The sequence below is a fragment of the Anabrus simplex genome, chromosome 1 (assembly GCF_040414725.1).
Source record: "Anabrus simplex isolate iqAnaSimp1 chromosome 1, ASM4041472v1, whole genome shotgun sequence".
NCBI classification, from domain to species: domain Eukaryota; kingdom Metazoa; phylum Arthropoda; class Insecta; order Orthoptera; family Tettigoniidae; genus Anabrus; species Anabrus simplex.
This window is the reverse complement of record NC_090265.1, coordinates 1,363,450,310-1,364,603,742: the sequence shown is the minus strand read 5'-3', so window position 1 is coordinate 1,364,603,742 and position 1,153,433 is coordinate 1,363,450,310. Positions and strand designations below refer to the sequence as shown.

The window sequence follows — 1,153,433 nt, the reverse complement described above, 5'->3', positions numbered from 1 at the left end:
AAGAGGAGCTCCTCAAAAAGCTAGCGCATGATCAGAGAAACTACTACTTCTCTAGGCCGAGAGTAGATGCGCACGAAGCAATCCGGCTGCATATGACTAGCTTTGAGAGCTATGAAATCGCTATCGAGGTGCTGAAACGGCTGAATATTAACTTTGTAAGAATATTGCCCAACAGCACTATGAAGCGATTCGTAGTGAGGACTCCCATTAACGGAAGTAATGCGGATGAAATCCAACTTGCCCTGAAGGCGCAGGACATCCCCGCATTCTCCGTGGTGCGAATGAGACCAGGAAATAGGCCTGCCAAGGGCAACCTTTTCCTAGTTGCCGTGGCGGATACCCCAGGAGCGGACAACATGCGGAAAATGAGGATGCTCGCGAACATGCTGGTGTCAGTCGAGCCGTACCGCCCCCCAGCCACTGGCCCCCAATGTGGAGTGTGTCAGAGGCATGGCCATCCAGGGGCGGGGTGCCGACTGGAGCCCAGGTGCCGCAGATGCGCCGCCTCCCACTTGTCTCGCGACTGCCCCCATGGCAACGACCCTGCGTATTCCAAGTGCGCAAACTGCGGGGAAAAACACGCGGCTAATTTCAGAAACTGTCCCAGCCGCAGGACACTCGAAGCCGTCAATCAAGGCAAAGGGCCAAAGGGTAATAAACGTGGCAACCCTAAAGCCCAAGCAGGCCCTTCAGGCAAAGGCGCATCACGCAAAAATAAACCAGGCCAGTCAGGCAAAAAGGACCCTTCAGGTCCTGCAGGTCCCTCAGACACAAAGGGCCAAGAACAAGGCCCTTCAGGCACACAGCGCCCATCAGGCATGAGAATATTAAATTTTAAACCCCTAAGGACGGTGGGTGAACACAACCCCGGGCCCTCAGCCCAACCAGCCCCCACCACCGTTCAAATCAAGAACTCCAAACTAGACAAAAAGAAGGCCCAGACCCAAGCAAGAAACCAAAGGCAGGCTAAGCCCACGCAAGCTCATACCGAGCAGCCACAGGGCCCCACCCAGGCCAGCTCCACCCCCCGCAGTGAACCTGCCAATAGTAAACCGGCATTCGCACCACCGCCCCCAACGCCCGCCCCCTGCACAACACCAATCACAACACCTACACAAGAACAGGCACAGAAGCCAGAAGGGAAAATGGTAGTAAAGGCGTTCAGGGAAAGGATCGAAGAAATCCTGAAAACCTTCTTCCCGAACCTGAACCTTACGGCAGCCATAACCACTGGGGTTATGATGGCCAACATGCTACCATTCCCCTGGCTGAAGGACCTGATTAATGCCATTGCTGACCTCCTGACCCTAGATGGCTGAACAACCAAACGAGGACGATAATAATAATAATAATAACAATAATAACACGCAGGAGCTTCGAGTTCTAATATGGAACTGCCAGGGCGTCAGGTCTAGGAAATACGAACTCGAAGCCTTCCTAGCCGCGAACACTATACACGTAGCTCTCCTAACTGAAACCTTCCTCCCACCGGGGAAGAAGTTCACTATAAGAGGCTACAAAATACACAGAAGCGATAAGGCTAATAGAGTCGGAGGAGTGGCAGTTCTGGTAAGGAAGGACATCAAACATATGGAAATAGACTTACCAGAACTGGTCGAGCTGGAAGCGTGCGGAATTGCCATGCCAGTGCGAGGAACACTCGTTAATGTAATATCGGCATACTCCAGACCTAAACACCTTAACACACAAGATTTAGAATCGGTATTAAGGCAAAATCGAAACACGATCCTAGGAGGCGACCTAAATTCGAAACACGCCAGCTGGGGGTGCCTGAAACCTAACGCAGACGGCGAAAGGCTGTACAACCACATGCTATCACAGGACTATGTGGTAACAGCCCCCAGCGAACCCACGTTCCTAGCACCAAACGAACAGGTCGACGACATACTGGACATCGCCCTACTGCGAAATATTCCTCAAAGACACACCATAAAGGTCATTAACGACCTAGGGTCGAGGCATCAACCAGTAATATTTACACTGGAAGCGAACCCGGAGGAATATGAGAATAACCCCAAGCGCCGACTCAACTATAAAGCAGCCAATTGGGGTAAATTCGAAAGAAAATTAGATTCACTCCTGCAGGGGACTGAGGACATACAAATAGTAAACCCAGCCCAAACGGATGAATCACTAAGAACACTCGTAAATGCGATCCAGGCAGCCACAACTGCGAGCATTCCGGTACACAAACCTAGACAAAACACTAACATTGAAATACCGGCCCACATTAAAGATCTAATACGCCAGCGCAACAGACACAAGCGCAACTGGGCCCGACACCACCGCGATGAAGACCGGATACGTAAAAACGAACTCAGGGTCGAAATCGAAACCGAAATAATGGAGTATAGGTCACGGATCTGGAATAACAAACTGAGTACATTCGACACAAATACCAGACCAGTGTGGAACTTAGCGAGACATTTCACGTGAGAACCACACGTGATCCCAACAATTAAGGGACCCAACGGACCAGTATACGAAAATCAAGACAAAGCAGAGGTGATAGCCGACTCACTCGAGGAGGCCTTTAAGCCCAATGACGAACCGTCGGACCCCGCCTTCATTAGGCAAACTGAGGTCAAGGTAGCGGAATTCCTAGCAAACGCACCTAAGCCCGAGGTTAAGAAGACTAATATCCACGAAATTAAGTGGATAATAGATCACCTTAACCCGAAGAAGGCACCCGGCCCAGATGAGATTCAAAATATAATAATCAAAAAGCTAACACCGAAAGCCCTCGCACTACTCACTAAAATATACAATGCAATGTTCCAATTGCAGTATTATCCGGAACAGTGGAAAAAGGCGAGAATTCTTGTATTCGGCAAACCAGGCAAGGACAAATCTAACCCCAATAATTATAGGCCCATCAGTCTCCTGGACGCCCTCAGCAAAGTATTTGAGAAAATACTGCTGAAAAGGCTCATAGCACATATCAAGGAAAGAGGAATCATTCGAAACGAACAATTCGGTTTTAGAAACGGCCACTCCGCCCCGCAACTGCTTACCCGGGTCCTAGAACAAGCGACCATCGGACTAAACAAGCGGAGGGACACAGGCACGGTATTCCTTGATATCCAGAAGGCATTCGATAAAGTCTGGCACGAAGGCCTATTAGCGAAATTAATTGACCTCGAATTCCACCCAGGGTACATAAGATTAATTAAATCATACCTGGAAGGCCGAGAGTTCCAAGTAGATGTTCATAACACGCTGTCAAGCACGCGACCAATCAGGGCGGGCGTAGCCCAGGGGTCACTTATAGGGCCAATCCTGTTCATTCTATTTACGAATGACATGCCGACAGCGGAACTCACTACCACGCACCTCTACGCGGATGACACTGCTATCACAGTACAACACTTTCAGCTAGCATGCGCCCGAAAGAGACTACAAGTAGCACTGCGAACTCTCGAGCCCTGGCTAACCAAATGGCGTATCAAGGTCAACGTTGACAAATGCCAAGCTGTGTTGTTCACTAGGAAGAACAGACGCACACGTATGCCAGCTAACATAAAACCGCTCAAACTATTTAATCGGGATATAGCATGGCACGACAAGGTCAAATATCTAGGAGTAGTCCTAGATAGAAAACTAACCATGCTATATCACATTAAAGACATCCAGCGGAAAACAAACGCACGACTGGCACAGCTCTATCCGATACTGAATAAAAGATCCAGTATTAACAAGCGAGTAGCAATAAACATGTACAAGGCCCTAATTAGGCCGATAATAACGTACGCAGCTCCCGCCTGGGGCTACACTGCTATGACAAACCTGGATAAGCTGGAACTAATACAAAACAAATGCATTCGAGCAGCGGCTAGACTCCCGTATGACACACCAATACGCCACCTACGCGCAATTGCGAAAGTCAGCTCGATAAGGCAACACATACGAAATCAAACACTCCGAATGTACAAGAAGTCATGGGGTAGTAAGGTCAACCCACTAGTCAGTGGAATAGGACGCTATGACGTCGATCTATACACCAAATACCCCACACCGAAACACATTCTGTTCAGGCACAGGGCCAGGAGGCCGGGGGCCCAAAACCGCCCTCGCTCTTAAACTGACACCAACCCACAATACCGCACCACTTAACACTATGCACACACACCGCAACACCTGTATATATGTGCATGCTTGTTTACAACATACATCCTTTCCCTAGATTGTGTTATGTTATTGCTATGTTACAGATTTGGCCAAGCGAGCGAGGATTGAGAGAAGTAATACATCACGACGAAGGCAGCACAGCCAAGAAAGAGACGATCCAATCCAACCCGCTCCCACCAACGACAAAGGAGTGGACAAAAAAAAAAAAAAACCCACGCCTGCTAATATCATTAACTATTAACTACTAATTGTACTTGTACTTGTTCTACAGGACACGAGAGCGGAAATGCGGCCCGCACTCTAAAGAAGAAAAGTAATAATGTATATATAATAGGATGTGTGTATATTTGTGTATATATTTACAGAGACAAGTGTGTGACACCAACACCGCAAAGAAGGGACGTCATCAGGCGGGAAAGAAGATGCCCCTTACAACAAGTAAGGCTTGGCACTACTCCCCTTCTCCTTAAAAGGAGACTTGGCACCAGGGACTGCTGGCTGCTGGACCAAGGGACTAACCTGTGGCCCAAAGCCCAGACGCCAGCGGACCCGAGCCGCACCAGGCAGTGACAAGTAGGACTGATCCCCCATAATAATTGACAAAAGCTAGGTAAATGGTTATGATTGCATGACACATATTCCTAACTAACACAACCTCTGGTCTTTTTCCAGCCCACATCCTTGCATGTGCTATCACAAGATGTCAGGTTTTACATGTAGGCTCTTTCTTCTTTCTGCCTATGTGGTTTTTCCCTGACCCTTCAATACCATACTTCAACACCATATACCTAACACAATCTCGCCTGGTAACGTGTCTGACATGGAAACAGGCAGATACTCCTTGTATCACTTCCCACTCTACCCAGCTATCTCTTTTCTACTTAGAAATTAATAGCATGTCGGAGGCCATGTAGATTGAGTCGATGGTCACGGCGGGGGAGCGGGCTACGGGGGCCCCCCGTATAAAAAAAAAAAAAAAAAAGGCTATGTAAAAAGGACGAGTTCGACAGCCGTAGTGGAAGGACGTGTTCCTCCCGCTCGCTCTCTCTCTCCTTGCCAGGCGCTCTGTACTTTCCCAGTACTAGTCAGGCAGCTGTACTTGTTAGTACATCTTCGAAAGAGCATTGTCTGAGCTGAGCACTTCTCAGTGCTCGCTCTTTCTCTTTCAGAGTTTGTTACAGGAGGACCAGGATGGACAACCAGGCGGATACGATGACGACCCAGGAACGGGCGGTGGCGATCGGGCACTTGCTCCGAGATCTCTTCACCGGCATGACACCGTCACCGGAGAGCAACACGGAGCCGCAGACGCTGGAACCTGTGCCGGAGACCCCGGCACCCGAGCCGGAGCTGCCACAGGAGGACCCGGAGATCGAGGTGGAGACGGAGCCTTACAGGGACGGGTGTGACCCCCCTAACGGCTTCTTCTTCTCCGAAGGCTACACCGACCCGGCGCACGAAGCGCTGCTCGTGTACTACAGGCCGGGGCGCCCTGTAACTTCTGAACGGGGCCTCGTCCTGGACAGAATGCGGCGCCCTCGCCGAGGAGGCAGGATCATCTCGACAACCATGGCCGTCGAGAGCTTCCTACCAGGAGGCCTCATCATCAGGCATCACGACCAGGAGCGGATGCGCGACGCAGAGAGGGAGCTTTCTTCTCTGTTCCAGGTCATCCGTCTACCAGGGAGGGACGGAGTGCCAGGGATGAACACCGGCGCAGTCAGGGCCGCGACGGAGACCAGGGAGACGCCGAGGAGGTTAAGGAATAGGGCGGTTAATACCGACCTAGTCCTGGCCACCCAGCCGGCGACCAGCGACGCCACCACGGAGGTGGGGCATGACGCCCCCTGGCGTCGCGACTGTGCGACTTCTGTGGAGGAGGACGCCCCCTGGCGTTCTGAGGTTGCTGTCCAGGCCCAGCCTGACAGCACGTCTGTCGAGCTGCAGACCTCGATGTGCGCCCCACAGGACAGGGAACGCAGTCAAGCGTTAGCAGTGACCGACGCCGCCGCCGCCAGCCAGGAGAAGGAAGAAGACGGCGACGCAGCGGAACCATCAGCTACCCTGGGGTCACCAGGCCGGGAGGAGGGCCACCAGGACGAGGCCTCTTACCCCGCCGAGAAGCAACCCCAGGGAAGAAGAAGAAGAAGACGACGCCGCACCAGGAAGCAGAAGGCGTCGCTGGCTCACCAGGAGAGGACCGCCAAGCCGCAACCCAGGACAGCTCCCAGGACAGCAGTCAACCGAGGAGCCAATCAGGAGAGGACCTCAGCGGGTAGCGGCAGTCAGGTGAGAGTCAAACGTCCCCCTCAGCAGCTCTTGCAGTGTTTCCGCTGTCTGAGGTGGGGCCACCGTCAAGTTAGCTGTGGACTCCAAGTGAAGTGCAACCGCTGTGGTGGTGATCACCACTACACGGCCTGCGCAACACTTAAGGAGGCGCCGGTGTGCGCCAATTGCGCGGGGGGCCACCCGGCCTCCCACCGCAGTTGCCCAGTCTACAGGGCCATGGCGCGGGCAGAGAGGAGGGAGGCCCGGCGCCATGACCCACCCCATTCCAGGAGGCCCCCGCCTCGGCGGGCTTGGCCTCATTCTCCGGGATCGGAGACTGGGTACGAGGTACCCCAAGGAGGTGGAGTCGTGCGACAGGCCCTAGTGGTACTTGACGCATGGCTCCGCAGCCGGCAAGGACCGCGCTAGTCCCAGCAGTGCCCAGACGGACTGATCCCCAGGCGATGGAATGGCGAGGAATTGGTTTATGTTTCTGTGCATGTTACCTGTTCCTAACTAACACAACCTCTGGTCTTTTTCCAGCCCACATCCTTGCATGTGCTATCACAAGATGTCAGGTTTTACATGTAGGCTCTTTCTTCTTTCTGCCTATGTGGTTTTTCCCTGACCCTTCAATACCATACCTTAACACTATCCAACCAACACAAACTTTGCCGTGGTAGCGAGTCTGACTCGGAAACCGGCAGATACTCCTTGTATCACTTCCCACTCTTCCCTGCTATCTCTTTCTTCTTCTTAGAAATAATAGCATGTCGGAGGCCATGTAGATTGAGTCGTTGGTCACGCGGGGGGAGCGGGCTTCGGGGCCCCCCCCGAAGAAAAAAAAAAAAAAGGCTATGTAAACTCGACATGTGGGACCAAGATCGACTCCAATCCTCAGACCACAATGCTACACTCAATCGTTCAAAGATGGCGAATCGAGTAGCGGAATATGTTGGAAACAGTGGCGTTTGCTGAGTCCAAGATGTGGGTTACCACTAGACTTAAGTTAACCCTTTGCGATGGTTGGTTTAGAACAGTTGCCTTATGGATAATACAGGATAAACAGGGGCATAATTACCCATACTACATGACCTTGAGAGTAAAAGAGAAAAGGTTCCACATAACCGGCCATAAACAAAAGGCAAGGAGGCGAAACTGCAACACTCTTTATCGAAATTACTAAAAACATAAGTTGGCTTACGGCCCAAAGATACAGAGGTTAATCCCATACTACAAGAGGGTGACTAAAGGAGAAACTTTTAAAGCCAAGACGATATTTACAAAATTTAGAGTTTGAAAACTCTAGTCACCCAATTGCAAGGTTGAGTGGGAGACGGCAGAGGGTCACTACTCTTCTTTCCCTTACACTACATATTTCCCGGTAGGGAATAGAAACAGAGTCCTCAGACTTCGCCGAAAATTGTACATTTTTAAACCACCAGTTTACAAAATTACATTAAAAGAAAACGGCTAAAACCTTCCTCTCAAACTACCTGCAGACGCTATCACACGTATAGGAAAATTCTGCCATTACCTTCTATCGCCGCGCCCCTGCCTCCTAGGCCTCCGTCAAGTCACAATCCCAGGCACTGGAGCAATTCAGACAAGACGGCCCTAAAGTGCCCTGCTGATGTAGTTCTGTAAGGGGAAGCTTCCCGATTAAATTAAACCACACTTTGGTGACAGGCTGGATTCCTAAAGTGTTGACAACTCCGGTACATTAAAATATCAGTCTTCAGAAAAAGGTTTACTAATAACAAAAATGAAATTTCCTAAGTTCCAGGTTCGTTTTTAGTGCGCGAGAGTGAGCTAGCAAATCGATGTTAGAGCCATCTAACTGTAGAAGACGAAATTCTTTGGCATTTTACAAGTTCAAGTCCATTGGCACAGATGGCCGTAGAGAAGGCTCGCAGTTTAAATAGCCGGGGACCCCTGGTACTATTATTATTATTATTATTATTATTATTATTATTATTATTATTATTATTATTATTATCTTCATACACTTCATATACACAAAACATATCACAATACCATCCACCACAGAAACACGTAATACTGATGACGTCCCACCACACAGCGTTGGCGTCAGGAAGAATATTCAGTCGTAAATCTAGATCTAACGACGGTACGGGCTGACTATTGAATTTAGTAATAGAACAGAAATAATAATAGCAATACTGATGTTACTTTCCCACTGCAATTGGACTATACAAAAGAGTGACTGAAGATCGATAGTTACTGCTTTGAAACTGTACGACGTATCTACAAACGGACTTCACCAACAGACGCCCCTTTCAGTGCTCTACATGGTTGGTCCTATGACATCTTCTCGTATCTCCTATATTAATGGGTTAGATTGAGTTAGAATCATTGAATGGGGTGAAATTTTGTACAGTTTTCACATTCTACTTTATATTTTCGATACTCATGTGACAGCTAGAATGGTAAAATTTGGCTATAACATGGCCAATTATCACGTCAATGTGCGTGCCGAATGTCATGATTCTACCTTTCCTATAAGTGTGCCAAATGATAACATATACGTGTAAAAGTACAAAATCAACTTCAAATCGAGAAATACAGCTGTATTTAACGTATTAAGGATAGAAATACGACAAAAGTTCTAGATCTCTCCAAAATGAAACGCCATTTGCTTTCTGACTTGTGATACGACTTACTGATTAGCCACCAATTACCCCGAAACGAAGGTCTGCACCGTCGTTAAAATTGCATCCATATTTCGGATTTTTCCTAGGCCAAAAGTATACATTTGCATAGCTTAGAATATTTACTCAAAGAAAAGAGTGTCCAGCATTAGAGATTAGCACTCGCATACATACGTGGTAATTAAGGAAGAAAATAATACAGTTTAGTAAGTTGAAATTAATAGAAAATGGATTATAACTGAGGAAATCCGGATGACGACAAATATGTAAATACCAAGTGAATATATTGGAAAATCAAATGCTCCTCAATAAATTATGCCGGTGTGAGTTATGGATATAAGAAAGCGGTAATCGGAGAGAAATTTAGGCGCAGGGATTCTTAGGTAATCAGATAAGAAGATGAATATTTGTGTTATGACTTAAGCTATTCGAGGACGGTTATAACCTCCAATGATATTCCGCTAATATCCCGCAGAATGGCCGATTGACGACTCTCTTGCTTTCTACCCAAGGAACAACCACGAATTTAAAGGAATGATGAGGAAAATGGCAATACGTTACTTCCCTGCTGGCAAGCAGCCAGAGACGTTACCATGGTAACCCATATATTCGTTGTCGGTCTGTCGGTCACTCAATGCAGAGCATGGTATGGGCAGAAAATAGTAAATTTCTCCGTCATATGAAGAGTAAGGTAAATTATGAGCATAATGAAAGTTGTTTATAATGAAGAGACCTTTCACATACGGTCCACAGAGTTTACAGAAAATCAATAGTATAAGAGAAAATGGAGGAAAACCGTTGTGATTTTCCTATAAAACACCAGTCTTTTCAAAGATTTCAAAATGATATGCATACCGAAACATTCCCCGGGATGAGTATACTCTAAATATGAAGTTTGGTTGAGATCTATCTAGCCGTTTCGACGTGATGGTGGAACAGACAAACAGACGGACAAACAGAGAAACAAACAGACACGAAAAGTAAAAACCACCGATTCGGTCTTGAGTTGACCTAAAACGGATAAATATCTGACAAATTTGCAAAACAAAAGAAATTACAGACAGCGGACCCCCTACAATTTTATTTATATAGATGACGGATAAGCATGAGCACGTTGAAAAGTGCAGACTTCCACTTCCAGATTCATAACTCCTAAACGGTGCATGATATTAACAAACGGTTTGCGCTATCTGACGCCCCATTTATCGTTCTACATATTGTTTTCTAAACTATTTCCTCGTATCTCCCATATTTAGGGGGTAAATTGAGTTCAAAATTTGAATAGGGTGAAATTTGTGTACACTGTTAACGTTTCACATTACTTTTTGCCTACTTATGTATAAGTTACAATCATGAAATTTGGTCCACATATGGGCCTTGATTGTGCCAATGCGAGCACCAAACTGATGATCCTATCATTCCTATAAATGTGTCAAACAATGAAATATACTTGTAACAATCACCTAATTTACGAACAATCCAGAAATGCGGCCAAATCTAACTTATAAGGAAGAGAGATACGACAAAATGTCATAGGACCAAAGTTGTAGATCACTCTGAATTGAAGTGAGATTGTGCCATCCGTTTTGTAATACGACTTACCATTTAGCCAACAAATAGCTCAAAAGGAATGTCTGCACAGTCATTAAAATTGCCTCCATATTTCGATATCTTTGGGGGTAAAAAGTGAAAAATTTGAACATCTTGTAATTTTTCCGTCGGTCAGGGAGCAAAAGCTACAATTTCACCAAATTTCAATTTTGCACCTCGTCTTGCAGGTTGTGCCGCCATCTTGATTTGGGGGGACGGAGGATAAAAATCAGGAAATTCCTGAAAATGTTTAAGCCCAAGAAACATATAGGTTGTCGCTTTGGATAAATTATACGACTGCGTTCTTATGCTGAGCCCAAAATTTGAGGCCCCCCAGCGTGCCCCCTTGAGGGAATTTTGAGAATTTTGGATTTTTCTAGGGATCCTGGGGTCATCAGCTTCTCCCGTACCAAGTTTCAAATTTCTGAGATTTCTGGAAGTGCCTCATTAATTCACGTCTTTTTTCATTTTTAAATATTTATATATACATCGCTCCAGCCGGACTTGCTTTCATATATATAGATAGATGAGGGATAAGCATGAGCACGTTGAAAAGTGCAGACTTCCACTTCGAGATTCATAACTCCTAAACGGTGCATGATATTAACAAACGGTTTGCGCCATCATGCGCCTAATTTATCGCTCTACGTGATGGTTTCTATACCATTTCCTCGTATCGCCCCTATTTAGTGGGTAAATTGAGTTCAAAATTTGAATAGGGTGAAATTTGGGTACTTTTGTAACGTTTTACATTACTTTTGCCTACTTATGTATAAGCTAGAATCATGAAATTTGGTCCCCATATGGCCCTTGATTGTGCCAATGTGCGAACCCAACTTGATGATCCTATGGTTCATATAAGTGTGTCAAACAATGAAATATACTTGTAAAAATCACCAAATTTACGAAGAATCCAGAAATACGGCCAAATCTAACGTATAAGGCAGAGAGATACGACAAAATGTCATAGGACCAAAGCTGTAGATCACTCCGAATTGAAGGGAGATTGTGCCATCCGTTTTGTGATACCACTTACCGTTTAGCCAACAAATAGATCAAAAGAATGTCTGCACCGTCATTAAAATTGCCTCCATATTTCGATATCCTTGGGGGGTAAAAAGTGAAGAATTTGCACATCTTGAAATTTTTCCGTCGGGTAGGGACCAAAAGCTATAATTTTACTAAATTTCAATTTTCTACCTCGTCTGGCAGGTTGTGCCGCCATCTTGATTTGGGGGACGGGGGATAAAAATTAGGAAATTCCCGAAAATTTTTAAGCCCACGAAACCTATAGGCTGTCGTTTTGGATAAATTATATGACTGCGTTCTTATGCTGAGCCCGAAATTTGAGGCCCCCAGCGTGCCCCCTTGAGGGAATTTTGAGAATTTTGGATTTTTCTAGGGATCCTGGGGTCATCAGCTTCTCCCGTACCAAGTTTCAAATTTCTGAGATTTCTGAAAGTGCCTCATTAATTCACGTCTTTTTTCATTTTTTAATATTTATATATACATCGCTCCAGACCGACTTGCTTCTATATATATAGATGATATGAGTAAAGGGCCAACGGCCGTAACCGTGATGAAACACCGGATCCCGTGAGATCTCCGAAGTTAAGCAACATTGGGCGTGGTCAGGAGTTGGATGGGTTGCCAAGCGCTGTTGGTGGGGGGTAAGGGAATGGAGGAGCGGAAAGGAACTGGCCACCCTACCGCACGTAAACTCCGGCTCAGGAACACCTCTGCGAAGGTTCGGACCTGCCTTCGGGCAGAATAACCCTTACCTACCATGAGTAAAGGAGTGGAATCGGAGGTAAGGCTTTTTGCGGATGATGTTATTCTCTATAGAGTGATAAATAAGTTACAAGATTGTGAACAACTGCAACGTGACCTCGAAAATGTTGTGAGATGGACAGCAGGCAATGGTATGTTGATAAACCGGGGTTAAAAGTCAGGTTGTGAGTTTCACAAATAGGAAAAGTCCTCTCAGTTTTAATTACTGCGTTGATGGGGTGAAAGTTCCTTTTGGGGATCGTTGTAAGTATCTAGGTGTTAATATAAGGAAAGATCTTCATTGGGGTAATCACATAAATGGGATTGTAAATAAAGGGAACAGATCTCTGCACATGGTTATGAGGGTGTTTAGGGGTTGTAGTAAGGATGTAAAGGAGAATGCATATAAGTCTCTGGTAAGACCCCAACTAGAGTATGGTTCCAGTGTATGGGACCCTCACCAGGATTACCTGATTCAAGAACTGGAAAAAATCCAAAGAAAAGCAGCTCGATTTGTTCTGGGTGATTTCCGACAAAAGAGTAGCGTTACAAAAATGTTGCAATGTTTGGGTTGGGAAGAATTGAGAGAAAGAAGAGCTGCTCGACTAAGTGGTACGTTCCGTGCTGTCAGCGGAGAGATGGCGTGGAATGACATTAGTAGACGAATAACTTTGAATGGCGTTTATAAAAGTAGGAAAGATCACAATATGAAGATAAAGTTGGAATTCAAGAGGACAAATTGGGGCAAATATTCATTCATAGGAAGGGGAGTTAGGGATTGGAATAACTTACCAAGGGAGACGTTCAATAAATTTCCTTCTTTGAAATCATTTCGGAAAAGGCTAGGAAAGCAACAGATAGGGAATCTGCCACCTGGGCGACTGCCCTAAATGCAGATCAGTATTGATTGATTGATTGATTGATTGATTGATTGGCCGGTAGAATACTCACGGTATCTCTAGTCTGTCGGAAAAGGAGACTAAAAGGGGTCCCAGAGGCTTTCATTTTTGTAGCATTTTTGAGCATTGCTTCCAGTTATTTGTGTCGGGCTACTCGCTTTCATATTTCTTATCCGACCTCCCTTGGTCAATTGTTGTTCTTTTCCTGTCCCGACGGTGTTAGGTTTCCGTGGCCTGGGGAGTCTCAGTTTCAAGCTCTTTATGGCGCTTGTATTTCTTTGGCCAATACATTAATTCTAATCATTTTTGGAACTTTTAAAATTTTGCTTAGGGTGGTTGCCCAGTTATACTTCCCCTTGAGTCAATAGAAACTTGATAAACTACATTCCTTCAGACCATTTACAAATAAAACTGACCAATTAAAGGACGATGTATATGAAATACAGGCATTAGTGTAAGTAACCACCAAACATATAACATTAAGGACGGACCGCATAGCGAATGTGGTGCCGCACCATTGTTGTCACAGCGGCTAGTGGCGGTGCTGAATATTTTTTAAAGAGGACGTACAACTGGACAATCATCCTCCGATAACCCTAATAAGAGGAGGGGGGGGGGATAGAGGGGATCCGACAATTAGAAACATGAAGGTATCGGCCAAAGAAAGACAAAGTCCACTATGGGCATGAAAATGAAAGACTCCCCAGGTCTCGTGACCTAATACCGCCAGGGTCTGAAATGAACACGACTTGATCAACTGAGATCGAATAGGACAGATGAAAGTGAGGAGCCTGGCACAAGCAATGCCAGGGTTCAGCTAAATATCCCGTGGACATCAACCCACGCTCCAAAGTTAAGAGTCCCTCGAACACCTTTTAGTCGCCTCTTACGACAGGCAGGAGATATCGTGGGTGTTATTCTACTGCCCCCACCCACAAGGCAAATTAAAGTATATTAATGCTCTCCCACAAACATTACGTCTGGTAGAGGAGAAATAACTGACATGGCGAGCATCACATCTCGACTAGCATTCATCTCTGGTCTTCTGGAGGTAATTCTCGTAATATTAACGTTGTTACTGTTGATTGTTTGACTATATACTAAGGATTAGTACAGGGCAAGGTACATTGCGGAAATCGTATTGAGGAGGTTGTCAAGAATGGTTACAGATCTCACCACACGGTTATGAGGGTATTTGGGGGTGTAGTAAGGATGCAAAGGAGAGGGCGTGTTAGTCTCTGGTAAGACCCCAGTGTATGTGATCCTCACCAGGAATACTTGATACGAGAACTGGAAATAATTTAAAGGAAAGCAGCACGATTTGTTCTAGGTGTTTTCCGACAAAGGTGTAGTGTTACGAAAATGTACAAACTTTTGCCTGGGAAGACTTGGGAGTAAGGAGACGAGATGCTCGACTGTGTTGTATGTTTCGAGCTGTCAGTGGAGAGTTCGAGTAGAATGATATAAATGGACGAATAAGCTTGAGTGGTGTTTTAAAAGTATGAAGATAAAGTTGGAATTCAAGGAGAAATTGGGGCAAATATTCGTTTATAGGAAGAGAAGTTAGGGATTGGAATAATTTACCAAAGGAGAAGTTCAATATATTTGCAAATTCTTTGCAATTATTGAAGAAAAGACTAGGGAATCTGCCACCTGAACGACTACCCTAAATGCTGATCAGTGGTGATTGATTGATTGATTGATTGATTGTTTGATTGATTGATTGATTGATTGATTGATTGATTGATTGATTGATTGATTGATTGATTGATTGATTGACAGGCAGGAGATATCATGGGTGTTATTCTACTGCACCCACCCAGGAGATCAATCAATTGATTGACTGATTGATTGAGTGATCAGTGGCTTATGCTGGGATCAAGACGTGGACTACCAGTAGACTTAGGTTACCCCTTTTCGTTGGTAGGTTTACTGAACGTCAAGCCTTCAGCGGAGAATAGCCAACGGAGAAGCCTGTTGTGTTGTGAAATCTGCTTCACAAGCTACTGCCCTGGCCTCTGCTGCTGCCAATACTCAACCCTTGATCAGTGGAGATGGTAGCCGAAGGTTTAGCAAATTAAAGTCCAGCTTTGTGGCTAAATGGATGGAATGCTTGCCATTGGTCTGATGGTCCCGGATCAATTTTCAGAATCAACCGCCTCATACTGTTAAATCCCCTGGCTTGGGGACTGGGTGTTTATGACGTCTTCGCCATTTATTTTATCCTCATTAGGACATCACGAACCCTACACAGATGCCCTGCACCATTGTTATTATTATTATTATTATTATTATTATTATTATTATTATTATTATTATTATTAATGTAAAATCCAAATGTTGAATTTTACAGCGGTCATACCCATCGTTCACTGGTTTATTAGCTTTCTCGGGAGATCAGTTGTGGTGTCTGACCCATGATCACGGGTTCGATTCCAACCAACAAAAGAGAGCCTAAAAGATAATATTTCATTTTAGCAGTTGCAGCTATAAAAATAAAACTATATTGCTTCTATAACAGCAGCCCTGCAGTGTCTTCCTACAACGATGTAGAAGGAAATGGGAATGAAATACCGGTACTCTGTCATCTGTATGATTAGGTCAGAAATATGAGATGAAGTATATACGATGGGTAACGCATGGTTGATAGTAGTTTCGATCTGACGGACCGAAGCCTAGCACACCTATCCCTCCCGGTCCCCGCTCCTATCCGATATACAGCAGCAAGCCGCAATATTTGAGTAGAGGGGAGAGGGACGAGAGTCTGGGCTACGATATCAGTCTCCGATGCTTAGCTCTCAGAAATACATGCGACGTTTTTTCTCACAGCTTTCAAGTTTTGAAAATGGAACAATATGTCAGATGCTTAGGCCTACATGAAAAAAAAAAAAAAAATGAAATGCGTATGGCTTTTAGAGCCGGGAGATCCCAGGGCGGGTTCGGCTCTGTAGGTGCAGGTCTTTTGATTTGGCACCCGTAGGCGACCTGCGCGTCGTTATAAGGATGAAATGGTGATGAAGACAACACACACACCAGCCCCGTGCCAGCGAAATTAACCTACTATTATTGTTGAAATTCCCGACCCTGCCGGGAATCGAACCCGGGACCCATGTGACCAAAGGCCAGCACGCTAACCATTCAGCCATGGAGCCGGACAGATACTTACATTATAATGTGCTTTAGAATTCCGTCGTTCTCAACTGAGGTTTGGGCTTCACCGATAGCCTTGGTAGCCCTCAGTATACGCCACTGGTTGGAAATGCGGGTTTGTTTTTGGTTTGTTGTGATCGTATCATGAAAGTTGACGATAAATGTTAGTTTCTTTGTAGAATACAAGTGTGCGAATGTATTTATATGAGTCAGTGGACTCTTAGGACCTCTAATTATTTGCAGTAATGTGAGAATGTGTTTTGTTTTGATCGTGTTGTGAACCAGGTTTAAGCCTAACCATGGCAGTGCCTCTCATACAACTATTCTTAAGTACTCTACGGAATAAAACATTGACAGAGAAATGGATTAGGAATATAGGTACATCGTGATTATTTTGAAGTCGATGACAAAACTGTAATGTGCATACATCATTTTGAGAATAAGTCTGAGGTTAGGGAAGACTTTTCTCTAATTCCAAATGGTGAACCTATTTGTGTTCCTCAAAAATATTAATTTAGAATAAAACATACATTGTGATATTCCGTCAGTGTCTACTGTATCTGCTTCAAAGTATCGAGTGATTTAGATGCAAGTGTATTTTACAATAATCTGTGCTTGCCTGCGGAAATGTTTCGCTGGATCTTGGAGTATAACAAAACGTATAAGTGTGACGGATGAAGCAATCCGTATACTGTCACACAGAAGACATTGTGACTTGGAGGGATTAGCTGGGTTTGTAACGCAGGGTTTTACACTGTCAACACCTTTGATTCATGCTATAGTTATCTGTTATCTGGCAGACAACATCGAACTGTAGCTCGTCCATGTGGTTAAAGATAAGTGTTTAGAGTCAATAGAGTTTTTGCGCTCATGTTCTTTAAAGGGTAAAAACCGGTTGTATTTTTAGTATCTGAACGTTTCATTACTAAGGTTACCACTATTGTGTGAAGTGCTGCTATTCTATATGTCAACATTATGTTAGCATTACCAAGGCCGTTTATTGGGTTAACATAATCATTTCGGGTGTACTTGGGCTGAGTGGTTCAGTCGATTAAGGCGCTGACCTTCTGACCTCAAGTTGGCAGGTTCGATCCTGACTCAGTCCGGTAGTATTTGAAGGTGCTCAAATACATCCAGCCTCGTGTCGGTAGATTTACTGACACGTAAAAGAACTACTGCAGTACTAAATTTCGGCACTTTGGCCTCTCCGAAAACCGTAAAAAAATTAGTTATTGGGTCGTAAAGCCAATAACACTATTATTTCGGGTGTATTTCCCTTTCAATATAAGAAATTGTCCACCACTCCGAAACTAACACAGGATATTGTGTTGTATAGTTCTCACGAGAGTGAATAAATTGCGGAATTTCGCACCTTAATTTATCTTGAACATTCTAAATGATGTTATAAATATTTTTAACAGTTTTATCATGTGTTTTCATCTATTCAGCGAAGATAAATCTAAGAGAAAATGTTATTTGACTAACTGCAACTTCTAAATAATCTAAAAATCAACTTGTTATTCCCTTTTCTAGTAGATTTTAGTTGATTATATGTGATGTGTATGAAAATGTGATTTTCCCTCTGATGTTATAATGTTAAATTACCGCCGTTTGTAATAATATGTACGTGATATTTTCGTGTTAGCTACAGTAATACCAGCAGTCCGGCTACTTCGGCCGCCATGTTTTTTAAATATTGTGGTATGAGGATTGGAGTCAGTCTTGGTGGAACCCTGGTGGTTAAATTTCGTCATAGAACAAACTCTACCCGAGTACAAATTTAACTATAAAAGTGAAAGTAAGTACTTTATCTTCGAGTTCGTATTGGACTTGAATCTCGCAAGTGAGATCGGGACTTATACATTTCGCGAGTGGATCTCGACTAAGGACTTATAAAATTCAGTGGTAAGTCGAACTTGTATTTACACCATCGTGTGTTTGAACTGCTACATTTTTCTTAAACTTTAATGTATTGTAAGCTCTAATATACAGTATTTTGTCTTCGGTCATTACATGAATGATAAACTTGAATATTTCACATGAAATAACTTTGAATTCTTTCATAAAGTGAATACCTTTAGAAATCAAACTTTACATCTCCAAATATACACTTGTAAGGAGTGCAGTGGGCCGATGACCTTCGATGTTAGGCCCCTTTAAACAACAAGCAAGCAACGAGTGCAGTAGTAGGATAATATTACTTCGGACATTTAACTTAAATGCTGACGCGAGTCGTAGAACAAAGACTTGAACTAACATTTCAGTGTTAAATTATTATTCCATCGGATGCTCAATTCCAGTGCCGACGTGTGTATTTGAACGTTTTCACATGAGTGAATAGATTATTATTTCAGTGCAAACAGACAGGGTTAAGTTTCCATCTCTCAACGTTATTTAACTTTAGTTTATGTAATTCACCAGCTGTTCGTCAGCTTCGGTAGCGTAACGGTTAGTGTTATTTTATTAGCTGCCGTCCTCGGGGGCCCGGGTTCGAATCCCGGTAGTGCCAGAAATTTAAGAATGGCAGGAGGGCTGGTATCTGGTTGAAACGGTACATGGAGCTCACCTCTATTGGGGGTGTGCCTGGAAAGAGCTGCACCATCTCGGGATGAGGACACGAGTTTACTTTACCAGCTGTTCGAGAAGATTCGAATATATTACAATTTCGTTTAAGTGGAAAGCAACCACCATTTCATTTCCCTTTTGAGTTCAAATATTTAATTCTCATAAGCACAGGGTAAGTGTTCAGGTTCCGAGTGACAACTGAACCAACCCAGTGATAATAAACTACTTCATTTCACACAAGTGCAAGCCGTGTTTCCATAATTATACGTGTGATAATTCTGGTGTATTTGGGGACCTTATAAAAATGGACACTCGCGCAAAGCAAATAGTGAGTGTTAACCTCGCAGCGAGACATTCCAGTACTTCAAAGGCTGCCGCCGTAGGAACGTGGTACCCTGGTGTGGAACTGGCGACGCGCAGGCCCCGATTTCAAGTAGTTAGCGCCCTGGGCAAACAATATTTAGCCACCCCTCCCCCACTACGCTCGTTTTCTTGTTCCTCATAAAAATAATTGTTTACAAATTAAAGATTACAGTTTTCAAGATTTTGAGTTTTAAAACAGCACATCATGTAAATAAATTTAATTCTCATAATTACATTTATCAAGCCAAATAAAAGAGCCTCCGTGGCTCAGACGGCAGCGCACTGGCCTCTCACCGCTGGATACCGTGGTTCAAATCCCGGTCACTCAATGTGAGATTTGTGCTGGACAAAGCGAAGGCAGGACAGGTTTTTCTCCGGGTACTCTGGTTTTGCCTGTTATCTTTCATTCCAGCAACACTCTCCACCATCATTTCATTTCGTCTATCAGTCATTAATCGTTGCCCCAGAGGAGTGCGACAGGCCTCGGCACCTGGCACACTTCCTATCCTCGCCACAAGTTGGGGCTTCATTCAACCCATCCCTGACCCGGTCATTAACTGGAAAACAGGTTGTAGGTTTTCATTTTCAAGCCAAATAAAGGTAACCGCCAAATAAGAATCAGGCTGTTTTCATTTTTATTTAAAAAGCCTTTGGTTCAGTTTCATAGTTTATGCGTAAGTAAATCATTTTAGAAATAAGAAACATAAATTTTCATTCATTTATTGTAATTTATTTCAATCACATTTAAAGATACAAGTTTTGTTTACAGGCTACTTGTATATAATACTACTTTGCATAAAATATATTTTCCTTGATTTTTCCTAGCAAACTCTTGAACAATTTCATCAAATTTGGTTTTCAAAGTTAAATCTTCTTCAGTGCACATACGGACTAATGGGCTTAATTTTTCATTAAGAAGAGTTGCCCTCTTTGCATTTTTTACTCTACTTAAAACTGAAAAATCCTTTCCTGCAGTACAGTTGGCTATTGGTAAGGTCAAAAACATCCTACTTGCAATTTCAAGGTTTGGAAAAGTAATTGACAAATTGTTTTGCTTAATGCAAGAATACACTCTATATGATTTTTCACGAGAGTTTAATCCTGATGTAAAAAAATAGGCGGAGCACCTTGGCTTTGCACGTGGACATTGGAGAAGCAACCGTCGCACTCACTCGACTCTATGCGAGCTCGAAGAAAATTAGTACGTCGCATTAATTTTATCTTAGTTTATTACATTTAGATAGTCTGAAAGAGTACGTAATCAAATTAAAATATGCTTGTCATATATACCGCTGTGTATCTATATCTTTTTTAAAATAAAACAGTGATTAAATAACGAGATATGAAGGCAGAAGGCGTGGTGTAATGCAGGAAGTCTTCTCATAGTGAGGGAAAGTCCTAAGCTGTACAGTGTGGAGATAAGGTGTTGCATCTTGCAGCAGCTGTCAGTGTCAGTATTCATAGTGAGAGAAATGGAGCAAGAGGTAGGACCATCGCGTGTAGTGAAGCACAAAAGAGAAAAACCGCTCAGAAGTGACCATAGGCAGTGCGTTGTGAATGTTTTTAATAAAATAAGTGAACAGAATCCAGGTTTAGCCGTAAAAGAGGTAGAGAAACTAAGTACAGAGTTGTGTGGTGTGTCGGCTAGTTCGGTTCATAACATGCGGACAGAGTTTAGAAAGACAGGGAAATTAACAACGCCGGGAAAGGAACGTAAACGACCTCAAAGAGTCGAGAAGTACGACGATATCGTCAAAAGTGGTATTAGAAGGAAAATTCATGAATTCTTTTTTTCGGAATGAACCACCTACTTTACGCAAAGTATTAGACAGTGTGAATAAAGACAAAACTTTACCCACCTTCAGTTTAACTACATTGTACAGACTTTTAAAGGACACAGGGTTCCAGTTTGTTAAAAGAGAATGTAAACCCGTGTTAATGGATAGGGAGGATATTGTATTGTGGAGACGGAAGTATTTGCGTGAAATTAGGAAATATCGTGCAGAAGTTCGCAAAATTTATTACTTGGATGAAACGTGGCTTAACGAAGGACACGTAACTTCGAAAGTATGGGTTGATTCCACTGTTAAATCCAAGAAACAGGCCTTTGTTTCTGGACTTTCAACTGGCCTGAAGCAGTCGACTGGGAAAGGCAAAAGGCTTATCATTATTCATGTAGGTAGTGACTCTGGTTTTGTGGAAGGTGGAACTCTCGTGTTTGAATCTAAAACGACACGAGAGTATCATGAAGAAATGACAGGTGACGTTTTTTATCGTGGTTTTCGTCTATCCTACTGAAGCTCGAACCCGGCAGCGTGATTGTAATGGACAATGCATCTTACCATTCTGTTAAAGTGGAACGAATCCATACAATGGCAATGGGGAAAGACCAGATCATTGCTTGGCTCGACAGTCACCAAGTAGAATACAAGGCTGATATGGTCAAAGCAGAACTCATTGAACGGGTGAGGTCAGTGCGAGACCAGTATGACAAATATATTTGCGACGAAAGAGCACAGAAAGCGGGCCACTGCGTGCTACGACTTCCATCCTACCATTGCACTCTGAATCCCATTGAACAGATATGGAGTCAAGTGAAGGGTTATGTTGCTAGAAACAACACGACCTTCAAGCTACAAGACGTACGATCTCTACTTTGCACAGCCCGTGAAAATGTGACAGCAGATAACTGGAAGGACTGCATTAGAAATGCAACGAAAGAAGAAGACCAGATGTGGGAGCTAGATGGCCTAACAGATGAAATTGCCGAGAGATTTATCATCACTGATAGTGGCCAGGGTAGTAGCGACTCATCAGACAGTGACAGTAATGAGAATGGAGGAGACACATCGTGTGATATGGAAGGAATTGAGCCCCTGCAGGACGACTAAGCAAGGTAAGCATATACAGTATGCATGGACTTCTTACTTTGTTAAGACCGTAACTGCCTGTGTATCTTGTCTTTTTGAGTTGTTTCTTTTCGATAGATGTTGTTACAGAATTATCAACAGTTCCGTCTGACATGTCCAATCATGCTATATGCTCTATCAGGATAGGAACTCTACAACATAAGAAATATATATTTCAACACGAAAGTTAGTATTCTATTAGGTTACAGTCTACCGGGCGGACATTTCAAATAGCTGTCCTAAGATAAATCTTCGTACGTGTGTAATTTTGTGCTCTAGCCTACGATAGCTTTCTTTAATATTCAGAAATGAATAAATAAATAAATAACGTAGGCCCTAATCTTCAGCAGTAGATCTCCCTTCAGATCCCTCTGTTTAGTTTCGCACAGCTCAAAAACTGTTCCTCGTCTATTTTAGGTAATATGCGCAGCGCTGTATGTCCGAACACGAGACGTTGACGATACTACACACTCAGCGAATCACAACTCTTTCTTTGGCTGAGGCATGGACATGCCTTGTTTACATAAGGATTAAACTCTCGTGAAAAATCATATAGGCAAGTTTTGGAATCCCTCGAGTTCAACATACATTTGGAAGTGTACACACTCATTTACAAAATCTTGACTGATATCTTCAAGGTGCAGCGAACTAAGTTTCAAAGCAGCGTTCTTCACTTCTGACGATTCGGATGAGCATGTCACTAGTAGAGGTAACACTTGAAATCTGGAAGCTACGACTCCATATGCTTCTTTCCTTGTTGCTAAGTTTCCTGTAACTGTGTCCATTATTTTAAGGAACACATTTTTTTTCCTTGCATCTAGGTCTCCTTCAATCCCACGTGTTTCATCTGCAAATATTTTCCGTTTTCTTACTCTTGAGTAGCTTGGAACATCTCACACACCTATTTTCACAGCAGATTGCTCATATATGTCGAACTCATCCCTTTTCGCTGTTATGAATCCTTCCAGGGTTTTCAATTGTTTTACTCCTCCCTCAAGATTAAGATTTTCATACTGAAAGACTTTAGAACATTTGTCAACTCTTTCCAAAATGTCATTCAATACAACTAACAGACAAGTGGTCTCGAAATTCTGAAATTTAGTTTCAAGGTTTTATGCCTCAAGTCTACAAGCAGGTTTTACACTGGAGTCTTCAGATGGCTGCCTCAGGGATTGTCGTATTTCTTCATAACCTTTTACCAAAGCTTTGACAGCGTCTGTTCTTGCAGACCATCTGGTTTTTGCCAAGAATTTCTTCAAAATATTACACCTGTACGTTGACACAAAAAAGTAATTATACAACTCCTGGACGAAGCCAAAGAAAACGACTATGGCAGTGCAGCATTCTGCGGCAGTCGAACCAACAAGATTGAATGAATGTGCTGCACACGGTACGTATTCAGCAAAGGAACTTTGCTGATTTATTCGGACCTGAAGACCTGAGTAAGCTCTTGACATATTGGAAGCTTTATCATAACTTTGGCCCCTACAATTCTTGATGTTGATTTAGAAACTTTCAAGACAGTCAACTACAGCTTGTTCTAGTTCAGCAGATGTATGTGATATTCCAGGTAGAAGCTTAATGAGTCATTCTACAGGCTTTGGCTTTGTTTGGGGTACATATCGTAAAACAATAGCGAACTGGTCAGTGTGAGAGCAGTCGGGCGTCGAATCTGCAATGGGACAGTAGTATCTATCTTCTTTTACTTCATCAACTACAGTTTTTAGCACTCAATTCCTAACTTAAATAAATTCATTACATATGTGAGAAGACAGGTATGAGATTGTAACTATTACTATTAATCTCCTTCACACAATATACTACAAATTAGTTGTGCGCCAGTTGCTGTAATAAGCAACAACATTCGGAGGGCATGCCTCTTATCTCAATTCTCTCAATGCGTGAGGTGATAAACGCAAACACCTGGAAATATACAGGAATACGGATCAGGACAATTGTAGATTACGGTTGCAATTCCACAATTGAAGATTGTACCTGGAAATATAATCACTTAGTATTATTATTATTATTAAAAGAAAACTGAATTTATGACTATACTTTACGTCACAATTAACTAGCAATGCCGTACTTTAATTTAATACTAGAAAAATACCCTGTGAGATTTGTTGTTACATATACAGAAAATTTGATCTAAATAAAGAAAGCTATTGGCATGAACTTGACTTGAAACACGAGATCGCCGCTGATTACATTCTTTTTCATGTTATTAATGCGTAACATGGCTGATGCTGTAATTACCTTATGTTGTCACACACCACTATTGAACTTGAAATTCCTGGAAAAACCATTGGGTTGAAGTCGTAAGCCGGCTGCTGTTATCGTCTTATGTAACATGGAGTTGACCTACATTCCCTGTCCGAGTGTAGTAATCTCCAATGCGGTTACGTCCACTCAATATTTATTGTTAGAAATAGGAAAAACTTTACTGAAAGAACCTGTAATATCCAGGCATACTACCTAGTTTCACACGTCCTGATAGCTAATATAGAGACTGTTGAAATAAATACAACAGTTCTATGCGATGTTAGATATATCTACGTTAGATTCAATTCTCGAACAAAGTTCTTGAATTGCATAGTAGAATTCAACAAAGAATTCGAAGTACCATGATGACTGGTAACTGAATATATCGGTTAAATTCGATATATACATTTTCTATACCTCTGCAGACCACGGCACTGAATCTCTGATGAATCTACTGAAATAAACTTACATTGCGAAGTTCTACCTGCGTTCACTATCAGAGCAGTACAAGTCCCTACTCAGATCAGACCACAACTCTTACACCTCCTCGACGATTCTTAGACCTCTTCAAACACCTCTTAGCACTGCATTACTCTGATCACCACTCTTAAACTTCTTCGACGTGAACACCACTCTCAAGACGACCGCTTAGCTCTGACCACCACTATCACATCGACTTATATCAACTCGTGATGATCACTCACTCCCTACTATTTGGTCATCCCTTCCACATCGACACACGGTAGCTGGCGAATACGGACACACTATCAAAACCACGTTGCCACGCACTATACAAAAGTAGTCATGTGTCTTAATAGCTCGCCCACACGTACAAACGATGACACCTAGCATGTGTCAGCGGAAAATTTACTTGCCTAATACAGCCTCGATTAAACATAGCCTCGGTTGCAAAATACCACTCCACCTCACCTACCCACAGTTACAAGTCACAGCATGACCATTTCAAATCAACAAATCTCACTTATTTATGTACAGAATAATTACAAACGAAATTCCCTTATCCTATGATTAAATTACATAATATGCGTGATACCTAATTATATTACAGTCTAAATGATGAAAATCAGAATACAAAATCTAACGAATCGGGTCAATTAATAATAATAATAATAATAATAATAATAATAATAATAATAATAATAATAATAATAATAAATGCTGAATAAAATCTGTAACCCTGTTGTACGGTTACAGAACGCCTCCCTCATGAAATAATTGATTAAGTGAATCGAATGATTCATGAAATATTTACATTATCACCTGAAATCGGGTACACACTATTGATAAATGTATAAAACACCCTTTACAAATTGGATACATAGTATCTTCGATCTGGATGTTGATTATTACACATATAAAACATAGATCTAATAAAATGTTCACCTTGATTATACAATATTATTTACACATAGAGATTACATTCCTTTTTCACTTTGGTCGTTCCAAACGTTCATTTAGTATCCGAAACTAATTTTCGTAGACATATCATTATATACACTTTCTCCAAACACTGGAGTTTATAACACTGTAGTGCTTCACTCAATCTCACAACACACGCTAATTTCACTGGAGTCCTGTTTACATTGCCAGCTTCGTAAAATATGTTGAATTAACATAATAACGTGAACTAATCAACAAACTCACGTGATATATTTCTTAAGATTTCTTATATTGTATGTGCCTACGATCTTTCCTTTGTCTTTTAATGCAAAGCAAAGTCACCTCCGTACAGGCCATGAAGGCCCTTGGAGGAGTGGAAGGTAAAGGCTTCCACTATTGTTAACCTCGGCACGTGATGGGGTAGAGTGGTTAGCTCTACGCCCGGCCGCCTTTGCCCCCAGGAATTAACCTGGTACTCATTTCTGGTGTAGGCTGAGTGAACCTCAAGGCCATATGCACCTCCGGAAATCTCGTTTCTTAAATTTTACGACTTCCTGACGGGGATTAGAACCCACGTCTTTTCGGGTGAGCCGAGCACGCCTTTACCGCCTCGGCCAGGCAGCCCCTTGTCTTTTAATGAATAAGCACATTTCCCAATCCGTTTCACTACGGTGAAATATCCCTGATATAACAAGAATTATGAAATTGACCAGCTTCTGCTGATGACAGCAGTGGTTCCCTGAGTATAAAACTTTATCACCAAGCTCAAATTCATCCAATATGATATCAGTAATTCACACAATTCGTCTTTCTGACTTTCCGCTAAATTACATGTCTCCACTATCTCATACAGTTCATCTCTAGAATATCTCTGTATATACACATAATAGGAACTTCATTAGACCCTTCGGTACTAGAACACACTTTATTCGCAATAATTTCTGACACAACCTCATACGGTAACCTGACTTCCCTGCTAGTCTTTCCCCAATTAAGACTGACATTGCCTAGATCAAAATTTAATTTAGCCTTATGACACGTTAACCAGTCGGTACCTAAAACAACGGCATAAACTAAATTGGGTACAAATAAACATGGTTGCAAAATACATTCTCCGCTGATGTTAATGGGGACAGCAATTTGTTTATTTACCCTCTGAGACTTGTTTCCAACAGCTGTTATGATGAACGTATTCCTCACTGGAATTTCCGGTACCTCATGCTTTTCTCTCAATACTTCCTCATACAGCTTGGAATTTACGCATGATTTCTCACTTCCAGAGTCCAACCAAGACCAACTACAATATCTCAGACCTTAACCGACCTATCGAAACTGTCCATAATGGCGGCAGCTGGAGTGCTAGCATGTGTTTGTTTTGATTTGTGTAAGCCGTGTTGTTACCAAATATTTACGGAAATTTGAATATTATTAATCATACATTATATTTATTTATAGTCTTAAGAAGGTTACAGATCATCTTTCAGTGCCGTAAGAAGCTATTTGTTCACAAAGAGCTTATTTATTCCAACAATATCGGTGGTGATAAGGTTAATGTTTATTCTCGTGTTCTTCTCTGAAAGCTTTTTCTTCATTTTTGGTTACCTATGCAATATGTTTATAGTTTAACGTGCTGTGTGCATGGATGTAAGTAAGATCTTCAGTGTTTCTGTTTCCAAAAGACCTAGTATTAAGACAAAATTGGGTTAAGAGCATTCGTAAGGAAAACTTCGAATCGAATCATACGACTAATAATGTTGTGTGGATTAATCATTTTATAATTTTTGAAATCAAATGTATTGTCAGGAAGACATTATATACCCATAGAAGGTGGTGATCTAATTCGAGTGCCGCGCAAACTTCCGAATTTTAAACTAATTATGCCTATCCTAGCATTTGCCTTATCAGCCAACGTACCTTACTACAAATAACTTTAAATCAGTCCCACAAACCATGACTAAAATTTATGATTTAGAGAATAAATTATTCTTAAACGATGGTGCAAGAATGATGTAATTAATTTTCAACGTTTTACAGTGAACATGCGTAAACTAAACCTAACCCCATTTCCCGTGGAGTGAACATGAGGATTATGTTTTTTTATATATAAAATACAATTATGCCATCAATTCTGGTGAGTTTTAAGCTGACGAGTGCTTTAGATGGTCAAGTGTATCATACAAATATCGCTTGTACCTACTCAACGATACAGGTGGATTTTGTTGGAGAAATTTGTTTGCGTGTTTTACATAATGGGCTGTGGTTAATGGTGGTATTGCATAGTATTTCATGTAAGGTTAATAATGTTCTTTGTTGACATCTATATATCGTATTTGCTGACCGAAGATTCATATGTGAAATAAATTTATACTCTGTGTCTGTTTCAACCTGACGTTGATACAATAATTCTCCCTTCGTTATTTTCCCCTCTGAAATTTCATTTAGACTTACAATATGCTACAACGCTACTTTTGGTGTTTATTTATTAATATTTTGAGTTAGTGAGTTGCATTTCATGACGTTCGACTTGTGATATTTTCTTTAGGTGAATCGAAATAAACATGCATAACCTTTCCCTCAACCTCTCATATCGCACACCCATGACCGCCATGTTTATTCTGGATTACGGTCTGATGTAATTGTAGTTGGTCTTGGTCCAACAAAATCTTAATCTTCCTGCCCCATATCATCAGTTCAGTCATGGGTGTTACAGTAACACTATTTAAATTATCCTCATTACCTACAGGGACAGGTAGAAGAAATGGAGGTCGAGGAGGATAGAAACCCTTCTAATAGCATAATTATCTGAAGCCTACAAGAACTGAATCCTTGAACTCATGCTTAGAAAGCACATACTATATTTGGTATTTTTCTTACAACACTGTAAGTCTGATGTATTTACGTACTATATTTACAACATTCTTAAGTCTTGGAATCGAATCTAATCTTCAAACATAACATACTCTAACATCAAAATTATTCTTCAGCTTTTTTACTAACGTTTAATAGAAGAAAAATATAATCTTTCAACTTATTATTAACGTTTGATAGCGTTGCTTTTGATGTAAGTTGACTTCTTAGAGCTGCGAAGTTAACATAGGAAGGTAACGTTAGTTAATTAATAGAGGTCAGACATAAAAATTCGAGAAGCAGGCTCAGCACAAGAGAAGATAGTCATCGACCTACACTCTCAAGTTGAGAGTGCTGTGTTTTGCTTCTTATCTTTCTTGTCCGTTCTCTACTGCTCCACTTCTGTTGTTATCAAGCTTGCAGCAACCATTACTTTTAGAAAAATATAAAAATGTATTTTAAAAACAAAGACGACATTCGTACGGTAGTAAAGCTAACATTGTACGAAATTTTCGACCTGGTGGAATTTGTATCCTACAAGAGTTCCTTTATATACTACTTACTTTATAAACACTCATAATTATTGGAAATTGCATTTTTCATAGTGTTGGAATTTTGTCCCACAGGAGTTTTTTGCGTGCTGCGAAAATGCAGGTTAGCTAGGGGTATGACTAATATCTTTGAAGTTAGCTGGGCGAGTGTTGAACTTGGACTTGAAGTACTGAAATTGGTACGCAGGCTACCTAGATGCCACCTTTTCAGAAACACTGCAACTCTAGTAGCTGAGGCTACACATGTATTGCAGTATGCCAGACTCAGCTACACTTAGCTAGGTTACATTAGTCAACATATAACACGCATTAAGTTACATCATATATTTAAAAAATCCGTGAATTAAGAACTGAACTCAGAATCTATGCAGGTATGGCATGCGTATGTGAAATTACCCGAGCGAGTGTCGAACATGAGCTTGAAATGTTGAAATTGATACGCAGGATATCTAGATGTCACTTCTTTCGAAACGCTGCCACTCTACAGCTGAGGTTACACATGCACCGATGTATGATCGGTGAGGAAAGCAACTGGAAACTACCTCTCTCCTTATTTCCTTATGCCTTATAACAACTAACGGTAGAGCTGCTGAGGATCTAATCAGTCTTCGAGCTGAGGACTGAAAATACATACATACACACAGGAAAACTACGAGAATTAAAACTGAGATCTCTACGTAAGAAGTAATTGATTCTTTTTTTAGAAAACACTTACCTTCCGAGTTAAGAATGAAATCCTGAACCGAACACTAGACATTATGTAGATATTAGCGACACATTTAGCATTTCAGTGAGCTTTGCAGACTGATATGTAACAGCAACTTCTGGTTCAGTGACGAAAGCAACAGGAAACTACCTCACTTCTCATTTCCCTATTGGCTTCTTCAGTGATGCTTAGGCTATCAGTGACAGATAATGGTGGAGTTGTGAGGATTCAGTGCATAACAAAAGTAACTCTTCTAAACTTTTCTGTTTATTACTAAATAAATACAATTAGATTTTAAATGTCTACCTCACGTTTTATTGACCTACAAACATCCCAAGAAGAAACGAAGCAGGATGAGGTAGAAGATGATTTTTACATGTCTTTACCATCAAAGCAGGCTGACTTTTTACTTACAGACGCCGCTGCAGAAACACCTACCACATAAAAACAAGTTCTGTCATTTCTTACAATTTAATTGCCTGCACGTGGTCACAATTTCATCTACAAGCCTCCGTTACCATACGTAGACTTAAGATACTCAGCCGATCCCACCCTTACCTGTAGAATGTCTGCTACTGCCAGAAACCGTGCAGTTTAAAGGTCACATAAAGTACGAGTAAAGTAGAGATTCTAGGAGTAGGAAAAAGAATTACGTCATACGGATATTAACAGCTCTTCAAAATAAGACCTATCCCTCCTTCCTCCTCCTCCTCCTCCTCCTCTTTAGCCTCCTCCTCCGCCTCCTCACAGACTCCGTAAGTACAACCCTGTATTAGGACGTTATTCTCCTCCGCCTTCTCCTCATAGACTTAGTAGCGTATGACCTCCTTCTTCTCCACCTCCTCCTCATAGACCTAGTAACATATAACCTCCTCCTCCGCTCCACCTCATCCACCTCCTTCTCCTCTTCCTCCTCCGCCTACTCCTCATAGACCTAGTAGCATATGACCTCCGCCTCCTTCACCTCTTTATAGACCTACTACCATATGGCCTCCTCGTCCACCTCTTCCTCCTCACAGACCTGGTAGCATTGACCTACTCCGCCTCCTTCTCCTCCTCTTCCTCCGCCGCCTCATAGACCTAGTAACACCTCATAACAGCTTTAGAAGAGTACGAGAGTTAACTAAAAACTGTCAGTAGTAGGGCAAGGCCGGTTCTAAAACAATGGGTGTTGAGTCACCATTTTTCCACGAGGTCATTGACCCCTAATAGTAGGCGGAAGTACGTTTACAGCCGAGGTCATTGACCCCTAGTTGAGTAGTAGGAGGAATGTACGTTCGTGAATTTTGCGTACGAGAGCAAGCCTAACCTCACAGTTGCCATCTTGGAGGGGCCTAACCTCACAGGGCGCATTTTTACGGTCAGATGCCCTTCCCGACGCTAAGGGCCCAGTTTATGGCTAGATGCCATTCTCGACGCCATCTTGGAGAGACCTAACCTCACAGGGCCTAATTTTACGGCCAGATGCCCTTCCCGACGCCATCTTGGATGAGCCCAACCTTACAGGGCCTAGTTTTACGGCCAGATGCCCTTCCCTCCTCACATTCGCCATTTTGGAGGGGTCTAACCTTACAGAGCCCACGTTTTCGGTCAGGTGCCCTTCCGAAGCCATCTTGGAGGGGCCTAACTACACAGTCGCCATCTTGGGCTCAGTTTGACGGTCAGATGCCTCTGAGGGCCCCTTGTTTCGAAAAAGTAAAAATTTATTATTAATCAAACGCAATCATAATTACAATTCAAGAGCTGTCTGGTAGTGTGATGTCAACACAGGTCTAGAAAGCAAAGAATAACGGTTGAGAGACGCGACTGTGTGACGCTGCAAAGCGGAAAACGATGTTCGAGTCAGGATACACTTGCATGCACTGCACTTCGCTGTTACAATCTTACCTACAGTACTGCTTGACAATTTTTTCTGCAACACTGAAGAACTGGAGAGTTAACAATTATTGCACTTTTCAACGTAAATTTGAATGCGATTTTAACTATATCGTGAGAAGAATAATTGAATAAGGTACAGTCCAAGCATTTGCCTTTCCTCTTCCCCTGAAACGCATCTCTGTCGTTAATTGTGCAACCACAATGCTGTAATAATTATCGGGACTGTGTGCTACAGCCTAGCATTTGTATAATATTCATAATTGTCGGGTACGTCTTTTTCTTTGATGATTTTACCACCCCAAGGCTTTACGTCACCGCCCGACACACAAATAGCTATGAACACTCTTCCTTCTCCTAAAACGCATCTCTACTTAGTTGTGCAGCCACATCGCTGTAATAATTGTCGGGACTGTGTGTTACAGCCTAGCATTTGCATTATATTAATAATTGTCGGGTACGTCTTTTTCTTTGATGATTTTACCACCCTAAGGCTTTACGTCACCATCCGACACACAAATAACTATGAAACACTCCTCTTCCTTCTCCTAAAATGCATCTCTACTTAGTTGTGCAGCCACACCGCTGTAATAATTGTCGGGACTGTGTGTTACAACCTAGCATTTGCATAACATTAATAATTGTCGGGTTGAGTGCGGGTTCGACCCTCCCCTACTGTCGTTAGCCCTGATGTTGGTTTTCCGTGGTTTCACATATTCACACCAGGCAAATGCTGGAGACCACTGCTCAGCTCGAAGGCATGCAGACTAACGAGATGACGTGTAATCAGCACGACGGATCTTTCTCGATCGTTATTCATGGTCTTAAGATAGATACTATCCCGACATTTACAATGAGGAAAACCGGGCGAGTTGGCCGTGCGCGTAGAGGCGCGCGGCTGTGAGCTTGCATCCGGGAGATCGTGGGTTCGAATCCCACTGTCGGCAGCCCTGAAGATGGTTTTCCGTGGTTTCCCATTTTCACACCAGGCAAATGCTGGGGCTGTACGTTAATTAAGGCCACGGCCGGTTCTTTCCAACTCCTAGGCCCTTCCTATCCCATCGTCGCCATAAGACCTATCTGTGTCGGTGCGACGTAAAGCCCGTAGCAAAATAAAAAAATGAGGAAACTACCACATGGATATATGGAGGGAATCGAACCCCCCTCTGCTCTATTGTCACTCATAACCTCATAGGTCAAAAGGCCAGAAACCCTCTTAAAACGAAGGGCTTTATCTCTGAATATTGTGTAAACATGATGGAATATAATAATATTTCATTAGTTTTCTTACACATGTGGATAGGCAACAGAATAAGATAGCGTTTTATATGCCACTGTGCGAAAATGCAGGTGTTGATTATTTAATCATATTAATAATTTTCAGATTTTTTGATGCACTTGTATGAATAGACGACAGACGCATGTAAGGCAGACCCTCCGATGTCAGTAGGCAGCATCTCTATAGCCCCTTCTGGGCTTTTGCATTTGCACGGTGCAGTAGAATATAACTTACAATATCCCCTGCCTGTCGTAGGAAGAGACTAAAAGGGGCACCCCAACGGTTGTGTTCTTGCCTCTCGACCTTGAGCAGAACGACACACCTCCGGTTAATATAATTTTCTGTCTCCTCTGCTAAATGGTCACCGTTAAGGCTTTAGAGGATATATTACAGCCATATTGCATTGTATTTGCGCAGAATCGAACACACGGAACCCCTCTTTATTGATGTTATTCAACCTTCATCTAAACCTATATATACAAAATAAGAGTTTTGTCTGTACATTGCTCAGAATTTGAAAAGAATGGTATTTCTGTATCGGTCATAGTAACAAAGAAATTAAATTTTTACTTTTCCCTAATTTATGTCTGTCTGTCTGTCTGTCTGTCTGTCTGTCTGTCTGTCTGTCTGTCTGTCTGTCTGTCTGTCTGTCTGTCTGTCTGTCTGTCTGTGTTCATATGTGCGATGTCCAACCAAATCCACCGCAAACAAAGATCTAAAATGTTTGTCATAGGTGGGCACAGGTTTTCACCTAAGACGCATGGCTGTGTCTAAAAGCAATTCTTGCACCACAGTTCACTAAATAACTCAAAATTCAACCTTGGAAAGAGCCGTTTCTCAAGAAAAGCTTCTTCCTCTTCACTTTTATTAAATTCTACATTCATTTAATTCCAAATTAGCAGTGAAGAGGGGGTTTCTCCTCTTGCTTGGAGGAAAAATTTGCCTCCAAATGAGATAGATTTTTCCGCCGCCTGTGTAGTGAACTGAGATTTTCCGACTCATCGGGCACTCCTAGGAAATAGATTAGTAACAGGGCATAGTTTTGCTCTGGGAGTCTCCACTATTCGACACCCCCACCCGGCCGAAATAAGACGAATTGTGTTCACGGATCACGGCTGTCTGCGGCTTGGTCATTCCAGCTCTGGAACTTTGGGCTGTTAGATCGGCAGCGTGGTACTGTTCGTTGAAAATGAGAAAATGTGTGGTTTTTCATTTGTTCGAGTATTTCATATGAAAGCATTGCTTTTAATCGCGCCATTCCCACTGACGTCATGCTCATTTCAGTTGGGAAAACTACTAAGACAGTCTTTCCTAGGATTAAAAAGGCATATGGAAAGTGAGTGTCTGCCATTATAATGAAAACTCCCCAACCTGATTGTGACTAATGGTAGACGTTTGGTGACTTTCCCGTTGCGTTTTTAGGGTAACGTTAAGTGCTGTGCAGTTTAATACAACCTTTCTCACAATGTGCACACTACCTAACCTAGAATTCTGTATACAATGTAAAATTCCGTAGCGAAGCACGGATGCATCAGCTAGTATTAAATATTATGGACACGGATCGTCGCGTGAGACAGAGCAGAGTGTGTGTGTATGTGTGAGTAGACTCAGCCATAAGAAAATGTAATCGTCTGCAAAAACAAGAATATCACGTACCGGATGTCAGGGGGGATGAAAGCTGTCTCCTGACTATGTAGACTCCTTTGGGAGTTACGAAGGACGTAACATAAAGACTCCCTAGTTGTCGAATGTCCTAATAGCGTTAGGGGTTAGGAAAGAACACGAGTTGACTAACGGTGCCCAGCACATGTAAGTAGAACCATTAGCAGGACTCAGCTAAAGGCCGCGTAGTCGCCAACACACGCTCTCAAGATATGTCCCCTCGGGGCCCCGTTTTAGACGCCACTTACGACAGGCAGATATTATCAGTGTCCGCCTCTGTAGTATAGTGGTTAGCGTGATTAGCTGCTACACACCTCGGAGGCCTGCCCTAACCACGTGGCCAATTCGCTCGTCAGTGCCCGCCCCTATGGTGTAGTGGTTAGCGTGATTAGCTGCTACACACCTCGGAGCCCCGTGTTCTATTCCCAACTCTGTCACAAAATTTGAAAAGTGGTATGGGGTCCACTCAGCCTCAGGTGGTCAACTGAGTAGAGGTTGGTTCGATTCCCCCTACCTCAGCTATCCTCGACGTGGTTTTCTGTGGTTTCATTCTTCTGTAGGACTAACAGAGGTGTAAGGAGCCTTGCACAAGTAAGTAGAAGCATTGCCAGGACACAGCCAAATGCCCCGTAGTCGTCAAGCTATGCTCTCAAATTGAGATCCCCTAAGGGCCCCTTTCAGTCGCCTCTTACGATAGGCAGGCAGTGTTCTTGTACCGCACCCCACCCACAAACCTTAGACCAAAGGCTAGCCATAGTGCCAGAAATAATAATGATCATTTAACATCGCACTATCGCATCGAAGGTAACACAAGGATAGGAACGGGCTAGAATTAGGAAGGTAGCGGCTGTGTCATTAATTAAGATACAGCCCCAATATTTGTCACGTGGAAAATAGGAAAACACAGAAAAGCCGCATTCAACGCTGCCGACGATGGGAACAGAACCCACATCTCCCGAATGCAAACTTACAGCTACGCGCCCCTAACAGCATGGTAAATTCACTCGTCAGTGTCCGCCTCTGTGGTTTAGTGGTTAGCGTGATTAGCTGCTACCCACCTCGGAGGGCCAGGTTCGATTCTCGGCTCCGCCACGAAATTTGAAAAGTGGTACGGAGTCTACTCAGCTACGGGTGGTCACCTGTGTAGAGGTTGATTCGATTCCTCCTACCTCAGCTAACCTCGAAGTGGTTTTCTGCGGTTTCCTACTTCTCCTCCAGGCAAATGCCGGGATAGTAACCTCAGCTAACCTCGAAGTGGTTGTCCGGGGTTTCCCACTTCACCTCCAGACAAATGCCAGGATGGTACCTAACTTAAGGCTGCGGCTGCTTCCCCTGTCGTGATTATTATTCTAATAACTTCAACATTATTCAACATTAGTTAGGCCCCTCCAAATGGCGACTGGAGGGGAATATGACCGTAAAACTTGGGCTTGTGTAATTAGGCCCCTCCAAAATGGCGACGGAAGGGGCATCTGACCGTAAAACTTGACCCTGTGTAGTTAGGCCCTCCAAAATGGCGACGGGAGGTATATATGACCGTAGAACTGGGCCATGTGTAGTTAAGCCCTCCAAAAATTGCGACGGGAAGGGCATCTGGCCATAAAACCACGCCCTGTGAGGTTATTCCTCTCCAAAATGGCAACTGTGAGGTAAAAAAATAAAATGGTGTATGGCTTTTTAGTGCTGGGAGTGTCTGAGGACATGTTCGGCTCGCCAGGTGCAAGTCTTTCGATTTGACTCCCGTAGGCGACCGGCGCGTCCTGATGAGGATGAAATGATGATGAAGACGACACATACACCCAGCCTCCGTGCCAGCGAAATTAACCAGTGATGGTTAAAATTCCCGACCCTGCCGGGAATCGAACCCGGGACCCCTGTGACCAAACGCGAGCACGCTAACCAAATAGCCATAGAGCCGGACACTGTAAGGTTAGGCTTGCTCTCTTACGTAAACTCCGCGAATTCCCATTGCCCTACTACTCAGCTAGGAGTCAATGACCTCTGGTCAGAACCCTCTGGTACACTATCAGGGGTCAATTACCTCGTAGGAAAATGCTGATTCAACACCGATTGTTTTAGAACCAGCCTTGCCCTACTGCTACGGTCAGACGAGAAAAATTAGCCAAACTCATCTAGAAGTTCTGTATTACAAGTTGTAGGAATTTCAACAATTGCTAGTAGCATGCAGTTGACGACTATCTCTTCTCGCTAGCCGTCTCAGTAGTTTCAGGTTTGAACTGTGTTATGAAAATAAAGATTTGTTTTCTGAGTGATGTAAAACCTAGTAAAAGGTTCTAGAGTTCAAATCTATACACTCAAATGTTAAGAGCAAACAGCAAACCAGTATCTTCAAACATCAACGAACTGACCGCTAACTACAGCTGAAGAGGCCAGCACATTACCGCCTGCGCTTCTCAGCCTACCAGTAGAATATAGTTCTCGGATCAGAAATCCACAGCCCAGTTATAGGGCAAACAGTTTTATGTTCTGAACACAAGCGATAGACCCACGAGTCATTTGAAAACTACCGTAAGCTACTAGAGGTCTCTGAAATTCAGATTTATAAGCTTGAAAATTTAAGATCAGAAATTGTGTGTTCTAGACACATATGCACAAAAAATCTTGCGTGTCACACATCAGCTCAAACGTTGGCTCAACTGACTCTGAGGTCTGAAGTACAGTGCACTGGCAGCTGTCTTATTCCCTCCTAATTTTGAGTCCGTGAGGTAGCCCTCCAGATTTAGCCTCATTAGAACAATATATCACCATTAGCCTCTGCGCCAGATGTCCAGAAATATCCCCATCGAGGGTCGAACAAGAGCCTGTTCCCAGTAAAAGTATTAGCTGAAGCATACAAAAATCAAACTCTTGAAGGCCTTTCCTTATATTAGCTCCGACGTACCTACAGTGATCCCCGTGAAGTACATTCAGGTCATCAAAACAGTAATTAAAAAGTGAGTGGACTTTTCCTCTTGGTGATATTTACAACCTGACTTTTCATTATGTTTACAACCTTACCATAGTCTGCTGTTCATTTCACAACATTGTCGAGATCTTTTTTGCTGTCGCAGTAATCGAATTTACTACTCTATATATCTCTGTTGCGATAGCACGTACGGGTACGAGTGAGACATAAGTAATCTGAAATTGTAGTTCCTATAATTTTTGTTATGTACAGTTTTTAGATAGAAGTAATATTTCTGGAGATATTTGGAAGTTTTTGAACAATGTTATAATCTTATCCCTGCTGTTATTCCTCGTGCTTTAAGAAGACGAGAAACGCGAAAGACTGGAATTTATCTTTTGCTTAACTTTTATCATATAGGCTTACCAATTTTTCGAAGTAGTTAATTATTAAAGAAGTATGAAATTTACTCTTTTGGTTCCCTTAATATTGCTGCTCCACTGTAGCCTATGTTAATCAAATGAAATAATTGTATCCTAGTGCAGACGGTGGCTATTCCTGTACTTAAATATCGAGTTTCGAGAAATTCTATTATGCCATTTCTCCGTGATGTCACTACAAGCAAACAGACAGAGAAACCTTGAGCTGAACCTGCTTTCGACTTTTGTATGTTTAATACGAGGTGGAAACGAAGTACGGGGCAAAAATATAGGTTAACAATCAAATCAATCAAACGCCATTCAAGCTAATGCCCATTCTTATTTACGGACGTGTTTTCTAAAGAGTCTAAACACGTGGGTCAGTGAGAATGAATCTCTCATGCAAAGTCATGTCATGAGTGTGCAAACTCAGTGGGAGGGCCAGGGTTGCTAGGAACTTGAAATTAAAATACGGGACTCATATCGCAAGGTTATACGTTTCAGAGTGATACATGTATTATATTACTGATTTCATAGTTCAAAGTGGAAATACGTGCATTAACTTGTATATGAACTAAAACGCACGTTTTGTTTTACTGTACATACCAGCTTATTCAATAAAGTATAATCAGCTGTTAACAGTTTGTTACGTACAATATGTGAATAGGTTTGGAGCCGTACTGGACCGGCGAGCGTTGCTATAACAGAGAAAAGTTACAATCGAAATAATTTCTAGACGACATGTATGATGACAGTGTTTAAGAGGAAGGATTACTGTATTTCTAACCTCGGTACGATGTCATCGGGTGATGCAATAGCGCTGCCATCTTCCTGTACTAAAACCGCCAAGCCAGACGTTATATTAGTGTGCTGTGACTCTGGATTCAAACGTGGTAGCACGTCATGTGAGGTGCCGTTTATTCGTCTTGGCGAGTTCTACAAGAATATGGTGGAAAATATAAAATTGTGAACTTCTGAAAAATTGTGTTGTAACGAAGTGCGAAAAAGTCTTCCATTCGTAATACGTTGCAACATGTGTGCAATAAATGGCTTCAAAATGACAAAGATCGCATTCGAGAAGATACAGTGGCTTGCCAGAATTCCAAAACGTCAAACATTGCCAATGCCGAGAATCAAAATTCTTACTGAATGCGTCTCGAAATTAACGCGGCCCACTATCGTGAGGCAAGTTCCGCGGTGCTGAGCCCGAAGTCAGATAGTGTGAATGTAGGGGGGCACTGGTGTTGAACACGCGTACATTTGTTCAGAATTAAGAAATCAAATGTCAGCCAAAACGTTCACACCGACTATGGACTTTGTTTCGCTAAAATCTACGTCCAACCTTGTGGCGGTGACCACGAAACAGACCCGTTCGATTGAGTGGGGGAGATTAAAAAGGCAAAATTTCCACTCGCAGTAGTTTCCGGTAAACTAAAGAAACTGCCTTTCTACAAAACTATTATCGGTACTCAGATTGTAAAAAGTACAATTACATACTTGTTTGTATATTAGTCATCACATTGTAGGGGGTCTATGTTGCTTCACGTCCGTAGGTTTAACCACTACACTGCCCTACACGTGTCCCCCGGGTGGTGCTAAGAAAGCAACAGTGATAAGATGAGACCGAACTGTCGGAAACGACCTCTCGGTCAAAGAGCGAACAAGAAGGAGATGTGTGGTCCTTTTCAGGACCTTCAAGTTCGTAGAATTGGACCATCGCTGCGCATTTGTCAATTGAATATCGAAGGGGTTAGTCGAGCGAAATGCGAGTATCTTTCCAGGATTGCACTGAAATATGCAGTTGATGTCATCGTGCTTCAAGAAACACACACAGCAGACGAACTACAGTTACAGAGTAGGGGGAAAATTCCAGGCTTTAAATTGGTAGCGTCTAACTATCATCAAAATTATGGCCTTGCAACTTATGTCAGGAATGATATAACAAATTACCAATTACTATCAGTAAATTCTGAAAATGACATTTTTACTACTACAGTTAACATTGAAAACTTGACAATAGTTAATGTGTACAAGCCACCAGATATTACTTGGACTAATCCTCCTATACCTTCTCTGCAGTATCCTACTATATATCTCGGTGATTTCAATAGTCATCATCATCTTTGGGGATATAACAAGGATGACTCTAATGGTGAAGTTCTTGTGGACTGGATGGAAACTGAAAATTTGAATCTGATTTTTGATGCTAAGGACCTGCCTACCTTTCAATCAGCTTGCTGGTCTCGAGGCTACACCCCAGATCTTTGTTTCACAAATCAGCTTCATAATTCACACAGTTAAGTTCGACGTACAGTGCTCAACGATTTCCCACACAGTCAACACAGACTTGTTCTCTTGGAGGTTGGGATGTCTTTACCTGTTCTTCGTTCACATCCTAAACCCAGGTGGAACTTCAAGAAAGCCAATTGGACTGAATTTGCAAAGCAAACAGACTCCAATATAAGATGGATCAAACCAACATACAACAACTACAGCAGATTTGTAGGGGTTATAAAAGGTGCAGCGAGACGATGCATCCCTAGAGGATATCGTAAGAAGTATATCCCTGGCTGGAGTTCAGAGAGTGAGGAATTACTACGAGAATATGAAGAACATCCTAATTCCGACAATGCAGCTGGTCTCCTCCAATCCTTGGATGAGATTCGAAGAAGGATCTGGCATGAAACAGTGGAATCCCTAGATTACACCCATTCTAGCAGAAAGGCCTGGTCTATAATTAGGAAACTGGATTCTTCAAACCCTGCAACTAAGAGATTAAAAGCAGCCATCAATCTGAATGATTTTTCTAATCATCTAATATCAGTTTCCAAAAACACAAAAGACAAGCGAACCAAAAAGGATATCAAATTAAAGTTGAACATCAAGAAAAGGGCAGCGCCGCAGTTTTCTGAATTCTCTACTCCATTCAAACAAGGGGAAACTGAAGCCGCAATAAAAAGTATGAAACTTGGAAAAGCTGCAGGATTTGATGAAATTTATCCTGAATTTTTGGCTCATTGCGGACCAGCCACAATAAAATGGTTAACCAACTTCTTCACTAATATATTCTGCAAACTGGAAACATACCACCTCTGATGAAGAAAACGAAGATAATAGCCATACTGAAACCAAATAAAGATCCATCTAAAGTTGAAAGCTACCGTCCAATAGCACTTTTAAGTGTTACATATAAACTCCTTGAGCGACTGATCTACAATAGAATTTATGAAACAATCAACAGCTTCATTCCTACAGAGCAAGCAGGATTTAGACCTGGAAGAAGTTGTAATGATCAAGTACTGTCTCTCACCACGTATATCGAAAATGGATATGAGAGGAAATCAGTAAGAGTGGCTGCCTTTTTGGATCTATCAGTTGTCTATGATACTGTCTGGCGAGAAGGACTCCTTCTAAAATTTTTGAGTGTGATCCCATGTCGTAAACTTACGCCCTTACTTAGCAATATGCTCAGTAATAGGTACTTCCGGATCTACGCTGATAACGACAGAAGGAGAGTGTTTAAATTAAACAATGGTTTACCTCAAGGATCAGTCCTTTCCCCCCTTCTTTTCAGTCTGTACATATATGACCTCCCAGACACATCATCAAGAAAATTCATTTATGCTGATGACATTTGTTTGGTGACTCAGTGCTCCAACTTTTATGATGCTGAAACTACCTTAGCCACTGATCTGGAAGCCTTGGATGTATACTTCAAGAAATGGCGCCTTCACCTAAATCCCTCAAAAAACAGTTATATCTACATTCCACTTACGCAACAGACAGTCTAATTACAAACCAACAGTCAGATTCCGAGGTGAAGTGTTGTCGTTCTGCAGTACACCAAAATACTTGGGAATAACACTAGATAGAACTTTGACTTTCAAGCAACATCTTTCAAATGTAGCTGCTAAATTAAAAAGTAGAAATAATATTCGTCAGAAACTTGCTGGTACATCATGGGGAGCCAATACTCATGTTCTAAGATCAACAGCATTAGCCTTATCATATTCTGTTGCTGAATACTGCTGCCCCTCTTGGATCAATAGTGTTCACACAAAGAAGATCGATGTACAACTCAATCAGGCAATGCGCATAATCTCGGGTTGCATTCGGAGCACGAACACACTATGGCTTCCTGTTCTCAGCAATATTGCACCTCCAGCCCTAAGACGATCAGAAGCTCTCCTAAAGGTTTGGAAGAACATTCAGCAGAACCCCCAACTACCCATCCATCAAGATATTACACACACTGAACATCAACGACTGAAATCAAGGAAACCACCCTGGCGTACAGCAATGGATCTTGAAAGAACCTCTTTTCATGTTAACAGTTCATGGAAAGCCCAGTGGGATCAGTCTTCAGTAGTGAACAAACATCTGGTTGAGAATCCTTCTAAACGAGTACAAGGATTTGATCTTCCAAGACGACAGTGGAGAATCATCAATCGGATAAGAACTGGACAAGGCAGATGTGGTTATCTGTTGTGCAAATGGGGTTGAACTAGGTCTGCAGATTGTGATTGTGGTGCCTCTTCTCAGTCAATCCACCACATTGTTGCTGACGAGCTTTCAAAGGAACGCTAATGGACATTCACCGCACATCGGATGAAGCAGTTGATTGGGTCAAAATGCTAGACCTAGAGTTATAGTATTGTACGGACTTGTGACTACGTACATTTACCCTGAACTATATACACTGACTGACAGAGCAAATGCAACACCAAGAAGGAGTGGTCAGAACTTTATGCCAATTGCAGGGTAGACTGACGTCACTGAGGTATGCTCATGATGTGAAATGCGCCGCTGTGCTGCGCACGTAGCGAACGATAAATGGGACACGGCGTTGGCGAATGGCCCACTTCGTACCGTGATTTCTCAGCCGACAGTCATTGTAGAACGTGTTGTCGTGTGCCACAGGACACGTGTATAGATAAGAATGCCAGGCCGCCGTCAACGGAGGCATTTCCAGCAGACAGACGACTTTACGAGGGGTATGGTGATCGGGCTGAGAAGGGCAGGTTGGTCGCTTCGTCAAATCGCAGCCGATACCCATAGGGATGTGTCCACGGTGCAGCGCCTGTGGCGAAGATGGTTGGCGCAGTGACATGTGGCACGTGCGAGGGGTCCAGGCGCAGCCCGAGTGACGTCAGCACGCGAGGATCGGCGCATCCGCCGCCAAGCGGTGGCAGCCCCGCACGCCACGTCAACCGCCATTCTTCAGCATGTGCAAGACACCCTGGCTGTTCCAATATCGACCAGAACAATTTCCCGTCGATTGGTCGAAGGAGGCCTGCACTCCCGGCGTCCGCTCAGAAGACTACCATTGACTCCACAGCATAGACGTGCACGCCTGGCATGGTGCCGGGCTAGAGCGACTTGGATGAGGGAATGGCGGAACGTCGTGTTCTCCGATGAGTCACGCTTCTGTTCTGTCAGTGATAGTCACCGCAGACGAGTGTGGCGTCGGCGTGGAGAAAGGTCAAATCCGGCAGTAACTGTGGAGCGCCCTACCGCTAGACAAAGCGGCATCATGGTTTGGGGCGCTATTGCGTATGATTCCACGTCACCTCTAGTGCGTATTCAAGGCACGTTAAATGCCCACCGCTACGTGCAGCATGTGCTGCGGCCGGTGGCACTCCCGTACCTTCAGGGGCTGCCCAGTGCTCTGTTTCAGCAGGATAATGCCCGCCCACACACTGCTCGCATCTCCCAACAGGCTCTACGAGGTGTACAGATGCTTCCGTGGCCAGCGTACTCTCCGGATCTCTCACCAATCGAACACGTGTGGGATCTCATTGGACGCCGTTTGCAGACTCTGCCCCAGCCTCGTACGGACGACCAACTGTGGCAAATGGTTGACAGAGAATGGAGAACCATCCCTCAGGACACCATCCGCACTCTTATTGACTTTGTACCTCGACGTGTTTCTGCGTGCATCGCCGCTCGCGGTGGTCCTACATCCTACTGAGTCGATGCCGTGCGCATTGTGTAACCTGCATATCGGTTTGAAATAAACATCAATTATTCGTCCGTGCCGTCTCTGTTTTTTCCCCAACTTTCATTCCTTTCGAACCACTCCTTCTTGGTGTTGCATTTGCTCTGTCAGTCAGTGTACATGTGTGTACATAGATTCATTATACGATAAATAAATAAATAAATAAATAAATAAATAAATAAATAAATAAATAAATAAATAAATAAATAAATAAATAAATAAATAAATAAATAAATAAATAAATAAATAAATAAATAAATAAATAAATAAATAATCACACTGTAATATGCTGTGTATTACCAAACAGTATTAATATGCTGGGTACTGGCTCAATTTAAAGTCAATTGAATCTTTTCCTTCTTTATCTCACTGGGTTTGGAAATTCGAAGAGTCTGCACAAGATTAATCTCATTTAGGAATTTACTTTGTTAATAATTACTTTTTACGCCCATCAACATTTTTAAATTATTCATAATGTAAAACAATATTTTTTAGTTGGATAGACTGTTTATTTCAAACAGAGAATGTCTTGTGTAACGTTAGTCACTGTCATCATTGCTTGGAGCACTTGATGGACGAGTTAAAATATTGTCATAAAACTAGGCCTATTTGTGCTAATCACATATATAGTGCATAGCTTTCGCGATATAATATAGTTTTTTACCTCAATGGGAAATTTTCCACCATATATATTTTGCGAAGGAAGGTTCATATTTCCTCCTCTAAAGAGTCTAAAGCTTTCAGTAAGCAGGAAGTCAATGTACTCCTTAGCTGCAAACATACACTGGTTACTCTATTTTGAAAGTAAGATGTTTGTACTTACTTATTTCGAATGATTCTTTCGAGCGTTGAGTAAACTCTTAGACGTCTTCGTAAAGGGAGTAAGTCACCTTTTTTTGTAGTCCTTAATTTCTTCTTCATTTAGTACTTTGTGAAGACAAAATAAAGTGGCTATCTTTTTATGCCTATATGCTAATTTTATCATATTCTCCTAGCTTTTCAAAAGCAAATTGCTTACAACTGGGTTTAAGAACAATATTCGTGGAATGTTTTCCTTTTAAAACTCACACTGAACTTCAAGCTCCAATAGCAACATAGGCATTCTTTTCTTTCTTTCCACTTTTGATGCGACTGCGTATAAGCTACAGCACCCGCTCACCCTCTGAGTCCCAAGCTGGCAATGATCTCAGGGGTGGCCGGTTCTTTAATAAACATCTAATAAAATCAGTATACAAATATAGGGCTCTGAAATCACACAGGGGTGAACGGGGCATGAAAATTAAGGTAGGGGAAGGGCTCATTCGTAGGCACAGAAATAAAGGACTCCACAATAGGACTAGGAAGTAATAGAATTGATTTCCATGGGCATAACTGACTATCTACAATAAAACGATGTGCAACAAGGAGAAATTTATTTATGTCATTTGGCAACATGAATTACTGAATCCTTTCATACATCACACTTACAAGCCTGAAAAGAAATACACCGTTTCGTTCTACCTCACCACACGGATGGTGTGGATGAAATTATCTGAGGTAGAACAACGAATCCATGGGGATCGTACCAATATGCGTATGCTTGGATATGAAGACCTGAAATACCATTTGAGGAGACGTGAGCATGATTTGAACCTGAATTACAGTCGTCTCCACGTTCCATTTGATGAGTCACCTCCAGGTATTTACAACTCAAATAGCCCGGATTCCTATCTTGGGAATGTTATCTTAACTAAAACGGGAATAAATTAGACGGACAGACCCTAGTCTACACATCCAGATTCACAAGCCTGCCAGGAATAGCTTGTCAAATCAAAGCTTAACTTATTCTTTACCGCTGTCAAGGCGACAATGCATGTATCGGAAGGTTTACCACTAATCTCATATAATTATGACATTTACCATCCGTGGTCCTATTTGCACTTTTATTAACGTAAGCCTGAAAGGGAAATCTAAGCTGTGGGTCAGAAATAAGCTAACTCACGGCGACCGCATTCGTTATTATCATCACTGTCATTATTATTCGCGTTATGATTTGTTTATGTTCGCAGACGTTTCAATATACTGGTCATGTTTATTGGTAATCAATGTGCAAAGTTTATTATTATTATTATTATTATTATTATTATTATTATTATTATTATTATTATTATTATTATTATTTTGATTACTATCATTTTTCAACACAATAACATTATGATTATTATTACCGGTGTTAAATATTTAGTTTTGTTTCTTATTAACAAGTTCATTAATAGGTCAAAATTACGGGTCTATAATATTTATTATTATTATTATTATTATTATTATTATTATTATTATTATTATTATTATTATTATTATTATTATTGGTTTTATCTACATTCGTTTCATCTGTCATGATTTACCATTCCAGCATACGTTTATTCGTGTGGATATCAACCTTTATGATCTCTGAGGTCGTAATGTTTCAACAACTTAGCATGCAGCTTTTATCTTTCTCATACGTATTTCAACGGGGTGCGATCGCGGACTCTCCGCAATTCAGTCTTTCTCTGCCTGCATCCCATGGGCTGATAATATCATTTTCCATTACCAGGACACTAATAATTCTCTGTATTCCATCGTAGTTTCACTTAATATTCCATCGTAGATTCACTTTAATATTTCATCGTAGCCTCTTTGTGACTACGCCTGATATGTATATCTGTTTATCCTCATATATAAGGATAATTGCACATTTATCATTGCCAGAGTTCACGACTGATTTTAGACGATGTAGTACGATCCAATTTAATTCATTAGCTGCCTGTTATTTCTCATTTCCCCAATTTTACTTGATTATCTGTTAGAGGTTATCCTCCACGAATCAACGTCGGGTTGACTATTTATTTTCCCATACATTTTAACAAACATGGACTCGGAATATTTACGTGGTCTCAAACTACTATTTTAGCACAATATAATTATACTATTAATTAATTTATTAGCATCACGAACACTGAATTTAGACCTTTATTTATCATTCATTGATTAATTAAAATTTTCTTTAACATTATTTGGAACCCAATTAGAAATTAGCATTTCATTAATAACTCATAATCATCTTATTAATTCATTCATTTAAGGCTCGAATTTTAATACCGTTTACATTTAAATATCGTGTTTTAAGCCCGATAATTTGTTGTTGTTTGTTGGGTATTCAGCCCGAAGGCTGGTTGGATCCTCAACAGGCTCACCATTAGCTGTCATAGATAGCCTAGGTATCACTGAAGAGGCGTACTAGGGAAATGAGGAGTGAGGTAGTTTCCCGTTGCTTTCCTCACCGAGCCAGAAGTTGCTATTGCATATCAGTCTGCCAAGCCCACTGAAATGCCAGCACCAACCGACCCTATGACTGACATTTTCACACCATTCATAGCAGGGACTGGCTGCATAAGGAATGGCATTACTAGCATCACTCATACCTCAGCCACTTTCATATTGTCAAAGCCAAGGAAGAGACTGAGACAGGTCAATGAAAGTAACAATTTTATTCTAGCCCATGTCAGAAGACATAGCGCACTGTAAACACTACATCTTGCCAGCAAAGGCATCCCGATAATTTAATCCATTAAAAATACAACCCGTCAAAATCTCGGCATTTTATTATTATTATTAAATTACTTAACCTTCCGTACGTAAACTACACATTTAAATACACTGGCACTTTCATGTCTCTGGATTTCTTGTAACAACATGCTTAATTCCTAATAATAGAGTACAATAATCACCGAGGCGATCGAAAAAATTCACTCAAATCAATCTGGGTTAACATCAACAAACACTGAACAAATTAAATGAATTCAAATGAAATTGTTTGTGCAACAAGCAACCAATCAATTGAATGATTTAACCCATATTTACGTTATGTACAACAAGCAATTAATCATTAATGGATTTAACGGTGCCTAAGACCTCTTACACTTTCACTATTGCTTCTTCGTTCATGCTCGAACCATGGAACCTTGAAACTCATGACGAAGTGTCGTCTCATGCGAAGCGGCGCGATCCACGATTGCCAAATTCGGCACTCCCGAAATGTTATTTAGGCCGACTAGTTTTCGCAGTGCTTACTTGCTTTCCGGCACGCGCCAAAGTCTCCCCTCTCACCTTCCAATTTACAATAGCAGGCTAGGCACAGGCACAATACCTTATAAAATTGGTATCGGCAACTACCGATAATTTAAATTATTTACTCTGAATTATCATGATATAAGAATCATTGTCACGTTAACTTGTATTTAAACGCTGTTATATTCACGAATATAATTGTTCTTCTTTGAATGTACAATCACTACTTTAATTGCGTCGCTGACAATATTACACGGAGCAACAGAGGTTCGACTTGCAGCTCGGTCAACCTGTCGTCTGATCAAATATTATTTTATTGGTTGTCTTGTCGTTCCAGTCCGTCGTATTTATAGATTCTGGGCTCTCCGTTCGGTTCATCAGAGGTCAACCCCGAGGGAGTGGGGGTAGTTTCCCGAAATCGGTATTTGTAAGCCGACTTGAATGTCCTAAATTATACCACTGAACGGTCTGATAATAAACACTCACACGTCGTAATATCATCCAAATTCGATAGTAGATGAAGAAGATATTAATAGATCTCTGTCCTCCACATTTCGCTCTCTTTTCGGCGTCCCTTCTGACATGGTGTAGTCCTGACCAATATCAATCCAATTCCTAGAAATTGATACCAACCTTGCGAAAATGACTTGTAATAGTATTTGTAATAGTACGTGGTACTTATCTTCTAAAATTCCCACATTTGAAATTTTGTGGTTTGAATATTTTATTATTTATTAATTTAAAAGATAGCTGGAGTTCAAGTTTTGATTCGTCACGCTGGCGTACCAGTGGCTGACCAAGATTTTAGTCATTGGCCAAAAATGAAGCGGTTTTTTTTGACATCGCCAACTTGACGACAAATATGCCCATAGGCTTTGGAAATTTTGTTGCGACATTTCTGAGAAACTGTGTTGTACTGCGGATGGCCTTGTTCAGAAATAGCAGTCTCTACTTCGTGGTATTAAGCTCTTTTGTGGCGATTTTCCACCTTTCCATTTACGTAACTCGTGGAACGGATATTTCGTATACATTGTCCCGATAAGCCTCTCAACTCGCCAGACCTTGTGACATAGAAATAACCCAGCCATTGTTCCTACATAATCTCGCTGGCTCCAAGTTGTTCCAAGTATACTGACAGGTGTCGCAATATTTTCGCCAGCCCTAGGTTCTATTATGTATTCCAATATTTCATTATTCTATTAATTTACATATTTTGTATCAAATTATGAGATGACTCATCCCACACGGGTACACTACATCGTGGCTATCTCAGTTTAATTTGACAAAAATGTGGAATCTTTTCCTTTTCAATCACACCGATTCAATTGTTTTTAGAAATTTCATAAAAAATATTTGCATGACACAGAAGATAGATATACAGAAGTGAACAGCTCGGACAAAAGCAAGTCAACACTAGGTTTTATATGTTCTTGTTTAACAAGTGACCATAAGCATTATTACAGCAGTCTATAGGCTCATTGTACTATCCTGATTGGACTTAGCACCAGTACATAATTTCTTTGTTCATAGTTAGCAGTGTATATTCCCAGTAATGAGTCTGTATTTAATTCTTAACCGAACATACATTTTCATATCTGACCATTTCACACGAGCACTAGGTGAACTGCGAATGTCTCTGGTAGTTTCTATTATTACAAGTCATTTCCGCAAGGTTGGTCAACCCAAAGACCGCCAAAATGTATTGGGCATGAACTCTCACACCAAAGGAAGAAACCAAGAAACGAAGAAATCTAATCTCTTTAAGGAAATAAAGTCGTTGGTATATATCGGACGTTAAAACACTGAAGTATTTCTTTTGTGGTTCAACATACTGTGAAATACGGGACAATTGCCATGTAGGATAGGAATTGCTTGGGACGTAGTACATTTAGCACGAATATGGTGCTGTCCCGTAAAATAAGGGATGCCTGGAAACCCTGGAGAATGCACTCCGTGTTCTACGCAAGGTACTCTCGTTATGTTTTCCTACTGAAATAAGAATTCTGCTCACCTAAACGAGTGTCATGTGAGTGGAAAAAATATCAGGACACAAGTTTGTTTGAAATAATCTCGAAAAGAAATACTGTCACTGATATGCACATTCCGAAAACTAAAAGAAAGAAACAACTCTCAAAGTGATAAATCGACAGAATCTTATTCCCCTCATGCTGACTTGTGTCTGGACTGTTTCCACGATTTTGAAGTTTAATTTTAGACGCAGACAAAACATCGAGGTAAAATTTCTCCATATGGCCAGATTCTACTATGGCCCACATCAAACCATCCATCCGCGCTACCAGAGGACTACCTTTCGGAAACCACAAGGAAGTATCGAAATACAATACGTCTGTCTTGAAAGATATGAGTTTGGCGTCATCTCGCAGTGAATAACTTGTAGCTACCCTGTAATCTACAAAATCTCTTGTAAGGGGCATCGCTAAATCTCCTTGGATGGCGATCCGATCTACGCAAGCATTCATGTTGTGGCAGACAAGACTCTTACTGAGAATAATCTTATACCGTGGGTCATCTATCTTCTCTAGAATGTTCATCATAGGAGGTGTTACTCCAATATCAATCTTGGATTCAATCAAATCGTCTAAATTTGATGGAGGAGGAATTACTCCAGGGTTTGTGAGAACGCCTGTTAGAGAAGATTGGAATGCTGTGTTAATCTGAAGACAGTAGAGCACATGTAAGAGAAATAATCCTCTTATAATTCTAGTTGAGAGTTGTGATGGAATGGATATTCCAATCAGAACAGCGAACGATTCAAATAAAGTGGAAACAAGGCCTCTATATATCTTGGAGTTATTATATATTATACTCTGAACTTTTGCAAGAACCCAGATCGTAAAAGATGACGCTAAATAGCTAATAAACACTAATATCCAGAATGTGAAGCTGAAAACTCTAACCAAACTTGTCCAGTGGGGATAGGTCTTTTCAGCGGGTACAAACCACGTCATTGATGTTGCTAAATATGGATATGTGTGGTCTAAATCCAATATTCTTTCTGATGTTGTGATGAGACCACCTACGGCGACATCAGATCTGCTGTAGTTAACATCTCGTATCGCCTCAACAAATGCTAACTTAGGAGGAGGCTGATATTTAATGACGAAATTGGCTCTTTTCGAGAGTGCATTAAGTAATCTTATCTCTGTACCGTCGGTATATTTTGTCTCATTTTCTATAATTTGAGGAGGGAGCACAACTGGAGGAAATGAGAACGTGGAGACGGTCACAGGACACCCGAGAAGATTATTTGGAACTTTTTCTGGGAACAGGTTCTGGCCACGTAAAAAATACCCTTCATCTCCGTAAGTCCATACATCTAGAAGAACTTCCTCGATTTTCTTTCCACACATTGAATGCATAGCATAAGGGAAGAAACTGTACAGTTTAAGTGCTTTGAACGAAGGATAAATGACGACAGAATGAACAATTCTCTTGGCCCATAGTATAGACAGAATATCTCTAACTACATCACTTCGTTGCGTAAATTCTTGCCCACAGATTACCACAACATATCGAGCTGCTGTATTCCTTAATATTGTCTTTTCACCTAAGTATTCTATTGTTTTGTTTAAGTGACTTACAGCGTTCCTCTCCAAGAATATTATCACACTCTGAAGATTTATATAAACGAGTTCCTTTTTTGCGAACTCCTCTGACTGTATTTTGAGAACCGATACAGGCCACAAATTCATTGTATTGAGCTCCGTCAGCAGTTTACCAGGCTTGAAATTTTGTCCGAAAGGAATAGTTTCAGCGTACATCCTGAGTTCCTCTCCTGGTGTCATAATGGCCAGTGACTGGTAGGCAGTGAAGTAGTCTCTGGCGATGCTCTTCAGACATTTAGTAACATACTTTTCTGAGAAGGAGAATGCTCTCTGTAGACATACAATCACTAACAGCGTCCACAACGTCAAGCTATACATCTGGAAATTCAGAAAAGAATATTATAACTTTTTCATAAATATCCATTCAAGAAATTAGATGCAGTGGATGGTGAAAGAAGCAAGAAAAGTAATTTAGAAAGCAATCCTACTTGAAACATTTTCTCAGGTAAGAAAGTACAAATACTACAATCTAGTGAGGGACCAATTGTATATATTGCACAACTGTTATCTATTACTTTGCCGGTCCCACCTTGTAGGGGTAGTGTGCCTGCCTCTTACCCAAAGGCCGCGGGTTCGATTCCCGACCAGGTCAGGGATTTTTACCTGGATCTGAGGGCTGGTTCGAGGTCCACTCAGACTACGTGTTTAAAATTGAGGAGCTACTGACGGTGAGACGGCGGCCCCGGTCTGAAAAGGAAAGAACGGCTGAGAGGATTCGTCATGCTGACCACACGACACCTTGTAATCTGCAGGCTTTTTAGCTGAGCAGCGGTCGCTTGGTAGGCCATGGCCCTTCTGGGCTTTTGCGCCATGGGGTTTGGAGGTTTGCGTTATCCATTTCTTTGAGATATTCTTTCCTTCTCGAAAACCTTTTTTTTTTGCTAGGGGCTTTACGTCGCACCGACACAGATAGGTCTTATGGCGACGATGGGATAGGGAAGGCCTAGGATTTGGAAGGAAGCGGCCGTGGCCTTAATTAAGGTACAGCCCCAGCATTTGCCTGGTGTGAAAATGGGAAACCAAGGAAAACCATTTTCAGGGCTGCCGATAGTGGGATTCGAACCTACTATCTCCCGGATGCAAGCTCACAGCCGCGCGCCTCTACGCGCACGGCCAACTCGCCCGGTTTCTCGAAAACTGATATATGACCTTTGTAGTAACGGTAATCAAATACATACAGTAATAGAAACAAAGAACAGCACCATTCATAGATTTGAAGGACGAATGTCTTTGTATCGTAACTTGGTTATTGGAGGGGGAGCGCTGTAGGCCGCCCCTAGTGGACTTTGACTGAACAAAAAATGAAGATAACCGATCTTTGCCGAGGGCGAAAGGCGGTAAAAAAAAAAAAAAATAAAAAATAAACCACACAAACAAAGATGGAGTGAGCTGTTTTTGTATATTTGTGTATAACGATAACTGTGGTGCAAAACTTAAGTGTAGCTAAGGTGGATTCAGTGTGCTGTGTACTCCACTACATAATCCCAGCGCTGATAACAGTAATATTGAGTGTGTGATTTCCTAAGTTTTCTCCACATTGATAGATAAATGCTGGGTTAGTATCTTATTTCCAATCCAATCCGCTGGCACCTGTCCCAATTCTAGACACAATTCGGGCACAACGTTACAAAAATATATTTTAGAATTATGTTCTTCCTTCCCATGGGAAATTCTGTCCACGAACTGAACGGAACGATGTGACGATTGAGCTGACTTCGATCCACGTGACAATTAACATGAAATACAAACGCTCATCCCATGAAGAATTATAAAACACAGATTCGTTTACTAAATTAATACAATGGGCCCAGGACTATGCTTACTGTAAATAAATTTCAAGTCTATGTTGACAGGAAGTTTTGTTGTGAAGTAGATTTGACTTACAGTACAGAACAATATCGTCCAGCTATATTTTGTTTCTCGCACTTTCGTGGTTGGTTCGATCGTTCTTCGATAAGCTATGTGCAAGTAGACGTCACAGTATGCTCTCATGAGGACACAGTAGCAAACTGGAATCGAAGTACTTAGAATATGAGTATGATTTCTTTTCCTTGCACTCTACATAAGCTAATCGATCAAACCGTTGGAGAAATTACTCTGATATTGGAAAATGGAATCGAAGTACTTAGAATGTGAGTATGATTTCCTTTCCTTGCACTCTACATAAACTAATCGACCAAAACGTTGGTAAAATTACTCTGATATACAGCTCAGCTCTTATAAGCCACGCTTCGACAGATAGGCTGACGCAAGGAGTGCCATAAATAAACTGAGCAATAATTGAATTTCGCCCTCTCTTATGCTGACTTCGAATATCAATCAATCTTCTAGTAACTGGTGCGTGATAAAACATTAGATATGAAGCAGCTCTATTAGTACAGTAATATACTCGCCGTGGACATTGGATAACCTTAGTCGTGGTGGTGGTGAATATTGTTTCAGAAGATTGGAATTACATTGCTTAGTGTACGAGGAAAGAAGTTTTACTTAATTCCATAATTATTACTGTAGAACAAGTTGACAGCTTACAAATGTAATTAGGGTCGGTACTCTATATCGTACAATGTCGGTATGTAAAACTTCTTCTTCTTCTTTATCTGTTTATTGCATCCGGGAGATAGTGGGTTCGAATCCCACTGTCGGCAGCCCTGAAGATGGTTTTCCGTGGTTTCCCATTTTCACACCAGGCAAATGCTGGGGCTGTACCTTAATTAAGGCCACGGCCGCTTCCTTCCAACTCCTAGGTTTTTCTATCCCATCGTCGCCATAAGGCGGAGCGCACACTTATTGGACAAGGGACACGACACATGGGATGCGACAAAAGGGACATGTTCCAAGTGGATGTGGCACGTGTAATCAAGAGGAAGCCCGCACACTTATCGGTCAAGGGCATGGACTGTCCCATGTGTCAGCGGACATGTCCCGTCGAGGTATCGCCTGTTGCATTTCGTAGGACGTGTCCAATCACTTCGCTCGTGAGTTTGGTGTAGTAATTTCAATATATGCAGCTCAATAGAGGAAACTACTACAAATTTTATAGCGGAAGTGGAGAAGCATGAAGTGCTTTATAATTACAGATTAAAGGATTATTCAAATAGGTCCATATGTCAAAATATCTGGCGAGAAATAGGCGAAGCATTCAGCATGAGTGTTATCAATAATCTTTCAGCTGGTAGAATAGGATCCCTGAATTTTTTTTTCTCAATTAGTGGCTTTACCATATGCAGTAACTTTTGAAATGTCTTCCAGTTCATTCTGTAATAAAATGTATGAAATTATGAAGGATCTTAAGTTTCTTAGCCAACACGAAAGCACCATTCTCTTGGCAGTCTACGTTATGCGAGTATGAGTTGACCCAAAATCTCTTTTTTCGTCTAGTCACCCGACTTCTTCGTAATTCTCGAAGTACTGTAACAACAAGCCTTCCAAATCACTAGAGGACATCTTAACTAATGGCCCACAGATGTGCATGTACGTGGTCTATGGGACACGGGACAGGACAAGTTATTTCAGTCGTGCTTCTTGTCCCATGTCGCGTGTCCAAGAAGTGTGCGCTCTGACTAAGACGTATCTGTGTCGGTGCGACGTAAAGCAACTAGCAGAAAAAAATCTGTTTACCCTCCAGGGTCGGTTTTTTCCTCAGACTCAGCGAGGGATCCCTCCTATACCGCCTCAAGGGCAGTGTTCTGGAGTTTCAGACTCTGGGTCGCGGGATAAAACTGGGGAGGATGACCAGTACCTCACCCAGGCGGCCTCACCTGCTGTGCTGAACAAGGGTCTTGCGGGGGGATGAGAAGATTGGAAGGGATAGACAAGGAAGAGGGAAGGAAGCGGCCGTGGCTTTAGGTTAGGTACCATCCCGGCATTTGCCTGGAGGAGAAGTTGGAAACCACGGAAAACCACTTCCAAGATGGCTGAGGTGGGAATCAAACCCACCTCTACTCAGTTGACCTCACGAGGCTAAGTGGACCCCGTTCCAGCCCTCGTGCCACTTTTCAAATTTCGTGGAAGAGATGGGAATCGAACCCGGGACTCCGAGGGTGGAAGCTAATCATGGCTAACCACTACACCACAGAGGCGGACATGTAAAATCGAAACTCTAATTACACATTTATTCGTTACCCGACGAAATTAATTTAAATTTGGAGTGTTCTACAACTTTGGGAATGTTACTTTTTAGTCATATCTCGAGCCCTTATACGTTAGATAGAGCTGCATTTCTCTACTGTAGGTAAATTTTGTCATTTTTACATGTATATTTTAGAGTTTTACACACTTATAGAAAATGTAGATTCAACAAATTCGATATGCCCATTGGCATAGACAATTTTTATGATCCTAGCTGGCACATAAGTATGCGAAATAAAGTCTGTGTGAAAACTGTACTCTAATTTCAGCCTATTCAAAGTTTCTAACACAGTCTAACGCATCAATACAGGGAATGCGAGAAAACGTCATACGACCAGCCATATAGACCACTAAAAAGGACGACTGATGGCTCAATCCGTTCGTCAATATGACTTACCATTTAGCAGCAGTTAATCTCGGAATGAAGGTCTGATATTAAAAACGTGCATATACATTCGTATAGCTATCTATCGGTTTATCCATCTACCTGTCTATTTATTTATATATACTTTGAAGTCGATCTGTAGCGATCTAGAAAGGGGGGCGTGCCGTTAAAATTAAAACTCCGCAAATAGATACCGACTGTCAGTACAAGAGGGGTCTGCAAATTTTAATCAAAATTCCCCTCATCGACTGTGACTGGCAATAGGAAAGGGGGTCCCGCCATTATAATGTAAACTCTTCAACTGGAATGTGTCTGGAAGTAGGTAAATTCAAACAGCTTAATTGTTTTAGTAAGTTAAATAAATTCGCGTTTTGAGTAATAAAGTAAACCCAAGTAATTTACTTGAAGTTCATTCTGAAAGTTTTAGATTTGTGTTGTAGGGAAGTAACATAGTAAAGTAACGTTAAGGGTAACTGTTCTATTTAAAGGAACATTGTTGCCAAATTTGATATTGTGCATTTCTTGTTTTATGTTGATGTTTTGAATTTGTTGAGCACCAGAAGTGCTGGGGACTTATTAAAAATGGATACTTTGGCCATCAGCCACATTAACTTAACTTTGCTTGGCCATCAGCCACATTAACTTAGATTTCTTTTGGGCTTTCAGCCTCAGTGATTTTATATTTGGGTCATCAGCCACATAGACTTGATTTATTAATGTAATATTGACAGATATCGGTCCATGACATTGTCGCAAGTCACGCCGACTCAATTAATGGTCCATGCCGTGTAACCAATTATACCAAGAGTCCCGAGCTTGTGTCACGAGAAACCACCATGAGTGATAATGGTGTTACATGTGGTTTCAAATGGAGTCCGATTTATGGAACTTCCAGAGATTTCCTTTCTTAATCACCCTAAATTATAAGAATGGTTGAAGTTAGCCATCAGGCATGGCCGACTTTACACAAGGCCGCGGCGTTCGACCTTGTAACCCCGCACTTCTCTAGCCTGGGATGGCTACTGCCAGCTATTGACATGCGTTTGCTTTGCTACGAAAGGAATTGAAATAAGGAAATAAATTATTTGTTATTATCAGCATTAAAGTGAAAGGATAGTGAGGAGTGAGCACATGGAGTAACAAAAACAATTTCCTCTCAATATTTATTGGACATTTTTACAGAAACATAATACCACAACAACAAACAACAACTCTAACAAAGAATAGCGAGTTTTCTGTGATTAGTATGATAAGTTACCCGTCCAGTTCTCAACTTCCTGTAATTATTTAACAAAGTATTACTCATTGTTAAGACAATACTTGTAACTATTTTCATAACATTACATCCATAGGCACACGTTTTCTCGGCAATTTCTGACAATTCAATATCTGAAAAAATGCCAAGTTTACTAATATGCTGAATTACTTGGCGTTGATCGTTACATTTTCAAAATTGTTCCTCAAACTTATCAGAAATTAGTGCCTGCGTAACTCTAACAACATGTTTACATACTGATATAATAAAATCTGCAGAAACTGAAAGTCCACCCCTATTTATTTGATGGAATTATCTGTCATTTATTTGCTCTTTATTTCTCAGCAAAGCCAAACATTCTTCACATTTTATTTTTGAGCATTGCTTGAACGAAATGTAACCACAGGCATGAATAAAACCTGACTCATCAAAATGTATTATACTTGTTTTCTAAAATACTGTAAAAGGTATCGTCAACAGTAATTGACGAAAGGCTGCTTGTACCTTTTCTTGAATTTGTATCGGAAGAGGACATTATCATTTCTTTCGAAAAAGTAACTGCCCCGTACCTAGCTGAATGAAGGCCAAGTACGCTTTTTAACCTTATTTTCAATTCGGCCTCCATTACCTGAGTAACTGATGTATTATAGTTTCCCCCTGTTAATTGGCGGTATTGGCCAAACCTGGATTCTAATTGGTCACTCTGAAATTTGCCAGTTAGCACATAAGAGGGGTTCACAATATGTAGAGCTTCAATGATAATCTCACGTAATACGTAGGTTGTTACGTATAATGCATTGTAAGTTTCATTGGTTAAACAATTCTTTTTTGAGGAGTCATTTTCGTCATTTTTTTCCATGTGGACAACCCCTGGAGGAATACCTTTAGAAAAGCCAACCTTTTATCTTCGGGATTTTTGAAAGTCTATTACGCTTTACAACATGGGCAAGAGGCAGCTTAATATTAACAATGGAGTACCTTCATAATAATACTTGTTTAGTGCAGAAACTGTAGATTCGTGAAACACGTTTGTAACCAAAGGAAAATCCTTTCACGTTCAAGTGAATTTGGATAAACACTTTTAAAAGTTAACTTTGGTGCAGACTTAATCAGTAAATCGGACTCCTTTTTATAGATCTCTCTTATGTCACTGAATGATGCTTGAGTTACCTCACTGAAATCAGGGTTACAATCAACTGAATATGAAACATTTGAAAATGAGTCTAAACCTTCCCATACAGGTTAATAAATGACTTGTTAATGCCACTTACATTCAGCCAGTTATTTCGTATATTTTTCAGTACATGGACACTGTCATATAAAAGAAAGGTTTTTAGAGGGTTTCCATCAATATGGAACCAGTAATTACTATCAGAATGTTTGGTTAGTTCCTTGAACATAGCACGATTTACAGCATTATTATAGGCTATGATGGAAAAAATATTTAGTCCACATTGCTGTATTTGCCTGATAAAAAGTTTTGCAATATCAGCTAGTTGGAAACCTGTTAACTGTTTCACTGGAACTAATTTAGCAACCTCTTTCAAATTCCCAAAAGCAGAACTAGCGAGAAAGGACAGAACTGTCTTAGCTAAATCGACAGATCTATTTGCAACGCCAAATAATTGCCCATTTTTGAAATTTAAAATTTGTTTGATATATATTTCATCAATTTCTAAATTTATAACCCTTTGTAAACTTGATAAATCTTGGACAATGTAACTTAATTTATTAATCTGTTGTATTATTCTAGGTCCTTTTGGTCTCGTCTTTAATGCCAAACCAAACCAAACCCCATGGCACTACAGCCCTGGAAGGGCCTTGGCCTACCAAGCGACCGCTGCTCAGCCCGAAGGCCTGCAGATTACGAGGTGTCGTGTGGTCAGCACGACGAATCCTCTCGGCCGTTATTCTTGGCTGTCTAGACCAGGGCCGCTACCTCACCGTTAGATAGCTCCTCAATTCTAATCACGTAGGCTGAGTGGACCTCGAACCAGCCCTCAGGTCCAGGTAAAAATCCCTGTCCTGGCCGGGAATCGAACCTGGGGCCTCCGGGTAAGAGGCAGGCACGCTACCCCTACACCACGGGGCCGGCCGTCTTTAATGCCAGGTACATTAATAAAATAGTGAAAGTACAGTATATTCTAGAATTGGTAAAGGTCAGGTCAAGGGACTACCACGCATGCTTCAGGAGTGAAGTTCATGTCTAATGATTGATAAGAATACTATGATTGATGATACACAATAGATTGTTACTCTGTCAGATAATTCATTGCTTACACGTAACGGTAATTACGCCATTTCTCATGTTAATATGTATTAGAATTAATTTATATGAACTAAGGTAATCCTAAAACATTTGAATTAGTGGGTAATTCATAACATTTCGTTAAAAGTTATGTATATGAAAGTATTTTTGATATAATTCCATGTGTTTAATACTACTCTCTTTAACCACACAGGGCAGAAATCAAGGATTATAGGGAACTGAAATTCAATATGGTCTACACTGATTGTTTTAGCATTTTTCCAAAATTTTTGTAAGAGTCATGTTTCTGTACTGTACAATACGGTACGGCCCTCTAAATATAGTCAAAGCTACTAAGAAAAGGAGACTCAGTGCCTATCGTATAGCTGTGAACTTGCATTCAGGAGATGATGAGTTCGGACCTCACTACCAGCATTTATGAAGTTTCTTATTTTCATAGCCGGCAAATGCTGAAGTTATATTGTGACAATAAAGGCCAACAGTGCGTGGGCCAGTGGAAAGCATAACTAACTGTACGATCAGAACAATAGCTCCCACTAATTGTTTAGTCACGTGTTGAATAAATTGGCCCAGCCCCTTCGAATATTCTGGAAGCAGTTAACAATAGAGAAGTGTTTGGAATGTTCTGGAAACGGAAACTGCGATATGATCCAAATTCCCGCAATGGTGGGAGAAGGGGGTGAACACTTCTTAACTGATAATGCGAAAGCAAATCTATTTAGTAGGTAATTCATAGATTCAGTAGCAGATTGTCAGGAGTGAGAAACTGAAACAGAAGATAGAGAGGGAGAGACACATAAGGGAATAAGAAACTTCTTCTGCACAGATGAGGATATTTACAGAGAAATCCATCTGCTTCTGCAAGGAAAAGCAGCAAAGGGTGATCAAATTAGTGGGGAGGTGTTAAAGACAGTGGGGTGGTACATAGTGCCTTATTGAATATTTATCTTCGACTATGTCATAAATAATAGTGTAATACCAAAGGAATGGAAGGAATCCATAATAACACCAATTTATAAAGGAAAGGGTGATGAAAGGGAAATCTGAGAACTACAGACCAGTCAACCTGACCAATGTAGTTTAGAAAATATTGGACAATTCAATAGCGAAACATATTAGATGGGTATGTGAAGGTAAAAAGTTGGTTCATGAGAAGCCAGTATGGATTTAGAAAGGAATTTTATTGTGAGGCACAAATGGTGGGATTTTAGCAGGACATATCAGATCAAAAGTGGGAGGCCAGTTGGATTGCATATCCATAGACCTTTCCAAAGCATTTGACAGACTGGAACATGGAATATTATTATTTTTTTTTTTTCTAGGGGCTTTACGTCGCACCGACACAGATAGGTCTTATGGCGACGATGGGATAGGAAAGGCCTAGGAGTTGGAAGGAAGCGGCCGTGGCCTTAATTAAGGTACAGCCCCAGCATTTGCCTGGTGTGAAAATGGGAAACCACGGAAAACTATCTTCAGGGCTGCCGATAGTGGGATTCGAACCTACTATCTCCCGGATGCAAGCTCACAGCCGCGCGCCTCTACGCGCACGGCCAACTCGCCCGGTAGAATATTATTAAGGAAACTGAAAGGAATAGGAGTGGAAATAAGGATTATACATTGGATAAGAACATTTCTAAATTCAACGGTTCAGAAAGTCAAATCATGTATCACAGAACAGAAAGTTTGGAAGGGTATTCCACAGGGTAGTATAATCGGTCCATTACTTTTCTTGATATGCGAAAACGATTTAGGGAGCAATATAACATCAAAAATAAGATTGTATGCAGATGGCATAATTGTCCATATGGAAATAAATAACATTGATGATTGTTCCGAATTACGAAGGGACATTGAAAGTTTTCAATAAAGGGTTGAAGAGAAAAATATTAAAGTTAATAGATGCAAATCAACTGTCACAACATCTACAAACAGGCGATTAAAAGTGAATTTAAATATACTTTGGATGAGGTAATTGTCCCAAAAATGGCAGGTGAAAATACTTAGGTGTGAGATTTGGAAGTAATTTGCACTGGAATGGTCATGTTGATGAAATTGTTGGGAAAGCATACAGATTGTTACACTTCATAATGGGGCTACTTAAAGGATGCAACAAAGAATTAAAAGAGAAAAGTTACTTAAGTATTCTTCGTCCATTATTGGAATATGCAGTGTTTGGCATCCTCACCAGGAATACCTAATATAAGAAATAAATGGTATGCAGAGCAAAGCAGAAGGATTTGTAACAGACGATTTCACGAGAAACAGTAGTGTATCAGATATGTTAGAGAAACTTGTGTGGGAACTTTTAAAAAAGAGAAGGGAGAAAACTAGGCTTATAGGGTTACATAGAGCCTATACAGGAGAGGAATCATGAGGAAATGCATGAGAAGCTTCAGTTGGAATATAATTACGTCGGCAGGGCTGGCCACAAGCAGATTTTAGCGGATTTTAGCACATGCAGTGATTGGTGTAAATTTTAATTCATTGCTAAGGGTGTGAAGTGTTTGATCCTTTTCCAAAATCTTTACAGATATTCAAGAAAAGAATAAACAGCAGCATAGAAAAGAAATGTTAGAGGGCATTCGACCTGTACAGGTTATTGTAAATAAAGAATTTTGTGAATAAATTAATTCCATCCCCTGGTCTATGGAGATTGGAAAGTAGAAGTAGGCGAAAGCCTGTAGGGGTGAAGTACAGTGGGGACTTTGAGGGCTCTGGGACCTCTACGGTAGCTGTGAAGTCCCTTTAAGAACTCTACAAAGCGGTGGAAAAAGGGTCTCTGGTTAAAACGCAGCAGGTTGTTATGCATGTTAGGTACCAAAATGGGTAAAATATAAAATTAAAGGAAAGCAATGTAAATTTAAATCTTTTGTATAGTATTATTTGAAGTGATTCCACATACTGTATATGAGTTGATTATGTGGGTAAGTACAGAAGATATTATGAGTAGAATTTTGTAAATAATATAAATTATTTAAGGATGAACTGTGTGTTTCATAGAAAAAATGTTATTATAAATTGTATAGTGCTGTATTTTAGGAAAATGTAATGTTTTATTTTAATTTAAAATTTAATGCTTGATAATATCGTATTTTTGTGTACCATTTTCCACCGAGGTAGACAGACACCTCATCTGCAAATAAAGTGATTTTGGCTCAGATGGGTAGCGACAGTGAAACACGTGAGAGGACAACATGAATGCCACATCAATTTTTGCTGCTGCTACTTATTCATCACTGTAAGCAAACGCATGGAGTGCACCACCTTTGTATTCCATACTCTGCCTTACATACATTTCATCCATTAACAAAGCCACGCTTTTTCATTTCTATTTACCTTAATAATGGCAGACTTTAGACCAGCTTTTTTTTTTGCTTGGATTGTCAACGGTTGCCGGGTATTTGCGGTCACTGAGATATACCCACTTGTACCCACTCACAGAAATTGCCAAGCAGTCACAGGAGATTTGCGGTCACTCCAGCAGGGGGTGGGTATCATTAGCTTAATCTCGGGGTATCCTCACTAACCTGCCTGGGCTCCTCTCGTGCTTATTATTTAGAGACTGACACTTTCAACCACAAACACCATCCTATATCGAAACTTCCTGGTGTAAGTACGAAGTGTAAGTATTAGGGCACTGCAATGTAAAGCTTTTCACTCGTTCATATTCGTTCGAAGGTCCTGGACTCGAGTGGGTTTCCCCCAAGCGGGGAGCGTCTGAAACTATGATGACGAGCGAACTATACTCGCGAGAAGGACAATCGCAGGAAAAAGCAGGCAGTTAGTTGAACGTTTATTAACAAGCGATATTTACGTTTGTCCTGATTTGTCTTTTTATTACTTATAATTTATACTCGGTGCCATCTTCGTATTACAAACACTAAACCAATGAAAATTAAATAATAATTTTATCTTGTAAACAACATTAAGTATAAAAACAATATATTCAGATAAAATATATATGAATTAGAACTCTGAACAACGAAATAAAATAGTAAATTGTGTTCCTTCTGTTTAACTCAATTTCAGGCGCGGTTCTGCCTTTAGGTCACATGGTCACGTGCCCCTCCACCGATTAAAACTATTATAAAAATCAGAACAACATTATGCACGATTACTGTCACGACCACCTTCAGCGAGTTCAACAGGCTATGATTCACCATGGTTGTTCTTGTTCTAGCAGCCCTGGACTAAACTAGGCAACATAGTAAAGGTCTAATCCCGTATGGGACCGACTCTTTCTTATACCTGAACATCATCCCAACCATCTGCGAGCTGTGAGCTGTGAGGTGTGAAGGGGGTTATGGCAAATTCCATTGACCCGGTCACAGTATTTCTACGACGTGACACTTCAGTGCTAGATCGTATTTTGAACTTACTTCTCCTACAACCTACTAGATAGCACCCAGCTACACTTTTTTGTCGGCATATGTATTATTAACGCTCGCAAAGGTAGTGTTTGAAGCAATCCTGTGCTTGCCTTGTACGTCTGTTAGATTAATCGTGTCCATCGGTGTCGATGTTCATTGTAAGTCTGAAAAGTGTGTGAAGATTAGTGTGATGTATCCGAGTGTATTCCTGTGCGAGCATAAGTGTTTTTAAAATGAATCAAGTGAGCTACTTACAAACAAAATCTCTTAATTACGAAAACAGATTATTAGCTAAAGAAATGGGCCGACCAAGACCAGAGCTTAGCATAAATCGTTCAAAGATAAAAATAGAACCTACAATCGCAGTTTCATATAAAAGAAATAAGAAGGTAGATGATAGATATTTATTTCAATAATTAATTCCAACGAGCCAAAGGCTCATACAGAGGAATTGTACAATGAATAATATATTCAATGGCGGATTAATTTAACATTAATTTAATTGATTCCTAGTGTTCCTAATATGTTGAATGTGCCCCACCCATTTCTATCATCACGAGCCGCCACTGCTCAATTTCTTATATTTTACTTGCCGTTACAATTGTTTAAATATGTACAGATATGTATTTTTATTCGTGTATACTTAAAGTACACCAGACTGAACGTAAATTAAATTATGTCTAGGGGTAAAAAGTATTAATGATATACATATGCACTTTTAAAAATAATTTGACAGAACAAGTTGGCCATGCGGTTAGGGTCACGCAGCTGTGAGCTCGTATTTGCGAGATAGTGGGCTCGGACCCCACTGTCAGCAGCCCTGAAGATGGCTTTCCGTGGTTTCCCTTTCTGACACCAAGCAAATGCTAGGGCTGTACCTTAATTAAGGACACGGCCGCTTCCTTCCCACTCCAAGTCCTTTTCTCTCCCATCGTTGCCGTTCGACCTAACTGTGTCGGTGCGACGTAAACAAATTGCAAAAACATTAATAATAATTTGCTTACACAAGGTACGGATCAAGGGCTTTCAAGATATTTGATCCTCGACTGAAAGTAAAAGAGATGTCGTGTAAGTTCAGGTTCTATTCCCATTTCCATGACCTTGTCTTTGATATTTTCCTCTGTGATATTTTCTCTACTTTCTTCTCTTGTCTGGAAAAACGGATGTCGCTTAGACAAGGCTTTTCATTGCCCAGTTAGAATCAACCTAATGTGCATCTTCGGACTTTGTTTGTGTTATGCAGGATGGTTTTAAAAGGGCGTAGGATATCATCCCCATTTACTCTTCCATGCCATGCACTAATATTTACTAGTTCTTGGAACATCTCACGAAAGCCATCACTTGACATGACACTAAATTACACATTTATGCGTAATCAATTTTCAACAGCTTGTGGTGTATTCTGTATTCTCTCGACACGTACTTTACATACGCATGACCTTAATGGTAATGTCCTTAATTTACGTCCCTCTAACGTGTGACCTCAGATGTGTTGTTGTCTTATATGTTCACAATGAAGAACACTGTTCACAGGATACATAGCCTACCTGCTTACCATAATGATTAATTGCAATAGAAAGCTTTTCCCACACATCACTTTCGAAGCCTACTGGCTTTCTTAAACTGTAATCGTGACTTACAAGTTCATCTTTCACCACTTCTTTAGTTTCCCATTCCATGTGGACTAGGTCAGGCATCGTCAATCGAGAGCGAAGTGCCTTCGGATCCAGTTTCCTCCCCGCTCTTTAGGAACGAGAGCAGCTTAGAGAGCAAGCAGGGGAAGAAGTAGGGGAAGTGAATGACATAGTACGCACTGAAGGTCAGTGAGAGTTCAGCACAGCCTAGGTCATCGATGCCAACAAGTTTCAAACCTTCTTGGGAAGAAGAGTATTTGATACTTCAAGAAAATAACACACAAAATGTTTAATATGTAATAAACTATTGAATCACACCAAAACTTTAATCTGCAGCGCCGTTGTTCCTTATGCTATTCCAAAAAGGATGATAAACATGAAGGCCGGCAAAGCATAGCGTTCCTAGAAAAACTTAAAAATAACACATTTGAGGATTTACGTACACTTCATATTACCCTACTCAACACTATTTATTTTATAATGTTTGATAATTCCTCAGAGATGATTTATTAATGTACCAGTATGTATTTCATTGCTGTTGTTCATATGGTAACATTTCCAAGCGGCAAGTACAGTACCGCCACGGTATGCAACCCGCCTGTCCGCTGCTCTCTTGTTACGTGACTGACAGCCGTCCCGAACGGAGCAACTAACACCGGCTCCATAGAGCAAGTACGTGATGACGTCTGGACTAGGCAACTATCATCACGAGTGTTGCTTGCTCGTCACGAGCATCTCTCGCTCCTAGCTTGCTGGAGGGCGAAAAAGCCTCGCACACTTCCTCCATCTAGCGGTGTACTAGCCAACGATCTGATCCCTCGCTCACGCTCGAGTGAAACGCGACAATGCAGAGCTCTAGTAAGTATTTACTGTTGTGTGCTGTAATGGAGCTGAGAGTTACTAATAAAGCAAATCGTTGTGCATATATTACAATGATTACATGTGGGTGTGTCTAGAGGAGAAAAAAACAAGTGTAAATGACGGATGACGATAATAGGAGAAGAAATATTTTACACCGTTTAGTGTGGACCACCTGAAGAAGTGGCCTTCACGCTGAAGAAGCAGGTTCAATAGGTAAAGAAGAGGGCAAAAGAATAGTCGATTTCTCTATCACAGATTTACAGTACGTACAGGGGCTACGACTTTGTAAATGATATGCCAGCTCAAGAAACTTAAAAAAAAGCAATGCGTCGGCAACGAAATCGTGCACGAGGACTTCAAGTAGTATCAAAGACAAGTGCTCAGATGAGAAAAGGCGTTGAGGATGAATAATGGAAGCCCGTTTATTTTAGCTGACGATGTCAGAGGAGAAAGAATTATAATTTTTAATGATGGAAAAGGTAAAGAGAACTTTAGGCATCATGCGCATTTTAATGGATGGCACATTCAGCAGTTGCAGCAAACAATTCGCCGAGCACCATTCACGCAGACCTTGGAGGCCGGAGTGATGAAAGCAACGTTTATCAAGTCGTCTTTGCGTTGCTGCCTGACAAAAAAAAAAAAAAACTTATATTCGTTTCTTTCCTCTTGTTTAGGAAGCGGTTCCTCAGTGGAATCCTAACAAAATCACTATTGACTTCCAAGCAGCTACGATACTTGGCCTAACGAGGGACTACAAGGAGAACGAAGATATACGTCTTCACATTAGGCATGTGCACTGCGCTGGCATTTTTGAAGCCAGGTGACGTCAGTGAGGGATGGCTGGTGACCCATTCCCAGGCTCCCTCTACAGGAAACTTCCTTAATTCTTCGACTATTTCATGGACGTCAGATACAGCTGATTTTAAACATGACTAAATAATTTTAATGCAGTCATTAAGCTAGTCCAAAGCCTGGATAAAGTGTGATGGGAATCCGCATTTTAAAACATATACTTTACTGTCGATCAAAATAATATTATGTATACTCGAGTTTGGAGGTTGCTTATTAAATAACCAATAGACCTATAGAAAACACTTAACGTCATCATTTTATTCCTTTCATTTTATAGTAGATCAAGCTAAGCGTCCGACTAGAGCAGTCGTGTTGAGTGGAGGGTCCCGGTAGAAGGAGAGGGGAGCGCAGGAGTGGAGTGCAGGGAAGTAGTGAAGTGTGTTTAAAAGATGATTGGAGCGGAGCAATACAGGGCCATCATAGGAAGATGGCAGGGAAGAAGGAAGCAAGAATTAGTGAAATCAGGAGGATGTAAAATCGAAATGAGAAAGAAGGGAGAGATTATGCTGGCAGCGGCGGTGGTTATTGTAATGCTATGGATCGGGAGAGTTGAACTGAACCCCGGTCCGACTGGCAGTGGAAACATGAGTTGGGAAGACATTAAAGTGATCAAGAGGGTAGTTAGAGAGGTGGTTGAAGAAGTCTGCCCATTCGAGCAACTGAAGTATATGATACAGGAGCAAACGAGGGAGTTCGACAGAATGAAGAAATGGTTTCGGAAAAAGGCTGAAGACACAACATCCCAAGTGAGGAACAATGCTGAAGAAGTTGCACAACTGAAGAAAAAGATAGGACGATTAGAAGAGGGAACGCTGAAACTTAAAGCAGAATTGCAAGCCAGTACACAATATAGGAGAAGGAAATGCCTGTTTATATATGGTGTGCCTGAGGAGAAGAGAGAGGACAAAGTGCTTGTAATTTACAAAGTGGTGGACTTAATCGAAGGGAAAATGAAAGTTAATTTTAGCGAAGTTGACATAGACGATGTAGAGAGAATAGGGAAAGTTAAAGGCAACAGGCCTATTAAGCTTCAACTTTTTTCCACGCTGATGGCCGATATTGTGGTTGGAAATGTGGGTAACATTCAGAGGGAGAAAATATGGATCAAGAGAGATATGGGAAGTGAAGGGATAAGGAAAGAAAAAATTCTCAAAAAACATATGATACGAGCTAGACTCCAAGGATTGAAAGCATTCATAAGACGACGGGAGCTAGTAGTGATAAATGGCTTCTGGAGTAGAATTTGGACTGCCAATAAATTATTGGATCTAGAAGAGAAGTTGAAACAAGAGGAAGTAACGGAGAGGAGTATGGTCAATAGCTTGGAAGTAAGACAAGTTGAAGACAGCATTGTTAGAGAAGACGGAGGAGGTGATTAGGAAAAGTCAAAAGGAAGCAGTAAGATGAATGAGGAAAGGCAGGCAGAGGTGCAAAGTGAAAGTGGGATTATAAACAGTGATAAGGAAGGAGTAGTTGATAAGGAGGAGAGATTAAGAAGGACCAGAGGTGCAGCTATTGAGACAGCTAGAGAAGAATAAAGGCAGAGAAGTGAATACAGGGAAGAAATGGAGACACAGAGTAAAAGAGAATTGGAAGAGGCAGACCGTAAGAAGCTAGAGCAGAATATGTCCAAAGGGAGGAGCAAGAGGTTAAGAGATATGTGGGGAATGATAAGCAAGGACGAGAGTACCGTAACACGAAGTAAAAACGTTAAAAAGTAGTGAAAAATAAGGGAATAGTGGTAAAAACAGGGTAGAAGCTTAAAGTGAGAGAGGTGTTTTTTAAGTTAGTTTTGTAAAAGTATGTGATTTATGAAACGCAATGTCTCTAGCTATCACAGTTGTTATATTAAAATGTATAGTGAGTGGTGTAATGATATTAATAGTAAATGTGTCATGGAGGAGGTGGAATTGGTGTAATCATGGTCAAGATATATTGTAAAATCTGTAGATGATGAGTTAGAAGTGTTATTAGTTGTGTAAAATGTGTGGTTTAAGTGTGTTATGACGGTAAGTGTTCTATTAGGCAGATGTAAACCAATGATGTAATTTTTTTTATTGATAGTGTGTTGGTATGATGAAATTATTGGTTGAAGGTGTTGATCAGGGGCCATATGCCAATGTATGGGGAGAAAGAATGCCGTTTATTCAGTGTTGTTCATTTTAGTGTAATTTATTCTGGCTTTTATGTTGTACATATTATTTTTCTCGCTTAACAGATCAATTGGGTAATTTACTGTAGATCTGGTGAAAAATAATAAATAATAAAGGATTATACCAGATCATAAAGGTTTGGAATTTTGAATTTGTATTTTAATACTTTTTATCACAGATGGATCGCAAGAAGTGTCCATTTTTAAATGTGTTTCAACATGCATCAATTTTGAGACATAGTTTCTCAAAAACCCGTCATATGATCAAATATAACATTTAACACAATATAAATTGAAATATTTAATACTTCTTTTATAAATAGCAGAATTTTATGTATCCAGAAACATGACGAGCTCTTGAGAAAAAATGTCTTAAAGTTGACGCATGGTTGAAACACATTTAAAAACGGGCACATTTTTGTGTTCCATCTGCGTTAAAAAATATTAAAATATAAATTGCACATTCCAAGCCTACGTGGCCTGACGTGAAATGAAACGATGAAAATGATGGTGTCCCTGGTTTTTCTATAAGCCTATGGTTATCTCATCAACAACCTCCAAATTCTAGTGCACATAATATTTTAGTCGACTATAGTGATTACCTCACTTCTCAGAGGGCAGATACCTCTCGCACCTCGGTCAATATAACACAGGCACAAACACATCTCAGTAACAACAAATGTCCGGATACCTTATCAACAGCCACGCTAATGTGTTTTGAGATGTGCTAATATCAGCATTAAACTTGCTCTTAAACTCCAATAACAAGTAGCTTACTGCCTAAGTATCAAAAATTCACACAGCATCGTGTGAACGGAATAGTTTCGACCATGTTCTGACAGAAACAAAAGATTACATTGGTCAAGGATTCCGTCTTATTTTCTAATCATAGCACGTTCCTCTCCACTCTCACTACTGCTAATAAAATTCTTTAGTCTTTGCAAAGGAACAATGACACTATGAATGGAGGTAAGGAGACCATCAGCGTCTAAGTTTTCATATTTCATTAAAAGGATTTTAAATTATTAGCAATTGCCTAATCTATTGCAACCATAATAATGAGACAGATCACCATCAAGCTTAATAGAGCCATTACTCTTACTTCCACAGTTATACCATTACTCACTTCAGCATAGACTTTAGTAGTAGAAAACTTATCAAAGTCCGATGGATAAAATACAACGATGATTACCAATTCTTCATATTTCGTACTGAGTCTCATTTCAGACTTCTGTGTAAATATTTTGAAGTGCACTTTTATCTTCTTGCTGTAGTTCTTTTTCCTTGTTGCTGAAATAAATCCTATCTTAAGGTTGTGTTCTAGTGGGTAGAAAGAGTATTGATAAATACTGAACAAGGTTTGGAAATTCAGTAAAATCTCCATAAGACGCTGCCGTTTATTACACTACTCCGAGTAATACGGGCATTTTTCCCGATCCCTATACAATTCCTGTAGGAAGCCATTATAAATTATCCTGTTATATCAAGCTTTGCGCCCGTTTAAGACGTACTTTTTCGACGGAATATTCTTAGCAAGTTCAGAAGATATGGAAATTTTACTCCCTCGTCACAAGTGTACCTACAGACCTAGGTAAACTGAACTTTACTCGGAGCAAAAGGCTAGGCAGAGTATATTGACAATGAGACCTCGCCATCAGCTTGTATTAATCTTGCCATGGGGTTCAGTAAAAACATGAAATGACGTATGGCTTTTAGTGCCGGGAGTGTCCGAGGACAAGTTTGGCTCGCCATGTGCAGGTCTTTAGATTTGACAAACGTAGGCGATCTGCGCGTCGTGATAATGATGAAATGATGATGAAGACGACACATACACCCAGCCCCCGTGCCAGCAAAATTAACCAATTATGGTTGAAATTCCCGACCCTGCCGGGAATCGAACTCGGGACCCCTGTGACCAAAGGCCAGCACACGAACCATTTAGCCATGGAGACGGACGGGGGGTTCATTGAATACAGACTACATGGACAAATTAACACTGTAGAGGCGCAGTAAGACTAATTTAGTACTTCCTGGAAAGGAGTTGTTACATACCAAAGTAGAAGTCATGGACAAGGAAGTGAGAGAAGAAATATTTTCATCACATCCCTTACTGGTTTATGTGGACAGTTTAAAAATTGTCTTTCTATTGTGATTAGTGCAATCAATCAATCAATCAATCAATCAATCAATCAATCAATCAATCAATCAATCAATCAATCAATCAATCAATCAATCAATCAATCAATCAATCAATCAATCAATCAATCAATCAATCAATCAATCAATCAATCAATCCTGATCTGCATTTAGAGCAGTCGCCCCGGTGGCAGATTCTCTATCTGTTGTTTTCCTAGCCTTTTCTTAAATGATTTCAATGACATTTGAAATTTATTGAACATCTCCCTTGGTAAGGTATTCCAATCCCTAACTCCCCTTCCTATAAATGAATATTTGCCCCAATTCGTCCTCTTGAATTCCAACATTACCTTCATATTGTGATATTTCCTACATTTAAAGGCACCACTCAAACTTATTCGTCTACTAATGTCATTCCACGACAATTATCCACTGACAGCTCGGAAAATACCACTTAGTCGAGCAGCTCGTCTCTTTTCTCCCAAGTCTTCCAAACCCAAACTTTGCAACATTTTTGTAACGCTACTTTTTTGTCGGAAATCACCCAAAACAAATCGAGCTGCTTTTTTGTTGGATTTTTTCCAATTCCTGAATCAAGTAATCCTGTTGGGGGTCCCATACACTGGAACCATACTCTAGTTGCGGTGTTACCAGAGACTTATATGCCCTCTCCTTTACATCCTTACTACAACCCCTAAACACCCTCATAACCATGTGCGCAGATCTGTACCCTTTATTTACAATCATATTTATGTGATTAACCCAGTGAAGATCTTTCATTATATTAACACCTAGATACTTACAATGATCCCCAAAAGGAACTTTCACTCCATCAACGCAGTAATTAAAACTGAGAGGACTTTTCCTATTTGTGAAACTTACAAGCTGAATTTTAACCCCGTTTATCATCATACAATTGCCTACTGTCCATCTCACAACATTTTCGAAGTCATTTTGCATTTGCTCACAATTTTGTAACTTATATATTACTCTATAGAGAATAACATCATCCGCAAAAAGCCTTACCTCTGATTCCACTCCTTTACTCATATCATTTAACATATAAGAAAAAATAAAGGTCCAATAGTACTGTCTTGAGGAATTCCCCTCTAAATTATAACAGGGTCAGATAAAGCTTCGCCTACTCTATTCTCTGATAACTATTTTCTAGAAATATAGCAACCCATTCAGTCACTCTTTTGTGTAGTAGAATTGCTCTCATTTTTGCCAGTAGTCTCCCATGATCCATCTTATCGAATGTTTTAGACAGGTAAATCGCGATACAGTCCATTTGACCTCCTGAATCCAAGATATCTGCTATATCTTGCTGGAATCCTCCAACTTGAGCTTCAGTGGAATAACCTTTCCTAAAACCGAACTGCCTTCTATCGAACCAGTTATTAATTTCTCAAACATGTATAATATAATAAGAAAGAATGCTTTCCCAAAGCTTACATGCAACGCATGTCAAACTTACTGGCCTGCAATTTTCGGCTTTATGTCTATCACCTTTTCCTTTATATACAGGGGCTACTATAGCAACTTTCCATTTATTTGGTATAGCTCCTTCAACCAAACAATAATTAAATAAGTACTTCAGATATGGTACTATATCCAAACCCATTGTCTTTAGTATATTCCCAGAAATCTTATCAATTCCAGCCGCTTTTCTAGTTTTCAACTTTTGTATTTTATTGTAAATATCATTGTTATCATATGTAAATTTTAATGCTTCCTTAGCATTAGTCACCTCCTCTATCTGGACATTATCCTGGTAACCAACAATCTTTACATACAGCTGACTGAATACTTCTGCATTTTGAAGATCCTCACATACACACTCTCTTGTTAATTAATTATTCCTGGAATGTCCTTGGAATCTGTTTCTGCCTTAAAGTATCTATATACACTTCCATTTCTCACTAAAATGTATATGACTGGCGATTATGCTTGCCATCATGTTATCCTTAGCTGCCTTCTTTGCTAGATTCAATTTCCTTGTAAGTTCTCCAATTTCTCCGTATTTCCACAGCCATTTCTAATTCTATTTCTTTCCAATCGGCACCTCGTTCTTAGTCTCTTTATTTCTCTATTGTCTATTATAATAAGGTGGGTCTTTCCCATTCCTTACCACCTTTAAAGGTGCAAACCTGTTTTCACATTTCCCAAAAATTTCTTTAAACCCATCCCAGAGTCTGTTTACGTTCTTATTTACCGTTTTCCACTGATCCTAATTACTTTTTAAAAACTGCCTCATGTCTGCTTTATCAGCCATATGGTACTGCCTAATAGTCCTACTTTTAAGACCTTCCTTTCTATCACATTTATTTTTAACCACGAGAAAAACACCTTCGTGATCACTAATACCATCTATTACTTCGGTTTCTCTATAGAGCTCATCTATTTTATCAGCACCACGCCCAGGATATTTTTCCCTCTAGTTGGCTCCGTCACTTTCTGAATCAGCTGTCCTTCCAATATTAGCTTATTTGCCATTTGTTGGTCATGCTTCCTGTCGTTCCCATTTCCTTCCCAATTGACATTTGGTAAATTCAGATCTCCCGCTACAATCACATTCCTTTCCATGTCGTTTCTCACACAGCTGATTATTATTTATCAAATGATTCTGAATCCGTGTCAGCGCTACCCTTTCACGGTCTGCACACTCCAAAGACATTAAGTTACCTATTTTCTTTAGATCTGAGCCTTGCACCTAGAATTTTATGTTTCTCATATTTAACTTTTCGTAGTTTACAAATTCTTTTTTTCACCAGAATGTATACTCCCCCTCCCACCATTCCTATCCTATCTCTACGATACACACTCCAGTTCCGTAAGAAAATTTCTGCATCCATTATATCATTTCTCAGCTATAATTCAACTCATATTACAATATCTGGGAAATATATATCTATTAAATTATTTAATTCTATTCCTTTCTTTACAGTACTTCTACAGTTCAACACTAACATTGTCCGCGATTGTGACTCTGAAAAAGAAGGCCTTCTCCTTCTTAAATGAATTTTGCGAAATCTTGTTGAAAACAGTAATTTCAACCAGAAATACTCACTAATTCGTAGGAATTCCACCATATGTTAAAAAGATATAGACTCTAATATTATTATTAATAATAATAATAATACTAATAAGTTTTACGCACTTTTCCATGGTTCGCAAAGCGAAGGAAACGTGAGGGGAGATTGGCTGGACGAAGCAATATGCAGAGTTCAAGAAACCTATTAAAGATCCTTTAAAAATTTCCTCCTCTTCAACAGTATAAATCTTTAATATTACAGTAGCAGTACAATAAACTGTGTAGAGACAGCGGAAAGCTCAGGCAACAACAATCTTAAGCACTAGTACTCGGTACATTTCACAAACAAATAATGAAAGAGAAACTCACCAGCTATGAATACAAATTTAGCAAAAGAATATCGCAAGCTAGAGATAATTTACATTTATAGAGCACAAAGCTCATGGTACCTCATTATAAATGAGCACGAAGAATAAATTATAGTACGCGAACCTTTTCTTGAACCCTAGTTCCCATTCAGCACTATGGAGCTCAGGGCTCAAGAAAAGGTACATGTGTATGAACACAAGGCTAAGGCACTTTCTAAATGGACAGTCAGATAAATCTGTCCTTTACCAGATTGTTAGATAGTAGAGATTAATTCGGCCTCTACAGTTGAGTAATGATATACCACGGAAAAAAAGAAGCCGTAGCTTCTAATACCATCACAAAACGGATCTCGAACCCAGGTGTCCATTTAACAAATTCTACACTGAGGCACTCAAATGGGCTAGAAGGCTACATTATAAATAGAAAGGAAACCACCCGTTCCTTAAAACTACAAGTACACTCGTTATTTATATGATAGGGACATACACATCTAAAGATCCGTGTAAAACAGGAACAGAAGGCCCACACTACACGACCGGACAAAAAATGGTGAAGAAAGAACAATAAAGGTTAAATATTACGAAAAGTTGAAAACAAAATGAATGGAGACAAAATGAAAGCACTCCAGAGACAATTCACATAGTATCTAACTAGGCATAAGGCTCGACGGAGTAGAGGCTAATCCATACTACCAGGTTTCTAGGATATGGGAAAGCTTAAAAGCCGAAAGGAAGAAATTACATTTTAACAGTTAGAAAAAACTTAGTCACCAAATTCTAAGTTGGGAGAAAGTTTAACGAGGGTATATCACTCGTACTTCCTTATACACTGGCGGAGAAAATATCCAAACACCAAGAAGGGGTTGAGCTAGATTAACGAACGTTGGTAGGCGTATTTATACATCTGAATAATGACGCTGATTTTGACTTCCCGCAAATCGCATTAGAATGGCGCTAGTAGCGGCTCCACGACTTTGCACATCAGGTTGGCTTTAAATACGAGCTGTAGCCTACTGTGCGAGAGCGTTAATTATCTGTGAGATTGGATGGAGTGACTGTGAGTGGGTCACGAATGCCTTTACGACGACGAAGAGGCCAGTATCAACAGCTCACTGCTGTTGAACGAGGCCGTATAATAGGGCTGCGTGAAGGTGGATTTTCCTTCCGCCCAATTACAAACCACGGCCGTTTGCGACTTCAGTGGTATCAAGCGAGAGCTCATCGGAGGATTGAGTGGAGGTCCGTTGTGTTTTCCGATGAAATCCGATTCTGCCTTGGTGCCAATTATGGCCGTGTGTTGGTTAGTAGGAGGTCAGGTGAGTGCCTACATTCCACCTGTACGCGACGTCGATACGCTGGACCTACACAGGGAGTTCTGGTTTGGAGAGCAATTTCCTATGACAGCAGAAGCACTCTGGTAGTTATCACACGCACCCTGACTGCAAATGTGTACGTCTGTCTGGTGATTCGACCTGTTATGTTGAAATTCATGAACAGCATTCCCGGGGGTGTTTTACAACAGAATAATGTACGCCCCCATGCAGCTGTTGTAACCCAACATGCTGTACAGAGTGTCGACATGTTGCCTTGGCCTGCTGGATCCCCCGATCTGTCCCAAATCGAGCACGTATGGGATATTATTGAATGACAACTCCAGCGTAATCCACAACCGGCATTAACCGTCCCTGTATTGACCGACCAAGTGCAACAGGCATGGAACTCCATCGCACAAGCTGACATCCGACACCTGTACGACACCATGCATGCACGTTTGCATGCCTGTTACAGAGCTGAATAGTTGTGGCAACAAGGTAAAATATAATTTCACTAAATTTCTTTCAATAACAGCAAGAGGAAACTTCTGCAGTCGTCTGCCGGCATAACGTGGTGCCCTTTCCAGCGCCATTTCTTGTAAATCAAGAGGGCCGTGCCTGTATACTGTACACCAAAGGCCCATTTATAAGGCCAATTACACTGTCTCCGACGTACCCAGCACCCGCATTACTTCGAGTCTACAATAGTCAATAATTTTCTCTCAGCAAAACATGCATTTGTTTTACATGACTAGAAATATTAGGGATCTATTCACTACTGAACAGAGTTCATTGAAACGAACAATTTAGTTTGGACATGAGACTAATAATAATAATTTCGTGTGGCTACTACTAGCCGGGTGCAGCCCTTGTATGGCAGACCCTCCGATGAGGGTGGTTGGCATCTGCTATGTGTAGGTAAGTGCGTGTTATTGTGGTGGATGATAGTGTTATGTGTGGTGTGTGAGTTGCAGGGATGTTGGGGATAGCACAAAACCCCAGTCCCCGAGCCAAGGGAATTAACCATTTAAGGTTTAAATCTCCAACTCGGCCGGGAATCGAACCCGGGACCCTCTAGACCACAGGCCAGCACGCTAACCATTTAGCCATGGAGCCGGACGGACAATATACTGTACTCGTATCTATCTCTCACGGAATTAGCCGAGGAGAGTTCAGCTCGATTTTTAATGGTTTGACAGCAGGCGTTAGAACTAGGTGAGGCTATAGTGCTAGCAAGAGCTTAACTAATTCATAGAGTCCTGCAGACTGAAAATTCATAAGCATAACAGTGCACAAACTTTCCTCACCTTATTCCAGTTAATTCTGGGGGAGCTGAAGCCACGCAGGTTAATTTTGGTCTAGGCCGACGGTTTAAGACCAAAGTCCTTCCTGAAACCTCGTGATTCTTGAGATAAAAATCTCGACCTAGAATCGGGTCGGGAGCCAGCAGTCCAGCCTCTCAGGCAGTAGTGGCAATTGGGAATTAGAAGTGGGAGGGGGGTGCACACAAATTTATAGACAACAAGGGAGTACCGCTATTTGAGGGATATAGCGGGTGGGTGAGCCAGGGGTGGTACATAAAAAATTAAAAAATAGGTAAAAATAGGAAATTTTGTGGATTTTTCAGTTTCACAGTCTACCAACTTAAGCGCGATCATAACAGTTTTTTAAGATTTTGTTTCAGTACTATACAATAAAACTTTCACCCAAGGAACAATAATTACACATGCATTACAATTAAATAGAATTATGGTGTGATTTTACAATTAAAAATTGTTTAGTATTTGACTACACAATGACGAAGTAACAAACACTAGGTAGACCTACACAGACACATTGACTGAGTGAGATGCCAGACTGACGAATGCGCATGGCAAGAGTGTTCAAAAACCTTGGTAAAATATACCTCTGTTATCATTCCTCACAGCACATGCTATACGCTGCTGCGCGAGTCTCCACTATTTGCTATGGTTCTGTACGAATTGGTTAGTCGCGATGAACATTTCCGCTAAGTATTGAACTCCTGGACCTGGATATGTCACGGAAAAAATATACATTACCTTATGTTTGTTGAGAGCATGAACACGAGTTTCTTTTCTACAGAGTCGCTGAAGGGCTCTTCAGTACTTGCTGACATATCCTACAGGTGTTCAGGATTTCCTAACTTCTTGGAATTAAAGGCTGAGATGGGCTAGTTGAATTATTTATTAATGCAAGAAAGGAAGTGCACTAATGTAATAAACACAAGACGGCAATTGAAATAAATCTGGTTGGCTTTGTGAATTAATACGAAGTTAATAATTGAATACATATGGAGGTATTCGCCTTTAATAAGTTAGGATGATTGACAAACGAAAACCCTGGAAGTGGCTTAATTGTCTCCATGTGAGACCGCATGGAACACCATCATGACTAATGGTTGTCCAGTTCTCATGACACGAGCTCGGAATCTTGTTATAATTAAGACCGTCCAATCGGCGTATGCCACGCAGGATATTGGTTATACGGCATGGACACTTAATTGAATCGGAGTGACCTGCGACTGTGTCATGGATCGAAAACTGTCAAATATTACTTTACAGTTTTAAGTCAGTGTAAGTGATGGCCAAAACGAAATTAACTGAATGTGGGTGATGGCCAAGATATTGAAGTCACCGAGGCTGGTGACCAAAGCAAGGTCTAAATTAATGTAGCTGATGTCCAGAAAAGTTTAAATTACTGTGCCTGATATCCAAGGGATTCAGTTAATAAGTCCCCAGCACTTTTAGTGCTCAACAAACACAAAATATCAAAGATGAAACAAACGTACATCACATTTGGCAAACAATGTTCCTTCAAATCGAACTTTACGTAACTTTATTAAATTTAATTCTCCAGAAAGAAAAACTGAAACTTCCAGGTTAACTTTCTTGATAGTTACCTGGATTTACTTTATTACTCAAAGTGCGCTTTTATCTAATTTATTGAAATATTTAAGCTGTTTGAATCCATCAGAACTTTACTAAAGAAAACTATCAAATGTCAGAGAAATGGTTTCTCTAGAATTCTGTTAATTTTCTTATGAATTAAACTGAAATTATCTTTTAACCTTTCCGTAACCTTTTTTTGTTAAATTGGTCGTAATTATACGAAAAAGACGTACAGTTCTTGAAGTGCCTGTAAGAAAATACTGCCGTGCATGACTACCAATAATACTATCATTGCTTTGTCACTGCTTTGCAACAAATAAATATATTACGAAACAAAGTATTGTAATGGGTAACCTGCCCACACGCTCCCCTGCCTGACCTTGAATATGCGCTGAAGGGAGAAAACGGGAGCTTAAAATAGGATAAAATGACGTATAAAAATAAAAGACTCAGGCAATGCTTGCAATTAAAGGACTTGTAAATGAAGAATATTCTTCACAAAACATAATGATAGGTAAGATGTAATAAATAAAAATATGATTTTATCATAATATCATAGCAAAATATCTTAAAGAAACAAAGGAGTGCACAGAAATAATTGTATTTGTATAAAACGAAATATAGAGTATAATCTTAAACAATGCACTAGTTTTCCACAAAAATAATTATTTTATAGCCATTCAAGTAATTGGTGGAACCTAATTAGGGGAGAATGGAAACTGAGTGGTTAACAGGAATGGATTTTCATTTCTGGCTTCTAAAATAGCTGTCTTTCCCCCTAGTGTTTTCTTAGGTTACTCCGATTTTGTGCGAGTTTTAAGGCCCTCCGTGCCCTCCCACCGGCATCTTCTTATCTAAACCCAAACTGCGTATTCTGAGTGACCAACCGCTTCAGCAATATTTGATATCGGACGACCACATTCCCACCTACCTGTAATGCGTCCCATGCTCACCTCTGCTCTGATGTATAAGGATGACGAATGGAGTGCAGGAAGTGGTAGGTGTAGCGCATGTGAACTCCATTCACTTGAAGGAGGAGGGAGTGTTATTTAAAACTCCCATTCGTTGCGGAGTTATGATTTGTTTATGCATTTTCCATACGGTCGGTTGTGTCCGCGTCTTTCCACACTCCTCTACTCCCGCACACAGACTGTGAAGAGAGCTGGCAATAAGACGGTAGAGTAAATTCACTGAAAAATTGACAACAGTCGCCGACTAGTGAAGCATTTTACCATCTGTATGCAACACTGTTGTTTTAGCTGTTTGGAAACACTGAATTGTGCTATTATATATATATATATATATATATATATATTGACCTAACAACAAAAGTAACCTGGCATTAAATAATTATGATCATCAGAGACGTAAGGGTGCTTGAAATACCGTTCCTATTGAGTTATTGTCAGCGTTGATCAAACACTTAAATGCCATACATATTGGGGTGGGATTACATCGTGCACATTTTCTCACAATTAATCGCTTTCCTTGATTAGGAAATGCCAGTATAGACAGAATGTTTGGCCATGGAAACATCTTAATTACTTCAAGAGAAGATGGAGTTGGGAGTGATCTCTGTGTACGCAACGTCACAAGCCTCACCTCCTGGAATACGAATACATGTGACGTTGCCCAAGGCCGCACTAGATAGACAGGCCACAAGGCTCGGACCGTGACGTCACGCTAGTGGCTGGCGTTCAGCATGGCAGTGTAGGGCTCGCTCTCACTTTCACCATGATATTGTTCATTTATTCAACCTTAACGATAAAATTGAACACTACTTCAAATGTGGCTTCACTTAGGCTTGTATACTACACGAGTTTTATGCGGGGAGAAAACTGGAAGGGCAGTACATGTACATTTCTTTACGTAAAATTATGATGACATCTGTCACTTGTAACTCAACACGGTATCATTAAAAGATTAGAACGCATAATACGTATACAAAAAGTTTTAATGTTACTAGGAAAATGCATGATGGCAATTCACAACAAAAGTCTGAAACCTTTCTTAGAAATTAGGCTGCAACTTAAAACTTACCTAAGAATTCCTAAGGTTTCAGTTTGTACATTTTTATTTTCCTGAGGATTTCTTCTTCTCAGCGATGAGTTTATCTACGGTAACTTTTCTATTGTTATTCAATAATATATTACAAAAGATGTATGTATATACATCTGTCAACGAAATGTTTAAAACTATTTATTTAATCACAGCATGTTTAAACATTTTCGTTTTCCAGAACATTGTTGACAAGGGAAGTCAGAATTTTTCTCTGAGAATCCTCATGTAAAAACATTAGTATACAGGTTTACGTTTTGTAGCTCTAAAAGAGTCTGGTACAACACCTTTTGGTAACAGGGCAGGAGCAAGCCAAGGCCGCACTAGATAGACTCAGACATTTTTTTGTCTGACTCAGAGTTGTCAAAGTCAGGATAAGTTTTCAGCTTGATTAAGCCAGTTATTTATTAAGATTTTAAATAAATGACCAGTATCAAACAATTTTTTGTGTGTGTGTGTTTCGTCAAATGGATTTTGAAAAGTGGTTTGTAAATTGCTTTTGCACAGCTTTTCAAACATTTTCCTGTTATTATTAGAAATTATGCATGCTACCTTATAAGCTATAAGGACTATCTGTTAATACTTTAAAGACTTGCAAAGTTAGTTCTTCTAAGAAGTGTCATATTAGGTTCTTACATGGAAACAAATCAACAACGTCTTTATTTTTTTAAAGACTGGATGACAACATAAAAGTTTGTGCAGTTGTAGCTAATGTAGTGTTATTTTCTCCGCTTTTACTACTAAAAGCAACTCCCTCTACCTTTCCTCCTAGCGGGCGATCTGGCCGTGCGGTTAGGAGCGTGCGGCTGTGAACGTGCATCGGGAGATAGTGGGTTCGAATCCCACTGTCGGCAGCCCTGAAGAAGGTTTTCCGTAGTTTCCCCATTTTCACACCAGGCAAATGCTGGGGCTGTACCTTAATTAAGGCCACGGCCGCTTCCCTCCAGCTGTTATGCCTCTCCTATCCCATCGTCGCCATAAGACCTATCTGTGTCGGTGCGACGTAAAGCCACTGGCAAAAACAAAAATAAAACCTTTCCTCCTTTATAGTTCAGCTCACGTTTTATGTAGACTCCATTCAACAAGTTACAAAATATTTCATGCTCCGTTAACAATTTTAGTTTCTTTTTTCAAGTAATTCCAATGTGAATCATCAATACCCGAATTTCCCGTGCCTAGTTTTGCAGTAAAAGACTGTGAATAACCAAGTGGGGCATTGTAAGAAACGTTGACTGTCTTATCTTCGTTTACGCCCCAGGAAATGCGAAAAATATTGAAGTGAACCATGTTATTAGAATACAGGAGTAAGATACTTTCTTTGCAAAGGCTATATTTAACTGTTCCTTAAAAAAAAAAAAAAAAAAATTATCAGTAATGATACACTCATTAACTTCACTTTCAATTTCATCGATTATTTTGTGTACAGATTCTATTTTGTCGTGGACAGTCACTTTTGAGTTACGAGCAGGTCTAAACAGGAAGTTATAAATACTTTTCTAATTTGACCATTTTAATATCTTGCCCCCATCACCTAATGCACGTATATCAGGGTTATAACTCATGAAAATATCATGTTTAATGGATTTAAAATCAAGAGCCTCGTTTAATGTTAAGGAAGTACCAATTTTCGGAATATTTTCCTCAGTCACATACATTTTGAAAATACAGACTTTGGCTGTTAAAGTTGACGGAAACTTTGTCCAAATCTAATTTGCGTTTAATACTGAAATTACCCTGAACGTCGTCGAAGTCCTTGATCCTGTCATATTCTTCCTCAGCTTTCTTTCTTTCCTTCCTCTTCCCGTTTTTCAATTTCTTCTTGTCTTTGAATAGGATTTTTGCTCGTTGTTGGAAGATTTTTTATACAGATAGGCAGGCACATTTTAAAACTTAGGAATAGCATCGTTTGAGAGTTTTAAATGGTTAGGTTTTACAGTTAAAAGAGACTCATCAGGTCTTTTAACGGAATCGTCCCTGATTACGAAACTTCGTCGAAGTGTTTTATGCACACAACTGAGCTTGCTGAAGGGATGAATTCGGTTCGATGGATAGCTATGATCCACTTTTGTTTCCGAAACACGCCAGTAGGAAATTTAAACACTGAAATATTAGGCTGTTTTGAACTGTAGTTTATTCTACAACCAGGTATACAACACGACGTGTCCATAATTCACAATGTTCACACACGTTTAAATCATTCAACACCATCGATAGCCTCACTGCTGCGAAGTTCAGATCAGCTTATAAGTCACTGGCGAGAAGTGAAGCGGCTGGCGACTAGTGTGACGTAGCGCCCGAAGTGGAGGGGGAGCCTTATGGCCTGTATATCTAGTTGGCCTTGCGTTGCCTCGCTTGCTTCCCCTCCGTCCTCATAGCCGGCCGAAATCTACGCCCAAACATTACCTGCTATCCTTTCTACCCGAAATTCTTCTGATCACGAGTATACGTGACGCTCACTGGTTCTTTATAAGCATAGCGTATCGAAGAGGAAGTGCGACATCTCCGTTCGCCCAAAAGAGAGCTCAGGAGGTTGGTGGGACACCCGCTTGGTGGCAGCACAGGCGATTGCGATGTCAACAGAGACCCTTGGCCATTAGCTCGCGTTATATTTGCCTTCAGATGTAGTAATTTTTATTGCTCATTATTGTCGCTGTCAGAGATGTTTCGGCAGTTTGCATTATTAGTGTATTCACGATTGAGTTGTGTGAGAAGTGTTCTGTTTTAAATACCTAGGTCTTTGTCGCTATTGTGCTATAAGGCAACGTATATCAGTGCGGGAGGAAACTATCACATCATGCCCTCGTGTTTTGTACTCGGCTGCAGATCTGGATATGACCGATCGTCTTCAGGTAGGCATTTCCTTAGGTCCCCTAAAGAGAGTGGTGTTTTACTGAAATGGGAGAAGGCTATCCATAGAAAGGGTTTAGAAGACAGTAAACAAACGGAAATTTTCACAAGCGATTTAAACTGTCTGAATGACACATTAAATTCGTCTATTCCCACTCAAGCACTGTATAAAGGATCACAGGCACATGAAACAATTAAATGGCAGAATGTTCTCAGAGATACTCAAAATTCATTCGCTTCACAAAAGACACTGGAGTCCTTAAGAGTTACCGTGAAAAGTACCTTAGAAGTGTCTGAATATTTGTGGGAACACAATTATAGCTATGTTTTGACAGGAAAATTTAATCAAGATCCCCTAGAACGTCATTTCGGTATCCTGCGATCATTAAGTTGTGATGATCATCCGTCCACTATTGACTTTCTACATTTACACACGTTGTAGTCTATTTACGTACCGTCTAAACTTGCCTTATCGTCTGGCGGAAACTGTGAGTACAGAGCTGAATCCCCATTGACGTCTGTTGTTAATCAAATGCATATTCTTGCAAGAGAAATTGAAAGTAAAATTCGTGCAGTGAAGACACAAGCTGTAGGTGAAATCAGGGAAAAAATTGTGAACATCGAAAATGACATTCAAATACCAGACTGGGAAAACAGTTTACCTGAGTTAAGTGGGCGGAATTGTAACGAAGAGTACTTAGTGTATCATTTAGCCGGATACATAGTGAGAAATATTTCAAAAGTGATACAGTGTGATTTATGTCGTCCTTTCCTTTTCGGCAAACCGACTGATAGTGTGCCTGCTCCCCTAACACTAATTAAAGATTACGGCTCAATGCAAAGCGCCACATATCTCACGTATGCGCCGGAAAGTGTTTAAAATGTGTTGTTGCGGAAAAGCTATCGTGTATGGATACTTTATGGGGTGATACTTTCTTCGAGTGCTTGGATAAATTAGATGTTATTAAAGTGAAGTAATCGCAGTTGGGGTGCTGTGAAGATCATGTGCTGTGTTTGCTACCAAAACTCGTATCTCACTACTTGAAATGTCGATTCTTCCTCCGCACGAAGGAGATAAGAAGGGAGCTGGTTACTTCGAAGGCAGCGAAATCATCCAGGAAATATTCCAAAGTGTCCAGCAGATGAAATCATTTTCAAACGTAAGTTGCATGCTTGAGTTTCTTAGTAGATTTTGAAGTAGTAGTCCCGATAATGCCTATGTTATCCTCTCGCTCAGACATCACTGTGGATGGCAGTGCCATCTGTGCGGCGGTCCACGGTAACTCGTGAAGACGTTGCACTTCCTCTTCGATACGCTATGCTATAATGTTGCTTTTGGGAGATAGTGAGTTCGAACTCCACTGTCGGCAGCCCTGAAGATGGTTTTCGGTGGTTTTCCATTTTCACACCAGGCAAATGTACGTTAATTAAGGCCACGGTCGCATCCTTCCCATTCTAAGCACTTTCTTATCCCGTCTTTCCTATATGTGTCAGCGCGGCGTAAAGCAAATTCTTAAAAAATGGAAAAAAGAAAGAAACACTGGTTCATCATAGTATTCTAGCTATTCGATCCCTGCTATGAGTCGCTGATAGGTATGGGGAGTGTATACACTTAACAGGAAAAGCCTGAGCAGTGTTCATCGCTGTCTGTGGCCACGTTATTCAACCACTGGAACTCAACATTGTTAGAACGCCAGCTTGAAAAGTGCCTTTTTCCATTTCATCGAGCATTTCATTTTTATATCGTACTAGCTGATGTACCCGTGCTTCGCTACGGGATTCTCAGAAAGACTGACTTTGTGGTTTTCCTAACTGAAGTCAACATAGGTCATTACAAAAAGGTCAGTAGGAATGTAGCGATTAAAAGAAATCTTATCACACAAAATACTCGATCAAATGAAAAACTGCACATTTTTCTCACTTTTAACGAACAGTACTACGGTGCTGATCAAACAGTCCAAAGTTCCAAGCTGGAATTACCAGGCCACAGACAGCCGTGAGCACTTCTCTGCCATTATTCCGTTAAATATGCACACTGCTCATTCCAATCAGTGCCTCAGAGTAGCTCGAATGCTATGATAAACCAGTGTGTAACGTACCAGTAGTATCGGAAAATTTATGAAACAGAGGAATGACATGCTAAAGAAGAAAATTACCTAACTCCCCAGCTACTTCCCGCCAATATTTAGGCAGACTGTTACACTCGTACGACTGGGTGAGTGGGCCGTGTGGTTAGGGGCGCGCAGCTGTGTGCTTGCATCCGGGAGATAGTGGATTCGAACCCCACTATCGGCAGCCCTGAAGATGTTATTCCGTCGATTTCCATGTTCACATCAGGCAAATGCTGAGGCTGTACCTTAAGGTCAAAGCCGCTTCCTTCACACTCATAGCCCTTTCCTATCCCAAGGTCACCATAAGACCTAACTGTGTCGGTGCGACGTAAGGCAAATTTTAAAAAAAATACTCGGTACACAGCAGTAATCCTATCTATCGGAGATGAGTGGCAACAGAAGACAAAGTACGTCACAACAAACAATGGTCAATGCAATGTAATTGTTGATCAATTTTATGAGCCTTCTATATTGAGTTTTCTTTCGACTTAGTGATATTAGGGCGTCTTATAAAATTATTTATAGAGTAGACTGTAGTTCCTTATTCTTCGACTTTACATACCCATTTTCATTAAATCCTGTTCACCCATTTTCGCGTGACTCGGCGCAGATAAGAACCTAGTAACAAAAATCCAAATTCATGAATATCTCTGATCATAGCCGATATGGTAACAATGTATAAGACATAAATGATAGGAAATATAGTCCACATAACTTTAGTTATGTAGTATTTATCGATACGACCATTAAGAACATTTGCTAGTTGTTTTACGTCGCACCGACACATATAGGTCTTATGGCGACGAAAATTAAATTTTAGGCCTACCTATAAACTACCATATCATTCAGCGTGAATACAGGTATTTATGGCGTGGATTATAGCGACTTATTTTCCGACTTTGCATACCGATTTTCACTAAGGACCACTAATAACATAAATATTTGAGTATTACATTGTAGGCCTTCCCCTAAACTATAATTTTTTTAGTGTGAATACAATTATTTATGGCCTAGATTGTAGCGACTTATTCCTCGACTTCCCCTACCGATTTTCGCTAAGATACGACCATTAATAACAAATATTTGAGAATTAAATTTTAGGCCTTCCCCTAAACTACCATTTCAATGAGCTCGAGTAAAATTATTTATGACCTAGTTCTATAGACTGTAAAGAGAGTTGCCATACAAATCGTTCCGACATTTTTGTTTCTATTTGCTTTATGTCGCACCGACACAGATAGGTCTTATGGCGACGATGGGACAGGAAAGGCCTGGGAATGAGAAGGAAGCGGCCGTGGCCTTAATTAAGGTACAGCTCCAGCATTTGCCTGGTGTGAAAATGGGAAACCACTGAAAACCATCTTCAGGACTGCCGGCAGTGGGATTAAAACCCACTATCTCCCGGATACGAGCTCACAGCTGCGCACCCCTAATCGCACGGCCAACTCGTCCGGTGGACCTTTTATAGGCCTTGTACATCTGTCAATATATTTTGAATATAAATATTTGGCTTTCTTTTATACCGGAAGGAAGAGATCAAATTAAGGTCAGCAATAGTGCAGAACAATATTAAACTGCAAAGGGCTATAGAGAGCAAAGACGCGAGTATTTCACTACAAGCTGTGGACAGGGAGAGGCATGCCTGTTTATGTGCCTGAGAATCGGGAAACAGTATGGAGGTGGAGAAAGAAGTGATCATGCACATGTTTTGTTCCGTCCGACGGATACTACAGTTAGTGTTGAGTAAATGAGCCTCAGCAACCCATAGACAGTGTAAATAACCTGTGCCTGCACAGTGAAAGTAACAATATAATTCTTGAGTACCTCGAATAAGAGCTATGAGTTAGCAATGGGTGGAGATCTCTGAACAATATAATTCTGGAGTACCTCGAATAAGAGCTATGAGTTAGCAGTGGGTGGATATCTCTGAACAATATAATTCTGGAGTACCTCGAATAAGAGCTATGAGTTAGCAGTGGGTGGAGATCTCTGAACAATATAATTCTGGAGTACCTCGAATAAGAGCTATGAGTTAGCAATGGGTGGAGATCTCTGAACAATATAATTCTGGAGTACCTCGAATAAGAGCTATGAGTTAGCAGTGGGTGGAGATCTCTGAACAATATAATTCTGGAGTACCTCGAATAAGAGCTATGAGTTAGCAGTGGGTGGAGATCTCTGAACAATATAATTCTGGAGTACCTCGAATAAGAGCTATGAGTTAGCAATGGGTGGAGATCTCTGAACAATATAATTCTGGAGTACCTCGAATAAGAGCTATGAGTTAGCAGTGGGTGGAGATCTCTGAACAATATAATTCTGGAGTACCTCGAATAAGAGCTATGAGTTAGCAATGGGTGGAGATCTCTGAACAATATAATTCTGGAGTACCTCGAATAAGAGCTATGAGTTAGCAGTGGGTGGATATCTCTGAACAATATAATTCTGGAGTACCTCGAATAAGAGCTATGAGTTAGCAGTGGGTGGAGATCTCTGAACAATATAATTCTGGAGTACCTCGAATAAGAGCTATGAGTTAGCAGTGGGTGGAGATCTCTGAACAATATTATTCTGGAGTACCTCGAATAAGAGCTATGAGTTGGCAATGGGTGGAGATCTCTGAACAATATAATTCTGGAGTACCTCGAATAAGAGCTATGAGTTGGCAATGGGTGGAGATCTCTGAACAATATAATTCTGGAGTACCTCGAATAAGAGCTATGAGTTAGCAATGGGTGGAGATCTCTGAACAATTCCAGATGCTCGAGCGAGTGGTGGGGCATGCGCTTGAACGCAGCATGTGTGCAAGTGCTATATCAGTAAACAGGATGCCCCAATGCATGCGGTTATACAGTGACATGACAAAATTCTTGGGATATGGGTCCAGTATCATGTAGTTCCTCCTCTAGCTAGGCCAAGTGCAACAACTCGTCGTGGCATCGATTCCACGAGTGGAAGAAACACCTGTGGAGAGATTATGACTCATGCCGCTTGGATAGCAACCCGTAGCTTTCAGCTATTTGTAGGTGCAGTATCTTTGGTGTGAATGGACCTCACCACAACGTCCCAAAATGGTCGACAAGGTTCATATCAGGCGAATGAGGAGGCTACAGCAGTCGTTTAAACTCCTCTTCGAATGCTCCTCGAAACAATTCTGGACAACTTGGGCCGATGACACTGTGCATTATCCTGCTGGAATATCTGATTATTGTATGGGTACGTACAGTTCATGAAGCGCTGCAAGTGGCCACCGGCCAACGACTTCTTCAAGTGGAGCAGCGGATCCAGCCCATGCCACATCATTATGGATCTATCACCAGCCTGTATGGTGCCTTGTTGACAACTGGGCTCCATGCCGCCAGTCCTCCATGGTCCAATCATCAATGTCACGCGCCCAGGTGCGACGCTGTGCCCGGTGTCTTGGTGTTAACAAGGGCACTTAGTAGGACTTCTGCTCCCATATCCCACTGACGTTGAAGAATGCTGCACTGACCTACTGGATTCTGGTAACTCCTGCATTGAACGTGGATGTGATCTGAGCCAGTGTGACTTGTCTGTACCACGGACAATTGTAGCTAGACGCGCTAATCGCGATCATTAAGCATCCGTTTTCGGCCGCTGCGCTGTTCACTGCGGGTGGTAATGTCTTCCACTAGGTAAATGAAATGGCGTATGACTTTTTTTTTTGCTAGGGGCTTTATGTCGCACCGACACAGATAGGTCTTATGGCGACGATGGGATATGAAAGGACTAGGAGTTGGAAGGAAGCGGCCGTGGCTTTAATTAAGGTACAGCCCCAGCATTTGCCTGGTGTGAAAATGGGAAACCACGGAAAACCATTTTCAGGGCTGCCGATAGTGGGATTCGAACCTACTATCTCCCGGATGCAAGGTCACACCCGCGCGCCTCTACGCTCACGGCCAACTCGCCCGGTCGTATGACTTTTAGTGCCAGGAGCGTCCGAGGACAAGTTCGGCTCGCCAGCTGCAGTCTTTTGATTTGATTCACGTAGGCGACCTGCGGGTCGTGATGGGGATGACATGATGATGCATACGACACGTACACCCAGCCCCCCTGCCAGCGGAATTAACCAATTATCGTTCTAATTCCATACCCCGCCTGGAATCGAACCCGGAACCTCTGTGACCAAAGGTCAACGCGTTAACTATTTAGCCATGGAGCCGGACTTCCGTGAGGTATTTCCAATACAGACGCGAAACCATCAATGGGGGAATGTTAAATGTCTACACAACTTTGATAATGTGATGTTCTATCCATCTGACCCCAACTGTCATACCCCGTTCGAAAGACGATAATTGACATCGCTTTGTCACGACCAATACAGGCGGTGTTTACATTCACTCTCGAGATGACAAGAGTTCACCTGATACAGGTCTGGACACTTCCAAGACGTCACGGTACGTGACGCCTTACCTTTAAAAACGGCTATCCCATGCCATTTGGCATGTCAACGTAATATTATTTCTCAGGATTCTATTTCGACTTCGGGAACTTCCTGTTAAAATGCGCAGATAATAAGTTTTGGAAAGTGAGCTTCGTATAGGACGTAAATTGTTTGAGCAGATTTCAAAGTAGGTTTCTATATGATCTTATTGTTAGTGCCCGGTAAGACTATCCCTTAAAACTTCCACGTGGTTCAAGATCACAACTGATGATATTCATGGAAGATAACTATATTGCTTAAAATTATAGCATATCAACAATGATTTTTAATCATACTGTAACATGCCTTGACATGGTCTATGGTTTCTACTTATTCTTCTGACAATGTCCATTAAAGTGCAAAAGAATTGCTTTGTTGAAATGATTATTTTTAATACTATTGTTATTGCACTTGTTGTTTAATGCCAAATCAATGATGCAAGGATTCAGTGAGAACTAATATTTCCTGTACTGAAGCTGCTACCCTTCAGAACTAAATAAGAATATTTTATACCGTAAGCTATTAAATAGATTTTTGCTTGATTTATGGAGATATTGTAAATCATTAAGGATCCTTCTAACGTTAAACGATGGCTAGACTAATATATTTAAATACGTCTGGAAATGACGAAAATCATTTCAATTTAATTATGCGGATTTATATGTCCTATGTATCATCTTAGTTATTAGTTGACTTCTGAATAATTTATTTTCTTTGTAATCATATTCGGTTTTATTTCTACTTCAAATTTATTAACATACGTTATCGTACACAAATTATTCCAAGGAAATCGATAATCAGCGGAACATAATCTGAAGGCTGATTTTGTTGACACACCTTCTCACGGAGTCACATTCCTCCACTACACCTTTGTAGACACGATGCGTTTGTTAGGGAGTACCACAAGATCTTTAGCCCCCAACTCACGGTGACCTTGCTGACTTTCAGTCTACCAGACACAGTTCATCACACTAGCAGACTGCAACCCAGTTACTAGTTGATGAGGGCTTTTGGGTGAGCAGAGTGTTATCATCTGTTCGGGGATTGATCGTTTTTTCAGAATTCCTTGACATGCCATCTGTTATCAACGAGGGTATATACTGAGAGGTATTTTGTCCAGGCTGAACGGGATTCAGACTAACCATGGTATATTTGCTGAAGTACAGTACCTGTGGGATAAGTAGCCCTCTTCTCTTTGTGATTGTGGTCCAAAGGAACATCCGAAAATAATGCACATACGGTCTGAGTGCCCTATGAGGACTTACCATTGAAAATGTGACGATATTGTCCATGCAACACCTGATGTAGTAGTCTACATACATGATCTGGACATTAAGCTGTGAGTCTGTGTACATGTACATTTCTTTGCATCATGACGAATATAAGACGTTGTATATTGATGCGAAGTTTATTCCATACGGTTAATAATTTTTGCAATCGCATTCGGTTTTATTTGTACTTCGAATATATTTATAATCGTTATCATACACAAATTATTCCAAGGAAATAGACAATCAGCGGAATATAATTTGAAGGCTGATTTTATGGACAATAAAAATCCACACCCTCTCAATGGCTCCCTGTTCGGAGTCACATCTCCCCCCTGCATCTTTGTAGACTCGAGTCGATGCGTTTGTTAGAGAGAATCACAAGATCTTCAGAAATCACTATCCACCAACTCACGGTGATTTTGCTGACTTACAGTCTACCAGGTACAGTTTATCAGACTATCTACGAATATTCGTGTGAATAATGCATGATATGTATTTAATTAACTTTTTGACAATATGGAGGATACTACAGTTCATTTGCATTTCTTTTTTTTTTTTTTCATTTGATTATTTCAATGTTTTAACTTCTAAGAAAGACTTCTTCTGTCTTAATCTGCTTACCCTCCAGGGTCGGATTTCCCTCGGACTCAGCGAGGGATCCCACCTCTACTGCCTCAAGGGCAGTGTCCTGGAGCTTCAGACTTTAGGTCAAGGGATACAACTGTGGAGAATGACCAGTACCTTGCCCAGGCGGCCTCACCTGCTATGCTGAACAGGGGTCTTGCGGAGGGATGGGAAGATTGGATGGGTCAGGCAAGGAAGAGGGAAGGAAGCGGCCGTGGCCTTAAGTGAGGTACCATCCCGGCATTTGCCTGGACGAGAAGTGGGAAACCACGGAAAACTACTTCCAGGATGGCTGAGGTGGGAATCGAACCCACCTCTACTCAGTTGACCTCCCGAGGCTGAGTGGACCCCGTTCCAGCCCTCGTACCACTTTTCAAATTTCGTGGCAGAGCCGGGAATCGAACCCGGACCTCCGGGGGTGGCAGCTAATCACGCTAACCACTACACCACAGAGGCGGACCTCTAAGAAAGACAAAGACATATACAGTAGTTCCTGTATTATTAAGTACTAGCATTTGTACCCGTTCTTCGCAGGGCAATTTGCAGTGGATTATATGTTTCCTTCAGGAATTTATGAGAAGTAACATGGCTCTTTCACACGTTTAATGCGATATGTTAAAATAATGTTTTCCTACAAAAGCGCGTGGCAGTAATGTGAACTATGATGCAGCTGAACGAAGTCGAGAAAGAGAATGAGGTACGAATTTATTGTACGGTACAGTTCCTGGTCCGAAGTTGTGCGAAATTCTCCATGGTTCTCTCTGACCACTGGCGTGGCGCTCTGCCTCCCTTAATATCTGCCCCATCAAAAGGAATAAAATGGCTCTTTAGCTTTTCCCATTACCCACCTTGAACTGACATGCACGTCATGTCGCACGGGAGTTGGAATAAACATCGAATTTTTTTAAAAAAATCATCTGCGTTATCCGTCGTACGATAAATAAGTATATACATGCCATTAAGGAACGGAAATAACATCTATATATTAAAAGAGTGTACTAAAAACAGCTTTGGTAAATCCGTCCGTCCCTTCTACTGGACCGATTTGCTTTATTTTTGTTTTATTTCCTCCGGAATTACCTGCCGGTGAATCATGAGACATTGATAGGTGTTGTTACTCTGTGGGTAGATTATAATGACACATTAGCTTTTACGGCGAGATGCGACAGGGATTTTGTTGGAGTTCTTTCTAAGAGAGCTCCTATTCCATCAAGCTTGTTTATGTTCAAACAGTTCGTCTGCGGCGTGTTGTTCACTAAATTACGTATCGTCTTCCTACGAGGAGGGAGGATAGCAGGAAATTTGCGAATGAATCGAAAGCGGCACTCTAACAGAATAATGCTTCGCATAGCACAAAGCAGTGAATACACACTGTTCTACTGTATAAGTCACTCATTAAACGCTCAGTAACTCTTGTTTTCATACAGAAACGATGCTATTTCAAAGCTAAAACAAAGAGCACACTATCAATACAAAATATGTTAAACCAAACTAATGCGATGAAGACGCTGGAGTTCTCGCTTAATCGCTACTGCATTAGATCACATCATCTTGACATGAAACAATATGTCTCTCGGCAAGTTCGTCTCCCACGTGGGTTTTTGTTAGGAATGGACCCGGTGGTGCAGAACTTTTTCATATCGTATTTTTATGGGGAGGGAGGATGCCAGGGAATATGCGAAGAATCGAAAGCGACACTCTCTAAGAGGATAATGCTTTGCGTAGCACAACATAATGAATACACGCTGTTGTACTGTATAGGCCTACATCACTCATTAAACATACGATTACTCTTGTATTCGTACGGAAACTATTCTATTTCAAAGCTAACACATTGAACACACTATCAATACCACAGATGATAAACTAAACTTTTGCGTCGAGGACACAGAATTTATCGCTTAATCGTCACTGCATTAGATCGCATTAGACCAACATGAAGCAATATACCTCTCGGCAAATGAGTTACCCGACCGTGCCATCGCCTTTGCGTGTAGATCACGGACACTCACCCAGAGTTTTTAAAAAAGAGACCCTGTAAAAATTCTAATTCTATCGTTGAAAGATAAATTCTAATGAAGGAAAGAGCAAATACAATTGCAATAAAAATGTATGCCAGTATACTTGAAAAGTTCGTGCACCTCATAACCTATTAAACAGGACATATTTATTAATGATGTTTACAATAACAGATCCACCTGTGGGTGGGGGCGGTAGACAGACACCCACGGTTCCTCCTGCCTGTCGAAAGAGGCGACTAAAAGGGGCCCGGGGCCTCTGTACTTTGGAGCGTGGATTGGCGACCACGGGGTCCTTATCTGAGTCCTGGCATTTGCTTCCACTTACTGATGCTACGCTCCTCACTTTCATCTAACTTATCCGACCTCCCTTGGTCAACTCTTGTTATTTTCCGGCACCGACGGTATTACGTATGGAGGCGTAGGGAGTCTTTTATTTTCACGTCCTTCGTGGCCCTTGTCTTCCTTTGGCCGATACCTTCATTTTTAGAAGTGTCGGTTCCCTTCCATTTTTCTCTCTGATTAATGTTCTATAGAGGATGGTTGCCTAGTTGTACTTCCTCTTAAAACAATAATCACCACTACCACCACCTTTACAATAACAGGCTATGTGTTACATAGTTACATGAAAGTACATCTCGATCACGGCATGTTGGACTGGTATTTCCAAATAACAGACAATGAGTTTCCTACTGTAGTTGCATGGCCTCCTATCAAGAAAGGCATTTCATTAAACATGACAGCGTGTTCCCATTCTTCTATATACAGCCACGGTCATGAAAGTCTTAGCAAGAAAGGTACTTTGTAAAATATGGCGGCGTGTTCCCATCCTCGTATGTACAGCATTTCTTGCTGGACTATCATGATCGTTGCTTACGCTATTATACAAGGCTGGGAAATAACAAGGCCTCGCTGGGCGTGAAACTGGTTCCCGCTCGGGCTTGCGAAACGCATCGTTTTGCCGCTAGGTGCGCGCTTCGTAGACATAAAATTGCGCGGGCGAGGTACTCCTTCAAACATTCACGAGCGTGTCAAGACGTATTTTTGTATTTTATGAGATTTCTTGTGCTAGTGCAGGTGATTACAATTGAGTGATTGAAATTAATGATCGTATTTATGTAATGTGAACATCGGGTAAACTTAAAAAAAAAAAAAAAAAAACATGATGTACTGTAGTGTTCCTTATTGCAAACCAAAAATCTCAAAAGGGTGTGGTATTTCATTTAATAAAATTCCGAAAGACGAGGAACTTAAAACTAAATGGTGTTTGGCAATTTCTCGTCAGGGAAATAGACTGGGATCTCTGTGGAAACCTAGTGTACATTCCACTGTTTGCAGTAGGCATTTTAAGGACTCAGATTACAGTGTGAGCACAGCACTAAAAATCCTACCGCCGAACGTCATTCCATCCGTATTTCAAGACTTTCCCGGACACAAACAAACACAATCACATACAGGAAGACCACTTAAGAGGAAGGCTTTAGAAGTGGGAAATGAAGCTAAATCCTATAAGAAAATTGAACTTCATGTGGAACCAAGCACATCTACAGCCAGTGAAGAGAATGACCCTCTACCTATACTTATCAGTGAACCATTATATAAAACCACAGCCACACAGTGTTCTATTAAACATAAACTATACTGCACTAAATTAGGTTTGAAACTGAAAAGAATAGCCATGAAATGTAGGAAACAAAGAGCACTTATAGCAAAACAGAAACATATTATTACAACCTTAAAAGAAAGGGAGCATCAACTCAAAAATGAAAAAAATGAACATGGACTTGACAGTCAACTAAATAAAATTACAGAACTAGCTGAACAGGGTGATTTGAAAGCAAATTTCTTGATTGAGCAGATTCAGGCTTTTTGTAAACAAAAATGTAAATTCAGAGAGAACACTATAAAGGTCTGCATATTATTGTCCAACAGGTCATCTACAGGCTACAGGTTCCAAAGATCTCTTAATATTTTGCACCTACCTCACAAAAAACTTTAAAAACTTACATGGGCCATTCCAGAGGAGAGACAGGAATTACTTCTTTGGTACGAGCTCGTCTGGTTGCAGAAAAGAAATAATTACAGCATGATAATGAAAAGGTAGGTTCTCTCATCATAGATGAGATGGCAATAAAATCAAAGCTGGTCTACGACAGGAATTTGGATATTTTTCTTGGAATGACTGATGTAGAGAGAGATGCTGTCGGTATTGAAGATAAGCTTGCTAATAAATTGCTCTGCATTCTGTTCAAAGGTCTTTCCACACATTACAGGATTCCTGTATCATATTGTTTTACACACAGCCTGACAGGAGATCAACTAGCCAAATTAACACGCGAGGCCTTACAGGTTGTTGAAGACTGTGGATTCCAAGCCGTCCGAATTGTGACAGACAATTGTCAAGTGAATGTTGCCATGTTTCATTCCTTGTGTGGAAAGGAGGCAGATCTTGTCCATCAAATTCAGCACCCATTAAATCCCAGCAGGCCTATATTTTTGAGTTTTGACTCTAGCCATATATTAAAAAATGTTACATCACAACACCTGAGCAGGAATTTTAAAGTAAATTGTAATATGATAACTGCAGACCATGTGAAAAAGCTGTATCGCTTTCAAAAACGATTGGTAGTGAAACCTGTGCGGAAATTAACTAGGAAAGTAGTATACCCTACAAATCTGGAAAAGATGAATGTTGCAAGGGCTGAAGTAATATTCTCGACAGACACAATTGCTGGCCTAAGGAGTTTGTAGAAAGTAAGCCCAGAAGAAATTGGTGACAGGAACAGCTTCAATGAAACCATAAATTTTCTTGAAATGTTTCAAAGATGGCATGATATTCATGATATCTGCAACACTGCACATGCCATTACTTCCAGAAATTCTAATAAATTTATTTTCAGCAGTCCTGATGATGACAGACTCTCCTGGTTGACCAATGACTTTATTTCATACGTTGAAGCAATTCAAGCAAATTCAGACAAATCCAACAGACTCACAAGAGAAACATTTCAAGCTTTAGTGCTCACAACTCTATCAACAGCTGCATGCATCAAGTATCTGTTATCCATAAACTTCCATTATGTCTTAACTAGAAACTTCACAAGTGATGACATTGAACTTTTTTTTAGCAATTTAAGGCAAAAGGGAGGATTCAATGATATGTTGGACACAAGATCATGTCTTTATGCTATGGAAGCAACACTACAGACTGGCATCATTGCAGCTTCTAATCATGGCAATGTGGAAATTAGGAATGGTAGCAAGTCTGATTTGCCTCCATTAATAAACAAGGAAAAAGAGTCAGAAGTGCAAGTGAATGGAGGCACTGAAATTCAAAACCTTCCCCCTCATGTTCTACAAATTCTGGAAAAACCAGTTCAAGGTACGCCTACTGAACTTCTGTTTACATGTCTTATGTCTTAACCAGAAACTTCACAAGTGATGACATTGAACTTTTTTTTAGTCATTTAAGGCAAAAGGGAGGATTCAATGATATGTTGGACACAAGATCACGTCTTTATGCTATGGAAGCAACACTACAGACTGGCATCAGTAGAGTAGGAAAACATAGGGTCATAAAATTGCATGCCATTAATTTAATAAAACATTTTCAAAAGTGCTTACAAATGATTTGATCCTTAACTCAGCAGTGATAATTACTTTTTTCTGTTTTCAGAATCTGTAGTTACTCTGTCATCAATTTCACTGGCAATGATAGCTGGATATTTAATACATGTAGCAGAAGAAGAAACTAACTGTGACAGTTGTCTACAAATAATATCCTTACCTGCAACTGATAGTCCTGCAGTATGCTTAATCCGTTTTCAAGACAGTGGAGGGTTAAGGTACCCTAACGCTTTCTTCAGGGCTTTGATACAAATGTGTTACGATTTTGTTATTGAAGCAGTACACTATCTCCCACGAAAACACTATCTACCGATCAGTACCCACTACCTGAGGTTTTTAAGGGAACTCATGTGCAGGACCTGCAATAACGAAACATTGCCACTATTGTTGCTGCAGAAATTGCTCAAGCCTTTGTTGGACAATATCGCAAGGAATATTTCATCGAAGTGCCAAAATATTCCGAATCTGGACCGAAAACCTTTGAACAGAAAAGTATTAAAGTTAAGTTAGGCTAGGCAGTGATGTAAGATTAGAATGGTGACTGTGAACAGGAGACCCATTACTAATACTACATTTTAATTAATAGCTTTTACGTGATTATAAACTGACTCTATATTTCCCAAACACTTTAAAACACCTTTGTAAATATGTATAAATTCGTGTTGACTGTGGGTCCATACTACGACGACTCATAACCTCAAGATACTGATGTAAATAAGTTTCCAACAGGACACGTTAATATCATATTGACGGGATTATTTGCACTACACCAAAAATTGATCACGAGCAACATTCAAAACACGTGGTTTCTCCGTAAGTATCATAATTGGCTATATATTAGCGAATTTCCACAAGCACTTGTCACAAAATCCATGCTGAACATAGGAAGACATTCAAAACTTGTGTCTAAGAAAGGCGATCCTAGCGGGAGAACTGAAAACTAAATTCGGTGACCCCACTTCTCATGGCTCATTTCCCAGCCTTGTATAATAGCGTAAGCAACGATCATGATACAGCGTACGTTGCCGTCACCTAGCGATAATCTGCCCATCAAGTCGATCAAATCTTCGTGCGGCTTTGCAATTAAATTAATAACGTAAAATTACTCATCATAAAAAAGATACCCATTGGATTTCGTTCCAACTACTTCCTAAACCATCTCAGTAATAATGAGAATGTGAAATTTTCAGCCAGTAGTTTTGAAGTCCATGCGACACACACACACGCGCGCACACACACACACACACAGAGAGAGAGAGAGAGAGAGAGAGAGTTTCATATATATAGACAGATAAAAGAGTTGTGAATAATTTAAGTTTATAAAGCTAATTTTAATGTCAATGTACATCATAGTTTTGAATCTTTTACGTTTAGAATGCCAAGTTTAATGACACTATACATCATGTTCAACACTTTGAAACCAACGAAGATTTAACATATCATTTTTTTATATGAAAGCATGTAAACAAGTTCACAATGTTTCTTATATATACTTATATCGATGGATTTGAAATAAAAAGACAGACGATTTTTTCATATCACAAATAAATAAAAATCAGTCGTGACATGATATCAAATAAAGTTCTAGATAAACATTATTGGATTATGTGATAGTTATCTTAGAGAGATGACGCATATTGCCATGATAGATAGAAGCGAACTGCTGATCATACTGAACGATGCTGCACTGTCATCGTCTGAAGATGGAGGATCTGTTTTTGGATCTTCGCCGGTGTAGCCTTCAATTTCTTCTTCAACGACATCAAAATCTTGATTTACAACCAAAGGCTGAATTTCATTTTCACCATCCTGAGATAGAATGACACTCATCTGATATACTGTTTGGGAATCTGAATTCTCGAAGCAAGGGAAAACATTTCCATTTCCTTTCTGCTCGAACAATCTGAAATTAGTAACAAAATTCATGAGGTGTTGAAGATAAGAATAAGAGTGACGTACGTACAATAAAGATGCTGTAGTGTTTCTGGGTGAATTTAATGAAAATAAAATATCATGGTGGAAGTTAATTGTGGAGTACAATGAAGCCATCAATAATGATTCTGATTTCTGGACTTCATTAACGATAGTAAGATGTGTTGTATCAAAAATTAATTCATAAAGATATTCAGAAGATATCATTCAGGTTTAGAGAAGTTCCCTAAAATGATATGATAAGATAGGGCTGTACCACATCGTTTCTTTAACACTTTATGTATTGTTGATGTTACGTGACCGCCGTGCACATCTAATGTCTATAACTTGCTTACAGTGATGTGAAATGCCCCTTCTCCCTATGTACGTATCTAGCCCTTCAACCGTACTTCTTTATCGGTTATAACATTTACAGATTACATGGACAAGTCCTAGAGATTTTGGTAGATATCATAAATAGAATTCATGATTGTTAGACAGATATTAAAAGACGAGTTTGAATAGCAAACCACCTGAATGTGATGAAACTGAAGGAAAGCAAAGAAATCGGATGTAGACAATTTCAAGGAATAAATGCGCGGGAATAACTAAACGAACGTGTTGTACCAGGATTAAGTTAATAGGGTGAAATCACACAATAGATGAAGATATGACTGTGCTAAGGAATATTATCAGCAAAGCTGATGGTTAAAATTTAGGAAGGGATGTAGGTTCAACTAGAAATTAATCAATAGCTCATTAGAGTCATTGTGTGATCGAACTAGATGAGTGAAAATATGTAGAGGTCAAAAAGAAAAACAGGTCCATAAGGAACGAAGTAGATAGAAATTGAAAAGCATCTAAGCTTAAAGAGGAATTGGCTTAATACTTGCGTGTAGCCTCCGGGAAGGCCTGGTGCAGAGCTTTCGAGTTGACGCTGTATAGACGACCTGCGCGTCTATGAGGATGGTGCCCTACCTATGATGAATTATATTGATGAAGACGGAACACACACAGCCAGCTCCCGATCCATCCGAATTAACCAATGAACGTTAAAATCCTCGAACCGGCCGGGAATCGAATCCGGGAACACCCGGGCCAAATGCCATTTAGCCATGGAGCCCAACAGGAATTGGTTGAACGATAGTGAATAACACGTCGAAAATTATTTGGCTGCGGAAAATATGGATGCTACATACGGAAAAATCGAAGAAACTCTTAGAGAAAATAAATGCAGGTGTATGGAACTTAAGCACTCAGATGAAAGACTACTTCTAGAGAAATAGGACAAGTATCTACACACAGTCTCGTCAACCTGAGCATAAATCATACTGCTCTGAACCTGTTTAGCAGCCTACGGGTTCAGGAAGCGACGAGAAATTACCGTAAAATTAAATTGTCTTAAGAAGACGTGTAGTATTTCATGATGTAAATGTGAATCTAGGATCCGATTTTCAACCTGTATAAAAAGTATGTAGGATGTAAAAACTGTGTAACTATCATTTCTCTGTTAAAAACACAATTCTTAATATCTATCGACACTACTTAGAGAAATCCAATATTGTAAACAAGAAAGATCATAGAATTAAGGTTCTTAGAAGGAAACCATGGTATAATTTAATCGATTTCAAAATTTTTAACAAATATTGAAATAATTCATAGCCTAAAACAAGGGATTCCTAACTTATACACCGTTCATAACCTGGGTTAATTTCGTGGATCATAATCCAAATATTGTAAATAAAATTATATTATTGTCTGTACCCTCAAAATTTTTGCTTCAGACTTCGTTTTATCAACAGTTAGGTAAACCAAACGCGAAAGTAGGCTCAATAAATTTTTGTATGTCTACTTGTTTGTTTGTTTGTTTGTTTGTTTGTTTGTTTGTTTGTTTGTTTATTTGTTTGTTTGTTTGTATCAACATCTCGGGGAAACGGCTAAACAGAATTTCTCGAAACCTGGTGTTTAGGGATCTGGTAAATGCAGCACGGGTGAAGTTTAAGAAAGCGGAAATTGTTATTAGTGGAATACTGTGTAGAAGGGATACTGACTGGAGGGTGATTGGGGATTTAAATGAGACTATGGAGTGGGTATGTGGGAAACAGGGAGTGACATTTCTAGATCCTAATGGGTGGGTAGAGAATAGGGATCTGCGCTCAGATGGCCTTCATTTAAACCGCAGTGGTACGTATAAGTTAGGAAATTTGTTTGGAAGGGTAATAGGGAGGTACATTCAGGGAAACGGGATGGCCTAGGGAGCGGTGATAAGGGAACAGGGAACTGGAAATCAAGTAGGGATGACATAAAATTGTTAGTGTTGAACTGTAGAAGTATTGTAAGGAAAGGAATAGAATTAAGTAATTTAATAGATATATATTTACCAGATATTGTAATAGGAGTTGAATCATGGCTGAGAAATGATATAATGGATGCAGAAATTTTCTCACGGCACTGGAGTGTGTATCATAGAGACAGGATAGGAAGGGTGGGAGGGGGAGTGTTCATTCTGGTGAAATAAGAATTTATAAGCTACGAAAAAGTTAAAGATGAGACACATGAAATTGTAGGTGTAAGGCTCATTTCTAAAGATAATAGGAAACTGGATGTCTTTGGAGTGTACAGATCGGGAAAGGGTAGCAATGACGCGGATTCGGAATTATTTGATAGGATAGTCAGCTATGTGGGAAACGACATGGAAAGAAATGTGATTGTAGCGGGAGATCTGAATTTGCCAGATGTCAATTGGGAAGGAAATGCGAACGACAGGAAGCATGACCAACAAATGGCAAATAAGTTAATATGGGAAGGACAGCTGATTCAGAAAGTGATAGAACCAACCAGAGGGAAAAATATCCTGGATGTCGTGCTGATAAAACCAGATGAGCTCTATAGGGAAACTGAAGTAATAGATGGTATTAGTGATCATGAAGCTGTTTTTGTGGTAGTTAAAAATAAATATGATAGAAAGGAAGGTCTTAAAAGTAGGACTGTTAAGCAGTACCATATGGCTGATAAAGCAGGCATGAGGCAGTTTCTAAAAAGTAACTATGATCGGTGGAAAACGGTAAATAAAAATGTAAACAGACTCTGGGATGGGTTTAAAGAAATTGTTGAGAAATGCGAAAACAGGTTTGTACCATTAAGGGTGGTAAGGAATGGTAAAGACCCACCTTATTATAATAGAGAAATAAAGAGACTAAGGAGGTGCAGACTGGAAAGAAATAGAGTTAGAAATGGCTGTGTAAGTAAGGAGAAATTGAAGGAACTTACTAGAAAATTGAATCTAGCAAAGAAGGCAGCTAAGGATAACATGATGGCAAGCATAATTGGCAGTCATACGAATTGTAGTGAAAAATGGAAGGGTATGTATAGGTATTTTAAGGCAGAAGCAGGTTCCAAGAAGGACATTCCAGGAATAATTAATGAACAAGGGGAGTGTGTATGTAAGGATCTTCAAAAGGCAGAAGTATTCAGTCAGCAGTATGTAAAGATTATTGGTTACAAGGATAATGTCGAGATAGAGGAGGAGACTAAGGCCAAAGAAGTAATAAAATTTACATATGATAACAATGACATTTACAATAAGATAAAAAAGTTGAAAACTAGAAAAGCGGCTGGAATTGATCAGATTTCTGGGGATATAATAAAGACAATGGGTTGGGATATAGTACCATATCTGAAGTACTTATTTGATTATTGTTTGGTCGGAGGAGCTATACCAGATGAATGGAGAGTTGATATAGTAGCCCCTGTGTATAAAGGAAAGGGTGATAGACATAAAGCTGAAAATTACAGGCCAGTAAGTTTGACATGCATTGTATGTAAGCTTTGGGAAGGCATTCTTTCTGATTATATTAGACATGTTTGTTAAATTAATAACTGGTTCGATAGAAGGCAATTCGGTTTTAGGAAAGGTTATTCCATTGAAGCTCAACTTGTAGAATTCCAGCAAGATATAGGAGATATCTTGGATTCTGGAGGTCAAATGGACTGTATTACGATTGACCTGTCTAAAGCATTTGATAGGGTGGATCATGGGAGACTACTGGCAAAAATGAGTGCAATTGGACTAGACAAAAGAGTGACTGAATGGGTTGCTATATTTCTAGAAAATAGATCTCAGAGAATTAGAGTAGGTAAAGCTTTATCTGACCCTGTAATAATTAAGAGGGGAATTCCTCAAGGCAGTATTATCGGACCTTTTTGTTTTCTTATATATATAAATGATATGAGTAAAGGATTGGAATCGGAGGTAAGGCTTTTTGCGGATGATGTTATTCTCTATAGAGTGATAAATAAGTGATAAGATTGTGAGCAACTGCAACGTGACCTCGAAAATGTGAGATGGACAGCAGGCAATGGTATGTTGATAAACGGGGTTAAAAGTCAGGTTGTGAGTTTCACAAATAGGAAAAGTCCTCTCAGTTTTAATTACTGCGTTGATGGGGTGAAAGTTCCTTTTGGGGATCATTGTAAGTATCTAGGTGTTAATATAAGGAAAGATCTTCATTGGGGTAATCGCATAAATGGGATTGTAAATAAAGGGTACAGATCTCTGCCCATGGTTATTAGGGTGTTTAGGGGTTGTAGTAAGGATGTGAAGGAGAGTGCATATAAGTCTCTGGTAAGACCCCAACTAGAGTATGGTTCCAGTGTATGGGACCCTCACCAGGATTACGTGATTCAAGTACTGGAAAAAATCCAAAGAAAAGCAGCTTGATTTGTTCTGGGTGATTTACGACAAAGTTACAAAAATGTTGCAATGTTTGGTTTGGGAAGAATTGAGAGAAAGAAGAAGAGCTGCTCGACTCAGTGGTATGTTCCGAGCTGTCAGCGGAGAGATGGCGTGGAATGGCATTAGTAGACGAATAAGTTTGAATGGCGTTTATAAAAGTAGGAAAGATCACAATATGAAGATAAAGTTGGAATTCAAGAGGACAAACTGGGGCAAATATTCATTTATAGGAAGGGGTGTTAGGGACTGGAATAACTTACCAAGGGAGATGTTAAATAAATTTCCAATTTCTTTGAAATCATTTAGGAAAAGGCTAGGAAAGCAACAGATAGGGAATCTGCCACCTGGGCGACTGCCCTAAATGCAGATCAGTATTGATTGTATTGTATATTGTATGGTATAAGTTTAGGAACAAGCGGGTGGGCTATATGTTATTTGATTAGAATACAGCGACGTAGCAACATTAAGGGGATCGAAACAAGTTATGACCAATTTCTCCGTTAATATTAGGTGGACATAACAACTAAACATAGTGTTACATGTCAGCCGTGTCGTATCTCTTTTTGGTACTTCTTGGAAAAGACTACAGTAGTGAGTCAGCCGACCGTAGAGTTTCCAGCCGGCCTGGAGGGTATGACTGGCCTTTCCGTGTATTGTTCTTGTCAGCTGGTTTTCCTGTGACTTTCTTGGAGACACAAGTGGAATGTTCCTTCTCTAGCTACCTCGCGAATGTTCTGATTCACATCACCCGAGCTATAAAAAGGGAGGCTAGCCGCGGACAGTCAGTCAGTGTTGGGCTCCTTGGTGGAGTCACAGTCAGAGTTGGTGCTTGACTCTGAGTCAGTGTTGGACTCGGGGTCAGCACTGGAGTGAGTGTGAGACTCAGTGTGTTGGGGTTCGGTGCCTGGGCTGAGGGTGACAGAGATGTTAGCTGTCGCTAGTGTTCCACCGAGGTCTGAACGAGGAGTTGTTGTTGCGCCGGAGTGTCCAGCGAGTAGCCGGAAATAAATTAGAGTAATAAAACAGACGTCCCCCTCTGTGGTGTAGTGTTTAGTGTGATTGGCTGCCACCCCCGGAGGTCCTGCCACGAAATTTGCAAAGTGGTACGAGGGCTGGAACGGGGTCCACTCAGCCTCAGGAGGTTGACTGATTAGAAGCGGGTTGATTCCCACCTCAGCCATCATGGAAGTGGTTTTCCGTGGTTTCCCACTTCTCCCCCAGGCAAATGCCGGGATGGTTCCTAACTTAAGGCCACGGCCGCTTCCTTCCCTCTTCCTTGTCTATCCCTTACCAATCTTCCCATCCCCCCGCAAGGCCCCTGTTCAGCATAGCAGGCGAGGCCAAACGGGCGAGGTACTGGTAATCCTCTCTAGTTGTATCCCCGACTCAGAGTCTGAAACTCCAGGACACTGCCCTTGAGGGGGGGATCCCTCGCTGAGTCTGAGGGAAAACCCAACCCTGGACGATAAGCAGATTAAGAAGAAGAAGAATAAAACAGACGCAGTTTTATTAGTAACCATAGCAAAAGTTGTGCAAAATATGCATACTTTCCGAAATACCGCGTTTCATGTCTCTTTAGCGTACGAGGAATAATAACGGAGATAATGGTGATTATGAGCCTCCGCGGCTCAAGCGGCAGAGTGCCGGCCCCTTACCTCTGGGTTCCGCAGTTCAAATAACGGTCATTCCATCTGAGATTTGTGCTGGAAAAAAGCGGAGGCGGGACAGGTACTCCGGTTTTCCCTGTCATCTGTCATTACAGAAACACTCTATAATATCATTTCATTCATCTGTCAGTCAGAAGTCATTGCATCTGCAGCCGGCACAATTCCTATCCTGGCCGCTGGATGGGGACTTCATTCATTTCATCCTGACCCGACTGAATGACTGGAAACAGGCGTGAATTTTCATATAACGTTTTTCACAAACTTCCAAGTGTCTCTAGAAATATTAGTTCTACCTAAAAAATGTGCAAAACAAAAGTTATAGAAACTACAGTTCGGGGTGTTTTCGTCTCACACAGTTTTAGCGTATGGGCTATGGAAACAGAGACTGACTGACATGGACATTGTCATGATAAACAGCTAACTGGCGATACAAAACGATGCTGAAAGCCCACACCGCGAATGCATTAATACCGCCGCGACTCAAGGGAGCAAGATGTGGAGGCCTACAATGCCTTAAGCTCAAAAACTTATAAAAATATCATTACACTGGCTATTGTTGTTAGGTGAGGTGTTCTCTGTTTCTTCTTATGCCACTATCTCCGCTGTATGGTAATACTGCAGCAATTACAAAAAATAACCGTTCAATGACGGGTATACAACAGCTCGTCGATATTAAATATGACCCTGTTGTTTCATCATGTACAGTTAGCAGGATTTCCCTTGCCTGGTGGACGCTAGGCTGATATTGAACAGAAGAGAAAAATTCAGTCTGATCTTTGAAGGGTTAAAGTTAAAGTTCTTTACATTAATGATATTGTGACGACATATCCCCCATTTTATTTGCTGGATCTTGTTAAAGGTCTAGGGAGGGGTGAACTAGCTTGTACCCGCCTAAGCAGTCGACGTCACTACGAAGGTTTCGGCCCCAGGCCCGCTTGCCTGCGCGGCCAACCAGTTAGGACGAAGCGACAGGAAGAGCAGGATTTTTGGCCAGGCGACTATTAACGCTATCAACACTATCACCACAAAATCAAACAGGGGAAATGCAAGAGTTGGTTTAATATAATGAATAAGAGGATGGGGCAGCAGGAAAGCTACTATGACCAGCATAGTGAAAGAAGGATTATTGTTGTCAAGGTAGACACCAAGCCAATTCCCACCACAATGGTGCGGGTCTAGTGTACATGCCTACTGATTCAACAGATGATGATGAAGTCGAAAGAATATATGAAGAGGTAGAATATTTAATACAATATGTAAAAGGAGACGAGAATCTAGTTGTTATGGTAGACTAGAATACAGATGTAGGCTAAGAAAGAGAAGCTAATTTGGACTGGGACAGTGATGAAAGAGGAAGTCGGCTGCACCGATCATAATTTAGTCCTTAATAATACTTGCTTTAAACTCCGCAAAACGGCAGCTGTATACATGGAGACACAGGAAGGTATCAAATAGATTTCATAATGATTATGCAGAGATTGAGAAACCAGGTACAAGTACAAGACTTTCCCAGGAGCAGACGTGGACTCTGATCACAACTTGTTGGTGTCCGATTCGTTGGATGAATGGTCAGCGTACTGGCCTTCGGTTCAGGGGGTCCCGGGTTCGATTCCCGGCCGGGTCGGGGATTTTAACCTTCATTGGTTAATTCCAATGGCCCGGGGGCGGGGTGTTTGTGCTGTCTCCAACATCCCTGCAACTCACACACCACACATAACACTATCCTCCACCACGATAATACGCAGTTACCTACACATGGCAGATGCCTCCCACCCTCATCGGAGGGTCTGCCTTACAAGGGCTGCACTCAGCTAGAAATAGCCACACGAAATTATAAATTATTACAACTTGTTGGTCATGACATGCCATCTGAAGTTGAAGAAATTGAAGAAAGGAAGAGATGCAAGGAGATGGGATCTAGACAAGTTGAAGGAAAAGAATTTGAGGGACTTTTTTCAAGGAGCGTGTTGGCCAACGACTAAATGAATTGGCAGAAGAAAACACAGTAGAGGAAGAGTGGACATTTGTGAAGAATGAGGTTGGTAGGGCTGCTGAATAATGTTTAGGAAGAAAGGAAAGATCAACTAAGAATCAATGGATAATTCAAGAGATACTAGACCTGATTGACGAACGAGATAGTATAAGAATGAAAAGAATGAGGAGAGCGGAAAAGAATACAGGCGATTAAAGAATGAAGCGGATAGAAAGGGCAGGGCGACTATGGAAGAATGGCTGAAAGGGAAGTGCAAGGATGGTGATTATTATATAGTCCTAGGAAAGGTAGTTCCTGCATGGAGAAAAAATCAAGCAACCTAGGAAAACGAGGTGTATGAATATTAAGAGCTCAGATGGAAAATAACTTTTAGGAAAAGAAGACAAGGCAGAAAGATGACAGGAACACATCCAACAGTTGTATCAAAGTTAAGAAATAGAAGATATGGTTCTGGAACTAAAGGAGGCTGTTAATGCAGATGAAATGGGAGACACAATTTTGAGGTCTGAATTCGACAGAGCTTTGAGAGACCTAAATAGGAGCAAGGCACCTGGAATTGATGACATAAACTAAGAATTACTGACTGCCTTAGGAGAAAGTAGCATGGCGAGATTATTCAATTTAGTGTGTAAGATATATGATACAGGAGAAATGCCATGTGATTTTAGGCAGAATGTTGTGATAACTATTCCCAAGAAAGCAGGTTCTGACAAGTATGAAAACCACCGCACTATTAACTGAGTATCTCGCGCTTGCAAAATTTTAACTCTTATTATTTACAGAGAATGGAAAGACAGGCTGAAACTGTGTTGGGTAAATATAATTTTATCTTCAGAAGAAATATAGGAACACTTGTAGCAAGACTGACTTTACGTCTGATCTTAGTGGGACGAATTAAGGACGAGCCCACGTTCGTGGCGTTCGTAGATCTTGAAAAGGCATTCGATAATGTTGATTGGACCAAGCTGTTTGAGGTTCTGAAGGTGATCGGGATCAGATACCGAGAAAGGAGAATGATCTACAATCTGTGTAAAAATCAGTCTGCAGTGATAAGAATCGAGGGCATTGAAAAAGGAGCAGCAATCCAGAATGGAGAGAGGCAAGGCTGCGGTTTGTCTCCCCTCCTTTTCAATGTTTGTATGGAACAGACGGTAAAAGAAATCAAAGAGGAATTTGGAAAGGGAATCACAATCCAATGAGAGGAAATCAAAACTCTGAGTTTGCGGATGATATTGTTAATTTATCTGATTCTTCAGACGACCGGGATAAATTGCTGAATGTTATGGACAGAGTGTTAGTGAAGGAGTAAAAGATGAAAATAAATACGTCCAAAACAAAATTAATGGGGTGAAGTCGAACGAAGTCAGGCGACGCATGAAATATTAGATTAGGAAATGAAGTCTTAAAGGTTTTTGATGAATATTGTTATTTGAGTAATAAAATTACTAAAAGCAAAGCAAAGCAAAGTCACCTCCGTACAGGCTATGAAGGCCCTTGGAGGAGTGGAAGGTAAAGGCTTCCACCATTGTTAACCTCGGCACGTGATGGGGTAGAGTGGTTAGCTCTACGCTCGGCCGCCTTTGCCCCCAGGAATTAACCTGGTACTCATTTTTGGTGTAGGCTGAGCGAACCTCAGGGCCATATGCACATTCGGAAGTGGAAATATCGTTTCTTAAATTTTACGACTTCCTGACGGGGATTCGAACCCACGTCCTTCCGGGCGAACCGAGCACGCCTTTACCGCCTCGGCCAGGCAGCCCCCAGTAAAATTACTAACGGTGGCAAAAATAAGGAGGATATAAAATGCAGACTAGTATATGAAAGGAAGAACTTTCTTTTTTTTTTTTTTGCTAGTTGTTTTACGTCGCACCGACACAGATAGGTCTTACGGCGACGATGGGACAGGAAAGGGCTAGGAGTGGGAAGGAAGCGGCCGTGGCCTTAATTAAGGTACAGCCCCAGTATTTGCGTGGTGTGAAAATGGGAAAGCACGGAAAACCATTTTCAGGGCTGCCGACAGTGGGGTTCGAACCTACTATCTCCCCAATACTGGATACTGGCCGCACTTAAGCGACTGCAGCTATCGAACTCAGTAAGATCTTTCTTAAGAAAAGGAATTTGCTCACTTCGAACATTGATATAGGAATTAGAAAGATGTTTAAGACTTTCGTCTAGAGCGTGGCATTGTAAAGAAGTGAAGTATGGAAGATAAAAAAAAGCTCAGAAAGAAAATATAAACTTTTGAAATGTGATTGTGCAGAAGAATGCTGAAGGTGAGATGGGTAGGTCGAGACACGATTGAAGAGATACTGAATCGATTTGGTGAGAGGAAATCGATGTGGCTAAATTTGACGACAAGAAGAGATAGAATGATAGGACACATCTTAAAGACACCCAGAATTTGTTCAGTCGGTGTTTTGAGGGATGTGTAGCTGGTAAGAACGGAATGGTAGGGGTAGATAAAGGTTTGAATATGACAAGCAGATTAGAGCAGATATAATGTAGTAGTTACGTAGAAATGAAAAAAGTTAGCACATTATAGGGTGGCATGGAGAGCTGCATCAAACCAGTCTGTGGACTTATGACACAATTATTATTATTATTATTATTATTATTATTATTATTATTATTATTATTATTATTATTATTATTATTATTTCCACTTCTGTAGTGTAACGGTTAGCCCTATTAGCTCACGACCTTGGAGTCCCGGTGCAGTCAGAAGTGTAAGATTGGCAGGAGGGCAGGTGTGTGGTTAAAAGGGTACAATGTAGCTCATCTCCCTCGAAGGTGAGCCTGAAAACATGTTCACTACAGCGCGACGAGAACACAAATTTACATTATTATTATTATTATTATTATTATTATTATTATTATTATTAGCTTCCTTAAAAATCATTAAGAACCGCTATGAAAGTTCGGGGGTGTTATTAGTGATTAGATCTAAAATAACATTTTCTCCTTACCTCTCAAAGGTCATATCAGTCTCGAACGTTCCTGAAAATTCAATTCTAACGATGTAAACAGTGTCCTTTTGAAGTGGAGAGATGAGATTAACATGAAATGAGTTATCGTCTTTCCTCTCGTAACTTGTCACTAGCTCATCTTTTGTTTTCCGAGGATCATAGACGGTGACTGTAGAAATCTCCACATTAGAATACTTCAGTCGAAGGACGCTGGTTTCTTTGATGGCCTTGACAGAAACGACTTCATTTCCCGTGAAGGACGTCTTATCTTCTAACAAACTGAATTTAACATCGTAACGTAGGGCTTTCACATCATTCTCCAGGGTAACAGGCGATCCCAGAACAAGATGCAGAATAAGGGCGGAGAAGAAGAATGGCTTGATACTGGTCATGGTTCTGTAACAAATAAATGCAAATTTCATTGATATTATTATTATTATTATTATTATTATTATTATTATTATTATTATTATTATTATTATTATTATTGAATAATATTTCATTCTACGTACGCTATAGTTGAAGGTAGCGAAAATAGACAAAAATTAAAAATAACTAAATACCTGTAATGAATTGATAAGAAAGCACAAAAATAATGAAGTACTATAACTAAAATTGATGCACAATTCTTATAATATGATAAATTTATATTTATGTACATCAAATAGGAATTGTGCTAAAACTGCATAAAATATTGTTAAATTTGACTTTTAGACCATGAGGCTTAAGAATTTTTCATTATCTTAGCCTATACGTAGTTGTAACGGATATTTGGAAGAAACCTTTTGCAGCATGTAGACACATTTCATTAATTAAAGTGTAACTTATGTCAGACCACCAAACATTTTTCATAAAGGGTAGGCCTATTAACCACGGAGAACCATCTTCAGGGCTGCCGACAGTGGGGTTCGAACCCACTATCCCCGAATGCAAGCTGACAGCTACGTGATTCGAACTACGCAACCACTCGCTCGGTCAGATGCTAGTTTATATTATTATTATTATTATTATTATTATTATTATTATTATTATTATTATTAATAATAATAATATTATTATGATTGATTGATTGATTGATTGATTGATTGATTGATTGATTGATTGATTGATTGATTGATTGATGAATGGCAGGTCGGTCATACAGAATTTAAACGACGGATCATTTCAAGTACTTAGGATGTGTATTCTACCGCGTGATAGTATACTAAGTGAAACTGAACCAAGGTCCAGCAGAGCCAACGCAGTGAGCTCGCAAAATCATCAAAGGTTTTATGTAAGAAATACGTCAGCCCCCGGACGAAACTATCTTTACATCGGTCTGTTTCGGTTGTTAATCAGGAGTGAGTGGTGGGTGGAACCTGGATATCTTAATCATAAACTGGAAGTGGTAGACATGAAAGTAACGAGATTAATTACTAGTACCAATAGGTGGGAACAATGGCAGGAAAACATTAGCAACGAAAGGATACATGCTAGGTTAGAAATACACTCAGTGGATGCAGCTTTGTACATAAATCGGTGACGAATGGAGGAGGATATGTTACGAAGGAGAATAATCGACTCGACCATAGCGCAGAAGGAGACCAAAGGGACAATGCTTGGACAGATTTTAATGATAGGTGTATAAGTAAACGCGGCCTCAGGGCAAGTAGCGAGAAGACAGTTTTGCAGGCTGACCGCTGGGAGACATACGAGTATATAATGAATATATACTTATAAAGGATGTGTTCAACTCCTTGGTTGCATGGTCAGCGTTGAGGCTTTCGGCTCAGACCGTCCCGGATTCGATTTTAATCGTGTGTGATAATTCTTCTGGGTGTTTGTGTTCGTCCCAATGCTCTCACCTTCATATTCAGACAACACATCACGCTACCAACCACCACATTAACACTCAATAGTGATTGCATCCCTCTACATTGGGTTGGCGTCAGGAAGGGCATCCTGTTCCAAAACTAGTCTAAGACCATACAAAGTCCTGACCCCAAGTAACTGGGAAAAGGCCAGGAAGAAGAGGAGAGAGTAGTTGTGAAGTATTCCTCCCGGAGGCTGGGTGGATACTCAAACGAATTTTGCTTTTCATTTTTAAGATATAGCGAAAGGCACAGCTAGTATAATGCTTATTTGGACTTAACATGGACATTTGAAGCAGTGAAGTAATAAGTTATTTTCATCGGATTAAATAGGAAAGTATGGCATACAAAGAAGCAAGTCGTTGAAAATTATTATTTTACTCATAAAAGTGTACCTCCCCTTCATTATTTCCACGAAAATTAGTCCAGTGTTATTGGTGTTCCAATGAACATAACGCTAGGTATGTTTATATTTGGTATTTTGCGATGGCTGGTTTGTGAATGCTTGAACGTCGGGCTCAGTAGTTCAGACGGTAGAGCGTAGGCCTTCTGAGCCCAAACGTTGCCTACGTCATACTAGCGGTCGTCACGAGAGCAAGTCCAAACGCGTTTTTTTTTCTTTGCTATTTGCTTTACGTCGCACCGACACAGATACGTCTTATGGCGACGATGGGATAGGAAATGCCTAGGAAGTGGAAGGAAGTGGCCGTGGTCTTAATTAAGGTACAGCCCCGGCATTTGCCTGGTGTGAAAATGGGAAACCACGGAAAACCATCTTCAGGACTGCCGACAGTGGGGCTCGAACTGACTATCTCCCGATTACTGGATACTGGGCGCACTTAAGCGACTGCAGCTATCGAGCTCGGTCGTCCAAACGTGGGCCGTACTAGTTCTACTATTATGCGCTAGGCCTGTCTCGCACGTTTTATGAATAGGTAGACCTACATAATTTACTTTTTCTGATACCACTAGAAAATATTTTCAGAAGTTTTGCGATTATCGCTTACCTCTTAAAATATGACTAAAGATAGTTGCGTTTTCAAATGCTTGCGGCTTATAGGTTTTCTCACGAAATTCCGGGGAATATCAAGTTCGTTGCTTATTTCATAGTGAAGACGCTGCTTGATGAGAAAGGTTACTCCCGTTTCACCATTTATGTATCAAATATACCTTTTCAGTGTTCTTCTATGGGGAAGTTTCAAAACATCCGTCGATCTAAAGTAATTATATCCGGATGGAGATTTTCTGTGCCGAAGTACACGTACTTCAGAGAATTTTTTATACGTCATATGTTTCTAATCAATTTGTTCTAAAAAAAAAAGGCTTTAATTTCTCCATTGCCAGCATTTTATTGAATATTATTTACTTTCTTGTCTAATTGTGATGTTTACTGCGTCTTCTGATGTTTCTTTAAGTGTTTAACTTCCCCTTTAATTTACTTATCGTTGCTGTTAATCTTCGATTTGCCGGGCAGAGTGGCTCAGACGGTTGAGGCGCTGGCCTTCTGACCCCAACTTGGCAGGTTCGATCCTGGCTCAGTCCGGTGGTATTTGAAGGTGCTCAAATACGTCAGCCTCGTGTCGGTAGATTTACTGGCACGTAAAAAGAACTCCTGAGGGACTAAATTTCGGCACCTCGGCGTCTCCGAAAACCGTAAAAGAGTAGTTAGTGGGACTTAAAGCAAATAGCATTATTATTATTATTATTATTATTATTATTATTATTATTATTATTATTATTATATAATCTTCGATTTATTTAATTCTTCGTTTGCCTAAGGAAGAAGATGAAGCCTGGGTATCTATCTCGCGATCATTTGCTATGGAGGTAGTTGGCCGTACATTATTGAACAGTATCTCAACATCATCGCTTCGTTCTTGCAACTAGCCTTCTTCTTTATGGCGGCAAAGAAACTGATCTTGGTGCTGGTTTCTTTCTATCAGAAATACACTTCTACTAATACTAAAGTCACATTGTTTACAGTGGGCACTGCAAATTTTATAAGGTTCTTTAGCGTTCCACAGAGTGCTCAGCTTTGTTCCCTGCCTAGAAATAGCTGTAGTCGATTTGTCTCTCACTTCGGCGTCCCTGGTAAATTTATGAAATCTTCCTTTCTAGAATCATCCGATGTACAATACGGAACACAACAATACACCATTTTAAAACTATGTAAACGAGTTGAAAATGAAATGTCGTATGGCTTTTAGTGCCGGGATATCCCAGGACGGGTTCGGCTCGCCAAGTGCAGGTCTTTCTATTTGACACCCGTAGGTGACCTGCGCGTCGTGATGAGGATGAAATGATGATGAAGACAACACATCCACCCAGCCCCCATGCCATTGGAATTAACCAATTAAGGTTAAAATCCCCGGCCCGGCCGGGAATCGAACCCGGGACCCTCTGAACCGAAGGCCAGTACGCTGACCGTTCAGCCAACGAGTCTGACTGTAAACGAGTTAATAAGTATGAACAAATACCTAAAATATTTACCAGTATTGCTCTAGTCCACACGAGATTTTACGCACTATATTTACACGTTTTATTCGCACAATTTCACTATACAATCTCGGTAATAGTTTTTAATCTCTGCTGGAAATGTTAGCAGACCACAAACGGTTAAAATACTTTTTCTTTTCTGTTTAACTCTTATTACACTGTGCACTGTTTGAGCACAAACCAATGTAAACTAGTCGCGAAACAGGTCATAAGCCCGACATCTAGCGAATGCATCTGAAAACGCTTGTCCCACATTGTGAAGTACCAAGCAAGCGTTGAGCTTGTCACGACCGCTAATATAACGTAGGCAATGGCCCAACTTAGCAGGTTCGCTCCTGGACCAGTCCGGCGGTATTTGAAGATGTTCAAATACGACAGCCTCATGTCAGTAGATTTACTGGCACGTAAAAGAACTCCTGTGGGACAACATTTCGGCACCTCAGCGTCTCCGAAATCCGTCAAATTTGTTTGTGGGACGTAAAAACAATAACATTATTATTAATTCCTGAACGTATGAGTTTCTACGATGTTGGACGAACGTTGTTTATTTCATGAGACATATGAGTCACACCAATGCTTTAAGCAATCAGTTATTGACGAACGCCTGAACATGAAATTCGGTACAATGCAGGAGGAGCCTACGACCTACCATGAGTCATAATTGATGAGTACGGTAGATCCAATGAAAAGAATTCGTATAGTGAAAAACAAGTGGCGGCTGCTGGTTTAAAAGTTCAGTGGTGCATAAATTTTACCATTGATGTAATTTTCAAATCCAGATACATCAACAGTACTTTTTATTAAAAATAAAACAAACATTTTACATTTCTATTTTCAGGAATATTACTACAACCCAGTAACATTTTTCATTTAAAAACTCTTTTACCATATTGAAATGAAACACTTTGACGTAGCCTAATTCCGGTATTGCATCTGGTTTCGAAATTAAACGTCGCGTGGACCTACCCATTCGTTTCACCTCGGATTTTTCTTCGGCAGTCCGTTGCGGAAACGGCAAAATACCACTAACTGATAAAAAAAACGCACAATAATAAAAACACACATGCTGACACGAATGTTTACACAGTGAAATCAATAAGCTACTTAGTTTGTACGCACATAACAAAGCTCATAACTATACTAAAAAAAATGGCGGTTTTTATTTTCAAATTTAAAGCCAATGGTTATATATCCAACAGATAAACTTCCATCCAATGTCGCAAGGTGACATCCCTATTCCATAACAGACTCTCAAATTGAGCGCCAACGGTCTCTAGCGACTTTGCTAGTAGTTGGTTTCGTAGGAGCACGGCTGACTGGATCCCTCGCGCTGCAAGGAGCTAGCTATTTTAAAAAAACCTGGGAGGAACCAGGTTGATACTCCATTTAAGCAATGTATAAGAAGCCACGCCTATCTTTTCCTATCCCCGCGCACCGCTCTACCAGCCAGAAAGCACCCCTCGATCAGCCCCACACACCCCTCTGGCAGCACAGGTTAGAGGTCGGCTAAACTGCTATTTGCATGAAACAGTTTCAACCGTTACTGTTTCGAACTCGAAACAGTTTCAAAATAAGTGTTTCGAATAGCAGTTTTGCTTCTCCTTCCAAATAGCGACATGACACGATTGCTGCAGTGTTGTTTAACACTGCTGTTAATAGATGATGCTGTGAGTTTGTGTACAGTATGTTGTGTATGTTCCCATTCAGCTTGTGATTGTATGATACTTGTTAAACATATTTAAAATAGTGACTTAAAGACTACTGTACTGGTCGAGTTAACGCAAAAATATATTGAGCAGTAGCCATAACACGGTGTTTTGTGAAACAGTTACATCCCAAAACTGTTTTCATACCAGGCCACGCAGAGCGACCAATGGTTATAACGATTAGCGAGGTAGCAACAGAACAGTTTCAGAAGTAGTGGCCGTGACAGGGTGTTTTTTTTGTGAAACAGCTACATTCCGAAACGGTTTCGATGCCGAAACAGTTTCTGTTGTGTTTTTTCTGTCCCTTCTCTACACAGGTTTCATCCTACCTCAGGCTGACTCTCTGCTGCAAACGTTTCGGCTCCTGCAGTGAACATCTAAGAGTACCTACGTGTAGTCTCCTGTAGTCAGGCCCCGATTTCAAGTAGTTAGCGCCCTGGGCAAACAATATTTAGCCGCCCCCCACCTCCTGCTCGTTTCCTGTTCCTCTAAAAAATAATTGTTTACAAATTACATATTACAGTTTTCAAGATTATGAGTTTTAAAACAGCACATTATGCAAATACAGTTAATTATCATAATTAAACTTATCAAGCCAAATAAAGGTAACAGCCAAATAAGAATCAGGCTGTTTTTATTTTCATTTAAAAAACCGTTGGTTTGTATGTAAGTAAATAATTTTAGAAAGAAGACACATTTCCTCTATAAAATGTAAATATGTAGATTAAATTCAGGTTTTAAAGTCAGAATAGTTCAAAGTGTTTTATATAGGCTATTCAAATAATTGGAATAATTTGTGGAATGTAAAATTAATTTGAGTGTAATGAATTTAAGACCTAATTCACGCAAGCCACAATTACTCGATCCGCCAGCCGCCGCCCCTCAAAAGCTGGCGCCCTGGGCAAATGCCCAATCCGCCCATTTGTAAATCGGGGCCTGCCTGTAGTCAATATTTGCTCTTTCAAGCTCTTGAAAGGTTTGTCTTCTTGAATGAAAATACAGTAGTTGAGTATGCCAAGTGATGAAACTTCACTTAAAATAAACATAAAAATATTAATGGGGGTAGCGCAAACCTGCAACCATATGGAGAAGCCGCCCCTGGTGAAAAAGAGCATCCATAAAAACAAAATAATGTTGAACCTTGTATTCGTCAATCAGAAGTCAACACCATCTGACTCATCAGTTCTACATCTTGAACTTCGTGGTACGATTACTGATAAGATTATGTGTTATCAAACACATGGTCATCTAACTGGTTTAAGTGTAACATTATCTTTAGCTTTGATTAGGACAGTGCTCTTGATTGAAACTGATGATCTACGATCACTATTGTTTGTTAAGAGCCTGGTGACTAAGTAAATATAAGATTGAGAGTCCCATGATAGGGCAATTATAAGATAAATTAAATCAAGAACGTCAATAAAAGATTAAAATAAGGCCAGGGATAACATATTACCTGACTGATTACTAAGGAGACTCTAACTTTGATGTGATGACAGATTTCGAGAAGTTGGAATGTGAATTTCCTTGCATGGATGCAGAATGTTGTCAAATAGGCTTGTCAACGTCTCAGCTCGGTAATCCAGGAAAAGATAATAATAATAATAATAATAATAATAATAATAATAATAATAATAATAATAATAATAATGATGATGATGCAGTATGCCATTGTAACTACAAGGACAGGATGCCTAACCTACCGAGTAACTTGGCCACGGGGTTTGTGCTCGTAGCTGTGAGCGTTAATTCGGGAGATTATGGAGTCGCACTCCACTGTCGGTAGCCCTGAAGATGGTTTGCATCGTTTCCCAGTTTCACACCAGTAAAATGGTGGGGTTATACCTTAATTAAGACCACGGTGGCTTCCTTCTCAGTCCTAGCCCTTTCCTATCCCATCGTCACCATAAGACCTGTCTATGTCGGCGCGAAGTACAAAAATAGACGCCTTGCGAAGTACAAAAATAGACGCCTTGAGCCTTTGTAAGTTACTGTGAGTTGTACTGCCACCTTCAATTTCTTTAGCACAAGACTTCTAAACAATGTACGTGACCACAGCACGTTTATTCCTTTGTTTCTTATACCATTCGTGTTTAGATAAATTTGCGTGAGAAATTATGGCACATATAGCTTCAAAATTAATTTAAAATATTTGACGGAAATCACTACATTCTGCTTCAGGAGTAGCCGGGCGTGCTAATGAGCTGCTTTGGAGCCAAGCTCTGCATTCGGGAGACGAGTGGGTTTGAACCCCGCCGTCAGCTGTCCTGGGAATGGTTTTCTGTTGTTTCCCATGTTCACTTCCAGGCAAATGCTTGGACAGTTCTTATTCATAGGCTACAGCAGATTCTATCAACCTCTTTACCAAACTGAATTCACTTTCATTCATTTCTGAATGTGACTGAATGGGTGGCTATACTTCTACAAAATAGAACTCAGAGAATTAGAGTAGGCGAAGCTTTATCTGACCCTGTAATAATTACGAGGGGAATTCCTCAAGGCAGTATTATTGGACCTTTATGTTTTCTTATATATATCAATTATATGTGTAAAGAAGTGGAATCAGAGATAAGGCTGTTTGTAGATGACGTTATTCTGTACAGAGTAATAAATAAGTTACAAGATTGTAAGCGGCTGCAGGGTGACCTCGATAGTGTTGTGAGATGGATGGTGGGCAATGGTATGATGATAAATGGGGTTAAAAGTCAGGTTGTGAGTTTCATAAATAGGAAAATTCCTCTCAGTTTTAATTACTGCGTTGATGGGGTGAAAGTTCCTTTTGGGGATCATTGTAAGTACCTAGGTGTTAATATAAGAAAAGACCTTCATTGGGGTAATCACATAAATATGATTGTTAATAAAGGGTACAGATATCTGCACATGGTTATGAGGGTATTTAGGGGTTGTAGTAAGGATGTAAAGGAGAGGGCATATAAGTCTCTGGTAAGACCCCAACTAGAGTATGGTTCCAGTGTATGGGACCCTCACCAGGATTACTTGATTCAAGAACTGGAAAATATCCAAAGAAAAGCAGCTCGATTTGTTCTGGGTGATTTCCGACAAAAGAGTAGCGTTACAAAAATGTTGCAAAGTTTGGGCTGGGACGATTTGGGAGAAAGGAGACGAGCTGCTCGATTAAATGGTATGTTCTGAGCTGTCAGAGGAGAGATGGCGTGGGAGGACATTAGTAGACGAATAAGTTTGAGTGGTGTCTTTAAAGGTAGGAAAGATCACAATATGAAGATAAAGTTTGAATTCAAGAGGACAAATTGGGGCAAATATTCGTTTATAGGAAGGGGAGTTAGGGATTGGAATAACTTACCAAGGGTAATGTTCAATAATTTTCCAGTTTCTTTGCGATCATTTAAGAAAATGCTAGGAAAACAACAGATAGGGAATCTGCCACCTGGGCGACTGCCCTAAATGCAGATCAGTAGTGATTGATTGATTTCATCTTTGTTAGCTCCTCAAATGAGGTTGGCACCAGGAGGGCATTCGGCAATGAAAACATATCATTTCATGTCACCTCATCCCCGACCCCCTATCAGCAAACAGGACTAAGGTGTAGACATGTCCGGCTCCGTGGTGCAGGCGGCAACGCGTCTGCCTGTCACCCGACGGCCCCGGGTTCGATTTCCGGCCGAGTCAGGAGTTTTTAATTGTAAATGATTAATATCCCTGGCATGGAGACTGGGTTCCTTTCCTCACATTCAACACTCTACACTTCCACAATTCCAATTATACGCAGCTTCATATCATATGGTGCAAGTAGGGGCAAAACATATCTATAGGTCGACGCCCCGAACAAATAGTATTTTAATATATTTTTTTTTTAAAGTGGGTAGACAAACTACATTCTGCTTCAAACTCACTTTTCTTCTCTTTTCTAAACAATTGTATGAATATTCTAACATGCAACTAGCCACAACCAATTTTAGTTTAAGAAGATATCTATACTTAATATTGTAAAGAGGAAAAATTTGTATATTTGTTTGTAACGGGTAGACTCAAAAACTACTGAACCGATTTTAAAAATTACTTCACCTATAGAAAGCTACTTTTCCAGTGAGTAACATGGGCTGTATTTTATTTTCAAAATAAGAACTCCAGCGGGACTAAATTCCGGCACCTCGGCGTCTCCGAAGACCGTAAAAGTAGTTTGTAGGACGTAAAGCAAATAACATTATTATTATTATTATTATTATTATCATCCTGGAGCTGACGTTGCCATGGTTACGGCGACGGGGGGACGTGTAAAAATATAAAAATAATAGGCTAATATAGGCAAAATCGAATTTGTCGTACAAAGACGAGACAAAGCTCATTTTAAGCCCCTTGACGCAAAAAATAAAACTCGGTAAGTCCTACGTGTCCGAACCCATGTTTTAAGGCCCTAAAACCAAGCGTTTTGGAGATATTGGCACCACACTATCTCTGCTCTAGGAATCGGATAAAAGAAATGAACTACCGTAACCATGGCAACGTCAGCTCCAGGATTGTAATAATAATAATAATAATAATAACAATAATAATAATAATAATAATAATAATAATAATAATAATAATGTTATTTGCTTTACGTCCCACTAACTACTTTTACGGTCTTCGGAGACGCCGAGGTGCCAGACTTTAGTCCCGCAGGAGTTCTTTTACGTGCCAGTAAATCTACCGACACGAGGCTGTCGTATTTGAGCACCTTCAAATACCACCGGACTGAGCCAGGATAGAACCTGCCAAGTTGGGGTTAGAAGGCCAGCGCCTTAACCGTCTGAGCCACTCAGCCCGGCCCAGGATTATAGAGTAGCGAGATTATGCATGTACATTTGGGCATAGCTGCCAACCAAAATTGGTACACATATGACTTACTATCTGGAAAATATATACTGTTGTATAAGACACTCATAGGACTCCTCTGAGTAGGGATGGAAAGGGGATGAAGTATAAAAATATATACTGTACATGTCGTTGTTTGAAGCGATTTCAACCATATATGGTACACTTATGACTTAGTATCAGGATACAAACCGCATGGGGGCAAGACACCTCTAGCACCCTTACGGGCAGGGAGTAAGGGGGGTGGGTATAAAAATAATCTAGAATAGTATTGAATCCATAGTTTTCATGGTCGCTGAAATGAATGGTGACACTCCAAATTTTTTAAAGTTCATGTTCAGCCCCCTTTGGGGTGGGTGTGAGGGGGAAGTGAGATATAAAAATTATCAAAAATAGTGTCGAATCTACAGTTTTGGGGTCACTGAGATAAATGGTGACAATCCAAATTTTTTAAAGTTCATGTTCAGTCCCCTTTGGGGTGGGTGTGAGAGGGAAGTGAGATATATCTACAGTTTTGGGGTCACTGAGTTGAATAGTGACACTTCAGATTTTTTAAAGTTCATATTCATCCCCCTTTGGGGTGGGTGTGAGGGGGAAGTGAGATACAAAAATAATAAAAAATAGTGTCGAATCTACAGTTTTTGGGTCACTGAGATGAATGGTGACAATCTAGATTTTTTTATCTCTTAGGGGTGGGGGCCAAGAGGGCGACAGTCTCATTGACAGTTGAAATCCTGTACATCTAAATACATATTGTTATCACTTATTAATTTTTGACAGGATGAAATACTTCCCATTCGATGCGAGCTTCCATAAGGACGAAGTTTTACTCGAAAATTAAATAATCTAAATCTTGAAATCAAACCCATCTAAATAATTCTAGAACTACATAATAGATCGTAACATATCAATCTGCGAGTGAAAAACGAATTCTATAAAAATTCACGTCACACATAACTAACTGGTAATACAAATCTTAAAGGTAAACATTCGGAAACTATCCGGGCAACGCCGGGTACTACAGCTAGTTTGAAATAAAGTGGAGAATCATGAATTATAAATAAGTTTATTAAAGCTAATACTATGCTTATGTAGTGAATACTATTTGAAATCAGACTGCTAGTTGGTTTATAAATGTGAGTGTTTTCGTTAAAGTGAAATAGTTGTACCAGATATTCATTCATTTCTGGACGGGGAAGTTGTCGAGCGTTGGATTTACCGAAGTTAGTCTCTGTCACTGCTCCTTGCTATGTGAAACCGGGAAATATTTGGATATTTAGTACAAGTGCATACAAAAGCGAGTGAACAGATAACCTACTGCAAGTTGAAGGTAAGTTGTTCTAATGATGAAAATGTTGGCTGTCAGGGCAGGAGAAACGATGGTATATAATTTCTATCACTAGATTTTGTGCCATAAGCCTGGATACAATTCCAAACCTCTCCACAATGTTCATATATTTTGAGGCCATATGACTCTGTTGATGGTCCGTCAGATGGGGACATAAAGCTCTGAGCAGACCCCTTGGCGTTATTCGACAGGAGTAGTTTGTGTGCGGACATCGGGTGTCACCCTCTTCCTACCTCACCGTCATCGTCATCATTGTAATCATCACCACACCACGCATCCAGACGCGTAGGTTGCCCATGAGTGTCAACTAGGAAGACCTGCACCAGATACCCCAGAAACAGAGCACGGGTCGGCAACGCGGTGATCGTGGGCGCCCTTTGGCAAGGTATTTGTTTTTTTTCCTATTTGTTTTACGTCGCACCGACACAGATAGGTCTTACGGCGGCGATAGGATAGGAAAGGCCTAGGAAGTGGAAGGAAGCGGCCGTGGCCTTAATTAAGGTACAGTTCCGGCATTTGCCTGGTGTGAAAATGGGGAACCACGGAAAACCATCTTCAGGGCTACCGACAGTGGGGATCGAACCCACTATCTCCCGATTACTGGATACTGGCCGCACTTAAGCAACTGCGGCTATCGAGCTCGGTGAAGGTATTTGTCATCCGCCTTATAATTTTTGTAATAGTTTCCTTCGATAAATATTAATTATTTAAATTTATTTGTTAAGTAGTCCTCGTCCGCCTCTGTGGTGTGGTGTTTAGTATGATTAGCTGCCACCCCCGGAGGCCCGGGTTCGATTTCCGGCTCCTCCACGAAATTTGAAAAGTGGTGCGAGGGCTGGAACGGGGTCCACTCAGCCTCGGGAGGTCAACTGAGTAGAGGGGGGTTCGATTCCTTCCTTAGCCATCCCCGAAGTGGTTTTCCGTGGTTTCCCCACTTCTCGTCCAGGCAAATGCCGGGATGGTACCTAACTTAAGGCCACGGCCGCTTCCTTCCCTCTTCCTTGTCTATCCCTTCCAATCTTCCCACCTCCCGCCAAGGCCCCTGTTCAGCATAGCAGTTTTTTTTTTTTTTTTTTTTTGTTGAGAGCGAGTACATGGGAGTCCCGAGGCACACTTCGGCCTCTCTACTCATCTGTTTCCGAGACGTAGCCGATGAGTCGGAAAATCACCATCTCATAATGCACTGGCGGGGGAAAAACGATCTGTCGTGGAGAAGAGAAAAATAATTTCTCCACGTCAGAGAAGAAACCCCCTCTTCGCTGCTCTGATAAAATTCAAATGAGTGTCGGAGTGAAATTCTAGTGAAGAAGAAAATTTTAAGAGGGAGGGAGCTTCCTTCTTAACAAACGGGCATTTTCAGGGGGGTAAAATTTTGAATTTCGCAGGTGGGAGTGAGTCAAAAGTAAGCCGAAATAGGGGGGACGGTACCAGTTAAAACAGGTCGTAAGTTAGCCAAGGACCGCGATATTTAAATCGTGTGTTCGGTTTCTTGGTCCTTACGACCCGTTTTAAGAGTAGGATGCCAGGGTCGGTAGACTGATTAAGAAGGATTCTAGTTTTAGCCGCCCTGACTATTTTATTTATTTGCGTTCTAATAAGAGGAACACGAAGCTCAGTCCGTATTTTCCTATTAGATCGCAGTAATGGAGCATTTGTCATACGGCGGAGGGTTTTATTTTGAAAACGCTGAAGGGTTAGCATATGTGTTTTCGGAATATAGCACCAGGCCTCACAGCCGTATAGGAGTATAGGCCTGACACATGCAAGGTACAGGTTTCTCTTAATGGACTTAGAGATGTGCCTGTTCCATAACAGAGGTCTCAGGGCTGCCACCCTTGCCGCAGCACGCTGCAAGGCCTGTTCTATATTCAGTTTCCACGTTAACCCGCGGTCTAGTGTGAGACCAAGGTACTTTACAGATTTAGACCAAGACAGGGGGACGTTATCAATAGTAAGGCGGCCAAATCTAGGAAGGCGCTTGGTGAAAACAATTGCCTGCGTCTTGGCAGGATTTATTTTCGCCTTGTTCCTTACACACCATTTCCCAAACAGTGATATCCATTGTTGCAGTGCCCTGAGGGCATAGTCATTCCTCCGTTGTGTGGTAAAAATGGCTATGTCATCAGCATACTGCTGGACCTCTACACCCTGGAGGGTGGGAAGGTCGTTCACGTATAGGCCGTATAATGTTGGGGAGAGGACTCCCCCTTGGGGGACTCCGGCACGGAGGGTCCTTGGGGTCGATTTCTCCCCCTCGCAGGAGACATAAAATCTCCTGTTCGTTAGATAAGATTGAATAATTTTGACTAAATAGGCTGGAATATGGTAAATTTCCAGCATTTTAACAATTAGATTTTCGTGCCAGACAGTGTCAAAGGCTTTTTCTACGTCAAAAAATACTGCTGGCACGCTACGGCGTATATTGAACGACCTTGTGATGTATTGAGCCAGGCGCAGCGCCGCAAGGGGGGCGCTGCGCTTGGACCGGAATCCAAACTGCTCCGGTCTCATTATTCTGCGCGGGTCCAGGTAGGCATTTAGCCGTGTGAGTAGAAGTCTCTCGAATATCTTAGAGATATGAGATAACAAGGTGATCGGACGGTAATTTTGAGGGAAGAGTCTATCTTTCCCTGGTTTTGGAATGACGACCATCTTCCCCGTCTTCCAGGTCCCAGGGAAATATCCCGTTTTCAGGCAGGCCGAAAAAATAGATGCCAAAAAGAGAATGGCCTTGTAAGGCAGTGATTTAATTTCTTTATTCGATACCTTGTCATCTCCGGGAGACTTCTTCTCATTCAAGCTCTTAATGACCCTGCGGATCTCATGAGGCTTAACGTCTTCTATGTTATTGTCAGGTCTCCATTGTCGTTTGAAAGTTGAAGCCTTTCTGTGTATCTCACGGGTCAGTCGTTCGTTTTCGTCGTCGTCATCGTCAGAGATATCGTGAGTTACACATTGACTCTCAATTGAGTCCGCAAAGGCCTCAGCTTTATCATAAGGGTCGAACACTAGACCTTGGCGGCCATGAATTGCACGCCGGGGGGGGGGTGGGCCTAGTCAGATTGCGAGTAATCCGCCAAAATTCGCGATCTGACTCGTTTTCTGAGAGATTACGGCATAATTCCTCCCATTTTTCAATCTTTCTTTCGAGCAGTCGATTTCGAACCTCCTGAGCTAGTTCCAAGTATTCAGCTCTGTCGGAGGGGTCTCTGAATTTTTGCCATCTAATCCTATAGGCATTTTTAATGTAGATCAAATCCTTGAGGAGATCTGGCGTTGAGTCGTCTTGGGCGTCACGGCGGGACTGAACCCGTGGTCTTGCTGTGTTCGCGGTATTAGCAAGGCCGGGACCCGTTTCTGGCGCAGTGTGCGCATTTTGACGACGGTCCAGAACGTTATTATTATTATTATTATTAGGGTGAAGTGTATTAAGTAAATATTGGTTGTGAGTGGTATTAATATTATTATTATTATTATTAGTGCCGTTCTGGACCCCGCCGCGGGATGCAGGACCGCTACTAGGCGGGAGATTGCATCCGTTGACATTGTCAGAGATGACAATGTGGTCAGCGCCATTATTGCGCGTGGTCAATCGCGCGGGATTTCTCGCGATACGAAGGACATATTTCCGCGCATTGTTGATCTTATTATAAAGATGAACAATAGCACGGTCAATGTCATTCCTATCTTTGGGTTCAAAAGTATTTAAGTTTTTATTTATATGCCAGGAGAATTTATTATAGTCTAAATTTAGAATCTCCCTAGGAATAGATGGCGCCTCGAATCGAACCCAAGAAAGATTGAAAATGATAGGTTTGTGATCAGAATCAAGGGCATTATGGACGACAAAGTCAATAGGTCTATTGTAAAATTTAGAAACCGTAATGTCAATGACGTCGGGTCGACCATTGGCTGGGTAGATGGTGGGCTCAGTCGGAGCATAGATACCGACGTCATTATCTCTCATATATTCCTGAAGTATTCTACCCTTAGGATTAATAGTCCTAGAGTTCCAGTCAGTGTGCTTCGAATTGAGATCTCCTGCCACGATGGTAGGGACGGACGACGGATTATTTAATAAAATATCTAGTTCCGCTGTATTTAGCGGGGCATTGGGGGGTAAATAGGCCGCAAAAAGACGATAATGATATTGTTGATGTCTAATCTCGATACCGAGAGACTCAATAACTCCGAGAGGGGGGAGGTCAATGGTACTGTGTGTAAGTTTTGACTTAATCAGAACAGCCACACCTCCACCCTCTCTGTCAGGTCTATCTTTACGATACATCGTAAAGTTCTTAATTTTGAAGGACTTATGTTGTTTAAGCCACGTCTCTCCTAGTAGCAGGATATCGATTTTATAGTCAGAAATAAACGACTCAAGTTCGTATTTCTGACTAGAAATTCCCTGACAATTCCAAGCACAAACGGAAAGGTCCATTGTCAGGCAGAAGGAAACAGATTAGGGTTCTGTAAAGTACTGCATTGCAGCATTTATCAGGACTCCAATCTTATCGATCGTATTCTGACATTGTCGCAGCTGAGTAGCGGTCTCTTTTAGAATAGGCAGTAGCCTGGAAAAGTTAATTTGCCTCATGAGATCAATGATATCTCCCATACCCGAGAGAGCGGATGTGGGAGATGCCGTGCCAACGGGCTCAGGGTTCGATGCAGGGAGGGGTGCGGGTGCGCCTCCTATCGCTTGGGCGAAGGAGAAGTTGGGGTCTACTTCTCGGGAGGGGGGCAAAGTCCTGGTCATTTTCTGAGTTTTCAGGTACTCATTTACCACCTTGGTCTCCATAATATTACGAAAGGTTTCACAACCTCTCCAGGAGGCCGGGTGGTTGCCCTTGCAGTTTACACACGTGGCCGGTGCTGTCGGCACTAATGGACAGGCAGCGGCCGCATGGTTTTCTCCGCACTTTACGCATCTAAGCGGCATGGCACAATAGTTGGCCGTGTGGCCCCATCTCTGGCATCGGTAGCACTGAGTCGGGCCCTCACGACCCCTATAGGCCTCTATTTTGACTCTGGATCCGCACAGATATTTCAGGTTGTAAATAGTTTTAGAGAACTCACTGTTTGGGAGGGTGACGCTCATGACGTTCAGGGGTACTCGCTTTTTAGACATACTGTCAATTCGAGTGAACTGGAATATGTCCTGAGGCTCATACCCCAGAGCCATGAGCTCCTCCTTAATCCAGTCTACGTCTACAGATGAAACAATATTTCTAATGACTACCTTTAAGAGCCTCTGACTAGGCATCTGGTGCGTGTAGAAACTCTTTCCGGAATCACAGAAATACTGTTTTATTATCTGATAGTCATTTTCGTTGGAAGCATGAAATTTTAGGGCATCCCTGGTGTTTATTACCCTAATATCGCCAGTGCATTTAGTTCTCAGATACTTATAGTGTCGCTGGTACTCCGACTTATCAGCGACGACAATCGGCGGTATGGAGACTTTCCTAGGGGGACTCTGACCTTGGGAGGGGCTCGAACCCGGGTCCGAAGTGGGATTCGAACCCAGGTTCTGAGCGGTTTCAGTCTCCATGGCCTCGCTCTCCCCTCCTGGGGGGGCACCACTCGCAGACAGATCAGTACTTTCAGGTAATGGCCGTGAGGCGGCTTCATTAAGTAATTGAGATTGAGTGGCACTCCCGGAGGGCCGAACCTCGGTCTCTTTACGGAGTTCCGACCGGGTCGGAACATAAGCAGTAGGGTCCGTGGACCCTGTAGTAGGTAGTGAAGCCAATACTTCGTACTTGTTCTGAGTATTAACGGGGGATGCTTTCGGGGTTTTTTCCGCCCGTTTTTTCAGAATCATCTTAGAGACAACCCTGCGATTACCCTTATTCACGGGATGCCATGGAGGGTATTTGGCCGCAAGCTTAGCGGGAACGATGCCTTGTGAAAGCAGGCTGGCAAGCATTTTGTGGTCAAAGCCAGCTGAACCGTACTCAGGTAGTACATTAATACTAGATTTAGACGCATTTAGTGCCTCCGAGGAGGTGGTCGTAGCGCAAGAGGAGGAAGAAGAAGATTCCCCGCCTCCCGGCGGGGGATTGCCATCCATTGTTACTATCTACAATGCACTCAAGCAAAAATTACACACCCGAAAAAATGACACCAACCAGCAACACAAAAAGCACTCACTGACAGTATTTGCACACTATTACCTTCTTATCTTACCAAACTTATACTGAAAGTACACGGTGACGTACACAATTCAGCATCATGGCATAGATAAAAATACAGGGAGTACAACAATCAAGCAATCTCGCACCAATCACCACGGGAGGCCGCTTGGGCTAGGTACTGGTTATCCTTGCCAGTTGTATCACCCGACCCAATGGCACACGCTCCAGGACACTGCCCTTGAGGCGGTAGAGATGGGATCCCTCGCTGAGTCCGAGGGAAAAGCCAACCCTGGAGGGTAAACAGATTAGGTAAGTAAGTAGACCTCATTGGCCAATCAATTTGACACTGACTCTACTGTTCCATCAAAACGATCAGGGAGGCCGTGATTTTGCTCTAGAGACGGGGTTGGCAAGATATTCTTACGCTAGCGTATTGACCGGCACGCAATTGTCAGTATTTTATGTCGTGGCGGACAACGCAGTTCTGTTTTAAGAATGAGTTATAACAAGGGGCAAACAATTCAGAAAACTTATTATTTTAATAACGAATGGGAGCAACAGCTCTGTTTTGTAGACGTAAAAGGTAAATCCGTGTATTTAATTTGTAACGCCAAGAAAAGCAATGTCGAGAGGCACTTTAATACAGTTCACCGACCTTTTAACGATAGTTTTCCTGTGGATTCAGAAATAGAAAAGTAAAAGTTAGTGATTTGTAAACCAAGCTGAAATCTCAACAGTCAGTTTTTACCACATAAAATAAGCTATCATCAAATGCAACAATTGCCTCCTTTAAAGTTTCTCTCATATTACTGAAAAGGATGAAACCATTTGAAGAAATATTCTAAAGAAGCGATGATAGCTGCTTCGGAGTCACTGTTCAATGGCTTTCAAAATAAAATTGTAATTATTTCTGTTATCAACAAAATGCAATAACCGGCTAGAACGGTTACAAGGAGGATGAAAAATATATCGGTAGACGTGGAGTTCCAATTAACTCGCGAGTGGTCGCTAGCCGAAATGTAACGTGAGTGGTCACGCGTGAGACTTTCACTCACATTAAAATAAATATGACATTTTTTTTATTTTTGTGGGGCGTCAGGTTGAAATTTACTACTGAAATGAAACGTAAATTCCACCTTATATATTTTAGATAAAAATGAAATGATTAGCTGTGTGTGTGTGTGTGTGTGTGTGTGTGTGTGTGTGAGAGAGAGATGGCGTATGACTTTTAGCACCGGGAGTGTCCGAGGAAAAGTTCGGCTCGCCAGATGTAGGTCTTTTTATTTGATACACGTAGGCGACCTGCGCATCATGATGAGGATGAAATTATGATGACGACACATACACCCAGCCCCCGTGTCAGCGAATTTAACCAATTAAGGTTAAAATTCCCTACCCCGCCAGGAATCGAACCCGGGACTTCTGTGACCAAAGGCCAGCACGCTAACCATTTAGCCATGGAGCTGGGCATCATTAGCTGTTTATTAAAGACACAAATTACTACTTAAAATAACATATGCAATGTACATAAAAATAACTTCCGTCCTGAAGTTGTAAAAAATAAAATCTCACACATGCATTATATCTAGTAATATTTACATACAAAGCAAGGTTTCTGAACATAATAACATTTTCAAAAACAAGAAGTGCTCATAATACAAATACTAACACGTACAACAGAAGTAAGTTTAACGCTCTACTTCAAAATAACACCAACGTCATTAGTCGCGCGATGAGAGAAACTCTCACGCAGTGCGCACGGACATATAGGAACGTTTCTTCTGACTAGGGGAGGGGTTGCCTACCCTTCAAATGTGAATCGCTCTACTCACGACAGTTATAAACTCAGCTAGAAGAGGGAACAGCTACCTCCCTTTCATCACTGTGAAGTAATATTACAATAAAAAATAATGTGAGAGAAAATCTCATATAGCGACCACTCGCGGGTTAAAATATGATTTACAAATGTGTGAATTTTATTGCTTGCAATTAGATGAATCGACGGGCATTTCAAATATAGCACAGTCACTGATAATAGTGAAGAATTTTTTTAACGACTTTTCTGTGAAAGAAGAGTTACTTGAAGTACTTTCACTGACACAACGAACTAGAGGCTAGAACATTTATAATATATTCAAGAATTATGTGCAGGAATGTAATATTCCCCTACAAAAGTTGGTAGCAATTACAACAGATGGAGCTCCTGCATTTGTTGGCTGCAAGAATAGATTTATAGCTTTATGTATGAACGGTGAAAGCTTCCCTCATTTTCACCCTTATCACTGCGTACTACACAAACAAGTATTATCTTCAATTTCTTTGATTTTAATCATGTCATGAATACAGTTGTGAAGATCGTTAATTCGTTTAAGGCTGCTTCTATGCAGCACCGATTATTTAAAGCACTGTCTTCCGATGACGCTGGTTATAGTGAGCTGGTCCTACATACAGAGGATAGGTGGCTTAGTAGAGGGAAAGTGTTAGCAAGATTTATTAGTGTTCTCAAAGAGATAAAACTCTTACTTCACACAGCTTGATGATGATGTGTGGCTTATGGACCTGGTTTTCCAGATGGACATTATGTTGAAAATGAATGAACTTAACCTGCAACTCCAACGTTAGGATTACCGAGCTCGATAGCTGCAGTCGCTTAAGTGCGGCCAGTATCCAGTATTCGGGAGATCGTGGGTTCGAACCCCACTGTCGGCAGCCCTGAAGATGGTTTTCCGTGGTTTCCCATTTTCACACCAGGCAAATGCTGGGGCTGTACCTTAATTAAGGCCACGGCCGCTTCCTTCCCACTCCTAGCCCTTTCCTGTCCCATCGTCGCCATAAGACCTATCTGTGTCGGTGCGACGTAAAGCAAATAACAAACAACGTTAGGATTATCATATTGCAAAAATGGTAAGTGCTGTGAATGCGTTCAAAATGGATTTGTGGAAAGTTAATCTTTCGAGAACATGTATTTATTACTTTCCAAACTTGAAAATTATGTTAAGTAACCTTAAACACTATGCCGTTCATTGCTCACCTTAAAACTCTAAAAAAAGTAATTCAGTGAACGATTCAAATACTTTTCAATGATGGAACCACTAGTGGTATTTCTATCAAACCCTTTTGCCACGGTTCATGTTAGTGAGATAACTACTGATATTTTGAGAGACTTAGTCTAAATTGAAGATAAGTAAACCCTTGGAATTGAAATAATAAACTTGCAAAATAACAACAATTTAAAATCTCATTGGAACGATGATACATTTCGGAACTAGGTAGATACAAACTCTTATCCATCGTTGAAAAAGTGCGCCTTGAAAATCCACTCCTACTGTGCATCAACTTACACATGTGAATCTGTATTCTCAACCATGCAACATCTGAAGTCAAAATACAGGCCCAGCACAACTAATGTTCATCTTGATAAGTTTACGTACAGCGATCTCCAGTTATGTTCCCGACTACAACAATTTGGCTGGCGCTATGCGGTGCCAACTTTCGCGTTAATATGTGAAAGACCGAGCTCGATAGCTGCAGTCGCTTAAGTGCGGCCAGTATGCAGTATTCGGGGGATAGTGGGTTCAAATCCCACTGTCGGCAGCCCTGAAGATGGTTTTCCGTGGTTTCCCATTTTCACACCAGGTAAATGCTGGGACTGTACCTTACTTTAGGCCACGGCTGCTTCCTTTCCACTCCAGCCCTTACCGGTCCTATCGTCGCCATAAGACCTAACTGTGTCAGCGCAACGTAAAGTAACTTGTAAAAAAATAATAGAAAGTTCGCAGTTTGGTGAGTTTTGATATTTATGCTAATTTCAATTGTTAATCATTAATTGAGACTCTCATAATACATAATTTTTTAGGCTTTTAAGAATGGCATTTTCCTTGGCGGCCCCAGAGTGAACTTCATTTCTTAAATAGCTCTTCATGCTTAAAATGTTGCCGGCACCTCTAAGAGGCTGGTTCGTATGAGATTCTTAACTCCGTTATAAATTTGATAGGCTGTATTCAACGACGAAGACCAGCGAGGAGAGATGTGATTTTAGAATCAATTTCACCATGCTATTTAACATACATTCAACCCTAATTAAGTGCACTTACTTACCCCTGCGAAAGGTGGTATTAAAGCACATCCGTGATACTTTCTTCCTGACGCAAGATGCGACTATACGAGCGGCTTTCGATTTAATATCGTGGGTTGGTAACTACTGTGTCACTAATTGATTCTGGAACTGCTTGAACTTACTTATGCTAGGGTCCTCGCTATCATCTTTACGACCTCACTTGGACAACCCTCGTTCTCTTCATACCCCGAGGCTTAGGGATTCCTCCATTTTCACGCCCCTCGCGGCTCTTCCCTTTCCTTCGCCGAATAGCCTAATCCTCTAATTACGAAAAATAATCATGGGAACTATGAGAAATTTATTTGAAACACTTTAGACATTCGATATATGATGCTATCCCCATATGCTCCGGTTCAGCTGGGTAGATCGGATTCGAACCAAAGGCACTTTGACACAGATGGGAAAAGGAGGGAATATAATAAACTCCATCAAGACCTGGAAATTCGCCTGCTTCAGTCATGTGATGTGACTTCCGGACAAATCATATGCTGCTCCATCTCATCCTGCAAAGAAAGATATGTGGAAGCCGCGGTCCGGGCAAAGAAGATATTACATAGCTGAAAAACCTACGACAGTGGTTTAGGCTTTCCTCAAGAACACTCTTTAGATCAGCCATCAATGGGATGATGTAACAAACACGACTGCCAACGATAGCTTGTGGACATATCGCTTCAAGAGGAAGGAGAATGGTTGCCCACTTGTACTTCATTTTAAAACAGTAATCACCATCACTATCACTACCAAGTACATCCACTGGTACAAACTTCACAAGACCCAGAGCACCACTTTGTGACGATCCAGTTAAGGGTGATTGATGGCTGCTCTACCATACCGGTATGTAAACGGGTAGACTTAAATTGTGCAGTGATTCCGTAATAATAAAAGAAAACACTATTGGGGCGAAGGAAGGTTAGTATTTTCACACGGTGCTGATAGGCCTACCAATGATAGGCGTGCTAGTCAGAGAAAATATTAATAAACCCATCAGGGATGAATTCGAGCACGAGCGTCAACGGATTCAAAGGCGGAAAGTTAACGCACCACAAATTGAAGTACGATGCTTTCAAATTACCGGCTATGATCAAGAAATATGGTAAATTTAAGAGCACATGAAAAACTAAGACAATAACCAACGATATAATAAAGAAGTGACTTAAGAGTGGCCTAGAAACATTTAAGATCGCTGTTAGGAATCTGAAGTTAAGCCAGCATAATAAGCGCTGGGTATAACAGAGCGTCAGGCCCAATTCAGGCTCTTGATACACGGAGCTTTGGTGTCCCAAGCTCTTTACATGAGATTTAAAGTAAACTTTGAAAACAACTATCTTTGATCTCTCTCCGGCTCTATGGCCGAGTGGTCTGAGTCTTGGCCGTCGGTCATCGGGACCCCAGGTTCGATTTCGGGCGTGGTTGAAGGACTATTCCTGCAATTCATACACTGTACAACAACACTATTCTCCACCACAATGACACAGTTTTCTATACACAGCGGACACCGCCCACTCCACCGGGCATCATCTGCCTTACAAGGATTGCACCCGGCTTTTAATAGCCATACAAAACTGTTATTATTATTATTATTATTATTATTATTATTATTAGATTCCTCTTCCTAAAATGAGAAAGGAGAATTTCAAAACGTTTGTATCTTGATCAGACTCGTTTACTTGCGATATGAACCATGTACTTGTTTAGGAGATGGTTGGCTCGAGATCACCGTCGGCACACCTAAATATGATTTCCGTAGTTCCCCATTTTCACATCAAGCAAACACAGGAGCTGTACCTTAGTTAAGACTATGTCCACTACCTTCCCTGTTCTAGGCCATCGTCGCTTGTATGAGTTAGCGCGACGAAACCAAATAGAAAGTCTTACTCACTAAATGATGGATTATTTAGATTGTTTTTCTTACGTGCTTTATATCTGATACTCAGAGTTGGCTGGTGAAGATAGCACACCGATACACAGATTTGAACGAAATCGATACTTTACCTCTCATTTATACCAGAGTTATCTCTTTGACGTTAGGTCGCTTATCTAATCTATCAGCAGAGTACCTGAAATCCTTGAATATTAACTATAGTGGGGACGCAACAGTCTTGTCGGAGCAAACGTGGTGAACAGCATTGATAAAATTAAATACAGTACATGAATACATCTTTCTTTGAGAATGAAATTTCTAATCTGTCTACCTTCTGAAACGAGATCAATATTCTAAACGGCTGGGCGGAGTTTCATTATATTTTGCACAAGCATTCTCAGAAGGAACAGTCACGTGACTAACTGTGCATTTAAAAAAGACATTGACTTCAATTTAAAATAAAAAAAAGAATCACATAAAACCAAACCAAACCAAACCCCATGACACTACAGACCTTGAAGGGCCTTGGCCTACCAAGCGACCGCTGCTCAGCCCGAAGGCCTGCAGATTACGAGGTGTCGTGTGGTCAGCACGACGAACCCTCTCGGCCGTTATTCTTGGCTTTCTAGACCGGGGCCGCTATCTCACCGTCAGATAGCTCCTCAATTCTAATCACGTAGGCTGAGTGGACCTCGAACCATCCCTCAGGTCGAGGTAAAAATCCCTGATCTGGCCGGGAATCGAACCCGGGACCTCCGGGTAAGAGGCAGGCACGTTACCCCTACACCACGAGGCCGGCAAAACAATCACATAATAGTTTAAAATTAGATGTTGTCTGTTTCTTTCCCACCCAATCACGCCTAAACTTGAGGACCAATACAGCTGAAATTTGGTGTGGATATATCCCAGATACGTTTCCAGTTCAAAGAAAAGCTTATTTTCATATTTCAGTAATCAACATTTTCTATATGACAACCATTAAAACATAGGTATTTACTGAATATGAGTAGATTATATCCGGTCTAAACAACAAAACAGAAAACAACTGAAAAAAAGAAAAGGTTAGCGCGACGCTGTTCAGACGGCACGGGGGATGTTAGAACTGGTACGACAGAACTTTGTGCGACGATGCTATGCCTGCATTGACGAAGGGGGACGTCATTTCGAACATTTGTTGTAAATGGAGCAGCTTGTGTAAGTTGTGAGGTAAACAGACTTAAATGAGTAGAATTTCGCTTAATTTTTGTCTCGAGCGTTTCCGGAATATGGGTCCTTATCTCAAACTGATCCATTTGCCATCCTCCATCATCCCTGAAAGTTTGTAACATCATTACTCTATAGTGGCGGTGCGTTCTATATGTTCAGTGAGCCCCCTAGACATAGATAAGTCTAAAATGGTTTATTACAGCCTATTTCTTTAATCATCATCCTCATCACCTGTTTACCCTCCAGGTTCGGCTTTTCCCTCGGACTCCGCGAGGGATCCCACCTCTACCGCCTCAATGGCAGTGTTCTGGAGCTTCAGACTCTTGGTCGGTGGATACAACTGGGGAGAATGACCAGTACCTCGCCCAGGCAGCCTCACCTGCTATGCTGAACAGGGGCCTTGTGTAGGGAAGGGAAGATTGGAAGGGATAGGCAAGGAAGAGGGAAGGAAGCGGCCGTGGCCTTAAGTTAGGTACCATCCCGGCATTTGCCTGGAGGAGAAGTGGGAAACCACGGAAAACCACTTCGAGGATGGCTGAGGTGGGAATCGAACCCACCTCTACTCAGTTGACCTCCCGAGGCTGAGTGGACCCCGTTCCAGCCCTCGTACCACATTTCAAATTTCGTGGCAGAGCCGGGAATCGAACCCGGACCTCCGGGGGTGGCAGCTAATCACGCTAACCACTACACCACAGAGGCGGACCTATTTCTTTAATAAGCTCTGTATATCCACGCGCGTAGCGGTATTTTTGACATCAACACTCTGTTGCTCTTCGGAACCAGCTAAGAGGTTCAATTTCAGGACTGTGGGAGCCGGGCCATGAGATGTAAGGAGGGTGCACAAGGCGAGGGGCTGTGAGGAGCAGGGGACACATAGCCCAGGAATCGCTGGCTACTGGACAAGCGATAGACACGAGTTACATCGAGCAGTTCCGGAATTAGTCCAAGCACTGTCAGAGCGCGCAGTTAGTTTGTTGTAGGTTTTGGAGGGCTTTCATTTGATGATTTCTCAGTTCTGATGTAATTAACCGCAATGAACCAGAATATTTTGTATAGCATCAATAGGCGTACGTAGCATAAGTTTATGTAATTAATGAAACATTTCATTAGTAAGTGGTGATGGTGATTATTGTTTTGAGAGGAAGTACAACTAAGCAACCATCCTCTATATAACACTAATCAGAGAGAAAAAATGGAAGGGATCCTACAGTTCCAAAATGAAGGTGTCGCCCAAAGAAAGACCAAGGCCACGAAGGGCGTGAAAATGAAACCCTCGCTGGGCCTGGAGTGCTCTAATACCGTCGGGGTCGGAAAAGAACAAGACTTGATCAAGGGAGGTCGGATAGGATAGATGAAAGTGCAAGTAAGTGGAAGCAATACCAGGACTCAGCTAAGGAACCCGTGGTCGCCAATCCACGCTCCAAAGTAGAGAGCCCCTGGAGCTTTTCATTAGTAATACGTGTTTTATGAAAAGGAAACTGCAAAATACGTCAGTACATAAACAACAGTAGTCTACCTATCACTTTCATGAAGAAGTTCTTTGTACGCAAGCAACTTTTCCAAACTCAGAGGAAACTGGATCAGCTTTAAGTAATTGCACCTCATATTCTCTTTCATCTTGACTGTTTGGTAACTTCTTCGAGTTGTAGCCGTGTCCCTTCAAAGGAAAGTCGTGTTTCTAATCAAGCAATGTCACTATTTTACATCTATATAAACATCAAGTAACAGTAAATCTCAACACGTTATTTTCGACAGCAGACGCTTTAACCCCGCGCCGCCACTGACTCTGTACATACACCGTATATATTTATTAGGACGAGTTTTTCATATCAATTGGGCGAGGATTTTGTTGCTATCTGATCCGGTTTATGTGAATTCCGGTATTAATCACTAAATGCAATTTTTCATCCCATTTTTAACGACGTGAGGCCGTCTGCATATATTACGGGTGCAGGTAACATATCTGTAACGATTGTGAAAAACCGGGTAACTGACAATGCACTTCCTAACCATTATTTCCCTTCAGACTGGTCACGCCTTTCAGCCACGTACGGATATGCAATCCATCAGAACGATTGTCGTTGTGTTCATTTTCATACGCTTAAGTGTACAGGAAAATTAACCTTACATACCTTATAGCATAGGCCTGCTGCAGAAATGTATGCATGATTCCCTTCTACACTATAATGCATGTAAGGTTCATTTTCCTGTACACGTAGGCATATGAATATGAACACCACGAAAATCGTTCTGATGGAATGCGTATCCGTACGTGGCTGAGAGGCGTGACCAGTCTTAAGAAAAATATGGTTAGGAAGTGCATTGTCAGTTACCCGGTTTTTCACAATCGTTAGTGATATGTATATAGTGCTGTAAAAGCAGGTATGGTCAACAATGTATTCAGTAACTGAAAGACTGAGTCCATAAAATAGCCTTCATTAATCGATTAATATAGTCTTTGGAAATGTTTATTTTGTCTGATAGTTATACCCCCGAAGACAGTGCACGGTAATAGAGGAAAGAATGCAAAAAAAAAAAAAAAAAAAAAAACATACGTAGAAACAGTTATGAACTGATCAAAAAGCAATTCAAAACAGTCACTGGCTGCAGTAGTAGCAGCCTATTAAACGAAAATGGGAAAAATGTTTGATAGCAAAGAAGTGGGAGAAGACGGAAGCGATACTTAGAAGACTTATATGATGATCCGGCTGCCATAAACGATTTTGAAAATGAAGATATCATAACAAGTGATCAAGTGGAACCCTCTTTAACAAAGGAAGGGTCAATCAATCAATCAATCAATCAATCAATCAATCAATCAATCAATCAATCAATCAATCAATCAATCAATCAATCAATCAATCAATCAATCAATCAATCAATCAATCAATCAATCTTGATCTGCATTTAGGGCAGTCGCCCAGGTGGCAGATTCCCTATCTGTTTCTTTCCTAGCCTATTCCTAAATGATTGCAAAGAAATTGTAAAGTTATTGAACGTCTCCCTTGGTAAGTTATTCCAATCCCTAAATCCCCTTCCTATAAATGAATATTTGCCCCAGTTTGTCCTCCTGAATTCCAACTTTATCTTCATAATGATCTTTCCTACTTTTAAAGACGCCACTCATACTTATTCGCCTATTGATGTCCTCCCACGCCATCTCTCCACTGACAGCTCGGAACATACCACTTAGTCGAGCAGCTCGTCTTCTTTCTCCCAGGTCTTCCCAGCCCAAACTTTGCAACATTTTTATAACGCTACTCTTTTATCGGAAATCACTCAGAACAAATCGAGCTGCTTTTCTTTGGATTATTCCCAGGTCTTGAATCAAGTAATCCTGGGGAGGGTCCCATACACTGGAACCATACTCTATTTGGGGTCTTACCAGAGACGTATATGTCCTCTCTTTTACATCCTTACTACAACCCCTAAATACCCTCATAACCATGTGGAGAGATCTGTACCCTTTATTTACAATAATGTTTATTTGATTACCCAGGTAACCGGGTGAGTTGGCCGTGCGGTTAGAGGCGCGCGGATGTGAGCTTGCATCCGGGAGATAGTAGGTTCGAATCCCACTGTCGGCAGGCCTGAAGATGGTTTTCTGTGGTTTCCCATTTTCACACCAGGTAAATGCTGGGGCTGTACCTTAATTAAGGCCACGGCCGCTACCATCCAACTCCTAGGCCTTTCCTATACCATCGTCGTCATAAGACCTATCTGTGTTGGTGCGACGTAAAGCCACTAACAACACCTGGTCCCTAAAGTGAACTTTCACCCCATCAACGCAGTAATTAAAACTGAGAGGACTTTTCCTATTTGTGAAACTCACAACCTGACTTTACCGGGCGAGTTGGCCGTGCGTGTAGAGGCGCGCGGCTGTGAGCTTGCATCCGGGAGATAGTAGGTTCGAATCCCACTATCGGCAGCCCTGAAAATGGTTTTCCGTGGTTTCCCATTTTCACACCAGGCAAATGCCGGGGCTGTACCTTAATTAAGGCCACGGCCGCTTCCTTCCAACTCCTAGGCCTTTCCTATCCCATCGTCGCCATAAGACCTATCTATGTCGGTGCGACGTAAAGCCCCTATCAAAAAAAAACTGACTTTTAACCCCGTTTATCATCATACCATTGCCTACTGTCCATCTCACAACATTATCGAGGTCATTTTGCAGTTGCTCACAATCTTGTAACTTATTTATTTATCTGTACTGAATAACATCATCTGCAAAATGCCTTATCTCTGATTCCACTTCTTTACACATATCATTGATATATATATATCAGAAAACACAAATGTCCAATAATACTGCCTTGTGGAATTCCACTCTTAATTATTACAGGGACAGATACATCTTCGCCTACTCTAATTCTCTGAGCTCTATTTTCTAGAAACTGAGCCATCCATTCTGTCACTCTTTTGCCAAGTCCAAATGCAGTCAATTTTCCCAGTAGTCTCCCATGATCTATCCTATCAATTGCCATAGATAGGTCAATCGCAATACAGTCCATTTGACCTGCTGAATCCAAGATATCTGCTATATCCTGCTGAAATCCTACATGTTGAGCTTCAGTGGAATAACCTTTCCTAAACCTAAACTGCCTTCTATCAAACCAGTTATTTTCGCAAACATGTCTAATATAATCAGAAAGAATGCTTTTCAAAGCTTACATGCAATGCATGTCAAACTGACTGGCCTGTAAATTTCAGCTTTATGTTTATCACCCTTTCTTTTATCACAGGGGCTACTATAGCAATTCTACATTCATTTGGTATAGCTCCTTCTTGCAAACAATAACCAAATAAGTACCGTACTTCAGATATGGTACTATATCCCAACCCCTTTGTCTTTAGTATATCTCCCGAAGCCTTATCAGTTCCAGTTGCTTTTTTAGTTTTCAACTTTGTAGCTTACTGTTAATATCATTGTTGTCATAGGTAAATTTTAATACTTCCTTAGCATTAGTCACCTCCTCCATAATTCAAGGCCCCTATTCCTTGGAGTTGTAGAAGAGAGAAGTTTCATTTTCTGCAAACGAAATAATAGAAAGCTTGAAGAATATTAATCCATTTTCACGGGAAAGTAGAAGTTACGCGAATTTGAGGAATTACTATCATCTCAACTGCAGTAAATAGAATAGCAGCAGTTTGAAAATTCTTTTTGTGTGTGTTTATGTGAGTGCATCATGAACGATCCTCCTGACACGGGTCATCTGTCTTACAAGCATGCTACAGCAACTATCCATCGATGATTCCAGACTTTACTTTAAATACTAAAATTCCTCCGAATCCACATCAACTTCTGTCGACTCAACAACCTGTCAACACCTACTCAACAGAGATGCAAGGAGCATTTGCCGCATTACTTCAAAGAGGTCAGGTACCAGTATCCATTGCTTCAGCACAACCAGCCATCAAATCAGGTAATTCTGACTCTGAATTTTTAAGTGAATTCAATCCCCAGTGCAAAAAAATGCGTCCTAGTGGAAGTGAACCCCGTCCTACAGATGAGTCTGACATGCTCCTTGATGTCATAAATAGTTCCGGTTCAACAGATACCACGAATAGTTCTAATGGTGCAGATGGAGGAGAAATAAATTCTTTATCCCCATCTGTAAATCAGCCCAACACTAATCAAAGAGTTGTATATCGCAATAGCAGCGAAAATAGATACAATCCCAATGATCATGGCCCTTTCGTTGTTATCGTCGAAAGTGTAAACAAAGACGTGGGTAGTCTCCATCCAATGGCGCTTGGTAGGATTTTATTTAACGAGCAGGTCGTTTGCCGTCAATACATCCTGGACATAAAACCCATAGGGCGAAACAGACTTCGAGTTGAAACCACTGCAAGAGCAGTTGCGAATCAACTAGTGGAAACATAATTTTTTCGTAAACAAAATCTAGAAGCTTAAATTCCGTCTAGTGTTATTCAAAGACAAGGTTTAATTAAAAATGTCGACCCCTCACTTAGTGAAGATGAAATATTACGGGAGATACAAACCCCGTTATTACCAGTTGTTGGTGTAAAGCGCTTCACTAAGGTTATTCGCGGGGAGAGAAGGCCTATCCCAGTTTGTCTGTTAACTTTTCGTGCACAACAACTGCCAGCATATATCCACTTACTCGGAACTAGATGCCCAGTGCAACCATTTGTGATGTCTGTGCGATTATGTGAACGATGCCTGAGATTCAATCATTCTAGCCTGCAATGCCGAAGTGCTCAACGCTGTAGCCGTTGCTCAGGGCCTCACGATATTAGTCAGTGTTCAGATTTAATTACTCCCTGTTGTGTTCACTGCAAAGGAGCTCATCTCTCCACTGATAAAAACTGCACAGAATATAAAAAGTGGATTTCTGTTCGGGAACTTATGGCATTTAACAATATCTCTCAAGTGGTTGCGTTTGATATTTATAACAACAGAGCGTACGCGGACTCAGCGTCACGCCCACCAGTTAATTATCAAAATTAGGTGGAATTTCCCCCGCTACGTAATATTTCTGCAACCTCTAACATGTCAACAGTAAGAAACTTTCCAAGACAACATGAGCCCTTGACACCAATGGTTACAGCAGAGCCACCAATGAAGGAAGATGCCCCATGGAATATCACACAACAGAAGTCTCCCCATTCAACATTTAGCCAACAACTCGACCATCCACTCGCCTCTCAGCGTAATATTTCAGTTCCTGTAAACTCGTCAAGACGTTCGGTGCAACCTTTTAAACCCCATTTCCCCCAAATTTCTCAACTGGCGTATATTCCTCCACATTTACCTGTTACTCCGATTAATTACAATCCCTACCCTCCCCAACCCCACCGCGTAACATCAAATCCTGCTCAAAACAACGATGAACTAATTGAGCAAATATTCAATATTATTATTCTCATCGTAGGTCAGCTCCAATCTTCAGCGTCCAGCAATATTCATCCAACAGCAACCCGCGACATGATTACCAATATTTTCGCCTCTGAAAATGGCCTTGAAAATCTTACAGTGGAACGGCCGGTCGGTGATCTCGAACAGAGGTGTTCTACAGCGTGAGATTCAAAGCCAACATGAATCCATAATCGCACTATCTGGGACATGGCTCTTTACTTTACTGATCCAACAATTTTCGTCTCAACCATCTGAGTCTCTACAACCCATGGCGATCAAGTATATGCTGCGACAGATTTTCCAAGCTCATAATGGCATTTAAAATTCTTCAATGGAATGCACGATCGGCTATTTAAAACAAAGAGAGTCTAGATAATACACTTCACAATATAAACCCTCACGTTGTTGTCCTGTCAGAAACATGGTTCAAACCTCAAAGATAAATACATTCTCGAAACTATACCATTTTAAGGGAAGACCGTGATGATGGATATGGTGGCGTTGCTATTCTGGTACACACGACATTATCTTACAGACAGCTAACTATCCAACGTAGTGTACCATCGCCATTTCAACTGATTGCAGCTAGTATACAACTACCTTCTAGAACTCTTACGATAGCATCTGGATATTGCCCACCGAGAACAGCAGTCACCTTGGATATTTGGCAAGAAATCATGACGCAACTTCCTCCCCCACAGATCATCTGTGGAGATTTCAACGCTCACTCCACAGCATGGGGTTGACCAACCACCGATCGCTACGGCAATGATATAGTCAATATGGTCGAACATTATAATTTAGTCATCCTGAATGATCATTTCCCTACATTGGTTCCTTCACCGAATCGGCAGAAATCGGCACTTGACCTCACTATTGCCACCCTCTCTTAATCCTTGTCCACCAGCTGGTCCGTCCTTACTGATTCTGGGGGTTCAAACCACTTTCCCATTTTGATCACAATAGAGACTTCTCCTCTACCTCAGCACCAGAAAGTGTCAACAGGAAAATGGAACTGCTCTAAAGCAAATTGGCCAGTATTTACAGCCAATATGGATGAAGAGATATTACGCCTTCCACTGCAAAATTCTAGTGGTGTCAGATACAATCTCTATATCTCCGCTATGGAGAAAGCTGCATCCGATTCAATTCCCCTGAAGAAAGTTGGATCTACACACACGGGAAAACCAGCTGTCTGGTCGACCCCAGATTGCTCTCGAGCTGTTGCACGACGACGGACAGCGCTTCGGCAATATCGGGAACAACCCACTTTTGAGATGTACCAGCAATGCCTGCACACTACAGCTCAAGTAAGGAGATTTTTGAAAGAAGGGAAAAGACACAGCTGGAAGGAATTCTGTGCAACATACCAACATCTCCGACGTCTGGAACAAAATCAAAGCCTTCCGCCACAAAGATCATAGTCCACGATCCCATACGATCTCCCCAGCCTGTATAGAGGGATTCTTTGACAAAATAGCTCCATCGTTTGTTGATTCTCAACCCCTTCAGTTCAACACGAACCCGAGTTCTCATTTCTTATGCTCTCCCTTCATATTGGCTGAGCTGCAAAATGCAATAAAACAGTCCTCAACTACTGCACCAGGTTTTGATAATATTTGTTACCCGATGCTGGCCCATTTATCAATCCATGCTCTACAGTGGCTGCTTCGGATCATAAACGAAATATTTCCAATATCCTGGCTAACACAGATTGTGATACCCATCCTCAAATTCGGAAAGGAACCAGAGGATCCGAACGCTTACCGTCCTATCGCCTTGTCTTCATGCATACTGAAAACCCTCGAGCGAATGATAAAACTTCGACTCGAATGGTGGTTAGAATTTCACAATCTTCCACGAACTCAGAATGGTTTTCGAAAAGGAAGAAGTACCTATGATAGTCATGCACTGCTCACTACGGACATATATAAGACATTTGCTACGAACAGTTATATGCTTGCCCTTTTTCTGGATATTTCTGCTGCATACGACAATGTTGATATCTCGAGATTAGTATCTAAATTGATGGACCTCGGCCTTCCTCATCCGCTCATCAAGGGCATTTACAATCTTCTACACACCAGATGGATATATGTGCGTTATCATGACAAACTACTTGGCCCACGGAAAGTCTCACAAGGTCTGCCTCAAGGTGCTGTGCTTAGTCCCCTGCTCTAGACCATTTACACCAGTGATCTAGAGAACATACTTTCACCCAGGATTAAAATATTACAATATGCTGACGATGTGTGTGTATATATGGTGCAAGCTCTATCCAAACTGTAGAAGCCCACATGGCTTTAGCTGTATATCAATTAGACCATTGGCTCCTTGAAAATAATTTATCCCTATCGCCTTCCAAGTCTCAAGTAGTGATATTTACGCGAAAATACCTTAAAGTCCCACCCTTAACCTTGAACTTGGGACCATACAACTTCAGAGTCAAACCTCAGGCAAGGTTTTTAGGTCTCACATATGACACTCGACTGACATGGTCGCCATATATATCTGAGCTTACACCAAAACTGGAACGATCTATGAAGATTCTTCGTGCTCTCACCCGAACATGGTGGGGGCTGATCCCTGTGTTCTCCTTCTCCTATATCGCAGTTTGATCTGATCCAAAATGGATTATGGGAGTATGTTTTCTTCATAAAGGAAGCAAAATCGCTTTGCGCAAGCTGGACAGAATACAATATAGCTGTGTCAGAACCTGCATTGGAGCAATGGCTTCGACCCCAACAAATGCGTTGTTACTAGAGTACGTCGAACCTCCTCTTGCTGTACCTCGACAATATTTAGCAGACAAATTTGTATTAGCCAGGATGTACAACAATGAACCACCAATCTGCAGCAATCTGGCTGATTTAGAAACAGTTATGAGAGAGCACGAACACCGAAAATGGATGAAAAATATATGCCTTCTGAATAGTCTTCAGTTTCTACGCCCCATACTTCCATCATCAACACCCCACAAGTCTTGCCCTGCTTTTGAGATTCCGTACTCCTACTTATTGTTTTCTGTTCCAATACATCTTTTTTACAACAGACTTACTTCCTCTAACCAGAGTTCAGTCTTACTTTGTGGAATATACTCAAAGACAGTGCCCCAATGCTCTTCAAATCTTCACTGATGGCTCAAAAATACCCTCACCGCCTGCAGTGGGATGCGCTTTTTACTGTCCCGCAACTGAAGCATCTCGTTTATACACTTTACCAAATGACTGGACTATTTTTACAGCAGAAGCTGTCGCTATTTCCGAAGCTCTAGCATACAGTTTAAGAGTTAAACCTTCTGCAGTTCTTATAATTACTGACTCTCTCAGTGTCTTGAAGACTTTACAGTAACCTGCTACATACAAACTAACGGTTCATCAAATTCAGATCATTCAGAGAATTCTACAACTTACTCGTCTCAATATTGCTGTGCACTTTCTTTGGATACCTAGTCATAAAGGTATCATACACAACGAGTATGTTGACCGGCTCGCTAGAGCAGCAACGCATTTGGGTGAACGGCTAGATTCACCAGTGTCTATTCAAGACTACGTGCCACGTATCAAGCAACGCTCCTGGACGCAAATTGAAGAAGAATGGTCTATTACAAAAGGGCAACGGGGAAAACAATACGCTGCAGTCCAACCATACCCTCCTCACTCACCTTGGTTCTCCAAATGGAATGCTTGTCGCCGATACATCACTTCTCTTATACGCATGAGGTTCAATCACGGCAGTTTCGCAAATCATCTCTATCGGATAGGAGTCCTAAACTCGCCCTACTGTTCCTGTGACCGCCAAGCAATCGCTGACCTCAACCACATCTTCTTCTCGTGTCATCTTTATAATGTACAGCGGGAAAAATTCATATCAACTTTACTTTCATTGAATTTCCAACTACCACTCAACATACAGTGCATTTTATCATCCCAACAACTAGAGGTGTATAATGCAATCGCTTTATTGTTAAAAGACACCGATTTAAGATTATGAGGTTTGACGTGATACTACTTCAGAAATCTACGTAAATATACTACATTTGCAGTGTCTCAATTTATTCTTTTTCTCTTTGTATGTGTGTGCGCGCATTCTGTACGGGCTCAGAACGTCATACCAGTATAATATTCATATGAGTATATGTATTCTCAGTGTATATTTAATGTATATGCTTTGTATTCTTATGTATTTCTAGCTGGCTGTTTGGTCTGACACCTGAAGCCAATAAATTAAAAAAAAAGGTCACCTCCTCTATCTGGACATTATCCTTGTAACCAACAATCTTTACATACTGCTGACTGAATACTCGGCCTTTTGAAGATCTCCGCATACACACTCCCCTTGTTCATTAATGATTCCTGGAATATCCTTCTTTGAACATGTTTCTGCCTTAAAGTACCTATACATACTCTTCCTTTTTTAAATAAAATTTGTACGACCGCCAATTATGCTTGCCATCATGTTATCCTTAGCTGACTTCTTTGCTAGATTCAACTTCCTTGTAAGTTCCTTCAATTTCTCCTTACTTCCACATCCATTTCTAACTCTATTTCTTTCCAACCTGCACCTCCTTCTTAGTCTCTTTATTTCCCTGTTATAATATAGTGGATCTTTACCGTTCCTTACCACCTTTGTAGGTACAAACCTATTTTCACATTCCTCAACAATTGCTTTAAACCCATCCCAGGGTCTGTTTACATTTTTATTTACTTTTTCCACCGATCATAGTTATTAAAAACTCCATCATGCCCGTTTTATCCGCCATATGGTACTGCCTAACAGTCCTAATTTTAATCTCTTCCTTTCTTTCACATTTATTTTTAATTACCACAAAAACAGCTTCGTAATCACTAATACCATCTATTACTTTGGTTTCTCTATAGATCTCATCTGGTTTTACCGGCACCACATCCAGGATATTCTTCTTTTTAGTTGGTTCCATCACTTTCTGAATCAGGTGCCCTTCCCATATTAACTTATTTGCCATTTGTTGGTCATGCTTCCTGTCGTTCGCATTACCTTTCCAATTGAAATTTGGTAAATTGAGATCACCCGCTACGATCACGTTCCTTATCGTTTCCCACATAGCTGATTATCTTATCAAATAATTCTGAATCAGCATCTGCGCTACCCTTTCCCGGTCTGTACACTTCAAAGACATCAAGTTGTCTATTATCTTTAGAGATGAGACTTTCACCTAGAATTTCTTGTTTTTCACCTTTAATTTTTTCGTAGCTTGTAAATTCGTCTTTCACCAGAATGTATACTCCCACACCTATCTCTACGATGCACACTACAGTTCCGTGAGAAAATTTTTGCATTCATTATATAGTTTCTCAGCCATGATTCAACTCCTATTGCAATATGGGTTGAACATATATTGCACCGCTCACCCTCTGAGTCCCAGGCTAGCATTAATCTCAGGGGTGACCAGTTCTTAATAGATGTCGAAAATAAATCGATATAAAATTATACTAGCACAAATAAACACAGGGATGAACGGGGCATGCAAACTAAGGTAGGGGAAGTCTCATTCATAAACACAAATCAAAGGACTTCACAATAGAACTGGGAAGTGACAACTTAAATTCCATGGGCATACTAGACTAACTACAATGAAACGATATGAAAACTGTTTCCTATTGAATTTGCAATAAGGAGCAATTTATTAACTTAATTCGCAAACTGCAAGTGATGACAATTTTTACACTTTAGTAATTGCATCCTGAAAAATAATACATAAATTTGGTTTCATCTCATTACTCTGGTGGTGTGAGTAACATTTGGTGAATTCGTCCCGCTGGTCACTGGGGATCGAATTCACGTCCGCATTCCATGGGCATACTAGACTAACTACAATGAAAAGATATGAAAACTGTTTCCTATGGAATTTGCAATAAGGAGCAATTTATTAACTTAATTCGCAAACTGCAAGTGATGACAATTTTTACACTTTAGTAATTGCATCCTGAAAAATAATACATAAATTTGGTTTCATCCCACTACTCTGGTGGTGTGAGTAACATTTGGTGAATTCGTCCCGCTGGTCACTGGGGATCGAATTCACGTCCGTTTGAGTGGACATTTCACCGCTGGATTTCTTCTTTCTGAGACGTGGGCATGAGAGTAAACTTTATTTACCATCATCTCCACGTTCCGTGGGATATGAGTCACCTCCGGGTAGTTACGTTCAGGTAGGTCGGATTCCCACCGTGGAAATGTTATCTTATCTAAAACGGGAACTAATTGGATGGACGAACCCTAGCCTACAAAACCAGATTTACGAACACACCAGACATAGCTCGTCAAATCAAAGCTTAACTTAATATTTACATTTGTCAATACGACAATAACGTACGGGAAGGTTATTTGTTATGCTCGCATAATTATGACATGTGACGACCGTGGGTTATTTCGCACATTTTGCCAAACCATGTGGAGTACCAATGATGGTTCCGACTAATCCGGCACATGACGACTGTCTCTATTATATTTTCCTATGGTTATTATATAATTATCATTACTTATCTGATTATTATCATTTATTTTGATTACAAAGACAAAGCCATGAAGGCCCTTGGAGGAGTGGAAGGTAAAGGCTTCCACCATTGTCAACCTCGGGCCGTTATGGGATAGAGTGGTTAGCTCTACGCCCAGCCGCCTTTGCCCCCAGGAATTAACCTGGTACTCATTTTTGGTGTAGGCTGAGCGAACCTCAGGGCCATATGCATGTCTTATTTTGATTACCATAATTTATTTTATTATTATAATTTATTTCGATTATCATCCTTTATTTGATTACTACCATTTATCATCCGGGATGATTATATGCTAACCTTCGCCGACGTTTCAAACGAAGGGTCGTGTTTCCTCGTAATTAATCTGCACAAATTAATGGTCAGTTTCATAATAAATTATTATTATTATTATTATTATTATTATTATTATTATTATTATTATTATTATTATTATTGTTCCGGGGTTTGTGTGGAACGCAGAGATGGTAAAAGAAGGTGCGGGCTTGAATGGGTCTAACTACAACAACAAAAATTGAATTAAAACTTAGAAAGGTTATATTTCTTTTCCCAAAACAAACTTAACAACATATCAGGTACAAAAGCGATCTTGAAACAAGACTAGGAAAAGCCAAGGTACAGAACTTTAACCATTTTGGGCTTCTAGCCCCTAGTTTACAGTGTCAGAGATACCGGATTCAATTTACAAAATCTTTAATCCAAACTAAGGAATCATTTATCCAAGGGCAGAAATCTCCTTAATTCAAGAGCATTTGCTCCCTAAATACAATTTCTAGCCTTCCCGAGGCACTCGTTAATCTTACAAAAACCTCGAAAAAGAGCTAACAGGCTCTTAGTTTTCCAAGCCTACTCAAGGCAACATCGACTTAAAATATCTGGCCTCTCAAGGCACACTTACAAATTGAAAATTATTTTATACAGGGGTATTTAGTATCCAACCTACTGGGCCTTCATGGAAAAGAACAGGTTATATAACTGGCCCAAACACAAACTGAAAGGAGGTGTACACTGCGCTCCAAGGTAGTGAAAACTTAAAAACCTAAAGGGCTCTAGGCCGATGAAACAGGGGCTATTCCCAAACTACTGAGGTGACTCGTATAGAAATTACTTTAACACGTTACAGAAGGAAAAACAGTTACAAAACGTAGTCACCTCAAGCCAAGATGAAGGGGAGCTTGAGAGGGTAATTCACTCTGTAACCCCGAATTACAATTAAAGGTTTTATGAAGCCAAAAGAGAAGTTACATTTTAGAAAAGGAGGTTACATAGTAAAGATCGGACCTTTCCCTCGGGTTAAATTGCGGAGATAGCAAGAAGGAATGAAGTTATGTGGCCATTACCTTGTAGATGTTCTGCTGACCGCAGAAAGAGGCCGCCCGCTTCCTGCTTTGACACACACACTAAGTAAGACGACGATCAATTGGCCAAGAAATGTGAAAAGCCGCAGTTTATAAACCCTCAGGGAAGGTTCGAGATCATTCACCGCTAATCAAGACACACTCTCTTAATTTTATTGGTTAAGTTCAAAAGTAACACTCAAAATCGAACAAGAAGCCTGTGGTAGGTTAAAAATTAATTACAGAAATTTTTCATTGGCCAGATTCAAAACTGGCGGAAAGAAAAAGGAAATATTGCCAACCCAAAAACAAATGAACATAGATCAGTTATGGAAAACCTATGTATACAAAACTTCTTTCACTCTGCACCAGAGTGCATGATCATTATTTTTAGTGGTGTCATCTGTAGAAAAATATCCAAACTTCTTGATGTATATAAAAAAACAGGAGAAATTCCGTCAGTTTAGGAAACTTCACAACAAAGCAATTAATTAATTAATTTTCAGCGGTGACATCTTCTGATTAAAGTTCCAACTTGTTGTGTTATCAGTTTCACGGTTTGACCATTAGAGGAGTTCATTTAGGCGCTAATTTGAATGCGCGGCGTTGAGGTGTACCTCCCGGTATAATAATAATAATAATAATAATAATAATAATAATAATAATTAGTGGAGATCATCATTTTCGTAACACTCAATCATCATCTATTTAATATTTTAATTTCATTTCACCATTATTATTATTATTATTATTATTATTATTATTATTATTATTATTCTCAGAAATAATATTGTAACTTCTTCTTCTTCTTCTTCAAATTATTATTATTATTATTATTATTATTATTATTATTATTATTATTATTATTATTATTATTATTATTATTATTATTATTATTATTATTATTATTATTATTATTATTATTTTCATCAGGGGAGATCATCATTATCGTAACACTTAATCATCATTGATTTAATATTTTAATTTCATTTTTACCATTATTATTATTCTCCGAAATAATATAATACATTCTTTTTATTTGTCTTCAAATTAATATTATGATAAATTAATTTCACTTGTTACACTGCAGTTAACTGTTATTATGTTTAATGCATAACCTTTTACAATTTCGGTCTAGTTTGGCCCTAAGCAATCAATTAAGACATGATACAGCGATTATTATTATTATTATTAATTTGAAATTTTTATATTTTAATTTCCAGTCTGAAGAATTTAGTCACAATGTGTCAAATCCCAATATGAATCACCAAGATCCGATTTCACATCGGTCGGGACACAATAACGGTATTCAAAACCGCAAGCTTCATTTCGTACTGTCGTCAGTTTATGGGAACACCATGTCCTCCCAAGACAAATCTCAAATCCCATGGCACCTCGCGGCTGAGAATCTCCACCCAGTCGTTGCGAGTGCTAAATTATTCCATCCTTTTCATTTGAAGTCCATTTATTCCACTGGAACTCTTCAAAACATTTAATTCACTAATTAATCCTCGGTGCGTGTACTCTTCTGCCACTCATAACACCGGAATCGGCATATTATCTCGATGTAGGCCTCGGGATTCATATATTTATTCATCAACATCAGTACGGCTCAATTTAATCTCATGCCGTATTTTTGTCCCGCACGAATTCAAATTTCCAAAATGGGCTTAAACCACACTGAGCCTTCAACATAGCGTGACCATCATATACAAGTGGCTCTATCGCTTCTGAACAAATTTTGGATGTCATGGAGTCCAAAAATGTTATCTCAACAATTTTTTTTTTTTGCTAGGGGCTTTACGTCGCACCGACAGAGATAGGTCTTACGGCGACGATGGGATAGGAATGGCCTAGGAGTTGGAAGGAAGCGGCCGTGGCCTTAATTAAAGTACAGCCCCAGCATTTGCCTGGTGTGAAAATGGGAAACCACGGAAAACCATCTTCAGGGCTGCCGACAGTGGGATTCGAACCCCCTATCTCCCGGATGCAAGCTCACAGCCGCGCACGGCCAACTCGCCCGGTATCTCAACAATTAATGTTAAAATCAAATTTACTGCCTGAATTAAAGTCTTTTACGCCACATGTTATCTCCACATCTATATTACTTTAACTAGCTAACTCACAAAGCATAATTATTCTTATTTCACTTTAACTTGCAAACTCACAACAATTATTATTATTATTATTATTATTATTATTATTATTATTATTATTATTATTATTATTATTATTATTATTATTATTACTCATGACCTTCCGTACGCAAACACATAATTACACACCCTGGCACTTTCATATGTTTGGATGTATGGTAACAAATATGCTTAACTACGGTACAAATAATCACCGCAGTGATTGAGAAATCAAAATAAACTGGGTTAGCATTTAAAAAAGAACCTGACACTTTAAATGAACTTATATCAATGAGTTTACAAACAGCATGAATTACTTGAAAAATATAACCCATATTTACATTATATACAGCAAACAAATAATTAATTAATTAGTCTAACCCATAATTACGTTAATGAAAATTAGTTCATCCGTCTATCTTAAATAAAATCATGGATTTGTAAAGCGATCCATGCGTTACGTTAAGTAACCATGATTAATTTACACATTTCCCCGTCTTATCGCGATAACATCCCCAAATATATCAAATTTGTGTACTCATTACTCTGTAGAATTCCATTGTCTCGTGGCGATTGAGAGGCCCCATGGCCCCATATCCGTCTACTCGTTCATCTTGCCGAACTTTATAGCATTAATAAAAAAACCACTCCTGGGTTATTACCCACTATTAACACCTTAATTATGAAGTTAGAATAATTTATACAACAAACACTCATAGGGGCCTAAGACCCATTACACTTTCACAATTCTTTTCTTCGCTTACGCCTGCACCGTAAGCCTTGACACTTACGACGGTGCGTCGCTTTTATTCGACTCGGCGCGATCCGCGATTGACAATCGGCACTTCCCGAAATATTCCCAGGCCGCCTAGTGTTCGCCACGCTCCTACAGTTTCCTGCTCCGGATAATTGTTTTACTGTCTATCTTGAAACTTATTAATTCATGCTCCACACACTGCCTTCATAAAGTACTATCGGCGTTCTGTTGATAATTTATTTTCAATCACTGAAACTTTTATAAGTGTATAAAATTCATCATACAGTTATACTGATATTAACACTCGGTCTTCTTCTTCTTCTTCTTTTCCTACCGCTTTTCCCACACCTGTGGGGTCGCGGGTGCGATCTGTGTCGCACATGTGGATTTGGTCCTGGTTTACGGCCGGATGCCCTTCCTGACGCCAACCCTATATGGAGGGATGTTATCACTATTGCGTGTTTCTGTGGAGGTTGGTAGTGAAGTGTGTTGTGTGAATATGAAGGGGAAAGTGTTGGGACGGACACAAACACCCAGTCCTCGAGCCAGAAGAATTAATCAGAAGCGATTAAAATCCCCAACCCGGCCGGGAATCGAACCCGGGACCCTCTGAACCGAAGGTCAGGACGCTGACCATTCAGCCAACGAGTCGGACTGATATTAACACTCGGTACTATGAATAATCTCACTGTCCGTCTCCACTTTCATAATGACTCATGTACTTTAAGCGTGGAACCGTCTCCATGTACTCGCAGCTCTAACTGACTGACTTAGAATGCGTCTCGAGGTACTGAGGTATCCAAGTATCAAACTGTTTTTGTGAGGTTCCAGTCCATCGTATTTATGGATGATGTGCCTTCCCGCGTGGGTCATTCGCGGTCATTCCAGAGAGAGGGGGGTTGATTTTCATAAATCGACACTTGCAAGTTTATTTGGATCTCTTAACTTATCCCTATTAATAAACTGGCGATAAACATTCCCGTGTCGTATTCTTATCCCATATCGCTCGTAGATCACGAAGATATTACTGGATTTCTGTCCTCTTTTCGCGCGCTAAGTCGGCGTCCATGTACACGTGGTGTTTCTGACCAGTAGCGATCCAGCGGGGGTCTATTCCTGGAATTCTATATCTTAATTCATTAAACTTACTATCAATTAACCTGGGGATGATATCTGAAATTTCCCATCTATTCAATTCGGTGGTTGGAATACTGTAATTATCATTCACTGGGAAGATAACTGGAGTTCAAATGGTATTCTGTCATGTTGGTACATCTGGGAGCCTTTTAGAAATTTTGTCATTGACTAAAACTGCAGTGGGTAGTTTAAATATCTCTCCTCGACAACTCGACAATAATATGCCTGGAGGCACGGGAAAATTTATTGCGACATTTCTCAGCACTGGTGAATTATGGCTAGCAGCCTTGTTCAGGAATGAACGCTCCGTCACTTCCCTGTAGTAATCAGCCCCTTTGTTTAGAGTTTCTTCCTTTCTAATTTCGTAACTGATGGATCGGCTATCTGTGCACTTGTTGCTCGAGTAATCCTCTTAACTTTCGACATGGGAATACATCACCCATTATACAGGCCTAAATCTCCTGGCACCAGCTTGTCGCAGGCAAGTCTGAAATGTTGAAATCATTCCGTTCACCACAACTGACTTTACAGTGTGTATTTTAATGTTCTCATACCCCTGAATTTATTTTATAACACCAAATCATGATGCCTATGGTCCATCTCACCCGGGTATAATATCTATTCCTCTCTTTACAATACTTCTACAGTTGAGCACTAACAGTTTTATGTCATCCCTACTTGATTTACAGTTCCCTGTTCCCTTAACACCGCTCCCTAGCGCACCCTGCTTCCCTGAATGTACCTCCCTATAACTCTTCTAAACATATTTCCTAACTTATATGTACCACTGCGGTTTAAGTGAAGGCCATCTGAGTGCAGATCCCTATCTCCTACCTACCCATTGGGATCTAGAAATTTCACTCCCATTTTCCCACATACCTACTCCATAGTCTCATTTAAATCCCCAATCACCTTGCAGTCAGTATCCCTCCTAGACAGTATTCCACTGATAACTATCTCCGCTTACTTAAACTTCACCCGTGCTGCATTTACCAGGTCCCACACATCCCCAACTATGTTGGTACTTATACCTGCTTGTCTTACGTATCTTAAGGCAGTCAAGAACTGAAGCGTAATAAAGCACCAGGATGCGATGAATTGACTGCATAAATGATGCAGGGATTGGATGATGAAACACACGGCTAAATGTTTAAACTGGAAATATAAGATAACGGGGAAATTCCGGAAGATTTTAAAAAGTGCCTCATAATACCTATGCCAGAGAAACCTGGAACTTTATGCGAAGAGCATCGCACCCTCACTCTATTGTCGCACATGACAATAATTTTGACGAGAATAGTATATTGCCGAATAAGCAACAAAATTGAACCAAATTTAGCTGAAGACCAGTTTGAATTTAAGAGAGATATCAGAGAAGCCATTTTAACGTCACGACAGGTTATAGACAAAATGCTAAACATAGAAAAATTGTTTATTGCATTTGTGGATTTAGAACAAAGCCTTTGATAATGTGAACTGGAAATGCTAATGCAGATTATGACTAGTGTTGGTCTAGATTTTAGATGCAGACGAATAGTATATGAACTCTGTAAACATCCAAACTGCATCATAAACATAAATGTTGAAGTGCAGGAGATTTACATACAGAAAGGAATACGACAGGGGTGTAATTTGTCACCAGTGCTGTTCAACCTATATACCGAGAAAGGCAAATAGGATATGGAAGGCATAAAGATCAGTGGAGTGGAAGTCGAAGTGATAAGAATTGCTGATGACATAGCTGTTATTGAGGAAAACAAAGAGGAACTACAAAAAGCATTAGCAAGAATAAACAGGATATTGAGAGAGAAGTATAACATGAAAATTAATACAGAGAAAACTGAAATTTTGGTATCCAACCGGGAACATATTGCAGTCGACATCAGAATTAATGATTTACCACTCCGTGGCTTCCCATTTTCGTACCAGGAAAGTTGCTGGGACTGTACGTTAATTAAGGCCACGGTCGCTTCCTTCCCAGTCCTAGGCCTTTCCCATCCCATCGTCACCATTAGACCTATCTGTGTCGGTGTGACGTAAAACAAGTATTTAAAAAAAGGATTTACCATTCAGCGAAGTGAAATCACTTTAGATGGAATAAGTTCAGCCGACATAAAGAGCAAAATTGTACAGGCTAAGGTCGCCTGTTACAAGAAAAGGATGCTGCTTACATCATGGAATCTGAATGTGGAGATGATAAAGATATATAATTAAGTGCTATGCCTAGAGTGTGGCTTTGTATGGCTCAGAAACGTGCATGCGATAATAAACTTCTGATGGCGTTTGAGATGTGTGCTGGAGGAGTTTGAAAAATCTCATGAACAGAAAACTCACAAATGAAGAAATTCTCAGAAGCGTAATTGATAAAGATTTTTATAATCAACAATAAGAAAGAGGAGAGACCAGTTAACTGGCAACCTCTACAGGCACACTAGTTTTATAGTTAATGTCATAGAAGGAATGTTTCAAGGCAAGAGAAAGCTGAAGACCTAGGCTGAAATACTCTACACCAGGGGTTTCCAATCTATAAGGGCTCGATGGCCACATTGGAAATCTGAAGTATGATCGCGAGCTGCACTTTAATAATAGGCCGATTTTCATAAAATTCCGCAAATAGAACAGAGGTACCAGTACAAAAATAATATTCATAGTTCAATTGAAATGAAGGTTTAATAATTTTAATTGCTTAAAACACTATTTTACAATTTATTAAAAGAGTAAAATTAAACACTATTATATCTAGAGCAGTTGAGTTAGGAAGAAGAGCATCCAGCAATGTCAGTTTATTTGAATTAATATTTGACAAGTGACAAAAAGAATACCTAAATACAAACTGAATTTAATAATGTAGTAAAAATAAAACTTAAATTAGGACAGTTTATTGGGAGTAGTGTGAAGGGAACAATTATATACAGTAGTAAGAGCCTAAAATCCCAGAAACGTACTTCCAGGAGTAGGCTTCTCTGAAAATTCCTTCGAGTGCGCAGCGCTTTGTAGCAGCTTGTACCACCAAGGAGAGAAGAACGAAGAATTGTAACCGCTTCTTACACCAATGGCAATTTAAGTATTTCATTGCATGCTACGTTGCATAAAATATCCACAGTGGAGCCGACATGGAGTTCAAGATTTGGTATGGTTCACATAGCCATTTTTAGAATGGTTAAGACCTAGCACTGGCATTTGTGAGAGCTCATTTCCCGCCGAAGTCTATTTAGACAAGTGAATACTTAAAAATAGCAAATAATATTAAAAAATGAATTAGTTCTGAGTTGGGTCTATAAATAATATACAAATTAATTATTTTTGAACGAGCTATAGAATATTTTTGTAATGTAAATTCTCTTCACATTTCTTATATTACAAAAAAAAAAAAAAAAGAAAAAAAAGAAAAGAAAAAAAAAATCCATCGTGGGCGGCAAAATGTGGCTTCGCGGGCCGCTATTTGGAAACCCCTGCTCTAGACATCAGACGTGTAGTAGCAGGCTCATATGAGAAAATGAAGAGATTAACAGATTACATAGAGGAGTGGAGGGGAAGAATTGAAGCCGTGCGTTCCGTAAGAGCACTAGTCCATCTAAATAGGTTTTTGAGAAAATCAATTAAAACTCTTACAAAATTCAAATTAAAATTAAGATTTTTTTTGCATGGTTATACCTTGCTTAAGTATAAATGTCATCAATTATCAAAATATTATTACAGTTACATTGTTTGTAATAAAATAATGAAAATGCTGGACTTGTGTTGTTATGGAACTCATTAGCCTGCAACATTGATTGGAGGTAGTATAACTGTGATTTGGGAGAGGAATATACTAATTTTGGACACGAAAGAACACTGCAAGAAGTTTGCATATATCCAGTCTTTAATTTAACATTAATTTCATACATATATTTACCATATCTTTCCTTTTTTTTAAAATCAGAGTCCCATACTTCACTCTCTGATGCCTCAGTATCTTTTACCATACTTGTCCAGAAGTCTCTGAAAATAAGGTTGCTTTGTTGGTAAAATTGAAGATATGTATTTTTTAATTTCCCTGACTTTAGCAGCTTTCGTGGGGATTTCAGCTCTGTATGCTCTTTCCATCTTATTCTCATCAAATTTTGTTTTTCCGCTCATCTGTAACTAAACCACTTGATGTCTTGCTTTCAGTTATGATTTTTGACCTGTATTCAATTACTTTATAAAATTTTACTTTCCATTGTTCTTGGTTTTTAGTTTTTTAGTGCTTTAACTTTAGAAAATCCATCCTTAAAATCTTTAATCACACTTTGTTACACGTTTATCATGTTAAGGTTCTTGGATGTATTTCGTATGATCTGAATCCAATCGTCATCCGTGTATACAACATCCTGCTTACGTTTTCTTAGCTCTGTTTGAGCGAAGTCCCAATCACATGCCATGTATGAGTGCCCTTTTGTTGGGTACACATGGCGAATGTAGTCAAATCTTCCCTGATCAGTTAAATCACTTAAATGTTCAACAATCGTGTTATTTAGGTTTTGTGCAGCGCACGCATCACTAAATATGTAAAGTTTCCTTAAATCAGGGCCAATACTGTTAATGAAATGGTGCAGCAAGAAATCACTTCATAGCGACCCTTCTTTCCAACCAACTCTGTGTAAGGATACATAAAACATTCACCATCCGAAAAGCGATGTATTCCAAAATTGAAAAGCCAGAGTTGCCTGGCATAAAATATTTCTGTTACCGGAATGTGAGGATATGGGATATTTTGCATGTAATCCAGTGCTATGGCTTCTGAAATGCCATGTTCATTCCCTTCTTCCTTTACCATTAATTCACTTTCCTTCATCAAGTCATAGAATTTATGAGCTTCCTTTTTATACAATATTAATTCAGTTTTTAACTTTTCTCGTACTGTTGATACATTCTTACACTGAATATATGCTTAAAAGTTTTCACATGTAGCACAAACATCCACTCGAGTTCGTCCGAAAGGGTAATTGAAATATTTCTTGTAATATTAAAAAAAACTCATATTGAACTTTTGGTTTCAAAACAATGTTTTGTTTTACATCTAAATAGTAGTCTGGTTCCTATTTTTACAAATAAGATATCCACATTTTATGAACACTAACTTCCGCGCTCAGGTACTGCACCCATGAAATTAAGCCTCACTTCATTATATGATAATTTTAATGTATATCATAGGTGGAATATTTCCACACAGTAGAAATTTTGTTTTTCTCACAGTACTGCAGTAACAAAGACCTCCCAAAAGAAGCTTTAAGCTACACAAGTCTTCGTAAGGCACGCTCTGTTGTGGATAATAAAACTATTATCTCAAACACAATACTTCACCAGGACGCCAAGCCGAGGAAGAATTGAGGTCAATGCCGAGTACTTTTCCACTATTTGCAAGAGTGAGAAACGCATGAGGAACGCAGATAGAAGACAGAAATATCCACCAAACACCCCTCTAAAATGCAATGGAATCATCCCAACTTTCATGTCTGAAAACTTCTCAGCCAAGCACAAGCTTTTATTCTGAATATTTCAAAAGTAGCCCCCTAAAATATTCAGTCTTTCTACGATATTCAACAGTAGTTAATGATGTTTCAAGTGCAGTCATACTTCAATTTATATATTGTCAATAGTGAATGATGAAAATTTAGTAGGCGTATGGACAATAATTAATTAAGAGAGGACGCGTCAGTAGACAAGGGGGAGGTAATATTCCCACCATTTCTAAAGTTCGCCCAAAAATACGACAGGCAAAAGATTCTTACCGAAGCCATCGTAATTACTCCAAAGTCTGTGATTAATTCTGCAATCGCAATATGTTACCTAAATTGCTGAAATTTTATGTGTGATTAGAGATATACATGAAGTAACTGGTGGGAATGCATGAATTAGAAGACGCTCCCAGAGTCATAAAAATCTACGAATCAGTCAGAAAATATTACTCCGCACAGATATCCAGAGCTGCAAGCAGACGCCAGGTCGTCAGGACACTTGTTCTTTGAAAGTCGTGAGGAGTAGAAGTGCTGTGCGAACGCTCGTATTCAAGTATCATATTAAGGGAACATTGTAAGATACTTGCTCTGTATGCAAAGCTTTCAATGAGTTTATGTATTTATTTAGTGACATTGTCATATACATGAGACACATGTACACGTTGAGGAACTTTTATGCATTTTTTTGATATGACAAGAGTGACATTAATAGTATTTTCATTGTACACCACTTAGTTATATTTAACTACAGCATTCGTGACAGAGGGAATTTTGTCAATGGAGACCAGGCAGCAAGCCAGTTGTTAAGGAAATACTTTTACTTTCAATAATTGAGAGCAGGCAATTAGAGAACCAGATAGTAAATAAACAGTTGTACTACAAGCAGGCCACCACTACTAGAGGGCCGAGTAATATTCTGTAATAGGATTAACGATACTCCGGCGGGAGCAGGTAGCCAGGGAAATACTTTCCCCACAGAAGCTGCAGTTCAACGTATACGTATTCGACACGCAGGATATTTCGAACCCGTGTGCTACACATACAATGTGTGAGAGGAGAAAGAATGTGTACATATAATTTTGATTTAAAGTGTTTAGTTAAGTTGTAAAGTGTGTTATCAATAAGGCATCAAGAATTTGTGAGCGTGTGAGAAGTGCAATTATCATCATGGATGGATACGCCGATATTATGCTAATGTGTAATTCCATTGTTAACATGTTCTAATTCACCAACGGCGGACGCCCGCGGCCAGGGCGATACTTCTTTGTATTGTTGTGAGTAGACAAATTAATACAATAAATCTAAGACGTAGTTTACTGTTTAATTAAGATTAGTTGCGCGAGTTATAAATTAGATGTTTAGTTATTGCAATTTAATTTAGGGTATAGCACAGAGGATATTTTAAATAAGATGATTTATTCACGCATGATGGTATCAGTGTCGTACATTATATTATTATTATTATTATTATTATTATTATTATTATTATTATTATTATTATTATTATTATTATTAATATTATTAATATTAATATTCTTCTTCTTATTATTATTATTATCAATAGTACTAATTTGTTTAAATGCTTAGGCCTACATTTAAACGAAATTAGAGGCCGTTAGAATGCATTTTTCAAGATTGCACGTTAGGAAAATATGATTTGCAGTTTTAGTAATGATTTTAATTAATATCTAAATTTCTTTTTATGACATGGTTATTTTCGATATTGTCTCGTCAATTAGTATATATTTCACCTGAATACTAATATATGGACAGGCGAAGATTAATTACATTGTCAATAGGCGATATTTGATTTGAGCAATCGTCTGATATTTATTTATGGATAAATCAGTGGAATTATTCAAATATTCTTGGATAACGATGTGAAGCGTTCAATTGGGAAATGTTAATTGAAATATTTAAGTAGCTTGGAAATTGAGTCCAAGAAAAAGATGTTGTGTTATAATGCTTTAGATGGAGAGAGAGAATGATGTATGTGGTAATTGGATAAGCACTGTTGATAACTTTCTCAATGATAATGAGTGGTAAATTATATATGCCAGCCGTGGAGCTGAAGGGATAATATTCAAGCCGTTAGAGCTGATATAATGTAATAATGTTCAAGCCGTTAGAGCTGTGATGATAAATGCCGGCAATATTGAGCCGAGGATATAATGCAGCAAGTGAGTGGGAGGACAAGTCTCCTAATGTAGTTGAGGTGCATAAATATACGAGATTATCACAATGGAAAAATTTAAGGCCACATAACACACCATTTTTAAGTTAGGTAATTATATGCAAGCCATAGTAAATGATCATGACAATAATTTATTGATGTAGTCCGAAATCTCAATTGACGTGCGAAGATCGTGTTGCAGTAATTTTCTTGTGACTTTTATTTAATGTGAGTTAGTATTACCACACGTTTCTTTTATTTTATTGCAGGTTGATTTTTGGTTAATTTATTCTTGATTATTCTATGATATAAGACAGCAAAATATCAATGATGCCATGAAGAACTGTTATGGTCATGGTAGAAAAACGTCTGCACTCAGATATTTGCAATTATTGGACTCTGATCCGGATAACTTTTTTTTTTTGTATGCGCAACGATGCAATCTGAGGCCTATTATATCTTATTTATAAACTATATAATGCGTGTGTGAATAAAAATCTGTGTAAATAATGTGAATATAGCTAGAACTTAGGACGTTATTTGTAGTTCAGCCATGATGGTTATTTTATTTGTGTTTATGAGTAGAATTAGGTGATATTTCTCTGTGACTATAATGTAACATAGTTGTTTTCATTGATTTTCCTTTAATTTTGTGAGATAATATCCATACTCATTTATATTAGATAGTAAAATGATAACTCACGTAACAATAGGTAAACAACGTGTTAGATTTAATAATTCTTCTCACATAACAAGCTACAACAGAATTATATGAATTACTGAACTAATAATTTGGTCAATAAATTATATTTTGTTAAAAATTATATGTTGATATTGATGATTAAAATAGTAAATTAAAATTTGTGAAGTAAATTTTTTGTGTGAATATTAAAATGGAAGTTTAGAGATTCCACAGTGTTGTGAAAACACTAATGTGTTATATTTAAAATAAAAGTTCAGTAATGTCCAGGTTTTTCAATATTAATAATTTTCAGAAACCTTTACTCAAATGATGTCATATTACACAGTGATTTAATTTAAATTGTATATTTATCTTCATTATTTATAATGAAAGTTCAACATGTTTAACAATTTGACATAACTTAACTGTTGTTTATTGATCCAGGGTATTGAACTGTAGATCAATAGTGATCTGAATATTTGTTATAGCTTACTTCAACATTGGATGCATTATTAGGGTGACAACTAATGTATTAATTTAATAGTAAAATTCATCCTAATTAATTTAATTAGTTAATTCTTTTTTATCAGTAATAATGATTATTAAAGATTGTAAGTTTACATTATATTAATTTTGATACAATTACAATTCAATAATTTATAATTTCAATTTATTTTTCTTATCAGTCAATGATAATGATTTTATTTACTTGGATTAATAAAGATTTATTATTTTCAAAATCAGTCTGAGTCATGAGATTTATTTAGTTAGCAGTTATTAGGTAACCTTTAGTTAGGCAATCCCTCAACACCACCCTGTGGGCGACAAAGGACTGATCACCAGCGGGACAGAATCTCAAAATGCGGTAAGTATATATTTTTTACAGCAGCCGTGGCAAGAATAAAGAGAATTTACCGCAGCTCTACCAACAAAAGGGGGCAGTACCTTGTTTTCCTTTTAGCTTTGCCATAATGTGCAACACGGTATGGATAAGACGAAATATGATTAGACATCTGCATTTTAAGCTCATCAGAAACGCATCTCTCTTCACGGCGACCACCTCGTCTATAATGTGGGGACGTAACTCCTTCGTAAACCAACCGAGTACAGTAATCCGTCGCACCCTTGCTTTAGTAATACCGTCCAGTGACAAGAAAGCTCCTTTACAAATAACTTGTTCATGAGTACCATATTTAAAATAAAATAACACACAAAAATATCTTAAGTGAAATGCATGTTTAAAAAGTTGTAGAATATCTATAACTAACTTATATGTTAAATTTTTTAATGAAAACTAAAGTCAGTCAGTTCGGCCATTCTATTCAGTCAATGTTCTTCATTTTTTAACTTAAAGGTATTCATGCACAGATTTGTCATCAGGTACTATAAATCACTTAACTCCCGCCTTCCTCAATTTACTTGATTTTTTCAATTTTTTTGTCTCTTTGAAACAATCATATCTTTGGTTCTAATTGAGGTAAGGAGTTTGTTTTGGCCTAAGAACACTCAATGGATCAAGTCCTTTTATTTCAGCTCTTAACTATTCAAATTGGTTGATTCTGAGGAATGTTATGAGTGCACATTCAATTTCACGTCTCATTTCTTCAACATTTTTTTTCCATTGAAGCAATCATATCTTCCGTTCTAATTGAGGTACGCAGTTGGTTTTGGTCTAATAACACTCAGTGAATCAAACGCGTTCCTTTGAGGTAATAACTATTTAAATTGGTAGATTCTGAGAAAAGTTATGAGTACATTTGTCTCCATGACGAACTTTGAAGGACTTTTTAACAGTTCGGCGCGTAGTGTTGTTCCAAGGAACGTTTAATTCAATTTATTTGTGATGTATTTTCAAGTGTTTTTTGACATAATATTACATTCTATTACCACAGCAGGTCATGTGCTTTATTTAATTAACTCGAAACTTTGCAAATACATCTGTGAGGATAGCAACGAAAAACACCATACTTTGTACATTGCGGGTGGAGCCAGCGTGAAACTGCTTGTAATGTATAAATAATAAATCAGTACCTACTCGGTAAGAAAGTACAGTGGGATGTGGCTTTGATGCAGTTTCCAATCTTTATCTCTGCCTTTGAGGAAGGGCTACGGATATCAATACATCTAGATAACTGTCCTATACATCTTTTGTGGATATCTCATTGAAATTCTTCAGGATTTCGCTTTTGAATGAATCCAGAAATGAAGCCATACATTTCCTTCTGCATCTGCAATATAGTAAATTTTATTTTCGTAGATGTAGGATATGTTGGATACAAACACTGATTATAAAACTTCATATGCCGAAAATTAATTTGTACACTGTCCTGAGCCAATAACACTCAGTAGTCTCACTTACATGCAGTCTGATCCTGTCTTCCTTGCAAGTAACTCCTTCCCAACGGTATTTAATGTAGGCTCTCCACACGTAATTTTTCGTTTCCGTGCATTCTTCGTCCATTCGTTTGGTCTACATTTCTTTATAGACACTGGCCTATCAACATCCAAAACATCACCCATATCTCCGATATTCATAAAAGACTGGGAACTTTCAAACCACAATAATATATCAGAACTAGCTGATGCACCCGTGCTTCGCTATGGAATTCTACACTGTAAACAGAATTCTAGGTTAGGTAGTGTATACGTTGTGAGCAGGATTGTATTAAATTGCACAGCTCTTAACGTTACCCTAGAAATGCGACGGGGAAGTCACCATATGTCTTTTCTCATATGAAGACTGGTTTAGGGAATTTTCATTGTATTGGTACCAACAGTCACAATCAGGTTGGGGAGTTTTCATTATAATGGCAGACACTCACTCTCCACATGCCGTTTTACATCCTCAGAAAGACTGTCTTAGTAATTTTCCCAACTGAAATGAACATAGGTTATTACAACGACGCCAGTAGGAATGATGCGATTAAAAGCAACGCTTTCATATGAATACTCAATCAAATGAAAAACCACACATTTTCTCATTCTTAACGAACAGTACTACGCAGCCAAAACTAACAGTCCGAAGTTCCAGAGCTAGAATGACCAAGCCAGCCGTGATCCGTGAACGCTCTCTATCTTTTTTCGGCGGCGGGAGAGGGGGGTTCGAATAGTGGATAGTCCTAGGGCAAAGACTATTCCGTTGCACTAAACTGTTTCCTAGGAGTACCCAATAAGTCAGACAATCTCAGTTTACTACTCTGGCGGCGGAAAAATCTATCCGACTTGGAGGCAAATTCTTCCTCCAAGCGAGAGGAATGTAGAATTTAATAAAAGTGAAGAGGAAGAAACTTTTCTTAAGAAACAGCTCTTTTCAGGGTTGAATTTTGAGTTATTTAGTGATTTGTAATGCTGTAATTTGGAATAGGCTTAAATGAAAATTCTAGACCAGGTCATACTACTACTACTACTAAGTGAGTCTCTGCCTTAAGTGTGCACACTGCTCATTCACAACAGCGCATCAGATTAGGGATCGAATAGCTGGAACACTATGATGAACCATTGTGTTACGTACCAGCAGTATCAGAAAATGTATGAACCAGAGGAATGGCATGCTAGAGAAGAAAGTTTTCGAACTCCCCAGCTATTTTCCTCCAGTGAAACATGTGTTGTTATTATTCACAGCCACGCCTTCTTGGTCTTCGCTGTCAGCTTTCCAGAACAACACACACAGGTCCATGGACTTGTGTGCTTATGAAACTCAATAAGTCAGTAACATTTATGGAATATGCTGGAACTTTTGTTGTTTTGATGTCAGACGGTAGAGCTCCGTTAAACGATTACGATATACTGTATATAGGTCACTAGCAAATGTACCCGTGCTTCGCTACGGTATTCCAAATTGTATACGGATATCGAAGTAAATTACTGTACATGAAGTGAAAGATAATTTTTAAATTGTATGTCTCTTGGCGTTATCCGAGAAAAAGCATAGGGAGGTCCGCAGACGTTGTTTCCAATGTAAAGTGCGAGTTGCGGACTACAGGTCCACTTGTCTACCACAATTCAGTATGTTTTAGAAACGTTGAATAGGGTGAAATTTGTGTAAGGTTTTCACACAGTGAATTACTTTTCAGATACTTATGTGACAGCTTCAGACATAGAATTTGGCTAATATATGGCTACTGGGTGGGCCAATATTCGCGTAGAATTTCATGATCCCATCCTTCCTATAAGTGAATAAAACCATCAATTATACATGTACAAAGTGCAAAATTTAGGTAAATCCAGAAATAGAGCCAAATTTAACGTATAAGGGATAGAGATACGACAAGAAGTCATAGGACCAAAGTTGTAGATCACTCCAAATTGAATCGAGATTGTGCCGTCCGTTTTGTGATACGACTTACCGTTTAGCCAACAAATACCTCGAAAAAAAAGTCTGCACCGTCATTAAAATTGCCTCCATATTTCGATATTTTTCGGGGGTAAAAATAAAATTTTAAACATCTCGTAAATTTTCCGTCAGTTACAGGCAATAAGCTATAATTTTGCAAAAATTTATATTTTATAACTCGTCTGGGAGATAGTGCTGCCATCTTGATATGGGGGAGGCGGTTAAAATGAGGACTTTCAGGAAACTTTTAAGGCCGTGAAACCTATAGGTTATCGTTTTGGGTAAATATCACCGACTGTGTTCTTATGCAGATTTGAAACTCCCAGCGTGTCCCCCTCAGTGAATTTTGAGAATTTTAGATTTTTCTAGGGATCCTGAAATCATCAGTTTGACTGGTATCAAGTTTTAAGATTCTAAGATCCCTAGAATGGTCTCATTAACTCTCTGTTTTCATTTTTATGCCTTAATTTATATATATATATAGTACAGAATATATAGATCACGCCAAACTGACTACAATGTATTAATATGGATTATAATTCACCCGCTTCCCTAGTGGTTCTAGGGGCGTCTTACTCCAACAGTATGCTTTCCAGGTAGTAAGTCATTCTTGAAAGTCATACTGGAACATACACACGTCCATTATCTCGGTCATTTTTGACAATTTATTTTTTCACCCTTTATCACCCCCTATGCCAAAGGGGGGCTGAAGTTGGACTTGAAAAATCCGGAATGTTACTATTCATCTCAGCGACCCGGAAAACTATGGATTCGGCAGTTGATTCGATTATTATAATATCTCACTCCCCCCTCACCCTCCCTAAAGGGGGCTAAACTTTGAGTTTTAAAAATTGTGAGTGTTACTATTTATCTCAGCGACCCCGAAAACTATGGATTCGACACAATTTTCGATTATTTTTATATCTCAATCCCCCCTCGCCCCCACCACAAAGGGAGATGAACTTGGACTTATAAAATACCCGGAGTCTCACTATTCATCTCAGCGACGCCGACTACTACGGATTCAACACTATTTTCGATTATTTTTAAATATCACTCTCCCATCGCCCCCCACCACGAAGGGGGCTGAACTTTAAAAAAAATCCGGTGTGTCACTATTCATCTCAGCGACCCCGAAAAGAATGTATTCGACACTACTTTCGATGATTTTTATATCCCAGCCTCCTCTCCTCCACCCCGCCCCTAACGGTTCCTGTGGTGTCCTACCCCCACGTGGTTTGTCTCCTGATACTAAAAATTCGAAGTGTACAATTCACCTCGGCGGCCCCGAAAGCTATGTATTCGACACTATTTTCAATTTTTATATATCACTCCTCCATTGCCCCCCACCCCCATCACGAAGAGGGCTGAACTTGGGCACTAATAAATTCTGGAGTTTGCTATTCATTTCAGCGAGCCCGAAAAGTATGGATTCGACACTACTTTCGATGATATTTTATCTCACCACCTCGCCCCACCCCGCCCCTAAACATTCTTGGGGTGTCCTACCCCCACGTGGTTTGTCTCCTGATACTAAAAATCTGAAGTGTACAATTCACATCGGGGACCCCGAAAGCTATGTATTTGGCACTATTTTCGATTAATTTTATATATCACTCCCCCCTCGCCCCCCATCCCAAAGTAGGGTGAACTTGGACTTATAAAATATCCGGAGTCTCACCATTCATCTCAGCGACACTGACAACTGGATTCGACACTATTTTCGATTATTTTTATGTATCACTCTCCCATCGCCCCCCACCATGAAGGGGGCTGAACTTGGACTTTAAAATATTCCGGAGTGTCACTATTCATCTCAGCACCACGAAAAGTACGGATTCAACACTACTTTCAATGATTTTATATCTCAGCCCCCTCGCCCCCCTGTCCCTAAGGGTTCTGGTGTGTATTACCACCACGTGGTTTGTCTCCTGATACTAAAAATTCGGAGTGTCACTATTCATCTCGGCGACCCCGAAAACTATGGATTCGACACTATTTTCTGTTATATTTTTATTACTCCCCCATCGACCCCCACCACAATGGGGGCTGAACTTGGACATAAAAGAATTCTGGAGTGTCACTATTCATTTCAGCGAGCCCGAAAAGTATAGATTTGACACAGCTTTCGATGATTTTAATATCTCACCCCCTCGCCTTTCCCGCCCTAAGGGTTCCTGGGCTGTCTTACCCCCGCGTGGTTTGTCTCCTGATACTAAAAATCCAGAGTGTACAACTCACCTCGGCGACCCCGAAAACTATGTATTCGACACTATTTTCGTTTAATTTTATATATCACTCCCCCCTCGCCCCCACCCAAAGGTGGCTGAACTTGGACTTTTAAAAAATCCGAAGTGTTACTATTCATCTCAGCGACTCGGAAAAATATGGATTCGACACTATTTTCTTTAATTTGTATATCTGACCCCCCTCGTCCCCGCCCCTAGGAGTTCTTAGGCTGTCTTACCCCCACGGAGTGTATAATTCATGTCGGCGACCCCGAAAACTATGTATTCGACACTATTTTTGTTTAATTTTATATATAAATCCCCCCTCGCCCCCCATCCAAAAGGGAGCTGTAATTTGACTTTTAAAATATTATTTGTGTCATTATTCATCTCAGTGACCCCGAAAACTGTGGATTCGACACATTTTTCGATTATTTTTATACATTGAACCTCCTGACCCCCCACCCCTAAGGGAGCTACGGATGGCTTACTCCCACAGTGCTCGTCTCCAGATAGTAAGTCATAAGTGTACCAAGTTTGACTGAAATTGCTCCAGTGGTTTAGGAGGAGATGTGTCATTTACAAAAGACATACATCCATTTTTATCTTATCTTACTGTATATAAAAATGGATGTATGTGTATGTGTGTAAATGACACATCTCCTCCTAAACCACTGGAGTAATTTCAATCAAATTTTGAACACTTATTATTTGCTATCTGGAGACGAGCACTGCGTGGGTAAGCCATCTCTAGCCCCGCTAGGGGAGGGGTCAGGTGGGTTAGTCATAATAATAATCGAAAATATTATGGAATCCATAGTTTTCGGGGTCGCTGAGGTGAATAGTGACACTCCGAATTTTTTATAAGTCCAGTGCAACCCTCTTCGTCGTGGGGGGCGAGGGGGGAGTGAGTTATAAAAATAATAAAAAACAGTGCCGAATACAAACTTTTCGGGGTCGGTGAGATGAATAGTAACACTTCGAATTTTTAAAGTCAAAGTTCAGCCCCCTCTTCGGTGGGGGGGGGGGGGGCGAGCGGTTAGTGAGATATAAAAATCTTACTACATATAAAAATGTATGTATGTATGTATGTATGTATGTATGTATGTATGTATGTATGTATGTATGTATGTATGTATGTATGTAAATGACACATCTCCTCCTAAACCACTGGAGTAATTTCAATCAAATCTTGGGCATCGCTGAGGTGAATAGTGACACTCCGAATTTTCTATAAGCCCAAGTTCAGCCTCCTTCGTCGTGGGGGGTGGGGGGTGGGGAGTGAGTTATAAAAATGATAAAAAAACAGTGTCGAATCCACACTTTTCGAGGTCGCTGAGATGATTAGTAACACTCCGAATTATTTAAAGTCAAAGTTCAGCCCATTTGCGGTGGGGGGCGAGGGGGCAATGAGATATAAAAATCTTACTGCATATAAAATGGATGGACGTGTGTATGTGTGTAAATGACACATCTCCTCCTAAACCACTGGAGTAACTTCAATCAAATTTTGAGCGCTTATTATTTTCTGTCTGGAGACGAGCACTGTGGGCGTAAGCCATCTCTCGCCCTCTTAGCGGTGGGGCTTCAGGGGGGTTAAGTATAAACATAATCGAAAATAGAGCCGAATCCATAGTTTTCAGTGTCGCTGAGGTGAATAGTGACACTCCGAATTTTTATAAGTCCAAGTTAAGCCACCTTTGTCGTGGGGGGCCAGGGGGGAGTGAGTTATGAAAATAATCGAAAGTAGTGTCGAATCCACACTTTTCGGGCCCGCTCAGATGAATAGTAACACTCCGAAGTTTTTAAAGTCTAAGTTCAGCCCCTTTTGCGGTGGGGCGCGAGGGGGCAGTGAGATATAAAAATTATCAAAAATAGTGTCGAATCTATAGTTTCCGGGGTCGCTGAGGTGATTAGTAACACTCCGATTTTTTTAGTCAAAGTTCAGTCCTCTTTGGGGTGGGGGCTAGGGGGGAGTGAGATATAAAAATCTATCTATCTCCTATCCATATTAAATAATGGATGTATTTGTGTAAATGGCACTTCTCCCCCTAAAACCACCGGAGTAATTTCAATCAAATTTTGAACACTTATTATTTGCTATCTGGAGACGAGCCATCTCTAGCCCCCTTAGGGGTGGGGATCAGGGGGTTAGGTACAAACACAATCGAAGTCGTGCCGAATCTATAGTTTTCGAGGTCACTGATGTGAATAATGGCACTCTGAACTTTTTATAAGTCCATGTTCAGCCTCCTTGGTGGCGGGGAGCGAGGGGGAGTGAGTTATAAAAGTAATCGGAAATCGTGTTGAATCAATAGTTTTCGGGGTCGCTGAGATGAATAGCGACACTCCGGATTTTTTTAAAGTCCAAGTTCATCACCCCCCCCCCCCCCCCTCTGGATGGTGGGCGAGGGAGAGTGAGATGCAAAAATAATCTAAAATAGTTTCGAATCCATAGTTTCTGGGTCGCTCAGGTGAATAGTAACACTCCGAATATTTTATAAGTGAAAGTTCAGCCCCTTTTGCGGTGGAGGCGAGGGGGGAGTGAGATATAAAAATAATCGAAAATACTCCCGAATCCATAGTTTTCGGGGTAATTGGGGTGAATAGTGACACTCCGAATATTTTATAAGTCCAAGTTCAGCCCCCATTGTGGTGGGGGGCGAGTGGGCAGTGAGTTATAAAAATAATCGAAAATAGTGTCAAATCCATAGTTTCCAGGGTCGCTGAGATGAATAGTAACACTCCGGATTTTTAAAGTCAATATTTACCACTCTTTGTGGTGGGAGCGTAAATAATAATAATAATCGAAAATAGTGTCGAATCCATATTTTTCGGTGTCGCTGAGATGAATAGTGACACTCCAGAATTTTTTAAGTCCAAGTTCATCCCCGCATTGCGTTGGGGGCGAGGATAATGATATGCAAAAATAATCGAATACAGTGTCGAATCCATAGTTTTCTTGGTCGCTGAGATGAATAGTAACTTTCCGAAATTTTTAAAGTTGAAGTTCAGCCTCCTTTGCGGTGGGAGGCGAGGGGGGAGTGAGATATAAAATCAATCGAAAATAGTCAATTCCATAGTTTTCGGGGTCACTGAGATGAATAGTGACACTCCGGATTTTTTAAAGTCAGTGTTAAGCCCTCTTTGCGGGGGGAGCGAGTGGGGAGTGGGATACAAACAAATCGAAAATAGTTTCGAATCCATAGTTTTCCGGGTCTTGGAGATGAACAGTAAAACTGCTGATTTTTTAAAGTCCAAGTTCTGCCCATTTTTGCGTGGGAGGCGAGGGGCGAATGAGATCAAAAAATAATCGAGAATAGTGTCGAATCCATAGTTTTCTGGGTCTCTCAGATGAATAGTAACGCTCCGGATATTTTCAAGTCCAATTTCAGCTCTCTTTTTGGAGGGGGCGAGAGGGGGGAGTGAGATATAAAAATATACAAATAGTCGAAAATAGTGTGGAATCCATACTTTTAGGGGTCTGTGAGATGAACAGTAACACTCCAGATACTTTTAAGTCCAAATTCAGCCTGCTTTTGGTCGGGGGTGGAGAGGGGGGAGTGAGATATATACGTTCAGGCCCCTTTGGCACAGGGCGATAGAAAGGTTAAAAAAAATATCCAAATGATGGAGATTATGGATGTATGTATGGATTTTCCAGAATAGCTGTCAACTAAATTTGGTAAAAATATTACTTACTATCTGTGAAAAATGTTGTTGGGGAAAGACACCCCTGGGAACCCCAAGGGAGGAGGTGAAATATAAATAGAGTTATAAACGACCAATATTAGTGTCGAATCCAAAGTTTTGAAGACTACTGGACCGATTTATACCAAACTTGGTACACATATGTCTTACTATCAGAAGACTAACTGCGTGGAGGTAAGACACCGCTGGCACCCTTATTGATTGGTAGTGAGGGATGAGAAAAAGGAGTAAGAAAATGGTGTCGAATCCACAGTTTTCGGGCTTGCTGAGATGATGGTAATACTCCGGATTTTTTAAGTCAAAGTTCAGCCCTCTTTGGCATCGTGGTTCGAGTAAAGGTGAAAAGGAATATTTCCAAAATGGCCGAGATAATGAACGTATGTGCGTACGTTCCAGAATAGCTCTCTATCAATATTGATACAAGTATGGCTTACTACCTGGAAGAAATATTGTGGACTTAAGAGACCCCTAGCCCGCTAGGGTAGGGGTAAAAAGTAAAAATTATCGAAAACGACCGATATTTGAGTCGAATGTATAGTTTTTGGGGTCGCTTAGATGAACTGTGACACTCTGGATGCCGTTTAGGACAAAGTTCAGTCCCAGTCGGCAGAGAGGGTGAGAACGAGTGAAGAAAATAAAATATCCAAAGTGACCGAGTTTACGGACGTACGTGTATATGTTCCAGCATACCTCTCAACCAAACTTGGTACCTGGTAGAAATTACTAGAGGAGTACGATTCAGCTAGCACCGCTAGCGGCGGTGTTCAATTATTAAAAAATACGGAAAGAGGTGTGAAATATCAAAATAATAAACAACGACAAATATTAATGTACAGTCCATAGTTGTCGGGGTCCCTGAGGTGAATAATGACACTCCGGATGTCTGTGAAGTCCATGTTCAGCCAGCATTGGCATGTTGATGAGAAGGGGAGAGAAGGAAAATATCCAAACTTGTGGAAATTATGCATGTATGTATGATTCTTCCAACATAGCCCTCATACAGTGTTGGTTGCTTGCTTGATGATGATGATGATGATGCTTGTTGTTTAAAGGGGCCTAACATCGAAGGTCATCGGCCCTACAGTGTTGGTACACATATGACTTACTATCTGAAATAAATACTGTTGGAGGAAAACACCCCTAGCACTCCTAGGGGAGGAGGTGAAATATAAATATAAAAGAAAACATCTGATATCAAAGTTGAATCCATTGTTTACGAGGTCGCTGAGTTGAACTGTGACACTCTGGATGCTGGTTAAGTCATACTTCAGCCGCAATCAGAATAGAGATTGAGAAGGGGTGAAAATGAATGTAAGAATAACCGAGATTATGGATGTATGTGGGTATCTTCCAGTATAGCTATCAAAGAAAGTGCGTACACACATGACTTACTATCTAAAAAATGTACTGTTGGGGGGAAAATACTCCTAGCACTTCTAGGGAATGGGGGGTAAACTGTAAAAATAAACGAAGATGGCTGATGTTAATGTCATAGGAGGTCGCTGAGTTGAACGGTGACACTCTGGATGCTGGTTAAGTCCTACTTCAGCCACAGTCAGATTGGAGGTTGAGAACGGGTGAAAATGAATGAAAAAATGACCGAGATTATGGATGTATATGAGTATGTTCCGGAATAGCTCCCAACGAAACTTGTACACATATGACCATCAGAAGAAAAAAACCTGAGGGGATGGAATATCCCAAGCCTCGCGAAGGTTGGGGAATGGGAGGGGCTGACATGTAAAAATAATGGAAAATAACCTATATTAATGTCGTCCGACTACTTGGCTGAATAGTCAGCCTAGCGGCCTTCGGTTCAGTGGGTCCTGGGTTTGATCCCCGGTCGGGTAGGGGATTTTAATCACTTCTGATTAATTTTTAGGGCTCGGGGACCGGGTGTTTATGTTTGTCTCAACACTTCTTCATATTCAGACAACATAATATACTACCAAACACGACAGTAACATGCAATAGTGATAAATGATTATGTTCCTCAATATAGGATTGGTGTCAGGAAAGGCATCCGGTCGTAGAACAGGGCCAAAGCCATACGTACGACGCAGTTCGTTCCCTCAAACCCACATGGTGGGAAAAGTGGTAGAGGAACCTATATTAATGTCGAATCCATGGTTATATATAGCTGCGATGAATAGTTACGCTCTGGATACCGTTAAAGTCCACGTTCAGCCTCCATTCAGACTGGATGCTGAGATGGGCTTAAAAGTAAGTCTAAAATAACCGAGATTAGTGTTGAATCCACTGCTTTTGGGGTCACAAGGATGATTGGTGGCAGTCCCAATGACAGTTGAAATCGTGTACATCCTATCTACAGTGCGACGGGTAAATACATATAGTTATCACTTATTACATTTTTGACAGGGTCAAATACTTTCCAGACAATTCGAGCTTCCATAACGATGAAGTTTTACTCGAAAATTAAATAATCTAAGACTTGAAATCAAACACATTTCAATAACTCGAAAACTATATAATAGATCATAAAATATCAATGAACATTTCAAAAAGGAATGCGATAAAAATGCACTTCACACGTAACTAACTGGTAATAAAAATCTTAATGGTAAACATTCTAAAAAAGAAAATCCGGGCTAGTATATATATATAATAGATGGATATAGTGTATCGTATCTTTTTTTTGTTGCTATTTGCTTTACGTCGCACCGACACAGATAGGTCTTATGGCGACGATGGGACAGGGAAGGGCTAGGAGTGGGAAGGAAGCGGCAGTGGCCTTAATTAAGGTACAGCCCCAGCATTTTCCTGGTGTGAAAATGGTAAACCGCGGAAAACCATCTTCAGGGCTGCCGACAGTGGGATTCGAACCTACTATCTCCCGAATACTGGATACTGGCCGCACTTAAGCGACTGCAGCTATCGAGCTCGGTAGATATAGTGTCAAATATTGGACTTGTGTTCGTATGGAACGCACGGCTTCAATTTATGCCAACCAATCTTCGGACTGAGAATTAACAAGAAGTTATAGGTATCCCATACATTTCATATAATCTCTATGGGGCAATTCACCGGCTTCACATGTACTTCATATTTGGACGAACTTTCTATTCGTTTTTAAGAATTTGGAGTTTCACTTTGTTATCCGTTTATGTTATTGATTTTTACAACTTCTTTCTAACTGACCTTCGTTAAAATCGTGTGGAATATAGTGTCAGTTTGTTCTTCTTTCTTGATGGGTGCAGGCAGTACTTTTATATATATCCTTGGCACAGGCCAGAACAAAACACAGATTCCACCCAAGTATCAGTCTCATTTATGGTTGTGATATAATAGAAGCTGCTGAGGTTCGGGTGCTGCTGAGCGCGACTACTGCGCCCGAATGTTACGAAAGGTGTTATACAGAGGCCCTTTCGTGCTTCAATAGCACTTTCTGGCTTAATGAGGAAAGCAAGGACAAGCTACCTCACTCCTCGTAATGCTTTCTACACCTCATCATTGTTCTGCCGTCGACTTTAGCTGTTTCCCCATAATCGCATAACCTTTGGTGGTGATTTTTGAGGATACAACCAGCATCCGGGCAGTAAACATATCATACCGAGTATGTGGTACGCTATGGTGTGCAAATTAAAACTGAAGCCCTGAGTTTCATAACAGCACAATAAAAACTTCATAACTTTCCGAAACTGTGTCCCACTACGAATTAAATGCAATTGACTAAACTTAGTGATTGTTTATATATTTTGTGCAATAAATTAATGGATATGGTAGACTTGTGTTGATATGAGACTCATGTACGTAATTTTTAGGTTCCAGTGACGAATGTAGTGGATTAAGTGGATTGTTGGTGCATACAATAAGCAAACCACACAATGAAAACAAAATAGTTCAATATGGCAATACGTTTTATTGAATAAAGTTCAACAGATTCTGCTTCAGTCATATCTTACAGTAAAACATATCGGTCCAGAACAATCATGCTATGCACATTTCAATCTGAGTCCCAGACTTCACTTCCTGGCTCTTCAACATTAACACTTTGAATCTGCCCATATTTTGATCCATAGGATTTTGAATGTAAAGACGATGTTCAGGGTGAACAGAAGAGAGGTATTTACTAATAACTTTTGCTCTATGAACTATGATTGGGAGTTCAGTCTCATATGCCTTCTTCAACTGAACTAACTCAACGCTGCCCTTCAACAGAAACGTTTCACTTATAAAATTACTTGATGTTGTAGGGATTGTAAATAAAGGGTACAGGTCTATGCGCATGATTATGGGGGTATTTAGGGGTTGTAGTAAGGATGTATAGGAGAGAGCATATCTGGTAAGACCCCAACTAGAGTATGCTTTCAATGTATGGGAACCTCACCATGATTACTTGATTCAAGAACTGGAAAAATCTAAAGAAAAGCAGCCCTATTTGCCATAATATCCAAGTCTTTGGTTCCCGCCATCTGGCAATTTCCTAGCAGCGCTACTACACTCTCGTGCTGTTATGATGCTCAGATACGCAGTAGTCTTGTATGGGTGAGCGATTTCCGTAACAACACAAGTCCACATCATAACTAGATGCCGGTGTTTTAGGCGCTAATTTTTTTATTTTTTGTGCCTAAAACAGGCTCCTGAATTTGAAAAAATAGGTTCTAAAATATATATGTATATTAGATTCAGTTTTACGTTTTAATAATCATTTATCGATTTAAATACTATTTTTATTTTTATAAACTGATAACTGTATAGAGGAAATACAAAGCAAATATCATTTCACCTCTTTGCTACAAACGTGGCGGAATATTGTGTAATAGTAATGTAATTGGCTTTACGACCCACTAGCTACTTTTACGGTTTTCAGAGACGCCGAGGTGCCGCAGTTTAGTCCCGCAGGAGTTCTTTCATTTTGTTAATATATCTGCCGACACGAGGCTGACGTATTTGAGCACCTTCTCATACCACCGGACTGAGCCAGGATCGAACCTCCCAAGTTGGGGTCAGAAGGCGAGCTCCTCAACCGTCTGAGCCACTGAGCCTGGCAGAAGAATGTTATTTTACAATCCGATGTGAAATGGGGAAACTTCTGTAACCACTGTTGACTTTCAGACGACTTGGAAGCTGACACTTTTGATATAGGCCTACTGCACACCCTGAAGAAACGGACATTCTGAAATTTTCCAGCAGGTCAACAGACACTGACTACCGCTTTGTGACACACAGACTACGGGCGTGTTTACTGCGACTTTTCGATTTTAGGGTTTTGTTTGAAAAGTATTTTAAGAATATACTTTTCAAAACACTGCAAACGAGTCGGCAAATATTTCATTTTCTCGGAATAAATTAACAGCATTTTAATCGATTAAGCGATGAAATGAAATGAAATGAAATGTCGTATGGCTTTTAGTGCCGGGAAATCCCAGGACGGGTTCGGCTCGCCAGGTGCAAGTCTTTTGATTTGACTCCCGTAGGCGACCTGCGCGTCATGATGAAATGATGATGAAGACAACACATACACCCAGCCCCCGTGTCTGGGAAATGAACCAATGGTGGTTAAAACTCCCGACCCTGCCGGGAATCGAACCTGGGACCCCTGTGAACAAAGGTCAACATGCTAACAATTTAGTTATGGAGCCGGACGATTAAGCGATACAGTACAAGGATTATAAGAATATATGCAAATACAGGTTGTAACGTCAATTTTGGTATTTTTAGGCGTTGTAGGACTATCGCTTTTTAACCTTACAAATATATGAAACATGTAAATACACCTTCATGATAAGTTTTCTCTTCAGGAACAAAATAGGTTTTTGCCTAAAATCCGAGTTCCAATCATAACATAGGCTGAATGTTCGAAACTTGTGTTGTTTTGTACATCATTGATTAGAGCTCAGTGAGACGAATTCTGTAATATATGTAACTCATATAGCGTCAAAAATTGGACTTGTTCAGTTATATTATTCGGAGCTTCAGTTATTAAAATAGATATGGAATTTTTCCATCCCATTTGTCGTATGAGGATCCTCTCGAGTAGGTGGTGTAGACCAAAGATAGTGGGGAATCTATACTTTTGTGGTACGTAAGTATCCAAAATATAATCTGAAAATTCATGTACCTCTTCTGGTACAATTGTCATTAGATCGATGAATAATTCCCGAAATTCTGCCGCTAACAAAGGAAGAAAGGCGACACAAGCAAATATTTCAACCACTTGCCTATTTTGGACGTAAAACTCAGAAAACCTGTATCCTTTGTGTCTTATTACTTGCCCTAGTGATGTGCTGAAGAGTCACCCAAATGTTGTATTTTACTTTTACCGGACGTTACAGGATTCGTCCAAAAGATTTGACCCGAAGAGAAGAGATCTCGTGGAAAGTCTTAACGTGAGTAGTTTTTCTGAGGGACATTCTTGTAAGAGAGTAACTTGTAACTTTACGTATTTCCGTTACACAATTATTGTTCTAAATATAAAGATAATATTCAATTCAACTCAGCGATGACGTGAATTTCACTTCTTTTGTCTGTACTCTAAAATTAATTATTGGAGATGAAGTGTGACAATACTGAATGAATATCGTGTTCGTCAGGAAATTCTGATTGATTGCGTTATTGGACTTTGACGTTGGCAGCTGTTTGACCAATCACATGACTTAACAGCAATTCGTATCTTGAATTACACTCAACATGTTGTGATAAAGATTTTACAGCCAGCGAAGTGACGTGCACAGTGTCAGTGCTATCAGTACAGTCTTTGGTTGTATCGATAACATCATTTGTATCACCTTGAAAAGTCCCCTCGGTGGCAGAACCTCCACGTTCGCTTTCCAAGATCATTGAATCAAACTGAGCAGAGATACTTACATTTTTATTACAATGGAAGAAATCTAATCTAATCGTACGATACTGGTAGTAAAATATATGTGGTAATAGATTTGTTCTTTACAGGACAAAATTAATTAATTAATTAATTAATTATCGCCGTGCTGATTAGCACAGGTGAAAGAACGCTTGTCTTCAGACCCCAAGTCGGCGGTTCGAACCCGGCTCAATTCTGTATTATTGAATGAGCTCATATATGCCAGCATCGTATCGATTGATTTACGGCAGTTTAAATAATACCTGCAGGGAAACTCCAGCAATTCACCGTGTGTTACAAGCGTAAAAGTAGTTACTGGGATACAAGAGAAATAGCAGATGATAAAATTTTTTTATTTTTACAAGTGGCTTTACGTCGCACTGTCACAGATAGGTCTTATGGGGACGATGGGATGGGAAAGGCCTAGGAGTGGGAAGGAAGCGGCCGTGGCCTTAATTAAGGTACAGCCCCAGCATTTGCCTGGTGTAAAAATTGGAAGCCACGGGAAACCATATTCAGGACTACCGGCAATGGGGTTCGAACCCACTATATTCCGGATGCAAGCTCACAGCCGCGCACCCCTAACCGCAAGGCCAACTCGCCCGATAATAATACTAATAATAATAATAATAATAATAATAATAATAATAATAATAATAATCTTCTACCGCTTATTCTACGTGTTTTATGACCGAGTACCGTTTCTCACGCCAACCCTATGTAAAGAGATGTAATCACTCTTGCATGTTTCTGTGGTGCTTGGTAGGTGGTGTGCTGTTTGAATATGAAGATAAGAATATTGGGACAAACACCCAGTCCTCAAGCCAGAAGAATTAATCAGAGGCAATTAAAATCCCCGACTCGGCCGGGAATCGAAGCTTGGACGCTCTGGAACGAAGTCCTCCACTATTATATTATAATAATAAATTTAATTTATTATTATTATTATTATTATTATTATTATTATTATTATTATTATTATTATTATTATTATTATTATTATTATTATTCACATATATTCCAGACGCTTAAACTGAAAATAATGTTCCTCTCTGGTACATTGTTTGTTGCTGCGTCATGTAGGGAGCTTAGATTATGGCAGCGCCGGTCTAAAGCAGAGTCTGCCGTAGCCTACATAACTCATTCTGTGTAACGAGTGAAACTGATCGTGTAGATCAGGCCTGTCAAAGACGCTGGCCACTGTGAGGGGATGGCGACAAGCATGACAGGATGGGAACACGGCTGCTAGTGATGTAATATCCGCGAGAGTTTTAGAGATACTTCGTTGGATGTGGGTGAGGAGTAAGGAGAGAACTACCCCGGTTCCGGCAATATTGCCAACTGAATGGAACTATCTTTACATCGGTCTGTTTTCAGACCAACTTTGCTTTACGCTAGCGAAAGCTGGTTGGACTCAGGATATCTTATTCATAAGTTAGACGTAACAGACATGAAAGTAGCAAGAATGATTGCTGGTACAAACAGTTGGGAACAATGGCAGGAGGGTACTCGGAATGAGGAGATAAAGGCCAATTTAGGAATGAACTCGATGGATGAAGCTGTACGCATAATCCGGCTTCGGTGGCGGGGTCATGTGAAGCGAGGGGAGGAGGATAGGTTACCTAGGAGAATAATGGACTCTTATGGAGGGTAAGAGAAGTAGAGGTAGACCAAGACGACGATGGTTAAACTCGGTTTTTAACAATTTAAAGATAAGAGGTATAGAACTAAATGAGGCCACACCACTAGTTGCAAATCGAGGATTGTGGAGACGTTTAGTTAATTTACAGAGGCTTGCAGACTATACTCTGAAAGGCATAACAGTCTATAATGATAATGTATGTATGTATGTATGGAAACTAAATCTGAATTGAATCGATAGTATGATCAATCGATATGAATTTTCTAAACCGTCGTTTCCGTGTAGGAGTTCTAGGTTGTTCCTATGATGTACTTTGATTTTCCTCACTCATGCTCAAGTTTAAGCTATATTTTGACATTGCTGTGTAAATGACAACAGTATTTAGAGTGTTGCATTTCACAGCAATGCATAAACGATTCATATTTTTTGTGTCAAAGGTTGCCAATACGTATCTCGAAGTAACCGAGGTCTACCGATTCAGCCCTAGGGAGCCGAAGTATCACACTAAAAGTTTGGGGATAATACTTAGCTCTAGATCAGTGTGTTATTACGCATAACCGTCTCTGCCGTTTAAAGTGTACCTGCCCCCTACCCTAAGAAGCTCCGGCGAGAACTCTACAGGGCGTTACTGGGTAAAAACAAATAGGCGCACATCTTAAACTAACTTAGCAACATACAGGGTAGGAGGAACGGGGCATACCTAACTATAATGAGAACACATTCCTATAAAATTTAAATTAATACAGTCGGTTTATTAAATCCTGATGATTATGGGAATGACGCATATATACACAAATGAAGTACGTAATTGATTTTACATCTGTTGTGGACTATTTATTGACTTGCAGTCTTGTGTGATAGATCCGAGTACACTCTATCGCGAAGCAATATGCCATGACGCAACGTGATTGGAAACATTTATCATAAACACTGAATCTATATCACGTTATTGACAAATTAAATTAACACTCATGCAACAAACATGAGAGATCCCTATTCTAAAAGCACGCAATTATTTTCCCAACGAATCCTGCCCGCCGAGTTTATCGTATATACAACGATCGTGATCCTACGTTTATGGTGCGTCTCCACATTCCCTGCGATGCGGATGTCCATCACTTGGTCTCCTCCGGCGTTCGCCTCCGTCGTCGCCACCACCGTGTGGAACATTCTCACTCTCCGCCCCGTTCGGCCCGCACCTCTTCTACTGAGTCTCCGTCTCGTCCACAAATTGCTCCGCCACCCACCCCCTTTCCGCAAGCTGCCTATCCATCCGTTCCCACACAGTCGTTTCCTCTTTCGCCGCTCCCGATATTAGATCTTTTACGTCTTCTCGCCGCCTCTATCACTAACATCTCCACCACCCTATATTACCTGTTGTCCCACCACTATCATTATTCTCCTTTCACTGCCGTTCCTCCAAACCCGTACCCTCCCCCTGCTCAATATAATGTAAATTTTCTTCTCATCTAGTATAATCTGTTCTCTTTTGATATTGCGCGCCCGAGATATACCAACTCCTCCCTCAATAAACATGAACCCAGCTGGGGTCCGCCCCGGCATGTGCGGTGTGGGTCCGCCCTGTGGGCCCCCTTCCGATTCACGGCCCCCTGCGCCACAGCTACAATTTGCTCCTCAACGTATGTACTACACATACTCTCTCCACTGTGTCTCTTTTGCTACCTACCCTCCACTCTAATGGCCAAAGAGCTGCTTAGTTCAGCTGGTGGCCCGCCTCCCCTTCGGGGAGGAATGAAATGACCTCCTGATGATGATGATGATGATTTCCCAACGAAACACCATAAGACGAATTATGCGGATTTGGATCAAACACCCGGATTTGAACCGAACCCTCACTGGAATACAATTCTCCATGCCGATGGGATAAGCCATCGCCGACGCTAATTACTTTCACAGCATGTTACACAAACGTTACAAATAGCCACTCATTATATACAAGAAACACGTGAGGCACACATCCTTTATTCCAGCATTGTGGAATACCAATGGCCACGTAGAGGACTGAACTGATGACCCCGCAGATGAACATGTGGCACTGAAAACCCTAGCTAATTTATACTCAAATAAATAATAATAATAATAATAATAATAATAATAATAATAATAATAATAATAATAATAATAATAATAATAATAATAACAATAATAATCTAACAAATGTTAGTACTAATTACCGTGTCATTTATTGGCGAATACATTATCCTGGCGTTGAATATTTCCAACTATTAGCCTGTTCAGTCAGGCCTTCCTACACAGCAAAAAGCTCTCTCCCTTAGAGGCGAGACACACACAAAACACATCTGGCGCGAGGTCAAGCACTTCTACCCCCACATCGGCTGGTCATTAGCCTCGGCCTTCACAGGCATGACAAACCAATTATTTAAAAACACCTCGTCCCGAGGTACACTCTCGATAATACTGTGGTCTATTCCTCACCCATCAATCCGTATCGACTGCTAATAAATAACCTCAATTCAACACATATGTTTCTCATGGTCAACACATTATTTCAAATATCACACCTATCTCACATCACGACACCGGTTTTATAATACAAATATTTGCATAATTACCATTATTATTTTTATTATTATTGTTGTTATTATTGGTTTCAGTTTTTCACTGACTTCCTACGTGATTTACTTGGCAATTAAATCATATCAAACCATCTCACGGAAACTTCCTCATAATTACAACGTAATTAAATAATCAAACGATAATTAACTCATAATTAAACCCTAATTAATTAATAGTTAACACATAATTAATTTATTAAATTTTCACACGGTAATCAACTCATAATTAAATATTCACACGGTAATTAACTCATAATTAAATATTCACACGGTAATTAACTCATAATTAAATATTCACAAAGCAATTAACTCATAATTAAATATTCACATGGTAATTAACTCATAATTAAATATTCACGCGTAACTCATAATAAAATTGTAATTAAATTATAATTAAACTGATCAAAACAACTCAACTTTAACTGAAACACTCCCTAGCTAAATATTTCAATGGAGGAATGGGTGTCAGTCCTGTAGACATCTCTTATATTTCTGGAACTCCTCATGTAGCTTAAATTACAATACTTACCACTCATGCAATTATCAATACTGGATTAACTACAACCTAACTTCAATTATCAATCCCTGAATCTACTGAACTACTGGTCTCCTGACGCATTAACTGACTACAAGTTTCCCAAAATTAAGTAAATAAGTGAATCTTCTCCTGCATGCAAATCCCTCAGAATGAAAGATCTTCCCTATTTACAATTAAAATCACTCAGACCTGTTACCATTTGAAATAAAATAAGAACTACGTGCTCACCTTTGGCACTTCTACATTCAAATAAAGTTACATCCCTAACATTATAGCGTCAGCTTATGATAAATAATTCCCGTCCCTTCTAGCCATGCGATTGAATCAGAAAAATACCCATCTCTATGATTTGACGACACCTTGGTCAGCTAGGGTGATCCATATCGGGGTTTACTGCCGACCCATTGGCACCAAAGCGATCACTGGTAGCTCCATTTCACCATTAAGCCGGAAATCCATGGTTATTGATCGATGAAGTCATTTGCAGTATCCTAAGCACTGAACACGTCACTATTTTATTTCCACAATATGTTCAATTGCGTTCAGCGCGGGCGTCTGGCCACGAGTTCGGATCAGTACTTTGTAATCCGCGGTTCAGTATCGAATTCCTCGTACCTCTCAGCCACTATTCATTTATTACTACCCGACACGGTCGTGCTGTAGTAATAATAATATTACAATTCGAACTGAGTGTTCGCGACACGTCACAGTTTTAAAAGTTTAATTACTAGCGTCACGTATGTCAACTGTATGCAGTATTCACAAGAATTACTCTTTTGCGTTTGAATTTTAAGTTTGAAGTCGCTAAACAAAGAATTAATACGAGCTCAGCTAAACATAGCTTCGCCCCTCGTAAGCTGAGAGTCCCGAATGACAGGCTGCCCCTACGGCAGTGCTTTCTACAAGAAGGCAGTTTCCCCCACTCAAAATCTGCATATGGCCTATCCACAGCCCACTAGAGGTCAAGTAGTACGACCATCAGGTGACCAGTATTCACCTGGCGTGATTGAGACATATCCGTACGATCATTCTTCGTAGGATCTCCTGTAATTAATTAAAGTTTTTTCTGCTTCCCCCCCACGCTGGGTAAACTCGCGCATGAAGACAGTGTTTTTACACTAACCAGATGGCTCCAGGTAATTTTCCACGCAGAAATAACGAAGTATTCTTTCTCCATCTGTAAGTTATCAACCAAGAGGACATTAGACACGCTAAATCAATGCCCCAAATATAGTTATCTCTTCTAAATCGTAAAACGACTCCAGAATTCAGATTTTATTAATTTTACATCGTAGACAATCAAGCTGGATAGGCTGAATTAAAGATGGCTTCCGTATTTTGCTTCCAAAAACTTTGTCTCTGCTCGCTTTCTCGGTCGTGAGGTAGGGATGACTTCTCTCAAGTTACGTCACGGTAAACCACCGATTGCAGCCCCACCCAAGACTTCACGGGCTTGGCTCTTCTGCGGGCTCCCTATTGGACAGAGAAAGATGTTGCGCAATAGATCGCAAATAATAAAATTCTGTAGAATAAATTTTGTAGACTTACTTTATCGGTCTCAATGATATTTATATTAATTTCGAAATTTCTTTCCTCAAATAGTATTGCGTCTGTTATTTAAATGACCAGTCTTAACCAAAGGTTCTTGGATCATGCCCCTGTCGGGTGCAAAAGAGTGTCCTCAAAGTTTCCATACGTATGGGAAACTTGTTTCTTTTCAATAATAGTATCTCCCTTGTCATTTATAATACGGTATTCATTGTATTGATTAAAGGCAATATGAATGAGGACATGTGCCTGAGAATGTTGCAGGGCCAAGTAATGCTGCTGGTACTCAACTAAGATGGAGAATTCCCAGAGTACTTTCAACATGATGCGTTGCTACGTGCGCCAATTGCGCAGTTTTCAAATCATTGGATTGGAACACGAGGACCAGTTGAGCGGCCACCACTATCTCCGGACCGCACGGCATTGAATTTTACCTGTGGGGACATCTGAAATCGTTGTCTATCAGGAGAAGGTCAATAATATTCCTCATCTGAAGCCCGCAACCACGTGGCTCCTGACATCTTATTAGATGTTTAGCAAAACTAGCGCAAACGTGTTAATCTTTGTCTGCAATACAATTATCAACACATTGAGAACGTTACCATTGAATATGAAAACTGAATTATATTGAAATTGTCAAAAAGTCCCTGTATATAGGAACTTTCGGGACATCGAGTAAAAGTTTGAAAACAAAAAGTGTCGTTCCACTAAAACCGTCTGACTTACAAAGCTAAATTTCCTCAAACATGGCAGACACAACGAATTTAAATGGAGAGTAACTAAAAAAACAAACAACAAAAAGGTATTAATTCCTCCGAAACCATAAAACGTTCGGAGTTGAAATTTCATATGTCGTTTGCTCTTTTATCTCTTCGATATTAAATAAGAAATGGATTATGGATTGATTCGGAGTTAGGCTTGATAAAAGAAATATTCATTTCACCAGAATTATTTGACGCATGAAGTTAAAATATCACGCGATGGTCGCTTCTATGTTCTAGATGTTAAATTGGAGTGGAATGGGATTAGTTCAGAAAACATAAATATTAATTCCGCCAAAACTATTTGACGTAGAAAGTTGAAATGTCGTGTGATGGTGGTTCTTCTCTATCAAAGGCATTAATATTAAGACCTGAAGTATGCTGGATATTAATTTATCTGAAACCTTTTGACGTCATCATCATCATCATCATCATCATCTGTTTACCCTCCAGGGTCGGTTTTTCCCTCGGACTTAGCGAGGGATCCCACCTCTACCGCCTCAAGGGCAGTGTCCTGGAGCTTCAGACTCTTGGTCGGGGGATACAACTGGGGAGTATGACCAGTACCTCGCCCAGGCGGCCTCACCTGCTATGCTGAACAGGGGCCTTGTGGAGGGATGGGAAGATTGGAAGGGATAGGCAAGGAAGAGGGAAGGAAGCGGCCGTGGCCTTAAGTTAGGTACCATCCCGGCATTCGCCTGGAGGAGAAGTGGGAAACCACGGAAAACCACTTCCAGGATGGCTGAGGTGGGAATCGAACCCACCTCTACTCAGTTGACCTCCCGAGGCTGAGTGGACCCCGTTCCAGCCCTCGTACCACTTTTCAAATTTCGTGGCAGAGCCGGGAATCGAACCCGGGCCTCCGGGGGTGGCAGCTAATCACGCTAACCACTACACCACAGAGGCGGACACCTTTTGACGTACGAAGATGAAATTCTCAGAATTGTTACTCTTCCTTTTTTGGGGAGCAGAATGAATGGGACTTAGATATTTAATCCCTAAGGCGATTTGAAAGGAGTTACATCCTACAAATCAAATTTATTCACTCCTCTGAAAAAATTGACACATTCATCGAACATTTCACATCATAGTTTCCACCAGTTCTCAGGAATTTCATGAAAAATTTCCTCAAAAAATCAAATCGTAAGGAGGGGTAGAGACTATAAAGGAGTTATACACCGAAAATGCGCATATTTTGTAAATTCGCTGGAAGAGGTACTTCACAAGCATAATTACCTTCTAACAGCCCGGCTCCATGGCTAAATTGTTAGCGTGCTGGCCTTTGATCACAGAGGTCTCGGGTTCGATTACTGGCAGGGTCGTGAATTTTAACCATAATTGGTTGATTCCGCTGGCACGGGGGCTGTGTGTATGTGTCGTCTTCATCACCATTTTATCTTTATTACGACGTGCAGGTCGCCTACGGATGTCAAATCAAAAGACCTGAATCTGGCGAGCCGAACTTTTCCTCGGACACTCCTGGCACTAAGAGCCATACGCCATTTAATTTTTCACCTTCTAACACATGCTAAGGCAAATGAATCTCAGGATTAGGGTACCGTGCAGATCAATAATATACAGTGAAGAACACGTATAAGGCCAAACATCCCACAAATACTGGTCATTTCTCTTACGTCCACCGGGCTTAGTGGCTCAAACGGTTGAGGCACTTGCCTTCTGACCCCAACTTGTCAGGTTCGATCCTGGCTCAGTCCGGTGATATTTGAAGGTGTTCAAATACGTCAGCCTCGTGTCGGTAGTTTTACTGGCACGTAAACGAACTCTTTCGGGACTAAATTTTAGCATCTCGGCGTCTCCGAAAACCGTAAATGTAGTTAGTGGGACGCAAAAACAAATAACAATATTATTATTATATCCTACGTCGTGCAGCCAGTGCACGATTTTACTTCCCACCATTGTCTGAAAGTATGGAAAGTAGGCATGTGCATACAGGGTGGTAGGAAACAACGTTGCCCGGGTATATGTGCGTTAGAGGCTTGCTCATACTAATAAATACTTTGAAAGAAATAATTCAGTATTTCGCGGCGTTGTCTTTATCCGCTGCTGAAGTTAGCCAATCTAATAGTTTTGCGGGCGTTTTAAAATGGGTTTTTCGAGGCGGCACTGCTACATCTGAACGAGGTTTCAGACTGGCTTGAGAACACACGTGGAAGAAAACATCTTCGCTAGGGGAGGGATTTGAACCACCGAGGAAGGAAGCCATAGCAAGTACGCTGACATTGGCTGAAACTGACGGTGTGTGTGTGTGTTTGATGCTGACTGCTCGACATGATCCAGGTGCAGATACTGCAACACCACCTCACAAAGTCCATTTGAACTCACCGCGAAGCCATCTGATTGGCTAACTTCCACAGCTGATAAAATGACAACGGTGCGGGATATCGATTCTTTTTTTTGAGATTATTTATCAGGGTGACCAACCATCTAACTCTCATAGAGCCGGTTCACATTGTTTCAGACCAACCTATATATGTTTAGTAGATGGTACAATCCTGGCGCTAGATTTTTGTGTCTCCTACTCGCAAGCCTACCAACTTCCACAATAGAAGGATCCTGCGGATACTTCGTCTTGTTCTAAGACGTATCACTGTTAGAAATTCGAATTTTCTCGGTTTACAAACTACAGTTTCGTTATCTGGACTGTATTTTCGTCTTCTGCTTTGAGGATTGTTATAATGCCCATCTCTCTCCATGAACTGTCTGCGTGATGTTGAGGTACTCTCGTGGCCAGCAAGATCGCCAGATCTGTTCCCGACAGAACATGTGTAGGACCAGCTCCGACTTCAACTCCATCTCCTTGTGCCAGTATTCAGGATATCAAGGACCAGTTACAATAGTTGTGGGCCAGCTTGCCTCAGGAGAGGTTACAACAGCTTTATAACACCCTTCCCAACCGAATCAGTGCGTGGATTCAGCCTAGAGTGGGTGCAACGTCATACTGATAAGTAGCCTCATACTGCCAAGTTCTTTGTAAATTTGACTCGATTGTGTAATCACTGGTATGACATGACATAATTATAAGCACCGATACCGCTAACACATCACAAAAATCAACACCTGAAGAAGATAATTGTAAGTATCAGAACCACTAACACATCATAAAAATTATCTACATAAATGAAATTACCGTAAACTTCTAAATAATTTCGTCCACAATATTGGAAACGCACGATGATATTTGGCTTATGATGGGTGGATCCGCTAGAGGCTAGAGAGTTTCATTTCGTTTCCTCCTCCTCTACTCGAAGCTTCAGGATTTTTTGTCAGGCAGTGTATAAGTAAGCATGCATGTCGTTAATGTAACAACCAGATTCGTGTCCAGAATCTTTTATTTCGTCATGCTGTGGATAGGTTATATAATCACGGGAGGCGTGAGGCAATATTCTGATCTGCTTCATTGCAATCGATACCTTCAGCACAGCATGTTCCATTTAAATCTATAATAAAATTGATATTTTTAAGGAAGTAAATATTAGGTTAGGGTATTACGACTGTCGCTATTAAGTTTATGATGTCTTAAATGATCACTATACGAAGTTCCATTAAAATCAATTTGATCCGACTCAGACAGTTCCCTTGTGAATGAGTCTTCAAATGTGGTTTGGGCCATTGATGTTTTAAAACTAGTAACATAAGGATAACCCTCACCCCCATCCATCATAAGCCAAATATCATCGTGCGTCTCCAATAAAGTGGACGAAATTATTTAGAAGTTTTCGGTAATTTCATTTATGTAGATAATTTTTATGATGTGTTAGTGGTTCTGATACTTACAATTATCTTCTTCAGGTGTTGATTTTTGTGATGTGTTAGCGGTATCGGTGCTTATAATTATCTTATTCAAGTGTTGCCTGTCCTGGATATATTAACAGAGAGCCTCTAGCGGATCCAGGCGCCAGTGGTTGTAGTAAGCTTCTGTTTATTAGTGGTGTTTTTCGTTTATTGGTGGTAGTGAGTATACACTAGGATTGATGTAATAAATACCAGAAGGGTATCTTCCTAAATGTCTTGATGTTAATGAGGATATTACTACCGATCTCTAGTAGTAGTACGGAGAGATCCTTCTCTACATTGCATCGGAACAAGACTTAATTCAGGATTAAAATGAGCCAAAGCAGATTAAGTGGACTTGCAAAATCTTAAGATCAGTAGTGTTGTTCATGTAAATGCTGAAGAAATAACTTCAGTTCTTCAACAAAATGGTCCAAGAATGGCTTGATTTCATGCTTTAAATATATTACGTGAGAATGACTTTCTATGTGGCTCAGTATTTGAATTTTATGTTACTCACAAATTACGATTGGTTAATTTAGGTTGATTCGTATTTTGTATGTATGTTGATCGTTATTATTTCATAACAGATCCTTTGTCTGATAATATTTTTAATTCATGAAATAATTCATACTAAAAGTTACAATACAAATATAGTAGGCTACATATACTGTACCCACTGAAAGCCTGAGTCCCAACCAGCATTTATCTCAGGGGGTGTTACCGTCCGAATCTATCGCAAGAAAAACATAATTTTTTTATGAAGATATAAAATCTCCAATTAAATACACTGACTGACAGAGCAAATGCAACACCAAGAAGGAGTGGTTCGAAAGGGATGAAAGTTGGGGAAAAAACAGAGACGGCACGGACGAATAATTGATGTTTATTTCAAACCGATATGCAGGTTACACAATGCGCACGGCATCGACTCAGTAGGATGTAGGACCACCACGAGCGGCGATGCACGCAGAAACACGTCGAGGTACAGAGTCAATAAGAGTGCGGATGGTGTCCTGAGGGATGGTTCTCCATTCTCTGTCAACCATTTGCCACAGTTGGTCGTCCGTACGAGGCTGGGGCAGAGTTTGCAAACGGCGTCCAATGAGATCCCACATGTGTTCGATTGGTGAGAGATCCGGAGAGTACGCTGGCCACGGAAGCATCTGTACACCTCGTGGAGCCTGTTGGGAGATGCGAGCAGTGTGTGGGCGGGCATTATCCTGCTGAAACAGAGCATTGGGCAGCCCCTGAAGGTACGGGAGTGCCACCGGCCGCAGCACATGCTGCACGTAGCGGTGGGCATTTAACGTGCCTTGAATACGCACTAGAGGTGACGTAGAATCATACGCAATAGCGCCCCAAACCACGATGCCGCGTTGTCTAGCGGTAGGGCGCTCCACAGTTACTGCCGGATTTGACCTTTCTCCACGCCGACGCCACACTCGTCTGCGGTGACTATCACTGACAGAACAGAAGCGTGACTCATCGGAGAACACGACGTTCCGCCATTCCCTCATCCAAGTCGCTCTAGCCCGGCACCATGCCAGGCGTGCACGTCTATGCTGTGGAGTCAATGGTAGTCTTCTGAGCGGACGCCGGGAGTGCAGGCCTCCTTCAACCAATCGACGGGAAATTGTTCTGGTCGATATTGGAACAGCCAGGGTGTCTTGCACATGCTGAAGGATGGCGGTTGACGTGGCGTGCGGGGCTGCCACCGCTTGGCGGCGGATGCGCCGATCCTCACGTGCTGACGTCACTCGGGCTGCGCCTGGACCCCTCGCACGTGCCACATGTCCCTGCGCCAACCATCTTCGCCACAGGCGCTGCACCGTGGACACATCCCTATGGGTATCGGCTGCGATTTGACGAAGCGACCAACCTGCCCTTCTCAGCCCGATCACCATACCCCTCGTAAAGTCGTCTGTCTGCTGGAAATGCCTCCGTTGACGGCGGCCTGGCATTCTTAGCTATACACGTGTCCTGTGGCACACGACAACACGTTCTACAATGACTGTCGGCTGAGAAATCACGGTACGAATTGGGCCATTCGCCAACGCCGTGTCCCATTTATCGTTCGCTACGTGCGCAGCACAGCGGCGCATTTCACATCATGAGCATACCTCAGTGACGTCAGTCTACCCTGCAATTGGCATAAAGTTCTGACCACTCCTTCTTGGTGTTGCATTTGCTTTGTCAGTCAGTGTATATGGGCGCCATCTAATCAGTACTACAGGGTTGAACGGGACAATGTAATTATTAACTTTAAGGCTCATCATAAAACCACACAAAAATATAATATATAATCAGGTCAAAGGGAAAAATGGAAGGCTCCGTCCTAGGAATGGGGACGGGTATTTTAAACGATCACCAAGGGTTTACTATCCTACAAGAACAAGAACCTGGAACTGTTTCCTTGCAAATGCTAAAGGAGCATTTTATTGAAATTAAAATTTGAACAGACACAATATTCGTTGACCCTTATCTTGCCGATAATTTGGAAAATCATTCCTGAAAATTTCACATATTAATATTTTACACTGTAGACCACCCATCCACTTGGGTGGTTGAATCGTCGATTGCTGAGGGTTGCAATTCGACCTCGAGACAACACAATGACCATTTGTGGTCATGGACCAATTTTCTGTTGGCCAGGTGGGCCCGATCACATGAATCCTGTCACCGCTTCCACCTTTATGGAGATGAGACCAACCCGGGATAATACAAAACCGTCCCCGGGTTCCTAACCAAGATATGCTATCGTTAACTGAAGGAAACGACAAAGGGACTCTAAACTAATGGTCCAGATATGCCATCACATTAAACATCACAAACTTAACTTATTGTTTACAACAACTGGTTATTATTACGTTATTTCGCCAGCTGACTTCCCAAGTATCCGTCAACATCATCATCCGAAATAATTTAAAAAATATTTAATTTTATTATTATTATTAACAGTGGAGATTATCATTATCGTAACACTTAATCATCATTGATTTAATACTTCAATTTCACTTTTCACCATTATTATTATTATCAGACATAATATCATGAATTCTTTTCTTATTCCTCTTCAATTATTGTCCCGCACGAATTCAAAAATAAAAAATGGGCTTAAACCACTCTGGGCCTTCAACATAGCATGACAAGTGCCTCTATCGCTTCTGAACAAATATTTATGATTATTATGGAGTCCAAAAACGTTAAATCAACAATTATTGTTAAAATCATATTTACTGCCTGAATTAAAGTCTTCTACGCCATATTTTATCTCCATATCTTAAATTACATTAACTTGCAATCATTCCATAAAACTAGGCCCGTGCCTTCTTCACACAGTATTATTATTAAACACTCATTTAGACATTACCAGTGTTCATTTATCACTCCGATAATTCTATTGATTATTATATTTCTGTCCACTGGCAAAACTTCGCGGCGCACATAATCATTGATATTATCAGAAACACAGCGGACCTCATTCCGGTCGCACAACATTTAGATTCACTGGAACACTCTACAACATGCCTTAACATCTATAAAATTTACGATAACTGACCTAAAGTCAGACAAACCCTTTGGAGCACTTCTAAAATGAATATCAATCTGTACGTGAAACGTGCTCCCATATAATCATGGACACTTCAAGCACTTGAGCAAACAAAATCAACCCTAATATACTCTAGTAAATAATCAAAATATAATAAATGCTTGATGTAATGATTTACATATTAATCTGTCCTTTTGACTACCTATATCTGAATTTAACGAGCCGGGAGGCGGCTCGTTTCACAATCAAGTTACCATTATGAAAGAATATGATTACCTGCCGTTAACGTTAACAATCTACAAATTAATATTGATCGGTTACTCATCTCTGCCTTGTCGTTTACAAAACCGGACGAGGAGCACGGCCCCGTCCAGTTTCGCACTGCATCCTACTGGTTTTCATGCCAGCTTGAAGAGGGAATCCAATGCACTTTTCAGATTTACACATATAAAATTTTAGTTTTAAAAAATTAACATTTAAAAAATTTTACACACGCTAATATTTAAATGAAAATTTACACTTCTGGCCTTTTATCTGCCCCGCCTAATTCACACATATATTCTTCATTCCTTCCCGGCACTAATCATTTGTGACACCTCACTATCACATTCACCGGCCCGGCGCGCACTCGTTCTTCAAACCCGGCACTCCCGTAATTGTTTGCGTCCTTGTATGCTAACGTCCACGAGACTGACCAGGTATCATCCCGAATCTGAATGTCTACAGGCGTCTGATTATGTCGAACAACCGCGAGCGTTCTCGCGTAACAAGTACCGTTCCCGAGATAGAATATCTTGCTCCTACCCGTAGGTTTAAGTTTAGTTATTTTCGTAAATGTTCGAACTCCTGATAATTGAATGTTCAATTCCGTTGCTTGTATTAATGCACATACTGGATCACTGGGCTAACTGGCGTAGTAACAGCCCGAATACAAGTTTACAAGTGAGTAAGTGTCTATACGCACTTGCGTAGTAACAGCTCCGACAAAAGTTAACAAGTGTTTCTACGCACTCGTGTCGTAACAGCTCCAGCAAAAGTTTACAAGTGAGTAAGTGTCTATACGCTCCGATAAAATTCTAATAGTAAGTGTACTAGCGTAGTGACAGCTCTGACAAAAGTTTTCAAGTGATTGTCTTCCGTCACCCGGACTTTCTATTTATCTGAATCCAAGTTCACGAGAGGTCACCTTAGAGCAGCCCTGTCCAACGCGGAGCCCGACGTGCCCTTTTATGGCGCTCTTCGCAATTAATTTCCAATTAAATTTTAGTTAATATTTGAAAACAATACTTTTGCATTTCAATAAATATTCTTACTTTTCTCTTAAAAATACCGTCTTCAAAGTCAGAAAATTTGTTATATCCGTACCTCCAAATACACAAAGAGCTTTGAGTAAGCCATAAATGTGATCTAAGCCTAACTGACTCGTGTCCGCAATTAGTGAAGAGGTAGAAGAAAGGTTCAGAAAGAGAGCTATTCGACATGTATGTAGTTGCGACAAAGGGAAATCCTCCACAAACCTCTCACTGTGGGAGGGGGGCTAGCGCCAGGTGTAAGGCCCTCTCTACTCAGGGAGCCAAATATAGCCACATATTTATTCTGCCAAACAGAACCGCTTCCTTATGATTTCCTTGATTGCAATGCCATAAACTACCTACCATGACAGAGTTTCACCAGGACGACAATGGGACACCCAATTTGCCCACAAAGTAACTTTAATCCCAACAAAGCTATGCCGTAAACAATGAACAAACGATTTATGAAAGTTTTGCAATTGGAATGTTCCCAGTTCCTAGCTTTCAGGCGAACATTCAGTATTACTTGTGAGCTTATGCAGGGCTTATGGAATACATTTTGAGTGCCTTGTGTTGTCATAAGTTGTACATTCAACATGTTTTGTGTGCTTTTTTTTTTCATTACTATCTAAACTTTAAATTATTCAGTTTATAATCAGTTATATTTCATTAAACATAACTCTTCTTAACATGGCTAAAAGGCAAAGAAATTATAATTTTAACAGTGAATGGGAGGACCAGTATTGCTTTACTGAAAACAAAGGAAATGCTAGCGTGTCTGTTCCTAAAAGAAGTAATGTGCAGCGACATTTTTTGACTAATCACAAAAATTTGACAGTGAATTTTCTGTTAATTCTGAACTAAGAAAACACAAAGTGAAAGACCTAAAATCTAAATTAGCATTACAACAATGTGCGTTTAAGAAGCCAGTTCAGCAAACGCGTAACGTGACAATAGCTTCTTACAAAGTTTGTTACCTCCTAGCTAAAAGGAAAAAAGCTTTCAGTGATGGGGAAGTAGTGAAAGAAGCTATGCTACATGCCGCTGAATCTCTGTTCGAATCTCGCAAACATAAATCTGAATCTTCAATCAAAGGACTTCAGTTGTCTCCCCAAACTGTTGCTAGGCGGGTTGAACAGATTTCTAATAATATGGGATCTCAGTTACATCAGGATTTGAAATCGTGTGAACATTTTTCACTCCAGTTTGATGAAAGTGCTGGTATGTCTGACACTGTTGAGTTGTGTGTATTTTCTAGAATGGTTTTTAATGATTTCACAGTAAAGGAAGAATTTGTCAAGCTATTGCCACTTCATGGACGTACTAGGGGAGAAGACATATTTAATGCTTTCGTTAAATTCACCAAAGAGAGTAACTTACCTCTGCCAAAGCTTGTCGCTATAACAACAGATGGGGCACCGTCTATGACTGGTAGAAATAATGGATTTCTTTCTCTTTGCGCTAAGGATTAATCATTTCCAAAATTTCTTTCTTATCATTGTATTATTCACCAAGAAGCTTTATGCGCAAAGGCTTTAAAGTTCGATCATGTCATGAAAATTGTAACTGATGTCGTGAATTATATAAGATCGTCATCTACTCGTCATCGATTGTTCAGAAATATTTTAAGTATGTCAGATTCGGAGTATGGTGACGTCATCCTTCATGCAGACGTAAGGAAATTTTATGAAATAATCTCCTGGGAAATATTATCACGAAATTGATGATATATCTTGGCTAATCGAATTAGCATTCTTGGCAGACATCACCTCAAATTTAAAAGTTAAATCTCGAATTGCAAGGAAGAGATCATAATATTCCTGGTATGATAAGTATTGTCAATGCATTTGAAAAGAAACTTAAGATATGGATTGTCCATTTAAATAGAAATTCCCTTTCACATTTTGCAAATCTGAAATCTATGGCGAATACAGTAAATGGCGGCAAGCGTATTTTTCATCTCTTGCTAAACATCTTGAAGCACTTAGGTCCGAATTTGATAGCAGATTTAGCCAGTTTTCAATGTTTGAACCAGTTATCATGTTTGTCAATAATCCCTTCGCTTCTGTTGACGTTTGTGAGCTTGGAGAGAGGGTGTGTGAAATATTCGAAAATTATAATCCTGAAGAATTAGAAATGAAAATTTTAAGCCTTCAGTCAGAACTTTCTTTGAAATCCTCCTACGCAACATGTGGCAATTTCTGGACTCTGGTGGACGGTAAAAAATATCCCATTATCCGCAGCGTTGCTCTGAAGATGCAATCTTGTTTTGGTTCAACCTATCTTTGTGTGGTCGCGTTTTCGACTATGAACATAATAAAAAACGAATACCGATCTGCCTGACAGACTCACACCTGGATGACGCGTTAAGAGCAGCCTGTTCCAGTTACACACCAGACTTTCCTCAACTTGCAGCGAGCATGCAGTGCCAGATTTCACATTAATTACGTGAGTAAATATATTTTCATATAATTTTTAATTCTAGATTTATTATTATTATTATTATTATTATTATTATTATTATTATTATTATTATTATTATTATTATTATTATTATTATTATTATTGTCACAGGGGTTACCCGTGGAATGCAGAGATGAAAGAAGGTGCGGGCTGGAATGGGTCTCTCCACAATATGAAACTAAACTTAAAATTTTACTGAAGGTTATATTTTCAATAGATAACACGATTTAACAAACTTTCACTAGGTGAAATAACAATGAAAGAACAGGTACAAGGTACACTTTTACAAACAAGAGCACGAAAGCACAGTTTAGGGGTCTTTACAAGTTCTGGGCTTCGAGCCCCAAATTTTTACAATTTCTGAGCTCTCAGCTCACAAAACACATATTTACCACAGGGCAGAAATCCCCAAATAATATGGAGCAACTGCTCCCATCAAGCAATGTCAAGCCTCCGAGAGGCACATTTCCAATACTTAAAAGAGCTGACCCGCTCTCAGTTTTCCAAGCCTATGAAAGGCAATACCAGGCTCAACCCTAAATTGCCATCAATGCACAACTTACACAAACAGAAACGGGGGTATCTTGTACCCAGCTTACTTGGCCTTAGTAGAAAAATAATAGGTTAAGTTAATGGCCCAAAATACAAAATGAATGGAGGCGTGTACTTGCACTCCTAAAAGAAACTTCTTAAAACCTAAGAGGCACAAGGCCGATGGAACAGGGGCTATTCCCGAAGTATGGAGGTGACTCGTATAGCCCTACTGAATAAATTTAACACATTAAGGACTAGAAGAAAATCGGTTACAAAAACGTAGTCACCTCAAATCAAAATGAAGGGGAGCTCGAAAGTGTAAAGCACTCTCTATCCCCGATTTACAGTTAAAGATATATGAATTTTTTACATAAACAAGAAGAAATTTACATTTTTAAGAGATAGGTTACATGGTAAATGTTTCGGACCTTCTCCGCGGGTTAAACTGCTGAGCTAGCAAGAAATAAAGATGTTAAGCGGCCATTACCTTACTGAAGAACTGCTGCCTGAAGAAAGAGGCGCTTCCCGCCTTCTGCTACACGTCCCTACACTAAGCTAAATATTGATGATGTGGCCCAGAGACAAGAAAATCAGCAGGGGAAAATCAGCGGGGAAGATTCGAGAACTTTCATGAATAATTAAGACACACCAACAGGCGTTTATTGGGTAGCTTACAGTTAAACATAAAAATCGAAGAGGAAAGACACGATTGGTCAAAAATTAATTAAAGAAAATTGATTGGCTAACTTCAAACCTGGCGGAAAGAAAAGATTAATATTGCCAACCCACAAATGAAAGAACGAAATTTAGTAATAAGAAAACTTATGAGTACAAAATATCTTCAAGGAAGTTCCCTCACTTCGCACCAGTGTGCATGCTCATAGTTTTTTAGTAGAGACATCTATGAGAGAATGTCCAAACTTCTTGATAAATAGTAAACAAAAACACGACGAAATTAACACAGTGACATCTTCAGAGCAAAAGTTTAAGTAGATCCAGTTTTAAGTTCACAGTTTCTCCTGTAGAGGAGTACTTTAAGGCGGAAAATTCAAATGTGCGGCGTAGAGGTGTACCAGCCGGTAAAATAATAATAATAATAATAATAATAATAATAATAATAATAATAATAATAATAATAATAATAATTGTTATCATTATTATTATATAGTCTTTGTAGTACCGATAACAGTAGTCGAATTAGTGGAATAGTACCTGGCGCCCGCATACCCTTAGTTATCATGTGAGTGTGCTCGCGTAGAAACGAATGTTGGACAGCCCAGCCTTAGAGTGAGCAGTCCCCATACGCTCATACAACTATTTGTGGGCCAGCCAGTGGCTTCAACGTGGGATTCACTGATGTAATTATGTTATTATAGCCTCTATGACAAATCTCAACTAATTTCGTTCGCTGGTAATTAATATAATTGTGAATTTATCTCCCGTATCCTCGGCGAGAAAATTCGCACCGTTTGTAGCGTCTCTTGCCTGCAGCCAATCAGCTAATAGCGTCCATGAATTCTCAGAATTAGGACAGTCAATCTTCCTCACTTAATAACTTTTAATAATTTTTAAAATATGGCTAGGCTTCTAAATTTCACCTTATCTCGAATTTATAATCCATTTCCTTTTATAAATTTAATCCGTGGATTTCCCTTTGATAGTCAATCAAGCAATACTGATCTGCATTTAGGGCAGTCGCCCAGGTGGCAGATTCCCTATCTGTCGCTTTCCTAGCCTTTTCCGCAATGATTTCAAAGAAATTGGAAATTTATTGAACATCTCCCTTGGTAAGTTACTCCAATCCCTAACAATCGGGTAGGAGAGATTTGTCCAAAATTGCAGGCTCTCTTGCCTCCTGCCAGTCAATTAGAGAAAGGTATTTTTCATTACAATGGCAGGCCCCAGTTACTAATACCAGTTAGAGTTGAGTTGGGGCGTATCCGTTATAATGGCAGGCCCCCTTTCCTACTGCCTGACAAAGTCGATGAGGGGAGTTTGATTACAATTGTAGACTATCTCCTACTGACAGTCACTATCGATTTGGGCATTTGAAGGTGGTCAAATTCGTCGTCTTCGTGTCGGTAGATTTACTGGCACGCAAAAGAACTGCTAAGGGAATAAATTCTGGCACCTCGGCGTCTCCGAAAACAGTAAAAGTAGTTACTGGGACGTAAAGCCAATAACATTATTATTTATTGTTAGCAAAGGTACCCGTGCTTCGCTACGGTACTCCACGTTGTATGCGGATTTCTCCCTAAAGTACTGTACAGACAGTGAGTAAGATTATATTAAATTGCAAGTCTCTTAGCGCTATACGGCAAACAAAACAGGGAGGAGGCCATACGTTTTATCGGATGCAAGATGATATTAGGAATGTTTTGATGTTAATGGCAGTCCACATTTCCTACTGCCAATCACAATCGAGTGGGGGAGTTTCTACTAAAACGGCTGGCTCACTTGGCAACTGCCATTTACAGTATGGATGGAGATTTTTCATTATAAAGACAGGCCCCTTTTCCTAATGCCAGTCACAATCGAGTTGGAGAGATTTGATTATAATCGAGACATGCAGCGTTATCCAACGTATCAAGAATCGAGACACGGCAATACGTCATAGGACCAAAATTGTATATCTCTCCGAATTGGACGGCCATTTTTTTTGATACGACTTACCGTTTAGCCACTAATTAAACCGAAACGAAGGTCTGCATCGTCATTAGAATTGAACCCATACTTCGATATTTTCCGGGAATTGGAATTTTTCTCAAAGAAAAGAGTGCCCAGGTTTCGGAATTAGAACTCGCATACATACGGTGTAATTAAGGAAGAAAGTAATACAGTTAGAAAGTTGAAATTAATAGGAAATATGATTATAACTGAGAAGAGCCGGATAGGATAAATATGTAAGTACCAAGCGGATGTGTTGGAAAATGAAATGATCCTCACTAAATTGTGATGATATGAGTTACGGATATAAGAAGGCGATAACAGAGGAGAATTTTAGGCGCAGGGATTCTTAGGTAAACAGATAAGTAGATGACTTACGGTGTTATTACTTAAGCCTGAAGAGACAAGGCAGAGGCAATAAATTAAAGTGGTAAACAGAAGTAGAACAGAAATACAGTAAAAATTATAGCAAATGCCAGAAAATACCTTACGGTGTGAAATAATGGGCTACACAACGCGGTACTGTTCAAATATAACAGTGCCCCTTAATGCTATTCGAGGACGATTGTTACCTCCAACGGTATTCCGCCAATATCCTGCAGAATGACCGCTTGACGTTTCTCGCTTTCTACCCAAGGAACAACCACGAGTATACAAGAATGATGACGAAAATGGCAATACGTTACTTCCCTGCAGGCTAGCAGGCTAGCAGCAGAGTTACCGTTTTGAAACGGTAGGACACATCGACAAACGGATTTCACCCTCAGACACCCCTTTTAGTGTTCTACATGATTGGTCCTATGAAATTTTCGCTTGTCTCCTATGCAGGGTGTGACAAAAATGTACGGCACAAATAGCAGGACATATTTCTCACACGTAAACGAAGAAATTATGTTATATGAACATGGGTCCGGGAACGCTTTCTTTTCATGTTACACCTCCTTGTCTCCAACTCATTAATCAAGGGAAACACACAAGAACAGAACTTTAGAATCATGGGGAACACACGCTCTTTGTTGCGTCTGGTTACGGTGTCATTATCGTAGATGCACCGCCAGTGTTTTGTTTTGTTTTACATGTCCCTGTTGCCATTCGACTTACGGCATTGCTTGTTTACAGGTAACATCAACTGTTCCATTGATCAATTCGACCTTGGTAAGCACACGGGTTACTACGTACGTAGAGTTCATCACAGACTTGGCTCGTGCAATGTTAGTGTACACAAATGCGGAGATGGCAGATGCCCATTTGATATGTGGATTGGCAGAGGGCAACGGTGCTTGCGCTCAACGTTTGTACGGAGAGAGGTTCCCAGGACGACAGTGCCCTGACAGGAAAACGTTTGAAGCCATTGATCGTCGTCTTAGGGAACATGGGACATTTCAGCCAGATACTTGCGACCGGGGGAGACTTGGAAGGACGAGGCCACCGCAACGGGAGGTGGCGATTCTTCATGCAGTTGACGACGACCCTAGTGCCAGTACAAGACTAGTAGCTGCAACAAGAAATGTTGACCAAATGACTGTCTGGCGAGTGTTAAACGAGGACCAGCTCTATCCATACCATTTACAGTGTGTGCAGGCAGTAGCAGCAGCTGATTTTCCTGCACGGGTACTCATCTGCAAATGGTTTATTCAACAAAGTGTCAACACTAATATTAGAGCAACGGCACTGTTCACAGGTTACGCGTCATTTTAACGAGATCAGATGGTAAATGTTCACAATCGGCATGTATGGGCTGACGTCAATCCTGACGCAACTGCTGAAGCAAACCATCAACAAAGAGATTCTGTTAATTTTTGGATCGGCATTGTTGGTGACTGACGCTCTTCCACCCAGGCTCAACGGACAATGTTACCATAATTTTGTAGAGAATGTTCTACCTGATCTGTTAACAGATATGCCTTTAGCTGTGCGACAAACCATGTACTTCATGCAAAATGGTGCACCTCCTCATTTTAGTGTTAATGTCCATCGGCATCTAAATAACAGATTCGGTGACAGATGGATAGGTAGAGGTGGACCAATTGCCTAACCTCCACGCTCTCCGAAAAGAAAAAAAAGCTAACTGGACTTTTATTTGCTGGGGCATTTGAAACCCCGGTACAAGATGTTCAGAGTCTCCGTGCACGTAGTATGGAAGGCTGCGAAACCATACGCAATAATCCAGGGATACATCAGCGCATCCGAGATTCACTGCAACGGCGGGTTAAAGCACGTATCAATGCTCACGAAGGGCGTATTGAACACATCCTGTGAGAAAGAGTTGCACGCTGTATGCTGGTACGTTCTGTTCTTGTGTGCTCCCCATTATTAATGAGTTGGAGACAATGAGGTGTAACATGGAAACAAAGTGCTTCCGGACCCATGTTCATTTATAATAATAAAAGGAAGTGCTTGTCTGTGTGTCTGTCTGTCCGTCTGTGCGTGACGCCCAGCAAAATCTACAGCGCGCAGAGATCTCAAATTTTGAACATAGGTAGATGGAAAGGGGTGCGAATGCACCTCGAAGTCGGAATTTTTATTTTCGCTTTCGTTGGTGAGTTATGAACGAAAAACCATCGGAAAACGTGTATTGGGATATGACAGTCCAAAGTGCTGTCACCAAGATTATATGCATATAGTCACTGTCGCTAGGCAACGTACATAAGATAGGTAGAGAACACAATTGAAAGAGCCATTTTACGTCCATGGCCTAGGAAGCCGTTTTTGGTCTTATATGGTGTGAGAGCATATGATGCTGTTGATGGTGATTCGTCCGTCGGATCGGGACGTAAGGTCTTGAGCTATTCGAGAGGAGTGGGCTATGTGCCGGCGCCGGGTTTCATCCTCTTCATTCTTACTATCATATATCATGTCATTAATTTCATCTCATTAACAGATCTGATTAGGTTGACGTCATGAAAGTCATCCGGTCGTAAGAACTCGCTACGAAGATTCATCGCACTTCATACCCAAACCCCGCAGAGAAAGGGGACAAGGGTTGGAGATATATGCATTTAGAGGAAACATACAGGACACAAGATAGACGTTAATAATAAACAAGGAATAATACATATATCAGTCAAGATGCCATTTTAAGTCCGTGGAATAGGAAGTCATTTTCTTTCAATCCATAATGTCTGTCTGTCTGTCTGTCTGTCTGTCTGTCTGTCTGTCTGTCTGTCTGTCTGTCTGTCTGTCTGTCTGTCTGTCTGTCTGTCTGTCTGTCTGTCTGTCTGTCTGTGTTTATGTGTGCGATGTCCAACCAAATCCACCGCAAACAAAGATCTAAAATGTTTATCATAGGTGGGCACAGGTTTTCACCTAAGACGAATGGTTGTGTCTGAGAGCAATTCTTGCACCAAGACATGAAGCTGTCAACGTCATCAACAAGCAACACTCACAAGAATTATCCGTTTTTCTATAAATTGAAAAGTCTATCGACACGACATGTCATACAGATGAGGCTGTCAACTACACGACAGAGGTTTTGAACTATTTGGAGTCACCTGGAGTAGCCTCGAACATTTTGGGGTGGACGATTGTGGCACCGATTATCCTTCTCAGGAATATGAATCCTTCCCTCTGCAATGAACACGGCTCTGAAACTGATGACGAATATTATTGAAGCCACCATCATGACTGAGCATGCTGCGGGCGGAATAGTATTCCTCGGACTGTAAGTCCATTGAGTAGGAAGCCATTTTCGTTCCGCGACACGAGGAGCCATCAGCCCGTAATATTCGGAGGTGCTTGTGTGTATGTGTGCGAAGCCCAGTCAAATCTACGACACACACAAATCTGAAATTTTGACATAGGACAATCGCTTAAAGTTGTAGGACTCCATCTTCGAAAACGGTGCTTTTGCCATTGTCAACTGTACGTGGAATTTTCAAGAGTTCGAAAGACAAACACAATACAGTACACATCTTACCTCCAAATGGAAGGACATTAATATAGTTTATTCCGAAGCTCTATAAGGAAACAATATATTTTGTATTATATAACATGGTCTTTTACATGGTTTTAATATTATTTGTACCATCCATCAGCCCGGTATCTTAAGCATTGAAAGTAACAATACAACAAAAATAAAATATTTCATGCAATTTACGTCAAAACTATATGAGTTCATATAATGTTTTAATTTGATTTTAAATACATAGTTTAGAAACATCTAACGGTTGAATTAATAAACGCGCGCAAAGCTGCGAGCACATGCTAGTATAACATAATTTCTTCGTGCATATGTAAGGAATGCGTCCTGTAATTTGTGCCTTACATTTTACTTACACCCTATATTTATGGCTTAGATTGAGTTAGAATCATTGAATAGGGTGAAATTTGGGTATAGTTTTCACACATTATTTTTCGGATACTCATGTCAGCTGCAATCATAAAATTTGACTAACATATGGCCACTGGTCGTGTCAATGCGCGTGCAGAATTTGATGATTATATTTTTCATATAAGTATGTAAAGCGATAGTATATACCTGTATAAAGTACAAAATTAACTTGAAATCGAGAAATGAAGCTCTATTTAACGTATAAGGGATAGAGATTGGACAAACAATTTATAGGACCAAAGTTTTAGATCTCTCCAAATTGAATGGCGGTTTTGTGATACGATTTACCGTTTAACCGCCAATTACACCGAAATGAAGGTCTGCACCGCCATTAAAATTGTATCCATATTTCGATATTTTCCGGGGGCAAAAGTTATACATTTGAACAGCTTGGAATTTTCTCTCAAAGGAATGAGTGTCCAGGTTTCGGGATTAGCACTCACGTACATACGGTATAATTAAGGAAGAAAGTAGTACAGTTAAGAAAGTTGAAATTAATAGAAAACATGATTGTAACTGAGGACAGCCGTATAGGACAAATATGTAAATACCAAAGAAAGAAACTGGAAAGAAATTGGATGTGTTGGAAAATGAAATATCCCTCGCTGAATTGGGAACATGCATCATTTTCAAAAATATTTTTTTTGAAAAGTACACCAATGAAATAGTACGTAAACGTATTACATTGTGGTATGTTGCCTTGTTTTATACCATTAAAAAAATATTTAATAGCGCCTTTCCGCAAGGCGAGTGAAACGGCCTCTGACGTAAGCGGCACGCTGTGACGTCACGATCCAGTACCGCATGGAGCTCTACCAGCCGTTGTGCATCAGCCGTTGCTAAAAGCCGATTGTTTATTATTCATGATCGCGAATAACTTCGAAATGACAGAAGAAAGGTTCAAAACAGCACAGTCAGACAATCTACCATGTGTAGATGTCATCATTCTTGAAAAATGTGACTTTTGTGGCCGCAGAAATTAGCGGATAACAAGCAAGTTTATAAGTGGCGTCTTTTATATACGTGCAATATACTGTAACCCATAGTATTAGGATAACAACGAACCTGGATAGATATCACATCACTTTCAACATTTCCTTCTAGACTGATTCCCCTATTAAAGAATAACATTACATTTTCGGGCTTTCAGCATTAGTAAAGTAAGAAATCGGATTTCAGCACTAACATAAACATATAGGTAGCATTATAGTACTAGTCCGCTTCTGTGATGTAGTGGTTAATGTGTGCCACTCCCGGAGGCCAGGTTTCGATTCCCGGCTCTGCCATGAAAGTTGAAAGCAAATAGTACGAGGGTTGGAACGGGGTCTACTCAGCCTCGGGAGGTCAACTTAGTAGAAGGGTTTCGAATCGCACCTCAGCCATCCTCGAAGTGGTTTTTCGTATTTTCCTCCAGGCACCTAAGGCCACGGCCGTTTCCTTCCCTCTTCCTTGTCTATCCCTTCCGATCCTCCCATCCTCCAACAAGGCCCCTGTTGAGCATAACAGGTGAGGCCGCCTGGGCGAGGTAATGGCCCTCCTCACCAGTTTCATCACCATACTCAAAGTCTCACGTTCCAGGACACTGCCCTTGAAGTGGTAGAGGTGAAATCCCTCGCTGAGTCCGAGAGAAAACCAACCCTGAAGGATAAACTGATTAAGAAAGAAAGAAAGAAGGAAAGAAAGAAAGAAAGAAAGATCATAGTACTGTAGGTCTATAACCTATCATTTCTGAAAAAATATATATTTATGGTTGGGGCAACTGGCCTACCCACTTCCGGGGCCCATGAAAGAGAATTAAATATCTTTGTGGAGGGAAAAAGTTAAACATGATAAAGATAAATATGACTTCATCTAGTTTTCACAAGTTGGGCTGAGTGGTTCAGACGGTTGAGGTGCTGGCCTTCTGACCCCAACTTGGCAGGTTCGATCCTGGTTCAGTCCGGTGGTAGTTGAAGGTGCTCAATACGTCAGCCTCGTGTCGGTATATTTACTGGCACGTAAAAGAACTCCTTCAGGACTAAATTCCTGCACATCGGCGTCTCCGAAAATCGTAGAAGTAGTTAGCGGGGCGTGAAGCCAATAACATTAATTACATTTGGCTTTTAACAAGCTGAGCATATCAGGAAAGAAAAGTGTCCTGGTGACATTTTAGTCGCTCAATACAGGAATGTCTTTGGGTGCTGTGACTTTTACTTTTTTTTTTTTTTTTTGCTGTTTGCTTTACGTCACACCGTCACATATAGGTCTTATGGCGACGATGGGACAGGAAAGGCCTAGGAATGGGAACAAAGCGGCCGTGGCCTTAGGTACAGCCTCAGCATTTGCCTGGTGTGAAAATGGGAAACCACGGAAAACCATCTTCAGGGCTGCCAGCAGTGGGGTTCAAAACCTTCTATCTCCCTGATGCGAGCTCACAGCTGCGCGCTCCTAACCGCACGGCCAACTCGCGCGGTATTTTTACCCTTCGGTTTATTGACTTGGCTTGTATAACCTAAAACTTAGGCTAAGTTGGATAATATTTTAAACACCTACATCACTATTTTCACCTGTGTGCAATTATGGTATTTATTTCATTAATATTATGATAATTATTATTATAATTGAGCATTGTTAACTTATAAGACCCCAACAAACAAGCATTGGTTTTGTGTAGAGTTATACATTTGTTAAATTCACGTTGTTTCCTTTCATGATGTACACGCCTATTCTTTGTTACATTATAGAGTATTTAGATATAGCCTAAATTTCTTTACCAATTAAGCTCATTCATAAAGACATACATAACTGTCCCATGCCAAGATATATTGGTAGAATTAGAGCTGTCAAAATGGTTCATAACCCCTTTGATTTATTATCTTGACATGGATCACCCAAAACGTAGGGTAGGTTTGGAGAATACTTTAATAATCAGCATTATTTAATGCACTGTTTATTACTTTCATATTCCAAGATGTAATTGAAGCATTTAAATAAAGCATCATACATTAAAATGTAAAGTTTTACCACTAGAACAGCGGACATGGAAAAGTGATTTGAAAATTCAAACAAATTCATCTTACGTTAAAATCTTCAAAAAAATAAACTGTAGACTTTCCCGATATATCACCAGCATTTCTCCGGCTCGCCAAAATCCATTTCTCCCTAGTTTTAGCGTCTTTGGAACATTTATAAACAATTTGTTTGGTATGGTATGCGATGTGCTATTGCACATCGGAACTCTACACCATTTATAAGTTTTCTGCCTCACTGTCTGCGCAGGATTCATTTTAAGTCTAAAATATACCACTCAGATTATTATCCGATGTATAGACCTCGAATTTAATCATACTAGACACTAACGTAAAGTAGAAATACGCGAAGTGTATCCTGCTTCTCACAGCGCACTATGTGTTATTTCGTCTGCTAATTCAGTCAACCTGTACGATGACGTCAGACCAATGAGATCGCGTACTTGCGTGACGTGACATTTTCGTAGATTTTTATCATGTTTGGAGTTATTATTTGTACATTCTGATCACATTTTTGAATTCTGCATGAAATTTTGAATCAGATTAGCATCCTTTTAATTAAAACCCCGGATCATGCATGTTCCCTATTGTGATGATATGAGTTATGGATATAAGAAGGCGGTAAAAGAAGAGAAATTTAGGCGCAGGGATTCTAAAGAGGCAAGACATTAAAGCGGTAAACAGAAGTAGAACAGAAATACAGTAAAAATTATAGCAAATGCCAGAAAACACCTTACGGTGTGAAACAATAGTCCACACTCCGTGGTACTGTTCAAATATTAATAGCGCCCCTTAGTGCTATTCGAGGACGACTGCAACCTCCAATGGTATTTCGCCAATATCCCGCAGAATGGCCGTTTGACGTCTCTCCCGCTTCCTACCCGAGGAGAAACCACGAGTTTACAGGGTTGAAGACGAAAATGGCAATACGTTACTTCCCTGCTGGCAACCAGCGAGAGACGTTGCCATGGTAACCGGTAGGTTCGTTGTCGGTCTGTCGGTTACTGAAAGCAGAGCATGAAACCCGCAGAAATTATTCATTTTCTGCGTCATTTGAAGAGTAAGCGAAATTACATGCATAACAAAAGTTATTTATAATGAAGGAAAGTTTCACATATAGGTCCATGGATTTTACAGAAAATCGATAGTATAAGAGAAAATGGAAGAGAAATGTTGTTGTCTTCCTATATACCAACATTATATCCAGTGATTTTGAAATCATATTATGCATATCAAAACCTTCCCTTGGATGAGTATACTCTGAAAATGAAGTTTGCTCGAGATCTATCAAGCCGTTTTACCGTCGTGGTGGAACAAATAGACAAACAGACCACTGACGTGGTCTTCAGTTGACCTAAAACGGATAAGTACCTGAAAAATTGGCAAAACAGACAAAATTACAGACAGCGGACTCCCTACAACTTTATTTATGTTGACTATTTTCAATTCTCTTATTTTTCTGACATGTCTTTAGCTAAGCGAATTATAATTGTTATGTCGTACCCACTGAATTTCTTGTGTTCTGCCTGCTTGGATGAGAAGTTCTAGAATTTCTTGAAGTTCTGGAATGTCTCGACGTTCTGGAGTGTCTCGAAGTTCTAGAGTGTCTCGAAGTTCTGGATGCATACGTTCAGAGTTCGATTTGAGATGTGATGCATATGTAAGTTTTCTGCACTGCACTCCACACATTCATGGCACTGCTTAAACAGATACAACCTTTTAATGATTGTTACTACACTCTTAACATTGAATCGGAAACGTCCTGGAATAATCACTCGGAGAACAGGATGATTTTGAAAAGCTTACAGTAAATCAGAATGTTCTGTAGGATTACAGTCACCACAGTTCTTAACGCATAGTTTCTGAAAATTTAGGACACATTGGCACATTGGCAATGAACTGAATAAATGAAATAACACTCTGAAACTGTTCCGTCAATAGGCAAAGCGAATAACGATATTTGAAAAAAAAGTCTGATTTCATGAATTATGGATTCACTCAAAATGCTGGAAAGTTCTATGCTTTCTGGGAACGTGACATGCGTATTCTGAGTTATCACAGTCTTGAATGAGGATAAGAATCTAAACACAAGTCCCGATGCAGCACTTGGAAAGTATTGCATATTTTTACAATTAAACGTAATGTTTGAACGTCCCTAAGTTTCAAAATTCTTCACAGAACGTAAATTCGAGGGGCACTTGGAAAAAAAAAATGTCATATCGTTCACACGAAAGTTTATGTTGGTAGGACACAAGTTCAACCTACACGTTCGGAAAATTTCTATGTTTACGAAAATACAAGTTCGAATAATTTCGAAACATAAGTTCCAACGTGGTACACAACACTCATGAAAATTCTAAGTTCTTTCAATCATCGTCGGATAACCAAGTCCCTACGTGGCACTTTAAGAAAATAACAAAGTCCAATGTGACACTCGAAGAGTGTGACAAAGTTCCTATGTCACTGTAAGAAAATAACAAAGTCCAATGGGACACTCGAAGAATATGACAAAGTTCCTATGTCACTTTAAGAAAATAACAAAGTCCAAGGTGACACTCGAAGAATATGACAAAGTCCCAACACGACACCCTGAGAAAATAACGAAGTTCCAACACTGGGATTTCGAAGACTTTTCAACTATAAGTTCGGCACACACAATGCTCCTCCCGTCACCCGTGTCGCAGAGACGGTGGAGTGACAGATACTGAATTCGTAGGTCGGGTGGTCCTCCTTTTATACCCGTTCGCATGGAAGTGTCTAGAACCCGGGTATTATCTACCCTTATATCTCCTAAAGTATTCGGTGGATTTCCCTGAAATCTTGACAGATTGCGTCCATAGTAATGGTTTTTATGATGGCAGTGTCGAAATAGCGATAGTTTAGCGCAAAATAGACTTTTGCGGGTAAGCTAGGACATTACCATAAGTATAGCGTGCTCAAGGAGGTTACGTCAGTCGCTGCGTACGTCATTGAGTTCGGCGGGTTGCATACCTTCCATCTCGCGCGAAGCTCAATAAACATACTTCGGACTTCTCTCGTAGCGGCGTTCCCGGTACAATGTGTTAATGAGATCATCATGGACTAATTTGGATAGATCCATTTCCTTCTTTGAATTGAATTTTATGGTTATACTGTTTTTCGAAAAGACGGAAGCAAATTTCATAGTACTGGTACTAGGAAATGCGGTGGTTGAGTTGTACGCGTAGTTGCTGTCAAGAATTGTCTACAAGCCTCTGTAAACTCTAGTGAACTGGCGAATGGAGCTTTGTTTATCCAATTTGAATGCCAGAAAACATGTCCATCTGTTGTGTTTATGTTCCTCCCCAGCAACTTACTTGGTCCTCTCTGTTCTCGTATAAGGTTTTGGAAGCAGTCGCTTGTGGCATTGACTATGCACATTTAAGGATAGCAAGTATTTTCATCTACCTCTATGCGATTGGACTGATCCAAACCGCATTGTTCTCAATTCTTCTGCTAAGACATTGTAGAATTTGGCATCCTTATTGAATGTAGTTAATAATTACCGAGATTTGCAATTTGAATTAGTACCGTATTTAATTCCTGCCCTCATCTTATAGTGGTATGTATCTGGATCCTCTTTTGCCTGAAGAAAACCATCATCCTGTTTTACAAATTTCAGTGTCCAGATCTATGGCTAAATGGTGAGCGTGCTGACCTTTGGTCATAGGGGACCCGGGTTTGATTCCCGACAGGGTCTGGAATTTTTAACCATCATTGGTTAATTTCGCTGGTACGGGGGCTGGGTGTATGTGTCGTCTTCATCATCATTTCATCCTCATCACGACGCGCAGGTCGCCTATGGGAGTCAAATAAAAGACCTGCAGCTGGCGAGCCGAACTTGTCCTCGGACACTCCCGGCACTAAAAGCCATACGCCATTTCATTTTTCACAAATTTCAGTCACAAATGCTGACTTTATCCCACCTCGTAACAAACTAGGTTTTGTCCTTAATTTTCTGGCTGCAATTATGAAAATATATATATATAAAAAAAAGAGATTCACTGTCAGTGGATGTTTATAACGGAGATATTGACTCGGTCTTTATGGAATTTTGCTCACAATGAATAAACAACTTTCTTCACTCTACTCCCATGAAAAGGCTCACTTCCTCTTCATTCCACAAATAGTTCCACTCAAACTTGAAAATAGTGTTTTGAAGAATATAATGCTTAAAAGATATGAACAGACATTACTGGACATAAATTTAGCCGTACTGTAAATATGACTCAGTTTTTTGTTAGATCAGTGCTTTGGTAGTTCAGTAATGCCTTCAGCCGAGTGTGTGAGGAATATAAAAGAGTGGCGTAGCAATGCCATGCAAAATACATGGAACACATTAAAACAAGTATAGATACTGATATGGAGGTTTTCTGGATCTTTGGTGCTTTGGTGCTTCAGGCATGCCTTCAGACAAGTGCGTGAGGAATGCAAAAGAGTGGCTTCAGAGTCCCCTGCAAACAAGTAATTTAAAGGTTCTTTGGACCTTAAAAATACTTTAAACATCAATATTCCCACCTTGAAGTGAAATTGGGTAATAAAATTGTACCCTGCCTGATGAGATGAGTGAGCATTTTAGCAACGTAATTTTCATCCGATTTCTCACCATTATGTTCTCCGGTACCCGATTTTGAATGTACTAATTCAACTGTTGTTTAGACTGTCACAAATCTTCACAAATCTTCTCTCCTTTCATAAACTTGTGCTCAGTACGTTTGAAAGGGGTGGTCAGGTTGATAACATTTATATAGATTTTAGCAAAGCGTTTTACATGGTCAGTCATAAGCATATTTTAATGGGATATGATATTTTGGGACAGACCAATCAATCAGTCATCAATGATCTGCATTTAGGGCTGTCGCCCAGGTGGCAGATTCCCTATCAGTTCTTTACCTAGCATTTCCTTAAATGTTTACAAAGAACTTGGAACACTTCCCTTGATACATTATTCCAATCCCTTACTCCTCATCCCGTAAATGAATATCTGCTACAATTTATCCTCTTGAATTCCACCTTTATCTTCGCATTATGACCTTTCCTACTTTTAAAAGCTCCGCTCAAGCTTTTTCATCTACTAATGTCATTCTACACCATCCCTCCACTGACAGCTTGGAACACACCACATAGTCTAGCATCTCGTCTTCTCATCCCAAAATTTGCAACATTTTCGAAACACTTCTCCTTTGTAGAGAAATTACCCAGGAAAAATCGTGCTGCTTTCCTTTGGATCATTTACTGTTCTCGTATCTAGCAGTCCTGGTGTTGTCCCTCTCCTTTCTATCCTTACTACAACCCCTAAAGACCCTCGTAATCATGTGAAGAGATCTGTAACATTTCTTTACAACCTCAATAATGTGATTACCCCAACGAAGATCATAGCCTATGTGCTTACAGTGATCCCCATGGCGTACTCTCACCCCATCAACACTGTAATTAAAAATAAGAGGACTTATCTTCTTGGTGAAACTTACAACTTGAATTTTCATTCCGTTTACCATCATGCCATTGTCCATTGTCCATCTCAAAATATTGCCTAGGTATTTTTGTAGTCACAATTCCGTTACTTATTAGATAATCTATACAGTATACGATCATCCGCAAAGAGTCTTATCTGTGTTTCCAGTTTTTTACTCATGCCATTATTTATCAATAGGGAAACATAAAGGTCCAATATTACTCCCCCGTGCGACCTCCCTCTTAATCATTACAGGGCCATATAACGGTTCAACTACACTAATTCCCTGATTTCTATTTTCTAGAAATGTAGCTACCCATTCAAACACTGTTTTGTCTAGTCCACTAGCTCTCACTTTCGTCAGTAATCTCTAATGATCTACCCTATCAAAATCGTTGGATAGGTCAATGGTGATACAGTCCTTTTGACTTCCAGAATCTAAAATTTCTGCTGTATCTTGCTGGAATCCTACGATTGGAATAGGCACGTAAATTGGAATAACTTTTCCTAAACTCGAACTGTCTTCTGTCAAACCAGTTAGTAATTTCGCAAACGTGTCTAATATAATCACAAAGAATGCTTTCCCAGAGCTTAAGAACAACGCATGTCAAGCTGACTGGCCTTTAATTATCCGCATTATGTTTATCAACCTTTCTCTTGTACACTGGGGATATTATTGCAGCTCTCCATTCACTTGGTACCACTCCTCCATGCAAACAGAAATCAAATATGTATTTCAGATATGACGCTATATCCCAACCCATTGCCTTCAATAAATCCCCAGAAATATTATAAATCTCAGCCGTTTTTCTGGCCTTCAACTTCCGTACCTTTTTGTAAATTTATCTGTTATGATAGATATATTTAAGTAATTCGCCAGTGTTAGTCACCTCCTCTATCTGAACATTATCGTTATAGCCAACAACATTTACACACTGCTAACTGAATACTTCTGCCTTCTGTAAGTCCTCATATATATACGGTATTGTAAAATGCTCCTGAATCCTTTACTAAATTTACATACATATAAAACTGCATTTAAAATGGAAAATTTGGAATTCTGCATTTAACTTGAAAATTATGAAAATTAACATTCATTAAATTAAATATACAATCGTCAAACCCTGGATTCACACTTACTTGTTACCTGCTTACTTACACATACGTTATTTGAAGGGCGCCAGCTGTCATTCAGTGCAGCAATAATAGAATGAGACTCTTGACTATCTCTAGGGTGTGGGGTAATAAGCTTACTTTTGACAACATACCATATAAGTTCTGGGAAAAGGAGATTGGCGTTCGGTTTCCCCATTAATTTTGAGGTTAAGATATTTTACTGTCATTGAAATAAAACTATTAATTCGTTTGATCAAACAAAATATATTCTTTAAATAATATATAAAAAATAGTGAGTCTTGTTGCGATAAAACAGATGAGAATATGAAATTATGACATTGCAACTGAAAGAAAGCTAGGCATGAATTTGAATTCTTCTTGACCGGACATTTAACAATTTATACGAAATATTTCCCTCACTGATTCACTTGACTGTACCTTCAACACTTTGAGTGTAATTACGACGTATTCCTTTGATCTGGTGTTTACTGTAGATGTGTCACGCCTAACTTCGTGATACATCCTTGTGACTGCTTCTTCTCCATATCATCTGACTTCTTTGTAAGTCAATATGGTATTACCTCATGGCAGGTGGTATGCCTCTCTGACTCCATGGTAAGCCCTTGGGTCCGCGTCTTCAACTAAGTGACCAACCAACTTCGGCCTCACTCTCTCAATGACCAATGATTAATGGCTCACTGAGTCTTCTCCTTCTCTCGTTCACACTCGTTGACTAACCGACTGAGGCCTCTTCATCTCGTAGACTTCTTCACTGTTCAGCTTCCGTTTAACTAATGACTGACGTTACAATATGCATCCACCTTTTATAGACGTTGGTTGACACGGCTACGCAATCTCCAGAAGTAATAATGACATACTCCCACAACGCCTCAAACTGTTGCATGTAATGGTGAAATCCCCTGGGGCGGCCGACTCTCTGAGCGAAATGCTAAAAGCTCACGATGACGTAGCCATGACGTGGCGATGACTTGGCAGAATAATAATAATAATAATAATAATAATAATAATAATAATAATAATAATAATAATAATAATAATAATAATAATAATAATAATAATACAGATAAAATATTAAAAATACAGATATAATCTTGTAACGGGATTTGAACCGTTACAATTCGCCTCCCTCATAAATAAATTGAAGAACAAAGAATCGATTGATTTATGAACAAAATTATACGTATAACACTGACACAGATATACACTTTAAATGAGTATATAACAATAATTTTCTTTTTCAACATCCATACATTTTATAAAATATCACAAATATGAGAATTTTCTCGCACATTGCCATCGTAGATAACTATTCAGTGTCCCATTCTCTGTCTCTCTCATACAAATCACAAGAGTATAGCACTTAATTTAACACATACAAATTATTTTAAATGATTACACTACATTCATCTTTTTTTAACATATCAAAATTTTGTGAAATATCACTTATATGAGAACTTTTCTCGCATATTGTTATCGCAAATAACTGTTCAATGTCTTGTTCTCCGCTTTTGCCACACAACACATGCCAATGTAGCACTTATTCTTCCAATACACCAATACGACACTTGGTTCACACACAGATTCATATATGTTAGTTTTATTTTGCCAGTTTATCACAAAATTAATCATGTTATTACCTCAACAAATCTCACGTGAAGTACTTCTTTAAATTCCTAATGTTATAAGTACCGACAATCTTCCCTTCCTGATCTTTTAAGGAATATGCACACTTCCCGATACGGTTCACAATAGTGAAATACCCCTGATACAAAAGAAAGAATTTAGACATATTTCCCGCCTCTACAGATGATGAAATGGAACTCTGAGTAGCACATTGTCACCCAAACTGAATCAATTTTGCCCTCATTAACTTACATATCTCAATAGATCACATCCTCCTTGGCAACATTAATTAAAGAATAAATACTATGGCTACAAGATGGTTCGATTATTCCGCAATCCAGCATAATGTTTGTTTGTTCTTAGACGTCACTAGCATTTTTAAGTTGAATGGGGTACTTACCTCCCACAAACGATCAATGGTCATTTACTACAAATTTATGTTCATATACGTGTTCTTCCTCACTTAACCACTAAATACATCTCGATGCTTACCTAACATCGAACACAATTACTCCTCCTGTAATTCACTCAAATTACCCCACGTCACTGCCGCATACCGACGATCCCTCAGATCCTGGTAGTTATAGACACCTGACACACTTCAACACATTTCCTCTCGCTAGAACACCTTCACTTACCTCTCATATATCTTTAAAGAACGCACGTTACCAAACACTTACCTCAGACCATCATAATTAACACGTACTTCTTTGCTAGTTTCCTGCCAGAACAAACACACACTACCCAAATCAAAGTCTATTCTACTTCCATGATTTGCAACCAAGTTAGCTCCGAAAACAACTGAATACACAAGTTCTGGTACCACAAGGCATGGCTGAAACTTACAATTATCCTCAATTATGATTGGTACCGCTATCATTTTATTTACTCGCTATGACTTACCCAACGGCTATTATAATATCTAATAGCACCTTCATTTACTTTCTTCATCTCACAATTTCCATCATCGGAGTTACTACCTCACTACTTACATCATATTCTCAGTATTATAAGTACTTATATCACTTTAACAGATCACTTCTTACGTCTAACTTACTGCTACCATGAATTACTTCATTACCTATGACTACGTCACTACTTAAATATTTCAACACTACTTAGGTCACAATCACATTATACTCTTAAATCTACTTTCACTACACAACTACTTATACTACATACCTGCTCACCTTATACCTTTAGCCTGTTCTCTTAACTTACCCGATTCCCTGTGAATCTGAAATACTCTGGCTCGATAACGACATCTGGATAACATTCATATTCAGCTTATCATAATATCTCTGATAACTCAAATCCGTACGCCTCCCATCTTCCGATTCTCTCTGATTGCTCTTCTGACCTTCTCTCTCATAACTCAAATCCATACGCCTCCCATCTTCCGATTCTCTCTGATTACTCTTCTGACCTTCTCTCTCATAACTCAAATCCATACGCCTCCCATCTCCCGATTCTCTCTGGTTACTCTTCTGACCTCTATCACCATCGACACAACTATTTATCCTCTGCGGATCGTGATCACTACCTCTTCTCTGATACACGGCTAACATTTCTCCCCCTCTCTCTACTATACTACTTTCCCCAGCCATCATGCGCTCTCTCTCGCGTGCGCGCCCTTGCACACATTCCTTCCAAAGCCTATCAATGAACTTGCCTTTAATTTCTCCTAAATTAGACATATTATCCCAGTACACTCGAAACCACATTTTACTTTCAGCAATAAAATCATTAGACAAAATCTCCAACACGTATTCCCATTCAATAACATTATTCCTCAACTTACTTGCTAATCTTTTCTCGACTACTTTTACAAATTCTGTAGTACTGAACTGTTTTCCAGAAAGGTTAAATCACGATCCCTACTGAACAAGCCACTCGCCACTATCACTTCTCCCGTCATCGCACCTGTACCTTCCTGCCGTATCACTCCCTGGTAGTTCACAATTTCTTCTTCCGCTACTGTCTCGGAACTCTCTTCCACTATTCTCACTTCTTCCTGCAATTCTTCCTCTCTCTCTCTCTCACCTGCTGTGATGGCGTTTCCTGTTCGTTCCGTAGTTCAGTGACCTCCACAAGTTTGCTTTCAATTTGTTCATTACTACTAATCTGTTCCCTCGTATCATCTCCAACTGCATTGTAGATCTTGTCCAATCTTTTCTCGACTACCTCATGAATTTCTTCCCGATTACTAGAAATTTTATTACTTGACAGTACGATCTTGTTTGTACATGTTCCTTTGACATACTCAATCGCTCCGATTCAACTCAATTTCTCCTCTAAGGTCAACACACTCTTCATTTAGCTTATTTTCTAAGATTCTAATTTGGATGTTTGATTATTTATCTCTAATAATAATATTACTAATGATCGCATTACAATTTTCTTTATTACTGCCAATTAATTCTTCCATCTTACTACTCACAGAGTTAATATGCTTATTAAAATTTTCGTTATTACTACTAATTAATACTTTCATTTTAATACTACTTTTTTATTCCTACTAATTATTTGATCCATTTTGGTACTTATGGAGTCAATCTGTTTATTAAAATTTTCATTATGAGTACTAATTAATTCTTTCATCTCTTTATTATTTTCACTACTGATCTCAGTAATCTCGCAATCATCAAATTTATAAAATCTTGGTTCATTCCCCCCGCGATTTCTGTTTGAGTTTCTGTGTGCTTCTCAATTTCTGCACTTTCCTGAATTACCTCAGAACCTTCCATCGTATTCACCTGCTCCCTACTCTGAATTTCACCTTGGATGTCCGCAGAAGCAATGACCTCGTCGTCACATGACTTGTTATTGTCTTCCTTGTCCATCTTTGGTTCACTAGTAAAAGTACGCGATCTCAAATTAATTTCCCTCTTCTAATCCCTTGACATATCCCCAAAATTACACTCCTGACATTTACCGGTAATAATTCCGTTGGCTTAAATGTGCATACTCCTCGCAAAATGAACCTATGATATGCTGTCATTCAGAACAAATTCTGAATTTATTCGAGTCCCACGTTGCGTCGACACTTTGTAAAATGCTCCTGAATCCTTTACTAAATTTACAGACATATAAAACTGCATTTAAAATGGAAAATTTGGAATTCTGCATTTAACTTGAAAATTATGAAAATAAACATTCATTAAATTAAATACACAATCGTCAAACCCTGGATTCACACTTACTTGTTACCTGCTTACTTACACATACGTTATTTGAAGGGCGCCAGCTGTCATTCAGTGCAGCAATAATAGAATGAGACTCTTGACTATCTCTAGGGTGTGGGGTAATAAGCTTACTTTTGACAACATACCATATAAGTTCTGGGAAAAGGAGATTGGCGTTCGGTTTCCCCATTAATTTTGAGGTTAAGATGTTTTACTGTCATTGAAATAAAACTATGAATTCGCTTGATAAAACAAAATATATTCTTTAAATAATATATAAAAATAGTGAGTCTTGTTGCGATAAAACAGATGAGAATATGAAAGTATGACATTGCAACTGAAAGAAAGCTAGGCATGAATTTGAATTCTTCTTGACCGGACATTTAACAATTTATACGAAATATTTCCCTCACTGATTCACTTGACTGTACCTTCAACACTTTGAGTTTAATTACGACGTATTCCTTTGATCTGGTGTTTACTGTAGATGTGTCACGCCTAACTTCGTGATACATCCTTGTGACTGCTTCTTCTCCATATCATCTGACTTCTTTGTAAGTCAATATGGTATTACCTCATGGCAGGTGGTATGCCTCTTTGACTCCATGGTAAGCCCTTGGGTCCGTGTCTTCAACTAAGTGACCAACCAACTTCGGCCTCACTCTCTCAATGACCAATGATTAATGGCTCACTGAGTCTTCTCCTTCTCTCGTTCACACTCGTTGACTAACCGACTGAGGCCTCTTCATCTCGTAGACTTCTTCACTGTTCAGCTTCCGTTTAACTAATGACTGACGTTACAATATGCATCCACTTTTTATAGACGTTGGTTGACACAGCTACGCAATCTCCAGAAATAACAATGACATACTCCCACAACGCCTCAAACTGTTGCATGTAATGGTGAAATCCCCTGGGGCGGCCGACTCTCTGAGCGAAATGCTAAAAGCTCACGATGACGTAGCCATGACGTGGCGATGACTTGGCAGAATCGCCAGTATAGCACAATATAACAACGTCACATCCAACATCTGATACATCGAATCTCTCACTGTACAGGTATTTAATCTACATATACGTATATATGCATACACTCAATTATAAATAATAATTATAACAAAATAATAGTAATCTCATAGATAAAATAATAATAATACGGACATAATAATAATAATAATAATAATAATAATAATAATAATAATAATACAGATAAAATAATAAAAATACATATATAATCTTGTTACGGGATTTGAACCGTTACAGTATATATACACACTTTCCTTGTTCATTAATGATGTCTGGAATGTCCTTCCTGGAACTTATTTCTGACTTAAGGTATCTGTGCAAAAAATTCGTATGACTAGCAATTATGTTTGCTACCCTGTTATCTTTAGCTGACAATTTTTACTAAATTAAATTTCCTAGCAGCATCCTTCAATCTATCCTTAATTCCACAACCATTCCTAACTCTGTTTCTTTCTAATCAGCACATCCTTCTTAATTTCCCTTTTATAATATAGTGGGTCGTTGCCATTTCTTACCACTTTTATTGTCCGACTCGTTGGCTGAACGGTCAGCGTACTCGCCTTCGGTTCAGAGGGTCCCGGGTTCGATTCCCGGCCGGGTCGGGGATTTTAACCTTAATTGGTTAATTCCAACGACACGGGGGCTGGTTGTATGTGCTGTCTTCATCATTTCATCCTCATTACTACGCGCAGATCGCCTACAGACGTCAAATAGAAAGACCTGCACCTGGCGAGCCGAACCCGTCCTGGGATATCCCAGCACTAAAAGCCATACGACATTACATATTACCACTTTTATTGGTACATTCCTGTTTTCATACTCCTCAACAATTGTTTTAACCACATCCCATAGGCTGTTTACAATTTGATTTACTATTTTACATTGATCATTTTTTAATTTCCCCATGCCTCCCTGCCTTATCAGCCATATGGTAATGCCTAATGTTTGTCCAACCCTTGTCCCGTTTCCCTACGGGGTCGGGTATGAGGTGAGATGAATTTGTCGTGGCGGTTTTTTACGACCGGATGCCCTTCCTGACGTCAACCTCATCAGAGGAGTTAATGAGAGATGAAATGAATGACGTGATATATGATAGTAGGGAGAGGGTGAAACCCGGTGCCGGCACATAGCCTACTCCTGTCGAATAGCACCAAGGGGTCTGCTCAAGGCTTAACGTCCCCATCCGACGGACGAATCACCATCAACAGCGTCATATGCCCTCACTCCATATGAGCACTGCGGAGAGGTTTGGAATTTAATCCAGGCTTTTGGCACGCAATCTAGTGATTAGAAATTGTATACCACCACCTCCCCTACCCTGCCGGCCAACATTCTGATGGTGAAAATTTTTTCGACCAACGGGACTCGAACCGGCTAACCTCGGTGTTAGACCGTTTTTAGACTTCAGCGCCTTAACGATCATGGCCACCAGGCGGGCTATGGTAATGCCTAATAGTCCTACTTTTACGACATTACTTTCTATCACATTTATTTTTAACTACGACGAAGACAGCTTCGTGATCACTGACAACATGTGGGACTGGTCCCATAGCTACCTTTCAGAACGCTCGCTTGTGATAAGGTATTCAGCTCAGTTGTCCCATACATTTGCACCTGCATCTTGAGTTCCACAGGGATCTCATTCGGGACCATTTTGTGCTAAAACGTTTCTTCAATAATACTGCTAAATATTTTGACTGCTGAATATTTTGACAGGTTTTTGTTAATTTTTTGCTGACGATATCAAATTATTTAAAGCCCTGTATTTTCTTGATGATATTTGCAACCTTCAAATTACACTTGATCAACATGGGAAGCTGTGTCATTAAAATGATTTGAACGTCAACACAACGAAAACTAAATTGGTTACCTATCATAGGAGGATTGATCCTATTCTTACTGCCTACGCTCTTGATTATCTACTGAATAATTCAACTATATCAATGATGTGGGAATTTATTTTTATTCTTCTTTGGGTCATGGAAAATATATTGCATCATTATGTAATAAAGCATCTCAAATAAATGGTTTTATACCCCATTCTGGCCTGAGCAATACTGCTCTAATAATGTTTTGTAAGTCTCGAGTTCGCCAAACTCTAGAATATGGCTATGTTGTTTGGTGCCCTTACCAGCGAAGTCATATTGATCAGATTCGAGCTATTCAATGACGATTCATCAGGATTATCAGATTAAGAGCTGCTTTTACTTACAATGATGTTCCTGTTTCTTAATTTGAAGCAAATTTTGGCCTTCAGCAGTTACCCGAGAGGAAAATGACAATGATCTGTCGTATATGTATAACTTCTCCACGGCATAATCTCTTGCGACAGATCAACATTCATGTCCCTGTAGGCACTCACTCTCACCACATTTTCGAGAGAAGATATCATAGAACTCACCAAGAATTCTGCGTGATTGGAATATGATTTGTCACCATTGTGATATCTTCCACGACTTCTACAGGGCTCTTTTGGTTGTTACCTCAGACAAAACTGTGACTGAATAATTAGCTTTCCAGTCTTAATTAAATATCTGTCGATCTATCTATCTATCTATCTATCTATCTATCTATCTATCTATCTATCTATCTATCTATCTATCTATCTATCTATCTATCTATCTATCTATCTATCTATCTATTAAATAGCAAACAAAAATACATTGCTTGCTTATTACGTGTATGTATTGCACCCATGGAATTGAGCCCAGTTGCATTATTTATAATAATTGTAATGAATATCATTGATGGAATATTTCCACATAGTAGAAACTCGGTTTCTCACAGTACTGCAGAAAGGAGGACCACACAAAGGGAGCCTTAAACCTATGAAGTCTCTTAAAGTCACGTTCTGTTGTCCCCCAATAAAGTAATTATCTCTGAACAATACGGCAGGGAGACGCCAAACCCACTAGAAATCGAGGTCAGCTCTGAGTACTTTTCCATAGTGTGTGAGAGAGAAACACGAAGGACAATGATGAAGGAAGACAGAAATATCTACCAAACACCCGTCAGAATTGAAGTGGAAACAGCCCAACTTCCCTGTTAGAAAACCCTCTCAACCAATCAGAAGCTTTTATTCTGAATATTTCGAATAGAGCGCCCTGAAACATTCAATCTTTTGACAGAAATTAGCAGTAGTTAATAATTTTTTAACTGTAAAGACACTGCAATTTGTATATGATAAACAGTGAAGGATAATAATTCTGTTGATGTGCAGCGAATATTTAACTAAGAGAGGATGTGTCTGTGGACGAGAGTGTGAGGATATTCCCGCCATTGAGGTATTACACCCAGCATTACGACAGGTGAAATAGTTCGACCGCAGCCATCTCAATTATGTAAATGTCTATGATTAATTCGGTGAGCGCAGTGTATTAATCGACTTACCGGAATTTTATTGATGAAGTGTGACATTCATGAAGTAGCAGAAAGTGATGCATGACTTAAAAGTCGCTCCCTAAGTCAGTTTATATCACTCCGCAAAGAAATCCAGGGAGGCACAGGACGCCTAGCAGAGGACTCACTTGTTTTTCAACGGTCGTGTAGAGTAGACGTGTAATGTCAATTCTCCTATTTGAGGAATATCTTAGGGGACAGTGTAAGACAATTACTTAACATGCAGAGCTTCAAATGAATCTTTATATTTATTTAGCAACACTATCGCACGCGTCAGATATGTTAATACATCTAGAACTTTTATACCAAATTTTGTTATGACAAGTTGGTCACATATATAATATTTTCAGTGCGTATTAACTGGTTATATTTGACTGTTACATGGGAGACGGAGAAAACTTCTTTCCATGAAAGGCGGGCGGTACTCCAGCTGGCTCGGAAACACTTTTGGTTTCACTAATTCATAACAGACAAGTAGAGGGAAAGAGAGTGAGTGAGCCGTTCTACTACAAATAAGTCATTAACATTACTACAGAGGCCAAGGAACTGGTAAATAGGATTAAATCGGCTCGAGGACAGCAAAGCAGGTATACGGGGAAAATACTTTCACACAATAGGGAGTCCAGCACACATAGTAAACAACACTAGAGACCTTCAAAACGCGTGTTACGCAGAGGAGAAGTGAGAAAGAAAAAGTGTATATAATTCTCTTGATATTATCGTGTGGTTTCTAAATGTTATAGTGTTAGAATTAAGGCATTAAGAATATATATAATGCGTGTAAATAGTGCAACCAATATCATGGATGGATACGTCTTTATTATGAAGATGCATATTTTCTTTTTAATCATGTTCTAATTCCACATCGGCGGATGCCCTAGGAAGGGCGAAACTTCATTGCAAAAATGTGAGTAAAATGATTCATATAAAAATCTAACATGGAGTATACTATTTTAATTATTCAGTTACGCGAGCTATCAAGTAGACATGTAGTTATTGTAATTATACTTTAGGGTATAGCACAGAGGAGATTTGATAATGACAATTTATGCACGCATGATGGTGTCAATTTTATTTGTTTTCTTATTATTCTTATTATTATTCCTTTTATTATTATTGTCAATTGGACTAATTTGTTTAAATGCAAAGGCCTACATTTAAACGACATTAGGGACCGTCAATATTTTTTTGATGATTGCACATTATGAACTTACGATTTGATAATTAAATGATATAAAATTTTGATTGATATCAAATTTCTTTTATTCATGGTTATTTGTATAATTTCCGTTATTTTGATACATACTTCACCTGAATAACAAGATTATGGATTTGTTTATTGGTGATAGTGGATTTGAATGGATTTGATTAATATTATTGCGATACGATATAAAGCACTCAATTGGAAGATTGTTGTTGAATAATTTCAGTAACTGGGAAGAATGAACCCAAGGAAAAGATGTTATGTCATAAGGCTCAAACGATGATAGAGGATGATATTCTGTGATAATTGATTATGCACTGAGGACGAATGTCTCAAGGTAAATGAGAAGTTAATTATGTGTTACCAGCCGCCGAGCTGCGATGGAAATAATTAAGCCGTAGGTGCTAATAAAGTGAAATAATATTCATGCTATTCAAAGCTGATATTGTGAATGTGAAAATAAATGCCGGCCATGACGAGCCGAGGGTATAATGAAAGTGAGCGGGAGGACAAGCCCGTGTTTTTTCTTGTAATTAAGGTGCATTAATAATGGTGATTATCCCAATGAACAGATGCTGAGGCAACATGACATACCATCTTAAGCGAGATAATGATATGCAAAACCAAGTAAATTGATCGATGTAAATGACTTAAAAAGATAGTCTGTGATCCCAATTGATATGCGAAGACTGTGTCACAATAAGTATTCATGAGATGTTATTTGATGTGATTCAGTTTGTTATCACGTTTCTTTTGGTTTATTGCCAGTTAAGTTTAGATAAATTTATTTTGTAATATTCCTCGATTTATATTAGAGAAATGGAGTCAGAAAAGCCATGAGATATTGATATGGTCGTGGTGACATACCATCCTTACTCACAGATTTGAAGTTAATGGATTCTGAGCAGGATAATAATTTTCTTATGCGTAATGATGCAATCTGAAGTCTATTATGTTTGATTTATGAACAACAGTGCGTGAGTGAATAAAATAGTGTAAATAGAACATGAATTTGTACGCAAATTACCAGTTACCATGATGGTCGTTATTATTTTAATTATAAATAATTTGCATAAGTAACCCCTCTGTGACTATAATGTAATATAGTTTATTTCTCATTGATTTTTATCTAATTTTGAGTATTAATTATAATGTTCATTTATATCGTATTAGAAATGGTAGTGCGCGTAACAATTAGTACACGAAGTGTTAGATTCAAAATTTCTCCTCACATAACAAGCAACAACAAATTTTCTCGGAATTACTGAACGAATAAATTGAACACTGAATTATAATTTTACTATTAAAAATGTGATGCTACTGATTATAAATATAGTCAAAAAATTTGTGAAATAAATCTTTTCAATTTTCAATATAATATTTACATGAAAGTTTACATAATCCAGGGTGATATAAAAAATTAGAGCTATGCTTAACGGAAAGTTCATCAATGTCCAGATTTTCAATAAAAATACTTGCAAGACTTATTGAGTCAAAAGATGTCACATTACACAGTGGTTTAATTTAAATGGTGTATTTATCCTCATTATTATAAAATGAGAGTTCAAATGCTAAATAATTTGCATTAATTACGGAGAATATACTCCTAGAAAGTGATTGGAATGTTCTAAGTGTATCAAAAGGTGGTAATAATTTGTAATAGCGTCATAAATTTTTATTTTCAACAATTGTGATTTTAAAATATGAAGCTCAAAACTTTACTGATTTTTATTGAGCCAAGCTATTGAAGCTGTAGATCATTTGTGATCGAGAAGATTGCCACGACTTATTTAAATATTTGGCGATGAAAAATGGTCACAATAAATGTGTGATTTAAATGGATAATTTCTATCCTAAACTTTTATTAACTAATTATTTAATCAATTAATTATTTTTTATTATGATTTTGAATTAATTGTGTTCATAAAGCTTGAGTTTGCACTTATATAATTTGAAAACTATAAATTTGGTTCATTTTCTAAATCCATGATAATGATTTCACTTAATTTATTAATAAATAATTATTTTATTTTACAAAAATCAGTCTGTGTCATAACAGTTATTTATTCAGTAGTCATATGGTAACCTTTAGCTAGGCAATCCCTCAGCAGCACCCTGTGGACGACAAAGGACTGATCACCAATGAGAGGGAATCTCAACAATGCGGTAGGTATATTTTTTACAGCAGCCGAGGCAAGAAAGAAGAAAATTATCCGCAGCTCTACCGATTAAAGGGTGCAGTATATATATGTATATTTTTTTGTTTTTTCCTCTTTATTTTTGCTCCTAAGCATAATATATTGTACCAGCAACGCACCGTACGGGCTATCTTTTACTGGTACAACGTATATATTTTCTATTTTCTGTATGGCAATAATTCTTCTTTCTTTTCTTCTTCTTTCTTAATCGGATTTTCCTCCAGGGTCGGTTTTTCCTTCAGAGTCAGCGAAGGATCCCACTTCTACCGACTCAAGGGCAGTGTCCTGGAGCGTGAGACTTTGGGTCGGGAGGATACAGTGAGGAAGGAGCACCAGTACCACCCCCAGGTCTTAGGGAGGGATGGGAAGATTGGAAGGGATAGGCAAGAAGGAGGGAAGGAAGCGGCCGTGGCCTTAAGTTAGATACCATCCCGGCATTTTCCTGGAGGAGAAGTGGGAAACCACTTCGAGGATGGCTGAGGTGGAAATCGAACCCACCTCTACTCAGTTGACCTCCCGAGGCAGAGTGGACCCCGTTACAGCCCTCGTACCACTTTTCAAATTTCGTGGCTGAGCCGGGAATCGAACCCTAGCCTACGGGGGTGGCAGCTAACCATGCTAACCAGTACACCACAGAAGCGAACATGACAATACTGTAATGAAAATTTATTGTAAATGTGTGTACCGTATACATAAATTAAATAAAATACATTTTAAAACTGACCAAGTATAGGACCAATGTGCTTCCTATACAAACCTCTTTTCCTTTTCTCTTCTTGGTACTTGTTTATCGTCGCATTAGAGCACGGAAGGTTTCCGACGACGCTAGCACTGCCGTCGTCATGTACAGGCCGTACTGTAGAAAGCGCGCCAAGTCCATCAGCTGAACGATTAGGGCGGCTAAACGAATGTTATGAGTTGTGTTTGCGAATGTGATTGAGAGCATTCTTTAGATAATTGTGGCTGTTGAAATACAGACCTTTAGTTTTAAGTACGTATATTGCATTCCTGTTCTCCATATTTTTCACTTCAAAATTTACGTAAACAGCTCCTATTGAGATAATGAGATTTCGTAGTTATATTAGGTATGTTGTTTCCACGTCGTGAGTGAGGGACGTAATGCTTCCCGTCAAATTTATTCGTTGAATTGTTATTTTGTGTTCAATAAATTGTCACAATGACAAGGAGTTGCGTGCACCACGACGAACATCCAACAGTTCAAGTGACTATACACCAATATTCTCATTTCCTTCGAATGAGAGCAAGAGACATACATGGAAGACGAAAATCTTAACCGAAAATGTAACTATTACGAGTTTCACTCATTTTTCTGAGCGGATGGTGAGTTCTACTTTTGACTTTCTTCTTCTTATAGGCATACATTTATAGCAGTGCGTTTTATTGTTGATACACAAGAAGTCTAAAAGTAACCCAGATGATTAGTAACCAAGTGAACCTACATTTGTATTATTTCTTGGATTAGGTAATATTGAGAACGTGCGCAGTAAAAACAAAATCCAGTCCAAAATGTAGAACTAAATGCTGTTTATAAAACTCAACCTTCTGTTAAATGATTTTGGCATTATTATACATACACTTTGAACAATTTAAATGAAACTATTGCTAGTAGACAATATTTAGGTGCAACAAGCAATACAAAGTAATTCCTTGGAAGGCAATGCCAGAAGTTCCAAGAAAAGAAACCCACGAATGCTGGGCTATATTTATGATAATCTGGAGGTACGTGGCAAAGCCTTGCTATTTTTGTACGTTCTTGTCTCCACATATTTATTAATGCAGAATCATTATGAATTGTTTGGTAGGTGGTGGAGTAAATCAATCGTTATACACTGACTGACAGAGCAAATGCAACACCAAGGAGGAGTGGTTCGAAAGGGATGAAAGTTGGGGAAAAACAGAGTCGGCACGGAAGAATAATTGATGTTTATTTCAAACCGATATGCAGGTTACACAATGCGCACGGCACCGACTCAGTAGGATGTAGGACCACCGCGAGCGGCGATGCACGCAGAAACACGTCGAGGTACAGAGTCAATAAGAGTGCGGATGGTGTCCTGAGGGATGCTTCTCCATTCTCTGTCAACCATTTGCCACAGTTGGTCGTCCGTACGAGGCTGGGGCAGAGTTTGCAAACGGCGTCCAATGAGATCCCACACGTGTTCGATTGGTGAGAGATCCGGAGAGTACGCTGGCCACGGAAGCATCTGTACACCTCGTAGAGCCTGTTGGGAGATGCGAGCAGTGTGTGGGCGGGCATTATCCTGTTGAAACAGAGCATTGGGCAGCCCCTGAAGGTACGGGAGTGCCACCGGCCGCAGCACATGCTGCACGTAGCGGTGGGCATTTAACGTGCCTTGAATACGCACTAGAGGTGACGTGGAATCATACGCAATAGCGCCCCAAACCATGATGCCGCGTTGTCTAGCGGTAGGGCGCTCCACAGTTACTGCCGGATTTGACCTTTCTCCACGCCGACGCCACACTCGTCTGCGGTGACTATCACTGACAGAACAGAAGCGTGACTCATCGGAGAACACAACGTTCCGCCATTCCCTCATCCAAGTCGCTCTAGCCCGGCACCATGCTAGGCGTGCAGGTCTATGCTGTGGAGTCAATGGTAGTCTTCTGAGCGGACGCCGGGAGTGCAGGCCTCCTTCAACCAATCGACGGGAAATTGTTCTGGTCGATATTGGAACAGCCAGGGTGTCTTGCACATGCTGAAGAATGGCGGTTGACGTGGCGTGCGGGGCTGCCACCGCTTGGCGGCGGATGCGCCGATCCTCGCGTGCTGACGTCACTCGGGCTGCGCCTGGACCCCTCGCACGTGCCACATGTCCCTGCGCCAACCATCTTCGCCACAGGCGCTGCACCGTGGACACATCCCTATGGGTATCGGCTGCGATTTGACGAAGCGACCAACCTGCCCTTCTCAGCACGATCACCATACCCCTCGTAAAGTCGTCTGTCTGCTGGAAATGCCTCCGTTGACGGCGGCCTGGCATTCTTAGCTATACACGTGTCCTGTGGCACACGACAACACGTTCTACAATGACTGTCGGCTGAGAAATCACGGTACGAAGTGGGCCATTCGCCAACGCCGTGTCCTATTTATCGTTCGCTACGTGCGCAGCACAGCGGCGCATTTCACATCATGAGCATACCTCAGTGACGTCAGTCTACCCTGCAATAAAGTTATGACCATTCCTTCTTGGTGTTGCATTTGCTCTGTCAGTCAGTGTACATTGACCACTTTGATCACATTTTAAGCCTAAGTCTCACAAAATTACCTAGATCTAACTTACGAGATATGAAACGAATACAGGGGTTAATGATCTCATCTGTTATATTTATACAATATTTGGGAATATTTCCTAACTATAAGGCACAATCGTAACATGTGCTTGCGTGACGTCATCGGAGCCACAGTACGGCCTGTACATCACAAAGGCTGTGACGTTGGGAAGGAAAAGGGCTAGTAGGGGTATGGCGTTAAGGGTTCGAAACCACGGTCCCCGGAATGCAAGCTCGTAGCTACGTTACCTGAACCGCGCAGTTTACTAGCCCGTTGAGTCCAAACTTATACAGGACAGTGAAATACAACCAATCTGTAAAAACAATTTATCTGAGAAGAGAATGACTACTAATATGTCATCGATGTATATTAAAAGCCCTATTCTGTCTGTCATTCACAGTGATGTTGAGAAAACGAGAATGTTTCAGCAGCTGAAATTATAGTTTTTTATGGCTTCTTTGCAGGAAAAATTCAACGAACCTCTCTTTACCTCGATTTTGTACGTTTTTTGAAGAAAAATACGTTTCCATCAGCGAAGTTATTGCCACATACTCGCTATAATGATGTAGTACACAGCTATATCTATCGGCATAAGTTCGAACTACGTACATTCTGACATACGTTGCTTTCCATAGACATATTGAGAAAACGGGGACGTTTGAGAGACCAGGTATGGGTTATAAGAACAATGCAATGATGACAATCATATTCGAACTGTTCAGTAAAGAATACTACCTTTCATTGAAATAAAAGAATCATTCTTTTTCTATTCTAGAGTTTATCTCTGTCGATAGTCACGTCACAGAACATCCCACCTGGTGGCGTTAGTGTGTCAAGTTTCTATGGTCTGACATAGTGGTTAGCCAATTCGAGACCCGTTCGTTGAAAACATTTTCACCGTCAGAATGTTGGCCGGCAGGGTACGGGAGGTGGTGTTATACAATTTCTAATCACTGGAATGAGTGCCAAAAGCCTGGAGTTGCTACGCAGAGCTCATATGGAGTGAGGGCATATGACGCTATTGATGCGGATTCGTTTTGGACAGTTGTATGTATCTTTCTCAAGAGTACCCAGATAGGTAGTATCTTGCGTGCTATATTCGTGTGTATCTATTAGAGCATAGTAGGATGAAATAGTACTATTACTATTCTGTCTACACATTGAGCTTTGTTGGTAATCTTTGAGTAGTTCTTGCGAATTACAAACTTGCAATTTTCATTTCTGTTTGTGCTTAGTAGTAACATATTGTAATTAGGATACGTCTGAACGTAGTTTAAAATTATTGTGGAGTATTGTAGTATCTTATTAGAAATTAGCGTGCTTATTCTATTATAAAATATTTGTGTAATATAGTAGAAGTATCTGTAGTAACTGTCTTGCTAGAATTCTGTTGTAATTAGGATAGGTTAAACTGCAGTTTAGAATTGTGTAATTCTTGTGTATTCCTATCGGTATTCAGTGATTAGGGCGTTGTAGGATAAACATAGAGTACAACTAAGTAGTACAGTAGTGTAGTAGTATATCAATTACCTTATTGTCGTGTGATCTTTGTGTACTAACCTAGACAATATTTCTTTCCTTTAATTTTTTTTGCACATAATACGTTATTTAATTTTCTTTTCATTCATCCGTAAATAATGGCTAAGGAGTGGAAGTGTAGGAACGGTGGGTGTGGCCAGGCATTAAGGAGTATGAGGGAGGAGTTGAGGAGTTTGAGAGATATAATTAGGATTCCCTCAGAAGACAGGAAGGAAGGTAGGCCTTCCTCTAACAATTTACAGGATACAGTAGGTATAAAAGATGGATGGGAAAGAAAGGGGGGAATTGTAGAAGACAGGTGGTTCAATGCTAAAAGGGGAGGGAAATTGCAGGCTGAGGGCTCTATTCAGGATCAGAATTCAGGACAGATGCAGTGAGAAATCGGTATGAGTCTCTGCAGGTAGAACAACAGAAGGAAGATGAGGAACAGGGAGCTGTTGCTGAGAATTGTGGAAGTAGGGGGAAGAGAAAAAGTTGGAAAGGGAAATGTACAGTAGAGGATAGGAAAGTACAGGTAGAACATGATCATGGGCAGGGGGGAAGGGAGGAGGAACTACCGTCTGCAGCTGTCAGGGCTGATGAAGAGGGGAGGGAATCAAATGAGATGGGTAGGGTTGAGGCTCTGGTCATGGGTGATTCCATTGTTAGATGTGTGGGGAAAGTGTGTGGATGAAGGGGAACCAGGGTAGAGTGTTTTCTGGGAATTAGGTTGAGGCAGATGTTGAAGAAAGTACAAGAGAAGGAGGAGGGAAATGAGAAGGTGGTAATGTTTCACGCTGGTACCAACAACGTAATGAAGCAGGTATAAGTACCAACATGGTTGGGGATGTGTGGGATCTGGTAAATGGAGCACGGGTGAATTTTAAGGAAGCGAAGATCCTTATCAGTGGAATACTGTGCAGGAGGGATACTGACTAGAAAGTGATTGTGGATTTAAATGAGACTCTGGAGTTGGTATGTGAGAAACTGGGAGTGAGATTTCTAGTTCCTAATGGGTGGGTAGGAGATAGGGATCTGCGCTCAGATGTCCTTCACTTAAACCACAGTGGTACGCGTAAGTTAGAAAATTTGTTTAGAAGGGTTATAGGGAGGTATATTCAGGGAAACCGGGTGGTCTAGGGAGCGGTGGTAAGGGTACAGGAATCTGGAAGTCAATTAGGGATGACATAAAAATGTTAGTGTGGAACTGTAGAAGTACTGTAAAGAAAGGAAAAGAATTAAGTAATTTAATAGATATACACTTACCAGATATTGTAAGAGGAGTTGAATCATGGCTGAGAAATGGTGTAATGGATTCGGAAATTTTCTCACGGAACTGGAGTGTGTAACGAAGAGATAGGATAGAAATGATAGGAGGGGGAGTATTCATTCTGGTGAAAGAAGAATTTGTAACCTACGAAAATGTTAAAGATAACAAATATGAAATTCTAGGTGTAAGGCCCATTTCTAAATATATTAGGCAACTTGATGTCTTTGGAGTGTACAGACCAGGAAAGGGTAGCGCTGACGCTGATTCGAAATTATTTGATAAAATAATCAACTGTATGGGAAACAATATGGAAAAGAACGTGATAGTAGCGGGGGATCACAATTTACCAAATGTCAATTGGGAAGATACTGCGAACGACAGGAAGCATGGCCAACAAATGGAAAATTGGCTAATATGGGAAGGGCAGCTGATTCAGAAAGTGATGGAACCAACTAGAGGGAAAAATATTCAGGATGTGGTGATGGTAAAACCAGATGAGCTCTATCGAGAAACCGAACTAGTAGATAGCATTAGTGATCACGAAGCAATTTTTGTCGAAAAATACATGTGGAAGATAGGAACGTATTAAAATTAGGACTATTAGGCAATACCATATGACTGAAAAAGCGGGCATAAGGGAGTTTAAAGAAGTAACTATGATCGGTGGAAAATGATAAATAAAAATGTAAATAGACACTGGGATAAACTTGTTTAAAGCAATTGTTGAGGAATGTGAAAACATATTTTTTTCTTTAAAGAGCTGTCTCTGTGGATCAGTGGTAGAGTGTCGGCCTCCGGATCCCAAGATAGCGGGCTCAAAACCGGCAGAGGTAGTGGGATTTTTGAAGGGCGGAGAAAAGTCCATTCGACACTCCATGTCGTACGATGTCGGCAAGTAAAAGATCTCTGGTGACACATTTGGTGTTTACCCGACAAAATTCATTAAATCTTAGCCATAGACGCCCCTGAGAGTTTCGGTTCACTCGATCTGCCCTCTAGTGGGCCTAGAGTAAAACGGAACCTCGAAATTGACGAGCAGACAACCAGATGGCGTCAGATTGAAATGTCTGCACACGGTAGCTGAGGCCATACGATTATTATTATATTCCTTTAAAGGTGGTGAATGGTAAAGACCAACTTTATTATAACAGAGAAATAAAGAGACTAAGACGGAGGTGCAGGTTGGAAAGAAAGAGAGTTAAAAATGGGTGTGGAAGTAAGGAGAAATTGAAGAAACTTAATAGGAAATTGAATCTAGCAAAGAAGCCAGCTATAGTTAACATGATGGCAAGCATAATTGGCAGTCATACAAATTTTAGTGAAAAATGGAAGGGTATGTATAGGTACTTTAAAGCAGAAACAGGTTCCAAGAAGGACATTCCAGGAATCATTAACGAACAAGGGGAGTGTATATGCAAGGATCTTCAAAAGGCAGCACTATTCAGTCAGCAGTATGTAAAAATTGTTGATTACAAGGGTAATGACCGGGACAGAGGAGGTCCTAATTGTAAAGAAATATTAAAATTTATCTACAGTCACAATGCCATTTACCATAAGATACAAAACTGAAAATTAGAAAAGCAGCTGGAATTGATAGTATTCGTGGGGATGTATTAAAGACAATAGGTTGGGATATAGTACCATATCTGAAGTACTTATTTGATTATTGTATGCATGAAGGAGCTATACCAAATGAATGGAGAGTTTCTATAGTAGCCCTTCTGTAGAAAGGAAACGGTGATAGATATAAAGCTGAAAATTACCGGCCAGTCAGTTTGACATGCATTATATATAAACTTTGGGAAAGCATTCTTTCTGATTATATTATACATGTTTGCGAAATCAATAACTGGTTCCATAGAAGGCAGTTCGGCTTTAGGAAAGGTTGTCCCACCAACGATAAACTTGTAGGATTCCAGCAAGGTAAAGCAGATATCTTGGATTCGGGAGGTCAAATCGACAGTATCCCGATTGACCTGGGTAAGACATTTGATAGGGTTGATCATGGAAGACTGCTGGCAGAAATAAGTGCAATTGGACTAGATAACAGAGTGACTGAATGGGTTGCAATATTTATAGAACATAGATCTCAGAGAATTAGAGTAGGCGAAGCTTGATCTGTCCCTGCAATAATTATGGGGAAAATTCCTCATGGCAGTATTATTGGACTTTTATGTTTTCTTATACATTTAAATGATATGAGTAAAGAAGTGGAACCAGAGTAATAAGATAGTTACAAGATTTTGAGCAAGTACAAAATGACCTCGATAATGTTGTACGATGGACAGCAGACAATGGTATGATGATAAACGGGGTTAAAAGTCAGGTCGTGATTTTCACAAATAGGAAAAGTCCTCTCCATTGTAATGATTGCGTTGATGGTGGTGAAAGTTCTTTATGGGGCTCACTGTAAGTACCTAGGTGTTAATATAACGAAAGAACTTCATTGGGGGTAATCACATAAGTTGGATTGTAAATAAAGGGTACAGATCTCTGCACATGGTTATGAGGGTGTTTAGGGGTTGTAGTAGGATGTGAAGGAGAGGGCATACACAACTCTTGTATGACCCCAAACAGAGTATGGTTCCAGTGTATGGGACCCTCATCAGGATTACCTGATTCAAGAACTGAAAAAAAAATCCAAAGGAAAGCAGCTCGAATTATTCTGGGTGATTTCCGACAAAAGAGTAGCGTTACAAAAATGTTGCAAAGTTTGGGGTGGGAAGACTTGGGAGAAAGAAGACGAGCTGCTCGACCAAGTGGAATGTTCCGAGCTGTCAGCGGAGAGGTGGCCTGGAATCACGTTAGTAGACGAATAAGTCTGAGTGGTGTCTTTATAATTAGGGAAGATCAGGATATGACGATGAATTTGAAATTCAAGAGGTAAAATGGGACAAATAATCGTTTATAGGAAGGGGAGTTAGTATTGGAATAACTTACCAAGGGAGATGTTCAATAAATTTCCAATTTATTTGAAATTATTCAAGGACAGACTAGTAGAACAACAGATAGGGAATCTGCTACCTGGGCAACTGCCGTAAATGCAGATCAGTATTGACTGATTGTCAAAGTAATCTACGAAGTACAACTGCACTCAATATGGTTTGTAAGGCAATACTGTAACACCTGTGTTAATTCCATTCGAATGCCGTGTAAAGATATAATATTTTTTTTAGAATTTATATTTACTTTACAGATACTTTCAAATTAAAAAAAACCACAGCCCACGGCACTTAACGCCCTTGAAAGAGCCTTTGCCTGCCCAGTGACCGCTGCTCAGGCCGAAGGCCTGCAGATTACGAGGGGTCGTGTGTTCAGCACGATGGGCTTTCGATATTGGGGCCGCCATCTCACCGACAGATAGCTCTTCAGTTCTAATCACGTAGGCTGAGTGGACCTTTAACCAGCCGTCAGGTCGAGAGAAAAATCCCTGACCTGGCCTGGAATCGAACCCGGGTCCTCCAGGCGAGATGCAGGCACGCTACCCCTTCACCACGGGGTCGGCACCTATATAAATTCCTCCATGGCATAATAGACTGTCCTAATACTTGCAACAGATCTACCAAATCTCTGGCAACTCTATATGCGGATGCAAGGTATCAGTGTTATTTGTAATTCTTACTGAGAACTCTGTTATCAGAGGTGCCATATTTTCCTCTACGTACGATTATTCATTTTAATCAGACAATTACCGATAAGATAAAAATAATGAGTGTTGCTCATTGAAGATAAAAGTAAAGAAACTGCTGAACATCAGTAGTGATAATGCATTGCAGAATATCTTGAAATAGAATGGCTCAGGAGCCCCACGCCCGGTAATCATAAAAAATTTAAAACTCTTCTAGGAAACTAGCGTTAGGCTCGCCTTATCCTCTTTCCTTTACAACCCGTCGTTCAACGTCTATTCTGTTCTGATCCCAAACATTGTTAATGTTTCCCCATCCTGTTCGCGTGTGTCTCGCGTTTTATGGTAAAGATGTATTAATTGAATTTAATCGGGCATACAAGAGGGCACAAACTTCCCCAATTGCAACGCAGCGTCACTGATATATGGTATACTCAATGAAACAAATTCATGTTTTAATTAGTGGTAAACAATAATTAAATGGTATATACCTGTGCTGAATGGTCGCAACTTCGATTCAGAGGGTCACGGGTCCGATTCTCAGCCGAATCGGTTGATTATACCTTCTTCTTCTACTACCGCTTTTCCGACATCTGTGGGGTCACGGGTGAAGACTGTGTCGCACATGAGGATGTGGCTCTGTTTTTCGGCCGAATGCCCTTCCTGATACGAACCCTATATGGAGGGATGTAATCACTATTGCGTGTGTATGGGGTGGTTGGTAGTGTAGTGTATTGTCTGAATAGGAAGAGAAACGTGTTGGGACAAACACAAACACCCAGTTCCCGAGCCATAAGCATTAATCAGACACGATTAAATTCCACGACCCGCCCGGGAATCGAACTCGGGACGCTCTGAAGAGAAGGCCTCAACTCAGACCATTCAGCCAACGAGTTGGACGTCGGGTAATTTTTACCTTACCTGATTAATATCTGTGACTGGGAGACTGAATTGATTGTGATTGTCTCAATACACATTTCTTCATATACACACCAAAACACCCATCACAGACACTCAAAGAAAGAGAAGGGATACGAGGGGCGTGATAACTAAAAACTCTCTAGGCCTCGTAAAACTAATACCGTCGGGGTCGGAAAAGAACAAGTGTTGACCATGTAAGGTCAAATAGGAAAAATGAAGGTGAGGAGCCTGACAGAAGTAAGTAGAACCAATGCCAGACTCAGGTAGGGGAACCGTGTCACCAATGCAGCACCCACATTGAGAGCTCCTGGCCCCCTTTCAGTCACCTCTCACCCCCACCCACAGGAGAAATGAAACCTGGACTGACGCGGACTGGAACGGGGTTGTCTTTAGTGACCCTCTTTGTGCACTGACGACAACCGTGTTCGTGTCTCGAGGGCTCGTGGTGTTGCTGTGGAGCGACACGCTTTCCCCGCGGCTGGTGTGGGGCGCCATCGCATACGACAGTTGGTCACTCCTAGTAGTGTAGTGATACGAGGTACATTGTCAGCACATACTGAAGCCGCATGCGTTGCCCTTCATGACAAGGATTACAAGAGGCATTTCCCAGCAAGATAATGCTCGGCCGCATAGAGCAGGGGTATTATAAGAATGCCTCCAATTAAGGACATGCAAATGCAGAGGTAGATAGGAGAATGCGGGAAGAGAACTTCCCTTAGTTTATTCTATAAGATACTCCAAGTCTCTAAGATTAATATAAGGTTTGGAAATAAAAGGCGGACAGGGGGATGATTTGGTGCAATAAGGGTTGGATCAGGAGAAAAGATACCTCACTATGTATTTTGTGTAGGAAGAAAACGGATGATTTACATTTAGTTGGTGAGTGTGTGGAAATTGTAAAGCTGAGGAAGTTCTTAAGTGACAAGCACATAGTGATGTGTAGACATAGTGTTAAACAAAATTTTATTGTATGGATAATTAAAGAGTGGAACAATGAAGGCAATTTTAATAAATACCTAAGCGCCGTGAGAAACCTGTGTGAAAAGAAAGTGAGATCAGAATGTTGCTTAGATGGAAGCAATGATTATGTAAAGGAAGAAACGGGCAGGAATTTTAATGGTAACGAAGACAATCCGGATTCAGCAGAAAGAAGGGTTGCGCATTCAGCAGAATGTCATGTCATGTCGGAGCCAGACGGTAGTGGTATATCGTAATACTAGACCGCCGGGCTGAGTGGCTCAGACGGTTAAGGCGCTGGCCTTCTAACCCCAACTTGGCAGGTTCGATCCTGGCTCAGTCCGGTGGTATTTGAAGGTGCTCAAATACGTCAGCCTCGTGTCGGTAGATTTACTGGCACGTAAAAGAACTCCTGCGGGACTAAATTCCGTCACCTCGGCGTTTCCAAAAACCGTAAAAGAGTAGTTAGTGGGACGTAAAACAAATAGCATTATTATAATACTAGACCAGCTGGCTCTTGCAGGGAAAAGATGAGTCAACACCAGGCTGTAGCTTGCATAACGAAATTGCCTTATTTTAAGATATCTGGTTACGTAACCTAATTAACAGGTATCGTACCACATTTTATCATTTGCCAATAGTACCAACTGCCATGGTTCTAGAGTTCCTATTTAGTTTTGGGCTAAGGACCTATTCGACGGCCCCGAGCCTTATTTTGTTCCTTAGACACTCATTCTGGTTTTGGTTCGTTTTTTACTTATAGTTTATGCTAAAAGATTGTTCAGTTCATTGGCTTGAGAGCACGTAATTTGTGCGAAGAGCCTGTAATGTTAGATGTTTAAATAAATAAATAAATAAATAAATAAATAAATAAATAAATAAATAAATAAATAAATAAATAAATAAATAAATAAGAATGCCTCCGCAATACTGCCACCTCTTTTGTGACGTTCCCGATCGCCAGATTTATCACTTAATCGATCATGTCCGTCACTATCTTGGGTGCAGTCCGGCTCTATGGCTAAATGGTTAGCGTTCCGGCCTTTGGCCACAGGGGTCCCGGGTTCGATTCTCGGCAGGGTCGGGAATTTTAACCATCATTGGTTAATTTCGCTGGCGCGGGGGCTGGGTGGATGTGTTGTCTTCATCATCATTTCATCCTCATCACGACGCGCAGGTCGCCTACGGGTGTCAATTCAAAAGACCTGCACCTGGCGAGCCGAACATGTCCTCGGACACTCCCGGCACTAAAAGCCATACGCCATTTCATTTCTTGGGTGCAAACTTCAGAAGCCTAGAGAGATCTAGAGAATCAGTTGCGGCATATATGGATACCATACTAAACACGCATGTCTCCTTGCCCGCTCCTTTCACATCTTGTATTCGAGGTAGAGGTGGATCTACAGAGTACTAGAGTCTCATTTTAACCATTCAGTTCCCCACAATAGATCATCCTATTGCTCCGATACTCTGATCACTTACATCAACTTTACAATTACCGAATGTCCGACTCGTTGGCTGAACGGTCAGCGTACTGGCCTTCGGTTCAGAGGGTCCCGGGTTCGATTTCCGGCCGGGTCGGGGATTTTAACCTTAATTGGTTAATTCCAAGGGCACGGGGGCTGGGTATATGTGTTGTCTTCATCGTCATTTCATCCTCATCACGACGCGCAAGTCACCTATAGGTGTCAAATAGAAAGACCTGAACCTGGCGAGCCGAACCCGTCCTGGGATATCCCGGCATTAAAAGCCATACGATATTTCATTTCATTTCATTACCGATATTAAGTTTCATGCTATTCCTACGGCGTGTGCAAGTTTATTTTGCAAATGAATGCATGAAGAAAACAATGTGGTAATATTATTTTTAATAATAATAATATACAGAAAGTCCCTCCCCATGGTACACAACCACTTGGGGCCATAGCCTACCAAGCGACCACTGCTCAGCCCGAAGACCTGCAGTTTATGAGGTGCCGTGTGGTCAGCGCGATGAATCCTCTCGGCCTTTGTTCTTGGTATTGTAGACCGGGGGCACCATTTCACCGTCAGATAGCTCCTCAATTGTAATCCCGTAGGCCTAGTAGACCGTAAACCAGCCCTCAGATCCAGGTAAAAATCCCTGACCCCTGATCCCGGGGCCTCCAGGTAAGAGGCAGGCACGCTACCCCTACACTCTGGGGCATATAGAAACTACGAATATTACAATACTAAAGAAATAAGCAAAAAATATTTATTACTTGCTATTTGATACAGTATTTACATTACATTCGTTTAATTTAAATCTAATTTGAAAAATATTTTATTTTTAATTGTGCTTGTATATTTGGGTTTAACTTAAAATGTTATAATACTGATACTTGTAATAATAATTTTAAAAACAGGAGATGGAGTAGTATGCGAAAATTCTGTCTGAGATTGACCCATGATATTGAGAGTCTTGACCGGAGGAAGGTACATACGTCATGATATACTGTAAAGTCAGGAAGATAAGGAAGATGACAGAGATGCAATACTCCGTAATGAATTTAATAATGCCAGAGGAATTAAAGGGTAAGGCAGAACTTTCACTCCATTATCTTAGTATAATTCAAATTTTTGTAGCTCGGCATCTGGAAATACCATAAAAAATGTTCATACTTAAGTCACAATCAATCTTCTTCTTCGCTGTTTTCCAATTATCTAAGATCGGCACTTTGTATGAATTTAACCCCAAAGTTAAAATTCTAGACCCACCTGGGAATGCACGCTGGGGCCTTCTGAACAGAAGCGGGCTACGGTGACCATTCAGTCAAGGAGCCGGGCAATCCACAATCATCACAGTTCATGAAATAATGTTGAAATTAAATACATTGTAATTAACTTTAAAAATTAAAAATGCTCGTTATATTTTACATTCAAATTTAATTTTTGAAATGAAAAGTCAATTTCTAGGGGCTCGGATTCCACAGAAATATGGTCACGTCGCTGTGATCCCGATAACAATTGTGAAGTGAGACTACAAAGATTACTTGCTTCAAACAGTAACTGTCGTTCATCTCTGTTATTTGTAGCAGTTATTGTTGGTTATATCGGTAAAAACAAAAGCAGTTCAAAATATAATTTACGAACTTTTTACATTTTATAAAGGTTTTGCCTTACGATGAATAATAACAAATATTTGTCCGATTATCACATTTTTCACTAACTTTCAAATATATCCGAAAATATTAGTTCTATCTAAATTGTTATACATAAGGGAAGTTGTAGAAATTTGTGAGGAATCAGGAGGAGTCACTGCAGGTAGATCAACAGAGGAAAGATGTACATCAGGGAAGTGGTACAGAGGAGGGGTGGGGCAGAGGGACTAGTAGGAAAGGGAAATATAGAGGAGAGGATAGGATGAGGGAGGTGGAACAGGGAAGTGAGATGGAGAAAAGGAAGGAGGAAGTGGGTTCTGCTTGCGTCAGGGGACTTAAGGGAGACCAGGAGAGGTGATGATGATGATGATGATGATGCTTGTTGTTTTAAGGGGCCTAACATCGAAGGTCATCGGCCCCACCAGGAGAGGAGGCGATCAAATGAGGAGGGTGGGGTTGAGGATCTGGTCATGGGTGACTCAATTATTAGGCTTGTGGGGAACGTGTGAGGAGAAAGGGAACCAGGGTAGAGTGTTATCTGGGAATTAGGGTAAGGCACATGTCAAGGAATATATAAGGGAGGGAAGAGGGTAAGGCGAAGGTGGTAATCTTCCACGTTGGTACCAATAATGAAAGGCAAGCAGTAATAAGTAACATAGTTAGGGATATGTGGGATCTGGTTACAGCAGCTCGGAAGAAGTTTAAGGAAGCAGAGATAGTTATCAGTTGGGTACTGTGTAGGAGGGATACAGACTGCACGGTAATTGGGGATTTAAACAAGAATATGGAATGGGTATGTGGGAAATAGGGAGTGAGATCTGTAGATCCTAATGGGTGGGTAGGCGATAGGGATCTACGCTCAGGTGGCCTTCACTTGGACCGCAGAGGTACGTATAAGTTAGGAAGTTTGTTTAGAACGGTTATAGGGAGGTACATTCAGGGAAACGGGGTGGATTACGGAGCGGTGATAAGGGTACAGGAATCCGGAAGTCAAGTAGGGATGACATAAACATGTTAGTGTTAAAGTGCACATGTATTGAAATGAAATAAATAGATATATATTTACCAGATATTGTATTAGAAGTTGAATCATGGCTGAGAAACGATATAATGGATGCAGATATTTTCTCACGGAACGAGTGTTTATCATAGAGACAGGATAGGAATGGTAGGATTGGGAGTATTCATTCTGGTGAAAGAAGAATTTGTAAGCTACGAAAAAGTTTAACATGACAAACATGTAATTCTAGGTATAATTCTCATTTCTAAAGATAATAGGTAACTTGATGTTTTTGGAGTGTACATACCTGGAGAGGATAACGTAAACGCTGATTCGGATTTATTTGATAAGATAATCAGCTATGTGGGGAACGATACGGAAAGGAAAGGTTATAGCAGGTGATCTCAATATAACAAATGTCAATTGGAAATTAATGCGTACTACAAGAATCATGGCCACCAAATAGCAAATAAGTTAATCTGGGAAGGACAGCTCAGTCATAAAGTGCTGGAACCAACTAGTGGAAATAATATTCCGGAGTGGTGCTGGTAAAACCAGATGAGCTCTATAAGGCATCTAATAGATGGTATTAGTGATCATGAAGTAGTTTCTGGTGACAGAAAAGAAGATCGTAAAAGTAGGACTATTGACAGTACCATATGGCTGATAAGACAGGCCTGAGGAAGTATTTAGAAAGTAATTATGATCAGTGGAAAATGTAATCAGACCGTGGGACGGGTATAAAGCAATTGTTGAGAAAGGTGAAAACGGGCATGTACCTTTAAAGGTAGTAGGGAACGGTAAAGAGCCACTTTGTTATAACAGAAAAGTAAAGAGAATAAAAAAAGGTCTAGCAGGTTGGAAAGAAATAGTTAGAAATGCTTGCGAAATTAAGGAGAAATTGAAGGAACTTGCAAGAAAACTGAATCTAGTGAAGAAGTCAGTTAAGTATAACATGATGACAAGCATAATTGGCGGTCATAAAATGTTAGTGAAAAAATTGAAGTGTGTGTATAGGTACGTTAAGTCAGAAACAGGTTCCATGAAGGACATTCCAGAAATCATTGATGAACAAGAAGTATTCGGTCAACATTATGCAAAGATTGTTGGTAACAAGGTTAATGTACACAAAGAAGAGGTGACTAATACTGACGAAGTATTGACATTTACCTACAATAACAAAACATAATCATAAAGCCGAAAATTACTGGCCAATGAGTTTGACATGCGTTGCATGTAAGCTTTGGGAAAGCATTATTTGTGATTATATTAGACATGTTGGTGAAATTAATAACTGATTCGATAGAAGGCAGTTCGAGTTTAGGAAGGATTATTCCACTGAAGCTCAACTTGTAGGATTCCAACGAGGTATAGCAGGAGGTCGAATGGACTGTGTAGCGATTGACCTATCCAAGGCATTTGATAGGTTAGATCCCTGGAGTCTACTTGCAAAAATGTGCAATTGAACTAGTCAAAAAAGTGACTGAATGGGTGGTTATATTCCTAGAAAATAGACTTTAGTGAATTAGATTAGGTGAAGGATTATCTGATCCTGTAATAATTAAGAGGGAAATTCCACTAGGCAGTATTATTGGATCTTTATGTTTTCTTTTGTATATAAATGGCATTAGTAAAAAACTAGAACCAGAAATAGGACATTCTGTGGACGATGTTATACTGTATAGAGTAATAAATAAGTTACAAGATTGTGAGCAACTGCAAAATGACCTCGCCAATGTTGTGAGATGGACAGCAGGCAATGGTTCGATGATAAACGGGATTAAAAGTCAGTTCGTGACTCTCACAGAAAGGAAAATTCCTCTCAGTTTTAGTTACTGCGTTGATTGGGCGAATGTTCCGTATGGAGATCACTGTAAGTACCTCGATGTTAATATAAGAAAGGATCTTCATTGGGATAATTGCATAAAGGGGATTGTAAATAAAAAGTGCATGGTTATGAGGGTATTTAGGGGTTGTAGTAAGGATATAAAGGAGAGGGCATATAGGTCTCTGGTAAGACCCCAGCTAGAGTATGTTGCATTGTATGAGACCTTCACCGGGATTACTTGATTCGAGAACTGGAAACAATCCTAAGAAAAGCAGCTCGATTTGTTCTGAGTGATTTCTGACAAAAGAGTAGCGTTACAAAAATGTTGCACAGTTTACGTGCTGGGAATTCTTGGGGAGAAAGGAAATGAGCTGCTGGACTATGTGGTATGTTCCTAGCTGTCAGTGGAGAGATGGCGTGAAATGACATTAGTAGACGAATGAGTTTTATTGGTGTTTCTAATAGTATGAAAGATCACGATATGAAGATAAAGTTGGAATTCAAGAGTACAAATCGGGGCAAATATACGTTTATAGAAACAGGAGTTAAGCACTGGAATAATTCACTAAAGGAGATGTTCAATAAATTTGCAAATTCTTTACAATTATTTAAGAAAATAGTAGGTAAAAACAGATAGAGAATCTGCCATAAATGAACTTCATTGGTGCTTGATTGATTGATAGATAGATAGATTGATTGATTGATTGATTGATTGATTGATTGATTAGAATCATATTTGCTATTTTTGATATTTCATGTATTTTTCCCTTGCGAGCTAATCTTATATTAATGTATTTTAATTTTACGCTCGTCAATGGCGAACATCGCTGACATGGACATTTTTTCAGTCGTCATTATGAGGAATTAACTGGTGATAGGGTTGGTTGTTGCTGGAGTTGTTTTCATAAAGAGCAAACCGCGTTATCATCAACCTTTATTGATCTGGAAAATAAAAATGGCTATTGAGAAGTGCCGGGGAGATTGGAATCATAGAGGAGGGGGCGGATCATATGGAAGACACCCTAGACTCCAGATAATAATTATAATTTCGTGTGGCTATTTCTAGCCGAGTGCAGCCCTTGTAAGGCAGACCCTCCGATGAGGGTGGGCGGCATCTGCCATTTGTAGGTAACTGCGTGTTATTGTGGTGGAGGATAGTGTTATGTGTGGTGTGTGAGTTGCAGGGATGTTGGGGACAGCACAAACACCCAGCCCCAGGGGCCATTGGAATTAACCAATTAAGGTTAAAATCCCCGACCCGGCCGGGAATCGAACCCGGGACCCTCTGAACCGAAGGCCAGTACGCTGACCATTCAGCCAACGAGTCGGACAGACTCCAGATGCCCTAATATCATTAAGTTAGAAGAAATCAGAAGTTCACCAAGGGAGGGAAGGAAGAATGTATATTATTATATGATAGCAGAATGAAGAATAAAGGCATTAGAATACTAGACACCAATTTGGGAAGCAACTTTCCATGCCAAGTTACTGGAAATAGTTGAACGAACCTAACCCGGATTTTCACTGGCTACCTGAGACCGACTCCAATGCAGAAAATCTACCGTTTCAAAGGTATGGCGCCTCCAGCCATTGTGGTAGGGAAGTTGAGAGGGAAGAACTTGAGGACCCCACGTATTCGATGTTCAACCATACGGTGCCTACCCACCTTAATCCAGAAGGAGCTATGTACAAAGCATAGTGCCCCTGCAGACAACACCAGAGATCTAACGTGTTTCACTCTGGAGGAAAACGGCACCAATTCGGGAGGACTTCCTTCCCAAGGAAGAACTGAGCAGTGGGCACCAGCCAGATGAAGACGGGGGTTTCGAAGTATCGAAGCAATCTTGTGAAGTGCGGCGAAGTTGCACACGCAAGATGCGATTGCTAAGAGATCTAATTTCTAGGGCACCTACTGACCTACAAAGAGATGAACGACTCTTGCACTCACGAAGATCTCGTGTTGACCACGGGCAGAGAGGTAAGAACTCTTTAGTTCAGCAAAGAAAAAAAAAGTATATCTCTCGAACAAAGAAAAGAAAGTTAATAATTAATTTCATGTTATTTGCTTGACGTCCCACTAAATACATTTTCGGTTTTTGGAGACGCCGAGGTGCCGGAATTTAGTCATGCAGGTGTTATATTATGTGCCATTAAATCTACTGATACGAGGTTAAAGTATTTGAGCCCCTTCAAATACAACCGGACTGAGCCAGGTTCGAACCTGCCAAGTTGGGGTCAGAAGACCAGCATCCCAACCGTCTGAGTCACTCAGCCCGGCGAGAAAAGAAAGGATTTAAATATTGTAAAGGATTCACTTGTAGTAAGCAATAAATTCTTTGAAAGGTAATGTGATTGTAGCGTTTTCCGAATTTATTAAATCTGAAAATGTGGTCGTGCTAAACACAATGTTTATGAGCTTGTGTTAGTAAGACATTCCATACAAAATAAAACAATTTCTCCTTTCTCTTCTGAAGAAGAAGGTCCATGCAAACAAGCTACTGAATTTCACAAATCTCGCAATGCAGTTGCACGACACGGGTAGGTGTTAGATTAATGTGAACAGCCCTTTGCCGATGAAAGTGAATAACACGTCTTTATTTCTCTGATATGACGGAACATGTCGATTACGCTGGCCATATATCTTCATGTCCTACTGGATTAAGATAATCCTAATCCCTGTCGTTGACCTTATCGAATGGGACGTTATCTCTGTGATTCCTATACGTTATCAGACCAAAGTTTCTGAACTATGATATCGACATAGATGAAAGTCAAGTCTAAAAATAAGGTGAGTAGGACTGTAGGATAACCCTTTCCATAGAAGGCATGTCCTGTTTTCCAGATTAACTCCATATCGACCCTAATTTAATGTAGTAAAGGTCAATGTGTATAGAAAGTAAGTTCAGTTTTTCACCATCACTTCTACTTATCGTTGTCAACAATAATTAAAGGTAGTGGTGGTGGTGATTATTGTTTTAAGGGGAAGTACAATTTGAGAACTATCCTCTGTTAACACTAATCGGATCGAAAATGAAAGAGGTCCGACACTTCGAAGAATGAAGGTAACGGCAAAAGAAAGGGAAAGGCCACGGAGGGCATGAATTGAAAGGCTCCCTAGGCCTTGCAAACCTAACTCCATAGAGGTCGGAAGAGAACAAGAGTTCACCACGAGAGGTCAGATAGGAAAAATGAAGTCTAGGAGCCTGACACAACTAAGTGGAAGCAATGCCAGACTCAGCTAGGGGACCCAAGGCTGCGAACCCATGCTCCCCAGATGAAAGCCCCTGACCCTTTTAGTAGCATTTTTACGACATGTAGGGGATACTATGGGTGTATTCTACCGTCCCAATGCAAAGGGGTAAGTAGGTAAAGGAAAATGTCTCTTATCATGATATAAAGTCAAGAATGATGATGATGATGCTTGTTGTTTTAAGGGGCCTAACATCGAAGGTCATCGGCCCCTAAGGTCAAGAGTGTGCACAAGTTCTTTATCAACAGTGTACCAGGATGATGACAGAGAGCTTGTACTCGCGGGTAATATTGCGAACTACTCAACTTATTTCAGTCATCTTTTACCATTGGGCAGCTTATTTCTTCCACATTATTATAGGCTAGCCGATCAGCAGAGCAGGTATGTCTTAAAAAGTATTATGTCGTAAAATCAGTGCGACCGCGACCCTTGAAAGTACATTTCCTGTACTTATCGATGCCTAAACTGTTCGTTCTATAAAAATACAGGAGTCCAACATGTGTATTTAGAATTCACTTTTGTTGTTTAAAAAAACACGTTCTTCTGAATTATATTCCTAACTCTAGGGGTTGACCACAAAAATCGACTATTCTAGGTTTTGGCGCATGCTTTATCCGATAAAATCAGAAATAACTTTACAAACAAAAGGATCATACACACACGATTGAGAAAATTCGAATTTTTAACATTCTCATAGTAATTCTAATAAGTTTCCAGAGAATTACACTCATACGTATTAAAGGAGCGTTTCGAGCATGCGTCTCAGGACACTCGGACGTCCAGCGTGGAGTTAGGTAAAATACATGGTCCAGTGTTGTAAAAACCTGCACGATCTTCACGAAATGAAGTACAAAGTAACAGGTTTAATGAATATACGAAGGTCGATCGTGTTACCCAGCTATCGTCGTATGTAAGTACGGAGCTGAATAATATAGTATATTGTAATAGTTAATAGACAGATTAAGTATACAAGTGGTAGAAGAAGAAGCACAATAAATAATACTAATACTAATACTAATAATAATAATAATAATAATAATAATAATAATAATAATAATAATAATAATAATAATAATAATAATAATAATAATCACTGAGCTCGATAGCTGCAGTCCCTTAAGTGCGGCCAGTATCCAGTATTCGGGAGATAGCGGGTTCGAACCCCACTGTCGGCAGCCCTGAAGATGGTTTTCCGTGGTTTCCCATTTTCACACCAGGCAAATGCTGGGGATGTACCTTAATTAAGGCCACGGCCGCTTCCTTCCTAGTCCTAGCCCTTTCCAGTCCCATCATCGCCATAAGACCTATCTGTGTAGGTGCGACGTAAAGCCAATAGCAAAAAAAATATCTGACTACTATATTCTTAGATATACAGAAAGCCTTTGACAACGTTGGTCATGCTCATTTAAATGAAGTCGTTACCAATTCCAACCAAACTTACAAATTTAATCATGAATCTGCAAACAGGAAATGTCGTCACACAAATTCAGACGCAGGGAAGCAAAACAAGACCTCTCTTGATAAGCAGAGGAGTTATGCAAGGTTGACCTCTGTCGCCAATCTTGTTTAATCTCGCCATCAATCATATTCTGGATGACCTTAGCGAAACGTCGATATCTACGCAATATGGCTTTCAGTTGAGTCCAGATCGTGAAGCTCCAACAGTATTAAGTTTTTCTGATGATGTACTTATTATTGCAAAAGATTCTGAGTCAGCTTTAGTACTTGCTCATGCCGCCATACACTAACAAAAAGAAATTGGACTTAACATCAATATTGGAAAATGTAAAGGAATATGCATCAAACATGGTCACCTACCAGAAGAAAAACTATTCACGGCAGATGAAAAACAGATACCATGTCTGAAGAAAGGAGAATCTATTAAGTATGTGGGTGTAAATTTCTCCAATGTAATTACTTTCCAGTCCGTCGAGGTCCTAAATAAGCTCAAAAACACCCTAGAGCTCTTCATTTCTTCACTGTTTTTGCATTCCGATCAAAAATTTGTAATCATAAACACTTCAATCTGTCCCAGTTTGGTATATAAATTTCAGACCGTACCACCACAAAAGTTTCCAGTCAAATTTATAAATGACGCCGATATTATGGTTAGCAGAGCATCAAAGGAAATTTTGCAACTTCCCATGGATGTCCCGAATGATATGATATACGCTGAAATGAAATTTAAAGGTCTGGGTTTATTTTGTGTATCATGGGAAATATATATGCAACATACACTTAAGAAAATGGAAATTGCAACACCATGAAGGCATTGGTTGCTTGTGTTGATTTTCAAGATATGGAACGATGCCATGTAGGTATGTAAACGATCAAAATTTCAGACCCATTGGATTGTTGCTACAGGTCTCCCCACGTGATTGGTCGCGGAGGAATCAACTCTAGTATACGGACTCTGGTGTAGCGTAGTTCACTTGCAGTCTGTGCAGTGAAATGTTCCCCATCAAACATGCCTCGACGACAGAGAAGAGCACGCTATCAACAACTGTCACCGTTTGAGAGGGCTCGGATAATTGGGCTGTGTGAGGCTGGATTATCGCTGAGGACTGTCGCTGTACGTGTTGGCCGACAGGCATCTACGGCACAACGTGTATGGCAGCAGTGGTCAAATGAACGTACCCACACTCGTAGACCTGGCACAGGCCCAAGGTAGTTAGAGTAAGAGGTAGGGATCACGCGCAGGTCTCCCCACCACGCTTCGCCGTCGATGACGTCACGTGAACCTTCAGCGCCTTGTATTCTGCATGAGGTAGGCTAATACACTGCTGTAAGCTATTCTGTTTTAGCCACAAGTTAGAGATAAGAGAACATAGATACTTTAACATCACCTCACAAAAGGCATTCCACTTCACTATTATAGTAGAGTAATAATGAGACCAAATACAGTGTGAATCCAGCTGCATTTCTGAAGTATTTCGATCTGTATAAAAGGTTGTAACAATGCTAAGACTGTGATCGCAGTGGAATGGCCATTCCATATGTTCATGTTCTCAACACCTAACAATAACAAGGGGCTCTAATTGTTACAGACTCGAACATTAAAGCTTGATGACTGCAAGAAATATGTCCGTTGTTACAAGCAGTATTGGGAAACTATGTATACTGTCAACAACACAAACAGCAAATGTTAGGAAACTGTCCACAACACAAACAGTACAGTAAATGTTCTCCAAGTGCCAGGAAATGACAAATTCCACGTTAACATTAGATAGGCCATATTAATGAGCCTGTATATTAATATTCTTAGCACTGGTTTCATATACAACATATTAAATTGCCTTTCATAAAAAAATAACAGGTATGTTATACACAAAGAATAATGCTGATATTAAAAAAAAAGAATATCAAACACACTGATCCATAGCATCAGTGGAATTTCTTTTCTTTTCTTCTTTCTTTATCGGTGTTGTATAAACTGAAACCCAGTCTCTTGAATGTCTTACTTTTGCTTAAAGCGTCCATTCGAATAAAAGAACGGCTTCTCACGTAGCAACTTGCAAGCTCATAAATTTCGGGGAATTTATTTTTCAGGATATCCGTAAGGTTTGTGATGATGTTAGAACCCTCTCTCAGTTCTTTCCCGTGGTAAAATTGAAACTACCGAGCTCGATAGCTGTAGTCGCTTAAGTGCGGCCAGTATCCAGTATTCGGGAGATTGGGTTCGAACCCCACTGTCGGCAGCCCTAAAGATGGTTTTCCGTGGTTTCCCATTTTGACACCAAGCAAATGCTGGGGCTGTACCTTAATTAAGGCCATGGACGCTTCCTTCACACTCCTAGCCCTTTCCTGTCCCATCGTCGCCGTAAGACCTATCTGTGTCGGTGCGACGTAAAGCAACTTGCAAAAAAAAAAAAAAAAAAAAAAAAAAAAAAAGAAAGAAAAGGGACCCTTTTTGAAATTTTATTTCCACCCCTTGTAGTTTGACCTGTTTCCTCTCCGTAATTACTTTCTATATCGAGGTTCTTCTTCTTTATCCTAAAAGCTATATAGCCAGTGAAGTCTTCAAGCAGCTCCTTGGTTTCACGACTGTCCTCGAGATGTTTTACTAGATCTTCAAGGGCTTTAACGAACCCTTGCTCATCCTCCGATAAAAAATAGGATGTTGTGGGCTCTACCTTAAGACTGGCACACGATATCCGAGTTTTGATCGAGTTCAGCACTACATATTTGGGCGTAATATTTCATAATCTTCCAGAGAACAGTTGGAATTTCTTATCGCCTCGGAAGCATTAAGGCTAGAAGCAATGATTTCACCTTTCGCGTCACAGCTGTCGGAAGAGGATCGTCATAAAGTCTTCTGAACTATCGAAGCTGAGCAAGCTTTCGATAATGTCTTGATTACTTCTGTCACCATTTATTTACGTCAGTGGTCTTAGGGAATATATGCAAGTGTATGTTTCGTTCCTTCGCGTGCCTGCTATGATTTGTGCAGCCTGCAATGGCATAACAAAGCATACTGAAAAGTGTACACTATAACTGCTTTTTACGTTTTATCTCATAAAGTAAACACACACTTTAACAGATATGTTACTATCGTGTATTATTAGCACCTAGCTTCTGCGTGCACAGCGATTCTTATTCGAACTACCTCCACCTCATTCAGAGCAGATTCAACGCCAGGGTCCAGCGTGACGTCACAGCTCTGCTTTGCCACTGCGCACCTCTCTCGTGATCCTTACCTTGTATTCTACGTACCATGGAACAGGCCCAGCGCGACAGACAGCTCTGGGAGAGGATCGCCGCATCATTCGGATGGCCCGGATGGAACCCCATGCAACAGCAGCGCAAAATCGAGCAGCTGTGCCACCCCACGTTAACACAACAAACAGTTGGTAATCGCCTGCGTGCAGCTGGCTCACGAACCCGTGTCCCTGCAGAAGGTGTTCCATTGACCCCACAACAGCGACGTGTAAGGCTGGCCTGGTGTCGAGAAAGATCGACGTGCGACGACGAATGGCATAGGTCGTATTTAGTGATGAATCGCGCTTCTGTCTTGCCCGCAGTGATCGCCGGAATCGTGTGCGCCGACGTACCGGGGAGAGGGGCCGCCCAGATCTTAATGTCGAGAGGCACACAGGGCCATCACCAAGCATTATGGTCTGGGGAACTATTGGCTTTAATGTGAAATCACAATTAGAGCTTGTTGAGGGCATTATGACTGCTCGACAGTACGTTGATAGGGTACTCAATCCAGTGGTTGTCCCTATGATGGCGAACTTTGCTAATGGGATGTTTCAGCAGGACAATGCCCGGGTTCACACTGCACGCATCTCCAGAGAAGCTCTCCACGACATCACAACCTTAGAATGGCCCGCCAGATCCCCGGTCCTCAGTCCTATTGAGCATGTGTGGGACATGATGAGTCGACAACTGGCCAACCGTCCTCAGCCACCCACAACTCTGGAACAACTGACCCCTGCAGTGCAGCAAGCATGGGTCACAATTCCTCAGGAAGCGATCCAGGGCCTTATTGACTCCATGCCTCAACGAATTAATCAATGTATTGCAGCTCGTGGTGGGCACACCCTGTATTGATTGTTGTCCAAACTTGCAGTCAGAGGGACTTGAAAGTGTAATCATCGAATCACAACCAAACACTCATCCTGCATGTTCAATTGCAGCAATGTAGCACCACTCCTTCTGGGTGTTGCAATTTCCATTTTCTTCAGTGTATTAATGCATGCACAATTTTGAAATCTTCCAATAACATTTTTTTTACACTCAACGAGAAACTTATGTCAAGAAATCAGCACGAGCCTCGCCGCATTGAATGTAGCAGAAACAGAATCTATTCGAGACAAAAGGCATGGTTTTGTAGATACAAAATAAGTTCGACTCGAATTGAGAAGAAGAGCTTATGACAACTGGAGCAAGAAAGAGCATAAAGGCAAAGGTGTAGTCCTGTTTAAACAGCGACTTACAGCAAGGATTGCGGAAGAAGGTGAAATTTTTTTGAGTCGGATCGTCACCTGCGACGAAACATAGGTCTACCACTATACTCCCGAATATAAACAAGCCAGTAAGGAGTGGCGAAGGAAAGGGGAGACAGCACCAGTGAAAGCCAAGACTCGGCTGTCAGTTGGCGAGATTCTTGAACCGTATTTTTTGATCGACGAGGCATTTTGCTGATTGATATTTTGTATGAGCGACGCACAATCAATGCTGCTTACTACTGCGAGCAGTTGAACAAGGCGAGGGTTGCATATCGCCGCAAGAGACGAGACCAACCGATTGGACAAGCCATCCTCCTCCACGAAAATGCGCGGCCCCATACTGTAGCTCTAACTGTCTCCAAGCTACAGGAAATGCACTGGACTACACTTGACCATCCTCCTTACAGCCCGGACTTATCGCCCTGCGATTTCCATTTGTTCGGACCTCTTAAGGAAGCTCTATGAGGGCAACGATTTGAAGATGACGAGAGTGTGGAAGACTTCGTGCGCAACTGACTGGTGACACGACCCTGTTCTTTTTACGATGAGGGCATCAAAAAGCTGCCCATACGCTGGGACAAATGCATTTCCAAAGCAGGAATCTATGTGGAAAAATAAATTGTAATTGCGTTGCGAATTCGTGATGTTATGACCAAATATGAACAAATAATAAATGTGTTAGTCATCTACTGTCACTTTAGTAAACAGTTTCTGAAGATAACGGACGACAGCAGAAGTACAGAAAACATTGCATAATTTATTAAAGTGACAGCAGAGAAATAATACATTCATTATTTGTTTGTAACATCACCAGTTCATAATCAGTGCCTAGTTTACGCAACATAAACAATATTGCACATATAGGCTCAAGATTTAAAGTTATTTGATAGAACCTGAGGATATTCTTGTAGAACGAAACATGTCATTGTTTAGTAGTGTGTTTTGCTACAGGTACACTATATTGTTATACATTATGTTTTGAATTAGAGTGTTCGGCAGACTGGAAAGCTTTTGAGTTACGTCAGATTCAACAATCAATCAATCAATACTGATCTGCATTTAGGGCAGTCGCCCAGGTGGCAGATTCCCTATCTGTTGCTTTCCTAACCTTTTCCGAAATGATTTCAAAGAAATTGGAAATTTATTGAACATCTCCCTTGGTAAGTTATTCCAATCCCTAACTCCCCTTCCTATAAATGAATATTTGCCCCAGTTTGTCCTCTTGAATTCCAACTTTATCTTCATATTGTGATCTTTCCTACTTTTATAGACGCCATTCAAACCTATTCGTCTACTAATGTCATTCCACGCCATCTCTCCGCTGACAGCTCGGAACATACCACTTAGTCGAGCAGCTCTTCTTCTTTCTCTCAATTCTTCCCAACCCAAACATTGCAACATTTTTGTCACGCTACTCTTTTGTCGGAAATCACCCAGAACAAATCGAGCTGCTTTTCTTTGGATTTTTTCCAGTTCTTGAATCAGGTAATCCTGGTGAGGGTCCCATACACTCCAACCATACTCTAGTTGGGGTCTTACCAGTGACTTATATGCACTCTCCTTTACATCCTTACTACAACCCCTAAACACCCTCATAACCATGTGCAGAGATGTGTACCCTTTATTTACAATCCCATTTATGTGATTACCCCAATGAAGATCTTTCCTTATATTAACACCTAGATACTTACAATGATCCCCAAAAGGAACTTTCACCCCATCAACGCAGTAATTAAAACTGAGAGGACTTTTCCTATTTGTGAAACTCACAACCTGACTTTTAGCCCCGTTTATCAACATACCATTCCCTGCTGTCCATCTCACAACATTTTCGAAGTCACGTTGCAGTTGCTCACAATCTTGTAACTTATTTATCACTCTATAGAGAATAACATCATCCGCAAAAAGCCTTACCTCCGATTCCACTCCTTTACTCATATCATTTATATACATAAGAAAATATAAAGGTCCGATAACACTGCCCTGAGGAACTCCCCTCTCAACTATTACAGGGTCAGACAAAGCTTCACCTACTCTAACTCTCTGAGGTCTATTTTCTAGAAATATAGCAACCCATTCAGTCACTCTTTTGTCTAGTCCAATTGCGCTCATTTTTGCCAGTAGTCTCCCATGATCCACCCTATCAAATGCTTTAGACAGGTCAATCGCGATACAGTCCATTTGACTTCCAGAATCCAAGATATCTCCTATATCTTGCTGGAATCCTACAAGTTGAGCTTCAGTGGAATAACCTTTCCTAAAACCGAATTGCCTTCTATCGAACCAGTTATTAATTTCACAAACATGTCTAATATAATCAGAAAGAATGCCTTCCCAAAGCTTACATACAATGCATGTCAAACTTACTGGCCTGTAATTTTCAGCTTTATGTCTATCACCCTTTCCTTTATACACAGGGGCTACTATAGCAACTCTCCATTCATCTGGTATAGCTCCTTCGACCAAACAATAATCAAAAAAGTACTTCAGATATGGTACTATATCCCAACCAATTGTCTTTAGTATATCCCCAGAAATCTGATCAATTCCAGCCGCTTTTCTAGTTTTCAACTTTTGTATCTTATTGTAAATGTCATTGTTATCATATGTAAATTTTATTACTTCTTCGGCCTTAGTATCTTACTCTATCTCGACATTATCCTTGTAACCAACAATCTTTACATACTGCTGACTGAATACTTCTGCCTTTTGAAGATCCTCACATATACACTCTCCTTGTTCATTAATTATTCCTGGAATGTCCTTCTTGGAACCTGTTTCTGCCTTAAAATACCTATACATACCCTTCCATTTTTCACTAAAATTTGTATGACTGCCAATTATGCTTGCCATCATCTTATCCTTAGCTGCCTTCTTTGCTAGATTCAATTTTCTAGTAAGTTCCTTCAATTTCTCCTTACTTACACAGCCATTTCTAACTCTATTTCTTTCCAGTCTGCACCTCCTTCTTAGTCTCTTTATTTCTCTATTATAATAAGGTGGGTCTTTACCATTCCTTACCACCCTTAAAGGTACAAACCTGTTTTCGCATTCCTCAACAATTTCTTTAAACCCATCCCAGAGTCTGTTTACATTTTTATTTACCGTTTTCCACCGATCATAGTTACTTTTTAGAAACTGCCTCATACCTGCTTTATCAGCCATATGGTATTGCCTAACAGTCCTACTTTTAAGACCCTCCTTTCTATCACATTTATTTTTAACAACCACAAAAACAGCTTCATGATCACTAATACCATCTAGTACTTCAATTTCCCTATAGAGCTCATCTGGTTTTATCAGCACCACATCCAGGATATTTTTCCCTCTGGTTGGTTCCATCACTTTCTGAATCAGCTGTCCTTCCCATATTAACTTATTTGCCATTTGTTGGTCATGCTTACTGTCGTTCGCATTTCCTTCCCAATTGACATCTGGCAAATTCAGATCTCCCGCTACAATCACATTTCTTTCCATGTCGTTTCCAACATAGCGGACTATCCTATCAAATAATTCCGAATCCGCATCAGTGCTACCCTTTCCCGATCTGTACACTCCAAATATATCAAGTTGCCTATTATCTTTAGAAATGAGCCTTACACCTAGAATTTCATGTGTCTCATCTTTAACTTTTTCGTAGCTTACAAATTCTTCTTTCACCAGAATGAAAACTCCCCCTCCCACCTTTCCTATCCTATCTCTACGATACACACTCCAGTGCCGTGAGAAAATTTCTGCATCCATTATATCATTTCTCAGCCATGATTCAACTCCTATTACAATATCTGGTAAATATATATCTATTAAATTACTTAATTCTATTCCTTTCTTTACAACACTTTTACAGTTCAACACTAACAATTTTATGTCATCCCTACTTGATTTCTAGTTCCCTGTTCCCTTATCACCGCTCCCTAGGCCATCCCGTTTCCCTGAATGTACCTCCCTATTACCCTTCCAAACAAATTTCCTAACTTATACGTACCACTGCGGTTTAAATGAAGGCCACCTGAGCGCAGATCCCTATCTCCTACCCACCCATAACGCCTTGCCTTCGAGTAAGGAGACCTGTAGTACTTAAGTAGGCAATGAATGGGGAAAGGTACTCTGCCAGCACATGGTTTGGTTTTCCTCGTATTTCTCTCAGATTTCTACTACGTGTAGCTTGCATCAGCTACGGTCATATTGACAAGCTTCACATACTGTTCGCAGCACTGCCGTTATCTCAAGGAAAACCAAATGCGAGCTACTATTGGTTGAAAATTATAATAAAATAGAAGGACCGTCACACGTGCGAAGTCATACTAATCATAATGAAGTGATAAGAGTATGTTATTGTACACGAGTTTCAAACCAAAATGACTCCGAATTACATCATCCCTTGTCGAAGACACACGACCATTCACTTTCCTGGTTGGTTTGTTTAGAATAATCGATTTGTTTTGACTTCCATAATAATCACTTCGCTGAGAGGTAAAATATAAATTGTAACCCAGTATGCAGTATGCTGGAAATAAAGCGTAAATGTGTAATTATTCTGTAACGAAGACATATCGGATTGATACATTCACTGTGGTATTTTCATTAGCTTGTGGATTGAAAATTGATTTAATACACATAAATGAGAGTTGCTCAAATGAAACCGAGAGTGTTCTTGGTGTAAAGGATGATGTATGGGTGGTATATCGCCGTCTTGGTTCAAGCAGTGTCCCAGTGGTCCTTAATGACAGATACCCCAAGCGTAATTGGCATCTCGGACTCTTGATTGTGTTCTCCTTTTTGTTACCAGACTACTCACTATGCCTGACCTGGTTTAGGCACATCCTTACTCGTGCATGATGGAATTCCTAATACCACCTGAGCACTTACAGCGTGATACACAGTAATTTGCAAACACGTCGTTCATACGACGACAATGTACTGTACGTCGGTTCCACTAACACCATATGCTAACATAAACTGACCCTGGGATATTCTGGACGAATTCATACCAAAAGTGTTCCTAATCACTTTGCTTCCGCTCTTAGGGACAGCACACAAACATTTGTCGACGATACCAGATTTTTTCCTGTCATGTGTAGCTTTACAACGACGTATGCTCAATGTTTTCTTTCTTCGAATAACGACGCTCGTACTACAGCCTCAGTTTCATTTGGGCAACAATGATAGATTATCCAAAAACTCGATAGCATCCAATGCATCATTGACTACTTTTCTCCAAGGTATGACATCTCATTTATAAGAGGAGAAATTGGTTACTGGCCTAAGATGTTTCACAATTTGTACTGTGCAACACAACTAATCCTTTCGTTCGAGATACTATACACTCAGAGGCAAGGAATCGTGCCGCTGCATCTAGTTTCCCACAGAGTTTTCTTTTGTTTAATGTTGACATAATGTTAATATTTGAATCATGACTTGTTAAAAGGGCGTAAGTCCATAGAACCTAATTTTAAGAGACATAAAAAAGTTATTTATCAACAAGTTAATTTTGTTCTTGTAAATTGCACTATTCTCATTATTCAACCTGTAATGTATAGCATGTAGGATATAAGTTCTTTAATTTTAATGCAATTGAACATACAGATTGCTACTAGTTGCTTTACGTCGCACCGACTCAGATAGGTCTTATGGCGACGATGGGACAGGGAAGGGCTAGGAAGTGGAAGGAAGCGGCCGTGGCCTTAATTAAGGTACAGCCCCAGCATTTGCCTGGTGTGAAAATGGGAAACCACGGAAAACCATCTTCAGGGCTGCCGACAGTGGGGTTCGAACCTAATATCTCCCGAATACTGGATACTGGCCGCACTTAAGCGACTGCAGCTATCGAGCTCGGTCTTACAGATTGAGGTGTTTAAATTACACGGAGTTAAGTCCTATTAACAATTCATTCTTGAATGTTCTTAGTAAATGAAATGTCGTATGGCTTTTAGTGCCGGGATATCCCAGGACGGGTTCGGCTGCCAGGTGCAGGTCTTTCTATTTGACTCCCGTAGGTGACCTGCGCGTCGTAATGAGGATGAAATGGTGATGAAGACAACACATACACCCAGCCCCCGTGCCATTGGAATTAACCAATTAAGGTTCAAATCCCCGACCCGGCCGGGAATCGAACCCGGGACCCTCTGAACCGAAGGCCAGTACGCTGACCGTTCAGCCAACGAGTCGGACAATGTTGTTAGTATATGACATAGTTTGAAATCATACACATGTAAATAGTTTCATTACTCCTGGTCTTTAATATTAATACCACTGAAGTGACATAGACACACTCTTTACTGACATGTGACAAATGGTAAAAGTACTTAATAGGTTCGTATAAAATGTTGTCATTTGCAAGGTCAAGATATCAAAAGCTAACTACTTACTGTAAGAAGTCATGAGTGTGACAATATTATTTCATTAGTCTTTGTCACAAACATCACCCCCTCTGTCTTCATAATTCCACTGCAGAATCTCCTGGTAAAATATGTCTTCTTCTGTGCCACAAGGAATATATGGTAGCATCTGTTGAATATCAGCTAGTTTTTGTGTTGATGGAAACACTACTCTGTATGTATACTAAAGACTTTAGAAGAACTATTGCCTGTGCTCCTGGCTGTGCAAGTCTGAAAGTATGACAAACAGGACTGCTGATGTATGGAGAAGTAACTCATCTCAGAAAAGCATCTTCAATATTATGCTGCAGGATTCCAGGACTAAAGTTGTTTCAACATAACATTGTGTATTGAGGTCTGTAGACCTTGTCTTGATACTTAACTTAAAATCGCTAAAAACTGGACTTAAGTCCTTTTAACAAGTTATGATTAAGTTGTTGGCCACACCAATCCCTTGATGAGGCAGTGTCTTCTTGGTTTGAAGTAAATTCCGGTATACAAACACTAATCTATTAAGAAAGGTCAGATCTAGTTGAGAAGTGAAAGAGGAGGAGTAATGGAAAAGCTAACCTGATTAGTTAAAATGCGTTCCTTGTGAAGTCGATCTACACCAAGTCTGTTGAACAGTAGGGCCCGGTTTCTTCAACTATATGTTAAATTTTGCTTAACAAATGTTAACTAACAATTGTTATTAATTTAACACTTCGTTTAAAAGTGCCCTGTTTCACGAACACATTTCCAACATTTGTTACGAAACAATTGTTAAAGACAAATTAACACATTTCCGTAAGATTTCTGAACGCGTTTGGCAGTGAGCGTCTTTTGTTTCTTTACATATAGCACTCCTAGTGGCATGTTGAAATAGTATTTTGTCACACAGACACATGGTTGACATTATTATAGCTTATGGTTAGCGGAGACCGCTAAGAAGTAAACATGTCAAGTAAGCGGCAACAACAGCGTTATTATGATGAATGCGAGACAAATGTTGTTATAGTTTTAAAATTATGCGAGTGTAGTTAAAAAATGAAATAACGGACTGTTATATGACAACATTCTATATAGCCTATTCTTGTAGGAGTGCAATCTAAGGTTCCTACATCACCGGGAAAATGTGATAATTGATATGTTTTGAATGATTTTCGGGCATTCTTTTATTGCGGGGAAAGTAATGTTGTGCCATGTTAATGCTGCAATGGCAGCAAGAATTTGTTGTCTTAGAATTCTACACACTCTTTTCTTGCCCTAGTGAGCATAGTCGTCTACAATTAGGCCTTTTTTCTTCTAAAAAATACTATTTTTGTTCGGGACGTCGACCTATGAAGATCTTTTGCCCCTACAATTAGGCCTACATGGAAAGTGTCTCGAGGTCAGATGTCATTACAAACCTCCGCTTCGGACGAAGTGGAGGTGATATAACAGTAAAGGCGAACAAATTTTACTTATACATGTCAGGTCCGCAATCTAATAACTTCTGAAAAATTGATGAAACCCCGATTCCAATGCAAGGCGTATATATTTAGGAGTTGTGGCATAGTGGTCATCGTACTTGGCTGCGAGCGTCGTAGACATGAGTTCGAGTCTCGTTTCAGGGAACGTTATTTAAAAATTGGAACAAAAATATTACGCAAATTGCAGTACCGGTACACTTTGTTTTCTACCTTAAATTAATATAGGTCTACAAGTTCTCACAGTTACTGCTGAATCTCTTCTTAATCTGTTTATCCTCCAGGGTCGGTTTTTCCCTCGGACTCAGCGAGGGATCCCACCTCTACCGCCTCAAGGGCAGTGTCCTGGAGCTTCAGACTCACGGTCGGGGGATACAATTGGGTAGAATGATCAGTACCCCCCAGGCGGCCTCACCTGCTATGCTGAACAGGGGCCTTGTGGAGGGATGAAACAGGGAAGGAAGCGGCCGTGGCCTTAAATTAGGTACCATTCCGGCATTTGCCTGGAGGAGAAGTGGGAACCCACGGAAAACCACTTCGAGGATGGCTGAGGTGGGAATCGAACCCTCCTCTACTCAGTTGACCTCCCGAGGCTGAGTGGACCCCGTTCCAGCCCTCATACCACTTTTCAAATTCCGTGGCAGAGCCAGGAATCGAGCCCGGACCTCCGGGGGGGGGGAGGGTGGCAGCTAATTACGCTAACCACTACACTACAGAGGCGGACTATATTAATTTGAGGTAGGAAATAGAGTTCCACTGCAATTTGATCATTACTTTTATTCGCATTTTTACCTTCACATTCCCTGAAATAATTAATTATATTTGTATTTTTAAAAAAGTAATCCAACGCGGGACTCGAACTCTCATCGTTGTGGTTAGTAGACAAGTACGATGACCACTCGGCCACTGTTACAGTTGCCTAGTGTGCAACTTATCAAGAATATACGCGGTGCTTTACAATCGGGAATTCGTATTTTTTTTCGGAAATTATTAGGTTGCGGACCTAACAAGTTCAAGTTAAATGTGTTCGCATTTTAGTGTTCTATCTCCTCCAAGTGGTCCGAAGCGGATCCTGCCTCATGACATTTGTCCTCATTTATTTCGAAAACGAAACGTACGGTATTGACCCAAACCCTTCTACACGAGTTACTGTTGAGTACCCCCCAGCAGGTACATTAAGCTAGTTGAAATCGATTGGACGCAGGGTCTGACCCATCCTTGTAAAATCTATAAGCAACTGCTGCACTGGAGAGATTGGTAAGTTGCACTCTGTTGGAAACTCTAACCTATATCGTCTAGTAGGTACCTTGTTCATTATGGCTTCGGTAATTAGAAATCTTTCTTCTGACAACTCTAAAAGGTCGTTATTTCTTAGTATGGGTCGTCCTTTGCCTTCTTCAGTTTATGAATAGTCCTCATACAGCAGTAAAGCTTCAAACTTACGTCTTCTACATGTCTCCATTTTGAAATTTTAGCAACTGTTAAGAGGTTTAACACAGGAGTGCTGCTAGGTTAATTTAACACAAGATTTAACAATTGTTAGAGTTAACATTTCTTGATGAGACGACCATTTTGTTAAATTGTGTGTTAAGTCTCCTTAACAGCAGTGTTAACACTTAACATTCGTTGAAGAAACCGGGCCTAGGTCTGCTCATTAAAAGAAGTATCTGCTGGAGTAGCTCAGTGACACACACTCAAACAGACACGTGGTGGAGTGAAGTCGACCGTAGCAGAGGTGGGTGCTAGTCATTTTAGTTATATATTGTGACGTACCCAATCTTGCCCACAGATGTGTGACAAATTTGTGACGTGGCGGATCACCTTAATTTTAATATAAATAAATAATATCTATACATAAATAATATCCATTGTTTCTCCATAAACAATATCCCGTGACGTCATGTAACGGCGTATTAACGAAATCTGAACTTACGGAAGCAAAAGAAAAACTGAATGAAATAAACTCTAAGAAAATGAACTGTTACGCGAAGACTTGCAGTAATTTATGCCATTTGTAGACTTTGTTATCTGGCTGCAATCTATGTAGCAGCTGATGTTTGATGGACCTCTCGTACAGGCGTCGCCATCTCTTGTTGTGGATTCCAGTCCTAATTCTGCTTTGTGCATAGTACACTAGCTGTACTACGACTTTCCTGCCTTTAACACTCCCTACTGTACTCCTTACATAAAGTCGTAATGAGTCCTAATTTGAATAGCTAAACCACCATGGGTCACGTTCATGGAGAGTATACACTTGTGTTCGTCCGTATTACGGAACAGTAGCGTAACTAAGTTCATAACAAAATCTCTGCTGCCCTATGCCAGTCAAAACCGGTCTCCCGTTGACTTTAACTCTCGTCTTTGAGATAGCAGGTCTCAATGAGAATAAATTTTGAGTAGTACACTACTCAGATGCGAAGTGAACTAAGTTAAGATCTTCTCCGATGTCAAGACGTACAGCCCTCCTCCGATGATAGATTAGAATCGTCCTTCTAAGTAGTTGTAAGTAAGAGTGTCCTTCTAAGTAAGAGTTCCTCTCCAGTTCTTGTCGTCGAAGTATATAGGTTCCAAAGGCTCCCTCCATCAACCATATCACTTGGTCCAGTAAGATTTGATGTCTTATCCCTTCTCCTATCCATTGCTGTGAATCCATCATGTTGCTTCATTACGTCCATTCACATAGGTTGAACTTTCCGGCGGAAACAAAGTGTCAGGTAGCGAACTTCGAAAAGTAGGCGTTAACAAGGTTTTAACTGTCTCTTCAGAGTGTGGAGAGGGTAGGGTCTCTCGTAAGCTTGATGTCGTACCTTTCCTGGTAATGGGCTGAAATTAGCCTGCTGATTCCCGTCCCCTGACTTCGGCTATTGGAAAATTCAAGCTATTAATACGAATGATGTTGAAATACTTTACTCAATAAGTCTTTCGTTCAGAACACGTTATAGCCGCGATACAAAGAAATGAAATGATGATGTGAAATGGATGATTAAAACCCTATATATATACACACACATAATAATTTAAAAATGACATACCAGTGATTAAATGTATATCTTTCAATTAATTACACAGTTCAATAATTTATTACATACTGTGATGTCCCAAACATCACAATATGTTTTAGTTGAAGTGATGGTATAGCTTCACTGACCCCTTTAGTGAAAGTGGATTATTGATATCAATTTTGCCACATTCACTAGGGATAGTGCACCATCGCCAGTGATGGTATACTTTCACTGCCAAGAGGTAAGGAATGTGAACATTGGTGCTGCAATAACAAAACATAATCATATTTCGAAAGTTGCATTTTATGAGCTGCAATTTGGAAACATAGTTATATTATATAAAATAGCACGACAAGTATAAGATATGAACAGAAAAAATATTGCCGCACTGAAAGTTGCATTTTAGTTGACGAAAAACAAAACCAAACAGAACATAATTGAACATTCATTTATTGCAGCAAGGGCGTGCATCATGGAACTTAGAGATGTACAACACATTTTGCTTTTTGCAAAACCATTTCAGAGTCTGACATTTGTGCTGGCAGTTGTATTTGAAAAATATCTGGCCGCTTCCCGTCGACTGAGACACGTAACTGTCCTCAAGGCAAAAGTTTTCTCCACTGGAACTTCCTCCTCTAAGATTATTCTAAGAGGGCAAATACTGAACTGGAACCTGAAACAAAATGTTGTCGCAGTCGTGGTCGCATATTGTATCATCAATTCCCGAAATATTTAAAAACAATCAATGTATTACCTTGCGTAAAGCTGGCTCAGCACACATCTCTCGTCCCGATTCAGTAGAAGCCATCAACCGTTGTCTTGAGGACGACACCCAAGATCGACCTTGCATCTCCTCTTCGTCGATCGAAGTCGGGAACTCTCTCTGTACATTTCTTTTCCACCGGTGGCAAACGACGATCTGAGCACTGCTGCATTCTTTGTGCTTGTTATTCTAAGCACTCGTACGCCACAGTTCTGTATTTTTTAAATGTCTATTGTCTAAATTAGTCAGGTAGTATTCATTCTTGTCTGGAACACATTCTTTCTCTCTTTTCTAAACCTCTGTCCCTTTTGGTATGTTATCCTCTTCCACTGGAAATTTGCTATTATCATTATCAGTGGTAGAGTGTCGGCCTCCGGATCCAAAGATAGGTGTTGAAACTCGGTAGATGTAGTTGGATTTTTGAAGGGCGGAAAGAAGCCCATTCACACTCCATGTCGTACGATGTTGGCATATAAAAGATCTCTGGTAACACATTTGGTGTTTATCCGACAAAATTAATTAAATATCAGCCATAGACGCCCAAGAGAGTTTTGGTTTACTCTCTCTGCCTTCTAGTAGTCCTAGAATAAAACAGAACGTCGAAATTGACGAACAGACAGCCAGATGGCGGTGAAATTAAAATGTCTGCACACGGTAGCTGAGGCCATTCGATTATTGTTATTAGTCCCTTTCTCACTGCTAACACTTGATTACTTTTATTTTCAAGGTCGTCCTCAGAGTCCTCGCCAATGGTTTAGGAGATAAACTTGATGAAGACAAACCATGTTTAGGAGGGCATCCAAACATCGCTTCGTACGGAGACCTTTTATTTCCAAAATGTACAGCACTGCTCTTCATGAACTGGACAAACCTTAGTGCACGGATCCACTCCCCAGCGTTGTGCTCCTGCATCCACGTAGTTAGCGTATTTTCTACGTCTTGGTTTGCTCACTCTACGCTGCGTTGGCTCTAGCTGTGTCCAGGTTTACCGTGCACAAACTCAAAATTGGGCCATAGTTCAGTTAAGCAGGCATTTCAATTTCACCGCCATCTGGCTGTCTGCTCGTCAATTTCGACTTTCCGTTTTACTCTAGGCCTAAGAGATGGCAGACCGAGTAACCCTGCAACATTGAGGGAGCGCCTAACAAAGCAAAAATGTCAATAATGTTATCACATACCTCCTCAGCTGTTTTGGACTTCAGTGGCCTGAAAACAATAAACCATTACGAATTTATAGTTTCCATCCGGTTGCGATAGGAAGTCAATGGGATCAGCTTGACATCTGGAATTTAACAATTTGAATAGCATAGGCTTTACTACTATTCCTTTCTTCCGACATTTTTGTTTTTGTAAACAAGGCTCACACAGGCTAAGATAATTCTGGACAAAGACTGGAGTCCTTTGAATTTAAGCATTTTATCATTCGGTCGCTTCCACCGTGACCGGTCGTTACATGAGCATTATGCAGAATATCGTACAGTTCTTCACCATAAACGTAGTACTTAATCTAGCCTTCTTCAGTACCAGGCTGTATTCCATTCACCTCGAGCACTTCGCATCTCTTCTGAAACTTGTAGTCGTTGCCGTCCCTCTTTCGTCCAGATTTTAACGATTTAATCTTGCTGATAAGCAACTCGTATTTTTCTCTGTCTACGAAGACACAATTATAATTGGAGTTTCCCCGTTCCATTCTAAGATGTTCGTAGAACTTTACTGATTCAACCATAGTTGAATTGCTGTATAGCACAACAATAACCAACTGACGACAATTACATTCATGCCGATGCCTGGTACCATTGTTGGACACTAATACGAGGTCATGTTAGAGGTCAAATATATCAGTGTATTGTTGAATCATATTCATAGCCGGTAAAAATTCACGATCAAATGATATAAGCACTATTTTACCTTCCCTAACCATTCACTTCCACTAAATCATATACATTCCTTTTACGTAAGAATAAATAATTATGACCTATTACATTAGTTCTAATACGTTTTCTTCGAGGGTATGCCTAGCTAAAGAACTAAAGGCGTTCTCGGTTCATCCTAAAGGACGCGGGTTCGATTCACCGTCAGGAAGTAAACAAAAAAAAAAGAAAGAAACGGGAAATCCATCTGGAAGTGCACACGGAACTGAGATTTACTGAGCATACACCAAAATAGAGTACTAGGTTAATTTCTGGGAGTGTATGCGGCCAGACATAGAGTTAACCTCTCTATCCTACTTAGTGCCGAGGTAGTGGAAGCTTTTACCTTCAATCTCCAAGGGCCGCCATGGCCTGTACAGAGGTGGTTTTGATTTGCTTTACCATTTCATCGAAACAAACCGCTTCTAACAATGAGTTACTGTATAATTGCAAATAATGAAATGATATTTGGTCCATCTCTGTGGTGTAGTGGTTAGTGCGATTAGCTGCCACCTGCCACCCTCGGAGGCCGGGGTTCGTTTCCGGGCTCTGTCACGAAATTTAAAAAGTGGTACGAGGGCTGGAACCGGGTTCACTCAGCCTCAGAAGGTCAATTGAGTAGAGGGGGTTTCGATTTCTACCTCAGCCATCCACGAAGTAGTTTTCCGTGGTTTCCCACTTCTCCTCCAGGCAAATACCGGGATGCTACCTAACTTAAGGCCACGGCCGCTTCCTTCTCCCTTCCTTGTCTATCCCTTCCAATCTTCCCCTTCCCCCATAAGGCACCCAAGCATACCAGGTGAGGCCGCCTGGGCGAGGTACTGGTCCTTCTCCCAAGTTGTAACCACGACCCAAAGTCTCACCCTCTAGAACACCGCCCTTGAGGCGGTAGAGGTGGGATCCCTCGCTGAGTCCGAGGGAAAACCAATCCTGGATGGTAAACGGATTAAGAAAGAATCAATCAATCAATCAATCAATCAATCAATCAATCAATCAATCAATCAATCAATCAATCAATCAATCAATCAATCAATCAATCAATCAATCAATCAATCAATACTGACCTGCATTTAGGGCAATCGCCCAGGTGGCAGATTCCCTATCTGTTGTTTTCCTTGCCTTTTCTTAAATGATTTCAATGAGATTAGAAATTTATTGAACATCTCCCCGGTAAATTATTCCAATCCCTAACTCCCCTTCCTATAAATTAATATTTGCCCCAATTTGTCCTCTTGAATTCCAATTTTACCTTTATATTGTGATCTTTCCTACTTTTAAAGACGCCACTCAAACTTATTCGTCTACTAATGTCATTCCACGCCAACTCTCCGCTGACAGTTCGGAACATACCACTTAGTCGAGCAGCTCGTCTCCTTTCTCCCAGTCCTTCCCAGCCCAAACTTTGCAACATTTTTGTAACGCTACTCTTTTGTCGGAAATGATAAGAAAGAAATGATAATTGAGCGGTATATGCCGCGCGTGTGAATGCGATACGGCAATGAAACCAAAGGACTGCATTCGGGAGACGAGTGGATTCGGCTGTCCTGAGAATGGCTTTCTGTAGTTTCCCAGTTTCACCTCCAGGCGAATGTCGGCACAATTCTTATTCATAGGCCACAGTCGATTCCTTCCAAGACCTTACGCTTTGTCAATCACCACCATTCATTATATAACACTAGCTCCTCAAGAGAGGCTGGCATCAGGAAGGGCATCTGGCCGTAAAAAAATGCCATATAATTTCCTCTCAACTCATCCCTACCCATTATCAGGAATTTGAACTAAGGGGTAGACATACTGTACATTCTTTCTTTCTTAATCTGCTTACCCTCCAGGGTTGGCTTTTCCCTCGGACTCAGCGAGGGATCCCACCTCTACCGCCTCAAGGGCAGTGTCCTGGAGCGTGAGACATTGGGTCGGGGAGGATGACCAGTACGTCGCCCAGGCGGCCTCACCTGCTTTTTTTTTTGCTAGTTGCTTTACGTCCCACTGACATAGATACGTCTTATGGCGACGATGGGACAGGAAAGGGCTAGGAGTGGGAAGGAAGCGGCCTTGGCCTTAATTAAGGTACAGCCCCAGCATTTGCCTGGTGTGAAAATGGGAAACCACGGAAAACCATTTTCAGGGCTGCCGACAGTGGGGTTCGAACCTACTATCTCCCGAATACTGGATACTGGCCGCACTTAAGCGACTGCAGCTATCGAGCTCGGTCACCTGCTATTCTGAACAAGGGCCTTGCGGGGGATGGGAAGATTGGAAGGGATAGACAAGGAAGAGGGAAGGAAGCGGCCGTGACCTTAAGTCGGGTACCATCCCGGCATTTGCCTGGAGGAGAAGTGGGAAACCACGGAAAACCACTTCCAGGATATCTGAGGCGGGAATCGAACCCACCTCTACTCAGTTGACCTCCCGAGGCTGAGTGGACCCCGTTCCAGCCCTCGTACCACTTTTCAAATTTCATGGCAGAGCCGGGAATCGAACCCGGGCCTCCGGGGATGGCAGCTAATCACACTAACCACTACACCACAGAGAAGGACGGGTAGACATACAAAATGAAATTGTCCTCTTTGCATTTACAGTATATAAAGGAATTGCTTATCCCAGTTATTTCTAAGCTCGCTGGAGCCACTTAGGCTCACTTTGGCTTTAGCCGGGCATTTCAGACCTGATGCCCTCCCTGACGCCACTTGATTCTTGAGATGGAAATCGAGATCTAGGATTGGCCAAGAATCGAACATCAGCCTTCCGGCTGGGAAGCCAGCAGCTAAGCTATTGAGCTAATTAGGCCCCCAAATAACACTATTGCAAAATAATATTTAATTTAGTAGCGTATTTTCATCTCAATTTATTTAGCATATGGCTTTTAGTACCGGGAGTGTCCGAGGACATATTCGACTCTCCTGGTGCAGGTCTTCCAATTAGACTCCCATGGGAGGCCTGCGCATCGGCGTGTGGGATGATGATAATTAAAAAGCAGACAGTATTTTGTACAACACTGAAGGGATGGAAATATTCGTTTTAAAATAATTTTCTAGCAAGCCATGTAATTAAACGAAGGTGATTCATTCTGTATATTGGTTAGGGTTTATAACCTAACCTAACCCATGCCACTACAGCCCTGAAGGGCCTTGGCCTACCAAGCGACCGCTGCTCAGCCCGAAGGCCTGAAGATTTCGAGGTGTCGTGTGGTCAGGACGATGAATCCTTTCGGCCATATTCTTGGCTTTCTAGACCAGGGCTGCTATCTCACCGTCAGATAGCTCCTCATTTCTAATCACGTAGGCTGAGTGGGTCTCGAACCAGCCCTCAGATCCAGGTAAAAATCCCTGACCTTCCCGAGGATTGAACCCAGACAAATGGTAAGCGTAACCTACGTTTATCCCAGTACGTAATGTTAATGTGGAGTTTTCAATTTTCAAGACCAGCGTTCTGAAACAGCCGAGATTGTATCTTCATACATACTTGATACGTTGAATGACTTTGAACTTAAAACCAACGATATCAACTTATGTACATATATTACCATAATTAATTTCGGTGAAGTACCAAGAACAGGGAAAAGCAATATACGTACCATTTTTAAGAAACCCCTCTACAATCGAAATATAGGCGTTAGTTATTCTGCTATATGGGCGCCCATATGACAGTTTGTAGGGTGGGGGTGGGGGGTGGGGGGTGGGGGGAGCTAGACCTGGGGGTACGTAGTATTTTTAATATTTTGGAAGATAAATGGTGACTTGTATTCTGCGGTAGAATAACTCACGGTATACCCTGCCTGTTGGTGGGAGACGGTACTACCATTTCTACGTAATACTGAAAGGAAAACACCTGACTACATTAGATTTTTGCCTTTCCCTGAGACCTAGGGGGGGGGGCACCTTGCCCCCGTGTACATTTATACATTTCGTGAAGTTGCTCTGTATGAATTCCGTGACTTTTTGGAAGTTAAATATTGCAGGTCTATATGCATATTACTTCAACAGATGATGAAGAAATCGAAAGAATATGAAGAAACAGAAAATTGAATACAATATGTGAAAGGATTGCTTTTTTTTTTTTTTTGCTAGGGGCTTTACGTCGCGCCGACACAGATAGGTCTTATGGCGACGATGGGATAGGAAAGGCCTAGGAGTTGGAAGGAAGCGGCCGTGGCCTTAATTAAGGTACAGCCCCAGCATTTGCCTGGTGTAAAAATGGGAAACCACGGAAAACCATTTTCAGGGCTGCCGATAGTGGGATTCGAACCTACTATCTCCCGGATGCAAGCTCACAGCCGCGCGCCTCTACGCGCACGGCCAACTCGCCCGGTATGTGAAAAGGAGACGAGAATCTAATTGTGATGGGAGACTGGAATGAAGTGTTAAGCCAAGGAAGACAAGGTAATGCCGTAGGAGAATTCGGACTGGGACAAATAAATTAAAGAAGAAGTCGCCTGATTGAATTCTGCACCGATCATAATTTAGTCCTTGCGAATTCACGGTCCAAATACCACAAACAACGGCTGTGTACATGGATGAGACCTGGAGAGACAGGAAGGTATCAAACAGACTTTATTATTATTATTATTATTATTATTATTATTATTATTATTATTATTATTATTATTATTATTGATGATGATGATGATGATGATGATGATGATGATGATGCTTGTTGTTTTAAGGGGCCTAACATCGAAGGTCATCGGCCCCTAATGGAACGAAATGAATGACATGAGACATGAAGTTAAAATAATAGAAAAGTATCCACTGACTAGAGTTTAAAAAAATGGGGATGAAGAAAAATGAGGGTGAGATTAAAACATTCAGTGTATCTAATACGCAATGCCTTATGCTCTATTAAAATAAGAGAAAATACAGGAAAACGAAGGAATAAGGCATTGCCCAGTAGTACAGATATTAACACATAATTTACGTTAGACGTTAAAATAACACTTTAAAATGCGCAACACAAACTAAAATGAAGTCAATGAGATAAAAGCGCAACGGACATAAACAAAACTAGGACAAAGGACAGCATCACACACGATAAAACAGACCGCTATCCCTCATAAAGCGGATGACGAGGTCTGCTGACTGCTCGTCATCTCGCAAGATAAGGGAGATTGTACTCGAAAGGTTAAGACTACGGCGCAGATCGACCAGGTCCACACACTCCGTAAGGATGTGTACCACGGTAAGATGGTCGCCGCAGGTACACACCGGAGGGGGTTCTCCTTTCAGTAGATGAGAGTGCGTCAAGATACCGTGGCCGATTCGAAGGCGACATAATACCACGGCTTCCCTCCGCGAAACCCGAAGGGAAGTCCTCCATACCTTCGTTGTTCCTTTTATCGCTCTCAGCTTATTGGGAAGTGGAATGGCCTGCCACTCCATCTCCCAATGAGACATAACCAGATGTCTCAGCTGAGAGCATTTTTATTATTATTATTATTATTATTATTATTATTATTATTATTATTATTATTATTATTATTATTATTATTATTATTATTATTATTATGCAGTGATTCAGAAACCAAGTGTTGGACTGCAAGACCTTCCCAGGAGCAGACGTGGACTCTGGCCACAAACCGGTGGTCATGAAATGCCATCTGAAGTTGAAGAAACTGAAGAATGGAAGCGATGCAAGAAGATGGGATCTAGATAAGTTGAAAGAAAAAAGTGTGTTGGATTGTTTCAAGGAACATGTGACTCAAGAACTAAATGAAAAGGCTGTAATCCCAATAGGTGAAGAGTGGGCAGTCGTGAAGAATGAGATCAGTAGAGCTGCTGAAGACAAGTTAGGAAGAAAGATAAGATCAAGTAAGATTCGGAGGATAACTGGATAACTGGGGAGATATTAGACCTGATTAGTGAACGGCGATAATACAAGAAAGCGAAAATTGAGAAGGGCAGGGAAGAATACAGGCGATTAAAGAATGAAGTAGATAGGAAGTGCAGGACAGCTAATGGCAGAAAGGGACGTGCGAAGATATTGAAGGTTGTATGGTTGAAGGAAAGGTAGATGCTGCATACAGTAAAATCAACGAAACATTTAGAGAAAGAAAAACTTGGTGTATGGATATTAATAGCTCAGAAGGAAGACCACTTCTAGGAAAAGAAGAAAAGGCAGAACGATGGCGGGAGCATATCATACAAATGCATCAAGGGAAAGAAATAGATGATGAGATTCTAGAACATGAAGAGGCTGTTGATGCTGATGAAATGGGAGACGTAATTTTGAGGTCAGAATTCGATAAGGCTGTGAGAGACCGAAATAGTAACAAGGCACCTGGAGTTGATGACATATCCTCTAAATTACTGAATGCCTCAGGGGAAGCCAGCTCGGCAAGCTCATTCCATTTAACGTAAAGTGTATGATATAGGAGAAGAGTCATCTGGTTGTAGACAAAATATTGTTATACCTACTACCAAGGAAGCAGATGCTGACAAGTGTGAAAACTACAGTACCATTAGTTTCAGATCTCACGCTTGCAAAATTTTACTTCTTATTATTTACAGAAGAATGGAAAGACAGGTTGAAGCTGAGTTGGGAGAAGATCAACTTGACATCAAACGAAATGTAGGAACACGTGAAGTAATCTTCACTTTACAACTGTACTTGGAAGATCGAATTAAGAAAAACAAGCCCGCATATATGGTATTTGTAGATTTAGAAAAAGCATTCGATAACGTTGATAGGTCCAAGGTATTTGAGGTTCAGAAGTTGATCGGGATCAGATACTGAGAAAAAAGAAGTATCTACAATCTGTACAAAAATCAGGCTACAGTGATCAAAATTTAAGGCTAAGGAAGAGAATCAGAAATCCTGAAAGGCGTAAGGCAAGGCTGCAGTTTGTCCCAACTCCTTTATAATATTTATATAGAACAGGCGGTAAAGGAAATCAAATAAGTATTCGGATAAGGAAGCACAATCCAAGGAAAGGAAATCAAAACTCTGAGAATTGCCGATGACATTGTTATTTTATCTGAGTCTGCAGAAGATCTGGAGAAACTGCTGAATGGTATGGACACAGACTTGCAAAAGGACTGCAAGATGAAAATTAACACATCCAGAATAAAAGTAATGGAGTGCAGCAGAACGAAGTCAAGAGATGCAGGAAATATTGGATTAGGAAATGAATATTGTTACTTGGGTAGTAGAATAAGTAACGGTAGCAGAAGTAAGGAGGACATAACATGCAAACTAACACATGCAAGGAAGGCCTTTCTGAAGAAAAGAAACTTCCTCACTTCCAACTTTGATATAGGAATTAGAAATATGTTTTTAATTTCGTCTTGAGCATGGCATTGTATGGAAGTGAACATGGACGATAACCAGCTCAGAAAGGGAGAATAGAAGCTTTTGAAATGTGGTGTTACAGAAGAACTCTGCAGGTGAGACGGATAGACGGAATTACGAATGAAGAGTTACTGAAGCGAATTAGTGAGAGGAGAAAGATTTGGCGAAATTTGACCAGAAGAAGGGACAAAATGATGAGACACATCTTAAGACATCCAGGACTTGTTCAGTTAGTTTATGAAGGAAGTGTAGGCGGGTAGATCAAGGTATGAATATGACAAACACACTAGAGTAAATGTAGGATATAACACGAGGGTTGGGGCAAAAGTCATAGCAATTATTTTTTTCTTGAAAGGAAAGGGCTATAAGTTGGAAGGATGTGGCCGTGGCCTTAATTAAGGTACAGCCCAAGCATTAGCCTGGTGTGAAAATGGGAAACCAAGGAAAACCATTTTCAGGGCTGCCGACAGTGAGTCTCGAACCCACTTATCTCCCGGATGCAAGCTCACAGCCGCACGGCCCTAACCGCACCGCCAACTCGCCCGGTAAAAGGTTACCTAATGACAAATGACAGGGTGGTATGGAAGCTGCATCAAACCCGTCTACGGACTGGTGACCAAAACAAGAAGAAGGCAGCAAATCCACTTCATTTCCTAGCTAAAACTGTTTCTATTTCTCTGAAGTCATATTTCCAATCTCGTGAGAACTGTTCCTCTGTTATTAAAGACTATATCGGATTAATAATATCTGAAATGTAATTGCACTTTGCGCACAACTAAGCGTGATTTCCCACAATGATGTCTGGAATTTTCAAGGTCAGCAGATATCTCTACCAGAAGCATCGACATCTATTGCGAACTAGATTCTGATATTGCTTCAATGCTCTGTTCTTACCACCAAAGGTACAAATAAAATGAAAAGAACATTAAATCCTAGACTAGTAAATTTAACCCTGTACTCAGGCTTGTATCTTGGATTAAGCCTGTGGTTGAATGGGAGTAGCACATGCTTGCCTCTGAACATTCTCAAGTGCAAATATGTGAGTCAAAAATCGTTTGACGATATTTCTAATGTCCATGTATTAATAACGTGAATAACGTTACAAAATGGAAGAGTGCTCGTACCATGTTGAATGTAAGTAAGATGAAATCTTTAAATATATTCTTTTTACAATTGGCTTTACGTCGCACCGACACAGATAGGTCTTATGGCGACGATGGGACAGGAAAGGGCTAGGAGTGGGAAGGAAGTGGTCATGGCTTTAATTAAGATACACCCCCAGAATTTGCCTGGTGTGAAAATGGGAAACCACGGAAAGCCATCTTCAGCGCTGCCGGCAGTGGGATTCGAACCCACTATCTCCTCGATGCAAGCTCACAGCTGCACAGCCCTTAACCGCACGGCCAACTCGCCCGGTTTACATATTTAAATTGAAAAAGGTGCATTTCCGTCAAGAGATGATAGAATTCAGAATTCAGTTTGTGTCTATTAGCCATAACGTAGCACGAAGTAAATTGTTCTCAGTCATGAATAATTTGTGGTTAGCTGAAAAATGTCAGATAAAGCCAGAAATGTTTAAACATTCCATAATTGTTAGACACTACTATTTAATAAAAGTTCCAACACCTTGACGATGCTGGACTACAAAGCTCTAATAATTTGCATAAGTCATAAGAGGCCAGTGATGAAATATATCACTTCCCGATTTCTCTGTGTTCATGTTTGTAAAAAACAGTGGTGCTTCTACTCCGCAAAATAATATACAAACACACCCAGTCTTATCTACCTTGCTCTCAACTATTCACAACATTCCGACCAGAAGTGTAGCTAACATCATCCTCAAAATACCAAATCTATAATATTTCTGGAATTTGTTTCCCAGCGATCTAAGGGAAAACATACAGTATCTGAATCTGTATCTAAAACCAATGCTAGCAAAGGCACTTGGACTAAGTTGAGTGTAAACTGATGAGTTCTGTTTTCCTGTTTTGTTATTTCAGTCCGTGTGCCACTAAGTTTCATGCTAAATTTGTTTTTATTGACAAATTAGGACACATTTCTGTATTTTCTATGTTATTTCATATACAGACATGGACAAAAGTATTCATACCCCAACCCATCCAAAACAAAATGCTTTATTGCTGGACCAATGCGGAGTACAGGTCAAAATTACAAACCCAAACGTATACCTTGTACAGCAGTGTACATTAAAGACCACAAAATAAACTGGAAGTAAATAACAGTACATAAAAAAGCAACAAATTCGTACTCCATGACACTACTTGTCTGGACATAAGTATACATACCGTATCCCAGAAGAGTTTACAACCCAATGAACAAAACAGATATTGCCAACTCGATCAGTAGTGCGTTTGTTTGCCTTTCCTGTATATTACTTCTTTTAACCTGCTGGGCATTGAGAGCACCAGTTTCCGTGTTAGTTCAGATGAAATGTTCCCCCATTCTTGTTGTAGTAATTGTTTCAAGTGTGCTTTACTTGTTATGTGATGTCTTCTTAGTCTGGACTCCAATTCACTCCATAGATGTTCGATTGGGTTGGTATCCGGCGATTGGGGAGGCGTTTTTAATGTGTGCGGCGTGTTGTAGAGTACCCACAAACGAACAATTTCCGCCGTGTGTTTGCGATTTTTGTCGTGCTGGAAGTAAAACTCATTAGCAATCCCAAGTTTTCGGCGCTTTTGCGAACGTTTTCTTTCAGGATGTTTAAATATTGAAATCTGTCCATAGTCTCCTCGATAAATACCAACTCCCCGACACCTGAAGCGGCGATTGAGCCCCACACCATAACCCCACCCCCGCTATGCTTCACAGTGGTAACGAGGTTCTGCTCATCGAGCTCTGTGTTAGGGCGTCTCCACACTAAAATGCGTCCATCACTTCGGAAAATATTAAATTAACTCTCATCTGTAAACATCACTGTCGACCAAAACGCATTCTCTTTCGCCACATATTCTTTTTGCAAATTTTAGTCTCTTCCGTCGATTCACTTTCGTTATGTGCGGTTTCTTTCTTGGGACCCTAGATCGATACCCAGCACGATGAAGGACCCTCCTTACTGTTTTCTGTGACACTGCATGATGGAAATATTCTGCCAGCTGCGATACTATTGCCAAAGATGTAGTGTGTGGTTGGTTTTTAATTGCGGTTACCATGAACCCTTCTTCTCGTGCGGTCAGTTTCTTCGGACGTCCACTTCTTTTCCTACCTATAAGAACATCCTGTCCTTTTAACCTTTGCATGATGCTATGCACAGTTGGTTTACTTCTTCCAATGATGTTTCCGATCTCGGAATACGATTTTCCTTGGTGGTGAAGGCGTAGAATAAGTCGCCTATCTTCAACAGACGTTTCCCTAGTTTTCCTCGCCATTGGACAAGTGCCGTCTTTGCCAGCTGATCAGTCCGTCTCTGTCTGCATCTACTACACATCTAAAGCCACGGAACAACACAGGTTTATGTTTACTCTTGCAAACCCCATTTTTACACGTAAGGTATGAATACTTTGTCGAGACAAGTAGTGTCATGGAGTAAGCATTTGTTGCTTTGTTATGTTCTGTTATTTACTCCAGTTTATTTTGTGATTCATAATGACCACTGCTGTACAAGGTATACGTTTGATTTTGTAATTTTGACCTGTACTCCGTATTAGTCCAGCAATAAAGCATTTTGTCTTGGATGGGTAGGAGTATGAATACTTTTGTCCATGTCTGTAAGTGGGTTTTTTCCTTCCTTTAATATGTTTTTATAACTATGTGTACAGTTTAGTACTATTTTAGTATGTGTGTAATATGTGTAACATATTGTTAAACTTACGTACATTATAACACCTGGTTTGAAAGAATAGCAGGCTTCATATCCTGAGTCACGCTATATAAATAAAGGTATAATAATAATAATAATAATAATAATAATAATAATAATAATAATAATAATAATAATAATAATAATAATAATAATAATAATAGGCTCGAGCTACATTATTAGAGACATGGAGTTAATGAAACCCTGGATCACTCCCTGCAGAAATGCGGCCCATGTAAGATATACTACGTGGGTCAATATTGCTTCATAGGTTAGGTTGGCTGTGGGGAGTTGTTCGGTTGTATAACCTTTCATGTCCCACACAACATATTCAATAGGGCTTCGGTCCAGGAACCTGACGTTCCTGAAGGTGTATGCGGTATTAACTCGGACGGTCTCTGAAACATCCCATTTACACCGTTCGTCATCAGAGGGACAGCCACTGTATTGAATACCCTATCAAAATATTGCTGAGCAGTCACCTTGCCCCTAGTAATCATCCATTGAAATAAATACTGTACTTTCTAACAATAATGCCTGGTGTTGGCCTCGTACACGCCTCGATATTATAATAGTCTCAGCCGCTTTCGACAGATATTCGTACCCGATTTTGACGATCACCGTGGCCAAGCCAAGAGACCGATTTATGCTTGAAGACAGCACTATACTGTTCGTCGGTCCAGCGAGATCTTTCCTGACACCAGGCTAGCTCTACATCTCGATGTCAATAGAATGCTCGCTACAGGGTCTTGAGACAGACAGATGATAGCAAACATGTACTAACTTTCACATAATGTAGAATAGTTGCTGGAATTTGTGCTGATGGCAGACGGTGCTCCCTCTGGGCTATCCGAATAATGTGGCGATCTTCACACACTATTGACTGTCTGTTCGATTCTGTCCCATGTCTACGAAGACGATGGCCCTCACTTGATCACTGCTACATTACACTTTGTACAGTAGATGTCTGACAGCCAGCACGTGCAGTAATAGAGATAACCTACTCTTAAACCGATCAATTATCAGAGTTCTCTCCAGGTGTGACAATTGTTGGTACCGTCGTCCTCTCTGTCGTAGAAACATCTTATGAGTAAGCTTCATTGGGCTTATGCAAGGTTCATCCTCGACCAATCACGTGAGGGGTGCAGAATAAATAATTAAATTGGCTTACGACCGCATAGTTTACTATGAACGCATTCCCATTCCATATCCCCAAAAGTAACATAAGCGACTCATTCCTTGCTGATGTTCCTATTTCTATTTTGAGTAGTATTAATTTTCACTTGTACCGAACGAGTTGGCCGTGCGGTTAGGAGCGTGCAGCTGTGAGCTCGCATCCGGGAGATAGTGGGTTCCAACCCCACTGTCGGCAACCCTCTATATGGTTTTCCGTGGTTTCCCACTTTCACACCAGGCTGTACCTTAATTAAGGACACGGCCGCTTCCTTCCCATTCCTAGGCCTTTCCTGTCCAACCGTCGCCATAAGACCTATCTGTGTCGGTGCGATGTAAAGAAAAATAGAAAAAAAATCACTTGTTGATGTAGTTATTGTTTTGAAAATAGTACGTTGTTGTAAACTATACAATCGAAAGGAAAGGATGGATCAAAATGAATCATGAGGTATAGTCCTCTAACTGAATATTTTCTTTCATTGAAGTTATTTCAACGTAAGAGAAACTGCCAGTGTTGAATATCGCTCTCGATAATTTTAATTTCCTATTATGGATGGCGTTCAAAATGTAAGTTGATAAAAAATGGTCATTATTTATAAGCCTCACAATTCAGCGCCTGGCATCTATTTCAAAATTAGTTACGGTATATAGTACCCGAAGTACTGCCTTTTGCTTCTCAAATTTTGGTCACCATACTCTGAAATCGCTGATAATTATACTTATAATCAATATACAAAGATTTTCACGTTACTGTACATAACACAACTCTGTTAGTCAGTGTAGTCTGGATTATTGTGTTTTGAGTGCATTATCATTCATTGTAAGAGAAACTGACATTCATCATATTACCAAGTATTATGTCGATTTAGATACAATGTATGTGATAAATTGGAGGGAATTAAAATTTTGGAGCATTGTAGTATATCAAAAGTCAATTAAACTGCTGCAAAGTGGTGCATAGCTAAACGATCAGTCTAAATTGTATCCTTTCTCTCTCCCAGAATGATTTCACGAGAGAAGTTGATACAGCGGATGGTCCAGGAACAGAATAAACAAAATGCCAATAACACAGTGAACCCAAGCGGTTCATATCATTGGCATAGAATATTGTAAATTATAGAAATTATAGAAAGTTACGGGAAGAATGGAGTACAGTTACACGAGAGGCCGGATATGTGTTGCAATTCCGCTTGCCTAAGCTTGAAGCTAGAGTCCACGTGTCAGGGTCATTTGATGGCGTAATATCGAAGGAATGGAATATTCCACGCTAGTGTGAGAGAGTTGTATGATCGAGCTACTTAGATTTTTAGTTGGCAGGACTTCTAAGTAGCGAATCAGGGCACAGAACTCCTGAGGTGATGGGGGAGAACACGGTTACTAGACTAGACGGTAGGGGTCACGCGCAGGCTTGCTTTGGCTGGTGACGTCATCTGATCCCCACTGCCAGGCTTGGAGTGAACACGACCCATTGTAATTGTGCGTTTCTATTAATGATTTGCTTGTTTTTATTTAACCACTTGCTAAATATTTTTCAGTTTTGTCAAATATAATTGCCAGTTGTTATGTGTAGGTAATTATGTTGTAATTTATTTCAGTATTTTTCAGAATATTACAAGTAATATAATAACACTGTGCTTAACACGAATTATTCCAGTAGCTTTCTCACTAATAAATTATCTTTCGCTTCGCAAATAAAGTATTTACGGTTCGGTTTTCGTATTTTCTATCCATCCAGTGATTTTAGAACGATTTTATACGTAGTTTTATTTCTAAAACTAGTTACAAAAATTAAAGAAACATGACCAATCGCGCGGGATGCTTTTTACCGTTGTTTTGGTGGATTGTTGGTGTTAAGTAGTATTAAAAACATCTAATATTATATTTATGTATAAGTTACTATTTATAAATGTGTATTGGCCGGTGGAATGTTGGTAAAAATCCCCTGAAGAAACGTCAACCTCTTCCGCTACATTAGGGGTCACAATTTTTTGGTGGGGAAAGAGGTTTCCACAGGCTTAGGTCATACAGAAATGTGGTGCGGAGAAAACTCTCAGTCAGAAAATGCGATCAAATATTCAATATTTAAAAACACCTAATGAATACTCCTAATTATTATTATGGTACTAAAACTGTATACATATTTACATTATATAGGTTCCACACAAAATATTTACACCATATTTTTTCCTGGTTGTTTTATATTACTTCAAAATCAGTCTATCAAACAACTCTTGATTTTTTTCACACTTCTTCTTTTTTCATTAGGAGTTCGTTTACACCACTTGCAAGAATTCATGTGCCTATGTTTGTTTATGTTTTTCATCCTTATGAACGTTCTGGTTCTAACGAAACACAAAACAACGAAATCTTCAAGGTCAGGATGTTTTTCTTTTTTTCTTTTTCCTTAAAAAACCTAAAATCTCCTGGACATTTCTTAATGTAGTTTCCATGGAAGGCACTATTTTTTTTTTCATTTCCTTCTTCTTAATCTGTTTACCCTCCAGGGTTGGTTTTTCCCTCGGACTCAGCAAGAGATCCCACTTCTACCAGCTCAAGGGCAGTGTCCTGGAACGTGATAAATTGGGTCGGGGGATAAAATTGGGGAGAATGACCAGTACCTCGCCCAGGCGGCCTCACCTGCTATGCTGAACAGGGACCTTGTGGGGGGATGGGAAGATTGGTAGGGATAGACAAGGAAGAGGTAAGGAGGCGGCCGTGGCCTAAGTTAGGTACCATCCCGGCATTTGCCTGGAGGAGAAGAGGGAAACCACGGAAAACCACTTTCAGGATGGCTGAGGTGGGAATCGGACCCACCTGTACTCAGTTGACCTCCAGAGGCTGAGTGGACCCCATTCCAGCCCTCATACCACTTTTCAAATTTCGTGGCAGAGCTGGGAATCGAACCCGGGCCTCCGGGGGTGGCAGGTATTCACACTAACCACTACACCACAGAGGCGGACTGATGTTTACTTTTGTTATCTAATTCCTTCCTCAAGATTGCATTATTAACATTTTCTGCTTCAATTGGCGCCTGTGATTGTAAAACTTGTCATATCTCCTTACGATGATTTCGCTTTTGTGCCCTTATTTCACGATCTTTACAGAACTGACTCGCTAAATCATTACTACTCAGTGGCAAAATTTAAATGTCAGGCCGTATATCACGTCAAATTTTAAAGTTTCACTGTTCTTTGGGAAACGATGCAATTTAATGTCTAAGTCCTTCTGATGTCTATCGTGGTTAGAGCAACCAGCGGCAGCACAACACATCATGGCACAGCACAGCACAGAAAAATTAAACTCTTACACTGTTGAGAAGGTAAACACCATCACTAGACTAATGCTGTTCTGCTTCGTTTAGCGAACATGGGGAACGTGTGACGTCAGGAGGCGTGGCTTGCTATTGCGCACCCAACTGATGACCTCTACCGTCTAGTCTAGTAACCGTGGGGGAGAAGAAATATGGACGCCCGCACGAAAGCCCTCCGATATTGACAAAATCAACCGAGGGACAATGTAGAATAAATTTCAGGCTCTTCCGAGGATGAGAATTTAAGACGATATTTTTCTAAACACGCCTGAGGTGATGGGGAAGAAGAAATATGGACGCCCGCACGAAAGCCCTCCGATATTGACAAAATCAACCGAGGGAGAATGTAGAATAAATTTCAGGCTCTTCCGTGGATGAGAATTTAAGACGATATTTTTCTAATGAACTATCGCGACTAATAAATGTAGCTATATACGACGTGATATTGCACCACTGATGAGGGGAGTCTCTGAGCTCTGTACCAGGAGGCTGGCGGGCAGGAAGAAGCCACGCGCTGTTCGGAAGAGACACTCTGCTGCGTGATTCGGGACGAGTCGGACAGAAGACGCGTGGTGTTCGCTATAGAATAAAATCTTGAGCATTTCTCTGCCTAATAACTTTGACTATCGATAAGATATAACTGGATCCGATAGACGTCATTTTCACTTAGATACTGGTGGTGGAAATAGTATAGAATTTGGAGAGATAGTCTCACAATATTAACTTTGACGATGAAGTAAAGACCGGAACGATATCGAGATACGGGACGCTTCGCAGTGCCACGTGTTGAGAATCGCAGAGTATAGCAGAGACGGAGTGCTTTTACTGTGTGAATAAGTGTTTAATGTGTGCTTATAAGTAACTCATGTATGTGTTTTGTGTATTTTTAGTGTGATAATGCGTGTGAAGCTGTATGAAATGTTAAAGCCAGCAAGAGTGAAGAATATGGGTATCGAGAAAGGCATTGGTGCACGTGTTAATGCCACCAGTATGATGGAATAAACAACTTCATGGGGCCGACCTGAGGCCGAGGTGCTGTGTAGCTGAACGTGGGACGTCACCGAACTCGATAAGTACCTCTGATTCATTATTTCGCTTATGCACTGTTTGCTGTTAACTTGTAAATAATTTTTCTTGCATGAAAGTTCACTTTATATATCTTTTACTGTAGCAAGGGTAGTTAGCTGTAGGGAGTAACGTTCTATACTGATGCCTTGGGGGGAGTGATTTATGTAGAATGTAGAATAAGAAGAATAATAAGATAATATGTGTGGAAATACGATCTTCTCTAGTAATAAGATACGTGTGTAGAAATGTGATTTTATAGTGTGCGATCTTCTGATACGATATCCGTGTGTGTGTAAATATCTTAGGTAATATAGATTGCAATCAGTATGTATTTATGGTCATGGGAATAGGACAGGATAGTTATGGCATGCTGCATGATATTAAGTTAAGATCGTCGAGAGAAAATTCATTGACCGTGGAGATACGAACCACTGGCAATCCATGCACATTACGGTGACATTTTAGAGTTTATTTATCAGTAAGTAACATGTGTTTTTAATCAGTAGATGAAAATGTGCTGTGAGGGAATAGATATTCTGTCATATAATTCATGTGAGATTTAATGAGATTAGCTTCGAAGTAATGCCTTTAAGATACAAATGCCAGTAGCAGGAGACGAACCGACGATATTGTGGAGCGAAATATGTGATGTCAGTGCCGGCAAAACAATATAAGTGTTTCTTAATATGTTATAAATTCTGTGAGGAGTGCAATTAAATATGTGATGTACGGAATGAATAATGTGCACTGGAAACTGTAACCCGTCTTGGGGGTGCCAAGGGAAGATCTCAACGTATCGATGACACCAAATAGTTTCTAATCAGTAGGTTGTAATATTCACGCCGTGAAGAAAATGCCGAATTGAGAACAGAGGCCGTGGTAATCAAAATCTCCAAAAAGCATTCCAGAGTAACAACACATAGCGCAGTGGAAACAGTGCTTAATAGCATTAAAAATTAAAGGAGAGTGTGAGGAGGAATACGGGACATGACGGATGAAAATAGATGAGAAACCATGATAAAATTTGGAAACGGATATATTGAAATAATTAAATCAAAAGTCTAGAAATTTACATGAAAAGAAGAATATACAAATATGGAATTTTCCCAACCACATATACAAAATGCAAATCTATTATACAAAAATAAAATATCCACGAGAAAGAAAGCAAATAAGAAAGAATAAAGCAGGAATGAAAAGGGACAAACAAGGAAAGGATAAATACGACTATAAGAAGAGAAACCCAGAATAACAACAAAAATAAAAAAGATGTTCACAGTTACAAAATCAGAGTATACCAGCAGGAAATCTTCGAAATAAAGTTCGAAAGTAATATGCAAGTCATAACACTTCAGTTACCACGCGAATTGACACTAAGTAACGTTGTCATGCAGGCAGAAATCACTGTATAGTTCAAATGAAGCAGTTTCAAGAGATTCAGAAGCACAAAAGGCGAAGCACTGATTAAATACGAGTGTGTGTAGAAGTCGCGGAGTTGCAAATATACCATACGCACAGTTAGAAACAAAGTTGACACTAGGTTCGACAATAGAGATTTTAAATATTGAAAAGACGAGTGAAATCTCAGCCTGGAAATGCCATGCTCCCTGTGAGAAATTCAAAGGAAAGTAGCTCCCGATGCAAGTAGAAGTATTTACAGAAAAGTAATTAAGCGTTTGTCATACCACATCATGAAAGAGGTGGTACTACCCGAAAATGGAGACTCCTGGGCACATGTACCTAAGGACTGAAACGACGTTAGATGTTGGTCCCTCCACACAGGCCAAAGTCCATCCCAAAATGTCCAGAGAGAGGCCAGGTATTTATAGAATGGAGTAGAGGGGAAATAATAAGAAAAAATATGTCTGGAAGATTCCAGAGGTTACTGAAGCATGCGCGACAAACCAGAAGATGTAGTATGACGTCAGCTGGCGAGAAGGAAGTCAGTTTATCGTAGATCGTAGAGATGGATAGAGCAGAGTTCATGCAAAGTATGATGTGTCCAAATTCACTGAAGTATGTAAGTCCAGTTGCAGAAAAAGTACGGTTTATATCAAGATGAGGGTAAGTCCATATTAATAATAGGAAAAAAGTTATGTATATGGCGATTTTCATAGCAATAGGTGTCGGTGACGTGAGGAGTCCGTTACAAAGCGTTGAATGCTTATAAATATGGTTATTGTTCGCCCAGAGAGGCTCAGTGATACGAAAGATGATTTAAGAGAGACATATGGAGTTAATTAAAATGGAGAGTTATTCATTTTGTGTTGACGGGAATATTGCCGAGTTAGTGGAATAAACAGATATGAGTTGCGCTCAAAGATAAAATGTTCGTTTACCGGCTGGACATGCATATTAAAGGAGTTTCAAACTGCGTTGATTAGGGTCTTAAAAATGAAAGGATTAATGTCATTTATTATACAATTCTGCTTGTGAGATTCAGGAACAGCACATTGAAATTAAAGTAACAAATACACTTCGTGACAGTTCATCATGATATAGGGAATGATAGGCCACTGTAATGTTGCGATGTTAAGGGTCGGAGATCGATGCCCGGCCAGTCAATGAACATGATTTCCTGGTGATTATGTATTTGACTGATGTTGTGTTTGCTGCTTATGTGATGTGTGTTTTACTATGTATCGGGCAATGCAAATTCTGGTTTGCAGTAGCAAATTTTTGGTTGATGTGTGAATTAATTTCACTTATGGTTGATCTGTTGCGACAATATGGTTCTGTCCTATTGTCATAGATTCAGTGTATAATAAGTATGGTGGATTTTAAATTTAGTGTAGGTCCTTTGCTACAGAGTTTGTGTTTATTTTAAGTATTATTGAAACAGCTGATTGTGCGTATGCGAAATATTTTTCCTTTAATGGTGAATCAGAATATTAGGCTAAATTTATTCGTGTCAGGGGTAACTATCGATTCGGTCACGTTCCGTGTTAATTGTATGTAGATGAGAGGAGGAAGCTATATATAAGAATGAGTTAACAAAATTTGAGAGGACTTAATAAAGTTGAGATGAGTTAACAAAATAATTGAGGACTTAGTAACTTAATGATTTAACACATTTGCGGACTTAATAATTCAATGATTTGACAAATTGGATGATTGAATAATTTTAATGATTTCAGATTTAATTATTTTTAATGATGCAATGACCTCAGACTTTATGGTCATTGATGATCTAATAATTTTAATGTAAATAATTGTAGAGTTCATGAGTGATATAACAAATGCCAGGATTTAATATTACAAACAGCTTCACGATTCCATGATGGAAAATATTGTAATAATTTAAATAATTTAATAATTATAATACGATCTTACAATTTAATGATGGAATAATTTTGAAAGTATGGAAAGTGGATACGGATTAATGAATTCATGAATAGAGAGGTGTATTTTGAATTTATTTCTTTTGGATTTCAAAGGCCACTCTAACGAAATGATTGATGTAATGATGATCAACTGTATTATTATTATTATTATTATTATTATTATTATTGAAATATGGTGTCAACCAAACATAATGAAAACCGAGATGGATTAGGTAAAAGGAAGTAGTGGAGTAAAGTAATGTTGGTAAATGATAATGAAATATAGTATGAACTCAGTTAAACGATGCATTTGGAAGAATTTTTGAATTCATGGATAAGATTGTTGGTTTCTTCATGGTCAGAGTTGACATACTAGAAAAATTAATTTTGGTAACTTAGGTTGACGAATTCTTAATAGGAGTGACCTATGGAGTGACTTAAAACAAATAATTGTGTAAATTAAACCAAATTTTCATATGAGTTAACAAAGATAATGAGTGAGGTATCCATGTACAGTCCGAATTGTTGTCTGTTTGTGTAATAGCGTTACTTTGCCAAAGTTTAGCCTTTCATTTTAATAAATCTGTGTTTTATTAAAAGTTTCTCATTCAGATCTTTTTATTTAATTTTATCTTCTCCCTTATCCTTCCTGCTTAATAATTTAGGGTTAGTTTGTAATATTCGAAGATGTCTCTGTGGGTAGTAACCAGTCAGCGACCCTGTGATTGTCTCATGCCGGTGCCACATTTCAAAGGCTGGAAGGGTAGAACAGTAATAGACTATGACTTGCAGCACTGTCCCAGTTATACTGTAATGTTTGAACTAGGTCTCGAACTTACTGAGTTGTTAAATATTCCCGTTCAGAATGTTAGTGGTGTAAGGGATATAGATGGGGAAAACAGCAATGTTACTGGTGGCTGTGACAGGGAACAAACTATTCAAACGCGTGTCAATAAAGACATTGGTTTACAAGTTATTGGTGAACTATGTGTGGAAGATTTTCTGGAAAGTGGACATCTAAATGAAGAGTGTGGCATAGAAGAAAGAAATACACAGGATGATACGGGGAAAGGAAAAGGAAGCCATGATACGTAAGAAGAGGAAAGGGAGAACTGTGAGGACATTGACAATCCAAATATTGTAGAATGTAGTTCGAAGAGGAAGGTAACTAACATAAAAGACTCAAGGGGCTGGAATACGAAGAATTTTAGAAGACTAAGTGTGAGGTGGTTCAAAATCGTTTAAGGGAATCCAAGCAAGTTCTGCGTAGATGCAAACACACAACCACTATTAAGGAATCTGCGCGCAGTTTTCGGTGCTCTGAAATAACAGATGAAGAGAGAAATAAAGCATTTAGCACATTCTGGAACTTAAATTCTTGGAGTGAAAAGAAAACACTTGTCATGGTTGGGTAACAACAAGAAATGTTTAGAGGAGAAGGAAATCAACCGAGGAAGAGACTAGGAAGAACACAGAACATGATGTATATTTATGAAAACCATCACGTGAAAAGATTAGAGTATGCAGAAGTTTACTTAGGCTATAAACACTATAGCGATTGGCAAAGATATGTTTGAAAGGTGGACAAACAACGATTGTTCTCATTTCAATGACAGTGGGCATGCAGTAGACTCAAATGAACCAGTTGCAAAGAAAAAATGGGTTAGTGAGTGTGGCTAGATCATCTGCCTAAACTTCCTAGTCACTACTGCAGGGCCAGTTTCAAGAAGACGTATGTAGAGTCTTCATTGCATTCTATCCTTCACATGTATGACGTGTATTTGGCATAGTGCAAAGAAATAGTATACAGCATGTAGGAAGGAGGTATTTTTTCGAAATTATGAAGAAATATAATATAGCTAATCATTCTCCGAAGAAAGACCAATGTGACATACGCTGTGGTTATAAAACTAAAATGGTCAGTGATGAAGATTATCAGGCACATACGACGAGGAAGAATGAAGGCAGAGAAATGAAGAATCAGATGAAAGAAACTGCCTCCGAAGAGAAATTGGTAATCATATTGGACCTCCAAAGCGTGCTCTTGTGTCCAAGACTAGCTGCTTCCGAAGCCTATTACAAACAAAATCTGCAACTTCATAACTTTACTCTATGTATGGCATGAAGGTAATTTGGGATGTTTCATCAGATGAGTTTGTGTCTTGCATAGTCCATTACTTGGAACATATACCAAAAGAGTACAAGCATATTGTCTTAATTTCTGATGGATGAGCCTACCAGAACCGGAACAAAACTCTGGCCAGTGCACTGAGCGATGTTTCCAAGACAAACTCCATTATTATTGAGCAAGTCTTCATTGAAAAGGGCCATACAATGATGTAAGCAGATAGTGTACATTCTACTCTAGATCAGTACTTCAAACCACTAATATATTCACCCCTGGACTACATTAGATCAGGCCTAAAAAGCCATCTAACATAATTGTCAACGAAGTTTCATTTTTCAGAAATTTTGAAGACTTGAATTGCATTCTGCCTTCCCTGAGACCTGGTAAGAAGGTTGGGAATCCCACTGGCCATGATATAAGGATGTTAAAATACAGTCCATGTGGCGAAATATCTTACAAGGTAGCATGCTTCGAGGAGGGGAAACTGTTGGCTCACAGTTGTAAAGAATGTCATCACACTGTACACATCACAAATTCCAATCACGGAATCTAAATTCAAGCCTCTTCAAGAGAAAAAGATCGTCACTCATTTTACGACTCTCTGAAATATAAGTGAAGATGGGGAAATCAGCAAAATGTTGGATAAACAATGAAAATAATTTTTCAACCTTACCTATCTTCTCAGTATTAATCTTTTTAAACTCAAATGTTTTTTCTAAAAGTTAATTAGAGTTTCTTACACAAAAGTGTAATCATATACACATTTTATGTTATAAAAACGATGTGTGCAATAACGTAAATTAATCATGAAGCTTAGTATATTATTCGGGTGCATTTACTCTCATGTGGCGAAAAGGAACAGGCAAAACCTTCTATGTGCGTTCTATGAATATACACTGACTGACAGAGCAAATGCAACACCAAGGAGGAGTGGTTCGAAAGGGATGAAAGTTGGGGAAAAACAGAGACGGCACGGACGAATAATTGATGTTTATTTCAAACCGATATGCAGGTTGCACAATGCGCACGGCATCGACTCAGTAGGATGTAGGACCACCGCGAGCGGCGATGCACGCAGAAACACGTCGAGGTACAGAGTCAATAAGAGTGCGGATGGTGTCCTGAGGGATGGTTCTCCATTCTCTGTCAACCATTTGCCACAGTTGGTCGTCCGTACGAGGCTGGGGAAGAGTTTGCAAACGGCGTCCAATGAGATCCCACACGTGTTCGATTGGTGAGAGATCCGGAGAGTACGCTGGCCACGGAAGCATCTGTACACCTCGTAGAGCCTGTTGGGAGATGCGAGCAGTGTGTGGGCGGGCATTATCCTGCTGAAACAGAGCATTGGGCAGCCCCTGAAGGTACGGGAGGGCCACCGGCCGCAGCGCATGCTGCACGTAGCGGTGGGCATTTAACGTGCCTTGAATACGCACTAGAGGTGACGTGGAATCATACGCAATAGCGCCCCAAACCATGATGCCGCGTTGTCTAGCGGTAGGGCGCTCCACAGTTACTGCCGGATTTGACCTTTCTCCACGCCGACGCCACACGCGTCTGCGGTGACTATCACTGACAGAACAGAAGCGTGACTCATCGGAGAACACGACGTTCCGCCATTCCCTCATCCAAATCGCTCTAGCCCGGCACCATGCCAGGCGTGCACGTCTATGCTGTGGAGTCAATGGTAGTCTTCTGAGCGGACGCCGGGAGTGCAGGCCTCCTTCAACCAATCGACGGGAAATTGTTCTGGTCGATATTGGAACAGCCAGGGTGTCTTGCACATGCTGAAGAATGGCGGTTGACGTGGCGTGCGGGGCTGCCACCGCTTGGCGGCGGATGCGCCGATCCTCGCGTGCTGACGTCACTCGGGCTGCGCCTGGACCCCTCGCACGTGCCACATGTCCCTGCGCCAACCATCTTCGCCACAGGCGCTGCACCGTGGACACATCCCTATGGGTATCGGCTGCGATTTGACGAAGCGACCAACCTGCCCTTCTCAGCCCGATCACCATACCCCTCGTAAAGTCGTCTGTCTGCTGGAAATGCCTCCGTTGACGGCGGCCTGGCATTCTTAGCTATACACGTGTCCTGTGGCACACGACAACACGTTCTACAATGACTGTCGGCTGAGAAATCACGGTACGAAGTGGGCCATTCGCCAACGCCGTGTCCCATTTATCGTTCGCTACGTGCGCAGCACAGCGGCGCATTTCACATCATGAGCATACCTCAGTGACGTCAGTCTACTCTGCAATTGGCATAAAGTTCTGACCACTCCTTCTTGGTGTTGCATTTGCTCTGTCAGTCAGTGTATTTCCATTATTGTAAATATCTACATGTTTCCACGAACATTCTTGCTAATTATCATGATATCTTAGTGCAGACAAATGATATTAAAATTGCTTTGTTCAGTAAATGTGCAGTATTCTATCAACAAACTTGTTATTGGCTTCTCCTGAAACATTTAGTGATCTGCACATAGGAGCTATTGCCAGAACAACGACGTTATGTAGTTGCATTTAATGTAGTAGGATATTGTTAATAGTAAAATGTAGATTCAGAGAAGTTAGAAAGGATCTGAGTAGCACGCTCAATGGGAGATTTTCATTTGAAGTGTCTAAACGTTAATATCCTTATGATGTTTGAAGCTCTTGTGTTGATTGATCGTAAAGTAATCAGAAATCAGTCAGATAATAAGGTGTTGCCTGCGATTAGGTGGGATATCGGAAAGCTTAGGATATGATGGTAATTCGTCGTATCATCCAAAATTACTAAGATCAAGGATTTCACGCTTGTTACTTGCGTATGCATATCAGTAGAAGGGATAGTATAAGCATTTTTGTAAAGAACCGGGTAGTTGGTTGGTGATTATTGTTTTAAGAGGAAGTACATCGAGGCAACCATCCTCTACTGTATTAACACGAATAAGAAGGGACAAATGGAAGGGGTCCTACACTTCGGAAAAATGAAGGTATGGGCCAAAGAAGGAAAAGGGCCACGAAGGGCGTAAAAATGAATGACTCCCTAGGCCTCCATACGTAATACCGCCGGCATCGGAAAAGAACACGAGTTGACCAAGGGAGGTCGGATAGAAAAGGTGAAATTGACGAGCCTGGCACACATAAGTGGAAACAATGTCAGGACTCAGCCAAGGGCCGTGTGGTCGCCAACCCACGCTCGCAAGTTAAGAGCCCCTGGGACAACTTTTAGTCGCCTCTTACGACAAACATGTGATACCATGGATGTTATTCTACCGCCCTCACCAACAGGGGCATTTGAACAAGCAGATATAAATGATATGAGATTAGTTCATCATGATATGTCTGTTTCTAACGAGGCTGTTGTTGGTCTAGTGTTGATAAGGATGTGTTCAAATGTTGAATTTGGGACGCCAATCTTCGAGTAAGGAATTCAAAGGATGCTATGGTAATAGAGTGAATTTTACGACTATGATGGATATGTGGAATGCATTAAGTGTCCGATAAATAGTAAGCCTTCGATATATCAGGACAGAAATTAATTGCTTGTTGTAATGGGAATAATCTCCATAAATAAATAGGTCTATGTGACTGAATAGTTAACAAAGGAAACAGTCTACGAGTTGTATTGCTAGGTGGAGGTATATGAGAACGACTAGCAATAGTGCAGAATCTTCTTGTGTATATCCGTAACTGTGTTTATGTTATAATACTGTGAGTGCTACTTAGCAGGGGAACGATATTGCGTGTCAGCTTAGTGCGAGGAAGTGAGGAGTATCGATATGGTGAACCCTAGGTTGGTTGTTGTGATGTTTAAATAGCATATGCGAGTTTCTTTATCAATCAATCAATCAATCAATCAATCAATCAATCAATCAATCAATCAATCAATCAATCAATCAATCAATCAATCAATCAATCAATCAATCAATCAATCAATCAATCAATCAATCAATCAATCAATCAATCAATCAATCAATCAATCAATCAATCAATCAATCAATCAATCAATCAATCAATCAATCAATCAATCAATCAATCAATCAATCAATCAATCAATCAATCAATCAATCAATCAATCAATCAATCAATCAATCAATCAATCAATCAATCGTTCAATCAATCAATCAATCAATCAATCCTGATCTGCATTTAGGGCAGTCGGCCAGGTGGCAGATTCCCTATCTCTTGTCTTCCTAGACTTTTCTTAAATTACTGCAAAGAAACTGGAATCTTATTAAACATTTCCTCGGTAAGATATTTCAATCCCTACGTTCCCTTCCTATAAACTAATATTTGCCCCAATTTGTCCTCTTGAATTCTAGTTTTATCTTCATAAAGTGATCTTTCCTACTTTTAAAGACATCACTCAAACTTATCCGTCTACTGATGTCATTCCATTGGAGTTGGACTTTCGATGTCATTGCCGCTGACAACAGTACACATTGTTATTATTCGATAAGAAGGTTTTGATGACAATGTGTCGTTCTTTGATGATGCTGGAAGTTCTTAAAATAAATATCATTATATTTTTTATCCTGATGTGATTAAGTGTCTCTTAATGTACACATTCTCGACTTCTGGTGAAGCTGAAGACCAGCAAGAACATTTCGGCGTCGACACGTGAGGGCAGTTTGTTTATGTTTTCTTGTTTGTGATACTTCAGTTTAGCAACGTTATGGTCTGGCTAAATGGTTAACGTGCTGGCCTTTGGTCACAGGGGTCCCGGGTTCGATTCCCGTCAGGATCGGGAATTTTAACCTTAGCTGGTTAATTTCGTTGGCACGGGGGCTGGGTGTCTGTGTCGTCTTCATCACCATTTCATCCACATCACGACGCGCAGGTCGCCTACGGCGTCAAATCGAAAGACCTGCATCTGGCGAGCCGAACTTGTCTTCGGACACTCCCGGCACTAAAAGCCATACGCCATCTCATTACCAACGTTATGGAGATGTTAAAGAAGTCAAGAACACTTATTAGACGTATATTTACGGGAATGCATAAGAGAAACTTCTAGAGGCCGATAATGAGGATAGACAGCAAGTTCGTGGTTAATTCAGTGTGTTGGAAGGTAATGTGTTTACGTTAACTCAAAAGGATGAAGAAATATTTAATCGTCTATTTGGAAGAAAATGCTGTGGAAAAGGGATTGGAGGCCGAATTGACTGAATTGGGTGAATACAAGTGTAAATTCGAAATTATAAAGGTCAGAGAGCTGGATCTAGATAATCAGCCGTTCAATGTTAAAAACGGTGACACCAGAAGCGTGGTAAGTGAAAACCCATTACATATTAGACAATTCAAGCTTCCTGTAATACATTTTCGCAAGTTTTGTAGAGATTTACTGGAGCGGATTCCTTTTTGGAGTCAGTTGAAAAAGCTGCACTAGGACGGCAATATCACAGTTCCAGATTCCCCAGCTAGTGTTGTCGTATATACTTATCCACCTTCTAGTGAAAATTATAGACATGTTATTGAGGCTCTTAAGAATAGTTAAAAAAAAATTGCTTTACGTTGCACCGACACAGATAGGTCTTATGACGGCAATGGTATAGGAAATACATAGGAGTGGGAAGAAAGCGGCCTTAGCCTTAATTATGGTACAGCCCCCAGCATTTGCCTGGTGTGAAAATCGGAAACCACATCAAACCATCTTCAGGGCTGCCAACAGTAGGGTTCGAACCCACTATTTCTTGGACGCAAGCTCACAGCTGCGCACCCCTAACCGCACGGCCAACACACCCAGTAAGACTAGGTTTGTTCGAGATGATGTCCTGATAGTTTACATCAGTTCGTTTTATTTTACAAAAAAAATAAGAGCAACAGATCACTTCTGAACAAATTATACGACAAAATGTAGTGCCATGTCCGATCCTCAACAATTTTAGGAGTGACTTGTGGAAATAACCCATCAATTTTGTGTCCGTTGATAGAATCCTGTATGCCCGAGGATTTTTAAGAGCATGGCAGGGGAGTCAGTTATCTGGTGAGGTAACTCAGGCTAAGCATAGGCTATCCAGATTGATGGAGTTCATGAATCTCAAAGTACAGAATATTGAACGCAATTCTCTCTCTTTGTCAGGGCATGTGAAGTCGCGTGAAAAGAAAGAGTCAAGATAAGTTATTCTGTAAGAAAGAAAACTTTCATACACAGCTTTACGAGTCCTCTCAAAGCCAGAGAGCCAGTATTTTTTGTAATGCAGATGATAAAATGAACATCCTAAAGGTTAGAAATTGCTGTTTTGTGTGTCTAAAACCGAATCATATTTCAAGAAACCTGTACATCCATACCAAAATATGCCATTTGTAATAAGAAACATGTAATTTTATTGTGACCCGACTTGCCTTAGAATGTGAATACAAAGTCTGTTTCAGCATCCAACAAGTCAGAAACTGTCCAGACTGCAATGCACTTGCCAACTTGTCATGTAACCCCGATGTTGTTCTGAGTAATTTTACGAGGAGAAGGGTGCCAGCGGGAGGTGAAAGCAGTTGTGGACACAGGGTCACAGAAATCCTGTATCCTGCCCACACTACCTACTGGAGTCCTAATTTTAATACCTTCCTTTCTTTCACATGTATTTTAACTACGACAAAAACAGCTTCGTGATCACTAATACCACCTATTACTTCGGTTTCTTTATAGAGCTCATCGGGTTTTACCACCACCACATCCATAATATTTTCCCCTCTAGTTGGTTCCATCACGTTCTGAATCAGCTGCCCTTCCCATATTAACTTATTTGCCATTTGTTGGTCATGCTTCCTATCGTTCGCATTATCTGCCCAATTGACATTTGGTAAATTGTGATCACCCGCTTCTATCACGTTCTTTTCCATATCGTTTCGAACACAGCTGATTACCTTATCAAATAATTTTGAATCAGCGTCAGCGCTACCCTTTCCTGGTCTGTACACTCCAAAGACATCAAGTTGCCTATTATCTTTAGAAATGAGCCTTACACGTAGAATTTCATATTTATCACCTTTAACTTTTACGTAACTTACAAATTTTTCTTTACGTCGCACCGACACAGATAGGTCTTACGGCAGTGATGGAATAGGAAAGGGCGAGGAGTTGAAGGAAGCGGCCGTGGCCTTGATTAAGGTACGGCCCCAGCATTTGATTGGTGTGAAAATGGGAAACCACGGAAAACCATCTTCAGGGCTGCCGACAGTGGGATTCGAACCCACTATCTCGCGGATGCAAGCTCACAGCCGCGCGCCTCTAACCGCCCGGCCAACTCGCCGGGTAAAAGAAAAGAAAGACAACAGTCTGGTTCCACCATTTTCATTCTAACATCAATCGTCGCTGTGTCCTGATTGTCAACATAAATTACTTTGCCTTTAATCGGGTGTAATAAACTACCGTTAATCCCATGATCCTCCACAACACTAACTTATTTTTCCTTGGTACTCTGCCATGTGTCCGCCTCTGTGGTGTAGTGGTTAGTGTGATTAGCTGCCACCCCCGGAGGCCCGGGTTCGATTCCCGGCCGAGTCGGAGATTCCCGGATAAAAACCAAGTTTCAGACTGCAAAACCAGATCTTGAGCATACACAATTTTATTTTTAGCCTGGTGCAGCCATTAAAGGCAGACCCTCCGATGAGTGTGTGTGTGGCATCTGCCGTCTATAGTAAACTGTGTGTTATTGTGGTGGAGGATAATCTTGTGTAGGGTGTGTGAGTTGCTGGGATATCGGGAACATTAAATACCCCGGTTCCCGAGCCAATGGAATTAACCATTCTGACGAACAGTCGTACCTCTGCCCTTCCCCTTTCAACATCCGTCAAGAACACCTTATAACATCCTATCCCTTCGTTATTTTTCCTTACTTGAATAACATTAACTCCTAACCCATCTTGACGCATCATCTTTGCTGACTCAGCCAGTTCTATCTTTCTTCTATCATAAGCCAAATTAATATTGATAGCACCCCATCGAATCCCATTTCGTTCAGCTGTTTCTATGGAGTCACTGGCCTATCAAATGAAAGTGGGATTCCTTTAGTGCCACGTTTTGGGATTTACTTGAAAAACTCTGTGCTTGGTATATTTCTGTGAAGAAGGATGTTACCCTAATTGCACATAGTCCAGGTGATTATCTCCTCTCTCACAGTTTGTGAACCACCGGTCATCATGAGAGCTGTCAGCTTGCCATCTCTTTTCAGATTATAGATTAACCTTAAATTTAACATTCGTGTCCTGAAATTCTGTTATCTTAGACGTCTGCGTACAAGGAAAGCCACGGCTCAGAATATGTTCGAAATGTCCATTCCTATTCCATAGCAACTGGTGTTACGTCTCTCAAGACCACTTACTAGAACACTCAAACGTTGCCCGTGCTAGGACATAACTGCAGTAACCGACTCCACGAACTAATACAAAAGGAAGAAAGTGTGCAACGTAAAGTAGTGAATGATTCACACATATTTATCGGTAGTTGAATTTTTTTATCACGACTGGTAAACACGTGAATGCGCAGATCGGTACCGATTGGTAAACAATTCTTAGATTACTATCTGCTATCTACTATTTCAATGAAGCAATCCTGAGTTTGCCTAGCCTCTCATGGAATAAGATAAATTCTAGAACAATGAACTGGTTGCGTAAGGATTATCTTGATGGTTACAATGCCCTGATTGCCTCATCATGAGAGCTGTCAATTTGCAATCTTTTTTAGATTCTCGACTAACCTTAATCGTCATATCCTGCAATTCGAGGAAAATAGAGAATATTACTCGTGATCTGATGCTTCTGTGAATGACGTCCAGGGCTTGGTAATAAGAATTTCCACCGTATGAAGCACAAATTACAGCTCAAATGAAAGTGAGACTACCTTAATGTATATCCAATAGTTTCGTCTAGTGACGTGGTGACCTACAGTATACCGGGCGAGTTGGCCGTGCGGTCAGGGGCGCGCGGCTGTGAGCTTGCATCCGGGGAGATAGTGGGTTCGAATCCCACTGTCGGCAGCCCTAAAGATGGTGGTCCATGGTATCATATTTTCACTCCAGTAAAATGCTGGGGCTGTACCTTAATTAAGGACACAGTCGCTTCGTTCCAACTCCTAGCCTTTCCTATCTCATCGTCGCCATAAGACCTACCTGTGTCGGTGCGACGTAAAGCCACTGGCAAAAACAAGTGACTTACGTTATAAGAATTATGTGCAGGGTGAAGATCTGGAAACATGAAGTATTTAATAGATAATTAATTCCGCTGAAGTGGTGATGTTAATATAAATATGGCAATACTCAGTGAAAACTGTTATTAATATTAGTCTTCTACTTGCTGTGGTGTACCCGTCGTTGACGGGGTAGTTCTTGTATTTGCAGCAATAATGCCATGTAACGGAAATGAGTGGCAGCAGAAGAAACAGAGCACACCTCATCTGACAACAGGTGGTGGTGGTGATGGTGATTATTGTTTTAAGAGGAAGTACAACTGGGCAACCATCTTCTATAAAACACTAATAAGAGAGAAACCATAGAAGGGATCCGCCACTTCGAAAAATGGAGGTATCAGCCAAATAAAGCAAGGGCCTCAATACGTTGGCTAATACCATCGGGATCGGAAAAAACGAAAAGTTGACTAAGGGAGGCTGGATATGATTGATGAACGTGAGGAACCTGGTACAAGTAAGTGGAGGCAATGCCAGGACTCAGGTAAGGGCCCCGTGGTTGCCAACCCACACTCCCAAGTTTAGAGCCCCTTGGAACCCCTTTTAATGGCCCCTTAGGACAGGCAGAGGATACCGTGGGTGTTATTCTACTTCCCCCCCACCCGCAGGGGTATCAGCTGGCAACATTTGCCAATGATGTTGCTGATGAATTTTAGGAACTTAGGGTATCACATTTTATTTTCTTCCTTTTGCTTCTCGCTTCGATAGTCATCTTCATTTTTCTGAAGAATATGGGCTAATGAACGCGCAGCTTATAAAAGGAATCTCAACATCAAGCAGCACCACTTAGTCGTTACCATGACGATGGAAGAATATTTTCACGTCAGTGATGCTCGCCGTTGAAAAAATGAAATGGCGTATGGCTTTTAGTGCCGGGCGATCCCAGGACGGGTTCGGCTCGCCAGGTGCAGGTCTTTTGATTTGACGCCCGTAGACGATCTGCGCGTCGTGATGAGGATGGATTGATGATGAAGACAACACATACACCCGGCCCCCGTGCCAGGGAAATTAACGAATGATGGTTAAAATTCCCGACCCTGTCGAGAATCGAACCCGGGATCCCTGTGACCAAAGGCCAGCACGCTAAATATTTAGCCATGGAGCCGGGCTTGCTCGCCGTTGATGGACTATTATTTTTATGTAAATATCTCCTTTATTAAAACTCGTACAGTAAAAATGTGTCGAATATAAGTGGTTGAAAATTACACATTTAATACTCAATAAGTTTGTGTGTCCTATTTGTAGGTTCTTTTAATTATTTTGATTATTGTGATATACCACTACTATGATAGGGACTTGGTTAAGAGGGTAACAGCTACTCTTTTCTTTTATTCCTTACCAACATGCCAAACCTGAGAAAACAAATTAACTAATGAATTAATTCACTATGGCAGTGAACTTCTACACCAGTTCTATCAAAATACAAACTAGTGGATCTACTTCACAATGGCTGTGAACCTCTCATGGAATAACACCGGAACAATGTTCTCCACATGATTCCCGTGACGGGGCATAGAGACTGTGAAAAAAGCACGCGTTCGGTTCCGTTCCGTTCCCAGTGTAAACATATGAGTGTATCCTGTTACTGCAGACTTAACACGTAAATTTTTAAATTATATAATTGCTGTCCTAAAGAAAAATCAAAGCAGTCGATGATGGAGGGGTGAAAAATAAAAGTTTCACTATCCGTAAACTCGGCAGTTAACCTGCTACTCATTTTTGGCGCAGGCTGAGTGAACTTCAGGGTCGTGTTCACTTCCGGAAGTGCAAATCTCGTTTCTTAAAATTTTAGACTTCCTGACGGGCAATCGAATCCACGTCCCATAATAGTTGTCCTAGCCATGCTACTTGCTTTACTAAAAACCCAAACCCCATGACACTATAGCCCTTGAAGGGCCTTGGCCTACCAAGTGACCGCTGCTCAGCCCGAAGGCCTGCAGATTACGAGGTGTCGTGTGGTCAGCACGACGAATCCCCTCGGTTGTTATTCTTGGTTTTCTAGACCGGGGCCGCTATCTCACCGTCAGATAGCTCCTCAATTCTAATCACGTAGGCTGAGTGGACCTCGAACCAGCCCTCAGGTCCAGGTAAACATCCCTGACCTGGCCGGGAATCGAACTCGGGGCCTCCGGGTAAGAGGCAGGCACGCTACCCCTACACCACGGGGCCGGCGCTTTACTAAATAATTGTTATTATTAGGGAAATAATGTTTAGGGTACTGAAATGAAATGGCGTATGGCTTTTAGTGCCGGGAGTGTCCGAGGACAAGTTCGGCTCACCAGATGCAGGTCTTTCGATTTGACTCCCGTAGGCGACCTGCGCGTCGTGATGAGGATGAAATGATGATGAAGACGACACCTACACCCAGCCCCCTCTCAGCGAAATTAACCAATTATGGTTAAAATTCCCGACCCCGCCGAGAATCGAACCCGGGGCCCCGGTGGCCAAAGGCCAGCACGCTAACCATTTAGCCATGGAGCTGGACTTTAGGGTACTATTGGGTTAGAACGAAAGCGTATGTAAGCAGGTCGCAAGTAGTATATCATCTAGCTTGCACGCAAGTACAGCTGTGGGATTTACATAAATATGAGGGATATGGAATATCAGAACCCCTAAAGGTCCACTCAGCCTCGGGAGATCAACTGAGTGGAGGGGGGGTGGTCGATTCCCACCTCGGGGTTGATGACCTCAGATGTCAGGCCCCTTTAAACAACAAACATCATCATCACGATTCCCATCTCAGCCATCCTCGAAGTCGTTTTCCGTGGTTTCCCCACTTCTTCTCCAGGCAAATGCTGGGATGGTACCTAACTTAAGGCCACAGCCGCTTCCTTCCCTCTTCCTTGTCTATCTTTTCCAATCTTCCCGTTCTCCCACAAGGCCCTTGTTCAGCATAGCAGGTGAGGCCACCTGGACGAGATACTGGTCATTCTCCCCAGTTGTATCCCCGACCCAATGTCTCACGCTCCAGGACACTGCTCTTGAGGCGGTAGAGGTGGGAACCTTCGCTGAGTCCGAGTGAGAAAACAACCCTGCAGTGTAAACAGATTAAGAAAGAAAGAAAGAAAGAAAGAAAGAAAGAAAGAAAGAAATAATAAGAACACAACTGCCCTGACATGGTTTTATCGTAGCAAATGCTCGATGTGATGACAGTTTTGGCCTATCCACATTCGGGACCGGTGTCCAATAGATCGTCTTGCGCGCTGAAGCATTCCAGGTGCAATTGCTCGGCAGACGTCCGTGATGAGCTGCCGGAGGTGGGCGGGGTTTTCCGGCACTTGAGCGTAAATAGCGTTCTTTAAATGTCTCCACAAGATGAAGTGATCAGGTGATCTGGCAGGCCAAGAACAAGGGGCTTCTGGTCCTATCAATTTCCCTGGCAGTACCTCGTTCAGATGATTACGAAGGGGTAAAGTCGAATGTTACGGAGCTCCATCCTGATGCAACCACATCGTCAAAAGATCATGCATGGGCACATCCTCCAGCAGCAGTGGGAGTTCCTGACGCAGAAATTGCACGTAGCGTGGGCCCGTCCAATAGGCCTCAAAGAAATTATGTTATATCAGGTGATCCCCCAAAATCCACACCACACAATCACTCCTCTCGTACTTGATGGGACGCCTGTCGCACCCAGTGAGGATTGTCCGGACTCCAATAGTACATGTTGTGGCGATTGACGTTCCCATTATTGTGGAAGTGCGATTCGTGATATACGAATGCTGCATCGTTGTCCAGCTTGCCTAAGAGCGACCGATAGAACTCCATTCGAGCTTCAAAATCCCGCCCATGGAGCTCTTCATATAGCTCAAGATGGTATGGGTGAAATTTACGTTCATGCAGTATTCGCCAGATGGACGCATGGCTGGTGTTCACCTGTTGTGCAATTGCCTCGCACTGATGTGTGGATTATTACGACCTGAACCCAGAATGACCTCTTCTGTTTCACCCAATGTAATGGGCCTATCGCGAACTGGTGGCTGCCTGGAAATCACGCCTGTTATCCTTAGGTGTCTTTCAACACGGCGTCCGGCTCCTTGGCTAAGTGGTTAGCGTGCTGGCCTTTGGTCACAGGGGTCCCGGGTTCGATTCCCGGCAGGGTCGGGAATTTTAACCATCATTGGTTAATTTCACTGGCACGGGGGCTGGATGTATGTGTCGTCTGCATCATCATTTCATCCTCATCACGACGTGCAGGTCGCCTACGGGAGTCAAATCAAAAGACCTGCATCTGGCGAGCCGAACTTGTCCTCGAACACTCCCGGCACTAAAAGCCATACGCCATTTCATTTCATTTCATTTCATTTCATTTCATTTCAACACGGCGGAATGTCGTAGCAGCCGGGTGTTGCCTGTCGGGATACCGTTCCTGGTACAGACATAGTGCCCCGCACGCATTTTGTCGTGTTTCCCCATAAGCCAGGAGCAGGTCAACGTCTTCCTCTATGGAAAAAATGCCGAAAGACCGTAGAGATTACATTCAGGCCGTAACCAGCGGAGTATGCGGAGGGTACAAGGTGAATAACAGCGTCGTTGTACTGTTTGAATGTGGCAAACGTGGGCCTGTGTTTACGTGTTAAAATATCATACCGATGCAAAAATACCTGAACGATGCAGGATTCGAACCGCCGATGGCGGATTCCGTCGATTGCTAGGATAACACTTAACCTCATCCACTACGCAACACTGCTAGGAAGACGCTGGTAGTACGACGAAAGGAGAATACATACGCCATACGGTTCGGTGTTTAAGACATTAATTACTGCACTGTTCTTTATTTCTTTCTTTCTTAATCTGTTTACCCTCCCTCGGACTCAGCGAGGGATTCCACCTCTATCGCCTCAAGGGCAGTGTCCTGGAGAGTGAGACTTTGGTTCGGGGATATAACTGGCGAGGGGGACCAGTACCTAGCCAAGGCGTCCTCATCTGCTATGCTGAACAGGGACCTTGTTGGGAGATGGGAACATTGGAAGGGATAGACAGGAAAGAGGGAGGGAAGCGGCCGTGGCCTTAAGTTAGGTACCATCCCGGCATTTGCCTGGAGGAGAATTGGAAAACCACGGAAAACCATTTTGGGGTTGGCTGAGGTGAGAATCGAACCCACCTCTGCTCAGTTGACCTCCCGAGACTGAGTGGACCCCGTTCCAGCCCTCATACCACTTTTCAAATTTCGTGGCAGGGCCGGGAATCGAACTCGGGCCTCCGGGGTTGGCAGCTAATCACATTAACCACTACACCACAGAGGCGGACTACTGCACTGCTACCTAGTTTTATGCATTTAAGACATAGTAGATAAACTGATTAGTAATCCCAAAGAAAGTAAAGGATAATCAACACACAAGTTAACGAAAAATCACAGGAGAAACACTCCACAGAAATACAATAAATGACACTTAAACGAAGAAGAACTTACCTTCGTATCAGTAACAAAAAGGAAGCAATCACATGATATACTGGGATTATTAGTAAAATAATTTAAAGGGGTGGATGGACTATATTCAATCGAAATCAAATCATTAACTTGGTTGAAAAAACTGAATGAAGTAAATAACACAAGAAGAGAAAGATAAATTTTTCTTATTTCTTCTTTTCTTACCGCTTTTCCCACACCTGTGGGTTCGCGGGTGCGAACTGCGTCGCACATGTGGTTTTCACCCTGTTTTACGGCCGGATGCCCTTCTTGACGTCAATCCTATGTGGAGGATGTAATCACTATTGCGTGTTTCTGTGGTGGTTGGTAGTGTAGTGTGTTGTGTGAATATGAGGAGGAGAGTGTTGGGACGGACACAAACATCCAGTCCCCAAGACAGAAGAATTATTCAGAAGTGATTAAAATCCCCGACCCGGCCGGGAATCAAACCCGGGACCTTCCGAAATGAAGGCCAGTACGCTGACCATTCAACCAACGAGTAGGACAGAAAAATGCATTTCATTGGAAGATAAAACAAATATAATATTTTAAAAACTCTGAATAGTTTGTTATTAGTTGATAAAATGTTAAGGTGACCGGATGGTATATAATCAAGTAAAGGAAAAGTCCGCCTCTGTGATGCAGTGGTTAGTGTGATTAACTGCCACCCTCGGAGGTCCCAGTTCGATTCCCAGCTTTGGCACGAAATTTGAAAAATGGTAAGAGGGCTGGAATGGTGTCCACTCAGTCTCGGGAGGTCAACTGAGTAGAGGTGGGTTTGATTCCAACCTCAGCCATCCTGGAAGTGGTTACCCGTGTTTCCCCACTTCTCTTCCAGGCAATTGCAGGGATGGTACCTAACTTCAGGCCACAGCCGCTTCCTTCCCTCTTCCTTGTCTCTCCCTTCCCAAGCTTCCCATCCCTCCAGAAGTCCCCTGTTTAGCTTTGCAAGTGAGGCCACCTGGGTGAGTTACTGGTCCTCCTGCACAATTGTATCCCCGAACCCAATGTCTCACGCTCCAGGACACTGCCTTTGAGGTGGTAGAGTGGGATCCCTCGCTGAGTCCGACGGAAAAACCAACCCTGCAGGGCGAACAGATTAAGAAGGAAAAGAAAGAAAGAATTTAAAGTTAAGGAAAAGAAATAATTGGATTTAAGATGATCATCTTTTACAGAAGTGTACAGAAAGTGGATAAAACTTGTTCTATTCATGAACAGAAATAGATAGTTTTTAAATAGATAGGTCTCATTATCGTACAGGGATTAATTACTACAATTTGAATGTTCGTAACACACAACCAAAGGCAAGGTCAAATTCAGACATTCGCGTTGACTAACGTCATCATTTAATTATTAGAAATATAGTTCTTCATGGCCTTATAGTAATAATACATTATACTTTGCATTCGTTGTTAAGTAGCGTAAATAAGAAATTTCAACATCACTCCATGAGGGAATAATGCAAGGCATGAATTCTAGCCATCTTGCTGTTGATATGACGCCAAGTAGGCAGTAAGTCACCATTAAGCTGTTAACATAATTAGTTTCTTGAACTAGTATTCCGCACTTGATACGAATATATCGTCTTGAATATCACAACCAGAAGAGTTCCAGTAGAATAACATTTGACGAGAATAAAACATTACCTACTTCATAGGCTCCATTACGTTTGTAGTTAAATGTATACATACATTGCAAAAGCTGAAGTTGACTGCATATCAGCCACACAAATAAAATAATCGGGTCAGCATAATGTAGAAATCATATACCCTACACCTTAATGCAATGCATGTTATTCAAATTCAGAGATGTAAATAGCACGGATTCATGCCTACAAGTGATACATGTCGGAATAGATGACCAACCTTGAGCCGGTCTTGACAATTACAGCTAATTCGTTCGGCAACAAGCCTCGGGCATGCGCACATCAATACATATGCTGCGTGATAGAGCCAGCGCAACATTTAATGGGAATAAGAATTTCAATTTAACAATATGTAGATTCACATATAGTTTACAGTAATTATCATAAGAAGAGAATTCAGTTCAGGGAATGATGTAAAAAACATTAGTGAGAAGATTAATGCAAAATCCCAAAGTAGTTCAAAATTATTAATTAATTGTTATTCATGTCACTCATTGATTCCCCTCTTCGTTACAACCGATCACTAGGCACGTCACTTTAAAATAGTTAGATAGTCAAAGGACGTTTCTACATGATTTCAAGGTGTCATATATTTTGCGATTGGACGATATAACCCATCGGTAGGGTTTAGAATCATGTGCAAAATGTGCCGACTGAACATTAGTACCATACAGTACGCCTGCAGGGTAATAGCCACCTTATAACCATGTAGCATGTTAGTTGGGTTGCATAATACTACATCAGAAGGGGCGGCTGAATACCAAGGTATAATTTTAAGGAGTTCAGAGGTTTGGATCTGGTACGTGCGTCTTGGAAGGCTTACCTTCAAAACTGTAATATTATTATTCGTTTATTGATCCGTAATAATCCCCACGTGAATACTCTAAGAATATCTTAAAGAATCATGTAATCATCTGGATCCCCCCTGTCCAACGGATTATCGTATATCACCTGTTAGAAACCTAAGGAAAAATCTTCGTCAGAGGGAGTATGACATATGGAAAGCATTACCTGTAAATGGAAATAATAATAATAATAATAATAATAATAATAATAATAATAATCATCATCATCATCATAATAATAATAATTTGAATTGTGAAACGATTGTGAGGGTCAGTGTACCACGATATCTTGTTATATGCTAACTTGTATGCTGAAGGACTTCACTTCAAAACTCTAAATAAAACTACGACTTCTTATTTAATCGCTGACTGAGTACCATAACAGCTGTGACTTCTGATGGTAGTATGTACTTGGAACGTTAAATAACCTATCATATTTACGACTTCTGAATTCATGTATTTCTTGTACTCGAGTTAAGACTCAGGTCCGGACCCAAATAACCATGGGACGATGACATAGATGTAAGGCCCCTTTAAACAACGGACGAGACAAAGCTCAATTTAATCCTCTTGACGCAAATAACAAAACTCGGTAAGCCCTACGGGCCCGGGAACCATGTTTTAAGGCCCTAAAACCAACCGTTACGGAGATATTGGCACCACACTACCCCTGCTCTAGGAATCGGATAAAGTAATGAACTGCCGTAACCATGGCAACATCAGCTCCAGGATTCTACAGCAGCGAAATTATCTACAATAAATCACAAAAACCTAAAATGTTACAGACATGAAAATTGATATTTGGAATCCCCTTTAAAAATAAAAGAACACAAATATTCGTTTTCAGAAAATCCAGTTAAGGGGGGAGGGGAGGGTGAAAAGAATTGAGGAAGGAGTTGGATTATTTATATAAGGATACATATATCTCAAAAAATGAAGATGTTACAGACTTTAAAATCGGTACTTGGAGTCTCCTTTAAAAATGAACACGCTCTTTTTGGAAAATCCACTTAAGGGGGTGAAAACAATAAAAAGCGGGTGAATTTTTAAAATGAGTATCTTCTTTTATCGCTTTACCCACACCTGTGGGGTTGCGGGTGCGGACTGTGTCGCACTTGTGGATTTGACCCTGTTTTAAGGGTGGATGCCCCTCCTGGCGGCAACCGTATGTGTAAGGATGTAATCTATACTTCTATACTAATATTACAAAGAGGAAAAATTTGTATATTTGTTTGTAACGGATAACTCAAAAAATACTGAACCAATTTAAAAAATTACTTCACCTATAGAAAGCTACATTGCGAGTGAGTAACATGGGCTGTATTTTATTTTCAAAACAATTCGAGGGGGCGACGGGGGAGATATAAAAATATTAAAATAATAAGCTAATATAGGCGAAATCGAATTTGTCGCACAAAGACGAAACAAAGCTCATTTTAAGCCCCTTGACGCAAAGAACAAAACTCGGTAAACCCTTCGGGCCCGAAAACCATGTTTTAAGGCCCTAAAACCAACCGTTGCGGAGATATCGGAACCACACTATCCCTGCTCTAGGAATCGAATAAAGAAACGAAAAGCCGTAACCATGGCAACGTCAGATCCAGTATTCTACAGCAGCTAGATTATGCATGTACGTTTGGGCATAGCTGCCAACCAAAATTGATACACATATGACTTACTATCTGGAAAAAATAAACTGTTGTGTAAGACGCTTATAGCACTCCTTTCGGCGGGGATGGAAAGGGAGTGAAGTATAAAAATAATAGCCCCGGAGATCTCCGTGGTACAGCAACCAGCGGTTACCGACGGGCCTCCGTTTTTACGTACTGGCTTAGGTTTCAGCATTTTGCGGAGTCTGTTTCCTATAGTTTAAAGTATTTTCTATCAAATCATGGAGTAGTAGGATCACTGATGTTATTAGTGCCGATATATTGGTCCACTTTTACGATCATTGTAACCATGAAAACAACCTATATACTGTACACAATTGTCAAGATGGTGCGTCCATGACTTGAAAAAAATTTCTTAACATTCATACTCAGATTCATTATAAGGTGTGCGACATGAGTGACAAGCCCTGAGAATTATAATTCTCGATAATTATAGTAGTTTCTTTTATGCATCGCGTATTTCCTTGATCATTTGTAATAGTTACGAAATGTCGGATCAAACAAATACATTCAACATATATATAATATATAAATTATATTATATAAATATTATTTATATTTGTGGTCCTATCTAACGGAAGTATACTTATACTAAACCTGCAGCTTCGTGAAGGAATCAGGTATACCTAGGTGAGAATGAAGGAAAAACATGGTCGACGCTAATTACGTACTAATATTTAGAGGCCTCCGTGAAGAAAGGAAAAAGAAGATACACTATAATTCCTAACATGAGAAACAATTTCTACGTACTTAACACACCAGTGATATAAATATCTAATGAAGTCGCTCACACCGATGGTATGAGTAACTAAAGCCAGTTTCTGATAAACCGTACGAAGAATGGGTACTCCTGCTAGTCTAAAATATAGGAAACGGCGAAATTTACTTCACCTTTACAACTATGTAAATTATGAAATACTTAAGATACTGCACCTGTCCAGGGCTCCAGTGCATAATGATTTATTATAATTCCCAAATGCGATGGCTGAATGGATTATCTTTGATGAGACCTTCGGAAATGACCCCGGCATCGAAGTCCCATCACTCCTGCTTGAGTGACATGCGCGGCTGAGCTCGAGAGCATACGGGTCAATGGTACATCCGGAAAGTGGGCATTAAAACAATTATCTCTAAAGTAGGGGAGTCTTATTTATGAGAGAAATACGACTATATTGCTAAATAAAATGGTTCTATACTTTTCAAAAACACAAGCTTCAATGAACTAAGAAAGCTCATGTCAAAATCTATGCGAAGATATGCCATGAACATTTACACACACAAAGAAATATGTATTTGAATTATGAGGAGCGAATTCTTTTCTTTATTATTTATTATTTTTCTCCAGATCTATAGTAACAAATACCCATTTGATCCGTTGAATGAGAAAAATAACAATGTCCAGTCTATAAGCCAGAATAAACTACAATGAAATGAACAACTGATACTGACATATGGCCCTTGAACAACTCCTTCTCGGAGGTCCAATAGCCATAGCATTGTGGCAAACGGAATATGAGATGAACAAATGACAAACAGACAAAATGAAAATGGCAACATTAAATACAATAAGGCAAACTAAAATTAAATGCACCAATGATAAAGGCAAAATAAAATGGCAATGAGAAAATGATGCAGATAACCAGATGACTTGGAAAAGTTGCGCACCTGTCAGGGTTACGCAACATATACAATATTCCAGTTTTGCTCGCCTGCGTAAGCCAGTTTGGCAACACAATGCCAATCCTAGCAAACCCTGGCAAGATCACGTTTTTTGCTGAGTGCGCTGACTTTTCTGTTGCACAGGACAGTCCTTTACCATTTAATTTACTTAATGTCTTCACTACACGTACTCAATCTGCTGAGCTGTCTTATATATTTTACCCCACAAGCACTGTACTACTTAGAACTCCAACTTCATACTCAATTTCGCAATATGAATGCAATCGAAGGTTTCCAACTCTTCAACTAAATGCTGTGCGAAACAATATTACTCAATATCAACCCCCACACTAAAGATTAAATTTACTATACAGACATAGAGCTCCACTTCCTACTCAGTTGCGCAGTAGAACAGCCATTCAACGTTTCAAACTCTTCAACTAAATACTCTGCAAAACAACATTGTTCAAAATCAACCCCCATACTATAGATTAAATTTACCATACAGACATATATCACCATATACCAACTTAACTAGAAACATATCTGCAAGACACACTTCACCAATACGTTCGCTCTACAACATCTACCACCATGTGCCATCAACACCACCTCATTCACTTCCTCTCTTTAACCATAAACATACCACCGTTGAATCCAATAAAACATATAACTATCATTCACTGAATTATCATAATACCTTCAAACTTTTCTCCCCCCTACCACCACATATACCTAATAACACACTTACTGTAGCCAACCGATTACACCACTCCCGAACTCTGCCTTAAATAACAATTAAGTGACTTCCCCACTCTTAGCTCACTTACAGTTAATACACACAGTAAATTACTTCCTCGTATCATTTCTCATTATACTATCACACAGGATACTCGACATTTCACATACATTTACCTCTACACTTTTCTCCACCCACATCTACTTAATACCACACTTACCGTAACAGTCCAATTGCATCACTCCCAACTCTACATTAAATTACCATTAAATGACTTCTTCACTCTTAGCTTACAAACAATTAATACACATTCAAGACACTAGACCTTTCACATACAATTACCTCTTAACATGCCAAGGCCATTCAAATATACACATACCACCACTTACTACAATCGCTCTCACACATCATCAAATCTACCACTTCTGCATAACAGTCCAAATACACTGCTCCCCGACTCTTTCAATAAATATACCACTTTATTACCTATCCTCAAGCACAACTCCAAATCACATTTTCCCAATAATTTCACCATCCAAACACCAACCACAATATAACTCCGAACTCCTAAACATCTTCTCTTAAATACCATAAGACCTCCACTCTTTTCTCCACTATACCCCCCCACATCTACCTAATAGCACACCTACTGTAACAAACCAAATACATAACTCCCAAAGACCACATTAAATTAGAATTTTATGACTTTCTCACTCTTAGCTCACTTATATATACCCTTCGATACCAACTTAACTATAAAGATACCTCCGAGACACACTTCACCATTAGGTTCACTGTACAAAACACCTACCATCACCAATACATTCCATTTACCATACACTCCGAACCAATTACAACTTATTTATATAATCCTCCGCACTAGAATTCTCTTAGTTCCTCAGAAATCAATTTATCACCAAACTCAACAACTTGAACATACCTCCAAAACACATTTCACCAATAATTACATTATACATTCACTCAAATGCCATACTCTTATTTCCATTACAACCAATATTACTTAAATACCATAATACCTTCACACTTTCCTCCACACTATCACCACATATACCTAATAGCACACTTACTGTACCAATCCAGTTACACCACTCCCAATCTCCACATTAAATAACAATTAAATGACTTCCTCACTCTTAGCTCACTTACAGTTGATACACACACTAGTTAACCTCCTCATACCCAGCTAACATAAAGACACCACTCTCACTCCTTATGTTGCCACCCTGCCTTCTGCACTTATTCCCTTACTTCCTTCTAACTTAATTAGCGTTTTTGCTTCTTGTTACAATACCCTCATCGTTTCTTCACATTCCTCACATGTTCCTTAAGCTTCTGCTCCTCCCTCCGCTCATACACTGCTCTTATCTCTTCATGGTAGCCTCTGACCATTCCTTTTTCCTCGGTGCCTCCGTTTCTTCACTGCAACCACTCTGCTTGCTTTCCTTATCTCTAACTGTGTCCATATCTGTATCCCTAGACCTTCCTATTCTCGCCCCATTGTCCACTACTCCTTCTTTGTTACTGTTCATGATCACACTTTCACTTAGCACCTCTCCCTTCCTTCCTTCGCTTAGCTTATTAATTCTCTTGGTATTTTCCTTACTGCCTTCCCCGTCTTCTCCAATATTACTGTCTATAACTTGTCTATCTTCCCCACTAATCACTATACTCATCTCCGTTACTTGCTCTTGTCTCATCTTCTCTTCTATGCCCATCAATTTATTCACGGTCCAAATTCTACTCCAGCTGCCGTTTGTCACTACTAGTTCCTGTCCCCTGATAATTGCTCTCAATCCTTGCTGTCTAGCTTGTATCATATGTTTCTTAAGGATTTTTGCATTCCTGACCCCTTCAATTCCCACGTCCCTCTTGATCCATATTTTCTCTCTCTGGATGTTGCCCGCATTTCCAATCACAATATCGGCCATCAACGTGGAACGCAGTTGAACTTTAATGGGCCTGTTACCTCTAACTTTCCCTATTGTCTGCACATCGTCTATGTCAACTTCGCTAAAACTGATTTTGATTTTCCTCTGAATTAAGTCCACCACTTTACAAATTGTGAGCACTTTGTCCTCCCTCGTCTCTTCCGGCACACCATATATAAGTAGGCATTTCTTTCTGCAATTTTGAATACTGGCTTCCACTTCTGATTTGAGTTTCAGCGTCTCCTCTTCTAATCGTCCTATTTTCTTCCTTAATGCTGCAGCTTCTTCGGCATTTTTCCTCACTTGGGATGTTGTGCTGTCTGCCCTTTCTCGGAACTATTTCTTCATTTTGTCGAACTCCCTCGTTTGCTCTTGTATCATACTTTTGAGTTGGTCGAAAGGGCAGACTTCTTCAAACACCTATTTTACTACCCTTCTGATTGCTTCCATGTCTTCCCAACTCATGCTACCACTGGAAGTCGGGCTGGGGTTCAGTTCAACTACCCCAATCCAAAGCCATATTATAAACACCGCCGCTGTCATCATCAACTCTCCTTTAATTCCCTTTTCCATTCTACACCCTCCTGGTTTCATTTCTTCTTTCTTCTTTTTTCCCTGCCATCTTCCTATGATTGCCCTGTATTGCTCCAGACCAATCATTATCTATAAACTCTTCACTTCTTTCCTGCACTCTACTCCTGCGCTCCCTTCTCACTCTACCGGGACTCTCCACCCCACACGTCCGCGCTCGTAAGTGGCTTAGGCTGTACTGAGGAGCGAATTAATGTCCTTCAGTTCTTACTGATCTGCATTTTTCACTTCCTAAACTTTTACTGTCGAAAGGGTTCGAACCCACTATCTCCCGTATGCGAGCTCACAGCTGCGCGCTCCTAACCGCACGGCCAACTCGCCCGGTGACATAAATATTTACATTCTCTGAATGAAAGGACAAGAACAATGCACTTTATCCTCACAAGAAGGCCGATAGATGGCCTTTCGAACTAATTATCACTTGAAAAAATTCACTATATAACCCACTGTAACATCTTTAAACAAATATAATTAAATAAAAGCATATCTCGCAACGGTTCATTATTCTCACATCATGATTTATATCTTACAAATTACCATTTATGATGCCCTAATATCATGTTGATTGAGGTGTATGATAAAGCATTCTTGAGCGCACTTCATGGACATGTGAAAGTCGTATCACAAAACTACTTTGTCAAACCCTATCTGACTATATTATTAAGTATCATATCATAAATAACGCTTGTTTCGCTGGGATATTACTACTTGACAAGACACATTTCAACAACGTTGCTTCCTGCAGAAAAACACATATAGCCAAACAATATCCATCACAAAACACGACATAAATATCTTTTTTTGCTAGTTGCTTTACGTCGCACCGACACAGATAGGTCTTATGGCGACGATGGGACAGAACAGGCCTAGGAATGGGAAGGAAGCGGCCGTGGCCTTGATTAAGGCACAACCCCAGCATTTGCCTGGTGTGAAAATTAGAAACCACGGAAAACCGTTTTCAGGGCTGCCGACAGTGGGGTTCGAACCCACTATCTCCCGTATGCGAGTTCACAGCTGCGCGCTCCTAACCGCACGGCCAACTCGCCCAGTGACAAATATTTTACGCTCTCTGAAGGAAAGGACAAGAACAATACACTTTATCTTCACAAGAAGGCCGATAGATGGCCCGATCAATCCACAATCGCATACAGCGAGCATTGCTCTCACTGCCGCCTGGCAGTAAACCCAAGCTCCTCTGGCAGACGGGGTGTATTACCTGCAAATTCCTACGGCGATTTAATTAAATACAATAAGAAAAATGGAAGGAATTCTCTCATCTAATGAACACTTCAGGCTACACAACGGTGGTAATGTTTTATTCTTTGCATGCGATGTTTATATCGTAGAGAGACAGAGCGGATAACCTACATTTCTGTCCCGAGCGGTGGTAAAGCACAAATTCATTCTGGCCGTTCCCCCTTCAGCTGAGCCATAAACCTGTCAGGCGCGCTCACTGGAGGCCACCCTTTTCACTTTCATTTCCCCAACACAACCGAGCGGTTTCCGTTTCTATTATTATTATTATTATTATTATTATTATTATTATTATTATTATTATTATTATTATTATCATTGCGGAGACATATTTCTCTTATTTAATTCACTGGATGTTATCGGCATCAATATCATATTCAGGCGCTTATCATTTTGGCGCGACATTCCTCATCGCACTTGACACACAATCATTTCGGGAGATTCACATTTTCCATATACATTCTCCACATTCAGGACAATGACCTGCGTGGCAAGCTCCGCTCTCCCCGATATCTCAGACACATGTTTGTTTATTGAAAAAGTCTCTAACCTTCGGGACAAAATTCACTATAGCACTCGCGATCTAAATAACACACAATTCACACTCCGTTGTCACCTCTCCATCATCTCGATCAGCACTCTTAAAATTAAGGGTCGGAGGAACTTCCTACATTATGTGTGAAGTACAATGAAATAACATGGGAACATTTGACGACCCATACTGACTTATAAATTGATGATGACTGGAAACATTCTAATGATCCTTAGCCCCTTTATATTACGGTACTTCACGTGTAATTCATTCCAGGGTTTTATGAATACGTCATGCATTACTTTTCCCTGTTTTTAAAAATGAAATAAATGGTTATCCAAACCATGAAGAAAATTTTCCTATAAAATATAACAAACATGAAATTTCCATTCCTTTGAAACAGCGTAACAATTATCTGCACGACAAGTTATTTACATGCATAAATTAATTATTAACAATTATATTTTGATATCGACTTTGTCATGCCTATAATTAGAAATGTACTCATCACTTCGGCATTGCGATCAGCTTGTCATCAGGAGGGTACAACTAGGGGTTTAGGCTGTCATGGTGATGGCTACAACGGTGCGGAGCCCTGGCTTCGCCTGCTGGTGGACCAGATTCATGTTGGCTAGATCTTCAATCCGCGTCGGAAAATCTAGAAGTTCTCTGCTTAGTTGAGATGGAACACAGGTAAACGGATTGAAACCTTCCCTGGGTTCGACGATATCGCTGGTTCAAATGTGCAAATGAGGAAAGTGATTTTTTATAAATGCGTTAATTTTATGTCACACATTATAACTTGTTACGACTACAACTACTCATAGACTCGAGTATTCTAGTCCAGTGACGGTAATTGCTCTGTAGCCCGCTACTGATTCCTCTCATTTACTTTTCTTGATTATTAACAGCTATCTAGGCCCTGAAGCTACACACGTTCATCTGGTCACAGTCACTGGGTGCACAAAGTTTAGTTATATCAACACGCTACGTGTTAGTGATATTACATTTGCCTAATTCACGGCACAGGGTAATCGTAGGACAGGTTACTCACTACTTGTGTAAGGTATCTAGCAGACGCTGCCCGTTCTATAATATCGTAAGTAAGTTGCTCATTCTTTCACCTAGTTCACTTCCAAAATATTCTATCACGTTATAGGTTCTCCTATAGCACTTTTCTCTTTTTATTTGACCTATGCGCCCATTTATATTCTGTGCGTATTATGATATAATCAAAACCGCACTCACTCTGTGGATTTCACACATAGCATTAAACTTCACACAGTAAATACATTCACAGCTCCGTGACGTCTCGGCACGTAATCTACACAGATCACTATTACTGTCGTGTTTAGTTCACTAGCGGCAAATTACATGCACACCGCACATTATAATGAAATCGCTGAAAGTATGATTGAGTTCACAACGTATCTCGATTTAGTAAATATGCCCAGTGAATAAAGAACGAACACTGCCGAAAACCGCGATACTGAATTCTGCCTAAGGATTGAACGAAGACTGCAAGACTCGATAACCGGCCTCAAAGCTCTGTCTTCTTTTAGATGAACATATCTGGCGCTAGGAGAGGGAGAGAAACACGCCTACTGGCCAAACATGGGTCCGCTAATAAGGGTTCCCCGACATTGGTCGAGGTATCAAATTAAAGCTTGAATATTCTTCTGTTTACTGATCGATTTTCATTATGATCGCATCGTAGGTTTCTCTGTAATCTCCAAAGCGTCATCAGATATTTTCCAGTGAGTGGAGCTAAGCCGTGGGGAATCCTAGACTTTGCTCGCACTGTCAGAACTGGACATCTGTGTCCGCTTTGGCTGCACCCTTGTACACTGCGTAGTTACTGTTATTAGAAAGAATTTATTGCAACCGAATGGCCAAATTGGTACATACATGACATATATTACATTTCCTTAGGAGCTTATTCTGTGTAATAGTATCTAATTATAATATTCAATATATAGTATTCAAGCAGTTTTATCCGTCCTCATTTCTCCCTATTATATTCATTTAACGGTGTGGTTCCTTTTAAGTGTGCACGGTTATGTCTTGCTATACTCAACAATAGACCTTTGCCTCTTATTACACATGGTCAAGTGGTACCTGTCACAGAGTTGGTTACACAGTGTAGTTACTGTTATTCACATATTATGTAATATTCTTCTTGGCATTATAATTTAGCATAAAATTCACTGATTCATATGAATCTCGACTCGTAAATATCCATCACGTACTTCAGAACTTCAATTATTATTATTATTATTATTATTATTATTATTATTATTATTATTATTATTAAAGAATGTATGTTGGTACCTGTGGATATGCAGGGAAACTTACGAAGACATATAGTTTCATGTGTTGAGTCGACTTCGTAAGTCCCGCCTGGTGACCTAAATCTGGGATCACGTGCAGCGTGCATAGCCTTTTCTCTCTCGCACAGAAAGTCCTCCATTCTCTAATTACGCGCACTGAGACCTCAGTCTCGCGAGCTGGCGGAGAGCCACTCGTGTCCCGGAACATGTAAAATGTGCTGGTTTGGACACTCTTTGTCCTAGAATCGCGCGGAAAACGGCATATTCTATTTACAGGGCATCATGGCATGCTTTTGACGATGCCGTGAACGGTTACAATACGTGTGAAATTGCTGTGCCTCCGTAGCTCAGACGGCAGAGAGTCGGCCTCTCACCGCTGGGTTCCGTGGTTCAAATCTCGGTCACTCCATGTGAGATTTGCTGGACAAAGCGGAGGCGGGACAGGTTTTTCCCCGGGTTCTCCGTTTTTCCCTCTCACCTTTCATTCCAGCAACACTCTCCACTATCATTTCATTTCATCTGTCAGTCATTAATCATTGCCTCAGAGGAGTGAGACAGGCTTCGGCAGCCGGCACGATTCCTATCCTCGCCGCAAGATGGGGGCTTCATTCATTCCAACCCTGACACGGTCATTGACTGGAAAACAGGTTGTAGGTTGCAGGTTTTCATTTTTACGTGTTAATTGGTATATGACGGTGTTGTAATAGTAAGCTAGTAGTATAGTATTGTAATACATAGTGTTAAGCACTGGAAATACTTAAGTTGTGTGTGAAATTGTATATGCTGATGCTGGATTTAGAACGTTAAACCAGTTGTATACCTTGTAATATTTTCTTTCCATGGAATTGCTTGTTTTACTTTTGTTGCTCTAGTTGTAGTTGTTGTTGTATTTGTTGTTGTTGTTGTTGTTGTTGTTGGGAAATTATATTTTAACTTTACTTGATTATCACACTATTATAAGTGCTCATTGCCACCGGGATATGTTCCAATTGCGGTTTATTTGTTAACTAGCAGTTACCTGCGTCTTCGCTCGCCTGGATTTCGTAATTTGATAAAAGTAATGATTCCTCGGTACTGTACTAAGACAGTATCTAAAAATCTCTAAAGTATAAAAACTCACCGAAAAAAAGTTTCATTTACCCCAGAAAGTCTTTGTAAACCACATTTGAATGGATGAAAACCATAACAGTATAAGTAGCATTTTGGTCATTCATAGAAAAGGCATTTAAACATCTTAACACTCATATAAAGCATGCTATTTGTAGTTATACCACCCATCACTAGAGCGCAGAATATTACCGCTATCACTTGTATCTCTTTGCTGGTGAAAGGATACATCCTCCCGGAGTTACATCCTGCACTTAACTCACTTTTTTTTTAAATGTCACTTGTACCGTTATGGTTTTCATCCATTCATGTGTGGTTTTGCATTTTGGTGCTAAGGTGCGACATAGAACTGTAGCCTACATGTGATAAACAGTCTTCTCTCAAGTAGAAAAAAACATGCTTCTTTATTTTTAAAGGAGATTAAAAGTACTTATTTCCACGTCTGAAACATCTTCAATTTTTGACATTCAACCCATGTGAACCAATTTTCACGTCTGTAACATCTTAAGTTTTTGAGATGTACTTCGTAAGTATCCTCGTAAAAATATTTCAACTCTTTGTTCACTTCTTTTCATACCCGTAAAATACCCTTTCCGAAAACATAAAGATAATACATATTCTTGTATTTTTAAAAGACTTTCCAAATACCAAGTTTCACGTCTATAACATGTTAGGTTTTTACGTATACTGTAGATATACGGGTACTCATTTTAAAAATTCATTCGCTTTTTCAATTATTTTTGTTACGGAGATATCCGTGGTAGGTAGAGGTGAAAGAAGGTGCGGGTGTGAATGGGTTTCAAGCTACGAAATTAACGAGCAATGTAAAATTAATTTAAAATTTAACTAGGTTATATTTTCTTTTCAAAAACAAGAGATAACAATCATAACAGGTACAGAGTAGCAAAAATGTAGGTACAATATTACTGGATTCGGGCTCAGTGCCCTTACTTCATAACTCTTGGGCAATCAGCCCCGCCTTACTCCAAAAAAAATTTTAGCCAAGGGGCAGAAAACCTCATTCATGCCCAGGAGCACTGGCTCCAAACATTACACATAAAGCCTGCACGAGGCATACAGAAACAAATTTCAAAGAGCGATCCGCTCTCAAAATTGTAAGCCTATCACAAGGCCACACCAAACTCTACCTTCAAGCTGTCCTCTAAGGACGTATTCACAGGGGTAAAATACCCAACCTACGGAGGTCTATTACATGAAAAGAAGGTTGATTACATGACCTCTGAAATAACAATTTGAGAGGAGGCGAACTTGCACTCCTAATACACTTTGTTTTTAAAACCTGATCTGGCTCTGGGCCACTAACGCAAGGGCTAATCCCATACTACAGAGGTGACTTAGAGAAGAACACTTTACATTACATAAACGAAGAATAGTTTGAGAAAATAAGTTCACCTCAAAACAAATGTGAGTGGGAGCTCGAGAGGGTTAGCACTCTCTATCCCAATATGTAGCTTTACAAGAAAAAGATGAAAAGAGTAATTACATTTTAGGAGAAGGTTACATGATGGAAATGCTTCGAACCCGCCGCGAGTGTTAAACTGCCGACCTAGCAAGAAAGGAAGTTATTAATAGGCCATTACCTGGTGTTGAACGGCTGAAGAAGAAAGAGGCGCTTCCCGCCTCCTGCTATGTACTTAATACACTGAAAGATGGAACAGAAGTGGCCCGGAGACCCCAAAATCAGCAGTTTAAATACTCTCGCGGAAGTTTCTAGGCGTTAGGGGAATGAAAACACCCGCCCACAATGTTTTTATTGGATAGGACCCCGCAACAGATACAAGTTGGGGGAAGATACACCAGATTGGTCAGAAATTACTAAAAGAAATTCGGGATTGGATAAATCTAAAACAAGGGGAAAAAGAGGGGTATACAGCCAACTTAAACAATAACAGAAAGAAATTTAACAAGAAACAAACTTTTGAAATAAAAATTTCTCCAACAAAATAGTTCTTTGACTCCGCACTAGGGTGCGCTATTGTTGATCTTCAGTAGTGTCCTCTAGAAGAGAAAGTTCACACTTCTTACTTCAAGCGAAACAAAAACACATCAAAAGTGACACAGTTCAAAAACTCAAAATTTTCCACGTGGTGACATCTTCTGAGAAAGTAGAGAATTAATAGAATAGATAAAGTTCAACCTTCCTCCAGAAGAGGAGTTTCAACTGGCGCAACTTTTAAATAAACGGTGTAGAGGTGTACCGCCCGGTACAGACCTCCCCCCCCAAAAGTTCCTCCAGGGGTGACACATGAAATCAGTTTGAAACAAAGTCCAAGTAATGATGTTGATACGAAGATAGATAGCAGAAGCATTTACAAGATTTCTTAATTCAGTTTCAAAATGTTGTTGTTGCAGGTGAATGAAAGTCTTTATGTTTGTAGAATTTGAATTTCTGAAGATAAACTTTTAATACTTAAAGGTGAAGAAACATTTTGCAATGTCCACCAAATATTGTTGTTGAATTCCCAAGTGTAGTTATTGCTTATGGTGACTGTCCATGTAGTTGATGTAGATTGAGTCGGATGGCCAGACCGGCCGTTGCAGCTTGCGTCCAACGGAGGCCGCTCGGACCCCTCAAGTACCCTGAGATACCGCTCGCCCGCACTATGAGGGGAGCAGAGGTGTTGAAGTACGCCGCGCCCGCGGTGAACAGATACAGGCTGCGGGCATGTAGCAGGTCGTGCGCCGCACATCAGCCTTGGCCGGGAGGAGAGCTCCGGCTCGCCGTGCACATGTCGTCCTCGCTGGAGAGGAGGGGGCCCATCCCCCTCCCCAGTCGCTGCACGGCGCTGCGCGGCTGCGGGGGCGCTGAAACATTAAAGCTAGGCGGCAGAATTGTGTTGGACTATCATCTTCTTTGAGGGTACAGGCTTGTGGAGAGGTTGAGGGGCCAGCGGCGTGTAGATATCCATGGCATTTACTATTATGAAGCCACAGTGTAAGGTGGAGCAGGAGACGGGAGCGTGGTAATGGCCGTGGCAAGAACAGGATGGCAGTTTAACGGGTCGGGGCAGGTTTTACACAAGGCTTACATCTAAAACCAAAATATTACAGAAGGGGCAGAATGCCTTAAAATGAAACTCAAAAAAAAAAAAATATAACCTTCATATCCTTTCAAAATAATATGAAGCAAGTTAACACAGAAATTACACCGGTTTCACCTGGGACAGGTGAACTCTAAATATCCTCTCGGTGGCTGGATTACTTAGCAATAAGGTAACCGGCGTAAGAAAATCGAGAATGATACAAGGCCCATGAAATCTGGGGGCAAGCTTGCCCGCGGGAACAAAATTTTTGACCATAACATGGTCACCTACCTTCAAAGTGGTGGGTCTCCGTCCGCGATCATACCTTTCCCTAACCTTTTCATGAGACACTTTAAGATTGGCTTTAGCCTTCTTCCAAAGATCTTTAATGTTATCCGGATCTATTGTCTCGGGTAGAATGTCATTCAAAGACCAGAGGTTAGAGAGCGGCGAGTTGGGAACAAACTTGAACATCAAAGAAGCTGGAGTAAACTTGTGAGATTCATGAACCGCCGAATTCAAAGCAAAAGCTATCCAATGCAGGGACGTGTCCCACCTGGAAGGATCTTCATGATGATAGGCAATGAGTGCGGACCTGAGATTACGGTTAACCCGTTCAGCCAGAGATGGTTGAGGGTAATAAGCAGAAGTAGTTACATGAGAGATGGACAAGTCAAAACAGAATTTACGAAATAAATTTGATGTGAACGCCTTAGCATTATCAGATACAATATATTGACACGGACCAAAAGAAGCAAAAATAGAATTTAAGCAAGTAATGGTTGACTGAGCGGTAGCCAGCTTAGTCGGAAATAACCAGGAAAATCTTGTAAAACCATCTACACACACAAAGATGAACTTGTTGGCATTGCCCTTTGACTGGGGGAAGGGTCCCACATAATCAATATACAGGCGTTCCATGGGGCGCGACGCTTGATGAGAAGACAAAAGGCCTACTTTAGTGGACATGGTGGGTTTACTGATCAAACAAGATTTACAAGCTTTTACGAGTTCCCGAATTTCACCGTCCATACCTTTCCATATGAACATTTCACGAATCTTTTCACGAGTTTTAAAGATTCCAAGATGCCCCCCCAATGGGGTCTCATGATAGTATTTGAAGATCATAGGTACAAGAACCGCTGGAACAACAACTTTCATCAACTTATCATGCCTCGAAGGGCAACATAGAACACCATTCCTCAGAACATAAGGGACAACATGTTCCCCAGAAGAAAGGGTTTCCATTATCGGAGCCAGCGTAGGATCTTCACGTTGGTATTTCTCGATATCCCTAAAGAGCATGGGAGCATCGGTTAGGATGGCATTAACCTCGGATAGTATGGACTCGGAAGGTGATGAACTGTCGACCGGTTCATGGGTCTCGACCTCGTTTGAAAACATACGGCTGAGTCCATCAGCCACAACATTTTCGGTACCTCTGATATGCCTGACATCGAATTGGAAGGCGGAAATACGGATGGCCCAACGGGCTATACGACCAGTACGACGCGGTCTACCTAAGACCCAGCTTAAGGCTTGGTTATCTGTCTCCAGGTCGAATTTGACATGTTCCAGATAGAGACGGAACTTTTCTAAGGCGAATAAGACTGCCAACCCTTCGAGCTCATAGATGGAATACTTGGCTTCTTGAGCCGATAGAGTCCTAGATGCATAGGCGATGGGACGCCTCCCTAGTTCAGTCTCTTGAAGAAGGACTGCAGCTACAGCTGACGACGACGCGTCCGTTTGGACGATGAATTTCTTCGAGAAATCAGGCATAGCAAGTACAGGGGCATTACAGAGAGCTAATTTAAGATCTTCGAAAGCGGCTTGTTGAGAAGGTCCCCACTCGAATTTGATGCCTTTCCTGCGAAGAAGGTTTAAGGGCGCCGCTCTATTAGCGAAGTTAGGAATAAACTTCCTGAAGAAATTCACCATACCAATGAATCTAGCGATACCTTTGATGTCCTTAGGAGGTTTAAAATCACGGATGGCCTGTGTTCTAGAATGATCGACAGCTACCCCATCGGGTGACACAATATGCCCTAGGAATGACATAGAGGGCTTAGCAAAGGCAACCTTGGACAACTTGACAGTTAACCCAGCCTTACGAAGGCGATTCAGAACTTCTCGCAGATGATCTAGATGTTCTTCAAAAGTCTCGGAAAATACGACGACATCATCCAAGTAGTGATATAAGTACTCAAATTTGATGTCGGAAAAGACCCTATCTAGTAGCCTAGTGAGCACAGCTGCCCCCGTGGGGAGCCCGAAAGGCACGCGGTTGTATTCGTATAAGTTCCAGTCCGTGGCAAACGCTGTAAGATGTTTAGACTCTTCGGCAAGGGGAATTTGATTATAGGCCTGATTCAAGTCCAAGATGGTGAAGAACTTGGCCTTACGAAACCATGAAAAGCAAGAATGAAGGTCGGGAAGGGGCACAGATTGCAACACCACCTTCCGATTGAGAGCCCTGTAATCAATGACAGGCCTGAAGCCTCCTTGGGGTTTCGGGACTAGAAAAATAGGCGAAGAATACGCTGACTTAGAGGGCCTAATAATACCATCCTTCAACATCTGATCGATGATTTCTTTCAGAGCCTTCATTTTAGGTGGAGAAAGCCTATACGGTGGAAAACGGACAGGAATCGAATCCGTGACCTCAATTTTGTATTCAATAAGGTCGGTAACACCAAGAGAGTATCAGAGAACACCTCGGGAAACGACTTACACAGTTTCCGAATACTATCAGCCTGCTCCTCAGGTAGATGTCTAAGGTCTAACAACATCTCATCCTGGGTAGGCGAAATAGATGAACATGATACAGAATTACACTTTAACAAGGGAATTCTACAATTGGACGCAATTTTGAATGTGCACGACCTACTCTGGAGATCGAGCACAAGACCAGTGTGAGAAATGAAGTCCGCTCCCAATATGATGGGGCAAGACAAGTGCTTAGCCACAAACAGTTTGATTTTCCATGTAAATTTAAAAATACGAATTTTGACCAGTACGGAACCTAGAATTTCTAATGGCGATGAATTAGCCGAAACATATTGAATAAGAGCTGAGACATGGTCAGGTAGTTTACAAACAGATTTCAATTTAGAATACCATTCAGCCGAAATAATCGAACAAACACTGCCTGAATCTAAGAGAGCTGTTATAGGCTCGTTATTTAACTCAATCTTAAGAAAAGGAACAGGTGCGGGGGTATCCGCCGCAATCCTAAGACATTCTTTAGGGCATTCAAAAGATGAATTTGAAGGCTGATTGTTCTCTGCATTTACAACCTGTTTACTAGGGGCTGAGTCTCGGGAAGATGGATTAGTCGACTCAGCCGATGCCACTAGTCACTTTTTATTATTGGCATAGGTGGAATTTGCACCAGAAGTTGAGCAGGAGGGGGTGCTATTTGAGTTTGGGCAATTTTTGGCGATATGTGAGAAGGCCCCACACTTAAAACAGCCTTGTGATGAACCAGCTCCATTATTTGCCCTACTAGACTTGATCAGAGGACACTTATTGCGCAGATGGTCAGGCGACCCGCAAGCATAACATTTACGAGGGGTGACTGATCGGCGAGGTGGAAGCCGAGTATTACTAAAAGAAGGCGGGGGTTCTTTTGCCACACGCAAGGAATCGGCATACCTAACTCCTTCCGCAGAGACGGCTAATGCTTCCAGTTCAGAGAAGGTTTGCGGGCACGCCGCGAAACACAAATATGACCTGTAGGGTGGTGAAATCCCTTCGATAATAGCTTGCACGATCTGATCCTCAGGGAAGTGGAGAGCAAACACCCTAGTATAAAACTTAATATCTTGGATGAAGTCTGCCAGGTTTTCATCCAAGCGCTGTACCCGATAATAGTATTTCTGAATAAGAGATGACCTCGCGCGGGCAGGAATAAAATTTGCAAGCAGATGTGCATGGAAATCTTCGATAGATGACTGTTCAGCTATGGCTCTTACTATTTTATCTGAGAGAACCCCAATAGCATAAGGATAGATAATTTGCAAAATTTGACATGGGGAAAGAGAAAACACAAGGGCATGATCCTGAAATTCCACTAGAAATCTTAAAAATGAAATTACGTCACTGGTGGTATTAACGGAAAACTTGGATATACCTCTGAGCAACATTGCCAATGGATGAGGCAAACTGCTAAACCCGGGCGACATAGTAGGTAAAGGTTTCAATGGCAAGGAAGTTAACTCAGCACGTACATTGTTCAACGATGTGCGGCGTTCAGACTCGTTGTCCAATGGGGCAGAGATAGTTTGAGCAGCAACGGTTATCCTATTGCCTTCTCCCTTAGCAGGTTCTTCCTCACTACTTACATTCACTATGGTGGGCTGATCAGATTTGGGAGGAACTTCCCCAGTTAACAATTGAGTGACTTTACTAGACAATTCAGAGATAGTTTCAAGGAGCGTATTAGCTTGCTTCCTCTGAACGTCATTCACCTTCAGAGACAACAGATCATTAACTCTATTTGAAAAGTGATATAATCTGCCTTGCACACGCTTAATTTGGTTAGGAGACGGATCATTTTCATCAAAAAAACTAACTACGGAAGCTAGCCCAGTAATATTCTCCGTGATCGTGGAAAGAGAGTCGTCAATTTCTTTCTCTCCCAAATTGGGGATGGAAATGGGCAAATCAAGGGACTCTCTAAGCTTGTTAGTGTCTATTGCAACCGTGCCTCCAGATTGAACGTTTCTGATAGTTAACTCGTATATCAAATAGTTAAGGAGGAGAACATCGCGAGGGCCGGACATGATGACAGAACAATTTTAAAAAAACTCAAAAAATTCCAGCAACTGAGAAAATTGTTAGAGTTCGAATTAAAGCAATGTTTAGCCGTCAAAAGGGGCTAAATTGAGACCCATTCAACCACGCTCTGCTACCACTTGTTACGGAGATATCCGTGGTAGGTAGGGGTGAAAGAAGGTGCGGGTGTGAATGGGTTTCAAGCTACGAAATTAACGAGCAATGTAAAATTAATTTAAAATTTAACTAGGTTATATTTTCTTTTCAAAAACAAGAGATAACAATCATAACAGGTACAGAGTAGCAAAAATGTAGGTACAATATTACTGGATTCGGGCTCAGTGCCCTTACTTCATAACTCTTGGGCAATCAGCCCCGCCTTACTCCAAAAAAAATTTTAGCCAAGGGGCAGAAAACCTCATTCATGCCCAGGAGCACTGGCTCCAAACATTACACATAAAGCCTGCACGAGGCATACAGAAACAAATTTCAAAGAGCGATCCGCTCTCAAAATTGTAAGTCTATCACAAGGCCACACCAAACTCTACCTTCAAGCTGTCCTCTAAGGACGTATTCACAGGGGTAAAATACCCAACCTACGGAGGTCTATTACATGAAAAGAAGGTTGATTACATGACCTCTGAAATAACAATTTGAGAGGAGGCGAACTTGCACTCCTAATACACTTTGTTTTTAAAACCTGATCTGGCTCTGGGCCACTAACGCAAGGGCTAATCCCATACTACAGAGGTGACTTAGAGAAGAACACTTTACATTACATAAACGAAGAATAGTTTGAGAAAATAAGTTCACCTCAAAACAAATGTGAGTGGGAGCTCGAGAGGGTTAGCACTCTCTATCCCAATATGTAGCTTTACAAGAAAAAGATGAAAAGAGTAATTACATTTTAGGAGAAGGTTACATGATGGAAATGCTTCGAACCCGCCGCGAGTGTTAAACTGCCGACCTAGCAAGAAAGGAAGTTATTAATAGGCCATTACCTGGTGTTGAACGGCTGAAGAAGAAAGAGGCGCTTCCCGCCTCCTGCTATGTACTTAATACACTGAAAGATGGAACAGAAGTGGCCCGGAGACCCCAAAATCAGCAGTTTAAATACTCTCGCGGAAGTTTCTAGGCGTTAGGGGAATGAAAACACCCGCCCACAATGTTTTTATTGGATAGGACCCCGCAACAGATACAAGTTGGGGGAAGATACACCAGATTGGTCAGAAATTACTAAAAGAAATTCGGGATTGGATAAATCTAAAACAAGGGGAAAAAGAGGGGTATACAGCCAACTTAAACAATAACAGAAAGAAATTTAACAAGAAACAAACTTTTGAAATAAAAATTTCTCCAACAAAATAGTTCTTTGACTCCGCACTAGGGTGCGCTATTGTTGATCTTCAGTAGTGTCCTCTAGAAGAGAAAGTTCACACTTCTTACTTCAAGCGAAACAAAAACACATCAAAAGTGACACAGTTCAAAAACTCAAAATTTTCCACGTGGTGACATCTTCTGAGAAAGTAGAGAATTAATAGAATAGATAAAGTTCAACCTTCCTCCAGAAGAGGAGTTTCAACTGGCGCAACTTTTAAATAAACGGTGTAGAGGTGGATTTTCCGAAAACAAAAGAATACGGTACGTGTTTTTACTTTGAAAGAAGATTCCGAGTACAAATGTTCTTGTCTATAACAATCCAGTTTTTCAGGCGTAAGTATTCTCATAAAAAGAATTGAACTCCTTTTTCAGCCCACCTCCCCCCAAGAAAGTTCGTGTTTCTTTATTTTTAAAGGAGATTCCAAATACCAATGTCCACGTTTGCAACATCTTCCGTTTTTGCAACATAACTATCCTCATACAAGAAATTCAACTAATTTTTCAATTCTTTCACCCCCCTTAAGTGGATTTTCCGAAAACAAAAAGATACCTATTTCTTTCGTTTTAAAGGGGACCAGAAATACCAATGTTCTCGTCTGTTACATCTTCAATTTTTTAGATATCAGTATCCTAATGAAAATATTTCAACTCCCTTTTCAGCCCTTTTTATCCCCTCCCCTTAAGTGGTTTTTCCGAAAAGGGAAACAATTATGTTTATTGATTTTTAAAAGGGATTAAAGTACCAATCTTCACGTCTGTAACATGTCAAGTTTTCGAGTTTTACGGTAGATATACTCATTTTAAAAGTGTATGCCGTTTTTCAGTTCCCCTTAAGTGGATTCTCCTGAAACAAATTACCTATGTTTCTTTACTTTTACAGCAGATTCCAAATACCAGTTTTGACGTCTGTAACATGCTAAATTTCGGAGTTATACTGTTGATAAAATAATTTAAAAATTCATCCTCGTTGTCGCTCCTGTTCACCGCCGATTACTTGGATTTTCCAAAAACAAAAAATACGTGTTTCTATATTTTTAAAGGAGATATCAAATACGGATTTTCATGTCTTAACATTTTCAGCTTTTGAGATATAAGTATCCTCATAAGAGGTATTCAACCCCATTGTTATTACTAGCAGATGCCTGAACATTACAGATGGATTGGAAGATGGAGTGAATGGGCTCAGAGAGTTCGTGAGCTGCAGGTCATGGGTAGGATTCACATTGCGCAACCGGAACTATACCACTTGCAATAATTCCTTCTTTATCATGTAAAAGACGCAACAAGTTTTGAAGACGTAGGAACTGTAAATGACATCCGATATGAGATATATGAACAAGCTTGCTTAGGCCGTGATTTAGCCTACGATGATCACCAATGGGTAGCATGATTACGAGAATCTGCCTTATCTAAAATGTCCACAGCGATGCGAAGCATTTTACGCAAATATTAATCTTTGGATCTCCTGAAAACCGTAAGCGGCTCTGGGAAATATTTAAAGACGATTTTATACATGCTGCTCGGCAAAACGGACAGTCTACAGAAGAAGCAATTAAGCACGCATACTATGTTATTGCCTATAAATAAAACAATAAAGCAACAGAAGGCAGACATTTCCAATACTCGGTACAAACGTTTGGCTTTGAGGACATTGGCGATTACGAGAATGAAATAAATCAGAATATTCTGAACGCCGACAATCAGCAGCACTGGGAGAACAAATGTGTCGGTTTCTCAGAGAAAAGCAAATAGAAATCGTCAGTACCATACTTCATGCAGTAAAAGAAGCAAATGTTGGTTGAAATAGAATGCTTTTTCGTTCATGATCTATCTGGCCCTCGGAAGACATCTATATACATAAAATAAGAGTTTTGTCTGTACTGTACATTGCTCAGAATTTGAAAAGAATGGTATTTCTGTATCGATCATGTCCACAGTAACAAGGAAATGCACTTTTTACTTTTCCATAATTTCTGTCTGTCTGTCTGTACACGCATCACTAGAAAACGACTTAAGAAAACTTAATGAAAATCGGTATGCAAAGTCGAGGGATACGTCGCTACAATTTAGACCTTAAATAATTTTATTCACGCTGATTGAAATGGTAGTTTAGGGGAAGGCCTAAAATTTAATTTTCAAATATTTATGTTATTAGTGGTCCTATCTAAATAAAAATTGGTATGCAAAGTTGGAGAATAAGTCGCTATAATATAGGCTATAAATAATTTTTTCACGCTGAGTGAAATGGTAGTTTAGGGGAAGGATTAAAACTTAATTCTTAAATATTTACATTATTAGTGGTCCTATCTCATTGAAAATTGGTATGCGAAGTCGGAGAATGAGCCAATACAATCTAGGCTATAAATAATTCACGCCGAGTGAAATGGTAGTTTAGTGGACGTCCTAAAATGTAATTCTCAAATATGTATATTATTAGTGGTCGTATTGATAAATACTATATCACCAAAGATATATAGAACTAAATTTCCGACCATTTATGTCATACATTTTTACCGTACGGTACCGTCGATGATAACACAGATATTCATGAATTTGTATTTTTGTTGCTAAGTCCATATCGACGCCGAACCACGAGAAAATGGGTCAACAGACTTTAATGAAAATTTAATGTATAGACTCGGGTAATAAGAATCTACAGTCTAAGCTATAAACAATTTTATTTACCCAGGATGAAATTGTAGTTTCGGGGAAGGCGCCTAAAATGTAATTTTTAAATACCGGTACCTATGTTATTGGTCCTAACGAAAAGTACTACATAACAAAAGTTATAGAGAATACAATTTCCGGTTATTTATGTTTTATTCAGTTTTAACGTACCGACTATGATAAGAGTGGTATTTCAGACTCGGAAGAAAACTAAATGTGAAGGCCTACAATATCGAAAGCGCATAAAATTGATCAAAAATAACATTACATTGACCATTGTTTGTTGTGATGTTCTTTGTCTCTTATGCCGCCTCTCAACTCCGATAGATGGATTACTGCTTAGTGCCGAGTAGAATAGCCTGAATGAATATTGGCGGAAAATAGCCGGGAAGTCAGAAAAACTTTCTTCTTAAGCATACCATTCCTCTGGTTCATACATTTTCTGATACAGCTGGTACGTAACACACTGGTTCATCATAGTATTCCAGTTATTCGATCCCTACTCTGACGCGCTATTTTGAATGAGCAGTGGGTATACTTAAGGAAGAGGTTCACTTAGTAGAGTAGTAGTAGTAGTAGTAGTATGGCCTGGTCTAGAATAATAATGAGGGCTATTCCAAATTATAGCACCACAATTCACTAAATAACTCAAAATTCAACTCTGAAAAGAGCCGTTTCTTAAGAAAAGCTTCTTCCTCTTCCTCTTCATTTTTATTAAATTCTGCATTCATTTTATTTCAAATTAGCAGTGAAGAGGGGTTCTCCTCTGGCTTATAGGAACAATTTGCCTCCAAGTCAGATAGATTTTTCCGCCGCCAGTGTAATGAGTTGATACTTTCCGACTCATCGCCGCACTCCTAGGAAACAGATCAGTAAAAGGGCACAGTTTTTGCCCTGGGAGTCGCCACTGTTCGAACCCCTCCCTGCCGTAAAGGGACGAAGAGTGTTCACGGCTCACGGCAGTCTGCGGCTTGGTCATTCCAGCTCTGGAACTTTGGGCTGTTAGATCGGCAGCTTAGTCCTGGTTGTTAAAAGTGAGAAAATATGTGGTTTTCCATTTGATCGAGTATTTCATATGAAAGCATTGCTTTTAATAGCGCCATTTCTACTGACGTCATTGTAATGTATGTTCATTTGAGTTGGGAAAACCACTAAGACAGTCTTTTTGAGGATGTAAAAAGGCAGATGGAGAGTGAGTGTCTGCCATTATAATGAAAGCTCCCCAACCTGATTGTAACTGATGGTATACAAGCAGGTCTACCATTACAGTGAAAATTCCCTAACTCAGTCTTCATATGAGCAAAAATGTTTGGTGACTTCCCCGCTGCGTTTCTAGGGTAACGTTAAGAGCTATGCAATTTCATACAATCTTGCTCACAACGTGTACACTAGAATTCTGTATACATTGTAGAATTCCGTAGCGAAGCACGGGTACATCAGCTAGTTTATCTATAAAACTCTCTACAACAGGCTTACTGGAACACATCTTAATGTAAAATGTGTGCCATTTATCGGTATCGTATCCATATTACTCCCTAATGGTCGTAGTCCTCGTAAAACCTTTGAACACAAAGTACCACTAACACGAGAGTCGGTTTTGAGTATGAACCTAGGATCGTCAAAGGCCAGTAAATTAGCTGAAACAGATATTTTTCGTATGGATGAAGGACCTATGCTTCCAAAATACGGATTCGATGTAATGGATCAACTCTTACGAAGAGTTGGCAGTTAGGCTCTTCCTCTAGGTGGCAAAGTGATGGTACTGGGAAGAGACTTTCGTCAATGTCTTCATGTACAGCCACGAGCAAACAGAAATTAATTTAGAACTTTCCATTAAGGATGATCTTTATGGCCACTATTCAGGATGTTTACACTCGAAGAAAACATGCGTGTTGCTTCGGAGTAACGTCAGTTTATTGAATAACTTCTAGGACTATGCAACGGAAATCGCCACAAGATATCATTTCAAATGGCAAATTTATTGATGAAAATTTCGGAAACTGCTTTGCCACTGGAAATGACGAAGCAATTGAAGATAGAGCAATACTCGCGCCACTCACCGAAGATGTCGATAGAATTAACAATATCACTGCTAGACTTCCCGAAGAATGCAAAATCTACCATAGCTACGACTCGATAAAATATCAACCCGAAGGGGCATTTGAAATCACAACTGAATACCTTAATTCGGTGAACATTTCGGACATGCCACCACATGAGTTGAAAATGAAAGGAAATGCAATAATAATGCTATTACGTAATTTTGATGTATCGGAAAGTTTAACCCTTTCATGCATGATTTTTTTAATTTTTCTGTTTAAAAGTTATTTTTGTACTTTCCATAAGGTTTATAGAACGGGAAAAATATTGAAAAAATATCAATAATGCTGCACATATGCTACAACATGAATACACATTCTCTTTAATACGGTTGCCATTCAACTAGTTCCTATATAAAATATATAGAAATGGGTAACTAAGGTCAAAGGTATTCTATAAACAACTTGGAACTCATGTGGAACATGCACTGGTTCATGAAATGTCCACCAGAGGAGTGCAAAACAATTTGTTAATCTATGTTGAATATATGCTACATCATGCAACAAAGGGGTGTAGGCTCTGCCATCTCATATCATATGCTACTCTAAGGTCACAGTACAGCCAACCTATGAGTAACTAAGGTCAAATATATTATATAAACATCTTGGAACACATGTGGAACATGCATTGGTTCATGAACTGCCCACCAGAGGTGTGCAAAACTGTTTGTTAATCTATGTTGCATATATGTTACACAATGCAACAAAGGGTTATGCTATGAAACTAGAATAATTTAAACAAACCTGTGCAATAACGTAATTACAGCGAAAATCATCACTGATGAAAAATCCGGCAAAGAAATGCATATTCCCAGAATCACCCTTGATTCCACAAAAGGTCATTTAGGATGTGCACGCAGCGACATCCACTTCCAGTAACTCCTGCATTTCCTATTACTGTGCACAAAGCGTTGGGTCAAACTTCCGAATTTCTTGGCGTGGACCTACATACATCACTTTTTATGCATGGTATGCTGTACGTGGATTTTCTGGAGTAAAGATGCCAAGTGGGTTAAGAGTACTACTACCACAGGAGAATCCGTCATTCTCATATTATAGTGCGGGGAGAGGTGTTCGGTTATGTTTATCGTTTATTAACATACTTTTACAATTAAGGTTGTACTTCTTTATGCACACTAATAAGTAGTTATCATGTTTTCGTTCGAAATTTATAATAAATAAGTTATTTATAAATTACTGTACTTTTCATGATACTTTATCACTGTTTATCAAGTATAAATCAAAGTTTACAATAATTCAGAGCAGAGTTTTTAAGCCAAGTATGTGTGTGTGGGAGGAATATAACGTATTATAAGTTACGTCTTTTGTGGAAACTTGAATACAGCGAATGCATAGCATTCTCTACTGGGAATTTTGGCTAAAATCTAAAACATAGCACACAGCAAACGTCAGAGCACTGAAGGAAAGTGTAGGTTCTGCATTGAGGATCCACTTACTAGAGAGAGGACTTGTGATCACATAGGAATGGAAAATCACCCCTGACAACATCCCAGAATACACACACTCCTAGGGATTTTAATTTTTGATTGCGGGATTAAGCCTCATGAGGCCAACTGAGGAGCTGTCTAATATTAGAGGCAGCAGACCTGATTAAGAAAATCAAACAGTACGGCTGAAGGTGTTATCACGTTGATCACGATCTCCAGTTCTTCTGGTTGGGAAGCAGTCGTCTTGGAAAGCCGAAGCCTCAAAATGGGCCACACGTATTTTGTACAACCATGTCACACCAAAAACCTTTCAACTGTAATGTTGGGAATGGGCACTGGGCATAAAGCACTCCTGTCTTGGTAGTCAGTGGCTGAGGATTGAACTATTGGCATTATAAAAAGCGCTGCACCGAAGTAATTTGTTTACTGTTGTATAAAAACATAAATACATGTTTCAATTAAATATTCTTCCTAATCATATCATATTATTTATTAACATAGTTATTTAGATACAGCTTGGAGAGTAGTCACTTTATTGCAGGAGGATGTATCATAAATTATAAATTAAAATCTTCAGTTGGTCCAATAGAATAGTTGTTCATTTCAGGTAGATTGATGTCGCGACAGCCAGCTGACGACAGGAGCTCCTTTCGTCTTGAACCAGTCAACGTTCTCCTGAGCCATCTTCAATGCACTCGACAATAAGTGCTCATCCATAGCCATGTATTCCTTGTTCTTATTGATAATTAATCTAAGCTGAAATTATATTAATCAGTCAGTTACTCAAATCACATGTTCAAATAAAGGATCACCATGTTTTAAGAAACAGTAGATACGACGATTATACCATTCTAGAAAAACAAATAGGCTACAACTAAATAATAGCTTATATATAACAACAGATTATACCAATAAAAAATAGCGTACAACATCAATGGTATTTTTTTTATAGGCACATTGTAAGCCGCGTTTTTGGTTTAGTCAAGGAAACGTTCCACATATTTAACAGTTCCACTATCAGCTGTCACCGACAGCATAGGAGCCGCGAAGGAGGCGTACTCGAGGAATGACGAATGAGGTACTTCCCTGTCGCTTTCCTCACCGAAACAGAAGATGATATTAGCTATAAGTCTACCAAATTCACTGAAATACATTGAACCCATTTGTAATGCCTTCATGCCATTCATCACAGGAGCTGGCTGTATAAGAAATGGCCTTATTGGCATCTCTCATACCTCAGACACTATCGTATTGGCAACGCCAGATCAGTGTAAACAATAAACTTGCTCTAATCCATGCCAGAAGATAAAGTGCTCTGTGAACTCAATATCACCGAGTGAGTTGGGCTCGCGGTTAGGGGTGCGCAGCTGTGAGCTTGCATTTGGGAGACAGTGGGTTCGAACCCCACTATCGGCAGCGCTGAAGATGGCTGTCTGGGTTTTTCCATTATCACGTCAGGCTGTACCTTAATTATGGCCACGGCTGCTTCATTCCCACTCCTAACCCTTTCCTACACTATCGTCGCCATAACATATATCTGTGTCGGTGCGACGCAAGCACCTTGTAGAAAGAAAACAAAAACTCAATATCTCCCCAGAGATGGGCCTGCTTTTCATATGTATTATAAGCTGTCACATCCTTCAGCGTTCAGTCTAAAGCGTCTGTGTATGAATTAAATGCTTGCACGATCCCTTATTTGCAGCTAACTTTGTGGATTCGTTTAATTTCGTACCTATTAAGTTGAGACAATTAAAAACTGAGTTTTATCACTGTCAACGTATCCATGCTCGAGTCCACAACAGTAATTAGTTAACCAGACTTTACCATCCGAAACGCAAACATTTCTCCTGGACAGGTCAACGGCCGTAGCCGTGTTGAAACACCGGATCCTGTGAGATCTCCGAAGTTAAGCAACATTGGGCGTGGTCAAGAAGTGGATGGCTTGCCACGCGCTGTTGGTGGGGGAATAAGGGAATGGAGGAGCCGAAAGGAACTGGCAAACCTACCGTACGTAAACTCCGGCTCAGGCACACCTCTGTGGAGGTTCGGACCTGCCTTCGGGCAGAATACACCCTTACCTTATCTCCTGGACAGGGTTATGAACTTTTCTGAGTATTTTTCTCTTTCTTTCCTAACCTATTCCAAATCACCCGGTGTCGGCACTAACGCGGTTCCAACTCCTTGTAGGCGAGTGTATTCACAGTTTTGTGTTTCTGTGATGGTAGGAAGTGTGATTTTTTTTAGGTATATGGATATGTGTAAGACGATCACATACAGTCCCTGAACCAGAGGAATTAACTATCCTCGTACCGACCAGGAATTGAACTGTTAGTCCTCAGAACTGAAGTCCAGTACACTGCCCATTCAGCCAACGAGCCGGAAAACTTGCTTGAGTACGTTAACAATAACTGTTTGTGTTTCTGCCATTGGTTTTTAACAGAGTGATTCAGAGAGGTCTCATGGCGATCATGGAATAGGACAATTTAATACAGAGCAAAGAAAATGATTACTGGGATACATTCTAGACAGAGCTATGAGTGGGAGGGAGCGGCAGTGGTGTCATTATGGTAAACGTGTAAAAATGGGGAACGATGGGAAACCATCTTCAGACGTGCAGGTTAATAGCTACACAGCCCGAACCGCGCACTCAGCTCACTTTGGGGTTTGTGGTTTAGTAATGTTTATTTGTATACACTGACTGACAGAGCAAATGCAACACCAAGAAGGAGTGGTCAGAACTTTATGCCAATTGCAGGGTAGACTGACGTCACTGAGGTATGCTCATGATGTGAAATGCGCCGCTCTGCTGCGCACGTAGCGAACGATAAATGGGACACGGCGTTGGCGAATGGCCCACTTCGTACCGTGATTTCTCAGCCGACAGTCATTGTAGAACGTGTTGTCATGTGCCACAGGACACGTGTATAGCTAAGAATGCCAGGCCGCCGTCAACGGAGGCATTTCCAGCAGACAGACGACTTTACGAGGGGTATGGCGATCGGGCTGAGAAGGGCAGGTTGATCGCTTCGTCAAATCGCAGCCGATACCCATAGGGATGTGTCCACGGTGCAGCGCCTGTGGCGAAGATGGTTGGCGCAGGGACATGTGGCACGTGCGAGGGGTCCAGGCGAGCCCGAGTGACGTCAGCACGCGAGGATCGGCGCATCCGCCGCCAAGCGGTGGCAGCCCCGCACGCCACGTTAACCGCCATTCTTCAGCATGTGCAAGACACCCTGGCTGTTCCAATATTGACCAGAACAATTTCCCGTCGATTGGTTGAAGGAGGCCTGCACTCCCGGCGTCCACTCAGAAGACTACCATTGACTCCACAGCATAGACGTGCACGCCTGGCATGGTGCCGGGCTAGAGCGACTTGGATGAGGGAATGGCGGAACGTCGTGTTCTCCGATGAGTCACGCTTCTGTTCTGTCAGTGATAGTCACCGCAGACGAGTGTGGCGTCGGCGTGGAGAAAGGTCAAATCCGGCAGTAACTGTGGAGCGCCCTACCGCTAGACAACGCGGCATCATGGTTTGGGGCGCTATTGCGTATGATTCCACGTCACCTCTAGTGCGTATTCAAGGCACGTTAAATGCCCACCGCTACGTGCAGCATGTGCTGCGGCCGGTGGCACTCCCGTACCTTCAGGGGCTGCCCAATGCTCTGTTTCAGCAGGATAATGCCCGCCCACACACTGCTCGCATCTCCCAACAGGCTCTACGAGGTGTACAGATGCTTCCATGGCCAGCGTACTCTCCGGATCTCTCACCAATCGAACACGTGTGGGATCTCATTGGACGCCGTTTGCAAACTCTGCCCCAGCCTCGTACGGACGACCAACTGTGGAAAATGGTTGACAGAGAATGGAGAACCATCCCTCAGGACACCATCCGCACTCTTATTGACTCTGTACCTCGACGTGTTTCTGCGTGCATCACCGCTCGCGGTGGTCCTACATCCTACTGAGTCGATGCCGTGCGCATTGTGTAACCTGCATATCGGTTTGAAATAAACATCAATTATTCTTCCGTGCCGTCTCTGTTTTTTCCCCAACTTTCATCCCTTTCGAACCACTCCTCCTTGGTGTTGCATTTGCTCTGTCAGTCAGTGTATTTCCTTAAGTACAATAGAACATTGATTTCTTCAAATTTTATCAAGAAATGGTTTATTGCATGCCTTTCTATTCGATAAACCTACGTTCTGAAGTGATCGCAGTTGGCATTTCTGAAGATAAACACCAAGTATTGTGGACAAATATTGTGGACAAATATTTTGTACTTCTGAATTAAAAAAAGGAATATTTAATAAACTGCCTGAACTTACAGGTGACCGCAAGTATTTAGAATGCTACAGCAAGCTTATACATGAATAACGTACGGCCATTATGTATTAAGATGAAATATTAAACTCAAAGCGAGATATTTCCGATTTGCAGCACTAGAATACCTTAACAGAAGTATGCATGTAGATAATATCTGAAGATCTTCATTGATACCTTCAGTACTCTAAGGCCAATGGCGTTAATGATATCTATGTTGATTCTTAAGACTGTTACAGAAGTTGACAAAGAAAGACGTAATCGTGGAAATGGCTCCAGCCAACCACAAACCCCACAACTTTCAGGCTCTTAGGGTGGCTTTTATCAAGGTATTAGAGGATACACGGACAGTAGATATTATTTGTTCTCTGTCGAATACTAATGGCTGTGACACATCAGTTTCGAATATGACACTTGGGTCGATTACATACCCGCTTTTTGTTTCGTCGTCGAAGGCGATTATTTCTCTTCGACGAGTGCTGCCCGTAGTTGAGATCTCGTGAACTTCTTCATGGACGACCATGCCAGAATCTTTCTAGTTACTGTACAGGGGGCGGGGGGCGAATGCTGCTGTGTTTGACATTAATTAGAGTTTCATTGTGAGCGTTGTGTCCTATTACGTGGGGGAGGGTTTCAATCTCGTTGTGATTGTGTTGACAACGGTTACTGACATACGACCTACCTTGAATAACGTGTACGTTGCTTACCATATTAAGGCCACAGCGCCATTCGCTGCTAGTGAGTCCTTGGTGGCTTCGAGCCCACTTGTTGGCTTGTGTATATTTCTTAAGAAGAATAACATATTGTCCTTCCTGAGGGAAAGAGCACTTTTTTGTCATTTTCTGTATCTCTCCGAGCACTGCGTAAATCTCTAACGTCTAGGAAGTTTATATTCTTTGGAAAATATTTTCGTTGTGTTATACTTTCAATTCCTGGAGGTAATGCTTATTTTCCTCATGAAGTCGTCTTGTTTTATTACCGTAAGCGTTGTTGGCCGTCTGTACACATTTAAATGAATTTGATGTATTAGTTGTTTGAAGGCTTCCCTTGTACAGGAGCACTGAAACATTGAATTAAGTATGAATATAGAGAATTGCATCACGTGTATTGGATGATAAGCAAAGTATTTTTTTCAGTGTACATTTGCCCATTTTATCTGGAATGTTCGTGGTATTGTTTCGGTTGGTATCGTTTTATAAGGGGTATATAATAGCTGGAAAAATTGAGGCATTTTGTATGCAACACTTCTGGTTCGGTTGAACAAGTGGAGAGGGCACGAGTGATTCTAGTTGGTTTTTGAGGCCGCCGAGATTGTTCTGAGGAATGAAGGCATTTCACGTGCGGAAATGTGTTTTTCATTAAAGTCGCGGTCCACCTCTAGGTCACTACTGGTAAGCATTCCTTGAATCATGTTAATTTCCATGCATTTTTAGTGCTGAAGAGTGACGACAATTTCTTCGAAGTGAGTTTTTCGGCTGATCTTTTGTCCTTCGCGATGACGAGAGTGTCATGGGCGATGCCTAGGACCGATAGGCGCCTTTAACCGGGTACAAGCTCATAAGCAAATTTAGACGCTATCTTTCATAGAAAAGCTCGTTGAGGATGAAGTCTGTCGCAATAATATACAGGATGAGTGATAAGTACTGTAAAAATGTAGGAATCAAAATGTCGTACATATTTCAAAGTTACGAATATAAGGGATATTAACCACTGCGGTAACATTCATATAATTTATGCTCATTGCCACATTAGCTCTTGCTGAGCGTCTTACATAGCATGAATTCGATGCCAATCTAGGAATTATCCTCTAATTAATGTCATTGTTGTCATTGTTTCCACTAACTACAAGACTTTCAAGCAACAAAAATCGCTACATTTTTCAGTTACACTACTCTAGTCGTGTGATGTTTCGCTGAATCGTCCATAAGGTATACTCTGGTAATTGTATAAGAGTTCGGGGTACAATGCTCTAAGATTGTACAAAACCAATTTAAGACAAACAGACCATGAAAAATTTCGTGTGTTTAGAAGTAAGATTTCACTTTTTCTACACTGCTGTGCGTAACAAAGATAATTTGACGCATCAATAAAATCAAACGTGCGGCATTCCAAAATTTCACACCAGGCCATTTTACGAAAAACAAGGAAAAAGTCGTACAAACAATGTTGCAGGAATTTAAAGTCCTCTCCACAGCCTTAAGCAGTGTTATTAGGTAACTCTTTTTTTTTGCTAGGGGCTTTACGTCGCACCGACACTGATAGGTCTTATGGCGACGATGGGATGGGAAAGGCCTAGGAGTTGGAAGGAAGCGGCCGTGGCCTTAATTAAGGTACAGCCCCAGCATTTGCCTGGTGTGAAAATGGGAAACCACGGAAAACCATTTTCAGGGCTGCCGATAGTGGGATTCGAACCTACTATCTCCCGGATGCAAGCTCATAGCCGCGCGCCTCTACGCGCACGGCCAACTCGCCCGGTAGGTAACTCTTTATAGGGAAGGAAACTGTCTTAATTTTCCATCTTAGTCTGTCTGAATATCCATCTACAATCAAACTTCGTTACAACGAATTTCTGGGGACAATTAAATAAACTTTCATTTAACCGAAATTTTGTTAAATTGGCCAGTGAATTATCTAATAAATGGTATATACTTACGTAATTAATAAACGGAACGTTATGCTTAGGGAGTGAATATGGAAAACCACAATGAAGTTCAAAGTATGATATTCAGACGAAAGCAATCAATTAATATTTTAAATTGTATTTAAGTGGAAGCAAAACACTTCTGTTTTACTCACACTGGGTTGACGTATCCAGATTTTGAAGTAGCTTTCCAGTAAAGACAGGTCTTTGTTCAGAAAATCTTCAGTCGTCTCCATTACCTGATCTTATACGGCTAGAGCCAAGTCGTCGACATAGCAGAATTTTCTGGATGAAGTATCAGGAAGGTCAGAGAGTTACAAGTTGAACAATAATGGTGAGAGTACTGGTACTTGAGGCAATCCGTTGTTTATATTCCTCTCCTTGCTTTTCCTGCTTCCAGAGATTACTTGGAACTTCCGATCACTTAACATGTTATTAATCAGTTGACCCACCGTTCTGCATGGTATGATACGAATAAATGTGTAGATAAGGCCTTCCCTCCATTCAGTGTCAAAGGTAGCAGTAATTTCAACAAATGCTACAGATGTTTTCAGCTTCATTTGATATCCTGCCTCTATGAAGGATGTAAGAGAAAATACTTGGTCGCAGCAGCTACGCCTTGGTCTGAAGCTTGCCTGTTCACCTGGAATGTGCTCTAGGATTGCGCTACATATTCTGTTATCAACCTTTCAAGAAGTTTGTAGCAGCAATTAAGAAGGGCGATGGATTCATAGATTTGTACCTTATTACTGGGCTTGTCGGGATTCAGAATAGAAATTATCTTCGCCTTCCTGAACTCCAGTGGAAGTTGACTCATCAGCAGGATCTCAGTGAAGAACTCTGCCAACCATTTCTTATCTCATTCTCACAAATGAATCAGGAACTCTGGATGGATGCCATCAAAACCAGGTGACTTAAAAGGTTTGAGGTCCTTCAGTCCCATGTCAATGTCTAAAACTGTGAAGGGACGTGCATATTCATATGAGGGAGATGGCGTCTTTTTCAGATCAGGAAACTGTCTTCTAATATGTTTGGTATGTTTCTTGTCGGGAGGCGCTCTTGATGTGGTAATGATGCTGGGAGAAATTTAGTCAGGCGTTACACCGGAAGATTTTCTGCATGCTGATCCACTTCCTCCCAATCTCCTCAGAAGGCTCCATGCTTCCCTGCTTGAGTGGGTAAAGTCCATACTTTCAAATGTATCTGTCCATTTATGCCTTCGAGGTAAGTCTAAGCTGGTCAAAAGTTCTGTAACTATCTCTTGGTCACAACTTTGCTTGAAGTGTTGGTACAGCGTTTCACTTTCATCGCTCCATCCTGGTATATATTCTTTTCGATATCCTCTTGGCATACACATTTTAGCTGTTGCTGTTACTGCACCGATGAATAGATAGTAGTTCTTATGTGATGGAGGGATTCAGCGAATGCACTTATCCAGTTCCCTTGAAAACTTCGCCCAGTCAGCTTTCTGGAAGTTCCATCGAGCATGTGAAGTCGATCAGTCGATCATATGACAGGGACTATCATATTGTATTATTGCAGGTCTTTGCTGGCTGTGGGGAAAGGCATCTGTCACTTTTCTTGTGGCCTTGATTGGGAAGCCTCTTTCATTGCAGGTAATCAAACAAAAGTCAGGATTTGAATCCTTGCTCCAACCAGTTGATCGAACACTAGATGAAGATTGTTCACTTCAGCTCATTCTGCAAGCATGCTTCCATTTTCATCATTGTCCGAGTACTTCCAAAATTAATGGTGACTGTTGAAGTTCCCAACATAAATTGCAGGATGTTCTGCAGTTTGAAAGGCAAAATCGGGCAATGGTGACTTGGGTGGCCAATAAACATTAGTGATAATGATATTATGCCCTTGTATGACAACCCTATGTATATCTTCCTTCACAATAACAGAAATTAGTGGAGCTTCCTCGTTTAAGTTGCTCCGAACATACGTAGCAATTCCATATACCTCGTAATAAGTTGCACCGAGAGCAGTACATCCAGGAATTCGACCTCAGCTTCGGAATGTTTCTTCGCTGGAAATATAAGTTTCCTGAATGGCGACAATGTCGATGTTATTTTCCAGCAGGAATTTCAACAGATAGTCACAATTTGCCTTGGTAATGCTTTCGATATTCAGTTGTAGGAGTCTGATAGATGGACCAATGTTCCTCGTTAATGAGTTCTGAGAAGAACTGTTTCTATTATTTTGTCCATATGTCATTGCCGGGAGATGCTGTGGATAGTCTGGCTGCCTGTTTCCCTGTTGCTCAGTTATCACCATCCATGAGGCACGTGTAAGGCAATTAGAGGTTAAACCTACGGACGTGCGAACTCTACCTTAGCGTCATCTTGGACCGTACATTATCCTTCAAACAACACCTCCTGAACTTAGCACAAAAGTTGAAGTATCTAAACAATATCCTCCATAAATTGTGTGGAATTACCTAGGGATATTCAGCATTCACATTGCCATTAAACAGGTTCATCAGAATTTTCACACATTATTTAATGTTACTATTAATAAAAGTGTTCTTGGCTTTACGTTTTTGGGAGACGCCAAGGGGCCGGAATTTAGTTCCACATGAGTTATTTTAAGTGCCAGTAATTCTACCGACATGAGGCTCGCGTAATTGAGCACCTTAAGATAGCACCGGACTGAGCCAGGATTGAACCTGCCAAGTAAGTGTCAGAAGACCAGAGCCTCAACCGCCTGAACAACACTTCCCGGCTATATTATTATTAGTATTGTTTTTATTCAGCGTTATAATGTGATATTTTGAAAATTCTACAAGGGACATATTCGTTCTTTTTTACAATAGCTTTTACGTCGCACCAACACAGATAGGTCTTATGGCGGCGATGAGATAGGAAAGGCCTAGAAATTGGAAGGAAGTGGCCGTGGCCTTTATTAAGGTACAGCCCCAGCATTTGCCTGGTGTGAAAACGGGAAACCACAGAAAACCATCTTAAGGGCTGCCGACAGTGGGGTTCGAACCCACTATCTCCCGGATGCAAGCTCACAGCTCCGCGCCACTAACCATACGCCCAGCTGGCCCGGTGTGCATAGTTTCTTGTTTCTTTTCTCTGAACTCTGAATATAGAAAACACTTCGTGTTGTCTGTATTTGTTTTCCTACCGGCACTAATGATAATAACGGCGTATGGCCTGCGGAGAGGCCTGGTGCAGGTCAATTTATAGCAGACAACCTCTAGGCGACCTACATATCTGTAAGGATGGGACCCCACCCAAGATGGTTTCTAATGATGAAGAGGCAAACCACCCAGCCCCCGAGCCAGACGAATTAACCAGTTAAAGAAATTACTTACCCGGCCGGCAATCGAATTCGGAACCCCTAAGCCAGGACGCTAAACATTTAGCCATGGAGACCGGAACTAATGGGCCACCTGGTATTACATTACATTGCACTATTCGCCTACGACAGGGTACTGTAGGGGTCGCATACCGCGTGGGTAACATCGAAAACTTTCCCAAATATCTGACGTTTGGAGAGACTCCAGTCTAGTATTTTTCACCTGTTCACTTCAATCTTATCTAAGGTCTCTCCTCAATTCTCGTTGAATTTTGAAACGGGAAAGTAGTTTGGTTTCATTGTTAGTGGAGGGGATAAGAAAACTTAAATACACAAAATCGTTACATTTTTTCATATGCATATGAAGGGGAAATTTTCATCCTCGTTATACGTAGTTTGTTGTTACACTGATGTTCGTACTGTTGAAATAATTTATCGGGAAGCCTTTTGGTGGACAAGCAGAGGAATACAATTTTTATCGCTAAAGTGAAATAATCGTTAAAGGGGCGTCCATTAAAACTACAGTTGACAATCTATCAAGTTTTATATCCAAAGTTCAAGCCATGGACTCGCATTCTGTGGCAATTTGATCAACTCACTTTGCTCTACCCATGAGCATCATACAATTTCATACCTACCATATCCACCTGTTCCTTGGTTTTCAGTCTAGAGGCGACACGAACAAGTATGGAAGAAATCGTCTGGTATTCTCCGAACCTGAAAACAAGGGTATTTATGTTAACATTTAGTTGGTAGACAACTGAGACATCGTAGTGAACAGCGCTGTGTGTGTGTGTGGTTCATTATCTGTGAGGACATGGTATTTGATTCATGAAAACAATTCGGGGTAGACTGGGAAGGGTCTGATCATGGCCTGTATGCTAACAATCATACCAAAAGTACGAAACGAGAAATTAAGAAAGCATGAATACTCGCTGTCAGTGAGATGTGAAGCCAATTATCTTCTTATTACTCCTCCCGAAGCCAAGCCATTTCAAACTTCATACTAAATAAAAAAAAAAAACTTCATTTGTTTGCTTGCAATTATTACGTATCATTCCTTCGCAGTTAATTTCTCAATTCTCGTGCATTGAATTTTTTTGTTTCGTGGAGATTATTTCATGTACATGTACTGTAATTTCCAGTCTTCATGTATGTTTTACTATTGTGACCAGGCATTGTCCGCGAGATATGTTGGTTGGCTGTAATAAATACGTTATTGCTAATACTACAGCGCTACTTCTACTATTATTCTGGCATAGCTGAGGTTCAAACCTCGGACGCTTTGACTTGTAATTTGAAGGTCAACAGCTAATGTATGGTGTTGAATCTGGCAGATATTTAGTTTTGTTTGAGGGGGTAATGGTAGTCTGAATTCATCAAATAGAGCATGTATTGCTTTTGTCAAAAATAAATTGCCTGAATATTCCTGAAGAAGATTGTCATTAGTAAACATGTATTTCATAGTGACACACACTTTTTTACGTTGTTGAAAGTGTAAATAGTAGAAATCTAAGTGTTTTCAGTGCTAATAACTTTGCAAATATAATTGGCAATATTATAATTAATTTAGATCTATTGTCTAGTTTCATTAGCGAGAATAAAACAAAGTCACCTGCATACAGGCCATGAAGGTCACTGGAGGGGTGAAAGGTAAATCCTACCACTATCCGTAACCTCGGCACTTGGTGGGGTAGAGTGGGTAGATGTAGGCCTACTCGCAGCCTCCTTTGCTCCTAGGAATTAATCTGGTGCTTATTTATAGTGTACTCTGAGTAAACCTCAGGGCAATGTGCGCCTCCGAAAGTGGAGATCCCGTTTTATAAAATTTCTACTTCCTACCGGGAAATCGAACCCAGGTCCTTGCGGGCGAACTGAGCACGCCTTTACCGCCTCGGGCAGGCAGCCCCTCATTAGCGAGAAACTTCCTCTTTTTCCACTGCTTTTTCCACACCTTATGGGGTCGCGGGTGCGAACTGTGTCGCACATGTGGATTTGCCCTGTTTTACGGCCGGATGCCCTTCCTGACGCCAACCATATATGGAGGGATGTAATCACTATTGCGAGTTCCTGCGGTGGTTGGTAGTGTAGTAAGTTGTCTGAATATGGTAAGGAAAGTTTTAGGACAAACACAAACACCCAGTCCCCAAGCCAGAAGAATAAATCAAACGCGATTAAAATCCCCGACCCGGCCGGGAATCGAACCCTGGACCCTCTAAACCGAAGGCCTCAACGCTAACTATTTAGCCAATGAGTCGGACCCCTCATTAGCGACAATACTCTATGTAATTTGTACAGTATATACAACAAATGCCGTAGAAGGTAACAATGATTTTTAAAAATGACTTTCTTGCAACGACATTCTGTATATACGGTAATGTTTTTTCTCAGAATTTGCTGGTACTAGATAGCTAAGATTTTGTGCGCTTTTTTATACAGCTGTATTGTTAGTATCACGCCGAACATGATCAACAGATGATAAAATGATTTGTTTTTCATTTTAAAAGCATACATTTGGGTAGTGCTTACTTTGCGTTTGTCTTTCCTGCTGGCGGGGTCCGCTACTTACTTTAGCGTCATTAATGTGCGATATATACCTGGGTATGTGTGTATGTTCCAATATAGCTCTGAAACGCATGGAGCAATATTAACGAAACTCGGTACACATTTGAATTACTTCCTTCTTTCTTAATCTGTTTATCGTCCAGGGTTGTCTTTTTTCTCGGACTTAGCGCGGGATCCCACCTCTACCGCCTCAAGGGGAGTGTCCTGGAGCTTCAGACATCGGTTCGGGGGATACAACTGGGGAGAATAACCAGTACCTCGCCCAGGCGGCCTCACCTGCTATACTGACAGGGGCCTTGGTGGGCGATGGGAAGATTGGAAGGGATAGACAAGGGAGAGGGATGGAAGCGGCCGTGGCCTTAAGTTAGTTACCATCCCGGCATTCGCCTGGAGGAGAAGTGGAAAACCACGGAAAACCACTTCCAGGATGACTGAGATGGGAATCGAACCCAGCTCTACTCAGTTGACCTCCCAAGGCTGAGTGGACCCCGTTCCATCCCTCGTACCACTTTTCATATTTCGCGGCAGAGCCGAGAATCGAACCCGGGCCTCCGGGGGTGGCCAGCTAATCACACTAACCACTACACCACAGAGGCGGACCATTTGAATTACTACCTGGAAAAAAGTAATGTGAGGGTAAAACACCCCTAGCACCCCTAGGGTGGGGGCGATGAGGGTTGAATTGTAACAATAATCGTAAATGACCACTGTTAGTGCCAATTCCATAGTTTCCAGCCTCGTTGAGGTGAACAGTGACACACCAGATGCCGCTAAAGTTCATGTAGATCCCCCATAGGCATGGGGGATAGAAAGGGACTGAAAAAGAAGATATTTATTATGACCAAGATTGTGGATGTCTGTATTGTATGTTCCATAATAACTCTCACCCAAATTTTCTGTACATGTGACTTCCTATCTGGAAGACGATATTGTAGAGATGGGGCCGGGGAAGGGGTGACATGAAAAAATCCAAAACGACCAATATTAGTGTCGAATCCATAGTTCTCGGGATCGGTGAGATGAAACGTGAGACTATGGATACCTTAGAGTCCATGTCCATCCCCCGTCGGAAGAGGGGGTGAGGAGGAGTGAAAATGAAAAATGTCGAAAATGGCCGAGGTTGTGTATGTATATCTGTATGTTCCTGCATAACTCTCAACAGAACTTTGTACACAAGCGACATATTATTTGGAAAAAATACTGTGGGAGTAAGACACCCCTAATATCCCTTGGAGTGGGGGTGGCGGTAACATGAAAAAGTAGTCGAAAATATTCAGTATTAGTGTCGAATAGTATTTGGAGTCGCTGAAATGAATGGTGTCACTGTGGATGCTTTTTAAGTCCATGTCCAGCTCCATGGCATGTGAGGTTGGTGGGGGCGGGGGCGAGTGAGAAGGGGTGAAAAGGAAAATGTCCAAAATGAGTGATATTAGTGCTGAATCTAGAGTGTTTGGGGTCGCTAGGAGGATTGGTGACAGTCCGGCTGCCCCAAAGACAAAGTTTAACGCGAAACAAAGTAATCTAAAACTCAAAATTAAACACATTAACTACAAAATAGTTAGTAAAATACCAAAGTCGCAATAGAAATTCTACAGAAGTTCATTTCACACATAGTGAACAGGTAATACAGTTCCTGAAAATAAACATTAAGAAATGTACCCGAGCTTCACCGGGTACTACAGCTAAAAGTGAACCCCATAAATATAACTTTCATTTTGCTCAATAAAGTAGACATTCTTCCCTTTCTCCCGCTTTATATGCCTCGATTTACTTCCTTCGGAGTAGGCAGAAGATTGGCAATTTTACATTGGGCTAGAGCTGAATTATATGAAATTGTTCTAATATTTATTTGAAACAGAAATTATGTCGAATTAGCCATTTTATGGAGTCAAAAAATGAATTAATTACCGGTATCACATGACGGAATAATAAAAGAAGGCTACGTTGAATATAATTTCATTAACATAATATCTCTGAATACCATAGATCAAGGTTGAGTAAAGTCTTACGGGAGCCCAACTCCAATAATATTTTTATTTCGGTTGATTAAATCACATTTGGTCTTAACCGCCATATGACCTTCAATATTAGGTGTTTGGGAAGATATATAGATTCAGAATTATGTATGTTAGAATTATATGGTCATATTCTACGTATTTCGATTTAAAAATAACACAATTAACACAACTTCTTGGCAACTTGGTAATGTTATTCAGTTGCATAGGTCAACTCCCTTGATATATATTGTACCCCCTTCCCCTCTGTCTTCACTTGGCCTATCTCAGCGAAGACGCTGCGTGGTACGCTCGGAAATGAAATCATGGATCGAAAGGTCTATCTAAAATTGATTTAAAATCATAGGACAGGTTCTATAATACATATTTGTAAACGAGAACTCGAAGAAATAAATAGGTGGAATGGTTTGTCACCAATAAAGCATGATGTAAGAATAGTAATCTTTCCAAATAAAATAAATTAATTTACAGAAATATATTACAATATAATATTTGCCGTCAATGATTCAAATATAAATACGGGTCTCGAACCCAAATTACAATCATTGTGTGGAATACGGTAGTGTTATTGAGTTTTGACGGAGGTTCAAGAAAATTAAACTGCGCACGGCACGTGGCCTCAGACTGAATCGTCTCTTAATGTGAAATTATGTGAGAGATTTGCACATTTCGGCCTGATTAAATTAATCGAACTAGTCGGTAAACAACTACAATCCTGAAGATGGTTTTCCGTGGTTTCCCATTTTCACACCAGGCAAATGCTGGGGCTGTACCTTAATTAAGGCCACGGCCGCTTCCTTCCAACTCCTAGGCCTTTCCCATCCCATCGTCGCCATAAGACCTATCTGTGTCGGTGCGACGTAAAGCCCCTAGCAAAAAAAAAAAACAAAACACAACTACAATTGCTTGGGACAGGCATATACCTACCAGAAGACACTGACTTTACAGTCACGGGATCCGCCCCGGAATATATTGGAGAGAGATAATTCCTCACAACCTCAAAATCAGCTCGTGCTGTAATCGCCTTAAACATCGACGCACACAATAACAACAGATAAATACAAACATTGGACAAACACGCTCAAGGTAAAAATAAACACAACCTGAAAAAGAAAACAAATATATACACGTGATATCATCGTCTGTGTTAAGGTCTCAAACCCATGCCCTCTATGGCTCTGGACGTCAACTGTCGTGCATACAACAGCGGAATGTTGCTAGTTAAAATTAGCAACTCATGGTCAGCTGTGGAGCGAACGTCAATAACAAATACTTTACACGCGAACAAACTAACGTTCTTTGGGTTGGATAACGGGTTTTGTGTGTACACCAGGTTCATTCACCGAAGTCTATACCTGCATAAATACGTCATTGGGTCAACAGCCCATTTCTCCTCACTGCTTTCAGAAACAGGACTCGCCTTTCAAAACACACGGTCAGGCCAGAGTCTCTCTGACAGAAACATGAGTCTTCTTACGACTCACCAAATTGTGTCCCAATATTCCGAATCTAGGCCACTCATCAGCCCGTACACAAACACATATTTTTCATCTCATATGAGGATAGCATACACACTTTACGGCTCCTTACGACATCATATCTAGAATATCCAGCTTCGCACCCACGCTCTCACACGGCCTATTCTCACATCTAAGCCTCCTCAGGCTATTTTCACAAATATCTCACTGCGGTATCACACACACATTTCGGCACTTCACACGATCCTCGGCAAGTCCTGCAAACTGGATTGTGCAATATGACATACCTATTCACTGCCTTGTATATATTTGCATACAATCCCGCGACCTAGGTTAGATACAATCGACTATATCTGCTACTTAGATATCAGTCCGACCATGAGTAACGCCTATTAGGGGTATGATACCCATCACAACAAGTCCGTATGGCAGTTAACTTACTCGTACCGAACTAAATTGAAGAAATAGATCTAGTTACTTTATTTATTCACTCACCGTAAATGCTTGGGCGAGCTAGTCTACACCCTAAATGCAAATTTCGAATAATTTTGTTAGAGGTACTTTGTCTAGAGGTTTGATACGAGCGACACGCACTATACACCGGTTTGTAAGCGACTAGCTTCAAGCTCATTCGGAAGCCTTCCTTTTATAGTATTCAAGTTTCCGTTTGGCTCGGTACATCCCCGCGTTCACGGTAGATGGTCGTTGGGTACCGGTCGCGTCTCTCCAACGGCTGTTTGAATTCAACCAAGTAAAACCTTTAACATGCCTACTTGTCACCGGTAGGGTGAAAATAGTGCACCATAATTTCAATCAATATTTTCCATTGAATTGAATGGTATACGTTCCGTCGATAAATGTTTAGTTGGTAATATAAATGGGTGTGAGGTATTGTTTTGTGGAACCATGCCCTTAAATTTTTTGAACTGTGTATTAATGACGTATAGTGAATACTACCCTCTCGACACAGAGTGAAGGCTAAACGTCTTGTTCGTTCCTCGTAGTGAGCGAGAACAGAGAAGTAGGAGGGGTACTTGTTATTAGTATTAATAGCGTCAGGCCTCGGAACACCATGTGGCCAGCATTCGTGGAATAAGCATACATTTATGGTACATACAAGAGAGGTATTTACTGTAGCTTTTGTTACAACATGCTTCCTTAAAAATCGTAAACATTTAGCTCTTTTTGTCTTAATATAATATAGAAAATTTACCATTATAACGAACATTTAAAATGATCGCACATGTGTGTACGTATTTAAATATAGTCCTAATATGGCAAAGTTATTAACATTACTTAGGGACTAGCCGGTAATGTCGTTATAACTCTTGTCACTTAATACAGACCATACTAAATTATCTCACGTTCCATGTTCACTAAAATTAAAATATACCTGAATTTAAGTTATGACCTTCGTGATATGATGCGTAATATCGTTACATATTACTGCTGATGACAACTGTTAATATTTTAAAGAACACTAAACATTTCAAGTTCTCATCATAATTAGAGAAAAACGCATTTATCCTCTCATCCTGCCCTAAATACACTTCTTCATGTTTTTATAGTGTTGAAATCAACATTTTAGAGGATAGTAAATATGTATGTAGCGCACGCAATCTTGCAACAGCACTGAATAACAGAACGAGTCCGCTTCTGATAACTCTTCTAGATTAAGTGAGGTTATAAAGTGTTACTTCCCCATTTCGGTGTTCAGAATACTTGCAAGACCCCACTTTGAGACCACCAGTCTAGTTACATAGTATTCATAGTTGAGATTATCTTCTCCGTCTCTCTAAGAAAGAGCTTAACTTGGGCATAAAATGCAATGTGTATACATTTGTGAATGATTTGGCGTTGCTAACCACGATAAAAATCGTGGTTCTTTGCTATATATAATTAACTTCAAATGTGAGACGTTGCTACTGTGATGAAGTATGTAGATCGTTGTGAAAGATGCATCCATATCGGATGGATATTCGTCGAGAGGCCTGGTTCCTGAACAGCAGGCTTTATATGACTTATCAGGATTGTGGTATGAAACGGTGTAGCGATATTATCGTATATTGATAATACAGCACAGCTAAAGTAAACGACGAACAATATCTGTATCCTCTTACGTGAAGTATAAAACTGTAGTGATGGTATAATTCAATGTATAATATTCTGAAGAATCTCCAAAATAAAATGGTCCCAATACGGATTTCCAATTGATGACAGGCCAAAATTAGGTGATCAGTAGAAGGGTGAAAAACTGAGATGGAACGTAGATTATCACAAGTATTTTATTGTGACTGATTCGAGAATCTCGAAAGGTAAATGGATAAGCTGAATTTCGATATATTGATCGCCATCATTATCTACAGCCCCTACAGATTGTGAGTGAAATGATGATTCGAATAGCAGGATATAATGGTAGGTGACAACAGAAATATTAAATGAATTCAATTGGGAAAAATTGGATTAAAAGCTCAACAAGCAGTATGCTATTATGAGAATTATTCGTATATGCTGCACCTGTAAGCATTAAATCGTAGTCCTCCACACATTTACAGAATGGTATACCAGTTAGTTCAGAGGACGATAAAAGAAATATGAAACCAAGCGAGTTGGCCATGCGGTTAGTGGCGCGCAGCTGGGAGTTTGCTTATGGCAGATAGAGTGTTAAAACACCACTGTTGGCAGTCTTGAAAATTGTTTTCTGTTGTTCCCCATTTTCACACCAGACAAATGCTGGGGCTTAAAAGCTACAACCGCTTCCTTCCCTTTCCTAGCTCTTTCCTGTCCCATCGTCGCCATAAGATCTATCTGTGTCGGTACGACGTAAAGCTAATTGTAATATAAGGAAGAGAAGAAGTACTATAAAATATACTCCACAATTCTGTATCTTTGAAAAGGAATGTTAACGGAGTATGTAGTAATTGGTGAAAGGAGTTTGGTTATAGAAAGTCCTTATTTCAGGAAACATTAAATATTCTGGCGGGAAATGAAATCCCAGCACCAAGAAGGAATTGTGCCAGATAAACGAAATTCGGGAGACGTGTTTGCACATCTGAAAGATGAATCCTATTCAAATCTGTGCGCTAGATGACGAAGAGTGATGTTCGTATCACCACTATGACCTTGCAAAACAAGTTTGCTTTAAATACGCGCTGTACCCTTCGTAAGCCGGTCGGTAGATGCAGAGTGGGATTCGTCCCTTAAGAGGCCACGGCTTGTCCAACAGCTCTGTACTCTGACCGGCTAACCGAGCAGACGAAAGGTGTCCACGGCTGTACTGTGGCTCTACGCCTCTGCATTCGGGAGACGGGCCTGGGACACAGTGCTGGCCTTCACACCTGGCCCCACCCGTCGGCTGTCATGAGAATGGTTTTCCGTGGTTTTCCATTCTCCTGCACTAAGGCGAATGCCGGGACAGTTCGTAATATAGGCCACGTCCGTCCACCCCCTCACCTTCTGCGCATATCTCCTTCACCGTAACAAATCTCCCGACCTGGGAGACGGCGTCACCGTCTAAGAGGCCCGCCTCCCCCTTCAGGGGAGGAATGAAAACGTTTAGTAGTAATAGCAGTAGTTCGTAAGCCTTAGTCATCGTCCGTTGTTGACGGCAGCTTAATGAGTTTGAACAAGGCCGTCGATTAGGGCTACGACAAGGCAGATGTTCTTTCCACGATATCCCAGAAAGTCTTGGCAGGTATGTGTCCACAGTGCATGTGTGTTGGCAACAATAGCCACGGGAAGGCACTGTCTCAAGAGGACTGAGGTCGGGCTGAATGGGGTCTACTACAGAGCAGAAAGACCACCATATTCGCAGCATGGCTCTGCTGGATCGTACTGCATCTACAGCAACGATTAGAGTTTCACTTGGCACCAGAATGATACAGCGAACTGTAACAAATTGATTACTTGAGGGACAGCTCCGAGCCAGACGTTCTGCAGCGTTCATGCCATTAACTCCAAGTCACTGCCATCTGTGACTTCAGTGGTATCGAACTAAAACTCACTGAAGTGCAGAGTGGAGATCTGTTATTATGTTCTCAGATGAAAGATGGTTCTGTCTTGGTGCCAGTGATGGTCGTAGGTAAGGAGGAGTCCAGGTGAGCGTTTGGAACCAAGCTGTCTGCTGCGTCAACACATTGGATCTACACCAGGAGTTAAGACTGGGGGGGGGGGGGGGGAGGGGAATTTCCTTTGACAGCAGGAGCACTCTCATCCTTATCGTAAGAACCTTGGCAACGAATTTGTACGTCAGACTGGTGATTAAAATGGTTGTGCTGCCATTCATTCGCAGTATTCAAGGGAGGTGGGTGTTTTCCAACAAGATAACGCTGGTCCTCATATCGCCGCTGTCACGCAACGTTCTCTACACATTGTCAACCAGTTGCCTTGGCCTGCAAGATGGCCAGAACTTCCACACACCGAGCACGTATGAAATATTATGCGACGACAAATCCTGCGTCATCCAATGTCAGCATTAACCGTTGCTGATTTGACCGAAAAAGTGCAATAGGCGTGGACCTCCATACCACAAAATGACGTGGATGGAATCTGTACGACACAATGCATACATGCTTGCATTCAAAATCGAGGTGACTACAGCGGTTGTTATTGTATCATTATGACACATGTCTTCTCATCCATACTTGAACCAAAAACTTCAATCAAATAAATATGTTACCTAGACTGTTGCTTAGCCTAAATTTCATTCCTCTAAGTGAATGACTTGTTGTTGTTGGGGTATCATTTTCCGCCAGTATAGAAGTGACTGTTTCAAGAAGAATTTCGTCACGCATTAACTGAAGATTTGCCATTGTTTCGGGTTGCAGATGAAAAATATAACATTATCGTTTTCGGCTATGAATTACGATAAATAACTTCGTGCCGGGCTGATTAGCTCAGACTTGGTTCAGACGGCAGAGCGCGTTGGCTTTCTACGCCCACCTGGATAGGTTCGAACCTTGCTCAGTGGTGCTGAAATGCGTCAGCCTTAGTCGGTAGGTTTACTGGCATATTAAAATCTCCTGCATGAGAAACTTCCGGCTCTTCGGTGTTTTCGAATACCATAAAAGTAGTTAGTGGGAAGTAAAATAAATGACAGTATTATTCATTTCGTTTGATTCGAATCTTACGATAGACGCGCAGAGAGCAAATACTCACTTTCTGTTTGTCAGCAGTTTAATGTCGCAGTAACACAGAAGATTATGGATGTCACAAGGATGGTAAATCGCTAAAATACTCACTCATTTCCTAGTTGATGGAAATGCGCTTTAATGAACTTGAGAGTAGTATCACAGGAGACTAAGTCTCGTCCATTACAGGCTGCCGAGAACACGTTCATACGATCTTCAGGTTTGAGACCGGAGTCCTCGGTCACGCTCAAGGTCAACAACCTGAAACAGTAAAATAGAATACAGATTTAGAAGCAACTATTGAGGGGATATATAATCTCACTTTAAAGAAGTAAAGATAAAAGGAAAGAAAACGAACGGTAGGCAATATCCTTAGGATAACTTTTAATGATGAATCCAGAGTGAGTAATTGTAACCCTTACACTAATAGAACATTCTCTCCCTCTCGGTGTAATAGGTCTTAGTGCACGTATTTCTCGTTGATGCCGATAAGTGACCTTCTCGACTGTGAGGATTAGACACCATTTAGGATGAAATCTAACGTTGAAGATAGCTCTCTCTCTCTCTCTCACACACACACACAGTCACCAAGCCAGGGCAATTTACCAATGAAAATTGAAATCCCAAATTTGGCCAGGAATTGGGCATGGGAATTTTTGAACTAAACGACAACATTTTAAACTTTTGGCAAAGGAGCTAGACCTCAATGCAGTGGTATTGATGTAGTCCTTGGCACTTTTAAGGGCCGTTTTCTCCAAATGAGTTTAAACTAGGTTTATTTTAAACTGGTTTATGTCTGAGTTGAAACTAACATCCATTTTCCCTACATTGGTTTAAACTTTGTATCAAGTTTAAACTCAGTTTATAGGTTTGTACGTTTATAGTGCTGTTTATATTAAACCAACGTTCTTGAAATTATATTAAAGTATCTGTGATTTTTATAGTAGAAGGGTTAGTTTTGACTAACAGTACTGCAGTACTTACTTAAATAGAGAACATACTAAAATTATAATGTAGTATTAGCATTAGAGTCCGCCTCTGTGGTGTAGTGGTTATCATGATTTAGTGCCACATACGGAGGCCAGGGTTCGATTCCCAGGTTTGCCACGTAAATTGAAAAATGATACGAGGACTGGAACGGATGTTAAGTAACCAGGTTGGTCCACGACGTGATTGTCTGTAGGTAGGAGGTAGGATACCGTGAATATTCAGAGAAACAAGTCTTCGAAATGTTGGCCTCTTTAGGGTGTTCATTTAACTATTTATCATTACGGAGCACGTGGAATTCATTTTAATTCGACCGTACTTCTTCTTCTTCCCTTTCTTAATAACCTCCAGGGTTGGTTTTTGGTTTTTCCCTCGGATTCAGCGAAGGATCCCACCTCTCACCTGCCGCACAGCGTAATCTATCCACTTCGTCCGTGTGTGATATATGCCTAACTTCAATAGTGACCTCTCCAGGAGAGGTATCTTCAATTCTTGCATTTTGGATACCTCCAAATCATGTGGTCCAGTTGACGTACCCGCAATAGTATTGAAAGAATGTGCATCTGAGCTAGGTAGGCCACTTAGCAATATTATATATATATATCATTTTAGTCAGGGTATTTTCCGTGTGAGTGGCAGAAAGGTTACGTCATACCAGTGTTCAAGAAAGGAGACAAAATGGTCTTTGATTACTATAGACCTGTTGTGTTATTGTCCCTGATTTCAAAGGTGGCAGAGAAGATCGTGTATAAGAGATTGTACAGTTCATTTTCACAGTATATTAATGTAGCGCAGCGCGGTTTTGTACAGAAACGCTCTATCGTGTCCAATATGGCGGTGTATATCAATTTCATTTCAGAATCTCTGGATAGTAGGCAGCAAGAGGATGTTGTTTACACGGACTTCTCCAAAGTCTTTGATTCACTTCAACATGATGCTCTACTCGTCAAATTGTCAGCATATGGGATAGGAGGAAGTGCTTTGGAGTGGATTAGAAGCTACCTCACTAATAGGGTTTGCGTAGTAAAAGCTGATTGTATTATGTCAAAGCCGTACCATCCTACTTCAGGTGTCCCCCAAGGCTCTTTACTGGGCCCTCTTTTCTTTGTCATATTCATAAATGATATAACATCAGTTATACAACACAGTAATTGCCTTCTATATGCTGACGACCTAAATATCATTAAGGTGATCAATAATGAGTTAAACTGTAAGTTGCTACAGTCTGACTTAAACCTCCTAAGTAACTGGTGTAAAAAGTGGCTGCTTGGTTTGAATACTTCAAAATGCAACGCAATTACATTTTCACGTAAGTTGGAACCAGTAAATTACTCTTACCATTTATGCAATTTCCAAATTGCTCGTGTGAATGAAATAAATGATCCTGGTGTGACACTTTCAAACTGCTACATTTAGACACATTTAGAAACACTTAGACAAGATTTCTAGGAAAGGGTTTAAATTACTTGGCTTTCTGAAAAGAAACTGTGCCGAATTTGTTTCTCCTATAACTTTGTTTTAAACTCTAATCAGGCCGTCGTTAGAATACTGTTGCGAGTGTGGCCACCTTCTCAGCAGTATTTAATACAAAACTTGGAAAGAGTCTAAATAAGGTTCATGAAATGGATCAGCTACAAGGGTTTGAATATTTATCTCTCCTCGTCCGAATACGAGTCTTTTTGCGAGACTATGAGCATGAGGACATTGCACTCACACCGCAGATGTGCTAATGCCCCCTTTCTTTGTAAGTGTCTGACGAATAGAGTGGATTGCTCAACATTACTGGAGCTAATTCTATTAAATGTTCCTCGTCGCAATACTAGGCAAAGGTATACTTTCATCTGCGTAAAGTGAGAACTGTGGTTTGGGCTAACTCATGGCTTGTGAGGGCACTAACATCACTGAATGGGGTGGGTGAATCAGTGGACCTTTTTCACTCACAGCCGTCTAAAATCTAACGTGCCCTAATGGCCTCATGAATGTAAGGCCCTATCTGTAAGATATGTAAATGTTACTAGATGTAGTTTAATAATGTCAATTATTTAAGGAGATTTAGTTTCATTTAACTATTTATTTATTTATTTATTTATTTATTTATTTATTTATTTATTTATTTATTTATTTATTTATTTATTTATTTATTTATTCTCTAGATTTAGTTTGAGGTTGGTTATTACTTTAGGAAATTAGTGTTATTTATTTAAGGTGCATTTGTTGTATATCATGGTTTATTGAATAATTTTAATTGGGAAAATAACCTGTTGATGGTAAATACATCTATTCTATTCTATTCTATTCTATTCTATTCTATTCTATTCTATTCTATTCTATTCTATTCTACCTCTACCGCCTCAAGGGCAATGTCCTGGAGCGTGAGACATTGGGTGGGGGATACAACTGGGGAGAATGACCAGTATGTCGCCCAGGCAGCCTCACCTGCTATGCTGAACAGGTGCCTTGTGGGGGGATGGGAAAATTTGAAGGGATAGACAAGGAAGAGGTAAGTAAGTGGTCGTGGCCTTAATTTAGGTACCATCCCGGCTTTTGCCTGGAGGAGAAGTGGGAAACCACGGAAAACCACTTCCACTAACCACTACATCGCAGAGGCACACTCGACCGTACATTCTCCATAAATTAGCAAAAATTGAATGTACTCTTCGTAGGAATACATCTTGACGAAATGAATAAGTGCTGTGATGTGACCTTGTAGGTGTAGTGGTTAGTGTGATTAGCTGCCACCCCCGAAGGCCCGGTTTCGATTCCCGGCTCTGCCACGAAATTTGAAAAGTGGTACGAGGGCTGGAATGGGGTCCACTCAGCCTCGGGAGGTCAAATGAATAGAGGTGGGTTCGATTCCCACCTCAGCCATCTTGGAAGTGGTTTTCCGTGGTTTCCCACTTCTTCTCGAGGCAAATGCCGGAATGGTACATAACTTAAGGCCACGGCTGCTTCCTTCCTTCTTCCTTGTCTACCCTTCCAATCTTCCCATCCCTCCACAAGGCCCCTGTTCAGCATAGAAGGTGAGGTCACCTGGGCGAGGTACTGGTCATCCTCCCCAGTTGTATCCCCCGACCCAATGTATCACGCTCCAGGACACTGCCCTTGAGGCGGTAGATGTGAGATTCCTCGCTAAGTCCGAGGGAAAACCGCCTGCAAATATTTTCCGCAGTGTTGAAAGACGTTTCTGGATGTCAGGGGTGAACTATCGTAAGTGAAAAAACGACGATTTTGAGGTTTTTATCGTATGTGAATTGTTTTTGTCGTATCTTCTTATGAGTACCGTATGTGTATGTTTCTCAGGAATGAAGATCATCTATGTGATACCATCGTATGTGCAAGGAGAGCCCAGCGGTAAATAATGGTAAGTGATCATACAACAGTTCAACTTTATGCCACCCACCACACTCTTTATCATATTGACGCTTCCGATAGTTTACCATGGTCAGAACTGTCGAATGGACCTGCCTTAATGGCAGCAGTCTATGTCCTAGAGCAGCTTCTTCTGCTCTCATATAAAGTTAGCGAAATGCCACTTATGATAGCTTATCTCTGATGCCGAGGTTTACGAACAAGAGGGGTGCTTCAGATGATACAAACTGTCCGAGACAAGACCGTAATGTCTGCTGATGATGAAGAGACTGTTCTGGGTAGAGATGGGGGAGATTCTGAACGAGTGATTCATAATGAACGAATCATTGCACTGAACGATTGAATCATGATTCAGTGAACGAAATGAACCGACTCGTTTGTGAATCGAAAGCTGAATCGAGAGATGGCAGCCGCAACTCGTTCCTTGGTTCCTCGTTCGTTGTGAATCATATCGCCAAATCGGGTATCCACCATTTTTGAATCAACGACAACTTGTGAAGAACGACTCTGTTACTTTTTTTATTTAACCTGAACTAAAAGTCCAGTTCACAAGTCAAATACTCCTAACCTAACCTTACAGGAAAAAATATTTTTTAAATAAGAAATTATCACGTCGTTTCAAGTCACACACTTCACGGAACTGTAATATACACTCAACTTCCAGCTCGTTGCGAAATGATAGGTTAAGTTTACTTCAAAGTTCCTGTTCTCGTTCTCGTGAACTACAATGAACTAACGTGTGGAACATGGCCACATAAATGTTCTTATCTACTACACATTTCAAAATTTTCGATTGTCGTATAAATTCGAATGGTAGCTACTTAAATTTGGAAAGGATTAGCCGGACTATTATACAGCATTTTTCGACTGTAACCTCTAAAGAGGACATTACTCTTGTTAAAATGCTAGCAATTACCTTGAACATTTAACATCTTGTACCTTGTAAAGCAGTAGAAGTTATAAAGAACATGTTTTCCCTTTCGGCTCTCCGTCACGTGGTAATCAAATGAACGAATCAAATGAACGAATCAAACGAACAAATCATTTTAGTGAATCGTTTCAAATGAATCAGTTCTTCTAAATGAATCAGATTCCCCACGAACGAGTACACGGACAATTGCATAACAGGTGAATATAAACCAAGCTTTCGTACTACGAATACTGCATGTCCATAGATATCACCCCTACCATTTTCAGCAAAACCAGGAGCTCAGTGCCGAGATTTTGAAACTCCAGTTCATTTCTGTCAGTGGCTGTTAGGAAGTCTGGAAAATGAGGCAGCATTCCTGTAAAAAATTCTGTTGTCCGACGAATCGTGATTCCACTATGTTGGTACCGTCCACGGTCAAACATCATCTGTTGGAGTGCTGACAATCCCCAGTGGATGCAACAGGCAGCCTATCAAGTGCAATGGAGAGTGAATGTACGGTGTGGAATCTGGGCCGTATTTCTATTTTACATCTCGTTATCAACTTTTCTTTTGGGCAATAATGTATCATAATTAGTTGTATGATTTATGCGCAATTTTGAAGTTATTTTTGTACTTCTGACTACACAAAATACAGTCGTAAGTCGGACTACACTCACTGCAATGTACTGCTGGTCATAATCTTTTAATGTAAAGGATAAATAATAACACGGTTATCTAGATTTATTATTATCAGTAGTAATCCTACTTGCTTGATGTTCGTTCTAAATGCTGTCTTAAGAGAGAGCGGCATTATGTCTCGTAGGAGTTCTTTAACGTACAAGAAGTTATAAGTGGACATCAATGATACCAAATTCAGACTGTTCAGACTCACTATACTGGGAGCAGAAGCCCAACGAATTATTGACCTTGTGACTGAGTTCTGATTTATTTTCAATTTTATATCTTACCGTTTGAGTAGGTGGACGTTTGAGGTGCAGCCCAAGGCACGCAGGGCGTCTTGCCGCTCCTGGACATTATCAGCATTCTTGTAGACGTTCCACATCAACTTCCAGGACGTCTCACCCCCGTGACGAACAGCAGCACAGTACATTGTTTCGCGCACCTCTTCATCTACACTGAAAATAATATTTAAATTACAATGTAGTGTATCCCAGTTGTAAGATGAATTCATACAAACAATGTGATTCTTTTTATTTCTACCATTTTTCTACACTCGGGTGGGTTCGCAGATCCATACTATGGAGCACAATTCATTTCTGACCTGTTTTACGTCTGGGTGCCCTTCCTGACGCCAACCCTATGCGCTGGTTTACATGAGTTATGGCGTACTTCTATTGTGGTTGGCCATATAATACTGTATGTACTGTGAATATGAAGAAGTGACTATCTGGGCAATCACTAAAAATCTGCCCTGAATCAGATAAGTTAGCTATAGGCGGCTAAAATCCTCAATGCGGTCAAGAATAGAACCCTAGACCCTTTAATCATAATAATAATAATAGAGACAAATCCAGTCATCATGGAAGTTAGAAGATAGCGCATGAAAGATCACATAGTTCATGCATATTCTTGTTTAATAAATTTCAACTCATGGGTCACATTTTTAACCAGAAAAAAAATCAGTTGAATTGTTACAGAATAACATCTTCTGGAAAGTGTTGTACATACTCATAATTATATTTCTGTATCAAAAATGTATTTGTCAATTAAGATATTACGGCCAACAAAATGGCCACTAGTTATCTTCGCTTCACTTGTCCCATCTTTTAATATTACAATATTACTTTACGGCCAACATCATGGCCAAGACGAATAGAAATACATAGTGTGACGATTTCTGCTGTTTGATATGTTCCTACACTATGCGGGACTGGTGTAGGTAAACAGGGATCAGCTGTCCCTGAAAATGTGATTTTAAATGAGATCTGATGTGACTTAATTCGGAATTTATCGTTTAAATAAATCATTTAAAGCCGTGAGTTTATTATTGTTATGTTCCAGGAATGTGCATTCTCTTTACTGACCCATGACTGTGTTTTTGTGTGATCTTTGTTTCGTGCAAATTAAGATATAGTGTTCCTTGTTTTGAAAGTAATGTGTGATTAATTCGTAGGAAATGTATTACATTTAGTAATGATTTAATGACATTACTTCTGAAATTGGTTCGTCAGTGTCTTAACGAATATCTCAAACGGGTATGTGTGTATAGATCTGAGTCATATTTCATTAATTCACCACAAAATCAAACTCAGTTGCTATTATCAGTTACAACCTTAAAAAAATAAACACATGTTCAACTGTTAGTGTACATGCTACGTAATATAAACATATTAAAACTCTGCAGGCACCCACATGAAGTTACGTACCGGTATGTCATACATATGTAATTCCTACATAACTACTTAAATTATATGTCAACATGCTCAAATTAATGAATCTTACCAGCACTTCACCCCATCAGTCAGTTAACTGGACACCTTGGACATTTTTCGGTTATGTTTTGCGGTCGCAAAAGCCGGCACTTCTTTCCTTACTTCTTTTATTCGGATATAAAATCGGCATCGCATGTAATGAAAAATTAATTTTGGTACCATACCAAGTCCTGAGCATGTTCAGTACAGCACCCAAGTCTATGAGAAACAGTAATTGAAGGTAAATTATCCAGGCATTCTTGAAATATTTCGGCCCATAATGCTTCTTGTACACTAATATTTCTCACAACAACTTCCTCTACATGAGAAAACATCAATAATAATTCACTCTATGTGTAAATAAGATACTGTAGTTGGATGCGTTACAATATTCTTCTAGACTTGTTAGGGCCTCCTCTGTATTGTTTTGCATAGAGCCAATACATGCTGTACAGCCTATCACTTTGCTTGCATGTTTAACAATATACCCACAGAACTGATGAATAACATTAATTTTTGAACTGGTGAAAGGAGCTATTTGTTCATCCTCCCAACTTGATAATGGTGGACCGAGCTAGTTGGCCGTGCGGTTAGGGGCACGCGGCTGTGAGCTTGCATCCGGGAGATAGTGCGTTCGAATCCCACTGTCGGCAACCCTGAAGATAGTTTTCCATGGTTTCCCATTTTCACAGCAGGCAAATTCTGGTGCTGTACCTTAATTAAGGCCACGGCCGCTTCTTTACAACTCCTAGGCCTTTCCTATCCTATCGTTGCCATAAGACCTATCTGTGTCGGTGCGACGTAAGGCCACTAGCAAAAAAAAAAAAAAAAAAGGATAATAGTGGCTGATCAAAGGTAAGCGTGCTGTAATTTTTTTCCTGAGCTGTACTTGTGATTTTGGCATTCTCTTTGACAACAGCTTTTGGCATGGCTCTAATCTGACTGAAAAATTATGTTAAGGGTACTATCACTTTAAGGTAGATGTTGACGGGGGATAGCCTTCGACCACTTTGAGAACAGAGTGGGATCTTTTGGGGGTGAAACAAAAATGACGCTTATAATTCGAATGTTTATTGTAACCCGAATTACAACCCGGCGCATTGCAGGTTGTAGGCATATTCACATACGGTAGTAAATTGAAACATATGCCAAAGTATATGTCCTATTTCTCAAATGCTTAATCTTTTTCACTTCAATAAAAGTTAATGCCAGCTATTTTGCAGGTATGCAACTGGAGAATGTATAAAATTACTGAAATAGACCACAAACTATTTACACACTTCCACAGCAAGCCGACGAAAAGCGCGCGTAATTGGCCCTTTTATCGACAGCAGCGCTGCAGGTGGCGGAGAACATGTACACCGTGTCTGTTAACATGTGATTCAGAGGGAGTCGTCACACTATTCATTTCTATTCGTCCTGATCATGGCCATTAGTAGGCCACACATATAACTTAAATTAATATGTAAATAAGCGCTTTCCGTCCAACAACATGGCTCCTGCTTTACTAAAATTGTTCAATGAATAAATGTATCACTCCAAATGGGAAACCGTTCAACAGCCTAGAAAGTGGAAGAGAAGGAATTTATTAACGTTGGACGAGATGGAAGATTCTCAAAATCCAGACGCGTCTGTTCCCGCATCGGGTGGCTTTCTGGTCAACATCTATTTCCCCATGTGAGGGGAGGATGGTTGAAGTCTCTAGGACTTACAATCCTAGTTGTAACTTAGCAAACCATGATTATTCTTTCCCCGTCTAATAATTAGACAGCTGCTGCGTTACGGAAAGCCAATTTGAGAATAAAAATACTTCAGGTGGTAGCTCAAAAGAGGAATCCATCGCAACAACCAGTGGCACAAGCAGATCTAAGGGTTATGGAGAGCTTGCACCATAACGCGGTGGTAAGTCGGAGTTCTCTGGAAACCAAAAACTCAAGACGAAACGACGATGCTGGTTACGAACCTTGCATGTGAAATCGCTGCTGAAGTTTGGGAAACTCAAAGAGCTAACAAAAGCAATGGAAGAACGGGATATACAAATCTTGGCCATCCAGGAAACAAGGTACAGAGGCGAAGATCAATTTAAGAGTGGAAATATGGGATATACAAAGGGAAACCAGCGATCGGAGTGGCTAATACAAATTCACTCTCATTTCTTGCGATGGCTTTTATAGTATACAAAAGTTTAATAGACTCTGTAGTAGGCTTTGAAAGTGCGTATGAAAGACTCTCACTTCTGCACTTAGGATGTGAAAACAAGACATGCACTCTAATCAAGGTACTGATGGGAGATTTAAACGCACAGATTGGCAAAGAGAGGAAGTACTGATATATAGTATAGTAGGAGAATATCTAGCGCACAAACAGACAAATAAGAATGGCGAGAGACTCACTGAACTGTGTCTTGCCTTTGAACTTCGACTGATGTCAACAAATTTCAAGCGTGTACAAAGAAGACAGAGGAATTGGAGATCTCCGAATACAATCTTAGGAGAGTTTCAGGTTGATTACGTAGCAATTTCTAGGTCAAAAAAGAAAGAAAACATGAATGGGAAAGTTGCAAGGGGAGCAGACTAAATTTAATACGAAGTTCCTTCCAACCAAAAAAAGAGCGAGAAGGCAAAACTTCCCAAGTTATGACATAGGAAAATTAAATTCCACCGAGGATGTAAAGAAAAAATACCAAGAAGAACTGATGAATCTCGAATCACGAAAACTGGACGAAATGCCAGACAAGACAATGGTGCGGCTGAGAGGACACACGTCCAGGCAAAGCAAAAGAGACGGGGGTGTTGAAATGAAGAGTGCAATGAGACACGCATAAATAGAACAGAGGTGTGGAAGATATGGAGAACAACCAAAAAGGAAGAGGACCTATTATCCTTAAGAACCCAGATGAAACTAACAGCCCGGGTATTTCGAAGAATCAAGAGACAATACGAAAGAGATGAGTTGGAGAAAACACAAGTAACTTCCAGAAGAATAACACCCAAAACTTCTACCAGACCTTCAACTCAAAATGAAATGTCTATCAGGCACCAGGAATCTGCTTCAGAGATGAAGAAGGGAAATTAGGGATGAACAATATGGAACAACTCTCGCCAGTTACTTCTAAAACCTACTGAACTGTTGATGGTCCACAAGAAAGGTTGGAAATGGAGCCACCAGAAACAACAAAATCGCAGTACCACCTGACAAAGAAGAAGTGACCCGGATTATTCAAGGGTGAAAGGACAACAGAGCTGTGGGTGAAGATGGCATCGTGGCAGAGCTCCTGGAAATGGAGCCTACTAAAGTCATAAAATCCCTGACTCTATTACTTGGGAACATATGGGAAACCGAGAGGATCCCAAAAGACGGGCAGATGGCTTTGATACATCCATTGCATAAGAAAGGTGATACTGTAAGATGAATGTTAATCATTACAGAGGAATATCTATAGTTTCGGTATCATACAAGATTTTCTCTAAAGCATTTCTAAATAGAATGCAGGGTATAATGGATCAATAATTGGGAGAATATCAAGCAGACTTCCGGAAAGTACGGTATAACTATAAGTCTTCATTTGATATGCTCTACAGCCGAGCACATCCGCTGTCTCAGTGGTGGAACTCGTATTCTTGAAGATGTGTACAGTTGTCTTGAATTAAGACATAACATGTCAACAATAACATTTCAAACATATACTGACTAGATTTTATTACGGCAGTACCTATCGCACGCTGCGTACTTCATGTGAAAACTTGCAGCCTAGATCCCGACAGAGCTCCATTCGATATTCTTTTAAACTCTTTGTATACGTTTATACCAGGGCCTCTCAGGGTGCATGCGCGTGGTGCATGCACTGTGCACGGTGCAAAAGAAGACATGGCTTGGTTGACCAGAGTGCAGACCCCCACTCCTCGATTTGGAGCAATAGCGCTAACTCTCTCTTTCCTTACGCCTCTCTCGCTCGCTCCGCCTGTCTCCCTCTCCCCCACTTGCGCCGTAGCGCTCCAAATCCGGGCTGGGTTGAGCCGAGTATAGCTGAGTAGAGTCGAGCATAGCCGAGTAGCCCAGAGACGAAGCGTTGATCCGAGCCATACCGAGCGGTATCGAGCGGCACCGATGCACAGTGCACGGAGCTCTTGCGCCTCGCTCTGCACGCGTGAGATTTTGGGCGTTTGAGAGGCCCTGGTTTATACGGTGCAGTGTCATATCAGTGACTACCATGACGCTCACTGTTGTCGAGATTCTGTATAGTAGTCCATTGTAAACAGTACGATGAACAGCAATTAGCCAGATGGTACTGCGCTGCGAAAACTTATACAATGGTAGGTTAGTTCGAAGAACAAAACAAATACCGTATATACAAAGGTGCTTCAAAAATAAGGTAACAAGAGCTAACATAGTGAAACCTTATTTTATTTTATAGGATACACAATAGTTATGGTCTTATATGCATTACTATTCAACATAGTCACCATCCTTGTCCAAACACTTGTTCCAATGATACACTAAGGTGTCGATGTCGGCATGGAAGAAATCTGCGTCCAGTTCCTGTAGCCACGTTATGACTAAATGCTGAGCGGTCGTATCATCACTCAATCACTTACCATTCGAATACCTCTTCAAAGGACCGAAGAGAATGAAATCCCTGGGTACTAGGTCAGAGCAGTAGGGAGGAAGGTCCAGATGACTGATCTTGACAGATGACTGTCAAGTGACAGATAATGACTTTGAAATATTTATGATAGTACAAACCGTACCATTTTAAAGAATGGGAAGTATTCCGGCAAAAATACGGCCTATTTACGTCTTAAATATGCGCTTCCAAATTTTAAGTTAGTAACTTATACAAAAAATGCCCTATACACCATAAATATATAGTGAGTGCAATTACGATCTGCCGTTACGGAGGTCACGGAGGCGATCAGAAAAACTGCTATATTTAGTTCAGTCTTAGCAAAACTCCTTGGTGTTTGTTGTCATCTTTTTATGGCGTCAATAGTGTTACTTTTATACTCTTTCGTCGCTTAAACGGCTGATGACACTCTGGTTAAATTTTGTATGGTAATACTTCGGTGATTTAGAAGGTCTATATTTATTAAATATTTTAATAGTTAACTTCTTGAGAAATAGTGATAAAATATCTGAACGTGGCGATAAGAAACGTTAAAATAGCTCCTCGTGATGAGCTCAACATAGATGAAACCTGCTTTATACAGGACTGAAATTAACTCCTGCATACCAAGTATTCTGCTCCATTAATCCTGGTAATAAACACGGAAACAATAACATCAAACATGATAAGTTTTCTGATTCCCATCCCACTTCCTGCAGGCTTTGGTTTGGCAAAATGTTCATAATTGGTTTAAAATCATTTTGGTGTTAAACTATCGCGATTGTTTTTCTTTCTTGTTTTGTTTCTTTTTGATTTTGGTGTTTAAAAATTTATTTTTGGTTTTTTCATCCAAGTGAAGAGCAAGTTCGTCATGGGATATTTCATTCCAAGTCCTGCGAATATATGAGAGAGCTTGTAACGTGCCGGGTGACCTAATTTTAATATAAATAAATACTCGCTAATTTCCCTCTCAATAAACAACATCCCGTGGGCGCCATCCTTCAAACGGCTTGAAGACAATAATTGATAATTAATAATAAGTAATGATACTCTAGATACTCCCAGCGGCTGGGTGACAGGAAACTAATCATTAAGTACATACTAACTAGGAAACTAAGGATCATTAATAAAAAAAACATGAAAGTAATAATTAAAATAAATATTTATTAGGATGATAAACGTGACGGCGTATTTACGAAAACTGAACTTACGGAAACAAAATACTAATTGAATGAAAATTTAGTAAAATGAACTGTAACGCGGAGACTTGCAGTAAGTTATGGCATTAGCTCACCATTTCTTGATTCTGGTATCTGGACACGTTCGATGTAGGAGCTGTTTGATGATCCTCTCGTACTGCCGTTGTCATCTCTCGTAATAAGTACCAGTCCTATTTCCGATTCTTGCATTGCCCACTAATTGTACGACTTTTCTGACCTTAAAACTTCCTATAATACCCATTATATAATGTGGTAATGAGCCCTAATTTCAATATCAAAACCATCTTGGGTTACGTTCATGGAGAGAATACACTTGTATTCTTCCGTATTACAGAAATGTAGCGTAACTAAATACATAAAAAATATCTCATGTTCTAGATAAGTCAAAACCGGTTTCTCGTTGACTTTATCTCTCATCATTAATATAACCAGTTCTCACTGAGAGTGCTCTACTCAGATAGGGAGTGAACTTGTAAACTAAACGGAGAACCTCCTCGTGTTATCTGCCCTGTCTTCTCTCGTATAATAAGAACGAAGAGAAAGACCTTCTTCCTCTATCATCATGACCATCAGACGCAAAGTCATTCAGACGCGAAGATGTTAAGATGTTATCGTATTAAGATCTTCCGACGTAAAGACGCTCTCGATGTTAAGATGTTAAGAGGCCTAAGATGCTCTCAAGCTCTTATTATTGAAGCATACAGGCTCCCGAATCTCTCTCCATCTCCCATATCACATGGCCTACTAAGATTTGATGTTCTATCACTTCTTCTTTCCATCGCTGTATATATCCACCATCTTGTTTCTTAACGTTCATTCATATAGGTGTAAAGTTCGTGTGATTCGTAAGCGTCAACTAGCAAAGTTCGAATAGTAGGAGTTAACAAGTTGCAACTGTCTCTTCAGAATATGGACGGGCAGGGTAATTCTGCAATTCCAATGATGTCCTTTTCCTGGTAAAGGGCTAAAATTAGCATGGCATGTCCGGTCGACTGACCTCGGACTACTGGAAATTTACTGCAAGCTATTAATACGGGTAATGTTATAATACGTTACTCAAGCTTCAGCTCGTTCATAATTCGTTATTGCCTTGATAAAAAGAAATAAAGTGATAATGTGAAATGGATGACTAAAAACCCTATATTTAAGCATAATAGTTTAGAATGGTCTACGATAAATTAAATATAACCTCTTTCCAATTAATTTCACAGTTAGATAATTTTATATACAGTACATGCTGTGATGTTCAAGACATCACAAGCTCTCTGGCAACATTTATGGTTTGCATTTTTTCATACTGTTTCATTATTCTGTCAAACCGTTCATCATACATGATGTATTTCTACTTTATCTTTGAACTTTCAATGCTCATTTTGCAATTTATAAATGCGCAGTTTGTCTACTCCCCCTCTGTTTTTCAAGACATCGCCGCGTCTTTTTCTAGTGTCTGGCCTTTCTAAGAGCGTGTTAAAACGGCAATTTTTTTTGCTATTTGCTTTACGTCGCACCGACACGGCTATGTCTTATGGTGACGATGGGATAGAAAGGCCTAGGAATTGGTACAGCCCCGGCATTTGCCTGGTGTGAAAATGGGAAACCACGGGAAACCACGGAAAACCATCTTCAGGGCTGCCGACAGTGGGGCTCGAACCCACTATCTCCCGATTACTGGATACTGGCCGCACTTAAGCGACTGCAGATATCGAGCTCGGTAAAACGGCTGTTCCAGCCTTCAACAGAATACGTTTTCCTATGACACCTTTGGCGACACTTTTATATTGTATTGGAAATTACGGTTTCTCCATCTAGTTCTCAAAAAGTAGAAAAAGAATACTTGGCTTACTCAGGGAGGAATTCCAATCTTACGTTTTATGTTCATCATCTGACATCAAGTGGTACGTATTGCCTGGCATAAATATTTGGGGAATACGGGAAAACCCGTTGCAAGTAGCTAACGACATAGGCTGTACAAAAAGTCCACATAAATCCAATGGTACGAAATGTTCGGACACGGATTGATTTACTCTCCAGTAGAGCGACAGTGAATGCTTCAGTAACTGACACACTGGTGTGGACCATCCTCCCTACAGCTCGACCTAGCATTCCCTATTTCCATCTCTTCAGACCGTTGAAGAAGCATGTGAGTTTTAAGCGATTCTATGACGACACGAGCGATCAGCATATAGTCATATGTGGCTTCAGGGGCTGGACGCAGATTTCTTCCATGCTGGTATCGATGCCGTGGTGTTCCGTCGGAACACGAGCTTGAATAATAGTTGAATAGTAACGCGTTTCAGTGCCCTCATACTGTTTGTCCTTATATCTGCATGTAAAATAATGTTTCTCCGTGCAATCTCTTGTCACCTTATTTTTTGATGTTACCTTGTACAAACACAAAAGTAATTCAATTGAAAAAAAAAAAAGGAAGAAACGTACGCAGTAATGAGTCGTTTGTTACATGGCTTCCTTACGTCAAAATACTCGACCAACATTCATAAAATTAACTCTGAAGGTTAGTCAGTAGTGTTCTCTTCTATTCTGCATAGACTGAGGACGAGAACGAACTCGGAAAGGACAAACGTATCAGTAAGAATAACGTCTATCCTTCCTTATCTCGGTAGCAGTGATTTGATCATAAAATATAACCAATCATGATTGTATAACACCATATTCTTAATCAAGAAAGAGTGCCGAGTTTGGTCACATTTTCAGTATCGTCTTATAATACAGACACATTTCTGAGAATCCTTTCTCTGAGGACAGATTTTACTCCGTAACTATTTGTCAGTTTCTCACATCTCTGAAAGAGAGGACTTTGGTAATTATGCAAGTTGATGGCACTTCAGAGTACACGAGGTTGGAGATCAAGGTGTCTTGAGGCTCTTACATGAAACACCATCACCACCAGTATTCACACATACAAAATACCGCTATGCCTCAGGTTTTGACCTCCAGACCATGATGAAAGTGAATAAGGACACTTTTGACTTGAAACGGTTTTCAAACGGTTAGATGTCAACGGACTCAGATATCATCCATAGGCATGCACATTTAGTCTCGTCCCCACTACAGTTTAATTCCAGATTCAGCCCCTCTCACTTGTCAGTAGTGTTTGTTGTTCCTGTTCTCCTTTTAATAGTGTTTAATGTCCATCTCTCTCTCTCTCTCTATATATATATATATATAATCTCAGGCAAAAAATTTAACTCAAGAAGTTTTTTATAGTTCAAGAAGTATTATATGCACGGGAATTATCTGTGTATTATTTTATAGTAGAACAATGAGTGCACAAGAAGTAACCACAGTAATGTACATGACGTCATCACAAGATGGATGCCCTATTAAGATATTTTTAGCAGACGAAATAACTTAACCTGCAGCTTGACTTGGCAACTGTAAGTCATACAAGTGAAGTGTCATTTGACTTTTGTCGACGAAATACAACAGAAAACGTAAGGTTTTGGGACTGAAAATTGACGAATTTCGACGTACTTTACAAAGTAAATTTATGTCCAAATATATGACCAATAAGCTGGTAAAAGTCTCTGTACAACGTAAGCGGGAGAAAATATACTCTTTAAAGGAAACTATATTATAAATCAAACATCTCTTTCTTCTCACGTCATTCACCATTCTTCAATCAATTTTGATAATTGCTAAAAATTACCCAAATGAAAATGTAAATGAATAAATAAAACTATGTGAAAATTTCTACTTGTTTATCATTTGAATACTCGACAGTCGTTTCACATACATAACTCTACCGGTTCATTACAGGAATCTGTGAAATTATATGCGCGATTATATAGGGTTCAAATTCGAAATTCCGATAAGTAATTAATAACAGGAGAATAAATAAATAAATAAATAAATAAATAAATAAATAAATAAATAAATAAATAAATAAATAAATAAATAAATAAATAAATAAATAAATAAATAAATAAATAGTATTATCAGATATCAGATTACGGACATTGGGGGCATGGTGGCATGGCTTTCTGTTTCCGAGGCAGTAAGGTCGGTTTCGGCTGCAGTCGGTGCCATTTAATGATGTTTATGTGTGACACCTCCATGTCATTCGCTTCCAGCTAGCACTGTTTTGTCACTCTATCGTCTGTTGATAACATGAACAGTTACAACGATCCTTTTACGGGTTTCGGACATGCTGAGATGCCGAAATGTTGTCCCGCAGTAGTTCATCTACTTTCCAGTAAATACACCAACACGAGGATGACATGTCTGAGCACTTCAAAATTCCAGCGGACTTTAAAAGAATATTTATTTTATATAATCTCTCTACTATCATTTTGTTTTCAAGGTTTGAAGGAAGAAAAGGAAAAAAGAATAATGTTCTTTCATCATATAAAATGTTAACTGAGTTACAGCATTTATTTCCTTCACAAGGAACTATATATATCTGTACTCTTGACAATCACTGTCCGTTTGATATAATATCTGCAGGCTTTTGAGTCTTTGAAAGCACGATAAAATAGCATAGTTAGTGTTAATAAAGGATACACAACAATCCTACTCAGAATGGAAGAAGAAGATTTAAACAGGTGTTTTCTAAATACTGTTGAAGGCATTTCTATCTGACCATCTTCCAGTGTTCTTTCCTCAAGTAATCCAGAAATCTTCTTAAGATCGCATTTGTTGGACGATTTTATGCATAGATGTCAACGGCTCCAGATATCATCCATAGGCATGCACTTTTAGTCTCGACCCCGCCACAGTTTACTTCCAGATTCAGCCTCTCTCACTTGTCAATGGTGTTTGCTGCCCTTGTTCTGCTTTCAATAGCGTTTAATGTCCATCTCTAAAAACTACCGCAGCATTCTTGCACGTCGCAATTCGATTAACTAAACTATCTGCTTGATTACATACCGGCCATTTATCATCAGATTCTTGTCTGTATTTTTTCGGTTTTCTCAACTAGAGGCATGTTTTTGTATATATAAACACAGAGAGATACCTTTTATTCCAAGGGATCCACTTGTTCCATACATCTTTGCAAATTCTCTTCCAGCCTAGTTGTGTGTACTTCTGTCACACTATTAATAATTATGGTATTAAAATCTGAACTTCTATATCTCCTTACAAAAGAAGTATCACACCTCTCATGCCGAAATCTCCCTTGAAATTCCAGTGACAAAAGCAATGGACCATAAGAAGGCCGTATCCATAAAATTAGCTGCTACTTTAAACTGCTGCCGAAATCCTACAGCGGTAATTCAACATGCTGTGCAGATGGACATTCCTACTTCAAGTGGAGTGGAGCGCGGAGTTCGAATGCACTGAACAGAAGAACCGACGTAGCATAATATGCTCTGTCTCGCTTCCACCTCTTGGTTTCAATCATCGATGAAAAAACACAAACAAGACTCATGTAAATTGAATAGTGTTAAAATTTTAAAATGTTGATACAGTGCAACCCCTTTATTGCTACACTGTTCTTCGCAATACGTTTCCTGGCAAAATTTCACTGGCACTACTACTGAAATGAAATGTCGTATGGCTTTTAGTGCCGGGATATCCCAGGACGGGTTCGGCTCGCCAGGTGCAGGTCTTTCTAGTTGACTCCCGTAGGCGACCTGCGCGTCTTGATGAGGATGAAATGATGATAAAGACAGCACATACACCCAGCCCCCGTGCCAATGGAATTAACCAATTAAGGTTAAAATCCCCGGCCCGGCCGGGAATCGAACCCGGGACCCTCTGAACCGAAGGCCAGTACGTTGACCGTTCAGTCAACGAGTCGGACACTGGCACTACTACTAAATCGCGAGGACGGTTTATCGTGTATCTATTTGAGAACTAGGAATATTTTAATAAATTCGTAAAACTTGAGGATGAAAACTGATCAGTGTATAAATGATTGTGATTTCAGTGTGTTGTATCAGTCGAAAACCCCTTTAATAATTGTTCACGTCTGACGGAATCATTTTGGTTGTGTGGCGATAAAGGGCCTTTCACTGCCCAAAAAAGGGAACTTATCTGGTGGTTGGATTTTACCCGTTGTAGCAGGAAGAAATTGAATCAAATATATCGTCCTGCTAGGAGGAATACATTCGGGATATGTTTTATCACACTATGTAGTCCGGGAATCGAGAAGTAGGACGGAATTTTATTCATAAGGAGGTAAGACGGCTTCTGAAAACCATTGTTTCAAATGTCTATTTCGCATTTATTCCTTATTTGGTGGCACTGATAATTATTTTATCAGCTATAAATATAGTTTGGATACTATTGGACCAAACGTGCCTGTCGGGTCGTGAAGGGCGGCAAATATTTTGGAAGTAGTGTGGTTACTCATTAATTTGTTTAAAAATTGAACAAAATCAAAATATTCATGAAATAAAATATTCAATCGTCGGACTATGTACTCTCACTTAGTACTTACCTGATTACTTACACATACAATAGGGAACATGCATGATCCGGGGTTTTAATTAAAAATATGCTAATCTGATTCAAAATTTCATGCAGAATTCAAAAATGTGATCAGAATGTACAAATAATAACTCCAAACATGATAAAACTCTAAATCAATGTACGAAACTGTCACGTGACGCAAGAACGCGATCTCATTGGTCTGACGTCATCGTACAGGTTGACTGAATTAGCAGACGAAATAACACATAGTGTGCTGTGAGAAGCAGGATACACTTCGCGTATTTCTACTTTATGTTAGTGTCTGGTATGGTTAAATTCTAGGTCTATACATTGGATAATAATCTGACTTAAAATGAATCCTGCGCAGACAGTAAGGCAGAAAACTTATAAATGGTGTAGAGTTCCGATGTGCAATAGCACATCGCATACCATACCAAACAAATTGTTTATAAATGTTCCAAAGACGCTAAAACTAGGGAGAAATGGATTTTGGCGAGCCGGAGAAATGCTGGTGATATATCGGAAAAGTCTACAGTTTATTTTTTTGAAGATTTTGACGTAAGATGAATTTGTTTGAATTTTTAATCACTTTTCCATGTCATCTATTCTAGTGGTAAAACTTTAAATTTTAATGTATGATGCTTTATTTAAATGCTTCAATTACATCTTGGAATATGAAAGTAATAAAGAGTGCATAAATTAATGCTGATTATTAAAGTATTCTCCAAACCTAACCTATGGTTTGGGTGATCCATGTCAAGATAATAAATCAAAGGGGTTATGAACCATTTTGACAGCTCTAATTCTACCAATTTATCTTGGCATGCGACAGTTATGTATGTCTTTATTGAAGAGCTTAATTGGTAAAGAAATTTAGGCTATATCTAAATACTCTATAATGTAACAAAGAATAGGCGAGTACATCATGAAAGGAAACAACGTGAATTTAACAAATGTATAACTCTGTACAAAACCAATGCTTGTCTGTTGGGGTCTTATAAGTAAACAATGCTCAATTATAATAATTATCTTAATATTAATGAAATAAATAACATAACTGCACACAGGTGAAAATAGTGATGTAGGTGTTTAAAATATTATCCAACTTAGCCTAAGTTTTAGGTTATACAAGCCAAGTCAATAAACCGAAGGGTAAAAATACCGCGCGAGTTGGCCGTGCGGTTAGGAGCGTGCAGCTGTGAGGTCGCATCTGGGAGATAGTGAGTTTTGAACCCCACTGCCGGCAGCCCTGAGGATGGTTTTCCGTGGTTTCCCACTTTCACACCAGGCAAATGCTGAGGCTGTAAATAAGGCCACGGCCGCTTCGTTCCCATTCCTAGGCCTTTCCTGTCCCATCGTCGCCATAAGACCTATATGTGACGGTGTGACGTAAAGCAAACAGCAAAAAAAAAAAAAAAAAAAAAAGTAAAAGTCACAGCACCCAAAGACATTCCTGTATTGAACGACTAAAATGTCACCAGGACACTTTTCTTGCCTGATATGCTCAGCTTGTTAAAAGCCAAATGTAATTAATGTTGTTGGCTTTACGCCCCGCTAACTACTTCTACGATTTTCGGAGATGCCGATGTGTAGGAATTTAGTCCTGCAGGAGTTCTTTTACGTGCCAGTAAATCTACCGACACGAGGCTGACGTATTTGAGCACCTTCAACTACCACCGGACTGAACCAGGATCGAACCTGCCAAGTTGGGGTCAGAAGGCCAGCACCTCAACCGTCTGAACCACTCAGCCCGACTTGTGAAAACTAGATGAAGTCATATTTATCTTTATCATGTTTAACTTTTCCCTCCACAAAGATATTTAATGTTTCTCTTTCATGGGCCCCGGAAGTGGGTGGGCCAGTTGTCCCGACCATAAATATATATATTTTTTGGAAATTATAGATTATAGCCCTATAGTCTATGATCTTTCTTTCTTTCTTTCTTTCTTTCCTTCCTTCTTTCTTTCTTTCTTAATCAGTTTATCCTTCAGGGTTGGTTTTCTCTCGGACTCAGCGAGGGATTTCACCTCTACCACTTCAAGGGCAGTGTCCTGGAACGTGAGATTTTGGGTATGGTGATGAAACTGGTGAAGAGGGCCATTACCTCGCCCAGCGGCCTCACCTGCTATGCTCAACAGGGGCCTTGTTGGAGGATGGGAGGATCGGAAGGGATAGAGAAGGAAGAGGGAAGGAAACGGCCGTGGCCTTAGGTGCCTGGAGGAGAAGTGGGAAAATACGAAAAACCACTTCGAGGATGGCTGAGGTAGGATTCGAAACCCTTCTACTCAGTTGACCTCCCGAGGCTGGGTAGACCCCGTTCCAGCCCTCGTACTATTTGTTTTCAACTTTCATGGCAGAGCCGGGAATCGAAACTGGGCCTCCGGGAGTGGCACACATTAACCACTACACCACAGAAGCGGACTAGTACTGTAATACTACCTACATGTTTATGTTAGTGCTTAAATCCGATTTCTTACTTTACTAATGCTGAAAGCCCGAAAATGTAATGTTATTCTTTAATAGGGGAATCAGTCTAGAAGGAAATGTTGAAAGTGATGTGATATATATCCAGGTTCGTTGTTATCCTAATACTATGGGTTACAGTACATTGCACGTATATAAAAGACGCCACTTACAAACTTGCTTTTTAACCGCAAATTTCTGCAGCCACAAAAGTCACATTTTTCAAGAATGATGACATCTACACATGGTAGATTGTCTGACTATGCTGTTTTGAACCTTTCTTCTGTCATTTCGAAGTTATTCGCGATCATGAATAATAAACAATCGGCTTTTAGCAACGGCTGATGCACAATGGCTGGTAGAGCTGCATGCGGTACTGGATCGTGACGTCACAGCGCGCCGCTTACGTCAGAGGCCGTTTCACTCGCCTTGCGGAAAGGCACTATTAAATATTTTTTAATGGTAGAAAACAAGGCAACTTAAAACAATGTAATACGTTTACGTACTATTTCATTGGTGTACTTTTCAAAAAATTTTTTTTTGAAAATGATGCATGTTCCCAATTGTTGATGGACGCCAGCTACAAATAAATGTAACGATAATAGAATGAGAGTCTTGAATATATCTAGGGTGTGAGGTAATAAGCTTACCTTGACAGCATAACATATAGGTTCTAGGAAAAGGACATTGAAGTTTGGTTTCCTCATTAAAATTCGAGGTTATCTGACCTACTATTGAAATAAAACAATTACTTGCATTTGATACCAAACAAAATATATTCTTTAAATATATTCTTTAAATATATTCTTTAAATTTGTAACTGAAATGCAAGATTTGTTGCGATAAGCATTAAATTTGAAATCCTCTTGACCGGACATTTAAAAGTTGTACAAGAAATGTAACCCTCACTGGTTCACTTAATTGTACCTTGAACATTTTCAGTGTTATTACGAAGTATTCCTTGAATTGATATCAGCTGTAGGTATCTCAAATCTAATTTGGTAATGTATCCTTTTAGTTTCACAAACGAGATATAGCATGGCTTGAAATTATATTCACACTTTACCGAGCTCGATAGCTGCAGTCGCTTAAGTGCGGCCAGTATCCAGTAATCGGGGGATAGTGGGTTCGAGCGCCACTGTCGGCAGCCCTGAATATGGTTTTCCGTGGTTTCTCATTTTCACACCAAACAAATGCCGGGGCTGTACCTTAATTAAGGCCACGGCCGCATCCTTCCACTTCCTAGATCTTTCCTATCCCATCGTCGCCATAAGACATATCTGTGTTGGTGCGACGTAAAACAAATAGCAAAAATATATATATATATTCACACTTCACAATCAACTTTACAAGTAATTCCTGATAACTGTTAGTCTGCATTACGACGACTCAATATTCGGCTGTCACCGAACTGATATAAGAACCCGACCGAACAGGTACACGAAACACACTACGAACATATAATCCATTTGGTCACCGACGATTACGATTACGTATCCACATCACTGCTCTATCTTCAACTGACGAACTGACCAACTGCGGCCTCACTCTCCATAGGACAATCTCACTGTTCATCACCTATCTCCTTCCAATTGACTCCAATTGACTAGCTGCTATATGATACTGCCCTTTACATAGACATTAGTTGTCACATGATATAACACCCATTTCACCTCTAAAAACAGCCATGATGTCACTCCCTCCCGGCTATCAAGTGTTAGAGACTGTGATGAAACAGCCTCAGGCAAAGTGGAAACTCCCTGAATATTATCTCATCGCTAAAAGCATACAATGACAGAGCGATGACTCGACAGTTACTGTAACAGTATTGCACCATACGTTGTAATATTTTAAAAGTAGTGTCACAAATAATATATCCATATCCAATATTAGGCAGTAAATCTCACTCTATATGATTTTAATGCTAATATACACATACATGTACTGTAAATACACAATAAATTAAATACAACAAAGCAAGCGATGATTAATTAATACGAGCGAAATCAGTTTATAGAATTGAAACAAAAAATAATAATAGTTACAGTAATAGTTATAACAATAATACAGATACAATAATAATACAAATAATAATAATAATAATAATAATAATAATAATAATAATAATAATAATAATAATAATAATAATAATAATAATTGTACCGAGAGGTACACCTCAACTCCGCTCATTCAAAAGAAGCGCCTTAATGAACTCATTCTATCCAACACAACGTGAAACTGCTACTGCATGAAGTTGGGACATTAATCAGAAGATGTCACTACTGAATAATTGAGAAGTTTGTCATTTCTAAGTTTCCTAAACTGATTGGATTTATCTTGTTTTGTTTTGGTGTAGTTTGGACATTTCTCCATAGATGTCATTACAAAAACTGAGGTCATGCACTCTGGTGCAAGGTAAAATAATTTGTTATTGAATGAAATTTTGTTTATGAGTTTTCTCAAGTACATTAACTTTCATTTTTTTTTTATATTTCAAGGTTTACAACACTTTTTTCTCATCCGCCAGTTTCGAATCTGGCCAATAGGAATTTTCTTTAATTATTTTTCAGTCTATCACAGGCTTCTTGTTGGTTTTATGGGTGTAACTTTTGATTCTGCTAGTAAAATCGAGAGGGTGTATCCGGATTAGTCCAGAACCCTCTAGAATCATCCCCTTGTGTATATAAGCTGCGGCCTTTGCGGCTACCTTGTCTCTTGATCGCCGTATTTCTGAGAGAGAGTGTGTGTGTTAAGACAGGAGGCGGGGCGCCTCATTCTTCGCCAGGAAGACAATCAGCAAAGGTAATGACCACCAGACTTATTTTTCTGTAGCTACCTCCGCAGACTTACACGAGAGGAAGGTCCTAATTTCTAACTATGTAACCTGTTTTCTAAAATTTAAATTTCCTTTTGGCTAATGTAAAGTTTCATAAAGTCTTTAACTGCAATTCGGGGATAGAGAGTGCGTTACACTCTCGAGTTTCCCTTCAACTTGGTTTAAGGTGACTACGATTTTGTAACTGTTTTTTTCTTTCCTGTAATGCATTAAATTAACTTTCATTCGAGTCACCTCAGTAGCTTGGGATTAGCCTCTGCATCATCTGGCCGAGGGCCCAATTAGGGTTTTATATGTAATGTTATAGGAGTAAAAGTGTACACCTACATTCAGTTTGTGTTAGGGCCATTAATTTAACCTGTTCTTTTTCCACAAAGGCCCAGTAGGTTGGGTAATAGATATCCCTGTGTAAAAGAAATTTAAATTGTAAATTGTGCCTAGAGAGGCTAGAGATCGTAAAGTTTTTTTGTAATGTTGCCTTAAGCGGGCTGTTAGAAATTGGTTAATGTTGGGGAGCATGTTAGTTTTTTTTTTTTTTTCTAAGTTTACTGTAATATTGAGGGGTGCCTTCAGAAGGCCGAAAATTGTTACTACCGGGCGAGTTGGCCGTGCGCGTAGAGGCGCGCGGCTGTGAGCTTGCATCCGGGAGATAGTAGGTTCGAATCCCACTATCGGCAGCCCTGAAGATGGTTTTCCGTGGTTTCCCATTTTCACACCAGGCAAATGCTGGGGCTGTACCTTAATTAAGGCCACGGCCACTTCCTTCCAACTCCTAGGCCTTTCCTATCCCATCGTCGCCATAAGACCTATCTGTGTCGGTGCGACGTAAAGCCCCTAGCAAAAAAAAAAAAAATTGTTACTGTTGGAGCCAAGTGCTCGTGCACACTGGGTATTGGGAGATATCTCTCCTTATTGGGCTGGCACAACATTTGCGAAACTTGGAAATTTGGAGCCTGAAGCTCAAAACTTTTAAATCTGGGGCTTGAAGTCCAAAATTGATAAATTCCCTATTCTGGGGTTTTCTATTGTTGTCATTGTTATTTCACTAAGTGAAAAGTTTTTAAGTATGTTCTTTGAAAAGAAATGTAACCTTTATTTAAAGTTTTAATTTAAATTTTTATATTGTAGTTAGACCCCTTCAACACCAGCACCTTCTTTCACATCTTCCTGCTCTACGCAAACCCCGGAATAATAATAATAATAATAATAATAATAATAATAATAATAATAATAATAATAATAATACAGAGAAATACTTGTAACGGGGTTTGAATCGTTACAGTAGAGATCTGCCCACTCTGACTCGAAGCATTATAGTGTACGATGGTGTTAACACACTAACTCCTTTGTCTTTTTCCCAATAAACGAGAGTGTCTGTTTTAATAAGTTTACGTTCAAATCTTGCTTTGACCTGTGTTGTAAATGGAGGAGGGAATAGAGTGGATATTACGCTCCCTGTTAGATTCAGGGAATTCCTCAGTAGCCTTATCCATATCTGTACATAGTGAGCATTGAAATGGGATGATTATTTCGTAATTATCTTGCTCTTAATTTACAAGTTTATTCTTGAATCGACTGTGATGCACAGAAATCTGTATGTTCGGTATTAAGTTCTTGTGAATTGTCCAAGGGTCACTGTCGTAAGTCTTCATCACTCTGACTTCATTTTGCTCCTAGCCTGCTTCATTCCCTCAGAAATCCGTTGCATTCCTCTCACATTCATTACAGATGTTTCTTTTACAACATGACATATCTAATCAGTAAGTGATTTCGTTCTTCATTTATACAAGCCATATCATATATCATATCATATCATATCATATCATATCATATCATATCATATCATATCATATCATATCATATCATATCATATCATATCATATCATATCATATCATATCATATCATATCATATCATATCATATCATATCATATCATATCATATCATATCATATCATATCATATCATATCATATCATATCATATCATATCATATCATATCATATCATATCATATCATATCATATCATATCATATCATATCATATCATATCATATCATATCATATCATATCATATCATATCATATCATATCATATCATATCATATCATATCCCACGGTCAATGTTTGTTGCTACTGTTTCTCTTATCCGAACTCGCAGTTCATTTAGAATTGCAGGCAGAACTGGAAGGAGCACTTTCCCTAAATTTCGATTTATTCCAATTCACTAAATAATTCAAAATTCAACCCTGAAAAGAGCCGTTTCTTAAGAAGAGCTTCTTTCTCTTCACGTCTATCAAATTCTACATTCATTTTACACCAAATTAGCAGCGAAGAGGGGTTTCTCCTCTGTCCTGGAGGAAAAATTTGCCTCCACGTCAGATAGTTTCATCCCTCGCCAGTGTAGAATTGAGATTTCCCGACTCATCGGGTACTCCTAGCAAACACATTAGGAAAAGGGCACAGTTTTTGCCCTGAGACTCCCCACGAAAAGTGTTCACGGATTATGGCGTCTGCGGCCTGGTCATTCCAGTTCTGGAACTTTGGACTGTTAGATCGCTGGAACTTAATCCGCAGGGAATTTCCCCATAAGAGAATTAACTATATTAAATTGTTACAGGCTGAATAATAACGTGTAAAGTGCCGATAGACTTGTTCGTCACCATTAAACCTAGTTATTGATGAAGTTGCGGGGCACCTAGGAGATTGGATTAACATTGCATACGGATTCTGGTGGATATAGAATACTGATCAGACTGTTCCGGGAATGAAGTATTTGAGAAGAATGTATTTCTTGTGTTTGTAATTTGTATCATAATTCATTTGTATTTTTTATACTCAGTGATATTCGGGTGTGTGCGGACACGTGTGTACCAATTGTGCCATAGGCTACGCAAAATTGAGACAGGAACATGGACCCCAAGAGGAGAATATTTACAGACGGTTGTATTTCCGTCAGGATGGAGTGAGGACCTCATAGACAGGCCAACCCGATGGTTGAGATGGTTCATGTCTGAATCATGGAGCGAACCGCACAGGGATAAGTACATCTGATTTTATCTAACTTCACTATGCATGATCAGCTAATTGCGTAGATTTGCAAATAATAACTTCTTGCATGTAATGGTTAAGTTTGGTTTGATTTAAATATGTAGCAAGGTTCAGTTACATTTAGATAGTAAATTTTGTAGTACTAATGCCTTGGGGGTGTGTATTTTATATATAATCTGCGTGTGTTAATGTTATTTTGACCCTTAGAATATATTCCTAAGCGTATGTTATATGATCTTCTGAAATGATCTAAGCGTGTGTTAAAGATATTGCGAAATTATATCAGTGTGTGTTAATATTTTATAAGGATAGATGGCATTTAGTACATTTAAGTATTTCTTGGGGCATGTTAGTAGTAGTGGCATGTTGAATAATTCTTTCCACTCTTCGAGAGAAAATCATTTATATTACGTTACGGATTTGAACCAGCAACCGTCAGTGAACATTAAAGTTTATATTTAGAGTCTTTGTTAATAGATAAGTGATTTGATTTCTGTCAGGTAAATGATATGTGCTGTGAGATAATTCATATTTCTCAGTATTTCATTATTGACTTTATTTTCGTCTTGTTTGAGATAGGATACTTTAACACTCAGTGAGAGGAAGAGAACCAATGATAATGTGGAATGGAGTATGTCGAATTTGATATTTGAATGTAAAGAGATTAAGTACTTTCGAGCAATAATAATTGTGAATCCTGGTGAGGTTTGAACCAATAGACGTTATAATTGAAGGCAAGATATTGTGTATTCCGGAATGCAGACTGCGAGGAATATGTTTACAAGCCCAGTGGAGACTGGATTATATGAAGTACTTGGAAGAAACTGACTGAGCTTACTTTGAGTAAGGAGATACCGTCAAGTGATGACAGTTTTATAGCCGAGGCGCGAAGGAAATAGATGTGCTTATTTTTCAAGTCTAGACTTCCCCACAGCACAGCGTTCTAAACTTAAATATTAAACCTCGTCGAGATAGCGCCATCAAAGACTAATTACGATGTCATTTTTCTATAATTGCATTTGATCAAGTAGGCCACAGCACATAGATAATTAAAGATTTAACGAATTTGAGTATCACTTTAGTTAAAGGTAGGGATTTTCAGGTTACTGTAATGAAACATCTTGAGGGACGCCACTTCGACTCTTGACCAGGTCAATGGACTTGGAGTTCAATGATGACTATCATTGCTGGATTTATTTTGTTGTTATATGTGAATTATATTTATTGTGTATTTGGCAACGCAAATTTCGATTTGTGGCTGTAGCGAATTTTTATTTGTGGATTCAGTTCCATGTGGTTGCTATGTTTGAGGCAGCGATCCTATTCCCTCTGCAGTAGAGTCAGTGCAGATGTACGTTCTTGGGGATTTTGTGTTATCCGTATTACGTAGGGCCCTTCGTTACAGATTATGTTTTATTTAGTGTGACTATGAATATAAAACAGCTGTTCATGCATGTGTCAAGTTAGTATTTCTTTTTTAAATCAGATTTTCTCATGCAGTAGTCGTATCCGATGTACTCATCAGTCCGAGTTCGTTTCATGATAGTTGTTGTAGATGAGATGTAGTGATGACATAATGAACAACGATTAATGAATTAATGTACAATGAATAAATGTAACTTAATGCTTTTAATGAAATGTCACTCAAACTAATTGATGAGGATAGTACAGGTCAACTATATTTTGGAAATAATGTTTACTAAATTAAGAACTAAAATCAATAAGAGGTAATTAAAATAAATAAATTAATTAATAATTGACGTCGGCAAAATGTATTATATTATATTATTATATTATATTATTGTATTATATTTATTATTCAATTTTTTAATACCTTTCGGTGGAAGAGGAACGCATTCTTACAACAGTTGCGGCGGAAGCTTTGATGCATTTCTTATGACCAAGTAAGCAGGCCCAATGAAGAACCTTGGAACGTAGACGACTGACCATGTAGTTGTCTGTCCGTCGATATTCAAACCCAACAGCTTCATATATACCATCCATCATATTCAAATAGAACGACTGAAACATACAAGAATTAATAATGCAGGATGATAGCACTCTGATCATAGGGATTCTTATGTTACAGCACTCAAGAAACAATATATTGATGGTAATTGTATTCATGATGATCACAGTTTAAAGAGTTGTCAGATTTATCGGTATATGAATATATTAAACTGGAGACAATCCCTAAGATTATAATAAATGTGAAAATGTGCTTGGATGTTTGTGGAACAATCACGTCCCTGCAACTTCATATATCAGGATTAATTTCCACCAACAATATTAGAGAACGTCCTGCACTAACATATAAGCTACTTATTGTCACACTGCTGCTTAAGAGGGTCATTTAGAGAAAGGAAATGTGAAGGGAGTCAGAAAACAATGAACGCCTGGGACCCCTGAAAGTTAATACGTTGCTTAAATGGTTAGTTCTATTAAAAGGAGAAGCTTCGAAATGTGCTTAGAATTCAATTTCAATCACAAGTATTGTACCCTTGGAACAGCATGAGTTGGCAGCAGCTCGGTACTTGGTTCTTCTATATCAATATCTGAAATCCCAGCCGAATCCAAGTCCTTCTGGACTTCATTAAGCCACAAGATTCAAGTCTTGTAGCTTTTAAGCAAAGAGAAGAGCTTCTTGGTAAACCTGTTGCTGTCCATTCGTTGTAGGTGTCCGTAGAACTTAAGCCTCCTACGTCTCATGCTGGTACTGGCTGATTCTAACTGTCGATACAGCTCAAAGTTCGATTTAAGTTTGTAGGTTCCGTGTGGGAGCAATCTGGGACCATGCATTTTCCTGAGGATACGTCTTTCGGCTTTCTCTAGATCATCCATGGTGCCTTTTTTGTTCATCAGGTGGGTCTCTGAGGCGTACAAAAACTGTGCTCTGACAACAGTTTTGTAATGACAGATCTTAGCATTTTTCGAAATGCACCTCTTATTATAATGGTTGTGGGATAGTTGGTACGCTGCAGTGAGTTTGGTATATCTTTCTAAGATGGATGTACCGTCTCTACCATTGGGATGGACCCATTCACCAAGATAGCGGAAGCGATTGACTCTCTCAGTCGTTCCATGTACGGTCGTCAAAGGGAGGTTTCCGGGATGCCGAGTCTCAAATACTTGGTTTCGTCGTACGATATATGTAATCCTGCCTTCACTGCTATCTCGTGCAGGGCTTCGATAACAATGACAGCATCCTTATAGTTGTTGGTTAGGATTGCAATGTCATCTGCGATTGCTAGGCACCTGATCTCAATCTTTCGGGTCCCGGCTCCAATGGCAACTGGTTTGATTTCTAGATTCCTCAGAGTACATCCCCAGTTCTTGAAGACTTTATCAAGCACTGTATTGAACAGAATGGGAGAGAGTCCATCGCCCTGTCGTACTTCAGTTTTTATCTTGAAACTCCGAGATAGTTCTCTCCTAACTAATCTTATATTAATAATCAAAATGCAGTTTCACCTCTTATAATGTATTGTAAAAATACTTTCCCATATCTATCTCAAGAATGAATTAATACACTAAAAGAGACGCAGAATGAACTAAACAAACTCGTACCTATTAAACACAGAAGTAAACGTTGATTCATGAATTACATTTATTTCAGGTAATTTAGATGAAGACGACTTAGACAACTTGCAAAAACAAATTAAATCACTAAGGAAAGGTAATGCTAAAGAAATAAATTAATAATCTCTTCTTATTTAGTAATTCTTTGCTAATCAATTTTACGAAGAAATGAACCATGTCAACCTCAATTTGGGTATAATTAAAAATAATTTAGAGAAGGCAGACTTCGAGATAAACACATTAGAACAACATCAATAGGTGTTAATGTGTATAAATAAACTAGGAAGGATCATCAAGACTATGGAAGACACCATCAGCCTTTCCTTCGATGATATAACCATTGTAGAACAGTTTTCTCAGGAAGATGTAAGAAATATTCTAAAACATTTGTATTCAATTTACCCCACAAAATCCCTAATACATACTGATCCTTATCACCTGTATGAGAATTTCAAATTCACCAAAACCCAACGATAATGCTGGGTAAAAAATTAGTTGTAATTATTTCTGTACCTGTTACTGATGAAAATAATTATCAACTGAATCAGATTTACCCTGTACCTACTATTGACAACATTGCATTTATTCCCTCTGAAAATTATTATTTACGGGGACCAACATCAAAATGGTCCACTATTCCATGTATCAAAAGAACACAATCCTATGTATGTATCCATTATGCAATAAGAGTAACACCTTGTAATTTAACAAAAACAACTGGATGTGAATGTGTTAATGTACGAAATGATGTACAATTATTTCAAGCGCTAAATAATGAGAGCCTCCTTTTCTTTACTGCAAGACCACAGGCATTATTACAAACATGTGCTAATGACCACAAGACTGTACGTATCTCAGGATCAAATATTGCATATTCAAATGACTCACGTTCAATTTCCACTATGGAAATCACGTTGGAGCCAATACCAACGAATTACTTTAATCAAATACCTCTGTTATGTGTACAAAAAGAATTCTATCTCGATGCAAATGAACTGAACTGTTCAAAATATGATATTGTAAAAGAATTTACTCCAAATAACGGAATAATTATCTGTATTATATTATGTATACTATTTTTTGTGTAGACAAAGACTGTATAAAACGTGTGAAAAATTGTATGCAAAGTGTAAAACAAGAAAATTACAAGTTAGTGAGGACAATAACAATAATATGAGGGGGAAGGGGGAGGAGTTATATTCACATTAATTCAGAGACGGCATGTTCTGTTCATTCAAGACCGCTGGAGGAGACCAGATATCAGTTCTAAGATTGTAAATAGTTATTTAATGGTATCTTGTTTTCAAGTTACAAGGAGGTCTGTCGCCAAATAATATGTTTATGGAGTTTTGCTTGCGGCAGCGGTCACTTTCTTATCTGTCATACTAGAGTCGGCGCTCTTAGTATCCTAACATCCTGGTTATATGATTCAAAATATGTTTTCCATTCATTCCCTAATGATAATTGTGTTTTATCTGTTAATATAAAACTGAGCACCGCATATCTATCGAAGCTCACAACCTTCGGTGAACTCTTAGCTGTAGCCACCAGGTCTTTTCGACTTGTGAATAAAACATTGTTAAAATTTGAGACTTCTTTCTATACTTAGCCAGTAACGACGCAACCACGGTCGAAACTGTGAGGACCGTGTAGTAGTTCAAAACTACAAAACTTAACTCTTGTACCCATTTACTCCGGAAAGGAAAAATGTAAAACTTGCTGTGAACATTTTTAATCATAACACTGTTGCTGTTATGAGTGAATTAGGTCCAAAGAATCATATTGAAAATGTGGAAGGAACTGCAAATTTTATTGAGTTGATTTGTATGGTGGGATATCGTTAATGTGAAAACTGTCATCAAGGGGCAAAGGCTGAGAAGTAGATTTCAAGAACCAATAACTCTTGATTCCAATCACACTGTTCATTTTATGATCAAGTTTGCTAAATGGGCAATTGAGGGTTCAGTAGGAATTACTAAGCAGTCCCAGGTAGCATTGTCCAAAACTTCATCTCCTTTGATTGATTTGGCTATGCACTGTATCACTGTAAAGGAAAGGAATTAATTCCTGACTGGTAGGGTTCAAACTGATGACCTTGAGGACAGGTTTGGGAAGTATCGACAGATGAGTGGTGGAAACTGCAGTGTATCTGTGTGACAAATTTTTTGAAACAAAGGCTACATTGAGAATTCAGAGTTATTGTTCCTTGATTTTGAAGTCAAAAAGAGTAGAAAATATTGATATATCAAAAGATGATATATTTATAAATAGTTATTCCTCAAAGGATGTGACAGATGTTGTGTATCCACAGGCTCTTTATGTTGTTGGGGATGATGACATAGACGACCAGAAAGAAAATGTACTTCCTGTATTAGTTTACATAGGGGTTACTGTTCGTATAGAATTATTAAAGAATTTAAGTGTGGTTATTTTAGGGCGTTTGTATCTGCTGATGATAATGAAATTCAAGATGACAGAAATAGCTTTATCAGTCAGACAAGTAGAGGTGGCTTATGTTTCACAAGCTCAGTTGTAGTAACATGTGTATCCTATCTTCTTGCTGTGACACAAAAATCCTAGATGACAAGGAAGAATTGTTCTTAAATCAAACATGTCAGCAAAACATTTTGTACCAGGTCTCACTTCCAAATACTCAAGCACATTATTTCTCGAAGACTACCTCATCTTACATACCCATAAAATCAATATCAGTGCTATAATACTATCATCTTACTAGAGAAAGCTATGCATATGACGTGAAAATATGATCTTAGATGACTCCAATTTACACACATGTTAATCATCTTACATACCTATGTAATAAATTACACACTGAGGTTCACTTACGATGATATTACCTTAATAGAATGCAGCGACCATCCCTAGAAATATTCTGCGTAATATATACTGTTCATCCCTTGGATTCAAAATATAGCACAAGAGAGATTATAATTCCTTCATGATGAAAAATCACAACCTTCCCTGTCCCGTATGAAATAATGATCGACGACCATACGGCATCACTCATATTGTTTGCCTATACATGTCACATTTACACCACAAATTGATTCTACACTGCTTTAGGCAACTACATAGCAGAATAGACGAAATACACTTATTTCTGGTACTTATCGAACTGATGACTTCGGGAAGATGACGTCCCCATCTCTCGGGTTTTAATTTATAATTAGGCATCCATCTCAACACTCTCCACATCCGTCAGGACCACTTCCCAAGTTTAACTCATCATTATCTGGTAGTTAGGCATCATATAACAATCTTTCATCATGTGTGGCGACATTGTAGTACTTGAAACTTGTAATATGAAATTAGGACAATGTCATATACATAAATAACATTGACAATATACTGTGTTAACACCCGCCTTATTACTTGCGAGAATAAGATAAATCGTTATCCCTTTCCAATAAATAATCCGTACCATTCGTACAATATTTATACAGTTAAAATCAGCCTTTGATCTAGCTTCTTCCTAGCAGTGTACGATGCTTCTGATGTCCTTTAGATTATTATCCACATTGTTTATGTATTATGGATGTGTGTGGATATGTTTCAGAATAGCTGTCGACGATACTTGGTGTAAATATCACTTACACCTGAAAAAACACTATGAAAATTAAACATCCCAATTCCCGCTAGAGGTTGGGGATGGAAGAGGTTGACATGTAAAAATAATGGAAAATAACCGATAATGATGTCGAATCCATAGTTTATGAGTCACTGAGATATATTGTGATGCTCTGGATACCGTTTAAGTACACGTTCAGCCTTCATTGGGACGCGGCTGAGCTGGGGTTAAAAGTAAGTCTAAAATGACCAAGATTAGTGTTGAATCCACTGCTCTTCGGTTCACAAGGCTGTTTGGTGTCAGTATCAATGATAGTTGGAATCGTGTACACCATATCTATAGCTCAACGCGTAAATACATATAGTTATCAATCATTATTTTTTGAAAAGATCGGATACCTCTCAGGCAATTCGAATTTCCAGAAGGACAAAGTCATGCCAAATACACTATAGACAATACTGGACACTTCCATATTCCCCTGCACTAAACTGAGAGACATGTTGACAGTGACGCGCCTGGTGGCCCAACGTCGTAAATCAGGCAGTAAATTTGAAACTACAAAATTTGAGTGTAGAAAAGTCATGAAAAATGAAACTAAATTATGAGTTTCGTTTTGTTTGACTACGAAAGTTGAATGTTAATACTAACAGAAATAATGCCACTCAATAATGATTTTTATTTTGTCCGAGTACTTGAGGCCTTCGGTTCAGAGGGCCCCAGATATGATTTTATAACCCATCGATCAATCCTACAACGAAAGAAAACAACAAATGTAAATCTAACCTATGAGTATAACTTGTATACCATTGTCTACTTTCGATTTATTTAATTAATCTAAGATGAGAAAACTTGTTAACCTCATGTGATGTGTACACTAATATTTTAAAATATTGGAATTAACTTACACTGTTTTTTTTCTCTGGAAAAGCGGAAGAAAAATTTCGATAGCGTCACAAGTGCAAAGCTATTGCAGCCAAAAATAGCACAAACCTTACCAGACATATTTCAATGCTTGTCAGATTGTAATTCCAAAAACATTTTGTCCCCGGGCAAATTAAATTTTCGCGTAAGTCTTCTTCTTAACGCTAACCCACGAACAAAATTTCACACTTCATCAGCTGATTGGTATTATTACGACACTCCGTCTTCAAGACCGGAGCCCTAGGGGTAATCTAAGTCCTGCAATATCTGGCCAAGTGGCACGTATTCTCTGTATTCTTTATTCTCTCTCAAAAATTAAATACCGAGCTCGATAGCTGCAGTCGCTTTAGTGCGGCCAGTATCCAGTAATCGGGAGATAGTGGGTTCGAACCCCTCTGTCGGCAGCCCTGAAGATGGTTTTCCGTGGTTTCACATTTTCACGCCAGGCAAATGCTGGGACTGTACCTCAATTAAGGCCACGACCGCTTCCTTCCCATTCCTAGACCTTTCCTACCCAATCGTCACCATAAGACCTATCTGTGTCGGCGCGACGTAAAGCAAATAGCAAAAAATAATGAAATAATCAGAAACTTCGAACACATCTAAATAACCCTAAAACTACATAATATGTCGTACAATACCAATCAGCATCTCAATAAGGAATTCTATAAAATTCACTGTGCACGTAATTAACAGGTAATACAAATCTTAACGGTGAACTATGTATCTTGCGCTGCATCCCATCGTCAGTATCAAGGAAATGACTATGATAAACGTCATCTTTCCACTGCAGAGAAATCATATGAACCTGGTTCGCGAGTCATCATCAAAGAACGCCAGTCGGAAGGAATAGTGGCTAGTAGAGCTGATTCTCCTCGCTCAGGCATTGTGGAGACACCAGAAGGAACACTCCGTCCACTGAGAGAAGGATCGCCTGCAGTCAACCAGCCTGAACAACCAGTGACATCTTCGTTCACTCTCGAAGTTGACACCATATTCTGTTGTAGATATGGAAGAGCATACAAAAAACCAGCCAAGTTTCAGAACAGTTGTTGCGCTTAGACGGGAGGTGTAGAGTAATGTTGCGCTCCTACCGCTTGTCTGCAAGAACCATAAGTACAATGTATGTAGGCTCATTGAAGTTTTACTCTTTGTATTGTGGCGAAGCGTGGATGTATTTTTTCGTTTGGAATAAGCGCTAAACAAAGCTGTGTTAAGATTTAAACCCTTATAGGACCAGCTGACGACATATCGTCAGTGACAATCCTTGCCAGAAAGACCAACTGACGATATAGCGTCAATGGTCACACTAGCTAAAAAGACCAGCCGGCGATATTTCGTCAGTGGAAATATTTTAACACAGGAATAATATGGCACTGTATTAACTGTCTTGAAGGTCTTTCAGGACTGTTAGATTAATGTTTGATTGAGTATGAGAGTCAAAGCATGAAATAAACACCAACAAGTACAGTGGAGCACATCTAATGCAGAGCGCCACCTCGTGCTCGCCAGCCCGCGCTAACCTCATCGCCGAGCTGTGCAGTCTGCTGTTGCCGTTTCAACATAAAACACGCGTGGCGGCAAGTAACACATGCTCTCTTCTCAATTTTATCGTTTTTGTTTGTTTCTTTGTTTGTTTCCTTATTTACGATACTTCCTTTCCAGAAATCTCATAAATCTAGCAAGTCATCGTCAGAGTTCTTGTCGAGTTCTGCCTACAATTCACAAGTTATCATACGTTTACGAGAAACACTCATTATTTACAAAGGCGATGGATTATCACTCGAAACTGAAAACAACAATCAAAATAATTATCCACTTGGAAAGGAGATACCGTAAATAAGCAAGCAAACAAACGATAAAACTGAGAAGAGTGCACTAGAATACTTGCCGCCTCACGTAATAAGGTTATTATTATTATTATTATTATTATTATTATTATTATTATTATTATTATTATTATTATTATTATTATTATTATTATTATTATTATTATTATTATTAATCTTTATCCCTTATAGGACCAGCTGAAGAACTGTGTGTACCAAATGCCAAGAAGGATGCCATGGTGTGTGTTGTGGCTTTTGTGTTGGTACTCGCCTGCCGCATTTCATTTGTCACAGTTGGCAACGTGCTGCTGCGTTTTGTTTTAACACTGAACATGGCGACCGGCAGCAATACACGGGTTTCGGTGTACCTCTGAATTTGCTGTAGATACGTGTAAATATGCAGTGCTTTATTCATGTGTAATACATATTTGAATCACCTTCTGAGTGATGTGTTTGTCTGCTCGTTTGGGGCGGTCTGGTCCTCCATCTGACTTGTTTTAAAATTGTATTTGTGTGCCTATGGAAATGAACTTTGTTATGTGAGGCCGATATATCGTTTCGTCGTTCACAACGTAAATTTTTGGTCCTTCCGGGCTGCGATGAGAATCCTTGTGCACTTTGAACATTGTGCTAGTCACCATAAAATTGTTATCGTCATGAATTGCTGGCTGCAACCGCCATTTGAACATAGCAACAGGCTTGGCCCGAAAGGCATCGTGAACAGTTATTGTATAAAAGCACTAGGATGTCGTGCTTAGGACTAATTACTACGAATGTTTGAATTTGTCATATTGACATTTCAACGAAGTCTACATTATATTGGAACTGTCTTGATATCGCACGTCAACTATCTGTGGAATATTACCAAGTGCTAAAACATCTATTCTTGAGAGCTGTTTACGCCAGCTTGTATTTGATACCCTGATGTTCAAGATGTCAAATACTGCTTGGAATTTGGACTCCAGTAAACATTATATCGCAGATGTCATCCTTTGGACATTCCAGTCACTTTGGCCATGTGGTTCCAGCCTCCAGTCAAGGAGTGGTTCCAGTGGTAGTGATGATTAATGGTACAGCACTTATATGTACTGTAAGTCTGTTCCATTTGTCTTTATTGTTCCTACCTTGACTAGGGTGGACATCCTGCCTAATATCCTAACCCTACTGCTAGCACTTTCCATGTATAGAATTAATAGATTTGCCTTGATTTCTCATGGACATTATAAACTTTCATGGGCCGCTTTGTATATTTTGCATATTTTAGAACGAACGTGACTTATTATACGTTATCTCATACTTGTATGCATCTACCTATATAGTTGGTTCAATTCAAAGACCGTCACTCATTCTAACAATGCAAAATTAATGCAGTGTACTGAGTACAGAGCTTGTTGTTTGCATAGTCATCATAGTTGTAAGAATGATTTCTATTAATATCTTGTCAATAATTAAACACCCGAACTATTCATCATGGTGTTTAAATCGGAAGCAAAGGCTGTTAAAAACATGGTCTACTTAAAAGGTCATTAACTCACCCTGAAAATTACATGAAGCAAGATAACATCAACCATCACGAACTGATTTCCAGGCAAAATAGGCTGCCAGAAATTTGGAAGGAATTCAGCATTTTTAAGGAGTACCTAGAATGTGAATTAGACTCAAAATCTAGCGAAACTCACTTTGGAGACCATGATGAATTCGAAGACAGATATTATGCAATAGTTGGTAGGATTCAAGAATTTTTTTTCTCATATGACAAACCCAGAAGTCCAAGCAATGCATCCATTATTTCTGATAACTTTACTCGATCCAGCTCCAGTTTGAAACTCCCTACCATTGAATTGCCTGTTTAAAAAAAAGACTTGACAAAATACTTGAGTTTCAGGAAAACTTTTCAAAGCTTAGTTATTAACAATACCCGCATTGACAATGTGCAAAGGCTACACTAGTCTCTGGGATGGGTTTAAACCAATTGTTGAGGAATGTGAAAACAGGTTTGTACCTTTAAAGGTGCTAAAATGGTAAAGACCCACCTTATTATAATAAATAAAGAGACTAAGAAGGAGGTGCAGATTGGAAATAAATAGAGTCAGAAATGGCGGTGGAAGCAAGGAGAAATTGAAGGAACTTACTAGGAAATTGAATCTAGCAAAGAAGGCAGCTAAGAATAACATGATGGCAAACATAATTGGCAGTCACACAAATTTTAGTGATAAATGGAAGGGTATGTATAGGTATTTTAAGGCAGAAATAGGTTCCAAGAAGGACATTTCAGGAATAATTAATGAATAAGGGGAGTGTGTATGTGAGGATGTTCAAAAGGCAGAAGTATTCAGTCAGCAGTATGCAAGAATTGTTGGTTACAAGGTTAATGTCCAGATAGAGGAGGAGACTAATGCTAAAGAAGTATTAAAATTTACATATGATAACAATGACATTTACAATAAGATACACAAGTTGAAAACTAGAAAAGCGGCTGGAATTGGTAAGATTTCTGGGCATATACTAAAGACAATAGGTTGGGATATAGTACCATACTGTAGTACTTATTTGATTATTGCTTGGTTGAAGGAGCTATACCGAATGAATGGAGAGTTGCAGTAGTAGCCCCTGTGTATAAAGGAAAGGGCGATAGACATAAAGCTGAAAATTACAGGCCAGTTTGACATGCGTTGCAAGAAAGCTTTGGGAAGGCATTCTATCTGATTATTTTAGACATGTTTGTGAAATTAATAACTGCTTCGATAGAAGGCAGTTCGGTTTTAGGAAAGATTATTCCACTGAAGCTTAACTTGTAGGATTCCAGCAAGATATAGCAGATATCTTGGATTCTGGAGGTCAAATGGACTGTATTGCGATTGACCTGTCTAAAGCATTTGATAGGGTGGATCATGGGAGACTACTGGCAAAGATGAGTGCAATTGGACTAGACAAAAGAGTGACTGAATGGGTTGTTATATTTCTAGAAAATAGACCTCAGAGAATTAGAGTAGGCGAAGCTTTATCTGACCCTGTAATAATTAAGAGGGGAATTCCTCAGTGCAGTATCATTGGACCTTTATGTTTTTTCTTATATATATATATAAATGATATGAGGAAAGAAGTGAAATCAGAGGTAAGGTTTTTTGCAGATGATGTTATTCTGTATAGAGTAATAAATAAATTACAAGATTGTGAGCAACTGCAACGTGATCTCGATAATATTGTGAGATGGACAGCAGGCTGATAAACGGGGTTAAAAGTCAGGTTGTAAGTTTCACAAATAGGAAAAGTCCTCTCAGTTTTAATTACTACGTTGATGGGGTGAAAGTTCCTTTTGGGGATCGTTGTAAGTATCTAGGTGTTAATATAAGGAAATATCTTCATTGGGGTAATCACATAAATGGGATTGTAAGTAAAGGGTACAAATCACTGCACATGGTTAGGAGGGTGTTTAGGGGTTGTAGTAAGGATGTAAGGGAGAGGGCATATAAGTCTCTGGTAAGACCCCAACTAGAGTATGGTTCGAGTGTATGGGACCCTCACCAGGATTACCAGATTCAAGAACTGGAAAAAATCCAAAGAAAAGTAGCTCGATTTGTTCTCCGTGATTTCCGACAAAAGGGTAGCGTTACAAAAATGTTGCAAAGTTTGGGTTGGGAAGAATTGGTAGAAAGGAGACGAGCTGCTGGACTAAGTGGTATGTTCCTAGCGGTCAGCGGAGGGATGGCGTGGAATGATATTAATAGACGAATAAGTTTGAGTGGCGTCTTTAAAAGTAGGAAAGATCACAATATGAGGATAAAGTTGGAATTCAAGAGGACAAATTGGGGCAAATATTCATTTATAGGTAGGGGAGTTAGGGATTGGAATAACTTACCAAGGGAGATGTTCAATACATTTCCAATTTCTTTGAAAACATCTAAGAAAAGGTTAGGAAAACAACAGATAGGGAATCTGCCACCCGGACGACTGCCCTAAATGCAGATCAGTATTGATTGATCTCATCGTCTGTTCAAGGCGAACCTAGAGATTTGCTGGATAACCTAGCCATTTGTGCTGATAATTTCACTGTTGCTTGGAATTTAATTTATGAAAGGTACAATAATAAGCGCTTGTTTGTTTCACAACACGTAAAACATTTGCTCAATATCCATAATTGTACTAGTGGATCTTCCGTTGAATATCGCAAATTGATAAACCAAGTAAAATCTAACATTAGTGCTCTTGACAATTTGGAGGGTCAAGTTCCACTTCATGAAATTTTGCTACAGGAATTGATTCTAAATAAGATCAAGTCCAACCATAGAGGTGAATGGGAAAACAAATTTGCCTCCACTATGTTCCCACACTAAATAATTTAATTGATTTCTCGGAAAGAAAATGTCAACATTAGAGCTAACAGAATGCAAGAAACCTGTAATTGAGCAAAAACGATACTTGAAATCCAACCTAAAAACACTGCACATTACCAACAGTAGCACTTCCTTGATTTGTAGGTTTTGCAAACTTGATAATCACAGCATTTCTGATTGTAGAAGGTTCAAACAAGCAAACATTGATCATCGTCGCAAGTTTGTGAGCGAAAACATACTCTGTTATCTTGGTTTTTCTGCGTCTCGTGTTTCTAAACCGTGTAAGCAAAACAAGTACCCGCAATGTAATGGGCCCCACAACTTATTGGTTCACAAGGTACAAACAAGTCCCAATAATAACAACAATAATATTAATGATATAAGTTCTGCGATTGTTTCACCCACCGCTATGAAGGTTGTTTCAGGACTAGGTTCTGATGTTTTGCTGAGCACGGCGTGTGTAGGAGTAAAATATAGCTCACTAGATATTGTACTATTTAAACCTTTGTTAGACTCTGCAGGTCAATTATCCTTTGTGACTTCTGATCTTGTCAAGAAGCTTGGTATCCGTACAAGGGCTTGTCGTCTACCTATTGTTGGTATAGGCAATGCGAATGTGTTTCATGTAAGTTCCACATGTAACCTTGTTTTCTTCTTTAATGTATCAGATTATACATTGAAGCTGAACTGTGCAGTCGTGAATACAATCACAAGTTCACTTCCTGCGCAGGAGATTGATTGATCCAATTGGGTTATTCCTCATGATATTATTTTGAGTGATAGGACATTTAATCAGCCCTATACTATTGATATCTTGTTAGGAGCTGATGTCTACTACGAAACTGTGTCTTCTAATATTTTGCATAAGAAAGCTTATCCCGCCTTGTTAGATACCGAATTTGCTTGGGTACTGTCAGGCACTTTCCCTGAGTCGTGGATTAAGAATAATGCCAAGGCTTGTCGTGCCAATCTTGTAAAATTGATTCTATTGACACTCAACTCCAAAGGTTGTGGTAGCTTGAAGAACTTCATCAACCAGTTCTTACTCCCTAAGAAAGGACTTATGAAGAACACTTTGTGAATAGCGTTCAAAGACATGATTCTAGTAGGTTTGTTGTCAAACTTCCTTTTCGCGCTGAGGCGCCACCAGTAGTTGAGTCTAAGCATAATGCTGTTAGAAGGCTCAAACAGACTGAAATTAAATTTTCTAGGCTTCCAGACTTGAAAAGGAAGTATGTCAATTTCATGCGTGAATACAGTGTAATGGGCCACATGGAAATTGCACCTCCAGAGACCTCTCTTTAAACTTTTACATGCCCCATCATTATGTGCTCAAGGATTCCAGCACTAAAACCATGCTGAGCGTTCTTTCTGACGGATGTTGTGAATCATCAAATAGGATAGCATTAAATTCTATGTTAATGGTTGGTCCTACTATTCAGCCTGACTTGCTGTCCATTGTTTTAAGGTTCAGAACCTATTTTGTTGTTCTTGCAGCTGACATTGCTAAGATGCACAGATGTGTCTTAATTCATCCTGGCCACAGGAATCTTCAAAAAATTGTTTGACGTGAATCTACTGATGAAGAAATCAAGGACTACCGTCTTACTACTGTTACATAAGGTACAAGTTCTAGCCCTTTTCTTGCTACGAGATGTCTAGTTCAACTTGCTGATGAATACAATAAATCTCACCCCAATGTATCAGAGATCATTCGCTCTTGTTTTTCTGTTGACGACCTGCTGACAGGTACTAGTTCAGTTGAAGAAGCCAAGGAGCTTCAATCAGAAATCTCTTCTGTGCTTGATAGTGCAAATTTTCATCTTAGAAAGTGGACGTCAAATTGTCCAGAAGCTTTTGCCAACGTCCCTGTGGAGGATAGAGAAATGTTGTCACCTTGTAATCTCACTAAGGATAAAGCTATTAAAACATTAGGTACTGTGTGGCCTCCTAAACGTGGTGGGCTTCTGTTTCAAATAAATTTGAAGAAAGCACCTGGAAATCACTAAGAGAAGCCTTCTCACTACAATTGCTTCCATATTTGATCCCCATGGATTGTTAGGATATGCCGTGATTAAGTGAAATCTCTCTATTAAATATAAATATAAATAATAATGACTAATGGAATTTGGGAGCCATAAATATACAAATAAATAATTCTTAAACTTTGCCGGCTGTTGAAACTCATCTTCAGGGTCGTTGCCTTGTGACAAGGAGATCTGAATCACTTGATACCTAAAAAATTAATATTGGAAAAGGAGTCCATCTGGTAATTTCCCCCACCCATAGAAATTAAACAGAATATATATTAATCTCATACAATATACTTAGTCAATTAAACCTGTATTTACCTAGAAATCCGAGCAGAGCTCGTCGTGATACAGCCTTGAACATATATAACAAAATAAAGAGAATATTGATATAAATAATAAATGTCTTAATTTATGAAATAACTCCCTCTCAATAACTGGTACTCAGTTTATTCCGCAACGCAAAATATTCACACGCAGTCATGACTCATTTTTCAAGAATGGACTCCACTTTGCTGATGGCGTTGGTATAGTTTGAAAAGGCCCAACACGTTACCTTACGTAGACTCTCCGTAGAATTATGTATGGCTAACATTCATAACCATAGAATGTTGTTACACTCCAGCATCTTTCTCCCTGGTCCCTTCAACAGCAGATCTCGAACTCCCAACATGGCATGGGACATCTTCCCACAACTCGTACAAAACACCTCTCCGATTACCACCAGTATCACATCTGCACACTGCAAGCTGCAACTTCCCACTCTCCACGCGTGCTTGCACCACACTAGCCCAAGCCAACACAACAGCATCTTAAAATAGCCCAGTTCCTGGAATTTTCCACCTCAGCTCCGTCAACACGTAAACCCCCGCTCGGAGACTCGTCACGTACACAACCGGGAGATAAACTGAGTGATCGAAACACACTAGTCCCAAATAAAATATAGAGAGTATCCATAATAACGAGAGTTCCAAAAAGAGTTACTAAGCCGCGACGGCTAAATACACACATAAATGAAATATACACATGAATAAATAATAATAATAATAATAATAATAATAATAATAATAATAATAATAATAATAATGACAATAATAATAATAATATCTGACCGGGGTTTGTCAGGTTACAATACTCCCCCTTTGTTTTCCAACAGATGCAAATGTTGGCAAAACAACACAAATCAGGTGGCTGATGGCCCAAGGACAGCTCCTGAAACTACCCATCAAATATACAATATACAACATTAGGGATCCCGATGGTATCTCCTCAAATTGAACACATTATAAGTTCCAATACATTTCCTATTAGCATCAATTAAGGAATATGCACACCTCCCTATCCTTCTCGCAACAATAAAAGGACCCTTAAACAATTGAAAAAACTTAGACATGGTCTTATCCTCAGCGTTAGATGGGTGAGGCACTCGCAAGAATACTTCATCTCCTACCTCTAAACTATCAGAGCACCTATTCTGAACTATCCTCGCACGTTTCTGACCAGACTTAACCAGCTTCTCCCTAGCAAGCTGTACAAATAGATCCTGAGGAACCTCCTCCACGCTCTCCAACCTCAATATCTTGGCCAACTGAATATCTTCATTAAAATGTCTAGCCATCCTCCTAACAATATCCTGCTCTGGCAAACTCTCTTCTAAGTTCTGACTAATAGCCACGTGCACAAGAAAATACTCCGTACCCTGAATCTCCTCATTCCAAAACTTATCCATAAACAACTCCCTGAATCCCCTTAAACCCTTAATATGACCTCTATAAACATCATACCAACTCCTAGCTTCACCCGTAAACGCACTTGCTAACATATCATCTACCAAGTCCCACTCTAACACACCTTCTTCCAAGCTCCAATAAAACGTTTCTCCACTACCTTGAGAAATTCCAGAGGGTTAAACTGCTTACCATTAAACTTAGGCAGCTCAATTTCCTTAATAATATGCCTTTGTATGCTAGAACTCTGAACATCACCTGAGGACCTGACTGACTGAATCTTTTCGTCAACCCTCTGTAATACATCTGCCTTCCATACATCAATATGACTAGCGTTCTCTCTGACCTGATGTTCAATTACACCTTGTTTACTTATCACATTGTGAATACTGTTAAAGTTATCTAAAATTTTATCCTGACATTTAGAATTATTTTCAACAAGTTTAGCTTCAAGATTATTAGCAACGTTACAAATTACTCGGTTAAATTCACTTTTATTTGATTCAGATATACCCCTAATTTCTTCAATTTGCCTATCATGCTCAGACAATTTACCATTAATTTCTACACATCGATAGTTTAATTCCTTCCTCATCTCCATAATACCTGAATCGACTTTCTCACTTAACCTCTTTACTTGATTATCCATCCTATCACTAATTTCCTGAACTTGTTTTTCAATTTTAGCAACATTAATTTCCATTTTCTGATTATTATTATCCTCAAGTTTACTTTCAAGTTTCTGTGTTAACTCATCATTCTGCTCTCTAAGTTTACTTTCAAGTTTATTAGTAAATTCACTCAAAATATGAACTAATTGGTCTAGCTGCTGGTCACTATTATCGCTACTCTGCTCCGATAGAGATGATGAAGCATTGTCCCCGGTTACCATCGAATCTAACACAACATTTAAATTATTATCGCCCATTGTGGCTTCACTCTCTGAATTAATCATGTCAACGGTATAGTTTGCTCCCCCTGTACTACAATTAATATGCACTTTCCTTTCCACACTCCTATTTCTTAATTTTAACAGATTAATATTTTCTCTCGTCCAACTCATCACCTTGCGTTTCCCACATACGCAAAATTTCCACAAGACATATTATACACTCCACAGCGAACAAGAAATCTCCACAACAACTGTACATATCATGAAATTTGAGAGCAACTATACCATTTCTGTGTGCATACCCTATCGTGACTCAGATCAGTCTTGCCCCACGTTGCTAGCGACATTGAAATCTCTCTATTAAATATAAATATAAATAATAATGACTAATGGAATTTGGGAGCCATAAATATACAAATAAATAATTCTTAAACTTTGCCGGCTGTTGAAACTCATCTTCAGGGTCGTTGCCTTGTGACAAGGAGATCTGAATCACTTGATACCTAAAAAATTAATATTGGAAAAGGAGTCCATCTGGTAATTTCCCCCACCCATAGCAATTAAACAGAATATATATTAATCTCATACAATATACTTAGTCAATTAAACCTGTATTTACCTAGAATTCCGAGCAGAGCTCGTCGTGATACACCCTTGAACATATATAACAAAATAAAGAGAATATTGATATAAATAATAAATGTCTTAATTTATGAAATAACTCTCTCTCAATAACTGGTACTCAGTTTATTCCGCAACGCAAAATATTCACACGCAGTCATGACTCATTTTTCAAGAATGGACTACACTTTGCTGATGGCGTTGGTATAGTTTGAAAAGGCCCAACACGTTACCTTACGTAGACTCTCCGTAGAATTATATATGGCTAACATTCATAACCATAGAATGTTGTTACACTCCAGCATCTTTCTCCCTGGTTCCTTCAACAGCAGATCTCGAACTCCCAACATGGCATGGGACATCTTCCCACAACTCGTACAAAACACCTCTCCGATTACCACCAGTATCACATCTGCACACTGCAAGCTGCAACTTCCCACTCTCCACGCGTGCTTGCACCACACTAGCCCAAGCCAACACAACAGCATCTTAAAATAGCCCAGTTCCTGGAATTTTCCACCTCAGCTCCGTCAACACGTAAACCCCCGCTCGGAGACTCGTCACGTACACAACCGGGAGATAAACTGAGTGATCGAAACACACTAGTCCCAAATAAAATATAGAGAGTATCCATAATAACGAGAGTTCCAAAAAGAGTTACTAAGCCGCGACGGCTAAATACACACATAAATGAAATATACACATGAATAAATAATAATAATAATAATAATAATAATAATAATAATAATAATAATAATAATAATAATAATAATGACAATAATAATAATAATAATAATATCTGACCGGGGTTTGTCAGGTTACATAAGTGCAAACTTATCCTGCAGTCTCTTTGGCAGTTGAAAATTGATTGGGATGATGCGTTAGAACCTTCATTTCAAATTATTGAGATCTGGAATGCTATTTAGAGTGAATTCCCCTTGCTTAACTCAGAGTGTAAAGACATATCATGTCCTTGCTAAGAATAAGGTTATTTGGCTTTTCTGACACTTCAGAAACTGCCTATGGTGGTTGTGTGTATGTTAGGACAGTATCTGATAATGACGAGGTATCAATGATCCTGTTGACTTCTAAATCGAGAGTTGGTTCAATGAAACAGCAATCTATTGCCCGTTTAGAGCTTTGTGCTGCTTTATTGCTTTCTCGCCTTGTGAGTAAACTCACTGAATATCTGAAATTTCACATTCCCTTCTCCACATACTACTGGACTGACAGCACGATAGTCCTGTGTTGGTTACAGAAACCCGCCAATTGTTGGAAAACTATTGTTGCTAATAGAGTTGCTGAAGTTCAATCCTTCACTTCAGTCTCAGATTGGAGACATGTACCTACCCACAGCAATCCAGCTGACCACTTGTCTCCCCGGTGTTTTACCCTTACAAATGTTTTCTCTTGATGTGTGGTGGCATGGTCCCTCCTGGTTGCACGAATTGTCCCCAGTGTACCCTGATTTTGTTGCCAGTAATACACCACCTGCTGTGAATGCAGAATCGAAACCCTCTTTAAGAGTCCTGCTAGTTAACGTGCACCCACCTGAGGTGCAGAAGTTTTCTTCCTTTGTCAAATGGAAGCAAGTTCATAGCTATTTTCTAAGTTTTGTCACCAATGTCCGCTCCACTAAGAATGCTCGTTTCATTGGTCCACTTACCCCTGAAGAATTGAGGATTAGTGAAATGCAAATAATTTGATGCAAGCTAGTGAATATGAAAGGGACCTTCATGACTTGAGGTCTAATAATGTAGTTGCCCTTTCGAGCTCATTGAAAACTTTGAATCTGTTCCTCGATGATTGCGGGTTGTTGAGATTCGGTGGTGGACTCTTGAATTCTCAGTTGGAATATAATGAAAACACCCTATCATTCTTCTTCCGAAACATGTTGTTACTAAATTGATTGTTAGGCATGAGCAAGAGATACTATTGCATTCCGGCCCTCAAGCTGTATTGTTTTCCTTGCGTAACAGATTTTGGATTCCACGTGGGAAGACAGTTATCCGTGATGTGACCCATACATGTTACAAATGCTTCAGAAGCAAACCTCCATTCACCACTTACACAATGGGTCAGTTACCCTTGTATAGAGTTGAACCGTAGTTACCCTTGGTTAAGGTCGGTCTTGATTATAGTGGCCCAGTCATCACAAAGGGCGATAACCCGACGAGTAAGATATTGGAGCGTACATTACTCTCTTTGATTGTCTTGTCACTAAGGCAATACATCTTGAAACGGTGAAGAGTTTAATGACTCAGGACTTCCTCGCCGCATTTCGAAGATTCACGGCTCGTAGAGGATTGAGGATTTCCAAATTTCATCTTGAGTGATAATAGCACAAATTTTGTTGGAGCCAACAATGAGTTATTAAGATTTACAAAGGATAGCTCTGCTGAAATAGAAGAATATTCATGTAATTTGAATGTGAATTGGAAGTTTATTCCAACCTCCAGTCCTCATTTCGGTGGATTTTGCGAGGCTGGAGTAAAGTCCGCAAAATCACTTTTAAATTGGGCCATAGGAAAATGCATTCTTAATTTTTAAGAGCTGAGTACGCTTTTGTATCAAGAGTCTGCGTTGAACCCGAGAACTGACGACCCCAATGATCAATGCTATTTGACATCTGGACATTTTCTAGTAGGGAGACGATTGACCTCTATGCCATCTCCACACATATCCAAGAGCTCCTGCTCCTGTATAACTAAATGGAATTTGGTGCAACAGCTGTATCACGTTTCTTTGGCAAAGGTGGTCAAAGGAATACATACAAACACTTCACCAAAGACGTAAATGGTCTTCCATAGGAAAGTGGATCCAACTGTGGGAGATTTGGTGCTTCTGAGGGAGGATATTCCTCCTCCTCTGGTTTGGAAGACTGGGTAAATCCAGGAGCTCCATCCTGGTTGTGACAATATCACGCGTGTGGTCAGTGCAAAGATTAAAACTGGTCTTTTGAGCCGTGCCATAGTGAAATTGTGTCCATTGCTCAAAGATGTTGTATAGTTGTATATTTGTGTATGTTGTATGTGAAGATTTTTACTCATCTGTCTTAAATTGTGCATAAGACACTTGACTTTGATTTTGAGTGTTGAGGTCCCTCAAAGGGGGGAGTATGTTGCGGCTTTTGTGTTGGTACTCGCCTGCCGTATTTCATTTGTCACAGTTGGCAACATGCTGCTACGTTTTGTTTTATATTAACACTGAACATGGCGACCGGCGGCAGTACACGGGTTTTGGTGTACCTCTCGATTTGTTGTACATAAGTGTAAATATGCAGTGCTTTATTCATGTATAATAAATATTTGAATCACTTTCTGAGTGATGTGTTTGTGTCTGCTCGTTTGGGGCAGTCTCTTTCTCCATCTGACTTATTGTAAAATTATATTTATGAGCCTTTGGAAATGAACTTTGTTATGTGCGGCCGATATTACACCCGCCTCTACCCTAAAAGGGGCTCCGGCGAAAAATCTACAGGATCGTAAACGGGTCAAAACAAATAGGCGCATATCTTAAATTAACTTAGCGGCATACTAGAATGAGAACACATTCCTATAAAGTTTAAAATAATTCAAATCGGTTTATTGAATCCTGATGATTATGGAAATGAAACATATATACAAATGAGGTACATAATTGATTCTACATTTCGTTGTGAATTGTTTAATAAAACTCTGGTTTTGTGTGATAGGTCCGCGTACTATCTATCGTGGTGCAGTATGCCATGACGTAATGTGAACGGAAACATTTATCATAAACACTGAAGCTATCCCATATTACTGGGCAAATAAAATCAACACTCATGCGACATGTCTTAGTGACGCCTATTCTAGAACACACAAATTATTTCCCAACGGAATACCTGAAGATAAATTATACAAACAAGGATCAAACACCCGGGTTTGAACCGAACCCTCACTTGAATACACAATTTGCCATGCCGATGGTATTAAACCATCGCCGACGCTAATTGCAATCACTAAATATTACACAGAGCACCATAAAATAGTCACACATTTTATATACAAGAATCAGATGAGATACACATCCTTCATCCCACCACTGTGGAATAACGATGCTCACGCCCAGGACTGATCTGATGACCCCCAATGTCGCAGATGGCACTGAAAATCCTAGCTAATATAAACTCAAATAAATAATAATAATGGAACAAAACATTAAGTACCAGTTACGCGTCGCTTATTAGCAAAATACACTAATCAGCCGTGTTAAATAATTCCAACCTCATGGTTCGCGCTAGCGATATTCAGTCAGGCATTGCTTCTCTCTGTCCAAAGTTCTTCACTTGAGAAGGACACACACAAAAATATATATCTGGTTCAAGGCCGACTCACACCCCTGCTGTGCGCGGTCAGTAGCCTCGCCTCTTACGGACGTAACAAGCCGTCCCTTTAATTATACATACTACCGCAGTGCACACTACAATACTGAGGTCAATTCCTCATTCGCAATTTGCTCCATGTGTGATTACAACACCTCACACCGTGAGTTCAAACGTCAAACCGTCCTGACTTCAAAATAAAAGGGATCTCAATTCCACATGTATTCTGCACACGCCCGAACCTATGATTTCTAAATGCCACATCTTTTTCCAAACATCACGACACCGGTTTATAATACTAATATTCGTATAATTATTATCATTATCATTATTATTTTAATTATTATTATTCATAGTTTCGGCTGTCCACTGATTTCCTTACGTGATCTACCTCACACACACGCAGTAATTATGACACACGCGGTTATTAGATCAAAACTAAATCACTCCTGGTAGTTAGGTCATATTAAATCATAGTACGGTAATTAACTCTCAGTTAAATCATAATTAAGTTGTCACACGGTAAATAACTCATAATTAAACCATAATTAAATTGATTAAAGCGACCCAACTTAAATTGAAACAATCCCTAGGTATCAGTCCCGTGCGCATCTCTTGGAGTTCTGTTACTTCTCACGTAGCTCAACTTACAGTACTAACACTACACATGAGACTACCAATCCTGGATTAAATTCAACCTACCTTAAATTATCAATCCTTGAATCTTTTAAAATACTGGTCTTATAAAGCATTAAGCAACTATCAGTTTCCCAAATCATACAAATAAATGAATTTCTTCTCCCGCAAATAAAATTTCCACACTTAAATTTTCCCATATTTACAATTAAAGTCACTCAGACTTGTTATCAAGAGAAAGAAAACTACGTGCTCATCTGTGGAACTTCTATATTCATATAAGATTTAAATCCTTAACATTATAGCTACAGTTTTATGAAAAATTTCCCGTCCCCTCCAGACATGCCATTTAATTAGAAATACTCAGCCTCCATCCTTTGATTACATCTCCGTCAGCTTGGGTGGCCCATGTTGAGTTTTAGTACTGCTCCATTAGCACCAAGGTGATCGCTGATAACTCCAATTCACCACCAAGATGGAATTCCATGGTCCCTTATCAATGATGACACTTGCAGTTACCTAGGCACAGACCACTTCACAAGTTTATTTTAACGGTGCGTACGACTGTGTCCCACGCGTACGTCCGGTCGCGATCTTTGATTAAATTAGTCCCAATCAAAGTTACTGGTACTGGGTATTGCGTTACGAGTCTACAGTCTAATGCGCGATTCAATATCGAGTTACCCTGTACCTCTCAGCCACTGGTCATTTGTCACTACGCGTCGCGATCTTGGTGTAGTAATAATAATAATTTTAGAAGTTGAACTAAGTGTTCGCGATTCGACACAGTTTAAATATTTAGTTATTAGCGTCACGCATGTCAACACTATGTACTATTCACTCGCATTACTATCTTTCCTTTGAATTTTTAAGTTTCAAATCACTAAACAAAGTATTAAGGGGAGCTCGATAATCATAGCTTCGCCCTCCGTGAGGTGAAAGTTCCGACTGCGAGGCTGCATCCTCTGCAATGCTTCTAACAAGAAGGAGGCTACCCCCAATTAAAATATGAATATGGCCTATCCACGGCCCAATAGAGGTCAAATAGTGCGACCATTAGGTGACCAGTATCCACCTCATGTAAATGAGACTCATCCGTGGGATTATTGTTCGTTGGATCTCTTGTAATTAATAAAAGTTTTTCCTCGTTCCCCCACTACTTTGGGGTGAACCCCGCATCAGTGAGGTGTCTTAACACTAACCAGATGGTTCCTAGCAACTTTCCATTCTTATATAACGAAGTATTCTTTCTCTGTCCGTAAGTTATCAGAAATAAGGACATTACACACTCTAAATAAATGCCCCAATTATGACTATCTCTTCTGGATCGAAAAGCGACGCCGAAATATGGATTTTATTAATTTTCACAGCGTAGACAATCAAGTTGGCCAAGCTGATTTAGAGAGGGCTCTCATATTTCTCGTCGAAAAAGATTTTAAACGTGAGGTGGGGGTAACTTCTCCCAGGTTGCGTCGTGGTGAACCACCGCCACAGCCCCAGCCATGACGTCACAGGCCTCACTAGGGCTCTCTAAAGACTTATAGAGCCTTAGGCTAAACTATTCCGCGGGCTCACCGCTAGACAAAGAAAAAGGTTGCGCAATAGTTCGCAAATTCGCAAATTTATAGAATAAATTTTAAAGACTTATTTCATCTGCCTCAGTGATGTTGATATTAATTAATTTCAAGATTTTTTCCCTCAAAATAGCATTGCGTTTGCAATTTAGATGATCAGTCTTGACCAAAGGTCCTTGGATCATGCCCCTGTCGGGTTAATATGTTGTTTCGTAGTTCGCAACAATGTGCGCATTGCGAATCATATTTGTAAATAAGTTTTCTAAGTGTGGAAAGCAACTTAAAACATTTTAAAACATTACTGGGTCAGTTTCAGTGTGTTATATTGTAGGATTTTATCGCTGTTATTCAGAGGTTCTGGCTTTGTATCTACAAAAGGTAGGGAAACAATGTGTGCTTACTGCTGTACTGATTTTGTTTAGACTTCAGATCACGTTGACAATAAAAATATTTTGTTAATTTTAATCCGAACTTCAACAAAATTTGTGATAATACGGAAAGTGAAGTATGGATGTAAATAATACATTTGCCATCAATAATTTTTTATTAGTTTAGAAGCTATAGATATTTCACTTCAACATTTAAAGATCACTTTTAGTGTGTATACAGTATTGTTTATTTTAAAATATTCATTTTGTTCAAACTGCCTCCGCTTACACCTCATGAGATAAAGGGTTGTTTTCTCAAGATTTTGAAAAAATAATCGTGAAGAAACCTTTATTACAGACTATATTATTGGTTTCTGAAGGAAGATGTGAAAAATATGCCTCGAACGCCTTGGTCTTTTTCGCCATACCACATGCTAAACAGCTGGTCTTCTTAGGCGCGCCCTCCTTGACTATGCTCGGTCCTAAAAGGGGGATAACTCCAAGTTAACGGTTACTTTTTCAGATAAGACACACTACACAAATTACCTGAAGGAACGGATTTGGCACAGAAAGAAATGACTGAACGTAAACAGACTCAGCCGGATTATTCGTAAAAGGTTCTAGTAACGATATACAACACTGCTTCACAGAAACATTATGTGATTAACAGGTCTTGCCGGACATCACATTATTTCATTTAACTTACGGTCACCATACTCTGTAACGCAGAGCTCTAGCAGACAAAAAACGCAAATTTCTATTCTTTTGGTGATAAATGCATTCAAAACGTGGTGCGTTTTTCTTCAATACAGTATAAACGAAAGTCATATCTCTCACGCTTTTTGTGCGATAACATTCTTTAAGGTCTTGCAGATCACCAGGCAAACTCAGTATTAAATAAAAGTCTGGTAAAATCTATATCAACATTGCTTAATGGTCCAGATTTAAAAATTCCGAGAGATAATCAGCATGCGTTATAATAACGTTAATGATCATACAGACGCACCTGCAGGGCGGCGAAGAACGGTGAACCTCCTATCTTGTCGAAGAGCTCCTGAAGACCTCGGAAGGCAGCCATCCAAGGTGATGGATCAATCTCCATCTTCATATAAGAGACCAGGTCCAGTGCAGTGGTAGAGTCCATTAATCCAGCCCTAACAAATTGTTGGATGTCTTCCACTAGCTGCATGCGATTCAAGGGATGGATCTTGCTTGTATTCTTGTGCAATTGCTCAATTAGGAGCTTCCAATTTTGGGGATCATAATTGACTCGGAAGAAGCCTGGAAAGAGCAAATAAAATTGATTGGAAGGAATACTTACGAAATAAAAAGGAAGAGGAGCAATGTAATTCCTTTTTTATCTTATTGACAAGAGAAATCTGATACTCCTTGTATGTGTATGCGTTAGGTAGCAGAGTCAGAGATCTCTATATCTGAAGTAGTAGAGTTTATTTGAACCTACATAGTAGGTAGCGTACCCATCGCTTGAATATTGAAGATTATCCATTGATCCTGTCCTGGCAGGTTCTGTATCGTTATATTCTTATGGGGAGCCAACCAGAGACTGGGCTTGGTGATATTGAACGCCAGATCCTTTCCTGAGGTGTAAGCGAGGGGGACGAACCAAGATCTGTTCGATGACCTCTCATTAACGTCGAGGAGGAACTGTGCCTGTAGGACCAAAAAAAAGGCAAATGAAATGTGGAATAAAGTCAAAATCACATATTTTAATTGTATTTTAATTATTTAAGTATTTGTATATTAAAAAGGTTATTCCTTCATTCAAAAAGCATGAGGTATAGATACATTGAACACTTGTAGTACCAACGGACGAATTAACAGCAATAAAATAAAATATGACGATCAAAACGAACGAATAACAAGATCAGGTAAAACGTTCCAACATTGAAACTGTGAGAATGTTCAACCTATACTCAAGTCGTCGGAAAACAAAATGAGAACAAGACACTTCACATCAAATTATTTAAGAACTGTTTTCGATAGGTCGGCCATATAAGTGCTTCAGGTAAATCGAACCGAACACACGCTCTTTGGTTGTGAGAAAACGCCTCTCAGTCAACGGCCATAAGTATATTATCTACAGTAAATCTTTCACGTCTTCCGCTCTTGAACAGGCATTGCCTGCTGCATGGTGTGTTGGTAATTGTTTTAAGAGGAAGCTAAACTCGGAATCATCTTACCTCAGATCTAATAAGGAGGTAAAGAGAACGGAAGCGGTCGGACACTTCGAAGAATTAAGTATGGGTAGAAGAAAGAGGAATGGCCACGAAAGGCGTGAAAATGAAAGGATTTCCTAGGCCTCGTATACCTAATACCGTTGGGGTCGGAGTAGAACAAGAGTTGACCAAGGGTGGTAAAGTAGGAAAGATGAAGGCAAAGGGCCTGACACAGTGGAATAATGCCAATTATACCAACCGCACCCACGGGGTGCAGTCTCCTCTTAATAGCATCGCTACACCCTCATTATCGTGTCCATCTTTCTTATATCCTACGGCGTCCGATCTACTGTTTGTACTGTCTTTGTGTTTGACATGGTGTCCTCATCTCAAACAATCAAATTGTATCCTCTCACAACCAGAGTCACTGCGCTGTTTCTTGAAAAAGGTAACACGGACGTTCCATTACCCCAAATATACAGGAATTTTGAAAATAATGGCTGGATTTCTATGGTGGAACAGTGTGTCAAATACCAGTGACTGTCAGAATATAGATGATTTCGAGGAATGGCTATACAATAGAGGAAGTTATGTAACTCCCCAGTCCCTCCTCGCAAGAATTCAAATACGTTGTTCCACTCAGCGAGATAACTTCCCTTGATCGGGTATTTTAGAGACGTCCGCTCATTATATACAAAATTTTAATGCACCGCTAATTATTCATATTTTAGGGCACGAGGACCGTACTGAGAAATTCGATAATGGTCATCAAATCACGCCAAAAATGTATGAAGGATATGGAAGAATATTTCCGTGAGACAAAAATCCCAAGTTACCGGCGTTTGAAAGCAGTGGAACGACGCCTGGTGGGAGAAGTGAATGTATGGTACCAGGCATTTAATTATTGTTTCTCGGACTTTGATGAATTTAAAACTGCATTTAGGCTAATTCTGGTGTGTCGACACCCAACAGAATTGAAGCTTGAGTTGTACTGAAAGCAGTGTCCGACCGGAAGACCTACAAGACACTCAGAGTATTTTATATATCAGTTGCACAGGATAAAAGAGTTATACTCCCCACCAAATGAGTTAGAATTAGTGAGTGTGTCACAATACCAGAACTCGCAGCGCACTCTTACGTGTAATACAGGAGCGAACGGATCAAATGGGATTCGATCCGAGACCTGCAGGGTAATGATTTCAGACCTTAACTTTCAGCTTAATGCATTGTAAGGAAAGCTATTGTAAGTGAGCCGAAGACTCGAGTGCAGTGATACTGTGATTTCAGTGAAAATGAAGATAATAATAATATTAATGAGTGGTCCATAACTTCATTTGAGTACGTTGAGAATAAATCAGAAAAAAGCATTTAGTGGAGACAAGTCCCAGTGGTGAAGCAAGTGTGTGGGATTTACTAAAAAGATAAGACAACTTGTCATTGCTGGGAAAATTTTAGAGGGGCTCCACTTAGGGGAGAAATCGCAGTCGCAGAAATACACTGACTGTAGTCACGTAGACCACAAGGCCTAGAAGCCGGGTGATGTCCTGTGATAAATAAACTGCTTCGAGAACACTCTGTGGAGGAAAGCTTGGTACATGTATACTGAGGAGTCTGCTTAGACCGAAACAATTAGAACTTAGCAAACTAGTCATGTGAGTGAATTGTGTCAACCTTCGGTAATAGAGGGGATTGTTCTGGAACATTGGGAGAGAGAATAAAACTAAGCAGCAGCCGTGCCACGCATTTTTGGTCTTGAGTCTTAAGTCGTGAGTCTTGTGTCAATCCTGGAGAGTTGGTTTTCGTGACGCCGGCCAGTAGGCCCACAGGAAAAAACACAGAGCCAGTACGTTGAAGAGTCCATAAAAGTGTCGTTAAAGGAACTATTGCATCAATCCACGGGGTAACAAGCATTTCTCCAGGTAAGAGTGACCGAGTACAGTGTTCTATACTTTTATTTGGGAATCTTACCTTCGAGGTATAATGCTTAAGACAGTAAGTGGGAGAATTCGCCCATTAGTGATATCGTCATCCGTAAGCGCCCCAGCTAGAGAGAGAGAGAGAGAGAGTTCCGTGTTCGAGCCCCGAGCGCAACAGTGAATAATCCAAAGGGGCCCACAGAAAAGATCAACAAAGAAGAGAGAAGAAAGAAGCCTTCGACATCCGAGTTAAGTATCTAATATTTAAGAGACTCCAAAGACTGGAGACGAAACTTAGTGCTGTAAAGGTAAAGGTTAACATATGTGCTTTTAAAGGTTTCAAGGACTCGAGAACTGCAAATCAATTGCACTTAAAGCGGTGAAGAACCGTAAGACAGTTGAGAAGCTGTAAGGAGCTCTAGGGAATTGTTGTGTGAGTGATTTATCTCAGTTTTAATAATACATATGTAGAGTAAGTTTTAAAGGTGTCGGTGCCTTATATTAAGTCAAGGTAAATCTGATAATAGAACCCAAGCCTATCCATTCCCTAGGATACGACAAGAGCCATATAGAAGCAATTCCCACCTGATATACTGAACCTATCATTCACAGTAATCAAAAGGGACCCCTGAACTTACTAGCCACTAGAGCCGCGAGGTACGTTGTCGGGAAGGGAGCGTCCATTTTTTCATCATTACTTGAGGAGCACCCTGTGTCTTCTTCACTTTTCGTATCCACTAGGCAAGAGCTTTGAGTATGGATGGTAATAACTTTGGGCAGGAAATGATTCCAGATGTATAAGATCCTAGAGGAGAATTTCGGAGGAATTGGAGTATACCCGTAGCTAATTTCTAAAATACGATGATTATCCCGATGTAAATTAAAACTTGGATTGGCACCGTGGAAAGCCCAGTAAACTGGAAAGAATTATCTTGTTATCTATTCTCTTATGGCGAAGGATGGAATGATTATGTTAGGCGTGGGAAGATTCTGACCGATCGTAAGCAGTACGCGTATCTCGTCATAGTGGGAGAGATTTATTTATCTGACCCACGCTTCAGCATTTTGGACCTTATAGAGGCAAATCAAAATTATGAAATCAGAAAGTCCGTAATACTTGAATTTTTCTCATCATTATGGATACTAATAACAGAAATGAGACCCATAGGACAACAAAGTTGGTAAATGTTACGCAATGCATTTCGTCACTCCTCGCGCCAAAAACTGGGTGTGTATAGAGAACAGCTGGTCAACGGGCGTTCGTTCTACAGTCGGCGATTAACCAGTTAGGATCTGCGATCGCCTATGATCCATAATAATTATGTGGAATTGAGAAAATGCATATCGAATATTGGTGAAAGTGGTGATATTAATACTGGGTGCAGACTATGAACCCAGTCTGTTTTCAAGTAACAGAGAAGAATATTAAATGTGCTAACTTATCTCTCTAAGGTATCGCATATCAACCATAAGAAGTGTAAAATTAAATATATGTTGCGAAGTGACAAGTAAAATAAGAAAAGTGATAGATATATATACACTGTATAACAGAAGAAAGTACTTTGTTTCTATTGTAATAAAAACTATATCAGTAAACTGTAAAATACAAGTGTGAATTAGTGTGATATAAATTAAAAGGAGAAATTGTGATATGCTATCCATGTACAGTGTTATGGCTGGGTAAGTGTCATAAGTACAGGATATCTGCCAGGCCTGATGGCGTCCACAGTTCAACAAACAAGGTTAGTGATATGAATTGTGTTATTTAAGTTTATTTTGCGTCGTTATGTTTCATAAAAAATTGTCGAAGTTTCAGGCCGATATCTTGTTTCTTTGTGTCGGTAAACATTTGAGCGCTTCGTGAAGCAAGATGTTACTCGTGTGGTTATTGGCCGAAATATTGTGTGTGAGGTCCGATGTCCAAATCTCAGATTCTCAGTTAAGGGTTGTGAATATTATTCGTGAAGGTATCGGGTAAAGATCGGCTACAGTCCGTGGTTTTGTTGTAAGAGAATTTAAATGTTGAGATTTTTGTGGGTAAAATAAAAATTATAAAAGTATTTCGAGTGTTGGGAAAATTTTTCTTTCTATCAATAAACACTTAAACTTTTTATCACGTTAATGTTGTAGTAGGGATTAGCGTCGTGCCGTTTTTTATGGGATACTGAGAAGTTCGAGGAACTTGAAATAACCCATGTTGTTAAAAGTAATATATGTAATTAACACAGGTCATGTAAGGCTTATTGAGAAACTATCTGAGGTCGAGTAGTTACGTTTGAAGACAATGGAGTCGAATGTGAAGAAAGCGAATCGCTGGAATATATATGAGAAAATAAGTAGAGTGGAATGTATGTGTTAAATATTCAAGCAATGCGCACAACAATGCCCCTGATATGATTCTGAAGTACGAGAAGTAATTCTCCGTGAAAATATGTAGGCGGCATTTATGACATTTGTGGTTCGGATTCCGAGAGGAAATGTTTTTTGGCTCGAGAAAGTATTGCAACGAATACTATGCGATCTCAGATATTTAGATGTCACGAAATTTATTGGGAGAATGATTTCATCATCAGGTGTACGAGAGAAATATGGCTTGTTTCAAGGGGATATTTATTGTATTGTATTATTTATTATTTATTTATTGTATTTATTGTATTGTATTATTGTAGATAGGCAATCAAGAACAGGTGTTCAGGTCAGAGGTTCACTTAACAAGTGGAGCGAGAAGACAAGTCTGCGATTCTGAAATAAAATATTATTCTGTAAACTTGTTGGAAATAGACACGAAAGTTTAGTATTACATATTAGCATTCTGTAAATGAGGCACTGTCATTTTGGGATTTACATGCTGATGATGCTTGTTTAAAGGGGCCTAACATCGAAGGTTATCGGCCCTGGAATTTACATAAGATTAAAGGATGTTCGAGCTGCGATATATGTTGAGGACAATTGCCATGACTCGGAATAGGATAGATTATGTTTGTTGTTGATACTGGAATGAATATTTTGATTTCTTTAGTTACCGAATCTGTCCGAATCTCATTTGGTTTCGTTGATTCGTTACACGTGTTGTGAAATTTAATTTGTATAATTTTGTTAGTGTTCATGCCATTACGTGTGACAGTAAGTGTGTCTTTGACTCACGTGTGTTTAGGTAATAGCCGAACACACGGGTAAATTTGTTGTAAATAATAATTAGAATAATGTAGAAATAAGAGACATAACGACACAAGAATTATTTATCATGTCAATTATTTCATGTTTTATGAGTAACAATGAATTAACATCCAGCACTGGAGAGGTCACTAGTTTACAAAGTTAATTTTTTTATGATACTTGTTCTTACCAAATGTAGACATATAGTTCAGTCTGCAATGATCAGTGTTCGGTTTATTTTCAGTGTTAATCATTGTCCAAGTCAGATATTAAACTCAGTCTGCAATGATAAGTAGTTAGTTTATTTTCATTTTCAGTCAAATTAGACACCCGGTTCAGTCTGCAATGATCGGTGCTTAGTTATTTTAGCAACATTCATGAGTTCAATTATATGGTTAGCTCAGTCTGCAAGGATCAATGGTCAGTTTGTCCCAGTGATAGTTAAAATTTTGTGGATGATCATTACACGATTGGTTTAGTCTGCAATGATAGTGCGTTAGCTGATTTTATTGGTGTTGATCACTGAAGTTAAATGTTCAAGATAAAGTTTAATTTTGTTTATGATACTGTAGTACTGATCATAATTACTTAATAGTACATATCTCCAATGGCCATGATTATGGTGGCGATTACTGGACCGAACAACAAATCTTCCTTTTATATGAGTGGGATGTTTCACCTTTGTTTCCTACCACAGTAGTGACAATGATTATTGCAATGAACTACGTTTTCCACATTTTGATGAAGTCCATTTGTTTAATATAAGTTCGCGTTAAATGCTATTGATAACCTGGTGATGTTTATTATGACACCATTCATTGACGTTACTCTTTTCATTCATTTTTCTTTGTTTTTTCCGTTAGTAAACGGTCGGATTAAATTAATTTAATTATTAGTCTGTGAAGCGATAAGATTAATTTTGGATACCCGTGCTTACTGGTTTATTAATTTGAAATTAGTCTATTATAAACCCACATAACCTGAAAGTTATTTGTGTGTTATTTTAAATGTAAACTCAAGTATTCTTACAGTATTTTTATAAATATTTCAGTTTAGTGGAACAGTATTCTATTTCATTTAAAATATAATTAATTATAAAAGTAACTTCATTTCTGGGTGTCTGGTTGTGACACAACATGGTGCGATCATGTATTTTTGCAGAGAGATCAGGGATTGATAATACTGAATTTTGGAGCACCATGCCGTGCCAAGGAGCAAGGTAACCTGTGAAGTAATTTCCTTCCTTGTGTAAAACTAATCGGTCCAAATATAACCGGAGGTTGTTTTGTTTCGGTTCGATTAAGGTTCAGTTCGGTGGCTGATGTTATCCTGCATGGTATTTTATAATCGCCAGATAACCTTAGTTAAAGTAAAATTCGGAGTCCGGTTTCGGAAACTAAATCTTCACGGACCAAGTGAATCGACAAACGGCGTTACTTGTAATCCGATAGTAATTTTTAGGTTTTCTCTTTTCATATTTTATTGTTGAAATTTATTCTGGCAATGGAAATTTACGTTAACTTAACTCAATAACAATAAAAAAAAATTCTGAGGTCTTCATTTTATCCACATTTGGGTCTAATTTATGTCAGCTGCTTTATTAATGTCATTTTTAATTTGACGCCTCACATCTATTAAAATTAGTATTCATTTTTATAATACATTAATTTTAGCCCACTTCTTGAGTATTATTTCAAGTAATAATTTTATTTCCTTATGCCACCCACCGATTCATATCAACAAGTGACTGAAGAAACTGGAACCCCTGAGAACAGAAGAGTCTACATTTACGAGAGCCAGAGGCAATGTTGACAGTCGATAGGCAAGGGTGCAGCACAGAGTCTACTAACAGCCGCGATTGTTCAAACGGCAATGCAAACCGAAGCTGTATTACGATAGCTTGATGCTACAACAGCATGTACTCAATCCAGAGCAGTACGAGTAAGCGACACGTAATTCACACATTTATGCATCAGAACGTAGACTCAGAACATTGGGAAGAAAGGAATTGGAACCACCCACTGGATAATTTTCATCCGCAACAGATAAATTGGATGAGGATAAGGACACAAGAGCCAGACTATCGCCGTGTAAGGAATCCTTGCACGTATCCAGAAAGCAGGAAATACAGGAAACGAACGCCTTTTACTAGAAGAAACAGAATATATGAAATAGCATTGTATCAACAAGAATAGAGTGAGAAGAGACCGTTAAGGCCGACACAGCAGAAAGGAACTCATCAAAGCAGTAAGAAAATCAACAATAATCCAAGATCTGAAGAAAAATATGAAAAGGACGAATGGGAGCAAAACATCCGACAACAAGACATAGAACCCGGTTGCTTAGAGGCAGAGTCCATTGAACTACAAGAAAGCCGACGTAAAGAACGGGGTAGTAATCAGTTAAATGAACATGTTGCTCCACACAAAGAAGCAACGATAAATAACGGAGCGAAAACAAAAACTTCAGTGGGATTGTTAAAAATATAAATCAACGAAAGGAAGCTGATAACATCGAATCCAACTGGTATGTAACGCAAATTGACGCTTGGGGAATTAGGCCAGATGACCCACTTGAAGAAAAGATATTGCCGAGGACCAAACTCAATGTCGGATTACCAGTAATTTTAATTCGAATTGAAGGAATTTAAATGCAACCTTTGGTGAATACTGGAGCCAGTATAAGCGTTATTTCGAAGCGTTTATTTGACGAAATTCAAAGTAGAGTCAGTATACAAATCATGACAGTGTCTGACAATAAAATAAGAGGGATAATCGCAGACAAGTCGATTATCTGTAAATTCCAAATTTTCGCGGGCATAGAGACTGGAGAAACAATATTCACGTATTCATTTATAGTCATGATCAGATACCATGCTATACTTTGGGTGGAATTCGTTCGAAATGATGCTATGACTATCGATCTCGATCGCGAAGTCATAACATTTCCCAACCATGGAAAGATAAAAGAGTTCGAAACCAGATTAGATAAGGTAAAATTCGTGATCAACAATGCATATCACTCCCTAAGAGAAGATTGGAAGACAATCGGAATTCATCCAGAGAGGCAACTTTGCTTGTAAACCAGATGGTATAAAGTTGGATTGAACTGTACACGTCATTGAAAAGACAGTCGATTGATGTGAGTAAGGTGATCAGAATGGGATTGATTTTGCGAACAACACTATGAATTTAAAGGTCCTAATGAAGATAAGGAAATATTAAGGACGATCCAGATTAAATATATGGATGTATTTTTAACGATAATCCAGGCCAAATTTTAAATTATGAATATAAATTAGTGGTGAAATACTGGACACAATTTCGTAAGAAAATATATCCGATTCGCGAGAAATATTTAGCTGAAGTGAAAGAAATAATTCTACAGATGATGATAGAAAATGGTATAATTACAAAATCTCCAACACCATATGTCAATGCCCTCGTAGTGACAAGGAAAGCTAACTGAACCTTACGAACCTAACTGTCGGCAGCCCTGAAGATGGTTTTCCGTAGTTTCTCAATTTCATACCAGGTAAAAGATGGGGTTGTACTTTAATTAAGACCACTGCCGCTTCCTTCCTACTCCTAGGCCTTTCCTATCCATCGTCACCATAAGGTCTGTGTCGATGCGACGCAGAGCAAACTATAAAATATATTTATATATAATAATAATGCTATTTGCTTTACGTCCCACTAACTACTCTTTTACGGTTTTCGGAGGCGCCGAGGTGTCGAAATTTAGTCTCTCAGGAGTTCTTTTACGTGCCAGTAAATCTACCGACACGCGGCTGACGTATTTGAGCACCTTCAAATACCACCGGACTGAGCCAGGATCGAACCTGCCAAGTTGGGGTCAGAAGGCCAGTGCCTCAACCGTCTGAGCCACTCAGCCCGGCTGTTGCAGCTAGAATTATAAAATTTGGTTCGCATATGACCGCTGTTTGTGCCAACGTGCGGGCCGAATTTGTAGATGCTATATTCTCTATACTTCTATCAAACTATAAAATATACGTGTAAAAATGTCAAAATTGCACGACAATCGAGAAATAAGCGTATAAGTGATCGAGATACGGCAAGAAGTCATGGGACCAAAGTTGTAGATCACTGCAAATTGGACTACGATTGTGTTATCCGCTTTGTGATATGACTTACCGTTTAGCCACCAATTACCTCGAAAAGAAGGCCTGCACCGTCATTAAAATTGCCTCCATAGTTCGATATTTTTCCGGAGTAAAATGTAAAAAATTTGAATATCTTGGAATTTTACCGTCAGTTACGGTCTAGAAGCTACAGTTTTGCTGAAATTCAATATTCTATCTCGTCTAGCAGGTTGTGACCGCCATTGTCATTTGGAAGGGGTTGAAAATTAGGACTCTCTGGAAACTGTTAAGCCGAAGAATGCTAATCGTCATCACTTTGAAACAAATACCTCCCTAGACGAATGAAATGCTTCCACTTGCGTTCTTATGCTGAGCCCCATATTTCAAAATCGATAGTGGGCTTGATCCTGCTCCAGTTCGATGGTATGTAAGGAAGTATCGCTCGTGGGAAGCTGGAAATCTACAAAGCTCGTGTAGTTAGATGAATTCTTGCGACACAAAATACCCGGCTCCTTTGAGCCTTCGGAAAAAATGGGACGTAAAGTAACATTATTAAAAGCAGCCTCAGTCGCCCTAGATTTTCCACGATTTTCTCTCTGTGAGCGGAACAATCTGACCTCATTCAAATTGGCATCACATTCAGAAGCTTTATATCAAACTCTCTAGACGTGGAATGGTGCATTTAAGCTTTGAACGTAGATTTTCCAAGTTCAGATCGTTTATAGTTGCCATAACTCAAAACTTTCACAACCTACCTACTGCCTATAAGAAAGTTCCAGCTATCGGTAAGTACGTTGTGAGACTTAATCGGCGAAATTTTAGACATGCACGAAAGAAATTGTGCAAATAAATTCTGAGCCGGAAGGAACCAGAGTCCCCAAATCTATAAAATTTCATGTGATTTGAATCGAGAGGGAAAAGTATCACGAGGAGTTCAACTCACATTTATTTTTGTCATGAGAGGCACGTGTAGAATCGTTGGTCGTTGTAAGGTTCCCACGAGACGTGAGTGACGTTAGGGGCCACTTGGAATTTGCGTAAGGATATTCAAGATTTTGGCGCGGTATTCCATTAAGACGCGCCAAAGACATCGACAAAAATCTAGTGCCTGGGTAATAATTTGTTTGGAGGACAAATGCTGTCATATAAAATCCCTTAATTCAAAGTAGTACTAAGGACAACATAACTATTTGTTATGATAGATGCAAGTGCTACGAGTAATTGTATTCAATTGGGAAGATGGGTTTGGACGTACCCAATCTATGACACAATTGCGAGGTAATAAAGCAGTCAACACTATCTTCAAAATTGGTTATTTGCGTTTGAGAACTAGAGGTAACTGCACGCTTCTCTGCAGAGGATCAAGAAATACCATTTCAGAGGGTAAGTCCACAAAACGGAACGGCGAACATAGTCTCCAGCAAGAGGGGATTAAGTCTTCACTCTGTAATGGATATCAGCATCATGGCTTGCTAAAGACGGAGCGGGGTCTAGGCTCCTCATCCGTCTGGTACACTGAAGAAAAGATATGACTACCAGATATTTTATATCTTTGTAGACTTGCTAATCAGTTGACAGGGGGGGGGGGAAATGTTAGTAATAATGGTTACTTGATGGAAACATACGGGCCGCTTCCCGGTCCCATAATTTAGGCCTAAATATGACGGAGGGATATAATTAAATAGGAATGACGGGTTAAATGTTTGAGTAAAGTTTTTTTCTTGTATATAATGTAATTTGGGATTTTTAATTTCTTGATTTGTTGTGTTTGTGGGATTGTCATGTAAATATTTAGTGGTAGACTCAGCGATGTGATGATTTGATTTTCATATTTCCAGGATTTATTGTTCTTATGGGTAGAAATAAGACATGTTTTATTATGACCAGAGGTATAAGATTGCCAATGAAGTTTAATTTGTGTCATATGCGTAGATGTTCTGTTAATAATATAACTGAGATGCCAAGATTTTGCCAGTGATTTAAAATGGAATGAATTGCCGGGATTTAAATACGATATTTAAATGTAAACAGTGTGAATTAAAAATCGTGTTAATTAATGGATTTTAAACTCATAGTTTAAATCTCGGTTCTAACGTGTTCTAAATAATTACCTCAAATTTATTGCTTTTCCAGAACATGGGATAATAATCAGTATTCACGATAACGTAATGAAAATATAAAATCACATCATGAGGTCAATCGTAGAGAATTTGGCTCAGAAAAAGCAATCAAGTGTTGAGGCGTCAATTGGATAATGCAGCCGATAAAGATGTGGGCCGTACTGTTTCACTGAGAAAATGTAATCGATTTTGAACATATGAATATTCATGAGGAATTGTTCTCTTGGGTGTCAGAGGGAAGATGGATTCCCGCATCACAAACATATAAATGAAGCTATGACGACTGTTAGAAACCAGTAATATGTGTTCCTTGTGTTGTTTACTTCCTTGAACTTGGTTATGTACTCATTGGAAATGTTGAGCTCTGGGAGTGTGTTTAAAAAATTAAAAATGGCGCGATTGTTTGTAGTTTGTAACAGCCTGGAGAATTAAACTGGTATGTAAGTACGTTCTGTGTTGTGAACTGTGCTTACACGTGTAGATGACATCCACTTGTTATTACTCGTATTGTTGGTGGAAGGATCTGTGACACCGTTAGTGCGCGAGTGTCTAACCCAACATTTAATTTGGTGACCCCGACGTGATAAGTATAACTGTACGTGCCACAATAGAGAATTTGTGTCAGAAACGTAAACCTGTGAGGATATCATTCACGAAAACCTGCCGACATTTACTAGAAGACCCGATAAATGACGAAGATGTTAGGTTAATATCAGTCCAATTTTGAACGGTTACTGGTATTTCAAGAACTTTAGTTGTTAGATGAGCAGAGACTGGACTTTGTTTTTCAGGAAGAAGGGAGTGATAAGAAATATGAAGATGAGGATACCAACATTGAAAAATATAGGGGTAAAATGAGCACTGTGAGATTAATAACATAAGTATACACTCAGAGGTTAGGTGTAACCCAAAGAAATGTCAGGTTTGAAATTGCATATTCCGTTCAATCATATAAAAATAATATGAAATTAAAAAATAGTATCAGTTAAATTTAGCGGTGTTATAAAGGACTGGCTTTCCTTTTCGAGTCAGTTCCGTACAATACATGAAGATGAAGACAGCAGCAGAAGACAAATTCCATTATCCGATGCAGGCGACGGTTCCAGGAATAAGAGCACGAGAAATCGTCGACAGCTATCAACCGAATGCAGAAAACTATCAGATGGCAGTGGATGGACTGACTGAAAGGTTTGGTAAGAAGGAGTGGCTGACAGAGTTCTACATCACAGAGCTGCTAGGTTTAGTCATTAAAAAATGCCACCAGTGTCAAAGGTAAGGGATATACTTTAAAATTGTACGATAAACGTGTGTGTTACTTAAGAGCAATGGAATCCATTGATGTGACTTTTGACAAGCATGCGGAAATTTTGTTTCCATTTGTTGAATCAAGCATTCCGAATGAGCTTTTGAGAATGTGGATGAGGAGTAGTTCAAGTGTGACTCAGGCAAGTGATTACAGTGAAAACTTAAAGATGTTGCTAGAAGTTTCAAGGGATTAGGTAGAAAGGGAGGAGAGGATAATGTTAGCTAAAACTGGGTTCAAATTGACTCATATATCAGGTAAAACATCCGATGAAAGGGGACGAAAGTGTACCTACTGCATATAATATGCTGACTGGTGAAAAACAGAATAAGCGATCAAATGTTTGTGTATTTTATGATAAGTTTCGTGAGAGTTACGAGTGTTTAAAGCAAAAGGACGTCTCTTAGAGAAAAGGCAGACGTGTTAAAATCTAAGCGGGCATGTTTCACATGGTTAAATAACGGGAACAGATCTGTAGGGTGTAGATCCTCACCGAAATATTTCATCTGTGGGAAAAAACATTATCCGATAATGTGTTCTCCAGATGTCTTGTTGAGGACTCTAATGGCAGTTACCACAGCTAAGGGTTGTCATCGTGTGGTAAGGGCGATAATAGATACTGGATCTCAGCGTTCCTATATTCTAGAAAGACTGCTCTGGAAATGGCTTGCTGTTGTGTTGGATCTGAAAATCTGATACAGGTTTATTCTGGGGAAATCTCGTCGCAAACACAAGTTCACAAGCGATATAGAGTTTCCCTTCAGAGTATGACAGGATATTATTCATGCGATATTGAAGCATTAGATCAAGTTTCTATATGCGGTTCAATTCTCCGCATTAACCAAAGTGCTTGCCTGCAAGAATTAAAGGAGAAAGGCATTGTAGTCTCTGGCACTGGAGCTGGTCATCCTACTATTGAAATTTTAATTGGAGCTGATTATGCAGGGAGCTTTTCCACGGGAAATATGATAGGACTACAATGTGGCTTAGTGGCACAAGAAACTCAGCTTGGCTGGGTGGTAATGGATTCAACACGAATTACAGGGCACGGTAGCATGGCTAACCTAGTAACACCCTTGCTAACACAAGACTCTGGAGGTTAGATGTGCTCGGGATTACAGATCCATTAGACAGGAAAAAGAGAGAGGGGATGGAGTGTACAGTTCTGAATCACTTTAAGAGAACAGTCGCTGTTAACTAAGATGGTATATATGAAGTCTGCCTAAACTGGTGTGAAAGAATAGAGGATCCTGAAAATAACAGAAGGTAGAAGAAAAGAGTCTTTCATCGATGAGTTCAAAACTGTCTCCGAGAACAGATACGAAGAATGTCATTCTGTACTACAAGAATGGCTACAAGAAAATATCACTGAAGAAGTTCATGATGACATAGGAAACAAGCAGGTATACTTTATGCCTCATCGTGGCGTTTTCAAGAGAGATTCAACTACGACGTGCAGACCAGTGTTTGATGCTTCCAGTAAACGAGGAGGAAAGCTGTCCTTAAATGACTGGAACTTGCTGGAACTTCTGCCATCCATCCTGCTGCGATTTCAAGAAAGGGAAATAGGAGCAGTGTCAGATATCAAGAAGGCCTCTCTGCAAATCTCGGTGAATGAAGTCGATCCTGATTATCTGAAGTCATTTTGTTGGGATCATTACGTAACCACAAAGATTAAGATTTTTAGCCACTGATGCGTTGTATTTGGTGGGAATTCAGCCCGTTCATCTTAATAATTGTCTTTCTGGGTATCGTGAAACTGCAGAAAAACTCAAGCGCTCGTTTCATGTGGACAAATGTGTTACTTCAGTAAATTCAGAAGAATTAAACAGTTTTATACAGGATGCTTCTCTTTTGATGGCCATGGCAAAGTTTGAGTTAAGAGGTTGAGCGAATACTGCACGGATTGAAAACGATGCGATCCTAGAAACCATACTGGTACTCGGATTACTACGGAACAGAAAAAGTGATAGCCTGTATTGTGTAGGGAAAATACAAATTATAGAGCCACCTGTAACAAGAAGAAATATTTAGTCTGCTGTCAGGCAGCATTTTATCCTCTAAGGTATACCTATCCTTGTCACTGTTGTACCGAATAAACTATTGCAGGAAAGTTGGACAGAGAAGACAAGCTGGGAATCTGAGGCTCAGAAGACCTGCAAGGAAACTTCAAAAGATTGTTGGAAGAATTGCATTGTATGACTGATGTTGAAATTCCTAGACGATTTACTTTGAGCAGTGACTGAACATCATGCACTTTACATGTCTTCTATGAAGCTAGTGTTTCAGCCTGTGCTGGTGTTTTATTTCTAAGAACTGAAAGTACTTGCGGGACGACAGTGGAGTTGTTACTAGCGAAGTCACGAGTTGGGCCGGTGAAGGAAGCAACTATGCCTAGACTAGAACTGTTCCCTTGTTGAATTGGTGTCCGACTGCTAGTCACTGTCAAGAACAGTTTAGGTCTCATCGAGACTCCTCAATATTGTTGGACTGATTCGACTATTGCATTGAGTTGGATTAGGAGGGAAGGAAGATGGGGAACCTTCGTAGAGAACTGAATAAAGGTGATACTAAACTTCACAGAAAGAGAAAAGCGGAATCATTTTCCTGAAAAAAAAAAAAAAAAAAAAAAAAAAACCCTACTGACTTGCCGTTGCGATGATGCTCGGCTGAAAAACTCTTAGAATCTGCATGGTGGGAAGAGACCAGCATGACTAAGGTTACCTCAAGAGGAATTGCCCAGTAAAATGGTTGTGGGCATAGAGTCCTGTTGTGTGGAAGAGGAGAAATGGGTAGTGATGGCAGTTGGTAGTTCTACCTCATGGCTTCTGGAGAATTTTTCGAAGTATACCAAAATAGTGAAGATGGTGGCATGGATGTTCAGATTTATGAAGAATAGTGTAAAACAAACAAATGAAAGATATAATGGGAACCTAAGAATGGAAGTAGAAAAGGCTGAAAGAAGCTTATACAACTGGTGCAAGAGGAAACGTTCCCCAAAGGAAGGGTTTCTAGTTTGAAATCTCTATGTGTCTTCAAGGATATAGAATGAATCAAACGAGTGAAGACAACCATTGGGGAAAGGAAGGATGATGATGACCTCAAATATCCCGTTGTCTTGCTAAACAAGCGTATACTAGTTCAGCTGTTTATTCTGGAGGAAAATGAAAGACTGCTTCATAGTGGAACTCATATACTTCTAGCTCACTTGCCACAGAAATACTGTATACTGAAAGGTCGAAGAACTGTTATAAATGCGCTTTCATCGTGCAAGAAATGCAGACAACATGAAGCCAAAAGTTTGTTTCCAGAAGTAAAATGCCCTCTCCCAGAAGAAAGAGTAGAGGACGCTTCAGTGCTTGAAGTTGTGGGAAGAGACCTTGCAGGTCCACTAATCCTCAAGCGGGGACAGAAGTCGTAAATTGTACTATTTACTTGCGCCGTGTATAGGGCAGGTCATCTAGAACTAATAACCACTCTGTCAACAGATGGCTTTAACATGAGTCTTTGAAGGTTCACTACACGAAGAGAAAGGCCAAAGGTAATTTACAGTGACAACGGAAGCAATTTTGTTGGGATTAATAACCTGCTCAGATCCATTGACTGGAGCAGGATAGAAGAATATGCCTCAATGATACGAATTCAGTGGAAGTTCAACCCCCAAACTGCTATCTGGTGGGGAGGTTGGTGGGAATGCATCGCCCAAACAATCAAAAGAGCTCTTCGTCGTGTGCTGGGAAGAGCATCTCCAAACTATGAAGAACTACTGAGCATTATGACATGTGACTGCGAAGCTGTGATGATATCTCGACCTCTTACTTGTCAGAAAATCCTGAAGATTTGAGTCCAATCACGCCTGGCATGTTTCTATAATGCATACCCAATGTGGGCACTCCTTATTTGGATTTGAAGTGTTTATCAAAAAGGATGAGTTATTTTCAGCAACTACGTCAGGACTTGAGGAAGCGATTCAGGGACGAATTTCCTGAAGAGGCGGATCGAAAGCCGATTGCCAATGTGCTTAAAGTATATTCTGAAAGAGTTGGTGTGGTACGAGTGGTATAGTTGAAGACTTCTTCTGGTGAACTTACTCTGCCTTTGGAGATACTCTATTTGTTGGAAGGATCTTCACCTTCAGACGATAGTCCTGTCGTTAACGTTCAACCTTCATTGTCTCCGCTGAGGGAGGTGCAGGTGACGAGAAGCGGAAGGAGAGTAACATTTCCTGAAAAACTGAACCTAGTTGAAGGGGGAGGATGTTAGAAATCAGTAATATCTGTTCTTTGTGTTGTTTACTTCCGTGAACATGGTTATGTACTCATAGAAAATGTTGAGCTTTGGGAGTGTGTGAAAAAAGACAATAAAATGGCGTGATTGTTCGTAGTTTGTAAAAGCCTGGAAAATTAAACCTGGTATGAAAGTATGTTGTGTGTTTTGAACTGCGTTTACACTTGTAGATGACAACTTCTTATCATTATTGTTGGTCCAAGGATCTGCGACACGGGTACTGAGTAAATGTGTAATCCAACAATGATATAAATAAAGACATGCTACGAAGATGATAATAATAAAGGAATAAGCTGCGATGAAATCATATAAATAAGCGTACGGGTGACTGACAGATGGAAATGACGGCCCGTTGAATGCACGTGAATGAAGACTGAATTACGAATGGTCGAGTGATCAAAAACCATTATGATAAGCTGCATTTATGATTATTCAAAGTGCTACGATCCGAAAGTTTAAAACGATTAATTGTACCCTAAGTGATAACATTGGTTGAATCTTATTCAATGACCATGAAGTAATAATAATATTTCAATCACCGTTAATTAATAATTACAAAATGATAATTTCTGATAGTTCATGGTGAGGGTTACTGTAGTTACGTCCTAGTTCGTGAACCATGGGCAACGGCTGAGTGGCCTAATAAGTGATCCTGAGAGTCGGGATATCTGTTGCTACGGATTGGGAGTGGGCATCTCCGACATATTCTGAGTCATGGCCCTCCTTCTCCTCAGGCGGCTAGGACTATATAATCCACCGGTGGTCCCTAACCCGTTAGAGGAGAGATCCCCACTTGGACTATGTGTATGTAGGGTAGCATCCTGCTTCACGAATTTACCGATCTCAGAATTATTTTTTTTGGCGACGATGGGATGGGAAAGGCCTAGGAGTTGGAAGGAAGCGGCCGTGGCCTTAATTAAGGTACAGCCCCAGCATTTGCCTGGTGTGAAAATGGGAATACCCTGAAAACCATCTTCAGGGCTGCCGATAGTGGGATTCGAACCTACTATCTCCCGGATGCAAGCTCACAGTCGCGCGCCTCTACGCGCACGGCCAACTCGCCCGGTCTCAGAATTTTTAAGCATGTCTCGGACCTGTGGGAGTAACGGAGTCCCACGCCCATTTGACAGGCGAGGGACTCCTTGGAAACAACTTGGTGAACGAAGTGGAATTTGATGGGGAGCTATCAATATTAATGGGGATTGCTAAGAGTAAGTGATGTTCGGGTAACGGGGGAGAGATAGGAAATTATAAAGTATACTTGACGAGTGTTGAAAAGGGAAGGGCAGAGTATGGGGTAGGAATGTTTATCAGGAATACAATTGCACGCAACATAGTTTCTGCTAGGCACGTAAACGACGGAATGATGTGGGTAGATTTGGCAGGTGGAGGAATTAGGACTAGAATTGTCTCAGTGTATTCACCATGTGAAGGTGCAGATGAGGATGAAATTGACAAGTTTTATAAATCACTGAGTGACATCGAAGTCAGGATCAACAGCAAGGATAGGATAGTGCTAATGGGCGATTTCAATGCGAGAGTTGGAAATAGAACTGCAGGATACGAAGGGTGTTTGGTAAATGCGAGGAAGATATGGAAGCTAATAGGAATGGGAAGCGTTTGCTGAACTTCTGTGCTAGTATGGACATTCTTCAAGCATAAGGCTATTCACCGCTACACATGGGAGGGTAGGGTTACTAGATCCATAACAGACTATATCATAACCGACTTACAATTCAGTAAATCTGTCAGGAATGTACGAGTTTTTCGGGATTTTTCGTTGATAAAGACAACTATCTGATCTGTAGTGAACTAAGTATCTCTAGGCCTATGATAGAGCAAGTGAAATCTATCTCTAAACGAGTAAGGGTAGAAAATCTTCAGAACGACGGAATTAGACAAAAGTAAATGGATATGATTAGTGAGAATTTCCGTACAGTGGACAGTAAGCAGTTTAAGGATATAGAAAGAAAATGGTTGGCATACAGGGATGCTCTAGTGGAAACAGCAAGGAAATGCCTAGCTTCAACTGTGTCTAACGATGGGAAAAAGCGAATATCTTGATGGAAATAACGGCCCGTTGGATGCACGTGACTGAAGACTGAATTACGGATGGTCGAGTGATCAAACCCCATTATGATAAGCTGCATTTATGATTATTCAAAGTGCTACGATCCGAAAGTTTAAAACGATTAATTGTACTCTAAGTGATAACATTGATTGAATATTACTCAATGACCGTGAAGTAATAATAATATTTCAATCACCGTTAATTAATAATTAGAAAATGATAATTTCTGATAGTTCATGGTGAGGGTTACTGTAGTCACGTCCTAGTTAGTGAACCATGGGCAACGGCTGAGTAAACGTAAAAGAAAAAGGAAAAAAAAAGAAGCTTTTCAGAAATGGTCCAATCAAGAGCTGATGCAGAACAGGAAATTGTACGTAGATGACGAAAACAGAGCGAAACAAATAGTTGTTGAATCCAAAAGTAAGTTGTGGAAAGGTTTTGGCAATAAACTGGAAATGCTAGGTCAAGCAGCAGGAAAACCTTTCTGGACAGTAATAAAGAATCTTAGGAAGGGAGGGAAAAGGGAAATGAACAGTGTTTTGGGTAATTCAGGTGAACTCATAATAGATCCCAAGGAATCACTGGACAGGTGGAGGGAAAATTTTGAACATCTTCTCTACGTAAAAGGAAATCTTACTGGTGGTGTCGCGAACAACCGACTCATGAGGAGGAGGAGAATGATGTTGGTGAAATTACGCTGGAGGCAGTGGAGAAGATGGTAGATAAACTCCATTGTCATAAAGCAGCAGGAATAGAAGAAATTAGTCGTGATATTGTGAAGTAGAGTGGGAAGGCAGGGATGAAATGGCTTCATAGGTTAGTAAGATTATCAAGGAGTGTTGGTAAGGTACCTTCAGATTGGACAAAAGCAGTAATTTCCCCTATCTATTAGTAAGGGAGCAGGAAGTATTGCAACAAACTATCCCAGTGGGATCAGTCTTCAGTAGTGAACAAACATCTAGTTGAGAATCCTTCCAAACGAGTACAAGGATGTGATCTTCCAAGACGACAGTGGAGAATCATCAATCGAATAAGTACTGGACAACGCAGATGTGGTTATCTGTTGTGCAAATGGGGTTGGACTAGCTCTGCAGATTGTGATTGTGGTGTCTCTTCTCAGTCAATCCACCACATTGTTGCTGACTGCCCAATTCGAGCTTTCAAAGGAACGCTAATGGACATTCACCGCACATCGGATGAGGCAGTTGATTGGGTCAAAATGCTAGACCTAGAGTTATAGAATTGTAAGGACTTGTGACTATGCACATTTATCCTGAATTATATGCATGTGTGAACGTAGATTCATCATACGATAAATAATAATAAATCGAGGTATCTCACATATTAGTATACAAGGCAAAGTATTCACTGTCATCTTGGAAAGGAGGGTGCGATCAGTGGTTGAGAGGTAGTTGGATGAAAACCAGTGTGGTTTCAGACCACACAGGGGCTGTCAGGATCAGATTTTCAGTATGTGCCAGGTAAATGAAAAATGCTTTTCGAAGACTAAATTCATGTCAGTAGGTAAGAATTTCAACAGAATTGAACGTCATACTGGTGATACAAAACTGGAACCGGTAGATAATTTAAAGTGTTTAGGATGTGTGTTCTCTCAGGATGGTAATATAGTAAGATTGAATCAAGGTGCAGTAAAGCTAATTAATCAATCAGTCTATACTGATCTGCATTTAGGGCAGTCACCCAGGTGGCAGATTCCCTATCTGTTGTTTTCCTAGCCTTTTCTTAAAAGATTTCAAAGAAATTGGATATTTATTGAACATCTCCCTTAGTAAGTTTTCCAATACCTAACTCCCTTTCCTATAAACGAACGTTTGCCCCAGTTTGTCCTCTTGAATTCCAACTTTGTCTTCATATTGTGATCTTTCCTACTTTTAAAGGCACCACTCAAACTTATTCGTCTACTAGTGTCATTCCACGCCATCTTTACACTGACAGCTCGGAACATACCACTTAGACGATCAGCTCGTCTTTCTCACAAGTCTTCCCCGCCCGAACTTTGTAATATTTTCGTAACGCTACTCCTTGTCGGAAATCACACAGAACAAATCGAACTGCTTTTCTTTGGAATTTTTCCAGTTCTTGAGTCAAGTAATCCTGGTGAAGGTCCGATACACTGGAACCATACTATAATTTTTTTTTTTTTTTTGCTATTTGCTTTACGTCGCTCCGACACAGATATGTCTTACGGCGACGATGGGATAGGAAAGGCCTAGGAATGGGAAGGAAGCGGCCGTGGCCTTAATTAAGGTACAGCCCCGGCATTTGCCTGGTGTGAAAATGGGAAACCACGGAAAAACATTCTCAGGGCTGCCGACAGTGGGGCTCGAACCGTACTATAGTTGGGGTCTTACCAGAGACTTACAAGCCTTCTCCTTTACATCTTTACTACAACCCCTAAACACCCTCATAACCATGTGCAGAGATCTGTACCCTTTATTTACAATCCGATTTATGTGATTGCCCCAATGAAGGTCTTTCCTTATATTAACACCTAGGTACTTACAATGATCCCCATAAGGAACTTTCACCCCATTAACGCAGTAATAAAACCTGAGAGAACTCCTATTTGTGAAACTCACAATCTGACTTTTAGCCCCGTTTATCAACATACCATTGCCCACCGACCATGTCACAACATTATCGAGGTCATTTTGCAGTTGCTCACAATCTTGTCACGTATTTATTACTCTATACGGAATAACATCATCCGCATCTGATTCCGCTTCTTTACTCATATTATGCAGTGAATCCGCAGTTGCGATCAACCGTATTCTGTAAGAAGGAAGTCAGCTCCTGGACGAAACTATTTTTACGTCGGTCTGTTTTCAGACCACCCTTGCTTTACGTGAGCGAAAGCTGGGTTGACTCAGAATATCTTATTCATAAGTTAGAAGAAACAGACATAAAAGTAACAAGAATGTTTGCCGGTACAACCCTGTGGGGGCAATGGCAGAAGTGTACTCGGAATGAGGAGATAAAGGCCAAGTTATGAATGGATTCGTTGGATGAAGCTGTACGCATAAATCGGCTTCGGTGGTGTGGTCATGTGAGGCGAACTGAGGAAGATAGTTTACCTGGGAGAATAATGGGCTCTGTTACGGGCGGTAAGATAGGTAAAGGAAGACCAAGGCGACGATGTTTAGACTCGGTTTCTAACGATTAAATAAGTGGTATATAACTAAATGAGGCCACGGCACTAGTTTCAAATAGAGGATTGTGGTGACGTTTAGTAAATTCACAGAGGCTTGCAGACTGAACGCTGAAAGGCATAACGGTCCATAATTATGATGTATGTATGTATGTATGTATGTATGTATGTATGTATGTATGTATGTATGTATGTATGTAATTTTTGAATGGTCGTAATCTAATTAATAATTATGTAATGATAATTTCGAAATGGTCGTAAACTAAAAAGAGAATGAAATGGCGTGTGGCTTTTAGTGCCGGGAGTGTCCGAGGACAAGTTCGGCTCACCAGGTGGAGGTCTTCTGAATTGACCCCCGTAGGCGACCTGCGTGTCATTATGAAGATGAAATGATGACGAAGACGACACATACACCCAGCCCCCGTGGCAGCGAAATTAACCGATTATTTTTAAAATTCCCGACCCTGCCGGGAATCGAACTCGGGACCTCTGTGTCCAAAGGCCAAGCACGCTATCCATTTAGCCATGGAGCCGGGAACTAGAAAGAATAATCGTACAATGTGTTTTGGTGATCGTAAAATTACGATAATAATAATATTTGACTATTGCTCACCAGTAATAATAATAATAATAATAATAATAATAATAATAATAATAATAATAATAATAATAATAATAATAATAAGGACGTTTCTGAGATCGTGAACTAACAACTACACTAACAATAATATCACATAACTGTTAATTTATAATCATGGAGATAACTGGGCCGAGGAACACTTATATGATGTTAATAATAATAATAATAATACTAATAATATTGACAGTGACAACGCGCGTGAGGAGTGCATGAGGTTTTTAGGAACCTTGCAAGGAATATCTGTTTGGAAAGTAACTGTGTAAATAATAAATGAGGCTCATTCAGCTAAGCTGATGCTGGCATGCTTGTACATCTGAATGTCTAGACTATTATCCGTCCTTTGAGTCCCCTCTAGTTAGCGATAGTACTTCTTGTGAAGGTTTCCAGGCTGATTTGCGTTCGCGCCCATGGCTTCATAATGGTTAAAGGTTCGATCCATACGGGTCAATGCTTCAAACGGCACCGATCTGTGTGTCACAGTATAAGAGTCGCTGTTCGACTCCACTGGTTATTCTTCCGACCATTATAATGGAATGATGGGAGCTGTATGAAAAATGTGTTTATTTCAGGTTTCAATCAGTGTTATAATTGTTCAAATGCTCCATGGCTAAATGGTTAGCGTGCTGGTCTTTGGTCACAGGGGTCCCGGGTTCGATTTCAGGCAGGGTGGGGAATTTTAATCATTGGTTAATTTCCCTGGCACAGGGGGAGGGTGTATGTGTTGTCTTCATCATCATTTCATCCTTATCACGACGCGCAGGTCGCCTACGGGAGTCAAATCAAAAGACCTGCACCTGGCGAGCCGAACCCGTCCTGGGATTTCCCGGCACTAAAAGCCATATGCCATTTCATTTTCATTGTTCAAATCATAAATTCATGGTTTGAGTCAAGTTAATAAATTACTCCTGTGTGTTTTATAGGGAAACGGTTACATTAGCTGTCTAGAAAGGAAATTACAAACATGAAGATTCTCAAAGTCAATGTTTGAGGAAACTCGTTCACATTTCACATACCATTTTGAAGAATTTTCCAGTTTAACCACTTAATACACTGCATATGGTCGTTTATTATCTCACCTGGTGTACGGTAGCTGTTCCTGTAGTGTAGTTTCTCGTCACTGTTATCACTGGATAGCCTGACTGAAGAGTCCACGTGTCCATAATGGTCTTTACAGTAAGTCCTTCTGTCAGGACGCCATCTTCGTCAACCGCCTTCTGTAGGGCGGCAAATAGATCGTCAGCAACGACATTACTGTATAATCTGAAATAATACAGTGCTTGGTACAAAAATATCTCAATGCTATTCTCAGATCTACTTGAGTTTCTTAAGAGAAAATTGTTATATTTACTCATTAAACGATTTTTGAGTACTATAAGACCACAATAAATGTACGCATAAATTTATAGAATAATAATGTTCAATTGCAACATCCAATGTGTGCAACATAAATCGAAAAACCGATCCTAACTAAGTTTACAAACTGCAAGCGGAATTATGTATTCATTTTTATCTCAGTTTATGTTCACTAGATTAGATTTATTATTTTCTGGCAAGATTAGAGCCATTTCGCCCTCTCTTCGATATACGCAGGTTATTAGATACAATGTATCTACCGTCAAATGGGGTGAAGTTGACCGATTTTACATTTCACTTTTAAATATTTCTAGAACGAAAAGTGATAGGAACCTCACTTTTCTTTTACCATTTATATATATGATACTAATAACAATATTCGTGGTCTTTGGAAAAGTCACATCTCACAGATGAAGAGGAAACGGTCGTAAGTGTACTGGTCAAGTTGACCCCACTATTTCCCTTCTTTTTTGCTAGACCGGGCGAGTTGGCCGTGCGCGTAGAGGCGCGCGGCTGTGAGCTTGCATCCGGGAGATAGTAGGTTCAAATCCCTGGTGTGAAAATGGGAAACCACGCAAAACATCTTCAGGGCTGGCGACAGTGGGATTCGAACCCACTATCTCCCGAATACTGGTTACTGGCCGCACTTAAGCGACTGCAGTTACTATCGAGCTCGGTGGTTTTATAGTATTGTAGTGTGATTGTGACAGGTCTAAATTTATGATAATCAATATGAATAACATGATATAAAATTTAAACAAAGTTTTAATATGCTTAAACAACCAATAAATACTATAAATTAAGAATGTTTTCACGAATTTGTTTCCATAATGAACAAAACTATATATTAAACTGTAATTCAACTATATATTAAATTTAAAAAAAATGTAAATTTAAAGAACTAATTACGCTCTTCTTCCAGTTTTGGGGTTAGACAACAATATCACTACCTCTGAGATCTCAATAGTATCTAGGTCTTCAATAACAGGCCATACAAATTGAGACTCATTTTTACGGAGGAAGTTTTTTTTTTTTTTGCTAGTTGTTTTACGTCGCACCGACACAGATAGGTCTTACGGCGACGATGGGACAGGAAAGCGCTAGGAGTGGGAAGGAAGCGGCCGTGGCCTTAATTAAGGTACAGCCCCAGCATTTGCCTGGTGTGAAAATGGGAAACCACGGAAAACCATTTTCAGGGCTGCCGACAGTGGGGTTCGAACCTACTATCTCCCGAATACTGGATACTGGCCGCACTTTACGGAGGAATGTAACATCTAAATACCCTATGCATTTCTTCACTACCCAATAATCAGAAATAAAAATGACTATTATTAACATAATGGAATACCAATAGCATTAGCGATAGTAATATGTAATAAAAGATCTGCAAATAATATTTAGGTATAACAATTATTGAAACCTTACTGCTTAGTAGCTACATATAACTACCGGCACTTAAATTCTTAGAAGCGCTACTTTATAACTGAGGAAATTCAGATGTTAATGAGGAGATATTACTGACATAATTTCCTGAATCTAGCAGGTGTGGCTCCTCTGACAGAGTTAGTTAGTTTATTCCACAGTCGTGCTGTAGAAACGATAACATAATTTGCGTATCGTGTTGTACGATGGGGTGATGTAGATAAGAGGGCGTCTGTTTTCGACCGTGTTCCAGAACTGTGGTAGGATGACAACTTAGAATGACAACCGACAACTGAGCATGCAGGAGGAATAAGGCATAAAGGTTACGGCGTCGCTTTAACCTTCTTTCCTTTCTTTCTTTCTTAATCTGCTTACCCTCCAGGGTTGGTTTTTCCCTCGCACTCAGCGAGGATCCCACCTCTACCGCCTCAAGGGTAGTGTCCTGGAGCTTCAGACTTTGGGCTGAAGGATACAACTGGGGAGAATGACCAGTACCTAGACCATGCAGCCTCACCTGCTATGCTGAACAGGGGCCTTGTGGGGGTGGGAAGATTGGAAGGAATAGACAAGGAAGAGGGCAGGAAACGGGCGTGACCTGAAGTTAGGTACAATCCCTGTATTTGCCTGGAGGAGAAGTGGGAAACCACAGAAAACCACTTCCAGGATCGCTGGGGTGGGAATCGAACCCACCTCTACTGAGTTGACCTCACGAGGCTGAGTGGACCCCGTTCCAGCCCTCATACCACTTTTCAAATTTCGTGGCATAGCCGGGTATCGAACCCGGGCCTCCGGGGGGTGGTACCTAATCACATTAACCACTACACCACAGTGACATGGTCATAGTACCGAAGGTTGTTTATGTAGCGCACACGAGCGTTTTGAGCAAGTTGTAATTGCTCGCTCTGCTACCAAATGTTACCTCTACTACAGTGGTAACACCAAATAAGGCACACACACAGTTAAAAGGGGAAGGTAAGAGTACAATACACAAAATAAGAAAACACTACACACTTGGAAAAACAGTAACTAGCCTTTACGCGGATCTCCAACAAAACAAGTACGTAACTATCAGTAGGGCCAACTAGTGAACGACAAAACGGGAAGATGGAAGGATTGGGAACCTACCAAAGGCATGGACGCAGTCGGATCATTGTAAACCGGGGAGCTGTAATAGAGCAAGTGCAACATACCTTACTCCACGATAGGACTTGAGATGGAGGATCGTAAATATAGCGAGAGTTATTTACCGAAAGTTTCCGATGAATCACGAAGTAAAGTACATAACGAGTGCTCGGGTCATACGAGCGTGATCGATGTTGGTAGAATGCTCCTTTCTTCGTATTACTTAGGTAAAGTCCTCCAGCCGTAATGAATCTTGATGATGATACAACACGTCAAGTAGAAGATCGTACACTGTTTCTGCTGATGGCAAGATAATGTAGGGGACAATGTCAAAACTATATGCTGAAAATAAAATTAAATCAGGAGAACTTGTAGTATTAGAAAATATAGGGAGGTCAATTCCAAGCTCTGCTTGGACAACATTCGGAGGAGTGATAAGAATATTTTAAAATACACGGAATTTGTCCAGTGCTTCCCATGTAAAACAAATACATTGTTTAGGAAAACACCTGAGCCCTCTTGTGTGTTTCAATCTCGCTCTAGTATTTATTTATTTAGTTAATGAATTAATTGTTAGATACAGTCGATGGCGAGTCATTTTCACTAATAATATAACAAATTTAAATAAGTATAATAAAGTAACAAAAAAGTCAACGATAACCGGCAAGGGTCGGTTAACAGAGTTAGTAAGAGAAAAGGTCGTGGTTTGGGTGGACGGAACAAAAATGGAAACCTGGAGAGGACTTCAGAGATTTTTGTTTTAATTTCATAATTGAAAGATATATAAAGTGTGCACATATCAATATCGGGTAGTGAATTACGAAGAGTTGGGAGTCGGTGGAAGATAGAGCGTTGTTGTAAGGCTAGACATGGACGGTATACATTTTGAATATGCCGCGGAGAGGAGGAAGTGTATGGGGAAGTACGCTGGAAGAGTATTGCATTTGGTGTAGTCGCTTATTATTTTATTAGCTGATATACCCGTGCTTCGCCATGGGATTCTCAGAAAGACTGTCTTTGTGGTGTTCCTATCTGAAGTCGTCAGTAGGAATGTAGCAATTGAAAGCAATGTTGTCTTATAAAATACTCGATCAAATGAAAAACCACACATTTTCTCACATTTAACGAACAGTACTACGGTGCCGATCTAACAGTCAAAAGTTCCAGTGCTGGAATGACCAGACCGCAGACAGCTGTGAACACTCCTCTGCCATTATTCCGTTAAATATGCACATTGCTCATTCCAATCTATCCGCCCTGAGCAGTTGCGGGAAGGATATCATGGTGACCATGATATCAGAAGGGGGTGTAGCATGAGGAAAAAGAAAGTAGATGTGTTTATGAAAAGAGTTTGTAACAAAGAAAACAATGAGTAAATTAGGCATGAGTGAAGATAAGGGGAGGTTTAGTAGGCTCTGATGGTTGTGTGATTTTAAGAAGTTGGTGTACAGTTTGAAGTTTATCGTTGATGGCTGGAATGATGCTTTGTTAGAAGCTAGTAAAAAAATGTAAGAATTTGTGAAAGACTGGGTGAACAAATGAACATGGATTGGAAAACTGTTTGTTTGTGTGTAAGTGAGGGGTGAAAAAATGGATTGTTCAAGGGTATATGTGAGAGGAGGGAGGAGAAAGAAGGTGTATGTAATTGTAATAAAGATATATTAAATGGGACTGTAGTTAAGGAGGAAATGTTGGTAGTTTGGAAACTGTGGAAGCAGGTAATACTGTCAATAAAAAAGTTAAATTGCTTTAGACGTGTTATGAGGGATGTAAAATGATGGAATTAATGTTTAAGTCTTAAGTTTAATGAGATGGAAAGAAATGGGAAAATATGAGTGAACAAACTGGTTGGGTAAGAAATCGGTTTGATGTGTGTAAGTATGATGCTGTAGATTACTCGTTTGTGTAGGTAGGAGCCATAAGATGAACAAGATGAGAATGATTGTGAGAAGACCAAGTGAAGGTATTGACTTGGAATGGCAATCTAGTTATTGGTGTGTAAATGCGGTGTGGTACAAAGGGTTTTCTGTTGAGGAGGTGACGTAAGTGAATGTGTATGGAATAGAAAATTATGTGAGTCGAAGTGGGTAATGTAGTACAGTAGAAAGGCTTGGTAAAATGAAAATTGTGAAAGTATGTGAAGGAGAGTGACTTATCAAGGGAAGAGGGAGGGGTGGGGACCTGAACCACCCCAAGAAAGTTAGGCTTAAGCATGTCTGAACATGAAGAAAAAGGAGAGGGAAGGAAATGAGCTGACAATGGATCAGAGTAAGTGTGTCGTACACAGAGGAAGAGCTTGGCAGTCCGCGTGCTGGGTCTGGTTTCAGACACAGGCGGCTTGTCACGCAAGATAGAGAAGGAACACATCGTCAGGAAGTTTAGGTGATATATGGTATCAGCTCTCACGTGGCGAGGCTGGTGGCTGCGTCAAGGGTTCGTTGGCTTGTGTTCCATACTGGGGTTGATGCAACGACCAGTCTACTAAAATTTTAGGTGGTGAGTTGGAGTACTTGATAAGGGTAGTTTGTAATGCGGTGGCATCCTGCGTGTGTGTTGGCTATCCGCGCACGTGTGGGGTGTTACTGAGTAGACGTAGAGGTAGTTAATTTAGTTAAGTAGTTTTAAGAGAGATGTAATGGAATTTCTTTTTCTGTTCTGTCTTTATTACCTGTAAGCCGATGGTGTATACTAGGGTGGGTAATAAAGATATGTGTATATGTATGTATGTGTTGTACCAGGAAAAGGTTGTTGGGCAAGAGCATGGAAAGGATCTCAGGTTATGCACGGTCTTATTGGAGCAGATACAGAGAAGGAAGACTTCGCAGGGCGAATAATAGATGGTATTAAAATTTTTGATAAGTTTTATTAAGAAAATAACCCTACTTCTCATTCATTCAAAAAGTGAATCTTCCATTGACATGCTCGGAATGAAATTAACTTGCAGAATTGCAAACGTGGTCAAGATTGAACAATGTATAGTCTTTGTTCTACACATCCACTCGATGTTCGTAAAACGTCGAGAATGAATAATAGCTTTCAATAATTTCAATTAAACACACTCTAAAGTTCAACTATGTTTTCACTCATGGATTCAAATTAACTAATATTCAACATAAAAACTTTGTTCATAAACCTTCATTCAAATCACTTTGTCAATTGACCAAGATCTTATAGTTCAAAAGAAAAATTAAATCCTCCAAATCACTTCTGTGCAAGTCTGTTTAAATCATTATAGATTAAATATAATTTCAAATTACACTTGCTTCAACAATCCTAAAGTCCAATTAAATATTAATGATTTGAAATCACTTCCTTCAGAAATCCTAAAGTCCAGTTAAAAAAATTAAACATGATTTTTAACTTGTACACTCGTTGTAGAAAAACCCTAAAGTTCAACTAAGTTGTTATGGAATGACTTCAGATTACACTTACTTCAGAAGAAATCCTAAAGTTCATATAAGAATGATCCCCAGTTATACTTGCTTCGGAGAAAATTCTAAAGTTCAATTAAGAATGACCTACAGTTCTGTTAAATGTATTCCTACAATTTCAACAAGTAGTAGGATTGGAATTCACACGATCAAAAACATTTTTGTATGGACCAGGCACTTTCACTTGATAAGTGTAGCACTAGAGTATTGAAAATGATTGAGTTCCTTGACAGTAAGTCAGTTAATGTTTTAGTGCAGTTATTCGTTCAAGAAAGATTGTAAAATATACTTATATCACCTGAATTCAGCTATGGGAATGGTTGAAGTGCGGCTCCGCAGCTTCGGCTACAGGGATTCCTACGGCGAACAGCCTGAGGTCGAACTCAGCACCAACTGCAACAAGCCATGTTCCATCCCTCGATGTTACCACGTTTCATCCCTCGAAGTTACCACGTCTAATCCCTCGATGTTACCACATATCATCCCTCGAAGTTACCACGTCGAATCCCCCTTTGTTACCACGTATCTCCGACGATGTAGCCTGCCCCACGCTGGATACGATGTCTAGAGTGATGTGAGGTTACGACACTTCGCCACGATTTCCGATGTTTATTAGAAAGAAATATAGACACACGGGAAAGTTCAATTGGCACGATAATGCGAGACGTAGCACTGTCAGTTAATAGTAAGGCGTTGCATTTCACACTTAGACGAGTTTGAAAGCATAGTTAGTACTTGCACTTTATAATGTAGCAGTTCATATGTGACTCGTAATAGCATAGTCCTTTATCACAGTCTGAACTACACGTCAGGTCTCTGTGGAAATGTTCACGATAAAAATTGAGATCACTTCTTGAGTTACGAAGTCAAAAGCACAGTCTTTAACTACACAGTTCGTATGACATGGAATTCGATACTAGGCACAGTTCAGAATATTCACGAATCATGTAGTAAGTTTAGCACGAGTATGAGTGTCACAGTCTATGAAATTCATGCGTAAATTTAATTACCACAACGTCCACAATAGTCTCTAGATTCTAGCATTCACTGCTTAAGTGGATGTTATGTGTGAATTCTCATAACAAGGGTTCATATTTCCTATTATCGACATAAAATGTCCTTAATGTCCAGTCCCTTTTCTAACGATACTGTTCAAATATTCACGAAAATACGTGAAAATTGACCACATTTAATCTCATTAATCACTGAGTATTCGATCACCTTAAATAGTTCACGATAGTTTACAGACGAAACACATGTCTTAAAATTCATGAATTTGTCAATAGTCGTAAGGTTAACTTATCGCGCACATTTCTTCTAATATTCTTATCACCTTACGTGATCACGACAGAGTTCAAATATACATCAACCTAGCAAAGTCCATACTGCATTGTAAACTGGCAAATTTAACACTTGTATTCTAAGTTCTACCTGAGTACACAATCAAGATCACGAGTTCACTACTAGATGAAGAAATTCGTAAGTCTTGTACTACGAAACTCAATTTTCTAGTACTTTACAATATTCCACACGTTCACGACGCGGTTGAAGTTTCCAATTATTGCGATCTCGCACAACGAAACTCAGTCTTACTGCACGACTCGCTTTTACTTCGCGCAAGCATAACTTTCTCCCATAGTCGAGTTGCGTATTTCAACTGAGTATACCTCTCAAGTCGTTGACCTATATAAACCCCGCTGGGGCGGGTTCACTGTGTCAAGCGACAGACAAGTAGTTACGTGTGATAAACTTCTACGTGCTATATCTTCCAAGTTAAGGGATGGATTAATCCCAAATTTTGGTCATTATACATTCTAAATATGGGCTTCACGTTGGTGTAGCTTTCATTTTTGTATTTTAAGCCGTTCAAGAGTTACGGAAGAGTTTCTAGAGTTTTCCAAAGGGGAAGTTGAGAACATGTTGCGCTGACGTCACTCGGCCTGTTCTCCTCTCTCGCTGTCTCTCTCACGCCTGCATGCAGCAGCGGAGACCAGAGCTTTCTTTCGTGCAGCTGTTTCTGACGCTAAAGCTGAGTCGTTCTTTAATGATTCCTGGTACGGTATGTATGTATGTATGTATGTATGTATGTATGTATGTATGTATGTATGCTCATTCCAATCACTGCCTCAGAGTAGGGATTGAATACTCGAATGCTATGAGGAACCAGTTTGTTACGTACCAGTAGTATCAGAAAATTTATGAACCAGAGGAACGGCATGCTAAAGAAAAAGTTATCTAATTCCCCAGCTACTTCCCGCCAATATTCAGGCAGGCTGTTATACTCAGTACGATCGGGCGAGTTGACCGTGTGGTTAGGGGTGCGCAGCTCTGAGCTAGCATCCGGGAGGTAGTGGGTTCTAACCCCACTGTCGACAGCCCTGAAGATGGTTTTCCGTGGTCTCCCATTTTCACACCAGGAAAATGCTGGGGCTGTAACGTAATTAAGGCCAGGGCTGCTTCCTTTCCACTCCTAGCCTTTTCCTATCCCATCGTCGCCATGAGTCCTATTTGTGCCTGCGCGACGTAACACAAATTAAAAAACCTCGGTATACAGCAGTAATTTCCCCTGTGGGTGGGGGCGGTAGAATAACACCCACGGTATCCCCTGTCTGTCGTAAAAGGCGACTAAAAAGGGCCCCAGGGGCTTTGAACTTTTGAGCGTGGGTTGGCGACCACGGGGACCTTAGCTGAGTCTCGGCATTACTTCCACTTACTTGTGCCAGGCTCCTCACTTTCATCTATCCTATCTGACCTCACTTGGTCAACTCTTGTTCTTTCCCGACCCCGACGCTATTAGGTTTGTGAGAGCTAGGGAGTCTTTCATTTTCACGCCCTTCGTGGCCCTTGTCTTCCTTTGACCGATACCTTCATTTTTCGAAGTGTCGGCCCCCTTCCATTTTTTCTTTCTGATTAGTGTAATATAGAGGATGGTTGCCTAGTTGTACTTCCTCTTAAAACAATAATCACCACCACCACCATACAGCATGAATCCCATCTATCGGAGATGAGCGACAACAGAGCCAAAAAGCACATCACAACAAACAATGGTCGATGCAATGTTATTGTTGATCAATATTATGAGCTATCTGTATTGTAGGCCTTCACATAGTTTTCTTTCGACTCTGTAATATTAGGGCGTCTGATAAAATTAATTATAGCGTAGATTGTAGTTCCTTATTCCTCGACTTTACATACCGATTTTCATTAAATTCTGTCCAGCCATTTTCTTGTGGCGGCGCCGATATGCACTTAGCAACAAAAATCCATATTCATGAATATCTCCGTTATCATAGCCGGTACAGTACAAATGTATAAGACATAAATGATAGGAAATTTAATAATATACAATTTAGTTATATACTGTTTGACAATAGGACCACTTATAACACAAGCATTTGATCATTCAATTTTAGGCCTTCCCCTAAACTACCATTTCACTCAGCGTGAATAAAATTATCTATGACTTAGATTGTAGCGACTTATTCCCCGACTTTGCATACCGACTTTCATTAGCTTACTATAGGACAAATAATAGCAAATATTTGAGAATTAAATTTTAGGCCTCCCCTAAATTACCATTTCTCTCAGCGTGAATAAGATTACTTATGGCCTAGATTGTAGCGACTTATTCCCGGACTTTGCATACCGATTTTCATTAAGATAGGACGACTGTTGTTTATCCAGCTCTTGTCCCGTTTCCCTACGGGGTCGGATGTTAGGTGAGATGAATCTGTCGTGGCGGGTTTTTATGACCGGATGCCCTTCCTGACGTCAACCTCATCAGAGGAGTTAATGAAATTAAATGAATGACGTGATATATGATAGTAGGGAGAGGGTGAAATGCAGTGTCGGCACATAGTCTGCTCCTGTCGAATAGCACCAAGGGTTCTGCTCTAGGCTTAACGTCCCCATCCGACGTCAGCGTCATATGCCCTCACTCCATATGAGCACTGCGGAGAGGTTTGGAATTAAATCCAGGCTTTTGGCACGCAATCTAGTGATTAGAAATTGTATACCACCACCTCCCTTACCCTGCCGGCCAACATTCTGATGGTGAAAATTTTTTCGACCAACGGGACTCGAACTAGCTAACCTCGATGTCAGACCGTTTAGACTTCAGTGCCTTAACGATCATGGCCACCAAGCTGGACCACTACTAACAAATATTTGAGAATTAAATTTTTGGCCGTCCCGTAAACTACCATGTCACTCAGCGTGAATAAAGTGATTTATAGCCTAGATTGTAGTGGCTCATTCCCTGACTTTACATACAGATTTTTCATTAAATTCTCTTCAGCCGTTTTCTCGTGATGCGTGTACATACATACAGATAGGCAGATAGGCAGACAGACAGAAATTACGGAAAATTAAAAAGTGGATTGCCTTGTTACTATAGATATGACCGATATAGAAATACCATCCTGTTTAAATTTTGAGCAATGTACAGACAAAACTCTTATTTTATGTATATATACGAGTATATAGATGTAAGTAACGAAGAACTGTAAACGGCTTCTATAGTCAAGTATACCAGTTAGTTCAAGATGTCAGATTTAGTTATGTTCCTAAACACAGGACTGCGAGTCTTAACAATGAAAGTGAAAAATATATGTTTGTAATACCAGATGAGGACAAAATAGGTGAACAAAAGTCGATAGTGTGGAGTACATAGGAGACGAAGTATAATTTTAAGGCGTTAATATCAGTAATTTGAGTGGAGTTTTAAAGAATGTCTAGGCTACTGTTAGGACGAGATTTTATTGACTCAGGATGAGCAGAAAAGGTTAATTTACAGTCAATAAATTATAACACCTAGGTCTCTTATCTGAGAAGCCGACTGCAGTATATTTCCCTGGAAGATATAGGCAGCGCTCTAGCAGTGAAAAGGAAATTGTGATACTCATCCTAGTATTAGGAGAAAGATTCCATTTATTAATTCAGTCACTACGCGAATTTAGAGCAGTTTGTAATTAGTGACAATCATCAGGCGTAGACACTTGCCTATCTTCAGGTTGTTGGCGTACAGGAGGAGGGAACACTGAGTGTTTTGAGCCCAAAGAATTATGTCATCGATATAGAGAACGAAGAGTACGGGTCCAAGGATACTGCCCTGAGATACAGCTGATAACAAATGCGTGATCCATTGAGTCGAATACTTTGGCCAGGTTACTTCTAGCTAAAAATATTCGTGTGGCTATTTCTAGCTGAGTGCAGCCCTTGTAAGGCAGACGCTCCGATGAGGGTGGGCGGCATCTGCAATATGTAGGTAACTGCGTGTTACTGTGGTGGAAGATAGTGTTATGTGTGGTGAGTGAGTTGCAGGGATGTTGCTGACAGCACAAACACCCAGCCCCCGGACCATTGGAATTAACCAAAGAAGGTTAAAATCCCCGACCCGGCCTGGAATCGAACCCGGGACCCTCTGAACCGAAGGCGAGTACGCTGACCATTCAACCAACGAGTCGGACATTACTTCTAGCTGAGGTGGTGATGATAACTGTAAGGTTAGAGAGAAATGATTTTCTGGAAGTGACTCCGCGTTGTTCTTCAGAGAGCGGTTGTGTGAAAAAGAGGAGTCGACTGTTGATTATTCTTTCAAGGACAGAGGATAGATTGGAACGATAGATATAGGGAGGTATGATGAAATACCATGTTTGTTGCCAGATTAAAAATAGGTGTTATATCAGCTTGTTTCTAACTGCAGTGGAATGTACCAGAAGACATGCACAAATTTAAAATTACAGATAACAGTTCATAGGGATTTGCAGAATTATTTTTGAGGAATATAGGAATATGGTTCCTGTGGAGTGGTTGGTTGGGAGACTATTCAGAAAATGTTGAATTTCGCTGAGGGTCGTTGGCATTTGTGACAGTGAGTCAATGCAAACGTTACTGTCAATGGTCATTCGGGGATAGGCGCGGGAGATGAAAAGATTGAAGTTTAAATTTTGAGACCTTAATTCAGTTGAGTTATCATTGTTATGTAGTTTCAGATACAGTGGTATTGGGGGTGATTTTCTACGGGATAAAATGAGGGTTCAAAATATTTTAGGGTTGTTCTTAAGTTTTCCACTACACGAATTTGAAATATTCCCGAGGTGTTTAAAAGTATTGTACGTGTATGACCACGCACGGGTTTTGTTGTTAAATAGCATTTTACTTGCGTCACTCATCCAGGGGAGGGGGTGATATTTGTGTGATATGGGTTTGGAGAAAGATACATGCTGTTTAATTGTGGTAAATATTAAATCCTCAAAGAGGGAAACCGCACTGCTGGCGTGAGGTTTAGCTGATAACCAGATCCAACGGAGAGATGACAAGTCCTGGTTGACAGCCAACCAGTCTATTTACTCCGTGGGCCGATGACCTTCGATGTTAGGCCCCTTTAAACAACAAGCATCATCTATTTACTCCGTAGATCAGAGGTGCTCACGCTGGGCACTTCGTCTCGCGGGCGCACAGCACTGTAAGCGGGCGGTCAGGTGTATCCCAATCAGCCATAGTGACGTTGTGGTTACGTCATAGGTCGTGAAGATTGGGCGAAGTTCTCCCAGTCATTCTCGATAACTGCGGCGATGCCCGAGTTTGAAATTAAGTCAGAAAATAAATAAAAAGCGCAGAAACCCACGCAATTTTCAATTTACGTTATAAATCAGGGATTTCCAAATGGCGGCCCGCGGGCCGCATGTGGCCCGCGAAGCCATTTTTCGCGCCCGTGAGAGCACTGTAAGAAATAATGTGAAGAAAAGTCACAAAAAGTATTTCATAGCTCCTTCAAAAACGTATTAATTTTTATACACCTTGTAGACCGAAGTCAGAACTAATTTTTCTTTGATACTAGTTCCTCTTTTCAAGTATTTTAAAAATTTAAAAATACAAATTTCAAGCATTAATATTATTCTTGCATCCCACTGACTACTTCCGATAGTTTTCGGAAACCCCGAGGTGTCGAAATTTTGTCCCGCAAGAGTTCTTTTACGTTCCAGTAAATCTACCTACACGAGTCTGACGTATTTGGCACCTTCAGTTACGAGCGGACTGAGCGCGAATCCCAGCTCCTCAACCGTCTCAGACACTCAGCCTGGCTCCGAACTTCACTCTTCTATGCAGTTTTAAAATAATGTTTTAAGCAATTTAAATTAGCAAACCCTAATTCCAATTGAACTATGCATATTATTTCATAATGGTGTTTCTGTACTATTTGCAGAAGTTTGCGAAAATTGGCCTATTCAAGTGCGGCCCGCGAGCATGACTAAGGTTTCCAAAATGGCCCTCTAGCCCCTACAAATTGGAAACCCCTGTTATAAATAAAACAAGTTATTTCTGTTCATTGCAGTTTATGCATTTTGACCGGATGTTATAAAGAGTTAGGCCATCAACCTCAAATATTTTTTTACTGTACGTAATGAAATACAATTTTTACTATTATAAGGTATTTTAAGAGGGGCTTTTTTAAATATTTCTAATATAATACGGAGTTCAAGTGGATAAGCTGTGGTTTGTGGTTGCTCGGGTATAAATTATCTGATAAACTCACCTACAATCCAATCATGCTTATCAGGAATAACATCAGTTAGATTATTTATTTGAAGACAGGGGCCGATGACCTAGATGTTAGGCCTCTTTAAACAACAAGCATTATCAAGTATTTGAAGACATACTGTATATATATTTGATAGATGCCTTTACACTGTTGAATTTTAATCTTGGATAGTAAATATCTATGTCCTCGCTCGTGATGAAACTCTTCGCCAATATAATCGGACGCCTGATAAGTTTCAAATACTGGACGAGTTGGCTGTGCGGTTAGAGGCGCGCAGCTGTGAGCTTGCATCCGAGAGATAATGGGTTCTAACCCAATTGTCGGCAGCCCTGAAGATGGTTTACCTTGGTTTTCCATTTTCACATGAGGCAAATTCTACGGCCGCTTCCAATCCGACTCCTAGGCCTTTCCTATCCCATCGTCACCATAAGACCTATCTGTGTCGGTGCGACGTAAAGCACATTGTAAAAAAGAAGTTACAAATACTATCTTCAGAAAGTCAGGGAACAGAGAAAGTCACATAACATTACAACACTGTGCAAAATCAAGCAGTAAAGTTGTTGAATTTTGTGCATATATTACGTTTTGCTGAATGAATAAGGAATTTTACTTTTTGTAAATGGAATTACTGTCATTCCCACCCAAAGAATAGTAAATCGTTGCTTGTACTCTTAAAGGTATCTTTGTAAATTGTAGCGCAAAAATTGTAATATGTCAGGTGTTTTGAATGTATAAAGTCCGCCTCTGTAGTGTAGCGGTTAGTGTCATTAGCTGCCACCCCCGGAGGTCCGGGAGGTCAACTTAGTAGAGGTTGGTTCGATTCCCACCTCAGCCATCCTGGAAGTGGTTTCCCGTGGTTTCCCACTTCTCCTCCAGGCAAATGCCGGGATGGTATCTAACTTAAGGCCACGGCCGCTTCCTTCCATCTTCCTTGTCTATCCCTTCCAAACTTCCCATACCCCGCAAGGCCCCTGTTCAGCATAGCAGGTGAGGCCGCCTGGGCGAGGTACTGATCATCCTCCCCAGTTGTATCCCTGACCCAGAGTCTGAAGCTCCAGAACACTGCCCTTGAGGTGGTAGAGGTGGGATCCCTCGTGAGTCCGAGGGAAAAAGCGACCCTGGTGGGTAAACAGATTAAGATAAAGATAAATATAAAAAATATAATTGTTTATATAGAGCTCAGTATCTTGAAAAGGTCGGTAATCTTGTGATTATAGCGGTTCTTGTATATACTGTACCCCGATCAACATTTCACTGAGTAGCGGAGGAGAGATTCGTAGCCACAATCGATCGTCACTGTTCCACTTTCCCGCAAGGTGTGTTCCCTTTCTCACTTCACTGTGACGTACGCCTGCTACGTAAGCTGCCCGTGTGGGTTGGCTGGAACAGACTAAGTTCTAACTTACATCATGGGGTTCTTGATTTATGTGGCTGAAGGCGTCAGCAGCAACAACGACTGTCTAAACTACGACGTGCTGTCAAAGTAATTTTGTGTTTTCATGCCACAAGTGCTCCAAGTGAGAGACTATTCAGTACGGCGGGGTGTGTCATTTCAGCACGACGTTCAAATATTTCTTCGCAAAATGTTGAAAGCATATTATTTTTGTACAGTTACTTATATGGGAAAACAGAAAAATCACAAACGTATTTTTGTTTCAAATTTGTGAAATATTAGTTCGACAAGGTTACCAGGATCTAAAAGAAAGTCTTTACCTGGAAAAGCGAAGAGAAATGATGTATTTAATGAAACCAATACAGATATCAACAAAATCTTTTAGGAACACTTTAGATAATGTACATCTTTCTTGGTTTCAGAATCATATTAGATATACAGTTGTGAAGATTATTCACATTTGGTCAAAGTCATTAAAACAAAAGGCAATTGACCTAGAATAGGTAATTGTAAGAATTAAAGCATTCCGTCTTACAATGAGTAAGTTATTCTTAAACAAGAACATGTAACAGATTACCGATTATAACATTGTTCTTATCTCCACGATTATTTTATGTAAACAAATCCAAATTCCATGGTGCGACTGCCCAGAAGGGCCATGGCCTCCAAGCGATCTCTACTCAGCCCGAAGGCCTGCAGATTACGAGGTGTCGTGTGGTTGGCACGATGAATTCTCTAGGCCATTACTCATTACTTTCTCTACTGAATTTATTGAAAATATTTTATTATTAAAAATCACTATTATATACTGTATTTAAATAATTTAATACCCAGACCACCACAGAATAAGGCTCTGTAATAATAATAATAATAATAATAATAATAATAATAATAATAATAATAATAATAATAATAATATCTTTTAATATAATGTTTATTCATAATATCCATTATTAATATTTTTTACGTCTCACCAACTACTTTTATGGTTCTCAGAGATGCCAAGGGGCGTAACTTTGTCCCACAGGAGTTCTTTTAGGTGCCAGTAAATCTACCGACAAAATGCTGAAGTATTTGAGTACCTTCGAATACCACTGCACTGAGCGAGAATCGAAACTGCCAACTTGGGGTCAGAAGACCAACGCCTGGAACGTCTGAGACACTCATGCCGGCGTGAGTAAGGGTGTGTGGTTGCAGTGGAAACCTAGAGGTTTACTATTACACACATTTCCCAGGCGTATTCAGCTATTACTGTGGGAAATATAGACAGAAGGTTTTATTTTCACAAAAATACTACTTCAACTCATTTATTCAATTATTTCATAACTTAATTCTCAACTGAGGACGAAGAAATTAACCCTGTTTTTGCTTCAGAAACAATAGTACAGTAAAACATATCTTTAGCGGAACCTTCATTACTCGGAAAACTATCCATATCGGAAGGAGAAATATTCCAGTAAACCAGAGTAAGAAACGGTCTTAGTCATGCGGAGAGCTTTCTCCGCTTGTTACTAGCATGGATGTTTATATTGACAAGCCAATGTTTAAGTAGGCCGTACAACTGAACGTGGTTTCGGCCGACAAAGGCAGCAAATGCAGTATTCCCTGTGCAATGATCTTCCAGCCAAGACAGAGAAACAAGAGTATAGAGTAAGAGATGGAGATGTTAGTGTCCAAAGGGCAGCACATAACAGGGTAAATAGCTCGGAAACGCCCAAATCCCAGTCCCTGAGATAGTGGGAAGGGACTGACCTTTGCTTTGATGTGGGTAAATACAAACACAAATCCAAGATGTCAGAGGAAACTCTCGACAGTGAACTGGACACAGTTGAACGTAAGGTGCCGCAAGCCAGAGTTTGAATTCCGCGCAGAGTAGAAGGGTAGTGAGCAAGTTCACGTCAGGCCAGCATAGTGAAAGTTTGTATATATATATTGTATATAGTCAAGTTGTCATCTTCCTATTTAATAAAGGACAGTAATTCTGTACTTCATGTTCTTATTTCGTGAGTTCCGGGGCCACGTACGTACCTTATTACCTCCCTGCAGGACCGCTCGGCAGGTATGGACAGTAAATTATCTTTATCGCTCGGTGACCAACAACAAGAACGTCTTAAACGACAGGTAGGTCACGACATCCGTCTATGTTTAAAATAATGTTTCGTATACTAGAACGTGCAGCTTGAAGCAGGATTTCGATATTAATGTTACTGATATAATCTGCAAATTTAGCGTACTGACTGCCACATGCATGAATACAGAATGTGCCCACTAAGTCACTGCTGCGACCTTTTAAAAACTCCACTGCTTCTAAGTAACGAGTACAGACCTCCTTCTCTCCCGATATTGTTGAGTTCCCTTGTTGTTGTACCTGCAAAAATCAGGCAGGACTTGCATATTTACTTAATTTTCAGTTTTGGCAACTAGTACCCTCCCGCATATAGAGCATCTTCCAGTAATAAAATTACCAGAATCTTACATTTGAACGTGAGTTCAGAAAATAATTTTTCCGGGATCGAACTGGCGAGAATAGAAGAAAGTACACTGAGTGAGCTAACAGAGTCCGCGGTCTGTGGTACGGCGCATTCTCAGGGGTCATGTAAGTCTGTATGAGCCTATATGAGCAATGTATACGCATTAGCCTTCTGTGCTAGCTTCTCATAGTTAGTCCCATAAAATCAATGTATAGAATTAGCTTGCTGTGGCAGTTTATCAGTGTCAATCCGATAAGAGCAATGCATAGCGGTCATCTTCTTCAGTGGTCCTAGTGCAGCTCCGAGAACCAGAGGTAGCCATGTGCCAGATCCCTAGGTTTAGTCCCATAAGAGCGATGTATACGCTTTAACCTTGTCGAAAGCTGCCCAGAGGTAGTTCGATAAAACCAACAGGTCCTAACTTAAAATTTGTGAGTCCCAGAGATATCTCTCCAAAGTTAGCTCCATGAGAGCAATGTAGCAGCATTAGCCCTAGCGCCAGCTTGCCAAAGATAGCCCAATAATACCAATAGGTCCTAAGTTACAAGAATGAGTCCCTGAGGTAGCTTTCCAGAGTTAGTCTCAAAAGAGTAATGTATAGCAGCTATCTACCTCTGTATCCCTTGTGCCCGTTCCCTAGAGTTAGTTCTGTAGGACCAATAGCTCCTAAGTTGCAAATTATGAGCCCATAATGTAGCTCTCAAGAGTTAGTCTTATATATAGGAGCCATCTAGCCCAATAGCCCCTGCGTTAACTCCTCAGTGTTAATCCCATAGGAGGAATGTATAACAGTCTCTTCACCCAGAAGGACAATTAGGTTAAGGCTTGGGAGTTGCATCAAAGTCTATTGGGCTAACTTAGGCAAGCTAACGCTAGGGCTAACGGTGATACATTGCTCTCGTGGTACAAACTCTCTGGAGGGCTACCTCTAGGACTCACTGAGGTTAAGCTTACACTCTTATGCGGTTAGCCCAAGTGTTGAACTTAAGTCAGTAAGGCTGGTGACACTTTGAGCTTAAGGTAAGTTGCATGATGACGTCTGATGTGGAGTTAAATTTGCACTCTTACAAGTTTATCTGGGTGTCGAAGTTAGTGTGTTAGCTTAGTGACTCTGTGAGGTTAGGGTTAGCAAGGGAGTCACACTTGGCCTGTGAGGTTATTGTTAGCCAAGGAGTCTAATCCAATCATTTGAAATTAAGCTTGCAGTCTTAGTTAGCATTAGGTTGTGACGTTATGTGAGGTTTAACTAGCACTCTTAGTCAGCACATCGATGTGGAAGTGGTAGCATTTCAGGTTAGCGAGGAGGTTGAGTCTGCCGAACCTGTACATATCGACTACTTATATATACTTACTTGGATTGGAGGTACAATTTGAGTCCCTTATGGAACGTCTCAAACGTAAGAACATGAGACAGCATTTTCAGTACAGAAGAACCTGGAGGAAAGAATATGTAACATTAGTGATTTAAATACTACTAAATTATTTATTTATTTATCACATTGCATATGCATAGAAATAATTTCAATTTAATGAGTAGTGGTTTTTTGACAGTTCGGCAGCATCAGGAATCCGGTGGTCCCTGGTTTAGGCGCGATCCGGTGAATGACGTCACAGCGCGGTGCGGGCTGCTAGCTAAGAGCGTGCCCGTAACCTTACTTGACTAAGTGCGTGCTATTAACCTTACATGATCTTACGCTGGCTCCGTGTTTAGCCTTAACCTCACAGAACCCGTGTTTAACCCTAGGCTTAAGGGCTTAAGTCCCAAATTCGTTGCCAAGAAGTGCAAGCTGGACCCAACTGCTAACAAGAAAATAGTCAAGAGTGTAAGCTTAACTTAACAGGTACAGATTCGACTCCAAGCTGAACCTCACAGACCCCGGGTTCGAGCCTAGGCTTAAGGACCTAAGACCCATGTTCGATGCCAAAACGCGCAAGCTTTCCCAACAGCCAACGTGGTTATGGTCAAGAGTTTAAGCTTAACCTAACCGGCATGACGTGTCTAGACTTAACCTCGCGGATCCCGGGTTCGACTCCAGGCGTAAAGGGCTGAGATCCTAGTTCGAAACCTAAGAGTACAAGCTTTAACCTAAGAGACTCAAAGTTCAACAAACACGCTAATCGCATAAGAGTAGAAGCTTAACCTAACATACTTCAAATTCGATATCCGGGCTAACTGCAGGCCTAACGTTATGCTGACCACGCGTTAACCTAACTTATTCTTCTAGAACTTTGAGGTGAACTTGGGACAAGATGGCGGTTATAAGGCTTAATATGTATGCTTTATTCATAGAGGCATAACATTGGGAAGCGACTTATAGGAGCTTGGTGCTGATCTTGGAACAAGATGGCGGCTATAACGATTAATACGAATGCTTTGTTCATAGGGGCGTAACATTGGAAAGCGACTTAAGAGAGCCTGGAGCTGAACTTAGAGCACGATGGTAGCTATAAAGCTCAATACGTGTACCTTATACATAGGGGCGTAATATCGGAAGGTGACTTCGGAGTTCAGAGCTGAACCAGGAACAAGATGGCGGCTGAATGTACGACTGGGGAGATGGTGTAAGACTTAATGCATATAATTTATTCATAGGGGGCGTAACATTTAGGAAGCATCTGTAGGGTTGAAGCGGAGCCTAACCTTCCAGGCTAACCGAAAAAGTAGTGTATGTTTAACTTAAGAGTATTTTTCAATACCCGCACTAACTGCATAAAAGTGATGAACATGTAAGATAATGAGGCTGCACTGTTTTTGTCATGCAGTAATCACGTGGTCATGCATATGCGTGTTTAGACTTGTTTGCTATCAGTATCTCTCTCTCTTATAGATTGAAGTCTATATATACTATGAGTAGATATTGTTTTACTTAGTCGGTGAGCTACTCTAACAGAGAGTTGCTCACTTTGTAGTTCACCATGACAAGAACATTGATAGTTGATGTTCAATGCTTTAAAGAGAACGGAAACAAATTTGTTTTGAAAGAGGTAGCTGTGTTGGACTGCACTGTATTGTGCACACCAAACGTCGTGTGAGTTTAGTATTTAGCCCGCCCTTCCCTTATTGCCTACAAATAGATGAAGATAAAAGGCAGACACACTGGGTGAAAAAACATTTAGGACTTCGGTGGGAAGAAAAAGGGAATTCCACATGTGAAAGAGCATAGTGCGGATACGTGGAAACAGTCTGTACGTCATGTATGTATTCTCTTTGATTGGTTGTGTGGAAATGCATGCCGGGAAGCGACCTATATATTAACAGTGCAGTGTTAAAATGCCGGTAGTGAGAAAGAAACATTTGTAGAGTAAAGATCATTTCATTTCTACCTGATACTAAGTGTAACGCAGTTGAAAAGGCATGCGTAAAGTTTTATGCTTGGAAAAAGAAACTAAAGACTTTTACTAAAGAAGATTTGAATGTATTACCAAAGGCATTTTTGGTCAATGTAGCTGCAAATGTTGTAAAGAAGATCTGGGATAAGGTGCTTCGTGAGTTGACGTAATATCCTGTTTTATCAGAGCTTCAAACGTGCAGTTTACATAATTAACAAGTGATTTTAGCTATGAGACCTTCAGTAAGACATTGCCTTACATGTCAACTCCTTAAACTGTATCACGGACCTAAAACTAACAAGTTGACTTCGCTTATAAACACTTATAATGGCTGAGAAAAGAGTAAGCAAGCTGTCGCAGAAAAGGGCGAAGAAACATGCTGGGAGAAAGGTGGCAAAACTTGCTGGGCACGGACTCATCAATAAGGTGATTGATCTTCTGTTTGAGCTTCATCTTCCTAGTTCCCAGTTCTGTGGCCCTGGAATTCGAATTAACGTCCGGTTGGCATGCGATGATCCTGGTATTAATATATTAGATGCTGCCTGCAAAGAGCATGACATTGCTTATCGTCAAGACACACCTAAACTAAGACGTGTAGCTGATGAAAATCTGTTCGTAAAGCTATGTAGCGTGTGACGTCACCTAATCCTACAGTTGCTGAGAATATAGCATCACTTTTCGTTTCTGGTACAATGAAAGGGAAAATGTTGCTGGATGGAGGCCTTAAAAGAGGCAAAAACGGCAGAGAAATATCTAAGGACTCAACAGATTTTCTTTGGTGAAAGAAGAAATTGTAATCATACGCTGAAATAAATAAGATTTGTAAAGCATGGTGCAGTTGGAGCTGGATTACTTTTTAACTAGTCCCTTGTCCAACACTATTCCAAATCCTAACTTAAGTTGTGGTAGTGATTTTGACTAACTAGTTTATGCAATCTTAACTAGTAGTAGTAATGTTTACTGATAAGTGTATGCAATAGTAGACAGGTGAGGTAGAGCTTCTATAACAAAGAAAGGAAATTCAATGAACGTTTTATAGTACGTCCTCTTTATTAATCCATGAATGAAAGGTGTTATTAAAACCAAGCCATTTGACGTATAGTTTATTACCACGATAACGAATAACACGTTCTATTAAAAAGTGATTCGAATGTTTTGTTTTCTGCAGCTCTTCGATGTAGAATCCTCCTTTGATAGGCTGTCCTGAAAGATCGTAAAATAAATAGGTAACTGAATTAGGAAGCTTAACTTTGCTGATTTGAAAAATGTCTGTTTTCCAGTTAGGGGTGTATCCTTTTGCGAAGACAGACTTATGTTTGCTGACGCGAACTAAATCACTTTTTGAAAGCGATGGCAAAGTGGATCAGATTTTTTATTATCTGATGAATAGCGTCTAAGCGTGGTGTATTCTTGGAAACAACACGTGGCTTTGTGCCGATAGTGCGATGAGGTGTATCGTTGTAGGTGGACAATAGTCTAGGTAGGAGATCAATCCGGCGATAAGAGCCTTGAGCTGTAAATCGTCGCCACATCGTAGTTTTGAGCGTACGATTAAAGCGTTCTACAACGCTAGCCTTGAAATTCCTGTATGTGGAATAATGATGAATGCCGATTGACTTGAGATAAGTAGAAAACACGTTGTTGTAAAACTCTTTACCTTGATCACTTTGAAGAAGCCGTGGGCAGCGTTTTGTTTTTTGAACAATACGTTGGAAAGCGTCTTTGAAATGAGCTGCTATCTTAAAGCGCACTGGTTCTTCAAAAGCGAACTTAGAGTACACAATGATGACAGTAAGTAGATTCTTATACTGTTTATTGCTAGAGGCATACGGAATCATCTCTAAATTCAGCTTGCCATATTTCATCCTTTCCACTTGTAAAGACACGTCTGCGACGGTAGGTGCGACGAGCTGGCTTATGCGACTCGTGTGTGATGCTTAGCTTTACAGGCGAAGTATTGCTTTGAGGAGACATTACTCAATAATATCAGCATGACGTAATTCCTCTTCTGTTTCTAGAATCTCTGACTCATGTCCTGTATGACCGGCATCTTGAGAAGATCTTAGAAGTTGCAAACTTTGACGAGAAAGTTAGGGTAGTTCTAGTACCTTCCGTCTACGTAGGGTAACAGAGGCTTGTAGACAACATTAAGACCACGTGCAGACAGTTGATGCGATAGAAACAGCTTAGAAATGAAATCGCGGTACTTGCGACTCTTATTTGCATTTTAGCTTCTGTCCTCTTGTAATTACGTCGAGTAGCGTCAGTAGCAAAATGTATTGCTCTATATTTTTAAGATCATTTTGCGAAATTATACCTTTGTCAGGTATCCGAGAAATAAGGGTTTCCTAAAGAACTTTAGTAGGTTTATAAGTTTCACCTTTTAAGATTAGACTTTTAGCATTAATCTTAGCATTTGCATTATATATCTAAAAATAGGCGCCTTCATATCGAATACCATAGGTTGTGTCGCTTTTTCCTGTAAGGAGTTTTTCTATGTAAGGTGCAAAGATTGGGCCGTTGGTGTTTTGAATAAAAGTCTTTAACTGAATACGACACTCGGGTGAGATTAGAACCTCAAATAAGGTGTTCCTGCAACAACGTCTGTTTTTACAAACTTAACTCGCTTAGATGGTAAAAAGACATTAAGATCTTCTTCTTCTTCCTCATCCTTACCCTGCTTCTCCTCTTCCTCATCTTGCTTTCCTTTTCCTTTTTCTTCTGGCTTATCCTTTCTTTTCACTTTTTAGATGTTTGGATAGTACCAGAACTTGTAGTAGTCTCAGATGACGGCGTAGAATTATAACTTAGTGGTGCACCGAGTTGCGATTTCAAAAATAAATCAGTATCTGATTGAATACGTTTAAGATCTTTAAATTTACGTCGAATAATGTTTCGCGCACGGATAATACGTTGTGTAATCTCTTTACTTGATGTGGACATGATGTCGGTTTTAGATCAAGTGCAGTCCGTAACCATTGTGTTGATGCTTATAAAATGAGCAAAGTCAGTGCGATACCGTCCGCGATGAACATTACTCTCTTTATCAATAACTAGGAAGCCATAACGTTATGATGACCAACATGTAGCGCACAGTCGTTTAAAGTAATTGAATGTCATATCAGTGTTAACATGATCGTCATACATATGTCGCATGTTGAGTTTAACTTGTCGAAAAAGCACAATAATATTAGCGTTGTCACGTATTAACTGCTTAGGCACACGAGAGTAGGTGTGATACAAATATAAACAATCTACATATTTACGACATCCCATACTAAAGTATACACGAATAACATCTTGCTGTTCTGTAGTGATATCGTCAAAGATCATAAGAGAATTGTGTAGCACATCATCTGGTGGCAATACTTGCTTACGCGCATTAAACTGAAAATATCTCAAACTACCTTTTACGAGATCTTGCATAATAAGTTGTAGAATAATATACAGCGGTTGATAGAGTGACTTTACGAAAATGTAAATGTTTTGGAAGCGTATGTCGTTTAAAGAGGTAGTAAGTGTAAGTAAAAGATTTGTCTTGCCGCATCCTGATGGTCCAGTTATAATACATCGAACTGTAGATTGAAACAATGCTCCATGACGACTTTGCGTAGCTGCAGCAGGAATCGGTAGGAGATGTGGCACTATGTCACTGACAGGTAGTGTGTCTTGCTGCTTTATAATCTTACTGCTTAATGAATAAAGAAGTGGCACATCATAAGGATATACTGTATAACGAATGACGTAGCAACACGTAACTATCAGTTCGTAAATCACTGTTTGCAAGAGAAGTCATGTCCGGAATGGTGAAACAACGGTATCCTGATATTATGAAGAGGTAAAAAACTAAGACTGTTGGATGGAATGAAGTCTGCGAGAAGAGCTATTCGAGGAGAATACAATCCACGAGTAACTATTACTAAAGCACTACGTGCAACTAGAGCTGGAATTTCGCCTAAGAGTAAAGCAACGTTTAGCAATCGTGCTCGAAATATTACTGTACCGTAACGAGACGGATTCCTTCCAGCGCTGATTGCATGACTAGCGGCTTTAGGATCTCTGCTAGGCAGTGCCAGTGAAGTAGCAAGAACTTTTAAGGCTGCAGAAGAGGCGAAGCAGCAATTGAAAGAAAGTGAGCGTCATAATAAAACGATGGAAGCTATTGCATTGCGAGGTAAAGGTGTGCACATGAAGTTGGTGCCGTACAAAACAGTACTTGGTATCTACAGTACATATCACCAAAAAACGTCCACTGAATGCACTGCCACATCAAGCTCTAACCCACGATGAAGTTGCTACGTATGCTAAACAACTAGGAATTCACGATTTTCACGGGGTGTATATGCGAAATCAGCTACCAGCATACCCACGGAAACTTGAGAGTGCTGTAATCAACTTAGACGACAGTTGTGAACCTGTAACTCATTAAGTTGCCTACGTTAAACGTAATTCTAAAGTATGGTATTTCCATAGTTATGGAGATTTACTCCCTCCATATGAGCTCATACAATATTTCGGAAGCAGTGCAGACATTGTAAACAATAACAATTGTGTGGAAAATTTCAATACACACATGTGTGGGCGATTATATCTAATGTTCTTTTATCAAACCCAGACTGCAGACAAGATGCATTAGTGTGCACGTGATGATGAGCCTTGCAAGAACGTTTACTGTACGCGGAGAAGGAACTGAAACAACTGTCTACTTTAATCCACCGATCGAACTCAGTCTTCGGCTACATAGTCTTGGGTTAGTATCATTTGAAAGCTACAATAAAATCTATAATGTGCGATATGGCAGAAATACGTTCTACTACGATGAGTGTGTCCTAACCCTGCCGTCAGGCACTTATTATGTAGACGATATACATTGAAAGTATGTTTATTGATCAGTTTGGTGATGAGAGATTTTGGTAACAATAGTTACGAATTCTCTCTTTCAGTATGCAGCATTACACATACATTTGTTATAGAATCTTCTTTCAAAATTGATTTAAAACACAACCTGATTCGATTCGGCCGTTGCTCGAGTTTTCATCAAGAGAACTAACACCGAACATACGTCATGAGACTGATCAACCTATGGCATTCTCGATGACCATCACTTAAGCATTACTTGTAATATTATTACAGACTTGTACAGTAATCAACAACCTTAGCACGTCCTGCACGACTTTATCATTACAGAAGAAGGCGGTTACAGTATTCGTGAGAAACCGTCAGTTGTACTTTATTATCCAGTGCCTGTAAAACACATCAGTAACATTGCCCTTAGACTTGTGAATAAACATAATCAGCTTATTAATTTAGATCGTCACACATACGTAGCTTACAAACTTTAGTCTAAATAAATATGAAACAAAACTATATAAAGCGGTGTAGGTCGACGATTCATGCCACATGTTTGCGAGGGGTAATCGAGTTAACAGATGTGCATAGGCAGATTCTCCAAGGCTTAGGTCATACGCTACTACAAGAACAATGTGGAAGAGATGCTAGACATTATGAACACTGTGGTAACTCAAGAAGGTGTAGTACGAAGTGAGTTCCATTCTTATCAACTTTTTTACATTTGGACATAATAACAACGATGAAATTCGCATGATTATCAATCAGCAAGATGTACACTCCCTACCTCACGATCTATCTCGGAGGATGAATAGATAAGGCTGATAAAAGTGGGTCGAGGACATCTCAGCTAAACAAGCATGACCTAGCTTATCTTTTTGAGGAGGCACTTTATGAAGTAAATAGTGTTGAAATAGATTCAAGAACGTTGGTATTACAAGTGCATTGAAATTCTACCCTTCTTTTAGTGTTGAAAAAAGTGATCTCTTACGGATGGCAGGATGGTGTCCAAAATCTACCAACATCTGGATGATTAATGATGATGGTACTTTAACAGGTATGTTGTCATTGAAACATATTATTGCCTTCGCTGAAGACTATGGACGTATTATAATCAAGGCAAAACAAGAGCTAATTCTGATCCCCGATCGTAGTTATTACACTACCCTTAAAGCAGTAGTGGTACCTGTAGACTCAAAAATTACCCTTCAACGAATCCTGTGAAGGATTCCGCATGTAACGTTATCTGATCGAGAAAAACTTCGCTTGCTCAAGATTGTTGAAAACGATACACACTTACCAATACGGTTTCGAAGTTGGGAGCTGCATCAGTTTCTTGTGTTGCAACCTACAAAGAAGCATAGCTGGACGGTAAAAGCATCACGTTTCACTAGAAAACCTCTATACAGTTTTACGGATTTCAAACGGATCGTAAATTCAACCATGAAAAACATAGCTCTCAGTTTGATCACTGCAAATTAAGAAATAGCAGAATATACCTCAACGGACTTGCATACCCCTACGAAAACAATGATATTAATTTCGAGAAAAATAAATGTGGTTTGCTCTATGGCATGTTTTGTAAATTACAATCATCATATTACCAGAAAGAAGATCGCCCGCTATTTTTTCCAGAAAAAATTAAGAACAAAGCACCGATTGTTGTTATAGACTGCTCTAATCATGAAAAGTCTATAAAATAACCTCCTGTCGATATTCGTCTAGAATTTGAAACATATGAAAATATTCCTTCTAACACTAAAACCTATTGTCTTATTATTCACATGACTGATGTTACTTAACATCCACTATCGAATATCTTCACAAGGGACTATAAAAAGGGAATTTTTACTTCATTAATATTAGTGTGTGTGTCTTCTATATCGAGGATCATGGATAGGAAAGAAAAAGTACAGACGATGAAGTAAGAGAAACTTGTTTGTGTAAATCTTGAATTGAACGTAATGACACACTAGTAAGTAAGGCTATTACAGCTTTCTATAAACATAAACCCTTAAGCTGCATGTTTTAGCATTTGGCTATGCATTTACCATCTGGTTTCCTATCAACGTACACTGCTTGCGATATACATTCCGCTTGGGGGATGCTACCTTTCCATTGCAAGATGTCATTAGAAGTAGCGCATGCAGACGTTGCAAGCAACACTACAAGAATCGAGGCACAAACGATAACACCGATTGGAATGCATTAAATCCCATGATTAAGGACTGTAGACAATGTATGCTTGAATTAAGCTATGCATTTTAATGCTATGTACTTTTAAAGCTGTATCTCAGATGTGTTATTACATGTGTGATGAACTAAAGAAACGTTTATTCATTTATTTCAATAATCCTATCCCTTCATTCACCACTCCTAATACCACAATCAATATTCATCAATGAACATATGCACAGCTATCCAGTATAACTCTTTTGCAACGTGCTACGAGTATTATTTATGTTCCAGTAATATGTCTTGAAAATGTCGTCAGTATTTAGGTAAGTCTTTACGTCTCTTATCGGGTACCCGGTAAGTGGCGCAAAACAGTTTTCGGTTTTAAACACGACGGTTTAGTCTGCAGCCAATATCAGCAATATTGTAGGCTACTGTAAGTCTCTAGAGTTAAAATCTATAAGATCTAAAGTTCAAATAAAGAATTGAGTGTTCCAGACGCTGAAAAACGAATAGCGCGTTACGCGTCACCACAGGCATCATCTTGTTCCAAGTTCAGCTCCAAGCTCTCTTGAGTCGTTATCCAATGTTACGCCCCTATGAATGAAGCATACATATTAATCCTTATAGCCGCCATATCGTTCCAAGTTCAGCTCCAAGCTTCCACAAGTCGCTTTTCAATGTTACGCCCCTATAAATAAATCATACGTATTAAGCCTTATAGCTGCCATCTTGTTCCAAGATCAGTTCCAAGCTCCTTTAAGTCGCTTTCCAATGTTACGCCTCTATGAATAAAGCATACGTATCAAGCCTTATAGCCGCCACCTTGTTCCAAGTTCAACTCCAAGTCCTAGAAGATTAAATTAGGTTAACGCGTGGTAAGCGTAACGTTAGGCCTGCAGTTAGCCCGGTTATCGAACTTGAAGTCTAAAATCATGCGTATCAAGCATTATAGCCCCTATCTTGTTCCAAATTCAACTCCAACTCCTGGGAGGTTAAGTTATGTTAACGAGTAGTCAGCGTAACGTTAGGCCTGCAGTTAGCCCAGGTATCGAACTTAAAGTCTAAAAGCATACGTATTAGCCTTATAGCCGCTATCTTGCTCCAAGTTCAACTCCAAGTCCTAGAAGAATAAATTACGTTAACTCGTGGTCAGCTTAACGTTAGGCCTGCAGTTAGCCCGGATATCGAGTTTGAGGTCTGCTAGGTTAAGCTTCTACTCTTATTCGGTTAGCCCGTGTGTTGAACTTTGAGTCTCTTAGGTTAAAGCTTGTACTCTTGGGCTTCGAACTAGGGTCTTAGGCCCTTAGGCCTGGAGTCGAACCCGTGATCTGCGAGGTTAAGTCTAGACACGTCATGCCTGTTAGGTTAAGCTTACACTCTTGACCATAATCACGTTGGCTGTTAGGGTAAGCTTGCACTTTTTTGCATCGAACTTATGTCTTAGGCACTTAAGCCTAGGGTCGAACTCGGAGTCTGTGAGATTCAGCTTGGAGTCGATTCCGTAGTGTTAAGTTAATCTTACACTCTTGTCTATAATCACATTAGCAGCTGGGTCCAGCTTGCACTTCTTGGCAACGAATTGGGGACTTAGTTCCTTAAGCCTAGGGTCGAACCTGGGGTCTGTGAGGTTAAAGCTAAACACGTAGCCAGTGTAAGGCCATGTAACGTTAAGACCACGCTCTTAGTCAAATAAGGTTACGGGCACGTTCTTGGCTAGCAGCCCGCACCGCGCTGTGACGTCACTCACTGGATCAGGCCTTGTCCAGTAGCGAGCGGATTCCGGATGCCGCCGAACCGTCAAAAAACCACTACTTTAATATATAGGTTACAGACACAAATGTCTAACTGGTAAAAATAAGGTAAAGATATTTCTCTCCGCCCTTGTAGTGACTCATTAGGACAGTCTTCAAGACTGTTTAATTCTCAGCGCCGCAGTCACAGTATGATGAAAGCCTTCGTTTACATTTGTACTTGAGGTGTGCGTGAAATTCCTTCTAAGGTAGTTGGAAAATATTTTTCCATTACCGAAGTGAACGTCAGCATTCGACGGCCAGATAATCCTAGCGATCTCCTGGCTTAAAACTCGTCACAATGACAAAATCTAATGGAAATGGTCCTTCTAAGGTCCCACCTTTATGAATTAATACTGTTCTACCATGCCTGAAACACTATGGGATGTATCCCCAACGAACCATGTAAGCTGCAATGAAGGAAAATAGTTTTACATGCATTGCGGTCTTAAATAACCTTTAATCTTGCTCCATCTTTCCCAGGGATGGTGTTCATTGGAATTCCCTGACATGCATTAAAAATATCGTCTCTAGTTATGACAGCTTGCTCATTTTCGAGTTTAGTGGCCTAGCACACCTCGTCGTATTTATCAAACAAGTGTACACTGCTAAAGCCAAACAGACTGATACAATATCCAGAAACAGTCGTAACACCCAGTTTACAATCCACTAAGGATGGGGAAGAAATAATTATCCTCGCCACATTCCTTCGATCGTAATGAAATTGAAACTGCACGACTTCAAAGTCATATCTATTCCTTTGTCTTTCGGCATTTTTTACTGGCTTGTTTAGATTTTTAAATCTTTTGTAAGTTTTTCCATCAGGATTATTTTTCCTGGCCTGCCTCTTTTAATAGTGTTTTACTGATGTGTGCTGTGACCCTTTACAACAATTACTATTCACAGCTTCCTTGAGAAACACGCAGTAGTCATTCACTGCCTTATCAAACTTTTGATGTTCAGGTGAATCCAAGGATCTTTAACACTACTAAAGGTTGGGCCCAAAGCGAGACGAGCTGCTATTGGTTAACGAAATGACGTCACAGTGGGAGCAAAGCAGCCGAGCCCAGAGCGCGCAAATCAGTAGGAATCTCATAATACCAGCAAACATTACAGTTTCGCAGAACTAACTGTAGACCAGACATAAAGATTACTGCTGTTAGAAGATTGAAAGAGAATACAGCATAGTAAGTTTTCATTATTTCTATTACGAATAAGACGTAAATGTAACGTGACGGCACACTGACCAACGCATGAAATTTATTAACATTTCCGAGTTTCTCTATTTAGTGTGAGAAAAGTTACGCGCTCTCACATCTGTAAACATAAACATTTAGAGATATGAAATGTTTGTAATATTAAATGTTGACAGCAGAACTTCCATAATGGAACTACCGTATGTTTACATACGATATACTGACTCACTTCCGCAGGTGTCGAGTTTAAAGCTTAACACGTGTTACAACAGCAGCAGAAGATATTCCTACCTTTTAAAATTAAACAATAAGAAAGAACAGGAAAACACTTAATTAGAACACAGTCCTACCTGTGAGATCAGATGTCATGAAGTGGTTGCTTTTGAAGATGAAATCCACTGTCGTGCCTTTTGCCGATGAGCTGCTATGGAATGTTCAGTTCTTGCCCGAATGTTCATTTGTCGTATGCGTATAAATGTTCTCGTTCTAACATACATTTTTGCTATTTCTGGTGTTATAGCGGTGAATTTATTCTGATTATTTGACACAGTTTGCGTATAGGCATGCGTGACAGTTCAGCACGTCAGTGAGTGTCCGTGAAAATTAACTCAAATTCCTTTATTTGGTTTAGCCATTCTTCCGATGGAACGAGTAGACCTCCCCGACCTGTCATATTTTCTTCCACGGTTGGCGATGTAGCCGGCGAGGTACTGAAATCCCTCTGCTGAACAATCAGGTGTCGCTGTAGATTGCGGTGAATCATTAACGGCACGGTTTTCTATCGCAATGTCCCGAAATACTGTTTCACCTTCAATCATGCGTGATGCTTAAGACATATCCGGCAGCAAATCCACAAGTTTAGACGTCAGTATCACGTTGTCAGTTTCTGAAATCACCGCAGATTTATTGGATAAGGGAATATTTTCTGAGTTCGAGCCCAGAAGTAACAATCTCAATCTAAATTTCACCTCGGTTGGTAGCGGATGTTCACAGAAATGTCCGAGTCCTCTTATCTGAGAAAATAAATTTTCCTGACAGTCTTGGTTTAATCGAGCAGTCAAAATGTACTTTATGTTGAGATATTGGAGGTCAGGAAAAGGGCCAAATAATGAACGGATGGTCGTCATAAAACCTTTCTGAAATGGGAGCAATTGACTCGACTTAACAACTCTCATCCGTTCACAGCATGTGTACAGCTGCTTTAGAATTCCTTCTTGGACCTGATGATCATTACCGTACCTAATTGCGAGATTTTTCTTATCATTAGATGTTCTTACATTGAGGATATCAAATGAGTCATTTAGAAGCGGGCATAAGGAAGCGAATAGCTTGTGCCGTATGATTAGAAAAATGCTGGATGGCGAAGTACACTCGCTGGCGCTACCTTCCTTTTACATTTATGTGTTGCAATGAGAGTTTCGGTCAGATCTTCATCTCTAACGCGAGCAACTTTTCAATGTTTTGTTTTGTAACAAGGATGTTTCCTGGAAGAGTCAGCCCATCATTTATGAAATGATTTTTCATTAGCTTGTACAGGTGTGGAACATCAGCAAAGACCCACACTCTTTTCTGTAGACTTCGAGGATTCGGAAAACATGACTGTGTTGGTATGAGTAACATTCAGTTCTTTCCACAAACCTCGATTGTTAGCTCCTAGGTCGGACACCATGGCAACAACACTATACCCTGCATCTTCCAAAGAGCATATAACCTTGTGAAGCAAAGTTGTTTCCACGCAGAAAACAGTCCGCGAGCCACTGCTGTGTGGACCAGCAATGCGATCTTCTTCTTCGTCATAGTAAACTCTACTCTCGACGTTCATTTCATCAAAGCAGATCACACATACACGCTCCAACGTAGAAAATCTTTCTGATTGAGCTTTCATTAGTAGAAGCACGTCGTTGAGCATTCCTTTTCGACACTGGAAGGAGCGATTTACCCGTCTTTTCAGAGTAGATATCCCGGGCGAAGGGAACAATTTATTACGTAAATAAATGCAACATTTGCGAGAAAAAGCACGCAATGCTACTGCCTTGCACTTATATTCCCTGGTCCACTTGGCCTGCTTCTTATCATTCAATAACATATGAATATGAGTCCTGAAAATCATTTTCCCCAAAACGCGATTAATTTCACTCTTCACCTTGCTATCTTTTTGATTCGACTTTTCTCTTAGCTCTTGATTTGCTATCTTCAGTTCTTCATTCAGGTAACTTATTTATTTTTTATTTGAAATTTAGTGCACAACAGAACTAATTTCCAATTTTGCTCTTCCAGTGCCTTCACTTTTTTTTAAAAGGAACTCTTCTTCCTCTGAGGTAGTACCTTCAGTTCTTTTTTTTCTGAGATATATTCTGAAGAGTCTCTATAGCTCTCTTCTTAGTTTCTCTGGCTAACTACCTCTCCGATCTGTTCTTCTCCAATTTTTGCTCCGAGGACTGTGAAACTGACGAATAATTACGCGCTTATTGGGCTAATGCTGTAAATGCTACCAGGAAGGTTCTCTGTTGGTACTGCAACTTTTTTCAAGATCTTCTTGCTAGGTACATGCAGTAATTCTGCTCTTAAATCACAAACATAATGGGCTTCAGTAAAATGCCGCGATCACACGGTAGAAGTAGCTACATTGAAGACATCCTTCCTTTTACATTTTTGTATCCAAAATTTTTGCAGGTCTGAAGCTTTAGGAATTTAATGATACACGATATTTGTTCCTTTCGTCTTTCTGCTGTCTCACAGACAGCCAGTTACTGGACATCCAGGCATTGTTGTCAGTTATTTTGAACAGCTATCATCTGCTATAGGCTAACACATTTAAGACATTTTATTCACACTCAAAATTTCGCAAAATGACACGCAAATATATACACTACAATGATACTATGAACACACAAAAATTTCACGCGCAAATATATACACTACAATGATACTATGAACACAGAAATTTCACTCTAGCTACTGTGACACTGTTCACGCAACTAACGAAAAGAAAATAAGTACACCTCTTTGCACAAAACACAGCACATTGACAGAGATCTCACAGAAACGAATTACGACACACACTACGCAAAATACAGTAGGCCACTGTATAAACCAATAGCAATATACGGAAAGAAATTACGTATAGATATTTCGTGGAAATCCTTTCTTTATAAGGCAGACAGCGATAAACAACGAAATAAGATACACGTGCGGTTGTATGCTACACAGTCACGGTGGTCCTGTGATGACGTCGCAAGCAGGACGAGGGAAAACTAACATCTACTGCGCAACAAATCTGGGCCACCCGTGAGGCGAATCAAAATAGATAAGTCCTCCAAACCTTCCTTACATCCATTGTTGACGTCATGTGGGGGATCTGAGCTATTTTGGCGTGGATGGGTTATAGGTGGAGCTGAAGAATCAGTGTTGCTGGGAGTTGTCAAAGATGAGCTTTGATGGAGTTGATTAGTGTTGCTCCCGTGAGCTTCAGGGTGAGATAGAACCAGGTGACGATTGATACTTTTGAAAAGCCCTCCGCATCACGCACATTTCTTCAGTGATTTAGGTGAATGGGTCAGGTTTTTAGAAGCTGCATTGCGAGGACAATTTTTCGTCTTCATTGTGACAATGACTAATGTGGATATGTATACCTCTCGTGGTAAAATTCTTGTGACATAATTTTCATTCTATGAGGGTTCGGGAATTTTCCGTAGAACAAGAGGGTTCTTGTTACATTTTTAGGTTAAATGAAGTTAATGATAATATAGCAAGGGTCATTCTGTTTTAATTTTAGTGTAATAAAATTAATATATATGTGATAAAGAAATCGAAATAAGAACTGGTTTAGAAATGTAATCCTAAAACTATTTTGAAGTAAATGTAATATAAGAGGAATAAATAATATTGCAGACCTAAACCCAGTATTTGCCTTTGCTGGCAGGACCTAGTGTTTACAGTGCACTATGTCTTCTGGTATAGCCTACAGCAATTTTGTTACTTTCATAGATCTGTCTCTGTCTTGTCCTTGGCTTTGACAATATGAAAGTGACTGAGGTATGAGCGATGCTAGTAATGCCAATCCTTATGCAGCCAGTCCCTGCTATGAATGGTGTGAAAATGTTGCTCATAGGGTCGGTTGGTGTTTGCATTTCAGTGGGATTGGCAGACTGATATGTAATAGCAACACTGGCTCGGTGAGAAAAGCAACGGGAAACTACCTAACTCCTCATTTCCCTAGTACGCGTCTTCAGTGATGCCTAGGCCATCTATGACAGCTGATAGCAGAGCTGTTGATGATCCCACCAGCGGCATCGCTGACGGGCTGAACATACTTACAAACCCAGTATAAAAGCATTTACCATATGATAGATAATGATAGCTCGGATGAAAGCATTACAAAACCTAACCTAATTCAATACTAGATTACTCATGGTCAGTAGGCATGACACACAGATATACAGAAATGCGATCGAGTTCGAAGGTTAATGCGACTACCACCTAGGTGGGGTTACATGTCGTGTAGTGTATCTTCTTAGAAATCTTGAAGATGTACAATCAATGCTAAACGATAAAGGTGAACAAGATGGCGGCAATTCAGGATTCGAATTCAGCCAAGTATTATGGGAAGAATTCCCGTAATTAAAATCGATTGTTTGTAGATAACATTATCAGATATGCAAAACACATCCTTGTAGTATAAAGAAAACCAGCGATCACGCACAGAACCACAGTACCGCAGAACAACGTGGGTATATACTCCCAGTGAAATCACAGGAGAATCAAATTCACCGCCTGCCTGAAATATAGCCATACATTCAGTCGCTCTTTTATCTAGTCCTATTGGCTTCATTTTTGCAAGTAGTCTCCCTTATCTACCCTATCAAATACCTTAGATAGGTCAATCGCGATACAGTCCATTCGACCTCCTGAATACAAGATATCTACTATATCTTGCTGGAATCCTACAAGCTGAGCTTAGTGAAATAATCTTTCCAAAACCCAATCTGCCTTCTATCGAACCAGATATTCATTTAGCAAACATGTCTTATACAAGCAGAAAGAATGCTTTCCCAATGCTTACATGCAATGCATGTCAAACGAACTGACTTGTAAGAAGCCTTCACAGCCTAAAACCAGGCAAGCAGGAAGATGGCCTAATGATAAAAATTTAAAAAAAAAATATGGCCTGTGGATGGATATACATTTTAAAGTGTAGATAGTTTCAAGTATCTTGGTTCCACAATAACTTGCTTTAATGATGTCTCAATTGAAATTACGAACAGGCTGATCTCAGCAAATAAGGCATACTTTGCCTTGAGTAACTTATTCCCGTCAAGACTCCTCAGCCGCCCAACAAAACTTACTATTTATAAAACCCTTGTTAGCCAATCCCCACGTCAGAAACATGGCTCCTGATGGAAACCGACGCAAGGATGCTTGATGGATTCGAGAGGAAAGTTCTGAGGGGGATAATTGGTTCCGTGTATGATAAATAACGAAAATAACAAGTTAAAATGCAGAATTGTACAGTATACACACCGATGCTCTAGTAACAAAAATCATACGATCAGGAAGGATAAGATGTGCAGGTCATGTGGCAAGAGGTGAGTCTGAGGTGAGAAAGAAGATTCTCTTTGGAAACCCAAGAGGACAAAGAGGACGAGGTAGACCTCGAACAAGTTGGATGGACGGAGTGGACGATGTTCTACGGGAGGAGGGCAGCACGTGAGCGTGATGGATGGAAGAAGATCGTTGGAAAGGCCAAAGTTCACCCTGGACTTTAGCGCCACAGAAGAAGAAGAATTCCTCAAGACAGTATTATTGGATATTTTAAAACCAGACCAAACCCCATGGCACTACAGCCCTTGATGGGCCTTGGCCTACCAAGCGACCGCTGCTCAGCACGATTGGATATTTATGTTTTCTTATATATATCAATGATATGTGTAAAGAAGTGGAATCAAGGCTTTTTGCAGATGATGTTATTCTGTATAGAGTAATAAATAAGTTACAAGATTGTGAGCAACTGGAACATGACCTCGATAATCTTGTGATATGGACAGTAGGCAATGGTATGATGATAAACAGGATTAAAAGACGGGTTGTGAGTTTCACAAAGAGGAAAAATCCTCTCAGTTTTAATTACTGCTCTGATGGGGTGAAAGTTCCTTTTGGGGATCTCTGTATGTACCTAGGTATTAATATAAGGAAAGATCTTAATTGGGGTAAACACATAAATGGGATTATAATTAAAGGGTACAGATCTCTGCAATGTTTATGAGGGTATTTAGGGGTTGTAGTAAGGATGTAAAGAACCGGCCCCGTGGCGTAGAGGTAGCGTGCTTGCCTCTTACCTGGAGGCCAGGGATTCGATTCCCGGCCAGGCCAGGCATTTTTACCTGGACCTGAGGGCTGGTTCGAGGTCCACTCAGTCTACGTGATTACAGTTGAGGAACCATCTATCGGTGATATGGCGGCCCTGGTCTTGAAAGAGAAGAATAACGGCCGAGAGGATCCGTCGTGCTGACCACACGACACCTCGTAATCTGTAACCCTTCGGGCTGAGCAGCGGTCGCTTGGTAGGCCAAGGCCCTTCTAGGGCTGTTGTGCCATGCGGTTTGGTTTTAGTAAGGATGTAAAAAAGACGGCACATAAGTCTCTGATGAGACCGCAGCTGGAGTATGGTGCCGGTGTATATGGCACACTTACTACGATTACTTGATTCATGAACTGGAAAAATCCAAAGAACAGCAGCACGATTTCTTCTGGGTGATTTCCGACAAAAGCGTAGCGATACAAACAGTTTGCAAAGTTTGTGCTGGGAAGACTTGGGGGAAAGGAGGCGAGCTGCTCGACTAAGTGGTATGTTCCGAGCTGTCAGTGGAGAAATGGCATGGACTGATATTAGTAGACGAATAAGTTTGAGTGGTGTCTTTAAGATTAGGAAAGATCACAATATGAAGATAAAGTTGGAATTCAAGAGGACAAATTTGGTCAAATATTCGTTTATAGGAAGGGTAGTTAGGGATTGGATTGCAATAATTTAAGGAAATGCTAAAAAAAGAAAAGATGAGAACTCTGCCACCTGAGTGACTACCGTGAATTTAGATCAGTAGTGAATGATATCCATTCAATTATTTCGTGTATAGATGTTCGATATTTTCCTACTGATTATCTTCACTAAACCAAATGAATTATTAGATTACCTGAGGTAGAGGCTGATATTCCGTTGTCTTATCATCAGTATATGAAGGTGAGTCGCTCATCATCTTCAATCCATTTTAATTAAAGCTGGCACAGGGGCAATACAAACCATGCATTTTTTTTTTTTTTTTTTTTTTGAAAGTTGCTTTAGGTCGCACCGACACAGTTAGGTCTTATGGCGACGATGGGGCAGGAATGGGCCAGGAGTGGGTAGGAAGAGACTGTGGCCTTAATTAAGGGACAGCCCCAGCATTTGCCTGGTTTGAAAATGGGAAACCACGGAAAACCCATCATCAGGGCTGCCGACAGTGGGGTTCGAACCCACTATCTCCCGAATGCTGGACACTGGCCGCACTTAAGCGACAAGCGACTGCAGCTATCAAGATCGGTAAATGCAAATTTTAACAACGGACTTGTTCCCATAGTGCTCTGAACCACGGCCAACTCGAAGTTCCGGCCTGCTACACGTGACAGTTCCATAGTGATGACGTCAGTTTTTTAGTGCAGCGATATGTAGGCACGAGTCTTATTTACATGGTGGTTTCGTAGCACGTTGTTGTTATTTCAACGTTATTAGAGGTGTTCGTTCATGTTTAAAAGTCATAACTGTATGAAAACGCATCAGTAAAGGATGTATTTTCAGCTATAGTATGTGTTAAATACTATAGAATTCTAATTTAAGCAGCCTGATGTTAGGAAGTATTGCTAGGTTATGTGATAGGTTAATACCTACTGAGCTATTATGAACTGTCTAAAGTTTATCATTTAATTATGATTATTACTATAATGTGTTAGTATAGTGTATGCTCCTCTTTGCAAAATGGGGCGAACCTGTGGAGTGCCTGGATGTAGCCCTACATCCAATTACCGTTCAAATAAGGAGGTGGCTATCTCAACATTTGCGTTCCCTAGCTATAAGGTGAAGCGAGCAAAATGGATTTATGCTATACACCGATCTACTTTTGAACTCAGTAAATATGCCCGTGTCTGTATTAAACATTTTTCCGAAAATCACATAATTCGAGTTGATAGTGCAAAACGACCGGATGTTTCCGTTTTAACTGTGCCTAGGGTAAAGCCAAAACTAACTGACGATGCTGTGCCAACTATATTTCCTGGACAGCCGTCATATATGTCTCAACCAATACCTGCCAAAGGAAAATCGCCTGAAGAAGGAGACAAGATATCAAATTATGAGGACTTGTTGGGTAAGTTAACAACCCTAAATGTATTAACATAAAGAAATAAATGAACTGGATTAAAGCCACTATATATATATATATATATATATATATATATATTTATTAATAATAAAGCCAAGAGAGCCTCCGTGGCTCAGACGGCAGCGCGTCGGCCTCTCACCACTGGATACCGTGGTTCAAATCCCGGTCACTCCATGTGAGATTTGTGCTGGACAAAGCGGAGGCGGGACAGGTTTTTCTCCGGGTACTCCGGTTTTCCCTGTCATCTTTCATTCCAGCAACACTCTCCTTTATCATTTCATAGCATTTATCAGTCATTAATAAATCACCTTGGGAGTGGCGACCCCATTGTAATAACAGCCTATATATGTTTCATTCATTACATCCCTGACCCGGTCAATGACTGGAAAACAGGTTGTAGGTTTTCATTTTCAATAAAGTCAAGCTTTCAGCCAAATTGCATTGGCCTTCATCAGGGCATGAGAAATTTTTCCTCCGACAGTGAGCAAAGAAATTATCTGAAGGAACGTGGAAGTCATGCACGTACCATCCACGGCCTACCCCACTAACTGGACTCGAGGATCGTGGCGCTGTGCTGTGGTGGTTGGGAGGGAAGTTACTGATGCACCGCGCTCTGTCGACAGTTTGAGTGCGTCCCGCTGTGCCATGGTGGTGTTATGCATGTATTTGTGCAGTACAGGTCTCCATGTGTTTGATAACTTGAAGCCGTCTTCCCTGTTGATGTTATTTGGGCGCAGCTCTATCTCTATGGCTTCCCTCACAAGACGAGCATAGAAGTCTTTTACAGGCGCGATGACCTTCGCCTGGTCAAAGAGGATTTCATGGTCTGTACTGTAGAAATGTTCTGCTGTGGCAGACTGGCTTATAGCGTTCTCCGTGGATGATGAAAGAGCGACATTCTTTACTGATCTGATGTGCTCTTTCAGCCTGGTGCTAACAAGCCTTTTTGTCATGCCAACATATGAACAACCACAACCACATGGAATTTCATATACGCCTGGTGTTTCACATCACCACCCCTCCCAAAAAGCAGCTCTCCTTCGAACGCTATATACTAGGGTGAACAATGTTGCAGACGATGATAACCGCTCGAGTGCAACGAGAGAACTGACAACATCCATGAAGAAAAACGGCTATACATCTGGAGACATAACACGAGTTGTGAAGATCAAGGAGCCTAACTTGAATAGCACCAACTAGGACTACAGCAAAAAGAAAAAAGTATTCCTTCCTTACGTGGCAGGTATAACTGACAGAATAGAGCGCATTCTTAAGAAGTACAATATAATTCCAGTTTTCACCGCAGACCGGAAGCTCAAATCCCTGTTTTGACCAGTCAAAGAGAAGCCACGTCTTGAAACACCGGGCGTATATGAAATTCCATGTGGTTGTGGTTGTGGTTGTCCATATGTTGGCATGACAAAAAGGCTTGTTAGCACCAGGCTGAAAGAGCACATCAGATCGGTAAAGAATGTCGCTCTTTTATCCTCCACGGAGAACGCTATAAGCCAGTCTGCCATAGCAGAACATTTCTACAGTACAGACCATGAAATCCTCTTTGACCAGGCGGAGGTCATCGCGCCTGTAAAAGACTTCTATGCTCTCTTGTTTTTGTTGTTGCTGTTGGTGTCATTTGACTGTTTTCCTTGGCAACCGTAGAGAGGTATTGTTTGAACTTCAGCAAATAGTTTGAAGTTTATTTTACTGGTATATTTTGAAGAACTTTGTGCCTCCAGTCGCTTCCTAGTACTTACACAGTACGATACGCTTAGTCGTGTGCTCCGTGTTTTCAATACTTGGTTGTGAGGATTCTTTTTTCTTGTTTTAGTGCTATGCAACACGAATCTTCTGGAAACCCGGCAGCTCAATCAAATTTGACAGTCTCACAATTATCAAAAAATTATAATTCTAATGGTGACAATGTACTGCCGCCTATGGAACGTGAACAGTATTCCCATTCACACCTTGGACCTTATATTGTTTACGTTGAATCTCTGGAAAACAAAAATTTAGGGCAACTCCATCCTATGGCCCTTGGGAGACATTTTTATGAACGTAATATTTCCGTCCAGTCTATCTCCCGTAAAGGTCGTAATCGCCTACAAATAATTTTTAATAATGCGGGGCAAGCCAACGATTTTCTGTGCCACCCTCTGCTCACATCTCTACATCTTAAGGCATACATCCCGTCTTCTAATATTTTTCGTGTGGGGATTATTCGAGATGTGGATAAGAACCTTTCTGAAGACGACATTCGACTTTATCTTACTTCAACCTTGCCGGTTAAAGTAGTCCAACGTCTCAATCGTCGCATTGTTTCCAATGATGGTGTTGGATATGTCCCCACTGGGTCAATTAAAATTATTTTTCGAGCCCAAAAGTTGCCTACACAAGTGTCTTTATTCCAAGTCTACTTGCATGTTGAGCCTTTCATTTTTTTTCCCCTGTTCTCTGCAGAAAATGCCTCCGATATGGCCATACACAGGCCCAATGTCGTGCACAGGGAGCACGCTGCGGGAAGTGCTCAATGGAGCACGCCACCGATCATTGTACATCTCAGATTGCAAAATGTGTGTATTGCAAAGGCCCCCATCCAACGGGAGCAATAACTTGTCCGGAACACAAATATCAACAAGAGATAAAGAAGGTCATGAGCACGGAACATATCTCATTTCAAGATGCTAAGAACAAGACTTCCCTCCCTCATTATCATCCGTCTCAACACCCCCAGGATTCCCCCCCCCTGGTACCAGAACAAGTCTCTTCTTCCCCTGTTCAAGATTTTTCTAGAAAACGTAAATTTACACAAGTAATCCAGAAATCTGCCCCTCCGCCTTTGACTCCGGGTTATGATAGAACTGGTTATCTTGCCTTGGTACGCCCTGACCCTGGTTCTACGGGCCGGGTTCCATTATCTTCTCCTCCGCCTGCTACAACATCATCTTCTCTTCCCACAGCACCACCTCCCTCTACTTCGGGTCCTAGTTACCCGCCCCGATCCCACGACTCGCAACTGTTAATGCAAAGAAACCAAGTACATCAAGAAATCCAACAAATCTTATTCTTGCTTCTTCAGAATGTGGGAGGAGAGTCTCCCATTTCACCGGTAATTTATCAACTACGAGATCGCATCGCTCATATCCTTACCCTATATGATACGCGTTTTGCAGTGGAACGCTAGAAGTCTTTTTCATAAAAAACATGAACTTCAACTATTAATTCAGGAAACATGTGCTAACATCATTATAATACAAGAAACGTGGTTTTATGCAGACACCCTTTTTCATCTTCCTGAGTTTCGTGTCGAACGCCTTGATACTAATGGAAGTGAAGGCCTTGCCATTTTTATTCATAAGTCTATTCCATATGTCCCCTTTCCTCTGACGCACTGCATTCCAAATACTCTTGCTTTAGGTATTATCATGCGAAATATACATTTCATCAATGTGTATTGTCCTCCTGGTGTTTATATCTCTACCTCTCACTGGTCCCACTTCCTTACCCAATTTGATTCCATTGACAATGTTTTTCTCTTTGGTGATTTTAATTGTTCCCATACTGCCTGGGGTAGTTCTAAAGATACACCTAAAGGGACAAATTTTCTTACGGCATCTCAATCCCATCACGTTACCCATTTAAATGACGGGTCCCCTACTCGACTCACCCCTCCTGGTTCACCCCCTAATGCTGTTGATCTTTCGCTCTGCCATGACCACATGACTCCTAATACCGTGTGGCATACACTCCGTGACACTCATCTGAGTGATCATTTCCCTATTCTTATTTCTTTTGGTGTTTGTAAACCACCCTTTTCCTCATCCCCACCCTCCCAGCTCAGTAATATTCGGTCTTTTCGAAATTTTGATAAACAATCGTATTGTAGTTTCCTTCACACCCATTTCCTTCAATACACTCCCAATACCTTAGACTATCCTACCCTTCTACGCATTCTCTCCTCATATGTTGAGACTTTTCATCCATGCAAATTCATCCCCTCCCTCTGTCCCCGTCCTTATCAGAAAATACATTGGTGGGACGACGAATGTCACAAGTTAATACTGCGGCGAACAGCTTTATTTAAATTGTATCGTAAGAATATGACGCTAGCTAATTATTTAACATTGAAACGCCATAATGCATGTATCAAACGCATATTTAATGCAAAGAGACGCGAGTCTTGGAAAGCCTTCATCTCCTCTCTTAATCATCGCGTATCTGCAACATCCCTTTGTAACGCCATTCGCGCGCTCACCCGTCTTACTTCTGTGCACCTTGCGCATTCGATTATTCTGCCTAATGTCCTTCTTTCTTTTCTATACACTGTAACACCTGACTTCACAATTCCGCCTCCATTTTCTTCCTTCCGTCCCATATCCCCCCAATTTTCTGTTTTACTTCAACCCATCCAACTGTCCGAATTACAGTCCGTTTTACAAGCAGTTCGTAGTTCATCTCCTGGTCCTGATAGTATCACTTACACTATGCTCCGACTTTTACCCCATACCGGTCTTCTTGTTTTACTTTCTCTTTTTAATAACATCCTTCTCACCTTACAGGTACCGACACAGTGGAACAACTTTCATTTAGTCCCAATTCTTAAACCTGGGAAAATCCCTCTTCTCCTTTATGTTATCGTGGCATTGTTTTAAGTTCCTGTGTTAGGAAACTTTTCAAAAAATTCTACTACGGCGTCTTCTCTGGGTTATGGAGAAACATCAAATCCTTCCTAAATATCAGTATGCCTTTTTTAAAGGACGTAGCACACAAGATCCTCTCAATATTTTGTTGACTGATCTCCTACTAGCTAGACATCGTAAACATAGCACTATTACTGTTTTTCTTGATATTCAAGGAGCTTATGATTCCGTTCCTTTACACCTATTATGGTCTTGCCTTGATTCGCTTGCTCTGCTTCGCTCTGCTTTTATTTCTCTATTAGAACGCCTGTATACTTCTCGTACTCTCATTCTCAAATCCCCCTTCCCCCCGTTTCCAGGAAGACACGTTTCGCATGGAGTCCCACAGGGTGATATACTAAGCGGTATCCTCTTTGCACTTTATATGCGAGATTTAGAACGTATAATTACAAAGAACGCACGAGTTTTAGCTTACGCAGACGACTATGTTTTATACGTATCACATGATAGTGTTGATGTGTGTAGGAGAAAAATTGAGTGTGTCCTTCATGAGGTTGCTCTCTGGTTACATGAACATGGCTTCTCACTCTCGCCTTCCAAATGTGCTGCAATCCTTTTTACCCATAATCGCGCACCTAACCGTTCTCCTCTCCTTCTTGATCGTCTTACCATCCCCTTTGTCAATCAGCATCCCTACCTTGGATTCATATTGGACCACAAATTATCGTGGACTCCTTATGTGGTCTCTCTTCAACGTAAAACTGATCGTTTTATTTCTATATTACGTACGATCACCCGTCGAAGTTGGGGCGCTGACCCCGTTACAGCTATTCTCCTTTACAGAGCAACTATTTGATCCTTACTAGATTATTGTACTCTTTTTATCGACACCGCTTCTGCTACTACCCTTGCACGTTTAAATACAATACAATACCGCGCACTACGTGTCTGTTTAGGAGCACTTAAAACTACACCAACCAATGCCTTATTAATAGAAGCCGGTGAACAGCCTTTAAAGATTCGGCGACAGACCATAGCCGCTCAGTATGTCCTCCAACATTTTACTGTCACCCGGTCGCAGCTTATCCCCAAGCTACGACTTTTACATTCTTATTATTCTTCCAAATCTCCCCGTGGAAACCGTGTCCCTGCTTTATATACCGAATTTCGTTCTTATACCAAGAGAAGTTGAGCTCCTACGTTTACCCGCATTGCCTTTATACTCTATCCCTTATGACAGTCAGTCCTTTTGTCCTCAAGTAATTATATCTTCTTCTGAATCATTTTCTTGTCTAACACATTCTACTCCTCTTTCCCCTCATGCAACTAAACGTATTCGACTTTCACTCTACACAAGGGAAGTAAGTATTTATACTGACGGATCAAAATCAGCACACGGCGTTGGAGCAGCCTTTTATATCCCCCAACCGTATACTCTCTCTGAGTTTTCCCTCCCTTCTGCCTTTTCTGTTTTTACCGCCGAATTGTTTGCTATTCGACAAGCCCTCATTACCATCAGGTCACATGCTTATGATAAGGTTACGATTTTCACGGATGCAAAAAATGTTCTGCATGCCTTATGCTCGCCTCTTTCTTCCCCTAATTGGTACTTATATAGCGTTAAATGTCTCTTATATATCCTTACTCGTTCTGGTGTTTATATAACTCTAGTTTGGGTTCCCAGTCACTCTGGTATCATGGGGAATGAGACTGCTGATCAGGCAGCTAAACGAGCATCACAACAATCTCCCCCTCTTTTTATTGCGATCCCCCCTTCTGATCTCATTCATGAAGTGCGGGATATAGCATATCGCCATTGGCAGTACGATTGGAATGAAATGTCACGAGAAAAGGGACGTTTTTATCATCAATTACAACCTGTTATTCCTCCTAAACCGTGGTTTTATCATGGTACGTACTCTCGGCGCCATATCACATCTATTATACGTCTACGTTTTAATCATGCCCTTACTCCCCAATATAAAAATCGTTTTCATCTTCCTCCCCCAACTTCCTGTGCTTGTGGCTTGTATAATACTGACAGTAATCACCTCCTGTTACAATGTCCTACTTTTGATGTTCCCCGCCAACGCTTCCTATCCTCTTTGCTTAACATGAGCATCCCCTTCCCCACAAGTATTTCGTGTTTATTATCGTCTCTAACTCCTGCTCTTGTTAACAGCATAAATAATTTTCTTTATGATGCACATATTGTATTATAATCCTCTGACAGTCTCTTTATGCTCACTCTTCCATTGCAAAATGTTTATCATAATTTTGGTGGGATATAAAACACTTTAACCTCTGTCTTATATGTCATCATCGTTTCTCATGTGACTCCTATGGTATGTTTTTCTAGCAATTACATTTTTAACGTACAATACGAGTGATACATGTGTCAGTGTTGAAGTAATTAATGTTTTCGTGACTGGACGATAACACATGAGTCCAACCACACCTTTCAAGAAGAAGAATAAGAAGACTTCTATGCTCGTCTTATGACGGAAGCCATAGAGACAGAGCTGCACCCAAATAACATCAACAGGGAAGACGGCTTCAAGTTATCAAACACATGGAGACCTGTACTGCAGAAATACATGCATAACACCACCATGGCACAGCGGGACGCACTCAAACTGTCGACAGAGGGCGGCGCATCAGTAACTTCCCTCCCAACCACCACAGCACAGCGCCACGATCCTTGAGTCCAGTTAGTGGGGTAGGCCGTGGATAGTACGGGCATGACTTCCACGTTCCTTCAGATAATTTCTTTGCTCACTGTCGGAGGCAAAACTTCTCATGTCCTGATGAAGGCCAATGCAATTTGGCTGAAAGCTTGGCTTTATTATTAATAAATATATATATAGTGGCTTTAATCCAGTTCATTTATTTCTTTATGTTAATACAATGAGCCACGAAAACTTACGTTCATTAACCCTAAATGTACTTGAATTTTCTACCAAAATTGATGTCAAAAATGTTTTGTTTTACAAGCTTCAAACCAAATTCATACTTGCTAAAGCTGTGCAGAGAGGGGTTGAAACAGCCTACAGATTTTGTTTTTCAAATTGCTGTGGAGGGCTACACATTATTTCAGACCTTGATATCTGATTTTGAAGATGCCTTTTTGAACACCGGAATTCACAGGGATGTTTTTACAAACTTTTTGAAAATGAAAGTTGAAGAAACTGGCAATTACTGTGATAAGTGTATGTGTGGTATAGAGTTCATTAGTATTGTGTCCAACATCTGCCACATTTTCGGAAATATTTTTTGTAACAATTACTCAAAAATAATTAACAACAACAACACTGTGCGCACAAACAAGCGTAAAATAATAACATTTTAGAGACAACAGTTCGCCTATTGAGCATCAAATGATTTGTTATGGAGGGCTACGTGTTAATTCAGGCCTTGATATCTGATACAAATATGTATTTTTAAACAGTGGAAATCGTAGGGATCTTTCTTTCAATGATTTGATAATGTAAGTTGAAAAACCTGGTAATTTCTGTGACAAGTGTGGGTGTGAGCTGCAGAGTTAATGAGTGTTGTGTCGAAGGTCTATCATATCATGGCAAATATTTTTCCTAACTGTCATTCATAAATAATTAATAGCATTATGTGCTCAAATAAGTGTAATATAAGGGCATTTTAGAGATAGCAACAGTTTGCCGAGTGACCATCATACTACTTTTCAAATTGTGGAAAACTACAGATTAACTCAGACCTTGATATCTCATTCAGTGGTTATTGTAGAGGATGGTTGCGTAGTTGTACTTCTTCTTAAAACAATAATCACCACCACCACAATCAGTGGTTATTGTAGGGATGTTTCTTTCAATGTTTTGATAATGAAAGTTGAAAAATCTGGTAATTTCTGTGACAAGTGTGGGTGTGTGCTGCAGAGTTAATGAGTGTTATGTCCAAGATCTATCATATTATGGCACATATTTTTGCTAACTGTCATTCATATGCTCAAATAAGTGTAATGTGTAATATAAGGGCATTTTAGATAGAGCAACAGCTTGCCGAGTGACCATCATACTACTTTTCAAATTGTGGAAAGGTACACATTAGCTTAGACCGTGATACCTCATTCAGTAGTAATTGTAGGGATGTTTCTTTCAATGTTTTTATAATGAAAGTTGAAAAATCTGGTAATTTCTGTGGCAAGTGTGGGTGTGAGCTGCAGAGTTAATGAGCGTTGTGTCCAAGATCTATCATATCATAGCAAATATTTTCCTGTCATTCATAAATAATTAATTAATAACACTATGTGCTCAAATAAGTGTAATACAATGGCATTTTAGAAACAGCAACAGTTTGCCTAGTGACCATCATACTACTATTTAAATTGTGGAAAGCTACACATTAACTCATACCTTGATATCTGTTTCAAAGATATATTTTTAGACAGTGGAAATTCTAGGGATGTTTCTTTCAATGTTTTCAAAGTTTTGATAATGAAAGTTCAAAAACCCGTGACAAGTGTGGGTGTGTGCTGCTGAGTTAATGAGTGTTGTGACCAAGATCTCTCATATTTTGGAAAATACGTTTTTTTAACTTATTCATGTGCTCAAACAAGCATAAAAGAATTGCATTGTTTTGAGAGAAAACCATTCGCCTATTCACCGTCATCGTCCAGTCCGGGTGAGTAGCCTACAGTCGAACATTTTACAGGTAATATATTACCTTGAGTGCATATATTTGTGTATTTATATATATATACTTTTGATAGTGTTTCTTCGGTGTTTTGTGTTTATAGGCTTATTATTGCATTTTATTTGTCAAATTATGATAAAAAGTATCGTATCAGCAACATAGGAATTACACGCGACGACGGAGAGTGAGCACTATACGCGTGACGTCACAACTGTTGGTAGCAGGCCTCTGTATATCAAGATAGCCGTATCTGAACTCCTCAAGAATTAGCCTTCTCACGACCAATGCCGGCTGTAAGCGATTATTCTTCGTTGAGTGGTGTCACTCATTTAATGTGTTTATTTCTTGAATCTCTCATTTGAATAACAAGAATCACAGCACGTTTTCATTGTCCGACTCATTGGCTGACTGAGGCCTTCGTTTTAGAGGGCCCCGGGTTCGATTCCCGGCTTATCGGAGATTTTAATCGCCCCTGATCAATTCTTCTGGCCCGGGGACTGGGTGTTTGTGTTTGTACTGTGACTTTCCTAACTCACTGACTAAATTTACAAACATATATAAAACTGCATTTAACTTGAAAATCTGAATATCTGCATTTAAAATGGAAAATCTGAAAATTAATATTCATTAAATAAAATACACACTCGTCGGACCTTGTACTCACACTTACTTGTTACCTGCTTACTTACACATACGTTATTTGAAGGGCGCCAGCTGCCACTCAGTGCAGCAATAATATAATGAGACTCTTGACTATCTCCAGGGTGTGGGGTAATAAGCTTACTTTTGACAACATACCATGTAAGTTCTGGGAAAAGGAGATTGGCGTTTGGTTTCCCCATTCATTTTGAGGTTAAGATATTTTACTGTCAATGAAATGAAACTATGAATTCGTTTGATAGAACGAGTCTTGTTGCGATAAAACAGATGAGAATATGAAATTATGACATTGCAACTGAAAGAAACTAGGCATGAATTTGAATTCTTCTTTACCGGACATTTAACAATTTATACGAAATATTTCCCTCACTGATTCACTTGACTGTACCTTCAACACTTTTAGTGTAATTACGACGTATTCCTTTGATCTGGTGTTTACTGTAGATGTGTCACGCCTAACTTGGTGATACATCCTTGTGACTGCTTCTTCTCCACATCATCTGACTTCTTTGTAAGTCAATATGGTATTACCTCTTGGCAGGTCCAGGGTTGCCCTCTCTGACTCCATGGTAAGCCCTTGCGTTCGTGTCTTCCACTAAGTGACGGACCAACTTTGTCCTCACTCTCTCAATGACCAATAATTAATGGCTTACTGAGTCTTCTCCATCTCTCGTTCACACTCGTTGACTGACCGACTGAGGCCTCTTCATCTAGTAGACTTGTTCACTGTACTGCTTCCGTTTAAATAATGACTGACGCTACAATATGCACCCACCTTTTATAGACGTTGGTTGACACAGCTACGTAATCTCCAGAAATAACAATGACATACTCCCACAACGCGGCAAATATTACATACAGTTGCGAAACCGCCGCCGGCTTGCTGGGTTTCTCAAAGAAAGTGAGCTCAGTGCTAAGTGAGCACGATGACGTAGCCATGACATGGCGAAGACTTGGCAGAAATGCCAGTAGTATAACAATATAACGACTTCACATCCACATCTGATACATCGAAACTCTCACTGTACAGGTATTTAATGTTAATCTACATACACGTATATATGCATACACTCAATTACAAATACGCATGCGACAAGCTTTGCGTACTGGAATTGAATAATAATTATAACAAAATAATAGTAATCTCACAGATAAAATAATAATAATACGGACATAATAATAATAATAATAATAATAATAATAATAATAATAATAATAATAATAATAATACAGATAAAATAATCAAAATACAGATATCATCTTGTAACGGGATTTGAACCGTTACAGTACCAACACTTTCCTCTTCATATTCAGACAACACACTACACTAGCAACCAGCACAGAAACACGCAATAGCGATTACATCCCTCCATATAGGGTTGGCGTCAGGAAGGACATCCAGCCGTAAAACAGGGCCAAATCCACATGTGCGACACAGTTCGCACCCACGACCCCACAGCTGTGGGAAAAAAGTGGTCGAAAGAAGAAGAAGAAGAAGAAGAAGAAGAAGAAGAAGAAGAAGAAGAAGAGGACAGCACGAACGTTTCATTACTTAAGATCATCAGAGTTACCTTCTAGTTAGAAGCCTACAGGTCTGCTGCAATATGACTTCCAGGGGTGTTAATTCCATCGATCTGGTCACAGTCTTGAATTTTCCACTGATGGTTATCGTCATGTATGTTTATATATGAACTTATATTTGTGTAATTCATTTTTTGTTTTTTGTATATTTGTGACAGCGCAAATTCTATTTTCTGGTTGTTGTAATTGTTGCATCGTGGACTCAGTTCCAAATGATTGGAATGTCTTTTGGAGCAAGGGATCATCTCCCTGTTGCTATCGATTCAGTGTAGATTTCAGTTTTGTGGATTTTATATTCAGGTTCGTAGGGCCCTCTGCCACAGATTTAATCAAGTGCTTCTATTGTGATTTTAACTGATGAAATAATAAGACAGGCGACAGATTGTTGTTACCTGTTTACGAGATTCTTTTTAATCCAATTTTGCACTCTTGGTAGTGATTCATAAAATCAGGATGTACTTGTTTGGACCTTGTTCACATTTAACTAAAATGATAATTTAATTCAATTGCAAATATTTAAGACTTTGAAGTTTGTCAAGACGCGGAACTATTTATTAACCAGTTGGGGTTATTTTTGAGTTATTTTATAACATGATTACTTTTGTTGGTTATTTGATTTTTGATATTGCATTTCACTTAGCTGCCAAAAGAATTTAATAAACTTTGTCTTATTTAAATATATCCTCATTCATAATTTAATATTTTTGTCTTATATATTCCCTGCCTAATCAATAATATTGTTAGTATTATTTTCGAAGTAGTCACCAAGGTATACCCGGTACGACCATTGAATAAACAGATGGGATCCACACATAGATTGTGAAGGTTACAGAGGAGTTGACACCTGTAATGTGAAGCTTGGATGATCATGGTGATTGTAGGATATTTAGGAAAATGAGGAAAATCCTACATTTTGGTTTCCGCGATTTAAGAAAGTATTTTTGGTGAGTGACTAGTAAAGGTAATAGAATTTTTGCGAAAAATGAATAATAATAATAATAATAATAATAATAATAATAATAATAATAATAATAATAATAATAATAATAATAATAATAATTTCGTGTGGCTGTTTCTAGCCGGGTGCAGCCATTGTAAGGCAGACCATCCGATGAGGGTGGGCGACATCTGTCATGCGTAGGTAACTGCGTGTTATTGTGGTGGAGAATAGTGTTACGTGTGGCGTGTGAGTTGCAGAGATGTTGGGGAGTACACAAACACCCAGCCCCCAGGGCACTGGAGTTAACCAATGAAGGTTAAAATCCCCGACCCGGCCGGAATCGAACCCGGGACCCTCTGAAGCGAAGGCCGGTACGCTGACCTTTCAGCCAACGTGTCGGACGCGAAACATGTATGAGGACAGATCATGAGTGCCAGATTTAGTGGATATAAACTCATGACAGTCATCTAGTAGATATGCACAAGGAATAGAAGCATTGTGTTGAAATAAAATGAGGTTTAAAGTGACTAGTCTAAAATTAGCAATGGGCATTAGTTAAGCCACTATTTCGTAGGTTATCGCGGGATAATGAGATAACCTGTCTCATTTAGTGAAAATGGCAGTAGCACAGTTTATGGTGTCAGTTTACGACGGTACAGGCTATTGTATAAGTCGTATTGGCCTTAATACTGAGAGCAAGGATTTTGTATACTGGCATGTACTGTATGCAAAGTACACATTAATTCGTCAGCCCAATAACAGTATCGTGGTATCCGATTATTTTGGTTTAAAGTGAAGTTTGAGGCATAGGTAAGTTAAATCTTTTCCAAATTTATTTCGGTGTGATTATTTTGTGATAACTATGACATGTTATGTTTATGACATGTCATGTTTAGGACATGTCATATTTTATTTCTTTATATTACTTCCATGGAAAATACAAGTTAAGAATGATTTTATTTACGGTGACTACAATGATGCAATTTTCATGGGTCATATAAAGTCATATTTTGGTTCTTTTAATGTTTTGTCATTTTCGGGTAATTTTTTATGTTATGCTCATATTTCCCCAAGAATTTTCGTGTTTTTGGCTTATTTATGTCTTTTTATTCCATTTTCGCATACCTGCTTTCATTCATCTCAAAGACGGGTTTTTCACATCTCCTAACTGTTGTCTGCAATTTCTTACATTACCTTTTTTAGAAATATATATTTATATGAATTAGGAGGGTAAGCTGTATGGAAAGAGACAAGTGCGTATAAAACGACAGAACAGTAAGCCTCAATTGAACTCTAACGATTTGACGTATTTCAAACACGGCCTGAAAGCATCCTGCGATGTTGAGGGGTTTTTCTCCCGTTACAAGTCATGTTGCGTGAGAATTTTATTTTTTAATATATGAAATTACTATTGTAATTCTCTCTGATCGTCCATCTAAATTTGACATCTATTTCATTCTGTGCAGAGTCGAAAGTTACCTCTGGAATGAGTAATTAAATAAATTCAAAATAAAATAAAAATTAAGATTATTACTTATTTATTGTTATTGAATGAACTAGATTTTGAAAGTATATTTTCAGTATAATGTCAAGTTAAACAGCGGCACGATTTTGAAGATTTCGAATATGTGTCCAAAAAAATAAGTGTTAATTATTGTCATATTTTAATACATTTTTATGTCATAAATGCTTGCATATTTCTAACATTTTTAGGTCATAAACATCCGGGCCCTAGTGATAACTCTTGGCAGAGTTTAAATGTAAAATAGGGATAGGTTCTAAATTTCTTTTGATGATATAATTAGATGTAAAGTAAAGAAGCTGAAATGAAATGGATCTCACCACACCATATAAATAATACTTTCCGTTGAGTCAGAAAGCAGAATATCCACAAAATACACTTCGTTTCGAAATACGAGTTGAAGAATATTGTGTGAAATGTTTTTCGACAGTGACACCAGTGAAATGAAAAATGAAATGGCGTATGGCTTTTAGTGCCGGGAGTGTCCGAGGACAAGTTCGGCTCGCCAGGTGCAGGTCTTTTGAATTGACTCCCTAGGCGACCTGCGCGTCGTGATGAGGGTGAAATGATGATGAAGACGACACATACACCCAGCCCCCGTGCCAGCGAAATTAACCAATGATGGTTAAAATTCCCGACCCTGCCGGGAATCGAACCCGGGACCCCTGTGACCAAAGGCCAGCACGCTAACCATTTAGCCATGGAGCCCGACAGTGACGTCAGTAATGCTATGAAAAGGGAGGCACTAAATCTGGAGAAAGATTCGTCTGTACAGAGGCCATGGAGGAAAGTGAAATATACAGGGGTATAAGGACATTTTTCACTCACCCATGAGAGTTGTGTCATGTAATTGAACATTTGTATTCACTAGTAAGGTTGGGTAGCGTGTTCAGTATCTCTTGAGTAATATTTCATTTCCTTCGCAGTTAAGGAGAAAAATCAAGTCTTCAGTTATCAGTATCACTACAGAATCTGAACCCCACGCTGTGGAAAACTCTACGGTTTTTACATATTTAAACAAAGTCTACACAAATAATTTACCTTTCTTGTATGAAATATGGCCGAACTTTAAATCAATTTCTTCTGGTGTCTCGACATCTGCTGAAAGAGGATGGCTGAAACCAGTAGAATCTACAGACATCGCTAAACGCTGACTTCGCTCCGTATGCATATTGGCAGTATCAGGATAGATCTGAAATCAGAATTAAATTTCTAAATAATATTTTTATGAATTTGAATTTTATGAGATGCAGATTTGGAATCCATTAAGGATCAAATGTTTATCATATGACTTGTTATTTATTTAATTTAGCGTATGGCTTTTAGTACCAGGAGTGAACGAGGACAACTTCGGTTTACCTGGTGCAGGTCTTTCTTCATGGGCCACTTGCTCGTCTGGGTGAAAAATGATGATGGTGGTGGTAAGGAGTGAACGAAATTCAGTGTTGGCACATAGCCTACTCCTATCGAATAACACCAAGGGGTCTGCACAAGGCTTAACTTCTTCATCTGCCACATCCGACGGACGAATCAGCATCAACAGTTTGAAATGCCCTCACTCCGTATGAATATTGTGGTGAGATTTTGTGTTAAACTCAGGGGTTTGGCATGCTCTCTTGATAAGAAATTGTGTAACACCACATCTCCTACTCTGCTGGCCAACATTCTGACGGTAAAATATTTTTCCACCAACGAGACTCAAACCGGATGACCATGGAGTCATACCATGTAGACTTGACGCCTTACAGACCATGGCCAGCAGGTGGAATAAACCTTGCGTTAAAGTACGAATATCGACTACCAATCGGTTTATCTGTAGGCCTATCAGTTGGTTCTGTTCTATTGGACGTTGAGAATGCTTATATAAGGAAAGGATGCCAGTCATACTTTTATTTAAACTAAGGTAACATAGAAGTTAATGTTTATAACATTAATTACACTATTTTTAAAGAAGGGAAATGAGTCCAACACATCGTTCATAGAGACACCATGATCAGTGATAGAATTTCGACGGCAAGGTCACCAATTTGGAGTGAAGCCCTCCTTTACGGAACGCCGATAGAAGAACTAGATTTTCTTTCATTCACGCACTCTTTCTCTCTTTTTATTTCTACCTTCACACTGTTTCGAGACGAATTCTCTGTTTTACTACATTTTCGTTGCCTAGTTGCATAGATTTAGCTGCACCTTCGTTCACAGTATGTTTAAACCTTATAAGACCTTGTAAGTGCTGTTGGTAAACTGCTAATATATATTATTTCTTCTTCAGCTTACCCCAGTTTTTCCCGGGGTCGCTGGAGCCACCCAGGATAATTTTGGTTTCGTCCAGGGATTTAAGACAGGATGCCCTTCCTGAAGCCACGTGATTTTTGAGATGAAACGTCCACCCAGAATAAACCTGGATTCGAAACCCAGCATTCCGTGTGGGAACCCCACAGCTAAGCTACTGAGACAATTTACGGCTCCATCTATTATTATAATTTCAAATGTTTAAGTTTAGTTTGACCATACAACATATTTTAGGATCGGGTGCTTTTGCAACCGTCAAACATTTCATAATTTCGGGACATTGCCATTATTTTCATCGACATACTAACCAAAGAATTTTCATTTTTCATAATATCACATGCTGCACATTAACCTTTGCAACAACTCTCGCGCATCTTCCCAGAAATTTGCCTATTAAGAAGATGAAAGTGAATGATTTTGATAATCATCTCAACCAGCTAACAACTTGGTCTACTGTGGAAGATGACGAAGACAATAATTAACAATGAAGGACACTAGGCTTTGCCGTACTGTCTATTTCACTGCAGTGTGTTCGATAGTCTACATCAAAATATACACAGGTACCACACGAGGTGTAGCAACTTCCTTATTTAACTTCTGTTAGCTTTATTTCTTTGCTTGATATAATGCATACATATGAGTTATATGAGATTGAAAGTTTACGTGCCTCTATGAAATCAGACAGTCTTGGAAGCTTATTATTATTTTATTCCTCCGAAGCCACAGTAGAAAATGACACATAACATATTGTACCCGTTCAAAATTACTATATTTTGAAAAGGTGCAGTTGTGAATATATCAGCATAACAGTTGTGGACATTTCCATAGTACCTTTTATTGGTTTAGTTCGGTTTTGATTAGTGATACGAATTAATTCAGTACTCAAACAGAGACAGCTTGAAAATGGGAAATAATGATATAAATAACTCAAAATCGACAATATTTAAGTTGTCGCACTATTCATTGTAAATATTTGTAGTACTGGAAACTACTTTATTTATATTTATTTCTTATCTATTTATTTCATTTACATTTATTTTCCACTTACTGGATATCCCGTATTGATATTTTATTTTTCTAGTTATTGTTGTGATGTGATATTAGCCATACGCTAAACCAAAATAAAGAGTCGTAGAGAGTCAGCTGTCTGTAATGTCGTTTACTTTGCTTTTTTACGGCATAAACCTGCTTTAGATCAACTAAAGACCATATCAGTGGCTTTCAGTTTTCGTATCTGTTTGTTTGTCTGTTCCACCATCATTAGAAAACAGCTGAATAGAACTTAACCAAACTTCATAATTACAGTCTACTCAAGCAGGAGCAGGTTTTTATATGTATGTGATTTAAATATCACTGGATAGACTGGGTAAATGGGGCTTTATAGGAAGACCAAAATAATTGTTTTATGCTTTCTCACACACTAATGATTTTCTGGAAAGCCTGTAGACTAGAATGAAATGTCCCTTCATTTTAAACCATTTTTGTTCAATCAAGCATCGTTAATCTACAATCAAACTGTCACCGAGGTTATATATTCGTTACCAATTGTTTATACTTAGAAATGTATTGAACATTTTCCTTTGTAAATTACGAAGATTGGAACTTAAATAGTGGCAATTATTTATTTACAACAGATATGTACAAAAGAGTTACATGTTAGCAACCTTTACTGTCCTTCAATGTAGTCACCAGCGTTGTGTATAACCAGTTGCCAGCAAAGTGGAAGTCGTAGTATATCTTTAGCAGAGCCTGTTCTGTTGATGGTGCGAATGGAGCGGCCTGTCGAATCTCTGCAACATTTCCGGTTTCTTGGGCGAGCTCACGAATCGTCTGGTTTCGATCACTGTCCAGTCACGCGGCAATAGCATGCACTTCTTCTTCACTCGTAGGACGACCTGCCCGGTGAATGTCCGCCACAGTTTGTCGACCATCGTTGAAGGCTTTTACCCAACGTGCCACTGTTCTGTAAGGCAATGCAGATTCCTCGCAAGCCTCTTGAAGACCTTGATGACACTGTCGTGCTGTACGACCTCTGGCAGATTCAATCTTGATCCAACTCCGTTGTTCCTGTTTGGAATACATAGTTATAAGGTTACGTTAGACCGCCAGCTCACAAGTGACTGTGTTTCTCTCGCTTGTGTGCACGCAGGTGATGTGGGAAGGGCGAGTCCATTTGCTCTGAGGTAAGGTAGGTATGTAACCAACGTGTGCTATCAGCGACAATATTAGATTCCGTTGTATATCGTCTCCACAGCAGTGTTGCCACTATTTAAGTACCAACCCTCGTATTTCAATCACTGATTCCTCTCCTCTAAATGAACATTTGCTCCAAATTGTCCTTCTGACTTCATCTTCATACTATGAACAGTCCTGCATTTAAAAGCTCCTCTGAAGCCCATTCGTCTACTGCTGGCATTCCTCGCCATCACTCCACTGACAGCTGGGAACGTACTGGTTAGTCGAGCAGCTCGTCCACTAATGGCATTCCTCGCCATCACTCCACTGACAGCTCGGAACGTACTGGTTAGTCGAATAGCTCGTCTACTACAGGCATTCCTTGTCATCACACCGCTGACAGCTCGGAACGTACTGGTTAGTCGAGCAGCTCGTCTACTACTGGCATTCCTCGCCATCAGTCCACTGACAGCTCGGAACGTACTGGTTAGTCGAATAGCTCGTCTACTACAGGCATTCCTTGTCATCACACCGCTGACAGCTCGGAACGTACTGGTTAGTCGAGCAGCTCGTCTACTACTGGCATTCCTCGCCATCAGTCCACTGACAGCTCGGAACGTACTGGTTAGTCGAGCAGCTCGCCATCACTTCATTGACTGCTCGGAACATTGGTTAGTCGAGCAGCTCGCCATCACTTCATTGGCAGCTCGGAACGTACTGGTTAGTCGAGCAGCTCGCCATCACTTCATTGACTGCTCGGAACATTGGTTAGTCGAGCAGCTCGCCATCACTTCATTGGCAGCTCGGAACGTACTGGTTAGTCGAGCAGCTCGCCATCACTTCATTGACTGCTCGGAACATTGGTTAGTCGAGCAGCTCGCCATCACTTCATTGACTGCTCGGAACAGTGGTTAGTCGAGCAGCTCGCCATCACTTTATTGGCAGCTCGGAACGTACTGGTTAGTCGAGCAGCTCATCACTCCACTGACAGGTCGGAATGTACTGGTTAGTCGAGCAGCTCTCCGTCACTCCATTGAGAGCTCGGAACATATTGGTTAGTCGAGCAGCTCGTCATAACTCCACTGACAGCTCGGAACGTGCTGCTTAGTCGAGCAGCTCGTCTCCTTATTCCCAATTCTTCCCCGCTTGGATTTTGCAATATTTTCGCAAGACTACTCTTTTTACTAAACATTATCCTGAACGAATGGTGCTGCTTTCCTTTGGATCGTTTCCAGTTCTCGTATCAAGTAGTCCTTGTGTGGGTACCACACTCTGAAACCCTACTCTAATTGTGGTCGTACCAGAAACATACACACCTTTACATCCTTACTATAACCACTCTCATAACATGTGAAGGAATCAGTAAACTTTATTCACAACCTACCTAGTTTATGTGATGTTTCCGATGAAGATATTTTCTTATATTAATCTCTAAGCGTGAGCCTCCGTGGCTCAGGCGGCAGAGCACCGGCCTCTCACTGCTGGGTTCCGTGGTTCAAATCCCGGTTACTCCATGTGCGATTTGTGCTGGACAAAGCGGAGGTGGGACAGGTTTTTCTCCGGGTACTCCTATTTCCCCTGTAATCTTTCATTCCAGCAACACTCTCCTATATAATTTCAGTTCATCTGTCAATCATTAATCATTGCCCCAAGAAGAGTGGGACAGGCTTCAGGAACAGGCACAATTCCTACCCTCGCCCCTAGATGGGGGTTTCATTCATTCCATTCCTGACCCGGTGGAATGACTGGAAATAGGCTGTGGATTTTCATTTTCATTAATCTGTATCACCCAATCAACAAAGTAAATATAACTGAGAGGACTTTCCTTCTTGGGGAAACTTGCAACCTCTTTTTCATGCCGTTGACCATCATACCATTGTCTGCTGCCTATCTCACAACATTGTCTGAGCCTGTTTGTAGTCGCTTACAAACCTGCAATTTCTTGATTACTATATAGCCTACATTATGACATCATCCACAAAAAGCCTTACTTGCGATTTTAGTTCTTTGATCTTACCACTAAAGTACCCACCTCTGTTGCGTAACGGTTAGTGAAATTAGCTGCCGTCCTCGGGGGCCCGGGTTCAATTCCCGGTACTGCCAGAATTTTAAGAATGGCCGGAGGTTTGGTATGTGGTTGAAATGGTACATACAGCTCACCTCCAATGGGGGTGTACACGAAAAGAGCTGCACCACATCAGGATGAGGACACGAGTTTACTTTATTTAGTATATAAGAAAACGTAAAATTTCAATAAAACTACCCTGTGGGACACCTCTCCTAAATATTACAGGATCAGATAACGTTTCACCTACTCGAATTATTATTATTGTTATTATTATTATTATTATTATTATTATTATTATTATTATTATTATTATTATTATTATTATTATTATTATTATTATCATTATTCTTTGTCGTTTAGGCCTACTGAAGACCACGGGGCTCGTATCTACTCTTCGGTAAAGTTACTGCTTTCTTCTTCTTCCAATACTCCTTCATTTGCTGACTATGAGCCAGCTTTCTCTCCTCTCTCAACTTAGGTCCTATAGTCTTCTTACTTGTAAGGGACGTTGGGAAAACACCGTGTCGGATGGCTTGACGGAACAGTGTTCGGTCATGAGTTTGTCCCAGTGGGATGCCTAGTTGTTCCATATCCAACTTAACTGACGTGATCCATTTGTTCTTAGAAGCCTTGGCCCTTCCTGTTGCTGTGAATATCCTGTTGTTGAGTCTTTCGGAATCCAGACGAGACAAGTGTCCATAAAAGTTCAGGCGCCTTTTCCTTATACACGTGACGATGTCCTCCTGATGTTCATACAGTTCATCATTATGGCGGATTCTGTAAATGCCTCCTTCCTCTCTGATTGGTCCTAATATCCTCCTCAGGATCTTCCTCGTTTTTAACTCCAGCTTTCTAAGTGGGCCCTTCCTGGCCATTACAAGGCACTCGGAAGCATACAGAACAGATGGTTTGACGACCGAGTTGTAGTGTCTGAGTTTGAGGTTCTTGGAGAGGCACGTAGATGAATAGATACTACGACACGAGTGATAAGCCCTTTCAAACTTGGTACATATGACATCTATGGCTAGGTTCTCGCTCTGATTCGCAGAGATACATTCTCCCAAGTACTTAACTGCGGGTACTTTTCGTATGGTAGCATCTGTGAGAGGAATTGTAGAAGGGGCCTCCTTGATATTGATCATAAATTCAGTCTTCTGGATGCTGATTTTCAGAACAGTCTTAACCGCTACACTATAAAGACTCTGTAAGTTGTAAGTAGCTTCCTCTATATTGTTTACCAATAGAATGAGGTCATCGGCAAAGGCTAGGCACAGGACAATGAGGTTGTCTCTCTTGTACCCAAGCTTCAGTCTAGCTCCCGGTGGTAGCATCGTTCTCCATTCCCTAATGATCTTTTCCAGGACACAGTTGAAGAGAATGTAGGAGAGACCATCACCCTATCGATCTCCTGTTCTGATTGGAAAGCTTTCGGATAGTTCACCTCTGAACTTGAACTAATCGTAGGGTCTTCCCATCCAGACCAAGTTCCTATAGTATAGAGAAAAGGATGTCTCTGTCCACAGAGTCATAAGCTTTCTGAAAATCTACTAGGACCACCACTCATGGATGTCCACCTCGGCTTTTGTAATTGAGAACAGTCTTAAGATTGTGTATCTGTTCTGGACAAGATCTAGTCTTACGGAAACCAGCTTGGTATTCACCTAACTGTGAGTCTAGCTGTGTGGAGACTCTATTGAGCAGGGCTACTGAGAGGACCTTGTGGGTAATTTTTAACAAGGAAATACCTGTATAATTGTTGAAGTCTGTCTTACTTCCCTTCTTGTGGAGGGGATGAATCACGGCAGACGTCCATCCATCGGGTAGGGACTCCGTTGTCCATATTTCCTTTATGATTTGATGGATGCTCTGCAAATACTGATAATCTGCATATTTCCACATCTCGGCAACTATGCCGTCTTCACCTGAAGCCTTTTTGTTCTTGAGACCACCTATGATGTCCATTATTTCTTCTCTCGTAGGTGGTTGAGAATCAGGGTTCTTGTGTGAAGGCTCTTGGAAAATAAGCTTTTCTTCAGGTTCCTCCGCGTTTAGTAGCTTCTGGAAATAGTCTGCAGGAGTTTTGGTGCAGTCTTTATTGTTCAGTTGAAGTTTTCCATCTGGCCCGTGGAGGATGAGGGTAGGAGTTGTGCACTGGGCCGTTTGCTTATTAAGTCCTTTGTACAGGTCTCTTGAGTTGTTTCTCTGAAAATTATTTTCAGCCTGTTGCATTGGGCTTCTGAAGTAATTTCTCTTCGCACTGCGGATGGTGTTAGCTGTAGCTTTTCTTTTCATGAGGAAGGCTTCATAATTGGCTTCAATTTTATGTTGGTTCCACTTAGTCCACGCTTTACGCCTTTCTTCTATAACTTCATCACAATTTGTACTCTACCATGGTTGTTTGCCTTTGGTTGATGAGGCAGGGATAGTTTCTTGAGCAGCATCCAGCAAGGCCTTTTGTAAGGCAGGCCATCCTTCTTTCTCTGTATTCTTCCTGAGGGTATTCTGAACATCACAATCCTCATCGCGCAGTAGCAGAGTGTTGAACCTGGGTATCTTATGACTACTTTGGAGATGTGTTGTTTTCCTAAAGGGTTGCATATTAATCTTGACAAGTGAAAGGTAGTGATCAGAGTCTATGTTGGCTCCTCGTAATACCTTGACGTTCTGTATGTCGATATGATGTTGCCGTGCTATAGCAACATAGTCTAGGTGGAATTCGCCAAGCATAGGATTTGGACTTTTCCAGATTTTGGCCTTTCTAGGTAGACGTTTGAAGGCTGTTGATTGTAGGACTAAGCTGTACTTGTCACAGAGTTGAATGAGACGTTCTCCATTTCTGTTTGTTCTCTTATGGGCTGGATAATGGCCTACTATCTTCCGGTTATTTCACTCCTTACCGACTTGTGCATTGAAGTCTCCCATGAGTATGATGGAATGGTGGGAATGGATCTTATCTAGAGTTTCTTCTAAGGTGGCCCAGCATTGTTCTACATTTTTCAGGTTTGAACGGTTTGTGTCATTCGTGGGTGAGTGGAAATTTACGACTGTGTATGCTCTATTACGAGACCTGAAGGATAACTAGAAGGTCCTTCCGTTAGGTGAATTGAAATCTAAAATATGGTCAACCATCTTGTGGTGTACCGCAAACCCAGTACCAAATTGTGGAAGTGTCTTGATAACTCTTTCAGCAGGTTTCCCCTTGTAGATTCTGTACACTCCGGACTCTATTGTATCCTCATCGGTAAACCGAGTCTCATCTAGCGCTGCTATCATAACCTTGTACATTTTCTAGTACGTCAAGCGTTTGTTTGAGCTTACCTACCTTCAGTAGGGAATTAATTTTTATTGTAGCAAAGTACAGATGTTTCTCTTTGGTTGTCGTTTAGCAGAATTAGATAGAAGTGGGAAGCATGAAGGTGCAGGTTCCCCAGAATCCGATGACCTGCTTGCCCCAGACTGTGTGAGGGTGGATTGTTTACCACCTGGGGTACATTTCTGAATATTCGTTGTCTCCATGTTTCGAGTATTACGAGAGTCGTAATGGTGATTACCTAAAAGGTAACAGATTTTTAACCATCAAGGTTGTAAGCCTTGAAGCCACCAGCACTGATCGGCTCACCGACCAGTTTCCCGCTGGGATTGGTTACCCAACCTTCCACTGGGTTGCTCGCTTTAACAGGGACACCTCTTGTAGGTTACATGTTGGAGTTGGAGTGAAAGAGGCTAAGTTGGGTTCCCTTTCTGAACCCAATATGTATTAGTTGCAGATGACAAGCAACGACGCATTTCACTCGCATTTGCCCAGAACCATGTGATGACAAAAGCTACATAGACTCCTCCCAGGTTAATTCCTGGGACCTATTATTATTATTATTATTATTATTATTATTATTATTATTATTATTATTATTATTATTATTATTATTATTATTATTATTATTATTATTATTATTATTATTATTATTATTTGCAAACAGAAAAAGCAAGCAAGATGCTATCTAAAATAGCGGCTCAAATATTTGAAACTGGAATTAAAACATCCTAATTACAACAGGTTTAGAGAAGCAGTAAAACTCCATTAAAAGCTAAATTCCTAGAACAGTTTTCCCCTGCTCGTAACGATAATGCTAAAAACATCAAGCAAGAAAAATGTGTTCTAATAAAATAACAACACTTCAATAATTCTAAACTGCAAGTCAGACATAATGATGGATACCGCGATTCAAATCCTGGCAACTTATGCCGTCAGGAAGGGCATCCGGCGCGCATCTAGCTGTAAATCCCTGATTCTCATGTTAGAAGGCAACTTGTTGTAAAATATTCTTAATCCCAGTTCTTTGACGTCAGGAAGGGCAAGCGGTCGAAGACAATAGTGTATGATGTAAGAGGTTAGATACTGAAAGTTTTGCGTCAAGAAGGGTAACTAGTCTTAAACAAATTCTTGCGATTTAATATCTTAGTTTTGCGTCAGGAAGGACATCCGGCTGTAAAACAATAGTTCGTGATACAGCGATTTAAAATCTAAAAAGAGCATCTAGCTGTAAATCCCCGATTCTCGTGTTAGAAATGGTAACTAGTTGTAAAACCGAATCTTAATCCCAGTTCTTTGACGTCAGGAAGGGCAACCGGTCGAAAACAATAGTATATGATGTAAGAGGCTAGATACTGCCAGTTTTGCGTCAGGAAGGGCAACTAGTCTTAAAACAAATTCTTGCGATTTAAAATCTTAGTTTTGCGTCAGGAAGGGCATCCGGCTGTAAAACAATAGTTCGTGATACAGCGATTTAAAATCTAAGAAGAGCAACTAGCTGTAAATCCCCGATTCTCGTGTTAGAAAGGGCAACTAGTTGTAAAACAGATTCTTAATCCCAGCTCTTTGACGTCAGGAAGGGCAACCGGTTGAAAACAATAGTGTATGATGTAAGAGGCTAGATACTACTAGTTTTGCGCCAGGAAGGGCAACTAGACTTAAAACAAATTCTTGCGATTTAAAATCTAAGTTTTGCGTCAGGAAGGGCATCCGGCTGTAAAACAATAGTTCGTGATACAGCGATTTAAAATCTAAGAAGGGCATCTAGCTGTAAATCCGCGATTCTCGTGTTCGAAAGGGTAACTTGTTGTAAAACAGATTCTTAATCCAAGTTCTTTGACGTCACGAAGGGCAACCGGTCGAAAACAATAGTGTATGATGTAAGAGGCAAGATACCGCCAGTTTTGCGTCAGGAAGGGCAACTAGTCTTAAAACAAAATCTTGCGTTTTAAAATCTTAGTTTTGCGTCAGGAAGGGCATCCGGTTGTAAAACAATAGTTCGTGATACAGCGATTTAAAATCTTAGTTCCTGCACTAAGAGGAGCATCTAGCTGTAAATCCCCGATTCTCGTGTTAGAAAGGGCAACTAGTTGTAAAACAGATTCTTAATCCCAGTTTTTTGACGTCAGGAAGGGCAACCGGTCAAAAACAATAGTGTATGATGTAAGAGGCTAGATACTGCCAGTTTTGCGTCAGGAAGTGCAACTAGTCTTAAAACAAACTCTTGCGATTTAAAATCTTAGTTTTGCGTCAGGAAGGGCATCCGGCTGTAAGACAATATTTCGTGATACAGCGATTTAAAATCTAAGAAGAACATCTAGCTGTAAATCCCCGATTCTCATGTTAGAAAGGGTAACTAGTTGTAAAACAGATTCTTAATCCGAGTTCTTTGATGTCAGGAAGGGCAACCGGTCGAAAACAATAGTGTATGATGTAAGAGGCTAGATACTGCCAGTTTTGCGTCAAGAAGGGCAACTAGTCTTAAAACAAATTCTTGCGATATAAATTCTTAGTTTTGCGTCAGGAAGGGCATCCGGCTGTAAAACAATAGTTCATGATACAGCGATTTAAAATCTAACAAGAACATCTAGCTGTAAATCCCCGATTCTGATGTTAGAAAGGGTAACTTGTTGTAAAACAGATTCCTAATCCGAGTTCTTTGATGTCAGGAAGGGCAACCGGTAGAAAACAATAGTGTATGATGTAAGAGGCTAGATACTGCCAGTTTTGCGTCAGGAAGGGCAACTAGTCTTAAAACAAATTCTTGCGATTTCAAATGTTAGTTTTGCGTCAGGAAGGGCATCTGGCTGTAAAACAATAGTTCATGATACAGCGATTTAAAATCTAAGAAGTGCATCTAGCTGTAAAACCAAGATTCTCGTGTTAAAAAGGGTAACTAGTTGTAAAACAGATGCTTAATCCCAGTTCATTGACGTCAGGAAGGGCAACCGGTTGAAAACAATAGTGTATGATGTAAGAGGTTAGATACTGCCAGTTTTGCGTCAGGAAGGGCAACTAGTCTTAAGACAAATACTTGCCATTTAAAATATTAGTTTTTCGTCAGGAAGGGCATCCGGCTGTAAAACAATAATTCGTGATACAGCGATTTAAAATCTTAGTTCCTGCACTAAGAAGAGCATCTAGCTGTAAATCCCCGATTCTCGTGTTAGAAAGGGCAACTAGTTGTAAAACAGATTCTTAATCCCAGCTCTTTGACGTCAGGAAGGGCAACCGTTTGAAAACAATAGTGTATGATGTAAGAGGCTAGATACTACTAGTTTTGCGTCAGGAAGGGCAACTAGTCTTAAAACAATTTCTTGCGATTTAAAATCTTAGTTTTGCGTCAGGAAGGGCATCCGGCTGTAAAACAATAGTTCGTGATACAGCGATTTAAAATCTAAGAAGAGCATCTAGCTGCAAGTCACCGATTCTCGTGTTAGAAAGGGTAACTAGTTGTAAAACAGTTTCTTAATCCGAGTTCTTTGACGTCAGGAAGGGCAACCGGTCGAAAACAATAGTGTATGATGTAAGAGGCTAGATACTGCCAGTTTTGCGTCAAGAAGGGCAACTAGTCTTAAAACAAATTCTTGCGTTTTTAAATCTTAGTTTTGCGTCAGGAAGGGCATCCGGCTGTAAAGCAATAGTTCATGATTCAGCGATTTAAAATCTAAGAAGTCCATCTAGCTGTAAAACCCCGATTCTCGTGTTAAAAAGAGCATCTAGTTGTAAAACAGATTCTTAATCCCAGTTCTTTGACGTCAGGAAGGGCAACCAGTCGAAAACAATAGTGTATGATGTAAGAGGCTAGATACTGCCAGTTTTGCGTCAGGAAGGGCAACTAGTCTTAAAACAAATTCTTGCGATTTCAAATGTTAGTTTTGCGTCAGGAAGGGCATCTGGCTGTAAAACAATAGTTCATGATACAGCGATTTAAAATCTAAGAAGTCCATCTAGCTGTAAAACCCCGATTCTCGTGTTAAAAAGGGTAACTAGTTGTAAAACAGATGCTTAATCCCAGTTCATTGACGTCAGGAAGGGCAACAGGTTGAAAACAATAGTGTATGGTGTAAGAGGTTAGATACTGCCAGTTTTGCGTCAGGAAGGGCAACTAGTCTTAAGACAAATTCTTGCCATTTAAAATCTTAGTTTTGCGTCAGGAAGGGCATCCTGCTGTAAAACAATAGTTCGTGATACAGCGATTTAAAATCTAAGAAGAGCATCTAGCTGCAAGTCACCGATTCTCGTGTTAGAAAGGGCAACTAGTTGTAAAACGGATTCTTAATCCCAGCTCTTTGACGTCAGGAAGGGCAACCGTTTGATAACAATAGTGTATGATGTAAGAGGCTAGATACTACTAGTTTTGCGTCAGGAAGGGCAACTAGTCTTAAAACAAATTCTTGCGATTTAAAATCTTAGTTTTGCGTCAGGAAGGGCAACTAGTCTTAAAACAAATTCTTGCGTTTTTAAATCTTAGTTTTGCGTCAGGAAGGGCATCCGGCTGTAAAGCAATAGTTCATGATTCAGCGATTTAAAATCTAAGAAGTGCATCTAGCTGTAAAACCCCGATTCTCGTGTTAAAAAGAGCATCTAGTTGTAAAACAGATTCTTAATCCCAGTTCTTTGACGTCAGGAAGGGCAACCAGTCGAAAACAATAGTGTATGATGCAAGAGGCTAGATACTGCCAGTTTTGCGTCAGGAAGGGCAACTAGTCTTAAAACAAATTCTTGCGATTTAAAATCTTAGTTTTGCGTCAGGAAGGGCATCCGGCTGTAAAAAAATAGTTCGTGATACAGCGATTTAAAAACTAAGAAGTGCATCTAGCTGTAAAACCCCGATTCTCGTGTTAAAAAGAGCATCTAGTTGTAAAAGAGATTTTTAATCCCAGTTCTTTGACGTCAGGAAGGGCAACCGGTCGAAAACAATACTGTATGATGTAAGAGGCTAGATACTGCTATTTAAAATCCTAGGAAGGCATCCAGTTGTAAGACAGATTCTTGTGATATAAAATCTCGCGTCAGGAAGGGCAACCGGCCGAACCGTAAAACAATAGTGTATGATGTAAGAGGCTAGATACTGCTTTTTAAAATCCTAGAAGGGCATCCTGTTGTAAAACGGATTCTTGTGATTTAAAATCTCGCGTCATTAAGGGCAACCGGTCGTAAAACAAATTATTGCTATTTAAACTCCTGCGTCAGGAGGAGGCACTCGGCTTTAAAACATATTTTTAATACCGGCCCTGCTACGTTAGGAACCACATCTAGCTGTAAAAACAGGAGCTTCAAACATTTACAGTTTTAAGGTTTAGGAACGGGTTATGGGTTACATTTTTTGTTCTACTGCATAGAACACTTTCTTTGAAGTTGTATCGGCGCAGTCATTCAGAGCGAGGTGCGGATTGCATGTGTTGGCTGAAATTGTACACGCATCTTCCGGCTGTAGTAACCTTGAACGAAGACACGGTGTGCTGATAAGTCACTTGTAACTCACGGAACGTCTTCTTAGCTGTGTACAGCATTCAGCTGGTGTAAGCTCCTAACATAAAATATCATGGTTGTACGGAGAGGTTAAAACACAGTACCAGCATATAGCCTACCCCTATCGAAAGAGCCTGCACGACGCCGGCATGTAGGCTACTCCTGTTGAAGGAGCCTGTACAAGGTTTAACACCCCTCCATCAACAGCCCTTACTTAATGCTGGCATTTTGCACGTCCTCGAAACTACTTAAGAATGTAATATACTACCGTAGGGAGAGGGTAAAACCCGGTGCCGGCACATAGACTACTCCTACCGAAGAAGCCTGCACAAGGCTGAACGCCTCCATCCGACAGATAAATCACCCTCAACATCTTATACTCATAATCATTTTCGAAGGAGTCTGCACAAGGTTTAACGCCCCCATCAACAGCCCTTACTTAATGCTGGCTTTTTGCATGCCCTCGAAACTACCTAAGAATGTAATATACTACAGGAGGGAGAGGGTAAAACCCAGTGCTGGTACATAGCCTACTCCTACCGAAGAAGCCTGCACAAGGCTTATTGCCTCCATCCGACAAATTAATCACCATCAACGTCTTGCATTCAAATCATTTTCGAAGGAGTCTGCACAAGGTTTAACGTCCCCATCAACAGCCCTTACTTAATGCTGGCTTTTTCGCACACCCCGCCTCTTAGATCATACACCATAGTTTTACGACCGGTTACCGTCCTGACTAGGATTATAAATCGCAATATACGTGAAAAATCAGTTGTAACGGGTTTTATAACTAGATGTCCCGGTACCAGCACATAGCCTTCTCCTACCGAAGAAGCCTGCACAAGGCTTATCACCTCCATCCGACAAATGAATCACCCTCAACAATCTTCAACCATTCTCGCTACTTCGGAAGATAGCGGGTTCGAAATCCTACTGTCGGAAGCCGTAAAAAATAGCAAATGCTAGGCGAGGGACCTGCGCGATCGTCATAACATGATCTAGCCGGATGCCCTTCCTGACGGCATAAGTTGCCAGGATTTGAATCGCGGTATCCATCATTATGTCTGACTTGCGTGTATGCAAGCTCACGCGTATTTTTTTGCTGAGATATCTTGCTACATCCGTTCGCCAGCTATAGCGGAAACTCGCAGTACTGCGTCTATTTCGTCTTACAACTTGGAAGAGACAACATGTGTACATATAATTTATGATCTTTCACCCCCTATTTTTTTAAAAAAAACATGTAAGAATGTAGTGTCTCGCAACATTCTTATCCGTGTGTGTGTGTGTGTTTCGAGAAAAAAAGAGTAACGTGTATCAGTGTTCTAGTCGTGTTGCAGTTACTAAGCGAGTGACCCGAGCGAGTTGGCTACGCAGTGTGCTTTCTTGATTTTCGTATGAGATATATCAGTGTATTCGCAATTACTAAGCATATTAGCAGTGCGATGAACGAGTTAGCTAAGCGGTATAGATTTTTATTTTTTATTTTCGTACTAAGCAAATCATTTGAAGTGTTGCCGATTTAGCTATGCGATATGTGCACAGTGTGTTTTTGATTTTTACACTAGGTAAATCATTGAAGTTGTACTTTTGCTCTGAACACATCAAACAATGTTCTTATTGTGTTCGATTCTAGTCTTGCTATGTTTCAATCTAATTTTCTTAGAACAAAGTTATCCCCTAACATGTTGTATCGGATCACATGTTAAGGTTAACGACATGGAGTGCAGTGTTCGATTCTAGTCTTGTTATGTTTCAATCTAATTTTCTTAGAACAAAGGTATCCCCTAACATGTTGTACAGTGTTCGGTTCTGCTTGTTTAGTGATCTGAACACATCAATCAATGTTCTGATCACATGTTGTATCGAGTGCAGTGTTCAATTCTAGTCTTGTTATGTTTCAATCTGATCTTCTTGGAACAAAGGTATCCCCTAACATGTTGTATCGAGTACAGTGTTCGGTTCTAGTCTTGTTATGTTTCAATCTAATTTTCTTAGAACAAAGGTATCCCCTGACATGTTGTACAGAGTTCGGTTCTACTTGTTTAGTGATCTGAATACATCGATCAATGTTCTGATCACATGTTAAGGTTAACGACATCGAGTGTAGTGTTCGATTCTAGTCTTGTTATGTTTCAATCTAAATTTCTTAGAACAAAGGTATCCCCTAACATGTTGTACAGTGTTCGGATCTACTTGTTTAGTGATCTGAACACGTCAATCAATGTTCTGATCACATGTTAAGGTTAACGACATCGAGTGCAGTGTTCGATTCTGGTCTTGTTATAATTCAATCAGACCTTCTTAGAACAAAGGTATCCCCTAACATGTTGTACAGCGTTCGATTCGACTTATGTAGTGTTTTGAACACACCAGACAATGTTTTAATCACATGTTGAAGTTAACGACATCGAGTGCAGTGTTCGATTCATGTCTTGTTATGTTTCTTTCGTAATCCGCAAGTCTAAACATGCATATCGCTGCACACTCTTGCCTTCGTGATGCGTGTTAGATAAAATTATGCCCTGGCAGAGGAGGAGGAGGCGGGGGTGGTAGGGGAGGAGGAGGAGGAGGAAGAGCAGGAGGTAGAGGAGGTGTCGTATTATATCCTTCAAGATAGTAGATGAGAGGTTAGGTTAGCGAATACACTAATGTTTAATGATGATAGCTAACGGAATTTCAAATTATCCGTCACCACAATTCAAAGGGATAGCAGCACGGTGCTCTGTTGATTAAAGATGGCATCTAGATAGAATTTCAAATTGCCGTCACCACATGTTAAATCTACGTAGTTAGAGATAGCAGCACGATGCTCTGTTGAATAAAGATGGCGGATGATAGCTAACGGAAGGTTTTTATTTTCAAATTATCCGCCACCAGATGTTAAATGTATGTAGCTAAAGATAGCAGTACGAAGCTTTGTTGATTGAAGATGACGGATGACAAGTAACAGAACTTTTCAAATTGCCCGCTACTACAGAGAGCAGCACGGCGCTCTGTAGATTAAAGATGGTGGATGACAGCTGACGAAATTACCCGCATGATAGCAGCACAGAGCTCTATTGATTAAAGATGGCGGATGGTAGCTGTCAAAAAGCACGTGGCTTTGTTTACTAAACAAGAGCATGTGAAATTTGCCGCCACCACTTTTCAATGGTATCTAGCTAAAGAGTGCACCACTGAGGTTTGTGATGCAAGATGGCGGATGACAGCTGTCAAAAAGCATGTGAGTTTGTAAAGTACGTGGAAATTGTCACCGGCATAAAGAGGGCAGCACGGTGCTCTCTGGCCGTTGACAGCTGTCAGAAAAGCACATGGGTTTGTTTCCAAACAAGAGCGCGTAGAATTTACAACCCCCACATAGAGGGCAGCACGTTGCTCTCTGGATTAAAGATGGCGGATGATAGCTGTCAAAAAACGCGCATAGGTTTGTTTCCAAACAAGAGCATAAAGAATTTTTCAAATTGCCGCCACTACATTTCAAAGGTATCTAGCTATAGAGTGCAGCACTGAGGTTTGCAATGCAAGATGGCGGATGACAGCTGTGACGTACCACATTTCAAAGGTAAGTAGCTAAGGAGCGCAGCACGGTGCTCTCTGGATTAAAGATGGCGGATGACAGCTGCACGTGGCTTTGTTTCCAAACAAGAGCATAAAGGATTTCTCAAATTGCCGCCACTACATTTCAGGTAAAGAGTGCAGCACTGAGGTTTGCGATGCAAGATGGCGGATGACATCTGTGACGTACCACATTTCAAAGGTAAGTAGCTAAAGAGGGCAGCACGGTGCTCTATGGATTACAGATGGCGGATGGCAGCTGCACGTGGATTTGTTTACAAACAAGAGCATAAAGAATTTCTCAAATTACCGCCACTACATTTCAAAGATATCTAGCTAAAGAGTGCAGCACTGAGGTTTCGGATGCAAGATGGCGGATGACAGCTGTGACGTACCACATTTCAAAGGTAAGTAGCTAAAGAGGGCAGCACTGCGCTCTATGGATTAAAGATGGCGGATGACAGCTGCACGTGGATTTGTTTATCTCACGATAGTGAGGTTAAGTTGGTAGCACTAAGGTTTAGGCCCGCCAAGATGGCAGCACTGCGGATGACAGGTGACGAATTTGCAGCTACTGCGATACAGAGGGCCGCACGGTGGTCTGTAGTTTAAAGATGGCGGATGACAGCTGTCAAAAAGCACGTGGCTTTGTTTACCACGCGCTAGTTAGGTTATGTTTGTACTACTGAGGTTTAGGCCCGTCAAGATGGCAGTACTGAGGTTAGCGATGCGTTGTTGTCTGTCAAAAAGCACGTGGCTTTGTTTACCTCGCGCTAGTTAGGTTAAGTTGGCACTACTGAGGTTTAGGCCCGTCAAAATGGCAGTACTGAGGTTAGCGATGCGTTGTTGACTGTCAAAAAGCACGTGGCTGTCAAAAAACACGTGGCTTTGTTTATCTCGCGCTAGTTAGGTTAAGTTGGCACTACTGAGGTTTAGGCCCGTCAGGATGGCAGCAGTGAGGTTAGCGATGCGTTGTTGTCGATGACAGCTGTCAAAAAGCACGTGGCTTTGTTTACAAATTCAAATCTCGCGCCAAAATTCAAGTTTCCTGCCAAAATTCAAATTTCCCGCGGGAGGAGGAGGAGGCCGCCGAACCATCCAATTATACTACTTAGGTACAAAGATTTTATTTAAGTCTCTAGATGAAAATATCTTTAATACAGAGGCTTATGTGTCCAACTTCTTATAGGTACTTTTTTCCCGCTTCTCCTTTAGCTCCTGGTATAGCTTTCTCTCCTTTAAGTCGACCGTGTGTCAACAATGCAATGTTTTTTCTATTGTAGTCCACATGGAGGATGAGTTCGAAAGGTTTGGATGTCTGACGAGCCTGCAGATTTCCTTTTTGAATAGTCACTTTGATTTTTTCCCAGACAATTTGGGGGATGGGAGTGAGGAGCAAAGAGGGCGTTTCCATCAAGCTATCAATTGACACCAAGTGCAGTGGACTGGTTGTTGAAGCTGGACATTCTAGTTTAATTACCTCTATATTTTAATTTGTGTGTTAATTGTATATTTTTACACATTATGCTTGTAATGTCATACGACAATAATAATAATAATAATAATAATAATAATAATAATAATAATAATAATAATAATAATAATAATAATAATAATAATAATAATAATAATAATAATAATAATAATAATAATAATAATAATGTTTGAAATCAAAGATTGGCATTACGGTTAACACTGCAAAGACTGTTAACTATTTCTCCAGTTAAATAACGTATATTCTCTTGAATTCCTTTCTTTAAAAAAATTACAAGGTACTGTTTTATTTATTAAATAAATCATTACCTTTATGATAACAAAGCTGAGGCGGGACAGGTTTTTCTCCGGGTACTCCGGTTTTCCCTGTCATATATAATTCCAGCAACACTCTCCAATATCATTTCATTTCATCTGTTATTCGTTAATCATTGCCCCAAAGGCGTGCGACAGGCTTCGGCAGCGGGCACAATTTCTATCCCCGCCGCTGGATGGGGGTTTCATTCATACCATACCTGACCTGGTCGAATGACTGCAAACAGTCTGTGGATTTTCATTTTCATTACCTTTTTGTTGGGTGGAGCCAGTGGATCGGCTCTTGAATTGCTATATGAAATACCGGGTCTATTGCCTGCACGAATGTAAAAGCTGCGGAATTAACAACTGCTTATAATATCTTGTATTTGTATGTATTCCACCAACATACCTACCGATATATAAATAAAATGTGAATATTATTTCGATTGCTGAGAACGAAAGGGTGACAGTTAAAAAAAAGCATTTTTGAGATTTTACCTTCAGTGTATGGAATATTTCAATCTCTACAACCTCCGAAACTGTTACAACAAAAATGTAATGTGTTCATGCCAGAAAGCACTTCTAGCGGTCTTCAGTATTCTGACATGAGTAGTATAATTGGATGGTTCTGCCGCCGCCACCACCACCACAGGCACCCAGGGGCCTCCTCCACCACCACCACCACAGCCAGAGGCCTCCCAGAGGCCTCCTCCTCCACCACCACCACAGCCAGAGGCCTCCCAGAGGCCTCCTCGGCCACCCGCGGGAAATTTGAATTGGTAAACAAAGCCACGTGCTTTTTGACAGCTATCATCGACAACAACGCATCGCTAACCTCAGTACTGCCATCTTGACGGGCCTAAACCTCAGTAGTACCAACTTAACCTAACTAGCGCGAGATTTGAATAGGTAAACAAATCCACGTGCTTTTTGACAGCTGTCATCCGCCATCTTTAAACTACAGAGCACCGTGCTGCCCTCTTTATCGCAGTAGCTGCAAATTCGTCACCTGTCATCGGCAGTGCTGCCATCTTGGCGAGCCTAAACCTTAGTGATACCAACTTAACCTAACTAGCGCGAGATAAACAAATCCACGCGCTTTTCTGACAGCTGTCGTCCGCCATCTTCAATCTATAGAGCACAGTGCTGCTCTCTTTAGCTACTTACCTTTGAAATGTGGTGACGGATAATTTGAAAAATGCTTTTTGACAGCAGCCATCTTTATTCGACAGAGCACCGTGCTGCACTCTGGTGACAGGCAATTCCACGTGACAGCAGCCATCTTTAATCAAGAGAGCACAGGGCTGCACTCTATATGGTGGCGGTAATTTGAAAAATTTCACATGCTCTTGTTTGGAAACAAAGCCACGTGCTTTTTTGACAGCTACCATCCGCCATCTTTAATCAAGAGAGCATCGTGCTGCACTCTCTAGTAGAAATGTGGTGGCGGCAATTTGAAAAATTCCACGTGCTCTTGTTTGGAAACAATTCTACATGCTTATTTGACAGCTACCATCCGCCATTTTAATCCATAGAGCACAGTGCTGCCCTCTTTACCTGAAATGTGGTGGCGGATAATTTGAAAAATTCTTTTGATAGCTGTCATCTTTAAACAGTGGCGACTATACATAGGCTGTTAAAGCCTTATCATTCTCCTCCTCCTCCTCCTCCTCCTCCTCCTCCTCCTCCTCCTCCTTCTCTACCTCCTCCACCGCCTCTTATGTCAAGGCATAGCTTTATATCGAACAAGTTTAAACCTGCATCGCGAAGGCAAGTGGGTGCAGCGATAACATTATTGTGCATGTTTAGACTTGCGAAACATAAGAAGAGTAGAATCAAACGCTGTACTCGATACAACATGTGATCAGAACATTGATTGATGTGTTCAGAACACAAAATAAGTGATCAAGACTAGAATCGAACACTGTACTCAATACATCATGTGTTTAGAACATGTCAGGGGATAGCCTTGTTCTAAGAAGTTCAGATTGAAACATAACAAGACTAGAATCGAACACTGTAATCGATGTTGTTAACTTCAACATGTGATCAGAACATTGATTGATGTGTTCAGAACACAAAATAAGTGATCAAGACTAGAATCGAACACTGTACTCGATACAACATGTGATCAGAACATTGATTGATGTGTTCAGAACACAAAATAAGTGATCAAGACTAGAATCGAACACTGTACTCAATACAACATGTGTTTAGAACATGTTAGGGGGTACCCTTGTTCTAAGAAGATCAGAATCAAACATAACAAGACTAGAATCGAACACTGTAATCGATGTTGTTAACTTCAACATATGATCAGAACATTGTTTGATGAATTCAGAGCAAAAGTACAATTTTAATGATTTGCTTAGTGTAAAAAAACTATGGAAACACACTGTGCATATATCGCGTAGCTAACTCGCTCAGTAAACGGTATTGCAAAACTACAAATTCAATGATTTGCCTAGTGTAAAAATAAAAAACACACTGTACACATACTGCGCAGCTAACTCGCTCGGTAAACATTATAGCAAAAGTACAACTTCAAATGATTTACTTTCCATCATTCCTCTTGTGTGAAAATCAGTCGAACAAATTATCGCATAAACATGTAACATGAAATATCAGTCAATGTGTTGGCATGGGTTACAAGCATGTAGCTTATGCGGGAAGTAAAATTAAACAGAACGCTAGTGCTATAAGAAATACTCTGCTTACATTTAAATCCCTAGCTGTTGAACAAGTTATTACATAAATATGTAACATGAAATGTCGGTTCGGAAACATATTGTTTCAATCTGTTGACGTGGGTTATAAGCATGTAGCTTGTGCAGGCGAGGGCTACTATGCAAAATGCTGAGCCGAAAAAACAAATCGTGATAGGGTATGGAACCCAGGGGTTACGTCTTATCAGAAGGGCAAAAAGAATGAAAGGACTCTTCCGCCTCCTTACTGCACATTCCTTGGCTAAAGGGCTAATGGGAAAAAGGGCTAATGGGCTAAAGGGCTAAAGGGCTAAAGGGCTAAAGGAGCAACAACCTCATCGATCGCTATCAGCAAGAACGCTTGTACTTTGTTAAGTGTAGAAAATTAATCTTTATTGGTAAATGGTTTCATGTTCAGAACAAGGAATGGAACCTAGGGGCTACGTCTTACCTAATAAAATCCCCGAGGTTCGATGAGTTACGTTTTTTCGAAGTAGTGTTTGGAACACTGAACTTTTCAAGATGATAGCAGAGAGTTTAGCAATGTTCTGTTGTTGGATTTTAAATTCCGCGCTACAACATGTATAACGTGGCAGCCTTGAGGTTTACCGCCGTAAAGATGGAAAGAGTTAGGTTAGCAATGTTCCGTTGTTGGATTATAAATTCCGCGCTATAACATGCATAAGGTGGCAGCCTTGAGGTTTAGCACCTTAAAGATAGCAACAGTGAAGTTATCGACGCTCTATTGTCCTTCAAAGTGAGGTTAGGGTCCGTCAAGAAGACAGCTGTCAAAAAAGCTCGTGGCTATGTTTACCAAACAAGAGCACGTGGTCGTGACGTCACGGTCACGTAATCAATCCTTAGCTCTACGTCGTTAAGAGCAGCATTACGATTAACTATGTTTAAAAATCTTGGGAACAGAGCAGCAGTATGAATAGCCATGTTTTAAAGCGTGTACACATCACCTATCGATTTTACATGCATCGACTGTCGTACTAAACTTCTTCCGCTCTCTTAGCATAACCTATACCCATAAACTTAAAGTACAAAGCATAGCCATGTTTCAAAGTGTGTACACATCACCTATCGATTTTCCATGCATCAAATATCGCACTAAACTTCTTCCGCTATCTTAGCATAACCTGTACGCATGAACTTAAAGTACAAGGAATAGCTATGTTTAAATGCGTGTACACAATACCTAACGATTTTTCATGCATCGACCCTCGTACTAAACTTTTTCCGCTAGATTGTGCTGCTATCTTAGCATAACTTATACGCATGAACTTAAAGTACAAAGAATAGTCATGTTTCAAAGCGTGTACACATCACCTATCGATTTTGTATCCATCGACTCTCATACTAAAGTTCTTCCGCTAGATTGTACTGCTATCTTAGCATAACCTATGTGTATGAACTTAATGTACAAAGAATAGCCATGTTTGAAAGCGTGTACACATTACCTATCGATTTTGCATGCATCAGATAACGTACTAAACTTCTTCCGCTAGATTGTACTCCTATCTTAGCATATCCTATACGCACCTATACTCACGAACTTAAAGCACAAAAAATAACGATGTTTAACAGCGTGTACACATCACCTATTGATTTTCCATGCATCGACTATCGTATTAAACTTCTCCCGCTAGAGTGTACAACGATCGCAATTGTGTGCTACTACTTATGTGTGTATGTTAACATAAAGCACAAAGAATAGCGTGTACACATCACCTATCTATGATGCATGCGTCGACTATCGTAGTAGGCTTCTTCCACTAGAGAATGTAGCAATCGCATTTGTGTATTCCTAACCTATGTACACGAACTTAAAGCGTAAAGAATAGCTATGTTTAAAAGCGTGTACACATCACTTATCGATGATGTATGCATCGACTATCGTACTAAATGTCTTCCACAACAGCATGCGACCATCGCTTGTGTGTGCTGCAATCTTAACATATACTATGAGCACGAACTTAAATCACATAGAATAGCCTAGTTCAAAGCGTGTACACATCACCTATCGATTTTGCATGCATCGACTTTCGTACTAACATTCTTCCACTAGAGCGTGCGACAACCTTATAAGTATGCTGCTAACTTAGCATAACCTATATGAAAGAACATAAAGCACAAAGAATAGCGATGTATAAAAATCTTGTGAACATAGCAGCAGCAGTAAGAATAGCAATGTTTTAAAAGCGTGTACGCATTGCCTATCGATTATACATGCATCAACTAGAGTACTAAACTTCTCCCGCTAGAGTGGGCTGCTATCTTAGCATAACGTATGTGCACGATTATAAAGCATGAAGAATAGTTAAGTTTCATAGCGTGTACACATCACCTATCGATTTTGCATGCATCAACAATCGTACTAAACACATCCCGCTAGAATGTACAACGTTCACATGTGTTTGTGCTGCTACTTTAGTATGACCTATGCGAACGAACGTAAAGCACAAAGAATAGCGATGTTTGAAAATTTTGCGAACATAGTAGCAGTAAGAATAGCAAGGTTTAAAAGCGTGTACATATCACCTTTTGATAATGCATACATCAACTATCGTACTAAACAATTTCTACGCGAGCGTGCGACCATCGCTTGTACGTGTGCTGCTATCTTCGCATAACCTATGTGCACGAACTTAAAGCATAAAGAACAGTTATGTGTAAAACATCTTGTGAACATAGCAGAGTGTTAACTACGTAGGTGTAGACATTGAACCTTGCATGCTGAAGGGGCATACTACGTGACCGTGAAGTCACGACCACGTGCTCTTGTTTGGTAAACATAGCCACGAGCTTTTTTGACAGCTGTCTTCTTGACGGACCCTAACCTCACTTTGAAGGACAATAGAGCGTCGCTAACTTCACCGTTGCTATCTTTAAGGTGCTAAACCTCAAGGCTGCCACCTTATGCATGTTATAGCGCGGAATTTATAATCCAACAACGGAACATTGCTAACCTCCCTCTTTCCATCTTTACGGCGGTAAACCTCAAGGCTGCCACCTTATGCATGTTGTAGCGCGGAATTTAAAATCCAACAACAGAACATTGCTAAACTCTCTGCTATCATCTTGAAAAGTTCAGTGTTCCAAACACTACTTCGAAAAAACGTAACTCATCGCACCTCGGGGATTTTATTAGGTAAGACGTAGCCCCTAGGTTCCATTCCTTGTTCTGAACATGAAACCATTTACCAATAAAGATTAATTTTCTACACTTAACAAAGTACAAGCGTTCTTGCTGATAGCGATCGATGAGGTTGTTGCTCCTTTAGCCCTTTAGCCCTTTAGCCCTTTAGCCCATTAGCCCTTTTTCCCATTAGCCCTTTAGCCAAGGAATGTGCAGTAAGGAGGCGGAAGAGTCCTTTCATTCTTTTTGCCCTTCTGATAAGACGTAACCCCTGGGTTCCATACCCTATCACGATTTGTTTTTTTCGGCTCAGCATTTTGCATAGTAGCCCTCGCCTGCACAAGCTACATGCTTATAACCCACGTCAACAGATTGAAACAATATGTTTCCGAACCGATATTTCATGTTACATATTTATGTAATAACTTGTTCAACAGCTAGGGACTTAAATGTAAGCAGAGTATTTCTTATAGCACTAGCGTTCTGTTTAATTTTACTTTCCGCATAAGCTACATGCTTGTAACCCATGCCAACACATTGACTGATATTTCATGTTACATGTTTATGCGATAATTTGTTCGACTGATTTTCACACAAGAGGAATGATGGAAAGTAAATCATTTGAAGTTGTACTTTTGCTATAACGTTTACCGAGCGAGTTAGCTGCGCAGTATGGGCACAGTGTGTTTTTTATTTTTACACTAGGCAAATCATTGAAGTTGTAGTTTTGCAATATCGTTTACTGAGCGAGTTACCTACGCGATATGTGCACAGTGTGTTTCCATAGTTTTTTATTTTACACTAAGCAAATCATTAAAATTGTACTTTTGCTCTGAATTCATCAAACAATGTTCTGATCATATGTTGAAGTTAACAACATCGATTACAGTGTTCGATTCTAGTCTTGTTATGTTTGATTCTGATCTTCTTAGAACAAGGGTACCCCCTAACATGTTCTAAACACATGTTGTATTGAGTACAGTGTTCGATTCTAGTCTTGATCACTTATTTTGTGTTCTGAACACATCAATCAATGTTCTGATCACATGTTGTATCGAGTACAGTGTTCGATTCTAGTCTTGATCACTTATTTTGTGTTCTGAACACATCAATCAATGTTCTGATCACATGTTGAAGTTAACAACATCGATTACAGTGTTCGATTCTAGTCTTGTTATGTTTCAATCTGATCTTCTTAGAACAAGGGTATCCCTGACATGTTCTAAACACATGATGTATTGAGTACAGTGTTCGATTCTAGTCTTGATCACTTATTTTGTGTTCTGGACACATCAATCAATGTTCTGATCACATGTTGTATCGAGTACAGCGTTTGATTCTACTCTTCTTATGTTTCGCAAGTCTAAACATGCACAATAATGTTATCGCTGCACCCACTTGCCTTCGCGATGCAGGTTTAAACTTGTTCGATATAAAGCTATGCCTTGACATAAGAGGCGGAGGAGGAGGAGGAGGTAGAGAAGGAGAAGGAGGAGGAGGAGGAGAATGATAAGGCCTTAACAGCCTATGTATAGTCGCCATTGTTTATAGATGACAGCTATCAAAATAATTTTTCAAATTATCCGCCACCACATTTCAGCTAAAGAGGGCAGCAGTGTGCTCTGTTGATTAATTAAGCACATAGAATTTCAAATTGCCCTCCACCGCATGCATAACAGCAGCCGTTATCTTGTGCAGTAGTCTCTAAGCTAGCTTTCTTCATAAGAGTAGCCGCCATCTTGTGCGAGCACCCCTAGGCTGTCTCATAAGGAGCTATGTATAGTCACCATTTTGTGACCGCCATCTTGCGTAAGCATCCCTAGGACGTCTCAAGCCATCTTGTGTCTCATAAGAGCAGCCACCATCTTGTAGAATTAGATAGCTGCCAATGCCAAAGGGCTTAAGTAGGAATCGAACCGTTGATCTCATCATTAGACTATGTCTTTCTTGTTCCTGATACTGCGACCAGGTATTAGGTGGAAAAATTTCGTCCGTTTTGCTCTACGATGCACCGTTTTCGAGATAATAAACATTTTGCATTTAAGCCCCAAATTTAATGAATCGAACCAGCACGGTACGTTATACTCTCTACCATAGCTATACCTGATCATGTTACGAAGACTCGCTTCAATACAAGCTAAAACAGAGCAAATGCCAAAGGGCCTAAGTAGGAACCGAACCATTGATCCCATCATTAGATTATGCTTTTCTTATGCTATCATGTTCCTGATACTGCGAACCTGGGGATTAGGCAGAAAAATTTTGTCCGCTTTGCTCTACGATGCACCGTTTTCAAGATATTTAACATTTTGCATTTAAGCCCTAAATTGAATGAATCGAACTAGCACGACGCGTTAGCCACTAAGCTAGCTTTCTTCATAAGAGTGGCAACCATCTTGCGCAAGCACCCTTAAAGCGTCTCATAAGGAATTGTGTATAGCCGCCATATTGCGTCCGCCATCTTGCGCAAGCATCCTTAGGGAGTCTCTAGCCATCTTGTGCAAGGATCCTTAAGCCGCCTCATAAGAGCAACCGCTATCTTGAGCAAGCATCCCTAGCGCATCTCGTAAGGAGCCATGTATAATTGCCATCTTGCGCAAGCATCCCAAGGGAGTCTCATAAGAACCTATGTATAGCGGCCATCTTGCATAAGCACCTTTAAGGAGTCATCTTGTGTAATTAGCGTCGAGAGATGGCTGCTGTAGAATTTTTCTTTTTAAATTATCCGCCACCATATTTCAAAGGTATGTAGCTAAAGGGTGTAGCACTGAGGTTTGCGATGTAAGATGGCAGATGACAGCTGACAAAAAGCGCGTGAGTTTGTTTACTAAACAAGAGCACGTGGAATTTTTCAATTTGCCACCACCACATTTCAAAGGTATCTAGCTAAAGATAGCAGCACGGTGCTCTCTTGATTAAAGATGGCGGATGACAGCTAACAGAACTTTTCAAATTGCCCGCTGCTACATGTCATAAAGAGGGCAGCACCGTGCTCTGTTGATTAAAGATGGCGGATGACAGCTGACGAAATTGCCCGCATGATAGCAGCACAGTGCTCTATTGATTAAAGATGGTGGATGACAGCTGCAAAAAAGCGCGTGGCTTTGTTTCCAAACAAGAGCACATAGAATTCGCCGCCACCACATTTCAAAGGTATCTAGCTAAAGAGTGCAGCACTGAGGTTTGTGATGCAAGATGGAGGATGACAGCTGTCAGAAAAAAGCACGTGAATTTGTAAAGCACGTAGAATTTGCCACCGCCACAAAGAGGGCAGCACTGTGCTCAAAGATGGCTGTTGTCTCGTGCAATTGCCTGCCACTACATTTCAAAGGTATCTAGCTAAAGAGGGCAGCACGGTGCTCAAAGATGGCTGCTGTCCAAAATCATTTTTCAAATTATCCGCAACCACATTTCAGCTAAAGAGGGCAGCACCGTGCTCTATGGATTAAAGGTGGCGGATGGCAGCTGTCAAATAAGCATGTGGCATGGTTTCCAAACAAGAGCACGTGGAATTTTTCAAATTGCCGCCACCACATTTCAACTAGAGAGTGCAGCACGGTGCTCTCTTGATTAAAATGGCGGATGGTAGCTGTCAAATAAGCATGTAGCATTGTTTACAAACAAGAGCACGTGGAATTTTTCAAATTGCCGTCACCACGTTTCAACTAGAGAGTGCAGCACGATGCTCTCTTGATTAAAGATGGCGGATGGTAGCTGTCAAAAGAGCACGTGGCTTTGTTTCCAAACAAGAGCATGTGAAATTTTTCAAATTACCGCCACCATATAGAGTGCAGCCCTGTGCTCTCTTGATTAAAGATGGCTGCTGTCACGTGGAATTGCCTGTCACCAGAGTGCAGCACGGTGCTCTGTCGATTAAAGTTGGCTGCTGTCAAAAAGCATTTTTCAAATTATCCGCCACCACATTTCAAAGGTAAGTAGCTAAAGAGAGCAGCACTGTGCTCTATAGATTGAAGATGGCGGATGACAGCTGTCAGAAAAGCACGTGGATTTGTTTATCTCGCGCTAGTTAGGTTAAGTTGGTATCACTAAGGTTTAGGCTCGCCAAGATGGCAGCACTGCCGATGACAGGTGACGAATTTGCAGCTACTGCGATAAAGAGGGCAGCACGGTGCTCTGTAGTTTAAAGATGGCGGATGACAGCTGTCAAAAAGCACGTGGATTTGTTTACCTATTCAAATCTCGCGCTAGTTAGGTTAAGTTGGTACTACTGAGGTTTAGGCCCGTCAAGATGGCAGTACTGAGGTTAGCGATGCGTTGTTGTCGATGATAGCTGTGAAAAAGCACGTGGCTTTGTTTACCAAATCAAATTTCCCGCGGGTGGCCGAGGGGGCCTCTGGGAGGCCTCTGGCTTTGGTGGTGGTGGAGGAGGCCTCTGGGAGCCTGTGGTGGTGGTGGCGGCAGAACCATCCAATTATACTACTGACATGACACTTTGCTAAATTCGAAAGGGAATTTTTGAGTTGTAATTCTTTTCTAGATTATAGTAAATGATGTACACTATGTACACACAAATTTTCTTAAAAACCGAGTTACTTGTAAGTGCGGTTAGAGGCGCGCAGCTGTGAGATTGCATACGGCAGATAGTGGATTCGAACCCATTATCGGTAGTTCTGAAGATGGTTTGTTGTGGCTTATCATTTTCACATCTGGAAAATGCTGCGGCTGTACCTTAATTGAGGCCATGGCTACTTCTTTCCTATACCATTGTCACCATAGTGCGACGTAAATCTACATGAAAACAAAAAATCATCAAAATTGTGTTAGAATTGTATTTTTGTCAGGCAATCGCGTATTATTAAATTCTTCACCTGAAAAATCATGGATTTTGAACTATTGATCCCATAATTATACGACGATAAATAATTGCAGATATTTATATCAGCTACAAATAACTTTCTTTGAGAGTAGCCATGTTTTATTTCGAGAATCTCGCACCATCCGTGGGAACGGAACTCACAGCAGCGAGCGAGCCACCCTCTTGTGAAATGCCGGGACACTTCGGTTGATATCGAGTACTGACTAATTTAGCAATTTAGGAAAAACCTTCACAACGAGAGATTTTGGTGACATGGTTAATCCAGGAATAAAAGACTGAAATTATTAAGAAATATTACATGAAGACAGAATCCACAGGGTGAATTTAACTTCAATTAAGCCTGGGGAAAAGTTCGTGTCCATACTAGTGGATTTGCGACACGTGCCGTGGTCATATCTGAAGAAAGCCCGCGAAGTTACATGTCAGAAATAAATTTATTACGCCCGGTGCAAGTATGGGAAAGATATAAAAATAATACCATAGTGAATTAAAATTCTGTCTGAATTTGTGAATAAATTTCAGGAAGATTGGTCCAGCGTATGTGGAATAAGGAGATTGCACCACCAAGCTTCATAATCGGGGTAGCGTCCTCTCAGAGGGTATGAAAGGAATCCCCTCCACCTACATTTACACATTCTATCTGAAGGTCAGGGCGGTGAAACCCACGTCGCTCGTCTACAAGAAAGTCTGGGATTTGTATCTTCAACTTATGTTAATGAACCCCTTTGGTCCACTATGAAGGATGCATATTTTCCTTACCTATCAGCAAAAGTTCATGAGATCTGTCTCTTGGGTCTATCGGGTTCTTCGTCACTTGCTGAGGTGAAGGTAGGGTTAAGTAATTCTAATCTATCTACTCAAATGAAAGGTCTGTTTAAAATATTCCTATTTATTCAACTAATTCCAGAAGAATTTATGATTTATCAATGGTGTCATTGAACTCAATCGTGTCCACTGGACACCACAATCATTTTTACATAGACGGTCAGAACACTGGTGTGAGCCTTTGACGTAACTATTGATGGGCATCCTTACTAGAAACCATTGTCTCAATTATTAATTAAAGAAAGGAAAGTCTGAAAATCCTTAAATTCGGGTTCCATGTGAGACTACATGTACCATCGTAGTGATTCTTTATGGTCCAGCCCTCATAACAAGAACTCTGGACTCTGGGTATAATTAAGGCAGTCCAATCGGTGTGTACCACACTGTGGTTATACGGCATGGACCCTTACCTGAATCGATGTGACCTGCGACTATGTCATGGACCGACATCTAAACTTCTCAGTTACTTTAAAGTCATTGTGGATGATGGCCGCAAGGAAAATGATTCTACGGTGGCATATGGCCCTACTCTAAGTCACTGAGGTTGATGACCCCATAACCATCCAAGTTTCTAAGCTGAAGGCTAAACACAATAAAGTTACATCGGTTGATGACCAAAGTTTCCACTTTACTAACCCCAGCACGTTTACTGCTCAATCAATCAAAGTCATATAATGCAACAACAACAGTGCTCACAATACTTTGTGGCAGTTAAATCCATTACCTTCGGATATGTCCCCTTAATCGTTACGTTAACATTTACATATACCCCAGAAAATTAACTACGATTTACAGAATGCATCTTCAAGTTATTTGCTTGATTTAAAGTTATTTCAAAATACGGTTTTCACTGAATTTAATAATTAAATAAATTTAAATTATTTAATGGAATCTTAAAGAACAACAAATTTTATTTCCAAGGACGAATGGTTTCTTCACAAGTTCCTACACCATTTTGGACGTGATTCGTTTAATCATGTTTGATGTTTATCTCTTGATTCCTGTAGCTGGAAAAGAACTATTACATCATTCATGTCCAGTTTATATCTTGTTTCCTGACCTCACACTTTAAATCTAATCTAACCCTAGCCATTATTAACACTTGGATAACCCTAATAATTACAGTACGTACAAACCAAAAGCAACTCGCCGTATAATTACGATGTCGTATCTCGTCATAACATTTTATAAAGTTTGCGCACCCCTCACAGACAAAACAATCATCACTACCACCGCTCTATATTTTGGACAATCCTGAATTTGGCTAACCTTGCTCATTATACTGAAAGTTCGTGGTCTCAAATGTACATTACGTTCTTGAGATCACAAATTCACAGTATCCAACTACTCGCACGTTATTCCCGGATGGAAATTTCAACTAGATTCCATAATTATTTATCTCCGTCGCCACGAATGCAATCTCAATCCTACACGTAGACCACTACATGTTCCGTTATATAACTGTCCCCCCTCGATCAGCTGTCGGTCTCGATACAAACGACCTTTCTCTGTCTGTCAGTCTCGATATGAAACATCTGTTCATCATGCCTGACCTCAAAGAATGAAATATTTAACTTGGCAAAAGACTAATTACCAAATACGATATATTCTGACCAACCAAATATGCACATAGATTTACTTTTAAAAGTCCCACAATAATTGTACACATCGTAAATTAATACCGACGCGGATTCTTGTATTCTGCTTTCCATTCCCAACATTATAAAATCGTCCTCGGGCTTCCACAAGTCCCGGCTTCATTGACAGGTCTCCAACACCTGATTCACAAATCTCATCTCGACTCACACGACAAAACTAACCTCTGTTTCCCAATCTCACGACTATCACTGACAAAAGAACTGGAATAAAAATCCTTACTACAATCCACGACGTCTAATAACGCACAATGCTTTAATAATGAATAACTTCGCCTAAAATGATATCGTATTTTAATAACTGGATTTTCACGAAACGCCTTACAAAATTCCTGATATTATCGTCACTCAGACACGGCTTAAACGGACATAGAATTCACCGACATGCGTTACACAACACTACGTACAGCGCTTCCATCCGATTGAAAATGGGTAAAAACGGATCCCTTTTGCACCAACTCCATCAAAATTCCAACTGAACATTTTACGTCGAATGAACATCTTAATTTGACATCACAAAATATAGGCAATAAACACACGGAAATGAAGCTCTACATTGGACGTGATATCACTTCGAAACCCTAGCCATTATTAACTTTTTACATTATACGGCACTCGCAAGACTTCAAAAATTTATCCAAGTGGATAATAAAACAAATGACCCTTTTCCGTCGTATTCTGACATTTACAAAAACCCCATAGGGGCGACCAACTGCGTCGTATATACCCCCTTCAAGTACATATAAGTTAGACATCATGAAACAAGATATAGTAGGCGCTAAGATGGCGAGTCACATATCTTAAGTCACAACAGCATTCATCTTAGGGCTCACCTGTGACCCTGGAAGTTTTATTTAGCCATTTTTACATTTCTGGCTGTACAGATTATTTTATCTTCCGGTTTCCTGGAAATAAAGGGTATAAAAAAAGAAAATGCCCTTCACTTGTCGTTCTTGTTGATCGCACACGACGCATTGTAATTATTTGCCGCACACGAATTACTTTCTTTACCACACACAATTTATACAAATTTCTTTCGGTACCTTGTCCGTCCTTTCTGTACAATTACTTCCGCTCAAGAAAAACTAATTACTTCCGCTCAAGAAAAACTATCTCCATATGGAGTCAAGACCCCAGCCACATCGGCTAAAATCTGTTGGTTGGGCATAGTCTACTTTGTCGTTCGATTTTACAGAGCAGTTCAACCCTCTGTCTTCAGCCTCGTGATACAAAATGCAGGGGATTCAACATGGCACCCCTCCTATATTTATAGCCATTTACCCCCTCTCTCCAGGCATTTTCCCTTGTTGCCAAGAAATTTGCGTAATCATTCTAACTTAAATGAATCGTATTTAAAAGAGTTTTTGATGTAACCATGTACTTGTTACCTCACTAGCAGTAGTGATCCTGAACATTTAAAATTTAAATTTATTAGTTTAGCTTGTTAAATGACCTCATGTGATAGGCACAATATTTTTGACGACTTGGCGTGGGTACCCCATACACACGCGCTCTTCTGAAATCACCCACCAAAATGGCTTAGCATTCTCAAACTTTCTTCGGTATCCTTCCACGTACGGCACGTGCGGATGACGTCACGTATCCCAGAGCGTGGGACGGAAAGTAGCTATCCCCTTGCCACGTGTCACTCCCGTGATATTGAGAAATCGAACTTCTTATTCCAATGGACAATTTAATACATAATATACTTAGGGCACATAGGTCATGGGTTCATTATATATTCATGTGGATGGTTCAAGTAGATTATTAAATGGAACGTGATAGAGATTTTCCTGAGCTTCCGCCGACGAGAACTGTGAGGGCATAGATATCTACTTAAAATACGTAGCTGATTACCTTTTATTACATTGCGTGTTTGAAATTTTCAAAGGAGGTTTGGAGGCTAGTCAGAGACAGGTCTGATTTTGTTATATTTTGAAACACCTGGCCTGTTATTAGGGTGGACGAGATCAGAGTTCCAGGATACAGTCATAGTCGCCAGCAGAGAGGGAAGTTCGTCGCATGCTAAAAGGTGAGGAAAGTGTGTCAATTGTGCTGTTAATCAACAGCGAGTGTAAAATCTCTGTATTTTTTAGTAATCTATAAGAAGATGATGTATTCTGCAACCATGAGGGGCTGAATTTGAGGTCAGCTAGCTAAAATGTAGCCAGAATCTCCAACATAACAACTTTGCAGGTCTGTCTATATTTTGTACTAGCAAATGTACCCGTGCTTCGCTACGGTATTCTACATTGTATACGGATATCGACGTAAATACTGTGCGTGCAGCAAATGAGGTTGTTTTAAAATTGCATGTCTCTTAGCCTTATCCGAGAAATAGCATGGGGAGGTCCCCACACGTTATTTCCAATGTAAAGTGAGGGTTGCGGAGTTGGGATGATAACGGCAGGCTCACTTGCCTACTGCCATTCACAATCGAGTTCGCAACTTTACATTATAATTGCAAGCCCCATTGCCTACTGCGCGGTCACAATCGATTTGGGGAGTTTTAGTTACAATGGCAGACCCATTTCCTACTTTCAGACAGGTTACATTTGAGGAGTTTTTATTATAATAGCAGGCAACTTCTCTACCACCAGTCAAAATTGAGTTGTGCAGTTATCATTATAATGACAGTCCCTTTTTACTGCTGCCAGCCAGCTTACTGCCAGTCACACAGAATTAGTGAGTTTCCATGAAAATAGCAGGCCACTATGCCTAATGCTAGTCAAATTTTAGATTGGAACATTTGTTTATAATGGCGGGCACCCTGGCCTAGAGCCAAACACAATAGGGTAGGGGACTTTCGAACAAAACTGCATGATCCCTTGCCTTCTGCAAGACAAATCAAAAAGTGAATTATTCATTAAAATGGTAGGCCCTCCTTACTAATGCCAGTTACACAGGAGTTGGAGAAGGACCCCATTCCTACTGCCAGCTGTCAAAGTCGGTGTAGGGAGTACTGATTACAATAGGAGACACATCCTTTCTCGATCACTACAAATCGACATCAATGAATATATACAGATGGACATACGAAAGTATATGAATGTTTACAATATTGCAGACCTTCATTTACAGATTAACTGCTGCTAAACGGTACGTCATATCGACAAAGGATTGTACCGTAAGGCGCAGTATTTAGCGATCTAAATGGCTGGTCCTATGATATTTTCTCGCATCTAATCTATTCATGGGTCAGATTGAATCAGAAACGTTGAATAGGTTGAAATTTGTGTAAGAATATCTTACATTGCATTACGTTTCGGATAATTATGTGACATAGCATTTGGCTCACATATGGGTACTGGGTGGGCCAATGTTCGTGTAAAGTTTGACATACTATCTTTCCTGTAAGTGATTGAAATGATGCACATGAGAAGAAAAGGTTTAGAAATTAATTTCCATTAAGGCAGGTAGATTTCCTTTAAGTTTGGTTGTGTGTATTTTGAGGGAGTGCAAAATCACGGTTTCGGTTTCGTATAAACCCCCAATTAGTTAAGGGATTTAGAAACAATATTTGCCCTAAAACCTCCCCAAGGACAGGTGGATTCTAAATATGAAGTTTGGTGGAAATATATCCAGTAGTTTTTAAGTTAGAGAAAGACAAACAGACCAACAAACAAACATACAAAGAAACAAACAAACTAACTAACTAACTAACTAACAGACACCAAGAAAACCTACCCTTGGACAGATGGATGCTATATATAAACTTTGGTTCTAATATCTTGTTAGTTTTCAAGTTGTAAGAAGTACGCTTTACACGCAACCGCTCTTGCGATAAGTCCGCTGGGATTTGTCCCGAAAAACGATCCGTTAATGATATATCCCTTACTAAATCCTGTTATCGAAATGATGCAGATGAGAACAAAAGGTTTAGAAATTAATTTTCATTAAGGCAGGTTGATTTCCATTAAGTTCGGTTGTGTATACTTTGAGGGAGTGCAAAATCACGGTTTCGGTTTCGTAAAAATCCCCACTCAGTTTAGGGATGTAGAAACTATATTTGCGCTAAAACCTACCCAAGGACAGGTGGATTCTAAATATGAAGTTTGGTGGAAATATATCCAGTAGTTTTCAAGTTATAGAAGGACAGACAAACAGACAAACAGACAAACAGACAAACAAACAGACAAACAGATACCAAAGCTAAAAATGATGCAAATGGTCATTATTACACCTGAAACGGATAACTGTACGAAAATTTCGCCAAAATAATCAATGTACAGACACACGGTCGTTACGATTCTATTTACACTGACTGACAGAGCAAATGCAACACCAAGAAGGAGTGGTCAGAACTTTATGCCAATTGCAGGGTAGACTGACGTCACTGAGGTATGCTCATGATGTGAAATGCGCCGCTGTGCTGTGCACGTAGCGAACGATAAATGGGACACGGCGTTGGCGAATGGCCCACTTCGTACCGTGATTTCTCAGCCGACAGTCATTGTAGAACGTGTTGTCGTGTGCCACAGGACACGTGTATAGCTAAGAATGCCAGGCCGCCGTCAACGGAGGCATTTCCAGCAGACAGACGACTTTACGAGGGGTATGGTGATCGGGCTGAGAAGGGCAGGTTGGTCGCTTCGCCAAATCGCAGCCGATACCCATAAGGATGTGTCCACGGTGCAGCGCCTGTGGCGAAGATGGTTGGCGCAGGGACATGTGGCAAGTGCGAGGGGTCCAGGCGCAGCCCGAGTGACGTCAGCACGCGAGGATCGGCGCATTCGCCGCCAAGAGGTGGCAGCCCCGCACGCCACGTCAACCGCCATTCTTCAGCATGTGCAAGACACCCTGGCTGCTCCAATATCGACCAGAACAATTTCCCGTCTATTGGTTGAAGGAGGCCTGCACTCCCGGCGTCCGCTCAGAAGACTACCATTGACTCCACAGCATAGACGTGCACGCCTGGCATGGTGCCGGGCTAGAGCGACTTGGATGAAGGAATGGCGGAACGTCGTGTTCTCCGATGAGTCATTCTTCTGTTCTGTCAGTGATAGTCACCGTAGACGCGTGTGGCGTCGGCGTGGAGAAAAGTCAAATCCGGCAGTAACTGTGGAGCGCCCTACCGCTAGACAACGCGGCATCATGGTTTGGGGCGCTATTGCGTATGATTCCACGTCACCTCTAGTGCGTATTCAAGGCACGTTAAATGCCCACCGCTACGTGCAGCATGTGCTGTGGCCGGTGGCACTCCCGTACCTTCAGGGGCTGCCCAGTGCTCTGTTTCAGCAGGATAATGCCCGCCCACACACTGCTCGCATCTCCCAACAGGCTCTACGAGGTGTACAGATGCTTCCGTGGCCAGCGTACTCTCCGGATCTCTCACCAATCGAACACGTGTGGGATCTCATTGGACGCCGTATGCAAACTCTGCCCCAGCCTCGTACGGACGACCAACTGTGGCAAATGGTTGACAGAGAATGGAGAACCATCCCTCAGGACACCATCCGCACTCTTATTGACTCTGTACCTCGACGTGTTTCTGCGTGCAACGCCGCTCGCGGTGGTCCTACATCCTACTGAGTCGATGCCGTGCGCATTGTGTAACCTGCATACCGGTTTGAAATAAACATCATTTATTCGTCCGTGCCGTCTCTGTTTTTTCCCCAACTTTCATCCCTTTCGAACCACTCCTCCTTGGTGTTGCATTTGCTCTGTCAGTCAGTGTAGATGACGGATAAGCATGAGCACGTTGAAAAGTGCAGACTTCCACTTCGAGATTCATATCTCCTAAACGGTTTATGATATTAAGAAACAGTTTGCGCCATCAGACGTCTCATTTATCGCTCTATATGTTTGTTTCTAAATCATATCCTCGTATCTCCCATATTGAGGGGGTAAATTGAGTTCAAATTTTGAATACGGTGAAATTTGGGTGCATTTTTAACATTTTACATTACTTTTTGCCTACTTATGTATAAGCTAGATTCATGAAATTTGGTACACATATGTCCCTTAATCGTGCCAATGTGCGCACCCAACATGATGATCCTATCATCCTTATAAGTGTGTCAAACAATGAAATATACTTGTAAAAATCACCAAATTTACGGACAATCCAGAAAAACGGCCAAATTTAACGTATGAGGGAGAGAGATACGACAAAATGTCACAGGAACAAAGTTGTAGATCACTCCGAATTGAAGCGACATTGTGCCATCCGTTTTGTGATACGACTTACCGTTTAGCCAAAAAAAAAGGTCAAAATGAATGTCTCCACAGTCATTAAAATTGCCTCCATATTTCGATATCTTTGGGGGTAAAAAGTGAAAAATTTGAACATCTTGGAATTTTCCCGTCGGTTAGAGATCAAAAGCTATAATTTGACCAAATTTCAATTGTCTACCTCGTCTGGCAGGTTGTGCCGCCATCTTGATTTGGGGGAATGGGGGATAAAAATGAGGAAATTCCCGAAAATTTTTAATCCCACGAAACCTATAGGTTATCGTTTTGGATATACTATACGACTGTGTTCTTATGCTGAGCCCAAAATTTGAGCCCCCCAGCGTGCCCCTTCGGGGAATTTTGAGAATTTCCGATTTTTCTAGGGATCCTGGGGTCATCAGTTTCCCCCGTACCAAGTTTCAAATTTCTGAGATTTCTGGAAGTGCCTCATTAATTCACGTCTTTTTTCATTTTTAAATATTTATATATACATCGCTCCAGCCCGACTTGCTTTTATATATAATAGATGACGGATAAGCATGAGCACGTTGAAAAGTGCAGACTTCCACTTCGAGATTCATATCTCCTAAACGGTTTATGATATTAAGAAACGGTTTGCGCCATCTGACGCCACGTTTATCGCTCTACGTGTTTCTTTCTAAACCATATCCTCGTATCTCCCATATTAAGGGGGTAAATTGAGTTCAAATGTTGAATAGGGTGAAATTTGGGTGCATTTTTAACATTTTACATTACTTTTTGCCTACTTATGTATAAGCTAGAACCATGAAATTTGGTACACATATGTCCCTTAATCGTGCCAATGTGCGCACCCAACGTGATGATCCTATCATTCTTATAAGCGTATCAAACAATGAAATATACTTGTAAAAATCACCGAAATACGAACAATCCAGAAAAACGGCCAAATTTAACGTATAAGGGAGAGAGATACGACAAAATGTCACAGGAACAAACTTGTAGATCACTCCGAATTGAAGAGACATTTTGCCATCCGTTTTGTGATACGACTTACCGTTTAGCCAAAAAATAGCTCAAAAGGAATGTTGCACAGTCATTAAAATTGCCTCCATATTTCGATATTTTGGGGGTAAAAAGTGAAAAATTTGAACATCTTGGAAATTTCCCGTCGGTTAGGGACCAAAAGCTATAATTTGACCAAATTTCAATTGTCTACCTCGTCTGGCAGGTTGTGCCGCCATCTTGATTTGGGGGGAATGGGGATAAAAATGAGGAAATTCCCGAAAATTTTTAAACCCACGAAACCTATAGGTTATCGTTTTGTATATACTATACGACTGTGTTCTTATGCTGAGCCCAAAATTTGAGCCACCCCAGCGTGCCCCCTTCAGGGAATTTTGAGAATTTCTGATTTTTCTAGGGATCCTGGGGTCATCAGTTTCCCCCGTACCAAGTTTCAAATTTCTGAGATTTCTGGAAGTGCCTCATTAATTCACGTCTTTTTTTCATTTTTAAATATTTATATATACATCGCTCCAGCCCGACTTGCTTTTATATATATGAGTAGCCTAGTTGCAAACATGGCCAACTCCATTTTTTTTAAATCGGGGTTATTGCCGATTCATACAGTAAAGAATATGGGGAATCTCATTACGAGATTAGTTAGTATCAAAATCGGCCATAACAGTGATAATTTAGCATTCTAAAATCAACCTAAGTTACATAAACGTCCAACTCCTTAAGGCATTGGTAACAAAATCGACCAATTCCACGTCGACCAATCATAAGTTTCAATTTAATCACGTGACTGGCACAGATGTTTGTGGGAACTGGAAGTAAACAGTGGTTGTTGATATTGTGTGATATGAACGATTGCTGTACTAGAAATTTTTAGCTGTTTTTAATAGTTTTATTGTACTGTAAAAGGAATTAGGTAATTATACGTCAAAAGGCTACTTTGTGATATTGGAGAAAAATATCACTGGCCATTCTTACATGCCGAGCGATAGAGTTTTTGGAACAATTGTAAGAGATTTAAAGAAAGTGGGTACAATTGCTCAACTAGAAGACTACCACGATGTTTTTAGGAAACATGGAATGGTAAAGCTCCTGAAAATCCACTGGAATAATCTTGATTGGAAAGCTAAAGCTAAAACGTGTGTGAAGGATTCTGGAGCACTTCACTTTAAAATTGCACAAATTAAAAGACTTGTGCTTAAAAGGAAGTCAAACTCGATTACTGTTAGTGGGGAACTCAACTATAATTTTGAGATTGCGCACTCTTTGTCAGTTACGAAAAAAGGTAAACGGTAAAGGTAAAAGGTAAACGACCGAAAGATATAAATCCTACAGAACTAGTTCCTGGCATCAGAGTAAAGCCATTGAAGATACAGGATGTGAGAAATTTGCTTCAGAGGCTGATTGTTGTGAATGTCTCATTCAGAATACTGAGGGTGATTTTGAAGTTGTTGAAGTGATTGTGCAGTTTCAAACAACTGAAAACTTTCATAAAATGTATGAAAGATCAACTTTCTTATATTTGTCTCATTTATAAAATAATCGCATTTTCTTCATTAAAATTGACAATTTTCGCCTCTGTGGTGTAGTGGTTAGCGTGATTAGCTGCCACCCCCGGAGGCCCGGGTTCGATTCCCGGCTCTGCCACGAAATTTGAAAAGTGGTACGAGGGCTGGAACGGGGTCCACTCAGCCTCGGGAGGTCAACTGAGTAGAGATGGATTCGATTCCCACCTCAGCCATCCTGGAAGTGGTTTTCCGTGGTTTCCCACTTCACCTCCAGGCGAATGCCGGGATGGTACCTAACATAAGGCCACGGCCGCTCCCTTCCCTCTTCCTTGCCTATCCCTTCCAGTCTTCCTATCCCTCCACAAGGCCCCTGTTCAGGATAGCAGGTGAGGCCGCCTGGGCGAGGTACTGGTCATTCTCCCCAGTTGTATCCCAGACCAAGAGTCTGAAGCTCCAGGACACTGCCCTTGAGGCGGTAGAGGTGGGATCCCTCGCTGTGTCCGAGGGAAAGGCCGACCCTGGAGGGTAAACAGATGATGATGATGATGAAAATTAACAATTTTACATATTACATGTTTGTTGAATGCATCTGTCATAAATTTTAGAATTACTGACCATTTTACTATGTTAAATCAGTGCATTAGGCGTGGAGTTCAGTTACAAAGGTGGCCAGCTCCATTGTTTACTTACAAACTTGGCCAACTCCATATTTCAACAGTGAATTTCTACTTAACTATGGAATATCGTATAAAAATATTTATGTAAACATGTTTCTGATATTGCTGAGAATCTGCATTCAAAAAATTAACTCAAAAGGTAAGTAGTAAATGTGTTAAACAGTTTTTTGCCTCTCCTGAAAAATTTTAAGAAATGGAGGTGGCCATATTTGTAACTGGACTACTCATATAGATGACGGATAAGCATGAGCACGTTGAAAAGTGCACTCTTCCACTTCGAGATTCATATCTCCTAAACGGTTTATGATACTAAGTAACGGTTTGCGCCATCAGACGCCACGTTTATCGCTCTACGTGTTTCTTTCTAAACCATATCCTCGTATCTCCCATATTAAGGGGGTAAACTGAGTTCAAATGTTGAATAGGGTGAAATTTGGGTGCATTTTTAACATTTTACATTACTTTTTGCCTACTTATATATAAGCTAGAACCATGAAATTTGGTACACATATGTCTCTTAATCGTGCCAATTTGCGCACCCAACGTGATGATCCTATCATTCTTATAAGCGTATCAAACAATGAAATATACTTGTAAAAATCACCGAAATACGAACAATCCAGAAAAACGGCCAAATTTAACGTATAAGGGAGAGAGATACGACAAAATGTCACAGGAACAAACTTGTAGATCACTCCGAATTGAAGAGACATTTTGCCATCCGTTTTGTGATACGACTTACCGTTTAGCCAAAAAATAGCTCAAAATGAATGTTGCACAGTCATTAAAATTGCCTCCATATTTCGATATTTTGGGGGTAAAAAGTGAAAAATTTGAACATCTTGGAATTTTCCCGTCGGTTAGGGACCAAATGCTATAATTTCACCAAATTTCAATTGTCTACCTCGTCTGGCAGGTTGTGCCGCCATCTTGATTTGGGGGGATGGGGGATAAAAATGAGGAAATTCCCGAAAATTTTTAATCCCACGAAACCTATAGGTTATCGTTTTGTATATACTATACGACTGTGTTCTTATGCTGAGCCCAAAATTTGAGCCACCCCAGCGTGCCCCCTTCAGGGAATTTTGAGAATTTCTGATTTTTCTAGGGATCCTGGGGTCATCAGTTTCCCCCGTACCAAGTTTCAAATTTCTGAGATTTCTGGAAGTGCCTCATTTATTCACGTCTTTTTTCATTTTAAAATATTTATACATACATCGCTCCAGCCCGAGTTGCTTTTATATATATAGATGAACTAGCAAGATACCCGTGGTTCGCTACGGTATTATACTGAAATTTATAATTGAATGCTTATTGTCTTAGATATATAATCCGCTGAAATTCGCGATCTGACTCGGTTTCTGCGAAAATCCACCAAAATTCCCGATCTGACCCGTTTTCTATTAGATTACGGCACGTTTTCTCCCATTTTTCAATCTTCCTTTCCAGCAATCGATTTCGTACTTCCCGGGCTAGGCTCAGGTATTCCTCCCGGTCAGTTGGGTCCGTAAATCTTTGCCATCTTTTCCTATAACTTTTTTAATATGTATAAAATCCTTCAGGAGATCCGGCGTGGTGTCATATTGGGTGCCTTGGCGGCACTGAACCCGCGGCCGGACTGCATTCTTAGTCATTACCAGTCCAGGGGCCGTTTCCAGCGCGGTCCGCACATTTGACGACGGTCTGGAACATTATTACTATTATTATTATTATTATTATTATTATTATTACTATTATGTGTTGCTGGAATGGCTGATGGCAGGGAAAACCGGAGTATCCGGAGAAAATCCTGTCCCGCCTCCGTTTTGACCAGCACGAATGTCACATGGAGTGACCGGGATTTGAACCACGGAACCCAGCTGTGAGAGGCCGGCGCGCTGCCGCCTGAGCAACGGACGATCCTTATAAAAACATTAAGAACAGTAAAATCAATTAGTCTCACCTCCTTAGTAGTATAATAAGCGTGTTCTGGCACCTCCTCCCGCGGGAAATTTGAATTCTGGCGGGAAATTTGAATTTTGGCGAAAAATTTGAATTTTGGCGGGAAATTTGAATTCTGGCGAGAAATTTGAATTATGGCGGGAGATTTGAATTTGTAAACAGGGCCGATGACCTTCGATGTTAGGCCCTTAAAACAACAAGCATCATCATCATCAATTTGTAAACAAAGCCACGTGCTTTTTGACAGCTGTCATCGACAACAACGCATCGCTAACCTCACTGCTGCCATCTTGACGGGCCTAAACCTCAGTAGTGCCAACTAGCGTGAGGTAAACAAAGCCACGTGTTTTTTGACAGCCACGTGCTTTTTGTCAGACAACAACGCATCGCTAACCTCAGTACTGCCATCTTGACGGGTCTAAACCTTAGTGGTACCAACTTAACCTAACTAGCGCGTGGTAAACAAAGCCACGTGCTTTTTGACAGCCACGTGCTTTTTTGACAGCTGTCATCCGCCATCTTTAAACTACAGAGCACTGTGCTGCCCTCTTTATCGTAGTAGATGAAAATTCGTCACCTGTCATCGGCAGTGCTGCCATCTTGGCGGGCCTAAACCTTAGTGCTACCAACTTAACCTCACTAGCGTGAGATAAACAAATCCACGTGCAGCTGACATCCGCCATATTTAATCCAGAGAGCACAGTGCTGCCCTCTTTAGCTACTTACCTTTGAAATGTGGTACGTCACAGCTGTTATCCGCCATCTTGCATCCGAAACCTCAGTGCTGCACTCTTTAGCTGAAATGTAGTGGCGGCAAATTCTTTATGCTCTTGTTTGGAAACAAAGCCACGTGCAGCTGTCATCCGCCATCTTTAATCTAGAGAGCACAGTGCTGCCCTATTTAGCTACTTACCTTTGAAATGTTGTACGTCACAGCTGTCATTCGCCATCTTGCATCGCAAACCTCAGTGCTGCACTCTTTAGCTAGATACCTTTGAAGTGTAGTTGCGGCAAATTCCACGTGCTCTTGTTTGGAAACAAAGCCACGTGCAGCTATCATCCGCCATCTTTAATCCATAGAGCATCGTGCTGCCCTCTTTAGCTAGTTACCTTTGAAATGTGGTACATCACAGCTGTCATCCGCCATCTTGCATCGCAAACCTCAGTGCTGCACTCTTTAGCTAGATACCTTTGAAATGTAGTGACGGCAAATTCTTTATGCTCATGTTTGGAAACAAACCTATGCGCTTTTTTTTGTCAGCTATCATCCGCCATCTTGAATCCAGAGAGGCCCGTGCTGCCCTCTATGTGGTGGGGGTAAATTCTACACGCTTTACAAACCCATGTGCTTTTCTGACAGCTGTCAACCGCCAGAGAGCACCGTGCTGCCCTCTTTGTGCCGGTGACAAATTCCACGTGCTTTTTGACAGCTGTCATCCGCCATCTTGCATCACAAACCTCAGTGCTGTACTCTTTAGCTAGATACCTTTGAAATGTGGTGGCGGCAAATTCCACGTGCTCTTGTTTAGTAAACAAAGCCACGTGCTTTTTTGACAGCTGTCGTCCGCCATCTTTAATCAATAGAGCACTGTGCTGCGGGTAATTTCGTCAGCTGTCATCCGCCATCTTTAATCCACAGAGCACCGTGCTGCTCTCTGTAGTAGCGGGTAATTTGAAAAGTTCTGTTAGCTGTCATCCGCCATCTTTAATCAAGAGAGCACCGTGCTGCCATCTTTAGTTGAACTGTGGTTGCGGTAAATTCCACGTGCTCTTGTTTAGTAAACAAACTCACGCGCTTTTTGTCAGCTGTCATCCGCCATCTTACATCGCAAACCTCAGTGCTACACTCTTTAGTTGAAAAATGGTGGCGGATAATTTAAAAAGAAAAATTCTACGGCAGCCATCTCTCGACGCTAATTACACAAGATGGTGGCTGTACATGACTCCTTAAAGGTGCTGATGCGAGGTGATCGCTATACATAGTTTCTTATGAGACTCCCTTGGGATGCTTGCGCAAGATGGCGGTTATGCAAGGTTCCTTATGAGACACCCTAGGGATGCTTGCGCAAGATGGTGGTTGCTCTTATGAGGCGGCTTAAGCATCCTTGCACAAGATGGCTAGAGACGCCCCCCACCCCTAAGGATCCTTGCGCAAGATCGCGGACGCAAGATGGCGGCTATACATAGCTCCTTATGAGACAGCCAGTACTCGATACAACATGTGATCAGAACATTGATTGATGTGTTCAGAACACAAAATAAGTGATCAAGACTAGAATCGAACACTGTACTCGATGTCGTTAACTTCAACATGTGATTAAAACATTGTTTGGTGTGTTCAGAACACTACATAAGTAGAATCGAACGCTGTACAACATGTTAGGGGATACCTTTTTTCTAAGAAGATCAGATTGAAACATAACAAGACTAGAATTGAACACTGCACTCGATGTCGTTAACCTTAACATGTCAACAGAACATTGATTGATGTGTTCAGATCACTAAACAAGTAGAACCGAACACTGTACAACATGTTAGGGGATACCTTTGTTCTAAGAAAATTAGATTGAAACATAACAAGACTAGAATCGAACACTGCACTCGATGTCGTTAACCTTAACATGTGATCAGAACATTGATTGATGTGTTCAGATCACTAAACAAGTAGAACCGAACACTGTAACACATGCTAGGGGATACCTTTGTTCTAAGAAGATCAGATTGAAACATAACAAGACTAGAATTGAACACAGCACTCGATGTCGTTAGCCTTAAATGTGATCAGAACATTGATTGATTTGTTCAGATCACTAAACTAGTAGAACCGAACACTGTACAACATGTTAGGGGATACCTTTGTTAAGAAGATCAGATTGAAACATAACAAGACTAGAATTGAACACTGCACTCCATACAACATGTGATCAGAACATTGATTGATGTGTTCAGATCACTAAACAAGTAGAACCGAACACTGTACAACATGTTAGGGGATACCTTTGTTCTAAGAAAATTAGATTGAAACATAACAAGACTAGAATCGAACACTGCACTCGATGCCGTTAACCTTAACATGTGATCCGATACAACATGTTAGGGGATACCTTTGTTCTAAGAAAATTAGATTGAAGCATAGCAAGACTAGAATCCAACACTGTAAGAACATTGTTTGATGTGTTCAGAGCAAAAGTACAACTTCAATGATTTACCTAGTGTAAAACACACACTGTGCACATATCGCATAGCTATCTCGCCTATCACTTGCCTAGTATGAAAATCAAAAACACACTGTGCACATATCGCATAGCTAACTCGGCAACACTTCAAATGATTTGCTTAGTACGAAAATAAAAAATCTATACCGCGTAGCTAACTCATTCATCGCACTGCTAAGACGCTTAGTAATTGCAAATACACTGATATATGTCATACGAAAATCAAGAAAGCACACTGCGTAGCCAACTCGCTCGGGTCACTCGCTTAGTAATTGCAACACGACTAGAACACTGATACACACACGGATAAGAATGTTGCGAGATACTACATACTTACATGTTTTTTTTAAAAAAATATTGGGGGTGAAAGATCATAAATTATATGTACACATGTTGTCTCCTCCAAGTTGTAAGACGAAATAGACGCAGTACTGCGAGTTTCCGCTATAGCTGGCGAACGGAAGTAGCATGATATCTCAGCAAAAAAAATACGCGTGAGCTTGCATACACGCAAGTCAGACACAATGATGGATACCGCGATTCAAATCCTGGCAACTTATGCCGTCAGGAAGGGCATCCGGCGAGCATCTAGCTGTAAATACCCGATTCTCATGTAAAAAAGAGCAACTTGTTGTAAAACATTCTTAATCCCAGTTCTTTGACGTCAGAAAGGGCAACCGGTCGAAAACAATAGTGTATGATGTAAGAGGCTAGATACTGCCAGTTTTGCGTCAGGAAGGGCAACTAGTCTTAAAACAAATTCTTCTGATTTAAAATCATCGTTTCGCGTCAGGAAGGGCATCCGGCTGTAAAACAAAAGTTCACGATACTGCTATTTAAAATCTAAGAAGACCAACTTGCTGTAAATCACCGATTCTCGTGTTAAAAAGAGAATCTAGTTGTAAAACAGATTCTTAATCCAAGTTCTTTGACGACAGGAAGGGCAACCGGTCGAAAGCTATAGTGTATGATGTAAGAGTTTAGATACTGCCAGTTTTGCGTCAGGAAGGGCAACTGGTCTTAAAACAAATTCTTGTGATTTAAAAAGTTTTGCGTCAGGAAGGGCATCCGGCTGTAAAACAATAGTTCACGATACAGCGATTTAAAATCTAAGAAGAGCATCTAGCTGTAAAACCCCGATTCTCGTGTTAGAAAGAGCAATTTGTTGTAAAACGTTCTTAATCCTAGTTCTTTGACGTCAGGAAGGGCAACCGGTCGAAAACAATAGTGTATGATGTAAGAGGTTAGATACTGCCAGTTTTGCGTCAGGAAGGGCAACTGGTCTTAAAAACAAATTCTTGCGATTTAAAATCTTAGTTTTGCGTCAGGAAGGGCATCCGGCTGTAAAACAATAGTTCACGATACAGCGATTTAAAATCTAAGAAGAGCATCTAGCTGTAAAACCCCGATTCTCCTGTTAGGAAGAGCAACTTGTTGTAAAACATTCTTAATCCTAGTTCTGTGACGTCAGGAAGGGCAACCGGTCGAAAACAATTGTGTATGATGTAAGAGGCTAGATACTGCCAGTTTTGCGCCAGGAAGGGCAACTGGTCTTAAAACAAATTCTTGCGATTTAAAATCTTAGTTTTGCGTCAGGAAGGGCATCCGGCTGTAAAACAATAGTTCACGATACAGCAATTTAAAATCTAAGAAGAGCATCTAGCTGTAGAACCCCGATTCTCGTGTTAAAAAGAGCATCTAGTTGTAAAACAGATTCTTAATCCCAGTTCTTTGACGTCAGGAAGGGCAACCGGTCGAAAACAATAGTGTATGATGTAAGAGACTAGATACTGCCAGTTTTGCGTCAGGAAGGGCAACTAGTCTTAAAACAAATTCTTGCGATTTAAAATCTTAGTTTTGCGTCAGGAAGGGCATCCGGCAGTTTAACAATAGTTCGTGATACAGCAATTTAAAATCTAAGAAGTGCACCTAGCTGTAAAACCCCGATTCTCGTGTTAGAAAGAGCATCTAGTTGTAAAAGAGATTCTTATTCCCATTTCTTTGACGTCAAGAAGGGCAACCGGTCGAAAACAATAGCGTATGATGTAAGAGGCTAGATGCTGCTATTTAAAATCCTAGGAGAGCATCCAGTTGTAAGACAGATTCTTGTGATTTAAAATCTCGCGTCAGGAAGGGCAACCGGTCGTACCGTAAAACAATAGTGTATGATGTAAGAGGCTAGATGCTGCTTTTTAAAATCCTAGAAGTGCATCCTGTTGTAAAACGGATTCTTGTGATTTAAAATCTCGCGTCAGGAAGGGCAAGCGGTCGTAAATCAAATTCTTGCGTTTTAAACTCCTGCGTCAGGAGGAGGCACTCGGCTTTAAAACATATTTTTAATCCCGGCACTGCTACGTTAGGAACCACATCTGGCTGTAAAAACAGCAGCTTCAAACATTTACAGTTTTATGCTTTAGGAACGGGTTATGGGTTACATTTTTTGTTCTACTGCATAGAACACTATCTTTGAAGTTGTATCGGCGCAGTCATTCAGGTGCGGAATGCATGTGTTGGCTGAAATTGAACACTCGGCTTCCGGCTGCACTAACCTTGAACGAAGACACTGCATGCTGATAAGCGACTTGTAACTCACGTAGCTCGTGTAAGTTCCTAACATATAATATCATGATTGAACGGAGAGGTTAAAACACAGTGCCAGCATATAGCCCACTCCTATCGAAAGAGCCTGCACGGCGCCGGCATGTGGGCTTCTCCTGATGAAGGAACCTGTACAAGGTTTAACGTCCCCATCAACAGCCCTTACTTAATGCTGGCTCATTGCACGCCCTCGAAACTACCTGAGAATGTAATATGCAACAGTAGGATCACCCCCATCCGAGAAAATGAATCACCCTCAACACGGGTTTTACAGCTAGATGCACTTCTTAGATTTTAAATCGATGTATCCCGAACTATTGTTTTACAGCCGGATGCCCTTCCTGACGCAAAAGTAAGATTTTAAATCGCAAGAATTTGTTTTAAGACTAGTTGCCCTTCCTGACGCAAAACTGGCAGTATCTAGCCTCTTACATCATACACTATTGTTTTCGACCGGTTGCCCTTCCTGACGTCAAAGAACTGGGATTAAGAATGTTTTACAGCTAGATGCTCTTTTTAACACGAGAATCGGGGTTCTACAGCTAGATGCTCTTCTTAGATTTTAAATCGCTGTATCGTGAACTATTGTTCTACAGCCGGATGCCCTTCCTGACGCAAAACTAAGATTTTAAATCGCAAGAATTTGTTTTAAGACCAGTTGCCCTTCCTGACGCAAAACTGGCAGTATCTAGCCTCTTACATCATACACTATTGTTTTCGACCGGTTGCCCTTTCTGACGTCAAAGAACTAGGATTAAGAATGTTTTACAACGAGTTGCTCTTTCTAACACGAGGATCGGGGTTTCACAGCTAGATGCTCTTCTTAGATTTTAAATCGCTGTATCGTGAACTATTGTTTTACAGCCGGATGCCCTTCCTGACGCAAAACTAAGATTTTAAATCGCAAGAACTTGTTTTAAGACTAGTTGCCCTTCCTGACGCAAAACTAGCAGTATCTAACCTCTTACATCTTACACTATTGTTTTCGACCGGTTGCCCTTCCTGACGTCAAAGAACTCTGATTAAGAATCTGTATTACAACTAGATGCTCTTTTTAACACGAGAATCGGGGATTTACAGCTAGATGCACTTCTTAGATTTTAAATTGCTGTATCATGAACTATTGTTTTACAGCCGGATGCCCTTCCTGGCGCAAAACTAAGATTTTAAATCGCAAGAATTTGTTTTAAGACTAGTTGCCCTTCCTGACGCAAAACTGGCAGTATCTAGCCTCTTACATCATACACTATTGTTTTCGACCGGTTGCCTTTCCTGACGTCAAAGAACTCGGATTAAGAATCTGTTTTTCAACTAGTTACCCTTTCTAACACGAGAATCGGGGATTCAGAGCTAGATGCTCTTCTCAGATTTTAAATCGCTGTATCGTGAACTATTGTTTTAGAGCCGGATGCCCTTCCTGACGCAAAACTAAGATTTTAAATCAGAAGAATTTGTTTTAAGACTAGTTGCCCTTCCTGACGCAAAACTGGCAGTATCTAGCCTCTTACATCATACACTATTGTTTTCGACCGGTTGCCCTTTCTGACGTCAAAGAACTGGGATTAAGAATGTTTTACAACAAGTTGCTCTTTCTAACATGAGAATCGGGGATTTACAGCTAGATGCTCGCCGGATGCCCTTCCTGACGGCATAAGTTGCCAGGATTTGAATCGGGGTATCCATCATTGTGTCTGACTTGCGTGTATGCAAGCTCACGCGTATTTATTTTTTTTTGCTGAGATATCATGCTACTTCCGTTCGCCAGCTATAGCGGAAACTCGCAGTACTGCGTCTATTTCGTCTTACAACTTGGAGGAGACAACATGTGTACATATAATTTATGATCTTTCACCCCCAATATTTTTTTTAAAAAAACATGTAAGTATGTAGTATCTCGCAACATTCTTATCCGTGTGTGTATCAGTGTTCTAGTCGTGTTGCAATTACTAAGCGAGTGACTCGAGCGAGTTGGCTACGCAGTGTGCTTTCTTGATTTTCGTATGACATATATCAGTGTATTTGCAATTACTAAGCGTCTTAGCAGTGCGATGAACGAGTTAGCTACGCGGTATAGATTTTTTTATTTTCGTACTAAGCAAATCATTTGAAGTGTTGCCGAGTTAGCTATGCGATATGTGCACAGTGTGTTTTTGATTTTCATACTAGGCAAGTGATAGGCGAGATAGCTATGCGATATGTGCACAGTGTGTATTTTACACTAGGTAAATCATTGAAGTTGTACTTTTGCTCTGAACACATCAAACAATGTTCTTACAGTGTTCGATTCTAGTCTTGCTATGCTTCAATCTAATTTTCTTAGAACATAGGTATCCCCTAACATGTTGTATCGGATCACATGTTAAGGTTAACGACATCGAGTGCAGTGTTCGATTCTAGTCTTGTTATGTTTCAATCTAATTTTCTTAGAACAAAGGTATCCCCTAACATGTTGTACAGTGTTCGGTTCTACTTGTTTAGTGATCTGAACACATCAATCAATGTTCTGATCACATGTTAAGGTTAACGACATCGAGTGCTGTGTTCAATTCTAGTCTTGTTGTTTCAATCTGATCTTCTTAGAACAAAGGTATCCCCTAACATGTTGTACAGTGTTCCGTTCTACTTGTTTAGTGATCTGAGCACATCAATCAATGTTCTGATCGCATGTTAAGGTTAACGACATCGAGTGCTGTGTTCGATTCTAGTCTTGTAATGTTTCAATCTAATTTTCTTAGAAAAAAGGTATCCCCTAACATGTTGTACAGTGTTCGGTTCTACTTGTTTAGTGATCTGAACACATCAATCAATGTTCTGTTCACATGTTAAGGTTAACGACATCGAGTGCAGTGTTCAATTCTAGTCTTGTTATGTTTCAATCTGAACTTCTTAGAAAAAAGGTATCCCCTAACATGTTGTACAGCGTTCGATTCTACTTATGTAGTGTTCTGAACACACCAAACAATGTTTTAATCACATGTTGAAGTTAACGACATCGAGTACAGTGTTCGATTCCAGTCTTGATCACTTATTTTGTGTTCTGAACACATCAATCAATGTTCTGATCACATGTTGTATCGAGTACTGGCTGTCTCATAAGGAGCTATGTATAGCCGCCATCTTGCGTCCGCCATCTTGCGCAAGCATCCTTAGGGGTGGGGGGCGTCTCTAGCCATCTTGTGCAAGGATCCTTAAGCCGCCTCATATGAGCAACCACCATCTTGCGCAAGCATCCCTAGGGTGTCTCATAAGGAGCCTTGTATAACCGCCATTTTGCGCAAGCATCCCAAGGGAGTCCCATAAGAAACTATGTATAGCGATCATCTCGCATCAGCACCTTTAAGGAGTCATGTATAGCCACCATCTTGTGCAATTAGCGTCGAGAGATGGCTGCTGTAGAATTTTTCTTTTTAAATTACCCGCCACCATTTTTCAACTAAAGAGTGTAGCACTGAGGTTTACGATGTAAGATGGCGGATGACAGCTGACAGAAAGCGCGTGAGTTTGTTTACTAAACAAGAGCACGTGGAATTTACCGCCACCACAGTTCAACCTAAGATGGCAGCACGGTGCTCTCTTCATTAAAGATTGCGGATGACAGCTAACAGAACTTTTCAAATTACCCGCTACTACAGAGAGCAGCACGGTGCTCTGTGGATTAAAGATGGCGGATGACAGCTGACGAAATTACCCGCAGCACAGTGCTCTATTGATTAAAGATGGCGGACGACAGCTGTCAAAAAAGCACGTGGCTTTGTTTACTAAACAAGAGCACGTGGAATTTGCCGCCGCCACATTTCGAAGCTATCTAGCTAAAGAGTACAGCACTGAGGTTTGTGATGCAAGATGGCGGATGACAGCTGTCAAAAAGCACGTGGAATTTGCCACCGGCACAAAGAGGGCAGCACGGTGCTCTCTGGCGGTTGACAGCTGTCAGAAAAGCACATGGGTTTGTAAAGCGTGTAGAATTTACCCCCACCACATAGAGGGCAGCACGGCGCTCTCTGGATTAAAGATGGCGGATGATAGCTGACAAAAAAAGCGCATAGGTTTGTTTCCAAACATGAGCATAAAGAATTTGCCGCCACTACACTTCAAAGGTATCTAGCTAAAGAGTGCAGCACTGAGGTTTGCGATGCAAGATGGCGGATGACAGCTGTGATGTACCACATTTCAATTTTAACTAGCTAAAGAGGGCAGCACGGTGCTCTCTGGATTAAAGATGGCGGATGATAGCTGCACGTGGCTTTGTTTCCAAACAAGAGCACGTGGAATTTGCCGCCACTACATTTCAATGGTATCTAGCTAAAGAGTGCAGCACTGAGGTTTGCGATGCAAGATGGCGGATGACAGGTGTGACGTACCACATTTCAAAGGTAAGTAGCTAAACAGGGCAGCACTGTGCTCTCTAGATTAAAGATGGCGGATGACAGCTGCACGTGGCTTTGTTTCCAAACAAGAGCATAAAGAATTTGCCGCCACTACATTTCAGCTAAAGAGTGCAGCACTGAGGTTTCGGATGCAAGATGGCGGATGACAGCTGTGACGTACCACATTTCAAAGGTAAGTAGCTAAAGAGGGCAGCACTGTGCTCTCTGGATTAAAGATGGCGGATGACAGCTGTACGTGGATTTGTTTATCTCACGCTAGTGAGGTTAAGTTGGTAGCACTAAGGTTTAGGTCCACCAAGATGGCAGCACTGCCGATGACAGGTGACGAATTTTCATCTACAACGATAAAGAGGGTAGCACAGTGCTCTGTAGTTTAAAGATGGCGGAAGACAGCTGTCAAAAAAGCACGTGGCTGTCAAATAGCACGTGGCTTTGTTTAGCACGCGCTAGTTAGGTTAAGTTGGTACCACTAAGGTTTAGACACGTCAAGATGGCAGTACTGAGGTTAGCGATGCGTTGTTGTCTGTCAAAAAGCACGTGGCTCTCAAAAAACACGTGGGTTTGTTTACCTCACGCTAGTTAGGTTAAGTTGGCACTACTGAGGTTTAGGCCCGTCAAGATGGCAGCAGTGAGGTTAGCGATGCGTTGTTGTCGATGACAGCTGTCAAAAAGCACGTGGCTTTGTTTACAAATTCATATCTCCCGCCAAAATTCAAATCTCCCGCCAAAATTCAAATTTCCCGCCAAAATTCAAATTTCCCGTCAGAATTCAAATTTCCCACCAGAATTCAAATTTCCCGCCAAAATTCAAATTTCCCGCGGGAGGAGGCGCCAGAACCCGCTTATTATATTACTCTCCTTCTACACCCCACCGCCGTTAAGTTTAATTACCGCCACCCTCCCCCCCCAAACAATATTAAAAGAAGGTTTGTTTCTTTATGTTTAAGGGAGATTCTAAACACCAATGTTCACGTCTATTACCTTCAGTTTTGTGATATAAGTATCCCCATAAAATAATTTACTTTTTTCACTTCATTTCACACTACCCTTCCCCCCTAAGTGAATATTCCCGCAAAAAATAGTTGTTTCTTTAATAGTAAAGGATCTTCTAAATACCAATTATCACGACTCTAACTTTTTCAGTTTTTGATTTATGTGTCCTCATGAAATGAATTCAACTCCTTTACACTCCCGCCCTCCAAGATTGTTTGCCCCCCAAACCGCGTTTTTTGTTTTTAAAGGAGATCCAAATACGAATTTTCACGTCTGTAACAACTTTAGTTTTTATTAGATGTATGTATTCTCATACAATTAAGACAATTTTTCAATTCTTTCACCCCCCTCACCCCCTTTGTTGGATTTTCCGTGAATGAGTGTTTCTATACTTTTAAAGCAAATTGCAAATATCAAATTCCACGTCTGTAACATCTTCTGTTTTGAGATATCAGTAGCCTAATTAAAAGAATTCAACACCATTTTCAGTCACTTTTACCCCCCCCCCCCCCGCTCAACCCAAGTGGTATTTCAGAAAACTAAAAATACACGTTTCTTTACGTTTAATACAGATGAAAATACCATTTTCCACTTCTGTAACATGTTAAGTTTTTTAGATATACTGTAAAAATTCTCATTTTACAATTTCACCCCTTTGGAGTTCCCCTTAAGTGGAGTTTCCAAAAACAAATCACCTATGTTTCTTTACATTTACAGGAGATTTCAAACACCCACTACTTATGTCTGTAACATTTTACGTTTCAAGATATTCTGTAGATATAGTCTTTCAAAAAATTCACCCCAATTTGTCACTCCCGTTTAACCACCATTAATTGGATTTTCCAAAAACTAAAAAATATGTGCTTCTTCATTTTTAAAGGAGATCCCATATACAAATTTTCAGTTCTGTAATATCTTTCGTTTCTGAGATATATGTATCCTCATTAAAGGCATTCAACACATTTTTCACCCTTTTACACCCCTCCCATTGGGATTTAGAGGAAACAAAAAATAACGTGTTCCTTTATTTTTAGAGGAGATTCTAACTACCAATTTTTACAGTTTTAGGATGTAGACACACTCATTTTAAAAAATTCAGCCCCCCTCCTTTTCACCCCCCAATATTTGCATTTTCCAAAACGAAAAAATACGTGTTTCTTTACTTTTAAAGTAGATCCCTAATACCAATTTTCAGGTCTGTAATATCTTCAGGTTCTGAAATATAAGTAGCCTTATTAAAGGCATTCAACCCATTATTCACCCTTTTACACCCATCCTATTGGGATTTTCCGAAAACAAAAGAATACGTGTTTCTTTATTTTTAAAGGAGATTCTAAATACCAATTTTTACGTCTATAAACTTTAAAAGTTTTGAGATATAGATACACTCATGTTAAAAAATCACCCACTTTTCACCCCCCCCCCCCCATTAATTGGATTTTCCAAAAACAAAAGATTCATATTTCTTTATTTTTAACGAACATCCCAAACACAAATTTTCAGGTCTGTAATATCTTCAGGTTCTGAAATATAAGTACACTCATGAAAGGCATTCGACCCCTTTTTCAACCTTTTCCACCCTTCCTATTAGGATTTTCCGAAAACAAAATACACGTGTTTCTTTATTTTTAAAGGAGATTCTAAATAACAATTTTCACATCTATAACCTTTAAAAGTTTTGAGATATAGATACACTCATTTTAAAATATTACCCCCTTTTCACCCCCCCTTAATTGGATTTTCTAGAAAAGGAAAACACGTGTTTCTTTATTTTTAAAGGAGATACCAAACACCAATTTTCAGGTCTGTAATATCTTCAGTTTCTGAGATATAAGTAGCCTCATTAAAGGCATTCAACCCCTTTTTCACCCCTTTTCACTCCTCCTATTGCGATTTTCCGGAAACAAAAAAGATGTGTTTCTTTATTTTAATGAAGATTCTAAATACCAATTTTCACATCTGCAAACTTTAAAAGTTGGGAAATACAGATTCACTCATTTTAAAAATTCACCCCCTTTTCACCCTCCCATTAATTGGATTTTCCAAAAACAAAAATACGTGTTTCTTTATTTTTAAAAGAGATCAAAAGTACAAATTTTCAGGTCTGTAAAATCTTCAGTTTCTGAGATATAAGTACCGGTATCCTGAAAAAGGCATTCAACCCATTTTTCCCCATTTTCACCCTTTTTCACCCCTCCTATTGGGATTTTCTGAAAACAAAAAAATACGTGTTTCCTTATTTTTAAAGAAGATTCTAAATACCAATTTTTACATCTGTAAACTTTTAAAGTGTTGAGATATAGATACACTCATTTTAAAATTTCACCCCCCTTTTCACCCCCTTAGCGACGGAATATCTAAAAATCCTCTCTTAGCGAGCACCTACATCTTAATATGAATATATCCCCAGAATTTCATTTCTTTATGTCCAGCAGTTTTGGCTCGGCGATGATGAATCAGTCAGTCAGTCAGTCAGGACAAGTTATTTTATATATATAGATGTTGTAGATAGATTTCGTTTGTCCCAATAACATTTTCCAGTGCGTGTGCCAAAGTATTATTTAATAATTATCCGGCGAAAGTGTTATATTTCTGATCGTCGTGTGGAACTCCTCAGGGCAGTAAATATGAAATTGAGAAACGGTAACATGCGAAGTTTAAGTAATGTGTTAAAATTCCTTGAGATATTGTTCAAACTGATCAAAGTTAGGAAGGTGATAACGATAATGTAGTCGTGTGAATACAATAATTTCGAATATCCTATGAGTTCAGAAAAAATTAGTCATAATAATTGTACCGGGCGGTACACCTCCACGACGCAAATTCAAATATTGCGCCAGTCGAAACTCCTCTACAGGAGAACGCCTGAACTTTAACAAACTGTACTAATTCAAAGGTTTCTTGGAAGATGTCACTACTGTAAATGTTGAAGTGTTATGAACTGTGTCTATTTCGATTTGTGTTTGTTTGCTCCATATCAAGAAATTTGGACGTTCCCTAACAGATGTCTCTACAAAAACTATAATAACGCACTCTGGGGTAAAGGAATGAACTGTCCTGAAGAAATTTAACATTCATAAGTTTTGTTTTTGCTAAATTTTGTTCTGTGGTTTGAGAGTTGGCAATGTTAATCCTTTCTTTCCGCCAGTTTTGAAATTAGCCAATCATGAATTTCTTAAATTAATTTTCGGCCAATCGGGGCTTTCTTCCCCAACCTGCTTTGTAACTGTGTTCTGTAACCAATAAACTGCTGTGGGTGTGTCTTATCATTCATGAAAGGTCTCGAATGTTCCACGAGGGTATATAAACTGCTGATTTTCTTGTCTCGGTGCCACTTCAGTAACATCTCTCCCAGTGTGATTATGTAGCAGGGGGCGGGAAGCGCCTCTTTCTTCGGGCAGCATAAGGTAATGGCCATTTAATAACTTCATTTCTCGCTAGCTCAGCAGTTTAACCCTCGGGGCAGGTTCGAAAACTTTTCTCATGTAACCTATCTTTAAAATGTAATAGACACTTGGTAAAACTTCTTCTCTTTAACTATAAATTGGGATAGAGAGTGCTAAACCCTCTCGAGCTCCCACTCCTATTGTTTTGAGGTGACTTTGTTTTCACAACCGTTTCTTCCTTTCTTAATGTAATGAAGTCTTCTTATACAAGTCACCTCTTTAGTATGGGATTAGCCCTTGTGTATGCGGCCTACCTGCCAAGTAGGTATTAAAAGGGTATTAGGAGTGCAAGTTACGCCTCCAGTCAAGTTGGTATTTTGGGCCATGTAATTAACCTGCTTCTTTACTGAATAGGCCCAGTAGGTTGGGTATTTATTACCCCTGTTCTTGGTATGCCTTGAGGGCAGTTTGAAATATTGTTTGTTGTGGCCTTTGATGGGCTTGAATCTTGAGAGCGGGTTTGCTCTTTCTTAAATTTGGTTTCTGTGTGCCTCGAGGAGGCTTAATATGGTAATCAGGAGCCAGTGCTCCTTGGCATGATTGGGGTTTTCTGCCCCTTTGTTTGAACTTGGTATATAGGTAAAGTTGGGCTTATAGCTCAAGGTTCGTGAGTGTCGGGCTCGAAGCCCAAATTTTGTAATGAACTAAAATTGTACTTTCTTAATTTGTTGATCTGCTACTTGGTACCTGTTATATTCTGTTATTTATTTATCTTGAAAAGAAAATAAAACCTTTGTTAAAGTTTTAAATTAACTTTAATTTCGTTACTTGAGACCTATTCCACCCAGCACCTTCTTTCACCTCTACTGTTCCACAGGTACCTCGGAATAATAATAATAATAATAATAATAATAATAATAATAATAATAATAATAATAATAATAATAATAATAATATTTTCGGCAGGATAAAATTTTTCTATGTTAAAACATGTATTTAACGGAAATGTCAAATAGATTTGCGTTCGTGTCGAAATCCAGTGAAGTCTGATAAAGTTATATTTATTCGTGGGAAGTTAATTTTTGTGACACCGTGAATGTTGGTGATATAGGAAATCACGGTGTGTTATTTTGTCCTTGAGGTCCGAAAGTAGTAATAAAATGAATGAAAAGATTTTTATAAAATTGTTCGTCATGGGAGTATCGAGGTTTGAAAGGTTTTGAAACAGGAAGAAATGGATTGTGTCGGAATATGTTGAAAGAATAGTTGTGTAGATGTTGAGGGCATAGGAAGCATGTATTTCATGAGTAATACCGCCGTGATGATAGGCGATGAAGAAGGATTTTTGAGACAGGCTTTGTCGATGGCGAAGAATTTTTGAGACAGGCTGTATATTAAATGCTAAATTCCGTTAGCAATCCGGAACAGCTGACTGGTTGAATGATGGTGAGAGTCGTACTGAGTGCGTTGTAACGCCAATTATGAGTTCAAGTCCAGAATTTCACCATGATAAACAATTTCTGTAGAGGATTGTAGCTCTTGGCACTTAAGTCCAAATGACTATTTATGTAAAGTCAGCATGGTGAATGTTATAGTAAGTGACCTCAAGAATAGAAGGGAATTCTGAAAACACGGTTGGTGTTATTTAATTGTTGTAACAAATTTCCATTCAATATATTTTATATATTACGAGACGAGATTATAATTAAATCGGAAACATTGTGGGATGAGATATTGGACGCTATTAAAGTGATAGTTTGGCTGTGTAGATTCAATGAAATTTCTCCTGACTGGATATTTCGTAGATAGAGATGTTTGGAACAGTGAGATGGTAGGCGATTGTTTGGCCTCACTCTAGAATTACAGTGTGGATTTTGCGATGATGATGATGATGATTATTGTTTTGACGATACTCATGTAAAGTTAGGCGAGTGCTGAATGTTAGTATTATTCTTCCAAACTTGACTGCGTATGTCGAGATCGTGTTTTAGTCGTGGATTGAGTAGCCGCGCGTTATTAAATTTTCATTTCACGTTTTATTGACGAGATATGGAGTTTATTGTATTTCCAGAATTGCGTTCATTCTGTGGCAAGCTTCGTTTCACTGTGTGCGAGTTTCGACCAGGTTTCAAGCTAAATATCAGAGAGTGAGTTTGAAGTGATCTCGTAACCATATGAACAGATCTCTAAACTTTATTTCCAGTCCCGCTTATCTGATTACCCCATGTACGCCTATGTAATTGCAGTGATTCCCGTGAGGTACTTTCACCCCATCATCAAAGAATTAAAACTGAGAGGAATATTTCTCTTGGAGAAACTCACAGCCTGACTTTCACCCCATTTATCATCATACTGTTGTTCCTGTACATTTCAGATTGTTGAAGTCGTAATCACCTTATCACTTTATCCAGTAAAACAACACCCGCAAAAAAGCCTTATCTGATTTTTTCCTCTTGACTGCCTTGTCCAATTGAATGGATGAAAACCTTAACGGTATAAGTAGCATTTTGATCATTCAGAGAAAAAGGCATTTAAACATCTTAACACTCATATAAAGCATGCTATTTGTTGTTATACCACCTGTCACTAGAGCGTAGAATAATACCGCTAGCATTTGTATCTCTTTGCTGGTGAAAAGATACATTCTCCCGGAGTTACATCCTGCGCTTAACTCATTTTTCAAAAAATGTCACTTATACCGTTATGGTTTTCATCCATTCAATTTTGCAAAGGATCTTCAGGATATTTTGTGCTCTTCTTACTTTCTGGCAATTGAGTGTACGAAGAGCTATTACTTTCACGCTTGTCAACAAATGTAGGACGTATTTCTGGACGTTACATGTTCGAACACTGCAGCATCACTAAAATAACTACCAGTTTCATTATCATCCGCGATTCCTTAATCACCTTAAGTGAATGGCACTCTCCTATAACAACTTCTTCAAAACCAACTTTAATACTTTCAAAAACCGTAAGTTATTTCCAAGTTGATATGTTCTATTAACTGTCCGAAGTTGTGTCTAACTTACAAGTAGTAGGATTGATTTCATGTCTCGTCTTCTTGAACCCATTCCTTTCCATCTTTTATCCCTCGAGGGTCGTATGGGAATGCATAGTAATTTCAGCGTCATAATTTCTCAACTCTAAATAACATTTATTTGCTTATTTATTATGTATTTCATACGCTCATTAATGGCGAAGTTAGGGGTTATGAACCTCTCTTACACTTAACCACACAGTAATAAGTATACATTTCAGAAAACGTGATGATAAATACACAATTAATAGAAAATCCCAACTATATTCATTCTTTCATTCATACTAACATTCACATAAGCTGGTTACATATCTACATGCTTAATATATGGTGATAAAGTTAAAGGATGATAATATTGTTAGAAATTAGCTTCAATAATTGGTCATGTCACGGCGAGTGGTGTGACGTCCAACATTTTGTACTGAATTTAAGATTGTCACTTTGCAGTAATTAGTATAGCTCACGATTTCGCGGTGCTAGAGTATTGCAAGTGGTATCGTTATATTTGTCTCGTTTACTGGCTAACACCGACCGCCTCAACTTCCTGATCAGATCAGTTGAAAGGCTAAAAATTGTACCAAATTTGCAAAATGTCTAAATGTCTTCGGAATAAATGAATCAGAAACTACAAACACGCATTTTGGAGGACAAAGGGAAATTTGAGTAATGGAGTAAGTCCACCAAACATCAGCAGCAGAACATACCAGGGAGTACCGGCAGTGAAAGAAAGTGGAGTCGTCCGTGCAGCGGGACGGACAACCCAGCTTGTTTAGATGCGTCAGTGGAACCTGTGTGTTGTTACGTCTAATTGGATCTGCTTCATTCTTGTATAAACAAACCATTCCTTTCTATAATCCTTGCACGGTGCTTTCGAAGTAGCCCTTGCGGTTTTTTACTTGACTTTACATAAAACAAAACTCCTACTTTGGACCTCCAATGTAGCTTTAAAATACCTTTGGTTTTGATATTGGCTTTGCCTTTTATATTTTTTATAGTTCTTTAATTTTTCATTCGCGTATGTCTAACTATTTGCTTTGTCTTTGCTCGTGGTTTAACGTCGCACTAACACATCGAATGTTTTCGGTGATGCAAGGATAGGAAAGGTTTAGGATTGAGAATGTAGTGGCCGTAACCTTAATTAAAGTGCAGCTTCATTATTTGCCTGGTGTGAAAATGGGAGGCCGCGGAAACCTATCTTCAGAGCTGCCGACGGTGGGATTCGAACCCACAATCTCCCGAATGCAAGCTCACAGCTACGCGCCCCTACGCAAGCGGTCAACTTGCTCGATATCTGTTAACAGCATATACATTGGATTGAATCTGCTTACAGGTCATCATTAGAAATATCGTCATTAAGTTCTAATTCATGCCAATCGCCTTTTAGAATCAGAAATTTCATGAGTGACTACAACTCGCTGGACTTCATTTTCTTCAGTAAGGTGTTCTTTCTCCTATGTCCTTTTTTTAATTTCATTGGCATGTTTTATACATTTTCTTCAGAGCTCAGGTGTTACGGAGTGTAAAGTGTCTTAGCATAGGTCACATTTATGCTTTTTCACTTCTCTGCAACGTTTGTTCGGCTAATTTTTGCAGTTTTGTTCTTCACAAAGGCGTAGCGTTCATTTCATAGTGAGCTACCGGCAACCAAGATAAGTTTAACATGCTGCCTTAATTCTTTGGTAGTTTGTTCAACTGAAGGATTTTCCATCACCTCTCAGTACCATTTGTTTGAATGCTAATCACAGGTAATTATTGCATACCGGAGGATATTAGAGCTAACTCAAACCGCACGACATTTCCTGCACCGGCCAGCTGCCGATCCATATCATTCTACGCGAAACAAACTTATATAACAAAGTGAATTCGTTTACGTATTTCACAGTTATACAGCGTAACCATTGGATATATACAGATAACAGCGCGACCAAGAAAGCAATTTTCCAACCACCAAGAGAAGAGGAAAAGTTACTTTACAAAATTGATAACTTCTGTTCTTCTTTTAAACAAAAAATTGTGAAATGTAAAAACAACATGTAAATTATTCTTATGTCTTAACATTCGGATTTAATCGGATGACGGGAATCTGAGAAACAAAGTCCTAAATTTGACGCGAGTTTCAAACACGTTTTGCATTCCACCTGCGATAAATAAGAAATACACTGCCTGAAAAACAAAAGTTAAGTATTCGCTGAAAGTGAATGAAACTGCATATGCTGAAAGATCATGTCCCTTTATTGAACTGATTACAATATGGAATGAAAGAGACAAGGCCGTTGACAGTTACAGGTGGAATGTTGGCGCCAGGTCAGTAGAGTGTCGCACTCCCCCTGGCCGCAATGCATGCCTTTATGCGATTCGGAATGGTGTCAAACAGCCTTTGGATCCTCTCCTGAGGCAAGTTCGTCCACAGTTGTTGCAACTGTGCCTCCAGATCCCGCAGGTTGGTACTGGGATGGAGTCCTCTTCCAATGTCATCCCACACGTGTTTTATGTTGGAGAGGTCTGGGGATCTTGCTGGCCACGGGAGAATCTCAACATGCTCTAGGCAGTCCATTGATACACGTGATGTATGTAGACGTGCATTATCTCGTTGGAAAATTTTCCCAGATTGATTTGCCATAACGGGTGGGACGTGCGGTCGCAGAATGTCTGTGACGTATCGCTGTGCCGTCAAAGTCTGCCGAAGCAATATTAGAGGTGACCTGAACGCATATCCTATGGCTCCCCACACCATGATACCAGAGGTTTCGTTTGGGTGTCTTTCCACAATATGGGCAGGATTTGCTCTCTGCCCTTGACGCCGCTAAGTACGCACACGATGCTCATAGGAGATTATGGAGAAGCGGGACTCATCACTGAACATGATGTGATGCCAGTTGTCCTCTGTCGATGCCTCTTGGGCAAGGCACCACTCCTAACGCCAGCGTTGGTGTTCTGGTGTAATTGGCACCGACGCATGGGGCGGTAGGATCCCAATCTGGCGGATGCGAATCGTCAAGACACAGTGCAGGAACTCACAGGATGTTGTAAAGTCTCCAGTACATGTTCGCGGATGGCGGGTGCCGAAATTATGGGATCCCGCAATACTTGGCGCACCATACGACGGTCCTCACTCGCGGTGGTGTTCCTTAGTCGATCCAAACCTGCACGTGATCGTGTGCTTTTATGTACACACTGAGTCCAACATCGGGCCACTGTGACATCTGAATGATCCACATGCCTGGCAATTGCACGATAAGACCAACCAGCCTCATGCAGTCTGATGGTGCTATTTGATTTTCGGCAAGCCCATTGGTTATTTCATAAACAGCCTCCAAACTCGAGTACACATAATGTTTTGGAGACGGTAGGAACTTGTGTTGGAACTTTTATTAAGTATTGTAACTTTTTTGGGTTGGCACACCTTTCTTTGTTAAGTACGAAGTTCACACTACCTATGCCCAATCATGAACCAGCCCACAATAAATAAAAGATCCCGAAATTGCTTCCTGGTATCGTATTCATCGTCATCGACTGGAGTGTAGACCTTTGGCTGGCCATATGGGGGCAATGGCAAGGCAGACTGACTGGCTCTTAAAACATTATGTAAATTTAAAACCTGTTAGCAGTTCCTTATAATAGAACTATAATGTAAACTTTGAAGTCGACACTTCGAATTTCAGTACTATTATTTAATTAAGTATGCTTTTCTCCTGTTAACTTCTTTAAAACAAATATAGGTTGCCGAACTATGGCTATTAATTTATGAAAGAAGCACGAGAGCGAACCCTCCTTTCCCGTTATGAAACTGTCTTTACTGTGATTAAGATATTTTCAGTATCTGACTTTCCAGTATTTTCGACTGTAGTTTCCCCAATCTTTTCTGGTCACAGCTTAGCATCCTCTGTGTCCTGGGACATTTGTACCCCATCAGATGTTTTTGATATGCAATCCCTTGGGGAGCTTGAATTACATTTTATACATCCCTATTCTATACGTTGCTGACTTTTTGTATATTTCATGTTGATTTTGTTCTTGAATAAAATGTTTTACTGCCTTCAGTAGTGCTAGCTCTGCTCCTCTCAAGTTTTGAAAGTTGAGTTTCTATTACCTTGCTTTGCTCTGTTAAAAAGGTGACGAGTTTTACTTGAAGGCATTAAGGCCGAGCGTGTATTTCTTTTGAAGAAATGAGAACGTAAATTTTTCTGTAGAAGGTTTGAATGTTCCAAAATCACAACTCTGTTAAAGTACTTTGGTATTTATAACCTTGTTAGCTGCTTTTTACTATTGTTATCTAAGGAAGAACTAATTCTTGTTGTTGTTAAATTGTTAAACAAAGAAAGGAAAAGCGTTAAGAAATAATGTGGCAATAATATGCTATTTCTATTGCCTTCTGCACTTTTCTTTATTTTTTCGTCTAGTCCTTAGGACCTGCCGCTTTTCCCCCACCTCTGTGGACCAGAACAATGATGATAATGATGATGATTATTATTATTATTATTATTAACCCCCGATGGCACTAAAGTCCAAACATGCTTGGCCTACCAAGCGACCGCTTCTGAGCCCGAAGACCTGCAGATTGCGACGTGACTCTGGTCAGTGCGACGAATTCTCTCGGCCATCATTCTTGGTTTTCTAGACCGGAGTCGTTATCTCACCGTCAGACAGCACCTCAAAGGTGTTAGGCTAAGTGGGCCTCGAACCAACCCTTAGATACAGGTGTAAGTCCCTGAACCGGCTGGAAATCTAACTTGGGTCTTCTAGGTAAGAGTCAGTTTTGCTACAACTAGTAAAGTATACTCCCGAGATGGTGCGGCTCATTTCAGGCACATCCGCAATGGAGGTGAGCTTTATGCATCATTTTAGCCCTCCTGCCATTCTTAAATCTCTGGCAGTACTGGGAATAGAACGCGGGCCATCGGGGATGGTTCGCTAAACTAAATTATTATTGTTGTTGTTATTATTAATTCCAGCACTTGGCTGAATGGTCAGCTTAGGTTCGACATCCAGCCGCGCAGAGGATTGTAACTACGTTTCATTAATTCCTCTATCTTGGGGAACGAGTGTTTGTGATCGCATTAATATACAGTATATCTGCATTGGGTATATCACACTGCTAACTAAGACAGAAACATGGGATGATGAATATATATGAATATATCCCTCCACATGGGATTGGCGTCAGGAAGGGCATCCACAGTAAAACTGAGCTTAATCAATACGTTAGTGTCGACCCGAGGTAACTGGAAAAAATGCCAGGAAAGAAAAAGATTCATATTATTAAGTATGATGGTATACGGTAGACTTATTTGGAGATTTTGACACATTAGATTGACGGTTGCTTTCAATTTGAGGGGTAGTTGAAAAAATAGCAAGAGAAGACTTTCTTTCGATTTCAACTCGAAATACGTAATTAATATATGGGAAACATGTTCATTTTTAAAGCAGAACTTTTCCAACAGCATACCATTGTTGAAGAAGCTCTTCTGGGACTTGTATGGCTTAACAGTGCTCACACACAGCTAGTAGATTCACAACTTCGTCAAACCATGCGAATCATAACTGGTACACTTCGTGCTACTCCGACCCAATGGTTACCGGTTCTCAGCAATATACTACCTCCACATATCAGGAGACAGAAGGCCCTTTTTCAGCTATGGACCAGAATGCTAAAGAATGAACGTCTACCTGTTCATGAGGATATCAGACAGAAATGCACACGCCTGAAGTCTCGCCAGCCTGCTTGGAAGACTGCCGTGAAGATAACATCTAGTGAATTCAACCCCACCTCTAAATGGTTAACAGAGTGGTCTTTATCCCCAGCTCGGGCAATAGTGGATATTAATAACCCATCCACAAAGCTGGCAGGCTTTGATCTGCCACGTTGCACCTGGAGTAGACTAAACCTCATGAGATGTGGAGTAGGTAGAACAGCATCTACTTTACACACCTGGGGCTGGTCAGTTTCTCCATACTGTGATTCTGGGGAGGTTCGACAAACAATGAAACATGTAGTGCAGGAATGTCCACTCCGTGCTTTCACTGGCACCATGGAAGACCTCAACACAGCAACACCCGAAGCAGTGAAGTGCGTGGCGGGTTTGGACATTCACATTTAGTGACATGTACATCACTCGCACTCAGTGTGTATATATGAACTGTCAGAGATGATAGGTGGATAGCGATGTAAATATATTGTGTTTTCTTCTTGTACTTTCAAACTTTGTAAATTGCTTTCTTTGACTGTATAGATATGATAATTTGTATTTACTTTGTACTCATCTTTCACTGGTTGTGTAAATAGTTTATGGGTTGTCATTATTCATCATACGCCAAATAAATAAATAAATAATAAGAATGAACTTGGAGTAGAGGAAGAAGCGTAAATTCTTTGTGACCTTTGAAGATCAGTGGTAATTCTCTGCGGATGGAAAGCAAATAAAGTCTCTTCAAGTCCAAGTACATATTTTACGAGTTCAGTAGATGCTATGTAGAGCCCGGCTTCTTGACTGATTGGTCAGCGTAGTGGCCTTCGGTTTAGATGTCCGTCGATTCTATTCCCGAAGGATGGGGTTTTTAAACAGCGTCTGGTTAATTCCTCTACGTCGGAGGCTAAGTGTTTGTGTTCATTTCAAAAAGCTTCTTCATTTACGTACAATACATCCCACTACAAACTACCACAGAGACACGCAACAGCGAATATATCCAGGGCCGCATTTACGCACGAGCCAACATGCCCGTAGCTCGGGGCGGCAACTTTTCGCGGTGACTTTACTTTTCAAATCAGGATTCTTTTATTATTCTGTAAGTAAAAATCAATTAGTGAATATTTAAGAATAACTTAAAAAAGTTGTCCGCCTATAATATATAATTTATTACATCTAGTACATATTTCATACCCTAAGGGACATCATAAGCTAGAATACACTACAGTAATATATCAGAATACAACAAATTCATTATTAGACTGGAAACAAATTAAAAACATTTTTATGCAAGGACATTTAAAATAAAACATTAGCAATCTTTGTTAAAGTTGCAAATCATATAGTCAATAAAACTGGTTGAATTGTGCATTCAACTCCTACAAAGTTTATCATCAAGGTAGCAATGGAATTAATTTTAATACCCACCTTCTCTAAAATGAAGTATTCGAAGAAATCTGCGAAGCCTTCGGTGAGCCAGGTATAAGTCCACCAGTTAAAGGTAACCAAATTCCCAAACCACTGGTGAGCTATCTCATGAGCTATGACAAAAGCAGACTGAGCCCCAAGGCTAACACCCAACACATTCACGATCACATCTTCGCTGAAAAGTATCAAGATTACCAACTATAAACAGTTAGTCAGAGCATCACTACAGCACAGAACAGGATAGCATTTACTCCAACAACAAGCAATGCACATGTTCAAGTTGACTGGCTGTGTAGCGTAATTGATTAGGTGCACATCTTCCATTATCAAGGTTGTTTACAAGATTGAATCAAGGCACAACTGGTAAAAATCGAAAAATGTTTACATGCGAGAGACCCATAATGAAAGATTTATTGGCATTTCGATGGCCTAGACTGAATACCTCGTATCTCAAAACGTTCTTCCTAACCATTATTTCCCCTAAGACTGGTCACGCCTCCCAGCCACATTTGGGTATGCAGTCCATCAGAACAATGTTCGTTGGGTTTATTTTCCTATGCTGACGCGTAAAGGAAAATGAACCTTATAAAAATTATACTCTAGGAGTTAGTAAAGAAGTCACGCAGACATACTTTCCTATAGTACGGTACGGTAAGGTTCATTTTTCTTCACACGTCGGCATAGGAAAAAAGAACACAACGAACATTGTTCTGATGGACTGCATATTCATGTGTGGCTAGGAGGCGTAACCAGTCTTAAGGGAAATAATGGATAGGAAGAACTTTGTGAGATACGAGGTTTTCATTCTAGGCCATCGATTTAAAGAACAGGACGAAATTCAGAAACTGATGCTTAGTTTAAAGGATATTAAGGAATTATTATTATTACTAAAGAGCTTCCGTGGCTCAGGCGGCAGCGCATCGGCTCTCACCGCTGGGTTCTGTGATTCAAATCCCGGTCATTCAATTTGAGATTTGTGCTGGACAAAGCGGAGGCGGGACTAGTTTTTCTCCGGGTACACCCCTTTTTCCTGTATTATTTCATTCCAGTAACACTCTCCAATATCATTGCACCTGTCATTCATTAGTCAATGCCCCAGAGGAGTGCGACAAACTTCGGCAGCCGGCACAATTTCTATCCTCGCCGTTAGATAGGGGCTTTGTTCATTCCATTCCTGACCTGGTCGAATGACTGGAAACAGGTAGTAGGTTTTCATTTTCACTACTACGAGGTACTAGGGCATGATACGGGAAAATACGGCAGAGCTTATGCAACTGAACAAATGGCCACACAAAAGTTTTAAATTTTTAATGTATTCAAAAAATTATCCTTTATTTTATTTTTGTGCTCTTTTTTCTATTGTAAACCAACAAGAAAAATAATGGTGTTTAAGAAGTGAAAACAATTTAGAAAGGGATATTACGAAATAATTGTCAGAGCTTAATAGTCTTAAAATACATCTTTGATATTTAGCGTATGGAGCAGTTCAGTTACACAATATAAGAGGATATAGGACTCACGCATTTCATAATCAACGGCCAGACCTGACCAGGATTCACATCAAAGTACCTCAAGGTACGCTAAATGCTTATCAGCTATACCCAACTTGACACTCATAGCCCCTACTTCAAGGGGAAGCAACAACAAAGTCTGGGATCCAGAAAAGCAGGAGCAGTAGCTCATACTACACGGTCAAAAAAAGAAAATACAAAAAGGTTAATAACGTAGGCCGAAAACAAAATAGGTAGGGGTGCTGAACCCACTCAAGCAATTCTGAGACATAACTTGCCATAAAACCTAATATGGCAGAAGGCCCGGTGATACAGGGGATATACCATACTACGTTGGTGATTAAGACGGGAAAGAAAATTGCAAAAAGTAAGGAGAAAATTTATAAAATGAGGAACGCATAGTCACCAAAAAGCAAAGAAAATAAGGGAAACGAGGGTCCACAGTCGTACATCCTTAGGAATGACAAGACACCCACTCACAGGTTAGAGGAAAGTCTTGCCACCTACCTTAAATGCTGCCCCAGCTCACCGATAGTCTCCTGTTGGGAGAATCTCGCCTATCGCTGCACTTTTCGGATCCAGATCGATACATAAGTTCAACGACTCCCAGCAATTATATCGGCGAGCTGGGCATGATTGGTTAGATTAATTAACCCGAAAAAACAGTAGTGACAACTTAGAAAGAGTTGAAGTAAACTTCCTTATGCCAACCCCTAAACAGTTACAATACTCAACTAAGGCCCGTATTCAACAATGTCAGTTACTTTTACTGTAATCCTAGATTTTCAAAACTCGGATAATGTCATTATCTAGGATAATGCTCACTTCCGTATTCACCACAGAATTTATTATCTCCGTTTACCAAAACTATGTTTTCGTTTCAATCTGAGTTTGAATCGCAAATTTTTCATACCAACGTACGGAAAACAAATGACTACGTGCTGCCGCCACTATCGAAATGTAAACAAGTTTTTGATTCCATTCGGGGTTTGCAAATAATTTGCATAAATTATGTCCGCTATTGAGCAGAAACGAATAAAGAAGCCTAATATGACTTTCCAAGAGAGTGAATTGTTATTGAACTTAGTGGCAGGAAAACATCAACAAAGGGAACAAGAAAACAAATTATTGCCTACACATTGCATATCACTCAACAAATAAGACAGTGTTCCTTAATTCTTCATTGAAAAGTCGTCCAGTCGTGTAACGTACAAGATATAAGCTGTAATCGAGGCCTACCTACGTGTTGGGAATTTCAGGTTATGTTCGGAAGCTTTAGATAACCTAAAATGTCTCTGAAAATCAGAGTCGTCGTAGTCCTGGAAATGTGTCACACGTTCTTTTAACCATCTAGGACGTTTATTAATTGCATATTATTGATCATATTACTCGTCGCTGTGATTTTATCTTTCAATTAGATATTCCAGCCGCCTACGAGCTGCCATCTTGGAATACAATTTTCTTAGATTTCCCATTTTACTGGTCAACCAATCTCCGGTAAAATTTTAAAACGGGATAATGCCCGTTATCCGAAATAATGTTGTTGGAAAATACTTAACTGTTATCTCGGTTTACGTAACTTTTTTTTTTTTTTTTTGCTAGGGGCTTTACGTCGCACCGACACAGATAGGTCTTATGGCGACGATGGGATAGGAAAGGCCTAGGAGTTGGAAGGAAGCGGCCGTGGCCTTAATTAAGGTACAGCCCCAGCATTTGCCTGGTGTGAAAATGGGAAACCACGGAAAACCATTTTCAGGGCTGCCGATAGTGGGATTCGAATCTACTACGTAACTTTTAAATTAAGATAAAAGCTTTTGCTGACGTTTGTGAATACGGGCCTAAGCAATTCACTTTCCAGGCCCCTAGGTGGCACTCGAAACCAAAAGTAAAGATATCTGTTAATAAACTGAAAATCAAATACTCTTCAGAAACTTCAGCATATTTCAGTAAGATTTCACTACTCTCAGGCATTTAAAGTGTTGCCTACCACTAGGGAGATCAATTATTATTATTATTATTATTATTATTATTATTATTATTATTATTATTATTATTATTATTATTATTATTATTATTATTATTATTATTATTATTATTATTATTATTAAGGCCTATTGCGGTGGCCGACAAGAATGCCAGCGAAAGATAATATTCGCGGTGTAACGGCGACAATGTTAGCAGGGTCAGCACCAAGCAAAACAATAGCGCAAGTGAATTGTTCAGGCTCGCGGTAAGGAAAGCCCCCTTGAAGAAGCTAGAATAGGATTGATAATGGACCAGGTAACCAGAATGATCTGGAGGTAGAAGCTACTGCAATCTCACGGTCGTATATATAAGAGGAAAACTGCCTAAAAACAGACCAGTGTAAAGATGGTTTCGTACGCAAGGTGACTTCCTTCTTACAGAATACTGTTCATCACAACTGCGAGCTCAAAATATCATCTTTGCTGCACCTTCATTCAATCTCACTTACTATACTACCACCCTGATAGAGTACACATCCTAAATACATGAAATTATATACCTGTTCCAGCTTTGTATTCGCAACCTGACATTCAGTTCTCTAAGATTTCTTACCTACTTACATAATTCTGGTCTTGGAAAAGCTAATTTTCATATCATATTCATTGTACCTATTTCTAAAGTTCCAAGATATTAGACGGCAGGATTTCAGCACAATCTGCTTTTAAGACAAGTCGTCCTCATAGGCCAAACTGCTTACTATATTTCCACCTAACTGAATCCGTCTCTATCACTTTATACCTTTCAGTAGATGATCCATATAAACTATGAACAACAAAGGTAAACGATTACAGACCTGTCTAACCTCTGTAAGTAACTTGAACCAGGAACTCATTTTGCCACCAGTTCTCACTGCAGCCCAATTGTTAACATAAATATATTTGATTGCTCTTTATACTTTTACCTCAATCGCAGAGTCCCTCAGTACGGCTAACATGTTTTTCATCGGTATTCTGTCATATGGCTTCTCTAGATCTACGAAAAATAAACATAATTCTCTATTCCCTACGTAGCATTATTCAGTACCTGGCGCATACTGAAAATCTAATCCTGACGGCACCTCTGTGGTCTGAAACCACACTGGTTTCCATCCAAAATACTCTGAACCGTTCACTGCACCACCCCTTCCATAATGCCAGTGAACACCTTGCCTCGTATACTGATCAGTGAAATACCTCGAGAGTTGCTGTAATCCTTCCTGTTCCCTTGCTTATAGGTAGGTGCAATTACTGCTTTTGTCCAGTCAGAAGGTACCTCAACAATATCCCATGCTAATTTTATTACTCCTTGAAGCCATTTCAGCCACATCGTCTCGTTATATTTCACCATATCGGGTCTAATTTCATCAATTCCTGCTGCTTTATGACAGTGGAGTTTATTTACCACACTTTCCACTTTTTTTTAAGCGTAATTTCACCAACATCATTGTCCTCCTTCCGATGAAATAGGTTGTTCGTAACGTGACCAGAAAGATTTCCTTTCATGTTGAAAAGATTTTCAAAATATTCCTTCCACTTTTCCAATGATTCCCAGGGGTCTATTATGAGTTCATCTGATTTACCCAAAACACTATGCATTTCTTTTTTCCCCTCCCTTTCTAAGACTTTTTTATTTTCCAGAAAGGTTTTCCTGACGCTTGACCTAGCCTTTCCACGTTATTACAGAAATCTTCTCACAACCTCTTGGATTCACCAAGATAGTGGGTTCGAGCCCCACTGTCGGCAGCCCTGAAGATGGTTTTCCGTGGTTTCCCACTTTCACACCAGGCAAATGCCGGGGCTGTACCTTAATTAAGGCCACGACCGCTTCCTTCCATTTCCTAGGCCTTGCCTCTCCCATCGTCGCCGTAAGTCATATCTGTGTAGGTGCGACATAAAGCAAATAGCAATTAATCATTTTGCTCTGTTTCTTTCATCTACGTACAACTCCCTATCTGCACCAGTCCCTGTTAAGAGGCATTTCTGATATGCTCTCCTTTGACGTTTGCAAGTAGCCGTCACTTCCTCATTCCACCAAGGTTCGCTTTTTTCCCTTGTTTATACACAGTTATTCCCAGGCATTTCCTTGCTGTTCCTACAACAGCATCACTGTATGCCTCCCATTCTCTTTATATGCCCTGAACCTTCTTACTGTGTATTGTTTTGAACTTTTCACTAATGATATCCGTGTACTTCTGTATAATTTCCTCGTCCAGGAGATTTTCTACCCTTATTCGTCTGCAGACAGATTTCACTTTCTCCGTGCTGGGCCTAGAGACACTTGATTCACTGCAGATCAGAAAGTGGCCTATCATTAAACAATCCTCGGAATAAACGCGAATTTTTACAGATTTCCTGAATTAAATGTCTGTTGTTATATAGTCCATTGTGGATCTGGTAATCCTACCCTTCAATGTGTTGTGGTGAATAGACTTATGCTTGAATAATATATTCGTAACTGCTAATCACATACTAGCACAGACATATAGTAAACGCTTTCCGATCCTATTAGCTTTTACATTTTCCCATCACCGTTTCGTGTCCTTCAGTTCTATTTCCTAGTCTGACATTGAAATCTCCCATTAGCACAATCTTATTCTTGGCGTTAACCATGACTACGATGCCCCTCAACGCTTCACAAGACTTGTAAACTTCATCCTCATCTGCACCACTATATGGTGAATAGACTAAGACAATTCTCGTCGTAATTTCTCCAACAGCCAAATCTACCCACATCATTCACTCATTTGTGTGTGTTTCGTTAATGATATCTCCCTGGTATCTGGTATTGAAATGATGCACATGAGTAAAAAAGGCTTAGAAATTAATTTCCATTAAGGCAGGTAGATTTCCATTAAGTTTGGTTGTGTATATTTTGAAGGAGTGCAAAATCACGGTTTCGGTTTCGTATAAACCCGCAGTGAGTTCAGGGATTTCGAAACAATATTTTCCCTAAAACCTACCCAAGGACAGGTGGATTCTAAATATGAAGTTTGGTTGAAATATATCCAGTCGTTTCAAGTTATAGAAAGAGAGACAAACAGACAAACAAACAGACAGACAGACACCAAAAAACCTGCCCTTGAACAGGTGGATGCTAAATATAAAGTTTGGTTCAAATATCTTCAGTAGTTTTCAAGTTGTAAGAAAAACGCTTTACACGCACCCGCTCTTGCGGTAAGTCCGGTGGGATTTGTACCGAAAAAACGGTCCGTTAATGATATATCCCTTATTAATCCTGTCATCGAAATGATGCACATGAGAAAAGAGGTTCAGAAATTAATTTTCATTAAGGCAGGTAGATTTCCATTAAGTTTGGTTGTGGATAATTTTAGGGAGTGCAAAACCACGGTTTCGGTTTCGTATAAAACCCCAGTTAGTTCAGAGATTTAGAAACAATGTTTACCCTAAAACCTATCCAAGGACAGGTGGGTTCTAAATATGAAGTTTGTTAGAAATATATCCAGTAGTTTTCAAGTTATAGGACAGACAAACAGACACCAAAGATAAAAATTATGCTGATGGTCATTATTACACCTGAAAAGGATAACTGTACGAAAATTTCGCCCAAATAGTCAATGTACAGACACACGGTCGTTACGATTTTATTTATATAGATTGTGAAGTGTTATTTAATTCTCAAGGCAGAGATTAGTAACAGATTTAATCCAATGTTAACAAAATTTTATGCGATTTAAATAAGATCGATGAATTTTCTAAATAAAGCAAGTAGAACCAAAGAAAGTTAATTAAAATATATTATTGTCATATTAAATGTAACTAATGAGTACAAAGTTTATTCAACACCGTAATCAACTCTAAACATTTATAGAATCATTTTCTTAAGGGATTTACAGTTCACATTTGTAAGTAACTTGTGTTAATGAGAGACAATTTTCATTTGAGATAGAGTCGAGCGGTTTTTTTGGTAAATATTGAACGGATTAAATGTAGCAGCACACGGTCATTAACCACGTACATGGTGTGAACAGTTATAATTTTTTGATTCTTGTGTAAAATAATTCAACTAATAATATGTTGCAAAATCTCACAGATTATTGGTGGATATTATTAGGATGTAGTTCATCCTTTTATTCTCACTTTTGCGTACACAAAAGAATAAATTTTTCATTTATTATTTCACAGAATAGTCCAGATGTGACTGCATCAACCAACAATGTGAAGTTATTTCTGTATATTTATTCAACGATTGTAAAAACAAATTCGTGAGTTGTAAAACGATACACAGCAAGAATTATTTCTGTTAACATTTTATTATGTGCATGTCTTATAATAAATGTCAAGCCTGTTTTTAAATTATTTATTTCGCATTGTCGTCGACCCCTGTCCTTTAAATGCTTCTAAAACTGGGGCAGCTCGCTGAACTACACCGGTTAAATAGGAGGCAATACATCATTATAGACCGTTATGCCTTTCAGCGTTCAGTCTGGAAGCCTCTGTGAATTTACTAAATGTCGTCACAATCCTCCGTTTGAAACTCGTGCTGTGGCCTCATTGTATACAATATATTCAGTCCGTATTTTGGAAGCATCGGAACTTCATCCATAAGAAAAATATATGTTTCCGCTAATTTCCTGGCTTTGGACGATCCTGGTTTGATACTCGAAACTGACTCTGGTGTTAGTGTTACTTTGAGCCCAAAGGTTTTATGAGAAGTCCGACCGTTGGGGAGTAGTATGGATGCGATACATGTAAATGCTGTAAATGTTACGTTAAGATGTCTTCCAGTGACCATGTAGTAGAAAGTTTTATAGATAAAGTCCTCCCAGTGTCACTTGGACCATCAACAAAAATGCATTTTGTTTCCACAGTTTACTGCACAAAGTAATGGTACTTACGATTTATATTTGTTTCTCCCTGAGAAGCCGATACATTTGTTCTCCCAGTGCTACTGATTGCCCGGCATTAAGAATAACCTTATTTATTTCATTCTCGTAATCGTCAATGCCCTCAAAGCCAAACGTTTGTACCGAGTATTGTAAATTTTCACCTTTTGTTGCTTCAGTGTTGAATTTATAGGCAATAGTGAGGTGGGATAAGCTCTTGGAGATACTTAAAAAACATGGAGTGGAATGGAGAGAGAGAAGACTGATCAAGGAATTATATTACAACCAAACAGCAAGAGTGAGAATAAGAGGAGAATTAACAGAAGAAATCAGTCTGGGAAAAGGTGTTAGACAGGGTTGCTGCTTATCACCAAATTGTTTAATATTTACTTGGAGGAAATTATTAATTTTGTGAATGCTTGGACGGTAAAAGAGGTGTCAACGTTTGAGGTAAGAGAAAAATGTATAAGATTTGCTGATGATATGGCAGTAATAGCTGAAAATGTGAAGGACCTCCGCAAAATGCTGAGAGAATTAAACAAAAAGTGTGAAGAGTATGGAATGAGCATAAACAAAAATAAAACCAAATTCATGATACTTGGAGGTAAAGGTGAAAAAGCGACAATCAAGATAGGGGAGAATTTATTGAACAGGTGAATAAGTTTAAGTATCTTGGAAGTATTGTGACTGAAGACCTTCACTCTATAACAGACATAAAAGCTCGAATTGCCTTAGCCAAAGAAAGCTTCAACAAGAAGAAAAAACTGTTTTGTGGCCTGCTAGAGAAAGATCTGAGGAAGAGACTTGCAAGGTGTTACATATGGAGTATAGCTCTGTATGGCGCTGAAACTTGGACATTAAGGAAGGAAGAACAGAGAAGAATAGAGGCATTTGAGATGTGGATTTGGAGAAAAATTGAAGGAGTATAAAGTGGGAAGATAAAATATCAAACGGGGAAGTTCTGAAGAGAGTGGGAGAAGTGAGGAACATGCTGACCGCAATCCAAAATAGGAAGAAAACTTGGATAGGGCATAATCTAAGACACAACACTTTACTACGAGTAGCAATTGAAGGGATGGTAAAAGGAAAATGAGGAAGGGGAAGGAGACGATACCAGTTATTAGACTGCATTAAAAAAGAAAGGAAGATTATGCAGAAGTGAAGAAAAGGGCACAAGATCGAGAGATATGGAGGTCACAGCCATGACTGGACCTGCCGGATCGCAGAACAACCTGTGGTGATGATGATGAATATTGTATGCGCTTTTATTTGCTTCTTCTGTAGATTGTCCGTTTCACCGAACTGCATGATTAAAAAGAACTTCTGCCAGAATGACTTTAAATTTTTCCAAATGCCGCTTAAAGTTTTCAGGAGATTCGAAGATTAATGCTGTACTTGCATAAAAATGCTTCGCATCGCTGTGGGCATTTAAGATAAGGCAGATTCTCGTAATCCTTCTACCCATTGCTGATCGTCGTAAGTTAAACCACGAGCAAAGCAAGCTTGTTCACATGTCTCATATCCGATGTCATTTACAGTTCGAAGGTCTTCAAAACTTGTTGCGTCTTGTACCAAGACCGACTCCAATCCTCAGACCGTAATATTAAAAAAACATGGCGGCCGAAGTAGCCGGATTGCTGGTATTGGCTAACACGAAAATATCACCTACGTATTATATAAACGGCGGTAAATTAAAATTATATATGTAACATCATAGGGAAAATCACTTTTACAGGTACGAAAACGCTTCGCCAACGAGAATCACATATATTCTACTGGAAAAGAGACCAACAAGCTGATTACTTAGAAATTTCAATTCGTCAAATAACGCTTTTTCTTAGATTTCACTTAGCTGGATAGGCCTATATGAAAATACATGATAAAACTGTAAAAATGGTACTTCTAACATAATTTTGAATGTTTCAAAACAAATTAAGGTACGAAATTCCTCGATTTATTCGCTCTCATGAGAGCTGTGAAACACACTTCGTTGCCTTAGTTTTGAAGTGGTGGACAATTTCTTAAATTCAGCACCCAACGAATAGGAAGTACATTCGAAATAATAATGTTATTGGCTTTACGTCCCACTAACTACATTCGTTACGGTTTTCGGAGACCTCGAAGTATCGAAACATAGTCCTGCATTAGTTCTTTTACATGCCAGTAAATCTACCGACACGAGGCTGACGCATTTGAGCCCTTCAAATACCACCGGACTGAGCCAGGATCGAATCTGCCAAGTTGGGTTCAGAAGGCCAGCGCCTTAACCGTCTGAGTCACTCAGCCCAAGTACACCGCGGCCCTGGTAATGTTGACATATGGTACAACAGAACTTCACACAATGATAGTAACCTTAATAATGAAACGTTCAGCCACTAAAGATATAATAGGTTTTTACTCATTAAAGAACATGAGTGCAAAAACTGTATTGACTAAACATTGATATTTAACCACATGCACGAGCTTCAGTTCGGCGCAGTCTGCTTGATAACAGATAACCACAACATGAATCGGAATGTGTTGGTAGTGTAAAACCCTACGTTTTTAATTTAATCTAATCGTGTCAGAAACATAAATTATACTTACAATAATAATAACAGGACAATAACAAATCTGGTACTATAATCATTAATCACTTCTGATGATGGCAGGTAACGATGTGATTTAAGCTCTCCATAAATACAAAATTAATTAATTGTGGTGTGACCAGTAAGCGGCTAATTTGCATGCTTCCTTGGTAGCGTCCATCACATTCTGGAGAGATCAAGTAGTTGGACACAAGTTACAAACAAGGAGATGGCTCATTGTCTGTTCTTCACCACATTCACATAGAGTGGAGTCAGAGACAAAACCCCACTTTCTCATGTTGGTCTTTGTTCTTCCAACTCCTGAACGCAACCTGTTGAGCGTCTTCCATGTTGACCAGCTTTCCTCGTGGCCTGGAGGAAGTCTTTCGGAAGACGTCATCCATCCTGCAAGGTGGCTGGATCTGGAACGCCATGAATTCACTCTGAAGTTCGATGGTGATTCAGTGAGGCTTTCAGTTGTATGGAGAAAGCTTTTCCTTAATTTGAGCCGTTGGGTTGCTGGATGGTACCCATATAAAGTATGGGTCGTCAGGTTCAGTGCTTTAGATTTCTCCAGTCTGGATGCACACTCACGGTGGATATCTGGAGGTGGGATACCTGCTAGACAATAAACTTTATCAAGTGGTGTAGATCTCAAACATCCTGTAATGAGTCTGCAGGTTTCATTTAAGGCGACATCCACTTGATTAGCATGACTAGATCTACACCAGACAAGGCAGGCGTATTCTGCTGCTGAATAACAGAGGGCTATTGCTGATATTCTTAAAAGGAGAGGATGCGTCACCCAGGTTGAACCCGATAATTTCCGGATAATGTTGTTCCTTGCAAATACCTTCCTTTTGGTATTCAGACAATGTGTTTTATAGGTTAGTGCTCGGTCAAGAGTTATTCCTAGATATTTGGGAGTGAAGCAGTGTTCTAATATTTTACCTTCCCAAATCACTTGCAATTTTCTCGCTGTCTGTGGATTTATAGGTGGAAGGCACAGACTTGTGTTTTTGATGGGTTTGGTTTAAGTAGTTCTCTTGGTAATAACCACTTAGAATTTGTAGAGCATGGGAGAGCTTCTCTTCAACTAGTTCAAACGTTTCCTCTTGAGCTGCCAGAGCGACATCGTCTGCATAAATAAAGCTCTTTGTCCCTTGTGGGCGAGGCTGATCATTGGTGTAGATGTTGAAATGTATAGGTGACGGCACACTCCCTTGTGGAAGGCCATTCTTTAAGTTCCTCCATCTACTCCTCTGGTCTTGGAATTCAACAAAACAAACTTCTGTTCTGTAGAAAGCACTCAATCATTTGGGTGAGTTTATAGTCCTTAGTTATACTGCGCATTTTACGAAGCAGTATATGGTGATTAACTGTATCGTAGGCTGATTTCAAGTCAACAAAATCTACTGCAGTGACTTTGTTGTTTTCATAGCCGTCTTCTATATTTGTGTGAGGTGCAGTATTTGGGATGTACAACTTTTCCCTGGTCGAAAGCCGGCTTGTTCTGGTATGAGTACTGGGTCTATCACTTCAGATAGTCTGCCCAGAGTCATTCTTTCTAAGATTTTGTATAAATGGCACAACAAAGAGATTGGTCGGTAGTTCTTCGGATCATCTGCATTCTTTCCAGGTTTGAGTATTGCTATAACTCTTGCTTTTCTCCACAGTTTAGGAATTTTGCAATATTTGATGCAGTTGTTGAATAAGTCCAAGAGCCATTGCTTACTGACAGGACCAAATCTTTTGAGTTGCTCAATACAAATGTCATCAAGACCTGCCGCCTTACCATTTTTGCATTTATTCAGCACCCTATGTAGATCTTCCATAGCAAACCGGTTAGAGAGAATGCTGTTTTCCTGATTAGTCGGCTTTTCTTCTTTTTGTTTTGATCCTCTCCCAGCTTTATTTGATTTGCCGCTCTCTACGAACTGACTAGCTATTTGTTTGCAGAAACGTTGCTATGTACTAAAGTCTTAGTTGTATCATTACTGAGGTGCCTAAGTAATCTCCACGCGTTGTAACTGTTTCTTCCCATATCCATCTCTTCCATTAATTTAATCCATTGGTTACGTTTGGATTCTGAAATGGAGGAAATAACACGCTGTCTCCTGTGGATAGTTTCGTCACTGAAAGGATCTTTTTTGAAAAGGTCTTGATATTCTTTCAGCAAAGTGGATGTTTCAGAGGTAAGACCTTGAATGTAACTGGTCCTACATCCTCGAGGAATAGCTTTTCTGGAGCAATACTGGACGACTTCCAAGAACTCTTCATATGCCTTTGGAACGGGATCAATTGTTGTAATCCTCTCATCAAGCATTGTGGTAAACCTCTGCCAGTCCGCCTTCTTGAAATTGTACCTTCGCCTGAAGTGCACGGTGTGTGGCCGGATTGCTGGTACCAACTGACACATAATTGGGCGGTGTTGTGTGTTAGGAATCGGTGTACAAGTGTACTTTATGCTTTGATTAGCTAATATCTGGCTCACAAAAATAAGATCCGGGTTGTATCCACGTTGCCATCTCCATTTGAATCATCTTCAGAATAACCCCAAACAGTGCTATGACTATTGAAATCATCAACAATAACAGATGGTTTCTGACTGCTGAAATTAGCAGGAGGATTAAATGAGAATACTTCCAAGATCCAGCAAAACATTTACGCAGGCAAAGCACACATTATTGTAAAATAAACTTGTATCTAAATCACTCGACACTTTGAAGCACATAGACACTGACGGAATAATACAATATCCATTGTATTATATCTAAATTTATATTTTTCGAGGAAGACGAATAGTTTGGAAGTAGAGAAACGGCTTCCCTAACCACAGACTTATTCTCAAAATGATGTATGCACGCTGCGGTTTTGCCATGGGCTTCAAAATAATCACGATATATATTCCTAATCGATTTCTATCTTAATGTTCTATTCCGTAGGAAAGTTAAGAATAGTTGTATGAGAGGCATTGCCATAGTTAGACTACTAACCTGGTCCACATAGTGCACTATTAAAACAAGCATATTCTTACATTACTGCGTATAAATACTGATCTTATGTGTCCACTGACTCATGTGAATACACTCGCACACTTATATTCTACAAAGAAACTAACATTTATCGTCAACTTTCATAAAATTACACAGACTACATACGATAACAACAAACCAAAACAAATCCAGATTTCCAACAATTCCGGCTACTCGATTCGCCATCTTTGAACGATCGAAAGTAGCATTAAGGTCTGAGGATTGGAGTCGGTCTTGCTTGTACACGGTAAACAACAATCGCAAATGGTATAGTACTGGTTGGGCAACGACCTACCGCTGGCGAAATATCTGCTCTCATTCACTAGATCTTCCTATCCATCTGTAATGTTGAGTTATCTGCTAGTAATAACAATACGGTAAAGTTTCAAAACGTCCATGCAGTTGATTGACCTCTTCTTATTGTTTGATTTTTGAATTGTGTCTGAAGTAAGCTTCTAATGTTGACCCTCTCTGACTAGTGACGGCTAAATCTTCCCGAACCTTTTCTAAGTTAGAGATTCGATATCGATCTGGTAAGTGTACGTTCAAGCGTTGAACGCTATGTGTTTTCTTGTGAATTCAAAGGAAAGTAATCGACAACACCATTCTGGTGGTGACACACCGTCCTTCAATGTATGTGTTCATTTCATTGTAAATTACTGATATTTGTTCTTCAAAAATAAATTAAGGTACGACATTCCTCGATTTATTAGCTCTCATGAGAACTGTGATACACAATTTGTTGCCTTAGTTTTGAAGTGGTGGACAATTGTATTGTGTATGAAGTAAGCTTCTAATGTTGACCCTCTGCTGCACAGTCATGTCCCTTGTATATGTCTTTGAAAAGATATAAGCCAGTAACTCCCCACGTTCTCAACATCAATATGACAAACTTTTTCAGTAAATATGCATTGTAAAGGGATACATGGCGATTGTCTCTTGTTATTTGATAACTATTTATGCCCTTGCGATAAACGGCATGTTCGTGTGAAAATTCTGAACTATGCTGGTCCAACTTCGTGTCGTAGCGTCGCCGATAATTTGGTTTTCCGTCGTCTGAGAAGTTTTAATGTAGGTAGTCGAATGGACACTTTGTCAGTCCCCGTTTGTTGACATTACACATCTCATTTGGATTTAGTTCTTCACATGGATTATGAATGATCCATTTGAGTACGAGTTATCTTAACAGTAAATCACTGTTGCTGGATATTTCAGCTGAAATAAAATCGTCTAGTGCCTCTGGTTGACATCTGTAGCCATAATCATAAGCAAGTACGTAGGTTATGTGACAGTCCTCTCTTTTGGAATTCCATAGTATGTTGAAAAGCGGCGATCCTTCTAAAGACCAGACTTTTGTCGATATCTTCTACTATTTGATCGAATTTCAAATTAGCAACTCTGGCTACGGAACGAGGACAACTTTGTGGGAGCTGTTCTAAGTAAGTCCCGTCTTGTAAACAAATTCGCACCGCTTGTTTCACTTCCGGCCAGTTAGGGTTTGACGTCATTTTGATGAAAAAATCAGGGGATGCAAGCTGTCGAACGACAACCATTGTATCTTCAAAATTCTCTGTGTAATATCGATTTTAACCTGTAAACGAAGAAGATAACATAATTTTTTCGCCAACTGTGGCATTTTTTCACCTAATTCATTTATGAAATCCGTTACTCCTATGCATTTTTCTTGGAGAATCTTATTTCGATTACGTTTTATCCATTGAATTCGGTCACAATCAACACGAATGTACGTATCCATCAAATGCTGTTTAAATCATTTTCCGATGAAATGTAGTGCGTTGTATGGAATTCATCGTAAATAAGCCCCATTGTTGTTACTAGATCCAATAAGTATTTAACAAGCTCAGGTCGAAACGAAAGTCTATACTATTACATCTCAAGACGAGATACACCAGGGCCTCTCAAACGCCCAAAATCTCACGCGTGCAGAGCGAGGCGCAAGAGCTCCGTGCACTGTGCATCGGTGCCGCTCGGTGCCGCTCGGTATGGCTCGGATCAACGCTTCGTCTCTGGGCTACTCGGCTATGCTCGGCTCTACTCGGCTATACTCGGCTCAACTCAGCCCGGATTTGGAGCGCTACGGCGCAAGTGGGGGAGAGGGAGACAGGCGGAGCGAGCGAGATAGGCGTGAGGAAAGAGAGAGACAGCGCTATTGCTCCAAATCGAGGAGTGGGGGGTCTGCACTCTGGTCAACCAAGCCAAGTCGTCTTTTGCACCGTGCACAGTGCATGCACCACGCGCATGCACCCTGAGAGGCCCTGAGTTACATGATGGCGGCTAGCGTAAGGTGTAAATTAACAACTGATAAGTAAATGGCTCTACACGTTTATCAATATTCTCCAAATGGATTATGTTTTTATTACGCTGATATATTTTAATTTAATTATCAGGAAATCTCGGATATGCATTAACTGTAAGTACTTTACAAACCTCATTATAGAAGGGCATATTGAACCTTCTCTGACCAGCCAGCTCTGGCATTCTAAGTAAAAGTTTAACGTGTGGTGGTGGCATTTCTTGTGCAGTAAATTTCCGATTTACTTCCTCTTCTACTTCTCTCATCATGGTGTACCACTGTACATAAACATTGTGTGCTCAAATGATGTGCTCCAGTAATTCCATCAAAGAGGTGCTAATTCTAGAATTAAGAGGTTGATTTATTTGCTCATTAACAGAGTCATCAGGATCTAGAAAATACATTTGGTCTTACTGTGGCCGTTCGAATTCTCCTTCAAACTTCTACGTCGGATGGGCTGTCATATTCATTTATGATAAACTTGTCCGCAAGCAGAAAAGCTATAAATACCATGGCTAATTATTGTTCGTTCACAGTCCACACTGAAAGATGCTAGCGCAAAAGATACATTTAATTTTCTTTTTGTGAAATTTTTGCGGGAGCGGAGGATGGCTTAAAAAGCGACGCATTCATTCATTTGAAAATTCTGGTGGCTTCAATGCAATTCAATGCAATGAAAACAGCAGTCACCGAAAGAATTGCGATTTATGCGATTAGAAACACGTTATTCTTGGAAATGCAAAGCACTGTAGTGTATATACAAAACTTTGAAGCTTTCGTATGGCACGTCTGCACTAATGTCACATTTGTATGTTGGTAAGCAATTCCTTTCTAAAGCTGTGCGTCTGGCATCACGACGTCTTTTTCTTCTAACAGCTGCTCTCGTTGGTCTTTTGTTCCACTGGCTGTATACGCCGTGACGCACGCTGCTGTAAATCCTGTAGTCGTCGCGCTCTCCTCTTGCTACTTTCAGTAGCTCGTCGCAGCTGGTTGCGTTCTCGTAAAATATTTAAACTATAGGATATTTCTGAACGTGCAATTACTGAAATGAACTCAATACATGTTGCTTTAGCGGTACGAGTAGGGCGAGTCAATGACTGTGTGTCTTGATCCGAAACACGGTTAGGTTTTTTTTTTTTTTTTTTTTCTATTTGCTTTACGTCGCACCGACACAGATATGTCTTACGGCGACGATGGGATAGGAAAGGCCTAGGAATTGGAAGGAAGCGGCCGTGGCATTAAGTAAGGTACAGCCCCGGCATTTGCCTGGTGTGAAAATGGGAAACCACGGAAAACCATCTTCAGGGCTGCCGACACTGGGGCTCGAACCCACAATCTCCCGATAACTGGATATTGGCCGCACTTAAACGACTGCAGCTATCGAGCTCGGTACGGTTAGGTTGAAAGTCGATTCTAATATTTTCACCTTCAGAAGAATCCATCAGTAAATCCTCACTTGAATTTTCAGGCTTATTTGGACAGCGCGAAGCTTGAAAGTTATAGCTCGTTGTTTTTTGTGGATCACGTTTGAGACATTGTTTAAACACACACACACACACACACTGTTAATGAAAAACGAATTGATAAGATGTATTTCTTCTACTTAATCTGTTTACCCTCCAGGGTTGGTTTTTCCCTCGGACTCAGCGAGGGATCCCACCTCTACCGCCTCAAGGGCAGTGTCCTGGAGCTTCAGACTCTTGGTCGGGGGATACAACTGGGGAGAATGACCAGTACCTCGCCCAGGCGGCCTCACCTGCTATGCTGAACAGGGGCCTTGCAGGGGATGGGGAAGATTGGAAGGGATAGACAAGGAAGAGGGAAGGAATTGGCCGTGGCCTTAAGTTAGGTACCATCCCAGCATTTGCCTGGAGGAAAAATGGGAAACCACGGAAAACCACTTCCAGGATGGCTGAGGTGGGAATCGAACCCACCTCTACTCATTTGACCTCCCGAGGATGAGTGGACCCCGTTCCAGCCCTCGTACCACTTTTCAAATTTCGTGGCAGACCGGGAAACGAACCCGGGCCTCCGGGGGTGGCAGTTAATCACACTAACCACAGAGGCGGACAGATTTGTTTCCATTATAAAACTGCCATCTGTTGCAATGAAACAAGGTAGACGATTAAACAGTACTGTCTAGCAGTGACTTCCTAATTGCACTGTTTACATTAGAAAACCGCCATCTGCTTCTCAGTACTTAAAGCTTGACAACTGGAGTACCATAACCATACGAAGACCATTAAAGATGAATAATTATTTTTTGACCAAGCTTCGACCGTCATCTGTTGTATGGTAGATAAACTTCTGGAAAATATATTGTTTAGCTGACTTCCTAATAAAACCAAAATACCAGGCGAGTTGGCCGTGCGGTTAGGGGCGCGCGGCTATGAGCTTGCATCCGGGAGATAGTGGGTCCGAATCCCACTGTCGACAGCCCTGAATATGGTTTTCCGTAGTTGCCCATTTTCACACCAGGCAAATGCTGGGGCTGTACCTTACTTAATGCCACGGCCGCTCCCTTCCAACTCCTGGACCTTTCTTATCCCATCGTTGCCATAAGACCTATCTGTGTCGGTGCGATGTAAAGCCACTAGCAAAACAAAAAATTGATGTCACTATATGTCACACTGTAAAAACGTGAAAATCAATAAGTGTTCGTTTAATAGTATTAAAAATTGCCTACCACCACCTCTCCTAACCTGCGGGCCAACAATTTGATAATAAAAATGTTCGCGACGACCGGGATTAGAACCGTCTAAGCTGGGCACCGGGCCGCAAGTTTAAAAATCACTCCTTAACGATCACAGCCATTAGCGTGCCTTTTAAGGAAGCAGTAGTGTTGTTATTACAATCTATGCCTGATATATTACTTTTCTGGAGATGAGAGCCTTACCGATCGATTTATAGTCCCAAGAAACTTCTAGTCTGTGATTTTCAAAGAAATCTGTGAAGTCGTTTCTAGGAAAGCGATTATGTAGCCTCAGGAATTGCTCGTTTAATAGTATAAGATATACCACAAATTGAAGGGATTTATCTCAAGTGTTGTACTTGAAAAATATCTCTACACAGCAACACTGAAGCAGGCCGTGGACAGAACACGCAACGGCTTTCTTCTTCTTATTCTTCTACTTTTTCTTCTTCGTGGGTGTTGGGCTCTTTGCTTTGTACTTTGCCCTGTTTCCATACTTCGTTTAAGAGCTTCAACTGCTATTGAGTTATGTAGAATTTGTTATCGTGGTGAATGTGGGATTTATATTAAACGAAAGGAAAACACTTCGAAAGGTTAACAGCAAAACGGGAATCCATGGATATGGTGTATTTCACTCAGTGTTTGTGAAACTATTACATCACGTGTCCGTGTTGATTGAGGTGGTCATGATCCATCTATTGGTGTCATTTATTACAAATATGTTGAAATTATTTAGTTAGGCTGTATTTTCGGAGAGACAATTAATTATCAATGGACCAACACAGTAATTATTTGAGATGATCAAGGATTATGTAGGATGTTATCAGAATGTCATTCACGGCAATTTCGCATCGTAGTTTATCTACATTTATGTGCACAGTTTATGCGTGGTCATATTTGGAACGTCGATGTGAGACTGTTGGGAAATATGGACCGTCAAACATTCAGCTTTGTTTGCGATGCCTGTTCAGCGTGGTTGGAAATGTATACATTTCTCTGTTATTTCCTTTCGGGTCTACGTAACCACGTTGAGCTCATTTGTCTGTTTGTTACTGGGCTAGATTTATGTACGGTCATGTCAATTTCTTTCAGGTGTTGCTATGTGATGCTATTTTTGTTTTGTTTTATGTTTATCCAGGTTGTATATATTGTTGTTAGAGGATGCCAACCTTATTAATGTCCGCTTGAGAATATAAGAAAATATCCCTGTGTTATTAATTGCACTTCTTTTTGCTTTAATTAATTCATATTAAGATGAACCGTATCAGACTTCGAAAACGAGTTGGTGTTACCTCTGAAGCCAAATAAAAGAAAGTGCTATATTTTTAAGTTTAAACGTAACTTACTCCCACGATAGCTAATTGCAAAATTAATGTTGCAATTTGGGTTCGATGAAATTGATGACCTTTTATTCAGATAATATATATTACATTTCGTTTTCCTTGGCAGATTACGAGTTAAATATGGTAATGTGAATGTGTGGGCGGGAAGGTTAGAGATCATATTGTGATCCCCTTTTCCGAACATGGTTGTTGATAATAATTCAAACCGAGAGACAGTATTGTTAACTAAGCAGCAATTCGTAACCCATAATGGAACCAAATACAGCAGAGACAATATGCGACACTCAGCGAGATATCGAGGGACAGCTATTAGAGCTCTCTCTAGCGGATTGACCTGAGAACTACTGATTCTGTCCTAAGAGCACGTGTATTTGTATGTGAAGTTTTTGGTGTTATTTATGCGTTTCCAGCGAGTTGATATAATTAAATAGTAGCGTGTGTCATTCCTTGATATCTTCTGTTAACATGAGGGGAAAGGTATGTGCTGTGTTTGGCTGCAGTAACTATGAAGCAGAGAAGAATGCGCGGTCTTTCTTCCGTTTCCCCCGTGACAAGAAAATGTAAGTAATATTGTGTTTCCATATATATTTTTCCAGTGACAAAGATATTTGTATAGTACTTCATAATCTTATGACCTGCTCGACCCATATTTTAACTGGCTTAAAATTTAATACGCATATTTTACTGCATAGTGCAGCAGTTAACCTTCAATACCGATGTGTTGTTGTAAGTGTGATCTGTGGGTTTGATTAAATTCAGGAAAATACATATGCACATGAGTGTGGCTGGTTGGAATGCCGTAATGCGTTGTCACGCACTGAAGAAAATGTGGGTAGTTTAAGAAATGTACATATTTTGTTTAAACAATATGATGATGCAAATTTGCTTTACCCTAATGTAATGGCATTATGGCTAGTATTGCTTATAGGGAAAGTTTGATTTTTTTAAGGCTAAATTTATAGATTTTTCTGTTAGTAGGCTTCAAGTTAAAAGGAAAATTGTCCAGCTCTTAAATGTAAATTCATTGAATCATGTGTGTAAGGAATGTGCCGATATTTTTGTTGACAATTGTTTTAATATTATGATACAATGCTTTTAAATGAGAAAAAAGAAAAATCTAGCCGTGAACGTTCAGGCAGGAATTATAAAGCTAAAAAAGTAATGAATAAATGAAAGATCAATCCCTTTCACAGCAGTCCATTTCACATCTTGATTATATGTCTAATTTCAGTCTTTAAATAATAACCTGTTAAATAATTCTACATTCATTTATCCAGAATTGCTTTAGCAATTTTGAAGTTAATATCTTAGTAACACTTTCTTTCTAGACGTAATTTATTTATCCATTTCCGTATATACATTTCCATTGATATTTGAATTTAACGCGAAGTTTCAGGTCAAGCCACTAGGGGCGCCACTTGCGACTTGTCTCCCATTTTAACCCAGAAGTGTCGCCTGCTGTATTTGATGGAACCTATGTTATGATTATTTTCTTTTGTCTTCATTATTGTACACCTGATTCGTATTTCTTTCTTTCTTTCTTTCTTTCTTTCACTTCTAATTACTTTTTCATTATAGTCAGAGGTTATTTCTTTTAACTGAGAAATAACAGATGAGAAAATATGAAGCTTCCAAGTATAAAAAGTATTTTGTGTTGTTATTCAAGATTTAGTTAATGCCTAACACCACTTCACTCACATGATTAAATAGCCGTGTTAACCGCATTTGAGTTCCTCTGTATAGCCTATAATGCGAGCAATGAAAACTTTTTCTGATGCCCATGTATGAACTCGAGCAATTTATTACTATATGCGCCTACTTGTCCAGACGACACGGTCATCAACCTTCGAGGTAGTCTTATTTTGATACCGACGTGTTGGCAGCTCGGTGTTATCGAACTCAGAATATTTCTAGATGGGTGCAGTTATATGTTTCTATATTTGACCTAACTATGTCCAGAACCGTAGAAAACTCTTATCGATATTCTTGCATATATTTTGAAAGCTCTTCCTCATTGAGGAGTTCTGGTCATGGCGTATTACTTTCACCGTATGCATTGGCTGGGCTGAGTGGCTGGCCTTCTAACCCCAGCTTGGAAGGTTCGATCCTGGCTCAGTCCGGTGGTATTCGAAGGTGTTAAAATACGTCAGTCTTGTGTGAGTAGATTTAATGGCACGCCTGCGGGATTAATTTTCAGCACCTCGGCGTCTCCGAAAGCCGTAAAAGTGGTTTAGTGGGACGTAAATCTTTATTATCTTAGTGTTTACACAGCATTTTGTCTTCTGGTATGGGCTAGATCAAATTTGATACTTTCATGGACCTGTCTCAGTCGCATTCTTGGCTTTCACGCCATGAATGTGACTGAAGTATCACCGATGATAGTAATACAGTTTCTTACACAGCCGGTCCCTGTTATGAATTGTGTGAAAATGTTACTCGTATAGTCGGTTGATGCAGGAATTTCAGAGGCTTGGCAGACTGATGTGTAATAGCGACTTCCGGCTTGACGAGGAAAGCAAGCGAGAAACTAATTCATCCTAACTTCCCTGAAATGCCCCCTCAGTGACGCCTATGCGATCTGTGACTGCTGGTGACTGAGCTGTTGAGGATCAATCCAGCTTTCGGGCTGAGTACTCAATACACAGCATTCATTGGATGTACCAACTCACTTGTATTCTCCAATACGAATGCTATACCATTAGCTGCTACACATTATTCCTCTTCAGCAAGTTACGCTAAAATGTCCTCATCCATGTAGTACTGTTGCCTGAAAATCAAATTCATTAATGGTATTGTAAAGGAAGGCAATCACTTAGAGCCTTGGCCTAACTGAAGGAAATTAATTTCATAATCGAACACGTCAGAGCAATGTGATCGTTTGAGTCTGATATGTTGTATTGTGTTGCGTTGGTGTTGGTGTTGGTGTTGGTGTTGGTGTTGGTGTTGGTGTTGGTGTTGGTGTTGGTGTTGGTGTTGGTGTTGGTGTTGTGTTGTGTTGATACGTCTTAACACGTGTAAACATGAAATGCCAGCTTAGTCTACGGTCGCCTTTACACCCAGCCATGGACATCTTGGGCTTGTTCGATTTTCTTTGACTCATTATTTCTACTTCCTTTCATTTGCTATACGCTTGAACACCCCTTAAATTAACATACTTAGAAAATGTTCAAGAAAACCTCAAATATTTCACACATTCCCACGGACATAGCCAACTTTTCTCGACAGAGCTCTCGTAGAGCAAACACAGGACACTTTGCGGTACGTGCTAGGTCTACAGCAGGGCCTCTCAAACGTCCAAAATCTCACGCGTGCAAACAGCGGCGCAGAGTTCCTGTGCACAGTGCATCGGTCCCGCTCGGCTCGGCTCGGACCAACGCTTCATCTCTGGACTACTCGGCTAAGCTCGGTTCAACTCGGCTCGGATTTGGAGCGCTACGGAGCAAGTGAGGAAGAGGGAGACAGGGGGAGCGAGCGAGACAGGCGTGGGGAAAGAGAGAGACAGCGCTATTGCTCCAAATCAAGGAGTGGAGGTCTGCACTCTGGTCAACCAAGCGAACTCGTCTTTTGCATCGTGCACAGTGCAAATACCCTCAGAGGCCCTGTTCTATAGCTTCGTGATACCGAGTTAGCGCACGCTCCCAGCTCCAATTACATCACAAAATGGGGGATGCGCGCCACACACTATTGAGCCATCTGACCTTGAAATCTGTTTGGGAAGACTCTTTGGAACTTACTCTTTGCAAGTCAGTGTTTATATGTTTGCTAGATTTTACGGCTTAGAATTACTGAAGGTACTTTCGTATACACATTTTTGTTACACACGGTGTTTTATGGAGACTCAGTGAAAAATCCACAGCCTGTTTCCAGTCATTTGACCGGGTCAGGAATGGAATTAATGAAGCCCCCATCTAGCGGCGAGGATAGGAATTGTGCCAGCTGCCGAAGCTTGTCGCACTCCTCTGGGGCAATGCTTAATGGCTGACAGATTAAATGATATAAGAGAGTGTTGCTGGAATGAAAGATGACAGGGAAACCCAGAGTACCCGGACATAAATCTGACCCACCTCCGCTTTGCCCAGCACAAATCTCACATGAAGTGACCGGTATTTGAACCACGAAACCCAGCGGTGAGATGCCGGCGTGCTGCCGCCTGAGCCAAGGAGGCTTTTTACGGAGACTCAGTACTGGAACAAAACTATAGAAATATACAATTATCATGGAACCGGAGCGGCGGCTGGAAGTGACTGAGCCGATAGGTGTGATGAAGGCAGCCTGCGTGGACTATCGGTTCTGGCTTTGTCTCGCATCGGAGTTTGTTTCGTGTTCCAGTGAGACCAATACCTGTGTGCAAAGTCAAGTGAGAATAAATGAAAAAAAAAATAGGCCTTATTATTATATTCCACATCAAGTGTTTATCTTCGTATGTCCGTACAGAATCCTCGCGTCCTGTTAAGAGATAATTTCAAGAATAATTCGCAGGTGTTCGAGATCCAAGTCGTGGAACGGACCATAGATTAGTTAATATATTTTCTGAATTGGAAAATATTACTGTAATGATAAGAAGTGAAGACGGCGTCGTACAGTGCTAACAGAAGGAACTCTTGAATGCATTTGACAATTCCTGATAAATTCTCCTAAGAAATCTCTTACCCGTCTTCATTAGCGAACGGAAATTTCTTTCGGTTCAGTACAAAGGGCTGCGAAGGTATTTTAGTTAAAACCCTATAAATGTACTGTGGTGAAAGAACATAAATCGGGTGCTCCTGTGTGTAGGATTAGGTTTAGTGAGTTGATTTTGAATAAAGAGCATGACGGAGAAATTGATCACAATCTAATTCTCTTCTCCGACGAAGAGTGGTTTCACGTACGTGGGACGTACATTTTCAGAAAGCTGATACTGGAGTGCCGAGAAACCTAATCTGCTCCATAAGAATCTCTTCATGACTGGAAATTCGGGGTGAGCGGTTCTAACGCGCATTATAAATTATCGGACTCTTAATCTAACTGGCTTTTGTATTACCCGGCGCAAACTATAATTCCCGCCGGCCTAAGCCTCGCCTGAGCTGTGGTTATGCAGTAATTGGATGACACACACTATATATTGCGTCAGTATAAATTGTATGTTCCTCAGTATTGCATTTTCTAACATGAACCCACAGCTTTCCAATCTAAGGAATGTTCTTGCCATTTGTTCTTACACAGTTTAAAGGACTTCAAGTACTAACGCATATTTTAATGCAAATTTATTCAGTGTTTGATTAAATCGATATTTAGAATTTTTTAATTCGAGACGTTTAGTATCTATGTTGGTAAAGATTCAATATTTTTGCTGGACTTTATGAAATAAGTGAAGGAAATCTGCTGTACACGTTTTGGGGTCAGACGAATTTTCATCGTTAAACCAAGTACTAGTACGAAACGATAGACATTTTCTACGGAAAAAGTTAATATTTCTTTTTGATGAGAAGCACAACAAAATGAAGGGTTCATATTCTTATTTGGAACTGGATGCATATAATTAGTTATTGTAGCTTACCCGTATATGATCATTCCCCAGTTTTCCATTGCACCACTGTAAGTGGGAATAACTACATGGTCCAGTTTCGGCAAGTTGTACGGTATTCCAGTGAATTCTTCCATAATCTTGAGAGATTCAGGACTGATGTTGAGAGTGAAATTTCCCTGTTCGACAATGCTGGGTTTGGACCAAAAACGAAACATCCCTGATTCAAGAACTTTGAAATCGGACACCATGAAAGCCACCAGATAGGTTGACATTATCACCGAAGGTTGGTAGATATCCCAGTAGCGGCCATTCAGAGCAGGGCTGTAACGGAAAATGGTTAAATTTCTTATATCAATGTAAATTGTCAACTTTTAGGTTCCATAAATAAAATTACAATAAACAAAGAAGAAATACACTATATCTTATTCTTGTGCTTAAAATTTGCTGATGTGTAGTTCTCGCAATTTTCTCTCCGTGTGTATGTATCTGTGCAAAACCTCGACACTAAAATGCTGTATAATTGCGTTGGTACTGTACCTGTCAAGACTGAACATTAAATACACTATTCGCAAGACCCACCTTAAACCTACTACTCCCCTAACAAGATCTTTTTCTCCCCCCCCCCCACACCCATCCGTCTTCTCCCCTCCAGACCTACCACATATAACATTTTATATCTCCTTCTCACAAGACTAACGTCTTTTACCACTGACTGATTTAATATTCATCAGTGTTAACATTTTTTATCAGGTATAAATTTCATACTAAGTGATTCAAATAAGTTCTCGACGCTCTGGTTGACGCATAGCATGTGTGAATGTTTTAAATGACTCTTTACTTTGGAAGCCTGTCGGAGCCTTCTATTAAACGGATGCACAAATATTACATATTGAAGAACCTTCTTTTATTCTTTGATTAGTGAGAGACTATATGCATACTTCAATGTGTTACTTCGCCAGATTTAATTATTATGCCATTGCTGTTCTGTTATGGCGATTTATCTTAACACACGGTGTGAATGGACGGTTAAAGATTTTTAATGATCATATTTCAATATGTATCTACAATAGTTTTGATTATTATGTCTTTGCTTATATATTTGTGATTCATTTTTTGGCTGAGGATGACATTTTATGTGTCGAAACCCGTCTTAAGTTGAATAAAAGTTATTAGTAAAAACGTACTTAGTACTGAATAGGTGGAACCTAATAGACATCTCATCTGAGATAACAAGATGTCAACGTAAGAATTTACCAGGGGGGTGCACTCAGCCGTGCGCAGAAGGTGTTTCATTTTCCACGTTTAATGCATGACGTCACAGTGGAACAGCTAGCCACGCTGGACCAGGGTAGATCGTCGCAAATCCTTCAGTTATCACATGTATCGGATGTATTTGTTTACGTTTACAGTGCGTGGGTGGGTGTTTAAAAGTGTGTCAGAGGACCTAGTTTCTTTTTTCGTTTGTGCTGTTCGACTTTAACTTACGTGGTACAAGGTATGAGATAATTGTGAATTGGGAAGCCGTAAAGTGTATTCACAGAGACATCGCTTAACAGGCGGTCGTGATGCAGTGACGACGTTTCTATTCTTCACAGTGCTCTAGAATTGTGACAAACAATGCCGGGCTGCGCTGTAGTAAACACCAAAGAAAGTGAAATAGTTTTGCATGCTTTCCCGCGTGATATTAAACTACAAAAGGTTTGGGTATCGAAGTGCTGCAGAAAAGACTCGGTAAATATTAAAAATGCTCGAATGTACTTTCTTCATTTTCAGCATTTAGACTACATAAGAGACTTGAGGTCTGAATTGTTAAATTTGCCTCGTAAGTGGGTGCTCGAACCCGGGGCTGTTCCCTCACTTATGTTGCCATGCATTAACACGAATGCTGGTTTAGTGAATAGGAATTATAACATGCCTGTAGTTAGTGCCTGCATGATCTCGCCTACTGCAGAAGAGAGGAAAGAGCGGTACGACAAACGAGCTCATGAGACTTTGAAATAATAAATAATAATGTTATTTGTTTTACGTCCCACTAACTACTTTTTAAGGTCTTCGGAGACGCCAAGGTGCCGGAATTTAGTCCCGCAGGAGTTCTTTTACGTGCTAGTAAATCTACCGACACGGGGCTGTCGTATTTGAGTACCTTCAAATACCACCGGACTGAGCCAGGATCGAACCTGCGAAGTTCGGGTTAGAAGGCCAGCGCCTTAACCATCTGAGCCACTCAGCCCGGCTTGAGACTTTGAAACAACTATCACCCATTAAGAGAACAGCTGACAAATACACTGACAGACAAGATAATCCTACTGCTACTTCAGAAAAGGACAACTTACTAAAAACTATTGCAGCTCTTGAAGCAAGAAACCCTCGGTTGTCTGATGTGAATATGAAATTAAAATTACGAAACAAAGGTCTTGCGAAGAAGCTGTCAATTTCACAAAGAAATGTTCACAAACTAAAGAAGAATATGGGTACTTTAGTGTCTGACCAAGTTAAACGAATATTGAGGAAAATATTTTCACCCAGCCAAATAAGACATCTGTTAAATGGATCTGAACGAGTTCAATGGAGTAAGGAGGACATTTGTAAAGCGATTGCTCTACGTGCTGTTTTTCATAAATGCTACATTTACTTGCGAGAAAAAATGGGATACCCTCTGCCTGCAGTTTCAACGCTAAGAACATGGATAAACCGCTCCTTTCGCTGTCGGCCAGGCATACTGCGAGACGTTCTACTTCTGATGAAAATGCAAGCTGAAAGACTGAGCGACAAAGAACGAATTTGCGTTGTATCATTCGATGAAATGAACATCGATAGCAGAATTTGTTATGACCAAGAAGAAGACAGAATAGTAGGCCCACATAGCAATGTTCTCGCTGTTATGGTAAGGGTTGTTTTCATCTTGGAAACAACCTGTCTACTTTGATTTTGACGTACAAATGATAGCCACGCTTCTGAAAAGAATAATATTGGCCTTAGAGTGCGTCCCGTATAGTGTTATAGCTACTGTACCAGACATGGGAGCCAAGAATGCATCTGTGCGGAAAGAACTTGAGGTAACATACCTAAACACTCATTTTCCTAATCCTCACAATGCGAGCAGAAATGTGTGGGTGTTTGCTGACGTACCTCATTTATTTAAGTTAATGAGAAATCACTTCTTGGACAAAGGTATTGTACTACCTTGCACAAAACCAGCAACGAAAAATGTGATTGAAAAATTATTGGTTCTGGATAGTGGTGAATTTAAAATGTGTCCTAAGCTTTCTCAGCATCATATGAATGTGGTAGGCAGGAAGCGACAGCGTGTACGATTAGCAGCTGAGTTGTTTTCTAACACAACAGCACAGGCTATCCGGTACTTGACGCCAGAAGAAGAACATGTCAGTGCGTTCATACAGCTTGCCGATGAGATACTAGACATTCTGAATTCTAGAATACCTGAGAGTGACAAACCACTTGCATGTGGGTTTGGCATTCATCGCTATGAACAGGAGAAATGCCTCACAGAATTTTATGAATGTTGTGAGAACACGCGTGTTGGCTCTGCGAAACATATGCTTTCCTTCCAACAAGGATTTTTGAAAAGTATCCGTTCCCTGCTTTGCCTTTTCAAAGACATGGAATCTTTCGGCGTTAAATACATTCTCACAGCATGTTTGAATCGAGATTGCCTGGAAAATTTCTTTTCGCGCCTAAGAGGTCTTGGACATTTTTACGATCATCCATCTCCACCTGATGTCAAAAATAGGATCAGACTGTTGTTGTTAGGAGCCAATTCCAGCGATATTCCTCTTTCCAATGTGTCACCTGTAGCTCCTGCCGAAGGAGGAGAATTTGTTATTTCGGCTATGTTTGGCAACATCCTCCCTGAGATGACTGAAGCTCTGGCGGTGACTGAGGGTGACAAAGATATTAATGACATTGAATTGTCAGCTGTTGATAGTGATGATCTATCCTTACGGGAAGATACTGACTGTAGTGTGGAGGGATTCAAATACGTTGCGGGGTTCATCGTACATCGCTGCCGAAAATTTGACAGGTCCCTGGGCACGCCTACAGGGGAGTTGTTGACACCGCCTGATGACCCAAGTCTGGGGTGGATACACGTGCTGTCTCGGGGAGGTTTGCTCGTCCCTTCCGATGATTGTGATGATCCGGTACTTGATGCCAGAGGAAGAACATGTTAGTGCGTTCATACAGCTTGCCGATGAGACACTAGACATTCTGAATTCTAGAATACCTGAGAGTGACTAGCCACTTGCATGTGGAAATGATCACTAAATTCGAAGTTCACGGACGAACAGATTTGAACAGGGAACCAGAAGTTGTGAACAATATGTTTGTGAAGCTGAAAAGCCGTTTTCCTGACGTCCATCCACAAGTCTTGAAATCATATGCTAAGATCCGAACCTTACTTCGTTTGCGTTGGTTGGCTGCAAAAGAGAAATCTAAAAAAATAGAGGCTGCCCGTAAGCGAAAAGCGAGAATGTGGCATTTATCAACAAAGTAAATGTTTTCAAGGTCAAGAAATGTTCGTGACCTATGTATTTGTTATTTTAAACTTCATGTGCAAAGCCACGGGAACTTTGCCTTTTGCGCAGAACTCGGAAAACAACTTATTTCATACCCTGTCTTAATTTCATCGACTACGATTCGAACTGTAGCCCTTTTGATAAAAATCGAGTAGGTAGTGAATATGCTAGACTGTGATACTCTTCTTGACTTATGTGAACGGAAAGAAAGACCAACCATTTATTTGATGCTTGTGTTCCAAGACTTGAAGTTATTACATATCACAATGTGTCCTGTAAGTTTTCACCGTGACGTGTTGAACAAATTAACAGTGTTTGTGATATAAAACAAACCCCCATCTGTCAGTCTCAGTGAGGTGCAGATTCCATGCATTTCTTCAACATCATCTTTATTGAGGTAAGAGTGAATATCAGTTAATATAAATCGTTTTATTTGTCCCGAATCTGTTGATTTAAACCTAACATGTCGCGCACTTCTAAGCACCTCTTATTTTGTAGCGCTACGATGTTACACATACTTTATCTTGTACAGAATATATGTTTCTATAGAATACATTGGATGACGTTCAAAAATTCTAAAATATCACTTCGGTAAATGATTAAAATGTGAAACATTGTGTTGTAAACAGGATAAGGTTTACAAGAACACAACTTATTTATTTGCTTCACATAGAAATTTACAGGAATAAACATAAAATTGTCTTGAAGCAAAGTAGATAATTAAGCTTGAGAGAGTTTCTGTTTCTATACACTATGTACACTTTGAATGTATTTACACTAGCTTCTATCTTGAAAAGATAGTTCGTAGGAATGTTCAGTTCGTGATAGTTGAAAACTATCAGTTTCACTAGCATTGATTAGGTAATAGAGTTCCTTCTAACTTGAAGTGTCTGAGTTCATGAGCTTGCACAGAATGACAGCTAAGTTCACAATTAGAGAATCTAATGTGTGTGTCGGAGCCTGAGTGAGATTGGGGATGTGTAGAGTACAGCATCGGGGCTCGACGTGGATGAAGGAATGGGAAATTGGAGCAGTGACCTGAGGTGAAACCTCATACTACCAGAATTCCGTCCACCTGGTCGAGACACATTTTTAAGAGGAGTAGCCTCCGTGTTCGACGTACAGTGTATTCTGGAGCAGGACACTGGGGAGAATCCTTGTGAGTGACAGACAGGGAGGTCCTTTTATACTGCACTCGACGAAACAGACACGCGCACTGAAGACTGCGCGTCGTGTCTCGAACTATCCACGCTTGCGTGCGTGCGGCTGGCTGGCGCTGAGCGGAGAGAGCGGAGGACATACAACACATTACCCGCGCGCTAATACAATCTGCCGTCAGCGGCTACCAGCGATGTTCCATGGGGACGTCACAGCGACAGCCAATGGCAGCCCGTAACGCGGAATGACTAGCCTTACTGTTCTCTATTAACCTTGGAATTTACTCTGTTTTACCGGCCGTGTCAGCTGACTTGGAGCTGCCTGTATAAACTTGACCGAGGGACGTAGCGTCAGCTGGAGAGGGTGCAGCGCGTGGACAGTGTTATTTCACTTTGTTGTACTCGCTACAAGCAAGGAACTGTATCACGTGACGGAGTGTAGCTTCACGCATAACATTTTCACCCCGATTATTCCCGAAATTAATTGTCATTAATCGTCAAGAAGGAGTGCTACAGCGAATAAGGATAAATCAGCTGAATACACCTTCCGTGTGTTGTTACTCTTCATTATCTACTGCGATACAATCATTCTATTCGCTACTCTGATTAGGTGTACTCTATTCACTCTCTACTCATTCATTGTCGAGGCAGCTAATATAAACATCGCATCTCCGTTCAACTACTCCACTCTGCTGTACGATACGGGACTGGTCATTGCTGTATCAACGATAGATTTTCGTCGATGGATATATCATTCTGGCCAGCATTTGCATATTAAATTATTCATCACATTGCTCAGTGCAATTTTCATTTTGCTTCGTTATGATTCGAGTTAAGTATTTTCCACGATGCAACATTTAACGTGGTAAAAACTGGTCGAAGCACATTCTAAAGTGTTTTGTTTGTTTCAGCTTACGGAAGAAGAAATCCAGGAGAACGTGTACAACATTTTGCGGGAACATCTAGGGATTACCATGTTCACCTTAATAGGAACACATGCAGTCTGTAGAGGCCTCCAGCGTAGGACGAAAACTTAAACATGTGCGCCTAAATGGAGACGCGGCCTGAACTGTAAAGTGGAGCATCCGGGGATGTGATAAACTGACCGAAGAATCAACTCCCGTCTACAAAATTTAAGAACAATTTTGTAATTTACTTCATTTCGGTACAATATAGTACGATTTTCCTTTCAGAATTAGTATTTACTATTGTTTGGAAGTAGTTTAGGATTCTCTACACTTCAATATTTATTTAGGTGACGGTATATTAGTAAATGACTGCTGTAGTTCTATGTTAAACTGTATGAGAATAGCAATCATCAAAGTGTAAGATTTCAACTGCAACCTTGTTAAATAAAAAGAAAATTACTAAAAATCAATGGCCTCTTCAATAACCAAGTAATGGATTAAATAATGAGGGAAGTAATATATGGATTATAATGAATTCACGTGTGGTATTAAACTTACTCTTCTTTATGAATTTAACACACAGTAAATTTTATCTGGTCATGGTCTTAATTTCACTAAACTGACGATTAAGATTAAGGATATAATAATAAATTATGGTAACCTTAAATTTTACATCAGGATGAATAGTAAACTATATAAAAGTGTGCTTAGTATTTAATTGACATACGTTGTTGATATATTTGCTAGAAGTGCGGATTAGTGCTCAATTCAACCGGTAGAATAATCGGAATGGGGTAATGCTCATTTTCAATAATTCGGAGGAGATAAATAGTTAAATGATATGTAAAAGAATTTTAATGAGTACGGGTTGCCGGATGAATGCAACCGTTGATAAGAGATAATAATCATTCAGAAATAGGCTCAACATATAATTAAATAAATTCCAGAGATCTATTAGCTCCCATGAATGTGTATGCAATGTGATTCACGACGTTAAAATAAAATGCCAGTGCTACAAAGTGAATTCACCTGTATTAAATCACAAACTAAAGAAGCTATGTAAGCGTAGGATGTGTAAATTGATCATTAAGTCCTGGGTTTGCGACAAAATAATCAACATTAAATATCAATGAGACCAGGAATCACGTAAATCCAAGTGTAATAAACGTATAACTCATGTATGCATTGTGTGGGTCATGTGTGTGGATTGCTGATGAGTATTATATTTCACCATGTGATATTTTTCATTGTTATTTCTGAACTTCACATGTTCTGTCACTGTGGAAGTATTAGATCCCTGTCATAGATAAGAATTTCTGAGGTGGTGGAAAGAATTAATTTTGTGGATTTGATGATGAACTTCAGTACTATAGTGATAGGATTTCCAGTAAAGGAATGTTAAATTCATAACAGAGAAAGGATAAATCAACGAAATAAGTAAACCAAACACTGAAATAAAGAAATGAAAAATGAAGTAAAATATTGAAAGAACGAAACAACGAATTTTTGGATCGTGTGAAGTCTATAAACGATATAAAACTGCAACAGATTAATGCGATTGAAGTGATGATATTAAGAGTAAATTATTGATTTGATTACACTTCGATAGGATCGTTAAAGTAATTAATTGAATGGGGTAATTAGGAATACATTTTATTTCTAAGTAAATAAACCTCCAGTTTAAATAAAATCAAGGACTATGATGTAAATAATAGTAATAATAATGAAAGGAAGGAATTTCACAATAGGAAATAGTAAACAGAAACTGAAATTAATTAACTTTCTCTAAAAATTAGTTACGGTAAATAAAAATATTTGAAGGTGTAAATAATTTAAATATTAAGGATTAGTATTATAATTGGAAATAATAATATAATAATATGAAGAATTTATTTCAAATGATGACTACGAATGGTTAAATAATTAAAGTTTGAGGGAAGTGGACGTGATCACATGGTAGATTAATATTTGTCTAATTTATTTCAAGGAATTAAGTTGAGTTTTGTAAATTTAGGAGATTATGTTGCGTAATTAAACTCATGATGAATTTAAATCAATGAAAAAGTTCTTAAAGTGATGTGATAGAATTGTGCTATTTTACAGAACGTCAGACTGAATGTTAGATTGGGTGAGATCATTCTCACGTAATTTAGATAACTCAGGAGTCGAAGTTAATTTATGTTGTTCTTTTTGTATTTCAGTAATCCTATGTCTGATGTCATTGTGTACTAGAGAGGAGGAAACCAACTATTTTGATCAGAATTGGAAAAAATTGTAAAATGTAAGATGTATAACAAAATTTAAAGGACTTTAAAACACCATGATCTACCATCAAGAAGTGAACTTTGTGATGCTATTTTTTATTTTATTTTATAGATGTAAATATTTTATTTTTTCAAGAGTGTCATTTGCCAAATGTTTATCCAAACCTCTTTTAAAATTAGAAAAATCTCTGATAACTATTAAACCGCACTACATGAACGGTCCACGATGAGATTTCTCGTATCTTCCGGAAAAAGGGGACAGTCAGTATGTATTCAAAATGAGTATCATTACGTGCTGTACATTTCTCAAAATATTTATGAATATCGAACGTGTTAATAAAAGAAGTTTGCCGTAAGGGCACAAAAGATTGCGTTATCTTCTCGTGTAATTCGGAAAAATTTATAGCTGGACCATCTCTCTTAAAAACTGGTTCTTTTAGCATGCCCGTCATGTAGGAATCTTGCGCTGTGAGATTCGGGGAGCAGTAAGTGTACGGGAATAGAGTTCTACGAGAAATTATGTGATCTCTTAAGTGTTGTTGCAGAAGGGTAAGTGACTTCCTCGCCGTGCAGCTGTAGCCCCATTTTGCTAGATCCCTTGTCGTTGGAGGGTCTGGCGCAACAAGAATGGCGCCATATAATGTGATGCTAGTGCAAAATTAGCTCCGGAGTTAAGAGTGATTAGCAAGTGAAATAGAGTAGAGATGTTCACAGAAAATTGTCTAATTTTGAATATTAATGTGTATAAAATTAGTTTGATTGGACAAGGTGCACGACCCGACATCTTACGTAGGGCAGTTGGAAACTGTTGTAATACACAAGAAAATAATAAAGAATCGGATATATCACTGGAAGAGCTGAACGATTATTGCGTATCATAACAATAATAATAATAATAATAATAATAATGTTATTTGCTTTACGTCCCAGTAACTACTTTTGCAGTTTTCGGAGACGCCGAGGTGCAGGAATTTAGTCCCGCAGGAGTTCTTTTACGTGTAAGTAAACCTACCGACACGAGGCTGACGTATTTGAGCACCTTCAAATAGCACCGAACTGAACCAGGATCGAACCTGCCAAGTTGGGGTCAGAAGGCCAGTGCCTCAACAGTCTGAGCCACTCAGTCCGGCCGTATTGCGTATCAACATGCACCGCATTGGATCGAAATGGAGAAAAAACTTCATTGTTGATATCTATAATAATCACAAGTATCAAATGAAAAGAAATTTATTTCATTTGCATTCCACCTTTTCAAGTTAGAGCTGCTCTCTGGAAAATAAAATCAGATGAAACTGGAGTTGGTACTGATACAGTAATGCTGCGGAAATTATTAGACCTAAACAGGCCCCCACTCATCTACGAGCTACGTTTTACCTTACAGAATGGCGGGTACCCCACGATGTGTAAAATGGCCCTGATACGTCCATTGGTAAGTAGCTATAATACAATGAACGCCGGCGACTACGATCCATTGACATCAATTTGACAGTAACTAAAGAACTAGATAATAGTGTTTAAAATCAAATCAAAAGTTATGTGAGTAAAAACCATACTCTAATAAAAACTTTTCGATAAGATTTTAGCAGGACCTATAGTAGGCCTACTTGTACTGCCTTACTTAAGTTGAATGATGACATAAGGCAAGGGATGGAAGAAAAACAACACTAATTGTCCTCCTCGAATTCATCAAGGTATTGGATTCCCTGGAGCACGAATTGTTACTTTCAAAACATTACAGATTAGTTTTTCAAATAATGCATTTAACTGAATGGACTCCTATTTATATAGCCGGCAGCAATGTGTTACCAGTAAAAGTGGCCGATCTACTTCGTGGCCGACCATGACAATAGGCGTTACTCAAATTTCTACATTTGAGCTTCTTCTTTTCTAACTGTACACAAATCATCTATTTAAAATTATTAAGTACAGCAGACATCACATATAAGCAGATGGCATGCAAATGTGCATTTATTGTGGACCAGATGACATTTTAGGAACAATAAAAAGAATAGGACTTTAAGCAATAAACAAATGGGCAGTAAATCATGAACTCTTACTCAACCCTGACAAATCCCAAACATTTCTTATAAAGCTAATCAAATGCTATTAACCGAAGCCGACCGAACAACTCTTCCACTGATGCGGATACAGAACAAAAGCAGAAATTCTTTATACGCTGGAATAGTAATGTCATGATATTTTGATTGTGACTGAAATTATAAATAGAACTCCAAAATGTTTCATAAGTTTGGAATTATTAAACCTATATTTAATTTAATAAAATCGGATCTGGACATAACACTATAATTAAGTACGTCTGCTATTCAAGCCGCGTCAAATACTTCAATCAATCAATCAATCAATCAATCAATCAATCAATCAATCAATCAATCAATCAATCAATCAATCAATCAATCAATCAATCAATCAATCAATCAATCAATCAATAAATCAATCAATCAATCAATTAAAACAAGTCATTGTCATTCTTATGAAATGAGTCTTCCCGCAAAGTTCGATATTGCATCTGCCCGAGACAACAATAATAGCTGGTTACCTGTATGTTCTTATTATATCTGGAAGATAATTCAACGACGAAACGACACGCAAGTTTATAATTATGCGTAACACTAATTTGCAATTGCAAAGTTTTTAACGCAAGTGAAGTGAACTATGAATTCGTAGCAGTTCAGATTATGATCATTATTGGTGAACTCGTACACATTTAAGTCATTCAATAGATCCGCCATTTTTAACTGGCAGTTAACATTTTATAAGGTACGTAGTAAGTGGAATATGTATAAATGCAACTTTGTGTACCTGATAAATGGAATTATTTAGCACTGTGTCTCCAAGAAAAGTGTATTTGAAATGAAATTTTCAAGAGCTATTATCGAGTGAGATAGATTATCATAGTGTGGCCTAGTGAAGTGAACATTAAAGAGTGTATAAATATTATTGTATTGGAAATAAGAATTAGTTGTAAGAATCTCACGTTGTAAAATTAATTGTAATTTATGTACTCGAAAGGCAAGTATTTCTCTATTATATTCCATTAATTTATCTTGGAGATATGTATAAATGGTTAACAATTTATGTTAAAAACGACTCTCAGTTTCAGGTGAAATGTCATCATGGATTCATACCATTTGATGTGTGGAGAACGATCCGAATATAACATGTCCGCTAAATAACACAATTAAGCGTGGGTAATTTGAGGATCATGGTTGAATAAGCAATCCATCATGTGATAACTGTTCCGGTTGATATGAGTGTTCTCCCTTCCTCTTTATTGTAAATAGTTACTTTATGAAGATTATTTTCCTTTTTCTTAATTGTTATATTCATGTAAATAGCATTTAATGGACAATGGATAAACCATAAGGGACCAATTTGAAGGAAACTATAACGTAATTTTAGCTACTTGATATCGAGAGAGTGAAATTTTGAATTCTTCGTAAACCAACCCGCGTAATGTTTTCATTTCAACATCATGGAAACTATATGGGATGTCATATCTGAGAGTTGATTGTGTACAATAAATGAGAATAGGAATCTGATTTGAATTACTTTAAACAGATTATTTGCTCTTCTTGTGCATGTACCTTACTGGGATACGAGTTTTGATCATCTATGATTACTAAGACAATAATGGTTGATCCGTAAAATTTAATAACCATGTATGAATATCTGAGGGGCTGCCTGGCCGAGGCGGTAAAGGCGTGCTCGGTTCGCCCAGAAGGACGTGGGTTCGAATCCCCGTCAAGAAGTCGTAAAATTTAAGAAACGATATTTCCACTTCCGGAGGTGCATATGGCCCTGAGGTTCACTCCGCTTACACCAAAAATGAGTACCAGGTTAATTCCTGGGGGCAAAGGCGGCCGGGCGTAGAGCTAACCACTCTACCCCATCCCGTGCCGAGGTTAACAATGGTGGAAGCCTTTACCTTCCACTCCTCCAAGGGCCTCCATGGCCTGTACGGAGGTGACTTTGCTTTGCTTTGCTTTTTGTATGAATATCTGAGATAATAAACGGGATGTGAACGTAGTAGTCACAAGAATGTAGTTTGCTCTTCCATTGATACTAATTAAGGGATGCATATTATGACACTATATGTATTCATAAGCCCTGATTACGAGAGGGATAGGTTCTTCGATACTGAAAATAAGCTAGCGATGTATAGTGAATGTCATGGAAGATAAAGGGATTGTGACATTATATATATATATTGTGCCCTTTTCCAGGCAACAACTGCGGTGAATTTCTTCCTTCTTCTGTGCGCCGGCTGCTCCTGTAATAAATGACATTTAAATGAGACTCACCGCTGCATGTAGACTCTTCTTCCTCAGTCGCGGACCGTCCGTGTATCCCCGAAGATAGGCCACACGTCGATCAGGGAGTGAGGAAATGAAGAGTTGGGGTAAACTAACTATAAATGACGGTACCCAAAGACTGAATTAAAATTTAAATAACAAACTGATTTATTGAATAAAATGCAAAGTGCCAAGATATGAAAATAAACTGGTGAAAATGTAAACAAAGTGTAATGAAATAGAAATTTAAAAAAAGATTGAAGATCTGCCTTATAATAACCCAATTATCTGCTTAATAAAATTGACTGAAGGTCAATCAAAATTAATAATATTCCAGGTTATGTTGACACTGTCTTCAAGACGATTACGTGAATAAATTCAAAACTCTGGTCAGAAAACACCTCATTTGAAATACTGAATTGTATTACAAGAAGAAAGTCTCTCAAAATAAATTTATGTAGTTGAATAATTAATTAATTAATTAGTTACGTCATCAAATCAACACTGACTCAGAGGTGTTTATCAAATATTTAAAACATGTGGCTTAGTTGTGAAACACCCAACTTTAAAATAATCGTGGACTGCACTAACCATGTGTAACAAATAAGGAATAATTCAAAGAAAACAGCCATGGACATTGTACTTCATTTACCACGTAACCACTGCCACATTCAAAACTACTCGTGGTTGAAAAAGGAAATTATTGACACATGAACCTGAGTGTTACAATCACTCATTTAATTATTTAAATTTCACCTGCATGACTGTGATAGTCTGGACGTCTTCAAAATATAAAGTAATTAGGCCAAGTGCCTCATGTTTACACTTCAAATGAAAGCGATCCTTGTACATTAAAATTTTACTTAATTCGCCGCTAACTCCATTTCATTACGAACTCATTATTTGTGGTACCACCACTAGATGGAGGCAGACCCCATCTTATTTACCTCATTCATTGCGGCAATTATAATACAACTGGTTTATTAAAGATCGCTTCATTTCCTAATTAAAATGTAGTGGATTTTTTTTAAAGGTTTGGTAATTACTGAATGTCTGGTATGAGCATACCACTACTACTATGAACCAATCGATGATCTCTTATCCTAACACATGAAATCTTATTTACATAATTAAACTTGTTAATGGAGAAACACTGCTCCAACAAAAGAAATACAGAAATCAAAACTAGCCTAACTACACCTATCTATTTACATCAAATCAAATACAAATAATTCACATACGATCGCATTCCACAAATGAACGGTAATAAAAGGTACACTAAGAAAGGATAACAAATAAACAAAACTAGATCCCAACATCGCTGCCTACTGAAATTAATAAGGATGAAATGCGCAAAATATCGGAGCTTACAGAAAAATTTACCCCGCTACGAGTAGCAAAATATTGTGAATTTGACGGCAATCTCTAACCTCAGACGACAAATGTCTGGCCATGACACTATTTAACCTTTATGGACAATAATTACTGCTATTCCATGTCATCCATGATTCTACATGACTATCAAAATGCACATTGATTCGTCGCTCTGCTCACATGTACTACGACTAGCATATTTGCCGAGCTTCTACTTTCCCTGGAATTATTTGAAACAAAATGCAGGCTTCTGCCTACAATCATAACCCATGTCGTAACATATTTAACACTCCTGGTTAAATTATTCATCTCTCAATTCTATTTACTCATCATTATTCTCGACGTAGTACTTCATAATACGGCCTCGCTCGTATCCGGCGGGCGAAATATCTGTCGTGCACATCTCTATTTCTTACGACAGTTCATGACATGGTCCAAATATCACATTTCCATTATCAACGTAGATCGTCAGGGATATTATTCATTTAGCTCGATCTCTAGATCATTCTCTGCTTCACATATCACAAATATCAGAGCTGACTCATCAATGGCCTCCTGTCACTAACTGTTTACTAAAAATGACGAGACTGCCTCTCAAAACACAGCTATAGAAAAAAATGTGTAACCGCAACTACACAGAAATAAATACTCGCGTCCACGAAAATCGCAAAATACACAGTATAAGGACTACCAGAAACGGTCATCTGAATGATGATTCCATAACATAAAACAAGCTGAATGCGCAAATCTCCAAATAAGCATTAAAATCAACAAGGCGGCGTCTACAAGATCACAACTCCAACAGAAATATCGCTCAAAACTGAAGTTATAATAACGTGATTATTATTATTATTATTATTATTATTATTATTATTATTATTATTATTATAAATCGGCATTACACTCATTGAGATCAAATAATATAGCATCCTAAACTGTCAAAGTGACTTACTACAAAATAATCCATAACAAATACGCAAACAAATCTACATAAAGGAAGTGCGCAAATAACCCTAGCTAAAAGTGCAAAAATTATTATTATTATTATTATTATTATTATTATTATTATTATTATTATTATTATTATTATTATGATTATTAAAATGTGAATTATTTACAATCCTACCTAACAGTCTAAGCTACATTTGATCATCGATTAGTCACAGTTCTACATATTTATTTCTACATTATTTTGTAGATGCTCATACCTGAGTGCTGGAGGCATGTTGGATCACCCTCCGGGCTCCGTCATGGTGAATTAGAATTCCATCTTGAAGCTGATGTGGTATTCCGAATTTTCACACACGCAAACTTGATACACTTTTATCATGGCGTTACACACGCTTACATTAACATAAACACTCGCATTTTCTCGCACTCCAGTGAAGATCATACAATCGCACTGCATAGACTCCTGACGTGAAGTCGAAAGTTTCCTCTCCGCTACCTGGCTGAAAAACACCTGCTGGTCTCCACACCGCTCTCTCAGCTTTGTTTACCTACAGCTCACCGGTTGTTCACCCCTTCGGAACATAACAGTTTGCTCAAGGTCTTTAACGCTGCGGCCTTTCATCAATGAAAAGACATTCTGCTCCCTGTCTGCTTTAACTAGTTTCTCCCCGAAAACATCTCGCTTGCCATAACAGTTTATTGTAAGCGGTAAAAGCAAGCTAAAGTACAGTTTCCAATGATGTGGAGAAATTTATGCTGATCGTCCTCCAAAAATGAAGAATAAAATAGCTTTCCAACAAATGTCAAACTACATGTGGATTAGAAAGGTTCTATGCAGCTACGCTGAAACATGGACTTGTCCGTCTCGATTAGCAATGTGAGTTCATTTAAGCCAAGTGTTGAAAGTGTAGCTATTGCCTGTTATCTCTGCATAAATTCAAAGTAAAGTAAAAGTTTGTTAAAGTGTTCATTTCTGAAATGTTACTCTCCCAAGTAAAATGCATGGCTCACTCGGATGCCATCAAGTGTCTTTGATCGCTTTCTTACCAGACAAAAGTAAAGTTCAAGGCTGACTAACTGAATTAGCTGACACACTCTAAACACACTGAAGATTCAACTAACCCACGAACACAGGATACGCACTGAACACACAGTCACTGAAGATTCACCACTCTGCTCGCTGGTTTTGTAATGAGTTCTCCCCCCACCTTGAAAATAGTTCTGTGGAAGGGATGTGGCGTAGTGATCTAGCACTTGGGAGCGCTTTATCATACATCCGTAGGTTAAAGCTTCAAAAATTATGTACAAAATCTTCCTAATTTCGGTCTGACTTACTTGTTATATTGCGCCGTGGGAAACGATCACAGGATAATCCACACGACGGCGCGCGTCACGGGCGTTATTTTCTTCCAGCGAATGGCTTCTTCCCGCCATGACAGTTCAATTCCTGGGCGATACTACTCCTCCGTGTAGAGCTAAAATTTTATTAATTAGCCACTAATTAACCACAGATTTGCACCGATAAATTTTCAAATAATATTAGGAAGTCAGGACACTGTTTTACACAACTCTTCCGGGCTCCAAATAGCGAAATACTGACTGTAGATTCCCGCTATGACAGGACATTCAAATTTGGAATTTTGTGATTGGCTGAGACGTTCGCGCTCTTCACAGCGTGGATGCTTCCATTTTCTCCCAAGGGTTGGTGGGTGCTATCGTTGTCTCCTTGTCCTGCTAAGTAGGTCAAGCCTCAACGCGTGATTTTCTCGTGAGAACCAAGTAGAAAGTTGCCACTCCTAGGCGGTACCATAAAATTTATTGGATGCAGTACTCAGGGCGGTTTACAAGTTGCTCGTGCTCTAAGAAGAGTTTCGAGGATTTCCTTGCCGACTGACTGGCGCCAGAATGTTCCTTTGTGACTGCTAGCTCACACAGCCTACTGTAGAATTCGATATGCGAAATATTCAGTTTTTAATTCATAAATTAATTACGTAAATTCGCTTATGGGTGCAATATATATCTTCGTGAAGTGATTATTGATGATACAGATGTTAAACAAGTAAAGTCTTTGTCATATATATATATAACGGTCATTGATAATAATGTCATATCTAGAATCGTCAGTGATATATTTAAGAGATGTAGACGGAATAGTATTGTCATATATGAGTGATTTGACATGATTTGACAGGAATCGTCAAAATAATTCAATAAACCAGTAAGTTATTTTATAGTGAGCTATTTTGTACATTAATTTCAGATCGAGTCAACTGATGTCCATATATTTATGTGGGTGTTTGTCATCTCATACTGGTCTTTACAGGTTCGAGGTGACGTCGATATTGGAGGAAATATCCAGACAGGAAAAATAACGAAATGTGCAAGGAAGGGCTGCTCTCTTTCCCCATACCATTCTAATGTATTCATTGAAGAAGCCATACTTAAGTTTGAGGAAAATACCAAATGAGTAAACGTAAATGGGCACCATATCCACATCATTCGGTTTGCAGATGGCATAGCAATTGTAGCAGACTCCGAGAGAGAGTTGTCTAAGATGCTGAGTGTATTGTCATCACCATTGTAGGATTCACGCTTAAACATTAAATTCAAGAAAACCAAGATATTAGTTGTGAGTAAACATCCTGAACGAATTCACATCAACATCAAGCTTACTGACAAGATAGCGGAACAAGTTACCAGTTTTCCTTATCTAGGAAACCTGATCACCAATGACAACCGGTGCATCAAAGAGATCGAATGGCGAATAGCGCTTGCCAAACAGGCGTTTATCAATAAGAGAAATCTTTTAAACACTGAAAATGTTGGAATTAGGAAGAAATTTATAATTTCTTTTGTATGGAGTGTGCTATTATATGGCTGTGAATCTCGGACAATCAGAGACCAGGGTTGGAAACTACTGGAAGCGTTTGAGAGCTGTGTCTGAAGACGAATGCTAAGGAATAAATGGATTGGAAAGAGAACAAACAAAAGGCGTCCTAGGAGAAATTCAAGGGAAGAGTGAACTGATGTTAACGATACAAAGAAGAAGAGCTAAATTCACTGGCCACATGTTGTGACACAAAACATTTCTTACCAATCTGCTGGAAGGAGAAATCACGGGGAAGAAAGGCCGAGGACGACCGAGGAAATAAATCTTTCAAGACTTGGCACAGAGTCTCCATTATGGTTCTTATTATGAAATGAAACGAGGAGCTGAGGACAGGAAATAATGGTTGCATAGACAAGGCATTGCCTTCAGACACTGATGATGATGAAACGTATTCCACCCGATATAGTTATTTATTTCACGTACGCAGATATCCAGTGTAATTCCATGACTGTATATTTCCAAATGGCTGTGATATATTTGAAACGGAAGGATATGATCATCTGTACATATGATGATAAAGTATTTAAGAATTCATATTGTAATTCGGAAACAAATCTTCCGAATTCTAATGCATGATTTGAGATGGTGATCGATAACTTAATTATTTTATAGTGAGCTATTTTGTCTATTAATTCCAGATGGAGCCAACTGATGTCCATATTTATGTGTGTGTTTGTCATTTCATAATGGTAGTTACAGGTTCGAGGTGACGTTGATATGTCCTCTTCTTGTATATTGTTGAGGTTTGGAATTCAGCATGGCAGCCGTTTGTTTACTTAACTAGCCTATAATTGGTTAAATTCTTAACATGGCTGTAGTTTATTAATATGAACATCATTTGCTATTTTTAGCATTGCCGCCACTTGTTTACATTTGTTTCTCATTGACTGCCTTGTTTACTTATGTTCATGTTGGCAAATTCCTTCATATTACGTCTGGTATACTTGTATGCATTTAGTTATATTAGTAACTGATTTTCATTCTGTCTTATTGAAGAATTATTTATGAGGAATATACTTATCGATAGTTTAATATTAAGGAATGAATAAACACCCACAAATACGTGTTTTAAGAAAAGAGAAAACCTATACATGTTATGATAATTATATCTCTAAACTATATGTATTGTGCCCTGACAGCAGTCCCTGTGACCATGCTGAAAATTTTAATTCGGTATCTCAGTGTTGGGTTAAGCCGCGGCGAAGCAATGCAGTCGGAGATCCATGAAGGCTCCACTCAAGGGACGTGCAAGTCCGACGAGTTGGGACACAGGTTAACTAAGTGGACTGTTATCATCGTGGCTTTTAACGTAGACTGTAATCATCATTTCTGCCTAAATTACGTGAATATTCCGCAATAGGGTATTAAGAGATCGAAGATATTGGCATATTCGACGAGACACATTGACCAACATTTTATCATATCTAAATTAAATAACTATCCTAATGTTCCTACGCTACTTTAAATGAGAACTCCGTAAAATGTTTTATTTTATGGAAGGATCTCCCGTTTAATGACTTAAAAATAACTTTAAATGCATCAACTACATTAAAAACAAATTATTGGCAACACAAACGGATATAAAAGGAAAATATTCTGTTAACTTGAAAATAAACACCTAACTTCAGGCTCTTGTTACAAATAAATACAACATCGACAATTGAAACAAAAGAGACAAAGTGTCCCTCTGCTGAAGGCTTACAAGGAAAGATCAGTTATCAATCTCGCATTTTTCAAAAATAAATCACTGGGAATTATAGAATCGTCCACTTCAGAATGTTATTTCCTACCCAAATATCTCATAATATTCCGTCATTTCTCCTTTAAAAATCATCGCACTATATGTCAGTATCTGTCTATCTAGCAACTTGAAAATTACCGTTATTCTAACTTCATAAAATCACCATAAATGCAATAGAAATGTTTGAAAAACACAGGATCGTAACATAATATGACATCCATCAAAATCATGCTTTACAAGACAGACTCGATCCTCCCGTACATTCATCGGTGACTGCACCTAGATAAAAAATCATCAAGTGACATTGCAACGTCTACGATAACCTTGTCTAACTACGTTGTTTCTGCGCCTCTGGATACCACTGCGATGTTGACCTGGAATACTACATTAGCACTAGGCGTCAACTCAAATGATCTACAAAATCCAACTAGCAAAGAAATGGTTTACTTACCATAGAAGATCATATTTCTTTTACGACATGACCTCAATATCTTTACGTTTCCAATTATCTTGCGAAGATCCTAAACATCCCTTTAATATCGTGTGCTCTGGTCAATCTTGTATTTAAATAGGATAAATGTGACGACCAACTACTAGTGTTCGTGAGTGCAACATCCTACAACATTATTCTAAAATACGGCCTCGTACCTAAATAAATTATTCATCACGACAACATCAAAATTCACGCATGACCAACTTAATTCCAACCGTCAATACCATCATCAGGACCTTCACATAACATCATCATAAAATTCGCAATCCTAATGACACGTCTATAATCATCACATCACTCTATTCACGTAAATATTTTCAAAGATCCTACCGTAACTAACACCTTATTACATCGCACAACTCGTCATGCACAGCGAATTCACAATACTAAAGAACAATCTATTCAAGCAATTACGTAAAATTACTAAATACGTTGCCGCATTAATTCCATATCACCACAATAGTATCACACTTCTATTATCAAACACTGTATTTCCACACAAGCACATAACATTTTGAAGACCACAGAATCGCACGTCGCAAAATACCGAGCTCCTCCGAGATATTCTGAGCTACTGGTTAAAATTAACGTTCATTACCATAACACCATTACGGTACCAATAACATCCATGTCGAAGAAACTTTCGCAAAACCTTGCTAGCAAACATTAAAGAAATCTCACACAACTATCGCATATTATCACAACGTAGTCTGGCTCACCACACTAGACGTAACGATCATAAATATTACAGCGCAATGTCCAACAATAACGGTCGCTTTCAAGTTAAAATTGTTCATGTCAAAATTGACAACAAAATAAATACTACTCTACAACTACAGTAAGCAATTACGTGGCGGAATATGTATAAGATATTCAAGTACTCATCCTGGGTTGTTGCTCCACGACGGTGTCACCTTCCGAGTTCAGCTCTCACTCAATAACATTATCAAGTATTGTCCATCACATTTCAGATCAGATCCTTTGAGGTCCCTCTATTTTAGTTGTTCATGTTGATACGTGCACACACAGCATCTGAATAATTATCTGATGACATTTCCATATTACCTGAAACTTAGAGATATCAATTAGAACAAGGTCATACACCTTAATACAATTTTAACAGTTCAAGCGATACACTTGCCTTTTCATTCAATAACAAGATATCTTGTTTTACAATATTGTATGTTTATAATATGCCAATATCTCTTTAGTAACTCCTTCAATACAATCTTTTCCCTATGAATTCTTGCTTCCGATCTTTCTGATGTGCAGATTGAGAGTATATCAACTTCTTCAGAGACAAAACAGATTCTACTACACCATAATAATTGCAGACGGTTTGCTTTTCAGAATTCTTCTCAGCTTCTAGCTCCCATATGTTTCTGACAATTGGAAACATTTGACACATAATGTAAGACGATCTCGTACAAATCAGCTGTACTAGTAAAGGAACTTATTTAATAATTGCCGCTTCGTATTTAGGTTAGTAATCGACAGTTTCCTTTCTTCATCTCGATCGCCGGATCGTGCGAGACTAGATGTACAAGGTATGGCCCTCTCATATAAATTTATTGTTTACATATTTCATGGCCCTCAGTAACATTCTGTCGCAGATATACTGCCGTTCATGCATTCCGGAAACTTTACTTGAAGAATACGTATTATTCATATAATCCTGCCCTATGTTTCACGATGTTTAGCTTTCTGCTAATATTTCCGAGATACCACGGGGTTTAGAGCTGGTTATCAATCTGCTGATATCTTCAATTCAGCGATGCCGTTCACGTAATTAGACAAATCGACTGCCTTCTAATTCATCTGGAGGTGTGATAACCGGATATAAGATTTCATTGACACCATTTCTCGACATAAGCTTCCAATGTGTTCACCAATCTCATCCTGACATACATTGGAAGGTTATATTCCTCCTCTACTCAAAAATGAAATTTCGTATGAAAGGAGAAATTTCATGTTCATACCAGATCTTATCATAATTCTTCTTCAATGAATTCTTCTTTTATCACGTCTGAAATGAACGAAAATAGCTCTGGTCTTGAGATACTGTTATACCATATCCTGTCTTCCAATCCTGTCTGAACTTCATCATTCGTCATCTGATCCGTCGGTCAGCGAATAAACATCCCAAGCATCTCCGTTTCTTTCGTCTTCCACGATGATATTGACTTCCTCCTCTTCAACGATCGGGAAACTGTACTGTTTAAGACTTGAAGCATTGAAAATAGCAATGTTGTTGGACTCCAAACTCTGTATTTTATATGCGTTATTGCCCAGTGCTTCAATAACCTTGAACGGCCCGATGTACAAATGTGCAAACTTGGAATAGAATTTTTCCGTAGGACAAGATACGGCTGGTTTTCTTACAAGAACATAGGTTCCAACCTCCAAAGGTTCTCGAAATTTTTTATGCCTTAACTTCTTTAGACGTTTTTCGGCTTGCCTTTTCATACACGCCTGAGCTTGCTTTATGTTCTCTTCGATGCTAGGACTTTCTTCGACTGGTCTAGCAATGATCTCGTTCCAGGGACGTCTTGGCTGCTCGTTCATGTGAAGAACGCTTGGAATATTGCCGATAGACTCGTGCCATGTAAAATTTATACAATCGGCTATTGTTGGTAAACAAGAGGTCCATGTCCAATGACGTTCATGGCAGAAAATCCTACAATATTTCGCAATTTCCTTCATGACCCTTTCAGCTGCATTGGACTCAGGGTGCCTTATGGAACTGAACCGATGTTGAATGTTCATTTTCCTTAAAGCTTCCGCAAATTCGTTTGACGTAAACTGTGTTCCATGGTCCGTTATTATGCATTTTGGTTTACCCATCTTTGGTATCGTTACTCTTTCTAAACTCCTAATTATGGACTTAGAGTTGGCCTTCCTAATGGGCTGAAGTGATACAAATTTTGACATCACATCGAGGACTACCAATACAAAACGGTTTCCACGTTTACCTACGGGTAAACTCCCATACAAATCCATGGCATATACTTCCCTAGGTCGGTCTGGTATTACGGCTATCGGTGGTTGATACAATAATACGGAGTTGTATTTCACCCTCTGGCATATATCACAGGTTTTTACTATTCTCCCTATGGTTCTCCGGAACCCAGTCCATGTGAAAGTCTCTCCTATTGTAGCCGCTAATTTATCTAGACCACCATGACCAATCATTCTATGGATGTACCATATGAGTTTACATCTTAATTTGCGTGGCACCACCACTCTTAATTTCTTCCGATCTTTGTCTATGTACTTATACAAGATGTTATTCGTCAGCACATAATCATTTATTTGATCTTCGGGTCCATCATCAGCTGACCTTCCTAGACAATATTCAATAATCTCTTTCAGAGATGAATCTTCAAGTTGCAACTCCGGCAATCGTTTTAAGCTTTCCAAGCATTCTTCATCCTCTTGAGTTATTTCAATAACATTGACCTCCAGAGGCTCTTCGGTTGGATTTCGGCTTAGACTGTCTGCCAACACATTACTTTTACCTGGGCAGAACTCAATTCTTAAATTAAATTGCTGCGCATAAAGTGCCCATCGTGATACTCTCTCGCTGGATAATGTGGTTTTTAACACAAACGTTAGTGCTTTATGGTCCGTCCTAATAACTACCGGATACCCATACACTATTTTCCTCCACTGTTGTAATGCGTAAACAATGGCCAACATCTCAAGCTCAGTGGTCGTATACTTAAGCTCATGGTTTCTTAATTTCCTACTAACAAAGGCCAAATAGTTTATATTATTCTCCCCATTACTCTCCTGATACAATACAGCTCCAACTCCAACTGCTGAGGCATCAGATTGAATGATAAACTCACGATCGAAGTCCGGATATCCAAGTTTTATACTGTTAGCTAGTAATTCCTTCGCGTTAACAAAAGCTCGATCATGACTCTCATTCCACCGCCAACGATTATTGGTCTTCAATAAATCTTGCAGGGGAGCTAATATCTCTGTATACCTTGGACAGTGGCTAGCGAAAAATCTTGTCATTCCCAAGAATTGTCGGATATGCTTAATCCTTCTGGGCTTCGGAAAGTTACATATGGCCTGTATCTTAACTGGGTTTGGTCTTATTCCAGTTCCATCAATTACATGTCCAACAAACAAGATTTCAGATTGGCAGAACTTTGACTTGGATCGATTGATTTTGAATCCAGCCTCATCTAAGTTTCTTAGCAGCTGTTCCAACTTGACTACATGCTCCTCGAAAGTTGCTGTCGCCAGTACGATGTCATCAACATAAATGGTTATAAATTCTTTTACTTCCGGTTTCAAGTTCCTGTCTAAAGCTCGTACCAATGCAGCCGCAGAGTTAGAAATGCCGAATGGGAGTCTTTCAAAGATATACGTTTGATTATCAAACATGAAACCAGTAAATAGCTTGGATTTACTCTCCAAAACTATGTGGAAGTATGAGGAAGTCAAATCTAAGATCGTGAAAAATCTCTTGTTCCGAAATCCTCTTATTATCTCTTTTATTACTGGGGCTTTATCATACTCAGGAATTAATTTGGAGTTGACCTGTCTCGCATCAATGCACACGCGAATCGATCCATTGCTTTTTCTTACCACTACCAGAGGGCTAACGAATGGTGTATGTGCTTTAGATATTATACCATTATCCATCATCTCCTGTATTACCTTCCTAGCCTCGGGCATGAATTTATCTGGTATAGGGTACGGTTTAATCTTAAACGGCCTCCAATCTTTCACTAATAACTTGTACTCAAAGTTCTTTATTGCTCCTGGCTGGCTCTTAAAAGCATTGCTATACCTTTTCAGCAGATTCTCAATTATCCCTTGCTGTTCAGAATTTCCTCCTATTCCACTGTCGATTGCCTGTCCACATACAGCGTCTTCTGTGTCGTATCTTTCCATTATCTTCTCGGCAACATGTGCAGCTTCATTTATTGAAATGTTCATGGTTTTCTGTAGCTCACTCGTTTCCTTGTTTTCTATTCTAGCTGTAATGTCCTGTCCTCTTTCACCGTCACATCTGATCCTTATTTCTTCTTTCTTTAAATCAATTACTATGTTGTTTTCTCTGATAAAATCTGATCCAATAATTAAGTTATATTGGATTTTGTCCATGACTACAAATGGATGTTCCATTAAATTACCTCCGATTTCTATTGGCAAATAAGTTTGTATCTTGCATTTCGTGACCTTGTCTGGAATTATGCCCTTGATTTTCATGTTAGCAATCGGAATTACAGGCAAGTGTGCTTTGTCTTGTAGCTCTGTGAATAGTAGTTTGGAGATGATACTTATACTTGCTCCAGTATCCAATAATGACAATACTCGAATACCCAATATTGTGACGTAGATAACGGGTAGTCCTCTCTTTAATCTTGTTCCTTCAGGTAGACCGTCTTCGTGTAGCAATTCCTCGGGTTCAAATTCCCACGATTCGATTCCTGCTATGACCCATTCGTGCTGCCTATAATTTGGATTTAACTTACTAATTCTATTATTTGTTACTGATTCCAAAACGAAGTTTTTTTTTTCACCCCGTCATTGCCTTGATTATTCTTGTCAAATGGTGTGGCTGCGGGATTTAACGTTTTATCAGCGCTTTCTTTTCTTTGTTCTTGCTGATACAACAGACTAGTCGCGCCCACGCAATCAGCGTTCATATCTTGATTCAATATCGCTCGTTCCCATTGCTTGCACTCCTGCTGCTTTCTTAACTCGCCAAGGTACCTTTCTCTTTCCTTGTTTATCTCCTCGTCCTGTCGAATATCTGATTGTCTTGAATTTTCTCGATACCTATTTCTGCGGTACGGCCATTTATCTCTGTTTCGACTCCACCTTGTATTTCTATAATACCTAGGATATCTCCGCTCTTCGTTTCGAGACGGTGCCCACTTCTGGCGTGTCTTGTCACTTTTCTCGTCCCTATGTTCCACTCTTCTGTAGCCTTCATTCGCCCTAGGTCTGTCTCCTTGACCATGACTATTGTATCCCTGATTTCTTTCTACACCTTCATCTCCTGCTGGTGTTACAACATTTACCGTCGGATCGACGTGTCTTACTATGCGGCTATTAGCATGTGTTGTCGTGCTGTCAATTTGCCGAAGTATCGACTCCGCTTGCACGGCTGATTGAATGTTTGCCGCCGTCAATAATCTCTGTATATCCGCAGGGAACTGTTTGATTATTGCTCGTACCATTTCCGTCTCTGTAGGTGGAGAATCAAGCTCCTTCAGTCGATGAAATTGCATCGTGAAGTATTCGGCAAACCTACTCGGTCCTGTTAAAGAATATTTCTTTGAGTATAGATCGAGTCTGATTCCTTGCTGAACGTCGATCCCCCAGAATTTATCCAAGAAAGCTTGTTTAAAGCCTGCATAATCCTCAAAAACGTAGCGAAAAGCTTTAAACCAAATGAGTGGTGCACCCTCTAAGTGTTTCTCCACTGTCTTTAACTGGCGCTCTGTAGATACCTTTGTCTCCCTAAAGTATTCCTCAATCTCTCTTAGAAAACCACGAGGAGTCATACTGGATCCTATATTTCCGTTGAATTTCTTTGGCCTATCTTCATAAGTGCGTATAATGTTAACAATCTGGGCTCCACTTCCTGTATGAATTGTCCCGTTGTCATTAATATCAACGCAAAACTGAGGTATCTCAAATTGACTGTTTACTTCAGTCTTCCTTCCATCCTCAATTATCGTCTGCCGGTCGTTCAACGATGATACCAAATTCCTATTTGTTTCGTTTTCAATCCTCAGGTTCTGTACGTCCTTTTGAATAGCATTTAAGTCGTCTTTTAATCCTTTTATTTGCTGATTCATCAAAGCTTTATTCTCTTCAGATTCTTCCGTTATCAAATTGAATCTGTCATTGATCTGTTCCCTTGCTTGGGTTATCTCTTTCCGTATATTCTCATTGGTGATAATGACTTCATCCGATACCTTTTTGAGTTTTCCATCCCAATTATTATCAGACTCTTTTATCTTCTCCTGCATCCCGTCTACTTCTTCTTTGAGCTCTTTAAGGTCATAGTCGACTTGAACTCGCAACTCTTGGATGCTTGACTTAAAATCATCCTTCAATTCTTCGAATTTTTCTTGAAAATTCCTCTTATTCTCATTCATCGCTGCATTCACTTCTTCTTTTAAATTTAATACTTCTCCTTGTACTTCAGCGACTTTCGATCCTAACGATACAATTTCTTCTTGCATCACTTTCATATTTTCTTGCACCATATCGGTGATTCTGTCAAAAGTTCCTTGCATTTTCTCGTGGGATTCGTGAATTTCTGCTCTAGTAGTCCTCTGTGATTCCTGTATTTTCTTCTCGGTATTTTCTTGTGCCTCCTGAATCTTTTTCTCAGTGTTCTCTTGCGACTCACGTACCTCCTGAATCTTTTTCTCAGTACTTTCTTGCGATTCTCGTACTTCTTGAATCCTTTTCTCAGTACTTTCTTGTGCCTCCTGAATTTTCTTTTCTGTATTTTCTTGTGCTTCCTGAATTCTCTTTTCTGTACTTTCTTGCGATTCTCGTACCTCTTGAATTCTCTTTTCTGTACTCTCTTGCGATTCTCGTACCTCTTGAATTCTCTTTTCTGTACTCTCTTGCGATTCCTGCATTTTATTCATTTTTCCAGCGAGCTCCTCCAGTAATAGTTTTACTTGAGCAAGAGACGCCATCGTAATTTCCTATATCGTTCCTTATTGATAATATATCACTCTCAATCTCACTCTACAGTCTTTATCTAGTGTTTCCACAACACCTATACCTGTCTAGCACCTCACGAATTAGATTCAATAAATGAACGTATGGGTCTCTCCGGATCTGACCCGAAATATGACGGACATCCTACAATAAGTGACACGGAACAACCTATCGCTCTATCCGAGTTAAATGATTCATTATTCCGATTAACAAGAGCTGAAACTTTACGGAAAATCCTTCCATAATGTCATAAAATGAAACTAAGTAAAAATCGTAGTACTGATTAACGGTCAAATCCTTCCAATATTACTCATAAAATATATGATTAAATAAATATTTCAAACATTCTTCACCAACAACGTTGTAGATTCAATGTTCCCTGATTACCAATGTCTTTTCGAGTTTTCCTTTCTTTAAGTCCACTGCCACGCGATAAGTAATTCGACTCTAGTCGTTCGGTAATAAAACAATTCAACTCTGGCCCCACAGTTGGGTGTCAAGTAAAATTATAAAACCTATATGTGCCCTGACAGCAGTCCCTGTGACCATGCTGAAAATTTTAATTCGGTATCTCAGTGTTGGGTTAAGCCGCGGCGAAGCAATGCAGTCGGAGATCCATGAAGGCTCCACTCAAGGGACGTGCAAGTCCGACGAGTTGGGACACAGGTTAACTAAGTGGACTGTTATCATCGTGGCTTTTAACGTAGACTGTAATCATCATTTCTGCCTAAATTACGTGAATATTCCGCAATAGAGTATTAAGAGATCGAAGATATTGGCATATTCGACGAGACACATTGACCAACATTTTATCATATCTAAATTAAATAACTATCCTAATGTTCCTACGCTACTTTAAATGAGAACTCCGTAAAATGTTTTATTTTATGGAAGGATCTCCCGTTTAATGACTTAAAAATAACTTTAAATGCATCAACTACATTAAAAACAAATTATTGGCAACACAAACGGATATAAAAGGAAAATATTCTGTTAACTTGAAAATAAACACCTAACTTCAGGCTCTTGTTACAAATAAATACAACATCGACAATTGAAACAAAAGAGACAAAGTGTCCCTCTGCTGAAGGCTTACAAGGAAAGATCAGTTATCAATCTCGCATTTTTCAAAAATAAATCACTGGGAATTATAGAATCGTCCACTTCAGAATGTTATTTCCTACCCAAATATCTCATAATATTCCGTCATTTCTCCTTTAAAAATCATCGCACTATATGTCAGTATCTGTCTATCTAGCAACTTGAAAATTACCGTTATTCTAACTTCATAAAATCACCATAAATGCAATAGAAATGTTTGAAAAACACAGGATCGTAACATAATATGACATCCATCAAAATCATGCTTTACAAGACAGACTCGATCCTCCCGTACATTCATCGGTGACTGCACCTAGATAAAAAATCATCAAGTGACATTGCAACGTCTACGATAACCTTGTCTAACTACGTTGTTTCTGCGCCTCTGGATACCACTGCGATGTTGACCTGGAATACTACATTAGCACTAGGCGTCAACTCAAATGATCTACAAAATCCAACTAGCAAAGAAATGGTTTACTTACCATAGAAGATCATATTTCTTTTACGACATGACCTCAATATCTTTACGTTTCCAATTATCTTGCGAAGATCCTAAACATCCCTTTAATATCGTGTGCTCTGGTCAATCTTGTATTTAAATAGGATAAATGTGACGACCAACTACTAGTGTTCGTGAGTGCAACATCCTACAACATTATTCTAAAATACGGCCTCGTACCTAAATAAATTATTCATCACGACAACATCAAAATTCACGCATGACCAACTTAATTCCAACCGTCAATACCATCATCAGGACCTTCACATAACATCATCATAAAATTCGCAATCCTAATGACACGTCTATAATCATCACATCACTCTATTCACGTAAATATTTTCAAAGATCCTACCGTAACTAACACCTTATTACATCGCACAACTCGTCATGCACAGCGAATTCACAATACTAAAGAACAATCTATTCAAGCAATTACGTAAAATTACTAAATACGTTGCCGCATTAATTCCATATCACCACAATAGTATCACACTTCTATTATCAAACACTGTATTTCCACACAAGCACATAACATTTTGAAGACCACAGAATCGCACGTCGCAAAATACCGAGCTCCTCCGAGATATTCTGAGCTACTGGTTAAAATTAACGTTCATTACCATAACACCATTACGGTACCAATAACATCCATGTCGAAGAAACTTTCGCAAAACCTTGCTAGCAAACATTAAAGAAATCTCACACAACTATCGCATATTATCACAACGTAGTCTGGCTCACCACACTAGACGTAACGATCATAAATATTACAGCGCAATGTCCAACAATAACGGTCGCTTTCAAGTTAAAATTGTTCATGTCAAAATTGACAACAAAATAAATACTACTCTACAACTACAGTAAGCAATTACGTGGCGGAATATGTATAAGATATTCAAGTACTCATCCTGGGTTGTTGCTCCACGACGGTGTCACCTTCCGAGTTCAGCTCTCACTCAATAACATTATCAAGTATTGTCCATCACATTTCAGATCAGATCCTTTGAGGTCCCTCTATTTTAGTTGTTCATGTTGATACGTGCACACACAGCATCTGAATAATTATCTGATGACATTTCCATATTACCTGAAACTTAGAGATATCAATTAGAACAAGGTCATACACCTTAATACAATTTTAACAGTTCAAGCGATACACTTGCCTTTTCATTCAATAACAAGATATCTTGTTTTACAATATTGTATGTTTATAATATGCCAATATCTCTTTAGTAACTCCTTCAATACAATCTTTTCCCTATGAATTCTTGCTTCCGATCTTTCTGATGTGCAGATTGAGAGTATATCAACTTCTTCAGAGACAAAACAGATTCTACTACACCATAATAATTGCAGACGGTTTGCTTTTCAGAATTCTTCTCAGCTTCTAGCTCCCATATGTTTCTGACAATTGGAAACATTTGACACATAATGTAAGACGATCTCGTACAAATCAGCTGTACTAGTAAAGGAACTTATTTAATAATTGCCGCTTCGTATTTAGGTTAGTAATCGACAGTTTCCTTTCTTCATCTCGATCGCCGGATCGTGCGAGACTAGATGTACAAGGTATGGCCCTCTCATATAAATTTATTGTTTACATATTTCATGGCCCTCAGTAACATTCTGTCGCAGATATACTGCCGTTCATGCATTCCGGAAACTTTACTTGAAGAATACGTATTATTCATATAATCCTGCCCTATGTTTCACGATGTTTAGCTTTCTGCTAATATTTCCGAGATACCACGGGGTTTAGAGCTGGTTATCAATCTGCTGATATCTTCAATTCAGCGATGCCGTTCACGTAATTAGACAAATCGACTGCCTTCTAATTCATCTGGAGGTGTGATAACCGGATATAAGATTTCATTGACACCATTTCTCGACATAAGCTTCCAATGTGTTCACCAATCTCATCCTGACATACATTGGAAGGTTATAGTATACTTAATACAATTCTTAGCAACGCGTATGAGAGCCAATAATACATAATATTCTGTGGTAATAAAAGAACACTGTTGAATCTCATTATATTACGTATACTCTCCGATGAAGAATATACTTATATCCTGATATTATAAGAATATTCAGGTATAAATTCGTTTGATTGTAGAGTACCAGTGTAAATTCTACTTCAGAATATTCTTTTAAGGTAACCTATCGAAATTCGATTATGAAGGAGATATTAAGATTGTGGCATAGCAAGGTCAGAGAATATGTTAATTTTATTTGTGAGTAATATCAGTTACCCCAATACTGTTTATTTGATATATGAGGTAATAATTATTTAAAAGACACAAAATTATAACAGGTCACAGGTAATTAAATTTGTTTCGGAAAATATGGCGATTTTATAAGAGATGCATATTGATTATTTTGTTAAATTCTGAATTTTGGTATTTATAAACTAGTTTGGATGTCAGCATTGCCATAACCACACTCATGAATAATATATACTTGGTTTTTTCAAGTTGAATCTCAAGTTACTAGAATCAGCTAGTTGTTTTGTTAGCGATTACTTTGTTAATGTTAACGCACGCTGAAGATATCATTAAACCTGTGTTAGCACATGTCATTATTATGATTTCATTTACCATATATATCTCTACTTGAATGGAATAAATGGAGAAACCTTATTCTCAATAATTTCTAATAGGACTTGTTATTTCGTAGTTTGATGTCTTGTCACCTGTTTGTCAATGTTATGTATAGATAAGAGCACTTTTTTGAGTGTTGGATTGTGATGGTTGTGCACATGATTTTGTCATTGCCGTACTTAACACTCAGGAATCTACTTCCTGGAGAGATAGAGAATCCATACGCTATAATTTGGAAATGTTTTATGATAACCTACGCTCAGCTGGATCCGTTAAGTAGTGGAGGGCTATGCAGGTTCCAAGAAGGACATTCCAGGAATAATTAATGAACAAGGGGAGTGTGTATATGAGGATCTTCAAAAGGGAGAAGTATTCAGTCAGCAGTGTGTAAAGATTGTTGGTTACAAAGATTATGTCCAGATAGAGGAGGAGATTAATGCTAAAGAAGTATTACAATTTACATATGATAACAACGACATTTACAATAAGATAACATTTTGAAAGCTACAAAAGCGGCTGGAATTGGTAAGATTTCCGGGGATATACTAAAGACAATGGGTTGGGATAGAGTACCATACGTGCCATTTCACCGTTCTATATTTGCATCAGTAGGAACAAAAATGGCGTTCAAGCCATTAAAACGTCAATGTGAAAGCAACTAACATCAGTACGAACCGAAATGATAATACTTTCAACCGGTAGTCACCGAAAGAACCATACTTAGAAGGCTGTGAAAAAGGAATGACAGAAGCGGATTATTTAAACCAATTATTAAGAAAAAAGAGACTTCCATTACAACATTCTTCACAATTCAGCACTACGGCAAGTAAGACGGAGTCGAGCAAAGAAAGAAGCCAACTTATCAGATTTTAAGGTCAAATATTGACGGAGAATAAAAATCCGCGGCAGCCCGCTCAACGTCAATTTTAGAGATTGAATAACTGCGCGAAATTTAAAGACCAGCAAAAGGAGTTAGCGAGTCTGGTACAACGAATACGTCACGGCTGGACTTAGAAGTTTTATATTTGTCTGATACTGCATATCGTAGACAGCAGAGTCCAACCAGCTGTCAAGTGCATTTCTAATAAGCACGGAGAAATCACATTCGCTCGGCAAGCGAGAGAGTTTTTACAAATAATAGCACAATTAGAACTACTATGTTGAGACCAATCGTCCCAGAGCACATTTTATTCTGATATCATAGGCATTACGAAACGAAGATAAATTGCAAGATGACAACATTAACTAATACATTGTATTATTCTGTTCCTAACGTACCAGAGACCTCTATGATGTTGTAAAAGACCAAGGCAGAGACTACTCCGACTATGGTGGCGCTTTACGAGGTTGATGACCCAGGAGGATTGAAAGTCAGCTGAGAAGACGAGATGGACCCAATTACCTAAAGCAGAACCATGGAGCGAGGCCTACCATTCCCGATGACCAACAGCGAGATGGCAAACAGGGCCCAATAAGCAAAGTTAAGTCCCCTATGAGTCGTTCGTAAGTAGAAACCTTTATTTTTGGCTATGTGTTGATATATTTTGTGACATTGTGCGTGCGTATAATATATTGAAGTGTAATTACATGGGTGTAGGTATTCATCTGATGTTACTGTCAATCCCATATGTAGGCGTAATATACCAGTGAAAGCCGTTCGCAAAGTTATCAATGTGGTGTGAGAGAAAATAATAGATATTTTTAATCATTATCAGTGAAGTGTTAAAGTGTAATATGAATGTCAGTATACATGTGTGATGGCTTTATCGGAATAGCAAGCTAAGAGATCGTATTTAGGGAATGTTTACGACGAAATACAGTAGTACAGCTTAGTATTATAATACACTTTTCTTTGACACTATGACGGTAAGGATAATGTTTTTATATGTGAAGGTTATAGCACATATGCATCGTATTTAATGAGATGGGTGCTTGAAATGCATTGATATGGATATTACGTGATATTTGGAATGGTAAATGGTGAATGAAGTAATAATATAAGCGGAAGTTAAGTTGTGATAGTGATATTTATTTTTATTTGAGAGGTTGGTCATAGTAGTCTTCTGTGAGATGATTGTACGTGCAAATTATGCATGCTAAGATATATATTGAAATGTACTGCTTTCAATTGCTGTTTTTATTCCCAGATACACAAAGTAGGTTAGGATACGATCTCAATGCCATCAATACAGTGTTGTTTGAGTATGTAGGATCATCAGATGAGCCAAGAGGCTAATAACGATAATATTTAGGCCTTCACTAAGTTATTTATGACCATTTTCAAGTACTCTCACACATGGTAACCTAATTTCTGATTTTATGTGAGTATGTTGACACATCACTGGTGGCTTAGTCATTCATATACGGATTTTTAGATGAAGGTAGAGTCTTCTAACATGCCAGTTTTTCCACTTGTGGTGTAATTTGTTAGAAAATTAATTAAATACACTTGGCAATGCTACATTCAGCCAGACACGCACTTAAATTGAATTTTAACCATGGATTAAGATAATAATTATGTGAATTAACCACATAAGCCATATGATAGTATTAATTTGAAATCAATCACGACTTAGAGCGGACCTGAATTTGCTTATATGGAGATCAGATCTTATGAAACATGAAAAACAAAATGAACTTTCAAGCATATTAGTTAACTGAAGTCCTCAGAAAACAGATATTGCTTTCCCATATGATTTTCTACTGTGTATGGACACAGATATCAGGTTTAGCACAAAGTGACATTCGTTTCACCAGTCATATTTGAGTTAAAGGTTAAATGACAGATCCTTAAGTAACTTTCAGGAGCAATTCAGCTCATCGAGAAGAGATTCCAAATCTTAATGAATTATTTATTTGGCTATTTTCACTGCGTTCTACATTCTGTTTTAAAACTATAATCTGAAATGATGTATATAGTAATGAATGTAATTTTCTTTTCATTTTTAACCAGTTGGATGCATCTAATTCTTACAACTCTATTTAGTATGTTTTATTTGATTAATATATTTTAATTTTTTCAATTGATTCTTCGAACATTATTTATATATGACTTAGATTTTCAACAGGCCAGGGTTAATGAATCGATAATTAGGGCCTAGATTTCAGCTACTTATTACGAATTTTTCAAAACTTATTTTTCTTTATCTCAACTTAACTGTAACTGATTGGGATATTTATAATATTACGAAGCTATCTACGTTGTGTGAGGCATTTCCTTAATATTTGGATTGAATAGTCAATAAAAGTTGAGTAGTGAAACTCCCCAATTCTTTTAATGCCTACTTAGTATAAGAACTAGATGTAAGACTGTAGTAACTCATTTTTTGATTGCGATTTCGTTGGCGACACATGCGAATCAGTTGAAATATCGTATTAACCTGAAATTTGCGATTAATTTTGGCGACATGTAAGTATGGTATCCGACTGATAGCGTATTGGAGACGTCCTTCTGCGTAGGTTGAGATTTACCATAGGCCATCGGCGTACTTTCTCAAGCGGAACCCACAACCCAGCAACATTAATCAGATAGAATCATTTATCAAGAGCTAGTCTGGATCTCATGTATCCTCACCTGGACGCGGGAACGGTGCACATATCTCAAGTACTTATTTGATTATTGTTTGGTCGAAGGAGCTAAGTGAGATGAATGAAGAGTTGCTAAAGTAGCCCCTGTGTATAAAGGAAAGGGTGATAGACATAAAGCTGGAAATTACAGGCCAGTAAGTTTGACATGCATTGTATGTAAGATTCAGGAAGGCATTCTTTCTAATTATATTAGACATGTTTGCGAAATTACTAACTGGTTCGATAGAAGACAGTTCGGTTTTAGGAAAGGTTATTCCACTGAAGCTCAACTTGTAGGATTCCAGCAAGATATAGCAGATATCTTGGATTCAGGAGGTCAAATGGACTGTATCGCCATTGACCTGTCTAAGGCATTTGATAGAGTGGAAACTACTGGCAAAAATGAGTGCAATTGGACTGGACAAAAGAGTGACTGAATGGGTTGCTATATTTCTAGAAAATAGATCTCAGAGAATTAGAGTAGGCGAAGCTTTATCTGATCCTGTAATAATTAAGAGGGGAATTCCTAGGATATGGTTCCAGTGTATGGGACCCTCACCAGGATTACGTGACTCAGGAACTAGAAAAATCCGAAGAAAAGCAGCTCGATTTGTTCTGGGCGATTTCCGACAAAAGAGTAGCGTTACAAAGATGTTGCAAAGTTTGGTCTGGGATGAATTGGGTGAAAGAAGACGAGCTTCTCGACTAAGTGATATCTTCCGAGCTGTCAGAGGAGAGATGGCGTGGTACGAAATTAGTAGACGAATAAGTTTGAGTGGCGTTAATAAAAGTAGGAAAGATCACAATATGAAGATAAATTTGGAATTGAAGAGGACAAACTGGGGCAAATATTCATTTATAGGAAGGGGAGTTAAGGGATTGGAATAACTTACCAAGGGAGATCTTCAATAAATTTCTAATTTCTTTGCAATCATTTAATAAAAGGCTAGGAAAACAACAGATAGTAAATCTGCCACCTGGGCGACTGTCCTAAGTGCAGATCAGTATTGATTGATTGATTGATTGATTGATTGATTGATTGATTGATTGATTGATTGATTGATTGATTGATTGATTGATTGATTGATTGATTGATTGATTGATTAATTCCAGATATTAAATGGTCTATTAATTTGAGGAAATCCTGTATAGTTTTCTGGAAATATGTATATATTAGAGGGCATAAACCAGGAAGAATGGATTCTGGTGCAGGTGGAATCCTGAGTGGTACAACCAGACGATTTAGTAGAGGACCCAGTGAGGGAAGGAATGACACAAAAGAATTGCCAGTCATAAATTTGCGGATCCATGGAGTGAATGTGAAACGACTTGATACTGGCGCCAGATTAAATATTGTACAAACACTGTTTAATTACTTGAAGGATACATTTAAATTACCATGAATCCCGTTTTAATCGTTAAAATTAGAGACACAATTCGAGACCGCACAGCCATCTGTAAAACGCAAACCTATTTGGAGATACAAATCGGAAATTCTATGTACGCCTATTCATTTTTAATGATGGCTAAGACGAATCATATAACAATGTTAGGGGCAGATTTTCTCAGAGGGAAAAGCGCCGTTATTGATCTTGCCAGGAACATAGTCAAATTTCTTAAAGTTGAGGGAAGAAAGAAGATCAAATTCAATCAGGAATTTACCAAACGGGATGAAATTTATGAAATATTTCAGGAAATAGTGTGTTGGAAATTTGGATGTGTGAACTATCACTGTTTAATTTTCGATCTTGGGATTGAGACAGTCTTTGAAAAAACTCTTGAAGAAAAGTTGCCGAATTTGAGGGTTCGAAGAAGAAAAAGGACAATTAGGGCTATACTATTCAAACACAAAAAAGTGTTCGAATCAAAAGTAAGAAAGATTCCCAACTTCACGTATTCCTTAAACGTGGACACCATTTAAGCGGAAATCGTATCCAGTGCCCAATAAATATTATCAATGAGTAAAGGAAATAATCTAGGAAATGGAAGAAAACAGATTAATTTCCAAGATGCCCACGTTATATGTTAATCCTCTCGTGGTGGTAAAATAAAGCCAGATAACTCCTTAAGAGTATTTCAAGGTGCTTGACAGCTAAATGAAAAATTAATTCCCGAGAGCGATCAGGCTCCAGCCATGAAAGATGTAATCTGACTATTTAGAGGCAAGAAGTATTTTACTAGATCGACCTCACGTCCTATTATGACTCTATTGAACTGCATGAAAAATCAAAATTATTCACCAAGTTTACGTTCAACCTGTTACCGTTCGGTGCGCGTTACTCAGGAATTATCCCAATACATGCCTTGGAGCCCAACTTAACAGATGTCATTAAAGAGATGACTAAATATGTGGGCGAAGTCCTCCTCGCCACAATATCTTTCAAGTATACCTTCAGAAATTAGAAAACCTTATTCAGAATTTGGCGGACAGTGGTTATCCCTCTTTTTAAGCAGGACGTTCTGTTCGTAGGACACGTGATTGGCCGGAGAGTTCGACCAAATGCAGTCAAGATCAAGACCATTAAGAAATGTCCACGTCCTACTAAAATCAATCATACCAGGCAGTTTCTGGGTATATAACATTTCTTCCCCAACCACTGCCCAAATTACATATATAATGTGGCAACACTCCTAAATTGATTAAATAGAAACAATTAGTGGAAATGAGACCAGCAAACTAAAGAATTACTTGCCAGGAGTATTAAATTATGCTATGCGGATTTCGACCAACATTTAATTCTCTAAAGTGACACATCTTGCGTAGACATTGGTGCGTAGTATTTCAGGATACTCCAGATCTTCTTCATACTAAAAGATATATGGTTTTATTTACTAGAAAATTTGCCAAGCCGTGAAAGTAACTAAAGTACCATGGAATTAGAAATGTAGCCCATAGTACAGGCACTCTTGCATTGACTCAAAATTTCTTATGGATTTTCGATTATCGTCCGAGCAGACCATAAGGCTCTGATGTTTATGTTAAAGACGGCAGTCACCAGTGAAAGGGCTTCACGGTAGTCATGGAAATTTACGTATGCCCTTTAACAATATTATGCTCTCATTAAGATAGCAGGAATAAAATTGTAATGTCGGATGCCCAATTTAAAGGTAGGGGAAGATTTCAATTAAATGTTCAGATGATACTTTTCCGTGTGAATTACGAATGAATATAAGTTGAATTTCAAACAATTGAAAGTTTAATCTACGGTGATTAAGGTAAGAATAGTTATTTTATTATATCCTGTGATATTTTATGTTGTAGATAAATTAATGCGTGGCAATTTTATTGTATTCGAGTGTAGTTTAAATTACGGATTTGCATTCTAGTGTGTCAACGCTAAGATTGCGTTCATGCCAAAGCGAACTTATTAAATGATTTGTTTTCGAATGAATCAACCATGATTAAATGATTTATTATGTCTATGGTCATCATTCACACTTTTTGACATACATAATATGGTCACAAACGGGTGCTCTAAAATTATCCTGAATTAGTAAACGCAGTGGGGTGCGGTGAACATATTCATTACCCCAGCTGCAAACAAGTTTTTAAAATATAAACAATCGTAGCCCCACTAAACTTTCGTAAGTCAACATTAACAATTTATAAGGCCGCGTTTTTCGTGGAAAGCTCTACCTGAGAAAGATATTTCAAGAATATTTTCAACCACACGCTCGCACATACTTCCAAATTGATATCCACGGCAGTGACGACACCATCATAACTTAATCTATAGCCGATTTTAGACAATGTACTCACAGTTTAATCCGGTGACGCTTCTTGATAATACAGTCATGGCTTTCACAAAAATACGCTGGGACTAACTATTTGTTTTTACTTAAAAAGCCTAATCTAAACTAATCAGCAAAATTTAACTGGTATTTTACAGTTGTTGAAGTTTTATAGTTTTACTCCCATACTGAGTGTACGTGCATCAACGACAAACGAGGGAAAATATTTGCCACGACGTATAACACACATTATATTCATGACGAATGCCACAGAACTCGCGAAACCTTCATCTATAGTCCAAGACGAACACTACAAAAATTCACGATATACCACAATCACAGAAAACCAAATACAAAATGATTTTACTTCGCGCTTAACTCTATGTTCATGCTGGGCAACCTAAATATTTTATCGTGATTATCGGAACACATACTCTACACATGCCGTCAATGAATTGCTCGAAAAAACTGTACACATGCCGAAATCCAAGAATAAAATATATTATTCTATATTACAATTTATTTCATATACTGGCTCAATTTTTATTAATATGACGATGTGCAAGTGGCTATACTGTTAAGATGTTGCTATTTTTCTTGCAGTCAATCATCAATCAATCAATACTGATCTGCATTTAGGGCAGTCGCCCAGGTGGCAGATTCCCTATCTCTTGCTTTCCTAGCCTTTTCCGAAATGATTTCAAAGAAATTGGAAATTTATTGAACATCTCCCTTGGTAAGTTATTCCAATCCCTAACTCCCCTTCCTATAAATGAATATTTGCCCCAGTTTTTCCTCTTGAATTCCAACTTTATCTTCATATTGTGATCTTTCCTACTTTTATAGACGCCATTCAAACCTATTCGTCTACTAATGTCATTCCACGCCATCTCTCCGCTGACAGCTCGGAACATACCACTTAGTCGAGCATCTCTTCTTCTTTCTCTCAATTCTTCCCAACCCAAACATTGCAACATTTTTGTAACGCTACTCTTTTGTCGGAAATCACGCAGAACAAATCGAGCTGATTTTCTTTGGATTTTTTCCAGTTCTTGAATCAGGTAATCCTGGTGAGGGTCCCATACACTGGAACCATACTCTAGTTGGGGTCTTACCAGAGACTTATATGCACTCTCCTTTACATCCTTACTACAACCCCTAAACACCCTCATAACCATGTGCAGAGATCGGTACCCTTTATTTACAATCCCATTTATGTGATTACCCCAGTGAAGATCTTTCCTTATATTAACACCTAGATACTTACAATGATCCCCAAAAGGAACTTTCACCCCATCAACGCAGTAATTAAAACTGAGAGGACTTTTCCTATTTGTAAAACTCACAACCTGACTTTTAGCCCCGTTTATCAACATACCATTGCCTGCTGTCCATCTCACAACATTTTCGAGGTCACGTTGCAGTTGCTCACAATCTTGTAACTTATTTATCACTCTATAGAGAATAACATCAGTCTCTAGTGTGTGGCGCTGAACACTTCGTGTGTCAAGTATTAAAACTAATATTACCTTACATAAGGTAGCTTGCCTTAGGCCTAAATTGCTGTCGGGGAGTGGTCACAGCCCCGCCCGGCTCCCAGGACAAGGAAGCTTCAAGTGCATGCGTCACCCAAGCGACCTTAAATTTCGCTGGGGTAGCTCTCTCTTGCGCCGGCAAGGAAACCCAGCTCGCTGGAGAAGCTGAACTGCGGCAGTGTGAGCGGATTGTCGAGACAGCTGTACTTGACTTGGCTTACATATTCGCAATTTTTTAAACATTATAAAAAGCGTTCTAAGGGTAGATGGGGTTCAGTGCACGTCACTGAGTAAACGTCAGAAACAGTGAAGCTACGCTTGCACGGTCCTCGTAAATTATAATAATCCTGGCTATAATAACCGTAACATTTTTTTCTTAATTAGTACTAATTGTTACCTAAATTTGAAACTTTGAACCCCAGTGGTTATTTCAGTAGTATGGATAGAGATTTATGTGCTTGCTCTTTTAGGTCAACGCGGGTTCCGCATGTATCATTTTCTTTCTTTCTTTCTTTCTTTCTTTCTTTCTTTCTTTCTTTCTTTCTTTCTTTCTTTCTTTCTTTCTTAATCTGCTTACCCTCCAGGTTTTCTCTCGGACTCAGTGAGGGAACCCACCTCTACCACCTCAAGGGCAGTGTCCTGGAATTTCAGGCTCTGGGGAGAATGACCAGTACCTCACCCAGGCGGCCTCACCCGCTATGCTGAACAGGGGCCTTGGTGGGGGATGGGAGGATTGGAAAGGATAGGCAAGGAAGAGGGAAGGAAGCGGCCGTGGCCTTAAGTTAGGTACCATTCCGGTATTTGCCTAAAGGAGAAGTGGGAAACCACGGAAAATCACTTCCAGGATGGCTGAGGTGGGAATCGAACCCACCTCTACTCAGTTGACCTTCCGAGGCTGAGTGGACCCCATTCCAGCCCTCGTACCACTTTTCAAATTTCGTGGCAGAGCCAGGAATCGAACCCGTACCTCCGGGGGTGGCAGCTAATCACACTAACCACTACACCACAGAGACGAACATGTATCATTTTAAGGGTTATTACTTGTGTGCATTTGTTTTGTATGTTGATAATGATTTTGTCGTTTGTGTTGAACCAAACTTGATGTTTAAATGTAAATAATCCACACGCTGTGATCATAGTTTGTTACATTTTTTATAGGTTAGGGATAAGTAGACAGAGTTATTCAAATATAGACAACGATCATACCAGCGGCCCTATAACAACAGGCTTCGTCGATTAACATATAATTCGTTTCTTGTTTGAGAATGTTTAACGTATTTGAGATCTTAGTTGTTCGGTTTTATTAAGGAGTAATTTTTAATTAACAGTGAATAAGAAATTAATCATGTAAAACATCTGCTCCATCGACCATGAGAACCATTTGATGAAATGTTTAAACAAGGCTAATCAACTTGAATTTCGTGGTGTTTTGTGTACACTTGTCATGCCTAATAAATTAGTCCTAATCGTGAAAAACATAAAAGATCATAAAAGATGATACCTAGATACCTACAGCCATTCATTTCTGGTCTCTGCTACGAGGTTATGGAATACGATCCCAAAAAGTCTTGCTCGTCTAGGACATTTAAAACAGCCTACCGTAAATTTCTCCAGAGTACATACAGTTGACTCGAATGAATGTAAGAGTGAATGACGTGTGAATGAAACCAAAAATGACGTACTAGATTTAAGTTCTTAGGCTATCCCATTTACGTTCTTACTACTCTCATTTAAGGCTATAGACTGTTCGCAGAAATAGACTACATAGTAACATTGATTTTAGTATACTCAGATCGTAACATAGTAGTTAATTTATTTTAGCCTTATATTTGAATAAGTTTTCCTTTAAGCTAGTTGTAGATATATTCTTTAGGTTATAAGTTGATATATTTTCTTTTTTGTTATTATCCACTCTCTATCTATATATATAAAATAGCTTGTCCTGACTGACTGACTGACTGACTGACTGACTGACTGACTGACTGACTGACTGACTGACTGACTGACTGACTGACTGACTGACTGACTGACTGATTCATCATCGCCGAGCCAGAACTACTGGACATAATGAAATGAAATTTTGGGGATACAATCATATTAAGATGTAGGTGCTCGCTAAGAGAGGATTTTTGGATATTCCGTCGCTAAGGGGGTGAAAAAGGGGGTGAAATTTTAAAATGGGTGTATCTATATCTCAAAACTTTAAAAGTTTACAAATATGAAAATTGGTATTTAGAATCTACTTTAAAAATAAGGAAACACGTATTTTTTTGTTTTCAGAAAATCCCAATAGGACGGGTGAAAAGGGGCGAAAAAGGGGTTGAATGCCTTTAATCAGGATACCGGTACTTATATCCCAGAAACTGAAGATATTACAGACCTGAAAATTGGTACTTTTGATCTCTTTTAAAAATAAAGAAACACTTATTTTTTTGTTTATGGAAAATTCAATTAATGGGAGGGTGAAAAGGGGGGTGAATTTTTAAAATGAGTGCATCTATTCCTCAAAACTTTTAAAGTTTACACATGTAAAAATTGGTATTTAGAATCTTCATTAAAAATAAAGAAACACGTATCTTTTGTTTTCGGAAAATCCCAATAGGAGGGGTGAAAAGGGGTGAAAAATGGGTTGAATGCCTTTAATGAGGATACTTATATCTCAGAAACTGAAGATATTACAGACCGGAAAATTGGTGTTTGGCATCTACTTTAAAAATAAAGAAACAAGTACTTTTTTGTTTTTGGAAAATCCAAATAATGGCGGGGGGGTGAAAAGGGGGTGAATTTTTAACATGAGTGTATCTATATCTCAAAACTTTTAAAGTTTATAGATGTAAAAATTGGTAATTAGAATCTCCTTTAAAAATAAAGAAATACGTATTTTTTGTTTTCGGAAAGTCCCAATGGAAAGGGTGGAAAAGGGTGAAAAAAGGGTTGAATGCCTTTAATGAGGATACTTATATTTCAGAACCTGAAGATATTACATATCTGAAAATTGGTATTTGGGATCTACCTTAAAAATAAAGAAACAGGTATTTCGTTTATGGAAAATCCAAATAATGGGGGTGAAAAGGGGGTGAATTTTAAAATGAGTGTGTTTACATCTTAAAACTTTAAAAGTTTACAGATGTAAAAAATAGGTATTTAGAATCTCCTTTAAAAATAAAGAAACACGTATTTTTTTGTTTTCTGTAAATCCCAATAGGATGGGTGATAAAGGGCGAATTGGGTTGAATGCCTTTAATGAGGATACATATCTCGGAAACTGAAGATATTACAGAACTGAAAATATGTATATGGGATCTCCTTTAAATATAAAGGAACACGTACTTTTTGTTTTTGGGAAATCCAGTTAATGGCGGTTAAACAGGAGTGACAAGTGGGGTGAATTTTTCGAAAGACTATATCTACAGAATATCTGGGAAACGTAAAATGTTACAGACGTAAAAAGTGGGTATTTGGAATTTTCTGTAAATGTAAAGAAACATAGGTGATTTGTTTTTGGGAACCCCAATTAAGAGGAAATAAAAATGGGTGAAACTTTAAAATGAGAATTTCTACAGTATATCTCAAAAAAATTAACATGTTACAAAAGTGAAAAATGGTATTTTTATCTCTATTAAAAATAAAGAAACGTGTATATTTAGTTTTCGGAAATACCACTTGGGTGGAGGGAGGTAAAAATGACTGAAAATGGCGTTGATTTCTTTTAATTAGGCTACTGATATCTCAAAACAGAAGATGTTACAGACGTGAAATTTGATATTTGGAATCTGCTTTAAAAGTAAAGAAACACTTATTCTCGGAAAATCCAATGAATGGGGGGGGGGGGGGGGTGTGGGGAGGTGAAAGAATTGAAAAATTAATTGACTTAATTGTATGAGAATACTTACATCTAATAAAAAATAAAGTTGTTAGGGCCTACAAGCGTGAACATTGGTATTTGGATCTCCTTTAAAAACAAAGAAAAACCCGCTTTGGCGGGAGGATCATCTTGGGGGGCGGGAGTGAAAAGGAGTTGAATTCCTTTCATGAGGACACATAAATCAAAAACTGAAGAAGTTAGAATCGTGATAATTGGTATTTAGAATATCCTTTACTATTAAAAAACAAGTATTTTTGGCCGGAAAATTCACTTGGGGGGGGGGGGAGTGTGAAAGTGAAAAAAACGTGAATTATTTTTATCTCAAAACTGAAGGTAATAGACGTGAACATTGGTGTTTGGAATCTCCTTTAAACACAAAGAAACCCTCCGCCTTTTAATTTGTGGGGGGGGGGGGGTGCGGGGTAAATAAACTTAACGGCGGTGGGGTGTAAAAGGAGGTGAGACCAATTGATTTTACTGTTCGTAATGTACTTATAAGGAGCCTCCGTTGCTCAGACGGCAGCGCGCCGGCCTCTCACAACTGGGTTCCGTGGTTCGAATCCCGGTCTCCCCATGTGATATTCGTGCTGGACAAAACGGAGGCGGGACAGGGTTTCCTCCGGACACTGCGGTTTTCCCTCTCATCATTCATTCCAGCAACACTGTCCAATATTTCATTTCATTTGTCATTCATCGATCATTGCCCCAGAGGAGTGCTTCGGCAGCCGGCACAGTTCCTATTGTCGCCGCTAGATGGGGCTTTATTCATTCCATTCCTGACCCTGTCGAATGACTGGAAACGGGCTGTAGATTTTTGATGTACTTATTCTGATCATGACCCGATCATTTTTAATCTTTCCTGGGTTCGTTCTTAGATTACAGTAGATTCTCCTGGCATATAAATAAAAATTTAAACACATTTGAAATAAACGATAGGAATGCGATTGACCGTCAAATTGTTCACCTCTATAATAAGGTCAATAATGCACGGAAGTATGTAATTCATATCGTCAGAAATCCCGCACACTTGCCTACGCGCGACAATGGTGCTGGTCACATTGTCAATAATGACAATGGCAGCAAATGTAATTTACCGCCAAGTAACGGTCGTGCTACTTGCTGTGGGGTCCAGAACATCTAATAATAATAATAATAATAATAATAATAATAATAATAATAATAATATTGTTCTGGACCGTCAACACGTGCGGAGCGCGCTGGAAACGGGTCCTGGACGGGTAATGACTAAGAATGCAGTCCGGACGCGGGTTCAGTACCGCCAAGGCACCCAAGACGACACCACGCCGGATCTCCTGAAGGATTTGATCCATATTAAAAATGCTTATAGGAAAAGATGGTAAAGATTTAGGGACCCAACTGACCGGTGGAATACCTGGACCTAGAACGGGAAGTACGAAAACGATTGCTGGAAAGAATGATTGAAAAATGGGAGGAAACTTGCCGTAATCTATTAGAAAACGAGTCACATCGCGAATTTTGGCGGATTCTCGCAGAAAACGAGTCAGATCTCGAATTTCGGCGGATTATGTACCTAAAACAATAAGCATTCAATTATGAATTTCAGTATAATACCGTAGCGAAGCACGGGTATCTTGCTAGTTTATCCTAAAATTTTTCATCAGTAGTAACCTTAATTAATTGTATTATTGTAATTCCTTATCTGAATTACATATCTCAATAACAGTAATTGATTACACTGATATTTTAGATTAATACTGTAAAAATAAAAAAATTGTATGTGGTTAAGTGTATGAGAGGGCCATGAGCTCTAACTTCGCCACTTAATAAGGACATAAATAAATAAATAAATAAATAAATAAATAAATAAATAAATAAATAAATAAATAAATAAATAAATAAATAAATAAATAAATGATTCCTGAGGGAATCCGAGCCACGAAAATAACATAAGAAATCAGTTGGAAGAATTCTCTGCTCAGTTTAAGGTGTGATGTCAAGGTTGTAAAGGATGTCAGTGGTTTACGAATACATTTCTGACAACAGTTAAACACATTTTAATGTAATGTGATGTTTGTTTCAGAAGTTATATTTTTATGTTCCATGGCTTTATTTTATTTTATATAAGTTAAGTCAAGAAAAGTTCGATTCAATGTCATGTTTATTTCATTCAGTTTCCCATATTTAATGTTATTTTGCTTAATCCGCCAGCCCCGGGGTGTAGGGGTAGCGTGCCTGCCTCTTATCTGGAAGCCCCTGGTTCGATTCCCGGCCAGGTCAGGGATTTTCGCCTGCATCTGAGGGCTGGTTCGAGGTCCACTCAGCCTACGCGATTACAATTGGGGAGCAATCTGACGGTGAGATGGCGGCCCCGGTCTCGAAAGCCAAGAATAACGGCCGATAGGATTCGTCGAGCTGACCACACGACATCTCCTAATCTGTAGGTCTTCGGGCTGAGCAGCGTTCGCTTGGTAGGCCATGACACTTCAGGGCTGTTGCGCCATGTTTTTTTGTTTTTTGTTTTAGTTTTTGTTTAATCCAGTTTTTGGTGATAATTTCCACCTTTCCTAATAAGTTAATTTCTTTCAGTTCAGTTTTCTTTTCATTTTTGTCCTATTGGTGAATAAATATTAGTTTAAATTGAGTCAACCTGTCTTATTCGGTAGAGTAGCCCTTAGTTAGAACCAATTTGTATCCCATAACTGGGAGAACAGAAAGTAGGTGAGTATTTGCGCGGCGCCGGGAACTTCGAGTTCAACGCTCACTCATGCGGATTATGGTAAGAATGTTGCAGTATAATGTTAACCACTGTCCCATTTACGTAAATTCTTCCTCTTAAATTGTCTTATACGTTCTAGATCCTGACTGTTAGCATAGCTACCAGTGGCGTTCTTTAATTGCTGTTGGGAAACCATCGTTTCTTATCACTAATCAGAAGAAAACCTGAAAGGGTCTGACATTTCGAAGAATGAATATATTGGCAAAAGAAAGTGAAGGGCCACGAAATACACGAAAAATGGAAGAATCCGTGGGCCTCACAAAGATGAGCGCATTGTATTTTAATTCATGTTCCTGGCACTTATTATTTTTTCAGGCTTAATTTTATTTAACATTTTATTTAAATATTTTTCTCCTCCCATTTAGACACACAACCCGTGGATACTAACAAGAAACGTTCATTTTGTCCATATTTATAATACATTAGCCTTTAGCCTTTTTGGTTATTGTTAAGTTGTCTGTCTGTCTGTCTGTCTGTCTGTCTGTCTGTCTGTCTGTCTGTCTGTCTGTCTGTCTGTCTGTCTGTCTGTCTGTCTGTCTGTTAGGTCATCAGCCCAGAGGCTGGTTGGATCCTCAAATAGCACCACCAAAGGTTATGCAATTATAAGGAAAGCCCAAAATCCAATGGCAGCACCAAAATGAGGCGTACTAGGCAAGATGAGGAGTGAGGTAGTTTGCCATTGCTTTCCTCACTGGGTCAGAAAGTACTATTGCAGCACGACTGACCCTATGAGCAGCACCTTTCATAACAGTCAGATGCACTAGTCGTGCTCCGAATGTCATTACTCGGCACTACCCAAACCCCAGCAACTTCCATATTGTCACAGCCATGGATGTTGACTGGGACTTCGGTGGAAGCTACACTTTACTCTGGCCTGTGCCAAGAGATGGATGCAAAAGTACTGTATCCATCATGAAATGACAGCAGGCAGACTGTTAAGTTATTAGTGGAAAAGTACATACGTTTTTTTTCAATTTCAAACATTGAGGGGCATCGATACAAAGTTACGTTTTCAATCACAGAGTGGTAACGTAGTGTATTTGCCTGTACTTAATATCTAATGCCCGACTGTCAAAAGAGAGAAGGAACTCTCTACCTTAACACGCTCAGGATTCATACGTAGCGTATACCCCAGCTGCCTGGTTGATGATTCATGCGAATAGGGTCACGCACTTCTGTCGAATGAAGCACATTTGGTGACATTCCGTTTTCTTTAGAACTATTTCTCGGATTTTGAAAATAATTGTTTATTTTGAATTTATAATGTCCATTACTTTAATGCTGGGTGTAGAAAGTAGTGAGGATGCGGATAACAGTCAATTTTGTATTATCGTTATCTCGGAGAATATTGGCACTCTGGCAGAGTACTGCAAGTCCGACTAGGAGACCTGTTACTGAAAGTGAAAAGAGATTTTCGATACCTTATAGAGATTGTGACTTTTTTGAAGTGAACGTCTTAGCTGAATAACTCTCATTGTGACATTTCATCGTTGAACAATTTGACATGTCAATATTCAGAAAGAAAACGAGAATTAGATAAGTGTGGAAGTGTCATAATTTATAACTTTATAACTTATAGCGCGGCTATTAGCCCGCCTGGTGGCCATGATCGTTAAGGCGCTGAAGTCTAAAACGGTCTGACACCGAGGTTAGCCGGTTCGAGTCCCGTTGGTCGAAAACATTTTCAGCATCAGAAATGTTGGCCGGCAGGGTAGAGGAGGTGGTGGTATACAATTTCTAATCACTAGATTGTGTGCCAAAACCTCTCCACAGTGCTCATATGGAGTGAGGGCATATGACGCTGTTGATGGTGATTCGTCCGTCGGATGGAGACGTTAAGCCTTGAGCAGACCCCTTGGTGCTATTCGTCAGGAGTAGGCTATGTGCCGGCACCGGGTTTCACCCTCTCCCTAATATCATACATCACGTCATTCGTTTTATCTCATTAACTCCTCTGATGAGGTTGACGTCAGAGAGGGCATCCGGTCATAAAAACTCGCCACGACAGATGCATCTCACCTCATACCCGACCCCGTAGGAAAACGGGACAAGGGTTGGACAAGCAAACAACTTATAGCGCAGCTATTACAAGCCTAGCGCAGCCCTTGTAAGGCAGACCCTGCGATAAGTGTTGGTGACGTCTGCTGTATTCTACATGTTATTGTGTTGAAGGGTAGTGTTGTGCGCGAGTCCTGCTGCTAGTTAGTGGGATCCTTGGCAACATGGAAAGGTAAACAGCTAGTGACGAGCACACCGCTATGCTATAGTGACAGCGTTATACTACCTAAACGAAAAGAACTCAGCCTGAGTATTCACAAGACATACACCGCACGCCTGACCACACAACAACACGACGCTTTCCGAACTGAGCGTTCTCACGCCTTCGCAAGCAGATAGACTGACCCTGTCTCCCGGTGGGTGATGGTACGGACACTACCGTACGGTTGCAGAACCCACCAAGTGACAGTGGCAATGCAAGGAAGTGCACAAACGTCCATTCCCCTACCGAAGGGAATTAGTCGTTCTTAGTTTAAATCTTTCGGAAATGTAACCTGAGATGCTGCGGCCCAGAAACGTAGCTGGACAGAAATACAATAAAACATATCTAGTTAACCTTAATACTCACTCTGGTCCGACGGTGGTCTGAAGAGGCATATTGGAGACCGAGCTCATGTTTGAAAGTCTCGCAATTCTGATGCTGAAAGTGGCCTTCAGGGCCGGCTCGTCGAAACATGGGAAAGCACGTCGCGCTCCCAACGGCTCGAACTGTGTAGCAGCATGCCATCTGCAAGATGTAATTACGGATTAGTTTCTGACTAAATCTCTTCGAAATTACGGTAGATCGAAGAGTCTAGTTTTATTAAACATTTCATGCATCTAATTCATTGAAACTAAACAATATATGGGCATTAAAATATCATTTCATACTTAAGTGACAATGTCTTGTAAGATGTAGAATATATGTTATTTTGTTTACAATCAAGTCAGAGCATCAACGTTTCATTATAAGTAGGTAATGAGACTTTTGTACATCGTGGTTATTTCACCAGCATGTAGAGTCCAGGTGCTATTCTTGTCTCCAGCCATACGTTCGACGCGTTTATAACTGTATTTACAAATATTTATAGATTCGACCATTTATCACTGGAAAACTCACTAGGAGACTTTGCTAACGCGTCTCCACCGATTTCATTCATTTTCAATGTACAACGGTCGAAAACACAATGTTTTAAAAAATGTTGCCGCTCCGTTGAACGTAAGTGCAGTTCGGGTCCCTTCGCTACTATTCGAAGACAGGCAATATTACATGTTGTTGGGCCACCGTCTGACGTAGGATATCTATAGTTATAATGGACCACTTCCAGATGCTGCCATTGTGGCGTAGTGGTAACGAGTAAGACTGGTATTCTTGAAGTTTTACGTTCGAACACAACGGACTGCTTGTTATTTAGTTAACAGAAAGTAAATATAAAAGCTCCTGTCTCTTTTATGACTGTTTTAGTAATTAACACCAGGTACATCAATTCATTATACCACGGCTACATCACATTATTATTATTATTATTATTTTTTTTTAACATTTTAGCTTCAAACAGAAAGTGAAGGATTTTATTCTCAACAAAAAAAATAAATACATTTTGTGGCATAAACAAAATAATAACTTAGTGGCGTTTGTCATAGAAAATTCAAACAGTTGAACGTATATTAAAAACAATGCCACGATTCATTATTTAGTCCATCTTTCTTCCAACTCGACCACATCTTCCTGTCGAGTAGACTGCTCTCGGTCACAGCATTCCGGGCATCCTCGACAAGCTCTCACAAATCATCAAGACGGTATTGGCCGTTTTTTCGCAGATACTTCTTCACTTGTACAGCATATTCTTAATTGATTTCAAGTACAGAGGGTGACTAGGTCAGTCTATCAATTTGATATCCGGTCTGCTCGCAAACCAGTCTCGAATCAATTAAGATGTGTGGACTGGATGACTTCCCTGCTGAAATTGAAGACCTGTATAACAGTCACCTGTAAAGTCTGTGGCGGAAATCGCGTTCGTTGTTAATATCTTAGAGTGTTAACCTCTGCCTAGGTCTTAAAATAACGGCAAAGTATTCACAATGATACAAATATATAAATTCTAGAAATAATAATTAATCACGTAAATACATTAAAGTCTTATTAATTACTACATTATTCGCAGACATAAATTCAAAATATTTAAATAAAAATATAGTTTTTAATCTCGACCTCAGTGTTGAAAATTGTTTTCTTAATACCTGCATTGGGAATAACGGCATCCACAGAACAATTACATAATCCTTGCTTTAGTTATATGTTAAGAAATACTATTGAGGCTGCAGTTGCTGCTACTACAACAGCAAAAGAATATTATCATGAAATAAACCTGTCCGCCTCTGTGGTGTAGTGGTTAGCGTGATTATCTGCCACCCCCGGAGACCCAGTTTCGATTCCCGGCTCTGCCACGAAATTTGAAAAGTGGTACAAGGGCTGGAACGGGGTCCACTCAGCCTCGGGAGGTCAACTGAGTAGACGTGGGCTCGATTTCCACCTCAACTATCCTGGAATTGGTTTTCCGTGGTTTCCCACTTCTCCTCCAGGCAAATACAGGGATTGTACCTAACTTGAGGTCAAGGTCGCTGCCTTCCCTCTTCGAGTCTTCTCATCCCCATACAAGGCCCTTGTTCAACATAGCAGGTGAGGCCGCCTGGGCGAGATACTGGTCCTCCTCCCCAGCTGTATCCCCCGACCCAATGTCTCAAGTTCCAGGATACTGCACTTAAGGCGCTAGAGGTAGGATCCCTCGCTGAATTCGAGGGAAAAAACCAACCCTGGAGGTAAACAGACTAAGAAAGAAAGAAAGAAAGAAAGAAAGAAAGAAACCTACTTGAATGTCTTCATGAAATAATCAAAATATAATTTGCATGAATATTAAGTTTTAGTGGTTCTGCAAGTGCGTTGATTTGCATCAGGACGAAGCAAATCCCGTATAGCTCAGCGTTTCGGATTTTTTTTTTTTTTTTTTTTTTTTTTTTTTTTGCGATTGGCTTTACGTCGCACCGACACATATAGGTCTTATGGCGACGATGGGAAAGGAAAGGGCTGGGACTGGGAAGGAAGCGGCCGTGGCCTTAATTAAGGTACAGCCCCAGCATTTGCCTGGTGTGAAAATGGGAAACCACGGAAAACTATCTTCAGGGCTGCCGACAGTGGGGTTCGAACCACCTATCTCCCGAATACTGGATACTGGCCGCACTTAAGCGACTGCAGCTATCGAGCTTGGTTGTTTCGGATTCAAAATTGTTGCTCCTTTTCATTGTATTTCCTTACATGATAGTATAATGTAATAATATCAGAACACAGAAAGACTAACACTAGTATTGTGCACCTGTATTGTTTCATAAGTAACAGTGTATAATTTTTTTCGGTAAGGAACGATAACAGAATAAAAATTATAACTCGAACAAAGCTCAAACTCACAAACTTCGAATCATTTTGCGAACACTTCACTGCTCTTCCACGAGAAGCAGATCTTGGATTATGCCCTCTTAAACAGCATAGTGTAGAAACTACTTCAAATGACTACAAGCGCTCACTACAGGATAGCATAATGGAATAATATAAGAAGAAGCAGGAATTAACACTAACATTTTGCATGTGGCAAACCTAACATTTAATTTACTTATATCACTAAAGAACGATATCACAATAGAAACATTACTTAGACACATAGATATAACGAACTAGTAACCTTCGAATAATTAAGCGAGCGTTTTGCCGCTGTAAACTGAGAAGCAAATATCGAATGACTCCCTTCTTAAACACCTTAGTTCAGTATAGTTCACGGTGTTTCTATTGCTAATGTACAAGTGCATGCATAATTTATACCTCTTTGCCAATATATAACTAGGGACTGTGAGCTTAAGGCTGGGTTCACACGGTGCGAGTTGACTCGGAGCGAGTGGACTAGCATGATGCGCGCGCATCCCCTGACCAACTACTCGCATGTAATGGCTGTTCACACGACGTTGTACTCGCATCTGAATTAAGATGGCAGACCTCGTAAGGGAAGGTATATCAGCTGTTGCTGATATGTTAATTGTCGAGTTAGTGAATAGTGTTGAAAAAAGAACAAGAAAGAAAAAGAAAATGTGGGCACGGGAATGAATTCTACGACGTAATACATTCGGTGCGTCGACAAATTTTTTACGCGAAGTTCTAGAGGAGGATGAAAGCACATTTTAAAATCACTTACGACTCACAGCTATCCAGTTCGATCAACTTCTACAGATGATTAAATTACAAATACAGAAACGCGACACAAATATGAGAGCGGCTTTGCCAGCCCGTCTGAAACTCCAGGTTACACTACGGTACTTGGCGACTGGTGATTGCTTCAGATCGTTGGAATCTTTATATCGAGTTCCGAAGACTTCAATATCTACGTTTCTGCAGGCTGTGTTGGATGCGATCTATGATGCACTGAAGGAATACATTAAGGTAAATAACACATCATTTATTTCTACTTTTATTTACAGCTAGAAACATAATTATGCAATATTGCTACAGTACCAGGAATACTGTAAACATGGTTTTAACCCTTTTAGGACCACACCAGTTACAGCAGTTCAAGTTAGAAAGACCAACTCTTTTGTAAGTGGTGTAGCAATCATTCTGAGGAAAAATTCAAATGCTTGTAATAATGGAATCTCAATTATTTGTCTTCTGAAATATTGAGGAATTTATTTTTAGTATGAACAGGAAAAATTAAAGTGAACCAATTACTTGATATCAAGAGTAAATGTTAAATATGTTGAAATAAAAACTGAAATTAAAGTTCCTCCGTTTTCTTAACTTCAGTGCTAAAGTCCTGTGAGGTCTCCAAACTAAATGATGCCACCGATACTGCGGATAGCATCGTTTAGTGTGTCACTGTCTTCTACAGAATGAGTTTCGTCCCTTGCAAAGTTAACACTCACACTCACGTAGTTCCCAGGTAATTTTTCTAAATTGTCGGTGGGCGGTAGTGGTGTTCCTGGATGTGAGTTGGAAGTCGATGAGGTACTGCGTGATAAGGTGTCAGTCATTTGTATGCGTTGTATTCGTTTTTGAGCTATGATGTTCATAATTTCAGCTTGACATTGTAATGCATCATCTAAAGGGAGCTGTCGAAGCTGACAGGCTACATTGTTGCCAAAATGCGTAAATTCGTCTTCTACCTCTCTTCTTTTTACTTCTTCTTTTAACGACACTAAAGCCTTCAGTGTATTTTCAATATGCTTCGGTATTTCCGGCTTAAATTTTTACTTGGTGCTGGTCCAAAACTGAAATTTTGAGCTGATGAAGATTGTGCACAGCTTTCATTGTTTTCTGTTGTTCCTCTCTTCCCAGTTAGATCATGATGTATTTGAGTGAATGGTACCGTGTCATTTGCTGTGTTACTATCGTCGTTAGTAGGAGATTGCTGCAGTGCGTTTTCAGGTGGTTCAGATTCTGAATGTGTCGTCTGCGCCTAGAACAGATAAGAGAATAAGAAGATTATTTAGCTCTAGGCCTCTAATACTAGTTCTTTATTTTTAAGGTACCAAGCACCCCAGAGGAGTGGGCATCCATTGCAAGAGGATTTGAGGAAAAATGGAACTTTCCAGGTTGCTGTGGTGCACTTGACGGGAAACACGTGAATATTCAACAGCCCAACCATAGTCACAGCGATTTCTACAACTACAAGGGGTTTTATAGCACTGTACTTCTGGCATTGGTTGACAGTAACTTTTGTTTTACGTTCATCGATGTTGGTACGAATGGCCGCGCAAACGACAGCACCATATTCGCGAACTCATCACTGAAGGCAAACATTGAAAACAAAACGCTTGCCTTCCCTGATTGGGATGTCATAGTAGGACATGATGCATTTCCACTGAAGAGTTACCTCATGAAACCTTACTATAGACGCACTACTTTAACACGGGACGAGAAAATCTACAATTATCGTCTGTCTCGGGCAAGAAGAACAGCAGAAAACGCATTTGGAATCATGGCGATGAGATTCCGTATTTACCGGAGTTCTATCAACCTTTGCCCTGAAAAAGTCGACAAAATCGTAAATACCACATGTGCCCTTCATAATTGGCTGATAAAGACGTCTCCTCGTCTTTATATACCAACCAGTAGTTTGGACACCGAAGATGAGAGCGGTCAGATAAGAACCGGTTCATGGCGAGTAGAAAATCCTTCACACTCCCTTGCAAACCTACAGTCTCATCAAGGAAGCAACAACTACATTCAGCCTGCAGAAAATCGGCGGAAAAAATACATGCAATATTTTATTACTGACGGTGCTGTACCGTGGCAGTGGGGCATGATCGAGTAACATTAATTGTGAAACGAAGTATACAAACAGTATATATAGGCCTATCATGCCCAGTGCAAAATGCGTAGAAGTGACATTTCAGTTACAAAATCAACGTAGGCCTACATGTGATTAGTGTTAATTCTAACCTATTACGCTGACGAGCCGATATTTTTCATTTAGTGTAATTGTATTATTTTTCAGTTCTTTATTTGCATTTCATTACCGTCATAAACTGTTAAGTGACAGCGTGCTGCGATTTTAGGTTGTTGGTGTAACTGTTCAGTGAAAATATAATTGGAAATTGAAACAAACATCTACACTGAAATATAAGATACTTAGTGTGTTGGCATATATAATTTATTATGGGTTAACTGTTAAATATTCACTCAGCCTGGCAATACTAAATGGTTGACAATGTAGATATTATATTCCCTGACCCTTTAATAAATGATAGATGACAACAGAGTAGTAAATAAATACATAAATATCACACACTTACCAAGTTGGTGAAATTGCTTCTTGTCATAACTCCATTCAGGAATCTATCAGCGATGTCAAACCATTGAATTGTCGGTGAGTATATTTCTTCGGGTGATGTGCCTGACTTCTTAGATTTCTTAATTTTTAATACTTCTTGTCTATAAGTGCTACGAATGTTTTTAATCTTTTTGATGATTTCTTCGACGCCTACACCAGGAATATTCATTTTTTCTGCAATCCGTAGTAACGCTGAATCCATGACATTTTTTATTTTATAAGTGGGAAGCCTAGTATTCCACAACACTTCTTCAGATTCATACAATTTGTACAAATTTGATTGTCTGCATATCGCTCCACTTCCTTCCTTGCACCATCTTCAAACTTTCCGCCATCTTGAAACTGGTACTCGCTTGTAGAAAGTTGGGCACGGTCCGAGTTGACTCGCTTCTCTCAAACTCAGGCAACTGGACTCGCATCAACTGTTCACATGATGCGAGTAGCGGGCCAAACATGCGCGCGCATCATGCTAGTCCACTCGCTCCGAGTCAACTCGCACCGTGTGAACCCAGCCTATGTGTAAGTAACGGGTAATCTCAAAAACTACTGGACCGATTTTGAAATTTCTTTCACATTTGTTGAAAGATATAATTCCAGGTAACATGGGCTATGTATCATCACGCCGAACAAATCTCAGTAAGTCTCCACGGGACACCGAAAACCCCGTTCTAAGGCACTAAAACCAACCGCTTCCGAGGTATTGATACCGCACTCCACCACTATAGGAATCGGATGAAGAAATTACAGGCCGTAACCATGGCATTTTCAGCTCATGGGTTCTAGAATACAGGCCTGGTATTCGAAGTAGGAGCGTGAATGTAGCAAGGCCAAGGAGAGATTCTGCTTAAACATTTTAAACTCACAACTAGCGTTAATCTGCGAGATACTTATTGTTTATGGATCAAAATTTCCATACTCTTATGAGCCCATAATTCTACATTGCTGAAAGCACCGTCGCACGGCTATTAATGTACGCTGCGTCATGCAATTAGAATTATTTATTAAGGAATATTATTTCATATTTGCTAAGCAAGAGTATCTTACATTTGTACATTGTGTGCCTACCGACCAGATGGTAAGGTGTTGCGACACTCGCGCAGACTTCTGTCTTCACGAGGATTACGGTCTCAGAAGGAAACACAATGGCCAGCAAAATTAGTATTCTCGGAACGATAGCCAAGGTGGAAGAGAACGGAAGGGTTATTTCCAAACCCAACCGGGAAATACGTTGCCCAGGGCTAGCCGATCTACTGAACGAAGGGAGCACGTCATGCAAGATTCTTGGAAATGACGTCATGGAAAATCCAAGTCTGGAGACGGGTTTGAAACTTACAGTTGGCAGAAATAAGAATTAGATGAGATTTCAAACTCCCGCTTAGCTATAGACTAATAATAAAATTCGCCGGGAAAAAGCAGTCAAGCCAACATTGTATTAAAGGAAGTGGTACGAAAAGTAACTTCGCTGATTAAATTTATAAAGAAAAACTGAATGCAGATTCGTAATCAGGAACATTTTAGAAATATGACCAAATATTATAAGTTATTAATTAATGAAGATTTACTGGTCATAATTCTAAGAATTAGTGACGCTATACGCTGATTAGTTGAAGGCAAGGGACGCAAAACATGGCGCGAATGTGCCCGCCAAGTACACAGGAGCAAAATCTTAATTATTATAATTACCAGCGATCGAAATGAGTTGAGATTTGACATAGAGGCAAGAATCATATAATCACATTCGTTGACCGCAAGTTCAAGCCACCGACGGTCTGCATATAGTCAAATGGCGAAATTGGAACTGCTCACTCTAACGTGAACTCGGAAAGGGGATGAGACTCACATAAATATCCGTTCAGGCAACTGATAAGATTTGTAAACATTTGGTCGAGCAGTAACTACGTTCGAATACGTGTAACTATAACACTTGTAAAAATTTGGTCGAGCGACCACGATGTCAATGCGTGTAAGAAATACACTTGTAAGAGTTTGTTAGAGCGGTCTCTACTGTTTCTTTGGGTAGTGATCCAGTACGTGTAAAGACATTTGGTAAAAGTTCGTTGAGCTGTAACTATATTCAAATACGTGTAAAACATTCTGTGAAACTTTATTGTGTTAGGAGCGAGGAAAGGCGATTCTGGAAATATGAAGTTTCGCCTGTAGACTTTCAGATACGGGAGATACGTGGTCGGTCTAGCAGACGTTGACATTACTAAAGTGCCGCGTTCAGACAAACGAGTACGCGGTGGGCCGATAAGGTGATCGCGATATATCACCGGGAGGAGCGAAGAATGTATGTGTAAATTAAGCGGCTCAGAGAGAAGGCCAGAAGTGTAAATTGTTATGTAAAATAATTCTGAGTGTAAATTGTCAACATTCTAAGTGTTTAATAAGTGAAAAAGTGTGTAAATTTCAAAAAAGCACTAACATGAAAGCTACCAGGATGCAGGGCTAAGCCGGAAAGGGCCATGAGGCTCTTCGACCTGTATAACAAACAGGCAGAGATGAGCAGCAATCTCAATTTATTTATGTAGATTTGTTCGTGTTAGCGGGGAAAAATTATATATTTTAATATGGTAACTTGAGTGTCACGCAAGCCGCTTCACGGCTCGTATAATTCAGATAAATAGACAAAGGGACAAATTAATATGTAAATAATTGTATCAAACACTTTTTGATTCTTGCGTAATTTAGTGGAGTAAATTAGGGTTGAATTTGTTGTGTTGAAGTGCTTGAAGTGTTCATGATTGATTGTATATGAGCATGTTTCACGTATAAAGATAAATTGAGATTCATGTGAAAATTGCTCTAGAGATATTATCATTTAGACTTTCACGGCCCGTGTAACTATTCATGAGTTCTATTTTTGGGCTTATGCCGTGTAAATAATTATAAACACACTCAACGTTTCAAAAGGAACCTTGCCTTTCTTCATCAGGAGACAAAAGAGAAGAGAAACGACGTATTGATGGTTGCTAGGAGAAAGCAACAAGGAAGCTTCAAATGGTGCCCAAAGATGTAAAGGGGACGCCATTTTAGCCCAATGCTAGAGACAATGAATAGTAGCAGCAAAGCATTACTCTCTAATGGTTCTGATTATAGGTAGCCATGATTCACTGAGGTTGTAACCTGTATCGCGGTTGAAATTATCTGGATGTTTACGTATTTCAACCGCCTCCCTGATAATTCTTGGGCGATATTGCTGTATACGGGCAAGAACATCCACTTCTTGGAACAAGACATCATCACCAGGTGTTAGGGCATGGTCAGCAACAGCTGATTTATCAGGTTGGTTGAGTCTGATACATCTGGTATGTTCTTTGATGCGAGTACACACCGTTCTCGAAGTCTGCCCAATATAAACCTTGCCAAAAGTACAGGGAACTCTGTAGATACCAGGTTGTTGTAATTTAGGCAAACTATCCTTAGTTGGTCGCAGGAGTTGCCTAATCTTAACTGATGTTCCAAAAACAGTTCGTACATGGTACCTACGTAAGATTTTAGCAATACGATCCGTCGTGTTATATATGTAAGGTAGGTAAGCAGTTCCTTTTACATCTTTTTTCTTAACAGACGTCCGATTATGTGCCGATTTCAGAACCCTTGAGATCAAAACTCTGCTGTAACCGTTGCTCTCAAAGGTGGTTCTCAAGGTGTTAATTTCCTCTTGTAGATCTGACGCTTCACAAATCCTCCTGATCCTGGTAGTCAGAGTTGTAAGGATACCATGTTTCTGGGCAGGGTGATGGTGAGAATCTGCGTGGAGATATCTATTGGTGTGTGTGGGCTTATGATACACGCTGTGTCCTAAAGATCCATCCTCTTTCTTGGTGACGAGAACATCCAAAAATGGTATCTTGCCGTCAGATTCCATTTCCAAGGTGAAACAAATGGAAGGGTGCTGGCGATTAAGGTGATCCAGAAAGTGACCAAGATTGTCTTCACCTTGTGTCCATACGACGAACGTATCATCCACAAATCGCCACCAGATCTTCGGTTTGCAAGGTGCCGACGACAAAGCTTTCTCTTCGAAGTTTTCCATGAAGAAATTGGCCACAACAGGAGAGAGAGGACTTCCCATGGCCACACCATCTGCTGCTACTATTCATTGTCTCTAGCATTGGGCTAAAATGGTGTCCCCTTTACATCTTTGGGCACCATTTGAAGCTTCCTTGTTGCTTTCTCCTAGCAACCATCAATACGTCGTTTCTCTTCTCTTTTGTCTCCTGATGAAGAAAGGCAAGGTTCCTTTTGAAACGTTGAGTGTGTTTATAATTATTTACACGGCATAAGCCCAAAAATAGAACTCATGAATAATTGCTCTAGAGATGTTTTCTGACTTAGGTCAGTTTCTCGTAAACTTTATAAATGTTAAGATATGTTGTATGATTAACCAGTCCTACGATTACGATGTTGCCAGTGAATTTTAATATTGTGGAACTGGAACCATGTCTGGTAGTTTTGAAAGTAAACAGCAATGTGTGCCGTGAAGTTTCGCCAGTCGACAGCAATAGTAATACCCAATAGAAGTATCGGAGTGACAAATGGACGGGTTATGTCTACACGAATGTTTAATAATAATGCTTCGTGAATAGGGCACGGGCCTGATTTTATAAAATGATTGCAAGTTAAAGTAATTTAAAAGTGGAGATAACATGAGGCACGTGGAAGACTGTAATTCGAGTGGTAAATTTGATTTTATATTAATTGTTGATTTTACGTTTATGGACCCCATAATAATCATAATACCATTGTTTAGAAGCGATAGAGGCACTTGTATATGATGGCCACGCCATGTTGGAGGCTCAGAGTGGGTTAAGCACATTTTTATTTTGGAAGTCGAGCGGGACAAAAATCCGGCATGAGATAAAATTGAGTCGTACTGATATTTATGATAAAATAGACGAATCCGGAGGCCTACGTCGATGTTCTGTGCCGATTCCGGTGTTATTAGTGGCAGAAGGGTCCGCGCATCGAGGATTAATAAATATTTTGAAGAGTTCCGGTGGAAGAAATGGACTTTAAATGAGAAGGAAGGAATAATTTAGCAGTCGCAGGGACTGAATGGAGATTTCCAGTCGCGAGGTGCCATGGGATTTGAGACTTATCATCGTTATTGTGTCCCGACCGATGTGAAATCGGATCTTGGTTGATCATATGGGATTTAACATATGTGACTGAATTATAAAGATTGGAAATTAAAATATAAAATTAATAATAATAATAAATATACACTGACTGAGCATGTGTCATGGGATAGCGGAGCACTGAAGTGCAGGTGTGTTGTCTGCGCACCACACGCCCCCTGTGCCAGCGGCAGTTGTATAGAAGACCTTGTGAGCAGTGGCTGTGCATGTGACAGGTGTAGCATGGAACGTCGTCGTGAGCTGATACCGTTCGAACGGGGTATGATGGTCGGTGCCCGACGGATGGGAAGTGCGATTTCGGAAGTGGTGCGGGAATTCGGCTTCACACGATCAACCGTGTCCAGGGTGTATCGTGAATGGTTGAATGTGGATGTCACCGTCCACAAAAGAAGAACGACCGGCCGTCCAGCCACCCTCGATGACCATGACCGGCGACATCTGAGACGGATTGTCAATAGTGAGAGACGGGCAACCGTGCAACAAATCACGGCTCAATTCAACACAGGCTGTGCTAGACACGTCTCCCAGTGAACAATCCGTAGAAACACGGGTTCTATGGAGTATAGGAGCCGGCGTCGCATACGGGTGCCACTGTTAACCTAACGTCATCGGGCACAACGACGCGCATTTGTCGCCAGTCACCAGGGATGGACACTGGAACAATGGCGTAACGTGATATGGTCGGACGAATCACGATTTCAACTGCACCATGCCGATGGGAGTCACCGTGTATGGTGCAGATCACATGAAGCGATGTATCCCGCCTGACTCGAAGGTGTGGTTCAGGGCGCTGGTGTTTCTGTTATGGTCTGGGGTGCATTTTCCTGGTATGGAATGGGCCCCCTAGTTGTTCTGGAAGAGACTTTGAAGGGTACGCGGTATGTTGAGCTGTTCGGAGACCATCTCCACCTATTTTTGGCCTTCCAGCGCGGTTCTGCGGTGTTTTAAGATGATAACGCGCCGCCACATCGCTCCCACGTCGCCCGGAAATGGTTCCAGGAACATGCAGCGGAGGTCTAACGGCTGCCATGGCCACTCAGGAGCCCCGATATGAACCCTATCGAGCATATCTGGGATGTCCTGGAAAGCAGGCTCCGTGCCATGGATCCTGCACCCACGAACAGACCAGCATTGGCGGCCGCTCTGCAAACGATTTGGTGTCAGCTGCGTCCAGAGGACTACCAGGGACTTGTCGACTCACTTCCATGGTGTCTCACTGAAGTTCGCAGGGCCAGAGGAGGCCCGACAGGCTATTAGGTGACTATCCCATGACATTTGCTAAGTCAGTGTAAATAAAATAATAATAATAATAATAATAATAATAATAATAATAATAATAATAATAATAATAATAATAATAATAATAAAGTGATAATAATATTCCAAGTAAATCGTGAATTAACTGATCTCTTACTGCCCAAACAGGATCGGAACCGTGAAGGTTACGGATTAATAATAATAATAATAATAATAATAATAATAATAATAATAATAATAATAATAATAATAATAATAATGTTAACTGCTGTGAAACAATTGATAATAATTTATTATAGTACTAATTTGAAGAATAATCAGAAGAAGAACTTACAATAATACTTCTGAGAATAATAATAATGTTGATAATTGAAATTAAAATGTTATAATGATTAAGTGTTACGATAAGGAAGATCTCCAATAATAATAATAATAATGAAATAAATAATTTTATTACGGATTATATTTATTATGTCCGCCTCTGTGGTGTAGTGGTTAGCGTGATTAGCTGCCACCCCCGGAGGCCCGGGTTCGATTCCCGGCTCTGCCACGAAATTTGAAAAGTGGTACGAGGGCTGGAACGGGGTCCACTCAGCCTCGGGAGGTCAACTGAGTAGAGGTGGGTTCGATTCCCACCTCAGCCATCCTGGAAGTGGTTTTCCGTGGTTTCCCACTTCTCCTCCAGGCGAATGCCGGGATGGTACCTAACTTAAGGCCACGGCCGCTTCCTTCCCTCTTCCTTGCCTATCCCTTCCAATCTTCCCATCCCTCCACAAGGCCCCTGTTCAGCATAGCAGGTGAGGCCGCCTGGGCGAGGTACTGGTCATACTCCCCAGTTGTATCCCACGACCAAGAGTCTGAAGCTCCAGGACACTGCCCTTGAGGCGGTAGAGGTGGGATCCCTCGCTAAGTCCGAGGGAAAAACCGAACCTGGAGGGTAAACAGATGATGATGATGATTATATTTATTACGTGATTTGTTGACACTGAATAGGGAAGTCAGCTGGCGAAATGACGTAATTACGCAATTATGATGTAAAAAGTAAGCTAAGTTTATGATGACAAATGCGATGACAAATCTCTACTTCTGGACGTTTAGGTTAGAGTCCCTTTGTCGTTTTCTTTCCGCTAACAATAGCATATCTTGGGTAGGAATTTCATTCTGAGAAATGAAGAACTTTTTAATCCTTGAAATTAGCACTGAGACCTATTCTTGTGTGTAGAAAAATATACTTCTGATCTTCATTTCCCTGGTTTAGCCAATTATTTCTAACACTCTTGAATATGTGCAATGTATAAAATAATATATATTTTTCTGTTGGATTAAAAGGATTGAAATAAATAATGTAATGATACCAGCACAAAGAAGTTATGTGTTATGATTCACTCTAATATTATAGCATATCAGTGAAAAAACAACAAATCCACATTCATGTAACACTTTTAGTACCTGGAGTATTAATTTCCTCCATTCTCCTGCCTGTAAAATTTTTACAGGACATAAGGCAATAATGTCCTCATTTGCAAAAACTTAAATAGATGTTAGCATGAATGCTTGAGTTTTAGTAGCTATGTCATTGTTTTCTGGAAAGTTTTCTACACGACCCCGCCTGCGTTAAGATAATTTTATAAAAATATAACGTTGGCAATTCTTCATGTGGTTTTAGACATTTTGCTTTTTATTTTACTCGAGAATCCTTCAAACCTACGTCACTCTTCATATCAGCACCTAATATTCTTAATTACGAAGTGTGAGGTAAGGTGAAAACTCATGAATTTCTCAGTTGAATATATGTAATAGGAAATGAAAAGTCTTGAGTTTTTGAGCGAGTGGCAATGTGTCATCACTGTCTACGTTTAGTAACTCATTAATGCAATCATGTACAGTTAAGCGCATTTTATTTAACTAACTGTATCCAGTGATATAGACGAGTTACTGAAAGCATTCAAATGAAGCCGGGCTGAGTGGCTCAGACGGTTGAGGCGCTGGCCTACTGACCCCAGCTTGGCAGGTTCGATCTTGGCTCGGTCTGTTCGTATTTGAAGATGCTTAAGTACGTCAGTCGGCCCCATGGTGTTGGGGTAGCTTGCCTACCTCTTACCCAGAGGCCCCGGGTTCGATTCCCGGCCAGGTCAGGAATTTTTACCTGGACCTGAGGGCTAGTTCGAGGTCCACTCAGCCTACGTGATTAGAATTGAGGATCTATCTGACGGTGAGATGGCGGTCCTGGTCTAGAAAGCCAAGAATAACGGCCGAGAGGATTCGTCGTGCTGACCACACGACACCTCGTAATCTGCAGGCCTTCGGGCTGAGCAGCGGTCGCTGGTAGGCCAAGGCCCTTCAAGGGCTGTAGTGCCATGGTGTTTGGTTTGGTTTGATTTTTCAAGTACGTCAGCCTGCTGTTAGTAGATTTATTGGCAGGTAGATGAACTCCTGCAGGACAAAATCCGGCACCTCAGATTGTTCGAAAATCGTAGTAGTTAGGGGGATGTAAAGCAAATAACATTGATCATTCAAATGACTTAGTAAACACTCAAGTGCTGCACATGTGTTACATAGCAGACTATATCCTAAAATTCAGCTGTATTTTTAGAAGGTGCATTGCAGACATTTAAGCATACTTGCACGCTTGTATTTGAAAATGTTCATAGATATCTTGACAGTTGAAATGTCTCTACTTTGAAGTTTGTAAATCAAAACCTCATCGACAACAATTTTGGTTCAAAATTGAAGTACATTTAGGTTTGTTAACGTACCGAACATGTCGTCAAAATTTGATATCCTTTCTCTTTCTCACCATGTCTTGAAGTTCAGTTCATCATTCTTCAATATATCCTTTCTCGTTTCTTTTGACGATTTTCGTTTAGCAAGAATTGGATGTGACATATATGAATGCTGCCCAGGAAATATAGTTGACACAGCATCGTCATTTAATTTTGGCTTTACACCAGGCAGTCTTTTTTGCAGTGTCTACACGAATTATGTCATTTTCGGAAAAATAAATGTCTATTACAGACACAAGCACGTTAATTGGGTTCAACATTCGCTCGGTGTAGAGCATAAATCCATTTAGCTCGCTTCTCTATTTTTCACTAGGAAGTGCAAATATTGAAATAGACCTTTCTTTATTTCGACGGTAATTGGATGTACAGCCAGGTACACTACACGTCCGTCCCATAATGCAAAGAGAAGCCTTAACTACACTAATACATTGTACATTAGTACGTACATACATACATACATACATACGTACATACATACATACATACGTACATACATACATACATACATACATACATACATACATACATACATACATACATACATACATACATACATACATATCCCACATCGTTCCATCTTAAGCGATGGGTCGGCAAACGAGGCTTCTGCACCAGTTGCGGTCCCTGAACTTCTCTCCTTCTTCAATGCTTTCCAAAGTATGTCCTTTCTGTTGAATATCAATCTTCACCATGTCCTTGTACCTGAGCCTTGGTCGCCCTCTTGGCCTTTTGTCTTCAAATTTTAGATCGTACATTTCTTTGGTAATCTGTTATCACCCATGCGTCGCATATGTCCATACCATCTCAGTCGCTGTACTGTTATTTTGTCCTGCAGTCTTACAACTTGAGCCTGCTTGCGGATTTCCTCATTACGGACTCTGTCCCTCCGTGTTTTGAAGATCATGCTACGGACAAATTTCATTCCTGCTGCCTGGATTCTACTAACATCTTTGTTTCTCATGGTCCATGTTTCGCAACCATAGGTCAGGACTGGTACGTAATAAGTTTCATATATGACTCTCTTACATTTTGTTGGTATTTTCTTGTTCCATTTTATGTCTTTAACTATTTTGTAAAAGTTGATACCTGCCTGATTTCTGTGGGAAATTTCCTTATCTATAGAACCAGTATCAGAGATAACACTTCCAAGATATTTGAATTGATGGTTCATCTGTAGCTGTTTCCCCTCCATTTCAATGTGTCCCATTGGTTGCCCGTATCTCTTCATGACCATAACCTCACTTTTCTCTTGGCTGAAGATGAGTCCATATTCTTTAGCATATTCTGCCCAGGAGTTTATTTGTCCTTGAAGATCTTCTTTAGAGTCTCCCCACAAGCATATATCATCCGCGAACAACATAACTTTCATTTTTTTTACCTCCAATGGTTTGGTGAACTTTTCTCTGAATCTCGTTCATCACAGTGATGAAAGGAAGAGGAGACAGAACACCACCCTGTCTTAACCCAGATTTTATATCAAAGGTTTCAGTCATTCCTACAGGTGTTTTGACTTTACTTCGGGTATCTTCATACAAATTCTTGATCCGGTGTATCATGTCATCCTGTATTCCAATTTTCTTCAGTGCTTCCCACACCTTCTCTCTATTCACTGCATCAAATGCTTTCTTGATATCCAGAAAGGCTAACCACAAATCTCGGTTGTGTTCATAGTATTTTTCCATTAACTGACGGACTGTAAAGATTAAATAAGTTGTTGATCTCCCCTTCCTGAATCCATACTGTTCTTCGAAGAGGTTCTCTTCAATAAGGGGTCTGATTTTACGCTCTATAATTCTTTCATAAAGTTTACCAACTTGAGATGTTAAAGTGATGCCTCTATAGTTGGAACATTTATTTCTGTCTCTTTTCTTGAAGATTGGAATTATGATGCCTGTTTTCCAATCGACTGGTATGTCCCCTTCTTTCCAGATCTTACGAAAGAGTCTGTAGATCCAATGTTTTCCAGAAATGCCCATTGCCTTGATCATTTCTCCATTAATTTCATCAGCCCCTGCTGATTTTCCAGTTTTGATGTATTTCCAGGCATATTCTACATCATTCCATGTTAATTCTAACCTGTTGTCAGAGGCAGACTTGCAGGAGGTAGTACCGGTACTGTCTTTTTGAGTAGGCTGCATGCAATTCACATTTAGTAATTCATCAAAGTAAGTCCTCCAAGTCTCTTTGATCTTCTCATATTCAGTGATCAGATTTTCATTATCATCTCTTAGGTATTTGGAGTGTTCTTTATCTCTTTTTCTATTTTTCATCATCCCATATAAAACTTTCTTATTGCCATTAACATCATCTTTCAACACTTCTCTCGTTCTTCTGTAACGACTTTGTTTGCTTGTTTTTTAGCAACCCTGTAGAGTTCCTTATTGTGATCAGTCCGGTTCTTGAAATATTTTCTGAACATGTTGTTCTTGTTCAGGACAGCAGTTCTTGTTCTGTCATTCCACCATGGAATTTCCTACCATCTTCTTGTGCCACTGGTTCGTCCACAAACCTTCTCAGTTATCATTACTAGATTTTCTTTCAGATCCTTCCATTCCTCCTCAACTGTTCTTTCATCTGTCTTTGGTATCACTGTTTTGATGTTTTCTTGGAACTCTATTATTCTATCATTGTCCTTCAGCTTGCAGGTCTTGAGTTTCTTTACCTGTGTGGTTCTTACTTCTTTTAACCTGTTAAACTTTAAGTATCCAATGAGGAGTCTATGATCACTTTCCAGGGAGACGCTAGGAATCACTTTTACATCTAAACTTAAAAACTAATACATTGTAAAAATCATAATTATATAATAAACATTAATAGTACGTTAGAGAGTTCATATTAAGTCAGTGGGTTCTCCTTACCTGTCACATAACCTAGCAATTCTTCCTAACATCAGACTGCTCAAATTACAATACTATAGTAGGTAACACATACTATTGCTGAAAATACATCTTTTACATCTTTTACTGATGCTTTATCATACAGTTATCACTTGCAAACGCGAGCGAACTCCTCTAATGATACTGAACAACGTGCTACCAAAGCAGCATTAAAACAAGATTCATACCTCCATATCGATGCACTAAAGATTGACGTCATGACCACCGAGTAGTTACGTGTGGCAGGCTGGATCTACCTATGCAGTTGGCCGTGATCCAGCCGTTTCCCCGTGATGGTGGAACAAACAAAGAAAGACACAGATTCGTAAGCTAAAAACTACTGTTACGGTCTTGAGTTGACCTAAATTGGATAAATGTGTCAAAATAGGCGTATGCAACTTTATTTATTAGACTTACCCTGTGTATAACTGAATATGTGTGAAAAGCCTATAAAACGAACATTACTCGTTTGATATATAAAAAGCTGTCTAGTCAGAATGTCTTCAAGTCACTTGGCAATACAACATATTTTCAACTACATTTAAAACTTCTGGCAAAGTTTTCAATTTTAAACCGACATTGTATTTTTACTACTGCACATTTAGAACATTTCGGTCTAGAAAGCCAAGAATAATGGCTAGGAGGATTCGTCGTGCCAACCGCACCATCGTAATCAGTAGACCTTTGAACTGAGCAGCAGTTGCTTGGTAAGCCAAGGCCCTTCAGGGCTATTGCGCCATGGGGGTTTGGTTTGGGTTTATAAAGAACATTCACCAACAATTTCTTTAATCATGCCTGAGTTGACATACGAATGCTGACGGCTCTAATTCTGTTCAAAATATTGTTGGTTAATGGGGCCGAATTATTAATCTCCACAGTGCTGAATTAGTTAACAGGTTTTGACCAAATTAGGTGAAATTAGTAGGGGGTGGGGCCAAGTTAGTAAACTCCTATTTTGTCACTCCGTGACAGGCCCGCTGAGCAGTAGCGGCGATTGGAAATTAGAAATGGCGAGTGGGGATGTACAGTCAACAAATAGTACCCGGGTTTGTGGAATATAGCGGGTGGCGCGGCTGGGCGCGGTGTATGCACATCAAAACTGACAAAAATAGAACTACAAAGTGGTAAGATTTTTTGATGCTCTCTGATCGAATGTCGGCAGAGAGGTAAAGGTTGATAGTTTACCTAGTTATGTGCGGTAATAAAAGTTTTTTTAGATTTTTATTCAATACTATGCAATAAAACGTTTACCAAAAAAAATATATTACACACGCATTACAGTTAAATAGAAGAACGGTGTGATTATACAATTAAAAATCGCTAAGAAACTAATAGACACTAAAGAGACTGCCAGACAGACGAATGCGCGTGGCAGGTAGGTGAACCATACCTCAGTGTCCATGTCCTTGGTATGTACACCCCTGCTACCCCTCCTCACAAAACATGCTAAGTCTCCACTACTTGCTATGGCGCTCTACAAATCTGTTAGAAGCGAAGAACGACATTTTGTGCGTATTTCCTTATAATAATATTGTTAATACATAAAGAAAATAAAGGAAAGAATTAGATGATAAGACAACAGGACTTGTGCATATTGCTAATAATGTCTATAATTCCTAATTCCATCAGACTGAAACGGAATAAAAATGTAATGTTTTCTCCACAACTGGACGGGGTTGAGGGGGTGCAGTCGCCCCACCCCCAACACCAATCGCCGCTACTGCTGCCAAGTTATACCGTCCAACGTGAAGGTTCGTAAAGTAGGGGTGAGGCATCCTCTACTAAGTGCTTGATCCATTATAGCTTCTATATCTGTTTTTGGCTGGCTTGACAGCTGTTCTGATGTCCTGTAGTCAGGAAATTTCTGTACGTTCCAGAAGGAACTATCCGGGAATCTCGGCTAAGTGTACAATATTAAGGAAAAACTGGAAGTAAAATGCATTTTGAGAATGATTATCAAAATAATATTTATACTCTGAATCAAATTTACTTAGTAATTCGAAACATTATTATGTCATCATCATCACCATCATCATCATCATCATCATCATCATCATCATCATCATCATCATCATCTGGAGCAATTTCCAACCACAGGCTGGGTCTGCTTGGAACATAAGCCTCTCCTTCGTTTCCTGTCCATCCACCACTTCTCTTCTCACTCTCTCGTCCAGTTCCCTCCTCTTGCCTCGATGCTCTTCTTTTCACCTTTCAGCCATCTGTCCCTCGGTCTTCGTCCAGGTCTCCTTCCTTTCAACTCCATTTTAACGTCTTTCTTGGTATCCTTTCTTCTCCCATTCTCTTAACATGTCCATACCACTGCAACCTTTACCGTCGAGGTACCTCGTTCACCGTCTCCCGAACACTCTCATTTCTTACAATTAAATAGAAGTACGTGTGATGTTTACACGCACTTTAATCATTTTATAGTGCTATCTTCAGATTATTATACTGAATGCCATAACGTTCCGACAGAACTACGTGCTTTTTGTTGACTGCGTTAATAGATACTGTAATACAAAACTTTCTTTCACGATCTAGTAAAATTGATTTGTAAAGACGGTGGATCTTAGTAATAAATAGCAAGATGCAATTTGATTTAAATGTTTTAATTTTTTTCACAAATAGGTTAACTAATGCAAATAAATTATTATAAGAATGTTATATTGTGCCGGACCCGTGATGTAGGGGTAGCGTGCCTGCCTCTTACCCGGAGGCCCCGGGTTCGATTCCCGGCCAGGTCAGGAATTTTTACCTGGACCTGAGGGCTGGTTCGAGGTCCACTCAGCCTACGTGATTAGAATTGAGGAGCTATCTGACGGTGAGATGGCGGTCCCGGTCTAGAAAGCCAAGAATAAAAGGCCGAGAGGATTCGTCGTGTTTACCACACGACACCTCGTAATCTGCAGGCCTACGGGCTGAGCGGCGGTCGCTTGGTAGGCCAAGGCCCTTCAACGGCTGTAGTGTCATGGGGTTTGGTTTGGTTTAGCAATGTTATATTTCCAAAGTAAGCTTCAGTAGGCCATCTTTTTTAAAGCACACGTACCATAATAGTAGGCACATTATTGTATTCTATAACCATAGTTTAAATTATAGCCAGAATAATAATAATAATAATAATAATAATAATAATAATAATAATAATAATAATAATAATAATAATAATTGTACCGGGCGGTACACCTCCACACCGTTTATTTAAAAGTTGCGCCAGTTGAAACTCCTCTTCTGGAGGAAGTCTGAACTTTATCTACGGTCTTAATTTCCAAATTTCTCAGAAGATGTCACTACCTGGAAAATTTTGAGTTTGTGAACTGTGTCATTTTCGACGTACTTTTGTCTTGCTTGTATTAAGAAGTGTGAACTTTCTCTTCTAGAGGACACTACTGAAGATCAACAATAGTGCACCCTAGTGCGGAGTCAAAGAACTATTTTGTTGGAGAAAATTTAATTTCAGGAGTTTGTTCTTTGTTAAATTTCTTTCTGTCATTGTTTAAGTTGGCAATATTTACCCCTTTCTTCCCCTTGTTTTGAATGTATCCAATCACGAATTTTTTTCAATTAATTTCTGACCAATCTGGTGTATCTTTCCCCAACTTGAATCTGTTGCGAGGTCCTACCCAATAAAATCTTTGTGGGAGGGTGTTTTCTTTCCCCTAACGCCTAGAACTTTCTGCGAGAGTATTTAAACTGCTGATTTTAGGGTCTCCGAGCCACTTCTGTTCCATCTTTCAGTGTATTAAATACATAGCGGGAGGCGGGAAGCGCCTCTTTCCTCGGCAGCGGTCAACAATAAGGTAATGGCCGATTAATAAATTTTTTCTTTGCCAGCTCAGCAGTTTAACTTTCGGGGCAGGTTCTAAGCGTTCCCCTATGTAACCTTTTCCTAATATGTAACTTCTCTTTTCTTCTATTCTCTTGTAAAGCGACATACTGGGATAGAGAGTGTTAACCCTCTCGAGCTCCCACTCACATTGTTTGAGGTGAACTTATTTTTCGCAACCTATTCTTCAGTAATGTAAGTTAGTAGTTTCTTAAGTCACCTCTGTAGTATGGGATTAGCCCTTGCATCAGTGGCCTTAGAGCCAAAATAGGTCTTAAAGACAAAGTGTATTAGGAGTGCAAGTTCGCCTCCTCTCAAATTGTGATTTTAGAGGTCATATATTAACTTTCTTGTCATTTAACAGACCTCAGTAGATTGGGTATTTTGCCCCTGTGTATATGTCCTTTGAGGACGGCTTAAAGGTGGAGTTCGGAGTGGCCTATGATAGGCTTGTATTTTAAGGGGAAGTTGCCCTTTTTGAAAATTGTGTTTCTGCCTCAAGGAGGCTTTTGGATGTAATTGGAAGCCGGTGTTTCTGGCATGTTTGGGGGTTTTCGGCCCCTTTGTTGTATGGTGTTCATTGTAAGGTTGGGCTCATGGCTCAAGAATTATGTTTCTGACTCTTTGAAGCCCCAAATGGGGTACCTATGTAAATGTAATTGTCAATCGTGTTTCGGCTACTAAGTACCTGTTCTATTTGTTGTTACCTAATTTTGAAAAGAAAATATAACCTTGCTAAATTTTAAAATTAATTTCACTTTAGTAGCTTGAGACCCCTTCACCACCCAGCACCTTCTTTCATGCATAACTACCACCAAAACACGGTAACAATAATAATAATAATAATAATAATATAATAATAATAATAATAATAATAATAATAATAATAATAATAATAATAATAACAGAGTGTATTTCAATACAAAGCAACGTGTGAAATTTTATAGTACCGGTATTCAGTCACGAATTCACAAAATTAATTTTAAAATATAGTAAATAAATATAATTACAGAAATTGACCTACATTGCACCATATCAATAGATCACCGAAATACCGCATTTTTCAAATATGCTATCATACGAAGTTCTTCTCGAGGTTGTCCAACTCTTTTCAGGCACCCCCTAGTGGAAATTTAGCTGCATGTACCGTGTTAACCACATACCGGTCCTAATGCCAATCTTACATATATGGCAGTATCGGGAATTAAACCGACGACCCGACAACCGTACCTTATACCGCTGACCATTATACTACGGAGGTGGGCTTGATCAGTAGTACTGTTGTTATTGTTTGAGTCATCAGTCCATAGACTGGTTTGATACAGCGTCCATGCCACCCTATCCTGCGCTAACCTTTTCATTTCTACATAACTAATACATGCTAGATCTGCTCTTATCTGCTTGTCATATTCGTATCTTCGTCTACCCATACAGTTCTTACTACCTACACTTACCTCAAAAACCAACCGTACAAGTCCTGGTGTCTTAAAATGTGCCCTATCATTCTATCTCTTCTTCTGGATAAATTTAGCCAATCGATCTCCTCTCACCATTTCGATTCAGTATCTTTTCATTCGTGATTCTATCTACCCATCTCACTTTCAGCATTCTTCTGTAACACCACATTTCAAAAGCTTCTATTCTCTTTCTTTCTGAGCGAGTTATCGTCCATGTTTCACTTCCATAAAATGCCACGCTAGAGACGAAAGCTTTCAAAAACATCTTTCTAATTCCTATAGCACTGTTCGAGGTGAACAAATTTAATTTCTTAAGAAAGGCCTTCCTTGCTTGTGCTAGTCTGCATTTTATGTCCTCCTTACTCCTACCACCATTAGTGTCTTTACTACCCAAGTAGCAATAATTATCTACTTCCTTTAAGACTTAATTTCCTAATCTAATATTTCCTGCATCACGTGACCTTGTTCGACCGCGCTTCATTACTTTTGTTTTGGTATTATTTATTTCCATCATGTATTCCTTCTCCAAGACTCTGCCAATACCATTCAGCAATTTCTTCAGATATTTTTCAGATTCAGATAAAATAACAATATCATCGGCAAATCTCAGGGTTTTGGTTTCTTGTCCTTGGACTTTGATTCCTTTTCCAAATTCCTCTTTGATTCCTTTTATCGCCTGTTCTATGTAAACATTGAAAATAGGAGTCAAAGTGCAGCCTTGCCTCACTCCTTTCTGAATTGCTGCCGCTTTTTAAAAGCCCTAGTTCTCCTTTCTCGGTATCTGATCCCGATCACCTTCAGAATTTCAAACAGCTTGGACCAATCAACATTATCGAATGCCTTTGCTAGGTCTACGAAAGCCATCTACGTGGGCTTGTCTTTCTTAATTCGATCCTCTAAGATCAGACGTAAAGTCAGGATTGCTTCACGTGTTCCCACATTTTTTCTGAAGCCAAACTGATCTTTTTCCAACTCAGTTTCAACTTGTCTTCCATTCTTCTGTAAATAATACGTGTTAAAATTTTACAGGCGTGAGATACTAAACTAATAGTGCGGTAGTTTTCATTCACCCTTGTCAGCACCGGCTCTCTTGGAAATAGGTACAACGACATTCTGCCGAAAATCGGATGGTACTTCTCCTGTATCATACATCTTTCGTCCCCATGCTGGTTTCTTCTAAGGCATCCAGTAATTCTGAGGATATGTCATCAATTCCCGGTGCCTTGTTCCTACTTCGGTCCCTCAAAGTTTGTCTAATTCTGACTTCAGAATTGGGTCTCCCATATCATCACCATCAACAGTCTCTTCTTGTTCCAGAACCCTATAATCTACTTCTTTACCTTGATACAACTGCTGTATATGTTTCTGCCATATTTCTGACTTGCCTTCTTTCCCTAGAAGTAGTTTTCCGTCTGAGCTTTTAATATTCATACATCTAGTTTTCCTCTCTCCAAAGGTTTCCTTGATTTTCCTGTATGCAGCATCTACCTTTCCCAGGACCATACAACCTTCAACATCCTTGCACTTCTCTTTCAGTCATTCTTCCTTAACTGTCCTGCACTTTCTATCTACTTCATTCTTTATTCGTCTGTATTATTTTCTGTCCTCCTAATTTTTTCATTCTTGTACTTTCGTCGTTCGTCAATCAGGTTTAGTAACTCTTAAGTTATGCATTGTTTCTTGGTTGATCTCTCCTTTCTTCCTATCTTTTCTTCAGCAGCCTTACTTGTCTCATTCTTCATGACTCTCCATTCTTCCTCTACTTTGTTTCCTGCAGCCTTTTCATTTAGTCCTTGTGTTACATGTTCCTTGAAACAACCCCTCACACTATTTTCTTTCAACTTGTCTAGATCCCATCTTCTTGCACTCCTTCCTTTCTTCAATTTCTTCAATTTCAGATGGTATTTCATGACCAACAGATTGTGTGTCATAGTCCACATCTGCTCCTGGGAAAGTCTTGCAATCCAACACCTGCTTTCTCAATCTCTACCTAATTAGGCCCTACAATGAATATAATAATTATAATGAAGTCTAGTTGAAACCAGTGTCTCCAGGTCTCGTCCACGTACACAGCCTTCGTTTGTGGTGTTTGAACTAAGTGTTAGCAAGGACTAAATTATGGTCGGTGCTTTCTCTTTCAATCCTTTGTCCCAATCCGAATTCGCCTATTGCATTACCTTCTCTTCCTGGCCTACCATTGCATTCAATTCTCTCATCACAATTATTTTATCGTCGCCTTTTACATGTTGTATTAAATCTTCTATCTCTTCGTATATTCCTTCGATTTCTTCATCATTCGCTGAACTAGTAGGCATAGAGACCTGCACTATTGTGGTGGGCATTGGCTTGGTGTCTATCTTGACAACAATAAACCTTTCACTATGCCTGTCGCAATAGCTTACCGCTGCCCTATTATCTTATTCATTTAAACCAACTCCTGCATTTCCCCTGTTTGATTTTGTGTTGATAATTCTGTAGTCGCCTGACTAAAAATCCTGCTCTTCCTGCCAACGTACTTCAATTATACCAACTACGTATAACTTAAGACTATCCATTGTAACTGTTCAACCCCTCATCAAAACACTTGGGGAGATGAAAGTGTTTACCTTGGGACACATGAATATAAAATAAACTATTTGTGGCTTGCCCGCAAATTGCCACGCAAATAGAAACAATTAACATTCCATGGTTTCCCATTTCTCTATGTGATGTTTATATTTATATTTACTAGCATAGAGACTTATACTTAAATCACTGGGGTAGGATTTTAAATAATTAACCATTAAGTATCGCTTAAGAAAGAAAATTAACGCAATATAAAATACAAATGAATTTATTATACAAAAAATGAGATGAATCGGAAAAGTTCCTTAAAGCGTGGAGGAATTTATAATTTACTTTACTAAATTTAATATTGCTTGCTTTATCTAATTGAAGCTCACCAATTGCAGCTTTCGTTGAAGTCATCTGGTTTCCGTGGTTACTCGTTCTCTTCTTCTCGATGTAGACTTTGCTCCATGGACATCCTTCCTTCCTTCTCTGTTATGGTACGGGCTATCTGGACTAGCACTCCCTGCTTGCCTAGTCTTTAAATTAGACATTGGCCCTATACTTGTAAAAACTGATTAGCGTTGATCGGATGAGGAGAAAATTCAGAGATATGAATTTTTCCATATTAGTAGAAACCTCAATCCAACTGAGCTATACTATTTATACGGTACAGACTTATACCAAAATTCCATGGACTTGAACTAGACATAGTTCTTCGTCCAGAATATTTACTGAAAATAACACAAGCCGTAAGCTTGTTTCGTCTCACGCAGATCCGATAACATTACCGCACCTAAGTACTGTATCGAAGCGACAACACATTGTACAAAATAACTATGTCGCGGAGCGACCACACACTGTTTCAAAAATCAAAGTAGATGTTCACAGTAGAAGAAGTAGTGATGGAGTATCACTAACTATCTCGCTCCGCACTTGATAATATCACCGGGCTCCCCCACTCTTGGTAACAGCTTTATCTCAGATCTCTATATAACGAAACATCTGATTCGTAGATCGCATTATCAACTGCCCTTCTCTTCTTCCTTGTCGAGTCCAGTAGGCGTGGTGATGATGTACTCTGCTGGTATGCAAGCCTCGCGCGCGGGTCGCTGTTTACTGCCATCGCCAAATCCACGAGTCACGCAAAATCCCCAGCTTCAAGAATAACCCTCCGTATACACAAATATGAGATGAAATGAAAACAACTATGTCTCAACATATTGACCGTATTTACGACATAATGAATTCCTATCCTACATAATATAATAATTTAAATAATAAAACGACGTTATCATATATACAATATGATTCCAAAAGGCCTTGATTACAAATGATTGACGTTGAATAAATATGTTATTACGAAAAAATGCCGATGGCGGATAAAATTGATATCAAATGATATCGCGTAAAATGATATTATATAAAATTAGTAGGGCTGGAGAAGCTTGGACGGTTACAAACGCCCTCCTGTTATTTACAGATATAATATATATGAAAATAACACACTACAACAAAACGGCTGATATTTACATCATTACATCTGACAAACACTTAATAAAAACATACATAATCAAATCTTGTATCTCACTGTAGAGTGTCTGTTTCAACGATACCAGATAACATTAGTAATAATTCCTGCCGATTTTCTTGCGAAAGTTTGTCAGCAACACTCATAATATTTACAACATAACAACAGGTAAATAACTCTATCTTTGCACTTCACCATCAAGGTATTCGGCAGTTTCAGGTTATAATATATATACCACACACACACACGTAATCACACGTGGCTTACCTCTCTTAGATGGCCGCAAGCAATTTCTTGTTTTCATTGCCAAAATTATGGCATTAATTTCCTTCTGCAGTTTCAAAAAAAACCCCAAGTTACTCATATCTTCTACAACGGTGTCAGGTCTAGGTTCACAGCCTACACATGAATTCACGTTTTCCAACTCAAGTACATTTAATGTTATCAAAACAACACTTGGGAGACATTACACTTAATTCGCAGAAATATATTGTCTCAGAGAGCGAATATTATAAGTGCCCAACATGACACGATTACCATCTTTCAATCTGTATGCACAAGGACCAACCCGACAATGAATCTGGAATGGACCCTGATACAACAAAAAGAATTTCTTCGTCACCTTCTCTTCACTGGACGAGAGCATGGGAACACGTAACAGAACAGACTCTCCTACCTGAAATTCATCTACCATCTGACGTTTCTGCTGTCTGCTACGCTTCTCAGCCGCTTTAATCAAATTCTCTCTCGCTAATCTGACATATATCTGAGAGTCCCGCTGCGGTTCCTGTGTAATACCTAGTACTTTGTCAGCTTATTCCTCGGATTGCTGCCAAAATTAACCTCTAATGGGGTGAATTTCGTACTATCATGCTGAACCATGTTAAATAATTTCTCAATCAACGCTAAAGAACCAACCCACGCAGTGCGCTTGTCATGAAGTAAAGATCGAAACATCCTACCTAATTCCTTCATCGTGCGTTCACACATATTCCCTTGCGGATTCCTAATTGAGGAAAAAACATGTGTGATACCTAACTCGGTTATCACAGCCTTCCACTTCTTCGAGGTAAATTGAGATCCGCTATCAGATAATAACCTACTAGGCGTACCTAATTCCTGAACATACTTGTCACTAATAATCTTACTGCAACTAAGACCTGTCGCTTTACTCAATAAAAGATTGACACACTGACTACTCGAAACTTCAATAATACATCCTCTAACATAGCTTCTATTTGATTGTCTACTGCTTTAGCATATTTATGTGGTATCGGGTATCTCGGTCCAGAGAATGTACTTTTATCCAGCACTGAAAATGAGTGCTCATACACATGTGTTTTACCAGGTTTCGATGAAAATACTTCCTTGTGTTCTCTCAACACATACAACAATCGGTCCCTCTGACCTTCCAAATTGCTACTATCTACCGCTTCTCTCAAAGCATCATTGTGGTTCTCCTCTAACCACACTTCACATAACTTAAAATCCTCTCTCTCTTCTTCATCTTTTGAAACCTCATTAACACACCACATGTTACAAACCTCCACTTTCGTCTGAACTTCGGCATCCCACGTGACTTTAACATCCTCATTATCCCACCTTAAATATACTATCGCCTTATTGTAATTTAACCGAGCTGAGTATAAACTTAGCCAGTCAGATCCCAAGATAACATCAAATATAAGATTCGGAATAAAAAGACAGATCTGAATTTTCGACTTCCCGTTAATACAAATAGGTATGGCAACTTGTTTACATATTTGCTTGGATCGTTTACCTACAGCAGTGACGATATATGTGGATTTCACAGGCATTTCTTCAATCTCAATATTCTCCTTCTTTCTGTTCTCATACCACTTCGAACTTACACATTATCTTTGACTGCCTGAATCCAATAAAGCCTGAAAGCTTTGTTACGATCGTAACAACGGGGTTATCACTTTTACTATCAACTTCGACTTGATTCACTTCCACCTCCCGTAATAACTCATCTCTAACATCGAGATCATAATTCATGTGCGTCATTACACAATTTCTCGCAACATGTGCTGAAGCCTCCTCTGCGAACCATGTGACCTTGCCGCGGTGGGGAGGCTTGCGTGTCCCAATGATGCAGATAGCCGAGCCGCAGGTGCAACCATATCGGATGGGTATCTGTTGAGATACCAGACTAACGAATGGTTCATCGAAAGGGGGGTAGCAGCCTTTCGGTAGTTGCAAGGGCGGCAGTCTAGATGATTGACTGATACGGCCTTGTAATAATACTCAACATGGCTTAGCTGTGTTGATACTGCTACACGCCTGAAAGCAACGGGAAACTACAGCCGTAACTAACTCCCGAGGACATGCAGCTCTCTCTGTATGAATGATGTACTGATGATGGCTCCCTCCCGGGTAAAATATTCCGGAGGTAAACTAGTCCCCCATTCGGATCTCCGGGTGGGGACTACACGAGAGGGAGCGATCATCAGGAAGATGGATACTGACATTCTGCGAGTCGGAGCGTGGAATGTTAGAAGTTTGAATCGTTGTGGTAGGTTAGAGAATCTGAAAAGGGAGATGGATAGGCTAAAGTTAGATGTAGTTGGTATAAGTGAAGTACGTTGGCAGGAAGAACAGGATTTTTGGTCAGGTGACTACCGAATTATCAACACGAAATCAAGGGGTAATGCAGGAGTTGGTTTAATAATGAATAAGAAAATAGGGCAGCGGATAAGCTACTACGACCAGCATAGTGAAAGAATTATTGTCGCCAAGATAGACACCAAACCAATGCCCACCACAATAGTGCAGGTCTATATCCCTACTAGTTCAGCGGATGATGAAGAAATTGAAAGAATATATGAGGAGATAGAAGATTTAATACAATATGTCAAAGGTGACGAGAATCTAATTATGATGGGAGACTGGAACGCAGTGGTAGGCCAAGGAAGAGAAGGTAGCACAGTAGGAGAATTTGGATTGGGACAAAGGAACGAAAGAGGAAGTCGGCTGGTTGAATTCTGCACTGACCATAATTTAGTCCTCGCCAATACTTGGTTCAAACACCACAAACGACGGCTGTATACGTGGACGAGACCTGGAGACACTGGAAGGTATCAAATAGACTTCATTATGATTAGGCAGAGATTCAGAAACCAGGAGCAGACGTGGACTCTGACCACAACTTGTTGGTCATGAAATGCCATCTGAAGTTGAAGAAATTGAAGAAAGGAAAGAATGCAAAACGATGGGATCTAGACAAGTTGAAAGAAAAGAGTGTGATGGATTGTTTCAAGGAACATGTTGCACAAGGACTAAATGAAAAGGCCGAAGGAAACACAGTAGAGGAAGAGTGGAGAGTCATGAAAAATGAAGTCAGTAGGGCTGCTGAAGAAATGTTAAGAAGGAAGAAAAGATCAACTAAGAATCAGTGGATAACTCAGGAGATACTAGACCTGATTGATGAACGACGAAAGTACAAGAATGCTACAAATGAAGAGGGCAGAAAAGAATACAGGCGATTAAAGAATGAAGTGGATAGAAAGTGCAAGGTAGCTAAGGAAGAATGGCTGAAGGAGAAGTGCAAGGATGTCGAAGGCTGTATGGTCCTGGGAAAGGTAGATGCTGCATACAGGAAAATCAAGGAAACCTTTGGAGAAAGGAAATCTAGGTGTATGAATATTAAGAGCTCAGATGGAAAGCCACTTCTAGGGAAAGAAGACAAAGCAGAAAGATGGCAGGAGCATATCCAAAAGTTGTATCAAGGTAACGATGTAGATAATTTCTTTCTGGAACATGAAGAGTCTGTTGATGCTGATGAAATGGGAGATCCAATTTTGAGGCCAGAGTTTGACAGAGCTGTGAGTGACCTCAATAGGAACAAGGCACCTGGAATTGATGATATTCCCTCTGAATTACTGATTGCCTTAGGAGAAACCAGCATGGTAAGGCTATTTCATTTAGTGTGCAAGATGTATGAGACAGGAGAAGTCCCATCCGATTTTCGGCAGAATGTTGTTATACCTATTCCCAAGAAAGCCGGTGCTGACAGGTGTGAAAACTACCGCACTATTAGTTTAGTATCTCATGCCTGCAAAATTTTAACACGTATTATTTACAGAAGAATGGAAAAACAAGTTGAAGCTGAGTTGGGGGAAGATCAATTTGGCTTCAGAAGAAATGTAGGAACACGTGAAGCAATCCTGACTTTACGTCTGATCTTAGAGGATCGAATCAAGAAGGACAAGCCCACGTACATGGCATTCGTAGATCTAGAAAAGGCATTCGATAATGTTGATTGGACCAGGCTATTTATGATTCTGAAGATGATAGGGATCAGATACCGAGAACGAAGAATTATCTACAACCTGTATAAAAATCAGTGTGCAGTGATAAGAATCGAGGGCTTTGAAAAAGAAGCAGCAATCCAGAAAGGAGTGAGGCAAGGCTGCAGTTTGTCCCCTCTCCTTTTCAATGTTTACATAGAACAGGCAGTAAAGGAAATCAAAGAGAAATTTGGAAAGGGAATCACAGTCCAAGGAGAGGAAATCAAAACCTTGAGATTTGCCGATGCTATTGTTATTTTATCTGAGACTGCAGAAGATCTCGAGAAGTTGCTGAATGGTATGGATGAAGTCTTAGGTAAGGAGTACAAGATGAAAATAAATAAGTCCAAAACAAAAGTAATGGAGTGCAGTCGAACGAAGGCAGGTGATGTAGGAAATATCAGATTAGGAAACGAAGTCTTAAAGGAAGTAGATGAATATTAATACTTGGGTAGTAAAATAACCAACGATGGCAAAAGTAAGGAGGACATAAAATGTAGACTAGCACAAACAAGGAAGAGCTTTCTTAAGAAAGGAAATTTGCTCACTTCAAACATTGATATCGGAATTAGAAAGATGTTTTTGAAGACTTTTGTGTGGAGCGTGGCATTGTATGGAAGTGAAACATGGACGATAACTAGCTCAGAAAGAAAGAGAATAGAAGCTTTTGAAATGTGGTGTTACAGAAGAATGCTGAAGGTGAGATGGATAGATCGAATCACGAATGAAGAGATACTGAATCGAATTGGTGAGAGGAGATCGATTTGGCTAAATTTGACGAGAAGAAGAGATAGAATGATAGGACACATCTTAAGACACCCAGGACTTGTTCAGTTGGTTTTTGAAGGAAGTGTAGGTGGCAAGAACGGTAGGGGTAGACCAAGGTATGAATATGACAAACAGATTAGAGCAGATGTAGGATGCAATAGTTACGTAGAAATGAAAAGGTTAGCACATGATAGGGTGGCATGGAGAGCTGCATCAAACCAGTCTATGGACTGATGTCTCAACAGCAACAACAACAACAACAACATGTGCTGAAGACTGATAATCTGATCTCTCATTACTGTCTACTATCAGTTTAAATTACTTTGTCTCCTTGTATCCTGATTTCGGCTTGTACCTTCCTCTACATTGCTTTCCCTCTGAACATCCCTATTTTGCTGGTGTGATTGATTACCTACAGGTTGTTGTCTCGGTTGAAAGTGACCACTGTGATTGTGTTCTTGTCTTCTGGGTGGTGTTTGATAGTTTGTGTGCTCTCGTGTACTCTTACTATTTCATAACGCATCGAAAGTTGCTAGCAATCTTTCCATTCCCTGAATAGACTCTATCTGTTGCATACAGCTAGCTTCACGGATTTTGTTGGGAAAATGTATGAGTAATAACTTCACAATATCTCTCTCCGCTGACATCCCATCTACGTTTTTACAAATCATAACGTGGGCCAGAAAATACTCTGTCGTAGAAACTCCCTCGTGTGGCCTAAATTTCCCAAAGACAATGCGTTCTCTTTCCTTGCTTTGTATAGCTTCACTCTAAAATTTTTCCGTGAAATATTTCTGGAATTCCACCATTCTGGTCATGCTGCTCTTATATAACGCAAACCATGATTTCGTTTCCCCAATATAAGCTTTACCAATTATCTCTAACGCTTCTTCCCATTCAATTATTCCTTCTTCGATTCGCTTTTCAAACCGTTTCTTAACAGTGTTTAAAAAATATAAAGGGTTTTTCTGCCTTCCATTGAATTTAGGTAGTTCAGTTTCATATATGAAATTTGTACCATGGCACTGACTTCCTATATTACCTTGCTTTTCTCTGATTTCTTTACGTATTTGTGCCTCCGACCTATCAATACATTCATTAATTCTTTTCTCTCTAGTTTCTACGTCATTCGCAATGTGTTCCTGTCTTTCCTTGGTGGCTTTAATTTCAACAGCATATCCTCTGTTTTCTTAAACTTTTCATTACATATTTTGGCATTAATCTCTACCTTACCACACAGATCATCGTATTGTTGTTGTACTTGTTCTCTAACTTTACTAACTTCTCCTACTTGTTCCTGAATTTTACAATTAATTGCTGTGATCTGCTGGTCTACTTCGCTCCTATGTTCAGTTAACTTACTTTCTACCACTTTCTCATGCTGGCTACGTCTCATCTCCTGTTCCGCTAACTGATTCTCAAAAAGTTTCTGCTGCTCTAGTGCTTCATCTAATCTATGATCTAAAGCATCCATCCTAGCATTTACTTCTCTGCTAATTTCGGTTTTCGTCTGTTCTATCTCCTTCCTGGTTTCATTAGTTTCCTTAATTTCATCTATCACTTTCGTTTCCTTCCTAATTTCATCCGTTTCTTTCCTAATTTCATTAGTTTGTCCTAATATCCCATGCATCATCACAAACAGTTGTTGAATCTTCTTATCACTATTCGTATTACTTTCTTTCTCGCCATCCATCCTAGCTACATCAGATTCTGTGCTATTTTCCATGCTCCCACCACTCTCTACCGTTTTATCTACTTCAATGCTTTCATCTACAACATTCCTAGAATTCAGCGTCTCGCCTCCCTTCACTAAGTTTCCGCTACGTAATTTCCTGTCCTTTTCACCTTGTGCAGCCATGATTCCCCCAAAATCACACATACAAATTATATGGACACTCACTTAACCCCCACAAACACAGATTCTACTTCACTGCTTTCTTTCCACGAATACTTAATGGTTTTCGAGCCCCACGTTGGTGCGACAAATGTAACTGTTCAACCCTTCATCAAAACACTTGGGGAGATGAAAGTTATTACCTTGGGACACATGAATATCAAATAAACTATTTGTGGCTTGCCCGCAAATTGCCACGCAAATAGAAACAATTAACATTCCATGGTTTCCCATTTCTCTATGTGATGTTTGGGCGCCAGGGTTACAGTTTTAAATAAAACTGTAAACCAAAATTTATATTTACTAACATAGAGACTTATACTTAAATCAAAGGGGTAGGATTTTAAATTATTAACCATTAAGTATCGCTTAACAAAGAAAATTAACGCAATATAAAATACAAATGAATTTATTATACCAAAAAATGAGATGAATCGGAAAAGTACCTTAAAGCGTGGAGGAATTTATAATTTACTTTACTAAATTTAATATTGCTTGCTTTATCTAATTGAAGCTCACCAATTGCAGCTTTCGTTGAAGTCATCTGGTTTCCGTGGTTACTCGTTCTCTTCTTCTCGATGTAGACTTTGCTCCATGGACATCCTTCCTTCCTTCTCTGATATGGTACGGGCTATCTGGACTAGCACTCCCTGCTTGCCTAGTCTTTAAATTAGACATTGGCCCTATACTTGTAAAAACTGATCAGCGTTGATCGGATGAGGAGAAAATTCAGAGATATGAATTTTTCCATGTTAGTAGAAACCTCAATCCAACTGAGCTATACTATTTATACGGTACAGACTTATACCAAAATTCCATGGACTTGAACTAAACATAGATCTTCGTCCAGAATATTTACTGAAAATAACACAAGCCGTAAGCTTGTTTTGTCTCACGCAGATCCGATAACATTACCGCACCTAAGTACTGTATCGAAGCGACAACACATTGTACAAAATAACTATGTCGCGGAGCGACCACACACTGTTTCAGAAATCAAATCAAGGCCACGGCCGCTTCCTTCCCACTCCTAGCCCTTCCCTGTCCCATCGTCGCCATAAGACCTATCTGTGTCGGTGCGACGTAAAGCAATTAGCAAAAAAAAAAAAAAAAAATCGTCGATCAAAGTAGATGTTCACAGTAGAAGTAGTAGTGATGGAGTATCACTAAGTATTTCGCTCCGCACTTGATAATATCACCGGGCTCCCCCACTCTTGGTAACAGCTTCATCTCAGATCTCTATATAACGAAACATCTGATTCGTAGATCGCATTATCAACTGCCCTTCTCTTCTTCCTTGTCGAGTCCAGTAGGCGTGGTGATGATGTACTCTGCTGGTATGCAAGCCTCGCGCGCGGGTCGCTGTTTACTGCCTTCGCCAAACCCATGAGTCACGCAAAATCCCCAGCTTCAAGAATAACCCTCCGTATACACAAATATGAGATGAAATGAAAACAACTATGTCTCAACATATTGACCGTATTTACGACATAATGAATTCCTATCCTACATAATATAATAATTTAAATAATAAAACGATGTTATCATATATACAATATGATTCCAAAAGGCCTTGATTACAAATGATTGACGTTGAATAAATATGTTATTAGGAACAATGCCGATGGCGGATAAACTTGATATCAAATGATATCTCGTAAAATGATATTATATAAAATTAGTAGGGCTAGAGAAGCCTGGACGGTTACTCCATCTCCCTTTTCAGATTCTATAACCTACCACAACGATTCAAACTTCTAACATTCCACGCTCCGACTCGCAGAATGTCAGTATCCATCTTCCTGATGATTGCCCCCTCTCGTGTAGTCCCCACCCGGAGATCCGAATGGCGGACTATTTTACCTCCGGAATATTTTACCCGGCAGGAAGCCATCATCAGTACATCATTCATACAGAGAGAGTTGCATGTCCTCGGGAGTTAGTTACAGCTGTAGTTTCCCGTTGCTTTCAGTCGTGTAGCAGTATCAACATAGCTAAGCCATATGAAGTAATATTACAAGAGCATATCAGTCAATCATCTAGACTGCCGCCCTTGCAACTTCCGAAAGGCTGCTACCCCCCTTTCAATAAACCATTCGTTAGTCTGGTCTCTCGACAGATACCCATCCGATATGGTTGCACCTACGGCTCGGCTACCTGCTTCATTGGGACACGCAAGCCTCCCCAGCGCGGCAAGGTCAGATGGTTCACAGGGGATGCGCTAAGATACTACAAATACAGAAATATAATGTAAATAATCATTCAATGGCAACTTTAAATGATTGTGATATTTTCTGCTCATACAAAGTTTTTGATAATGTTCATGCGGTTAAAAAATCAGGAATTTCAATTCCTCAATTCATTAAGCTTTTACCCTTTTATAGGAAATATTTTTCTAATCTATTCCCGTTGTTAAATTTATCATTTCCCGCGTTTGAGATGCGAGGGCAAGATCATTCACAGGGTTGATTAGTTCTAAGTGAACTGCGTAAATAACAGCTGAAATATGCTCACATTTCTCTGACGGAGAGCATTCATGGGAACAATGAATCTCCTCCCTAGCAGTATTAAACTTAAAGTTAACATGATATCGTATTAGAAATAGGCTAATACTAACGTTGTTGAATATGTACATGAACGTTTAATCTCATTCTTCTATTTTTTTCTTTTTCTACCGCTTTTCCTACACCTGTGGCGTCACGGTTGCGAACTGTGTCGCACATGTGGATTTGGCCCTGTTATACGGCCGGATACCCTTCCTGACGCAACCCTGTATGGAGGGATGTAATCACTATTTCGTGTTTCTCTGTGTTGGTTGGTAGTGTTGTGTGTTGTTTTTATATGAAGGGTAAGGTGTTGGGACAAACACAAACACCCAGTCCCCGGGACAGAATAATTAATCTGTGGCGATAAAAATCCATGGCCTGTCCTGTCCTTGGTTCATCTGTTCGTAATTTCTTCCTTATTAGTTATTGATACTCTTCCTTGGTTTCCTTCTCTTTCAATTTCCATACTTTTATTTTCCTTTCCTGGTGTTCTGTATATTTTCTTTCTTTCAGTATTCGGAGATTCATTACCACCAGCCGGTGGTCACTTTCTAAGGTCACTGAAGGACTTAGCCGAATAGTCCCTATGTTTGAATACACGTGTTGTAGAAGACGTTAGTCTATATGAAAGTTACATCACGATCAGCAGATATTGCGCGTTTTACTGAACGTTAAAGATTAGAAAAAGCAGCATTTTTGACATGTGATGCTATTTCCCTACAAAAGGATGATACTGTACAAACGAATAGAATAGTTTCTGAAGTAAGGTGGGAAGGGACGGTCGAGAAGTGCTTCACGAAATCCAAAAGAGTGGTTTCCTGCTCTGAATACGTAGATCAGCAGTGAACGACGATCTCATGAAGGTACACACACACGTATTACATTAATGGGTTTCAAAAGTAATTGAGACTGAAGATTTAAAAATGTTGTATTGTACAGTTCTACGTGGATGGAAGTTGAAAATGTCAAATAAAGTGGAATAAAGCAAAGGAAAGAACTGAGAAAAATTGAGGTAATAATGCTATTGAACCCATAAAATTTGTTTCATCTACACCTAATAGTATTTTTCCTCAAGTTTGCTCTGGTCTTACCTAGAAACTCCATCGTGTCTATAAGAGCTCTTAAAGAACCCCAACTTTTCTGACTGGAGGTTGCCTGTGTAGCTGAAATTCAAGCGGTAGAAATTTTTCTCAATGAGAGATGTAGCAAAATGGAGAATCAGGAATTCCCTTATTTCATCCGTTGTCACATGAGTAACGTTAATTATGTTTGTTGAGTTCATTTCGAGAGCCGTTGGTAAGCCATGAATATTCATGTCACTGGCGTGGAGAGTTATGGAAGTCTCAGGACGTTCTGCTCGTACCAGTATCGACACATTCCCATCGAATGTGAATTGGCGTGAAGAATTTCCTTCGTCCAGGTAGGGCACCAAGTAAATACTGTAGCTGAGTGGTATAGCTTCCAGGGGAAGCCGGTAGCTTCCGTTTGTAGGAAGAGCTATTGTCAAGGACCATAGCACAAGCAGGTAGCAAGCGACCTTCAAAAGGCCAGAAGAAACCATTTCCCTGTGAAAAAAAAGACCAACACATTATTTATAGCTATCAGCTGATGAATGGAATTTCCAATCTGTAGTTCATTGTTATTTAACTGAGTGATTAAATGGAATACAGAGTGCTGAGGAGTTTCCGCAGCAAATATTACTAGGTTTTCTAGAAGTATCTACTACTACTACTACTACTACTACTACTACTACTACTACTACTACTAATAATAATAATAATAATAATAATAATAATCAAGTGGCCGCGTGGATTGATGCACGAAGCAGTCAGCTTGCATTTGGGAGTTAATGGGTTCGAATTCCACTGTCCACAGTCCTGGAGATGGTTTCCGTGATTTCCCATTTTCACACCAGGCAAATGCTGGTGCTGTACCTTAATGGAGGCCACGGCCACTTCCTTCCCATTCCTAGACCTTTTCTGTCCCATCGTCGCCATAAGACCTCAGCGTGTCGGTACGAGGTAAAGCAAATTCTAATAATAATAATAATAATAATAATAATAATAATAATAATAATAATAATTGAACTACTGAGCTCGATAGCTGCAGTCGCTTAAGTGCGGCCAGTATCCAGTAATCGGGAGATAGTGGGTTCGAGTCCCACTGTCGGCAGCCTTGAAGATGGTTTTCCGTGGTTTCCCATTTTCACACCAGGCAAATGCCGGGGCTGTACCATAATTGAGGCCACGGTCGCTTCCTTCCAACTCCTAGGCCTTTCCTATCCCATCGTCGCCATAACACCTATCTGTGTCAGTGCGACGTAAAGGAAATAGCAAAAAAAAAAAAATTTAAAAAATAATAATAATTGAACCGTGAGTTAGGCCTCTCCAGCTATTCGAATCGTCTGCCAGCTCTACTGTGTTGTAGCGTTGCCTACGTGATGCGCAAGGCCTGGTAATGCTGGCCAGCTGATGGGATCGCGGAAAGTTTCAAAATACGCCGCACCGGGCGAGTTGGCCGTGCGGTTAGGGGCGCGCAGCTGTGAGCTTGCATCCGGGAGATAGGGGGTTTGAATCCCACTGTCGGCAGCCCTGAAAATGGTTTTCCGTGGTTTCCGATTTTCAGACCAGGCAAATGTGCCTTAATTAAGGCCACGGCCACTTCCGTCCCATTCCTAGACTTTTTCTGTCCCATCGTCGCCATAAGACCTATCTGTGTCGGTGGACGGTTTTTTCGCAACCATAAATAACCTATTTTTTTTGTTTTTGCCTTACCTCGAAACGGCTATTTTCCACTTCTCTCCATTAAGGTTGGATTAATAAGAAACAGATGGAACGTCACATTTTTTCTTTGCACTGTTTGAAGTACATCTTGGAACAAAGCAATGCACCATTTTTAATACTTTACTCACATTCCCGTATTGTGCACAAAGTGTGCATTACATTGACAGTACCACCACACTATTCATCGCTGCCATTAAAGAAACTAAAGGTAGTCTTGGTGTTTTAGTACAGAAGTAGACGAAAAAATACCTGTACATTTCTACTATTATTAAACGTTTCCATTCTGTACCCTGATGGAGTAAGGTGGACCTCCTAGAGAGTTACGCACTTTCTCAGGCCAAGAAGATTTTAAGTCGTGACTGAAGATGCAGAGACGGTTAGGGGGTTGGCGCCTATGGCCTACAAAAAGCTTTAGTGCAGGAGAACGGAAAACCATTCTCAGGTTAGCCGACGGTGGGAACTAGTCACTCCACCTATCGATTGCAATGCAGCAAGGCTAGCATAACTAGCCACTCTTGAGTTGAAGGCCACTCTTCTCAGTCAATACAAATTATATGAAAAAATGAAAAAAAATGAAAACCTACAACCCGTTTTCCAGTCATTGACCGGGTCAGGGATGGAATGAATGAAGCAGATATAGGCTGTTAGTACGATGGGGTCGCCTCTCCCAAAGTGATTTATTAATGAATGATAGATGCTATGAAATGAGAATGGAGAGTGTTGCTGGAATGAAATATGACAGGGAAAACCGGAGTACCCGGAGAAAAACCTGTCCCGCCTCCGCTTTGTCCAGCACAAATCTCACATGGAGCGACAGGGATTTGAACCACGGTATCCAACGGTGAGAGGCCGACGCGCTGCCGTCTGAGCCACGGAGGCTCCTTACAAATTATATGGATAAACTACAAAAAATAGGGACCGATGAGCAAGATGTGAGGCCCCTTTAAACAACAAGCATCATCATCATCAAACTACAAAATAACCAAACAATGGAAACTAACTTTTAGATGGAATAAGATGTAACATCATTAAAGCTGTAATTAATGAAGGAAAAACTACAACAGGATGCATCTAAAAGGATTCTTTAATTCGTACAGCTATAGCACGCCCAATGATACCAGGAAACCATTAATAAATTGCAAATATATCACACATGTAATGCGAATCTTATACGAAGTTAACAGCTCCAATTCGCTGACAACAGCCCATAACCCTGCATCTACCGGTAAGACTACTAACCTAAAGTGCCCCGCTATTCTGGCGGAATATTTCTTGTTCTTACATAGGCAACGCTGTAGCCTACTTCAATACTCAAAGTTGTTTTATGTACATACATGATTACAAAACTTCGTTATTATTAACCCATTCAGAGATGATATTTTTTGTTTGTTTGCGTGTTGCTATTCCTGCTAGTAAAGTGGTCTTCTATTCATATTGCTTCCCTGCTAAAAAACTATCCTCCAATCACATCTTCTTTCTTTTTCCTTCTGGTACGTTCGGCTCGGTAGCTATTTCAAGGGCTGGTTTTTCTGTATTCTTGGTCTTGTCTGGCGACAATGAAGCTTGTACTGTGCAACCGAGAGGAGAGTCCTTCAGAAAGGAAAATTTTGGAGGTAGGGGACCGGCCGGAATGAGAAAAGCAGTTATAAAGTACGCAGAATTCCATAACATTTACTTTTTAAGGGTTTAACATGTTGAGCTCTCATGAACAATTATGAAGCAGAATAATACCAGATACTATGCCGCTACGATATCGCTTCTGTAGCTAAACGTAATTCTTTTTTAAACTTAAACAAAATAAAATAGGCTAAGACAAAAGTGCCATCTCTTCAAGCAACCATGTTGATACGGAAGTGCACTAACACATTACTGTGGCAACTGGAGCCTATCACCAGCAGGAGTGCAGAACCCTGAGTGAGAAACGTGGGGAAGTACAAGCCGGCTGAGGGGAAGTAACTTAATCCCTCGCGCACAGGTATTTCTAGTAGGGGCACTGCTCCTACGGTAGACAAGCTTTGACACCCACGTCCTAGAGGGTGACGCTCTCTTTCAGGCCAGGACACTTAAGGCGGTTGTGTGGTGTGCGATGGAGGAGAGAGTGCAGCTACCGTGGCCAAAAGAAGGAACTGTCTCGGCATCGCCTTAATGAGGAAAGTGAAAAACCACGGAAAACCATTACCAGGACAGCCAATGGCTGGGACCAGCCCCACTCCGTCTCCCGAATACAGAGCTGTCGATCCAGGGTAGAGCCGTGACCACCGGTAAGCCGAAGCCCACTCTGCATTCGCCGATTATAATGCATTCACGATATCCTCTGCCTGTCGTAAGGAGCAACTGAAAGGGGGACAACGACGAGCAATTCGCTTGAGAAAATGATTTGGAGACCAGAGGCCCCTTTCTGAACCTAGCGTTGCTTCCGCTACTTACGTCAGGCCCTTCAATATTATGTAGTGATGAGTTGCGACTGAAATCGCGAAGAATCGATTCGCTATGCCTCAAGTACAAAAGTAAACCAATTCAAATCGATAGTTTTATATCCACGGTGATTCCAAATCAAAACCAGGCCTAGGGAATCGAGTATACGATTCCGGAACTGATTCCGAGGAAACACCTGGCGTTATCTACGATGAAGATGCGTAAACACATGGAGCACGAAAGTAATGTATTTGGAGGTGTTCAACAGCCTCCTACTTCCTCACGTCCTTCTCACGGTTACGTCACAAATGACCAAAACTAATCTAACCTAATTTAACGCTAGCTAAGAGTGAAGGCTTAAACTCACGACGAGTTAACCTAACCGGCCCTTCCCTAAATCAGCTCGCATGTTTCCGGTGCAAGTCTGGGTGAGCTAGAGTGTATGCTTAACCCCACGGAACCTCTCACCGACTATGTATTAACCTAACCGGCTGCCCTGTCCTATACTGACTTGGGCTATTAGGGTAATATGGCTCTTATACATGACATAAATGGAATGTTTCATGTGCAGGCTTAACCTCGCGCTAACCATGCGATAACCTAACCAGCTGCCCTTCCCTACACCAGCTCGTACGCTTCCGGCTGACCTTTGTAACATCACAGCCATCAGCTCAGTGTGCTTAAAATGTGTTTGATAACCTGTGCTACTGTAGTAGTAGAAGTGGAGTTGCTCACGTCCGTAGGTTTTAACCTAAAATTACCCTACACGTGCTCCCTGGGTGGTGCTAAACGAGCAACAGCGATCAGACTGCCAGACTATCATAGCGATCTCCTGGCTATTTTACATGAAAATAAAATATCATTCAAACGGTTCTTTTCAGAACCAACAGGCAAAGACTTTCGAGCCTACACTTAAAATCCTTCATCTAAATATAGAAGGCATAAGCAAATCCAAATGCCAATACTTGTCAAGAATCCTACGAGATGGAAAAATCGATGTGGTTGCCATTCAGGAAAAACATGCTGCGGATGAACACCAATTACAAATGAGAGGGCTAATATCGGGATATGATATCGTAGGTGCAACATATCACCATGCATATGGTATAGCTACGTATGTCCGTAGTACTATTAAAAGTGCCTCATTGCTCGCAGCTAGCTCAAAAGACGACATACATACAGTTGTCGTCAAAGTTGTAGATGTCACCATCATAAACATCTACAAGCCTCCACCTTCACCATGGCCCTCCCAGATGATTCAGGTACAGGACCATCCAGCCATCTATGTGGGTGACTTAAACAGTCACCATGAAGAATGGAAATATAGTGCCACTAATTCTAATGGAGAAACTCTCAGGAACTGGGCCAAGGAACATAATATTCATCTTGTATTTGATGCAAAAGATGAGGAACATTTAGATCTGCTGGTTGGAAACAGGAATACAACCCAGACCTATGTTTTGTTTCCAGTGATCACAATAATCAACCTCTGCCCACATCACGGAAAGTACTTCAAGATTTTCCACATAGTCAACATCGACCTATATGTCTTGAGGTTGGAATGCAAATACCCCTGGTAACTTCTTATCCTCGTCCACGATGGAACTTCAGGAAAGCAGACTGGAAAGCGTTCTCGTGTGACCTTGATAAATCTGTTAGATGGATACCACCAACAAGTAACAATTATGAGAGGTTTGTGGGTGCTGTAATTGCCACAGCAAAAAAATTCATTCTTAGAGGCTATAGGAAGGAATATATTCCTGACTGGACTGATGCAACTGAAAAGTTATACCAAGAATTCCTTGCCAGCGGTGAACAAGAAATCGGGGATGAACTGCTTCATAATCTAGATAATGCTCGAAGAGAAAGATAGACTGAAATTGTAACATCTATGAATTTCAGAGAATCGAGCAGAAAGGCATGGTCATTGTTGCGGAAGCTTGGTGGGGTCACTCCCATCTTTCGTAAAAGTTCTGCAGTCACTCCAAACAAAATTGCAGCTCATATAGTTGATATGTCTAGATCACCGAGAGACAGAAATCATACAAGGAAGATTTAGTGTGCAAGATATTGAGGCAGCTTTAAAAGACATAAAAATGGTAAAGCACCGAGATTTGATGGGATTCATCCCGAGTTTCTAACTAATTGTGGAGCAAATACGAAACACTGGTTATGTAGGTTTCTAACCTACATTCTTAGAACAGGTAATCTACGTCGCTTATTTAAAATGAGTAAGATAATTGCAATCCTAAAGCCAGGAAAGCCTAATGATGCACCAGAGAGCTATAGACCAATAGCATTGCTTAGTGTATGCTATAAATTACTTGAAAGGCTACTCTTGAATAGAATTGCTACAAAAGTGTTGGAAACGATCCCTATTGAACAAGCAGGATTCAGGCCACAAAGAAGCTGTGCTGACCAAGTCTTGTCACTAACTACCTTCACAGAAGCAGGATTCCAGCAAGGACTAAAGACTTCAGTAGCATTTATTGACTTAAAGGCAGCTTACGACACAGTCTGGAGAGAAGGTGTAATCAGTAAACTCCTTAAAGTGATTCCATGCAGGAGTCTGCCTCATATTATAAATAACATGCTGAATGACAGAACATTTCGTGTAGTCATGGGGGATGAAATCAGTAAACCCAGAAAACTAAACAATGGACCCCCGCAAGGTTCAGTGCTTGCCCCACTCTTGTTCGGTTTATATCAGATATACCATCCCCAAGATCCAGGAAATTTGGGCATGCAGATGCCTGGGCTCTTGCCACTAAAGACCTATGCTTCGAGCAGACAGAAGAAACGTTGACAACAGATCTCTCTGTTTTAGGAAAATACTTTCGAAAATGGAGACTCCAACCAAGTATGAATAAAACAGAAGTTTCTTGTTTTCATCTGAACAACCGAATGGCTTCAAGGGACCTCAAAGTATACTTCGATAACACTCTCCTCCGCCACAATAGACACCCCAGATATCTAGGTGTTACATTCGACAGAACACTGTCATTCCAAGAACATCTGAGAAAGAGCGCTGCCAAGATGCAGGCACGTAACAACATAATTCGAGAACTGTGTGGTTCTTTCTTGGGGTGCAAGTGCAACTACTCTACGCTGCTCAGCTCTAAGCCTAGTTTACTGCGGAGTATTGTGCCCCCGTCTGGATGAACAATCCTCATGTGAAGAGAATAGATGTTAAGTTAAATGACACAATGAGAATGATGACGGGCACGATCAGATCAACTCCAATTCAATGGTTGCCCGTACTAAGCCATATTCCTCCACCCCACCTCCGTAGATGCACTGCTCTGATGAATGAATACAATAAGATCCAGAATAATCAAAGATTGCCCATTCATGAGGATATCACCCACCTACACATAGACAGACTTAAGTCAAGACGTCCACCCATCTTTACGGCAGAGAACCTTATAGCCAGTTATTTCAATCTGACTGAGAGATGGTCTAATGAACGGAGACAATTTGCTTCAGCATAATCCTTAAATATGCCGTGCATTACACAGAAGGTACCTGGCTTTGAACAACCTCGGAAACTATGGTCCAAGTTAAACCGGATCCGGACTAACCATGGTGTGTGTGCAGATCTGCTGTATAAATGGAGGAAAAAGTCATCATCCTGCTGCGACTGTGGTGCTGAGAGGCAAACTGCGAAGCACATCACACAAGAATGCCCACTGAGACGTTTCAATGGAGAAACGAGTGAATATTTCCTGGCGACGCCACAGGTGATTACCTATGTAAATAATGTAAATATAAACCTGTAATTTATTGCACTGTTCATGTATATGCCATACAATAAATAAATAAATAAATAAATAAATAAATAAAAAATTAAAATAAATAAATAAATAAATAAATAAATAAATAAATAAATAAATAAATAAATAAATAAATAAATAGTGGAAGTATGTGAAAATGTACTTGGGTTAGGGAGAGGTGAACAACCATTAAATTAAAAATTCAATAACTTCCAAACCGATGGTCCTAGAAAATTGATTTTTAGTTTAAAATGTATCAAATATTATTCGCTAAAAGAAAATATAGATCAACTCACCTCAGACTGTTTATTATTTATATGTTTCAGGCGTCGTAGGTGTCGTAGGATACTACTTTACATGACGTTCAGAGTAAAAAGTATGGGTTGGGATTGAAAACAACCCTTAACTTTAAAATTCAATATCTAAACTGTTACAGAAAATTTATTTATAGCTTAACATTTATTAAAAATTATAGTATCCTCTAACCGGTGATACAGATCAACTGATCTCCCGACTGTTTCTTTTCAAATTTTTGGTGGTAAAAAGAAAGTTTCACCATAAAAGTGTATAGGATGATTTCTTACCGACTCCTCTGAGAATCACCTACCTCCTACTGTATTTTTTGAAGGTTACTTGCTTCTGACCAACTTTGAAAATGACCGGGCGAGTTGGCCGTGCGGTTAGGGTGGCTCAGCTGTGAGCTTGCATCCGGGAGATAGTGGGTTCGAGCCCCACTGTCGGCAGCCCTGGAGATAGTTTTCCGTGGCTTCCCATTTTCACACCAGGCAAATGCTGGGGCTTTACCTTAATGAAGGCCACGGCCGCTTCCTTCCCACTCTCATCGTCGCCTTAAGACCCATCTATGTCGGTGCCACGTAAAACAAATTGTAAGGAAAACTTTGAGAATAACCTGCTTCTGACTGACTCCTCTGAGGATTACCTGCTTCTAACCAACTCCTTCGAGGATCCCCTGCTTCTGACTGACTCCTCTGACGATTACTTTCTTCTAACCAACTCCTACGAGGATCCCCTGCTTCTGACTGACTCCTCTGAGGATTACCTGCTTCTAACCAACTCCTTCCAGGATCCCCTGCTTCTGACTGACTCATCTGACGATTACCTGCTTCTAACCAACTCCTTCCAGGATCCCCTGCTTCTGACTGACTCATCTGAGGATTATCTGCTTCTTACCGTTTCTACTGTGGATAACATGCTTGTGACCAGCTCCGCTGTGGAGGGCTTCGGCTACGTGTGCAGCTAATCTCACGTGAGATTGGTGGAATACTGGTTTCTAAAAGGGCAGTCAGGTTTAAACTAACTAGGCAAGAGGGAGTGCTATTCGTTGGTTATATTAGACTAACTGACATACAGGCTAGTGTCTATGGGCTTAATTCAGCGGTTCCATGCTCCTAACCGGCTGCGCTTACAAACCTTTCGGCTGATGAGTAGCATTTATTTCGTCTGCAGGCTTGAGGGTGGTGGAATAATGGCTACTCATTCAAACCTGTGCTATTTGGGAGGAGAAGACTGAGGCTGAGGAGAAGGAAGAGGCTGAGGAGTGGAATGAGGAGGCTGAAGAAGAGGAGGAAGAGGAGGAGGCTGAGGAGGGGAGGCCGAGATTGAGGAGGAGAAGGCTGAAACTGAGGCTGAAGAGAAGGAAGAGGAGGCGGTGGTAATTAGATAGATGATATAAAGAAATAAAATAACATAACATAAAATGCGCTCAGTACAAAAGTTATTTGTAAGATGATATATCCTACATGAGAGAGAGAGAGAGAGAGAGAGAGAGAGAGATTTCAAGGTTATTTTTAAAAGTGTTAACATTCGTATTTATTTACCAATAAAAAGTAGATAAAGTAAACTCGTGTCCTCATCCCGAGGTGGTGCAGCTCTTTTCAGGCACACCTCAATTGAGGTGAGCTGCATGTACCATTTCAACCACGCATCAGCTCTCTTGGTATTCCTAAATTTTTGGCAGTACCGGGAATCGAACCCGGGCCTCCGAGGACGGCAGCTGATATCACTCACCATTTCTAGAGGCGGAATACTTAGCAATCAGGTCTGCTATTGTTAATATCGATTGTCTAACAGCTACACATCAGAACCACCTAAAGTGAACGCTTCAATAATAAAACATGTATTATATTTAAGTGCGACTTGTGTGAAGAAGATTATTTCAAGTCAAGACAATTTTCAGCGACAAGGACGTTAGCCATAATTTTCAAATGTTCCCATGCAGTTAGTGCACTGCTACATTCAACAGGTGCCATAATTTCGCACATCATGTAAATCCTAAACACATTTGCTCAAGTAATCTACCAGCAAAACGCTTACGTACTGTTTCTGAATGTCGGCAGCGTAATATAAGGAAGCGTGTTCTAAACGATACAACAATGTTTGAGCCTACTACAAGTTCTGTTACATCTCAAGATAAGAAGAAGACAAAATAGGAAATCTAGGAAGAACTCAACATTTATTTACTATCAGTCCTGTTTCTAATTCTAAGCCTAGTACACGTTCTACCGCTATGCAAACATCTCAAGAAGAAAAGCAGCAATATAAGGTAGTTGATGAAGAATAATACGATAAAGAGGAAGATTTCAACGTCTCTTTACCATCAAAGAAAGTTAAGTTTGTAACTGCAAACGCTATTGCAGAAACACCTCCTATATCAAAATAAGATCTGTCTCTCTTGTCTGAGGTTATCAAAACACCGGAGTATTAAAATCAGTTAAAGGCATTTATTCGAAACCCCTATGGTTCACACTTTGCTCCTTGCATTCAAAACCTCTTTAAGGCAACACCGACACAACCTACGGTATTCGCTATGAAGTTGACTGTTTTCGTATAGGTGACGCTACTCGATGGCCTAGAATGAAAACCTCGTATCTCACCAATGAATATGCAGTCCATCAGAACAACGTTCGTTGTGTTCTTTATTCCTATGCCGACGTGTGAAGGAAAATGAACCTTACCGTACCGTACTATAGGAAAGTATGTCTGCGTGACTTATTTACTAACTCCTAGAGTATAATTTTTATAAGGTTCATTTTACTTTACGCATCAGCATAGGAAAATAAACCCAACGAACATTGTTCTGATGGACTGCATATCCAAATGTGGCTGGGAGGCGTGACCAGTCATAAGGGAAATAATGGATAGGAAGAACTTTTTGAGATACGAGGTATTCAGTCTAGGCCATCGTACTGTTAAACGTTAATAGCGAGCCTTATCAGAAAATATGTTACCTATAAACCTACTTAACGTCTCTTAGAACACATTCTATTTCTGATACCCAACAAAAATATAATTTCGCTAGATGATCTTAAGAAGTAGTATTCGATTATTTTTGCTACTCGACGTAATTAGAAGAGGAGAGTAGCTGAATATGCAAACAAGTGTCGTAAGTATTGAGAGTTTATTTCTAAGCTGTTTCTTTCACTCGACTGTCCACACGTAATTTTCATATTATTAACATCCTGCTCGTAGAGCGTCTGCAACTGCTAAGAGCCTATCAATATGCTGGTTACGCAGAACATAAATCAAACATTTCACAAATAAAGAATTAAGTTATGTTAGTATTATACAGTAATAGCCTTTCAAAGCAAGCCCTTACCTGTAAAGATAAGCATTGCACACGAGTACATAAACCATCTCGTCGCAGATACGCCAGCACACGTAGAAATGATAATTATTTTCTAAAAAGCTCACTTACTAGAAATGATACCTTATGCCTCTAGAAATAAAGGGTATATGTATCTAATAACTGTTATCAATGTGTATTCTAAGTTTGATTTATAGCTTGAATACAATCATTTATAGCCTAATGTTTTTAATTCATTTAACAACCGTTGCTTTTAGAGCTTTGTAACATCGCGGTCATCAGCTCATTATGCTTAAAAAATTTGATAACCTGTGTTACTGTAGTAGTAGAGTCCTCGTTTTGGGGATAAGTTAAACAAAACCCTTCACTTAAAAAAAAGTTGGGAGTAAAACATCCTTAACTCAAAATTTATATTTTTAAACAAGTAGAATGGTTGTTTGTCACCCCAATCTATTACTTGCTTTAAACGTCATTTATAATATCCTCCGACACATTCAAAGTCATTCGTTTACCCCAAAAGAAACAGCCGGGAGCGAGTTAATATATATTACCGGTAAGAGGATAATGTTTTATACGTTTTAACTTAAAATCAGTATTTTTTGCAAGTAACTATTTAGGAGATATTGCATTTTAAGTTGTGTCGTTTTCACCCCAACCTACTGTATAATCTAAACGTTATTTAAGTATCCTTCGAAATTTTTAAACTCATTTTTATCCCGAAAAGGAACAGCTAGGGGTGAACAGATATGTATTTATGTATGTTTAGTTCTCAGCCTAAAGGCTAGCTGGATCCTCAACACTCCACCATTAGCTGACATAAATAGCCTAGGTATAATTGAAGACGGAAAAGAATTGCTTTGAGCCAGAAGTTGCTATTACGTATCAGTCTGCCAAGCGTGTCTAAATGCGTGAACCAACCCTCTAAGCAACATTTTCACACCATTCATAGCATGGACTGGCTGCATAAAGAATGGCACTGGTTAGAGGATAATTCTTAACAAATTTGCAGTAAAAATCTGTTTTCTGTGACTGACTGTTTAGGTTATATTCACTTTTTAATGTTAAGGGTTGTTTCCACCCCAAACGTATCTTTTGTACCCTAGAGAGTCATTTAAAATATCATCGTAAACTTTAAAGGTAACTTTTACTGCGTAACATTGAAAATGAACTGTTAGGGGTGAGTTGTTATGTATCACCCGTTAGAGGATATTTTAAAATCAATTTTGAGCTAAATACCTTTGGAGGTGATTTGAATTATTTATGTTAAGAGTTGTTAGAAGTAGTAAACCGCTCCGAAGTCCTGAGGTCGCATAGAACAATTCTAGCGGTCTATCTTGCGATGTAGCACACATCATGTAAGGTTAACACCTTTTTAAATTTAACCCAGCACAAGTGGTCAGCGTGATGTTCAGCCTGAACTTTATTTAGCCAATATGTGTAGCATTCTTCTTACCTAGTCAGGTTAACACGTTGTCAGCGTGATATTAAGCCTGGGCCTCCTATAAGTTATATATAGTAACCATCATGTCTAGTTAGGTTAACATGTGGTTAGCGTGACGTTAAGCATGCACTTCATATAAACGGTATATACAGGAACCATCTTGCCAGTTAGGGTAGCATTAATAAATTTTAAGCTAAAAGTCTTTTTTTCTACGACACTCGGTTGGGGTGATACTGAATTAAGTTAAAACTTGTTAGAAGTGGTTGCTCAGCTTCGAAGCCCTGAGGTCGCCTAGAACAATTATAGGTCTATTTTACATTCTAGCATACATCATGTAAAGTTAACACCTTTGTAAGGTTAAGCTAGCGCACATAGTCAGTGTAACCTTAAGCTTGCATTTTATATAGCCAATATATATATAGCAGCCACCTTGCCTAATTTGGTTAATATGTGGTCAGCGTAACGTGCACTTCATATAGCCAATATTTAGCAACCATAATTCCTAGTCAATGCGGAGAGACAGTGAAGAATGAGTCAAATGAATATTGGGTCAAAAATATTCTCCATTAATGAAATATGCAGTGATTGGAGAAAATAAGAGGAAGCAGGCTAGCGTAATGTAATGTGATTAGAGACTCTACCCTGTAGTGGGAGAGGTGAGTGTTACCGTCCACTCACTCCTTTGGAGGCAGGGAAGTCAACTATGTTGCTAAAACAATGATAGGGGGGATTGGGGGCTGGCTCTGGAAAAGGTGGGACTATTGGATATTTCGTTACCGATTTTCGTTCCCCTGTACGGTCCACAGTTTTTCCTCGCAAGTGTACATGACGAGATTTCGGTTTCTGCAGCTAAAAATAATGAAGTTTATTTAATTTGAAATACAGTAGCTCGTTTTTTAACTTTTAATAATGCTTACACTAAAACGCTTACCGCTACTAAAATCATGCTGTTGAATCAAAAATAAAGGAAGTTGCTGGACCACGTTATCGGAACGGAAAAGAAAGAATTCCAAAGCAGATCTTACGATACCAGCACGGAGCAAGTCGGTATATAGGACTCCCAGCTAAAAGATGCACGAATACCCTAACAGGTACCTTGGCCCAATACCCGTCTGTATGATCAAAATAGTGTTCAGAACAGTAATTATAGATTACTATTTAATCATATATAGCTAATGCATTTTTACAGTCCGAGCTGCAATAATGGATATATTTACGAATTTATTTTTAATATTCCTTTTCTTACAAGGAGCTTTACGTCACACCGACACAGATAGGTCTTATGGGGATGATGGGATAGGAAAGGGCTAGGACTAGGAAAGAACCGACCGTGGCCTCAATTAAAGTACAGCCCCAGCATTTGCCTGGTGTAAAAATGGAATAACACGGAAAATCATCTTCAGGGCTGCCGACAGTAGGGTCCGAACCCATTATCTTCCGAATGCAAGCTGATAGCTACATGACCCAATCCGCACAGCCACTTGCTCGGTACTTTTATTACTATGTCCGTCAACGGTGAACATCGCTGACATGAAAATATGTTTAATACGTCATGGTAACGAACTAACCGCTGATAGTAATAGACAACGCCCCTACTGAGGAGAAACGTAATGAAACTGACTAACAATATACGAAGGAAAAAGTAAAGTAATAATCTCTCAAATAATTAGAGAACAAATGAAGCATAAACTGGTAGGTTTGTGGAGGGGGAGAATGTTTGAAGGCGAGCCGAAAGAAAACAAAATGTCATGTCCCGCAATATCCAATACCTCTCAAATTTATCATCAATAACCAGTTAACTGACTGACTATTGTTATTTGAGGTGTTCTTTGTCTCCTCCGTTTCTTAGTTTAAAAATGGCGACATAGGTACTTTTCTGAAAATAATATCACACAGTGCGACATCTGGTGACAATCAATCAATCAATCAATCAATCAATCAATCAATCAATCAATCAATCAATCAATCAATCAATCAATCAATCAATCAATCAATCAATCAATCAATCAATCAATCAATCAATCAATCAATCAATCAATCAATCAATCAATCAATCAATCAATCAATCAATCAATCAATCAATCAATCAATCAATCAATCAATCAATCAATAGATACATACATAAATAAATAAATAAATAAATAAATAAATAAATAAATAAATAAATCAAACAATCAATCAATCAATCGAACAATCAATCAATCATCTGCATTTAGGGCGGTCGCCCAGATGGCAGATTCCCTATCAATTGTTTATCTCACATTTATATTTATTTACAATAACTAGCTGGTGTACCCGTGCTTCGCTACGGGATTCTCGGAAATCACTGACTTTGTGGTTTTCCTAACTGAAGTCAACATATGTTATTACAAAAACGTCAGTAGGAATGTAGCGATTAAAAGCAATGTTAATATGTATAAAATGCTCGATCAAATGAAAAACTGCACATTTTCTTACTTTTAACGAACAGTACTACGGTGCCTATCTAACAGCCCGAAGTACCAGAGCTGGAATGACTAAGCCGCAGACAGCCGTGAACACTCCTCTTCCATTATTTCTTAAAATATGCACACTGCTCATTCCAATCAGTGCCTCAGTGTAGGGATTGAATAGCTCGAATGCTATGATGAACCAGTGTGCTACGTATCAGTAGTATCAGAAAATTTATGAGCCACAGGAATGGCATGCTAAAGAAGGAATTATCCAACTTATCAGCTACTTCCTGCCAATATTCAGGCAGGCTGCTACACTCGGTACGACCGGGTGAGTTGGCCGTGTGGTTAGGGGCACGCAGCTGTGAGCTTTCATTCGGGAAATAGTGGATTCGAACCTCACTGTTGGCAGCCCTGAAGATGGTATTCCGCGTTTTCCCATTTTCATGCCAGGCAAATGCTGGGGCTGTGCGACGTAAAGCAAATTTAAAAAATACCCGGTACGAAGTAGTAATCCTATCTCTCGGAGAGGAGTGGCAACAGAAGACACAAAGCGCATCACAACAAACAATTGTCAATGTAATGTTATTGTTTATCAATTTTATGAGCTTTCTACATTGTAGCCCTTCGAATTAGGTTTTTCGACACTGCCATATTCGGGCGAATTATAAAATTATTCATAGTGTAGACTGTAGTCCATTATTCTCCGATTTTACATACCGATTTTTCGTTAAATTCTGTTTACCTATTTTCTCGTGACTGGGCTCTGATTATGGACTTGTAACCAAAATCCAAATTCATGAATCTCTCTGTGATCATAGCCGGTACGATGACAATGGATAAGACAGAAATAATAGGAAATGTAATACTATACGACTTTAGTTATGTAGTAGTTATCGATACGATCACTAATAACATAATATTTGAGAATTTCATTGTAGGCCTTCCCCTAAACTACCATTTCACTCACAGTGAATAAAATTATTTATGGCCTGGATTATAAAAACTTATTTTCCGACTTCGCATGCCGATTTTAATTAAGATACGACCAATAATAACATACATATTATTTGAGAATTAAATTAGGCCTTCCCCTAAACTACCATTTCACTCAGCGTGAATAAAATTATTTATGGCCTAGATTGTAGCGACTTATTCCCCGACTTTGCATACCGATTTTCATAAATTCCCTTCAGCCGTTTTCTCGTGATGCGTGTACAGACAGACAGACAGACAGACAGACAGACAGACAGACAGACAGACAGACAGACAGACAGACAGACAGACAGACAGACAGACAGACAGACAGACAGACAGACAGACAGACAGACAGACAGACAGACAGACAGACAGAAATTACGAAAAATTAAAATTTCCTTGTTGCTGTGGACATGACCGATAAAGAAATACCATTCTTTTTGAATTCTGAGCAATGCAGCCTATAGACAAAACTCTTATTGTTCTGCATGAGGTGCTATCATCCCACTCAACATAATAATTAAAACTGAGAGTACTTATCGTCTTGATGAAATTTACAACATCACTTTTCATCCCATTGAGTCCGGCTCCGTGGCTAAATGATTAGCGTGCTGGCCTTTGGTCACAGGTGTCCAGGGTTCGATTCCCGGCAGGGTCGAGAATTTTAACCATCATTGGTTAATTTCGCTGGCACGGGGGGCTGTGTGTATGTGTTGTTTTCATCATCATTTCATCCTCATCACGATGCGCAGGTCGCCTACGGGTGTCGAATCGAAAGACCTGCACTTGGCGAGCCGAACTTGTCTTCGGATACTCCCGGCACTAAAAGACATACGCCATTTCATTTTCATCCCTTTGACATTCATACATTGTCTGCTGTCCATCTGACTACATTGTTTAAATCCCCCTGCAGTTGCTCACAGTCCTGCAACTCATTTATCACTCTATACTGTGTGTTTGACAGACTGGAAAGTTCTTTTTGTCTCATTTGACTTAATCGACACTGGAAAGTATGGCTTCCTTCTGAACTTAAAGAAAAACTCTCTATACAGTACAACACCATCCGGAAATACCGTTATCTGTTTTTTTCAGATCTTTACTCACACCAAAGCGTATGTGTAAAACTAGCGTTCCCATGATGAGATGTGGTTTTGTAGTAATTGGAGAAAACTCCCCGTGGTAACGTGAGTGATCAGGAGAGCAGTAAAGTTGTAGAAAATGTACCGACTTTAAACGAGATATATCGACTTCTGCTTTCAATTAGTAAAGAAGTTAAGGAATCGTGTAAGAATCTTGAGGTAGAGCTCCGCAAATCACTGAACGCGGTTCATGAGAAACTGGAGGAAAACTTTATTTTACTCAAGAGTCATGGAGAAGAACTGAAATCATGTAAGGAAGTTATTGAGAGCTCCAAATGAAGATGTGATCTCCTTAGTGAAAAATGTAGGTCGGGCATTAGAAGTTACTGTGGCTGATAATATGATTGACACATGTCATAGATTAAAAAAGCCAGTAAGTCAACCTCACGCAGGAGTTATTGTGAAATTTGTTAGAAGATTTGACAGGGATATGTTTCTTCAGAGGCGTAATATTAAACGTAACTTGAGCTGTGCTGACATTGGACTTACCTCTGGGGGGCCTATCTATAACAACCAAAATCTCACTTTAAACAGAAGGATTATTTTCAGTGAAGCGAGAAAGGTAAAAAAGGGAGAGCGATTTTACATATTTGTGGGTGGATAATGCAGTAAATATTAAACTTTGGAAGGAAGCAAGTGACACTTATGTGTATGCTCTTAGAACGATTGATGATATTAAGAATTTGATATGATATAGATGGCTGTAAGGGATAAATTGTTATCATTTTACTATTAGAATGTTAGAGAGTTGAACACCAAAATAAGTGATATATACACAAGTGGCCTTGCTAGTAATTATGACGTGATCATGGTGACAGAGTCATGGTTGACGAAGAGCGTATATGATGGGGAAATATTTGATACAAGATATAATGTTTTTCGGTGGGATCGTGTTCATAAGAAAGGTGGTGGTGTTTTGATAGCTGTTGCTAATACCTTTAAATCTGTCCTTGTAGAACTTGATGTAGAGAACATCGAAAGTGTCTGTGTTAAATTTATTTTAGGTGAAAAGGTATATCTCGTGGTAACTGTTTCCTTTCCATCAAACTCTGATTTAGAATTTTTTTTGCTGTACTTGAAAACATCGAATTCATACAACAATACAATGTTATTAAAAGGGGTGATTTTACTTACCTTTGATCATTGATAGTAACTATAATTTACTTAACTGTGGACCAAAATACCTTTCTCTGGTTAATTTTATTGCTTTATTCTATCTGAATTCGCTTAATAACGTAAAAAATGCCAGTGGTAAAACACTTGATTTAGTCCTGTCCAACTATGTAGGAAATCTTAATGTATTCAGAAGAGATTACCCCCTTGTGCTTGAGGATCCTAATCATCCTGATTTATATTTTGAATTGGTTGTTAACATTGAGCGAGTCAAAATATTACCTGTCAGCACCTACAATTTCCACAAGGAAGATTTTTATTAATTGTATGCATTGTTACAAAAATATGACTGGAATCAATTACTAATGAGTGAAGACCCTAATAATGCAGTAAGCTATTTTTATGAAGTCCTTAATAACGTTTTCACAAAATATGTTCCTAAGAAAACAGTGAACAAGAAAAGAATGTACCCTTGTTGGTTTACATTAGATATAATTAAAATGTTGACATTAAAGGAGACTCACAGGAAGCACATGAAGCATTCTGAATACAGTGCTCACATGTACAAACAATTGATAAAACAGTCTAAGACGTTCACTGCAAGGGCATATAAATTGTATATGTTACAGTCACAGAATAATATAAAACAGGATCCGAAAACGTTTTGGGGGTTCATAAAAAGTAAACGAAATAATAGTTTGTTCAAACAGTGTATGACATATGGTGAAAACCATTTGGTAACTGCGCAAGGAATAGCCAACGCATTTGCATGTTATATCCAAACTGTTTATTCACCTCAGCCTTCTTTATATATAGCCTCTGGGTCAGTATCAATGATTAATGCTCACAGTCTACAGATGGATCCTATACGCGAAGATGAGTAGAAAGATGCAGTAACAAAATTTAAGGCATCTAAATCGGCGGGATTTGATCACATACCTCCTTACATTATTAAAGGATGTGGAGAGGTGGTAATGGTTCCACTATGTGCCATATATAATTTAATTTTAAAGACGCAAATATATCCTGAGATTTGGAAAATAAGTAAAATAAATCCGATCGTTAAATCTGGTGATAGTTCGAAAATTGAGAACTACAGAGCTATCTCAATAATATGTGCTCCAGCGAAGCTCTTTGAACAAATACTCTATGTTAGAAAATTTAATCATATCAAACCATACGCATCAGAATTTCTGCATGAATTTTATCCCAAGCGTTCTACTACGACTAATCTTATGAGCTTTATTCAGGATATTTCTGATTCAATTAATGAAGGGCTTCCTATCTATGCAGTTTATACTGATTTTGCAAAAGCTTTTGATAAAATTGATCATGGTATACTTTTGAGAAAATTGTCAATATTTGGTTTATCTTCTGAGTTACTGAAATTAATTTCTTCATATCTGTCAGACAGAAAACAGTGTGTACCTTACGCACAAAATACTTCATTCCAGTTCAAAGTTAATTCTGGAGTCCCTCGGGGCTCAAACCTAGGTCCATCGTTCTTTTTATTATTTATAAATGACTTACCGAAAGTAATAAAATATTCAAAATGCTTACTTCTTGCTGACAACCTAAAGATTTTTTAGCAAATTACCGGGTATGATGATGCTATGGAATTGCAAGCCGATCTGAACAACTGTTACAAATGGTGTGTTGCAAACAGGCTTTTTCAATATTAAAAAGTGTTTTGTGATCACATTTTATCGTAATAAGGACGTGACTGTGCATAACTACAGTATAAATGGTGAGATCTTGCAGAGGTGTAATTTAGTAAACGATCTGGGTGTTATGCTTGATTCAAAACTTTCATTCAACAGTCATATTTATAAAATGTCAAATGATGGATTTAAACAATTAGGGTTTATTATTAGAAATACTCGGGGCCTTAGGGATGAATATACTTTTAAAATCTTATTCAATCATCTTGTTAGAAGTAAATTTGCATATGCATGTGTAGTATGGGCTAATCAGTACATGTGTACAATGAACGAAATAAAAAGATACAAAACAAATGTTTGCGATATTTATATTTTTTTAAATGTAACCGATCATCATATCATCAAAGAGTTTCTTATAGAACTCTATTAAATAAATTTGGCTTAATGAAGCTCAGTACACGTAGAATATTAGCTCAACAGATATTTCTTTACAAGACAGTTAATTGAATGTTATATAACCAACAGTTTCTTGAAATAATCAACTTCAGTACGAATAGGGTAACTCTTCGTTTGAGACAAATATTTTACTGCCCCTCCTCAAGCACCTCACACCATAAAAATTCACCTGTTGTAAAAGTGTGTGAAGTACACAACAGAATATCTTCAGACATCAGACAAATCGATTTTGCTTTATCACTTCCTTTATTTTCAAAAATGTTAAAACAATATTTACATTAAAATGAATAATTTAGTTGAGGAAATTAATTCAGCACAGAAATATGACGTACGTAATGCCACTATTATTTTTCCAATGTATATGTGTTTGTGTATTTATTATTCTTATGAATATTTTTTTCTCTTCTAACTTGTTTTCTCTCCTTTAACTTTGATATTTTGTATGTTTGTATGTTTTATTGAAAACATGTTTAAATTATTCTTAATTTAGTCATGGCAACCTTGCTTTTTAATTTATATATATTCTTTTGTACATATAGGTACCATTTATATATTAAATGCATTTTGTACCATCCATTGTAATTGGGGATATACCCTGTTATGGATGTATTAATAAATAAATAAATTATATATATATATATGTATAAGAAAATATAAAGGTCCAATAATACTGCCCTGCGGGACCCCTCCCCTCTTAATTTTTACAGGATCATATTAGGCTTCACCTACCCTAATTCTCTGATTCCTATTTCTTGGAAATATAGCCACCCATTCAACCACTCTTTTCTAGTCAAATTCACCCTCATTTTCGTCAGTAATCTCCCATGATCTACTCTTTCAAAAGCCTTGGATAGGTCAATAGCGATACAGTCCATTTGACCTACTGAATTTAAGTGTCTCCTATACGTTGCTGCAATCTTTCTAGTTGAGCTTCACTAGAATGACCTTTCCTAAATCCAAATTCCCTTCTAACAAACCAGTTATAATTTCCCAAACTTGTCTAATATAATCAGAAAGAAAGCTTCCCCAGAGCTTACGAACAACACACGTCGAGCTGAACGGTCTGTAATTTTTCGCTTTGTGTTTTTCACACTTTCCCTTGTATACTCCGGCAACTATTGCAAATCTCCATTCATTTGATATAGCTCCTTCATATAAACAGTAATCAAATAATTATTTCAGATATGGCACTATATACCAACCCATAGCTTTGAACATCCAATGGATCAACCCCAGTTGCCGTCCTGACTTTCAACTTTTGTATCATTTTATAAATATATTTATTATCATAGGTAAATTTCAGTATTTAACCTTTATTAGGCGACTTCTTAATCGGGACATTAACTTTATATCCAACTACCGGTGTACAGTATATTGCTGAATGAATACTTCTGCCTTCTGTAAGTCTTCGCATATACACTCCCCTTGTTCATTAATGATCCGTGGAAGGTCCTTCCTTGAACCTGTTTTTGCCTTAAAGTATCTATACATATCCTTCCAGTGCTCTCTAAAATTCACGTGGCTCCCAATTATGTTTGTCACCATGTTATCCTTAGCTGATATAGTGAGCTCCTTCAATCTCTCCTTACTACCGCAACCATTCCTAACTCTATTTCTTTCTAATATTCATTTTCTTAATATCTTTATTTCCCTGTTATAAAACAATGGGTCCTTAACTCCTTACTACTTTTATAGGTACCTATCTATTTTTACACTCCTCAACAATTGCTGTATACCCATCCCATAAGCTGTTTACATTTTTATTTACCATTGCCCATTGATCATAATTGCTTACTAAAATTTTCCCCTCTTATGAGCCATATGGTATTGCCTAAGAGTCTTACATTTATAACATTCCTTTCTAACACATTTATTTTTAACTGTAACAAAGGCAGCTTCTTGATCACTTATACCATATATCACTGAAGTTTTCCTATAGAGCTCATCTGGTTTTATCAGTACCATGTCTAGAATATGTTTCCTCTAGTAAGTTCCATCACTTTCTGATTCAGCTGTCCTTCCCATAACAACTTATTCACCATTTGTTGGTCATGCTTTGTTTCGTTCGCAATCTCTTTCCAGTTAACATTTGGCAAGTTCAGGTCACCCGCTACAGTAAAGTTTCTTTCTGTATCGTTCCGCACATAGCTGATTATCTTATCAAATAATTCTGCATCAAGCGTCAGTGGAAGCCATGCCAGTTCTGTACACCCCAAAAACACCAAGTTGCCTATTGTCTTATGAGTCTTACACCTATAATGTCATGTTCTTCATCCTTAACTTTTTGTAGCTTACAAGTTATTCTTTCACCAGTATCACCTATCGTTCCTAACCTATCTCTACGGTAAACACGTAAGTTCCGTGAGAAAATTTCCGCATTCATATTATCACATCTCAGCCATGATTAAATTCCTATTACAATATCTGGTAAATACACTGACTGACAGAGCAAATGCAACACCAAGAAGGAGTGGTTCGAAAGGGATGAAAGTTGGGGAAAAAACAGAGACGGCACGGACGAATAATTGATGTTTATTTCAAACCGATATGCAGGTTACACAATGCGCACGGCATCGACTCAGTAGGATGTAGGACCACCGCGAGCGGCGATGCACGCAGAAACACGTCGAGGTACAGAGTCAATAAGAGTGCGGATGGTGTCCTGAGGGATGGTTCTCCATTCTCTGTCAACCATTTGCCACAGTTGGTCGTCCGTACGAGGCTGGGGCAGAGTTTGCAAACGGCGTCCAATGAGATCCCACACGTGTTCGATTGGTGAGAGATCCGGAGAGTACGCTGGCCACGGAAGCATCTGTACACCTCGTAGAGCCTGTTGGGAGATGCGAGCAGTGTGTGGGCGGGCATTATCCTGCTGAAACAGAGCATTGGGCAGCCCCTGAAGGTACGGGAATGCCACCGGCCGCAGCACATGCTGCACGTAGCGGTGGGCATTTAACGTGCCTTGAATACGCACTAGAGGTGACGTGGAATCATACGCAATAGCGCCCCAAACCATGATGCCGCGTTGTCTAGCGGTAGGGCGCTCCACAGTTACTGCCGGATTTGACCTTTCTCCACGCCGACGCCACACTCGTCTGCGGTGACTATCACTGACAGAACAGAAGCGTGACTCATCGGAGAACACGACGTTCCGCCATTCCCTCATCCAAGTCGCTCTAGCCCGGCACCATGCCAGGCGTGCACGTCTATGCTGTGGAGTCAATGGTAGTCTTCTGAGCGGGCGCCGGGAGTGCAGGCCTCCTTCAACCAATCGACGGGAAATTGTTCTGGTCGATATTGGAACAGCCAGGGTGTCTTGTACATACTGAAGAATGGCGGTTGACGTGGCGTGCGGGGCTGCCACCGCTTGGCGGCGGATGCGCCGATCCTCGCGTGCTGATGTCACTCGGGCTGCGCCCGGACCCCTCGCACGTGCCACATGTCCCTGCGCCAACCATCTTCGCCACAGGCGCTGCACCGTTGACACATCCCTATGGATATCGGCTGCGATTTGACGAAGCGACCAACCTGCCCTTCTGAGCCCGATCACCATACCCCTCGTAAAGTCGTCTGTCCGCTGGAAATGCCTCCGTTGACGGCGGCCTGGCATTCTTAGCTATACACGTGTCCTGTGGCACAAGACAACACGTTCTACAATGACTGTTGGCTGAGAAATCACGGTACGAAGTTGGCCATTCACCAACGCCGTGTCCCATTTATCGTTCGCTACGTGCGTAGCACAGCGGCGCATTTCACATCATGAGCATACCTCAGTGACGTCAGTCTACCCTGCAATTAGCATAAAGTTCTGACCACTCCTTCTTGGTGTTGCATTTGCTCTGTCAGTCAGTGTATATATCTATCAAATTCCTTTCCTTATAATACTTCTACAGTATAACACTAACAATTTTATGTCATCCTTACTCGATTTCATGCTTCCTATGCTGGTCCACCCCGTTTCCCTATAACTCTTCCGAACAAACCTTTAACTTATACCATTGTGGTTTAAGTTAAGTTCATCTGAGCGTAGATCCCTATCTCCTACCCACCCATTAGGATCTACAAATATCACCCCAAATTTCCCACATACCCAATCCACAGTCTCATTTAAATCCCCAGTTACTCTCCATTCAGTATCTCTCCTATACAGTATCCGACTGATTACAATCTCTCCTTCCTTAAACTCCTTCCGTGCTGCCGTAACCAGATCTAAACTATCTCCAACTCTGTTAGTACCAATTCCTGCTTGCATTATGTTGGTTGGTACCAACTACCACCTTCCCCTTACCCTCCTCCCTCCATTCTATTTTCCTCAATATTTCTTCAGTAGAGGAACGACTAAATGAATTCCATCCAAAACTCGTGTCACACTCGGACAGTTTGCTAGCAGCGAGCACCGTGATTAGATGACACAAGAAACAGGGGTGCTAATGGTCTCGTTTAGATACAGTAATTTGGACTTGTCCAACTTTACTGAAGTTCGTACACAGAATCTATGAACTGGTGGTGATTTTTCTGTGATGACTAGAGTGGATCTTCTAGAAATTTGTTGTTGATGGTACATGGTACTTCATGGTGAATGGAATTATATATAGAACTTAATGGTGACTTAGTGTTCGAGTGTTGGAGAGGTCGATCCCGGCCCGAAGCGTACGTCCACTGAAAAAATGTTATAATAGGTAATATAAGATCTCTTTCATAAAGTTTAAAAGTTATTTGATACTAAAGTAATAATTACCTAAGTCCAACTACTTGGCTGAATGGCCAGCGTTGAGGCATTCAGTTCATACGGTCCGGAGTTCGACTCCCGGTCGGGTGATTAATTCTTCTGGCTCGGTGACTGGATGTTTGTGTGTGTTCAAACACTCTCGTCTTCTTAATTGAACAACATACCACATTACTAGCCACCATAGAAACGCACAATAGGGATTATATCCCTCCACATGGGATGGTATCAGGAACGGCATCCGGCCGAAAAACAGGGCCATATCCATGTATGCGACACACTTCTCACCCACGACCCCACATGCGTGGGAAGAAGAAGTAAATAATTATCTAAAAGTGAGTCGTTGTTAAGATATTTTCAAGAAAACCTCTCTCTGTACCTAGTTCCAATAGTGGACTGCACACACCCTCCAGATCCCATAATACCATGCTCAAGTTAACCCACGCTACAGTCTGTTTCTGGTTCAGTATATATGTTTACCCTTAGTCCCGTTTTATGCGGGGTGGGGGATGAAGTGAGATGAAATTATATGGCATATTTTTTACGACCGTATGCTCTTCCTGTCACCAAGCGCAGTTTAGCTGCTAATGAAGATGAAATGAATGGTGGTGAATGAAATTGGATAAAAAGTAGGAGGGACTCGGCTCTGGATGTGATTGAATTAAGTAATAATAATAAATTTCGTGTGCCTATTGCTAGCCTACTGCATCCCTTGTAAGGCAGACCCACCGACGAGGGTGGGCGGCATTTGCCGTGTATGGGAACTACGTGTTTTTCTAGTGGAGAATAATGTGTGTGGTGCTTGAGTTGAAGGAATGTTGGAGACAGTAAAAACACTCAGGCCCAGAGCCAGGGAAAATAACATTTTAAGGTCAAAATCTCGAGAATCGAACGCTGGGCCCTCTGAACCGAAGGAGACTACGCTGACCATTCAGCCAAGGAGCCGGACGTTGGGTTAAGTGAAATACTTCGGCTTAATCGTCAGACCGATCAAGTGGCCGCGTGGTTTGGGTGTCTCACCTATCAGTTTGCATTCGGGAAATAAGTGGGTTCGAAACTTTTTGTTAGTCCTAAAGATAGTTTTGCACTTTATCACCAAACAAATGCTGGAGATGTACTGAAATTAAGGCCAGAGTCGCTTCCTTACCCCTCCTAGCCCTTTCGTGTCCCATAGTCGCCATAAGACCTACCTGTGTCAGTGAGACGTAAAGCAAGAAAAGAAAGTCATCGACAATTGCTCTTAACTGGAGATGGAATATCTTGCAGAGGGAAGATATTATCTGTGTGGCTGCCTTAAGCCCCTTATTGTACAATGAACATCTGTGTGACGCTATCACACTATCGCTTTATCTCACATGCGTCAGACCCGTCACCTAATGCGGTCATGAGGCCTAGTACCGTATTCCACAGACGCCGATAAGGGTCTCCATATCCTACAGAACAAGGTAGTTCGCCATATGACTCACTCATCGTCGTATAAGTCAAACATTAAAATTCACCTGAACTTGAATGTTCCCACATGTTACCAACAGATTTCAAAATTATTTAAGATGATGAAATCTTGTATTCTTTTTTCCTAGTCAACCGACAAGGGCATCGCCCTGCTGAAAAGAATAATCAGGACCAGGAAACCAAATACTCGTTTCAAGTACCGGGGGCCCTGGCTCCTGTAGAGCAAATAATAAATGATAAATTTCGGCCTTTTCTAAATTCTAATCATTTATTCTCAACTTAATTCCAAATTCTGTTTATTGATAGGATTCTTTCTCCCATGTTACCAATTAACGCATTGATGAGGAGAGTTTCAGTTTATGACCTGTGATATTTGCCCCTGCATTACAGACACCAAGCGATCTTTTCTTGCTCATCAGGTAAACGAGTAAATCTTCGCTCTTGGGCTTCCATCGACTCGATTCCTGAGGAAAAATATAAAATAAATTGTAAACTTTTAAAAATTTGCGGACGAGTATGACAGTTTTGCCACACACATAGCAAACCAACGAAGATCCCTGTTAGGAGTTTCGTTCTACTCCAGGATAAAATACAATTTTTGATATCACTCAACGGTTGAATTGCCTTGATTAACAGGCGTCTCCACAATGATGTTCTCGCTGGCATCTCCTTAAATGCCACTCTCGCTCATTTATCCATCGTTGATGCTGTGGCTGTTTAACATTCGTCGATACATGGTCTCGAAGTCTCACTGTAAAAACAGGTGACTTGAGTGAACTGCAGAAAACAGCACGGTTACCACCACTGTTGTACATTACTAACCCGTTCATTGCACTGTTTTATCTTCCTATTGAACATTCATTATCTTATGTAGAGGCCTAACTAATATTTACTGAGAGTGTAGTATTGTTTGATGAATAAAAACCTTTATAAAGAACAATGATTTTCTAATACCAGTGTTGCTACAATATTTTAGTATATAATGAATATTCCCTATAACAACATCAATAATAATAATAATAATAATAATAATAATAATAATAATAATAATAATAATAATAATAATAATAATAATAATAATAATAATAATAATAATAATAATAATAATTGTTCGTGGTGTGGGTTATTTTAGTCGCGTACTAGCTCGTGAACCATCGGCAACTGCTGAAAAGCGTAGTAGGTGGCCCTGAGTGTCGGCATACGATTTCTATGGAATGGGAGTGGGCATATCGGGCATATTCCGAGTCATTAGCCTCCTTGTGCTCAGGCTGCTAGAACTATAAAATCCACCAGTGGCCCCTAACCCTTTAGAAGAGAGATCGTCGCTGAGACAGTTTTGCAGAATTTTCACCCAGCACGCTAACAATGTTTTAAACAAGCCTCGGACCTATGAGTGTGACGGTGTCCCACTTGACAGGCAAGGGACTCCTTGGAAACAACTTGGCGAACGAAATGGAATTCGATGCGGAAATATCAGTATTAATTTGGCTTACTGAGGAAAGAATGTAGAACTGGCTGAGTCAGCAAAGAGGATGCCTCCAGATGTGTTAGGAGGTAATGATATTCGGATAACGGGATATAACCAGGAAGAGATTATAATGTCTACTTGACGAGTGTTAAAAAGGGAAGGGGCAGAGCGTGGGGTAGAACGGTTCATCAGGAATACCATTGCACGCAACATAGTTTCTGTCAGGTGCGACTGATATTGGTAGATTTGGCAGTTAGAAGAATTAGGACAAGATTTGTATCAGTGTATTCACCATGTGAGGGTGCAGATGAGGATGAAGTTGACAAGTTTTATGAAGCATTGAGTGACATCGCAGTCACGGTCAACAGCAAGGATAGGATTATGGTAATGGGCGATTCCAATGCGAGAGTTGGAAACAGAACTGAGGGACGCGAAAGAGTGATTATTAATGTGGGGAAGGTATGAAACCTAATAGGAATGGGAATCCTTTGCTGGACTTATGTGCTAATACGGGATTAGCTATTACGAATACATTCTTCAAGCATAAGGGTTACAAAAGGGAGGGTACGGGGTCCAGATCCGTAACATACTATATCATAAACGATTTTGAATTCAGGAAATCTACGGGTTTTCCGGTATTTTTCGATAATATAGACCACTGATCTGTAGTGAACTATCTCAAGGCCTGGGATAGAGAAAATGAAATCTGTCTGCAAAAGAATAAGGGTAGAAAATCTCCAGGATAAAGAAATTAGGCAGAAGTACATGGATATGATTACCGAAAAGTTCCAAACAATAGGTAGTAAGCAGATTCGGGAAATAGAAAGAGAATGTGTGGCATAAAGGCATGCTGTATGAGAAACAGCAAGGATATGGCTAGGAACAATTGTGTGTAAAGATGCGAAAGAGCGAACATTTTGGTGGGATGATGAAGTGAGAGGAGTATGTAAACGTGAAAAGGAGAGGTATCAGAAATGGCTCCAAACTAGGACTGTTGCAGACAGCAAAATAGAACTCAGATTATTAGAATAGGTTAAGTATTATCTAATCCTGTAATCTTTAAGAGGGGAATTCCTCAATGCAGTATTATTAGACATTTAATTTTCCTTATGTATATTATATGAGTAAAGAACTGAAATCTGAGGTAGGGCTTTTTGCGAATAATGTCATGCTGTATATAATAAATAGGGGCTGCCTGGCCGAGGCGGTAAACGCGTGCTCGATTCGCCCGGAAGGACGTGGGTTCGAATCCCCGTCAGGAAGTCGTAAAATTCCGGAGGTGCACATGGCCCTGAGGTTCACTCAGCCTACACCAAAAATTAGTACCTGGTTAATTCCTGGGGGCAAAGGCAGCCGGGCGTGGAGCTAACCACTTTACCCCATCAAGTGCCGAAGTTACGGATAGTGGAAGCCTTTACCTTCCACCCCTCCGAGTGCCTTCATGGCCTGTACTGAGATGACTTTGCTTGATATAATAAAAAAGTTACAAGATTGTGAACAACTACAAAATGACCTCGATAATGTTGTGAGATGGAGAGCAGGCAATGGTATGATGATAAACGGGGTTGAAAATCAGGTTGTGAGTTTCACTAATAAGAAAAGTCCTCTCAGTTTTAATTACTGCGTTCATGGGATGAAAGTTGCTTATGGGATCAACGTGAGTACCTAGGTGTTAATATAAGGAAAGCTCTTCTTTGAGGCAATCACATAAAGAGTACTGTAAAAAAAGGGTACATAACTCTGCACATGGTTACGAGGGTATTTCGAGGTTTTGGTGAGGATGTGAAGGAGAGGGCATATAGGTTTCTGGTAAGACCCCAACTAGATTATGATTCCAATGCATGGGACCCTCACCAGGATTCCTTGATTCGAGAACAGGGAGAAATCCAAAGAAAAGCAGCTCGATTTGTTCTGGGTGATTTCCGACAGAAGACTACCGTTACGAAAATGTTGCAAAGTTTGGGCTGGAAAGACTTGGAAGAAAGGAGACGAACTGCTCGGACTACGTGGTATATTTCGAGTTATCAGTGGAGAGATGGCGTAGAATGACATTTTTATACGAATAAGTTTGAGTGGTGTTTTTAAAAGTAGAAAAGATCACAATATGAAGGTAAAGTTGGAATTCAGAGGACAAACTGGGGCAAATATTCGTTTATAGGAAGATAAGTTAGGGATAGGAATAATTTACCAAGGCAAGTGTTCAATAAATTTCTAAATTCTTTGTAGTTATTTAAGAAAAGGCTTGGTAAACAACAGACAGGAAATCTGCCACCTGGGGGACTGCCCTAAATGCAGATCAGTGGTGACTGATTGATTGGGCCACAGTGCAGCCTGTACGTCAGGCAGGCAGTGCTCCAGTAAACCAGCCCGGTGTGACATAGACTTAACGTATTGTTAGAATGGTTGTAGACGTTCGTGCTTCGTGTCTGAAGAAGCATTACACAGTCCTCGCGAAACGTAGATTAATTTCAGCAGTCCTGCTGCGCAACACTCGTCAAGCGAGCACGATCAGTCGGCGATCCTGCCTTGAGCTCTGAGCGCAAATGTGGCGTGGTGTCGTAGGATGAGGAGGAGAGAAAGGTTAACAGCAACGCATCCACCAGCCTGTCAGCCGATCTAATTTCTTGGAGGTTTCAGGAATTCGTAGGGATTAAGACTGACTTAGATTTATTTATCGGACCTTTCTCGCTTTTGACTGAGAACGTACACAATTACTTCCGATTTGAGCTGACAGATCTGCAGTGCGAACACCCAGCTCAAAGATATATTTCTGTAATTCAAACATATGCACGATTTTTTATTAAATACTTCTTCAACAGCTATATCGCCGAAATCAAAGGATGCTCAAACTCTTATAATTTTTATTTTTCACCTTCGGTTGTTTTCCCTGTAATAATTGTACTGTATATTGTTTTCAATATAGATGCTACATTAAGAGGCTCATTAGCAAACTGTAACCAATAAATTCAAATTCAAATGTTCGGGTCTATCTACTTCTGTAATGGGACATTCTCCTCTTATGAAACTTATCAAGTCTGGCGACTTACAGATTTAACTGATTTCAATCGGCGAAACTCCGTGTGGTTGACTGCATCGTGCACCATTGTTGATGATGATGATGATGATGATGCTTGTTGTTTAAAGGGGCCTAACATCGAGGTCATCGTCCCCTAATGGTACGAAATGAGACGAAATGGAATGACAAATTAAAAGTCCAAAATTCTCCACTGACCAGAATTCAAAACGTGAGGACGAAGAATGAATGGATGGAGATGAATTTAAAACAGTCAGTGGATGCGACCCGCAATGCCTTACATTCACAGAAACTGACGTAAAACAATATGATTACTGACCAAGGGACTACTGATATAGCATAACACTGAATCGATTATGCTTGCAGTCTAAAGAGGTCCAAAATCCAAGTTATCGGCTCCTCATAACGGTACTTATCGCTAGGAAAGTAGAACCATGGTATTTGTCATGTTGCGGTACTAATCAAAAGCAGAAGAGACTCGCGGTATTCCACACATTATGGTACTGCTCACAGGTTATGAAATTCGACATATACTACAGACCTATGGTTTTTCTCACATTGCGGCGCCATTTACAGACAACGCAACCCTATGGTGTTCAGCACATAAGAGTACTAACCACAGGGACCTTCCCCTATCCCGTTGTGTTCCTCATATAGTGGGTACTAATCATAGGCAAGGCATAACCATGGTAGCTATCCTCCCATGGTCCTGCTCTTATGGTGGACTAATCACAGGTACTGCAAAAGCCGACCGCACGTGCTCCTGTGTGCTACTAATCACAAACCTATTTGGTAGCTAATATAGTGGTACTACGCGCAAGCAAAAGCGACCCATGATGTTCTCCGCGTGGTGGTACTAATCACAAGTAGTTTCATGGTTGCAAGACAATCATCCCTACCGGGCGAGTTGGCCTTGCGCGTAGAGGCGCGCGGCTGTGAGCTTGCATCCGGGAGATTGTAGGTTCGAATCCCACTATCGGCAGCACTGAAGATGGTTTTCCGTGGTTTCCCATTTTTACACCAGGCAAATGCTGGGGCTGTACCTTAATTAAGGCCACGGCCGCTTCCTTCCAACTCCTAGGCCTTTCCTATCCCATCGTCGCCAAAAGACCTATCTGTGTCGGTGCGACGTAAAGCCCCAAGCAAAAAAGCAATCATACCTTGGTCGTCCCTGTTAGTCGCCTCTTACGACAGGCAGGAGGTACCGTGGGAGTATTCTTCGTCTGCGTCCCCCGCCCACAGGGGGTTGTGTGTTTGGTCCGCGAGAGGTATTTTATTTCCCTCAAGTCCCCCCTATCCGCCACCTGGGACGCGCCACGTGGGAGTATCACCTCTCCCCCTGCTACGCCAACGTAGTAGGTTCGTGGTGCACCATTGTTCCAAGGATAGAATACATCGTACAGTCCAGACCTAAATAAACTAACACACATCACATTTCAGGTCACGACGCCCTGTGTTTTGTTGGGAAGAGCGAAAATCATGTGGATGCATCAAAAGTGATATTCAAACGTACAATATATTATTTTTGTCATCATATTGTGTTTGATAATGATGGCTGTAAACGTGGAATTTACTTCCTCAGTCCGATTTCACCTCAAACACACCTCCGACTGTCAGTATACATCCGTCTATCTCAGATATTTTCCCCGAATATCACAGTGGTGTGGGACAGCGTAATATAACGTAGTTATTATTATTATTATTATTATTATTATTATTATTATTAAATTCAAAATTTGAATTTTACAGCTTTAGCAATGGCCGTATCCATCGTTCACTGGTTTGTTAGCTTCTTCGGGAGATCAGTGGTGGTGTTCGACCCATGATCACAGTTTCGATTCCAACCAATAAAAGAGAACACTAAACCTGCAAGATTGCATTTCATTTTAGCAGATGTATCTATAAAAAGAAAACTATGTTGCTCCTATAACGGCAGCCGTCTAGTGTCTTCCTTCAAGGATGTAGAAGTAAACGGGAGTGAAATGCCAGCATTCAGTTATCTATACACTGTAATTAAGTCAGAAGTGTGAGGTGAGGAAGTATATACGATGAGTAACGCTTCGATGTTCGTTAGCAGTGGCGTACTGACGGAGCCAAGCCTAGCACACCTATCCATAAGGTCTCCGCACCTATCGGACACTCCGTGGCAAGCAGCGCGAGGTGAGCCGCGGGGAGAGGGACGCAGTCTCCGATGCCTTGATCTCAGAAATACGTGCGACATGTTTTTTCATTGCCTTTCAATGTTCGTAAATGGATCAATGTGTCAGATGTTTACAATATAATGTGCTTTATATTTCCATTATTCTCATTTGAGGCTTGGGCTTCGCCGACTCAGTATACGCTAATGTCATGCGGCTATGTAGCTCATAAAAGGAATCACGGCCACAAACGGTAGCATCACCAGTTAGTTTGTTATCACGATGACTTAACAAAATTTCCACCTCAGCGATGCTAGCCGTTGACGGAATTGGCTCGGATGCTCTGGAAGGCGTGCTTCAGCGCCTAAAAGCGTAATTTCCCAGAGAAACATTAGTTACAAAGAAAATGCATGTGGCCTTTTAAGTGAAAGCGCGACAAGCAAACTTGCCGGGCTTTATTTCATGAAAGGAGGAGCCATTTTTTCGTTATTTTCATGTTTATTGGATAAAACATATGCAGGTTTACTAAATATCCATATATTAATGCTATAATTTTAAAACGTTTAATTATGAAAACCTTACAGGACATCTGCGTTTGAACTGGCAGTGATTACTGTATCTGAGATATATACATACCAAGTTTCACCTCAATTGGTCCTCTAGTTTTGATGTGATTGGACGACAACAAACAGATATCGTCACATTTAAAAAAAAATGCGATTTTTTGCCGATAACTTCACAGTTGATATATTTTCGGCTCAATATTTTGAAATATAACGTAGTTAGTCAAGTGACAGTTTCATCTGAGAAAGTCCTACAAAATTTGCTAATTTGAAACACTGGATTCAATGAAATCTCCGAAGTTACACAACACTGGACGTGGTCACCACTTGGGTAGGTAGCTCACGTACTGCTTGCTGTAGAAAGAGCGAAAAAGAACTGCTCATCCTACCGCAAGTAAATTGCGGCTCAGGGTACGTGGTCACTCATCCATGGTCTAGGGTTGCCGGCGTCCAGCTCTGGATAAGGCACGTAGATCTGATTTTATTTTATTTCATTTGGTAGAGATCTAGTGTAGAATTTCGAAGAGTTGAATAAAATCTCGAGCGAGTGGCTATGTGTTTTGCGGAAGATAGTGAGTTCGAACCCCACTGTCGGCAGCCATGAAGGTGGTTTTCCGTGGTTTCCCATTTTCACACCAGGCAAATGCTGGGGCTGTACCTTAACCAACGACATGGTCACTTCCTTCTCACTACCAGCGCTTTCCTATTCCATCATCGCCATAAGACATATCTGTGTCGGTGCGACGTAAAGCAACATTGTACAAAAATTGATTAAAAATAAGTTATGATTATCATCCTTAAGAAGTTCCCTAGAGCAAGGGGGGAACAATCCCAAGAGAAAATGGTAATTTATACTTACCACTGAAAGTTTATAGTTGTTTCAGTTGAGATCTCTCACTATAACTTCTGAATTCTCTCTTGACACTGGAATCACATACTGTAAGCTCTCGGTAACACAATAATTATTAATATTATTACAAGGCTTTACTCATTCTCATATTAATATCTACCTTTATTCATTAACAATATACATGGTTTACTATTCTCATTAATTCTTATCTACAAATTGAAAAGGAATATTATGAAATTAAAGTCAGTTATCTGTGAAATTAAATTGAAGTCGTCAGTCAAAGAACTTAATTGTGATCGTTAATTTATCTAATAAAGTTACTGTTGCTAACTGAGTTGCTGTTCAGGCACTTCCATAAACCTGGGACTACTATCCGCCTCACAGAATGTGATAATCAACGGTAAACATAAAGGTGAGGGTTACTATAGCCACGTCCTAGTTAGTGAACAATGGGCAACGGCTGAGTGGCCTAGCAAGTGGTCCTGAGAGTCGGAATATCAGTTGCTATGGAATGGGAGCGGGCATGTCGGACATATTCTGAGTCATGGCCCTCTTTGTGCTAAGACGGCTAGGACTATACAATCCACCGATGGTCCATAACCCGTTTCAGGAGAGATCCTCACTTGGACTTTGTGCAAGTAGGGTAGCATCCTGCTTCATGAATTTACCGAGCTCAGAACGTTTTTAGCAAGCCTCGGACCTACGGGAGTAGTGGAGTCCCACTCCCATTTGACAGGCGAGGGACTCCATGGAAACAACTTGGCGAACGAAATGGTATTGGATGGGGAGCTATCAATATTAATGGGGCTTATGGAAGAAAGAAAGTAGAACTGGCTGAATCAACAAAGAGGATGCATCTGGATGTGCTAGGAGTAAGTGATATTCGGTAAGGGGAGATAACAAGGAAGAGATAGGAGATTATAAAGTGTACTTGACGGGTGTTAGAAAGGGAAGGGCAGAGTATGGGGTAGGGCTGCTTATCAGGAATACCATTGCAAGCAACATAGTTTCTGTTAGGCACGTAAATGAGCGAATGATATGAGTTGATTTGGCAGTTGGAGAAATTAGGACGAGAATTGTCTCAGTGTACGGTATTCACCATTCGGGGGTGCATATGAGGATGAAGTTGACAAGTTTTGTGAAGCTTTGAGTGACATCACAGTCAGGGTAAACAGCAAGGATAAGATAGTGGTTATGGACGACTTCAATGCGAGAGTTGGAAATAGAATTGAAGGATACAAAAGGGTGATTGGTAAATATGAGGAAGATATGAAAGCTAAAGGGAATGAGAAGCATTTACTGGACTTCTGTGCTAGTATGGGTTTAGCAGTTAAGAATACATTTTTCAAGCATGGGGCTATTCGCCGCTACACATGGGAGGCTAGGGGTACCAGATCCATAACAGACTATATCTTAACCGACTTTGAATTCAGAAGTTTGTTAGGAATGTACGAGTTTTCCGGGGATTTTTCGACGATACAGACCACTATCTCATCTGTAATGAACTAAGTATCTCTAGGCCTAGGATAGCGAAAGTGAAATCTGTCTGCAAACGAATAAGGGTAGAAAATATCCAGCATCAGGAAATTAGAAAAAAGTACTGTCCCCTTCAAATTTGGCCTACAATAATTATTTATTGTGTCTGCGAGTGTAAGATTATTATTCCATTAGCGCGAGCGATATTCTTCAGCCCTGTGTTAAAGAGACAGTCTCACTTGTACAGAACCGGTCTTGTTGGTGAGGGAAGCGATGTATTGATTTTTTTAATGAGCTGCCAGCTGTCCCTACGTGACCTACTGAGAGGAACCAAGGTCGCCTCGATATGAATCGCGCACGTCAAGTTCCACACTGAAGTACTTTCGAGAATTGAAACGCTAGACATCGGCCAATTACGGACAATTACAGTGACACACCCCTTGTGCTGAATATGCTTAAATACCCCAGTTTCCAGAAGAAACGCTCTCTTTTGCTGTGAACTCTTCTTGCTGTGTACTTCGATGTGCTATTTTGCTGTATACTCCGAGGCTGTTCTTACATTCACGACGCAGACGCTTGTTGGATTAATTATTCGGCTGTATAATCAGTCACCCTTCATTAACATTTGGATCAACGAGTCTGGCAGATTTTCATAAACAAGTTACGTACTTTTCATATTTAAATTCATTGCGTGTATGTGCTGAACACCTCCTACAATTGTTTGTCAGTTTCAGCTTCTACTGTACGAGAAGAGGGAAGAGAATCGCCACGTATTGGATCGAGTATTTCAAGATGTTGCTACACTATGAAGAGGAAGCCTACCACAACTCTACTTTGAACAACACGTCTACAATGGTGTGCTAAAATATAGGCGATCTCTGACAAGGGGAGATAGCAACCGAGGGCAGATAACCTACCACATGTTCCAGATCATCGGCAGAGACCCAGTTTCATCATTCATTTAAGTACTCTTTTCTAATGTTTGTCTGTTCATCTTTGTAGAAATGATGCTTACTTATTCATTAGTGGTAATATTTCTTCTAGTCTTGCAGTAGTTTTGAATATTTTCATCCTTCTTCCACATGGGATATGGTAGTACTGTCATTGGTGTGTGAGTGATTATTGGTCTCTATTAGAATAGTTAGAACGTGTGTGTGTCTTCTACGACTATTCTGGCTGTCCCCCTTTAATAGCCTAGAGTGATTTAAAAATAATTGTCCTCACCGATAATTAATAATTCAATTTTGAAAATATTTTTCGCAAGTCGTGTGGAACAGATTTACGGCATGTTGTGTTACGCCGGATTTCTATATAAGAATTTCTTCCTGTATGATTTAAGGCGTGTTAGTGTCATCTGACATATTGTCGAATCCCAGTTCGCGCGAATATGAGATCTAGCACATCTAATAATAATAATAATAATAATAATAATAATAATAATAATAATAATAATAATAATAAATACTGGTTGATCTTGTGTGTAAGATGTTAACCCATTAGTGCATATGATCCAAAAAGTCGGATCTTGGTAATTCAGGCTTTAAATGTCATAATTGTGTGATTTTCTTTTCTTTCCACTTTCATATCTGTTCAGTAATTCCTTCTGAACAAGTCAGTACCATTAGTTAGTGCGTGCAGTTGGCCAGACTGATACAGTATTCATTAGAAGACATCATGGCGTCTCAGTTTCTTTAAAGTCTGTGTCATTAGTCTATATTTCACATGAGCTAATCATCATCCTCCAACCAAGGTGGTTAAGGTTACCCTCATGTTCGTCATCAGTTTTATCACTGTCAATGTCTGTCTCTCTACCCTCTGCTGGAACTGCAGCATGTGGTAGGTATTTTGCAAAAAATGTCACTTATTTATAACATATCTGATTTCTTATTTTTTGTAGAAGTATTGTTGATAATCCATGATTTTGTTTGATATGTATTTTGGACACGTACGTTCATATGTTTTGAAAATAACGTGATTTATTTTAATGGATCCGAAAAATCGGATCACATGCAAAGCAGACTTACATTGTTCTCTTTATACAATACTAGCTAAATGTTGTAATCATTGTAGGATGTTTCTGATCTCAACACAATGAGTACAATATTTGTTTCTCATTTTGTTTCAGTCTCATTGTGGCCAAGATAATTGAAATGCTTGAGGAAGAGTACGAGGAAGACAGTGATGACACTGAGAATGTAATATACGCTGCAGTTCCAGCAGAGGGTAGAGAGACAGACATTGACAGTGATAAAACTGATGACGAACATGAGGGTAACCTTAACCACCTTGGTTGGAGGATGATGATTAGCTCATGTGAAATATAGACTAATGACACAGACTTTAAGGAAACTGAAAATTCTCTCGGACTTAGACTAGAACCTATCGCGTCTGGTTCAAAAGTTGTTCAGGTATCTGAAACAGATGAAAATAGCGGACTCCCGCGAAAGAAGAAACTTGTTCCTGTGGGGGAAAAACAAAATTTTACGTGAAGGAAATCAGATCCTCATCCTGTCTTGAAAACTCAGTGCGAACCAATACCTGTGCCTGAGACTGCAGGAACATGCCAAACACCATTGCAGTTTTTTCAGTTTTTTCAAAGAACTTGGTACAGAAAATTGTAGAAGAAAGCAATAAATATGCAGCTCAGAAAAATTTTATTCTCGGCCTAACAGAGGCGGAATTTTGGGTGCTGATAGGAGGGTATGCTAAATATCCCAACAGAAGGATGTACTGGTCAGCAGATGCAGATGTTCCCAAGCTTTTAGCCAACAGCATTCGCTGTAAAAAATTGAAAGTATTTTGCACTACCTGTATTTCAATGATAATGACAACATTGACCCGAACGATCATCTGTACAAGCTGAGACCTATCATCGATATACTGAACGAAAATTTCAGGAGCCATGGTGGACTTGAAGAGCAATTGTCTATAGACGAAAGTATGATTCCATACTATGGGAAACATTATGCTAAGCAATATATAAGAGGTAAACCAATAAGATTTGGATTCAAGAACTGGGTACTTTGTTCTTCATCTGGTTATATGGTGTCCTTCAAAATTTATACAGGGAAGGAAGAAAATGATGAGAAGCAGTTTGTCATAGGTGGTGATACAGTTATCTCACTAATAAAAACTGCAGATGTACCCCCACACAAAGGGTTCAAGCTATACCTCGTTTCACATCAATAAAATTGCTCAAACACCTGTCTGATGAAGGTTACTGTGCAACGGGAACTATTCGAGAAGGCCGTACTGAGAAATGCCCTCTCATTAGCACAGCAGAAATGAAGAAACTGCCGCGTGAATCCAGCGAATTACGCTCTTCGGGTTAAATACTTGCTGTCAGGTGGAAGGATAACAATGCTGTTACCGTAGCTACAAACCACGGTGAAAATAGAGCGGGAACCTGCTCTAGATGGTCCAAGGAAAAGAAAGGAAAGGTGACAATCAAGCAGCCTACACTTTTTGGCTCCTATAATAAAGGAATGGGGGGTGTAGATCTAATGGATCAGTTAGTGGCAACATACAGAACCAGAGTGCGTCAACAAAAATAGTACTGGCCAATCTTGTTTACTTGCTGGACGTTTGTATTATCAATTCATGGCTGATAATGCGTCAAGTCTTGCCGGATGATGATAAATCGCAAAGGCTCCTGAAGTATCGAAGGGATGTATGCGTTAGTTTGCTGAAGACGCATGGAGCTGTTTCTAGAAGGGGAAAACAACCGCCTGATCCCAACATAGATAGTCGCTTCGACGGAAGGAACCACTGGATTATTTCCGTGAGCACGGAAAAGAAATGTCGCCAGTTTTCAGGTAAAGTAAAATTCATGTGCGAAAAATGTGATGTAGGCCTGCACCAAAAATGTTTCAAGGCCTACCATTCATACTAGGAAAACAGTGGTGGTATTATGCCTTAGGCAGTTTCTTTGAAGAACTCTACAGAAGTGTGATAGAAGTGCAGAATTTTGAGCAAAAAAATTTGTTTGTATCAACATTTGAGCATGTTTCTTGTATGTGAGTGTATATGTAACTAATACTCTGAAAAAATAAAGAAACTATCGTTGTGTTGTACTGATCTTCTATTATTGAGTCTTCTCTTCCTCTCCCTCTTCCTCAGTGTATTTTATCCTTGCATGTGATCCGATTTTTCGGATCGCACCTCCCTACCAAAGTACGCAATATCCCGTGTTCTATGCACAATATATATTTAATGTACTTACATATGGTTAGGAAAACACCAAAAAATTAACTAAAATGCGAGCAGGAAACTTCATGCACTTCATGCGCTCAATTAGGATGAATATGAGCCTGGAATATGGCAGAATCTCGACGGATCATTTATTGTATTTTATTGACTTGAGAATGGATCATTTACTATGTACTATTGACTTGTGAATCCATTTATTGAGTCTTGTTTGGAGAATACGTGTTGCTGGACGTAATTTCTTCAAGTGGAGTACGTGTTAATTGATTGACGTGGAGTTGAGTAATAATAATGTCGTGACTCATGAACCATGAAAGCGAATGCAAATATTTGACCTGTACTACGTGCGTTTTTGCAGACGACAATTTTTTTCAGATATCAACCGCCGATGTTATCATGACCAACGTTGTAAATTTCATCTTATTTAACTAAGCGATCATCCAGACTTCATCACATTCCTGAAGGACGTAAATGATTTTTCTTTACCCGATACCGCCATAGAGAAATTTCAAATATCTAGGATAAAAATCAAATATTCAAAGGCTAGAATTCTTTGTAAATAATGTAAATAATTCTCGTGTGCCTTAGTGTGAATGCTGTGAGTGTTATTGATAATTATTTCAGTGAATTGTGATATTTTCTTTGACTATGGTTTGACCAGGCCACGTTTTCGTTACGTTTAGTGCTGGTTACCAGCATCGTTGTTTGTGTTGATCTTACTTTTTGAGAATTAAACCTTTAGTGAATTTTATTTTGAATGTAAATAAAGAAAGGTTCAGAGTATCATACAGTAATGGATAGAAAGAATTATTTCAGTGGACGAGGTTCACCATTTCTTTTTGTAAAGCCTACGATGTTAAAAATTTCCTTAGAAATGTCAGATACTAAAGTTTGACATCACGTTTTTCTGATAGAATATTAGAGAAAATTTCAGAGTAATAATTATTATACAAACACGATTTTGTGAAATTAAGTCCAATGGAGACATTTTGAGTAATACTTCGATAAGATCTGGTTTCATTACTTTTTCATTTTAATTGAGGTAACATTTAATTCAGTACATTAAAGAAGGAAAGTTATTTTGAGAGACACTAAATGTAGACTTAGATAAATCTGATGTTTTGACGTCCAAGATAAATATGAATCAGACAGTTTTTCCACTTTCTTTCAACTTGTAAATAATATCGACATTATTGAGGGGAGGTCATCCCCTGAAAAATTATATTTTTGTTTTTTGTTTCGTTGATCCAGAAGTAGGCTAATGTCCATCTGTATATTTACAGAATTAATGTCGTCAAGGATATTGGAGAAATTGAGTGCCGTGTTAAATGAACTGGCGGAGAAGAGAAAATATCTTCATCCATTAGTTCCTCCTGTGGGTGGGCGATAGAACGGCACCCACAATGTCCCCTGTCTGTCGTGCGAAGCGACTAAAAGGGGCCCTGGAATTGGGAGCGTGGGTTGGTGACCGCGGGGCCCTTGCCTGAGTCCTAGCATTGCTTCCACTTACTTGGGCCAGACTCCTCACAGTCTATCCTATCCAACTTCCCTTGGTAAACTCTTGTTCTTTTCTAACTCTGATGGTATTACATATGGAGGTCTAGGGAGTATTTCATTTTCCTGCCCCTTGTGGCCCTTTCCTTTCTTTGACAGGTTCCTTCGTTTTTCGAAGTGTCAGATCCCAGGACTTTCAGGACCACTTGCTAGGCCACTCAACCTTTGCCCAGGGTTCACGAACTAGGATGTGACTACAGAAACCCACACCATGAACCCATACAGTATATGCAGATAATATTTACAACCACACAAGTCTTAAAATTCCTCAGCCTACATATGACAATGTGTAACCTAATTAAGGACAAGCAGTAGGCCTATGCAATAGGCTATACATATATAATGCTTACAACCACACAAGTCTTAAAACGAAATTACCTAGGCCAACATATGGCATAGCAAACCCAATTGACCAATGAAGAAAATATATTGGAGCCAGCAAATAGGACAAGCAATCATACAGTCTATACAACTGCACAAGTCTTACAACTACCTAAGCCTGCATACAGCTAACCTGATAATAAATTCTAGCAAAATTAACACTTTTTACAAAACAAACTAGGATTTGATTTTTTTTAAATCTTTTTGTCATGTCCAGCTGAATACTTTCTCTCAACCAAATGTTTACACTCTTTTAAATGAGAAATATAAGAGCTGCCTGCAAAATTACATTTTCAAGACAATGTTTCCTACAAAAGGAGTAGGCTGGCCTGGAAAATACACCTTTAAGGCTATCTTCTAATGCTTCTGTATGACCATATTTGTCCGAAAATATATACAATGGGTCATGAACATGAAGCAGAAAATCTTTCATTTGTTCACTGGCATACTGCAAGTTAGCTGATGACCTGTTTTCTTTGAAATATGTAAATAAATTAGGTGAATATAGTTTTCCCTTGCACATATCACACTCATTATTTATACCTAAAACTTTCAAAATATATCCTTGATTGTCCTCTTAAAAGTTCAGAGTGGGATTTACTGGTCTGACTTGAGACAGTAATTTATACCTTCACGATCAACAGAGCCAGTGCCACATATGTACTCCTGGATTGTCATCATCAGCACTTTTAAAAACTGATATAAATTGCTAAGGGGAAAACAATTATCACTGTCACATTTACCCATAGTCTTGAAGGGCAAAGCCATATTATTTCCAATACAAGTTCTTAAAGGTATTACAAACTGAAAACATGTAGGATTTGTGTTGGAAATGCCATGCTGTCATATGCAACATAATTCATTCTCTAAGGGCTCCTGATTGACGGCTTTCATATTAAGATACCTGAATCCTACTTTCTTCTACCTATTCCACAAAAACATAATAGATCTTATAGTAATCTGCCACCCATCAATGAAACTGAATGTGCATGTCTTATCTCTACCAGTTTTAAGGTCTCTTATTTTCCAGGTACCTATCTCTTTTAGAATAGTGTTCCAAAACTGAATGTGTGGAGAATTTCCTGAAAGGGCACATCTATACATCTTACTTTCATGGGCATTCTGGTTACAACTGTACAAAGAATCCAGAAGGTTGTCACTTGCTTCTACAAATTCTGCTATGTATAGGCCTATAGCTTCTGAGGGCAACACTTTGAGTAGCTACATATGTTTCAATTACAGCTGCCACAGCATGGCTTAACTGTGCAGCAGCAACTTTAACTTTAATTCACATAGCCATCCTGGAAGTTTAAATGTTTTTGTCTCAGTTTGGTCAAAGACGACAGACTGGGCAAACTAGAGCAAATATTCATTTATAGGAAGGGGAGTTAGGGATTGGAATAACTTACCAAGGGAAATGTTCAATAAATGTCCAATTTCTTTTAAATCATTTCAAAAAAGGCTAGGAAAACAACAGATAGGGAATCTGCCACCTGGGCGACTGCCTTAAATGCAGATCAGTATTTATTTATTGATTTATATAATTAACCATCAAGATTTGTTTAATTTAATTTGTTATTGTTGAGTGCTAGTTTGTAATAAATGTCAAAAACCTGTTGTTTGATATTTTTGTATTCTTGTCGCTAGTCCTTGTCTCTTTACATGCCTTCAAAAACAAGCAAAGCCAGACAACGAACGGTCCACCCTTGGGACTCTCGTTCTCCGGCTGAGCAAGCCCGGTAAGAAGGGGGCAGTACATAGATATGATTAGTGAGAAATTTCGAACAGTAGACAGTAAGCAGGTTCAGGATATAGAAAGAGAATGGGTGGCATACAGGGATGGTGTAATAGAAACAGAAAAGGAATGCCTAGGAACAACTGTGTGTAAAGATGGGAAAAAGCGAACATCTTGGTGGAATGATGAAGTGAGAGCAGCTTGTAAACGTAAAAAGAAGGCTTATAAGAAATGGCTCCAAACATGAGCCGATGCAGACAGGAAATAGTATGTAGATGAAAGAAACAGAGCGAAACCAATAGTTGTTGAATACAAAAAGAAGTCATGGAAACATTTTGATAATAACCTGGAAAGGCTAGGTCAAGCAGCACGGAAACATTTCTGGACAGTAATAAAGAATCTTAGGAAGGAAGGAAGGGAAAAAGGAAATGAACAGTGTTTTGGGTAATTCAGGTGAACTCATAATAGATCCCAGGGAATCACTGGAGAGGTGGAGGGAATATTTTGAACATCTTCACAATGTAAAAGGAAATCATCCTGGTGGTGTAGCGAACAGCCGAGCTCATGGGGAGGAGGAAAATGTTGTTGGTGAAATTACGCTTGAGGAAGTGGAAAGGATGGTAAATAAACTCCATTGTCATAAAGCAGCAGGAATAGATGAAATTAGACCTCAAATGGTGAAGTATAGTGGTAAGGCAGGGATGAAATGACTACCTAGAGTAGTAAGATTAGCGTGGAGTGTTGGTAAGGTACCTTCAGATTGGAAAAAAAGCTGTAATAGCACCTATCTATAAGCAAGGGGACAGGAAGGATTGCAACAACTATCGAGGCATCTCCTTGATTAGTATACCAGGCAATGTATTCACTGGCATCTTGGAAGGGAGGGTGCGACGGGTGGTTGAGAAGAATTTGAATGAAAACCAGTGTGGTTTTAGACCACAAAGGGGCTGTCAGGATCAGATTTTCAGTATGCGCCAGGTAATTGAAAAATGTTACGAGAGGAATAGACAGTTGTGTTTATGTTTCGTAGATCTAGAGAAAGCATATGACAGTGTATCGAGTGAAAAGATTCTGGGGGACTATGGAATTAAAGGTATTATTAAAATCAATCAAAGGCAATCATGTTGACAATTGGGCTGAAGTTATAATTGATGGTAGAATGAGTTCTTGGTTCAGGGTACTTACAGGGGCTAGACAAGGCGGTAATATTTCACCTTTGCTGTTCGTAGTTTACATGGATCATCTCCTGAAAGGTATAAAGTGGCAAGGAGGGATTCAGTTAGTTGGAAATGTAGTAATAAGCAATCTGGCCTAAGCTGACGACTTGGTCTTAATGGCAGATTGAGTCGAAAGCCTGCAGTCCAATATCTTGGAACTTGAAAATAGGTGCAATGAGTATGGTATGAAAATTAGCCTTTCGCAGACTAAATGATTGTCAGTAGGTAAGAAATTCAACAGAATTGAATTTCAGATTGTTGATACAAAGCTGGAACAGGTCGATAATTTCAAGTATTTAGGTTGTGTGTTTTCCCAGGATGGTAATATATTAAGTGAGATTCAATCAAGGTGTAGTCGAGCTAATTCAGTGAGCTCACAGTTGCAATCGACAGTGTTCTGTAAGAAGGAAGTCACCTCCCGGACGAAACTATTTTTACATCGGTCTGTTTTCAGACCAACTTTGCTTTACGGGAGCGAAGGCTGGGTGGACTCAGGATACCTTATTCATAAGTTAGAAGTAATGGACATGAAAGTAGTGATAATTGCTGGTACAAACAGGTGGGAACAATGGCAGGAGGGTACTCGAATTAAGAGATAAAGGCTAAGTTATTAATGAACTTGTTGGATGGAGCTGTGCGCAAAAACCGGCTTCTGTGTTGGGTTATGTGAGGCGAATGGAGGATCATAGGTTACCTAAGAAAATAATGGACTCTGTTATGGAGGGTAAGAGAAGTGGAGGAAGACCAAAACGACGATGATTAGATTCAGTTTCTAACGATTTAAAGATAAGAGGTTCAGAAATAAATGAGGCCACAGCACTAGTTGCAAATCGAGGATTGTGGCGACGTTTAGTAAATTCAGAGAGGCTTGCAGACTCAACACTGAAAGGCATAACGGTCTTTAATGATAATGTGTGTATGCATGTATGTAAACACGGTCTAGCGACGTTTGTATAGTGCTGCTGACTTCCGCGAAATCATTTACTACCTCATCTGACAGTGCATTAAGCAATATTAAACTACACTTCACAAGATCAAAATAAGTACTCAAAAAAAGATATCATGGCACTATAGGCATGACAAGCCTTGGCTGCTCAGCCCGAAGTCGTGCAGATTACGAGGTGACATGTGGTAAGCGTGACGAATCCCTTCGACTCTTATATTTGGTTTTATAGATTGAGGCCACTATCTCACCATCAGATAGCTCCTCAGTTGTTCTCACGTGGGGTGAGTGGACCTCATACCAGTCCTCACACTGAGGTAAACATTTCTGACCAGACCGTGAATCGAACGCTGGGCCTCCGGGCACGAATTGGGGTCGCTACCGCAAGACCGTGGGACCGTCAAAGAAATAATAATGTTGACCTATAATCTCTTAGCCTTTTCTACATGTGCAAGAGAACATTGATTTGGCAACTTTGCCATCTGGTGTAGTCTATTTGAACTACCCACAAAAGTTGTTTCGTTTACTGACCTTCGCTATCCTATAAAATTTTATGGTGTTACTCCTGGTGCCGTGCTCGTCGGTCCGTCAACTAGCATTGGTGTGCCTTTAACGTTTGATAGTTGACCGAGGCAGTACCGCAATATCTGGCGGTAAGGTAAGGCCGTTAGACATTTCATATCATCCCTTTCGGCGGGGAGGATGTTTCATTTTAGATTTTTATGCATTTATGTAAAGTTCCTTTGGGATAGGACCTAACATATTTTAATGATGTAATAATATAATGCACGGATGTATTTTGCTTGATGTGCCGTGAAGATTCCTAATGGAGCCATTGTGCCAAGACTACTATTATTTCGTTCCAGCTGCATTTCTATTGAAATTTGTTTTAGTGAGTACTTTGGAGTGTAATCTCCTCCGAATTCTTTTTTTCTTGATTTATAGCGATTTCTCCAAAATTTGTTGGAGGTTGTATTATATACTTTTCCTTCTTTGTCGCCGAGGTGTATTTCTATTAGAATTGGACAGTTGTACCCCAGTTGGGTATTTTTATATGGTGCTCGTGTGATGCGATCTTGCTATGAAGATTTCCGGCGTCCTTTGTATAGTTGTATATAGCCTTCTCGTCTTTTGATTTAAATTTATGTTTTGTGGTAAATAGCATGGGTAGATATGTCCGATTAGGACTTACTGAGCTGTGTATTCAGGGCCGAACTTCTATGTGTTTCCGTCGAGATCATCCTCGCCTTAAACAAGGTTATTTCTGTTTCTAACAGTGTGAGCTTATCCCTGCTCTCATTAGGAGATTACGCAACAGTAGTGTTTTAGGTGTTAAAATGTCCAGTGTAATTTCTCTTGAACTTCCTGTCTTTGCTATCTATAAGGACCTCGCCTAAATTTTATTAAACCGATACAGATGTGCGGATCTCCAATCCCTGAAGTAAATTTATTTTGCGATTTACCATTTAACTTATCTCTTCTTTATGGACAGTGTTTATAACATGTAAACAATTTGTTTATTGAAAAAAAATATCCATTTCCGTTTTGCACTAACATTTTCCCCTTGATATTATGGTGTTAATTTTATGCTGCTGTTGCGATAATTTTTTGACTTAGTACCATTTGGCAAGTTTGAGGTATTCATTATCCGTTTAAATTGTTTAATCGAAGCTCACATGTAGCCTACTATATAGCTCACCTCATCAAAATTTTCTCTTTTCTGGATTCCTGGAAATATATATACTCTTTCTGTTTGTTGGATTCTGTTTATTATTCAATACTCCTCGTCCTGCTCCTTCTTACCTGCTACAATAATGATAATACCAAATGAAACCTCATGGAGCCCTCATGGAGCGATCGCTGCCCATCCCGAAAAATAAGAGGTGGTGCGTAGTCAGCGCGATGAATCCTATTAGCTGTTGTTCTTGGTTTTCTAGACGTGACCCACCATCTAACTGTTAGACGGCCCTCAGATTCAAGTAAAAATCCTTGACCTGGACAGGAAACGAACTCTATGCCACCGCGTAAGAGGCAGGGTTGCTACCTCTAGACTGCGGTGCCGGCAAAGGAATAATAATAATAATAATAATAATAATAATAATAATAATAATAATAATAATAATAATAATAATAATAATAATAATAATAATCATAATAATAATAATTTGTTACGTGGTTACCAGTGGAACGCAGAGGTGAAAGATGGTGCCGGGATGAATGGGTCTAACTACGAAGTCAAAGTTAATTTAAAATTTTAACAAAGGTTATATTTTCTTGAAACAACAAAATTTAAACAACTTAGTGAAATTGCAATTTAGAACCAAGACTTGGGAGGACCCCAGACATCAGAATTTAAACGTTCTTTTTAAACATTCTTGGGCTACAAGCCCCTAGTTTACAATATTTTGAGCTCCTAGCTCAACTTTACAAAAGATTACAATTTTACACAAAGACTAGAAATCCCCTAATACATGGAGCACTTGCTCCCAGTTCTCAATATCAAGCCTCCCAGAGGCATTCATACAATACTCGAAAAGAGCTGACGTGCTCTCAGTGTTCCCAGCCTACGCAAGACAATGCAAAAATCCAATAATCACTGGCCTGACAAGGCATTATTTACAAATAGCCCTCTTATTACACAGAGGTACCTAGTACCTAACCTATTGGGCCGAGCAAAATGGAATGGAGTCAAAGATTCAGCTCCACAAAAAAATAAAAATATATTAACAACCTATAGGACACTTGGCCAACGACACAGGGGCTAATCCCAATCTACTGAGGTAGCGCGGATGGAAATAACTTTAATATATTGCAGAAACAAATGCGGTACCTCAAATCAAGATGAAGGGGAGCTCGAGAGGGTATATCACTCTCTATCCCCAAATTACGGTTACAGATTTTATGAAATTTTTACATAAGCCGGCAGAAAATTACATTTTTAGAAAAGCAGGTTACATGGTAGAAGTTTCGGACCTTTCCCGCGGGTTAAACTGCTGAGCTAGCAAGAAATAAATATGTTAAGCGGCCGTTACCTTGCTGAAGGACTGCTACCTGATGAAAGAGGCACCTCCCGCCTCCTGCTTCACATACACACACTTAGATATTGGTCAAGTGGCCAAGAGCCGTGAAAATCTGCAGTTTATAAACCCTCGGGGAAAGTTCGAGACCTGTCATGAATAATCAAGCCACACCATCTTACTTTTATTGGCTAGCGTAAGGTTACACACCAAATCGAAGAAGAAGCCTGTGATAGGCCGAAAATGAATTACAGAAATTAGGGATTGGCTGAATTCAAAACTGGCGGAAAGAAAAGATTTGCCAACCCAAAAAATGAATGAACATAATTTAGTCAAGAACAAACTTATGAATACAAAATTTCTTCAAATAAAGTTCCTTCACTTCGCACCAGGGTGCATGATCATAGTTTTTGTAGTGACATCTGTTGCGGAAAATCCAAACTTCTTGATAAATGGTAAACAAGACACGTAGAATTTCATACAGTACTGAAAACTTCACAATCACGAAATTAAGGGGGTTACATCTTCTGGGTAAAAGTTTAAGTAGGTGTAGTCTCAAGTTCAGTGCTTCTCCTGTAGAGGAGGTTTTAATTGGCGCAAATTTAAATGTGCGGCGTAGAGGTGTACCTCCCGGTACAATAATAATAATAATAATAATAATAATAATAATAATAATAATAATAATAATAATAATAATAATAATAATTGTTACGGGGATACCGTGGTGGACAGAAGTGAAAGAAGGTGCGGGCATGAATGGGTCTATCTAAGATAGTCAAAATACTTTTTTCTTTCTTGCAAGCTGCTTTACGTCGCACCGACACAGATAGGTTTTATGGCGACGATTGGATAGGAAAGAGCTAGGAGTGGGAAGGAAGCGTCCGTGGCCTTAATTAAGATACAGCCCCAGCATTTGCCCGGTGTGAAAATGGGAAACCACGGAAAACCATCTTCAGGGCTATCGACAGTGGGGTTCGAATACTGGATACTGGCCGCACTTTTTTTTTTCAAAGATAAACTTTGTAATTCGGGTACAAAGTTCATAAGATGGGGTAACAATATTAGAATATGGAATAACAACAACTTTGAGCTTGAAACTCCCTAATTATACATTCTCCCTGAGCGCTGCGTCTTCTTCAAAAAACAGTAAGGAGACGAACCTCCCTATTCCTTCTACAGGGTATTCAAAATATACAATGTTTCAAGAGCAACCTCTGGCTCCACGAAATTATTTCCACCACACCGACCTTTGAAAGGCACCATTACAAAGAAGGAGCATCTTTGCTCTATTAAAATTTTACACTTGGAAACCTAGTTCCAGAGAGGTCCAGGCCTATCAAGGTACAACGTACATTATACAATTCAAACAGTGCTCACTGTCTTAGACACTCAACAGTCTAACCTCTTAACATAAAAGAATGAAACTGAATTTAACAGGGGTATCGAATACCCATTCTACCGGGCCTTTGTGGAAAACAACAGGTTAAAGTTACTGGCCCAAAATAAAAATGATATGGAGGCGTACACTTGCACTCCTTCAAATTTGCAATTAAATTATTAAAAGCCTATTTGGGCTATTGGCCTGAAGTTACAGAGGCTAATCCTATGCTACTGAAGTGACTAGATGGAGAAAAGTTAAGTTACAAAGGTTACAAATATGAAACGATTACAAAGTCATAGTCACCTCAATATCAAGTTGAGAGGGAGTACGAGAGGGAATCGCACTCTCTATTCCCTAATTTCAGCTCAGTTCTTTTCGGCTACTTTGAAATTTACATTAGAAATAGAAATTTACATTTTTGGAAATTTGAGGTTATATTATTAAATATTGGAAACCTGTCCCTCGAGCTAGCTTTCAGAGGCTGTCACATAGTTATATAATGGCTACCATTACCTTAAGCTGGTGGAATACTCGATGATGGATGAGACGCCCCGCCTCCTCTATTAACACACACTCAGTAGACTGGACGATCAATAAGACAACCTGGTCGAAAAATGTGCCACCGAGCTCGATAGCTGCAGTCGCTTAAGTGCGGCCAGTATCCAGTATTCGGGAAATAGTAGGTTCGAATCCCACTGTCGGCAGCCCTGAAAATGGTTTTCCGTGGTTTCCCATTTTCACACCAGGCAAATGCTGGGGCTGTACCTTAATGAAGGCCACGGCCGCTTCCTTCCCACTCCTAGCCCTGTCCTTTCCCGTCGTCGCCATAAGACCTATCTGTGTCGGTGCGACGTAAAACAACTAGCAAAAAAAAAAAATAAAAAAAAAGTGCCAGCTTTTATACCCCAGAGGAAGGTTCTAGAGAGCTCTGGGGTAAGGCCCGACACCCTCGCCCCCATTTTCATTGGGTAATTAAATAGCTACAAGACAGATCTTATTGTTTAAAAATAAATATACAAAATTTTCTGTTGGCCAGCCTTCAGAGTTGGCGGGAAGAGATCGATATATTGACAACTTTAACATACCAAAAACAACTAATAATCAACTCAGTATAGTAAACCTTAAAATAAAAAATACTTTAAGATTTTAATAGTTGTTCTTCACACTAGAGGACACAAAATAGGTTGTAGTAGAGACATCTGTTGACAAATGTTCAAATTCCTCGCGCAAGTTGTTACAAGTTTTATATTGAAGATGGCATTCTTCGAGGCGCTTCATTGGAATGAACGGGGTGGGTGTACCCCGCGGTACAATAATAATAATAATAATAATAATAATAATAATAATAATAATAATAATAATAATAATAATAATAATCTATATATATATATATAAAAGTCATTGTATGTATGTGGGTGGGTGGGTGGGTGGGTTTGTACCACATCTCCACCCAAACCATTGGAGCGATTTCAACCAAATTTGATACACTTATGACTTGGTATCAGGAGACAAACCGCGTGGGGGTAAGACATCCCAAACACCCCTGGGAACGGGGGGGCGGGGGGGCGAGGGGGTCATATATATAAATAAATGAAAATAGTGTCGAATCCATACTTTCCGGGGTCGCTGAGATGAATAGTGACACTCCAATTTTTTTAAAGTCCAAGTTTAGCCCCCCTTTGGGATGGGGCGAGGGGGGAGTGATATATACAAATAATCGAAAATAATGTCGAATACATAGTTTTCGGGGTCGCCAAAGTGAATAGCGACACTCCGGATTTTCAGTATCAGGAGAAAAACTACGTGGGGGTAAGACACGCCAGGAACCCTTAGGGGCGGGGGGCGAGGGGGGTCATAAATAAACATAAATGAAAATAGTGTCCAATCCGCACTTTTCGGGGTCGCTGAGATGAATAGTGACACTCCGATATTTTTAAAAGTCCAAGTTCAGCCCCCTTTGGGGTGGGGGCGAGGGGCGGAGTGATATATACAAATAATCGATAATAGTGTCAAATACATAGTTTTCGGGGTTGCCAAAGTGAATAGCGACACTCCGGATTTTTGGTATCAGGAGACAAACCACGTGGGGGTAAGACACCCCAGAAACCCTTAGCGGCGGGGGGCGAGGGGGATCATATATAAAAATAAATGAAAATAGTGTCGAATCCATACTTTTCGGGATCGCTGAGATGAATTGTGACACTCCAATTTCTTTTAAAGTCCAAGTTTAGCCCCTTTGTGGTGGGGGCGAGGGGGGGAGTGATATACATAAATAATCGAAAATAATGTCGAATACATAGTTTTCGGGGTCGCCAAAGTGAATAGCGACACTCCGGATTTTTGGTATCAGGAGACAAACCACGTGGGGGTAAGATATCCCAGGAACCCTTAGGGGCGGGGGGCGAGGGGGTCATATATAAAAATAAATGAAAATAGTGTCGAATCCATACTTTTCGGGGTCGCTGAGATGAATAGTGACACTCCAATTTTTTTAAAGTCCAAGTTCATCCCCCTTTGAGGTGGGGGCGAGGGGGGAGTGATATATACAAATAATCGAAAATAATGTCGAATACATAGTTTTCGGGGTTGCCAAAGTGAATAGCGACAATCCGGATTTTCAGTATCAGGTGACAAACCACGTGGGGGTGAGACACGCCAGGAACCCTTAGGGGCGGGGGGCGAGGGAGGTCATAAATAAAAATAAACGAAAATAGTGTCGAATCCACACTTTTCGGGGTCGCTGAGATGAATAGTGACACTCCGATTTTTTTAAAAGTCCAAGTTCAGCCCCCTTTTAGGGTGGGGGCGAGGGGGGGAGTGATATATACAAATAATCGAAAATAGTGTCAAATACATAGTTTTCGGGGTCGCCAAAGTGAATAGCGACACTCCGGATTTTTGGTATCAGGAGACAAACCACGTGGGGGTAAGACACCCCAGGAACCCTTAGGGGCGGGGGGCGAGGGGGGTCATATATAAAAATAAACGAAAATAGTGTCGAATCCATACTTTTCGGGGTCGCTGAGATGAATAGTTACACTCCGAATTTTTTAAAAGTCCAAGTTCAGCCCCCTTTGGAGTAGGGGCGAGGGGGGAGTGATATATACACATAATCGAAAATAATGTCGAGTCCATACTTTTCGTGGTCGCTTAGGTGAATAGTGACATCCCGGGAATTTTTAAATTCCAAGTTCAGCCCCCTTTAGGGTGGGGGACAAGGGGGGAGTGATGTATAAAAATAATCGAAAAGAATGTCGAGTACTCTTCGGGGTCGCTGAGATGAATACTGACACTCCGGATGTTTACTATCAGGAGACAAACCACGTGGGAATAAGACACCCCAGGAACAATTAGGGGTGGGGGGCGGGGGGCTTGAGATATGAAAATCATCGAAGTACATACATTTTTGGGTTGCTGAGATGAATAGTGACACTCCAATTTTTTTTAGTCCAAGTTCAGACCCTTTGGCGTGGGGGCGAGCGGGAAGTGATATATACATGAAATCGAAAATTGTGTCGAATACGTAGTTTTCGGGGTCGCCAAAGTGAATAGCGACACTCCTGATTTTTAGTATCAGGAGACAAACCACGTGGGGATAAGACACCCCAGGAACCATTAGGGGCGGGGGGCAAGGGGGGTCATAAATAAAAATAAACGAAAATAGTGTCTAATCCATACTTTTCGGGGTCGCTTAGATGAACAGTGACATCCCGGGAAATTCTTAATTTCAAGTTCAGCCCCCTCTAGGGTGGGTGGCAAGGGGGAGTGATATATAAAAATAATCGTAATTAGTGTCGAATCCACAGTTTTTAGGGTCGCTGAGGTGAATAGTGGCACTCTGGACTTTTAAGGTCCAAATTAAGGCCCCTTTTGTGGTGAGTGGTTAGGAAGGGAGTTAGATATAAAATAATCGAAAATAATGTCACATCCATGGTTTAAAGTGTCGCTTAAATGAGGAGTGACACTCCGGTTGTCGTTTAAGTCCAAGTTGATCCCCAATTGCAAGGCGGGTGAGAAGGAGTCAAGAACAGAAAATATCCAAATGACCGAGATTAAGGATGTTTTTTTTCTACGTTCCAGTATAACTGTCAGCAGAACTTAATACAAATATTACCTATTACCTGAAAAAATACTAAGGGGGAAAGACACCCCTTGAATCCTTAGATAAGGGTACGAAATGTAATTAAGACTGAAAATGACCGATATTAGTGTTGAATCCATACGTTTCGGGACTACGGGAACAATTTCAAACAAACTTGGTCACTTATGACTTATTATCAGGAGACAAAGTGCGTGGAGGTATGACAACCCTAGCACACCTACGACGGGATGAGGTGTAGAAATAATCGAAAATAGTGTCGAATCCATTCTTTTCGGGGTCGCTGAGATGAATAGTAACGCTCCAATTTTTTTAGAAGTCAAATTTCTGCCTCCTTTCGCATAGCGGTGAGAAAAAGTGAAAAACAAAATTTCGACAATGACCGAGAGAATGGACGCATGTGTGTATACTGGACCTACTGTCTCGAGAAATATACCCTAGGGGTAAGAGACTCCAAGCCTCTAAAGTAGGGGCGAAATGTAAATATTAACCGAAAATGACCGAAATTTGTGTCTAATCCATATTTTTCGGGGTCGCTGAGATGAACTGTAACACTCTGGATGCCGTTTAAGATAAAGCTCAGTCCTACTCGGCAGGCGGATGAGAACTGGCAAAAAATTGAAAACGTCCAAAGGGACAGAGTTTAAGGATGTGTGTATGTTTTAGCATATCTCTCAATCAAACTTGGTATACACATGACTTACTATATAGAAAACATTACTGTGGAGGTCAGATACACCTAGCCCCCGCTGGTGTTGGGGAATGAGAGGGGCTGACGTGCAAAAATAAGGAAAATAACCAATATTAATGTCGAAATCCATTGCTTATGTGTCGCTGATACGAACTGTGGCGCTGTGGATAGTGTTTAAGTCCACGTTCAGCCTCCATCGAGGCAGGAGCTGAGAAGGGTTTAAAAGTAAATAGTATAAAATGACCGAGATTAGTGTTTACTCGATAATTAAATAATCTAAAACTTGAAGTCAGATACATCTAAATAACTATAAAACTACATGATAAGTCGTAAAATCAACATCTCAAAAAGAATTCTATAAGCATTCACTTCACACTCAACTAACTGGTAATACAAATATTAAATGTAAACATTCAAAAACTATCCGGGCAACGCCGGGTACTACAGCTAGTAATAATAATAGGAAGAGGAAGGAGAATACATTGCTTTTAGTTTTGCGTCCCATAAACGCCTTCTATAATTTTTTAGAGACGTCGAAGTGCCGGAGTGTTTGCCTGTAGAGTCTTCTTTATATGCTGGTAAATCTACGGACGTACCTTCAAATTCTACCGAAATCAATCAGGATCGAACCCACCAACTTCAGCTCTACCGCCTGAACCACACAGCCTGTCCACCAAACACCGAGTGAGAAAACAAAAATGGGAATTATATCTCACTAACTTTGTCTCAAAGACCTTTACGAATCTTAAAATCTATTTACGGTGACAATAATGCTGTTTAATATAGTGTATAGTTCTCAAAACCTGTATGGGATGGGTGATTTGTATTCCGTAATTATTTTATGTATTTGTCATTTCCATATTTTTCTCAAAATGCAAGTTGCACTCACCATGTACCTTTGCTCACATTCCTTCTATATGACTCTAGGTGGAGTCACCTATCAGAAGAAGGGATAAAGTCGAGAGAAAGTTGCACTGCTATTGTCAAGTGGTGCTGGCGAGTACTACTTGTAGGTCAAGGTACCCTATTCGAATGTTTGTTGAACGTAATGAATAGCCTCCGTGGCTCAGGCGGCAGCGCGCCGGCTTCTCACCACTTGATACCGTGGTTCAAATCCCAGTCATTCCATGTGAGATTTGTGCTGGACAAAGCGGAGTGAGGACAGGTTTTTGTCCGGGTTGTCCGGTTCTTCCTGTCATCTTTCATTCCAGCAACACTCTCCATTAATATTTCATCTGTCAGTCATTTATCATTGCCCCATCGAGTGCGACAGGCTTCGGCAGCCGGCACATTTCCAATGCTCGCCTCTAGATGAGGGCTTCATTCATTTCATTCCTGACCCGGCCGAGTGACTGGAAACAGGCTGTGGATTTTCATTCACAGAGTGAGGGATTACGCGTAACTTGTACCAAAGCAACTCAGAAGGAAAATGAAGGAAGCCAACAAAGCGATGGCTGTTACTGCCATTGTGCTTCCTCCCTGGGAATGTATTTATGAAATAAAAAATCTTTAGTTGTTATTTTAATAACACTCGGGCACAAAATGCCTCATCCTTTTCTCTTTCTTTCCTAATACAATGTAAAGTACATTATAATATTCCTTAATCACGAGGAATTATGGGCGTCTCGGGGGGGGGGGGGGGGAAGTGTTCGCTCGTTTAAGGTCCATAAGAGCAATACTGTTTTCTTAACATGGAATGAATGACCTATAGAATTCCGTAGCGAAGCTCGGGCACATCAGCTAGTGCAATAATAAAGCAAGTACGATAATTTCTAAAAAATTACCTACACTACAATCATTCCAAACTGTATTTGGACGTATCCTAATTACAACAGGTTAACTGAAACTAGAGTAATGAACCTAAAACTAAATATTTATTGCATAATGTTTCTTTTTATTCCTACTTCAATGCTGAATGATCGAGGAAGTGGCGTATCCTGGATTCACCACCGAGGCATGCAACTAGTAACGATGCAGTAGCACAATGTAGTACCGTAATTAAATTCCAATTCTACTTCCCCTAATTACTTGACCCTGCGATTCTCTTTGCAGAATTCGTTGGTGACGTCACTGCAGAAGTGCTCGCGTGATTTCATTTCAACAAGAAAATCCTTTTCCATATACATTATTCCTAATGCAGACAGACGACTCTGACTTATAAAGCTCGAGAAGACCGCTCTGGAGACCACTGGTCAATAGGAATTTCTGTATTTGAGCCACAGTCTTATCTTTGAACTGTTCAGAAGTGAACATTGCCCTCAATTCAGATTTAAGTCGTACTATATCAAAATGTTTCCCATAGACTTCAATCAATTTACTAAATTGCTCTTTAGGAAAATCGCCAGAAAAGGAAATTTTTTACACTCAAGCATTTCAGTGAAGGAGAAATCTCCTAATGAACAGAAGCGATGTTTTAACGGTGTAGAATTGTTATTGGTGGATCAAATGTTTCTTCTGTTTTATCCCAGACATTAGCAAATCCACTGTTTCGTATTATTTACACTTTAGTTCTAATGAATTCACTTCGCTGGCGCAAAATGCGATGTCTGGGGTTTTAGATTGAAGGATGTTAGGCCTATATGTGACATCAGTCAATGAAAACATTTCATTAAAAATATTCAGAAGAAAATTGAACTGAAATTCCTTTAACTTCGCAAGAAACCCGCTTGCCTCATTGATTGTAATGTTATCCCAGTTCCTCCAAAATACTTTCGTAAAGCTTTTGGAAAGGAGCACCATATTCCGCGATGGTCTGTACTAATCGGCTGGAATAGTTCCCTCTTGTTGGAGCTAGCTTAGGAAATATTTTCTTGAGGACACAGTCCCGCAGGTTAGTTCTTTTAGAAGAACTACTAAAAAATGTCGCAAAACCACTCATCATTGCGAAGAACATACGACATACTTTCGCGCATGACACAGCTTGAGAAAGAATTAAATTTAGATTTTGTGCGTAGCAGTGGGTGAATACAGCCTCAGGAACCACTTCTTTTAATTTAGCCTGCACAACATTCAGCTGACCTGCAAGCACCGCCGCTCCGTCGAAAGTCTGTGCAACTAATTTTTCGCGGCAGTCGAAAGTTATCCAGACAATCACAAGTCTCTCCAATGCATTCACTGTACTATCAGAACTCACATCACAGGAATCAAGCAATATTTCAACAACAGAAACGTATCTGAGAGCCAAGCAGTTTTACTGTACGTTTCTGGATTGAACGTGCGAACATAGAATTCTTGTTTTCTGTTTTTTTTATTTAAATGCTAAATTTGCATCAAACGTATGGGTTGTAAAAGGCTTTTCAGAGACTCTTTCTTTCTTTCTTAATCCGTTTACCATCCAGGGTTGGCTTTTCCCTCGGACTCAGCGAAGGATCCCAATTCTACCGCCTCAAGAGCAGTGCTCTGGACATTTAATCGGGGATACAACTGGGAAGGAGGAGTAGTACCTCGCCCAGGCGGCCTCGCCTCGTATGCTGAACAGGGGCCTTGTGGGAGGAAGGAAGCGGCCATGGCCTTAAGTTAGGTTCCATCCCGGCATTTGCCTGGAGGAGAAGTGGGAAAACACGGAAAGCTTGTTCAAGGATGGATGAGATGAGAATCAAGCTCAGTTGACCTCTCGAGGCTGAGTGGATCCCGTTCCAGTCCTCGTACCAATTTTAAAATTTCGTGGCAGAGCCGGGAATCGAACCATCCGGGCTTTCGGTGGTGGCAGCTAATCACACTAACCACTACACCACAGAGGCAGGCCGTTTTAGAGTCATCCATCGTTCATACATAAAACATCGAGCACGAGGAATAGCACGGAAACAACACTCGTCGTTGTCGTCGAATACGTTTGCATTCCCCCCCACCCCCGAAGGACGGGGCGGGCCCTCAAAGCGTGACACGCTCTCTCGGGCCAGGAGATGTGTAGTGAGAGTGAGGTGTGATGAAGGAGAAAGATGGGAAAACGATGTTACAAAGTCATGGAGGACTTGGCCAGCAAGATGCGAGATAGAGTGGGTGTGTAGAAGGAGTGAAGTGTTATATGGGAGTGCCATGGTGGAGGAATGGGTTGAGAAGTTGTAGGGCTGCAGCGATGTGATTTAGGGAAGTTGTGAGGAGTCGATAGAGATCGGTATGTGGAGGTGGGTGGAAGAACGGATAAGTTGCGGGAAATGGTGGGCGTACGTAGTGAAGAGGTTGATGGGGAGGATGGATGGGCTGGCCGGGTACGAGAAGGTGTAGTGACAGAAGGACGTCCGGGGAAAGATCAAGGAGGGGTGCGAAAGAGTTCCACTGGATGATGACGTCGGTAGATGCGTGCTTCACTGGAGATGAGGCGATGGACTGCGTCTTCTGATGGTAGATGGAGGCGTTCTAAGGTGGTCGGACCAGATGAGTTCAGAATGCGGAACGCCCGCCGGGCTGGGACGCCTGCTGCTTGTAGTTCACGTAACATTTCTTGTTCGGTAATGGTTGTGGCAACGCCGCGAATGACGCAGCTAAAGTTGGTTGTGCGGCGGTTGCAATAGTTGAGGCTCGTGCGTCGGTGATGCGCTGGTGCTGGAAGTAGCGAGGTGGGATACGTAGGAGGCTGGGGCATTCGGAGTTGGGTAGGATGGGAACAGATGAAGACATAAGTGGCGAAGGATGGGAGTAAGATAAAGTTGTGGGAGAGATGCATCGTAGGGTGAAGGTGAAGGTGAAGGTTGTGGTGGTGGTGAAGGACATGACGCAAGAACTAAGTGTAGTACGGGATGGCAAACTTCCAGTGCGGAGATCGGCCATCCCAAGATCGGAACACAATAAAAGTTACATACGTAACTTAGAATACGTAATCTAACCGATACCAACTAAACTACTCAATATAAAATTGAAATAAAAATCACTAATCATAATTACTACCAACAAACACTAAACACTGTTATTTATAGCACTAAAAGGATCACACCCACACACAAAATTAACCAAATTTGAATGAGCATTAACGAATTTACCATTTCGAATAGCCAACCACTCGCTACGGAGACTTGAAGTACTCAGAACTACAAATAGTTATTATTGCATATTATTGATGACAATAATATAAAAATGCTATACATGAAGTATACATAATGTTTCTAATTATTTTCTACTTGTATAGAAGGAACAATATGGCAAATCTTTAAGTTATTAACAATTAGAGTGACTGTAAACGAGGTAGGTGAGTTTCTCCCTCCACTATAAAAAACAGTCGACAATAGCTCAAAATTTACATTAATGAAACGTAATAATAACAAGTTTAGATAATGGTGTGCAAGGGAAGGTTGACTTCCAAAATAGCAAGGACTTGGTAAGACGAGAGGATAAGTGACACGTCATAATGAAGTCAGGTGCTCAATCACACGTAGTTATGTTCGAGAGGAGAAATGAAACTAAGTCCACTTCATTATTTCTCATTATGGAATTGGTCCGAATGGGATTCACAAATGGTTTTACGAAGGTATTTATACAAATAGAACACAGAGGTAGTTACCGCTGGAAGCAGTATAGTTCACCAGATGAGTTACAATGTGCTTTGCCTTACTGCATAACCAGAAGTCTCCTAATTAAGCTTATGTCTCAAATCTTCCCGAATGCCTAGGCTAGAAATAAAGTTTACAAAGATGGTGGAGCAAGTCTTACATATCATACTCTCCCGAAGAAGTGTTTTGATTGTTTAAGTTCTCTCGTGAAGAAACAGTTGTGGAATTGGGAAGTAGCAGCTCTCCAATTGAAAGTAACACCACCTCCAGCTCGAATAACCAATGCGGAACACGAACTGAAGAATGCCGGTACTTACAATTTTGAGATTACAGTAGCTCGTACGCTACTTGTACTAGAATGATTGATATTCTATTTTAATTTCTTAACGTCAATTTGCATTTTCCATTTTAAAATGTATTTTTATAAAATGTTAATTAATTTCCTGTGTCTATTTCTAGCCGGGTGCAGTGAGGATAGGTGGCATCTGCCATGAGTAAGTAACTGCGTGTTACTGTGGTGGAGGATAGTGTTATGTGTGGTGTGTGGTGTGTGAGTTGCAGGGATGTTGGGGACAGCACAACACCCAGCCCATGCGTACTATCTGAACTCTGAAGGCCACATTCTGTGTCTGTAAGCTGCAGCTAGGGACAGTTCCCACTTCCCTGTTACTGTTTTCACTACTACGTTATTCTGTTGTCGTTACTCGGTAATCGGTTATTTTTTATCCTCGTTTCATTTCCAACAGTTACAAACATGTAACTGTGACAAAGTAACTGCTACGTTATTTTTCAGCCATCCCTAGACCACAGTAATGTGCAGAGGTTCTCCCTTGGCGAGGCTGTCCTCTTGTGAATGTTGATAAATCACACTATTCTCAATCTCCAGCGACTCGACTGGATCTTCTTGTGTGTTTTTGAGCTAATCATCTCCAAACAACAGACGGGAGCAGTTAATTAGACGTACTCGGTTGCGGCTGATGGCGTTCGGCCACCTCACATAATAATAATGGTATTTGCTTTACGTCCCACTAGTTACTTTTACGGTTTTCGGAGACGCCGAGGTGCCAGAATTTAGTCTCGGAGGAGTTCTTTTACGTGTCAGTAAATCTACCGACACGAGGCTGACGTATTTCAGCACCTTCAGATCCCACCGACCCGGCCGGGAATCGAACCCGGGACCCTCTGAACTGAAGACCAGTACGCTGACCATTCAGCTAACGAGTCGGGCCACGTTCTAAAATAATACAAATTCTAATACATATTAAAATATGTGCATGGGCTACAAACATGAGCCCTCGGTTACACTTAATTTCTGTAAAAATAGAGCATCAATAACACCATACATTTCAAAAATATTTGACGTGCAAGTTTGAATGAACCCCCCTGTATTGCAAAATAAATTTGAAGTATCACTCACTATTACTTCTAAAATTAATGAATTTAAAGTTTTAAAACTATTTACTGAAAAGTATACTTGATGTCTTCCCCTTTTCCCTGTCTTCATTTGTAAGAAAACATGACTAGGTGCTTAAAAATTTACGAAACAGTGGAGAATTTTGTAAAATTTCCCGAAATATCTCAAGTTCCTAGCCTACACCCAAATGAAAACATGTATGAAGAATGAATGAGAATAGAATAAGTCCCAGATGTCCGAGGTTGAGCGTGAGAGAGCCTATGTGTTACGTATGTTATGTGAGGGCTGGTCTGAGTGGCTCAGACGGTTGAGGCACTGGCCTTCTTAACCCCAACTTAGCAGGTTCGATCCTGGCTCAGTCCGGTGGGACCTGAAGGTGCTCAAATACGTCAGCCTCGTGTCGGTAGATTTACTGACACGTAAAAGAACTCCTCCGGGACTAAATTCTGGCACCTCGGCGTCTCCGAAAACCGTAAAAGTAACTAGTGGGACGTAAAGCAAATACCATTATTATTATGTGAGGTGGCCGAACGCCATCAGCCGCAACCGAGTACGTCTAATTAACTGCTCCCGTCTGTTGTTTGGAGATGATTAGCTCAAAAACACACAAGAAGATCCAGTCGAGTCGCTGGAGATTGAGAATAGTGTGATTTATCAACATTCACAAGAGGACAGCCTCGCCAAGGGAGAACCTCTGCACATTACTGTGGTCTAGGGATGGCTGAAAAATAACGTAGCAGTTACTTTGTCACAGTTACATGTTTGTAACTGTTGGAAATGTAACGAGGATAAAAAAATAACCGATTACCGAGTAACGACAACAGAATAACATAGTAGTGAAAACAGTAACAGGGAAGTGGAAACTGTCACTAGCAGCAGCTTACAGACACAGAATGTGGCCTTCAGAGTTCAGATAGTACGCATGTCTTCCAAGTGAGAGCACTTTCGTGGGAGACTGCTATAAGTCAAATACACTCTAGTGTATAATATATTGTATAGTGTATTTGTTTAAGTTGCTGCTGTCATCTGGTAACCAAAGTATAAACTGTTATGACATATTCGCCTGCTCAGGGGTAACTGTTGACTCAGACATCGCGCAGGCTGCCTACATTATAAAATAATTATAAGTTTCACCCATAGAATTTTTTCTTGTACGACAAATAAATTAGTATGCTAACTTTCCATGTTGATATTATAGATAACATTACTTCATTTTAATTAATCGATCACCTTGTACCGGTTTGTGTCGACGTTTGGCAGACAGATCATCATGTTTTATTGTCTTCTGTACTTGATCGGGGCATTGTCAAACTCACTCCTCGAGATTTCAGAAAAGACGCCATGTTGTCTTCTCATTTCGGCCGTTGTCTGCCTCTCGTTACCTTTATAGCAAATATGAATGCGTGTTTTGCTGCACCAACTTTCAACAGTGTAGTGATGCGTGCGCGCATGTGGGAGTGAATGAATGGGAATTCGCAACAAAGCTGTAAGGAGACAAGCTTGAAGCCGTGACCAATAAAAGGTGAGTAACGTTGGACGTATTTTTAACTGTTACTTTTCACAGTTACTTTACTGTAGCAGTGACAGATATAGCAGTTACACAAAAATAACTGTTTGTCACACCTCTACTTTGGTCGTCTCACGAGAAGTCGCGTGCATATGGGATAAGAGGTGCGAGGAGCAAGCATGGCTGCCGCGCATGCGCCTAACCCAAGTCTCAAGACCTGACAATAAACATCTATTCCGTCCGTGGTGACTGTTACGAAATGAAGTGCTGTCGTGAAGTTTCAAAGTGATAGTGCAATTGTGCCTTAGTTACACATTTACTGTATATACTGCATGATGAACACTTTGATAATGCATTGATTCAGAGAGCTCGCATTATCTGTCAAGACTGATTTTTGTAGCTAAGAGCGTGACATCTGGTACTCGTGCCGCACCCACAAGCTGCCGCGACTTCTTCTCTGACCCAGATACGAGGGTCGAGTCATAAGTCATGGCAACTATTTTTTTTTTCTCGCGAACAGGGGACAACACGGAAAATCAACAATATGCATTTGGAAACGTACGGTATGAACGTATGATGCCACTAGATGGTGTATGTGAACAACAGTGTGGGTCTAACCATGCCCCCAAGTTCAGTGTGTGAGTGCGAGCGTCACAAAATGAAAGTCAACATGCAGGAGCAACGACAGTATAGTAAACTAACAGTTCTCTGCGGGAGAAATACACACCAATGCCATGCACAGCTGCGGGAAGCATTAGGTGTGCATGCCACTACGTGGGCAATGGTTTTCTAACAAAGCGGACATAGTAACAGCATTTCGGAGAGAGGTATCACACGTTAGCGATACACATGCAGCAAATGGTATGCAGCACCTGCCCCACCGCTGGCAACGCACAGTGGAAACCTTGGGTCATTATTTCGAAGATCTGTAACCAGTGGAGACCTGTCCTTTGTAAGTAGTCTTGTGTAATTGCTGTATATACCATAATAAAACAATGTTTACCAATGGCCTGTGTTCTGTCACTTTCCTACGACAATCTCCTGAAGTCAGAATTTGTCTTCAGGCACTATGCATAAGTACATGCCCTATATTTCCAAATGCATATCTTAGATTTTACGTGTTCTCTCCTGTTCGCGAGAAAAAGGATAGTTGCCATGACTTATAACTCGACCCTCATAGTACCTTTTCTCACGTGCACTCAACACCCACGTGGCGTAATCTGCGCCCAAAAGAGCTGCGAGCGTGGCTTGGACACAGCCTTCGCCTATTTTCTGTCTAACATAACACCCAACACAATATGATGCAGTTTTACCTCGCACCTGTGTGTGAGAATTTGGCAACAATCATTGCCCCAATATAACTCAAAACAACACATCCTTACCACACAAACCACAGCAATAACTATTAAAATGTGGCATCACAGCTGTCCGAAATATAGAACGTGCTTAGATACTAATTCCAAAAGCAAACAAGTCCTTAGCATTAAGTGACTGTAGATGCTGTGATCGAAACCAAAAGAATACCAGTTGAAGTGGAATCCGAACCATAAAGACGTGACATCAAATAATTACACATGCACTGACTAGGAATTTAACTGCTGCCGCTATGGAAAAAACCAGTGACTACGCTACTCGTTCTCGGCGCTAGTTCCCGGAATGTCCAATTTTTCAACTTAACCGCGTTCTGACACACAAATCAGAATAGGTTCTCTACGGCAATTACTGTTCGAACCAAAGCATTGTACTGTATATACAGCTAATATTTCCATTTATTTCTATTTAACAAACATAAAATTACAAGTACTGTATTACCATCGCTATTAAGCCATTCTTCCGGAACGTATTATTGCTGTTTGGAATTGTATGGGCTCTCAGACCTTGGGTCTCATGAATCAAGTTGGAGTTAACTGTACATTTTGATAAGAAAATATTTCTGCCTCTAAACATTGTTGTTGCTTCGGTTTTGCTACTTACAATAATTCATAATGAATGTGACAGATGTAATGGAAGTAATGGGCGCATTGTGTGATGTTAGTCTTGCACTCCTTACGGCACCATCATCTTCCTTTCGACCACATCAACATCCTTCTCTCTCGTTATTTGTAGCCATGTTCAGTTATCCAGTTAGCAATGAGAGATCCTATAGTATTCAGCCACTTCAAATTGTCCAGAGCCAATTTCTCGGCCACTTTGAGCTCACTCATACAACAGGCCTGAATACTGAGACTTCTGGCAACAAATCTCCACTGCAAGAGCAAAGAAAACAGGATGGCTACTTTATCATGAACTCCATACACATAGATATTAGAGTTAAACCACTAAAAAAGACTGGCGAGAATAAATAAATAAATAAATAAATAAATAAATAAATAAATAAATAAATAAATATAAATAAATAAAAAGTTTAAAGTCCACCTCAAATATATCGAGATCCGTTAAAGCTATCGACGTTCCGTTTAGAACTCAGAAAGTCGCTGCGCGGTTTGTGTCACGCAGCTATCAGTTTGCATTCGGAAGATAGTGGATTCAAACCCCACTGTCGGCAGCTATGAAGGTGGTTTTCAGTGGTTTCCCATTTTCACACATTTTCTCTTATCACATCGTCACTATAAGACATGTCTGTGTCGGTGCGACGTAAAGTACATTGTTAATGATTAATCTGTTTACAGATTATTCAATGGCATTAATACTAATTCTATTTGTTGTACGCTGCACTGACACATACAGGTTTTATGGTGACAATGGGATCGTACAGGGCTAGGGTTATGAAGGAAGCGACCATGCTCTTAATTAGGCACAGTCCCAGCATTTGTCTGGTGTGAAAATGGGAAACTACGAAACACAATTTTCAGGGCTGTCTATGCCGTATGCATATATATCACGCATTTCGAGTATGCATGGACTTGAAAATTATTTAAAGGTTGTTCAAAGCCTGATGGAATTGTACACGATTAATTAGAAGCGGTTTCTTACTAGTACAAAAGTCGGCTATCAGACTGAGTGTTCCATCTGAACTGCATCCAACTGCCATCTGTGAGCACAGCGTGAAGTTCAGCGCTGCTCTGCCAATTATCGATCGAGTTCGACAATATGTGCGTAGTTTTTTTTTCTGGTTGTTGTTGTTGGAGATCGTGAAGCCAAGCTGTTGGAACTTGGTCGCAGCTACTTGGTTTTTTAAAAGAAACCCGATCAATAAGATGAAGAGGGCGAGATGTGGCTGATTTTCGACTCTGGTTAAATTTGTGGCCAACCGGCCACAAATTCTAGTTGTATTTGTGGTTTGTTTATCAACTTGTATTTGCTTCCGAGAAATTGTAAGTACCCTGCATGATGAAATCTGCATGAATACCCTTTCCCACCGAGGTATCTCTACAATTCTCAAGATTTTTGGTTTGGACTGAACAAGTTAAAAAAAATTTGGTTTGCGAGTATGTTTTAAACTACGGTTATCAAGAGGAATTTCTTTATCACGCGGTAGCCTTTACTCTGGCGTTAATAAGATGTGATTTTGTTAAAATCGGGACTCAGATTCCGTTTTTCATGCCTTTTCTTCTTTGGACATCGTGGTAAGTATTTCATTTTCGTTGTTTTCTTGTAAGGTCCAGTGTTGCCAACTACTACCGATTGGGAAGTTTTGGGGACACCAAGGTAGAGTTGGTTGTTATACTGTTGTGTTGTAACAGTATTTGGTAGCTACGCGTGGGTTTGAAGTATCATTACTGCCGTGTTGGCTACCTTTTGGGACTGATTTATTTATAATCAATAAGTTGTATTGCTCTCACAAGAGAATATACTGACTGGAAAAGGGGATAGGTCTATAATTGAAAGTGTAAGAGAGAGTGTAAGGAGAAAGGCAAGGTTACCTTTAATTTTATTGGAATTTTCTGTTTCATGTCCAAAATGTCTGCCCGGTCTGTCTTACTGCCACGCATGTTAAGGAAAAGTGAGCTGATATATGAACTGGAGGTACGCGGGGTGGCCTCGTCTTGGTCGGTTCCGGGTGGCGTTGCATTGCTTATGGATTCCTTGGATTGTCCGGTAAAGCCTAGAAATTTAAACTACGAATTGGGTGAGTCAGTGCACCTTATTAGTAATGCATTAGCTGAAATCAATACTGTTGTGAAGGAATTAAGTGACATGGAACCTTCGGCATATAAATTTAAAAGGTTAAAATCCAGAACTAGTCACTATACCAACAGGGTTCAGGATTTAATATCATTGTCACCCGAACCTGAATTGCTTGCTCGGTGTACCTCCTTGCTAACGTTGGGAATTAACCTTTCTGTTGAATTAGATATAATCATGAATATGAGAAATGTCAATGAACTTACCTTGAGTGATGGGTCTAGGAAAGATGAGAGTGACAGTCAGGAATTGATTAACGCTTCTGCTTGCCCTGAATCGTCGCGTAATGAATCAACTCATTGCTGCGCTCTTGCTCCTGTTTTAGAAGGCTTGTTAGCTAAACCTAATGGTACCCCTAATTCTATCAACGAGTTATTAAAAAATGTAAAAGTATTTTCGGTTAACTCCATTGATGAGACTATTAGATTTATGCGCTTTTTAGTGGAGTTGACGGAATCTGCCAATGTTTTCTCTATGGACTCCTTAGGTATCTTTAGGGTTCTATTCCCTTACTGTGAGGGAATATTAAAGAAGGAAATTTCGAAGGCTGTTAGTAATAATCTAAGTATAACTGGATTTCATGAGGTAATTCTATCTAAATTTATCCCATCCCTTGCATTACAGAGTTTAATCCCTAAACATTGTTTCAGGACTCAGTTTCTTCATGAAAGCTTGTTAGCATATGTTCTAGACCTGAAATTTTTTGCGAAGTCTTCAAAATTGTTGTACCTGAAAATGAGATGGTAGCGAGGATTCTTAAGGGAATTGCTCCACAATACAGATCCTTCTTGTCGTTAACTAGGACTCCCACTACCTTTGCTGAGTTAGAGGATGCGTGTTCCTTCGCCTAAGATGTTAAGTACGGGGTACGGGGATGAATCACGTCATGTTAACTATCCACCTCCTCCAGCTCCTAGTAACTCCGCATATTTTTCCTCTCATACTCCTAGTGAAGTTCAGGGTAAGAAATGTTATGCGTGCGGATCGAAAGACCATCTCAGGAACAAGTGCCCTTCAGTTAGAAGTAGAAGTGGTGTTGTCCAGAACCAGAGCATCTGTTGTTTTATTTGTGGTTCTAGACAACATGTGAAAAGACAGTGCCCTAATTTCAACAAAATTAATTCACGGTGACTAGTAAGTGAAATTAATGAATTCCATGAAAGTATGCCTAAGCATAAGCAGTTAAGGGATGAGTTTCGTGTCCCTCAAGATTTGAGAATTTCAGGGAGGGTCATTCCGAAAACTTCTATAATTCAGATTGAGGTTAATGACGAACCTGTATTGGGTCTAATTGATTCGGGGAGCATTGTCTCTCTTGTGAATTATGTCTGGTATCGGAAAATGAAAAGATGTTGTAAATTGCCCGAAATTGTAAATTCAAAACTTAATTGTGTAACTGCCAATGGGAATACGTTGGAAGTTGTTCGTTCTACTGTGGTCAAAATTCGTATAGCTGAATTTACGTGGAAAATTACTTGCCTTGTAGCCTCTAATTTTTCGCATCAAGTCATATTAGGTAGCGATTTTATAGTTACAGTTGGAATGCTCCTGAATTTGCAAGATAGAATGTTTTCCTTTAAATTCTGCCCTAATCGAAAATTTCATTTCCATGATGTTAAGATGTTTCAGGAAGGGTAGCTTGTGTATTGGATGAGAATAGTGAGGAGGGCGAGAATGACAAATTGGATCTTGATCATCTGTCGGACGAACAGGCTTCAAAAATTCGTGAGCTTTGCGCTCAATACCCTGAAGTTTTTACCGATCGGCTTGGGCTAACTAATGTGCTCAAATATCATATCGATGTAACTGATAGAATTCCGGTGAGGTCTCCTCCTTATAGACTCTCTCCCCTAAGATGATCGAGTTGAAAAACATAATTGAACATTTACTCAAGGATGGAGTAATACGACCTTCTATTTCTGCGTACTCTGCCCCAATGTTCCTGGTTCCTAAGTCCTCTGGTGGTTACAGGCCTGTTATTGATTATCGAGGACTGAATCGTAAGATCGTCCTGCAGTCTGTTCCCTTACTTGATTTACATACCTGTTTTTCTTGGTTCCATGGTGCTAATTTTTTTTTCAACTTTTGACTTGAATCAAGCATATAACCAAATACCACTTGATGAAGATTCCATTCCTCTCACTGCTTTTGCTACCGACTGGAACCTCTATGAGTACACCAGGATTCCTTTCGTGCTATCGACGGGAGCCGCTGTGTTAACTCGCTTGCTCGATGCTGTGTTTGGCGATGTAAAATTTAAGTTCGTGATTAATTATTTAGATGACTTGGTCGTGTACTCTACTAATTTTGAGGATCATCTCAAGCATATGAAAGAGGTTGTTGAAAGATTAAAGAAAGCTGGGCTAACCGTGAAACTCTCAAAGACTAATTTTGCTAAATCTCAAATTTCCTTCCTTGGGCATATTGTATCGGCACAGGGCATCTCTGTAGATCATGCCCGTACCCAGGCCATCCACGATTTTGAACCACCCAAAAATGACAAGGGCGTTGCTAGTTTAATCGGGATGACCAATTTCTTTCGGAAAGTTGCGCCTAATTATGCTGAAATCGCTGCCCCGTTGAACTTATTACGGCGGAAAGATGTCAAGTTTGTGTGGGATCAACCTCAACAAGTTGCTTTTGACTCCCTAAAATGGCCCTTAGCAATGCCCCGGTACTTGCTATTCCTGACTTTAACAAGAAATTTATCATCCAAACTGACGCCTCTGGCAAGGCTATCGCTGGAGTCCTATTGCAAGATTCGGAAACGGGAAGAAGACCCAATGCGTACGCGTCCAGGGCACTTTCTCTCCTGGAAAGGAAGTGTTCGATTTATGAATTTGAGTGTTTAGCAGTTCTGTTCTCATTGGAAAAATTCCGTATGTATGTGGAACATGTAAATTTCGATTTGGAGACTGACAATGAGGCTCTTTCTTGGGTGCTTAGAAGGCCTTAGCGAACTGGCAGATTGACTAGATGGGCATTAAGGATTTTCGCCTTCAATTTCAATGCTCGCCACATTCGTGGCACTGATAATGTAATTGCGGATGGGCTCTGTCGTATGTTTGATGGTGAAAAAGACCCCCCTGAAAATTCTGGAGAAGTTACTCCGCAGTGCAGTTTGGTAGAAGTAAACCCTATCCTATCTAACCTTCCTATGCTGTACCAAGATATTGCTCAATATCAAAAGGATGATCCTGATTTGAAAATAATTTTAGAGAAAATCATGTCCGGGGAAAATCTGAAACCATACTCTTGTGAGAAAGGTGTTCTATTGTGCCAGTCCCGTCATGATAAAAGGTTAAAGATTGTTGCTCCGAAAATTATTGTTCCTACCATCTTCCAGTATTATCATGATAGCCCTCTTAGGTGTATTTAAAACAAGGCAAAAAATTCGACAATTTTTCATATGGAAGAAGATGGATAGTGACATAAGATCTATGGTTAAATCATGTAGAATTTGTGCAGTTAGCAAACCTAATCTAAATAACCGAATGGGATTGCTGTCTTCCTCCCAAGCATCTAGAGCTATGGAGCGATTGTTTATCGCCCATATCGGACCCTTACCACGATCTTCTCTGGGGAATACTCATGCATTAGTGTGCATTGATGCTTTTACCCGGTTTTGTTGGATCTTCCCAACCAGATCTACAAATTCACAAACGACTATTAACTGTTTAAATTCCATTTTTGCTTCATTTGGTACACCTAAGTTCTTAGTTTCAGATAATGCTAGTGGTTTTACCAGCCACACATTTAAGAAATATTTATTTAACTTATGCATTTCGCATGTCACTACTACTCCCTATTACCCGAACCCTTCATATTCGGAGAGGATGAACAGGAATTTGAAAGCTGCACTAATTGCGTACCATCATTCCAACCAGACCTAGTGGGACTAGTGGGACTGAACAAGTTAAAAAAGTTTGGTTTGCGAGTATGTTTTAAACTACGGTTATCACGCGGTAGCCTTTACTCTGGCGTTAATAAGATGTAATTTTGTTAAAATCGGGACTCAGATTTCTTATGTGTTGGTAAATTTTAATTTCAAAACTTCTTGTAACAGATAGTTAAGCGTTATTTCGGTGGATCACAGATGAAAATCGGTAAGTTGGAGTTGTTTGGTCGTTGTCTATCTGATAATGTTTTGAAGCCATGCTTTAATCGCGACACGTGATTCGTTTCTATGGGAACTGTTGTAAACAAAGATGGTTTCCGTGTGTTGAAAAAAAAAAACAGCTGATGGCTGTCGATTGTATCTTTGATCCGGTGTGTGGACTCGTATTGTACTCCAGTTTACTAATTCTAAAATTGAAATACGTCTTCCTTTCCTATGATTTAATTTAATTACTATTGGGTTCTATTTCGCCTAAATCTTGGTAACATTTATTTGCCACTTCGGTTATTTCTGTGAATTATACTAGACGTGTCGAGAAACAAGCCTCAACTTACCGTTAATTATTCCACTACTGCTCTACTAATTAAATTAATTTGTTTTCAAGGATTGTGATCCCAAGGTTTATTTCTTATATTTTCAAGGGTCGACCCAAGTTATTTTATCTTATCTTTTAATGTGATGATAATTTTCTTCTTTTCTTTTAATCATCGAATTGTAAGTTCGAAAGTTATTACTGTCCTTTGAGAATTGAAGTCCAGATCCATTAAAGTTGGTTTAAATTTTTAATCTGCCTTTCCTTTATAGTTAGTATATTCTCTTGGGTTTTGATTCACATAGCCTCTGGCACCGAGTGTCCATTTTTCATGCCTTTTCTTCTTTGGACATCGTGGTAAGTATTTCATTTCCGTTGTTTTCTTGTAAGGTCCAGTGTTGCCAACTACTACCGATTGGGAAGTTTTGGGGACACCAAGGTAGAGTTGGTTGTTATACTGTTGTGTTGTAACACTGTCATCAGTGTAGTTCGAACTCACCATCTCTCGAATGCAAAGTAACAGCAACGTGACACAAACAGCGTATCCAACTCACTCGGTAAGCACGCTATAATGCCCACTGCTTTATAAATATTATTCATTAAAACTCTGTGTATTCCTGTACAGTATGTGAATTATATGCTCCTTCAAAAGTGTCGTGTTTGATGTGATATATTACTACCATTTATTGTACGCTGCACCGACACGTACAGGTTTTATAGTGACGATGGTATAGTACAGGACTAGGATCAGGAAGGAAGCGACCGTGGTCTTAATTAGGCACAGCCCCAGCATTATTTGCCTAGGAATAGGTATAGGAACAGTGGCGGTGGGTGGCAATCGCATGATTGCATATGTACATCCGAAGATATTCTATTAAAATTATATTAAAATGTTATGCAAAACCATTATTTAGCGCAGCAGTGTTTGGAATTTAAAACTGCCTCTATTTCCAATGAGACTTCTTCTGCAGTGGGTATAACCTGGTATTAGTTTGAGAGCATTTCCGGTATTGTGGATGGGCTATAGTGAAGTGCGGTAAAGTATTCAGGATGGGGGGGGCTACTCACTTTAGTGTTATGTTGGAGAGATGCTTGTACGAAACAAATGTGCAGGTGCAGAATTCTGTTGCTCACTTACAAGGGGGCATTCCGTACTCATCACCACCGATTTCGCTCAAATTTATAGGAGATGCAGGGCTTGGCTAGAAACGAAAGTACCCGAAGTGGGAACTCCAGATGACCAAGCATATAGTAAATAAAAATAAAAATAAAAATTTTGACGCTGCTCTCGCACCATACAACCTACTTACGTCAGGGCGAACGCCGAGCAGTTGCTGGCGTAGCGGGAAGAGCTCGGGCTGATAATTCGGTGGTCGTGGGTTCCTCTTGAAGTTGAAAATAGTGCTGTACAGAATATGAATCAAAACTGTGATGAAATCACGTTCATTAAAGAACAGTTTTCAAAGTATGGGCACATATTTGTGCTTGTGTTTGCTATTCAGTTTAGTATGTTTTAACCAACACTGTAAGAGTGAAAAAAATATTTGCAAATTACGAACTCTTACGATATATCGGTTAATCGAGAATCGAGCCCATTTCCTTCTCTGTAAACAGAGTACCTATTATCACCTCGGCTAGGCAAACTCTGATTTACAAGTACTCTTGCCTTGCTTCGTTTATGACCTGATAACTCATATATAGCATTTCGTTGACGATGGGGAATGAAGTGGTTAAGACTGGGAAGGTAGTGACCACCGTCTCAATCTGGATACAGCGCTTGCAAATTCAGAAGCAAGCAAGCTACAGATTTAGGTGACTGTTTATATGGTGGTCATAGCCACAGGACCTCCAGTTTTATTTGTAATTCGAACCATTTTTCATTTTAAATATCCTATATGCATTGACCAGGATTCGAATCGATGCCATCCAGCGCAAGAAGTCTGTAACGATGCCACTTTATGTCTTCCTCCGAACAGCGCAAATATTTGCTTGGTGTAAAGATGGACAGCTAAAGAAAATTATCTTCGGAGCTGTCGACTGTAGAATTTGATTCTGTCATCTCCCAAATGAAGGATTACAGCTCCACGCTCCATACCGCGTAGTTAGCTCGATCGGGTTACAAGTGACTGTTATTGGCGGAGATTGTTGTTTTTAGAAAAAGTACAACTTGATAACCATCCCTTAGCCACAGATGGTAACAGGGTACGTATAGAGCACAATGTGCATTTAGAAACACGAATGTAAAATGACAGAATATACGACGGTCGAGTCACAAGTCATGGCAAGCACTTTTTTCTCGCGAACAGGAGACAACACGGAAAATCTAAGATATGCATTTGGAAATAAGGGCATGCACTTATGCATAGTGCCTGAAGGCAAATTCTGACTTCAGGAGATTCTCATAGGAAAGTGACAGAACACAGGCCATTGGTAAACATTGTTTTATTATGGTATAGACAGCAAATACACAAGGCTACGTACAAAGGACAGGTCTCCACTGGTTACAGACCTTCGAAATAATCACTCAAGGTTTCCACTGTGCGTTGCCAGCGGTACATCTTTGTCCATGGGCACTGGACGGCCTGAGCGAGGCAAATCGCCAGTTGACCCCATTTGAACGTCTCCACCCTCCTCACCACTGTTTTATAGGGCATGCCATGCACATCTAATGCTTCCCGCAGCTCTGCATGGCACTGGCATGCATTTCTGCCACGGAGAATTACTATTTTAATATACGATCGTTGCTCCTGCTTGTTGACTTCCATTTTGTGACGCTCTCATTCAAACACTGAACTTGGGGGCATGCTTAGACCCACACTGTTGTTTACATACACCATCTAGTGGCATCATACGCAAGTACATGCCGTACGTTTCCAAATGCATTCCTTAGATTTTCCGTGTTGTCTCCTGTTCGCGAGGAAAAAAATAGTTACCATGGCTTATGACTCGACCTACGAATATATTTAATATCCCTTCTAAATATTTCATTTCTTTTTGTTGTTCGTTTTTTGCGTTGTATCAAAAATGTCAGACAATGAAGCAGAAAAGAGATGTGCTAGAAAACTGCAGCTGAACGTAAATAAAACACTTGCTTTAGACTTTATAAGTAAAAGTTAAACGGTAAACTTCAAAGAGGTTTTGCAATTGTATGACTACTTTCTTGAAAAGTGAATAATAATTCTACTAGTTTCAGACTTTTCTCAATTACTAACAAGTTTTACATAGGCTACGTTAATAGGAAATATTTTCCATTAACTAAAATCTTTCATTAAATATTTACCAAATGTTTTAATACGTACAATTTCCAGTTCGTTCTTCGTCCTAATTCTGGTGGCTATGTGCCTTAAAGTCACACTGAGTTGTTTCGGATCTACATCTCTGCAAATAAAATAGTATCATTCATATGATTAAAACTGATCAGTATTTAACAAGTAATAACTTGACTGATAACCCACTATATGGGACATAAACGTTAGCGTTACGAGTTTCACGAGAAGAGTTCATACATGAGAATAATCATGAAAGACATGAAAGTGAAAATGAATGAATTCTTGGATCTTGCAAGTCGTATACTGTAACATAAGAAGAGAAAGAACAAAAGTTGGAAAACGGAAGTAAGTCTCGTAAACTGGAGTGGTCTGATACACGTAAATATAAGTGGTGGTGGTTGTTGTTTTAAGATGAATAGTAGTGGCGTATGACCTCCGGAGAGGCCAGTTGCAGATCTTTTGAGTTGATGCGCATGGGTGACCTGTGCCACTGAAGATTGTGCCCTACCTTGGATGAAGTCGGCACACACTCACTCACTCAGCCACGATTCAGAGGAATTAACCAAGGAAATATAAAATCCCTGACCTGGCCAGTAATTGACACGGGACCTCTTGGGCCGAAGGCTAGCATGCTAACCAGTTAGCCATAGAACTGGATTTCAAGAGGAAGTACAACAGGGTAACCATCCTCTAATTGGATATAATACCGGATTCAGTTTGGTCCCTTGAGGACAACATTTGTTGTAAATTCGATGGAATAAATGTTAAATGGACAACACTTCTTTCGGACCTTGGTATAAAACAAAAGAGAAGATGGACCTTGAAAACGATCGAAAGAACTCGATTAAGCTCAATACTAGACCTCTGTTGAATAAAACATATCTCCGTAAATGAGACCAACCATAGCCACTGCAAAATGCAAATATTTGAAGAAAGTCGGTAAATAGAACCTCCAGTGCTTGGGGGAAGTCTTCTCTCTTCCTTTCGTCTCTGGAGAAATATATGTACTATCTCTACGTAGTATAAAATAAAATCATTGATTCTGTCTGTCTGTCTGTCTGTCTGTCTGTCTGTCTGTCTGTCTGTCTGTCTGTCTGTCTGTCTGTCTGTCTGTCTGTCTGTCTGTCTGTCTGTCTGTCTGTCTGTCTGTCTGTCTGTCTGTCTGTCTGTGATGGCTAATCTCGAGAGACATTGGGAGGATCTTGATGCGGTTTTCATCATTCTGCAAAGCATTTCTCGAGAAAGGTTTAAGTATAGAAACACTCATCTATGACCACAGGAAGCCGAGAAGTAACAGTTTGAAGAAATAAGGTGTAAAGCATTCAGAGTCTTGGGATTTATCCGCAGATCTCTACGGGGAGCCAGAAAGAAAGCAGTTCAGACGGTCTAATCTTGTTATCAGTACGGCCAATACTGTTGAACAGGCTTCCTTCCTGGCACCCCTCTACAGTAGTGGACATGAAACTAGAGGGAGTTCAACGCCGAGCAGAACGACTACTTGCTCAACTCGGTCATTTAAATACAGCCAGGTCACTACCCAACCGCCGCCACCACCATATCAGCTCTCTGTAAACAAATAGATATTGCTTTTCTGAGAAAATCCCCCGCAGGTAACATTCACATCAGTCATTTCAACCGCTTACAGCTGAGCTACCGTTCGGCTCAAAAAGGTCGAGTTATGTCCTTTTCCCTCCCCCACGCCCCACCTCCACTTCAAGAACAGCATCATATCGAAGTGGTGTCTTTATTCGTTCTGCTCGGCTATGGAATGAACTCTCAACACAGACAAAAAAACCTACCTGCTGAAACATTACGTAAAGAGGAAAAAATAATGGATATATAACGAAACCTTCTGTACATAACATAGTTGTCTATTGTGTGAATGTTCAGTATGCGTGGGAGGACGGATGAAAGTTCATGTTATCCCCAGTGTGTGATACTGCATGTGGATATGAATAAGCAGGTCTAATAGGAGTATAATTGGGAATTCAAGAGTGTGTAGAATTACTTCAATGTTCAATAGGTCTTGTGAATATTATATAATAACACGTCTATGTAAATGCGGTAACTGTGCATATGCACATTCTGTAGACTATAAATAGAATTTTTTAATATTGTAATTTTAAGTGGGATGGAGGCACATTCACCTTTATGGGGATATGCCCATTTTATATTCACCACCCCTGAATTGTATATATAATGTTTTGGGAAATATATAAATAAGTTAATAATAATAAAAATAATAATAGTTTCAGTGAAGCAAGTCGAAGGAAAAACGACCATCCATGCGTCTCTTTAGCTTACGCTGGCTAAACCATTAAAGGTATACTGTATCTATACTATGAGTGTAAGCATTGTTCAGCTTAAAAATTTCTACAAAAACGCCCGCGACAATATTTATCTATCTTTAAAACATAGCCCACTATAAGAGTTACAGTTTTCAGAAAAGGTAGTCAAATTTAGAAACAACTCATTGAATTAATCACTTAATCCTTAACAAAATAAATTGTTTATTCGCAATTAATGTAGACTAGAATGCCATTTACGGTATGTAATTTCCATCTATACTACAGGGGATATCGTCGTTTTCATTTTTGTGCGCGATCTCAATTCTGAAATATGAAATGTAACGATTTAAATGAAGCAAGTTGAAGAAAAACTGTCTTCCGTGCATCTTTTTTAGATTACTCTGGCTAAACCGTTAAAGATGCATGCGTACTATGAGAATAAGAATTGTTCAGCATAAAGAGTTCTACAAAACGTCCGTGACAGCATGTATGTATGTTTAGTCATCAGCCCGAAGGCTGGTTGTATCCTCAACAGCTCCGCCATCAGCTGTCATAGCTGGCCTAGGCAGCACTGAAGAGGCGTACTAGGGATATATTGAACCCGACAGGGGCATGATCCAAGGACCTTTGGTTGATATTGATCTTCGTAATTACGCACGCAATGCTATTTAAGGGAAACAATGCTGAAACTGATTAATATTCATATCATTAATAGAGGTAATACCGAAACTAATTAATATTCATACCATTGAGATAGATAAATTGTGTCTTTTAAAATTATTCTACGAGATTTCTTTGTCTGCGACTTATTGCGCAGTATTGCCCTTTGTGTGGCGGGGGCCCGCAGAGGAAGCCAAGCCAACTTAGACTCGGGAGGGGTTATGAATGGGGATTCCCCGTGACATCACTCGAGAGAAGTCATCCCTCCTCAAGACTCACAGAATGAGGGGAAACCAACTTTTTCGAAACGAAATATAGGAGCCATCTTGGACTCGGACTAGCCAACTTAATTACCTATAATCTAGAAAATTAATGAAACTCAAATTATGGAGTCGTCTCCCGATTTAAAAGGGATAAATGTCACTGGGACATTTATTTAGAGTGTTTAATGTCCCTTTTCCTGATAACTTTCAGAAGAAGAAAGAATACTGTGTGGTTTCTGCGTGGAAAAGTACTGGGCCATCTGTTTATTCTCATGACACGTCCTCAACCGAGGGAATCCACCACGCAGGGTGGGGGAAACCGGACAGATTTTAAATTAATTTAAGGAGATTCACCGAAGGATAATTGAGTGGTTATGTCTCAGTCGCATCAACTAAATATTGGTCACCGATTAGCCGTACTATTATACCTCGAGTATGCCGTGAATAGGCAGTACGCAAATTAGTGGAAGGGGTATCGCTCCCTTGCAAAAACTACTGCAGTAAGGGACGAGCGTCATTCGGGGCTAGCGACTCATCGACGGCGAAGATATGCTCGGTTAAGGCCTCGTTAGTTCTTTGTTCAAGTGAAGTTAACTCCCATTTTAAGTGAAATAATAGAATTCGCATAAACAGCGTATAGTTTGGTCTCTGTGACGCCAGTGTTAACCTTTTTATAAAACCGTGATGTGTAAAGTAATATAATTATCATTACTATAGTATAATAATCTTACGTAGCAGCAGACTGAATAGTGGCCGAGAGATAGACGAGATTCGGTACTGAACCGCGGACTACGTAGTCGCTTACGAGATCGTGACCGGACGTTCACAGTGAACGCTGTTAACCGGAGTGTGAATTAAACAGTGACGTTGTGTGTGTACAGGATTAACTGCCAGCGGCTCCACCAGCATCGAACAATGGATCTTCAACTTCAAGATGGAATGGAAATGGAAGTAATCATCGCGGTGCCCATGGACCAGGAGTAAGCTCAGGATGGACCTCCTGAGCTGACGAAGGTGTCATCATGTGATAGAGATGAGTACCAAGTTTTAATATCTGGCATGCATAGAGGGGATGGGAAATGTTTATTGTAAACTGACGCTATAAGAGATTAAAGACGTAGTCCTGTTGAAATAGAGCGCCGAAATGGGCGCGTAGTTGTTAATTCTTAGTTTAGGAAAACGACGACAGGTCTGAGTAATTGATTGTAAATAATTTAGGGAATATAATACTTTAGCTTTGCATGGGGTAGAGATTTATTCAATTATTTATTTCTTGGGAGATTCTGTTTGTTTATTGGCGTCAGAAGACCATGAGTAATCAGTTTAGGGGAGTGCAGTGAGAGTAGTTATTAATTAGAGTAATCATTAATTTGATAAGTGCATGGCAAGTAAAACGGTAAGTACTACAGTGCGTAGGGCACGTAACTACGAGGCTCAGCGGCCGAACTGACAGCCAAAAACCCCACCCTTTGAAATACTTATATAGGAAGTGATATGATTTAAATTGATTATGTGATTAAATTTACCAGGAAGTGATCATAATGCGTGTGTCAAATATCAATCCGTGTGAATATTAATTAATTAATGAATGTACTGCCGTGTGACGATAAAGTAACCATGTGCTGACCATCGATTAATTTGCAGTCAGTAATCAGATGTTAATTGCCGCGCGAGCACTTAATTGTGTTGTAATTGCTGAATAGATTCCGCACGATGACCATGTATAATTAATGTAGCGGGTAAGCCATGTAGGACGGCAGGAATAATAATAATAGTAATAATAATAATAATAATAATAATAGTGATCGGGCAAAGTAATACCGGAGTCGCGTTGTGAAAATGACGTGATACTGTTGGGTAAATATGTGTTGAATTCAAGGTGATTTGCGCGAGTCTTTGAGACCGCAGTTTATTGTCGACGTACTTCCGAGTGAAGTGTTACTGTTTCCTTTGAAAAGGGAATGTCACGCGTGTTATGTGTGCTGTTGACCCTTGGGGTGGCGGACGTGGCCGTCTGACCTTGCCCCAGTTGTGTTTCTTTTTTGTTGGGTGTCCCGTAAGCTGAGGAAGGAGGGACATTGCTGTTAAAGAGAAGTTGGCTTCTTTGAACGGCAAAATATGTGATTTACCTAACACGCCAGCGCAGTGTATTTATTAACAAGCGACTCGGCCGATAATGATAATGTTTGCCAATGAATCATTGTTAATTGTTCGAGTATAATATAGATAGGGATTACAGGACCCTGCCTTCATCGCAAGAGGTTGTCAGTTCGATGATCAACGTAGGCATAGGAGGCCTTCAGCGTCAGAAGAAAGATCAAAGTGCCTTTACGTATTTTGTTGCATATCATGTATGATTTATGTGTTCTTTATGTCATGTGTGGTTGTAAATAAGGTCAGTGGTGGTTCTGTCCATCAGCTTGGCGATGTCTATAATAGCGAGGGTCGGTTCGAACCCAGGTGTTGTATCATATGTGTGTATTTTCTTTTACGTCATTTCATTGGGGAATCTAGGTCTGCATTAGAATAGGGATTGCTCAGACGTGTTGTCGGGTGCATGTTAGTTTTATGTGTTAGTGATAATATAGCCTCAGTGTTATGATAAAATTACCATTCGCTACATGTCACGATACACCGCTTCGCGATAAACGTACTCATTTCTATCAAGCATAACGGACAGATGTTCACATAACAAGTCACAACAAACATTTATAAATTTTAATGTAATTCATTAGTGTTATTTAATGCGCCATTTCCCATCGCATTAAGGTTGAATAAACCGGTTTGTGAGTTAAATATTTTAATTCGAATGTGTTCTCATTTTAGTTATGTATGCCCCGCTTCTCCTCCCCTGTACGCCTTTAAGTTTACTTTAGTTCAGCGCCTATTTATTTCATTCTTCTTGACCCATGTGCGACCCTGTAGATTCCATGCCGGTGCCATTTAGGGAGGGGGCGGGTGTAATATATATATATATATATTTAATACATAGCCTACTATAACTGTTTGTATGATTCACTTTGCAATAACAAAGTAGTCAAATTCCAAACCAATTTTTAAAGTACCGGTAATGAGTTAATCCTTATCAAGATAACATAAATTATTTACGTCAAGTAACTATTGTAGATTAACGTGCTGTTTACAGTATGTAATATTTCGTATATAATTTCGGAGATATCAACGTTTTCATTTCATCGCAAAATCCCTATTCGGAAATATGGAGATTTAAATGGTCAGCTTCAGAGCGAGTGAAAATATTGCGAGGCAGTGCGCTAGCCTCTTACTCAGGCTATCAACGGTTTCGGCCAGCAGCTGGCGGCCCAGTCGCCCAGTTAAGACTTCAGAGATGCGTGGTGTTGCGTGTTTCTGCTATTCTTTCGATTCATCTTACCTTTTCTGTAATCCATCTGTGAACATTTCGTTCCGCGGTATGTTGGAATATTCCCGGGTAATTTGATGCACCTCGGCTTTTCTTCATTCAGTCTGGTGAACATTTTATTCCGCAGGCTACACACTCGAGTTAAGATTGTGGGGAGTTGGAGGGATGTTGTTCGTAGTATTCCTGGTAATTTGATGCATCCCAGTTTCTTTTTATTCCCTCTGTGAACATTTCCTTGCACAGACTGCAAAGTCCAGTTGATATTGGGGGAAAGGGGGGATGTGTTTGGAGTATTTGATGTTCATTTCTTGCGTCTCGGCTTTTTAAAATTTCGTCTGTAAACATTTCATTGCGCAAACTATTCTGTTTGTTTCTTTGTCCAACCCTTGTCCCGTTTCCCTACGGGGTCGTGTATGAGGTGAGATGAATCTGTCGTGGCGGGTTTTCATGACCGGATGCCTTTCCTGACGTCAACCTCATCAGAGGACTTAATGAGATGAAATGAATGACGTGATATATGATAATAGGGAGGAGAGGGGGAAGCCCGGTGCCGGCACATCGCCTACTCTTGTCGAATAGCACCGGGTTTCCCTCTCTCCCTTCCTACCATCATATATCACGTCATTCATTTCATCTCATTAACTCCTGGTGGCCATGATCGTTAAGGCATTGAAAACTAAACGGTCTGACACCGTGGTTAGCCGGTTCGAGTACTGTTGATCGAAAATATTTTCACCATCAGAATGCTGGCCGGCAGAGTAGGGGAGGTGGTGGTATACAATTTCTAATCACTAGATAGCGTGCCAAAAGCCTGAATTAAATTCCAAACCTCTCCGCAGTGCTCATATAGAGTGAGGGCATATGACGCTGTTAAGGGTGACTCGTCCGTTGGATGGGGTCGGTAAGCCAAACTTACAGCTATGGGACTCGTACCATACATTCAGCACGCTCGGCAAAGGGGTGTTTCAGAAATCGCAACTAAAAACAATCCTAATATTGTGCCATTTCACTGTTATAAGAAGTTCCGTCCGTAAGAAGGACAAAGATGGAGTCCAGGTCTCCGAGAATAATTAACGTCAAAATATCTGATGATACCGCGAGCGAAAGCAAAAGTATTTACCCTAGGCGCTAGAGAAAAGAATTTAGATCCAGAAGGCAGTGAAAAAGAACGAATGGGAAGATTGTTACTAACAATTATTGAAGAAAAATAAGAAAACGAGATTGAATTGCTACTTCTAAATCAGAGTCGAAGACGGAAAGCAACTACGTCAGAGTTTAAAGAGGGTATCGACAAAAGATCATTTCAGCGGAAACAAAGAATAGATTTATTGGAAGTTGCGTCGCAAATCAAGCAGAAGGTTATTAATTTCGTTCCGCGAACTTTAAGATACGTGGAAAGTCGAGCATTAACTACGACAAGCTTACGTCACGGCAGTCTCTGCTGACGTATTACTCGATATCACCCAAGTTAAAGAACTACAGAAGTGGGGATCCTATAGTAACTCCTGGACAGATAAAGGAGAAAATTCTGTTCATTTCAAGTCATATAATTATACTACCCCAAGATTATTATTTGTCAAGTATATCAACTCTTTCAAAGGAAGCAATCTTTCGCGTTAAAAAATTATCACAGCTGTTCATGATGGCAATGCTAATTGATTCTGTTTGCTATTCTATTCCAACTAGTCCAGAGATGAGCAAGATGTTCTGAGAAGATGATAGGCCAGACTGCCCAAATGGGTGCAGTCGGATGACGTTACCTGCCGAGAGATGACTAAGCCCAGAGGAGAATTATGCCAGTATTTCCCATTCACCTAGGGAAGTAGAAGGAGGCGTATCCGTATGTCCTGTCAGCTGGACATATGCCGACGACTGGAGCTGCTGAATTCAGATAAGTCTTACTTTTAAATTAGTGTAGTAATGTTTTATATTCATATGTAAATGTAATATGATTTGTTAATTTGTTCCGTGCGAAATAATGAAGCGACGAAAGTGGTGTATTGAATTAGAGCAAAGGTGGATAGGTAATCTTCGTATATGAATGACAAATCCATAGATAGGTAGTCAATCAGTGATGAAAGCCTACGTTCGAGATGTGATCCATGTAGTGTGAAATACTGAGTTTGTTAAGGTGACAGTGAATTCTATGCTATGTCAAAGAGAGATTTAGGTAAGCGTGTACTTTGGTTATGATCAAAGAATGTCAAGTTAGGAACCAGCAGTAGGATATGCTTGCTAAATAGACAGATGTGTTTACAATAATTTAAGGTTATGACGGAATTAAGGTCATAATGTCGTGAAATATATCCATGAACCGTGAGTAAAATAATAAAGGCCACGATTAAATGAAGTGGACACTTATTTAGTAAAGGAGACGGAATAAATGTTTGGAGGTATAATAATGATTATTTTAAGAGAAGTTGATATGAGATTGATAATTTAGAATGGTGGTAGTTATTGATTCTTCGCGAGTTTGAGCACGGTGATGTAGTAGTGGACTTAATGGTTTTCAAGTTGAGTTTTTACTAAGTGGAAGTGAATATGTAGCATTTATATGTACTATTTCTCTTACGAGCAAGCATGAGAAAGTTCAAGTAGGATTTGAGTGACACCTGTTGGTTAGCGTACGTACTTGGTAGTGCCAACGAAGTTTCAGTTAGGAGGATGAACTAAACACATGCACTGTGTCACAGATGTTTTCTAATTCTGATCTATTCTCAGGCGAAAGGAAATGTAGTAACTTCTTAGGCAACATCCTATCACTGATGATTGACCGAAAATGTATGAATTGTATTTTATAGTCGAGTCTTCGCACAATGCAGACCACCTTAGCTAGTATACTTCAGATGAGACTAGTAGAGTAGTCGTTAGAATATATAATATCGCACGTATGTTCAACTTAAAATGATGAGAAGATTCGGATCTTAGAATAGTATGTGGAACTTACTGGTATTTATTGAACCATTTATAAAAATTACATTAATTTAAAAGAGGACTTATCAATATTCACGCAGAAGTAGAAGAGAAATAAGAAGCATGAATACTCAGAATTGTAACCAGTTATTTGTAGAAAAATTAGGAAACTATCCTCCCAAGTTGTCATTTACAGGTATCTACTGATATGTTGTGAGAGATAGGAATAATTGTAGGTCCGCAGATTAATATGAGCTCCAAGTAAGAGCCAGTAATTTAACAGAGACTTCATAGGTAACAGAGGAGAATTCCAATTCATGAGATATGGTTCTAGGCCTAAAATGCGTCCTGAATATCTTGAAACCGCCCTCAGTCTACCCTTTAGCTTGTAAGATAGTGTATTGTGAATATTTTTCTTTGCTAGGGTGCACCCAAATAAGTTTTAATTATCCCGATATGTTTTAATTACCCATACAAACTTTAATTACTCAAATATGTTCTAAACTATTTCACAAGTTTTAATTACCCAAACATATTTAACTTAATTGGATCAGTCTATTAATTTTTCACTTTATTTCGATTTGATCATTTCTTTAAAAGTCTAAGATGGTGAGTTCGACATCTTTGGACTTATGATTTTTAATCTGTTAATTACGAGCTGAATTATAATAAGGTTCAGTTAAATAATTGGTTATACGGACTTCAATAATTTGCCGGATATTACATTCTGTCCGTGATTTTTGGATCAATCAAGATTTAAGCACTTAGTGCAATAGATTTCAATAGATTCATTTTAAAGGATGACTAACTCAAATAGCATTCCTTATATAATGAATAGTAAGTGCCGGACGTGTCGATTACCGGCAGATTAAAGATGAACTTCGCTTGCATATATTTTTACCCGATACTGACATTTTTTCGATTTCTCCTTACGCCAGAAATGTGGAAGTGTTGATTGAAATGTTGATATGAATAGAGGCTAAGACAGGAAATAAATGGTTGGTTATGCATTCGGGTAGAAGAAATAGATAGACTTAACAAATTAAGGCCATGTTCGCTAGAGATGGGCGAAATAATCAGATGTTCATGCAGTTTCCTCTATTAGAAATTCTTTAGGGAGGATAGCATAACGTTCGACCTTTGGATTCAAACAAGTATATAATAAATAAGATAAGTAAAACTTAAACAGTTCTTTCAATGTGTATCGTAGCGTAGAGACTTAGATTTAAGTGGATGAATGCTGCAACATCTTGGTAGCGTAAGAAATTCAATAAGCAACGTATGAGAGTTGTTTCTATGTGTAATTTAAGATTTCTTAGGCTCCGTATGGTATGTCTTTCTCATATTCGGAACTCATAGCCCAAATGATAGAATTATGTTAGTCAGAAGAATCGTAGTTAAGCTAGCCTGGATCTTATGCGTCCTCTCGGGGAACGGGGAACGGCGCATATTAAATTGGCGCCGCAACGTGTTGCAATCCAAGAGAAAGACAGCGTGGGAATGTAATAAATGGTTGTCAAATTTAAGAATTGGGTACACAACGCAGTTGTATGTCAAGAGAAAAACGTCGTGGGACGTCAAGAAAAAGAGTCATTAATCACTAGAAATTGACACAGTAAGATTGCAAGTGGAGAAAGGTCACTACGCGTGAGGAATACGATACTATAAGGTAAATTAGAGCGAAAGAAAATACCGGAGTAACTTAACAGAGGAATGGATACTAGAAATAATAGGAAAATGATCGGGTAATTAGAGAGAGAACATAGAAATATTGCAGAATTTGGTTTGGATCGAATAAAAGAGTTATCATCCGACCTAACAGTGGTAAATTGGAGGAGAAGATGATACAGTAAGAGAAGGAACAGAATTAGGGAGAAGAAGTAGTTGACCGAGGCAAGGAAATCAGCAAGATGTGATAGTAGGAGACGAGTTCGTGAACTCAGAATTTGAAGGACTGAGAATTATTTCTAGATTAATAGTAATAATAATAGTGTGTTAATATCAGTAGTATGTTAAGGAATGTTGTAGTTTGTAAGAAGTAGATTTAAGAAATTATTTTTGAGTTTCTTGCAAGTATTGATTTAGAGTGAGGGTTCTCAGGAATTGGAATCGAAGTTAATGGAACGAATATTCATTCTTCTTGGCTATAATGGGAGGCAAGGTCATCTTTGGGTACGTAATTTGGGTAGTTAGGCCTATTTATTTGTTGAATACATATACTACTATTGTGTACAGAGTAACTGTGAGATTGGAGTGTTGAAAGAGTGGGAGCATTAGAGTACGGTTAGGCTATTAGAGATTTCAAAAGCAACATTTAAGCCAATATGACGACGTTAAGCTAAATGAAGGCGCAGTTCGAACAATATCAGAGAGAACAGGAAGAGAAACAGGAGGGGTTTCAAAGAGATCAAGAGATGCAGGAGAAATGCCAGAAAGAACAGGAGGAGCGATTGAAAAGAGTTGAAGAAACAGTAAAGCAAGTTAAAGCAGAGCAAGGAGGATTGGCAGAGAAGTTCCAGAAGATGATGGAACAGATGATGGAAGAAGCCCGGAAGCGTGATGAAGAAGCCCGGAAGCGGGATGAAGAAGCCCGGAAGCGTGATGAAGAAGCAAGGAAAGAGAGACAAGAAGAAGCCAGAAAGCGAGAAGAAGAAGCCCGGGAGCGGGATGAAGAAGCCCGGAAGCGTGATGAAGAAGCTAGAAAGCGGGACGAGAAACAACAGGAAATGATGGAGAGAATAAATAAATACCAAGAGCGAATTGAAGAAATGAATAAACATCAAGAAGAGATGAGAGAGGGAATGAATAAACATCAAGAAGAGATGAGAGAGATGACTAGGGAACAAGAGGAGAAACAGAAAGTAATGATGGAGGAAATGAAGGAGGAAATCAGGAAAATAGGATCGGACATGGATAGAATCAGGAATAACATGGACGAATTGAGGGTTGAAATGAGTGATAGGATCGAGGAAAAGAATAAAGAAATTCAGGAAGAGATAAATGACATTAAAAGAGAGATGATAGAGAACAACAATTGCCTCCAGTGTCTGAAAGAGAACGAAATGAAGAAGTTGACTGATAATATGGAGCAGTTGAATATTGACTCACAAGGGAAATGGAAACAGTGTGAAGAAAAGATCGACAAGTTAAGCAATGAAATCCAAACGACGAATGCTGGTATAGAAGACAGATATAAGCAAGCTAGTGAGCAGATTGGAAATAGAATTACTACGATAAGGGAGGAAATTAATCATAATAAAGAGGAAATAGATCAAAGAATGTCCAAGTCTGAAGAAGGGCTAAAACAGATACAAGTACAGATGAGAGAAATCAGAGAGGAAGTTCAAGGGAAGACACCGATGTCAACGTGTAGTGATGGACGAAAAACGATAGTTACAGATAAATGAGAGGGAGGCTACACCCACGTTGATCGCTCAATCTAGTCATGGCAATGGTGAAACGAGCACTGAAGGTGGAAATGGTGGAAATCCAACCATCATTAATGTGATTAAAACTTATGAGGATAGACCGAAACATTTCAATAACACTGCTAATATATCACCCAAGCGTTTCCTTAGGGAAATGGACGATTACTTTAAATACCATAATATTCCCGAGGAAAAGAGACTGAAGATTGTGGAGAAATACCTGGACGCGAATCCTAGTCTTTGGTTTCAAGCCTTCAAGTATACTTTTCACGACTATAATGACTTTAAGACAGATTTTCTGCAGCGCTTTTGGAGTCCAGAAATTCAGCAAAATCTTCGCTTGGAACTATACTCGAGGAAATATGCAAATAACGGGCAAACGGGATACAGTGATTATTTCTCTTATCAGTTTCACCGTTTTCAGGACCTTGATTCGCCGCCTAGCGAATTGGAAGCAATCAAGACCATACAGAGACAATTTCTTTTGGAAGTCCAACGTTTATTAGGTGCCAATAATATGGTCACTGCAGTACATATGGAAAGCACTTTGAGACAGATAGACATGACTACAATGCCATATTCGCACAGGGTAGGCAGAGGTGCTCATGGAGAAGAAACGATTAATGTATTAATGCCGGAAAAGGCGAAAGTATCTCAGAAGAACGGAAAAGAATAAATAGGAAAAGAGAATGGAATGATCAAGAAGGTAGAGGAAGAGAAGATGAGAGATGCGTCTGTAGGAGAAGTTCTTACGAACAAGGAGCATATTCGGGTAATAGAAGATACAGGCCTTATATGCATTGTAGAAATTCATCCAGAGACGGAAGAAGACGGTATGATTTTAAGGGCAGATTTAGATATGACAGAAAGGATAATAGAAATGACAGAGGCAGAGAGTATTACAACAGAAGATATATGAGAGAGTCAAGTGAAGGTCAGAGCGAGAAGAGTAAATGGGGAAGAGCCATAAGGGACCAAGATATTAATGCGGACGTAGAAGGAGCAGAAAGCTTGGAACTACAGAGATTTAAAGGGAATAAGCAGGAGACGTCGAAACTCAATCCTGACACTAAAGAATTCGAGTGTAGGAGAGAGAATAATCGAGCTGTAAACAAAAAAACCGCCAATTTCAGATTAGAGGGTGAGGTAAAAAGTATATAGGACGCTGGAAATATCAAAATTCATAGTTATTTCATAACGCAAATAGATTCTTGGGAGATAGATCCGGAGGAATTAACGAGAGATGTATCAGCTGACCCCATGAAGAAAGCATACAATTTGCGTATTATAGTAGCAAGAGTAAACGGACTACGAGTGCATTGTCTCGTTGATTCAGGCGCTAGCATCAGCGTGCTATCTAAGGAATTATTCTTGGAAATAAATAGGAAAACAAAACTGCCAACGATACCTGTATCAAAAATTAAGATTCGCGGTATAATACCGGACAAAACAGTAGAGTGTAACCTGCAGACATACCTTGAAATTAATATCGGAAGTAGGTATTTTGAACACCCATTTATCGTCATGAACAAGATCAGGCATAACATTATATTAGGCATAGATTTTATGACGATAAGCGGCATGACGATAGATATGGAGCGGCAGGAAATCAGATTTCCTATATATAATGAACAGATAGGGAGTGCCCAGGAGAGAATTAAACTCAATCAAGGAGCTAATATGACGAGTGGCATGGAAATAGAGGAAGAAGAAGGGAAACATCTATCAGGAAAACATCCAGCATGTCGGAAGGAAGAAAAAGAGATAGAGATGATTCATGAAGAAATAATGGATAGCATAGAGAAGGTGATGACGATGGAGGATGAAGGAGACAAACCTTACATCACAGAAGCGGTGGCTAATGCCAAGGTATCACCTGTCGAGAAGTCAGAACTTCATGAAATTTTACAAGAGTATTCAGACTTATTCAAAAACAAACCTGGGCAGGTACCGAACTTTAAATATAAACTTCTAGTAAATGATTGGACACCATATAAGGGCATGTTATATGGTATTCCGGAGAAATATTTCCCTGAGGTCAAGAAGATTATACAAGAAATGGAAAAGGACGGTATAATAGCTAAGACATCCAGTCCATTCTTGAATCCCTTAGTCGTGGTGGAGAAAAGCAACGGGGAACGGCGCAATATCTACCCCTCAAATAATCATTATTATTATTATTAAAACGTGGTCATGTGTCAGACGTGCAAGAAAAGTCAATACCAGGGCTGGGAAGGAGGAACTAACACAAAAATGTGTCTCCATGATAAACAAAGGATGCGATAGCGGAATGAGATAGAAAAGGACCTAAACGAGTTAGGCGTCACTGAAAATCAAAGGAGTGAAGGACTAGATTGGTAGAGATGAAGTCACTTTGTTCGATTGAGAGTGGTCCTCAGTGGTCGTGAGTGAATGATGATAATGATGATATGATGATGACAGAAAGTTCATGTATTAAATCATTCCAGAGAATGCCACGCGTTTTAATAACGCACTACGACGGGAGATGTAAGAGCCTTTCTCTTCAACGTTTTATAATCTGTCTATGTGACAGTTCTAGGGATTACAATGCACTTAAAATGCTTACCGGGATACTTACAGCTTGTGTACGTAAGAAGCTAAAAACTCCAAAGTGTGTAAGCAGGATCCGGGGTCACGCCCATTACAGGCTGCTGAGAACACTACCAGACGATCGTCAGGTTTCAATCCAGAATCCTCTGTCAGTACAAGATTGAGAAACCTGGCAAAGAAAGTCCAAAATGGTATAATAGAAAATATAGACATAGGTATTAAACAGAAGTGAAAACATTATTAGACAAGTGCTGCTCAACTTTAACTAAAGCGTCAACCATGCATTTACCTTAAATGCTTCATGATGTGGGTTACTGTAGTCACAACTATTAGTAAGTGGTACTGAGAGTCGGGATACCAGTTGCTATGGAATAGGAGTGGGCATCTTGGACAAATTCTGAGTCATGGCCCTCCGTGTCCCCTGGGGGCTAGGACTATACAACCCACCGGTCCACCGTAGTCCCTAACCCGTTAGAGGTAAGATCTTCACTGTGACTATATATGCATATGTAAGTAAGGGTAGCATCCTGCTTCACAGAATTTTCACCGAGCCACTCAGAATGATTTAAGAAAGCAAATGCTGCCACGTGGGCAGAAATCTAACAGTGTAATATCGTACCGACCAAAACAGTGCATTTATTTGTGAAGAGTTCTACGTAAACTGGGTGCAATTATAAATTGCCAATTGTGCTATGTCGCAAATTCTTATCCTAAAGTAACAGTCGGTAATGTTAGCCGCAGACTGGTGATTGAGTGAGAGACGCTCATCCGCATTGTACTTTCGGGTCAGTCGTATATCGCGAAGGACTTTCCGTATCGAACCGCGAGCCGCTCTAAATGACTGTATTTAAACCCTAAAAATTTTTGTATAGTGAATCTTACGTGTGTTTGTGCTGTTATATTAACGTTGGCATAAATCACAGCTGACAAAGAGTTTATTCGGCACGTGCACGGAGAGCGGTGAAGAGGTATTTACCAGAATCTTGTGTGTTGCAGTGTACAGGAACTAACATCAAGAAGATGGCACCGCCTTTAGAAGAAAAAAGATTGTTTCCATTTGTTGAAAACGTATTAAAGATGGAGTAGACCACCACCGTAGCAGGGATGTGAACTGCTACCGATGTCCAGGGAGTTGCCAAGATAAGACGCATGTTTAAATTAAATGGCATGTTATATGAATTACGATTAATACTAGTGAGGCTTAGTGTAGGGATTTTCTTTAATGTAATTTTTGCCGGACGGCATGTGTTCATTTTACATTTGTGGTACTGTAAATATGGATAGCAGAGGATCGCATGATATCTCTATATTTATTTTACTTTATGATTAGCTAGATGGGATATTGAGGGAGATGTTAGGATTCATTTTGCTTTTATTGGTGTAAATTATGCATGTTACCTAGCTTAAGGTTATTCCTATGTCTTTTTATGATATAGATAGAAGGATTAGATTGCCAAAGTCATCCACGTTCCAAGTTACACACTCGCGGTATTGAGTCTAAATTTCATTTTTCCATTTAGAAAGATTAGTAACAGATAGGCTGCATGATGCATGCATTTCAGGAGCTGTGACACGTGTGGAGCTGTATATGCACCGTTGACTAGAAAAGATTCTTCTAATGTGGGTTTTAAACTGTTTTGTACAATGATTTGAGAGGGAATCGAACCCTGATTTGTAATGAGAAAGGCTGATGAGATTATAAGATATACAAGAGAATTTAGTGCATGCTTAGATATGAAGTTAACTATGCAGGCAGATTGCATGCCTGGTGACGTTATAAGAATTGTGTGAAGCGAGAATAGGTCTGTAATTATATTCTGAGAGATTACTGAGAATCAGAATTGACGTGAAATTAACGTCATGCCAGTGAATATAATGTGTGTGTTGAATTATAGTAGCATGCTGGCAAGATGTACGATTGTGTATGTGAATCTCCGAGCAGTTGTTGAGATACGAGCTCGACCTACAAGTTAGCTTATCAGCCGTGGTTATATGGACAGTGCGAAGTGAGATGTTGTTTCCGTAATACAATCTTGTCGAAACAGTGACAAAGTCCCCAGAGCAGTATTGAGTTTTAACATTTCTTTTCAGCCCACTGCAAGGCAGGAAATATCTGACAGATGAATGGCATTATCCGGTGAGCAAATGCAGCAGAGGAACGCAATGTTGCTCATTGCCTTCCACTTGTTTATTAAAGTATATTATTTGTTTTCTCTTACAGGATGGTGTTTTAAGTAATTTCATGTTGTTTTTGATATGTTGTCTTGTTGTTTAATGGGGAACAGGCCGAGTGCTGAGTGAATGTTTGTAGTCAATGTAGTTCTTACTAGATCCTTTGGTGAACCGCGTTTCATGTCCAGTCAGTGCAGTATATAAGTTTTCCCCTGCCTGATCCAATGCAAATACTTGAGATATTTTAATTGTGTTGTGATTATTGTAAATATAGCGTAGGGAAATGCCACTAGTATTTTTCGTAGTTCATATCATGTCCTATTCTGTCTTATTTCTCGTTTAAAGAAAACTATTGTGACAACTACCCTGAATTTCAATCCGTATTATGTTGATACTTAAAATCATGCTACTCCATACGAACAGGAACATTGGACAATAACGTGGAATTATCTTTTGAAACGCATAAATATTTTAAGGTCATAATTTGGACCTTTCATTTTATCATTTATTTGACTTGCGTAATTAACGCTTGTGGTCCATATTCATTTCTATTTTATTTCAATGCTAATTTCATATTCGTTTTATTATTTGGATTTTTATTTGTTGTAGTGTGATTCGGGGTTATTTTATGTAACAAACTCATCTCACCCCATATCAGTGTTTCTCATGCGAGATAAACCTCCATTATTCCTGTCTTATGCTCAGAGATAAGGGATAAACTTCGACATTTGGACTTACCGTCGACAATCTACCCAGTTCTCTGCCCAACCCTGAGTTAGTCGGATGTTTAATCAGGAAATGGAGGCATCGTCCTAGAGGGTTATTTCCCCTGGGTACGGTACAGTACTACACAGCAGTCGGCAATGGACGTCACATCAACCACTGAAACAGTTGCATCGAGGCAGACTGTATACAGATGGGTTAAGCAGAGATGTTTTTTTGTAGGAGATCTGCTATATGTGTATCTCTGACGTGTGTTTGCAGACTTCTATAATGCAGCCATCAACTAGACAAATGAACGGAGGACAGTATTCTCTCTACGACTGTGTCCTAATTCGGTCTCCATAGGGATTAGCAAAGGATTTCCATCTTGAGAGAATCAGGATTTTTGGGCCTCTAACGTTGTGGAAATGAACCAAATATCGTGACGCGGTCCTGGCACTCCATGTTTGCTTGTTCCGAGATGCTGTGCACCAATACTTCCTACCGACGGAAGACGATGCTCATCATCACCGAGCACAGTTGTTTGCCAATTTCCTGGAAACAGTTGCTCGTACGAATTGCTCTGCCCGCTCTTCCAACTTAAATCCGATGGGGAATGTTTGAGATACTCTAGGGAAACACGTTACTTCACATCAGAATCTAGTATTCAAGCTCCAGGACTCAAGAGCTGCTTTTCAGGAATGATGGGAGTTAATACTTCATTATTAGATTGACTGGTCATAGTTTCAGCACACCCCATCGTTGTCAGGACTGTATTACTGCCAGCGATGGTTTTACGCCATATTTAGCTGATGGAGCTCGTTTCATTGGTGTTATGCGATTAGGACCATATTTGGAAAGCACTTATTTGTCATTTATGCAAAATGTAGTCATTGCATAGAAAAATAAATGTTCGATCACTTTATAAGTGTGCTTTCTACTTTAATTTTGGACACCAGTTAGGTCTGGTGACTTCTCTAACTCTGTTACGAATGATCAGAGTGTGGAAGTGTCCGAAGATAATCTTTACCGAGCGGGTGGCTGTAGGTTTCGGGTCACTTGTAGCTGTCACTGAATTCGAGATATAGTGAGTTCGAATCTCATTGCCGGTAGCCCTGAAGATGGTTTATCGTGGTTTCTCACTTTTACACCGGGCAAATGCAGGCGCTGTACCTTAATTGAGGTCTCGGCCACTTCGTTTTCACTCTTTGCCTTTTCCAACCCCCATCGTCACCATAAGACCCATCTGTGTCGGTGCGACCTATAGCACATTGTGAAAAAGGACAATGTTTGCGAGAGTGTCCTATAAATTGATGAAAGCAATTACCATTAATACAAAATACGCATTTATAATGTAACATCGGTGCATTCACACGATGCACTCTTACGAGTGTTGAAAGCCAGATCGCTAACACATTTCAACTTCTGCTTAGGTTCACCGCTATAGTAGACAGTCAGGTGGACCGAACTGTTGATCTCCGCAGATACACTTAATAAAATGGAAATTGCAACACCATGCACGCATTGGTCGTTTGTGTTGATTTTCAAGATATGGAACGATGCCATGTAGGTATGTAAACGATCAAAGTTTCGGACCCATTGGATTGTTGCTACAGGTCTCCCCACGTGATTGTCGCGGAGAAATCAACTCCAGTATACGGACTCTGGTGTAGCGTAGTTGACTTGCAGTCTGTGCAGTCAAGTGTTCGCCATCAAACATGTCTCGATGACAGAGAAGAGCACGCTATCAACAACTGTCGCCGTTTGAGAGGGCTCGGATAATTGGGCTGTGTGAGGCTGGATTATCGCTGAGGACTGTCACTGCGCGTGTTGGCCGACAGGCATCTACGGTACAACGTGTATGGCAGCAGTGGTCAAATGTAGTTACCCATACTCGTAGACCTGGCACAGGCCCAGCGCGACAGACAACTGTGAGAGAGGATCGCCGCATCATTCGGATGGCCCGGATGGAACCCCATTGCAACAGCGGCGCAAATTCGAGCAGCCGTGGCACCCCACGTTACACAACAAACAGTTGGTAATCGCCTGCGTGCAGCTGGCTTACGAGCCAGTGTCCCTGCAGAAGGTGTTCCATTGACCCCACAACAGCGACGTGTAAGGCTGGCCTGGTGTCAAGAAAGATCGACGTGGGTCGACGAATGGCATAGGGTCGTCTTTATTGATGAATCGCGCTTCTGTCTTGCCCGCAGTGATCGCCGGAATCGTGTGCGCCGACGTACCGGGGAGAGGGGCCGCCTAGATCTTATTTATTTATTTATTTATTTATTTATTTATTTATTTATTTATTTATTTATTTATTTATTTATTTATTTATTTATTTATTTATTTATTTATTTATTTATTTATTATGCTTCAGACAGGTACAAACCTAATGATGTGAAACACATATACATATACTATTACATTAGATAAAAACAAATATTAAATTAAAATTATAATACCTCTTATGAAAGTCCTTGTAAAATAAAGTCATAAATGAAATAAAAAATACACTTTTCTTCAGTAACATAGTATTACAAATATTCAGTTACATATGCACATATTATAACAAGGTATTTAAAATATTACAATTAAAATTATTTACGAACTGCTTTAAAGCTGCATTAGTACTGTAATTATACATGATGGTAGTGATGCAATCGAAGATAATAATGATGATGAGCTAGATGGTATAACTAGAAACTAGAATATTAACTAAAGTTATGAGGCTAACAATGGGAATCAGCAAAGTGGGATTTTAACTTAGAACAGAAAACAATTAAGTTATTTGTTTACATTGTTTTACTATGGATGTGTATGTAGTTGCAAATATATCTATTATATACTCATTGCTATATTTATTAAATATTTTCATTGAGTTTAACACTGGTGAATTACTATGTTGTTGGGTTCTTGATCTAGAGCAGTAGAAAGTAACATATTTCGGGCGTGTAGATGGATTAGGGACAGACAAGTTGAACAGAGAGAGCAAGTTAGAGCTACCAATAATATTGTTAAATAATTTGTAGACAAATAGAAGAACTGCAATTACTCGTCTTTTTGCTAAGGACTTATAGCCAAGTTGTTTCATTAAGTCATCATACGAATCAAATTTAGGATAATTATTAGTTATTTTGTACGTAAGGTATCTAAGAAATTTGTTTTGCACCATTTCAACTTTGTTTTCATATAGTTTAAAGGTGGGATTCCAAATGGTTGGTGCATATTCCAGCCGACTTCTTACAAAGGAGTTGTATAATAGCTTTATTGCCTCGGGATTTGTGAAGTCACGTGTGCATCTCTTAATAAATCCTAATATTCTGTAAGCATCTGCAACTACTTCGTTTATGTGCAGAGAGAACGTCAATTTAGCGTCAAAATGCACGCCAAGATCCTTGATAAAATTCACTTATGACAGATTAGTATTCAAAATATTATATGAGTGACTAATTTTATTTTTATTCCTGGAAAATACCATTACATGACACTTGTTAATGTTAAAATCTAACTTGTTAATAACGCTCCAATGTGATATGCTATTGAGGTCTTTCTGAAGAAATCTACAGTCCACCTGTGAACGAATGGTTCTGAAATTTTTTACACCGTCTGCGAATAGCAATATGTTTGAATACTGTACGCATTTAGGAAGATCATTGATAAGGAGTAAGAAGAGTAATGGTCCAAGATTTGAGCCCTGTGGGACACCAGATCGAGTATTGTAATACTCAGATTCAAATCCTTTATAAGACACAAATTGTTGTCTATCAGAGAGATATGATGCAAATAATTTTATTAAGCTGTGAGAGAGTCCATAAGAAGCTAATTTATTTAAAAGTACATCGTGATCAACTTTATCGAATGCTTTTCTAAAATCTCTGAAAACTACATCCACTTGGCCTCCTGTATCCATGGCTGCCGACACTTCATGAGTGAACTCCAACAAATTTGTCGTTGTCGATTTCCCCGGTCTGAAGGCATGTTGGGTGTCACTGATGATAATTTCTACATGTTCGAACAGATGCCGATATAGGGTTTGTTCGTAGACTTTTGCTAATGCGGAAGAAATTGCAACGGGTCTGTAGTTATTAATTACTTACCTATCCCCGGATTTGTGAAGCGGACTAACTCGCGTTGTCTTCCACTTTGTAGGAAAAGTTCCAGTTTTTAGCGAAATGTTAAAAATAATTGAGAGAGGGTGTAATAAAATATCTCCACAGCCTTTAATTACATACGGAGGGATTAGATCTGGGCCTGCGGCTTTTTTAGGTTTCATCTTGCGTATTGCGTTTTGAATTTCGGTAGTACTAATTTCATTAACATTTAGTACATTCATCAATGGATCTATTTCCGTATTCTCATATTTCGGTAAATCATACCGCGCCCGTTTCTCTGAGTATACAGATGAGAAATAGCCTGCAAAACTGTCAGCAACAGATTTGTCGCTTATTAGTTCTTTTCCATTGTATTTCATTACACTGACATAGGGGTTCCTTTGCTTACTTTTAACGAATGCCCAAAAGTTCTTTGTATCTACGCCTATTTCGTGCTCTACCTGCCCGATATAGGCTTTATACGCGATGCTTATATCTTTCTTAACACTTCTTCTCAATTCTTTGAATTTCAAAAAATGGGAAGTCTGATTTTTCTGCCCTTCGCGCATTTTCCTGTGATGGTATGCTTTCCGCCTAATATTTCTTATTATCTCTTGCGTAAACCAGCAAGGGTATCGTTTCTTTTTCCTGACGGTTGCCGGAACACAGACATTTAAAACAGAATAAAATTTAGAATAAAATATATCTAGTGCCTGGTTAACATCAGTGTAATTTTCCAGAAAGCTCCAATCTATGTGTGAAAGTCCTCTGTATAACAATTCAAAATCTGCCTTGTTATAATTGTATACAATTTTATTTCCCGCATCATTACATTTTTCTCCCTTCTTTTGGTAACAAAAAGTAATGTTTAAGGCCGGATGATGTTTGTCCTCTGGTACGAGAGGATGAAAGTTTTGGTCGACAGTAATGTGAGTGATATTCGACAATACTAGGTCAAGCATTCTGCCATTGTTATTAACAACGCCGTTAACATTTCTTAATCCCATGAATTGTAAGAAATTATTCATGCGTACGGATGTACACGTTATATAGTTTTCTTCAATAATTTGTGGTAAATTAAAGTCTCCTAATATTACTAACTGTTTACTATTTAAAATAGGACTGGCTTCAATACCTTCGTAAAATTCATTATATGCAGCCGGTTTAGTACTAGGCGGAAAGTATACCACACAAATAAAGATACTATCAAGATTTTCCCTCAGAAGTTTAACACATACATGCACAGCCGAAACATCTATGTCAACCTGTGAGGCCTTATATTTGTTGCTGACAGCCAGTACAACACCTCCGCCAAGTTCTTTACCTGTAGATATGTTATTACGATCGCATCGAAATACATTATATCTCTGATCAAAGAGCTCATAATTGCTAATAGAATAATTTAGCCAGCTCTCCGTCAAAGCCAACAGATCGAAGTTCTCACCTAATAAGTTTGTATAAAATAAATCAAGCTTGGTCCTTAGACCTCTACAGTTTTGGTAATACACGTTTAATGACTTACTTAGAGAGAATTCTTCAAGTAATGCAGGGAGGAATGCCGGTAACTTTGAATAGAAGCCCTTGCAAAGTGAAAGTAAAGAAGATTAGGCCCGCTGCTCTCTGAACATACCTGACTCGGAGTACACTCACTTTCCTAATACTACAGACAATACAAAGGACATGAAACATAACTGAATTCATACCTGGCATTTCTAATTCAACTTATTCAAGTCATCAGTTTCATTAATTACACATATCTTTGAACCTTCACTCTTTCTTAGTCGTATGATTCCATTTCTTACCCATAGATACCTGTAGTTGTGCTCCGTCTTGAATCTGCGAGTGAGTGCTAACAGCTTCCTCTTCTCCGGCGCCAGGCTTTCGTTCATATAAATGATGTTGTCGTCCGGAAGTCCTAGGTGTCGTGTTGATAAGTTGTATTTAACTCGCCTTCTCTGCATGAAGTTCTCCTTGTCGGAACTTCGAACAAACTTCACGATGATCCCACTGTGAGACTGGCCGGGTAGTCTAGGTAACCGGTGACAGGCATCAATCATATGTTCTTCTATTTGAAGGTCCAGAGCTCTCCCTATGCCCTGTAGAGTCTCCAGCACGTCTTTCGTTGGCTTTCTCTGGAACACCAAATATTTCAAGTGTGTTCCTGCGAGAATATTGTTCAGACTCTGTTAATCGAGTACCGAAACTTTTCAACTGAGCTCTGAGATTAGAATTCTCGACCCGGATTGCTTCCTCCTGTTCACTAATTTTCCTAATAAGGTCGTCTTGCTCAGCAATAGACTTAGTGTTGCTGTCTGTCTTTTCATGGCAGAGATCTATAGACTTCCCTAGCTCACACTCTCTCTTCATTTGCTCAGATCTGAGTTCCCTTATTTCACTTTGCAGCTCTAGTAGCAACTTTACCACGTCCTCAATAGAATAGCACTGCTTTTGACTCGTACTTGCCCCACAACACTTGCCATTGTTCATTTCACTACATTTACCGTGAGCCCATTTTTCACATAGTCCACACTGTACTTTCTTCTTCTTGCCCAGCTCCTTGTCACACACAGCACGCCGCGCGTTGTTGCGGGGGGAGGGGTTAAGGGAATGGAGGAGCGGAAAGGAACTGGCCACCCTACCGCACGTAAACTCCGGCTCAGACACACCTCTGCGGAGGTTTGGACCTGCTTTCGGGCAGAATACACCCTACCGAGCTCGATAGCTGCAGTCGCTTAAGTGCGGCCGGAATCCAGTATTCGGGAGATAGTAGGTTCGAACCCCACTGTCGGCAGCCCTAAAAATGGTTTTCCGTGGTTTCCCATTTTCACACCAGGCAAATGCTGGGGCTGTACCTTAATTAAGGCCACGGCCGCTTCCTTCCCACTCCTAGCCCTTCCCTGTCCCATTGTCGCCATAAGACCTATCTGTGTCGGTGCGACGTAAAGCAACTAGCAAAAAAAAGACAAAAAAAAAGAATACGCCCTTACCCTTACTGAAAGTGTAGTCCAAAGGATGAAGTTGCAATAAAAGCCGTTATAACCTAATAAAAGGCTAGTAAAGGACTAATAAGCCTGAGAAGGTGCTAACATTAGGGCCGAGGGAAACGGAACCTACCCAGAGGGGAAGCGAGGCGGGCCGAGGTTAGGGAGTTTTCCATCCGTAAATTCATCTGTCATTTATTCAAAGGTCACAAAATATATACAATATCGTAACTGAAGCACCCTCCCAATAATAGACCAATAAACTTATATTGGCCTCGTACATTCATCAACAGATAATAGAAAATCTATTACCAAAAGATAATATAAAAGAAATACAAGTATTACCAGAATGTAACATTAAAGTAATACATATTACGAGAATGGAACGGCCTTCAACTGGCCCACAGGTCTCTGGGCTACGAGCCCGGCACATCCACACAGCACAGCACAGCACAGCACACACAGAAGCACAACTCTTACACAGTTACACGCCCATTCGCTGCCACAAGCATTCAACTTTCACTCAATATACACATGCAACATACACTCACGACTTACACTCCGATGCTCGCAGCCCAGCAGCCTCGGGTTCGAAAGGAACCCCAAAGTAGATGCTCAGATAGAGCAACAAATAAATAATGAGACTCAAACGCTGGACACAACCAGCCACCAAGACTACGCTTGAGAAGGGAAGAGGAAGGAACAGGACGGACGGGGAGGGAACAACCAATGTTGAAACAGAAAATCACATACCAATAAGATACTTCGAATCATAGTGCAGGCGCGCTTCAAGTGTCTGTAAGCGTCTTTTGAATCTGAGAAGACAATTCGAAGTTTCTTGTTATAAAATGTTTTAAAATAAATGAGAAACATGCGTGACAAGCCAAAAATGCCGAAAAGGGCAAAAAACTAGGACAAATAAAACCCACCAATTTCTCGCCTACGCTGACCCAGAATGAACATATTGTACCGGTTACGACCTGTACGTGAGTATTTTTTGAGTATAAATGACATTTAATTATCACGCGTGATGTTCTGAGCACGCCTGGTTTGTTTACCGTCAGCGGGGCAAGCAAGCGAGTGAAGGACAGCTGTGAGCTGTGACGTAGCCACAGGGGCTAGCTAGACCGCCCGCCCATCACACCACGTGTTCCCAGCCTGGACTCGTATATTCTAGATTCCACGTCACATCTTCCAGATTGTTCGACGGGGAAAATTTTGTAACTCCCGTAATAATTATGCTAGCGGCTTGAGCGATATGTCATCTTGTTTGGGATCACCTGAACGTCGCAATGCTCGAGTTTCAAGTAAATCCATCGAGGGATTCAGGAGATATTCAGTCAAGCCGTATTGTGACGTAGACGTCCCGGATCGAATAAAAGGAGGGCCCACTGTAGCCTGTTCACTCAGTTACAGCTGAGTAGTCAGCGTGGACACTCTCGCTGCTACTATCGTCGTGCAGTGATAGTCTCGACGAGGAACTCTGTAATGTTCTAAGTATTCATAAAGTGAACTTGTATTTTCTTCGAGTGTGGGAGAACGAATTCTTCCAAGTATTCTCAAGTGGACTTGCAATATTTCGAGTGTTAAAGAACATTTTCTAAGTCTTCATAATTGAACTTACAATATTTACGGGTGTTCGAGATTGGAATTTTTCCAATTATTCATGAAATGGACTTGTATTATTTACGTGTGCTAAATTCATAAATGGACTTGTATTATTTACGTGTGTTAAAGAACGAATTCTTCATAAATTGAACCTGCAATATTTGCGAGTGTTAAGAGACTCATTCCTCTAATAAACTGTGATTTATAAACTTTGCTAGTGATGATCTCTGAATGTGCTTTAAGTTCCCGTAAGCATAAATTTGTGATTTTGCTGGTACTGGTTCAAAGACTTATAAAATTTGCCGGTGATGAACTCTAACTTCATTCAACGTCTTTAAAACATAAATTTAGGATCTCACCTGTGTTTATTCAAAGACTTGGATACCTTACCAGTGATAGACTATAAATTTATTCATGTGGATGAACTTGTGTTTTTCGTCCATGTTCATTCAAAGACTTGTACATTCGCCAGTGTTGATTCAAAGACTTATAAATTTCGTCAGTGATGAACTTTAAATCTATTCAGATTTTCATGTGGATGGACTTACGTTTTTCGTCCGTGTTCATTCAAAGACTTGTACCTTCGCCAGTGGTGAACTTTAAATTTGGTCATAGTTTCATGAGAAGGGACTTGTGGTTTTTTTGCCAGTATTTATTCAGAGACGAATACTTTTGCTAGTGGTGAACTCTAAAATTATAATCCTCGTATACAGAGACATATCATTTTACGAGTGTTAAATTTTGAAAGTCTTGATGAATAATAACCAGTGACTTCGCTAATAGGTTAATCACCCAAGGTTTTTATGAACTCAGATTTATCAGTACTGCGAGTGACCTTGGACACATCAACCCTCTCATTCACATTGGACTGAGGGCGTAAATGATTATCTGCAACATCACCAGGATCATCGAGGTTCAACCTGGGCCTCGAAAGTTTGAGGCATCTCTACCTTCTACCAAACCAGACAGTCCAGCCGCTTCTGTACGGAGTCCCTGAAATCTTCTGGAGCGTGACCCAACCTGTCCGGCTTGGTGAACTGGAGAATCCGAGCCATATTATAGGACTATGTGGAAGACAACTTATATCTACCTGGAGGTGATGTGCAATTTCATGTCTTATATGAATAAACTCATGTTCAGTCAAAGTCAAAGTTTTCTTGTAGATAGGACCCTACCTCCTGTACCGAGCCCTAGCTACTAGTCACCCAGTTTTTGCCCTGAGAACTATATACTTGCTTACTTTAAAATATAATCTGAGAGTCGGGCTCTTTTACCGGTACAATATGTTGGGCATCGTCTTCGGACGCTCGAGATAAAATGATTTTTCCTCAACTTCCGAGCCCTAGTAATCACCGAATGTTTTTTCTCGTCTCGTCACGTATAGAGACAAAGAATGCAGGTGATGCAATCTCAGCTGGATTACGAGACGGCGAAAAGCGACTAAAAGAAGCCCCCAAGACAGCAACTGTAGACTTTTGGAATAAACGGCTATCATAATATTGCATTCAAAGGAAAATGGCATGAATGAATTTTTTCAGCTTTGTTCGAATGTGAAGGTGTCTTCTATTGATAAATTATACTTCACCTTTGCCGCAATTTCCAGTCGGAGGTGCATCCCAGGGTGTAAAGAATTTGTATACGTTCGTCGTCATCAACAGCGTTTACATACTCATTTTTTACCAAGTCCCATGATGGCGATCCACCATAACGCACAGCAGCGCAGAATGTAACCGTTTGGAAGTCGGTATCCATACTGAAAATGAGATAAATTTCAACAAATTACTTGAGATGATTATATTATAAGGGGGTGAGCTCTACTCTATGGCAAAACGAAGGGGGCGATGGTCAGCCAAGACGAATGGCCCACTTCACTACTAGTTCGTTATTTACAGTTTACCCATAGTGAAAAAAAGAAATTGCGCACCGTGTTACATTACCTCTAGCAAGCGGTACAGGTCCACTCAACGTTGAATACTGCGAAAGCTACCACCACGCTACTCGACTTTTGCTTAATGTAGCAGGCGTACACGATTAGTTGTTTCTGGTCCGGCCCAACGTAGAACCTTGTTACAGGATGCGCGCTCATCAACAGAGATTGTCCGTGAATTGAAGTATGGAAAGGTCTCGCATACGCCCACCATTTCCTATATTCTGAGAGTTACTAGGGAATGACAGCTGCTCTTGCGTCATCAGATGCAGGCTTGGATGCACAATTGCTGTCTTAGCAGCAGTCAATTACATACATACATACATACATACATTATCATTATAGACTGTTATGCCTTTCAGCGTTCAGTCTGCAAGCCTCTGAGAATTTACTAAACGTCGCCACAATCCTCGATTTGCAACTAGTGTTGTGGCCTCATTTAGTTCTATACCTCTTATCTTTAAATCGTTAGAAACAGAGTCTAACCATCGTCGTCTTGGTCTCCCTCTACTTCTCTTACCCTCCATAAGAGAGTCCATTATTTTCCTAGGTAACCTATCCTCCTCCATTCGCCTCACATGACCCCACCACCGAAGCCGGTTTATGCGTACAGCTTCATCCATCGAGTTCATTCCTAAATTAGCCTTTATCTCCTCATTCCGAGTTCCCTCCTGCCATTGTTCCCACCTGTTTGTACCAGCAATCATTCTTGCTACTTTCATGTCTGTTACTTCTAACTTATGAATAAGATATCCTGAGTCCACCCAGCTTTCTCTCCCATAAAGCAAAGTTGGTCTGAAAACAGACCGATGTAAAGATAGTTTTGTCTGGGAGCTGACTTCCTTCTTACAGAATACTGTTGATCGCAACTGCGAGCTCACTGCATTAGCTTTACTACACCTTGATTCAATCTCACTTACTATATTACCATCCTGGGAAAACACACAACCTAAATACTTGAAATTATCGACCTGTACTAGCCTTGTATCACCAATCTGACATTCAATTCTGTTGGATTTCTTACCTACTGACATCAATTTAGTCTTCGAGAGGCTAATTTTCATACCATACTCATTGCACCTATTTTCAAGTTCCAAGATGTTAGACTGCAGGCTTTCGGCACAGTCTGCCATTAAGACCAAGTCGTCAGCATAGGCCAGGCTGCTTACTACATTTCCACCTAACTGAATCCCTCCCTGCCATTTTATACCTTTCAGCATATGATCCATGTAAACTACAAACAGCAAAGGTGAAAGATTACAGCCTTGTCTAACTCCTGTAAGTACCCTGAACCAAGAACTCATTCTACCATCAATTCTCACTGAAGCCCAATTGTCCACATAAATGCCTTTGATTGATTTTAATAATCTACCTGTAATTCCATAGTCCCCCAGTATAGCGAACATCTTTTCCCTCGGTACCCTGTCATATGCTTTCTCTAGATCTACGAAACATAAACACAACTGCCTATTCCTCTCGTAGCATTTTTCAATTACCTGGCGCATACTGAAAATCTGATCCTGACAGCCTCTCTGTGGTCTGAAACCACACTGGTTTTCATCCAACTTCCTCTCAACGACTGATCGCACCCTCCCTTCCAAGATGCCTGTGAATACTTTGCCTGGTATACTAATCAGTGAGATACCTCGATAGTTGTTGCAATCCTTCCTGTTCCCCTGCTTATAGATAGGTACAATTACTGCTTTTGTCCAATCTGAAGGTACCTTACCAACACTCCACGCTAATTTTACTACTCTATGAAGCCATTTCATCCCTGCCTTCCCACTATACTTCACCATTTCAGGTCTAATTTCATCTATTCCTGCTGCCTTATGACAATGGAGTTTATTTACTATCCTTTCCACTTCCTCAAGCATAATTTCACCAACATCATTTTCCTCCTCCCCATGAGCTTGACTGTTTGCAACACCACCATGACGATTTCCTTTTACATTGAGAAGATGTTCAAAATATTCCCTCCACCTCTCCAGTGATTCCCTGGGATCTGTTATGAGTTCACCTGAATTACTCAAAACACTGTTCATTTCCTTTTTCACTCCCTTCCTAAGATTCTTTATTACTGTCCAGAAAGGTTTCCCTGCTGCTTGACCTAGCCTTTCCAGGTTATTACCAAAATCTTCCCATGACTTCTTTTTGGATTCAACAACTATTTGTTTCGCTCTGTTTCTTTCAACTACGTACAAATCCTTGTCTGCCTCGGCCCTTGTTTGGAGCCATTTCTGATAAGCCTTCTTTTTACGTTTACAGGCTGCTCTCACTTCATCATTCCACCAAGATGTTCGCCTTTTCCCATCTTTACACACAGTTGTTCCTAGGCATTCCCTTGCTGTTTCTACTACAGCATCCCTGTATGCCACCCATTCACTTTCTATATCCTGAACCTGCTTACTGTCTACTGTTCGAAACTTCTCACTAATCATATCCATGTACTTCTGTCTAATTTCCTCATCCTGGAGATTTTCTACCCTTATTCGTTTGCAGACAGATTTCACTTTCTCTACCCTAGGCCTAGAGATACTTAGTTCACTACAGATCAGATAATGGTCTGTATCATCGAAAAATCCCCGAAAAACTCGTACATTCCTAAACGATTTCCTGAATTCAAAGTCTGTTAAGATATAGTCTATTATGGATCTGGTACCCCTAGCCTCCCTTGCGTAGCGGTGAATAGCCTTATGCTTGAAGAATGCATTTGTAACAGCTAAACCCATACTAGCACAGAAGTCCAGCAAACGCTTCCCATTCCCATTAGCTTCCATATCTTCCCCACATTTACCAATCACCCTTTCGTATCCTTCAGTTCTATTCCCAACTCTCACATTGAAATCGCCCATTAGCACTATTCTATCCTTGCTGTTGACCCTGACCACGATGTCACTCAATGCTTCATAAAACTTGTCAACTTCATCCTCATCTGCACCCTCACATGGTGAATACACGGACACAATTCTTGTCCTAATTCCTCCCACTGACAAATCTACCCACATCATTCGCTCACTTACGTGCCTAACAGAAACTATGTTGCGTGCAATGGTATTCCTGATAAAGAGCCCTACCCCAGTCTCTGCCCTTCCCTTTCTAACACCCGTCAAGTACACTTTATAATCTCCTATCTCTTCCTCCTTATCTCCCCTTACCCGAATATCACTTACTCCTAGCATATCCAGATGCATTCTCTTTGCTGACTCAGCAAGTTCTACCTTCTTTCTTCCATAAGCCCCATTAATATTGATAGCTCCCCATCGAATTCCATTTCGTTCGCCAAGTTGTTTCCAAGGAGTCCCTCGCCTGTCAAATGGGAGTGGGACTCCATTACTCCCATAGGTCCGAGGCTTGCTTAAAGTGTTCTGAGCTCGGTAAATTCATGAAGCAGGATGCTGCCCTACTTGCACATAGTCCAAGTGAGGATCTCTCCTCTAACGGGTTATGGACCACCGGTGAATTGTATAGTCCTAGCCGCCTGAGCACAAGGAGGGCCACGACTCAGAATATGTCCTAGATGCCCACTCCCATTCCATAGCAACTGGTATCCCGACTCTCAGGACCACTTACTAGGCCACAATATATCTTGGCTTTGTTACCTTCCTGAGGCGTCACCTTGCTGTTTGCCATAAAGAAGCGACTCACAGGTGTAAAAATTCTAGAGTACTCCAGCATGGATAGTATATTTCGAACTAATCTACGTAACTTGATTTTAGCTAATTTGATGAAACCCGAATTATAGTGTCAAAGTATCGGAAACTACCTGCTGGCGAGGCCTAACACAAACGCTTCTGGCAATTGCAAATGAATTATTATGGAGTGTTTCTGGAACGAAATTGGAAAGGAAAATTGGAGATTACGGTACTTCCAATTTCTGTGCAATCATGTAAGAAAAGGCTAGGAAAACAACAGATAGGGAATCTGCCACCTGGGCGACTGCCCTAAATGCAGATCAGTAGTGATTGATTTAGATTACAAAGAAAATATATCCCACCTCCAACTTATTTGCAATTGTTTTTACGTCGCACCGAACCTAACAAGTTTTATGGCGAAAATGGGATAGGACAGGGTTAGGACTAAGAATGAAGTGACTGTGGCCTTAACGTACACACCAGCATTTCCCTGGTGTGAAAATAAAAAACCACGGAAAATCCTTCTTCAGAGCTGCTGACAGTGGGGTTCAAACTCAAATGCTAACTCACAGCTATGGGACTCGTACAACGCAGCCAACTCGCTCGAGTTGCACAGGTGCACGCCAGACCGTAGAGAGCCTCTAGACGAGTCATGGCCAGGTCTACTGTTTAAGTGTAATGTGTAGTTGGTACCAATATTGTGCCGGAAGTCCTCGTGGTTTGTTCGTGGTTTTACAGGATCATCGAATTTAAAGGACAACGCTAGTATTCAGTATTGAGGTAGAATGGCATGTGACGCAGTGTGTGAGACAGATGGAAGAAGATTGTAAATAATAATAATAATAATAATAATAATAATAATAATAATAATAGAGTGCGAGTCTCAGTCGAGTTGCCGGTTACTTCTCATGCCATGTCTGGGGGAGTGAATGATGCAATAGTCATCCGACCCATATGGACATCGTTACAGATGACCGGCTCCATGCCTAAATGATTAGTGTTCTGGCCTTTGGTCACAGGGGTCCCGGGTTCGATTCCCTGTAGGGTCGTTAATTTTAACCATAGTTGGTTAATTCCGCTAGCACTGGGGCTGGGTGTATGTGTCGTCTTCATCATCATTTCATCGTCATCACGACGCGCGGGTCGCCTACGGGAGTCAGATCAAAAGACCTGCATCTGGCGCGCTGAACTTGTCCTTGGGTACTTCCGGCACTAAAAGCCATACGCCATTTCATTTCATCGTTACAGCTTGTCTGCGATAAAAACAACTGGATATCCTTACATGTCGTGCATCTCTGAAGATTTGTCGATTGTAGTTTTTGTGTCTGATGTTTATTTGTAACATTACGACTGTTTACGCAGCTTTGTAATTATTCACGTAACCTTTTCTTTGCCGTAGAGGAAATACAATATTTTAAAAAGTTTCCGTACAGCGTACAGCATGATTGCTTTATATACGCTTCTGAAATAAGTGTTGAACAGCGTATATTGTTACGATCTCTCCACTACATATTCTCTGTTATTCCTACCTTCGGCTGCCGCATTTTCTTCGACCGCTCTGCTGCGGCCTTTCACTCTCTAGTCTCTAGTAGAGCTGGGAGCGGAGCGAGTAATACCGATGAGTAATCCGGTTGTAGCGGTAGAGCGCACCACCGATCCCTTCCGCTTACAACTGCAAGTAATCGCGGAGGACCAGAGCACAGCGTAGCGCACGACACATGTTTAACAAGGCGAGACCACGACTTTCGGATCACGGATTATCTTCAAACTTTGTGCACTTTTAGTAGTCCATTAGGACAAGGTAATGTTCCAATAGTAAAGCGTACTACTTAGGCATTTTCGAGAAAATCGCAAGATAATTTTTGCGTGGTATATGTACACTGACTGACAGAGCAAATGCAACACCAAGAAGGAGTGGTCAGAACTTTATGCCAATTGCAGGGTAGACTGACGTCACTGAGGTATGCTCATGATGTGAAATGCGCCGCTGTGCTGCGCACGTAGCGAACGATAAATGGGACACGGCGTTGGCGAATGGCCCACTTCGTACCGTGATTTCTCAGCCGACAGTCATTGTAGAACGTATTGTCGTGTGCCACAGGACACGTGTATAGCTAAGAATGCCAGGCCGCCGTCAACGGAGGCATTTCCAGCAGACAGACGACTTTACGAGGGGTATGGTGATCGGGCTGAGAAGGGCAAGTTGGTCGCTTCGTCAAATCGCATCCGATACCCATAGGGATGTGTCCACGGTGCAGCGCCTGTGGCGAAGATGGTTGGCGCAGGGACATGTGGCACGTGCGAGGGGTCCAGGCGCAGCCCGAGTGACGTCAGCACGCGAGGATCGGCGCATCCGCCGCCAAGCGGTGGCAGCCCCGCACGCCACGTCAACCGCCATTCTTCAGCATGTGCAAGACACCCTGGCTGTTCCAATATCGACCAGAAGAATTTTCCGTCGATTGGTTGAAGGAGGCCTGCACTCCCGGCGTCCGCTCAGAAGACTACCATTGACTCCACAGCATAGACGTACACGCCTGGCATGGTGCCGGGCTAGAGCGACTTGGATGAGGGAATGGCGGAACGTCGTGTTCTCCGATGAGTCACGCTTCTGTTCTGTCAGTGATAGTCACCGCAGACGAGTGTGGCGTCGGCGTGGAGAAAGGTCAAATCCGGCAGTAACTGTGGAGCGCCCTACCGCTAGACAACGCGGCATCATGGTTTGGGGCGCTATTGCGTATGATTCCACGTCACCTCTAGTGCGTATTCAAGGCACGTTAAATGCCCACCGCTACGTGCAGCATGTGCTGCGGCCGGTGGCCCTCCCGTACCTTCAGGGGCTGCCCAATGCTCTGTTTCAGCAGGATAATGCCCGCCCACACACTGCTCGCATCTCCCAACAGGCTCTACGAGGTGTACAGATGCTTCCGTGGCCAGCGTACTCTCCGGATCTCTCACCAATCGAACACGTGTGGGATCTCATTGGACGCCGTTTGCAAACTCTTCCCCAGCCTCGTACGGACGACCAACTGTGGCAAATGGTTGACAGAGAATGGAGAACCATCCCTCAGGACACCATCCGCACTCTTATTGACTCTGTACCTCGACGTGTTTCTGCGTGCATCGCCGCTCGCGGTGGTCCTACATCCTACTGAGTCGATGCCGTGCGCATTGTGTAACCTGCATATCGGTTTGAAATAAACATCAATTATTCGTCCGTGCCGTCTCTGCTTTTTCCCCAACTTTCATCCCTTTCGAACCACTCCTTCTTGGTGTTGCATTTGCTCTGTCAGTCAGGGTACTTGTGCGTTGCACTCACGAGCGCGAAATGGCGACAGTTGAGTATTTAGCGTTCAAGCTCCGTAATCGCTGGATCACTGGATCGAGTCCCGCTCATCGCTTTTTGTTTTTGTTTTTCAACACTGGTCATATTCTTTCACATATATTGCAGGTCAGAGCGTCCAGGTGAAAAGCAGTTCCGGGTACCTTACCCGATTTCACTGTCGGGTATGAGGAATTTCGCAAATCACGACAGGCATACATTTTCAGGAAAACGTAATGCATTTGGTCGTTTACTTGTTGATAATTATAAATAATATTTTTGTAGTCCGCCTCTGTGGTGGAGTGGTTAGTGTGATTAGCTGCTACCCCCGGAGGCTGGGTTCGATTTTCGGCTCTGCTACGAAATTTGAAAAGTGATACGAGGGCTGGAACGGGGTCCACTCAGTCTGGGGAAGTCAACTGAGTAGACGGGGGTTCGATTCCCTCCTCAGCCACCCTCGAAGTGGTTTTCCGTCGTTTCCCATTTCTCCTCCGGGCAAATGCCGGGATTTAGGCCCATGCCTAACTTAAGGCCACGGCCGCTTCCTTCCCTCGTCCTTGCCTATCCCTTCCAATCTTCCCATGCATCCACAAGGCCCCGGTTCAGCATAGCAGGTGAGGCTGATTGGGCGAGGTACTGGTCATCCTTCCCAGTTGTATCCCCGACCCAAAGTCTCGCGCTCCAGGACACTGCCCTTGAGGCGATAGAGGTGGTATCCCTCGCAGAGTCCGAGGGAAAACCGACCTTGAAAGGTCAACAGTTAAAGAAATAAAAAAAGAAAGACATTTTTTGTAACGATAAACTTTAGCAAAGAGCCAAATAACACTGGAAATCCAATAAAAGTTCTGCAAATACACCTTTTTTCATTATATTACCTTTGAATTGTAATATATATGAAAGGAAAAAAAAACGACAAGCGAGACTAGATCCAGCAAACCAGGGATTACTGAGCCTGAACGCCAACCACTAGGGTTGGGCACTATGTCCCTGTTTCGGGACTCTGTGCCGGTGCACAGTTATGTTCCGCTGTTCCGGAACACGGAGTGTCAATTGCTCCGAAACATTCTCAAGCGAGACTGAGATATTGACTTGCTATCCCGTCAGAAGCGCCACTACGCACTGCCCTTCCCCTTCGGCTACTAGCTGACTGTCGATACCGGCAGTGTGCACTTTGTTCTAGCGCCTGACACTCAGGAGCCGTCATCGGCTAAGTTAGCGTGCTGGCCTTTGGTCACAGGGGTCCCGGGTTCGATTCCCGGCAGGGTCGGGAATTTTAACCATCATTGGTTAATTTCTCTGGCACGGGGGCTGGGTGTACGTATTGTCTTCATCATCATTTCATCCTCATCACGACGCGCAGGTCGCCTACGGGAGTCAAATCAAAAGACCCGCACCTGGCGAGCCGAACCCGTCCTGAAATCTCCCGGCACTAAAAGCCATACGCCATTTCATTTTTATCGGCTAAGTTCGTGCATGATCGTCGTAGCAGGATATTTAGCCACCACACTCTCCCTGTGCTTGAGCTTTTCAGAACTTATGATTTTCACTTTCCTCGAGTTCAGAGTGTATTGTGAACAGAATTACAGGCTCAGTGATATAATTGAACGCTCACAATGCTATCGCGTGCTCAATTTGTAATCGGTTCTAATGCTACATGATACACATTCATTATTTCTAACACCTTAAAGAGAAACTAAGTCGCTAATATTATTATGAAACACATCTACATGACTTGTAAATATCACTTCTTCACCTGAATTTTTCGTCTTAAAATGACGATTCAAGTTTCCCTATAATTAAAGGATGTAGAACATTCTGACATACTGAGCCCACCAAGTTATTCGCAACTACTTGATAATTAAATAATACACTAGCTTAAGTAATAATTTCACTGAAAATTCTGAAAGAAAGAAACTCAAGTTCACGTTTTAACAAACTTCACCTCATTACCGCAAGCTACAGATTACTTATTGAAAGCATATTTTCACGCGGGATCTTCGAGAATGCGTACACTATAAGAAAGAAAAGAAAGCCTTGTGTATAATAAAAGGAAGTACGGGTAGAACATACTGGGCACACGAAGTTATACTTGGCTATTTTACAATTAAATAATACACTAGTTTAATTGGTTTCACTTCGAGATTCGCAGTAATCAAAGGTAAGCGGGACCTGTGACGACACGATGCGTTCGGCACCATGAGTCAAGTGACAGCGGATATAGCCGATGACGGCTCATGACGGCTCCTGAGTGTCAGGCGCTAGACGGAAGTGCAGTGTGCCCGTGCCGCCGCCAGTCCCGCCATGTGCTGCTCGTGTTGGAGTGTTCCGTGTTCTGTCATATCCTCTTCGTTCTGTGAGTTCCGTTGCAGCCTGCCACTGGCCTTCGGTAGTAAATCGGTACATGCGAATAACTTAATGTGTTCTGTTTTGTGTTTAACTGTTCTATAAGTGTGTTTTTATTGAAGTCTAGGAATATATACCGTACAAAAGACGGTAAAGTTTCCATGATGTCGCACAGAAGTCCTGTTTGGGACTTTTTTACTAGAATAAAACCCGACAGAGTGAAATGCAATGTTCCCGCTTTGGATGAACCGGGTTCGGGAGATGAACTTGAGAATGATCCGGACGATGAAGAACGTCGTATTAAAAACTTTTTATCGTCGACATCGTCCTGTAATTCGTCTGCTTTCCACTAATCTCTTTCATTTTTCTTTACTTCCTTCACGTAATTTGCCCAGTTGTCGTATGTTTTTATGGCATAAAAATGTTAGTTCAGCATTTGGAACAAAACCATGTTCATTACCCGCGTGGACTAAGGCAAATCACGGTCCTCGGCTTTTCGGTGGCCTAAGTCCCGAACTCACCCCTTCAATGGCGTCCTGCCGTGCACTTTTCCCTGTCGTATCCTTTCATTCTTTTGTCACTGTCTGCCCAATATTTACCCACGATTCATCTGTGTAAATTATAACTTTATTTTGTGCCCTCAAACGTTTTATCTCCCTGAGATATCTGTCCCTCCAATTAATAATTTCATCGGTTTCAATGAAAGCTGCTTTATTACCCCGTCTTAAATAACGGAAGCTTATATCATGTAAGAGCGATACAACGTAGTTTTGGAAAATCATGGCAAAGAATCTTCTCCATTTACCCGACTCAAAATCACGTTCAATGTCGGTGGTATGTTAGCAAATAAAAGAGAGTGAACCACCCGACGCACTCCACTTCGCAAAATTTCATCGTATTTAATTTTCCATGCATTTTTCTGCCGTCCTTCTGTTTTTTGCTTTTTTTGTTGTTGTTGCGGGATAGACTATAAAAAATAATCCAGGACACTCATTAAAATATTGCGTTCTTTTCCCCTGAGTTTACCTACGGAACGTTTCTTTTTAATTTGGCGATCCATTGTACATCCTTCTGCACTTTTTCTTCGAACTAAGAACCCCCCCGCACGAGCACGAGCACGAACTGACAACTACACAGACTACACAAACACAACAAACACAATCCACTTGTCCTCAAGAACTATACATTCATCACTGATCTTGTCCGGTTCCATGGCTAAATGGTTAGCGTGCTGGCATTTGGTCCAGAGGGCCCCGGGTTCGATTCCCGGCCGGGTCGGGGATTTTAACCTTCATTGGTTAATTCCAATGGCTCGGGGGCTGGGTGTGTGTGCCGTCTTCAGCATTAGAATTCATCACAGGTAGGGCGCGATTCTTATAGACGCGCAGGTCGCCTATGCGGCATCAACTCGAAAGACCTGCACTCGTCCTCTTCGGAGGCCACACGCCATTAAATATTATATATATATATATATATATATATATATATATATATATATATATATCACTGACCTTTATTTAATCAATCTTATAATACTGATTAAATGAACACCACTGCACACGACTGTCAGTATATTTAAAAGCTCAGCCAGCCGAGTCACTCGTGAAACGTAAACAAACGAGACGTTCTCCCTGTCATAAATTAAGAGATAACGAGATAAGGACTTGAGGTATGAATGGTATGATTTAATAATAACTTCCATATCCGACGACCGTTTGCTTTGCTTTAACCACGCCATGATCCTTCTGCACTTTTTCTTCGAAATTAGATCCTCAAGCACGAGCACGAACTCACGAACTACACAAACGAAATACACTTTCCCTCAAGAATTGTACATATGTCACTGATATGTATTTAATCACTATTATACATACTACTGACGAAATGAGCACTGCACTGCATGCTGCTGTCTGGAAATGTTTAAAGCACATGTTTGGAAGATCACTACCGGTACTTCAGCTAGACAGACAGACAGCCAGCCAGCCGAGCCACGCGCGAAACCAAAATTCAAGGAGATATTTTTCCTGTCACAAATTAAGAACTAAGCAAGATAGGAACTTCGGGATTGTTTTAAAAATAACTTCCATATCTGAAGACCATTTGCCTCGCTTTGACCCCCCATGCAAATTCAATAGGAAAGACGCTGGCCAGCGACTGACTTTTTCGTGCCTGCACATAAAATTCCTTGAACATGACTGAAAATAAACGCATATACTGCATTTTGTTATTATTTAAATTTAAAAATAAACTTATCTACATCGAGCTGAAATGTTTCTTTACCAGTAGTGAAAAAATTAGGAAAGTAATGAATATAAAATAGGAGTTATGACATAAAAAGTTCTATGCAATGAAGATTTTGCATTTGGCGAAACTTTCCATTATATTTCCATTTTCACACTAAAGTATTTTTTTACATTTTGTTTGTTAACGGCATCGAATGCGCCTTGAAATTCTATACATAACACGATATTTACCCATTTTAACCGATAACATTCTGATTTACGGATATTTGGCAAACCCGCTGCATTAGAGTAGGACAGCGCTATCCGCAAAACATGAGAGAAGGAAAGAGACGGAATTATCCCATTACTGCTGTACTGCAATTTAAGGTTGGAACGCTCTATACTGCGCAGTTACAGCCCCGTGTCCCAAGTGCCCACTGCACACAGCCAAGGCCAACTAGCTTATCTAGTGCGGCCTTCAACACAGCACGTTCGGTACAGGCACATTCCAGCTGACGCGGAGGATGTCATGTTGCCTCTCTCTCTCTACTATGCAGTTACAGTCCCGCGTCCCGTGTGGCGGCACTCTGTACCGAAACGCTCCGCCTCCAAGCTCCTAATGTTGCGGAACAACTGAATGTTCCGGTATGCCCAACCCTACCAACCACTCGACCACCGCCGTTTCGGCCTCACGATATCAATGCACCGGTAGCCTACATATTCGACGCGAAAACTTCTCTTGCGATTTTCTCGAGAACGCCTTAGTAATACAACTTACAGTACTACTTGCACGTTATCTTGTCCTAATGGACTACTAAATGTCTACATTGTTTGAAGATGCTCCGTGATCCGAACGTCGTGGCCTCCCCGTGTAAGATTATTGCACCTGTATTCAGTCTGTGCTTCGTAATTTGCGTGTATATTTCCTCCGCTTTTTGTGTTTTGTAGACAATGCAAAGTATATTGGATAATAATATTGTGATATTAGTTTGATATTTATCCCCATTTTACATGGTATTCAAGTTTTAGAATATTTAAGGAACTGAATAAATTTTTACAGACATTTTTACCACAAATGCCACGAAAACCGTCTGATGCATGACACTTCTTTGAAATTAATGATGATAAAAATCAGCAAAATGAAAATTTTGCGGCCGCATTTGCGCGACGGGTGGTGGCGTATTCAATTTGTGGGACCATATCAAGAGGCATTACAAGGATGAAATGAGTAGGTCGGCTTCTCCAGCAGAAAACAACATTGCTGTATTCAGCAAAACAGTTATATTGTGAGAAAAGGGCAATGAATTTACGTTGCCATACCAATAACGTATTTAAACGTGCCGCCACATTACATTCACTCGATAGTTCACTCGGTACAACCGGGTGATGACGTCACAACAACTGCTCCGCTTCGTACCGCTCCGTCCCCACCACTAGTCTCTACTGCTGTGCTCGCCCGCTGTCATCTACTCTGCTGAACATGTGACTATGACGTCATCTCCCTCAAGTTGCAGCGATCTTCGCCTCCTATGCCGCGCGAGCCTGTGCAACACATATAGACACGTGATTGTGACGTTGTGTTTCTGGAACATGCTGGCTTTCTTTTTCCGTATACGTCTAGACTTTTCCATTGTGCTTTATATTCTCGGGCTCCACCTGTCACAAATGAGTCTGTCTTCGTTTCGGATTGGTAGAGTACCGAACATCTGTGCTAATACCTGCCGACTGCTTGGTGAGCAAGAACTGTGAACTTGTTTTTTGGACTTTAAAATTTTCATTAGACTATCTCGCCTCTACCCACTTTTGCTCTTGCCAGCTTATTCCGGCGTTTAAAGATATGCTTGCAGACTCCATTCATCTTTTTTTAATACGGACTTTGCTTCGGAAAATGAGAACTGTTATTTAAATAACTTACATGGCCTGTTTGCGACGTGTGTAACTAATTCCGCGCTTGTGAGACTTCTTTTGTAAATAGTACCCGTCGAAGTGAATATTTCCTGTATTTTCGATCCTTATTTCCTTTCCTTTTCCTTTTTTGTATTTTTCTTCATCCTCACCCTGCATTCTCTCATTGGAGATCTTTCATGATTATCTATACTTTACTCTTATTGTATCTGGCTTTCAACGTTCGTAATTCTTTTCTTGATGTTCATTAAACTTTTGGATATTGTAAATGTGGCATATTTCGCTCGCTTTCCAAGCTTTCATTTTTGGTATTATTAGGCAAAATTCTTATCTGCTGTTTCATATCATATGGCAGATGTTTATTTATTCTGCTTGTTAATTGTTAAATATATTTATTTACCTCGTTTATATTTGCTTTCCTATTGTCCCTTTTCACGTCCTCTGTGTAGCTCTTTACCTTCTCGCTGCGCGTTTGGCTACCACTTATTTCCCTCGAACGTTGCTTTTTTACTTTATCACTATTAATATTTACATACTCTAATATTCGCTTATTGCTAGTCTCCTAGCAAAGCGTCTAGTACTGCTCATAGTTCACCACAATATTCGTGTGGCGTAGATTTTTTTAATCAATTCAAACAGAACGTTTGAAGATTCATGGAGATGAATTGCAGAGAACAAACCAGAATATCATCACACGCTACAACACTTTTCTGTAGCCCGGGGGAGAGTATTTTCGACACTTACTCTAATGGTGTAAGTGTTACTGTTTACTATATGTTTTTCAATTTAATTACCCATTCATCGAAATTCATGGGTATTCAACCGGCGTACGGGACGGTGTGACAGCGACCGTACTCTCGTTTAGCGACACGTGGGATGCAGGTAGGACGGTAACCTTTGCGGTACTCGCCATATGATGATAATAATAATAATAATAATATAATAATAATAATAATATAAGGTCCTTTCCAACACGCAGTATGTTGTCAGTACATGGACGCATCCATATACCGCTCTATACGCATGCGCTGACTTCGTATCGGTTCCGGGATTGATACACGATTGGGTTGTGTTGGAATGGATTCTGGTTCATGAACTCCAAGAAATAGGAGTAACGGCAATTACTGTACTAACCTGGCGTAATGCCGATATTTTCCCATATTGGCCGTAATGTCTTTTATGATGCTCACTTCTTTCATATCGATTTGTAATATCTTGAGCAACTCCTCAGCTAATGCGGAAATACTCGAAAAACTCATTTTCATTATACTGAGGAACAGTTTCTTCTGAAAAATACATCTTATTCAATTATATTTTATTTCACCTGGTAGCTTTTGTGCCTTCATAAACTATACAGTGTTTCCGGGAGAGATGGCGCACCGGGTGAGATGGCGCAGGGTAGGCCAGTGCGGCAATCACACGCTAGATCGCTCGACCACTGCTTCTCGTGTGTGCAGTGTGTACGTGAGAACAAAAGCTATGTCACATAGTGCAAGTGATTTTGCCTGTAAACCTAGATATTTCTGGTAAATACGTATTCTCAACCTTCAAAGTTTTGCAACGGCATGATATAAAAGCCCGCTGACTGGGTTGTTCAAGCTAAATTAACTTTGAATTGCCACAGGCGGGTGACTAGGTTAATGAGCAACTATGCTGGTGTGATATACGCCATGTTGGGCCAACGCAGTTCCTGGGGCAGGGGTGCGCCATCTCTCCCCAAATGTCGGGTGAGATGGCGCGCTACATTTCCGGGAGAGATGGCGCGGTATTCTTTGAATATCCATTTATGTGTAAAGTGTGTTTCCATTCTCCGATCAGTTTTTTAATAAAATATATATAACCTATATATATATTGTTTAATTCTGTGTCAAATTACACTACTTATGGAGAAGAGGAAGCAGCTACAGCCTAATCGAAGTTTGCGATACATGTTTTTAATGCAACTTTAAAGCGTAATATCTCCAACAAAAGACAAATCTCAGTGAACGAAAAGAACAAAGTGCAAAGAAAAATTGCAACCACTTTCACGACGGGAAAGAGTGGGAAAGGAGAAAAACCGCATTCCAATGAAGCAGCTAAAATAATTCAAGATGGGCAAAATAATGCAATATTTGATGATTACAACAAGTGTGTGGAGCACTGGGAGAACTATTATTTGACAAAACAGAAGGACGATTGAATTAAATGCATCGTCTGCAACAAGTGGCCGCATGAATTGTGTTCAGTGTATAAGAACGTATGTAATAACTGTGGACGAGAGAGAGTAAGGAAAAACACATCCTAAAAGGACTGAGGGATAAATCTTGAAGTATAAATAATTAATTGGTTCATTAATGACCAAGGAGTAATAGACAAGTGAATGTAAATAAGGTAAATAAATGTATTAAACCTGTAATCATAGTTTACTTCTTAATTTCTTCCCTCCTTATCATATCAACTACATAACACCATCTCACCCGGACACTACGGGAGAGATGGCGCAGGTGACACACATTCAAATAAACGACCTATGTCTGTAATCTACTTACATTAAGACCATTTCCTTCAAAAAGCAGTGAGGAGAGATACAAGGAATGACGTCTAGCATAAAAATAAGCTAATCGAAATATTGGCGAAGACTTGCTGCACGATCATTACAAAATGTGCGCCATCTCTCCCCGACATACTCTAGGCCTAACGTAACACAATACATAAATAACTAAAGAAAGATGTTTAATTGCCGTCACCTAAGTAATTTTCATATCTTTTTTTGCAAAAAATAGTACCTCCTCTTCTTCACTGGATGAAGAGTGTAAAAAAATCGTCGTCACTATCCATCCTAACCTCAGTAACCAAACAGCTGATTAATGTATTAATGGGAGAAGAGCGCGGAATGTGCATAAAAACAGCTGATTAAGGAACTCCAAAGAAATCAGCATACAGCAGGAGGCAACGATATAGTGTTTTTGAGCATGTCACAGAAATGTACGGCTCAGTACATGCTTTAGACTACGGACTAGTTCCGACCGCCAGGGATCGATGCGAAGAGTTAGTTGGAACGCCTGACTGCAGTACACGGACGAATACATGAACGCAATTTTGACTGTGTTGGAAAGGATTTTTCGTATTGCGCATGCGCAAGGAGACCATGTACTGGTACAGGGCCCGTGTTGGAAAGAACCTAGAATATTTTGTTGATCTGTAAAATTGCGCTCCTGGAACAAACAAATTTTTTTCAGTAAAGAGTATTATCAGCAGTAGATACTTTTGTTGATATCAAGAAGACTTATGCCTCAGTGAACCGATTCAGTATTTTTGATATACGCGAACTCTGAATAACACCTATTCACAAATTAAATTTATTGGAGAAATCTCTAGACCCTTTGAGATTAAGACTGGTGTTGGTCAAGGCGATGGGCTCACATACTTTTTTCAACCGTGTTGTTGAAAAGTCCATCAGCGAGTGGAGAAACAGACTACCCATTAATGGGATTAGACTGGGCGCTGGTTCTAAAGCAGTGCACATCAACTACCTTGCTTTTGCAGATAATATAGTCCTAATTGCAGATGACCTAAAACCGGATGAGTCAGGGGCGCGCAGCTGGGAGATAGAGGGTTCGAACCCCGCTGTCGGCAGCCCTGAAGATGGTTTTTCGTGGTCCCCAATTTTCACACCAGGCAAACGCTGGGGCTGTACCTTAATTAAGGCCATGGCCGATTCCTTCCTACTCGTAGGCCTTTCCTATCACATTGTCGCCATAAAACCTATCTGTGTCGGTGCGACAAATTGTAAAGAAAAAAGATGACCTCAACATCGTCCTCCTCCAGATAGCTGAAATAGCTGAAGCTGTAGGTCTCCCGATGTCTTTCGAAAAACATTTCTGGATACTAAATCTTGAAAAGATCATTTCCTTTACTGCATCGAAGAAATAAGCTTTGAAACATCAGGCTAAACGCAACGAAACAGCATTTCATCTCTGCAAATCCACTTATCAGTCCAGATCGATCTTATAGCTGGCTAAATACCGTCACTACACCATAGCAGTGTGTCCAGAAGCCCTATATGGTGCTTAAGGCTTGGCCTGTCACTCACCGCAGTGAGGTAGAGAGGATCCAAATGAAAGAGAGGAAATTCCTTAGAAATATCTGTAAAGGGTTGACTAAATCTGACGCAAATTAAATTAATAATAATCACATGACCTTCGCTACCGCGTTCAAGCATTTTGATGTGACACTTTCTCCGAATCAATTCCCACGTTCTGTTTAATTCTACCAGATGGCTGAAGAACCGGAATTTTATTGCGAAGACTATTGCTCAGTTCTTAAAATGAAATTTTACAGGTATTAGCGGAGATATTTCATAATAATAATAATAATAATAATAATAATAATAATAGTTATAGTTTTACGTCCCACTAGCTATTTTACTGTTTTTGGAGCCACTGAAGTGCGAGAATTTTGTGCCGCAGGAGTTCCTATGCATGGCAATAAATCTAATAACATGAGGCTCATATACACTGAAGAAAATTGAAATTTCAGCACCCAGAAGGAGTGGTGCTACATTGCTGAAATTGAACATGCAGGACAAGTGTTCGGTTGCGAGTCGATTATTACACTTTCAGGTCCCTCTGACCGCAAGTTTGGACAACAATCAATACAGGATGTGCCCACCACGAGCTGCAATACATTGATGAATTCGTCGAGGCATGGAGTCAATAAGGCCCTGGATCGCTTCCTGAGGAATTGTGGCCCATGCTTGCTGCACTGCAGGGGTCAGTTGTTTCAGAGTTGTTGGTGGCTGAGGACGGTTGGCCAGTTGCCGACCCATCATGTCCCACACATGCTCAATTGGACTGAGGTCCGGGGTTCTGGCGGGCCATTCTAAGGTTGTGATGTCGTGGAGAGCTTCTCTGGAGATGTGTGCTTTGTGAACCCGGGCATTGTCCTGCTGAAACATCCCATTAGCAATGTTCGCCATCATAGGGACAACCACTGGATTGAGTACCCTATCAACGTACTGTCGAGCAGTCATAGTGCCCTCAACAAGCACTAATTGTGATTTCACATTAAAGCCAATAGCTCCCCAGACCATAATGCTTTGTGTTGGCCCTGTGTGCCTCTCGACAATAAGATCTGGGTGGCCCCTCTCCCCGGTACGTCGGCGCACACGATTCCGGCGATCACTGCGGGCAAGACAGAAGCGCGATTCATCACTAAAGACGACCCTATGCCATTCGTCGACCCACGTCGATCTTTCTTGACACCAGGCCAGCCTTACACGTCGCTGTTGTGGGGTCAATGGAACACCTTCTGCAGGGACACGGGCTCGTAAGCCAGCTGCAAGCAGGCGATTATCAACTGTTTGATGTGTAGCGTGGGGTGCCACAGCTGCTCGAATTTGCGCTGCTGTTGCAATGGGGTTCCATCCGGGCCATCCGAATGATGCGGCGATCCTCTCTCACAGTTGTCTGTCGCGCTGGGCCTGTGCCAGGTCTACGAGTGTGGGGTACCTTCATTTGACCACTGCTGCCATACACACAGTAGATGCCTATCGGCCAACACGTGCAGCGACAGTCCTTAGCGATAATCCAGCCTTATACAGCCCAATTATCCGAGCCCTCTCAAACGGCGACAGTTGTTGATAGCGTGCTCTTCTCTGTCATCGAGGCATGTTTGACGGGAACACTCCACTGCACAGACTGCAAGTCAACTACGCTACACCAGAGTCTGTATACTGGAGTTGATTCCACCGTGACCAATCACGTGGGGAGACCTGTAGCAGCAATCCAATGGGTCTGAAACTTTGATCGTTTACATACCTACATGGCATCGTTCCATATCTTGAAAATCCACACAAACGACCAATGCCTTCATGGTGTTGCAATTTCCATTTTCTTAAGTGTATTTGAACACCTTCCGTGTTCACAAGGGATGTATCACACCTTTCATGCTGAAACCTACCTTGAAATTCCAGTCACAGAATCTATGTATCATAAAACTAGGTAAGGCCGTATTTAAAAAAGGAGCTGCAACGGCAACTTAATATGCTGTGCAAATTGACATCCCTGCTGCAGGAGAAGTGAAGTGCAGTGTCCAGCGTTCTATCATCTCAGCTGCCCAGACCGCGAGAGAACTTTTACATGCCAACGACCCTTCAAATATGTGCTTACCTATGTACCAGCGATTTTGAACTCCGGAGACCGACACTCTCTTTTTCTCTGAATTTCTTTGTTTCGAAGCGGAATATTATTATGATTAATAGGTACCATAAAGCATCTCAGTGTTAAATCAGACTTCTTCTAGTCCCCTAAGAGTCCATCTGAGACAGAATTGCAGTTAGGCCTACTGGAATTTTTGTACTTTTTTAAAATAATTGTAATCGCTTCAGTGCATTGGTCCTCCGAAAGTACAGTATTCAGATATATGTGTTTGGCTACTGGTTAGAAAGTAACAGAGGGCAAAAAGAACAGGCGAACGCTTAATATTAATCTTCTCGCTACTATACCTCCTTTACACCTTCTTGGACATAGAGAGTTCCATTACAATTTTAAAGCTCACGCCAATGCATTTTAAAAATATAAACTACCAACATCCGAATAACAATTTCTAGCCCTAACAAAGAAAGGAAATACTTACGATGGAAAGCATTCTACAGCATAAATACGCAACTATTCAAGGTAGCTTTTACTAATACAGCGATACGATGAATGTTAGGTTGTTCCATGCACGATGCTTTACATTTTTATTTTTATTTTGCTAGTTGCTTTACATCGCACCGACACAGACAGGTCTTATGGCGACGATGGGACAGGAAAGGCCTGGAAATGGGAAGGAAGCGGCCGTGGCCTTAATTAAAGTACAGCTCCAGCATTTGCCTGGTGTGAAAATGGGAAACCACGGAAACCCATCTTCAGGGCAGCCGACAGTTGAGTTCGAACCCACTATCTCCCGGATGCGAGCTCACAGCTGCGCGCTCCTAACCGCACGGCCAACTCGCCCGGTCTTTACATCGTTTTACTGGTACGATTCGTTTCATTTTTATTTCTTTGATCTTGGGTGTGTTGGACTTGTGACTATTTCTAAACTATTTTCAGCAGCAGTACTTGTTCTATTTCAAAACTTACCATTAAACCCAGACAAGAATGATGAATTATTTTGTGTGTTGTATATTAGGATAGTTTCATCTAAGAATAAAAATGTATGACTTTATATGAGAAAATTGTTGTCGACTGTATTATTACTATTATTACTAATTACCTCCGAGAAAAGAGTACAGATAATTCAACTGTTTACACTATATTTAAAGGGAATATATTAGGTGAAATACCGTGTATATCCGCGCTGACAAAGTCAGACTGTTAATTAAAAGAATGCATCAGTGTACACTATACATTTTTCTGGGGCAGGGAAGGGCTGCATATTCTGCTGTGCGTACAGTATTTTACAATACAGAGTGTTTCAAAATGAATGTCGGAGTTTGAAGGCTGTGTAGTGTTTATTACATTGAACTCACATTTGTAAATAATACATCAAGTGAAAGAGCAACTCAAACAGTTTGTCCTACAAGTGTTGAATGTGAGCACCATTCTCCACAGGGCACATACCGAGTCGATAGCCGAGTTCGTCCCACACCTTGCTCAGTGTGTCTTGAGTAATTATTGTTGTAACAGCCGCTTCAATTCTGTTTCTAAAATCGATTAGGTCAGCTGGGAGCGGATGTCCAAACACACGATCCTTGATGAATTCCCAAGGGTAAAAATCGCATGAGATGGCCGTGCGCGTAGAGGCGCGCGGCTGTGAGCTTGCATCCGGGAGATAGTAGGTTCGAATCCCACTATCGGCAGCCCTGAAGATGGTTTTCCGTGGTTTCCCATTTTCACACCAGGCAAATGCTGGGGCTGTACTTTAATTAAGGCCACGGCTGCTTCCTTCCAACTCCTAGGCCTTTCCTATCCCATCGTCGCCATAAGACCTATCTGTGTCGGTGCGACGTAAAGCCCCTAGCAAAAAAAAATCGCATGGCGTCAGATAAGGTGAATGTGGAGGCCATGCAAAATAAGTTCTGTCATCCGGCCCCTTGCAGCCAATCCAGCGGTTGGGTACAACGTCGTTTAACAAATCGCGTACAGAGTTATGTCAATGAGGCGGTGCACCATCTTGGAGCCAAATAAAGTTTTCTCTGCTTCCGCTTCTTGTAACTGAGGAAAGAGCCATTGTTCAAGCACATGAAGACACCAGTTTCATCCTGTCGGGAATTTCTGATTCCCAGGTGCGCACATTATGATGGTTCACACGCCCACTTAGGTGAAATGTCGATTCACCATCAACACAACACAATCCAGAAAATCTTCATCATCATGCAGCAACATATCCCTTGCAATGTAGGCACGTAAGCCGTATTTCTGTATGCCTTAGAGCTTGTACCAACTGTAAACGATAAGGACGTAGTTTGAAGCGCCTCCTTAAAACTCTCCACACTGGCGTCACCGGAACTGCTAATTCACGACTAGCCCTCCGAACTGCTTTCTTCGGACTACGTGTGAAGGACTCTCTGACACGTTCAACTGGTGCTTCCTTTGTTGGTCGTCCGGTAGGGTACGTCCAAGATGCACGCTGGTTTTCTGAGTCAGACTGTCGGCGCCGAGTCGGCATAAGTATATCCTTTGTTGCAAAGCGGGACTGGCCATAATGCACCTGCGCGCAGGAAGCCTGCGCACTGGTAGTCTGACTCAGATGTTTACCGGAATGATTAGTTCATTCTGGTTTCAGACAACCTGCCGCGCAGGCTGTTGATTTTCGTGTTGAGTATGTTTGACATTTTGTTAACGATGGATATCGAGGATTTGAATAGGGGTTTTGTGGTAATTCGCCCAGTTCGTCATAAGCCTGTGTTCAATGTTTAACAAAATATAATAAAACGTATCCGAACTCATTTTGAAATATTCGAAAACCTGTTTTTGTCAGCAAGTAACTGTGGAAAGAGGTGTTTGGACGCCCCGTAAATAGATCTTAATTCATTAATTGGATGTATATCACTTCTCATTCGTTTTAACTTGGTTGTAACATTGTCAGTTAGCAGCAATAGAGATGCAGCCTGTTCTCTTGTTAGTTCCATGCTACACTGATCAGTTGTATCTCATATCTTTCTTTTGTGGCAGCTCTGTGAGCGCTGACAACCAGCTTTCATAATGGCCACATCCCACCTGCCGCAGTCAGCGCCGACTGTCTGACTTAAGACAACCAGCGCGCATCTTGGACGTACCCGTACTCTTCCCTTTGGAAAGACAGCCGGTGTCTTCAAACTTATGATACCATCTATGGCTTTATATATTACTTGGAGGATTACAATGCACGTTGCACTGTAACTACAGATTCAGTCTTTGCAAACTGTAGAACTCAAAAATATTTCTATTCTCCAGTCACCATCTTTGCTACTAGCGCTAGTAGCTACTAGATACAGGAACCATTGTATGCATACAGGTACGAAAGAGCTTTCTAACGGAAGACAGAGAAACCAGTGCATGCGCACAGGAACGAACACTTGTAGAACAAACTGTTTGAGTTGCTCTTTATTTTGATGTATTGTAAGTTCAATGTACCAAGTACTGCCGAACCTGTATATTGACACTGAGTGTTGGCCTTTAGCTATTTCTTCCAAACATATTTCAAACTAGACATACTGTACCTAGGTATTTGTTTTTGTGCCGTCTTCTCCTCTCTGAACTATTCCTTTTTACTTAATATGGGATAAGCCCAGTGTTACGGCAGGGTACCTTTCCTGATGCTAATCTGTTTATGTGCTGCACTCTTTAGTAAATTATAGTTCTTGGTATAGTATAGCTCACAATCTGTCCTAGCACACACTAAAAATGAACAATGTAAGCTGTCATGTTTTCGTTCACTTCGTATAATTGAGCTGGCCGTTGAATTGTACGATAATTCTGCCAAGTCCTTGTGAGACTGTTTACGGTTCTGGAGTGAATTACATTTTCTACGAGTCCCCTAAGTGTCCAATTGAGACAGCTTTACAATGTTTTGAATTTTTAAGTTTTCCTTTATCAGTAATCGCTTCAGAGAACAGGACTTCGGAAATGTTAATACATGACAGACGTGTTCTTGTAAGAGTAATTCCAGATTTTACCATGATTTAATACGCTTGGATGAGTGAGGAATTCTGGAAACTTTCCTTAGTTATCACGAGGTTTTGCTTCTTTAAAAGAATTGATATTAAATCCCCTTGGGTCGTTATTCATATAAATTAAACCTAGTTTTACGGCCCGATGCCCTTTCCAATTTCGATCCTATGTGGGATGATGTATACAATATTTCTTTTTTCTGTGGTGGTTAGTAATGTGATATATTGTGCGTAAATATGAATGTGTATAAAGACTAAGGCCGTACCCAGGAATATTTTCCGGAGGAGGTTAGGATTTGTGGGGGGGGGGTCCGAAAACAAAAACTATAGCAAATATTTTTTTATTTTTTTACGTATTTACTTATTTTTTATAGAAGAAAAGTCTGAAACAGTTTTATAGCAGTACCATTTACAACTCAACGGGTGAAGTAGAAAGGTAAATTCATAGCGGTCTGGTAGGCAGAACGTGCTTTGACAGGTGCGTGCAGTGCGACATAAAGATTTCTGTCATTTGTTTAAAAATAGAGGTAACATGTTTCACTCTATTAAACTATTTAGATATTTGATTCATTTTTTAATGCTGTAGCGGCTCGATAACATGGAAGTATTTCTATACGTTTATAGAAATGTATTTTTATGGTGAAGGATGTATTAAGAACATAAAAAACAAACAATCCATATATCTCACCAAAATTAAAATTTCCAATAAATTTGCTAATTATATTCCAAGAGAAACATTTAAAGATGGCGCAGATTTCATAGTTAAAATTCAATGCAAATGTTTGTTTTTATAATATTTCCAATTTACTGTAAGCTATTTCTAAAACTGTATATGCTGTTTAAATTTGTCAAATTCACTTTTATTTCGGAGGGGGTTTGAACCACTTTAACCTTCCCCTGGGTTCGGCCTTGATTAGCTAAAGGTTAAAATTCCCGGCCCGGCCGGCAATCGGTCTAGGGGTCCTTTGTACCGAAAGCCACTACGCTGACCTTTCAGCCAAGGAGCCAAACAATCGTTATCATCATTTTCAGGTTTCTTCTCTCTTTTCCGGAACTAAGCTATATGAGTTGACAAAGAACATACTCTCTATTCTGAGACCTATCCGTGAAATCTTGAAAGATCTTCAAGCATACAGGGTTGGTCAAAAAATGTCACAGCTTAATAACTTCCAATCTGTTGAAGTTATCCATAAACTAATTTCTTACTCTAAAATGGTAGTGAGGGCCTCTTAAAAATATAGGTAATACGTTTCTCCCGTGGGATGACTAATAACCAAGATACTGATATCAACTTCATTTTTTTTTGTTTTGCTATTTGTTTTACGTCGCACCGACACAGATATGTCTTATGGCGACGATGGGACAGGAAAGGCCTAGGAATGGGAAGGAAGCGTCCGTGGCCTTAGTTAAGGTACAGCCCCAGCATTTGCCTGGTGTGAAAATGGAAAACCACGGAAAACCATCTTCAGGGCTGCCGACAGTGGGGTTCGAACCAACTATCTCCCGAATACTGGATACTGGCCACATTTAAGCGACTGCAGCTATCGAGCTCGGTCAACTTCATTTTAAATAGAACTGTACTAATTGATACAGCTGACATAGGATATCAAATTGTTGTATGCATTTTCAAAATCGGACAATTACTTGTTGAAATAGAGGTAATTTTTTTAACATGCCATTTGAAGGTATGATGGGGAGACGCATTAAAACAGCGTTGGATAGCGCAATGATAGGCAATATATTCTTTTTTTTTTTGCTAGTTGTTTTACGTCGCACCGACACAGATAGGTCTTACGGCGACGATGGGACAGAAAAGGGCTAGGAGTGGAAAGGAAGCGGCCGTGGCCTTAATTAAGGTACAGTCCCAGCATTTGCCTGGTGTGAAAATGGGAAACCACGGAAAACAATTTTAAGGGCTGCCGACAGTGGGGTTCGAACCTACTATCTCCCGAATACTGGATACTGGCCGCACTTAAGCGACTGCAGCTATCGAGCTCGGTGGCAATATATTCTAGATATTGTATGTTGACGCTGATGTTTGTCGTTACCGGGCAGCACAGCATCGATCTTGGCCGTCATGGGCATGTCTCGTAAATGCAATGTGATGTATCCCTTGATTTCAAGGCTTTAGTAGAGCAAGGGAAAACGAGGATGAAATTTGTGAAATAAGCGCTTGTGTTACGAAAAACGTAACGAAAGCTCTATTCCCTCTGTTTTGAGAACACAGTAAATAAATAATCCTGAGCTGTACAACGATAAACTGGTAAGTTCCTGTTATAACGCAACAACAAAAGATTTGGTTAAGCTCCTTTAACACAAATATTCATATTTCTTTAGAGAACATAAACCCTGCTTTCCCTACTATAATTAGTTTGTTCTACGAAAACTTTTATGGCAAGGTACGTATATGACTTACAAAAAAAAAAAAAAATTCGTGACAGCCTACTACGACGCTGCGTTGCCTGGTAACGGCAAATAAATGCCAGTACATCTGGAATGTATTGCCTGACCTTGCGCAATTGAACGCTGTAGGCCTATGATGTGGCTCGCGATCAGACTTTCTTTCACATAACGGTACCGGTACCTATGTCAAAACATTTACATCCATTTCAAGCCAGAATTTTAAATTTTAGAAACAATTCATTGTACTTTTAATAGTTTGAACGTATATGCCAGCTGTATTAATTAGTACAGTTTCGCTAAAAAATTAAGTTGTATCGATATCTCAGTTATTAAATCATCCCACGAAAAAGCGTAGTACTGATTTTCTACGAACCGTTTTCTATAATTTAAGGATATGTAAACGGCATATACTGTATATACTGTACCTTCAATGGTTAAGAAGTTTTGCCGGCCCCGTGGTGTAGGGGTAGCGTGCCTGCCTCTTACCCGGAGACACCGAGTTTGATTCCCGACCAGGTCAGGGATTTGTACCTGGACCTGAGGGCTGGTTCGAGGTCCGCTCAGCCTGCGTGATTAGAATTGAGGAGCTAACTGACAGTGAGATAGCGGCCCCGGTCTAGAAAGCCAAGAATAACGGCCAAGAATATTCGTTGTGCTGACCACACAACACCTCGCAATCTTCAGGCCTTCGGGCTGAACAGCGGTCGCTTGGTAGGCCAAGGCCCTTCAAGGGCGTTAGTGACATGGGGTTTGGTTTGGTTTGGTTTGGTTTGGTTTGGTTTGGGGTTGGTTTGGTTTGGTTTGGTTTAGAAGTCATTTACATGTAACAATATTTTTGGCTAACTCTGCGTATATAAAAAGCTAACCTGTTTCCTTTAGAAGTATTTGCCATTGTCAGAAGCCCGTAGGATGCCCGCATACATGGCATATGTCCCAGAAGACAAGCCCAAAATAGAAGTTCAGGGCGAACAATGCTGCGCAAATGGTCCTCTTCTTCATGATATTCAAAACCCACTCGTTCGTAATACGGAGATAACAGACGTAAGGCGAAGGCCTGTAACACAAGTTAACAGCAACTTACGAACGCCTCAGATATTTGTCATTAGTATTCTTATATAAACAATGCTAAACTTTGAAGGGAAAAAATGGAGACCAAAGCCAAATCCATACAAAAATGAAGTCCAGAATAATAGAATGACCAACAGAAAGTTTCAAGTCGTGATTGATAACAAGGTACTTCATCACCAATACTTCCCTTATCCTGTACAAAACATAGAGAACACCACAAGAAAATTGAGATCTCGAGCCAACATAATTCAGAAGTTGTGCGGAACTATTGCAATATGAATAAAATAAATACTCTCTGTTTCCGTTTGTAATACCACTAAAATACTCGCCTCAAACTTGGGCGTTAATTGAATTCTTAATACACTGACTGACAGAGCAAATGCAACACCAAGAAGGAGTGGTTCGAAAGGGATGAAAGTTGGGGAAAAAACAGAGACGGCACGGACGAATAATTGATGTTTATTTCAAACCGATATGCAGGTTACACAATGCGCACGGCATCGACTCAGTAGGATGTAGGACCACCGCGAGCGGCGATGCACGCAGAAACACGTCGAGGTACAGAGTCAATAAGAGTGCGGATGGTGTCCTGAGGGATGGTTCTCCATTCTCTGTCAACCATTTGCCACAGTTGGTCGTCCGTACGAGGCTGGGGCAGAGTTTGCAAACGGCGTCCAATGAGATCCCACACGTGTTCGATTGGTGAGAGATCCGGAGAGTACGCTGGCCACGGAAGCATCTGTACACCTCGTAGAGCCTGTTGGGAGATGCGAGCAGTGTGTGGGCGGGCATTATCCTGCTGAAACAGAGCACTGGGCAGCCCCTGAAGGTACGGGAGTGCCACCGGCCGCAGCACATGCTGCACGTAGCGGTGGGCATTTAACGTGCCTTGAATACGCACTAGAGGTGACGTGGAATCATACGCAATAGCGCCCCAAACCATGATGCCGCGTTGTCTAGCGGTAGGGCGCTCCACAGTTACTGCCGGATTTGACCTTTCTCCACGCCGACGCCACACTCGTCTGCGGTGACTATCACTGACAGAACAGAAGCGTGACTCATCGGAGAACACGACGTTCCGCCATTCCCTCATCCAAGTCGCTCTAGCCAGGCAGCCCGGCACCATGCCAGGCGTGCACGTCTATGCTGTGGAGTCAATGGTAGTCTTCTGAGCGGACGCCGGGAGTGCAGGCCTCCTTCAACCAATCGACGGGAAATTGTTCTGGTCGATATTGGAACAGCCAGGGTGTCTTGCACATGCTGAAGAATGGCGGTTGACGTGGCGTGCGGGGCTGCCACCGCTTGGCGGCGGATGCGCCGATCCTCGCGTGCTGACGTCACTCGGGCTGCGTCTGGACCCCTCGCACGTGCCACATGTCCCTGCGCCAACCATCTTCGCCACATGCGCTGCACCGCGGACACATCCCTATGGGTATCGGCTGCGATTTGACGAAGCGACCAACCTGCCCTTCTCAGCCCGATCACCATACCCCTCGTAAAGTCGTCTGTCTGCTAGAAATGCCTCCGTTGACGGCGGCCTGGCATTCTTAGCTATACACGTGTCCTGTGGCACACGACAACACGTTCTACAATGACTGTCGGCTGAGAAATCACGGTACGAAGTGGGCCATTCGCCAACGCCGTGTCCCATTTATCGTTCGCTACGTGCGCAGCACAGCGGCGCATTTCACATCATGAGCATACCTCAGTGACGTCAGTCTACCCTGCAGTTGGCATAAAGATCTGACCACTCCTTCTTGGTGTTGCATTTGCTCTGTCAGTCAGTGTATAATCAAACACAATCAATATATTATTAACCAAAATGCCCGTAATTTGGACCCTTCGAATTTTGATAGAGCACGATAATTCTCCCAGGGCTCGTGCATAAAGCTGCGTGTTGGTACACTTGCTACGGGACTTACTTAACCCACTTAAAGCGATTAAAGATGTAGGAACAACACCTAGGTTCTCCAATAACTTCTCCACTGATTCTAAAATAACTACTTATATTCTGGCTTGTATCAGTGCATGAACATTTCATCAATACAAAATATATACAATGTACACTCGAAACATCACTAACACTTGGTGTTAGAGATACGTTCGTTTGCACAAACACACGCTGTTGGTCTATGGCTTGAAACTAGGCCGTAGATTGCTGAAAGTTGCCAGTGCAGTAGTGTGCTAGATCAGTACACTATCATAAGAATTGTTTAACTTTTAGTAAGGTATAGCAATGCCCCGTTCGTAACGTATTACATTAGCAGATCGTCAATAGTTAATAGTACACTGGACCGCTTCCTGCACACGCATATATAATCTTCTCGTCCCCCACTTCATCTCGATAAACATAAGCTCATTAATAACTACAGAGGTATCTCTTTACTTTCAGCCGCGTACAAAATATTCTCCCAAGTGCTACTGAACAGGGTCGAAGAACAAATAGACTCCCTCATTGGAGAATAACAAGCTGGTTTCAGGAAAGGGAGGTCATGTACAGAACATGAGCGAGAGATTTTTCGTTTCCCGACCACACCAAAAACTATGACTTTTGAGTCCGTAGCTAGCTACAGTACTAGGCTGAATTCAGGATATCCATGTCCAAGGCTTCAATTCTCCATATGATTCACCGAAATATTTCCTGGATGTATTTCCAAACCCGGAAATATGTGTGTGTTTCCCACTGCCTGTAATACTAGTATATAATATGGAGATATCCCAGCTTCAAATATTACTACATTAATACACAAATAATAATAATAATAATAATAATAATAATAATAATAATAATAATAATAATAATAATAATAATAATAATAATACGTTGTGATAATTACAGCGCGAGGTTGTGCTATGTGTACTTCACACTACGTTAAAAAGTTATTATTTAGGACTTGTACTGTACATTCAGATGCAGAATCCTGTTCGCCAGTGTGGTTCGACAGCTAGCATTTCAAGAAGACTGATATCCAAATCAATTTGTGATGGGGATCGTGACAGGATGAAGCATATCAACACCCCTCTACTGGCTTCCAGCATGAGGACACTTTGCACCGTCAAAGCGTGAAGATAAAATGGTATTCTGAGTATCATAAAATGAGACTCAACGCTGACCTTTGTATTCAACATGATATCCCTGCGATGAGGAGGAATCCATTTAAAGATCTCCTCTTAGCAGAATAGTTTGAAGAAAAACAATTCAACACCAGCAACATGTTGGTATAGGTATGAAACGAAACTCTTCGTCAGGAAACTACCAGTAGAGACTCTGCTCAGACGCCAGCTGACAGGGAACTATTATGCCAGATATGGAAGGCACTAAACGAGGTTCACACCGGACATGGAATCTTCCTAGACAAAGATTCCTTATTCCACTGCATTGGTTGCATTGAGATCTAGACCATTGTGAAAGGCTGAAATGAGGGCCTGCAAGGGAAATCCTAAAGACTTCCATGCTCCTGCACAAATAGTACCCGAATGAATAAAGAGACTGGCCATTAATATCCAGTTTCTTCCTTTTTTTTACATTTGTTGGTTTTAAGACGTAAGTTTTCATTCCGTCCCATGGGGATGGTGGGCCTCTAAGGCCAGGAGGACTTGATTGATTTGGTGAAGGATATGTTCGGAGAAAGTGAGTGGATTGGTGGTCGTAGCCTATACAAGGAACTTTCTCGGCATTCGCCTTAGTGAAGGATAATAGAAAACAACGAAAAATCATCGCCAGGGCAGCTGACGGTGGGGACCAGTCCCTGTCCGTTTCTCAAATGCAGAGCTGTAGAGCCAGGGTAGAAACCTGGCCACCGTTACGGCCGAAGCCCACTGTGCATTTGCCAACGTACACTTATAAATATGTATATCATTATACACTGACTTAGCAAATGTCATGGGATAGTCACCTAATAGCGTATGGGGCCTCCTCTGGCCCTGCGAACTGCAGTGAGACGGCATGGAAGTGAGTCGACAAGTCCCTGGTAGTCCTCTGGATGCAGCTGCCACCAAATCGTTTGCAGAGCGGCCGCCAATGCTGGTCTGTTCATGGGTGCAGGATCCATGGCACGGAGCCTGCGTTCCAGGACATCCCACATATGCGTGATATGGTTCATATCGGGGCTCCTGGGTGGCCATGGCAGTCGTTCCTGGAACCATTCCTGGGCGACGTGGGAGGGATGTGGCGGCGCGTTATCATCTTGAAACACCGCAGAACCGTCTGGGCGCTGGAAGGCCAAAAATGGGTGGAAATGGTCTTCGAACAGCTCAACATACTGCGTACCATTCAAAGTCTCTTCCAGAACAACTAGGGGGTCTATTCCATACCAGAAAAATGCACCCCAGACCATAACAGAGACACCAGAGCCCTGGACCACACCTTCGAAGCAGGCGGGATCCATCGCTTAATGTGGTCTGCCCCATACATGGTTCCTCCCATCGACATGGTGCAGTTGAAATCCTCATTCGTCCGACCATATCACGTTACGCCATTGTTCTAATGTCCATCCCTGGTGACTGGCGACAAATGCGCGTCGTTATGCCCGATGACGTTGGGTTAACAGTGGCACCCGTGTGCGGCGCCGGCTCCCATTCCCCATAGAACCCATGTTCCTACGGATTGTCCACTGGGAGACGTGTCTAGCACGGCCTGTGTTGAATTGAGCCGTAATTTGTTGCATGGTTGCCCGTCTGTCACTATTGACAATCCGTCTCAGATGTCGCCCGTCACGGTCATCGAGGGTGGCTGGACGGACGGTCGTTCGTCTGTTGTCGACGGTGACACCCGCATTCAACCATTCACGGTACACTCTGGACACGGTTGATCGTGTGAAGCCAAATTCCCGCACCACTTCCGAAATCTCACTTCCCATCCTTCGGGCACCGACCACAATACCCCGTTCGAACGGTGTCAGCTCACGACGACGTTCTATGTTACACCTGTCACATGCACAGCCACTGCTCACAAGGTCTCCTATACAACTGCCGCTGGCACAGGGGGCGTGCGGTGCGCAGACAACACACCTGCGCATCAGTGCTCCGCTATCCCATGGCATTTGCTCAGTTAGTGTATTGTCACTCAGCCATACATAATATAAGGGTTGTAATTTCGTTGCTTACAGCGTTTGGAGTTTTTATGCTAGATCAGCTTCGTATATTTGCGTGGACGTGAATCCTGTATTATTATTATCCGTATAGATCCCTCTGTGGATCAGTGTTAGAGTGTCGGCCTCCACATCCCAGAATAGCGGGTTCAAACCCGGTGGAGGAAGTCGGATTTTTGAAGGACGGAAAAAGTCCACTCCACACATCATCTCGAAAGGTGTCGGCATGTAAAAGATCTCTGGTGACACATTTGGCGTTTATCCGACAAAGTCTATTAAAACTCAGCACCAGGCGTCCAAGAGTATTCAGTTTTACCTGCCATTTAGTTGGCCTGGAGTAAAACGGAACGTCTAAATTGATGAGCAAGTGGCCAGTCGTCAGATAAAAATGGTTGCACACGGTAGCTGACGCCATAAGATTATTGTTATTATTACTGTCCGTATAATATAAGAGAAGCCGGTTAGCACAGCTTCATCTCATTATAAGTTCTATCCAGCCATTGTTTTCACCTCTTTGTACCAGCGATCATTTGCCATTAACTTCATGCGTGCTTTCTCCAACTTACGAATGTATCTGTTACACGTCAAACCTGATTTTAGGAGGAACTAGTTCTTCCGAGGCCAAACTGTTTATCCTGTTGAGTTTAGAATAAATTCTTTCCTACTAGACCAACTGTTATATCTGGCAAGGAAGATACTTGAATTTGTTAAATGCAGACAGCGCGTTTGGTAGCTGGGTCTTTAGTAGTTAAGCTGATGTTAAGCGGCGTTGTTGTGTTTGAATGTGATCGTTTATGCTCAATTCAAGCTTAAAAACTGCTTTCACGTGCAGAACTGTTTTACACCTTTTATGTTATTCAGCTGTACAGTATGTCGTTTGTGTCTGCGTTTCTCGAAATCATAGATGAGAGTTCGTCAAGTGGTATGAATGTTCAGTCCGTCAGCGATTCCGCTGGTGGGATCCTCAACAGCTCTACCATGAGCTGTCATAGATGGCCTAGGCATCACTGAAGAGGCTACTAGGGAAATGAGAATTGAGGTAGTTTCCCGTTGCTTTCCTCACCGAGCCAGAGTTGCTATTACGTATCAGTCTGCCAAGCCCACTGAAATGCATACACCAACCGATCCTATGAGCAACATTTTCACACCATTCATAGCAGGGACTGGCTGCACAAGGATTGGCATTACTAGCATCGCTCATACCTCAGTCACTTTCATATTGTCAAAGCCAAGAATAACACAGAAACAGATCTATGAAAGTAAAACAATTGCTCTAGCCTATACCAGCAGACATAGTGCACTGTAAACACTAGATCCTGCCAGCAAAGGCATCGTCAAGTGGTAACTTCATTAAAATAGAATGGAGGAAGAAAGGGAAATTCTTTGCAGAGAGGTTGAAAAGTAGGCCAATTTAAATGCTATAACAAAGGACATGAGAGGTGGATGACGCAAATACAGCACGAAGAAATACCCATGCAACAGAAAGATTAGAAACAATTTTATGCAGTAGAAATCGAAGTAATATGGAAACTTCAAATCAAATAAAAATACTTTTTGTTTAAATATTTGTTTTACGTCGCACCGACACAGATAGGTCGTGTGGCGACAATGGGATAGGAAAGGCCTAGGAATGGGAAGGAAGCGGCCGTGGCCTTAATTAAGGTACAGCCCCAGCATTTGCCTGGTGTGAAAATGGGAAACCACGGGAAACCATCTTCAGAGCTGCCGACAGTGGGGTTCGAACCCACTATCTCCCGATTACTGGATACTGGCCGCACTTAAGCGACTGCAGCTATCGAGCTCGGTGTCAAAATACTTTATTTAAAAATGAGGTGTCTACATCGGTGGCAAATGATACACAAAAATACATTGTTCTTAACAACTAAATTTTAAATTAAAAAGAAAATAAGTCATTTTCTTAAAATACACTATTATACAACTTACAATAACAATGTTTCTATTAAAAACACAGCTCATCCTTAATAAATTTATATTATTTACAAAATTCTACTCATAGTACCTTCTGTACTTTCCATGTTTCCTCTCCTGTATAGGCTCTATATAATTCTATAAGTCTAGTTTTCTCCCTTTTGTTACTTAAAGCTTCCCACCCAAGTTTCTCTAAGATTTCTGATACACTACATTTTCTCCTGATATCCGCTGTTATAAATCTTGCTGCTTTCCTCTGCACACTATTTATTTCCCTTGTTAGGTATTCCTGGTGAGGATCCCAAACACTGTTTGCATATTCCAATAATGGACGAACCATACTTAAGTAACTTTTCTCTTTTAATTCTTTGTTGCATCCTTTAAGTAGCCTCATTATGACATGTAACGATCTGTACGCTTTCCCCCCAGTGTCATCAACATGACCCTTCCAGTGCAAATTAATTTCAAATTTCACATCTAAGTATTTGCACTTGCCATCTTTTGGGACAAATATCTCATCCAAAGTATATTTAAATTCAGTTTTTAAGTTGCTCTTTGTAAATGTTGTGGCAATTGATTTGCCTCCATTAATCTTCATATTATTCCGTTCAACCCATCGTTGGATACCGTCAAGCTCCCTTTGTAATTTTGTACAATCCTCTACGTTATTAATTTCCCCATAAACAAATATGCCATCCGCATACAATCTTATTTTTGATGTTATTTTGTTCCCCAAATACTTTTCATATATTAAGAAAAGTAATGGGCCGATTATACTAACTCGTGCAATTCCCTTCCGAACTTTCTCTTCCTACTTTGACTTGTTGAACTCTTGAATTTAGAAATGTTCTTATCCAGCATATAACCCTTATGTCGAATCCTATTCCCTCCAGTTTCTTTAATAATATTCCATGTTCCACTCTGTCAAATGCTTTGGAAAGAACTATGGTCACGTAATCCAACTGGCCTTCCGAATCCAACTGATCTGATATGTCCTGCTGAAATCCCACAAGTTACAAGAAACGAAGGTAATAGGAATATAAAATATTACCTTTCAGATGATGAAATGTACAATTTTCAAACTAACAAAGGAGATCATATATTTTTAATTGTCCATGTGTGCAAGTTGTCAAGAAAAGAAGACGAGGAGGAAAAGAGGATCAGTTTCCAAGCCGATTCTTCCCTCGGAAACGAACAGTTCATGTCACGTCGTTCACATCGACTTTCTGACAAAAATAGATGGAAACTTTAAATTCGTAATGGTATGTCAGGATCACCTGGTTCTGAGCGGGTAGCTTACCAGTTGAAAGACGTTTTTTTTAATTTTTTTTTATTTTGAGGCCCCATGCATATTAAGGTCGGACGACGGCCGAGAATTTGTGAACCATGTGATTGTAGAAATGACATGCCTGTAACTCGAGCTCAATATAGTTCATCGACACCACGGCACAATCAAAGCTAGAGGTCTGTAGAACAAGCGAACCGAAATTTTGAAAATACGCTAGCTGCTTGGATGAATGACCAGAAAAATCTAACTGACTAACTGACCGGAAGGATTGTGTTATATACGGTTTAGTTTTAGAAGCATGGACAACCACAGCATATATCCTTCTAAAGCAAGCCAAGAAGATGAAAACAACCTCTAATAAGTCTCACCCACCAGCAAGTCTCACCCACAAGTAAGTCTTGGAGATAACCTCACCGTACCCATTCCTGACGTAGACAAGGCCAAAGCAGATCTTCATAATGTTATTAGTGTTGCTCTTCAAGTAAACGAAGCCGGATTTTACAGGATCGGGACCAAGCATTGTATTCTGAAAAATTATACTGCTCCACCCTACCTCCGTACAAGTAATTTGTCAACTCCAATTTGTTTTGGAATTTCTTTCGATTAGTCTATCAGTTCTTTTTCCAAAACCTTCACACAGATTAACACAAGTTTTATCTACGAGCTTTGGCTGAAGGGCTGTGGAGAGTCCAAGGGACAAAGTGAAAATGTGATTAACAACACCACGAACCTACTACGCTGGCGTAGCAGGGGGAGAGGTGATACTCCCACGTGGCGCGTCCCAGGTGGCGGATAGGGTGGTCCTAATTGGCTTGACGGCGGACTTGAGCGAAATAAAATAGCTCTCGGGGACCAAACATACAAGCACCTGTGGGTGGGGGACGCAAACGAAGAACATACCAACGGTATCCTCTGCCTGTCGTAAGAGGCGACAAAAAGGGGGCGACCGAGGGATGATCGAATTAGAACCATGAGACTACTTGCAATTTGTAACATCATGCGGGGAACATCATGGGTCGCCTTTACTTGCGACTAGTAGCCTACCACTATGTTAGGTACGCAATAGGTGTGTGATTAGTATCAACATACTGTGAATCAGGATGGGATTTACGGTACCCGTGATTAGTACCACTATAAGAGTGACACCGTGGGTCTGCGTTGCCTACGAAATGAAATGGCGTATGGCTTTTAGTACCGGGAGTGTACGAAGAAAGGTTCGGCTCACCAGATGCAGGTTTTCTGATTTGACACCCGTAGGTGACTTGCGAGACCTGATGGGGATGGAATGATGATGAAAACAGCACATACACCCAGCCCCCGTGCCAGCAAAATTAACCAATTTTTGTTAAAATTCCAGTCACTGCCAGGAATAGAACCCGGGACCCCTCTAACCAATGGCCAGCACGTTAGCCATTTAGCCATGGAGCCGGACTGCGTTACCACTATGTAAGGAACACCACGGGATAGTACGAGTCCCTGTGATTAGTACGCCTATGTGAGGAACACCGTAGGTAAGTGGGGCCGCAATGTTAGAAACACCATAGGTCAGCGTTACATGCGCGTATTCATTATCTGTGAGTAGTACCAAAATGTGTGGAATACCGCGAGTATACACTACTTTTGATTAGTACCGCAACATGGCAAATACCACGGTTCTACTTTACTAGCGATAAATATCAATATGAGTGGCCGATGACCTGGATTTTGGACTCCTTTAAACAACGAGCATCATCAATTCAGAATCGTGCTTGAGAAGCAGTCCCTTGGTCAGTAATACTATTGCTTTACGATAGTTTCTGGGAATGTGGGGCATTGCAGGTCGGATCCACTGATTGTTTTTAATTCTTGTTCACCCATTCATTCTTCTTCATCACGTTTAGAATTCCGGTCAATGGATGATTTTAGACTTTTAAATTGTCATTACATTTCATCTCACTTCGTACCATTAAGGGCCGATGGCCTAGATGTTAGGCCCCTTTAAACAACAAGCATCATCATCATCATCATGATTAACAACAACCATTGATACTATAAATTCAGAAGGGTGAATAGCAGACGCGAATGAAAATGCCTTGCTTGATGATTCGAAACGTAAAAAGTTCTGAATTTCTAGAAGAGAATGAACAATTACATCATGCAACTCTGAGAAAAGGGGAGAAGCATCCAAGTTTTCAACCCAGCGTGTCTCGCAGAATTTGAGTTTTGTTCCTTTAACATTTTCCGTACATTGTTCAATGAGTATCTTTAAAATAGTTTCACTTTTAGGCGATACTTAAAAAAAATGTAATTATACTATTCATAGTGGCCAAGCAGTTCCTTATACGAGGCACGCTGCATGCATGAGAAAGTGCTAAATTAAATTAAATGAATGGTTTGCACAGTGCCCATACAGTTCCTTAGGTTACTTTTCTCTTATTAAACTGTCCATTCATAACGCTGGCTCCATTAAAACCCATACCTTTTACATTGTTCACATTTAGACCAAGATCATGCTGATTTTCGAAAAGAACATTCGTCAAAGACATACCATGAGCATCATATACGGGAACAAACTTAAGAAAATCTTCCAGAATGACGATTGTTTCTGAATGTGTACACAATGTATCCAGAGAGGGAATATTTCAATACCTGAAACATTTGCAGTTTTATTTGCCAGGACACTAAAATTTGTATACCCGTTCGTCTTGCTGACAATATTGTTCAAAATGACTTTGCTGGCGGGACCTACTGTTTGCAGTGTACTATGTCTTCTGGTATAGGCTAGAGCAATTTTGTTACTTTTATTGATCTGTCTCAGTCTTATCTTTGGCTTTAACAAAATGAAAGTGACTGAGGTATGAGTGATGCTAGTAATGTCATTCCTTATACAGCCAGTCCCTGCTGTGTATGGTGTGAAAATGTTTCTCATAGGGCCAGTTGGTGCATGCATTTCAGTAAGCTTGGCATTCTGATATGTATTAGCAACTTCTGGCTCAGTGAGGAAAGCAACGGGAAACTACCTCACTCCCCATTTCCTTAGTAGGCCTCTTCAGTGATGCCTAGGCCATCTATGACAGCTTATGGTGGAGCTGTTGAGGATTCAACCAGCCTTTTAGCTGAGGACTAAACATTCATACATTGTTGAAAATAATTTGTCCACATAGTTCATTAATTTATTTTATCCTTCGGCTGGTATAAATTACAATAGTATCGCAATGTGAAAGATGTTATTTTAATTCATTGTCACCGGTGCCAATCCGAAAATGCAACAATGCTCTAAAATTGCCGTTATGCAAACCTTGATTTCCTTGGAAAGGAATGCGACATGAACCCTCAATGCTAAACGTTCTCTGCAAAAAGAAAAGATTACAGTTTTGATAATTTCAGTTATTTTTTCTGGTTCTCTCCTATTTGAGTTTTCCTACCTCTGTCTATTTGGTCAATGATACTGTACCGGGCGGTACACCTCCACTCCGCTAATTTAAAATGTGCGCCAGTTGAAACTCCTCTGCTGGAGGAAGTCTGAACTTTATCTACGCTAGTAATTCTCTACTTTCTCAGAAGATGTCACCACGTGGAAAATTTTGAGTTTTTGAACTGTGTCATTTTTGATGTGTTTTTGTTTCACTTGAAGTAAGAAGTGTGAACTTTCTCTTCTAGAGGACACTACTGAAGATCAACAATAGTGCACCCTAGTGCGGAGTCAAAGAACTATTTTATTGGAGAAATTTTTATTTCAAATGTTTGTCTTTGCTAAAAAAAATTCAGTTATTGTTTAAGTTGGCTGTATACCCCTCTCTTTCCCCTTGTTTTGCATTTAACCAATCCTGAATTTCTTTGAGTTATTTCCGACCAATCCGATGTATCTTCCCCCAACTTGGATATGTTTCTGTACCCGAGCCAATAAAAAGTTTGTGGGAGGGTGTTTTCATTCCCCTAACGCCTAGAACCTTCCGCGAGAGGATATAAACTGCTGATTTTAGGGTCTCCGGGCCATTTCTGTTCCATCTTTCAGTGTATAAAGTACATAGCTGGAGGCGGGAAGCGCCTCTTTCCTCGGCAGCGGTCATCAATAAGGTAATGGCCGATTAATAAATTCTTTCTTTGCTAGCTCAGCAGTTTAACTCTCAGGGCGGGTGCGAAGCGTTCCTCCATGTAACCTTTTCCTAAAATGTAACGATCTTTTCTTCTATTCTCTTGTAAGCTGCATATTGGGATAGAGAGTGCTAACCCTCTCGAGCTCCCACTCACATTGTCTTGAGGTGAACTTATTTTCTCAACCTATTCTTCGTTAATGTAAAACAAATTGCTCTTTTCTAAGTCACCTCGGTAGTATGGGATTAGCCCTTGCATTAGTGGCCTAGAGCCAGATTAGGTTTTTTTAAAAAAACAAGTGTATTAGGAGTGCAGATTGCCTCCTCTCAAATTGTTATTTTAGAGGTCATGTAATTGCCCCTTTTCATTTAATAGACCTCAGTAGGTTGGGTATTGTACCCCTGTGTCTATGTCCAGTGAGGACAACTTGAAGGTGGAGTTTGGTGTGGCCTGGGAGAGGCTTAAATTTTGAGAGCGAGTGGCTCTTTTGAAAATTAAGTGTTGTATGCCTCGTGGAGGCTTTTCTGTGTAATTTGGAGCAAGGGCTCCTAGGTATGAATGGGGTTTTCTGCCCCTCTGTTAAAACTCGTGTTTGGGGTAAAACTGAGCTGATTGCCCAAGCTGTGTAAAATCAGGGCGCGAAGCCCAATTCCTGTAAATATTGTAACTACCCTTTTTGACTTGCTACTTTGTACCTGCCATGCTTGTTATTTCTTGTTTTTGAAAAGAAAATATAACCTTGTTAAATTTTAAATTAATTTTGCTTTCGTAGCTGGAGACCTATTCACACCCGCACCTTCTTTCACCTCTACCTACCACGGAAAAACTCCGTAACAAGTGGTAGCAGAGCGTGGTTGAATGGGTCTCAATTTAGCCCCTTTTGACGGCTAAACATTGTTTGTTCCGAACTCTAACTATTTTCCCAGTTGCTGGAATTTTTTGAGTTTTTCAAAATTGTTCTGTCACCATGCCCGGCCCTCGCGATGTTCTCCATCTTAACTATTTGCGCAAGGAGGAGTTGATCTATGAATTGACTATTAGAAATGTACAATCTGGAGGCACGGTTGCAGTAGACACAAACAAGCTTAGAGAGTCCCTAGATTTGCCCATTTCCATCCCCAATTTGGGAGAGAAAGAAATTGACGACTCTCTTTCCACGATCACGGAGAATATTACTGGGCTAGCTTCTGTAGTTAGTTTTTTTGATGAAAATGATCCTTCTCCTAATCAAATTAAGCGTGTGCAAGCTAGGCTATATCATTTTTCGAATAGGGTTAACGATCTGTTGTCTCTAAAGTTGAATGACGTTCAGAAGAAGGAAGCTGGTACGCTGCTTGAAAATATGTCTGAATTATCTAGCAAGGTCACTCAATTGTTAACAGGGGAGGTTCCTCCCAAAAGCGATCTACCCACCACAGTGAATGCAGGTAGTGAGGAAGCGCCTCCCAAGGGAGAAGTTAATAGGATAACCGTTGCTGCTCAAACTATCCCTGCCCCATTGGACAACGAATCTGAACGTCGTGCATCATTGAGTAACATCCGTTCTGAATTAACTCCTTGCCATTGAAACCTTTACCTACTATGTCACCCGGGTTTAGCAGCTTGCCTCATCCATTGGCAATGTTGCTCAGAGGTATCTCTAAGTTTTCCGTTAATACCACCAGTGATGTAATTTCTTTTTTAAGATTTCTAGTTGAATTTCAGGATCATGCCCTTGTGTTTTCTCTTTCTCCATGTCAAATTTTGCAAATTATCTATCCGTATGCTATTGGTATCCTCTCAGATAAAATCGTAAGAGCCATTGCCGAGCAATCATCTATTGAGGATTTCCATGCCCATTTGCTAGCTAACTTCATCCCGGTTAGGGCCAGGTCCTCCCTTATTCAGAAGTACTATTACCGTGTACAACGCCTGGATGAAAACTTGGCTGATTTCATACAGGACATTAAGTTTTATACTAGGGTGTTTGCTCTTCATTTCCCTGAGGATCAGATTGTACAAGCTATTGTGGAAGGGATTTCACCACCCTACAGGTCATATTTGTGTTTCGCGTCGTGCCCGCAAACTTTCTCGGAACTTGAAGCATTGGCCGTCTCAGCGGAAGGAGTTAGATACGCCGATTCTTTGCGTGTCGCGAAAGAACCCCCGCCTTCCTTTAGTAATACTCGGCCTCCACCTCGCCGACCAGTCAATCCCCGTAAATGTTATGCTTGCGGGTCGCCTGACCATCTGCGCAACAAGTGTCCACTGATCAAGTCAAGTGGGACAAGGAATGGAGTCGGGTCATCACAAGGCTGTTTTAAATGTGGGGCTTTCTCACATATCGCCAAGAATTGTCCCAATTCGAATAGCACCCCCTCCTGCTCAACTTCTGGTGCAAATTCCACCTATGCCAATAATAAAAAGTGACTAGTGGCTTCGGCTGAGTCGACTAATCCATCTTCCCGAGACTCAGCCCCGGGTAAGCAGGTTGTAAATTCAGGGAACGAGCAATTTTCAAATTCATCTTTTGAAGGTCCCAAAGAGTGTCTTAGGATTGCGGCGGATTCCCCCGCACCGGTCCCCTTTCTCAAAATTGAGTTAAATAACGAGCCTATAACAGCTCTCTTAGATTCAGGTAGTGTTTGTTCTATTATTTCGGCTGATTGGTATTCAAAATTGAATTCTGTTTGTAAGCTTCCTAACTATTGTTTGTCGGCGATCCAATACGTTTCGGCTAATTCCTCTCCATTAGAAATTCTCGGTTCCTTATATGTCAAAATTCGTATTTTTCAATTCACATGGAAAGTTAAATTGTTTGTGGCCAAGCACTTGTCTTGCCCCATTATATTGGGAGCGGACTTTATTTCTCACACTGGTCTTGTGCTCGATCTTAAGAGTAGGTCTTGCACTTTCAAATTTGTCTCTAATTGTAACATCCCTTTATTAAAGTGTAATTCTGCATTATGTTCTTCTATTTCGCCTACCCAGGATGAGATGTTGTTAGACCTTAGACATCTACCTGAGGAGCAGGCTGATAGTATTCGCAAATTGTGTCAGTCGTTTCCCGAGGTGTTCTCTGATACTCTTGGTGTTACTGACCTTATTGAATACAAAATTGAGGTCACGGATTCGATTCCTGTCCGTTTTCCACCTTATAGGCTATCTCCACCTAAAATGAAGGCTCTAAAAGAAATCATCGATCAGATGTTGAAGGACGGTATTATTAGGCCCTCTAAGTCAGCGTATTCTTCGCCTATTTTTTTAGTCCCGAAACCCCAAGGGGGCTTCAGGCCTGTCATTGATTACAGGGCTCTCAATCGGAAGTTGGTGTTACAATCTGTGCCCCTTCCCGACCTTCATTCTTGTTTTTCATGGTTTCGTAAGGCCAAGTTCTTTACTATCTTGGACTTGAATCAGGCCTACAATCAAATTCCCCTTGCCGAAGAGTCTAAACATCTTACAGCGTTTGCCACGGACTGGAATTTATACGAATACAACCGCGTGCCTTTCGGGCTCCCCACGGGAGCAGCTGTACTCACTAGGCTACTAGATAGGGTCTTCTCCGACATCAAATTTGAGTACTTATATCACTACTTGGACGATGTCGTCGTATTTTCAGAGACTTTTGAAGAACATCTAGATCATCTGCGAGAAGTTCTCGATCGCCTTCGTAAGGCTGGGTTAACTGTTAAGTTGTCCAAGGTTGCCTTTGCTAAGCCCTCTATGTCTTTCCTAGGGCATATTGTGTCACCGGATGGTGTAGCAGTCGATCATTCTAGAACACAGGCCATCCGTGATTTTAAACCTCCCAAGGACATTAAAGGTATCGCCAGGTTCATTGGTATGGTGAATTTCTTCAGGAAGTTTATTCCTAACTTCGCTAATAGAGCGGCGCCCTTAAACCTTCTTCGTAGGAAAGGCATCAAATTCGAGTGGGGACCTTCTCAACAAGCCGCTTTTGAAGACCTTAAATTAGCTCTTTGTAATGCCCCTGTACTTGCTATGCCTGATTTCTCGAAGAAATTCATTGTCCAAACCGACGCATCGTCGTCAGCGGTAGCTGCAGTCCTTCTTCAAGAGACTGAACTAGGGAGGCGCCCCATCGCCTATGCGTCTAGGACATTGTCGGCTCAAGAAGCCAAGTATTCCATCTATGAGCTCGAAGGTTTGGCAGTCTTATTCGCGTTAGAGAAGTTCCGTCTCTATCTGGAACATGTCAAATTCGACCTGGAGACAGATAATCAAGCCTTAAGCTGGGTCTTAGGTAGGCCGCGTCGTACTGGTCGTATAGCCCGTTGGGCCATCCGTATTTCTGCCTTCCAGTTTGATGTTAGACATATCAGAGGTACCGAAAATGTTGTTGCTGATGGACTCAGCCGTATGTTTTCTAACGACGTCGAGACCCACGAACCGGTCGACAGTTCATCACCTTCCGAGTCCATACTATCTAAGGTTAATGCCATCCTAACAGATGCTCCCATGCTCTTTAGGGATATCGAGAAATACCAACGTGAAGATCCGACGCTGGCTCCGATAATGGAAACCCTTTCTTCTGGAGAACATGTTGTCCCTTATGTTCTGAGGAATGGTGTTCTATGTTGCCCTTCGAGGCATGATAAGATGATGAAAGTTGTTGTTCCAGCGGTTCTTGTACCTATGATCTTCAAGTATTATCATGAGACCCCATTAGGAGGGCATCTTGGTATCTTTAAAACTCGTGAAAAGATTCGTGAAATGTTCATTTGGAAAGGTATGGACGGTGAAATCCGTGAATTAGTAAAGGCTTGTAAATCCTGTTTGCTTAGTAAACCGACCATGTCCACCAAGGTAGGCCTCTTGTCTTCTCAGCAAGCGTCGCGCCCCATGGAACGCCTGTATATTGATTATGTTGGACCATTCCCCCAGTCAAAGGGTAATGCCAACAAGTTCATCCTTGTGTGTGTAGATGGTTTTACCAGATTTTCTTGGTTATTTCCGACTAAGCTGGCTACCGCTCAGTCTACCATTACTTGCTTAAATTCTATTTTTGCTTCTTTTGGTCCGTGCCAATATATTGTATCTGATAATGCGAAGGCTTTTACATCTAACTTATTTCGTAAATTCTGTTTTGACTTATCCATCTCTCATGTAACTACTTCTGCTTATTACCCTCAACCATCTCTGGCTGAACGGGTTAATCGTAATCTCAGGTCCGCACTTATTGCCTATCATCATGAAGATCATTCCAGGTGGGACACGTCCCTGCATTGGTTAGCTTTTGCTTTGAATTCGGCGGTTCATGAATCTCATAAGTTCACTCCAGCTTCCTTGATGTTCAAGTTTGTTCCCAACACGCCGCTCTCTAACCTTTGGTCTCTGAGTGACATTCTACCCGAGACAATAGATCCGGATAATATTAAAGATCTTTGGAAGAAGGCTAAAGCCAATCTTAAGGTATCTCATGAAAAGGTTAGGGAAAAGTATGATCGTGGACGGAGACCCACCACTTTGAAGGTAGGTGACCAGGTGATGGTCAAGAATTTTGTTCCCGCGGGCAAACTTGCCCCCAGATTTCATGGGCCATGCATCATTCTCGATTTTCTTACGCCGGTTACATTGTTAGTAAGCAATCCAGCCACCGAGAGGATATTTAGGGTTCACCTGTCCCAGGTGAAACCGGTGTAAATTTTGTGTCATCTTGCTTCATATAATTTGATAGGAATATGAAGGTTATATTTTTTTTGAGTTCCACTCTTAAGGCATTCTGCTCCTTCTATTTTATTTTATATGTAAGCATTTCTGTGAAACCTCCCCCGAGTTGTTAAACTGCCATCCTGTCCTTGCCACGGCCATTACCACGCTCCCGTCTCCTGCTCCACTACACACAGTGGCTGGCTTAGATGAAATACCATGGATATCTGCACGCCGCTGGCCCCTCAATCTCTCTACATGCCTGTGCCCTCAAAAGAAACATGATGGTCCAACACAATTCTGCCGCCTAGCTTAAATGTTTCAGTGCCCCCGCAGCCGCGCGGCGCTGTGCCGCGGCTGGGTTCGAGGACGGGCCCCCTCGGCCCCAGCGAGGACGACATGTGCACGGCGAGCCGGAGCTCTCCTCCCGGCCAAGGCTGATGTGCGGCGCACGACCTGCTACTTGCCCGCAGCCTGTATATGTTCACCGAGGGCGCGGCGTGTTTCAACACCTCTGCTCCCCTCATAGTGCGGGCGAGCGGTATCTCAGGGTACTTGAGGGGTCCGAGCGGCCTCCTTTGGACGCAAGCTGCAATGGCCGGTCTGGCCATCCAACTTCATCAACCTCAACTACATGGACAGTTACGATAAGCAATGACTACACTCGGGAATTCAACAGCAATATTTGGTGGACATTGCAAAATTTTTCATCACTTTTAAGTATTAAAAGTTTATCCTCAGAATTCTACTTCTACAAACTTAAAAACTATTCTTCATCTGCAACAACAAAAATTTTGAAACTAAATCAAACCAAATTAAGAAAATCTTATAAATTTTTTTGGCAATTAATCTCCATACCTACATCAAAACTTGGACCTTGTTTTCAAACAATTTCATGTGTCACCCCGGGAGGAACTTTTGGGGGGGGAGGTCTGTACCGGGCGGTACACCTCCACTCCGCTAATTTAAAATGTGCGCCAGTTGAAACTCCTCTGCTGGAGGAAGTCTGAACTTTATCTACGCTAGTAATTCTCTACTTTCTCAGAAGATGTCACCACGTGGAAAATTTTGAGTTTTTGAACTGTGTCATTTTTGATGTGTTTTTGTTTCGCTTGAAGTAAGAAGTGTGAACTTTCTCTTCTAGAGGACACTACTGAAGATCAACAATAGTGCACCCTAGTGCGGAGTCAAAGAACTATTTTATTGGAGAAATTTTTATTTCAAATGTTTGTCTTTGCTAATTTTTTTCAGTTATTGTTTAAGTTGGCTGTATACCCCTCTCTTTCCCCTTGTTTTGCATTTAACCAATCCTGAATTTCTTTGAGTTATTTTTTTTTATTTTTTTTTTTTTGTTGATATCAAGTAGCTGGAAGTCCCGTGGCGCACTTCGGCCACTCTACTTATCTGTTTCAGCGACGTTGGTTCAGCTTCACGGCGTAGCGCTAGCGGGGCAAAATCTATCTGTCTATGGCGGAGCAAGCCCGCCATGTCAGAGCTGAAAACCCCTCTTCTCTGAGCTGTTAAAAAGTCAAGTATGTTAGTGCTAGTTGGCAAGGTAGGAGATGGAAGTTGTTAAGTAATTTAAATTGCAAGAAGAAGAAGGCAAGTAGTGAGGGCAAGGCGATTTATCTTGGTCTTGGTGGGAGGGGGACTAGGGTACGATGAGTTGTCGGGGAGGCATGGCTGGGAGATGAGAAAGTTGGGAAGAGAGAAGGTTGAGTAGAAGATAGAGTAGGGCAGGGTTACTATTGCTTGGTTGAGAAAGATGAGGAGTGAAGCTATTGAAATGTGGTGGTGGAGGGCTTGGTTTGCGGAGGTGCCTGGCATTCTTGTAGTGAGACCGAATGGCCTTCTTCATGAACGGGCACCCTGGGAAAGAAGCCGCATGATTCCCCTCACAGTTCGCACACCTCGCCTGGGTACGAGGTACCTCGCAGACAGTGTGGTGATGATCACCACCACACCTATTGCACCGGGTGGAATTGGTGCAGGTCGCAGCTGTGTGATGTAACTGCAAGCAGTTATAACATTGGATGACCAGGGAGGGGTGAGGGGGAGGGGAGGGTTGAGGCGGTGGGGCTGGTTCGGTGCTAGAAGAAGTCTGAGGCGCTGATGACCGGCGTTTCCTTCTTCTTCTTCTTCTTCTTCTGGTCTGGGTGGCGCTGGAGGTGAGATTTGGAATAGGTATAGAGCTAGGGTCGGGAGTCGAAGTCGGGATAGTTTCGGGAGATGGAGTTGATACATCAGTCTGAGCTTCCTGGGTTTGAAGTGGGACGGGGTCGGTCTGGATGGTTTGAGGTTGGCATGATATACTGTCGGTCTGGGTAAGTTTAGGCTTTGTGAAGGGGGCTTGAGTGGATCGATCAATAGTGGCAGGTTGGCAGGTGTTGCTTACTGGATTGATGAGCATGGGGGTGGGGATGTCTGCATGTTGAAGTTTGCGGAGAATGATGGGAATAGATTTATTGTAGAGAGGGGTGAGGATGAGATGGTTATTATGAGTTTCCTCTATGGTGGCTATATGCTTGCTGAGGACTGGTTCTATTGCTTCGATGACAGATTTACGAGTAAGGGGGATGGGGCCGGGGTTGGTGAGAGGGATGATGAGAAAACTGTTCTTGGGTGCAACTGGGAAAGGTGAATTTTTGTGGATATAGTGGAAGGGATGCTCGAAGGGGGATTCTTCGGTCTCGACGAAGACTTCGACAACTTCTTCTTCTTCTTCATCCACTTCGCCGGTAGCATCTTCCACCATTTCTTCAACGACGTCGCAGTCAAACCCAGGCAGTTCGTCGGCGGGGCAGAAAGGGATATTGCAGCTGGAGAGTTTGTCGGATAGAGGGGACTATCGGGAGGATGAAAATGACATGAGTGTCGTCATTTTCATATGTCCGATGAATAAATTTGGTGAGGGGAAGAAGAGTAGAGGCAATTAGCCGTCTATGAAGAATTATCTTGGCAGGAGAAATATCTTCAGGGGGGGGGGGAATAACCAGGTAATTATCATGGGGGCGGGTGGGTGCGTCTGAGAATTCAATAGTAAGAGGAAGATTAAAGTCATGGTATGGGCCCCAGCTACTCGGTCCACCGGGGGTGTCCATATCAGTGGTCAGAAGAGTAGAAGAGAAAAGAACGGGAAAAGAAAAGAAGATTTAGTAGAAATAGAAGTAGGGTGGGGGGGGGGGGCTGGGAGGTGGGTCGGGAACTAGCACTAGGGTCAAACTCCGAGGAGGACCAGGGTGCACTCAGGGGGTACCAGTCGTGCCAGGTGTAGTTTTAACGGATCGCGCCGGGACAAGGCACGAGCAGGTACACACTGAGCGCAAACAAATTTGCTTTAGTTTGGCCTAATAAGGCCAGTCGGCTGTGCTGGTACTTGTTGGCAGTCGAGTAGCTGGTGTGGAAATGAGAGACCGCAGAAAGGTGGCCTCCCAGAGTATATCCACGAAGTCGGACCGCCCTGTAAATTTTAAAGATGGCGGCCGTTGCCGGGCGACTCTGAAGCAGCTGGCGGAGAGCGAGCCGGGGCTCGCGCTGGCAGGAAGTCCGGTGAAGCGCTATCAGTGGCAGGGTGCGGTACTAGCGTACCGCAGAAACAGCAGTTGACCGGAGACGTGGGCGACCTGGCGGCTGAACGGGGTGCACGCTCGGTGACTGGGATCTCTGCAGATCTTGCCTGTTCAGAGCATAAACTAGGAAACGAATGGCGGCTGGCTTGGCTGTGCTGCTGGGGGCACCCGGTTTCAGCGTGTAAATGGTGGCTGTTGAGTTATTTCCGACCAATCCGATGTATCTTCCCCCAACTTGGATATGTTTCTGTACCCGAGCCAATAAAAAGTTCGTGGGAGGGTGTTTTCATTCCCCTAACGCCTAGAACCTTCCGCGAGAGGATATAAACTGCTGATTTTAGGGTCTCCGGGCCATTTCTGTTCCATCTTTCAGTGTATAAAGTACATAGCTGGAGGCGGGAAGCGCCTCTTTCCTCGGCAGCGGTCAGCAATAAGGTAATGGCCGATTAATAAATTCTTTCTTTGCTAGCTCAGCAGTTTAACTCTCGGGGCGGGTGCGAAGCGTTCCTCCATGTAACCTTTTCCTAAAATGTAACGATCTTTTCTTCTATTCTCTTGTAAGCTGCATATTGGGATAGAGAGTGCTAACCCTCTCGAGCTCCCACTCACATTGTCTTGAGGTGAACTTATTTTCTCAACCTATTCTTCGTTAATGTAAAACAAATTGCTCTTTTCTAAGTCACCTCGGTAGTATGGGATTAGCCCTTGCATTAGTGGCCTAGAGCCAGATTAGGTTTTTTTAAAAAAACAAGTGTATTAGGAGTGCAGATTGCCTCCTCTCAAATTGTTATTTTAGAGGTCATGTAATTGCCCCTTTTCATTTAATAGACCTCAGTAGGTTGGGTATTGTACCCCTGTGTCTATGTCCAGTGAGGACAACTTGAAGGTGGAGTTTGGTGTGGCCTGGGAGAGGCTTAAATTTTGAGAGCGAGTGGCTCTTTTGAAAATTAAGTGTTGTATGCCTCGTGGAGGCTTTTCTGTGTAATTTGGAGCAAGGGCTCCTAGGTATGAATGGGGTTTTCTGCCCCTCTGTTAAAACTCGTGTTTGGGGTAAAACTGAGCTGATTGCCCAAGCTGTGTAAAATCAGGGCGCGAAGCCCAATTCCTGTAAATATTGTAACTACCCTTTTTGACTTGCTACTTTGTACCTGCCATGCTTGTTATTTCTTGTTTTGAAAAGAAAATATAACCTTGTTAAATTTTAAATTAATTTTGCTTTCGTAGCTGGAGACCTATTCACACCCGCACCTTCTTTCACCTCTACCTACCACGGAAAAACTCCGTAACAGATACAACTATATTTGTTTGCAGAAACAGAGAGAAAAAGTTTGAGCAATAATAAAGTCCTTTGTGTAATATTCGTAGTTTTCGTCGTTTCTAAACTCTTCTGTGGCATTCTTCTTTTCCTTGAATGGATTTTAAACCAGAGAACCAAGCTGAACCTGACTGCTTTTCCTTGTACCAAAATCAGATTAAAATATCACACATTATTTACAAAAGGGTCCTGGTGTTGCATATGAATAGGCTAACCATTGAAACTCGCGTAGCCAGTTCCATTGAAATTTTAAATTCCTGTCTCCTGCTGGGAACTTAAAGTCGTCAGCAGGGGACCATGATCTCTTCAAGTACCTGTATGTATATTTTTCTTAGTCAAGAGAACTCATATCAGAGTGAGAAGTACAATCAAGTTTTAGGTGATTTTCTTCAGAAATAGAAGTACAAGTCCTATCAGGTAGAGACAACACACCACTGGAAGATCCTTCACCTGTATCGTCATTATATAGTTTCTGTTTCTTCGGTCAAATATAACTGTCCGATTTCTTCAATATGCTGTGAGAAACATAACCACGTCACTAAAATCACATGAACCCACACATCATATTGGCAACAATTAGGTTTTTCCGCAGAAACTGACATCGCTAGTTTACTTCACGAGGCGTACTATCTGGAGTTCTGAACTCGTTACATCACATATATTTTGTGTGTTCGTGTCATCCGTTGTTCACAAATCCCTGTGCTGTTGATCACTCAACTTCCGGGTTAACCGTGCCATTTCTCCACAGGTCTACACTTCGTCTCCCTCAAAACATTTGGTGATAAAGGTAAGGGTAAAAACCATTCACTTAAAATCAAAAGACCGGGCAGAAATGTTACAATATCCTGTTTAACTTTTGCTAATGACGTGTGGAAGTTACCGGCGACCTGTGATGTCTTAACACAGACATGTGAAGGTCACGAGCTGGCTGACAACTCTGCGTGCACGAGAAGTAGCTGTTACGAGCGCTAGCCCAGGGCGTTACAAGAGAGCGCAAGCCAGGAGGAGTGCACATTACACTTACTCCGTGCAATCCAGGTATATGTAATTAAATATAATATATAATTGAATGTGTTCAACACGGTGATTGCATAAAATGCACTAAACACCATGCTTTGTAATCACCGTGTACTCCTGCCGTGTCTAGAAAACAACGTGTTTCGCAGAGAACTTTGCCCCGCGTCTTCAGAAGAATTTCAGGGCTAAAGTGCCGATTGACTCGGTCATGTCTCTCACTAAGCATATTTTCCCTGAGGACATTACCAAGCTTTTTCGCCACTGCATGACTTCGAGCTATTTCTTGTGGGGTGGGTAATCTTAAGAACAGACGGATGAAGCGGTTACGGGAAACCCACTCTCGCCGGTAGTAGCTAATTACTTTATGGAGCATTTTGAGAGGGGAGCTATTGCTTCGGTGCCCGTCAAAACTATGATTTGGTGGAGGTATGTTAATGACAAATTTGTGGTATGGACAGAAGGTCCCGAAAAACTTCATGTATTTTTAAACCACTTAAATCATCAACATTTTTCAATTAAATTGGACGGATGCCTTACTTTTTTGGATGTTCTAGTAAGAAAGAAGCCAGATGGCTCCTTGGACTTTCCGACTATCGTAAGCCTACTCACAAAAATCGCTACTTCCATGTAGATTTCACCACCATCTAGCACAAAAACAGCGCATTCTCACGACACTCACAATGAGAGCGACACGAATGTGTCAGCCATCAAATATCCAGGAGATGGACACACTCAAAGGCTAAAGTTTGCAACGATGTACAGATTCATAGAGTCCTGCATCCCAGAGGGACAACTGAGCAAAGCTCAAAGAAAGAAGAAGTGAAGGGAACTGCCTACCTGCCTTACATTCACAATACCAAGGTGCTCCGCAAGCATAATATAAAAACCGTGTTTGGCACCGTCACTAAAATTGCTCACAGTTTAGGTAAAAGCAAAGACAAATTGTCCCCACTATTACTGTGGCAGTATAAAGACAGCAGTGGGAATTGATCTGAAATTTCGTACTTTATTGTACATTTTTGTACAAGATTTTATTCTGTAGGGACTTTTGGACTTGGAAGGATTGTTTCGATCTCATAAACATGGACCTATACAGATCAATTTAAATTCTTTTTTCTGGGTTGTATCAAAATTATCATTTTATCTATGGATTTCAATATTTTCGTCTTTGGTCAATTACTATGAAAACTATACTACAAGCGCAGTTATAGAAACGCGTTTCCTGTTGTGTAAAAGAATACTTCTCTCGAATATTTATTATCACTGTTCCAGCAATAAACAAGAGATATTTGACTGGATAAAATAAGGGTAAATGTAATTGGTTAATGTGAAAGTCGAAGGTGAATTCTGCATTATGATTGGTTTCCTTTGGTGGTTGCACCATTTCCTGTTTCTCGATCTTATCCTTTACCCCGGTGGGAGCGAGGTAGCATCTGTGTCTTTGATCATCTGACCATTTTAGCGAGCGGACGTCCTCGTTCTTCGTGGGAAACCCGGTCTCAGGGTAAGCTCTGTTTCTGCCTTCATTTCGGTTTTTAACTTCATTCAAATGTAATAATTTTCCCTTTCCTTCCCCAGGAGTTTGCCCTCGAATTTCACGTTCACCGCTGATTTTGTCAAAATGACTTAGCTTCTCAGTTAATATCATATACTGTTTGGTTGGAGGCAACACCCTTTTTCTTAACCTCGTATTATATTGTAATTATCCCTCGGGTTTGCCTCCCGGCATTTCTGTGTCACCTTTCATACCTGCAGAAAATCTATGCACATTACCTGAAGTGTTTTAGACAATGATGCAAGTTTACTCTACCTATGTTTTAGGTTTAATTTCTATATTTGTTTATATAAAACGGAACTAGCCGTCATTTTAGTCGATAAGTATTGTCGGATTAGGGTTACTATAGGTTTGAATTTAGTGATATAATTTTTAAGCGCACTGCGTATGTCTGCAATTACACCTTATAATACCTAATTTCCCTTGTACTATGTGTCTAAGTTATTTCAATTTTGAGTTTCTGATTTCGTCTCTCTTTTCTTAAAAATAAATGTTGTAACACTCTCCGTTTTATTTCATAGCAAAAGGCCACGTTCCGTTACCTCTCAGGTTTTCATGCCACTTTCCGCGTCCGTTCCGTAGTTGTCATATTTCCTAACCTGTTCGTTTACATTTGGTGCTGCGATGATTTTGTTCAATCAGTTTTTTAACTATGGTTAAAATTTAATTATATTATTATTATTATTATTATTATTATTATTATTATTATTATTATTATTATTATTATTATTATTTGTGTAATCAGCCAAAACACGGTTACAATTACACACTGGGGTGTACAAAATTCCCTGTACTTGTTGCGAGGTATACATTGGCCAAACATGTCAGTCCCTTGGGACTCGCATCAAGGAACACCAAAGAAATATCCATCTCAACCAGCCAGACATGTCAGCAATATCTGAGCACGCCCTGTCGTCGGGTCATGATGTCGTGTTCCAAGATATTCGAGCTCCTACCCACATTAAACACTACAGGTCTAGGATTATCCGGGAAGCTGTGGAAATACATAAAAATGCTAACAATTTAATAATAATGGTAATAATAATAATAATAATAATAATTTTATTTGCTTGACGTTCCACTAACTACTCTTACGGTTTTCGGAGACGCCGAGGTGCCGGGATTTAGTCCCTCAGGAGTTCTTTTACGTGCCAGTAAATCTACTGACACGAGGCTGACGTATTTGAGTACCTTCAAATACCACTTGACTGAGCCAGGATCGAAGCTGCCAAGTTGGGGTCAGACAGCCAGCGCCTCAACCGTCTGAGCCACTCAGCCCGGCGCTAACAATTTCAACAGGACACGGACTATCAATTAAGTAATAAGTGGTTGCCAGCCATTAAGGATTTACGTAGGTAGTTCTCTGCTATGTCCTTTCTATATTGTTATTTCGTTTCTGTGTTTTCCAAATTCGTGCGTTCGTCATCACCAGTTGGTTCATTCCAAGGTATGTGTTATGTGTTAATGCCATACGTTCATAACGTGTGTACATCGGTTAGCCCCCCCCCCCAACCCCTCACCCCATCTCACATCATTCTCTGGTTTTCCCCACATACTTTCTTTTCATTCTTCAGCTCTGTTCTGTTCTATACTGGTGTCTTTCATTGCACTTTATTTTTAATAGTTTCTATGTATTTCTTCTACCACATCGTCCCGGATTCGTCTGACGTTCTCTCTGATACTTCTCACTCACACACGATGTGATGAACATCTTAATTAGAACTTAACTGTTGTGGTCAGCTCCCGCTTGGCGCGCTGTGCCAGCATACAGCGAGCCACCTGGTGACGAACGACCGTACCACTACAGTTCACACGGTAAAACAAGCTTAAATTCAAACCCTCATTATTGTAGAAGATTTCCTGGTGAACAGTCGAGATTTTCTTCTGAAGACGCGGAGCAAATTTCTCTGTGAAACGTAAAGACTTTCACATCGTTTCCTTGAAACCATAGAAGCCCAAAAGCCCACATCATGTCTACACGTACGGGTCGTGAAAGCATTAACGTTAAAATTAAAATTACTTCAAAGGTTCCCATAAAGTATGAAGTATACTTTGATAACGGATATGTATTTTTTCATTTTCTTTTTTTAATTTTTGTGGGCTTAACATGTTCACCTGTACTATGAACGATTACGAAGCAGAATAATGCCGAATACCAAGCTATTTCTATCTCTCGCTTCTGTAGCAAAACGTCTTGTTTTTGTAGACTTAAGCGATGGAAAATAGGGTTAGATAAAAGTAGCATCTCTTCGAGCAACTATTTTGATACAAAAGTACACAAGTACAAAGACAAACACTCGCTAACAATTTGCTGTGTCAATCCTTAAACCACAGCTGTGAGGCTGTATGTTTCAACAATTACTTGTAGACCAAAACAGTCATCGATAGGCAAGCACTGCCCTGAGTCTGCGACATGGGAAAGTACAAGTCGATAGAGGGGAAGAGACTTGCGCGCGCGTGCACAGGTATTTCTTACACGGCCACTGCGCTTATGGCGGGGAATGTTTGACACCTGTGTCTTAACAACTGCAGAATGAAACACAGACTGAAGGTTAAATGCCAGGTCAAGCTCGCTGTGCTATTTATGAATAATACAAGCCACCTAAAATTTTAATTTACATGATTGCCACAATTAATCGCAAGTTCGAAATTTTGATGGAGGGTAATTTATCACCCCAGCCGTCCCCACCCCCTCTGGATCGCATAACAGATAGGTTCATCATATTTATCAGACGTTTAGTCACTAGTACAGGGTAATGGAATACCTTGTATTATATCTTATTTCAGAAAATTATCTTGCATTAAACCCGAGTCTACCGGGCGAGTTGGCCGTGCGTGTAGAGGCGCGCGGCTGTGAGCTTGCATCCGGGAGATAGTAGGTTCGAATCCCACTATCGGCAGCCCTGAAGATGGTTTTCCGTGGTTTCCCATTTTCACACCAGGCAAATGCTGGGGCTGTAACTAATTTAAGGCCACGGCCGCTTCCTTCCAACTCCTAGGCCTTTCCTATCCCATCGTCGCCATAAGACCTATCTGTGTCGGTGCGACGTAAAGCCCCTAGCAAAAAAAAACCGAGTCTGCCCTATTATTTCAATAACTTACGCTTTATCATTTCCGCTCTATAATTAAGTGATCCCCAGATAACCTACTTTATTGTTTTACTTCTTTTTGTATCGAACATCCCTGAGTGCCGAATTCCCGGAGCGTTACAGATAGTGTTTTAGACTAAAACGGGTACAATATATGAGCAAGGAACTGGAATCTCAGAGAACGCTTCTGCAGATGATGTTATACTGTATGGAGTAATGAGTCAGTTACAGGATTGTGAGCGACTGTAAAAAGACCTCGACAAAATTGTGAGATGGACATTAGATGGTAAAAAGAGTTAATTTCCGCTTGTAGGTTTCACCAATAGAAGTCCAACCAAAACCAAACCCCATGGCACTACAGCCCTTAAAAGGCCCTGGCCTACCAAGCGACCGCTGCTCATCCTGAAGGCCTGCAGATTACGAGGTGTCGTATGGTCAGCACGACGAATCCTCTCGGCCGTTATTCTTGGCTTTCTACACCGGGGCCGATATCTCACCGTCAGATAGCTCCTCAATTCTAATCACGTAGGCTGAATGGACCTCGAACTATAAGAGAAGTTCTCTCAGTTTTAATTACTGTGTTGTTGGGGTGACAGTAACTCATTTTCGGGATCACTGTAAATATCTAGGTGCTAATATATGGAAAGATCTGAAGATGGCTGAATCACTTAAATGGGATTGTAATTATAGGTTATAGACCTCTTCACGTGTTTTGGGGGTATGTAGGGGTCGTAATAAGGATGTAAAGGAGAGGGCATATCAGTCACTGGTAAGACCCCATTTACATTATGGTTCTTGTGTACGGGGTCTTCACCACGATTACTTCATTCGACAACTGAAGATGGACGAGAGGAATGCAGCACGATCTATTCTTGGCGATTTCCGACAAAAGAGCTGTTTTACGAAAATGTTGCAAACTTTGGACTGTAAAGACATGCGAGTAAGGAGACGAACAGTTCGACTAAGCGGTATATTCCGAACTGTCAGTGGGAGGATGGGTTGGAACGACATTAGCAGATGAATAAGCCTGAGGGGAATTTTTAAAATTAGGAAAGCTCATAACATGAAGATAAAGATGGAAGATAAAATATAAATACAATCTGGAGCAGGAAGAAGAATTAGGCTTAGGAATTGGTATAATTTACCAATTTGGATGTTTGATAAATGTCCAATGTTGCCATAACAACGGATGTTTTATTGATAGAAACAGTATACAGTAACCAAAATCAAATGCAGCTGTTGTGGTCCGGAATATATGTGAAGTGGAATGTGAAGCAATCGTCAATGAGTAGGTAGCTCAACGATAGTCCCAACAATTCAGTAATGTGGATATGAACATTAAAGGTTCGCCATGTCCCGGATGGCCTGCTACAGTGAGTCACTTTAATATTCGGACACCATATGACATGTGACAATCTGAACATTATATCTGTATTTTTTTATACATACAAAAAAGAAAGTTTGACAGTACAAAACCCCAATGTTTCCAATATGATTACATAATAATACAAGTGTCTCAGAACAAAAATGATATGTAGATAAAAAGTAAGTCGTCACTTTATCATATAACAAAACGTGACTTTTAAGAGAATAGTCACATATGATGAAGAATGAGTCCACTTCCATAATACTAGCACCCGGAAACAGTGACTTGCCCTGGCCTGCTACCTAAAGCCATTGTTTAGGCAACTTGAGCCGGAGTTTACTTGCAGCAGGGTATCAGTTACTTTCCGCTCCTCCTCTAGCTAACAACACGAGGCTATCATCCACGTGCTGAGCACGCCCAGTGTTACTTAACTTCGGAGATCTCATGGAATCAACATGGCTACCAATAATAATAATAATAATAATAATAATAATAATAATAATAATTAGCAGTTACCCGCTGGCTCCGCCCGCAATGTATAAAGTATGGTGTTGTTCGGATGTATTTGCAAAGTTTCGAGTTATTGAAATAAGGCACATGATCTGCTGTGGTAACAGAATGTAATATTATGTCAACAAAACACTTGAAAATACATCACACAAAGAAATTGCATCAAACGTTCCTTGGAACAATACTACGCACCGAACTGTTAAAAAGTCCTTCAAAAATCTTCGTCACGGAGACGAATAACTTTTCTCAGAATCTACGAATTTAAGTAGTTATTACCTCAAAAGAAAGCGCTTGATCCACTGAGTCTTTTTAGACCAAAACGAGCTGCGTACCTCAGTTAGAACGAAATATATGATTGCTTCAATGAGAAAAAAATGTTGAGGAAATGAGACGTCAAATTGAATGTGCACTCATAACTTCCCTCAGAATCAACCAATTTGAATAGGAGCTGAAATGAAAGAACTTGATCCACTGAGTGTTTTTAGGCCAAAACGAACTCCGTACCTCAATTAGAACCAAATATATGATTGCTTCAAAGAGACAAAAAATTGAAATATCAAATAATTTGAGGAAGGTGGAAGTTAAGTGAGTTATAGTACCTGATGACAAATCTGTGCATGAATACCTTTAAGTTTAGAACAATGAAGTAAATAGACCGGATAGAATGGCCGGACTGACTGACTTTAGTTTTCATAATTTTTTAATATATAGATAATAATAATTAATAGTAATAATAATAATAATAATAATAATAATAGTAATAATAATAATAATAATAGCCGGGATCAGTAGCTCAGATAGTAGAGCACTGACCTAGCTTAGTGTGTTCGATCCCCTCTCAGCCCGATGGTATTTGAAGATGCTAGCAAATACAGTAGAGACAATACACGACACCGAGCGAGATATCGAGGGACAGCTATTGGAGCTCACTCTAGCGGATAGACCTGAACGGTACTGATTCTGTCATAAGAGCACGTGTATTTTTGTGTGAAGTTTTTGGTGTTATTTATGCGTTTTCAGTGAGTTGACATAATTAAATAGTAGCGTGTGTCATTCCTTGATATCTCCTCTCAACATGAGGGGAAAGGTATGTGCTGTGTTTGGCTGCAGTAATTACGAAGTAGAGAAAAATGCGCACTCGTTCTTCAGGTTCCCTCGTGACAAGAACATGTAAGTAATATTGTGTTTGCATATATATTCTTCCAGTGACAGAGATTTTTATAGTACTTCATAATCTTCTGACCTGCTCGACCCATGTTTTAACGGGCTTAAAATATATAATACGCATATTTTATTGTATAGTGCAGCAGTTAACCTTCAATACCGATGTGTTGTTGTAGGTGTGATCTGTGGGTTTTGAAATGTCACAGAAGCGATTTGGATAAAGTGTACAAGAAAGAAGGGACGTTACGCTTGTATAAGAATTACAAGATCTGTTCAGATCATTTCCAGGCCAGCGACTTTAAAAATCCTCGACTATACAGCCAAGGGTATGTTACATTTTTACTCTAATTGTACGTAAATATTCCTCAAAGCATCACTATCGACAACATTTTCAAACTTTTCTTTCTTTTATCCCTCTTCTCAGATTAAAGCCGGGATTTTATAGATTTTCTTTCTGTTAGTTGGCTTCATGTTAAGAGGAAAATTGTCCAGCTATTAAATGTTAATTCATTGCATCATATGTGTAAGGAATGTGCCGATATTTTTATTGACAAATGTCTTAATGTGATGATACATTGTTTTTAAATGAGGAAAAAAGACAAATCCAACCGTAAGATTTCAGGCAGGTATGCTAAAGCTAAAAAAGTAATGCATAAATGAAAGATCAAGCCATTTCACAGCAGTCCATTTCACACCTTGTTTATATGTCTAATTTCAGTCTTTGAATAATAACCTTTTAAATAATTCTTCATTCATTTATCCAGAATTGCTTTAGCAACTTCGAAGTTAATATCTCAATACCACTGCCTTTCTACACGTAATTTATTTATCCATTTCCGTACATACATTTCCATTGATATTTGAATTTAGCGCGATTTGTTCAGGTCAAGTCACTAGGAGCGCCACCGTCGAATTGTCTCCCATTTTAGCAAGGCGAAATCCGTAAGTGTCGTGTATTGTCTCTACTGTATTTGATGCTAGCCACCTTGTGTCGGTAGATTTACTGGTATGGAAAGAACTCCCATACGAAAAAATTCCAGCACTTGGGCACCTCCGAAAACTGTAAGAGTTAATAATAATAATTGTATGGTCTAAGCTATTGTATGCCATTTAGACTCACTGCATTTATTTCTACTTTTTTTTTTTTTTTTTTTTTTTTTGCTAGTTGCTTTACGTCGCACCGACACAGATTGGTCTTATGGCGACGATAGGACAGGGATGAGCTAGGAGTGGGAAGGAAGCGGCCGTGGCCTAATTAAGGTGTGAAAACGGGAAACCACGGAAAACCATTTTCGGGGCTGCCGACAGTGGGGTTCGAACCTAATATCTCCCGAATACTGGATACTGGCCGCACTTAAGCGACTGCAGCTATCGAACTCGGTTTCATTTATTTCAGTGGCCCATTTTACTCTACCAGGTATCAGAGAATATGAAAGTCTGTTGGATGGGTTATCAGTGAGTTTAAATTATCTGTGTCGGATTAACACCGAATATATTACCAGAGATCATTACATCGTTCGACGGGATTTACTCCTGCCCTTAAAATTACAACAACCTCCGCTCATTGGATCCAGATGCTAACACTCCACGACGGCTCCACAGAGAGAGCAATCGATTTCCCAGAGACATCAGAATCCAAAAAACGGCAGAGGAATTCGGTTAAAATGAGGGAAATATGTCCACCTTGAACCATATCTGTAATAATCTAGCTAAGTGCCGTATCCAAACTTAGACGTAGGTGACTCCGGCTTGGCCATATTAACAAAGCAAGTGCAGTCATTCAATATAGATCCAATTATAGGTACAGATCTTCAGTAAACTCACCTGGAATGCAGAGAAATATGACGATCCACCAATTTTGTTGTAAATCATCTCTAGAATCCGCAGTGCCACTAACCAAGGGATGCCATCCGTCTCTCGCTCAAGGTAGCTGAAGAGTCTCATCACAAAGTCCACTTTCAACAAGCCGACACTGAACAGATACGCTGCATCATCCAACAGCGCACCACGGTTCACTGGATGTATCTTCTTCAAGTCATGTTTCAGCAGAGCATCCTGAAGTAAATTCCAGTTACGTTGGTCGTAGTTAACACGATAGTATCCTGGAACAGTAAAAGAAGTAATCATTTTAGCAAGGTGTTAGAGATATTGCAAAGTAATTCTGAACAAGAAGAAAGATTGTTCTGAGTATAAGCGGCAAAACGACTCTAACTGCTATTCAATCTCGTGGCGTCGTAGAGAGCTGGTGGTGAGATGAACACAACTGCAGATAACTCTTACAGCGGCAGGTGTTTTCCATATACTACTGGTAAGTGGACGTGTAATGTCTAGGAATGAATATGCTCTGATTAATAAATATCCTGGCAATACAAAGGAACTGAGATTAGAGTGGTGGTGGTGGTGGTGGTGATTGTTTTAAGGAGAAAAGTGCATATAAGCAATCATCTTCTCTTTGTAAAATTTGGAATCGACCAGACCCTTCGAAGAATGAAGGTATCGGAGAAAGAAAAATAATGGCTACGAAGAGATCAAGATCCAAATAGAACGACGATTATGTTGTTTTGTAATATGACTTACCGTTTAGCCGCCAATTATCCCGAAACGAAGGTCTGCACCGTCATTAAAATTGCATTTTCGATATTTCGATATTTTCCGGGGCCAAAGTTATACATTTGCCTAGCTTGCAATATTTCCTCAAAGAAAAGAGTGTCCAGGTTTCGGGATAAGCACTAGCATTCATACGGAGTAATTAAGGAAGAAAGTAATACAATTAATAAAGCTAAAATTAATATAAAATAGGATTATAACTCAGGAGAGCCGGATAGGACAAATATGTAATACCAAGTGGATGTACTGGAAAATCAAATGCCCCTCTATAAATTATGATGGTATGAGTTACGGTTATAAGAAAGTGGTGACAGAGGAGAAATTTAGGCGTAAGGATTCTTAGGTAAACAGATAAGATGATGACTAATGGTGTTATTACTTAAGCTATTCGAGGACGGATATAATCTCGAACGATATTCCATCAATATCCCCCAAAATAGCCGATTGACGTCTCTCTCGCTTTCTACCTAAGGAACAACCATGAATTTACAGGAATGATGACGAAAATGGCAATACGTTACTTCCCTGTTGGCAAGCAGTCAGAAACGTTGCCATGGTAACCTGTAGGTTCATTGTCGGTCTGTCGGTCCAAGACCGACTACAATATATTAGACCGTAAAACCGAAACCAAAATGGTGGACGTCGTGGGCGCAGCAGGTGCCGACTGATGAAGGTTAGGTAGCACGTAATAACTTCATTTCAACGACAAGCCGCCGCATATCCATAATAATAATAATAATAATAATAACAATATTCTTTTACGTCCCACTAACTTCTGTTTACGTTTTCGAAGATGCCAGAATTTTGTCCCGCAGGAGTTCTTTTACTTGCCTAAAACTGCTGATACGAGACTGACATATTTGAACACCTTCATTTCAAGATTAATGTTAAAACGTACTTACTTAGAAGAAAATAACTGAAATGATGTACATTAAAGAAAAAGTACCTACGAGTCTAATGAAAGTAAATACGCACATACGTGTAGTTATGTCAAATTAATTCCTTTATCACCAGGTACATTATGAATAAAACAACACTGATATACAGAAATATGCAAGTAAATAAATACCGCATGCAATAGGCTTCTTTCTGATGAGCAACTTTGCCTAAATAAGTAGTAACAAGACTATTAAGAGAAAACAGGTAGAAAATGGAAAGTAATGTTATGTAAAGAGCAGTTTACCTTGTAAGTTTACATGCTGTTGAGCTTAAGACCCTTGGGGATCTTCTGCTTCGCTCCTAAGTCCTCAGTATTGCTCCTCTTCATCTGTTGAATGTGATTGTCCTTGGCGACATTTTTGTCATGCAGAAGTTCTGAGTAGTTTTTGACACAAATGTTGGCCAGGACTTTAATGCACTTCTTCAAACTTTTTATTAATGGCTTGCGACACTTGCAGACAAAGTCAGCATTACTTAAGGTATTTTCAGCCATTTGGAGATCTAGTTTCACTACAGCATCTATCTGATTGCCTAATTTCAAAAAATGTGGTTCATATTCAACACTGATAAGGGTTTGGAAAAGGCAATACACATCAAAAATAAGGCATAGAAGGAAAGTTGAAGGGTGATTCAATCCACCTCTGTTTAGCTGAGTGAAGTATGTATAAAGTTCCATATTATCACAATCAAGAAGTAGCTCTTCATCAGACTGCAGCATAACTTTACATTCCAAACACTTCACTCTTTTCCTTAGTTTCTCTAGTACGGTCATGCTCGTATAACTAGCAATATATTATACCAAAATTCTCTGAGTTTCTACAGGAATAATTGAACAGCGAGACTCTTCAAAAGCAGGTTCCAAAACATCCAAGTTTTCATCTACTTTCCCCTGGGTGAATGTTACAACTAGATCCTTCAAGGTAAACTCTCCTAACTTGGCAGACTTTAAATTCAGCAAACGTAGGACTTTCGAGTCTTCGATCAGACTCCTATAAGCTGCGAATGTTCCCTCCAAACTACCTGTCTGTAGCTTGGATGTGAGTATATAGGCATAATTTTACTTATCAAAAACGTATTTACATATATCAGCAATTGCGAGGAGTGTATGAGTTAGAGCTGTGTATGTGTCATTAGTGAGTTTCCTTTCGGTCGGCGACATGTCCCAGATATCAATATAACTTTTAAAAGTTTGCAAAAAGAGGAGTTTGGTGTCATTATCCCCATAACTTGGGTTTGCATCCTCATTCAAGGTGTATGTTCCCTTCATAACATGCTGAACAGTAACAATGTTCCACCATTCAGAGATTAACTTTAAAAATTGGATGGTACCTTCAGAGATAACCATACCCTCATTTCGTAGCATCTCTAAGGCCACCATATTTTTAGGGTCTAAAATACTCATAGCTAGAGCAACGTTCTTCCTCTCAATAGCCGTGAGATACAAAGCCTTCCTGGTTAAATCTGGAGCTAGCTTTAATAACATCATATTTTCAGAATGAAATAGGTCTCTCATGTCTGAAAAATTAGCCTGAATGGTTGTGAATTGGCATGTCATCTTACCTTCAGGAATATTCAAAATGTTCTCAATGATAGTGAATGTCTGTTTAACATCGGGGATAACAAAAGATTCGCTGGACCTGTTTAACCAATTATTCCGAATGTACTTCAATAAATGCACGTTGCCAAAGAGAAAAAAAGAGACTTGGAAGGATCAGCTGGATTAAGGACACAAGTTTTTAGGATCCCGTCGCTTAATAGCTCAAACACTTTCCTATTTGTTCGATGATTATCAGAGACTAAGCACACTACATCAAAGTTAAGTTCATTCATAACTTTGAGAAGATCTACTGTTAGTTTCAGTAGTGTCTCAGCATTCATGATTTTACTGGGAAGAGACCAATAACATCCTTGCATTTCAAATGTAAGGATGAACACATACAAACCTGCATAGTGGTGGTTGCCTCAGACTCAGACCCATTTTCAGCAATCCCTATTATCTTTCCTGCTTTATATGTCAGCTTGGCATTAACATAAATTTCATCCATCATGACTGTAACAACTTCATCCTCATCATTCAAAAGTTTATAGACTTCTCCATTAGTAAACATTATTGAGAAGATCCGATACCATAACCTTTTGAACCTGTTCAACCTAATAATTGACGAAGATATACATGATGAGGTAGAGTCATAAGGTTAGTTTTACGAATGGACTGATAGGCTCCTGGATATGAGTAAGAAATTGTGGCAACCCATACAATAAGCTCAGACGAATACTGTACATGACTTACTACAGACAATTCCAAATGTTCTAAGGCAAATTTAATACTTCTACGCCTTACTATATCCAGATCACTGTCAAGAACCAAGGCCTCCTTTAAAAATTCACTAGGATAGAAATTCTACCAGATGTGGAAACATGTTCATCACTGTAATTTGAAAGATGACTCACCAAATTGTCCAGATTACTCCACCTATTACACTTCAGGTCATTATTTCCTTCACACTGCAGTATCCACTTAAACTTCGTAGTAGGCACACATAGATTCTTAAAAACTACTTTTACATCTAAGGAACTCTATACTTTGAAACACATATTCATTGATGGTACATCGCTAAATTTACCACCATCATCTATCTTAATAAAAAGAACACTACTTTCACTCATAATTACTGTGAACAGAGCCAACGTGTTTGCTGTCTAGAATTCTTCTGAAGTCTTCAAAAGACGGTATTAAATCCTGCTCACACCACTTAGCAAAATTCTTCTCCTCCCTGTCGATCACTTATTGTAATCGTTCTTCTGGATCTCTTCTACCTTTGGGGAGTCTAATTTTACGGTAAGAAGGCTGATTTGGGAAAATTGTAGGAACTGCATCAGGAGCTAATTTAGGAATTTTACGAGGGATACGAATAGGCTAACCATTTTCGGTTGGAAAGAGATCTTCCCTAACCACAAATTTTGGTTCGAAATGTTTCACACATACAACAGTTTGGTCTTTTACTTTCAAATTTTCCCGATGAATATTCATGTTCCGAGCTGTCAGCGGAGAGATGGCGTGGAATGACATTAATAGACGAATAAGTTTGAGTGCCATCTTTAAAAGTAGGAAAGATCGCAATGTGAAGATAAAGTTGGAATTCAAGAGGACAAATTGGGGCAAATATTAATTTACAGGAAGGGGAGTTAGGGATAGGAATAACTTACAAAGGGCGATGTTCAATAAATTTCCAATTTCTTTGAAATCATTTAAGAAAAGGCTAGGAAAACAACAGATAGGGAATCTGCCACCTGGGCGACTGCCCTAAATGCAGACCAGTATTGATTGATTGATTGATCGATTATACATTTCTCCCATAAGCTTTATCTTTAGGGAATTTAAAAGTTGAAGTAACCGCAATTGTATAGTTCGATCTACAACCAGGAACGCAGCAGGAACGACCCATTTCGTGAAATGTTATAGTCCGGCAATGTATAGGCCTACACAATTATACACTAACAATACCATATATACACTCCTAACAATGCACCATACTAATAAACCATTATAAATTACTATTTCACCAAATATATACTTTATACTTCAATTACTCGATCAAAATAACACTTTTAACACATTGTAAACAAAGCCATGAACCTTCCACATGTCTCAAACGTTCGCCCACGCAAGCGTCATTTTCCTCCCAATCGATAGTAGTATTAAGGTCTGATTCGTCCTGGTCTGATATATTATAGTCGGTCTTGGTTGGTCACTCAATGAAGAGCATTATACCCACAGAAAATGGTAATTTTCTCCGTCGTTTGAAGAGTAAGCTAAATTATGAACATAATAAAAGTTGTCTCTAATGAAGAGACGCTTCACATACTAACAGTCCACGGATTTTACAGAAAATGAACAGTATATGAGAAAATGGAAGAAAACTGTTCTGGTTTTCCTATAAACCGCCCGTCTATTCAAAGATGTTTAAATGATATGCATAACAAAACCTTCCCCGGGATGAGTATACTGTAAATATGACGTTTGGTTGAGATCTATCAAGACGTTTCGCCGTGATTGTGGGACAGACGAACAGACGAACAGACACGAAAAATAAAAACCACCGATTCGGTCTTGAGTTGACCTAAAACGGATAAATATCTGAAGAATTGGCAAAACAATCAAAATTACAGACAGCTGACCCCCTACAACTTTATTTATATAGATATAGATAATAATAATAATAATAATAATAATAATAATAATAATAATAATAATAATAATAATAATAATAATAATAATAAACACTTATGCGAGGAACTAGTTTGAACTGTATTGGTGCCTTGATAGCGATTTTCTGAACCCGCCCTAATACTGTGCCCGCACAAGGTTTGACATGTTTAAAGGTGAATTCGCCTGTGTAACACTGGTAAGAGAAATGGTGCAAGAGAAGGAGAATCATTCAGGTTTTAGCTTTTGGTATGTGCTTTATTAAAATAGTTAGTGAAATATTTTTCCTTCCATAGTCAATATTAAGTAGATATATATATATATAAATGCCTGGAGACGATGGAATACGAAAGGTCTAGGAATGGGGAGGAGGCAGCCGTGGTCTTAATTAAGGTACAGGCCCAGCATTCGCCTGGTGAAAATGGGAAACCACATAAAACCCTCTTCAGGACTGCCGACAGTATGGTTCGAACTACTATCTTCTGAATGTAATCTCTCAGCTGCGCGCCTCTAACCACACGGCCAACTCGCTCGGTGGATAAATTTGTGACAAAACGAAGCAAGCCATTGCCATCCTGTGGATCGGTAGAATGGTAATTATTTAAAACATTGATTTATTTCATCCTATGGTAAACTAAAGTATGTTGTTTGCTTTTAAGTCCCATCTGCTGAAAGTATGAAGCCATCAATATCAGTTCGGCTCTAGGAGATAAAATTACCTGTCCATTAGAAACAAAACATTGGATTTTTTCTGAAAGAAAAGTATATACATTTGATAAATCACCAAGCTTCTATAAAGCAGTAAGAGTGGCTAAGATGTACTGTATAAACCGCATACAATTGCAGAACGATAGCAACAAACTCATCTAACACATTAAAAAAAAATGGGCTTTTCGACTTAAGTTTTAAAATAAGTGTATTGATTGTTAGAAATGTATTTTTATGTGTTGCTATGAGTTTTTAACAATCACGCTTAATAAACTGATATGTGTTCATCTTCTTCAGAAAATAATTTCCATTCGCATTGTACACGTTATTTATATTCCGCGACCCTTTTATATGACACCACGTCCCCCTTATGTGTCGAGAATCCCAGTTTGAGAAACGCTGGTCTAGACTTACCTTTGGCCTTGATGTTGTATATGACCCAGTCGTCTTCTCCAGGGTGGGTCAGCAACGTCATATTATCATCAGGAGACAACCAGACGACTGGTTTAGTATCGTTAAACTGCAACTGCTGGCTAGTGGTGTAGGTGATAGGGATGTACCATTTGGAACCATGTGCAGGGGAAATATCCAGGTTGAATCTTCCCTGCAGAAAGATTGAAGGCCCTACATTATAATCAACATTCATTTTTTGGTTTTAAAAGTTTGAATACATTATGACACTGTAGTTCCGTAGAAGACTAGAGTTTTTCTATTTAAAACTTAGACCTTAACCAGAAATGGGATTCCAGCTAATGAGATCACTGCCACACTGGGGCTATACGCTGATTATTCTACGAATGAAAAAGCCTAAGTACTTTCCTGTTTAGTTGATATGATGTTTCCAAACGGTGAAATTAAACTAGTGGAGATATATTTGTTCCCTAGTGAAAGTAGGCTTTTTTTCTTTTCTTTTTTTTTTCTTTTCTTTTTTTTTTTTTTTTTTTTTTGCTAGTTGCTTTACGTCGCACCGACACAGATAGGTCTTATGGCGACGATGGAACAGGGAAGGGCTAGGAGTGGGAAGGAAGTGGTCATGGCCTTAATTAAGGTACAGCCCCAGCATTTGCCTGGTGTGAAAATGGGAAACCACGGAAAACCATTTTCAGGGCTGCCGACAGTGGGGTTCGAACTTACCATCTCCCGAATACTGGATATTGGCCGCACTTAACCCTCAAACACACGCGTATGGGGTGGAATCCACCCCAGGTCATTTTATTTCCTGGTGAAATGTACAAATAACTTTTCTGTGCTCTCCCCGCTCTTGTACCTTTCCGGCTGGATCCCTACAGAAAGAGTCATTCTTACATAATCTACCTTAAAATCTCCAATTAATATAGTAATTCATATTTTACAATACAATGATATGTGGGGTGGAAAGCACCACCACGGGTGTGTCTGCGTCCTAAGATCTGGAACGTATGCTTGAGGGTTAAACGACTGCAGCTATCGAGCTCGGTAAGTAGGCTTTTAGTGGAGTCTCAAATGACTTTCAGCTCCGATAGTACAAATCAACAATATCACTATCTTATCCACATCGATGTACTGTATCTAGTTAATATCTGTATATTTTATTTATTTATTTATTTATTTATTTATTTATTTATTTATTTATTTATTTATTTATTTATTTATTTATTTATTAGTTGTACCTTGCATTACATTTTAAAGTTGACTTTCATAGACTAACTTGTATATGAATGTTCATTCGGTCTATAAGCCATATCTACGCATGCAACTTCTGTAATGTATATCAAACAATTTTATGTGCGTTTTACATAACTCTGTAATTTATAACCTGTATCCGCATCTGAGGCAAAGGAGAAAGAAAGTCTAGAGGCTCCATTACCCCTCCCCCTCACCACATTCACAACTGAACGCCCATGACCTTATTTAAAACCTTTACCCTTCAGGATAGCCGGGCTGAGTGGCTCAGACGGTTAAGGCGCTGGTCTTCTAACCCCAACTTGACAGGTTCGATCCTGGCTCAGTCCGGTGGTATTTGAAGGTGCTGAAATACGACAGCCCCGTGTCGGTAGATTTACTGGCACGTAAAAGAACTCCTGCGGGACTGAATTCCGGCACCTCGGAGTCTCAGAAGACCGTAAAAGTAGTTAGTGGGACGTAAAGCAAATAGCATTATTATTATACCTTCAGGATAAGAAAGGAACATTCTCCATAAGACAGGATAGGTATCTAAACAGCGTTCTATCCAGCGTCGTACAAAGAAAATTCGCGAAGTGCCAGGCGGTATTTATTTCTCTTTTCGGAACAGGCATAAATGATCCACTAGATGGCTGCACCGCATATTTAGCTGCCCATACTGACTCGTTCGCTTGAGATAAGCCGTTAAAAGTAATTCGTGCGTGCATGCAGCGTTCTGAGGCTACTTGGAGATCACTTATTCGTTTGATGAGTGGTGTTGGAAGATCAAGGGACAACCACCAGAGGTGGGTGTGTCTAGAAAAACAGACAGAACTTTGTGATTGTGGGGAAATACAAACTACCCCAGACATGTATAACTGTCAAATAAGCCCTGACCAATGTACACTTCAAAGCCTCGTTCAAGCGACCATAGAGGGAATTGCTGACTTTGATTATTGGATGGACTCAGTGTGACCGCACGAAAATCTGTAAAGGGCCATACATTTTATGTAATTGTAACGTGTATGTTTATGTATATTTGTATTGCATCAACGCTCTGACACGAAATAATAAGAACGCTAATCTGTCTGAATCCAAAGTAGTTGTTTACGTTTAGGAGTGTATATTGCGATCTGTAATTAGTGAATACTTGATATAGTGTACAATGAAAATTGACGCAAAAGAGGTGTTAGTGGTTTCATTCTGGACTGAATTACCGTCTTTATTACCGTCCTTATCACTTCAAGTACCTGAGGTACATGAGGAGGAAAGAGAAATTTCGAAATTTATTTTGTTTGATCAGGAAACTTGAAGACGCCACCATCTCCGAAATCCTGAAGGACGGTTTTTTTTTTTTTGCTAGCTGTTTTACGTCGCACCGACACAGATAGGTCTTATGGCGACGATAGGACAGGAAAGGGCTAGGAGTGGGAAGGAAGCGACCGTGGCTTTAATTAAGGTACAGCCCCAGCATTTGCCTGGTGTGAAAATGGGAAACCACGGAAAACCATTTTCAGGGCTGCCGGCAGTGGGGTTCGAACCTACTATCTCCCGAATACTGGATACTGGCCGCACTTAAGCGACTGCAGCTATCGAGCTCGGTACCTGAAGGATGAAGTACTGGTGCAAAATTTTAAGATAATATGCAACTTGAGGTTATTCGGGTGTACAGATCCATTTGTTGGTGATGCTTTCTGTTATTCTCATTCCCTTTCCAGTTAACATTTGGCTAGTTCTGATCACCCGCTACAATAACGTTCCTCTCTTCCCCTCACAGCTGGTTATTTTATCAAATAATTCTGCACCTTGCCAGGTCTGTACACCCAAAAACATCAAGTTGCCTATTGTCTTTAGAGATGAGTCTTACACCTAGAATTTCATGTACCGAGCTCGATAGCTGTAGTCGCTTAAGTGCGGCCAGTACCCAGTATTCGGGAGATAGTAGGTTCGAACCCCACTATCGGCATCCCTGAAAATGGTTTTCCGTGGTTTCCCATTTTCATACCAGGCAAATGCTGGGGCTGTACCTTAATTAAGGCCACGGCCGCTTCCTTCCCACTCTTAGCCCTTTCTTGTCCCATCGTCGCCATAAGACCTATCTGTGTCGGTGCGACGTAAAGCAACTAGCAAAAAAAAAAAAAAAAAAGGATTTCATGTTCCTCATCCTTAACTTTTTCGTAGCTTACAAATTCACCTTTCACCACTATAAATACTCCCCCTCCTATCGTTCCTAAATAAATACTCCAGTTCCGCGAGAAAATGTCCGCATCCATAATATCACTTCTCAGTTCTTCTACAGTTTAACAATTTCATGTCATCCATACTCGACTTTATGCTTCCCATACTGTTGTCATCGTCCTTGGTCCACCCCGTTTCCCTGAACGTACCTCCCTATAACTCTTTCAAACAAACCTTCTAACTTATAAACTTATAATACGTACCATTGCGGTTCAAGTGAAATCCATCTGAGCGTAGATTCCAATCTCCTACCCACCCATTAGGATCTACAAATCTCACTCCCAATTTCCCCCACACACATTCCATAGTCTCATTGAAATCCCCAATTACCCTCTTCGTTTCTTTAGCGTAGGATTCCATTTATGATTTTTTAAATTATAACTCGATTTAATAGATTTAATGTGTGTGTCCTTATAAATTTATTTAGGCATCTCGTTTGTGACGTAATACCACGTCGTATTCAAAGAGTTGCAGGTCCATTCATGTGAATTAGATGGTAAATGACTTAGATCTTCGAACGTTACAATGAACTTTGCGGCGACTTTATATTTCGTTTGATGTTCGTTTTGATACAATGCCATATTAATGAAAGAGGCTTAATTTAGATGTGAACTTATTGCTTATTAAACTAGAGGAACAACGTCGTTAATAATAATAAAAATAATAAATACAATAGTCTAATCATAACAATAATAATACTAAGCGAATCTTCGAATGTGTTCGGAATAAAGGATATTGATGACAAGGAATATTCTTGGGATATGATATAGCTACCTTCGCGAGATAACAGACATATTTTAAGGTAGTAAGATTTATTTAGTATTTATTGTAGTATAGGATGTATTCAATGATATTTATGTAGACTTGATTGATATGAAATGGCGTATGGCTTCTAGTGCCGGAAGTGTCGAGGACAAGTTCGGCTTGCGAGGTGCAAGTCTTTTTATTTGACACCCGTAGGCGACCTGCGCGTCGTGATAAGGATGAAACGGTGATGAAGACGACACATACACCCAGCCCCCGTGCCAGCGAAATTAACCAATGATGGTTAAAATTCCCGACACTATCGGGAATCGAACCCGGCCAGCACGCTAACCATTTAGCCATGGAGCCGGTTGATTGATATGATCATGGGTAACTTCATAGGTATTTCCAGCCTTCCACACTTAATTGTTCCAGAGAGACGATGTCACAGTTTTGGAGCTTCGTTATGGGAGCAAGAGTTTTGTTTACATGACAGTTTGATAGTACGCTGTTGTTATTTCAACATTTTTAAAGGTGTTAGTTGGTGTTTTCAAGTGGAAATATTTCGAATGAGCATCAGTAAAAGGGTACTTTCTGCAGTAGTATGTGTTTAAATTCATATTATAGTATTGTAGTTTGTGCAGCCTCATGTTAGCAACCATTGCTAGGTTATGTGAATCCACTAAATTATTACCGATTGTCTAACGTGCTTTTAAATTTAGTATTTAATTATGAGTATTATTATAATGCGTTAAGAGCCTCTATGGCTCAGGCGGCAGTGCGCCGGCCTCTCACCGCTGGGATCCGTGGTTCAAATCCCGGTCACTCCATGTGAGATTTGTGCTGGACAAAGCGAAGGCGGGACAGGTTTTTCTCCGGGTACTCCGGTTTCCAGCAACACTCTCCAAATTAATATAAAATCACTTAATTTCATATTTCATTCATTAATCGTTGCCCCAGAAGAGTGCGACAGGCTTCGGCAGCCGGCACAATTCATATCCTTGCCACTAGATGGGGCTTCTTCATTCATTTCATCCCTGACCCGGTCGAATGACTGGAAACAGGCTGTGGATTTTCATTTACATTATAATGCTTTAGTGTAGTGTCCGGATCCCGTGAGATCTCCGAAGTTAATCAACACTGAGCGTGGTCAAGGTTTGGATGGGTTGCCACGCGCTGTTGGTGGGGGTAAGGAAATGGAGGAGAGGAAAGGAACTGCCCACCGTACCGTACGTAAACTCCGGCTCAGGCACACCCTTACCTTAGTGTAGTGTAGGCTCCTCTTTACATACAGAACGAACGCGCAGTGTGCTTGGTTGTACGTCTAATTATCGTTCAAATAAAGAAGGGGCTATCTCAACATTCTGGTTTCCATCAAGATCCTGAGACACAACCTCTACAGCTACAGCTCTGAAATCCCGCACATTATATTGTTCCTTTATAATTTAGAATTTTCTTTAATAGTTATGTACAGAAAATTTATGTTTTACCTCCTCTTAGCGGCAGACTGTAAAAACAGGAGGCCTTTCCAAAATAAATGGAAATTATATATACCTGTGTCGGAATTCGATTTTTTCTGAAAATAATAGTAATTATTGAATAAGTTATGCAAATATTACATATCTATTATCAAAAAATCCCTGTCTAAAGGCTAAAGAATTTGTGAGATCAAAGGTTCATTATGAATTTACAAAATTGTTAAAATTATTACAATAAGTATTACAATAAATTACCATTACAATAAATTGGTAAATACAATTTTTATATAAAGCATTGAAGGCAGCCCTCCTTCATTCGGGGCCTTTCTCACACACATGAAAGATACCGGGCGAGTAGGAAAGTCGAAGAATTTAGGAATGGCATTCCATTTTATGAGCTTCCTTCCATGTGCTCGCTTTACTTCGAATTGACATTCCTCAAAATGAAGTTGCAGGGAAGATTATAATCAAGATATTGTCAGTAAAATTAGTTTCATAGACAAGCTTTTTACAAAAGCAGATACCTATAGTAAACTTGCTGATTATTACATTTTTCTCTAGCAAAATTTGTACTAACCTCACACAGCTGTAAATGTTCTGTTGACTAACACTTGTCACGTCGGCAATCTTCACCCATGTTTTCCTCCTATTCTTATCTTTCAGGAATCTAAATAATCTAGCCTCTTTAGATGAATGACTTTTGCAATTTGGAGGGACACAATAACCCACTATAACTTAAATATCATTGCACTAGATATCACGCAGACAACAAGTGGAGAGCTTTAATCTCAAAATGGCCGCTGCCACAAATAATTCTGGGAGCGTGACCAGACCTGTGTATATAGATCTTGATTTAAACCCCAAGGTCACGACCTTGATTCAAACGGGTGACCGCTCTGTCATCTGTTGGACAAAACTCAGAATTAAGTTTGTTTGGCCTGACCTCTGTGGGAAAAGGTCTCAAGTAATTGAAAGTTTTGCTTTTCGGCTGTCAGACGTAGTAGATTCTGTTGTCAGTGAATAAATCATGATTATCATCAGTATATAGTAAACACATTGCAGCTTTAGTTACAACAGTTGCATGAGCAATTGTTAAAAGAAAGAAAAAACAGTGAGAAGAGGAGAGCTAAACGATGGTGGACCAGACTTGGCTAGCTAGAAGGGATGATGGAGAGGGATTGTTATTTCTAGTCCAGAATGAATTGTGATTAGAAGACACTGAATCATACACGAATTTCTTAAGAGTGAGTAAAGGAAACTTTGAAAATTTGCTCCAGTTTGTTGGACCAAGAATAGAAAGACAAGATACAAATATGAGGTAAGCTGTTCCAGCTACAGTGAGACTGAAAATACCGGCAACGGTGAGATTTCTTGCCATTGACGAATCAAAAACCTTCATGTAAGCAAATACAGTAGAGACAATACGCGACACTCTGCGAGATATCGAGGGACAGCTATTAGAGCTCTCTCTAGCGGACTGACCTGAGAACTACTAATTCTGTCGTAAGAGCACGTGTATTCGTGTGTGAAGTTTTTGGTGTTATTTATGCGTTTTCAGTGAGTTGACGTAATTGAATAGTAGCGTGTGTCATTCCTTGATATCTCCTCTCAAGATGAGGGGAAAGGTATGTGCTGTGTTTGGCTGCAGTAACTATGAAGTAGAGAAGAATGCGCGGTCTTTCTTCCGTTTCCCTCGTGACAAGAAAATGTAAGTAATATTGTGTTTGCATATATATTCTTCCAGTGACAAAGATATTATTATAGTACTTCATAATCTTCTGACCTGCTCGACCCATATTTTAACTGGCTTAAAATATAATACGCATATTTTATTGTATAGTGCAGCAGTTAACCTTTAATACCGATGTGTTGTTGTAAGTGTGATCTGTGGGTTTTGATTTAATTCAAGAAAATACATACGCATATATTTGTGACTGGTTGTGTTCTAAGTTACCCCATTTGAAATGCCGTAATGCATTGTCAAGCACTGAAGAAAATATGGGTGATTTAAGAAATGTACATGTTTTGTTGAAACAATATCATGATGCATATTTGCTTTATCGTAATATAATGGCAAGTACTGCTTATAGGGAAATCTTTAATGTTCTTGGGGATAAATTTATAGAGTTTCTTTCTGTTAGTAGGCTTCAAGTTAAAAGGAAAATTGTCCAGCTCTTAAATGTAAATTCATTGAATCATGTGTGTAAGGAATGTGCCGATATTTTTATTGACAAGTGTCTTAATGTGATAAGACAAGCTTTTAAATGAGAAAAAGACAAATCTAGCCGTGAAAGTTCAGGCAGGTATTCTAAAGCTAAAAAAGTAATGCATAAATGAAAGATCAAGCCCTTTCACAGCAGTCAATTTCACATCTTGATTATATATCTAATTTCAGTATTTAAATAATAACCTGTTAAATAATTCTTCATTCATTTATGCAGAATTGCTTTAGCAACTTCGAAGTTAATATCTCAATAACACTTTCTTTCTAGACGTAATTTATGTATCCATTTTCGTATATGCATTTCCATTGATATTTGAATTTAGCGCGAATTTTCAGGTCACGTCACTAGAAGCGCCACTTGCGAATTGTCTCCCATTTTAACAAGGCTAAATCCATAAGTGTCGCGTATTGTCTATACTGTATTTGATGTAAGTTACAAGAATATCTTTTTTACCCAGGCTCGTATAATCCCTGAAACATGTAGGGAAATATAAAATGTATTAAAGGAAAGCCATTTGCAAGTGGGATTGTATATGTATTGATTAAATTACTATTGCATAACAATGGAATTGATTATTTCATGGCATATTTGTTACTCAATTTTTTTACAGTAGAGCCTCTATAAGTAGGCTTCTTCTGCATCTGTAGCTGAAGCGGACATAGATGCTACAGTAATGCCTGATTAGCACTTGCTAGCACGTGGTCCTCGGGTGAAGCCCTTTTCCTTTTTCTGATTGACGTACCTGAAAAATGGGAAAACATATCATATTATAAAAATGTCATTAATGAAAGCACGATTTTCTCCAAAATATTGTTTTGAGTTAAATGCAGCAACTCAATTTTACTGGGTATATATTGCGTCGTACCTTCTTTCCATGGTGATTGGTTCATCACGCTGTTTGTACTAGAAGCAGGTGTGTATGTGTGTGTCAGACTTCTGAATTTGCCCTACCATTACCCCATCATCATCTAATAGTATATCATCCAGTGTCATCATGGAGCCTTCTTCAAAATCCTGTACGAAATGAATTTTCATTTTAGATCCCAGACACAAAAAGTAATGGAAAATTATTCCATAAGAATTTGAAGAAAAGTGGAACTTCCCAAACGTCATATGGAGTAATTGATGGGAAACATATTCTGTTTTCAGCTCCACGATCAAGTGGATCACACTGCTACAATTACAACGGCACAAAGAGCATTATTTTACTAGCAGTGGTTGATGAAAGTTATAAATTCCTATGAGGACATTCAAACTAATGGTCGAGTGAGTGATGAGGGGTGTTTCAGAAAAGTTATTTGTAGTCAGTCAATGGAGGAAATAGTGAGGCAGAGTGGAAACAGAGCAGCTGAAGAACTTCTGAACATGAGAAATAATGTTATAAATTATTTTAGTTGAGAAGAGCAAGTGAAGTGGCAAGAACATTGTGTGAATAGCTACCGGTTTTGAAGGCAGAACAAAAGCTTTGTTTTCAATTTCACTCATTCTTGTTTTGTTTCTCTTCTGTTAATTATTCTGATAATGTATGTGATTGTAATAATGCATCAATTCATAATTTGAATAGTCTTATATATATTAAAAACAAGAGATTTAAATTATATGCAACTCAGTAATGCAGGTGTTTGAACTGAGTAAGCACGTTATTCATACAACTGCATATAGCAATTTTACTTGAACTCATTACTATCAAAAGTATACACCAGTATGAAAAGGAATCACGAAAATTCAAATAACACAACATTTCTTCCCACACAGAACTGTTACAACTGTTGCCTGCACTAAAACTCCTCATGAATAATAACTGATACCACTGCAACTATTACAGACAATGTTGCTTTACCTAATTACTTCACTTACTTATTTTTCTAACTTTCTTCTTAAATGATGGTGCTTCATTTTAATAGGTTAAACGCCTTTAAACAACAAGCATCATCATCATTTGTATAGGTCCATTTTATTATGACGATCATTAGAAGGCAAGTTATTTAACTCATAAAATAATTAATATACTTCTTATACAGTGAACTTACCATGACTGTAGGCTCAGTAGATCCATCTTCACTGAGCTCTGACATGTCAAGATTGGATTTTCTACTTCTTGGCATGATCAGTCTGTTATACCAAATGAATGATGGCCTGTATTCATCATCATAGCTCATTCCACTTTTCAGTTTGTTAACTTTATTTCTGAAATCATAATATTAAACCATTAAAACATATACAGCACATAGTTACTGCTGCTTAAAGGACATATATTAGGCCTGTTTATGAAAGGGTAGATTGAACTTGAGAACATGAACCATTAAAATAAATTATCACAAGCCGAGTACTAACTGTAATAAAGGAACAATCATTCCCCAGTGAGTATTACATACAGATCGTGAAATAATAGTAAAGTGAAGGGTGAATACTGCACTAACCTTTCGTTGTTGAGTTGTGTTCGCCTTGGCTTTCACTTCCGAAGAATCAGTGTTTGGTCGGACTTCACACAGTGCTCCCACAATTTTTGCCTCCGCATCTCTCGTAACATTTCTGTTATGATACGTTGGAAACGTAATTGCATATAAACTCGCATGTTTCCTATATTCTTCAGTTACAATTACAACTGCTTCTTTCCTCCAACCAGACATGTTTGTTTACACTCTAATTGGCTGTTGTATGAAATAATTTTATGAAAATAGGTTTTCCGTAAAATTTGACTGCGAGCAACAGTCACTCCTTATTGTACAAGCGTAGTAATGTTAATGTTTTCAAAGAACACTGAGATACTTTCATAAGATTGGGTTCCTCCTTTTATTCACGTTGTAGATCCTTTTAGAACAAATCGTTTTTAACAATGAATGAAATCGCCTTTTAAAGAATGGATTTATAACTGAAATGTGTACTAAATAAGTAAGCTCAATATTTTCTGTTGACAACATATCCAGAACACTAGTTCTGACACGGGCGTTATTGTAAATGTTTTCCTTCAGTTATTCATTTTATTTGTTAATTGTTAAATAATTTGTTGAGATTAATTCCCTTCTTTGTCAAATGTTATTCTTTTTCTCTTAACGTTAATTTTTGTATTAGTATACAGGCATTGTAAAATGGAGTACTTCATATCTGTATCTGATTACTACTAAACAAATAAATAAATAAAAAATGTTTTGTATATTGAACCCTTTAAGGCCCTTCGAAGGATACCTACCTTTCTTACCTATCAGCAATCGGCATGAATTCTTTCTCTTGGGTCGCTTACAGGTTCTTCGTCACTTGCTTAGGTAAGAGGCGGGTTTCAGTAACTTAAAACTAATGTCGACAATGAGGAAACTCGATTTAAAAAATGTAGGTTTATTGACCATTGGAAACGAAATCTGAAAAACTTGCAACATTGCACAACAGCTGATCAACGAACTCGATCATGTCCATTCAGAAACGATCGGATAGCCTAATAACAACGACGAGGAGAAAAGCTGGCTTTTGGAGACCTTAACTCTATTGCCTGAGGGGCATCTTTGCTAGAAACCACCGTCTTAATTTAAGCATAAAATAAAGTCTGGAGATCCCTAAGATCGGCTTCCATGTGAGACTGCACGTACCACCATAATTATTCGTGATAATCCAGCCCCCGTAACACGAGCTCTTGACTATTGGTATAATTAAGGCTGTCCAATCGGTATGTGCCACACATTGGTTGTACGGCATGGACCCTTAATTGAATCGATGTAACCTGCGACTATGTCATGGACCGACATCTACCTCTGTAATTTACGTTAAAGTCATTGTGGATGATGACTGCAAGAAGAATGATGCTGAAATGGCAGATGGCACACATAGTAGGGGTTACTGAAAGTGGTGTGTTAAAAACGTGGACAATGTACCGTGAGACCAATGATGTAACTGACAGACCGAGGAAAGATCGACCGAGGATGACAACGCCACTTCAAGATTGGTATATCCGCGTAATAGCGTGGTCCACGAATCTGCGCAGACTGCGCGCAATCGACTGCATAGTGTCCAAATAACGTCATTGCGACCGATTCGAAGTGTTCCGCGAGAGGTTTGTCATTGTGTTTAGAGGAGGACGTAGGCCTTCCAGCACCTAAAATGGGGGTTGGAGGAATGGCGTAATGTCATGTTTTAGGTGAAATACGGGTATCACTTAGGTCAGATACACGGTGACAACGATTGTGGAGACATAAATAAAGTGATGGAAAGCAGCAATATGTTCGAGAGGTGCATGCATGTTTAGGTGGTGATGTAATGTTTTGAGCTGGGATTGTGCATGAACGTCGTACACCTTCGATACCAATTCGAGGGACGTTCAGCGGTATACCGATGACATTCTTCGACCATTTATGCAATCACTAAAAGAATGTAACCTTTCATTATTACTGTTTATTTGCGTTCAACAATGACAGGAAAACATTAAATTTTGTAAAATTGTACAGGTTGTGTGCCTGAGTGATTACAATAAACGTCCTGTAATTGCATCATTGCTATCCAAAACTTTTTTGCTTGTATATACAGAGATAGTCACCTGAAATTTGCTCTACAATGTTTCAGAAATGGAAAGTGCTAATGATGTGCTCTTTTCACAAAAACGAAGCGCAACCGACGGCTCATAATTGTAGTCCATGTACATATTTTAATAATTATGAGAATGTGTATTTAGTTATATTTTCAAGTGGAACGATACCTATTGACATTAACAAAACAAAACTAGAGAAAAATCGAATGCCAATGGTGTTTTTTTCAGGATTCTGGTATAAGTAGTACGAGCTATCGCAGTTTGAAAATTGTAAATATCGGCAGTTTTCTGCTCCATGTGTCAGCACTAACTTAAGAAAAGTTAATAAAATAATTATTTTGATTCCGACGAAGGAAGATAATTGGCCATCAAAAGTTGTGTTCAAAATGACGACCACTAGCTCAAGTACAAGCTTCCAGTCCGCGATGTAAAGACTGATTAATACATTCTAACATTTCATCAGAAATTTCAGCACAGGCAGCAGTATTACCTGGTGTAGTTATTATGCCCTTGTAAACAGTCTCCTTTAGCTTTCCACAGAGAAATACATCTAAAATGGTAAAAGCTTGTGAACAGGTCGGCCAAGGTACAGATCTCCTTCGTCCAATCCAACGATTTATAACAATTGGTAAAGCCAAGCTGTAGTACGTCATGTATCATGCTGACACCACATTTTCCTCCTAGTCTGTAGCTGAACGTCTTCTAACATCTGTGAAAGTTGGTCTTTTAGGTGGTTGAGATGCCTTTGAGAATCTAGTGTTCTTTCTATGGAGGGCCTATGACATGATGGTTCACTACTCCACACTACACATTTAAACTCTCCATTGATTTTGACGTTCCACCTGACGAATCCACTGGGGATTGTTTACTGACCAATAATGCATGTTTCGAAGGTTTACTTGGCCATGATTTGTGAATATTGTTTCATCACTAAACAAGATACATGATAAATCTGATATATCGTTTCTTAATGCTCGTGTATGATAGTTATATGATTCTCAAAATCGTTTCCAGGCAGCTCTTGATGGAGGAAGACATGATGAAAATGAAAATCCATAGCCAGTTTCCAGTTATCCGACCGGGTCAGCAATGGCATGAATGAAGCCCCAATCTAGCGGCGAGGATAGGAATTGTGCCGGCTGCCGAAGCCTGTCGCACTCCTCTGGGGAAATGATTAATGAATGACAGATGAAATGAAATGCTTTTGGAGAGTGTTGCTGGAATGAAATATGACAGGGAAAACCGGAGTACCCGGAGAAAAACCAGGAAGACATGATACAGTTGGAATGTATGAAGGTGGAGAACGCGTAGTACACATACCTGACTCATACCACTTCCTCGTGCGATTGCACAAGAACTAACATGTGGATCTACAGCAACTAACATCAATTTCACCCTCTTCTCCAGCCACTCTTTGTTTCTTTTACGTTTTTAGGTGTTACACCTGCAGTTTCACGTAAGTGGGTGAAGAGGTTCACAAATAATTATTGTAGAGATGTGAAATCGTTCCATGTACAGAGCATAAGAACGAACAGATTTTTTCCATACACCATTAACATGCCGACTTTTTCGACATTGATAAATACCATCTTCCACCACGTCCTATTTCGTGAACTATCACAAAGTAACTGACGAAGAAGTCAAAATGAATCATTGTACAAAGGCCACTAGGAAAGTTTTGCAATGTGAGTGAACGTTTTAGACTGTATCAAAATAATTCCTCCATACGTAGAAACCAGTCACTGAACCAACTCTGCCACTTTTCTTCGGTTACATTTTCACACTCTTGATCCCATGCTGCCAGAACCTCCTCGTCGGATGCAAAACGCCGCCCTTTCAGCTTCATCTTCACTTCTGGGAAGAGTCCGAAGTCACATGGGGCAAGTCAGGACTGTATGGAGGGTGATCAAGAACAGTCAAACCTTATCTGGCAAGAAAATCCATTGTTACATTAGCACGATGTGCTGGAGCATTGTCGTGATGCAAGAGCCAAGTGTTGAGCCGTGACCTTGGACGGAGCTGCTTGAGAGCCTGGATGACCTGAGGCAGACAAGTCTCACTGTACCACTTCGCAGTAAGTGTCCTTTGTGTTTCTAGCACAACCCGAGTCAGGATGCCCGGTTTAGTGAAGAATACTGCAATCATCCTTTTCTTCACTGACCTTGACTTTCGCACAGTCACAGGAGTACCCTCATCTTCAAACAGCCACACCTTTTTCTGGGACTTTGTTGGGACATCGTAATAACAAAGCAAAGTTTCGTCACCTGTAACGATGCTATTGACGTTACGTGAAGTCCCATTTTCAAACTTTTTTAGCATTTCTCACCACCATTTCACTCGATGTGCCCTTTGTTCCTCTGAAAGCGAATGGGGCACCCAAAGGGAAAGAACCGTTCTAACATGAAGATGGTCGTGTAGAACTGAATGAATAGCTGGTGCAGGGATGTGGAGGGTCTCTTCTACCTGCCGATATGTCAACCACATCTCTTGCTGCAACATTTTCCTCACAGCTTCAATGTTCTCCCCAGTTACTAATCCAGACGGTCGCCCAGGACGAGGATCGCCTTCAACCCCAAAATTTCCCCTCTGGAACTCTTTGTACCAGCGGAAAATTGTTGTCCGATGTGGACAGTCTTTCCCCAGCACAGGAGTTATTTCCTCCAGGCACTGGTCAACAGTTAATCCACGAGCAAAATTGTAGCGGATAATTGCTCGATATTCACCTTTAGACCACACTGACATCTTAATTTGCTTTCAATCCCACTGCTTGGTAACAACTGGTGTGAAGGCCGCGCCTTGCTGTCTTCTAGACCAATTTTCACCCCAATTTTCATCCCTCACAATAACAGGGGTGTCCAGCCAACCGTTTTTGCGTATTGCAAAACTTTCCTAGTGCTCTTTGTACTGTAAAGGAAACAAACATAAGAACATCATAGCCTCATAACTAACAGTTGAATGGAGCAGATGACTGTCGGTATTTACAATTTTCAAACTACGATAGCTCGTAAACTACAGGGTGGCGCACGAATAGTTGACACATTTGAAAAGCAAATATAAAATACAACTTATATACTATGTTGTTCAAATTTCATGCACACCTTCCCTGTTTCATGGAAATAACTGTGGAGGTGACACTGCTGCTTTGTCTCCACATACCTGAATTCCAGTGAGCCTTCTGCCACGGCCAACCACGGCCGACTATCCGTTCAGCAGCGCGCCAAAACAGTAATCTTTTATTGCGAATCGAAAAGTGTTACGGCGTCACAAATAAAATTTCGAGCTGTATTTCAGACTAGGTGGACACCAGCAAGGAACACCATCCTTCGCTTATACCGAAACTTTGAAGAACAAGGCAATGTGAAGGAAGAAAAGGGACCACGTGCACCAGCAGTTCGGTTTCCTGAAAACATCGCTGCAACAGGGCGAACTTCAAGAGAAAGTGGAATATCGCGCTGTTCAGTTCAAAGAATGTTACACGGTGACCTTCAATTGTACCCATACAAAATGACTGTACTACACAAGCTAACAGATCTTCACAGGCAGAAGAGATTGCAGTACGCATTATGGACTCCAGATAAAGATCAAGTACTGTTTAACACTTGGCTCTCTGATGAAGCCTATTTTCATCTCAACAGGGCAGTTAATAAACAAAATGTGCGATTTTGGGCTACAGAAAAACCAGACAAGACCTCAAAGTCGCATGGAAACGCATGCTCAGATTGTGCAGGTCCGCAGTGAAATTCATGAAGACCTGTGCCTCCAAAGTCGTCAGAAACATGCGTACTCGTCTCGAAGAGGTTGTCGGCAGCAGTGGAGGCCACACTGAACATGTGATATAGTGAAATGTATTTCCAGGGTCCAAGCTGCCTGTGTCTAAAATTTCGTTAGTGTTCTATGAAACATAAAGTTGTTATTCTAAAAGTAAATGTGTCAACTATTCGTGCGCCACCCTGTACTTGTACTAGAATTCTAAAAGTAACCACCGTTGGCATTCTAATTTTCTCTAGTTTTATTTTGTTAATTTCAACAGGCATTGTTCTATGTGAAAATGTAACTTTCTAAAAATAATACATATTCTAATAATTATTAATCTCTGTGTATTGTCTAAAATTAGCCTTTGGTTACGCTACATTTCTGTGAAAACTGCACTTCAATACCGCCTTCCATTTTATAAAGATTTGGGGTGCAATTTTGAGGTGATTCACCTTGTATGTCGCACACGTTTCGCACGGACTGAAGCGATCTCGCTTTCCATGTGTTTGGTTACCTCGGCTGAATCTATGTAAGCCTGAAATGTCTTTGTCTTCGCTCCTCATCACGAACTTCCTTCTTTCTTCTTCAGAGGTCCATCTGCAGGGTGTAGATTTCTAGTAAATCAGGGTACGGGTACACTGAGTTGGTCTGATAAGTAGTTGTAGAGATGATTTATGTGTATATAAATTAAAAGAATACTGATATGGCTAATTAAACAATATTTTGGGTAAGGTAATATTGCCATATACTGAAATAATAACATCAGTCATTAAATAGACATGGATAATACTCAATTGATTAAATATTCAAAGACAGTAAATATAGGGTCTACGTCATTCATACAATTGCTAAAGAATAATTATTCTTGTAGAGATTGCGTATGCTTAACGACATTCTTGTTCCGTAATATTTATAGTAAACCATTAAATTTAATCGTATATTTCTGCACATCTAAATTTCATATATAATTTTACAGTTTGAACTATCGTTTGTCATCCATTATTAAGCAAATACAATTAAATTCACATTAATTCATGTAATTCTAAAATTTCTTAGCTAGTACTTTTATTTTCCCGTCCGACTCGTTGGCTGAATGGTCAGCGTACTGGCCCTCGGTTCAGAGGGTCCCGGGTTCGATTTCCGGCCGAGTTGGGAATTTTAATTGCTTCTGATTAATTCTGCTGGCTCGGGAACTAGGGGTATGTGTCCATCCCAACACTCTCCTGATCATATTCAAACAACACACTACACTACCAACCACCACAGAAACACGCAATAGTGATTAAACTTACATCCCTCCAGATAGGGTTGGCGTCAGGAAGGGTATCCGGCCGTAAATAGGGCCAAATCCACATGTGCGACACAGTTCGCATCCGCGACCGCACAGGTATGGGAAAAAGCGGTAGCAAAAGAAGAAGAAGAAGTACTTTTGTTTTCCCGTTATAAATTTAAGACGTCCGCCTCTGTGGTGTAGTGGTTAATGTGATTAGCTGCCACCCCCGGAGGTCCGGGTTCGATTCCCGGCTCTGCGCCGAAATTTGAAAAGTGGTACGAGGGCTGGAACGTGGTCCACTCAGCCTCGGGAGGTTAACTGAGTAGAGGTGGGTTCGATTCCTACCTCAGCCATCCTAGAAGTGGTTTTCCGTGGTTTCCCACTTCTTCTCCAGGCAAATGTCGGGATGGTACCTAACTTAAGGCCACGGCCGCTTCCTTCCCTCTTCCTTGTCTATGCCTTCCAATCTTCGCATCCATCCCCCCCTCAAGGCCCCTGTTCAGCATAGCAGGTGAGGCCGCCTGGGCGAGGTACTGGTCATCCTCACGAGTTGTATCCCCCGACCCAGAGTCTGAAGCTCCAGGACGTTGCCCTTGAGGCAGTAGAGGTGGGATCCCTCGCTGAGTCCGAGGGAACAGCCAACCCTGGAGGGTAAGCAGATAAAGAAAGAGAGAAAGAATGAATTTAAGACATTCTTTATTTTCCTTTATATAAAAGAAATAAATTTTCTCCTCATTATAAAACAACACGCTTAATGTATAAATGCGTAAAATAAATCATAAATATAACTTGAATTGTGGTAAATTGTCGTTTCAGATACAAACAAAGATGCCTCGTGATAATTACGATGATTGACCCCTATTCCATTAAAAGACAAATATCTCTACGTTGTTTCGTAATATGGAATGAAATGAAATCGGTAATCATACACATATATAACAACATATACATGATAACAGCAATAATCTGAAACAAAGATATGAAACATGACTGTTGTCTGATTGGGCTGGTTCCTTTGATGAAAAGTGCAGTTCACACTCGCTGCTATTATCCACAATATGGTATTATTGATAATGCTGGGTGTGAAAAAATCCCAACGTCAGTATCCGTTCATATAAAGGTTGGTAGCGGTGTGATTTGTAAATCTCCAAACAACTGCGGACTCCTGTGCGGTGGTGGACGGTGTCAGTTTGAGGGCAGTATTCACAGACATTGGAGTCAGTTCGCCTGTATCGATATAGTTTATCCTGTGTAGGGTGTATTTCATTAACTAACAAGTATATGGCTTCCTTCCATTACGCAATACCATATTCCATCGTCGAAACCTGTAAAGCAGACGACGTTGTGAGCTGGGTCGTAATGTATGTGTATAATTCTCTTGTATATAATTATTATGTGGTCTTTGCAATTTGTTCCGCCCGATACCGGGAATATCCTTCATTTATTGTAATAGTTCTGCCGTTCTTATATCCTTATCTTAATTTCTGGTGCGCTACACATTTTTAGAGTTCCATTTTTCTTACTTACTGTTAGTTAATTTTATTTGTTTCAAAGAGGTATCATCCTTAATTTAAGGGTTCTGTTGAATACAGAACAATCTGTTAACCTTGGTTCCAAAATTTTTAATAGCATAAGCGTATAATAATAATAATAATAATAATAATAATAATAATAATAATAATAATAATAATAATAATAATAATAACTAATATATTAATATAATAATATGTTATATTATGTTATATTATTATTATTATTATTATTATTATTATTATTATTATTATTATTATTATTATTATTATTATTATTATTATTATTATTATTATTATTATTATTATTATTATTATTATACTGGGAACTTCATCATTGAAGTTAAAGAGAAAATCGTAGTAACCTTGAAGACAACTTTAAATTTGAATCCTTGTCGGGGCCGATCACCTTCGATGTTAGGCCCCTTAAAACAACAAGCATCATCACCATCAGCAAGCATCAAATTTGAATCCTTCCGTTCTTGCGCTATGTTATTTCTTGTGTCACCTTCTGTAATTTGTTTTTCATATTGTGTAGACATATCCATAATTATTTAACCTTTTTTCTTAATGCCATGTTTGGTTTGGAGTTATGGTTCATTCACTATATTTTGGACTGACATGCTTTCCTTTTCTTTTCATTTTACTTATTTGCTGAGATTTAATTAATTTTTATTAATGGCTAAGTGCTCCTACTTCCTTATGACTTCGATTTTAATTTGATTAAAAGATTATGTAACTTCTGTTTTAGAAAACTTCAAGATTATTCCGATTTAATAATCGTTAGCATTAGTTTTCTTTCACTAATATCGTTCTTGACGAATAGTTTTGGTATGAACCGGAATTTAATGTTTTATCATTCAGGACCTTAATTCCTATTGAGTTCCTTTCAAAGGAAATTTAACATAAATGGTTTGAACTTTAGGTATCCAAGATTTAATATTCGATTAATCAAGAAATATTTATTAACTAGTGGCGATGACCTCATTGTTTTATACCTTTTATTGCACCCATAATCCTACAGATTTTAAAGAACCGCCGAGGAAATCATGGTATCCAGAGCGCTGGAAGGTGAGCCTCCATTTTTATTATAGAGAGAGCCTCCCGGCCGATATTTTAGATCCATGTCTGTTGATTTCTTTGCTACGCGTCACATGACCCGAACGCCGAGGAAGAGCGGGAGATTTTGGAACATTTCGGATATAAAATTGGTATTAATCATCAATGACTAATTACCTGAAGATATTTCGGCCCACAGTTACGAGTAAATTATTGTTAAAAATGTATGGAAATATTTTGCAAAATTTTATCTCACAGGTAGAGATATGAATAAAAATGTCCATGAAGTAAGTTACTTGGTTAAGCACCAGGGGAGAGCCAACACGTGTCAGGATTACCTCATCGAGCTGGCGGGAAATCAGCCAAGAACTTTGTGTAATTACGCCCGCTGGAGGAATGGAAAAATCTGTAAATACCACCATCGTGATCAGTAAAAGGTGAGAAACTCCTGGTGTTAAATTCGAAAAAATAGGCTCAACGGTATGGAAAATGATGTGCTAGGGTGCAATCATAGACGCCTTGCATAGCGTCCTGAACATTATCATGAATACCCCCACTCCTTTGGATCCGATCATTCTGATTCCATCGGCCAGAGAGGATGAACCTGCGTCAGTCATCATGAAGATTTGGAAAGGAACTTGTATTACAGTTCGGAAGCTGAGGTGATAGACTTCATATCTACGAAGCCATAATGGCTTCAACTACTATGAAAATTGCTAAGTGTCGGGTTATTCAAGTGATACCCTAGTGCAAATAATATTCTGTTTACCGCTTAGTGATGATGATGATGATGCTTGTTGTTTTAAGGGGCCTAACATCGAAGGTCATCGGCCCTTACCGCTTAGTGCTGTATTGTGTGAGTATTACGAACTTCTGCAGAGGAGGAAATACTTAAGTTTGTCGGGCTACCAGAAACAGTTGACACGGTTTTCCGGCTACCTGGGAGCTATCAGATATATTTAGTCAGTTTGAAAGGCCTTCCAACGGTTGCGAGCTAAGAGCCATACGGTCGGGTAATAATTATTAGTTGTTCCTGGTTCGCTCGGGTTGCGACAGCAATTGTCAGTTCACGAAAGTTCTGTTATGAGTGGTATCTGTAAGATAAAATCAGAGGTTGAGATGTGTTTCTCCAAAAGTTGTGTAAAATCTGTGTGGAGTCAAGGTATTAAAACAAGAAATTGGTGTGTTTCCGCAGCAAGACTTGCGTAAAATCTATTTAGAATTAAGCTAATTCATGAGAAGAACTACAAACTCATCATGCATCAAGTGTATATAAATATGTTTACCGCCATCCACATTATGTTCTAAGCCAGATAGAGACAGCTGGCTGGAAAATGTAGGCAGGATGTCTTCAAGTCAACATGCAGCTACACAGGTCTGTAATTGTATGTCTATTCTACAGTTAGAGTTTAAGTGCTCGTCTCCTTTAATATGTAAATGATGATGACATGGGGTCACTTTGCGTGTGCTGATTCATAAGATAACTCCGCCATTGGGGGTTGCAAGCCCGGGGCCTCATCTTACAAGCGATTGGGAAGGAGGAGCAGGAGGAGTATCAACCTCGTAAAAAAACAGGGTCCATCTGGCTTCGACTGGTAGCACCCTGTTATACAGACCCTACCTAGGGTCACTAGGCGAAAATTGTCAACGATCTCAATGGTGGAAGAGGAGGAATGTTTTTCCCAACGGTACAGAGAGTGGAAGATCCTGAAGGAGCAATCCGCTGGTTGGTACACACGGACCGAGTGACCACCGGTATAAGTGGTCTCCCTCTACCAAGTGCCAACGGCCTTCTTCAAGGGCGGAAGAGCGGGCGGAGGTTCAGGGCACCCTCTTGTCCTTGAGATGGGAAACTACCCCTAAAGGCGGAAGAGCCACTAGATGGCTAACGGCATAGGATGCAAAAGGCAAGAGGAAACCACTGCATTAAAGATCCCCAAGATATCCTAAGAATAAACATGTCATGATGACATCTTCCCAAGTTAAATTTGTATCCGGAGGTAAAATAGTCCCCAGCTCGGATCTCCGGAGTGGACAATGTAAGAAGATTTCAAGAAATGATCAAATATGGAAAATGGGAACATGGAATGTTCGTTCACTCAAAAGGATTGGGAAATTGGAAAATGTCAAACAGGAAATGGATAGACTTGAGATTGACGTCTTAGGACTAAGCGAAGTAAGAAGGCCAAATAATGGAGACTTCTGGAGTGGTGATTACAGAATTCGTTTTTCGAAAGATGAAAAAGGAACATGTAGTAGAGTTGTGTTTTTGTGTTTTTGCTTTCTTTACATTTAATTTTGGACTCGCGGTTTGTGAATCAGCGTTGGTATTTTAGAGTTTGTAATCCAACAGCGATTACATTGATGTGCTAGATTTTTAGGATAGGTTAGGGACAGGGTAGCAGCCAGCTTTATTATTTAAATATAGGCAACGGTCAAATCAGAAGTGCCGTAACAACAGATTACGTCACTGAACGGATGGTATATTTTCTTATTTTGATTATGTTCAAATATTTTAAATTTCACTTTTGATTTAATAATAATAATAATAATAATATAATAATAATAATCGTATGGCCTCAGCTACCGTGTACAGACATTTCGATTTGACGCCATCTGGCTGTCTGCTCGTCAATTTTGACGTTCCGTTTTACTCTAGGTCCGCTAGATGGCAGACAGAGTAAACTGGATCTCTCTTGGGCGTCTATGGCTGAGATTTAATTAATTTTGTCGGATAAATACCAAATGTATCACCAGAGATCTTTTACATGCCGACATCGTACGACATGGAGTGTCGGATGGACTTTCTTCCGCCCTTCAAAAATCTGACTACCTCTGCCGGGTTTAACGTTTTGTGATAAATTTTTAATCCGTTCAGTTGGCCCGGAAATCATTTGATCAATGTTTTGAACTAGGTGAATGACCTTGAAAATTATGGTGTTTTAAGAAATTGTTACACACAGATTAATTTTCGGTTGAGGACTTATGTAAATTCCAAATCACGGCAGTATTGATATGATTTAAGGAAATGGTCCTAAAGAAATTGTTATAACAAACTTATTTTGAAGGAGGATTTGAGGGAACTCTATGCCATGGTAACAGTATTATGTGAAAAGGTCCTGCGTTGACCCTAAGATATAACTTGTTGTTTTATGATAACAATATAAGTAGTTCATCAACATAATATGGAGATAAATTTATGTACGTAATGTGTGACTCAGAAGCTTATTTTATATTATTAATTTTTAATTAAATTAATTTTGGTTTTCCATATTTGATTTCATTTAATGTAATTTTCGAAGATTTACGTTATTTTGTAATTTAATTCAGTCCAGTCTTTGTTATTTCTTTCGTTTTGTCGGCTAATAAATTTGAGTTTTAATAGTGTCAGTGTATCTTAGTAGGGTAGCCTTACGTACTCCATCAACATGTGGCTGATGACACATCCCCTGGGAGAAGGAGCGTAGCCGCAACTTCAAGAACTAATCACCTAGTCATGCAGACTATGAGAAGAATACAGTAGAACCACAAGGGTTCGGGATATTTGATTTTTCGAGGGATAATGAATTCTAATAATCGCATGATCTCACCTAGTCTACACGTACAGTATTTTAATTTGACGTAATTTAGGCTGCCTGCGTGACAAATTCGACGTCCCATTTTGTTTTACTGGATGAAAGAGAAACCAAGACCCCATTGGGTGGCTATAGCCAAGTCTAGTAAGCACTGGATGTGTAGAAAAACATCGTAATGACACATGGAGTGGCGAAAGGACTCCCCGTTGTCCTTTAGAGTTCAAACTATACCTCACAGATTTGCGGCCGCAATCTTGGAATCCATAGGTCGGCATTGAAGGTGTACCAGTGATCCACAGAGTTTAAATAACCTCGAGTTAAAATTATCTTCCTGGTATCATTGAGGCCAAATTGTTGTCCCAATGTCACTGTAGTTACAGGAAGTTCTGTAATTTCCAGCTATACAATATCTCACCTGCGTCACTATAGCCATGTAACTACGACAGTACTTCAGTAACTTCAAGCTACACAATCTCCCACCTGTGTCACCGCAGGTGTTCCTATTACAATACTTAGTCACTGTGATCACTAAAACTTCCATAACTTCAAGCTATACAATATCACAGCTGTGTCAGTGTAATTGTGTTAGTACGATTACTTAGATCATGATATCAGTGACATATCCGGCACAAAACTATCAGGAACTTCAACCAACTAACAGCTGTCCATCACCACAAACTCATAATTTCACCATTTACCACAGATTTTCATTTAGGGCTGTCGCCCAGCTCACAGAATTCCTATCAATTGTCTACCTAGTCTGTTATGAAATGGTTTCAAAGATAAGTTAGAAAATTATCGTACATTTTCCTTAATAAATTATTTCAGTCTCTAATTCCTCTTGAATTCCAACTTTATCTTCATATTACTTTTCTGCGTTTAAAAACTCCATTCAAGCTTGTTCGTCTACTCCTGTCATTCCACCCCATCTCTCCACTGGCAGCTCGAAACATGCTGCTTAATCCATCAGCTCGTCTCCTTAGTCTAAAGTCTTCCCAACCCTGAATTTGTAACATTATCGTAACACTAATTTTGCCGGAAATCCCCCAGAAAAAATCATAGTGCTTTTCTTAAAATCTTTTTCCCTTCTCGAATCAAGTGTTACCACTTTCATTTTATCGCATGTACACTTGCTTTTATATAAATTCATCAGAACAGCCCACTGAAGCACCTTCAATATTACATTTGATTACAGATCACAACATTTAACAGGACGTATATTTTCCTGATAAAGCCGACAGCCTACATATTGGGAGACTACAGCCCAAAATAGTTTAATAATGCAAAAATAAAACGGCATATTTCCGTGCCCAAAGTCTTTTTGTTTTTATAGGTTATGAGTGCCTGTGTGACTTGTTTTATTATTATTTTTATTATTACATTATTATTATTATTATTATTATTATTATTATTATTATTATTATTATTATTATTATTATTATTATTATTATTATTATTATACGCGAATGGTCCCTTTTGGAACACACGAAGCTTTATTTATGATTTCGTTTGCGGAGGATCCAGGATGCTTTCATCTGTTGACTAAAGATCCTTTTCCTTTCTTCCGTCCACTTGGTACCTGCTCTTTTGGGTACTTCATTCTCTGGAGTAACTTCCCACTTGTCAATTTTCTTTCTATATATATTTCGATTCAAAATGTCTTCACAGAGAATTTGTGCGTTCTTCATGTCCGCTTTTGTTTGTTGTATCCAAGGAAAATTCTTCAGTTTGTCAACTCTTTCAAGAACTTGGTGGGTTAGTCTAGTTTCTGGAAGCCTCTTTATATTTATGCAATTTTATATTATAATACAGTATTGAAAACATTACTAGTTCTAGTGGACCGATTTGCATAGTTTTTATTTTATTCTCTCCGGTATTACTGCAGATGGGCCATCATGTATTGATAGGTTCCTGGGTTCAGTCAGGTTTGAGTAATCCTAAAATCAATTATTACCTATGTGTGTGTATGTGTGTGTTCCAACATAGCTCTGGAACCCATGGAGCAATTTCAACTCAACTTGGTAAACGTATGGCTTACTATCTATAGTTTTCAGGGTCACTGGAAAGAACACTGACACTCCGGATGCCGTTTAAGTCCAAGTTCAGTACTCACCGACATGGGGGTGAGAAGGGGTGAGAAAGAATGTGTCAGAACTGACCGAGTTTATGGGTGTAATTGTTTATGTTCCAGCATAGCCTTCAACTAAACTCGGTACCCATAAATAACTATAGATAAAGCCAACGGCCGTGGCCGTGTTGAAACACTGGATCCCGTGAGATCTCCGAAGTGAAGCAATATTGGGCGCGGTCAAGATTTCGATGGGTTGCCACGCGCTGTTGGTGGGGGTAAGGGAATGGAGGAGCGGAAAGGTACTGGCCACTCTACCGTATGTAAACTCCGGCTCAGGCACACCTCTGCGGAGGTTCGGACCTGCCTTCGGGCAGAATACACCCTGTGTATACACTGTGGGGGTAAGACACACCTAGGGGAGGTAGTGAAACATAAAAGTAATCAAAAACGACCGATATTAGTGTCTATTCCATAGTTTTCGGAGGCGCTGAATGAATGGTGACACTTTGGAAGCCGTTTAAGTCGAACTTCAGTCTCCATCGGGGATGAGCATGGGTGAAAAACAAAATGTCCATAATGACCAAGATTTATGTTGAATCAACAGTTTTGAGGGTCGTAAGGCTGACTGGCGAGAGTCCCAATGGCAGTTGAAATGGTGCACATAATTTCTATAGCACGACGCATAAATACATGTAGTTCTCACTTACTTGTATTAAAGTATCATTTACTTCCCAGATAATCACGGCTGGCACAGAAATGAAGTATAACGCGAAATAAAATAATCTAAAACTAAAATTAAACATTCGTAAAGCATCAGTCAATATCACAATAAAGAAATATACAAAAAATCACTTTGCACATAATAATAAGAACATCCTGAATGTAAACACTTAAGAAAGTACCAGGGCAGCGCCGTGTACTACAGCTTGACTTTACCAAATACAGTAGAGACAATACGCCACACTCAGCGAGATATCGAGGGACAGCTATTAGAGCTCTCTCCAACGGATTGACCTGAGCACTACTGATTCTGTCGTAAGAGCACGTGTATTTGTGTGTGAAGTTTTTGGTGTTATTTGTGCGTTTTCAGTGAGTTGACATAATTAAATAGTAGCGTGTGTCATTCCTTGATATCCCCTCTCAACATGAGGGGAAAAGTATGTGCTGTGTTTGGCTGCAGTAACTATGAAGTAGAGAAGAATGCGCGGTCTTTCTCCGTTGCCGTCGTGACAAGAAAATGTAAGTAATATTGTGTTTGCATATACTGTATATTCTTCCAGTGACAAAGATATTTTTATAGTACTTCATAATCTTCTGACCTGCTCGACCCATATTTTAACTGGCTTAAAATATAATACGCATAATTTATTGTATAGTGCAGCAGTTAACCTTCAATACCGATGTGTTGTTCTAAGTGTGATCTGTGGGTTTGATTTAATTGAGGAAAATACATATTATGCATACGAGTGTGGCTGGTTGTGTTCCAAGTTACCCAATTTGGAATGCCATAATGTGTTGTCAAGCACTGAAGAAAATATGGGGGATTTAAGAAATGTACATTTTTTGTTGAAACAATATGATGATGCAAATTTGGTTTACCCTAATGTAATGGCATTATGGCAAGTATTGCTTATAGGGAAAGTTTGAATGTTTTTGAGGCTAAATTTATAGATTTTCTTTTTATTAGTAGGCTTCAAGTTAAAAGGAAAATTGTCCAGTTCTTAAATGTAAATTTACTGAATCATGTGTGTAAGGAATGTGCCGATATTTTTGTTGAGAAGTGTTTTAAAATGATGATACAATGCTTTTAAATGAGAAAAAAGAAAAATCTAGCCGTGAACGTTCAGGCAGGTATTCTAAAGCTAAAAAAGTAATGCATAAATGAAAGATAAAGCCCTTTCACAGCAGTCCATTTCATATCTTGATTATATGTCTAATTGCAGTCTTTAAATAATAACCTGTTAAATAATTCTTCATTCATTTATCCAGAATTGCTTTAGCAACTTTGAAGTTAATATCTTGGTAACATTTTCTTTCTAGACGTAATTTATTTATCCATTTCCGTATATACATTTCCATTCATATTTGAATTTAGCGCGAATTTTCAGGTCAAGCCACTAGGAGCGCTACTTGCGACTTGTCTCCCATTTAAACAAGTCTAAATCCGGAAGTGTCGCGTATTGTCTCCATTGTATTTGACTTCACTTACATGATTTTGTATTTACCCACTAAATAGTATAAATAAAAACAACTCTAGCTCCAAATTCCCTATAGTTACATTCTGCAGCTCTCGCCTACGGTATCTCACCTGAGTCAGTGCAGCCGTGTTAGTGCTGTAGGACCTAGTCACTGTGACCACAGGGTAGCCCGCTTGTAATGTCCATGAGTCCAATATGGCTTTCACTTTAATTCCTCGTGGTAGTGTACAGTCTTGGTCCACAGCCTCTTGGATACCATGAGAGAGGTCATCGGGTGTTGCTGAAGAGTAGGCTCTGAAACACAGTGCTTTCTGTAGTTCATCAGGATCTTGCCCCTGAAGTTAGATGTAGACGGAATGAATGTGTTGGGTTATTATTGAGCAGTATCACATCATGGTCCAAATGATATTATTTAACGCCGATCATTCATTTAAGGCTAGCGCCGAGGTATGAATGAAGGATGCGGCAGGGCTAGGTAACCTTGTAAACCTCGTGGGACGATGTTTGTGGGAGCGTGACGGGGCTATCAGATTTAGTCAGGGGAATCACCTACTGCCAATAGAGCGGAGAGGAATACGACAGACACAGGCCTGGAATCATTTAAATACTGTCTGGCTCCATGGCTAAATGGTTAGCGTGCTGGCCTTTGGTCACAGGGGTACCGGGCTCGATTCCCGCCAGGGTCGGGAATTTTATCCATAATTGGTTGATTCCCCTGGCACGGAGACTCCATCATCATCACGACGCGCAGTCGCCTACGGGTGTCAAATCAAAAGACCTGCAGCTGGCGAGCCGAAGTCCTCGGACACGTCCCGGCAATAAATGCCGTAGAACTGACCCGTAGAACCCAGAAGCAGTAGGCAGCAGTCAGTGGACAACGAGGGACTGAACAAGGAGACTTCAGCCCAGTCAACTGTAGCACGATGGTGTGCTAACGCGGCAGCAGCAGCCTAGATGAGGCGCAAAGGCAGACAGAGTATTCAGATAAGTTGAACTGAATTTTAGGCATTTATTGAGAATAACACATTCAAACCAGGGTCGTTCTGTGTCGACGTAGAAGTTAAGCCCGACAGGCATATTCATTCATTCATTCATTCATTTTATTGGGGGGGCTGAACGAATGCCTCAGCCTGCATTTTATCTTTGTTTAATATAATGGATATGGCGCTAACTTGATACTTTAGTGTTATTTTATTCGTGTAATCTATATATATAAAAGCAAGTCGGTCTGGAGCGATGTATATATAAATATTTAAAAATGGAAAAAGACGTGAATTAATGAGGCACTTCCAGAAATATCAGAAATTTGAAACTTGGTACGGGGGAAGCTGATGACCTCAGGATCCCTAGAAAAATCGAAAATTCTCTAAATTTCCTGAAGGGGGCACGCTGGGGGCCCTCAAATTTTTGGCTCAGCATAAGAACGCAGTCGTATAATTTATCCAAAACGACAACCTATAGGTTTCGTGGGCTTAAAAATTTTCAGGAATTTCCTAATTTTTATCCACCATCCCCCAAATCAAGATGGCGGCACAACCTGCCAGACGAGATAGAAGATTAAAATTTGGTGATATTATAGCTTTTGATCCCTAACCGACGGAAAAATTCCAAGATGTTCAAATTTATCACTTTTTACCCCCAAAGATATCGAAATATGGAGGAAATTTTAATGACTATGCAGACATTCCTTTTGAGCTATTTGTTGGCTAAACGGTAAGTCGTATCACAAAACGGATGGCACAATCTCGCTTCAATTGGGGGTGATCCACAACTTTGGTCCTATGACATTTTGTCGTATCTCTCTCCCTTATACGTTAGATTTGGCCGTATTTCCGGATTGTTCGTAAATTTGCTGATTTTTAAAAGTATTTTTAATTTTTGACACACTTATGGGAATGATAGGATCATCCAGTTGGGTGTGCACATTGGCACAATCAAGGGCCATATGTGGACCAAATTTCATGATTCTAGCTGATACGTAAGTAGGCAAAATGTTATGTTAAACGATAAACATGTACCCAAATTTCACCCTATTCAAATATTTGAACTCAATTTACCCCCTATATATGTGAGATACAGGGAAATGGTTTAGAAACAAACTTATAGAGTGATAAATAAGGCGTCTGATGGCGCAAACCGTTTGTTAATATCATGCACCGTTTAGGCGTTATGAATCTCGAAGTGGAAGTCTGCACTTTTCAACGTGCTCATGCTTATCCGTCATCTATATTATATAAAAGCAAGTCGGTCTGGAGCGATGTATATATAAATATTTAAAAATGAAAAAAGACGTGAATTAATGAGGCACTTCCAGAAATCTCAGAAAATTGAAACGGTACGGGAGAAGCTGATGATCCTAGGATCCCTAGAAAAATCGAAAATTCTCAAAATTCCCTGAAGGGGGCACGCTGGGGGGGGCTCAAATTTCGGGCTCAGCATAAGAACGCAGTCGTACAATTTATCCAAAACGACAACCTATAGGTTTCGTGGCCTTAAAAATTTTCAGGAATTCCCTAATATTTATCCCCCGTCCCCCAAATCAAGATGGCGGCTCAACCTGCCAGACGAGGTAGAAAATAGAAATTTGGTGAAATTATAGCTTTTGGTCCCTAACCGACGGAAAAATTCCAAGATGTTCAAATTTTTCACTCTTTACCCCCAAAGATATCGAAATATGGAGGAAATTTTAATGACTATGCAGACATTCCTTTTGAGCTATTTGTTGGCTAAACGGTAAGTCGTATCACAAAACGGATGGCACAATCTCGCTTCAATTCGGAGTGATCTACAACTTTGGTCCTATGACATTTTGTCATATCTCTGTCCCTTATACGTTAGATTTGACTGTATTTCTGGATTGTTCGTGAATTTGCTGATTTTTAAAAGTATTTTTCATTGTTTGACACACTTATAAGAAAGACAGGATCATCAAATCCTACACGAATATCCAGTAGCCGTATTTGGGCCAAATTCTATGTTTTCAGCTGCCATATATCTGAAAATAATTCTATATGTGAAAAGCTTACACCAATTTCACCCCATTCAACTTTTCTCAAACAATCTCACCTTTGAATTGATGAGATACTTGATCATATCATAGGACCAACCCATTTAGGTCGCTAAATGTGGCCAGAAAGTGCGTCTTATTGTTCAATCCGTTTTTCGATTTGATTTACCGTTTAGCAGCAGTTATTCTGTAAATGAAGGTAAACATCCATATACTTCCGTATGACGACTATATTCTTTCATGACGTCGATTTGTAGCGATCTAGAAAGGGTTTGTCTTCCATTTGCAAATCGATGGTGACTGCCATAAGGAGGGCGTCTGCAATGTAATCAGTCCTCCCCACATCGACTTTGACAGGCAGTAAGAATGGGGTCGTCCTCCACCTCATGTGCATTATTTTAATTCATAATTCCTTTCTCGATTCGACTAGCAAAAGACAAGGGACCGTGCAATTTTTCAAAACTCTTTTACCCGATCCTGTTTGTCAGTAGGCAAGGGTGTCTTCCATTATAAACAAATTTACCCATCTAAAATGTGACTGACGTTAGGCATAATGGCCTGCTATTTTAATGGGAACTCACCAACTCGGTGTGACTGGCAGGATGCTGACTGGCATTAGAAAGTGCGTCTGTCATTATAATGATAAGAAAGCAACTCACTTTTGACTGGCAGTAGGGAAGTTCCTTGCAAATATAATAAAAGTTCCTCAACTGTAATATATCTGAAAGTAGGAAATGGGGTCTGCCATTGTAATGAAACCTCCCCAAATCGATTTTAGCCGCGTACTAGGGAATGGGGCCTGCCGTTAAATGAAAAGTACCAACTTCTTTGTCAATTGCAGTAGACAAGTGGACTTGCCGTTATCATCGCAATTCCGCAAATCAGACTTACATTGGAAACAACGTCTGTGGATTTCCCAATGCTGTTTCTCGGATAAAGCCAAGACACATCCAATTCAAAAATCTTAATCACTTCATGTGCAGTAATTTACTTCGATATCCGTATACAATATAGAGTACCGTAACGAAGCTCGGGTACATTTGCTAGTGTAGATATAATTGTGTCAGTCCGACACACAGGAGTTCGTGTCATCAGGTTATTTCATATTAGATGGAGGTCGGAGCGCCTCGCGAGTCTTGTCGAGGGAGTGTGGGATATAGGAAGTAGAACAAACCGAAGAGTTAGGATGTGGATGAGTTGTGTTAGTGCATGTATTGCAGCTGGCAAGACAAGCGCAGAGAGGTTCCCTTAATCGTTAAATGTAGTAAGGGTCATCCAAAGAGAGTGCCAGGCTAACCCTAACCGTGTGCAGAATTCGAAACGGGGACTATAGAATGCTAGGTCAAGATGAGCCATGATTAGTGTGTGTAGGCCGAGAATAAAAGGGAGAAATTTGGCTGACCTAATTATCACTCAGTCACTGCTGATCTGCATTGAGTGCAGTCGCCCAGGTGGCAGATTCCCTATCGGTTGTTTTCCTAGCTTTTCTTCAAATTATTGCAAAGAAATTGGAAATTTATTGCATATCTCCCTTGGTACGTTATTCCAGTCTCAAACTCCCTTCTTATAAGCGAATATTTGTCCCAATTTCTCTTCTTGGATTCCATCTTTATCTTCATATAGTGATATTTCCTACTTTTAAAGACACCACTCAAAGTTACTCGTCTACTGATGTCATTTCACGCTATCTCTCCACTGGTACCTCGGAACATACCACTTAGTCGAGCAGCTCGTCTCCTTTCTTCAAAGACTTACTAGCCCAAACTTTGCAAAATGTTTGTAACGCTACTCTTTTGTCGGAAATTGCCCAGAACAAATCGAGCTGTTTTTCTTTGGATTCCTCCCATTACTCGAATCAAGTAATCCTGGTGAGGGTCCCATACACTGGAACCATACTCTAGTTGGGGTCTTACAAGACACTTAAATGCCCTCTCCGTTACATCCTTACTACAATTCCTAAATACCCTCAAAACCACGTGCAAAGATCTGTACCCTTTATGTACAATCCCGCTTATGTGATTACGCCAATGAAGAACGTTCCTTATATTCCCCATATGGAACTTTCGCCCTATAAACGCAGCAATTAAAACTGAGAGGACTTTTCCTACTTGTGAAACTCTCAACCTGACTTTTAACCCCGTTTATCATCATACCGTTGCCTAGAGTCCATCTCACAATGTTATCGAGGTCATTTTGCAGTTTCTCACAATTATGTAACTTATTTATTACTCTGTACAGAATAACATCATCCGCAAAAAGCCTTACCTCTGATTCCACTTCTTTACTCACATCATTTATACATATATGTATAAGAAAACAGAAATGTTCAATAATTCTGTCTTGAGAAGTTCCCCTCTTGATTATTACAGAGTCAGTTTTTATTTTTATTTTTATTTTTTTTGCTACTTACTTTACGTCGCACCGACACGGATAGGTCTTATGGCGACGATGGGACAGGAAAGGGGTAGGAGTGAAAAGGAAGCGGCCGTGGCCTTAATTAAGGTACAACCCCAGCATTTGCCTGGTGTGAAAATGGGAAACCACGGAAAACCATTTTCAGGGCTGCCGACAGTGGGATTCGAACCTACTATCTCCCGAATACTGGATACTGACCGCACTTAAGCGACTGCAGCTATCGAGCTCGGTACAGAGTCAGTTAAAGCTTCGCCTACTCTAATTCTCAGAGTTCTATTTTATAGAAATATAGCAACCCATTCAGTCACTCTTTTGTCTAGTCCAATAGTCCTCACGTTTGCCAGTAGTCACCCACGATCTTCACTATCAAATGCCTTAGTTAGGTCAATCGCCATACAGTCCATTTCACCTCCTGAACCCAAGATATCTGCTATATCTTCCTGGAACCCTACACGTTGAGCTTCCGTGGAATAACCTTCCTTAAACCCGAACCGCCTTCAATCGAACCAGTTATTTATTTCGCAAACACGTGTAACATAATCAGAAAGAATGCTTTCCCAAAACTTGCATAGAGTGCATATCAAACTGACTGGCCTAAAATTTTCAACTTTATGTTTATCACCCTTTCTTTTACACACAGGAGCTACAATAGAAACTCTCCATTCATTTCGTATAGCCCCTTCTTGCAAACAATAATCAAATAAGTACTTTATATATGGTACTATATCCCACCCCATTGTCTTTAGTATATCCCCCGAAATCTTTTCCGTTCCAACGGCTTCTTTAAGGTGTGCACTTCTACAATATTTATTACTTTTTCAAGTGTGGTGTTAATAATAATAATGTTATTGTCTTTACGTCCCACTAACTGTTTTTACGGTTTCCAGATACGCCGCGGTGCCGGAATTTAGTCATGCAGGAATTCTTTTACATGCCAGCAAATCTAGCAACACGAGGCTGACGTATTTGAGCACCTTGAAATACCACCGGACTGAGCCAGGATCGAACATGCCAAGTTGGTATCAGAAGGCCAGCGCCACTCAGCCCGGCAAGTATGGTATTTTTTTCGCTGTTATTGGCTATGAATTCATGGACTACTACGGAATTGTTGATACTAAAATTACCTAACTGCTGAGGATTTTGGGCGAAGTACTACAATCACAACCAATTGAATTAATTGATAATGTTGAATATACCAATATACCTCTGTTTCAAGTATTAAGTAAGTACAGTATAAGCAACAGAACAAGTATTTCAATAATCATACTCAAAAGTGCGTCATTCCTCCAATATTGCCTTAATATTGCAAAGTAAGACGAGTCTCCCCTACTACTACACCACTGGTTGATGACGTAACTCCTTCCTCTGATCTATCTACCTTAGACTGGAGACAATTTTAACTGTATGTAGAGTGAAACAGATCTTCTTAAGTTGAACTAATTGCTAGAAGAGACATTCCTTATTGCCTATTTCCGGTGGTTGGAGAGCCAGCCAGAACTAAATGGACTTGCATTACCATAACTCACCTGTTCTGTAGATAGTTATGGAGACCCTTGAAGAAGGTTGTTGGTGTGAGAGCGTAGGTCAGCATCTTCAAGATGGAACCACCTGTTAACAAAATGCCACTCTGTCAAGATTCTTCATAAGTTTCAGATAAAGTTTCTTCATTGGAAGTGTTGGGCTCTCAATCGGCGAAGTCAATTAAAAGAAGTCTTCACCGTATACTGTATTTACCTCAATATTCAACGAAACAATGGGTCCGACTCATTAGCTGAATGGTCAGCGTTGAGGCCTTCGGGTGAGAGGGTCGCGGGTTCGATTCTAGGCCGGGTCGGGGATTTAAATCGCGTGTGATTAATTCTTCTGACCCGGGGACTGGGTGTTTGTGTTTGTCCCAACACAATTACAGAAACACGCAATAGTAAATACCTCCATATAGGGTTGGCGTCAGGAAGGGCATCCGGCCGTACAAAGGGCCAAATCCACATGTGCGACACAGCTCACACCCGTGACCCCACGTATGTCGGAAAATCGGTGGAAGAAGAAGAAGAAAATTCAACGAAACAATGGATAAATGAATAATTCAGAATCAAATGAAATCATATCACAATTTAGCTACATTCTTTAGAAGTGATATATTGAACCCTTCAACTTACCATTCCATCGTTGGTCGGTCACAGCTGCTGCAGTAGAGCAATATCGAACTCTTAAATTTTGGGGTCGTAGCGGGAATATTTCGGTCACGATCTTAACCAAATGATGGGGCTCAGAAGAGAGCCTAACTACTTGAAATGAATACCAAATATGTGCTTACTAACTTTTATTGAACTAATTAAATGCAAAAAATTATTTTTATAAAATCATTCATAAAAAAATAATTATTTAATGCTTCAAACGCATTCACATTGCATTGCATGAATTTTATTGGTTACATTTGTCGAAGAACTTTCTTCGGAGAAAAGTATAAATATCACAGATTAGTGGACAGCGAAAACTAGAAAAATGAAAAGAAACCCTGAAAAATCGGGCACCTATTGATCCAAACGCTAACTGAGAATTAATCCACACGATCCGTGGAAAATCTGACCTTCAACAAGTAGAGTTCCAGATTTACATTTAATTAAGGTTATCTACCAGTCAAATACCCTGTCGGATATGGGAACACCCGCCGAATGGACCCTTAATCGAACCAAATTTACTATCAGTTGCTATGGATAGCTTGCGAAATACTACTGAAAAGCATAGTGTTCACTACAAGTTAACAGCAGCAGTCATAATTAAAAATAAAATTCCACCATGTATTGTCATCTCGTGACCCCTTAAGTTAAAAAATAATCCCGATGCTGAAACGTGCATCACCCAAACAGCTGTTCAGAAGGAACCAACAACAACTCGATCCGAGAGGATCTTACGTTACGTCGTTCTGAAGGAACAAAACTGCGAAATGCAGGAAACACTTATTCATCATGCATTTAGAAGAAATGCTAAACACTGAAGTTAAAGAAAAAGTGGTAAATCACTTGAAAAATATTATTAAAAAACCAACTTTCAAGTTATTAACGGTTACGTTAAGTTTAACAAAATTACAAGTCTACATGATAAAATGAAATCAAAAATACCCAAACAGTCTAGGGAATTCTTTTCTTTACAACTGATGCCTACCATTACAGATCCATCTACTTATTGTTTATCCCAACAAACTAACTACAAAGTTATTGATCGACCATGATAAAAATGAAAGAACGAAAAATTGAAAATAAAATCATTTCCCAGCTGACGAATCGAACCCGCATTCGTAACTCAAGTCTCACATAAATAAGCGAAGTGTCAACCCGCACACTAACAAAGCAATCGGACGTCTGAACGACAAAACAATTAAGTCGGTAAATAAATACAAATGCCAAAGTTCAATGAACTCAAACGCGCGTGGCAAACAGCAGTAAATACTCAATTACCGTTAGCTCAGTATCCAATGTTGGGCAACCCTCACGTTCATGAAACTAGTGGTTCCATAATCTTATGTAAACACCTTCCAGCTGGTAAGGGTTGTGCCGGAACATGGCCTCAATATTACTTTACTAACACTCTTCGCATTGCATACACTACTGCAGACACTACCATCGTTCAAGTCACTTCGCAAAAACACCTAACCTAAGATTCGAATATATAAAGACGATACCCTAAACCTATCGTCGGGCCTACCTAGTGTCTACACACCCTAACACATACATCTATGTACACACACACACACACACACACACACACCTTCTTAAACCTATCGTTGAGCGTAAACTGGGAAGTATTATCATCAGTATACTCCTATGATAAGGTGTGACGTCCTAAATTTATCGTCGAGCGGAAACTGGGTCGTCTACGCATCCTCTAGAATGTCAGTCAAAATCGTAACTTCAAGCACACTCTTTGATATTTAGCTGGAAACCTTGTCGAAACTATAGCACACAATAAAACGAATCTTGCCACAGAATGTACGCAAGTCGGAAAATGCAACTAAGTCCCTATCTTGTCAATAAAACGTGAAATTGAAAATAAATAACGCGTGGCAAGCAATCCACAACTCAAACACGATCTCGACATACGCAATGAAGTTTGAAAACATAATAATGAATTTCAGCACACGTCTAACATTACGTGAATATAGCCAAAACAGTAATCATCACCACCGCAAAAATCCATACTGAAATTCTAGGGTGAGGCCCAAAATCGCCTACCATCTCACTACTCCAAACATTCATATCCATAAACTATCCAGTGAAGCGAAATTCAATTAATCTACATAGCCAAACTATCGCTTTAATAACGTCCAATATCATCCCACAATGTTTCCGAATTAATGATAATTTATCGTCTCGTAATATATGAAATTTACTGAAAGAAAATTTGTTATAACAATCAAATAACACCAACCGTGTATTCAGAATGCTCTTGTATCCTTGAGGTCGCATACTATAATATTCACTATGCTGACTTTACCTAAATCATCTCTTGGACTTAACTGCCAAGCTACAACCTTCTACAGACATTGTTTTTCACTGGGAGATCTTAACTTGAAATCATAATGTGCGTAACAAAGCACTCACTTCGAACCAAACTTCACCCGGTCAGCTGTTCCGGATTGTTAGCGGAATATCACTACAGCCCGCCTCAGAAATGTCACATTTAATATACAACCTGTCTCAAAAATTCTTCGCCATCAACAAATATAGCCTGTATCAAAAATTCATCTTCATCGCCTATCACGGCGGCATCACACATGGAATACAGGCTTCATATGCCTTCAACATCTACACAACTATTATCTCAACATATCATGCCGGCACAATCCATTTCTTCCTGTTTCAAACTTTACAAACCTCAATACTCCCGTGACGAACAATTTTATCAGGATCTATTCATTTATTTTTACTACAACTTTCGTACCTCAAGAATACAATAACACACCGTGATATCCTATATCACCGACATACACGGTGTCACAAAAGTTACCTCGCCACGAATAAACATAACTTTATCAGACTTCACTGGATTTCGAGACGAATGCAGATCCTACTCAACATATCTGTTAAATACACGTTTAACATAGAAAAATGTATCCTGTTATTATTATTATTATTATTATTATTATTATTATTATTATTATTATTATTATTATTATTTCGACAAACATTTTCTGAACTCATACGATATTCGAAATTGAGGCATTCGCCACGACTACATGATCGTTATCACCTTCCTAACTTTTACTCAGTTTGAACACTATCTCAAAAAATTGTAACACATGATTTGCCCAAAATGATAATTCCCTTTTGTTTTTAGGATTAACCTTAAATACTCTAACCATAATTCAATGGTGATGTGATATTACTTCGCATTTCACAGTTTCTCGACGTGAATTTTACTGCCCTGAAGAGTTTCACATGACGACCAGAAATATAACACATTCGCCTGATCATTATTAAATATTAATTCGACAATACTTGCAACGGGCGTAATGAATTTATTTCTGACATGTCATTTCGCGGTCTTTCTTCAGAAAATGACCTTGACACGTGTCGCAAATCCGCGAGTAGGACGCCAACATTCTTCCAGGCTTAACTGCATTTATACTTACCCTTGGGATTCTATCTTCATGTAAGGTTTATTTATAATTTAGGTACTTTATTCGAGGATTAACCATGTCGCCAAAGTCTCTCGTTATGAAGGATTTTCGGAAATTGATAAATTGTTCAGTACTCGAGGTCCACCGAAGTATCCCGGCATTTCACGAGCTGGCGGCTCGCTTGGCACGATGAGTTCTGTTCCCACGAGAGAGCGAGGCTCTTGAAATAAAAACATGGCTACTCTCAAAAAAGTTATTTGTAGCTGAAATAAATATCTAGAATTATTTTTCATCGTAGAATTATGGGTTCAACATTGTACAGCAGTGATGTACAAAATGTGGGTTTATGTGTAAAAGATCGTGTTGAAGCTCTCGCCATCCACTGTCAACTAAATAAATAAATAAATAAATAAATAAATAAATAAATAAATAAATAAATAAATAAATAAATAAATAAATAAATAAATAAATAAATAAATAAATAAAATATCCTTGTAAATCCTCCAAGGGCTATGGCCTCCTGCAATGCAGGGACAGTGCTCAGTTTAACTCATCAGGTGAGCAGGTCCTGAAGAGCATTATTGTATTGGTTATTTCTCAGTTTGTTTCGTGAGAACGTATTACTGCATGTTATTCACTTGTGTAACCTCACCTCCGAGTGAATGAAAATACGTATGTCATTCGAGACCAATAATTCGTGAAAACGTATTATTAACTTCTTGACACTTGTACAGTTTTTCTCCAGGGAGGGTTGAGATTCCTCCTTTGTGAAAGCGTACCCCTGCACATTTCGTTCTTGCATAGCTTCTCCTCAGAATGTTCGTGGAGGTGTCTTTTAAGTTCTTGAGCTTCTCCCCACGTGGAAATTCCCTATTACATTCTTTACATTCAATGTTCCCCGCTAATAATTCGCCTCGCTCCTACCTGCCCACTGTCCCTTCACCTCGCACCCTCGCCACTCTGCTACTTGTTTATTTATATTTCCATTTCTTTTGTAGTAGTTATGTATTATTTTGCGACTTCGGTTGATGATGAGTAGCTATCATTGCACGTCGTGCAGTTAACATAATAGTTTACCATTGAAATGTATCTGCAATTGAGCACACAGTCTCATGTAAATAAAGATCAAATATTAACGTTTTGCGTTGATTTTATACAAGAGCACCACATCTATCCATTACAAACACCACGTACTATTCTCTGTTCAATCAACCAGCTTTGCGCATTAGGCTACTCCATACCGTGCTCCGTACCTTGAGGTGAATCTGAGCATACGATCGAGCAAATAAGAACCCGGGTTGATGAGGAACGTGAAGGCCACACGGCTCGTGGGGTAATGAAAGCTTTAATCACCTTGAGGGAAATTTCCGTTGAGGAGCTACACGTCTCACCTGTTTCATTCTGTGCGTGGACAGGAGGGAAAAGGGTGATAGACATAAAGCTGAAAATTACAGGCCAGTAAGTTTGACATGCATTGTATGTAAGCTTTGGGAACGCATTCTTTCTGATTATATTAGACATGTTTGTGAAATTAATAACTGGTTCGATAGTAGGCAATTCGGTTTTAGGAAAGGTTATTCCACTGAACCTCAACTTGTAGGATTCCAGCAATATATAGCAGATATCTTGGATTCTGGAGGTCAAATGGACTGTATCGCGATTGACCTGTCTAAAGCATTTGACAGGGTGGATCATGGGAGACTACTGGCAAAAATGAGTGCAATTGGACTAGACAAAAGAGTGACTGAATGGGTTGCTATATTTCTAGAAAATAGATCTCAGAGGATTAGAGCAGGTGAAGCTTTATCTGACCCTGTAAAAATTAAGAGGGGAATTCCTCAAGGCAGTATTATCGGACCTTTATGTTTTCTTATATATATAAATGATATGAGTAAAGGAGTGGAATCGGAGGTAAGGCTTTTCGCGGATGATATTATTCTCTATAGAGTGATAAATAAGTTACAAGATTGTGAGCAACTGCAACGTGACCTCCAAAATGTTGTGAGATGGACAGCAGGCAATGGTATGTTGATAAACGGGGTTAAAAGTCAGGTTGTGAGTTTCACAAATAGGAAAAGTCCTCTCAGTTTTAATTACTGCGTTGATGGGGTGAAAGTTCCTTTTGGGGATCATTGTAAGTATCTGGGTGTTAATATACGGAAAGATCTTCATTGGGGTAATCACATAAATGGGATTGTAAATAAAGGGTACAGATCTCTGCACATGGTTATGAGGATGTTTAGGGGTTGTAGTAAGGATGTAAAGGAGAGTGCATATAAGTCTCTGGTAAGACCCCTACTAGAGTATGGTTCCAGTGTATGGGACCCTCACCAGGATTACCTGATTCAAGAATTGGAAAAAATCCAAAGAAAAGCAGCTCGATTTGTTCTGGGGGATTTCCGACAAAAGAGTAGCGTTACAAAAATGTTGCAATGTTTGGGTTGGGAAGAATTGAGAGAAAGAAGAAGAGCTGCATGACTAAGTGGTATGTTCCGAGCTGTCAGCGGAGAAATGGCGTGGAATGACATTAGTAGACGAAGAAGTCTGAATGGCGTTTATAAAAGTAGGAAAGATCACAATATGAAGATAAAGTTGGAATTCAAGAGGACAAAATGGGGCAAATATTCATTTATAGGAAGGGGAGTTAGGGATTGGAATAACTTACCAAGGGAGATGTTCAATAAATTTCCAATTTCTTTGAAATCATTTAGGAAAAGGCTAGGAAAGCAACAGATAGGGAATCTGCCACCTGGGCGACTGCCCTAAATGCAGATCAGTATTGATTGATTGATTGATTGATTGATTGATTGATTGATTGATTGATTGATTGATTGATTGATTGATTGATTGATTGATTGATTGATTGATTGATTGATTGATTGATTGATTGATGGCAGATTACAAACTGAAACATTTATGAATGCCTACGGTATTTTTGTTACTATTTAACAAACTCATATCTACGAATTGAGTATCTATTTTAAATTAATGTCAGCATTGCAGAGTTTTAAGCATTCACAATAGTATACTGCTAGATGTAAATGTTTAGTTGGTATATATGCAAATATAATCATTTTCATTTGTGGGTTGTCAGACATTCCTGACATTTAAGATGATTTGCGGACAGGAAAGTAGATAAAGATCAATTCGGATATAGCCTGCTTTGAAAGTAAGTGAATTTGTTTGAGAAAACTATTGTTATTCCGTAGTAGAAGGTTTCTTGTTTCTAAATATATTTTGAGCAAAATAAAGTGCAATGTATTAACGTTTTAAGATAATTTATACAATGTTATAAAATGGACGAACAAATAAACAATACACATCGAACATTATGATGTCATTATTATTAGGGTAAGCCATTGCTGTCCGTATTATTCTTCTGTATACCTTGGCTGTCCGTGACCAGGACGGGATTATAGATACATCTCAAATTTCATCCTATAATATTGAGTCTGATTTTGGGCTGATGAATGTGGCCTCCATTATATGGAATGATCAAAATCATGAACTTTGTTTCTCGATTAAGTATTTTATTCAATCTGACCCAAATAGTGCCATTGTGTATTTCTTTACGTGTTAGTTGTCTAAAATTCGTCGGCGAGTGGAAACTTGTAATACCTCGATTATACTATTACTTTTATTAGCCTCACACTTGGTCTTAATTGTGACATAAGTGCAATACTTTTAATAAATATCCTAAAATCCGGGTAAATAGTTGGCATACTATCCCTTGAATTAATTTAATTTAATTTAATTTCGCACAATCTGCATTAGTAGAGTAGGGTACATAATCTTCAATCTTAAGCACTTTCATATAATTTTTTTAGAGACATGTCGTTACCACAAAGTTTGCATATGCACAGTTGATGGTAGATGACTCTCGTGCAGATACAGTGATGAGTGTCTCAATGCATAATTGGCTTTTATCAATTCTTTATTGTTCATTGCATCTGTAGCGTAAACTCAGAAAATATTTCCTCTCCTTCTTGCATTTCTCGGGATACTTCTGTTGATGGCAGGAATAGCTCATATCTCAAATCGTCAATGTAGAAGGATTCTCTGGCGAGTACAGATGCCAGGCGTGAGAATCTCTCGAATTAATAATGGTAGTTAGAGCAAATGAAAATCCTATCCCAGGTCACGTATATAAACTGTGCAGAGAATTAAAGCAACATGTTTCACCTTTGAACCCTTACGGTTGTACTGTATGTTTGTTCTTAAATACGTTGGAATGTATTCTATGGTGACTGTCCCATGTGGAAATAAAGGTTTTTTTTACGAAGTTTAACTTCAAATCAGCAATTATAATTGACATTTGGTGACCTCAGCGTGATAGGATGTACAAAATAATGTAGGTTTCAAAGGTTTCAAAGGTTATCAGGAAAACATGCGATAACTATGACGCGCCGAAAGAAGTGCTTCTCGCGAAGAAAATGTTATATTGCTCAGGATCCTGGAAGATAAAGCGGCTAGAGTTCTAGAAGCAGATCATCAAGTTAGTGAATTAATGGAATTTGATGATAAAAGCGCTGTCGATAATGCCACAGTTTCAGAAAAGTATTGTGAGCGGTGGGTAGTAAAGAAATCTTTGGTAGATAGAACAAGAAAAGGTTGATGGTACTACGTCCATCAAATATGCTAGGCAAACATAGCGCGAGACTTCCGAAGATATTTTGAAGACAGTGTCAAACAATGGGTAAGTTTTCGGGGCAGATTCCAGACAAATGACCAGGAACACGATCTTGATAATTATGAGCAAGTATACTATTTAGCGCAGTTAATGGTGCCGGGATCACCCACTCATGGTCTTATACAGAGTTACACACTAGAACACTGCAATGCATGTTTTTCACTCGCTCATATTCGTTCGAAGGTTCAGGACGCGCGCGTGTTTCCTTCGAGCGGGGAGCGCTTGAAACCATGTTGACGGGCGAACTATACTCATGAGAATGACAATCGTAGGAAAGAACTGGCAATCATTTGAATGCCGTAACATTCAGGTTTGTTCTCATTTGCCTTTTTATTCCTTATATCTTATGTTCAATGCCTTCTTATTACAAATACTGAATATTTGAAAAAAGGCAATTTTACTCTTGTAAACAACATTACATGTAATTTTAATTTTATTTACAGAAGACTTCTCTCAGATGAAGATCGCCACTAAGGACAAAGCATAGCGAGACAATGAAATTTATCATTTCGGCGTACAATAATAATTGTGTTGATTATATTGTTCTTATAACGTCGTCAGAGTAAAATAATTATAACAATGATTTCTAAACAATGAAATTGAAACTCGCAAACATAGTTATAAATTCTAGAAAGTCTAAAATGTTTCCAAAAATGTACTATGAATCGAGGAATAGTCCCTCGAACTCGTACCATAATCCTATCAATTGTACATCCATCAATCCAAATTTATATTTATTATAAGATATAGGCCTAGTGGGTTCAAATATGAGCTGCGTTTCGCTAAAAACGTTTTCTGGCTGGCTTGTGGAGATTTCGAAGCGAACTCTGAGGTCTGTTATAAACCGTCCGATTCCTTGTAGGCTATGGTGTCAAATATCCTACTGCTATCGTTATTGACTAGTCCGGATACTTAATCGGCTAAACTATAACATTTCTTTCTAAGTGGATTTTCTATTAGTACATAATTTTGTTATGCTTGGCGTTCCACAGGGTCTCTCCATGACGGCAAGGTCCCTAAACAGGAGGAAGGGGTTCTATCTCTCTGCTGCATTGTCAACAGAGGTTTCCGATCTGGGACCTGGCAAGAATATATCGCACAAAACACACATTAACAGTCTTTCTTATTATCTTACGCCATTCACTGGCTGATAATCCAGTATGATTTCGAATCCAATTATACCTTCTGATAAAAATATAAATAGTACATGAATTATAAGTCCGCAGAACGAAATCAAATAGTAAATTATGTTCTTTCTGTTTATTTACTTCAATTTCTTATGTAGTATTTTGTTTGCCAATGCAATTATTTTAAATAAGTATAATATGTGTACTTGTTCTTATACACAGACCGAACTTAAATGATCATTATGTCTTGGAGTTAAAAATAACAATGATACAGAAAAAAATCAAAATTAAACTGTGTGTTTGGTTCGAAAAGAAAAATGGACCTAATATAAGAATAACGAATGAGAGCAAGAAAATTAAATAACCATTTATATTCGTTGTTTTATGGATTCTCTTGTTATTTTTAGTGTTTTAGATACATTTACATTTCAATTATTGTACCGTATTAAATTAAATTTTCATTTTTTCCGAATGCTTCAAACTTAAATGTTATTATTTCATTATTTAAATGATTTCTTTCTATGAAATATAATTAATATAATTAAATATTCTTGCCATCCGTGAACAAAATTGATCACAGGCGGCTACTGTGAACCAGCAAAATGTCATTGGCTCTGTGCAGGACAAGAGAGCTGCTTCTGTCTGACAACAGAGATCCAGCGGAAAATTTCTCTCAGTTGCTGTTTCTAATTAACGTAACCAGTTTTCTTCATAAAACGTACTTTTCTGTAGCAATGATTGTGGTGTGATATTTCCTATGTAAAGTTAATAAATAAGAGTGCTTCAGTAATGTGTTCAAATAATGCGTGGCACATACAGTAGGTAATGACAGTAAGGTTCAAGGACCTCGATCCACGATCGTCGGCGAAACGGGTGTAGTGTAATTGTTCAGGCTCTATTCCCAGTTCGATCAGCTTGTCTTCGATTTCCTTGCTAAAATTTTCTCCACTTTGTCTCTGAGACAAGGCTTTTAGTGTCCATTCAAGATAAAAATAATGAGTGGCAATACAAAGGTAATGCCTTCACTGCATGTGTCCCTCCACAAATCTGCAGGGCACGTAAAGGCACGGTTTCATATGGCATGAATGCCAGGCATTACCTTCGTTCTTATTTCAGCGGCATCTGTTAGTTTATTGTGCTAGGTGTTTGTAGAAGGGTAGAATATCCTCAATTTAAATCTTCCATACTGTGCACCAGTATTTACTAGTTCTTGGGACATCTCACGAAAGCCGTTCACAATGTGCACTAATATTTACTAGTCCTTGGAACATCTCACGAAAGCCATCAGAAGTGCAATATTTTATATATTTCTGCGTAAACACTCTTCTAACAGATTGTCGACGCTTACTTTACAGGCCTGTGACTTCAAATGTGTTGTTGCGGCCTTATATAATAACATTGAGGAACACTGTTCACAAGGATACATAGCTACATGTTTCCTATCCTGATTGCAATACACCACACACTGTACCCCAGCTTAAAGCAAGATTTCGAAGGGATCATCTTCTAACAAAAGTTCACGTAAAGGAACTCCTTAGTATAGTACTGCAAAGAACTTCCAGAAAGAGTGAGAAGGCATGCCTGCGTTCATTACATGACAGTTTGCAAATCCAGCTGAGGGCACTTGGGACGTTAGGAGTCAATTCTGACTAATGTGGCTCAATGTTACTTCCACTGATGGAATCTACAGAACCAGAGTAAATACTATTAGCATCGGAAAGACATAGAATGACAACTAAAGTGACATGCGAGGAAGTCGCATCTGTAGGAGAATCATCAGCGACCAGCAGCTACACTATGGTTCTAAGGAAATCATTAGCTTTCTTGCGCAGATAAGTAGAAAACCAAGAAAGTTTCTCATTAACATGCACTACTTTCGAGGAGTCAAAGTAATCCAGACAAACAAGTGTAAATCCTGGCAGATATACCAAGGTTTCCAGATAGCAACATACAGCAGCAGATCTTGTTGCGAACAGTGAGAAATCAGAAAAAAGCGCTGCATATTCTGTTACGAGGAGCATCTTCCACAAGATTGTTGTTTAGCCAGAGTTGACGTAAGAAGAAAGAAAGAAGTTGAGACGGTGGCATCTGCTTCCCGTACCTGCAAGCTCAAGCCAACAGTATATGGCAAGGTATTGTCGAGTGAAGGTACGTTAATTATCCTGTGCATCAGAACATTTTACTGTTATGTTCTCGGCGTTGAATAAGCAATCCATCCAACATGACCGAAGAGATAGCACAATAAGTGGCGTGCGTATGGGAGAACAGGTGTTACTGCGGACATTATTAAGCTTGTAAAAGGGTAGGAGTTCGTTTCAGTAAGGGTACTGTTAGACAGTGGGTGCCGAGCTTGAACTGCACCCAAATTGTCAAATGGTGAGGAAACCGTCGTCCAAGTGCCCTTCGTTGGAAATTAGAGAAAGTGCACTGTGCACAGTACCTGTTTGGTGGAAATCACCTCTAAAATTTTCTTAAAGTTGCTTGGACAACCCTCCATTTGTGGGAAGGTCTTAGGTTGAGATAGACTTCCAGAAGAACTTGCGGCAAGTGGAATAGAACTGACATAGGATATGGGGACAAAGAGATAGGCGTAATCTTCTGCGCTGATGTATTACCAGTGATGCTGAAAGGAAATATTAGAGCTGTAAAACCGAACATGCTTGCAGTACACTGTAAGATTTGACGGATGATTATGCGGTGTAGTGTGAACCCCAGAATGGAAAGAGTAACTTTTGCAGCATCTCTGTTTATTGGACAGAAGGTCGACGTAGAGGATATGTGAAAAACTGAAACACTAGGTATTGTGCATCCAGCCCAGATAAAGAGGAAGGGAGGACAGGAAGAAGATGTAATGAATCATTTAAATAGAAAAAAGGCGAAAACTGAAAGATGGGTAGTTCGGTGTCAAGAATACATGGCGGGAAGACGTTTCAGAATGGGTAACAATCTGGAATTTGCGGAACGAAGTCTTCAAGGACTCATCCGTTGACTGGAAAAAATTGGGAAATATGATGCCTATAACAAAGTACTTCAAGAGTGGTTATAACATGGCATAACAGAAATTGTCCCAGTGAAGACAGACCAATGGAAGGTTACTATATGCGGCATAGTACAGTAATTAAGGTAAAGAGTACGACAATTAAAGTAAAACCAGTGTTCGATGCTACTCTAGAGGGATAAAATGGGGTCTCACTGAATGGCTGTGTGGATAAGGGACGAAATTTGATTGATGGACTAGTGTCCTTCATTATAGCTTTCGGATGGAATGAGTACCGTATAACGCGGTAGCAAAGATTCAGACCCAGAGGCAAGGGTAAGTTCTGGAAAAGACGCGAATTCTGCCCCGAGCCTCAATTCGTGCTTTCACGGTGAAGTAGAAGATATTGTTAAAGATTTTCTTCAGATTAGTACCTTATTAATCCAATGGATTGATACAACCTGGTGGATAAAAGAAGGTGCAAATTAGTCACCTTCCAGGATTGTCAAGTTGTCTTTGCCATGAAATGTAGTTCGTTTCTGCCAGGAGCGACGCTGACGAAGCTCGTTGGAGAATATGAAATGTTGCTTGAAGGATTTTCAGAGAAGGTAATTAGTTCCTCTTATTTGGACAATTGCATCGCGAACCTCCATGATGGGGAAGTATCAAGAGGATTCATAGAATTGCCCATGGGTGGAAAGTTTGATTTGAGGGAATGAGTGGACGGCCTCCATGCCAAAAGAGAGGTGTTTGGGCTAGCATGAGATTTTTGGATGATACGATAAGGTGTGACGTGGAACCAGAACGACTGATCGTTACGCCGTTGACTAAAGGAAGGCTGCTCGCAGTAGCACACAAGGTATTCGACCCTATACGAATCCTGAGCTTCGCAATTCTTCACCCCAGAATGACGAGGCAAGAGGCATGGTTGACATGTGGGGGTGGGATAAGGCATTACTCGAAAACCTGAGTAAGTCTTTCAACAAGTGGGTCAACGAAACGACATGCTTGAGGGAATGCCGCATTGAGTGAAGGCTCCATTGACTTGACTCGACGGTCGACATGTCATTGCATGTGTTCGCAGATGCCAGCAAAGAGGCTTTCTCAGCCCGCATCTTTTTGAGGGCCAAAAATGAAGACAAAGTCACCTCACGTCTGGTGACTGTCAAATCCAGATTGGCTCCAAAGTCAATAATCACAGTACCTAGGATGTAACCCTTTGCAGAAGTAATCTTTACTAGACTCTAATGTCAGATGGTGGAAGGAAGTGATATGATATGGGATATCAAGAGCTACTTCTGGACTAAATCGATTGTAGTTATGGGTGATAATTCAGGTGTATTTCTTGAAATCAGAAGGAAATACGCCAAGTGTCTGACTCAGACGTCTGGCGGCACATACCAGAGCAGCTTAAACCTGCAGATCTCCTCTGTAGAGAGTGTAATCCACGGTGACAAGTCAAAAGTCGATATTGGGGAGAGTCCCTGTTGGATTCGAAAAAGGAACGTGGAACGGCCTCAGTCCAGAACAGAATACCCTCAGGAAGAGGCAGAGAAGAAGATGAGGAAAAGCTGTGTGTAAATACTCTGCCCAGCAGAAGAAGACAATTTCATGGAAAGGCTTATGGATTTCAGCAGGTACACTATGATAGTGAAGATGCGCCACTTCATAAGAAATTTGAGGTAGCCCGTGTCAGTGTTCAGAGAGCGTTCTGCGAGAACTCAATAGTGGTAAGATAAAAGAAAAACAAAGTCTGCTGATTGCCAAATCGACAAACAAACTTGGAAAAATACAGATATTCAAATAAAAATTTCAAAGCAACATATCGTAAAAAATAATCAGCAGAAACCGATAAGAACGGCATTTATAACATATGTATAATACTACACTTCTCCCCTATATTTACGCCGTAAATACAATGATGTCTTTTAATTCGATATTTTAACAGGCCCACATTTTTTCCTCTGACACTTCTCGTAAATGAGATTCAAGTCATCTAGTAGCTTTTGTATCACGCTGGATAGAGAACAAATAATTGAAATCTTGTTTCACCTCGGTGAATTGAACAGCTTCCTTCTTCTTCTCTGTACGCTAGGTCGCACAAGAGAATGGACTTCTCCTTTAAATGAAATTGTTCACAATTTCGTCTTGAGATCACTGTTATCCAAAAACTAGCTACTAGTTTTGAAGGCTAATGGCATATACTGAATGACGTTAAAACTTATATATCATTTCGTGTAGCTATTTCTAGACGAGTGCAGCCCTTGTAAGGCAGACCCTCCGATGAGGGTGGGCAGCATCTGCCATGTGTAGGTAATTGCATGTTATTGTGGTGGAGGATAGTGTTATATGTGGTGTCTGAGTTGCAGGGATGTTGGGAACAGCACAAACACCCGGCCCCCGGGCCATTGGAATTAATCAATGAAGGTTAAAATCCCCGATCAGGCCGGGAATCGAACCGCGGACCCTCTGAGCCGAAGGCCAGGACGGTTACAATTCAGCCAACGAGTCGGACACCGTTAACACTGAATGCATATCAGTAATTGAGAACTGTTAGCACTAAACCAGTGTATCCCAACCTTTTGTGGCCCATCGCCCCTTTCTGGAGGTTGGCTAATACCTATCACCCCCTTTTCATTTTCATTGTATGCCTAATTTTAATTTGAAGTAAAATGTAAATAATAAAGCAGTTTTATTACTTTAAACAATTTTCTTACTGTATATAAAAACAACCACAGCAGTTTTATCCGGTCACTCTTAAATAAAATAGAAAATATTAAAATGTACATTTTTTACAGATCTTTTAAGAACAAAGAAGTGAAATAATTATTACGGTATCTAAGATCATTGACGAACATTATGAGAAGTTCCTAACTCGCTGACTAAATTTACAAACATATAACTGCATTTAAAATGGAAAATCTGAATATCTGCATTTAACATGAAAATCTTAAAATTAATATTCATTAAATAAAATACACACTCGTCGGACGTTGTACTCACACTTACTTGTCACCTGCTTACTTACACATACGTTATTTGAAGGGCGCCAGCTGCCACTCAGTGCAGCAATAATAGAATGAGACTCTTGACTATCTCTAGGGTGTGGGGTAATAAGCTTACTTTTGACAACATACCACATAAGTTCTGGAAAAAGGAGATTGGCGTTCGGTTTCCCAATTAATTTTCAGGTTAAGATATTTTACTTTCATTGAAATAAAACTATGAATTCGTTTGATAGAACAAAATATATTCTTTAAATAATATATAAAAAATAGTGAGTCTTGTTGCGATAAAACAGACGAGAATATGAAATTATGACATTGCAGCTGAAAGAAACTAGGCATGAATTTGAATTCTTCTTGACCGGACATTTAACAATTTATACGAAATATTTCCCTCACTGATTCACTTGACTGTACCTTCAACACTTTGAGTGTAATTACGACGTATTCCTTTGATCTGGTGTTTACTGTAGATGTGTCACGCCTAACTTGGTGATACATCCTTGTGACTGCTTCTTCTCCATATCATCTGACTTCTTTGTAAGTCAATATGGTATTACCTCATAGCAGGTGGTATCCCACTCTGACTCCATGGTAAGCCCTTGCGTCCGTGTCTTCAACTAAGTGAGTGACCAACTTTGTCCTCACTCTCTCAATGACCAAGAATTAATGGCTCACTGAGTCTTCTCCATCTCTCGTTCACACTCGTTGACTGACCGACTGAGGCCTCTTCATCTAGTAGACTTCTTCACTGTTCAGCTTCCGTTTAAATAATGACTGACGCTACAATATGCATCCACCTTTTATAGACGTTGGTTGACACAGCTACGCAATCTCCAGAAATAACAATGATATACTCCCACAACGCGACAGATATTACATACAATGGTAAAATAGCCTGGGGCTCCCTAAGAAAATCAAAGGAACAGAGCTCAGTGCTAAGTGAGCACGATGACGTAGCCATGACGTGGCGATGACTTGGCAGACTCGCCAGCATTATTGCACAATGTAACGATGCCATATCGAACATCTGACATATAACAATTCTCACTGTACATGTATTGAGTATTATTTTACACACACGTATATATGCATACATCTAAGTACAATCCTGCAAGCGACAAGCATTGCAAATTGAATTGAATAAGAATTATAACAAAATAATAGTAATCTCACAGATAAAATAATAATAATAATACGGACATAATAATAATAACAATAATAATACAGATAAAATAATAAAAATACAGATATCATCTTGTAACGGGATTTGAACCGTTACAATTAGAAAAACAGGAGTACATGTTTTCATTTTTAAACTGGAATCTGGAAAAGTTGAGAAAGTTGAGAGTTAAAATTTGGAAAACTTTGTTATTGTTTTATTTTACCATTTCAATGGCTGCCTTGTCCTTGGTGGATTGCAGTTAAAGCTTGAATATCCGGCTTTATGTTCGTCAAGTTCAGGCGCAAGTCTCCTTTGAGGCAAATGTCCAACTTATTTCTTTGTTTGGTGACGAGCTGGACAACGAACTAAATCCTTTTTTCAACCAAATATGTTGACGGGAACGAGATGAGAAGTGGTTCAGTTTTTCCCCACAGTTGTGGATAAGTGTCCATAAGCTTCACCCAGGCTAACTCGTAACCGCTCTGCTTGAAAATGATTTTCGCCTCACAGTCATACTTCAGATCTAGAAACTCCGTCTGCAAAGAGTTATCAAGCTTATCCACAGCTTCAAACGAGAATGGATCTAGAATCCAATCCGGAATTTGTAACTTGGTCAAATCTTCAAATCTTGATTCCATGTCAGTTTTTAACTGGTCAAGGTGATCAGTAAAAATTAGGATTTTGTCTTCTGGGAGTTCAGGTGTCTCGTTATCTGACACTGAACACTTTTTCAGGGTCGGAAACTGAATAAGCTCTTTATGGCCAATATTTACCTTGTGAATATCAAACTTGGCGATGAATGATGAAATAATTCCTTTGGCCTTAATAAGGTTCATCTCGTTTCTTTGAAGCCTTACATTGACTTCGTTAATTTTTTCCTCGGTAATTTCCTTTTGTTCATTGATAAACCTCACATAAGCTAATAAAATTGCTTTGTTATCAATCACAGTTGATTAATCAATCTGCAAGGCAAATTTACTTTTTTCAACAAACTGGTGAGTTTAATCAAGGTCATTTCATCAATTCGTCTGGAAACAGTATTGTTGCTCAAAGGAACCGATTCACTTATCTTATTACTAGGTCCCTCGCCTAGCATGATTTCAACAATTTTTTTGGTAGCCGGTAAAACAAGAGTTTCGCCAGTTGTGTGAGGTTTACCACATTTAGCGATCAATAAAGACACCTCGTAAGAAGCAAGAAGACCTTTGTCAAAATCGGTTGCTCGTTTTTTAAATAGTTCACTCACATTAGGCCGTTTGTCATTTTTAGCTTTGAGGTGTTGAAAATAACTAAGTTCTTTACTCACTTTATCACTGTGCACTCTTGATAAATGATCTTTCATTCGCGAAGGCTTCATAGCTTCATTACTATTAAATGCTTTATCGCACAAAAGACAATGTGGAAACTGCACATTTTGCGGTGACGCAATAAAGCCAAATTTTAAATACTCAGCTGAGTACTGACGTCACTTCCTCTTCTTTGAATCCATTGTGCATGAACTTCTACACTTCAAAACAAATGCACAAAAACAGAAAAGCCACGCACAAAAACTTATGGTGAAGGACACAAAGGCTAGTTAATACTGAAGACGAATGTACTACTACTTCTTCTTCTACTTTTTCTACCGCTTTTCCCACACTTGCGGCGTCGTGGGTGCGAGCTATGTCGCACTTGTGGATTTGGCCCTGTTAACGGCCGGATGCCCTTCCTGACGCAACCCTATATGGAGGGATGTAATCACTATTGCGTGTTCCTGTGGTGATTGGTAGTGTAGTATGTTGTATGAATATGAAAAAGAATGTTGGGACAAACACAAAAACCCAGTCCCTGAGCCAGAATAATTAATCAGACGCAATTAAAATCCCTGTCCCAGGCGGGAATCGAACCGCGGGACCCTCTGAACCGAAGGCCAGTGTGCTGACCATTCAGCCAACGAGTCGGACACCCGGAAAATTCTACTGTACAGTACTATTTTAATTTTCCCCCTTTGAATACTCATCGCCCCCACATCGCCCCCCACTTATTTATTGCCCTCCTGATAACCCGAATCGCCCACTTTGGGGCGATCGCCCCCAGGTTGGGAACCACTGCACTAAACTAATCTCCACTCTGTGAAATCAGAATATACATAACGATGCTTTAAAAACAATATCACTGAGCGAGTTGGTCGTGTGACCGGGGGCCCGCAGCTACATTCGGGAGGTAGTAGGTTCGAACCCCAATGTGTTGTCCCTAACTATGATGTCACTCAGTGTTTCATGAAACTTGTCGACTTCATCCGCATTTGTACCCTCACATGGTGAATACACTATGACAACCCTTGTCCTAATTCCTCTAACATATACATCTACCCACATCATTCGCTCATTTATGTGCTTATCAGAAACTGTGTTGCGTGCAATAGTATTCCTGATGGACAGTCCTAACCCACACTCTGCCCTTCCCTTTTAAACATCTGCTGAGAATATTATCTCCTATTGCTTACTCAGTATCTCCCTTACCCGAATATCATTAACTCCTAACACATCCAGGTTCATCCTCTTTGCTGACTCAGCCATTTCTACTTTCTTTCTTCCTTATGCCTAATTTTGACTTTGGTAGTTCCCCGTCGAATTCCATTTATTTCACCAATTTAATCCCAAGTGTTCCTCGCCTGTCAAATGGAAGTGGGACTCCGGTACTCCTATAGGTATGAAACTTTCTTAGGATGATCTGACCGGGCGAGTTGGCCGTGCGCGTCGAGGCGCGCGGCTGTGAGCTTGCATCCGGGAGATAGTAGGTTCGAATCCCACTATCGGCAGCCCTGAAGATGGTTTTCCGTGGTTTCCCATTTTCACACCAGGCAAATGCTGGGGTTGTACCTTAATTAAGGTCACGGCCGCTTCCTTCCAAGTCCTAGGCCTTTCCTACCCCATCGTCGCCATAAGACCTATCTGTGTCGGTGCGACGTAAAGCCCCTAGCAAAAAAAAAAAGATGATCTGAGTTCGGTAATTTCTGTGAAGCAGGATGCTATCCTACTTACACATAGTCCCAGTGAGGATCTCTCCTCTAACGGATTAGGAACCACCGGTAGATTGTAGCCTATAGTCCTACCACTCTGAGCACAAGGAGAGCCATGAATCAGAGTATGTCCGAGATGCCCATTCTTGTTCCATGGCAACTGGAATCCCGACTCTCAGGACTACTTATTAGGCAACTCAGCCGTTGCCCACGGTTTATGAACTATAATATGTCATGACTATGGTAACTCACACTACGAACCGTAATAATAATAATAAAATAATAATAATAATAATAATAATAACAATACAATGCAACACAACCTGAATTCCGTACCCACGAGTAATTTTGAAAAAAAATGTTATTGGCTTTACGTCCCACTAACTATTTGTACGGTTTTGAGAGACGCTAAGGTGCCGGAATTTAGTCCCGCAGGAGTTCTTTTACGTGTCAGTAAATCTACTGACACGAGGTGGACGTATTATACCACGGGACTGAGCCAGGATCGAACCTGCAACGTTGGAGTCAGAAGGTCAGCGCCTCAACCGTCTGAGCCACTCAGCCCGGCAATAATTTTGCATATTCCATAGCGATATTAATAGAAGTCTATAAGAAGGTTCACAGACAATAAAGACCGCAGAAAATTTGCATTTATTTGCAATATTCTCTACTACTTAAACCGAATTTCGCGATGAAGCTTGTCATTGTTGGTAAAAAATGGGAAAGAGCATGAAATAAACAACTGTCATCATCTAACGTAGAAACAACATGCCGTCCCATTGTTAAAAATAATCTCACAAATGCGTTACAAATCCAGGCGCTTCTTAATAATTATTGTTTCAGTACATAGCACGAAGAATATTATTACCGTACCCTAAAACTTTGAAATTACATGGAAAGCAACAATCAGCTCAGAAAACAAAATGAGTTACACCTCTTAGCGCTTGTTACTAATTGTTTTGATTCACAGCTCGAAGTGTATTGTAGACAATACGTAACGTAAAAGATTCCACGGTAGTTCTAAAACACAGGCTCATAATCTTTGAACAACATGCAGCATGATAAAGGAAGGTGTTTACATTACACATACCATGCGTTCACATTAAACGGCAATTTATCAAATATCGAACCCCGGACCCTCTGAGCTGAAGGCCAGGACGCTTACAATTCAGCCAACGAGTCGGACACCGTTAACACTGAATGCATATCAGTAATTGAGAACTGTTAGCAGTAAACTAATCTCCACTCTGTGAAATTAGAATATACGTAAAGATGCTTTAAAAAAAATATCACTGCTTTAAAAAGCAGATCGGCTCAGTAGAAAGCGCAAGTATACGGTCCTAGGAAATAGCACTGTGTTCTAAATAAATAGATAACTATAACATTTATTTTTAAAAGCCTATCTTTACAAGAGACCATCCCACTAAACAACGATTCTAGTGTGGAACAGTCGCTGCTCTCTTAATATTGGTTATTCGTCACTTCAATTACTACATACAGGGTGTATCGGTAATGATGTTACAAACTTTCAGGGATGATGGAGGACGGCAAATGGATCAATTTGAGAAACGATTCCGCAAACGATCGAGTCAAAAGTTAAGCAAAATTTTTACTCATTTAAGTCCGTTTACCTGCACAAGTTTCACAAGCTGCTCCATTTACAACAAATGTTCCAAATTACGTCCCCCTACGTCAATGCAGGCATGGAATCGTCGCACAAAATTCTGCCGCAACCGTTCGAATATTCCCGGTGCCGTTTGAACAGCATCCCAGGCTGCGAACATTCTAGCCAAGAGATCCTCTTCAGTCTCATACACAAAGCTTTTCACATGGCCCCGTAAGAGGAAATCAAGTGGGGTGAGACGGGCGGGACGAAATTCCGATATCTCGGCGTCTGTTAAGAACGGATGGACATCAAAAGACTTGAATTATTAGTAATATTAGACTCGAACGTTTTAAGACTACGGCTCCTTATCTCAAATTGATACACTTGCCGTACTCCATCATCACTGAAAGTCTTTAACATCCTCACGGGTACACCCTGTAGTTTGACAGACATCAGGTGCCGGAATCTTGTTCCACTATTAGGAGGATTGCATGTTTAGATTCAATAAAACCCCTTCCCAGTTTCGTAAGTTTTCAGACGGAGAGCACTTAATTTTCAAATCGATAGTTCATCTAAAATTCATCTTATTGTCAAAGATCAGCAACTTACCTTTCTCATAGTTAAGATCATTGAATGAATCAAGTATTTCGGCCGGGGTGTTCACTGGTGCACTCAATGGTTTTGTTCCGGCCTTGCAATCTTCCCATAGAGCATATGATTGTGACATTATCATCTGCTGACCCATCAATCTCCATTTCGGGAATACCTGAACAAGAAGAAAACTGCTATGATCCTCGTTTCTGTGCAATGTGATGCCCGTCGTATATTTACATGCTTTTCCAGAAAGATAATAATAATAATAATAATAATAATAATAATAATAATAATAATAATAATAATCCGGAACATAGAAAACATATCAGATACAATGTGGAAGAGGCGATTGATATATTTTGGACATTTATACAGAATGGATGACAACAGGTTAACTAAAGAGATCTTCAAATATCTTTGGAACGAGAAGTCAACAACAACCTGGATTCATGAAGTCAAGGAAGATTTTAAAATGAATAACATAAGGGAGGAAAAAGCAGCAGGGAGAGAGATTTTGAGAAAGAAAGCGTTAAAAATGGAAGGATTCCAAGGTCGGGAGGGAAAGAAATCGGGCTGAAAATGGTCCGAGGAGAAGGAAAGGATGCATAGTGAGCAAATGAAGAAGTATTGGAGGAGGAAGAAGCAACAACAAAGGATGAAGCATTGAAATTGTCTCATGGTCCTAGAAGACCCTAACGGAGAAATAATAAAATAATAATACCCGGCGAGTTGGCCGTGCGGTTAGGGGCGCGCAGCTGTGAGCTTGCATCCGGGAGATAGTGGGTTCGAACCCCACTGTCGGCAGTCCTGAAGATGGTTTTCCGTGGTTTCAATTTTCCACACCAGGTGAATGCTGGGGCTGTACCGTAATTAAATCCAAGACCGCCCGCTTCCTTCTCACCCCTAGCCCTTTCCTGTTCCATCATCGCCATAAGACCTATCTTTGTCGGTGCGACGTAATGTCAATTGTATATATGTATATACTACCATTCTGGAAGAATACACGTCCTAATATTGGAAGTGATCTACCTGTTCCAGTTGATCACCTACCTAACCTTAAAATCTCTTAGGTTCCTTCCCTATTGACTTCACCTTAGTCTTGGAAATGCTAATTTTGATATTATAATAATAGTGTGCATGTATTTTACTTTGACGCCATTTAGGCTGCCTATGTTACGATTTCACACCCGGAAGGACGTAGATTCGATTCCTCGTCAGGAAGTCGAACAATTTAAGAAACGAGATTTCCACTGCCCGAGATGCACTCGGCCCTGAGGTTCACTTAGCGTACATTAAAAGTGAGTACCAGGTTAATTCCTGAGGGCAAAGGCGGCCTGGTACTCTACCCCGACGAAGTGCCGTGGTTACCCATGGTGGAAGCCTTTACCTTTAACCCTTCCAATGGCTTCATGGCCTGTACGTAGATGACTTTGCTTTGCTTTTCTATGTGTCAATATCCACGTTCCATTTTACAGGGATAAAAGCGGACAAACCAGAAATCTACTGGACAAAGTAATGCTGGGAATTTCATTACTTTTGTCGGGTAAACTCCAAATGTATCACATGATACGACATGGAATGCCGAATGGTATTTTACTCCACTCTGCTTCTTCTCTCGGGTGAAAATTAAGTCCCATTAGCCAGTCAATAAGACAGACATCGGAGTGCGCTGGAAGCCTGCCGTTCTTATAGGCTGTCCACAACATGACAAAATGTAAGATTCTGAACAAGAATCCGAAGTTTCCTCATTTGTGCTAAAAAAATGTGGATATTTTAACAACCGGAACGCTTACATACCCAGTATACGCTCAATAATATAGATGAAACCATAAGCGGCAATGTTATTCCAATGACGTAAAGTATAATAAATGTTTAAAACCATCACAGCTGTGAATAATAGTACCTTACGTTTCGACAGGAAGTGTCTAAGAGAACTAGGGACAAATTCCATACATGCCAATCAAACATCACGGCTGTCTGTAGCTATGGAGGCTGAATCAAACATTGCTGCTGTTGCGGAGCCAAGCTGCCCGGAAACAGCTTTAGTTCGTAGGCTGTTGCACTCATTATTCGCTTTATGCCATTTACATTAGTTGTGATATGGCCATATGCCTACTTATTCCAAAGAGAGAATTTTTATTTGGTTCGGAAAACAGCCATTTCTTTTATCGGTTGTTGCGTAGGCATGTTGGACTACACAGGGTATCGTGCATATTCAGAGCTGTAAGTGCTCGAAATGTTGACCACCTTGGTTTATACAGGTTTTGACACGACGTCGTAAAGACATTACTGCCCGTTGTAACATGTGAGGTGTAAGAGACTGGCATGTCTCATTGATTACTTACTGTTTTAAATATTATATTGGCGTTAGGCCTCGGAAGACCATGCGAGCAGCATTTACAGTGTGAGCATACATGTATGATACATACATTTCGTGGTTGAAAAGAAAAGTCATATCTTATAAATTAATATTACAGTCTGATAAATATTGGCAAATTGCAGCGCATAATTGTGGAGCAAGGTTTGATAACAGGATAGCAACTGAAGTTGGCAGTGGGGTATTTAACTTCACCAAAGAAGAATGCAGATGGTTCTGTTGTTGGGAGTACTTCTTACAGGACAATATGATGTGGTTCAAGTCGGCTATTTCTCCAGGGTCTTCTGGGCAGTGAGGGTTGTCGGAGACCTTTATTCTGTGAAGATGACTTGGATAGCATCCGTGTCCCAGTCGCATTCTAATTAAAGATGAAAGGTGTCTGCGAGTAAGTTTCAATTTCTTGAACAATATTTGCGTTGATATGGTGGGCTGAATTTTAGCATAGTGCTTTCCTCTTGTACGCTGTGGCATTTTCCAGTACTCAGACCTTTTTCTGTAGACTTGTTGTTTGATTATGGGCAGGAAGTCAGAATATGGTAACTGTTTGTAAAGGCGGAGTTCACGAGTTGCTTCCTGTGCGGTATAGATTAAGTTCAAACTGTCTAATATATACTGATGAGTAGAAGGTTCCAACGAGAATTGTGTAGCTTTTGAAGGGCACATTGTGAGTTAGAAAATATTATAATTTTTCGGGAGTGACAGAATTCCACAGCTAATGGCTGAGTGGATATGTAAATTTTCTGCAGTAACAATAGACGTATCTTGAGGTAAGGAGGACTTCTTTGATACATGAGATGCAACAAAGAAGAATGCATAACCCACGCCTTTTGTGGTCTTGGATCCGTCAGTATAAATATGAACAAAATTGGGCCAGATGGTATTGAGAAAAGCTGATAAACTTTCATTGATGGAAACACTGTTAGTTATGAAGCATGGTAAGAAGAATATGGAAGGTGTAAATATAAGTTCGTACTTTTGTTGAAATACAGGGAGGCTCCCAGACTGAAGTATGAGGGGAATCAGGTGTTGGAAATTCTTGAAGCTTTCATATAATAATGTGGTCCGGTGTTTCTGACCAATGTTATTTCTGTCGATTGCCATTTGTAGCAGTCTTCATTTGGTTATCAGATTATTGGTTCCCAGTGCTGAACAGCGAATAAAGAAGGTATTCGGCAGATATTGTCTTCTTATCGTGAGAGGCATCTCCTTGCCTTCCACTAGGAGTGCGTTCGAAAGAGTAGAATTCTTTGCCCCTAGACATATGTGAATAGCACGATAATGTACTATATCAGTTTTTCTGAGAACATATCGTGGTGCATTTCCATAAAAAATGCTGCCGTAATCTAAGATGGGACATATTAGTGTTCGATACAGTACAGTGATTACTTGCAGAAGGTGACCAAGAATTTCAGTGTCCTGTGCATACACTATCTGCTTAAAGTGACTCTACAGGAGCGGCGAACAATTGGGTGATCTCGCGAACCGGGGAATGGGGCCTCCCCGTTCTATCAATTTATTATGAAGGTGGTTCCCGACGAATGCCGATCTGTGAGGTGGGGTTCCATCCTATTGAAACCACATTCCTAATCGGTCGAGCAGTAGCACGTTCTCCAGAAAATGTGAGAGTTCATTTTGAAGAAAATGAAGGGAGCTAAGTTTATCATCTTATTTGTTGTAAAAGACGCTAACAATTTTATTCTCTGGCCCATAGGTTAGATGAATTGTGCACCGGGCGAGTTCGCTGTACGGTTTGGGGCGCGCAGCTGTGAGCTTGCATCCGGGAGATAGTGGGTTCGAACCCCACTGTCGGCAGCCTTGAAGATGGTTTTCCGTGTTTTCCAATTTTCATACCAGGAAAATGCTGGGGATGTACCTTAATTACGGCCAGGGCCGCTTCATTCCCACTTCTAGTCCTTTCTGTCCCGTTGTCACCATAAGACCTAGCGGAGTCGGTGCGACGTAAAACCAATTGTAAAACAAAAAGGGAAGTTTGCTCGCTCAATGCATTATAAAATGACTACCAATTTTTTTTATGAAACGTAGTCACTTTTAAGGACGTCCTACTCCTTGGCTAATTGGTCAGCTTAGTAGCCTTCGGTTCAGATGGCCCCAGGTTCGATTCTAGAAGAAGTCAGTCATTTTAACTTCGGTTAACTTCTCTGTTCGGGGCTGGGTGATTGAATTCGGCTTGATATACACAGCACATAGTACATTCAACTACAAACTACCACTGAAACACGCGATAATGAATGCATCCTCACCGCATAGGTTTAGCGTCAGGTAAGGCACCCGGCCATAAAACGGGATTAAATTCATACAAAGATTTGACCGCAGGTAACTGGGAAAAGACCAGCAAGAAAGCAAGGACAAATATTTCACACCACATGCCATTAGAGGAACTGTAGAAGAAGTTTAGTTTCGAAAGACATTTAAGGATGAAATCTGTATTCTTAGCAAATTTATTTTATAGTTAGATTAGATCATCTTTAAGCAGATCATGGAATAATATTGCTCATGTCTCATTATTCAAGCCATCAAATATAAAAAGACATTATTAATAATACGATATGAATTGCCATATAGGAATATATCATTTTGAGTCTTACTTCAACCCACAGCTGGAATTCTTTTTTTCTTTAATTTTTTTTCCCCAATTTGCTTTTCGTCGCACCGACACAGATAGGTCTTATGGCGACCTAGGAGTGGGAAGGAAGCGGCCGTGGTCTTAATTAGGGTACAGCCCCAGCATTTGCCTGGCGTGAAAATGGGAAACCACGGACAACCATCTTCAGCGCTGCCGACAGTGGGGTTCGAACCCACTATCTCCCGGATGCAAGCTCAGAGTTGCGCGCCCCTAACCGCACGGCCAAATAGCTGAAACTAGAACGAGGCTCTCCACAGTTTTGATTGCTCCTCTCAGGGCTGCTCGGGTCTACGACGCATCTCTACCGTAGATTGCATTATGTATTTTAAATGGGCATCCAGTTGCTCTCCCTAATACACGTACTGTACCATTAACATTCTCCTCGTCTTTTATTTTATTTTTTGCGTTGCTGTCAAATATTCTTAAATATGAAATATCCAAATATGGATGAATAATATTGCAACAGAAGGCTACAATACTACTGAGTGGAGTGGCCACGCGTGTTGACACGCTATGGCACGGGTGTCAAAGCTTGCCTGCCGGAAGCGTAGTGCGCCTGCTAGAAATACAGTGGAACTGCGATATCTCGAATCACCTCAGGAGCTATATTTTAATTTGAGTTATCGTGTCGTGACACAGGCTTTGCCACGACGAGAATGATAAATAATCAGATTGACTTCCTCCGAGCGGTAATGAGGGATTGTTCAATGGGCCTGGGAGATTTGCTACGTGTGAAGAGACGAAGTCCTCTATTTCCCAAAACCTTCCTTTAATAGCAGACTGATGAGTATGTATAATTATATACAGTATTTACAATCTCCTTCCTAGCTTCCAATGACGCTGACATAGAAGACTTGGCGTGGTCGAAGTATTGAAGTGAATACTCTAAGTCCACACTTGGACCTTATTATTATTATCGGAGACCTGACTGACAGGGCTTCCGCCCGCACTTCTAGCCGACTTGTTCCAAAAAGCCTCGATCAGGGTGTGTACCCCTGTTTTATACCTTCACTAACTTTCGCCTCCCTTCGAGAAGGCCATCGAAGTTTCCATCCTATGGAGAATGTCCTCAGACACACGAAAACGGAATTGCCTCTTCCGTTCACTCGCTACCCACCTTTTCTGAAGATATACTACGCACCTTTAGCAGGGTGCAGCTTATGATTCACCTACTTCGACCAAGCCTTACTTCTAATTACACAACTTGTGGCTCACAGCTTTTGGTGTGCCTTCAACTCTTAAATCTTGTATGATTCTTAATTTACTTATATCAGCATTATAATTATGATTCCTTGGCCTTGTTGCCATTACATAGTCATTACTATTAACTTATAATTTCCCTTATAATATTAACGTATATCTCAGCGACACCATTCCTCCTACGTCCCGGTCATGGGTTCGATCCTCGGAAGAATGAGTCCTGAGCTCCAATCTGGGGCTGACACGACACCTCCCCCCTTTGGGGAAAAATGAATGCAATACCTCTGCATTCATTTTTTACTCTTACTCTTACATCCTGTTAGAGTCTCCATGTTCTTGTTCGTGGGTGCGCTGTGCCAAGTTATCTCTGATACTTGCTCTACCTGTAGTAGGGCGTTCGTGTAACTCTAATCCCGACAGCGATCCTGAGTGGCTGAGGGCCCTTTCAGCCAGTCGAGGATGCTGAAAATGGACAGTAATGTCCTCATCAGAGACCTTAGCTCTGTGGTCATTAGCGATCACATTCTGAAAAATACATAAGTTGGGACAGCGCTCTCTACTATCTTCTATGCATTTACTTAAAGGTCTACACCTTCTACAGCAACCACAACAGTAACAACAACAGCAACAGACTATTATAAGTACTGCAAACAAAATAATACCAGTTACAATTTGATATACACTTGTATACTGTTGGGTCATTTGCATTTTAAATTCCTTTTCCTTCTGCATTACCAGTGCTTCTACATCTTCAGTCTTATGACTGGCTAACCTTAGGTCGCTTATATGATTCAGTAAGCTTCCTACTGTAACCCTATTTAATTCTGGTACATCCTCTAATTTGATCTCACTGTCTAATTGTTCACAACAATCATACATTAACATTACTTCTGGCACTAAGTCTTTCCTTGTTGTCGTATTCACTGAACCTGCACTCTGAATTTTACTTGTGGGACTGTAAACTGTACACAAGTCTGTGAATTGTATTATTCCCACACCATTTAAACTTATATCACTGGTAATATCCTGACAAACACTGGTGACCTTAGTTTCATGAGGCGATACAAAAATATACATGTTATCATCAATAGGTATCCATAAGAGTTCATAAATCGACATCACACTTTTCTTGCAGTCTTCTGGAATAAAGCTAACACCAGTTAACAACTTGACAATACAACTACCCTTTGACATTACATTATTAATAGGAAAAATTGCCTTGCATAATCTCTGTCCATTGTCAGTCCACTTGCATTGTTTCACTTGTTCATCACTTAATTCTACATATGTCTGTCTTTCTTGATCAACTAATACATACTGTTTTTCATTAGATATGTACACAAAATGGTTTGGATTACTCTTCATGGGAGAGGGGAAAGGTATACAATGGTACAAATTGTACTTTATTTTGTTAGTAAGAGGGGTGCGTAAAATATACACCAAGGTATCTCGAGTTATATATACACTTACTGATGATATTTTTAGAATCAAGTACCCATAAGTGACTTGCAAATCATATGGCAGATCATAACCCTTAGGGAAATCTCTTTGGGCCTTCTTATATGCCCTTACTAGATCATCGGGGCTTAACACTTGGACACTCACCGTGCCTGTCTGAGAACTTACAATACTATCTAATAAGATCTGATAATGCTCGTGCAATTGCATCAGAAATCCTTGCAATTCAATTAAGTGTTTGTTGAATGATATTTGCATTTCTGATTGTCTAAAAGCCTCATTTATACCCGTTGTTTCATTCTGAATGTAACTCTTAAGTTGCTCAAAGTTTTCACTTAGCTTGAGTTCATTTGCTGTGATGTCATACAGGGTATTATTGACAGATTGCAAAGTTGACTTTACAACTAACATTTGACTTTTTGCTACTTGTATCATGGACAATTGTTCCTGTTCTAGTTCCTTAATTTTGCCTTCGTAATACATTGCATCACTGTCATCGAGCGTACCAAATAACGTCTTTGCGATGGTACCAATTGCATTTATTAACCCGCGCTTGCTTCGTTTCCCGTTGCCTTCCGGTGTTTCGATCCTAGTAATTTTCCTAATTAAATCTTTAATCCCTTGAATCCTTTGAAATTGTTGCTCTACTAACATTATCTCATGTTCGCACTTAATATGTACTTCCTTTTCTATCTGAATACAGAGGGTTTTAGTCTTCTGTAAATTTCTACGGGCTATCACAAATAGATCTGCCAAACGTGTAAGGTTAATATAAGTAACCAGTTTCCATTCTACAGTGTATAATTGTACTTCTCCTTGATAATCAAAATAGACTCCGGCTGTATTCTCGTACCGTTTCATCTTGAAATCCAATTGACTGGTGGGTATGGACACCCCTAGCAACATAACTGCGACGACCAGCATTCTCCAGGTCGTGCGGTCTGTCATCCCTTCCATTCCCCTCGTTCGTTCACCTCCCTGTAAGGTAAACAACGACTTTCACTTTCTTGTCACTCTCCCTTACACACTATACTGTTAGGTGTTGTGGAACCTACCCTCAACTGTTTATCTGTACCTGAATACACACTTAATGTGACTGACTGTCTTACTGTAACGTTTGTCTTCTCATAATTATGCTCTGTACTAGTCTACTAGTATACTCGTGAGCAATTTAAATAAATCTACGAATTCTTTTTCGTAACTGATATCTCTGTAAAACTTCACTCTTGGGCAGCTCTAACAAAATTTTAGAGCCATCATTAGCCCATTCAAAAATTCTCTCCTTGTTTGACGTACCTGCGTTACTCCTCCTTATCCTTACGGACAGATGAAAGGCATCATTGGCAATTAAGAATTTGAATAGCGTCTGTTAAAGACTGCAGAGGATTTACCTCCAGGAATGGTTACAGAAGTTAAAGTTAAATACAGGTATGAATCTACCGAAGTGATCCTTTTGGATTGTACTCCGTACCCTTGGAGTCACATCTCACGGGATGGTTCTCAACGTGGTGAGAAAATTCCCTTCAGTGGATTCTGTTCCCACGAGAATCACACTGTTGTGGAAAATCACCGGCCTAATGGTGATATTTCCCAGGCAGGACCCGCCTCACTGGGTTCCATGCCTCACTCAGGACGCCCGTATTCGTGCATATAGGACTAAATACAAGGCCATTCCCTAAGTGGAACCTTTAGTCGCCTCCTACGACAGACAGGTTCGAGTCGTGGTGTTATTCTGGCTGTGTAACTGTATGGGAAGAAGAGTACCAAAGTGTAGACTGTTGTTTGCGTAAATCCCCGACACCACACGGGGTTATCCTCATGATAACGACCTTCAATTAGATATCATATGGATTACATAAAACATTTATCTGTGAAATTTTTCTGTACCATGAATGAATTTCGTTTCAGTGGAACTAAGCTTGGCTTCACGCCCTTTCTGATTTTAATAATTACAAGCAGATCTCATTTATTTTACATACGACGCTACCTAATTTACTCATTTAATTTCTAGTGACAGTAAGTGAAGGCTTTTCAGAACGTGCATATAGCAAGTGTAGATAATTTTAATCCTCATTAAGAACTCGAATTCTCTCCATATTCAGTTTGAACCCTGCGGTTCATTTTGACGAGTTGATATCTGGACATACAGTCTCGTCACCTGTAGTCTTTCTGACGGGTACTTAGGACGTACTCACCATGGTACTCCCGTACCAAAATTCCTAGGTTCCTCTCTTACATAGGTTAAAATTTCTAGTACTTTCCTGATTTCGACGCGACCTGACAGAGTATTTCAACTAACTCTATCAGCGGTACACGATAATCCACAATGCCGTTGGAGTGAGGGAAGTGTAACTCACTGCGACCTAAATAGGAACCATTACCTTACATTCTTCTCTAATTAATGTACATTTTTAATCTATTCTGGTGCACGATAATTTGTCTACCACGCTTGTTTACCTGTAACGTGCAATTCACTCCCGATACCTTAGTAATCTTATAAGGACCTTGATACGGTGGAGAAAGTTTCTTTGAACGTCCCCTTCGTAGGGCATCGTTACGTAACAACACGAGATCTCCTACTTTGAATGAAACTTCATTCTTAGCCTTATCATAGTATTCCTTATCTCGTTCTTTGGTTTTAATTAACGTCTTTCTAGCTATTTCATGGCTCTCTTGCAGTTGTCTGGTTAACTGCTCCAAGACATTCTGGCATTCATTATAATTTGGCTCTGGTTTCCTTTGAAGAACACCAGGGATATTTGCCTTTCGCCCAAATATTAACTCAAATGGTGTATAACTTGTGCTAGTGTGCTTGGTCGTATTATACACAAACATTGCCATAGGAAGATAACTATCCCAGTCATCTTGTGAACTGCATACATAATGTCTTAAATATTCTGAGAGCACCCTATGAGAGCGTTCCAAACTACCGTTAGATTGCGGTCGAAATGCCGCTGTATGGACCTTCTTGATTCGCAATATTCTACATAACTTCTTAAAAACATCTGACATAAAATTTGCACCTTGATCTGTCAGTATAATATTTGGTATACCGAATATACTAATTACTCTATTAATCAGAGTTCGTGCTATGGTTTCTGCACTTTGGTCCGGCATAGCACTCGCAATTAAATACTTAGACAGCTGGTCTTGACAGGTGAGTATGTACCTGTTTCCTGCTTCCGTTACATTTAAAGGTCCCACCACATCTAGTGCTATTTTCTCAAAGACTGCTTTCGGAGTATCTGTGATCTCCATTTTTGCTCTTACTTCAGGCCCGGTAATCTTATTCTTTTGACATGATGGGCATGAGCGTATATACCTTTCTACATCCTTTTGCATCCCTTCCCATTGATAATGGTCTTTTATCCGGGCATACGTTCTGGATATGCCCTGATGGCCTGATACTAATGACTCATGACATTCCTTAATAATCTCTAATTTATCTTGTTCTGTTAGCTCCGGGCTAGTGTTCCTAGCCTCTTCGGTTACATCCTCACTATCACTACCTTCTTCGCTTCCACTCTCAGGCTCTGTCACCTCTGCCGTGGCGTCCTCGGATTCAGAGCTGAGTCTCCGTGGTTGCACATTTTTATCTGAGCTAACAGGTGCTCCTAAGGGGTCATTAGCCTCACACTCTTCATTACTAGTCTCTTGGTTATTATTACTAGATTTAACTACTCGCACTTTTTGATCAGACTCTTCGTTTCTAACTGGAATTCTACTTAAGGCATCTGCGTTGCAGTTACGCTTGCCTTCCTTGTACACTATCTCAAAGTCGTACTCTGCTAATTTCAATCGGAATTTAATTAATCTAGAAGATGGGTCTTGGACATTAAATACCCATTTCAAAGGCTTATGATCTGTTACTACCGTAAAATGCCTGCCGAACAAATACGGCCTAAAATACTTCACACTCCAAACAATTGCTAGTAATTCTTTCTCTGTCACAGAATAATTTCTTTCGGCCTTATTTAAAGTCCTGCTAGCGTAAGCTATCGGCAAATCCTTACCTATCTGTCCTTGCGACAGCACTGCTCCTAAGGCCTCATTACTAGCGTCTGTGGTCAATATGAAAGGTTTCTCAAAGTCTGGGTACTGCAATATCGGTTTCTCTGTTAACTTTTTCTTTAAGATCTGGAATGCCTGCTCTTGCTTATCCGTCCATTCGTACGGTACTTCCTTCTTAAGCAGCTCGTACAGTGGTTTCGCTATCTTACTATAGTTCGGAATAAACCTACGATAATAGCCTGACAAGCCTAGAAATCCTTTCAGCTGTTTCGTAGTGGTAGGCTGAGGATATTCTCTTACTGCTTGCACCTTCCGATCATCAGGTTGAACACCGTCCTTAGTAATCACATGTCCTAAGAAAGCTACCTCCGTTCTTAGAAATTCGCATTTATCTGGACCTAATTTAAGATTTACCTCTCTCAATCTCTGAAAAACATCACGTAATCTCTGATTGTGGTCCTCTACAGAGCTAGCATACACAATCAAATCATCCATATACGCCAAACATTTAATGCCTTCTAAGCCTGCTATTGCTGTTTTCATCAAACGCGTAAAAGTTGCTGGCGCGTCTCGAAGTCCCATAGCTAATCTCTTGTATTCATAGTGCCTCCCTAAGGCAGAAAATGCTGTCTTTTCTCTGTCCTCAGGCTTCAGCAATACCTGATGGTATCCACTGGCCAGATCCATAGTGGAAAAATACTTCGCCTTTCCTAGGGCATCTAATATTTCAGAAATTAATGGAATAGGATACGTAGTTCCTATGGTGACGTCGTTCAAAAGTCTGTAGTCCACTACGACCCTCCACTTCTGCTTACCAGAAGCATCTAATTTCTTTGGGACTAAAAGGATGGGACTAGACCATGGGGAAGTCGAAGGAGTAATAATATCATCCTGTAACATCTGATTTATCTGACGACCTATCTCTTCTTTCTGAGCCTCGGGTAACCTATATTGCCTCACATGAATTGGAGGTTGATCTACGCGTGTGGGGATAGCATGTTGAAGTATATTCGTATGCGTTAATTTATCCCCTTCTAAGTGAAAAATATCCTGATAAGCCATGCAGATAGCGTAAATTTTCTCCCTGTCTTGGGGAGCTAAGTGATCTACTCTAAGCAGCTCCCGTATTCACTGCGTTCGAGATTTACCTTCCTGATTATGATTATTATTATCATCCCTCTGCGCGATCGGCCTCTTGGCCTGACTATCGCCCTTTACAGCTATGGTTTCTTCAACCTTGTGTACCTCCGCTGTATTTTCGCTTTCTACATCCAGTAACTTAACTACTGGGCTTTTTAATCGCCACTCCCTGTCAGTAGTGTTCAACATACTAACGAGTGCGACATAATCCTTGGCTTTCGTTAAACACTCAGCTAGGTATACACCTGGCTTTACTTCCTGCCGCTCTATCAAGCCTTCGGCTGACGGTTTGTCTACTTCTATGGCTACGATTTTCTCCACTCTTGGTTCGAGCACCACCCACATATCCTCTTTCGCCCCTAGTGGGTATCTTTTTCCTGCTATCACAGCATAGCCTTCTTTATAATTTAAGACGCTGTCTCTTAACACGTCCTTTCCAATTATACCGTCTTGTTTCAAATTAAAGTCGTTGTCCACTACATGGAAGTCTGGACATCTACCACCAACGGGAATTCGAACTTTTCCTTTGGTTTGCTTCGAACCTTTCGTTATGCCTCTTAACTTCAGAATTTCCTTGCGGTTAACCCAAGCACCGTAAGGAACACTACCTTCCTTAATAAGAGAGACATCACTTCCTGTGTCGATTAAAAATCTTAAGGCATCCTTACGCCCGGTTACCGTTATTAATACGGTACCCTCTTCATGCTGTCCGACCTTACTGGGACTAATGGTCTTATGGGAGATCTCAAGCGTCCCTGACTTGTCTCCCTTATCTAGTTTAAAGCCTCTCTCTCGGTTTTAAACCAGCATTCTTTAGCTGAATGCGACCATCGCCTACAAATTCTACATCGCGTCTTTTCGCGTGTTCTATCACGGGAATTATTATTATTATTACCGTTACAACTCTGAACATTCCTAGTCTGTCTTCTAGGCAAGAACTCTGTTCTACCTTTGGGCTCGCTATCGCATCTGGTGCGACATTGCCACTGTAGGTGGCCAACCTTGCCGCAAGCGTAACAACGCCTGAATGCCGGCTTCGAATTTCTACGTGGGCACTCTGCCTTTTTGTGCCCTCTTTCATTACACTTAAAGCATTTCGGTCCCACCTTATTCGCGCTCTGTTGGTAACCAGAGGTGCGCACTATGTTCACCTCGTTACCGGTCTTACCGGTCTCTCTATTTCTGTTTTGGTTAGCTAATTTCTTTCTACACTGCCGTGCCCAATGGCCTGGCTTTCCGCAATAATTACATTTTATCTCTCCTGCGGCGTTTCTTCGAGGAGTAAGGGATTCCTTTGTCTTAGAACTCTGATTCTTCTGCTTACAATCTCTAGCTATATGTCCCTCCTTATTACAACTAAAGCATATTAGCAGCACCTTGTTATAATGGGGAGATTTACTAGGTTTTTGCGCCCCTTGCGTGGCCTTGCCTTGCCACCGACCCTTCGTGTAGCTTACCGGCTGGGTGTGCGCGCCTTCTTTTCTAGAAGCCGTACTATTCCTGAGGAGTGCCTCTCTCTCCTTCTGGGAATTAATCATGGCTTCTTCTTGTCTAGCAATAGTTACAGCCGCCTCAAAAGTTTGAGGGCTACGATCCTGTAGCTTACCCTGTATTCGCGCTGTATGAATCCCCTGAGTGAAAGCCGCTATCGCGATTTTCACTAGCATTCTGCGCTGCCCTGTACGATATTCTATCGGTTCATTCTCCAGGATAGCGTTTCGAAACATCAACGCCATTTCTTCAATTCTATGGGCCCACTCGGCCACGGTTTCTTTCGGTCCCTGGCTTTTTTGGAACAATTGACACAAATACAAGTCAAAAGTGCCCTGTTTTCCATAATATTCCCAAAGAGCTTCCTTAGCTCTTTCCCAGTTGATTATGTCACCTCTAGATAAGAACTTTTCGCGAGCAGAACCCGTAATCTTTGTCAAAATATATTTAAAGAATAACGGTTGGTCCCTATCCTTAATCATACTCTGTGCGGCATCCACATTAGCAATAAACTCACGTAATTGCTCTGGTTTGGCACCACTAAATTCATGACCTATTAACCGATATCCCTCAGTAACTGACACGTATAAATGTCCATCCTGTGCATCCCCCGCACTATCATAGTCAGAAACATTATCTGGCACATCATTGGGTACATTGGAATCTGCCATATTTACAACACTTGTGGGTACTTACCACTGCCCGAATATCTGCTGTCTTCTCTCGGTGTCTCGGCGTTGAGCTCCTCCAGGTGCCTCCTGCTGCTCTCCTGTCCTGATGTCTGCTTCCTTCTGCGTCGGCTGGAACGGTAGGTCTCTCGTCTGCTGGTCTGGACCGGATCTGCGAATCTTCTTGCTTGAGCTAGCCTCTTCTGCGTGGCTCTTAAAAATCTGTCTCTTCACTGAGGCGGAATCGAACCCAGTACCCCGCAGCTGCACACCAGTTTAGTTTTTCCTGTCGTGACACAGGCTTTGCCACGACGAGAATGATAAATAATCAGATTGACTTCCTCCGAGCGGTAATGAGGGATTGTTCAATGGGCCTGGGAGATTTGCTACGTGTGAAGAGACGAAGTCCTCTATTTCCCAAAACCTTCCTTTAATAGCAGACTGATGAGTATGTATAATTATATACAGTATTTACAATCTCCTTCCTAGCTTCCAATGACGCTGACATAGAAGACTTGGCGTGGTCGAAGTATTGAAGTGAATACTCTAAGTCCACACTTGGACCTTATTATTATTATCGGAGACCTGACTGACAGGGCTTCCGCCCGCACTTCTAGCCGACTTGTTCCAAAAAGCCTCGATCAGGGTGTGTACCCCTGTTTTATACCTTCACTAACTTTCGCCTCCCTTCGAGAAGGCCATCGAAGTTTCCATCCTATGGAGAATGTCCTCAGACACACGAAAACGGAATTGCCTCTTCCGTTCACTCGCTACCCACCTTTTCTGAAGATATACTACGCACCTTTAGCAGGGTGCAGCTTATGATTCACCTACTTCGACCAAGCCTTACTTCTAATTACACAACTTGTGGCTCACAGCTTTTGGTGTGCCTTCAACTCTTAAATCTTGTATGATTCTTAATTTACTTATATCAGCATTATAATTATGATTCCTTGGCCTTGTTGCCATTACATAGTCATTACTATTAACTTATAATTTCCCTTATAATATTAACGTATATCTCAGCGACACCATTCCTCCTACGTCCCGGTCATGGGTTCGATCCTCGGAAGAATGAGTCCTGAGCTCCAATCTGGGGCTGACACGACAATCGAAATTTCGAGATATAGAGAATACTGTTTTTGAGCATAATTGAATCATGTATAGGCTATACGGACTTACACTGAATACATTACTTTAACAGTTTGGCAATTAAAAATATACAGTAAGGTAAGGGTGTATTCTGCCCGAAGGCAGGTCCAAACCTCCATAGAGGTGTGCCTGAACCGGAATTTACGTACGGTAGAGCGGCCAGTTCCTTTCCGCTTCTGCATTCCCTTAGCCCCCACCAACAGCGCGTGGCAATCCATCCACTTCTTGACCACGCCCAATGTTGCTTAACTTCGGAGATATCACGGGATCCGGTGTTTCAACATGGCTACGGCCTTTAAAAATATATAAACGAACTTTATTTTACGGCATAACTTAAATTATAACCGTCATTATAGCAACTTTTTAGAAGACAGGATACAGTAGTGAAACAAGACCCATGCCTCTGTTAACACCTTTGAAAAAAGTCCGTTAGTCTCTTCTGTTTTTAACTGTTAACCCACACACTTTTCAACAACATTTATTGAGGTGAAAACACAGTCATTTACATTCGACTTACTCTGTATGTAGGATCGAAGAATAGCCACTGCACTGAAAGCTTGGTCTACTGACGGTACAGGTGAAGGCAGCTCCAACTCTTTTTGTTGGGAATCTTCTTCTTGCTCGGCAACAGTGTGTCCGTAGGAGGTTCGGGCACTATAACGTCAGAGTCCACATTTATATAAGCCTCAAAATCAACTTCGCAGTTAAGAAGCTGCTGATACTCCACCCATTCTTCACGAATAGGAGTGACTTCCCCCTCGTCGTGTTCTGATCCTCCTAAGTCACCTTTCAAATATCCGGCTTTGTGGAAGCTATCTGCAATTGTTTCCTGCTTCGCATCAGCCCACGACTTACTCAGCAATGTTATAAACTGCAGTAGATTAATGTCTGTTAATGATTCCTTGGATTCAATTCCTCTCAGAATTCTCTGAACAGCCCTCTTCCTATAGAAATGCTTCAAATTTTTAATCACCCCTTGGTCCATGGACTATTGTTTAGATGTCAAGTTCGGTCGCAAGAATACCACGCGCACTGCCTTTAACTCCTAAACGAGCACCTTGGAATGAGCAGGGCAGTTGCCTACAAAAAGGAGGAATTTCCTCCCTTCACGTTGAAACTTCTCGTCAATACTACGAAGCCGAAATTCGTAAATGGAGCTCGTCATCCGCTACTTCGGGGGTTGGTTTCGTACGTGACCGGTAATTAATTCACACCCGAGAAACAGCGAGGATTCGCCGAATTTCCGATCACTAGAACTTTTAGTACCGAGCTCGATAGCTGCAGTCGCTTAAGTGTGGCCAGTATACAGTATTCGGGAGATAGTGGGTTCGAACCCCACTGTCGGCAGCCCTGAAGATGGTTTTCCGTGGTTTCCCATTTTCACACCAGGCAAATGCTGGGGCTGCACCTTAATTAAGGCCACGGACGCTTCCCTCCCACTCCTAGCCCTTTCCTGTCCCATCGTCGCCATAAGATCTATCTGTGTCGGTGCGACGTAAAGCAACTTGAAAAAAAAAACTTTCAGTTTTTCGGTTCCCGTCATATTAACCCCCATCACTGTAAACCTTTCTTCACTTGTTAACTGTTTCTCACAAACCACGAATGCGGTCGGTGGATGCAGAGTGGCTTTCGGCCCTTGGGTTTCGTCCCTTAAGAGACCACGGCTTGCCCGTGGTCCAACAGCTCTGTACACTGACCGGCCAACCGAGCAGAGGAAAGGTGGCCACGGCTCTACCGTGGCTCTACGCCTCTGCATTCGGGAGACTGGCCTGGGGCACAGTGCCGGACTTCACACCCGTCGGCTGTCCTGAGAATGGTTTTCCCTGGTTTTCCATTCTCCTGCACTAAGGCGAATGACGTGGCAGTTCGTAGTATAGAACACGGCCGCCAACCCCCTCACCTTCTCCGCACATCTCCTTCACCGTAACAAATCTCCCGGCCTGAGAGACGGCGTCACCGTCTAAGAAGCCCGCCTCCCCCTTCAGGGGAGGAATGAAAACGTTTAGTAGTAGTAGCAGTAGCATAAATGCCGTATTGCACAGTTAATGTACGAAATTCGAATCACAGAGTATTTTTTTGTTTCAAGGGAGGAAATGTTTGGTTCGAAAAATCGAGAAATTCGTGTAATGGGATTTCGAGTAATAGAGAAATAAGTGAGCCTCCGTGGCTCAGACGGCAGCGCGTCGGCCTCTCACCGCTGGATACCGTGGTTCAAATCCCGGTTACTCCATGTGAGATTTGTGCTGGACAAAGCGGAGGCGGGACAGGTTTTTCTCCGGGTACTCCGGTTGTCCCTGTCATCTTTCATTCCAGCAACACTCTCCATTCTCATTTCGTAGCTTCTATCAGTCATTAATACATCACTTTGGGACTGGCGACCCCATCGTACTAACAGCCTATATATGCTTCATTCATTACATCCCTGACCCGGTCAATGACTGGAAAACAGGTTGTAGGTTTTAGAGAAATAAGTACACGTGAAGAATAGGACAAACGGCCGGGGAAATGAAGTTGAAAATTCGAGTAATGGAGGTTCGACTGTACTGTATACACCTGTGCACGAAGACGCAGGTCTCTTCCCCTCAGTCGACTTGTACTTCCCCACGTTGCTGACTGAGAGCTGTGAACCCCTACCGGTGACAGGCTCCATTCACCTGTTATGGTCTACAAGTAACGGTTGAAATTTTCAGCTGCATAGTCTGTGACATAAGGAGTGACACAGTAATTTGTTAGTGTGTCTTTGTGTTTGTGTACTTCTGTATCAACGTGGTTGCTTGAAGAAATGCTAGTTTTATCATAGTTTTATCATCCTTTTAAGTTTATAAAAGATGATATTTTCCATGACGATATAGTAGCGGCATAATACTCGTTCGATATTATTCTGCTAAAAATATAAATGCCTTTATTTCTTACTTCATTGCTTACTTCAACCTTTAAAATAATAATTTATTATATTCCTGGTACAAGGCGATTACAAAACATTTTGTTCGGCACAATTTATGCAAAAACTGTCTTGAAAACATTCAATTATGTATGCCCTTACATGAGAGAATGTATGCATGTTAACGTATCCATAAAGACGCACACGAGATGCTGTCAGTTGGTACAATTATTTTTATTCACATCTATTTACAAATTAAATACACACTTGAGCTTAACCACTCCTCTCACAAACCAAACACTCATATCACAAAGCCGCCATTTTAAAAACAACTGCCAATCGCTGCACATGGAGATTGCAACCTTAACACACAGTTGAAACCCATTCTCTTTGGTTGAAACAGTTGACTGCTTAAAAGCATGTCACAACACGTGGTCACAAGTATAACCTTGCTACAGCATAACTCTACTAAACAATAACTCGTCAACCAATAACTCTCTAACCAATAACTCGTCAACCAATAACTCTACTGAACAATAACTCGTCCTTAAAATCAAGACCATCTCCTTATATATGTTCCTGGCCAGGCTTCTCGAAAGCTACATTACAAAAAATACCTTCTCGAAAATTCGAGAGTTCCTAATACATAGATTATAATGTACAGAATATTCTCCATCGTTCTAGTGCCTTTCTGGAAGTACAGTGTGTGTCACAATTATAGATTACAAATTATACAGAGTGTACCAAAATTCGACGGCAAAATTTTAGTAATGGACTCCTCACATAGAGTAGAAAGAAAGGTTACGACAACATGGGTCCGGAAACGTATACTTACAGATTTATTCAAACTTTTGTACATTTACACCATAACGGCAGCTGAAGCACTTTGAGCATTTATCAGAGGAAATGTTCAAAGTGACGACCTTCAGCTTGAATACAAGCCTCCGCTCGTCGTCGGATGGAGTTAACGCACGCGATCAAAAATGCCTGGTGTAGTGCGTACTGCCTGAGAGGTTGTCACAATGCCTATCCAGCGCTCAGGAAAATGGGTGTTCAGGTACCTGCGGGCAGCAGACTGAAATGTGCGGGAGCACCATCATGCATGAAAAATATTTGTCGATGGGATGCAAGTGGCATATCTTCCAAGTAATCAGGCAATGCAATACGCAAGAAATCCATGTAGTTCTGTCCAGTAAGCCTATGCGGAAAAACGTAGGGTCTCAACAAGGAATCACCAACAATGCCTGCCCAAATGTTAATGGCGAACCTCTATTGATGAGACGATTGGACGATTGCATGAGGACATGTAAATTATTGCTAAAATGAATTTGTGTTACATAGTTTGAATAAATCTTTAAGTATAAGTTTCCGGACCCATGTTGTCATATCCTCTTTCTCTTCTCTCTATGTGAGGAATCCATTCCTAAATTTTTGCGATCGAGTTTTGGTTCCTGTATATACAGGTAAGAATTAATTATATAGTATTAATTTGCAGGTATTTACATTAACTGAACTCATACGAATATTTATGTACAGAACCTCACAAAAAGCGCAATCATATTGTATGTACTGTGACCGTTCATCACCATGCCATAGGCATATTAGGAGGTTTAGTTAATTATATATGCCGTTTTCCGCAACATTCTATGACATATAATGTAGTAATTAGCAGTCTACATGCCGAACCGGGATGTGATTTGCAAAATACAAGCCCGAAGGGAGCAGTATTCTGCGCTGTATCGAGAAAAGGATAGCGCAGTGCCGCTGAATCTTGAAATCGCGCTCTCTTTTCGTGTGAGCGAGATGGAAGGATGACGCTACGCGTGGAAATGTAGGTTGTCGGAGAGTGGGCTGAGTTAAGGTGTGTAAACCCCTGAGAAATAAAAGTCCTCTACTAATTCATAGGAAGATTTTGGTAACAACCTGGAAAGGCTAGGTCAAGCAGCAGGGAAACCTTTCTGGACAGTAATAAAGAATCTTAGGAATGGAGGGGAAAAGGAAATGAACAGTGTTTTGAGTAATTCAGGTGAACTCATAATAGATCCCAGGGAATCACTGGAGAGGTGGAGGGAATATTTTGAACATCTTCTCAATGTAAAAGGAAATCATCCTTGTGGTGTTGCGAACAGCCAAGCTCATGAGGAGGAGGAAAATGATGTTGGTGAAATTATGCTAGACGAAGTGGAAAGGATGGTCAATAAACTCCATTGTCATAAAGCAGCAGGAATAGATGAAATTAGACCTGAAATGGTGAAGTATAGTGGGAAGGCAGGAATGAAATGGCTTCATAGAGCAGTAAAATTAGCATGGAGGGTTGGTAAAGTAGCTTCAGATTGGACAAAAGCAGTAATTGCACCTATCTATAAGCAAGGGAACAGGAAGGACTGCAACAACTATCGAGGTATCTCATTGATTAGTATACCAGGCAAAGTATTCACTGGTATCTTGGAAGGGAGGGTGCGATTCAGTCGTTGAGAGGAAGTTGGATGAAACCCAGTGTGGTTTCAGACCACAGAGAGGCTGTCAGGATCAGATTTTCAGTATGCGCCAGGTAATTTAAAAATGCTACGAGAGGAATAGGCAGTTGTGTTTATGTTTCGTAGATCTAGAGAAAGCATACGACAGGGTACCGAGGGAGAAGATGTTCGCTATACTGGGGGACTATGGAATTAAAGGTAGATTATTAAAATCAATCAAAGGTATTTATGTTGACAATTGGGCTTCAGCGACAATTGATGGTAGAATGAGTTCTTGGTTCAGGGTACTTATAGGGGTTAGACAAGGCTGTAATCTTTCACCTTTGCTGTTCGTAGTTTACATGGATCATCTGCTGAAAGGTATAAAATGGCAGGGAGGGATTCAGTTAGGTGGAAATGTAATAAGCAGTCTGGCCTATGCTGACGACTTAGTCTTAATGGTAGATTGTGCCGAGAGCCTGCAGTCTAATATCTTGGAACTTGAAAATAGGTGCAATGAGTATGGTATGAAAATTACCCTCTCGAAGAAGAAATTGATGTCAGTAGGTAAGAAATTCAACAGAATTGAATGTCAGATTGGTGATACAAAGCTAGAACAGGTCGATAATTTCAAGTACTTAGGTTGTGTATTCTCCCAGGGTGGTAATATAGTAAGTGAGATTGAATCAAGGTGTCGCAAAGCTAATGCAGTGAGCTCGCAGTTGCGATCAACAGTATTCTGTAAGAAGGAAGTCAGCTCCCAGACGAAACTATCATTACATCGGTCTGTTTTCAGACTAACCTTTCTTTACGGGAGCGAAAGCTGGGTGGACTCAGGATATCTTATTCATAAGTTAGAAGTAACAGACATGAAAGTAGCAAGAATGATTGCTGGTACAAACAGGTTGGAGCAATGGCAGAATAGTACTCGGAATGAGGAGATAAAGGCTAATTTAAGAATGAACTCGATGGATGAAGCTGTACGCATAAACCGGCTTCGGTGGTGGGGTCATGTGAGGCGAATGGAGGAGGGTAGGTTACCTAGGAGAATAATGGACTCTGTTATGGAGGGTAAGAGAAGTAGAGGGAGACCAAGACGACGATGGTTAGACTCGGTTTCTAACGATTTAAAGATAAGAGGTATAGAACTAAATGAGGCCAGAACACTAGTTGAAAATCGAGGATTGTGGCGACGTTTAATAAATTCACAGAGGCTTGCAGACTGAACGCTGAAAGGCATAAGAGTCTATAATGATAATGTATGTATGTATGTATGTATGTATGTATGTATGTATGTATGTATGTATGTATGTATGTACTAATTCAACACCGCATTCACTGGTGCCACTTCACTACAATTTACTAAAAAGAGGAAGAAGAAGAACACCTTCATCTGAAATAATGTTTGGAAATTTATGAGTCAGGTCTCATTCGAACCGATGTATTGAATGCTAATTGTTGATGCATATAAATGCAATACTTTAATGGTGGGTCGGTAATGACGCTTGTCATATAGCAGTACGCAGATTAAAGATGACTGCTGAAATCTGACAACGTGTGGAAAAAAGTGGGAGATCTTGCGTGATGAACCATGACGCGTGATTTTCTTTATAAGAACGCTTTTGAGAATGTGAATGACCCACTGATCGCTTTAGTTTTATATGCGATCAGTAGAAAGTAGAGGTCACAAGGTATAATTCGAGTGTTTTCACGTCGCTGAAAGATACCGATTACCGGACCTTCAAATTCAGCAGGGGCATAATTTATCTCCCCCCTGATCATTTTGTCCGGAGGCTATAAGTAGAGCCAGGACCTAGATACAGTATCCCAAAGTCATTTGTGTAGCTGCAGTACTAACACGTTAGGAGTGGACTTGGATATCAGTTTATGAAGTGTTGTGTCATAGATGAAAAACACATCAGTGCGATGTAAAATATCGCGGAATAAGCCGTGTGGTACAAGACAATGTACAGTATTGGTGAATAGAAGTCTTATATCAACATTCAATATTTCAAATAAGAACAACAGTCAGTTGCGGCTCATGATGCAATAACCAGTGAAAAGGCAAACGCGTCAGGTTGTTTAGAGGTAGTGAGACAGCTAATTACGTTCAGTAATTAGCAATAACCGATCCAAAGCATTTTACGAGTGAGTGACGTTTAGTAAAATTGAAGAACTATTCCTGATAAAATTAGCGTTTGCATACTCCATGGATACTCGTGGTGATAGACTGTGTGATTAATGGTGAAATGAACAGTGATTTCTACAAACTTGCCACTATTTTCATTGATCTATTTAAAGTTATCAGTGTATCTTATCAGCAGTAGATCCCTTTGAAAGTACATAAACAGTGTTTAATAACTGATTTCCCATTTTGCCTGTATGTTCGTGAGTGATCGCCGAACCCGAGATCTGGAGCCTACAAGAATCACGCCTAAGTGCCTGCAGTTATTTCTACAGGAAACGCCCAGAGAACTAACTAAGAAGACCACAGTTCGAAACATGGATCGTGGTAGTACGAGGAGGAACCAAGGACTATCAAAGAGGAGACCGCTCATCATAACGGAGTAAAAACCTAAGATGTACCTCGAGATGACGGCAAACCATACCCAGTATTTGGTAAGTACAATCCATTTGAATATATTAAACCACGAGATTTGCATGCCAGTAGCAATTTTTATTTTGTAAATATTAAAAATATATGATTAACAATATTAAATGTAGAGAATACTATACGCGTGTGACTGGAAAAAGATTTATAATTTTAGTTAGAATTTTCAAGTGATTTAAGAATAATCATTGATATTTAGTAGGTTTATTTGCATGAATTATTATATAGATCCCATAAATTCTTAGTTTATATGAAGCACATATTTTGGAAGAATAGCGATTTAGCTAAACTTATAATTTCTTCGTAATGTTACTATCTGGGAAAGATTTTCATAGTAGTTTGAATATAAACTATATGTTTGCTTCAAGGTGAGTCAGGTATTATAAATCCCGTATGATAATAGATGATCATTGAAGATGTCCCAAACCGAGGTATTTTGCGAATTATATAGATATGCGAGAAGAATTAAATAACCTGTAAGAATGGAGTCTTCTCTGTAAATTAATGGAACGGATTTGAGATGCGGTGGTATGATATGAAAGGGTGAAGCTGTAACATGTTGTGTTGTTGGAATGATAAAGGATAATAATAATTATGGCTGTTGTGATATATTGAATTGGGCTGAATATATAGCCAAATAATGAATAATAAGAAGTAATGGCTCTCAAATGAATGCGTACTTGCGAACAAGCCGAGATGATATATATAAAAGAAAGAAAGAAAGAAAGAAAGAAAGAAAGATATGACGAGTTCAATGTGTTTTGTAGCCACGGAGCTGGTCACACAGCTGTTGTCATGATTGACAGTTTTACTACGTGCGACTTAGGGTCGAGGAACATTCCGTAGTTTCCAGCAAAGCTTAAGGTTTACCGGCGAGATCCTTTTCATTCGCCAAAGCAATCTCAATTCCATTCTAATGATACGTTGTAAGTATTGCGGATAATTTTCTGATTTTGCGAAGGATAGATCTCTTCTCATGTTTATGCATTAAATTAGCTCCTGCTTGGAGTTTTAAATTTTTTACCTTGGAAGCTGGAGTACTTGAGTTCGGCCCATGTTGGAGCGAAGAATTTGACCAGATACTATGGCTTGGTTAAGCCATAATCTTCGAGATGTATTGTGTGATATATGTTTGATAAATTTTTTATGTAATATGTTTAGGTGTTTTATTACTTCCCAAAGTGTTCTATGGTGATGGGTTCGATTCCAGCGTTGGCTGATTTTTCTTTGAATATAATTTGCTAGGTAAACCCAGGATACACGTATGTGTTCAGTGTAAATATATAATTATCATGGTCAAATGGACCATGTGTTTGATATACGGCGATGTAATCTCGTGTTTTAAAGGAAATGTACTTATGGGAAGGAATACTTTCTACAACCATGATAATTAACCAAATGATTTGAGGTATGCCGAGAACCAACTACAACTATGAATAAACTACAAGGTCATTATTCTTGACTGTTTCTTGTTCATGTGTTGTAGTATGGCACTATCTCGTGTGATTTTATCAGTATAATAAAATGTTTAGCAAATAATATTACAACGAAGAATCTTCTCATTTAATAATATTAGTGTATTCCTCTCACATTATAGAATTCTACTTTCGTTATATTTTATGTAGTGCCTATTTTCTTTGACGAACATTCCATTGCCCGTATGCTTTATGAGTTCAGCCGGTGACGAAATGAAAGTAGGGAGGACGAGACTTCAAACCTGGTAAGTGACTTCCGGAGGTTCTCATCCAACTATTCCATCTATACATCTGTTTGTGAAACCAAATTATATAATAGTTGCCCTAAATTACCCAGTATGAGTACAGTACATATGATGTAATAATAATAATACTAATACTAAATGGATGTAAACGCTTCATAATTGTACATTACAAGTAATAATAACCATAATCGTAAAATAATAACAAAAATAATTCGAGCTCGATACTTGCATTATCCACCCATGGGTGAGAGAATATTGTTTTCAAGTCATATCTGTTTATCGCACTGGAGTCAATGTATTGCACGGAGTACGTGTAATGCACACTCCTCCAGGCTTGCACTACCTTGTAACGCCCTGGGCTAGCGCTCGTAACAGCTGTTTCTCGTGCACGCAGAGTTGTCCGTCAGCTCGTGACCTTCACATGCCTGCGCTACGGCTATGGCATTCGGGAGACGCGTGGGTTCGAACCACATACTCGGCTGTACTGAGAATGGTTTTCTGTGGTTTCCCATTGTCACTTCCAGACAAATACCACGGACATCTCCATTTCATAGCCCACAACCGATGCCTTCGATTTCCTTACCCAGCTGCATTCACCATCATTCATTTCATCTTCATTAGCTCCTCAACTGAGGCGTGTGGCAGGAACGGCATCCTGCCGTAAAACATGACAAATACATTCATCTCACCTCATCCCCAATACCGACATCAAGAAACGGAACTAAGAGGTAGACAAACAAACACACTATAATTACTATAAACACACTAGATACCATCCCGGCACTTTCCTGTAGAAGTGGGAAACCGTGGAAAACCTCTTCGAGGTTGGCTCAAGTAGGAATCGAAACCCCTCTGCCCAGTTGACGTCCCAAGGCTGAGTGGAGCATGTTCCAGTCCTCGTACTACTTTTCAAGTTTCGTGATAGTGCCGGGAATCGAACTCGGGCCTCCGGAAGTGGCAGTTAATCACACTAACCACTATACCACAGAGGCGCATCATATCACGTGGTAATTATCTAAATAGCTGTTATATCCAGTTGAAACTTTTACAGTAACGAAAACAAAATTATGTGGCCACTACTAAAAAGTGGTGGATAAATTCCCTGCGGTAAAAATTAAAAATAATTTCAGACTCAAATACATTTTTGAATAAATCTATACTTCAAGAATTTGCTCGGCTAAGAAAGTTCCTTGTCGTTAATTTCAGAGAGAGGATGAAAGCTTGAAAAATAGTAATAACTACTTTAATGTATTTTTAGGCAAATGTGTTTCAGGTCAGGACTTATTCAGAGGTCAAAGCATCGCCTCGATCCTCGCCCGCGAAGCAGACCATCGCCGAACTGTCGTGGGTGTATGAATTGAGTGATTGTCCTGTTCGAATCTACCTCGATGACAGTAGCTGTTTTTGGATGCTTCTGGTACCACCTCCACATCCGGCTCTCGGCAGAGGCTTCCACCTCATTGACCTCTAGTAAGGTCAGTGCTATGCTGGCTAAGACTGCATGCTTAACCTCACAGACGCTATCTTGGAGGGGCCTACCTTACTATTTACGCGTCAGACAGCAAGCCTAACCTCATGGAGGGCCCTAACCTCAGTTTTATGACGAGATGCCCTTCCTGACGCCTAAGAGAGCGAGCTTAACTTCACAGACGCTATCTTGGAGGGGCTTAACCTTACTTTTTGCGCACAAGGGAGCAAGCCTAACCTCATGGAGAGGCCTAATCTCAGTTTTACGGCCAGATGTCCTTCCCGATGCCATCTTGAGTAGTAGGGCAATGGGTATTCTTGAGACGTTTTGAGTAGTAGGGCAAAAGAGATTCACATAAAAGAGGACACTTAACTACATAGAAGCCTAACCTTAGTTTTACGGCCAGATGCTCTTCCTGACGTCAATTGCACAAGATGGCGGCTATATACAGGCTCCTATGAGACTAACTCCTAGAACCTGTATCAGAGGTTTCTGTGCAAGATGGTGACTATACATAGGCTCTTATGAGATAGCTTAGGGGCGCTTGCGCATGATGACGGCTATACACAGGCTTATAAGAAGAAAGCTAGCTAAAGACGCTTGCGCAAGATGACTGCTGTTCTTATGAGACGGCCAAGGGTGCTTGCGCAAGATGGCGGCTTTCTAATTCTACACGATGGCGGCTATATATATGCTCTTATAAGACGGCTTAAGGGCGCTTGCGCAAGACGGCGGCTATCTAATTGCGCAAGATGGCTGCTATACATAGACTCTTATGAGACGGCTTAAGGGCGCTTGCGCAAGATGGTGGCTATACATAGGCTCCTATGAGACGGCCATAGGCGATTACACAAGATGGCGACTATACATGGGCTCTTTATGGAGAAGGATGATGGCAATGGACGCTTGCGCAAGATGGTGGCTATACACAGGCTTATATGGAGAAAGCTAGCTTAGAGGCTACTGCACAAGTTGGCGGCTATACACAGGCCCTTATGAGGCTAACTCGTAGAACGTGGGTCAGAGGTTACTGTGCAAGATGGCGGCTGCTTTTAGAAGAAGGCTTAAGGGCTCTCGCGCAAGATGGCGGCTATACACAGGCTCTTATGAGACGGCCATAGGCGATTGCTCAAGATGGCTACTATACATGGGTTCTTTATGGAGAAGGATGATGGTAATGAACGCTTGCGCAAGATGGTGGCTATACACAGGCTTATATGGAGAAAGCTTAGAGGCCACTATGCAAGTTGGCGGCTATACACAGGCCCTTATGAGGCTGACTCGTAGAACGTGGGTCAGAGGTTACTGTGCAAGATGGCGGCTGCTCTTAGGAGACAGCTTAAGGGCGCTTGTACAAGATGGCGGCTATGCACAGGCCCTTATGAGGCTGACTCGTAGAACGTGGGTCAGAGGTTACTGTGCAAGATGGCGGCTGCTCTTAGGAGACAGCTTAAGGGCGCTTGCGCAAGATGGTGGCTATGCACAGGCTCTTATGGAGAAATCTAGCCCAGGGGGCTACTGCACAAGGTGGCAGCTATACATAGGCTCTTATAGCCTCTTCCTCCTCCGAAGGGAGACAGCCTCCCTCCTCCTCCTCGTCCTCCTCATCCGTATAGCAAAAGGGCAAAAGGACACCTCCTCCTAGCAAAAGGGTAAGTGGGCAAAAAGAACACCTCCTCCTCATATGTAGGGCAAAAGGGAAAAAGGGCTACTCTTCCTAGCAAAAGGGTAAAAGGATTCCTTGTCAAAAGGGCACCTCCTTCTAGCAAAAGGGCAAAAGGAAAAGAGGGAACTTCTTCCTAGCAAAAGGCCAAATGGGAAAAAAGAACTCCTCCTGATCCGTAGGGCAAAAGGGCAAAAGGGCAAAGGGCTACTCTTCCTGGCAAAAGGGAAAAAGGGCTACTTGGCAAAAGGGCACCTCCTCCCAGCTAAAGGGCAAAAGGGCTTCTCTTCTGGGCAATAGGGAAAAAGAGCTCCTCTTTATCTGTATCACAAAAGAGCTCTTCCTCTTGAAAAAGGACAATAGGGCTCCTCTTCCTCGCAAAAGGGCTCCTCCTCCTCCTGTGGAAAGGGCATCTCCTCCTGGCAAAAGGGCAAACGGGTTTTTTGGCACCTCCACCTAGCAAAAGGGCTCTTCATTATCTGTATGGCAAAAGAGCTCTTCCTCCTAGCCAAGGGCGAAAAGGCTCCTCTTCCTCGCAAAAGGGCTCCTCCTCCTCCTGGCAAAAGGGCAAAATTACGCCTTCTTACAGTTACTAAGGTTAGCTAAATCCCTCCTCTTACAGACAGATGCTTTCCTGAATTGAACGTTACATTACAAACAAATATACTTACGTTATGTAGCGTTGTTCTCGTCGCATATGTTTTTCGATTGAGGAGAAAGTGGTAGGAGAAGGAGGTGGTAAGGAGATGGTAATACTTTTTTCAGCATGCGAAAATATTGTAGGATAAGCAAATGTTGTATCCGACAAGACAAAACAGGTTCAATCTAGTTACAGAATGCAATTGTAAAAATATAGAATTGACATGCTGTATTTCTTTATCCGACAAGACAAAACATGTTGACTATTAAACAGAAAACTTTTATCGCTACGGTGGTATATGTTTCTATTCGTCAAGACAAGTTACAATTAGCACACACTAGAATTGATTGTAGAACAAGATGAAACATGTTCACAATTAGTGTTTAGAACAGAAGAACGTATAACTCAAAACATTATGAGATTAATCTCTCTGTTGATACAAACGTACTTCTATGCAATCAGCGCGCACACATAGAATTGCAAATGTTGTCTATCTCCATCCGACATACTTCTTCTTAATCACTTCGGATAAAATTATTTTACTGCTTTGCAGGGGATACTATGAAAAATCTTTAGCCTAAGGAGATGAATTTTGCGGGATTCGAAAACATGCAACAGAAAATATCTGTATTGATTTTGAACTCTGATTTACCTCACCGCGCCCTCCTTCTCCGAGGGCTAAGTAGCTAAAGGGCTAATGGGCTAAAGGGCTAAAGGGCTAAAGGGTAAATGGGCTCCTCCTCTTCTACCTCACCGCGCCCTCCTCTTCCCAGGAGGAGTTAGCTGAAGTTGGTACATTTTTGACAGCAGCAACACCCTCATCGATTGTTATCTGCAAGAACGCTTCTACTTTGTTAGATGTAGCAAATTAATCTGTATTGGTAAATGGTTTATCTCTTCTAACTTCAAATTCGCGACGATGTGTAACTTCTATTGTTCATGATCAATGACTGTTTACAATGTATCTTACAGTAATGTAATCTATTCGTGTTGTGTATATCTGTGGTTATTCTTCAATAAACAACTGCACTGAATGATCTACCAGACTTATGGTTTTATTATAGTCCTTCTTTTATGAGTAGTTACAACCTAAACTGCTTAACATTTGTATTATTCCTACTATAAGTACGCGGAAAACTGATAACTGTCTCGTCCTAAAAACGAAAAGGTTACCGTTCTAATGAAATGTCGTATGGTTTTTAGTGCCGGGATATCCCAGGACGGGTTCGGCTCGCCAGGTGCAGGTCTTTCTATTTGACTCCCTAGGCGACCTGCGCATCGTACCGTGCTAATGATCATGAGTTAAAACTTTGTGTTCAGAACCGAAGAAATTCATGCTACACATAACAGGGAATGGAACCTACAGGTCACGTCTTATCAAAATTACGTAATAAAGAATAAAATCCCCAACCTATTAGTGGTGCACTGAGTTGCGTTTTTCTAACAGAAATCAGTATCTGCTTGATAGTTTTTTAGTGTTTGGAACACTCAGCCTTTGATTTTAACATTTTATGCTAGATGGCCCGCTACTACATGCATAACGTGGCAACAGTGAGGTTTAGCCCAGTCAGGATGGCAGCAGTGAGGTTAGCGATGTTCTGCTGTATAAAATTCCGTACCCACGTGGTTAAAATGGCAGCTGACAAGTGTTAAAAAGCACGTGAATTTTAAATTCTGCGTCACGACGTGCATAAGGTGGCAGCAATTAGGTGTGGCTCAGGTCAGGACTATTCGGAGGCTCAGGTGTCGCTTCGATCCTTACCCGCGAAGCAAACCATTGCAGAACTGTCGTTGAGGTATGAACTGGGAGATTGTCCTCTTGGAATATAACACGCTGTCCTTAAGTATAAATTATGCCCAGTACTGGAATCAACCAGAGATATAAAAGCTGTTGGTAAATTTTGGCGTCGAGGGTTCCTGAAATTCTCAATAGCATCTCGGCACTGCGTGAGGCAGCCAACTTCAGCACTGTATGCTAAAAGGACTACTTCTGTGAGAAGTGGTAACGTATTTAGCATTGTACCTGGCGTTGGTTCACGGTACGCACGAATTTATTCCGCATATGCACAAGAAAATATTACTTCATTGCTGAAGACTAGGCTATATCTTCTGTCGCTCAGTTTAGGATTCTCGAGGAATATTATTTCATTCTCGGTCAAGTGGATCATCCTATCCGCGACGTAATTTCGGAGTCCCGAATTCTTATTTCCGTTACAGGAAATTTGCACCACACCAGGAAAGGAAGGCAACGCCCTCAGTGAAACAGTTGAGTGGAATGGGCTCTCCTCTAATGCTACTAGGAGACCTCATCTTGTTCTCTAATAGAGGTGGATGAGCGGCCTGTAGAATGTCTCTTTGCTTCTTGAGCATGTTCCGATTAAGCCTGGCCCATCGTCTAAGTGTAGGAGTGGGATCGCCTTCCCTACGACCGGCTTCTGTTGCCGAAAAACAGCGCCAGAAAGGTTGACCGTACAAGCTTCACAATTGCAGGAATGACGTTTGCGTTTAAAACCCAGTAAGAGGGCTAAGTAACGACAGGAAAGGACACCAAATGTAGGTAGCAAAGTGTATCATGATATTTTCTTGGATATCGTAAGAATGGAGAAGAAATCGGTTCATATTTCATAACAAATGGAGTGACTAAATAACTACATGCAAGCAACGACATCAAAGGGATGAATGGCGAAACTTATAATCAAAATGCACAAATGAAAGGTAGGCGTATACTGTACGTGCTAAAAGTGAATCGAACTTGCAATGTTTGGACCTGCCAGTATATACTCATGCCCCTGTCGTCTGCACCACCCAGCACAGGTAAGAAGTGATATGCTGTGCATCGTACTAATGAACTTGGATAGACAAACCTAATTACAAGTGACATGTGTATTTTTAATTTATTAGATTAATAAGAGCTCATTTGAACTTAAATTTCTTACATTCTCTCATTCAATTGCACAAATTAATGGACTCCCGCATCCGCAGATGTGCCTGCAAGGAACTTAAATAAATCCATGGGCTCATGATTTTTTTTATCAATGTACATGATTGATATTGTTCGCGTGAATTATTGGTTCTATTTTAGCGTTTTAACTAGAATATTCATTAAATCGTAGTGAACAATTGATGTACAAGCTAGCTGGTTGCGTGGTACGAGCTACGTAGCAGTGATCGAGATGGTGGGTTCCAACACCACTATTGGCAGCCCTGAAGAAGGATTTTCCATTTTCACATAGGCAAATGCAGGTGCTGTTCCTTAATTGAGGCTTACTGCCGCTTCCTTCCCTGTCTCAGAAGTGTCTTAACCTATCATCACCGGAAATCTATCTGAGATAAGGGTAAGGGTGTATTCTGCCCGAAGGCAGATTCGAACCTCCGCAGAGGTGTTCCTGAGCTGGAGTTTACGTACGGTAGGGTGGCCAGTTCCTTTCCGCTCCTCCATTCCCTTACCCCCCACCAACAGCGCGTGGCAACCCATCCAACTCCTGACCACGCCCAATGTTGCTTAACTTCGGAGATCTCACGGGATCCGGTGTTTCAACACGGCTACGGCCGTTGGCCTATCTGAGATATTGCCCATTAAAAACTGTTTTACAGTAGAACGATGGAAGATGAATAACGCAAAGTACGCTATAGCCTACTGGCAGGCTACGAGGAAAGGAAAGGGAATAGCGTTAATGTTCTCAAATATTTCTTTAGAAATGGAATGTAATACAATGAAGGAAATTTCCAGAACATGATTTTCTGAAAGAACCATTTATAGTATTAGAAAGGAAGAACAAAACAGGGTGATTCAAGAATAACTGCGAAACTACAACCGCAAAAGAATGATAAAACGAAAAAGTCGAGAAAATATGACAGTACTGTAGAAACTGGGTTAATAATGAATAATCATTGCCAGATTTTTCTCATTCACCATGTATAGATTCCTCAACGATACTGGATCTGAATTTTTAATAAAGGGAAATTAAGTAACATTCGTAGAACAAGGTGCCATATTTACCTAAGACAGGTAAACAGGTTTAAGGATTTGGGAAAGTCGTGGGTAAACGCAGGACTCTGTCAGTAAACATTCAGTTCAACTACTCAGTCCTTTAGTCTCGCCTTGCGGTAGTAGAAATCAGGCAACAGCGCGTGCTATTTACTCCGGAAATGCCATCTTAGGTAGAGACACGCTATCAGCTACCCGCAGGTGTTTTTCTCAAGCTCAGCTTCACCATTTGACATGAACATTTAGGTTCCACAATACCTGCGATGCTTACCTTGTCAGCAGCATAAAACTCAAAGAAGGAAGCAAAACCTTCGTTTAGCCACGCATCGCTCCACCACGTAGGAGTGACCAAATTACCAAACCACTGATGAGCAAATTCATGCACGATGGTCCTAGCGACCATCTGTTGTTCTGATGGAGTACTCTCTTCCAAAAGGAGATCGTCCTCACTGTGAACAGGAAGGCATATTAAGATTTCTGCTGCTACGACAATGAAATATTAGTTACTTTATTAAAGTAAAATTTCATAACCATGTTCGCCATCGTTCATATCACCACCTACTGTAAACTGTTGAGCGTATGCCCATCGATTCAGTTATTCCGTCCATGAAATTTCAGATATCACGTTCAAGAATGAGTGATGTAGTGGTGAGCGTCAAGGTCCGACTCGTTGGCTGAATGGTCAGCGTACTGGCCTTCGGTTCAGAGGGTCCCGGGTTCGATTCCCGGCCGGGTCGGGGATTTTAATCGCTTCTGATTAATTCTTCTGGCTCGGGGACTGGGTGTATATGTCCGTCCCAACACTCTCCTCATCATATTCAGACAACATACTACACTACCAACCACCACAGAAACACGCAATAGTGCTTACATCCCTCCATAGAGGGTTGGCGTCAGGAAGGGCATCCGGCCGTAAAACAGGGACAAATCCACATGTGCGACGCATTTCGCACCTGCGACCCCTTAGGTGTGGGAAAAGCGGCAGGAAAAGAAGAAAGAAGTGGTGAGCGTCAAGGAGTTATAAACACCCCACCTTAGCAAGGGGATCTCAAAACATTTAACAGAGATGAACTGTCGATGACTTCGACGTGTGGTGAAGTCAAACTGGCAAGTTTTATTGGAAACCGTGACATCTGAAAGTGTTGCCAGTATTTGTACCATTTGTCAGGAGGAACTACTGTACTGCTATTTGTTTTACGTCGCACCGACACAGATAGGTCTTATGGCGACGATTGGATGGGAAAGGCCTAGGAATGGGAAGGAAGCGGCCGTGGCCTTAATTAAGGTACAGCCCCAGCATTTGCCTGGTGTGAAAATGGGAAACCACGGAAAACCATTTTCAGGGCTGCCGACAGTGGGGTTCGAACCCACTATCTCCCGATTACTGGATACTGGCTGCACTTAAGCGACTGCAGCTATCGAGCTCGGTATTTGTCAGGAGGTGTTTGCTCTTGAATTCCTTGTGCGAGTTGTGACACGTAACTAAGGAATACTACGCTGAAAACTCACTACAACTTACAGTGGTACAAAACATGTCGCATGTGACGCTAGAACAATGGAAGAGCATCATATGGAGTGACGAATCACGCTACACGTCATGGCAGTCCGATGGACCTGCATGGACCAACCAAATGCCAGGTGAGCGTTATTTACCGGAGAGCATTGTTCCTACTGTGAAATTTGTCGGAGAAGACATTATGGTGCGGGCCTGCTTTTCGTGGTTTGGATTGGTCCACCTTTTAAGTTCTTCAAATCATGAACCAGACAATATTGGAGACTTCTCTGCTACCCACCCTTTGGCAAAAATTTGGAACTGGCCCTTTTCACTTTCAGTATGACAGTGCACTCCAGGCCGTACCTAGATTTTTTTTCAGAGGGGTCAGGATTTGGTGGGGGGGGGGGGGTGAGGGAGGGCGGCTTCCAAAAACAAAACCTGTAGTAACAAATATGTTACAGTAAGAAAAGTTTAAACCAGTTTTAGAGAAGTACCTTTTAGAACTCAACGGATTAAGTGGAGGGGTAAATTCATAGTGGTCTGGTGGGTAGCGCACGCTTTTAACACGTGCGTGCAGTGCGATTTTGCAAAATGGATTAAGAACATTAAAAACAAACAATCCGTCTAGCTCACCATAATTAAAATTCCCGTTTATATTTTCAGTAAATTTGTTAACTGTATTCATAGAGGAACATTTAAAGTTGGCACAGATTATATACAATAGGTTAAATTCAATTGTTTAATTTACAAATGCTAATTTTCATAATATTTCTAGTGTATTATAATTCACAACCCATAAGTGCTGTTTAAATTTATAAGTTAATTTTTATTTCGGAGGAGTTTTAAATCTCCCTAACCTCACCCCCCCCCCCACTGGGTGTGGCCATGAATGGACACTTTTATAAAGCCAAAGTCATGACCGAGTGGTCTGTCGAAATGGCACTTGGAGCTTTCGGAGATGGTTTGGAGAATCCTCACAATGTGACATCAAATGCACAAATCTGGACATTACTCTTTAACGGTGCATTCATTGTTTGCCTTTGTACGTAAGCTTATGAAGTCCATCTTTTCGATACACTTTGTGATTTATTAAAAATCAAAATCGATGTTACATGTTAAAATAACAGGACATGTTTCGCCTATAATAGGCATCTTCTGCCGTACTGTCCTATAACCTCCTGAGGCCTGATATCCTTTTAAAAGAAAACTGTTTAAAAATGGAATATGCCGTAAAAGAAATATTTTTAAAAATAAATAAAAATGGACCTTTTGTTGGTGTTCCATTTTTTTGGGAATTCATTTACCCCTGGTGCGATACGCTTCTCACATCACTGTCTCCTACCAAGACTCCGTTAAAGAAGTATACACTTTTGTGACATTTGACAAAAAGAGAAATGTTCTGGGCCTCAGGAGGATAACATTAAAATTTAAAAAAATGTTAGACTAGACATTAGGCTAAACTTAAAATGTCACACAGAATGGAATATAACATTAAAAGAAGTATTACAATAACACATATATTTACATAAACTGAGCTCTTGAGTGTAATTGACATTTGTGTTGTGTCATTAAAACTTTATAATGAGTAAAATAAGGCCTTTGTTGGTGGTGTTTGACAGTTAGTATTTGAAAGCACTCAGGTACATTTGTATATCTATTTCTAAAACTTGTATCTTCTTAGGATAAAATATGCTACTGTTGATTAAGGTTGTGATTGTGGCAATTTAAGATCGTGAACTTCTGATCTCAGGGTAGCTGGGGTTTGTTTGTATGCATAATGAAGACAGAGCAGCTCTGTGTGGCTAGAGTAGAAGAGCGGACTTCAAGAGAAAGTTCTTCCTTTGGCTCACCGCAAATATAGATATACATGTCTGACTGTCGTTTCTAAAGTTTTAATGACAGAACACAAATGTTGCAAAAGGAAGTTTCGCTATGGTGGGAGAATAGTCCACTTGACGTCCTCACTTTACTGCTGACTGCCCAGTGTAAATGTTGTATACAACGTTAGCAAAGGAAATATTTATAGAAACGAAATGTCTACTCACCGCAAATATAATATACATGTCAGACTGTCGTTTCTGAAATGGTTTGGAACGTGGCATTATGTAGAAGTGGAACATGGACGATAACTGTTGCATATACAAAGAGAACAAAAGTCTTTCGAAATGTGGTTTTACAGAAGAATGCTTTACGTGAGGAGGGTCGATCGAATAACAGAGGAAGAGATACTGAACCTAGTAGGAGTGAGGAGAGCGATTTGGCAATTTTGACTCGAAGGAGAGGTAGGGCTGAATTCTTAGACAGCACTCATTCATAAGTGTCCCTTATAGGCTAGGTTTCATCTCATATTGCCTACTTACCATAAGTGCCCCACTTACTCGTTTAAGTGGACCTCCTTTATACATTATTTTAAATGACACACTTATCTTGTTTGGTAGCAGGAAGGAGGACAATGATTTTGTTGAATATGTTGCATTTCATACAGAATGCTTATCGTGCACCCAAATGTTCTTAAGTGACATGGAACATCCTGTAGAAATATATTGTAACCAACAATTGAAAAAGAAGGGCCCGTTTTAGTAAAGTGATAGTTATGAATCTTCTTTTTCCCTTGGCTGACAGAACGAACATAACCTCCTTATCTCACGATTAATGAAGATATTGTCCGGCTCCATGGCTAAATGGTTAGCGAGCTGGCCTTTGGTCGCAGGGGTCCCGGGTTCGATTCACGGCGGGGTCGGGAGATTTAACCATAATTGATTAATTTCGCTGGCACGGGGACTGGGTGTATGTGTCTATTTCGTCATCATTCCATCCTCATCACGACGCGCGGGTCGCCTACGGGTGTCAAATGAAAAGACCTGCATCTGGCGAGCACTAAAGGCCATACGCCATTTCACTTCGATGAAGATATTAATTGCTTTGAGATTTTAAATCACTTCTTCGTTTCAGGTGTTTGTTGTTTTATTATTATTATTATTACTTGGTTTAGTTAACTGGAAACGTGTTACAATTTGATAAGCTACCATGACTGTAGGTACACAGAATAGTAAAGAACAATAGTGATTTATCTGAAAAACTAACTGGGGCCGGTGACTTTAGATGTTAGGCCCCTTTATACAACAATCATCATCATCATCATCATCATCATCTGAAAAATTAACTTACACTATTACTATATTTTCAGTTGATTCGTAGGCCTACTGATTCATTTCACGTTACATCAACCAACTGTTTGTTAGATCGCATCAAAAGATTCTGAAATCAAGCCATCTCACAGCAAAAGGTACATCAAATTTCCTACAGACCAGATATTTTTCTTTTGGCATTCTGATATTCAAATGAGTATAGACGGTATTCTAACTTCAAGAAAGGTAACAAGTGGCGTGTGATGTCTTCCGATAAACAAAACGCAATTGTTTATTCCAGTATTCAGTAGTTAGAACTATACGATCCAGGAGGCATGAGCATAATACACACCGTTGCCACATCTCCAGTGCATACTAGTGTAAATGTGTGTGCTCTTTTAGTGTCCTCTATGAAATGAAAACTCATATAATCGAATACTTACTGTAAGTGATCCCTTATTACTTAAGGGGTTTTCTTATGTATAAGTGCTGTCTATGAATTCGGCCCGTAGACTGGTTTGTCATTTTCTGAAAAATGCAGAATATATTCATTTAGCTTCGGAGGGAGGTATATGGGATAAAAATAGCCCAGAGAGACTAAGGAATCAGTATGACAAACGGATGAGGACGGATGTACTGTAGGTTGTGCTAGATATGTAGCGATGAAAAGATTGGTCCAGAAAAGGGCAACTGGGCAATACTTTTTTTTACGGTATCTCCTCAGAAGGCCGGGAAGCGAGATACATAGGTGATTGCGAGGTAATATGCTTGTTGACGTAGGCGGGTTGGCTCGCTCCGAGAGACTGATAGGTACAAAGGGCATAGGCCTAGGCATGGTTAGTTTGTAGATTAATTGGGAGAGTAGGGTGGGATAGAGTAAGCTGAGGTGGATTGGGGAACTGCATCAGACGAGTCCAAGGACTGTTGACAAAAGAAGGCCTGTTTCAGATGACCTTTTTTAGTGCGGTTTTCTATGAGGAAATCTACGTGATTGCTTAACGGTAACATACCTATAGAATACTTTAAATTTATTAACTCTGCTTACTTATAAAGTATGAGTCCCCAGTTCTCCATGGCTGTGTTGAACATGTTGGGTATCGCAACTTGATCCATCTTAGACAGTTGGTATTTGATACCAGTGATCAACTCCATTATTCGCAGAAGAGAAGGACTGATGCTCAGAGCAAATTCTCCAGACTCCAAGGTGCTTGGTTTCGACCACACTTTAAACCACCCATCCTCCAAAGACTGAAAGTCCGACACTACGAAAGCCACAAGGTAGGTGGACATGTTTACTGAAGTGTGGAAGATGTCCCAGTAGCGACCCTTAAGTGCTGATCTGGAAAGATAGGTTGTTCCTTGATAAGAATTGATTTCGGAAGTGGTAGTAGTGGTTACTATTTTAATTAATAATAATAATAATAATAATAATAATAATAATAATAATAATAATAATAATAATAATAATAATAATAATGTTACTTAGTTTAACTTCAGTTAACTACTGTTACTGTTTTCTTAGACGCCAAAGTGCTGGAATTTTGTCCCCCAAAAATGTGCTGGATTTATGTGCCGGTGTATCTATCAACAAGAGGCTGCCATATTTCGGCACCGTTAAATACCACTGGATTGAGCTAGAATCAAACCTGCCAATGTGGGTTGAGAAAGCTACGGCCGTTACCTTCTGAGCCACTCAGTCGGCTATTATTTTAAGCGGAATTACAACTACACCAGGGAACAAAATTTAAGCATCAAACAGAGATCATTTGCTCCTGCGATATTACCAGGTATAGTTAAATATAAAGCGTACACAAAGGAAGCAACGTAACGTTATTTGATAATTTGTTGTTGAGGAAAGAACAATCACAACCACTATTGCCTGTTTTGCTGCAAAATATATCCACTGTCACAAACACAAAAACACAGGTTACTTCTTCACAACAGGGCGTGCGATCTCCTCTGGCAGTAATACAGGCCTGACAACGACATACCATCGATCTCATTTTCCAGTATTAACGATCATTGTTCCTGTACAACAGCCATTTACTCTTGGAGAGTCCTTGATGAAGTCGGACGTGAGGCAATTCGTCTCCTGAGAGCATCCCACATGTGCTCTTTTGGGTTTAAGTCGGGAAAGCAAGCAGGCCAATCATGAGAGGAATATAGTTAGTTTGCTGCGCACCGGGCGAGTTGGCCGTGCGCGTAGAGGCGCGGGGCTGTGAGCTTGCATCCGGGAGATAGTAGGTTCGAATCCCACTATCGGCAGCCCTGAAAATGGTTTTCCGTGGTTTCCCATTTTCACACCAGGCAAATGCTGGGGCTGTACCTTAATTAAGGCCACGGCCGCTTCCTTCCAACTCCTAGGCCTTTCCTATCCCATCGTCGCCATAAGACCTATCTGTGTCGGTGCGACGTAAAGCCCCTAGCAAAAAAAAAAAAAAGAAAAAAAAAGTTTGCTGCGCTCTATCATACACCTATCATTATCATACATCAGTATCAAATTTGGCCCACAGCGCCTTTAAATAAACGAACATGAGTTTCCAAGATCTCGTAACGATACGTGATGACCATCGAAACCTTGCCGGTTTAGGCGTTCAGCTTCATGGAGAGGTGTTCGAACCAATACACCTATCATCATGGTCATTCGAGCGTTTACAGCTTGCTCAACTCATCAACGAAACTGATAGTAAGTACAGGACTTCCATCTACCTTCCTTGTCGTAATTTTCTCCGCCGGTGGATGCAGGGCAGGCTCTGGCCTACAAGAGGCCACGGCTGGAACGTGCCCAGACAGCTTTGCACTCACACCGACCAACCGAGCAGGGGCCAGTGGCCACGGCTTTATCTCTGCATTCGGGAAACGGAGAGGGGCTGGCCCTACCGTCGGCTGTCCTAAGAATGGTATTCCGTGGTTTTCCATTCTCCTGCACCGAGGCGAATGCCCGGACGGTTATTAGTATAGGCCACACGGCCGCCAACTCCTTACATTCATCGTACCGTGCATCTACTTCACCAATTCAAATATGCTCGGCCTGAGAAAAGGCGTCACTTTCTAAGGTCGTGGTGGTGAATGTTGTTTTAAGAGAAAGTACAACTAGTCAACCATCATCTATTAACACTTATCAGAGGGATTTGAGGAGAAGGTGAGGTGGGAATGGCCGTGGTCTACACTAGGAAATGGCATTTGCGCTGGTGCAGGAGAATGGAAAACCACGGAAAACCATGCTGAGGACAGCCGTCGGTGGAGACCAGCCCCTCCGCCTCCCGAACGTAGAGCAGTAAGGCTAGCGAAAACTAGCCGCTATTAAGCCGAAACCTACTCTACTCGGCGAATGTTCCATTCCGTACCCTGACGACGTACAAAGTAGGCCTACCTCTTGAGAACATTATGCCTTCTCTAAAGCCAAGGAGGGTTGGAGCTGTGAAGGGGACATACGGACGAGGTGATTGGATTGACGGCCGTGGCTTATACTAATTTTTTTTTTTTTTTTTTTTTTTGCTTTACGTCGCACCGACACAGATAGGTCTTATGGCGACGATGGGACAGGAGAGAGCTAGGAGTGGGAAGGAAGCGGCCGTGTCCTTAATTAAGGTGCAGCCCCAACATTTGCCTGGTGTATGTATGTATGTATGTTTAGTCCTCAGCCCGAAGGATGGTTGGATCCTCAACAGTTCCACCATCAGCTGTCATAGATGGCCTAGGCATCACTGAAGAGGCGTACTAGGGAAATGAGGAGTGAGGTAGTTTCCCGTTGCTTTCCTCGCCGAGCCAGAAGTTGCTATTACATATCAGCCTGCCAAGCCCACTGAAATGCATGCACTAACTGACCCTATGACCAATATTTTCACACCATTCATAGCAGGGACTGGCTGCAAAAGGAATGGCATTACTAGCATCACTCATACCTCAGTCACTTTCATTTTGTCCAAGCCAAGGATAAAGCTGAGACAGATGAATGAAAGTAAAAATGGGAAACCACGGAAAACCATCTTCAGGGCTGCCGACAGTGGGGTTCGAACCTACTATCTCCCGAATACTGGATACTGGTCGCACTTAAGCGACTGCAGCTATCGAGCTCGGTATATATATATACTAATTATTATCCCGGCATTCAGCTTAGTGCAGGAGAATGGCAACCGGTGAGCCGAAGCCCACTCTGCATCCACCCACCCTCTATTTATCGACCTCTACTACTACTACAAAATATTTTCGTTCGCTACCATAAAGAGGTACGGCGCGCCTCTTACAAGGTTACGCCTTCTCTCAAGCCAAGGAGGCTTGAAGCAGTGAAGGTGATAGGGTTAGCGAGGTGATCAATACAATGTACTGTTCCAGTGATCGCCTTGGTGCAGGAGAGTGGAAAACCAGGGAAAACCGTTTTCAGGATAGCCGACGGTGGGGACCAGCCCCTCTCCGTCTCCCGAATGCAGAGCTGTAGAGCTGATAATATTGATATATACAATATTCAATGCTCCAAGCCCAGAACCATGGATGTACAGTGCAGCCATGTCCCTTAATGTATATCAATACATCCCCAGATGGCACTCAGTATATCCTGCTTTTTTTATGAAATTTCCTGACGTCATCATTCGATATTTAAGAGGTTAAGTCTATCCCCTCCTCTCAGGCACCTCTTCAACGCACAAGACCCGTGGCCACCGGTAAGGAGTGGTCGGTGAGAATGCAGAGCTGTAGAGCCAAGATCTAGCCGTGACGACCGTTAGGGCCGAAGCCGATTCTGCACCTGCCGACCCCAGATAGCTTACGCCTTACTCACTGTGTCTTAGACCATCATAAATGTCCGACTCGTTGGCTGAATGGTCAGCGTACTGGCCATCGGTTCAGAGGGTCCCGGGTTCGATTCCCGGCCGGGTCGGAGATTTTAATCTTCATTGGTTAATTCCAGTGGCCTGGGGGCTGGGTGTTTGTGCTGTCCCCAACATCCCTACAACTCGCACACCACACACAACACTATCCTCCACCACAATGACACGCAGTTACCTACACATGGCAGATGCTGCCCACCCTCATCGGAGGGTCTGCCTTACAAGGGCTGCACTCGGCTAGAAATAACCACACGAAATTTAAAAAAAAACCATCATGAATGACACGTGTTTACTCAGAGCAGAAATATCTCCCTATGTCTTGAACATAGCCTTTGTTCAGCGGCGGACTTAAAATGTACTACTGTATTCAGGAATGAAAATGCCATCACACAATGATTTCATTTAAACTCGGATATCTATTTTAATATTGTAATGAAACTCTTAATGCTTCTGAAAATATCTATTACGTTTCTGAACCTCTTTAGCAGTGTTCCCGGTAGGATTACTTATTCTGATCAGATTTCTGCTCGTTAAATTAACTGCATATTTCGCATGAACACTGGATTGGTGAAGAAATAAGGTTGTTAAATATTTTGGTAAATTCCGAGTTTGTAACATATGTTTACTCAAATCCCTCCATGAGTTTCCTTTCTAAATAAGCACTACACTTGTCTTGTTAATGTCTTTACTGGGGTTTTGAATAGTTATGGGTGTATTTCAACTCCAGATACTTTGTACCTGATATATTCAATAATTTTGTGTAGGCCTATTTTAGTCTAGTGTTAAAATTTTTCTTCATTTTCTATTCGGAAGGAAATAAGTATTTAATATCGATAAATTTCAAGTATCAAAACAAAGGAATCTAATAAGTTATTTTTCTTTCGAATCTGATATAGGACTTAGAATGGAGTTCCAAATATGTTATCTTAATAATTCTCTCTTTGGTGCCTTGTATAAAATTCTTGTTATAATTCTTTTCAAACTTTTGCGAAAAATGAGAGGAAACATTGACGAAACTTGCACTATAATATTAATTACGGAGAATGGATTATCTTGCTGTATGTTCTTACTGGTCTATTCTACCTTTTAAAATATTGTACAGGTTGAGGTTAATTTCAAAGGTATATATATATATATATATGTGTGTGTGTGTGTGTGTGTGTGTGTGTGTGTGTGTGTGTGTGTGTGTGTGTGTGTGTGAAGTACACTTAACAAAATGGAAATTGCAACACCCAGAAGGAGTGGTGCTACATTGCTGCAATTGAACATGCAGGACGAGAATTCGGTTGTGCTTCGATGATTATACTTTCAGGTCCTTCTGACCGCAAGTTTGGACAACAATCAATACAGGATGAGCCCACCACGAGCTGCAATACATTGATGAATTCGTCGAGGCATGGAGTCAGTAAGGCCCTGGATCGCTTTCTGAGGAATTGTGGCCCATGCTTGCTGCACTGCACGGGTCAGTTGTTCCAGAGTTGTGGGTGGCTGAGGACTGTTGGCCAGTTGTCGACCCATCATGTCCCACACATGCTCAATAGGACTGAGGTCCGGGGATCTGGAGGGCCATTCTAAGGTTGTGATGTCGTGGAGAGCTTCTCTGGAGATGCGTGCAGTGTGAACCCGGGCATTGTCCTGCTGAAACATCCCATTAGCAATGTTCGCCATCATAGGGACAACCACTGGATTGAGTACCCTATCAACGTACTGTCGAGCAGTCATAGTGCCCTCAACAAACACTAATTGTGATTTCACATTAAAGCCAATAGCTCCCCAGACCATAATGCTTGGTGTTGGCCCTGTGTGCCTCTCGACAATAAGATCTGGGCGGCCCCTCTCCCCGGTACGTCGGCGCACACGATTCCGGCGATCACTGCGGGCAAGACAGAAGCGCGATTCATCACTAAAGACGACCCTATGTCATTTGTCGACCCACGTCGATCTTTCTCGACACAGGCCAGCCTTACACGTCGCTGTTGTGGGGTCAATGGAACACCTTCTGCAGGGACACGGGCTCGTAAGCCAGCTGCACACAGGCGATTACCAACTGTTTGTTGTGTAACGTGGGGTGCCACAGCTGCTCGAATTTGCGCTGCTGTTGCATGGGGTTCCATCCGGGCCATCCGAATGATACGGCGATCCTCTTTCACAGTTGTCTATCGCGCTGGGCCTGTGCCAGGTCTACGAGTGTGGGTACCTTCATTTGACCACTGCTGCCATACACGTTGTACCGTAGATGCCTGTCGGCCAACACGTGCAGTGACAGTCCTTAGCGATCATCCAACTTCACACAGCCCAATTATCCGAGCCCTCTCAAACGGCGACAGCTGTTGATAGCGTGCTCTTTTCTGTCGTCGAGGCATGTTTGACGGGGAACACTTCACTGCACAGAATGCAAGTCAACTACGCTACACCAGAGGCCGTATACTGGAGTTGATTCCTCCGCAACCAATCACGTGGGGAGACCTGTAGCAACAATCCAATGGATCTGAAACTTTGATCGTTTACATACCTACATTGTTTCGTTCATATCTTGAAAATCAACACAAACGACCAATGCCTTCATGGTGTTGAAATTTCCATTTTATTAAGTGTATTAAGGTGTTCTCCGCTTTCTCTCTTCCTCTCCTTTGAAATATTTCCCCATTAAATCATACCAGTTCAAGCAGTTTCTGGTAACTTATTTTATAACACATAACCCTATACTCTCTCACATGTACCATCCACAACTCCGATATCCGTTTACCATGCTCTTTGTTCGACTAAACACTGCATCTTCTCTGCTGTATTAATTATTTCTTTAGTGTTGTAACAATTATTCATTGTCATGTAGATGGCGCAGATTTAGCCATTACACTCGGGAAAAATTAATTACGCGTAGTCATTAAATATGAATCACTAAGATAAAGTGTATTGGTGAACTAGGGTGACACGCATGGTACTTTATAACAATAATAACCAAGGAGTCATATGCTACTTACAATAATAACATGTCACTACTGGCCCCCAGTGTTTACATACAGGTTAAAAATAAATATTTATTCAGTATTTCTACGAGTTATAAGTCGGCAGTTACAGGGTGCGTCTCGGCCACAGATGTAAAGTAAATACACTAGTGCCCAAAGGTTAAACATAATCACTAAACGAGGCCATTCCGCCTGATATGAATGTCAGACGGATTGCTGAACAAACGGAAGCTGACTCACACACCATATGTCACACAACTTGTCCAAAATAACAGTGTCGGAAAGGTTCTGATAGCTAAGGTACACTATTGACAACAACTAACAAAACTTGGCAATGTCTTCCACGAAAAATATGCTGTTAATAGCGTGTATGGTTACCCCTAACGGCCACACATGCTTCGCAGCGACGCGGCATGCTCTCTATCAGATGGTCCAAGAGCTCTTGTGGCAGTCGGTCCCATTCTTCCGAAAGGGCAATGCGAAGGTCTTGGAGGGTCCTTGGTGGAGGCTGACGGGATGCTATTCGCCTTCTCAATGCATCCCAGGCATGTTCTATAGGATTCAGATCCGCAGACCTCGCTGGTCAGTCCATTCGATGAATATCTTCCCCAGCCAGAAATTCATCCCCCAGAGTAGCGCGGTGCGGTCGGGCATTATCATCCATTAAGAGGAAGTCTGAACCAACCGCACCTCTGAAGAGTCGAACATGTGGTCTCAGTATCTCATTCCTGTATCTTTGAGCGTTAACAGTGTTCCTCGGACCACCCATGAAGATGTGCAGGTCCGTACGGACATTCAACATGATGCCACCCCTCACCATGACCCCACCATATAGGTCCCGTTCCACGATGTTCCTTTGGTTGTATCAGCTACCCGGTTCTCTCCAGATTAATGTGCGACGAGAATCGTTCTGCAAACTGAAGCGGGATTCATCTGTGAAGAGCACATGCCTCCATTCATTCATGGTCCAGTTTCGATGTTGACGGCTCCACAGTAAACGGGCCCGTCTCTGTGCTGGAGTGAGTGGGACGCACACTGCTGGACGTCGGGCAAACATCCCTGCTGTTCTGAGCCTCCGGTACACAGTTTGCCGGAAAACGGCAACCCCTGAGATGGCTGCAAGCTCCGCCGACAATTGTCTTGCAGGTGCACTCCGATTTCGTCGGGCGGTTAAGGCCTAATATCGGTCCTGCTGTGGGGTGCTTACCCTTGGTCGACCTGGTACTGGCCTGCGACCAACATCTCCTGTCTCGAAATCGTCTTCAAAGCCTGGAAATGGCACTTTGTGGCACGTACAAGGATACGGCGACTTCGGTCTGTGTCTGGCCTGCTTCCAGGCGGCCGAGCATTCTACCCCGCAAAACGTGGTCCAAATAGCGTCGTTGTACCATTATGTTGTCACGTTCAGCACGAGGCTACACTCCGCACACTATAACAGAGCAAACACGACTGAGGGAATGTGGGGTGCAGGCACTGGCTGTGTTTACCTTGTGGTTACGCTGCTAGTCAAAGCAGGGAACACTCCTTCCTATACGCAACTAACACGTAAGGTTGGTAGGTGCATATGTCGTTCGATTTGCGGTCTATTTCCTGTTGCCCTGCTTACTCGTAACTTACGCTTAACTTTTGGACACTAGTGTAGACTGGCAGCGCCGTATCTCGTAGCATTGATGCTAGTGGTGCCGGAAACTTGCGGCCGCCGCCATCTTACGTCACTACAGATTCACTGTAAACATGCATGTTACGTGCAGTTTTATTTAATGCTGCTTGTATGTACATTTCGTATTAATTTTTCGAAAAAAGGCTGTGTGGCAGAATGATGAATACCCGTGTAGTGTTTGGGTGTGGTATTTCCTATTCACAAAGAAAGAATAAGGAAGGAATAGGAGTTTCAATACATCGGTAAGTGGCATACTTGTGCTCCTGTATACTCGTTTTTTTTTTTTTTTTTGGCTAGGGGCTTTACGTCGCACCGACGCTGATAGGTCTTATGGCGACGATGGGATAGGAAAGGCCTAGGAGTTGGAAGGAAGTGGCCGTGGCCTTAATTAAGGTACAGCCCCAGCATTTGCCTGGTGTGACCTGTATACTTGTTGCCTACTTATTAATGCAATTACATTTACGGTTAAAGATGCGTAATTCACTTCCTTCCGGTGTATATTTGTTGGTGTTATCCCCCTTTTTATGAGTTCGGCATAGGGCCTAATAATAATAATAATAATAATAATAATAATAATAATAATAATAATAATAATAATAATAATAATGTTACTACAAAGTTTGGTTACAAGTCAAGTTTTTGTTTCGCTGGTGTTAGCAATTGAATAACAGTGGCCTCGGTCTGTTATAATCCTTAAAGATATACTATAAGGATTTCAAAATTACTGTTAAGATTAGAATGGAAGGATTGCTAAGCTTGCATCAATCGAAATAGTGTGTTAGGTTTATTATCACAGACTAATAATGGATATATCGCAGGATTTGTGGTAAAGATGCTAGCCAATTCTCTACAATGTGATACTTGTAAGGAAGCTGTTGTACAAAAAGAAAATCCTTAGCCAGGCTGAGTGGCTCAGACGGTTGAGGCGCAGGCCTTCTGATCCCATCTTTTCAGGTTCGATCCTGGCTCAGTCCCATGGTATTTAAAGATACTGGTATTCAAATATGTCAGCCTCGTGTCGGTACATTTACTGACATGTAAAAATTCCGGCACCTCGGTGTCTCCGAAAACCATAAAAGTAGTTAGTGAGACGTAAAATAAATGATGTTAAACATTAATATTACAAAATCCTTATCCATTGATTTTTTAAATTTTTATTTTTTTTAGAAAAGACCTAATCTGTATGTTCCTGCGAAAGATGTTCACGTGTGCAAACTTACTGAGATGTATTTCGGAGATAATAGATGTAATCGCCTCTGTGGTGTAGTAGTTAGTGTGATTGGCTGCCACCCCCGGAGGCGCGGGTTCGATTCCCGGCTCTGCCATGAAATTTGATAAGTGGTAGGGCCTACGAGAGCTGGAACGGGGTCCACTCAGCCTCGGGAGGTCAAATGAGTAGAGATGGGTTCGATTCCCACCTCAGCCATCCTCGAAGTGCTTTTCCGTGGTTTCCAACTTCTCCTCCAGGCAAATGCCGGGATTGTACCTAACTTAAACCCCCATTCCCTCCCTCCCCACACGGCCCCTGTTCAGCATAGCAGATGAGGCCGCCTGGGCGAGGTACTGGTCATTCTCCCCAGTTGTATCCCCGACCCAATGTCTCACGCTCCAGGACACTGATCTTGAGGCGGTAGAGGTGGGATCCCTCGCTGAGTCCGAGGGAAAACCAACCCTGGAGTATAAACCGATTAAGAAGAAGAAGAAGAATACATGTAATTGTTTAAGTTCAGTCATGAGATGGAGAGGGACCGGTTCTCTACCATCGGCTGTCCTCAAAATTGTTTTCCGAGGTTTTCCCTTCTCCTGCACCAAAGCGAATGTCGGGACAGTTCCTAGTATAGGCCGCCAATCCTCTCACCTTCTCCACACATCTCCGATACAAATCTCCTGGCCTGAGGGATGAAAACAATTTAGTAGTAGTACGAGCTATAACGGACCTAACTCACATATCACAGTACCCTATGAAACTCAATGTATTCACAGACGCAGTTTTTCCATCAATGAACTATTTACTCCAGAAATAACACATTTAACACGGAAAACAAAAAAACTCGACCTTAGCTTGTTGGCACCATCAATGTACTTCGTTATCACCGAGTTAGCCTCTATAAAATGCACGGTAAATGACGGTGATTCATTGACCAACGGTCACCGCAGACATATAAACATGGTAATATTTTTGCCCAGTTCCTGAGGCCGTCGACCATCGCGTTGCTTTTTAAATCAAGATTGGTGAAGTTGGCCATTAGTGTCATTAAGACAAACATGCTGAGATGGAGCGACATTTGATTGGATCGTGCTTCCAACGAACACATAATAAACGATTCGGTCTTGTACTGACAGATACAGCAGAATATCGTGAAGATCGATTACAGCGCCACGACGGTGATCCTCGACTTACGTAGATGGCCGGTCATCCTGTCGTCGTTCGTCTCTTAATGCATTCATCCTTGTAATCACTCTTTCGATAAGTTGACCATCATCAGGAATGGAAGACTCAAGGTATTTGAACACCTAAATATTAAGATAGGATGAGAAGATATTGAGGAATGGTAGACTTCAGACCTCATTGAAGGAAGAGGACTTCTGATTCAGTGCATCTAACAAACAGGACGATAAAATTAAGACAGATTGGACAAGGTTACAACTTTATGAAGAAGAATTTCGTGGGAATAGTTGTAAAAGGTGATCCAAAGAACAACACTGCGAAGATGAAGAGAACAGCTGATGTGTTAATTGATACGAAACCACTCTAAGTGGCCATTTAAATACATGTATGGCCAAACCCCAAATCACTTGGCAGGCAACCTGTAAAGTCAGTGAACCACGTTGTGCGGAACGAAACGGGAAAGCGACAAAAAGTACAATGGTGGTTGCTCATTCTTAGACAAATGTTTATCATCTTCTATATGTCCCTCAGACTACAGTAAACAAATAGTAAATTGTACATTTGCAATAATTTTCATTTCATCATCTGATATATATTTTTTTGCTTTACGTCGCACCGACACAGATACTTTTTATGGCGACAATGGGACAGGAAAGGCTTAGGAATGGGAAGGAAGCGGCCGTGGACTTAATTGAGGTACAGTCCCAGCATTTTCCTGGTGTGAAAATTGGAATCCACGGAAAACCATCTTCAGGACTGTCGACAGTGGCGTTCGAACCCGCTATCTCCCGGATGCGAGCTCATCATCTTTGTAACGTCCAGGTTTGGATTTTCTCGCGAACTGAGTGAGGAATCCTACCGCTACCAACTCAATGGCACTGTTCTGGTGAAAGAAAGAAAGAAAGAAAGAAAGAAAGAAAGAGAAGAAAGAAAAAAGGAAGAAGGACGGATTTGGTCGGGAATACAATTGAAGAGGATCAGTACCTCGCCAGGCGGCCTCACCTGCTATGCTGAACAGGGGCCTTGTGGGGATGGGAAGCTTGGAAAGAACAGGCAAAGAACAGGGAATGGAGTGACCGCAGTCGGCATTTACCTGAAGAAGTAGTAGGAAACCACGGAAAAGCACTTCGGAGATGGCTGAGGTGGGAATCGAACTCCCTCTTTTCACTTGACCACCTGAGGCTGACTGAACCTCGTTCCAGTCCTCGTTCCACTTTTCAAATTTCGTGGCAGAGCTGGGAATCAAACCCGGGCTTCCTGGGGTGGCAGCTGATCACACTAACCATTACTCCACAGAGGCGGACATTTGGTAATAATTAACTCACTAATATCTAGATTTACTTCAGTTAAAGCTATTTACAGCGGGTGCTCGTCACTCAAATGGAATCTGTATTCTGATTTGGCATAGTTCATTTGTGAAAAGAGTTGCTTACACGTAAAACAAGAAGGAAAAATAGTCAACATAGTCAATAGCAAATAATCTTAATTGTGCGTGCTTAGTAAATAATGTTCGAAAACATTTATACCAGCTTTACCACGGCAGGTATGTTTAAAAAGCGTAACAAATTGTACTGATATTAATTCGAGCAAAAATCCAGTCTTAAGTTTGCAGGTTAGATATACATAGGATTTACAAATTGATCAAAATAATTTTCCATTGTCTCCTTTGGGAACACAGACAAGTTCTTATTCTTATTCATCAGAATGTGTATGACTACTGCCAAGTGAAACGGCGCCACTGCCTGCCACCGACTGTTTTTCATATTTACAATACGAAAGAGTGAAGGAAGCTCGGTTCTATGCTTAGCGTGCTGGCCTTCGTTTCAAGGAGTCTCGGAGTCGATTTCCGGGCGGGTCGGGAATTTTATATTAATTAGTTAGTTATTGTGGCTCGGGAAATAGAGATGTGTGTCATCTTTAACAACAGAATTTTCACCTCACTGCACTTCTTCATGCTAATTCACAATTAGTAGGAAATTACATATAGTAGGCCCTATTAAATCTATATATAAAAAATAAGTTTTGTCTGTACATTGCTCAGAATTTAAAAAGAATGGTATATATGTATCGGTCGTGTCCACAGCAACAAGGAAATGCACGTTTTACTTTTCCGTAATTTATGTCTGTCTGTATGTCTGTCTGTCTCCTTGTCTGTTTGTCTATCTGGCTGTCTGTCTGTCAGTCTGTCTGTTTGTCTGTCTGTATGTGTGTATGTACACGCATCACGAGAAAACGGCTGAAGAGAATTTAATGAAAATCGGTATGAAAAGTCGGGGATTGAGCCACTACAATCTAGGATGCAAATAGTTTTATTTTAGGGGAAGGCCTAAAATTTAATTCTCAAATATTTATGTTATTAGTAGTCCTATCGATAAATACTGCATAACTAAAGTTATATAGAATTACATTTTCGATCCTTTATGCCTTATACATTTTTACCGTACCGGCTATAATAACAGAAATATTCATGAATTTGTATTTTTGTTACTAAGTCCATGTCAACGCTGAGCCACAAGAAAATAGGTAAACAAAATTTAATGAAAATCGGTATAGAGTGTCGGGGAATAAGAAACTACAGTCTAAGCTATAAACAATTTAATTCACCTTGGCGTCTAAAATTTAATTTTTAAATACAGTACCTATGTTATTGGTCCTATCGAAAAGTACTACGTAACGGAATTTATAGAGAATGCAATTTCCGATCATTTATGTTTTATTCAGTTTTACCGTGCCTACTACTGTATGATAAGAGTGGTATTTCAGAGTCGGAAGAAAACTAAATGCGAAAGCCTGCAATATCGAAAGCTCATACAATTGATCAATAAGAACATTATGTTGACCGTTGTTTGTTGTGATGTTCTTTGTCTCTTATGCTGTCACTCATCTCCGATAGATGGGATTACAGCTGCTTACCGAGTACAACAGCCTGCCTGAATATTGGCGGGAAATAGAAGGGCAGTTAGATAACTTTCTTCTCTAGCATACGATTCCTGTGCTTCATACATTTTCTGATTCTTCTGGTACGTAACACACTGATTCATCATGGCCCCCACTTTGAGGCACTGATCGGAATGAGCAGTGTGCACATTTAACGGAATAATGGCAGAGGAGTGTTCACGGCTGTTTGCGGCCTGGTCATTCCAGCTCTGGAAATTTGGACTGTTAGACCGGTAGCGCAATACTGTTCGTTAGAAGTGAGAAAATGTGTGGTTTTTCATTTGATGGAGTGTTTCATAAGATACCATTGCATTCTTACTGGCGTCATTGTAATTACCTATGTTGATTTCAGATGGAAAAACCATTAAGGCTGTCTATCTGGGATGTAAAAAAGGCAGGTGAAAATTCCTAAAATTGATTGTGACTGATGGTAGGCAAGATAGCCTACCATTACAATGAAAATTCCCTAACTTAGTCTTCACATTAAAAAGATGTTTCGTGACTTCCCCGTCGTGCTTCTATGGCAACGTTAAGAGCTATGTAATTTAATACTATCTTATTCACAACGTGTATACTACCTAACCGAGAATTCTGTATAAAACGTAAAATTCCATAGGGAAGCACGTGTACATCAGCTAGTATCATATAAACGTAACTCATTAACATGTATGGTATAAGAAAATACAAGTAGAGAATGGCTGTATTGGTTGAAAGAGACAGAAAGCCACAGTTTTAAAAAAAAAGAGTGACGGATGAACTCTGACCTCACGCAGTATCATCCCTCCTCATTCCGCGAAGTTCAAGAACCACTTGCGGTTTTCAAACTAGTAAATGCTCATACATGAAATATAATCAGTACCTACTCTTGACCATAATATTGCTGATAATGTTCATTATATGGTATCTCTTTTCATATGGTTGCAACTTACGACGCGGAGACTTACATGGGTCCTACGGTTTTCTCCAGTGGCATATTTGAAATGGCATGCATCTCTGGTAGTCTCGCTATGGTGATATTAAATGTTGCTTTCAGTGCTGGCTCGTCGAAGCAAGGAAAGGCCATCCGAGCGCTGATAGGCTCGAAGTGTGTAGTTGCAAGCCACCTGAAACATTACTGTATCTAAAAATTTAATCTAGATTCACAGCACCTAAACACATAATTTTAAATTCAATTAGGTATTAAGTATCCAACAATGAAATAATAAAATATCAAACCCAACTTTCACCAACATTAATTTGAAGGAAATATCGGAAACCACATTTTTGATAACGACGTAATATTAGAGTAATCCGTTACTCAGCAATGAGATAATATTCAATACTTCTGTCACATGACGATTATAATATATGAAAAGCATTGGGCGATTGCAGAAACAGTGCTTAGATGATGTCTACGGTTAAACAATCCCTAAGTATGGCTGCCGCATTGCAGAGATGTTATTTATCACTTAGACACTGTCTAAAACCGATGTTCAACCGGCCATGTTTAAACACTGCCGAGAACACTATTTAACCTCAAACGAGATGAGTGAATCACAATCAGAGGTTATGTACCATGAAACATGTAATTTGTATTATCACGTTGAGACGATTCCGGGAAGAAAGGTTAGTCCGACGGTCTCTCTGTGGGTCTCCCGTTGCGAAATCGCAGCAATTTCTTTGAAATGTACGGGGAGGTAGAGCTTAAAATAAGATTTCGCTTTGCAAGAGACTTGTTTCTTGGGACTGACAAAAGGACGGTCCGGTAACTGTCAACTTGAACACAATTCTTGGCACCCGATTAATTTTATTATTCATGGGGTAATTTCCATGGAATTACAGGTCACTTCGACTACATACATGTCAGAATTACTTGTGCAAATCGTCAGAGGGCTGGCACATACATCCACCGGGAGGGATTCACTTATATTTACTGCTAAGTAAACACACATAATAGTGAGAAATTAAAAGTAGGTTATATGTGGTTTATCGTCGCGCTAATTCACATAAGTTTTCGGCAACTATGAGATAGGAAAAGGCAAGTGGTAGTGATGGTGGTGATTATTCATTAAAGAGGAGGACTGATGAAGAAGATACGTGGCCATAATAAGAGCCCTAGTATTTGCCTGGTCTAAAAGTAGGGAAACTAAGGAAAGTAGTCTTCAGGGCTGCCGATGATGCGTTTCTAACCTGCGCTCTCCAGAATGCAAGCTACATCTATATGGCCCGTACAACACATTCGGTTACACATTACTATTGTTTCATCTTCCCTTCGTCGAAGCTATTTACGAGTAGATTAAACTCACCGTAATAACGCTATAATCAAAGCTGTACTTCCCCGTACGGTGGCGTGTCGCTTTAGTGTCGATAGTATTATGAAATTTAATTTCCACCGAAAGCGATGTTCTTATCTTTGGCCAAGCCATGCCCATGCTTAACCATATTTCAGTAATGTGTATGAAGGCAAACAGCTGACTGGCGTTCGGCGCACGCACCGACGAATATCATTGGTTGCGACAAGCAAAGAGTTGCATGAAAGATATCTCTATGTCCATTTTAAAACCAATATTGAAACTTAAAACGATGTCTAGTTAAACGCCGGATGAAAATTGTTTATGCAATGGAAGATCGTGCTCGATTTACACGTTGTTCAGGTAGATGTTGTCTAAATATTAAAAGCTAGTCATCGTTTCTGCAATCGGCCCAATATGTAATCAATAGAAATGGCTATAGAAAATTATCTTAATGGAAAAATGAAAACTAAGCGGACATTTTCCTCCTCTCTTCTTTCCTATCTCTTCTGTCTCCTTGGCATTGGGCTTGCAAAGACAATTTCTAAACTCATTCGCAATGCTGATTTGCTGGCGGTACACTCCAAGACCGTGGAACTTCTTCCATGTTCAGGAAAAAGACCCGTATTTTGTAACCAAATTTAGAAAGGCGTAATACTGGCCTTATTAGCAAATAACGGTAGGTATTAGTCAACTTCGTCTAAATATTGAGCATTTATTTAGGTGTATGTTGGTAAAACGTTTAGGCATCATGACACCCAATCTCATAGATTTCGGGAAACTTGCTGACAACGTACATAATATTATTAAAATCAATGCTCCAAGCCCCGAACCATTGATGTACAATGCAGCCATGTCGCATAATGTATATCAGTACATTTCCAGAAAGCACAATACATCCTTCTTTGGTAGGACATTTTGTGCCGTCAACCTTCGATATTTAAAAGGTTAAGTCAAAGTGTGTAAGTCTGCTTATGAAATAGAAGTGAACCGTAAATTGCACAGTAATTTTCATCTTCTGCAAATAAAAGTTTTTTCTGGGAATAATGGTGACGTTTTCCACAGGTCCCTAGAGAGTAGCATTTTCTTTCTTATTTTAAGAAACTCAGCGCGGCTTATTCCCGTCGTAGGTGAGCTGTCTACCTTGTTGTAGTCTATCATTTCCTCTCTGCCATTTCTTCAACGTACACGATCCATTCCTTCCTCGGACGGCCTTTTCTCGAGCCTCAAACACCTTCCTTTCGTCGTCCATTCCTTTAATGTGCTGCATCAAATATTGCAAAATTCCTAAACTGTGGAGAAAAGCAAGAGTTATAGCAATACTCAAACCTGGCAAGAACGCAGGTGATTCGAAGAACTACCGACCAATCTCTTTGTTGTGCCATTTATACAAAATCTTAGAAAGAATGATTCTGGACAGACTATCTAAAGTGAGAGGCCCATTACTCATACCAGAACAAGCCGGCTTTCGACCAGGGAAAAGTTGTACTTCCCAAATACTGCACCTCACACAATATCTAGAAGACGGCTATGAAAACAACAAAGTCAGTGGAGTAGTTTTTGTTGACTTGACATCAGCCTACGATAGAGTTAATCACCATATACTGCTTCGTAAAATGCGCAGTATAACTAAGGACTATAAACTCACCCAAATGATTGAGTGCTTTCTACAGAACAGAAGGTATTTTGTTGAATTCCAAGACCAGAGGAGTAGATGGAGGAACTTAAAGAATGACCTTCCACGAGGGAGTGTGCTGGCACCTATACTTTTCGACATCTACACCAATGATCAGCCTCGCCCACAAGCGACAAAGAGCTTTATTTATGCAGACGATGTCGCTCTGGCAGCTCAAGAGGAAACGTTTGAACTAGTTGAAGAGAAGCTCTCCCATGCTCTACAAATTCTAAGTGGTTATTACCAAGAGAACCAACTAAAACCAAACCCATCAAAAACACAAGTCTGTGCCTTCCACCTAAAAAATCGACAGACAACGAGAAAATTGCGAGTGATTTGGGAAGGTGAAATATTAGAACACTGCTTCACTCCCAAATATCTAGCACTAACCTATAGAACACACTGTCTGAATACCAAAAGGAAGGTATTTGCAAGGAACAACATTATCTCGAAATTATCGGCTTCAACCTGGGGGACGCATCCTCTCCTTTTAAGAACATCAGCAATAGCCCTCTGTTATTCAGCAGCAGAATACGCCTGCCCTGTCTGGTGTAGATCTAGTAATGCTAATCAAGTGGATGTCGCCTTAAATTAAACCTGCAGACTCATTACAGGATGTTTGAGATCTACACCGGGGCCGATGACCTCGATGTTAGGCCCCTTTAAACAACAAGCATCATCATCAGATCTACACCACTTGATAAAGTTTGTTGTCTATCAGGTATCCCACCTCCAGATATCCACCGTGAGTGTGCATCCAGACTGGAGAAATCTAAAGCACTGAACCTGACGACCCATACTTTATATGGGTACCATCCAGCAACCCAACGGCTCAAATCAAGGAAAAGCTTTCTCCATACAACTGAAAGCCTCACTGAATCACCATCGAGCTTCAGAGTGAATTCATGGCGTTCCAGATCCAGCCACCTTGCAGGATGGATGACGCCTTCCGAAAGACTTCCTCCAGGCCACGAGGAAAGCTGGTCAACATGGAAGACGCTCAAAAGGTTGCGTTCAGGAGTTCGAAGAACAAAGACCAACATGAGAAAGTGGGGTTTTGTCTGTGACTCCACTCTATGTGAATGTGGTGAAGAACAGACAATGAGCCATCTCCTTGTTTGTAACTTGTGTCCAACTACTTGCAATCTCCAGATTGTGATGGACGCTACCAAGGAAACATGTAAATTAGCCGCTTACTGGTCACACCACATTTAATTAATTTTGTATTTATGGAGAGCTTAAATCACATCGTTACCTGCCATCATCAGAAATGATTAATGATTATAGTACCAGATTTGTTATTGTCCTGTTATTATTATTGTAAGTATAATGTATGTTTCTGACACGATTAAATAAATAAATAAATGTGCTCATACCAACTTCAAACCTCCTTCTGTGGATCACTTTTAGGGTGTAGCCTCCGCACCCTAGGAACGTGGGTTCAAACTCGGCAAAGATGATGGGATTTTTGAAGACCAGAAAAATTCTATTATGCACTCCATGTCGTACAATGTAAGTATGAGAAGTTCTCTCATGGGACAGTTAGAGTTTATCTGACAATATTAATTAAAACTTAGCCAAGTTGTCATACAGAGATTCATTTCTCTGCCATCTGGTTGACTAAAACAGAATTACAAAATATAGATGCAGGCAGACTAAATGGTGCCAAATCAAAACGCCTGTACAGGCTGCCTCAGATCATACGATTATTTTAATGATTATTATTATTAATATTATTACTACTATCATTTTACGGCTTGCTTTCGAATGGTGCGTAATGTCAACTCCACTTTTAACTATTCAATGATTGCTGCATTTCGCACTCCAACGTTCCCGGTTTTATGCACTATCCTCTGAAGATACTTCATAATCTGACACGGTCACGCTATTTCCCTTGTTCCTCCAGCATGGTGCAGGCTCATATGAAGAAAAGCATGCCCGCGTTTGGTCCAAGGGGTCCCGGGTTCGATTCCTGACCGGCCGGAGATTTTAAACTTAATACATTAATTCCTCTGGCTCTGGGACTGGGTGTGTAAGTTTTAGAATTCGTCATAGGTAGGGCCCTACACTCGTAGACACACACCGGGCGAGTTGGCCGTGCGGTTAGGAGCGCGCAACTGTGAGCTCACATCCGGGAGATAGTTGGTTCAAACCCCACTGTCGACAGCCCTGAAGATGGTTTTCCGTGGTTTCCCATTTTCACACCAGGCTGTACCTTAATTAAGGCCACGGCCGTTTCCTTCTCACTCCTAGCCCTTTCCTGTCCCATCGTCGCCATAAGACCTATCTGTGTCGGTGCGACGTAAAGCAACTAGCAAAAAAAAAAAAAAAAAGAGCATAGACACACAGGACGCCTATTGACGTCAATTCGAAAGCACTGCACCAAGCCTCCCCGGAAGCCATACACCATTAAAATAATTTTCTCCTTCCCTGTTATACACTGCTTCAATAGGTAGTGCGAATTGTTCACTTTAATTGAAAATGCAATACAAATTAACGTGGGTAATGAAAAAACAGTTCTTCTCAGATATACACGATAATTTAAAAGAAGTGAACCACTTAATTCCTGACGAACAGTTGATACATATGGCTTCCCAAAAAACTGCTTATGAAAATTCTCTGCAGACATGTCGGTCTATGCATGATGCAGGGGCCGAGGTTCTCGATGCTTGGCCCCTGAAAATATTGATCATCACCATCAACAAGAAGTTGTTAGCCAGGCGCTGAACCCATTACGTCATCAGGCTCCATAAAGGGAATATTAGAGTTGGGTTTCAACTGAACCGGTAGTCAACTACGTAGTGTAAACTAATGTAGTACTGATCAGTGACAAAGGAGTAGACCACAATTTATAGTGTTGCTGAATATCACACTCACCGTAATGATCACCGACGTCAGGGAGACAGGGTAGGTTACATGGAAGAAGAAGCTGAAGAAGAAGAATGATTCTACACAGTCTTATCGTGCAGCGAAATTAACCATTTGTATGTAAAACAGAGCGTGAGTGCTCAGTAAGGTGCACACCACGAACGAAGTTCATGGCTGGATTTAGGGCTAAAATGAAACATTGTTATGAAGTTTTACTCACCTTTTCTGACCGTTTACAAGATATGAACTTCGATAAAACCCTGTTGGTATGTCCGACAGTTGGCCTTTGTAACTGATATTTAGACGGTACATACTTCCAACTATCAGAGACTTAGCCAGTCCAAGAACTAAAAAGTCTCTTAATCTATCTATTCCAGTACCAACTACTGGAACGGAAAGTTCGGAATTAACCTCAGTTAAATTTGGTGCAGTATACAGCTCTATGTCTCTGGCGTGGAGAGTGATGGTTTTCTCTGGATGTTCTGCTTTAACAAGGATGGACACATGACCATCGAAAGTAAATGCACGTTGAGAGTCTTCTTCATCCAAGTATGGTATCAGATGAATGGTGTAGCTGGTAGGCTTCACTTCCAGCGGCAAGCGGTAGATGCCATTGTTTTCAATAGTAATAGCAATCGAGCAAAAAACAACCAATACGTAATACGCAGCTCTTAGACAATAGAAGGGCACCATTTTCCTGAAAGCGAATTAGAAACATTGTTATTAGGCGTATACACATTTAACAAATAATGTGAAATTTTATTCGCGTTGTAGGAAATATATTGTAAAATGTATTTCGTAATACTATTTTAAGAAACCCTGTTGGTAAATCTTTCCGTTGGCCCATGTAACTGATGATAATTCGCTACATACTTCCTGCTATTAGAGGCTCATTAAGTGAAGTATCTCATTCTCAAACTGCTAATTAACTCTCTACCATTGCAATTATCGTCTTTCGAACGGGGCGTAGTAGTGGGGGCCAGATGGATGGAATATTCCATTATCGAAATTGTGGACAGTTAAAATTCCTCGTGTGTATCGGAAATACCTCATGGGAGGTGAACAGCACAGTGGCTAAATACGGATGCGTAATGATCGCGATTAGCAGTGTTTGGATAGAATTGTCCGTGGCATCCAACAAGTCACATTGGCTCAAATCACATCCACATTCAACCCAGGAGGCACTAGACGTATATCAAACGGATCAGTGCAGCGTGCTTTAACGTCAGTGAGATATTGAAGCAGAAGACCTACCATAGTGGCCTTGTTAACACCACAACAACAACACCTGGGCGTGTGACGTTGCTAATTGGACCCTGGAACACTGGCGACATGTAGATTGATCCGATGAGTCACTCTTCCTGTTTTTTGAGCTGATGGTAGGGTTCGGATACGGCGCAGGTCCAGTGAAGCTATGGACCCCTGTTGTTATCAAGGTACCATACAGGCTGGTGGTAGCACCATAAATGTGTGAGGTGTGTTCATGTGGCATGGGCTGGATCCTTGACCTTGACAGGTCCTTGACCTGTGACTCCTACGTTGAACTGCTTGACGAACACTCACAGCCCTTCATGGATTTCCAGTACCCCTACAAAGATAAGATATTCCAGCAGGATAATGCCCAAGTTGCCCACCATTGGCTCGTGGATCCTTCTGAGAAGTTTCAATGACTTCTGCAGCTACCTCGTTCGCCTGATCTGAAACCTGTCGAGTATTTATAGGACGTGGTGGTGAGGCCCATTTATACCCAAGATCCTGCACCTACGTACAAATAGGTAGGTAAGGGTTATTCTGCCCGAAGGTAGGTCCGAACCTCCGCAGAGGTGTTCGTGAGCCGGAGTTTACGTGCGGTAGGGTGGCCAGTTCCTTTCCACTCCTCCATTCCTTTACCCCCACCAACAGCGCGTGGCAACCCATCCTACTCCTGACCACGCCCAATGTTGCTTAACTTCGGAGATCTCACGGGATCCGGTGTTTCAACACAGCTACGGCCGTTGGCTACGTACAAATAGGAGGAAGCTGCAAACTGCTATCTAAACGGCATGGGTCAGTATCTCACCACAGATGTTTCTTCCACTTGTGGAATCAATGCCACTACGAGTTGTTGCACTTTGCCTACACGATACTAGACCCTTATCCCATACCGTTTACATATCAGTTTACACTATAATGAAAGTAGGAAGAACATTTCAAAATACACTTACAGATACATTTCACTTAGAGATGACTATCATTGGCCGCAACATCATATATGATATCTGTAGCTATATAGATATATAGGCGAATATTGTCTTGCTGTATTTTCTTTGAACAACGTCTATCCATTTTCTTACTGCAGGCGAGTTTTTGCGGGCAGAAACTTTGGTCCAACTCTCCTAGCGTTGGCCGAAATTTCTTCAGAAATATCTTTCATTTCAAGAAACCTAAAAAAAGTTATTGACAAACAAACTGTTTACCAGGTATCGTTGCATAAATTCGCTTCATTTTAAATTCCAGCATCAAATAAATCTCTGCCTAGACCTATTGTGGTTCAGTTCGTGAATAGATGGAAGAAGCATGATCTTATGGTTGCAAAGAAAAATGTTAGGCATCTTTCATCCACTGCACTTAATATTTATGCCACCAACCAAACTCTTCAAATCGATGTCCACCTAACAGATAAACCTTTTCTTACCACTTCTTGTAAAATCTTAAATAAAGGAGGTAATACCGAAATTGGTCTGTAACTACAAACATTAAATTTATACATGCCTTTATAGACAAATCTGACTATTTTAAGTTTAACTGGTACTTTTCCCTCTGACAGAGATTTGCTAACTAATTTTGTGATGTGAGGTATTATAAATTTAGAGGGTCTCCATATAAGAGTGTTACTAATACCTAAACAGTCAACAATACACCCGTTTTAAAGATTATTCATTATTTTTTTAAATTTCACTTTCATTAGTAGGGATAAAGGTAAGGAATCCTATGGGCCAGGATCAAGGTGAAGGTATTTAGACTGAGGAATATTCTTAGCTAAACACAGACTCATATCAGTGAAATCTTCATTAAATATAGTTGAAATTTGACTTTAATCAGTCAAGAACTTATCATTTATTTCAATTGTATTTCTTCATTAATACGGTTACTAATTGTTAAATAATTATTAATAACTTTCCACTGATAATTAGTGTTGTTTAACCTATTGATATAATATTTATTTTCTAGATCTCTTTTCATTTTAGTAACCCTGTTACCTTTGTCTTTATAGTCTTGATTTAACTGCTGTAAAATATAGCCACATCCCATACAAAATCTCATCTGTTGTCTTTTAATTTTATAATATAAAATTTTTGTCTGATTAAATTTAACATGTCTGAAGTAGATTTGAACTTTCATTTTTAACTAAAGCAGTACTTTCTTTAAAATAATTTATTTATTTATTTGTTATGATATCAGAGCTATCATCATCATTTATAGTTAATGGTGTTTGAGACATGTATTTTTCTTTAGATGGGACATGGTATTTTGTAGGTTGTATTACATAATTCGTTTGTGTATTAATTTTGTGTGTAATATTAATATCCAAGATTAATAAATTGTGATCACTCAGATCAGTTATTATGTCTTATACATTTCATATTTGTGTGCGTAAAATATGATCTATAAGTGTACTAGTAGTCAATTAAATTCTATTATATCAAACCCAACCTTCACCAACATTCATTTTAAGGAATCATAAAATCGGAAACCACATTTTTGAAAACGACGTAGTATTAGAGAAATCCGTTACTCAGCAATGAGATAATATTCAATACTTCTGTCACATGACGATTATAATATATTAAAAGCTTCCGAAATTCTAAGGGTAGGTATTGAAAACGTGATAGAGAATAATAACACAGATAAAGCATTAAGAAGTATTGTACTATCGATAGAAATAGATGGCTGTAAGAAAGAGAAGGGAAGACAAAAACATAATCTGTGGTATAATGACCATTTTGAGGAAAACAACCCAGATGTGATAAGGGCACTGAAGGCGTACAGAAGTAAGGGATATTACGAGCTACGGATAGATTTCTGTAGATTAGAAAGGAATACAAGATTTAAGAATTGAAAATAGAAAGACTTGACAGACCAAAGAGGTAAAATTACGAAATAGTTATTGTAAAAAAACGAAACTAATAAAGTATGGAACAGAATAAACATAATTTGTAGAAAAGCAAAAGTACCATACAAGAAAATATAAGCAATGAAGAGCGGATAATGTATTTTAAGGAACTGCTAGGCGGTAAGAATGAATGTAAAATAAATTAAAGTCAGACCGGTATACTAAGACTTATGTAGAACACTATCTTCGTACTAGACGATGCAATATCTACGGATGAAGTACTATGAAAAAAGGAAAGGGGTAAATCAAGTGCTATTGGTGAAATTACTTAGGAATTCTTAAAAGAGCTGTGCAATAACAGACAAATGATGGAAATAATAACTAAGATATTTAACACAATTCTTTACGGCAGGAAAATCCCAAGATTCAGTCAAGAAGGAATAATATGCCCTATATATAAAAAGGAAGGGAAACAATTTGAATGAAAATAATGTAGGGGTATTTCTTTGTTGGATACACTTAGTAAGATATATACCGGGATATAAGCAAAAATAATTATGAAATGGGCGGAGGATTACTCTATACTCTCCGTGTACCCAGTCGGGTTTCAGGAAAGGAATGAGGAGCCACGACAACATATTTATAATTAAAATTGTATTGATAAATATAGAAAAAGAAAAGGTGGTACATTACATATTACACGTATAGACCTACAATAAAAGTTTTGATTCGGTCAGGGGACAGGCTGTCGCTGCCAAATTCGCTAGAATAGGGCTGTCAAATAAAATTATTAAGGCTATAAGGCTATATAGATCTGTACGCGGAAGTGATATGCACGTTTAGTAAAGGAAGACATAGCGGTGGGAGAGATACACTCAAATATTGAATTTAAGTAGGGATGTAAATTATCATCGAAATTATTCATACTCTTCGTTAAAATATTTTGGATAATGAAGGGGGGAGGGTAAGACAAGTCCATGGCTGAATAATAGTGAAATTCCTGGCCTGATTTTCGCAGACGACATCCTTCTGCTATCCCTGACATCAGTCGGGAAGGAAAACTGCATCAGTAAAGCTGGTGAAAATATAGGAAATGGAATTTGAAAATTAACATTAAAAATAAAAGTAATGGTTTGTAAGAAATGGAATAAATTAAATAAAAAATGAAAGATGGTGGTTAGAAGGTTTAGAACTTGAAGTGGTCAATAAAATAGAAAGGAATTATAATAACATCAAATGGAATGTGGAACGAACAAATAAGACGAGCTAAAATGAAAGGGTTAACCGCTCTATTTAGCACATAAAAAGATTTTAAATGCTCTAGTGATATCAGAAGTATGGAGTATTGGAGAAGATTTAAAAATAACTAGATGTAATTAGTAATAAATTCTGTAAAATAATAATGAGTCTACCAGAATGTACATCTAATAGTGGAGATAGAATAATATGTGAAGATACAAGCAGATATAACTAGGAAGGTAATAAAATACACAAAAAATAACAAAAATGTGGGGATAACATATAGAATGGATATAATTACCAGTAGGTTTAAATATGTTCTATAATGGACAAATAGATAAATAATTGTAACAAAGGTAACGTATTGCACGTATCAAACTAGTGGATTGCAATAACTGAAGGCTCTCTCCCCAGTTTCAGGCGATCCGGAACTAGGGTATGGGATTATTCTATTCTAGAAGCGAAACACATGAGTCTGGAACAATCGGTTAAACCCTGAACTTTAGCAACGCTTGGAATTCAGTTCTCCTGTGCACGACAGCTTCCAGGTGGAGATTCCTGCTAGATTTTGGATTCAGCCTTAACCGTGGTCAAGACAACGCGCTCACCAATGAATAGAATACGGAAGCAGAGAGTGCCGGGTATATATGCCTAATTTATCATTTTGTCAGTTTCTGTTAAAAGTTTTGAGATTAGTATGGAATATGTACAAATACACTGACTGACCGAGCAAATGCAACACCAAGAAGGAGTGGTCCGAACTTTATGCCAATTGCAGGGTAGACTGACGTCACTGAGGTATGCTCATGATATAAAATGCGCCGCTGTGCTGCGCACGTAGCGAACGATAAATGGGACACGGCGTTGGCGAATGGCCCACTTCGTACCGTGATTTCTCAGCCGACAGTCATTGTAGAACGTGTTGTCGTGTGCCACAGGACACGTGTATAGCTAAGAATGCCAGGCCGCCGTCAACGGAGGCATTTCCAGCAGACAGACGACTTTACGAGGGGTATGGTGATCGGGCTGAGAAGGGCAGGTTGGTCGCTTCGTCAAATCGCAGCCGATACCCATAGGGATGTGTCCACGGTGCAGCGCCTGTGGCGAAGATGGTTGGCGTAGGGACATGTGGCACGTGCGAGGGGTCCAAGCGCAGCCCGAGTGACGTCAGCACGCGAGGATCGGCGCATCCGCCGCCAAGCGGTGGCAGCCCCGCACGCCACGTCAACCGCCATTCTTCAGCATGTGCAAGACACCATGGCTGTTCCAATATCGAACAGAACAATTTCCCGTCGATTGGTTGAAGGGGCCTGCACTCCCGGCGTCCGCTCAGAAGACTACCATTGACTCCACAGCGTAGACGTGCACGCCTGGCATGGTGCCGGGCTAGAGCGACTTGGATGAGGGAATGGCGGAACGTCGTGTTCTCCGATGAGTCACGCTTCTGTTCTGTCAGTGATAGTCACCGCAGACGAGTGTGGCGTCGGCGTGGAGAAAGGTCAAATCCGGCAGTAATTGTGGAGCGCCCTACCGCTAGACAACGCGGCATCATGGTTTGGGGCGCTGTTGCGTATGATTCAACGTCACCTCTAGTGCGTATTCAAGGCACGTTAAATGCCCACCGCTACGTGCAGCATGTGCTGTGGCCGGTGGCACTCCCGTACCTTCAGGGGCTTCCCAATGCTCTGTTTCAGCAGGATAATGCCCGCCCACACACTGCTCGCATCTTCCAACAGGCTCTACGAGGTGTACAGATGCTTCCGTGGCCAGCGTACTCTCCGGATCTCTCACCAATCGAACACGTGTGGGATCTCATTGGACGCCGTTTGCAAACTCTGCCCCAGCCTCGTACGGACGACCAACTGTGGCAAATGGTTGACAGAGAATGGAGAACCATCCCTCAGGACACCATCCGCACTCTTATTGACTCTGTACCTTGACGTGTTTCTGCGTGCATCGCCGCTCGCGGTGGTCCTACATCCTACTGAGTCGATGCCGTGCGCATTGTGTAACCTGCATATCGGTTTGAAATAAACATCAATTATTCGTCCGTGCCGTCTCTGTTTTTTCCCCAACTTTCATCCCTTTCGAACCACTCCTTCTTGGTGTTGCATTTGCTCTGTCAGTCGTATTAAGATCATGTCTATATCAAATTTATCAATACTTTGGTGTAGAACTAAACCGTACTCTACACATTTACTCATGAAACATGCGGAAAAATACGAAATTATACTTTAGCAAATATGTATGATTAATGATTAAAATCAGTGAAAATCCGCGGTCACTAATGACAACGATAATATGCATAGGTAGTAGATAATGCCCACGAACAAATGTTGAAAATGGTATAGGGATCTTAGCCAAGTATCAGGTTTAACATTATTCTGCAACAGAATGACATATTTACGCTTTACAAGTGCTTCTACTTCCTTCCTCCTCTTCTGCATCTTATCCCATTGAGTTAGGGCCAATGTTTCCATTTGCCACGGTCCAAAATATCGTAGTGTGTAACTGACTTTGGGACTTAATTGTTGCCTATGTCTCTGCTCCATATATCATGTAAATCTCACAGCACACATATGGACTTTTCAATTTATTGAACATTTATTTTTCTGTTACAGAGAAACCCAGTTCAACAAGTCAACCTGAATTCTATGTGTTACCTCCAAGTCCAAATTGCCATCACTAGATACAGTAGATCGCAGGTACCTGAATTGTCCATGTAAAAGTGCTTGTTCTACGGTTTTCAGTTCTTACAGTTCTTAAACCACGTCAGTTCCACGACTATTCACAGTTCTATTCTTGATCGAACTGACAGCAGTTTACGATGTACGTTGTCCCAAGCCAAAGATAAATTAGTATAAATACAAAATACAACTATAAACATAAAGCCAAAGACAAATAAATACAACCTTCTTCTGATGCAGTAGTTGTTATGATATGGTCGTCCAGAATGGGCTCATATGCTCCTAACCAATTACTTTAAAAGTAAACTCTTCTTACAGCAGGTCAGCAATTTCTTCAGTAATGATGCTTGTACTGATTCTGACCCCATCTTATTTTTAAATGCTATTTGTTCGTGGCGTCGACCTCTAAAGATCTTTTGTTTTTACTTGCACCATATGTTATGAACCTGCATGTAATTGTAATTGCGGAAATGTAAAGTGTTGAATGTGAGGAAAGGAACGTTAAGGACGACACAAATATTCAGTCCCCAGGCCAGGGATATTAATCATTTACAATAAATTAAAAACCCCTAACCCGGCCGGTAATCGAACCAGGGGCCGCCGGGGGCCGGACCTGCCGCCATCTTATTTCGTTAGGAAATTGAAAAACAGTAATGTATTTGTTACACGATTACCTTTGAGAATGACGGGTCCGAGCCTTGTACGAACAAAGTATCAGACTCACGGAATAACTTCCTTGAATCAATCAATCAATCAATCAATCAATCAATCAATCAATCAATCAATCAATCAATCAATCAATACTGATCTGCATTTACGGCAGTCGCCCAAGTGGCAGGTTCCTTATGTTTTCCTAGCCTTTTCTTAAATGATTTCAAAGAAATTGGAAATTTATTGAATATCTCCCTTGGTAAGTTATTCCAATCCCTAACTCCCCTCCCTGTAAACGAATATTTCCCCCAATTTTTCCTCTTGAATTCCAACTTTATCTTCATACTAGCAAGATACCCGTGCTTCGCTACGGTATTATACTGAAATTTATAATTGAATGCTTATTGTTTTAGATATATAATCCGCCGAAATTTGCGATCTGACTCGTTTTCGGCGAGAATTCACCAAAATTCCCAATCTGACTCGTTTTCTATTAGATTACGGCATGTCTCCTCCCATTTTTCAATCTTCCTTTCCAGCAATCGATTTCGTACTTCCCGGTCTAGGCTCAGGTATTCCTCCCGGTCAGTTGGGTCCCTAAATCTTTGCCATATTTTCCTATAATCATTTTTAATATGGATAAAATCCTTCAGGAGATCCGGCGTGGTGTCATATTGGGTGCCTTGGCGGCACTGAACCCGCGGCCGGACTGCATTCTTAGTCATTACCCGTCCAGGAGCCGTTTTCAGCGCGGTCCGCACATTTGACGACGGTCCGGATTATTATTATTATTATTATTATTATTATTATTATTATTACTATTATGTGTTGCTGGAATGGCTGATGACAGGGAAAACCGGAGTATCCGGAGAAAAACCTGTCCCGCCACCGTTTTGTCCAGCACGAATGTCACATGGAGTGACCGGGATTTGAACCACGGAACCCAGCTGTGAGAGGTCGGCGCGCTGCCGCCTGAGCAACGGAGGATCCTTATAAGTACATTAATAACAGTAAAATCAATTGGTCTCACCTCCTTCTACACCCCACCGCCGTTAAGTTTATTTACCGCCATCCCCCCCCCCCCAAATTAAAAGAATGCTTGTTTCTTTATGTTTAAGGGAGATTCCAAACACCAATGTTCACGACTATTACCTTCAGTTTTGAGATATAAGTATCCCAATAAAAATAATTTACTTTCTGCACTTCATATCACAATACTCCCCCCCACCCTAAGTGAATTTTCCCCCCAAAAATACTTGTTTCTTTAATAGTAAAGGATCTTCTTAAATACCAATGATCACGACTCTAACTTCTTCAGTTTTTGATTTATGTGTCCTCATGAAAGGAATTCAACTCCTTTACACTCCCGCCCTCCAAGATGGTTTCCCCACCAAAACGCGCTTTTCTTTGTTTTTAAAGGAGATCCAAATACGAATTTTCACGTCTGTAACAACTTTAGTTTTTATTAGATGTATGTATTCTCATACAATTAAGCCAATTAATTTTTCAATTCTTCCCTCCCCCCCCCCCCTTCATTGGACTTTCCGAGAATACGTGTTTCTTTACTTTTAAAGCAGATTGCAAATATCAAATTTCACGTCTGTAACGTCTAAATTTTTGTGATATCAGTAGCCTAATTAAAAGAATTCAACACCATTTTCAGTCACTTTTAGAACCCCCCTCCACCCAAGTGGTATTTCCGAAAACTAAAAACACACGTTTCTTTATGTTTAATAGAGATAAAAAATACCTTCACTTCTGTAGCATGTTAAGTTTTTTTTAGATATACTGTAAAAATTCTCATTTTAAAATTTCACCCCTTTTGAGTTCCCCTTAAGTGGAGTTTCCAAAAACAAATCACCTATGTTTATTTACATTTACAGGAGATTCCAAACACCCACTTTTTACGTGTGTAACATTTTACGTTTCCAAGATATTCTGTAGATATAGTCTTTCAAAAAATTCACCCCAATTCGTCACTCCTGTTTAACCGCCATTAATTGGATTTCCCAAAAACTAAGAATTACGTGTTTATTTATTTTTAAAGGAGATCCCGTATACAAATTTTCAGTTCTGTAATATCTTTCGTTTCTGAGATATATGTATCCCCATTAAAGGCATTCAACCCATTTTTCACCCCTTTTACACCCCTCCTATTAGGATTTACAGGAAACAAAAAAATACGTGTTCCTTTATTTTTAGAGGAGATTCTAACTACCAATTTTTACATCTGTAAATTTTAAAGTTTTAAGATGTAGACGCACTCATTTAAAAAAATTCAGCCCCCCTTTTCACCCCCCAAAATTTGGATTTTCCAAAAACGAAAAAATACGTGTTTCTTTACTTTTAAAGTAGATCCAAAATACCAATTTTCAGGTCTGTAATATCTTCAGGTTCTGAAATATAAGTAGCCTCATTAAAGGCATTCAACCCATTTATCACCCTTTTACACCCTTCCTATTGGGATTTTCAGAGAACAAAAGAATACATGTTTCTTTATTTTTAAAGGAGATTCTAAATACCAATTTTTACATCTATAAACTTTAAAAGTTTTGAGATATAGATACACTCATTTTAAAAAATCACCCCCTTTTCACCCCCCCCCCATGAATTGGATTTTCCACAAACAAAAAAGTACGTGTTTCTTTATTTTTAAAGGAGATCCCAAACACCAATTTTCAGGTCTGTAATATCTTCAGGTTCTGAAATATAAGTAGCCTCATTAAAGGCATTCAACCCATTTTCCACCCCTTTTCACTCCTATTGCGATTTTCCGAAAACAAAAAATACGTGTTTCTTTATTTTTAATGAAGATTCTAAATACCAATTTTTACATCAGCAAACTTTAAAAGTTTCGAGATATAGATACACTCATTTTAAAAATTCATCCCTTTTTCACCCTCCCATTAATTGATTTTCCAAAAACAAAAAAATATGTGTTTCTTTATTTTTAAAAGAGATCAAAATTACCAATTTTGAGGTCTGTAATATCTTCAGTTTCTGATATATAAGTACCGGTATCCTGATTAAAAGCATTAGACCCATTTTCCCCCATTTTCACCCTTTTTCACCCCTCCTATTGGGATTTTCTGAAAACAAAAAATACGTGTTTCCTTATTTTTAAAGAAGATTCTAAATACACAATTTTCACTTCTATAAACGTTTAAAGTTTTGAGATATAGATACACTCATTTTAAAATTTCACCCCCCCTTTCACCCCCTTACCGAAGGAATATCCAAAAATCCTCTCTTAGCGAGCACCTACATCATAATGTGAATATATCCCCAAAATTTCATTTCTTTATGTTCAGTAGTTTTGGCTCGGCGATGATGAATCAGTCAGTCAGTCAGGACAAGCTATTTTATATATATAGATTGTAATATTTCCTACTTTTAAAGGCGCCGCTCAAACTTATTCTTCTAGTAATATCGTTCCTCGCCATCACTCCACTGACTTCTCGAGCAGCTCGTCTCCTTGCTCCCAAATCTCTCAACTAAAACATTGTGTCGACCGATACTCGTATCCGAGTTTTCGTTTCCCGCCTGCAGTTTCGTAATCCTTAGTCCACAGTGAACAATATCATGTATGCTTCATTTTATTTATTACAACACTGTGACATAATTTTATTCAAGCACTCAATATAGTCGCGGGGAATGAAGGAAGGAACCCTGGATGGCCGTGCCATAGGCTGTGAGAACCCTGTAGCGCCCCGGTAGGAACAGATTCCTCTAGTTGGACCTAAGCCGCAAGCCGTGATCTCGGTCCTGTAGACTCCAATAGTCGCGTACCCACGCGAACAGCAAAATCTGGAGGGGGTGAGATTTCAACGAGGGGATGCTCCAAACATTTGTCACAGGTTGACAAACTTCTCTTTTCCAAGGCTGGAATCACCTTAATTTTAATCAATTAATCCGCCACTAAGCTAAATTCCACAGATCTGACACCACACGAAGTTAAGATGATAATTGTAGAGTAACTGGAGTTGATAAAACTATTTACTTATGCTAAAGTGAGATATATGCGTATTAACGTGAGCAGCCGTTAGCATCTGGCGAGCTCTCACAAAGGAAAAGGGTCTGTTTGCTAGACCTCCCTTTGGAGCTGGCGACCTTGTGAGACTATAAAGGCTGAGCAGAGAAGGGAAGCGGCCTCCTATTGCATTTTGAACGCTGAGTGTGTTGTGTCGTAATCGCGAGCTGATAAGAAGTTTCTGTTAGACTTGAAATAGAATCGTTGTGATTTAGCTCACAAGAGCTAATGACGGTCTGCGCTTATAAGTAATATCCGGCTCGTACGCGAAGTATGAAATTAAATGTGCGATTCGTTAATATATAACCGCTGACAAGGACAGATTGCAACCGGGCCCAGTTCTTTTAAGTTAGTGCCGTGTAGGTCGGACTAAAATCTAAGCGGAGGCTACAGTCAATTATTAGCCAGTACTAAGTTTGCGGTCGTGCATTCGAGCACACTAAGAGGAGAAGTAGTTGGTTCTAATTTAATTCAACAGTTCTAGATACAACCAACATCAAGGAGACAGCAGCCATGAACAATCCAGGAGATTCGTAGCCATGGGCTAAGCATGCATGACAAAGCGGTATGTGATTCGCTGCTGACGGAGAGGTTGCTGCCAAAGTTAAGTCCTTTTGTTCTAGATAGATAGATAAAGCCTTTATTTTCTGTGGCGAAGTTAGGGCTCTTGGCCCTTTCTTACACTTAACCACACACATATTGTTATTATTCCATACAATGACATTGGGCCCTTTCTTACACTTAACCGCACACATATTGTTATTATTCCATACAATGACATTGAGTTCTATAAGCATGTGAAGTGTAATAAATCTTCTTAGCGAGTTTTACGACCGGATGCCCTTCCTGACGTCAACCTCATCTGAGGAGTTAATGAGATGAAATGTATGACATTATATATGATGATAAGAAGGGGGAAGATGAAATCCGGTACCGGCACATAGCCTACTGCTGTCGAATAGAACCAAGGGGTCTGCTCAAGACTTGACGTCGTCATCCGACGGACGAATGACCATCAATAGCGCCATATGCCCTCACACCACTGCGGAGAGGTTCGGAACTGAATCTAGGCTTTTGGTACGCAATCCAGTGATTATAAGTTGTATACCACCACCTCTCCTACCTTGCCGGCAAATATCTTGGTTGTGAAAATTTCAACCAACGGGACTCGAACCGGCTATCCACGGTGTCAGACCATACAGATTTCACGCCTTAACGTTCATGGCCACCAGGCAGGTGGGATGGTTTCAGAATAAATATTTAACATTGTATTACCCGGTATTAGATATTTTAAAGTACGGTACGATATTGCCCATCATATTTCAAAGTAAATTGCAACGGGATAAAGATTATAAAACGATAAATTAGCATTATGTAAATGGATAGCAACAATTAACAACAAAGTGAAATATATTTTTCCTTTGGTAACAAGGTGCAGGAAACTAGTCCAATAATCGAGTGTGCAGTTTCCTGGGATACATTTCTGCCAAACCAATCCACTGATACTAAATTTGTGAACTCTTTGAGTTTAAACTGTTTGTTCAATTGTGTTTTGAAGCAATTAATACTTACTGAGAACCATGCAGTAACGGTAAAAGAATCCCGATTCATAATAGCTGTAGTTATCTCCTGGTGTATAAGAACAGGGTTGACGTGTAAGTCTGAGAGCAAGATGTGCGTTAAGATCCAAATACGCACACAACAATGACAAATATCTGACAATCGGTGTTGAAGTTCGAGGCCTCTTAGCAATATATTAGTATATCCCGTCACCGGGCGAGTTGGCCGTGTGGTTACGGGCGCGCAGCTGTGATCTTGCATCCGGGAGATAGTGGGTTCGAGCCCCATTGTCGGCAGCCCAGAAGATGGTTTTACATGGTTTCCCATTTTCACACCAGGAAAATGCTTGAGCTGTACCGATACCTTAATTAAGGCCACGGCCGCTTCCTTCCCACTCAGACCCTTCCTATAGCATCGTCGCCATAAGACCTGTCTGTCGGCGCGACGTAAAACAAATGTAAAAAAAAAAAAAAAGTATATCCTGTCGACCAGTGCGTTGTAAGAAGACATCTCATTAAAAAGATTTTTAGTCTATTTATTTATACAATATCCTTTCAGATGTTGATTTTAGGTGCTTATCCACTAGTATCATAGGAACATTCAATGACTCTGAGGAATATCAAAGTGAGAAAGTAGGGAAAATTAAATTTAAATTTTACTATTATTCAACGGATGTGAATTTATTAATAAACGAAAAATGCAGCATTTAATCTAGTACTCCATATTTCAACAGATGTTTCAAAATATTACCAAAATTCATCCCTCAGCATAGTTAAGAGTACGGTGAACTGCAAGTAGAATTTAACTACACTAGCAGTGATAAAACTTTTAGGGTTTAATTTACAAGATTCTGAGCTTTTCTACCCAGGAAGAGACTAAGAAATATTCTTTCATAGCTTTATATTCGATGTCGGGTATACGCTGTACTTGATTACAGTTTACATAAACCTAGACATAGAGCAGTCTCCAAAGCCACGCCTGTAAACGTTTATTGTAAGAAACAGAAATTGATTGTGAGCCATAGTGCCTTTCCGAAACTGTCCCGACGACAGCAGTGGTGATTATTGCTTTGAGCACTGCAACAGTATTTTCAACCAATATTCTTGATGCCATCTTTTAAGTTTACTGCAGTTTCTGAAGAAAACTTTGGAACGTTACTGTGACGTGCTTCGAGTCCCCTGACTTCTTTCTGATCCTGCCGAAAGTAGGTGGTATGGAAAATTAGAGCATAAACTCTGATGTGTGTATATATTTCGTTATTCATTCTTCTTCTTAACGTGCCATCTTCTGGCGAAGGTTGGCAATCAACATGGCGATCTTGAATTTGGATGCAGCGGCACGGAACAGAGCCATCGTGTCCAACCCACACAAGTCTACGAGGTTCTTCATCCATAGAGTTTGTCGTCTACCAGGACTCCTACGTCCTTCTATTCTTTCTTGTATAACAAGCTGCAGGATTCTGTGCTTATCATTCCGCATTATATGGCCGAAGTATTATAGCTTCCGCCTTTTAATGGTCAGCATGACTTCAGTCTTCTTTCCAAGTCGATCCAACACCTCGGAATTCCGGATTCTGTATGTCCATGAAATGCGAAGCATCCGTCTGTACATCCACATTTCGAATGCTTCCAGTCTTTTACAGAGGGCTTGAGTAAGTGTCCAGCCTTCCATTCCATAAAGTAACGTGGTAAAGACGTAGGCACGGACCAGACGGAGCCTTAGATTTAGTTGTAGGTCGCGGTTGTTGAGCAGTTTCTTCATCTGCATGAAGATGCTTCTCGCATGTTCAATGCGGACCCGTATTTCTTGGCTGCAGTCCCATTTCTGGTTGAGGTAACATCCTAGATACTTGTATTGGTGAACCCTAGCGATGGGTTCATTGTCGAGAGTGAGCTGCACGTGGACGTCTTGCCGTTTACTGATGACCATGAACTGGGTTTTCTTAATGTTTATCTTCAGTCCTCTGTTGTTGCAAGCAGTATTCACTTTGTCTAAGAATAGCTGAAGGTCTTCTACGTTGTCTGCTAGCAATACCGTGTCGTCAGCATAACGGACGTTGTTTAGACGTTCCCCGTTGATAATGATGACTATGGTAGACGGTTCTTCCACAGCTTCTGCAAGGATAGCCTCTGAGTAAATGTTGTAGAGTAGAGGCGATAATACGCAGCCTTGTCGAATGCCACGGCGGATGTCTATTTCTTCTGACAGGGTTTCCTCAATCTTGACTGCTGCTTTCTGACCCCAGTACAAGTTGGCAATAATCCGAATATCTCGGTCGTCAAGTCCGATGTTCTGCAGAATTTCCATCAACTTCCCATGCTATACTTTATCATATGCCTTTTCTTAGTCTATGAAACATGCATAGACATCCTTGTTCATTTCCAAGCAACGCTGGACAAGTACTTGAATACAGAAAAGTGCATCTCTAGTCCCAAGACCATTCCTGAATCCGAACTGTGTTTCAGTTATCACTTCTTCACACTTAGCACGGATTCTGCAATGAATGATCTTTAAGAATATATTTAGGATATGGGTCGTCAGACTGATGGTTCTGTGCTCTTCGCATCGTCTGGCATTTTCGTTTTTGGGGAGAGAGATAAAAGTGGACCTAAGCCAGTCTTCTGGGATTGGGGTATAGTGCGCATTGCTATCACCCAAATATCACTATAAAATTTGTCACAAATGGAACATTTTTTTTTTTTTACACATATCAAGTGAAAAATCTGCGGCAAATTAAGAAATATTTGATTTTTGGAGAATATTATGTATACGTACTTTACCACTTTACAAGTACATTTGGTGTTGCGCTCACAGTGACACACGTATGTCTTTTGTCTTACACTTTCAACAATTTCGTGTGTGATATCTGTGTTCACTGAAGTTCTTTGCTTTCGTTTCATTGCTTCACGTGTCAATGACATCATTTCATGAATTGTATCGCGATATGCAATATTTAATAGGCGACAAAATGGTATGGCCAATGTACATAAGAAAAAAATCAGTGGACTAGTGATTTATTGGTCCAGGGATTGAGTTACTTTCGTTCGAACAGAAATAAAAATATTTATTGTTCCAGGGATCATGCTATTTTTCTGTTGACGTCCATTTTGCTGTTTGAACTGGCCGCTCTAGTCATGTGGACAAAGATAATGAGAATCCACAGACATAGCACTCCCATTCATCGGTGCTAGCCCTGGACCTGAAGAAAGTAACAAAAGACGGCACCAGCAGCGAATGGACAAAGATAATGAGAATCTACAGACATAGCACTCGCATTCCTCGGTGCTAGCCCTGGACCTGAAGAAAGTAACAAAAGACGGCACCAACAGCGCAGTACGACATAAACCAGTCCTGTATATGTTTTCATATTTCTCAAATAACGACGGTAATTTTAATTTGCCGCAGATTTTTCACTTGATATGTGTAAAAGCAATTATTATGTTCCATTTGTGACAAATTTTATAGTGATATTTGGGTGATACCAATGCGCATCGTACCCCTGGGATTGTTCCAGTTGAATAGATTTTGTTGAATAGCTCTGTCATAATTACTGATACCATTGTCGTCCAGAAGTGTGAGGAGTTCTGCATGCACCTTCATCACGTCCAGGGGCCTTTCCATTCTTCGTTTGGCAGATGACACGCTTCACTTCGTCCTTCAAAATGGCAGGACCTGTGTTTGTCTCATTCACGCCATGGTCGTTAGGTCCATCATCGTTGAACAGTTCTTCTATATATGACTTCGAGACCTTGAGTTTGTCAGTGATGTCAGTTATTCATTGCCCAATGAATTAAAAATACTTCACGATTTAAAATATTTTCTTTGGCAGAGATGAAAATTGAATTACACGTAATGTTCCCTTCATAAGCTTTGACTTGCCTAGGGATCGCCATGAATAGCGAGTTTGACGACTTCCAGCCACTATCCCTGGAGTGCTGAGACTGCGAGCCAGTCAAGGCCGGGGACGAGCTGTGTGTCTGGAACCCGATATTTCATTGTGATTTAGGGCCCGGATGTTTATCTTCTTCTTTTTCTTCTTTTTCTACCGCTTTTTCTCCACACCTGTGGGGTCACGGGTGCGAACTGCGTCATACATGTGGATTTGGCCCTGTTTTACGGCCGGATGCCCTTCCTGACGCCAACCCTGTATCGAGGGATGTAATCACTATTGCGTGTTTCTGTGGTGGTTGGTAGTGTAGTATGTTGTCTGAATATGGTGAGAAGAGTGTTGGGACGGACACATACACCCAGTCCCCGAGCTAGAAGAATTAATCACAAGCAATTAAAATCCACGACCCGGCCGGGAATCGAACCCGGGACCCTCAGAACCGAAGGCCAGTACGCTGACCATTCAGCCAACGAGTCGGACGCCCGGTTGTTTATGACATGTCCTATTTTTTCTTTATACCAGGCGTGTTTCTTTAAGAAAGGGCCGTTTTGTTGTAGGCACTGATGCGTGTAGGCACGTATGCCATGTGCCGGCATGCCTCAGGAACAACGGTACTCAGTTGCAGCTCTGTTGTTAACCAGTACGGTTAACGTAGTGGACACACCATACTGTTCCTGTGATGCCCAGTCGATTCAGGACATAAACCATCTCTTTTTTGCATGTGCTCATTACCACCAACAGCAAAATGTGTTTATTACAGCTCTACTTCATGCTAAGCAACAGTTACCAAACTGTGTTAATACACTACTGGCGACCAAAAACAAAAAAAGTGTATACTATTATTGGGAACTATTTAAAAACAACTTGTCTACAAATTTGATTGATTTTCTATGGAAATGTATGTGATATTAATGTAATGATGTGCAACATCTATGTCTTTTATATGTATATATATTTTACACTGTGACAATGACTTGTAATGAATTGTAAAGTTCAAACTAGCGTACTGTAATATCCAGGTGGCTGTTTGGTCTGTAACGGATCTAAAGCCAAATAAATTTACAAAAAAAAAAAAAATAATAATAATAATACCAGTACGGTTCTGTTCTGTGCTTACTCAAATGTTCAAGATTATAGACTCGCCCACCCCGTGCGAGATTTGGTCAGTGATACGGTTTTTGTCGGCAGGGAACCTATTTGCTGCAGACATTCACCGACAGATTTGCGAAGTGAACGCAATGTGCGTAAGTAGGTTCGAGACTTCAGAGATTGCCGTGACAACGTCCATGCTAAGCTTCGGTCGCCCATCTCTGATCACAGACGATTTGGTGGCTTCAGTTGAAGCAAAGATTCGTGTGGGCAGACGCTTCACAATAACAACTCTCTCAAACGCCTGTCCTGACGTGTCTAGGTCAGTGTTTTGCAAAATTGTTTCTGAAAACCTAAATTTTGGGAAACTGTGCTCCTGTTAGGTCCCTAAACTCCTAACGGAGGACCACAAAAATGAAAGATTTGAGTGTTCGATGACGTTTTTGATTCGTAGTGCCGCAGAAGGTGACGACATGTTGAGTCAGATTGTAACGAGAGATGAAACGTGCGTTTCGCATATCACGCCCGAATCATAGCAACAGAGCATGGAATGGAGGCACACACATTTGCCTGTAAAGGTGAAGGCGAAACAGATTCTGTCCCAGCGCCAGATCATGAAAACGGCCGTGAACTCTTAGTTATCGAAGCAGGCGGCAAGTTTCTATTAAGAGGGTATTTAAAACTTAGTTGTAAGTTACGGTAAGTGTAAGGACAGAAGGCAAGTAGTTTTTGTTTTGTTTTATGCCTTAAATGATTCATTATGCTTTTCTCTACAAGCCTATATATTTTTTGGTTGTATTTATCCGTTTAAATGGCATACATTGGTTTATTTTTAAATGGCCACCACTAGCTGACACGCTCCTTTCCTCATTTAGTGCCTTGTACTCTCAGTATATTTTCTCTTTGAACATTTCACTTCTCATATAATACGTGTATGGTAAATATACATGTTCTATGTTGGTACTTGCCTTGTGTACAGACGCTAATGAAGGCTGCATTTGTTTAGTTTCATGTGGTTATTGTTTGTTTTGATTCCATAGAAACGTGTGATGTAGGCTTATAGTTAATTTATGCAACGTACAATTCTATTGTTTTTGTGATGGGTAGGACAAGAGGTTTGGTAAACGAAAGTTTTATGGAAATTCATACATTAAAATATCAGGCAGTAGCACTGATAGAGATTTAAACAATAGCTCTAACCTAACGCCAGTAAGTTGTTAATCTGAAACAGTGGATAGGCCTAGTTCATCCCAAGAGGAAACTTTTTTATATACAGGCTGAAAGTAAGAAAGATACATTTGAAGGTGAAGCTAGTGGAGGATATGTTATAGTTCATATTGGTTTGTTATCTGAACTTATGAAACACTGAGAGATTATTCTGAAAGAACATAGCAGGTGTCAAGGGCGCTAAGTCGTCAGGATCTTCAGATATATATTTCAGGGATCTAGAATTTATCACACTGTCAAGCGTCACAGAGTACGGTCGGCAATTATTCATATTGAAGACAGGGTCTTCCTAGTTTACTCCTGAGAAGTTTCTTTGCCGTTTGAATAACTCTCTCCCACCATCCACCTCACCACGCAGCATTCGGTGGGATGAATTTCCCCTGGATTCTCCGGACAGCAGCCACGTCCTTTATATTGTCGCAGTCTATTGATTTTAACAAATTGTTTTTTCTAAGGAAATTGGTGTCATTATCACTGTATAATATTCTTGGCCTTCCACGTCTGGCTACGAACCTGCCCAGTCTCAGAAGAACGCTTTCGCAGAGCTTACAAACAACGCGTGTCAAGCTGATGGCCCTGCAATTATTCCTTTCATGTTTATCGCCCTTTCCCTTCTACACTGGGGTTACTGTTATAACTCTCCTTTCGTCTGGTATCGCTACTTCATGCAAACAGTAATCAAATAAGTATTTCAGATATGGCACAATGTCCCAACACATTGTCTTCAATGTAATTATCCCCAGAAATCTTATCAACCCCAGCAGTATTCAGATTTCAACTGTTATATCCTTTTATAAAAGTCTTTATTATCATAGGAAAAGTTCAGTAGTTCTCCCGTACCAGTCGCCGCCTGCATCTGGACATTAACCTTTACGTACTGCAGACTGAATACTTCTGTCTTTTGTAAGTCCTCACATACACATTTCCCTTGTTCATTAATGATCCCTGGATGTCCTTCTTGTAAACTGTTCCTGCATTAAAGTATCTATACATATTCTTCCATTGCTCCCTAGAATTCATATGGCTGCCAATTATGTTTGCCATCATGTCATCCTTATCTGCCTCTTTTGCTAAATTCAATTTCATAGACATGATATGGGTTTTTGAGCTTTACACCGTGTCCCTCGGTGTAGAGGGAAGTCAGGCATGAATTCCTGTACCTTCAATTCATATGTTCCTCTGAAAAGTGGGGTTATATAAGGTGTATAAGAACACTTTGGAAACGGTTGCCAGTAAGACAAAAAGGAATGATCTTCATAGAGGTAATCACGTTAACGTGGTTTTGAAGAAAGGTTAGAGATCTCTTCACATGGTTCTGAGGTTACTTAGGGGTTATAATAAGGACGTAAAAGAAAGGGCGTATAAGTATCTGCTAAGACCCCAGTTAGAGTAAGGTTCCCGAATTACTTGATACGAAAAATGAGAAAAATCCGAACGAAAGCAGCACGATTTTTTCTGGATGATTTCTGACAGAGAAGCAGTGTTACAAAATTGCTGAAAACTTGGGCTGGGAAGACTAGGGAGTAAAGACAAGAGATGCTCTACTAAGTGGTATGTTCCGATCTGTCGGTGGAGAGATGGCGTGGAATGACTTTTGTAAACGAATAAGCTTCAGTGGAGCTTTTAAAGGTAGGAAAGGTCGTAATATGAAGTTTAAGTTGGAATTCAAGAGGGCTAATTGGGAGAAATTTTCATTTATAGGAGTAAGGGATTGGTAAGGTAAGGTGTATTCTGCCCGAAGGCAGGTCCAAATCTCCGCAGAGGTGTGCCTGAGCCGGAGTTTACGTACGGTAGGGTGGCAAGTTCCTTTCCGCTCCTCCATTCCCTTAGTCCCACCAACAGCGCATGGCAACCCATCCAAATCTTGACCACGCCCAATGTGGCTTAACTTCGGAGATCTCACGGGATCCGCTATTTCAACACGGCTACGGCCGTTGGCTAAGGGATTGGAATAATGTATAAATTATAATGTTCGATAAATTTCCAAATTCATAGAAAAAATTTCTGGAAAGCCTAGGTAAACAATTGTTAGGGAATCAGCCACTTGGATGACAGCCCTAAATGCAGATCATTTATTACTGATTGATTGATTGATTGATTGATTGATTGATTGCTTGATTGATTGATTGATTGATTGATTGATTGATTGATTGATTGATTGATTGATTGATTGATTGATTGATTGATTGATTGATTGATTGATTGATTGATTGATTGATTGATTGATTGATTGATTGATTGATTGATTGATTGATTGATTGATTGATTGATTGATTGATTGATTGATTGATTGATTGATTGATTGATTGATTGATTGATTGATTGATTGATTGATTGATTGATTGATTGATTGATTGATTGATTGATTGATTGATTGATTGATTGATTGATTGATTGATTGATTGATTGATTGATTGATTGATTGATTGATTGATTGAATTTTTTACAATCTGCTTTACGACGCACCGACACAGATATGTCGGAAACACTGTAAACAATCTTCAGAGCTGGCGGCAGTGGGTTTCGAACCAACTATCTCCCGAATGCAAGCTGCTAGACCCTACGTGAATGGCCGGACAAAGTGCACCAAATCGTAACCCACGAGGTGTGTAGTGGTTCTTTTATAACGACATCAGGTCTTTCAAACCATAAGAAACTTTTTCTTTGTCGGTTGACGTAGTCATGTGAAAACCATGTGTTGCAAAAGAAATCTGTGTCCTTATACACCTTGGACCACACTCGGCTGCAAAACTATAATCTGCCTCACACATCCGTTTCTATTAGACGCTGAGCAACTTGAATGCAGTATGAAAAACTATCGAACTCTTTGAACATCCACCGAATACTACTACTAAACGTTTTCATTCCTCCCCTGAGGGCGGTGAGGGGGGGGGGCCCTTAGACAGTGACGCCGTCTCTCAGGCAGGGAGATTTGTTACGGTGAAGGAGATGTGCGGAGAAAGTGAGGGGGTGGGCGGCCGTGGCCTATACTATGAACTGTCCCGACATTCGCCTTAGTGCAGGAGAATGGAAAACCACGGAAAACCATTCTCAGGACAGCCGACGGGTGGGACCAGGCGTGTAGTTCGGCACTGTGCCCCAGGCCCGTCTCCCGAATGCAGAGGCGTAGAGCCACGGTAGAGCCGTGGCCAACTTTCCTCTGCTCGCTTGGCCGGTCAGAGTACAGAGCTGTTGAACCACAGGCAAGCCGTGGCCTCGTAAGGGACGAAACCCAAGGGCCGAAACCCACTCTGCATCCACCGACCCACCGAATACACCTGTCACTCAAACAGTCTCAGCGATGTTTGTACCGTACTGTAAAGAGAAAGGGGCATTTCGTATGTTTACGTTATGAATAATTTTGTCTGTCACTTTTCAACCTTCTCCATACTTTAATCGCAGGCACAAAGTACATCGAAAGAAATACAGCAAGTTTGTATACCTATTTTTTCCACTAAACCTCTAAATACTTAATCTTAAAGGCATTAATTCACTGGAGGCATCAGGAAACTGACCGTGTTTTAAATATACAGCGATCAAAATTAAGTTTCTTACAGTGAAGGCACAGACTGGTTAAATAATATTAAATGAAATCATCGAATACAGCAATATAAATTAAAGGAAGTGTTCTGATGCTTCGTGTCATGTGCTCTGGAAATGGCTTCTCATTTGCTGTATGAATACATTATGTTTTGGTCAACTCACCTCGTGGGAATTGGTACTTATTGGCATCAAACGTGATTTTTAACTCCCAGTTTGACATGGATTTCTGCCTTTTTTACTCTTTCTTTTTCTTTCATACTATGGAGCAGCCTATCAACTTACTGTACGTTTTCTGTCATCGTCTCACATTTTCATTTTTGTATTCGGTGCTTTTTGGAAATAAGCTTCTGAGTTGTAGTTCCTCTTAAAACAGTAATCACCACCGCATGAGGCCATAAGGCTATTAACTCCAAGTACGAAATATGCAAAAAGTGAAATGTTAGAAACACACTTACAGCAACACCACAATATACAGTAGTAGCACCGCACTGTGATTACCTTATGTATTCTTAGCTGTATGTATGCCAAATGACAACACTGGTTAGGCAAGGGTATAAGAGAATATAAATAAAACGCACTCATCTCTCTCTTCTCTTATTTTAATGTATAATATTTATTTACAAGTTATACGCAACAGATACACCACGCTCATTTGCTACCGACGTGCTGACGCTGATTCTTGTTTGGCGAGCCAGTTGATGATGCCAGCGCCTTTTCCTTTAAGCCACTCCACGTTTCGTTTTGCCAAATCCAAAGCGCTGGTGGTTATGGCATCAGCAACGGATAGGTGGTCTTTGTTCTTCATAATAATGTGTCTCAGCTGTAATCAAGAAAACTTAGTTTTACAAGTTATCGGTTTTAAAATATCAACAATGTGAAGCTCAGAAATAAATACTGCATGTAATAGAGTGTATCTCTTAGGTATCTTGATTAAACATAATAAATTGTGCCTATATCCCCTATGGATGGAGGTGGTAGAATACTGTACATCCACGTATACTGTCTATCATAAAAGGTGACTTGAAATGGGAGCTGGGAATTCGAGTTAGCAACCATGTTCATATAGCTGAGTCTGTCACTTTTTCCATTTACTTTTGTCAGTCTCCTCACTCTAATCTTTCCTGTCCACCCTCCACTATTCAACTTTTGTTCTTTTCCGACCTCAACGGTATTAAGTTCGCGAGGCCTAGGGATCTCCCATTCTCACGTCCTTAGTGGCCCTTCCCTTTCTTTTGTCGATACCATCATTTTCCGAAATGTTTCGCCTCTTCTATTTTTCCTTCCGGTTAATGTTAAGAAAGGATGGCTGCCTAGTTGTAGAAATTAAACCAATATGTCACATTGTTTGTTTAAATAACTGAGATGAAACTAACATACACCAAACGATTTAACATATTTCATGTCAGTTGTTTAAATAATCCATGTGATTAATTTTATGATTTATTTCTTCCTAAAGATTGCTTTAATTTTCCAATTTAAACATCTTCCCGAGAAGTTTGAAAGAATGTCACTTCTTGACTAATTGGAAAGCCCAAGTTAATATCGAATCATATCATACGGCTGTCCTAGTACCAATATTTAGCGCATAGATTGTGGGAAAGGCATTAACCGGGTTTTGAACAGTGAAGTACCAGCGAGCAAGGACTCATTTAGGCAAGCCAATCACACAAAGGGAACAGGAGCGCTCCGCTTACGAGAGAGAAGACGCGAGAAAGGAACGGAGAGCTTTTTTTGTCCTGGGAGTCCGCAACTACCGACCAAGGCCAGAAGAATATGAGGTAGTACAGGACTGGAAATCTCCTAGAAAAAGCTCCAATTTCCATTATCTGACCGGTCGGAACGAATTTAAGACAACGAGAAATTAGTAGCAGATTTATCTAGTACCTAGGTCATATATGGTGTAATAATTGTGCAGTATCAGAGAAAGAAGGAATATTTGACTGTCCGTTGAAGAGAAAATAGTTCACGGTACAAAAGAAGGCTCAATGTTTGCCGGGGATTCACACGGGCCCGCTGTAAGTGGCGATCCTTCAGAAACGAGTGAAAAGAGGCCTTAGCCTCACTTTTGAATGTTACGAGTGATCGAGTACGCGTCAGTCTACGTCGTAAACAGATAGTAGTGAACAAAGAGACAGTCAGAGATTGTGCTCAAGTAAGTTATAAATGAAACTAAGAGAGTAAATATCAGCAGTGGTAACTGTAAAACAGCTATTACGGAAACGAACTAATACTCCCGTGTTAGTTACGGGTGTTCAAGTAACTTAAATTGTTCAGGCAGCAAGACAGATATCAGATCATGTTAATTACCGGTATCTGTAATGAGAAGGTTTAAAAAACGAACTAATTTTCCTTTAGTGGAATTAGTCAAAGGTTCCTAGTTCTAGATCACGATATCATACGACGCGAGAGTGTGAAACAAGTGTCGAGGGAGAATTAATTCGCTTATGTGTGGAGCTGCACAAGACCACTTCAGCAACCTTCAAGCAGACGGCATCAGATGCTTGGCAGTGCACAAACGGAACCGAGGACCTCTGTTGTTGTCATCGTCAGCTCTATTGTGAGCTAAATCCCTACGGAAGGCCTAGAGAGGTTGAACTGACAAAACAGATGGAAGGCAGATAACTCATATTATATATAATATGGGGAAATAGTTGCGCAGTGCATTTGTAAAAATGTAAACATTAGTTCATTAATGCCACTTAAGGCGAGATCCTTTTATAGGGTAACTGAATGGGATCGAAGTACATGTTTCTTAAAGTATACATTTTTTGTGGAATACCTTGAGGACTACTTATATTATGGTTGCACAGAAATCATCACGTTTTAGTTGCCCGTATATTTAAGATTATTGATCCGTAAATTCAGAGTCATCTGATATGAAGACCTCATCCTTGCAACCCAGGCCGCGACCTAGGGTTTAAATTCAGTGTTATTTTGGGGGTTGTAGGATCCGGTTTTTTATAGTGTTGTATTTTCTATTTGTGTACCTTGCATGTGCTTAGTTTTTCTTACACCGTGGATGCGAATAATTACGCTACTTTCTCATATTACGAGTCACCAAACGGTAGGGCCGTAGACCATGCATTTGACCCGACTTATTTGTCCTTCCTCTTTTTCGTGCTATAGTGGTACATCACGTCCCAATGAGCAATCTTTAATGGCATAAGGTTTCGAGACCAGTCATCATTTCAATGACATTTTCTATTTGTACAGTGTTTATTACCGTGGATTTCGATCCGACGTTTTATGCCTTAGTTGAATAAATAAACATGATTTTACCTCACTACGTCGAATAGTTCTCATTCTTAATTATCTCCTCAGATCCCTGTCAATATAGATTCATAATTAGATATTTAGTTGTGGGAGGCCAATCCGGACGCTCCACACCCGGGAACGATAAGCTTCGCCAGGCGTACTTTAGGACAGGTGATCCAACTTGATACCACTGAAAATTATGGCCTCTTAAGTAACCATCTTGACAGGACATATTCCATAGTATCCCACTCATTAATGTTAAGAAGGAATGGTTGCTCGGTTATACTTTACCTTGGAACAATAATCACCACCACCATCACTGTATTAGGAACATAACGACAAAGATTAGACCACTCCATCCCAGAGTACAACTATATAATATTCCCTACCCAAGGAAATTGCTGGTATATAGGAGCAAAGGGAATGCATAACGTGTATTTACAAGCCTCTATATCAAAAAACGCTGTAAAAGTATGCAATCGCTTTTCTCTGCATTATAATAATAAATTCAAGAACAAAAGTAGCCAACACCTGAATATCATTTGTTCCACACGTTAAAAAACACCCGTTGGATACAGTTCTCCTACTACCTTCAAATTAATGGCAGTGAACAATTAATATTGTTGATGATGTCATCCGTTCAGTCGAATCCAACCATCGGTGATTCTATGAATTAACGCTCTCCAAGTTGTCCTGTTCCACTCTGCCTCCTTTAGCTGGTCCACGGTGAGGGTTGTGTCTGTTTTGACGGTGTATAACTAACGACTCCTCTGGCGACCTGGTCTTCTTGTAGCGCTGAACATTCCTAGCATGATTGCTTTTTCCAGTGCACCTGATCCCACAACGTGGCCAAAGTATGCTAGTATCAGATTCATACTCATACCAACCAATGACATACAAGGATTGATTCGCTCAAAAACTGCTTTGCTAGTGATTTTTACAGTCACTGGCATTCGTAAGAGTTCTCGCCAACACCAGGGCTCAAAATCATCGATCTTTCTTTTGTCTGCCTGTTTCAGCGTCCAGCTCTCACATCCATACGTTAACAGAGGGAACATAATCGCACTTAATAATCCATACCTGGTAGCCAAAATGATATCTCTGCTCTTCCAGATCGGGGACATAGTTATCATAGCGATTCGTCCAAGTGAAATCCGCTTTTAATTTCAGGGCCGTAATCCTCACTTTGATTTTGGTTCCCAAAAATATGAAATCCTCCACACTCTCCATATCCTCCTCATTTAGTTTTAGGCAAACTGTACAACACTCATCCGTAGTCATAACTTTGGTCTTATTAATATTGAGATAGTGGCCCGTTTTTTTCCTTTCATCTTTGGGGCGGGAAATTAAAAGATTTAGATCTTCTTATGTTTCTGCCAGCAGGGTTTATCATCAGCATATTTATCTCAAATCGCTTATAGTTCTTCCTCCAATCTTCACACCATTGTCGAGTTCCTCTAAATTTAAATTCCGCATAATTATTTCTGCATACAGATTGAAAAGGAATGGTGAAAACATGTAGCCTTGACGGACGCCATTTTCAATATTTGACCATTCAGTGTCGCCATATGGTGTGCGAATTGCTGTCTATGGTTCTGTGTAAGGCGAACGTATCAACTGAGTCAAATGTAAGGGTACCCCCAAATCTAGCATGGCTTCCCACTGTCTTTCATTTTCAACACAGTCAAAGGCTTTTCTGCAGTCAATAAAACACATATAGACTGTTTTCTGGTATTCACGTGCTTTCTCCATGATCCACCACAGATTAGCAATATGATCGCGAGTGCCACGACCTCGACGCAAACCAGCTTGAGCATCAGGTAACTGAGCTTCAAGAATGGGTGCCAGATGTTTCTGCTAGCGTGTGGATTCAAAGCTATAGTACGATAATTTGAACAGTCACTGACATCTACTTTCTGAGGCAGCGGGATAAAGATTGATCTTTTCCATCCCCTTCGCCAGGTGGTAGTTTGCCATATCTCACGGCACAAAGCCAAAGGGACAGGCTTTATCAGTTCAGCTGAAATAAATCAAAACCAGGAGCTTCATTATCTGGTAAATGTTTCAGTGCCCATTCCCCTTCTTCCTGCAGGATATCTGGATCTAATTCATATGGTTAAACGCTACGTGGAGGAACAGTTTTACCACTGTGGGAATATAACTGTTCAATATACTCACGCCATCTTTTCTTAATACTTTGTTGTGCAGTCAAGATCTTCCCATCCTTGGATCGTATTGCTCCTTTACCAGCACTTAAAGGAGTTCGAATTTCCTTTACCTGCATGAAAAGGTTCCGGATGTGGCCCATCTTGGAGTTCTCTTCTAATTGGTGGCACTGCTGACTCCAGTTTATTTCCTTGTATTTCCTTGCTCCTTGCTCGTTGAAAATCCGCGTTCTCCGTTACCATTAGCGTGGACTGATCTCCTTTGATCTGCGATCCGTATGGTAAGTGCAGAGAGCCATTTGTGACACTTCTCTGGTTTCTTTTACAGTACGTGCTCTTGAACCGTTGAATAAATGATGGACTCTATTTCTTGCCAAAGTTCATCAGGATCCTTTTCATTAGACTCAAATAATTCAAATCTGTTCTTGAGCTCAATTGAGTATGAAGATTGTTCCTTAGAGACATACTTTTTTGGAGCAGCAAGCTTCTTAATTTTGCAAAATTTTACTCTAATTTTGGCTGCAAATAGTTGATCTGAGCCACAGTCTGCACCTGGAAAGGTTTCCGTAGGATGGGTTGAACTACTCCAGCATTGGGTACATAAAATGTAATCTATCTGGTTGCGGTATACTCCATCAAGGGATGTCCAGGTATACAGCCGACATTCATGTTGTTTGAACCAGGTGTTCATGATTCTAAACTTATTTTCCATGAAGAGCTGGAACAGTCGGTCACCAATATCATACGCTCCCCTAGACCAAATCCACTATTAATTAAATATAATTATATTATTCTAAAACACGATTTCGTAGAGTGATCGAGACCGAGCGTTATTAATTTTACAGGTACTCGTGGAGGTGGTTTGAAACGGTAAAAACAATGGAAATATCAGCTCAAGTACAGCCTACTTTGGAGCTTTACTTCCGTTTTATCCTTGCATCATCTGTCAAAAATTTAATACTAAATACATTTCATGTGTAAAATAGCACTGTTACAGTATTTGGTTGAAAAGCTACTTACGAAATTAAGTTGTTCTTGAGTCTTCAGTTTACTAGCAATACGATGCAGCACTGTGGCAACTGATTCGTATTCACCGAATCTGCGACAAATTAACATAGAACGCTATTAAACACCTTTGGTTGAAATGCATATATCAATCAAATTGTGAATGAAATTTGATTGACGTGCCAATAAAACTACTGAAATAAGACATAAAATTTGTGAGAAAATCCCATTTTTATGAGGTTATTTCCAAAGCCTTTAGAGTAGATTTTCTTTAAATTCTACAACGAAACGCAGTGAATATAAATACTTACTGATTTGCGAGATAATGGATTCGAGCAGCCACAAACTTCAGCGTCTGGTCGCAGGAAGATGCGTCCTGACCGTTGCAAGCTGCTGAGAACACGTTCAGTCTGTCTTCAGGTCTCAATCCGGATTTCTCTTCGATGCTTAGATGCAAAAGTCTGCAGAAACACAACAATGATGCAGTCCATCAATTTCAAGAACATTACGTGATTCTCAAATTAGCATGAAAGTGAATGTTTAAAATCAAGAGATTTGTTTATATTAATTTACTCCATTTTTTTAAAAAACTGAAAGTAGCATCACAATGTATCCTATAATACCATGGCCTTTCAATTAAGATGGCGGTGAGTGTCGAGACCCAAAATTGATAGAAGTTCCGTGTGACGGCCAGGTTGTGTCATGGAAAGGAAGAAAATAGCGCCAAGAATAACAAATAATCGAGAGTCAAGGAAAATTATTAGAGTGATATTGGCATGTTCCGGAATTTAAATAGGAGAAATTGATGACGTTTTCTTTGGTCATACAGTACTTAAATGTTGGTGGGTGTCTGTCTATTTGGATTATAACAGAAAGGATTAAATTAATCAAAATGTAAAAAACTAATCAAGACCGCCTACTCTACAAGAGGAATCTAGCATTCAGATCGTCTTTTACGTGGAAGGTGCTTTGGTGCTCGGAAAATTAAGGACACAGATTGGTGGATTCCCCGACTGTAGACGGCGGCACGACATAGTTCGCCATGGCAGTTTTTATGAGTTGAATTGGAATGTCTAATGGCCACTGAGGTTGAAATGCTGTGAATACATTTCAAGGTATGGAAAATTCGGTTAAATCGGCAAACGTATATATTGAAAATCCATTTCACTTATGTAATTTCAGAAATACGTGCGTGTTAATCTTAGATAGCTTGACAAGGCGAGTAGTGGAATATAATAGTTGTGTGTGGTGTAGAAGACAGGCTATGTGGCATTCGCCTTATAGTATACTTCTAAGTTCCAGGAAATGTTGGCGGTGTTGGAAGACATGTTTTCTATTGTTCTATTATCACTACGATATCCGACTAAACAATTAGCACACCTCTTGGAGCCTGGAGGATGGTCTCGGGACCGTAGTCAAATCATTTGGGTCAAGATGAAGCTGCCAACATCAAGCTAAGTGCACACTCTGGTTTTTCTTACGTCCATTCCTCTTTTCTGTAGTTTTTTGTTTTTTTTCAACTTAGATAAATTATGTTATTATAATAGGTAGGCGCTAGTTGAGAGAACCGTAGGGTCATCTTTACCTTATTAAGGGAAAGTTTATAACACGCAGTGTCTTGGAATTACAGTAATGTTCTCCAGATTCGAGCTTAATGTGAATGGACGGTCGAATTAAATCATCAAAAGGAAATAACGTGAATACGTGTCTAAGATTTAGAACGTATCACCAAAATTGAATAGGTAAATTAGGAGAGGTCACAGTGCGTACTATGAACACAATAACAGCAAACAATATTTTCAGAAAGCAATGATATTAGAATTTATGTTAGCATGCTAAAACTATCTGTATTAACGACTTCAGATTCACTTTCTTTGAGATTAATTCGTGTTTTGGTTTGAATTTAAGGTGTACTTAATGGAATATTAAGTGTTTTTGAAGTTTGTATAAGATTAATAATCCAGACCATTGTCATATCGGTAGCCAGCCTTGTTTATGTCAGTCAACATTATTTGAAAACAGAACTGAGAGTCGTATTATTGTCACCATAACAGCATCAACTTGCCTGCTGCCATTTCTTGATGGATACAGTACTTTTGTATCCATCTCTTGGCACAGGCCAGAGTAAAGTGTAGCTTTCACCGAAGTCCCAGTCTCATCCATGGCTGTGGCAATATGGAAGCTGCTGGGGTATGGGTAGTGCTGAGTAATGACATTCAGAGCACGACTAGTGCATCTGAATGTTATGAAAGGTGTTGCTCATAGGGTCAGTCGTGCTGCAATAGCACTTTCTGACCCAGTGAGGAAAGCAATGGCAAACTACCTCACTCCTCGTATTGCCTAGTACGCCTCATTTCGGTGCTGCCATTGGTTTTTGTGTTTTGCTTATAACCGCATAACCTTTGGTGGTGCTATTTGAGGATCCAACCAGCCTCTGGGCTGATGACCTAAAAGACAGACAGACACAACAGCATCAACAATCCAATGAAGATAAATTAACATTCCTTTGGATGTCTGTAAATGATAATGTAATTGTACACCCCATGTTTCATTTTCATGTTAACCCCAAAATTTATAGATCATTAAACTTGGAGCACTCCTCTATTCATAAATTATTCAGTTATTATTATTATTATTGTACCGGGTGGTACACCTCCACGCCGCTAATTTAAATGCGCGCCAGTTAAAACTCCTCTGCTGGAGGAAGTCTGAACTTTATTGACGGTATTAATTTTCTACCTTCTCAGAAGATGTCACTACCTGTAAATTTTGGAGTTTTAGAACTGTGTCACTTTTGATGTGTTTTTGTTTCGCTTGAAGTAAGAAGTGTGAACTTTCTCTTCTAGAGGACACTACTGAAGATCTACAATAGTGCAACCTAGTGCGGAGTCAAAGAACTATTTTTTTGGAGAAAATTTAATTTCAAGAGTTTGTTCTTTGTTAAATTTCTTTCTGTCATTGTTTAAGTTGGCAATATTTACCCCCTTCTTCCCCTTGTTATGAATGTATCCAATCCCGAATTTCTTCTATTAATTTCTGACCAATCTGGTGTATCTTCCCCCAACTTGAATCTGTTGCGGGGTCCTACCCAATAAAGAGTTTGTGGGAGGGTGTTTTCTTTCCCCTAACGCCTAGAACCTTCCGCGAGAGGATATAAACTGCTGATTTTCGGGTCTCCGGGCCACTTCTGTTCCATCTTTCAGTGCGTAAGGTACACAGCAGGGGGCGGGAAGCGCCTCTTTCTTCTCCAGCCGTTCAACACCAGGTAATGGCCAATTAATAACTTCTTTCGTTGCTAGATCAGCAGTTTAATTCTCGGGGCGGGTTCTAGGCCTTCCACCATGTAACTTTCCTTTAAAATGTAAAAACTACTGGTATCTATTCTATCTTTCAAACGACATATCGGGATAGAGAGTGCTTAACCCTCTCGAGCTCCCACTCACATCGTCTTGAGGTGAACTTATTTTTCTCAACCAATTCTTCCGTAATGTAATGTAAATTGTTATTAAGTCACCTCTGTAGTATGGGATTAGCCCTTGTATTAATGGCCTAGTGCCAAGTAGGTCTTAAGCAAAGTGTATTAGGAGTGCAAATTCGCCTCCTCTCAAATTGTATTTTAGAGGTCATGTATTAACTTTCTTGTCATTTAACAGACCTCAGTAGGTTGGGTATTTTACCCCTGTGTATATGGCCTTTGAGGACAGCTTAAAGGTGGAGTTCGGAGTGGCCTATGATAGGCTTGTATTTTAAGGGGAAGTTGCCCTTTATTGAAAATTGTGTCTCTGCCTCAAGGAGGCTTTTGGGTGTAATTGGAAGCAAATGTTTCTGGCATGTTTGGGGGTTTTCGGCCCCTTTGTTGTATGGTGTTCATTGTAAGGTTGGGCTCTTTGCTCAAGAATTATGTTTCTGACTTTTGAAGCCCCAAATGGGGTACCTATGTAAATGTATTTTTCAATCGTGTTTCGGCTACTAAGTACCTGTTCTATTTGTTGTTACCTAATTTTGCAAAGAAAATATAACCTTGTTAAATTTTAAAATTAATTTCACTTTAGTAGCTTGAGACCTATTCACCACCCAGCACCTTCTTTCATGCATAACTACCACCAAAACACGGTAACAAGTGGTAGCAGAGCGTGGTTGAATGGGTCTCAATTTAGCCCCTTTTGACGTCTAGACATTGTTTTGATCCGAACTCTAACCATTTTCTCAGCTGCTGGAATTTTTTGACTTTTTCAAAATTGTTCTGTCACCATGCCCGGCCCTCGCGATGTTCTCCATCTTAATTATTTGCGCAAAGAGGAGTTGATCTATGAATTAAATATCAGAAATGTGCAATCTGGAGGCACGGTTGCAGTAGACACTAACAAGCTTAGAGAGTCCCTTGATTTGCCCATTTCCATCCCCAATTTGGGAGAGAAAGAAATTGACGATTCTCTTTCCACGATCACGGAGAATGTTACTGGGCTAGCTTCTGTAGTTAGTTTTTTTGATGAAAATGATCCGTCTCCGAATCAAATTAAGCGTGTGCAAGGCAGGCTATATCATTTTTCGAATAGGGTTAACGATCTGTTGTCTCTAAAACTGAATGACGTTCAGAGGAAGGAAGCTAGTACGCTCCTGGAAAATATTTCCGAATTATCTAGTAAGGTCACTCAATTGTTAACTGGGGAAGTTCCTCCCAAATCTGATCAGCCCACCATAGTGAATGTAGGTAGCGAGGAAGAACCTGCTAAGGGAGAAGTAAATAGGAAAACCATCGCTGCTCAAACTATCTCTGCCCCATTGGACAACGAGTCTGAACGCCGTGCATCGCTGAGTAACATCCGTTCTGAATTAACTTCTTTGCCATTGAAACCTTTACCTACTATGTCACCCGGGTTTAGTAGCTTGCCTCATCCATTGGCAATGTTGCTCAGAGGTATATCTAAGTTTTCCGTTAATACCACCAGTGACGTAATTTCATTTTTAAGATTTCTAGTGGAATTTCAGGATCATGCCCTTGTTTTTCTCTTTCTCCATGTCAAATCTTGCAAATTATCTATCCGTATGCTATTGGTATTCTCTCTGACAAAATAGTTAGAGCCATTGCCGAGCAATCATCTATTGAGGATTTCCATGCCCATTTGCTAGCTAATTTCATCCCGGCTAGGGCCAGGTCCTCCCTTATTCAGAAGTACTATTATCGTGTACAGCGCTTGGATGAAAACTTGGCTGATTTCATACAGGACATTAAGTTTTATACTAGGGTGTTTGCCCTTCATTTTCCTGAAGATCAGATTGTACAGGCTATTGTAGAGGGAATTTCACCTCCCTATAGGTCATATTTGTGTTTCGCGGCGTGCCCGCAAACCTTCTCTGAACTTGAAGCATTGGCCGTCTCAGCGGAAGGAGTTAGATACGCCGATTCTTTGCGTGTCGCGAAAGAACCCCCGCCTTCCTTTAGTAACACTCGGCCTCCACCTCGCCGACCAGTCAATCCCCGTAAATGTTATGCTTGCGGGTCGCCTGACCATCTGCGCAACAAGTGTCCGCTGATCAAGTCAAGTGGGACAAGGAATGGAGCCGGGTCATCACAAGGCTGTTTTAAATGTGGGGCTTTCTCACATATTGCCAAGAATTGTCCCAACTCAAATAGCACCCCCTCCTGCTCAACTTCTGGTGCAAATTCCACCTATGCCAATAATAAAAAGTGACTAGTGGCTTCGGCTGAGTCGACTAATCCATCTTCCCGAGACTCAGCCCCTAGTAAACAGGTTGTAAATGCAGAGAACGATCAGCCTTCAAATTCATCTTTTGAATGCCCTAAAGAATGTCTTAGGATTGCGGCGGATACCCCCGCACCTGTTCCTTTTCTTAAGATTGAGTTAAATAACGAGCCTATAACAGCTCTCTTAGATTCAGGCAGTGTTTGTTCGATTATTTCGGCTGAATGGTATTCTAAATTGAAATCGGTTTGTAAACTTCCTGACTATGTCTCTTCTCCTGTTCAATACGTTTCGGCTAATTCATCTCCATTAGAAATTCTAGGTTCCTTACTGGTCAAGATTCGTATTTTTAAGTTCACATGGAAAGTTAAATTGTTTGTGGCCAAGCAATTGTCTTGCCCCATTATATTGGGAGCGGACTTTATTTCTCACACTGGTCTTGTGCTCGATCTTCAGAGTAGGTCTTGCACTTTCAAATTTGCCTCTAATTGTAATATCCCTCTATTAAAGTGTAATTCTGCATCATGTTCTTCTATTTCGCCTACCCAGGATGAGATGTCGTTAGACCTTAGACATCTACCTGAGGAGCAGGCTGATAGTATTCGCAAACTGTGTCAGTCGTTTCCCGAGGTGTTCTCTGATACTCTTGGTGTTACTGACCTTATTGAATACAAAATTGAGGTCACGGATTCGATTCCTGTCCGTTTTCCACCTTATAGGCTATCTCCACCTAAAATGAAGGCTCTGAAAGAAATTATCGATCAGATGTTGAAGGATGGTATTATTAGGCCCTCTAAGTCGGCGTATTCATCGCCTATTTTCCTAGTCCCGAAACCCCAAGGAGGCTTCAGGCCTGTCATTGATTACAGGGCTCTCAATCGGAAGGTGGTGTTGCAATCTGTGCCCCTTCCTGACCTTCATTCTTGTTTTTCATGGTTTCGTAAGGCCAAGTTCTTCACCATCTTGGACTTAAATCAGGCCTATAATCAAATTCCCCTTGCCGAAGAGTCTAAACATCTTACAGCGTTTGCCACGGACTGGAATTTATACGAATACAACCGCGTGCCTTTCGGGCTCCCTACGGGAGCAGCTGTGCTCACTAGGCTACTAGATAGGGTCTTCTCCGACATCAAATTCGAATACTTATATCACTATTTAGATGATGTCGTATTTTCAGAGACTTTTGAAGAACATCTAGATCATTTGCGAGAAGTTCTCGATCGCCTTCGTAAGGCTGGGTTAACTGTTAAGTTGTCCAAGGTTGCCTTTGCTAAGCCCTCTATGTCATTCCTAGGGCATATTGTGTCACCCGATGGTGTAGCAGTCGATCATTCTAGAACACAGGCCATCCGTGATTTTAAACCTCCCAAGGACATTAAAGGTATCGCCAGGTTCATTGGTATGGTGAATTTCTTCAGAAAGTTCATTCCTAACTTTGCTAATAGAGCGGCGCCCTTAAACCTTCTTCGTAGGAAAGGCATCAAATTCGAGTGGGGACCTTCTCAACAAGCCGCTTTTGAAGATCTTAAATTAGCTCTCTGTAATGCCCCTGTCCTTGCTATGCCTGATTTCTCAAAGAAATTCATCGTCCAAACGGACGCGTCATCGTCAGCTGTAGCTGCAGTCCTTCTTCAAGAGACTGAACTAGGGAGGCGACCCATCGCCTATGCATCTAGGACTCTATCGGCTCAAGAAGCTAAGTATTCCATCTATGAGCTCGAAGGGTTGGCAGTCTTATTTGCCTTAGAAAAGTTCCGTCTCTATCTGGAACATGTCAAATTCGACCTGGAGACAGATAATCAAGCCTTAAGCTGGGTCTTAGGTAGGCCGCGTCGTACTGGTCGTATAGCCCGCTGGGCTATTCGTATTTCCGCCTTCCAGTTTGATGTTAGACATATCAGAGGTACCGAAAATGTTGTTGCTGATGGACTCAGCCGTATGTTTCATAACGACGTCGAGACCCACGAACCGGTCGACAGTTCATCACCTTCCGAGTCCATACTATCTGGTGTTAATGCCATCTTAACAGATGCTCCCATGCTTTTTAGGGATATCGAGAAATACCAACGTGAAGATCCGACGCTGGCTCCGATAATGGAAACCCTTTCTTCTGGGGAACATGCTGTCCCTTATGTTCTGAGGAATGGTGTTCTATGTTGCCCTTCCAGGCATGATAAGTTGATGAAAGTTGTTGTTCCAGCGGTTCTTGTACCTATGATCTTCAAGTATTATCGTGAGACCCCATTAGGAGGGCATCTTGGAATCTTTAAAACCCGTGAAAAGATTCGTGAAATGTTCATCTGGAAAGGTATGGACGGCGAAATTCGTGAACTTGTAAAAGCTTGTAAATCTTGTTTGCTCAGTAAACCGACCATGTCCACCAAGGTAGGCCTCTTGTCTTCTCAGCAAGCGTCGCGCCCCATGGAACGCCTGTATATTGATTATGTAGGACCCTTCCCCCAGTCAAAGGGGAATGCCAACAAGTTCATCTTTGTATGCGTAGATGGTTTTACAAGATTTTTGTGGTTATTTCCGACTAAGCTGGCTACCGCTCAGTCTACAATTACTTGCTTAAATTCTATTTTTGCTTCTTTTGGTCCGTGCCAATATATTGTATCTGATAATGCTAAGGCTTTTACATCTAATCTTTTTCGTAAATTCTGTTTTGACTTGTCCATCTCTCATGTAACTACTTCTGCTTATTACCCTCAACCATCCCTGGCTGAACGGGTTAACCGTAATCTCAGGTCCGCACTTATTGCCTATCATCATGAAGATCATTCCAGGTGGGACACGTCCCTGCATTGGATAGCTTTTGCTTTGAATTCGGCGGTTCATGAATCTCACAAGTTTACTCCAGCTTCTTTGATGTTTAAGTTTGTTCCCGACACGCCGCTCTCTAACCTCTGGTCTCTGAGTGACATTCTGCCCGAGACAATAGATCCGGACAACATTAAAGATCTTTGGAAGAAGGCTAAAGCTAATCTTAAAGTATCTCATGAAAAGGTTAGGGAAAGGTATGATCGTGGACGGAGACCCACCCCTTTAATGGTAGGTGACCAATTAATGGTCAAAAATTTTATTCCCGCGGGCAAGCTTGCCCCCAGATTCCTTGGGCCATGTGTTATTCTCGATTTCCTCACCCCGGTTACGTTGTTATTAAGCAATCCAGCCACCGAGAGGATATTTAGGGTTCACCTGTCCCAGGTGAAACCGGTGTAATTTCTGTGTTAACTTGCTTCATATTATTTTGAAAGGATATGAAGGTTATATTTTTTTTGAGTTTCGCTTTTAAGGCATTCTGCCCCTTCTGTAATATTTTGGTTTTAGATGTAAGCCTTTTGTAAAACCTGCCCCGATCCGTTAAACTGCCATCCTGTCCTTGCCACGGCCATTACCACGCTCCAGTCTCCTGCTCCACCTTACACAGTGGCTTAACTTATGCCATGGATATTTGCACGCCGCTGGCCCCTCAACCTCTCCACAAGCCTGTACCCTCAAAGAAGATGATAGTCCAACACAATTCTGCCGCCTAGCTTTAATGTTTCAGTGCCCCCGCAGCCGCGCGGCGCTGTCCCGCGGCTGGGTTTAAGGACGGGCCCCCTCGGCCCCAGCGAGGACGACATGCGCACGGCGAGCCGGAACTCTCCTCCCGGCCTAGGCTGATGTGCGGCGCACGCTCTGCTACTTGCCCGCAGCCTGTATATGTTCACCGCGGGCGCGGCGTGCTTCAACACCTCTGCTCCCCTCATAGTGCGGGCGAGCGGTATCTCAGGGTACTTGAGGGGTCCGAGCGGTTCCCTTTGGACGCAAGCTGCAACGGCCGGTCTGGCCATCCAACTTAGCCTACATCAACTACATGGACAGTCACTATAAGAGATGACTACACTTGGGAATTCAACAACAAATTTGGTGGCCATTGCAAAATTTTTCATCACCTTTTAAAAGATTATCTTCAGAAATTCGCCTTCTACAAACATAAATACTTTACGTTACCAATTACAACAAAATTTTGGAACTGAATCAAACCCAATTAAGAAATTTCTCAAATACGTCTGCAATTTATTTTAATATCAACATCAAAACTTGGACCTTATTTTCAAACAAAAGTTTATGTTCTTCTGTGTTACCCCTTGGAGGAACTTTTGGGGGGGGGGAGGTCTGTACCGGGTGGTACACCTCCACGCCGCTAATTTAAATGCGCGCCAGTTAAAACTCCTCTGCTGGAGGAAGTCTGAACTTTATTGACGGTATTAATTTTCTACCTTCTCAGAAGATGTCACTACCTGTAAATTTTGGAGTTTTAGAACTGTGTCACTTTTGATGTGTTTTTGTTTCGCTTGAAGTAAGAAGTGTGAACTTTCTCTTCTAGAGGACACTACTGAAGATCTACAATAGTGCAACCTAGTGCGGAGTCAAAGAACTATTTTTTTGGAGAAAATTTAATTTCAAGAGTTTGTTCTTTGTTAAATTTCTTTCTGTCATAGTTTAAGTTGGCAATATTTACCCCTTTCTTCCCCTTGTTATGAATGTATCCAATCCCGATTTTCTTCTATTAATTTCTGACCAATCTGGTGTATCTTCCCCCAACTTGAATCTGTTGCGGGGTCCTACCCAATAAAGAGTTTGTGGGAGGGTGTTTTCTTTCCCCTAACGCCTAGAACCTTCCGCGAGAGGATATAAACTGCTGATTTTCGGGTCTCCGGGCCACTTCTGTTCCATCTTTCAGTGCGTAAGGTACACAGCAGGGGGCGGGAAGCGCCTCTTTCTTCTCCAGCCGTTCAACACCAGGTAATGGCCAATTAATAACTTCTTTCGTTGCTAGATCAGCAGTTTAACTCTCGGGGCGGGTTCTAGGCCTTCCACCATGTAACTTTCCTTTAAAATGTAAAAACTACTGGTATCTATTCTATCTTTCAAACGACATATCGGGATAGAGAGTGCTTAACCCTCTCGAGCTCCCACTCACATCGTCTTGAGGTGAACTTATTTTTCTCAACCAATTCTTCCGTAATGTAATGTAAATTGTTATTAAGTCACCTCTGTAGTATGGGATTAGCCCTTGTATTAATGGCCTAGTGCCAAGTAGGTCTTAAGCAAAGTGTATTAGGAGTGCAAATTCGCCTCCTCTCAAATTGTATTTTAGAGGTCATGTATTAACTTTCTTGTCATTTAACAGACCTCAGTAGGTTGGGTATTTTACCCCTGTGTATATGGCCTTTGAGGACAGCTTAAAGGTGGAGTTCGGAGTGGCCTATGATAGGCTTGTATTTTAAGGGGAAGTTGCCCTTTATTGAAAATTGTGTCTCTGCCTCAAGGAGGCTTTTGGGTGTAATTGGAAGCAAATGTTTCTGGCATGTTTGGGGGTTTTCGGCCCCTTTGTTGTATGGTGTTCATTGTAAGGTTGGGCTCTTTGCTCAAGAATTATGTTTCTGACTTTTGAAGCCCCAAATGGGGTACCTATGTAAATGTATTTTTCAATCGTGTTTCGGCTACTAAGTACCTGTTCTATTTGTTGTTACCTAATTTTGCAAAGAAAATATAACCTTGTTAAATTTTAAAATTAATTTCACTTTAGTAGCTTGAGACCTATTCACCACCCAGCACCTTCTTTCATGCATAACTACCACCAAAACACGGTAACAATTATTATTATTATTATTATTATTATTATTATTATTATTATTATTATTATTATTATTATTATTATTATTATTATTATTATTATTATTATTATTATTATTATTATAAGTATTTTTCCTCATCCTACTTCACATACGATGATTTGATATTTTATTGGGAATGATAATCCTATAAATGAAACACCCGGTGGTCAGTAAGCCTGCCATTACTCAGACGACTGCAGATCAAATCTGAGTTAAACTGAGACAAAGTCAAGAGTAGAAGAACCCTGAGAAGAAACTGAGTGGTTTGCAAGCGGGTATTTCCTCCCCAATTCGGGACGGATGTAACAAATGTTTTTCTTCCTTTAACTTAAGTACCTATTTAAATTCTATGATCACTCGTCTATTAACGGCATTCCTTCATTCGTCGAAGTGTCGGACCCGTTCCATTTTCCCCCTGATCGTTGTTAAGAGAGGATGGATATCTCATTGTACTTCCTCTTAACACAATAATCACCACAATATTATTGAAAAGTTTCTTTTGTTATTGCTCATTGTACCGGGCGGTAAACCTCCACGCCGCTAATTTAAAATGTGCGCCAGTTGAAACTCCTCTGCTGGAGGAAGTCTGAACTTTATCTACGGTATTAATTTTCTACTTTCTCAGAAGATGTCACTACCTGGAAATTTTGGAGTTTTTGAACTGTGTCATTTTCGACGTATTTTTGTTTTGCTTGTAGTAAGAAGTGTGAACTTTCTCTTCTAGAGGACACTACTGAAGATCGACAATAGTGCACCCTAGTGCGGAGTGAAAGAACTATTTTTTGGAGAAATTTTTATCTCAAAAGTTTGTTTCTTGTTAAATTTCTTTCTGTCATTGTTTAAGTTGGCAATATTAACCCTTTCTTTCCCCTTGTTTTGAATTTAGCCAATCCCTAATTTCTTAAATTAATTATCCACCAATAAAAAGATTGTGGGCGGGTGTTTTCCTTCCTGAAACGCCTCGAACTTTCCGCGAGAGTATTTAAACTGCTGATTTGAGGGTCTCTGCGCCACTTCTGTTCCATCTTTCAGTGTGTAAAGTACATAGCAGGGGGCGGGAAGCGCCTCTTTATTCTCCAGCTGTTCAACACCAGGTAATGGCCTCTTAATAACTTCTTTTCTTGCTAGGTTGGCAGTTTAACTCTCGGAGCGGGTTCGAAGCGTTTCCACCATGTAACCTTTTCTAAAATGTAACCAATCTTTTCATCTATTCTCTTTTAAAGCTGCATATTGGGATAGAGAGTGCTAACCCTCTCGAGCTCCCACTCACATTGTTTTGAGGTGAACTTATTTTCTCAACCTATTCTTCGTTAACGTAAAACAAATTGCTCTTTTCTAAAGTCACCTCTGTAGTATGGGATTAGCCCTTGCATTAGTGGCCTAGAGCCAGATTAGGTTTTAAAAACAAGTGTATTAGGAGTGCAAATCGCCTCCTCTCAAATTGTTATTTTGGAGGTCATGTAATCAACCTTCTTTTCATTTAATAGACCTCAGTAGGTTGGGTATTTTACCCCTGTGTCTATGTCCAGTGAGGACAACTCGAAGGTGGAGTTTGGTGTGGCCTTTGAGAGGCTTAAGGTTTGAGAGCGAGTAGCTCTTTCTTGAAAATTGAGTGTTGTATGCCTCAAGGAGGCTTTTCTGTGTAATTTGGAGCAAGGGCTCCTGATCATGAATGGGGTTTTCTGCCCCTCTTGTAAAACTTATTTTGGAGTAAAGTTGGGCTAATTGCCCTAGAAGTGTGAATTCGGGGCTCGAAGCCCAAATACTGTAAATACTGTAATTGCACCTTTTGTTGCTTTGCTACTCTGTACCTGCCGTACTTGTTATTTCTTAATTTTGAAAAGAAAATATAACCTTGTTAAATTTTACATTAACTTTGATTCCGTAGTTTGAGACCCGTTCAAGCCCGCACCTTCTTTCACCTCTACCTACCGCAAAAACACGGTAACAAGTGGTAGCAGAGCGTGGTTGAATGGGTCTCAATTTAGCCCTTTTTGACGCCTAAACATTGCTTTGATTCAAACTCTAACAATTTTCTCAGTTGCTGGAATTTTCTGATTTTTTCAAAATTGTTCTGTCATCATGCCCGGCCCTCGCGATGTTCTCCATCTTAACTATTTGCGCAAGGAGGAGTTGATCTATGAGTTAACTATCAGAAATGTGCAATCTGGAGGCACGGTTGCGATAGATACCAACAAGCTTAGAGAGTCCCTTGATTTGCCCATTTCCATCCCCAATTTGGGAGAGAAAGAAATTGACGACTCTCTTTCCACGATCACCGAGAACACTACTGGGCTAGCATCGGTAGTTAGTTTTTTTGACGAAAATGATCCTTCTCCTAATCAAATTAAGCGTGTGCAAGCCAGGCTATATCATTTTTCAAATAGAGTTAACGATCTGTTGTCTCTGAAGTTGAATGACGTTCAGAGGAAGGAAGCTAGTACGTTGCTTGAAAGTATTTCTGAATTATCTAGCAAGGTCACTCAATTGTTAACTGGGGATGTTCCTCCCAAAATTGATCAACCCACCACGATGAATGTAGGTAGCGAGGAAGAGCCTCCTAAGGGAGAAGCCAATAGGATAACCGTTGCTGCTCAAACTATCTCTGCCCCATTGGACGAGTCTGAACGCCGTGCATCGTTGAATAATATACGTTCTGAATTAACTTCCTTGCCACTGAAACCTTTACCTACTATGTCACCCGGGTTTAGCAGCTTGCCTCATCCATTGGCAATGTTGCTCAGAGGTATCTCTAAGTTTTCCGTTAATACCACCAGTGAAGTAATTTCATTTTTAAGATTTTTAGTTGAATTTCAGGATCATGCCCTTGTGTTTTCTCTTTCCCCATGTCAGATTTTGCAAATCATCTATCCCTATGCCATTGGTATTCTCTCCGACAAAATAGTAAGAGCCATTGCCGAGCAATCATCTATTGAGGATTTCCACGCCCACTTGCTAGCTAACTTCATCCCGGCTAGGGCCAGGTCCTCCCTTATTCAGAAGTACTATTATCGTGTACAGCGTTTGGATGAAAACTTGACAGAATTCATCCAAGATATTAAATTCTATACTAGGGTGTTTGCTCTTCATTTTCCTGAAGATCAGATTGTACAGGCTATTGTAGAAGGAATTTCACCATCCTATAGGTCATATTTGTGTTTCGCGGCGTGTCCGCAAACCTTCTCTGAACTTTAAGCATTGGCCGTCTCAGCGGAAGGAGTTAGATACGCCGATTCTTTGCGTGTCGCGAAAGATCCCCCTCCTTCGTTTAGTAATCCTCGGCCTCCACCTCGCCGACCAGTCACACCCCGTAAATGTTATGCTTGCGGGTCACCTGACCATCTTCGCTATAAGTGTCCATTGATCAAAGCTAGTAGGGCAAATAATGGAGCTGGCTCATCACAAGGCTGTTTTAAATATGGGGCTTTCTCACATATCGCCAAGAATTGTCCCAATTCGAATAGCACCCCCTCCTGCTCAACTTCAGGTGCAACTCCCAACATCAATCAAAAGTGACTTGTGGCTTCGGCTGAGTCGACTAATCCATCTTCCCGAGGCTCAGCCCCTGGCAAACAGGTCGTAAATTCAGGGAATGTTCAATCTGCAAATCTATCTGTTGAATGCCCCAAAGAGTGTCTTAGGATTGCGGCGGATACCCCCGCACCGGTCCCTTTTCTCAAACTTGAGTTAAATAATGAACCTGTAACAGCTCTTTTAGATCCAGGCAGTGTTTGTTCGATTATTTCGGCTGAATGGTATTCTAAATTGAAATCTGTTTGTAAACTACCTGACTATGTCTCATCTCCTGTTCAATATGTTTCGGCTAATTCATCTCCATTGGAAATCCTAGGTTCTGTAAATGTCAAAATTCGTATTTTTAAATTTACATGGAAAATCAAATTGTTTGTGGCAAAGCAATTGTCTTGCCCCATCATATTGGGAGCTGACTTCATTTCTCACACTGGTCTTGTGCTCGATCTTCAGAGTAAGTCGTGCACATTCAAATTTGCTTCCAATTGTAAAATCCTCTTGTTAAAGTGTAATTCTGTATCATGTTCATCTATTTCGCCTACCCAGGAGGAGATGTTGTTAGACCTTAGACATCTACCTGAGGAGCAGGCTGATAGTATTCGTAAATTATGTCAGTCATTTCCAGAGGTGTTCTCTGATACTCTTGGTGTTACTGACCTTATTGAATACAAAATTGAGGTCACGGATTCGATTCCTGTCCGTTTTCCACCTTATCGACTATCTCCACCTAAAATGAAGGCATTGAAAGAAATCATCGATCAAATGTTGAAGGATGGTATTATTAGGCCCTCTAAGTCGGCGTATTCTTCGCCTATTTTTCTAGTCCCGAAACCCCAAGGAGGCTTCAGGCCGGTCACTGATTATAGGGCTCTCAATCGGAAGGTGGTGTTGCAATCCGTGCCCCTTCCTGACCTTCATTCTTGTTTTTCATGGTTTCATAAGGCCAAGTTCTTTACTATCTTGGACTTGAATCAGGCCTATAATCAAATTCCCCTTGCCGAAGAGTCTAAACATCTTACAGCGTTTGCCACGGACTGGAACTTATACGAATACAACCGCGTGCCTTTCGGGCTCCCCACAGGAGCAGCTGTACTCACTAGGCTGTTAGATAGGGTCTTCTCCGACATCAAATTTGAGTACTTGTATCACTACTTGGATGATGTCGTCGTATTTTCGGAAACCATTGAAGAACATCTAGATCATCTGCGAGAAGTTCTCAATCGCCTTCGTAAGGCTGGGTTAACTGTCAAGTTGTCCAAGGTGGCCTTTGCTAAGCCCTCTATGTCATTCCTAGGGCATATTGTGTCACCTGATGGTGTTGCAGTCGATCATTCTAGAACACAGGCCATCCGTGATTTTAAACCTCCCAAGGACATCAAAGGTATCACCAGGTTCATTGGCATGGTGAATTTCTTCAGGAAGTTCATTCCTAACTTCGCCAATAGAGCGGCGCCCTTGAACCTTCTTCGTAGGAAAGGCATCAAATTCGAGTGGGGACCTTCTCAACAAGCCGCTTTTGAAGATCTTAAATTAGCTCTTTGTAATGCCCCTGTACTTGCTATGCCTGATTTCTCGAAGAAATTCATCGTCCAAACCGACGCGTCGTCGTCAGCAGTAGCAGCAGTCCTTCTTCAAGAGACTGAACTAGGGAGGCGACCCATCGCCTATGCATCTAGGACCTTGTCGGCTCAAGAAGCCAAGTATTCCATCTATGAGCTCGAAGGTTTGGCAGTTTTATTCGCCTTAGAAAAGTTCCGTCTCTATCTGGAACACGTCAAATTCGACCTGGAGACAGATAATCAAGCCTTAAGCTGGGTCTTAGGTAGGCCGCGTCGTACTGGTCGTATAGCCCGTTGGGCCATCCGAATTTCTGCCTTCCAGTTTGATGTTAGACATATCAGAGGTACCGAAAATGTTGTCGCTGATGGCCTCAGCCGTATGTTTTCCGACGACGTCGAGACCCAGGAACCGGTCGACAGTTCATCACTTCCCGAGTCCATACTATCTGATGTTAATGCCATCTTAACAGATGTGCTCCCATGCTCTTCAGGGATATCGAGAAATACCAACGTGAAGATCCGACGCTGGCTCCGATAATGGAAACCCTTTCTCCTGGGGATCATGTCGTCCCTTATGTTCTGAGGAATGGTGTTTTATGTTGCCCATCAAGGCATGATAAGATGATGAAGGTCGTCGTTCCAGCGGTTCTTGTACCTATGATCTTCAAGTACTATCATGAGACCCCATTAGGGGGGCATCTTGGAATCTTTAAAACTCGTGAAAAGATTCGTGAAAGGTTCATCTGGAAGGGTATGGACGGTGAAATCCGTGAACTAGTAAAAGCTTGTAAATCTTGTTTGCTCAGTAAACCAACCATGTCCACCAAGGGAGGCCTTCTGTCTTCGCATCAAGCGTCGCGCCCCATGGAACGCCTGTATATTGATTATGTAGGACCCTTCCCCCAGTCAAAGGGAAATGCCAACAAGTTCATCTTTATATGCGTAGATGGTTTCACAAGATTTTCCTGGTTATTTCCAACTAAGCTGGCTACCGCTCAGTCCACCATTACTTGCTTAAATTCAATTTTTGCCTCTTTTGGTCCGTGCCAATATATTGTGTCTGATAATGCTAAGGCGTTCACATCAAATCTTTTTCGTAAATTCTGTTTTGACTTGTCCGTCTCTCATGTAACTACTTCTGCTTATTACCCTCAACCATCTCTGGCTGAACGGGTTAACCGTAATCTCAGGTCCGCGCTTATTGCCTATCATCATGAAGATCATTCCAGGTGGGACACGTCCCTGCATTGGTTAGCTTTTGCTTTGAATTCGGCGGTTCATGAATCACATAAATTTACTCCAGCCTCTTTGATGTTCAAGTTTGTTCCCAACACGCCGCTCTCTAACCTCTGGTCCCTGAGTGACATTCTACCTGAGACAATAGATCCGGACAACATTAAAGATCTTTGGAAGAAGGCTAAAGCCAATCTTAAAGTGTCTCATGAAAAGGTTAGGGAAAGGTATGATCGTGGACGGAGACCCACCCATTTGAAGGTAGGTGACCAAGTAATGGTCAAGAATTTTGTTCCCGCGGGCAAGCTTGCCCCCAGATTCCATGGACCGTGTGTCATTCTCGATTTCCTTACGCCGGTTACGTTGTTATTAAGCAACCCAGCCACCGAGAGGATATTTAGGGTTCACCTGTCCCAGGTGAAACCAGTGTAAATTTGGTGTCAACTTGCTTTATATAATTTGAAAGGAATATGAAGGTTATATTATTTTTTGAGTTTCACTTTTAAGGCTTTCTGCCCCTTCTATAATATTTTGTTTTATATGTATGCATTTTTGTAAAACCTGCCCCGAACCGTTAAACTGCCATCCTGTCCTTGCCACGGCCATTACCACGCTCCCGTCTCCTGCTCCACTCTACACAGTGGCTTATTTAATGCCATGGATATCTGCACGCCGCTGGCCCCTCAACCTCTCCACAAGCCTGTGCCCTCAAAAAAAAAAAGGATGATGGTCCAACAATTCTGCCGCCTAGCTTTAATGTTTCAGTGCCCCCGCAGCCGCGCGGCGCCGTGCAGCGACTGGGATAGAGGAAGGGCCCCCTCGACCCCAGCGAGGACGACATGTGCACGGCGAGCCGGAGCTCTCCTCACGGCCAAGGCTGATGTGCGGCGCACGACCTGCTACTGGCCCGCAGCCTGTATATGTTCACCGCGGGCGCGGCGTGCTTCTACACCTCTGCTCCCCTCATAGTGCGGGCGAGCGGTATCTCAGGGTACTTGAGGGGCCCGGGCGGCCTCCTCTGAACGCAAGCAGTGGCGGCTGGTCTGGCCGTTAAAATCATCAATGTTTGAAGTACATATCCAGCTATATGGACATTCCAGTTCAACTTTACTACCTTTTCTTGGGAATTCAACAGCAATATTTGGTGGACTTTGAAAATTTTCCTCAACTTTAAAAACTAAAGTTTTCCTTCTGAATTCAACTTCTACAAACATAAAGACTTTACTTCACCAGTTACAACAAAAATTTTGAAACTGAATCAAACCAAATTAAGAAAATCTTATAAATACTTCTGCAATTAATCTCCATATCAACATCAAAACTTGGACCTTATTTTCAAACAAAAGTTTATGTTCTTCTGTGTTACCCCTTGGAGGAACTTTTTTTTTTGGGGGGGAGGTCTGTACCGGGCAGTACACCTCCACGCCGCTAATTTAAAATGTGCGCCAGTTGAAACTCCTCTGCTGGAGGAAGTCTGAACTTTATCTACGGTATTAATTTTCTACTTTCTCAGAAGATGTCACTACCTGGAAATTTTGGAGTTTTTGAACTGTGTCATTTTCGACGTATTTTTGTTTTGCTTGTAGTAAGAAGTGTGAACTTTCTCTTCTAGAGGACACTACTGAAGATCGATAATAGTGCACCCTAGTGCGGAGTGAAAGAACTGTTTTTTTGGAGAAATTTTTATCTCAAAAGTTTGTTTCTTGTTAAATTTCTTTCTGTCATTGTTTAAGTTGGCAATATTAACCCTTTCTTTCCCCTTGTTTTGAATTTAGCCAATCCCTAATTTCTTAAATTAATTATCCACCAATAAAAAGATTGTGGGCGGGTATTTTCCTTCCTGAAACGCCTCGAACTTTCCGCGAGAGTATTTAAACTGCTGATTTGAGGGTCTCTGCGCCACTTCTGTTCCATCTTTCAGTGTGTAAAGTACATAGCACGGGGTGGGAAGCGCCTCTTTCTTCGGCAGCGGTCAACAACAAGGTAATGGCCGATTAATAACTTCTTTCCTTGCTAGCTCAGCAGTTTAACTCTCGGGGCGGGTCCGAAGTTTTTCCATAATGTAACCTTCCTTAAAATGTAAAGAAACTTTGTATCTATTCTTTTTAAACTGCATATCGGGATAGAGAGTGCTTAACCCTCTCGAGCTCCCACTCATATTGCTTTGAGGTGAACTTCTCACAACCGATTCTTCCTTAATGTAATGTAAATTGTTCTTTTCTAAAGTCACCTCTGTAGTATGGGATTAGCCCTTGCATCAGTGGCCTAGAGCCAAACTAGGTTTTCAAACAAATACATTAGGAGTGCAGATCGCCTCCTCTCAAATTGTTATTTTAGAGGTCATGTAATTAACCTTTTTCACTTAATAGACCTCAGTAGGTTGGGTATTTTACCCCTGTGTCTATGTCCTGAGAGGACAACTTGAAGGTGGAGTTTGGTGTGGCCTTTGAGAGGCTTAAGGTTTGAGAGCGAGTAGCTCTTTCTTGAAAATTGAGTGTTGTATGCCTCGAGGAGGCTTTTCTGTGTAATTTGGAGCAAGGGCTCCTGATCATGAATGGGGTTTTCTGCCCCTCTTGTAAAACTTATTTTGGAGTAAAGTTGGGCTAATTGCCCTAGAAGTGTGAATTCGAGGCTCGAAGCCCAAATACTGTAAATACTGTAATTGCACCTTTTGTTGCTTTGCTACTCTGTACCTGCCGTACTTGTTATTTCTTAATTTTGAAAAGAAAATATAACCTTGTTAAATTTTACATTAACTTTGATTCCGTAGTTTGAGACCCGTTCAAGCCCGCACCTTCTTTCACCTCTACCTACCGCAAAAACACGGTAACACTCACCATTACGATCTTGGTATATCTTTGTGAAAAAAATCCGTTTACTTTCTGTGAACTACCATACATCCATAATATCCCCTTTTAGTTGTCGTCGTCGTCGGCTTAAACTCGTTTCCGAGTAATTAACTTTTTCCAATAAATTCACTTCTGTCTGTGGATGTAATTTCACTGTTGAGCAGATCATTTCTAGCATGGAATAAGCGTCCACACAGATTGCACAGAATTGTTGGAGGAGGACGTGGTCCAAGTACATCGCCCAGGTGGCCTCACCTACTATACTCAACAGGCTTCTGGTGTTCACTTGACAAAATTCATTAAACTCAGGCATGGACGCACTAGATATACTGGGTTTACTCTGCCATCTAGTAGCCTAGAGTTAGACTAAACGTGGCAGTTGACGAGCAGGCAGCCAGATGGCATCAAATCAAAATGCCTGTACATGGTAGCTGAGGACCTACGATTATTATTATTATTATTATTATTATTATTATTATTATTATTATTATTATTATTATTATTATTATAATTATTATTATACAAGTATCAATCACGCTTTATTTTCCTACATAAATTAAAAATATATTGACTAAATCGACTTATTTATGAATATTTGATTGATTAAGTGGACCACTTCCTACCAGTTTTCTTTTTAGTCTTCCCCACGAATTTCTGCTTGGCTACTATTGTGCTAAAAGCTACACGATCTTCTATGATGTCGCCCGTGATGTTTATTTCTTGGAGGTCGAGCTTAGTTTCTTCTAGCAAGTTTATTTTCACCTTTCTTATATTATTATTATTATTATTATTATTATTATTATTATTATTATTATTATTATTATTATTATACAAGTATCAATCACGCTTTATTTTCCTACATAAATTAAAAATATAGTGACTAAATCGACTTATTTATGAATATTTGATTGATTAATATGGCGTTAGGAGTTTGAAAGCACCTCTCTCTCTTCCGTTTAAGTTGAAACTACTAATTCGCTGGTAGATCCATCAGCAAGAGACTCATCTGACGCCATAGGTTTTAGTAGAGACTCTTCCATAACGTACCGTATCTCTACAATCTTTCGCAGATGAATGATAGCTATAAATACAGTACTAAAATGGATTTCTCTTATCAGTCGATACACTATTCATACCTGCTGACAAGGGTAATCTGTACTATCGATTAGTGCTGAAACCATTTTATTCCTACGGTATAACGGTCCATTGGAGTATCGTAGGATTATAACTGACGAGTGGCTCTTCAAAAGGCGCTAAGAAAGTTGTGGATAAACGCAAGGAAGCGTATAATAAAAGGCACAAGGGACGAACCCTGAACGGTTTTGGTACAACTTGTAGTCTTTCTGGTCTGAATTGCTTATGGCATTCGATAGAATTCAATTACTATAATGCATATGGACGAAATACTAATTTCAGCGGCCGCTGGAGCCACCTATGCTCATACTGGATCTGGCCAAATGTTTCAGGCCGCATGCCCTTCCTGACTCCATTTGAAGTCTGAGATGAAAATCTCAATGCCGGATCTACCTAGATTCAAACCTCAGCCTTCCGGGTGGTAAGTTAGCAGCAAGGTCGCTGAGCTAATCAAGCTGGCCACATTACTTATGTTCATAAGATGTAAATTTAGGAGGGTGTTTCGAATGAACTTTTACGAATTTAATAGACCATGGAAAAACCAAAGTACAAGAGCAAAGAAGGAAAAAATGACGAACCTCACTAAAAGAATTAAGAAACTCTGAGAGGAGAAGAAAAGACCAACAAGTAAAACAATTCTTTCTCGTGATCCACTGTAGGTCAAACTCGAATAAGTAAAAATAACAATAAAATAGAAATTTATTTCCCATTGTACAATAATGTAATGGTTGTGAGCCACTAAAATACGAGAGCGACGGTTACAGCTTATTGATGTTTAAACAAATTGTTGAAGTTTTTTTATGTATCTATATTAGCAGTATTATATTACCTGTACCAGTTATCAGAGGAGTAGTCGTGCAGATAGTGTGACGACATAGTGAACGTTCAGCTCATATTTCAACTTGAAGTTCAAATAATTGCAACTTCAGTCGGAATATTGTAGGCCTATAATACCACCGCATGGTAGCGGGAAAACATCTAACCTTAAATCTAGAACTGCGCTGAATATCGTTTAATAGACCCACGAGAATTGCAATAGGCAGGGTTCAAATTGGTCCATTCGCTCAGTCTGCAATTGCTTCAACTTATTTGTACCAAGCTCCTCATTTTTCTCTTTCCTTCCTGATTTTCCTTGGTTGACATTTTGAGCCCGACGGTGTTAGGTTTGTAAGGCCTGGGGACTCATTTATTTTCTTTCGCGTCTTTCGTATCACTTCTCTTTTCTTTTTTTTTGCCGATACATTCAATCTTCGAACTCGAACCTTTCGAATTTCTTCCATTTTTCCCTTTTGATGAGGATGGTGGCGTAGTACTTCTTAATATAATAATCATCACCATTATCACCACCACTCAAGAACAATTACTTCTAACTTCATGATCGTCTCGGAAAATTCTATGTTTATTGAAGCTGTACAGATTTGCAGCAGGAGTCAGTTTTATATACGTCTACCTGGTTTAAAATGTGTGTACATACATACATACATGCATACATACATACATACATACATACATACATACATACATACATACATACATACATCATTATTATACCCTTCAGTTTCCAGTCTGCAAGTTCCTGTGAATTAACGTCTCCACAAAATTATATTTGTAACTGGCTCTGTGGTCTCACGTAATTCCATACCTCTTATCTCTACCATTATGAACCATCGTCGTCTTGGTATCCCTCCATCACCGACTCCATTATTCTCCAAGGTAGCCTAACATCCTCCTCTAGTTTTTTATGACCCCATCGCCGAGGCGGATTTATGCCTATAGCTTCATCCATCTAGTTTATTGCTAACTTAGCCTTTATCTCCTAATTAAGAGTACCCTCCTGCCATTATTCCCAGTTATTTGCACCAGTAATCATTCCCGCTACTTTCATGTCTGAGTTACTTCTAACTTATGAGTAAGATATCCTGAGTCCACCCAGCCTTTTCCTCGGAAACAATTTTAAAATCGTAATTTACCGAGCGAATTGGCCATGCGGTTAGGGGCGTGCAGCTGTGGGATCGAGCGCCACTGTCGGCAGCCCTGAAGATGGTTTCCCGTGGTTTTCTATTTTCACACCAGACCTTAATTAAGGCCACGGCTGCTTCCTTCCCACTCCCAGCCCTTTCCTATCCCAACATCGCCATAAGACCCACCGTGTCGGTGCGACGTAAAACAATTGTAAAAAATAATCGACATGTATACGTGAGTGAATGAATATATTCGCATTATTTAAGTGTTTCTGCACTTTCTGGTATACATGGTAATTTTTGATTTTCAGTGTAGTTGCAAACATAACCTGCAAGCCTAAGCTTAGCACATTCTGAAACTGGTTACCTTTAGTGCTTCCTTTCTCAAACAACCTTTTTTTTTTTTTTGCTAGTTGTTTTACGTCGCACCGACACAGATAGGTCTTATGGCGACGATGGGGCAGGGAAGGGCTGTGAGTGGGAAGGAAGCGGCCGTGGCCTTAATTAAGGTACAGCACCAGCATTTGCCTGGTGTGAAAATGGGAAACCACGGAAAACCATCTTCAGGGCTGCCGACAGTGGGGTTCGAACCTACTATCTCCCGAATACTGGACACTGGCCGCACTTAAGCGACTGCAGCTATCGAGCTCGGTAAACAACTTATTATGACCAGTCATATGATGATTAAGCTAACAAGCAATTTTGTAGAGCATTTACAATAAAATACAAGATATTTAAGTGAGAAAAACGTAACTTCTACATCAGTTATCAGAAACATTGTTCTGTTATTTTATTTGAGTTGATGATGAATTATGTTTGAACATTGAAACTACGGGAGATACGTCTTTCTCCACAGTATCATTTACTGTATGTATTAAAGAACGATTTTATCATAATTTACCCTATGAGAAATTATTGTATATTGATCTTTCCTGAAGGACTTTCAATTTTCGCTATTTGTTTTACGTCGCGCCGACTCAGAGACATTTTGTATTGAAAATGAGATAGAACAGCGCTATGACTGGGAAGGAAGTGACCGTATCCTTAATTAAGATACAGCCTGGTGTGAAAATAGGAAACCACGGAAAATCATATTCAAGGATGCTGTCAGTGGGTTTCGAGCCTACTATCTCTGGAATGCAAATTAACAGCTACATTCCTCGAACCGCTAAGCTAACTCACTCTGTACGGTAAGTAGAACTCTCTTTGAACAGAAATCACATTGATACGAATTTTACTCTATGGATAAATTCATAATAATAATAATAACAACAACGGTTTTGTTAATAACAATCTTATTTAACGTCACTTACTTGGTATAGATTTTAAGAAATGTCATGGTTTCGAAATATTTATTGTTCCTAAGGAATTGCATATCACCCTGAAAACCAACGACACCGGGTTGTTATATTGAAACTCCTCAAAGGTCATGATGAACGCCCCATGGTTAGACCGTTCGACCTCCAACGTGGAAGTGCCAGGATGTCCTAAACCCTCATAAAACGCAGGAAACCAATTTTTATTTTGGTCACGTCTTCCGCAATGACAAGTTAAGTCTGATGGAGCTGAAATGTGAAAATTAGTGGAGAAAATTATCCTAAGGGTGGGACCTCCAACAGTGGTTTGGCATCCATGGTAAGGCAACTCTGATGCAGGAAGCGCAGAACATGGATAACTACTCCACGACGGTTGGGTGAGGACACGGCACCAGAAGAGAGGAAGAATGCCACCAACCTAATCTGGGATCGAAACTACCATCCAGAAAACAGGACAACGACTAACAGATTGGGCTATTCAGGTCGGCAGGCTAAGATGTCTACATCAGTACTTCTTGAGGCCGGGCTGAGTGGCTGAGATGGCAGAGTGCTTCGAAATATCACTGGACTGAGCTGAGACTAAATCCACCAACTTAGGTACAGAAGGCCATGCCTATACCGTCCGGCCGCAAAAGGTACTGATCTGTCATCTTCAACAGAAATCCGTCGAAATAACATTAGGTCTTAGGTCTCATTAGGTCTTAGGCATTAGGTCTCACTTGAAAAGAATCTTCCGCGAGGAATAACCGGAAATCAACGTCGAAGGTCGATAACCTTCACCGTGGTGACGTCTCCTATTCTACCATTGTTGCATCTCTAGGCCTATACGGAAAAAAATATATTTTGATAATATCCGGTCTTCTATAGTGTTTTACTATTATTTGTACCGCCCACCAACCTGGTATGTTTAATTGTAATTTACGGTGTAATTATGGCAAGCACTGAAAATAACAATATATTTTAAAATGAAATAATTTAATTACTGCGATGTATGTAAAAATGATGTCCCTGTTAATAAATACGACGTTTTATTTATTCTCCTGCTAGACAAATAATTTTAAAAATATATAGCGGTTGAATGAATAAACGCGGGTGAAATGGCGAGTACCCGCTAGTTACTAAATATCGGATATGAATGCATCTCTGAGATCTACTTCTTGTCATAAACCTTCGTGATCAGGACAAGTTCTCCACGTGAATTAAGACGAGTGTACAATGCAAAATGTTTCTTTTCACTGGTTTTAGAGGTAAACCTTTGAACTGAACTTACCTGCTGATCAGTTTAGTGTCTATGGTGCACCCCAATGCACGCAGGAGCTTCTGACGTTCCTTCACGTTGTCAGAGTTTTGATACAAGCTCCACACCCAGTTCCAAGTCGATTCGCCATCATTGCGAACACCAGCACAGTACAGGGTATCACGAAGCTCTTCGTCGATGCTGTGAAAATGACAAATAAAATTAGAATTAGACTCTTCGAGATTACTCTTTCCATAGTCGTTGCATCGAGGGCCCATTATGAGAGCAATTAAGGAGTCACCTGCGCTGCGGTGTAACGTAGGCCTACTTCTTTCCAGCCGTCCCGGAGAGAAACTATAGTTTTACGCAGGTTAAGGGCAGATCATGGAATAGATACGCATTCTTAACACTTAAGGAGGAAAGGCTCTATTTTCCTCACCCCCCACTTCCCTGTGTGCTTATGTTATGTTGCACCGTGGCCCACTTTCCCACTGACTGCGTGGATCCCTGACTTTATAGGTGTATGCGGTAGATTACAACCACGGTATCTTCTACCTGTCGTAAGAGGCTACTAAAATGAGTACCTAAAGGGTTGTTAGACATGAGCCCCCAAGCCAAGTGTGGTATTGTTTCCACTTATTCGTGTCAGTATACTCAATTTAACCTTTCCTACCGGGCGAGTTGGCCGTGCGGTTAGGGTCACGCAGCTGTGAGCTTGCATCCGGGAGATAGTGGGTTCGAACCCCACTGTTGGCAGCCCTGAAGACGATTTTCCGTGGTTTCCCATTTTCACACCAGGCAAATGCAGGGGCTGTACCTTAATTAAGGCCAGGGCCGCTTCCTTCCCACTCCTAGGCCTTTCCTCTCCCATCGTCGCCATAAGACCTATCTGTGTCGGTGCGACGTAAAGCAAATAGAAAAAACCTTTCCTATCAGACCTCACTGCGTTAACTCTTGTTCTCCTCCGACAGCGACGTACTAGGATTGTGAGGTCGAGGGTGTCTTTCATTTCCACAACCTTCGCACCCCTTCCCTTCCTTCTGCCCATATCTTGATTCTACGAAGGGTCGGATCTCTTCCTTTTTCTTTTTTAGTGTTGATAGAGGATGGTGGAGCCTGCATGGCTCAGGCGGCAACACGCTGACTCTCACCGCTGGATTCCGTGGTTCAAATTCCGGTCACTTCATGCGAGCTTTGTGCTGGACAAAGTGAAGGTGGGACAGGTTTTCCTCCGGGTACTCCGGTTTTCCCTGTCGTCTTCCGTTCCAGCAACACTCTCCGGTACCATTTCACCTCATCTGTTAGTCATTATCCATTGCTCCAGAGGAGTGCGGCAGGCTTCGACAGCTGGCACAATTCCTATCCTCGCCGCTCGATGGGGCTTCATTCATTCCATTCTTGACCCGGTCGAGTGACTGGGACAGGCTGCGGATTTTTTTGTGTTAAGAGAGGATGGTTTTCCAGTTGTACTTCGTCTTAAAACAATAAACACCACCAATACTTTCTCGGGGAAGTTGTGTTCCTTTCTTAATGTTCTAGTTTATAATTCGGTTTAAAATTACAGTATTCGCGTATTTCCTTTTTCACTTCTGCAAATTCATTTTTTGAAATCTATAAGTATAGGTATTTGATGTCTATTTGTTGATAATCACATTTGCCTGTCCCGTTAAATAAAAAATAACCACCATGCCTGTAATCTTACATTAAGAGAACATTTCGGTGAATAGGATCTCATGTAACCTAGCAATCTCTCACAAGTTCATGTCATTTACATGCCATTTATTTCATCTTTCACTTTCTTTTATCTTTTTCATTTATTTTCTTTCTTTCTTTCCTTCTCTTTCTTTCTTAATCCGTTTATCCTCCTCCAGCGAAGCTGTTGGATCATATATTGTCTCTATATTACAATCTCAGGCAGAAGTCCCACGGTGTAGGGGTAGCGTGCCTGCCTCTTACCCGAAAGCCCCGGGTTCGATTCCCGGCCAGGTCGGGGACTTTTACCTGGATCTGAGGGCTCGTTCTAGGTCCACTTACCCTACGTTATTACAATTGAGGAGCTATCTGACGTTCAGATGGCATCGCCGGTCTAGAAAGCCAAGAATAACGGCCGAGAGAATCCCCGTACGACCAGACGACACCTCGTAATCTGCAGGCCTTCGGGCTTAGCAGCGGTCGCTTCGGGACTGTTGCGCCTTGGAGTCTGATTTTGAATGCAATTTTAGTTTCATTTTTACTTTTAGCAAATGAATTTAGTCACTTCAAAAATACACAGGAATGATAGAAATATGTGTTTGAAGACATGCGTGTGAGATATTACATTGTACGAAGTTGTCCGGCTCCATGGCTAAATGGTTAGCGTGCTGGCCTTTGGTCACAGGGGTCCCGGGTTCGATTCCCGGCATGGTTGGGAATTTTAACCATGATTGGTTAATTTCGCTGACATGGGGACTGGGTGTATGTGTCGTCTTCATCATCATTTCATCCTCATCACGACGCGCAGGTCGCCTACGGATGTCAAATCAAAAGACCTGCATCTGGCGAGCCGAACTTGTCCTCGGACACTCCAGGCACTAAACGCCATACGCCATTTCAGTTTTCTTTTTGTATGAAGTTTAACATGGGCTATAACCGGCACAGAAATAAAATAGGAGTCTTTGAACCAACTCTGGAGGGTAAACGGATTAAGAAAGACAGAAAGAAAGAAAGAAAGAAAGAAAGAAAGAAAGGAGTCTTTGAAATCCGATATCATTTGGAAAAAAATATCTGAAATAGGGACAGACTCCCCTGTGTGTGGGGGTGGTAGAATACATACACGATATATCTCGCCTATTATAAGAGGGGACTGATAGTCGACCCCAAGGGATCGCAACTAAGGATGCTGAATGGTTACAACAGTCAAGGCTCAACTTGATTTTTGTCAGAATTTTTATTTTTTACATTTTTCTTTTCCACTTACCGATAGAAAAATGATTATATTACCTATAAAAGTTTTAGAAAGCTAATATCTTACGTAGCCTCTGAGAGAGAGAGCTCTTTTAGCGATTACACTGGAGTGGGTGTGGCTCGGGTCTAATTTATGGAGTTGTCATACACTCCCTATGTCCCTAAGTCATTTGCTTCATTCTTTGAAGTTCCCTCTAAAATGCTTGATAGATTTATCAATTTAGCAACAAATGGCATTGCTGCTATTTCCTTCTTCCTATTACCATGCGCACGGCCATGTGGTTACTTGTGTTGTTGATAATTTGTGATCTGTATCTGTGAGCTGTGAAATATTTCTTTTGGAAGAAACAGTGCCTCGACCTACGCTTAAATGGTCAAAGAAACGTCCACTTAAAGGTAATATGCACACCAGGAAGAAATATAATGGTACATTGTAGAGTAAGTCATTCAAATGTAGACAAATGCAATTCTGAACAGGGACCTAAGTCAGAAACTTCTAGCGCAAGCTATATGGAAGTTAGTGATGCACAGTTTATTTTACTCTGTGACTCCTAATTAGAACACAGTCGTTATAGATTGATTTCTGCAAATATTCCTAACACAATACTTTCGAACTGCTCTGTATGTACTATATGTAAAAGTGGGCATTGAAACAGAACTTGCAGTCTCGTGGTGGGTGGGCTTCGGAATTTGTTTTGCTGTGTGTTAATTGTGATTTCATTGAATTTTACATTTAATACTGCGGATTATGTGACTATAAGATTGTGTTATTTCTGCAAATGGTTTAACCTCGCATTAACACATCGAAGATTGTCAGCGACGGACTGGAAAGGTATAGGCCATGGCCGCATTTGACTGCACCAAGTTTCCTGTGATTAATATTAAGAAGGAATCGTTGTCTAGGTGAACAGAACTTCCACTTCAAAAGGAGAATCACAACCTGCGTATTCTTAGGACTGGGATTCTTTAGAGTTATATGCATATTAAATCTACTTAGAAAATTTCGTAAACACGAAGCACCTTTGAATTCTTAGTTGCTTTTAGAATACAAACCTTCGTTACAAGGAGCAGGACGGGAGTGTAACTTGCGAAGTCATAGAAAGATTTTCCCAGGGGCTCCCAATTAGTGAGCTTGGGTTGGCGACCACAAGGCCCTTTGCTGAGTCTGCATGTTTCCACTTAATTCTCCAGACTCCACGATAAATATTTCCTGACCGATCTTTCTTGGTTAACTCTTTTTCTCATCTAATCCCAACTGTATTAGGTTTGAGAGGTCTGAGGAGTCTTTTATGTCTTTCGTGGCCCTTTCCGTTCTTTTGCTGATACCTTCATTCTTCGAAAGATCGGGTCTCTTCCCTTTTCTTCCTTCTGATTAGTGTCAATAGAGGATGGTGGCCCAGCTATAATTTGTCTTAAAATAATAATCACAACCACCACCACCACTATACCCAATTTGGTGACTTAACAGTTTTCTAATCTTCCTATTACTAACAAACAGTTCTCATACCTCATTTCGTGATTGGCTCTGCGCATCATTCCCACAGTTCTTGCTGCTGCATGAACACAACCATCATGTCCGAGACGACAAGCCCAGTGCAACAGTTTAGGACGAATGAGGGTCATCAAATGACTCTCTCCAGGTTGTTGAGTGAATCCAACAGTGTTATAAAACTTGTCAATTAGCCGCAAGTAGAATGCCTGAAACAAGACAAATGACCCTAGTAAAATTATACAGTGTATACGCGATGTAGTTAGGTACTATGTAATTGATCAAATACCGGGCGAGTTGGCCGTGCGCGTAGAGGCGCGCGGCTGTGAGCTTGCATCCGAGAGATAGTAGGTTCGAATCCCACTATCGGCAGCCCTGAAGATGGTTTTCCGTGGTTTCCCATTTTCACACCAGGCAAATGCTGGGGCTGTACCTTAATTAAGGCCACGGCCGCTTCCTTCCAACTCCTAGGCCTTTCCTATCCCATCGTCGCCATAAGACCTATCTGTGTCGGTGCGACGTAAAGCCCCTAGCAAAAAAATTGATCAAATAATAATAATAAAAATAATAATAATGTTATTTGTTTTACGTCCCACTAACTACTCTTTTACGGTTTTCGGAGACGCCGAGGTGCCGGAATTTAGTCCCGCAGGAGTTCTTTTACGTGCCAGTAAATCTACCTACACGAGGCTGACGTATTTGAGCACCTTCAAATACCACCGGACTGAGCCAGGATCGAACCTGCCAAGTTGGGGTCAGAAGGCCAGCGCCTCAACCGTCTGAGCCACTCAGCACGGCTAGATCAAAATACTGTCTTTGTACCAAAACCGTCTCTTCTCGTCATTTCCTACTTAGATTAGAGGTGGCTCTCTTAGAATGTCATTACCAAATCTTATATCTAAATAACCTGGATATTACATTGTTTTCTTTCTAACATCTTCTTGAGTAGGTTCTGCCATGAAACCGGGAATCCGCGATTTCACGTTTCTGTGAGCATATCTGAGACCCTTCACTTCTTGTAGTCCTCAGGACATCTCATGACGTACCCAAAACGACCTCATGAGGTCTTCAAGACATCTCATAATCTACCAAAATCGACTCATGGTGTCTTCAGGGCACCTCTTCATGTACCCAAAACCGACGTCATTAGCTCTTCAGGTCATCTCGTGAAGAACACAAGCCGACGTCATGTGTCTTCATGACAACTCATGACTTAGCCAAACCGACGTCATGATGTCTTCAGGACATGTCATGATGTGATTCAGACCGATATCATAAGGTCTTCAAGTCACCTCAAGACGTGCGGAGACCAAAGGCATGGTATTCAAGACATCTCATAACGTACACCAACCGATGTCAAAGTATTCAGGACATATCCTGACATGCCTAAACCGATACCATAAAATATTCAAGACGTCACATGACTAGGGCCCGGATGTTCATACATTTGCATATTTTTTCCTAAGGGTTATACCGTATGATTCAGCTGCCCTTTTCCAATGTGGTTTTATGAAACTCGCAATATTAATTCCGTCCTGAAAACATCTGCCCTACAGGTGCTGAGACAACACAAACGTATATCTTGGTATTTACTGCCTCAACATGATAGGACGCAGTAATAGTGTACCGGTACTAAACACTGGAAGACATGCGTGTGCCTTCCAGATCATATGAACCAGAGACGCCGGAGACACACTAAATTGATATTGTGATCGCAGTAAAACTAATACATGCTATAAGCTGCATGCTGTACCGCACGGATCCGTAGCGTAGTTGGTAAAAGCGCGGAGGAGAGGGCTTACGTGTGAAGGCTCGATTCCGAGAAGAAGATTCTATATTATTAAAATATTTGTTTTATACGTACCGCACGTAATGTAAGTTCAATACCCTCTTTCATGCAAATTGTGTGTGAATGAATATGTTTGTAGCCCTAACAAGGGCCGATTAGTTAGCAGGCCGCACACATACGGACCGGAAATAATAGGAACACAACTGCCCCGACAATGTTTTATCGCAGCAAATGTTCGATATGATGACCGGTTTGGTTTGTGCATATTCGGGCCCGGTGTGCAATAGATCGTCTTGCACGTTGAAGCATTTCATTCGTAATTGCTCTCCAGGCGTCCGTGATGAGTTGCCGGGGCTGGTCAGGGTTTTCCGGCGCTTGAGCGTAAGCGGCTTTTTCCAAATGCCCCCGCAGGAAGAAGTCTAACGGCATTAAATCCGGTGATCTGGCAGTTCCTCGTTCAGATGATTACGAACAGGTAAAGTCGAATGTGGTGGAGTTCCAGCCTGTTGCAACCACATCGTCAAACGATCGTACAAGGGCACATCCTCCAGCAGCAGTGGGAGTTCCTGACGCAGAGAGTGTAATAGCCCTCAAAGAAATAAGGTCCAATCAGGCGATTCCCCAAGATTCCACACCACACATTCACTCTCTATCGTACTTTGATGGGCCGTCACTCGCACCCAGTGAGGATTGTCCGGGCTCCAATTGCGGCGATTGACGTTCCCATTATTGTGGAAGCGAGAACAAGATGTGCGATGCGAATGCTGCATCATTTTCCAGCCTGCCTAATAGTCACCGACAGAACGCCATTCGTGCTTCGAAATCCCAGCCATGGAGTTTTTGGTGTAGCTCAAGATGGTATGGGTAAAATTTATGTCCATGCAGTATTCGCCAGACGGACGGCTGGCTGGTCCTTGTAGTGATGTGTGGATAATTACGATCTGCCTCCGGAACGACCTCTTCTGTTTCACCCGATGTAACGGGCCTATCGCGGGCAGGTGGCCGTTTGGAAATCACGCCTGTTATCCTTAGACGTCTTTCAACACTGCGGAATGTCGTAGCAGCCAGGCACGCCTGTCAGGATACCGTTCCTGGTACAGACGTAGTGCCTCGTGCGCGTTTCTTCTTGCTTCCCCATAAATGAGGAGCATGTCAACGTATTCCTCTGTGGAAAACATGACGAATGACAGCAGAGATTGCAGTACATTCAGGCCCTAACCAGTGGAGTATGCTCAGAGCAAAAATTTAATAACAGCGTCATTCTACTGTTTAAATGTGGTAAACGTGGGCCTGAGTTTACGTATTCAAACATCGTACACATGCAGAAACATTTGAAAGGTGCAGGAATCGAACCGCCGATGGCATACTCCGTCGATTACTGGGCTAACGTCTAACCACATCCGCTACGCTACACTGCTGGGAACAAGCTGGCAGTACCACGAGAGTAGAATACATACGCCATCCGGTTCGGTGTTTAAGACATTAATTACTGCACTGGTACCTAGTTATATGCGTTGATTCCCCTGCATTGATAACCTGTCGGTATGGTTCAGAAACGTGTGCAAAATGTGCTGACTGGACATTAATAGGCCTACCATACAGTACGCTTGCAGGGGAATAGCCACCTTATAACCTTGTCGCAGGTTAGTTGGGTTGCATAAACTACATTGGAAGCGGCGGCTAAACCACACGGTAAATGTATTATGTGTACGAATTAGGGTATGGTTGACTAAATCGTACCACTAGACACATTATTTTCATTGCCGTAAATTAGTATTTAACGCAATGAAGTTAATTTTTGTCCGCCTCTGTGGTGTAGTGGTTAGCATGATTAGCTGCTACCCTCGGAGGCCCGGGTTCGATTCCCGGCTCCGCCACGAAATTTGAAATGTGGTACGTGGGCTGAAACGAGGTGCACTCAGCCTCGGGAGGTCAACTGAGTAGAAGTGGGTTCGATTCCCATATCAGCCATCCTCGAAATGGTTTTCCGTGCTTTCCTACTTCTCCTCCAGGTGAATGCCGGGATGGTACCTAACTTAAGGTCACGGTCGCTTCCTTCCCTCTTCCTTGTCTATCCCTCCCAATCTCCCCATCCCTCCGCAAGGCCTCTGTTCAGCATAGCATGTGAAGTCGCCTGGGCGAGGTACTGGTCATTCTCCCCAGTTGTAAACCCCGACCTAGAGTCTGAAACTCCAGGACACTGCCCTTGAGGCGGTAGAGGTGGGATCCCTCGCTGAGTCCGAGGGAAAAACCGACCCTGGAGTGAAAACAGAAGAAGAAGTAGAAGTTAATTTTTAGATAACTAACAGGTTTATTGATATTCTTCGGCTAAAATAATCTCAACATTGAGTAATATGGATTTAAAATTAATCTGTTTTTTCTAACGTCTGCAGCCGGTACGATATAGGAAACCAGTCTCGTAAATCGTACCAAAGTGTGCTAAGTCATAACACTATAATAATCAAGTAGGTTTTAGTCACTAAATCAAAGTATTCACATATAATCTACATAAATAAATCGCTTTATTATAACGTTTCATAGGCTCTAACATTCTTGCCATATAAGTGTCTTCAGAGTTGGCTTTGGATGGTTGTAATATCGACAATATCCAATGAATCCTATGTCCCCATTCTTATGAACTGCAAGGGCCATGCCCATGTTTGTCCAAGCTCCATATTTCCGTTTTGCCATTCTTTACCTTACCCCACAACGGACACATATGTAATAAGAAAATCAGGAAAACCGTATGATATCTTTTTATATTTGCTATATCAACTAATGGAAAATTTGAAGCCTGACACAATGTACGTCCGTAAATTGTACCGGTACGGTTTAGGAGAGCACGCGGTGATACGATGTACGCAACCAACAGTGAACGGAAACAAACTCTTGAAACCTAATCTACATTTGGTATCTCTCTGAGAATAAGCTATTGAATACGTGCAGGATATTCCATTTTATAACAATAAATGTTTGCGGGTGAGTAAAACCTAACTTTTGATTTTGAACAGGCTTAAGAATTACGTTTAAAAACTACTTCCAGAGGCAGTGAAACAATAAAACTTCGAACGTTATTTCATGGTGCATATAACGGTATAGGGGCCGATGACCTTCGATGTTAGGCCCCTTAAAACAACAAGCATCATCATCATCAGCGGTATAACGATATATTTTCTTGATTTTTATGAAGGCCAACACATCAGCTAAGCAAGTTCAACCGTGCTCCTGAGTAGGGCATAACGATGTAAAAAACATGCGTATATGGCATGTTTTTGGAGCCTCCGTGGCACAGGAGGCAGCCTGCCGGCCTCTCACCGCTGGGTTCCGTGGTTCAAATCCCAGATTTGTGCTGGACAAAGCGGAGACGGGGCAGGTTTTCTCCAGGTACTCCGGTTTTCCCTCTCATATCTCATTCCTGCAACACTCTCCAATATCATTTCATTTCATCTGTCAGTCATTAATCATTGCCCCAGAGGGGTGCGACAGGCTTCGCAGCTGACACGATTCCTATCCTCACCACTAGATAGGGGCTTCATTCATTCATTCATTCATTCATTCATTCCCTTCCTGACCCGGTCGAATATATGGAAACAATCTGTGGAATTTTTCCTATGGCATATTTCAATGATTTTTAAGCTTTTATTTTTATGTATTTCGTGTTGATACCGTTGGCAGTAATGCTATTCGTCACGTACAGGGGAGTGGTGCTGAAGCCATACGGTGAATCCCCTGTTGCGTCATCCTCGCATGCTTTGGGCGAGACCGGAAAGCCCGGAGCTTCCAGTATTGCTTTAATGGTGATGTGAACTGACTGCGTGCTAAACAAATTAAGCTACACATATAGTGTGTGTGAAAACAGTCCTTTATAATCTGTTAACCATACTGAATATGCCAAATGTCAGCTTCGAATGGTAGAATAATTTACAGGAGTTTTCAGGTGACTTAATATCTTCAGGTATTCCTAACAGAGTACTCTTTTGTGGACCATGTGAGAAAAATGAACAGAGAAAGGAAGGATTTCAAGTATTTCAGCATATAAATACAGCAAAACATAACGAGTATTTATCCAGAAAACTCGTAAAATGCCTATTCAACAGCTATTAGTGAAGTGTTTACAGAGTAGGGTTAGTAATTTCTTTCATGAGTTGTGCGAAGCACTGTTAGCTGCTGATATTCTATTTTGGAAAATGAAGAACCGAAATGAAAATATTTTCTCGACAAATACTCTCGTCCGCCTCTGTGGTGTAGTGGTTAGTGTGATTAGCTGCCACCCTCGGAAGTCCGGGTTCGATTCCAGGCTCTGCCACGAAATTTGAAAAGTGGTACGAGGGTTGGAACGGGGTCAACTCAGCCTCGGGAGGTCAACTGAGTATAGGGGGGTTCAATTCCCTCCTCAGCTATCCTGGAGGTGGTTTTCCGTGGTTTCCCACTTCTCCTCCAGGCAAATGCCGGGATGGTACCTAACTTAAGGCCACGGCCGCTTCCTTCCCTCTTCCCATCCCTCCACAAGGCCCCTGTTCAGCATAGCAGGTGAGGCCGCCTGGGCGATGTACTGGTCATCCTCCCCAGTTGAATCCCCCGACCCAGACTCTGAAACTCCAGGACACTGCCCTTGAGGCGGTAGACGTGGGATCCCTCGCTAAGTCCGAGGGAAAAGCCAACCCAACAGATTATGAAAGAAGAAGAAAGAAAGAAAGAAAGAAAGAAAGAAAGAAAGAAAGAAAGACAAATACTCTCAAGAACATGTGCTCGAAAAAGTAAATTGCATAAGACTTATATACAAAATCAGCAAGTGCATTAGTTCATGTGGATATCTGTTGATGGAAGTATGATTCTGAGGGCAATTTTACTGCTAACCGGTGCCGAGACTTACCTTATGAATGTGTGTGAATTACCGGCCACTAACAAGGTAACTGTGACTGAGTGTGTGATGGGCTCCTTGAAATTATTATGGCCTTCTGGTTTTAAATACGACCTGCTACTTTTATTTGTTACAGATGCAGGTATATTGTAAAATCATGTAAACATCGAAATATATTTTTTAATGGCTTAATTCATATAAAATACTTAGCACATGCTGAACTCACTGACTAGTTCATGGGATATTTTCTAGAGCTGGACTGAGTAGCTCAGGCAGTAGATCGCTGTTCTTCTGAGCTCAAATTGGCTGGTTCGGTCGTGGTATTTGAAATTGCTCTTATACATCAGCCTCTTCTCAGTAGATATATCACCGAGCTCGATAGCTGCAGTCGGTTAAGCACGGCCAGTATCCAGTATTCGGGAGATAGTGCGTTCGAACCCCACTGTCGGCAGCCCTGAAAATGTTTTCCGTGGTTTACCATTTTCACACCAGGCAAATGCTGGGGCTGTTCCTTAATTACCTTAATTAAGGCCACGGCCGGATCCTTCCCACTCCTATCCCTTTGCTGTCCCATCGTTGACATAAGACCTGTCTATGTCGGTGCGACGTAAAACAAGTAGTAAAAAAAGTAGATATGAACTGATGCGGAACAAAATTCTGGAGCCATGGCACCTTCAAAACACCGTTGAAACAATGACGGGGACTTTATTTCTTTCTTAATCTGCTTACCCTCCAGTGTTGGCTTTTCCCTCAGACTCAGCGAGAGATCCCACCTCTACCGCCTCAGGGGCATTGGGTCGGGGATACAACTGGGGAGGATGACCAGTACCTCGCCCAGGCGGCCTCACCTGCTATGCCGAACAGGGACCTTGGTGGGGGATGGGAAGATTGGAAGGGATAGACAAGGAAGAGGGAAGGAAGATGCCGTGGCCTTAAGTTAGGTACCACCCCGGCATTCGCCTGGAGAAGTGGGAAATCACGGAAAACCACTTCCAGGATGGCTGAGATGGGAATCGAACCCACCTCTACTCAGTTGACCTCCCGAGGCTGAGTGCACCCCGTTCCAGCCCTCGTACCACTTTTCAAATTTCGTGGCAGAGCCGGGAATCGAACCCGGGCCTCCGGGGGTGGCAGCTAATCACACTAACCACTACACCACAGAGGCGGACTACGGGGACTTAAAACCAGTAAATCTTCTAAAAGTATTTTCAATTCACCAATTAAATTATCTTTTTCCTACAAAGCTATCATCTATTTCGGATAGCGCCTACTCACCTTCAGAGCAGGTAAATACGGTGAGCCAGAAATCTTATTGTATAAATCTTCTAATCCGATGAAGGCGACCTTCCAGGCTAAAGGATCTGTTTCTCGCTTCAAGTATTCTGTAATCCCCATAGCTGTTTCCACGTCTACGAGCCCTGCCGCCATCAGATTTTGAATATCATTCGTTATCTGTAGACGGTTCAGTAAGGGGATCTTTACGTCTTCGCTGTTGAGCTGTTCTTCTAATAATTTCCAGTTCTGCTTGTCGTAGTTGACTCGAAAATAACCTGCAAATAAATAATTATGCTCATTAATGGCTGATATTTTATACCTTCCAACCTGTATTTCAAAGGCCAACAATTTACTCCGAAAGGCATTTAAAATATCGACGGCGAGTGTGGGTCATTTCTTAATCCAACAAATGAAGTTTATCCTGCAAATAAAGAATTATGCTCATTATCTCCTTTTCTCCCAATGCCCAGCTTTCACAGCCGTAGGCTGATATTTTATACCTTCCAACTTGTATTTCAAAGGCCAACAGTTTACTCCGAAAGGTATTTAAAGTATCGATAGCGAGTGTGCGACATTTCTTAATCCCACAAAAGAAATTTTACAGTAGACACAAAATTACTTTCCCAGGATTTTACTTTTAAGGCTATTTTTGAGTTTTCTTTCTTTTTCTTTTTACTTTTTGCTTAACGTTGCACAAACACATCGAAGATTTTCGGTGACGCAAGGATGGGAAAGAGGTGGGATTGGGAAAGTTGCGACCGTGGTCTTAATTAACGTACAAACTCAGCATTTGCCTGGTGTGAAAATGGAAAACCATCTTCGAAGCTACCGACGGAGAGATTCGAACCCACCATCCCCCGAATGAAAGCTCACAGCAGCGCGACCCTAACCGCGTGGCCAACTTGCTCGGTTTTGTCAGTTTTTGCTTTGTATTTTGTTATTTGACACTATTTAGCGAACAATTTACAACTTTTTCGTATTTATGCGTGTTCTTAAAAAGTTCTTCGGTTACGACTTTCTTATGTCTGGTAGGTTGAGAGACTATACATTGTTTATTGTTGTAGTGGAAACGTATACTCCCCTCTCTAAACAACCTTTCTGAAATAATAACGAATGCAAATTCATAATAGGAAGAGAATAAAAACCTCTGAGTTGTAATGTAAGTGTGCAATTGTGGCCCCGTCCCGACGGAGGCAGATGATAGCGCCGTGGGCTACCTTGTAATGAAAAAATATTAAATAGTGCAACATCAAGGCATAATGAACGTGGGTCGATCACTTCGGATGATAATCTAATGGCAGAACGGCGTAGGACAAAAATGTCTTCCTATCATCGGATCGCATTCTTTATTTCACAGTGTACATTAAAATTATAGAAGGCTCAACGTAACAGTGTATTTACTATCGTAGTAATGGCAGTCCGCCGGCAGGACACTTTTCAGTTAATGTAAGTGCGGCGACTTCTAAGGTGATAATTTCCTTCTTCCTATGTGAAGTCGTGGACATCAACAATTTCATTTTGAGTTATTTTTTTCTGGAGAAGAAGTGTCCGCTGGTCATCGAAATTGAATTCGAAGCATATCTAAGCCTTGGCACTATACGTACGAGACCTGATCTCTGTTAATTTCTACTTTCCAGGTGATACTGTGATAGCCGTAAATCACACATAACATATGCAGCCCATACCATTGTGTGTAGAATATCCTATTCCTATACTTGGCCATTTCTTGTCTATCTCTTTTAGCCGTTCTTTCTGACCAGGCGCCTTTTGTAATCATTTTTATCCAAATTGCCGACTCCATGCTGTGGATATTCGTTAAATTTGTCCTTTCCCATCTTGTGAAAAGAGGTTCTTTTGATCAATCACAGGTATATTTCGAATGATGCAAGGCTCCCCACAAAATCCACATTTTTAATAGTGCTGGGCGTGGTTTAGAGTTTCAGTATTTCGTTCTTACCCTTTTCCAACCTGTTATAGAAAGAAAATTCACGATACCCTAATGCAGATAGAAATATTTTTTCATACATCCATTAACAAGTGATAAATAATGTGAAAAAAAATAATATAATTTCGTCTTTATTTGCTCTCCGTGCTGCGTTTCTTGGGTATGATACGTCTAACATTATTCAGGATATAAAATTTTCTTTGTTTCCATGTAATATCAGAAGAAAATTTATGGAATATGTAGTAACTTTCCTGTTTCCATCAGAAATCCCGTCACGTTTTCAACCTAGCCTACTAGCTTCGTACAGCTCTTTAACTCGCACTTTTCACTCGTTGTATTCTTTAGATCTGTCTACTTCTTGAAGGCCATATTTACAACCACTTTCCTTTATTACCACCATACAGAGGCTTGGATTTCCAGTGAAGTGGTGGTGATGGTGATTATCGTTTTAGGAGGAAGTACAACTGGGCAACCATCCTCTATTAATACTAATCAGAGAGAAAAGTGAAAGGGATCCGACACTTGGAAGAATGAAGATATCAACCAAAGAAAGAAGAGGACTACGAAGGGCATGAAAATGAAAAATTCTCTAGTCCTCGGAACCTAACAGCTGCGGGATCGGAAAAGAGCAAGAGTACACCAAGGAGGTCGGATAGGACAGATGAAATTCAGGAGCCTGTCGCAAGTAAATGGAAGCAATTCCAGGATTCAGTTAAAGGGCCCCGAGGTCGCCATCTCAACCTCACAAGTTGAGAACCCCTGGGGGCTCCTTTTAGTCGCCTCTTACGACAGGCAGGGGATACCGTGGGTGTTATTCTACCACAGTGGAAGATTTCTTGTGATCACCTTCATCAGTGGTAGACTGAATGTTGTGATGCTTGTTGTTTAAAGGGCTGTGGTAGACAGCGGTTTAGAAAATACATCCTTAGTTTCAGAAACCCCACGTCTTCCTCGCCAATAATTTTACAAATACCTCGACGATGGTCCTCCTGAACTTCTCTGAGATTTTTCCGTTGTCTTGTCTTTACTTTGCGACAGGGGATTATGATAACAAAATGTACGATATAGTTGACCGATTTCCGCATAACGAATTGAAGCATCCGTAGACTTTTCACCTTTATAATTTTTCGACATCTAAAGATAGTCTAATAATTACATATTCAGTTTCGTATTAATAAGTAGGCCTTTGAAACAACAATCATAACTGTGATAGTGTGGTCTTATAGGTGGGAGACATATCATAAAAATGAGACCTACAATGATCTTCTAATGTTCGTAATGCAGTTAATCTATAGACAGGTAGGTGCTGAACCACTTAGTACGCTAACTTTTAAATGGGGATACTTAGTAAACCTCAATCAGTGGGACACAAGACATACAGAGCTGAGTTTGCCTTGGTGTATGTTGCTTCACGACATTGTCAGGCTTAAGAGGTTTTGTAGGAAAGCGTGTCTTTGCTTTTCCAAGGAGTTCACATTAACTTCTCCATTTCGTATATTTGTGGATTATGAGGTGTTGTATGACCACCCTCGATATGGAAAAGCAAACTACAGCTTTACGTGACTATTAATATCTTAATTGTAACAATAACATCTCGTGTTTTACATCAAATTCGAAGTACTGGGGCATTCATTATTATTTCAAAACTGACGCATGCAGTCACCTGGATTCGAACCGTGACCCCGATGGTGATATTTCACGAACCTAAAATGCTTTGCATGATCCCTGGGATATAATGTTGCACTGAGAATTCAAAATTTAAAACATGATCTCATCTATAAATTATCAATAAAATCTTAACGACCGTATACCTGTACATTCATTATTTAGGCGAAATTTGCTTAATTACATCAGTAACCCGGTTGAAGACTGGAAAACAGGTTATATGTTCTCAGTTTTCCATATTTCCCTTATTAATCATCCTATCGAAAAATTTTACGTGAGCAAAAAGCGTTTCAGGTGTAATAATGATTGCATGCAGTTATTTTAGCTTTGGTGTCCACCTGTCTGTTTGTTTGTTTGTTTGTTTGTTTGTTTGTTTGTTTGTTTGTTTGTTTGTTTGTTTGTTTGAGTCCTTAAAACAGAAAACTACTGGATATTTTTCAATTAATCTTCATATTAGGTAGAATCCACCCATCCAAAGTTTGGTTTTAGAACCCATGCCATTTTAAAATCTCTAACAGGAGGTTTATAGGAAGACCGAAACAGTGATTTTCTAAGTAAGTTGGCCGTGTGGTTAGAGTAGCGTAGCTGTGAGTTTGCATTTGGGAGATATTGGGTTCGAATCCCACCGTCGGCAGCCCTGAAGATTATTTTCCGTGGTTTCCCATTTTCACATCAAGGCTATAACTTAACTAAGAGCACTGAAGCTTCTTTCCCACCCTGGCGTCGCTGAAAAGTTCCAGTGTTTTAGTTCGGCGTTAAATCACTAGCAAAATAAAAGTGATTTTTACTCCCCCACAAAATATCCATGATTAACGTTAATGGAAATCTGCCAAACTTAATAAACATCTATTTTTTACGCTTTTTGCTCATGTAAAATTTTTCGATAGGATGATTAATAAGGGAAATATGGAAAATTGAGAACATACAACCTGTTTTACAGTCTTCAACCGGGTCACTGATGTAATTAATGAACCATATATAGGCTATTAGTACATTGGGGTCGCCACTCCCAAAGTGATTTATGAATGACTGATAAATGCTATGAAATGATAATGGAGAGTGTTGCTGGAATAAAATATGAGAGGGAAAACTGGAGTACCCGGACAAAATCCTGTTCCGCCTCCGCTTTGTCCAGCACAAATCTCACATGGAGTTACCGAGATTTGAACCATGGTACCCAGTGGTGAGAGGCCGACGCGCTGCCGTCTGAGCCACGGAGGCTTACAGGGAACGTCATCTTCCTTATTCTTCTTCAAGATTTGAATCTTTCTCGTTATAATCACCGTAGCCCACCTGGTGACCATGATTATTCAGGCGTCAAGTCTTTATGGTCTGAGTGGATACGTGCGCGCAGCTGTGAGCTTGCATTCGGGAGACAGTGGGTTCGAAAACCCACTGTCAGCAGCCCTGAAGATTGTTTTCCATGGTTTTCCATTTTCACACCAGGCAAATGATGGGGCTCTACCTTGATTAAGGCCATGTTCGCTCCTTTCTCACTCCTAGCCCTTTCCTATCCCATCGTCGCCATAAGACCTTTCTGTGTCGGTGCGACTTGTAATATATATAATAATATAATAATTTCGTGTGGCTATTTCTAGCCGAGTGTACCCTTGTAAGGCAGACCCTCCGATGAGGGTGGGCGGCATCTGCCATTTGTAGGTAACTGCGTGTTACTGTGGTGGAGGATAGTGTTATGTGTGGTGTGTGAGTTGCAGGGATGTTGGGGACAGCACAAACACCCAGCCCCCGGGCCATTGGAATTAACCAATTAAGGTTAAAATCCCCGACCCGGCCGGGAATCGAACCCGGGACCCTCTGAACCGAAGGCCAGTACGCTGACCATTCAGCCAACGAGTCGGACATATATATATATATATATATATACGGTCTGACGCCGTGCTTAGCCGGTTCGAGTCCCTTTGGTGGAAAAAGTTCACTATCAGAATATTGGGTGGCAGGGTAGGAGTGGTATACATCTCTGACCACTAGACTGTGTGCGAAATGCTTGAATTCAGTACTCCACAGTATTCTTATGGAGTGAGAGCATATGACGCACTTGATTGTGATTCGTCCGTCAGTTTGAGAAGTCAAGCCTTGAGCAGACCTCTTGCTGTTATTCGACGGGAATAAGCTATGTACCAAATCCAGGTTTCACACAAACACACAGGTCATCTACGTGTGTCAAATAGAAAGATCTGCATCAGGCGAGCGTAATATGTCCTCGGACACTCCCGGTACGAAAATCCACACGCTAGATAGATAGATAAATAAATAAATAAATAAATAAATAAATAAATAAATAAATAAATAAATAAATAAATAAATAACAGTCACATCCTACGTAAAAGTATCTCATTTAGGAGGGACCAAACAGAATAGGACTTTCAAAAGCTATACAAATTGGCATTTAATGTATGTGGAACAAATGCTTAATTGCATTATAATAGAAGACAAAAATCTTGATTGGTTTGAAACGCATCAAGAAGTTTGACAATGAACATGATTTCCCGGCCGGCGCTGGGATTTTAGCCGCGTTTGTTTAATTCTCCTGCAGCAAGGGCTGGCTATTTGAAATGCACATCGTCATCTGCATACAAAAAATCCCACTACCAACCACCACTTAAACACTTAACAGCGAATACATCCCTCTCGTATGTTTTCGGTTCAATATTTTGAAAATAAATCATAAGTAGTTAAATGGCAGTTTCCTGTGAGAATGTTGGTGCAAACGTTCATAAAATTCCGCATAGCGATTTAGACGTGATGTCATTTCAGAAGGCAGACACATAAACATGCTCATTTTATATTTGTATTGTGAGTTACAGCCGGTTGCATTGATTTTAATTCATAACATTTGCACTCCTGCCGAATTTAAAATAATACTTTACCTGCTGCTTGTTTGTTGAGGATGATCCACTGATCGTCACCAGGTAAACCTTGCAACGTCGTATTATTTCCAGGAATCAACCAAACATTCGGTTTTGTGTTGCTGAACTCGAGTTCCTGACTTGTGGTGTAGCTCACTGGTACGTACCATTGTCTCTCAGATTCTTCGAACGAGTCATCCAGGACAAAAGGTGCCTACAACAAAGTGATGGCTATTTTACAAATTCACATGAAAATATCAATATGGATAAAAAATCAATTGTACACATTTATTCAAAACCGAACAAACACTTCCCCAAACAAGAGAGTTCCCTGTGAGAACGGGATCTCTAGATACGGGTAAGAGTAGTTGTCCAGTGGTACTTCCTCTTAAAACGTTAATCACCACCACCACCAACCATCAGCGTACTCGCCTTCGGTTCAGAGGGTCCCGGGTTCAATTCCCGGCCGGGTCGGGGATTTTAACCTTCATTGGTTAATTCCAGTGGCCCGGGGGCTGGGTATTTGTGCTGTCCCCAACATTCCTGCAACTCACACTCCACACAATACACTATCCTCCACCACAATAACACGCAGTTATCTACACATGGTAGATGCCGCCCGCCCGCATCGGAGGGTCTGCTTTACAAGGGCTGCACCCGGCTAGAAATAGCCACACCAAATTAAATTAAATTAACCACCACCACCACAACTTTCAAACTTTTTAACCAACTTTCCTTGACCAATTTCCGTTCTCTTGCTATCCTGACGATGTTAGGCTTGTGAGATTAGAAAGGCTTTCATTTTCATGCCCTTCGTCGCTCTCCCCTTGCTTTTGCTGACACCCTCTTTCTTCGATGGGTTGGAACTGTTCAATTTTTCCCCTGAATAATATTAAGAGGCGATGGTTCTCGAATATGCCCTCTCTGGCAATTCCTTTGTTTGCAATAGAATCCTACTACTTCCACCGCCAAAACAAGCCATACGGAGTAGTGTATTTTTCTGTTTTAATTCCTACTATGAGTGATGTTTTTATTCAGTTATTATGGACTAGTCATGGACATAATTATTTTTCTTGTGACAAGAATAAGTCACCTCGGGTATAACATTAATCTTAGAGTAACTAGTTACCGGGCGAGTTGGCCGTCCGCGTAGAGGCGCACGGCTGTGAGCTTGCATCCGGGAGATAGTAGGTTCGAATCCCACTATCGGCAGCCCTGAAGATGGTTTTCCGTGGTTTCCCATTTTCACACCAGGCAAATGCTGGGGCTGTACCTTAATTAAGGCCACGGCCGCTTCCTTCCAACTCCTAGGCCTTTCCTATCCCATCGTCGCCATAAGACCTATCTGTGTCGGTGCGACGTAAAGCCCCTAGCAAAAAAAAAAAAGAGTAACTAGTTAGGAACGACAAATCCCTATGGACACATTCTATATCGTTGCTTAAGAACCACGTAAGGATCATACCAGAAAGAAAGAAACAGAGAAAATTGAAAAATGATCCGGAAGTCTAATGAATTGGTCCCTTATCATGAAATAGCTCAACTTATTTTTAAGTAAGGTATAAAACGTCATCATGTTTATGTTAGTTACGTGATACTGAACCGCAGCATTTGGCTGTATTCTGTTCGCTACGCGGTGTTATTACTTAAGCGATGGTGTACTCACAGTCGCTATGAAATATTTGACCTACGATTGGAGCTTGACGGCAGTAGTGTAGGTAGAGCAGAGTACAGGTTGTGTAATGCCTTGGAGTACTGTATGTGTACGTCTGCGGATTGTAGACTGCCTTGGCGAAAGAAATATTCCATTTACATTGCAATGTGCTGTGGACGGTGAGATAACAAAGAAGATCAGTTGAAGGCAAATATTGTATATAAAATTAACTTACAGCAATCTTCTACATCCTCCTTGCTCTTTAGATATTGTCATTGTGGCTTAGTGGACCTCCTCTCACAGCGTTGAATGTGATAGGGATTGACTTGCTGCAGTACCTTTACTAACTCCATCGTCACATGACTTTTGCTATAATTTGATCGGCGAGTTTTGAATGGTTACAGATATATAAGCCGAGAAATAAATAATATTGTTGCAGTTTTTTAAATTTTTCGGTCACTTATTCACAAACTGTATTCGCAATAAAATCACTTATATTTTCTAGTTTGTCTATCCGTGAACAAAACGAAACCATAATCACCTAAACTGGTCAACACCTTCACTCGCTTCGAAGTGTACTCAGTACGCGTAATGAAGCGCTCAAAGCACGAGGCCCTCGCTTGAAGAGGCTGAATTATCACATTAAATGTATCATAGGGCCTTTTTGCTGAGACTTCCAATTGTCTAGTGATATCAATATTTCGAATGTGTCACTGATAGTTTGCCAGAAGTAGCCTGTGATCTATAGGCTGATTTTCGTAACGCCAACTTCCTGGACGTGCACACCTGCGGAGTGACTCTTCTTCACGTGAAAATACGAAGACCATGTACCAGAAGAACCACCGGGCTCGATAGCTGCAGTCGCTTAAGTGCGGCCAGTATCCAGTATTCGGGAGATAGTAGGTTCGAACCGCACTGTCGGCAGTCCTGAATATGGTTTTCCGTGGTTTTCCATTTTCACACCAGGCAAATGCTGGGGCTGTACCTTAATTAAGACCACGGCCGCTTCCTTCCCACTCCTAGCTCTTTCCTGTCCCATCGTCGCCATAAGACCTATCTGTGTCGGTGCGACGTAAAGCAATTAGCTTACACCTTATCAGGAGAATTCTTTTTTTATCTGCTACTGATAGAAAATATTTAATTTAATTTTAACATCATCAGTATTGAAACTGAAATAAATTGTCAATACAAGGACGTATACAAAAAGGAATGCAATCAAAAACAAAGGGAGTTATAATAATTTCAAAATAAAAATGACTTGAAGAGACTTGACGTGCACCTCACATTACAAAACCACCTTGACCACTATGCTCAGACAGCATTGCTGTGAGTGCTGGCTTATATGATTACTTATAATTGGTGTTTGAAAACTGAAGCACTAAAACCGCAAACATTCAAGAGCACTCGAGAGTTTCAAATACAGGCTGGTCGGAAATAAAGTGAATCGCGTATGAGAGCGTTAGAGGATTGATCATACTGACAAATAATATGAAAAATAATTCGATAACTCTCGACGTTGTCCTTTTATCAGCTGTTGAAGTTATCGAATCAGGTCGTTTTGCGAACGAATTCAAATAGGCTTTGCGAGGTGGTGTTGCTAAATCTGCAAGTGGCTTAATACCGTTTCGAGAGCCGAGAAATCAACATCACACAGAAACACACCGCGAGTTTCAGCCAGTGTCACCCTAGCGTACTTGCTATGGTGCAAACCTGTCAGCTCGGTGGTCCGTGTTCAAATCTCTCCACTGGCGAAACACTTTTCCGATTAGTGCTCTCAAGCCTTACTCTTTAGCACCACCACCTCGCAATTCCTGTTTGAATTCTCCTGCGAAGCGATCTATTGGCTAACTTCAACAGCTGATAATATGACAACGACGTGAGATATCGAATTATTTTTTTCAGCTCATATACCCGATTCCAACCACCCTGTAGACACTGATTGTGTACCCCTCGCGAAAGCTGGATGGGATTGAACATACTTGCTGTATTACTGCCGTTCCTGTCGTGTAGTCTCTGGTCACAGTAACCACAGGATATCCAGCTTGTACAGTCCATGAATTGACGAAGTCCTTCACTGCAGGTCCATTTGGTAGGGCGCCGTCTTCGTCTACAGCCTGCTGTAGCCCAGCGGACAAGTCGTCGGCGGTAGCATCGGAGTAAGCTCTGAAATGAACCAACGTTGCACTCTTTAGACTTGAATCTTACTCCGACTATGAATGTCATAGTGCAAAATGAGTAATGTCCCTGTCGGTTTCAGAAAACGCTAGGATGCGTGAATTTTTTCCTGAAATGGGGATTTTTAATGTACCAGTAGTCCTACCTACAGGTGTCTCTCACATTTGATCACTCTTGAACTCCAACTACGCTCTGTAGGTGCGGGCGGTATAATACATCCACAATATTCTCTGCCGGTCGTATGAAGCGACTGAAAGGGGTAACCGTCTTGAGATCGTGGGTTGATGACCACGGAGTCTCTAGCCAAGCCTGACATTACATGTCCTTACTTGTACCATACTCCTCACTTTCCACTTTATTATCCGACCTCCCTTGGTCAACTCTTACTATTTTTCGACCTCGACGGTATTAGATTTGTTTGGCCTAAGGAGACTTTCATTCGCATGCCCTTCGTAGCCCTGCATTGGTTACCTGATTGTGCTACTCCTTAAAACAATAATCACCACCATCATGCCTCTATCCTATGCTCTTTTTTTGCAAGTTGCTCTACGTCGCACCGACACAGATAGGTCTTATAGCGACGATGGGACAGGAAGGGGCTAGGAATGGGAAGGAAGCGGCCGTGGCCTTAATTAAGGTACAGCCCCAGCATTTGCCTGGTGTGAAAATGGGAAACCACGGAAAACCATATTCAGGGCTGCCGATAGTGGGGTTCGAACTCACTGTCTCCCGAATATTGAATACTGGTCACACTTAAGCGACTGCAGCTATCGAGCTCGGTATGCTCTTTTATATTTCACAGTTAAACCACCATGATTATTAGTGAACCCAGCGTCTCAGTGTCTCCTCCATTACTGTTTCCTGCCTCAACACACAGTGGAATACTCTCACTTTCTTCTGATTTGTGTGGAAATCCGTCCATTCCCAAAGATGACGCGATCACAGACAGTTAAACATAAACAGTGATATTGAATCCAAAATGTCCGTTTGTGATCACAAGAACAAATATAATTATTGCGGGTGACTTTAACTCATAAATTAGTGACAAAGCCGAAGAAGAATATTAGGAATTTCGGCCAACCAAAGTTGCCTACCTGCACAATGTTATCTGTTTTGTTTCATCACGTTCATTTTATCGCACGTACGTGCACATGTTTTCATAAATTCGTGAGAACAGAGAACTGAAACATCTTTACAGGTCGTTTGCCCTGAACATTTGTTGTCTTCGTTAATACGCTTGACCACAGAGCGTGCAATCAACAGGAGGTAACTCTTATTCTAATGAACCCGGCAGCCGACACAATGCCAGGCTGCGGCGCAAATGGTTTAAAGAGACAAAACAATTTCCGTGTTGAAAGTGTTGTTGGTGGTGATTATTGTTCTGAGAGGAAATACAGCTATACAACCATCCTCTGTTAACATTAATCAGAGAGAAAATTTTAAGGGGTCCGACACCTCCAAAATTGAAGGTATCCGCCAAAGAAAGACGAGGGCCACGAAGGGCGTGATAATGTAAGATTCTCTAGGCCTCGCAAACCTAATACCGTCGGGGTCGGAAAAGAACAAGAGTTGACCAAGAGAGGTCGGACACAACAGATGAAAATATAGGAGTCTGGCATAAGTAAATGTAAGCAATGCCAGGACTCAGCTAAGGGCCTCGTGGTCACCAACCCACGCTCCCAAATTTAGGGTTCCTGGGGCCCCTTTTAGTCGCCTCTTACGACAGGCAGGGGCTACCGTGTGTGTTATTCTACCACCCTCACCCACAGGGGGACTATTCCGCATTGAAAGGGATGCTCTCTGGATAGCTTACAGCCATGACATGTTTTGTAGGTATGCACATTTATCATTACTTTATATAATTTTGTTGTTATTCGCTAAATAGTCCAAATAAATGCAGCTCAAACTCTAGACTTTCTCAAGATACATTCTGGACCACTCATTTTATTACTGCATATGAACTGTATTTCTAGTTTAGTTCACAACAAGCGAATCTTCAGAAAAAAAAATAGTCTGTACCTGATGAACTGGTAGAGACTTTAATTTGGAGTTTTGATAAGAGACACTATATTCACAGGTTTCAAATAAATCACTTGAATAACCGTCAGAGACAAATTTATATGCAGGGTAAGTCAGCTAAGATGTTTACCTCGAACAACTAATAAACTATAAATCCTCTGGAAATTTCACGATTGAAAAGGTTAAAGAGATTGAATGTTTTAACTGATAAACTGTTAACGGTATCGAAAGTATGTTTTTTTACTTTCGGCAATATTACCAAGGGGCTCATAATACAAGTGGTCGCATCTGTCTAGTGAGACAACGATACTAACTTTCTTTTTAATGTAACTACGTTGCTTTGTACGCCTAGAATTAGAGCCATGGAAACTGAAAATTTAGGGTGTAATTATTTTCAAAATGACACAAGTATTTCTGGAGAAAATAGAATTCTTCGAACATGCTTCATCACTAGTTGTAAATCACCTTATTTGAATTAATCACTAACCAGGCGACCAAGCCACACGCTACGTATGGATCATTAGCCAAATAAACCCCATGGGACTACAGCACTTGAAGGACCTTGGCCTACCAAGCGACCGCTGCTCAGCCCAAAGGCCTGCAGATTACGAGGTGTCGTGTGGTCAGCACGACGAATCTTCTCGGCTGTTATTCTTGGCTTCCTAGACCGAAGCCGCTATCTCACCGTCAGATAGCTCCTCAATTTTAATCACGTAGGCTGAGTGGACCCCGAACCGGCCCTCAGGTCCAGGTAAAAATCCCTGACCTGGCCTGACCTCCGGGTAAGAGGCAGGCACGCTACCCCTACACCACGGGGCCGGCTACGTATGGATCATTAGCCTGTTAAATTACAGAGAGTTAATCCACCTGATAGCCGCTTTTGATAAGAGACTCCGTATATCTAGCTTAGTTCACAACAGCGAATCTTCAAAAACAGTAGTATGTAACTTATGAACTATTAGAGATTTTAATGTGGACTTTTGATAAGAGACACCGTATTCTCAGGTTTCAAATAAATCACTTGAAAAACTGTCAGTGCAAAATTTATATGTAGGATAAGCGCATCACAACGACAACCAGAGATCACACATGGAACACAGCACCGCAGAACACAATGTGTATATCATCCCAGTGAAACCACAGGATATAGCAAATTCACCGCCTTCTTGAAGGATATAATATGAATTTACAGGCATGTTATAATATCCTAAGTATATTTCTTATTACGACAGCCTGAAAAAGTTTCTGTTACGTATCCCCTGAATTTAAAATGTCCTTGTCTCTAAAGCTAGGCGAAGAAAAAAGTATAGCTCCAGGATAAGTTAGTCGTACTGTCAACTGCAAGTATGACAATAATAATAATAATAATAATAATAATCGTGAGGCCTCAACTATCGTGTGCAGACATTTTAATCTGACGCCGTCTGGCTGCTTGTTCGTCAATTTCAACGTTACAGTTTACTCTAACCCCACTAGATGGCAGAGTAAACCGAATCTCTCTTGGGCGTCTATGGCTGGGGTTTAATGAATTTTGTCCAGCAAACACCAATGCATCACAGGAGATGATTTACATCCCGACATCGTACGACATGGAGTGTGGAATGGACATTTTCCCGCCCTTCAAAAACCTGACCATGTCTGGCGGGTTTGAACCCGCCATCTTGAGATCCGGAGGCCGACACTCTACCAATAATCCACAGAGGGAGCTAGTATTACGAACCCCTTAGTAAAAGCAAAAACAGATCTTTGACATCTTTACCGGTTTATGAGTAATTTGAGGATCACTCAAAGTATACTTAGATGTTAGTAAAAGGAATGATCTACATTAGCATAATCACATTAACGAGGTGGTAAAGCAAGGTTACAGATCTATTCACATGGTTATGTAGGTACTTAGGGGCTGTGATACCAATAATAATGTTATTGGCTTTACGTACCACTAACTACTTTTACGGTTTCCGGAGGCGCCAAAGTGCCGGAATTTAGCCCCGCATGAGTTCCTTTATGTGCCAGTAAATCTACTGACACCAAGCTGACGTATTTGAGCACTTTCAAATACCACCGGACTGAGCCAGGATCGAAACTGCCAAGTTGGGATCAGAAGACCAGCGCCTCAACCGTCTGAGCTACTCAGCCCGGTATTCAGGGGCTGTAGTAACGATGTAAAGGAAAGCACGTGTCACTGAAAAATGAAATGTCGTGTGGCTTTTAGTGCCGGGATATCCCAGGACGGGTTCGGCTCGCCAGGTCAGATCTTTCTATTTGACTCTCGTAGGCGACCTGCGCGTCATGATGAGGATGAAATGATGATGAAAGCAACGCATACACCCATCCGCCGTGCCATTGGAATTAACCAATTAAGATTAAAATCCCCGACCCGGCCGGGGATCGAACCCGGGACCCTCTGAACCGAAGGCCAGTACGCTGATCGTTCGGCCAACGAGTTGGACGACGTGTCACTGGTAAGACCCCAATTAGAGTTTGGTTCCAGAGTTTGTAACGCACACCAGAACTACTTGATACGATAACTGGAAAATAGCCCCTGTGGGTGGGCGAGGTGGAATAACACCCACTGTGTCTCCTATCGTAAGAGGCTACTAAAAGTGGCCTCAGAGACTTTTAATTTGGGAGCATGGGTTGGAAACCACGAAGCCCTTACCTGAGTCCTGGCATTGCTTCTACTTACAGTACTTGTGTCAGGCTCCTCACTTTCATCTACCCCTCTCCAACTTCTCTTGGTCAACTCTTGTTCTTTTCCGACCCCAACGGTATTAGGTTACGAGGCCTAGGGACTCTTTCATATTTATGCCCTTCGTGGCCCTTGTCTTTCTTTGGCTGATACCTTCATTTATCGAAGTGTCGGATGCCTTCCATTTTCCCCTCTGATTAGTGTTAATAGAGGATTTTTGCCTAGTTGTACCTCCCCTTAAAACAATAATCACCAACACCTCCCAAGGAAGGCAGCATGATTTGTTCGGGGTGATTTCCGACAAGTTAAGAACGCGTTGCGAACTTCGGGCTGGGAGGAGTTGGGAGCATGGAGACGAGCCGGTCGACTAGCGGTATGTTTCGAACTGTTGGTGGAATGACGTTAGTGGACGAATACGTATGAGCAGACCTATTAAATGTAGGAAGGATCATAATATGAAGATAAAGTTGGAATTCAAGAGGATAAATTGGGGCAAGAAATCATTTATAGAAAGAGAAATTGGGGACTCGGATAATTTATCAAGGGAAATGTTCGATAAAATTCAAATCATTTAAATAATAACTGGGTAACCAATTGATAGGGAATCTGTCCGCTGGATTGTAGCCCTAAACGAAGATTGATTGATTGATTGATTGATTGATTGATTGATTGATTGATTGATTGATTGATTGATTGATTGATTGATTGATTGATTGATTGATTGATTGATTGATTGATTGATTGATTGATTGATTGATTGATTGATTGATTGATTGATGTGAACCTCTAAGGTGGCTCTATGGATCCTCCCTGATATTTGTGTGTGAGTTTGAATTTGCCTTATTAGGGGGCTTTCTCGTTCCATCGATGCGGTACAGTGTGATAATGCCACGTAATTATTTTGAGTCTGACATTGCTTCCATTTGCATCAGTTACCTCCTCTCACCTTTTATGACGAACCTCCAAAGGTTAACATTTGCGCTCTTTGGAGCTGCCTCTTAAAACCAAACTCACCACCACCACCACCACCGCATTGGACCTGGTTGGCTAGGTAATGTAGATGATTAGATAATACCTCCCCCCATGTCACCTTCCACCATCAAGTTGTGCTCCCTCCCTAAGTACATCTTCGGTAGCGTCACTCTCCATATCGCCAGATAATGGGTTGAAACTCGTCAGAGGTAGACGGATTTTTGAAGAACGGAATAATGCCAGTTAGATAGTATTTTCTCGTACAATGTCCGCAAAATATGTTTACCCGAACAAAAATAATTAATAATTTTATAATAGAGTGACCAATCTAGTTCTGGTTCTCTATCATCTATTAGAGGAAAATAGGACGTGGACATTAAACTTAGAAAACTGAAATGGCGTTAATGGAGATTGCTGCAAGAAGGAAACTGTACCTGTATGATTATTATTACTTTTACTATCTTTTTAAATGCGAGAAACTTCGTCAGTAGAACATGCTGAATATAAATAATATTAAATACAGAAGCATATCTATAAAACATCATATTCTTCAGTATGAATCTCTTGTGATGACAACAGATACAATTATAACGTCAATAAAACCCGATGAAATTATTAAGTATCGCAGTGTAAATTATCACTACACTGCTGTTTTCGAACTCTGGTAAACAATCGAAGTTCTGAACAAAAACCTAAGGGTACTAGCACCCTCTGTATTGCTACAACTATATTGAAAAATTGCTGTGTTATCCTCGTCTATTTGTCCAAACTTCGTCCACTCTTTCCAGACTACACCATTGCGAAGAATACCGGAATATTTTCTCTCAGATAGAGATGTACTAACAAGAATGTACACTGACTGACAGAGCAAATGCAACACCAAGAAGGAGTGGTCAGGAATTTATGCCAATTGCAGGGTAGACTGACGTCACTGAGGTATGCTCATGATGTGAAATGCGCCCCTGTGCTGCGCACGTAGCGAACGATAAATGGGACACGGCGTTGGCGAATGGCCCACTTCGTACCGTGATTTCTCAGCCGACAGTCATTGTAGAACGTGTTGTCGTGTGCCACAGGATACGTGTATAGCTAAGAATGCCAGGCCGCCGTCAACGGAGGCATTTCCAGCAGACAGACGACTTTACGAGGGGTATGGTGATCGGGCTGAGAAGGGCAGGTTGGTCGCTTCGTCAAATCGCAGCCGATACCCATAGGGACGAGGGATGTGTCCACGGTGCAGCGCCTGTGGCGAAGATGGTTGGCGCAGGGACATGTGGCACGTGCGAGGGGTCCAGGCGCAGCCCGAGTGACGTCAGCACGCGAGGATCGGCGCATCCGCCGCCAAGCGGTGGCAGCCCCGCACGCCACGTCAACCGCCATTCTTCAGCATGTGCAAGACACCCTGGCTGTTCCAATATCGACCAGAACAATTTCCCGTCGATTGGTTGAAGGAGGCCTGCACTCCCGGCGTCCGCTCAGAAGACTACCATTGACTCCACAGCATAGACGTGCACGCCTGGCATGGTGCCGGGCTAGAGCGACTTGGATGAGGGAATGGCGGAACGTCGTGTTCTCCGATGAGTCACACTTCTGTTCTGTCAGTGATAGTCACCGCAGACGAGTGTGGCGTCGGCGTGGAGAAAGGTCAAATCCGGCAGTAACTGTGGAGCGCCCTACCGCTAGACAACGCGGCATCGTGGTTTGGGGCGCTATTGCGTATGATTCCACGTCACCTCTAGTGCGTATTCAAGGCACGTTAAATGCCCACCGCTACGTGCAGCATGTGCTGCGGCCGGTGGCACTCCCGTACCTTCAGGGACTGCCCAATGCTCTGTTTCAGCAGGATAATGCCCGCCCACACACTGCTCGCATCTCCCAACAGGCTCTACGAGGTGTACAGATGCTTCCGTGGCCAGCGTACTCTCCGGATCTCTCACCAATCGAACACGTGTGGGATCTCATTGGACGCCGTTTGCAAACTCTGCCCCAGCCTCGTACGGACGACCAACTGTGGCAAATGGTTGACAGAGAATGGAGAACCATCCCTCAGGACACCATCCGCACTCTTATTGACTCTGTACCTCGACGTGTTTCTGCGTGCATCGCCGCTCGCGGTGGTCCTACATCCTACTGAGTCGATGCCGTGCGCATTGTGTAACCTGCATATCGGTTTGAAATAAACATCAATTATTCGTTCGTGCCGTCTCTGTTTTTTCCCCAACTTTCATCCCTTTCGAACCACTCCTTCTTGGTGTTGCAATTGCTCTGTCAGTCAGTGTACTAACGATAATATCTTAACTACTACCAATAGATACCCCAGTATATTATATTCTACCAAGAAAGACAAAACTACTTGAGAAGCATACCTCAGGCACATTAATGTATACCATGTCCTTATCAGCTTTAATAATATTCACGTAGTACACGCGCACACTGTCAACACTGAAATAGATGAATGTTTGCATAAACTAGAACTACCTAGGAATACGGCTAATTCAGAGCTTGTAAGTGCCCGGCGGATGAAAGTGGGTTCTCCTTACCTCAAAAGAGAAAAGAAGTTATCCTCTTCAAGGAATATACGGCTATCAACAGATGGCTGACAGTTCCTGAATGGAGGGATCCTGCTGGCGTCTGGCCTTACCAGGTAGGTCGCAAGATGGAAATAAATGTTACCATTACCATAGTGAGACAGAAATCCTCACACACGTCTTGGACGTCTCTGAACAAGGTAGAGCTCTTAGAAATGGCTACCATAAATATATTTGAACTCTGAACTGTGATGTCGAGAAGGAATGCCAACATAAAGTGTACTAGGAAGTACATGGATATTCGCATGAACCGATAGATGATACACATTCCAACAGCCTCGACACATCAATTTATAATAATTGAACGTACTGATAGAATTGAAGCTGGCCCCGCGGTCAATGGGTAGCAAGCCTGCCTCCTACTCAAAGGACCCGGGTTTGAATCCGGGCCAAGTCAGGGACTTGTACCTAAATCTGAGGCCTGGTTGAGGGGCTATCTGACGGTGAGATGGCGGTCCCGGTTTAGAAAGCCAAGAAACGACTGAGAGAATTCGTCGCTCGGACCAGGCGTCACCTCGTAATCTGTAGGCCTTTGGGCTGAGCAGCGGTAGCAGGGTAAACCAACGCCCAAGAGGTTCTAGCGCCATGGGGTTTGGTCTTCGTTTGATAGAACTAAGGCTTTTGAAAACCGACTATTGGCTGTGTATTAAAAAATGTAACGTCTACAAAACACACAATTTTATGCATTAAAGAAATGTATAATAATAATAATAATAATAATAATAATAATAATAATAATAATAATAATAATAAAATTAATCATGCCATGGGGTCTTTAGAGCGGCTTGTTTTAGCTCTTTCGAGCTGACGCCCATTGTGACCTGCATATGTGTGAGGATGGGCTCTACCGAGGATTAAATCTAATGTTGAAAATTGTACAAACACCCAATCCAGAGGAAATAAGGTCAAAATTTCCTACCTGGCAGGGAATTAAAACAACGAAATACAATAACAAAGAAATTTGCACTTTTCAGTTAGGTTAATAAATTTATGAAGATGCTGGCTTTAGTGGCTGTAAAGGGTTCAACTGCACTTCTGAGGAACCTTTTGCATAAAAGTTATGATTGATATGCGGAACAGCTGAATTTTCTCTGCTGGAATACATTACTGCTTCGCTATCTCGATATAAAGATTCCTGTAGTCAGAGGAAGCTGGATGGCATTGTCTGTTGAAAATAATTGCCGGTACGTTGAAGGAGCTTTCTTCAGGGGAAAAAGTCCAGCGCTCTGGAAACTGAAATATTGACCATCAAAACGTGCTTTAGTTCTGATATCTTCGGCGATAGTGATCTCTCCTAGCATGTCCGACTCGTTGGCTGAATGGTCAGCGTACTGGCCTTCAGTTCAGAGGGTGCCGGGTTCGATTCCCGACCGGATCGGGGATTTTAATCGCTCCTAATTAATTCTTCTGGCTCGGGGACTGGGTGTATTTGTCTGTCCCAACACTCTCCTCACCATATTCAGACCACTCTACCAACCACCACAGAAACACGAAGTAGTTATTACATCCCTCCATATAGTGTTGCGTCAGGAAGGGCATCCGGCCGTAAAACAGGACCAAATTAATATGTGCGACGCAGTTCGCACCCGCGATCCCACAGGTGTGGGAAAAGGCGGTAGCAAAAGAAGAAAAAGAAGAAGAAGAAGAAGAAGAAGTTATCTCTCTCAACGTAAGTACTCTCGAATTAAGTTACTACGTAAATTAAGCTGCACACTTTTCCTAATGGAGTATTTACATGAATAATGAAATGTTAAAATTAGTACAAAACCCAGAATTGAAAATGACATACATTCGGCTCCACAACCAGTAATAGTAGTTAATAAAAGTAGAAAGTTGCTCATATTGAAATACTCTAACCTGAATTTGTAAACTATCACTAATTCCGATCACACGGTTCCACTATTTGCAACTCACTTTCTGGCCTGGTCTAGTTCATCATGTCTACTCTATAAATCATTACAAACCGAGTGTAACTTTCACCTGTGCTTCTATTACCTTCCATGATTAGGTCCGTTATTCCTGCTGGTATCTTATCCTCTCTATTCGCCCCACATGGCCCCATCACCGAAGCTGGTTCATACGCACAGATTCATCCATTGAGGTAATTCCTAATTTAGCCATTATGTCCTCTTTCCACGTATTCTCTCGTCATCGTTCCCAATTGTGGGTGCCAACGCTAATTCTCGCTACTTTCATGTTTGTTAAGTCTGACTTTTGGTTAAGATATCTTGAGTCAACCCAGTTTTCACTGCCGTACAGTAAAGACTGTCTCAACTTCCATCCCAGAGCTCAGTTCTTACTTACAGAATACCGTTGGTCCCAATTGCATGTTCATTGCATCAGCTTTTCTACACTTTGATTCATTCTGACTTACTATATTACCATCCTGTGAGAATATGCAGTATATATCATAAAAAGATCCATTTGTTTCATTTTTCTCATTCCTTACCCGATATCCAATCCTCTTAGTGTTGTTTTTTTCAATTAGCATTACATATCACTTATAAATAGCATTTTTTCCAACCATACTCGCTGCACTGTATATCAATCTCCAAGATACTGTATAGTATAAGACCACTGTATTCAGCACAGTCTGCCATTAAGACAAAATCGTCAGCACAAGCCAAACTTCTTACTTTATTCCCCCATTATAAAGAGTGTATCTGAAATACTTCGAACTAATGCCAGAATTCGTATCCCTGAAGGACATAGACACGAAATTATTTTGTGCCAGTAGTAAGAGATATCTCACTTCCAAGAAAATGAAGCCACATACCGCCAAGTCCATTCTCTGACAGCATGATACAAAATTGCAAAGATGTGTTATGTGAATGAATACGAAAAATGTACTGGTACTGCATTATACGTGTACAATAAACACACTTGCTTTATGATAGCCCAGTTTCTAATTCTATCAAGGGCTTGTCAGTCGTGGAAGTACACAGAGGATCATATTGTTGCAGCATGTTATGTAACTGGTTATTTGCGTGCTGACTGTCAGGGAGGGATAATCAGAAGTTACGAACTCCTATAAACAAACCAGTGTAAGTCATACGCGTTGCTCTTTGCCTTGAATCATTCTGCCTGTGATCCGACAAGACCATCTGTCCTATACGTATCTTTGGTCTCAGTCAGTCTTCACGTCTTTTCCACTGTCTACTCCAATTCCATTACCAGTCATGCACTCGCTGTCGCACGCACAGTCATTCTCACCACCTATTTCAGATATTTCCTAACATTTTTGAAACCAAGCATTTCTTCGAAACAAATGTTCCAGTCATGCCACTTTCTGTCCTCTGTCCTCTGTTCCTTCAAAGATGACTTTCCTGATATTCGTTAAAGGTATTTCAGATATAACATGTAAATAAATGATAAAATTCAAATGAGTTATGAAGATGCTCTCAAGTATTAGCAATAATTCAGTTACCTGGCTTCAAGGTATCGATTTAAGCCCTTGAAGAAGGTACTAGATCCAAGAGTTTGCTTAAACATGTCCAGAATTAATCCACCTGGAAATAGAAGAAAAAGAACTAAATTTAACAAGTCTGCCTCGCTTCTCACATATAATACACAACGTTAAGTTAACTTTTGATCATTTGAACAATCTGCTGCAAGATTAAAGAAGAGAAGGAGTGCCAGACAAGGAAAAATTGACCGAGCATTTGAAGGAGAATATATTGTTATTGAATTACATGTAGCTCTAATAGACAAAGTCATTCACTTAAAATAAAAAATCTTAACTTACAAAGTGCTTCTTAAACTACTGCACAATACATGATTTCACAGGGTGGTTATAATTGTAATTTCCCTAATTAACACTAGGATTCTGTACCAATACCTGACTTGGTATGAATAATATCTAGATTGTGTACTAGTTCAACGTTTCCATTTGTACCACGACTGACCATCAGATGGCATTATTGCAAACTGGTGTTGATAGCTTCAAGGGCGACCACATAATGCAGTTATCGAACAGTGAACATGGCTTGGACAAGAAGAGCAGGGCCTTATTTGTCACGCCCTTTTATCAAAAGAACAGCAACACGGCGGAGCCGTTTTCCTGTACCTGCTTTGCGGAACATGTTGTAGTTCGAAAGCTGGGTGTCGCTTCGGGAAGAGGCTCGCGATCGTTTGCGCCACAGATTGTTGTTATATAAATTTCTGTTGCTGTGGCAGGCAACACTGGGCGCAACCGACGACCGTCAAGCAGCATCCGACAAACCCTCGGAGATGCATCGAGCAGCAAACTATCCTACACTTTCAGATAGTCCTAGACACAGATGGACGCCATTTCCAGCATACTTTATAGTTTGAAGGACGCTATGTCCACAAAAACCAGGCATATTGTATGATGATATGTCAACGAATTAAAAGTGTTTCGTTGAAATTCTTTATTAATTATTTTTTCCTCATATTCTTGGTAAAATTCACACCAATTTTCCCATTCACGCGATCGATTATTCTGCACATAGAGACGGTTAAGTAGGGAAGTTTAATTGTAACCACCCAGTATATAAAATCTAGAAATAACATAATCCACAGTTACTGTTTTACACGTGCTATCGGGTTTAAAATGATAGGATTTTTTAATTTATGGAGTAAGGATGAAAAAGTTAGAGGATAAAAACGAAAATCTGGCCCTTCGTATTCATTCATGGTCGTACCGACAGTATAAATTTCGCCGCTTTGGCACGACAACGTCTTATTCTGCAGCCCAAGATGTTCGGAAATTTGGCGTTACGAAAATCAACAACCATAGGCTTTTTCTAGCAAACGGTAAGTGATACATTTTATATTTTGATATTTCTTGGTTATTCGAGGCCTCAGCTAAACGGAACAACAACAAATTTAGATCAATGATGTAACTTCTCTTCGTGCTTTCAGCGCTTGATTACGCGAACTCAATATACTTTGAAGCATCGTAGAGAGCAAACGCGTCGACCAATTATAAGATTCTGGTCTTGTTTTGTTCGCAAATAGACAGACTAACGAATAAAGTGTCTTCATCTATTCTCCGCAACGAACAATCGCTACATAGGCTAAGGCTCACTGTAATATGTAAAGGCAGACGCATGCTACCTCGGCTAGATAACTTCCTATTATGAAATTGTAACCAACACCCTCTGTTTAAAGTGAAAAATTCAGCGTTTTTAAACTTTGGACCTGTCTCAGTTGCCTTTCACGCCTGTTTGCATGTGTGTGCATTATTTTAAATAATAATATTATTTGTTTTACGTCCCACTAACTGCTTTTCCGGTTTCAGGAGACGCCGAGGTGCCGCAATTTTTCCCAGCAGGAGTTCTTTAACGTGTCAGTAATCTACCGACACGAGGCTGACGCATTTTAACACCTTCAAATATCACCGGAGTGAGCTGGTATCGAACCCTCCATCTTCAACTCCAAAGGCCAGCGCTCTACCGACTGAGCTACTCAGCCTAGCTTCGCATCATTTTAGAACCAACGTTAATTATCTATACATACGTACATATATATCATATTAATAAAAGTATCAACTTCTCAAATTTGTCAAATTTTTGCCCCGTAATTAGTTCTTTATATTAGAGTAATCGTATTAACGAGGTTGTAAAAAGAGGTTATACATCTCCTCGCATGGTTATGAGAGTATTTAGGGGTTGTGTAAGGATTTAAAGGAGAGGGCGTATAGGTCTCTGGAACCCACATCAGGAGTACTTGATACGAGAATTTGGAAAGGTCCAAAAGAAAGCAGCACGATTTGCTCCAGTTGATTTCCAACAAAAGTACCAAAATGTTGTGAAGTTTGGACTGGAAAGACGTGAAAGTAAGGAGACGAGCTGCTCAACAAAGTGGAATGTTCCGAGCTAACAGTGAAATGGCGTGGAATAATATCAGTAAACGAATAGGCTTGAGTGAAGCTTGTAAATGTAGGGAAGGTCGTGATATGAAGACAAAGATAGAATTAACGAGGTCCGACTCGTTGGCTAAGTGGTCAGCGTACTGGCCTTCGGTTCACAGGGTCCCGGATTCGATTCCCGGCCGGGTCGGGGATTTTAATTGCTTCTGATTAATTCTTCTGTCTCGGACAATAAACCTGTGAAAACCAGTTATTAGACATACCATTCATGATTAGTGCATGCAAGTCACTGCTATATGACTATGCTATCTTCCCAGTGGAGCAGGCAGTTTTAAAACATGTCGAGAAAGTCAGAAAATCGTGCGTCAAGGCCGTTAAAAAAAAGTAACTCAGAAAATTGTGCGTCAAAGCCGTTAAAATTGAATACGCTCTCCGAAACCCATCAAGTATAATAAGATTGTTATGTTTTACAAAAAAAGTTAATTTTCACTTCCTTCCAACTTATTTTCTAGGGAAAGGTACATTTCTGTATTTTAGTTCATGCTTTATCCGATAAAAGGCAAAGTCGTGTAAACACAAAAGTGGAAGGGGGAGGGGGGATAAATTCAAGATTTCAAATTAAATTTCTTACACAAAAGTACGTATGCATGTTCCTCGTAACTGTAAGGCTCCACCCACACCAGAGGAGGCTTAGTGGGTGGTTGGGTACCTATCGCAAGTGAACAAACAACGGAATATATTCGGGAGTAGTCACATCAGAGCTCAGCTGCCTTGTGACTTGCCAAGCAACCTAGTCTAGTGAACGAATGGGTCTGTTTTGCGTGGATAGTTAGCCAAGTGATTTACCAGCCCCGCCTGGAGCGATTTATTGTTCGTTTGAACTATTTGTATAGGACTGTTCACATTTTGAGCAAAACAAATAGCAACTGTGTACAAGATAAAACCACTCCTGAACCCGTCTGATTACCTGAATGAAAGAGAAGTTGAACTAGAAAGAACTATGAGGAACAGATACTGAAGGAAGTACAGAAAGACGATAAGTAGGGGGGAAAATAATACGAATATTTGTCTTGCTAAATTTGAAAGAGACCGAGCTCGATAGCTGCAGTCGCTTTAGTACGGCCAGTATCTAGTAATCGGGAGATAGTGGGTTCGAGCCCTACTGTCGGCAGCCCTGAAGATGGTTTTCCGTGGTTTCCCATTTTCACACCTTAACTAAGGCCACGGCCGCTTCTTCCAATTCCGTGGCCTTTCCTATCCCATCGTCGCCATAAGACCTATCTGTGTCGGTGCGACGTAAAGCAAATAGCAAAAAAAAATAAAATGAAAGAGACATAACTTAGTAGGTACCCAGGCGACCGCCCAGGCTCTACACACCTAGCAAGCCTCCACTGGTGTGGTCGAAGCCTAACAGTTTGCCTTTACGTGGTAAAGGAGCACTTTTAGTTTATAGCCTGGAGGGTTGTGAATTCAAGCTGGCACAACTGGGTAGATTACGGTGAAAATCGTTACTGGCATTCGTTAGTGGTGCAAATCTAGCAATCGTTATGCTTTTCACTTTGTTGAGAGAAGCTTTTTTCAGGTGGAAAGGGATGGGAGAAGGGCAACGAAAATCTAATATTGTTGTAGAAGTTGAAAAGACACAGATGAATCATAAAGGAAATTGATCAGACTAAGTTATTATTGGAGAGCTCGCTGTTGTCAATAACAGAGTTGAAATCTGATTAATTCTGACTTCAATGCAGGTCATTGTTATCAACGTAATCGTATTATTAGTTTTCCTACTCTCTCCCAATTCCTTGGAGTAGGCACTTTGTATAGATATAGGACAGTTTTACGGCCGGATGCCCTTGCTGACACCAAACCTGTTAAAAAGAAGTATTCATTATTGTGTGTTTATGTGGTGGTTGGTACTGTGATACGTTGAGTGTAAATGAAGGTGTGTATTAAGACGAACACAGACACCCAGTCCCGGAGCCAGGGTAGTTAACCATACGCAATTAAAATCCACAATCTGGCAAGAAATCGAGCCCGGGACCCTCTGATCAGAAGGCGAGTACGCTGACCATTAGCCAAGTAGCCGCACACTGCTAGTTAAGTATCAAGAAATCAACTTTACCTTTGGTGTAAGATATAGTGTCAAAAGTCCCGCTGATCTCCAAAGGCGTCTGGACATCCCTTGTCATGGGGACGGATCTGCTATCAGAATCAGATTCCATGAGAGAAAATTTATTTGATGAGAATTGACGACCGAGAAGCCACTCCGGAAACAGCTGGAAAGATAAATAAAATTGTTTCTTAAAATAATTTTATATTTGAACGGAGGAACCCTCTTAACTCTAAATATAGTTCTATATTTTACTGGAAACTAAAATTGAACAATGTATTAAACAAAAAATTCACAGTTTCTATATTGGACTCACATTAATTATATAAAGCTTCTGGAAAACATTTATGATCAAGCAACAATGGTAGTCAGAGTGGACGAAGACCTCATCACCAATAAAATCTCAGTTGGCAAAGGAGTTCGACAAGGTGACACAGTTTCTCCAAAGCTGTTTACCCTTGCCTTGGAAGATGTATTCAAAACCCTTCATTCGGATAATAAAGGAATAAAAATCAACGGGGTATATTTGAACCACCTGCGTTTTGCCGATGACATTGTGCTCATAAGTGAAAATATAGATGAGCTAGAAAGCATGATCCAAGAATTAAAAACTGCTTCTGCTAAGATTGGTTTGGAAATGAACATTAATAAAACAAAAATACTAAGCCCAGAGAGTCGACCACTTAAAATGGGAAACCAATATATAGAAGCTGTCGATGAGTACATCTATCTTGGACACAAGATAAAACTTGGAAAAGACAACCAACGTGCAGAAATTCCTCGCAGAATAGGTATGAGTTGGACTGTATTCCGAAAACTAAGATTCATCCTCACCAATAAGGATGTTCCAATTAACCTGAAGACCAAGGTTTATAATACGTGCGTGCTGCCAGTTACAACTTACGGTCTGGAAACGATGACTCTGACGAAGGAAAGCGCTCGCAAGCTTCAGCGAACATAACGAGCTATGGAGCGACAGATGCTAGGGATCAGCCTTCGGGATAAGATCCGTTCAGAGGACATCAGGAGAAGAACTAATGTAACAGACATCCTAGAGAGAGTAGCAAGACTAAAATGGCAATGGATAGGACACGTAGCTCGACAAGACTACAACAGGTGGACCTCTAGGATTGTTCACTGGAGACCATGGAGACACAAGAGAGGCATTGGAAGACCCCAGAAGAGATGGCTCGACGACGTAAAGCTGTTGGCTGGAACACGCTGGTTCCAAGTGGCTCAAGACCGAAGACGATGGAAACATATGGAAGAGGCCTATATCCAGCAGTGGATTGAAATAGGCTAGAAAAGAAGAAGAAGAAGAAGAAGAAGACTACTAGCTGATGCACCCGTGCTTTGCTATGGGATTCTCAGAAAGACTGACTTTGTGGTTTTTCTAACTTAAGTCAACATAGGTCATTACAAAAACGGCAGTAGGAATGTAGCGATTAAAAGCAATGTTATACATGAAATACTCGATCAAATGAAAAACTACACATTTTCTCACTTCTAACGAACAGTACTACGGTGCCGATCTAAGAGTCCGAAGTTTCAGTGCTGGAATGACCAGGCCGCAGACAGCCGTAAACACTCCTCTGTCATTCCCGTTAAATATGTACACATCTCTTACCAATCAGTGCCTCAGAGTAGGGATTTAATAGCTCGAATGCTATGATGAACCAGTGTGTTACGTACCAGTAGTATCGGAAAATTTATGAAACAGAGGAATGGCATGCTAAAGAAGAAAGTTACCTAACTCCCCAACTACATCCCGCCAATATTTAGGCACACTGTTGCACTTGTACGACTGGGCGATTTGGCCGTGTGGCTAGGGGCGCGCAGCTGTGAGCTGCATCCGGGAGGTAGTGGATTCGAACCCCACTGTCGGCAGCCCTGAATATGGTATTTCGTGGTTTCCCATTTTCACACCAAGCAAATGCTGGGGCTGTACCTTAATTAAGGCCAAGGCCGCTTCCTTCACACTTCTATCCCATCGTCGCCATAAGACTTGTCTGTGTCGGTGCGACGTAAAGCATATTTTTTAAAATACTCGGTACGCAGCAGTAATCCAATCAATCGGAGATGAGTGGCAACAGAGGACACAAAGCACACCACAACAATGGTCAACGTAATGCCATTGTTGATCCATTTTATGATCTTTCTATATTGTAGTCCTTCACATTTAGTTTTCAGGGTATGTATAGGTATTTTAAGGCAGAAACAGGTTCCAAGAAGGACATTCCAGGAATAATTAATGAACAAGGGGAGTGTGTATGTGAGGATCTTCAAAAGGCAGAAGTATTCAGTCAGCAGTATGTAAAGATTGTTGGTTACAAGGATAATGTCGAGATAGAGGAAGTGACTAAGGCCAAAGAAGTAATAAAATTTACATATGATGACAATGACATTTACAATAAGATACAAAAGTTGAAAACTAGAAAAGCGGCTGGAATTGATCAGATTTCTGGGGATATACTAAAGACAATGGGTTGGAATGTAGTACCATATCTGAAGTACTTATTTGATTATTGTTTGGTCGAAGGAGCTATACCAGATGAATGGAGAGTTGCTATAGTACCCCCTGTGTATAAAGGAAAGGGTGATAGACATAAAGCTGAAAATTACAGGCCAGTAAGTTTGACATGCATTGTATGTAAGCTTTGGGAAGGCATTCTTTCTGATTATATTAGACATGTTTGTGAAATTAATAACTGGTTCGATAGAAGGCAATTCGGTTTTAGGAAAGGTTATTCCACTGAAGCTCAACTTGTAGGATTCCAGCAAGATATAGCAGATATCTTGGATTCTGGAGGTCAAATGGACTGTATCGCGATTGACATGTCTAAAGCATTTGATAGGGTGGATCATGGGAGACTACTGGCAAAAATGAGTGCAATTGGAATAGACAAAAGAGTGACTGAATGGGTTGCTATATTTCTAGAAAATAGGTCTCAGAGAGTTAGAGTAGGTGAAGCTTTGTCTGACCCTGTAATAGTTGAGAGGGGAGTTCCTCAGGGCAGTGTTATCGGACCTTTATGTTTTCTTATATATATAAATGATATGAGTAAAGGAGTGGAATCGGAGGTAAGGCTTTTTGCGGATGATGTTATTCTCTATAGAGTGATAAATAAGTTACAAGATTGTGAGCAACTGCAACGTGACCTCGAAAATGTTGTGAGATGGACAGCAGGCAATGGTATGTTGATAAACGGGGCTAAAAGTCAGGTTGTGAGTTTCACAAATAGGAAAAGTCCTCTCAGTTTTAATTACTGTGTTGATGGGGTGAAAGTTCCTTTTGGGGATCATTGTAAGTATCTAGGTGTTAATATAAGGAAAGATCTTCACTGGGGTAATCACATAAATGGGATTGTAAATAAAGGGTACCGATCTCTACACATGGTTATGAGGGTGTTTAGGGGTTGTAGTAAGGATGTAAAGGAGAGTGCATATAAGTCTCTGGTAAGACCCCAACTAGAGTATGGTTCCAGTGTATGGGACCCTCACCAGGATTACCTGATTCAAGAACTGGAAAAAATCCAAAGAAAAGCAGCTCGATTTGTTCTGGGTGATTTCCGACAAAAGAGTAGCGTTACAAAAATGTTGAAATGTTTGGGTTGGGAAGAATTGAGAGAAAGAAGAAGAGCTGCTAGACTAAGTGGTATGTTCCGGGCTGTCAGCGGAGAGATGGCGTGGAATGACATTAGTAGACGAATAGGTTTGAATGGCGTTTATAAAAGTAGGAAAGATCACGATATGAAGATAAAGTTGGAATTCAAGAGGACAAACTGGGGCAAATATTCATTTATAGGAAGGGGAGTTAGGGATTGGAATAACTTACCAAGGGAGATGTTCAATAAATTTCCAATTTCTTTGAAATCATTTAGGAAAAGGCTAAGAAAGCAACAGATAGGGAATCTGCCACCTGGGCGACTGCCCTAAATGCAGATCAGTATTGATTGATTGATTCTTTCGACTCTGTGATATTAGGGCATCTTATAACATTATTTATAGCGTAGACTGTAGTTCCTTATTCTCCGAATTTACGTATCGATTTTCGATCAATTCTGTTTACCCATTTTCTCGTGACTCGGCGCTGATAAGGACTTAGTAACGAAAATCCAAATTCATGAATATCTCTGATCATAGCCGATATGGTAACAATGGATAAGACATAAATAATCGGAAATATAATACTACATAACCTATGTAGCATTTATCGATACGACCACTAATAGCATAATTATTTGGGAATTAAATTTTAGGCCTACACCTAAACTACCATTTCATTCATCGTGAATAAAGTTACTTATGGCCTAGATTATAGCTACTTATTCCCCGACTTTGCATACAGATTTTCATTAAGATAAGACCACTAATAACATAGGTATTTGAGAATTCCATTGTATGCCTCCCCCTAAAGGATCATTTTTCTCAGCGTGAATACAATTATTTATGGCCTAGATTGTAGCGACTTATTACCCGACTTTGTATACCGATTTACATTAAATCTCTTCAGCCGTTTTCTCGTGATGCGTGTACATACATACAGACAGACAGACAGACAGACAGACAGACAGACAGACAGACAGACAGACAGACAGACAGACAGACAGACAGAAATTACGGAAAAGTTAAAAGTGCATTTTCTTGTTACTGTGTGCAAGACTGATACAGAAATTCCATATTTTTTAAATTCTGAGCAATGTACAGTCAAAACTCATTTATATAATTATATTGACTTACAAATTTTCCCTTTGAAAACACTGAAAAGAAACGGACTCAAAATTGCAAAGTTGCACCAACATTGGTATGTTGGCAGTGACAACTGGATAGGAAGGTGCTTAGAATGGCGAATTGCGGTCATGCCCTCACTAAGGTATAGCCTCTACACTTGCCTAGTGTGAAAAAGGGAAACCATGAATCATCTTCAGGCTGCGAGCTAGAGGCTACCTCCCTATTGCGACCATATATCTACGAGACTCGTATTGCGTAACTAACTTGCTCGGTATTTGCTTATTTGTAGAAATATACTACATACTAGCGAATGTACCCGTGCTTCGCTACGGTATTCTACATTGTATTCGAATATCGAAGTAAATAGTGTACATGCTGTAAATAAGATTGTTTTAAAATTGCATGTCTCTTAGCGTTATCCGAGAAAGAGCATTGGGAGGTCCCCGTACGTTGTTTCCAATGTAAAGTGTTTGTTACGGATTTGTGATATAACGGCAGGCTCACTTGTCTACAGCCATTCACAATCGAGTTGGGAAGTTTACATTATAATTGCAGGCCCCATTGCCTACTACGCGGACAGGATCGATTTGGGGAGTTTTCGTTAAAATGGCAGCCCCCTTTCCTACTTCCAGACAGATTACAGTTGAGGAGTTTATATTATAATGGCAGGCAATTACCCTACTATCACTCGAAATTGAGTTGTGCAGTTATCATTATAATGCCAGGCCCATTTTCCTACTGCCAGCCAGCTTACTGCCAGTCACACCAAGTTGGTGAGTTTCCATCAAAATAGCAGGCCACTATGCCTAATGCCAGTCACATTTTAGATGAGGACATTTCTTTATAATGGCGGGCACCCTTGCCTACTGCCAAACACAATCGGGTAGGGAAGTTTTGAACAAAACTGCATGCTCACTTGCCTTCTGCAAGTCAAATCGAGAAGGGAACTATTCATTACAATTGTAGGCCTTCCTTACTAATGACAGTTACACAGGAGTTGGAGAAGGAACCCTTTCCTACTGCCAGTCAAAGTCGGTGTGGGGAGTACTGATTACAATATCAGACCCACCCTTTCTCGATCGCTAAAAATCGACATCAGTGAATATATATAGATCGACATACGAAAGTATAGGCGTGTTTACAATATTGAAGACCTTCATTTACAGATTAACTGCTACTAAACGTACGTCATATCGACAAAGGATTATACCATAAGACACGCCGGATTTAGTGGCCTAAATGGCTGGTCCTATGATATGTCATCTATTCTTGGGTCAGATTGAGTTAGAAACGTGGAACAGGGTAAAGGTTTTGTAAGATTATCTCACATTACATTACTTTTCGGATAATTATATGACAGCAGCCTACATAGCATTTGGCTCACATATGGCTACTGGGTGGGCCAATTTTCGTGAAGAGTTTAATGATTCTGTATTTCATATAAGTAATTGAAAGTATGAATTATGCATGTGAAAAATCCAAATTGACTTAACATCGATTAATAGAGAAAAATCAAACGTAAAAGTGATACAGATACGGCAAAAAGTCATAAGACCAAGGTTGTAGATCATTCCAAATTGAACGGAGATTGTGCAATCCGTTATGTGATAGTAATTTCCGAAGGTCTGCACCATCATTAAAATTGCCTGCATATTTCGATATTCTTCGTGGATAAAAAGTGAAAAATTTAATGATCTAGGATGTTTTCCGTTCGTTGCAGGCTAAAAACGTATAATTTTGTCAAATTTCAATTATCTTCTTTTTCTTCTGGCAGATTAGGCCGCAATCTGGATTTTTGGCGAGGCGGGTAAAAATTAGGACTTTCAGGAAACTAAACCAAAAATTATGGAGATGGTATTTATTACCCCTTAAACGGAAAGCTGTACGAAAATTTCGCCAAAATTGTCAGTGTAGAGGCACACAGTCGTTACGATTTGATTTATATAGTTCAGGAATCTGCTCCATGTAAAACACCTTTTGGGCTATGTCCGCTGGACTTAACCTGCAAAAGTGACCATTCATGATATCTCCCTTATTAATCCTCCGGACGAAAAAATGCACATGAAAAAAAAGGTTTAGAGGTGGAATTCCATCACGTTTGGTCGATTTCCAGTCAGGTTGGTCTTGTTCTGTATATATTGTGGAAGAGTAAAATCAGCATTTCGGTTCCCTATAAACCGCCAGTCCATTCCGGAACATGAAATGTTATTTACGTTTAAAACCTACCTTTGGACAGGTGGATGCTAAATATAAATTTTTGTTCGAATGCCTTCAGTAGTTTTCAAGTTGTAAGGAATACGCTTTACACGCACCCGCTTGTGAGTTAAGTCCGATGGGACTCGTAGAGAAAAACGGTCCGTTAATGATATCTCCCTTATTAATCCTCGTATCGAAATGATGCACATGAGAAAAAAGGTTTAGAAATTAATTTCTACCAAGGTAGGTAGATTTCCATTAAGTTTGGTTGTGTATATTTTGTGGAAGTGCAAAATCACTATTTCGGTTTCGTATAAACCCCCAGTCAGTTTAGGGATTTAGAAACAATATTTGCCCTAAAACCTATCAAGGACAGGTGTATTCTAAATATGAGTCTTGGTGGAAATACATCCAGTAGTTTGTAGCACTCGCGTACATACGGCGTAATTAAGGAAGAAAATAATACAGTTAAGAAAGTTGAAAGTAATAGAAAATGGATTATAACTGAGAACAGCCGGATAACGACAAATATGTAAATGCCAAGTGAATGTATTGGAAAATCAAAAGCCTCTCAATAAATTAAGCTGGTGTGAGTTATGGATATAATAAAGCGGTAACAGAGGAGAAATTTAGGCGCAGTGATTCTTAGGTAAACAGATAAGGAGATGACTAATGGTGTTATTACTTAATCTATTCGAGGGCGGTTGTAAACTCCAACGATATTCCGCCAATATCCCGCAGATAGGCCGATTGACGCCTCTCTTGCCTTCTACTCAAGGAACAACCATGAATTTAAAAGCATGATGAGGAAAATGGCAATACGTTATTTCCCTGCTGGCATGCAGTCAGAGACCTTGCCATGGTAACCTGTAGGTTCGTTGTCGGTCTGTCGGTCACTCAATGCAGAGCATGATACCAGCGGAAAATTGTAAATTTCTCCGTCATGTGGAGAGTAAGTTAAATTATGAACAAAACAAAAGTTGTTTATAATGAAGAGACGTTTCACAACCATTCTGGTTTTCCTATAAACCCCCGTCTATTCAAAGATTTTAAAATAATATGCATATCAAAACCTTTCCTGGGATGAGTATACTCTAAATATGAAGTTTGGTTGAGATCTATCCAGCCGTTTCGAAGTGATGGTGGAAAAACCATTCAGGTTTTCCTATAAACCCCCCGTCTATTCGAAGATTTTAAAATGATATGCATATTGAAACCTTCCCCGGGATGAGTGTACTCTAAATATGAATTTTGGTTGTGATCTATCCAGCCGTTTCGACGTGATGGTGGAAAAACCATTCTGGTTTTCCTATAAACCCCCGTGTATTCAAAGATTTTAAAATGATATGCATATCGAAACCTTCCCCGGGATGAGTATACTCTAAATATGAAGTTTGGTTGAGATCTATCCAGCCGTTTCGTCGTGATGGTGGAAAAACCATTCTGGTTTTCCTATAAACCCTCCATGTATTCAAAGATTTTAAAACGATATGCATATCGAAACCTTCCCCGGGATGAGTATACTCTAAATATGAAGTTTGGTTGAGATCTATCCGGCCGTTTCGACGTGATGGTGGAACAGACAAACAGACAGACAAACAGACAAACAGACACGAAACGTAAAATCCACCGATTCGGTCTTGAGTTGACCTAAAACGGATAAATATCTGAAAAATTGGCAAAAGAAAAGAAATTACAGACAGCGGACCCCCTACAATTTTATTTATATAGATACCGGATGGTCCACCAGCCTTTTATAATTCATGAAGATACGCAACCCACCTAACTCTGATAGTCCTTAAGGTCGATATTGCTCTGCTTGCTATCAGTACGGTATGCGTGTATGCCAGAAACGTAAAACGAGACGTAGTTGCACAGGAAGCAGGACTATATGCTATCTTCGTTCCAAGATAAATGATCTTTCCACAAACATGTTGTTTATCGCGTACCTTTATAACAGATATAACTAGTAACTCATGAAACGTGTATATGTCTTTTCACGAGAGTTTAATCCTGATGTAAACATTGTATGTCCACGCCTCCGCCAAAGAAAGAGTTGTGATTGGCTGAACGTGTCCTACTAACCTACACCCCGTCAACGTCTTGTGTTCGGACGTACAGGGCTGCGCATCGCATACAATAACAGTCGAAGATCTGAACTTCTGAATAAACCTGGATTCTGTTCACTGAGTGCACAGCCTATGGTCGCTTCTGAGCGGTTTTCCTCTTTTGTGCTTTACTACACACGAAGGTCCTACCTCTGGCTCCATTTCTCTCACTATGAATACGGACTCACTGTCAACTGAAAGAAGCAACACCTTATCTTTACACTGTACAGCTTGGGACTTTCCCCCAATACGGGGAGACTTTCTGTATTACACCCCACCTTGCACCTTCATTTCTCGTTATTTAATCACTATTTATTTAAAAAAAACATATATATATATATATATACGGCATATATGACGACCATATTTTAATTACGTACTCTTCCAAACTCTCTTAATGTAAGAAACTAAAATAAAATTAATGCGATGTACTACTTTTCTTCGAGCTCGCATAGAGTCGAGTGAGTGCGGCGGTTGCTTCTCCAATCAACTACGTCCATGTCCACGTGCAAAGGCAAGGTGCTCCGCCTATTTGTTTACATCAGGATTAAACTCTCGTGAAAAGCGGTATAGTTACATGTATCGAACTAGTTAAAAGGTTGCGCTAAGTTATCTGTTGTGGCATGAAGCAAAATGAGTGCTGTAAAACACGAATCAGGTACACGAAATGGATACTAGCTTACGAGGCGGATGGCCGTATAATCCAAGTGCGTCTTCTAACAGCTAAGTGCAGTGGGGAAAGTGTGGCTGAAGTGAAAAGGTGCCTGTCATCCGTCAGGTGTGGCAGTGGATGAACGGTTCGAATCCGAATAATTATTTTCGTAAGTGTTCACAGCTTCACAGTACAAAGAAAGTCAGCAGGTATCGTTAGTCATAATGTTGACTCAATGTTTCAGCTGCGAATGAACTTTTAAAGCGACCACATATGCGAATAACGCTTACTGTTCGTTACCAAAGGAACTATGCACAGATACCGAATAGTCTGCAAGCTGCTATTAATGTGCCGAACTCAGTTGGGAAGAGCACACACACACGATAACTGAGAAGCAAGAATGAAATGGAAAAAAATTCAGGCTCGAATTCTGACCCGGTACTCTTTACTGTTTTCCATGTCAACGCCGATTGCATTGGTTGTGGTAGGGTAGCATACCTACTTGTTTCCAAAGAATGATTTGTTTTGTCCTTGGCCATTTCTCTTCATTTCTTAGTCCATTTACCGTCCAGGGTTGTCTTCTTCCCTCGGACTCAGCGAGGGATTCCATCCCTATCGCCTCAAGGGCAGCGAGACTTTGAGTAGGGGATACAACTCGAGAGGAGGACCAGTATCTCGCCAAAGGTGGCCTCACGTGCTATGCTGAAAATTCGCCTTATCGGGGGATGGGGAAGATTGGCAGGTATAGACAAGGAAGAGGGAAGGAAGCGGCCTTAAGTTAGGTACCGTCCCAGCATTTTCCCGGAGGAGAAGTGGGGAAACCACGAAAAATCACTTCGAGGATGACATAGGTGGGAATCGAACCCCATCTACTCAGTTGACCTTACGAGGCTAAGTGGACCCCGTTACAGTCCTCGGACCACTTTTCAAATTTTTTGGCAGATCCGGAAATCGAACCCAGGCCTCCGGGGTAGGCAATTAATCACACTAACTAATACCCACAGAGGTGGACAGGGCCGTTTATATCGCACTTTATTTAGCTGGGTTGGACCAGGAAGTACCTGTTCACAGTGTTCATGTATACTTCCTTTTGTGACCTAAGTGTTATTTGCATCTGTGATCGCCAATTTATGCTGCCTGTGTGTCAACTACAACGTTCCGTTTTATTCTGTCAGATGGCAGATTAAACCGGATCTCTGTTGGGCGCTCTATGGCTGAGTTTTTAATTTATTTTGTCGAGTAAGCACCACATATTTCACTTACCTATATCGTACGGCATAGAGAGTTGAATTAACTTTTCCACAATTCAAAAATATAGCTATAGAATATCTACCGGGATCGAACCTGTGATCTTGGGATGCAGATGTCGACACTTTACCACTAATCTACAGAGGTAGCTAATGGATACTGTAGGTAAAAATGTAAAATCGTGTTCTTGTTTCGAGGTGGTGAAGCTATTTTCAGATACACACCAATTGGAGCCTACCCTTTTAACCACAAAATCAGCCTCCTTATCAACCTTAAATTTCCGAGAATGGCAGCTTACAGCGCTAACCGTTGCATTCCGCAGGTGGATTATAGACTGGAGCAGTGGATGTCCATGAATAGTTGTGATCGGTAGAGGGTTCCTGCTGCTTGTCTCAGCTTACACGGCATAAAGCCAAAAGTATAACATGCCTACAGATTACTCTGTTTTCAGTTAGAACTCGTCTGAAGTACTTCTCATAATTTGTGTGCTACGTGCTAATTCACTGGAGCGTGCCGAAGTCAGTCCCCTCATAACCTCGTCCAATCATGTCCTGATATCCACGTTTATTTTGTACTTCAGGTTCGCCGAGTTTGATACCGATTCAAGCAGTCAACTTTTGAAGAGTCGTAACTAATCTTGGCACTCGATGTCATTGTTCTTGACACGTCGAAGTTCTCTGGTGGCGCAATCTATGCCAAGCGACAAAATTAAATTAACTCAGCCATAGGAACCACCAAATAGCATCCGGCTTTCGTTGCTACACAAAAGCATGATAGGAATATAAAATTGTTAGAAGGCTACCTCGGTGGCACCACTTTAGATCTATATCTCAATAGTTGAGGCCATACAATTACTACTTTTACTTTTAATATTATCCATGTATCATCATTACAGACCGTTATGCCCTTCAGCGTTCAGTCTGCAAGCTTCTGTGAACTTACTAAACGTCGCCACAATCCGCTATATGCAACTAGTGCCGTGGCCTCGTTTAATTCTATACCTCTTATCTTGAAGTCGTTAGAAATTGAGTCTAAACATCATCGTTTTGGTCTCCCACTACTTCTCTTACCCTCCATAATAGAGTCCATTATTCTCCTAAGTAACCCATCCTCCTCCATTCGCCTCACATGACCCCACCACCGAAACCGGTTTATGCGTACAGCTTCATCCATCGAGTGTACTCCTAACTTAGCCTTTGTCTCCTCATTCCGTGTACCCTCCTGTCATTGTTCCCACCTGTTTGTACCGGCAATCATTCTCGCTACTTTCATGTCCGTTACTTCTAACTTATGAATAAGATATCCTGAGTCCACCCAGCTTTCGCTCCCGTAAAGCAAAGTTGGTCTCATAGCACACCTATGTAAAGATAGTTTCGTCCGAGAACTGACTTCCTTCTTACAGAACACTGTTGATCGCAACTGCGAGCTCACTGCATTAGCTTTACGACACCTTGATTCAATCTCACTTACTGCATATATTAACACCCTGGGAGATGACACTTCCTAAATAATTGAAATTATCTACCTGTTCCAGCTTTGTATCACCAATATGACATTCAGTTCTGTTGAATTCCATACCTACTGACATCAATTTAGTCTTCGAAGGACTAATTTTCATACCATAATCATTGCACCTATTTTCAAGTTCCAAGATATTAGACTGCAGGCTTTCGGCACAATCTGCCATTAAGACCAAGTCGTCAGCATAGGCCAAACTGCTTACTACATTTCCACCAAACTGAATCCCTCCCTGCCACTTTATACCTTCCAGCAGATGATCCATGTAAACTACGAGCAGCAAAGGTGCTGCTTGGTGACAATTTCATCAACATCATTTTCCTCCTTCCCAGGAGCTCGGTCGTTTGCGACACCACCATGAAGATTTCCTTTTACGTTGAGATGATTTCCAAAATATTCCCTCCACCTGTCCAGTGATTACTTGGGATCTATTACGAGTTCACCAGAATTACCCAAAAGACTGTTCATTTCCTTTTTGCCTCCCTTCCTAAGATTCTTTATTACTGTCCAGAAAGGTTTCCCTGCTACTTGGCCTAGCCTTTCCAAGTTGTTACCAAAATCTTTGCACGACTCCATTTGGATTCAACAACTATTTGTTTCCCCCTGTTTCTTTCATCTATGTACAAATTCCCTGTCTGCATCAGCCCTTGTTTTGAGCCATTTCTGATAAGCCTTCTTTTTACGTTTACAAGCTGCTCTCACTTCATCATTCCACCAAGCTCTTCGCTTTTTCCCATCTTTACACACAGTTATTCCTGGACTTTCCCTTGCTGTTCCTATCTGTTTAATATTATTACAATTATTATTTTCATGACTTTGCCGGCGAGATGTAGTGTTTAACGTGCACTGTATCTTCTGGTATGGGCCAGAATAAAGGCGTCACGTTCACTTACCTGTCTCAGTCTCCCCCTTTTGCTTTGATAATACGAAAGTGGCCGAGTATGAGTGATGCTAGTAAAACCATTCCTTATGCAGCCGGTCCCTGTTATGAATGATGTGAAAATATTGTTCACTAACTGATGTACCCGTGCTTCGCTACGGAATTCTACATTGTATACAGAATTCTAGGTTAGGTAGTGTACACGTTGTGAGCAAGATACCATTAAATTGCATTACTCTTAACGGTACCCTAGAAACGCGACGGGGAAGTCACCAAACGTCTTTTTTTCATATGAAGACTGGGTTAGGGGATTTTCATTGTAATGGTAGGCCCGCTTGCCTACCATCAGTCATAATCAGGTTGGGGAGTTTTCATTATAATGGCAGTCACTCACTCTCCACCTGCCTTTCTACATCCTCAGTTAGACTGTCTTAGTAGTTTTCCCAACTGAAATCAACATATTGAGTAGGACCAGTGCGATTAAAAGCAATACTTTCATATGAAATATTCAATCAAATGAAAAACCACCCATTTTCTCACTTCTAAGGAATAGTACTACGCTGCCGATCTAACAGTCCAAAGTATCAGAGCTGGAATGACCAGGACGCAGACAGCCGTGATCCGTGAACACTTTTCGTTTTTTGGGAGGGGGAGAGGTGGGGAGTTGAATAGCGCAGAGTTCCAGGGTATTTGTCCTTTTACTGATCGGTTTCTCGGGAGTACTCGATGAGTAGGAAAATCTCAGTTCACTACATTTGCGGGTGGAAAAAGCTATCTGACGTGGAGGCAAATTTTTTCCTCCAAGCCAGAGGAGAAATCCCCTCTTCGCTGCTAAATTGGAATAAAATGAATGTAGAATTTAATGAAAGTGAAGAGGAAGAAGTTTTTTAATAAACGGTTCTTTTCAGCCTTGAATTTTGAGTTATTTAGTGAATTGTGGTGCTATAATTTGGAATAGGCCTAACTTGTAATTCTAGACCAGGTCGTGCTGCTACTAAGTGAGCCTCTGCCTTAAATGTGCAACTGTTCATTCCAATCTGCTCGCCATAGTAGGAACCGAATGGCTGGAATACTATGATGAACAAGTGTGTTACGTACCAGCAGTATCAGAAAATGTGTGAACCAGGGGAATTTATTTATTTATTTATTTATTTATTTATTTATTTATTTATTTATTTATTTATTTATTTATTTATTTATTAATGCCTTTTTTCAGTGGCGAAGTTAGGGCTCGAGGCCCTCTCTTCCACTTAACCACATACTAATCAAAACCATTAATAAAATTATGAGATATTTAAAATAGTTAAAACCAAACAAAAAATTAATAGAATTGAGAACAAATTTAAATACATTACTAAGTTAATAATAAAACTAATTTATAGTAAGAACTCTTAATAATGACTAATCCTCAGGCGCGCACACATTCATACTTCAGCCATTCAGTTAGCTGTCCTCAGCAGGTAGTCTCGGCAGGTGACCTTAAACCTTTGTAAAGAGCTAGTTTCTCTGACCTGAGCTGGCAGGGAATTCCATAATCTGGCGCCGGTCACTACAAACGATCTATTCATTTTATTTGTGCGGTGCACTGGAATAGAAAGAGTGGATCTGGAACGTGTATTTAAGTTGTGAAATGATGATAAAAAGGTGAATTTTGAAGAAATATACAGTGGCTGACTTTCCGCTAGTACTCTAAACACCATCGTTAAAATGTGTAGCTGCCGGCGTTTATCAGGCTTCAGCCATGAGAGAGCCTTATAGTATGGAGTAATGTGAACATCGTACCCAATATTGTAAATAAATCGCAGGCAGGAATTCAGTGCTCGTTGAAGTTTAAGTGTTTCTTCTCTTGTCATATCAACTAGAACAACGTCACAATAATCAAGAATAGGGAGAACCAGTGTCTGTATTAGTTTGGCCTTGAGCTCAAATGGAAATACATCCCTTTGGCGTTTAAGAGGGTGAAGCGCTCCAAAAATCTTTTTACGGATGATTTTCGTGTGATCAGACCAATCAAGTGTTTCATTCATAATTACGCCGAGATTTTTAACTGTTTTATTGTAGGGAATAATGTTACCATTCAGTAGGATAGGCGGGATTGCAATATTGTTTGAGCAGTTCAGTAATTTTCGTGTTCCTATTATGATTGCCTGAGATTTTGTGGAGTTTAGTATAAGAGAATTTCGTAGTGCATATATACTGAGTAGTCGGAAGTCATTGTTAATATCTTGTATTGTTTCATCTAAGTCTGAAGTCTTGCAGTGTCGATAAATCTGAAGATCGTCAGCATAGAGGTGGTGTGTGTTATTTCCTGTCACAGATGATATGTCATTGATATAAATACAGAAAAGTAAGGGTCATATAATACTGCCCTGTGGGGCACCACTAAGTTTCATTTTATATTTAGAGACCTTGTCGTTTACTGTTACACGCTGTTGACGGTTACTCAAATAAGAACTAAAAAACTTAAGCGCAGCCAGGTCAAAATTTAGTAGTTCCATTTTCTTTATCATAGTGTGAATGTCTATAGTGTCAAAGGCGCTACTGAAGTCAAGAAGGATAAGTATAGTAAGCAGTCGTTTGTCCATAGCATTTCTAATGTCTTCAGTAACCTTCAAAAGTGCTGTCGCGGTACTGTGCCCCTTCTTAAATCCAGACTGCAAAGGGTCCAAAAGAGCATTTTTTATTTAGGTACTCCAGAACCTGCTCGTATACTAAACGTTCGAAGGCTTTAGAAAGCGCAGGGAGTAGCCTATGGACACCGGACGATAGTCAGAGGGTGATTGTGGGTCTAAACTCTTAGGTACCGGTATAATATTGGCAGTTTTCCAGACAGTTGGGAAAGTTCCGTTTAGTAAACAAACGTTCAGTATGTGCGTCAGTATAGGCAGGACAGCACCCATAATGTTATGTATAAAAGCAATAGGAATATTGTCTACACCTGTGGCCTTTGATTTAATCGAGTACAAAGCCTTTTTAACCTGATTTTCTGTGACACTGTGAAATGTGAATGGTGGATTGGCTGGAGGGGAGGGCGGTGAGACGGTGCAGTTCATTGGGGTAGGTTGAATATTTATTCTACTAAAGTAATCGTTCAGTTCGTCAAGTGGAATGTCAGGAGTTTTCTGCCTCTGTGGATGTTTTCCTATTCCCAGAGCTCTAAGTTGGTCCCATGGATGATTAGAATTTATGTTGTTAGCTAAATTCCGGAAATATTCACATTTTTTATTTCTGATTTATTGCTTTGTGCGATTTCTTAAGATCCGGTAAGGTTCGAAGTCTGCGTCATCAAGGGTTTACTTATAATGTCGAAATAAAAAGTCACGGTGGGCCATCATTCTCTTGGTTTCATCATCTAGCCATGGACAAGAAGGGCGAGAAACCTTTATTCGACGTTTGGGGGCATGTCTGTCATATAAGTTCTTTACCATCGTATTAAACAAGTTAACTTTAGCGTCAGTACCATTTAGACTCCGTATATCGTCCCACGGAAATTGATAAGCATCATATTTCAAGTAATCCACGTTTAAGTCCTTCGTATTTCTGACAGTTATGTACTTGGGTTTGTATTTAGGCACTTTGAGTGAATAGGATAAATATATAAGGTCGTGGGTTGAAATGGATGGTACAGGGATTTGTCCATGGGTTATTACTTTACCTGGGTTGTTCGTTATAATGAGATCATTGAGTGTGTGTGATAAACGGTTTGTTGCATACACGCGGTTCGTGGGTTGTAGTGGGAGAATAGTCATGTTACAAGTTGTAAACAAATCTACTAATCGTTTACTGTCATGAGTCGTATTAAGTAGGTTACAGTTAAAGTCACCCATAATGATTATGTGTTCATAAATAGCCTGGAAGTCTAGTAAAGACGTTTCGAATTCGGTCATATCAGTTACACCAGGCGGTTTGTATATGACAGAAAATATCACTTTTTGTCTGTTGATATTTACTTCAACGAACATGAATTCCGGCCGTGTTCATACACCCTGGGAAGAAGTACAAATCACTCGGCTCTGTAGATCGTTTCTATTTAACTCCCCATCTATTTCACGCCAATATTCAGTCAGGCTGTTATACTCTGTACGCAGCAGTAATCCCATCTATCGGAGTTGAGTGGCAGTACATCACAATAACTAATGGTCAACGTAATAGGCCTTCACATTTAGTTTCCTTCCGACCCTGAAATACCACTCTTATCATAGTCGGTACGGTAAAACTGAATACATTAATGCTCGGAAATTGTATTCACTATAAATTTTGTTATGTAGTACTTTTTGATTGAATCAATAACATAGGTACTCCAAAATTACATTTTAAGCGTCTTCCTCTAAACTACCATTTCATCCCGGGTGAATAATATTGTGTATAGCTTAGACTGTAGTTTCTTATTACCCGACTCCATATACCGATTTTCATTCAATTATGTTTACGTATTTTCTCGTGGCTTGGCGTTGATATGGACTTAGCAACAAAAATACAAATTCATGAATATCTGTGTTATCATAGCTGGTACGGTAAAAATGTATAACCGGGCGAGTTGGCCGTGCGGTTAAGGGCACGGAGCCGTGAGCTCGCATCCGGGAGGTAGGGGGTTCGAATCCCACTATCGGCAGCCCTGAAGATTGTTTTCCGTGGTTTCCCATTTTCACACCAGGCAAATGCTGGGGCTGTACCTTAATTAAGGCTACGGCCGCTTCCTTCCCATTCCTAGGCCTTTCGTGTCCCATCGTCGCCATAAGACCTATCTGTGTCGGTGCTACGTAAAGCAAGTAGCAAAAAAATGTATAAACGTAAATGATCGGATTTTTTTTTTTTTTTTTTTTTTGCTAGTTGCTTTACGTCGCACCGACACAGATAGGTCTTATGGCGACGATGGGGTAGGAAAGGCCTAGGAGTTGGAAGGAAGCGCCCGTTGCCTTAATTAAGGTACAGCCCCAGAATTTGCCAGGTGCGAAAATGGGAAACAACGGAAAACCATCTTCAGGGCTGCCGACAGTGGGATTCGAACCCACTATCTGCCGGATGCAAGCTCACAGCCGTGCGCCTCTAACCGCATGGCCAACTCGCCCGGTAATTTAATTCTATATAACTTTAGTGATCGGTAAGGCTACCAATAATATAAATATATGGGAATTAAATTTTAGGCCTTCCCCTAAACTACCATATCACTCAGCGTGAATAAATTTTTTTATAGCCTAGATTGTAGTGGCTCATCTCCCGACTCCACATACCGATTTTCTTAAAATTATCCTCGGCCGTTTTCTCGTGATGCGCGTACAAACATTTAGACAGACAGACAGACAGACAGACAGACAGACAGACAGACAGACAGACAGACAGACAGACAGACAGACAATACGAAAAAGTAAAAAAGTGCATTTCCTTGTTACTGTGGATATGACGGCTACACAAATGCCTTTCTTTTTAAATTCTGAGCAATGTACAGACAAAACTATTATTATATATATATATATACAAAGGGCACTAGGAAAGTTTTACAATACGCAAAAACGGTTGGCTAGACACCCCTGTTATGGTGAGGGATGAAAAGAGGGGTGAAAACCGGTCTAGAAGACATCAAGACGCGATCTTCAAACCATTTGTTACCAAGCAGTGGGATTGAAAGCAAATTAAAATGTCAGTGTGGTCTAAAGGTGAATATCGAGCAATTATCCGCTACAATTTTGCGCGTGGATTAACTGTTGACCAGTGCCTGGAGGAAATGACTCATGTGCTGGAAAAAGACTGTCCACATCGGACAACAATTTTTCGCTGGTACAAAGAATTCCAGAGGGGAAATTTTGGGGTTGAAGACGATCCTCGTTCTAGGCGACCATCTGAATCAGTGACTGAGGAAAACATTGAAGCTGTGAGGAAAATGTTACAGCAAGAGAGCTGGTTGACATATCGGCCGGTAGAAGAGACCCTCCACATCCCTGCACCAACCATTCATTCAATTCTACACGACCATCTCCATGTTAGAAAGGTTCGTTCCCTTTGGGTGCCCCATTCACTTTCAGAGGAACAAAGGGCACATCGGGTGGAATGATGCCGAGAAATGCTAAAACAGTTTGAAAATGGGACTTCGCGTAACGTCAATAGCATCGTTACAGGTGACAAAACTTGGCTTTATTATTACGATGTCCCAACAAAATCCCACTAAACGAAGCATCCTGACTGGGGTTGTGCTAGAAACACAAAGGACGTTTACTGCGAAGTGGTACAGTGAGACTTGTCTGCCTCAGGTCATTCAGGCTCTCAAGCAGCTCCGTCCAAGGTCACGGCTCAACACTTGGCTCCTGCATCACGACAATGCTCCAGCACGTCGTGCTAATGTACAGTAACAATGGATTTTCTTGCCAGATCAGGGTTGACTGTGCTTGATCACCCTCTGTACAGTCCTGATCTTCGCACTCTTCCCAGAAGTGAAGATGGAGTTGAAAGGGCGGCGTTTTGCATCCGACGAGGAGCTTCTGGCAGCATGGGGTCAAGAGTGTGAAAATGTAACCGAAGAAAAGTGGCAGAGTTGGTTCAGTGATTGGTTTCGACTTATGGATAGGTGTATTGAGTTTGGTGGAAATTATTTTGAAAAAGTCTAAAGCGTTCACTCACATGCAAAACTTTCCTAGTGCCTTTTGTAGATAGTGTTGGTTGGTGCATGTATTTCAGTGGGCTTGGCAGACTGATATGCAATAACAACTGCTGGCTCGGTGAGGAAAGCAACAGAAAACTACCTCACTCCTTATTTCCCTAGTACGCCTCTTCAGTGACGCCTGGGCTATTTATGACAGCTGTTGGGGGAGCAGGACTAAGAATTGGACAATTAAAAGTTTATTTCGACCAAAAGCAACCAGAGATCTAGTACCAAAAGTAGAGAAGTACAAAGTTGAACTGCACTGCAGGAAATGAGGTGGAAAGCTGGAGGAGGCACTCCGCGATAATGAACGTGTTATATGTTATGGAGGATGGGCTAAAAATGAGAGGCATGAATCTGGGACAGGCTTTATGATAAGTGACCGTTTGGTGATAATAGAGTAAGAATGTAAAGCAATCAGTAACAGAATATTCTGCCGTACTACAAAATACAAGTATGAGGAAATGGCATTGGTCAGTGCACGCACATAATAGAGGTGGGTGAAGAGGAGGAGAAAAACGCCTTCTATAAGTAAGGAATATGGGTAGTATCAACAATAGCATCATGATGGTAGTTATAGGAGATTGCAACGCCAAGTTGGGTCGAAAAGGGGTTACACCCCTGCACATTGTGCGCTTTTCTGTGTAAATAAAAGAGATTTACAGACCGACAATATGGTGGGAGAACTTACACCAAGAGTCGATTGAGAATGGTCTGCGGTTGATCAGTCTAGCGGCAAGCCACAAACTAGTAGTCATTTCGACAATGTTTCCACATTTAAAAGAATTACAAATGAACATGAACATCTCCAGATGGTGTGACTGTGAGTCAGATAGACCCCTTCATAATTGATATAAAGTTCAAAAACAAAGTAAAAGACGTAACATCCTACAGAGGAGCAGACATGGACACAGATCATTTCATGGTCATCAGAATAGAGATGTGCTACGGCAGAAAGAAGGCCGGAGCATTCAACAATCAGTCTGGCATATAGAGGCTAGAAACTTCAGAATTTTTTTGTTATTTGCTTTACGTCGCACCGATACAGATAGGTCTTATGGCGACGATGGGACAGGAAAGGCCTAGGAATGGGAAGGAAGCAGCCGTGGCCGTAATTACGGTGAAAATTAGACAGCGATATCAGGTCAGAGTGAAAAATGAGTTTAAAAACTTGATAAATACCCTGAAGGAGGCAATGTACAGAACAAATGGACAGACATACATAAAGTAGTGGCAGAAGCGGCAAATGAAGTTCTTGGTGAAAAGAAAAGTGTTTTAATGACATTTGTAAGGATGCAGTAAAGGCGAGAAGAAGAGCAAGAGGACAATGGATACAAGATGTTCAAAGCGTGAGAAAGAATGAAAAGTACCTTTAGAAGGGAGACAGCTCGAATTTTGAGAATAGAGAAGAGGAAGTACATGAAGGAGAGATTAGAAAAAATAGAAAAAAACAGAAGTTACTCCGGGAATGTGTTTCAGACCATCAGAAAATTATAGAACGCTTAACGAGCTGAGCCAGTGATCATTAGCGATCAGGACGGGCAGATTCTCGTAGACAACGTGAACATACTGCACAGATAGAGGGGATACTTCGAAAAGTTGCTGAACGTAGACGACCCAGACAAGTGGAAAATGAAAAGGTGACAAAGAGGTACACTGAAGTCTCCAAATATGATAATAGAATAGCTACTGCCAGACTTCAGAACATCAAGGCTCAAAGTGAAGACAAAATAACACCCGAGATGATGATAGGATAGCTATTGACAGACTTCAGAACATCAAGGCTCAAAGTGAAGACAAAATAGCACCCGAGATGATGATAGGATAGCTATTGACAGACTTCAGAACATCAAGGCTCAAAGTGAAGACAAAATAACATCCGAGATGATGATAGGATAGCTATTGACAGACTTCAGAACATCAAGGCTCAAAGTGAAGACAAAATAGCACCCGAGATGATGATAGGATAGCTATTGACAGACTTCAGAACATCAAGGCTCAAAGTGAAGACAAAATAGCACCCGAGATGATAAAGGCAGGAGGACAGAATTTTCACGAGTTGCTTTACGATCTCACTAAAGCCATATAAACAAAAACTGCCAGAAGAGTGAAAATGGGCAACGATAATTGCAATACATAAGAAGAACAGCAAGAAAGACTGCAGAACTATAGTGGAATCTAGCTAGGCACTGTCTATCCCATACAAAGTTCTCTCGCCAATTACCGTTGATAAGCTGAAGCCGTTCATTGAGGAAGCTGTAAACGAATATCAAGCCGGAGTCCATTCAGGGTAGTCTACCACTGACTACATGTTTTTCATAAGAAATGCTGGGAGTTTGATAGGCCCATATTGGTGACTTTTGTAGATTTCTCCAAAGTGTAAGACAGAATCCACAGGCCAAATCTATATAAATCTCTGAAAGAATACAGTGCATTAATAAAGATCATTTATATGGGGTAAGCATACGTAGCGACAACAAAAGATAAAGTCAAATACCAAGGACAGCTATCCAGGGAATTTGAGATTCGCACAGGTCTGCACTAGGAGATTCTGTATGACCATTACCGTTCAACATCCCCTGGATAAAGTCACCCGAGAAATGAAACGAGAGGAAAAGGGTATTGAACTGAATGGGAAAACACATTTAGTGGCATGAGCTGATTATTATGTGATCTTTACCGAGTCTGAAGAGCAAACGATGTAAATGGTGTCAGATCAATCCCAGATGGCTTGCAAAGTTGGGCTGACGATAAATACAGAGAAGACAGTGGGCATGGAACTGTCCATAGTAGTCGTACAGAATGGACCGCTCCCAGTGAGGTACTAGAACCTTGCCAAAGTAAAAAAAAAAAAATCAAATACCTAAGAAGAAGAATGGTTGAATTTTGATTATGCAATCGTTAATTACAACCGAATGTACACTATATTGTATGTTCAAAAGTGTTCGGAATCCCGTCAGTACACGTAAACTAGAGTATAAGTCACTACTACTTCCGCTGCTGTTGTCAAATTGCCGCAATAACCTGAGAAAGAAAACCAATCAACATATTTTCAATGCATTTAAGACATTTTATGGCTTCAATAAAATCATGTCATGACGAGCATTGTCAACAGAAACTAAGCATATATCGGTATCTTAGTACGAGTTTGCTCTACGGGACAGAATCACTGAATAAAACAAAAACTAATGAATGAAAATTGCTGATCTTTGACCGAAGAACCATCTGAAATGTCTTCGGAGCAGTGTAGGATGAAAATGGCTGGAAGCATAGGAACTGCCAGGAACTGTACCTACTCACGAACTACCACATTGTGGTACAAAAAAATAAAGGCAAGGAGACTGAGATGGGCAGGATACGTGGTGCGCATGACCGAGAGAAACTGAATGAAAGCAGTTACGTTGGAGAGACCCGAGAAAACACGACCAATAGGTAAACCCAAAAAACGATGGGCGAATTGAGTGGGAATATATAGACAACTGTTCGGAGTCCACAACAACTGGATACAAACAGTGCGAAACCGAAAGTTATGGAGGCAAATTGTGAGAACGACGCATGATCTACACGGTCCTTGATCGCTGGAATGATGATTATGATTATTCTCTACTCTGAAAATGAATGCTTAGTCCACATTCTGAAATGTTGCTTAGTTACTTACAACTTGATACCCGTGTCCGTGGGTCATAATGATGAGAGATTATCCGTACATGCTATCTAGTAATTTTCATAGTAGATCACAATTAATGTCAAAATGGAGAATACCTTACCATATCTGGCACGTAGGTTTCAAAGAAATTTGCAAATCCTTCATTCAGCCAGGTGAACTTCCACCAGTTGAGCGTGACAAGGTCACCAAACCACTGGTGAGCGAATTCGTGGGCAATAGTTGTAACAATGGATACCCTCCTGCTTTCAGTGTCTGTTGTCAACAGGAGCATGTTCTCCCTGTGAAAGAGAAAATTAAAATTGCGTGAGATGCTTTTATTTATTGAAATAGAGGCACTATGACTGTAATGTTATGCAGGACGAGTCTCTCCTCTGTGGCAAAAAGCAGGGAGAAAACTGGGGCGCAACAAGAACGACAAGCCAACTAGTAAGTTACGGTCCAACACACTACTACTGTTAGTTAATTACAGTTTATCAAAGTTGAAGGAAAATGTGCATCGTGTTGCGTTGCCCCTAGTACGTTGACTACTGCGGAAGCTACTGCCACGTTGCTCGACGTTTGCTCGGTGGAGTGTGCAGGTATCGCCAAACACGGTCGAGCGTAGACACTGTTACATCAACAGACTGTCCGATGACCACAGTAAGAAAATATCTCGTTCATACCCACTATTCACACTTACACTTAAATTGCGTATGTTACGAATAATACTAAGGATTGACAGTTGTTTTAGTGTTATCAGATGCAGAGTTGGATGCAAACGTGCTGTTCTTAGCAGCATACACTTGCTGTACAGAAAGGATAGTGAACTGGGCTACACATCTTAGCTCTGTTATCTTACTTATCACTCTCCGAATCACCCCCTGGCTTTTTATCATAGAAGAGAGACTTCTGTTTTTATTCCTAGCTTGTACTTCTGTTAAGCAGTAGCAGAAGAATGGTTGAATTTTGATTATGCAATTGTTAATTACAACCGAATGTACACTATATGTTCAAACGTGTTCGAAAGCTCGTCAGTACACGTGAACTAGAGTCAAAGGCAGCTGAAGGGTCGTTGTTGATAATTCGAAGAGACGGCAAGTGTGCTGTGGTGGAAGTTTGATAAAGGGCTTAGGGCGCGTCCAGTTATAACCTACCCCCTTTCTTTATTTTTGACATGAATGTGTCTTATACATTAAATCAGAATGCCAGTTTGAGAAGTAGAACAAGAGCAAAATAGGAAAGATTTTAGAACGTTATGAAGTATAAACCGCGACTGTAAGTCTAGTTGCCAACGAACATAAATATATACGCCGGGAAAGAGTCATCAGTCCTTCAATAAGAGTGGTTCTTGAAATTATTCAAGCTCATGACGAGGAATCGATGCACTTCTTGTGTATTCGGTTCCGGGTGACCAGTGTTCTTTGAGAGTGCGTAGTGAACACACATGTTGACCGATTTAAGAGAAATGTATATATTATTATATTTATATGTACATTTGTTTATTTATTATCTTTATCTATACAAGTACAGGTAAATGCCCCCCTAGTGCACCTTCACAGTATTGTCCAACAAAGGAGGCTTTTAGTGGTGTATCAACAATGCACTAGCCACTGGCATCTTGGAAAAGTATGGCAATTCAGCTGATGTGCCCACTGCCACATTATGGTGAAGCGCTCGTAATTTCGCGATTAAAAAGGCCTAAATCGCTTCAATAGTCTCCTTCCTCAGAGTTCGCGCTATAATAAAGGCCGTGTTAAGATCCACTGCTGGGCAGTATATAGAAGGAGGAAATGATAGTTTCGATTAAGTGTCCGAATACTTCTGATCAGATAGAGTGCTATAGGTCTTGCGGCGACCACGAGATAGAACACGGCTGACTTGGAAGGAAGCGACCGTGGCTTTAATTTAGGTCCAGCTCGAGAATTCTTCTGGTGTGAACATGGAAAATCGAAGAAAACCATAGTAAGGACTGTTGACAGTGGGGTTCGAACCAGCCATCACCCAAACTCAAGCTCACAGCAGCGTTATCCGAATCACGCGGCCAATTCGCTTGGTGTTGGACAGAATAGTCGACTCTGCAGTGATATTCGTGTTATTGGCTTCACGTCCCACTAACTACCTACTTTCACTACGGTTTTTGAAGACGCCAACGTGCCGGAATTCTGTTTCGCAGCAGTTCCTTTACGTGCTGGTAAATTTATCGACGCGAGACTGGCATATTTTAGGATCTTGAAATACCACCAGACTGAGCTGGGATCAACACCGCCAATTTGGGCTCAGAAGGCCAGCGTTCTACCGTCTGAGCCACTCAGCCCTGTATGGTCTCTCTATTCCTGATCATCTTAGTTCCCCAGGAAATGCTTTGAAACTCATTCTTACTGTAGGATGAGTTTACCCATGAGCCATGTGCCTTTCTAGAGAAACGTATTTTCTAAATGTCTCGATTTCCTGACAGTATCAAACTCACGTCCTTCTGGGCGAACCGAGCTCATCTTTATTGCCTCAGAATATGGGACACTATTCTCAATTATCAGTACCTTAGTTGAATCGTCAGGGTAATGGCTTTCCGTCCATAGGTCCCCGGTCAGGCCGGATACAATGTTTTAGAATCAACGCTAGGGACGACATGTTAGTTAGTTATTATTTCCTATTTCTGTACCTGGACTTCACCAACTTCTCAATATGCCAACATATAAAACTACTAGACAGTATTTACTTTAATTTTCAGTGAAAGTTTCGTGGCGACACGTTAACCCACAACGGAATATTCTGTTAAAAATACAGGATATGTAAACCGTATCCAAATGATACTTAATTAACTACTGAATTTTTCTAGTTGAATGCAATATTTTAAAATAGTTTTCGGTATTATAACTTTCTGGATATTCATACTGTATACCGGTACTTCTTTTTATTATTATTCTGTTTACCCTCCAGGGTGGGTTTGACCCTCGAACTCAGGGAGGGATCCCACCTCTACCGCCTCAAAGGCAGTGCCTTGGAGCGTGAGACACTGGGTCGGGATACAACTAGGGAGAATGACCAGGACCTCGCCCAGGCGGCCTCACCTGCTATACTGAGCAAGGGCCTTGGTGGGGGATAGGAAGATTGGAAGGGATAGACAAGGAAGAGGGAAGGAAGCGGCCGTGGCCTTCAATTGGGTACCATCCCGGCATTTGCCGGGAGGAGAAGTGGGAAACCATGGAAAACCACTTCCAGGATGGCTGAGGTGGGAATCGAACCAACCTCTACTCAGTTGACATCCCGAGGCTGAGTGGAACCAATTCCAGCGCTCGTACCACTTTCCAAATTTCGTGGAAGAGCCGGGAATCGAACCCGGGTCTCCGGGGGTGGCAGCTAATCACACTAACCACTACGCCACAAAGGCGGCTACTATATACTTTCGAGTCTAAAACACTTAGGTGAGAAAGAAGAGTAAAGATATTTGCCATTAGGATATTAGTTACCTGTTCTGACAACATGTGAGGAACTGTATTCCAAAAAAGAAATTGCTCTCATTTTTTCAAAAGTCGATATATATGTAGACCCAGGCATCGACTGAATTGTGCTAAAACACTTCAGTACTTCTTTGGTATAACTGCGATAAATACGGAATGAATGTCATAGACTTGCACTATTCTTCAGTCCATGTTATCTATATATATAAAATAAGAGTTTTATCTGTACATTGCTCAGAATTTAAAAAGGATGGCATCAGTCGTGTCCACAGTAAGACGAAATGCACTTTTTAATTTTCCGTAATTTCTGTCTGTCTGTCTGTCTGTATGTATGTATGTATGTATGTTTGTATGTATGTATGTACACGCATCACGAGAAAACGGCTAAAGAGAATTTAATGAAAATCAGTATGCAAAGTCGGGGAATAAGTCGCTATAATCTAGACTATAAATAATTTTCATCACGCTGAGTGAAATGGTAGTTTAGGGGGAAGCCTAAAACTTAATCCTCAAATATTTATGTTATTAGTGGTCGTATCTTAATGAAAATCGGTATTCAAAATCGGCGAATAAGTCGCTATGATCCATGCTATAAATAATTGTATTCACGCTGAGTGAAATGGTAGTTTAGGGGAAGGCCTAAAATTTAGTTCTGAAATATTGTTGTTATTAGTGGTCGTATCGATATAAATACTACATAACTAAAGTTATAGAGTATTAAATTTCCGATCATTTATGTCCTATTCATTGTTACCATACCGGCTATTATCACCGAGATATTCATGAATTTGGATTTTTATTGCCAAGTCCATATCAGCACCGAGTCACAAGAAAATTGGTAAACAGAATTTAATAAAAATCGGTATCTTAAGTCGGAGAATAAGGAACTACAGTCTATGCAATAAATGTGAATGCGTACAATATAGAAAGCTCATAAAACTGATCAACAATAACATTACATTAACCATTGTTGTGATGTGCTTTGTGTCATCTGGTGCCAGTCAACTCCGACAGATAGGATTACTGCTGCATACCGAGTATTGTTTTAAAATTTACCTTACGTTACACCGACACAGATGTCTTATGGCGACGATGGGATAGGAAAGGGCTAGGAGTATGAAGGAAGCGGCCTTGGCCTTAATTAAGGTACAGCCAAAGCATTTGCCTGGTGTGAAAATGGGAAATCACGGAATACTATATTCAGGGCTGCCGACAGTGGGGCTCGAATCCACTATCTCCGGGATACAAGCTCACAGCTGCGCGCCCCTAACCAAACGGCTAACTCGCCCAATCGTACCGAGTGTAACAGCCTGCCTGAATATTGGCGGGAAGTAGCTGGGAGTTAGATAACTTTCTTCTTTGGCATGCCATTCCTCTGGTTCATAAATTTTATGTTACTACTGGTACGTAACACACTGGTCCATCAAAGCATTCAAGCTATTCAGTCCCTACTCTGAGGCACTGATTGGAATGAGCAGAGTGCATATTTAACGGAATAATGGCAGAGGAGTGTTTACGGTTGTTTACGGCCTGGTCATTCCAGCTCTGGAACTTTGGACTGTCAGATCGGCACCGTAGTACTGTTCGTTAAAAGTGAGAAAATGTGCGGTTTTTAATTTGATCGATTATTTTATATCATAACATTGCTTTTAATCGCTACTTTCCTACTGACGTTTTTGTAATGCCTATATTGACTTCAGTTAGGAAAACCACAGTCAGTCTTCCTGAGAATCCCGTAGCGAAGCACGGGTACATTAGCTAGTTGAAACTATAAATCGAGCGTACTGCGCTGTTGGCGGCAATGAGAAAATATAAACATAGAAATATAAACGTGGATATATATGTGGATATAAATAGAAATGTAGAAATTATAAATACCCCCTATACACGCAACAATAATCCGTCTGCTCAGCTTTTGTGTTTCGTGCGTGATCAGTGAAGGAATAATCATGTCGGACGAAAATCCAGATTACAGTAATTCTGCCGTCTGAGCCACTCACCCCGGCAGGTTAGCTCCATTCCTGACCACCTTAACACCCCAGGAATTGCTCTGAAACTCTTTCCTGGCGAAGTATTCCTCTAGGAAGATAACACACGACAAATGATGGTAATCATAAGAATAAAATAAGAGAAAGGGAAGCTCTAGCTAGTTAAGTGTAATTCAAGCTGTACGTAGCTTGCAGTCATTATGACCGTTCCACATCAGGGAAGAAATGCTGTGCTATGGAGATCCACTTATATGAAATGAAATTAATAAAATGATATCATGATTCTTTCGATTACAATATCACTAACACTTTATCCCATTTATAAAAAATTATATTTTTGTAAAACGTGTTTAATAATATATATGTATATTGCACCCATAAGCGAATTTGCCTAATTTAATTCATAATTAAAATTGAATATTACACATATGAGATACCACAGTGAGGCTGTGAAACTAGCAGTCACAAAGGAACTTTCTGGCGCCAGCCTGACGGCGAGAGAATCCACGAAACTCTTCTCTAGACACGACCAGATTGTAAACCACCCATCCAATAAATTTTATGACACCGCCGGGGAGTGGGCACTTGCTGTTCGTTCTCATGAGAAAAGCACGCGGTGAAGCCTGACCTATTTAGCTAGGACAATAGAGGACCAACGACAGTAACCGCCAATTCGTGGGAGGAAGCGGATGCACCACGTTTTGAAAGAGCGCGAAAGTCTCAACCAATCAGAATATTCTAAATTTGAATGAGCTGTCATACCGGGAGATCTATAATCAGTATCTCGCGATCTGAAGCCCGATGTGGTAGTGAAAAACAGTGTCCTAACTTCTTTATAATATTTGGCGAATTATCAGTGCCAATCTGTGATTAATCAGTGCCTAATTAATAAAATTCAACTTCGAACGGAGGAGTAATAGAACCCAGAATAAGGAGCCATCATGGCTGAACGAGGCCATCCACCGGAAGAAAATAACACCAGTGACGCGCATCATCGTGTGGATTATTCTATGATCATTTCCCGCGGTGCAATATCACATGTGAGTCGGACAGAATTTAGGAAGTTTTGAGTATAAATTTTGAAAACCATAACCTACGGATGTACGAGAAAGCGCTCCCAAGGACTAGATTATTACGCCACATCCCTTCCACGGAACTATTTTCCTGGTGGTGGGAGAAATTTTATAAAACCCAGCGACCACAGGGTCGAACTCTCAGTTACTCAGTTACTCTCAGTTACTCTCAGTTACTCAGTTACTCTCAGTTACTCTCAGTGTTTTGAGTCTTACTCAGTTATTCTCAGTTCTAGAATTCTCAGTGTGAATCAGTTACTCTCAGTTACTCAGTTATTCTCAGTTCTAGAATTCTCAGTGTGAATCAAGTTCTCAGTCACACCAAGTTATCAGTGTTTTTGAGTTTTCAGTGTTTGAATCATTCTCAGAGTCACACCAAGTTCTCAGTTCACAGTTGTTTTGAATGCTCTCAGTTATTGTCTTGAGTACTTTAGTGTTATTTCAGTATTCTCAGTGAATTTACGTTTTGACAGAGTGACAGAGTGTGTCAGCAAAATGCATTTAGTCAGCTTTATTTTGGCTGGTACCAAAGCGATTAGACACTTGTAGGCATTTTAGGAAGCCTTGTATTATTTACTTGGGAGAATATGCATTTCAGAAAATGAACACTTTCACAGACTTTTGCTGTAAATGCAGGGAGTGTAGGCAAGAATTACACTTTCAACTTGAATGAACTCACATTACTAGTCGAGGGAAACAAATTCATGTTCCAGCAGATTTACATAAAAACATTTCTAACCAGTGGGGAGTGTTACATGTGAGATCAGTATATAATTTCCTCCACAACATAAACGGTATTTAGCTTGATTCTACCATTCTACAAACTGTTTGGCAAGCGAGATGTTTATGGGCGGAAACTAGTAAGACAAACGGGAAGGTGATTGACTTTATTCAATGGAGGCCGCAACAGCAGACCTTGAGGGAACAGTTATGCCCCAGTAGGGTTAACGTACTGTAAGCTGTAATGTAAACAGAGCTGAGGGATCGTCGGAAGGCCAGCAGGTGTTTGCAGGTAAAGAGCGAGGCGACCTTCATCTACACAACAGGCAGGAGGCTGCAGTGGCATCTTCTAAACTTTCACTGGAGTGAGAGAAATGCGAGTGTTTTATGCTAATATAATCGTGTGTCACGGCATGGCAAGAATGTGTCAAATTTGCGTGTGTAATAAAAATCTGGAATACCACATCACCTTGAAGATGGAATTCTAATTTCCACCATGACCGGGACCGGTGGGTGAACTGACCTGCTTCCACCATACAGGTATGAGCATAATTAAATCATGTAAATAATATGTAGGACCGTGGCAAAATCGATGATCAGTGTAGTTTAGAGTACTAGGTAAGGTTGTAAATAATTCACAGTAAATATAATAATAATAACAATAATAATAATAATAACAGTAATAATAATAATAATAATAATAATGTTTATGTTGCATTTTCAGATAGGCTTATTTTGTGCACTTTGTTTAAGTAGATGTTTGTTTGCGTGTATTCATGGTTGATTTCTGTAGTATGTCATTTTGACAGTTAGGCAGCTTTTGATTTTTGATCTACGAGTGTAATGTCAGTTTATTATTATTATTTCATCATGATTTTAGATCGTTGGTTTTTGAGTTATATTTTCTTTTGTTGGAGTTTTGATGTTATGGACACTACCGCGATGTTTTCAAGGTTTATTTTCACTATTTTGCGCATTTCAGTTTGTTTTATGTTGCGGAATCATCTTTCAGATGACCGGTTTTGTTGGTATTTATCCCGCGGATTTTTGCGACGATTTCGGTTAGACGCGCATATATTTTATTTTCTGTAGTTGCGGTTGCGCACCGTTTCAACATTTGTGTTTTGAGAGGCAATCTCGTCACTTCCTTTTATAGTAACAATGAGCGCCATTGATGAGTCAGCTCTGTGATTTTGTGATGTGTTAACAGTGAATGATCGAGAGATCGAGCTAGATGATTAATATCCCTGATGATCTACGTTGATGATGGAAATATGATATTTGAACCATGTCTTGAATTTACATGAGAAGTCGTAATGTGCACGACAGATATTTTTGCCCGCCGGGTACGAGCGAGGCTGTATTGTGGGAATAATGAATTATAATGACGTCGCGAATTAATGAGGAAATAGAAGTGTGAAATGAAGAATTTAACCACGTGCGTTAAATCTGTTACGACATGGGTATGATACTACAGGCAGGAGCCTGTATTTGTTAAATAGTTCCAGGGAGAATAGATGCTCGACTAATAATGCTAGCCAGTGTACAATGTGGACAGAGCAACGAGTCAATGTGTTTTGAATATTTATGTAGAGTCACGGATAACGTGAAAGAACAGTAAATTTTTCCATCAAGGTTAGATAATATTATGTCCAGACATTTGTCGTCTGAAATTTGAGATTGCCGTCAAATTCGCAATATTTTGCTACTCGCAGCGGGGTATGTTTTCTGGTAACTCCGAGTTTGTTTGCGCATTTTTCTATCCTTGTTAATTTCCAGTAGGCCGCGATGGTGGGATCCAGTTTGTTATTGTTTTCTTTCTGAGTGCACCTTTGACCGTTATTTGTAGGACGCAAGCGCATGTGAATTATTTATATTTGATTTGTTGTAAATAGATAAGTGTAGCTAGGCTAGTTTTGTTTTGATTCCTGTATGTTTTTGATCGGAGCAGTGGTTTCTCCGTTAAATTAATGTAATGATGTAAATAAGAGGTTAGATGTTAGGTTTAGTGGGTCATCGATTATGTCACAGTCGAAATAGTAGTGGTATGCTCATACCAGGCATCCAAGTAATTACCAAACTTTCTATTTAAAATCCACTACAATTTTTATTTGGAATGAAGCGATCTTTAAATAAACCAATTGTATAAAACTGCCGCAATAAGTGGTAAAGAAGATGGTACCTGCCTCCATCTAGTGGTGATACCACAAATATGAATTTATAATGAAAAGCAGTTAGCGGCAAAGTCAATAGAAATTTTAATGTACAAAGATCGCTGTCATTCGATAATGTTAACATCAGGCACTTGGCCTAAATTTTGTTTTATTTTAAGAGTCCAGTCTATCACAGGCAAGCAAGTGAAGTCTGACATGTAGATGAGTGGTTGGATACACTCAGAGTGATGTTACAATAATCGATTTGTTTAATCATGAGAGGTTGTATAAGACAACGGTTATGTAGGAAATGAAAGTGATGTTCATGGTTGTTTTGTTCTTTTTCTAAGAATTATTTCCTTAAGTGATACACTTGCTTAGTGCAGTCCAAGATTATTTTAAATTTGGGTATTGTTTTTCCCAAATGAGCAACATGTGTTAAACATTTAATAACTCTGATAAGTCAGTGGATTGATCGACGTAACAGAATTTAATTTACTTTATTGTGAGTCAACTATTTTAATTTCATTAATTTATATTTGAGAGATTGTTTCTCTATTATTTATTTCTATATTTCAAGTAGGTGGTTTTTCTGACCAGAGTTTTATACAGAGTCATTTTTATTCAACTTGTAGACAATGTCAAGATTGTCTGGCATATTTTAATTAAGGTGTTTGACCTTCAGTCAGTTTATTCAGGCAGTTTTATGTTTGTTTTGGAAGGCAGACCTTCAATTTTTAATATTTTATTTAGTCACTTTTATTTTCATTTGTTTACATTTTTCACTAGTTCAATCTACGTCCATTTTAGCATTTTGCATTTTATTTGAATAAATTAGTCTTTTATTTTAAATTTTAATTCAGTCTTGGGTACCGTCATTTTAGTTAGTTTACCCCTTCTTTTCATCTCCCTCACTCCTCTATCAGCGGGTGGCCTCTCCGGGGATATCGAACGGGCACGACTGAGAAGAAGAGTCTACATGCAGCGGTGAGTATGATTTATATGTCATTTATTACAGGAGCAGCCGGCGCAAAGAAGAAAGAAGAGATCACCGCAGTTGGTGCCTTAAAGGGCACAGGGGCCGGAGTGAGGAGTGAAAAGCGTGGCGCCCACCTTTAGGGGCTAGATTTGCTTATCCCCGGGACTTTGCACTTTACATTTCATTTATTTTGTACCCAGACTAACAGCCATGAACATAGATTTACTGAGTGTTGATAAATATGAATGCTGTGATAGTACTGTTTGACAAGTAGTGGTATTAATTATAAATGATATGTTTTGTATAATTTTATCCAAATTTTAGGATAAAATTGTTTTGTATTGGTGATTACTGTGTCTTGCATGTGTTGGAGGTAGTGTTGGGGAACCTGATGGTCTCAGTCGTATTCTCTCAGCATATAGAATGTCGATTAGCCAGGAGCAGTGGGACAGGTTGATTAAAACCATTAACGATTTAAGTGTAACAACCAGTGAGTTGAAATCAAGTCAGGCCGAACTATCGAATAAAATAGAAAGCAGCCAGGCAGAATTAGCTATTGAACTTGTAAACAAGGTAGAAAGTAGCCAAGCCGAATTAGCTAATGAGTTAAAAAACACACAAGGCGAATTGAAATCCAGCCAGGTAGAACTTGTAAATAAGATTGAGAGTAGCCAAGCCGAACTTGCGAATAAAGTAGAGGCAGTACACGGGCAGGTCTTGGAAGAATTTAAACAGTATGAGATAAAGCTCGAGGAGAAATTCATGAAAAGCCAGGTCGAATTGAAAAAAGAGTTACGGGAAAACCAGGATAAACTCATGCAGGCGTGTAATGCAAACAGGCAGGAGACGATGGAAGAGATAAGGAAGTTAGCCGATGCACAAGTACAAATACAAGAGCAGTTAGACAGCCACAGCGCGACTGTTGAGGAAAGTATGAAGGAAACCAGGGAAATGGTGCAAGATCAAGGCACGGATTTAGCTCGAGGTATCATACTCTTGGAAGAGCGTATAGATAAAATTGAGGATGCGACTAGAAAAGAGATGAATAAAGCATGCGTACAGATTGGAGAGACCCAGGAGAAAACGAGCCACGAAATCATGACCTTAAAGTCGGAGACCCAGGATATTACAAAGAGGTTAACCGAACTGACAGAAAAGATAGCAGAAACTGAGGGTGCGATTACACTCAGCGAGCAGTCAGTAAGACAGGAAGTTAGCGAGGTCATAGAGGGAAAAATCCAGGCAATTAAGACCCAGGGCGAAAACTTGTCGACCTTGGTCAAGATGTTAGTCGACAAACAAGCCGAGTCCCAGATAGCCAGAGAAATTAGGATACAGCCGCAGCACGAGCCGACACAGAGCGAGCCAATAACCCAAATATTTAACATGGAGAGGACAATGCCCGAAAGTACGCAAAGAACTGAAGCTTCCACGCAAATCATAAACATCGTGCGTACGAGTGACGACCAACCGAAGAAATTCAGTGGAACGTCACAAATAACACCAAAAGTCTATCTTAGGGAATTGAAACAATATTTCCAAGACATTAAAGCCCCTGAAGAAAAGAAACTACGCATAGTAGAAAAATATCTCGAAGGACAGGCAAAGACCTGGTACTACGGTTTCGTAGATACTTTTAAGACGTTCGCAGATTTCGAGAAGGCTTTCCTCGAAAGGTACTGGTCCTTATCCACACAACAAGCACTCAGAATGGACTTGTACACTCGCAAGTACATGTCGACGCAGCCCACACGATACTTAGACTTCTTCCTAACACAGCTCGTCAAACTTAGGCAATTAGATTCTCCAGTGTCAGACGCAGAGATCGTTCAGACGATAATCAAACAATTTCCGTCGGACGTGCAGAGAATGCTCATTACAGCGAGGGTCGAAGATCCAGCCCAAGTTGAGGCTATATTAAGGGAGCTAGACGCTACATCCACTAATAACGTACCGCAGAGAGTGACCAGGCAAACGCAGGAACATAGGGCTTACCTAGCTAATGCCGCCAGCGAAAATGCACGAGGCAGTGTGCAGGTAAACGGCCCGAATTCAGGTGCTGTACCGCGGCGAGATACGAACACGAGACGCCAGGAGGAAGAAATCCAACGTCCGTGGTTTAGAAAACATAACTACCCAGACAGGCGACCGCGCTACCAAGACAGGCAGCCATACCAACGGAGGTACCTCTCACGTGACAGAAGGCGATGGGAAAATGCAGGAAGAGATAGGCCTTACTATCGCGATCCTGAAAGGAGATGGAATGAGAGAAGGAATTACCAGCGAGATAGGAACTCGGACCCAAGGTATCAAGAGGGGCGCCGATACATCAATGACCTGAGAAACAAACAGCAGCGCGATCCATGGAAGCAGGCGATCGAATCCCAAGACATGAACCCGGATATCACGGGGGCCGAAAGCCTTGAGTTCCAGCAAACAAGAAGGAGAGGAAGCGAGGACCGCAGACCGCTCAATCCGAATGCACCGACGTACGAGGGGACCGGTGCTAGGAAAAAAAAACTTCAATTTCGAATTAGTAGCTCCATTAGACACTGACTCAGCCACAAATTTTACCATTGAGAATGAAGAGTGGGAAGTAGCGAAGGTAGATTCATGGATAGCGCAGCCTGAGGACTTATTAAGTGATGAATTCAAGCAGGAGAGCCCACAAATTTTACCTCTACCTGTGATTAAAGTCAAAATTAATGAAACAAGCATTTTAGGACTTTTAGATACTGGTGCGAGTATCAGCATTATTTCGAGGAATCTGTTTAATGATTTGAAAGAGAGAATGAGCCTACCTGAGATTCCGGTCTCAACAGTAAAAATAAAAGGGATCGTGCCAGACAGGGTGACTACCTGTAAGTCCCAGACATACCTGGAGATGACAATAGGGAGCTCAACCTACAGTCATACATTTATCATAATGGCCAGAGTTAATTACAACGTAATTCTTGGAGCTGATTTTCTAAGGGATACACATGCCGTCATTGACCTTGCAGGGGGCGTGGTGAGATTCCGAAGGAATGGAGCTCACGACAAGGTGGCAATAAATCCGGAAACTGACGAGGACGAAGCAGATGACAGTACTGACGGAGACTTCCACGATATCTTAGGAGCCGAGCATGGGGATGAACAGTTAAATATTTTGGACCATGAGGGGATTTTTACCGACATTTTTATGGTTGATACTGCAGAAGATATTGAAAATTTAATCAATGACAAGGTTGCAGAGTTTAAAGGAACGAAAGAACAGAAAGATCAATTAAGAGCCTTCTTAATTGAACATCAGGCCGTATTCGATTCCAAAGTAGGCCTTATCCCTAATTTTACCTATGTTTTTAATGTTTTGGACTGGGAACCATACAAACGTAAGCCGTATCCAGTGCCGGAGAAATACCACGAGGAGGTCAAACAAATTATCAAACAAATGGAAGAAAACGGGATCATCTCGAAGCGACCTACTCCGTACGTGAACAGCCTTGTCATAGTAAAGAAAGCCGACAATTCCCTGAGGCTGTGCCTCGATGCTCGTCAATTAAACTCCAAATTAATCCCGGAGAATGATCAAGCCATGCCTATTAAGGACGCAATTCGTCGGTTTAGAGACATGGAAGTTTTCACAGGTGTAGACCTGACCAGTTCTTTTCACCATATCCTGCTGCATGATAAGTCGAAGTTACTAACAGGGTTTATGTTTGATCAACAGACCTATGTCTTTGAAAGACTTCCGTTCGGAACACGCAACTCTTCCAGCGCTCTCATACGGGCACTTGACAGGAACCTAACAGACGAAGTCAAAGCAGTTACTACTTTGTACATCGATGACATGATAATTGGAACTAAAACCTTTGAAGAAAACCTCCAAAATTTAAGTAAACTGTTTAAAAACCTTATAGAAACTGGATTCAAGGTGAATATCAAGAAATCACACTTCTGTCAGCCGGAAATCCTATTCCTAGGACACGTGATAGACGGCAAGGGAATCCGACCAAATCCGGTAAAGTTAGAAGCGATAAGTAACTTCCCTAGGCCTACCAAGGTGAAACATATCCGACAATTCCTTGGTATGTGTCAATTCTTTCGAGAACACTGTAAAAATTTCACCGAAGTCGTAGCACCACTACAAGACCTGCTATGTAAGAATAACAGATGGAAATGGACACAGGAAGCAGAGACAGCGTTCTCAAGTACTAAAGAACTGTTAGCCAGGAGCATACGATTAGCGTATCCTGATTTTAACAGACCATTTATCCTTCAGACAGACGCATCTAAAGTGGGCATAGGTGCAGTCTTATTCCAGGAACAGGACAATGAGTGTATAACCAAGGACTATTTAGGCTTTTACAGTAGAAAATTGAGGTCGCACGAACGGAACTACACAACTACAGAGCTGGAAATGCTAGCCATAGTCCAAGCCCTACAGCACTGGCGGAAAGTTATTTATGGGTTTCCAATCGTCATTAGAACTGACCACAAAGCTTTAACGTTCATGTTAAAATCAGCTGTTTCATCTGACAGAATTACTAGATGGTCACTGTTCGTGCAGCAATTTAATTTCACCATTGAACACTGTACCGGCAAGGCAAACATTCTAGCAGACGCCTTGAGCAGGAACCCAAATAAACGTGAAGAGCAGGTAAATTATGTGGACTTAACCCAGGAAGACCGAAATGTACTACTCCGACTGAGCCAGTTACCAACTTTTCAACAGGCTGATCCAATCTTACAGCTGATTATCCAGTATTTCCAAGGAGCAATTCAACAAGGAGACCCTCGTTATGACGAAATTCACAAGGCCGCACAAGAATACAGATTGTTAAATAATCAATTGTTAAAATATGCAGATAAGGATCATACTAAATTGAAGATTGTCGTCCCGAAAGAATTACAAGAAGAGCTAATATGGCATGTACACCGTGTTATTGGGCATGGAGGTATTGATAAGACCGTCGCCACAATTCAGGAAACTTTCACCTGGAAAGACCTAAGGAAAACTGTCAGGGATGCAATAGTTACATGCGACACTTGCCAGCGTGTCAAGGCGAACTCCTACCTTTTAAAACAGAAACCAATTCCCATTCTACCGTCAAAGCCCCGTGAGTTATTCGCGATGGATATTTATGGAAAAATCCCGAAATCACGGAGAGGCAACCAGTTCATATTAGTCACCATGGATGTATTTTCCAAATTTACAAACCTTTCTCCAATGCAAAAGGCCAATACTAGGTCAGTTTTAAGATGCATTAACAGGGAAATAATTCCGGCCATGGGAAAACCGGAGAAATTATTGACAGATCACGGAACGCAGTTCACCTCCGCTGAGTTCAAAACTGGTTTAAGGCAATTAGGAATACAGCATGTTCTGAGTTCAACACGTCACCCAGAGTCGAACCCGGCAGAAAGAGTAATGAAAGTCATCGCAAAATTCAGCAGAATTTATATCCCAGAACAACATTGGCGATGGGTCGATATTCTCCCATTGATCACTGACTGCATAAATAATACTGTCCATGAAGCAACAGTGAAAATCCCAGCCACAGTGCATAATGGCTTACAACCGGCCAGGACGTGGAGTCCAGTCGTCAATTGTCCGCCTGAACCCCAATTATCTCCGGAACTATGTATACAACAGGTACGGGAGCACTTAAGAGAGCAAGCTGACCGCAGGCTGAGGAGAGTTCGTAGAAAAAAAATCCACAAGCCATTACGGGAAGGTGAAATGGTATTGATCCGTAGACCAGCCATCTCCGATCCTGAAAGGAAGTATTACGCAAAATTCGCACCATTGTACATCGGTCCTTACCGCATTGTCCAGAATATGCAAAACAATGCGTATAAAATTAGAAGTTTAGATGGGGAAAACGAAATGATTATGAATGCAGCAAATCTTCGAACATATAAAATAGCACCAGGCGCAGCTCAAGTAAATCTCGTGGTAAAGCCAAGGAGCTCAAACGCAGGAGAAGACGCGTGTACCGGTGCAGAAGAAGAAGATGATGATGATGACCCGTGTACCGAAGCAGAAGAAGAAGATGATGATGATGACCCGTGTACCGAAGCAGAAGAAGAAGATGACCAGGAAACCCTATCAACGCACCCAGGAGACGACAGTCATTTCGAGATTGAGACAGGTCAACAGACAGAAGAGAATTGTCCGGAATGCGAACAGAACTCAGCCGAGATACTAGCAGTCATGAAACAGATTGCAGATGACCTCGAGAAAGAGAACAAACTTTTAGAGAGAGAAATCAGAGAAAAACTCAGACATGAGCAGAGGTATACTTCATAGTCAGAAGTATACATTCGCTTATGGCTGCAAGTATGTCTAGAATATCATTGGTTGAATTGAGAAATCTTCCACTATCGCGTAAGATTTCTAACGGCGTAAGGGGGCATTGCACCCATAAGCGAATTTGCCTAATTTAATTCATAATTAAAATTGAATATTACACATATGAGATACCACAGTGGGGCTGTGAAACTAGCAGTCACAAAGGAACTTTCTGGCGCCAGCCTGACGGCGAGAGAATCCACGAAACTCTTCTCTAGACACGACCAGATTGTAAACCACCCATCCAATAAATTTTATGACACCGCCGGGGAGTGGGCACTTGCTGTTCGTTCTCATGAGAAAAGCACGCGGTGAAGCCTGACCTATTTAGCTAGGACAATAGAGGACCAACGACAGTAACCGCCAATTCGTGGGAGGAAGCGGATGCACCACGTTTTGAAAGAGCGCGAAAGTCTCAACCAATCAGAATATTCTAAATTTGAATGAGCTGTCATACCGGGAGATCTATAATCAGTATCTCGCGATCTGAAGCCCGATGTGGTAGTGAAAAACAGTGTCCTAACTTCTTTATAATATTTGGCGAATTATCAGTGCCAATCTGTGATTAATCAGTGCCTAATTAATAAAATTCAACTTCGAACGGAGGAGTAATAGAACCCAGAATAAGGAGCCATCATGGCTGAACGAGGCCATCCACCGGAAGAAAATAACACCAGTGACGCGCATCATCGTGTGGATTATTCTATGATCATTTCCCGCGGTGCAATATCACATGTGAGTCGGACAGAATTTAGGAAGTTTTGAGTATAAATTTTGAAAACCATAACCTACGGATGTACGAGAAAGCGCTCCCAAGGACTAGATTATTACGCCACATCCCTTCCACGGAACTATTTTCCTGGTGGTGGGAGAAATTTTATAAAACCCAGCGACCACAGGGTCGAACTCTCAGTTACTCAGTTACTCTCAGTTACTCTCAGTTACTCAGTTACTCTCAGTTACTCTCAGTGTTTTGAGTCTTACTCAGTTATTCTCAGTTCTAGAATTCTCAGTGTGAATCAGTTACTCTCAGTTACTCAGTTATTCTCAGTTCTAGAATTCTCAGTGTGAATCAAGTTCTCAGTCACACCAAGTTATCAGTGTTTTTGAGTTTTCAGTGTTTGAATCATTCTCAGAGTCACACCAAGTTCTCAGTTCACAGTTGTTTTGAATGCTCTCAGTTATTGTCTTGAGTACTTTAGTGTTATTTCAGTATTCTCAGTGAATTTACGTTTTGACAGAGTGACAGAGTGTGTCAGCAAAATGCATTTAGTCAGCTTTATTTTGGCTGGTACCAAAGCGATTAGACACTTGTAGGCATTTTAGGAAGCCTTGTATTATTTACTTGGGAGAATATGCATTTCAGAAAATGAACACTTTCACAGACTTTTGCTGTAAATGCAGGGAGTGTAGGCAAGAATTACACTTTCAACTTGAATGAACTCACATTACTAGTCGAGGGAAACAAATTCATGTTCCAGCAGATTTACATAAAAACATTTCTAACCAGTGGGGAGTGTTACATGTGAGATCAGTATATAATTTCCTCCACAACATAAACGGTATTTAGCTTGATTCTACCATTCTACAAACTGTTTGGCAAGCGAGATGTTTATGGGCGGAAACTAGTAAGACAAACGGGAAGGTGATTGACTTTATTCAATGGAGGCCGCAACAGCAGACCTTGAGGGAACAGTTATGCCCCAGTAGGGTTAACGTACTGTAAGCTGTAATGTAAACAGAGCTGAGGGATCGTCGGAAGGCCAGCAGGTGTTTGCAGGTAAAGAGCGAGGCGACCTTCATCTACACAACAGGCAGGAGGCTGCAGTGGCATCTTCTAAACTTTCACTGGAGTGAGAGAAATGCGAGTGTTTTATGCTAATATAATCGTGTGTCACGGCATGGCAAGAATGTGTCAAATTTGCGTGTGTAATAAAAATCTGGAATACCACATCACCTTGAAGATGGAATTCTAATTTCCACCATGACCGGGACCGGTGGGTGAACTGACCTGCTTCCACCATACAGGTATGAGCATAATTAAATCATGTAAATAATATGTAGGACCGTGGCAAAATCGATGATCAGTGTAGTTTAGAGTACTAGGTAAGGTTGTAAATAATTCACAGTAAATATAATAATAATAACAATAATAATAATAATAACAGTAATAATAATAATAATAATAATAATGTTTATGTTGCATTTTCAGATAGGCTTATTTTGTGCACTTTGTTTAAGTAGATGTTTGTTTGCGTGTATTCATGGTTGATTTCTGTAGTATGTCATTTTGACAGTTAGGCAGCTTTTGATTTTTGATCTACGAGTGTAATGTCAGTTTATTATTATTATTTCATCATGATTTTAGATCGTTGGTTTTTGAGTTATATTTTCTTTTGTTGGAGTTTTGATGTTATGGACACTACCGCGATGTTTTCAAGGTTTATTTTCACTATTTTGCGCATTTCAGTTTGTTTTATGTTGCGGAATCATCTTTCAGATGACCGGTTTTGTTGGTATTTATCCCGCGGATTTTTGCGACGATTTCGGTTAGACGCGCATATATTTTATTTTCTGTAGTTGCGGTTGCGCACCGTTTCAACATTTGTGTTTTGAGAGGCAATCTCGTCACTTCCTTTTATAGTAACAATGAGCGCCATTGATGAGTCAGCTCTGTGATTTTGTGATGTGTTAACAGTGAATGATCGAGAGATCGAGCTAGATGATTAATATCCCTGATGATCTACGTTGATGATGGAAATATGATATTTGAACCATGTCTTGAATTTACATGAGAAGTCGTAATGTGCACGACAGATATTTTTGCCCGCCGGGTACGAGCGAGGCTGTATTGTGGGAATAATGAATTATAATGACGTCGCGAATTAATGAGGAAATAGAAGTGTGAAATGAAGAATTTAACCACGTGCGTTAAATCTGTTACGACATGGGTATGATACTACAGGCAGGAGCCTGTATTTGTTAAATAGTTCCAGGGAGAATAGATGCTCGACTAATAATGCTAGCCAGTGTACAATGTGGACAGAGCAACGAGTCAATGTGTTTTGAATATTTATGTAGAGTCACGGATAACGTGAAAGAACAGTAAATTTTTCCATCAAGGTTAGATAATATTATGTCCAGACATTTGTCGTCTGAAATTTGAGATTGCCGTCAAATTCGCAATATTTTGCTACTCGCAGCGGGGTATGTTTTCTGGTAACTCCGAGTTTGTTTGCGCATTTTTCTATCCTTGTTAATTTCCAGTAGGCCGCGATGGTGGGATCCAGTTTGTTATTGTTTTCTTTCTGAGTGCACCTTTGACCGTTATTTGTAGGACGCAAGCGCATGTGAATTATTTATATTTGATTTGTTGTAAATAGATAAGTGTAGCTAGGCTAGTTTTGTTTTGATTCCTGTATGTTTTTGATCGGAGCAGTGGTTTCTCCGTTAAATTAATGTAATGATGTAAATAAGAGGTTAGATGTTAGGTTTAGTGGGTCATCGATTATGTCACAGTCGAAATAGTAGTGGTATGCTCATACCAGGCATCCAAGTAATTACCAAACTTTCTATTTAAAATCCACTACAATTTTTATTTGGAATGAAGCGATCTTTAAATAAACCAATTGTATAAAACTGCCGCAATAAGTGGTAAAGAAGATGGTACCTGCCTCCATCTAGTGGTGATACCACAAATATGAATTTATAATGAAAAGCAGTTAGCGGCAAAGTCAATAGAAATTTTAATGTACAAAGATCGCTGTCATTCGATAATGTTAACATCAGGCACTTGGCCTAAATTTTGTTTTATTTTAAGAGTCCAGTCTATCACAGGCAAGCAAGTGAAGTCTGACATGTAGATGAGTGGTTGGATACACTCAGAGTGATGTTACAATAATCGATTTGTTTAATCATGAGAGGTTGTATAAGACAACGGTTATGTAGGAAATGAAAGTGATGTTCATGGTTGTTTTGTTCTTTTTCTAAGAATTATTTCCTTAAGTGATACACTTGCTTAGTGCAGTCCAAGATTATTTTAAATTTGGGTATTGTTTTTCCCAAATGAGCAACATGTGTTAAACATTTAATAACTCTGATAAGTCAGTGGATTGATCGACGTAACAGAATTTAATTTACTTTATTGTGAGTCAACTATTTTAATTTCATTAATTTATATTTGAGAGATTGTTTCTCTATTATTTATTTCTATATTTCAAGTAGGTGGTTTTTCTGACCAGAGTTTTATACAGAGTCATTTTTATTCAACTTGTAGACAATGTCAAGATTGTCTGGCATATTTTAATTAAGGTGTTTGACCTTCAGTCAGTTTATTCAGGCAGTTTTATGTTTGTTTTGGAAGGCAGACCTTCAATTTTTAATATTTTATTTAGTCACTTTTATTTTCATTTGTTTACATTTTTCACTAGTTCAATCTACGTCCATTTTAGCATTTTGCATTTTATTTGAATAAATTAGTCTTTTATTTTAAATTTTAATTCAGTCTTGGGTACCGTCATTTTAGTTAGTTTACCCCTTCTTTTCATCTCCCTCACTCCTCTATCAGCGGGTGGCCTCTCCGGGGATATCGAACGGGCACGACTGAGAAGAAGAGTCTACATGCAGCGGTGAGTATGATTTATATGTCATTTATTACAGGAGCAGCCGGCGCAAAGAAGAAAGAAGAGATCACCGCAGTTGGTGCCTTAATGGGCACAATATATTTCAGTCGTTTTTTGTGTCATAGTATGCCGTATTGGAATATTCTAGGCATACCTACTGTGTGACCGTTCCTTACTACCAAGTTAAATATACTGCAGTGAGGCAGGAAAATGACATTCCTAACAATGTACCTTTTTTATTTGTCCAGTTTAAAAAAGTTATAAAATCCATTTAGTACCTGTAGGTGACAAGACCCCAATTTTCCATGGCTCCTGCAGCGAAATCAGGCACTGCGACTTGATCCATCTTCGGTAGATGATAAGGAATTCCGGTTAAATTTTCCATTACCTTGATTATTGTCGGGCTCACTTCCAATGCTAAACTACCGTATTCAACGTAACTGGGTTTGGACCACACGCGGTATGTTCCTTCTTGGAGAGCTTTGAAGTCCGACACCACGAAGGCCACCAGGTAGGTCGACATATTCACTGTATTCTGGAAGATGTCCCAGTAGCGGCCGTTGAGTGTTGCGCTGTAATTAATCAAAGGTTATTACTTTAACAATAATCATGAATTAACATTCAGTGGAGAGAACAGAGAAAACAAACTGGTAGAGATACAATTAGGGGATGAATCTCCGATAACAGGGGCTCCATGAGTTCTCTGCTCTGTTGACATAGGTGCTACACACACATCGAGCACAAACGTACAGTAATTATATACCCAACCTGTCTTTCTCTGTAATCTCCATACTTCCAAACAATCCAGAAAATTTACTAGACAACTCAATAAAGGTCAAAAATCGATATAATGTGTAAAATGTACAGTCTTCGAACTCATCACATAGCGAACGTCAGACTCGCATGGGACTCTGTCCTAGAGAAAGTGGGCTCCCTTTTAGGCTATCATATTACACAATAGCAAGAAGTATAGATAAGTATCCGTCTAGAATTACTTTCTCGTTAAGTTGATATGGAATTCAGATTAGGCTCTGTCTTGAGGTAGTGTTAACTTAACAACTATGTCCTAGATACCAAAAACATTTCAAGGCTGTAAAGTACAACAGATACACCTTTGGCGCAACACATTTATAACTAGCAGTTATCCGCAGCTAAAGTTGCGTGTGATAAAGGTAATCCTTCCTCGGTACTGTACTAAGACATTATCTGAAAATCCATAAAGTATAAAAACTGACCGAAAATTTATGTTTCATTTACCCCAGGAACTCTTTGTAAACCACGTTTGTGGTATTGCCTTTTGGGGTTAAGTTGACTGTACGTGTGAGAAACGGGTTTTTTCTCAAGTCGAGAAAAACACAACATGTTTCTTTATTTTCAAAGGAGGTTCCAAATACCTATTTCCACGTCTGTAACATCTTCAGTTTTTGAGATATAAGTATCTCCATAAAATTAATTCAACCCCTTATCAGCCCTTGTCCACCCCCACTTAAGTGGATCTTCCGAAAACAAAGAAATACACATTTCTTTAATTTTAAAGAATCGAAATGCCAATTTTCAAGTCTGTAACAAAAATAAAAATAAAAAATTCTTTTTTTCACTTCTTTTCACCCCCGTTCTCCGAAAACAAGAAAAAACGTGTTCCTGTATTATTAAAGGACTTACCAAATAACAAGTTTCTCGTCTGTCACATATGTTAAATTTTTGACATATATGTGGATATACCGGTACTCGTTTTAAAAATTCACCCGCTTTTCAATTGTTTTAGCCCCTTAAGTGGGTCTACCGAAGAAAAATGCGTGTATCTTTATTTTTAAAGGAGATACCAAATACCAGTTTTCACATCTGTAACACCTTCAGTTTTTTATATATAAGTATCCTCATAAACATAATTCAACTCCTTCTCTACTTATTTTCACCCCCTCACCCCTTACGTCGATTACCCGAAAACAAAAAAATACGTGTTTCTTTATTCTTAAACGAGATTCTAAATACCAATTTCACGTCTGTAACATCATTAGTTCTTTTAGATATAAGTAGCCTATCCTCATACAAATAATTCAATTATTTTTTCAATTCTTTCACCCTTTTAGTGGATTTATCGAAAACAAAAGAATACGTGTTTCTTAATTTTCAAAGGTGATTCCAAACACCAATTTTCACGTCTGTAAGATCTTTATTAGAGATATAAGTATCGTCATACAAAGATTTAAATTATTTTTCAACCCATTCACCCCCTTGAGTGGATGTTCCGAAATCAAAAAATACGTGTTTCTTGGTTTATAAAGGAGATTCTAAATACCAATTATCATTACGTTAACATTTCCAGATTTTGAGATATATGTATCCCCACAAAATAAAAAAAAGGGATTCAACTCCTTTTTTCCACTCCCCCTCCCCCCAAAGTTGATTTTCCCCCAAAAATGCATGTATCTTATTTTCAAAGGAGATTCCAAATACCAATTTTCACGTCTTTAGTTTTTTTAAGATATAAGTATCCTCATACAAATAATTCAACCAATGTTTTAAATCTTTCACCCCTTAAGGGGATTTTCTCAAAACAAAAGAATACGTGTTCATTTATTTTTGAAGGGGATTCCAAATACCAATTTTCACATCTGCAACATCCGTAGATTTTGAGATATAAGTATCCTCATACAAAGAATTCAAGTAATTTCTCAATTCCTTCATCCCCTTATTTGGATTTTCCGACAAGAAAAACATATTTATTTATTTATTTATTTATTTATTTATTTATTTATTTATTTATTTATTTATTTATTTATTTATTTATTTATTTATTTATTTATTTATTTATTTATTTATTTATTTATTTATTTATTTATTTATTTATTTATTTATTTAATTATTTATTTATTTATTTATTTATTTATTTATTTCATTTATTTATTTATTTTTAAAGGAGGTTACCAATTACATTTTCTTACGTCTGAAAACTTTTTTGAAATATAGATATACTCACTTAAGCAATTCAACCTCCTTTTATCCTATGAGCGATGGAATATCCGAAAATCCTCCCTGAGTGAGCACCTACACCATAATATAAATGTATCCCCAAAATTTAATTCCTTTATGTCCTGTAGTTTTCGCTCGACGGTCATGAATCAGTCAGTCAGCCAGTCAGGACATGTTATTTTATATATAAATTATAATCATAATTTTCTAGGGATTGAAAAGGATATGAAATTCATTTTCAAAAGTATTTACGGATTTGAGTTAAATACCCGCGAAAACATCGAGATGTTCTTGGCACAGATAAAAAACGATAAAATGCAAGTAACATATTATTCACAACTTTAAGATGGCGTAATGTCACGCGCTTTCAGCGCACTCCGCCCTTAACTCCTTGATATCTAACCTCCCTTGGTAAACTCTCGTTTTCTTCACGCTGTTCGTGGCTTTTTCTCTTTTTTTTTTTTTTTTGTACCTACTTCGGAGGACCGGACAGTTTATGTATTTCCTCTGAGGAGAGGATTGTTGCCCGGCTCCTTGGCTGAATGATCAGTGTACTGATCTTCGCTTCATACGGCCGCTGGTTCAATACCCGGCTGGGTCGAGAATTTTAACTGTGTATGATTAATTCCTCCAGTGTGGGTACTGGGTGTTTGTATTAGTCTGGATGCGCATACAACATGCTACACTACCAATCACCACAGAAACACGTAAAAATAAATACATCCCTCCACGTTGCCTTGGCGTCAGGAAAGGTGTCCTGACGTAAACCGGCCAAATCCATATATAACCCCAATAAGGTGGGAAATACGCTAGGAGGGAGATGAAGAAGTGTTAAGAGACGATGGTTAGCCAGTAACTCCCACTTAAGGCAATGATCACCACCATGACATTAGAAGTGTAATGTTTGCCGTCTTAATTAATTATACTGCTCCTTAAGTGGAACGTTACTAGTTGGGGCCAATTAAATGCAGAAAATTACAAGAAATAATTGCAAGCAGAAACGGGAATAAAATTATTGTTCGAATTTCAGGAATATTTGGTAGTTAACTTACTCTGGACCAACAGTTTTTTCCAGTGGCATGTTGGAGATTGCATTCATGCCCGGTAGTCTTGCAATGCTGATTTTAAACGATGCCTTCAGTGCTGGTTCGTCGAAACAAGGAAAAGCGTACCGAGCGCTGGTTGCTTCGAACTGTGTTGTGGCCAGCCATCTGGGAAGTAGAGTAAACAATCAGAAACATTATAATTCTGCAATCATATGGTGAAAGCTGGCATGTCTAACATATGGCGAAAATTGTGTGGTTGGTTGGTTGGTTGGTTGGTTGGTTGGTTGGTTGGTTGGTTGGTTGGTTGGTTGGTTGGTTGGTTGGTTGGTTGGTTGGTTGGTTGGTTGGTTGGTTGGTTGGTTGGTTGGTTGGTTGGTTGGTTGGTTGGTTGGTTGGTAGGTAGGTAGGTAGGTAGGTAGGTAGGTAGGTAGGTAGGTAGGTAGGTAGGTAGGTAGGTAGGTAGGTAGGTAGGTAGGTAGGTAGGTAGGTAGGTAGGTAGGTAGGTAGGTAGTTGCACAACACTACAACACAATACAGTACATAGTCAAGAGTAGCATCAGTTTCCTTTTTCTGTGATTATTGTGTTTGTTGTATAATACAGTACACCATACGAACAAAGTTATAGCTTTCTACCATGGATAAAAATAACAGCAGAGTTCAAAAGGTAATGGAATTGGTTTTAGGTAGCCAGGAACTTGAAATATGAAAGTGAGTAAAAAAAATGCAATCGGTCTCTTTTCTTAACTTTAAGTTTCGTGTGTTAATTATTGTATTTTCTTATAGGCTTCACAACTTTGTTCCAGATAGTGAAAATGACGTATGTCTATCTAAATCTGAGAGATAGGGATTGGATTACAGTTCAAATGTGTATAACCCTAGTAGGTCTGGTTCAGAATCGAGTGATGATGTAGACCTACAAGAGAAGAAACGTCAATGTAATCACCGTTCTGGAGACAGCATTCCAACCGTTGCTCCTAGTTTGCACATCAGAATATAATCACAGATCTACAGAAAATATTTCTGAATATAACAGTTATCCACTGCGCCAGTGAATGTGATTTTAGAAGAAAATCTTGCGGTATTTGACTCTACAAGTACTGATCAGACGGAAAATGAAAGGATAACTACAGAAGAACATGTTGAGATTGCAACACGAAAATAGAAAGAGGAAAATGATGAAAACAAAGAAAAGGTTAGATTTACAATACACTACACGACAGGAAAAAGTGGCTCCCGCTAAGAACTTGAAACCTGCTGCGGAAACATGTTGTCGTATGAAGTGCAATGCGAACATTAAGGAATACGATCAGTAAAATATTTTTATGGACTGGATGATATTGAACTGAAGGAACGGCTTGTAAGAACGGTCGAGGAAGAGACGAAAATCGTTATTGCGCCAGACTGATAACAATGAAATACTACGTTTTTTTATCAACTGGTAGGACTGATTTGTGTAAAAGGTTCTATGGAAATTTGTATGGAATAGTGAGAGGTAAACTTAACGTAATAATTCAGAAGAAATGAGTCAGTGCCAGTAGCATCATTCCCGAGACTGGTAGTAGTACTCATGAACTATTATGGCTATTATGGCCTATAATGGATTTTACCACTACTGCAAGAGATCCTTATAGTTGTCCCAAGAGTAAGACGATGATAATGAACAGTATTGCAAAGGATGGTGATATACGATGATAAAGCGTTGCTAATTGCAAACATTTTACATAACTTTGAATTCAGGTTGTTATTTACTTCAAATTCTTGCCAGATGTGGCAGTGGTTGCTTGAATGACTATGTTTCTCGATATAGTTATATTATCAACAAGAAATTTATATTTCCTTGTGTATAAAAATTAATGGGCGGACAAATCAAGAACTGACATCTGAGAAATGCAGTATCACAAATTATTACATGTATTTTATAAGGTCATGTAGGGAAGAATAATCAATAACGTGTGTTAAGAAGAGTTAGATTCTACTGCCATATGCACTACCGAAAAAAAAAACATGCAACAATCTCAAGGATTGTGTTCAGTGGCACCAGTGCAATTAAACCATATTTTTATTTATAGAGTACTTAACAAACTTTACGTTAGCTCTCCTGAAAAACTGAATAAAAGGACACATATCAGTACAGAATTAACAGTAATAATGCTTCAGCTTTTAGGAAGCAGGAAATTATACAGTGCGACAAAAAGTGACATATGAGTATTGGCTTTATCGGATATACCAGGTGGCTCACGAACGCCGTACTTTCTACATATAAATGTCCCGCATGCACAAATGATGAATGGGATGTCTACCAACTGATTTTCACAGGGGAACTACTGCCAGCGGGCAGGTTATGTCATAATATGAAGAGATAAGAATCGAAGTGTCGCTCGCAGCATATTACTCAGCGACACCGGTCTAATGCACCCCTTGCATTAGTAAACATCTTTTTCCACCGCATACTTCTAGGCTGATGTATGGTATAGCCGCACTATATTTGCTGTCTGCATATCGACAATGACTAGCGTGTTCAGCAGCGATGAATAGACAGACATTATTTTAAACTGGACAACCTGGTCGGAATGCAACAGAAACTCCAAACAGACGTATGCCTTCTATGCACGTGTTTCGCCTAATCGTATTAGTTTTTGATTTTCATACAATCAACTCTTTTATCGAGTGGAATGTCTACACGTGTATAAATTAATGAGTTATTAGATATCCTTTACCGCATCTTTAGCGTGTCTATCAACAGTAGCGGCGATTTGATTAGGGGGTGGGGCGAGGAGGGACAGTCACCCTCCCCCCCACACACACACTCACTTTGTGGAGTAAACATTACATTTTTATTCCACTTTAACCAGCTGTAACTAGGAATTATTTTTTGCTAATTGCTTTACGTCGCACCGACATAGATAGGTCTTATGGCGACGATGGGTCAGGAATGGGCTAGGAGTGGGAAGGACGCGGCCGTTGCTTTAATTAACGTACAGCCCCAGCATTTTCCTGGTGTGAAAATTGGAAACCGAAAAAAAAACATTTTCAGGTCTGCTGACAGTGGGGTTCGAACCTACTATCTCCCGAATACTGTATACTGGTCGCACTTAAGCGACTGCAGCTATCAAGCTCAGTGGAATTATTTTTAGAAAGCTCTTTGTACAAGCCTTGTTGACTTATATGCTAAATCTTTCCTTTATTTTTTAATTATTAACATAATTATTGGCGTAAATACGCACAAAATGCCGTTCGTCGCGGCTAACCGATTTGTACAACACTACAGAAAGCAGGAGAGTTTGCTTGTGCTTTGAGGAAGGCTAGTAGGGGTACATATTTTTTGCCAAGGTCGTGGACACTGAGTTATAATTCACCCGCTTGCCGCGCGCATTCGTCAGTCTGACAGTCTCTTTAGTGTCTGTTAGTTTATTAGTGTGTATTCAAATACTGAATGATTTTTAATTGCATTATCATGCCGTACTTCAATGTAACTGTACCGGGCGAGCTGGCCGTGGAGTTACGGTTGCGCAGCTGTGAGCTTGCACTCGGGAGATAGTGGTTTCGAATCCCACTGTCGGCCGCCCTGAAGATGGAATTTCGTGGTTTCCCATTTTCATACAAGGCAAATTCTGGGGCTGTACCTTAATTAAGGCCACAGCCGCTTCCTTCCCGCTGTGCCAGTGCGACGTAAAGTCAATTTGTAAAAGATATTATGTAATTGTAATTTCAACGCGAGAGAATACAAACTTTACTTTCACCGGACTAAATTATTTCGTTTTTATTATGTTATTTTATATGTAGGGTAAATGTAATTAACCTGCCCGTGGATTATTCGTTATAATAGTTTTGTTTTGAGGATTTGATTCAATGCTGTATAATTAAATTTTCACCAGGTGTCACAAACATACTACAGGGAAGGTTAAATACATTTACTTAATAAATAACATAACACAGAGAAATAGTTTAGCTAGTGAAAGGAACGTTGGTATTGTCTTCCGTTGAAATACAATTACAACTGAATACCTTTTTTACAATTTGCTTCACGTCGCACCGACATAGATAGGATTTATGGCGACGATGAGACAGGAAAGGGCTACGCGTGGATAGGAAGCGACCATGGCCTTAAATATGGTACATCCCCAGCACTTGCCTGGTGTGAAAATGGAAAACCACCGAAAACCATCTGCACGGCTGCTGACAGTGGGATTCGAAACCACTATCTTCCGAGTGTAAGCTCACAGCTGGGCGCCCTTAACCCCAAGGCCACTTCGCCCGGTACAATTAAATAGAAGTATGGCATGATTATGCAACTAAAAATCATTTTGTATTTAAATACACACTAAGAAACTAACAGACATTAAAGAGACTGCCAGACTGACGAATGCGCGCGGCAAGCAGGTGAATTATAACTCAGTGGCCACGACCTTGGCAAAAAAAACACTGTACCCCTACTACCCTTCCCCACAGCACATGCAAAGTCTCCACTACTTGCCGTAGCGCTATACAAATCGGTTAGCCGCGACGAACAGCAGTTTGTGCGTATTTCCATGAATAATGATGTTAATAATGAAAGAAAATAAACGAAAGAGTTACTAGATAAGATAACAAGGTTTGTACAAACAGCTTTTTAAAAATAATTCCTAGGTGCAGCTGGCTAAAGTGGAATAGAAATGTAATGTTTACTCCACAAAGTGGGGGCGGGGAGCGACTGTCCCTCCTCACCCCACCCCCTAATCGCCGCTACTGTTTGTAGACACGCCAAAGATGCAGAAAAGGAAATCTAATAACTTATTAATTTATACACGTGTAGACATTCCACTTGATAAAAGAGTTGTATGTATGAAACAAAAACTAATACTGTTCGGTGAAGTACGTGTGTAGAAGGCATACGTCTGTTTGGAGTTTCTGTTGCATTCTGACCAGATTGTCCAGATTAAAATAATGTCTGTGTATTCGTCGCTGCTGAACACACTAGTCATTGCCGATATGCATACAGCAAATATAGTGCGGCTATACCATACACCAGCCTAGAAGTATGCGGTGGAAAACAAGGTTTACTAATGCAAGGGGTGCCTTAGACTGGTGTCGCTGAGTAACATGCTGCGAGCGACACTCCGGTCCTTATCTCTTCATATTCTGACGTAACCTGCCCGCTGGCAGTAGTTCCCCTGTGAAAATCAGTTGGTAGACATCCCATTCATCATTTGTGCATGCGGGGCATTTATAAGTAGAAAGTACGGCGTTCGAGAGCCACCTGATATATATGCGTGTTTATTGTGTACTTTATACATTTGTTATTGACTTATTAATAATACAACAGTAAGACACTCATAGTCATTTACGTTCCGTAGATCGCTTATGTTGTTCACTATGGACAAGCTTTACTATATTAGGAAGAATGATGTTCGTAAACAGACGCAAAGCCGACATATAATGGTCATTGTTATACATGTAAGCGCATTATTTTAAAACTATTTTTGGAAAATAAAATGTTCGGAGTCATAAGTAAAGCAAAAATGATCATCGTCTTTGTGGCGTTAGATAATTATTCCTACATCGTATATTCGATTTCAACATGCTGTATCTTGTATAGACTTCGTGTACCCCTTAAACTACCTGCCACGAAGTAAAGTGTCTACTGTGCCACAGCATAACACTTGGTGGTCAGGAAATAGTGGAAATGTATTCCCTTGCGCAGCCTGTCTACATTACCATGCCAGCACTAATTACTTTTACGGTTTGTGGAGACATAAACGGACCAGAATTTGGTTCCACACGAGATTTTTAAGCTGTGGAAAAACTATCAACACCGAGAGAGGTGGATACGCAGTTCTGGCGTGTAGCTGTAAGCTTTAATTCAGGAGATAGTGTGTTCTAAACAGCCTTTCACCAGCCCTCAAGATGGTATTTTTGTGGTTTCCCATTTTCACACCAGGCAAGTGCTGGGGCGGGTACCTTAAAATTAAGGCCACGGTCTCGTTCTTCCCATTCTTAGCACTGCCCTACACCATTTTCTTCATTTTCCTTCACCGATTGTGTTTGATCACGTGTATTTTTCCGACTGCCTCTTCGGAACTTCGTAGTCCTCATCGTCCATTGGGCGGCTTGTTTCGGATTCTGATTTTCATACTACCTATACACGGTCTTACCTCTCCAAATCGCCGCCGACCCTTAACATATCACAACAGAAAAATAATGAATTTATTTGTCTACAAGTTCAAACCAAAATAATAACATTCATCTCCATTTTATCTTCTCATTATCGAATAACTCTTCAGCTTCGTGTCTCTGCATATGAAGCTCAGTGCGAAATGCGGTTAATGAACTTTATACTGCATTATAAAACCCACCAAATTTCGAAGAGACTAAATTTAAAGCATGGACAGGACACGGATATTTAAGAAAGAAACAATAGACGAAATCAAATCAAAAGCACCGTGGCGGGCTGAGTGGCTCAGAGGGTTAAGGCACTGGCGTTCTGAGCCCAAGTTGGCAGGTTCGATCCTGACTCAGTCCGATGATATTTAAGGTAAGGGTGTATTCTGCCCGAAGGCGTCCGAACCTCCGCAGAGGTGTGCCTGAGCCGGAGTTTACATGCGGTAGGATGGTCAGTTCCTTTCCGCTCCTCCATTACCTTACTCCCCCACCAACAGCGCGTGGCAACCCATCCAAATCTTGACCACGCCAAATGTTGCTTAACTTCGGAGATCTCACGGGATCCGGTGTTTCAACACAGCTACGGCCGTTGGCTGTGATATTTGGACGTGTTCTAATATGTCAGCTCCGTCTCGGTAGATTTACCGGCACTTAAAAGAACTCAGGCGGGACAAAATTCCGGCACCTCGGCGTCTCTGAAAACCGTAAAAGTAGTTAATTGGACGTAAAACCAATAACTAATTATTTCATTCAATCATCAAAAGCACTGTCATGGAGCAGAGTCAGCCTCCTGATACACAGGTAGCGTGTCCACCTCTTGCCTGAAGGCCCAAGGTCCTAATTCCAGCCAGTCTAATGATTTTCAACGTGGACTAATGGCTGGAGAGGGGTTCATTAAGCCTGGAGAATTCAACTGAGCTAGTACTTGGTATGAGATTCAGTGGACCCGACCATGAAGGCCACTGCTGACTACATGGAATTAATATTTGCAGACAATCTGGTTGGCCAGCAGTCGTCTTGGCAATGCTTTGTTTTTGCTATGGAATAGATCGAATTGATATCGGTTAATGACTGATAGTGGTGATGGTAGTGGTTGTGGTAGCGGCGGTAGTGGCAGTGAGATTTATTATGGAAAAAACCAACGGGAATATCAGCCCCTAAGTTAAAAATGCTAAGGGTGCAAGAACACGGACGAAAACCATCCGCTGTACAGAAATGGAATGGTACATGCCATACTGACTACTTTGTTGAAGTACTGGCATAAGTACTGTACATTCATGATGTCTTGTAGAATGCGGAAAATATCAAAAGTTTACTACCATGTCTTTTATCGAGCACAGGTTTAATTTGATGAAATCCAAATAATTTAACAATGGAAGTGTCTTTTCTTTTCTTTCTTAATCTCCTTAGCCTCCAGGCTTTGTTTTTCCCTTGGACTCAGCGAAGGATCCCACCTCTACCCCTCAAGGGCAGTGTCCTGAAGCGTGAGACATTGGGTCGGGGGATACAACGGGGAGAATGACCAGTACCTCACCTGCTATGCTGAACAGGGGCCTTGGTAGGGGATGGGAATATTGAAAGGGAGAGGCAAGGAAGAGGGAAGGAAGCGGCCGTGGCCTTAAGTTAGATACCATCCCGGCGTTTGCCTGGAGGAGAAGTGGGAAACCACGGAAAACCACTTCCAGGATGGCTGAGGTGGGAATCGAACCCACCTCTACTCAGTTGACCACCTGAGGCTGAGTGGACCCCGTTCCAGCCCTCGTACCACTTTTCAAATTTCGTGGCAGAGCCGGGAATCGAACCCGGGCCTCCGGGGGTGGCAGCTAATTACACTAACCACTACACCACGGAGGCGGACGAAGTGCCTCTTCATTGGTTGGAAAGAACTCCTGTTACAGTGTGAGGGATAATAAAGACAGAGCTTGTAAATTAGGTTCTGTGGCTTGAAAAGGTTTTTAAAATAATACCCTTGCATCCAAATACAATATTTTGTGTAATTTGGTTATTATAAGAAACTGTTACTAAAAATCCTAGGGAAAGGTCGCTTTTAAACTCACCATAACTGTTCTTTATTCTTTTGCACTGTATGTAAAATGAGATTTTTTTCACTTTGGTAATAGAACATATGATTTTCTTCATTAAAATGCCAAGTAGATTGTTTTGAAAATGTACGACTGTTCTGAACCAGATTCTCTAAGGACAAGATCAATTTTACAGCGTAAATTAGGAAAGCTAAGCCCCAGACATAATAAAGACACATAAATCCCATCAGTTCCTTGGGTTGCCAAGAGGACTGATGCTGAGTGAGATGGCCTGAAGAATTTGGAGCGTGACATGCTGATGAAATCCTCGTGACTTGGTCCATAACCTCTCGTATCATGCGGTTTCTCGGTTCGTCTCACAAGACTGAGTTCCAGCCCTCATTCTAGAATTAAAATCCTTGGAATGATCGGGAATTGAATCCAATGTCTTCAGATAACAATCAGGAGCGTTACCAGTAATCTAACTCTATAACCGTTATGAATTAGACCAGAAACTTACCTCTTAGTTCCATTCACTTCGTACGAACTGCGGTAGAAACCATCCAAGTTGTCATTCAAGTTTCCTGTGTAATCAATATCCACTCGGTATGTTCTTCCCTGACTCAGAGACTCTGCCAAGTGTATAACGAGGAAATCCTTAGTGAGGTCTCTCGTCACATTAGAAACGCGAAAAACACGCCCGGACCCCACCTCTATGATAGTTGGTAAACCGTGGAGTTCCATGTCTGCGGCGTGGAGAGTGATGGAACTGGTGGACCGTTGAGCTTGGACTATAATGGACACATTGCCATCGAATGTAAACTGACGAGTAGAGTCCCCTTCATCCAGATAGGGCACGAGCTGAATGCTGTAACTGTATGGTAGTACCTCCAGAGGTAGTCGGTAGCTGTCACTGGCATCAGCAATATTCGCAGCAAACGAACAGAATGTCAGCACATAACAAACAGCCAACGGCAAACGTAACGTCTTCATTTTCCTGCAAAGAACAAGCATAAGAAATCGTATGCATTATTTCGTTACAATATCCTTTTACCGTGCATTGAAACACTTGACTAGCATTTACAATGTATAGTTTAGATGTAACAATGAACCGTCTATCAAGTTATCAGCCCAGAATGTGATTGGATTCTATAATAATGCGTACAAGGCAAGATAAGAAGCGAGGGAGTTTTGCCATTGCTTTACCAACAGATTTTTTTTTTTTTTTTTTTTTTTTTTTTTGCTTTACGTCGCACCGACACAGATAGGTCTTATGGCGACGATGGGATAGGAACGGCCTAGGAGTTGGAAGGAAGCGGCCGTGGCCTTAATTCAGGTACAGCCCCAGCATTTGCCTGGTGTGAAAATGGGAAACCACGGAAAACCATCTTCAGGGCTGCCGACACTGGGGCTCGAACCCACGATCTCCTGGATGCAAGCTCACAGCCGCGCGCCTCTACGCGCACGGCCAACTCGCCCGGTCCAACTGATTCAGAAAGTACTATTGCAACACATCTGATCCAATGAGTAGCGCCTGTCGTAACATACAGTCTCACTGAGCATTATTACTCAGTACCACCCTCACCACAGCAGCTACCATACCGTCACAGCCATCAGTGAGACTGAGACTTGTGTGGAAGCTACATTTTACGCTGGCCTGTGACAAGAGAGAGTTATAGAAGTGCTGCATCTATCAATAAACAGACCGGGCGAGTTGACCGTGCGGTTAATAGCGGGCAGGTGTGAGCTCACATCCGGTAGATACTGGGTTCGAGCAGCACTGTCGGTAGCCCTGAAGACGTGGCTTACTATTTTCACACCAGGCAAATACTGGGGGTGTACCTTAATTAAGACCACGGCCGCTTCCTTCCCACTCCTAGGTCCTTCCTATCCCATCGTAGCCATAAGACCTATCTGTGTCGGTGCGACGTAAAACCAATTCTAAAAGAAAAATAATCGGTAAACACATCCAAGGACTAACTAGAACATCGGGCTATAAATTAAACATTGCGAATCAAACCCGCGGTGGAAGGGTGAATTTCATGTCATAAAGAGTTGTATTTGTTCTGGACAATGTGTTTGTACTTAGTGTACACCTACCACTCCTTATTTCGATTCTTTTCATCCTTCATATCGCCAATATCTCTGCCTACAAATTCAAACTTTTTGCTGAGAGCGCAGTATGCTTGTTATCAAGAGATTAGCGATGTCCCATGGTGAAATAATTATACAAAACTTTACCCTATTTGTGGCATAATCGACTTTCTGTTAAAGAAGTGCCGATGTGTGAATAAGTGTTTGGTGGTCATGTCACAACACTGTAAAAATTTTCCTAGTGTGCAGTGATACCAATAAATAATTGCACCATACGAATTAATTGGGGTATTACTAAAATTCATACCATCAAAAGGTCGAAATTCTCCTACGGCTCACATGTGAGTAGCTAAAAGAACAGTTGTAGAGTGGAGGAATTTATCAGTTCCTGGTAGCTTAATTAATTGTTCAGAAGAGCTCGTGAATTATATGGAACCACTGTATTATTTCCCGCTGGATTGATGAACGCATAAATATTGGCTCCCAATCCTAGGAGTTGCTCATTCTTGAAGGGCTTAAGGAGCACTCAGTGTGCTAGTTTGTCTTACATCTGAGGCTTTAAGAGACTGACATTTTCTATGCCAAGTTAATCGTACATGGTGAAAAGTTTTATAAGTGTTAAATAGTACGGCTTAATTCTACATTATAAATCCGCACTGCATCGTGAGTTCGGTGAACGATCGAGATTCGGTTTCGAACTGTGCTCGTAACATCCGCGTGGCGAGTCGATGCTCACGCGTGAATATGCAACCCGCTTCGTGCAGTATTCATCCGGGATCAGAGCTCCGGACAATTCATAGCGTGTGGAAAGGAGTGTGTTAAAAGTAGAAGTGTTCTTTATCTGGACAACAAGGGTCACATTTATGCATCATCTATTAAATCAACTGATGAAGAAGTTGTGATCGAAGCAGTGTTATTTTGATATATTTTACTTTTATGCAGGTATAAGTAAATAATTTTATGAAAAATTGTATACCTAATGTAGCTATCAGCTTGCATTCGGGAGATCGTGAGTTTGAGCCCTACTGTCGGTAGGCCTGAAGATGGTTTCCCGTGGTTTTCCATTTTCACACCAAGCAAATGCTGGGCTGTACCTTAATTAAGGCTACGGTCGCTTCCCTCCCACTCCTAGCCATTTCCTATCCCATCGTAGCCGAAGTAACTATTCTGTCGGTGCAACGTAAAGGAAAGTGTAAAAAAATATATATATATAAGAAGATTTAACATGTCAGGTTAACTTTTAGTAAGTATAATATAATAATTTCGTGTGGCTGTTTCTAGCCGAGTGCAGCCCTTGTAAGGCAGACCCTCCGATGAGGGTGGGCGGCATCTGCCATGTGTAGGTAACTGCGTGTTATTGTGGTGGAGGATAGTGTTATGTGTGGTGAGTGAGTTGCAGGGATGTTGGGGACAGCACATACACCCAGCCCCCGAGCCATTGGAATTAACCAATGAAGGTTAAAATCCCCGACCCGGCCGGGAATCGAACCCGGGACCCTCTGAACCGAAGGCCAGTACGCTGACCATTCAGCCAACGAGTCGGACAATTAGTAAGTGATAGTCACGCAGGATTCTAGGAGGTATGTCACCCCTCCTAAAGTGAGAGTTTCTAAATAAGTGGACATGTAGGATTGTAAGCCATAAACATATTAATGTTGAACAAGAATGCACTTCATTCATTGAATATTTAAAAATAATTCCGCCCACTTTAGGCACGGTTGAGCACGTGTTTTAAATGTAACTAGTTTTGTCAAAGGAAATTTTTTTGTCATGGAATTACAAGGGCATCTACATTAATCTAAAGTCTGTGAAATAAAATAAGTATGTTGAAAGTAGAACGTCAAAGTCAAATTCAGGAGGTTGCTTGTTTTCTCTAGTTCCTTTTTGGATTAATTCAAAAAGACCTCATAAAATTCATTTTTTGTATTAATGATGATAATAATAATATTAAAATGATTATGGTTTAGGCCATGTGATAACTAATACACACCAGTATCATGTAAATGTATATATAATGTAGGCCTAAAATTGCAGTTAGTTTGAAGATAATACTGATCATGAAAATAAATATAAGTCAGAAATTTTTAACACAGTTTTGATAGCTAAAAAATGTGTCATAGGCATGTGTACAATTGAACAAAACCATTGTGATGAAAAATGTGTATTGAAGCCACAGTTCTATAGTGAAGTGAGCAAAGTCAATTTCTGCACGTTATTTGGTGCTGCACAACTGCTTATGCGTTGTGAAATAGGGCAGTTTCCCCTCGTATAAGAGAGTGGTTATATTTAGTCCCAGTTACCGGGGGAAATAATCCACTATAAGGGAAGTTTGGCTGCGTATGGGCATGTCTGTGTTGTACGTAATGAGTTGTCGACACAGTTATAGACTGTTTCTGTTATATGAATGTTTTATCTGTAAGATTGACATGGTTGGAGGTCATCTAATCAGTGTATCATGATAGTTATTGATCATATGTCATTTGATATATTGAAAGCTATCATGACCAGGTATAAGGTTTAGTCAGGACGTAGATGTTGATAACTGATAGCATAAATTGTCTTTCATATTACTCAGCTGGTGAAGCCGTAAGTGACCGAGCGAGTAGGCCATGCGGTTAGGCTTGCATAGCTGTGAGCTTGCATTCGGAAGATAGTGGGTGAGCTCCACTGTCAGCAGCCCTGAAGATGGTTTCCCGTGATTGCCCAATTTCACACCAGGAAAATGCTGGGCTGTACCTTAATTAAGGCCACAATCGCTTTCTTCCCATTCCTAGCCCTATCCTATCCCATCGTCGCCATTAGACCTATCTGCAAAGGCACGAAGTAAAACAAAAAGAAAAAAAGAGAAAAACAGAAGCCGTAAGTTTTTATAGAGTCCACCTCTGTGGTGCAGTAGTTCATGCGATTTGCTGCCACCCCCCGGAGATCCGGGTCCGATTCCCGTCTCAGTCATGAAACTTGAAAAGTTGTATGGGGGCTGGAATGGGGTCCACTCAGTCTCTGGAGGTCAACTAAGTAGAGAGGTGTTCGATTCCCATTTCAGCCATCCTCGAAGTTTAAAAATCGTAATCATGAGAGGTTCATTGTAGTTTTCTTGTAAAGAAGACATATAAATCTATAACTCGTACCAATTTCAGCTGTTGAATCCTCGTTTTCTCAATATTGCTGTGAATGACAGACAGAATTAAGCTTTTTATATATACATATACTGTATATAGGTCGCCTCTGCTGTGTAGTCGTTAGCTTGATTAGCTGACACCCCCGGAGACCTGGGTTCGTTTCCCGGCTCTGTCATGAAATTAGAAAAGTTGGTACGAGGGTTGGAACGACGTCCACTCAGCTTCGGGAGGTCAACTGAGTAAAGGTGGGTTCTATTCTCACCTCAGCCATCCTCAAAGTGGTTCTCCATGGTTTCCCACTTCTCCTCCAGGCAAATGCCGGTATGGTACCTAACTTAAGGCCAAGGCCACTTCCTTCCCTCTTCCTTGCCTGCCCCTTCCAATCTACCCATCTCTCAACAAGGCCGCTGTTCAGCGTAGCAGGTGAGGCCGCCTGGGCGAGGTACTGGTCCTCCTTTACAGTTGTATCCCGACACAATGTCTCGCGCTCCAGGACACTGCCCTTGTGGCGCTAGAGGTGGGATTCCTCGCTGAGTCCGAGGTAAAAACCGACGCTGGAATTTAAACAGATTAAGAAAGAAAGAACAATACTGTATAGATAGATACGAGAGATGTCCTCACTCCATGTGAGCACTGCAGAGAGGTTTGAAATTTAATCCAGGTTTTGGCTAGCAATCTTCTTCTTCTTCTTCTTCTTCTTCATATGTTTACCCTCTAGGGTCTGTTTTCCCTCGGACTCAGTGAGGGATCGCACCTCTACCGCCTCAAGGGCAGTGTCCTGGAGCTTCAGACCCTGAGTCGGGGGATACAACTGGGAAGGATGACCAGAACCTCGCCCAGGCGGCCTCACCTGCTATGCTGAACAGGGGCCTTGTGGGGGATGGGAAGACTGTAAGTGATAGAAAACGAAGAGGGAAGGAAGCGGCCGTGGCCTTAACGTACCATCCCGGCATTTGCCTGGAGGAGAAGTGGGAAACCACGGAAAACCACTCCCAGGATGGCTGAGGTGGAAATCGAACCCACCTCTACTCAGTTGACCTACCGAAGCTGACTGGACCCCTTTCCAGCCCTCGTACCACTTTTCTAAGTTCATGACAGAGCCGGGAATTGAACCCGGGCTTCCGGGTGTGGCAGCTAATCACACTAACCACTACACCACAGAGGCGGCCTGGCAAGCATTCTTACTGTTTAGAAATTGTACGACCACCTCCCTTACCTTTCCGTCTAACATTCTGATGGCAATTTTTTTTTTCAAGCAATGGGATTCGAACAGGAAAACGACGGTGTAACACGATAAATATAACGCCTTAATGACCACGGCCTGTTAGTTTTCGTGCTTATAGATGCAGATAATATGTTTTCATACCTCAGAATGGAAAAAATGATCGATTTATTTTACTGGAAAATAGCAGTTTTCACTAAACTGTTTGATGGTTAACGTTGCCAATATCTGGTACCAGTTGGAAGGTAACAGAATGTACGTAGTTCCAAATCTTGCCGATATATAGCTGTGTAGGCCCCTACTAACGTCAACATGGCGATGAGACAGTAACTTCGCTGACAGAAACCAATTTTTCCTTTAAAAGAGTACAAAAGTCATGGCCGTGAGAGGTTCATTGTACTTACCTTGTAAAGAATGCATAGCGTCCGCCTCTGTGGTGTAATGGTTAATGTGATTAGCTGCCATCCCCGGAGGCCGGGGTTCGGTTCACGGCTCTGCCACCAAATTTGAAAAAGTGGTACGAGGGATGGAACGGGGTCCGCTCAGCTTCGGGAGGTCAACTGAGTAGAAGTTGGTTCGATTCCCACCTCAGCCATCTTCGAAGTGGTTTTCGGTGGTTTCTCACTTCTCCTCCAGGCAAACGCCGGGATGGTACCTTAAGGCCACGGCCGCTTCCTTCCCTCTCCCTTGTCTATCCCTTCCAATCTTTCCATCCCCCCGAAAGGCCCCGGTTCATGTGAGGCCGCCTGGCCGAGGTACTGGTCATCCTCCACAATTGTAACCCCGACCCAGAGTCTGAAGCTCCAGGACACTGCCCTTGAGGCGGTAGAGGTGGTATCCCTTACTGAGTCCGAGGAAAAAAAACAACCCTGGAGGGTAAACAGATAACGACGACGAAAGAGGGTATAGAAATCTATAACTGGTACCAATTTCAGCTGTCGAATCCTTCTCGTTTTCTCAATACCGCTGTGAATGACAGACAGAATTAAGGATTTTATATATATAGAAGTCTATGAGGCATGTAAGTTGGGCATGTTCGATAGTTACAGTCAGTTCAGATTGCGGAGGTAATTTGCCGTTAAACTCCAGAAGATTAGAAGAGTTGTTGAACCCTGCTTTCAGCCTGGTATTAGGCACATGAAAGATATTTAGCGATTCCTCTACGTAGAATATGTAAGTCATCGCCCTCTACTATGACTGCGCAAATACGCCTTCTCATTCGCCCGGTCACACATGTAAACGAGCGAATACGTCATAGTTACCAGTTCAGGCTCTTGGAGCTCTGGGAAGCTGGCATTAGTCTGCTTGAAGAGATACGCTCAGTGATCATTGCTAGGAGTGCTGCCGTAATTCGAGCCTTTGTTTGCCTTATTTGGCTTGTTTCTTTGGTCGTGAATCGTTTTAATGTTTATGTACATAATATTGTTTACTGCTGTGTGCCTTGATGTAAGATGAAAAGCAGATCGGGAAGTGGGATTTCGTTTTATGAATTTCCTTTCAACGAGTATCAACGTCATAAATGGCTAAATGGTATCTCAAGAAAGAATTTTCTCTCTTAATTTCAATTCCAGGTCATATGTTTGCCACACCGAATAAATTCACACTTTCACGCTACGTAGGAGATATAAACTGCGAGACTGGAATAACACTCTTAGTAAAGGAGCGCCTCTTAGCAGAAAGTCAGCGCCTAACTGAAGCAGAGAGATTGTGTTTGTTGGTAGTCCATCGAACAGCAGATATTATATGACAAGAAACTGGACACCTCCTTTGAATAGAAAGACGCTTCGTTCCATGTTGAGCGAATAAAATCTACTCAAGATGACTGCCATGCAAGCGAAAGTAGAAATCGAATTACCCTGGACAATAACCTTCCCTGTTTTATAATTTCCGCTGTGACTACAAAAGAAAGGTTACCAGCAGCATTTTTCTTCTTTAAGAGGCTTTTAGGGACAGAGCTACATACTTTAACACTCGCAACAATAATGGAAGTCGAAGCTTGCGGTTTGTTCGTGTTGCGCATTGTGAGTGGCAATCATAACACTAATGTTAGCATGATAAGAAGAATGTCTTCTTCAAAACATATTAAACCGAAGGTCTGTCATCCTGTTGATAGTGAAATGCCTCTTCTTGCTTTCGACCAGTCGCACATTCTGAAGAAGTAAGAAATTCTTTACTAAAAAACAAAATCTATGTTTGATGGTTTCCAGGATATAAATGGTGATTTTATCAAGAAACTGTATCAGATGCAATCAAATGAAACTGTGAAACCGGTTCACTTTTCTTACACACAAAAATATAGAGCCGTCTAAGTTTAAGAAAATGAACATGCGTCGCGCGAAATATATTTTCGCGACTGAAGTAATAACAGCCCTAGAATATTTAAAAGACCATTCGTATACAGATATACACGACTTTTTAATGGAGGTACCACTGTCAAATGATTCGATATACATGTCAGTAGCACAAATGTAGCAACATTGCAACCGGACAAGATGCTTGATTCTTTTGACAAGACCAAGGTGTGCAACAGTGCTAATGGACTTCATTTATAAAAGAGATTAAAAGAGTAGGCTGCAGTACCCATCTGATTTGCCAATGTGGATTTTGAAAGTTATTCATGATTTTGTATTGAAAGCACAACCATTTGTTCATAAAAATCCTGTTGCGTCTATGAGTGACTATTTAATGTCCGTGTTGCGTGATTTTCCTCACTTCAGTTGTCCTAAAATCGGACATTCACAGTTATTGAGTGAAGTAATTTGCGAGTGTGTTATTCTTGTATTCTTAAATAACTTAGCCACATAAATAACAGAGATCTTTGAAAGACCGAAATATAAGAACGCGAAACACTTAAACAGAAAAGTGTGTGAAGTTATTTATTTCTACAGTATTTACTACCTACAGTTAATATTATTTTGTACGGTTTTTCCGCTGCGGAAGGATACGTTCTTCACTTAATTTCTTTATAAACGTGTAAGCTGTGATTCAAATATATTTATAGAGTGATTGGCTGTATATTTAAACAAAAATTTACAAAACACTTAACGTGTGCTGTAATGAACAATCGTGTTTCAGTGCCAGCGAAGCAGCGCTCGGCGGTAAAAATGGGAACTAAGCCCATATCGCTCATATCGCTGTTTTGGGAAAGCGCATTAGCGCAGCCATAGTAGAGGGCGATGTATAAATTAACGCCCCCCACCCCCCTCCTATTTGAAAACCGACAACTGTACTCTTCTCCATTTGTTTCCAAGGTTCGCCATAGCTGAACCGCTAACGTCAACCATACTACTTTTCACCGTATCACAAGCGCTGAGAGGAAATAGACAGTTAGATTGACCCCAATGTAACTCCTGCGTGCCGGCGCGCTATCTAGCGTACGGCTGGCGCCGCTGCGCCGGGAGCTTTGTTTGGACAGTTCTGTCTTGGCATGGCTTCCACTTACTTTCATCTTCCCTATACGATCACTCTTGGCCAACTATCGTTCTTTTTCGATTTCGAAATTATTAGGTTCTTAGGTTTGCGAGGCCTTCACAACCGTCATTCTCAGAAGGTTCGGACCTATCCATTTTCTTTCTTATTTTTGTTAAGAAATAATTACTGCTCAGTTGTATTCCCTCTTAAAACAATAATCAGCACCACGCTCACATGACCGCACCACCAAAGCCGGTTTATACGCATATATTTATCTCCCCATTGTGGGTACACTAATTCATTATTCCAACCTGTTTGTATCATAAATAATAATAATAATAATAATATGCAACTACGAAACAGATATTACATCGACTAAGTGTTAAAGGAAAAAGATACTCAGATAATCAATCGTATTCACGTCAATGGACAGTGTTTTCAACGAATTGACGTTGCACTGACCTGGGGAAAATTGCACGAAAGACAACTAGGATTGGGTTTATTATTAATATTATTATTATTATTACTTAATCCGATTAACGTCCATTTAATTGTGAATGGTCGTTTGAAGCAGCAGGGTGCAGGAATTATGCCTTGAAATGGCTTCTTCCATTAAGAAAATCATTACAAAAAGTGCATGTACAGTTATGTTATAAATTTGATCATCTCCAACTACCTACCAGTAAACACTCACACTCTCCAAGCTCACGAAATGAAATGTTTACTCTACAATATATTGTTTGTTTGTATGTTACCTTATCGGTGAGGCGATGACAAGAGAATAACAGGCCAGCAAGGAACGTGCGCACAATTTAAGGGACCTCAAGTCCTTGGCACCAGTAATCTCAGAACATTTTATCAGGAGGTTTATCAGCAAGGATGAGTTATTCATATTAATGATCTACAGTTTTAACAAGAGCCCACTTACTGTTTATCTCATGTGGGGATTTCAAGGTGCGAAATACGAAAAAAGTTATCACTCTACGTTTAAGTGGGTTACTTAACGACTAATTACGCTTACCAGGGAGAGCATGATGTGGATGCTGTGGAGTGCACACTGCAAGGACAGAGATACAAACTTTTTATCGTCTTCATTTTCTCATTGTTCTTCTTCTTCTTCTTATTATTATTATTATTATTATTATTATTATTATTATTATTATTATTATTATTATTATTAGCTTTACGTCCCAGTATCTACTTTCACGATTTTCGGAGACGACGAGGTACCTGAATTTCGTCCCGCAGGAGTTCTTTTACGTGCCAGTAAATTTGCAGGCAAAAAGTTGAAGGGTTTCAACACCTTCAAATACCACCTGACTGAGCCTGGATCGAATCCGTCAGTTTGAGCTTAGGGGACCGGCGCTCTACCCCCTGAGCTACTGAGCCCGGTTATTATATTCTTCTTCTTCTTCTTCTTCTTCTTCTTCTTCTTATTATTATTATTATTATTATTATTATTATTATTATTATTATTATTATTATTATTATTATTATTAAAGCAAGTGGCGTGGGGAAGTAGTAGTGTGCCCACCTCTTACCTGGGGGTGCTGGGTAATATTCGAGGCCCGTCCAATGTTTTTAATCCTGGAGAGAGCTGAAATAGGATCCACTCAGCTTCATATAATCAGCTGATGAGTCGTCTGAAATGAGAACGAATGGACGCAGTCGTGGAAACCAAGCAGTATGGTTGAGGATGTCATCACGTGGCATTCGAAAATCTCTAGGTAGAGGACCTCAATAGTTTTCTTTATATTACACCGTACAAGAACAAAATTTATTGTGCATTTTCCCTTAATTAAAGTAGTCAAACATTGCTCATATCTGATAATGGTTTTATTAGTTCCAGTATTGGAGATAACTTGTCCTTATATATACAGTATATATTTGGGGGAAAGCAAAATTTCAACTATTACACTAATACAACATGAATTAAACGTAATTTTATTCAACCGTAGATAAAACACAAAATAAAACAAACTTCACAACAAACCTACAGGAAATGAAATAACTACCTGAAATGCAAATATAGTGATCTACAAATGAATGCGCCTTCTCTTTTCTTGTCACCTGTAATCCCGTTCTGTGTTATCTCTCGCCATTTTCCAAGCGTAGTCCGCAAGCATAGCAGAGTTCCACCGACATCTTCGTTTCACTGTGAAGATATCTTGGTGGAACCTCTCGTCATGCTTATTACCGTCCCTGCGCCGGAGTTTTCTGGGAAGAAATGTAGATGAGAGTGATGGAAGTACATTTGAGGGACAAACTGCAGCCCAATCGATCATACTTGTCTAGAAGGTGTTTTACAAGCTCAACATTATTTCCAGCTCTTCGGTTACCCAAGAAGCTATGCACAGCATTTCTAAGCCATATGTTCATCACCCTGGAGAACTCGCCCGAATTTGTTGTCCACATGAAGTTCACGAATTTGAGGGCCAATGAAGATTCCTTCTTTAACTTCAGTCTCACTTAGGCATTGAAATTTGCCTCTCAGATACTTGAAACGGTCCCCATTCTTGTTCATCCCCTTTACCAAGTTCTTCATAAGGCCGAGTTTGGACAGCACGATTTGCATGAACTGATGGAAGAGAATTATCACTGTGCAGCTGAACAGCTTTTAAACTAAGGTGTGATTAGTCTATCAATGGCCTTAAGTTCTGTGACTTGCACTCCACATTCAATGCTGTCATCAAACCATTCGCATCAAACAGGTTATTTTCTGCCTACTTCTGTATACTGACATCTTAACATTACATGCTAGAATATTCGACTGTTTGATCCCGGAACCTAGATGCTCGTCTTTGTCTTTGGTATATTAAATCACTTAGTTCACCTTGGGTAAGTGTGTGTGTTTCATTCAATGATTCAGATTCGAAATCAGAGTCCTGTGATGTCGAAGTCTCAGGGAATGAGTATGATGTCTGCTCCGTACTGCCTTCATCTAAGCGCATACTGTACTCCTCTGGAGGGTTAGGTACAGGCAGTCATCCCCACGTGACACTGGTCGGATAACTGATGGTATTTTGCTAATTCGACGCACAACTCTTTCTCTATATACCATAGGAGACACCATGCAGAAATAGTAGTTACGTTCGTGATTTGTCGACTCTCTCCAAATCATAGGGATTCCCAAAGGGCATAGAACGTCCGGTTTTATGGATCCATACACGTAGATTCACAGAACAAGAACCGAATCAAATACGAGGTGCCCACGTTTTGTCTTGATTCCCTAATTTCATGCCGAAATAATGGTGGTAGGTTGTCTTCATGAGTGGAGTAACTGGACTTTTCTGGGCGGCAAATGTCACTTCGCCACGCACACAGCAAATATTGTCCGATTTGTTAATACATATACGTGGCATCCTGACTTTTGAAGTAAAGTATGACCGCAAAATAAGTCTGTAAACAATGGAGGTAAAAACACCCTAAACTTCTTCACTCAAGTCGACTGCAAAGAGGCAATGAACAATAGAAGAGAGAGAGAAATGTATTTGCTTCTGCTTCCCCCATTTGGAGGCCCCAAGAAAGGCAAATCATTCATGTAAACTTGATTGGTAACTACAATGGTCGTATAAAATATGTCTATGAATGATTCGAATGCCAAAATATAGCCTACTTAATAAAAATCGTATCAGTCAATAATTTTGAAACTATGAGGAACTCCTTATAGGACAAACATAAATAAGATTATAAGTGATTTTTTCTATTGTTAACGATCCTTTCAGGGCTGCTAGCCTTAATAAATTGGTTATCCAAATTCAATTTCTTACAAAAGTTGTGAAATGTGTAAGTAATGGTGCATGTTGCTCCTGTAATCAATCCTAAAACATCTATGGAGTCCAGATGATATTTCTCAGCGTGATATGGAATTGTCGGTTCATATATATATATCGCATTTCTCCTCATGTGCATACAGTTGAGTAGATGATGCTTCGGGTGTATTTGTTGGGTCTATTATGAACCCTTTACTTGATCCCGGTGGAATAGCTATCATGTCAATCCACCGGCTTGACCCAACCTGAGACAATCCATGCACCTCCTCGTATAATGCTTTCCTCTTAGGGTTTCAGCAATCATAGACCTTATACGATGATGTCGTGAATTCCGCAGGGTTTCACTAAATGGACAGGAATCCGAGACGTGACCAAGTGTTTTAGTCTCACTGTGGCAACGCCGACAGTGGTTTTTGTCCTAGGACCTGCCAGGTAATGCACGAACTGGAACTATATTTGCTGTCAGTTTTATGGCATTTCTCCAGTCGCTGCTGGTGAAGCCTTCGGGTTTTCTCACCAACTGATTAGCTGGTGTGTATTCGTTATATAATATAACACAATTACCCTTTTGTGGTAAGGCACACCAGGCATCGAATTCTCTCTCACCAAGTTGTTGTCGTAGGAGCGAGACCATGACTGGTTCCTATTCAGTATTCAGGAGTAGGTCAAGATTTTCGAAACACTTCTCTGTTTCGGTATGGAGGTCTCTGGTATGGTTAATGTATATATTGTTGCATCGATGGAGAACTTGGCAAGCATTTATGTGTTGTAGATAAGCCTCCCAACCGCACTTGAAAATAATGAGTCCTTTATACTTTTTATTGGAGTATAAGATGCTGTCTGGTGTATCTATTGGAAGTTGAAGAACTTATTTCAAGGTGCTTTTCATAAGTTTGTCGGTATCAGTTAGGAAACTCGCGGGTATTCGATGTAAAGGTGTAGTGTGGAATTTGTAGACCAAAGGTGGGCAAATATACAGTAGACTGATAGCACATTAAATTTATGGTGTGTTTGCACTAGTGGAGTTGATGCTGATGCGCCTAGTTTACTCTTAAGTTCTTCCATCGTTAATTTAGCATCGAATACAGTAGCATTTTGATAGTTTACTCCGAGGTAGTGGATTGTCTCTGCAGGAATTTTAGATGTAACCATCTAATGTCAGAGACTTGTAGGTAGGATTTCCTTTTACTATGGAAATGGATTCAGATTTGTCGACCATGATTTTTAGGTTAATTTCTTCGAATCTCATGATGACAATTTAAGTGATCTTTCTAGCTGAAGTCATGTTTATTTTTGTTTTTTTGCTGCAATCAACTTATCATCAGCAAAGTCCAGAATGGTTACGTTAGGAAGGCCCGGAATTATACAATATCCATGTTCTTCCTGGAAGTCTGTTGATGAAAGTTCTTCTAAAATGGGGCCCGTTGAAATGTTGTAAAGCGCCGATGATAAGGGAAAACCCTGCATAATACCGTTATTGAAAACTACTAGTTTGGTATTCTTATGACGAGATTCTATTTCAGTAGTATTATTAGTTTGCAGAGCCATTGTTAGGTCAACCAGTTTTGATGGTAGGGCGAGGGAGGAGAGGGCATTCTTCAAGTGTTTATGCTGTACGTTGTCAAAGGCCTTAGTGATATCCAGGAAAACCAGGTTACAGTCGTCCGTTAGGTGTTTGGCTGATGTCAAAATGGATTCTAAGGTGTCAGGTCGTTATTCGTTCACTAATAGGCGACCTGCGGAAAACGTTCGGAGGTTACAGTTGTATTGCTGAGCTTAACCATACTTGAGAACTGCTGTGAGCTATAATTGATTTATCCAGACATTTTCGTTACTATTCATCTTCCTTGGGTATATACATCAGCATGCTCAAGATGCATTAGCATACATCAGACATCGCGGATGGCCAGAAATGTTTATAACGATGACTTGCAACACACGGTGGACATAATTTTTGTCAGAGTTGATCGCAGGCCGAAAGCCAACTGATCGGCATAGCATCGTAGCCCGAGTGTTCCGACAGAATGTGATTAAATTTATAGACGTTTTGACAAAGGGGATAATTTTTGGTCCCACCAAAAGTTGGATGTACACAGTGGAAAGGCAAAATTACGGTCTTATTTTGACTTTCAGTTAAAATTCGTCTCAAACAGATTGATGGCAGTATAAATGCCGGAATTGGTCCCGGAAGAGATCATCTTTGAGAGCACGACCATGGCGGTGTTTATAACTCCAAGTCTCCCTGCATAAAGATTGGCAAGTGACAACCGTGATTGTTGGTTTCGTCAATTATTAAAACTAATTTTTAAACACGTAAATAGTTAAGATATTAGAAGGAACAATAAACAATACTAAAGTGATAGTCCAGCAATAAATAATAATAATAATAATAATAATAATAATAATAATAATAATAATAATAATAAAAGCCCAGATGAACTCAACTGACACCGCGGACAGAAACCTCTACAGGAAAAAAATTAATGGATGGAAAATGCAACCAGAGAACGAAGTGAAAAAGAAGACTGGAGCAAAGTGGACAGAAGAACGAAAAAGGATCCACGGAGAAAGGATGAGAGCTGTTTGGCAACTCAGAAAACAGAATCGTTAGAGCTTTGCGTGATCCATTTGGTCCATACGCACATAATAATAATAATAATAATAATAATAATAATAATAATAATAATAATAATAATTCATAGTAAGTATTATTAATACATTAGAAGAATACTTTGCAGCTTCTCTACACACGTCATTATCTGTTGAGATATACATATAAAAGACATTTGAGAATATTTTTCATAAAAGTGTTTTAGTGTTTATTTTTGTGCAAAGTGAATAGCTCCGTGGCTAGCTGGTTAGCAAGCTGGTCTGTGGTCAAAGGGCCCCAGGTTCGATTCCTGATCGGGCCGAGGATTTTAACTTTCATTGGCTATTCCCCTGGCTCGGGGATAGGGAGTTTATTCCATCTTCAACATTAGATTTCATCAAAAGACCTGCAACAAGCCTCTTCGGAGATCGCTCGCCGTTCTTAATAATAAAAATACTACTGTACATTTCACAATGCCTTTATTGCATCATCATTTTTCTCAAATTCCACTAATGTAGAAGATTATATGAAAAGTATATTAAATAAATATTTCTCAAAATGTGAGCAACATACGTACTTGCAGAGATTTTAATTATTGCATCATCATTTTTCTCAAATTCTACTAATGTAGAAGATTATATGAAAAGTATGTTAGATAAATATATCTCAAAATGTGAGCAACATACGTACCTGCAGCGATTTTATTTCTCCTAACACTCCAGTCTTCACACTCCACCTCAGCTGTGATTTCAGAGAAAATTTCAGAACCCACCAATCAGTTATTCTTGGTGAGATTTCACAGTCGATATTGGAATATATACTGCTTTAAACTACTCAGTAGTATAGAAGTGTGGTAAATATTTTATCCCTGGCATATTATTCTTATACTACTGTTCTAAAGTATTGCGCGCAGTTCATTGTGACAATATTATTTTGTTAGTAACATATTTAAATATCTTGAATGCAGAAATAGCTCATATTACTCATGTATTTGTATCTGGTTTTCTTTGGCTATGGCTTGCGACAATGCCTAGCAACAATGTGATTTCACGCTGCCGATTATTGCCTCAGAATGTGCTCTGTGTTTCAAAAGGTTGGACGCATTCACAAGTACTGGTCTGAAAATTGGCCTCAGAGAATGAAGTGACTAGGAAAACTCTAGCTGAGTTAGAAATTAAGATTGAGGATGTACGTATATGCTGTGTTACCACCACAGAAGAATTACGGAGACAGTTCGAGGAATCGCGTAAGACCACAGACGAACAGATTATTGAAATCAAGGAGAGTATCAGAGAAATAGAGCAAAAGATGGAAGAGAGGGATGCTAAGACAACGAAAGAGTTAGGTACTGTCACGGATAATCTGATGGCAGTTGCAGTTAGGATGGATAAAACTCAAGAAGATTTGGAAATAATAGAGAATAAATTAGAGAATAGGATAGAAGATAAAACGCAGGAAATAGCCGACAAATGGGAGGAGACAACGGAGAAAAATAAGGCAAAAATAGCAGGACTGGGATTGGGTCTCCAACAGACCAGGAAAGAGGTTAAAGCTGAAGTAATGGGTTTGGAAAGCCGAAGGAAACAAACGCAGAAAGTAGTGGAAAGGCGCATGCTGGGATTAGGACAGAATATAGAGAAAATTAGAGACAATTTGAACAATTCGAATTTCCGGACGAAGACGGGGTAAAGAAGAGGAAACTTAGCTTCTTCCATAATCCATCAGAGAATAAATATGAACGGGACGTACTAAACGAAAGCCAAGGAAGTGAACCCTTGTTACTAGGAGAGTCGTTCAGCTCCAAGCCGCCAGAAGGAAACACGACAATGTTTAGTAACGTCAACACAATCCCAGTATATGGATGGATGCGATCACCTGAAGATAGGCAGAAGAAATTCGAGGCAAATGGGGAGATTACTCCACGATCATTTCTCAGAGAGTGAGACTTACATGGACGAATGTCACATTCGGCCGGAAAGACGACTACGCACGGCTGAATTTTTTTTAGGTGGATCAGCTGGAATCTGGGTCCGCGCTTTTAAGTACATGTTTCAGACGTATGAGGAATTTAAGCAGGCATTCCTAAATAAGTACTGGAACCAAGGTCACCAATTAGCCTTCAGAATGGAACTTTACGCGCGAAAGTACGCAGGTTCGACGCCCACAAGACCGAGTGAATTTTTTGTCTCTCAGTTCATACGCTTACAGGAGCTTGACAACCCAGCAACCGAAGAAGAAATTGTGATAACGATCATTAAACATTTGCCGATCGAGGTGCAAACGACTTTAATCGCGGCGAATGTCAAAACAGCCGTGGAAGTTGAAGAGGCCTTAAGACAATGGGACCAAACTTCCGTGTTACACCAATCTAGGATTCGGACGGTGGAGGCAGTACATCATGTAGATGCCATGACAGGGGAACATCTGACAAGAAGAAATGAAAAAGATTGTCAAAACTCCGGCACACAAACTTCGTCGCCGATGGAAGAAGAACGAGGGAACCCGGGATATCGAGGAGAGTCGAACTGGCAGACTCGGAGGTGAAACCCTCAACGTGACGACGCAGAAATGCAAAGAAGACGGGAAAGGAGAAATAAATATTTCGATTGACGGAGAGATAACCGCCCTTATTGGAATCGAGAAGGTGGTTATCGCGGCCCACGAAGGACGTATCCTCGGTGGAATGAAGACAGAGAGAGCAGTGCCAGACCGCGAGAAAATCAGCTGCGCTCACACGACAGCCGCAGACACAACAGCTCCTTTCAGGCTAGAGAAAGGGAAGAAAAAATCAACCTCCACGGGTGAGTGGAAAGAAGCCATTAGAACGCACGCTGAAGCTAATTCACCAGGAACGTCCAGCTTGGCTTATCAAGAATGTGCTAACGTTTCACGACCCCACAACTTGAACCCAAATGTGACCATATATGCAGAAGACCCCCGAGGTTGTAAAAAGAAAACATCTAAACAATGGTAAGGGCGGTGTCCTGAAGTCAAAAGGAACGGTGAAAACGACAATAGCTGTACATAATTAACTCATTAGTTTGAAATTTATAGAAGACTGACATTAGAAGATTTTACCCATTCTTAAAGGAATTACTGTTATCTGCTACAAGAGGCCTGAGGTTTATATTGGTTTGCATGAACGTATTTAGTAAGTTTGTAATACTTTGCCCTGTTCAAAAGGCGAACACTCGTTCTGCACTCAATCAAATTAAGAATAAAATCATACCCACCATGGGGAAGCCGGAAAGTTTGCTGAGTGACCATTGAAGTCAATTTACGGCAGCCGGATTTAAGCGTGAGCTAGAACGCCTGGGGATTAAGCATGTTTTATCCAGCATAAGGCACCCAGAGGCATATCCGAGTGAGTGTGTCATGAGGGAAATCTCGAAGTACTGCAGAATATATTGTCCTAGAGAGCACTATAAATGGGTTAGTGTTGTACCTATTATTATGGAGTGCATAAATTCTACGAAGCACGAGTCCACCGGTATGTTACCATCGTGGATACACCATAATCAACCGCCAAACCGCCCATGGGAAAATGTTATTCCATGCCCTCGTGATCCGCGACCCTCACGTGCAATCTGTATAAGGAACGTAGCCGAACACCTGAAGGCACAAGCGGAAAAACGACTACGAAGAACACGGCACAAGAGATTTCATCGGCCACTACAAGTGAATGAAGTGGTTTTAATCAAGACACCCGCAGTCTCGAATCCCAATGAGCGATACTATCATAAATTCGCAGAATTATATACTGGACCATATCGGGTAATTCAGAGCTATAACAATAACTCATATAAGGTTGTGATAGTAGATATATCACACCCCCGAATTATATGTAGAAGTTAGAGATATTATTGTCAGTATTCGATTTTTTATTATTATTATTATCATTATTATTATCACTATTTCATTTGTATATTTTGCCATTTACATTGGTAAGCTGGAAGATATCCACATATGTAGGTATGAGTAATGTGTTTTGTACGAGTGGAAAAACATTGCTTTAATAACTCTGGTAATTTGGATAAGTCATGTGGCTACCCCAGTGTTTGTTGTGATGTACTTGTGTCGGGATATTCCATGAGTCATGTACATATCCCAGCCTGATGGGATGAGCTTGTTGTTTTACTAGGGAAGTTCGTTGACTCATGTAATAAACCCCAGAGTTTGTTTATCTCTTGGAAGCAAGGAGAAGTTCAGGGCTTGGTCTTGACTAGAGTTCACTCATGATTGGCTGGCAAGCACCAATCCAGACGTATAATCTGAGAGGAGGGGGATGTTGATGTCTATAAAGATTGATAATACGGCGGCAACCGGGGTGATTGTAAAGGAACGAGAAGGAAGATAATTACAACTACAGTACAAGCAGTAACACTGTATGAAGAGAACCACAACTGACACACTGTACGGGAAGGAAGTGGTGCTGATACAAGGTACTGGAGTGACACGGCTGCAATGGACTGGACTTCAAACGTTCGTGGAGCGTAGTCTTGTTATGTTCGTGGAAAGTGGATGATTGTGGAGAGTGCTTGCGCATTAAGTATTGTAGCACTTGTGGCGGCCTAGCATTATTTTTTTTTTGCTAAGGGCTTTACGTCGCACCGACACAGATAGGTCTTATGGCGACGATCCTAGCATTATATGTTGGTGAAAGCTCTCTCAGACTTTCCATAATTTATGTTGAGGATCGACAGACGTGTGTATATATCTTTACAACAAGTGTTAAAATATGTGAACACAGTAGTACAAGGTACAGTATCTGTGTGATGTGATAACTGCCGATTATGAGAATCGGTAAGTCGAATTGATATAGAGACAGTGAAGGGTATTTATCTTCATACATGTACATTGTTCATCGGACTATCTACAGATGGTAGCTTAGTTCTCGCTTTCGTTTTCCCCCGATTTTCATTATTGTTGTTGTTATAAATATGGAGTCTTCCAGCAATATTTTATGTGTGTGTTATATGTATAATGTTGTATGTTGATGAGGTGCTCATGCACGGAATTTGTTCAGAATATAGTTAGCTATTTTAGAATCAGTGTTATTGATGAACCTAGGTGCAGTTCCTACCTAATTAGTCGTTTTCAGGAGGTTAGGTAAGGCCTGCAGCAGATGTACCAGTACGCAGCATTATGTACACGCCCTGGGATATACAGTTTATCATGCTCTTATCTAAATTCGAGGGATCCATTCTGGTGAACTCTGGCGCCCATACTACGGACATTTCGGTTAATTATGCTTATTAATTTTATTAAGTTTTTGAGTAATTTTATTTATATATTTTTATTCATGATTTTATTTATTATTATCATCAAAAAATTACAAGGTTCAAAGCTTGGATGGAACAGTTACAAAGGTTTCTAACTCATCTACTACAGCCCAAGTCAATATCAGTTGGACAATGAGCCATAAGAAGAAGAAGAAGAGGAAGCCGAAGAGGAAGAAGCTGCTGGCAACGGAGAAGATGATCTGATTATACCTGAGGAAGATGTGCCTGACGACGAAGAGGAACTTCCAGACATAGAAGACTGTCAGCAAGGAGAAGAGGAGATAAACGTGATCATTGCGAATGATGGCCAAGCAAAGCTAGGTGACATCATGAAGAGATAGACTGCCAAGGATGCGAAGGAAATCAGCGAAAATTTTTAGCCCTGTTGGATGCATATTACGAAGTTAGGAAAGAAAAGGGAGGATTGTTATCCGTTCTCGAAGAAAATCATATTCCAGGAGACTTAATGTAAGTAGTCAATTAATAAGGATAGCATTGTGATCTCATAATTTGAGAAAATAAAATTTTTGGCAAAATTTTATTTTGTCGTTCACGGAAGGCTATGAACCATTATGTTCATGGTCAAAGGATGCTGATTTTATAATTATCATGGGAATTGTATGAGAACACAAAGAAAGCGCCTTGGGTGGCATTTTATTGTGTCAGAGTATCTAAGACTGCGTGCTTTTCGTGAGAATGTAGCATCAGACGCGAGCTGAAGTTTCTAGATGCTCATTAAAATTTATTACCCCAGCGAACCTCTTCACTGAAGCTTGGGAAGCACGCAGCTCCGAGAGAGATCGCGGGAATTTTTACATTGGAGGGAAAGGAATTTATTTAATATCTTCAATTACAATATGACTACAGAGGATCGGATACCAGAACCACAGGGCATGTTTCTGAAAATTTTGATATGCGGCATGCCTATAGTTATAATCATAATAATATAATCATAATAATATGCATCTCGCGGGAGAAATTTTCCATATCGCGAACGCGCCTTGGAAGCCCACCCACGCAGAGCTTGGTAGCGTGGATGCTAGACTGCTAATATATACGACTGATGAGCGCGCTCGAATCATTTCACTGTGTGCATCGCTGTCTGTCACGCCGCTGCTCCGCACAGAGAAGACCGCCTTTATCAACAAGCAACGTAGTGAGAGTTCACCTTATACTTGGGAAATTTTCTCCTACATCACGAGTGGACTGGACACGGCTCTTACATCACGGTGAAGCGGTAATTGAGACCGAAGCTGTCGAGGATTCTTAACGGCATCGAGGTGCGAACCTAGACCATTGGCTACGTCCAATCATCACGACATCGAGGAGGCGATCACCACGTCACCTGAACGACCTGCAGAGAACATCAGCCGACCAGGATGTCACCAGTCATCGAACCACGAGTGCTGTCACCAGCTTCTAACGCCGACATGATGGCGTAAATTCCGTGAGTGTCATTATTGCAGATATTCTATTCAGGGTAGAAAAATTGAGTTCGTGTATTTCATTTCACCTGGACCTATACGGTCTTATATGAGTGTAACCAAGACAATCAGTTTAGGTACGATCCAAGTGCTTGTGCAGTGTAGACTGTAATGTTAGTTGTCATATGAAGAAAACATAAGATCGTCTATATCTCATAAACACACTCAGGTTGGCGTATCAATCTGAGCCAGTCATATCGTAAGAAGCCTATAAGAATTGAGAAATAACGTCAGCTTGCCCGGAGTATTGAGTCGAGCCCCTAAAGAGAATAAGAATAATAATCAAGTGATAATTTGTGAACGTATGTGCCCATAAGAAGGCCGAGATATATATAGGAATGTGCCGCTGAGAGCACTAATTCTAAATAATGATCGGGCCTGTTGTATTTGATTTTATCTACGATAGAGTGTTGAATTTGTGATATAAGGAATAAAATGGCCTGTAGTAATTATATTATAATGAGGGCAATAGGTATGTTAGACTCATGAGCCGGGAAGAAGGAAGGATCGCACCCCCTTGTCTCTGTTTACGTGCTGTCAGCTGAGGGAGATATTTATGGCCGAAAGGAATGGTGGCTCAGTTGGTACAAAAAACCGAAGTGGGGAGAGGCTATATAGGTCGTTTCTGACGTCAGAAAACTAAAGGTGGAATGTTGAAACTGTAGGTTTGTCTGTCAAGTATTCAGGAGAGCAGTGACCTTTTTATATTTGTCCGGAAGATGAAATTTTATACACGCTAGTTGATGTATTCAATGAAGCACATAACTCGTAGATGTATTTGCATGTAGTAAATATTTATGTTCTCATGTGTGTGTTGTCAAATGGTGGTACTTGGGAGAGTCTCGCAATCGATTCCCAGATAGTTGTGTGTACATTGGATGCTTGTTTAGAACTTGTAGGATAATTAGGAGCACTGAGGCATATATTCATGTTAGAAATAAGGTCGATTCTTAGCAGATAGGAGTTGCTTACGAGCAGATTTATATTTAAATTCATTTTAATTAACGTAACTATCATGGTGTTGTTGCAGCGCTTAACCATTACATGAGGCCGACATCACTTCCACAACGTTTACATGTGACGCAAGATACCCGTTTTGTAAAGAACTGATTAATTTGTTTATGGACTATCATGTCACTTATCTATATTTTTGATCTTTGTTAATTATCAGAATTTTTGGATGATTGTAATAAACCAATTTGCTAAAATCGGATATGCAGCTCAACCGTTGTTATTTTTTTAGCTATTGTTAGTTAACACCTTGCACATTTTTTTATTCCTCTTCATTTTTTTTTTATTACGGTGACCCTTCCCTTGCCCATTACCCCTGAAGATGCTGTTACGCCGGAGCTGATGGAGAGGATAGTCATACAAGGTAAGCTATGTTCCAGATTGATTCACTTGGCGGTGAATGTATTGTTCATTATAATACACTTGATCCGATCTCAGCATTGCCTTGACGTGGACTGAGTCATTATAGGGCACTATATATATATTTGCTATTTGCTTTACGTCGCACCGACACAGATATGTCTTATGGCGACGATGGGATAGGAAGGGCCTAGGAATGGGAAGGAAGCGGCCGTGTCCTTAATTAAGGTACAGCCCCAGCATTTCCTCGTGTGACAATAGGAAACCACGGAAAACCATCTTCAGGGCTGCCGACAGTGGGGTTCAAACCAACTATCTCCCGATTACTGGATACTGGCCGCACTTTAAGTGACTGCAGCTATCGACCTCGGTACACGATATTTTACTGTATGATCAAATTAAATAGCAATTTAATCAAAATACTTAATATTTAACTTCAATATCTTCAGAAAGATGGCATGTTATTGTACATACTGTTGACATATTTCCTTGAATTTAAATATAAAATATTAGAAATTATCCTGTCATTCATTATCGGGTTCCCTCTCACTTGTGGAATATCATAATTTAATAAATATTTGAAATTTCAAAGATGAATGCGTTTTTAGAAGCTCTGTGCTAGAATTCTCTAAATTCTATCGGGGCGTGCAATACTTTAGAACAGTAGTGTATGTACACATTGCTTGTGAGTAACATTACAAAAAGGAAATTAATATGTTAAATTTAATACATAATAATATATGGTTCACATATGTCAGAGTAATAAGAAACCACACAGTGAGCAAGAATTTATTACATTGCATGTCTCAGCGTTATCCGAGAAACTTCAAGGGGACGTCCCCAAACGTTGTTTCCGATGTAAGGTGCGCGTTGGGGAGTTTTGATTATAATGGCTCGCCACGTGTCCTACTGCCACTCACAATTGAGCTCGGGAGTTTCTACTATAACGGCAGATTCACTTGTCTACTGTCATTCAAAATCGAGTTGGAGAGTTTAATTGTAATGGTAGCCACACATGCCTAGAGAGATTCACAATGGAGATTGGGTTTTTTGAATTACAATGCCATACTCCCCTAATTGAGCCGTGATTGTGCTATCTGCTTTGTGATACGACTTATAGTTTAGCCACCAATTACACCGAAAACAAGGTCGATACCATCATTAAAATTGCCTTCATATTTCGATATTTTTCGAGCCAAAAGTTACACATTTGAAGATCTTGGAATGTGTCCATCGGTTACAGGCTAAAACTTATAATGTTGCCAAGTTTAAACTTTCTAGTTCATCTGACAAATTGTGTCTGCCATCGTGATTTTGGGAGAGGGGGTAAAAATTAGGACTTTCAGGAAACTGCTAAGCCCATGAAAACCATATACAATACCATCGCTTTGGAAAAATACACCGCGGTGGGTGAAAGAAATTTTTACAATTGCGTTCTTATGCTGATCCCAAAATTTCAAATTCGAAAGTGGGTTTGATCCTCTCTTAGTTCGATTGTATGTCAAGACGTGCCTCTCGTGGAAAGCTGGAAATCTGGAAAGATATTGTCGATAGATCTATCTGTATATTAACCAAGTCTTGCGGCACAAAATGTCCATCTCCTCGGTCTCTTCGGAAACCTTGAGACGTAAAGCAACATTATTAAAAGCACCCTCAGATGCTTTAGATTATCAAGGACGTTCAACCTGCGAGCTGAACCAGGCCTGCAATCAGCATCGTTCCACAAATATCTGCCTAAATATGAGCACATTCAAACCAACCTCACGTCCGGAAGCATTCTCAGACGCTCTAGATCTGGACTGGTGTTTTCAGGCCTTGAGCGAAGATTTTCTATTGGCAGCTCGTTTTTTATTGCCATAGAAAGAAGCACCAACTCCCAAAAGTGTCGCAATTACCTGCTGTCTCAAAATAAATTCCACCGGGCGAGTTGGCCTTGCGGTTAGGGGTGCACAGCTGTGAGCTTGTATCCGGGAGATAGTGGGTTTGAACTTCACTTTCAGCAGCTCTGAAGATGGTTTTCCGTGGTTTCCCATTTTTACATCAGACAAATGCTGCGGCTGTACCTTAATTAAGGCAAAGGCCGCTTCGTTCCCACTCCTAGGTCTACCCTATCACATTGTCGCCAAAATTATTAAACAAACTATTAACGGTACGTTATGCGAATTAATCGGCTTCAATCATATACTGCGGAAGACAAAATGCACGAAAGGAACAGTGCATAGTATTACTCAAGGGCAAGAGAGTCCAGGTTTCGGATTAGCACTCTCATATTGAACCCATGACCTTTGTGACATAAGGAACCAGAGTCCTAAAGTCATTACACGAGGTCCCATATAAATTACAAGTCATGAGCTCTAGCTATGTTTTTTATCTCTGACCAGAGACGGCACGTGGAGGAACAGGTGCTGTTTCTCATTCTCACGCTAAAGAAATTACGTCACACGCACGTGTAGAATGTGCAGGAATATGTCTGAACTATTTGTTCTAATAAAAAGTACATTTTATGAAGTATTGGCGACGAAACTGCCGTAGTAAACGTTAGGAAATTGTAAGTGAAACAATTTTGTCATTAATGATAAAGGTTTTAGACCGCTAAATAGCTCCAGAAGAAAATTTGTCAAAAGACGCGCCTGTTCGTTCGAACTCTGTTATATCGACCAAATATAGTGCCTATCTTATGAGATAATTTAACAATTCACTTGGTTAAGAGAAATCCTTAAATGCTTAACAGTAACACCGCTACTAAACTAAACAACTATGGTGTTACATCGCGACCTCCCTTCAATACATTTTTATGGGGTAGAAACAGCGTTTGTAAAAAGTTTATCGGTAAGTGCAGACGGCATGAAAGTGGGGAGTAAATGGTATAAAAGAGCGATGCACTATCTTGCAAAATCGCATTGTGTTCAGTGAATTCGAGGCGAGTCCACATATTTCAGAGAATAACTTTACGAACCAGAGTTTGGGAGATTGTCCCAAAAGGGAAGATAGGTTTTGGCCGAAGGTGGCTGTAACATCATCTCCAAGTGAAGACAGATTTTTAAAGTGCGGAATCGAAAACATTCTATGAACTATGATTTAAACTGTTGTGTTGTATGGTTGAGGTCGGCAATTGCCGAAATTCCACTAACATAAATCAGTCAGTCGAAGTGTTCTTCCGATAAAGGTAATCGACAGTATTCCAAATGTGGAATCATCACGTAACTTCAAGGAGAGGAAACACACGGTCATTATAACGCTACGATCCTGCAATTCCTGCAATTGAAGTTGTAAATATCTTTCTTGTAATCTAAAGTATTGCGTGTGCGGGTCGGCGGTTCGACAAACGTGTTCGGTCCGCACAAGGAAGAGAACGTGTGAAAGGCAAATTTTTGTTTATGTCATTATTTTCAGGTGAATAACAACAAAAATAAAAATAAATCTTGTAAAGCCACTATCTGTCGAGATGGATAAATAAAAAGATTGAGAGGCTGGTGAATCTGCAGTGATGGGAGACGACTAAGACTACAGGTACGTGAATTACCTTATTTATAAAGTGTTTTTATTTATTTCATGATGTCACCATTTTTGTGTGTGTATCTGTGACGCATTTTGGTCATCCTTTTATTTCGTGAAAATGTCGGAGGAATATGACAAAAGGTCATTTGATTTATTTTTCTTGGATAGTCGGGAAAGTCGCGAAACTAGCGTGTGAAGTGTTGTAGACTAGTAGATTTGATGGTTGAGAAACGAATATAATAGCTAATATATTCACATGGTATATATATATTTGCCCTATCCCTCTGTCCTCAATTATTATGCATTTTTATACTTTTCAGGCCCAGGCGTTCGCAATATTATCCATCTGTGGATAACACGTGATTTAAAATTTTAGTCCACGTAAAATGTGTTCAATTAAATTCGAACGTTTACTTTAAGCATAACTTTTCAATTTAATTATTCATTTCAGGAATCTGATTTATTATTATTATTATTATTATTATTATTATTATTATTATTATTATTATTATTATTATTATTATTAGGGGAATTATCACGGAACATAGAGTTGTAAGAACGTTCCAGGTTGAACGGGCGGACAATGAAATGACTAGAGCTTAATTTAAAGCACTAAATTTTGAAACTTAATTTCTTTCCTTCCCTTTTTTAACTTCAAAATTTGAAATAGAAGATATGAATAAACAGCAACAATATTATAATGAGCTCGCCAGCTCCAATAAAAATGTCTTAAAGTCCAAAAACAGGCACAGAACTCGATAGAATTATTACCACGATAACATACAAGGAACGAGAATTACAGCTCTGAAAGAGGTACACTATTTTACAAGAGCATGCTTGCTGCACTAACTTACAAAGTCCAAGAGTCTGAGCTTCCAAAATTAATACAGTCCAGCCTCTCAGTGGCATAAGTTTTTAATAGCACACTGATAACCTGTAGTTTTTTCTTAACTAAAGTATTTACACATCTTTGCCCTGATGTGGGCTTATTTATCGTTCGACTGTTTGTTATACACTAGTCTATAAACAATTACAAAATAAAAACAGGGGAAATGAGCGCCTATTCTCAACGGCCTTAATGTAAAAAGAAAAGGTTTAACATGATAGGGCATGAACAAAACAGTTGGGAGGCGAGACACTTGCACTCCTTCTAGAATATATTTAAAACTCTAACTGGGCTTATGGCCCAAAGATAAGGAGGCTAAGCCTTTTCTACGACGGAGTGACTAAATGAGAACCCTTAAATTCCAAAAGAGTTTTAAGAATGTCAGATGATTAGAAACTTTAGTCACCCCGTACCAAGTTCAATGGGAATCAACACAGGGAAATCACTCTTTCTCCCCTTACAATGTATGTTTCCCAACAAACATTTGAATAGAGTCCTCAGCCTTGACTAGCGGCGTAACCGCACGGTAAACTCAGCCAGTGCCTGCGCCCCACATTCCCTCAGTCGTGTTTGCCCTGTTATAGTGTGCGGAGTGTAGCCTCGTAGTGAACGTGTCAACATAATGGCACAACAACGCCATGTGGACCCCGTTTTGCAGGGTAGAATACTCGGTCGCCTGGAAGCAGCCCAGACACAGACCAAAGTCGCCGTATCCTTCAATGTGCCACTAAGTGTCATTTCCAGGCTTTGGTGACGATTTCGAGATACAGGAGATGTTAGTCATAGGCCAGTACCAGGTCGACCAAGGATAACCACCCCACAGCAGGACCGATATTTGGCCTTAACCGCCCGACGAAATCGGAGTGCACCTGCAAGACAATTGTCAGCGGAGATTGCAGTCGTAACAGGGGTTGCCGTTTCCCGGTAAACTGTGTACCGGAGGCTCAGAACAGCAGGGCTGTTTGTCCGACGTCCAGTGGTGTAAGTCCCGCTCACTCCAGCACATAGACGGGCCCGTTTACTGTGGAGCCATTAACATCGAAACTGGACCATGAATGAATGGAGGCATGTTATCTTCACAGATGAATCTCGCTTCAGTTCGCAGAACGACTCTCGTAGCACATTAATCTGGAGAGAACCGGGTAGCAGATACAGCCACAGAAACATCGTGGAATGCGGCCAGTATGGTGATGGTGGCGTCATGATGTGTGGCGGCAACATATTGAATGACCGTACGGACCTGCACATCTTCGTGGGTGGTCCGAGGAACACTGTTAACGCTCGGTGATAAAGAGATGAGGTACTGAGACCACATGTTGGACTCTTCAGAGGTGTGGTTTGTCAAGACTTCCTCTTAATGGATGATAATGCCCGACCACACGGCGCTGCTCTGGTGATAAATTTCTGGCTGGGAAAGACATTCATCGCATGGACTGGCCAGCGAGGTCTGCGGATCTGAATTCTATATAACATGCTTGGGATGCATTGGGGAGGCGAATTGCATACCGTCAGCCTCCACCAAGGACCCTCCAAGACTTTCGCATTGCCCTTTCGGAGGAATGGGATCGACTGCCACAAGAGCTCTTCGACCATCTGATGAGAGCATACCAAGTCGCTGCGAAGCGTGTGTGGCCGTTAGGGGTAACCATAAACCCTATTAACAGCATATTTTGTTGTGGAAGACATTGTCAAGTTTTGTTAGTTGTTGCCAAAAGTGTACGTTAGCTACCAGAACCTTCCTGACACTGTTTTTTGGACAAGTTGTGTGATATATGGTGTGTGATTCAGCTTCCGTCTGTTCAGCAATCCGTCTGACATTCCTATCAAGCGGTATGGCCTTGTTTAGTGATTATGCTTAACTTTTGGAGACTAGAGTAGATGGATTTATAGAAGGCGCGCAGTTTAACTGGACGGAGACGGTGTATTTCCGTTACAGACCTCCGCCCCCTAAGGTTTTACCACAGTGTGAACAGCTTTGGAATCTTGAAACAAAACAATTTTTAAGAAAAGCGTATATAAGTTGTTGAATATCTTGATGGAGTGTCCGTTCTAATTTGGTTTCTTTGAAGTAAGGTAATCTTGATGGTGTTTGCGAAGTAGTAGAAGTCCGGACTGTTGCTCCCAGAGTTCGCGGCAAGAGTAGCCGCCGCTGCCAATGTGACAATGGGGTCGCCAGAACCCCCAAGGTACACTAAGATACCATCCTCCCATATATTGTAGGGAGCAGTCAAGGTAATGGTCACAAAGGACCACGTAGCATTGTTCGGCCCAAGGGTAGAGTCCAGCTTCTACGCCATTCCCAAAGATGACAGTCCCAAAGGAGTAGGTTTAGACCAGAGACTCGGCCGGAAAGAGGCGGGCCCATACCCTGCGCCGGCATCTGTCGCAGGTTAACACGACGTATCAGGTGAAACTAGGTCGCTGTAACAGCGAATTTTGGGGCGACGGTAACTGATTCAGAGACATTGTTACATGTGGTGAAGGTAAGGTTGGCGACTATGGAGGACGAGTGTACGGAGTTTCAGACTCAGGTATGGAGGCAGGGGCCGTAATGGCAGAATGGAAATGATATTCTCGAAGGGAAGGTTTTCACAAAAAGATTTAAACAAACAAATGAAATTTAATTTAGGATATAACGTAAACAAAAATATATCTTCTAACAACCAACAGGGGTAGAAGTCCTCCTTATTCTTACTTTGCTTACAAGAAACTTTAACTAATAAGATGATAAGGAAAAAATATAATTAATTCATCGACATCATCATTTCGCGGCAAAAACACAGGTTTTACTTGAGACAGGTGAACGCGAACAATTCTCTCAGTTTTGGTGTTGCTCACTAAGAGGGTGACAGGAGTAAGAAAATCAAGAATTGTATAAGGTCCATGAAATCTGGGGCCAAGCTTGCCTGCTGGTACAAAAATTTAACCATGACCTGATCTCAAACTTTTAAAATTGATGAATCTTCGTCCGCGATCATACCTCATTTTTTACTCTCTGATGAGAGGCCTTAAGGTTATTTCTAGCTTTTCTCCATAAATCCCGGTTATTTTCTGGATCTATTGTCTCTGGCAAGAGCTCTTTCATCGACCAAAAATTTGATAAAGGAGTATTTGGGACAAAGTTAAACATAAGGAAAATTGGAGAAAACTTGTGTGACTCATGAAAGGCCGAGTTAAAGGCTAATGATAACCAATGTAAGGAAGTGTCCCAACGAGAATGATCTCCGTGGTGGAAAGCAATAAGTGCAGATCGAAGATTACGATTAACCCGCTCAGTTAGAGATGGCTGTGGGTAGTACGCACACGTCGTGACGTGTGAGATAGAGAGATCAAAACAGAACTTACGAAATAAATTTGAGGTGAACGCCTTAGCGTTATCAGAAACAATATACTGGTAGGATTCAAATGATGCAAAAGGATTATTGAGATAAGAAATTGTGGACTGAGCAGTGGTGCGACTATTCGGAAACAGCCATGAGAACCGTGTGAAACCATCCACACACTCAAGAATGAATGTATTCCCATTCCCTTTATACAGAGGGAAAGGTCCGGCGTAATCCATGTTCAATCGCTCCATAGGGCGAGATGCTTGATGTGATGACAATAGACCTACCTTAGTAGACAACGTGGGCTTGCTAATCAAACAGGACTTACATGGTTTAACCAGTTCCCTAATCCCGCCCTTCATAATCTTAAAGACAAACATTTCACTCATCTTCTTTCTAGTTTTGAAGATGACCAGGTGTTCCCCTTATTGTGTCTCGTGGTAATACTTGAAATTCATAGGCACTTGAACAGCTGGAACCACAATTTATATCTTCTGATCTTGCCTCGAAGGGCAACACAGAACCCCATACCTCAAAACATAACGGACATGTTCCCCAGAATAAAGGGTTTCCATAATAGGAGCCAGCACCGGATCTTCACATTGTTATTTCGCTACATCATGAAATAATAAGAGGGCATCAGTTAAAATGGCACGTATACTAGGAGGTGTGGAAGTATAATGTGAAGGAATTTCCTTCGGATTAACAGGATCAAAATCGCCTGAAACATTCAGCTTAATCCATTTGAGACCACATTCTCAATCTCCGAATATGACGCACGTCAAACTGAAACGCAGAAATTCGAAACGCCCACCGGGCGAGTCCCCCAGTATGACGGGGCCTGGCCAAAACCCAGCTCAGACCCTGATTGTCGGTCTCTAATTCATATTTAATATACTCAAGGTGAAGACGGAATTTTTGAGGCTAATATGACGTCCAGTCCTTCTAACTCGTATATAGAGTACTTGGCCTCTTGAGGTGACAATGTTCTAGACGCATATGCAATTGGCCGCCTTCCAAGTTCAGATTCCTGAAGAAGGACCGCAGCGAAGGCAGATAAAGAGGCGTCTGTCTATATAATGAACTTCTTGGAGAAATCTGGCATAGCCAAGACCGGAGCGTTGCACAGGGATAATTTCAAATCCTCGAATGCAGCTTGCTGCGACGGTCGCCATTCAAATTTGACACCTTTCCTACGGAGACGTTTTAGAGGTGCCGTCCTGTTAGAGAAGTTGGGGATGAATTTCCTAAAGAAATTCACCATGCCGATGATCTACCTACCCCTCTAACATCTTTGGGAGACTTAAATTTACGGATTCCATGTGTTTTGGAATGGTCGACTGAAACTCCAAAAGGTGACACAATAAGCCCCAAGAAGGGCCATAGATGGTTTAGGAAAAGATACCTTTGACAACATGGCCGTCAACTCAGCCTTACGAAGGCGTTTTAGAGCTTCCTCAAGATGAGCTAAGTATTCCTCAAAGGTAGCAGAGAAAATAACAACATCATCTAGATAATGGTACAGATATTCAAGTTTAATACCGGAGAAGACCCTACCTAGCAGCCTAGTAAGATCCACCGCGCCCGTGGGGTGCCCAAAACTCACGCGGTTGTATTCATACATGTTCCAGTCGGCAGCGAAAGCAGTCAGATATTTCGATTCATCCGCCAGAGGTATCTGATTATTGGCTTGGTTAAGATCTAAGATGGTGAAGAACTTAGCCTTACGAAACCAAGAAAATCATGAATGCCAGTCGGGAAGGGGTACTGATTGTAGTACAATTGTACGATTTTACGCCCTGTGATCAATTACTGGCCTGAAGCCGCTTTGAGGTTTCGGCACCAGAAAATGGGTGAAGAATATACCGAATTTGAGGGTCGAATGTTACTATCCCTTAGCATTTGGTCTGTGATTTCCTTGAGGGCCTCCATTTTCGGCGGAGATAATCTGTAAGGAGAAAGTCTCACGGAAACCGAATCCGTAACCTCGATCTTGTATTCAATTAAGTCAGTCACGTCAAGATTTTCCGAAAACACGTCGGACAATGACTGACATAATTTACGAATGAAATTAACCTGATCCTCAGGTAGATGGCTAATATTTAACGACATCTTACTTTGGGTAGGCGAAATCATTTAAGACGATACAGAATTTCCCTGGACTCAGCCGGGCATACTAGTCATTTTCTATTGCTGTGGTTAACAGAGGTAGAACCAGAATTAGAACAAGATGGTGTAGTATTTGATGAGTTACAGTTCTTAGCCAGGTGTGTGAATGACCCGCATTTGAAACATCCTTGGGAAGACGACGCTCTATTTTTTGGTCCTTAGTTTTTAATAGAGAATACTTATTTCTTAGATGGTCCGCCTACCCACACGCGTAACATTTGTGGGGAGAGAAGTTTCGGCGAGGTGGTGGCCGAGAAATATTAGAAGACGGAGGTGGTTCACGAGTGACTCGCAGAGTTTCTGCATATCTTACTCTTTCCGCGGACACGGACATAGCCTCAAGTTCCATAAAAGTTTGCGGGCGGGAAGCAAAAGATAAATAGGAACTATAAGATTGCAAAATCCCTTGAATGATAGTCTATATAATTTGACCTTCGGAATAATGCAAGGCAAAAACTGTGGTGTAAAACTGAATGTCATGCATGAAGTCTGCTAGACTTTCAACTAGCTTTTGGACTCAGAAGTAATTCTTTTGAATTAGAGATGACAAAGCTCTTGCAGGGATAATGTTTGTCAACAAGTGGGCATGGAAGGTTTCAATGGAACTTCTTTCCGATAATGCATAAAAAAATTATCTGATAGGACACCAACAGTGTAAGGTTAAATGATCTGTAAAGATTTGTAAATGTGAGAAGGCGAACACCAAAGCGTGGTACTGGAATTCTACAAGAAATCTTATGAAGGTTATGACGTCATTCGTTGAATTTACGGAAAATTTTCAAATTCTCTTAAGCAACATGGCTAAAGAATGGGGTGAGCTGTAAAAGCCCGGTGATATGACCGGACAGAGCGCCGGCCTTTGAGGAGGTTCGGAAGTGGGA

At 40.4% G+C, this 1,153,433-nt stretch overlaps 2 protein-coding genes across 2 annotated transcripts; both read right to left on the bottom strand.

Moving 5' to 3' along the window:
• Window positions 1-99,934: 99,934 nt before the first annotated feature.
• On the bottom strand, window positions 99,935-136,394 carry LOC136858348 (uncharacterized). Its single transcript, XM_067137822.2, has 3 exons — window positions 136,299-136,394; window positions 111,897-112,292; window positions 99,935-100,527 (listed from the first exon to the last, which is right to left on the bottom strand). The coding sequence occupies exons 2-3, from the start codon at window positions 112,286-112,288 to the stop codon at window positions 100,239-100,241; spliced, it is 681 nt and encodes a 226-aa protein (XP_066993923.1). The 5' UTR covers window positions 112,289-112,292; window positions 136,299-136,394; the 3' UTR covers window positions 99,935-100,238.
• Window positions 136,395-336,734: 200,340 nt separating this feature from the next.
• Window positions 336,735-1,128,968, bottom strand: LOC136859064 (uncharacterized). Its single transcript, XM_068225768.1, has 44 exons — window positions 1,128,929-1,128,968; window positions 1,118,848-1,119,324; window positions 1,110,175-1,110,333; window positions 1,106,428-1,106,721; window positions 1,084,944-1,085,121; window positions 1,061,222-1,061,375; window positions 1,056,697-1,056,778; window positions 1,044,806-1,044,989; window positions 1,041,197-1,041,389; window positions 1,034,699-1,034,973; window positions 1,026,792-1,026,982; window positions 1,022,375-1,022,542; window positions 996,462-996,611; window positions 996,166-996,244; window positions 990,385-990,545; window positions 982,381-982,471; window positions 981,587-982,269; window positions 965,938-966,414; window positions 959,849-960,007; window positions 945,172-945,465; window positions 939,775-939,952; window positions 922,671-922,947; window positions 883,680-883,761; window positions 858,791-858,947; window positions 848,849-849,038; window positions 841,798-842,075; window positions 828,049-829,233; window positions 808,154-808,341; window positions 781,100-781,172; window positions 776,643-776,962; window positions 767,894-768,034; window positions 638,191-638,349; window positions 587,590-587,880; window positions 561,745-561,919; window positions 492,928-493,078; window positions 457,484-457,565; window positions 438,473-438,656; window positions 413,934-414,126; window positions 413,462-413,736; window positions 387,845-388,032; window positions 363,983-364,150; window positions 357,860-358,009; window positions 347,200-347,278; window positions 336,735-337,050 (listed from the first exon to the last, which is right to left on the bottom strand). The coding sequence occupies exons 2-44, from the start codon at window positions 1,119,318-1,119,320 to the stop codon at window positions 336,898-336,900; spliced, it is 9,762 nt and encodes a 3,253-aa protein (XP_068081869.1). The 5' UTR covers window positions 1,119,321-1,119,324; window positions 1,128,929-1,128,968; the 3' UTR covers window positions 336,735-336,897.
• Between the last annotated feature and the right edge of the window lie 24,465 nt (window positions 1,128,969-1,153,433).

Coding starts and splice junctions, on each gene's coding strand:
- LOC136858348 (XM_067137822.2), bottom strand. CDS start 112,288: ATGACCAGTATCAAGCCATTCTTCTTCTCCGCCCTTATTCTGCATCTT. Junction 100,528..111,896: donor ACTGATATGACCTTTGAGAG/GTAAGGAGAAAA, acceptor TACTAATTTCAG/ATTGTTCGAGCAGAAAGGAA.
- LOC136859064 (XM_068225768.1), bottom strand. CDS start 1,119,320: ATGAAGACGTTACGTTTGCCGTTGGCTGTTTGTTATGTGCTGACATTC. Junction 990,546..996,165: donor CTCAAGAACAACTTAATTTC/GTAAGTAGCTTT, acceptor TCTTGATTACAG/CTGAGACACATTATTATGAA. Junction 561,920..587,589: donor TGGGGAATGATCATATACGG/GTAAGCTACAAT, acceptor GATACTTTTCAG/CGAAGATGTGATCGTGAATG.